At 45.0% G+C, this 938,160-nt stretch overlaps 2 protein-coding genes across 3 annotated transcripts; one reads left to right on the top strand and one right to left on the bottom strand.

Annotated features, from left to right (window-relative positions):
* The first annotated feature begins 239,809 nt into the window (after positions 1-239,809).
* Positions 239,810-915,028, top strand: LOC146816669 (adhesion G protein-coupled receptor F5-like). 2 transcript variants are annotated; one of them, XM_085610569.1, is made up of 22 exons: positions 239,810-240,352; positions 261,806-261,931; positions 289,445-289,508; positions 294,460-294,855; positions 338,938-339,041; positions 384,879-384,937; positions 410,974-411,122; positions 449,397-449,597; positions 502,136-502,342; positions 568,763-568,924; positions 594,031-594,228; positions 684,532-684,741; positions 719,768-719,911; positions 726,925-727,097; positions 829,488-829,658; positions 841,754-843,172; positions 852,673-852,714; positions 852,809-852,859; positions 893,132-893,149; positions 897,040-897,109; positions 903,017-903,109; positions 914,867-915,028. In XM_085610569.1, exons 2-22 carry the CDS (start codon positions 261,827-261,829, stop codon positions 914,902-914,904), a joined length of 4,074 nt encoding a protein of 1,357 aa, XP_085466695.1. In that variant the 5' UTR covers positions 239,810-240,352; positions 261,806-261,826; the 3' UTR covers positions 914,905-915,028. The 2 variants fall into 2 exon arrangements, with proteins under 2 accessions (XP_085466695.1, XP_085466696.1); XM_085610570.1 differs by having other exon boundaries at positions 240,011-240,111.
* On the bottom strand, positions 272,635-275,677 carry LOC146816670 (uncharacterized). The gene is made up of 2 exons (XM_085609074.1): positions 274,466-275,677; positions 272,635-272,723 (listed from the first exon to the last, which is right to left on the bottom strand). Exons 1-2 carry the CDS (start codon positions 275,607-275,609, stop codon positions 272,635-272,637), a joined length of 1,233 nt encoding a protein of 410 aa, XP_085465200.1. The 5' UTR covers positions 275,610-275,677.
* Positions 915,029-938,160: the final 23,132 nt, after the last annotated feature.

Raw genomic sequence — 938,160 nt, 5'->3', positions numbered from 1 at the left:
CGATGATTCGCTTTAACCAGAAAAGGTATACCCCAAAGATAAAATTTTAAATGATGTACAGCCCAAAAGACACTTAAAGCTTCTCTCTCTATGCATGAATAATTCACTTCAGCATCTCTGAGAGCCCTAGAGGCAAAAGCAACAGTCCTCTCTTCCCCATCCACAACTTGCGAAAGAACCGCCCCCAAACCCTTAAGGCTGGCGTCAGTGGTAAGAACAGTCTTACGGTGGACATAAAAATGCCCCAAAGTAGGTAGCCTCCCAATCTCCTTTTTAATCACAGCAAATGCATTCTCACACTCTTCTGACCAGGCAAAATGTGTCCCTTTCTTGAGCAAAACCCTAATGGGCTCAGACACACTAGCAAACCCTTTCACAAATTTAGAGTAGAATTCAGCTAAACCCAAAAATGATCTGGTCCTGAACTTTATCTTTGGGAGCCGGAGCTTTTACAATGCTTTCCGCAAGTTCCATTTTGGGTTGAATACCTTCACCGGAGATTACATGACCTAAATAAGTAACTGATTTCAGCCCTAAGCGGCATTTTTGTTTTTTCAAGGTGAGTTCCTTGTCCTTTAGTCTTAGCAAGACACATGTCAAGGTGGAATTATGTTCTTGCTCATTTTTCCCATAAACCAAGATGTCATCTTGGAAAAACATGACATTTAATATTCCCTTTAAGACTAACTTGATTACCCTCTGAAAGCATGCCGCTGCTGATACTAAACCAAAAGGCATCCTTAAGAATCGATAAGCTCCCAGAGGTGTAACAAAAGACGTAAGATGTCTAGAGTCTTTGTGAAAGGGAACCTGGTGATAAGCAGAAGATAAATCTAGTACACTAAAGACTTGTGCACCTTTGAGCATGCTAAGAGATTCCGAAATGTTAGGTAGAGGCTGGCGATCCACCCATATCCATTCATTAAGTCCCCTCAAGTCCAGACACATTCTGACACTGGTCCCACCATCCTTGGGGGCTAAAACAATAGGGGCCAACCACTCTGATCCTTCAATCTCTTCAATGACTCCCAAATCTAGAAGTCTTTTGAGTTCTGACTCTAGTGGTGCCAACATCATATTCGGCACTCTTCTGACTTTATGTACACAAGGTACAGCCCTATCCTTAAGAACAATTTTGTGCTCAAAACCTTTAAGGCACCCTAGAAAATCGGTAAAAATGTCTGGAAATTTGTCGAAGTAATTAACAACTTGACTACTTTCTGCAAAATCCACTAACATAACTTGGTCTCTAGGATCAATAGCGCTGGCATTAAGCATAATGCCCAAATCACGTTGATGTCTCCATCCCAGAAGATTATCCCCCCTCTCAGCTATGTAAACCTTACCTAGCGTTTGTCTGCCCTTGAATTGGATGTTGGCTATTACATATCCTAACACATTTATTTTAGTACCACCATAACTTACTGGATTTATATCTGGTGGTAATAACAACATACTGTCAAGGCCAACAATCTCATCCCATTGTTTGTTGCCCACCATTGTGAAAGGCGAGCCAGAATCAGCTAAAACCACAAAGTTATATCCATCAACCAAAATGTCACACTCTGGCATAACCACTTTTCCATTGTCAATTCCATTTCCATCATCCTCAATATTGAGAATGATTGTTCATACAGTTTCAGTACCCTTCTCTGGATACCTTGACTTGACAGAAGATCTGCAAACTCTGGCATAATGTCCCTTAATGCCACACTGGTTGCAAATAGAGTCTTTGGAAAAACAATGAGGATAATTGGAATAATGTGTAAGACTACCACACCTGAAACACTTTGGCTTAGAAACTTCTCCAGACGTTTTATCACTGTTGCCATTATATATAGTAGAACGACTATCATGATCTCCCTTACCAGTTACCGTTTGTGTAGGGTAACGTGGCCGTACATCTTTGTCGGAGATTTTTTGTTTGTCAATGAAGGTAACCTTGGCAACATTGTCACTGCTTTCTTGAGCAGGATTGTCACTTAAGACATGAACATTCTCTTTTACTTCTTTCTTCTCTTCTCGGTCCTTTTTCATTTCTTTCACCCAGGTAGAGGTATTCTCTAAACCTTCTACAATAGCAATCGCTTCTGACAACGATGGATTTTTCGACAAGAGTTTTTCTTGAACCCGCGTGCTGTTGGTGCATCTTACAAGTTGATCTCTAATGAGAGACTCAGTGAGTTCACCAAATTCACACGTTCGAGCCAAGGTTTTTAGAGAAGCGACATAACTCTTAACTCGTTCCGAAGGGCTTTGTATTCTGGTAAAAATTTATGGTGCTCTAACACAACGTTAATCCGAGGACCAAAATATTTCTCTGGCATAGTCATGGACATCTCGAATATATCAGCAGGTTCACCATCCCACCACCCACTGGTATAATGTCCATGCTGTCATAAACTTTTCTTCCTTCCACACCAAGATTATGTAGGAGAATAGCTTGCTTCCTAACAGCTGAAAACTTCTCACCACCAATCACTACAATATAAGAGTCAAATAAATTCTTCCATCTTTTCCAAGGAAGAATAGGGTCACCTTCTTCAGAAAGAAAAGGTGGCGGTTGAGCAGGCAGAAGAACAGGAGAAGTCAAATGGATAAAAAATTACATGTATTAATTCACAAATACACACATCACATGAACTGAGTGAGTGGAGGTGGAAGTATCCCTCACACTTGTGTGTAATGGACTATCTCCCGTCGGATTGCCTACATATTTGTATTGTTTCGCAACCGGGTTTAGAATGGATGGGTAGGAAGGAACTAGCAACGCTTTTTGCATATTGTGTTTCTTATGTTTTATGTTTAATGATTTTGGTTTTCTGAAAAATTAAGAAAAAAAAGACATAAAAACTGGCATGAAAAATTGTGGAAAGTTTGGTGAGTGGCTGAATTATTAAAAGTAATTACCTGAGGAATAGGCTCCCACCTGGAGGAACTAATACAATGTTTTCCTACCTTGTATTTTCTCAGATTGATCCCCACACATCTTTTTGTGTTTTTGTTTCGAAACAGGCAAAGCATGTGTAAGCAAGATGAGGATATGGCGTTAATCTGATTGTTCATTGTGGGAGAAGAGTCTAGTATGACCCAACGTCTTGTGCATGGTCCATGGGGGTGGGCGGGGTTCTCAATGCAGAGGGCCACCAGAAATCATCCCATGCTGAGGGGGTGGGTTCCAGGATGAGGACTTCGGTCTTGTCCGAGTTGAGTTTGAGGCAACTGTTTTTTATCCAGGTGGCAACAGCCTTCATCCCGCTGTGGAAGTTGTTTCTAGCGGTTGTGGGTTCATTGGCGAGGGAGAGGATCAGTTGGGTGTCTTTGGCGTAGGAGACGATGTTGAGTCTGTAATCCTGACGATGGCTGCCAGAGGAGTTATGTAGGCGTTGAAGAGGGCGGGTCTCAGGGAGGAGACCTGGGGTACTCCGCAGCTGATCTCTGTGGGTTTGGAGAGGAATGGAGGTAGTCTGACTCGCTGTGTTCAACTGTTGAGAAAGGAGTGGATCCAGTCCAGGGCCTTGTCACGGATGCCTTGGTTGTGGAGTCTAGTTATTATGGTGCAGTGGGAGATGGTGTCCAAAGTGGCAGAGAGGTCCAGAAGGATGGGGGGTTTGGTTTCACCCCAGTCAAGGAGGTAGCGGATGTCGGTGGCGGCGAGAAGGATGGGCTCTGTGCTGTGGTTGCTTCTGAAACCAGATTGGGAGATGTACAGGACGTGGTTTGCTTCAAAGAACTCAGAGAGTTGGGCATTAATGGCCTTCTCGATGACCTTGACTGGGAAGGGGAGCAGGGAGATGGGTCTGAAGTTCTCCCTTAGGTCTTTCGGATCAGCGGATGGTTTCTTTATCAGAGGGTTGATCTTGGCATGTTTCCAGTCATTCGGGAAAGTGTTAGTCTTGATGGAGCAGTTGTGGTGCAGTTGAGTTCAGGGGTGACGGCCCTGGCAGCTCTATGGAAGATGTGGTGCAGGCATAGGTCCTAGGGGACTCTGGAGTGGATGCTTTTCATGGTCTTGAGAGTGACGTCAGTGGTGAGCGGGCTCTAGTTGAGTCAAGTCGCCCAATGCATTTCGGGCTGTGGAGCCCTTCGTTTGGGGCTAGTACTGTAAAGAATGAGACAGGGAGTCAGCCAAGTACTGAGTGTCAAGGTATTTTGAGAAATTGTACAGAGATAAACTTGAATGATTGCTTAATTCAAGTGCGTGCATGAGATTTACAAATGTAACTATGTTATTGAAACAAAGATTACCTTGAAGAGAAATAAAGGAAGATTTCTTTGAAATTCCAATGAGAAGAAAGTTTATTGTAACACGATGAACGATTGAACACTAATTACGAGTGCATAAGGGAGACACACTCCTCAAACAGGAGCGTGCATTCACGTTGCACAGATGTTCCCATGCGACTCCCATGGTTTTTAATGCATTCCCAGATCTACAAGAACTTGTAAAACTGGGAACGCGCCAAAATCTTACACCTTCCCAGGGGAGGCGTAACGAGGAGAAATATCTCTATTCCTCCTTGTTTCTTGCTCTTTCAATATGTCCTGCACTGTGCAGCATACATACAAAGGAATATGCCTCCCAGGATTGTTTTTGTGCAGGAATCTGTCGCTTCCTTCACAAAAGCAATCCTACCGGAAATGCATGCACTCTTACAGCATGGTGCAAGGGTGCCTGCGTTGGCGCTAGGCAGCCAAGAGGGCACCAGCTAAGGGGTAAAGACAGGAATGTTCTGCATTGCCATAAACATGGTGTATTTCTGCCCTTTCCCTGTCACGCAGTGCAGCACAGAAGGTGATGTGCTACACTGTGTGATTTCCCTATAAACAGGCCCCTCAATTTCTCATCAGGACTCAGAGCGTAGCTACCATTGGTGCAGCAGGTGCAGTGGCACATGGACCAAAAACCCTAGAGGGCCCATTGAACCCTGATAATTGCTGTAGTTTCCTACCCCAACAGCTGTCACAAATTTCATTTTCCTTGCTTGCAACAATGATACACTACTGTTTCTCATATGTGAATAACTCTCCCATCCATGTGCAGCCAATGAAAGTAAGAACATTAAACATTGCCAGTATTTGATAACTTGGTGTTGCATTCTTCTCTTTGCCATGAAATGATTATAGAGTGCCACAGACTGAATATATTGGCAGTTACAATGCAATATTTGTTGTGAAGATTTCATTTTTACGTCGAGCATTCGAGACCTCTTGCATATACTTTAGGATATACTTGTATGTGTATGTACTTTGTGGGCTCTGGAGATCAGCCCTAGGACTTGTCTGCTTCCGCTAAGGGACTTATTTTTTCTGTTCAACTGCCTCTATTTAACTGTCTTATTAGAAAACGACCAGCAGAGGTCAGTAAAATACCAGAATTGCTTTCTGCTTTGGGACTTTATTATTTTTTTATTCTTCTGACAACTGCCTCTATTTAATTTTCTCGATAGAAAACGACCAGCAGAGGTCAGTAAAATAATAGAATCACTTTAGCATTCTCTAGATTCCAGTCCATAGACATTGTCTTCCATGAGCACATGTAGACAATACTATTTTTTTCAAATCTTGTATTTTCAGTGATATGGCCACCGTAGGCTCTGATTTTATATTAAAAACAGAGCTTTGGACTATACCATTTTCCACTGAAAGGCAATATTTCTCTCCATGTGTTTCCATACCTGGCATGTCACGCAGTTTGGTGCTTACTTTCTCTCCATGTTAAAGAAGAGTAGATGTTTCAGCACCCAGGCTAATGTGCTGCATAGCTAAATATATATAAGATCCCAAAGGTGCGACCGGTTGCATTGCAAATGCTTGTTCATATTGTTCTTCATTTTACTCGTTGTTAAATACGAATTTTGCAGCTCTCTGCATAAGGCAAGATCCAGTTTTAAATAGAAATATTGAAGTGCAGGCACTCTACCTTTAAAATTAAAGAAATGCAGGTACTCTGTCCTGGACAGCACCTGCCCATTCAAAGCACTGGCAATAGCCACTGGACTACGTTGTAGATTCATCAAATTTGAGGTGGCAGCTCAACACTTGCAGGTTCAAGCACTTAGAGCTCATAATCTTTAACTATATACTTGAGTGACTTCTATTTTTGGTAACTTATTTTTGATGGAAAACGTCATAACTAACAATGACACAAATGACTCTCCAGTCAGAACAGTAGGTTGGAAGCTCTTGCTCTTAGCGAACGACCTAACCATTTGTTTTTGTTTTACTCTTATGTAGGTGGTTTTAATCTTTCTTCAGCACCACAGTCGCATTCAAGTGAAGACTCATCAATTTCTTATTCAACATGGCAGAGACAAGAGGACTTGTATGGATAGTTCAACTGAATGATGACGAGCCTTCGAATAATGCCCCATCTGGACTACACATTTGATTTTTATCATGCATTGCCTTTATGCGGAGACATATTCATGTATCGATTAATTTGGCACACACATTTAAATATGGCTCTTGCCCTATAACAGACTGTTTGGATTGAAATTATGAAATAAATAGGAATTGTCAGCTGGGACGTACATTTCAAGTACTCCATGAAAGAAGCAAAATCTTGGAACCTGGCAGGCATATGCTTATTCCTGGGACTCCTAGTATTGACATTAGCCACTGGCAACTGATGTTTGGAATTAAAGGATGGCAAAGAACCCAATGATTTCTCCATAAACGTCACAAGTCTGGACATACTCCAGGTGGAAACCGAATCAACTCTCACTACATTTTTTTTATGGCAACTATTGTGAAAGGACCCAAGAAAGCAGACTTGCCTTTCTGAGTATAATTAGTATTTTGGACCAAAAATGTATCACCAAGTTGCCATTACTTTTGTCTCACATACATTCTTGAATCAAAACTCGACTTATATTTCTGTTGATAACTAGAAATCCTGGCACGTTTAGTCTCAACAGAAATACAATTATCTAAACAGACTGGCAACCAATTAGGGTTTAGTTTGGAGATAGCCTTTCTACCCCTCAGAGCTTCAAAAGGTGAGATGCGAGTAACAATATTGGGAGCAGTACGATGTGCCCACCAAGTATCTCTCAAGACACTGCTGAAAGAAACTTTACATTCAAGAGCGCGCTGAACACAACTTTTGACCACTCTATTCATTCTCTCAGTCAAGCCATTACTTTGTGGAGAGTACAGCGCAGTTTTTTGATTAATGATGTTATGATCTTTCAAAAACTCACATATTTCGTGAGAGACAAATTGCACTCCATTATCCGTTACTAAAAACTTGGGCACCCCCTCCATGGTAAAAACGTCCTTGAGGAAGTCAATCACAACCCTAGTGCACACAGAAGAAACACATTTGGTGACCACCCACTTCGAGGTGTAGTCCACCAAAAAAATGACAAAACGCTCACTGGAAGGCAAAAGTTCAAATGGACCAGCAATATCCAATCCAAGCTTGGTCCACACAATTTCCGGAATTCCTAGAGGTGAGAGCGGGGCAACATCAGTAACACGAGATTTATCATTTGCAGCACACGACATACAATTCTTAACAACATCCTCAGTCATATGATCCATATTAGGCCACCAATATCTTTCTCTCACCCTGGCCTTGGTAAGGCTTCTGCCTAAGTGTCCCTCATGGGCAATGTTGATCAATCTGCTCCTGAAATTAAGAGGAGGAACCACTCTGTCACCTCTCATGACATTCCCATCATAAAATGATAACTCCTCCCTTACAGGCCAATAGGATTTCATTTCATGGTCCAACGCTTTATAGTCAGGCCACCCTTGACTTATCCACATCTTGAGGGAAGAAAGAACCTTATCCTTACTTACCCCATCTAACCATTCTTCACCAGACAAGGTTGGCTCAGACATTCAGCAAACACTCTCAGTTTCAATCTCACTCTGATCTCTGATCTCACTTTGATCATAGTCAATAGGTAATCGCGAGAGACAGTCAGCAGACTTATTCATGTTCCCAGGTATGTATTGTACGCGGAAATTAAATTCCTGGAGACCTTCACTCGAGCGTTTCAACCTGGGTGTAAACAGTTCACTATGATGGCATGAGAATATTTGAACCAAGGGACGATGATTCGCTTTAACCAGAAAAGGTATACCCCAAAGATAAAATTTTAAATGATGTACAGCCCAAAAGACACTTAAAGCTTCTCTCTCTATGCATGAATAATTCACTTCAGCATCTCTGAGAGCCCTAGAGGCAAAAGCAACAGTCCTCTCTTCCCCATCCACAACTTGCGAAAGAACCGCCCCCAAACCCTTAAGGCTGGCGTCAGTGGTAAGAACAGTCTTACGGTGGACATCAAAATGCCCCAAAGTAGGTAGCCTCCCAATCTCCTTTTTAATCACAGCAAATGCATTCTCACACTCTTCTGACCAGGCAAAATGTGTCCCTTTCTTGAGCAAAACCCTAATGGGCTCAGACACACTAGCAAACCCTTTCACAAATTTAGAGTAGAATTCAGCTAAACCCAAAAATGATCTGGTCCTGAACTTTATCTTTGGGAGCCGGAGCTTTTACAATGCTTTCCGCAAGTTCCATTTTGGGTTGAATACCTTCACCGGAGATTACATGACCTAAATAAGTAACTGATTTCAGCCCTAAGCGGCATTTTTGTTTTTTCAAGGTGAGTTCCTTGTCCTTTAGTCTTAGCAAGACACATGTCAAGGTGGAATTATGTTCTTGCTCATTTTTCCCATAAACCAAGATGTCATCTTGGAAAAACATGACATTTAATATTCCCTTTAAGACTAACTTGATTACCCTCTGAAAGCATGCCGCTGCTGATACTAAACCAAAAGGCATCCTTAAGAATCGATAAGCTCCCAGAGGTGTAACAAAAGACGTAAGATGTCTAGAGTCTTTGTGAAAGGGAACCTGGTGATAAGCAGAAGATAAATCTAGTACACTAAAGACTTGTGCACCTTTGAGCATGCTAAGAGATTCCGAAATGTTAGGTAGAGGCTGGCGATCCACCCATATCCATTCATTAAGTCCCCTCAAGTCCAGACACATTCTGACACTGGTCCCACCATCCTTGGGGGCTAAAACAATAGGGGCCAACCACTCTGATCCTTCAATCTCTTCAATGACTCCCAAATCTAGAAGTCTTTTGAGTTCTGACTCTAGTGGTGCCAACATCATATTCGGCACTCTTCTGACTTTATGTACACAAGGTACAGCCCTATCCTTAAGAACAATTTTGTGCTCAAAACCTTTAAGGCACCCTAGAAAATCGGTAAAAATGTCTGGAAATTTGTCGAAGTAATTAACAACTTGACTACTTTCTGCAAAATCCACTAACATAACTTGGTCTCTAGGATCAATAGCGCTGGCATTAAGCATAATGCCCAAATCACGTTGATGTCTCCATCCCAGAAGATTATCCCCCCTCTCAGCTATGTAAACCTTACCTAGCGTTTGTCTGCCCTTGAATTGGATGTTGGCTATTACATATCCTAACACATTTATTTTAGTACCACCATAACTTACTGGATTTATATCTGGTGGTAATAACAACATACTGTCAAGGCCAACAATCTCATCCCATTGTTTGTTGCCCACCATTGTGAAAGGCGAGCCAGAATCAGCTAAAACCACAAAGTTATATCCATCAACCAAAATGTCACACTCTGGCATAACCACTTTTCCATTGTCAATTCCATTTCCATCATCCTCAATATTGAGAATGATTGTTCATACAGTTTCAGTACCCTTCTCTGGATACCTTGACTTGACAGAAGATCTGCAAACTCTGGCATAATGTCCCTTAATGCCACACTGGTTGCAAATAGAGTCTTTGGAAAAACAATGAGGATAATTGGAATAATGTGTAAGACTACCACACCTGAAACACTTTGGCTTAGAAACTTCTCCAGACGTTTTATCACTGTTGCCATTATATATAGTAGAACGACTATCATGATCTCCCTTACCAGTTACCGTTTGTGTAGGGTAACGTGGCCGTACATCTTTGTCGGAGATTTTTTGTTTGTCAATGAAGGTAACCTTGGCAACATTGTCACTGCTTTCTTGAGCAGGATTGTCACTTAAGACATGAACATTCTCTTTTACTTCTTTCTTCTCTTCTCGGTCCTTTTTCATTTCTTTCACCCAGGTAGAGGTATTCTCTAAACCTTCTACAATAGCAATCGCTTCTGACAACGATGGATTTTTCGACAAGAGTTTTTCTTGAACCCGCGTGCTGTTGGTGCATCTTACAAGTTGATCTCTAATGAGAGACTCAGTGAGTTCACCAAATTCACACGTTCGAGCCAAGGTTTTTAGAGAAGCGACATAACTCTTAACTCGTTCCGAAGGGCTTTGTATTCTGGTAAAAATTTATGGTGCTCTAACACAACGTTAATCCGAGGACCAAAATATTTCTCTGGCATAGTCATGGACATCTCGAATATATCAGCAGGTTCACCATCCCACCACCCACTGGTATAATGTCCATGCTGTCATAAACTTTTCTTCCTTCCACACCAAGATTATGTAGGAGAATAGCTTGCTTCCTAACAGCTGAAAACTTCTCACCATCAATCACTACAATATAAGAGTCAAATAAATTCTTCCATCTTTTCCAAGGAAGAATAGGGTCACCTTCTTCAGAAAGAAAAGGTGGCGGTTGAGCAGGCAGAAGAACAGGAGAAGTCAAATGGATAAAAAATTACATGTATTAATTCACAAATACACACATCACATGAACTGAGTGAGTGGAGGTGGAAGTATCCCTCACACTTGTGTGTAATGGACTATCTCCCGTCGGATTGCCTACATATTTGTATTGTTTCGCAACCGGGTTTAGAATGGATGGGTAGGAAGGAACTAGCAACGCTTTTTGCATATTGTGTTTCTTATGTTTTATGTTTAATGATTTTGGTTTTCTGAAAAATTAAGAAAAAAAGACATAAAAACTGGCATGAAAAATTGTGGAAAGTTTGGTGAGTGGCTGAATTATTAAAAGTAATTACCTGAGGAATAGGCTCCCACCTGGAGGAACTAATACAATGTTTTCCTACCTTGTATTTTCTCAGATTGATCCCCACACATCTTTTTGTGTTTTTGTTTCGAAACAGGCAAAGCATGTGTAAGCAAGATGAGGATATGGCGTTAATCTGATTGTTCATTGTGGGAGAAGAGTCTAGTATGACCCAACGTCTTGTGCATGGTCCATGGGGGTGGGCGGGGTTCTCAATGCAGAGGGCCACCAGAAATCATCCCATGCTGAGGGGGTGGGTTCCAGGATGAGGACTTCGGTCTTGTCCGAGTTGAGTTTGAGGCAACTGTTTTTTATCCAGGTGGCAACAGCCTTCATCCCGCTGTGGAAGTTGTTTCTAGCGGTTGTGGGTTCATTGGCGAGGGAGAGGATCAGTTGGGTGTCTTTGGCGTAGGAGACGATGTTGAGTCTGTAATCCTGACGATGGCTGCCAGAGGAGTTATGTAGGCGTTGAAGAGGGCGGGTCTCAGGGAGGAGACCTGGGGTACTCCGCAGCTGATCTCTGTGGGTTTGGAGAGGAATGGAGGTAGTCTGACTCGCTGTGTTCAACTGTTGAGAAAGGAGTGGATCCAGTCCAGGGCCTTGTCACGGATGCCTTGGTTGTGGAGTCTAGTTATTATGGTGCAGTGGGAGATGGTGTCCAAAGTGGCAGAGAGGTCCAGAAGGATGGGGGGTTTGGTTTCACCCCAGTCAAGGAGGTAGCGGATGTCGGTGGCGGCGAGAAGGATGGGCTCTGTGCTGTGGTTGCTTCTGAAACCAGATTGGGAGATGTACAGGACGTGGTTTGCTTCAAAGAACTCAGAGAGTTGGGCATTAATGGCCTTCTCGATGACCTTGACTGGGAAGGGGAGCAGGGAGATGGGTCTGAAGTTCTCCCTTAGGTCTTTCGGATCAGCGGATGGTTTCTTTATCAGAGGGTTGATCTTGGCATGTTTCCAGTCATTCGGGAAAGTGTTAGTCTTGATGGAGCAGTTGTGGTGCAGTTGAGTTCAGGGGTGACGGCCCTGGCAGCTCTATGGAAGATGTGGTGCAGGCATAGGTCCTAGGGGACTCTGGAGTGGATGCTTTTCATGGTCTTGAGAGTGACGTCAGTGGTGAGCGGGCTCTAGTTGAGTCAAGTCGCCCAATGCATTTCGGGCTGTGGAGCCCTTCGTTTGGGGCTAGTACTGTAAAGAATGAGACAGGGAGTCAGCCAAGTACTGAGTGTCAAGGTATTTTGAGAAATTGTACAGATAAACTTGAATGATTGCTTAATTCAAGTGCGTGCATGAGATTTACAAATGTAACTATGTTATTGAAACAAAGATTACCTTGAAGAGAAATAAAGGAAGATTTCTTTGAAATTCCAATGAGAAGAAAGTTTATTGTAACACGATGAACGATTGAACACTAATTACGAGTGCATAAGGGAGACACACTCCTCAAACAGGAGCGTGCATTCACGTTGCACAGATGTTCCCATGCGACTCCCATGGTTTTTAATGCATTCCCAGATCTACAAGAACTTGTAAAACTGGGAACGCGCCAAAATCTTACACCTTCCCAGGGGAGGCGTAACGAGGAGAAATATCTCTATTCCTCCTTGTTTCTTGCTCTTTCAATATGTCCTGCACTGTGCAGCATACATACAAAGGAATATGCCTCCCAGGATTGTTTTTGTGCAGGAATCTGTCGCTTCCTTCACAAAAGCAATCCTACCGGAAATGCATGCACTCTTACAGCATGGTGCAAGGGTGCCTGCGTTGGCGCTAGGCAGCCAAGAGGGCACCAGCTAAGGGGTAAAGACAGGAATGTTCTGCATTGCCATAAACATGGTGTATTTCTGCCCTTTCCCTGTCACGCAGTGCAGCACAGAAGGTGATGTGCTACACTGTGTGATTTCCCTATAAACAGGCCCCTCAATTTCTCATCAGGACTCAGAGCGTAGCTACCATTGGTGCAGCAGGTGCAGTGGCACATGGACCAAAAACCCTAGAGGGCCCATTGAACCCTGATAATTGCTGTAGTTTCCTACCCCAACAGCTGTCACAAATTTCATTTTCCTTGCTTGCAACAATGATACACTACTGTTTCTCATATGTGAATAACTCTCCCATCCATGTGCAGCCAATGAAAGTAAGAACATTAAACATTGCCAGTATTTGATAACTTGGTGTTGCATTCTTCTCTTTGCCATGAAATGATTATAGAGTGCCACAGACTGAATATATTGGCAGTTACAATGCAATATTTGTTGTGAAGATTTCATTTTTACGTCGAGCATTCGAGACCTCTTGCATATACTTTAGGATATACTTGTATGTGTATGTACTTTGTGGGCTCTGGAGATCAGCCCTAGGACTTGTCTGCTTCCGCTAAGGGACTTATTTTTTCTGTTCAACTGCCTCTATTTAACTGTCTTATTAGAAAACGACCAGCAGAGGTCAGTAAAATACCAGAATTGCTTTCTGCTTTGGGACTTTATTATTTTTTTATTCTTCTGACAACTGCCTCTATTTAATTTTCTCGATAGAAAACGACCAGCAGAGGTCAGTAAAATAATAGAATCACTTTAGCATTCTCTAGATTCCAGTCCATAGACATTGTCTTCCATGAGCACATGTAGACAATACTATTTTTTTCAAATCTTGTATTTTCAGTGATATGGCCACCGTAGGCTCTGATTTTATATTAAAAACAGACCTTTGGACTATACCATTTTCCACTGAAAGGCAATATTTCTCTCCATGTGTTTCCATACCTGGCATGTCACGCAGTTTGGTGCTTACTTTCTCTCCATGTTAAAGAAGAGTAGATGTTTCAGCACCCAGGCTAATGTGCTGCATAGCTAAATATATATAAGATCCCAAAGGTGCGACCGGTTGCATTGCAAATGCTTGTTCATATTGTTCTTCATTTTACTCGTTGTTAAATACGAATTTTGCAGCTCTCTGCATAAGGCAAGATCCAGTTTTAAATAGAAATATTGAAGTGCAGGCACTCTACCTTTAAAATTAAAGAAATGCAGGTACTCTGTCCTGGACAGCACCTGCCCATTCAAAGCACTGGCAATAGCCACTGGACTACGTTGTAGATTCATCAAATTTGAGGTGGCAGCTCAACACTTGCAGGTTCAAGCACTTAGAGCTCATAATCTTTAACTATATACTTGAGTGACTTCTATTTTTGGTAACTTATTTTTGATGGAAAACGTCATAACTAACAATGACACAAATGACTCTCCAGTCAGAACAGTAGGTTGGAAGCTCTTGCTCTTAGCGAACGACCTAACCATTTGTTTTTGTTTTACTCTTATGTAGGTGGTTTTAATCTTTCTTCAGCACCACAGTCGCATTCAAGTGAAGACTCATCAATTTCTTATTCAACATGGCAGAGACAAGAGGACTTGTATGGATAGTTCAACTGAATGATGACGAGCCTTCGAATAATGCCCCATCTGGACTACACATTTGATTTTTATCATGCATTGCCTTTATGCGGAGACATATTCATGTATCGATTAATTTGGCACACACATTTAAATATGGCTCTTGCCCTATAACAGACTGTTTGGATTGAAATTATGAAATAAATAGGAATTGTCAGCTGGGACGTACATTTCAAGTACTCCATGAAAGAAGCAAAATCTTGGAACCTGGCAGGCATATGCTTATTCCTGGGACTCCTAGTATTGACATTAGCCACTGGCAACTGATGTTTGGAATTAAAGGATGGCAAAGAACCCAATGATTTCTCCATAAACGTCACAAGTCTGGACATACTCCAGGTGGAAACCGAATCAACTCTCACTACATTTTTTTTATGGCAACTATTGTGAAAGGACCCAAGAAAGCAGACTTGCCTTTCTGAGTATAATTAGTATTTTGGACCAAAAATGTATCACCAAGTTGCCATTACTTTTGTCTCACATACATTCTTGAATCAAAACTCGACTTATATTTCTGTTGATAACTAGAAATCCTGGCACGTTTAGTCTCAACAGAAATACAATTATCTAAACAGACTGGCAACCAATTAGGGTTTAGTTTGGAGATAGCCTTTCTACCCCTCAGAGCTTCAAAAGGTGAGATGCGAGTAACAATATTGGGAGCAGTACGATGTGCCCACCAAGTATCTCTCAAGACACTGCTGAAAGAAACTTTACATTCAAGAGCGCGCTGAACACAACTTTTGACCACTCTATTCATTCTCTCAGTCAAGCCATTACTTTGTGGAGAGTACAGCGCAGTTTTTTGATTAATGATGTTATGATCTTTCAAAAACTCACATATTTCGTGAGAGACAAATTGCACTCCATTATCCGTTACTAAAAACTTGGGCACCCCCTCCATGGTAAAAACGTCCTTGAGGAAGTCAATCACAACCCTAGTGCACACAGAAGAAACACATTTGGTGACCACCCACTTCGAGGTGTAGTCCACCAAAAAAATGACAAAACGCTCACTGGAAGGCAAAAGTTCAAATGGACCAGCAATATCCAATCCAAGCTTGGTCCACACAATTTCCGGAATTCCTAGAGGTGAGAGCGGGGCAACATCAGTAACACGAGATTTATCATTTGCAGCACACGACATACAATTCTTAACAACATCCTCAGTCATATGATCCATATTAGGCCACCAATATCTTTCTCTCACCCTGGCCTTGGTAAGGCTTCTGCCTAAGTGTCCCTCATGGGCAATGTTGATCAATCTGCTCCTGAAATTAAGAGGAGGAACCACTCTGTCACCTCTCATGACATTCCCATCATAAAATGATAACTCCTCCCTTACAGGCCAATAGGATTTCATTTCATGGTCCAACGCTTTATAGTCAGGCCACCCTTGACTTATCCACATCTTGAGGGAAGAAAGAACCTTATCCTTACTTACCCCATCTAACCATTCTTCACCAGACAAGGTTGGCTCAGACATTCAGCAAACACTCTCAGTTTCAATCTCACTCTGATCTCACTTTGATCATAGTCAATAGGTAATCGCGAGAGACAGTCAGCAGACTTATTCATGTTCCCAGGTATGTATTGTACGCGGAAATTAAATTCCTGGAGACCTTCACTCGAGCGTTTCAACCTGGGTGTAAACAGTTCACTATGATGGCATGAGAATATTTGAACCAAGGGACGATGATTCGCTTTAACCAGAAAAGGTATACCCCAAAGATAAAATTTTAAATGATGTACAGCCCAAAAGACACTTAAAGCTTCTCTCTCTATGCATGAATAATTCACTTCAGCATCTCTGAGAGCCCTAGAGGCAAAAGCAACAGTCCTCTCTTCCCCATCCACAACTTGCGAAAGAACCGCCCCCAAACCCTTAAGGCTGGCGTCAGTGGTAAGAACAGTCTTACGGTGGACATCAAAATGCCCCAAAGTAGGTAGCCTCCCAATCTCCTTTTTAATCACAGCAAATGCATTCTCACACTCTTCTGACCAGGCAAAATGTGTCCCTTTCTTGAGCAAAACCCTAATGGGCTCAGACACACTAGCAAACCCTTTCACAAATTTAGAGTAGAATTCAGCTAAACCCAAAAATGATCTGGTCCTGAACTTTATCTTTGGGAGCCGGAGCTTTTACAATGCTTTCCGCAAGTTCCATTTTGGGTTGAATACCTTCACCGGAGATTACATGACCTAAATAAGTAACTGATTTCAGCCCTAAGCGGCATTTTTGTTTTTTCAAGGTGAGTTCCTTGTCCTTTAGTCTTAGCAAGACACATGTCAAGGTGGAATTATGTTCTTGCTCATTTTTCCCATAAACCAAGATGTCATCTTGGAAAAACATGACATTTAATATTCCCTTTAAGACTAACTTGATTACCCTCTGAAAGCATGCCGCTGCTGATACTAAACCAAAAGGCATCCTTAAGAATCGATAAGCTCCCAGAGGTGTAACAAAAGACGTAAGATGTCTAGAGTCTTTGTGAAAGGGAACCTGGTGATAAGCAGAAGATAAATCTAGTACACTAAAGACTTGTGCACCTTTGAGCATGCTAAGAGATTCCGAAATGTTAGGTAGAGGCTGGCGATCCACCCATATCCATTCATTAAGTCCCCTCAAGTCCAGACACATTCTGACACTGGTCCCACCATCCTTGGGGGCTAAAACAATAGGGGCCAACCACTCTGATCCTTCAATCTCTTCAATGACTCCCAAATCTAGAAGTCTTTTGAGTTCTGACTCTAGTGGTGCCAACATCATATTCGGCACTCTTCTGACTTTATGTACACAAGGTACAGCCCTATCCTTAAGAACAATTTTGTGCTCAAAACCTTTAAGGCACCCTAGAAAATCGGTAAAAATGTCTGGAAATTTGTCGAAGTAATTAACAACTTGACTACTTTCTGCAAAATCCACTAACATAACTTGGTCTCTAGGATCAATAGCGCTGGCATTAAGCATAATGCCCAAATCACGTTGATGTCTCCATCCCAGAAGATTATCCCCCCTCTCAGCTATGTAAACCTTACCTAGCGTTTGTCTGCCCTTGAATTGGATGTTGGCTATTACATATCCTAACACATTTATTTTAGTACCACCATAACTTACTGGATTTATATCTGGTGGTAATAACAACATACTGTCAAGGCCAACAATCTCATCCCATTGTTTGTTGCCCACCATTGTGAAAGGCGAGCCAGAATCAGCTAAAACCACAAAGTTATATCCATCAACCAAAATGTCACACTCTGGCATAACCACTTTTCCATTGTCAATTCCATTTCCATCATCCTCAATATTGAGAATGATTGTTCATACAGTTTCAGTACCCTTCTCTGGATACCTTGACTTGACAGAAGATCTGCAAACTCTGGCATAATGTCCCTTAATGCCACACTGGTTGCAAATAGAGTCTTTGGAAAAACAATGAGGATAATTGGAATAATGTGTAAGACTACCACACCTGAAACACTTTGGCTTAGAAACTTCTCCAGACGTTTTATCACTGTTGCCATTATATATAGTAGAACGACTATCATGATCTCCCTTACCAGTTACCGTTTGTGTAGGGTAACGTGGCCGTACATCTTTGTCGGAGATTTTTTGTTTGTCAATGAAGGTAACCTTGGCAACATTGTCACTGCTTTCTTGAGCAGGATTGTCACTTAAGACATGAACATTCTCTTTTACTTCTTTCTTCTCTTCTCGGTCCTTTTTCATTTCTTTCACCCAGGTAGAGGTATTCTCTAAACCTTCTACAATAGCAATCGCTTCTGACAACGATGGATTTTTCGACAAGAGTTTTTCTTGAACCCGCGTGCTGTTGGTGCATCTTACAAGTTGATCTCTAATGAGAGACTCAGTGAGTTCACCAAATTCACACGTTCGAGCCAAGGTTTTTAGAGAAGCGACATAACTCTTAACTCGTTCCGAAGGGCTTTGTATTCTGGTAAAAATTTATGGTGCTCTAACACAACGTTAATCCGAGGACCAAAATATTTCTCTGGCATAGTCATGGACATCTTGAATATATCAGCAGGTTCACCATCCCACCACCCACTGGTATAATGTCCATGCTGTCATAAACTTTTCTTCCTTCCACACCAAGATTATGTAGGAGAATAGCTTGCTTCCTAACAGCTGAAAACTTCTCACCATCAATCACTACAATATAAGAGTCAAATAAATTCTTCCATCTTTTCCAAGGAAGAATAGGGTCACCTTCTTCAGAAAGAAAAGGTGGCGGTTGAGCAGGCAGAAGAACAGGAGAAGTCAAATGGATAAAAAATTACATGTATTAATTCACAAATACACACATCACATGAACTGAGTGAGTGGAGGTGGAAGTATCCCTCACACTTGTGTGTAATGGACTATCTCCCGTCGGATTGCCTACATATTTGTATTGTTTCGCAACCGGGTTTAGAATGGATGGGTAGGAAGGAACTAGCAACGCTTTTTGCATATTGTGTTTCTTATGTTTTATGTTTAATGATTTTGGTTTTCTGAAAAATTAAGAAAAAAAAGACATAAAAACTGGCATGAAAAATTGTGGAAAGTTTGGTGAGTGGCTGAATTATTAAAAGTAATTACCTGAGGAATAGGCTCCCACCTGGAGGAACTTATACAATGTTTTCCTACCTTGTATTTTCTCAGATTGATCCCCACACATCTTTTTGTGTTTTTGTTTCGAAACAGGCAAAGCATGTGTAAGCAAGATGAGGATATGGCGTTAATCTGATTGTTCATTGTGGGAGAAGAGTCTAGTATGACCCAACGTCTTGTGCATGGTCCATGGGGGTGGGCGGGGTTCTCAATGCAGAGGGCCACCAGAAATCATCCCATGCTGAGGGGGTGGGTTCCAGGATGAGGACTTCGGTCTTGTCCGAGTTGAGTTTGAGGCAACTGTTTTTTATCCAGGTGGCAACAGCCTTCATCCCGCTGTGGAAGTTGTTTCTAGCGGTTGTGGGTTCATTGGCGAGGGAGAGGATCAGTTGGGTGTCTTTGGCGTAGGAGACGATGTTGAGTCTGTAATCCTGACGATGGCTGCCAGAGGAGTTATGTAGGCGTTGAAGAGGGCGGGTCTCAGGGAGGAGACCTGGGGTACTCCGCAGCTGATCTCTGTGGGTTTGGAGAGGAATGGAGGTAGTCTGACTCGCTGTGTTCAACTGTTGAGGAAGGAGTGGATCCAGTCCAGGGCCTTGTCACGGATGCCTTGGTTGTGGAGTCTAGTTATTATGGTGCAGTGGGAGATGGTGTCCAAAGTGGCAGAGAGGTCCAGAAGGATGGGGGGTTTGGTTTCACCCCAGTCAAGGAGGTAGCGGATGTCGGTGGCGGCGAGAAGGATGGGCTCTGTGCTGTGGTTGCTTCTGAAACCAGATTGGGAGATGTACAGGATGTGGTTTGCTTCAAAGAACTCAGAGAGTTGGGCATTAATGGCCTTCTCGATGACCTTGACTGGGAAGGGGAGCAGGGAGATGGGTCTGAAGTTCTCCCTTAGGTCTTTCGGATCAGCGGATGGTTTCTTTATCAGAGGGTTGATCTTGGCATGTTTCCAGTCATTCGGGAAAGTGTTAGTCTTGATGGAGCAGTTGTGGTGCAGTTGAGTTCAGGGGTGACGGCCCTGGCAGCTCTATGGAAGATGTGGTGCAGGCATAGGTCCTAGGGGACTCTGGAGTGGATGCTTTTCATGGTCTTGAGACATTGTCACTGCTTTCTTGAGCAGGATTGTCACTTAAGACATGAACATTCTCTTTTACTTCTTTCTTCTCTTCTCGGTCCTTTTTCATTTCTTTCACCCAGGTAGAGGTATTCTCTAAACCTTCTACAATAGCAATCGCTTCTGACAACGATGGATTTTTCGACAAGAGTTTTTCTTGAACCCGCGTGCTGTTGGTGCATCTTACAAGTTGATCTCTAATGAGAGACTCAGTGAGTTCACCAAATTCACACGTTCGAGCCAAGGTTTTTAGAGAAGCGACATAACTCTTAACTCGTTCCGAAGGGCTTTGTATTCTGGTAAAAATTTATGGTGCTCTAACACAACGTTAATCCGAGGACCAAAATATTTCTCTGGCATAGTCATGGACATCTCGAATATATCAGCAGGTTCACCATCCCACCACCCACTGGTATAATGTCCATGCTGTCATAAACTTTTCTTCCTTCCACACCAAGATTATGTAGGAGAATAGCTTGCTTCCTAACAGCTGAAAACTTCTCACCACCAATCACTACAATATAAGAGTCAAATAAATTCTTCCATCTTTTCCAAGGAAGAATAGGGTCACCTTCTTCAGAAAGAAAAGGTGGCGGTTGAGACATGCTAGAAGTAGTGGCCATGACGAGAAAAGATGATTAAAAGAAATAATTAAAATTCTGCACGTTACAATGAGAACACTGTGAGAATAAACTTGATGTGGCCAGTTAAATATAATGTGAGTAAATGCTGTAAGAAGCTCGAGTGTTTGATGTACTTGTCAGATACAATTTAAAAAACTTGACAAGGTAATACAGTCCCTTGAAGAATTTTCGATGCAATTCAACTGAGAAGAGTTATAAACAGTTCATAAAAAACAAGTTGAAATAGTTAGTGTCATCCTCACCATGCATGAATCCAAACAAGTTGAAAGGGTTAGTGTTAACCTCACCATGCATGAGTCCGTGTAATCGTGTAAGGATCTGTGCACACCGCCGGTAAATATTTCCTTTTACCATGTAAACACAAGATGGCTGCACGTTGCGTGAGTCCAACGTGAGAGCGTGCGTTCCAGTGACCTAACCAACGATGACAAATACTGATGACCTCGACAATGGGGTGTGCGCTTGTAGTGTAGCACTGGAGACGGAGCTCGAGAGGAAACTGTTAACTGTGAGTAGATTGACAAACGCCTTCAGAAGTCAAAATAAGCATTAAATTAACTTACGAGATGTTCCAATAATGTAGAGAAGCCGTAGAATGAACATGAAGAAAGTAAATCGCTTAACAATAAGTCGCGTTGCTCGTTGCTCGTTGGTCGAGTTGGTCGTTCACTAAAAAGTTCAAAGGGGAGTTGGTGCGGAGGTACCTGTCCCCAATCAGGTTAAAACAACTCATCGCCAGTGTTGAATTTAAGAAGCTCCGATGCCAGAAGGTTTCATATGCCTTTATTGTAAGTAGATAAGACGAGAGCAGCACCAACGTTTCAGCCTCTCTCCCAGTCCACGAATCAATCCTCAACCCCCCCGTACATTCTAAAGATGACCGCATCACATTCTCAATGTGAGCTGGCCACGAGCAGGCCACGAGATCACAACAGTCAGTCTCCCTGAGGGCATCGCCTTACAGAGGTCTGGCTTTAAAATGCAAGTAGATGCAAACACAGGTATGCACAAATGCTAGTTCAAGTATATTATGAAAGCCAGATTTATTGGTTTTGCCAATGATTCCTTGCTGAAAATTCAATTTAAATATAATCTTCTAAAAGCATCAAAACGTGGTCTAGGGTAATGTGACTGACAATAAATTATAATATTTAAGCAATATTATCCAAGTGGGAGAGCGCTCTGAAGTCGTTATTAACGGGTGGTGTCAGAGGGCATGGGACAATGCCGAAGACTCCTGGTCATTAACTAGCTCCTAGTCCCCTCCCTCTTGATAATATTGCTATTGTAAACCAGACCCCAAAATTGGGAGTAAAATTCACTAGATTGATTTTAAAATTATGTGCTTTTCATTGGAATATTTAGGTGGAAGTTTAGAAGAAGCATACCTCTTGGATTTCATTTAGGTTGCAAGGCTCTATACATTTTGTTCTCATTAAAATATAGTAAATGCATGACTGAGTGCACAAAAAGGAACCTATAGAAAGGGCAGATGCATATCTTACTGACGATATGAATCATTTGTTGGTGTTATCCTACATATGTTATGAACTGGGGTGCTTTCTATGGTAATTTTAAACTTTGAAAAATGCTGGTCCTCTGCTGAGATTTGGAAAACCATGTTTGAAAAAAACAGCTTCTATATGTTTCTCATTAGAAATATAACAGGTGCTCAAAAAGCTAAAATCATTTTCTATAAATTCACAAATATCTTCCTTATTCACATAAGATAAATGTCTAACATGCTAAGTGAAGTATGTAGTTCCAGCAGCGGAAGTCTGCCAGTTGATTCCCCTGTGTCCCACTGCAGTTTCACTACATCATTCAAATGAAAAACTATAGGTCTATATTCATGTTATAGGAGGTCAGTTGTGCATGTCATATTGTTGAAAAAAAAGCCGTAGAATAGAAATACTTTTCTCTATAGGACTCCCGTAAATTAGCATAAAAATTAGGAGCTGTTGAATTTACAACTTTTCTGGCTGGTTGAAGTATATTATAATTGAGGTGTTAATGCAGATATGAAACCAGCTGGTTTCATAAACATGAGGGGATGTATGGATTCTTAATTATCTATGTTTTATTATGTTTTAAACATGCTTAAAATAGTTCATACAAGAGTATTCTTCACAATTTCCTATTTAAAAAGGGTACCTAATTCAACCATAACAATTTATCACATTTCACATCCATGCCACTGTCTCTGCTTCACAAAGTCTGTATCCCCGTCTCCAAGAAATTCATAGTGTAGAGTAGATGTGTGCTAACTGTCATAAAGGACATATAAAAGTTAAGAACATTATTTGGGCTCTTAAAGACTATAACCTATAAGAATAGTTTATGTAAATTGGTTTGTAATAAACATTCTGAACACTTTAAAAAGGAAATACAGAAACATTTGAAACCATAAAATGACTGTATAGATTTGCACACAGTTTCTGCAATGTTATTTTCTATTGTATCAGAGCAGGTTGATATCATCTTGGACTTAAATATGCCTCATCAATAATAATAATATGAAAGAAATCAATTCTGTTGGAAATGATTCATATTAAAAACACATTACATATTATTTAACTCAGAGAATTTGAAATAATTAATAAATCATGATATGAACATTTCCTGGGCCTATTACTAATAACCTTAGATATTTCTTTATTAACAATTCTTCCTGTTTTATACAATTTTATCATAGACAACTTTTCAAAGATTCTAATTCATGAATAATAATTCCATCTATCACATCAGAACTGCATTCAGGAAACTTGACATGGGAACAACATTAATGTGGAAAATGTTCTCTGACAGATGAATGCATAGGAGCTTGTACACTGATATATTTACTCATTACCGTAGTCTGTATATGTAACCGAAAGCATGTACCTCTCACTTGATATAGCAGTAATTAGTCTAGACTCCTACTGATGTGTTGTGTGCATAGGACAAAATGTAAATTTACCATGAAGCTACACTATGATTATAATATACTATAATAGTTGTTATAATGTACATCCTTTCTTTTTCATTCTGTAGGTTTCTTCTAAATACATCTGAAATATTTATTCTAACCAAGTTCATTAGTGATATCATTCCTGAAGACACATTTGACGAGAATGTAAAAAAAAACATTGTCTTTCTTCACTTACATTGTGAATTTCTCCTCCATTTCCGTATCTCTCTCTCTAATTAAATCCCTTGTGTGTTTTTGATTAGAGGGCAAGGGAGGCTCAGTGGGCCATCACTACTGGTAAAGCTGTTTATGTACCTGTATTTTAATTTGTTTTTAATTATTTCTTCTTTTTCTGGTAGTAACTAACAAACAGGATCAGAGTAGTAAAACATGATATTGAACATGTACAGATTTGTTAACTTAATGCCAGTTATTTCCACTGGTCCATCCAATTGCAACTACTTCTTCAAAATTAACAGTTATTCATTTATGTATTATTTTTGCTGAAGAGTTGATGTAATTCGGTGGGGAATGTTTTCTATTGTAGGTAAATACAAGTTCAAATAGACAGTCTATTCATATGATTCAGTACTCTCTAAATAAAATTAGTCCAACTCAATTTTCACATGCAGAAACAGAACATCAAATACAGTAAGAATGTGAGTTATATTATTTTTTTCAGTTATTTACAGGTAAAAAAGTGAATTGAACAACTACAAAGTCACTAGAATTAGATACATATTGCAAATATGTTGGTGTGTCTATATTCTTCATCATCAAATTAAACATATATTTAATACTTTGTGAATGTTTCACAGATGTATGTATTCAATGTGTTAAGGGTTTAGATATCTGCACACACACATATAGATTATAATATTGTGTTTATGTACATGCCTGTAATCTACATTTATGTATATTGCCTTAATGAAAATCAATGTACCTTATATTTGTATCTTTTAATGTATTGCTTTCACAATTAATTGTATTCAATGTTTAAATCCAAGCATTTGATTAATGGGTTTGGGTAACCATCGTAAAATGAAATTAATGAAATGTCACAGACTTTCTTTGTTTGTAGATAAAGGTGATTATTATTGTTTGTCTGGGATTACATATACTGCTTTGAATAAATGTTTATTGTTACTAACAGTTATTAAGGAAAAATTAAAGGGGAAATAGTTTTCTAAATTAAATCAGTGAAAAATAAAATAAAAGCATACATAAGCATGTTAGGCGTGGTGGTTGGAAAATGAGGACATATGTCTTTCACTGCATAATTTATGAAGTATATTGTGTTGTTTTCCCAAGGCAATCAGCAGAAAAATTGTATGCAGGATGTAAAAACAGGGCAGAGTTCACCAGGGTTATAATATACATAAACCCTAGAATATGAACTGACTGTTAAATAAAAAAATAAAATACAATGACTGCAACATTGTTTGCACTGTACAATGGAATTAGTAACTGTATGTTACTTATAAAGGTTGAATACACTCTGTTTCCTGTAATGTGTACCAAGTGCACATTGGCAGAACATTGTTCGTCTGTAGTAGGCCAAAGTGTGAAGTTTCTGGCATATTCAAAACTAAGTGCACCATGCCAAGAGTGTCTAGCGTAGGTCCAAGAGGACAGATCACATTTCAAATGATTAGAAAACCCACACAAGATACAGTTATATGAAATCAATCTAGGTGTAAATCATGTACATGGCCAGTGGTTATCCTGAAGATATGACATAAGTTCTGCCGGCTTGGACGTGCATTTAACTTTTTTGTCTTAGGGCCTGATTTAGGTCTTGTCGGATGGGTTATTCCATCACAATGGTGATGGATACCCATCCGCCAAAATGTAAATCCCATAGGATATAATGGGAGTTAGAGCTTAGAGAAGGTCTGGCCAGGAAGTAATTGAACATAAAGTGTAGACATGCTGCATGCAGTCTTAAGAGCATCAATTGTCTGTTACAGCTCAATGTGAAATATTAAAACCAAGATATAGTAGAAAAAAGTAAAACAAATACCATTTTAGATAGCCTAGAGGAGTGATGGCAGCTACATGATATATTACATAACCCATTCAGCTCAAAATTAGGAACAATCATAAAATATTACACTGTGAGTGAATATGTTTAATTTTCATGCAGTGCCTCTTTTTGCCATATAGAAAGAGGACCACATCTACAAATTAGCATAATGTGCTCTATTCATCCTATTGGTATTAGGCTTGCCATAATTTGTAGCTAGGTGAAAAATTCTTCCGCAAAATTGACTCATTTGCCACATTTGTTTTGCATTGAGAACTAGTTACAACAGCTCTGTCAGCACAATAGAGTCACACAGCTTTGAATACCCATCAGATATAAATACAATGTAATCAGCCAATTATTTTCCTCAGGCAAAATATTTCATTTTTCCTTTTATGTGGATGGGTTTTTATGGACGATATCAGTCTGCTCTATTTTTAGAATTTGCATTGCTTCCTTTCATTTCACAGACGAAATGTCTTTCGAAACCATGGTTGTTCCTTCATCAGATCTGAGCATATTGCAGCTCAATTGAAGATACAAGAGACTTAACACTCTTGCTAACATTCTCAATATAAACTGTTCCCAATCCAATTAAAGCTGCTTCTCATCTATGATCAACATTACCTTCCTACTTGGAAGAACCGATATTGATCTAACTGTATCTACCCAAAAGCCCATATACTCCAACTGCCTGTTCAACTCCATATTGATTTCTAATAGTTTATCTTGAAACCTAGTCTCTCCAGCAGATCTGAAGTCCTCCTCAAGTGAATTTTCAGCTCCATACAAACCTGAGACTTAATAAGAAAGTCATTCAGGGGCATTAATAACCTCTCTCCTTTCCCTCACCACTAGGATGACACTAGCCTCATTACCTTCTGAAAGAACCACACCACCAAATCCAGACCAAAGCTAAGGAACACCTGATTCAGAGAAACCTCTGACTGTACCTCTCCCTCCGCAAGAGAAAATCTGGATCCTTTAGTTTTAATTTCACAAACCAGTCTCCCTCTGGTAGTATGACTCTCAAAAGATGCATGCCTTCCATCTTGAAGTGCTGATAATCCACAAAACTGTTTAGGTCCTATGAATTTATAAGTGTCACCATCACTTGCCTTCCTTCTCCGCCAGAGGGGAACTCACAAATATCCTCATATCCCCTAATACCTGTACAATCTCACCTTTCACATTGGTTCCATTTCTGTATCCACAAAGCAACTCTGTTCCTTCATACAACTTATTATTTTTAGTTCCTTTAACTGAAAAGGCCTCATCACATACTGTTTCACATAGCCTTTTATTGTCTTCAAAACCCATGGATCACCTATTATTAACCTCCACTTGTCCTCAAACATCGTCACCCTTCCTCCCAACTCTCCTTAGGAAAAAGCTATTTAAATCTTCCTCCTATTGTTAGGCTGTGCCTATTTCCTATTGCTTTTGCCCACTCAACTTATTTTTGGGGAGACACATTGTTTGTTTGAAAACCTATGGTACGTCCCTAGACCATACTGCTGGCCCTTAATACTTTCAGAGACCACCACAAGAGGAACATCTCCTTTCTTTGACCCAATGCCATCAAAAATTGTCATTAAACTTGTCTGCACCTTATCCACATTCCTTTTACCATATCTTCCTTGATAAGCAGTCCTTTCTAGTCCTGAGCTATCTCGATCTTTGCCAGATCATCTAATTTTGCACTGATAATCATAAGTCCACCCTGTGTCTCTCAGAAATGAAAGTAGCATTTCCCCATAAACACATGCAGCTCTTTTACGTCAGCTACTCATGAGATTTACATCCACCTCCACAGCTTTGCATTGTGCCTCTTCTGCCATATCGTGGATCTGAACTAATTGCCTAATTATATCTTGCAGTCTTTCCTGATGTTGCTTTAGAGCTCTCTCTAACCCCTTTCTTGGATAAAATTAATGTAATTTCCTTTTGCATCATAACTCAACATTTTTAAAAAAAAGTCAACACAATTTCACGAAAGAAAGAGTATTGGAGTATTGGAGTATTCTTAGTGCAAAAATTACACATTTCATTCAAATATAGCAATCGCTCAAATAAACACAAGTTCCGAGAACAACAGGGAAACACATTCCCTTTATTTGTACTGTCCCTGTTATCATGCAATGGTATTTTATTTGGAAAAAAGTCCAATTATACAACATGGCATCCAAACCATCCCCCTCCATTTAACCTAACATATACCCATCTATCTCAGATGACTTAACATCCCTCCCACTGTCCATTATAAAAATCATCAAGCAAAACCAGACTCTCATTTAAGCCACAAAGGACATCCAGTTTTGGGCGGTGAGGGGAACCACTCTTATCAGTGTTGCTAAGACAATACCTGGACAAATATAAATCATTAGGATGATTTCTTTATTCTGTCTGTAAACATCTAAATGCCCCACCTTCCTCAACCTTTTGCCATCACCCTCATTTATGGACTGGTATTCCTCTTCTGAAGGCTCATCCAACTTCCTTTTTTTCCAGCACAGAACATAAATCTTCCCTCGTTGAGAGATCAACTGTGTGATCAAAACAAGAATAGAGGGACTGGGGCTTTTTTAGGTCCAGCACATAGGTCCCTGCAGTTATGAAAACACAGAGTGAACCGTTCCAATGTTGACAGCAGGTCTGAAGGGCGAACAGCAGACGGAAGTGCTTCTTTTAGGAGCAAAGGCCCTTACTCATCCCAAGTGGTGTCATGCTTCATTATCGGGCAGCTCCTCGGTGGGCCAGGGCTGCAATGTCCAATGGGCCCCTCGAGGGGGCTCTTTGCCAGAGACCTTCTCGTTTTTGCTGATGTGTGTTGCATGAATGATAAAGTGTGAGTAGAATGGGTGAAGGTAAAGTGCATTAAAAATAGCTAAATGGATCCAAACAGGAATTAAGTTTTAATACTAGGGTCCCTTTGTCAAGAATAAAAATGTAGTTAGAGCATTGAATAGATATAATGGTATACTTAGCTGCAATGAATGTGAGTCAACAAGGTCAGCATGTTTCATTCCTGTTACAGTCCCTAGCAGATCATGGCATTTCATCAGGACCAGGAAGATCTTATTCTACTTTTCAGAAGGGTGGGTAAATAAAAAGTGTGTGCACTGCTGCAGCGCGGAAACCTGGGTAACGGGATTCAGGACAAAACCCCGTACCTAATATATCCTCCCTTCATCACAGACCAAATATCACATTAACACATTCACTCGTACAATCATTGGTGGGGCCCATAACACCAACATTCACACTCCGCTTCTCACTGGCCTGTACTTACGAGAGGAATAATCGTTTCCAAGCGCTGACATGAAAGGAATACCTTATAACCTATAGAGAGAAATCTTATTTACACTTCTATACACTAATACCTTTATTTAATAAATCTAAACATTAAGATACTCCTCCCACGTAATCGACGGATCAAATTAGTTGTTTTGAGTTTGGTGATTTAGTCCAGCTAAAGCATACTCAAAATTCCCGATCTACTCCCTTTCAATAAACGACTAAACCCATTTTCTTGTTAATCAATATTTTTGTTTATCTAAATAATGCAAGAAATTTCAGTTCCATCTAGTGAATTTATTAATCATTACGCAAATCACAGAACACCATATTTACCTATTCTGGCTTATCGGTCGTCCTCTAAGTCATCAAATTTAGTCGTCAGCACGCTACAGTTCCAAAGATCAGGTCAAGGACCAGAGTCGTGCAAGTATCTATCAGTGCCCATATATTTTTGTAAGTCTTTAGTTCATCAAGAAATTGGGCAGCAATTCAGTCTGTCAAAGATTCAGGAACACAACCGTCACGTAGCATCACCGTCGTCTCCGTCAGCAAAAGAGATGAACGAACAGCAGCTTTTCTCCTCTCTATTCTAACATAGTTTATATAATGAAAATAAGGGCCAAAAGTTAACATTTTGAGAATTTGGGCTCATCCTATTAGTTGGGTGGGATCGTCCGGTGAAGTTTCGCACAGTTCATGATGTCAATATTGTCAGGCATGATCCATCCGGTTCCTTGCATAAGTCCTTTGTTTGAACATTTGGCCATCGTGACCTTGCTAAGGCACATCGTGCCTGGGGTCATGTTGAGGCTACTGGTACGGGTGTTTGGCGCATGCACACTTGATCTGGAACCTCGTGGAATGGTGGCCATCACATCGTGTCTGTCAGGCGGCCATCTTGTTTTAGGCCCAAAGGATAACTTAAGCAAAACAAACACAAAAAGTAATTAAAACATAGAAATAATTAATAAAATGTTAAACCCTCACTAATTCCCCTATGTGCTTGTAATTATCTTGCATATGGCGACATTTAAAGCGTTCATATTCACCCAGTGATGTCATCTGGTGCAGCATACGATAACGTCACAAAAGCAACATATATCATGCAATATTCTATTTTTCTAATATTAGTATGCGTACATAGGTTAATTACAAATTATTTTAGCCATGCAAAATGCAAATCCCACGTATGTTTCATACATTAGTAATGTTGATTAAATTTCGCACAAACACATTAATAGTATTACAATTAATAGATTATTCTAATTAGTATGAACATGCAGAATGGGGGGGTATACAAAATTTTGTACTACCCGCTCCATCAATCCCCCCTTTGGTGATTATATCACCACACCATTAAAATTTTGTATATCTTTTTATGGAATCGGAAGTGATTTCTTGCTTTTATTCATAACTCAGTTTCCCCAGTCTCTTCTCTTTTCGCTGTCTTATACATATTCTCCTTGACTTCTTCCAATTCTATTTCTTCAAATTCCCTCTCTTGTTTCTTATCTTTTCTCCTTAAATTTTCTCTTTTGAACCTTTTCTGATTTTTATTCTTTTTACGACAAATACACCCTAATCTTATTATTAATACTATGAAAATCACACATGTTAATGGAAATAAGATTTTACCTAAAAAGGTACTACCTAGGTTGACCAAGAAATTCTTAATTGCAGATATATACTTCCCAATCTTTTCCCAGACACCTTCAACCTCCAGTGGTGCAATTTCGTCATGCAGTTCAGTTATATTCTTAATATAAATTTTCAAATCTTTACTTTCATCTGGAATGTAAGTACAACAATGTTGAACTTTCAGCATCCTACAGACTCCACCCTCTTTTGCCAATAATATATCAAGGGCAAGTCGATTTTGCATTACCATGGCACGCATGGCAACCATTTCAGTGTTCACCAATAAAAATCCCCCAGCGGTGCTTGTTGACAAGCGATCCTCTACTGTTGAAAGCCTTCTATTTTGTTTGCATTCAGAGATATTCCCACTGCTGGTATCAATGCTCCAAAGATATCACCCACAATTTCTGACCAAGATTCTCTTTTCCTACGTGCTAAATACCTACCTAAATTATGTACACCATCTTTTCCTCTTTCCATATGAAAAATCTTCGGGAAAACCAGGCCTACATAACAGGTGCCATACCAATGGTTTGGCAAACGATAATATGCCTTGTTCCCACAGATAAAGTATAACCCATGAAAAACTGGATCTTTTCCACCTTTAAATCCCCGTCCACCCATGATTCGCTATGTATCACGGCACTCACTATTACCTACAAAATAATTATCATATGCAGTTTGATTCCTTCTAATACACAATTTCCCTTTCTGAGGCCAATCTAAAGCCATAGTTGGACTAGCTTCTACTTTCAAGTGTTTTTCCATTTCTACATCCCAGACTGTCTTCTCCACTTTTCCTTCAGATGCCTTTCTTTGCATTTTCAATCTCCTTTCTTCAACCATATCCAAAAATGTCTTTTATTCTTTCTTTAAACTGCAAGTCAAGTTGTTTTAAAAAATATATTCTAATGTTAGTTGTTTAGTCTCTAAGAAAAATTCACCTAATACCTTTGCAGGTTTTACCTTGTTTAGCTTGTTAATTGATGGTACTTGACTTGTGAAAATATGTTATCTACATCTGAAAAATAATACTCTAATTTCCCTGTTTGATCAAATAAACTAGCTATTACACTACATGTTATTCCATTAATTACTGGAAGGTGGTGATAAGTCACTTCCTCCGATACAGATGCAGGTAACTGCATACAAACGTAGCAGTCCCTTACGTCCATTGTCTTTACATATTCATACAACAATTTCGAAAACACATTATTAGAAAAATCAGTTATAGACCTGTCTTTATGTAAATAGTTTTTATCTATTCTAGTCGGAACTACCTTTTGAATCTTTTCTATATTAGTTTTGTTTTCACTATGTCCTTCTATTGTCTCTATAGTAACCTTAAATGAGATCATGAGAGCAAGTATACTCCACAGAAGCATTAGTAATCCTGTACAACAACAACACATTTTGCACCATCTTTTCAGAAATGTACATCTACCTTTTCTACTATCTGTGTTTGCCATTTTTGTTTAAAATGGACAGTGTCTTTTGACTTAGCCTCTTCTACTTCACAACTAGTTTGTCTAACCCACGGCTCTAAGCACCTACTTGGTTCTACCAGTTTTTGTCTTTTTCACCGTATTTTATTGTTTTTCCATTAGCAGCTTCTTTGCCTCATTCAGTTTGGCATCTCATCATCTTTCACTTTTCCTTTGTGATCTGAATACAGAATGTCCTGAACATCCGCTTCTTCTCCAATATCGGACAAGATGACTCTCAGGATTTCCGATTCTTCGTCCTCCTCAACCACTTCTGGTACAGTCACCTCTGGATTTCCTTGGCTATCCGCCTCTTCTTTTACTTCAGGCAGGGCCACATATGTCCATTCTGGCGACTTATACTTCTGGTTAGGTTTCCTCGTCCTTTTGCTTTCTTTAATTACAACTATTTCTTCGTCTTTTGATTTCTCCTGACTCGTCACTTCATTCACCTGTTCAGCTCTTGGTGAATTTACTCGTGTCAGTCGATATCTCAATCTTTTTATTTTATTTAGCCAAACGTCGTCTTTTGCTGCTCTTTTCAATTTACTTCCTTTATCATTCTTTTCAGTTCTCCAAGCTCTCTTTCTTAGAACTCGACCTTCAGGTACTTCGTCTTCGCTTTCCTCTGACTCTGTTTCAACTTGCTTTTTACTTTCAACAGCTTCTTTTTCCACCACTTCTTTTGTTTTCCCTACTTCTGTCCCTCCTCGAATCTCCGGCACGCAATCTTCCTGCTGACTACTTGTCCCTGCTTCTAACTGGATGTTGGAGTTCCCTACACCTCCTTGGGGGTCTTCCGCAGAAATCTTTCCCTCTCTCTCTGTATCTGGCACCTGTCCATCTAAATGAGTTATTTCAGGTGGAATTCCTCTCAATCTTTCATCCGGAACTTCTCTTTCAGTAATTTCTTTAATTGTCTATTCACTGTCTTTTTTTTGTCTTTTCCTTGTCTTTTTCTAGGACATTGAGTTTCTTGTTCAGTCTCTGATTCTGAGCTGGTATCAGAAATCTGTAACCTTCTTCTCAGGGAAATACTTCTGGGGCCGAAAGTTAGACTTGGCTCTGATTCCCCCCTTTCAGGGTTTTCTTTTGTTTTTGTCTCTTCGTCATCTGATTCAGTACTGGATTCTGATTTGTCTAAATACTCGTTTTCTGTGCTATCCACTGGATTTGGAATTCTCAATGTGTGACTTTCATGAATCCAGTTTTTCAGTCCAGCACACTTTACAGCTGTTGTTGTGGTCAAGATAACTTGTCGTGGTTTTCCCCACCTTGGAACCAAACAGTTTCTTCTTCTGTGTACTTTTATTCTCACCCAGTCCCCTGGGCTCAGACCATGGGCTTGCTTCTTTTCAAGGGTGGTGGCATCCGCTCCAACCTGATGAAACACAGAATGAACTGCGTCAGCCAGGCTTTTACAGTAATCCAACACCATGTCATCAGTTATAGGCATCAGCTTGTTGACTGGTATGAACACATGTCGCATCACCCTACCCATGATGATTTCATGGGGGCTCAACCCTGTAGTTCTGTCTGGAATTGATCTAATAGTCATGAGTACCAGAGGCAAGACATCAGGCCATTTCATACCAGTGGCTAAACACATTTTCCCTATCCTGTTTTTGATAGTACCATTCATCTGTTCCACCACACCAGAAGCCTCTGGGCGATAGGCACAATGTAGTTTCTGCGGTACATTCAATGCTTCACAGATCCATTTTATGATCTCATCATGGAAATGTCTTCCTCGGTCCGATTCAATTGTTACTGGGAATCCGAATGTAGGGATAAATTCCCTCAAAAGTAATTTTGCCACTGTTATTCCATCATTTCTCCTTGTTGGGAATGCTTCCACCCATGTAGAAAACAAACAGACCATAACTAGAACATACCTCTACCTGTTACAGGGAGGCATCTCAATGAAATCCACTTGCATTCTGGTAAAAGGCCCTCCTTCTTGACCTATTGTTCCTAGGCTCACTACTGTTTTTCTTCCAGGGTTGTATTGATGACATATAAGGCATCTTTGACAAAGACTCTCTGCTACAAGTCTTAATTTTGCATTGTACCAGGTCTGCTTAAATGACCTGATCATGGCATCTCTCTCTATGTGTCCCTGACCATGATACATCCGTGCCATGGCAGACATCATGCTATCAGGCATAACTGGTCTTTCATCCCGATAGACCCACACATGATCCTTCTCTCTTGGTACACATCCTGCTTTTACCCACTGCTTCATTTCCTCATCTCCTGCTTCTTCCTGTAATTGCCTCACTTCCTCCCAGGTACCCACAGTGTTAGTAAACATCAAAGAGCAAGATATCACCTCTTTCTCCTTTGCCCTGTTTATCGAATTCTGATTAGGTGCACAGTATTGAGTCATATTGTTGGCGTACTTATTGCCGATGGTGATGTAATCGCCAGTCTGACTTTGAGCAGCACACTTCACAACAGCCAATTGCATAGGCAGCTGTATCGCCTCAAGCAATTTTCCAACCACCTCAGCATTCTTAATGGGAGTTCCACTTAATGTCAAAAACCCTCTCTGCATCCATATTTGGCCGAAGTCGTGTACAACTCCGAATCTGTACTGGCTGTCAGTTACCACAGTCACTCTCACATTCTTCCCAATCTTACATGCTCTAGTCAAAGCAACATGTTCAGCTACTTGGGCCGATTTTACTCCTTTCAGGTAGGATGCTTCCATTACTGCTGCAACTGTGCATACTGCATATGCTGCACTCAACATTCCATCATCTGTTCTCAAACAAGACCCATATACAAACATCATGAAATCACTCTCTGGTAATGGTACATCTTTTATGTCAGGTCCTGGTTTGGTACAGATATCGAGTACATCCAGACAATCGTGATCTGCTTCATCTCTGACTTCCACATTCTCAGCATCAGGCAGCAATGTTGAAGGATTCACATTCAAGCATCTTACAAAACTTACATTTGTTGCACCTAATATGACTTTCTCATACTTAGTCAGCCGACTATGTGTCGTGTACTGAGTGCGACTCCTTGTTAAAAGGATTGCCACGTCATGAGGTACAAACACTTTCACAGGATATCCCATCACAATCCCTTCACTCTTTTCCAAACTCCGACAGGTAGCAGCCACTGCTTTCAAGCACCCAGGTAAGGCTACAGCTACTGGGTCCAGCATTGATGAAAAATATGCAATTGGTCTCCTCAGTTTTCCATGCTTCTGTATTACAACAGAGAGTGCACATCCGTTTCTCTCACTGCAGTACAACTCAAACTCCTTTTCATAATCAGGCATACCTAATGCAGGTGCTTCACACAACCCATCTCTCAATCGCTTAAAAGCTGCCAATTCCTCTTTGTTCAAATCAATGGGATCACATCACTTCTTGTCAAACGTACCAAAGGCTTTGCAATCAAAGAGAAATTGCTAATCCATTGACGACAGTATCCAACCATTCCAAGAAACATTCTCACCTCTCTTTGGGTCATGGTGGCTCTCATTCCTTTTATGATCCTGATTCTGTCTATTGTTATCTTTCTCAGTCCTTTTTCAATATTATGGCCTAAATATTGTACTTCTTTCTTGCAAAATTTTAATTTTGATGGTGACACTTTAAGTCCTCCATCAGCCAGATGATTCAGCAAGGCTATAGTGTCTATTTAACAAGCTTCACGGGTTTTCAACGCCACAAGAAGGTCGTCGATGTATTGGACTAACACTGAATTTTCGGGCATTTCTAGACTCTCCAAGGATTTCTTCAAAATCTGATTAAATATTGAGGGGCTTTCTGTATACCCCTGTGGAATTCGGCACCAAGCCAAAATACGTTCGCCAAAACGAAACGCAAAAATCTGCTGACTGTCATGGTGCAATGGGATGGAAAAGAAAGCATGGCATAGATCAATCACTGTATACCATTCTGCATCATGGGGAATCTGATACAAAATCACAGATGGATTTGGTACAATGGGACAGCAAGATACAACAATTTTGTTTATCTTTCTCAAATCTTGAACTTTCCATTAGGCTTTTTCAGTCCCATAATCGGGGAATTACATGGACTACTCATTATTTCTCTCAGAATGCCTTTTTTTATCATCTTTTCAATCACAGGAGTAACTCCTTCAATTATCTCAGGTGTCAATTTATATTGAGGGACATTTGGATAGCTTACTCCTTCCTTCACTGTTATTTTTACTGGATCTACATTTCTCATTAGTCCCACATCTTCTCCTGTGAAATCCCAAACTTCAGCTTTTACGGATTGTTTCAATTCATTAGGTAATTCATCAGGGTTAAATACAGCATAAGCTTCAGTAACCTCATTCTCTCTTTTTGCCATAGTCATTTTATACAACACATCTTCATCAGGGGTCTCAAAGGCAATCCCATCAGGGGTACAGAATATAGTGCAATTCATTTTACACAGCAAATCCCTACCTAACAAATTCACAGGACTTGTATCGCACACGACAAAGCAGTGCATTTCTGAAAATTTCCCTATGCTAACTTTCACTGGTTCTGTAAGATAAGTTTTAATCTGTCTGTTGGATACACCAACTACTTGGATCGTTTCATCCGAGAGAGGAAGGTTCTTAACATCAGCTGATCTGACAGTTGATCGAGTAGCACCAGTATCGACTAGGAAAGTAATACTTTCATTATTTATCTTTCCATCCACAAATGGGCCTGTCTGGTCTACTTCTAGAGTTGCGCCAAGTAAGCACTCTTCTTCCTCCCTTCAGCACCGTCAATAACCCTCTTCTGAATCGCTCTCATTGCGTTGTAGCCAGTACTGCGAAACAGCGCTAGCGCACGGCAGCTTAGTTGCCTGTCCTCCGTTGTAGAATCCTGTCTCATTACTGTATTTCTGTGAGTTTTTGCTCTGTGGAAAAGGCGGTTTTGGCACCTGATTCTGTTGGGTAACAACCTGCTGCTGTCGCTGCGGTTGACCACTCACCTCATTCTGCACCTGTGGATTCAATGATGCATTTTCATTGTTAGTACTTGGGGGAAATTTACACTCGGATTTCCAATGCCGTATTCTACCGCAATTATGACATGGGAATTTCTTTTAAGCTTCCTCTATATTAAAATTTCCCTTACCTTTCCCAGGAATTAATTTTTGTCTAGGGCCTGTATTATTCGCTTGTTCCGCTAACTGAGCTTCCTGCCTCTCTGATACTTTTACTTGTGCCCACATAGCCTTCTCTTTTAATTTTCACTGTTTGGCTTCAATCTCATCACTGAAATATTTTGCATGTCTTAATACTTCATCTATTTTCTTATTTTGCCAATCTACAGTATGTTGTTTGATCATCTCACTAATCTCTGAACGTAGACCATATACAAATCTGTATACAAAATGACTTAAATCCTTTTCACTCAAATTTTCATCACCACTGAACTGTGTAAAGGCCAAAATCAGCCTTTCGTAATATGCATGTCCTGGCTCTTTGCTTTCCTGATGAGTTCTGTCAATTTTCACCCAATCTGTCTCTTTAGGAGGTACTTTATTTTTCAGAAAGGCAATAACCTGTTCATATTTCTTCATTACCTCGGGGTCTGGGGCTCCTGTCTTTGGATCCCTAGGGTATTCTTGTGTAGGCCAATTAATCATTAATTTACACTCTGCCCATAAATCTGCTGGCACTATTATGTCAAATTGGCTATGCAGATAAATCCATAATACTTTAGATAATTTCACAAATCTGTCCACTTGCCTATACCACTCGACAGGCTTTTCGCGTAGTCGAGGGAAATCATTCGTAAATGACAAAATATCTTGTCTAGTCCATGGAACATGTACATATCTTCCTCCTGGAATTTCTCTCATAGGACATTCTGTTACTACCTTTTCCTTTTCTTTCACCGGGAATGCTGCAAACGTTTTATCTGAGGCATCATCTCGTTTTCTGTACCACCTGCTTCTCCATTTATCCACATCTCCCCATTTTCTCAACAAATAATTATTTCCTTAATCTGACTTATCCGTCCTGTGGTGTTCAAATTTTCAATATCTTTTTCAGTGAAATCTATTTGATATGGTTTTTGTAAAGCCTTCCTCTTTTCAATATCTATACCCATTTCATTTGCTACTTCTTCTAATCTTTCATGTAAACTTTTCACTCTCCAGGTTACACTTTTACACAAAAATAGTAACTCCTCATCCTGATAAGTTTTTAATTTCTCTGTGGGGATAGTTCCTACTATTAACTCTTCCAGTACCATTCGTAATTTGGCCACAGCTATTGATTGGGATTCTTTCTCTGCAAGCTTCTCAACCATTCACTCAATTCTTCTGAAGATGGACCTACTGGTTTCTCTACATTACATCATTCTGAATCCTTTTGTGTCTCTAATATTGACTCCATTGTCATTGTATGTCTTTCTGCTATGTTTGGGCCTATAAATGGGTTACATGAAACATTTGGTTCGATCATACTCCTTGTCTGTCTCCATGGATTTTGATTTAGGTTCTGTTTTGGCTTCTCAATGTGTTTATTGCTATTATAAGGAACTGTTAAACAATGTTCACTATTTTTCTGTTTATCAGAAATAGGCATCACAGGGCCTATAGTCACTGGAACAGTTACAGCTTCTAAATTTTTAGTTAATTCTCTTATCTCGTCAATTAATTCTAAAGTTGTTTTCGCTAATTCTGCCGAATTCTCACCATTTACCTTATTATCCGACTTTCTCTCTACCTCTCTAATGGAATTATTTTTCTCTAATTCTTGGGACACTGGTTCTGACTTATTGATTCGTAAATTTTCTCTCATTGGGGCACTTGGTGTTAACATTTCTGATTCTGGCTGATACGGAGGTGGATTTTTATAAAACATGTCATCAATAACATCATCCTCCGATTCATTCACTCCATACCCTCTTGATTCAACATTATGTCTTTTTTCTGTACATTTTCCACCTCCAACTTCTTCAGCAGTTCTTACAGACCTTCAGTCTTACTCGCATTCCGCCACCTTCTCATTCTATCATCATGAGTGTCATGCCCATATCTGCCAAACATATACTTATATCTTCCGCCACTCCTCTGTCTCTCTCTGTCATGCATTTCATCTTCCCATTCGGTCAATGCTTCAAACTGTGTCGGTCTTGGTCGCGGTTCTAGATTCATCATTCTTTCTCTCAAATTTCTCCAAACTGCTAAATTAAATGAACCATGCTCTGGAAATGCCAAGACTCCGTCATCCTTAGTGTACTTTACCCAAGTGTCTAACCAAATACAAGTATGATATCCGTATTTTGCAACCATGAAGGATGCAGGGGTTTTCGGCGGAGGAAGTAATTGTCCTTCCCTAGTCACAATCGGTTTGTCCTTTTTAAACCACTTCTTTATTTTTCCAAACCAAGACTTTTTCTCCTTTTCTGGTGGATCGTAATACATCTTTCTGTCTTCCGTGTATCGCTAGTCTCTCCTTACGACTGTACTGTTGTTCTTGACCAATCGTAGCGCGACTCACACTAACGCACCAATCCGGAGCGTCTACAACACTTCTTCAATTCTCCAATCTCAGCGCGACTCACACTAACACACCAATCCGGAGCGTCTATGTCTCTAGCTGACTGGCCAATCCCAGCGCGGTCTTTCTAACGTCAGCAGCCGCAGCTCCTGCTCCTTTTGACCCCTCCTTTACAAAAATTCTCTCTGTAAGCTTTTTACGTTTTTCCGATTCACAAATCTGTTAGTAACAACATAAAAACGCAACCATTGTCCGCTTTACTATCCAAAGAATAGTTAATTACCTTTCTCACAAGAATTCCGTCTTTCCCGAGAGCAGCGCTTACCTCTGCTCTTCTACGGAATCGTTACTTCCGTTGATAAAGTAGCACATCCCTCTACTTCACCCTTCTAACAAGCATCAGCTAACCGTTTCTCCAGAATTAAGACACCTAGTTGGAGACCCAATGCTCCTGAGAAATAACACCAGAGTTTCACAATTAACCTGAAAATGTAGTTCATTCACACAGAATTCTGTCTTTCCCGAGAACAGCGAACAGTCTGTCCTACTACAGAATTATGACATTCGTTAACAAAGTAGCACTTCCCTCTACTTTATCCTTCTAACAAGCTTAGGGAACACCTATTACCTTTCCAGTGATAAGCGTTATCAGAGCTCCTTCTGGACTCCTGGTACCTAAGACCAAAATTTCACAGGTGACCTTTGCTACCATACACTTCTTTCATACAGGAGATATTTCTAATGGCAACACACAACGATGTCACCGAATCGAACCCAAACAATGCGTGGTGCAACTTCACTCGTTACACGTTTCCCCTGTGTACCTACGAGGCAACAACAATTCCGTCTTTCCCGAGAGCAGCGCTTACCTCTGCTCTACTACGGTACTGTTACAAACTTCCGACTTCCTACATCCCAGAAGCCGTGCAAACAACATAGAACCTGACGCAACTCCACATAGAGTGCTAATACAAAAACCAATACCAATCAATAATCAATAAGCAATAAGCAATGTACAAGCAATAATCACCTAATCAAAAACAATAAAAACCATCATTTTGCTACTAGAAAAACTGCTGCAACGCGGAAACCTGGGTAACGGGATTCAGAACAAAACCCCCGTACCTAATATATCCTCCCTTCGTCACAGACCAAATATCACATTAACACATTCACTCGTACAATCATTGGTGGGGCCTATAACACCAACATTCACACTCCGCTTCTCACTCGCCTGTACTTACGAGAGGAATAATTGTTTCCAAGCGCTGACATGAAAGGAATACCTTATAACCTATAGAGAGAAAACTTATTTACACTTCTATACACTAATACCTTTATTTCATAAATCTAAACATTAAGATACTCCTCCCACGTAATCGACGGATCAAATTAGTTGTTTTGAGTTTGGTGATTTAGTCCAGCTAAAGCATACTCAAAATTCCCGATCTACTCCCTTTCAATAAACGACTAAACACATTTGCTTGTTAATCAATATTTTTGTTTATCTTAAATAATGCAAGAAATTTCAGTTCCATCTAGTAAATTTATTAATCATTACGCAAATCACAGAACACCATATTTACCTATTCTGGCTTATCGGTCGTCCTCTAAGTCATCAAATTTAGTCGTCAGCACGCTACAGTTCCAAAGATCAGGTCAAGGACCAGAGACGTGCAAGTATCGATCAGTGCCCATATATTTTTGTAAGTCTTTAGTTCATCAAGAAATTGGGCAGCAATTCAGTCTGTCAAAGATTCAGGAACACAACCGTCACGTAGCGTCACCGTCGCCTCCGTCAGCAAAAGAGATGAACGAACAGCAGCTTTTCTCCTCTCTATTCTTCACCTTTCACTTTGATTAGGACGTAGCTGGTCCAATAGTCACCAGAGCCTACACGCCCACCTCACCCCTTTTAACTGTGTCCAGTTTGCCACTATTAAAGTTACTTTTTGGTTAAAATTGTGACACCTTTTTAAACCTGCACCTTCACAACTTGCACTATCTCTACCAAAACCAGCTTCGCTGTAAATCAGGTGTCGCAGCACACCGGAGAGGCATTCGGTCTCTCCGGTGGGAACCCAATTATGAAGCATGTCACCAACTAGGTTGGTGAGTGAGGGTTCTTTTAAAACACAGTGATTCACTTCTTCAGCACTTCTTTGTTTTCTCAGTCTTAATGGATACACTCTTCTCTTGTTTAATTATATTAGCCCCGGGGATTAAGAGTGGCTCCAGAAATTTCCCTCCCTCTCTTGTTGTTGAGTTATATTTTACAGTAAGGATGCAAGCCAGACCTACACCTTTTTCCTGTACCCCCAGTTAGATGGGAAGCCCCAAGAATGGAATCTGCAGAACGCCTGGAAGGGGCATGCTAAGGGGAATGAGCCACACCAATTGGTTGGCTTAACCAGATCTTAACCCCCAACAGAAAATTATTCCCTCTTGAATTTTAAAGTACAGCTTTTGCGATAAGAATATGCCACACTTTGGAGGAAGCTGTCATGCTTTTGAATGGCACCCTAAACGCTATTGGTCAGGCGTGCCACCCTACTTGTCAACCCAGCACATTGGATAAATATGGGAGGGCTGCACAGATCCCCTGCCTGAAACTATAATAATAAGAAGGCCTGACCTGCTGGAACACTGGCTTACACCAAGAGGACTGCACTCTGAATGACTGCACCTACTGCACACTAAGGAACTACAGCCCTAAGGACTTTGCCTTGCTTCAAAAGGTGAAGGAGTGGAATCCCTGAAAGCAAGAGGTTAAAAGAGTTCCACCTGCATCATCTCCAGCAAGACGAATCCAGCTGATTACCTTCAACTGGACTTTAAAGGATTTGGCCAGGGGCATTGTGGGAACTGTAGTCCCAACTCAGAGGAATGATTCTGGAACCTTGGATTTGTGTTTTGAACACCTTGAACCCTCAAGAGGATCTTCAGGAAGAAGCTCCAGAAGTTTGGGGCAACTTTTGGAAAAGGATCCATAAGGGGACCGACCCGACATCGAGAGTCAAGCTGACTACATTGAACCACGACCCGGCCTGGATTTCAGGTTAATTCTGCTGAACGCACCAGAGCTCAAGACTTGCTGGAGTTGCCCCATCATGGTCGGCCTCACACTGTGACTGGAACAGGAAAAAGTTTCCTAATTAAAGTAATTACAAGTTATCTGCAGAAAACAACTGAGTTGCATTTGTTTTGTGTTGTCACTGCTCCAATGTCCCAATTAGTCACAATTGGTTTTTAAGTACTAGAAAGTGTTTATTCTTTTAAAAAATTATATCTCTGGGTCCCTACATTTGAATGTATTCATTTTGGTGTCATTTTAATCATAATAATATTTCCTTCTGTTATACATTGTTTGTGGATTATTATTGGGTGTTATGTCTTAATCATTTTTCCTTATGCTTTACACACTTGTCTTCTAAATTAAGCCTGCCTGCTCGCAGCCAGCTACCAAGGGTTCTGCAAGGAAATGATTTATTGAGACCTTGACTGGGCCATATATTGTGTTGGTGGCCTTATTGCTAAAGGTAGGTGCATACTTACCCTATCTAATAAGCCACCTTCCAACAATCACTCGCATCTCTTTCATTAAGCTGGTCAAGGCTACCTAAGAGGCAAGTGTAGACTTCGGCAGTGCCCAAGGGCTGACAGCCTGCTATACAGACGAAGTGCCTCCAACACCAGCTACAAAACCCCCAGAGCATTGCACAGATCCAGGCTATACTGATTCAAGGAGCAACACTCCTTCGGATCCCCTCACAGCACTGGCAGTACCTCTGCTAACCCCTCACATGCCCATTCCTAGCCAGCGAGAAGCCAGTGACAGGAGGGACCACAATAGGTATAACCTATTGGGCATCCCAGCCCCATAAGTCCAATTCAGAGACTGCCTAGTGTGAGCGGGTATGTTTAATCTAGTGATGCTGCGTGTCCAAAGTTTGAGGGAGTTATTTAGATAGCCCGGTAAATGTTTGTGTTTCAGATGAAGGGATGTAATGTCAGCTGTTCTAAGTGGTCAGGGGGAGAATGGGAGTAACCCCTGCATATGTGTGACTGTTTGGTCTCCCCCCACATTCAGCACGCAGCCTCAAATAAAAGTTGTACGTCAGGGCAGTCACCCACAGAACGCTGAGTAGAATCACTGTCTCTGTTATTTCTTGCATGCGTGCACCATGTGCATCAAGGCCACCCCTACCGAAGCAGCCAGCACATGCAGTCAGATATTGTACAGTAGTGACAAGCTTTTGTATCCGGCAATGCTGACAGTTGTCGTTTCTCTTTCAACCAGGGACTGTGTTATAACCTGTTGGAGTGAAATCTCTTGTATTTTCTTTCAAATAATTTTGGAAACATCAGCAATTCCTGTCATACCATCTAGGGCAATGGAGCAGGAGGATATCATTAAGAGATGAGTACACAGCTGAGCAGAGACGAGGATTCAAACAAGCTCGAAGAGAAACTGATAGTAAACTTATCAGATCAGTTACCAACCACAATCGAAAAGCTGGTACTTCAGAAAGGCCTGGGTTTTGTGCCCACGTCTAAGACACACAGGTTCCAGACTACTCACGATTTACACCAGTTCTTTCGGAAAATACATTTGCAAGGCTTTTTGCTAGACAAACACCACACTGATAATGACGACTCGGACCTACACTATAAATCTGCCTTCACGCCAACGGGAGGCATGGTTCCCAACGGGGTTCTTACTTTCGAACAGGCAGTCCTGGGAAACATTGAGAGATTCCCAGAAAATGCACCTTTTACAACATGTCAAACACTGAAACCACTGCCATGCAAACTCTGGGGAGTGATACCACAATCACAATTAAACCTGCTGACAAAGGAGGTACAATAGTGATCATGAATACCTAGGACTACATCATAGAATGCCAAAGAAAACTGGGGAACCTGGCATACTATATACCAATCATGCAGGACACCACAGAAAGGCTTAGCCAACTGATAACTGCACTTGTTACATCAGCCTTAGCACAAGCTGAATTAGCAAAAAGAAGTCAGAATACCTGATCAACAGAATACCAGGATTCCCTAGTTCTACACCCTCCTCAAAATTCATAAATACACATGGCCTCCACCAGGCAGACCCATAGTGTCAGGGATCGGTTCTCTCTTGGAGCCCTTGTGGCAATTCTGTGACCACTTACTACAGCGCTGGTCACCAAGACTCACTCATTTGTGAAAGATACCACAGATGTCCTCAACCTCTTGGGCGCTATTGACAACGACACCCAGATTGACTTACTTGTCTTTTTGGATCTGGAGGCACTATATACCAACATTTCCCAGGATGCCACACTAGGGGTGATAGAGAATACTTTGCTCCTAGAAGATTGGTCATCACCCACTCCAGTGAGCTTTATTTTAGAATGTGCCACTATCTCACTAAAAGAGTACTTTTTCCAGTTTCCAGATCAACTATACCACCAGACACAGGGCACTTCTATGGGCAGTACCTTCGCCTGAGCCCGCCTGCCTTTAAATGGCAAATTTTGAAGAACAACACATTTGGGGAGAGACAAAACCCTTCTCCAACAATATCCAGATCTGGTGTCGCTACACTGCTGATATACTGATCCTGTGGCAAAGTTCAGTGGAGACCTGTGAGAGGTTTTATGAATAGGCCATCACTCTCAACCTGTACCTCAGGTTCACTAAGCATATCTCAGCAATACACCTACCTTTTCTTGACCTGTTGATAACCCTCAAAGATGGCAAACTGTGCACATCCACATACAAGAAACCCACCGACTGCGATATCCTTTTAAGATATGACAGCCACCATCCTAAACATCTGAGAGATAATATGCCTTTCTGCCGATTCCCTGCCTTCATCACAACTGTAGTTCAGTTAGCGACTTCCAAGATCAAGCTGAAACTTTGACTACCAATCTAGTAGCACGTAAAGACCCACCACACAAAGTCAAAACTGCAGGTAAAAGAGCAAGCAACAATAGCAGGACGGCACTTCTAGAACAATGCGAACACCCAGAGAGCCAGGTGTTGGCATGTGTCACGTCATTCACTTCACAGTCCAACTATATTCTGAAGATCATTAAAAAAACATTGGTCGATCCTTAACACTGCGCTCTTAACACTAGCCCAACCACGGTTTGCCTTTAAGCATACCAGTAACCTCAGAGACACCATTGTCCACACCAGAGCTAAAATAAACAGACCTGACACCCAACAGACACTTTGAGTTCCGCCGCCGGTCACCAGACATTACCCATGTGGGTCATGTAGTGTATGCACTCTCACACAGCCCTCCAAAGAAATACACTTTGATACCTTGAAACAATGGGTACAATGTGCGCACACCAACTGCAATACAAGAAACTGCATCTATATGATTACCTGCCTATGCAAAAAACACTATATAGGCATGACTACCAGAGCAGTTAAGATCAGACTCACTGAAAACCAGAGTAATGTGAGATGCAGGAGACTTAAAACCAAAATGAGTACCTACTATATTGAGAGTGGCCACGCCCTAGAAGATCTCCCTTGGACAGCCATTCAGGCACACACAGATAAGCAATGGTGATGTATTTTGCAAAGAACAACAGTGGGTGTTCCGACTCATAACACACATCAATGGTCTTAACAACGATATACCATGGGGTGAGGTTTCACTAAAGGGGCCCTCTGGTTGTCACAACTCCTTGTGTTCCTCGGATCGATTGCGGCATGGCTGGTACAACTGGGCACTTGACTATGCAGCCCCTATACCCTGCCAGGTCCTATACCATCAATACTCCCATCCATTCCTACCTCCACCAATGCTGTGTATCTAATACATGTCACCTTGTCAAGGGCACATCACCCTGTGTTTTCCCCTACTGAACCATTGTTCTGTGCACCACATCAACCCCGGTCATCCCCATTATGAAACCATTAGCCATACCTGCTATTCCCTCTGGGAGTCCCTTGACTCATTCTTCTTCATTGCCGCCCCAGACAAGACAATTGCCTGGCGGCTGTGCAAGCTAACCCCAAGTTCTATCACCTACTCGAAGAGCCCCGTTAGTGTGCCCACTGGTCACCTGCCTCCCCATCTCCCTAACCTCCTCTGGGTTCCCATGGGACTCCGACAGATGGTCTTCTGGTTTCGCCAAACCTCCACCCCCATGATCCATTTGCCGCTACCACCAAGATGGTGCCTGACATATGCCACTTTGAGGTCCTACCTTCCAGTCGCCTGATCAGGGCATATTTTGGGAGCCAGCACACTGCGGACTCAGCACCGGCAGGGCCCTGGATAGGTCGGTAGCCACACCGCACTTCAACGCAGTAAGTCAACTAACCCCCCCCACTCTCCCGCCCAACCTTTTCCACTCCACGACGGCTCTGGGATAGATAGTTGTTCCGGCCCTAGTCTAAGCCATGTAGGCACCGCTGCCAACCTGCTGCGGCTACCCTCACAAGTGGCGTTTATTGAACGACCTCCATTCTTTCTTTATTTTTATATTTCCTTTACATCTGCAGCATCAACAGTACGCTTTCCTGTGTACGCCTTGTTGGGTCCGATTGGGGCCATTGCTTCCCGAACCCTGAGGTAAGTCCCTCCCGCATTTTCAGATTTTGGAAGTCCCTCCCCGATGGGCCGCACGAACCAAGGTGTTTAGTTTAGTCTTGTTGGCCATTCACTGCTACACCACCCCGGTTTCCTGACGGGGCGCACTCACCATGAGATGGTGTACTTCATCAGAGACCCTGAGGCTGGTCTATAGGAGACCGGATTTCTAAGCATAATCATGCAGCTGATGTATTGACAATTGATTGCACCCAGACCACCTGTGAGCAGCAATAGATGGACAGACATCACTATTTTACCCTATGCTGTATTCCTTAGACTAATTAAGCTACTCATTAGTTTATATGCCTGCCTATGTTTAGCATCATCGTTACACAGTATGAACTCCTGTCATCACATTTATGGTATCTTTCACTTTACACTGCATTTATATATTATCATGAATATGTGGTTTTAATTTGTTCATGTTTTTCCTGCATTCTCTTCTTCCCCCCACTGTAGGTCTACCCCCAGGAGATGTTCTGAATGTCTATGTAAAGTATATTGGGGATAATTTGAATGTCTATTTCAAACACACAGGGCATGGTGCTGATGGAGCGGGTAGTACGAAATTTTGTATACCCCCCCCATTCTGCATGTTCATACTAATTAGAATGATCTATTAATTATAATACTATTAATGTGTTTGTGTGAAATTTAATCAACATTACTAATGTATGAAACATACGTGGGATTTGCATTTTGCATGGCTAAAATATTTTGTAATTAACCTATGTACGCATACTAATATTAGAAAAATAGAATATTGCATGATAAATGTTGCTTTTGTGACGTTATCATATGTTGCACCAGATGGCATCACTGGGTGAATATGAACGCTTTAAATGTCGCCATATGCTAGATAATTACTAGCACATAGGGGAATTAGTGAGAGTTTAACATTTTATTCGTTATTTCTATGTTTGAATTAATTTTTGTGTTTGTTTTGCTTAAGTTATCCTTTGGGCCTAAAAACAAGATGGCCGCCTGACTGACCTGATGTGATGGCCACCATTCGACGAGGTTCCAGATCAAGTGCGCATGCGCCAAACACCCGTACCAGTAGCCTCAACATGACCCCAGGCACGATGTGCCTTAGCAAGGTCACGATGGGACGCTTGCCAAATGTTCAAACAAAGGACTTATGCAAGGAACCGGATGGATCATGCCTGACAATATGACATCATGAACTGTGTGAAACTTCACCGGACGATCCCAACCAACCAATAGGATGAGCCCAAATTCTCAAAATTGTAACTTTTGGTCCTTATTTTCATTATATATTGGCGCTCTTACAAGATATCACAGTGGAAGATGACCCCACCTTTCTGGTTTCTCTAGACATTGAAAGTCTTTATACCAGTATACCCCAGGAAGACACCATCAAGGTCATCCATGATACCCTGGAGGTAGCCCCTTGGGATTTCCAGACATCTAAACAATTTGTTGTAGATTGTGCCACTCTCGCTCTGGAAAAGAATTTTTTTGAATACAAGGGGACCCTTATTCTACAATCCACCGGCACATTTCGATGGGGAGTACCTTTGCCCCTAGTGTGGCAGGCCTTTATGTCTATGACTTTGAGCAAAAATACATTCTGGCGTCTAGCAACCCTTTCTCGTCCTATATATCTTTCTGGAAAAGATAAATAGACAACTTTTTTTTGATCTGGCAAGGGCCTGAAAGCCAACTTCGGAGTTTTTTTGACTGGATCAACACCTGTGATCCTAGTATCAAGTTCACCAACTCCTATGATCAAAATGAAATGATTTTTCTGGACCTAGTCATTACAAAATCTGAAGGGAAACTTTTAACAAAAACGCACTACAAACCTACGGCTAAAAACAACCTGTTAGCCTTCTCCAGTTTCCACCCGCGGCCTCTGAGATAAAATCTCCCCTTTGGGCAATACCTACATATCAGGCGCAACTGTAGTCGAATGGAAGACTACCGTTCTCAATCAGCAAGTCTATCGGATAAATTGAAAAAAGGAGGTTACCCTGATAAAATCCTCAAACGTAGCTGTAAGAGGGCAAAGAATCAACATAGACAAGCACTCCTTGAGGAATCTCAAAGACCAGTGGAGGAAGTTCCATTGACGTGTGTGACCACATATAGCACTGCATCGAATGCATTGACGAAATCAATCCGCAAACACTGGGGTATCCTTGTAAGCAATAACCTGAAATGGGAGAAACCTTTCTTCTCCTTCAAAAAAGCAAGACGCATCAAGGATGCCCTAGTACATACTAGACCTAGGACAGTATTGATTGACAATACACCATCTGTACTTCAGTCCTGGGGTCTCTCAAATGTGACTGGACATTTTCCCTGTGGTTCGTGCAGTGTTTGTCACCTTACAAAAGCCACCAAAACCCTGACTCTTGAACAAGGAAAAGTCTGGACCCAACGCGCACATACAAATTGCAATTCGTCCAACGTTGTATACCTGATAACGTGTCCTTGTGGCACTAGATATGTTGGGATGACAACACGCAAAATAAAGCAACGCATTGGAGAACACAGAAGCAACATACGTGTGGAAAGAATATCACTAAACTAACTGAACATTATGCGCAAACCAATCATGACATCAATGATCTTTATTGGACAATTATTGAGCAAATAAAACCAGGAAATAGGTCTACCAACATACTTTTTGAAAAAGAACAAGAGATGGATTTACCGCCTTTCCACTCATACACAGGGATTCAATGACAATATCCAATGGTGCTCGGTATTTAGACGTTAGGTGACATTCCTTTTTCCACTTTCATGAAGCCAATAATGTGCAACCATTCTTCCATACCATCAGCCTTTTTGTATGCTCTGTGGTTTTCCCCTAACACATTTTTTCTGTACTATAATTAGTACTCATTGGGTTCATTTTAATTAGCTCGATATGCCCTTACTTTTACCTTGGTAAGATTGCTTAGAACTAGTGAGCCTTCGTAATATACTGGTCATCACATTTTTTCTAATGTATATTCTTACTGGGATTTGGCCCGGAATGAGTTTGACATTAATGGTCGCTCATCTTTTGGCATTATGAAGGAACTGGTGAGCGAGTGTATTAACACCTACATCCTAGGTATTCCAATAAAATGAATCAATATAGGGAAACGGCAACGCCAATCTGCCTTTTAGTTTAGTTTGGTTATGCCCCTTTTTTCGTACCTATGTGACCAGCGAATCGGGTAGGACACACGTTCCTACGGCATTTAACCTCTGTGATGCTTTATTGACTGCCTGAAAAGCCATACAGACCGCTCTCAATCAATCAATCAATCAAGACATTTATAGAGCGCACTACCTACCCTTAGGGTCTCAAGGCGCTGGGGGGGGGGGGGTGCCGCTACTGCTCGAACAGCCAGGTCTTAAGCTTCTTCCTGAAGGAGGGGTGGTCTTGGGTCAGGCGCAGGTCGGCCGGGAGGGAGTTCCAGGTCTTGGCGGCCAGGTAGGAGAAGGACCTTCCTCCTGTAGTGGCTCTGCGGATGCGTGGGACGGCGGCGAGGGCGTGGCTGGCAGAACGGAGGTGGCGTTTGGGAGCGTAGAAGTTGATGCGGTTGTTGAGGTAGCTCAGGCCTTGATCGTGGAGAGCTTTGTGTGCGTGGGTAAGGAGGCGGAAGGTGATTCTCTTGTTGACCGGGAGCCAGTGCAGGTCTCTTAGGTGTCCGGAGATGTGGCTGTGTCGTGGGATGTCGAGGATGAGTCTGGCTGAGGCGTTCTGGATGCGCTGGAGTCTCTTCTGGATCTTGGCGGTGGTTCCGGCGTAGAGTGCACTGCCGTAGTCCAGTCGGCTGGTGACGAGGGCCTGGGTGACGGTCTTCCTGGTCTCTGCGGGGATCCACCAGAAGATCTTCCGAAGCATGCGCAGGATGTTGAAGCACGACGAGGAGACGGCGTTGACTTGCCTGGTCATGGAGAGGGAGGAGTCCAGGATGAAACCCAGGTTGCGTGCGTGGTCCGTCGGTTTGGGTGCGGGGCCTAGGGCGGGGGGCCACCAGGAGTCGTCCCAGGCGGAGGGCGAGGAGCCCAGGATGAGGACCTCCGTCTTATCTGAGTTCAGTTTCAGGCGGCTCGTCGTCATCCACTCGGCTACCTCTCTCATCCCTTCGAGCAGGTTGGCTCTGGCGGCGGCGGGGTCGTTAGTCAGGGAGAGGATCACCTGGGTGTCGTCGGCGTAGGAGATTATGTTGAGGTTGTGTTGGCGTGCGATGGCCGCGAGGGGGCTCATGTAGACGTTGAAGAGAGTAGGGCTCAGCGAGGATCCTTGAGGGACGCCGCAGATGACTTCGGTGGCCTCTGACTTGTACGGTGGTAGGCGGACTCTTTGTGTTCTTCCGTCGAGGAAGGAGACGATCCATCCCAGTGCCTTCTCCTGGATTCCGACGTTGCTGAGGCGCTGCACTAGGGTGCGGTGGCAGACCGTGTCGAAGGCCGCGGAGAGGTCTAGGAGGATGAGGGCCGCTGTTTCTCCGTTGTCCATCAGGGCTCGGATGTCGTCAGTGGCGGCGATGAGGGCGGTCTCGGTGCTGTGGTTGGCACGGAATCCCGACTGCGATGGGTCGAGGGATCCGTTCGTCTCGAGGAAGGCGGCCAGCTGTTTGTTGACGGTCTTTTCGATGACTTTGGCTGGAAACGGGAGTAGAGAGATGGGGCGGTAATTCTTGAGTTCGGTGGGGTCTGCTGTGGGTTTCTTGAGTAGAGCGCTGAGTTCGGCGTGCTTCCAGCTCTCGGGGAAGGTGGCGGTGTCGAATGAGGTGTTGATGATGTCCCGCAGGTGGGGTGCGATGACAGCGTCGGCTTTGTTGAAGACGTGGTGAGGGCAGGGGTCGGTCGGAGATCCGGAGTGGATGGAGTTCATCATGTGGACGGTGTCTTCGGTGTTGACTGGGGTCCAGGCGCGGAGGGTGGTGGTGGGTGGCGTTGCTGTGGTCGTGGCGTGCGTCGGTTGAGTGCTGAAGCTGTTGTGTATGTCTGCGATTTTGTTGTGGAAGTAGGAGGCGAGGGAGTTGCAGAGGTCTTGCGATGGGGTGATGTCGTTGTTTCCGGCGTTGGGGTTGGAGAGCTCTTTCACGATGTTGAAGAGTTCCTTGCAGTTGTGTGCGTTGTTGTCCAGCCGGTCCTTGAATGCAGTTTTCTTGGCGGTGCGGATCAATTGGTGGTGTTTCCGGGTGGCGAGCTTGAGGGTGGTCCTGTTGTCCGGCGTGGGTTCCTTTCTCCAGGCTTTCTCGAGGGCTCGGCAGTTCTTCTTGGAGCTCTTGAGTTCGTCGGTGAACCATGGGGCTCTCTTATTGCCGGGTCTGCTGGGCGGGATCCTCAGAGGGGCGAGTTCGTCTGCGCATTTGCTGATCCACTTCGAGAGGTTGTCGGCGGCCTGGCTGGGGTTCGCTGAGCTGGCCGGAGGGTGCTGGCTCAGGGAAGCGGCGAGCTGGTCGGCTGTGATCTTGTTCCAGCTTCTTCGGGCAACCTGTTGCTGGTGGTGGTGGATCGTCGTTCTACTGAAGGTGAAGTGGATGCATCTGTGGTCCGTCCAGTGGAGTTCTGTGGCGTGGCTGAAGGCGATGTCTTTGCTGGATGAGAAGATGGCGTCGAGTGTGTGTCCGGCGAGGTGGGTGGGTGTGGATACCAGCTGCTTGAGTCCAAGGTTGGCGAGGTTGTCGAGCAGGGTGCTGGTATTGCAGTCGTTGTTGTTCTCCAGGTGGAAGTCCCCTAGGAGGATGTAGTCAGCGGAGGGGAGGGCGTGCGGGCTGACGAAGTCGGCGATGTCCTCGCTGAATTGAGTGCGTGGTCCCGGAGGTCGGTAGATCAAGGTGCCTCTGAGGGTGGTCTTCGGGTCGGTGTGAATCTGGAAATGCAGGTGTTCGGCGGAGGGTGGGGTGATGTCAGTGCTGGTCGTGATGCGGATGGTGTTCTTGTGGATGATGGCGATGCCTCCTCCCACCTGGTTGGCGTTGCGGTCCCTCCGGGTGATCTTGTAGCCTTCTGGGATGGCGATGGCGATGTCGGGTGCTGAGGAGGCGTTCATCCAGGTCTCCGTGATGAAGGCAACGTCAGGGGCTGTGGCGTCTAGGAGGTTCCAGAGTTCGATGGCGTGTCTGTGGATGGAGCGGGTGTTGAGCAGGATACACTTGAGGTGGTTGCTGCTGGTGTTCGGCTTGGCAGGTGCTGGTGCCGGGCAGGTCCGGATACAGGTGAACTTACAGGCGAGGCAGCTGAAGGGCCCGTGGGTGTGCTTCGGGGTAGCTCGATAGCATCCCTGGGTCCTGCCGGTGTTGAGTGCGATGAGGGTGGCGGCGGTGTACGTCAGGCGGGTCGGTCGGGGTCCTCGTGGGCCAGGGGTTCGGGCGCTGGGTGCGGGCCAGGCACGGACGGGCGCAGACGGGCTTACCTTTGGCGCACCTTCGGCGCACCATCGGCGCGCCCGCTGCGCGTGCACGCTGCGCGTTCGCACGGTCGCCATATATGGCGAAGTGCGCGGGTGGGCGGAGCAGCTGGGAGGCGGGAGCGGGGAGGGTACAGAAAGAAAAAAGGGGCGGGGTCAGCGGTGGTGGCGGGAAGCGGGGAGCGGGGAGGGATGAGACGGGGCGGCTGAAGGAACTGGCAACACAGGCAAGAATGGGGGACAAAAGTACAAGTTAACAACAAAAACAATCACAATACAGTCAGAGGCAGAGGCACAGGGCAAGAAGCGAGCAGAGACCACGCCGCTCGAAGTCAGGGGGCGTGGTCACGCGGCGGAGCCGGGGCAGCGAAGCAGAGGCTGGAAGGCACACGCAGCAGCTGGTGGCCGTGCGGCGCGGGGGTGTCCTAGAAGTAGGTCACACTCACCTGCGTCGCACGGTCGCCATATATGGCCAAGTGCGCGGGTGGGCGGAGCAGCTGGGAGGCGGGAGCGGGGAGGGTACAGAAAGAAAAAAGGGGCGGGGTCAGCGGTGGTGGCGGGAAGCGGGGAGCGGGGAGGGATGAGACGGGGCGGCTGAAGGAACTGGCAACACAGGCAAGAATGGGGGACAAAAGTACAAGTTAACAACAAAAACAATCACAATACAGTCAGAGGCAGAGGCACAGGGCAAGAAGCGAGCAGAGACCACGCCGCTCGAAGTCAGGGGGCGTGGTCACGCGGCGGAGCCGGGGCAGCGAAGCAGAGGCTGGAAGGCACACGCAGCAGCTGGTGGCCGTGCGGCGCGGGGGTGTCCTAGAACTAGGTCACACTTGTGAGCTCTCCCTCTAGGTCCGGCGGCCCAGTTATTCCTGCATATTCGTATTTACAATTCTTAGTACGCCAATGCGAGAATTACCAATGTTTAACCTTTGAGTGCTTTATTTAATTCTATTTCATCTCGTTCATAAAGTTTCAATACCTGACTGGCCCTTGAAATAATCTGAGCGGTCTAGTGTTTTTTGTTTCGCGCATTATGACAACAATGAGGTCAGCGCGTTTACGTAACGTACCTCCCCCTCCTTAACGGAACACTTCCTATTTCTTCCTCGCGCTCGAGGAACATTGCAATATCCGAGTCCTTAGGAGGGAAGAAGGAGGTTTCCCGCAGGTGGAAGACTTTGATGTAGTAAGTAGCGGGTACAATCCAGCTCTACTATTTAGTCATACAGAATATGGATCCTTCTTCTTAGATTCATTCTAAATTCTGTCACTTCCTTTCCCTATCTAGAGTGTGACTATAAGTCTCGCCCTCCCACCAGGACTCATGCAGTGATGTGTAATTCATTTTCACGTAAGCGTCAATCTAAAAACCATTTTATTTCTATTGTTATGACTGGATGCAGTATGATAAGCCCTACGTTCCTTCCATTCTAATTTAAGTCTGCTATGTCGCCTCCTCCATTCAGCACAAAAATTTCGATGCTGATCATTGTCGATGGCGCTTTTTCTGTCAAGAGCACATGCCATAGGTTATAGACACAGATTTTGAAAACACCTCTAATTAGGTTTGCCTTCGAAAACACCTCTAATTAGGTTTGCCGCTTGGAACATACGAGTGTTCCTTTTCGATTTTTTAGTGACATTGCCACTACGGCGCCATTACCAATTGAGCATACCTGCATGGACTGTAAAGAATTTTTTTCCTATACGTTCAGGTGCTATGACAATTTATACTTTTCAAGTGTGTGGAGAGCATTTACAGATGTGTCTACTCTCTATAAGTTTTGTCTTTGTGTTAATATGAATGTTGTGAATCACTGTATGTTTTTTGTCTCTTTATTCTTTTTGTTTCAACAGAGCTCACACAAAGCTTTCAGAAATCCTGAAGGCCATATTTAAACCGTAACTGTTAGCGGTTTTAGACACCCATGGTTAGGGTGCGCCTTAGCGAGCGCATACCGCCGTGGTAGTCCATAACAAGGTCCTGACGAATGCTTCACGTATTATCACTAGAAGCAGAAACATGTTGACCACCTTTCACTTTGATTAGGACGTAGCTGGTCCAATAGTCACCAGAGCCTACACGTCCACCTCACCCCTTTTAACTGTGTCCAGTTTGCCACTATTAAAGTTACTTTTTGGTTAAAATTGTGACACCTTTTAAAACCTGCACCTTCACAGCTTGCACTGTCTCTACCAAAACCAGCTCCGCTGTAAATCAGGCGTCGCAGCACACCGGAGAGGCATTCGGTCTCTCCGGTGGGAACCCAATGATGAAGCATGTCACCAACTAAATTGGTGAGTGAGGGTTCTTTTAAAACACAGTGATTCACTTCTTCAGCACTTCTTTGTAATGGATACACTCTTCTCTTGTTTAATTATATTGCATCCTTACTGTCCTACTCTCTTTGAAGACCCTTCGTGGCCTGTTCTCCACATCTGCAGATCCTCCCCCACCAGAAATCCTTTGTCTCCATGCAGGCCACGTATCACCTTATCAGAGCATTTTGGATAAGCCTGTCAAGGGCTGGCCAATCAGTTGAGGCTCCTAGAAGTCTGGATGTTGACTCACAGATAAGAAAGTTCTATAACTTCTTTCCTGTATTAATGATGATAAACTCAGCAGTGGCAAGTTGTTGGATTGATCATTACTAATCTTTTAAGTCCTTGAAATATTATTTTAGCTCACTCCTGTCAATAGTTACACTTTACTACAGTATTGCCATGTTAGCCTACAGAGCTAAACTGCTACAATGGGGAGAATGAAATTGGTATGTCGTTCCCTCACCAGGGCATAGAAAACATCTTTTAAAATATCCCTGATTTTTTTTGTACATGGCACCCTACCCTGGGGGCACCTAAGGTAGACCTTTAGGGCTGACGTATATTTAACCATAAGGTAGTTTAACTTTGGAAGTACCTTTAATCCAAAGTCGAATTGGCATATCATTTAAATATAAGAGGAGCTTGCAAAGCAGAGCTGACCTGTAGAGTGACAGTAGCGCAGCAGTGCATGCTTAAGTGCATTAAATCTGCTAGGCCTCTAAAGCTACATGCCCTACCATTTTCTAGTGGCTTACAGTTAGGTTGTCAGCACCAATTGTAATTACTTATTACCATATACATTTTAATCGAAGCACTGGCCCTGCACCTGGTAGCAGAGCCAGAGCACAGTCAGAGTCAGTTACCACTAGTATCAGTCAAGAAAGGCTGGTGATCAGGGCAAAAGGGATTACGCTCTCACAGTGATTTCTTTCTCTTCACTTTGTGCAAAGATCATGGTGCCCTGGTGCTGTGGTACGACCCATGGGTAAAGTTTAAAAGAGAGACGGAATTTACTGCCTGGGTGCCTGTCTTTCACAAACACCATGTCACCAGGACGGAGGTCAAACTGCTGGGCTCCCTGGCAGACACTAGCCTTGTGTTGGTTGACTTTTCTTTTCTGCAAAGTCATAACATCATCGAAGGGTGGTTGTGTCCTTCTTTGGTGGTGTGGGATGTTGTCAGTGATGGCTGCCCCATTCTGACATGTCTTAATGCTTGTCCAGTGGTGGAGTGCGGAGTTTAAAGATATTCCCACAGGAACACATAAACTGATCAATCCAACAGTTGTTTTTTTGCATGTGTCATGCAAATGACTTTGTTAAGGGTGTGGATTAAGTGCTCAGCCTACTCATTGGCTTGGGGCCACCTAGGGGTTACTTTCTTATGGAGGCTACCCCAGGACTGTAGGTATGCTGCAAATTCCTGGCTTTGGAAGGGCAGCCCAATATCGGTGCGGACCTCTAGCAGGAGTCCATGTGCGGACCCCATCTTTTCAAGGTTAGGGACTACCTCAGTGGTGGCTTGAGATAATACCTGCTCTACTTCAGGGTACTTAGTATAATCATCCATCAAAATGAGGGTATACTGCCCATCAGGAAGGCACCCAAAGTCCAGGCTAGGGCAAATACATGGCTGGTTTCAGCCCTGCTCCGTGATTACTGGGGGAGGTGTTTTCGTTGTGCCTGTGACTTGACACCATTGACCATACTGCACGGTGGCTTTAACCATCTCATCCATTAGCAGGTATTAGAATTTTACTAGGAAGATATTCTTCGTTTTTACCATGCTCCAGTGACCATTGTGGCCAAGTTGCACTGCTTTTGTGGCACGGCTGGAGGGAATGAACAAATGAGGCACTCATAGAGTGCACCCACTGACCTCAGTCATCAACTCATGCCGCACGTTGTAGAGTAATTCTTAAATTCTCCTTGCTTCAGGGGTTCTGTATGCTTAATGTGCCTTGAGAGATTTCCAATTTCCAGACTGGACTGCTGCCAGAGCTAGTTGGAGACACTCATCGTGTTTGGTTGCACTGCAGAGTATGTCTCGGAATAGAGGTAATGGTTGGGATCTTTAAACCAATTACCTCATGTACTCTTCTGTGTCTTCAGCGTCCTGTGTGGCCTTGGGTGGGTGGCAGAAAAGGTAGTCAGCAGGGTTTTTGATACCCGGCAGACACTCCACCCGACAATTGTACTCTTGCAACTGAAGCATCCACTTCTTAATACGAGGTGTCAGTTTGGATGCAGAGCTTTGAAATAGTGGTATGAGTGGCTTATAATCCATTGTCAACATGAAGGGGTGCCTGTAGATATACAGATGTGTCTGCACGCCCAGTGAATGGCGATGACCTCTCTCTCAATCTGCGATGGGCTCTCTCTCAATCTGCAATTTACTCTGTGCTATGGCAGTGAGTGATTTACTGGGTAGGCTACGGGTGTCCAGTCACCTTGAACTTTTTGTTGCACTTCAATGGCCCTTGTCCTTTGGGGCTTGTGTCAACTGCAATGGTGGTTTGTTTTGACGGGTCAATGTTAACCAATGTAGTGTCCACTAAGAGAGTTTCCTTGGTTGCCTGGAAAGCTTGGGCTTGCGCTTCTCACCAGGTCCATGGAATTGCAGCAGTAGTGAGGTTGGGGAGAGGCTGTGTGAGGTTAGTCAGATCTCATCTGAATCTTCCACAGTAGGTCTCCATTCCCAAGACGCCCTGCAACTCTGCAGGGTCTTCCATTACATCCAACACTTTCTCTGGGTCAGGGGCTACGCAGCTTGCCAAGAAAGCAGATCTGTTGTTTCATGAACTCTTACTTTTCTCAGTGGAGCATAAGCCCTCAGACCTGAATTCATTGTAGTACTTCCCACAGACACTCATGGTGTTCTCTCACTGATTGGGCAAATAAGATAATGTCATCGCTAATGTTAATGACTTCGGGCAGTCCAGCCAGTAACTCATGGATGGTATTCTGGAATACTTCTGTGGCAATCAATATCCTGAAGTCGAGACCGAGGTAGAGCAGAAGCACCACATGTGTAGAGAATGTAGTTATATACCATGAGTCTGGGTGAAGGGGCAGTTGGTGGTACCCCGCCTGGAGGTGCACCTTGGAGACTCACTGGGTGCCTTTGAGCTCCCAGATGACGTCAGTGATGGTGGGGGTTGGGTGGCATTCTCTGTTGATTGGGCATCACATGTCCTTGCAGATGCAGACTTCTCCAGACTGTTTTTTCAGCTTTGCTACCATAATAGGCGACACCCATGGTGTTGGACCTGTGACCTTTTCAATGTTCCCAGAGCCCTCTAGCTTGTTGAGTTCCTCCTCCACTTTAGGCCTGAGGTAAAACGCAATGTGATGATGTCGTAGGGCCATCGGTTGTATCAATTTGTTGATGTGCAGCCACACAAATTTGTCTTTTAGACAGCTAAAGCCCTTGAACACCTCTTCAAGCTCAGTAAGTATGTGTGAGAATTCCTCCGCTTGTACTCCGAAGGCAAATTGGACCTGGCTCATGGTTTCAACTGACCAGCATGCCCTGACCTCCTCTAGCTATGTAGATGGTGGTGTTAACACAGGTCACTGTGCGAGACTGTGGAACTGAACTTCTGAAGTATGGGATGCGGTTGTGTTTGTCTGTATGCAAAGACTCTGACCTTGGCTTTGGCTAACGTTGACGGTCTTGGCATGTCCCAGTTCATGTCTGCTGACATGTCTATAGAGGCTCCTGTGTCAATGGTTACCATGATTGTGTGTAGGCCGACTTGGAGCTGGCACTAGGGTATTAGTCTCCGGGTGATAGCGCTGTTGCCGACTGTGAACACAGTGTGTACTGTGTATTCCTCTGTGTCATCATCCATGTGTTCAGTGCTTCCCTCTGCTTCAGGAATGTCTCAAACAGCCACTTTTTCAGTTTTATACTTCAATGACTTACACAATTTTGCAAAATGATTATATTTTTTGCATGCTGTGCACTTTTGCCCTTCTGCTGGGCAGTCTCACAGCTTGGTCCTCCGCAGTACCCACACAACTTTTTTACGTCAGATGATTTCTTCTCTGAAGTGGTGCTGCACCACGGAAGGACAGCATTGACTGGTTCTACTTTGATTGCCCTGTGGAGTGCAGCCTCCATGTGAGCCACTTGAGCTTTTTAAAGCTCCTTATCTCTGCTGAGCGTGAGTATGTCTATGTAGTATGGCTTCTCGCAGCTTGGATGAAGTCCAGCCTTGAATGATTTGGCCACTAATCTCTTCTTGTTTATCATTAAACCTACATGTACTAGCAAGACTCTTGAGTCTGCCATGGAACCTGTAAAACAATTCTTCTGGTGCCTGGAGGGCTTGCCTGAAGATGAACTGCTCATAGTCTCTATTGACCATTAGTTCAAAGTGTGCATTCAGGGTTGCAACAAGTAGTGAGTATGTTCTAGGCATCACTTTGGTGAGAGTTTTGTACACCTTATGTATGTTTTTGCCTCCCAGGTGTAGTTGGAGGGCTCAACGACATTCCGCTGTGACTTCTGTGGCCTCAAAATAAAGTTCTAGGCATTTGATGCAGTCTCTCCACTTGAGCGCCCTTGACAACTGTGCGCCTTCTATGATGAAAGGCTTTGTCGCTGGTATTGTGGACATTCTGTCACATTCTGAGTGACTCTTCAGCACTGCTCACTTTCCTGAGGGTGAGGGAGGTCTTTGTAGGGGAAGCACACCTCGCGGCACAAGCACTGTCAGTGCTGAGGTGTGGGGGCAGCCACTGAACCTAGGGTGCAGTTGTATGCCGGCGGTCTTTGTGGCCACTCCGCTGTAGCTTTTTACTGGGCTGCAAATGCTGCCTTTTCATGGGGTACTGTTTCCCGGCCTCCTTTTGGTTGATTGTGTCCCTAGCCTCCTCTGAAGGTCGCTATTGTGGGCTACTGTCTAAGCTCTTAGCAAACCAAGCCAAAGGGTCCACTAGGTCCTTTCCATAAGGTCATCGAGGTGTATTGATCTCCCTGGACTACTGAAGCGAGGGAGAGCCTCAGCAAAGAGAGGCCTTGGAACCGCCCTCCCCCACTGCAGAATGAGGACTGCTAGCTGAATACTCGTCAGGGCAGCTGCAACGTGGTAGGAATGGTCTGTGGACAGGGCCTCCTCACAGCTATGCAGGCATGTGTAGATCTTGAGAGGTCTGCCCTTGTCACCAGTGTACAGTCGCTAGCTGCTTGTGCCAGCTGCTGTGATAGAGTGCTGAAAGGATTCTTTGCATGTGCACATGAAATAACAGAGACGAAGATAGTGCTTCTACTCTCAGCGTTCTGTGGGTGACAGCCTGAGCAGCACCACCCTGCGCCATTTATTTGATGCTGCGCACTGCACATGGGGGTTTCTCCCGGTCTCCCCCGGTCACTTAGAAAAGTCGACATTACACCTGCCGCAAAAATCATAAAGGTAAGCTTCCTAAATAGTAATGGCTGCAAATCTTATGAGACAAGCCTTCCATGCATCACTTCTGGAGAAAGGAAACAAGAACCCACCCTTAATCTATTCTGCAAAATGCGAGCATCACTGCTGGCTCCAAATGAAACTGAAAACCTAGTGGTAAGGGTAAAGCGTACCCCAAAATAACCAAACCAGTGGGAAAATAAATAGTGTTGCTTAAACTGGGCAAATATTGCACATCTTGCTTTAAATTATAAGTAGAGGTATGTTGATACTGAAAGCTCAAGCCAGGCTCAAGCCTGAAGCCTGGCTCTAGCTCAGCTCGTGGTCCTGTTGGAACCTCAAGCCCATAACAATACAAGCTTTCATGTGGTTTCTGCCTGCCTCTCTCCTTTTATACAGAATGTGGCACTATGCCCAGAGCTGCTGACTGTGAAACCGGGGCACCAGGTACTGGCTCAACAGCCTGTGATTATGTGCAGATCACTTAGGGCCTGAATTAGATCTTGGCAGACGATTACTATGTCACAACGGTGACGGATATCCCATCCACTGAAATATAAATCCCATAGGATATAATGTTATGTTATGTTAATATATATTTATAAAGCGCCAAATCACCAACGGTCTCTAAGCGCTAACACATTGACCCAGAACCCAAACGCCCCCTGCTGCCAGCTGATCAAACAAAGGTGGGGAAGCTTATCCAAATGCCTCAATAAACAAGATGGTCTTCAACTTCCTCCTAAAAGGAAGTAGCGTAGCTTCTCCATGTAGACTCTCCAGTATTCCAGAGCTGGGGAATTACCACAGAGAAAGACCGCCCTCCCAACGTAGCTCTGCTAAAGCGCGGACAAGTCAGCAAATTTCTCTTGGATGAGCGAAGACACCAACTAGGAGTGTGCGGCTTCCGTCGATCTTTTATATAGCTGGGAGCTGCTCCGTACTGAGCTTTGTGTGCAATACACAGGCCCTTAAACCGGACCCTCTGCTTAATCGTGAGCCAATGTAGTTGTTGTAGCAGGGGTGTGGCGCTAGCTCTTCTCGGCAGCTTAAAAATCAATCTTGCTGCGTCATTTAGTGTCACCTGGAGTTTCCCCAGGAGTTTCTCGGGGAGCCCAATGTAAACTGCGTTGCCATAATCCAAACGTGATAGGATTAGTGCGGACACAAGGGTACGCATGGTAGAAAATGACAGCAGGGTAACCAATTTCCTAAATTGTCTCATCAGATTCACGCAGCTCCCCACAACCGCCGCTACCTGATTGTTCATTGTTAGCTTGGTATCTAACCTGATGCCCAAGCTCTTCACAACTGGCACCGGTATCGGAGTGGTGCCAAGCTCTTGTGGCCAGAAATGGCTGGACCATGGGTTAGCCCTTGTGCCAAGGGCCAGCACCTCTGTCTTGTCTGGATTTACCCTGAGCGAGTTGTGGGACATCCAGGTCATAGTGAACCGGAGGATATTCTGTACATTCGCTGTGCCTGGGTAGGATTGTCAATGTACACAATTAGCTGGGTGTCGTTGGCGTAATTAAACACCTGACAGTCCAATTTTGCCAGTGCTTTTACCAATGGCTGAAGGTAGATATTAAAAAGCAATGGTGACAATGCCGAGCCCTGCGGCACCCCACATGGCAAAGCGCTGTACCTGGATATACAATCACCCAATTGGACTTTTTGGGACCGATCCTCCAGGAAGGAGATAATCCACTTGAGGACTGTCCCAGTCACTCCCAGCCGTCGAACACGGGTTACCAGTAGTGCATGGTTCACCGTGTCGAATGCGGCTGAGAGGTCCAATAAGATCAATGCAGAGAGGCTTTTCTTGTCCCTAGTGAGCCTTAGCTCATCTAACACCGAAAGCATCACCAGCTCAGTGCTATTTTGAGCCCTAAACCCAACTTGCCGGGCACGTAGTAACTGGTGATCTTCCAGAAAGGACGAGAACACTCGGAGCACGTGTTGTTCGAGAACCGTAACCAAGAAAGGAAGCCTCGAAATAGGTCTAAAGTGGGATTTATATTTTGACAGACGGGATATCTGTCACCGTTGTGACAGAGTAACTAAATCACCAAGATCAAATCAGGTCCCTATTTCCCCATGCCTTTAAGAAATGCTTGTGAGTTTGTGTAATGTAACTGGTGCTCATGTACAGCACTTGGCCTCCGGGTCGTGTTTGCGCTATATTTAAAAACTCCTTATGGTAAAAACAAAGCCATATCATCATAGCATCATCTGCTACCCCTAGTTTGAAATTCTCTACATACACAAAAGTATTGCAAGAAACTGTGAAAAGTGTTTACAAAAAAACAAATGATACATGTTAATTAATGTCTGTGCAAACATTCAATTAGAATTCCTAGTAGGAGATTTTTAAAATTATAAATACGTGTGACTTTAATCTTGCATTATGTTGCCATTTTAGAAGTGGAGAAGAGCACATGTTCTGATAATAGCAGTGTAGCAAAAATTTCCAAACCTCCAATTTATCCTCACAGTCTGTGTTCAAAAACAAAAACTTGGGGGGCATGGCTTGCGCTCAAGCATGATGGACGCCTAAGCCGGTGGCTTCATACTTGATCCCTCTACGTCATGAGCCCAACATCCCAACATGGCACATCTACATACTAAAGGGCTCCAAAGGGGTCAGAACCTCTGGGCTTTTCAATATTGCGCCCACGTCATAACTTCTCCCTGTTCGCCAGCATTACCACTGCCTTCCTCGCGATCTCCTCTACCTGAGCGGCAAACTAAAAATGGCAGCCACCATTTACCTGCCTTTGAACAACGGGATGCAAAGCAACTAAATACGCACCCTGAGAGACACCAAGACTTTGCAGAGAGGAGGCAGGCTCATTGAGGTGGGTGTGTGCAACACAGCACAGATTCACCATCAGAACACGGAGTGCCTCCATCTGAGCTGCCGATCTGCAGTATTGTATTTGCAACCAGGCCGCACATCTGATTTCAGCTTCTTGATGTGCGGAGCACAATACAGTGAACCCGCCACATCCCTGCCATTACAACTCCCTTGAAGATGCCACAGCTCATACTTCTGCCTGTTGACCAGCTCTATGCTGCCTCTCAGAGACTTTCCCCTACTATTAATAAACATTAGGTCGCCAGATTAAATAGTGTCCATTAACTGCACACCACTAGCTCAATGCCACTCTTGTGCCTCATCTACTTACTTACTTACCTGACTACTAACCGTAGTTGAGCTTCACTGTTTTTCGAGAACAGTGTCTCCTCTGCAGCTCCACTCCAAAGGCAGCCTGCAACTGTGTTGGTCAGTAAGAAACCCTGCAATGGTGGCCCACAGAGGCAAAGAGGCCAAGGACATCAAGGAAGCTAAGGACTAAAACTACCCTGAAAGGCACCAAAACAGAACCACCTTTGCCAGATTCACTGAATAAACCCATACAAGACATTTCAACAAACATAGATATAATTTTATAGTGATTGGGCATTCTCCTGATCTAGCGCAGGAGACCAAAATGAATACAGATGCTATGCACCATGACTTGTAGTCTCTCCGTAAAGACTTCAAAGTGCTTGCCAATAGATTCACAGAAGAAGAATCCAGAATTAGTGCCTTAGAAGATTCCAACATGTCAGGACAAAGACGGACAGACTTGACAACACAAAAGATGAGAATGATGGAAAAAGAGCTATAAGAACTTGAGGACCATAACCGCAGGGGCAACCTACGTATTTTTGACCTCCTGGAGAATGTGGAATGCTGAATTCCTAGCATTGTGGTGCTTCTTCTTTCTGCCGCTCAAGTAGATTTTCTACTCGAGCTGCAGCTTCCTCAACGTGAATGAATGGTTTCCCAGACGCTTTCTCACCCCCTCTTAAAAATGTTCAACTCCACTTTGGAGCTCACAGGTTTACACACCTACTCCATTATATACCCCCCAACCTTACAAAGAAAGCAGCCAAAGGCTTCAAACAGAAGTTACTAAAATCTCACCCAGAAACTCCTAACTCCGACCCCTACTTCTTAAACAACAAAGGTCATATAACCAATGACATCATCTTCTATACCAAAAGACGGGCACAATGGCGAAAAGCCTTTCTAGCCCTATTCTCGATCGCCACCAGTAAGAAAACAGCACATGGGCTCATGATATCTATCATCCCCTCCCCTTTCTACAAAGCTGCAGCAACAATCTCCATCTATCATAATGGGATCATCCTCATGCAATCATCGTATCGTATCCTAAACCTACTGGATAACATCTTTCCTCTCATCAAAGAAAGAGTTGTTAGACCCCATCCCACCTACCCAACCGATCACACCCCTAGTTCACCTCGCTACTCCTTGCCTGATTCCCCATCTTTCCTTCACAATGCTGCATCCCATCTAGCATATATGCCTACCCCAGTCCTAATCAACACCTCTGCTGATGACACCCATCTCCCCAAATACTACTTGCCCCACAGCAACACTGTTTGTTCCCACCACACCCTTCACCCTCATTTCCTCTCATCCTACCTTCCAACATGCCCCCCTCCCCTCACCATTTCTTCCTCTGGCCCATTCATACCCCACACCCATTACCCCTCTCAGCCTCAAGATAGCACACACCTCCCCTCTTCCTACTCCACCCCCAGCACCACCAATGCTCACTCTATTCCAACTACACCCTACTTCCCTGCAGCTTCCCAGCACTCGCTCTTACCCGCGCTTGCTCCCCCATCAGTAATCCCCCATCCAGCAACTAACACACATCCATACCTCCTCACTCCCCGCGTCTACACCCCCCTGCTCTATTGATTACCACTCAAAAAGAATGTAACAAAAAGAACCAATTCATGATTCCCTCCCAAATGTTATACAAGGACACACCTCAAATATGTTAACAACGACACCGGACACAAGACTCGATCAGATATTATTATCACTACAACACGTCAAAGAGGACATCCAAACTCTACTTGACCTGATTCTGCTACAACCCAAGTCCACGCGGTCCACACTAGAATCTAAGGCATTCCTACATATCAATCACTCGAAACTCACCCAACAGCAGCGCGCAAGCTGCCAGAAACATTAGCCTCCTTGGTGGACAACAATACCCTTCCCCAAAGCCTCATCCAGGCCGTTCTGGAGAATTAATCCTCTTTCAACGAAGGACTTAACCTCTCTACTCCATTCCTATGAGCCTCAGTCACCGCCCCTTAATACGGCGCATTTAGACAGCCTCCATAGATTTTCTACAATCCTATCCATCCCTTCCAATACCTTTAGAGCTACCAGACACATCTCCAGAGGTATAGTTGAAAACAACCTCATGCGTGTACCCAAATCACATGATCCCAACACAACCTCTACCAAAGCGTGGCTAAAATGTATGCTTCTAAATTGTAGGTCAGCCTCAAGACATGCCGCCGACACAGCTGACCTCATACTCACTCATGAACCGGACCTTCTAATCCTGACCGAAACATGGCTAAACAAATCCTCCACCCCCATCCTAGACATACTAGTACCCCCAAACTATTAAATCACAAGACTAGATAGGACTGAGAGGCTAGGCGGTGGTATCACTGGTATACATCGGAGCAACCTCTCCGTGAATTGATCGTACTCCCAGGTACCCTCCTCCTGTGAATACATGTGGTTATAGATCACTAATAACAACAAACCAATATGTTCATTACATGCATTCTACCACCCACCAGGGGATAACCTCACCTTGATATCCTAGCTACAAATGCATGTCAAAAAAATATTCAAATGTTCATTGGAGACTTCAACCTCCACTGGAACGACCTTGACGACCCAGGGGTCCATAGCCTCAAAGCGTTCCTCTCAGACCTTAACCTCTCCCAAATTTGTGACAGCCCCACACATGACAAAGGCTCAACACTTGATCTAGTAATCTTTAAAGCGGAATCCACCCAGCTTGAACCGATCCTTCCCTGCGGCTGGTCGAACCACCACATCATCACATTCCACATCAATGAATCAGTTAAAATACTTTCTGTCCAACCCACGAGAACGAACATTTGGAAGAGAAACCTAAAAAATGTAGGTCCCAACTTGCTCACTTCCTCTATTCCTAACCTCATGCTTCCACTGGAAGGTTTATCCGATGTACAAGATCTGACTAATCATTATATCCACTCCATGAGCAGGGTGCTAGACAACATAGCCCCCTTGCAGCTAAAAAGAGTCACTACAAAAAATTCCAAACCCTGGTATGATGGTAGGCTAAACAAAGACAGGCGTTCATTAAGAGTAATTGAATGACAATAGAGATCTGCACCATCCTCTGACCATCTCAAGTTACTTAGAAGCACGAGAAACACCTATTACAGAAAGATAAGAAGATCAAAAGCAGACTTCTTCAGTAAGCAATTAGACCAAGCCAAGAATCGTCCATAAAATCTACTACTCGACCAAGGACACACCGTGGCACTCATCCTTCTAGACCTATCCGCAGCCTTCGACACATTCTCCCATCACACCCTTGCAGCCAGACTTCATGACGTTGGGATACCAGGAGCCGCCCTTGACTGGATCCGATCCTTTCTCTCTGGCAGAACCCAGAGGATCAGAGGTCCTCTCCGAACCCACCAACATCAACAGCGGAGTGCCCCAAGGCTCATCACTAAGCCCCACGCTCTTCAACATCTACATGGCCCCCCTCGCCGCCATTGTCAGACAGCATGGGCTCAGCATCGTATCCTATGCAGACGACACCCAGCGCATCCTCTCACCCACGAAGAATCCCGAAGACACCAGACTCTGCTTCCAAGAGGGAATGAATAATGTGGCAACCTGGATGAACGACAGCTGCCTTAAGCTCAACTCAGAGAAGACCGAGGTCCTCATCCTCGGACCCTGAAACTCTGCCTGGGACAACACCTGGTGGCCCTCCGCCCTCGGGAACCCACCCACTCCTACAGACCACGCACGCAACCTCGGCATCATCCTCGGCCCTTCCCTCTCAATGAACCGCCAGGCCAACGCTGTCACTTCCACCAGCTTCAACTGCATGCGCATCCTCCGAAAGACCTTCAAATGGCTCCCCCCCGACTGCAGAAAGACCGTCACACACACATTCATAACTAGCAGACTGGACTACGGCAATGCCCTATGCGCCAGAATCAACAGGTCTCTCCTACACAGACTCCAGACCATCCAAAATGCCGCCACCAGACTCGTCCTCAGGACTCCACGGCACAAACACATGACCCAACACCTATGAGACCTCCACTGGCTCCCTGTCGAGAAGAGACTCACCTTCAAACTCCTCACCCGCGCCTACAAATCCCTCAACAGCATCGGACCCAAATACCTCAACGAGAGACTATCCTTCCACGCACCCAAGAGGAACCTCCGCTCCACCGACCTCGCCCTGAGTAAAAGGGCCCAGAAATGAGTTGAGATTTCGGATTGCTGAGAGTGTGGTATCAGGGAACAATGATGGGAAAGCACTGGCAAACTACGTGAAGTACACTAGGAATAGGGCCATTATATCTGATATCAGGAATAATGCAGCAAACATTTACAGTGTGTTCCAGTTTTTCTACACTGACCTATATAATCCTATTGTGCGGGTGCATCTCAATGCGTGCCACCGTTGCCTAAACTCATGCGCCCTTCCACATGTGTCCCAGGAGGACCGGATGTCTTTCAGTGCACCCATTGAGAGTGAGGAGTTTCTGACAGCCATTCACTGCATCAGGGCTGGGAAACCTCAGGGGAACCGATGGATATACATTCAAATGTTACAAAAACTCTTTGGCTCTGTCTACCAGCAGTATGCGGACTCAAAGTGTATCTCAGGATCTGCGACGAAGGCTACAATAATAGTTATTCTTAAGAATTTTAGAACCATATCAATAATTATTCTTCACTGCAAAATATATGCCAAAAACATTGCACATAGACTTCTCACCCCCTCCCAGACTAGCTTCATGAAAGGCAGACTAGCCACTGACAATGCTAAACTATTCTGCCATGCTCTTGAAAAGACGACCCACATTCAGTCCCCATTAGCTGTGCTTGGTTGTCGACGCGGTAAAAGTTGTTGACAAGGTCTCTTGGACCTGTATGCATGCAGCTTTAAACAAATGCTAATTGAGAAATGACTTAATTTGTATAATAATGGAGCTATACTTAAACCATGTAGCGAAGGAAGGTTAGGGTTAACAACATCTCTCTATATCCTTCTCATTAGCCCAAGGCACACAGCAGGGCTGTCCTTCATCTGCACTCTAATTCTTGCAAGTTATTGAATCACTCTTGTCTTCACTCAGATTCAGCCGTAACATCAAGGGTGTCCACTTCCAAACCGGTAGACAGTTGGTAGCTGCCTATGCTGATAATGTGTTAGTACTCATGCAAGAAGCAGACTTAGCCATCCATCACATTATGCATGAGATTGAGAGATTTTCCATGGTGTCAGGTTACTCCCCAAAAAGAAACAAGATTCAGGTTTTTCCACTAAATGTCCACTGTACTGTATCCGTACTGGATGACTAGGGCCTGAAGAGGCAACCTGAGGCCCTCAAATATCTTGACATATGGTTTGGTAAAGACCTGAATACCTCTTTAAAGATCAATGAAAACAAAACACAAACCAAAATTAAAGATTTAATAAATACATGGTCACCCAAGCACAATACTTGGTTGAGTCGAACAGATACGGTCTAAATGATGGTAGCCCCTCTGGTTAACTTTCTTGCTCGCATGCTTCCCATCTCTCTCTCACCCTCCATTTTTAAAAATGTGGATAAACAAGTACATGAGGCTCTATGGAAAAACAAGAGGGCCAGGATGTCTGGAAATATTTTGAAACTCAATAAGAATAGGAGACTGTGGGTTCTAGGATGGAATTGGGAATGTTGGGGATGTAGAATTCTGTGGGCGGCAGTTGCTGCCTGGTGGTTATGGATAACTGTCAGTAAAGCTCTCACCTGCAAAACTACTGGCTCAGTGCACCCTTCCAGTTGCGACAAGTGACCCTTAGTCTGGCCATCTCTTTGATGCTGCCTGCGCCCTTCCTGGAACCCGTTTTCTGCTGGATTGGAGTGCTGATTTCTCTTCGCTGATGTCTTGTGTTGCAGCGTTGGTGTTTTCCAGTTCTTCATCTCCTCCTGTGCTGTTGGGTTCCTGGCTGTTTGTCTTGCTGAGTACATGGCCAAGGAATTTGTGGGTCATTACGGACTGCGGCAACATTTAGTGGCACCTCTCTTGGCTCGCGTGCACGGCACGCGATTGAGATCGTACGGCAGCCGGTCTTCGCGTGGCTCTGTGAGCGCAACTTCTTTGGAGCATACAGTAAATTCACACGCCGCGCAGTACATGCGGCAGCCCTCTTCAAGCAGTATTGTGTTTACGGTGACAGGCACACCATAAATATTGCCTGTCTTTCGCATCAGCTGTTTCTGCAGCAACTAGATGGTTGCTCATCACGCTGATAGGCACAGCTTTTTCATTATGCATTAATACGAAGTGGGCAGCCATTTTCATTAGTGTGTTTGAAGTAATCTTGGCAACGGTTGCTTCTTTTTTTTCACATGTGTGTGTCGTATACGCGGATGCACAGAGCTTATCCCTGTTTTCATTTTACTGAATTTCAAGGTTGTTTCCTTCGCTGATGTGCACAGCTTACTATTAATGTGCATTCTCGCTGATGCGCACAGCTCATTCCAGCGCACAGTTTGCTTTCTACATGTTTATTGTTATTTTCTCTATTTCTGTGGAGTATATTGGCAGTCAGTGACTTGTCCTATCAAGTTAGTATTTATTTCGGCAGCAACTCCATTAGCGTGCATTTAAAGAATCATGGAAGGAATATCTCTGCCACCTCCTTTCCTGGCAAACCGTGGTTTTCCTCCATCGAACTGGATACAATGGCATGAGGCTTTTGAAACATATCTTAATGCTATAGGTGGCGATACGTTCACATCCAAGAAAAAGAAAGCACCATTAGTTTACAACTTAGGTCATGAGGGCAGGTCAATTCTAAAAGCGCGGCACATTGAAACTGTACACGTTCTCCCTAGTGGTGAGGGAGACGCTGAGCCTATTGTTGATGAATATGCATTGTTAATCCAAACCTTGAGTAAAAGATTTTCTCCTAAAAAGAATGTGGTTTTGGAAAGACACAGGTTTTTTCAACATGCACAACTTCCTGCAGAATCCATTGACAATTTTGTCTCAGCTTTACGTAATTCGTCCTTGAACTGTAATTATTGGGACTTGAAGGAAGAAATAATTCTTTATCGACTAATTGAGAAAACGTGTAATAGGAGAATCCAAGAACGGTTATTGGCTAGTGAAGATCCTGGTTTGGACCTTGCATTAAAAATTGCAAGGAGTATTGAACAATCAGATATTTGCATGAAAGAGTTGGCTGCTAGCTGCTCTAAATCTGAATCCAAGGAAGTTCATGTTATACAGAAAAGTGGAGGTGATAAACTTAAAAGTCAGAATTTTAAGTTTGTAAAAAAACAGTGGGGTCCTCTTTGAATACCAATAAGGATTTAATTTGCTACAGATGTGGTAGGAGGTCACATTTAGGAAATTTCAAACAATGTCCAGCTTTAAATCAAACTTGCTTTAAATGTGGTCGTAGAGGTCATTTTTCTCGCAATTGTAGAGCTAGTAGTCAAAGGAGACAAGCTGTAAGTGCTGTGTGCGAGGATGATGTTGATGCTGACACTGGAAGTATGGGTGGTGAAGGTTATCTTTTAATGATTAGTGAAGAGGAGCCTGTTCAATATGGTGAGAATTGTGTAGTTATCAAACAAATTGGAAAAAGAAAACCTCAGTTGGGTGACCTTTCAATTAACGGCCATAGTGTAAAGATTATGGCGGATTCTGGTTCTCTTGTTACCCTTCTTTGTGAAAGTGGCCCACAGAGCCGACTACAGACAACATGACTGCCCTCAAGCACGACACCCGCAAACACCACCAGCTGATCCACACTACCAAGAAGACAGCATTCAAAGAACGACTAGACAACAACGCACACAACAGCAAGGAACTCTTCAGCATCGTCAAAGAGCTCTCCAACCCCAACACTGGAACCAACAACATCACCCCCTTGCAAGAACTCTGCGACTCGCTTGCCTCGTTCTTCCACAGCAAGATCGCCGACATACACAACAGCTTTGGCGCACAGACCACGCACCCAACCACCGAACCAACGCCCCCCACCACCACCCTCCGCGCCTGGACCCCAGTCAGCACCAAAGACACCATCCACATGATGAACACCGTCCACTCCGGATCACCAACCAACCCATGCCCCCACCACGTCTTCAACAAGGCAGACTCCGTCATCGCACCCCAACTCCGGGACATCATCAACTGCTCCTTCAACACCGCCACCTTCCCGGAGAGCTGGAAGCATGCCGAACTCAGCACCCTCCTGAAGAAGCCATCAGCAGACACCACCGACCTCAACAACTACCGCCCCATCTCGCTCCTCCCGTTTCCTGCCAAAGTCATCGAGAAGACCGTCAACAGACAGCTCGCCGCCTTCTTTGAGACAAACGGATCCCTCGACCACTCGCAGTCTGGCTTCCGAGCCAACCACAGCACCGAGACCGCCCTCATCGCAGCCACTGACGACATCCGAGCCCTGCTCGACAACGGGGAAACAGCGGCCCTCATCCTCCTGGACCTCTCCGCAGCGTTCGACACTGTCTGCCACCGCACCCTAGTGCAGAGATTTAATCAAGTGGTAAAAGATCAGTTGCAGTTAGCTTTAGTGAATAATCTTAATTGGAAGAAAGTATTGCAGGACATGTTGTGGGCATACAGAACTAATCTACATAGTGTAACTGGAGTGTCCCCTTTCACCTTGATGAGAGGAGGTGTAGCTGGAACTAATTTGAACAGTTTGGATGGATCGTAAAATGATTAACGGTGATGTTCTTGGAAAAGTGTTGCATGTGGAAAAGGCTGTGTCTGGTAAAGCAAGTGTGAAAACCCCTGGGAGGACCTTGTCAGTCAGGCCTGGTGATTGTGTCTGCATTAAAAAAAACTGGTTTTGTGAGGAAGTGTTGTTCCAAATTATTCTCTCCCAAGAGAGTGGTTGGTATTCCTGATCATGTGATTGTGGTTGATGGTGGTAAAGTGTTGAGTAAGAGTAAGGTTTCTGTTATTCCCGAGAACAAATCCTCTGTTGTGTGTGACAGATTGGGTGTTTGCCAGGATGCTATATTCAAGGATGGCGGGTCCCAGCCTTTTGGTTATCCTGTCAATGATGCCATTGTTCTGAGAGGGAATAGTTGTGGTGGTATTGTGACTGAGAGTACCGCTAGGAACAGGAAACCTCCAGCACGTTTTGATGATTAAGTCATGCATTAATCTGTGCTATTTGTTCTGTACTTTGATCTTATTGCCCAGGTTATGGTTTCTTTCAAGTTATTGTAATGTGCATGTACCTTGCATTTTTCCTATGTTTTATTTTTTTAATCAATTGTTGTATATTGTTTTTATTTGTGGTTGTTCTTTATTCTTCTTTATTGTGTAAGAAGGGATATGTGTGGGGTCTGTGATGTAATTGGGAATGTTGGGGATGTAGAATTATGTGGGTGGCAGTTGCTGCCTGGTGGTTATGGCTGACGGTCAGTAAAGCACTCTCATGCAAAACTACTAGCTCCGTGCGTCCTTTCAGAGACCCTTATTTTCCCTGACTTCCCTCGATACCAACACACTTTCCTAGCTGCACAAAGCTTTTGGTAGCTCAGGGAGCCAGACATTCACTCCTCTCCGTGGCTACAGATTGAAGTTCGATTAATTCACCCTTTACCTCTTCACTTTCTATTTGAGGTGTTGCAAAATTGCCATTGGACCACTCAAAATCCATACTATTAGACACGATCTCTGCATTCATACAAATAAATAAACTACTAAATAAGCATGTGTCCGACTCAGTACAGTTCTCCTTATGGCACAATCACAAGATTGAAATGGATGGGAAAACAGTATTTTGGGAGTTATGAGCAAACAAGGGCATAAATATGATAGGGAATCTCGGCACACTTCTTAATCCCATACCTTTCTCTGTTTTACACACAAACTAAGATCTCACCCGACAGAATTCTACAAGTTCTTGAAACTGAAGAGTACCTCAGGAAACTACCACAATCTTAGGTTCATGAGCTCCCAGGTTTACTTAGTAACTTTAGAAAGCTAGGGCATTCGGCATCATGTCTCTATGAACTGCTCAAACCTACCGAAAGCTACTAGCTTAAGGGTTTATAAAGAAATGGTTTGATCATATCCAAACTTCACATTCTTCCCTCTTTACAGACCCAACATGGAGTAGAATTTGGAAATCCAATCTTAGGGAAAAATGTACCCCAGATTGAGTTCAGTCCAGACTTTAGTCTACACACAAAACCTATTGGACACTGGCCAAGCTCTATATGTCAGGCCTCGCTAAAACAGACAGCTATTGGTGGTGTGGGGAAGGTGCAGGTCCCTCAAACATATGGTCTTCTCATGTAAAATTACTCATCCGTTTTGGTACAGAATGCAGCGCACGATTGAAGATGTCTTTAACAATCGACTTCTTGGTGGTAATGCTGGGATTTGCAGCTAACTCATCTCTCTCACCATTCCCAGAACATGAGCTGCCAATTTTTAGACCGCATGCTAGCATTGGGTATCAAGATGATCAAACTAGAACGGAAATCAATATCGTAGGGTCCCTATAAAAATGGTGGAATATGCTATGATCCACTAGAAGTGCTGACAATGTAATTTACAAAAGATTGGATAATACATTTAGCGCAAATCAGCCCAAGATAATTATAGGACTCTTTTGATATGTACTTACAGAAGTCCAAACCACCATAACGAGTGCACCGCTACTTGGGTCACACAGGATGCTCATGACCTCCTCCATTTCCACAGCCCCTCTCCCCCTTTGCTTCACGCAATGTGTGGTTCTTTCTTTCTTCTTGGTTTCTCTTGAAGGTTGGTTGTGTGGGGCTTTTTTCCTTTTCTTTTTCTTTTCTCTCTTTCTCTACATTTCTGTGGGACTACAGGCCCATATGCTCCATCGGGGGAGATCCTCTTTTCTAACTTAGCATGTTGTAGATGTTCCTCTGTGCCAACATTCATACACCCATGGTTTACAGTCTCCCTAATTTGTACAAGGACTTTACGCCACATGATTAAGGCTGTTCTCCCGATCCCTGTTGATGTAATCCTTGTCTGAAATGTAGGGGCATATTTCTAATTAAGTCAGACAGCGCAACAAGCCACCTTTCTGTGTTGCACTGCACTGTGTCACAGGGAAAGGCCAGGAATGCGCTCTATTCAACATAATACAGGACAATTCTGTCCTTTACCAATGCTGGCACACAATATTCTGCCTAGTGCCAATGCAGGCACCCTTGCTCCATGGTGCAAATGTGCCTGTGCGGTAGCAGGATTGTTTTTGTGCAGGAAGGGGCACTTCCTGCACCTCTTTCTATGTGTGCTGCTAACAGGGAGCAATATTTTCTGGCAACCACTGAACATGACAACCCTTTCCCCTCGCGGATCGTGGAAACGGTCCAGAACCTTTCGCTCAGTCACTCATGCTCACTTTGCTCGTTTTCAATAATATTTATTGAACCAACGTAATTCTTGCATACAATTTGTGTGCTGCAATGATCTGGAGATAGAAACAGATAAACATGATTACAATCACCAAAAGTGTAAATAGTAGGTAGAGTTCTGCAAGGTGCTAAAGCAATGTATATAGGCAGGCACATAAAACAAGGAAGGAATCAGGTGCACTCCTATGATGAGGACCCTATTCTAAGTGTATCTAGAGTGTGTGTAGGTGTAGAGCCAAGGATACCCCAAGAGACGATCCAACCCCATTACCTGATGGGATAGAGTAAAGGACCCCGTCTTTGTCAGGAAATGGACAATCCTCACAACAAGTCAGACCTCTGCATGGTGCTTTCTCAGCATGCAAGACCCTCTGTGTCAGTGGAAGTATCTCCGCTACTAATCTATTTGGATGCTCATCTTTAATAATAAAGAGCAGCGTTGCAATGTACGCATAGACTAGTGATGTTGTGGATATGTAGATAGCCATGTTACCCTGTGGATGGAGATAGTGATGAAATTTGTACGTAGTAAGGAGCAAGACCGTGTACATGATGTTCAGGCCGCTGTGATAGTGTTGTGCGAAGCTAGATATAAAACAAGTTCGGTTTCAGAGAAACTAATCCAACATTGTTGTGCATGCAAATGTATGCAAAAGGTCACAGCTTGGAAAAGTCACTTGCGAAGACAATGTAAGAAACAAGATGCTTCGCTACCTGGGCCTAACCCGGGAATATCAATCAATCAATCAATCAATCAATCGATCAGGAAATTGTGAAGCACGCTACTCACCAGTAGGGGTCTCAAGGTCTTGAAGATCTTCCTGAAGATCTGAAGAGTGAGGCCCCATCTGTTGTTGATCAGGAGCTCATACCAGGTCTTTGACGCGATGTAGGAGAAGGCTGTTCCACCCTTTCTGGCTCTGCGGATGAGTGGGGTTTCGGCGAGGTCAGCGGATTGAAGGTTTCGAGAAAGGAGATTCTTTTGTTGAGATATTGGGGTCTGGTGTTGTGGAGGCATTTGTAGGTGTGGGTGAGTATCTTGAAGGTTACTCTCTTCTCTATGGAAAGCCAGTGGAGGTCTCGCAGGTGTTGGGTGATGTATTTGTGTTGAGGTATGCAGAGGACGAGTCTGGCTGCGGTGTTCTGTATGGTCTGGAGCTTGCAGAGCAGAGATCTTTTGATACCTGAGTAGAGGGTGTTTCCGTAGTCCAGTCTGCTGGTTATGAGTGCGTGGGTGACGGTCTTTCTTGATTCAGGGGGTCCACTTGAAGGTCTTGCGGAGGATGCAAAGGGTGTTGAAGCAGGTGGAGGCGACGGCGTTGATCTGTCGGGTCATGGTGAGGGAGGAGTCTAAAATGATGCTGAGGTTCCGGGCGTGGTCTGTGTGGAAAGGGGGGCTGCTGAGGGAGGTGGGACAGCAGGTGTTGTCCCATGCAGAGGGGGAGGGTCCAAGGATGAGGACTTCTGTCTTTTCTGAGTTAAGCTTCAGGCAGCTACTGCTCATCCAGGATGCGACGTCCTCATTCCTTCCTGGAAACTGAGTCTGGTGGTGAGGGGATCCTTAGTGAGGGAAAGGATGAACTGGGTGTCATCGGTGTAGGATATTATGCTAAGGCCATGCTGTTTGATGATGGTTGTGAGGGGGGCAATGAAGATGTTGAAGAGCGTGGGACTGAGCGATGATCCTTGGGGTACTCCACAGTTGATCTCCATGGGTTCAGAGAGGTAGGGCGGAAGCCTGATTCTTTGGGTTCTGCCGGTGAGGAAAGAGTGGAGCCAGCTGAGGGCAGTTCCCTGTATACCGACGTTGTGAGTCTGGCGGTGACCGTGCTGTGGGAGACAGTATCGAAGGCTGCGGCGAGGTCGAGTAGGTTCAGGGGCGTTGGGTGGCCTAGGTTGAGGAGGGTGTGGATGTCATCTGTGGCGGCAAGTAGGGCAGTATCGATGCTGTGGTTCCTGTGGAATCAGGATTGGGAGGGGTAGAGGATGGAGTTCTCTTCGATGAATTTTGTTAGTTGGCCATTGACGATCTTCTCTGTGACTTTGGCCGCGAAGGGAGGAGAGTTCTTGAGGTCCATCGGATCTGCTGAGGGCTTCTTGAGGAGGGGCTTGACTTCTGCACATTTCCAGTTGTCGGGGAATGAGCCGGCTTCGAAGGTGGCATTGATGGTGCGTTGTAGCTCAGGTGCAATGGTGGCGGCGGCTCTGTGGAAGATGTGCGGAGGGCAGGGGCCCATGGGGATCCTGAGTGAACGCCTTTCACCGTTGATGCTGTGTCTTCGTTGGTGGTTGGGGTCCAGAAGGAGATGGTGGGCAGGTTGCCACTGCTGGGGGGAGTAGTGGAGTTGGTGTCCAGAGTCTGTTCATTGAAATTGTCATAGTGGGATCTAATTTTCAGGTGGAAGTGGGAGCTGAGTTTGCTGCAGAGGTCCTGGGAGGATGTTACGTCCGTGACTTCACTGGGGGGGCTTGGTGAATTCCTGAATGATGTTGAAGAGTTCCTTGGCATTGCTGGCGTTGGGGATCATCTTGTCTCATCTGAAGTTCCTTTTGGTGGATCTGATGAGTTGGTGGTATCCTATCATGGCGTTCTTGTATGTGGTGCGGTCTTCTGAGGCTTTGCTGTTTCTCCAATTTTTCTTAAGACGTCTGCAAGTGAGTCTGGATTCTTGGAGGTCAGCGGTGAACCAGGTGGCCTTCCTGGGGTGCTGTCTGTCGGGGTTGCGGAGGGGGTTGAGCTTGTCTGCGCAGTTAGGATCCATCTCAGAAGTTATTTGGCTGTGGAGTTGACGTTGGTTGAGGTGGGGGGGCATTGCTATGGAGGCTGGAGTTGGGGTGCTCCTCAGTGACCTTGCTCCAGTTCCTTCGCGGAGGGCGTGGTGCAGGACTAGGGTCAGAGGGTTTGTCAATGTGGATGTGTGCACAGTGGTGGTCTGTCCAGGGGATTTGCAAGATGTGGTTGAAGTGGGTGATGTTGCCTCTTGTGAAGATCGGGTCTAGGGTTTGTCCTGCCTTGTGGGCAGGGCGGTGATGAGTTGTTTCAGTCCAAAGTTGGCAAGGTTGTCAAGGTGGAAGTTGAGGACAGTGACGGAGCTGGGATCGTTGAGGTTGTCGAGGTGGAAGTTGAGGTCTCCGATGAGTATGTAGTCCATGGAGGCGATGGCGCGGGGCACAATGAGGTTGGTGATGGTAGTGGTAAATGTGGTTCGAGGTCTGGGGGGTATGTAGGTGAGGGTGCCATGCAGGGTTGTTCTGGGGCTAGTCTGGATCTGGAAATGGATGTGTGCGGTAGGGGACGGGGGTTGCTCGAGCTGGAAGTGGTGAGTCGGAGGGAGCTCTTGGGTGTGATGGCGAGTCCTCCTCCTGGGTGGTTGGGACAGTCCTTCCTCTGGATCTTGTATCCATTGGTGCTGGTGATATCGGGCGGTGGTGGGGCTGGTCCACGTTTCCGTGAAGAAGGCAACATCTTGCGAGAGGGTGTCAATGTGGTACCAGATCTCTACAGCATATCTGTGCAGGGAGCGCACGTTCAGGAGAATGCACCTCAGGGTTTCGGGGGTGCTAGCGTCCGGTGTGGGGGGTGGCACCCATGGGGGTGCAGAGGATGGTTAAAGTTTGTTGGCAGGAGAAATGGCCGTGTGTGGTGTTCGGCATTGACAGCTGGCAGTTGTTGTTCCATCCAGGGTTGACCGCGAGGAGAGCAGCTGAGTCATAGTCATGGGTGGCCGGAGAACCAGGGTTCCTGGTGCTGGTCACGGTCGGGTCATGGACGGTCACTGACAGGCTTGCCTTTGGCGCACCATCGGCGCGCCAGCGGCATGCCCACCGCTTGTGGCTGCAGTATGGCTGTGCAGCTGCCTCCATTAAATAGGTAAGGGGGAAGGGAGCCCAGCTGGGAGAGGGGAGCAGGAACCAGAAGGGGGGGAGGGGGGAGGGACCACAGCGGCTGCAGTGGTGGGAAAAGGACAGTGAAAAACAGGTACTGAGGACACAGACAAAGGGCACAGGCACAGAGACAAATACAATTAAAGGCAGAAAATTAAAGGCATAATAACAAAAAACAACACAAAAAGACAGACAAAAAAGGGCACAAACACAAAGACAGATACCAGCGGAACAGCAGAAGAGTAAGGCTCTGCGACTGGACCACCAGGGATGAGGTGCAGGCAGGAGCCGGGGAGTGGAGGAGGGCCTCGAACACCCACCTTCACAGAGAGGTTTAGGGGGCAGCGGCACAACAGCGGAGCTGCTGGGGCAGAGAACAGAGTCTCTGACCAGGAGGTCAGAGGTCTTGGTCCCCACACCCACTCCTCATACAAAGGATCGATACCTAAAAAGCTATCTAAAAAAGCCAGCAGACAGTTTTAGAAATGTTAAAAAAACTAAGCGTCTAAAAGCAGGCTTCCCAATAAAATATGTAAAAAGTTTTATTATAAGTCATTACATTATTTGCAATCCAGAGCACTCAGAAAGCCAAGGTGCTTAGAGAAAGCTGTTTTGGTACATTTTGTTCAAAAAGAGACCAAACTGTTCCCACACGGAAAAAAGCCAATTGTTTATGTGTTCAGAGTGGTTGATGCAACATTGTTGTTGCCCACATCCACAAACGTTCCCAGAGGCTCACCTCATAGTAGCATGTTTACGGAACAAAGGTGATTCCATCCAGTTCCCACAGCAGCAGCTGAGGTAGGTGTTGTGTGCCACAGGGTGTCTGCAGAGCCGTTGTTCACATCACTAGGAACTGGAGCATCCCAGAGTGGCTCTAAGAATGCATTCATCAACAGTAGAATACCCTGTGGACTGCAATATGCATTAGCCTTTAAGGGGTCCATCAGTACTTCAATGTACAGTGGCGCATCTAATTCTGATCTGACACATATATCCAGGATGCATTGTTGGCTGCAAAGCAGGCAACGGAAGACAGGTTGAATTCAGTCAAGCCAGATCGGCCTGAACGACAAGAACCAGTGCTCATTCAGTTCTTGAAGCCGAGGTGGACGGAAGCAGTGTATCATGCGCTCACGGCAACGCAGCACTAGCAGTGATGTCTCCATTCCAAGTTGAACTGGGATGTCCATTGCAGAGCAGATAGAATAAAATCAGTATGCCCGACACATGTAGCAGGACAAGCGGGAGCCCTCCAAAAACGCTTCTCAGCATGGGGTGTATGAAAGATGGTATAACTTTGAATATCATCTGAAAGGTGCTAACCAGACCAGAGCTGATACATTTTAAAAAGTGCACTATTCCTTTTGTATCAGACATGTTAAAGATACGATGGACCAGCTCCCAAAATGCAGTGGGAAGTTAGTGTGGAGTGGTGTCTGCATCTCCAATGAGGGCCGTGCAACCTGGAGATCAAACGTCTCTTTAGCTGAAGTTAAGGCCCCATCCTTTTGTAAAAGCATAGCTTGAAGTTTTCTCAGGGAGTCAAATTTTATGTTTGAAACATTTATCAAAGGCCATAGCGCTGCCTCCCTAACTGTGCAGGCAGGTGGAAACAGTACTTGTGTACAACAAGTGACTATGGAATTAACCTTCTTCGAGAGACGCGAAACCCGGTTCCATTCTGCAGCAACCTTGATCATTCCGTATCAAATACCTCCCATTTGAGAGCAGCCTGAATACAGGATGAATCACTGCAGCTGGGGAACCCTTCAGATAACAAGACAAGTTTGCCATTTTAGCATTGCATGCGCCGTGGAGACAAATGTCCTTGCAAATTAAGAAGCCTTTTAAGGCATTCTCGTAGTTGGAGCCACTGAAAAAATATTCTGTGTTCCCATTCCTGCATCTAAACCTGAACGATTATTCCCAATACTCATGCACATATCCTTCCCCTAGCGTTTCATATCTACCCACCTGTTGGTATTGGAGACAATATTGCAATTGGAAAGTTGTGACTGGTAGAGTGATGTAACCATGGAATATCCAGTCAGTGGATGGTGTCTCAGTCACAGAGAAAGGCAATTGGTCTCATTTTTCAATGTGCAAGATGGTATATTTCGCATCTCTACACGCCATTGTCATCTGTCTTTCTGTTAGATTGTATGATGAAAACAGATTTGTACTGTTGATGTAACGCCATGGCACATGGCCAGAACGTTAAGTTTATAACGTCCAGCTCCATATTACTATTGACCGTATGTGTGACTATCCATGTTGTAATATAGACATGTCTTGTTGTATTTTATCAATTATTGAAGACACTATGTTGCTCAGTGACTACATTTCTGGATATTAAAGTGGTCATACCATTGTCAATCAAAGCCAAAGCCTTATCTAGATTAACCCTATCAATTTCGCAGAACCTTTCAGCAGCTTCTTGTTGAAAAATCTTCCATAGCTCATTGTATATTCCATACATAAAGCACTTTTAACATGGGTTTCGGGGACCTAGTAAAAAATCCCTGAGATCCAGGTCATCAGAAAGAAGGGACAAGTATTTTTTCACCTGGGAGAGTGTTGAGATTTTCAGCCAATCTAGGCACAACTTCCCAACACTTTATGATGCCACCACCCTGAGTGCTCTGTTTGTACATATCATTAATCAGGCCTATTGATCTTAAACCCTTTGGTGTTAGTAAGATAGCTAGACTGACACCCCGTTTGTGTCCAGAGGTCAAACCAACTAATCCTTCCAATTGGGGTCTGATGAATTTAAAGAACCATTACATATCATGGTATCTAGTGTATCCTCACAGTGTTTAAAGTGCTGCCAATTCTCAAAGCATGAGAATGCGGGAATATGTGGTGTGTTCCAATCTTTTTTTTTGGTTATACCTAGAAGATTGTTGCACTATCTTATTCAGGAAATGATTTGGTGTGGTATGAGTCATGCTTTAAATAGGGCCTCTGATAGATTTTGTATCTATAGTGTCTTTTCAAAAGTCGAAACCCTGTATGGACAGTTGGGAGATAAAGGAAGCAGAGTATATCAACTTTGCATTTGTTAGCATATTTTTCTTAGCAGGTGTAGGTGCAAGCCTATAGTAATACGAGGCTGGATCTAATGTTTTAAAACCTGGAAAATAAGCATACTTTTGTGTAAAAGTCTTTGACCTACCTTTTGGCAATGTTGGGCATTGTTCCCATTGTGTGTAATTATAAACAGCGTGCAGGATACTAGCTTTATGTAAAAAATGGTGGCCATATTGCTGGTAACAGAACATGTCTCCCAAATTACTTGTACTATCATACAATTCATCATTAGAAAATGCAGCTGATTGCTCTAAATCTGAAAGCAATTTATGCTTAGTTTCAATGTCCCAATCATCAGAGGAAGTACTAGAGGTGCTGATATCAGTTAAAGACATTTTTAACAAATAAGCAATTTTCAAAAGTTCAGTATGACCATATACATCATACGATACCCTGTCCCATACAATTCCTCAGGAACTGGAACCGCTGAAATGTTTACCAGGAACAAGTCTCCTAGTTCATGGTGTGATGATGCATGTGGCTTAAGAATCAAGTTCACTAGTTTTACTGTAGAGCGTTCTGGGAGAAAGTGTCCATTCAAAAGTAGGAAAAAGAGAGTTACTTTACCAATCCAAAGTACCAGGAAAATTAATCCAATTGTAGTCCATAGATGTATCCAGGGAACAATAAAGTAAGTCTTTTTCAGCCAAAGATAGAAAGCATAAGCTCGAAACTTTAAAGGGAGAGGCAGTGTCAGCAGCACAGTTTCACTTAGATCCGATGAGAAATCAACATAATGGATGAAGTAGCCAGACGCTGTCCAGTCTTTTCTTTGCTGCTCAGCAGGTTTTGTAGAACTAGTAGATGACTTGATCCGTGACATGTTGACATAGACGTAGTTTTTTTTCCGAATTTATATTTCTGTACTTGTTGACCCTACAGTTGGAGTTGTTTCAATAAAGAGAACCATTATTTCATTTTCATTTACAGCTTCTATTCGAAGAGTAGAGCCTTCAGTCATAATTAAAGCTTCCATCTGAACTTCATGTATTGTAGCAAGCGGAGTGCGCTGGCTACCCAGGTCCCAATGTGGCCTACTGTTGGAATCGGCCACATAGTGTGGTTTGATCAGATCAATTGAGGCAAACCTTTTGTCTCGATGGCCAGCAAGAGGCGGAAGAAGGACAATTATCGTTCAATCAACAGCTAGGACAGATACAGGCAATCTCTAAGATGGTCCAAATTTGTTTTTGCCCTCAATTTTCTCTCTGACCAGGTCCCCAATCTCCGGGACCCAAGTAGATCTTGCCGTTGCCATTTTCACTTCACCAGTGGCAGTGCATTTTACTTCGAGGTTGCTTCGTGAAGCTCAGTATTCTCCAAGGTCCTGTAAAATATCCAAACGATCATTGAGGTCAAACTGTTTCAGCCGCCACTGTGCTGATATTATCGAGGTCAGGTACCGACATTCTTACCCTAAACAGGCGTTTATAAAGTGAATGACCCCCCAGGGATTTTCTTGGCATGTTGTTAAATGCCCTTTGTACCCCAAATAGGTGATTGACCCAACTACCGCCTGAACCTAATACTTTGCTGTTAAGCAATGCTTTAAGTCACAGTTTTTCCTCTCGACTACTGAATTTCCCTCAGAATGATAGGGGAGAGGAGTACCGCATGGCCACACACAAACTTCCAATGTCTTCTTTCTAAGCCTGAGAGCTAAACACCAGCCCTGGTCAGAATGTGGTGTGACAACTGCTCATGTGCCGATAAAGACTGGCAAATCCTTTATAATAGTTCGAGCATCAGCCGAATGCTGAGGCCAAACCCACAGGAATTTAGAGCATGAATCTACAGCCACCAAGATCTACTTGTAGGTGCGGTCTGAATCTAAGGGGCTGCAATGATCCAAATAGACACATGCAAGAGGTTTGCCTGAGATCAATAAATATGTTTGTTGTGGGCGTGCTACGGTGAAGCTCTGCGTCTGCTGGTAGATGTCGCACTTATGGCAAAGTCCTTGGCTTGGTAAGTTTAGTAAGACTTGGCACCCATTGGTGCTGCTTTAGTAATGAAACTGTAGCAGTGATCCCTTCATGGACTGAACCCAAACCCTTGTGTGCAGCTAGTATCAATCCCAATCTGTGATCAGTGTTTTTTATTATTCTTTCCTCCCACTTCTGAAATTTGAACTATGCGCAGGAACCCGGCCCTCAGTGAATTGCGGTGTACCAAAAACTCACCTCAGAACCCAGAACCCCTTATCCGGCCAGCATCAGTGTCCCATTCGTTCTCCGAGGTTTAACTCGGCGGTCCCAATGTATAGACAACCCAGAACAAGCGACTTATTATATTTCTCAGGAATGGTGGGAATAAGAAACACCTTTTCGTAATTATTCTTGTATCAGTCCACAACAGAATAAACAGAGACACGGTAAAAGTTTGAAGAGTTTATTTTATAAACCTCGTGTCCTAAGATGCAGCAGTTTGGCTAACATTAGCAGACAAACAATTAAAATCAAAACCATCAGCATAGTTACAATACCATAGAAAATGAAAGGAGTAATCATACTAAAATGACAGTGGCTCTAGGCCACCTTCCTTTCTCTAACACACTAATAGTATTATTAGACTAATAAAAGGTCTCTAGGCTTGAATGGGGAACCCCATACCATAAAGATCAGCTCAGAGAGTTCACATCACAGGATCAGCTATGCTCTGCTCCTAGGAACGCTCTTCTTCCGAATGTATTGAAAAACATGTAACACTGCAATAATAAAAGCACTCGACTTTCAGGTATTTGCAGCTGCGTGCGTGTTATGGCTTAACTAGTGGGCCGATCAACCTGAACTCAACAACATGCACCGTCTAGCGACCCAGACTGTTTCTTTTACACTGTGTATAGACCAAGGTCGCTGCTCACTGTTCAGGATGTTAACAACAGACAGTTCTCATGTGAAGCAAAGTCGAGTAAGCATTTCTCAGTTTAAAAACATGTGACTACAGTGTCGTGTGCAAAAGCAGCAAAAGCGGCAAGATGGCTTTCTAACATTTAACGCGGTTATGCTAACTTAGCGTTGTACATAGGTAGATAACGATCTTCACTACAGTATGAATAACATGAGCATGTGACAGGCCTTCTTTCAGTTTTGCCACTTGTTTCCAGAACATCTTGTGGTTAACTGAGAAACCTTTGGGATTCCTAAATCCATTCTGGCCCCACAAATGTAAATATTTAAGATAGGACTGGACGCAGTACAATGAATCACACACTATGAGTGTGGGGAATTTGTGATCCATGTTTTGTAGTGCCAGTATCAGAGCTTCTAGTTCTACCAGCTGCGCCGTACAGTCTCCAAGAAACTGTGTGTGTTTTCCTAGGAAGAAACTTAAGGTCTTGCATGCGCCCTTTTACAATTGTGCATGCCGTGGAACATTGCTGTTTCTTACCTACGACTGGCTGGGCAGATCCATCGGTATAAATGATATATTCATATCGATCTAGAGGTATTATTTAATTCAGTAGAGGGTATTCTTGTTCATACTGCAGGAATGCTTGTGTTTGTAATGTAGAATACACTCTGTATTCTGCATCTGTTGCAGTGAGTGAGTTAGCCCATTGAATCCATCTTGGATGTAGTGCTTTAGCATTCAGAATGCTGGCTTTTGTAATGGTCTCCAAGGTAGGTACCGGGGTCACGACAATTAGGAGTTTCCCCAGCGCTAGCACTTTCTGGCTCACTACAGCAGTCTGTATTGCTGTGAGTATTTTTTCTATTGGTGCAAAATGCATTTCAGCGTTTGAGTATAAATGGGATTTGTAATCAATAGGTACTGTATCGCCTTCATTGAAAGTGATGTGGGTGTACCTGGTTGGTCCAGTGACTACGCGGATCACGAGGTTATTCATGTTGATACATGTGTGTAAATGTTTGGAACTATCGTGTCAGCTTGTACAGAACGCAGAATATCATGATGTTCCTGTGGCGAATGATGCACTGAAAAATCAGGTATAATTAAGATGTAGAAAGGTCTCACCCTTTCTGCGAAATCCCAAATGTATTTTCTGCCAAAATTAAAGAATCCTAAAATGGATTGTAGCCTTTTCAGAGTCGTTGGAGGTTGGAGCAGTGCACATTTTTCCCAAAATTGTGCAGCAAAGCTTTTGCTTTCACTTGACGACCTATACCTTAGAAATAGGACACTGAGGTGGGCAATTTTAGATTTTTTTAAGCAAATCCAAGGAGTATATGATTACTCTGGCCAAGGGTTCCAATAATTTATCGTCATTCAGATAGCTATCATCCACAAAAGACAATGCCCCTTCATCAAAATTTTTAATTAACTCTGTTACCCAGGCTGAAAACAACACGGGGCTGTTCCTATACCCTTGTGGTAGTGGGCACAATTGACATTGAGAGCATAGCACTTAGAATGCTGTCAAATATCTGCTCCCAGATGCTATATTTTGGCTGAAAAATCCATTTGAGGTATCTAGTATGTTTCATATTTTTTCCGCACTATGTTATTTATTAGTGCAGCATTATGTGCATTCTGTACTGCAAATGTCTGCAATCTAAGACCAGACAATATGAATTATAGGGTTTCATTACGGGAAACAAGGGATTATTCATAGGTGAGGTGCAATTCTCTATCACACCCTGGTACTCAAGTTGATCTAAGATCTCCCTGACTTGTTTCTTTGCCTCAAGTTTGATTGGGTATTGTCTCTGTGGTTGATGAATTGATTTTAATGGGATTTGGTGATGAGGTGACTCATCATCATCCCAACCAACTTGGTTGCGACAGAGTGCCGGAACCAGCGCTAACGCCCACTCCTGTACATATGAATTTTTAACTGATTTTCATACGAGGTCGGAGAAAGCTGGTAAAATAACTTCTTACCCTATTGGGCAATCCATTACGAACTCAGGTGGCCAATCATTTTCAGCCAAAAGAATATCGGAACCATAGGCCAGGTTTTTCCAAAAGAGACCCTTCACTTTCCTGGGTATGTCCCCCTCCATTTGGAGCGTTATTTCATATAAACTATGTGGGACACTTACCCTTGTATCCAGTGTTTCCACCGTGATATACTCACTCAACGCTACTTCCCTCGGAAAGTCCAACAGGTTCTGGTGCACTATAGTGACTTCTGCCGCGCTGTCCAGCATTGCCACTACCCATTCCCCACTTGGAAGCTTTGTCCTCAGTAGCCTGGGCATTTCAAATTTTAATCCCGGCTACCTTTTTTTTTTTTTAAATTGAGGTTTTGAAGTCTTTTGTTTATCTTCCTGTTTAATGATGTAGCCCAAAGTGTGATGTGGGTCCCTTTTTTGTCTAGACTCTCTCTTCCGATTTGCACTCTGACCATCCATCTCCCTTCTAATGCTTTTCGGATGTCTCCTGCAAGGAACGAGATGAACGTGTATCAGTATCCTGATACCTGTCAGGCTTTCTAATATTGTTACGGTTTCACAAATTATATCTTTGTTCAGCGTGTTCCTATTGAGGAGACCCACCCCGGGACTGTGTTTTGTTTTGCTTACTTTTTGTTTATTATTCCATTTCTTCTTTGAACAATCGGGTGCTTGCCTAGAGTTATACTCTTCAGAACTACTTTTAACTATTTGTTTCTCAGGCTTGGCTCCCAGATTATCTCTGCCTAAAGAGGCGTATGTTTCTTCAATAATCTTAGGTAATTTGCGCTCCTGCTGTGCAGGAGTCAATTCCCTCAGGCATTGGCTTATAGCCACCACGTCCCCTTTTATGTTACTCAATAAAATGGTAGATAACTGGGCAAAATTGCCCATCAGTTTCATTCCCAGATCAGAGAAAGGCTCTGCCCCGTACTCATTTTGAATCTGTTTCAGTACATCTGGTATGACTGCTATCGAAGGTGTACCAAGCGTTCTGGTGTACATGGCAGCAAAGCCTGTACCCCATGTGGCGCAATCTTCTGACTGGGGAGCCATCCCTATCGGCAAGCATATTGTCAGTATTCTGTGTCTTTCCTGCGGGCCCATATGGGAAAAAAACTGCTTGAAGCTGTGCTGTTTTTTGTGCTATCTAGAATGGGATTTTATCCCTGCAGGTAGGAACCTTTCCCATAATTGCATTTAGGGTTTGTGGGCTAATACCTGTGGCAGTCATGTGTGGTTCTGTAGCCTGAGCAGCCCCTGCAGATTGGACTGTCAATGTTCTCATTACATATTGTGTTAGATTTCTGTAATTATTTACTAAATCTCTGTAAAGTTTTACATTCCAACTGATGTTAAGACAGCAACGTCTGGATGCGGTGTGTATGTAGCTAAGAACCGCCTGGTCGCTCCTTTTCTGCTGCGTGGACCTTGTCTCACGAGTTTTCTTGTATGGGGTAAGGAACCTTCAAATCAATTGATGTGCTTTTGGTATGTTAACAGGATTTCTAAGCCACCTCTGGGAAATGTTCAGCTGGTGGTTCAACTTCAATGGATTCATGAAATAACGTGCGTGTGCATCCAAAGGCGGGAATTTAACCAAGAATAAAATACGTCTGTTCTGAATGCTTTATGTGTCTCGACCACACAGGTAAAATCTGAATCCGTTGCCGGGAGGGCATGTTGTAACAATTTAATGGTAAGTGCTTGTCTGCAATTTTCTGAAATATTTAGCCCTACTAACTGTTCTCCAATGTCCTTATCTTGTTCTCGGTCATTGTCACAGCAGTAGTATATAGCTAAAATGTTATAGGGATATGGTATGCACAATGTGGGAACCTTTAATCCTCCAAGCTTGATTTAACCTACAGCCAATACATAGGATATACCTACTCAGCTGAGGCGGATTTCTTTCCCTTCCCAATACGGACGTCTCAGGTAAAAATGTGAGTAGGGGTCTCTGAGAAAGCACGACTGAACTACTCAGATTTAACCATTAAATATGTGCCTAGCCAAAGTTGGCGGCACCATGTTGTGTAGTTTCTACCAATCCGTAGGACCTGTGCATTGTTCGGACAACATAAACTAAGGACTTGGTGCTAAGACTGATTTCAGACATCTTCGCAGGATATGTTGTCCTATAGACCAGCTAGCTCAAAGTGCCACCGTAAGCACCCCCCTTAACAATGGTTTCTGGAAACCACTGAACATGACAAACCTATCCCCTCAAGGATCCTAGAAACAGTACAGAACCTTTAGCTGAATCACTCGTACTCACTGATTTTCAGAGAAATATACAGGGAATAGACATGGGATGTTTTCAATAATATTTATTTAACCAACGTTATTCTTGCATTAAATACATATACAGCAATGATTAGGAGATGGAAGCATATAAACGTGATTACCAGCACCAAAAGTGTAAATAGTAGGTAGAGTTCTACCATGGTGCTAAAGCAATGTATATATGCAGGCATATAAAACAAGGCGGTAATCAGGCATACTCTTACGATGCTGACCCTATTCTAAGTGTATCTAGAGTGTGTGTAGGTGTGTGTAGGTGTAGAGCCAAGAATCCCCCTAAGCAATGATCCAACCCCATTACCTGATGGGATAGAGTGAAGGAACCCATCTTCGTCGTGAACTGGACAGCCCTCGCGAGATGTCAGACAGCTGCGTGGTGATTTCTCAGCATGTAAGGACCCTCGGTGTCAGCGGAAGTGCCTCCTCTACTAATCTATCGGGATGCTCATCTTTTATAATAGAAAGCAGCCTTGCGATGTATGCATAGATTAGTGATGTTGTGGATATGTAGATAGCCCTGTCGCCCCGTGGAAAAAGATAGTGATTACATTTGTAAGCAGTAAGGAATGAGACCTTGTTCACGATGTTCAGACTGTTGTGACAATGTTGTGCGATGCTAGATGTAAAACAAGTTCAGAGAAACAATTCCAACATTGTCGAGTGTGCAAATGTATGCAAAGGTCACAGCTCAGAAGTGCTATTCATGAGGACAACACAAGAAATAGTTGCTTCGTTACAAGTGCCTAACCCAGAAATTTAACAACTTAGTAGTGGAATCTTTAGTCTCATCTTCATGTGACCAATAACTTCCTGAAGCGTTACAGTGATCATCACAAAACTGTGATGACAATATATTTCACTGATAAACCCTCATTTGTTGTGCATTGATGCTGTTGGTTTTTAAACTCAGCACACTGGGAACCTGCTCTCTGGTCCCTAGTGTATGTGCTCTGACCCCTGTAACATGGTAAAACTGGCTAATCACAAATGCTATATTTAACTTTCCAATAAGGCCTTAGTTTATGGTGCAGAAAATACTCCAACGGCATGGAATACTGTTTAAAGGACAAGGGGCAACCCATTAACCCTGGGACCTTGTTAATACAGTAATATAAAGAGTCCCTTGGGAGGGGGAAGTGTGAACCTCAACGTCTTCAGAAATTGTTGCCCCCAATGGCACAAAGATACAGTGATAGCGACAATGGTTGAAACATACCCATCTGAGCGGAACCATGCACACTTGCAGGTTCTTGCTTGCACTAGACCCACAATTCACAGATCCAAGTGTATCCGCCACTGCTGTGGTTCCTTTGTAAGGTGCACCCGCAGACAATCTGCCTCAGGAGTACTACCCTCTAAGTGCTCCCCATCTACATTGCTTTGTCCTGATGAGGACCCTGTATGAATAATATTTTGGGGTTGAAAAGTTGACAAAGTAATAGTGTACTGTTTTAAATGTGACTTGAAGCTTACCACTCTGTCCCAGAGTACATATACTGTACAGTGCTTGCGCAATTTATGCTCACCCATTGTTAGTATCACTGTGCCTTTGCATTGTTGGGAGCACCAATTTTTGTCTTCAAAAGCCTTTAAGTCAAATAGCTTTACGATTGTTGTTAGTAATTGCATGAAAATGTTCCTTCTTGTATTAAACCAATCATTGAATAATTATGAATATTTACCAAAGAAGTTGAGGTTGACACTTTCCCCCAAGGAACCAAAGGGACGTCAAAATAACCTTTGTGTCAAGAGAGAACTCTACACTTTTAAATAATGGCCCACAAGGAAGAGTAACTAATTTGTATTCGTGGAACATGTAAGAATCTACGATTGGCATGTTCCTACATTGGCTAGTATAGGAAAGAGGAGTATTATGTGGTGATGCTGGTTAGGTTTCACCATGCAATACTATCATACACCCCAAAGATGATCCTTTGATTCACACTAATAAATCCTTATCTCAGTCCTTGTAGTGTGACAAAGAGCAGTCAGGCTTTACTAGAGGAACATGTGTTAAGCACGAAGAATACGAACATCGACGATAAGTAATTAACACGACTTGAAAACAATCTGACACCAGAATTGTATCTTAATTTAGACACCAAAAAGAACTTGATCAAATACATGTAACCGGAGTAATAATTTTTAGAAGCAATATAAAATCATTGCAAAATAATACAGTGAAACTTTATAACAGCGGTCAATGTGAAAAACCACTTGTGACAATTGGTCCTCTGCAGGCTGAGTTGCGTAGAACCCTGGCAGAGTAAGGGTGATGTAGATCCCAGTACAAAGCCACAACAGTCAGTTAAATTTTATCTGGCCCGTGGAGCCCGGGTACAAAGATATCCTGGCTGTGCCAGGTGCTGAACGGGAGCCACGGGAGAGTTAATTTTACAGCTTACACTGTGTGCGGAGAACAAGATGCAAAAACACAATAATGGGGCTGCTGCTGATATCGGATGACCTTTGGATAGAGTTCCCTTCCAGGTGGAGTGCTGAGTGCAAGAGTCGGTTGCTGGACAGGCCACCAACAAGCCTTGGCAGCAATACCTGGAACAGATGGATATTTTGAAGTCCAGTGCTCCTGGGGAATGTGTCAGATGGCTGTGACTTCGTGGAAGACAGAACTACAGTTCCCACAATGCACTAGACCATCTGTATTTGGGAAACCCCTCGGAGGGCTCAATGGCCACTGATTCTTTGGATCCAGAGCATTGTTTTACCTGCAGTTTGGAGGGAACCAATGCTGAGGTTGCTTCTGGCTCTCACAGGGGGTCACTTTGTTAGGCGGACCTGACCTTTAGTCTAGGGCGGCCTCAATAGAGCATTCCCAGAAGTGTTGCCACAAGTCCAGAGTCTCCCTCTTTTAGTTTGTGCAAAATTCTGTTGGCATCTGCTCGGTCTCTTTTTGGGCCACTTTGATGCAGGTTGTATCAGAACTGAGGCTCTGGTGTCAGGGATGTCCCTAAAATTAACCCTGGGCGTAGTTCGCGAAGTAGCACTTCGCAAAGCTACGCAAAGTGCAGTTCGCACTACGCGAGCTACCCGTAGCACTTCGCGAACTGCGTAGTACCTTGTTCGCACTGTGCCAGATGTCGTTTTCAATGATTGCACAGTGCGGACAAGCAACCGGCACTGTGCAATCATTGAAAATGGCATCTTGCACAGTGCGGGCTGTAGTTTTCTGCTGCTCGAGTAGATTTTTACTCGAGCGGCAGCTTTCTCAACGCGAACTGGTAGTTTCTCATCGCGAGCGGTCGCGAGCATACACGACCACTCGCAATGAGAAACCTGACCTCCTCGCGTTGGGAATCTCGCAGGGAGGTTTATTTTCCATGCTCGCGATCGCCAACTTGATGTTGCTGATCGCGAACAAGAAAAAAAAAATCTCGCCGGGATGTCATTTTGCTTGCTCGCGGTCGCCAACTTGACGTTGAGGACCGCGAGCAAGCAAAAAATTACCACAGCACTACGCAACACTACGCTACGCGTGTTCGCACTGTGCAACGTGCAATTCGCGTAGTGCGAAGTAGCGCGAACTTTGCAAACTACGCGAGCGTAGCGTAGTGCTTTGCCCAGGCTTACCTAAAATCCTAGATGTAGGGAAGTTAGAGTTGTGGGAGCAAGTAGCCAATGGGCTGCTAGAACCTGCAGCTAACCTGCCCCTAAAGTGACCACATCTACTCAGAACTCACTATTTTTATCACTTTTTAAAAATGGCAGAAGTCTTCCTTAGCTGTACAGAAAGGGCAGCCCATCCTAGAGGTGTGGCTAGCCTTCTTGGCGTATACACCTACTGCATACCTACTTCCCCATCAATCTGGGAGCAAATGTGCCTGGAGCAGGACGAGAGCTGTTTACTCCTTTGGAAGGTAGCCCTGATGTATATCAGAGGTGGTGATGCCTTTGAAACTCACCGCCTTGATGTGCCTCTTCACTAGTCTTCCTGAGGGGGAGGATGGGTGACCTCCTTGCTGCCCAGACCTTTGTTCGCAGTGTTCAGAGCCTGGCAGTTGGCCAGAATCCTGTCTTGGTGGCAGCAAGTAAGGGCTGCTAGCCAGAGTACAGGAAATCTGAGGCAACCAGGTGGGCAACATTTAAGGTATGTGTCAGAATAAGAGGGAGAAGGAGGTTCAGGCTAGGTTTGTCCTCCAATATCATTAAAGTACACTCAATTGATCCATAGATAATGGATCATGAGAAACTAGCCTAAGTCAACAGACAGTGGGTTCACCAAATTGGTGAGCCTCAACAATTTAGAAAAGAAAAATGATTTTCTAGAGTCCCCTAACTCACCCATGGTTGCCCCTAGGTGACATGATTCATCATTGGGGCCATCACAAGCATCTACTGCTTGGGGCGTGCTACGACTTGCGACATTTACGTAGGAGCACTTTTTTGTGTCACACAAAAAAGTGCTCCTACGTAAATCTCGCAAGTCGTAGCACGCCCCAAGCAGTAGATGCTTGGGATGGCCCCAATGATGTAGCATGTCACCTAAGGGCAACCCTGGGTGAGTGAGGGGACTCTAGAAAAGCATTTTTCTTTTCTAAATTGTTGAGGCTCACCAATTTGGTGAACCCACTGTCTGTTGACTTAGGCTAGTTTCTCAACATTTAAGGTAGCCACCTGGGGTCATGCCACATCTCTACTGGCATGAGATTCATGCCAGAGGTGAGAAGGCATGATGTTTGATACCAAACATGACATATTTAGGCGGTACCATAATGGAGCTGGCCACCCTGGATTTGCCCAGTTGCCTGCCCATGTTATTCTATGGACAGTCTAACACTTATTTGGTCCTTTGAGGGTAAAGACCACTCAAGGGTCATATAAGCTTGCACCTATATGTCCTCACCTTTAATAATAATGCAGCCTGCCTTCTTAGGTGTGGAGGCCTTCCTGTAAGGGTGACTGACATATATTAATTATAGTGCTTTGATCTTGCCATACTTGGTGATGGCAATGTTGAGTTCGGGCAGTTTGCACTGCTCCTGCAGTCTGCAATGGCAGGTCTCCGGTCAGTAGTTGCAAGCCCTGGAGACCCCGTTACCACCCATGTGCTGGGTACCACTGGTCGTATATAGCATGGACTTTAAAATAGGGTAACGTCCTTGCCAATTGGGGGGTTACCAACGCACATAGATCAGTTTTGGGGAAAGAGCAGTGGTACTGGGACCTAGTTGGCAGGTTTCAGTGCACTGTCAGAGTCAAAAATCAGCATTTAGTAGTCCAATTGGGGACAAAAAGTGTGGAGACACTGCGAAAAGGCCTGTTTTCTTACACATTCCTTCCCCAGCTAACAATTCCCGGAGACCCAGCCCACCCGTGGGAGAGTCTTCCTGATTTGTCAGTGAGGGAGAATGTAAAGAAAACTGGCTGAACTATTGCAGGGCCTACTCTACCTCACATTCACCTGTCAAGCTCACTACCTCTGGTTAGTTGACTCATCTCAACAGTAACATGACCCAATTACAACTGGACTTTAGTTACAACTGTGTCTTTACCTTCTTCTCTTTTTGCTCTGGGTAGTGAGGTGTCCACATCGTCTAACACTATCTTTGCCAGGGCAATACCTAGCTTCCCCACAGAGGTTACCCAACACTTGAGCAACCCCACCATGACCAGTAGGGTCAGGGGGCATGACTTGCTTTTGGTCATGGGGTCTGCCACCCATGCCTAGTACAGTGCTGCCATGAAGCCCAGAACCCAGCAGAGGCCACTGACAGCTGTCAGAATCCAGAAACACATCCTGAGTTCTCCACTGATAGATGGGTGAGCTACTTTAGGGCCAACTGTGGGTTCTTAAAACCTCTCTAGCGGGTCAAAGTGGGGGGCTACCACCTTTGAGGCAGACAGCCTTAGTTCCCTCTTCCTTCTGTCAGTTTAGCGGTGACACCCTGATTCTGAACAGTTGCCTGACTTTTAAGGACTTCTTTGTGGTCAAGAGAGACTTCACCAGTGCATTATTTGCAGTTCTTCCTTACAGGGGTAGAATGCCCTTGGCTTACTGGATCTCTACTTAAGATGGTATTCCCATTCCTCTCTTTACTCGTTTTCCTTTCTGTTGAAGCCTAAGGTGCCCAGCTTTAGGGACAGGAGCCCCAAGAATTTGAGTTGGATAGCGCTCTGGACGACCGCCCCTTCTGGGATTAGGCCAACCCCTGGGAGGTCTTTGTCTAGGATACAATCTAGAGGGAGGTCGGTTCTCACTACTGCCCTACTCCAGCTACAGGTTTCCCCTCTTTCTAGGGGCACTAAGGCTACAGGTCTATTTTTGACCTCCCCTGCAACTACCCTTACTCTTCTTGATTCCCCTGGCAGATACTGATCGGAGGACACTAACTTGTCAACCATTACGGCATGATTGGCACCTATGACTCTCAAGGCAATGGTAGGGATCTCATTCACCTGAATCTAGTGGAAATGCTTTCTGCCACCCTCAGGGATCACCAGCTTAGCATCTGGCTCTTTCTCCTAGTTAAAAGCTAAGATGACCTCATCATCTGAGGTGTCCTCCTCATTAATAACACTGGACAACCCAGTGCTAACCACCCTTTTGGGACAGGCTACATCCCCTCTATAGTGCCCTGCCTGTTGCACTCAAACGACCGCCTACTATGCAAGAGATCTTTTTTAGGTCTTGGTGCCCTTTCTCCACTTGCCATTTCCAATGAAGTCTGTGGCACAGTTTTGAGGGTGCTGGCTAAGAATATCCCCATGCACATTACCAGTATTATGTGCATAATCTCAAATTCTAGAAGAATGATAGAAAGGAAAAAGCAGGCCACTAATCCACGTCCCAAACTCCTCAAAGGTTTCCTGAAATTAATATCGCTGCTGAATTTACTGTATCTTTATATCAAGACCTTTTTCTCCTCTCTGACAACCAGCATCTTCAAAAACGTTTATCAATTTTGTTGCTCTCGATAACATGGTTAATCTTAAAAAAAGTGAAATTTGGATGATGGATGGTACTCCATTGAGCCAAATTTACACAGTACATGCCTCCATAAATAACACAACAATTCCTTTTTATTTGATGCCTTACTTATTGACAAACAATCCTCTTTTTACATTGAATTATTGTTAGTGATAAAAACCAAAACATTGAGTAAATGTTCTGGGAAAATCATAATTGTTTTTGAAATTCAGATGATTAACACCATTGTTAAAATATTAACAAATACACAAATTCAAAATATTTTGTTTTTTCCAAGCCCTTTGGAGAAATATTTTAAAAATATCCACAGTTAAGGATTATTTGTATAGTAAAATGAAGTTTGAATTTTTAAAAAAACTACTCAGTGTGTTTTGTACCTTCTAATTGTGTGAATGATTTCTTCACTTCAGGTATACAGTCAGAGTTTTTTATGCAGAACGAGGAAAAATTGGCCATTTAACCAAGTCAGGTCGCAGAAGGGAACCACGATTTTCAATTGAGAGGAGAAATTGCTTCTCGACCTTTTTAGAGGGAGTTGCAAAAACAGAAATGCCATTGAGGGTTGGCATAATTCTTTTAACAGCTCAACTGGCAAATGTCACCCCAACCTATATAATTTTAGGTTAATTTTAAAGAAAAGGGTACATTTACATGAAAGGAGACAGGCACAACAATTGACAGGTAGTGTGCATCCTCTAGTTTCTAAAAAGAAATGTCTGTAAGATTATTGGTACAAATCCAATAGTTTTCTATTTTGGGAGTTGCAGACTAATTGGAAATAAATGTGTACATTCTACACTATGAACAACATTTCTAAATTGCTTTGTATTACTCTCCTGTTTTTTGCAATACATTTGGGTGCCGATTCCGATCAAGTAAAAATATTTCTCGTACGACTCGTATCCGTTTTTTTTTACGTACGAGTCGTACAAGTCCCGTACAAACGGCCAAGTATGATTCGTACTGTCAGATTACATACGAATTGCCTCGGGAAAAGTCTACGAGACGTCCCCGGACAGATTTACGTACGAGTCTTAAAGCTGAAGTCCAAGCGCACAAGTCCGATCCGTACCGGCGTTCCGAATCCCCAAGCGTATGGAAAATGTCCTGTACGGAGCAAACTTTGTATGACCACTACCCTGGTACACTTGGGCAAGGGGTACGAGTCGTACGGAACCCCCACCCCACCCGCGCATGTACGCGCCGTCCCCCATCACCCGCGTATGTACGCACCGTACCCCCACCCCAGCACCCGCATATGTACGTGCCGTACCCCCCACCTCAGCACCCGTGCATTTACGCACAGTACCCCCACCCCAGCACCCGCGTATGTACGCGCCTTACCCCCCCACCCCAGCACCCGCACATGTACGCGCCGTAACCCCCACCCCAGCACCCGCACATGTACGCGCAGTACCCAGCACCCCAGCACCCGCACATGTACGCACCGTACCCCCCACCCCAGCACCCGCGAATGTACATGCCGTACCCCAGCACCTGCGTATGGTCGCGCCGTACCCCCCACCCCAGCCCCGTACTCGGACGCACCGTACCCCAACACCATACCCCAGCATCCCCCCATGTACACGTCGTACCCCAGTACACGCGTATGTAAGCGCCGTACTCCCCACCCCAGCCCCATACTCGGACGCACTGTACCCCAGTATTGAGGTGTGTTATTTGGCCTTGGGTGCACCAATACCCTCAGAGCGTGGGTACGGCCCGTACCACCATTGTAGTGGTGATTTAGGGGTACGCGTGGTACGGGCCGTACCCACGCTCTGAGGGCGTGGTTACGGCCGTACCACCATTGTAGTGGTGACGGGTACGCCTACGCGGGGATTGGTGGACACGCCCCCCGAAGTGACCAGACCCTGGAGGTAATGTAAGGACAGTATATGGTATTTTACAAATTTGGTGGAGGTTATGTTTCCTGCCCCTCGCCCCCCCTTTGCCCCTGGGTGGTGTGCTGACCTTCTGCGGCGTGCGCGGCGGTTTCGGTGCACCAGGTCGTAGGCTAGGAGGGCCGGGATGACACGTAGGATGGAGTCCATGGCTGTCCGTCGCGTCCCGCAGATCCTTCTTCGCATCGTCCTCAATTTCCCGGGAGTTTTTGGCTGCCGTAAAAAATGATCCGTGTGGAGTGACGTAGGCACGAATCGTACTTGCTGGTCCGTAGAACGCTGCCTGACTCCGTCCAGACATCACGTACGCGATGTCCCGGATCGGAATTGTGGGTATTTTTTCGTCGCACTTAGTTTTTTACGAATCGTACGGAAATGGTATTTCTGTACGAATCGTACTTGCTGGTTTGTAAGGTGCATTTCCTGGGTACGAGTCGTACGGAGAATATGCTCCGTACGACCATTCGTACCTGGGTTTTACAGGAATGGAATCGCAACCTTAATAGGTCATTTTTTAAGTTTACATTTTTATTTTACAAAAATGTAATTTAATTAGTCCTACTGCTTACTATTTTCTTTCTTCAACTCTTGGTGATTTTTTTTATTATATCATGAACAATCATAGGCAATCCAACAATCCATAAATGAGTTATCCAAACATAACCCGAAATGTTTTTTGAAAACGATTTCTGTTTACTTAAAAAAATACATAAATATAAAGGGCATATACATCCTGAAAAAATAATCCAGTTAGAGTTTGTATTTTCAATGTTTTTGTTCTTCTGTGCTCCATTTTTATAGTACACTTTTAAAAATGCAGGTGTTAAAAAAATAAAAGCAAAAAAAAAATCGTATTTTTTCAGTGTTTCTCTTTTTTTCCCTCTGCCTCTTGGAAAAAAATGGAAAAAGGTTGTTTTTGTAAATAAAATAGCATAAAAAATCAATACAAAACGTGAATTGAATATTTTTATTTAAACAACAACTGGCCCAATGTAAGTTTGTCAAAGCAACCTGTTTGGGTATTTCAAGCTGGTAAAAACTTAAAATACATGCAATACGTTTTTAAAAAACATATCAATACCTTCCCACCTTTCCTTTAGTGCAATAGATTTCCTAACCAATATTTGTTTTTAAGTAAAAAAAGAGTGGGCCTACCTGACTATAACTTAAAATAAAAAGGACAATGTACCCCATGTAAATCAATGGACACCCATGGGAAAATGTTTATGCATTATTGTTTTATTATTACTTGTTTTTAAACTTATTTATAGATTTTTAAAATTAAGTTGGTATATTGAAAATGTATAAATATTTTTAAATATTGTTTTACATTTAAATATGTTATTAAATATTTGTGTTATAAAATTTAATGATTTGTGTTTTTTAATAAAAAGATTAACATTATTTAAATTCTTTGGCATATATTTTTAGAAATTAAATATAGAACTTTCTCAATTATTAAACATGGTTTTCACATTTTAATATTTTTATCATTTATAAATTATTTCTAAATGTTTTGTATGTATTTAAATGAACACTAGCCAGCTATTTAAAATAATACCTGAGTATGTATGAACCTCCCCACTCATTTTAGCATATATGCATTTTTATTTTCTGTAATGTAAATTAAATATTATTATTACTACCCAGGTTTTTTTCAATAAACCTGAGAATTAATACCCGTTCCCACCCATTACACCTGGAGCAAAAATTAGAATTTGCATATTTTTAGCATAGATGCTTTTTAATTTCATTTAATCTAAATGAAATACTACTATTACCCCACCGAATTCATCTTTTCACCATTTAACCCTACAATCCTTACAGCCTGTCATTTAAAAAAGGAATGTGCATGTTTGTAGCAGATATGCATTTTTATTTCAATTATTATAAAAAAAGAAAATAAACATGGGTATTTTACATAATACAAACATATTAATACATTTCCTTACACACTGCTCCTAGTTTCTTTACATCTTGTCCCTTTAAAATTATTCTGCATAACTCACGTATATGCAAATATTAGTTAACAATATTACAAAATTAAAATGATATATTTATAATAATCATTCTCATGCTTCACTTAGGGAACAGCAGTACTACTCAGATATGACTTAAAATACCTGTGTATTATTAATAAGATTTGGGTCAAGTAGTAAGGGACCTGGGGTCATGGGTGGTGAAGCATATAATAAAAGCCAGCAGACTCGAACTCTTATCACACTGATTCGCAAAACCAGATGAAACATCTTCACCTATTTTATAGTCCATGGACTATCTGTGGACTTTCAATTTCTTAAGAGAATTTTCTTGGTTCATGAATATGTATTTATCCCTGGACGAAAAAGGACATAGATTGCAAACTAATGCAGACCTAATTACTTCTCTCCGATTTTAATTTGGAAAGGTCCTAGATCAATTGATCCATTGTTTTTTACTTCTACAGCTAGACACACCATGGCTTTATTGGGAGGTAACAACAGCAACCTATTTCCTGGTCCTGTCACCTGGGAGCATGATGCAGCCACCATAGAAGAGGGATGAAAAGGCACCCAAAAAAACCTCCTTCAAAATCCATTGTTTGAAACTTCTCTATATTCCAGACAGTTAACTCAAAAACAAAATGACATATGCTTACCTATACTTGCCATATGTGCGGTAAAGACCTGCATGGTAAAGATATGCGTGGTAAAGACTATGGGGCCGATTCCGATTCTGGCCGCAAAACGAACTGACCGACACGGACCCGGACCGAATACCGACCGACACGGGCCAGCGCCGTACGACCCGTGCAGTACGATGCAATACGTGTGAATTACAACCGACACGTACGGAATACAAGCCGTACGACCGAGCCGTAGGGAAAATAGTGATCCGGCCGGAAAACCGGCGCGATTTTCACCGACCGACACGAACCCGGAATGAACCCGACCGACCCGTACCCGCGATGTACGATTAGCGCAGTCCGATGCAGTGCGTGTAAAACCAGACCGACTCGCATGAAGACCAAGCCACACAACCGACACGCACAGACAACCAGACACACAAGCAATAGAGACCGCCGCAACCGACACGTACCAAACACAGAAGACAGGCAGCGTGAACGAGGCAGAGAAGCCCGCACGAGACAACAGCAGCGTCCGTTTCCGTCACATGAACGTCTCCTTCATGCCTACAAAACACAAAGGAAAAAAGACAAAAAAAGGACCAAACAAGCAATGACAAAGCCAATAAATACCAAAGAAAAAAGCATGGGACAAAGACACACCAACAACTCCAACTATATAAAGGACTACAATCACTACCATCATCCCTTGCAAACAGGAGACACAGCCAGCAGCAAACACCAGTACACAGCAACCACAGACAGACTCACAACTCACTCATCACACAACTAACATACCATCAGCACCTCATACAAAAGCAGACACACATACACACAGCAAAACCAACACCAACCCACCATCACTTGCACCCTCACACACACATCACTCACCACCACCACCCATCACCATGCCTCCAAAGAAAAATCCAAAGTTCACAGATAGTGAGTTAGAAGTGCTGGTCGACGAGATCATCAGAGTAGAGCCACATTTGTTTGGTACATTGGTTCAAAGGACCCCCATCTCACAGAAAACCAAGATGTGGGCGAGGATTGTGGACAAGGTGAACGCACAAGCACTAGCAAGGCGCACAAAGGGCGACATCCAGAACAGGTGGTATGACGTGCACAGGAGAGTCAATAAACTCATCGAAAAAGATCACGCCCTGAGTCAGTGCACCGGCGGTGGCCCTCCTGCCAAACCAGTCTACTTCAGGACCTGGGAGAAGAAGGTGTGGGACATCCTACCACTAGAGAGTCGCAGTCACAGACAACCGATACCCACCCAAATGGCCCAGCAAGATCAAACTGAAACATACCCAAGATTGTGTGGCAAGGGGACAGTGAAACGATGCACCGCATGCAAAGCTTCACTAACCAGTAGATAATCAGCCCAAGATGTGTATGCCAGTCACACAAACACAATACCTGCCATCTCATAGTGACTGGGGACTGTGTCATGACATGCACCAACCTACAAACAAATAGAGCAAGCCAGTGGCACTAAGCCAAATTCACCCTGCCAGACAGTTTGCCACCACAAACACAGCACCTCACAGTGCAGCTGACTGTCAGGAAGGAATAGTGGGGATGCAGGTGAAGTAAGTGTAGCTAAAAGCATGATGGGGCCTGTAGTCACAGATAATGCACACCCTTCTGATTGGCCCATCAAGACCTCTCTGAAACATGCCCACATCACAGGGAGTGGAAAATGACTGACAAGATGGCTGACACTGGGTCCTGCTGTGGGGAGCACAAGGCCCTGCTAGGACTTGTGTGCAAATCACAAGCATGACACCACTGACTGACATCCTGAAAGACAACTTGCACGCCCTACAATGGAAGCACGTTTCATGATGGGAAGGAGAACTGACAGCCCTGACCAGACTACTCAGCATGGGGAGACACCCCCCCCCCCTCAACACAAACTCCACACAACTCACCGGGAACAATGCATTGACACACACCTCATTGAAATATCAGCAAAAGATACCCCATACTGGATGCTGCTGTGTGAAGCACAGGGGCTCACTTGGGACTTGTAGCCAAACAAACACCAGGATTTCACAGTCAGCCATCTTGCCATTGCTGTCACACCCCCTCACAGGGAAGCAGAGTCAAGAGGGAGGAAGCATGGGCATGCTGGGAAGTTGCCAAGAGTATGATGGGAGTCGCAGTCACAGACAACCTACACCCACCCACATGGCCCAGCATGATCAAACTGAAACATACTCGCCTCACAGGGAGTGGGAAGGGACTGACAAGATGTCTGACACTGGGCTCTGTGTGGGGAGCACAAGGCCATGCTGGGAAATGGCCAACATCATACATCAGGACTACACAGTCAGCCATCTTGCCATTGCTGTCACACCCCCTCACAGGGAAGCAGAGTCAAGAGGGAGGAAGCATGGGCATGCTGGGAAGGGGGTGTAGCCAAGTCTATGATGGGAGTCGCAGTCACAGACAACCGACACCCACCCAAATGGCCCAGCAAGATCAAACTGAAACATACTCGCCTCACAGGGAGTGGGAAGGGACTGACAAGATGTCTGACACTGGGCTCTGTTGTGGGGAGCACAAGGTCATGATGGGAAATGGCCAACAACAATATCAAACTCTGTCCGTGACAAGCTGGGAAAAAGCAGTGTACAGGCAGGCATCTGTTTGAAAAGTAGAAAATGTCATTTTTGCGAACCAACAATGCATGTAGAAACATAAATCACATTGTGTGTCTCTTCCAAACACAGGTGGTGCTGGGCACCCAACACCAAATGACGAGGATACCCTGTCCCAGACTCTGGTGGACACTGAGCTCTCTGGTCTGACTCTCTCACTGTCCTCTTCGGATGACGATGACCAACCTGGCCCCTCCAGTGTGAGCCATCATGCAGCACCAGCAGCATCAACATCTGCCCCCCCTGTACCCACGCCTCCAGCATCTGGACACCGACAGGGCACCCCCGCCAACACAGACAGACCAAGGAGAATCAACACCCACAGCACAGGGGCACAGGACCCCCGGAAGCTACAGCCAACACCTCCAGCAACACCACCCAAGGGGTCCCAGTGTCACCTGTGCATACCGCCGCTGGTCCTACCCGTGTAGAGAGGGGTGCTGGGAGGGGTGGGAGGCACAGGGCGTGCCTTGCAGAGGGGTCTAGACTGCATGATGACCCCCAACTGGCACGCATCTTAGATGCGTACCAGGATAGCACCGGAGGATTTGGCCAGGTAGTGGGGATCCTCAAGGACATGCAACACAAGCAGATCGCCCACCATGCCCGCATAGCGGCCAAGTGTGATGACATTACTGCGGTGCATCGGGACATACTAAAATGCCTCCGCCAGATCAACACCAACCTGTCCGCATCCCCCTGTGTGCCACAACATCTGTCGCAACACCATGTGCCAGTGCCACAGGGAGGGAGGAGGACTCTGGCGGAGAGTCCCCTGCACTGCAGAGGCCTACACATGAGGAGCCCCCCCCGGAAGAAGAGGGGTCGTCCGAAGAAGGACATGTGAGAGGCAGATGTCCCAGCACATCCCCCAGGGCCTCCAAACCTGTTCTGGATAATGTTCTTTGTGCGCAACCCGTTCACCTTGTCCAATCGCACACAACTCGCCCACATGACATGGAGGGATCATGTTGGGCCAATGTATCAGATGACTGTGGACTTTACTCTGGACATTTCATCTACCAGCACTTCCAACTCCAATGTGAACTTTGGATTCCAAAACCACTGTACAGCACCCACCATCCTGTGCACTTCCCTCACACATGTTTGTAAATAAACTCACCAGTACACCATACTTGCCTCTGTTGTGATTCCAACTTGTCATGTTCAGGGAGATGTGGATCTGCTACACAACACAGTGCATGCCAAATACTTCAACAATGTGACTAACGTAAGGTGAGTCATGGGGATGTGACACATGTGAGGGAGACACACCACTATGGCAACACAAAACATACTCGCCATGTTACTCATCACACACAATGAAGTTGACCTGAAACACATTGGCATGCACAGACACAACACCAAGCCCAGTCAGTGGTAACAAGTCCACAGGGGAGGTAAGCAGATGTCACTCAGATGTGGGAAGACAGACAATGCACATAACAAAGCGTAGCACAGGTTCATTACATATCAGCAACACGTTTATTCCACAGTAGTTGCACGGTAATTCTACGTAACAGTGGGCACACGCTCACAATGTGTTGGAGAATGGAAGTCCAGGGATGTGGGGTACATCAGTTGATGGAAATTGTCAACTTCAACACTGGTGTTGCCTTCTGGGTATTGGGGGTCAGTGATGACCACACGACAGGCAAAGTACCCTGGGAAGGACAGACAAGATACAGTCAAAAGCAAAGAAGTACAGGAGAGAAATACAATACACATGCACAAAACGCTGCAAAACACCTACACAAACACTAGTTAGCAGTACTACCCTATTGTGGAGTACACACCAGTTGAATGGATACATCACAGCACACATCCAGTCAAGAGGCACACAGACACACTCAGACAGCAACAGAGCTGGCTCAACACATTCCAGGCTACCTCTATACATTCACATAACAACCCTGGAAACTCACATTCAGGTGAAGAAGTTGTTGATGAGCTGGGAGCGGACATCACCATCATCTTCATCATCACTGGCATCTTGGCCCAGGCCGGGATCCTCCACAGGTGCCGGAGGTTGGTCGTCGTCATCGTCATCCTGGATGAGAGGCACCTCCTTCCGCACTGCCATGTTGTGTAGCATGCAGCAGACCAGTATTATTTTGCACACCTTTGCAGGCTCATATGGGAGGGCCCCTCCGGTCTTGTCCAGGCAGCGAAAGCGGCTTTTCAGGAGGCCGAATGTCCGCTCAATCACCCTCCTGCTCCGACCATGTGCCTCATTGTAGCGCAGCTAGTGTCACAGGATTCCTGAGGGGTGTCAGCAACCACGGCATGTTGGGGTATCCGGAGTCACCTACACACACAAAAATGAACAAGTAGCTGAGTTTTGTAGGAGTGCGGAATACAACAGTGACAAACACACACAATGAGAAACAGTCAGTACACACCGACAAGCCAGGCACGCTGAGCTGGCATCTGTGACATCAGCGTTGCAATGCGACTACTCCTCATAATGTAGGCATCGTGTGCCAAACCAGGGAACCCTGCACACACATGTGTGATCGACATGTCAGCAAGACAGACCACCAGAGCAGTGATCGAATGGTAGTGCTTCCTGTTCCGGTATGCCTGCTCATGTGCCTGTGGTGGTATCAGGGCAACATGTGTCCCATCAATAGATCCAATGACGTTCGGCATCCTCCCCAGTGTATAAAAGGCATCCTTAATTTCAGGGAGTTCATCTGGGCTCGGGAACTTGATATACAGGTCAAGGAATTGCAACATCCCCTCCAAGACATCGCGCAGCACCTGACTAAACATCGATTGCGACATACCACCAGCAGTAGCCACAGTGTACCGGAAGGTACCGGTAGAAAAGAAGTGCAGGGCTACCATCACCTTCACCTCTGGGGTCAGTGCTGTAGGGTATGTGCGGCCAGGTAGGAGATGTGGCACCAATTGCTCCGCCAACTCCGCAATCAGTGGCCTGGTGAAGCGGTACCATCTGATGCAGTCGCGTTCCTGCATGGTTGCAAGGTCTGGGAACGGACGATGGACAGCTGGTGCCCTGCAGTACAGAGATGCACAAAGGAAGATTGTCAGTACATCCACCCATGTGGCCATGACCACGATCACTATAACATGCTAGTTCATGACATTACACAATGTACTGAGGAGTGTGCTGTTGGGCATGGACACATATGTCACCTACAAGACCACCACCTCACATCTCAATTCCACACGTCCACATGAGTCCTATGTAGTGCAATAGGCCAATCATCTGGCTGTGTCACCCAACCTATGTGCTGCTGCAATGGTCAAAAAACACACCCCAGTGACAATTGAGGCCTCATGTCTCCCAGACATCACAGATCTTTGCCATGCAGAAACCCAGGCTCCCTGTATTGCCACATCAACACAGCAATGGACATGGCGTAGCACGTACACACCACAAGGCAAGCGTAAGTCCCACAGGTAGTGGCCACTGTTGTTCCTGCCGGCCCTACATGTACGTCTCTTAGACACACACCCCATCAAGGTTGATACATATACCACATGGATATGGAGACTGTCACCCATTGGTAACATGTGATCAGACACATCTGAGACACAACATGCACACAGACTGTGGGTGCACATCAGTATTGGGGCTACAGGTCTCACTGTGACGTACATGCCATCACCCCCAGGACTCAGGGTGTATGTGACCCGTCTTAAACATATCCAACCTGACACTGTGGCCTTGACTCATGCCCATTACTGTCCAATTGCACATCACAGTGGTAATGTGCACAACACACAAAGGAGTGGCTGCAAAAAAGTGCCAGCCAAAAAAACTGCTGTGGCCCCCCCAAACACCCAGGGAATGCAGCCTTACATGCCATGGGACACTGTGTGGCCAATGCTATAGTGTGGCAGGTGTGCGCAGGTGTCCATGGCCAGTATATGTGTGTTGCATCCGTATAATAGTCACACTAATGAGGTCCAACGCGGGTGACAATGCATACGCATTTCACGGTTCATGACCGAGCCGTGCGCACGCTTTGTCATTGAATGCAATGAGGTCCGACGCGGGTGACAATGCGTACGCATTGCACGGTTCATGACCGAGACGTGCGTACGCTTTGTCATTGAATGGAATGAGGTCCGACGCGGGTGACAATGCGTACGCATTGCACGGTTCATGACCGAGCCGTGTGTACGCTTTGTCATTGAATGCAATGAGGTCCGACGCGGGTGACAATCCGTATGCATTGCACGGTTCATGACCGAGCCGTGCGTACGCTTTGTCATTGAATGCAATGAGGTCCGACGCGGGTGACAATGCGTACGCATTGCACGGGTCATGTCCGAGCCGTGCGTACGCTTTGTCATTGAATGCAATGAGGTCCGACGCGGGTGACAATGCCTGCGCATTGCACGGGTCATGTAGGAGCCGTGCGTATGCTTTGTCATTGAATGCAATGAGGTCCGACGCGGGTGACAATGCGTACGCATTGCACGGTTCATGACCGAGCCGTGCGTACGCTTTGTCATTGACTGCAATGAGGTCCGACGTGGGTGACTATCATGCATACGCATCGGACAGGCATGGTCCTAGACAGGCATGGTCCAAGACAGACTTGGCCATTGAATCGTATGCAGACGGGTGTATATGTATTTTCAAAATATGCGTTGTGCAGTCAGTTGAACGAGCTGGGCGCACCCATTGGCTCAGGACTGTCATGGAGACGGATGCGGATTCAAAACTTGTACGAGTTGTGCACTGGAAATTCAGTTGGATGCCTACAACAATGTTGCAATTTCAAGTGTTCCATGAAGGGGAAGATTTGAACGATGCGGAAGGCGTGTACGAGTTGTACTTTTGAATGGATTGGCCAGATTCATAGAATGCAACCGTGTTGGACCTATCACTTGGGACACATGGCACAGAGTCTGCCTCTGCAGCACAGATATAAGGCTGGCTGGTCCCCAGGGAGCTCACTTGCCTGCACTACATGCTACTGGACCACATCCCTGCTATCACTGCTGCTGTCTATGCATCCTCTGGCTCCTGCTATGGCACGTACTCTGTAGAGGGCCCCAGCCTTCACTGAGAAGGAGAACCAGGCCCTGCTGGACGAGCTCCTTCCAGAGTACAGAAAGCTCTATGGGACACCAGGGGAGCAGGTGAGTGTGCAGTCCACTGCCTTCCTAATTATGCATGTTGTCTGACTAGCAGTACTAGCAGTGTGTACACCAGTGGCAAGCATTCTCACTGACTACTTTCATCCCCCAAAGTGTGTAGGTACATGATGTAATGAATAGTTTTCCTGCTGCTAAAGTGCATTATTGCAAGCTTAAACTATCCACGCATTGTTAACATGTCATACATGCATGTGAGTTTTCATTCCCCCATGGTTGCACTACCTGTGTAATTTATTTCCCTTTGTGATGAGGACATGTATATCCAAATGTGTGCTGCATCAATCTGGGGCATGTGTGTTAATCTACTTTTCACTTTGTCCTCCTCACAGGTTGATGCCCACCAGAACAAGGAGATCTGGCTGACCATCGCCCTTGCTGTTCGTTCTGTGGGGGTCTACAAGCGCCAGATCCGCAACTGCCAGAAGAGGTGGCAGGACCTTCGGGGCTGGAACTGGAGGATAGCTAGAGTCCAGCTGAAGCTGTCACCTCCACGCAGGAGGGGTGGACACCGGACACTGACTCTCCACATGCTCCTTATCTTGGGGTGGTCTTCCCGGACCTGGATAGGCAGTTGAAGACCAGACAGCAGCAGGAAGGGGGTGAGTCCATGTCTGATCTGTGTACTATGTCTGACATGCAAATAGTAGTCTTTTGTCCTGGTCACACTTCCACATTACATAGGCCTTGTAGTCCCAAACTCAGGTCCCTCATTTGTGTGATGCACCCTCCTCATCTGTTCCACAGGTGTGGCCCCTCCAGTCTGTTGCTTGTGTCACTAGGGCACTGTGTCCCTGCAGTCAGCTATGCTTTAGGTACCGGTCAGCATCAGTTCCAGTGAATCTGTTGTGTGTTTCATGGGTGGGTCAATTGTTTACACAATGCCTGAGATATGACATGTGATCTGTGTGTGCCCTTGAGATGTGTACCAATTGCTGGTCTGACTCGCAACATGTGGCTGGGGTATTCCAAGCAAACCCATGCAGCTGGGGACTCCAATTTTTGGGCATCCGGAGTATGTATATCAAGTATGTCACACTTGCTTAGCCACCTGACTACTGTCCGGGGCAAAACACTGTTTCACTTAGTCCTGGCCAGTCATGCCCCCTCAAGGGCATTCAGAAACACTCTGTAATCCCACTCCTGTGTATGAAATTGCAGGTTGTGCTTAGTGACATGTGCCCTCAGGTGTCTGCCTCTGTGTCATTAGGGTGTGGCTTGTTGCTATGTACAACTGGGGTGTCCATGATTCAGAGGGTCAGCATGACATCTTCGATGTGACTGTGAGAGACAAGACCTGTGTGACATATAGGTGTGTGATCATCGGACAGTGCACAATGGTGTATGCAACTGTGTCCTTCATGCATCTGGGTTACATGCATGGCAGACTGTGATGTGTTAATGTACAGGGATTTGTGTTTGCTGAGACTCATATGAATGATTTGCATGATGTGGGGTCTTCTGGGTCCTGGATATGTTGTTTGCATGGGATGGGCAAGTGCGCCGGTCATCTGCAGAGTTAGCTTTATCCCTGAGCTAGGATTGTGAGTCAGTGCATATTGTTGTTGTCTGGATGCCCTGCCCCTGTGACAGGAGACAGTGTTGACTGACTTTCAGGGCATCCCAGTGCCATGGCATTTAACTTGCTATGAGTGAGCCTGCATAGTGTTCAAGTGTGCACCATGCACCCCATTGTGGCATTGCCCATCAGGACATGAGTACATCATAGTGTGTGTTGCTGGCATGCATCCCAAGCATGTGAAATGAGTCTCTGCCCATCCCTTTATCGAGACACCTGTACTGAGTCAGTAGCAAGAGATGTGCTGTGTGTATAGTGACATACTCCTACATGTTCACTTGCATGTACAACTAATGTGTGGGTGGTGCATGTTGGCACATTGGGGTGTTAGCATCCAACATGCAACGGACATATGTGTGAAGTCAAGGAGGGATATGTGTGCCATGGTTGATGTTGAGAATCAGAATTGTCTTATCCTAAACAGTGTTGGCACTTTGAGCTGTGTTCAGCTGATGATGTCAGGGCTTGCCCTGTGATGTGATGTACTCACTGTGGTGTGTGCAGTCAGTGCAGGCGACTGATGTAGTTCTCTTACTTCCTATTCCTATCCAGATACATCCACGGCCACAGGAGGGGACAGCTCCACGGACCAGGAGGAGCCACAGAGCCTTACACACAAAGAAGGAGAGGAGTCGGGTGGACCCAGTGGCACGGAGAGCGAGTTGAGCCACACAGAGGAGTTGTCAGGACCATCCCCCCCAGCTGAAGGCCACAGCAGCTCTGAGGATGACTCCCTAGTGGAGGCGGGTGTCAGCAGCCATCAAACCCCAGCTTGTGAGGCTGTCTCCGTCCCCGCCACCACCACCACCACCACCCCCCTCCCATCGGCTCCCATCCCAGAGGTCCCTCTGGGCTCCCGTGTTCGTGAGCATGTCTCCTTTGTGCCAGGCACTGCACCCCCTGCCCCTGTGACCCCTGCTGCCCTGAGTGAGGAGTCTGTGGACTTACTTCGACAGATCCATGTAGGGCAGACGTCGATGCTGAAGGTCCTCCATGCACACACAGGTCTGTTGACACAACTGGTGTCATTCATGGAGGGCATTTCCTTGGGCATGTCTGCCCTACATAGGACCAATCAGTCCGTGGCCTCCTCCCTGACGGCAGCAGTGTCCTTCCTCCAGCAGTCCCGCACCCCCCCTACCCCTGCACCACCCACGATTCCTAGCACCCTACCTGTCCCAAGCACAGAAACCCCCAAACCAAGGTCTAGACGTGCACACAAGCAAGCGCAGGGGACTGATTCCACACTCACAGGGGCTGGTTTGCTGACACACACACAGTCATCCACAACCACTCCACAGTCCTCCGAAACCTCTCCCTCCCAGCCCCCTTCCCTTGCCTCACCTGCAACCCCATCCCCACAGAAGCTCTTCCTCTGTGACCTTGGCCTCTTCCCACTGACCCTGCAGATCCTGATTACAAGGGGAAGAGGAAGTCCCCACACACAGAAGGGAGTGCCCCTCACACCCAGACACCCTCCCCCAGGCACAGTCAGACCGAGACGCCCACCCGCAAGTCTCCCCGGCACAAGAAGAGCAAGACCCCCCCACCACCATGCAGCTCCAAGGCAAAGTCTCCGCCCTCCATCCCCCAGGACACCCCTCCAGAGGTTCCCCCACCACTCCCTGCCCCGGGTTCCCCCACCCATAGATACACCATCCCCAAAATGCTAAGACCCTCCCCCCCAGCACTTGCTCCTCCACACCTGGTCAGACAGTTGGTGCCACTGATGTGGGGACCGTGTCCCCCCCTGCCCTGCCGACCTCACCTGTCCCCCATTCCGCTCCCATGGATGTAGGCACTGCTTTGGAGTCCATGACCACCCCGTCTGACTTGGGCACTGCAGTGGTGAGCCAATCCACTCCATCTGACCTGCCCACTGGAGTTGTGCCGGCACCCACCTCATCTGACTTGTGCCTCACAGTTGTGACAGCACCCACCACTTCAGTCAGCTCTACTGCAGTTGCAAGTGTCTTGCCTGCATCTACCACCTCTTCACTGCCTCCTTCTGCTGCGCCCTGATCCTGTCCCTGCAGTGCCTGGCCTGCCCCCATGTATGCCCCTCCGAGGGGATGACCCCGGTCCTTAGCAGTACAGGCAAGCAAGGTGTGACAGTTGTCACTCTAGTTCACTCCTTGGCATTTGGACATGGACTGGCCATTGGCCTTTTGTTTGCACAGACGATTACATTTTCATATACTGAATTTGTCACTCTAGTTCACGCCTTGGCATTTGGACATGGACTGGCCATTGGCCTTTTGTTAGAACAGACGTTTCACTTTTAATATGCTGAGTAAAGCTTTTTTCTTTGTCCCTGTGAACTTGATTTAGCTGTACATCATGTCGATGTTGTTTTACATGCCCTTGCACCTGTAATGCTTGGTTTACAATGTTGCATACTGATGTGTTGATGTGAGGTACTCCCTGTGGTCCATGAGATGTGTATCCTATTCTGGTGGGTATCCATGTCATCCTTTGCAGCTACCTGGGTGTGTCAGGATCAACTATATGTGTACATCTCTCTGTGAGCATTTCATTGGCATGGTCACATCTGTGGCTTGCACCCCTGCACATATGATGTGCTTCCCATTGTCCAATTTGTCACTTCCACATACTTTGTGCTCATCAAGACTGGACCTAGAGGTGTGGGCATCATTGTAATAGGAGCAACTGGGGCCTCTGTGCAAAATGCTAGACATATGTTTTGGGAATGTGTAGATGACTTAGGGGAGACTCACGTACCCAGGCTGTTGTGACCAGAGCCTTCATTGTGTGGTAACTGATGGCTGACTGACCAATCTGCAGACATGAGTGGGACTTGCGGTGAATATGTTTGGCACAGCTGGGCTCCCACAGGAGTTGTGTCCCCTCAAGTTAGTGTGCTGTCCAGTGACATGGCCTGGGCCCATGGTGTGTGTTGTATGAGCATGTGTGTGTGTCCACATCCCTGTTCATACACAGACAATGTTCCCTTGATATGTTCCTGTTGTTGATGCTTGCTGAGTGGTACTGGGTTCATCCCACTACTTTTCCAATGGGCTACCAGATGTGTGGGTGCATGACACACTACTGCTAATTGGTGTATCATCATTGGGATTTGTCAGTTCTGAGTGGTGATGATGTTGTCAGACACAGATGGGACACAGTCAGGGTTCCTCAAGGCACTTGTTTGTTCGCAATATTATGCAGTTGTCCCTAGTTGGTAGTTTTCAGTGATTGAGACATTTGTATGTGTGTGTAACTGCTCCCACTTGTCGGGTTCATGGCTGCGATGCTGGCAGGTGTCAGCATGTGTGCCTTGTGTTTCTCCTTGGCATCTGCATTGTCCTGGGACTGTGACAGGGATTCTGAAGGTTACATGAGCTTTGAGGTCATGGCCATGTACCGCATACTGTGCAGTATGTCTGTCATTCCCCAGGGTTGTAAACAGTCCTTGTGTGATGTGTCTGTGCACCTTAGTTCATCCCAACATTCCTGTGTTTGTCATGGGTGCATGTGCAATGTCACCTGTCCATGTGGACTTCACAGATACACATTGTTGCAGTTCAGGGTGTGTGGTGTTGAGGGTGGACTGATGTGAATGGTTGCATGGATGGTCCCCTAGCTCCCGTTTGTCCATGGATGAGGGGCCATGCTGAGTGATTTGTGTTTGTGTATGTGTGATGTACGTTTGTGGCACAGGACACGTCTGGGTTTCCCAGTTTGTACGACATCTGCCTTTGTCATCACAGTGGAGGTGTCATGCATGCTTGTGTCACCCCACTGTCTGGTCCCTGGGGGTAGTGGTGTTGTGTGTCAGTCTCTTGCTGTGTTAGTTGGTGTTCATTCCCGCTTGTGTCACATGTGTCTGTTGTGCTCCCTCTCATCTCCCAACACCTGATTGCCCATTGAGGGTGTCCCAATGATGGTTTACTTTTGTATGGCACTGTGTCCACATCTGTGTCACCGTGGTTCAGTCCCCCTCATGTGTTGTGTAGTTGTCTGGGGATACTGTGACACACACACACACATGTTGTGTCCGATGTGCAGTGTGAGTTTGCCTGTTTGTGTTTGTGCATCTGCACCAGTGCATTGGTATTGCTGTTGTGGGCCTTTGTCTGGATGCTGTTTCTGTGATTTTGCATGCTGTCCCTGTGAGTCAATTCACATCATTGTGCACATTCATCCTGGTTGTTGGGTGCCATTGCTTGCATGGAATGTGAGTTTGTGATCTGACACCTACAGTCTACACATGTTGTTTTGAATGGTGTGTCTATTTTCGATTTGTGTGCATGTTTGGTGATGGTCACTTCTGCTGTTGTGTCATTGTACGCTGTATGCATTGTCAGCGCCCATGTGTGGTGCTTGTCTGCACATGGCCGAGAGTGTTATGTTTTCACAGCACTGTTAGCCTCACCGCATCTCTGTGTGTATGGGACACAACCACTAGTTTGCCCCAGAAGTGTTTGATGTGTTGGGAGCAGGGATCATACATGCTGTTTGCTATTTGAAACTTTGACCATGATGACACTTACCTTTTGGTCACTGTGATGAGGGGGGTTTGGTCCCCATCACCACAATGCTCCACATCTGCTGCATTTTGTGAGCCCCCACTTAACTTCTGTTCTACACAGTGAGGGCGTGTTCTTTTTACATTGCCACAGTGCTATGGTGATGCCTGCCTTGTGTATGTCACACTCATGTGTTGGTCACACATGTGCTGTTACTTTGTATGCTCGTAGCCATAATCACTGTTGTGGGTATTTGTCAAAGACTACACACTGTTGTCATGATGTTATGGGGGATGTATTTTGCGGACATACCTGATGTTGGAGTATGCTGGATGTGTTGCGCATCACCCATCCTATGGCTGGGGGTGGCAGGGGGGATGGGCAACATAAACCCTGTGAGTGGGGGTGGCAGGAGTGATGGGCAACAGGTCTCCTGTGAGTGGGGGTGGCAGGGGTGATGGGCAACATAAGCCCTGTGAGTGGGGGTGGCAGGGGTGATGGGCAACAGGTCCCCTGTGAGTGGGGGTGGCAGGGGTGATGGGCAACAGGTCCCCTGTGAGTGGGGGTGGCAGGGGTGATGGGCAACATGAGCCCTATGGCTGGGGGTGGCAGGGGTGCTGGGCAACAGGTGCCCTATGGCTGGGGGTGGCAGGGGTGCTGGGCAGCAGGTCCCCTATGGCTGGGGGTGGCAGGGGTGATGGGCAACATAAGCACTATGGGTGGGGGTGGCAGGGGTGATGGGCAACATAAGCCCTTTGAGTGGGGGTGGCAGGGGTGATGGACAACATGTGCCCTGTGAGTGGGGGTGGCAGGGGTGATGGGCAACAGGTCCCCTGTGAGTGGGGGTGGCAGGGGTGATGGGCAACATGAGCCCTATGGCTGGAGGTGGCAGGGGTGCTGGGCAACAGGTCCCCTATGGCTGGGGGTGGCAGGGGTGATGGGCAACATAACCACTATGAGTGGGGGTGGCAGGGGTGATGGGCAACATAATCCCTGTGAGTGGGGGTGGCAGGGGTGATGGGCAACAGGTCCCCTATGGCTGGGGGTGGCAGGGGTGATGGGCAACAGGTCGCCTATGGCTGGAGATGGCAGGGGTGATAGGCAACAGGTCCCCAGTGAGTGGGGGTGGCAGGGGTGATGGGCAACAGGTCCCCTGTGAGTGGGGGTGGCAGGGGTGATGGGCAACATAAGCACTATGGCTGCGGGTGGCAGGGGTGATGGACAACAGATCCACTATGGGTGGGGGTGTTTGTGGTGCTGGCCATGCAACCCCTATGGTGGGCTGTTGTTAGTGTCCAGGATGTGGATCCCCTGTGTGTGTGTGCCATTTTGCGGGTACGTGCCGTTTGTGTGGTAGGTGTCTGACTTACCGTTTGCGCCGTCAGCGTCGGTCCCTGATCCAGTCATAGATGTAGAGTACTGGTATGACCTGCGTGATGGGATTCATGATGTGTTTGTGTCGTACACGCTGCTTGTAGCTCTGTCTCGTACCCGCTGCAAGCTGGTCTGTCTCGTAGGCGTGTATTGATTTGTGGTGCGAATCGTAGATGATATGCTTGTTTACCGGATGCTGTGACGTCCCCTGCGTGAAGACCCGTCCGGCGCGTAGGAAGTACGAGCGTACTTGTCATGCCGGAAACTGCTATGGATACTGCTTCCGGGCGGCTCGGTTCATCTTCAGGAGTTACGGCTCGGACGGAGAATGGGGCTTGATTCACAGCCTACGTGTCGGTCGTGTTTTTGGCAGTTATGCGCATCGTTCTTACTCGACTGGACGGACCGGCTCCGGGTACGTGTCGGTCGCACGGTAAGGCTACGGACAGCTGTCCGACCGGCCATCGGAATCGGCCCCTATGTTGTATTGGCATTTCAAGGTGAAGACTGTGTGGTAAAGGGTTTATCCCATTCCCAGACTTGGCTCTTTATTCAAGATCATTTGATTCTGAGAAAACCACTTAATTTTCTGTCTGCCTGAAAAAATTGATATGTGTTAAGTTTGCTTGTGTAACCCCTACTTGATGTGCACAATCTTCTAGATCATCTCCCAACAACCCATATAAATGTACAGTGCTCCACTGCTTCCTATTTAGGTTTGTGCTATAAAAATACCAATACAAATACACATATCTACATTCAGTGCTCAATCCATGCATCCTGAAAAAAACAAAGGCCTATCCTGACTTTCAGGCCAATGTAGGCGCCCCTAAAGGCATCCTCCATAGAGTGAAGAAAACTGAATATTACATTAGGTTCATGAGACCAGTTCAGGTTTGTAATCGACCTCAGTAAGACCACACTTGAGTTTGGCCGAGTTCTGATTTATGAACCCAGGCCCGAGGTATACAAACTTTTTAAAAAACACACACATTCCACTGAAGCACTCACTTACACAGGCTAACACCTTCTGCACTTCTCCAAAGTGCAGGAAACATTTCACTCAGGGGTAAGGACATCTGCGATTGTTTGAAATGAGAGGAATGTATTGACCGTTAAAACATGAACAGGTTTAAACAATGCTATTTTAGTATTGGGTTCTCATATAGGCAGATAAGGGGTATCTTTTCATTGAAAATATCTTCGCAGCTTCTTTGAATGCATGCATTATTCTGTTAGGTGATGTCTGCAGTCAAATTGCCAAATAAAGTGTATATTTCTAGATCTCACTCTTTATTAAAATTTCCAGAACCTGTGAGTTTGAAACAGAAAGTCGGACTTTAACTGTCACTGGCATAGGCGGCACATAATATTTCAGCCCCAATATGGAGCCGCAGCCTTATGAACATGTAAACGTCCTGCAAATGCATGCATTAGTAATTACACTTAGGGCCTGATTACGACGTCTGATTTTGATGCCGGTATTTCTTTGGTATTTGTTTGTGGCACTTGTTGGTGGCCTTTCACTGGCTTGACTATACTCCAGTATTCTCTAGATTCAGCAATACTAGTTTTGAAGGTGTGTGAGACCTGTTCTGAAAGCTAAGACGCTTTAGTAGCCTATAACCTTCAGTATGGCTTCATTCCATTTTAACTGCTTTAGAGGTCAGGTTATGAGTACCTGAATTCATCATACCATAAGAGAAGCAGGCTTAAAGGATTCCAAGGACCTAAAGGAGTTTAAAAAAAATGAGCCACATGGTAGATCCTTGGTTGTGGGCATAGGTGGCCACAGTACTGCTATAGGTGCAGTCAGATCTTGGAGAGGAGCAGGGAAGTGTTAAATAATTTATAAACCCATCAAGTGTAAAGTATGCTATTGCAGGTTTCTCTAAAAAAGTCCAAACTTGAAGGGTAGTGAAGATGTGTGACGTAGGCTCATGGGATGAGGGCATTACAACACAATAAAGTTCTGGAACAATTCTTACTGTTTTTTCCAGGAGATGAAAGCTCCAACCCATATAGCTGGGCATGCCCTAGATGGTATTTTTACAAACTCTCCCTCCCTGATGTTTAATCTAGCCAACCCCCTCAGCTGGGTGGATCACTATGTTGTCCCCTTCAATGATAGCTGCCAAGCTCTGAGAAGTAAGTCGGTGGGGATGAATTGGTCAAGTAGGAAGTCAGACACACACAAATAATAAAGTAAATAATGTTCCCTAGATAGATAGATGTTTATTTATTTATTTTGGGCATCAAAGAAAGAAAGCCTAGTAGTCAGAGAAGTAGAGCTCATCCTCAACCTCTGGTGGTTCGCCCAGAAGTAGGTCACTTAACACACTACTTTCATGATCTGAGTGTCTGTCATCTTCCTCCTGTTGTACTTCACATATGGTGTAATCCGGTGGTATAAAGTGCTGATTCATTTTGATCATGGTTAATCTCTCCATATTTTGATCCTTCTCACTGTGACAACAGCACCAGCAGCACTGAAAAACAACCGCTTAGCGGAGACACTGGCTACAGGGCAAGCTAGTTTATTGCTAGACTTCTTAGCACTGACCATTGGTGCCTCTTCCTATTCCAATATACCAATGGGTTTTTATCAAGCTAGACCTCAGTTGGATCATCCAGATAGGCCTGGACTATTCGCTCAATGTTCAATGTTGGTGCTCCACTTTGCTCAACCTCTTTTGCCTTCGTCTCTGGACTTAAGCCCTCCCAGTAGAAACCACTCAGTTGCAGATTTGGGGGCTGATGCGCCTCGTCTTGGTATTGTTGATGATCTTGTTGTTGTTGCTTTTGGCTGCTGTGACCCAACAGCACTGCCCTCAGGCTCTGAACGTGAAGGCTGCACCATCGGACGGGACCAGTGGGCCTCTAATTCCCTGCCGTTCTTTTTCTAGCTCACTGCCTTGCTCAGCTATCCATGTTTTGTATTTTCTAACATCCCTGTCTGAAAAAGGAATGGAAGTGGACAGTAAAGTTTGTACTGTGGATCAAGAATTGTGGCACAGATATAATGTTTAGAGTACACAATGTCTCTTTGCACCTTTGTATTAGCAGACAAGCGAAGGATTAAGCTCTCCAATGTTTAGTGCACCTTCCTGCTCTGCCTCTCCCGCTGCATGTAATGCTACCGCAGCATTATCTTCGACCGACATTGTTAAAAATAGTTTCAAGGAAAATAAGATAAGGTTTTATGTACAATATAGGGAACTATAATCCTTCAAGCTTGAACAAATCTTCAGCCAATACACAGGATATACCTACTCAGCTGTGGCGGAATTTTCCCTTCCCACTCCAGACGTCTCCAGGTAAATGTGAGGGGGTCTCTTAGAAATCACGACTGAACTACTCAGATTTGACTGTTAAATAGGAACCAAACCAACGTTGGTGGAGCCAACTCTTTATAGGATCTGCGTATTTTAGACAAGATAAATCAAGGGATTGGTGTCCAGACTGATTCCAGACACCCCAGAGAATATATTAGTCTATAGACCAGCCTGCTCACAGTGCCACTAATAGTCCCTCTTACCAAGGATCAGATAGCTTCCGCAACTATCGAACATGACAACCCTGACCCCTCACGAATCATCGAAACAGTACAACACTTTTTGCTCAGTCACTCGTGCTCACTTTGTCTCAGAGATATACCCAGAATAAACGGTAGGGATGTTTTCAATAAGCATTTATTGAACCAACGCCATTCTAGTATATAGTATGTGTGTTGCAACAACCATGAGACAGAAACTGCTATATACGGTTATAAGCACCAGCAGAGTAAAGAAAAGGTAGAATTCTATCGTAGTGCTCAAACAAAGAATATATGCAGGTGTATAGATACATGACAGTAATGTGTACCCCTACGATGCAAATCCTAGCTAAATGTACCTAAGTGTACCTAGCATGTATGTAGGTGTATAGCCAAGAATCTCCTTAGGATAGAGCCAACTCCATTACCTGATGTGGGAGAGCGAAGGACCCCTGTCTTTATCTCGAGATGGACACCCCACGAGGGATGTCAGACCACTGCGTGCTGGAGTGTCTGCGTGCAGGGACCTTAGCGTCTTGTGTCAGCATGGAAGTCTTTTTCCTCTGATTTGCCCAGCGAAGATGTGATGCTTATGTACCCAAAAGGTACCCTCAGTGGTTCTATCTAGATGTGTCATGGTACTATTAACATGTCGGCCAAGGATGACCATAGTGATGACCCTCATACAGAGTTAATATGCAGAAGATGGTAATCTTCTGTGATACTGTGAATCCTCATGCATAATAAATTAGGCTTGTTTTGGGAGAAAACCACACAGTATTTATACAGCGCCTAAGTAGGTAAAAGGTCAGCACCAAACAATGATAGGTCAAATGTAGGTAAAAGGTTGTGCAACTACCTAGGCCTATATTGGGGTACATTTGGGTTCATAACAGTCATACACATCTTTTTTTCCTCCACACCTGCGTATATTGCAGACACCTCTTTTAGCTGTTCCTGTAGCATGTGCAAAGATTGGATAGCTTGGCCCATGGTACTGTCCTCTTTGTTGACTTCAGTGTGAACACCTCAAGGAAGCAGCATCTCAGTCAGGCATTTGACTAGGCCTCAATTGTCCATCTCAATGATCATGCTTTTTTGCATGATAGGTCTGTACTGCTCAAAAAGGTGTTTAAGCTTATAATAAGTGGAGTTCCAGCATGTTGGCACCTCCTGTATGAGAGCTTTAACAGGCATACTATTATCCCACTGACTGACAGTCAGCTGTTTCCAGGCTTTAAATGAATGGCTGAAATGACTGCAGATTCTTCTGCAGGTGGACAGTAAGATGTGCACTTGGTCTTCTTTTTTGAGAAAGTCCTGTACAATGATGTTGATGCAGTGCACCAAACACAACACACTGAAATAACTACCATTGGTCATGGCCTTAACTATATCACTGCCATTGTCCATGGCAATGAATCCAATCTTAAGCCCGCTTGGTCGCAGCCATTCAAAGACCTTGTTGTTAAAGTCTTCCAAAATGTTTGCAACTGTATGGGATTTCTGCATTGCGAACATCGCTACTGCCGTATGCTTCCGAGCAGCATTCAAAATCTCAGCAGGGTCAACACCTGCAAATATTTTTTTCTAGCCCCCACAAAAGAGATCAAGAGTACAGTGATGCACATGTAATCAGTCGCTTGGCAACTGATTCACATGTCTGTTGTCAGGTGGATAGTGTGGACTGCACTTTGCTACATAGCTTGTCAAAGCAATTCAAGCACATCGTGATGTAGTGCTGGAACAGCAACTCTAGCAAAATAGGACCAGCTGGGGACCTTCCATTTTAGGCAGATGGCTGTCACAAATTCAAGTAAACCCACCCCTTTAACAAGAGAAATCAGAAGGAGGTTAGCTTCACGTTGTACAAACGTGCCGTTGGATGGTTGCGTTCATACTGCCCCTCTGGTCTAAACATGGCAGGAATAGTAGCCTTTCCTGATGCCACTGATGCAGGTGACTTCTTGAGACCAGTCGGCGGTGGTAGGCTCAATGTGCTTTTTAGCAGGGCAGTCACTGTCCTCTGTTGCCTTGGTGTCTCAACCTGAGTCTGGTGCTATTGCAATGTTGCTGATGTGGGCGATACTACTGCACTGCTGGGGATAGGGCTGTTTTGTGTAATAAAGATGTCATCTTCTTCCACCGTGACCGGATCAGATTCGGATATCTTGCTCAGTCTGCTTTCACCCCCTTCTCCAACAACACTTGCAGTTTCAGTCCACTGAGATGTGCCTCCCAATGGATCATATGGTGCTTTCTCAAAGGGGTTGATTGACCCCTGGGACCATAGTTTGTAGCAAGCATACCCCGATGGTCACTTGCTTCGCAAATGGAGCATATGGCACTGTTCACCTCCTTCTGGCTAGCCGAAAAGAAATCCCAAACTGGGGAGCACACCTTTCTGAGACTTTTGCAGCTGCCAATGTCTGATCAACTGGCGGTAGGTGGGTGTTTTGATGTTTGACTCTCTGGCTCTGCAGTACCTTCTGCTGAGGTGGTTGTGGATGTAGGTCTCTGCCGGGACTTTGCAAATATGGCAGCTGGCGGTGGTTGGATCTATGGTGCCACTGCCACATCCCTCCAGGGAAGTTGAGATGAGGCAATGTCGGTCTCCCCTGGGGCTGGACTAACATCCATGATGACTGGCTCATCATCATCCTCATCTTCTACATCTGCCTCCATAACTCTTAGGCTTTTTGGAACCTTTGTCGTCTCGTGGGTATCTCCCTCTCAGACCGAGGTGGGATCCAAGTGGCGTCTAGATCTTCGTCCTTCAAAGGCATTACCCCACCTAATCCTGACTCCTATACACTGTTTGAATGAAAACATACCACAAAAGTAAATTTGGGATTTCAACCCAAATCCATCCATGGCCTAAATGTTGTAACACCACAGAAACTGTTGTTTCATGGACCCATGACTAGCACTTGGCCTGCTGGCTGGAAGGCCAATTGACAGACCAGGCGACATAGTGAATTCAATAAAAAATGTAAATGTATTAAAAACATGTAGAAAGTATAGTAAACTGTGAAACATTTGTCCTTTACAAAAGAAGGAAAATTCAATGCAAAGAAATACCTAGGGCCCTACTAAAACAACAGCCCACTCACCACAATACGTTTTAAAAATCGATTAACAGTACAATTAAATCCAGGTGCATGGCCCCATTAAACAACAGCACCAGTTTTTCAACTGATTGCAGTTGAGGTAGAGCCTGCACGTTCAGAATCACGTACAGCAGAAAACATCCGCCGGTAGTCACTGGCATGCACAAATGACATGTTGGCGAACGCAAAATCTAGCAGGCGCATGCAGCCGGCTAGCAATTCTTGTGGCACCCCCAAACAGCCCTGAAAATCTTGTAGGTGATCGCAAGTGCATGGCAAGTCGCTCCCACATGCGCAAAATCGCATTTCGAGCGTATAGACCCAGAATAATCTCTGCTCCGTTGTGGAGTGCAGAGTTTAATGGTAACTCCGCATTTTCTGCAGAGCACAGAGTTAACAAATTCAGCAGACTCTGTGAACGGAGTGGAATTTTACACAAGGGCTTAGCTATGATGTTTAAGGGGCGGTCTAAGAATACTTCAGTGAGGAACTGGAATAGGATCACCCCAGAAGGCCTTGAACAGCCACTCTACTTGGTGCAGAATTCAGTTGGTGCTTCGCTGGACTTCTCGGCTGAAGGATTTCAAACCTGGATTGGGCCTTCTTTGTCCTTTGTCAAGTAAGTGCCATACCAGATCCAAACATTCAGCACCCTGGTTTTCCGAGGACCTCAAAAAGTTGAGGCAGGCATTCGGGCGACAAGAACGTAAATGGCAATTGCGTTAAATGAGTTATAAAGCTCTTTTACAAAAGTATAAATGGGCTATTGTTCAGGCCAAATCCATCTTTTATATATATAAAGTTAGATGACTGACCATGTTATGAGCAATGTTCCCTCTAATTTTTTTACTCTGTGTGCGGCAGTGTAGGGTCTCTGTGCGCAGCAGCCATGGCTATGTGCGCCAGGAACCAGACCGCGCTTGTGCGCAGCGCCAAATATCACTCCAAACTTTTGCTTTAAAAAAACTGAAAAGACGGTGCATTTCCACACATACAACCCATGTTAAGGGGCTTAAGGCAGATTTGCAATTTGGGTACACACGCCATGACATGAATTGGTTACACAGGCAAGTACACTTCAGGTTTAGAAAAGCACAAGAGTCGCTGCCTACAATGGAGAGCAAAAAGCGCGATGCCAGAATTAGTTAAGAGGGTTGTAAGAGCCCAATATGTTATAGGAGCCCAATATGCTGTATCTAAAGGTGTCCAGGATCTCAGCAGCAGGCACTAGACATGCATACCTGGATGATGGTAAGACAATCCTTTCCTAAATTGATATTTTGACGTGGATACTTTCAGGTAGAGTCATGGGTCATTCGCATAGCGAAGGCCCAGTAAGCAAGGATGGCCACTGTTTTATTGAATAGGACATCAGAACACTTTACTATGTAGCATTGCTGAGTGCAGGCACGAGACAGAGACCCTAAATGCTAGGCTATTTACATGCTTTGCACAGTACAGACTGGGTGTAAATGCGCTACACACCGGTATTGTATGCAGTTAACACTTGTTTATTTGTAGCATTTATTCAGTCTAGGTATACTTGCTCACAAGTGCCACTCATAGTGGTTGAAATGTCACTCATAATAACACTTAATTTATGAAAATGTCACACATAGCAATCTAAAACCTTGGCAGCTATGACTTAATTGTTGGTGGAACTGCTGGGCACTGGACAATATTAAAAAAAAAAAGTTAGCTAAGAGCAGAGACATTTGTTTTGTCTCAAAAAGCACACATTACTATATTAGTACCTGGTACAGAAGGTTACTACTTTGGGTGGGAATATGCTCTTGTGAAAGAGTAGAATGCCGTCACTCACACTGAAGTTATCCAATGGCTGCAGGGGGCTGATCCATTGGCTCATGTTGTATGCTACTGTGGGTGGGAGAAAAATGTGAATGATGCAACAAGAGACCAATGGTTGAAAAAGACTGGCTGAAAGTGTCTTATAGCAAGTATAATTTTATATATAGTTTTACTGAAATTTAAAGGTCTTGTCTACTGACAGACATAAAAATTACAATTCCTGTGACCGACAAGTAGGCCAAGACCTGGAATCTGATGAGGTTTAGCACCATAATAAAAGCAATGCACACTATTTTTTAAGAAGATGGTACAAGGAATTCAGGAGTGGATCACATAATATATACTGTTTATCCAGAGTACACTGAAATACTGTGAATGTGTCTCTGGGCTCCAAAAATACATCATTGCCTCAACAAAATAAATCTGAAAAATACACACAATTTCAATACTCTGATGGAATTGAGAAGGCCCTCATGGAGAAGTTTTGTGGTCGCAAACTACAGAGTTTCATTCCTCATCTCAAATATAAGCAACTTTTTCTTAAAACAAATGGAGGAAGTGGACAAGAGAGACAATGAAGGTAGGTCACCAGACACATACAGAAGAGTTTTGATTACTTACTTTAATAAATACAGCAGGGAGCTAGATGATTGTCAGAACTGAAGGCCAGTTGGGGAGCAATTGTGAGCCATCTACAAAAATGCTGCACTTTGAAGACTTCCTTTGACCCAGTCGGCTATGCTGGAAACTAACTGGTTCCCCGCGCATCGTCAATTGACTATCATCAGAGGGTTTGTGCGCCACTGCTGCATGTGCATAACATGTTCACCGAGGTCTGCCCTTTACTATGGGTCAACACACCCTTACCATTGCATCCCCTCCTGCAGAGGCCCAGTAGAGAATGGGTACACTGGCAAGCCTGCAGGTCCTGGAGATGCTCAGAGCTACAATGTTGGAGGGCCAGGCGGTAGCTGAAAGGACTGGAAACTGCCCTAGAACCAGAAAAGATAGGAGCAGAGAGAATAGAAAGTGGAAGATTATTTAACAGATTAGTAGGAGGCAATGTGAAGAAGTGAAAGCGTGAAGAAACAACTAGAATAGAAACTACATTGATGTGGAACCAAAACTAAGAGAAAGAATTGGAGTACACCTAGACATCAAGTAAGTTAGCTGGGGCAAGAGAGTGAAGACTCTTGAAGATAACACAAAGATAACAAAATCTAAGCTGGAAGGAAACCAGTGAACAAAGAATCTGAGCTAAATAAGTCGGAGTAAGATAGTTAAGAGAAATGAGGAGGCCAACACAAACGTTTTAAGTAGCTTTGGAGTAGGGAGAGCAGTGATTAAGAGACGTCAACATATAAAGAAGGAAAGTAGTTGATTCGAGAAAGGGCCAGGCACGGGACCAGGAGGAGGATGGAGGAGAAGGGGAGAAAAGATTTGACTTTTTGGATATTATGGGGATGTAAACAGCAAGATGTGACTACAGAACACAACTTTTCTGAGAAAGTCAGAGAATAATTAAACATAACACAAGGATTTCTAACTGAGGAGAAAGTAGGAATAGTGATATATATAAAATTATAGGACAATGGGTGGTAATAGCAGCTGGAGCTGGAAATAAGAGGATCTTATTTTTTTTACTATTACGTTTTTTAAAAGTACATAGTAATCCAGTTTTCAGCAGTCGATTAACAAGCATGAATACGGTCAAGAAGGATGTCAGATAAGGAAGAAAAGCAGAAACAGATTTGAGAGCCGTCAGCATGGAAATGGAAGAGAAAGTCAAATGATTAAATGACAGAAATGAAAGGAATAGTGTACAATGAGAAGACCAGATGATTAGAACCAAGCTCCCGGTACAACTCAGAAAACAGAGTGAGCTACTGGCCTGCTGAGGATGCTGTTTTTTTCCAGGAAACTAAGCAGGAGAAGAATGAAACCAGTTCAGATTAGTACTAGAGACCCGACATTTAGATAAGGAAAGAGTGATCCGCTGTGTCAAAGCAGCAGAAAGGTCAAGAAGAATAATAAGTTTAGAGGGTTTGTGATGACAAGCACGAAGCTTTGAGTAAGAAACTGAAAGTAAAGTGTATTTTGGTGAATGACCACGACGAAAGCCCTTTTGAACTGGGTAGAGAAGGTCATTACCTTGAAGAGAAAGGGAAAGTTGAGAAAACACAATATATTCCAGAATTTATTAAGGAAGCAGATAGGCCCGGAAATTAGAGTTGTCATTAGGAGCTAAAGAAGGCTGCTAATGTTAAAGAAGAACAGCTGATTTGAAGGTAAAAGAAAATAGACCCGAAGTCAGAGAAGAGTTAAAGAGAGAGCCCAAAAAGAGGAATAACAGGTGAGCTATCTCCAATGTTTGTTAACGCCCCCCCCCCCCCCAATGACCACCTCTGCCACGGATTCCTCCACCACCACCCTTTAACAGTGCCCCTCAAGTCTCCAGAATTACTGTCTCTCAGATTCATTTAGTTTAATACCACCACTCTTACCATTGTAAGGTGTCAGAGCACTTTACATCACACACACATTGGACAGAGACAAGCATAGGTATGTAAATCAGTGTATGGGAAATGTTACATTAGACAGGACTACAAGGTGTAATGTAGGAGTAACATGTCATCGATACTGATAGGCAATATAGTTTAAGAGTAATCATATCACTACTAAAACAATGAACATTCAAGGACCATAATCTTGGAGTTGGAATGGGGTGAGAATATGGTAGTTTGATATAGTTTTCTGTGGTGAAGAGTTAATTACCAAGGCTTAACCACTAACTTTGGGTTACAGTGTATTGTGTGACCCTTCATAAAAAGCTTCAATGCCTCATCAACAAGCATTATATAAATAAAATTACAATACAACTGAGTTAAAAAAAAAAGTTCACAACAGTAGAGTACGAAAGAAATCAAAGGAGGGTGCATTGCCGGTATCACAACTTGTAAGAGACACATTGATTAATTGCACAGTGACATTATTTCCAAATGGCCTCTATGAGTAGGTAATGAACATGCAACGGGACCCCAGGTGTGAAAAATCTGCATCCTTCAGTATGTGCTAAACACATATGTGGCAGTATGTGAACAGGTTGTGTATGCGACTGTACTTGCACTATACTGCTTCATATAGCACATGATGCAGTCTTTTGATCTGGCAAAAAATAGAGACCATAACAAAATAATGTAATACTGTTAATATAACTGGTGTTATGAAGATGACGTGCTTACAAGGAAGCTGTTTGATTCCATAAACAAACAGATTTGAGAGTTAAAATGGCGTGCGGTTTGTTCTCAGACCGAGAATCTCAAAGTAATTGATCACTGGCACACGTTGATGTAAACCTGCAGGAGTTCTTGTCTGATATGCAGGGGCTGCAGCCCAGCAAAGATTTACACTGGTTTGGACAATGGCAAACAGGAGTGTAATTCTGGGTCCCTGGTGACATGAAACATTCTGCTAACATTATGAATAATTTCCACGCACAACAATCATAACATGAATGGAGTCTGATTTCCCCCCCTGCCCCACCTCCTCAGAGCCGGCCCTGGCTATCTCTCCAGTGCGGGGAAGATTGTGGGCTTTTGCTTAAGTTTTCATGTTAATCACAGCCCATTCACGAGCTGTGATTAACATGAATACTTCAGCAAAAGCCCACAATCTTCCCCGCACCACGTTTTACTAACAAGAGTACAGCAAGTTTAAAAACACAGCGTGTACTTTCTGAAAGTACACGCTGTGTTTTTAAACTTGCTGTGCTCTTTTGTTAGTAAAGCGCGGTGCGGGGAAGATATTGGGCTTTTGTTGAAGTATTCATGTTAATCACAGCTCGTGAATGGGCTGTGATTAACGTGAAAACTTAAACAAAAGCCCACAATCTGCCTAGCACCGCGCCAATGAAAAAGAGCAAGACCCAAGCCAACCTTACCTGCACTCCTGACACACGTGGGCAAAACCGCATCCGAGGAGTGCCTTTTTTGCGCCGCTCACTTTTTAAAGTGGCGGCGCGAACTGTCTCTCGGGATGCCCTGTGTGTGTGCGCGCTCCACACACGGGAGCGCGCGCTCGCGGGAAAGAGGTGCGTGCTCGCCTGCGCGCGCACGTTATTGGGAACAGTGGTCATGAGTAATGAAATATGTAAGGTCATAAGCAGTGCATTGTGGGGGCATAAGTTATATTTAGTTCAGGTAACTATGGGCCATATGTACAATGGATATTTGCATGCACAAATGGGTCCTAGACCCATTTGCACATACAATAATCCTTTTGGCCATGTACAAACCCTATTTGGTTAGTCGCAAAAATTCGCCACTCGCAAAATTATGTTATGCGACTCGCTATTAGGAAGGGGCGTACCCTTCCTAATAGCAACCCCAGATGCCGTGTATGACTGTTTTGCAACCGCAATTGCGGTTGCAAATCAGTCGCAGTTTACCACCCTTTCCAGAAGGGTGGTAAACCACTAGCAAACGGGAAGGGGTCCCCAGGGGACCCCTTCCTCTTTGTGACTGTGTAATTTTTCTTTTTTTAAATGCATCCTGTTTTCCTTCAAGGAAAAACAGTCCCAGACATGAAGGTCTGCGGAGCCCAACAGGCCACCATACCTGGGAGGGCCAGCCATACCCAATGGGGTCACAAATTGCGAGTGCCTCATGCATATGCATGGAGTGCTGTTTTTATGCCCTTACTGGGACGTTCTTTTTTTATATATATATATATATATATATATATATATATATATATATATATATATATGTATATATATATATATTCAGTGAAAAAACCATAGGTTTCACACATGTTATAGTTAGCTGGAAATTTTACTGATAAAAAACCAATGAAATTCCCCTGTTATAGTTAGTGCAGGCAACTATAACACACGCGACCGCAATCCTCTGCTGATGACATATGTGTCTTTATGAAAAAAAAATATTTGTAATATATGTATAGCTAAAATTCAATGGAAGAAGACATGGGCAAATTAGTGTCTAAATACAGTATTAGCATCAGCAGAAGATTGCGGTCGCGTGAGTTATAGTTGCCTGCACTAACTATAACGGGGGAATTTCATTGGTTTTTTATCAGTAAAATTTCCAGCTAACTATAACATGTGTGAAACCTATGGTTTTTTCACTGAATTTGCAAGGTTTTTTAAATGCTAATTCCTAACTATAACGTGTGTGAAACCTATGGTTTTTTCAGTGAATGTGTACGTTTTTTTAAATGCTAAGTTACTTTACGCCATTCGTGGTGTGCGCGCCCACTTAACGCAGTTCGTTCCGTGCGCGCACGGTGCGCTTCGTGCACCGTGCGCGCACAGTGAGCACACGGTGCGCTTCGCGCACCGCGCGCCCACTTTACGCAATTAGTGCCGTGCACGCACGGTGGGCACGCGGTGCGCTACGTGCACCGCATGTCCACGTTACGCTAGATGGGCCATGTACGCACGATGCGCTTCGCGCACCGTGCGCACATGGAGGACATATGATGCGCTTCGTTGTGAAAGGTAATATTTTAATTTTTTTTACATGTACTATGCCATGCATAAATGGTGCCCTTTGGGCACCATTTGCACATGGGGTGGGGAGAGTGTGGATATTTTTTTTTTTTTTAATTTTTACCGTACGCGTACGGTAAGCGTAATCGGCGAAATTATCAAAAAAATTCAAATTCGGTTTTTGGCCTTGGGGGATCTTTGAGGACTCCCTCAAAATTGCTAGGTGCTTAGGAGCTGTCTAAACAGCCCCTTTACATGTTTTTGGCCTTTGTTTTTTAACCCCCTCTCAGAGTGCGAGAGAGAAAATGGCGGCCGCCACTTCCTGGTTTCGACCGATTCGAATGTTTACTAAGATCTAACAGCCAATCAGATTCGCGCTCGCGCACGGCACCATACGCGTACGGTAAGCTTACCGTAAGCTGCCACAGATATATATATTGATTTAAATGCTATTTTCTCAGGAACTACTGAACAGATTTACACCAGACCTACAAAAGGCACTTCCTTGACCTGAGGACTACCTCTCTGCCAAATTTCAAGTAACTCTGTTCAGCCGTTCGGGCTGTAGCTGTGTCTAAAGGTCCTATGGAAAAATGCATGGGAAAAACGCGTTTTGGGACCCCCCTTTTTTCTCAGCCCCCGCTTGACGAATCCCCCCGAGACTTTCAGGGTAGGAGCGGAGCGTAGCGCCCCATTAGTTTTGAAAATTTCGCGAGGATTCGTCGACCGGCGCCAAAGTTATTCCAAATAGAATGTTGCGGTTTTCCTATGGAAACAGGGTCCTAACTATAATTACCTACTGGCGACCGCCAGTAGGTAATATATATATATATATATATATATATATATATATATATATATTATCTACTGGCGGTCGCCAGTATATAGTTATAGTTAGGACCTATTTTCCATAGGAAATCCGCAACATTCTATTCCCAATAAGTCTGGCGCCGGTTGACGAATCCTCGCGAAATTTTCCAAACTTTTGGACAGCTCCGCTCCGCTCCGCTCCACTCCTACCCTGAACGTTTCGTGGTGATTCATCAAGCGGGGGCCGAGACAAAAGGGGGGTCCCAAAACGCGTTTTCCCCAAGCAATTTCCCATAGGATCTGTTGTCGCAGCTACTGCCTGAACCGCTGAACGGAATGACACCAAATTTGGGAAAGAGGTAGTCCTCAGTTCAGACTCGTGCCTTTTGCATAAATGGTGTGAATCTGTTCAGTAGTTCCTGAGAAAATTATAGTTAAAAGTACATAAATATCTATGGCCGGGGAGGATCCGCGGACCCTACACGCACCGTAAGCGCACCCTCCCCGAACCGAGCGCGCACCCTCCCGATCACGCGCTGAATGCTAATTGGCTGTCAAGTGTCTGTCTACATTCGAAACCAGGAACTGTTGGCGGCCATTTTCTGCCTCGGTAGAAGCGAGGCTGAAGAAGCAAGGGGAATAAGTGTGTAAAACATATAAAGAGGGCAGAGTGGAAATACTCTGACCCACTAGAGGTGCTTAGGGGGTCCCAAAAGGACCCCCTGGGGCCCCCCTTTTTTTTTTTTTAAACGGCAAAATGCGCGCACAGTGCGCGCCTCCTATCGCGTTGGATGCACGGATTCTCTCGCGGTAGGTTCACGGATCCAAGGAAAAAAAATGAAATTGTTGGGAGATAAAGATTATGGTTAAGTGTTTTGTTCTTGAGTGGCTCTAAAAAAGGGCCGTTGTGTTCATTGAGAGTTTTTGGTACTTATAAGTAAGTACCTATACAGAGTCTAAAGTTGTTGAGGAAGACTCTGTTTCCTTCATCAGTAAAGTGTACTCCATATCTTCTATACATCTCTTGCATATGAAAGCGCAGATTGTTAATGTAAATGGACCCCATTCTGTAGTCTCGGAGAAAAGCAGAAACAGATTTATTAACATGTTTCCTAGCTTTCTCAATCTGTGGACAAAAATGATCGGACCAGTTCCATTTCTGCCTTTGGCATATGTTAGAATACACAAAGGCAGTTTTAGGGAAAAGTGAAATCAGTTCTGCAAAGGTGTCCTTCATAAGCATTTCCAGACCTACCCCTGTCAAAGTGCCTAGGTCATTGCCACCACAGTGCACTATTATGAGGTCAGGGTGTTGGATTTGCATGAAGGATTTCACCAATGACATCAATTGGTGCCACGTTAACCCTCTCTGTCCAATCCATTTAATGTCTACATTTGGCAAACCTAGGTCTTTGTGAATGCCTTTGTTTTCTGCATACCTTTGGCTCCAGAAAATGTAGCTGTGTCCCACAATCCACACTGTAAGCATCTTGTAAGGAAGTCTGGATGCACTGAGATGGTCTCTGTAAATGAAATGGCAGTTTGGAAAGTAAGATGTTTGTAAAATGGTGGCTAAGATGCAATTTTGAAAAAAGACAAGAAATCATTGGTTGTTTGACATCCTTCTACACTGAAAGGTAGGGTGTATATTTCTGTTTTTTAAACGCATGATTCTTATTGGTTAACAAAAACTGATTGTAAGGAACATTATATATGATAAGCTGATGCGTTGAAAAGTCAAGCACACTTGCTAACTTGATTAGCAACATTGTGTGTGATGAACTTGGGACCTGTGTGCTCAGTACAGTGTTCAATGATCTGTTTCTATGGTAACGGGCAGAAGGCAGATTGGGGGAAGGGTTGAAGTTTAAGTCATTTGGAAAGGGTTGAAATGTTTAACCAAAAGAAATGTGTGTTTGCTTTTGAATTTATGTGGGAAGGAATGTGATTTGATGTTTACATGTATCTGTGTGGAAAATGAGAGGGAAACTTTGCCATTCTTTGGTTCTGCTGACAGGTGCACAGTGCAGAGATTCTGTATAAGAAAATCTGGTGTGTGACTGATATCTGGTGTGTGACTGATATACTTCTTAATCTACAAAACATCTTGAAAGGTGAGGTATTTAATTGTGAGGGGATGTATGTAGACTATTTTGATTTTAATCAGACTAATGTATTTCTCCTGCTAAAGTGTAGGGAGTACTTTTTTTCTCTACAATCTTATTGACAGTGTGTGTGCATGTAGAAACCATTCTGTGATAAGCATTTGTTGTTTTTCATGTGTTTGTAGACAGATAACTGTGCAGTTTTTATATTTTGGTAGAATTAGAAACCAGTCATTGTTTATGAATTTGTGAAAGGAGTTATGTTTCTGCACTAAAATGTAGTACTCCTTGTAGATGAAGAAATATGTTTTGGTATAGTGCAAGGGATAGTGTTGTTTGTCTAGAATCACACAGTGAGTCTGTGTGCATTTGGGAACCACTGTGAGAGAAGCATTTGGTAACATTGTGTATTTGCTGACAGATAACTCTTTTAAAACCTGTCATGTTGTCAAGTTTTAGTAGCATTAGAAGCCAGTCTTTGCTTATGCGTTGATTAAATGAGTCAGGCTTTGACACAAAAGTGCTCTCTTGAAATATGTACATTGTGTGCAGTTCCCTTTCCACTTCCATAGTAGTGAATAAGTTTTGGTAAACTCCTAGGGATAGTGGTTGTTGTCTAGAATCACACTGTGAGTCTGTGTGCATTTGGGAACCACTGTGAGAGAAGCATTTGGTAACATCGTGTATTTGCTGACAGATAACTGTTTTAAAACCTGTCATGTTGTGAAGTTTTATCAGCATTAGAATCCAGTCTTTGCTTATGCGTTGATTAAATGAGTCAGGTTTTGACACAAAAGTGCAGTCCTGAAATATGTATATTGTGTGCAGTTCCCTTACCACTTCTACCGTAGTGAATGAGTTTTGGTAAACTCCTAGGGATAGTGGTTGTTGTCTAGAATCACACTGTGAGTCTGTGTGCATTTGGGAACCACTGTGAGAGAAGCATTTGGTAACATTGTGTATTTGGTGGCAGATAACTGTTTAAAAACCTGTCATGTTGTCAAGTTTTAGTAGCATTAGAAGCCAGTCTTTGCTTATGCTTTGATTAAATGAGTCAGGCATTGACACTAAAGTGCAGTCCTGAAATATGTAGATTGTGTGCAGTTCCCTTACTGCTTCCACAGTAGTGAATACGTTTTGGTAAACTTCTAGGGATAGTGGTTGTTGTCTAGAATCACACAGTGAGTCTGTGTGCATTTGGGAACCACTGTGAGAGAAGCATTTGGTAACATTGTGTATTTGGTGGCAGATAACCGTTTTAAAACCTGTCATGTTGTCAAGTTTTAGTAGCATTAGAAGGCAGTCTTTGCTTATGCTGTGATTAAATGAGTCAGGCTTTGACATAAAAGTGCAGTCCTGAAATATGTAGATTGTGTGCAGTTCCATTACCACTTCCACAGTAGTAAATGAGTTTTGGTAAACTTCTAGGGATAGTGGTTGTTGTCTAGAATCACACAGTGAGTCTGTGTGCATTTGGGAACCACTGTGAGAGAAGGATTGGGTAACATCGTGTATTTTCTGACAGATAACTCTTTTACAACCGGTCATGTTGTCAAGTTTTAGTAGCATTAGAAGCTAGTCTTTGCTTATGCATTGACAAAATGAGTCAGGGTTTGACACTAAGGTGCAGTACCATGTACTATTCTCTTCACTGTGGCAGAACTGAAAATTTAAAAGATTTACCCAAGCACTGTCCTAGAAGTAGTCTGACAATTTAGTCAGTTTCTAAGTACCAAATAGACTGCTTCAAATGTCTATGCAGTATGCATGTAGTATTCTAACATACTATACACTTGTCTTTTACACCTTCAATTTCCTAGTCAGTATCCATACACTTCCAGGAAACACCCTGTCACTCCCTTTCAGTCCTCTAGTGACCCATTCAGCACCATGTACTAATCCATTCACAGTGCTAAAACCCAAACACTTATAAATTCACCAAGACACTCTCTTTCCAGTACTGCCTAAGTATTCATGCACTGAGCCAGGCCTTAGCACATGGAATTCTTCAAACCCCTATCCACTATGCATGCAGTCTTCTAACCACCTAGACACTTGTCTTTCTAGGAAAGTTTGTGAAATTGTTTTTCACCATTTCAGAATGCTGGCAGTATGTCATACTCAAATGCGGAAGTTAGTTAGAAGGTTGTATTATGCAGAAAACTCCAGCACTAAAGTTAAGTGAGTTGAACAGTGCCAGGATGCCTGCAAGGTGATAGTGCGCTGTATAAATACGAAATAATAATAATAATAATTCAGTCCTGTAATCACCTACACAGTTGTCTTTCACACCTTCAATTCTCCAGTTAGTATTCATACACTTCTAGCAAACACCCTGTTACTCACCCAGTGTGTCTCCTTATAGTACTGTAATCATTCAGTCAGTTAGGATGTAGTGTTTTAGTGAGGTAGGCTTTAGGGCATGAACTGCTTCAAAGTAGTATGCACTGTGCATGTAGTGTTTTAACCATCGTCACACTTGTGGTTCAGGGCTATAGTTTCTTAGTCAGTTTTTATATAAAATGTATTTGTACAGTAATGGAATAGTGTAAATTTGAAAGTTATTAATATACATTTATTTGTGATTCTTTTTTACAGATACTGTTTTTCAACAATAAAATAGAGAAATTATGCCAGAAAAAAAAAGAAAAAGAAGAGAGACAGGAGGATTATTTGAAGAAACATCAACCACAAATATTGAATGAACAAGATAATGTGGCTAAAAGGAAAAAATCTTCTGGTAAGATCACGAAGCAATTTATTAAAAATGTTTGTAGGAGCAAACAGAATGTAGATAATGCTGCAACTTCTGAGAATTTTTCAAGTAAGAAAAAATTCAAAAAAAGAGGAAAAGTAAAAAAGCAAATGTTCAGTCAAAGGAGATAAAGTATGGTAAAAGAAGACAAAATCAGTATAAGGAATTACGCAAAAAAATATTTTACAAGAGAGTAGTGCATAATTTGCTGAAATATGTGAAGAAATATAAAAAGAGAGCTTTATTTTATAAAAAGAAGAAGCTTATTGAAAGCAATGTGGAAAAGGCTTTTGAAGTAAAAAGGAAACTGTTTATTTTAGTGTTAAACAGAATTCCATCACTAGATAAACCAATATATGTAACGAAGGCCAAAAGTAGGAGGAAAAGAGTTATTAATAAAAAAAAATGTTGTGATGTATTTTTGGGAGAATGGAAACACAGTTCTAGTTCAGAGCCTTTTTTTAATGAAGAGAGTTATTGGTTGAGCGAAAAATTATTGTATGCAGTTGACACCAGTGGTAGAGGTTATGAGGTTAGTGATGGTTGTCCATTCAGAAAGAGAAAATGGTTGAAAGAAATGCAGAAGTGATAGCTGATGAAGTTTTAGGGAGATGTGCTAAAAACCCTGTGTACACTTGGGATTGCAGTAGTGTTTGCAGTGTACGACAGGAATCTATTGAAGAATTATGTTGTTTTTTACGAGCCTATACTAAAAAAAGTGTAAAACAAAAGATAAAGCTGTTGCAAGGACTAGACCCTTGCAGAGTGAGAAAACATACTGGTTTGCAAGGTCATTCTCTGGCTTGTCTTTCTAGGAAAGTTTGTGAAAGTGTTTTTCACCATTTCAGAATGCTGGCAGTACACCATACTCAAATGCGGAAGTTAGTGAGAAGGTTGTATTATGCAGAAAAGTCCAGCACTAAAGTTAAGTGAGGTGAACAGTGCTCTTTTACGTGGGTCAGTATCAGATGTGAAGCAGGTCTGTGAGGATATTGAGTTTTGTTACTTTGGGCCTCAGCAAGAGAGTGAAGAAACTGACACATTAGTAGAACAAAATGTTGAAGACAATGTAGAACCCGCAATTACAGAAAAATTTGAGGATGAAATCACAAAGTTTAAGATAATTTCAGGTGAAAGACCAAATGTTTCTTGTATTTGTTGTCGGCGAAGTCACTATAAAAATCAGACTAGGGGTGTCAATCTGTATTTAAAAAGTGAAATAGAAGATAATGATAAGTGGATGGAATTTGCAACTTATTTGTTGGTAGAGGATTGTTTTGATTTGGGATGTGAGCAGCGTATTTGCAAATATTGTTATAACAAATTAGATGAGAATAAAATGCCTGCTAGAGCTGTTCATAATAATCTAGAGTTGGTTGCAATTCCTCTAGAGCTGATAGATTTAAATACGTATGAGTCTATTCTCATACAATGTGTTCACCCGTTTCAGGCTATTGTTCGTATGGAGCCCAAAACAAGTAAATTACCTCCATCAGAGTTGCAAAGAGGATTGAAAGGAAGAGTTGTGTATTTGCCATTAGATTTAAGGAAAAATATTGAAACTATTGGTGTAGATCATGCAGAAAATGAGCCACTAGTCATTCTAGTTAATGGTGTTCCTACTAAGAATAAAAACATCTTGCAAGAGTTAGTGGATGTTAGAAAAGTGCAAAAGGCATCATTGTATCTGTTAAAAAATAATGAGTACTATGGAAATGTGTTTGTTGGAGAAGAAGAAATAGATTTAGCAGAAGATAGTGAAACATTAAGTGGACAAATTGAAAAAGTGGACATGTCCAGATGTGAAGAGATCTGTGAACATTACAGTGTACATCCACTTCATTCCAAAGAGGTGATGGGGAATACGATTGAGTTGTTTCAAATGAAAAAAGCAACAGGAAGTCCCATGAGTGTATGGGAAGAGAGCTTGGAAGCTCGTTGTTTCCCGCAGTTGTTTCCAACAGAAAAAGGTGGACGATATGATGAACGTCCTGTGCAGATTCCTGCATCTGAATATCGGACAACAAGATTATATGCAGAAGATCCAAGATTTCGACAATGTATCCCATATATGTTTCATCTTCGGTTTGAAAGTGACTTGTCTGGACTTTCATATGCAGTAAATCACATTTTAAAAACTGGAATGCATCTTCAAAACGTAACTGCAAAGGATTTTATGGATAAAGTGCATCAGAGAGATGATAATTTAGAATTTCAGTTGATTAATCTGATGGCATGTCAGCGTGGGACTAATGAATATTGGTACTGTCGACATGGAGAACTGAAATGTATGCTACGGAACTTGGGAACTCCTACATGGTTCATTACACTAAGCTGTGCTGAGTATACTTCAATTTCTTCGAGAGGAAAATTCCAATATGAAAAATATTTAATACAAGACACCTGGAGAATTGTGCTCTTTGGATCCTGTCAATGTATGCAGATATTTCAATCATAGATTTGAAGCTATGATGTCTTTCATCTTCAATAAAAAGAATCCTCCTCTTGGAGAAGTTGTGGATTTCTTTTGGAGAAAGGAGTATCAAGCAAGAGGTGCTCCTCACATACATATGTTGTTATGGGTCAAGGATGCCCCCAAATTTGGAACAGATTCAGATGAAACTGTTTTGTCTTTCATTGAAGATTATGCTACATGTGCTCTTCCAAATAGCAGAGAAGACAAAAACTTAAAACAACAAGTCCTACGATTTCAAAGCCACAGGTGTGGAAAATACTGTTGACGAAAGTACAAGTCAAAGGATAAGTTCTATACCAAATGTCGTTTTGGATTTCCACGTCCTGTATTATCCAAAGGAAAGTGAACAGTTTTATGTCAGCTTTACGACATACCATCACAAGAAAGTCTCCGAAAAACACCTACAACTTTAGAAGAAGCGGAGAATCAAAATACATAAATGACTACAATCCAGTTTTTTTTCTTTCCATGTGGAACGCTAACATGGATATTCAGTATGTTGCGGACAATTCCATTGCTGTTACTCGATATGTAACGTCTTACATTACTAAATCAGAAAAGACTGAATTGAAAGAAATGTGGGAAGAGATTTCTCACGAGAAGACTCTAAGTAAGAAATTATACAGTTTCAGTTTGAAGATGTTATCGCATCGTGAAATTGGAGCATATGAATGTTCAGATCGGTTATCATCTGCAAGTCTATATTCCAAAAGTAGAAGAATCATTTGGGTGAGTCTAGGTCTTGCAGGAATGCGAAAACGGGTACTGAGATCTGTTCAAGAAATTGAATATTTAGCAGAAAATGACCCTGAAAGTACAGATATTTTGAAAACCAATATGCCGGACACATACTATCCAAATAGAAGTCATCATCTTGAGAACATGTGTCTCTATGAAGTGCTGCAAAACTACACTTTTAAACGGAATACTACAGAGAACATCAACGATGGAAAATATGGAGTGATTGGTTCTGAAGGATGTCTGGTGAAACAAAGGAAAGGAAATGTAATTAATCACAGAAAACTGAGTTGCGACACTGCTGAAAAAAGGTAATTTTACTATTTAGCCCTTTTGCAAATGGTCAAACCATGGCGTTCAGAACTGGAATTACTATGAAGATTCATTTAATGCTTGTAAAGATAGCATACAATGCAGTGCTTTCACAAATTATGTCAAAATGTTGAACCAATTGTTGAAAATGAAGCAGCTACTGCCATGAATGAGGTGGAAACAGCAATGTATCAAGCACAAGAAGATGCAATACAGTTACTAAACTTGGAAGAGCAACTAAATGTTGAACAGAAACAAATATATCAGCAAGTGAAAGAGCAGATTGACCATGACTCATGTACATCATTTCAACCTATTCGAATGTATGTGAGTGGTCAAGCTGGAACAGGAAAAAGTTTCTTAATTAAAGTAATTACAAGTTATCTGCAAAAAACAACTGAGTCGCATTTGTCTTGTGTTGTGACTGCTCCAACTGGGTTGGCAGCACATAACATTAAAGGAATTACTTTACATCGTTTACTAATGCTACCAGTAGAGCATGAGAACAAATTGGAATACCACAAGCTATCTGGAGAAGCTTGTTGTGAAGTTTCAAGAGTCCTGAAGAAAATGAAACTTCTCATTATTGATGAGGTGAGCATGGTTTCAAACTTGATGCTTGCCTTTGTGCATTTAAGAATGCAGCAAATTCTTAAAACAGAGTATGACGTGTTATTTGGAGGAAAACACGTCATAGTTTTTTGAGATCTACTGCAACTGACTCCGGTAAAAGGACAACCGGTATTTAAAACACTTGCCCATGAAGATACCAGAAAGTCTCTTGGCGGTGTTGGTAATGTGAACATTTGGAGTAATTTTGAATACAAAGAACTGACAACAAATATGCGACAGGCAAATTATGCTTAATATCGAAGTATTCTTCAAGATATAAGAATTTGAATTCTTTCAAAACAAGGGAAAGAAGCTTTGGAGAGTAGATTACTTTGCAATGTCTTTCCAAATGAAAATGCAGTTCCTGCAAAAGTGTACGTGGAAATTGCTAAAAATAAGTCAGTGATTTGCTTAATGCCAACACTGCGTGAGTGTTCAATATTCAACGAAGAATTATTAAAACTGGAAAATGAAGAAATTGTAAAAATGGAAGCCATCGATAAAATACTGCATGAAGGAATCACTATTATTTTGACGGGTAAGTTGAGATCAAAACTGGATTGTTTAGAAAAAAATATATCTAAAACTGCTGGTTTGGAAAAGACACTGTATGCGTGTGTAAACTGTCGGGTAATTTTAAGGCGTAATTTGGATGTAGAGAAAGGTTTAGTTAATGGTGCAATGGGCAAAGTGGTGGATTTTGTGAATTATCAGAAAAAAGAAGGAATTGAATTTTTAAAAATTAAATTTGATCAGATTGATGAAGTTAAAGAAATTGGTCGTTGTTCAGTTCGATTTTTGCATTCTCTCTGGCATATGCAGTGACTATTCATAAATCTCAAGGATTAAGTGCATTGGTAAACATTGGATCTACCATATTTAAAGAGGGTATGGCATATGTTGCTTTGTCGCGAGCCAGAACATTATCTGGTTTGTTTTTGATTGATTTTGATGAGACAAAGGTTACTGCAGATGCAAACTGTGTAAAAGAGTATAATAGGTTAAGAAGGGTGTATGCTCCAAATTTAGGTCAATATCCTGTATTTGAAAAGCGTGTGGCTGGTCGAAAAAGAAGGTTAGAGAATATCTGTTCTGAAGGTGTTAAGAAAAGAAAAGAACAAGATAATGTTGTGATTGCAGGTAAAAAGAAATTGGACACTGTTGGAGAGATTGTTGGTTATCAGTTTGAAAATAGTTCTGGTGTCAACTGTTATGCTAATGTAGTGGTCAATGTTGTTTTTTATCTTGAAGGTTTGCAAGAACAAATTATGGAGAATCGGCAACAAAGATTTTGTTCTCTGTTGCATTCTGTTTATGAAAAATTGACAACAGATAGAAGTAAAATACAATCTGTTTCAGATGTTCGTAGTCTTTTGGATGTGTGTTCTGGTTCTACACAATTTACACAAAATATCCAACAAGATGCTCAGGAATTTTTAATGTATATGCTTACCATTTTTGAAAATGAAGGTGTAGAAACAGAAAATATTTTTGGCCTTTCTTACAAATGGGAACATTATTGTGAAAATTGCATGTATACATGTAGCACCAATGTAGACACTGAGAGATTTCTGTATTTAACATTACCAGACTGTAAATCAGTGTCTTTCAATAAATTAGTGAAAGGTGCAATTCAAAACATGGAGTGTAGCCAATGTAAATCAGAAATGTTATCCACATTATTCAGAACAAAATATGGAAAATACATAATTTTAATGATGCAACGTTGTACAGCTGACGGAAGAAAATTGGATACTTTAATAAAACAATTTGTAGCAGCACAACTATCAATATCAGGCAGGACTTTTGTAGCAATTGCAATAATTTTCCATGATGGTCCTTCCACCACATCTGGACATTACGCTGCCTATCTAAAATGTGACAAAGGCTGGACACTTTGTAATGATGCCCAGTTGGTTTTCAAACAACGTTTGCCTAGTGAATTACCAAATTCCAAAAGATAATTCACTCTCTGAGGAATTTATTATTATAATTTAATAGGACTACCATTGGACAATTTACATAAAGAATAAGTGCAAAAATACCATTTGGCCTCAAGGAAAGGTATATTTTTGAATTATGGACTTTTTGGTGGTCATTTATTCGGTGATTATTTTAATGCAGCAACATTTACAGTTTTTATAAGTTAAAGTTATAACATTTTGTAATCTGTAAGCATTTCATATATGTATGATTTGTATTTTCTGGTATTTTACTGAGAATAGTATGTTGGTTTTTGTTTAACAATCTTTTTGATTGTTTTTTTTTTTTGCCCGCTGTTAAGTGATGAGTACGATTGAAATCACTATTTCTAGTGAAATTCAATATATTCTGAGAACAGCGAAAAAGGCAAACAAATTACTTTGTGGAAATTATGCTGTGTTATAAAAAATGTATTATTACATGTTATAATTTTTTTTTCCTTTTCTTTCACAGATCCAAATTTTAAAATAAGCAATTTTTAAGAATTTAGATTGGAATGAAAATGTGGAAAAAATGTGTACCATTTTTTATTCCTATTACTGTGAAGGTAAGTTTAACTAAGTCTCAATATGCAGAATGAGGAGGTCTACAAGAAGCTACAAAGTTGAAACATGTTTCTAAACACTCTGTTTATACTATGTAGTTTTGAAATCTGACCATAATCAGATATCATGTGACCTGCAAAAAAAGAGATTTGAGGGGTTCATAATATTTCCTATTTTAGCTACTGAAGGACCGCAATTATTTCAATCATTCTTCTTTGAACATCTTTGCAGACAAAACTCTGTGCTTACCTTTTATCATTCGCAAGGAATTTTAAAAACGGAAACATGTCACTTTTTGTAACATAGTTATTGTGTAAGATACTTTTTCATATTTACAAAGAGAGGAAAAAGCACTGTGCACTTTTTATACTCCATGTAAATGCAACCTCATCATGCAGACCACTTTGTGTTGAAAGGGTGTTCTATAAGTGTTGTTGTGCATGATTGCACTGAATTCTCATAGAAAAAGACACATGTCTAGATTTATCAGAAATCATAAATCTCGATATGTGTGTGAATGGTGCACATTGGTTCAATTGGAAAGCACAACAAGGAGAATTGTTTTCATTTCTCCACATTTTTATATCTTCAATGCATGCTGAAATGTTCAGCATACATTGAAGGAGAAAAATGCATTTTCTCATTGTTTTTGTACAGGAAGGTGTGTCTTCCTGCAGAAAAACATACAGCACATGACACAGATATCCTTGCACTATGGTGCAAGGGTGCCTGTGTCACCACATGGTTGCAGTTTAAGCAGCCGTGCAGACAGAAGCATAGATTTGCAACATATTTATGTACATATGTTGCATCCCTGTGCTTCGGAAGTACTACAGCAGACTGCAGTTAAAGAGGTTACTGTGTGATGCTGCAGCACTTCCTCATACTTCTGCACTTATACATTCACCATACACTACTAATGCATTCATTCAGTCAATTACGTACTACACATACATTCATCTAAACTAACACTAACAAAGAAATTTAGCTCTTTTTTTAAACCAGGAAAGTTAGTTCTTACAAGAACTTTTTTTTTTCTTCTTTCTTCTTTTATAATTTTTTGGGGGGTTTCTGAACAATTTTTACATTTTTTTGGTTTTTCTGCAAAAAAAAAAAAAAAAAAAAACAGGAGAAACCAAACAATGAACTTCAGGGAACAATAAAAAAAAAAAGAAAAACTAGCAAATGTGACTTTCTTGCCGGTGGCAGATCAGATCGATCGACTGCTCACCATAGCACAAAGTCTTATTGCACTTAGTGCAGAGCACTTTTAAATATTGAAATTGAGGACGGATGTCCAAGGTTTGGGCTGATGGATGCACTCTTGATGTGCTCGGCTGCGATGAGGTGGATGGCGCAGGAGCAGGAGTGTTTCTCATCCGTCGGCACTCTTGTCGTGCAAGATTGTTGATGAAGGCTCCTCAGGTGCCTCATCATACTTGCCGTGCCGCACGAGTATTTCTTGTTAGGATCCCCTCGTGACCAAGGTGGCATTGGTCTTATTCTGCCCCTCGGGAAAAGTAAAACATTTCCACACCACTGAAGAAAAACGTTCTTTGGGTGGTGCCTCCTCCAAAAATTCATCCTCAGAAGTATGAGGAGATGCAGGTGATGCCTGCTGCCCTGAAGCCATTTTTGGTTGAAAAAAGTGAGAGCTAAGTGTAAACTTAGTCTAAAAAATCTTCTTCTCTCCAAAGAGATGGTGCTCTAAAGAAGGTCAAAGAAGAATGATTTAAATGGGTGGGGTCTTTCAATAGTTAGAAGAGGAAGTGTAATGAACCTCTTCTTTGCAGGTCACATGGGATCCGCGCACCGTGCGCTTACGCAGCACGCAACCAGCGCGCATCTGCGAAATTGAATTTAAAAAAATTCTAGGATTAGATGTAAAAATATATTAGTTTTATGACTAGTTTAGAGTTTGTCTTCAATTAATATTCACATGAAATACATATATATATGTTTTTTTAAATGTTAAATATTTTGCAGGATCCGCGCACCTGCCGTGTCATAGACGCAGATGACATACATTGAACGTGTCGTGTATACGCTGGAGTCGCATACCGGTCGCATTGCGATCACGCACTAAACACGTACCAAACGCATACCATGCGCGGATGCTATCGCATCGGGAACGGTGCGCTTAGGGTGCGCGGGTCCAAAAACATTGAAAAAATATATATAAAATAAAGTTTTGCACATATAGTTAAAAAAATATTTTGAAAAATATAAAAAAAAATGTTTGAAAAACCCATTAAATTCAAATAATATTTTTTAATTTTTAAAAGAATTCATTGAAAAAATAAGTTTAAAAAATGGTGATAAAAAAGTATTTTAAAAAAAATTTAATTAATGAAATTGACACACTGAATTTGAAAAATATACAAATCCAATCAAAATCATTAAACATGATATCTTCAGAGATAAGTTATAGATAGGAATTAGCATTTAAAAAACCTTTGACATTTACGGAAAAAACCATAGGTTTCAGGGGTGTTATAGTTAGCTGGACATTTCCCTCGTACAAATCACTAGAAATTCCCCTGTTATAGTTACTTAAGCTAACTATAACTCGCGCCGCTGCAATGCACTGCTGATGACGTCACATATTACATCACTCATGACAAGGTCAGTGACATCACTGATGACATCACTGATGACATCTCAAATGACATCACTGATGACATCACTGATGACGTCATCCAGTGACTGTGTGTTTCTGTAAAGTTTAAATATGTTTTATATATTTATGGTGAAAGGCCTGTGGAAGAATGAGTGGGTGTACAAGTGTGTGAATGGATGATTTTCTAGGTGCGTAACTGACTCTATAATTGAGTCATTAAATGTTCTTACTGCAGACTAGTGACTAAACTGTGTGAATGTCTGTATGTGTCTGTGTGTACGTGTATAAGCGGCTGCATGGTTTTGTGAATAGCTATATGAGTGTCTATATGGGTTATTGATTGGTTGTCTGACTATCTGTATGGGTGCCTGAGTGTTTGTGTGGGTAGGGTGTGTGTGACTCTATGCATAGATGTGTGAGTGGGTGATTCTATGGGTGCCTGGTTTTAAGAGTCCATCTGTGATGAACTGTATGGTTGAGTGAGTGTATGTATGGATGTGTTAGGGATTGAATGTATATCTCAGTGGTACATGTGTGACTAAATACATATGTGAAAGGCAGTATATATGCCTGTAAGAGTATATAAGTGGGTATATGTGAGAGTGTGTGATTGTGAGAGTGGCTGTATGGATGAATGTGTGCTTGTATCAATGATTGTATAAGAGCGTAAGAATGTGATACTATTTTTATGAGTAAGTGAACTTGAGTGTGTATAACTGCATAGGTGAGTAAATGGGAGTGTGATTAATTATTTGCATGACTGACTAGGTGTGAGAATACCTCTATGGATGATTGGTGGTGTGTGAGTGTCTATGTAGGTGTATAAATGCATATGATAGTCTTGTACGGAGTGACTGTAAGTATGAGTGACTGTACAGGTGAATGAGTGGAGGTGTATGTAGACCTAAGGTTTTGAGAATGGACGTCTGAAATTTTGAGTTGGTGAATCAACGGTTAAATTAGGGTGTGAGAAGATGCAGTAATTTATCACATGGATGATGTCATCAGTGATGTCATCAGTGATGTCATTTGAGATGTCATCAGTGATGTCACCAGTGAAATCACTGACCATGTCATGAGTGATGTAATATGTGACGTCATCAGCAGTGCATTGCGGGGGCGTGAGTTATAGTTAGCTGAACTAACTATAACAGGGGAATTTCTAGGGTTTTGTACGAGGGAAATGTCCAGCTAACTATAACACCCCTGAAACCTATGGTTTTTTCAGTGAAGATATATATATATATATCTCTTCACTGAAAAAACCATAGGTTTCACACATGTTATAGTTAGCTGGACATTTCACTCGTAAAAAACCATTGAAATTCCCCCGTTATAGTTAGTTCAGCTAACTATAACTCGCGCGACTGCAATCCACTGCTGATGACCACTCTCAGTAATCCAGCTGTGTGGGGCTTACTAGAGATAACAGGAGGGCCAGTTGGCCCCCAGGGACCCTCAGAACGCAAGGGGACTTCATCCCCCAACCAAGAGCGTGCCAGGTGGCACATTTGCAGAGTGGTGGGGAAAGTGGGCATGGCCTGTGTCCACCTCTCAGCAATCCCACTATTTGGGGCTTACTGGAGGAATCAGGTAGGCTAGTTGGCCCCTAAGAACCCCCAGCAGCGAAGGAGACTTTAATGCCCTTCCCACAGCATGCCAGGGAGCGAGTTTGTAGAATGATGGGCAAAGCGGGCGTGGCCTGCTATCAGTACTTACCAATGCTGCTGTGTGGGACTTACTGGAGGTAACAGGCTGGGTAGTTGCCCCCAAGGACGTCCTTGAGGGCCAACTACCCCTCCTGCTACCTCCAGTAAGTCCCACACAGTGGTATTGCTGAGAGGTCTTCAGGGACCACGCCCCACTTTCTCCACCACTCTGCAAAAGCGCCTCCTGGCACACTACAGGTTGGGGGAGGAAGTCTGCTTTACTTCTGAGGGACTTTGGGTGCCAAGAAGTCCTTTTGGTACCTCCTGTAAATCCTACGCAGTGGAATTTCTGAGCGCTGGTTGGAGGCCCAGCCCCCTTTCTCCACCACTCTGCAAACACGACTACCAGTTAAAGAAGAATTTGTAATGTGATAGGTATTGCATTTGCAAGTGTTAGAGCTATTGGCATTGTAAATGTAGAAGTGTTTTACTCATGTTTTTTGGAGTGGAGTGGATGTACGTTGTGTGTAGTGGAATTATGTGGCATGTTGTACAGTGAAATTATTTGGACAGGAATTATGTGGCATTTAGTGTATAGAAATTATGGCGAGTGGGATTATGTGTTATAGAGAGTAATTATGTGGTATGGTAGTGTATGTTGTGGAATGGTAACCTTAGGTTTAGTCTTCCTCATTTCCATGGAAGCTAAAATATGAACTAAATGAGACAAAAAAAGAAGGAATCACTGAGGAGCACTTCTGGACCAAGTCAGAGGTATGAGCAGGGCCACTGGAATTACGCGACTGCTTGGCAGCACCGACTTTCACACAATTACACATTTTCTGCATTAGCCACATAATCCATCATCTGATGCCTAATCTGCAGATTTGAACAAAAAAAGCCTTGTTTCTAGCTCAAACGTTACCAAAAATGCAGCAACAAGTGTTACAGCATGGTGGAAGGTCCTTAGCAAACCTAGAATGGTCAGCTGTCACTTATTGGTAAATGTGGGTGTTAAATTGGCACTAATGGTGTGTAAGCCACCCCTGCTTCTCTCTGCATTTTTTAAAAATCTTTTTTATTTAAACAGCGACATTTGTTACAGACAATTAGTACTCGTGGAAAACAATTAATCAATTGCACTATGCCCAAGAGCCATCAAATCATTTAAGACAGTTATAAAGCTATCCTCCACTGAAAAGAAAATTAATAGTTATTTTCAGTCCTAATCATCACGTTAAAAAAGAATTACAAAGTTACAAATCTATTATAGATCTCAGAATCACCTAACAGCCATATCCTCTTTCCATCTGTTAATAGGTGCCCAAATTAGCCTACCTAGCAGTCTCCCTTTTTTACTCTTTTTCTCATAAATCCCCTTTTCCAAGTTATAGGAAGCTAGGAGCCTAGCAAGCTATTGCTGGAACGTTGGTGCTGCTTGATCTAACCAGGCAGAGGCTATGCAAATCCGGCGCACGGCCATAGCAAGAAAGAGGAAGTAATAACATGAATCTTGTATATCATCACCATCTAACCCTAAGAGCATTATTTAAGGGGTAAGCAGAACTTTCATATTCAACGTTTGATCCAGGAATTTTTCAATTGCTCGCCTCAAGGTGTCTAATCGAGGGCAGGTTGAAAACATATGGATTATATCAGCATCCAAGCTATTACACCGGGGATATCTGATTCCTTCCTGTCCACCCCACTGAGTAATCCTTGCAGGAGTATAGTACAGTGAGAATATTGTTTCAAAATGCTGCGCTTCGAGCCCTGCAGAGCTAAGAATGGTCTGTCCCAGTTCTAGGGAATTAAGGAATTTATTTTCATCTATTCCCAATTTATCTACCCATTTCTTCCCATGTTTAACCAGATCATCCGGCTTAAGTGACGATAGTTCTGTATATATTATTTTAATGGTACAATTCTCTCTATCTCTTATAACATCAATAATTTTAGCACCACTAAATCCATTACACCCCCCTTTTTTCCCACCAAGAAAACTACTTATCTGTAAATATTTTAAAAAAATATCTTCTTTCGATACCAAATTTATCCTGAATTTCACAGAATGAGCTAATTCGATCCTGATTAAAAAGGTCCCCTATTTTCCTAAGCCCATACCTCTCCCACACTGACATTGTTACATCTGCAAAAATTCCAGGAAACATGGGGTTTCTATACATCTGAGTATAAAAGTGTAGCCTCCCAAGACCAATCTTCATTTTAAGCACACCCCAAAGCTTAAATGCAGCTCCCAAAGTTTTAAATCTTGTTTTTTTAAAATAGCTAGGTTCGCTAAACTTCACAAAACAGTTCACAGCATCTTCTCCCAGCAATAGGTTATATACATCAGGTAAACCTCTACTAGACCACGGATCTCATTCCCACCAAAAAGCCCACTCATGTATTGAAAGGCCGCAGGCCAATATTACATTTTAAAGTCTGAGGCTGCCCAGCCCCATCTTTCCCTTGGCAGTGACATATACCTCAGAGCCCTCCTAGTTTTACCGTGTGCCCAAATAAATCTATTCATTATATTTTCAAGCGCTACAAACCATCGCCTCTCGAATTCTAGCGGAATTGCCCTGAAGAGTACCTTAGGCAAAAAAAACATTTTGGTCACATTACACCAGCCCACCAGTGACATATGCAAATTACGGAATCTGTCAAAATCTTTTTTAGTCTTCGTAAGTATTGGCTCAATATTTTTCTCAACCAACTTCCCCAGGTCAGGTGTAATATCTATACCAAGATAAAAAGCTGCTTCTGTCACCCGCGGGTCGTCTAATACAGCCACACTGTTTTTAATTATCTGTGTCTTTTGGCTATTTAATAAATACCCAGAGATTGCACCAAAAACGTGTGCTTCACTTTCTATTGCAGCTAAAGCAGTTTGAGCATTGGGCGTGACCACAGCAACATCATCTGGATGCGCCAAAATGTTTGATTCCAAACCATGATAAATGAGAGTTGTTATTTCGTTACTGGCCGCCAGCTTCCTGATTAGAGGATCAATATATATGGCGAAGAGGAGGGGTGCGCATGGGCAGCCCTGCCTTGTACCCCGTTTAATTAATAATGGTGCGGTACACCCCCATTCAATCTTGTATGAGCAGACAGTGCTTTATATAATGCCTGAATTGTCTTAATAAAGCCACTCCCCATGCCAAACCACTTCATAGCTGCCCAGAGAAAGTCTCAGGAGACCCTATCAAATGCTTTTTCGGCATCCAAAAGCACCAAAGCCATAGAGTCCCCTGAGACTTCAGCAGCATCAAACAGGGTAATAACCCTACGAATATGCTGTGTTGTTCCTCTTCCGGGTATAAACCCATGTTGACAAGGGTGGATTGTTTTCCCGATAATAAGATTTAAACGGGTCGCCAGGGCATTAGAAAAAATAATTGTGTCACTATTAATGAGCGTAATAGGCCTGTATGACCCTGGACTTCTATCTGGCTAGCCCTTCTTTAGGAATACAATTATATCTGCCTCGGCCCAAGACTCAGGAATGGAACTCCCTTGCTGAGCTTGACGCATTATATCTACCAAATCTGGGCCAATTGCATCCACAAATGTTTTATAAAACTCTAGGGGAATCTGGTCCGGTCCAGCTGCTTTCCCAGGTGAGAGATTGCCCACCGAAGCCTAAATCTCCTCCTGTGTCAATGGGGTCTCTAATGCATCCCTATCCTCAGGGGCAATACCCTGTATTGGGATTTCCCTTAGCTACCCTTGAATTACCCTCTGCTCCACAATTTGCTCTTCATTTCATTTATAAAACTGTTGAAAAACCTCCCGAACCCCTGATGGACCCTCAATCAAATTCCCACTATTATCTACAATTTCGTGAACCTCCCCCGCCACACTCGTTTGTCTCAGTTGACCTGCCAAACTCGTAACAATGCTCTCTATTAGTAAGAAACTTTTCAGCTGCCTTAGCTGCGGCTATGTCCCCAATTTCTGCTTTAGCAAGAACCAACCTTAATAATATATCATCAAGAGATTTACCCAACGTTACTGCAGCTGCAAGCTCTTCCTCTACCTCGTTAGTATCCTGTAAAGCATTTTCTCCCGTTGTAGTTCCTTCTCCAGCCTTAAACGCATCCCAGACTGACCCAGTACTATCACTGTTCCTATTAATATCAAGAAAGCCCCTAATCCATTCATTCATGTGTTGAATACACTCTGCATCCTTTAAGAGTGCTCTCTCAAACGTCCAAACCCGTTCTATCTCCCCCCCTACATCAATCATTAACATTAAAGGGTTATGGTCCGATATTATCTGGGGGGTGTTTTTCTATCTTACATATTGCGACTAGTGAATACGACACAAAAAAATTATCTAATCTAATAACTAATTTATGGGGAGCAGAATAAAACGTGCTTCCAAGATCATCAGGTTTAAAGTGTGCCCACACATCTACACACCCACTGTTCTGTACTAAGTTAGTAAGTGCCCTAAAGACCTTTATCTTCTGACCCGTATACTTATTTCCAGCTGCCCCCCAGAGCCCCCCATACCGTTAATGTTGAAGTTTCCACACAATATTAATGGAGTAGGCCAAGATGCAAGTTCAATATCCAAAAATTCTACCATTTCCGGATTGTCCCTGTTTGAGCCATAAACTGAGCAAATGGTAAACACCTCATCACGTAGCATGCATTCCACCAAAGCCCATCGTCCCCATCTGTTAGACAGCTTTGTCTTAAAAACTATATCACTACTCCAGGAAAGAATGGCGACCCCTCTTGTTTTAGTACCTTGTGTGGTGTTAACAATAAGTTCAAACCCAAGTTGTTCTATAATGCTAGCTCTAATACCTTCTATATGAGTCTCTTGAACACATAATATATATATACGTAGTGCTTTCAAGATGACTGTAGCCCTTTGCCTCTTGGCCTGATCATTCCAGCCACAGATATTTATTGACGCTATTCGCAAACTCATCAGCTCAGATTAAAAAAATTCCTATCCTGATTTATGGCTCTTTTACTTTTTTGCCCTCCTAAATAGGTTCTTGGACCCACTGTCTTTCCATTTCTGTTTCCATACTCATTTATAGATTTAAACCTCAAGTGCTGTACTATGTGGTGCAGTTCCCTCCACCTCCCCCCACCCCGGTCCCTCCCCACCCTCCCTTTCTGAGCCCCCCCTCCCCACCCCCGCAGCCACCCTCACAGGCAAATAGGTCAGCCACAACCTATGATAGGCAGCTGAGCTCACATCTCAAACTGCTGAGGATTCCCCCACCCTTCTCCAAAAAAGAGAGAAAAGAAAATACACCACTGTATCTCGCATAATTCCAACATCAACATAAATAGAAAAAAAAGCACAAGAAAGTTAACCAATTATACGTTCAGGAGATTCTACTGAACTCAGCTATACCGTTTGGTTAATAAAAATTTTCTCAGTCGACTATAGGATCCCCATGAGACAGTCTCAAACTTCCAGCTCTCCTTTTTGCCTCTTTAAACTCGGTCAAGTACTCTTGTGCCTTAATTTCAGAAAAAAAAATTAAAACCCTCCCATTTAGGATAGCCTTAAGCCGTGCAGGAAACAGTAGATATGCTTCACAACCAATCCCCTGAAAGGGAGTTATCATCTACCGAAGCCTCCAGCTCCTCTCGACAGTGGCATGACAAAAGTCTGGCCGCGCAAAAAAAGTATGGCCCCCAAAGGTCCGTTTTGCATCTGGCTCTGCTCTATCCATAATAGCCTGCCAAAGGAGAAAGTTGCCAATGTAAATTAAGATTGCTCTGGGTCGCTCCGCTTGTCCTGAAGGGTTGCCTTTCCTTTGCGCCATTGGGAAGCGATATGCCCTCTGAACCTCCATTTCCCAGTTCCATTGGGCAAGGTCAGGGAATGCTCCTTTTAGAAGTGCTACTTCAAATGCCAAGATGTTCTCTCCTTCAATGTTCTCTGCAAGACTCAGCAATCGTACATTATTTCTGCATTGCTGATTCTCGAAATCTTCTAGCTTCCAAGTCATATCCTCTGGGAGTTTTTCCTGTTATTCCTTAAATACTATACTGAATGTCAGCGTGAGTGACAGCGTGTGTTGTAACTTCTTATTGCTAAAATTTTTATTTGCGTCGAGAGGTACTGGTTGTACTTCGTTTTTAAACCTGTGCATCGCCTGCTTGGGGGTCCTGATTTCTACGGAAAAAACTCAATTCCTACATTGTAAATTACTCACGGATGCCCACTTACCCGCACTTTAAAAACAAATACTTCACACACGCTGCTTTCAGCGTGACGATCTCCCGTTTGCTTTTTGGAGCGCCATCTTGGGGGTGGGAAACCTGCTGCTTGCCACTGCCGGCTGCCATCTTGGGCGGTGCTCTAGCTGTCAAGGGTACACCTCCGCCTACCTACTTAAGGCGCTCAATGCAAGCGCGCAACCTAGATGACTGTGAACTATACTGAATGTCAGCGTGATTGACAGCGTGTGTTGTAACTTCTTATTGTTAAAATTTTTATTTGCGTCGAGAGGTACTGGTTGGACTTCGTTTTTAAACCTGTGCATCGCCTGCTTGGGGGTCCTGATTTCTACGGAAAAAACTCAATTCCTACATTGTAAATTACTCACGGATGCCCACTTACCCGCACTTTAAAAACAAATACTTCACACACGCTGCTTTCAGCGTGACGATCTCCCGTTTGCTTTTTGGAGCGCCATCTTGGGGGTGGGAAACCTGCTGCTTGCCACTGCCGGCTGCCATCTTGGGCGGTGCTCTAGCTGTCAAGGGTACACCTCCGCCTACCTACTTAAGGCGCTCAATGCAAGCGCGCAACCTAGATGACTGTGAACTATACTGAATGTCAGCGTGATTGACAGCGTGTGTTGTAACTTCTTATTGCTAAAATTTTTATTTGCGTCGAGAGGTACTGGTTGGACTTTGTTTTTAAACCTGTGCATCGCCTGCTTGGGGGTCCTGATTTCTACGGAAAAAAACAATTCCTACATTGTAAATTACTCACGGATGCTCACTTACCCACACTTTAAAAACAAATACTTCACACACGCTGCTTTCAGCGTGACGATCTCCCGTTTGCTTTTTGGAGCGCCATCTTGGGGGTGGGAAACCTGCTGCTTGCCACTGCCGGCTGCCATCTTGGGCGGTGCTCTAGCTGTCAAGGGTACACCTCCGCCTACCTACTTAAGGCGCTCAATGCAAGCGCGCAGCGCGCGCGCGAGCGGGCGCGCCGGAGGCGCGCCAGAGGCAAGCCCGTCTGCGCCCGTCCGCGCCTCGACCGCGCCCAGTGCCAGGAATGCTGCCCTGCCGAATGACATACCCGGTAGACTAGTATACAGCAGAGAACAACTACTGCAGCTGAACCTACCTAAGGGTGATGATTCTCTGGGCGTTAGTCTCTCCTGTGGACTAATTAACAGCCTGTCACTAGTTAAACACTCTTCTGATGTCCATGGCCTCTTGGAAGACCTAGAGCTTGACGCCCTTTTTATCACAGAAACCTGGGCCACGACCGAGTCCACAGTAGCCCTGAGCGCGGCCTGTCCCAGTGGTTACAAAATCCTCCATAAACCTCGAAGCCTAGGTCGAGGAGACGGAGTGGGCTTGATTTTTAAAGACTCATTAGATTTCAGACCTCTTCAGATTGAGGAGGTAGGGGGGATAGAAATTATGGGTTTTTCTTTACAGTCTCCCGGCGGGAATTTACTCACAGGGATGTTATGTTATAGGCCCCCGGGTGCAACTACACATTTCCATCTCCTCGCCAATACCATTATTAATCTAAAACTTGCCCACACCAACATGATCATATTAGGCGATTTTAATCTCACAGAGGATGGAGGACTAGGTAGCCAACTGAGAGACCTCCAACATACTTGCTCTAATTTAAATCTCCATCAACTGGTGGCCAGCCCTACCCATCAGAAGGGCCATATTTTGGACCTGGTATTTGCTAACCCAACTACAACGGGGATATCAAGGATTATGCCCTTGAACTGGACTGACCACTCCCTTATACATATGAGTATGGCATTGCGCCACTGGAAGAGCAAGCCCAGCCAGCAGGGGCTTTATAGGAAGGACAGAGAATGGGCCAAACTGGCCAAAGCTGGCCCTTTAACTCTATCACCGGATGTCAGCTATTTTTCCTCTGCTAAGTCCGTGGATGAAAATTATAGATCTTTCACGGAACAGATAATTAAGGTTCTTGATCACACTGTTCCCTTCAAATCATTAAAGAAGGTGAGGAAGAGGTCAGCGCCCTGGTATAACGAGGAGCTGTATCAACTCAGACTCTCTCGCAGGCAAGCAGAGAGGAAATGGAGAAGGTATACCGAGGACGATAAGAAAGATCTGAGATTGATACAATTACAATATAAAGCTCTGATCTTGAGGTCCAAGGCAGACTTCTATGTGAGCTCCATTATCCAAGCCCCGAACGGGACTAAAGCCCTTTTTAAGATTGTTCGCGATCTATCTTATCCGGAGTGTATGAACAACAGAGTAGCTCCCTCACAAGCCTTATGTAACGAAATTGCCTCCTTTTTTGAAGAGAAAATCGCCAATATTGTCAATACTCTACATGACAAAAATCAGGATGGCTCTGAGGAACCGGCCAGTTCAGGCGACGGAGATGTCTCACTGACCGCAACCCTAGACAGCTTTCTACCACTCTCCCAGACAGTTTTTGACAACCTAATAGAAAGTGTGTCTTCTGGCTCCCCTCTTGACCCTCTCCCTTGTAAATTCTGGAAATTATATGGGCGTAACACCTTCCCCGGCTTGAGGATGATCTGCAACCAGTCTCTGATGGCAGGCTCGGTCCCGGACTGTTGGAAATTAGCAGTGGTAACCCCACTGATGAAAAAAACGAATCTGGACCCCTTGGTACCAGCTAACTTCAGGCCGATTTCACTCTTGCCTTATCCGGTGAAAATTCTTGAAAAGTCAGTCAGCAAACAACTGTCCTGCTATCTGGAGGAGAACCTCTTGCTTGACAGGGATCAGTTCGGTTTTCGTCCCGGTCACTGGACTGAATCGTCTCTAATTACCATGCTGGATAATCTTCGAATGCGTGCCGACAACGGAAATGCCATGATTCTGGTGCTTCTCGATATGTCGGCAGCATTCGACACGGTGAGCCACCCAGTTCTGATGGAGAGAATGAAGCAGATAGGCATTAAGGGTAGAGCGCTACAATGGCTTCAATCTTACCTGGAAGGCAGACAGCAGGTAGTCACCATGACCCCTTTTTCATCTAGCAGATCTCCAGTTGTGCACGGGGTGCCGCAGGGATCGGCAATTAGCCCCATCCTTTTTAACATCTACCTGCGGCCCCTGTTTCCCCTAATTAAATCCTTTGGAGTCAGCCTGGTGAACTACGCTGACGATACGCAGCTGGCCTTCTCTCTAGAAGGGGCTGATGCGCTACCTCTGGACCGGTTCCAGCAATGCATGAAGCAAACTACGGACTGGCTCAGAAGGAACTCCCTCCAATTCAATAGTGGTAACACTGAGGTGGTCTTCTGCTCTCCAACCAGGGTTCCTAAATCTCTAATTCCTGAACTTAGACTCTCTCCAGAGGAGAATCCTCTGATACCAGTCAGTAAGGTACGCAATCTCGGGGTAATTTTTGACGACGATCTTCAGATGGTATCCCAGGCTTGTAAGACCGCCTCGGTCTGCTTCACCCTGTTAAGACTACTCCGTGGCATTCTACCCCTACTTCCTAGGGAACTGCGAGCCACGGTAGTACGTAGCACGGTATTAAGCAAGCTTGATTACTGCAATTCCCTTTATCTGGGGGCCCCGCAGTATATCTTCCAGGGATTGCAGAGGATACAATCAGCAGCAGCTAAACTAGTGCTTGATCGACGACGTAGCTCCTCGGCTACCGGAGCGCTGAGGGACCTGCATTGGCTCCCGGTCAAGGAGAGGGTTTCCTTTAAGTCTCTGTGTTTGACATTCAAGGCAGTGCATGGATTAGGGCCTGCCCCTCTGCAGGATAAACTAGCTCGCTATCTGCCTACTAGGCAGCTCCGTTGTTCCACGGCAGGCCTATTGGCAGTCCCGAGAGTTAAATGTTCTCGGCTAGGCGGCAGGGCCTTCAGTACAGTAGCCCCCGGCATGTGGAATAAGCTCCCTATGAATCTGAGACAGTATAACTCTTTACTTGAATTCCGTAAGGGACTCAAAACCTGGCTCTATCCCAAAGTATAACTCAGAATCCTTTTTCTGTCCTGTCTGCCTCCAGTATGGTTTCATCAGTCTTCAGCGCCAAGATACCCGTAGGGTGATAGTCGCACTCTACAAGTATCCAAATCAATCAATCAATCAAGCTTACCAACTTCCTCCTCCAGAGTAGCAGTTCTTTCCACCACGTGAGACACCCTTTCTGCCATATCGGTGCAGATCTTGTTTACCTTTTGCAGTGACCCTTGCAATTCTTTTGTGGCGTGGTGCGCCCTGCGACTCTCCAATCTGGCCTCTCCCTGCATCTGTTTTAGGGTAGCATACACCATATCTAGCGACGTAGGGACAGCAGGGTCGTTTGAGCCTGTAGGCTCTCTATGTTGCTCTCCTTCTGTACTTGCCAGTCCGTCATCCTCATAGACCTGACAAGTGGCTGAGTAATTCCATTTGAGTTTACGGGCTGTGATCACTTCTTCCTCATGAGAACCAGTTCTTAGTTTAGACCTGCGTTTCTGACCAATAGGCTTTTTACATTGCACTTTTTGCGTATCAAAAGAATCCTCAGAGTCCGACACTTCTGATATATTACCATCACTTGAGAGCGAAAAATCTGTATCATCATTAAGCAAAAAGAATTTGTCACCCTCTGGGGATCCTAAGGCTGTCTCAGACCTTAGCACTTTTGTATTTTGTGCCTTTACATTTCCAACAGGTAAAGCCGATTTTACAATTTCAGGTGTGAAGAAAATAATGCCTTTGCCTTTCACCGCAGAATCAGATTCTGAAATCAAGCTGGGAAGATCAGCTTTACTCAAATCGGCATCTGCCGTGTTATCCAATGTATCTTGCAGCACTGGCAAAACCTATTGTCCCATAAAAGCAGCAGGGTCCACGACCTCCACCCCCTACTGCACCAGCTCCGGCCCAGGGCCGTGTGGCACCGATGCTTCCCCGTCCACAGGTGGAGCCCAGCCAGTTTCAGCCGCTCCCTCCAGCCCAGCCTCAGCTAGGCTGATGACGCTCTCTGCTTCGCTCACAGCCTTCGAAGCAGCCACCGACAGAAAAGCCTCTACAACTGTAGGCTGACGCAGGGGGCCCTCCGTCCCGGCCAAGCGAGGCTTGCTTCCGCTGTCCTTCACCTTACCACCCGTCTCCTCCGTCTTTTTAGTGGGAGGCCCATGCCGACTTGTCCCAACCCTCGCGATGCCGTGGAACCGGCGCCAACACCCGCAGCGGCCGTGGCCTCCTTTGAGGTGTCCTTCATGGACTTGTTCGGCCTTTGTCCCATTACCCCATGACTTCCGGACTGCACTGTACTCCCCAGCGGCATCCCAGCAGCTATCCCAATCTCCTGCAGTAGTGTCTTGATCAGCGTGACCAGCCTCCCGGACATCCACCACAGACCACGATGCAGTACCCACCAAGACAGCTGATCAAGCGAGGTAAGCATGGGATGGTATGTCAGTGGCATATCAGCTCATTTTCTTTTATTCAATCCATAAGCCTCAAGTTGAGAGTCTCCGCATCAGCTCTCACTGAGTTCAGTCAGTGGCCATCTTGCCTTCCTCTACTTCAGTCTGCAGTTCTGTTGCTTCTTTCTTTCTGCACCTTTCTTTATTTTTCGGCACTTCTCTTGCCTCTTTCTGCAAATCATTTACTTTCTGCACCTCTTTTGCCTCTTTCTGTACCTCACTTGCTTCTTTGTGCACACCTGTTACCTCTTTCTGCACCTCTCTTGTCTCTTTCTGAACCCCTCTTACCTCTTTCTGGACCCCTCCTGCCTCTTTCTGCACCTCTGTTCCCTGTTTCTGCACTTCATTTGTTTCTTTCCGCACCTCTCTTGCTTCTTTCTGCAACCCTCTAGCCTCTTTCTCCACCCCTCTTCCTTTTTTTCTGCATCTCTGTTGCTTCTTTCTGCACTTGTCTCTTTCTCCACCCCACTTCCCTCTTTCTGCACCTCTGTTTCTTCTTTCTGCACCTCTGTTGCTTCTTTCTGCACCCCTCGTGCTTCTTTAACACCCAATTTCCCGTACCCCTCTTGCCTCTTTCTGCTCCTCTGTTCCTACTTTCTAGACTTCTTTTGTTTCTTTCTGCACCTTACACTTGTTTCTGAACCCCTTTTGCCTTGTTCTGCACCCCTCCTACCTCTATCTGCACCCCTCTTGCCTCTTTCTGTACCTCTGTTTCTTGTTGTTTGAGTTGAATGGGTAACAAAGATCCCATGTCACTATAGTATGAGCATGCATTCAGTAATGCATGCCTTGGTACAGAATCTTGCGCCTGGATTCCATATGACGCATTGACCAGTCACAAAATTCAATACTGGCACACACAATTACAGTCGCCAATGTGGTCTGTTTTTTAATTACAGTTTGGACCTACAAAAGAACATAAAACAACAATGAAAAAGGGCAAGAATATACTTGCCCATCTGCTGCAGGCAGGTACCTGCACATAAGTTGTATAAAGTTTTGAAAGTTTCTTGAACTTTACACACCAGGGAAGTGAGACTGATCACCCTGATGAAAGCCTGGGCCCCCTTAGGGCCATAGAGTAGGGCTGAAACATGTTGGTTTTAGGGTCATAGTACCATCATATCCTCAATACCAGAAACTTAACTTTTTTAATATCCCCAACAACTCCATCAATAAAGGGATACCTTGGATTAGTTTAAAGAACTTCTAATAGTTATATCCCCTGGTCTACTTCTCTTAAGTGCTCCCTGAAATACAGTCAAGTTCACCCTGGCCTTTATGAGTCGGGGTGACCCGGATGATGAAGCATGACACTATTAGAGTGTGTGAGGGTTATATAAAGAAAAGGAATCCGTTCCTTTACCACCTTTAAATAGGCAGTGTACCACCTGAAGAGACTAGTGCCCCACGTGTTAGACATATACAGGTTGGGATACTCTTTGTTTATATGTAATAAATTGGGAGGACGTATCCCTCCAGTACCCCTTCCATAAGGTGGAAGAACCTCTCTACCCTCTTCACTTGAGAAAGGGCTAAACTCCCCTTTCCCAGGCCTTATATATACCTGTTAAATATATATACCAAGGTGTATTGGTGAATCAGTTGGTTTATGAGTGCCTGTATGGATGATTCAGTGGAAGCATGACTGACTGTATAAGTGAGTGATTAGGTGTTCAGTGAATGTATGTGTGAATGACGATGTTGTGAGAATGTCTGTATCAGTCTATCAGTTGATGTCTAAGTGGCTGTATGAGGTAGTGAGTGGGTACATGATGAGAGTATGTGTTGGTAGATGATAGTGCGTGTGACTGCCTATATGGATGAGTGAGTGGGTGAGTCAGTGGCTGTATGGGCTAGTGAGTGCATAGGTAAGGGGATGTATAGGTGACTGAGTGTGTATGTGGCTGTGTCGGAGAGTGAATGGATGTGTCAGTGGTATATAGGTGAGAAACTGCATATGTGAGAGGGAGTTTAGGTGAGTATTGGAATATATGACGGACTGTATGTGTGAGTGAGGGATTGTGATAGTGGCTGTATAGATGAGTGTGTGCTTGTGTTAGTGACTGTATAGGTGAGTGAGTATGTGTTAGTATTTATATGAGTGAGTGAGTGGGTGTGGGTGTATCTGTATGGGTAAGTGGCTGTGAGATTGGCTGTATGGGTGAGTGAGTAGATGTGTGAGTAGCTCTATGAGTGTGTGAAATTATATGAGTGGCTGTATGGGTGTATGAGTGGATATATCAGTGTCTGTATTAGGGAGAGAGTGGGTGTTTGAGTGGTTGTAAGAGTGGGTGAGTAGATGTGTGTATAGGCTGATAAATCATTGAGTGGGTAAGTATGTACCAGTATGGGTGTGACAATGGTTTTTGACAACGGTAGTGTGAAAGCTGGAGTGGGTGTATTAATGGCTATATTGGGGTGTGAGTGCTTCAGAGATTCTGTGGAAAATGTGATAAGTGATGTCATCAGTGATGTCACTGATCATGTCATGAGTGATATGCGAGGTCATAAGCAATGCATTGTGGGGGCGCAAGATATAGTTTGCTCAGTTAACTATAAATGCTGAATTCCGCTGGTTTTGCATGAGTGAAACGTCCTCCTCACTATAACGTCCCTGTAGCCTTTGGTTTTATCAGTGAATAAGAACACATACCAACTTATAACCATGGACGTAGTATCACTGTATACGAATATTAGAAACGACATTGGGCTAAAAGCCTGCGAATATTTCCTGCAAGATAGGAACATTCAATATGGAGATCATAACAGGATGTTGCTTCAAATGATCACTATGTGTCTTGAACAAAATGTGTTTTTATTTGGAGAAGAAATCTACCGTCAAGTCAAAGGAACAGCGATGGGCTTTTCATTTAGTCCAAGTTTTGCCTGCCTCACCATGGGATGGTGGGAAAACATTATTGCTTGGTCTGCAGACAATGAACGATATGTAAACAAGACCGTACTATGGTTACGTTTTATAGATGATTTGCTGCTAATTTGGGATGGCACAAATGAAGAATTTCAAGAATATTTTGAAATACTGAACAATACAGAGACAGGCCTCAAATTTACATACAACATCAGTAAAAGCAGAGTTGTATTTTTGGACACTGAAATCTATATTGACAATGAAACAGTTCAAACTACACTTCATCGAAAAAGTACAGCAACTAATGCTGTTCTTCATGCCGAAAGCTTTCACCAAACAAGCCTGATTAACAACATCCCATATGGAGAATTTCTCAGGATCAGGAGAATCTGTTCACAGGAGGAGGAATGGAAAGTGAACTGTCAGAAAGCAGGAGAAAGATTCAAAAAGAGAAAATATAACCCCCAAATTGTAGAATCAGCATTCGAAAGAACAACAAAAATACCTAAAATCGAACTTTTGAAAGAAAAAACCCCACAAATGTCAGAAAAGGATAAAAAAGATCAGGAGATCCGCCTAATAACAACGCATTCCACTGAAAACAAACAAATAACAAAGATAATGAGGAAAAACTGGCATATTTTACATCTTGATACAACAGTGGCAAGCATAATAGGAGATCATCCGAATATTACATATAGAAGGACAAAAAATCTTAAAGACCAGTTGACTCACAGCCACTTCTTACCAATGAAGAAGCAAGACACATGGCTTAAACCACAAGGGTTTTTCAAATGTACAAACTGCAAAGTGTGCACCATAGCTAAAAACATGAAAGAAATCACAACAGCTGATCACAAAAAGTGGAAAATACAACAACTTATTAACTGTAAGAGTCAATATGTGATATACATTATTGAATGCCCCTGCCTACTAAAATATGTTGGAAGCACTAAATGTGAATAAAAAAAACGCATTTTAGAGCATGTGCGTGCAACAGTCAACAACGATAGAAGCAATGCAGTAGCAAAGCACATCGAACAAAAACATGGGGGAGACTGGAAGAAGCTATGCTTTTATGCAGTGGAAGCAGTAGACAAACATATAAGAGGTGGCAACAGAGAAAAGATTCTTCGACAGAAGAAATCACGACACATCCTCAATTTTCGAACTCTGACCCCGAATGGACTGAACCAGGACGAAGAGATGTATTCGCACCTGTAAAATCAGTGACTTGCTAGAACTATTTGTGCCTCTAATGTAAATATGTACATAATTGTCGAATGATTTTAACATAAGTTGATATATAGGTTGCTAGCATAAAAAATAATGATAGTAGGTTATCGGTAGCACGTTTGCACAGACAAGAAAACAGAAAATTAAGAAGTACTTCTAACGTAATTTGCAAAGCTATGAAAGAAAAGTTATTAATAAGGCATTATGATAAATTAAATAAAAGAAGTAAGTTGAAGTTATATACCCACTGGAGGGTAGGAAAGCTTATAAACTTCAAGGGTCAGTTGGAAAAGGAAATAAATTCCGTAAAATAGAACTAGACCGCATTATGCAGTTAAGGAGATTAACAATAGGAAAAGCGGCCCATACTAATAAAATAAATGGCTTTAGTAAATGTAATTGATAGACATAATATGTTAGGAGGAAGAAAAATGAATTGTTGATAACACGCACTTGGGTGATTATATATATCAAGCAAAATACAATTACTATAAATGATGGAACTATACTAACCAGAATGCAATGCAAATAAGAAGCAGGAAGTGATGTAACGAAACATGAGGAAATGGGTTTAAATGGGAAAAAAAACATTTCACAAGTGTAATGATTGACCCTCGTGAAAAAGATCTTTGTCAAGATTGAAACGCGTAGAGGATACTTTACTGGAACGCCTGATTAAATTGCAACATTGCTAAAGAGAAAAATGGATTTGGCTGGGTTCATTTCTGTGTGCGAGCGAACTGTTCTCTGACTGGAGACGCATTTGTGGAATATATATATATATATATATATATATATATATATTTATTTATTTATATTAACTACTGGTGGTAGCCAGTAGGTAGTTATAGTTAGAAAATAGTTTCCATAGTAAAAGCGTTTTTTTGATTTGCAATAACTTTGGCGCCATTTGAAGATTCTTCACAAAATCTTCAAAACTAATTGTTCACTCAGGTCAGCTCCTGTCTTGAAATTTTTGGGGTGATTCACAAGCGGAGGCCGAGAAAAAAGGGAGGTCTCAAAACGTGCTTAAATGGTTTAAATCCATTCAGTAGTTTTTGAGATATTTATATATTTACAGATATCGATCTTCGAGAATTGTGAGATCTGATTGGCTGATCCCTCCCAAGCACGAGCTTGCCTCTGTTTGGCTGCCAACACTTCAAACCAGGCAGTGTTGGCAGCCATCTTGTGACTCGGTACCGAGGGTGAGAGAGACATTAGGAAACAAGAAAAGGGGGCAGTGTAAAAACACCCTGACCCCTAGGCCTGATCAGGGGGCTCCACAGAGCAAAAAGCAATTTTAAAAAATTAATTCAGCCGGGTTCGTGCATTCCGCGCGAATGCGGATGGAATTTTTTTTAAAAATGAGCACGGTTGCCCGCGCTTCGTTTTTTAAAGTCCCCGGGTGGGCCAGGTCCTGGGGGCACTCCCAATTTATGTAACGGGGGCCCCCACAGCCCCGAGGACTGCCACCTCCCTTGGGCTTGAAGAATAAATGTGTGGGTACTGGATTTGTAACGATGAATCATTACGATTATTGAATGAATTTGAACAAGGCTATGTAAACTATGAGTCTGTCTTCAGTATTGGCTACACAGTAGTTTTAACGTGACATGCACTAGAAAAATGTTTAAAAGTTCGCTGGTAACTGTGCATTTGTGAGCAAGCCTGCTGCGCAGGTGAAAGGCGTACAATGGTGGCCAACAATTAAAGATCCAAAAAGAAACATCCACACTAGGCATCATCATCATCCTTTGAAAAGGAGTTTGGTGATATACAAACATACCCTCTCTCGTGCGGTTTGTCGAAATGACATATCCTTTGGTCAGGAGGCAGCGGGTTTCTTAACGAGAGCAATACAGATGTATTTTAAAATATGTATTTCGTTTTTTAAACACCCAGAAATTCACTGGAAAAAAAAGGGTTACAGTAACATTATAATTAGGTGTATTAATAATATGACATTTTGATTAGAAAAAACTTAGAAATGAATTTGAAAAAAACAAAGGTTCAATTAACGTTACAGTAAGGTGACTTTATCAGTGATAACATTAATGTTTTGAACTAAAGAAAAACAGTGCAATACAGCAGTTATAGTTAGCAGCACTAAAGCAGAGCGTAGGAGTGTTTTCCCATTTAGAAATCAGTTAGAATCTTTCCAGTATGTTTATAAATCTATTTTAATTATAAGAATGAGGGATCCATATTCAGGAACAGCCAACACGTGTATCACCACCTTGGGCTAGTGAGCCTGGGGCTTTCTTAAGGCTGTATTAATAGGAAAGAATTAAAAATTACAACCTTAGTTCCTAATTCAATTTCAACACGGAACCTACTATAACTTGCGCCCGCCATGCATTGCTTATGACCTCAGATATGAAATCACTCCTGACATGCTCTATGGCATCATTTATGACATCACTGATGACATCTCAAATGAAATAATCGATAACATCACTGATGACATCTTCCAAGTTTCTTTCCCCACACATTGCTGTGGCTTTACATGCACTATAGTTCACATTCACAACCAATTACAAAACATATTCCCTACCATGGCCAGCTTTTATCTGCATGAAACCCCCAACACCCACTGAATCTACATTAAGAAATGAAGTTGATATCAGGAGAGAACTGAATTCTGTAAACAGTGTTTACTCTATGGAAAGAGTTCTCCCTATAGCACAGTGTTTGCAAACAGTGAAACTCCCATAAGAAATACGTCACAAATTACTGAAAAGTATCTACTGAGAACAGTATACATTCTATGCAACAGTTATAAAAAACAAAAAGACAAAAGTTCATACCACCTGCACCCTTCATACTGTGTTGAAAACTTCACAGATACCCCTTCTTCTGAAGCAAAAGAAGCAAGCATACATAGGTTAGCACCTATTACACACACTCTTCCATGTTAAGTATAAATTATCATGCAGTCACGATTGTCTCTAATAACTCAAGGCTGCTTACAAAAGTTAGTATCTACTATGTAAAATCTTTCTCCTGTTGGAAACTTTTTCTACAGGACCAAAAAGTTGTCTGGAGAGTAATGAATACAAGTCAACTGTCCCTTGCATACAAAGTTACTCTTCTATGCAAGCATTTATAACATGTTCAATACCTCTAGACACCTATGGTGCATTAGGGGCACATGCATTTTGTAAACAATTATACCAATTAGCTGGACACAGGCTATACAAAAGTAATATGGTAGTTACCAACCACTGTGTAAATATAAAACAAACACACTCATTGGATGATTTCATCAGTGATGTCTTCAGTGTTGTCATCAATGATGGGATTTGGGATGTCATCAGGTGTGAGAAAGCCATTCTTTTTGCCCAGTTCATCCCCATTTTTTAACAGATACTGGCGGTGACTGGCTCTGACTGCGCCCTGGGCTCTGCACAACATGATGAAAAAGGTATATTATAATTAGGTATAATAACAAATTAGCAATGACATACCCTGTAAGTCCCTAAAAGTGAAGTGAGGTGTAGTGAACTTTATTGTTAGTTACATACAAACATTTAGTATATACAATAAAATCATTAGATACATATACCCTCCTTAATTTAATTATTACATGATTTAAAAAATAAATTACAGTTCAATATAGTGCAAAGAGTTTCGTTTATGATGGTGATTGAGCTGGAATGTTTTTTAAGGCTAGTTCATGATACTCTAAAAACTTTAGCAGCTTACAGTTCAGTTGGGGATTTGATGGATGAAGACACTGAGTAAAGGTGGCCCTGCATGTCTACATTTTTCTCTTTTTAAATTTTGTTCACAATAAGGTGACTCGTGCCAAATAAAGATATGTGCAGGTACAGATCAGGTGAATAAAATCCTCTTTTGTTTGTCCACTAAATCTACATGGGCTGTTATATTTCCAGCTGGGTAAATCTGTTGTTGTTGGTAGATCTCCAAATCAGAGTTCTATCAATACTTTCTTATAAAAAAACAGAGACCTTGAGGCTTATGTAAGGTGCTTGTTTTAAAGAGTTGTAGTTGTTGACAATGTAAGAGATGCCTGCCCACAAACTGCAGCAGTTCTGATTATTAGGGACGAAATAACTACCATTGGAAAGCAAAGTAAGACTTGGCATAATAGCTGGAACAGGGCTTACTTTTAAAAAAGATGCCAAATTAGGTGCAGAAACATTGCAAGCACCATGAAGCTTTACTTGCTGGCACACAAGGGACTGGCAGACAGTGGAATCATAAACATCCCCTGTAAGAAAAACCTCTTTCTCTGTACGCTGACAATGAAACGTGAATGGCAAGGACCACAGATCATGTATGTAACTGCTCCCAAGTGGTTCATATCTACCCACCGGATAATGTTTCATGCAATCCGTGAATTGGAACAGTGAAATGGGTGATGAAATAACTCCATTTATTAACCATACCGCTAAATCTGTCTCTTTTTTTTTTTTATTATTTTTTATTGACAACACAAATAAGGCAAAAACCAAAGATTAGCTGATAATGGTAACATATACATTTGATTTCCAATAGGCCATATGAATAAATACAGTAGAGACGAGAAAAAAAAAAAAAAAAGAAAGATAGAAAGAAAACAAAATTAAAGAAAAGTTCCCCAGATTTTATCAAATTTTTTCATTGATTTCAATCCCTTCGTTTTGGCAATAGCACGTTCCATAGTATAAATTTCATTGACTAAAAACCACCATTCCAAGATATGTGGGGGTTTCTGAGATATCCATACCCTAGCAATTGTCAATCGAGCACAAGAAAATAATACAGTTAGTAGTAAATCTTTGTGTGGGCAATTCTCAGATTGTATGTCTAATAATATAGACAATGATGAAAGAGGACCAAAGACAATTTGTTTCTGCAATAAGATATTTTCAAATCCAGACCAAAACTCAGACAGAGCTGGACATGAAAAAAATTATATGAGTAATATCGGCGGCAACAAGATCACATTTGGGGCACTTAGAACGTGAGCTTAATGAAAAATTTTGAGACCAATTAGAAATTCTAAACGGTGTATAATATAAAAAACAGATGGTTTTATACAGCTGAATCCTCACTCTCGAAGATTGTACCACTTTATTAATATTACAAAATGACGCCGAGATCTTAGTAGGAGTAATGTTAATCCCTAGTCTAGAAGCCCATTTCAGAGCAATTTTTGGGCAGTTATCCTCTTTAAAATTATTTAAGCATTTATAACCCATACTGATTATAATGATTTCTGATTTTCTGAGTAGAAACAGGTCCATAAATCTGAGTCCGAAATTTGGCTAATTTTCATTTTACTAACCAGAAAATCTCTAATTTGCATATATTTAAATCGCATAACATCGGTTAAATTAAAGAGAATTTTAAGCGTTGTAAAATTTAAAAATCCCTGATTACCATACAAGTCCCCCAAAAAATTAACTCCAGAATTAGCCCAGACGGTCCCAAGTTCATCGTTGAATATTTCTGGTAATCCAGGATTACCCCACAAAGCCAGCTTTGAATGGAAAAAAGAGGTTTGACATGTAGTTAATAAAGTTTTCCAAACCGCATCTGTTTCTCTCGCAGTCTTAAACTTAACCCTTTTGAAATAGTTAGGGTCGTTAACTCTTGCGAGAAATCGATTAGAGTCATTACCCAACATGAATTGGTGGTAGTAATATTGACTATTAGGGATAAATAAACTATGAAGGCGGCCAAAAAAAGTTGCCAAAAAATATAATTTGAAATCGGGGAAATTTAAACCACCTTTATTGGTTGGTAATTTAAGCAGGAGAAGCGACCTTCTAGCTTTCTTATATCCCCAGATGTAACTACTTAAGATCCCATCTAGTTTCTTAAAATCTATTTGATATGAATTGGAACAGTGAAATGGGTGATGAAATAACTCCATTTATTAACCATACCGCTAAATCTGTCTCTGCCACAGTGAATGGTAACTGTTCTAGTTTTGCAATATGTAACATATTGTATGTAGCATGTTTCGTGGCCATTAATTTTTGTTTGTCCATCAAATTAAAGGGCAAACTCAATGCCGATGCATTCAGGTAATCCTATGGTACCCTCCCAATCTTATGTGTTTGGAGTGTCCACCCAAATTGCATAACATATCGAAGTTGACTCGGACCATGGTACAAAGTAGACATTACGTTCTGAAAAATATCAATAACAGAAGACACAATGTTTTCTAATGTGTATATTTAAGATGATAATGTATTAATACTGTTATCACCAACTACAATAACCTTTTCCAAATTATCTTGATCTATTTGGCGTAAGAGTGCAGCAGCCTCCATTTGTGATCATTTCAAAAATGTATTATAGCCGGCAGATACAAAACATTTAGCACAAGGGGGCCTTGGGCCCAGAAGAAGTCAGAAAAGGGAAAGATGATGTTTTACAGAAGACAGTGTGGATTGTTCCAACCATTGTTGGCACAATTTACCAACTGAATAAGTGGTAACCGTATTTGAATGTGGGTGGCGGGGATCTGGTCTATGTTGTCTAAATCCACTTGTAGTATTCATAAAATGCGAATGACAAGCTTTTGTGTCAGTGGGCCATAAAACCCATCCCTCTGGATGTACAAAGGAGGAATTAAAAGTACAATTTTCTATCATACATTTTAATTGATTGGCAATGTAGTTGGTATTAAAGTGTCAGGGATGGGATAGTGGGAGTTTTCACATATTTAATTGTAGCCAATCCCAAATAAGTTGTTTGTTGGACCGTCTGATTTAGAAATATCATTTGAGTGGGTATCAGACATGCACGGTGCAAGGTCTCAGTCCCCTGCACTTGCCAAAACCTAATGCCCCATATAGCTTTCAACTTGACATTCTCCTTCCAATAATCATAACCCTTCTGGGTCAAATTGGTAATAAAGGATGAGGATTAAACTAATTTAGTCTGTATAAGCATGTATTTGTTTGATGTCGAGACAACCAATTTAAAGAAATACAAGGCTGGATCCGAAAGGTTGTAACCTGTAGAATATGTATACTTTCGTTTTTGTGTTTCAGAACTCCCCTAAGTTTTATTAGGGCAATGGTCCCATTGTGAATAATTCAAATGTGGATGCTGAGAGGTCCATTAGGATGGCGGGCGGAAAAGCACCCCGACCGCCATGGAAGCGGAAAACAACTGCCCGCCGGCACCGTGGGAAAACCCGCAGCCAAATTAGGATCAACTGCCCAAAAAATCAGACCGCGGCAGAACGAGGCCAAGAAAAACCACCCGTAGCGGGCGGAGATGGCCAAAATCCATCCGCGGCGGTCGGAATCGCGGCGGAAAACACCAACCTGCTGCAAGTATAGTGGAGACACCGCTAAGGAAATTAGGATATCCCCGACGGTCCCGCGGTACGTACCGCTGTCTCCAACCGGTCACACAATGGGAAGAATGGAATAGCCAGCGGAAGAGCTGAAGCACAGCCACCGCGGCGGACGAACCGTAAAATATATGACGAAGTCAAAACCCCACAAGAAGGCCAAAAAGTGCACACAGAAACTAGCCATGTCCCCCAAATACACAAAACACACCCCAATGACACAACCACATGGCAAAATGAAAAATACAAATCCCAGGACAACACACCTGTCAGCAACACCCCGAATGGACATAGCCACATAGCTGAGTATAAAACCAGCCCCTTCCCTGACCACAATCCCTTGCAAAACCCCAGGAGAGAAGGGACACATACCCCAGCTGACAGGAGAGGCAAAGGACACAACATCACTAGCCACACCACACACAGCACCACCACCACCTCCACGCCAGCACAACTAACCCCCCTGCACAACACACACCATACACAGCACAACCACAACCACAACCACCACTCACACTCCTGCACCCACAACCACTTTGCACACCACACACCATGGCCACACAGAAAAAAAGCCCAAATTCACTGAGAGTGAGTTGAAGGTCATTGTAGATGAGCTAGTCAGAGTGGAACCACAGCCTTTTGGTATTCTGGTCCAACAGACACCATTAGCCACAAGGACACAAATGTGGGCAAGCATAGTCCAAAGGGTCAATGCAGTTGGGACCACCCCAAGATCAAAAAAGGAGATCATGAAGCTTTGGCATGATCTGAAGAGGGTGGTCAAGGAGAGGAGGAGCAAGAACCGTGAGCTGGCTCAGAGGACTGGTGGTGGCCCTCCCATTGCACCATACCCATTCACACAATGGGAGGAGAAGGTGCTTGCCATACTGCATCCAGAGAGTCTCACAGGAGTAGCCGAGGGAGTGGAGGCTGGTAAGTATAAACAAATTACTACTGCCACTCTGCTATGTACTGTCTTGCACAACTACAAAGCTACACCACCTAGGACACATACCATCCATCTGCACCACACACTCACAAAAACATGGCTCACAGATCCAACATTCACCCACTCCCATTCACCACAAACATAGCTACCAACATTACCATGGGGGCATGTATACAGACAGACAGCACTACAACTCCCACCAGGCCCCCTGGCCCATAGCATCAGCAAGATGGATCCCTCCCCCCACCCCACCCAGAAGCATGTGTCGGCCATTACACAGCCCACATCAAACGTACAGGTAGGTAGCCATCTTCCTTGGGAGGGTGTCTGGGGGTGGGGGGCCTTTACCACTACTCCCACCCACCATACCCCCTGTCCCACAGCCTAGCAAGATGGATCCCTCCCCTCACCCCACCCAGAAGCATGTGTCAGCCATTACACAACTCACATCAAACTCATAAGTAGGTAGCCATCTTCCCTGGGAGGGTGTCTGGAGTGGGAGGCCTGCACCACTACTCCCACCATACCTCCTGTCCCACAGCCTAGCAAGATGGATCCCTCCCCCCACCCCACCCAGAAGCATGTGTCAGCCATTACACAACCCACATCAAACTCACAGGTAGGTAGCCATCTTCCCTGGGAGGGTGTCTGGGGGTGGGGGGCCTGTACCACTACTCCCACCATGCCCCCTGTCCCACACCTCAGCAGGATGGAGCACTCCCCCACCCAGGAGCAGTTGGAAGCCATTGCAGTACACCAAACACACTTGCAGGTAGGTAGCCATCTTCCCAGTGAGGGTGTTTGTGGCTGGGAGGCCTGCACTACTACTCCCAACATTCCCTCTGTCCCACACCTCAGCAGGATGGAGCACTCCCCCACCCAGGAGCAGTTGGAAGCCATTGCAGTACACCAAACAAACTTACAGGTAGGTAGCCAGTACGTGCACCCACCCATTTTTCACAAATTAAATGGTGCCATATGACAACACCAGCCCTCTCATTGCAAAAAGAGGCATACCTACCCCATTGCCAAGCACAATGTGCACACAGGTAAGCTAAGGAAACTGTCACAGCTACCAAAGTGTGACACACCAATGCACAAGTAGAAGAAAGTCAGGGCACAATCATGCACAGCACCTAGTTACATGTCCATCATCATGGGGCAAGTGCAACAAGGACCATCAGAAAAATATGAAAGCATGTGTGGTGGCACGAATCAAGATATGCACATGACAGGACAAAGGGATGAAGGACATGACATTGGCCAGTCCATGGCCAGATGTGACGTCTGTTAGGTCAGACAAATAAATAATGAGTTCTCAATTAAACACATGTTGTGCCAGGCCCTAGATGGCAACAAGTCCCTGTAAATCTTAATTGTGCACGGGTGGCATGGTATGCCTTGACACCTCACACCATGGACCCCGCACAGAGACACCAGCAAGAAGGCCAGCTGGTTCACCCCAGAACTTCTAGCCTCCAAGCAAGCCTGCCGGAAACTAGAGAAGAAATGGCACAGTGAACAAACTCCGTACAGCCACGCAGCACACAAGGACACCGTCTGCAACCACCACCACCTCATCAGGGCTGCCAAGAAGACCTTCAAAGACCGCCTCGACAACAACGCACACGACAGCAAGGAGCTTTTCAACATCGTGAAGAAACTCTCCAACCCCAGCTCCAACACCAACGACATCCCGCCGTTGCAAGCCCTGTGCGGCTCCCTCGCCACCTTCTTCCACTGCAAGATAGCAGACATCCACAACAGTTTCAACACCCAGACAGCCCCAACAGACAGCAACACAACAGACCCTCCGCACACCATCGACCACGTCCCCTTGCTAGCCTGGACCAGCGTGAGCGTCGATGACACCATCAAGACCAAGAGCACAATCTACTCTGGCTCTCCGTCAGACCCATTCCCGCACCACGTCTTCAACAAAGCAAGCAGCTCCATCGCACCCCACCTGTGCAATGTCATCAATCTCTCCCTCGAGACCGCAACCTTCCCAGAGAGCTGGAAACACGCCGAGCTCAACTCAAAAAACCCAAGGCAGATCCAAGAGACCTCAAGAACTTCCGGCCCATCTCTCCGCTCCCCTTCCCGGCCAAGGTCATCGAGAAAATCGTCAACAGACAGCTAACCCGATAACTCAAAGAGAACAGAATCCTGGACCCTTCCCAGTCTGGGTTCCGCAGCAACCACAGCACGAGACCGCCCTCATCGCCGCCACCGACGACATCAGGACCCTGCTAGACAACGGGGAGACCGCAGCACTCATCCTCCTAGACCTCTCCTCCGCCTTCGACACTGTCTGCCACCACACACTACGTGCACGCCTCCACACCGCAGGGATCCGAGACAAGGCTCTGGAATGGACCACCTCCTTCCTCTCCGGCAGAACCCAGAGTGTCCGCCTCCCCCCATTCCGTTCCAAAGCCTCCGAGATCATCTGTGGCGTACCCCAGGGATCCTCCCTCAGCCCGACACTGTTCAACATTTACATGGCCCCGCTTGCACACGTCGCCAGACAGCACGACCTCAACATAATCTCCTACGCCGACGACACTCAACTGATGCTCTCCCTCACCAAGGACCTCATCACCGCCAAAGCCAACCTCCATGAAGGAATGAAGGCCATCACCGACTGGATGAAGATCAGCCGTCTGGAGCTAAACTCGGACAAGACGGGGGTCCTCATCCTCGGCTCCAACGCGTCAGCCTGAGACGACTCCTGGTGGCCAACGGCACTGGGGACAGTCCCGACCCACACCGACTACACACGCAACCTGGGAATCATCCTCGACTCAACGCTCTCAATGACCAAGCAAGTTAACGCTGTCTCCTCCTCCTGCTTTAACACCCTCCGCAAGATCTACAGATGGATCCCGACAGATACAAGAAAGACAGTCACCCAGGCCCTCGTCAGCAGCAGACTCGACTACGGAAACGCCCTCTATGCGACTACAACGCATCCAAAACACCTCGGCACGACTGATCCTCGATGTACCACGACACGGCCACATCACCCCCCACCTAAGAAACCTGCACTGGCTCCCCGTCAACAAGAGGATATCCTTCAAGCTCACAAGGCACTCCACAAGACCAGCCCAGCCTACCTCAACAGACGGCTCTCCATCTACACCCCCAACCGCCAGCTATGCTCCGCCGAGCTCGCATCCGAAAAACAACCACCGGTGGGAGATCCTTCTTCCACCTTGCCGCCAAGACATGGAACACCCTCCCACTGAGCCTACGACAGACCCAAGACCTGCTGATTGAAGACCTGGCTGTTCGATCAGTAGTGGCCCCACTGCCCCCCCCGCGCCTTGAGACCCTCGCGGGTATGTATTGCGCTTAACAAATGACTGATTGATTGAAGTAATGTCTGTACCACTGCATCATGTCAGGAAGCACAGTAGTGCACATAGTCAACAATGTGATGATATGTCAATTGTGCAGTGTACAAAAAGTGAATGACACACAGCTAACACAAAGCTTCCCGGGTGCACTGCAATGACCATTTCACAACTGACCCACAGGTGACCAAGAACTCACTGCAGAGGACAACACCAGCAACCTGCAGAGCCAGTCTCCACCCCCGGTACAAGGACTCTCGGATGTTGACTCCCAGGATTCCATGGACGATGAGCTCGAGGTCGGCCCATCTGGTGTGCCAGGGAGCAACAGGTCCCAGGACCCCATCGTCCCCCCACCACATCTGCGCCAACAACAACTCCACAGCAGACCCCTGCTGTCACGGCCTGTGCGGCCACTACCACCATCACCACCACCACCAGTGCTGCCTGAAACACCCTCCCTGTCCCAGAGGATGACCAGCACACACCACCAATGGAGGAGGGCAGGGAGAGGATGCGGGTGCCCACAGTGGTGCGGCAACAGGTCCGTGGCAGCAGGGCAGGTGGGAGGGGCAGGGTCACCCAGGGACACCAGGAGGCTGGGCCCACACCCTGGAACACATCACCAGAGTCCTGGGCGCAAACTAACGGGCCCAGGGACAAACGGGCCGGTCGGACGAACTGTAGCACGAGCTCATCCTGCTGATGAGGTCCATCGACACCTGCATGGGACAAATTGTGGACCTCTTGAGGCAGCAAGTGGTGGTACTGAGGGACAGGCATGCGCCACAGACAACACCTCCACCTCCCTCTGGTCGGCTGCACAATGACAGTTCACCATCTTCCCCTGTGCCTACAGAGAGGGGTGAGTCCTCAGACCCCACTGGCCCTGCAGCAGGGCCCCCCTGCCAAATAACGAAGGGGCCATCCCAAGAAGACCCTCGGAGTATCTGGAGCCCAAGCACCTGCCAGACGCCAGTCACGGAGCCAGCCATGATGGCAACCCTCTCCACCACTTTATTTACTTTTTGGACTGTCCTTCCCCACACTGCCTTGTGAATGGCATCTGTCTGTTGGACTGGGTCACCACAGCAATGTGGTGACTACTCGACTATCTCATCTACCACAACTGTTAACTCACTGCTCCACCCCACCCCCCAATGGAAATGTACACCCCCCCTCGCATCTCACCATTGTAAATAAAATATCCTCACACACATGTTGTCGTGTCTGCTCCGTCTTTATTGCAGGATGTCTTCAACATGATTACAATGTACCAGGAGCATGGGCTGTATGTAGGCAAGGAGAAGTCGAAGGCACCTAGGGAAACACAACAGAACAACTGTCACTGGTCTGGGTGTGGCATTTCATACATTTTACAACCCCTACCATCAGGATAACCCAACATGCACATGTCACAATGGCCACCAAGTGTCAACATACACGTCCTCTTGATGTTCCCAAATGACATGTCCCAGAAACATTTCCAACCACCACTGAGTCTACAACTGGCTGATGCTACAATTCTCACATGCCCCTTCACGACAACAGCAATATCATCAGACAATGGGTATGTTGCACATTGACACCCACCGTCCAGTGAAGTAGCGAGTGATAAGCTGTTCATGCAGGTCAACAGCTTCCTCCTCTCCACTGTCCTCTGAGACCCGTCACCACCCAATTCCGCCTCTGTTGTCTCATATCCACAGTGAAGGCAAAGACAGAGAAGATCCATGCCAGTCCCTTCACGTGCGAGGAGCTGGAGGTCCTAGTGGACGAGGTGCTCACACAGTACCCAAGGCTATATGGTGCCCCAAATGTTGTGGTAAGTCTTCAACAGTGGTGAAGTAGGGCAGGGGGGCCACACATGTAGTTGGACTGATGCAGTATGTGCCTGGGAGTGGGGGTAGTGTCATTCACTGCCTGACATGCTGTCTCCAGTGGGAGGGGGTGTGTACCCACTGCCACAGCTTTCCCTCCCTGTACATGTATGTATGAGGGACCTGTGTTGTGTTGTCAGCCATACAGTGACACAGAAGGTTGTTCATGCTGTAGTCAGGACAGTGATTGCTTGGCTGGATGGCTGTGTGTGCCCATGTAGTCCATCTCAGTGTGAGCCCAGCTGGCCTGCACATTCTCTGCCTACAAATACAAGGACACCCCACTCAACTTACAGAGTATGACATCAGTCTTTTCACATTGCACTCCAGCTATGGGCCATCTCAGCACTGTATTTTGCACACAACTGCCCCTGTGAATGGCATTTTGTATTTGTGTGATCATGTCCCTCAATGTGACCACCATGACACATTCATCTATTCACAGGACAGGGACATTGATGGCTGCGCAGTCTTGGACACAGTGAGTCCACCCCCAAACACAGGCTGACATGTGATGTATGTGTTGCTCAAGCCAACAATGGACTGGAGTGTGGGCAGGCTACATGGGTGTTTCAGTGCTGGCATCCTGCATGTGAATGCGATATGCAGGGACTGTGTTCCCCCTCACACCTGTATGCTTTAACATCAGCTTTTTCCATGCAGGTGTCCCATGTGAGCTGTACTATAGTCTCTGATTGCCAATTTCGCTGGATATGTGATGATTTTGTATCATTTCCCCCTCTTGTCTCCCATGCCTGCAGCTCAAGGTACAACAGCATAAGACCGTGTGGAGGGCCATTGCAGCGAAGGTGCGAGCTCTGGGGGTCTCAAACCGACGGCGCACCCACTGCCACAAGAGATGGGACGACATCAGCCAGCTGGCAAAGAATGTGGCGGAGATGACCTTGGGGCTGCTTCCTCGCACTGGGCGTCTGGCACGGCGCAGTATGACACCACTAATGGGGCGCATCTTGGCGGTGACACAGCGTGAGCTGGATGCACGTTTGAAGGAGCAACAGCAGCAAGCCAGGGGTGAGCATTTGTGGAGTCTGACTTTGGCTGGGAGTGGCTGCATGTGTACAGAGCCTGTGCCAGCGCTGGCCTCTGTGATGTTGGTAGTGTGATGCTGTGGCATGTAAGTAGTTGCTGGCCTGGGTGCCTGTGGCATGCATTTGCCCTACCTGTAATTACAAAGGTGATTTGGATACTGTGCCTTCACATTACATTCTGAGTTGTGCTCTTCAGGTTTCTTCTGCATTGGTGTAGTCTTGGGAATCCCATGGGAGGGAACGGCAGTGTACCCAATCTGACTGTGCGTACATCAATGCGTCCATTGCCTGCACTCAGATTGGGGAGGCCTACACATCTGACAGCAATGTACACCATTCTATTGTCCCCACAGTACAATATTGTGGGTGGCATGGGATAATGTCCATTTTGGACTGTCATGTTGTAGTCTGGGTCTGTGTTGTCCCCTCCTGTTCCATCCAGATCTGCCATTGGCAACAAGTAGTGTGCCCCCATCCCTAGGTGTGCTCAGAGCTAGTTGTGTGTCTGGTTGAACAGAGCCACAAGCAGGGTGTTGTGCTGTGTGGTCATCACATGGCTCACTCATGCCTGAGTGTCCAGTTTCCACGCACTGCCTGAGTCTATATAGTGAGTTGGCACAATGTGATTGCACAGGGTGGTGTGCAACATGTAGATGTGGTCATCTTTTGTAATGCATTGCTTGCATATGTTTGTTCTGTTGCTGTCACTGATCTGACCCTACATCTCTCTCTCTCATGCAGCATCTCCTGTGGTCACGGAGGGACAGGAGACGGACACCAGTGGGGGGTGAAACTAGCACCACAGCTGCCCAGGAGCCCAGTGACACAGATGTCACCAGCGCCTCAGAGGGGGACAGGAGTCTGCTGGGGGAGTCCCAGCCTGAGACACAAAGCACCACATCATCCGATGCCAGCGGGGATGCATCCATGTTGGAGGGTACAGGGAACGGGGACTCTGCATCGACTTCCACCACACAGCGGTCATTGCCCACCCTCCCAGCCACTTCCTCTGGTGCTGCCTGTGTCCGCCTCAGTAAGAGGGGAAGAGTGTCCTTCACCCCTGGCACCGCTGCACCTGCCCCAGTCCCCCCTGCTGCCATCAGTGCTGAGTCTGTGGACCTTTTGCGCCAGCTGTGTGTAGGCCAGACAGCTCGCATCAATGCCTTCATTGACTACGAAAAGAAATTGGCCCAGGTGGTTGCTTTCATGGAGGGCATACATTCCGATGTGGGTGGGCTGCACCGGCCAATCCAGGCTTTGTCATCAACAGTTACGTCTGCCCTTCAACAGGCACATACAGTCCAGCTCCAGTCCCTTTGTCCATCCCCTGTCAGTGGCCACGTCTGAAGATAGTGACCACAGTCCACATACATCAAAGTCACAATACAACACACGGAGCACACAGCAGCAGCACCCAAGCGGTCCCGGGCGCAGACACTATCCCCACAGAAGACCAAAGGCACACCAGAGCGCAGAAAGAAAAGCCCGTCAGGCGACACCAGTGGAGAAATAGCAAAGCAGCAGACCTCAGGCACACATGCCTCAGTGGCATCTCCATCCAAGGACTCTCCTGCCCCTAAAACATCTCGCAAAGATAATTGTACAGTGTCTGTGCCCACCAAGGAGGTGGTGCATGCCCAGGGTACACCTAGGAAGAGCTCCAAGGCAGTATCACCAACCACCTCGACTCCCATTCCAAGCCCAGTGAAGCAGGGGCCGGAGGGCTCTGTAGGGGTAACACCTAGTAGACAGGGGAAGGGGGGGCAGAGGCAAAGCAAGGCAAAACGTTCTGCTGGGTCCAGCACATCACCAGAGGGGCTGCCAGCGCCTGCATCTGCTGAAGCAGTGGTGGTGAGTATGCCTGTTGTTCCCATTGATCCAAAGTCAGGCAAGCCATTTAGGATCCCCAAGAAGTGGAAGGGCACCCCTCCACAATCTCCCAGCCACACCGTGTCTCCTGTCTGCATGACTCCACCTCCACGTGCCACTACTCCACCTGGTCCAAGCAGCCCTCCGGCTTGCCAACCCACTGATAGCTCTACCTCAGCTGTTCCACTCTCTCCCCCGTCAAGTGCCCCGACAGTCCCCGAAGCACAGCCAGCTCCCAGTCCGCCTCACAGCCAAGTCTGAGTGTTAGTCACCCTCACACACCTGTCTCTCACACAGGTGGCCCTGTACTGCACATTGTTGCCCCCTGACTGTGTTGCTGACCATGGAGAGGTACAGTCGCACACATTCCCTGTGCACTCAGTCTGCACTTTGTTCTTGCCACTGGCCTTGTTGCTCTTTGCTGTTTTGAACCCTTCCCTGTGCAGCTTCTCATGGACTCTGTCTGCACTTTGTCCTGCCCACTGGCCTTGTCGTTCAATGCTGTGTTGGACCCTTACCTGTTCAGTTTCTCATGGACTCAGTCTGCACTTTGTCCTGGCCACTGGCCTTGTTGCTCTTTGCTGTGTTGAACTCTTCCCTGTGCAGCTTCTGATGGACTCAGTCTGCACATTGTCCTGCCCACTGGCCTTGTCATTCACTGCTGTGTGCCCCCTGCCTGTGCAGCTTCTCATGGACATGCTCTGCATCTTGTGCCATGCTCTTCTCTTCTCATGGTACCTATCTGTGCAGTATGTGAATAAAGACAGTTGCTCCTGTTGTCTATTGTGTCAGTGTCCTTACTGAATAAAGTTATTTTTCTGTGTGTAAATGGTTTGCTGTGCCACATGGTCTGTGTGGCACTTCAACATGGTCAATGTTTGGGCTCACTTACTCTCTTTTTTTTAGGGGTGACAGGGTCTTCGTTTCTTTTTGACCCAGATACTTGTGGTGGCAATGGTGTCAATTTCGAATGGTTAGCAGTAGTCATTTACTTGTTGGCTGTATTGTACACATGTCGGGGGTCACTGCCAGCACAGAGTAGGTTTCTGCACACAGTATTGCAGGCAGGCTGTCCAGGGTCATCATGTATGTGTGTTCTTCCTTTATGTGTGCCCAGTGGTGTATATGTGTGGTAATCTTGGGATGGCCAGTCATCCTAGTCCTATGGCTTACTTTCCATTGGTGCTCTGGGATGGCCAAGTAGTATGCAGTGTGAAGGGGTGCGTTTGTGGGGAGTGTTGATGTGTGCATGCCTCTGCAATGTCAACTACACACATGTGTCACCCGGGAGTTGTGTGCCTGTTGTTTTGATTGTTCATCCCTGTGGATGTGGTTGTATGCCCATGTGTGAGTTGTATGTTGTGCAGTGTGTTGATGTGTCCTTGCAGTTCTGTCTGACTCCTACTTGTTGTTTTTGTCACTTGTGAGTATGCAGAGAGTGTTTCTGGCAAGTCAGTGTTGTGTTTTGTTGCACATCCATGTGTCTTGTTGCTGTTTGTGGGGACTGTGCGGCGGCGTCCACTGCGGTCCATTAGTTCCTGGTGATGTAGCAGGTACAGCATTGGAAAAGCGTGTAGAGCTGGGTCCATGGCGGACGTGACCGGGACTCTGGTTTCGTGCTCCACTGTCGAGCTTCCGCCGTCTCTGGTTTGGCGGTGTCTCCGTTGCGGTGCATCTGCTTGCTTGAGTCATCCTAATTTGTGGAGCGGGGCGGGCGTCATTTAGCACGGCGGTGAGTCTCCACTGGCTCTCACCGCCGCGGTGGCGGGCGCACATTGTTGGCGGTGTGCGTTGCACCGCGGCGGTCAGGAATTGGCCTATGTGTGTCCACACTAATATGGTGGGCGTGATGTCCGCTGCTGGCGGTGCGGAAAAAGGCATTTTTCCGCACCGCCAGTGTTGCGGTGGTGCCACCGCCTTCCATCCTAATGGACCCCTGAGTGTTTGTTTTATGAAGAAAGTGATGCCGATAATGTTGCTAACAAAATAAATCAGTGTAATTAGCAGAATTCATACATAAATCTTCTGTATCAAAGTTAGTGTTTTACTACAAATCAGAAAACAACAAATTTACAGCATTAAAATCCCAATCATCTGAATGCAATTCAGGTATAACAACATCACCTAAAAGAAACACGGAAGACATATGGTATCTGTAGGGTGTCCGGTGAACCATATACATCGCATGGCACTTTAACCCAAACAATGCCATCAGCAATTGGGACAGCTGAAATGTTCACAAGAGCTTGGTCTCTTTTTATTTTATGGGAGGAAGAATGTGGGGCCAATACTCCGACCACTAGTTCCACTTCAGAATTCTCAGGTAGGTAGCGGCCATTAATCAAAAGGATCCACATGAAGAGGAACACCATCCAAAAACTGATCATAATGTAAGTCCAAGGTGGAGCCAGATAGGTTTGTTTTAACCATGCGACGAAAACACAAATCCGTGCAGGCGGCAATGAGATAACTGAAGACAACGAAGAAGTGTCCGATGATAAATGATCTTGATCAATATAATAACCACTGTTAAAACAATGGGGGCTGTTTTGATTTGAAGTCATATCTGTCTTTGCCACTAGGGATTTAACAGATGGTGACTCATAAGTAAGTTCCAGGGTAGAATATGTTGAAGGTAAAACTGATAACTGATCTACTGAAGACTCGGTCTCCCTTTCTGGTAGTCAGGGAGAATCAGTACTAACAGAGATTATAAACTGTAATGAAATATCCCAACGTGGGATGTTTGTAGGCATAATATTGAGTATTGGCCATATGGTGTAACTTGACATGCTCAGATGAAATAAAGTGATTGTCTTAACATCCAGGTAGTGGAGGTAAATTCACAGTTCAGGTGCCCTTAAGATCAAGGAAAAGTGCCGGAGCACGGTCTGTGGGACCAAATTCTTTCTTTTTGGCCACCTCCTCCCAGACCGGATCACCAACTTTCAGTAGCTAGCCAGCAACAGGAATCAGCACAGCTGCATCCGTAGGTGACGGAAAATTGTTCTTTGCTAGAGCATCTTGAGTCTTTTGTAGTTCCTGTAACATAGCACAGTGGTTATCAAGGTCAAATGTTGCGGCAGCCACCACAACATCTAGACAGTCAAGGTCTGGCACAAACATCTTATTTATTTATTTGAAAGGTTTTATAGAGCGTGAACAAGACCCAAAGGGGTATCAGAGTGCTGTACAGAGTTGTCATCAGCAAGTATACAAAACATAAAGAACATAAGTGAAGTTACAACTTGTGGGAAAACATTCAAGAATAAAGAGCAATGTGCATCAGAGGTGCCATAGAGCGTTCCGATTAAAAACATCATAGAATAGAAAGAACCAAGATGTGAGATGTGCATCAAGGAATATTAACAAAGAGGAAACAAGCAAAAATCAACAGTTGATGCAGTTAAAGGAGCTATCGAGGACTAGAACAAAAAGAAGGTAAAAACATATAATAGAACATCAGTTAAAATACTTCATTAGTAGCCTTAAGACCAGTTTTTTAAAGGAAGTAGTGGAAGGATTTGATCTGAACTCGGATGGCACGGAACTCCAGATTCTAGGAGCAAGGCCAGTGAAAGAACGGTTGTACAATCTTTTCTTTTTGAATCTAGGAGGTTGCAAGAGAAGGGTGGACGTACTTCTAAGGTTCCAGCTGGAGCCCGATATCTCAAGCTTATTTGCTAGGTAGTATGGGGTATTGTGGTGTATGGCTTTATGAGTCAGACAAGCTATCTTGAGTCAGATTCTAGCTTCAACAGATAAACAATTTAGCTGCAAAAGGTTGGGTGAAATGTGATCAAATTTCCTAGAGCCCGTTACAAGTCTGGCCGATGCGTTCAAGATAGCTCTGAGTGGGGCCAAGCTAGCTTTGGGTAGTCCTACGAGGGTCACCAGCCCATATTCCAATCTATGGATAATCAGGGATTAAACCGCCGGACTGAAATCTTCAGGGGAGAGGAATGGTTTGATTTTCTTCAGTGTGTTGAGTTGGAAATTGGCTCCCCTAGTAATAGCACTGATATGTGCTTGCATGTTTAGATGTTTATCCAAGGTGATACCTAAAGATTTGGCAGAGTCTACACCGTGAGGTGTGCAGTTCAGAGCAGTTAGGTGTTTAATCCAGTTAAGGGTAGGAGCTGAGTGATTAGGTGAGGGTGATCAAAAGAACTCCTGTTTATAGAGTATTTAGTAGGAGATGGTTCTGAGCTAACCATTGTTGAGTTTTGGCAAGTGCAGCATTTAAAGTTTTTGTGTCCTTTTGTGAGGAGAACTTCAGGTACAGTTGTGTGTCATCCGCATACATGTGGTATTAAATGATCGCTCTGTTCAGAATGATTGCAAGAGGCTCCATAAATAGGTTGAAGAGAGTGGGCGAGAGCGTAAAACCTAGGGGGACTCCGATCAGGACAGGGGTACTGGAAGGGAGGGCATGATTAACTTTGATCCTTTGCGTGCGTTTGTGAAGGAAGGAGGCAAACCAGTGTATGACCGGGCCCGAAAATCCAATCCTATGTTTTAGGAGATCAATCAGGTTTTCATGTTTGATGGTATCGAAGGCTGAGGACAGGTCTAGAAGGATCAGGAGACAAGGGACATTTTGGTCAAGGACTCTCACAGCATCATCAACAATGTGAGTTAGTGCCGTTTCAGTACTAATGAAGATCAAGGAGTTGATATTTCTCATTATGTTTGCAGAGCTGCGAATGTTTGCATTTTACAAGCAATTTAGCTAGAATCATGCTGCTGTTGATAGGTCGGAATTTGTTTGGATCTGATAGGTCCGCGTTGGCCTTCTTAGGAATGGTAGTAACTTGCCCAGCTTTTAGGCAGTCCAGAATCTTTCCCTGTAAGAGTGATTAATGTATGATCCTGGACCAAAGACGGAGGAAAGCTGAGATTAAATCTTTATAGAGTTTGGCGGGTAGAGGATCACCAAAGTGGTTGGCGGGTTTGATGGATGTCATGGTGCGAAGTATCTCAGTGCAGTCTGGAAGGAGAAAATTGCTCCAAGATGCGTTGTTTTTGAGATAGCTGCCCAAAGGCGAGGATATTGTCGTGGATTCTGCCACCTTCCCTACTCCTGCAGGCGGTATCTTGGATAACAAAAGTTGGGGTGGTAGGCAATAGCTCCAGCTCTATTTTCATTGTTTTTTCAGTGAAGTGATCTGTAAAATCATCACCACAATGGCACCCACACTTTGTTTTATGTTGGAAGCAGGGAGGGGGGCCGTTCCTGTGCTGCCACGCTGGTGGGATCAGCATTTTTCTGTGCTCCCACCTTGGGATAGTGTATAGTGGAGTAGCGTGCCGTAGAGTGGAGTGGTGTGGATTGGAGTTGTGTGTCATAGAGTGGTGTGGCATAGACTGGAGTGACGCACAGTCAAGTACTGTGTTGTACAGTAGAGTGGAGTGCAGTACAGAGAAACAGCGTTGTATGCAGTGGCGTAGACTGGAGTGTTGTAGAGTCAAGTAGCGTGTTGCAGGGTAGAGTGCCACAAAGTGGAAGAGTTGCTTAGAGTTGAGTGGCATACAGTGGAGTGGTGTACAGTGCATTGGCATTCTGTGGAATAGGGTAGAGTGGAGTGCCAAAGAGGGAATTGCATGCATTGGAATAGTGTACAGTGCTCTAGCATAGAGTGGGGTGATGTTGAATTGAATGGCACACAAAGGAATAGCATAAAGTGGAGTGGCGTACAGTACAAGAGTGTAGAACAGAAGAGTGGTGTATAGTGGAGTGGCGTAGAGTGGAGACACATGTAGTGGAATGGTCTATAGTGGAGTGGCTCACAGTGCGGTGGTGTACAGTGGAATGCCATTGAGTGTATTTGCATAGAGTAGAGTAGAATGGAGTGGGGTAGAGTGGAGTGGCATACAGTGGAACACCGTAGAGTAGAGAGACATACGCACGCGTGGCACAGATTGAAGTGGCATAATGTGGAGTGGCGTAGAGTAGAATACCAAACACCGGAATGGTGTACAGTAAAGTGGAGTGGTGCATCAAAGAGTGGAATGACGTGGAACGTCATATTGTGGATTCGACTACTGCAGAGTAGAGCTGTGTATTGTAGAGTGGAGTGACTTGGAATAGAGTGAAGTGTTGTGTTGTACAGTGAAGTGGAAGTGTGTGTTGTATTGCAGAGTGTTGTGTCACACAGCGGAGTGGCATGTCATCTTGTACAGTCTAGCTTAAACTAGCATAGTATGAAAATGATTGAATGTACATGAGATTTAGCAGCAGTGTAAATTATGGTGTACAGACTAACAGATAGCAGTGACTTGCGCTGCCTTGTGTTTCTCCAGATTTACCAAGCACAGCAGTACAATTCATTGTATTGTACCGTGAGCCCCGCGCTCGGAGTCCGTCACTCTGGCTGCCGAGTCACACCTTCCCTCTTGATTTTAGTATGGAAGGACACTAGGATTACCATAGTACACTTCCCCCACAAACACTCAGACTCCAGGTTTAGTGTGGCTGAAGAATTTTGTAATCTTGAAAATGCCCAAAGTGGGATGGGGAACTTATACTCCATTGGTTGTGTTATGCCCGGGGGTCATTCCCACCCACTAGCTCATGACAGACATAAATGTCACATCTCCAGGCACCCATTTCAGAAAACTCCTGGACCTGTGGAAGAATAGAAGAGGACTAGCCCTTTGTCTGTGATCCCAGGACTAAAAAGTGGGCTCTACTGGACATAAGATTGACTGCCTCTTCAAGCTACTGGGATACAAGAAGATGCAAGAGTCCTTTCATGCAACTGCCCAACCAGTGGCAACTGGACCTGGACTGGAACCTGCTGTTGGCCTTTGCCTGACACACTGTGAGTCTGCAAGCCTCTGCTGAGGTCCTTGATTGCTTTAGAAGAACTCTATGACCAGGACCAACCTGGTTGGTGAATCTGACATGCATGACAAATTGCTCCTAGATCCCAGTCTACTACAACCGTTAACTAATATTGGCAAATTATACTTTTCAGTGCTATTAATGCTTCCAAATTTAAAAATTCATATCTACTGGTCCACTGATTGGATATTTTTCATTTTGGTGTAATTTGGTTATTGATATTTTATTCGATTTTTCTGCTTTGGTTTAGGGTTTTTATTGATTTGCATTCCAACTTTATTACGTTTTTGTTACTGCATAAATACTTTACACATTGCCTCTAAGTTAAGCCTTTCTCCTAACTGTCATTGGTATCATGGTGTTGTGTTTCGATTTAGATGCCTGTACATAGGTTTCCCTGAATCATGTCCTTATAAAGGCACAATTCGCATTGCCCTTATTTAGGCATAGAATACCAGTCCTTATTTAGTAATTAACCATGCTATCCAAATACAGGCATGGTCACCTACATCCATCCATTTCACGTCACAACGAGTTCTTAGAAATCAGACCCTTAAGCCATCGGGACTTTCCCTAGCTAGGGTTATTGATTTCTCCTAGAACTTATCTATTATGCATGAACTACTATTCCTTAGGGGTTCATTTATGACGTCTTCCTCTGCCCGACTTAACGTCAATGCTAACATTCCTAAATACCTTCCAGGTATAAATATACCTTCCCTCACCAAGTACGGCACGGCACAGCTCGATACGGCTCGCCACGGCAAGTTCGGAAGGAATTTGAATTCCTGCCTGACGCACTGACCAGACGCGGTCATCCCTGCTCGCAGAGAATCCAGCTTCCAGTGTTCTGACTCCCTTCGTGGGGTGTTGGAGTTTGAGATTCGGAAAGAGATTCCCACCTCTCTCATTCTAAGGTATGGAGCTGACTAGAACCTAGAGGGACTCTTGGCATATAAACTTAGTATATACCATGCTATAGAAAACAGCACCTACTTCTTACCTTGTACTACACTTAGGTTAGGTACATTAGGGTACAGTAGAACTATTTAGAAGCATCAGACGAGTATTCACTTATTAGTCTGTGTTATTTATGTATGTATATATGAATATATGTCATAGCTAAAAGACAATGTTATTGCAGTATTATTTCTTCTTACTGCTTACGCTGTGTGTATGATATCTTACTTACTGTCTAATGATTGTAACAGCTCATATCTCTTACATGAGAAACAAGACTGTTCAATAAATCCTTTGATTGAAACGCCCGTCTATCTATTTCTGTGTAACTCTGAAGAAACTAAGCATGCAAGATTGACTGAGTGAACCTATTATCTATTGTTTCCACGATTCGGAGACACGTTCCGATTCTAAGGGAAACAAAGTTGTCATGTTTATGCGGTTGTCAGAAACTACTCCCTTCTTGTTTATTCGATAAGTTTCTAGTGACCTCTGAGTTAGCTGGCACATAAAGTAATTAAGTTTAATGTACTCTATGGAGGCATACTGACCTCAGTCCTATGCCACAACTATAGTGTAAATTATTCCAATGCGTAGAGCCTATAAGGGAAATAGGAACTACACTACAATGGGGTTGAGCTCAAGTTTATATAGTGACTTTAGTGGTATGTATTCTCTGGCAAAGATTGTTATTATTACAACCTTTTGTCTAAAATCCCCAGAGTTCTGACTAGAGTTTGAAGTTTGATTTTTTCCATAGCCTAGTCCCTTTCGTTAACTTAGAGCCAGCTGATGAGGGCAAAGCAATGGGGAGGATGAGGTTGACATTTATGATGTGATTTGCTGATAATTTAAATCAATGAAATTGTTTAATATTTATCGAGGCTGACAAGTATTTAGTAATTAGGAGGAAGGAGCAGAAAAGGTTTTTCGAGTGAAACAATGGACAAGTAAAGACTCAGACTCTGATGTGAAGTAATCTTTCATAGGCAGGTAGGAAAGGAGTTTCTGGATGTCACCAAATGTCACTTGTCACACTTCTTATTGAGATATTTCTGAGCAGGGTTAGGTAGCCTTTAGGGATGGCCTCTTGCAGTACTGATTTAAAGTCTTGTCCTAGGCACTTTGCTTTTATGAAGAGGAGGTTTAGGCTGTGGTTGGTTAATAGGTTGTAGATGTGTTTTCTTCTCTTAATTAAGGTCCATTTATTCAAGTGTGTCTGTGGCTGGCTCAGTAATTAAAATTTTCACTTGGTAGTAAGACAGATACTTTAGAAAACTATTTACGCATCTCTAGATATTGATCATGTTCTTGCTTAAGGATCTTGTTTAATTTGCATTTGTGTCTTAGGGCATCATTAGGATGGCAGGCGGACATCCTGACGTAAAAAGGGACCGCCCGCCATAAGTGCGGCGGTCCCGTTGGGGAGATTAGGATGCTCCCCCCACACTGGCGGGTGCATTCTGCATATTTGACATTGCGGCGGGTGGTGCTTCTAGCACCACCCGCCGCAATGCCAAAAATGCATGTCGTGCATTTGCCTGCACAACGTGGCAGGCACTGCACGGTGCCTGCCATGTTGCACATGCAAATGCAGGGGGGTACCATAGGTACCCCCCATGTGCACCCCCCAGAATTCCTGGGGGCCCACTACGGGCCCCCAATGGCAAAGGCTGTTGCCGCCACGGAAAAGCAAATCCACGCATGTATCTTAATATGGATGGTGGTGTCTAACAGACACCGACACCATATTAAAACCTTTTCCACCCAGTCGGCTCATCGACCCAGTACCTCCCGCCATAGTAATATGGCGGGGGGAAATGGCATGCGGGCGGGAGAGAATGTCAGGTGGATCGCCAACGCCATGCGGGCGGTGGCGATCCATCCGACATTCTATTTGACCCCTTACTGTCTGGGTGCTTCTGTGTGTCACACTGTCACACCAGATAAGGGTCCCCTGTGCCATGTCTTAGCTAGCTGATTGCTTTAAGGCTCACGTTGGCTGAATGCCATCAGTAGATTAGTCACCTTGGGACATCAGGGTGGATGCTGGCATTTGATGGATGTCAGCACAGCAGGCCAGACAGACAGGCTTGATCAAGGCTGTCACTACACTTGGCCATTTGAGTTCAGGTGGATGATCTTCAGATATTTCCGTCACTTGTCTGCAGGTCGATGGAATCCTTGTAGCTATGCCCGTTAGCAATTCCTTCCACACAGCAGAGATTCCTCAGGATAGCCACCAGAGAACTGTGGTGCCATAAGATACACAAAAGGGCCATATCAAAGCCTGTCACCCGCCTTTAATTAACGAAGAAGAAAGACTCACCTGGCTCAGAACAGGCAGTGGTAGCAGGGCTAACTTGGTCCGCCTTTTTTGGGGCATAGCACCAACCTTTGTTTCAGTATTATAGCTGTCCGGTGCTGTTGTGACAAGTCGCATGTAACTTTTTCCAGCTGGTCAAGCCACGGTCCAGTATTAGAATTCTGTTTATCAAGAAAGTAGCATCACCGAGACTGTGCCCCCTCTAAACTTGTTGCATGTGTGTCACAAGATTCATCCCTTGCACTGCATTCCATCTGGCCGAATCCATGGCAACCAATCAACTAATAAACTAGTAAGGAGAAACCGGCCTCTGGATGGGTACATTTGAACATTTCACATTAAAAAATATGTACATCACCTCTCATTTATAGTTGGAATTGTTGTAAGTTCGCCTCAGTAGGGTTTTCATTGGGGCGTCATTGGTGCACTCTTGTTACATTTCAGGTTTCTTTTCTTAACAGTTTGCATTGTCAGCTTTATTCACTTGGGGGCATATCAACAAGGGCTTTAACTCTGCTTTTTTGGCTTTAAAAGCCAAAAAAGCAAAGATAAAACTAGCGCTCTATCAGCAACAGGGTGCTAACACGCAAATTTGCATATTAGCACCCTTTTACTCTACGCTTCCCCTTGTATCTCTAATGAGATGCACAGGGAGCGTTCCAGAGCAAAATAATAGGAGAAATGTATTATCAAAGATATCGCTAACCCTGTTAGAGATATAAAAAAAAAAGCAGCGCTAACCGCAGATCAACGCTGCTTTTTTACGTCTGGTATTTTTCTGACTTAGCCATGATATCCTATGTAAGGTGGATATCATGGCTAAGTATGTCTATCCTTATCAGCAAGCTATCGCCAAACCTTGTGGGATTATCGCTGTATTTCCAGCGATAATCTCAAAATTGGCAGCCTGCGCTCTGAATTTTATCGCTTTGGAGATAAGCGTTGCTGATAGCACGCTATCTCCGCGATAAAATTCAGAGTTGGCCGGCGATAATTATCCTTACGCTAAGAGCGCTGAGTGATAATTATCGCCAGCCCTTGCTGATATGCTTGGTCTGCTACTAGAGAATTGAGGGGCATATTATCAAGGACGACGTTAAAATTATCGCCGCTTAAGCGGCAGGAAACTGTCGCTAAAAGTGGCGATAATGCGCTTGATAATATGCTGCAGAGAATTCCAATAGAAGCCCATGTTCTGGTGTGACTATGGGCTTCTATTGGAATTCTCTGTTTGAAGGGCCCCTCTCACTGACCCCAAGGACAGGAGCTCATCTTCTCTGGATCTTTGACTTGCCGATAAGGCAGAATATTCAGAACGAGTTGAAAGAGTTAATAACTCTCTCACGTCAAGTATGGCTCAACCCTAGCAAAGAAAAACTACTTTTTTTGCTCGGTGTCTTTTATCCATTAAGTTTGTTGGCTTTCTACGTTAGAAAATGATTACAAAATATATACATATTTTTTATTTAACCCTCTCTGCACCGCGGCACTCTTGTAAACAGCGCATTTGTTAACTGATTGATCATTAGTTTGATTTAGCGGTCAATTTGTGGAATTATTGAGCCCTCTTTCAAAGGAGAATACGTGCGTTTCCATACTTGGATGCAGAGTGAAGTTGCAGCGCGAATGTCGCACGTGAGGGGCGTGCAGTATAGGTTTACTGAACTCTAGCACAGTTGGAACCAAAACACTGTAATCTGAGGAGGAGGCAGCGGTCCTAACTGCAGAACAATAGTGCCCTGAAATGGCCAGTCAATGTTTTACAAGGGCAGAAAGGTCAGATAGCAGAAGGATCACAAAAACGTACCCATATCACTTTTTCAAGGCCATTTCCATCCTGGCCCCGCAGTTTTCTTATCGATTGTGTGTTTGTTTTGTCTGTGTCTATTTGTTCTGTGACGCTGATTCCAGGTGCAAAGAGGAAGAGGCCAGGTTTGCATCCCTCATGCAAAATACGCCCGCCTTCAGAGGGAAAGATTCTCCCTCTGGGGGCGGCAGCTGGAAAATACCTCTGCTTCCCATCAATGGGCCTTTCACAGTGAGAGTTACACACCACTCCCAGGCGGCAGAGCCAGGGCCTGGTTTGCTACATAGTGCAGGCATATACTTGTCCAATCACTTGAGTGCAGAATCAGGTCAGGGGGTCAAACCCAACACAGAGGCGCATATTATCAAGGGCCTTATCTCCGCTTTTTTGGCTTTAAAAGCCAAAAAAGCGGAGATAATCTTTTCGCCCTATTTACAAGGCGGTGCTAACATGCATTAGCGCATGTTAGCAGCCGTTTTCCCGACGCCTCGCTTTGCATCTCTAATGAGATGAGTGGGCGTCACTGGGCGTACCGCACACAGAAAGACATGTAACATATCACTAAGTGCACATCGCGATATTTACAAGGCGGCCCACAGCATTTTATCAGACGTCAGTTTTTGGCGAAAAAAACTAACGTCTGATAAAATGCTGACTTACCCTAGTTATCCTATGGCTGGTGGATCATAAAGCTAAGTGCACCATGGCCTATTAACAATGTTTTCGCCATCTATGTAGTAATTCCGCTGGATTTCCAGTGATATACCCTCGATAAAGCCACTATCACTGCAATTTTTATCGTCTCTGTGATACGTGTTGTTAATAATGCAATAACCGGGCGATACATTCCAGTGATAGACGGCGATAAATAAAAAAGCGCTATCGATAATATGCCCCAGAGGTGTTTAATAGCAGATTCCTTACAGCCTGCTTTTAGCGGATGTATGATATTACAACGCAGGTTTTTACCACGCGTGCAGTTACATCGCATGCGTTACAATGCATGCGATGTTACAACGCTATGCCATTAGAACGCAAGTCTTTACATCGACTTGCGCTAGATGGCGTGCTGACATTAAAAAAGTGTAATTTACTATTCCAACTCCAGTCCACTTAACAGTAGGGAAGGTGTTGGGATAGTAAACTACACTATTTGTAATGTTAGCACGCCATCTAGCGCAAGTCGATGTACAGACTTGCGTTCTAATGGCATAGCGTTGTAACATCGCATGCGTTGTAACGCATGCGATGTAACTGCACAGCGTGGTAATAACCGCGTTGTAATGGCTGTTCCCCGCTTTTAGCAGGCCATGGCTTATGATAGCCGCCTTCAAAGAACTGTTTCTGTGTGTGATTCCGACTGAGCAGCCTAAAGACAAACGCATCACAAATAAGTCACAACCTTAATCAACCAGACATAAGAACTGTCTGAAGTGATGTTCAAAAGCATCATAACTGCGCCCAAATAAAGGATTGCGCATGCTTAATGAGCGCTCTTGTTAGATACAATTGCCTATGGAATACAATGTTAATTTTCACACTAGAAACCGAGAAGCCTCTTTGAGCTGCCAGTGAGCTAACAAAACAGATGTTGAAAGAAAGGGAGAGAAGGCAGTGATGTGCTGCCCAGGATCATGCAAGTTTATCAAGTGGGGAAACTGGAATTCAAAGTAGTTCTGGTTATGCTGAGACGGCCCCTAAGCCCCTTGCATCATTACCTCCTTCTCACTATCCTTACTTACCTGTACCAATGAAATATGGAGAAAAAAAAATCTGCAAAATATGAAATGTGTGTATATTACACTGCTATTGGCCAAGTTTGCGAACAGTACTGTTCCAAGAAAAAACATTCCCAGGGGCATTAATTCTCCTATTACAATGTATTTGCTTTTATCTGTTCTTATTTTAACATAAAATACAAAGGGCCTGATTTGTGTGAGTTTACTTTTTTTCTGGTACTACAGAAAGTGCAACAGCAGGGAAAGTGTTGGATAGCGGAGGGGAATAATTTACTATTCCCACGCCAGTCAGTACAACAGTAGGGAAAGTGTTGGATAGCGGGTGGGTAAAAATTACTATTCCCACTCCAGGGAGTGCAACAGTAGGGAAAGTGTTGGATAGCGGGTGGGTAAAAATTACTATTCCTATTCCAGCCAGTGCAACAGTAGGGAAAGTGTTAGATAGTGGGTGGGAATACTTTACTATTCCCACTCCACCAAGTGTAACAGTAGGGAAAGTGTTGGATAGCGTAGAGGGATAATTTACTATTCTCACTCCAGTGAGTGCAACAGTAGGGAAAGTGTTGCATAGCGGGTGGGAATAATTTACTATTCCCACTCCACCAAGTGTAACAGTAGGGAAAGTGTTGAATTGCGGAGGGGAATAATTTACTATTCCCACTCCAGGGAGTGCAACAGTAGGGAAAGTGTCGGATAGCGGTTGGGTAAAAATTACTATTCCCACTCCAACGAGTGTAACAGTAGGGAAAGTGTTGGATGGAGGGGGGGTTAAATTTACTATTGCCACTACAGTGAGTGCAACAGTAGGGAAAGTGTTGGATAGCGGGTAGATAAAAATTACTATTCCCACTCCAGCGAGTGCAACGGTAGGGAAAGTGTTGGATAGCTGGCATGTAAAAATTACTATTCCCACTCCAGTGAGTGCAACAGTAGGGAAAGTGTTGGATAGCGGGTATGTAAAAATTACTATTCCCACTCCAGCGAGTTCAACATTAGGGAAAGTGTTGGATAGCGGGTGGGTAAAAATTACTATTCCTACTCCAGTGTGTGCAACAGTAGAGAAAGTGTTGGATAGCAGGTATGTAAAAATTACTATTCCCTCTTCAGGGAGTGCAACAGTAGGGAAAGTGTTGGATAGCGGGTGGGTAAAATGTACTATTTCCACTCCAGCGAGTGCAACAGTAGGGAAAGTGTTGGATAGCGGGTGGGAATAATTTACTATTCCCACTCCACCAAGTGTAACAGTAGGGAAAGTGTTGGACAGCGGAGGGGAACAATTTACTATTCCCACTCCACCAAGTGTAACAGTAGGGAAAGTGTTGGATATCGGAGGGGAATAATTTAGTATTCCCACTCCTGCAAATAATTAACATTAACAAATAATTAATTTTTCATAATTAATTTACCTCCCACTGTATTCCCCTATAAACATCACCACCAATATTGTAAAATATTACACAATAACATAATTATTTAATAATTATTTAATTAACTAATAACAATTAACAAGCAAATTAAAAACAAATTAAAAATAAATCAGTTTACACAATTAACTCTATAAAATAACTTTAAATAAATATTGTAGATAATGTTGTTAAAAATTGTATTAAAATTAAATTACTTCCCACCCTACTCCCCTATCAACCCACAACTGACTAAAAAAAATACACAATTAACATATTTACCAATTAATAATTAATATCCAATTATTAACTAATTAATCACATTGTAAACACAATTAACAATATAAAACATTAATTACATAAATATTAAATAATAACATGATTAATAATTGATTATAATTAAATTACTTCCCACACAACTCCCCTATAAAACCACAACCCGCTCCTCAAAAAATTACACAATTAACACATTTACCAATTAATTATTAATGATTAATATCTAATTAATATCTAATTAATATTTTTAACAAAAGTAACAATATAAACTATTAATTACATAAATGTTAATACAATAATTAATAATTAATTATAATTAAATTACTTCCCACCCTACTCCCCTATAAAATCACAACTCACGCCTAAAAAAATTACACAATTAACATATTTACCAATTAATTAATAATTATTAGTAACCAATTAATAATTAATCAATAACACATTAATTAACAGAATTTGCAATATAAATTATTACATACAAAAATATTGATTAATAAAATTAATTAATTAACATTAAATTACTTCCCACCCTATTCCCCCATAAACCCACAACCACCTACAGAACTAAAATACGCAAAAATGAATTAACATAAAATTAATTACATAAGTTAGAAAAATAAGCTATACTTTTAACACATATACTAACATACAAAAGACTAAAAAAAAGTCTATATTATTAACAACGATATTTTTACTAATGTTATTTCCAACATCGATATTAATTAAAACGATATTTCTTACCTGCATGTCGATATTCTGGTCGGCGATATTCTTGATGGTCGATATTCTGTCATATCGATATTTAAACATCGATATAATGGTATATCGATATTTAGACATCGATATTCAGTCTGCATACATGTCCGCATATTAGGAGACAACATGCCATCTGCAAAATTCATGTAAATCTCAATCCATGGCTCTTTGTTGCAAGCCACATGCCAAGGTCTTAGTAGAGAGAGCAAAGATGAGTGAAGGGAGGAGACACCCCTGTCTAGTGCCTCTGTATATGTCACAATAGTTCGATATGGTTTTTCCTGACTTTGGTTGTAGTGCGTTCGGACCCATCATGTGAATTTGGGGCCAATGTCCATTCTCTGAAGGACTGCCAAACACCAGGACCAGCACAGAGTATCAAATACTTTTTTGATGTCCTGCACACAAACAGACACACTTCATCACTCACTGCAACAGCCCCCATCAAATTTATGAGACAACAGATATTCAGAAAAGTGCTCCTCACTGATATAAACCCATTATGATTGGTGTGCATGTAATTTCTGACCACTCACATCAATCTATTCACCAGTACGTTTCCCAGAACCTTGTAATCTGGCTTAATCTTCTATGAGCGCACGGGTCGCATCCTTGTTTGGGTAATACCCCAATCAGTGCCTCTCGCATGGACTCCGAGAATTGTCTGACCCTTCTTGCCTCTTTGTATATCTGTACTAATTTCGGCACCACCTGTGCTCCATATGAGGAATATAATTTAATAGGAGGGCCATCTGTGCATGGAGTTTTATTTCTCGCCATCTGAGCTATGGCTGTGCTAACTTCTAGGGGTGGACGGAACTTGCGGAGTTTCACTCTGCAGAATTCTACAGCGTTACATAAAAGGTCTGCGAGTTTCTAAGGACTTCCACCAATGAGCAGAAAATATGCATGTAGCGCTGCTCGTACTTTGAGTGGCGCCATGAGGTGCACAAGACTGCGCGGCCATTCGAGATGATATTGCTACCACATGAGTAGAAAATCTTTTTGAGCGCAACAATTCTACTCAAGGAGCAGCCCTCTGACTGCTTGCGACCCCTCACAACTGCCCATGTTAGAAAATGGAGGTAGGAGATTGCAAATCTCACATTTTTAGAGCCTCTTGGGAAAAAATTCCACAGGATGATTGGAGGAATATGTCCAGAACTTCGCATTATAAGAGTAACACAGAGTCACTAAATTCCACTGATTCCAGGGACGAAATAAAACATCCAACCCCTATTAACTTCTTCTACTTTTGAAGGTCACTGCATTATAAGGGATTGAGCAAGGGGGTGGAGTATTTTCCGGATATGGTCATGTATTTGCAGTAGGCTAAGTGGCCATAATGTATAGATAACTATATTAATCTACAAAAGCTACGTTTTGGCTCCTTGGGTGTTAAGTATGCCTTCTGTAACTGATCCGATCACCCCTATCAATGTGTGAGCTGTTTCACGCCTTAATAGCCATGCCAGCAGCAGCCCAGCCTTCTCGTCTTCTCCCTGCGGGAGTACTACAAGCTCTCTATAGTCCATCCTTCCTAACCTTCAACACATGCGGATGAGTGTCTCGGGCTGTGTCACTGCCTGCATTTTTGACTGTTCCAACTGTATTTATCCATATTTATTTTTTGTCATCTTATTGGTATTTATCCTTATTTATCTTGTGTTTTGAAAATATATTGACATTCGCATATCATGTTCAATATCAGAGTGTTTCCTAAGCAGTGTCTGGTTCCTATGCATTGACCGTGTATGAACACTTTGAAGGCTTCCCATTCCGTGACTCTGGTGGAGGCTAAGCCCTCATTGTGAGAGAAGTACTGTTTTATGCATGCCCCTGTGGTCTCACAGAAAAGTATGTTGTGCAATGCCTCTGTCCAAAGCCTTCAGGTCAGGATCTTTTCATGCCCTCTGCCCCACTGGAGCATTATTTTTAGTGGGCAATGATCAGGTATTCTGCCTACTAGGTATTACAGGTCTTTTCTACGTGAGCATAGTGTATCAGTGCAAAACAACAAGTTCAACCTTGTGTGAATATCATGTACTGCGGAGTAGAACAAGTATTACCCAAGGGCTGGGTGCATCATCCTCCATGTGCTGTATGCCCTGCTGATCTCTATCCATTGTTGAAAGTATTGCATTGTTCCGTGGAACAGGGCTTCCACAAGGGTCAGGCCCATTCTATCTCGTTCTACATCCGAAACTCAATTAAAAACGCCTCCCCAAAAGCAAAGTGTCTGTGGATTGTGCAGGAGCACAGCTCTTATCTTACCTTAAAGTCTGAATGATTATTGTTAGGGGTATAAAGTGCTATCAGAGTCAGCTGATCTCTGTCCATGTGTCCCCCTACTACCACATAGCGGTCTTCTGGGTCTGCCCTCTTGGACTTGATCACAAATGGGAACCCTGGTGCTATCCAGACCAGCACACCTCGCGCAAATGCTGAAAAGGATGTTCCTCCTTCATCTCCTAGGTAACTTTCCAAGCATGGAGAGTGCCAAGTGTTCTTCTTTTAGGCATACTATATGAATGGGTTGATGTCTGAGGAACGTGTGTACTTTGTGTCATTCCTGGGTGTATCTGTGCCACAATTATTCTACTTCAACACATTACTTGAAGGGACTAACAATTTTGCTGCTTCACCCATCCTGGTAGTATAATATTGCTAACCTACCTACCAACCACCATCTTGTCATCGGAATTGCACCATTATTGTTGCCTGCTTCTGTTTTTGTTGCCCTCCACTTACACACTGCAACAGCTCGGACCCTACTTTAGGACTTGGTTGTTGTCTCTGCACGTGTACCTCTATGGGTCCCCACCCTCTGATTATTTTCAGCTACAGCCAATATCCAAACACCGTAAACAACAACATTCCCAACTCCCCTCCCATGACAGTGTGCTTAGCAGGATAACTGCCAAACAACTATGCAGCATGCATGCATAGGTATTCAACTAACAATTACAAAAACCTGTCCATATCGGAAAGAATGCATTTGTGGTGTGTTAGAAATGGGATTTCTGGTTGGCTAGGGCTTGCGCCAAAGCCAGGCAGAAACCACCACTCTAGTCAGGGCAAGGAAGTTACACGCCAAAGATAACCCCTGCTCACCCCCTTGGTAGCTTGGTACGAGCAGTCAGGCTTATCCCTGAGGCGATGTGTAAAGCGTTTGCGCGCGCACCCAGCAACAACACCCAAGGCCCACCACAAAGGAAACTCCACACAAGGTATTCTATAAAAATAGCCTTTGTATTATACACAACACATTAGATAAAAACACACACTCTACAATGTGCCAACAGGCACGGGCAGAATTTACAAGGGATTATATGTACAGGGGACAGGGCCACATGGACCACTGTCCGGAATTAGCACTTAGAACATAGCACAAATCACCAATAGTAAACGTAGAACATAACACAAAGTAACTGTAGAGCACAACCAGTCTCTACTGGCGCACTAATGACCTCAGCGTCATCACACTAGCATCAGGTGTAAAACCTATCCTGCATCTATCACAGGGGCATAAATCACATTATGCAATTCTCATTGGTCTAACGCATTAGACCTAACCACCTAAGTATAACTATACTAGGGGCGCACATCGCACAGGGAAGTACATTCTCCCTACCATCAACCTAAACAGGTAAAACAACCTTCTAGGCAGAAATAGCCACATTTAGAGGTATCAGACACAGGGTGCGCCAAACATACTATACACAGTACATTTCCTAGCACCATAAGCATGAACACAGGGTGCGCCAAACATACTATACACAGTACATTTCCTAGCACCATAAGCATGAACACAGGGTGCGCAAAACATACTACACCGTACATTTCCTAGCACCAAAATCACCTTATAGTCCAGGTTGCGCCAGAACCTAAACGTAGCAGCTGCCCACTACTTGCTGGGCAGCTGGGGACAAGCAAAGGGCCTAAACGCTGCAGCTGGCACTAAGTGCTGCGCAGCTGGGGAAGGCACATAGTAGGCAGGGGCTCTCACCGGCCCCTGAACACATTATCAAAAACGCTGGAGCCACCTGGCTCAGAAAATAACATGTCCCCCTGGAGCGAAATAATTGTGTGCCAGTATGCGGGAGCCCCCTTGGGCTCTGTAAACAACTATGCCCCTCTGGAGCCACGAGGCTCTGGAATACTGCTGCCCAGCGTTGGAGCGGCCCGCTGCCAGACGGGGCCGCTCTGAAGATCGACACGGCTCTCACCTCCCACCCTTGGGGCCCACGAGAGCTTCATCCAGATCATGCCCCCACTGGGGCGCACTGGCGCTCGGGCCTTGAAGAGGCACGCAGGGAGCCCCCCTTCTCACCTGCATTCTTCTCACCCGGTCCCTTGGACTCCTCGGGACACAGCAGGCAGAAGGCGGGGCTCTCTCTTGCTCAGGAGAGCCTCGCCGAGGATTCAGCTGCCATCACTCTAGTCGCGGCTTCACCGGTGCAACGGGCGGGGCTCTCTCACCTCCGAGAGCCTCGCTGGCGGCGGCCGCACTTCTCCTCTGTCGCGAGAGCGGGGTGGTCTCCCGCCTCTCGCAGCAGCACTGCTCCCTTCACCCGGGGCATCCATCAAGGCGGGGTGGCTCCCGCCGGACGCCAGCAACACGCGGGGCTCCCACAGCAAACGGGAGCCCCAGTCACTTCCGGGTCGTGCTCACCAGGCCCCGCCCACGTCCCAGGCAACCCGTGCCTGACTTCCTGCTGGGCCGCAGCGGTGATCTCACGATGTCGGCAATATGAGGGGTAGGCTCCCTCGGTATAGAAACAGTCCACAAGCGGGGTGGGCACCCGCGCGAAACACAGATATAAAGCGGGGTGGCACCCGTAAATTACAATTTACTGCGGGGTAGGCACCCGCAAATTAAGGGACCAAATAAGCGGGGTGGGCACCCGCGAAAGCACGCATCATGGGGGAATCCCTACGCTGGGGATTCCCTCTCTCTTGCTCGTTGTGCAGCGCCGTGCTGCGAGGCCCACGCGCTCCCAGGCGCTTGGTAGGCTGTAACAAGCCTTGGCAAAGTCAAAGGGGAGAAAACGGTCCCAGATGTCCTGGCATAAAGAAATGGAGCAGCAAAGCTCCCAGCAAAGAGGCCTTTAGAAAGTAAGGGACAATGGCAAAAAGAATGGTCCCAGAAGTCCTCCGGCGTCCAGGGCATCCAGGGGCTGGGCAGGGCCCAGGGAGGCAAGCCTTCCCCTGGGCCCCAGCAGCAGCACGCCCCTGGCAGATTCAAGTACAGAACGAGAACATTTTGTAAGGGGACACAGCCCCTTTTTATACACCAAATCCCTTTGTCTGGGTTCAGGGTGAGGGGGAAAACCAGTCGCAGCTGGTTGGGGAGCACCCTTGATGTGCTCAGCCCCTCACTCTATTCATTGGCAGGGCTAGGGTCGTCAGTCGCACCACAGGGGGCGGAGCCAGCAGTGTGTGGGGAAAACCCTGCCCTATTCAGGTCCAAGGTGCACTCCTCCCCAGCCATCAGCATGCTAATCTCACACTCACCACTGGGGCAGACCCAACCAGACTCCTGGAGCCAGGCTCACCAGCCAGCTCCAGCCAATCACACGCCAGACGCACTGCACACAGAAGTGCCCACTTCTAGAAGTGGCACTTCCACACTAGGTACATGCACGCCGCACACATCATCGCGCAGCATTCACTCCCACGAGTCCGCACATACCAAACTCGGGCCTGCACACCCCACGCATCAGGAACTACTAGGGACACATACATTCCCCATGCATTCCTATGGGAGGGCAGGCCTATCTCACCACATGCACTCAGAGCACACACGCACTTTACCCTGGGACACAGGGAAAGTGCGCAGGAACCAAACAAATCACCACACCAAGTCACCAATAAAAAGCAAAAAGTTCAGGGGTGAACCTGCCAGAAGGGCCAAGTCCAACACAACCCCCTTCCAGCCAAAACGCAGGGCAGACCAATCACCACCGTGATGGTCTTCCCTGCTTGGGGCGATAGAACACGGACGCAGGCCCGCACTGCAGGGACACTCTCCGGTTCTACGCCATTCTCAATCAACATGGTTCCATCTGAAAAAAAACAACCGCAAAGAACTCAGGCCCAACTAGGCTACCCCACTGGTACTACCTAGTTGTCCACGGCCAGGACCAGGCCCTAGGCCACCCAGATACCACTGGTCCTTGCCAAACCCAGAGTGGGGGGTAGTAACCCCTGGCATACAAGCCATTCTCCACTCTCCCTCTCAGTGTAGTTCCCAACTACCACTGATCCTTCAACCTAGGGTCCGCACCCTCAGGCTGACCAGAGGTCACGGGCAAGAATGCCCCACCCTACCTCTACTTCTGGGGTTCCGCACCCTCCCAGGGAAGCACCCACCAGAACACAACTCTCCCACCAGTTTAGGACCTCTCTCCACCAACTGGTCTACCACCTGGGATCCAAGGGGTCAGAGGCGAGGACTCCCTCCCTCTGCACCCCCTTCCACTGTAGAGCAGGGTCTCTTCACCTAAGATGAGCCCCACCTGCCCTCAGGACTACAGCTGCCCTTACGTCCAGATCCGGAAACACCGACTACTGGCTCCCCAACCGAGGGACGTACCCTTTGGTCAGATGCCTGGCGAACCAGGACTTAACGAGGGTGACACATAACTAATGGGTCGTGTGACAGTCTGCCTGGCGCTGATCTCACTACCTCCTGTCCATCTGACAGTGCGTGCAGACCCCCCAGGACAGAAGTGGCGACACCACGGTCACTCAGTGGCGACATAGCCCTCCCGGCTGGTCCCTGACCTACTGGTTCCCACTGGGGAATCCCTCCCCCTCTCACCCCTCCCTCTGGACTTCTGCACCCTCCCAACTGGAGCGGTACCGCCAGACACCAGGACTACTGGAGCTCTGATTACAGACGCTCCACGTCCTCTAGACACTGGGAGATCCTCCTCAAGTGACCTATTGGTACAGCCTAGGCCCCCGACCTGATGTTCCCTAAAGAAACCATCCAGGCCCTGACACTGGGTTTCGGGCACCTGGAGACACGCAGTCCCACCCACTCCTTCTCCGCAGAGACAGGACGTGAGCCCCTACACCGAGACCTAGCTGGGCTACTCTGAACCTCTTCCACCACGCTGGGCTGGAAGACACCTCAGCCACTACTTTTGGAATCACTCCCCAATGCAAGTTCCCTATCCCAGAGAACTCACACCCAATCAACCAGCAAGCTCCTTATTTCAGAGAACTCACATCCTTCATCCACATACACACACCCCCCAGACTAGTAAAACAGTTTCTACCGCCCCTGATTTCTCAACCTGACCACCACGTGACACAGGTACTATCACTCTGGGAACTGGGAATGGGACATTCACATTCATCCAGCGCATCACACATTCATCCCCAAACCCCTCCCAAGACTGGTAAGACAGTTTCTACCGCCCCTGATTTCTCAACCTGACCACCACGTGACACAGGTACCACTACCCCGGGAACTGGGAATGGGAATACATGCACTAGACACACATCTGCTGCCACCACTGGATCCCACCCTCTGGTGAATCCAGAAAACACAATGCACTAAGGGGGATGATCTACCCTCCCGAGCTAGGGACACCTAACTCACAGTGCACAAGAAACACATTTCCAAAGAAATGACACTTAAAAACAAACTTAGAACAATAATCCCTATACCATGTGATTTATCTAAATGCAGAGTTTTGTAGTGCGGCCAGTTGCCGCTGCGGTACAGCGCAAACGCAAGTCCAAATCCCACCGCTGATCACCAATGTTAGAAATGGGATTTCTGGTTGGCTAGGGCTTGCGCCAAAGCCAGGCAGAAACCACCACTCTAGTCAGGGCAAGGAAGTTACACGCCAAAGATAACCCCTGCTCACCCCCTTGGTAGCTTGGCACGAGCAGTCAGGCTTATCCCTGAGGCGATGTGTAAAGCGTTTGCGCGCGCACCCAGCAACAACACCCAAGGCCCACCACAAAGGAAACTCCACACAAGGTATTCTATAAAAATAGCCTTTGTATTATACACAACACATTAGATAAAAACACACACTCTACAATGTGCCAACAGGCACGGGCAGAATTTACAAGGGATTATATGTACAGGGGACAGGGCCACATGGACCACTGTCCGGAATTAGCACTTAGAACATAGCACAAATCACCAATAGTAAACGTAGAACATAACACAAAGTAACTGTAGAGCACAACCAGTCTCTACTGGCGCACTAATGACCTCAGCGTCATCACACTAGCATCAGGTGTAAAACCTATCCTGCATCTATCACAGGGGCATAAATCACATTATGCAATTCTCATTGGTCTAACGCATTAGACCTAACCACCTAAGTATAACTATACTAGGGGCGCACATCGCACAGGGAAGTACATTCTCCCTACCATCAACCTAAACAGGTAAAACAACCTTCTAGGCAGAAATAGCCACATTTAGAGGTATCAGACACAGGGTGCGCCAAACATACTATACACAGTACATTTCCTAGCACCATAAGCATGAACACAGGGTGCGCCAAACATACTATACACAGTACATTTCCTAGCACCATAAGCATGAACACAGGGTGCGCAAAACATACTACACCGTACATTTCCTAGCACCAAAATCACCTTATAGTCCAGGTTGCGCCAGAACCTAAACGTAGCAGCTGCCCACTACTTGCTGGGCAGCTGGGGACAAGCAAAGGGCCTAAACGCTGCAGCTGGCACTAAGTGCTGCGCAGCTGGGGAAGGGACATAGTAGGCAGGGGCTCTCACCGGCCCCTGAACACATTATCAAAAACGCTGGAGCCACCTGGCTCAGAAAATAACATGTCCCCCTGGAGCGAAATAATTGTGTGCCAGTATGCGGGAGCCCCCTTGGGCTCTGTAAACAACTATGCCCCTCTGGAGCCACGAGGCTCTGGAATACTGCTGCCCAGCGTTGGAGCGGCCCGCTGCCAGACGGGGCCGCTCTGAAGATCGACACGGCTCTCACCTCCCACCCTTGGGGCCCACGAGAGCTTCATCCAGATCATGCCCCCACTGGGGCGCACTGGCGCTCGGGCCTTGAAGAGGCACGCAGGGAGCCCCCCTTCTCACCTGCATTCTTCTCACCCGGTCCCTTGGACTCCTCGGGACACAGCAGGCAGAAGGCGGGGCTCTCTCTTGCTCAGGAGAGCCTCGCCGAGGATTCAGCTGCCATCACTCTAGTCGCGGCTTCACCGGTGCAACGGGCGGGGCTCTCTCACCTCCGAGAGCCTCGCTGGCGGCGGCCGCACTTCTCCTCTGTCACGAGAGCGGGGTGGGCTCCCGCCTCTCGCAGCAGCACTGCTCCCTTCACCCGGGGCATCCATCAAGGCGGGGTGGCTCCCGCCGGACGCCAGCAACACGCGGGGCTCCCACAGCAAACGGGAGCCCCAGTCACTTCCGGGTCGTGCTCACCAGGCCCCGCCCACGTCCCAGGCAACCCGTGCCTGACTTCCTGCTGGGCCGCAGCGGTGATCTCACGATGTCGGCAATATGAGGGGTAGGCTCCCTCGGTATAGAAACAGTCCACAAGCGGGGTGGGCACCCGCGCGAAACACAGATATAAAGCGGGGTGGCACCCATAAATTACAATTTACTGCGGGGTAGGCACCCGCAAATTAAGGGACCAAATAAGCGGGGTGGGCACCCGCGAAAGCACGCATCATGGGGGAATCCCTACGCTGGGGATTCCCTCTCTCTTGCTCGTTGTGCAGCGCCGTGCTGCGAGGCCCACGCGCTCCCAGGCGCTTGGTAGGCTGTAACAAGCCTTGGCAAAGTCAAAGGGGAGAAAACGGTCCCAGATGTCCTGGCATAAAGAAATGGAGCAGCAAAGCTCCCAGCAAAGAGGCCTTTAGAAAGTAAGGGACAATGGCAAAAAGAATGGTCCCAGAAGTCCTCCGGCGTCCAGGGCATCCAGGGGCTGGGCAGGGCCCAGGGAGGCAAGCCTTCCCCTGGGCCCCAGCAGCAGCACGCCCCTGGCAGATTCAAGTACAGAACGAGAACATTTTGTAAGGGGACACAGCCCCTTTTTATACACCAAATCCCTTTGTCTGGGTTCAGGGTGAGGGGGAAAACCAGTCGCAGCTGGTTGGGGAGCACCCTTGATGTGCTCAGCCCCTCACTCTATTCATTGGCAGGGCTAGGGTCGTCAGTCGCACCACAGGGGGCGGAGCCAGCAGTGTGTGGGGAAAACCCTGCCCTATTCAGGTCCAAGGTGCACTCCTCCCCAGCCATCAGCATGCTAATCTCACACTCACCACTGGGGCAGACCCAACCAGACTCCTGGAGCCAGGCTCACCAGCCAGCTCCAGCCAATCACACGCCAGACGCACTGCACACAGAAGTGCCCACTTCTAGAAGTGGCACTTCCACACTAGGTACATGCACGCCGCACACATCATCGCGCAGCATTCACTCCCACGAGTCCGCACATACCAAACTCGGGCCTGCACACCCCACGCATCAGGAACTACTAGGGACACATACATTCCCCATGCATTCCTATGGGAGGGCAGGCCTATCTCACCACATGCACTCAGAGCACGCACGCACTTTACCCTGGGACACAGGGAAAGTGCGCAGGAACCAAACAAATCACCACACCAAGTCACCAATAAAAAGCAAAAAGTTCAGGGGTGAACCTGCCAGAAGGGCCAAGTCCAACATGGTGGGTTAGAATTCTGATGGTCGGATAAAAGACAGGCCCCAATGCTGTTCAGCAGTGTCATGCCCCTCATCAGCCCAGCCCACCATCCACCCATGTTCAGGGTGCCACCTTACCTATGTATACCAGTTAGCCACCACCTAGATGATGTTGTGTGCTCCTTGCCAGGTGCAATCGTCTGACAAGCGGGGCATTAGTACTGGTCCCTCCCAGTCCAACACCAGAGACATGGGACCTGGTGGAGTCTGAGTTGGACTGCAGTCCAAGGCCAGGATCTTGAAAGTTTTCTGGTTAAGTCTTGCAACATCAGCCACTACTTGCTTTCTTCCCCTGGCCGACTGTGTATTCATAGTCCGCAACATTGGGTTTATTTTTGATTTCCTCTGTCCCCATCCTCCTCCTGCAGTGTCCTCTGCTGTTGGGACCAACGGCAGCCAGGCCCCGCTTCCACCTGTGTCTGAAAGAAGAGTGTGTTGTCTCTTTCCACCACACGAACCTTGGCAGGGTAAAGGAGAGCATATTTCAGCCACATGTAGTGCAGTCACTGCTTAATCCTGGCACAGGAGTTACGGAGTCTATGCACTTCTGGCGTGTAGTCCAGATAGGCCATACTTGTGGCCTCCTGAAATTGCCATGGGCCTTTGAACATGAATAATTGAAAAATGTGATCTCTGCCCATCAATATGAGCAGCCTCGCAATGTGCAGTTCCAGGCTGAAGAGGGCGCCCGGGATGCAGAGCACCCTTTCAATGGAAAAGAACTTTGGGGCCTTGCCTACAAGAACTGTGTTCAGCAAACAATGTTTTAAGAAGTGGTCCATTTTTGGTCCCTCTGCCCATTCAGGGAAGTCCAGGAGTCAAATACTGTTGTGCCTGGAGAGTTCTTCATTGTCCTCCATACGCCTCTACAGTTTATGGACCTCCGCCTTCAGAGTTTGCAATTTAGAGAGTAACTCTGCCTGGTGGGGAATTCGCACATGGCCAGGCCCATATCACAGCGATCACTGCGGGTCATATCAGCAACAACCAGTGGTTAGCGCTTCTTTTATTATCGCTAAGCAGGTTAGCGATTTCCTTGTTAATTGGAGAAATGTCGTTTAGCGACATTCTCCACGTTAGTTTGGCAAGGTACGCCCACTTTGCATCTCATTAGAGATGCAAAGCTGGGCGTTAAGGGAAAGGGCGCTAAGGCAAGGACTCACGCGATAGCGTGACCTTGCTGATAAGGCGATAATGTTCGTCCGAAAAGCGGCGATAATTTTATTGCACCGCCTTGATGATATGCCCCTGCCTTCTTTGTGGCCGCACCATATGCAGCTGCCACCAATGATCTCTCTCCTGGTTGCCAGAGTCTGGAGAGGAACACCACCCCTTCTCACACTTGCAGCAGACCCAAACCTCAGGAACCCCCAGCGCGATCCCACACTTTGTCCACCTGAGCTGGTCAAACTCTGGCATCGGTCTGACGCACCCCACTCCAAGCACTACAGGCTGCACCACTTTCTTCGGAGGCAACCGCTGTTGGTAAGAGCTTTTTAGGCATGGCGGAGGGGCCACTCATTTATGCAGTGGATGCACCTAGCAGGATTAAGTGGTATAGCATATCACTGCAGTCACCATCTTGGTCACGTCCCCCCCTATAATCCACTTTCTTACACACCTTCATAACCTTTTCTCACATAATGTGTCACACCATAATTTGTTTCCTTTCTTTCCAACATCCTTGATATTCTAAAAGTATCCAGGGTTTGTGGATTCCTGTGCCCTGGATGGCTAAAATATAGGAACATTTAGATGTTATGGGAAAATAAATGGGGAAAAGCGCAGCTAAAGAAAGTTTATGGCTTTTTTCTAAGAATTGCATCAATGAAGATTTGCTGTGCTAAGATTGCCATCGTCCCAGCTTTCAGGAACAAGTATCATTGTAACAAAATGTTTTTAACACAGTTTATGCATTTTTATAAGACATGCTTGGGGTGGAAATAGGTATGAAAACCATGAGTGATCCTGGAAAGTTGCACATTTCTGAAAAATAGACAGAATTATGAATTCAAAAAGGGGGCACTTGTATAGTTAGATCCCTGAAGGGTTTCTCAAAAAAACACATGGTTGAAAAAATTATGAAAAAAGTAAGAAAACATGGCCATTGAAAACTTTGTCTCCATTTGTTATTTTTTGACATTTTTTCACACTCACCAAAGGGGAAAGCGCTGGCGCTCCACCCATGGGCCGCCAATCTAAGAGACCCCACCAGAGATGGCAGCAGAAGAGCTTCAGCTGCCACCCTCGCCCCCCTTCGCGATCTGATGAGATCGACGCTCAAATGGGGTGCCGACATCATCAAATACAGACGCAATGCCCTAGAAGCCATTTGTTATCACAGTATCTTCAGGCTATGACATTATTTGGGGGAGTCCTTCTCCAGAAGGATTTGGTGGGGAGGAAATCAGACCCAGGAGGAAAGGAAAGAGTTTTTCCTTTCGCCTTGTGTCTGTTTGTGGTTGATTCCTGCTCCACGATCGCAGCGAGTAACGCGATCGTGGAGCAGTAATCCATGCACTGAACCACCAGGGAATTTTTTTTGTGTGGGAGGAGTGACCTCTTGGACAAGGGTCACGCCCCAAGGGGCAACACTTATATACATGTTTTTGCCCCCAAGTGAGGTAGATCGGCCTTGTTTTTCAGCCGATCTTCCCCCCAGGGGTGCTGAAACCCACTAGAACACCAGGGATATTTTCATAGGAAAATATACTATGGGGTCTATTCGGATCCGGGTCAGACAGCTCCTTACACGTACCCGTAGTCGGTCCGTCCTGTAGATGAAGTACGATGTGCATAACTGCCAAAACACGGCCGACACGTAGGCTGTGATTCAAGCTCCATTCTCCGTCCGAGCCGTAATTCGGAACGCCGAACCGAGTCGCCCGGAAGCAGTATCCATAGCAGTTTCCGCCCTGGCAAGTACGATGCGTACTTCCTACGCGCCGGACGGGTTGCCATGTACGGCACGTCACAGCATCTGGAAAACAAGCATATCAGCTACGATTTGCGCCACAACTCAATCCACGGCTACGAGACGGACCAGCTTGCAGCGGGTAGGAGACGGAGCAACAAGCAGCGTGTACGACACAAACACATTATGAATCCCATCGTGCAGGTTATGCCAGTACTCTACATCTATGACCGGATCAGGAATCGACGGCGCAGACGGTAAGTCAGACACCTACCACACAAACAAATGACATGTACCTGCAAAATGGTACACACACACAGGGGATCCACATCCTGGCCACTAACAACAGGCCACCATAGGGGTTGCATGGCCAGCACCACCACCACCCCCACCCATAGGGCTTATGTTGCCCATCACCCCTGCCACCCCCACCCATAGGGGACCTGTTGCCCATCACCCCTGCCACCCCCACCCATAGGGCTTATGTTGCACATCACTCCTGGCACCCCCACTCATAGGGCTTATGTTGCACATCACCCCTGGCACCCCCACTCATAGGGCTTATGTTGCCCCATCACCCCTGCCACCCCCACCCATAGGGGACATGTTGCCCATCACCCCTGCCACCCCCACTCATAGGGCTTATGTTGCCCATCACCCTTGCCACCCCCACCCATAGGGGACCTGTTGCACATCACCCCTACCACCCCCACTCATAGGGCTTATGTTGCACATCACCCCTGCCACCCCCACCCATAGGGGACCTGTTGCCCATCACCCCTGCCACCCCCACTCATAGGGCTTATGTTGCCCATCACCACTGCCACCCCCACCCACAGGGGACCTGTTGTACATCACCCCTGCCACCCCCACTCATAGGGCTTATGTTGCCCATCACCCCTGCCACCCCCACCCATAGGGGACCTGTTGCCCATCACCCCTGCCACCCCCAACCATAGGGCTTATGTTGCACATCACCCCTGCCACCCCCACTCATAGGGCTTATGTTGCACATCACCCCTGGCACCCCCACTCATAGGACTTATATTGCCCATCACCCCTGCCACCCCCACCCATAGGGGACCTGTTGCCCATCACCCCTGCCACCCCCACTCATAGGGCATATGTTGCCCATCACCCCTGGTACCCCCACTCATAGGGCTCATGTTGCCCATCACCCCTGCCACCCCCACTCATAGGGGACCTATTGCCCATCACCCTGCCACCCCCACTCATAGGGCTTATGTTGCCCAACACCCCTGCCACGACCACCCAAAGGGGACCAGTTGCCCGTCACCCCTGCCACCCCCACTCATAGAGCTTATGTTGCCCATCACCCCTGCCACCCCCACCCATAGGGGACCTGTTGCCCATCACCCCTGCCACCCCCACCCATAGGGCTTATGTTGCACATCACCCCTGCCACCCCTACTCATAGGGCATATGTTGCCCATCACCCCTGGCACTCCCACTCATAGGGCTTATGTTACCCATCTCCCCTGCCACCCCCACCCCTAGGGCTTATGTTGCCCATCACCCCTGCCGCCCCCACCCATAAGGGACCTGTTGCCCATCACCCCTGCCACCCCCACTCATAGGGCATATGTTGCCCATCACCCCTGGTACCCCCACTCATAGGGCTCATGTTGCCCATCACCCCTGCCACCCCCACTCATAGGGGACCTATTGCCCATCACCCTGCCACCCCCACCCATAGGGCATATGTTGCCCATCACCCCCACTCATAGGGCTCATGTTGCCCATCACCCCTGCCACCCCCACTGATAGGAGACCTGTTGCCCATCACCCCTGCACCCCCACCCATAGGGGACCTGTTGCCCAGCACCCCTGCCACCCCCACACATAGGGCATATGTTGCCCATCACCCCTGCCACCCCCACTCATAGGATGGGTGATGCGCCACACATCCATCATGCTCCAACATTAGGTATGTCAGCAAAATACATCCCCCCTAACATCATGACAACAGTGTGTAGTCTGTGAAAAATGCCCACAACAGTGATTATGACTTCGAACATACAATGTAACTAACAGCACATGTGTGACCAACAAATGAGTGTGCCCTACACAAGGCAAGCATCACTATAGCACTGTGTCAATGTAAAAAGAACACCCCCTCACTGTGTAGAACAAAAGTTAAGTGTGGGCTTCCAAACTGCAGCAAATGTCTAGCATTTTGGTGATGAGGTCTTAACCCCCCCTCATCACAGTGGCCAAAAGGTAAGTGTCATCATGGTCAAAGCTGCAATTGCCAAACAGCATGTATGATTCCCGGTCCCAACACATCAAACACTCCTGGGGCAAAGTAGTGGTTGTGTCCCATACCCACAGAGATGTGGTGAGGCTAACAGTGCTGTGAAAACATAATATACTCTCGGCCATGTGCAGACAAGCACCACCCATGGGGGCTGACAATGCATGCAGTGTACAATGACACAAAAGCAGAAGTGACCATCACAAAGCATACACACTAGGCCTGGGCGTAAATTTCATTCCGTTCGCGGAAATTGCGATAATTTGACATTTTCGCGTTCCGCGGAGAGCGCGAAAATGTCAAAATTTCCGGTTTCCGCAGCTTAGCGATAATTTGTTTCTTGCTCGCGCTGCAAAATAATACATTCTCTCGCGCGCGCGATTGCCTTACCTGAATCCCTGCGTTCGCCGACAAGTTTTCTTGATCCGGTCGCGTTCTCCATGAGATGTTGTATTGTTTTTAGCCATTTGCGCTGTCTCGCGACAGTTCGCGCCCGCAGTGACGTCATGCGTCGCGCGATCACGTCTTTCTTCTCGCGATCATGCACCGCGAGTCAACTCAAAACAAGATGGCCGCGCCCGCAAGCAACCACATGGGTAAGTTGGCGACCCGCAACCATGCAGAAAATCTCGCGAACATGCCGGAAAAAAACTTCTGCATCTTCGCGATATTTCCGCTTGTTTGCGATAATTTTAAACATTTTCGCGATAATTTGCGAAAGTTAATTTCGCAAATTCCGCCCACCCCTAATACACACATCTCGAAAATAGACACACTAATCAAAACAACCTGTGGAGACTGTAGGTGTTAGGTCACAAAGTCCCATTCTATGCCAGCGATGGCACCTAACAACCAGGATGAATGTGCACAATGATGTGATATGACTCACAGGGACAGCAGGGCCAATCACAGAAACATCATCCAGACAATGGCCCACAACAGCAATACCAATGCACTGATGCAGATGCACAAACACAAACAGGCAACCTCACACTGCACATCTGACACAACATGTGTGTATGTGTGTCAGTATCCCCAGGCAACTACACAACACATGAGGGGGGCTGAACCACAGTGACACAGATGTGGACACAGTGCCATACAAAAGTAAACCATCATTGGGACACCCTTAGTGTGCAATCAGGCATTGTGAGATGAGAGGGAGCACAACAGACACATGTGACACAAGCTGGAATGAACACCAACTAACACAGCAAGAGACTGACACACACAACAGCACTTCCCCCAGGGACCAGACATTGAGGTGACACAAGCATGCATGACACCTCCACTGTGATGACAAAGGTAGATGTCGTACAAACTGGGAAACCCAGACATGTGTCCTGTTCCACAAACGTACATCACACATACACAAATACAAATCACTCAACATGGCCCGTTATCCATGGACAAACGGGAGCTAGGGGCCCATCCATGCAAACATTTACATCAGTCCACCCTCAACACCACACACCCTGAACTGCAACAATGTGCATCTGTGAAGCACACATGGACAGGTGACATTGCACATGCACCCATGACAAACACAGGAATGTTGGGAGGAACTAAGGTGCACAGACTCATCACACAAGGACTGTTTACAACCCTGGTGAATGACAGACATACTGCACAGTATGCGGTACATGCCCATGACGTCAAAGCTCACGTAACCTTCAGAATACCTGCCACAGTCCCAGGGCAATGCAGAACCCAAGGAGAACCACAAGGCACACACGCTGACATCTGCAAACATTGCAGCCCTGAACCCGACAAGTGGGAGCAGTCACACACACATACACATGTCTCAATCACTGAAAGGTACCACCTAGGGACAACTACATTACATAGCGAACAAACAAGTGCCTTGGGGACACCTGACTGTGTCCCATCTGCGTCTGACAACATCATCACCACTCAGAACTGACAAATCCCAATGATGAAACACCAATTAACAGTAGTGTGTCATGCACCCACACATCTGGTAGCCCATGGCAAAGTTGTGGGATGAACACAGTACCACTCAGCAAGCATCAACAACAGGAACATATTAAGGGAACACTGCCTGTGTATGAAAAGGGATGTGGACACACACACACATGCTCATACAACACACACCATGGGCCCAGGCTATGTCACGGGACAACACACTTACTTGAGGGGACTCCTGTGGAAGCCCAGCTGTGCCAAACATAGTCACAGCACATCTCAGTCATGTCAGCAGAACACTTGGTCAGTCAGCCATCAGTTACAACACAATGAAGGCTCTGGTCACAACAGTCTGGGTACGGGAGTCTCCCCTAAGTCATCTGAACATACTCAAAACATATGCACAGCAAGTTGCACAGAGGACCCAGTTGCTCCTATACCAATGGTGCCCACACCTGTAGGCCCAGTGGTGATGCGCACAAAGTCAGGGAAATAGACACATTTTACAATGGGAAGCACATCATATGTGCATGGGTGCAAGCCAGAGATGTGAACATGCAAATGAAATGTTCACAGAGATGTCCACAAATAGATGATCATGACACACCCATGTAGCTGCAAAGGATGACATGGGTACCGACCACAATAGGATACATATCTCATGGACCACATGGAGTACCTCACATCAACACCTCAGTATTCAACATTGGAAACCAAGGATTACAGGTTCAAGGGCATGTTAAACACCATCAACCTAATGTACAGCTAAATCAAGTTCACAGGGATAAAAAATAAAGCTTTATTCAGCATATTAAAAGTTAAACGTCCGTTCAAACAAAAGGCCAATGGCCAGTCCATTATCAAATGCCAAGGAGTGAACTAGAGTGACAACTGTCACATGTTGCTTGCCTGCACTGCTAAGGACAGGGGAAATCCCCTTGGAGGAGCATACATGAGGGCAGGCCAGGCACCGCAGGGACAGGATCAGGGCACAGCAGAAGGAGGCAGTGAAGAGGTGGTGGATGCAGGAGAGACACTTGCAACTGCAGTGGAGCTGACTGAAGTGGTGGGTGCAGTCACAACTGTGGGGCACAAGTCAGATGGGGTAGGTGTCGGCACAACTTCAGTGGGCAGGTCAGACGGAGTGGATTGGGTCCCCACTGCAGTGCCCAAGTCAGACGGGGTGGTCGTGGACTCCACTGCAGTGCCCAAATCCATGTGAGCGGAATGGGGTGCAGGTGAGGTTGGCAGGACAGAGGGGGTGGACACAGTCCCCACATCAGTGGCACTAACCGTCTGACCAGGTGTGGAGGAGCAAGTGGTAGAGGGGGAGGGCCTCAGCATTTTGGGATGGTGTATCTGTGGGTGGGGGAACCTGGGGCAGGGAGTGGTGGGGGAACCTCTGGAGTAGTGGCCTGGGGGATGGAGGACGGAGACTTTGCCTTGGAGCTGCGTGGCGGCGGTGGGGTCTTGCTCTTCCGGCTCCGGAGGGACTTGCGGCTGGGGGTCTCAGTCTGACTGCGCCTGGGGGAGGGTGTCCAGGTGTGAGGGGCACTCCCCTCTGTGTGCGGGGACTTCCTCTTCCCCTTGTAATCTGGATCTGCTGGGTCGGTGGGGAAGAGGCCAAGGTCACAGAGGAAGAGCTTCTGTGGAGATGGGGTTGCAGTGAGGCAAGGGAAGGGGGCTGGGGGAGAGGTTTCGGAGGACTGCGGAGTGGTTGTGGATGACTGTGTGTGTGTCTACAAACCATCCCCTGTGAGTGTGGTATCAGTCCCCTGCGCTTGCTTGTGTGCACGTCTCGACCTTGGTTTGGGTGTTTGTGTGCTGCCCGTGTCTGTGGCTTTGTGAGAATGTGCAGGTGTGTGTGTCTTTGGGACAGGTAGGCTGCTAGGAATCATGGGTGGTGCAGGGGTAGAAGGGGTGCGGGATTGTTGGAGGAGGGACACTGCTGTCGTCAGGGAGGAGGCCACGGACTGATTGGTCCTCTGTAGGGCAGACATGCCCGAGGAAATGCCCTCCATGAACGACTCCAGTTGCGTCAATATACTTGTGTGTGAATGGAGAACCTTCAGCATCGACGTCTGCCTTACATGGATCTGTCTAAGTAAGTCCACAGACTCCTCACTCAGCGCAGCAGGGGACACAGGGGCAGAGGGTGCGGTGCCTGGCACAAAAGAGACATGCTCCCGAACACGGGAGCCTCCAGGGACCTCTGGGATGGGAGCCGATGGGAGGGTGGTGATGGTGGCGGGGACAGCCTCACTAGCTGGGGTTTGGTGGCTGCTGGCACCAGCCTCCACAAGGGAGTCATCCTCAGAGCTTCTGTGGTCCTCAGTTGGGGGGATGGTGCTGACGACTCCTCTGTGTGGCTCCACTCGCCCTCCGTGCCACTGGGTCTCCCGACTCCTCTCCTTCTGTGCCTGTCAGGCACTGTGGCTCCTCTTGGTCCGTGGAGCTGTCCCCTCCTGTGGCCGTGGATGTATCTGGATAGGAATAGGAAGTAAGAGAACAACATCAGTCACCTGCACTGACTGCACATACCAGAGTGAGTACATCACATCACAGGGCAAGCCCTGGCATCATCAGCTAAACACACTGCTCAAAGTGCCAACACTGTTTAGAATAAGCCAATTGTCATTCTCAACATCAATCATGGCACACATATCCCTCCTTGACTTGCACACATATGTCTGTTGCATGTTGGATGCTAATACCCCAATGGCCCGACATGCACCACCCACACATTAGTTGGACATGCAAGTGAACATGTAGGAGTATGTCTCTATACACACAGCACATCTCTTGCTACTGACACAGTACAGGTGTCCGGATGAAGATATGGGCAGAGACTCATTTCACATGCTTGTGATGCATGCCAGCAACACACACTATGATGTTCTCATGTCCAGATGAGCAATGCCACTATGAGGTGCATGGTGCACACATGAACACAATACAGGATCACTCATAGCAAGTTAAATGCCATGGCACTAGCATGCCCTGAAAGTCAGTGAACACTGTCTACTGTCACAGGGACAGGGCATCCAGACAACAACAGTATGCACTGTCTCACAATCATAGCTCAGGGGTAAAGCTAACTCTGCAGATGACAGGTGCACTTGTCCACATACATCATCATATAAAACATATCCAGGACCCAGAAGACCCCACATCATGCAAATCAGACATATGAGTCTCTGCAAACACAACGCCCTGTACATTAACACATCACAGTCTGCCATGCATGTAACCCAGCTGCCTGCAGGACACAGTTGCATACACCATTGTGCGCTGTCAGATGATCACACACCTATATGTCACACAGGTCTTGTCTCTCACAGTCACATCGCAGATGTCCTGCTGACCCTATAAATCATGGACACCCCAGTTGTACGTAACAGCAAGCCACACCATAATGACACAGAGGCAGACACCTGAAGGCACATGTCACTAAGCACAACCTGCAATTTCATACACCGGAGTGGGATTACAGAGTGTTTCTAAATGCCATTGACGAGGCATGATTGCCCAGGTCTACGTGAAACAGTGTTTGGCCCTGGACAGTAGTCAGGTGGCTAAGCAAGTGTGACATACTTGATATACATACTCCTGAGGCCCCATAATTGGAGTCCCCTGCTGCATGGGTTTGTTTGGAATACCCCAGCCACATATGGCGAGTCAGACCAGCAATTGGAACACATCTCAAGGGCACACACGGATCACATGTCAGATCTCAGGCATTGGGCAAACAATTGAACCACCCATGAAACACAGTCACGGGAACAGATGCTGTCCGGTAGCTGAAGCATAGCTGACCTCAGGGACACAGTGCCCTAGTGACACAAGCAACGGACTGTAGGGGCCACACCTGTGGAACAGATGAGTAGGGTGCATCACACAATTGAGGGACCTGAGTATTGGACTACAAGACCTACGTAATGTGGAAGTGTGACCAGGCCAAAAGACTGCAATTAGCATGTCAGACATAGTACACAGATTAGGCATGGACTTACCCCCTTCCTGCTGTTGTCTGGCCTTCAGCTGCCTATCCAGGTCCGGGAAGACCACCGCCAGGATCAGGAGCATGTGGGGGGTCAGGGTCCGGTGTCCGCCCCTCCTGCGTGGAGGTGACAGCTTCAGCTGGACTCTAGCTATCCTTCGGGTCTAGCCCCGAAGGTCCTGCCACCTCTTCTGGCAGTTGCGGATCCGGTGCTTGTAGACCCCATATTTGTGCTGCACACATTTGGAGATACATGTCATCATCACAAAGGAAAATGAGTTACACAGGTAGTGCAACCATGGGGAAGGACAAATCACCTGCATGTCTGACATGTTAACAATGCCTGGGAAGTTTAAGCTTGCACTAATGCACTTTAGCAGCAGGACACCTGTTCATTACATGTACCTACACACTTTGGGTGATGAAAGTCGTCAGTGAGAATGCTTGCCACTGGTGTACACTGCTAGTACTGCTAGTCAGACAACATGCATAATTAGGAAGGCAGCGGACTGCACACTCACCTGCTCCCCTGGTTTCCCATACAGCTTGCTGTACTGTGGAAGGAGCCCGTCGAGCAGGGCCTGGTTCTCCTCCTTAGTGAAGGCTAGGGCCCTCTCCAGAGTATATGCCATAGCAGGAGCCAGAGGATGCAGAGACAGCAGCAGTGGTAGCAGGGATGTGGTCCAGTAGCATGTAGTGCAGGCAAGTGAGCTCCCTGGGGGCCAGCCAGCCTTATATCTGTGTTGCAGAGGCAGAACCTGTGCCATGTGTCCCAAGTGATAGGTCCAACACGGTTGCATTCTATGAATCTGGCTAATCCATGGAAAAGTACGACTCGTACACACCTTCCGCATCGTTCAAATTTTCACCTTCATGAAACACTAGTAATTGCAACATTGTTGTAGGCATCCAACTGAATTTCCAGCGCACAACTCGTACAAGTTTTGAATCCGCATTCGTCTCCATGATAGTCCAGAGCCAATGGGTGCGCCCGGCTCGGTCAACTGACTGTACAATGCGTATTTTGAAAATACACATGCACCCGTCTCTATACGATTCAATGGCCAAGGCATACGCCTATCTCGGACCATGCCTGCCTGACGCGTATGCATGATTGTCACCCCCGTCAGAACTCATTGGATTGAATGGCAAAGCGTACGCACGGCTCGATCATGAACCGTGCAATGCGTACGCATTGTCACCCGTGTCGGACCTCATTGCATTCAATGGCAAAGTGTACGCAAGGCTCTGTCATGAACCGTGCAATGCGTACGCATTGTCACCCGCGTCGGACCTCATTGCAGTCAATGTCAAAGCGTATGCTCGGCTCACTCATGAACCGTGCAATGTGTACGCATTGTCACCCGCGTCGGACCTCATTGCAGTCAATGGCAAAGCGTACGCACGGCACGGTCATGAACCGTGCAATGCGTACGCATTGTCACCCACGTCGGACCTCATTGCAGTCAATGGCAAAGCGTACATACGGCTCGGTCATGAACCGTGCAATGCGTACGCATTGTCACCCACGTCGGAGCTCATTGGTGTGACTATTCGACGGATTCAACACACAATTACTTGCCAGGGACACCTGTGCACACCTACCACACTACAGTATTGCCCACAACAGTGTACCATGGCATGTAAGGCTGCATTCCCTGTGTGTTGGGGGGGCACATTTGGTTTGTTGGGAGGCACTTTTGTTCAGCCACTCCCAGGCTGTGCACGTGTACATGGGGCAGAATCCTTTGTGTGTCATGCACATTACCACTGTGATGTGCAAATGTACAGTAATGGGCATGAGCCACGGACACAGTTTCATGGTGGATCTGTTTAGGGCATGTCACATACACCCTGAGTCCTGGGGGTGATGACATGTACATCACAGTGAGACCTGTAGCCACAATTCTGATGTGCACCCACAGTCTGTGTGCATGTTGTGTCTCAGATGTGGCTGATCAAATGTGCCCAATGGGAGACAGTCTCCAAATCCATGTGGTATATGCATCTACCTTGATGGTGTGTGTGTGTGTCTAAGAGACGTACATGTAGGGCCTGCAAGACAACAGTGGCCACTACCTTTGGGACTCACGCTTGCCTTGTGGTGTGTACGTAATACGCCATGTGCATGGCATTGTCGATGTGGCAATACAGGGACCCTAGGTATCTGCATAGCAAAGATCTGTGATGCCTGGGAGACATCAGGCCTCACTTGTCACTGTGGTGTGTGTTTGGAACATCACAGCAGTACATAGGTCGGGTGACAGCCAGATGATTGGCCATTGCACTACATGGGACTCATGTGGACATGTGGAATTGAGATGTGAGTTGATGGTCATGTAGGTGACATATGTATCCATGCCCAACAGCACACACCTCAGCACATTGTGTAATGTCATGATCTATCATGTGATATTGAGCCTGGTCATGGCCACATGGGTGAATGAACCGACAATCTTCCTTTGTTCATCTCTGTTCTGCAGGGCACCAGCTGTCCATCAACCGTTCCCAGACCTTGCAACCATGCAGTACGCGACTGCATCCGACGGTACCTCTTCACCAAACCACTGATTGCGGAGTTGGCGGAGCAGTTGGTGCCACTTCTGCTACCTGGACGGACATACCCTACAGCACTGACCCCAGAGGTGAAGGTGATGGCAGCCCTGCACTTCTTTGCTACTGGTACCTTCCAGTACACTGTGGCTACTGCTGGTGGTATGTCGCAAACTATGTTTAGTCGGGTGCTACACGATGTCTTGGAGGGGATGTTGCATTTTCTAGACCTGTACATCACGTTCCCGAGCCCAGCTGAACTCCCTGAAATAAAGGATGCCTTTTATACACTGGGGAGGATGCCCAACGTCATTGGATCTATTGATGGGACACATGTGGCCCTGATGTGACCACCGGCGCATGAGCAGGCATACCGGAACAGGATACATTTCCACTCGATCAATGCTCTGGTGGTATGTCTTGCAGACATGTCTATCACACATGTGTGTGCACGGTTCCCTGGTTCTGCGCACAATGCCTACATCATGAGGAGTAGTCGCATTGCAACGCTGATGTCACTGATGTCAGTTCAGCATGCCTGGCTTGTCGGTGTGTACTGACTGTTTATCATTGTGTGTGTTTGTCAATGTTGTATTCCGCACTCCTACAAAACTCAGCTACTTGTTCATTTTTGTGTGTGTAGGTGACTCCGGATACCCCAACATGCCGTGGTTGCTGACACCCCTAAGGAACCCTGTGACACCAGCCGAGGACTCGCTACAATGAGGCACATGGTCGGAGCAGGAGGGTGATTGAGCGAACATTCGGCCTCCTGACAAGCCGCTTTCACTGCCTGGACAAGACCGGAGGGGCCCTCCCATATGAACCTGCAAAGGTGTGCAAAATAATCCTTGTATGCTGCATGCTACACAACATGGCAGTGCAGAAGAAGGTGCCTCTCATCCAGGATGACGATGACCAACCTCCGGCACCTGCGGAGGATCCCGGCCTGGGCCAAGATGCCAGTGATGATGAGGATGAGGGTGACGTCCGCTCACAGCTCATCAACAACTTCTTCACCTGAAAGTGAGTTTCCAGGGTTGTTATGTCAATGTATGGAGTTAGCCAGGAATGTGTTGTGGCTGCTCTGTTGCTGTCTGAGTGTGTCTGTGTGCCACTTGACTGGATGCGTGCAGTGATGTGTCCATTCAGGTGGTGTGTACTCCACAATAGGGTAGTACTGATAACTTGTTTTTGTGTAGGTTTATTGTGACATGTTTGGTGCATGTGTATTGCATTTCTCTCCTGTTTTGCTGTACTTTTGACTATGTCTTGTGTCTGTCCTTCACAGGGTAATTTGCCTGTTGTTTGTTCAACACTGACCCCCAACACCCAGAATCCGACACCAGTGTGGGAGTAGTCAATTGACATCAAGTGATGTGCCACACACCCCTAGACTACAATTCTCAGACACTCTGTGACCGTGTATGCACCATAACGTACAATTGCCTTGCAACTATTGTGGAATAAACATGTTGCTGATGTGTAATGAACCTGTGCTATGCTTTGTTAGGTGTGTTGTCTGTCTTCCCACATCTGAGTGACATTTGCTTACCTCACCTGTGGACGGACTGTGGATAGGTGTTGTGGTAGAGTATACCTATGTGTTTCAGGTCACCATCATTGTGTGTGATGAGTAACATGGCCATGGTGAGTATTTGTTTGTTTGCCATTGTGGTGTGTCTCCCTCACATGCGTCACATCACCATGACTCACCTGACGTTGGTCACATTGTTGCAGTATTTGGCATGCACTGTGTTGTGTAGCAGATCGACATCTCCATGACCCATGACAATTTGGAATCACAACAGAGGCAAGTATGGTGTACTGGTGAGTTTATTATCGGACATGTGTGAGGAAAGTGCACAGGATGGTGGGTGCTGTACATTGGTTTAGGAATCCAAAGTTCACATTAGAGTTGAAAGTGCTGGTAGATGAAATGTCCAGAGTAAAGTTCACAGTCATCTGCTACATTGGCCCAACATGAACCCTCCATGTCATGAGGGCGAGTTGTGTGCGATTGAACAAGGTGAACCGGTTGCGCACAAAGAACATTGTCCAGAACAGGTTTAGAGGCCCTGTGGAATGTGCTGGGACATCTGCCTCTCACATGTCCTTCTTCGGACGACCCCTCTTCTTCCGGGGGGGGATCCTCAGGTGCAGGCCTCTGCGGTGCAGGGGACTCTCCGCCAGAATCCTCCTCCATCCCTGTGGCGCTGGCAGATGGTGTTGCAACAGGTGTTGTGGTCACACAGGGAGGTGTGGACAGGTTTGTGTTGATCTGGCGGAGGCATTGGAGTATTTCCTGATGCACCGCAGTAAGAGCATTCCACCTGGCCTCCATGCGGGCATGGTGGGCAGCCTGCTCCTGTTGCATGTCCTTGAGGATCCCCACTACCTGGCCAAATCCTCCGGTGCTATCCTGCTACACATCTTTGTCCCAGCTTGTCACAGACAGAGTTTGATATTGTTGTTGCCCATGTCCCAGCATGGCCTTGTGCTCCCCACAACAGAGCCCAGTGTCAGACATCATGTCAGTCCCTTCCCACTCCCTGTGAGGCCAGCATGGTTCAGTGTGTGCTTGCTGGGCCATGTGGGTGGGTGTACATTGTCTGTGACTGCGACTCCCATCATACTGTTACCTACACCCCCCTGCCCAGCATGCCCATACTTCCTCCCTCTTGACTCTGCTTTCCTGTGAGGGGGTGTGACAGCAATGGCAAGATGGCTGACTGTGAAATCCTGGTGTTTGTTTGGCTACAAGTCCAAAGAGAGCCCCTGTGCTTCACACAGCTGCACCCAGCACGGGGTGTCTTTTGATGATGTTTCACAGAGGTGTGGGTCAATGCATTCTACCTGGTGAGTTGTGTAGAGTTTGTGTTGAGGGGGGTGTGTGTCTCTACATGCTGGTAAGTATGGTCAGAGCTGTCAGTCCTCCTTCCCACCCGTCCAGACATCCCACCATGAAACGTGCTTCCATTGGAGGGCGTGCAAGTTGTCTTTCAGGATGTCAGTCAGTGGTGTCCTGCTTCTGATTTGCGCACATGCCCTATCAGGTCCTTGTGCTCCCCACAGCAGGACCCAGTGTCAGCCATCTTGTCAGTCATTTTCCACTCCCTGTGATGTGGGCATGTTTCAGAGAGGTCTTGATGGACCAAATTTTGAGGGGGAAGCATTATCTGCGACTACAAACCCCATCATGATTTTGGATACACTCACTTCACCTGCATCCCCACAATTCCTTGCTGTCAGTCAGCTGCACAGTGAGGTAGTGTGTTTGTGGTGGCAAACTGTCTGGCAGTGTCTATTTAGCATTGTGCCACTGCCTTGCTCTATTTGTTTGTAGGTTGGTGCATGTCATGACACAGTTCCAAGTTACTATTAGATGGCAGGTATTGTGTTTGTCTGACTGGCATACACATCTTGGGTTGATTATCTATTGGTTACTGTAGCTTTGCTTGGGGTGCATGGTTTCACTGTCCCCTTGCCACACAATCTTGGTTATGTTGTTTGTGTACTCACCAGGCATGTCGGTTAGCCCATGGATGCTCTCTGGTGGTAGGATGTCCCGCACCTTCTCCTCCCAGGTCCTGAAGTAGACTGGTTTGGCAGGAGGGCCACCGCCAGTGCACTGACTCAGGGCATGATCTTTTTCGATTTGTTTCTTGACCCTCCTGCACACGTCGTGCCACCTGTTCTGGATATCGTCCTTTGTGCCCCTTGCTGGTGCTTGTGCATTCACCTTGTCCACAATCCTCACCCACATCTTTGTTTTCTGTGACATGGGGGTCCTTTGGACCAATGTACCAAACAAATGTGGCTCTACTCTGATGATCTCGTCTACCAGTATTTCTAACTCACTATCTGTGAACTTTGGATTCTTCTTAGGGGCATGGTGATGGGTGGTGGTGGTGGTGGTGAGGGATGTGTGTGTGAGGGTGCAAGTGAGGGTGGGTTGGTGCTGGTTTTGCTGGGTGTATGTGTTTGTGATGTTGGATGAGGTTCTGATGGTGTGTGAGTTGTGTGATGGGTGAGTTGTGAGTGTGTCTGTGGTTGCTGTGTAATGGTGTTTGCTGCTGGCTGTGTCTCCTGTTTGCAAGGGATGATGGTAGTGATTGTAGTCCTTTATATATTTGGAGTTGTGGGTGTGTCTTTGTCCCAGTTTTTTTAATTTGGTATTTATTGGCTTTGTCATTGCTTGTTTGGTCCTTTTTTGTCTTTTTTCCTTTGTGTTTTGTAGGCAGGAGATGATCATCTGACGGATACGGACGCTGATGTTGTCTCGTGCAGGCTTCTCCGACTCGTTCACGCTGCCTATCTTCTGTGTTTCATACGCGTCGGTCGCGAAGGTCTCTATTGCTTGTGGGCCCAGTTTTCTGTGCGTGACGGTCATGCGGCTTGGTCTCCGTGCGAGTCGGTCTGAGTTTCCACGCATTGCATCGTACTGCGCGGATCGGACATCGCGGGTGGGGGTCGGTTGGGTTCATTCCGGCCGGATCACTATTTTCCCTACGGCTCGGTCGTACAGCTTGTATTCCGTACGTGTTGGTTGTAATTCACATGCTTTGCATCGTACTGCATGGGTCATACGGTGCCGGTCCATGCCGGTCGGTATCCAGTCCGGGTCCGTGTCGGTCGGTACGTTTTGCGGCCGGAATCAGAATCGTCCCCTTACTGTTCATGTTTTGGGCCGTTTCCTATTGTGGGAACTAGGCCTAATCACACAAGTCAGGTACCATTTTTATTGGGAGACTCGGGGGAATGTTGGGTGTAAGGATGTTTGTGGCTCCCCTCAGATTTCAGAACTTTCCATCACAGAATTATGAGGAAAATATGTTTTTTAGACACATTTTGAGGTTTGCAAAGGGTTCTGGGTAACAGAACATGGTGAGAGCCACACAAGTCACACCATCTTTGATTCCCCTAGGTGGCTAGTTTCCAAAAATGTACAGGGTTGCTAGGCATCTCTAGGTGCCGGATGAGCTAGGGCCCAAAATCCACAGCTGGGCGTACTGCAAAAAACGGGTCACTTTTCATTGGAAAAATGTGTCGTGCCCACTTTGCATTTTGGTCTGTTTCCTGTTGCAGGCGCTAGGCCTACCCACACAAGTGAAGAAGACCTAGCAGCAAAGGGGTTAAGAAAATCACACCCTGCGTTTTTTAACACCCCATGCTGCCCATCTCTTTAGCTGTTGGACTGGAATTCATAAAGGACAGCATTGAGAGTCACTAACAAGAAGGAAATATTTTGTATTTTTCCACTTTAAAAAATGAATACGGATAGGAAACACAGTGTTTACCTCAAATGGAAAACTTGGAGCCTCATTTATCGTGTGATTCTGAGGACATTTTGCAAAAGGTGCTCTTTCTTCCACACTTGCTTACATTTGGAAGGCAAAAATGGAGAGAAATGTAAATGATAATAACAAATGTTCCACTATTCTGCACTCCCACCTGTCTACTGATAAAAAAGGTACCACACTTGTGTGAATGGGTCTAGCAGTCACCACACAATACACCCCAAAATGCAGTCTGGAGATATCTCATTTCACCCACCAAAATTAACGTTTTTTTACTAAATGTGTAGCTGCAAAATATCTGGGCCCTAGTGCTACAGCCCCCCTGGGAAAGCTACCAATACTAGACATTTCTCAAAACTAGATACCCACAAGAGTCTAGGGTGGTGTAAGTTGCATGGTTCCCATGTACTTTTCCTATCCATAGTGCCTTGGAAGCCCTAATAAGGTTAAAAAACACATGGTCCTCACATTTCTGTGAGAGAATGTTCACCAAGCTGTGGGAATGCACAACATTCCAACCACTCAGCGTTACCACACATCTACTTAGAAAAGCGGTAACCCAGTAGTGTGTAGGTTTCATGGTTGCTGGCTGACCCAAAGCCTGAATAGTGCAACTATTCAGCATGCATGGCAAGTATACTGAAATTGGAATTTACACCCACTCTGAATGCCTGTGTATGAAAGCTACACATAGAAGGATTGACATTTATATGCTTACTATGGGGATGGGAATACATTAGTCCTCATTGGAGCAGAAAGACATTTGGGGCTTTAGGACTGGAGGTGGGGCCTGATTTCAGGATGGGCTGACTCCACCCCATTATGTCTTTAAAAGATACATTGGCATCCAGTGGGCTTTCTGCTCCCTCAGTGGGCAGATTGGAGGCAAACTCCCCCTCTCTACCTGGGGGCAGAAAGACTGTGATGCCACTTTTGGGGTTGAGGTATAATACTATGTCAGGGTAGGATGCTCCACTTAATAATCCCTGGTGTCTAGTGGGATTTCTACCCCACCCAAATTAGGGGCAAACTCAGAAAGAATCTCTTGCCCCATATGGCGGTGGCCCAATACCTTGGTGGGTCACCCCCATTTTTCTAATGTCATTTTGCAATCCCTGGTGTCTAGTGGGCTTCCTACCCTTTTGGGGGGAAACCCACCCTCTGCATCCACCCTGTCATAGAGACAGAAAGACTATGTTACCTCTTCAGGAGTGAGGCAAATGGAAAACGTGTGTAATGCGGGAATTAATTTTTATATTGTTGGTCGTCCAATGATTACACTAAGTAATCACCGGCAATTTCTGCAGAATTTCTGCGAGTTTATTTTGTCCATTAAATAAAGATTATAATAGTTAACTCCTGCGGTGTTATTTAATTCAATTAATCAATGTTTGCCTGCCCCTCTACCAGTCATCCACTAGGGTTCCATGGGCTTTAGAGGGACACCATTTAATATTTAATTACTTTATTCAATTTTGATCTGCCACCCGCGAGACATAGTGTCCCCAGGGGCCCTGGAGGGACACAGAAACTATCTAATTAATTTATTTGATTTGTACCTGCTGTTTATAGTGTCCCCCTAAGCCCTGGAGCGACATTAGCAATTATTTATTTCATTTGTTTGATTTTTCCCTGCCACTCCCCCCAACCTTCCATGGAGTAAGTACTGAATGCCTTGAGAGGACACCAGCTATCAGTTAATTTATTTATGTGACTTTTACCTATCTCCCATTGGGTAGCAATGGATGCTGGAGGGATACCAAGTTAACCTTTCCTGTGTAATGCATTTATGACGATGATGATTTGTATTACATGGGCTAGATTGCCCAAGTCATAGTGACTTCCTGCTTCATTTTCATAGCCTGCAGGTGCATGAGATACCACGTCACACACAATACTGAAGTCTGAAAGATTGCTGTCGGTAAAAGTGATAAAAAGCCCATGGGCTCATGCTAGCTCCCTGGCCTGGCCTGGACTGGGCGAGATATGTGGACGATTCATCTGAAGTTTTTACCCATGCCAATCTAATACAAATTAAAACCTGCATCATTGACCAGGCTGGCACTGCTTGGGCCTGACTGATTTGAACTCTGTTGCGACAGGATGCTATGGCCTGATCTGGGTGTAATTGAATTACAACACACATATTTAGTTACAAACATACTAATTGTAATACATATTTAATCTTGCATGATTCAGTGATCAATAGTTTTTTTTAAATATGTTTATTGAATTTACATGTGATAAACAAAAGCCAGTGACATACTTCGAATGATGTTAGCAGCGTGCGACAATCAAACATAAACAGCGCAGTACCATGCTGAAAAGAAAGATTCATTACGACAAGTAATTGGAAGGCCCTATTCTCTGAGTGGCATGGTCCTCTTGGCTATCTTAACCATTTCTGCTATGGGCATAGTCGGGCATCCGGTATGGTCTGTATCAGTCAGGTGAAGCGCCGTAGGGTGAGCTCAAGGGCAGGGGGAGTCAGGGTGTCGTGTGGCAGAAGCATCGTCAAGGGCCGTGTCCGTCGTGTTCATCCTGCTCGTCACGTACCGAGCCCAAAAGTTCTTCGGTCTATTGCGGGGTGGCCACAGTTCACTGTAGTTTTCGGTCTGGGTGCCACAGTACATCATATCTTTAGACCACTGAGCCATCGTAGGGGTCGGGCACCAAAGCCAACCAATCGCCACACATCTATTAGCTAAAAGTAGTGCCATGTCTACCAGCCGTCGCAGTGCCTTAGGGAGAGGTTTAGAGTACCCTAGCAATGCCAAGAGTGGGTCAGGGGCCAACGTCAGTTCCGTAATCCGATTTATATCACTAAATACCATTCCCCAGAAGCGAGCAATCCCTGGTCATGTCCAGGCTAGGTGGAAGAAGTCAGCAATTTGTTCCCCGCATCGTTCACAATGAGGCTCCTCGCGTAGCCCATAACGGTGTAGACATTCCGGTGTGTAGTAAACCTTGTTTAGGTATTTGAAGTGGACAAGTCTGTGTCGCTCATTTAGAGAGACACGTTTAGTGCTCATGCAGCAGTAGAGCCATTTGTCATCCGTGAGGTCGACTTGCAAGTCCTGCCGCCAGGCCAGACACGGTTTGGTGTAGTTACTTCCCCTAGCAGACATTGTGGTGTAGTAAATCTTAGATACCATCTTAGCAGGCGACAGCGCTCTTATAACAGCAGTCAGTGACACGACCTCAGGGGGCTCCGCCATATCCTCCCTCAATAAGTCCTTGAGAGCATGTCGAAGTCTATGCAATTGGAATTGTGCAAGGGGCGTCGGTTTAACTTCACCACCATTCACATCGTACCAAGTGCGTGCGGTGCCATCCGTGAAAAGGTCCCCAATAGTATGGACATTTAGCGTCTGTAAAGCAGTTGTAACCCCCCTATCTTTACATGGGGCAAGCCAATGGCACCAGTCAAGACGGGCCACCGGGGAATACAATATATTTCCCGCCTGAGTAGCCAATAGATAATGCCAGGCATGAGCGACCGAGTTAAGGGAATCCAATATGCCCATGAGCCTATCAGGGGTCGTGAACAGCAAGGCAGTAAGAGGCCTTGGGGCAGCAACTATCGACTCTATTTGTACATGTGGAATGTCGAAGGGCCCATGTAGCCAATGATATGCCTGGGAGCCTTGTGCTGCTCTGTAATATAAATCCAAATCAGGAGCCCCCAGGCCACCCATCAAGTTCGGTGGTGTCAGTATCTGCCAGGCGACGCATGCCTGCTTGCCGGCCCAGGCCCAGTGTACCATTAGGGACAGAAGGTGCTGGAAAAATACTCGGGGAAGTACCATGGGAATATTCATAAAAAGGAAGAGAAAGCGCGGTCGAACAATCATCTTCATGAGAGACACTCTGCCCATCAACCAAAAAGGGAGGTGCTCCCATCGGTCAATATCCTCTTCCAGCTTGGAGACAGCGACCCCATAGTTTTCTCTGACTACAACCTCGGAATCAGTATGCAATTTGATGCCTAAGTATCGCACCACCTCCGTAGACCACTGCAGTGGGTATTCCAGTTTGAAGGCCGGCGTGGCTGGGGTGAGGGGGAACATGATGGATTTGTTCCAGTTGACTCTTAGGCCAGACAGGGAACCAAATAGCACCACCTCTCGCAGGACCGGGGAGAGATTAGCCTCCGGGTCACTGACATAAAGTAGTGTATCGTCCGCATAGGTGGAGACAATTAGGTGGTAGTTCGGGAAGCGGATGCCTCTGTGGCCGTTATACTCCCGTAGGGCGCATGCCAAGGGCTCAGCTATCAAGGCGTATAGAATCGGAGATAGGGGTCAGCCCTGTCTTGTGCCCCTGTATATGCGTATAGTGTTAGTGACCAGGCAGCCTATTTTTATACGCACTGTGGGAGAGGTATACAATACGGCAAGAAGTTGTAGAAACACCTCCCCAACACCCATGCGACTCACCAAGGGCCATTCGACCGAGTCAAATGCCTTTTCCATGTCTAAAAATACCGCAATGGCCGGAACCTCCGGCCTTGTATGCCTTAGAGCCGCGAAGACGGTACGCAAGTTGTACATCAGATTTCTGCTGGGTACAAATCCGGCCTGCTCCGGGGCCACCAAGGTCATGACAAGTGGTGCCAGGTGACTGGCGAGCAGTTTCGTGAAAATTTTAGCATCCACATTCATCAAGGACAGAGGTCAGTACAAAGCACACTCAGCTGGAGGCTTACCCGGTTTAAGTATAGCCACTAAGATCGCCTCCCTCATAGACGGGGGAATCTCACCTGTGGTACACATGTCCTCGAAGAACGTAAGCAGGTGTGTCAGCAGAAGGTCGATAAAAGCCTTATAGAAGGCAACCGTGAGGTCGCCCCCCCAGCGCGCTCCCCGCCCTCATATCAGAGAGGGCTAGGATTATTTCATCCCGGTCAATCGGTCGCATCAGAAACTAACAATGCCAGTTGGCTAACCACGAGAGCTTTATATACGACAAGTAGTCTAGTATTTGCTCGTCAGGGTTGCAGCCTCGGGAGGCGTAGAGGTCCGCATAATATTGTCGAAATTGCTCCGCCACCTGGGCCTCCGTTAGCGGAGAGCCTCCAGGTTGTGATCTAATTTCAGGGATCGCCATATTGTCTCTACGCTGCCTGAGGAGCTTGCCAAGAACCGCCTCCGGCCGTTCGCCCTCGCCATAAGCACGGGCAGTGGCATATTTCCCGAGGTGCTTTAATTCCATGTCCGCTTCCGCATGGTAGTCCCGGAGAGTCTGCGTCAATTCCAGATTAAGTGCTTCATTCTGATCAACGAGCAAGGATGGCTCAAGAGTCTTTATCTTACGTTCCAAATCTGCCAGTGTATTACGTATTGATTTAAGGACCCGCGTGTGTTTGGATATTGCTGCCCCCTAATATATACCTTAAAAGTCTCCCATATTGTTTGGAAGAAATCAACGAACCCCACATTGGTCTCAAAGAACGTCTCGATTGCCGTAGCAATATCTTCCTTAAAAACGGCGTCCTGGAGAGAGAGTAGGGAGGAAAGCGCCACAGGAAAGGAGGGATTCGCTTCCTGGGAGAAGCGAGTGCCAGGAGCAGGGGTGAATGATCAGGGTAAGTGCGCTGTAGAATCGTGCAGGATTGGATATGAGGCAATAAGAGTCTGGAGGCAAACCAGTAGTCAATTCTGGTATGGACATTATAATACGCAGAGTAATGCGTATACCCACCCTGGCCTGTGTGCCTGTTGCGCCAGACGTCGCACATATCCAGCCTGATCAATGATGTCTCCACGCCTCTGGCCGAAGCAGAGACACATCTGTCCGGGCTGTCCGACCTATCCAAAGCAGGGTCCTTAAGAAAATTAAAGTCCCCTCCCCATAGGACCTGCTCCTGAGCTCGAAGGTGAGAAAGGGCAGTCAGCTTATTACAAAAGTCTGGGTGATCATTATTAGGACCATTCACGTTGACGAAAAGTAACTACATTCCCTTGCCAGAGCATTTGGTAAGAACAAACGGACCCTCCCTTTCTGTATCCAAAGGCAACAGTCTAAACGCCTTCTTTGGGTTGACCCACTTCAGAACCCCCTAGCATGAGTGGTGAAGCCGGCCACATGCACGTTGCCTAGCAGCCCTTTAGTATGTAAGATGGGGCTATTAGAGGAAGGTGTGTCTCCTGCAGGAGGGCGATGTCAATATTATGCCTATAGAGGTAGCTTAGTATTTTCCTGGATTTCCTATAATCATTACGGCCACGTACATTCCAAGGGAGCACGGCCACCGAGTCCAGAGGATTGTCATGTCTTGCCTCAACCCTGTCCTTCATGAGGGATTATCCAGTCTAAGTGTCATGATGTCAGTCTGGTTGGGCCTACGCAGCTATGGTGTCGCACTTAAAGTATTGTCACATCAGAAAAAACATCCAACAGCAGTCTCAACATATTCCCACCACCCACCCACGTCAGGCAGAACCCAACAGAGTCTGTGCAATTCAACTCCCCAAAACATACATTTTGACACAAAGGGTCAAGTTCCTCAGCTACACAAAAAACAATTTGTAACACTGACCCTGCCCTCCCCCTCCCATGCCTGCCCCACCCCAACTTGGCCGCGGTTCCATCCCTCCTACAAATAGAACTGTCCCACCCACACCCCAAAAGAAAGAATCGTCCCCAGTGTGCTTCACGCAAGGGTGAATGTAGCTCGCAACAACAGAAAGAAAGGTGTTGCCCATGTAGGGCCGTACTCCGAACCCCGTCAAGTGTATAGCTTGCAACTGCTTATCAGTATATACCTCCAGAACCCAGGAACCATCCCAAGAGAGTTGCAATAAAACAGACCCCGGCACTATGTTCTTATTTACTTAGGTCTTATTTACCCTTCTTGGGTACATTCAGGAGGTGCCGGGAAACCCTTGGGTAGCTGTGCGCCTTACAAAAGCAAGTAACATAACATAACATAACATATGTTATGCTCTATCGGGAGTTCGATCGGAGGTGTCGCTTTAGTTCTGTGCGGACCCCATATGCATGGGAGCTTGGGGCTCATGCTCAGTGATATCCGTAAACACCCACACAACCGCCTCCCCCCAGGAGAGAAAGGGCCCAGTGTGTCCCCGTTGGGCATTGGAGTCCACCAAGAAGAGAGTCAGTCTATCAGAGGCAATAGAAGAAGTATGACAACAAGCCTGGGCCCCACACCCAGGGCTGCCATAGCCACGCTCCCTCCCGCCCAGGGATTTTCAGGTCATACTTATCAGATAATGTCACCGAAGAGGGATTAGTCCTGTTCCTCCAGCAGGCCGCCCGTCGCTTAATCGAGCCGTTGTTTCTCCGGACTGTGTCGTCTCTCTGTTGTCCAGTCTTTCAGCGCCTTCTGCAGAGATTTCGGGTCGGTGAAGATGTGGGATCGGTCCTGCCTATTCACTCGAAGTTTCGCCGGATATAGCATGGCATAGTCCACCCCCAGGTCACGGAGTTGTCTCTTCATGAGGGCAAACAGGCGTCGTGCTTCTTGGACCCGGATCGTGAAGTTCAGAAACAGAGAGATCGTGGAACCCTCAAATCGCAGTGGTTGTTTCTCACGGACCAGCTTCAGCGCAACTTCTCGATCCCGGTAGTTGAGCAGCTTTGCTATGATCGGCCTAGGGGCAGCTCCTGGTGCCAGCCTCGGGCCCAGAGAGCGGTGCACCCTCCCCACCACAACCATATTGGAGAACTAGTCCTCGCCAAGGAGGATTTTCAGGAGCCTCTCCATGAAATGTTCCATATTGCCCGTCTGAGTAGTTTCAGGGAGGCCCATGATGCGGGGTTACAGCGCCTAGAACGCGCCTCCAAGTCATCTGTTTTGTCCTGCAGGACTTTCAGGACCCTGCCCAGCTGTTTATGCTCAGTGTCCAGTGCGGTCTGTGCTTCCTTCATTTCCGTTAGTCTGCGCTCTGACATGTCAAGCCGTTCAGCGTGCTTGTCCAGCCTTTCAGCCATTCGGTCCATCCTATAGGACAGCGCGTCCATCTTGGTGCCAAGAGATGTGACACCTCCTTGTAGGTTCTTCTCCATGGCTAAGAGCAGGCCGCAGATGTCCTGGCACGAGTCCATTGTAGGCTGATTCTGCTACCTAGTCCCCTCCTTGACGGAAGCATCACTGGAATTGGACATCTTCTGGCCAAATGTCAGCTTTGGTTGTGCTTTATCCACTCGCCCCATCCTGACCCTCCGTGGGTATCGTTTCGCTCGCGTCACCATGTGTGAGGGCAATTGCAGCGTCAATGCCACGTCTCCACTGTGGGGACAGTGGGGTCCCCTGGCGATGTCTCCGGGCTCCACCCCAGCCAGGGCAGTCTCCACCAGGATGTCTCTTCACCCGCCTACCGCAGCGAGTGTCCCACCTCGTCAGTCCAAGTAAAGATATCGTGATGCAGCATGGCAGCGCCCGTCGTGCTCCTGTATGTGAGCACCCTCGCAGTGGGGGTATTGGAGGACAGGGTCTTCTCCCTCTTCTGGCCAGGTAATATCGCCGCCCTTCGGGAAGTACAGCTTCACAACTATCCGGCTGGACAGTTCCTGCAGCAGCAGCACAAGGGCTCAAGGGCCAGGGGGCAGCAAGGACCGGCCCCGTGCCAGGATCACGGCAGGTGAGCAACCAGAGGCCCCCCGATCCCTCAGCCGCGTGTCTACCGGTCAGTGCACAGGAGGGGGATCAGTGGGCTGCGTCCAAGCAGGTCTTCTACCTCTAGGAGGAACGTTGCACAGGCCCCTCAGCTCGCGCCACAGAAAATGGCTGCCACCTTCCGATCAATCCGAGGAGGGTCGCAGGGCTCCGCAGGTCGGTGTGAGCGGAGTGCAGCTCTCGCAGCGCATGTCTTGAAGCACCCCTGACCGGCCCGGGCATCAGGCTGCGCAGCGATGTCCCAGGTAACCCCCGGGCACGGCCCGCCAGTCTGCGGTACCCAGTTCTCCTTACTTGTGTAGCCCCGCTCCCAAGAGGCGTCCAACTTGCGGGCCAACAACCAAGGGGAAGAACCAAATTCCCAGGGTGACAAAGCCCCAGTTGCTCCTCCACTCACCAGAATGCTATGAGGCCATGGGGGACCCGAATCCACGTGTCCCCAGTCGCTCTGTAGTGTCACCTCCTCGGCTTGGACGACTCCTGCCGTAAGCACGCCTCCGGAGACCAGGACCCGCCAGTCCTCTGATCTCAGCGCTCAGCTGATTCCAAATTCCGCGGGCGCCAGCAACACAGAGCCTCTGCCGGCAGGAGCGCCGATGTTCAGGGGCCCAACGCACCAGGCGGGACTCCGCACCAGCAGCCCCCACAGATCCACACAGCAGCCAGGACCACAGGCCACCCCTGCAGTCACGGCAGTCCCGCCGCGGGTCTCCAAACACTCACCGTCGCGTGGCTCCGGCGCCCAGGGCCCGCTCAGTCCAGCACCGTCGGAGGCGCGCTCTCCGCACAGGGGGTCGCTAGAGAAACAGCGCTTCACACTGTCGGGTCCGCTCGTCTTCAGAAGGCAGAAGATCGCCTCCACGCACCGCAATATTGATGCAGTTACAGGATTTTTGGCTGATTTTGTAGACGGGTTATCAGAGCTCTCGGCTCAAGCGGCCATCGTGGTAGCGAGCTAGCTCCACCCCTCCTTCAGGGATCAATAGTTACATGACTGTCTGAGCAATTTCTTTTCCTCTTGTGGTATTGTGGAGGGATGAATATTAGGGAAACTGCTTAGTGCTTTAACATGGTGAAACTACGCATTGTAAGGCCTGCTGGGTGGAAGCCCTTAGAAGATGGCTCACTACCTAGAAACATGGAGGAAGACCCCATGCCTAAAAAGGTTGAAACAGTTCTTTAAGGAAGTACTAGCAGTTTGAAAAACACTAAAGGCTATCTCAGACTTGAAACAGTCACGCGAGTCCAACATTGACGAAGTTAAAGTGGATGTGGACCTTCTGAGCATAGATCATACAAATCAAAAGGAAGATATAGAAAATTGTTCCCACAGGAACAATGTACGCACATTGAATTCCTGGAGAAACTAGAAGCCCAGGTTGTAAAAAAATTAAAGGAAACTTAGCTCCTTGACAATGTCCTTGAAGGCAATCCTCCTAATTTCTTTGCGATTAAAAGGGCACACAGAATTCCTGGGCGCTGGCCTGTGCCAGATGCACCTCTCGTCATCTGATGATCAGCTCTTAACTTATAGAGATAGGGATTGAATCAAACAAGTGCCTTGACAACCTGGCTCTTGGGCAGTGGATAAAACAAAATGTATATGTTGCCAGACTACACTAGAAGGACACAGAAAATCAGAAGTTCCTTTTAGGAGGTCAAGGCTAAACAGCGACAAATAAACATAAAATGTGCATTGTTGTTTCCTGAATGCCTCTGCATGATAAAAAACAATATTGTACAATTTTTTCAAGACTCCCATGGATGTCAGGGATTGGTTGGAAGGCAAAAAGTCTACCTCAGTCAGCAGATAGGGAAGAATGATGAAAGTTGGGCCATCAGAGGGATAGGTTCAGGTGGCAGCAGAGAACTGAACTAAGTGGTATCCCGACTCATTAGGGGGCGCAGGAGGTATGGGAAAGAGTGGTGGTTAATGTGGATAAAATTGGGCAATCACATGAGATCAGGCCTCCAGCTCAACAAAAAGAGACTGAAAATGGGCATGCTACAGGCAGTGGGTGATATATTTGGCTGTGCTGGCAGAGTTGGCGGAACTTTGGCCACTCCTCATTAGGCTTGTAACGTGAAGTTCTGGCCAAGTTCCACCAACCGCCATGTAGCAGGGTTTTTTCTGGCACGCAGCTTGCCAATGGTAGCTTGGCAAGTGCGAGTGAAATTTGGTGCCTCCGAGCATGGTTTCCGTCACTAGGATGGCACCCTGGCGCGATTTCTCCTACGCAGTTGGTCGCGGAGGTCATGACCATTTGTGGTCAGAAAGCTGCCACTGGAGTAGAAAATCTACTCAAGTGATAGCAAAATCAACTTGAGAAGCTGTGCTAACTGATATGCATGTGGTGCCATTCTAATTGATTTTTCAGCGTGGAATTATCTCCTGGCACTAAATCGCAGTGCGAGCAGTGCAACATTTGGATTTCCAGCAGTCCATGGAATTCAGACAAATCTTGCTGAGTTTTTATGTACTTCCTGAGTTCCACCCGGGCCTAACTGAAAACAGATTCAGATGCAGAGGTACACTCGTACATACTAGGAGGAGGGCCCCAGCTGCCTCCCATGACAGTGGATATTATAATCTGAATGCGTCTTTAGGTTACTATATGAGCTTTCTGTGTTCAGATGTTTTAAGGTATCCAGGGGACTTATAGCTTCAGTTGGCATATTATGGTAGAGAGCACTGAAGAGGTAAAATGGATGCTGAGTAAGACGGGGACAAGTTTTTTGTCGAGAAGTTCTTGTTTGCCCTCCCGGACTGAGTATAAAAGTGAGGTGTCAGTCCACCAGGGACACAAAGTTATAAGTGTATCTTTCTTGTTTTTTCTACATTGTTAGTTGGTATAATGCACTGCTACATGAGATACATTTTATGAGGTGCATGTGGGATGGAACGGAGAAGTGTTCTTGACATGTGCAGATGTTATATATGTGGCCCTTACTGCTGAGGGTCAGATTTACTGTGATTGAAAAGTTGACTGCCTATAGACATTCCCATAATGTATATACATGACTGACATGGAACGTGAGAGGCAGCGCACTGCAACCCAAGAACCACCAAATATGCTCTAGCCTGACGCGATGGGGGCAACAGATAATATGTCTCCGGGAGACACATCATTTACTCTCTGATATAGCTACTCTATGTCAAACCAAAGATGGTCAATAAGTAGATACAGGATAATAATTTACATTCTCTGGCTAGAGCTACATTGGTGTGGGTGGCTTCCGGAGTTCCCTTACAGATCTCACCATCACACATAGAACCGGAAGGGCACTATACATTGCTTTATGGCACATTAGTGTGAACCCCTTTACTAGTTGCGAGTGTGTCTGCTCCCAATGTTATGACAGATTCAGTTTTTAGACACATTGGCCCCATACTTAGTAAAATATTGGGAATGGTGAGGCATGTAGGGTGGGGATTATAATACAGTGCTGGATACCTACTTGGATAGATCTTCCCTCCCATCTTAAGGGGGCATATAATGCATTTTTGATGTAAAGGTTTACCTCCTGGGTAATGCAGTTGCATTTGTCTGCAGACCCCTGTACACTGAGTCTAAGGACTCTGTGTATTACTCTGGTTTACATGAACTATACAAGGCTAGATTTGTTCCTTGGGATAGATGATGTTAGGAGGCTGGTCTATGATGCTAAATATCTGGCCCATTCTATATCAGATCTCATCCTGATCAGATTGCTATAAAATGTGGGGAAGACATATCAATGGTGCCATTGTGGCATTTACAGCTGGAGTCACTTGGAGAGGCTGTATTTCATACACCATTCTGGGATCATCTAAATAAATACTTTAGTGAAAATGATTGATCTGCTTTTATGACTGCAGTTGAATGGGATGCCTTCAAGGTGTAATTAAGGGGATGTGTATTAAGTCAGTGAAGTGACTTTATAAGCTACAATGTCGTTTGGCTACCAATAGCGATTTTGCGGATAATAATTGAATGAGGGTCACACACCTGGGTAAAATCTGCTATCAAGCAGTGTTGGCTAACACCATTGAGAGAAGGATAAATCTGGTGGCTTGTTGGAATGACTGTTGAGGAGTAATGCAGGGCAAAGGCAGTTATGTGCTATATTCACCCCCACCGTGGAGATACTGAGTTCTCAGGAGGAGAGTACTCTGTGTTTACACAATCAGTACACTGCACTACCTTTGAATGTGGATGGTATGCTGAAATATCTGGATTCTATCCTACTCCCACAGATTACTGCGGACGAGGCAGAGATCTCTGGGGCTGCAATTTCCCCTAAGGAATCAAGGAAAAAATATCCCAGCTCACAAATGGCTTCCCATTGGAGTTTTTTACAACTTACCTGGCACAATTGATCCCAAAATCACAAAAAATATATGCTGAAGCATATGACTTGAGGCTACTGCCAATGTTCACTAGGGAGTCCTTATTGGTGATAGTTCTAAAACCTTGCAAAGACCACTCAGATTTTTCATATTGTGGCACATTTAGTACAGGGCGATCAAACTGGGTTTATTCCTGGTCGCAATTCACACCTGAATCTTTGTTGTCTATTTCATGCTGTGGACCTAGAGTCATGGTTAGATACACTTGGCTCTGGGGTCCCTGAGTATAAAGGTATTTGAATTTATAATTTGACATAATTTACCCCTATCTGTTCGAGGTTCTTAACCGAGCAGCTTTCCATGATTATGGGCTATGCAGAACAAGCCTTCTATAGACCTTTGATGTGAGTTTGAAGTAGTCATGTTGTCTCTCAGCAGTGTCCTATCTCCTGCGGTAATAGACAGGATACCCGGTATTGTTCGCATTGGTGATGGAAACTTTGGTAGTGAGCTTCTAGTTGAGATCTGAAGAGTAGGGTATATATGCCTTCCAGTAAGAGATAAAATCTTTGCATTATAAGCAGACAACACCCTATTGGTCCTTTGAGACTCACTACGCCATCTGATGGGAGTGATGCTTGAACTAATGAATTTTGTTAATTGTTCTGGAATGAAAATTAACTTGTACCGGTTGTGTATTTTACCACTTCAACTGAAGATGCCTTCTGAGCATTTGGGACTGGTTGACACAATATTTATAATGGAGGCAGAGTCATTCTGATACTTGGGGATTCAGATCTATTAAGAGAATGTGCGAATCGGGACTTTGCAAGCTGAGAAAACTTAGTATGGCCCGAAGTGACTTTGTATTCCAAAAGTGTGCAAATGAGCAGACAGTCACCTACAGTTTGTTTAACAATTACCTCCTAAGCTCCTAACTTTACCTTTGTAAAGGTAAAGTCGCCTTGCCAGACCCACTTGCCTTGAACTGGAGAAGACTGAAGATAGAAAGAGAGCTGCCCTCAGTGTTATTTTTTTATAGTTATGAAATATATGACAAACATATCTCCAAGGATTAGAATTGCATTTAACAGAGAATGTTTGCATCATGACATGAACATAGGTGCTATACATTAACCACTGTGTGTTGCTGTGTTTGTGTGTGGTGTACTGTTGAAACTGGTTTATAGTCCCCAAGAAGAAATGGGGAAGTCAATTAGGAAAATGTAATTGGCGTCATTCTAGGCAGAATAGTTACAGCATCGGACACATTTGCATTGCATTACATATTTTTGAGGAGCAGAAAGATAAAGTTATTTTCCTAGAATCACACTATGTTTGGCCATGCGCCAAAGCCCTCACGGGCCTGAGATGGAATATAATGAACCCCAAAAAAATATTCTTCTTCAGTTGCCTATGGACTGCGACCTTGGTTAGAGATCTGAGTATGCCTGGAGACCTTGGTTTGCTGTAGAGCTCTGCATTCTGCTATGCCTGCCGGAGTACACTGAGACAGAAACTAACAACCTGGTAGCTCTGTGTTCCTGAAGACAGGCCAGACTGATGCCTGCATGATAGTGCCCGTGTCCAGTTCTGAGCTGCACCCTAGTGAGAAAGCAGCGTCTGACCATTCGCCGCCCCAGATGCTATGAACAGCTGGACTGGATCTGTTAGACCTATCCTGAAGACGTACTGAAAATTAAATTGGTAGTAAGTACTCCTATTGCCAGCAATGTACTTCAGAGGATTATTTCTACAAGTGGACAGACTTTAATTTTGTGAGTAAAACCCCATATGCCAGAGTTTGACCAGGTGGCGCTTTCCTGGGTGGATTCTGAAAGACCTTGTCCTGATAAGAGATGCATGAAGCTCACGAAGGGTAGCTCATATTGCATGAGTGTTATCATCGCGCCCTGAACCTGTGTGCACTGCAAAGAACCTGCAAGAAGAGGTGAGCAGTGTCCGGAGGGTTTGTTTTGGGTGTCTGCTTGTGGAATGATGGTTGTCCTTTCTGCTGCATTTGTTTTCAAGATTTCTGCTGGGCGTTCCCTCAGATCATATCAGACACATAGAAAATGACTTGGAAATGTTTTATTTTGAGGAAATTGAGTCTATTATAAACTTAATAGAAAACAGCAATAATTACCATACACAATAATTATCAAGAAATGATTTAAGAGAGAAAGAGACAAAGTGTAACCACAAACTACGAAGCAAATGAGAGTTTTCCCAGAAAATATTTTCCCAGTTTATCAACACATTCATAAAAGTTATCACAGACTCTGCCAAACTTGATTCTGTTGCCAAGGCGAGAGTAAAGCAAAGCTTTAGCAAGAGCAAAGCTTCATTATTGGCTTCCATGAAAGAGCGCGTCTTCAGTGAACCCCAATCCCAGGCCCTCCCTCCACCCCCAAAAATCGTTCTCCAAGCTGGCAACTCCTCTAACCCTGCCGAAGGATATAACCAGGAAAAGCCGTGCAATGGTCAGGAGCTATCATTGTGCCAAAAGCATTTCCGGTCTATGAGAAATGACTGTACAAACATCTTTGAACTCCTGGCACTCATAGATCACTTGATATCAATTCCTAAGAATGGCAATGTTTGTTACTCGAGGGTGAGGTTAAATATGGCACAGACATTGTAATGTTAAAATTGACTTTTGATGGGAGAGAATGAAAAAAAACCTCTCCAGCTTTGAAGGCAAGGAAGAAAGGGTTTATGCCTGAATGACATTAGCAAAAATATCGAATGGCTGAAATACAGGGGTTGTAGGTGGGTGTAGATTGTCTTTTATTAACTCCAATATGATTATACTTTAATAAATGGTACTTAGGAGACCAAGGGGCATATTATCAAGCCCCTATCGCCACCACAACGTCACTTTTTGTGACGTTGTGGTGGCGATAGGGTCAGCTCCCTATTATCAAGGCAGCGTTAAGCCACTTAACGTGGCTTAAAGCCACATTAAGTGGCTTAACGTTGCATTGATAATAGTGTCCCTTTCATGCTAAATTTAGGGTGAAAGGGGGCGTGCAGTGGGTGTTGTGGTGGGCGTTCCACAGCAACACCCATTCACTTTGACGCTGCCACCTATTATAAAGAGAGGCAATAATGGGTGGCAGCGCCGAACTTAAGACGAGGAAAATCCTGGTCTTAAGGTGCTTCATTTCTCCTCGTTTTTGCTTTTTCCATGTGTGCTGCCGAAAAAGCAAAATGCCATGGTTTGTTTATGTACAGGAAGGTGTCCCTTCCTGTACATAAACAAACCTTTTCTTAAAATGCCATTTTGTAACGTATATGTGTGCTGCGTGAAGCAGCACACATATGGTGCAGCCCGAAGTGGTGATGAGAGGTGTTAAGCCAAGGAGGCTAACGCCTCTCACTGCCACTTCCTAGATAATATGCCCCCAAATTTCTGTCAGACGATATTTTCGATATTATATTCTTAACTGGGGAATGATAGAAGTAATATTTTGGGAGTTAAATGATACATGACTACAGCAACTCTGTAAAGAGAGAATTTACTGCATTTGATTCCTATTTTCGTATCTTCTTTTCTACTATCTCCATGGTTTGCCATTTTGTTTGTAACTGAGCTCATGTGGTCATGAGCTGCTTTTGTATAAAACCCCAAAAAAGGTAGAGCTTGTGGGTTGTATGATATTACAACGCATTCCGTTACAACGCATGCCTTTACCACGCATGCGTTACAACGAGAATGCCATTAGTACGCATAACCTTTACCACGAAAATGCCTTTACCACACATGCTTTTACAACATTTTTCGTTGTTAAACCATGCATGTTAATGACATGTTCTTGCTAAAGGTTATCTCCGATCCCTTCTCCATTTCCATATACTGCTCCGATTCCCACCCACAAACCCTTTTATTAAATACCCCTCCCTTTAACCCTAATATTTTACCCCTTCTCTACACAACCCCCTCATCCCTTATTTTAGTTTTTTAATACTAATATTCCCCTTACTTCTCCAAGCTCTCCTCCCCAAGCTCTTCCGAATTCATGATGCACGTCGTTAAGAGGAACCGGAAGTGTCTTTCCAGTTCCTCTAATGACACCGATTTCCTCCACATCGCGACTTCAACTGGTGAGTTTGTTTTTGGGAGTGGAGACCCCCCCAACCCCCCTTCTTATCGCCTGTTTAAATATTTTTTGGGGAGGGAAGACCCCCCCAAGCCCCCTTACCTTTACCACACATGCCTTTACTACATATCTTGTAGTAAAGGTATGCGTGCTAAAGGTTATTCGTGGTAACCACGCATGCGTTGTAATGCATGCGTGGTTAATGTTATGCATGGAAACGGCTGCGTTGTAGTGGCCGTCTCCCGAGCTTGTGTTAGACGTGTCTCTCACAAGGGCTGGGTAAATATAATTGGCCAATACGGGCATTTATTTAAAGGGCTGATCTCTTGTCGTCAATTTACATAGAGGTTGGGAGAGCGGGTGAGATTAAGGTCAGTGCCTTCAGGCATCAGCTTGCATATATTTTTCATAGATTGGTGTGGCCTGGAAGGCCTGTCCAGCGAGGCCAAGGCGCTTTGTGAATGATTACATAGTACAATTTGCGTTCCCCTTACCATTTGGTGGTGGGGATCAGGTCGTCCTTTTGTTGAACTACAGATACAACATGACGCGATGCTTGCAATTACTACCAAATGTGTGCTCTTTAATGTTTTTACTTTTGCGGGTACAATTATATTTTAATTGCTGCTTGGATACCTTATCTCGTCATAAAGAAAGCATCTTTGTGCACTCACTTACTTTGCTGATTACAACGTGTTGTGGGATTTCCCTGCAGCATGGGATAGTGGGTCAGTCCACTTCAGCAATTGTCTCTCTTGCAGTGTGTATGGCGGTTTTTGTATGGCCACATGTCTACTTCATTATCTGAGCTTGTAGAAGTCTACTTTACTTAGCAGTGCTTTCTTCTTTCCATTCGTTATCCTTAGGTTAGTTATCATTTTGTGTTCAACTATGTCTTCTCTTTGCACCACTTGAAAGTGAATAACATCATTTATTTGTATCACTAAGACTATATTTTCTGTGCTGTATATTAAAACTATACCGATGTAGCAGCTCTACAGTTGCATTAACATTTTAAGCAGTTATTTGTTTCTAAAATATATTTAAAAACAATATTGCAAGAATATGGACACCATGTTAAAATTGTGGCAAGTGTTTTTTTAATTCTTTTATTTTGGTGACATATGCTTGCAATAAAAGCTAAAAAACGAATAAACGAACCAACTTTCAAAGACCACCACTATTGGCTTTATCAATGCTTGTTAAAAGAGCGCCTTTAAGATTCTCGGGAAAGGTAGCAAAGCTATAGAAATCAATTACGCTCTGCAAGACTAGCTGGAGACATTGTTAAGAGGGCTGCAAATTGTGTGAAAATTCATTCAGAGAAAGGGATTATTGAGAATCGAAGAAATGACAGTATCTGATATATTTTAAAAATTGGCAGAGAGTATCAGCAGTAGTAATTGGGAGCCGAATCTGTGTGCTGACAAGATCCACCAGTGTGAGTCCATAGAAAAAAAGGCATTATTTTTCAAAATGAAATATTTGTATATTTAGTGACTACAGAGAATTACTAAGGGGCATATCAACAACAACCGGCGATAATTATCGCTCAGCGCTCTTAGCGTGAGGATAATTATCGCCGGCTAGCGTGAATTTTTATCGCTGAGATAGCGTGCTATTAGCAACGCTTATCTCAATAGCGATAAAAATCTACACGCTAACAGGCTAATGTGTGATTATCGCTGGAAACCCAGCGATAATCACACGTTACCTTGTTGATAGGGACAGGCAAACTTAGCCATGATATCCTCCTTCCATAGGATATCATGGCTAAGTCTGAAAATTAGCAGACGTAAAAAAGCAGCGTTAACCGCGGTTAGCGCTGCTTTTTTTGTCTCTAACAGGGTTAGCGACATTCTTGATAATAGGAGAAATGTCGCTTAGCGACATTTCTCCTATAATTTTACTCTGGAACGCCCCCTTTGCATCTCATTAGAGATGCAAGGGGAAGCGTAGAGTAAAAGGGTGCTAACATGCAAATTTGCGTGTTAGCACCCTGTTGTTGATAGGGCGCTAGTTTTATCTCTGCTTTTTTTGGCTTTTAAAGGCAAAAAAAGAAGAGATAAATCCCTTGTTGATATGCCCCAGAATCCGTTTTTATGTGCATATTCGAGTCAAATTTTATAATACTGTACTGTGTTTTGAGCACCACCATATAGGAAAAGCATTATGAAATGGAGTAAATTAAGGTAGATATATTGACTGGAAGGGATGGAGAGTTTTTCACCTGCATTTATTAAAAAATAGCAAATTCCTACCATTCTCAAAGCATTTAAATAAACTGCGAGCAGTTGGGGATGCAGTTTGCTTAGCATTGATATATTAGTTAAGTAATAAAAAAAATGCAATTATTCATAGTGACAAAACCAACAGAATACGTAAGTGTTTAAACTTTCAAAAACTGCCATATTGTAGGCACAACATTTTAGCACTGCTTCTCACTCAGGCAGCAGGGCAGCAGATTAGCAGTCCTTTTTGCAGAGTAGCACAGCAGTCCTTCCGAGTCTTCCACAGATCCAGAGGTGTGCTGAATAGTTGGGTCTGATGGTCCAATATTTATACTTGGTGCTAGCTTTGAAGTAGGAGATGGTTCTGGGAAACCCCTTTGGGGACCACGGTACTCACCATTCTTAAGGAGGTAGCGTTGGTTACTTGAGGGAATACAATCGAATACTGCATACTGGGGTTGTGCAAGAAGCAGGGAGTGCAGGCTAGGTTTGCCAATCTGATGATACTCCTGGCGAAACTATCAATTACGATACGTTGGAAGTCTGCATTGCCCCCGACGGCTGAAAGTATGGAAATCAGGAGGGAGGAAAACAGAGGTTTGCGAAGGAATCCAATTGCATTGGAATGGGATGCAATGTTGGACTTGTTTATATCTACTGAACCTTCATTGCATTGAAATCCTACATCACTTAAAAGCTGAATAGTAAAATTATGGACTCAATAGCCAACAGACCCCATATGATCCCTACGTAATTGTATCATGTAACTTTGTAAGATGAGTGCCTGGAAGTATGTGCTACTACTTGTTTTGGCTGCCGTACCTGTAGATCAGTTTGCACAGTAGTGAGTCTGGGATGGGTGGGTTCTGTAGTCAATTGACACTGGGAGGGGGGTGGGATTCCTGTTGACTATGTTGATGTTTATTAAAATGTAGTAATGTAATTGTATTGATAATAACTTGCTGAACTGCTGAAAGCTTATTTCTTTTACTGCTACTGTATCATGTATGAGCTATCAGATTGTTCCTCTCGCTATTTTAGTTTGAAAACATACTAAAATATGTTTAAAAAAAAAAAAAGAAATGGTTCTGGAAGATTCCACCCATAGAGGTGTTTTGAATTTCCTGCCTCCATGTCCTGGCCACAGTTTGTCTGGGGTCAGAAAAGACTAGTGTTAAGCATTTTGCAAGTATGCTGAGGCAGAGGTTTTGTGGTGCGCAAGCGTGATAGGTGACAGCTCCATCACTCTATCAAGTTAGAGATGGCCCATCCTGCCAGCCACTATTCTCCCTCTGACTCACTGTCTGGAGGCAATACACAAAAACCAACTGCCACCTACGCCTAGTATTATGACCCAAGATACAGACTGCAGGCACCAAATAGTTAGGACAAGAAAATGCCAACTTTCTAAAAGTGCAATTTTCAGAATTGTGACTTAAAATACAATCTTAACATTAAAGAGGGCTTTAAATATTCTATAGACACCAAACTTGATATTCTGATATACTAAGCCTGGGCGGAGTGCGTAGAGTTTTACTCCACGAAACTCGCCGAAGAGCCAGAAAAACCCTGCCGTGCTCCACGGAGTTCCGCCAGCGCCGAAATCTGTTAAGTTGCACTCCTCGCACTGACTTTTAGTGCCAAGAGTTTGTCTCGCACTGTAAAATCAGCATGAGTGGCACTACGCATCACACCAGAGGGCGCTGCTGCTTTCTGCAGCTCGAGTAGACATTCTACTTGAGGGGCAGCTTCCTCAACGCAAATGGCAGATTTCTCAATGCGAGCGGTCGCGAGCGGTCGCGACCTGCTGCGAACGCCTGCAATGAGAAATCTCACCAGGAGGAGGTCTAGTGCGTTATTTTTTTTCTCAAGCACTCATCAACTTACTGTTGGTGAGCCGCTTGAGAACAAATACTCTGATCTGCATCATTTTGCTGAGTTTTTCAGAACTCCACACGGAGCGCGGAGAGAGCAGAATTCTTCGCCCACCCCTAATATATACTTCCATTTGAAAGTTTACATGTACTAAATTTTATAAGATAACCCAATATTATCCTATGAAATAAGTAGGCCTTGAGGTAGTGAAAAACAAATGTGGGAGCATTCCGCTACCAGGACATGTAAAAAGTAAAAGTACATGCTCAACCTTTTAAATACACTACAACCTGCCTATGGGCTGTTTAGGGCCTATCCTAAGGGTGCCTTCCATGTATTAAAAAGGACAGTTTATGCCTGGTAAAAGTTTAACTTTACCAGGTTGGATAGGCTATTAAAATTGCACACATTACATTTACAGGCTCCGGGTCCATGTAGGACCACTCTACTAGGGACTTATGTGTCAATTACATGCTTTGATTGGGTATACGCTAATGTTGCCCTGTTTTTCAGGAGAAAGCGCATGCACTTTAGCACTGATTAGCACTGGTAAAGTGCACAGAGACCTAAGAATAACAAAAACAAATTCTGCAAAATTAAGGAGTAGTGCAAAAAGTTGGAGGGAAGACCACTCTAATGTCGTCTGGTCGAACACTGGTTAATACTTACACTGCAGTGTGTGGGATTTTTCTGGAGTGTAATACCAGCTCATTAAGTGTTATGACTTTGGAATGAAGGATAACCTGTGGAAATGAAGTGGATTATTGCATGTTTTTTCTCTTTATGCCCTCTTTTTCTGGTGCATATTTTGTCTGGCGAAGACATGAAGAGGTAGAGGAATTCCCTCAGACAGATTTGTGTATTGCTGCATTCCAGTGAGCTAGGTGAAAAACACTAGAGAAGGGAGAAATAGACTCCACCTGTACACTTCAAATGGGTGCTCTTTGTTTCAGTGAGAGATCACAAAGAAGATACATCTCAGGAAAAGGATGAGGCTGATAAGGGAATCATAAAGAGTAGGTCTGGGAGCCCGGTATTAAACTTTTGATGCACATATTACAGTGACTGACATCCAAGTGTGAACTCTAGTCACTCCCAAGGCCTGTGTTGTGGGACTATTAGCTGCGGAGTCTCTCCTGCTGTGACAGGTGGCATTTCAAGAGGAAGAGGGAGAGGAGAGGTATGTACTTTAAAAGAAGCAGAACCCCAACATTAAACTTCAAAGACCCAGAACCTAAATTACCTAATGTGTCTGGAAATGTACTATGAAAACGGAAGGTTGACACCCCAAAACTTGTCATCGGCCAAGAAGCGAGACATGCTGTGTGAGGAGGGGAAGTTTTGCAAGACTTCTGCCTATAACCAGGAAAAGTGGGCCTAGGCCTGCTTGTCTTCCTGCTCGGTGAGGGGACATCACCTATGGAAACCAAGACCACCTGCTCTGGAACCTGGTGCCCCAGTGCCTGCCTGCTTGCCAAGACCAGTGTGCCATATGAGGAAGAGGAGAGCATTGGAGGAAACAAGGTTAAGTGAGAATCCCAGTTGAGTGGACTCCCAGCGCTATGTGTGAGGAGTGCACTGCTACACTAATCGGGATGTTGCTCATGTGCAGATTCAAGTTGGTGACCTCCGTATGCTAGGAGAGGGCTGCAATAGTTTGAGTGTCATGCAGTAAGGCATAAGCCTGTACTGCACAGTTGCGGTGTCACTATATACCATGTTCCTGGGACCTAGCCTCACATCCCCATTCACACACTTCATTGGAAGCCCGACTTAATGAGATTGCACTCTCCCTACAACAACTTAAGGCAGATGTTCGTAGCCTATCACACATTACTGAGGATCTGTTAGTTAACTCCTGACTAAGCGGCTCCTTTTTGACCAATCTCCATCGACGCTCGCTCCCAGACTGAGGCTGTTCCTGGCACCCTTCCCCCCGCTATCATAGGGGAACTGCATCCCACTCCACCCACTCACCCCCTAGTTGGCCCTCTGCTCCACACCCTAATTACCCCCTCTCGACCCGCCAGGTGCAGAGCCTCCCTGTCTGATAGTGATAGTGTCAGGATGCTCCTTGCGGAGTGGCAGTTAGCGCTTTACAAATACTAAATGACATTACATTACATATTCATTCTCTATTACTTTCATATGATCTGGCACTCCCCCCGTTCAAACTTGCATGCAATTAAATCAATCCCTACGAATCCCTTCAGGGTACCTAGGCCAAACTTAAGACTTTAAATGAGAACAACTTCACGATAGTCACCCCCACTCTACCTCCACCAAAGGACACCCCCGTCAGTCTCAAATTCGTACTCCTAAACTGCAGATAGTGTGTTAAATACGCTGCGGATATTGCCGATATCATTCTGGTCCAGGATCTTGACCTTGTAATGCTGATGGAAACCTGGCTAAATGACTCAGCCGCTCCCATCCTTGACCTTCTAATGCCTCCCAACTTTGATATGCAAACTGCACGCGTTCTACCACCCCCCTCACAACAACCTTCCCTTCACAGAACAGATCATGGGCGTTATTTCGGCCAAGGCGGATTTCCAGGGCACTCAGATCTTCCTGGGTGATTTCAACCTCCACTGGAATGATGTAAACGATGTGCTGATCAATAGCCTTAAATCCTTCCTACCTGACCTAAACCTTATCCAAATATGTGAAAGCCCTCCACATATCAAAGGAGCCACGTTAGATATTGTCATTGGTAAGCCCAACTCCTTCAGCCTGGAGGCGATCCTCCCATGTGACTGGACAGACCACTATTGCATTACCTTCCTCGTCCTTGAATCAGTAAGAGCAAGCAGATCCCAACCTAAGAACCCAAAACAGTTAAAAAGATGTTTACGGAACATCAACTTGCAAGACCTGACGGAGCTCTGTGATAACATCTTGCTCCCCCCTTTGAACACGTATGATGTCCATGACCTGACGGCCCACTATAACCATGCAATGCTTAATGTACTTGACTCAGTGGCACCACTTCAGCTTAAAAGAATGTCTGCTAAGCTCTCCAAACCATGGTTCAATGATAGTGTTAATGCAGAAAAAAGGAATTTAAGACTTGCAGAATGGAAGTGGCGATCGCATCCCTCCCTTGAACATCTTTGTCACCTGAGATCCTTGTGAAGCATATACAACAAAAGCATTAGATGCTTGAAGGCTACCTTCTTCAGAACTCAACTAGATCAAGCAAAAAAACGCCCCAAAAAATTGTTCGAAATCATCAAGTCCCAATCTAATAATCATCCTAACCTCTCGGCCCTGGGTCAAGGGACACTGCCGACCTGTGAAGAATTTGCTGTTTTCTCGATGGAGACGACTATTAAGATCGAGTCTGAACTACGTTTGGCCCATGATCACATCTCAAGCAGGCCGCTGATCACCCTTTGTCCCTAAGAGTCGAATATCACTGAACCCTCACTGCCCTGCCGCCTCAAAAACAATGCATCCTGGAGTTTGTTCCAAATCGTGGATGAATACACTATACACAAAATGCTGTTGACCTTGAAACCTCCCAATCACTACAACAACCCCCTGCCATCGGATCTGTTCCCGGAAATGAGATCCGCCTTACTAACACTCTGGACGACAATCGTCAATGCTTCTCTTATGCAAGGGGCTATTCCGGATTGCATTAAAGAAGGTTAAGTTACCCCGATCCTAAAGAAACCAAATGTGGTTCCCACAGAACCTCTTAACTTTCACCCAATCACTAACATCCCCACCTTGGCAAATCTCTTGGAGAAATGTGTGCTTGCCCAGCTTTGCCATCACATTGACCATTTCAAACTCCTGGATCAATGCCAATCTGGTTTCCGCCCAGGTCATAGTACAGAGTCGGCACTAACATACATCGTGGATGATGCGCTTAGAATGCTGGATCACAATGAGTCGTGCTTACTGATGAGCCTTTCATCTGCATTTGATGCTAGAACACAGGATGGGGCTGTCTGGGCCGGTATTAAGCTGGTTTTCTTCCTTCCTTCCTTCCTTCAGAACAGATCCCAAAGCTTCAAGGTGAACCAATCCTTGTCCCACTCTGCACCGGTCACCTTGGGGGTGCCACAAGGGTCAGCATTGTCCCCCATGCTCTTTAACCTGTTTATGGAGCCTCTGACAGAAATCCTAAAATCATCTAGCATTCCCTATCATATGTATGTGGATGATACCCAACTATACCTGAAGATCCCCTCCCACGAAGACATCCAGTCCCTCAATTCAGTCCTGCTGGAAACACAAAGCTGGCTGACATGTAATCACCTGAAGCTAAATGCTCTTAAAACGGAATTCCTACTGATCTCACCCCACAACCAATCCCTCGTCATGGAGCAATGGTTGAATTAGCTGACTGCCCTTAACTACAGACCGCACCTTGTAGACTCAGCATCATCTCTGGGCATCATTCCAGACAAAAGCTTGAACATGCAGAAGCAGATCAGCTCCCTCAACAAAGGAGCAAACTTCCAACTCAGCTTACTTAGGAAGCTGAAACCCTCCCTGCTCATGACCTAAAGGCTGCAGTTCAAGCATTAGTGATCTCAAAGCTGGACTATGGTAGTGCAACACTTTGTGGCCTGCCCAGAGTGAGGACGGCTCCTCTTAGGGCTACCCTCAACTCCGGTGCGTGGCTCTTAACTGGCACAAAACCACATCTCCCCGGACTTGCGGGAACTGAATTGGCTGCCATATGAAGCTCGGATACAGCTAAAAATTGCATGAATGGCTCACAAAGCCACCCACTTCAAGACGCTGTTGTACCTTGTGCAGAAACTGGAACTCTTCTGTGGTTCTAGAGCCTCCAGAAGCGCCAGCTCCCTTTTGCTTGAACCTAAAAAAAAATGTTTTAAAAAGACCTATAACCGAGCCTTCTCAGGGATGGCTCAGAGGATCTGGAACTCCCTTCCCCCTGAAGTCAGGGTGATCCTGTCTACTTTCTTCTTCAAAAAAGAAGTCAAAGGGCTCCTGATGAAGAAATGTCTGCCTTAGCCTGGCACCTTCCTCTGATTCTCGGTCCATACCCGTTGACTCTTGCCCAGCCACCTTGTTCATGAGTCTGTCGGACAATTCTAGACTGTGATCTTTTTTTCTCCCTCTGTTGTTTATGATGTGTTTTGAGGTGCCTTTACGAGAATGCTGGACAATTTTGACTTTCAATTTGTCGTTTTGGTTATTCGGTTTTCTATGCTTATTACCTTGTGATGCATAATTTGTAAAGCACTCTGATACCCTTGGTGGTCATGTTCGCGCTTGTTAGGCCTGACACCTTGGCGTGGGTCTCCCTTCCATTTTTTGCTGTTGACTCATGTGTTTTTGCTGGTGTTAGATGCTTTGGGCACTGTGCCACTGCTATCCAGTGCCACAGTGCAAGGGCTCCCTATTGGAGATTGATGTATGGATTAGTGATTCCATGATTGGCTGGTTTGGTTTACCTGTCAGATCCTAGTACAGTGCACCAGAAGTGCCCACGGCTGGTAATCCAAATGCTGCTGGTGGGCTTGCAGCACTGGTTGTGCCACCCACAGAAGCAGCCTGTTAAAGTGTGTCTAAGGCTTGCCATTGCAGAGCCTGTGTGCAGTCTGGTACTGCCATGCTGACTGGGCAAGTGCACCCACTTGCCAGTCCCCAAACATTCCCTTTTCTGCATATTAGTCGTCCCCTATGGTAGGCCCAAGGGCAGGGTGCATTGTAAGTGTAAGGTAGGAGATGCCCAGGTGTGTGTGGCATGTCCTAATAGTAAATTACAGCCATTTATGTTTTTTCACTATTGCAAGGGTACCTGTTCTCAATAGGCCAGAATGGGCAGTTTGATTATTGCACCTTATAATCATAACTGACTCAGGGAACTAGATAGAAATTCAGGTTTAGTACAGAATGATAAAATACATATTTTAGTGAAGTTGGTTTTAACATTCTGTGTTTGAAAATACCACTTTTAGAAAGTTGGTATTTTCTTGTCTAACCATCCAAGCCTGCCTCTGCTTGGTTGTGTATTCCTTGTCTGGAGTTTGAGTGACAGGGGCTGGGGGATTCCAGGAGACAGGGTGAGTCAGCACAGGGCTGAATAGATAGATCTGCATGCAGATGGGTGGGAGGGCTGTGCCTTCCCTCCACAATGCTGGCTCCACCTCCTGTGATGCATCTGATGTCCCTGCCCTGCACTGTGAAAGGAAAGAAGGAGTCATGTAAACAGAGTGCTCCAGGACTGACCAGAAACTGGTTTGGACTAGGCAAAGGCCTCTCTGCCTTCAGAGAACAATGAGAAACTGAGTATAAATATTGGGACCCCAACCCAAGAACTTTAGATCACTTTTGGGAAACAAGAAGAAACCTTTGCTGAGGAGAGGAACCAGAGAGACTGAGGAGAGACTATCCCTAAGCTGAAGTGCTGCTTGGGAGATTGGGCTACAGTGGTTGCCTGACTGCCAAAGAAAGGAGAGTAGAACTTTGTGTGTACTTTCATAAACTTGTGAAGGATCTCCAAGGGCTTGAGAAAAGAGCTTGCCTCCTGCTGAAGTCTCAGGGACAACAGACTTCAACAACCAGCTCCCCAAGAGTTCTTTGGAAGTGCCTGTAGTTGTGCTGGGCTTTCTGAGGGACTGCGTGTCACCAAGGAGCTGGAAGCACAAGTCATGAGCAAGAAGCGTGACGCCGAACTGCCGCTGTCGCTTCACAATGCGAAAGCGCCTCACATCGCCGGAGAAGAGGATCGACGCCACATCAGATGCCGCTGCATCACCGAGAAGCGTGTCACAGAGCCTGTCGCAGCTCGGAAGTATCGTTGAGTTGCCGCATGGCCGTCGGGCGTGCACGCATCGTGTCACATCAAGAAGAAGACGCTATCTTTGTCGCATTGTACCGGATCTTCATCGCATCACGGCGTTGCGTATCACTTCACCACGGAAGCGCATTAAGAAACCCACGCATCACCTCCCCTCGCAGAGAAGAAACTACGCATCCCCTACGCAGCAGTAGGGACCCGATGCATCACCGTTCTTGCGTGTAAGGAACCGACGCATCACCTTCCCTGCAACACTTTTGTTGTATAGTGTTACGCATCCTAAGGAACATTAAACTCAAAGTGTCGTTTTTTAACATCTGAGGAGAACTAAGCTAATTCTACCATTTTAAGTACAGTATTGTGGATTTTTGTCGTTTATGGTCTGGTGTTAAATCTATATAAAGAATACCTTTTTTTTATATAACACTTGTGTGGTGTCCAGCTGTAGTGTTGTCACTTGATTACTGTATGTGTTCACAAATGCTTTACGTACTGCCTCTGAGATAAGCCTACCTGCTTGTGCCAAGCTACAAAGGGGGTGAGCAGGGGTTACTTTAGGAGCGTACCCCCTTACCCTGACTAGACGCAAGGGTCCCTATTTGTCAAAGGTACCTACCTCTGCCAACTAGAGACCCCCAAATCTAACAGCGCTATATAAAAGTGTTAAAATAAAATAAATAAATGAGAAGCTGCCATGAAATATACTGCTTGTTGCAGAGGGCCAAAGCCTGAGTGCGACAGCAGCATTGACCCAGTATGCCTGAAGGGGCCACTGTGGTGCAGATTGCTGTAAGGTAAGGGTCAGTGCCTTGGGTGGAAGTGTTGTGGCAACCCCATATGTCAGGAGGGGCTGCTAGAAACAAATGTGCCATGCAGATCTGGCTGGAGCCAGAGAAATGTGAACTGTGGTGACCTGTGGGTCATGAGGAGCAAACCGACTAAAACTGACCTGACCCTGTGGACCTAGTTGGGGAAAGCCGTGGACACACCACCTAATCACTGGGATTGAGATCAGGAGCATCAGAATAAACCCCCACTTCTGGGGCACATGGAAACGTACCTTGCGGAGGAGCACTGAAACACCTCTGATCACTGCCGGAGCCGACCACATAGGCTCAGAGGAGAGCCGGTGCCTACCGAGTGGTGCTGCACATCCTTCGTGTTGTCGAATCACTGGGAAGGACTGGAGCTGTGAGAGCAACCGTGGACAGGGCATTCTCCAGGATATCAACACTTCCTCTCTGAGAATGAGTACGGGCCTACCAAGCCCAATGGACTCGCTGCTAAGAGCGCTGCAGTGCCAAGACACTTTTGACTATATTCTCAGAGTCAGAGTGGACCTTTGAGTTAAGGCCTGCTAGTGAGCATTCCCTGGATGCAGTCACCAGTAAATGGGGAATAACCCAATACACTGTAAGGAGCAGCTAGAACAGGAATTTGCCATTGAAACACTAGAGCCCCAACCTCAAAAGGGAGTATGTTGTTTGCTATCAATGCCGTTATCTTCCTTTGCATGAGTAGAGTTAGAAATGAAATATTTATTTTTTTATTATAAAAATAAATATATGACTGGATATTGATTTATTGCTCCTGCTATGCGCATTTTGAGTTATGTGTCATGTTCACTGATTTGTAGCCACACCTCCCACGACAAGGTGGGAGCCTTAAACTGCTCATTTGTTGACAGTCTAGTGCAGAAGGGGTAGTTGGCCCAGATGCTCAGGATCTATAGTAGGTCAGGTCCAGTGACATTAGGAGTAAAAGACCTCTATCCCCACAGTTGGGCCCAGTAACCCCTGCATGTCCCGTGTTCCTCTGAAAGGTGTTCTGACAAAACCAATTTTACCATGTTTGAAGGAGAGGGCACAAACACTTTACCACTGGTTAGCAGGGGTAAAGTGCACAGTCCTAAAGTGAACAAAAACGAGTTCAGCCAAAAAAGGGTAGTGGAGGCAAATTGTCTTGGGAATAACACAAAAAGGACATCAGGTCCAACAATGAACAAGTCCTTATTTATAGATATGTTCTCCTGCAAAATGGCCAGAGTTAGTCCTGATAACCCCTAAGTGGTCTGTTCTATTCCCATTTCAAACCAGGGATGTGAAGTTTGCACAGCGACTGGTTAGTGAATGGGAAAGCAATCTGTAATGCAACATGACGTAATAGGTGGCATCGCAGATTGTGCTTTTGCAGGGGATCACAAAACGACTTGCTTAATTATAATAATTATGCAGGTCAATTTTGCAAACCCATGTGATTCCCTGCAAATCCAGGGACAGAGATCTCTAAGGGACAGCAGACTGGGGGACATATGTACAAGGACTTAACGCCACTGTAGCGTACATTTTTTTATGTTACGGCAGCTTTTTTTTATTGCCGTATTTACAAGTTGCTGCAAACTGCAGTTAAGGGCACTTTTCCAGTGTAAACATGAATTTTTAAGATCAGCACTTCTGTTAGCTGGACTTAACGAAAAGGAAATGCAAGGTGGGCGTTCCCATGCAAAAACTGCCGCTAACTCCACTTTGCGATATTTACAAGGAATTCCTTGTATGGTGCGAGACCAAAAATCTGACTCTAACATCAGTTAGAGGCTGTTTTTGAAGACCAGAAAATAGCTGGTCTTATAACTGGAGAAAACACTTTGGGCCTCTTTTCAGAAGGTTTTGGTGCTGGACAGCGCTGCAAGGAATGTTGCTGCGCTACCCCGCAACAAAACTACAGGGCAGGAATCCGTATCATCAATCAGATAGTGCACATTTCTGGGCCTCATTCATAAAAAGTGTTGCATCGCTGCAACAAAACAGCGTTGCAACACTATGCCTGGATGTGTCACTTTGCATATACGGCGCAACGTGGTGCAAGAATCACGCTACAAGTACGTCAAGAAAATGACGCACCGGCGATGCGAAACTGTCCGAAGGGGCTCATGAATAAGCCCCCTGTCTTTTTCCCCTAAGTTGGCGCACAATGGCTGCCATGCAGCAATGCAGGCACCCTTGCACCATGGTGCAAGGGTGACTGTGATGCGGAGTTGATTAATGTTGTGGCTACATCTCTTCTTGAGACGTCTTCAGGTGGGGCTGGACTAGTGGAGGGCGAGAGTGAACTAGTTGACCTTCTTGAAGTGTTGTTTGTCTGGTCTTTTTTGAGGGGCGCCAGGGTGTTGGCGCAGTTGAAGATCCATCGGTGGAGGTTGCGTGCTGTGGTGTTGGCATCTGTAAGCATTGGGGGAGTGGTGGCGGTGAGGGAGTTGACGTAAAGTTCTTCTGTGGCCTTGATCCAGCTGCGACGGGGGGGGACAATGATGGCGATGGTGTTCAATGGGTGTTGTGACGGCCTGATGTAAACAATGATGGTCGGTACAGGAGAGTCGTAGTTGAAGTTCCCACTGGTGGAGAAGATGTGTTCGAGCGTGTGTCAGGCTTTGTGGGTTGGTGCGGTGACTAGCTGCTTAAGTCTGATGTTGGCAAGGTTTCCAAGGAGGGGGTGGTGTTCTACTCACTGGGGTTGTACTGGTGGAATTTGAGGTCTCCGAGTAGGATGTAGTCGGTGGATGGGAGAGCCTGGAGTGCGATGAGGTCTACAATGGCATCAGTGAATGGAGGTTCATGGCCCGGGGGCCTGTAGAAGAGGGTGCCGTGGAGGGTGGCGTTGGGGTTGGTTCCGATCTGGAAGTTTAGGTGTTCCATTGTCACCGTCGGGTCATTAGAGTGGGTGGTCAGTCGGAATGTGCCTTTTTTAGACAATGGCAATGCATCCTCCTGGACGCTTGGGGTGGTCCGTGTGGGGGAATTTGTAGCCGTCGTGGATGGTGATGGTGATGTTGGGTCCAGAGCAGAGGTTGGTCCAGGTTTCCGTCAAGAAGGCGATGTCTGAAGAGGTGGCATCAAGGAGGTCCCAGATTTCTGTTGCATGTTTGTGGAGGGACCGTACGTTGAGGAAGATGCAGTTGAGCCAGTCGGCTGCGCTGTTGGTCGTCTGGGCGGTAGGAGGCGCTGGTGTCTTGGTGTGCTGATGTGGCAGAAGGTGCGTTTGCAGTTTTGACAGGCGCAGGGTGCAAGATAATTCTACAGTGTTGCTAGATGGCAGGTGGTGTGGCGTCCAGGGTTGATGGCGTGGAGGGTGCTGGCGTCGTAGCGGTGAAGTGTCCAAGAGGAAGGGTCCTTGGTGCTGGGCACTGTCCAGGGGCAGACGGACGCAGACTGGCTTGCTTTTTGCACACCCGTGGTAAGCCCACTGCGCATGGCCGCACATCAGCTGCAATTGCCTAGTGCTGGGGGTGGGGACTGAACAGCTGAGAGGCTGGAAACGCAGAAAAGGACACTGGGGGTGCAGGATGTGGGAGGGGAGCGGGGGTTGTAAATATATATTTTTTTAAATCTTACTTTGAGGCCAGCTCCCACGTCTTTTGTGCTCTTGCTCTACTAAGTTTGCTTCCAGGAACAGAAAGCAGGGAGCCGGACTCCCTCCCCTAAGTCAATCACAATATTGCAGTGCGGCTTTGTGATTGTTTTTGAGCGCCTTGACAAGGCGTTCAGCCAGGGGCTGGAGGGGTGGGCATGTTCTCCATGCAGGTTGTAATGCAGCCTGCATTGCGAACAGGGATGTGTGCATGAGTGCTTTGGGCAGCCTGAGAGGGCCGAGCAAACAGTCATTGTGCACTTGAGTGGGCATACCACCCCTGTCCTGCTCCGTGGGTAGAGCAGTATCCCCACCCCACTCCAACCCGCAAAGGAAACATAGCATGAGTACATCAGAAAGTTATCATCATTTGATGTTTCCTCTTCTTGCACTGCTTGAAAGCAGTGGGGTCACACTCTACTGCCGTAGCGAATGAGCCGCCACTGGGGGTGCGTCACTCACAAGTGCTAGGCCTGGGCCCAACTTGACCCCCGGGCCTCCTCTGCTACGCGTCCCACCTTCTCCTCACCTGGACATTGACACTGTGGCGCAGTCTGCTGCACTGTCTCCAAATCTGTGACTTAGCCAGCAGAAGCCTCAGCCAGGTGGGATTCCACAAGCCTGGGTATAGAAGTTGCCACCAAGTTTGCTGGTGAACCTCCCAATGCAGGTGATGTAACAGGGCCCCCTTAGGCGTGACGTGGCTGCGCTCCTGCCACACAAGTACGGCGCAGCTCAGGGGCCTCACCCTCACAGTGTCCAGCCAGTGCAACATCCTCTGGCCTGTGATGCAGAGAGGTGCGGCACACCATTGGTAATCTCCTCTGCACCCTAGTGTAGTGGTGGCACGTGGTATGCGATGCAGACCTCCCTACATTGGTGTGCAGAAGAGCCTCTACCGTTCACAGCTCCAAGAGACACCAGGCGGTCTTCTCACACAGGTCAGCAACGTGTCTCCATGCGACCTGGCAGACTTCACCACTAGGTAAGGGCGTTCGCCATGCCTCAATGTCTACCGCCACAGCTCAGCAACTCCACAGCCACTCCGCATTCCACTCGGGGTCCCAGACGCAGGCCCAGCGAGGTCTCCGGGCCCCGGGAAATGTCAGCCCTTTCAAGATTTTGGATGCCATGGTGTTGCAAGAAGTGTGCAATGCCCAGCGATGCGCCTCTTTTCATGGTTGTAGCCCTGAATTTCCTCTTCTCCTGGGAATCTGGCTGGCCATCCTGGCTGTTGGGGGGCTTTGGGGTGGGATGTTGATCTGTGCTGCTCTTGGCCCTGGCTGCTCCATTCTGTATTCCATTGATTTTGTTTCCTATTTTTCATTAGAGGTGGACTTATAGAGTCAATAAAAGTCACATTGTGCTGAATAACATGAGTTTTTTTTAACTTCGTCAGTTTTCGCCGGTTAACGCCAGAATTTGTATCACCTTCACACTAGTGTTAGCAGCAGTTTTCACCGCGGCTACCTGAAACTATCGCCATGTAGCAACGTATTGTAAATACATTGCTAACAGGGCGATAGTTTTTGGTGATAGGCCGCGTTAAGAAAACTGCAGCTAACTAACGCTAACGCATGTTAGGCGGCAGTTCTTGTGCATATACCCCTGTGTTTGCAGTTCCATTCTGGAGACGTTTATTGTTTTTTTAAATCACCCCATGTCCAATAAAGACAACAGTGCTGTTTTAAAAAATCATAAAAGGTCCAGTTTGGTAAAACATGTTGGAAAAACATCAGGTGGAGCAGACAGTGGTGCCTTGGACTTCAATAGGCTTGCCCCAAAGCCGCTGACGTGATTTGTAATGAGGAAGGTGACACTTTCCCCTTTGTTTATCAGTAGCTTGGCTATAATCCAAAAGGGTATTTTGACACTGTATTAACATGCATATTTTAGTATTTTGGTAGATCTACCAATAGAGACTATTCATGTAACTCTTGGAAAAATATGAAACATGGATCTATGTTAAAATTAATCTTGGAAACATTACAAGAGATTATATATCATCTAGTTCCAAGGATCTTTTTTTATTTAAACGCTGATGCACACAAATTTCTCTTCACGTGAACATGCACTTTTCCCAGCTTTGCAACTAAATGACTACCCCGAAACCCAAAGACTTTAACGTTGCTGTTGTTCTTGCTGTAATTACATTTCTTAGGAGGAACAGCTATTTTTAAGTAAGATCTAGGATAATACATTGTTTTTAAACATTCACCAAAGGCAATTCTAGAATCAGCACGCTCCCTGGTCCACGTGCTAATTGTCAGATTGAGAATGTTACTAAGTCAGCCATTTTGACTCATTGTTGCCACCTAGTTCTGCAACTTCTAATTGCCATGATTTTAACGGGCCCTGGATATATTTAGTAAAAAATTAGACCTAAAATGGTGGCACTAGGCGGAGAAAAAGAATAAAAGTGGCCCACCTCTTACCGCACTCTCCAACTATTAGCATGCAGACTTGAGAGTGTGCTGATTCTAGAACTGATAAAATCTGAAAATGCTAATGTGCCTTCCTTCAAACTTTAAAGAATATAAAATAACAGCAACAGCAGCAATATTATTTCAAACCACTAAATAGAAAGTAATTCAAAAACGGTGTCTCAGGATTGCATCTTACCGCATCTGCACACTTGTCCTAAGAAGAATAGTGGTTATAACGCAAAACCAGTCCCAAATGCTTGTTTCCCTTCCAGGGAGGATCTGAACTGGCAGTTCGGGCAGGGTCAAGACTGAATTGCATATGGCTGGGTCCAAACTGGGGTGGCTTGGTGAGAAAAAGAATGATGGATATTACCCATATCTCTTGACTGGGGCTGAGTGTTTGAAAAGTTTCAACGCTGCGTCCATCATCTTGCTGTGCTTACCCACTTACATAGCCTATTAGACATGTCTCGGGCCTGCCATTGCAGAGCCTGGATGTGTAGTTTTAAACTGCCATGTCTTTCTGACAAGTTAAACCTTCCTTTGAACACATATACGTCATCCCTAGGGTAGGCCTTGGACAGTCCAGAGGGCAGGGTGCAATGTATTTCAAAGGCAGGACATGTACTTTCAAGTTTTCAATGTCCTGATAGTGAAAAACTCTTACATTCATTTTTTACTACTGCAAGGCTTATGTCTCCCACAGAGTAACATTGGGATTACATTATTACATTTTGTGAGCGTAATTTCCAAATTGGAAAACATGACTCGTTCACGTTTGGTGTCTCTGGAATCCTAATTCAATATCCTGATTTTAGATTACAATTCCTAAAATGCCACTTTAAAAAAGTGCAGCAAGCACAACAATGCCAAAACTGACTCTTCTTTGAAAATCACATGAAAAACTTAAATACATTAACATTATATTAATGTTAAGCCTGACTGCTCTGTGCCAAGCTGCCAGAGTGTGAGCACAGGTTAATTTGGAGTTTGTACATAGTACTGACTAGGATTGTGGTTCCTGCTTGACCAAGGCTGACACACAACCAGTAACCCAATTTCTAACAGTCTTGTACTCATCCAAGTTTTCAAATTCTAAGAGCACAATTTCCGGTTGTTCATCTAAATCCAGGCCCTAGTTCCAAAAACCAATAACTGGGAAATTAGCAACTCATCTATGGCTTGCGATTGCAACTCTGCTCATAAACCATTGATACATTACGCTCTGAATCGGAAATAGGAGAGGGACGCCCCTTTCATACACTCTCCGATATGTGATTTGGAGAGAATGGCAAATGCCCTTTTATGATTTGGACAGGATTATCTAACTCAAAAGAGGACTTTTGCACATCAAGAAAACCTAGTTTGCAGGTGCAAACTGTGTGATTTTGCAAATTGGAGGGCTTACGATTGTAAGGGACTGTGTACATAAGACCCAAGGTCTCTTCCAGGTTGGCCAAGCTACCTTACATCCAGTCAGATAAAGCTCTTTATTGTTCATATGCAGAATAAGTTATTGATGTATTTGAAATAATGTGCATTTTTTGTAACATGTTACCTTTCTTTTTAATGCAGTGGTATCCAAAGAAAAGAAAAATGAAATCATGCTGGATAGTCATACTCTGTCCCTTATGTCTTTTCTTCAATGAACCTTCTGCAAGTGCCTCAGAACGGAGAGTAAACAAACTGTTCTCTGAAGAGGTAATTACACTGACTATATCTATATGTTTTTGTACTTTTTGTCTGGCATTCATACAGAGCATATTGAAACATAATCATCTGATCCATGTATTTAATATGTATGTGGTATATATCTAGAGCAAACAGAAGGGCAGCAGAGCACTGTACAGGGACAGAGACAGCCGGACAGTCTGCATGCACTTGAGGGGAGGCGAGTTCTGAGAATGGAAACTTGCAGTTACTGCGACTAAGTGGTCACTGATGATATTCCTCAATGCCCAATTTCACAATTTTACATACAAGTGGTTCTTGCATTCGCAAATGGAGAAGGCCCACTTTCTATTATATCTTTTAGGATGTATTTTTTTCTTATCTGGCGATGTCCTGGCTCCTGGTCCTTTATTGTCCCGTTGATGGTCTTGCGATTTTTTGACAATGTATTGAGGGATGACGTTTCTGCGAGCCTTGTCCATGATGCAATTGGACAGATCGGGATGATATTAGCCAATGCAGGTCTTTTAACGTTGTGTGATGTGGTCAAAGTTCATCAGGTCATGGAATGTTCTGCAGCAAGTAGGATGACTTTCAGAGTGCCTTGAGGGGAGCATTGCCCAGTGCAGGCGAGAGAGGATTAAGGCTCTGCCAGAAAGTCAAATGAAAAGCAGGGTGGCATCAGGCCCGTATAACCCAACGTTTGTGGGCTCTGCCCTGTCTGAGCCTAAGAGTAGGGCAGGACCTTTCGCATTGCTTATATGGACTAAACCTGCCCAGTGCTAAGGGTGGAAGCTGATATGCTACATCAGGGTCTCCTCCTCTCTTCTTGAATTCCACAGGAAGGTGAAGACCTGGCTTTTAAATTAACCAAATTACCATAGGTAGCGGTAGGCGCACACAGACCTCCTCAGCACCAGGATACCCTCATGGGTGATGGTGCACTAGACTTCCTCAGCACCAGGATACCCTCATGGGTGATGGTGCGCTAGACTTCCTCAGCACCAGGATACCCTCATGGGTGATGGTGCGCTAGACTTCCTCAGCACCAGGATACCCTCATGGGTGATGGTGCGCTAGATGTCCTCAGAACCAGGATACCCTCATGGGTGATGGTGCGCTTTACAAATAAACGTGACATAAACTAACCTCACCTAACTTAACACAACACACCACGCCACACCCCACCACACCACACCACATCATACCATAAGATTAAATAACATAACATATTTCCTCCTGTACTGTGAGACTGGGAGGAAAATGAACAGATGAAGAAGACTGCAGTTCAGGCTTTCATCCCCTGTTTGATGTATTGCCTTGTGCCTGCTTTCTAAACAAAGACCATCTGAAGCCAATTTTCATGAGGTGCTACATAAAAGCGACTGAGAGAAGCTAGACACATGCATAAGCTGCAACTGTAATCTGTATTTTATACAGAATTTCGTACCAACACATTATCATTTTAAACTCAAAACATGTGTTTTACTACTTGACGCATGGCCCGTTTGAAATACACCAACCAACCTAACCTCCTATCATTTGAAAATTCTGTTAGGTTATTTGTCAACTATCATGTGTGTGTGTGTTAAACTGAAATCAAGTGCGATGACTTGTTCTTTTCATTTTTCCATTGTTTATATTATCTAGTCTATTGGATTTGTACAGTTGAATTGAAATTGAATTGAAATAGATTTATTGAGCGCGGTTGCTGCCCAAGGGCGTCCAAGCGCTGAGATAATTGGGGAGACATGCTGAGTGGCAGATTAGAACTCGGAGGCTTTGGTGAATAACCAGGTTTTCAATTTTTTTCTAAATGATAGTAGGTGCGGGTTGGAGCGGAGTGGGAGGGGGAGAGTATTCCAGAGTTTAGCTGTGTTCAATGAGAACAACCTGCCCCCGGATCTGGCTCTTTTCACTCTAGGGACCTTTGCCAGGAAAGTGGCCCCAAGTAGTTTGGGGCCACTTCAGAGCACTGATACCAGCCTATCATGATTCCAAACCTCTGTGATCCCTGCATGTAAAACAGCGCTCAAGTTCCATAAATAAGTGAATTTGACATATCTAGTCACTGATATTAACTAAATGAGTTTAAAATCCGGAGGCTGGGAGTAGCGCATCGATCATTAAAGCAACATTTGTATTTCTAAGCTTGTGCTCAATTGCTTGGAAAGTATTATTGACTGTTCTGAGATGTTGCATTTGTAATGCTTGCTTATGTGAGTAGTAGGTAGGGATACCAAACATCACCATGCAAAATCCTGGCCTTAAAAGTGACAGGTCTGGCCGCAAACTTCTGGCATTAAATTTGACAGGTCTAGTCTTAAATTTGACAAGTCTGGCAGGAAACTCCTGGCATTAAATTAGACAGGGCTGGCCGCAAACTGCTGGCCTTAAAAACCCTGGTTTTAAAAGGGGTGACATGTAGGGCTAGTCCTAAAAGTGGCATGTCTGGCTGCAAAACATGGATAGTTGTGTATATGTTTAAAACTGCGCAGAAAAGTGCGTGCATGTAGGAGGGAAATGTCTGGGCCTGTTTTAAAACTGGGGGGTTGCAGACAGCTGGTGGGTGAACAGCTGCGGAGCAGGCCTGAGGTCACGTGACCGTGTTGTGTTGTAGAGGTGTACGCCTCTTTTAGGGGTTGTGGTTTCTTAGAATACATATAAGCATGTGGCAAGAGCCGTGTACAGCAAGCAGACGTTTGAATACGCCAAGGGACCCACAGCCAAAATGAAGAGATACAACCCGCTCGTGAAAAGCGCCATGGTGGATGGCTCCCAGACCCTTATCAATAGATATTACCGCAGCTTAACACCTCTGGTAATGGACGAGAATGCTCAACAAGAAACACCTCGGGATATGGGCTGCGACGTTACTGGTTTTGGCAACGGCGTGTGTAGGCCTATGGAGGAACTTAGGCTCAAGGATTACGGATGCCGGATGGGCCCGGTTAAGTGCGACAGCAGCGAAAGTGAGGGCTCGGGTAGTGGCAGTGTGTTTGCTGGCCTCTGTTCAGTGGACCTGGAGGAAGATGAAGAATTTGTAGCACCTCCTAACGCACCCGTCTATGAAGACATGGACCTTCAGGAGAAGACGCCTGAGAAGAAGGAAGGTATGCAACAGCCGGGGACAAGCGTCGAAGATGCTGGGACCTCGCAGGACATGGACGACTCACAAGATTTCAGAGCCGCAGCATGGGGCTGTGATAATGCAGAGGTTAGTAGGAAAATGTTATGAATAGATAGTTAAAAAAAAAATGATGTATTTTATTTCTTCAACTAACGTATTGTCATTCTGTCTTCTTTTGACCCCTAGAGAGCAGCACCCGCTGGATGCACCTACTTCATAATGGACTATGGTATAGAGGCTGTAACACCTCCTAACACGCCCGTCTATGAAGACATGGACATTCAGGAGAAGACGGCTGCAGAGAAGGAAGGTCTGCAACAGCCTGGGACAAGCGTCGAAGATGATGGGGTATCGCAGGACATTAGCGACTCGCAAGATTTCAGAGCCGCCGCAGAGGGCTGTGAAAATGCAGAGGTTAGTATGAAAATGTTATGAGCAGATAGTTACAAAAAATGATGTATTTTATTTCTTCAACTAACGTATTGTCATTCTCTCGTATTTTGAACCTAGAGAGAAACCCCAAAAAGGCCGGCTACAGAGTGGAGGCATGTGTCAGGGTGGCGACCTGCAAAAGCGAACAATGTAATTTTCAATTGTCTGTGGTGTTCAAAACAAGCTGAAAGTTCCACATGTCAAAACCGTGAGGGCTGCGATAAGTGTGTATGCGGCTCCGACGCGTGTGAAAAGGAAGAGCCAGGATTGCCCGACGACGTCCGACAGGCAGCTAAGGCTTTCGCCGCGTCTGTGGTACTAAATTGTGTCAAACGGGACTATTACAGCCTTTGTCAAGGCCATCAAATCAAAGATCCTCAGCAGGCGGTGCACGAATGCTTGTGTGAATCATACAGATCAAGAACAATACGATATATTTGTACTTTGCTAGACCCTTACAAGGTATATAAACTGCTAAGGGTTGTGTATGGTTTGTACAATGAAAAGAAAGATGTCCACCCCGATATGTTGATGATCTTGATGGGGGCAGTCAATGAGATCAGATACGCCTTAGACCCTAGCTCAAAACTAACCGCTATGCAGGGAATGGACACTGCTTTCAATAGAAGGATGATAGAAAGACTCATAGCAAGGCGTATGTGTAATGTGTATAAAAAAAATAGACAAGTATGGTCTTTGGCCCCCCGAAGACTGTTTTAAGCAGGTTCTTATGTAACGTTACATGATAGCGTGTATTTAGAACAAACTAGTAGAATGTTAAAGCCAAAAGGGTGACGCTGTGTTAAGTCGTACTATACAGAATGTGAAAATATATGAAACCCATGTCTATGATTTTGCTACTATTCTTTATTTTTTTAATAAAACGTTCTTACACAAAACAAGCGTCATTCATTGCATTGTGTAACGGTTGATAACATGCCGGGGGGCGTGTTAAGAAAACTTTATTACGATACTAGGGGAGTTGGCAGCTTGGGGAGCGCCGAAGCTCTATATAGAAGGGCTGTGGATGAAAAGGAGTCGGTCAGCAGAGAAGCTGTGAAGACTTGGTTATCAGGCGAGGAGGCGTATTCACTCCATAAACCAGCCAGAAGACATTTTAAGAGACGCCCAACAATCGTTAATGCGCAATTAGATTATCAGTGGCAAGCGGACATAATAAGTCTTCAAGATATAGCAAAACATAACAACGGATCTTGTTATATATTAACCGTCATAGATGTGTTGTCCAAGTATGCCTACGCAGAGGCGCTGCGTGATAAAAGTGGGGCTAGCGTCACAGCCGCTTTTAAAGCCATCTTCGATAAGGGACATATTCCTCACAAACTACAAACAGACGCCGGAAAAGAATTCTTAAACAAGGCATTTCAGAAATTATTAAAGCAACACAATGTTCAACATTTTGTAACACACACGGAGGCAAAAGCAGCTGTTGTAGAACGGTTTAACAGAACCTTAAAGTCTAAGATGTGGAGGTATTTTACGGCCCACAACACCTACAGATACGTGGATGTTCTGCAGGCTTTCTTAGCTGTATATAATGCCAGTTATCACAGGACCATCAAAAGGGCCCCCGAAGATGTGACACCTAGTAATTCGTTAACTGTTTGGAGAAATGTGTATGGCCGTAATTTCGATACAAAGGTGAAGAAGCCTGTTTTTAAAAAAGGTGATCACGTAAGGATTTCAAAATTGAAAGGAGTCTTCACGAAGGGTTACCAGCAGACTTTTAGCGATGAAATATTTATAGTGGAAAGTGTGGAGCTTAAGGAAGGGCTGTATATTTACAGGTTAAAGGACTACGATGGGGAAACGGTGTCTGGGTTTTTTTACAAGGAAGAGTTACAAAAAGTGCCAGATGATCCGAACCGGGTGTACAGGGTTGAAAAGGTTCTGAAAAGGAAAGGTAGCGGGGCTAAGAGCCAGGCATATGTCAAATGGCGGGGGTGGCCTGAGAAATTTAACAGTTGGGTGTTGGCCAGTTCCCTGAAGGGAGTGTGAGCTCAAAACAGCTGATACGATGGAGACAAAACCCTTTTATATAACCTTACCATCCAACGCCTCTAAGGGCATGTTCCCCAACAATCAGATTTCTAATTACACCGTCAAATTGGCTAAGCCTGTGGACCTGAAAGGGGACTGGGAGGTTGCCCTAACAGAAATCCAGTACCCTCGAACATGGAATACCTTTACAGCGGCCGAAACCAAGTTCCAATTCAAGCGTGAACAGGACCCCAAGGTCCTAAACGTATCCTTCCCTCATGGCTACTACCCAAGCGTTTCAAGCGTTGTCGAAGCCATCAACAAATCCATAGCTGCCATAGAACCGCTGCCGAATATTCATCTGGTGCTAGATAACGTTAGAAGGAAGGTGTTTCTCAAATCCATAAACCGCAATACTCTGTTTAACTGCTCCGGTAAATTAAAAAGGGTTTTAGGGACGGTAAAACATGTGAAAAGTCCGGTGGAACAAGATCACACGTGCCCCGATATTAACGGGGGGTTCTACACGCTCTATGTGTATGGCGATATTGTAGAGGCTCAGAGGATCGGGGATAGTTACTCGCCGCTGTTAAGATGTGTTCATGTACAGGGTGATAATAATACCATGGTCAATATCCAATTTAACAAACCTGACTACGTCGCCGTTTCTAAAAACCATTTTGACACTATTTCAATTATGATCTACGATGATCAGTCTGAGCCGGTGGCCTTTAAATACGGGAAAGTTATTGTTAAGCTTCATTTAAGGCCTAGACACGACAGGGGATATTAAGCAGCAGGAATGGTGGTTATGAAAACCTACGGAGATCCGTCTATGTACAGAGACTATTACAGAAGTCAAGCCGGTTATGGAGGACCGCCGTACTTTCAAGGGTCACCTGTTATGTACGGGGCTGGATTAGGAGGATTCTTTAGAAGTCTGTTTAGAAGAGCTATGCCTTTCCTGAGAAGAGGCTATGAAATTGCAAAACCCCATGTTAAGGCGGCTGCCACGAACATTGCCCAGGAGGTGGTGGGGTCTGTTACATCGGCGGTTGCAGAGCGCATGAACAAGCAACCTCAAGAAGGAGCGGGTTTGGTGTATAAACCACGCGCGAGTGTCAAAAGGAAACGTGGGGTTTCCAGACGCAGGGGCCCTCCGGCCCCCTATAAAAAAAGGAGGAGCTCTTCAAAACGCACTCAGAAAAGAAGCGCCCCAAGAAGGAAGAGAGCTGCCAAGAAGCGAAACGGCTCTAAAGTAAATATTTTTTAAAGACTCGTAAACACAGCCATGGCCTTCGTACATTGTGGATCTGGAGAGTGCGCCAAATCAGAGTTAGACTTGTTTAGTCTAAAACCCACGCAGACAAGCATCAAAAACAGCTTCTTCATGGAGGTATCACCTTTAGCAGCGCTGACGCCGCTGGCCCCCATAGAGTTTTGTGTGTCAGGGTCCACGGATATGTATTTGGATCTCAACAACACGTTGCTACATCTTATGTGTAAAATCGTCAAAGCCGATGGGACCGACATTGAAGACGGCGCTAAAGTGGCAACGATCGCTTACCCGCTAGCTACCCTGTTTAACCAAGTGGACATCACCTTGGGTGATCGACTCATCACCCAGAACGATAACATGTACGCCTACAGAGCCTACATCGAGAGCATTCTAAATTACAGTAGCGATGCCCTTGACACGCAACTTTCAGCGGGTCTGTTTCACCGGGATACATACGGACAGTTTGAAATTACAGCTCTGGATGGAGCCAATAAGGGTTTTATAAAAAGAGCAAGGCAGGCGGCAAGTAGTCGTACCTTTGACCTCCTAGGTCGCATACATTCAGACCTCTTCTTCCAAGATAAACTGCTCATCAACGGAATTGATCTTAAGCTCAAGCTCACTCGCAACAAGGACTCATTCTGCCTCATCAGTGGGGATGCGGAACACTACAAGCTGAGCATCCTGGCCGCGAGCCTGTTTGTAAAGAGAGTGAAAGTGTCACCGAGCGTCAGGTTGGCGCACGCCGAAGCTTTACAAATATCCAACGGCAAGTACGCTGTGGAAAGAGTATCTCTGAAGGTATTCAGCATCCCCGCAGGAACCCGCTTAACACAGCAGCAGAATTTATTTCTGGGCCAGCTACCCAAACTCATCATCATAGGTTTTGTGGACAATACAGCTTTTAGTGGTACCTATGCCTCAAACCCCTTCAATTTTAAACACTACAAAATCAACTACGCGGCGCTGGTCCACGAGGGCACTGTGATTCCTGCAAAACCCTACACACCCAGTTTTGCAGCCGGTCATTACATCAGGGAATATCAGGGTCTGGTTTCGATAACAGGAAAGCATCAAAGGGACTGCGGTGTAGCCGTGTCAAGAGAAGGCTATGGGAGCGGATACACGCTGTTCGCATTCGACCTGACCCCCGACATGGAAGATGGCGATCACTACAACCTGGTCAAAAATGGGAATCTAAAAGCTGAAATACGTTTCGCAGACCCTCTGACGGCTAATGTGAACATGGTCGTATTCTCGGTATTCGACAGCATCATACAGATCAACCACGCAAGACAGATTTTGTTTGACTATCTTTAAAGACATTTGCGAAATGGATACTGTGCAGATACGTGACTTCTTAAACAGACATAAATACGCTAGGAAATACTTTTTGGGTGTTTTCCCTAGCGATGGGTTACCAAGCGAAATAGGGCCAGAAAGACCGTGCACCCTAGTCTTTAACACAGACCCGCATGACAAGAGTGGGACACACTGGGCCGCCATGTTTATAGCGAGGGACAAGGTTACAGTGTTTGACAGTACAGCAGAGTTCCCTGAACACAGACTCTATACACGGCCCATATTCAAGTTTGTGAAAAAAGCTGCAGCGGTGGTGGAGTATAACAAGCTGAGGGTGCAGGATTCCATGGCCATCACATGCGGGGAACACTGTATTTATTTTATCAGTAAAATGTCAGAGGGTCTTTCGTTTAGAAATTTCTTAAATCTATATTCGAGGGATCTTGTTAACAATGACAGTATAGTTGTGAAATATGTAAAAGAAAACACAAGGGCGTCGGTCAGACCTGTGAAAACCGAATATGTAGCTTGTCAAAACTGTAAGGGTTTATAACAATCGTATGCTTAATGTTGAACATGTAAAATAAAGACATTATATTTTAAAAAAACATGTATTCAGACTCCGTATTTCAATATACATGCACCTTAAATGTTTTAAAAGACGACTGAGACGGCTTGAAAAGTTATAACATGTGTTTATTACAAACAGGTTGGTAGGTGGGTCATCAGTTTCACATACTTTATTGAAGAAACCAATGAAGTCGAAAAAACCAGGAACGTTTATACATATAATACACACAATTATTCAAAAAGTCTGTAGAACCATCAAGGCGTAATCCACGTGAGGGGTTTGGGCACAGTCTTTTTGCGCGGTGGCGCCTTAGGTGCAGGGGTCGACCATGTCGGGGATAGCCTTCGAACTTCAGAACTTATAGGCGATGGTAGTAGGGGGTCCTTCAAATTTTCCAACAGGCGACGGTGTTCATTATTCCCAACGAGTGTGGAGGGTATATTGAGTTCAGCAGCGGCTTGCAGAAACTGATCCCAACCCCGAGGCGCATTTTGAGGCGTCAGGATTTTGGGATGCCTGAGACCTTTGACTAGATCGTACATGTGCGACCCTGCAACCGGTTGTCCCCTGTAGAGAAATTCACCTCGCTCATTCCAAGAGGTTAGGTCTTTAGAAGCTGCGAGTTTACTCATTATCATCTGCGCAGCCCCTCTGTGTCTCTGGCTTATATTTTTTAAGAGATCGCCAACAAAGGTATCTGAGGATGTTGCAAGATCGGGAGGCGGTTGCAGGGGCTGCGGGGCGTTGGCTGGAGCTGTTGGTTGTTCAGAGTCTGCGGTATATAGAGTCAGCTTGTTTTTCTCGGTATTCCACTGGGTGTAGGAATTTAAGAATTTTTTGAGAGTGGCGGTGTAAAGGTTAGCCTTGTCGTAGGGATTTAGATCGGTCCTGCTCAAAATTTCTTGAATTTCAGTATCCAGACGTAGAGTCTCATTTCTACGGATATCCCAGGCGTTGTCCGAGGAAGACCCCATATGCTCCATTTGTTGCCTAGGCACCAGATACATTTTTGTGGCGTGTTCCATCACCGGCCCGTGATGAGGCTTGTAATTATAGGTATAGCAATGCCCAACAAGTTACCTATAAAACCCCCAGACTGTCTCACCAGTTTCTTCTTTGTGATGAGCGATGCCCTTTTATTACTGAGCTTCCTGATAAGACCCCTCTTCTTCTTCAACACCTGCAACTGACGCTTTGATATAGGAACGTTGCCTTTTAGGGTGTTTAGGGCTATTTCTGAAATGGCAGACACTAAATCGTCAGAAGCGGCGCCCAGGATGGCTTTTCTGTGTTGGGGGCTGGCTGTAGCAAGCATTTTCAGGAGAGCTAGATTGCGACGTAGGCGGGCAGACATGGTCAACACCTTGTGTTATAAGGGAGGGTCTGTAAATGGCTCTAAAAGGCATCAGCGCGGCTTTTTATAGGGTCGGGTCTTGGGCATTGGGGTGTAAACTACAGGGAGGTCGGGGGGAAAAATATCAGCCCTCAGTCTATAGTCTTCTAGAGTTTCATTTTTTAAGTCTACCAGCAGGTACCCGTGGTGTTTTGATGTAGCGTCGTTAAAGGCCTCCATGAAGAAGTGTGTGTTGCCGGGGTACATCTGCTTAGCTATGACGGATATTTGTTGTTTGTCACGGGGGTTTTTAAATAAAACAAGGTATGAAGCGTTGAGAGCTACAGACCGACTGTTCTTTCCCTTGTAAAACAAGTTCTGCACAATGTAGCAGATGCTTAGATTGCGATGATGTGAATATTGAGTAAAAGCTCTCTCTAACTCCGGATGATCACCACCTTCACGCATAAGGTCATCGACAATTATCATATTTACAAGGGTAGGGGGCAGTAGCTCGTCATCGTTGAGGTTATCCGGTATGCCCTCTATAAATTTGATATGGGGGAACCTCCGAGCTAAGTCTGTATAAAGAGGCTGCCAGCATGAATAAAGCCACACAATGTTGTTAGGGGTTTGTGATAAAACAGAGCCTGCATTTTCTAGGAGCTTTTTTATAAAGTAGCTTTTACCGCAGTTTGAGGGTCCTGCTAGCACGCAGGAGAACGGGTGTTGCAGCCTGGTGTCCATGATCTGGAGGTTGGTTCTCTAATGGGCCTAATAACCATAAGGCAGAGTTTTATAGTCAGCAGTCAGGACCCTTTTATCAAAAACAACTCGCAATGTTTTATGTAGGGGCTGGGTTGTAATTTCCCACTTCTTTTTGGATCTGACTATGCAGGGCTGGTTCACGACTATGGTTTTAGCATTGTCAGAATCGGCTGCGGTAGCGTATTCATGCACCAGATTCTTCAAACTATCAAAATTGATTTTTAGGGTGTTGCTGACATTTAATGTTATCCCTTTGACCTTCATACACACTTTGTTCTTGTTTGTGCGGTAACTGTATGTCTTAGGTCCCGAGGACGTATATTCCAATATATACTCATCCTTATCTAGCTCGCTGGTCAGATTACCCAGATAATCCCCTAGAGGTGGGTCTTCATCCCCCGGTTTGCTCACAAAAATCACAGAGTCTGTATCATGATACAAGCAGCGCTCCTGGAGCTTATCCATAACCCCGTAAAGCTCTAGACGCGCGTGGGCTGTCGTGAAGCAGGCTATGAAAATGTTTATGTTGTTACACGTTGTGGGGTACTCTTGGGTGTATTTCCAACACACAGCAGCGGTATCGTCATCGATAAACTCACAGCTGGACACTTCGTAGCATGGAGCAAACAGGTACTTGAACAGTTCATCAGGATCTGTTATTAAGGTAGTATTTGACAGGTTTGTGCGCTGTGCAAATTTCCCCCACAAGGAGTTTAGACAGAGTTTGGCTAGCTGGCGACGTGCAGGGTTGACCTCTATCAGATGGGGTCGTAGACGGATACCCTCGTGAGCGTAGTAGTCAGCGATGTATTTCTGTTTTGCATCCTGACTAGTACACCATTCTGGATACCCTGAGGCTTCCTGCTTGTCTCTGAGAAACAAATCAATGTAGGGTGCAAAGAGTTGTGTTGTAGTGTCCTTAAAATGCCACACTTCGTGTACTCTGCCGAGCCTGTACCCTTTCTCTACGGCAGCCTGTACCTCGATGCTACACCAAGTGCCTGTGAGCATCCTTTGTTCTTCGGTGTGGCTGCAAACACCAACCTCTTTAAACATCGCACATGTTCGACAGAGGGGGAACAGCAGCTTACCATCGACTCGGCATGGTAACACAGGAAAGTAAAGCTGCTTAGGAGGATAGATTTCACATTTGACCAGCCCAAAGTATTCCGTTAGGGGCTTAAAATCTCTTTAGATGATTGTGGGGTGACCCACGGGGTACAACTTTGTTTTGTTCACAAAAGGGTACAGACTGGTGAAATCATAGTAGTGTATTTTCTCACCCTCACCAGCGGCCTTGTACAGCTGTATGGCATTTGTACGACCCCCGAATAAGGCATCGCGGGGCTCCAGAGGTTTGGGTAAATTACAAGTGTTAAGAAAAGAGCAGAGGTCAGTGTCTGTTTTTAACATGTCTAACCACTCGTGCTCCCAAAGAACTCTCATAGCAAAACCCCGCTTTTCAACATACTGGGCCTTTGTGAGAGTACGTCTGTATAAGTGTTCAAATGTGGCACCCAGCATTTTGTTATACTCGTGGGGTTTGTAACACTTGGGGCAGCCGTGGTAAAAACAGCCGTTGAATTCAAAGGCCGTCGGCACACCCTTAATTACAGAGTACCCGTCCAGGTGATAGGGGCCCAGGCAGTATTCACCACCCTGTAAGGCATGCTGAATTTGTATGTCTTCCTTCTCAGAGACGTGCATGAGCCATTGGATGGATGGGGTAGAATAACGTTTCTGTTTACCGTTATAGAGGTCTGGCGGTACTAGAGCGATAGTTTCGGGCATCAAAAACATGTGCTTGTAGATGAACATACACATGGAGGCCAGAGTGACGTTTTGAAACGGGTCTATGTATTCGGCCGCTTCTTGCCTTTTAGGGGTTTTGGATTTCACGGCCAGCCCCTTTTTAGTTAGGGTCTTGGATTTCAAGGCCTTGACTTTCTTAGGCGTTGTCTTGGATTTCAAGACCTTGCCTGTTTTAGTCATAGACACCACAGCATCTCTGAAGAGGTTACAAGCTTGCCGTAGGATCATTACATCAGCCTGACAATAAGCTTTCAACTCTGTTTGAAAATGAAACTCCTTTTCACGGTTTTCAGAGTACCATTGTAGAAAGCTCTCTTTCTCATCAGGCATCATGTATTCAACCCCGTAGCTGTCAGGAGGCGGCATGGGTCCCACATAATTCTGGTTAGCCCAGGTGTTAAAAAAGTGTGGAAAATAACCTTTACATCCTGGGAACCCAAAGGCCTTAGGCAGCTTGCTCAATTTCATGGGTAGGAAATTCAGGGTGTCTATGAACCGTATTTGTAAAGAGCATACCGTCATCAGCATCAGTTTAGAACCCTGGGTTATGAGTTCAACTTGGATCTTTTCACGAATCATGTTTTGCAGAATAAAGAAGGAGTCGTAGGCTTTCGAATTGTGGGCGAGCATGGTATACCCTTGGAATTTGGTTTGAATGAAAGTGCTGAGGAAATCACCAACGCACGTTCTGCCTTCAAACTCCCAGCTAGCGTCGGAAGTTAGGTGGTGGGCGTAAATATAGTTAGGCTGGTGTACCCCCGTCTCTTGGGTGCACTCTATATCAAACACTATATAGTTTTCGGTCTTGGTTTGGGGGAGCCCATTAACCATGTAACACTGATGGTTGGTGCCGACCGTGAAAGACACATGGCACCTGGGGCATATCATGCCTTTGCACTTGTGATCCGTTGCCACATACCGACCACACTCGAGGCAATCCTTTTTAGGGATACAGTTAAAAGATTTCTTGTGTATGCTCAAGCAGTCTTGCGAGCGACAAAACATCCTACACGTGCCGCACCGCACCTTCAAGGTAGCGTCTTCTATACATCCGTCCCTCTGACACATCTTACAATGCATTTCACACTGGTGATATGTTCTATTGTTGTATATATGATCACAATGGGAGCACACATACTTAACCCCCAGAAAACCTTTAAGGTTCAAGATTCCGTGAAAATGATTTTCGTTATGAAGGACATATACGGTCTTGTTTCTCAGACGTTCCCCCGTTGTAAAGTACTGCCAGGAACCGTTGTGATAAAGAACTTTCACCGTCACTGCAAAATAGTCCTCAAAAAGACCTATGTCACCAAAGCCGACCAGGCGGTCAGGAGGTATTTCAAGAACCTCATGGGCTTCAGCCGCTCTAGACAGAATGACAGCGTCAGGGGTCTTACGATCCATCAGCAGCCCCACGATGCTGGCCGCCAGACAGGTATTGGAGGCTGGGTTGTTAAAGTTGAGCAGCCACCGGTGCTTCTTACCAATTAGCTGACTGTATAGTATGCTCTTTAAAGGTCTGGAAACACCACCCTCACGCCCCCGTACAATGAGGGCTATGACTCTAAAAGTGCCATAGGCGACTAGCTCCGTCTTACTCTGTAATAGCCTGGAGAGGTTTTCTAAAAATTGCACAGCGTCAAACACATCTCGGGCCTTCCTCCTTGTGAACAAAGGACGGTCAAAACCCTGCCCCTGGAAGCGGAGTTGGAAAAAGTCATTAGGACCCACATTGTGTAACAACCTTTCTATGAGCTCCTGCACGGCCTGATGTATAGCAAGAACCCCATGATCGGATGATGTTATATGGTGTAGGTTAACAAATCTAAACTCCTCATAGTGTTCTACGGCGTTAAACCTCTCTACAGGACGCCTGTAACTTCTAACACTCTCTAAAAACAAGGGCTCTGAACCCTCAGCATTAGGAGTGTGACTTAAGCCGTTGTTCTCTGGTGTGTTATTTTGGGGGTTCAGGTCGTGCCCTGTCTCGGGGGTCCTTGTAAACCGCCGGGGAGCGCATATTCTAGCCTTCTTCAGCTTACGTATTAAAAGCCTACGCTGCCTTGCACTATTAACCCACTTTTTTTTTTTTTTTACGGGCCCATGCTTTTCTAGGATCCAGGCCGCAGCCTATCTGAACAGGGTGGTTTGTGGCGGTGTACGTCTTGTTCATGGAGGCATCCGCTACAGATCCAACACGCGGTTCTTCTGAATGTCCAGAGGTTTGGAGTTTTAACGCTCCACCTCCATCCCCCTTCAAATGTCTGGCCAGATGGCTCGTCGGACGTTTGAAGGGGGTAGGGGGTCGAGCGTTAAGTATTTCAGGCCGTGTTTCAGGTGGGGGTCTTGAAACTATGGTACCTTGTTTGAAGGGTTCTAGGGAAACAGGGCTGTCTTGTTTGAGGGGGTCTAGGGAGACCGGTGGCAGGGGTTTCAACAGTTGTATGTAGCGTAAGGACTTTGTCAGTAACCTCTGTACCTGACGGTTATACTTGGATTTCGGGGGACTCTTATGAGCACCACAGACCCTGGGACTCTTTAGGGTTTGGCTCTGCCATAGTCACGCCCTTATACCCCATATGTCTGCCACAACCGCCTGACATGTCTGGATGATCACTTTTTTACAGATATCAACCCTTTGCACGACCTTCTGTTGGGCCGCGCTCTTGTAAAAGTTATTGGTAGCCCCCAACCCCAATTTTAATTTAGCGGCGTTCGCCTGGCGTTTTAGTTTTCTAACCGCCATCTGCATCTCTTTTACATGCGCCCCCAAGACCGTGTGTATGTTTATAGGAGCGTCTTGTGGCTGATTAGGGGGGACCGCCTTGCGAGGTCTTATAAATGGCTGTAACTCCTCAGGACCCTCTTTACTGCTAACAGCCTTAGCCCCTTTCTTTAAAGCCTGTGCCTGTAGTGTTTTAGAAACAGGTACCCATTGCGAACGCCATGGTGTGTCCATGAGCGAAAAAGTACCAAAGGGTCGGGCAATAAACGGTAATGACGCCGGGTCCAAGGCGGTATTGTTATCCCCAGATATTGCTATGGGCATTGTGGGGCTTACGCTAGACGAGGGGTTGGTAGGGTCGTATGCTCCAGGAGGGGTCATAGGGGGCCAAGGGTATGAGGATTGTGGGGGGCTGTCATCGTAGTAATCAGGGGGGCTCGCAGAAATGTCTGGGTTATGGTGTGGTGTCTGGTTCCCAGGGCTCTGTAAACCCCCGTTGTCCGAAGCCTCCTTATGCCCCGCTTCTGTGGTTCTACCGGCGCTGTCCGCCATGTCCCCCAGTGCCTTGAGAACGTTGCTGCCCCCGTTGTTACCCCCAAATATTGCTGTGGGCATTGCAGGGCTTACGCTAGACGCGGGGCTGGTAGGGTCGTATGCTCCCGGAGGGGTAATAGGGGACCCGGGGTATGAGGATTGTGTGGGGCTGTTGTCGTCGCAATCATGGGGGCTAGCAGAAATGTCTGTGTTATGGTGCGGTGCATGGTTCCCAGGGTTCTGTAACCCCCCGTTGTTCAAAGCCTCCTTGTGCACCGCTTCTGTGGTTCCACCGTCGCGGTCTACCCTGGCCCCCAAGGCCTTGAGACCTGCGGTGTTCCCGTTATAAAGCCCTCCTAATTGTGTATTATCAGATTTGGAGCCCCTAGGATGGTCCTGAACGCTTATAGTCTGCCTTGGGGTCTGAGCCGGGGCGTGCACCTCTACACGAACAGTTAGTTTATTTGCACCATTCTGGGGTTTCAGGACACGGACCGGATCCTGCGGTGTAATAGGGGTGTTCATGGACGGCGCTATCTGTAGCTTCGGGACCCCAGGCTTAAGATGTTTTCTTGAAAGGCGCGTTGTTTTAGGGGTCTGCGGCGGCGCCAGCTCTTCTACAGCAGGCGGTACAACTTCTACAACAGGCGGTACAACTACCACCTCCTTGGGGCTCAGGGGGGTATAGACATCATTCAGGGGTTAGCAGCTTTTTTTACGGATAGGTCTAAGGGTTTTGATTGTTGGTCAGGACTCCTAGGGTTCTTCTCAGGGCTTGAGGGTCCTACCTGGACCTCTGGGGGTCCCTGCTCCTTCTTCTTCTTGAGGTTTAAGGGTTCGGTTTGGGGCTCTGTGAATACAAGGGGGGCCTTCGCACGTTTTAAAGGGTAGGGACGGTTCTCTGAGTCCCGATGTTTCTTCTTAAGGGCTGCCACGCTTGAGACCCCTTTTACTTCTGATACCCTGAGAGGGCTCGGACCAGCTGTACCTGTTCTACACAAACCCTACCCTATGTTATCAGGATTTGTAAATACACCTACAGTTCTGGCCCCACCCTTAGGCATAAGAGATTTTTCTACAGGATTGTTCGTGTTGGAAGGGGTGTAGTATGTAGAGAGTTTCTCCTGGCGTACACACCTACTCACGCCTTTTGCGGCGGATCTGATGTTCTGGCAGGCTGCTGTTATATCACTTAGTGGCTGGGCCGCCCTCGCTTCAGCAGGTTTCTGAGCCGCTTCTAGAATATAAAGAGAAAACACATATATTAGAGAAAACCTAAAGCCCCATGTACAAGCACCACCATCCTAATTTTCTACACACCCATCTTTTTTATACAGGCGTTGCTACAAGTCGCTAGACCCTCTGGCTGAGAGTCTGTAACACCGCTAGTACTTCTCACACCCTTTTGTGCAAAACACACCTGCTTGAGGTCTTTTTGCAGCTCCTTTCTTTGGTGTCGGTCCCCCTTTACATGTTAAAGCCTTCCTCTTCAAAGGTCTTTCTTTCGAACATTGCGCCGTCTCTTGTACCTCGACGACGTCCGTGCATAACACTGGGGCCCCTGTAAAGAAAAATAATACCAGACCTTAGACATCTTTCTACGGAGGTACCCTATACACCCCCCGGGTCAGACCTATTGCCGCCCCAGCTCCCAACGTCTTAGACAGTTTAAATAACGGCTGACTTTTAAAAAAAAAAAATTATTTACATGTAGGAACGGTAGTGTTTTGAACATTGCTCATAGCTCCTTGAGCCTCGAAGTACACCATAAGATCTTCAAGAACTTGTTGTAGGTCAGGATCACAAGCTGTAAAATCATACATACATGAGAACCTCATTAGAAAAAAAAAAACAGAACTTCTGAGAGACTTGTGTACAAAACTACGTCGAACTACACCACTCTAAATATATGTACCTGTCTGCGGGTCGGGCAATTCTCCGGCGTTGATAGTTATGTTAGGGGTGTCCTGCGTCTGGGGCACGTATATAACGTCTGTTTTTGCATGGTCTTGTATCTGGATTAAATAAAAAGCAACTGTTTTAAAACACGGCTTTTCTTAAACACGGTATTGCTATTTCAAAAAATTGTACGCATTTAAAAAAAAAAAACTGTTAGGAGGATGCCACACCCCACAATTATAAAAACCATAAAAACGCTACCTGTGGTGCACTAAAACATATATTCAAAAAGAAAATGGTTGTCTGTGTAGCGAAGAAGCCTGTGTTTTAATAACGCATGCATTGGGTCTAAACTTAGCATGCATCGGCCACCACTGTCACCTGTAACGTAACGTTTGTTTTAGTGTTTTGAGTGTGCCATTTATTGCAATTTTTTACATCTACGGGTACTTTGTATGCTTTTGTAACGTATCGTTTGCTGTCTCTTGTATTTTGTTTCCCCCTGATACTTGCACAGTTGTCACTATTGGCGCGTGTAACGTAACCTTTGCAACATGCTGACTTGCGCGCGCACACACACACACACACACACACACACACACACGGTTGCTATCTCTTGTATTTTGTTTGCTCTTGATACTTGCACAATTTTCACTATTGCCTCATGTAACGTCACGTTTGCTACATCTTGTATTTTGTCTGCCCTTGAACCTTGCACAGTTGTCACTACTGTCGCGTGTAACGCACCGTTTGATTTTGTAACATGCTCACTTGTATTTTTGCTCCTTATGCATCATTACTGCTCCTATTGTGAAGCGCTCCGCCAACCTAGGCTAACACACGCACACGCACACACACACACACACACACACGCACGCACGCACGCACACACACACACACACACGCGCTCTCTCTCTCGAGGCCTGCTTCGCCTCCGGGGCTGCTGTGCAAGACCCCGCCCCGTCAGTGATGTCACCATACAGTCACTGACGGGGCAGAGCCTTGCACAGCAGCCCCGGAGGAGAAGCAGGAAGGACGCCTGCAGCCACGTGGAGTATCAGGAGCCCCCAGGCCCAGCGCGACCCCCGGAACCAGGCAAAAGACCCCCGAACAGCGCCAAGCTAAAGCAGGCTCGGGGGTCTTCGGGATTTTAGAATACAAAAAAAAAAAGAGCGGCATACGGCCGCAAGGCATATCAGACCCCACGAACCCTAGAATCAGCAGCAAGCCCCCGAGCAGCGCCATGCTGAAGCGGGCTCGGGGGGCATTTTGGCTTAAAAAAAGAGCGGCATACGGCCGCGCGGCATCTCAGACCCCCGGAGCCTCCAGCAAGCCCCCGAGCAGCGCCACGCTCAAGCGGGTTCGGGGGACATTTAAAAAACAAAAAGAGCGGCAATCGGCTGCAATGCAGCCAGCGATCCCGGAACCAGGCACAAGACCCCCCCGAGCAGCGCCACGCTCAAGCGGGCTCGGGGGCATTTTTTTAAACAGAATAAAAGAGCGGCAATCGGCCGCGAGGCCTCTCAGCCCCCACGGACCATCGGAGCCTGCAGCAACCCCCGAGCAGCGCCACGCTGAAGCGGGCCCGGGGGCATTTGGGATTTAAAAAAAAAAGGAGCGGCAAACGGATGCCAGGGCCACACGGACCCCCAGGGAGCCAGGCACAAGACTCTCGAGCAGCCGCAAGAGGGTTTGTGGCTATTTTTTAAAAGTAAAAACAAGTACACTCATGGGCCAGGCCAGAACAACCTCCTGAGCCCCCAGACCAGCCCCTGCAACATGCAGGCTCTGGGGATTTACAATTTTTAAAACAAGGACAGCTAACCCCATACCAGCATGGACTCCTGAGGACCCATGGACTTTTTTTTGTTGCTGCTTTTATTTTTAAAGCTGAAAACTTTAATGCCAGCACTGCGCCAGTTCACCGTCAGGATAAACAGGAGTGGTGAGTACCAAATTTTATTATTTATATTGAATTTGTACACCCTGTATTTTATTTAGAGGCCCTCTGGTAAACTTACAATACAAACGCCTCATAACCTCTAACACAGGGGTCTCCAACCTTTTGTGTAGTGAGAGCTACTTCTGGTCCGTGAAAATTGTCGTGAGCTACTAAACCCCAAGCAAGTCGCGCATTTTTCCAAGAGACCCTCCAACGCCAAATCTAATAGCTAAAAAGTGGGCCACATTTGCAAATTAGGATTTAAACTGTAATGTAAAGACATTTCGTATAGGAGGTGTTTTTCAAGGTATGGAAGACTAGCTATTTGTGCTTGCAGCACGCAATGTTTGGCAATATCAGAAAAATTAACAATAAAAACCAACCCACCAGCCAATGAAATCAGCCCACAATAGCCAAAAAACTACAGACAAGCATTGGCACAGCACACCAGCCAAAAGAATCGGCCCACAAACAGCCCAAAAAACAACCAATGCACTGATCTGTCAGGCCAGCCCTGCTGGTATGGCCTGGCTCACCTGTAGGACATTCCCACCCCACTGACCTCTTGAGTGCAGTCCTATCAAATGGCGTCAGCCCCATCATGTATATATGGCTTTAATGGTCAATAATGTCGCACATTTAACAATTGTGGCCATATACAAAGTGCATATTACAAACAGACTTTTCTGGCTCATGGCAGTGTTGTCAGGGCATTATAGGTGAGGAAAAATGTGTTTAAAAACTTCAGTTTTTACCCAATTATGTCAACACTGTGATATAACCCACTGTAGATACCATCTTACATGCTTCTCCGATCAAATATAAAGGTGACAGGCTGAAAAGGCAGGTGATCCTGTTGTTCAGTACAACTTGCACCACCTGCACCAGCACTTATTGCGCACAATGAATGAGCTGTCACAGGACTCAACGAGGTGCCATCAACAAGATATGAATTCACTCTGCCCTGTGCATAATGTCGCACATTTAACAATTGTGGCCATATACAAAGTGCATATTACAAACAGACTTTTCTGGCTCATGGCAGTGTTGTCAGGGCATTATAGGTGAGGAAAAATTTGTTTAAAAACTTCAGTTTTTACCCAATTATGTCAACACTGTGATATAACCCACTGTAGATACCATCTTACATGCTTCTCCGATCAAATATAAAGGTGACAGGCTGAAAAGGCAGGTGATCCTGTTGTTCAGTACAACTTGCACCACCTGCACCAGCACTTATTGCGCACAATGAATGAGCTGTCACAGGACTCAACGAGGTGCCATCAACAAGATATGAATTCACTCTGCCCTGTGCATAATGTCGCACATTTAACAATTGTGGCCATATACAAAGTGCATATTACAAACAGACTTTTCTGGCTCATGGCAGTGTTGTCAGGGCATTATAGGTGAGGAAAAATTTGTTTAAAAACTTCAGTTTTTACCCAATTATGTCAACACTGTGATATAACCCACTGTAGATACCATCTTACATGCTTCTCCGATCAAATATAAAGGTGACAGGCTGAAAAGGCAGGTGATCCTGTTGTTCAGTACAACGTGCACCACCTGCACCAGCACTTATTGCGCACAATGAATGAGCTGTCACAGGACTCAACGAGGTGCCATCAACAAGATATGAATTCACTCTGCCCTGTGCATATGTCTCTTTTAGGCTTTCGCCGGAGCAAGCGAGGTAGAGCCACAATTCAAGGGATCATCAGGAGGCTCACTGGGAGCCAGAATGTGAGGCCACCGACACTAAAGCACTTAGTAGCACTCAAGATGAGGGAGCTGGCCAAGAGGGCACTTCACCCTTTGGTTCTGAAGCCTCCAATTCTGGCTGGTCCCTAGTGGTGGCAGATGAAACTTCAAAGGCCACTACCTCTTCTCATGTGGCCATCACTATCACCAGCATTACCTTCAATCCTGTCCCCAGTACCAAGCCAGCACTAGGTAAACAAATGGACTGGTTTCTCCTTTATCCCAGGCATCTCTCTATTGCTCTCATCCCAGAAACACTGGAGGGCCTTAGGAACCTCCCAGTGGGGCAGACACATTGTTTTATTATGCCATCCAAGGCATCAGTCGGCAACTGCCTCAAGTCATTAATATCCTCGAAGACATGCACTCTGCCTTGTCTGCCACATAGAGAGGTCCTATCTCAACTAGTGGTTTAATAGACACCAGCGCTTCCAGCAAATCTGCCTCAATTCCTCCTTCTGCCCTAGTACTACCCTAACCCTCTTCAACTACATGACACCAGCCCAACACTTGAACTGTTCCAAACGCCACTCCAGTGTCCCTTTCTGACCAAATTCCTCCACCTCCTTGCACTATTCCATCTATTCCTAAATCGCCCCATATCCCAAAATACTCAAACCCACAAACTCCACCATTGCCTTAAACATTTCTCTACTCTTACCGGCTTAAGTGTTGTGGGTCCAGGCTCCAGGGTGTGCTCTCACGGCTTGCCTGCTGCTCCGATGCAATATAAGGTGACATGCTGTACTGCTGAAATCAGCAGATGGCGGGGGTCCCGGCAGTTCTATGCCGCTTGCGCGACCTGGAAACCAGCTGGTCTGCCCTGCTATGCCTGCTTCAGCTCCGAACTAGCACCTTTCGCGCTCGTGACTCAAACAATGCACAGCGCGGTGCCAGTGAAGGAAAGGCAGGGGGCGCATAGTCCACTCCAGAGTGACGCTGCTCTCCACGTAGAAGAGGAACGTCATCCTCTTTGGCCCAACCCGCCCTAGCTAAGCTCAAAGCCAATCAGAGCTGCTGGTTTGGGTGAGGGCAGGCAACGCAGCCTGAAAAAAGCCTAAAAACAACACTACAGGGATACTAAATTGAGCAGCAAGTGTCACGAGCTACTCACAGGGTCTCGGCGAGCTATCGGTAGCTCGCGATCGACCGGTTGGAGACCCCTGCTCTAACATCATGCGGCATGTTAAAATGTTTCTATAAAATGTATAATCTTAAGCCTACAACCCTTGCGCCACAACCAAAATGTATAATCTTAAACCTACAACCTCTGCACCACAACCAGGCCCTCCTTTGCACACTTTAAAAACATTTACATTGTATTTTGCACATTTTAAAAAAATTTAATGCCAACATTATTCGCAGTGGCCAGCAGATCATAATGCCTTAAAGCTTAATTAAAACCTCTAGGGTACAATACTACAAATGCCCTGCGCCCCATTTAAAATGTGTCTATGCTCACTTAGATGCAGTGTCCCTAATACTTTAAATAACCCCTAAACATGCCCATGGGTTCATCCCTTATTTACCTCCAGCAAAGTGTAGCAGGCGGCGTCAATCTGGGATAAGTGGCTCAGGTCCATTCTTGCTGTAAGTTCCTGGGGTGTCTCTCTGCAGCAGAACAATCCAGGCAAGTTGCTCCCCCAAGGGTTTTTGAATGGCTGCTGTGTCAGGAATCCTTAAGGTCCAGCAATACAATCCAGGCAGGTCGCTCCCCCGGGGTTTTTGGATGTGTGTTTGGAGCAGGAATCCTTAAGGGGCCTTTTTATATTTGTGCCGGCATGCTAATTTGAAGCCCCCACATCCCTTTATGGCTTGTTGGGGGGTTTAGAACAATATCATGGTGGTCTTTGGGGTGGGACCCTTTTCTATCTTTGTACAGTATAAACAGTACAACACTTTTATTATTTTGACATCTGGTACATTAGGGTTAGACACCGTTGCATGGGTGACCCTTGCATAACTCTCTACAACTTCTTGACACTTTTATAAGGGTCCTCATGTGTTAAAGTTGTTTGGCCCTTCTGCTGGGGAGGAGGGCTCCAGGACTCAGGATCAATCTCCATCCCCCGACCCCTGTCAAATTTAAGGCCAGAAGTTTTTCCTGCCAGACATGTCAAATTTAAGGCCAGAGCTGCCACATTTAAGACTAGGCCCGTCACTTTTGCGGCCCTGAGCTTTGGTATGTGGGAATTACACCCTGCCAGCTGCCCACCCTGTTTCAGGATGTCTGGGGATCGGGGCTGGTTTTTTTCACTCGTCCTCCCCCAGCCCACACCTGTTACCCCTTTACAACCCTGACACATACAGGCCCGAGCCTTCCCAGACCCTGGGTCTCAGGCCTGCTCCGCAGCTGTTCACCCACCAGCTGTCTGCAACCCCCCAGTTTTAAAACAGGCCCAGACATTTCCCTCCTACATGCACGCACTTTTCTGCGCAGTTTTAAACATATACACAACTATCCATGTTTTGCAGCCAGACATGCCACTTTTAGGACTAGCCCTACATGTCACCCCTTTTAAAACCAGAGTTTTTAAGGCCAGCAGTTTGCGGCCAGCCCTGTCTAATTTAATGCCAGGAGTTTCCTGCCAGACTTGTCAAATTTAAGACTAGACCTGTCAAATTTAATGCCAGAAGTTTGCGGCCAGACCTGTCACTTTTAAGGCCAGGATTTTGCATGGTGATGTTTGGCATCCCTACCTACTACTTATGTGTTTGTCAGGCATGCACTGTTTTGCGGTGACAGATAGAGGAACATGGCTGTGTGGTTTATTTACTGCATATTATCCATGTAACATATGCACATAGCAAAGAATGCACCTCATCTTCGTCTGCAAGGGACGTTATGTTGGTTTTTTTTGTTGCATATTTATATAGCGCGAACTCGACCCGAAGGTATTGGAGCGCTTTACATGAGCACCGTATTTACAATTACACATTTAGGCACGGGGAGGTTAAGTGATTTACAGGATGTGGACGCGACCTCGAGGCTCGAACCCTGGTTTCCAGCACCAAAGTCGGCAGTCTAGCCGACGGACCACATCTCCTTCCCTGAGGGAACAGAATTACTTTTTCTGATTAGCCTCCATCCTTTTTTGATGGGAGGTGGGGGCTTTTTCTTGCTTTCCAATTTTAAGGGAGGGAAGCTTACATTTTCCGAGCTGGTTGGTTGGCTACCACAATGAATGAAGGTAACCATATTTGTGTCGTTCGCTTCAGTTGCTTTCTAAATGTGAAAGGCTTGAGACAAACACTTGGAGGGAGATTCTCATTCATTTTGAGCTCGGTTAGCGTCACAAAAGTGACGCTAACCAGCCCAAAATTGATTTTTCCTGATCCACTTTCCAGTGCAAAACTTGTCTTGCGCTGGAGAGTACCCAAAAGTAACGCAAAGCAGCGTAAAACGCTGCTTTGCATTACTTTGCCTCAAGGGGGCATTACATGGGTGGTACATGGGTGTTCCTATGCAACCACCCATGCTGTTTGATGCTAAAACCTACTCACATTAGTAGACGGGGTTTAGCACCAAAAATGTATGCCGCTGAAAAGCAGGCGTTAAAAGGATAAATGTTTAATTTCTCTTTTCTTTTCTGACTTTGCATGTGTGCTGCACTACACAGCACACATACAAAGTAGGACAAGGCCATAGTATTTTGTACAGGAAAGGTACCCTTCCTGTACAAAACCTATGGTAGACTCAGGCAAGCACATTATTGCTATGGCGCTAAGGTATGTGCCTGGCGCACAGCGGCTGAAATCAGTGCCGGCGCAAGGGAGAGGGGAGGAGAGGGCCATATCTCTGAATCTGGTGTTCTTCTGCTCTCCCCCCGTCACGCAACGCAGCGTAGCATTTTTGGCTGCACTTTGTTGTGTGACACCTTCGAGAATCTGGGCCTTCATTTACAGAACAGCTGTGTGACTCTTACAAAAAGAACTCTAAACAAATGTTCTCTGCTTGAAACAGTTGCTCCAGCATTTATCCCAATAAGGGCGGTGAGGTTTCTCTCTTTTTGGAAGGAGTATTCTACAGTGCACCAGTTGGGTCAGGTGTTCACTTCCTTCCACCGGGACAGTGCCACACTATGAAGGAAGCGGCAATGTATACATACTCCGCCCTCTCTCCATCAGAATAGCAATAAATAAATATTGGGTCAAGACAATAGACAAAAATCATACATCAAGACTAATGACCTCTTCAATAGTGCTACTCTGACCACCAGACAAGCATAAAATGTTTGAACAGAGCAATTACATACTTTTTGGTGTTTCTCGGCACATCCGCAGCCAGGACACAATCAGACTGCATACTAAGAATTGTAGAGAAGATAAAGACAAGGCAGCAGGACTTTTTCATCTATGCAACCAGATATGCAACAACATCCCTGTATCCATTAAGAAAATCCCAGTTCTGCTCTAATTCAGTAAGGAGGTGGAGGAGTACCTATTTAAAGAATTCTGCATCGCAGTGCATTAGCAGTCCACAAATTAAACTCTAGCCACCAAACTCTAAATCAAGTTTATGTTTTCTAGAATCATTTTAGGCTCATGGTCCAAGGTGGCAGTAAGTAAAGGTCCCACAGTTTTAACTGCTCTGCTAACATGCGGTATAGTATGAGGGCCAAGTACTAACTCCATGTATTATGTCTCGGTTACAGACAGCTGTTGCTAATTATTGCAGACCTTTTGTTTCCAATGCATAATGTATGCTTATGGTGGGCTTTGAGCTAGCTCTTTGCTTGCAAATTTGATGGCTTTTTTGTCTATCTAAGTGCTCTGCTCCAAATTCCACAGCTTTCCTCGCTATACTTTTGGTTGTCTCCTACAGGAGCATTTTGGTCTTACAAATCTCTGATTGGATAAGTGTATGCTTTCTCTGCTAACAGGAGGGGACATTCTGGGGCAAAGTTAGTAACTCTTTGCACTGTGTTTGCTTCACAAAAGTGACACAAACCCGGCACAAAATGTTGAGTTGGTATTTACTTTGAAATGTTGGTGAAAGTAACACAAAATTGTACTGGGCTCTACTTTGTATCAAGAGAGCGTCCTATTAATGGTGCATGACCATTCCTGTGCAACCACCTATTGGGTTTGAGGCAAATCCCCATCTAACATTTGTAGACAGGGATTTGTGCCAACATATTACGCCTTTTGGAGGGAGGCATAACAGTCAAGCAAGTTTTACAGGTCTCCACACATTTCCAACCTTGCATGTGTTCTGCACTGTACAGCACACCTACAAAGTGGCAAAAATATTCAAATGTGTCAAAGTAGTTTTTGTACTGGACAGCACAAAACCTACACTTGACAGAATACACGCACAATGCACTATGGAGCAAGGGCGTGTGCATTGATGCATGGCAACCTAAAGTACCTTAACACTGAGGGCGCATTATGAATTATTCCCTTAATCCAATGCAGCACAGTAACTTTGGTTGCTGAGCAACGTTGCACCAATAGGTTAACATGTATGCCCTCTCTTTCTTTAACTTTCAGCACTCTGGGGGAGTGTATGTTCTTTGCCTGCTCTGTCCTGTGCTTGTTCCTCCTGCCGTGCCAGCACACACAAATGCTCTCTATTAACTCCTCTCCCCCTCCTCTACTCATTATTTGCATCCTGAAGCTCCCATGCATACGCATCGACAGCCGTAGTAGAATGGTTTCATGTACAAGAATACATCACAAGACATGCTTATGCATCAGCAGCCATCTTCATTTGGCTTTTCTTTAGTAGAGTAAGCATTCGAAGATGGCTGCCCACGCGTCTGCATGAGATATGAGGCACTGGGGGCCATTTTAGCAAGAAGCTATGTCAATGCAAAAAGGCAAAGGCAAGCCAATTGTTCTGCCTTTTATCGCTGGGCCTGTAGGCGTTGCTAATACCAGATCATTTGCTGACAAATTTACTGAGAATGATTTTGTGACAAATGATATTGGTTTTATCAGAATGTTGCAGTTCTTGCGATTTTTACGAATCATAAAATGGCTGCTGTGAAAATTCACCCTACTGAATGAACGAATAACTTACCAGAAATATTCTTTTTGTTTTAGACCTTCTTTGAATCTGAAGCGATCCACAGTTCAAGCAAAGGTAGATGGAGACAGAAACGCGAAGGTGAGTAAATACAGGTTACCAATAATCCCTGATTATTATCTGTCAAATTAAGAACACTTCATTTACAAATATATAGAAAAACTTCATCACATTTTCCTGAACTGGGGAATGATCTTAAACCCAGTGCCTAATTTGTGGGAAAAAAAACAAAAACAAAAAAAAAACGTAGGCAAGGTCCCTGATGGTGCTTCCCCAGGTGGTGCAATACCAAACTCTGCGGCATATTAATGAGTCCCTTTGTGTTGCTATTGCACAACATGAAGTGTAAAATGGATTTATGAAGCCACGCAAGGCCACCTTGTGTGGCCTGTGTGGCTTCATAAATCTCGAGTAATGTAACACAGCGCAAACAGCAGTGTTATATTACACTGCGCCATGGAGGTGTCCATGGGTGCTGCGTGCGTGTTCCCTTGCATCTTCCATGGATTTCAATAAATTCCCAGACTGACAAGGACAGGTTAACATGGGAATGCACCAAAAAAGATACACCTCCCCAGGAGTGGAGTAACGAGGAGGAATATCTTTATTTCTCTTCAGTTGTTTCTCTTTCTATGTCACACATAGAAAGAGGGAAAAGCCTCTCAGGATTGTTTTTGTGCAGGAAGGTACTCCATCCTGCACAAGGCGTACCTTCCTCCACAAAAACAATCCTGCCTACAACACAGGCCCCCGTACACCATGGTGCAAGGATGCCTGCGTTGGCACTAGGATGCCGAAAAGGTGCCAGCGTAGGAGGAAAGGACAGGAATGTGCTGTATTGGATAAATAGGGCACATTCCTGCTCTTTCCCTGTGACACAGGTTAGTGCAGCAAGGTGACTTGCTGTGCTGCCATGCGCCACAAACGTGATAAATATGCCCCTAAGTGTCTTCATTATTTTGTTGATTATATTAAAAACCAGAAACTAATGCAACAGAGACCACAAAGGCCACATTTCATCTTCATTGCTAATCTCTGAGCATGGTGATGCCTGGCATAGAAAGTCTTATGCAGGTGTGAACAAGTAAAAAGGCATTCATCTTCAGCACTCCATTCCATGTTGCTGAAACTTGGATTCCTTAAGGAGCTGACAAAGCCTTCAAAGAGCCAACTAGCTTGATGAATTCTCGATGCCAAGCGCAGTAATTAAGGTTCTACTTAGTTTATCATTTTTATAAGTCAGTATGGCTGACATCAGTATAGTGTATGCTTACAAAGGCCTGCAACACTGAGAGGCATGCACACGTACCTCCACACATAGGAAGCAGACACTTACAGAGGAAAGGGTGGGGGTGCATATGGTTTTGTGTAAGAATATGGGTAATTGGTTGAGGGGAATGAAACCATTTGCAAGCAACAACCACAAAGTTCATGAAATTGACCTGTGCTAAACCCTCTGGTAGTTCGGCACAAAAGCAGTCACACAAACAATAATAAAGTAAAAACACACCACAAGAAAAAAAAAACTAACTGTGAAAAATAGCATACATATTAATGAATAAAATGACACAAAAAAAATGACATTCAGTAGAATGAATTTTTTAAACATTTTAATAGAAAATAGCTCCTGAAAGATCAAAGCAACAACCACAGTTATCTGGTTGAGCGAGAACGAGACAAAGTCAAAAGGACAGATCTCTGTACTGGGGTGAATGTACCCCCTTGTTTCCAGTCCAGGGAGGACATGGCCTGGCAGTTCAGGCTGGACTGTTGCCATTGGGTGCAGGGTCAAGACTGATTTGCATATGGCTGGGTCCAAACTGGAATGGCATGGTAAGCAAAAAAATGATGGATTTAGACCCAGATCTCTGTACTGGGGTGAATGTATGACATTGTTCTGCATTCTGTCCATCAATCGTTCTTTTAACGTATGAGATCATGTTTGGTGTCTGAGAAGTTGTAATTAACCATTCTCTTTAATGGTAAAGTCGGATTTTACATTTTGAAAATGCCGCTTTTAGAAAGCTGGCATTTTACTGTCCTAACTATTTGGTGCCTGCTGCCTGCTCCTGGGCCATATGACTGGGTGTAGTTGGTAGTTAGACTTTGTTTACTCCTCCCAGATAGTCACACAGTAGAGGGATTAGGTGTGTCTGGATGCACCAATGCTCGCAGGAGGGGGGAGGCTTTGGGCGCAGCTCCACTAACAAATCAATAGGCTGTGTCCGGCCTTCACACAAAGGACTTCACATTACTTCATTGTACCTGCAATCAGGCTGGAGCCAGGGCAGGGGAGGCAGGAAATTCCAACCACTTCAAAAGAAATTTGATACAAACTTCTCCTAAAAGAAGGCACCAGGTATAAAAATAGGACATCGAGATCCACTCTTCAGTTCACTTTCTGGACCTGCGCAAGGACTTATGATGACTTCCTGCTGCTGTGGCCTGCTGTGTACTTCAGAAGTCTGCTGTGATGCACCTGAAAGGACTGCTCGGATGTCTGAGGCGTGCCATGAACTCTCAGAGGTCTGCCCGGCTGCTTAGGCACAGTTCTACTTATTGAAACTAGGACTACCAGAGTGCCTCAAAGGGCTAGTTGACTGGCCTTCTGAACAGAACCTCTGGGACAGAAGAGACTCCCTCCATCTTGAACCCGCACCAGGACCCAGCCTTAGTGAATCCTGACCCTTCAATTGGTGCCTCAATGGTCCTGGAATATTAAGAGTGCTGCTAAACGTGTCTGGGTGGTCAAAATCCTAAAATTGGGACTTTAAATATTTTTGGCTAACTGAGAACCGAGAGGAGGCCTTCCTGCTCATGTATCCATCCAAGGTGCATCACCTGTCAGGCTGAATTCGCAGCAACTCGTGCTATGTTCTTCTCCACAGTAGCAAATCCTGTTCAGCGGTCCTTCACCAAAGAGAAATCCGGCCTCATGAAGCCCTCCTCAGCCACAGCCTCCAGCGTCGTTCCGTTGAAGATTTCAACTTCAAAAAGAGAGACTAAGTCCGTATGTGGAAATCACCGCAACTTCGTTCAGCAGCTCCCTGACAATGACATCTCTTCCTCAGACACCGCCTGCAGCCTTGCCCCACTGAACTTTACCTTCTCAAGAAATGTTTGCTGAGATTGCTTCTAAGCCCAAAGGTAAGAGCCAAACGGGCTCAAGCCACTTCTCATATTCGAATTGCGCCTCATCACAGTATTTATATATACTTTTTTTTAACTTCGACCCGGTCTTGCATGACTAGATACCGCAGATTTTAAAAATTCATGACTGCATTCTAACAATTGGAGTTTTGTCATTTTAGTGTCAAACAATTTATTAAAACTCTATTTTTCTAAAATGGTGTAGGGTTTTTCTGGCGTTGTTTTTTCATTTTGTTACTGTTTGTGTGCTGCATAAATACTTCACACATTACCTCTAAGTTAAGCCTGACTGCTTTTGGGCCAAGCTACCAGAGAGTTAAACACAGGTGAATTTAGTGACTTCTGTGGTTCACCCTGACTGGGATTGTGGCTGTTGCTTGAGCAGGGGTAACACCCCACTCAACCAACAACTTGATTTTTCACAATGTAGTACTATTTTACTAGGAACTTGCAAGTAAATTAATTGTGCCAATTGGGTGTTAGCCAATGGCGAGAGCACAAGTACTTTAGTTCTGGTTAGAAGTGGTAAAGCATGCAGAGTCCCAAAGGCCAACAAAAATGGGTACAGAGAGCAGGGGGTGAAGGAAAAAGGTTTGGGGTGACCCTGCAAAGAGCATCAAGTCCACAAATCCTCATTATCTTTTTCAAGCACACATAATTTTAAACACTAACAACCACTGATTTCTTCAAGTTTTGAAAACACTGAAGCAATTTATACCAGGTATCTATGGAAACAACCTAACCTCAGTCATAGATCCTAACTTTCCTCTATAAATAGAGCTTTCCCAGACTTTGTAAGGTATTGTAGTCTTATTCCCATCCATGGGCTTTACTGAGACTCTTAAACTTTTCTGCTAATCCATGAGGAGATAGTGAAAATGTTTATGGAAGAGAAAGACATGAACAATTTCATGCAGTCTTTAAATAAACCAGATTGCTCTGTCCTGATGTTTTTAATTTTCTTTATAAATGTTTCTAAGTCTGAGGGTACACTTTCCACCTGGAAGAACCTGCTCCCTGTATCCAACCCTCAACCCGCACTCCTTTATAGTCAGCCTTAACATATGACTTTGACCCAGTCTTACTTGACGTGATAACCGTGGTTGGCGTTTTCTAAGTCAGAAACTAAACTTTTTACCAAGAAGTACCTGATCCATGTAGCCAACCCTTACTTCATCACAGTCGGCCTTAGCATTTGACCCGGTGTAATAAGAGCAGATAACCGTGGTTGCCATTTTGTATTTGTTGGTGCTGATTTTGTTTCTACTTGGATTTTTGTCATTTTTTGTGGTTTGGTGTTTCCACCTTATTATTGATTAAGTGCTGCATAAATACTTTACAAATTGCCTCTAAAGTAAGCCTGACTGCTTTGTGTCAAACTACCAAATAGTTTTGCAAAGGTTTATTTAGTGACTTTAATGGTTCACCCTGACAAGGATTTTCATTATTATTGGGGGTGGGTTATCACTCCCCTCAACTAATACTCAAATGTCTTGCTGTCAAACAAAATCAGTTTCTTTGTGCAGTAACAGGAGTTTCAAGGTATACTCCGACATTCAACTTATTACTAGTGCAAGCCGGTTTCAAATGAAAAATTACTTGATTCCTAAATTAAACATTGCATTTAAAATGTAGCATGTAGGAGGAACTGTACTTTTGCATTACACTACTTATCTATTCTTTTTGGGGGCAATTGACCAAATATAGTTTATCATGTCATCAAAAACTTGTGAGCATATCATCGAAAACTGATGAGACTTGATTTTAAGCAAAGTATGACAACTGGATCCATACTTGGGAAAGCCACCCTAGTATTTTGAATTGTCTTAAACAAGGCAGATGTTCTAAGCATATTTTGCATAACCCCTTGTTTGTTTTCTAGAGTGCTCCCTAAATGCAACCGAAACTCCGTGTTCAAGCAAAGACGGATACTATTGGCCCCTGGACACTTGTGTTGCAAAACCCAACTGTTCCACCCCACCAAGGGGATGTCACTGTGTTAATACAAAATCCTTTCCTCCGGAGGGGGCGTATTGCCAATCTGCAATATCTACAACCCTGAAAGCAACAATGACAATGATCCCTCAGGTTGCAACAGTAAGAGTGGCAAACCCTCATACAGCAGTGACAACATCAGCCCTACCACCATCAGCAGCAACTTCCGCTCAAGTAGCAACAAGTACAAAATCAGAATTGACCACGGAGACAACAACGCCACATGCAACAGTGAAGACTTTGGTCCCGTTTACAGCAGGAACAACTTCAAAATATAAAAAAGGTATGGAAAGCAATTGTTGGGACCTTGTTAATTATAATATTTGGTATTTAGAAAACAGTTGTAAAACATATTTTGCAAAAAAAGAGAGGTTGCATTGAAAAGTCCTCTTCTGTTATTCTGCTCGTTGCAAAGTTTATGAAACACTTTATTTTATTTGATGAGCAGTTTTATTTACTGCTAACTAAACTCGTAAGTGTCAGAGTACATTACAATGAAGGAGGAATCTGGAATATACAGAGGTGAATGGAAATATCCTTTTCAAAGGATGGGATAGGAGCAACCATGTAATTGTATGAAAGTCACTCTCTGCTAAAAGGAACTTTCTAAATTAAACTTTTGCCCCTGTCACCAAAAAACAAAACCTTCCTCACATGTTTTTACCACTCACGATTTTGTTGCTGTCACAGTTTGGAACTGTTATGATCAACATCAGGTAATGCAAACTGGCCATATAGGGCGATCCTTAAAGGTGCAGGCAGGGAAAAGTGAAAAGGTCAGGTGACCAGTAGACACTTTAGATAAGTAAGTGTAAAGGACATGCCTCAGCAGCTGCTTGATAAATGTGTTAAATGCTTGTCATGGCCTGAATATTACACGTATATAGCATGTTTTCATACTAGTGTTAGAAAGTACTATTGTTATCATGAGTTTGTCCATTAACAGAAATATGTGAATCACACATGCTTCCCAACTGTTAACTACCAATTCACAACCTCAACGACTGCAATTCTATACTTGTCTCATTAATATGAAATTGGCTATCAAGCACAGCTTCAAGCTACGTGAGGCATGTTTTCTTGTTTATTATGCTGTTTCCTGTGGGTAGAGCACCAAGCTGCTCCATTAATAGTTAGAAGATGACAGGAGACAGTGTGGAGTCCTGATGTAATCGACAGGTGATATGAATATGTTGTGACCTGGACATTCCCTTGTGAACAAACTAGTATTGGTTGGAAAGGGTGAAGAAGACCCAGTGAAAGACATTGCTTTGGAATTCCATCTGAGGCTCTAGGTTGTGTATCAGGATGATTGACTCTGTCAAAGACAGATAGCAGGTCTGCAATGTCATCTGTGGTCAAGAAAGCATTGTTTATGCGTGCTGCAGCGTATTCTGAAGCCAGACTAGTGGGCACGCTGGAGGTGGTTAGCATTGACGTGGTCTTGTAGTTGAACATAGACTGCTTTTTCAATGGCCATGCTGATAAATTGTAGGTGAGTAATGAGGCGGTTGTTGGTGAGGTAATCATGTCTAGTGTGGGTTTCTTTATAAGTGGAAGGATCTAGTCTGTCTTGAGAACTTCTGGGAAGTGGCCTTGAATGAGAGAGGCATTGACAATGGTAAGTATGGAGCAAGAGAACATATCCAGAGAGAGCTTTAATGGAGTACAACGGTAGCACATCATCTTCTGTAGAAGAGGCTTTGAGAGAGTTGAGTATATCAAAAAGATCTTGGCAGAGATAAAGGTTTGAAGGCTGACCATTGTAGTCTTCAAGGGGAAAGGGTGGATGTAAGAATTGAAGAAGGCTTGGTATTTTCAATTTGCTGTTGGCTCATCTGCATTTTTTCACAGAAGAAGAGGTTGGTGGAATTGCACTTTTCTGTGGAGTTAGGAAAAGGTGGATCCAGCAGCAGTTTGATGCAGTGTTCGATTGACTTTATCAGGGTTCTGCTTCTGCTGATAGCCTCATTGATGGTGTTGGCATAGTAATTTGCTTTGGATGATGTGATGACCTCTTTGCATATTGAGATGAGGGCCTTCAGTATCAAAAGGTCCTCTGGAGTTCTGTTTTTCTTTTATTTACTTTAGGTTTGTAGATGGATTGTTTATTGTTTGCAAGGTCTTAAGAGTACCAGCGTGCTGAAGGCTTTGGATTGCACTTGCGTTTGGTGTCTAATTGGAACTTGGATGTTCACATAGTTTCCCAAAAATGTTTGAAGTTGTTTAGAAGGGTTTTGATGTTGGAAAATGAGTTGATGGGGTGAGAGATGAGTTGAAGCACTAGGTTTCTATAGAGATGTCTTTGAACGATCTGAAGGTTTGGTCCTGTCTTTTGGGTTGACTTGCTTTGTTGATAGGACACTAAGCATGGAGATAGGGATGTCAAAGTGGTCGGTCCAAGCCAGGGGTTTGGTTGGTTTTCATTGCCTTGTTGGTGATGTTGAGAATGTTGAGAAGACAAGGTGAAGGATGCGGCCTCTGAATGTGTTGGTTTTGTGACATTCTATACCACTTTGAATGTATTGATGAGGTGGAAGAGGAGGCTCTTGTTTTTTGAGCTTGTGTTATCTGGGAGGTTGAAGTCACATAAGAGGGTAGTGTTGGCTTGGAAGATGGAAGAGGCAGTGAGGACATCTGAGAATTCATAAATGAATGCTTTCTTCTGCTTGGAAGACTTGTAGATGAAATGAAAGTTGGATGTCTGAGTTGCAGAGATTGTGCAATGGCATGTCAGCAATCCATGGAATTGAGTATTACCTTCTTGCCTGGGGTGTAGGACCAGGAGAACTTATGGATGATAGTGAGGCTTCCTCACTTCTTATGTGCATGGTCTACACAATGGATGCTGCAGTCTGTAGGCAGAAGGACATCTAGGATGTGCAAAGATCTTGGGAGAACCATGTTTCAGTAATCATGAGAGTGTCACACTTGTGCTGGGTGATGATGTCTGTTGTGTGAAGCACGGCAGAGGGAGCGTTGATGAGCATGAGTTGGAATGTGTGTCCTCTAGGTTGATGATGTGTGGTAGTTAGTGGGCTGTTTACATGGCATACATGGTTGGGTCTATGTATTGTGTGAATGCTAGCTGAGTGTCTGGTGTGTCTACATCTGAGTGTGATTGTGGGGACTGGCAGTATGGAGTCCTGGGTGAGATTCATGATTATATCTTACATTGTAAGTTTCGGTGGATCAGGGGCAGATTTTCTGGGGATACCCGGGTGACGGAATGCCCTGAATAGTTTATTGAAGTTGGGAGATCGCATGATGGGATGTAACTTCCTGTGCACATGGATGATGGGAAATGCAGTTGTATCACTTCCTGTGTAGATGGAATATGGGAGATCGAGTCCTCTTCTTTGGCTTCTTGTTTTAAAGAGAGTTTTTGTAGGAAACCAGTGATGTACCTTCTTGTACAGATGCATGATGAGAAATCCTGTAATGTTACTTCCTGGTCAGAGAAATAATGGGAATTGCAATGGTCTTACTTCCTGTGTGCATTAATGATGGAAAATTAAGTCCTCTTCCTTGGCTCCCTTTTGTTAAAGATGGCTTTTGTGAGAATCCAGTTATGTCACTTTCTGTGCAGATGGATGGAGAAATACTATGATGTTAATTGCAGGATACCAGTGATGTCTGTCACTGTGCAGATGGATAATGGGAAATCCAGTGATGTCACATCCTGTGCAGATGATGAGACTGCTGTACTCCAGTGGTTTTCAAAGGATTACAGCATTCTCTTGAACAATTCTGTTGACTGCAAGACCTTGGCAGCACCTGTCTCCCCTTTTCAAAGTATGTCAATAATTTACAAGTACAATCACAAGGGAAACTCCACAGTGTGTGGAGGGGGGAACGGGAGGCGTGGGGTTTTAGGAGCTAGCAGCCTTCATTACTGAATGATTACCACAGAAAGCTGCTCCTAGTGAAGTGTGACCCTACTACAGTTATAGACCTATTGTGAGTTAGGACATCTCACAAAAAGTGACGGACTGATCTCACACACCACCTGGTGTCATGCTTCATCATTGGCCAGTCCTCGCCCTCCAAAACCTTCGTTTGATGGAGGGCGGGCATACACCTGGAGACAGGGATGCACTTCTAAACTAAAGAGTGGGGGCCCGTGAGGTGGAACGTGAAGTTAAAAATCCTTATAGTTACCAGAAAATAATTTTAATGTGACCAATAACTATATGATGCTAAAATCAAAAGGACGGTGAGTGCGGTATTTAGTGTCCCCTAACCGTCTTGTGAAAGGTCGACATGTTTCTGCCTAGTTGGCCCAAACGGGTCCAGGGCATTCATCAGGACCTAAGTTAGAATTGGGGCTCCGTTCTTACCAACAGGTAGCAAGAAAGTACCACTGGGCGGGTGTGGCGAGGGCCGCACTCCGCTTCCTACTTGGCTTCCAACCGTCAAGCCTATAGGGAGGAGTGAACAAACAATTGTGTAATAACTGTAGAAATGGGTCAAAAACACACAACATTAAAGACAAAAAATAAATGGAAAGAAACAACGCATGCGTAAATTCCTTAGTGTGAGTGACTATTCACGTGACTTGTGCCACTCTATGTGTGTACACAAACAGATCGAGAGTCAAATTGCTCTCATGGGTCTTACCCTAGTTGAAACAACTACTTGCCACATGGGGGAGGGGGAGGGGACACTCCTGTTCATTCTGGAGGGAGAGAAGGTAAATCACAGTTTTCATCAGATGGAAATCATCCGGTATCAGGAACCTTGAAATTCCACATGCCAGTAAAGTACACGCTCATTCACACAGTAACGAGCCTGAGGGGTCCAGTTACAAACTGACTTGCATTCATACTCTTACTGTCTCAGGGAAAGTGTCCCGTGTTCAGCCTACGGTGTTGCTCCCGGTCCTCCCGAATGTAGAAATGAGGCTGCGGGGTTGGTGTTTAAGTAGTGAGCTTGAGGCTTTAATTGGATTCAGCGGAGAGAAATTACGGCTGAGAGATGGTGCCCGGTGTGTTGTATCCGGTGTCCCGAGCGGACGTGAGGACGATGCATGCAGCGCAGTGCCTGATATTGTCATGGCCGCTCCGAAAGGCCAATGGTATAGCCCCAGCAGCAGCGTATGCCCAAATAAGGCGGACGAGTCAACGGACCCGCCCGTAGTTGGTGTCACGTGTGTGGAAGCGCGTCCAGAGTCGCCTAGGTAACGCGAGGCTGGTGTTGTGAGGATGAGAAGCGATGCGCTCTCCGTAGACCAATGTGAAGTGTAGCGGTGGGCGTGGACAACCATGCAGGACCAATCATGCTTTTGTGATCGAGATGGAGAAAACGCCAAGGGTTGCCTTGGTGATGCGGGGATGGCGTGGAGCAACGGCAGCGATCCGCCAAGTGTTTGCCCAAGCAGCATTCGCCTAAATCACGGCTGGGCATGATAAGGCGAGCGAAAGAACAGTGTGCCAAAGGGGGGGCACGCAAGTGACGCTGGTATGGTAAGGGGGGGTGTGCGCACGTGACGCTAGTATGTTAAAAGAGTTCTGTCCCACGGATTGTGTGCAGGATGCGGGAGGGGGACATTTGCAGTGCCAAAAGGGCACGAATTTCACCAAGTTGAGGATGGGTTTTCCTGGTTCTGGTGGCCAGCGAAGGTGTCAAAAATTGGTGTGGAGGCAGTAATTTATGGCACTGGAGGCATGATTAACCAGGTTCAGGCCATGAAGATGAAAATAGGCAGGGAGAGGAATTATCTGCTCAGTTGGAGCCAGGGAATGTCGTCATTAAGGCCCCTCTCATGAGAGCGCAGACGGAAGACCCAACGTTGTTCCCTCACGTGAAGGGCTTTCGAAAGGTCAAATCTACTCTTATTCATGACTTCAAGGATAGTCCATCGAAGGTCGGTGTCCTTGTGATGTTTTTCCAGAAAGTGGCGTGTGAGTTTTGTATTCGTTTTTTTGCATCTTATGGTGCTGCAGTGTTCGTTGATGCGTATCCTGATTTTTCTGGTTGTCATGCCAACATACTGGAGACCACATGGGCATGTCAGGAGGTAAACAACATTCTCGGTGTTACAGTTGCTGAATTTTCGGAGTTGCCACGGGATACCTGTACCTATGTTGACTTCTTTGGTGTTGGTGGTAAGATTGCAGGATGTGCATCCCCCACATGTAAAGTGTCCCATCACTCGAGGTTGGTCCCAGAGTCTCTGTTGTTCTGTGCCATCTGTGGTTGGCATACTTGCGTGAACAAGTTGGTCTCGCAGGTTTTTGTTGCGTTTAAACGCAAACAGTGGGGGATCCCACTGTTTTCCAGCGCTGTTCAGAATGTTCCATCTTTTCTTGATGATCTTCTGCACTATGTTTGAAACAGGGGTGAACGTGGTAACGCATACTGTTCTTTCGGTGTTCTCTTTCACCACATCCTCTAAAAGTGCTTCCCTTGGGTTATTTCTTGCTCGTTTCTTAGCCTTGCGTACCATTTTTTTAGGGTAGTGGCGATCAACAAGTTTTGTTTCAAGGTGGGATGCTTGTTCTTCGAAAGTATCGGTATCAGAGCAGTTCCTTCTTACCCGAAGAAATTGTCCAACCGGAAGGTTTTGTCTCAGGGCCTTGGGATGGTAGCTCTCATATAATAGAAGGCTGTTCTTGTCGGTGGGCTTGTTGTACACCTTGGTGGTAATCCCTTCGTTAGTCATAGTGATGTCTAGATCAAGGAAGATAGCATGATCTTTATTGATTGTGTGGGTGAATCTGAGGTGTGCATCTTTGGTATTAACCCACTGGACAAATCTTATTGCCTCTTCTTCAGTTCCATTCCATACTATAAGCACGTCATCTATGTAACGTTTCCAAATCCTGAGATGTTGTAGGAATGGATTGTGTGGATTGTGGATGAAGTCGTCCTCGAATTGCTGAACGTACAGGCAGGCCATACTGGGGGCAAAGGTGCTCCCCATTGAAGTACCAGTGATCTGGTGATAGATGACTTTCTCGAACTCGAAGAAGTTCTCGGTGAGTGCAAGTTCCGCACACTCCATCACGAAATGTTGTGGGGTTAAAAAGTCCCACTCTCTATTGAGGATGATATTTTCCACAACTTCCAAGGTGCGCCTCTGACGTATGCTCGTATACAGAGCTTCTATGTCCATAGTTATTAGCCAATCATTGGTTGTATCCACCGTGAGGTCTCTGAGGAGGCAAAGGACATCCTTCGTGTCCCTGAGGTAGGTCAATCCTCCCTATAGGCTTGACGGTTGGAAGCCAAGTAGGAAGCGGAGTGAGGCCCTCGCCACACCCGCACAGTGGTACTTTCTTGCTACCTGTTGGTAAGAACGGAGCCCCAATTCTAACTTAGGTCCTGATGAATGCCCTGGACCCGTTCGGGCCAACTAGGCAGAAACATGTCGACCTTTCACAAGACGGTTAGGGGACACTAAATACCCCACTCACCGTCCTTTTGTTTTTAGCATCATATAGTTATTGGCCACATTAAAATTCTTTTCTGGTAACTATAATGATTTTTAACTTCACGTTCCACCTCACGGGCCCCCACTCTTTAGTTTAGAAGTGCATCCCTGTCTCCAGGTGTATGCCCGCCCTCCATCAAACGAAGGTTTTGGAGGGCGAGGACTGGCCGATGATGAAGCATGACACCAGGTGGTGTGTGAGATCAGTCCGTCACTTTTTGTGAGATGTCCTAACTCACAATAGGTCTATAACTGTAGTAGGGTCACACTTCACTAGGAGCAGCTTTCTGTGGTAATCAATAATTTACAAGTCACTGCCAAGCTCATTTATGCCATTCATCTAATGAATCATTTAACTCTAAAATGTTACGTTTTTGGATGAATTTCCTTAATTTAATCAAAGCATTCAGTTTATACATTCACATATATTATTTATGTGTTTATTTACTTATTTATATATTATGCAATAGCTTTATATTGCCCTGCCTTAAACAGAGCAAGCACCTTAAAGTGAATAACTATGGCATGTGCATAGGTCCACTTGGGACTACAGGCTGTGGAGGCCACTGTAGAGTTCCCCTTTCCAGGTATTCAAATGAGTTCAGGAACCCCCGGAAACTGTTACCAAAAAGCAAGCAGATAGAAACTTTCAGGAACAAAAGAAACAAGCATTTGCAATGCAAATTGGTCTTGCATTTGTGAGAGTTAGAGGTATTGGTGTTGTAAATGACAATGTCTTTTACCCATGTGTTGTGGTATGGAGTGAAATTATGTGGGTTGGATTGGGATTGTTAGTTTTGGAATTGTGGGTGGTACAATTATGTGGTGTGGAGTGGATTTGTGTGGTGAAATTATGTGACAAGGTGGGCAGTGGAAATATGTGGACAGAAATTATGTGGAATTGAGAGTATTGGAATTATGTGGAGTGGGACTGATCAGAAAAGAGTTGAGTGAGGAGAACACGAGAGACGGACATAGACGTAGTGCATGTGTGTCAGAGTGACAAAGTGCATAGAATGCGATGGGGACTGAGCGGGCTTTGGTGACCAAGGGCTGAAGAACCGGGGTTTAACCCAGTGGCGTCAGGGACATGCCTAAGATCTTCGAGTTCACCTGTCTTGGTATACAGAGACACGGAATACTTCTGGATGGCATCAGAGACCAAGTTTATTAGCTGCAGCTAGTAACAGTGATCCTAGAAATACATCACGATGTAAATTCTCAGGAGACTGCTCATTTTACTAAGGCGAGACGTCTCCTTTTATACCCAATATTCACATTATAAATGTACACCCACTGCACAAAATTCTAGCCAATAAAGTACATTTTCAAACAAAGTGTCACATAACAAAAAACTCAATTTACAGTATCCCAACCCAAAAGTTAATTATTAGGAATGTCCCAAATTCAATCTCCACACGCCGGACAAACCTATAATTGAAAGCATAACCCATGTAATGAAGAAAGATAAAAAAAGAAACGGTAACAAAGGCTGAACAAGATAAGGCATGTGCAATGAAACTAAAAGTTAACGATGTCCTGAACATTGATTGGCAATCTCAGACAAAGATCGATCAGGGAAATTGGCTTTGCGGGGTCAGTTTCAGGTGCAGAGGTCAGTTTCTTACAGTTCATTTCAGAGTCAAAAAGAAACCTAATTAATGTATACATGAACTAAGAAGGCCAGGCCACTTTAGAATCGAGAATTACAGAACCTCAGACCCTCCTTTTGCCATTACGTAGGCAATAACCTAAGACTCATGTTAATCTGAATCTAGGTCTATGTCGATATTCATTAGGTCATCAAGGTGTTGCTGTAGCATCATCTTATTATTCTCTACTTCTCTCGGGACAGGTCTCCGAACACACATAGTAGCACAAAGACTACAAATGGCAGGACCACACTGGATGCAAAGACAACAAGAGAAAAGGATGGTTAAAACCATACCAAAGAATGTCAAAATCTTCCATCCCCATTTGGACAGCAGTCCCCAAAACCATCCCGTCAATGACCAGTCTCCTTCGTCTACATGGATAGACTCAGAGATTTTATACAACCTAGAGATGGCTTGGTACACTGTAGGGTCATTATCTGGTATGTAAACACAGCAACTGGATCCAATCAATTTACATACTCCTCCTCAATCTGCAAGTATGATGTCTAATACCATACGGTTCTGCAAAGTCATAAGACGGTCCGCTTGATGCTCAGCTGTAACATTACTAAGAGCACCTGCTGTCTCATTAATAGTAGCTTCAACAACGCGGACAAGCTGTCGAATATGCCTACTATTGATCATAGGACCCCAAAAGGGCAAGAAGCCCTTGAAGAAATCTCCTACTTCGTGTGCTGCGGTATCTTCCTTATTGAAGACACCTCTACCATATCTCGTTCTATGATAGTCTGAAGCAGTAGTGTATGTAGGGGGAAGTAGAAACGCCACATAACACGTTCCTGAAAAATCAGGTGGCAACCATGTGTAGGCTCTGTCATAACAAACAAAATATGTGCCTTTAGCTGGCACAAACGGTGGAGAAGTCCGAGATGAATAGACATAGGTTTGAGCACACACACTCTTACCTAGCTGAGCTTTCGGATTCCGACCATTACCTTGAAAACAGAAGTGGCCTCGGTGGGGTACAATTCAAATAGGGGGAGACCTCTTTCGTCTCTCCTTCTATGTCAAACTGGTACTATATCCAGTCACGTTCCAACCAACGTAAGCCTGCACCTCATCCTTAGGGATAGCATTATATGCATCAATATCTCGGATCATAGCTACTATTCCCCTTATTAAGGCACTATTGCTCGAGTTATCTTTAAGGGAACGTAAGGGGCGTACCTCATTTGCATAGATAAACATGGTCTGAAAAGCCCACACAGACCCATTAAAAGAAAAAGGCAAAACCAAATATGGCATGCCTTTATCTGTCGTATGAGGCATAAGACCACAAACCCAACAATTAGTGGTATTTACTACTAACTGATGCTGATGCAACAACTGTATAAACGAGTTGTTGACAAATTCTGATCTCCTTGTCTATTCATGTTCAGGCAACGTATAAAACTGGTGCAAAGAAACAGTAGTGAAAGAAAGCATAGGTTGGGAGGTGGGTGCAGATGTCTTTTGTGTAGCATAGACAGTCCAACCCACACAAGCTAATGTGATACTTAAAAACATCAAAAAGCACAATATTATAAAACATTTGCTATGTATCAATGTACAAAACCTTATCTTAAGATTTATTCTCTCAACATCTCTTTCAGTTACAACAGACTCCATCCTCTAACGTGCTGCTCGCGGCAATTTTCCTTCTCCACTCAAGTGTGCGTCCAGGCGTCATAGACGTCCCTAGAACCGCAGACCTTTCGTCAATACGCGGGCCACCCCTTAAGTTCTTATACCGCGACCCTGCAGCTGAACCCGGATGGTAGTTCGAAAAAGAAAAAGAAAAATAGTCTCTTATCTGAAAGAGTGTAATTCACAAAAAAATTCAAATGTTATTTGTCCTTTTTAGACCTTAAGGTGTAGCGTTCTTTACCAGGCACAGTTTGATCCTGAAAGAGTGTCTCTGGGTGCGTAGTATCAAGTCTCAAATACGGCGGCACAGCTTCTTGGAAGACTTTATCATCCGCACGTTCTGACTGAGTCCATTCCAGATGTGCATCGCTAAAAGGTACAAATCTCGGAACCCTTTCACTCTCGGAATCGGCAACACCTTCCCGGACCCACTTATCGTACGGTAAGGGCAAAGGTATCTTCTTACAATGGGTACCATGTACCCAGCTTTTCTTGCCGAACACCTTAATAGTAGTCCGAGTTGATAACAGGACTTGGTATGGACCAGTGCATATTGGGTCCAGGTTCTTTGACCTCTGGAAATTCTTGGTTAGAACCCAGTCGCCAGGTTGAATCGTGTGGCCTGCGTCTACAGAAACTGAAGGCAAAGTGTCATGGACCTGTTGGTGAAGAACACGCAATTTAGCAGTCAAATCATGTAGTCAACCAACATAGGGTACTCGATATCACTGTACTTCTTAGGCCTCGGCACACCTCAGACATTTGCCGGGCGTCCAAAAACAATTTCGTATGGGCTAAGTCCCACGCGAGAATGTACTGTCGTTCTCGTGGACAAAAGTGCCAATGGTAAGGCATTGGGCCATGTAAGACCAGAGCTCGCTTGCACCTTGGCCAACTTCAGCTTCAGAGTGCCATTATAGCACTCGACCAGGCCTGCTGACTGGGGGTGATTCGCAGCGTGAAATTGCTGTTTAATACCCAGACCCGCACATACTTTCTTCATAATCTGACCCACGAATTCACTTCCATTATCACTCCATACCATCCTCGGCAAGCCCTATCTGGGAAAGAATTCTTTGAGCAAAACCTTGGCTGTAGACAAGGCAGTATTATCCTTTAGGGGGTAGGCCTCCATCCATCTGGAAAAGGCACAAACAACCACAAGGACATACTTCAAGTTATTGCATCTTTCCATATGAATATAGTCTATCTGCAGCACCTCGAACGGATACGTTGGAGGAGCAAAATGACCCGCTGGAGTTGGGGTTCCCTTTCCAGGATTATGCATCAAGCAAATCATGCAGTGTTTAACCAAATTCTCAGCACACTTAGGAATTCCACCATTCTGCCATACCGGAGCCAACAACTTACATATCCCTTTTGAACTAATGTGAGCCAACCCATGAGCCATAGTAACCACCGGAAGCACATATGCATCCGGCAACAACCATCGCTGGTGCTCTGACAACTCAACCCAACAGCCTGTTGAATCCAACATTCCCGTACTCTCTCTCCACAGACTCAATTCTTTCTCAGTAGCTTCTGCCTGAATCATCTTCACACTTTCTGTTGTATCTTCACACATTCCTCCTTCCACAACCCATCTGGCAGGACCTGCAACATACATCCGACTCGTCACATCTTTCGCCGTTTCTCTCGCTACTTCATCTGCAAACGCATTCCCTTGACCCACATCATCCGTAACCTTCTTATGCGCACTACACTTCACTATCGCAATTTGGGTCAGCAAAGTAAGTGATTCAAGAAGTTCACTCACTAATTGTCCATGCTGAATTTTCGTACCATGGGAAGTAAGAAATCCTCTCTCTCTCCAGAATCGTCCAGAACTGTGAGCCACGCCAAATGCGTATTGGCTATCAGTATAAACATTCACTCTCTTTCCTTTTGACAACACACACGCTCTAGTCAATGCTATCAACTCCACTGCTTGCGCTGAATTCTGTGCAATACGTGCTGTTTCAAAAATCGTGTGCAAAGTTGTGACAGCAAATGCTGCAGTCGTCTCTCCATTCGGAAGCTTAAAGCACGAACCATCTACCCATAGGGTACCATCAGGATTCGAAAGAGGAGTATCTTTCAGATCAACTCTACCCTTCGTTTCCTCCTCTGTCCGGAGAAAACAGTCATGCTGTTCCTGAGCATCTGTCTCTACAAAAATCGGCAACAATGTAGCTGGATTCAATGTGTTGCACCGCTTGATGTGCACATGGCTAGCCAAAAGCGTCAACTCATAACCTGACAAACGCGCACTGGTAAGATGTTGAGTCTTCGTTCTATTCAATAGGGTATCCACTGCATGTGGGACCATCACAATCAATGTATTATCCAATACCAAACCAGCAGACTGTCGGATAAAAACAGCCGCTGCCGCTGTAGCTCTTAGACAACTAGGCAACTAGGCAACGCCCTAGCTACTGGATCTAAAGTAGCTGAAAAATACGCACATGGGTGCTGCTTGTCTCCAAATACGGATAAACATCCAGCAGCATCACTGAGGTCCATGCTTGCACTACCTCCAATAAAAGGACACAAAAAATGTGGCACATGTGTATCATGCGAGAGTACAGTGGAAGGAACAAAGTTTGTATATGGACAAAAATACATGATCCATGAAGATTTCACCAACTGCAACACCCACAACGTCATCTACTGCGTTCTATGCCCATGCCCACTGGCATACGTCGGGAAAACGACACAACCAGTGAAAAACCGCATTTCGCAACATCGTTCAAGAATTAAATGCAAAATCTTAAATGCACCAATGGTTTCCCACTGTATTGAAAAAAATCATAGCCCAAACGAACTCAAGTGGACAGTTCTACGCCATATTCAAGGCAAAAATGTTGACGCAACCCTCTCAAAGACGGAAGCAAAAACCATTATGTTCCTAGGGACAATAGAAAATGGATTAAATGAAATGACTGAAATATCCAACATCATTTGACAGGGTCCTGACATGTCACCTCCTCGAGAAGCTAATTTCAATAACATAACAACAACTTCACGCTAGAAGTGAGACATCACCAGCACTAGCTCCAGAAGTGTGAGCACACCTGCTTCCTTCTGAACTCTTGCACAACTCGAGACACATCCAGATATCTGGTATCCAGCTCAGCATAAAATACGACTACCTCCAGATATGGCAAAGCACTAAAACATGCAACTCTCGCCCAGAAAGTTACCAGACTAAACATCAGAACAGCAATCATAAGACAATACCTGGTCAAGGTTCACGACATCACGACAAACAAACCACACTGTGAAACCGTTATTCCATTGTCTAAATAATTCATATATATACCAGTCAGTAAGTGTAGATCAGTAAAAGTTCATCAAAAAGAACACCGCGTCCCCGCCGGGACAACAATCATGTAATCACCACAACAAACAAACTCGGGCTGCCAGATCAGTAACCATGACTGCGCTGGATGTCACCAAAAAATACACGTAACGGCACAATAAAGTTTTCTCAACAATGTTTTCGGTAACAGCAACAACGAGGTTTCCTTGACTACAACCAACAGCTGCGACCAAGACCACGCAATACGTAATGACGCCAGATACCACACATAAACCAATCAGCTGAAGAGGATTTCCCGGCACCTTGAAAACGCCAGAAGAGTGACCAGAGCCGAGAAAGCGGTACAAAAGGGGGTGGTGATGGACGGAGCATCAGAACCAATCAAACACTCACACCCAGTCAACAGATCTGGGTTTGATCCATCACCGTTCTTTAGCCCACTCTGCCACCCCAGTTAAGACATGGCCATATGCAAATCAGTCTGACCCTGTGCCTCATGGGAACAGTCCAGCCCGAACTGCCAAGCCATGCCTTCCCTGGACCGGAAACAAGCTTCCTAGGACCGGTTTCTGGCATTTCAGCCGTCTTCAGCCAGGCTTGCTTGAATCCAGTGGCAAAGTGAGCAAGGGACTCACGTCTGAGCATACCCTGCCAACTTATGGCGAACAAAGCGGTACAAAAGGGGGTGGTGATGGACGGAGCATCAGAACCAATCAAACACTCACACCCAGTCAACAGATCTGGGTTTGATCCATCACCGTTCTTTAGCCCACTCTGCCACCCCAGTTAAGACATGGCCATATGCAAATCAGTCTGACCCTGTGCCTCATGGGAACAGTCCAGCCCGAACTGCCAAGCCATGCCTTCCCTGGACCGGAAACAAGCTTCCTAGGACCGGTTTCTGGCATTTCAGCCGTCTTCAGCCAGGCTTGCTTGAATCCAGTGGCAAAGTGAGCAAGGGACTCACGTCTGAGCATACCCTGCCAACTTATGGCGAACAAAGCGGTACAAAAGGGGGTGGTGATGGACGGAGCATCAGAACCAATCAAACACTCACACCCAGTCAACAGATCTGGGTTTGATCCATCACCGTTCTTTAGCCCACTCTGCCACCCCAGTTAAGACATGGCCATATGCAAATCAGTCTGACCCTGTGCCTCATGGGAACAGTCCAGCCCGAACTGCCAAGCCATGCCTTCCCTGGACCGGAAACAAGCTTCCTAGGACCGGTTTCTGGCATTTCAGCCGTCTTCAGCCAGGCTTGCTTGAATCCAGTGGCAAAGTGAGCAAGGGACTCACGTCTGAGCATACCCTGCCAACTTATGGCGAACAAAGCGGTACAAAAGGGGGTGGTGATGGACGGAGCATCAGAACCAATCAAACACTCACACCCAGTCAACAGATCTGGGTTTGATCCATCACCGTTCTTTAGCCCACTCTGCCACCCCAGTTAAGACATGGCCATATGCAAATCAGTCTGACCCTGTGCCTCATGGGAACAGTCCAGCCCGAACTGCCAAGCCATGCCTTCCCTGGACCGGAAACAAGCTTCCTAGGACCGGTTTCTGGCATTTCAGCCGTCTTCAGCCAGGCTTGCTTGAATCCAGTGGCAGTTCGGGCTGGACTGTTCCCATGAGGCACAGGGTCAAGACTGATTTGCATATGGCCATGTCCAAACTGGGGTGGTGTAGTGGGCAAAAGAACGATGGATTTAACCCAGATCTCTTGACTGGGGGAGAATGTCTGCATTGTCAGCATTCCGTCCATCATTTGTTTGTTGTAACGCTTTTCGCCCTAAGTGGGATGGGTATTCCCAGACGTGGGACCCGTGCTCACTACGCCACTGGAGTCAAGCTATCCTGGCTGATGACGGCTGATAGCCAGAAACCGGTCCTAGGATGCTTGATTCCGGTCCAGGGAGGACATGGCTTGGCAGTTCGGGCTGGACTGTTCCCATGAGGCACAGGGTCAAGACTGATTTGCATATGGCCATGTCCAAACTGGGGTGGTGTAGTGGGCAAAAGAACGATGGATTTAACCCAGATCTCTTGACTGGGGGAGAATGTCTGCATTGTCAGCATTCCGTCCATCATTTGTTTGTTGTAACGCTTTTCGCCCTAAGTGGGATGGGTATTCCCAGACGTGGGACCCGTGCTCACTACGCCACTGGAGTCAAGCTATCCTGGCTGATGACGGCTGATAGCCAGAAACCGGTCCTAGGATGCTTGATTCCGGTCCAGGGAGGACATGGCTTGGCAGTTCGGGCTGGACTGTTCCCATGAGGCACAGGGTCAAGACTGATTTGCATATGGCCATGTCCAAACTGGGGTGGTGTAGTGGGCAAAAGAACGATGGATTTAACCCAGATCTCTTGACTGGGGGAGAATGTCTGCATTGTCAGCATTCCGTCCATCATTTGTTTGTTGTAACGCTTTTCGCCCTAAGTGGGATGGGTATTCCCAGACGTGGGACCCGTGCTCACTACGCCACTGGAGTCAAGCTATCCTGGCTGATGACGGCTGATAGCCAGAAACCGGTCCTAGGATGCTTGATTCCGGTCCAGGGAGGACATGGCTTGGCAGTTCGGGCTGGACTGTTCCCATGAGGCACAGGGTCAAGACTGATTTGCATATGGCCATGTCCAAACTGGGGTGGTGTAGTGGGCAAAAGAACGATGGATTTAACCCAGATCTCTTGACTGGGGGAGAATGTCTGCATTGTCAGCATTCCGTCCATCATTTGTTTGTTGTAACGCTTTTCGCCCTAAGTGGGATGGGTATTCCCAGACGTGGGACCCGTGCTCACTACGCCACTGGAGTCAAGCTATCCTGGCTGATGACGGCTGATAGCCAGAAACCGGTCCTAGGATGCTTGATTCCGGTCCAGGGAGGACATGGCTTGGCAGTTCGGGCTGGACTGTTCCCATGAGGCACAGGGTCAAGACTGATTTGCATATGGCCATGTCCAAACTGGGGTGGTGTAGTGGGCAAAAGAACGATGGATTTAACCCAGATCTCTTGACTGGGGGAGAATGTCTGCATTGTCAGCATTCCGTCCATCATTTGTTTGTTGTAACGCTTTTCGCCCTAAGTGGGATGGGTATTCCCAGACGTGGGACCCGTGCTCACTACGCCACTGGAGTCAAGCTATCCTGGCTGATGACGGCTGATAGCCAGAAACCGGTCCTAGGATGCTTGATTCCGGTCCAGGGAGGACATGGCTTGGCAGTTCGGGCTGGACTGTTCCCATGAGGCACAGGGTCAAGACTGATTTGCATATGGCCATGTCCAAACTGGGGTGGTGTAGTGGGCAAAAGAACGATGGATTTAACCCAGATCTCTTGACTGGGGGAGAATGTCTGCATTGTCAGCATTCCGTCCATCATTTGTTTGTTGTAACGCTTTTCGCCCTAAGTGGGATGGGTATTCCCAGACGTGGGACCCGTGCTCACTACGCCACTGGAGTCAAGCTATCCTGGCTGATGACGGCTGATAGCCAGAAACCGGTCCTAGGATGCTTGATTCCGGTCCAGGGAGGACATGGCTTGGCAGTTCGGGCTGGACTGTTCCCATGAGGCACAGGGTCAAGACTGATTTGCATATGGCCATGTCCAAACTGGGGTGGTGTAGTGGGCAAAAGAACGATGGATTTAACCCAGATCTCTTGACTGGGGGAGAATGTCTGCATTGTCAGCATTCCGTCCATCATTTGTTTGTTGTAACGCTTTTCGCCCTAAGTGGGATGGGTATTCCCAGACGTGGGACCCGTGCTCACTACGCCACTGGAGTCAAGCTATCCTGGCTGATGACGGCTGATAGCCAGAAACCGGTCCTAGGATGCTTGATTCCGGTCCAGGGAGGACATGGCTTGGCAGTTCGGGCTGGACTGTTCCCATGAGGCACAGGGTCAAGACTGATTTGCATATGGCCATGTCCAAACTGGGGTGGTGTAGTGGGCAAAAGAACGATGGATTTAACCCAGATCTCTTGACTGGGGGAGAATGTCTGCATTGTCAGCATTCCGTCCATCATTTGTTTGTTGTAACCCCCAGAGCCGAGAAAGAGCAGGAAGAACGAGGAGTAGCGTACCAGACACCGAGAGCACCGAGGATTAAAAAGGTACAAAACAGTAAGCCCACACGGGACGCGCCACGAAAATACCGCGCTAATACAAAGGCAGGCTTGATGCGATACGTACGCGAAAAAATCACGTCCCAACAGCTAATTTTAGACTCCCCAAGCACGCCCAGTAGGCTGACCCTCAATGCGCCACGAGTGAAGCACTAATTAACAAACACCTTTTCATGCATGGATCGAATACAACACACAAGCGGTGAAGCCCCATATCCAAAGGCACCCAAAATTAAGGAAAGAACATGACGTTAAATGATCAATCACGATGCACCAGCTACTATAATATGTATGGAGCCCTAAATACCAATACAAATCAGTGATTAGGATACCCATAGCTCAGCAGCACTAATGACAATAATAGGGTGTAGATGCCAACTGTCTGTGATCTCTTGCCCCCCAGAAAGAAACGAGCAAGTCGTACAAGAGACAAGCCATTCCCTGCGAGCTGGTACCTTATATAACACGGCAAGACAAAGAAGACAAGCCGCCTTGTCTTAGAAGGAGCGTAAGTTGACACAAGACTTTTTTCATGCACTATTTTTTCCATCCACAACCATTTAATTTAGCACTAATACTAAATATACACCATTATGATTCGATTACAGGAATAGAAGTCCGATTACAACTCTATATCAGCCCTGACGACGACCTCATAAACACCCCACAGGTCCTCATTCACACTGGTCGAAACGCGTTGGCGAACATGCAGTGATCGTGAACACCTATGTGGGAGACGAATTTAGAAATCAGCTCGTCCCCTATAGCAAACAAATAGAAGGAATGTAATCTATACGTTTGGTTGAACTCTTCACAGTCATAGGTATCCGACTCTGCCCAGGACCGCAATAGCAGCTAGAACTATAGGAGCTCACCGGCTCAAGTTCTGTAAATAAAACAGTATCGGACACATGTTTATTGTAACGCCAAAACCGGCTTTTTGAGTGCTTTTCAATTTACTGCAGTGTTATTTTGACATGTTATGAAGTCACTGTATATATGTAAATATATGTCACCGTTTCATGTATAGAAGAAGTGTATTACTAAGGAGTAGTGTTCATTAATTTAAGAATTGATAAGTAAAGAAAAAAAACGTGTATCAAATCACAGTCATTAAACAGACTAGTTGATAAAACAAATGTTGTGATCAATGGTGTCAGAGGTAAAATGTATTATGTAAAAAAATGTCTCCAAATTGTTGCGTCAACACCGACAACGCACAACCTTCTCTCTCGTGTACATAAAGTGTAAAAGGTTTACTGTAGTCGGGGGTACCCAACACCGGAGCAGAACACAATACATCACGCAATTCGGAAAAACTCTTCTGACATTCGTCAGACCAAGGAAGAGGGTGCGTTGTGTCCTTAAGAGTAAGTGCCAACAAAGGTTTCGCTAGCAAAGAAAAATTCGGAATCCACTGTCTACAATACGAGGTGATACCTAAGAAGGCACGCACTCTCTCTGTGTACATGGCACAGTCATTTGGGCAATCGCTTGAATACACTCTGGGGTCAATCGCCTTCCCTCCTTCAACAAGAGATGACCTAAGTAGGTCACTTCTTGGCGGTAATACTGCAACTTCGAAGGTGACACTTTATGATGAAAGTCAGACAGGTGTCGCAACAAAGAAAGAGTAACTTCTTTACAAATCTCTTCATCATCAGCAGCAACCAACAGATCATCAACATACTGGATAAGAGTAACACCAGAAGGCAATGCGAGAGTATCAAGCTGAGTTTTCAAAGCCTGACTGTAAATGGAGGGACTCTCACAATAACCTTGAGGAGCGCGCTTAAACCGGAAACTGCGGCCTCCTAAAGAGAAGCCAAAAATATCCCTACTTTCCTCAGCAATCGGAATACTGAAGAAAGCATTCTTCAGATCAATAACAGAAAACCAAGCAGCTGAGGCAGGGATCATAGTCAATAAAGCAGTAATGTCCGGGACAACAGGAAACTGTGGCACAACGATCTTATTGACCTCTCGAAGGTCGATCACAAACCGATACACAGGTGGCTGAGAAGAGTCAGTACGCTTAAGGACAGGCAGAACAGGACTGTTACACACATTACCTCTCGTTTCTTCAACCACACCTTTCTCGACCAAATCATAGATAATCGCTAAAAGGGCTCTTTCGCCATCACTGGAAATGTTGTACTGGGGAATGCGAGGTAATTTAGCATTCAACTTAAGGGTAACAATGTAGGGTGGAATCTGCAAGAGACCAACATCATTGGGACCTGTAGCCCAAAGTGTATCAGGGAGAGAACGCAGTTCCAGTGGAAGGCGATCCTTAGACAGATACATCGGGGAAATCACTTTCTTACACACCGTAAGATGTACTCCCGAAGGTTAACAATGTAATGTCGCATGCAATCTTTTTAACAAGTTCAAACCCAACAGATTCTCGCCACAGCCCGTCGTTAGAATAAAGGGAGCCTCCAATTCACAGGGACCAGTAGAAAGGGGCAAAGGACAAGAAACTGGATTACGAACTGGGGCGCCAGAAAATCCTACTGAAACATTGGTCAAGCCAGACAAAGGTGCGCCGGGGAGTTTAGAGTGCATGATAGAACTCTTTGCTGCACCAATATCCAAAAGAAAAGGTTCTGCCACACCTGATGTAATCACTTCAACATAAGGTCCACTCTGGTCTACTGGAACTGACACTACTCCCTCCCTTTGTCCATGGCTGTCCTAACTGTCATTAAAACCAGCACTCTCACTTCCAACATAATAACCATCAGTGTAGTACTGAGCGGACTGGACGGTCGGAACATTCTGTTGGTCAAAATAATTCATAGACTTCTGAGGGGAAAAGGAACGTTCATTCTGGGGAAACGTACCACGTCCCCTACCCCCAGGTACTTGTTGGAAACCACCACGACCTCTCAGACCAGTCACACCATTTGCACGCTGTAGCAAGATCGGGCAACTATTCTTGAAGTGACCTTCTTCTTTACAATAAGCCCACTGATTAGGGCCTAGAGGGAGTCGCGAAGCAAACGACTCAGGCTTCTGCAACAGTTTCTGAAACTGTGGGGGTTGCTGAAACTGGGAAGGTTGCTGAAACTGACACTGATTAGGGCGAGGCGGATAAGCCTGCTGCAGAAGAACTTTCGTTTTTAATTCTCTAGTCTTCTTCTCTACTTTATCCTTCTCATCTTCATCTCTATTCTCATAGTATTGTGCAGTAGCCAATATCTGAGCCGAAGAAGAAACAGCCCATGAACTCTCAGAGTCCTTTAACTTATTAGAAAGTTCAGGAAGTAAATTAAAAACAAACTTATCTACAAACAACCTCTGACCACCTTCTGTACTCATATCCTGACCACTATGATCAATGAATGTTTCCTCAAACCTAGTGAAGAAATCAGACACACTCTCGTCTTTCTTTTGTTTGCATGCTGCTAACTTGTCCCAATTCACCCGCAGAGGAGGCATCATAGTTTTCATTAAATTAATAATCCTACCAGGTAGTTCTGCAACTAAGGGTTCAGGTTTGGCACCTCCTACCTGCCGACCATCTGCAGCAGTAATATTAACCCACGTATCTCCTAACTCTTGCGCTTGATCCTCGTGACGGATCTTCGCCCACAAGGGTTGAGGAACTACATTACCCATCAACATATCTATGTCAGCTAAATTCATAACACACGCATCAACTGTCTGAGACAACTCCTTATAATAACCAGCAGGATTTTTACGGGGGTCAGGAAAAGTCTGCTTAAGAGCCAGGACCTCAGCTCTCTTCCAAGGGACATGAACCCACACTCGCTGAAAATTAGCCGGTGCAGCCGCAATACCATGAGCGGCATCAGCCACAACTGCCTCTCTCCATACAGGGGGACCCTCTCTCATAGGATACTGATTCACTTTTCTCCTAATGGAAGGGTCAGGTTCGAACAATGACTGAGGTGTAAGTCTAGACCTAAAAGTGAGTAGTGTCTCTACCGCTTCCTCAACATCGGAACCCACTATCGTCCCTTCAGCAAATTCAGACTGAACATTAAGCAATTCCAGTGGAATGAACCCAACTCATTATCTTCCCACTCCTGACGAAGGAAGGTACACATGACATCAAAAACATACCTTTGTTTTGGTGCCTCCCACTGTAGGAAGATATCCATAACCACTTGTGGACTGTACTTGGAGGTATTCGAAACCCATCTACGAGCAAGGAGATCTAACACTGCCCGCTCTTCGGGACCAGGGAGCTGAATACGTCTCTGCTTATGTTCAGAAACAGGGGTCATATTCAGTGACCCAAAGAAAGGAGACAAAAGACTAGTGACAGTCTCAGTCATTCGTTGCCGAGCAGAAGGAGAAGAAGTTGACATGAGGACAGGAGACAAAGTGTTTTGAGGTGACAGAGACGTAGGGACAGAAATAAGAGAAGTCGAAGATAAAGGAGTGTAAGGCAAAGGAGTTTGAGGCAAGGCTGGTGGCAAGGCTGGAGGGGGCTGCGCCGGAGGAGGAAGAACCACCTGTGAAGCAATGGGTGGCTGAACAACAACAGGGGGTTGAACGACAACAAGGGGTGCAACAACTGGAGGTAACAGAGGTGCAGTAGCACCCTGCACATAAGGGGGCGGTAATCTCAGTAAATGTGACATCAAAGGATCCTTTTCAGGGTCTATAGTCACATTTGAAAGGGGAGGTGGCAAAGCCGGGTAACATTTGTCAATGGCCATGCAATGTTGTCTATCTGACACTTCAATCGCACGATCTTCTTCATCTTCCTTAAACTGCCTAGCAGCTTGCATTACCGATATATTCCTTTCCTTCCTATCTCTCTTAGCTTGCTTAATTTCTCGCTGTTTGGCTTCTTTACGCCAAACGTGGAAAGAGTCACACATCGCCGGCCATGCTTTCTTCTTAAATAGTGCAACTTCTAGGTTATCTAAAACATCTGATTCCAAACTAGCAAGTTGGGGCCATCGTAAAACACCATCTTTCCTTGTATACCGGACCCATACTTCATTAAAGGTAATGGGACCTACACCATGCTTTGAATAGAGCTCATAAGTTGGAGTTCCAACCAGAGGTATCGGACACGAGTCCTCCAATCGGGAATCCCTATTACAACTACAACAAAACCATTTCCTAAATTTGCTAAAACCAGGCATCTTTTAGGTCACTAGTCTTGCTTCAAACTTCAAGGGGTTATCAAAAAATGATACACCCGCAAATATACGAACCCCCTGGCTTCGACTATTGCAATGGCCGAATCAAAACCAAGAAACAAAAAGTCGTGGGAGCGACCCACTTATACTTAACCAAAATGTCTGTCACGCCACCAGAAGACCGTCTAACGTCTCGCCTTACAAATCATCACAAGAGGGTCCAAGACAGGGCGACAGTCAGGGCAGCAGTCCTTCGCAGCCGTCGGAAAGGGGAAGCCTCGCAGAAAAAAACCTTCGGTCCACGTCGGCATGCAGGGGTCGATGAAGTGGCGGCCGTCCTCCAGAATTTTCTCACGGGGCTCCTCACAATCTTCGGGCTTGGACCAGTACCGCTGAAGTCGCCCCACGTCGGGTGCCAGTTGAAGAACTGGGGTTTAACCCAGCGGCGTCAGGGACGCGCCTAAGATCTTCGAGTTCACCTGTCTTGGTATACAGAGACACGGAATACTTCTGGATGACATCAGAGACCAAGTTTATTAGCTGCAGCTAGTAACAGTGATCCTAGAAATACATCACAATGTAAATTCTCAGGAGACTGCTCATTTTACTAAGGCGAGACGTCTCCTTTTATACCCAATATTCACATTATAAATGTACCCCCACTGCACAAAATTCTAGCCAATAAAGTACATTTTCCAACAAAGTGTCACATAACAAAAAACTCAATTTACAGTATCCCAACCCAAAAGTTAATTATTAGGAATGTCCCAAATTTAATCTCCACACGCCGGACAAACCTATAATTGAAAGCATAACCCATGTAATGAAGAAACATAAAAAAAGAAACGGTAACAGATGCTGAACAAGATAAGGCAACTAAAAGTTGTCCTGAACATTGATTGGCAATCTCAGACAAAGATCGATCAGGGAAATTGGCTTTGTGGGGTCAGTTTCAGGTGCAGAGGTCAGTTTCTTACAGTTCATTTCAGAGTCAAAAAGAAACCTAGTTAATGTATACATGAACTAAGAAGGCCAGGCCACTTTATTCACCAGGCTACCTTCACAGGCCTACGTGAGGGCAACACAAAATGGTGGCACAGAACAAAATGGAGTCAGACTCGAGAATTACAGAACCTCAGGGCTTTAAGTGAAATTAAAAAGTTGAGAGATTTTTAAAGTTGGAAAGTGGCCAAAAAAGGGTGACTGAATTATTTCAAATTTAAAGGTGAGGCTTAAAGCATGAAAATTAAAATCCTGTACTTCACACACTTAGATCTCTGGGGTGACCTATAATATCATAACACAAGATGGAGATAATGTCATGCATGTGTTTACTTTTATTTGACCCAGTGTGATACTGAGGACACTCTTCACACATAATTATTTGAAACCACAGCACAGCAAGATATGCTGCTAGGTTGTATTCATAAAGGGAAGAATTGGTGTTCAAGTGTATTTATGTGTAGTTTAACAGCTTTTTGAAAGGTACAAGTGTGACTTTGGCAGGAATATGACATTTATTTTAGAGCGGACAAATTAATTCACACAAGCTCGCCGTTCTGCCGGAAGGCAAGGAAAAAGCACTATGGAAATTACAAAATCTGCTTTTTCTCTTGTTATATGCCTGTGCAGGGGCCACTGGAATAAGGCGGTAGGAGAGGGACAATTTATGCAGCAGGATTGAGTAAATAATGTGGCAAGAAAGCGCAAATTACACAACATAATCTGGCATATTTTGTAATAGTATTGGTTAATTATTTTGTCATTTTTAAACTTGGTAGCACTGTCTGGACATTAGTTGCACCTCAATAGAACAAGTTTAATCCCAAATATAGCAATAAGCAACAGAAAGGTAACCAGAACAACTTTGCGAAGGGCCTTCCAATGTACGGCAACACGCTTCACTTTTAGTAACATTTGAACCAACTGAGCGAGAAACAAAACAAAATTTGGATAAAATCTGGACAATATGCGGCAGCTGATCGATAGTGTAGCAAATCTATAATATAGTGAAAATTGCCATGCCAGCACAATTGCATAATTTCCGTCGCCTGGAATATAATCTGCATAAAATTATTATATCCCTGCGGATTAAGTGAATGTCATATTTTAACATTGCATTTGAACAAAAGCCAGGACTGTGATGTTTCGGCTTTCCACTGCTTCAGGACACAGTATACCCTCTATATCCACAACACCATCATTTCTATCCACTATGTCCTAGGGAACAGTACTACTTCTCATTCTAAATTAGCGACAAGACTTTGAGCATTCTTTCTTCAACATCTCCAGACCCGTTACACACATCAGCTTACTACCCTCCTTCATGATGTTAAAATCTACATATGCGGTGCCACTAATCCAATGTTAAGGTCTGAATCCAAGACATTGATGAGGCTCGTTCATGAGTAAGTAATGCTACTATGGCCCCAAAGACCACACCCTCTTCTTCCAGTGCCAATGGACTCACGGATGGCAAAGTTCTCATTTACCTGATGCTGTGCATGGTCAAATGACCTCTGTGCATCGCTTTAACTACGGCATAAACTGCACAATTTATTCTGGTCATTCCAAACTGGGCGCCATAAAATAATCTCCATCTCCAAAGGTATGAATAAGCTTATGCCGCAGGCACTTTAATTGAGAACTCATACTGCAGAATCAACAACCCTCCTCCTTATGACATTGTTCAATGAATTACCGCCTGAAGTACGGTGGGTCACTTCATAGTTATGCTTTCTGGAAAGGAGATTCCATGCCTCTTTCCTCTATCTCCACAGCGCTGTCCTTATGACACTTTCTCGATAACATTGTTCTTAAGATAAGGACTCTTCGCTAAGACACATCTCAGTTTTTATCTCCCCTCAGCTGGGCCAGTTCCCTTGCCGGACCTTGCCCACCTTCCTCCTTAGCCTCGATCCTGCCCAGCAGCCTGAGTGGACACAATTAGCTAGTGGATTTGAATTTGGTGACCCCAGACTAGTCCTCAATGGCCGCAGGTGCATCTTCTTTCTCATGACTAGCAACTGCCACCAGAGTTGTGCACACAGGTCCTGAACAACTTGTTGCCAAAACGTTGTAATTAGGAGGTCAGGATCTTCATATGAGAGTCTGGAGCCACTTGAGCAGGAAGTTATTTATTTAATAATAATTGGCAGGTAGGTCCTGTCAGGTCTACATTCTTCCTACAGCTCTCTAGTTCCTAGTTACCACTCAATATCACACCCCCATTCTACTACAGCATTCCAGACACCATTTTATACATACATTGGGAAACATCGCTTTCTATAGAATGGTTTATAGGTATATCCGTTAATCCTGTTATAAAGATTTTATACAATACTCCAAAGACCAAAAATGCTGTATGTCCACAAAAAACAAACAATGATCACTAGGTCCAGATGAAAGTTGAACCCTCCTAAAATACGAGCTAGTGAGCGTACATCCACTTATCCCATATCATGCTGGGTGATGTTGTTGTTTCCTACAGATGAGATGACAAAAAATGGTCAGGTGAAGGGACTGTACATTTAATCCAGTAACTTGTTGCACACACCACCCGAAAGAGTGTGCTCCCCTTGCAACTGCCTGCCACAGCTTTCCATAGCTGCAGAATACATGCACAGACATCTCCGGTAGATGACTGGGCAGGCAGAGCAACATAGACGACACAGGTTACCTGCACATCAAGGCAAACTAACACTCCTCCTTCTTGGACAATTACAGACAACAAGCCCCGCAAGCAGAAAGAACAAGACAAATTACAATCAACAAAACTAAAAAAGGAAAGCAGAGAACACCTTTCAAAGACAGAACTCAAAAACATACTTAAAGGCAGTGATCATGAGCACCAAATCACAACTCTTTACAAAAGCTGTGATCTGTTTCAATTGCATAACAATTGAACAAGGATATCATTTTTACGATCGTTAAATGCATATCATACACACACTGCTCTGGTACACAGTAAGTACATTTACAATCCAAATGCCATAACATTAGAAAATGGACATAACACACTCTCGCTGTGAATACTACAGCACTTAAATATTCATGAACTATTAATCACAACGTAAGGGGTTCCAGTCCCCAAATTCATACTCGCACCCTCGTTCTTATAATCGATGATCTGCTCGACCTCGTACACGTCCTCCTCCTCATCACTGTCTCCTGCCTCCCCCTCTGCCTCACTGGGGTCTCCTTTCGACACCTCGTCCTTCATCGGGGACACCGTGTCCTTGCCCGCCTCTTCCACTGCTGCAGCAGGGACTTCTTTTGCCACTGCCGTTTCCTCACCAGGTCCCAAATCACCACTTGCCCCATCCCCATTGTGAAAAGTTGCAGACAGAACGGAGCGGTGGTGTGCAAGGAATGGTGTGTCTGGGAAAAGCTGCATATCCGAAGTCTCAAGGTGGTCGAGCGCCCAGGTCCGCCTCGCTTCAGCGCGCTGCAGACCGGGGGGTAAAGGTGGGAGCGCGCTGCAGTGTGTTGATGTGTCACACATTCCTCGCTGCAGATACACACCCCACAGGAAGTTTCCTGAGGTTCAGGACTCCAGAGGTGGGGGTCGGGGAGAGTATGGTGGTGGGTGCGTTTGCCTGGTCCTGGGAACTGTACGGGAGCCCAAGAGGCACAATTTTGCAATTGCACGCAAATGTTAATTTCCATTGGGATTTCCTTTTAAAAATGTTTTTTTTAAAAGCCACTTGAAGTAAATCATATGAAACAAAGTATTACACTCTTTAACTTAACTTGTAACTGCCTGTCCTTCATGATGCTTTTGACAACAAAGAAAGGATTTGGAATATTTTAATAGTAGGATTACCGTCTGGCCGTTGTTTTAGCAGCACCACCGGTATTTATTGCAGAAACAACAAGCATTTGCAGTGCAATAGGACTCGCATTTACGCGAGACCTATTGCATTGCAAACAAGAGTGCGGGCGGGAAAGTACTGGAGGAAAATAGTGCTCACAATCTAAATAAAACATACTGTACAACACTCGAAGTAAAGGGGCCAGTAACCATGGAAGGATACAAATGACGACATGGCTGTCATAAGGAGGGACTAACAAGCCTAAAACCAATCGGAAGGCAGCATTTAGGAATGACAAAGACACAAGCCAATGAAAAAGATGGGCGGACAGTAGGCGGAGCTTCCACGGAACTTCCACTCCATACTGAATACTGCATTCCTCGCAAAGTGAGCAGCTCATGCGCGCTGCCGCTATAGGCTCAACCTAAAAATGGTAGCAATAACAAAGATAATGTATTTGTCAACGTTCGGAAGCAACTGTTAATTTAATAATTTACATATTCCGATGCTATTGATTTTGAAATGTCCAATGGCTTTCTCATATATTACATAAACAATACATAGGTCTGAAGTTATAGCATCATGGCCAAAATAGCAAGTGGCCTGCTTTGCTCAAGACCTTTCACTCTTTCATAGAGAACATAATGTACTAATTAAACGCTTGAAATTCGTTTGATCACGTGTCAGGCTTTTGAACAGCCATCCAAGCCACTCCTTGTTCAATTTGTGTCCTGTTTCCCAAAATATTTCTGTAAATCTAAGTAAGCTAGAAAGCAATTTATTCTAATCTCATATTGGCCCTAAACATGTTAATCCTGAAGTTCCCTCATATTTCCTCATGTCCTTGTGGCTACCATTTCATCTACTCTTTATCCTGGCAATGCCATTTTAGTTCAGTGCCTTAAAGATCGTTTGCAGGACACTCCAACAGTTGTAGTATTCAAATTTAGCTCTAGCTTTGAAACGTAAACATCACAGTGCTCGATTTTCTCATTCATAGGGTCCTGTGGAAGACATGACAATCATCATTGAGTCACTAACATGTCAGGGAAAGTGGAAGTAACATTGTGCAGCCAATGGCTATGAATAACTTCACTGAGTTGACCTCTTGCCCCTCTGGTTTTGCAAATGGGGGGGAAGTGGTTGGACAAGGGGTGCAATCTGCAGAAAGTGATTGGGGGCTTTTAAAATTTGTTTACGTTCTCTTTCTGCAGCGTAATTCATGACTGCGGAGACTAGGGGTAGTGACAAGTATACCAGTGCCATCGGTAGGAGCTGGATTTCTGGGTACCACTAATGGCCTTTCATGACTGCTTCCATCAAGGTGATGGATGCTGTTTTGCAGTATACATATTATGAACTTGAATGTTTGTTTGTGCCTCTGCATCACAGCAGTGTTTTACATGATATTAAGAGTTCTTGTGTAGTTTGTTATCACTGGGGCTTGTGGATCACTGAGACTTGTCTGATCAAGGCGCGTTCAATCTGGATCTTTCAGTTTCCCTGAATATGTGTTATACGCAGTCCTCAGTAATATATCGTCCCTCATTCGATCTCTTTGTGGCTAGAGTTAACCGCTGACTGCAACATATCCCTTCATTGATTTGCCAGTGATATCCAGCTTTACCTCATCTGAGGTGTGTGTCCATCACCTGAAGCACCTCCTGCCTGTACTTGATGTCTGGACAGCATCAGCCTGTGGTCATTTTATTCAAAGCATTTGTATTCTGTTTTTTGGTTTCATAATAACAGTGACAGATGACAATTTTGGCTGTGGATGGAGTCACCCCCACTGTTTTTCCACAAGCCAATCACTTACAAGACACATTAGGTGCATTAGCAACTTTTGATGTATATTCATATGGCAGTTCAGCTTCATTTTCTATCCTAACCTTCTAGCATAGGACAGTGAATCAGCTACAGGCAGTGTATGCCCATAAGACAAACGGGCATATTTACATGGGCATTGCACTGAAACTGCACTGCTCCATAGTTACAAAGCACTTTGTAAATATCGTGCCATTTCAAGCAGGTATTTGCATGGGATGTGCAATGGGTGTTGCTGTGGGAGTTCCACTACAACACCCATTGCTTTTTGACACTGTCCCAGATTTACAAGGATCTGTAAATCTGAGACAGCGGCAAAAACTAACGCCACTGAATATCAGGCGTTAGATTGGCGCATCAAGGAGAAATACTTTTATTTCTCCTCGTTTATGCTCTGTCTATGTGTGCTGCTTTCTGCAGCACACAGAGAAGGAGCAAATTGCCTTTAAAGTTTGTTTATGGCACAAGGGTATCTGTGTTGGCGCTAGGCAGCTTTTTTTTGTGTCAGAGAAAGGGAAAACACAGGGATGCGCCATATTCTTGTAAATATGGCACATCCATGCATTTTTTTAATGACTCAGGGCCATATGTAGGTAGCATCACATTTACCGATTCATAAATACCGAATTTTACTGATTCGGTATTTATGAATCGGTAAATGTGATGTAGGTAATGATTCGGTAAATTTTACCGAATCGGAAAAATTCGGTAATTATGAATCGGTATTTACCGATTCGGTAATGGGACATACCTTCCCATTGATTCCTATGGGCCTGGAGGCCCATAGGAATCAATGGGAAGCCAGTCACCATTACCGTTTCGGAAAATACCGATTCGGTAATGGGGGGAGCATATACAAGGGTGGCAGGGTGTCACATTGACACCCTGTTGCACCCCTGATTCTTGCATGTGTGCACATGTGGCGCACATACATGCCCTAAGGGCATGTATGTCTGCCACATGGCACTCTTACATCTGCAAAATATTGCGTTTTGCAAGGTATTCGTTATTTATCACCAACCTGTATTTGGTGGTAAATAACGAATTCTTAATACTGATTTGCACTCTTTAGAGTGCTCCCTACATTCAGGATTCGGTATTTACCGATTCGGTATTTTACCAATTCGGTAATTTACCAAATCCTGAATTATGCCTCCTACATCTCAAATAGCTAAATACCGGTCGGTAACGGGATATTTACCGAATTTCGGCCGTTACCGGCCGGTATTTAGCTACCTACATGAGGCCCTCAGTGTGGGGCTGTTTAATTGTGTGCAGCACCACACTGCGTTACTTCCTTGTAAATATCCCCCAGAGCTTGAGTCCTTAGAAAAGACCACAACATTGTTTACATTTTAATGCATCTTTAACATGTGTTCTCGCCCTCCAACCCCATCCTCATGGTTCATGATCAGCATTATAAAGTAATATCTTTTCTACAAAACATCCTTGCAACATTGTTGCTGTTGCAGGGATTCTACTCAGGAACAGAACATTAGTGGACAGGGACTGAGTCACCATACCACCTCAGTACCATGAGCCCGAATGTGACTAGCTATAGTGTCTCACTTGCTCTCCTACTCATATCCAGAGAGACAAGTAAATTGACACTCCAGAACACAACATTCCCGACCCTCTAAGGATCACGGTGACAGAAAAACCCCCTTTCACTCACACTCTCATCCACAATAAGATAGGACAGAGACACAAAGAAAGTTTGAAATGTTTATTTAAACTTTTGTGCTGTAGAATGCAGTATACGTGCCACAATCAGAAAACAACTGCCTAGCAAAAATACTATCAGTATTGTCAATAAAACGTGTATTATGAAAAGCCCTGTCATATTATAAGACAGAATAGAAGCAAATTGATTATACTGCAAAGATCTCTGGGCTTAGTAGCAGACCCCGTACCTTGGCATACAGAGATGGACGTTCTACATCGCAGACTTTCATCATGGAAGGGGTCTATGACATTACAGGTGAAGGAAGTGATACAGCTACAATCATTAATGAAAATAGTGCACTCAGAACAAAAATGGGGGTCAATGTGGCTAGGGAGTTAAATGTTTCATTAAACTGTGTTACAGAAGAATTTTCAAGATGAAGCAAAGCCCTTGTCACTCAAAGGTTTTTGCTTTGCTGGTGTGAACTGGGCCAAATAGAGAGGATAGACCCATGCTGGACCTTTCTCTTTTCCGTAGGCTTGCGTGACAATTGACTGTTTTGAATTGATGAAGATCTCCTATCCCTGTTCTTGTTAAAACCTCTTCTTGAGTATCCAATGTGAAATTCTGCCATTTTGATGTATTAGTTAATAAACTATATGGAGAAGAATGACAATTCTAAAACATAGCTACCAGTCTAATTTAGCATGTAGTGTGATGTGTAGGGGAATAGGAAGCTTATTATTCTGCATCATTTCCTGACAAAGAAGCCATATTAATCCTAATCATAACTTTGAGTTTTTTTATGAACAAAGCTGTCGTATATTCTTAAGCCTTTTGTTGTAGAACATGTTTTCCCCATCACCCTTATATGTTCTCCTTCTCTTCTTTTATCTTCTTTTATTTATTATTGTTGTATAAGTGACAATCAAGACGTTTTGTAAGGGACGAGGAAGTAAATTGGGTGCATGCAATGGATGATTTGTTAAAGTGGAGAGGAACCTTATGATGCATAGCAGGGCTGATGATAAATGAGGCTGCTCACAACATAACTCTGCACTGCACTAGGATCAGCCTTAGCAGTGCAAGGGATTCTGAAATCCCTCGTTATACAAAGGTAGCGATCACAGTGAAGTGTGAAAAGCTTGTTTCAATCACATTAAGGGGACAAGAGTAAGGTCTGCACCGTTATACCAAATGTATGTAATGATGGGACTCCGTCCACCATGGACCAGCAGACCAGGAGACCTCCATTACAGCATTCACATGGCAAAATGCCATCAATGCGGCCCCTCATCATTAAAAGGACAGGATTCAGAAAGGGCATTTTGGGAGAGTATGCAGTGGTGCATAGGACCATTGTCTGCTCTTCCAGAGACCTGCTGCCTGCACAGTATAAAAAAAGGACAGGTTACACGACAGTTGGCAACATTAACATTTACATGATTTACAATATCAAAAGAAGTCACAAAGCATCTGTGCGATTGACTGCACATTGCAAGGATGAAGAACCTTCCTTTGCCTCTTCTCTTCCTCTGGGACTCCCGAAGTCCCGTATTGGGGGAATTGTAGTCCAGAAGGGTAATTGTGGAACACTGTGCATCTTTGGGCATTGTAAATTTGTGATGCATGGTTGGCCTTGGCTTTGCAACCGTTACAAAATGTGCAATGTGTGTGTGCTCCAAACACGTCTTTATTTTTTTTATTTTTTGAATTAGTGTGTCTATTTAAAATAAAGTTTGTGAAGTTTCTATCTGCTCAGTTGCATGTGATTGCTTTATTGATTCCTTAGTAAACATGATAATTGAAAAATGTCGGTTTCTAAGAGCACTTGATGGTAGTGACTAGTGAGAACTGAATGTGACAATGCTTATCGTCATGGGCCCTAGGTTCCATGATCACCTTGACATACAGACAATTTAGGGGTAGAACATTGCTAACATGTTGCTATTCTAATTCTGGCATTTCCATTGACATCCTCAAGGACAGCGAGATTATTTTCTTAGCTAGTGCAAGGTCCTGCCGGATGTTTGTACCCAAAATGCAGGGACCACCGCATCACATCTACGGTGATTATCTTGTACCAGAAGAGATCTTCTGCCTGGTACTATTGCCAAGGAACTGATTTAAGTTTGTAAGACCCTGCTCAAGAATAAGAAGATACTCCAATGCCTGCTGTGAGAAAATCATCCTTTTTGCCCTGATCACCTCCATTTTATGATTGATACTGGTAGTAACTGACTCTGGCTTCTCTCTGGGCTCTGCTAGCCAGGCCCTGGGCCAGTGCTCTGATTAAACAGGTATATTGTAATTAGGTGTAATTAAAATTGGCACTGAAAACCTACCTGTAAGTCCCTAGCATATGGTAGGTCATGTAGGTTTAGAGGCCCAGCAGCTTTGAGGCACTTACGTGTGCCCTGCTGTATTGCCTGCTGTCATTTTAAAAGTCAGCCCTGCTTTGCAAGCTGCCTTTAAATTGATATTACATGCAGATTTGACTTTGAATTTAAAGGTACTTCCAAAGAATTGAAAAACCTTGTATTTACATATAAGTCCCCTCTAGGTGCCCCCAGTGTAGAGTGCCATGTAAAAATGAGTGGGGCATTTTAAATTATGTTTTATGTGCCCTGGTGAGGGACAAACTACCAATTTTATTTTTCCACATTGTAGCACTTGCAGCTCCATAAACTAACATGGGAATACTGTAATACAGTGTAACTATTGATAGGAGTGAGCTAAAATAATATTTCAAGGACTCAAAAGATGGGTAGTGACAAATCCAACAACTTGCCACTGTTGAATTTATCATAACTAATACATATGAGAAGTTATGTAACTTTCTTTTCTATGTGCCCCAAATTCAGCCTTCTAGCTGCCTCTCTTGTTTGGCCAGCCTTACCAGGCTTAGCCAAACTGCTTTGAGGAGGTAATATGTGGCCTGCACAGAGACAGAGGTTGTCGATTGGGGGACCGCTGAAGCTTAAGACAGCAGGACAAGGACTGGGTAAATCAAACTGGACTTCGAAGAGAGCAGGACAGTAAGACATGCCAGACAGACCTTCCCCGTCTTCCTGGACCCTGCAGCCAGATGGCAGCCACAAGAGTAGAATTCGCAGGAGGCCTGTAAAGGGAGTGTAAAGGGAAATGAGCCACACCAGTAGGTTGGCTTCGTCTGGTCTTACTCCTAAGGAGAGGAATTCTCCATCTTGAATTTGAAAAGGGCAGTGATTTGTGGAACAAGAATATGTCACACTTTGGAGGAAGCTATCATGCTTCTGGGTGGCACCCTGTACCACATTTTTCAGGGGTGCCCTCCTGCTTGTCGCCCCAGAACACTGAATAAATATGTGAGAGCTGTATAGCAATTCAGATCTGCTGCTTGAAACTACAAGGAGAAGAAGGACTGCCCTGCTGGAACCCTGGTTTTCACTCAAAGGGTTGCACTTTGAAGGACTGCCCCTGCTATTAAAAGAGCTTCCCTGCACTATACCCCTGAAGAAGTCCCCAGCCTGGAGTGCGTTCAGTGGACTTTCAATGATTTGGCCAAGTGCATATTAGGAACCGTAGTCCTAACGTCCAAGGAGCAACTCAGAGGCTCTGGAGCCTTGGCTTTGTGTAGTGGACACGTTGAACCCTCAAGTCAAGCTTTAGGAAAAAATTCCAGAATTGTGCTCTGTAAGGTAACAAACCTGACATCCGGAGTCAAGCCGAGTACCACGCACTCCGACCCAGCCTGGATTTCAGGTTCGTCCTGCTGAAAGCTTCGGAGCTCAAGACTTCCAGGAGTTGACAGAGGGCTCCTGCTGAACCAAGCTGACAAAGCTGCTGTAAATCCAGCCTGCCGGAAAGGCACGCTGAATGTCGAGAGAAAATCCTTCAGAAACAATTCTAAATGCGAAGGTAAAGTTTTGATCAAGGCTTCCCGCCTAGGGTATTCGACAGAGGCACAATCAAGGTTGGCCTGATACTTTGACTTTGTCCTGGTCAAGGACCCCCAGATGTCCCAAGTTGGCACTATATGATTTTAAGCACCAGAAATTGTTTATTCTTTCAAAATTGATATCACCGGTTCCCAACATTGAATTTTTTTAGTTTTGGATTGTGGATTGTGTCTTAACTTTTTAATGTATTGGGGATTTTGATGCTTCACACACCAGTCTCCTAAGTTAAGCCTGCTTGCTCATTGCTAGCTGCCATGGATTGAGCAAGAGAATCATTTATTGAGACCTTGTTACCTTATATTGTGTTGGAATATATATATATATATTTGATTACTTGGTGTCTAAACAACAACTACTTTATGTTTGGGAAAGATATTTACAGGCAAATACAAGGTGTTGCGATGGGGGCCTGCTTCTCCCCTAGCTACGCGTGTTTGCACGTGGGCTATTGGGAGGAGCGGGTCCTCAGAACGGAACACAAGGAAATGTTTAATACTAGAATTATGCACTGGCTGCGGTATATAGACGATGTTTTCATGATATGGAATGGAGATTCCAAGAGTGCAGAGGAGTTTATTAGCACCATCAATATAAATTATTTTAATTTACATTTTACATCGTGTATTAGTCCCATCAAAATTGAATTTTTAGATGTCTGCATTCAAATTAAGAACTGTGAATTAGTCACCACTGCGTTTAGAAAGCCCACAGCAGGAAATGCTACATTACACGCAACCAGCTCACATCCTAAACATTTAATCACCAGCATTCCTTATGGGGAAATTTTGAGACTCAAGCGTATTTGTAGCAGTTCAGAGGACTTTGAAAAGTGCCAAAGTGAAGCCCTAATTAGATTAGGGAAAAGGGGTTATTCGAACAAAATACTAACAGAAGCAGTTGCAAAAGCTAGTAAGAAATCCAGGGCATCTCTTTTACCAAATGCCCCAGATAATGAAGGACAGAATACTTTATCGGAAGAATCACCTAGATTAATTACGACATTTAGCCGTCAGGAAAGAAAAATCAGAGCCATTGTGAACAAAAACTGGCCCATTGTCCTTACCGATAACGTCCTTAACAGTATACTGCCAGATAAACCCACTATCACATTTAGAAAAAACCAGTCGATGGCAGGTAAATTATCTAAAAACTGTCCTGAACTTGCACAGTCCATTTCATGGCTTAAACCCAGAAAAGGTTTTTTCAGATGCACAAGTTGTCGTGCATGCAAATTTGGTGTGAATACTACCAAATACCATACCCCATTTAGGGAAAATGAGGCACAAATCAATGGCAATTACAACTGCCGTACTGATTTCGCGATATATGTACTCACATGCACCTGTGGGCTTCGGTATGTGGGAAGTAACAAGCTCCAGGTGCATGTGAGAATTCTACAACATCTTCGCGCTATCATTAACAGCGACCCGGCATATCCGGTCGCTCGTCACTTTAAAGAAGTCCACAACAAGGATATCAATTGCCTTTCTTATTTTGTGATTGACTCAGTTTTAGCTTCACGCAGAGGAGGAAATCGAGAAAAAATACTCAGGCAGCGAGAAACAAAATACATTTTAGAACTTGATAGTAAATTTCCCAACGGTCTTAACAACACAGAGGACATGCACACCTTTTTATAGTTTTTAACTGGGCTCAGTTTCAATGTGCATGATATCACTAGACCTATTTGAATTATGTTGTATTACATAGCATTTCATGTAGATGCATTTGGAGACATGATCATGTTATTATCAGGCTCATTTATATCGCTGTCACAACTCGTATTTCCTTAATCAAATATCTGTGTTATTCGCTTTTAAATAATATTTGTTGAATTATATTTTTTTTCTCAATTAATAATTCTTATCGGTAATAGATTTCATAAATGTGTTTGCACTTGACACTTTAATTCACTAGGAACATTTTATATATATTTAGGCTTTTATAAACATCAAGAGATACTTCTCGATATTTAGCTTATGTACTGAACATTGATATCTAGCTTCACATATTACGGCATCATTTGGCACAAACAGATCCACATTCATGTGGTGATTTGCACATCTCAAAAACATTTTTGCACTAATCATAGCTTAATTTGCACATGCGTATTTTGCACATATATAATGTACATCTATGCACATACGTTCGACATTATTTTACACATTACAAATAATGAATGTAAATTGCATGTATAGATGTATTTAGACATAACATGCCAAATTGTCAAATTGAAGATGTATTAATACCAATCATTTCCAGCGTACTGTTGCACATGCGTAATTTGCACATTGAAGGTTGCTCATTATCCATTATTTGTCGCATATATATTCATTGCTGCTATTGAATTTTTGGCATTTTTATATGAGATGTTTACTATTTGTGGCGCTAGATACTGTTGTACTATAAGACAACATATCGGTATTCATACCAGTGATTTCAGATATCAATTCACATTTTGCATTGTAACTTAGAAAAAAAGAGAGAAGAAAAACAGCCTACACGTATAGTATGTTGTCACTTTCCATTATCACGTGGTGCAAATGTAAAAAAACAAGGGAGAAAAAAAGAGAGTATATATTTTTGAATTGTACCGCCATTTCATTATGTGATCAAGGGCACTAGATGCCCGAAACGCGTCGTGAGGAATGAGAAGTGATGCAATGAGCAAATAAATCTCACCTGTGATCAACGAGCTTTCGTGTGGGACGTTGCTTTTCTTGTTCGCCGCCAGGAGGTACAGGAAGGCTTGTGATATATAGATATATATATATATATATATATATATATATATATATATATATATATATATATATATATACCAGTAGGTGGTTATAGTTAGGACCTAGTTTCCATAGGAAAAGCATTTTTTGTTTTCCCAATAACTTTGGCGCCGGTTGACGAATCTTCGTGAAATTTTCAAAACTTATGGCCTGCTCCGGTCAGCTCCTATCTTGAAAGTTTCGGGGTGATTCAGCAAGCGGGTGCCGAAAAAAAAGGGGGTCCCAAAACGTGTTTTCTCCATGTTAATTCCCATAGGAAACTTTAGACACGGCTACAGCCCGAACTGCTGAACGGAATTACACCAAATTTGGCAAAGAGGCAGCCCTTGGTTCAGAAAGAGACCTTTTTGTTAAATGGTGACAATCCGTTCAGTAGTTCCTGAGAAAATCAAAAAATAGAGGTCGGAAAAGCAATTTCCCATAGGAAACTTTAGACGCGGTTACAGCTTTAACTGCTAAACGGAATTACACCAAATTTGGCAAAAATGTAGTCCTTGGTTCAGAAAGAGACCTTCTTTTCAAATGGTGTATATCCGTTCAGTAGTTGCTGAGAAAATCAAAAAATAAAAGTTTTGACATTTAGAGGCGCGGTGGATCCGCGCACCCTCACAACCACGAGCTGCATTCTAATTGCTGTCAACACTCCAAACCAGGAAGTGTTGGCAGCCATCTTCGCCTCGGTAACCGAGGCACAAGAAAGAGAAAAAGAAATGCAAAAAACAAGAAAAGGGGGCAGGGTAGAAACACCCTGACCCCCTAGGCCTGCTCAGTGGGTCCCACAAGGACCCCCAGGGCCCAAAAAAGCATTTAAAAAAAAAAATCAGCCGAATTCGCACTGGGTGCGCGAACACGGCCGAGAAAATAATAAAACCGAATTGCGGGCTCCCACGCTTCGTTTAATTAATCCCCCGGGTGGGCCAGGTCCCGGGGGCATGCTGAAATAAATTTGCAGGGACCCAGGAGGACACCCGCAGCCCCGGGGACCGCCATCCCCCGGGGCTTTGATAATATATTTCCGGGGGAGCACATGGCCCCCTCGCAGCCCCGGGGACCGCCACCTCCTGGGGTTTGTTTTTGTAATGATTAGGGGGCCTCAAAGGCCCCCCAAGCCCCGGAGACCGCCACCCCCCGGGGCTTTCATTAATTATTTGCGGGGTCACACTGCCCCCCCACAGCCCTGGTGACCGCCACCCCCCGGGCCTTCTTTTAAAAAAAAATATATACCTGTGTGGGGGGCTTGAGCCCCCACACACCCAGGGGGCCGCCACCTACCTGGGGCACTATAATGCAAACCCAGGTGACCACCACCTCCCCGCGGGCCCCCCTCATGGAGCCCTTCATGGCCCTGGGGACCGGGACAACCCCCAGGGCCGGCTCCTGCAGTGTCCCGGGGTGCCCACCCCTGGGACACTGCTGTTTGCTATAGCAGGGCGGAAGCCGCAAGGCTCCCGCCCTGTCATTGCAAACTGTGGTTGGATTTTGGAAGAGAGAGCAGGAAACCTGCTCTCTCTTCCAAAATCCAAACCAGATTGCTTTTTCACACAGGGAGCTGCATGTTAGCAGCTCCCCATGTGGAAAAGCAATGCCGGTTCCCGCAGGAGGCAGGGAGCCGGCAGGGACCGTGGGGGCATTGGGGCTCCCTCCACAGTCCCCAACAAAGTGGGCAGGCCCCAGGGGATGGGGTCCCCGCGGCCAGAAGTGGCCCGGGAGGGGGGCCACCTCCCCCATAATAAAATTATTATTAAGTTTTCTTTTTTAAACATGCAAAGGCGGGCCTCGGGGGATGGGGTCCCTGGCCTGAGGAGGGGGGCCATGCAGCCCCCCTCCAAATACATTTAAAAAAAAAACACTGGCCATGCCCCGGGGGATGGGGTCCCCGGGGCCGAATATGGCCTCAGGAGGGATGGGGTCCCCAGGGCCCATAAAATAGGAAAGGAAGGGGGGCCACACAACCCCCTTCTTCTTCTTAAAAAAAAAACAGTGATCGTCCCGGAGGCCCCACCCCCTCTAAGCAACACTCTCTGTAAACGCGCCCTGTGGTGCGTTTAAAGTTGGGGAATTAATTCTCCTTCAATACTGGGGTCCCTGGGGGCCAACTAGCCCACCAGGCACCTCCAGTAAGCGCCACAGGGCTGTTTTGCAGAGAGGTGGTCCAGGCCACGCCTCTTTTTACACCTTTCTGCAGCGCAGCTCTGTGGCACTTACTGGAGGTTCCTGGTAGACTAGATGGACCCCAGGGACCCTCAGGATTCAAGGGGACTTTATCCCCCAACTTAAAACGCGCCACGAGGGGCGTTTGCACTGTGGTGAAGGGAGGGGGCGGGGCCTGAGGTGACATGTGTGCAAACACGCCCTGTGGCGCGTTTTAAGTTGGGGAATTAATTCCCCTTCAATCCTGAGGGCCCCTGGGGGCCAACTAGGCCACCAGGTACCTCCAGTAAGCGCCACAGGCCTGCGTTGCAGATAGGTGGTCCATGCTACGCCTCTTTTTACACCTCTCTGCAATGCAGCTCTGTGGCGCTTACTGGAGGTACCTAGTGGGCTAGTTGGACCCCAGGGACCCTCAGGATTCAAGGGGACTTAATCTCCCAACATAAAATGTGCCACAGGGCGCGTTTGCACAGTGGTGAAGGGAGGGGGCGGGGCCTGAGCTGACATGTGTGCAAACACGCCCTGTGGCGCGTTTAAATTGGGGGAATTAATTCCCTTTCAATCCTGAGGGCCCCTGGGGGCCAACTAGCCCACCAGGTGCTTCCAGTAAGCACCACTGCGCTGCGTTGCAGAGAGGTGTCCAGGCCATGCCCCTTTTTACACCTTTCTGCAACGCAGCTCTGTGGCACTTACTGGAGGTATTTGGACCCCAGGGAGCCTCAGGATTCAAGGGGACTTAATCCTTCAACTTAAAACGCGCCACGGGGCGCGTTTGCACAGCGGTGAAGGGAGGGGGCGGGGCCTGAGGTGACATGTGTGCAAACACGCCCTGTGGCACGTTTTAAGTTGGTGAATTAATTCCTCTTCAATCCTGAGTGTCCCTGGGGCCAACAACCCCACCAGGTACCTCCAGTAAGCGCCACTACGCTGCGTTGCAGAGAGGTGGGGCAGGCCATGCCCCTTTTTACACCTCTCTGCAACGCAGCTCTGTGGCGCTTACTGGAGGTACCTGGTGGGCTAGTTGGACTCCAGGGACCCTCAGGATTCAAGGGGACTTAATCCCCCAACTTACAACGCATCGGGGGAGCGTTTGCAGAGTGGTGGAGAAAGGGGGCATGGCCTTTGTCTACCTCTCACCAATCCCACTGCGTGGGGCTTACTGGAGGTAAAAGGTAGGCTAGTTGGCCCCTAAAGGATCCCCAGCAGTGAAGGAGACTTCAATCCCCATCCAAGAGCGTGCCAGGGAGCGCGTTTGTAGAGTGGTGGGCAAAGTGGGCGTGGCCTGGCACGGGTACTTACCAGTGCTGCTGTGTGGTACTGACTGGAGGTAATAGTTTGGGAAGTTGGCCCCCAAGGATGTCCTTGGGGGCCAACTACCCCTCTTGTTACCTCCAGTAAGTCCCACACAGTGGGATTGCTAAAATGTCTTCGGAGTCCATGGCCCCCTTTCTCTATCACTCTGCAAACGTGCCTCGTGGCAGACTACGGGATGGGGGATGAAGTCCAATATAGTCCTGAGGGAGTTTAGGGGCCAAGAATCCCTCCTGGTACCTCCTGTAAATCCTACGCAGCAGAATTCCTGAGCGTTGGTTGGACGCCCAGCACCCTATCTCCACCACTCTGCAAACGGGACTACTAGTTAAAGTAGCATATTTATGCACCTCTGACTTAGAGGTAGTTTTAATTCCCCTGCCCTATTATGTACTAGGGCCTTACAGAGGAGGTCATGCTAATCAGAGGGGTACCTCAACACATAGTATTCTCTAGTGTATGTAGGTGTTTTCCCTGTATTCTTAGTGTCTTTTAGCATAGCACTGGCTCTAGGCCTGTTTAGTCAGAGTCAGTTACCACTAGTACCCTTCTGAAAAAGTTGTGGGCACAGGATGATTTTGCAACAAGGCCTCTTTCTGCTCCTCTGTTGGCTCTTTCTGTACATGTTTTGCTTTTTCCTGCACTTTTCTTCGTCTTTGTGGACTTCTGTTGCTTCTTTCTGCATTTCTTTTGCTTCTTTCTGTGCGTTTTTTCTTCTTTCTTCACATGTCCTACCTCTGTAGGCATAGTTAGAAACTAGCATTTAAAAAACCTTTGAAATTCACCTAAGAAACCATAGGTTTCAGGCACATTATAGTTAGAAATTAGCATTTAAAAACCTTTGAAATTCACTGAAAAAACGATAGGTTTCAGGCATGTTATAGTTAGAAATTAGCATTTAAAAAACCTTAGAAATTCACTGAAAAAAACTATAAGTTTTAGGGAAAGTTATAGTTAGTTGGACATTTCACTCGTAAAAAAACAGAGAAATTCCCCCGTTATAGTTAGTTCAGCTAACTATAACTCGCGCCCCCGCAATGCACTGCTCATGATGTCACATATGATGCATCTTCTCACACACTAATATAACCTTTGATACGCCCACTCTAAATTACAGACTGCCATTCTCAAAACCGTAGACACTCCAACACCAATTACTACATACCCACTCACTCATTCTTAGGTTTACACACACATCCACTCAATCACCCGTACAGTCACTCATACTTATAGTCACTCAGTACAGGACTATCATATGCACTCATACTCCTATATAGACACTCACACACTGCCACTCATCCATAGAGGTACTCACACACCTAGTCAGTCATGCAAATAATTAATCACACTGCCATTTACTCACCTATACAGTTATACACACACCAGCTCAATTACTCATACAAATACTAGCACATTCTTACGCTCTTATACAATTACTGATACAAGCACACACTCATCCATACAGACACTCTCACAATCACACACTCTCACTTATAGCCATTTATATACTCCTACACCTATATACTGCCTTTCACATATGTAGTTACTCACACATGTACCACTGAGATAAACATTCACTCACTAACACACCCATACACACACTCACCCACTCATACAGTCCATCACAGATGCACTCTTGAAACCATGCACCCAGTGAATCACCCACTCACACATCTATGCACAGATTCACACACACCCCACCCACACAAATACTCAGGCACCCATACAAATACTCAGACAACCAATCAATAACCCATATAGACACTCATGTAGCTATTCGCAAACCCATGCAGCCACTTACACACCAACAGACAGTCGGATACAGACATTCACACAGTTTACTCACTAACCCATGCATTCAGTAAGATACGTTTAATCACTCACTTATAGAGTCAGTCACACACCTACTAAATCATCCATTCAGACACTTATACACCCACTCATTCTTCAATATGCCTTTCCCTATATATATTAAACATATTTAAACTTTACAGAAACACACAGTCACTGGATGATGTCATCAGTGATGTCATCAGTGATGTCATTTGAGATGTCATCAGTGATGCCATCAGTGATGTCACTGACCATGTCATGAGTGATGTAATATGTGACGTCATCAGCAGTGCATTGCCGGGCGCGAGTTATAGTTAGCTGAACTAACTATAATGGGGGAATTTCTCTGGTTTTGTACGAGTGAAATGTCCAACTAACTATAACTTTCCCTAGAACCTATGGTTTTTACAGTGAATTTCTAAGGTTTTTAGATGCTAATTTCTAACTATAACATGCCTGAAACCTATGGTTTTTTCAGTGAATTTCAAAGGTTTTTTAAATGCTAATTTCTAACTATAACGTGCCTGAAACCTATGGTGTTTTAAGTGAATACATACATTTATAGATATATATAATATATATATATATATTTATTTATTATTGTTGTGTGTGCTTGTTGTATAGATTTGTTGCAAAATGTCGAGAATGATGCTCCATTTACATTTAAATGTGAAAAGATGGTTGACCGCCCATGTCACTCACTTCTTTTTCCTTAAATCTGCAGCCAAAATCAACATGCAACTTACAATCTCAGAAACGTTTACAGCGGATCTAAATGATCAATCATCTGAAAAATATATTAGATACAAAAGGATATTTGAAGAGGAAGTAGGTGTTCTTTCACATTTATTTTCAAACTTTGATGTAAGCTACTGGAATATTTTTGCTTTTATTGTCCTTTTGTGAGTAAGAATAACTTGGAAAAAATTGTTATATAAGGACAGTTGAACATGAGCATTGTACAATTTTTACAAGGTTTGCCTTCACTAAATCCCACGAAGAGCCATAGAACATGCATACTTAGTTACTTGCATGACAACCTACAGAAGATAGATTTAACTGCAAATTAGTACTACAAACTGACAGAGGTATAGGTTTGAAATTTGAAAAATTGACCTGAGGATGCATTTCATGCTCACTGGTTTGAATTTAGTGTAATTTTGAAGAAATTTTACACAGCCCTTAAAGCTTGTAAAATGTTCCACTTGGTGGAAATTCTGGGCCCGATTCACAGAACTAACTTAAGACAAAATCCTAAACTTACTACCATTCACTCATTTTGGCATTCACAGAAGGCACTTACTCATTTTGGTATTCACAGAAGGCACTTACTCATCATTTTGGTATTCACAGAAGGCACTTACTCATCGATGAGTAAGTGCCTTCTGTGAATACCAAAATGAGTAAGTGCACTTACTCATTTTGGTATTCACAGAAGGCACTTACTCATCATTTTGGTATTCACAGAAGGCACTTACTCATCGATGAGTAAGTGCCTTATGTGAATACCAAAATGGGTAAGTGCCTTCTGTGAATACCAAAATGAGTGAGTGCCATATGTGGATACCAAAATGGTTGTAAGTTTACAATTTTGTCTTAAGTTAGTTCTGTGAATCGGGCCCTCTGTGTGTATAATTGTTATTGAGTGAAGAACTCCAGGAAATAAAGGAATGTTGCAGATTTTCAGATGTACACTAGGGATTCTTTGTGGATCCATTTAAAATTCATCCTCCCCTTAGGCCTCTTATGAATCCAGTGTGTCTTGCATTTATTGGCAAAATCCACTTCTGCCCCAGTAAGCTTTGCTGGTAAAATATTTTGCACTTCTGTATACTACCTTCGCTCAGACTGTACCTCTGTCAAATAATATCCTAATAAACTTTGTCCATTTACACTCTATTTTGTGGGATCACTGCTCTGACACATTCACTTGCCAGCATGCACCATATAAACTAAAGATGTAAAGATTAACAGATATTAACTGGTTTAATGAAAAGGGATTTTACTTTGGAATAAGGAAATATGATTACCAAGGATAAGACATGTCACTATGAAGGTTCATGTGTTCTGTTATGGCAGATCACCCTGCAGCAGCAATTTAAGTTTAATGCTAAATGAAAGGTGCTTCTTCACAAAAGCATTGCGGACCGTAGTAGTTTTACATACACATACATGCCTTTTTCGAATAAGCCATAAAAAATCTAAAATAGTAATACGATGAGAATATTGAGGGAATATTCATACGCAGTTAGTACAAATATAAAGAAAAATGGCCTCTTCGCACTTTTATTGACAGGGTGTTGGACACTTTGGGGTTGATTTACATAATCTTACATACATCCGTTAAAGAGTGTTGTAAAAGTGTTTTCACATACACCAAAATATCTTTATCAGTAGGCTCCTGGTTCTTCAGGTATTGAACTGTTACAATACACTTGTGGTTGCACAATAAATATGTTACTCCTGAAAACATAAACTATATTAAAAAAAGCATGAGCAGATCAAATGGTGTAGTCGTGCACCTTGACAAATGGATGGAATGTAATGGCCAACTGATGAAATATCTGGATGTGAGCCTCTTCTGTAAGGAAGAGGTAAGCAGCTCATGCACATTCTATTCTTGGCTTCTGAACAGAGACTGATAATATTGTTCACATGTGATGGGAATGTTTCTGTGTAGCGGTCCCAAGGACACCGGAAGCTGACCCGAATGCATCAACTCTCGTGTAGGCTAACGAACCGAGGGGCGTATTATCAACGGCCAACTATAATTATCGCGGGCCGTGCTTAGCGATAATAATATTATCGCAGGCTATCTCTGGAATTTATCGCCCTGGTAGCACGTTATTAACAATGCGTTTCTCCAGGGCGATAAAGATTCCAGAGATAGCGAGGTTATCGCCCTTTTGCAGGAACCATCGCTGGTTTTCCAGCGATGTTCCCTGCAAAACGGCGATAACCTTGCTGATACGACCCACAGGGTTGTATCAGCATAATCCACCCCCTATGTTAGGGATGGTTAAGTCAGGATTTTAGCAGACGTTAGATTTTGGTGAAAACGGGCGTTTTTGCCAAAATCGAACGTCTGCTAAAATCATGTGGGCTGCCTTGTAAATATCGCGATGTAAACATCAGCGATATTTGCAAGGTAGTCCATCCGGGGTACGCCCAGTAACGCCCACTTTGCATCTCTTTGGAGATGCAAAGGGAGGCGTTGGGAAAAAGGGTGCCAACATGCGATTATGCATGTTAGCACCCTCTTGTGAATAGGGCGCTGGTTTTATCTCTGCTTTTTTGGCTTTGTAAGCCAAAAAAGCGGAGATAAAGCCCTTGTAAATATGCCCCCAAGTGCCAAATAGCAGTGGCTTTGTATCACTACTTCTATAGGTCAGATTTGAAGCGAATCACTTCTCCACCAAGTCCTGTCGACATTGGAGCCACTCTTTATATTATATCATAAATCCATTTTAATTCAGATACACTGAAGTTGAAATAGAAAGTACATTTTTGGAAATTGTTAACAAGGAAACTGGAAGCTCCGAAATTAGTGTAGTATGCTCAAAGTTGGTAAATATCATGAAGTTTCTTCATTGTCGCCACTCCGTTTTAGTTCGAGCGTGGGCAGCGCATGCTCTACTCTGCAAGGCATGTTGTACTAAAGTATGGGCTTTAAGCTACGCCCATGTTTTCAATTGGCTTCTCTTACTGTCCTTTGTAAATACCTGCTTTTAATTGGTAGATAGGCTTACTAGTCCCTCTTTTTGGCCTTCTGTATCGTCCCATGAGGACTGCCACTGTTATATGTGTTGCCATGCCTGTGCTCGTGTTCCTGCAATGAAACCTTTGTGGCCACTTAATTTTTCAGCTTGGCACATCACTAAATCTCCCTGTGCCATTCCCACACTGCTTCACCCCTCCCACAACAGTGCATGCCTGACCCACCACCACTCCGAGGTTGTTGCTTATTCGTGTCAGTGCTTATTCAGCTTTGGCTTCCGCTGTTATGCTCTTAATCTCGCTTTGCCATTCCACGCACCCCATCACCCCTCCAACAACAGTGCATGCCCACCCCCACCACCCCTCTGACGCTGCTGCTTTTTGTAACTTATGGCGGGGGGTTTTCAGCTTTGGCGCCCACTGTACCGTTCCTCCCGTCGCTGCCTATAACGCACCAAGATCCCTCGCATCTGCTGTTGCTGAGCACCAAAGCCCTCACCTACCCACTTCTAGGAGCAGGAGACTGCTGCAAATCTTCAGCACCCGCCATACCATCCCACCTATCGCGGGAAACATTTCCATTACACCACCAGTAGCTCTAACTCTAAAACCGTGCGAGACCTATTGCAGTGCAAATGCTTGTTCTTATTGAAGGCTGATGTAGATCCAGATAAAATAGTGGGGTAATTCTGTAATTTGCATCCACGCACTATAAAAAGAGAAGAACATTGTCTTGGTAACGTACATTAGTATTTCCATCTTCAACCTGAGAATCCTTTCCACTCTCTATTTTCAGTTCGAATTGCAAAAATTAGGTCTAGGATTGCCAACTGACTGAATATTAAAATCCACTTAGATTTTAGGGATGGTCAGTTGAGAGACTATTGGCAGTAGAGGGCTAGCCAAATCCCCTTTAAGAATATTTTTACGTATACAATTTATATTTTTTATTTTTTTTATTTCATCAGACTGGAGAGACAATAAACACAGTCTCTTCTCCTACATATGTATATATACATAGGATAAAATATGGTATTTTGTACATGATAAAGATATTGCAAAAAACTGCGAGGATGCCCGTCCCCATATACAAAAATTTGGCTAGAGGATGCATTCCTCCATAAGGTTACTTGCAATATCCTTTTAAATGTATGTCAGATGGAATTTTATTCTAAACACAGACTGCCAATGCACGATCTAGATCACGAAATTAAACACACCAATACTCACTTAATAATTTTTGGAAAAACCATGTAGTTTAATATGTCACTTTACAAAATAGTTATTGGTTGATATTGTTTTGTAACGCATCAAGATTCTGGCTTTCATGCACTTAACATTAGTCCTGCAAAATGTAACATGCTTACATAATTGAGCGCGTTCTACTAGAAATCAGTTCAGAGGAAACGCTATTTTTCATTTTCGTTGTTTATACAGTAGCTGTAAATGTATTCCTTTTTTACTTCTTGACCTGCCTTTCACGCTGTCTGTTGGCTTTTGCAGTCACAACTCCAATGTACTTCCTTATTATCCTTATTAAGCTACGTCATAGTCTTACTACAGGTGACTACTGATGTCACAACTTGCTTGTAGTAAATAGAATTATAGATGGAGAACAGTGATAACTGTGATTAATAGTGATAGTTGCCACCAATACCTTCTCAGCGATGTGATATATAGACAACAAAAATTAAGCTTGTGTTGTCCAAGATACGAGTTGGAACCTCACAGTGAGAAACATCCCCATTTTGCCCTTTCTACCTGTCTACAATTTAATGTTATATATCCCCTCCCCCAAATTATCTGTTCTTGCTTTCAACTGCTATGCAGGAGCAGACTATTAATGTGGCAGCAGTAGACAACATGGCCCCCCTTCCTCTCCCATATATAAAATAAATAACATTTGGCCTAATCAATCCACCATCCGGTGCATTTACCCTCCCCCAGCAAAAATAAAATTTAACCTGTGGTCCTGCCACCAGCCCGTACAACTCTATCTTCAACCCTCCACTTCCCTGGCCTAAATTTAAAAAAATATTGTGCCTCCCACCATCCTCAGTGCCTTTACGCCCCCATCCTGCCCCATGCTAGGCTCTCAGCTCACACATGAGTGGAGAGGTGGAGCCACCCCTACAGCAGCTCTGTGATCCCCAGCTTGGTATGTTTTCCCCTGTCAACTGTTAGCTGTTGGGAGAGACATCCACCGATGAATCTCCGACTGCACTGACACTTTGGCTCCCTTGAAGAAAGCCCCAAGCAAACAACACTCTAAGAAAGCCCGCTGGTTCTCTCCCGCCCTTTGAGAGTACAGTCACACCTGAAGACGGCTTGAGAAGAGATGGAGGAGCAGCAAGACCTGGAAAGACCACTCAGCCTTCAAGACTGCTGTCACCGCACACCACCACCTTATCAGAACAACAAAGAAAGTGGCCCTACAAGAAAGGATCAACTCCAATGCACTCCACTGCAAGGAACATTTCACCATGGTCAAAGAATTAGCCAGAACCAGCACAGAGACACCAGATATTCCCCCCTCACAAGACCTCCGCATCAACCTTCACACCTACTTCCACTGCAAGATCAAGGAGATATACAACGGCTTTGACAGACCCGATACCCATGACCATCCCACCCCACCCACAACCACCACACCCTACTATGCCGAACCCCAACAGACCCTACTCACTTGGGCCCCCCTCACCGCGGACAACATTGTAAAGATTATGAAGAGCATCCACTCTGGAGCTCCCTTTGACCCCGCCCATATCACATCTTCAACAGAGCAGACAACACCATCACCCCAGAACTCTGCTGCACCATCAACTGCTCCATCAACTCCGCCACCTTTCTGGAAGACTGAAAACAAGCAGAGATCAACGCCTTGCTGAAGAAATCCTCTACCGACCTGATGGAGCTCAAGAACTTCAGACCCATCTCTCTCATCCCCTTTACAGCCAAGGTCATCGAGAAGGCCATCACCGCCCAACCTTCTAAGTTCATCGAAACAAACCACATCCAGGACCTCTCCCAATCGGGCTTCTGAAGCAACCACAGCTCCGAGACCACCCTCCTCGCCGACATAGACAACATCTGTGTCCTAATCGACTTAGGCGATACTGCAGCCCTTATCCTCCTGGACCTCGGCCACCTTCAATACCGTCTCTGATCGCACCCTATGCAGAAGTCTCCACAATGCTGGCATCTGTGACAAAAATGCAAATATGATGACCATGCTTGACCAACTAGCCCCCTTGAAACTAAAAAAACGCAGAGCCACTCCTTCCAGATCATGGTTCAACACCGACAACAACTCCAAAAGGATACTACTAAGAGCCACAGAAAGACGCTGGAGGTATAATCCTTTGACTACCCTCCGCGAACAACTCAGAACGGCCCGCAGGAAGTACAACAATCATATCAAGACCAAAAAATCCACGTTTTTTCGCACTGTCCTGGACAATGCAAAAAATAGACCTAAAGAGCTCTATAACATTATCAGGCAACAAACCTCCAAGCCCGCGACATCCTCAATTCAGGCATCCAAAAAACTGTGCTACAACTTTGCCAATTTCCTTAATGACAAGATCACCAAGATCGAACTTTCATTGGACACCAACAGCACCCCGCCCACAAAGAGCAGCATGGCGCCGGCGCTTGATAATGTCCCTACACCCCCTAACAAATCCTGGCTAGTCTTCCACCCCATTCAAGAACCTGAGATAGTCAAACTTATCTCCACCTCCAAACCCTCTTCTCATGCCCTGGACCCTATACCCCCCCAACTGACCAAAAAACTGAAACTCTCCCTAGCACCGCACTGGTGCACGATCATAAACAGCTCCTTGAAAAACGGAGTTGTGCCAGATTGCCTAAAAGTAGGGCAAGTCACGCCACTGCTGAAAAAACCCGGCCTTGACATAAAGGATCTGAAAAACTTCAGACCCATCTCTAACCTCCCTCTTCTGTCCAAAATCCTAGAAAGATGTGTACTTCATCAACTAACCCAACACCAACCTCCTTGACTCCCATGAGTCTGGCTTCAGAAAACGATGCAGCACTGAAACTGTGATCCTCAACATCATCGACGATATCCATAAATCACTAGACTCAGACCATTGCTGCCTCTTCATCCTCCTAGACCTATCAGCAGCTTTCGACACGGTAGACCACAAACTCCTCATTAAGGCTCTCCAAGAACGAGCCAGACTCGGCGAGGTGGTCCTCGAATGGTTCTCTTCCTTCTTACACAACTGCACCCAAAGAATCAAAATCAAAAACTTTGCATCGGATCTGCATCCAGTCAACAAGGGAGTCCCGCAAGATTCAGTGCTCTCCCCACAACTTCTCAACATCTACATGGAACCCCTCACCAAACTACTCAAAAAAGCCAAAATCCGCTTTCTTCTTTATGCAGACGATACGCAGATCTACCTGGAATCCTCCTCCATCAAGGACATCCACAGACTCAACGACATTCTGAGAGACGTCCAACACTGGCTGTCTAGCAACCACCTTAAACTAAATCCGGATAAAACCGAAGTTCTCCTCATGTTGAACAAAGAGGAGAATCCCCAAATTGCTGAATGGCTAAAAGCCATCGATGCGCTCAATGGAAACCTCACCCTGGCCGACTGTCAAATCTCTGGGTATCACGCTAGACCCGAAACTGGACATGACCTCACATATCAAGAACTCAGCCAAGAGCGCCTTCCTCAATCTAAAACTACTGAACAAAATAAAACCTTTCATCCCGCCCAATGATCTCAAACAGGCCACCCAAGCACTGGTGTTGTCAAGACTAGACTATGGAAATGTAGTCCTCTCAGTAGTCGCAAAATCACATCTTGCCGCCCTCAAAACAACCCTCAACGCGGCAGCCAGAATGGTCACTGGAATCAAGAAATTTGATCACATTTCTCCGGCACGCAGAGAACTTAAATGGCTCCCAGTGGAAATGCGGGCTAGCTTCAGAACAGCCTGCCTCACACACAAAGCCTTGCACACCGGCAAACCTGAATATTTGGCGGCCAAACTCAAAAAAGCCGGTCAGACCAGGAACCTCAGAAGCTCGAACTCTCTTCTACTCATCATGCTGAAAACTCGAAAACAACAAACTGCGGCTCGATCCTTTGCCGGGAGCACGCCCAAAATCTGGAACTCTATTCCCCCCACATCAGAACTATTACCTCTTTTGCTAAATTCAAAAGTCAGCTCAAAGCCCTATTCCTCGACCACTCCCTAGGCCAGAGTGCGGAAACAATCTCATCCCACAGCTGCGTCTCTATGTCAACAAACCGCATAACCGAACTCGCCACTAATCGACCTACACTATTCTGTATTTTGTGATTCTCTGCATTATAACTGTTGGAAAGCGCTCCGATACCCTCGGGTCAGGCAAGCACTATATAAAACTTCTTAAATAAATAATTGAATAAAATAAATTTTGCCCTGGAATGGATCTGCTCCTTCCTCACTGGCCCAAAACAGATAGTCAGACTACCTCCATTCCTCTTGGAACCCACAGAGATCAGCTGCGGAGTACCTCAAGGCTCTTCCCTGAGCCCCACACTTTTGAACATCTACATGACCCCGCTCGCTGCCAGCATCAGAAACCACAACATTGTCTTTTACGCCGACGACACCCAGCTTATTCTGTCCCTAACAAATGAAGTCACAGTCGTAAAGAAAAAACTTTCACAACCGGATGAAGGCAGTCACCGCCTGGATGAAGAACAGCTGCCTCAAGCTCAACTCAGAAAGGACCAAAAACAGAGCAGAGCAGAGGCACACTGGATGGCTAAGCAAGAAAATACCTACTTTCTAAAAGTGGTATTTTCAAACCCAGCATATAAAAGTCATCCTTATTAAAAGATGGATATGGGCATGTCCTATCTTTCACATACACTACACCATGCCCACAGGGGTACTTTGGTCCTACCTTAGGGGTTAATCACATGTAAGAAAGGGGAAGGTTAGGGCCTGGCAAGTGGGTGCACGTCTCAGGTCAACATGGTAATACTAGACTGCACACAGGCACTGCGATGGCAGGCCTGAGACTCTGTTGCAAAGCTGCGTCTGTGGGTGACACAATCAGTGCTGCAAGTCCACTAGCAGCATTTGATTTACAGGCCCTGGGAACACCAACTTCACTGTATTAGGGACTTAACAGTAAACCAATTGACCCAATCATGGAAGCACTAATCCATCATAACAATTTACAGAAGGGACACTTGCAATTTGGCACTGACCAGCAGTGGCAAACTGCCCAAAGTATCTAGACCAGCAAAACGAAGTCCAAAACACAGCAAAAACACGGGGGCAAAGGCAAAAATACAGAGGAAACCCACACCAATGATGCCAGGTCTAACAACAAGTAAGTAAGAATTATACAGAATAAATGCAAAATCAAAAAGTATAGTTAGGACTCCTAACTTTAGGACTCCTAAATGCCTTCTGTGAATACCGAAAGTCTTAAAATTAGTATTTTTCTCAATTTAGTAGTCCTAAATCTAAATTTAGGACTACTAAATTGAGAAAAATCCTAATTTTAAGACTTTCGGTATTCACAGAAGGCATTTAGGAGTCCTAAAGTTAGGAGTCCTAACTATACTACTACTAAACTGAGAAAAATCCTAATTTTAAGGCTTTCGGTATTCACAGAAGGCATTTAGGAGTCCTAAAGTTAGGACTCCTAACTTCTGTGAATACCGAAATGAGTAAGTGCCTTCTGTGAATACCAAAATGAGTAAGTGCCTTCTGTGAATACCAAAATGGTAGTAAGTTTAGGATTTTGTCTTAAGTTAGTTCTGTGAATCGGGCCCATAGTCTCAAATGATCCACAAAATCAATAAGTGTTGGGCAGTATCCGTAGAGGAACAGGAAAAGTATCCCAGAAAGTCTCAGAGAGTCTGGCTGACACCCAAAAGCAATGGGTTTTTACACACGCTTTTGCATAGCAAATTAGCTAAGGCACAGTTTCAACATGGCATAATAAAAGTTTAATAAATCAGATAACATTCAGATAACATTAACACTATCCCATTTCTAAATAACCTTTGTGCAGCCTCAGAAACTCAATGTCATAGGAAGTTCAGCTAAAATGCAACATTCGGAAGACAATGGACAGGGCTGTGTGTATGTTTCCTTTCTCATAAGCAAGGCACAGTGGACAAAACCGTTAACAGAGAGGGAGAAACGACCTCCATTTAACTAATATGACTGATTTACTAATAATGCGGCCCAAATACAACACATTAAACATACTTCTAAACCTTTTAAGAATCTTTTTTCAAGTGCAAACATATTAGTTCATTATTTACAACTAAATCCATCTTTAAAATCATTAATATTCAATATTATTTTTCTAACTAAAAAATAGCACCCCACTCAAGCTACAGAATATTTAATGTATTGCCCATATGTACGCACATGACCGGATGCACACAAACACACAGGATCACACTGACATCATTTACCTGACACCAGTCCACCAAAAGCAGAGAAATTGAGAATGAAGTCTGAGAGGTGCTTTCCATACGATACAGTAGTCAATGGCTAGCATACCCAATGCACACATTTAATATTCAAGTCAGCAGCACACGCCTTCAGCAACCAAAAGGTAGTTCTTTTTTGACAAATCTTTTTATAGAAATCTTCATTCAGCACAAAATGTTACACACAGCATGCAACCATGTAGAGATTGGCAGATTCTGAGACACAGAGACATAGGTCATCAACGTTATTGACATTATGTTAAAACTTTCAAGCTGCTGAGTTTTGCATTGCAGTGCCTAGATTATTGACATCAAATGATTGATAACCTTTTTACATACCCCTTCCCCTTCCCTCCAACCCTGCAAGGGGAGAAGGGGATGATGCATTGCATTGAACAGATTATGGGGGAAGAGAGAGAGAGAGAGTAAACTCTTATGAGGAGAAGGAGATTAGTGTCCAAATGAGAGGACTAGCTAAAGAATTGTTGTCTTGGCCATTGACAACATTAGCCACAAGGACATATCCATACAATAAGGCAGTGGAATCTTTAAAGGGCAAATTTCTCTCTACTGTAGACAGTAATGAAGCTAAAGTATATGTGGAGAGAGGATTACATCTTCCCCACCAGATTCTCATTAATCATTCAAATAGTTGAAGAGCTTTGAGTCCAGGGGGTGAGAAGTATAGGAACTCTAGTTGAGACATTGTCTTGCTTTGCACTTCCAGATAATATAGAAAACCACTCCCACACGGTGGCTCAAACATGACGAAGCAATACATACAACACAACACCACCTAGAAAGGGGTTTCACTTTATAAAATAAAATACATCAAAGACTCTCTTTTTAGAATAAGGCTTGGGGTTTTATGTATGCAATGCTATGGGATTTGATCACTTCGCACTCCCCAGAACTCTGTTTTTTTACAGAAACCTGGCTAAACCCCACAAACCATGCATTGATCAATCTAGCCATTCCAGATAGCTATACATTTATACATCTAGACAGGGATGAGAAAATGGGGGGGTGGCATTGCCATAATCTTTAAAAACCATCTTAATGTGAAATGGATTTCCACCTTAAGTAATGATAGCATGGAACTGGGTATCTTTAAAATAATTATGTCACCAACCGATAGTTGGAATGGAGCACTGATCTATCATCCTCCGGGATATAGAGCTAACTTCACTAATCAATTGATTGAGCAAATAGCCATGCATGTATTGGCATCCAATACATTTATTTTACTGGGTGATTTTAACTTCCATGGCGAAGATTACTCCAATCCAGAAGTGAATAAGCTTCTATCCAGCCTAAACTTAATCGGACTTTCCCAAAGAGTTATAGGCCCTACACACCGGGCAGGCTATTCTCTCAATCTAATTTTTACTAATATTGATCACCTGACCTGCAACCCTCCCAACCCCCTAACATGGACTGATCATTCTATGATCATGTTTACTATTCAATCACCGTTTACTACGAGCCTAGCCGGGAATGCAGGACGGAAAAATGTGATACGTAGACCATGACATGACCTATCTCAGGAAACCTTCAAAGAGACATTTCGTCCTAATCTATCTGAGAGCAATGCGGACGTTTTTAAGTTGTTGGAAGGTTTTAATTCTGCTTTAGTGACAGCATTAGACTCCATAATTCCTCAAAGAAACTAAAGCTCTCTTCAGCGGAGGCTATCAGCCCCCTGGTATACATCTGAGCTAAAAACTGGTAAATCCAAATGTAAGACATTAGAGAGACAATGGAGAATCAGTAAAGATCCCTTAGACAGACAAGCATACAAACAATCTCTGTCCAGCTATCATCAGAATATAAAAACAGCCAGATGAACCTTCATTACGAATCAAATAGACCATGCCAGTAACTCCTCTAAAGTCCTGTTCAACATAGTTAAGGATTTTGTGTCCCCACAAGCTTGCAGACAATCCCCAGTGAAATCTCAAGAACTCTGCAACTCATTAGCGACTTATTTTCATGAAAAAATTGCAAATATTTATGCTAACTTCCCAACTGTGAAGTCCCAGAACTCTGAAACCTCCACTAGACCCAGCGGAGAATTGGGAAAGCTGACACCTAGCACCCTTGATCGGTTTGAAATAATCACGATGGATGAGGTTTCCAACTTATTATCCTTTGCTAAATCCGGTTCGCCCTGAGATCCCTGCCCCCCTAAAATAATGGCCCTCTTAGCCACTAGCTGTGCTCCTGAAATTCGAAAAATCTTTAACTGTTCAATTCAATCAGGTATTATCCCTACTACATGGAAAGAAGCGTACGTATGACCAATAATAAAAAAAAACACTGCCGACCCTCAGGTACTCAGTAACTACCGGCCTATTTCCTTGTTACCCTTGTTGGGTAAACAATTGGAAAGCATAATAAATAGGCAGCTAAGCCTATATCTTGAGTCAAACAAAGTTCTGGACCCCTCACAATCAGGGTTCCGTCCGGGCTTTAGCACCAAGACCGCTATCCTGGCCGTGACTGACTCCCTTAGGCAGGTTATGGACACAGGAGGATCAGTAGTCCTGATCCTAATAGATCTCTCCACAGCATTTGACACCATCTCACACTCAAAGCTCGTGGAGAGACTACACTCCAGTTGTATTCAAGGCACAGCCTTAAAATGGCTGCAGAAATTTTTGTCTGATAGACTACAAACTATTATGCTAGGGCCATACTTCTCAGAGAAAACTCGGTTGGATAACGGCGTACCCCAAAGCTCCTGCCTAAGCCCGACATTATTTAATGTTTACATGGCCCCTTTGGCAAAAATTGTAGAACAACTCGGTTTCGAGATAATTTCATATGCTGATGACACTCAGCTTATGTTTACAATTGGTCCTAATCTAGAAGCTGAGAAAATCCGGTTCTCGGCAGGTATGCTTGCTATTTCAAACTGGATGACGGAGAACTGCCTTCAGCTGAACCCTAGTAAGACGGAGGTCATGTTAATGGGGAAAGCCTCAACCATCTGGACGGATGATTGGTGGCCGTTTCAGCTGGGAGCAGCCCCCATCCCTAAACAATGTGTAACAAACCTTGGATTAAAACTCGATCAGACATTATCTATGAAAGATCACATTGCGGCAACAACTAGCTCTTGTTATTACAGCCTACGTCTCCTACGTAAGATTCTGCCCTATCAGCCCACTAACCATCATAGAACCCTGGTCCAGGCCATGGTGATTAGCCGACTTGACTATGGTAATGCATTGATGGCTGAAGTGGGTGAGATCTTGCTTACTAAACTGCAAGTGATTCAGAACACTGCAGCAAGGATGATTCTAAATCACCCAGCAGGCTCTCCTTCAGGTCCTTTGCTGAGAGAGCTTCACTGGTTACCTGTGAGGAAGTCATCCCACTTTAAAATCTGTTGCCTCACCTATAATGCCTTAAACGGCAAAGGCCCCTACTACAAAAGAAACTCACTAAATATGTATCCTGTCGAAACCTTAGATCTAATTCACTAGCCCTCCTGTAGGTTCCCTGAATACGTCTTAGTCGCACAGGGGGCAAAGCTTTTTCGTACCTTGCTCCACGTTACTGGAACCAACTACCTATTGCCTTGCGAGAATGTGCCTCATATAGTATCTTTAGGAAACAATTAAAAGCCTTCCTGTTTTAAACTATGTTGTTATCTTGACTCCGGTTCCACTTTTTAGCCTTTCCTTTCTCTATGTAAGCGCCGAGATGCCCCCGGGTGAGTCGTGCGCTATAGAAGTACTACTAACATAACATAACAATACTCTATAACAGAAAGGCTTCCCCAGATGTCAAATGCAACAGTTAAATGCATGGATAATAATAATATTATTAAACACGCAGCAAATAATTCTGGATGTCCTGCAAGAAATCAGAAAGATATAGACAAAAAATACATCACATGAATACCTTGGATGTGCGCACTCAGGCTCACCCACACATCACAAAGTCAATACTCAAAGAAAACCCCTCAGATGATTATAGTCATTTTAAACTGAAGGTGCGCACTGACAGTCACGCATCACAGTGACTGTTATAGCCCCTGGAAACTGAAAATGCACACACAAACCTCCATGCATCACAATGGCACTAATCAAAAACAAGATAGATCACCGGCTGCAAACTTCATATTGGTCCACTCCACAGCCACGGACAAGAGACTCAGCAAAACCGGGAACTGCTTCACTGAAGATGTGTCCACCGATCAGGCTAAAACAATCCCGGTCTCTAAGTCAAGAAGCCTCAGCTTTATAGTCTCAAAACACACTAGAAGGTCCGAGAGACCTTCCCGCTGCGCCAAGGAAACTTACTGGAATTGGCCACCTTCCATGCAAGCATTTCAGGGTAAAAGGAGTTACCACGTCCCCTCTGCATTCTCACAAGTGTCAGCCTTTATCTTAACGAAGCTTACGAAAGTCTCCGAGGGTACATTCAACAATCTCCTCTCCAAAAACAAAGCAACCTTGAACATGATTAACTCAAACAACTTGAGCACTGTGGGGGCCTGCTTGTGTGCACAAAAAGCTCAAGCAAGACAGAGTCAGAATTCAAATGATATGAGGGCATGTCAAAGCCCATAGTAAGAACTTCATAATGCTACTCAATGTACAACACAATGCACATTTGTGCCCAACTGCCTATAGCATCACATACTTAATCTCCCAATGTATAACATAATGCATATTTGAGCACCACTGCTCATAACACTGCACTTCGAGACCAAAAAGTAAATTCCACACCTCTCTCTCTCATGCTTTCAAATGCACATTCCACACATTCTGTTCCTGTCAAGGTTGTTTTACTCTGTGACAGCTCTCACTCTGCTAAAACTACGAGATTACACAAAAGAAATCTTTCAGGAAAAAAGCACATGCAGGGCGTACATTCAGGCTAGGGTAAAGTAAAACACCAAAAGTCAATTAAAATGATGGTAATCAAAGGTTATCACATGGTGTCAGACCATAGGAGTGCATCGAGCACTACAGACATATATCTATAAGGTGCTGCCAGAGAGCTGTACATTTTTTTCAGACAGCATGAGTTTATGAGTAATGTGTTCCAAGTGCAAGTAAGTGCCAGAGTCTATGGGACTACAAGAAAATAGCAGGTGCTATTCCCTGTTGCCAGGAGAGGGCAATACGTTGCTTCCCTGCTCCAGACATGAATAATATTAATATCCACTCTGATTTGTCTTACCTTCTAGCTGTCTTTGTTGCAGTCCCAGTATCAGAATGCTAGTATCAGCTGGTATACTAGCGTCCCATTAATGTGTCCCAGGATATTTTTTCGAAAAGTCTGTATAACCAGGCAGGACCGCTAAATATGCACGAAGCCTTAAGTTCCCTGAGCACAGCTTGATATAGAGCATAAGAGGTACATTCTGCTCAATTTAATAGCAGTCAGGTATTATTGGTACATAACCTTATAGGCAGATTCCCTATGCAGGATGCTTTTGCACATTTTAGGGCTGTACCACCAGATACTCGCCCACTGCTTTTCCAGGATAGATACTGCCAAATCCACTTCCCAGCATGCTAGGTGTTGGCTTGGACTCCTGGATTGTGCAGTATGTTTTAGATGTGAAAGCTTATATGCCCTCAAAGGAGCAGATCAACATTTCAAACTTTGTGGGGTTGTGTGCCTATAAAAGCATTAGGCTGGGTGTAGAGCCCAGTGTCTAAGCTGAAATCAGATTTACATTGTTTGAATAAGTTGTTGGTTCCTTCTTTGAAGAGATCACTCAATGTACATCGTTCTCCCTGCTTCCACTCTAGAAACGAAGTTGGGCTGTTGCTCGTGTGAAATGTGGATTCCTTGCTATTGGGGTGTGGGGGGAGTTAAACGAGGTAAGGCCTTTCTTGACAGAGATCTGACCCCATGTTGCATAGACTTTAGGTCCTTACACTTTTCAAAGGGCTCTATAGGACTCAAGGAGCTTGCTGTGTTGGGATGAGATGAGTGTCCAATTGCAGTCCTTAAAACATGAATGAATGTCGGAGGTTTCTTCAATGCCCTGGGTATCGAGTGATTGATAAAATGCATGGAGAGTGTATTTTTTCCTTTTCACCAGTCGCCCAGATGATTGAGCTAGATTTAAGTTGGGATTTAGCTCTATGAAGATACATTTTCTGAGAAAGCAAGGTACCCACTTTGCCATAGAAACGCTGTTTAAGTGCCAGCAGAGATGTGCCTGTGGAGGCGTTTCCAAAGATTTTGTTTATCCAACCATTCCAAGGCTTGCATTTCAGGTGTTGCTCAAGCAGGCGTGCTTCTCTTTCTCTAACTATCTCAATGGTATAGAATGCGCTTCTTCTAGAGAGCTTAATTGCATCCCAGAGAGTGTGGGGAGAGGTGTAGGGAAGGGAATGGAGTTCAAAATATTGTTTAGTCCCCTCTTGTATAGCATGTCTATCTACTGAATCTCTGAGAATGTCTAGATACATATGCCATTGTGGGGCTCCCCTGTGGATCTTTGACCCCTCCCACCAGGTAAGAGCAATGGGCCTCATTTCTGGGTTTTGTTACCGTAAGGCAGCGCAGCAGGCCCTTCTGCTGCACTGCCGTACGGCAAAAGAAAAGGCCAGGAATGCACATTATCTACTAGATACCGCATATTCCTGTCCTTTTCCCCTGCACCAGTGCACAATGGGCTACCGTGCGCCAACACAGGCACCTTTGCAGGGGTGATTATTTTTGTACAGGACCTTCCTGCACAAAATCAATCACAAGAGGCTTTTTCCTCTTTCTATGTGTGATGCAGAGTGCAGCACTCATATAAAGAGGAAAAAAAGGAGAAATTAAGATATTTCTCCTCGTTGTGCCTCCCTTACGCCTTCCCTGGGGAGGCGTAAGTCTTTGGCGCTGCTTCAGACTTACGATTTCTCGTAAATCTGGGGGAGTGTCAAAAAGCCATGGATGATACTGGGAAGGCCCCTAGCAACACCCATGGAACGCCCATGTGAAAGGGGCAAATATTTATAAGGCAATGAAAAACCACGTAACTTGTCTTTACGTGGCCTTATAAATATGCCAGTGGCACATTGCGCCACTGAAACGTCAAAAAAGTGACGTTCCGGAGGCACAAAAGTGCTGGTAGGGTCTAAAAAATAAGGCCCGCTATGTGCATGATCCGATATGGAAATATCAGAAATTGGAATGGACTGAATAATAGATAGTCAATGCTGGAGTATATGGCATGAGCATGAGAGTAGTAGGAGAAATCTTTATGGTTGGGTGCATAGAACGCCACGCATCAACCTGACTAATTTTCGGAATTTTGTTTAATAGAAGCTGTCCCTTGATAGGAATTCACATTTCTATCCATACTAGGATCCAGGCAAGACTGAAATCACCTCCCCTGTGTGTCCCATAATTGCTCCTTCGATACTAAGAAGAGGAAGGGATCTTGCAATGTATTGGGAGCATACAAGTTTAAGATGTTCTGTGCAGATCTCCCCCCTCTGGAAGGCTAGTTTTAAGTATCAGCTATTTATCTCTGTTACCAGTAAGGACTGAAAACCAATGTGGGATTTACAGAGTTTAGCAAACTCCAGCAGGCAGGAGGCAGAGCCGCAGCCATGATGGCCGCTCAGAGTTCAAGCTCCGTGATGAACCCACACACCGGCATCTAGAGCAGCGTTTCGCCACGTCCTAATCCTGCCAAATTAAAATATTCTTCAATCGGAGCACTGGCGGATCATTCGGAATGCTAAACAGCCTCCCTACGATCCCGCCTCGCCGAGATATGATCTGCGACATCCCCGCACGGAAACTAACCAAGATGGCGCCGGGAATTGTGAGAAAACACCCAGGGTTCGAGAGAAGCTGACCGCTATGTCGCCGGCTGCCGCTTTCACATCCGATAGCGGCCTCCCCCCTGCCCTCTTCTCGAAGCAGGGTTCTGCAAGCTGACTCTCCCGGGGGAGAGAACTCCTTGACGGGAAACCTACTTGTCTGCACCATCAGCGAGGTATGAATGCGGTAGGGGCCCGCGAAATTGAGTATGTTGCGCTGCCGCGACTGGGCCCCCCCGTGACCGGAGCCTTGGCCAGAGAATATAGTGTTACCGGCACTAACTGCGCACCATCCCATTGCGGGCGAAACACTCCCTTTTCGTGAACGGAGGTGCTGCATAAAGGGGGTGCACATCTATGAGCACGTAGTTCTTTTGAAATGTATACCGCGGTCTGCAGGACAGACATCTTAGGGAGCCTGTAACAAGTCTCTTTATCTCAACTACAGAAATATTAACACGAGAAATACCACAAAGGAAGGGGCATATTATTATTATTATTTCTTTTTTACTGGCCATGATTCAAGACATTTTTACTGGCGAACAGCCTGACTTCAAAATGGCCTCCAAAAGGTGCCCAATGACTTAATCATTATTACTGATATGCCTGATCTTAAGATGGCGACTAGCAACTGAGTATTGGTAACAAAACCACCAATCCCAAGGCAATGAACCCAAACGAGATTTTCAGTTCAGACAGATATCTCCCAGCAACACCCTAACCAATGCTCTTGCAGGAATTTTGACAATGCCCCCTGGGCAGAAACCTTAACTTGTCTATACTTACCGCGGTACCCGAGCAACCTTGGCTGATGCCCGATAGAGCTGTCCTATGCAGCTATAGAGGAGATTGGCTGTGGTTCACCCCTTGGCCGGCACCTACCCAGCCAGACATCGGACATTGTTTTCCTCGCCTCCTCGTTGTGTTTCCTACCTGCATTCCTTACCCTGGTTACCTCCCCCCCCCTACCTTTTCACTCCCCATAAGAGGTGTGTACGCGTTAATAACTCTGGTGTGATCTCATGTTTTTTTTTCTCCTATGTCTATACTTGGCTTTGTAATTTTGGAACCTGTAACTCGCTGATCATCATGTAAAGCGCTCTGATACCTCCGGGTCTAGCCAGCACTATATAAAACTTTGCAAATAAAATAAATAAATAAATAAATAAATAAATTTGCTAGTGAAACAGGGCCCACTACTGGTGGAGATAACTGGTGTGGTTCAGGTGGAAGTGATCTTGCCTGAGTAGATGAGTTTCTTGTAGGAACCTGGTATCGGGTTTTTGCTGTAGTAGGTATCTTCAAATATGGTAACACTTATTAAGGGAGTTGAGCCCTCACACAATTAGGGATAATAGTTTGAGAGTTCCACATTTATAACAACATAAAAGCTTCTCTCATAAAAAGTTTGGCATGTTACGTTCCATCATACTAAACCAGATTGAGCCCTCTATCCCATTTGCCTTCAGGATTTGGAAGGAGAAACAGAGACCACAGAGAAATATAAGGATCAAAGTACTCCCTGCTCTACATTATAAGGATATTGCAAGGTACCGAGGCATATCATAACCATATAGAGGAATGAGGCTGAAGGCTGGGTTCCTTTATAAGGTTATGGACTTCTGAGATGACTTGCCATATCCTTATCATGTGAGTCAGGGGTTCTTTATCCCATATAAAACATTGGCACACCATCACCTTTCCTACAAACCACTTAAAACCTGGGTGCGTACCTCTTTCATATAAAAGAACGACAATGTTTGCAAACCTGGGGAATAAAAATAAACCTCTAGGTTAAAGTTAAACACATCAAAATGCTGTTAGATATTTGTTGCAAACAGAATTCATTTCGAAAACAATTCAATACAAGTCAGTTTAAAACAAACTGCGCTAGCTCAGAACGTGTAGAAATATGCAGAAAGATTCTATCTGTGCTCTAGCTGAGTGCAAAAAATAAACCTATTCTCTCTGCTTGTCATTGAAAGCTCTTAAACTAGAGCAAAAAAAAGAACAGCAACGTTCTGATGCCTTAACCAACTGTATACCATCATCGATGCAGTCGCTGCTTGATCTTGAAGAGCATCACAAATAAGCTGTATCCAAATTTGAATCAGAGATTGCCCATGTTTCTGGTAAAGATTGTAGAAAGTGTTGCTTGCCATTCCAGTGGAAGATAAGACTGAAAGGGTTGCCCCAAGTGAAAGTCCGCTGATAATTCAAGATCTATCCTGTGCCAGAGATCTGAGATGTCTTTATGCATTTCTTGAATGCAGGATTTGAAATCAGTTTTAAGAGAGATGATTTTGGTCTGTATTCCACTACGGAAGTGCTCCACGTAGTGCTGTGTATGGAAATTGGATAGGACCCTCTGTTTTTCTCTGAGGGATCCTCATGTCTCCCTGCCCCATCCTCCTCAAATAAATTGCCCACACCTCTGTGATGGACCGCTCCCTCTGTAGCTTGCTCTGTACCATGTTCAATGTATAGATGTGAAGCACCATTAAAATAGATGATCAATTGATAGAAGAACAGGTTTCAAGGGGCCTATAGGGAGCAGGTCGGCCCTCCATCGGCAGTGGGACAATTCAGTTCTATACATAGCAACATGACTCCATAGTGAGGTCTCTGTGCTTGATATGACTGCACAGATAGAAAATTCAGTGATGGTGCAGGCAGTGGCACATCAGTTGGGAGACTAAATAAGCACCTGACTGCTAGACAGCAATGGAAGGATGGCCTCAGTTGGGGAAGGCAGATTGAACACATACCATTCTGCAGCGGCTCAGAGATCCTGAGGGGGAGCCGCACTGTTGTAAAGCTTTGAGGATGGAAGTGCTTCTCCCCAAGGAGTTTCTCTGCATCAGGAGTGGGGGTTTAGTCATTGTGAAGAATATCCATAAGATGTGCAGAGTCTGCATTGCTATTGAGGTACAGTGAGTTGTGGTGGACTTAACTAGTGAGAATTTAGGGCAAAATGTCACTGTGGACTTGGCTAGTGAGAATTTAGGTCAAACTTACATTCAGTTGAGGGGCGTGGCCTGCAGAGCTGCGAAATGGCCGCCCTGTGAGTGAGCTCCGCCGGCCGAGATTTTATCCTGCCATAATCCTGCTATAAGGAGAGAAACCAACGCGCAAAACACTCACCCACTAAAAGAAGATGCAGTGAGGGGCAGATTGCTGTGGCCCGCGTTGCTGTGCCTCACATCTGTGCTGAGATACGGGGCTGGCTAAGAGGAGGCCGACTGGGCAAGCTTGTCCCTCTGCTGTAGGTGCGGGCCATCCCCCGAAATAAAGCCCTTCGGTGATTGCAGTCTGGGCCGTGGCGGTTGCGGCCGGCCTTCCTGGTGCCCGGACGGCCTGAGAGTGCGAGCTGGTACCCGGGCGGTGCAGTTTGATCCTGCCTGCAGCGGCCGGATCGAAAGGCCTGGGCCCTGACGGCAGGACGCGGAGGCGGTGAGTCGCTGCTGTGGAGAGTCGGCACCACGGCAAGGATGGTGGCGGCGCCGCCCAGCGACCTGAGTGTGGAGCTCCCTGCTGCTTCGCGGCATGATCCGTCAGACCTGTGCAGCAACCCCTTCAATCAAAGGGCACGGCAGGTGCCTGGAGTGGTGTAGCGCCTCGTGATATGGTTTGAGGCCAGGAGCGCACCCTACACGCCATCTTGGATTTTGGGGCCTACGCCGGCTGTGCTAACAATCTTGTGAGGGGGTCCACTGTAGAGGAGTCCCATCGGGCCATAGTGAGTGTGTAGCCTATGCCCGGCCTGGACACTGTATCAGAGGATCCCTTTGGCCGTCTCCGTGGGCAGCGGACGTGCACTGCCCCTGTGAACTCTCACACTGCCAGTCCGCTGATCAGGTGGGCTAAGACGGCTGCGAGTGAGTCCGTGTTGCTGCAGGTGGTAGGCAAAGACGTGAAGCAGCCAAAGCTAACTTTCGACCAGAGGAGGACCACGAGACTCACAGAGTCGGACCCTCAGGCCGGTGCGGAGAGAACTGCAGAGTCCAAGATGGAGGACCAGGGGGGAGACCTACGTACTCTGATGCTCGAGATGCGGTCCAGTCTGCGGAACATCGATACCAAGCTGGATGCGATCCCCACTCAACTGGATGCGGTCAAAACCCAAGCGGGAACTCACGAAAGCAGACTTGATGTCCTTGAAAATAAAGGTTTCTGATTTCCACGAGTTCCAGGTAGAAACAAAGGAACAGCTCCTACAGATGGATAAAGTGCTGGATCTGATCCTCGCCAAAAACGAGGACTTGGAGGCGCAGTCGCGCCGCAATAACCTGCCGCATCACAGCCATACCGGAGCCCACATCCATTGGCAAAATGGAGACTTATGTGACTGAACTGCTCCGGGAGATCTTCGACAATCGCCTATCCATAGTATTGGCGGTCGAGAGGGCCCAATGAGCATTGGGCCCTAAACCACCAATTGGCGCCACTCCCAGACCCATCCTGGTCCGGATTCCTAACTATCAGGACCATGACCTCATTTTGCGGTTGGCTAGGGAGAAAGGGAAGATCACGCATAAGAGCAATCAAATCTACTTTTATCCTGACTTTACGCCAGCGGTGCAGTCGGCGAGGCACGAATTCTTGCCGGCTAAACGTATTCTGCTGCAAGCCCAGGTTCCTGACTTGCTGCTTTACCTGGCCAAACTCAAGGTCACCCACGACGGAACTACACACTTTTTTACGGATGCCAAGTCTGCCCCCAAGTTTGCAAAGCACGTCGGTGGCAGGCAGCCTAAACAGGGCTCCAGTGCTGTGGCCTCTGATGAGGCCCTGCTCAGTGACAATGATTGATGGGCCGCACGTGAAGTTATATTCTATATTGTAAATGTTTTATGCTGGGTGGGAGGAAAATGTGTGATATATCATTGTTGAAAACTGCTTCTTATGTCACAGTTCTGTTTTACCACCCTCTACGACAGGCATAGGTGGTCTTGGATGGTGCGGGCCCGCGGGGCAGACTTGGTGGTCTTTATGGGAGACTGGGGTGGGCTGGCCCGCGCTGGGTCGCTAGGTCAGACTGAGTTACACAAACTGCCCAGGCTTCTAAAGTTATTAGTATGACTCGTGGATGCTAAGTTTGCTTCATTTGTGAGAATGGTTAAGCTCTCTGCTGTTTCTTGGCCACCCTGTTTTATCAGGGGAGTGCGCTAGCGGTTCTGCGCACCTATGGGAGGTTTCCCTTTTGTCAACTGTTTCTGTATGATGTTGAGGGTGGGTTCTCTACAACCTATTTGGGGGGTTGGAGTAGGTGGTGGGGTGGGGTCGGAGATTGTTGTTAGTTTTTTAGCCAGTATGCAACTACTCTGTATGATTGTATGCCCTTGGTTGTCCAGGAGTTTGTCATGCTGCCTTTGCCTCACTATACCTCTATACAACAAACAGCCAATCACCACGCAGCCGGCTTGAATTCTTTAATGGGGAACATCCGAGGACTGAATGGCGATAGGAAATCCAGGCTAGTGCATGCCTATCTGCTGAGACACACATAGACGTTTGTGTGCTACAGGAGATGCATCTGAATGTTGTACCCTCCCCCAGGCTGAAACACAATTGTTGGGGCTCAGTGTACTCCTCCATATACTCCAATTACTCCCGGGGGGTCTCCATACTGATCAGAAGAGGCTTGGCCTGGAGGGAGCGGGAACTCCAAGTTGACCCGGAAGGTAGGTTCAGTGTCATTCTGGGTATTTTGGGTGGTATCCCAGTCGTGATAGTTGCACTGTATGGCCCCAATGTGGACTCTTCTAGCTTCTTTCAAAACATTTGGGCCAGAGTTAAGGCGACCGGTTGTGATACTGTTATCTGGGGCGGGGAATTCAATGCCATCTTAAATGATGACCTGGACAGGAAAGAAACTTCCTGAACATAATATAACATAACATGTGTATTTGTAAGCGCACGTTCATCCCAGCAACGGGGCATCTTGGCGCTGAATAACAAATGTATATTATTACCCAACTCAATGGTACTCATTTTATTGACCACAAATGGATGAAAGGCTGAGTGGACTCACCAGGATTTGAACCTGTGACCATGAGGTCGAACACAGGCCCCTGCAGTGGATGCATTAGCCCACTAAGCCACAAGACCCGGAACATTACACCAGTCAGCCAGCGCTGCGTTGAATGCCATAATATCTGATGGGAACCTAGTTGACATTTGGAGGTGTAGACATCCTACAATTAAAGAGGGCACCTGTATTACAGAGCACCACAATGCATGGTCTAGGATAGACTTCTGGTTGGTGTCACGCGATGTTGCCACTTGGACCACGGAGGTTTTACACCTTCCCAGGTCTCTGTCGGATCAAGCCCCTTGCCGACTGCAATTAACCCTCCCTGACTCCCCCCCACGCCTATTCACGTGGCGGCTACCGCCACATGCTCCGTTAGATGAGGCCTTCAAGGAAGAAATTAGAGCTGACATTACTGACAATTTCACCCTGAACTCTGGTTTGGTAGATACGGAGGCCTCTCTTTGGGAAGCATTCAAGGCAGTAATCCGAGGCAAATGTATTGCCTGTCAGGCTGGCTTGCTCAAGGCGATCCGGTGCTCGCTCGCCTCTCTAGAGATTTAAATCAGAAGGCTGGAAACACAGTATTACTCCTCTGACGATCCCCAGATGTTAGCCTTCTTAAAAGAAAAATTGTTGGAGTTCGAGGAGGAAGCACAGCGGGAGGTCAAGTTCTTGGGGAAATACGCTGAGGCGCGACGGTACGGGGAGGGTGATAGGTCAGGGAGGACTTTGGCGGCAATGCTTCACACCCCGCACTCAACGGCCTACATTCCTAAATTGTTCAGTACAAACCGGACTGTCATAAGAGGCCAAGCTGGCGTATTAGATGAATTCTCCACCTTCTACTCAAATCTATATACCGCCACTGAAGAGTCCAGCCCAGGAGAACTTCTGTCCTTTCTTGACTCGTTAGAACTGCTCTGGTTTAGTCAAAGGTATAGAGATTACTTGGATCTCCCGTTCACAGTGGAGGATATCTCCCAGGATTGGATTGCCTGACTACCGCCTTTTACAAAACCTACGTTGAGAAACTTGCGCCGCACCTCCTTGTGCTATATGAAGAAGCACAGGAATCAGGCATTTTACCGCCAACCATGCAAGAGGCGATAATAATAACTCTTCTATAACCTGGTAAGCCGGATAACGAATTAGACTCCTACAGACCATTGTCCTTAATAAAAGTAGATGTAAATATTTTGGCGAAGCTGATCGCCAACCGGCTATAGCTAAAGAAGAAAATTGAATAAAGGATTTTTCAAACGGAACCTGCTGATTGGACTTACCTTTGTTGGAATTTACTAAATTGTATTGTATATAAATTCTATGGTGTGCTGGATCAACTTATCTTTGTTTATGGTTCCATTGGAGATTTAGAGGTATTGAATCTCAGATCCTCAGCACCCTAAACAAGTCTAAAAAAACTTTTGACCAAACTCAATAATAGGTGCAGATAGAATTGTCTCATACCTCATTCCCTGTGTGCCTGTTTGGCATTGATACTGTGGAGACATTGAGATGGGCATGGAATGAACTGCGGAAGAGATCCGGTGCTCCTTTACTTTATGCCCCATCTATTCCATTGGCGCAAAACCCTATGCTACCTAACATAGGTGAAGGGATAAGTAATGTTGCAGCACAGATGATGAACCTGCGTACCTTGGCAGACCTCAACCCCGGGGGCACATTTTACCCACCACGGTCTTAGAGGAAGGTCAAGCAGCACCTTTTGCTGACTTGTTTCTCTATTACAAGCTGAGGGCCACTTGCCACTCGTTGTATGAGACTTTCCTAAGTCCTCCGCCCACTATGCCAACATTGGAGAACCTGTTGAAAGTTGCCACGCCTCGCAGACTAATTACATGGCTTTACACACACATGAAAACCTCGGCTCCCCTGATACAGTTGCAGGCACTCCAGACGTGGAATGACCAACTCCCCACCCCGCTAACCGAGGAACAATGGTTGTACTGCTGTCACCAACTCACTGAATTATCCCCTAACTAGAAACTCCGACTAATACATTTTAAGTTCCTACATCGTTTTTACAGGACACCGGTCAACTTGCATCGTATGATACTGCGCGACGATGACAGCTGCTGGAGCTGCAGTTTCACCCCAGCAACCTTTTTACACATGGCTTGGAACTGTCCATGGCTGGCATCGTATTGGTCCACGATCTTTATCCCGATTCACCAGATAATAGGCACACCTGTAGATCCCACTCCACTATTGGGTCTGTTAGGCTACGTAAAAGTCACACCAGTCAAGGCCCACAAATTGCATGCATTGCTACTCCTTTTTGCCAAATGTCGAATTGCAATCCACTGGGGGAGGAAGATGGCGTCTTCAATTAAGGACTGGATCAGAGACATCACGTATGGACATTCCCAACTTACTACTTTCTGGGAATTAATGCCTACCACCTCCAGACCCAGGGACATCTGGGAACCTTTCATTATGTGGGCCAGGGAAAGACAGGGGGCAGACGAGAACACACCCTCTGATGGGGTGGCTACGGGGTAGAGCGGCAGGGAAGGGGCTGCTGTGCTTTTTACAGGATATTCATTAGTTATCGTCATATGGTGGGTGTCATCCTGGATCCCGGTCCATGCCACCATGGGTTCTCTCAGGGTAGGTTTGGCCTTGTGGTCATTCTTTTTTCATCTACTGAGACTGTAGGAGAGCCGGGTACGCATGTTACATCATTTGAAATGTAATTGTGGGGCAATCTGGAGAATAATTCTGTAATAATTGTATACTGGCTTGTGGTTTGTTATGTTTCTTTTTGAAATGCAAATAAAAAGAAATTAAAAAATAAAAGTTACATTCAGGTAAACTGGGAGCAAAACGGACACCTAAGATCCAATTACAGTGTCCTGTGGAGGTCATAAGGCATAAAATCAGGCGGTGCCGTTTCCACGGCCTCCACCCATAATTCAAGTCACAGCCCATTCTTTTTTCAGCCTGCCGGGAATATGTCTCACGCCGGTCCCATGACATTGGAAACCACCAGGGCTGCAGGCTCCCTTGTAATTGATAATTTTGTATTTTGTATTCAGGGCATCGAGTACAGTAAATTCCAGTCAGGTCGGAGAGGTCAAGTGTGATCACCTGCCAGGAAAAGGCAATCTCAGTGCTCTGCAGGGCCATATCGCTGTGTGTTATGGCACTTGTGACCATGCCAGCACTTACAGGTCTATTGAAGTCTCCTGTGGTCAGGCTAGTCACTTGCTCCTCAGTGGCAGGTTGGTTGTAGAAGGTCCTCTGGTAAGGAGGCAAGGTGAATCCGCATGCTGGATCAACCCGATAGAGTACTGAAAGATGATAGCTGTGATCAAGGTCAGCCCGAGCAGCCAGGGACAAAGAGTGCTGATTCACTTGTTGCGTGAGTTAGAATTCCTTAGAAAAAACAGAAGACAAGAGGCTTTTGGCAAACCAGGAACAGTGTGTTTAATTAAACAGTTCGACCAGAAGAATAATTACAGGCACTAGGTCTGAGGACAGTCTCAATTTACATTTGGTTTGTGTCCTTCTTATGTACAAAATACAACAGGTAATAAAAACTTTCTGGCTTACCATATATGGTGAGGAATGTTGGCTGCTGACTTTGGAGTCATAATTTAATGGTCAGTGGTTACTACAGATAGTTCTCAACCTCACATGGGCACAGTGTGGCCAGTGGTGAATGTGTCCAGATGTTCAGCATGGGAAGCACGTGATTACTACGTGTGCTAGGTACTGAATGGCAATACATTCCTAAATCATGTGGCATATGACTGATGTTTTTAGGAGCATGTGTGCCCCCTCCAGCCATGTGTGCTTTATTGAGGCAATCTCCCCTGATCACTGTAATGTCACTGTGCCTATCTGTGAGATTGATCAAAAGTTTCCTGCCCAAATGTTTGCTTGCAAGCTATGCACCCTCAAACTGTGACCTATCCATCAGCAATTCCAGGGCCCAGTCTCAGAGCCTTCCTAACCACATATTTGAGAGTTGAGATTGAGAGTTCTTGGCAGGCAAATCTGTTAATAAAGACAATATTTCATTCCATTGATGTATGAATTGTTTTCCATATTAACCATCTCCTACTCACATATGTTGATTGCAGCTTCCTTAGGGCCCTAAGTGCTTCTGACACTGTTTGTATCTCAGAAAATGTAAGTATTTCAAGTAAGGAGTACTTTTGATGCAATTTGAGCCATGGAGGAGATGAACCGGCAGGGTCCACTACCTATTGCATATCTGGCTTTTCCATGCCTCCTCCAAACTGGTAGTTCTATTGTCAAGCTAGACATTTTGCAAGACCCGTATCCTGATGAGATACTGTAGGTAAAGAAAGCTGGGGAGAATTCAGAGGTGCAACTGTTTGGCACTGCCAGGGTAATTGACCCCATTTGTCAATGATAAGGTGTAGGAAAGTAGGATCTGCTTCTTATGGTTACCCCCACTTTTTACTTGATGTGATGCTGATTTTGACTAGTCAGACTGGGAGCCTGCTACTCAGGACCTCAATCTATCTGCTTTCTCCCTAAACTGTTATGTTATGTACTTAGGTACACTCCGGATTGGATACTGGGGTACCCTTGTCAGTCCCTAGTATATGGTACCCATGTTTGCAGGGCATAGGTACCCCAGAGGCCTCCCATGGGCTGAAGCATGTATTATGCCACCCATGAAAGGTCATGCAGAATCGGAACTGCAGGCCTGCCATTGCACACTGTGTAAGTTGATGCATGCAGAAACCCAGTGGAAGACAGAACCTCCCCCCTGTCCAGGCCCTCTCCTGGTAGGGACCCCTCAACCTTCCCAGCCCTTTCCTTAGGGTTCTTAAGGGCTTACCTGGGTGTAGGTCCTTAGATTCGTCGTGGAGAAGATTCAGAATTGAAACCACTGCACTTCTACCGTCTGGGCACTCTGGACTTCGATGGACTTCGTTTGGGCCTGACTTTGTCTTCCTTTCAAACTGCTGCATTGTCTGTGCCTGTGCATCCTCCAGGAACATTCCAAGGCCTGTGAACCATCAAGGACATCTGAAGTAATCTCCCTTGGAGTGAAGGAGTCACTCCCATGCGTTCGCAGGCACCGCAACGAAGACAACCGGTCTGCAGATCTCAAGGTCCTCCGGACTCCGTGGGCTCTACAACTCAGGTGGTGGTTTTCCTCTGCCCCTGAGACCTGCTCTCTATTCTGACCAAGTTGGAGTCCAGCAGCTTGAGTGGGGGTTGCATAAACCTAACCCCTGGGTACCTCATCACCTTTGCAGTTGCAAAAGCTTGTTGACATCTTTGCAAGAAGATCTTTGGGCTCCCAATAGCCCCAACCCCGAGTCCAAAGTGACCAGAATCTTCGGCCACAGTGCATCCTGTGCATCGTGGCCTACCTCTTTTGTTGAGCTGCTCGAGATCCTCTCACGACTCCTGTGCCAGTGGCCTGTGGGTTCATTTGAGGGATATCTTGGATTTCCTTGGGTTCCCATGATTGCTTGAGGCCTATCCTGACACCCCTGTATGTGGTGAGTCTCCTGGACCTTGCTGGTCTGAACCGTACACTTTTTTGACCTCCTGCGTGGGTGGCTGTGACCAAGGCTTGATGGTGGTCCTGCTGGACACCAACCCCTCAGCCCTCAACATCCTTAGTGGGACAGCTCGTATCCGGCTCCTGGTCATCCTCAGTATTGCCTGGTCCCCGCAGCTGCAGAGTCAAGGTCACCGTCAACTATCCTGACGCACCCGACATCGGTGGGCATTCGTCTTCTGAGCCCCTGGTCACTCTCAAGTGACCCAGACTCTGTCCCCTCTGCTTTCAGGTACTCTTATCCCAGAATCCACAAATGGATTCCAACTGACACTTTCTCTCCTTCCAGCATCGGCACTTTCCTGAAGTCTTCCATTGGGTTCGACGGTGGTTTCCGACACCACTTCACCCCTCTGCACCCGGCTTCCCTGGGATAGGTAACTTGGGTACTATGGTATCCTTGGTGGGGTGGCTCTCCAACCTTCTGTCTTCCACTGGGTTTCTTCAAGATCTTCTGGAAAGTGTCCTAAATCATTAAAAATCCAACCTCGACTTAGATATACAGTTGTACGGAGCCCGCAGTCGTGTTCTCACACTGCCCGCATCCTCCGTGGGGTCCCTAGCTACTTACCTTGGGTAGGTCCTTATGCCCCCCAGCGATTCTGCAACCTCTCGACATTGTCCTGACTCAAGTCGTGCTTCCTATACCATTTTCTTAGTATATGGTTTGGTTCCCCCATGGGGCCCACTGGGTATTATTGCTATTTACCGTCATTTCTTTGCTAAGTATTGTGTGCTTTGGGTTTATCTCCGTGTGAGAGATACTGTAAACGTACTAGATAGTGTTATATAATAAATACATATTTTATAAATACTGTGTGGGTCTCCTTTTCATTTAATCCATGCTATAAGATTGCATTCTGGTAAAACAAACTGCTTTACACTCCTTCAAGACTAAGCCTGAAGGCTGCTTTCCACCGCTACCACTTGGATAGCTTTCTAAGGTTGTCTGAGACCTCATAAATCACCCTAAGGGTTGTTTGGACTGGTGCAAGGTGCCCCCTTTAACTAGTGTACATCATATACCATGCCAACTTCTCACATAAGGTGTAACCAAGGCCACTCCGGGATGCAACTTCTTGACTCCCACCCCCTACTGGCAAACCTACAACATGTCAGTCGGATTACCCCCAAATGATCTGAATATCTGTAATCATTGACAGCCTATAGGACAAAATAGATAATGACAGTTGAATTCAACCACTGAGTATTCAAGCTCTTAAAGACACTGACCCATCACCTGCAAGCAAAAGGCAAGTTCTACCACCAATACAGAGGTGTGTTCCCCACAAGCAATGACAAATGTGTTGAAATGAGAGACGGCAGCAGAAGTTGCAGCATGCAAGTGAAATGAACCCTGATTTGTTCCATTTTGTTTGGACCCTTAATAAGTCAACATGTTTTATTTCACCAAACCAGACCATTTCCTGTTCAACAGCAGATTATTTAAATCAAGGATTGTTAAGCCTGACAGCCTTAGGGTGGTCTTTCCAAATGTTTTGCCTACTTGCCTCAACTCAAATTTTTGCTGATTTCTTTTTGTGGGCCTTAGAACTCTGAGCACTTTATCACTGCTAACCAGTACTAAAGTGCATGTACTCTCTCTCCTAAACATGGTTTGTTTGACCTATCCACCCTTGGCATATTTAATTCACCTATAAGTCCCTAGAAGAGTGCACTATATGTGCCCAGGGCCCGTACATAAGCTGCTACTAGTGGGCCTGCAGCACTGATTGTGCAACCCACTCAAGTAGCCCTTTAAAACTGTCCCAGGTCTGCCACTGCAGAGCCTATGTGTGCAGTTTACACTGCCTTGTCTACAAGGCATTTAAAACCCCTTGCCAAGCCTTAAATTCCCTTTTTATTACATAAAGGTACCCCTAAGGTCCCTAGGTCTAGCGCGTCCAGATAGCCCCAGTTGATGCTTTATGCTTTTAAGTCAGTTTATTCTTCCAAAATTCATAACTCCGGTTATACTTATTGGATTTTTGACTTGTTTTGTTCATAAAAATATAAGCAATTGTTCTAAACCGATGTGGAGTCTTTTGAGGTGTTTTCACTGTGTTACTGTTTGAATTGTTGCACAAATACGTTAAACATTGCCTCTTAAGTTAAGTCTGACTGCTCAATGCCAAGCTACCAGAGGGTAAGCACAGGTTAATTCAGGGTGTGTATCTGACTTACCCTGACTAGGCTTGAGGTTCCTGCTTGGACAGGGTGCATATCTCTGCCAACCAGAAACCCAAATTCTAACAAGGTTATTTCAGTCAATTTGGGCTGGGGTAGTTATTGTTTCTATTACTTTCATTTTACTAAGATCATCTAGTTATGCCATTGCAGACAGTACTAAGGAGAGAACACAGTTTACTTGAGCTTTACTAAATGTTTAGTGTTCGATCAAGTACATTTGATAAGACTTGAGAAAATAAATTCACCCAACCAGACTTTTTCACAAAATACAGAATAGACATACATGAAAAGAGGCATCACATCAAGCAAACATTGGCAGATGTCCACACTTACTGTAACTAGAACCCTAGAGACCAGAGTTTGAGTATTGTCAATATAATTTCCAGGTATTTGGCAGTAGATTTACCACTACTGCCTTAGTGACAGCGGAAGATATTCCAGACTTAGGGCATAATTTTGAGTTTGGCAACTGGCGGATAGGCATGCCAGGCCATGCTTTTTGTTCCTGGGTGGAAGACTGCACACCATATTCAAAGTGCACTAAAGAAAGCAGTACAGTGTGCAACTCTTGAGAGGCTCAGTTTAAAAGAAGTTTTGAATCCCACCCTACGACCTATCTTTCAACACCTCACTCGACCACAGGTGAAATTCCTGCAACTTTGATGTTCTGGAGAGCAATGATAACCAAGTTACCTCAATGGACCAATAAAAGAGAGTGAAGTGAAAATAGAACTCGGATAAAGGACTTGGCTAAAGGAAAAGATGAAAGCCTATGCCGACAAGAGGCAACATGCAAAGAACATTGAGTTTAAGACAGAAGATCTAGTTATCGCCTGACAATTGCGAAGGAGAAAAGGAGAAAATCTCCACATGATGCTGCACCTTACCAAGTTGTGTCCACCAAGGGACATTTGGTAGCTGCCCAGTGTCCTGGAAAGTCTTTTATCAGAGTGTCTTCTTACTTTTGGCATTTGATTCATCTGTCTTATGATCAAGATGGCAAAAGAAAGACTGAACCTGAAAACTCAGTGACTGCTGTTACTTCTTCACCATCTTCAAAAATCTCTGACATCCGGGCGTGGCTAACTGACCACCCGCAGAGCGCCAATCAACCCCCACAACCAAACTGAGGCACCAGGCAGAGAGCGGACCGTCCCGTCCTGGAGTGATGTACAGCGGTGAGGGGCCCGCCAACGATATACGGCCTGGGCTTGGAGCCAACGAGCAGTCCAGAGACCGCTGGGTGGATGGCGCAGCCAAGTCTCGGCAGTGGGGCGGCCTGTCAGCAATGGTAGAGACAGGTGGACTTTGGTGATTTCCTGCCTCTGCCTGTTTGCTGTGGCCTTTGGTGGTGGCGAGTGAAGCCTGCATTGGTGAGCCTGCAGAGCGAGGGTGCAGCTATCTACCCCGACACAGTGCAGCTTGGAGTCTGGGGAATCGGGCCGGAGGGTGGCCCAAGAGAGCAACATGTGGGCCGATAGTGGAGAGCAGTCCGGCTCGGCGGGGTCTGCCCGAGCTGTGCCAAAGATACTCGACTGGAGGAAATACAACGAGGCAAGAGCACTAGGAGAGTGCACACAGGCCCCAGAGAAGGACTGTGTGTGCGGGCAGCTGCCTGTGAAGGGCTATAAGGAACGGTGGTGGCGACCGGCTATCAGAGGATCGCTGCAGTGTACTGATCCCACCTCTGTGAGCCGCAAGGCCTATATACAGGCCTCAAAGTCAGTTGAGGAAGTCTCCCTTCAGTAGGAAAGGGGAGAGTCTACCAGGGCCATCACTGATGACACAGCCTGACCGAGCTTGAAGGCACAGCTGAGGTCTAGACCATATAAGGAACTACAGTGAAGGTGGACTTGAAAAGAGGCCTGTGCAAATGGTGGTAGAGTGGAGACAAACCCTGACACCATCTGTGAGCTGCTGAGGGTTGTGTGGAAGTGCCCAACGGGCTCCAACTAAGTCATAGCAAGAGACTCCCTCTGCAGTGGATCCTTGAGAAGGGGTCCAGGTGGGGGTAACCGGGAGCCATGAGACACCTGTGGTGACCCAACCAGATGCAGGTGGACAAAGGGCACACGGGTCTCCCTGGGGGGAACCCGACAGGCTGCGTGGAACACTGACAGCATCCACTGGCAGGCGGTGGAGACTTCCGCGGTAGATCTGCAGAGTGCCCCCCACCCCACTGCTCCACTACTACCTATCGAACTGCCCTCTCCCTTACAACGGTCAACTAAGATGATGGGAGGAAAGGAAGTGCACAGCACTCACCAAACTAAACTGGATAAATTCACGCTGCACAAAAACCAAGACACAGCTGAAAGTGACCAGAACCAGTCACGGTCTGTCTCCCAACCAGGGCAGGAGGAAGAAGAACTTACATTGTGGGACATCATGGCAGCAATAAGTGGAGTGCGGACGTCCCTAGAAACGTGGATAGACTCGGTCATGACAGAAGTAACGCTCATAAGAGCGGCCCTCCGGAACATGGGTGACAGGGTCAAAGAGGTGGAAAATATGACAATTAATCTTCAAGCGGACACAGAAGTCCTCATGAAATAAGTCTGTGACCTGCGAACCACAAGCAAATTCATGGAGGCCAAGCTTGACAAATATGAAAGGAGGTCTCGCCGCAACAACGTACGAATAATTGGGGTACCCGAAGGAGCGAAAGACCTTTTGGTAGCGGACCTCATCACAACACACCTGCAGCCTCGAGGGCTATCTAGCTACTTCTCTGTTGAAAGGGCACACCAGGTCCAAAACCAGGTGCCCCTCCGCAACCAATCCTGGCCTGAATATTCAATTTTCGTGACCGTGATGTCATATTGCAAACGGCCCACAGTGTTCCTCCATTATCATATCAAAATAGCACGATCCACTTCTTCCCAGACTTACAGCAAAGGTCCAGAGGCAGAGGAGTTTCCTCGAAGTGAAAAAAGTTGTGAGGGATAAATGGATGAAATATTCGATTCTCTTTCGTGACTGTGGATTTAGGCTGAAGTGGGGGCCTGGTTCTTTTGGACTCCTGATGAGGCAAGGGAGTGGCTGGACAGGTTGCGAACGGTGGGGGGCCATAACCCCAAGACTCAAAGAGATAGATAAGCCAAGTGACCTATCAAAAGCACGAGTACGATGCAGAAGGTACTGGACAGGAGGATCACGACTCGCCAGGGAGCCATGAAACATACAGGGATAGACAGGAAATGGACACCTCTTGGATCCTACCTCTCTATAAAAAGAATAATGGTGGCATTGAATAGAGAATCAAACTGAGGAGGGAGACAAGACGGTGCCAACCCCCATGGACCTTGGGTTGAGGAGGACCCTTGATTATAAATCCACAACACACCGAAGAGAACTTGAGGGGGGGAAATATTATTAATAAAGGGGAAGACTGGTGTAATGTTTGTAACATGTTCTTGTTTTTAGCATGCATGAGGAGTGTGGTTGGTGGATGTGTCTAGCCACAGTCCTCCAAAGTTCTAGATGGGGTGGGACGACAGGCACTCTTCAGAGTTGGGGGGGCGGGTAGTTCTAGACCCGCCATGCAGGGAGGCAGGGAGGGGGTGTTTATGTTTTTCGGTTCTGGGGTGGGGTTCAATAAGTATTACATGGGAAGGGAGGAGGGGCAAATGGGCCAGCATTCACACTATGCTGTTCATTGTTCAACCGGTTAGAAACGGCAGCGACAGAACTGTTGCACTGCAAAGGGCTGTGAGACAGGGTTCCACAACAGACCTCTAACATGTCCACCGCTCAAATTAATTTCAGATTTCCCTATACTAATTCACCACTAATCCTTTTTGGGGTCCGGATTTGCGTGCTACTCACCGAAAAAGCACTTTGACACCTTGTCAGGGGTAGTAGGCACTATATAAATGCAATTACAATTGCAAGTAAAATTCACAAGCATCGGGACAACAATGCAGTCAAGGAAAAGAAAACACCATCAATGAGTGCATTGCCTGAGACTCCAAAAACATCAAACATAACATTCATCTCAGATAACGCGTCTCCACACCACAAATGCCTGATCACAACTTGCCTAGCAGTGCTTAGCCATATGCTTTTTGACACTGAGGTATCTGATGATGAAGGTCCTTAGGACCACCCCACAGGGTAACAGAAATTAAAATCAAGGACTAGGACCCAGTTAAGGAAGTATATATGGAAGGAAAGGATGTTTTCCATTAGGATCTTGAGAAGCGAGTTGAAGATACTGCTTCTAGGGATCCATATCAGCCCTTTGAGTAACCTCAACAGGACAAGGAATGGCACTATGATTATGATCAATATGAGGAAGATACTCATTCCATGATCCAACCAGTGTCTCGGGTACCAGTTGAGCCGGTTAAGGACTTTGGCAGATGCTTGTGAACTGCTACACATGTTTTCCTGAAACCACAGTAGCTGATTTGAGAAGACAGAGTTCCAGACCATCCTTACCTTCTTACTAAATGCCTCAAACTTGACTCATGATACCCCACACTCTGGAGCGTCCAACAATCTGGCAAACACCCACAGTATCTCTACTGCTGCATTCACCTACTGCAGAGAAACCGAAGACACTGGCACAAAATAATATCTACTTTGATGATGGATATGAAGAAGGAGAACTTCAAAGCCATACTCATCAACATACAAACTAAGTATGGAACAACTATGTAGCTCAAGTAATTGCATATATCCCTCCTCTGGCAGAGTCTTCTCCAGGTGATATAGGAGGTGTATACAGACCAGCAGCTGTTGTTCCCAGACTGGAAATAATGCAATGCACTAAAGAATACATCTGCTTGCTTGACTGGCCACCCTTTGGCAAATTCTGTGATTATGCAAGCAGCCCAGGGGTGATCTAGAAATCCCACATCTCCATGCTCTGCACGGCCTGACAAGGAAGGCAGAAGGCTCAATAAAAGTGGAAAAGGTTTGTCTGTTACACTTAGTTGCAACAGCTGTAAGAGCATCAAATGCACAGGAAATACTTGCCCACTACAGAAGACAAATGTAGTTGGATATTGGCCCCTATATTGACCTGCTGCAAGATGAAAAAAGGTTGAGATGAAAGAAATCCTACATAAAGGGGATAATACATCTTACTTTATCATCAACACTGCAACTACTGGTTTCAGATAGCTGTCGGCTGCAGCTGTTTTGTGCTGATCAATATCAGAGGTCCAAGATAGGACATTGGACATGCTTTATGAAGGAGAATGCTTATTTCGATAGCATGTTGATAAAGCCCTCAAGTCTGTTAAGACTGTTAGGGACACAGTAAGATCGCAGGGCGTTCTAAAACAAAGGAGATTACACACCTTTTGTGGAGCTTGAGGGAGAGGTAATTACTCCTACAGAGGAAGGTATCAAGTCTGCAGTTATCAATCATATCAGCTACCTCAGCAATCATACCACCAGCAATAGGTACAAATGTACAGGATCCCACCACCTGCATCCTATCAAAGACAGAACCTCACTGCCAGTCAACAGAGGGCGAGAAGGATAAAAGGGACAGCTACATCTTTCAGGCAATGTCACAATATCTGCTTCCCAGATATCATGTGTTGAAGGGGTATCTCCATTGTTTCAGAGAAGGGGCCATTATATCAACAAAAAAACACTGGAGTTCACCCTGAAACTTCCAACAGCACTGCCATCGGCATCTACTACTGATACAAGATGAGATCATCACCATGTTAAAGGAAGGGGTTATAGAACTGGTTTCCCGAGTCCACATAATATGCAGGTTTTTATTTCTTGTTTCTTCTTGTCACAAACAAATCCGGATAATGGAGACAAATTTTGGAGCTATAACAACCAAACATATTTTTTTTTTAAAACTTTCATTTCATAAAGACCTTCCCCTAGTACAAGCAGGTGACTATATGTCAACTTTAGATCTACTAGCTGCATATTCCCACCCTCCCGAACCACAAAAAATACCTGAGATTTCAAATGCCCAGTCGCCATTTCAAATTCAAAGTTCTACCATTGGGCCTCAAAGAACATTCACAAATTGCATGGCCCCAGTTGCTGCACAGCTCAGAAAACAAGGTCATCAAGTATTCCTCTATCTGAATGACTAGCTTGTCAATGGAAACTCTTCCAGATTCACCAAAGCCTCAATTAAAGCCAGTCTTCAGCTTTTCAACATATCGGGCCTCACTGTAAACATAGCGAACCATCTCTGACTCTCCACAAAAACATTGTATTTCATCTCATCCAACAAAAATGGTGAAACAAAACCTCACCACAGTAAACTCAGTACAAAAATACAGCTAAAGGTCTAGCATTCCTTCAGGAGAAGGCCTAGTTTGTGATGGCAAAAGACGCTTCCCTAGAAGGTTGGTGTGCACATATCCAAGGACTAGAGGTCAGGGGCACATGGTCATTGAAAGAAAAGCAACTCCACGTGAATGTGATAGAGCTATCAACCTCAACAAGAAAAGATAAACAAGTGCCCAAGTTCTGTCAGAGGACGCACAAAAGATATGGGCTTGGGTCATCCGAAATCACATCCACTTAAGAGCTCAGCATGTGCCAGGCGTCACCAGTGGCTGGGCACACACTCTCAGGGGAACACCAAAAGGAAAGCCACAAGTGAGAACAGAATAGTACCCATCTAAACTAAATATTCTGCTACTGGGAACTACCAATCTGAACGGCACCATTTTCTGTTTTTCTCTATAGAGAACTTTCTTCTACTACATCCCCACCAATTTTCAGAGGCCTCCTTCTTGTGTCCATTCTGAAAAGGTAGGTACTCCTTCGCTTTGACACGAGTAATTATCAGAAAATTCCCTGGGCTTCTAAGGGTCAGAAAATGGTTTCTAAATACTAACGCACAAGTGCATTTGTAGATGTTTCAAAATTTGAGGCCTCACCCGCCCTAACACGCCTCTTTATTTTCCACCCAAAAAAAGGAGCTTTACTGACATGGAAACCTTTGTGAGATTAAATCCTTTTGAAAATGTGGCACAAACTTCTATAAATCCGAAAAGTTATTTAGTGTGTGAAAGGCTGATAGCTTGTCACTGAGGCCCCCATATTTCCATATCCAATGGGACATATATGCTGCTCTGTTAACAAGCATTGGCATAGCCAATAGGTCTCGCTTTTGGGACCTTATAAGTATTTAGTTATGCAGCACAATATCCTTGATGCAACAACATCAACTGTTGCATGGCTAAGCACTTATAAGGTCCCAAAGGCGAGACCTATTGGCTATGCCAATGCTTGCAATGCAATAGGTCTTGCATTTGCGAGAGTTTAAGCAATTAGCATTGCAGAAAACAATGCCTTTTATTTATCTCCTTTAAAAAACCAACACATAAATAAAATGAATTGTCATTTACAATGCCAATAGCCCAAACTCTCGCAAATGCGAGACCTATTGCATTGCAAATGCCTTTTAATAAGTATTTTTGTTTACTGGATGTCCTTGCTTCTTGCTGCCTCACTCCAAGAACACAGTCAGGGTGATGGGAGACATTGGCTTGCAAAGGGCTGGGAATAAAGGTACCAGTGGGTGTAGAGCAAACCCTGATCTGGGGCTCACTGCATTTGTAACCCACTACTACAGGCCTGAATTTGGAACTGGTTTCAAAGTCAGATGCATTATAAATAAAAATTTTATAAAGTTTATGGCTGCTTCCTCCTGTTTTTGATATTGCTCTGGAGGTTAGGGGAGGGGGGGTTACAGAAGGAAGATAAACAAAATTGCAGCTCTGCAGCTGTTGGAGACATTATAGTTGCCTTCGCTAGCTTCTTTGTAATATGCAGACTAATCAATCAATCAATCAATCAATCAAGAAATTTGTATTGCGCACTACTCACCCGGAAGGGTCTCAAGGCGCATGAGGGAGGGGGTCTGCTACTGCTCGAACAGCCAGGTCTTGAGCTGTCTCCTGAAGGCGAGGTGGTCCGGGGTCAGTCGCAGGTGGACGGGCAGGGAGTTCCAAGTCTTAGCCGCCAGGTAGGAGAAGGATCTTCCTCCGGCGGTGGTTCTCTGGATGCGAGGGACGACGGCGAGGGCTAGGTTTGCGGATCGTAGCTGGCGGGTGGGCGTGTAGAAGGTCAGGCGGTCGTTGAGGTATCTTGGGCCAAGGTCGTGGAGGGATTTGTGTGCGTGGGTGAGGAGTCTGAACGTGATCCTCTTGTTGACGGGGAGCCAGTGCAGGTCCCTCAGATGGCTCGAGATGTGGCTGCGTCGGGGGACGTCCAGGATGAGTCGGGCGGAGGTGTTCTGGATACGTTGAAGTCTTTTCTGAAGCTTGGCTGTTGTACCGGCGTAGAGGGTGTTTCCGTAGTCTAGTCTGCTGGTGACGAGGGCCTGGGTGACCGTCTTCCTGGTCTCGGTCGGGATCCAGCGGAAGATCTTACGGAGCATGCGAAGGTTGTGGAAGCAGGCTGAGGATACGGCGTTGACTTGTCTGGTCATAGATAGGGAGGAGTCCAGGATGACGCCCAAGTTGCGTGCGTGGTCCGTAGGCTTGGGTGCGGTGCCTAGGGCCGGGGGCCACCAGGAGTCGTCCCATGCGGAGGGCGATGGTCCCAGGATGAGGACTTCTGTCTTGTCCGTGTTCAATTTCAGGCGGCTGATGTCCATCCATTTGGCGACGTCTTTCATCCCTTCGTGTAGGCTGGTTTTGGCGGTGTCGGGATCTCTGGTGAGGGAGAGAATCAGCTGGGTGTCATCGGCGTAGGAGATGATGTTGAGGTTGTGTTGGCGTGCGATGGCAGCGAGGGGTTTCATGTAGATGTTGAAGAGAGTGGGGCTGAGCGATGATCCTTGCGGGACGCCGCAGATGACTCCGGTGGCCTCAGAGAGGAAAGGAGGGAGGCGTACTCTCTGTGTTCTGCCGGAGAGGTATGAGGTGATCCATTCCAGGGCCGTCCCTTGGATGCCGGTGTCGTTGAGGCGTTGGACTAGGGTGCGGTGGCAGACAGTGTCAAATGCTGCGGAGAGGTCTAGGAGGATGAGTGCCGCTGTTTCACCGTTGTCAAGCAGGGCTCGGATGTCGTCGGTGGCTGCGATGAGGGCGGTCTCGGTGCTGTGGTTGGCTCTGAATCCAGACTGTGATGGGTCGAGGGATCCGTTCGACTCGAGGAAGGCGGCCAGTTGCTTGTTGACGACCTTCTCGATGACTTTGGCGGGGAAGGGAAGGAGAGAGATGGGGCGGAAGTTCTTGAGGTCGGTCGGGTCCGCTGTTGGTTTCTTCAGCAGAGCGCTGAGCTCGGCGTGCTTCCAGCTTTCCGGGAAGGTGGCTGTGTCGAAGGAGGTGTTGATGATGTCTCGGAGGTGGGGTGCGATGGTAGAGGCGGCCTTGTTGAAGACATGGTGGGGGCACGGGTCTGTCGGCGATCCGGAGTGGATGGTGTTCATCATGCATGTTGTGTCTTCGGGGGTCACCTTGGTCCATGTCTTGAGGATGGCGGCGGGGTGCATAGGTTCGACCGATGGGTGCGGGGGTGAAACGCCGAAGCTGTTGTGGATGTTGGTGATCTTGCAGTGGAAGTACGAGGCGAGGGAGTCGCAGAGCTCCTGTGAGGGAGTGATGTCGTTGTTGCCGGTGCTGGGGTTAGAGAACTCCTTGACGATGTTGAAGAGCTCCTTGCTGTCATGGGCGTTCTTGTCCAGTCGTTCCTTCAGAGATTTCTTCTTGGTGGTGCGGATGAGCTGGTGGTGTCTGCGGGTAGCGAGTTTGAGGGCGGTCATGTTGTCGGCGGTCTTGTCGAGGAGCCAGGCCTTCTCAAGGGTGCGGCAGGCCTTCTTGGAGTTCTTGAGTTCGTCGGTGAACCAGGGGGCCTTCTTGCTTCTGTGCCTGGTGAGTGGGTTCTTCAGTGGGGCGAGGTCATCGGCACAGGAGGTCAGCCACTGAGTGAGGTTGAGGGCTGCTGTGTTAGGGTCCGTTGTCCTGACAGGTGGGTTCTGGCTGAGGGAGGTGGCGAGCTGGTCGACGGTGATTTTGCTCCAGTTCCTGTGGGGAACCCGCTTCTGGTGGTGGTGGACCGTGTTCTTTTTGAAGCCGAAGTGGACGCAGCTGTGGTCAGTCCAGTGAAGTCCGGTGGAGTGGCTGAAGGTGACGTGCTTGCTGGATGAGAAGACGGGGTCGAGCGTGTGGCCGGCGTAGTGGGTGGGGGTGTTGACCAGTTGCTTCAGCCCGAGGTTGGCCAGGTTGTCCAGCAGGGTGGTGGTGTTGCGGTCGTTGTTGTTCTCCAGGTGGAAGTTGAGGTCCCCGAGGAGGATGTAGTCAGCGGAGGGGAGGGCGTGCGGGCTGATGAAGTCGGCGATGTCTTCGCTGAATTGTGTGCGTGGTCCCGGGGGTCTGTAGATGAGGGTGCCTCTGAGAGTGGTCTTGGGGTTGAGGTGGATCTGGAAATGCAGGTGTTCGGCGGCGTTGAGAGTGTCGGTGGAGTCAGTCGAGATGCGAATGGTGCTTTTGTGGACGATGGCGATGCCTCCTCCGGTCTGGTTGACGCGATCTTTCCTGATGATCTTGTAGCCGTCCGGGATGGCGATGGCGATGTCGGGGGCTGAGGAGGCGTTCATCCAGGTTTCCGTGAGGAAGGCAACGTCAGGAGATGCGGTGTCGAGGAGGTCCCAGAGTTCCACGGCGTGTCTGTGGACGGAGCGGGTGTTGAGCAGGATGCTCTTCAGGTGGTTGCTGTTGTCCGTCTTGGTGGGTGCGGTGCCGGTGCGGAGGCAGGAGAATTTGCAGGATCTGCAGGCGAAGGGTCCATGGGTGTGTCGCGGGGATGCTTGGTGGCACCCGGGGGTTCGGGCGGTGTTGAGTGCGATGAGTGTGGCGGCATCGTAGGTCCTGCGGGGAGGCTGGGGTCTGCGGGGGCCAGGGGGTCTGGCGCTGGGCGCGGTCCAGGCGCGGACGGGCGCAGATGGGCTTACCTTTGGCGCACCTTCGGCGCTCCCGCTGCGCGGTCGCTGAGGGGGCGTTATAAGTAGTGAGCCGGGAGGGAGGGTCAGCGGGGAGGCGGGAGGCTGGGTGGCCAATGGGAAGGAAGGGGAGGCGGGACTGCGGGGTCAGTGGCGGGAAACCGGAACTGGGAGGCGGGAAAGGAAGGCGAGTGACCGAGTCCCCCAAAACAGTTCAAAACAAAACACATTCAACATTGTCAAGATCCCTTAATGTGTTGTCAACTTTTACTGCTGAAGGGTAAAGAAACGTGTTTTTTTTCCTTTTTTTTACCATTGTGTTAATTTTAATTGTGGCTCAAAGCGATCCTCCAGTTTTGTAACGGGATTTAGATTGTGTACACTGGGGTTAAGACTGCATTTGTGCATTGTGTGTTTTTGATATTGTTGATTCAATGCACAACATTTAAGGCACATAACATGTTTTTTATCAAAATAAAAAAAAACGCTGAGTGCGATGCTTTTACTGTTTAGTTTGGTATATCAGATGATGCAGGGCATTGCTTATGTTCTTTGATATTAGTGTTAATATTGAGCTTTGCCTTTTGTTCCGATCTTGCCTCCGCACTGTACTCCTACTGCCAGCCCAGCCTGTCACTTATTTTTCAATCAGGAGATCCTTGTGTACCAATGACTACAAAAGCATAGAACATGCCAGCCCTAGCAACATTTCCGACCCCGCCTCCAGCTGTAACACACAGGAAACACTAGGCGATGTCAAAGGTGAAGTTTAGACTGCGCATATGCAAGGCAAAACAGCCCACCTCCCCCATTAAAGTCAGGCAGCTTGTTAATGACGCCATACATTTTGCAGTTTTATATAGTGCGAATTAGACCTAAAGATATCGGAGCGCTTTAGGTGAGTACCAGCTTTAGTACACAATGGAAACATTCATGTTTTTGTAGGCACGAGTAAATAAAATTATATATTTTTTTAAATCACATTATGTGGAGCCGACGCCGAGACTCGAACCTAGTACTCCAGGGCCAAAGTCGGTAACTCTGGTTGTTACGACATATTCTTAGGGGTAATAATACACCCACCCATCGCCACAGCATTTAGAAATGAGGACCCTATTGCCTTATGTAACGTAACGTTTGATTTTGTAATATGCTCACTTGTAATTTTTCTCCTTATGTATCATTACTGCTCCTATTGTGAAGCGCTCTGACACCTTCGGGTAAAGTCCGCGCTATATAAAAACGCATTAAATAAATAAAATAAATAAGACCCTTTACGGGCGCTGTGCTGAAACGTATAGCATGGCACCCGCCTGAGGTGACATTGCAGACAAAGTCCCGAGGCGCATAAGTCACATTTGGTTGTGTAAAAACAAGCTTCAGAGTTTGTTCTGGTTTGGTGTGGGAACGTGATTGTGCTGAAAAGATCGTCAATCGTGTGAGAACTGTGCCTGAGGTTTCGGGTGTACGTAACTGCTCAAAGTGAAAGAAAGCATGGCTCCCATACTCAAACATTGCACGCATTGTGGCCCGTGAAGCGGGCGACATGGTAATAACATGCAAGTGCGGGGAGGATGTGGGATGTGGTGTAGAGACAGCAGGGAGTACAGGCGCAGCAGTGAAGGGATGGGTAGGAGGGTTGAAGTAGCAACACGGAAACAATACAAAACAAGTTCAAAAAAGAAACAAGAGATAAAAAGCATTATAGGCAGCAGTACGAAGAGGGCGGGGAGAAAGATGTGGCTTTTACCACCAGGCCCTGGAACGTGGAATATACTGCAACTGGTGGAACGGGCTCTACGGCTTTACCGTTACCTACTTCGAAGAGCAGCTAGAAGGCGCTATGGAACCGGTTGTGAGCAGTGCCTGCCCTGGCCCCTGCAAATCCGGGCCGAGCCGCAGCCTGAGGCGATGTGGTTCCCCACTTGTCGCAAAATGCGGAGAAGGACTCAACCAACCGGTGAGCTGGATTCGGTTCAACAAAAACAAGAAAGTGAAGCAAAGCCATGTCTGTGGCAATTCGGATACAGGTCTTAAATGTTAAGCATGGGCACTTGATGGCTGAGGGCCTGAGGGCTCGTGCAAACAAAACTTGCTCTACCGGCGTTAAAAGGTGAATGCTACAAGGAAGTGAGTTCCGCATTAGGGGAGTTTTCGTAAGGTGTGTATTGCTCAGCCCGAGTGGAGCAGGTGTGAAAAGATTGGCCGCACGCGCGCCTCGCGCTTGAAGTTTAAAAAAAAAAGAAAAAAAACAAGCCCGGCGGAGCGTGGCGCGCGCTCGCGCTTGGGGGCGGGGGAGCGGACCCTTTGAAGTGCTCCCAAAAGGCGGATTGCATGGCGGCACGATGCGCGTGATTGTGCGCGTGCTAGCCATGCAATCCGCTTTTTGGGAGCACTTTTGAAACCCGTATTCTATAGTCTCGCCTTGCAATCGCTTACGCGATAGCAAGGCGAGACATAAAAAGGGATGTGCTTCAGTTAGACCAAGTTGAAACCATTTGCTGCTGGTCAACTGATAGTTCCTCAAGGATGTACACTACAAGTGTCCTGTTTGTTACATTTCTTTCTGCATTACTTCATGAAGTAGAGACTTCATTAAGGCAAGGTAAAATACTGGTAATTGGTAATTCGCATCATTTGTGAAACCTATTCACTAGACAAAATGGACAATTTATACAAGAGCTTTATGCTGCTTTTCACAATATTCAGGTAATCGTCCTTAATGTTCACTGAAACGTGCAGCCTTATTAAGCATTTGCTAGATTTTTAATGTATAACATTACAGCTTTAAGTCAAAGACTAAAAGTACCACTTCAGTGCTTTTAAAGCGCAGAAGACCAATTATTTAATCAACCAACCCCAATATGATGCAATGTATCAACTGTGTGTTTTGCCTACATCAAGTTAGGCCTTTCCTACATACATTATATTGTTATATTTTAATCGATTATTTTGTAAATGTTTTTTTTCAGTTTTATAAAAGGTACCGAACACTACCAGGCTTTGTATCCGCAAATCTTACAAGTTTCAGGTAAGGATACCAGTTAATTAATTAGCAGACCTGTAAAGTAGACCACAAATGTAGTATAATATGATAAATAAAAATAAATAAAAACAATATAAATGAACCTCTAAAGTATATGTCTATGTCTATACATTGCCCATTCATTTATTTGTAACAATATTTAATAATGATAATAACTCGCTTATATAAAGTTTATAGAGTTTAAATAGAGCTTCATTCCATACTTATTGTAATTTCTGAACATTTTAAGTAGAAGTAGAGGGTTGTGGCCTTACACAGGAAACCCACCAAACTCTGACTAATTCCCCAACCCCCTCCCTAATGCGATGCATCGTGATTGAAAACACAAATACAAACGCTAAACCTATGAGACTGAGCTCTACTCACTACGTGGTAGCGAAAAAGAATCCTTGGAGGGCTAAATATAATACAGCATCTATGTGTGTGATCAAATTTTGCTTTAAGACTTCATTGAGAATAATAGAGTGGCACCTGCTCATTTACACTCAAATACTTATCACTTGCTGATAACCTTTTACAACTTTGTTTCTCCTTTGAGACAAAAGTGTAGCTACCTTTGACCAGATCTTAGCTAAGAAGGACCTATTTTATATGTCATACCATGTTTAAGTGGAAAGGTCACACCCCCCTGCCCTGTAACACAAGAATCTTGAGTGGCAAATTCAAGAGACATCAAATAAACTGACCAAAAAGGCAAAATCTACCTGGTCCTTGAGGCCAAACTCCCAGCGGAGCTCAGTGCCATCTAGGGAACTCACCCTGTCATGGAAAAATTAGTTCCTGTGTTGAGGACTGCACACCTAAAAGGTCCTATGTGTCCCTTTTTTGATTGCCCAAAGAAGCGGTGTATCCTCCCAGTAGCCACGGTGCCGCCCCACACGGAATAGTATACATAAAAGTTGGCAAGTCTCTTGGGAGGGTTCTAGTTTGAAGGAAAATGTTCTGGAGATCTTGTAGCTCTTGATTGAAGATAACGATTAATAATTAAGTGATTACAAAAGCACTACACTTTCCCTGAAATCAGGAGACATTGTCCTGAGCCATTAAAAGAACCATCCTTGCTATTGCTGCAGCAAAGAGACAAATCATGACAGTTTATCCTATTTCAACTAGAGAGACAAAACAACAGATCTCACTATATGTTTTTTCGGACTTATGATGATAGAGTGCTGGTAACCAACTCTATAGTGAGGTGCTTTCCACTGCCTAAAACTACCCAAAGCTAATGTACACCACATGCAACAGAATCCATTTTGTCTAGGCATTTCAATCATAGACATTATTCTCACCCATCTAAACAGTATTCATTTTTAGACCTCAAATACAGGTCACTGAAATGGTGCACCTGTGTCATGTAAGTATCTTGGTGGGCATCCAGTCCAAAGATTTCTTTCACTAACTTCATTAAACAGTGGTATACCTACCATTTAGTCATTTTAATGAAAACAATTTGTGAACATATGTCAGACTTACACAAGAAAATAATAAATGTACTCACCCAGCCACTGATGTGTTAGTAAATCTACTCTTGTGTTGTTAAATCGATGTTCTAGAGCAGGACTGCTTCCACCCCACACACACAATGTGCATGTGTGTCCATATTCACAAACCATTTTCCGAAAACCTTCTGACCCAGTGTTGGTAATGGGCCTTTTTGCAGGGTTATCCCTAAACGTTTTGCTTCTTCCTCATTTGCTTTTCCTGACCTGTGGTTATAGGCTATAGAACTCTGGGAATTTTAGCACTGCTGATCAGTGCTAAAGTGCATATGCTCTCTGTCTAAATTGTTATGGTGACTGGTTATCCATGATTGGCATATTTGTCTTACCAGTAGGACCCTAGTAAAGTGCACTAAGTGTGCCAAGGCTGGTAAATCAAATGCTACTAGTGGGCTTGCAGCACTGATTGTGCCACCCACATGAGTAGCCCTGAAAAGTTGTCTCAGGCCTGCCACCGCAGTGCCTGTGCGCAGTTGGTTAACTGCCACTTTGACCTGGCCAGTGTACCCACTAGCCAGGCCTTACCCTTCCCTTTTCTTACACATAGGACACCCCTATGGTAGGCCCAAGGTACCCCCCTGGGCAGGGTGCAGTATATGTGAAAGGTAGGACATGTACTGGTGTGTGTTACATGTCCCGATAGTGAAATACTGCCATTTTTGTTTGTGTAACAATTCTACAAGCATATCTTCCCATAGGAGTAAGATAAGAAATTAGAGTCTGGTATCCCTGAACTCAGAATTTAATAACACATCTTTTGGGAAAGATGGTTTTTAAATTCTGTATTTGAAAATAGCACTTTTGGAAAGTGGCTACATTCTTGTTCAACCTTTCTGTGTGCCTCTGCCTGTTTGTGGATTGACTGTCTGGTTTGAGAGTTACAGGGGCTGGGGTGGCTCCAGGAGTCTGGGTGAGTCAGTACTAGGCTGAATATGCCGATCTGCATTTGGAGTAGTGGGAGGAGTAGCACCTGGGCCTGAATAGGGCTGAGCCTGCCTTCCACAATGCTGGCTCCCGCCCCTGTGGTGTGTCTGATGGCCCTGGCCCACACTAACAAAGGAAGAAGTTGTGCACTGGCAGAGTGCCCCCAGAACTGGTTTGGACTGGGTCCAGGACCCCTCACAGCTAGAGAACAAAGACATTTGGGGTATAAATATGAGAGCTGAAACCCCTGAACTTTAGATCATCCTGGAATTCAAGAGGAACCTTTGCTGAGGAGAAGAGCTGGAGAGATTGAAGTAAAGGACTGCCCTTGCTGTGTGTTCTGCGGCTAAACTGCAGTTGCTATTCTGCCAAGGAAAGGAGACGGACTTCGCTGTGTGCTGTGTCCCCTGCTTGAAGAAGATATCCAAGGGCCTGGGGAGAGCTGACCTCCTGTTTTGAAGGAACAAAAGGACTTCACCCCCAGCTCCCCCTGAACTCTGCTGTGTGAGTTCTGACCTGCCTAGAGTGCTCAATCCAGTTGTGGGGCCTCTGTAGTTTGTTTTCTGCTGTTTTGGGAGCTGGAAAAAGAAGAAGCGTGAAAAGAACTGCAAAACCCGACGCATCGCTCTTCTTGCGGCACGTTTCACATGCGCATCTCGACAGCGCAAGAAGATTTTCATCGCATCGCCGTGCCGCTGTAAAGATCATCGCAGCGCCTATCGCCGCTGCATGAACCGAAGAATCGAGGGATCGTGGCTGGAGAGGACCGATGCCGCGCAATGCTGCCGCATCAATCACTGTCGCATCCCGGAGATCTACGCATTGTACCTGTGCGAGACGCATTCCTGGCACATCACTCGCGAACTGGCACGAAGACTCGATGCATTGCTCCCCCTACATACCGGACTCGACGCAACCCATCCGCTTCGTGCAGCGGGCTGTCGCATCGCCGCACCAGGGTCTCAGGAGTGTTGCATCTCTTTGTTTTGCGTCGCTGCAGCTGTTTGGCTTGGGAACGTTTGTCGCATCTACAGGTACTTTGGTGCAAAGTCACACATCCATAGATTTCTATGTGTTAGGGTTCAGGCGTCATATGCAGTAATTAAGACTACCTGTCCCAGAATGCTAAGTCAGAGAGGCAGGTTGTGTGCTGACCCATACTACCCTGGGGCTGGTCAGGTGATTAGGGAGGGTATTTAGCTCCCCGTGACCTGACCTCAGGTGCTTGGCTTTGCTCGAGTGAACCCTGCCTGTTAACCTTGGATTCCTGCTTTTCGAGTTCCTTTGGTACAGTGGATCGTTCCATATGCTGTCCGTATCTTCATATTGAAATAAGCGCGAGGAAGCGCGGTTAGTGACAGTAATCTTTGCCTCCCTTTCCTTTGTCTTGGACGACCGGCGGACGTCGCAGCTGAAGTGCATTCAGCAGCGCGAGGTCGCGCTACGCATTGTAAGGCTTGGCTTCATTGCTGGCTCTGCCCCCTGCCCGCATCACGTGAAGCCGTTCCTTCCGCCTGGAAGACGTGCCCGGATCGCTCCTTGTTGTTTCACATCCTAACCAGCCGCAGAGCATCGCGAGGAAGCGTTGCTTACTCGTTATCTGCCCATCAGCCCTTCACGACGCCCCCGACCTTCTTAACTCTTCAGACCTGACACCTGGTGCGCATAAGTGAGTTCGCACTGGATGTTTGATCTTTGCCTGGCTTCAACCGTCATTCCTCATCCTTTGTTCGGCGGAGAGAGAGTGACGTCACCAGAATCATCTATCAATCTACAAAAGTCAGTAAGGAACTTGTTTTTTTCTTATGAGTGGAGTTAGAAACAAACTGTTACGTTTTGGATATTTTGCATCAGTTCGCTCTTTTGAAAATACAGACTTATAAAAGAGACTTTCCTTGTAAAAATATAAAACTATCTAATGCTGTATTGACCAGCGGCTTAAGACTTATTAAGTTCACATTTATTTCAACCACTCGTTTTGCTTTGAGATACCAGAAGAGACTGGCTTGTGCCACGAGGTCCGAAATACGTTTTATAAGCCTGCTACCTGTGTTAAGAACAGGTAAGTATGGAACAGCACACAACCTAAAGGGTGTAAAGAGGGAGGTGGAGGTATTTGTACTAGGCTTAGTATATATCTGTCATTTTGGTCTAACTGGTTTCTTGTCCTTTTGTAGAGAACTGCTGTTCCTTCTTCTATCTGGACCACCTCCTGTTAAGCATGGGGGTCTACTCAGGGGAGGTCTCATCAATGCAAGATCCATGGGCAAACACAGTCAAGACATCAGAGCCCTCATATTAGACTCTCAATTAGATATCCTATTTGTGACAGAGACCTGGCTTAAGGACTGGAGTAGACCGGATATTGCGGACGCGGTTCCACCGGGCTTTCTCATACACAGGAAGAACCGATCGGTTGGTAGGGGTGGCGGGTTGGCCATCATTTTATGTGACTCACTTATCTGTTCCTTTTTTTAATTGGATGCGATGGTGGAAGCTGAAAGTCTTGGTTTCTGTCTCTCTCTGAATGCCACCTCTTGCTTTTCAGGTGCCCTTATTTACCGGCCTCCTGGTCAAAACACTAAATTTATCAATTCACTTAATGACTCCTTAAGTCACCTTACGCTCAAATATGCTAATTTTACGCTCTTAGGTGACTTTAATCTTCATTTAGAGGATAACTCTGAATCTGGAGTAGATAATTTTTTTCAAATTTTAGAATTATTTTCGTTACAGCAAATAGTGATTGGCCCTACCCATCGGGCAGGTCACACTCTTGATGGGGTCTGTACAAATTTATCTTGGCTTACCGTAGACACCCCCTCCCCCTTAATCTGGTCTGATCACTCCTTCATTTCCCTTAAAATCACAATGCCTCCGAAGACACAGATAGTAAAACTTTTTAACGAGCCACGGCAGGGGCCTTTATGGGCACAGATTGCTAAAAATCGCAATCTATTGATGGTGGCCAAAAATTTTACTCCTACTCTGACAGGCAAAACTGAGATAGATTCTTGCCTTTTTCAGTCCTGGTTTACAAACATCGGCAAGGCTCTCACGCCCTCGGATATAAAGAGTAAGCCACTAAAACCTAAAAATCTAAATACTCCCTGGTTTACGCCCCAGTTGGCTCAAGCACGATTGCATTGTAGACAACTGGAGCGACAGTGGAGAAAGGGATATATGGAGAAACAAGAAAAAATGTTTAGGGAAGGTAGAAAAGTGTACTTTTCCCAGGTCCAACTGGCAAAAAAGGATTTTTTATACAAGAAAAATCAATACAGCCAAAGACAATCAGAAATTCATTTTTCAAATTGTGAAGTCCTTTACCACACCGATGGCGGAGCAAAGGGAGCTGCCTGCTTCTCAGTCGCTATGTGATCAGATCTCCCTGTATTTCGAGGAAAAAATCCTTAAAATCCAAAAAGATTTTCCTTGCCCCAACCTCATCCCTGACCCTCCTCTGACGAATAGCCTAGCCTCCATCGCCACATTTCAACCTGTCTCGCTGGATATGACTCTTTTGGCCATGGAAAAATGCAAATAAGGGTCTCCATCTGATGCCTGCCCTCCATCAGTTCTTCACAAATTGTCAGCGGTAGTAAATCCCATGATCAACCAGATTGTTAATTCATCGCTTAGTACTGGTATTGTCCCAGCTGACTGGAAGTTGGCACTGGTCAAACCTCTAAAAAAAAAAACAACACATTGACTCGGCAGTGCTCTCCAATCTTCGTCCCATCTCGCTCCTTCCAATTCTGGGCAAAATTACGGAAACCTTTGTCTTAAAGGAGCTTACAAAATTTTTTGAAGAGCAAAATATTCTTCATCCATGCCAAGCTGGATTTAGGCCCAAACACTACACTGAGTCAGCCCTCATTGCAGTTTCCGACTCCTTGAAAATGATTGCAGATAGAGGCAGGAAGGGGGTCCTGATTCTGCTGGATTTGTCAGCTGCATTCGATACGATCTCCCATGACATTCTACTGAGGCGTCTCGAGTGCAGCGGCATCTCAGGTATGGTGTTGAGGTGGATTAAATCCTTCCTGACCTCACGGAGACAGGCTGTCTCTCTGGGCCCTTTCCTCTCTTCTGAACGACCTATCACTGCAGGAGTCCCTCAGGGATCTTCCCTAAGTCCATTACTCTTCAATGTTTATATGGCCCCCCTCATCACCCTGATTAATTCCTTCGGGATTGAGGTGCTGTCGTACGCAGACGACACCCAATTGATTATTTCTTTGGAGAATGACTCTACGCAGGCTGAAATGAACTTCAAACTTTGTCTGACTGAGGTTCTTCAATGGATGTCGATTAATCATTTGAAGTGTAACACTGACAAAACAGAGATTCTCCCTATAGGGACGGATACTTCCTTCAATCCGTCTAAGTGGTGGCCCAATGGCGCAGCCCCAACTCCTGAGGTTGTGAAGGTTGTCAGGAACCTGGGAGTCCAATTTGACAACTCCCTCTCTTTTCTACCCCATACTAAGGCGATTGCAGGAATGTGTTTTGGTTTAATCAAAACCCTAAAAAAATTCTTCAGGTTTCTTCCTCTATCTGCAAGAAAGTCTGTGGCAGTGGCCCTGATACTCTCTCGTATTGACTACTGTAATGGGCTACTGGCTGGAGTCAATAAGTCAGTCTTAAAGAAGCTCCAGGTAGTTCAACATGCCACAGCTCGTCTGGTACTTAAACTTCCCAGAAAGTCCTCAGCTTCGGCTGCCTTGAATAAACTCCATTGGCTCCCGGTACCTGAAAGAATCCTCTTTAAGATTCTTCTGGTCACATTTAGGGCAAAGATGAGGGTTGGTCCCAAGTTTTTGTCTGCACGTTTTCTGCCATACACCACTGCTAGGCCATTCAGATCCTCTTCGGCAAATCTTCTTCAACTGCCCAACTTCAGATACAAACTAAAGGGTGAAAGAACCCTAGCCTTTTTGGGGGCCAGAGCATGGAATAAGCTGCCAGCCCAGATTAAACTCTTTAACACTGAACTATCTTTCAGGAAAGACCTTAAAACCTGGATCTACACCATTTCGGATGATTGTTGTCTTGCTCTGATCTAATCACCCTTAGCAAGCCTACATTTGGTCTCTTCTTACCATTGTACGACGTCAGCGCCAAGATACTCCTCACGGAGTGATAGTTGCGCTTTATAAATACAATCCCAATTCCCAATTCAATTCAATCCTGTTGACTGCCTTGGGGGGCTTTTAGCTGATCCTCTCTGGTCTCTTCATTTTTTGAGAATATTTGCCTTGCTCAAGTGTGATCTCGGATGCCACTGAGTGGGTGGTATCCTTGAGATAGGGAGAGGCTTTCTCTGCGCTCCCTGGGAAAGGTCATTTCTGCTTGGGAAGCCAACCCGCACCCGACACTATGGTACAAGTCCTTGAAACCTTTTTGAAGTCATATTTTTAAACTGTGTATTTTGGATTTTTGTCGTGTTTGGTCTCGTGTAGTTTAGATAAAGATACTTTATTTTTCTAAACTGGTGTGGTGTCCATTTGTGGTGTTTTCACTGTTTTACTGTGAGTGTCTGCTCATGCCAAGCTACCAAGGGGGTGAGCAGGGGTTAAATAAAGTGTGTATCCCCCTACCCTGACTACAAGCAAGGGTCTCTATTTGGTAAAAGGTACCTACCTCGGCCAACGTGAGACCCCCAGCTCTATCACCCGGTAAAAGGTCCGAGATTTATTCTAACTAAGAATTATGATGGAGAGGGGAATGTAAACTACCCTGACTTAGTAGGTTTCAACGAAATGAGGGTGCGCCAGGTAATGAAGTCCAGTAGTTAGCGAGTAGTATCAAAAAACGTTCTTTATTTCAAATTTACCAATCAGTTCAATAATACGAAAAGCTCAGCCAATGTGTTTTATTCCCTCAAGGGGAACTTCATCAGGGCTGAAAAAATAATACACAAACCAACATAAGTCCATGACAAAACATTTATAAATGACAACTACAAATGTATATTAAAACCAATGCACAGGACTTCAGTGACAAAACTACACTCATTAACATAAAAATTGACACAACATAGCTCATAAAATAAATCCCTAAATGCAGTTTAGCCATCTCAACCTCAAAGAGAAAGGGTTTTTAAAATAAAAAGAAGAAAAAACTATTTTATACAGATTGAATATACATTGAACTGATTGCATGAGGGGCGTGCAGAGGGTCTAATGCAACCAGGCAGAGGGTCTACTACAACAGGCTACAATGAAGGGGCAGAATGTTCAACTATGATATACTTGTTGGCAGTCTATGTCATAAGTATACTAGTAGGACCGGTCAAAATTAACTAAATACTTATAAATGCTAGGCCGGAAAGTTTAAAGTGTGCAAGGAATGGAAGAGAGTATGTATGACTTGAAACGTCTGTTCACGTCTAAACAGAACCCTGAGCTGATGGCACAATTTGTTGGCCAATAGCACTGCAAAAGACACACAACTGATGGACGGAATGCGGAACAAATCAAAACATTCACCTCCAGTCAAGAGATCTGGGTTAAATCCACCATTCTTTTGCTCACCATGCCACCCCAGTTTAGACCTGGCCATATGCAAATCAGTCTTGACCCTGTGCCTCATGGGAACAGTCCAGCCCAAACTGCCAAGCCAGGTCCTCCATGGACTGGAAACAAGCATCCTGGGACCGGTTTCGGGTTTTCACCCCTCTTCAGCCAGGAAAGCTTGAATCCAGTGGCACAGTGAGCCCAGGACCAACGTCTGGGCATACCTGGCGCACTTAGGGCGAGAAAGCAAAAGACACACAATTGATGGAGGGAATGTAGAACAAATCAAAACATTCACCTCCAGTCAAGAGATCTGGGTTAAATCCATCATTCTTTTGCTCACCATGCCACCCCAGTTTAGACCTGGCCATATGCAAATCAGTCTTGACCCTGTACCTCATGGGAACAGTCCAGCCCGAACTGCCAAGCCAGGTCCTCCCTGGACCGGAAACAAACATCCTAGGACCTGTTTCGGGGTTTCACCCAGCTTCAGCCAGGATAGCTTGATTCCAGTGGCACAGTGAGCCCAGGACCCACGTCTGGGCATACCTGGCGCACTTAGGGCGAGAAAGCAAAAGACACACAATTGATGGACGGAATGCAGAACAAATCAAAACATTCACCTCCAGTCAAGAGATCTGGGTTAAATCCATCATTCATTTGCTCACCATGTCACCCCAGTTTAGACCTGGCCATATGCAAATCAGTCTAGAGGCACAGGGTCAAGACTGATTTGCATATGGCAGGGTTCAAACTGGAATGGCATGGTGAGCAAAAATACGATGGATTTAGGCCCAGATCTCTGTACTGGGGTGAATGTATGACATTGTTCTGCATTCTGTCCATCAACTGTTGTTTTTGCATTTGTCACCCCGAGTGAGACGGGTATGCCCAGACGTGGGTCCCGTGCTCTCCATGCCACTGGAATCAAGCTATCCTGGCTGAAGAGGGGTGTAACCCCGAAACCGGTCCTAGATGCTTGGTTCCAGTCCAGGGAGGACCTGGCTTGGCAGTTTGGGCTGGACTGTTCCCATGAGGCACAGAGTCAATACTGATTTGCATATGGCTGGGTTTAAAATGGAATGGCATGGTGAGCAAAAAAACAATGGATTTAGGCCCAGATCTCTGTACTGGGGTGAATGTATGACATTGTTCTGCATTCTGTCCATCAACTGTGGTTTTCGCATTGGCCAATAGAACTGGTCATGTATTTCACGAATAGAGCATAGCTTCTATGTCAGTTTAGAATGCGTTCTGAGGCTCAAATGGTCTGTGCGAAGGTTCAAATCCAATGTGCTGTGCTCAAACTCTCCAATGTACTTACAGAATTAGTCACGCCTGCATGTAGGCACCTAATAAGTATGTAGAACCAGTGTGAGACAATGATGGTAACAGAGCAACTTTATATCATCATATAGTATATACTTAAATGTTAGCAGTAGTAGATCATGTTCATCTACTAATGCTATGCAGAGCAATTGCGAGAGAGGTAGAAAGGAGGACCAAAATAGCTCCTCCTTTGTGCTAAACGTTAGCATATTCGTTAAGAGTCAATTCACAAACAACAATGTTTGTAAAAGCACTCCTTAATCTTTCAAGTTTCATGAATAATTGTTTTAAACCTAGTGGTTTTGCTTCAGTCATAGGTATTTTGTTAGATTGAATCCCCTGTCCAGAAAAAATATCATTAAAAAGCTTATCCCTCTCATCATTGAATTCAGCCATGCTGAAGAGAATTAAGCTAATGTTTAATAAACTTAAGTCAGATCCAATCACGAGTAATGATCCAATAACGCCTACAGAAAAAATGAGTGCCGGTATCACTGGAAAATACAAATCAAAATGAGGTAGTAGTGTTCCCCAAAATGGGTGAAGAACCGCACATCAATTGAACAAAGTTATCAAGAACAGTAAAACAGTTATGTATTGACGTGGGCAATATGATATTGATATGGCGGGGTGCTGGTAAAGATATAGCACTTACTACCCAAAAGTGCTGTTGGCAAGCCGACGAGTCGACTAATCCGTACAAATGTTTAGAAAGAATCAGCTTTAAAGCACACCCTTGTTGCAAAATAAGTATAAGAGTCCGTCCAATAGGTCTAAGGACCAATTCCTTGAAATAAGTATATAAATCATATAAGAGAAAGTCTCTAGAGGATTCGCAAATAGAAATGACCGGACAGGATGCAGCAGTTGGCAGAGTTCTCCAAAATACTCCTCTTTATTATTAGAAGACCCGGTATTCGGTCATGTGGTACAATCGTCCAACATCCAAGGCAGCCAACACGTGTTTCGTCTGTACTATATGGGTACAATGACTTTTTCAAGGCTGTTGACAAGGAATATATACATATAAGCAGTAAGAAACAAATTAAGAGCATTTAAATAGACGGAAGACTGCATCATCTCTTGATGGTAGTATATAACCAATGTGTCCAATAGAAATATAATCCAATAAACAAAGATAAAGAAAGATTCTATAATTATGTGAAGCAGAGTCCCAAAAAGAAGACCCGATCAATAGAAACGACACCGTGACCAAGCATGAATAAAATTTAGGGGAAAAGGAAGTCAGATGAGAAAACCACGTTAAGCCCAAAGTTAGTCAAAAAGGTTAAGAAGATTTATAAGGAAATAAAAGTTTAACAGAAAGTAATCTGTGAAGGGAATTGTAGTGTGCTCCAAGCCTTAACGTTCAGTTGAAGAATCTGATCCATTAAAGAAAAGCTGTCAGCCTATTGATAAAGTCTAAGACGCGTATATTAGTTACACAACAAATAGATGATAAAATCAACAACTGCTGTGTATTGCATGACCCACCTCAAAATCTGATTGAATGGTCCACCAATCCAGTACGTTATTATAAGTAAGGCATCAAATCAAATAACCATCTCCGTGGTCTTATGAAATACAATTTGCATGAATTCTAGTGAGAAAACGTAATGAAATTTAGCTAAACCGATGGATTTAGGAAGTATGAATAAGTGATGTAATATAACAAGCGTATATACCAAGTACAATAAACGCCACAAACTTAATACAATTGCAATAATAATAAACTCTCACCAAGACAATACTTGAGTCGGTATAAGAGTGTGTAACGCCCAGTCCGAAAAAAATATATAATAGTGCACACCGCAATGGGGTGTGAGTTGGTAGAGAAACCTAGAAAAAATAAATAATAAGCGTCTAAGTAAAAAACAATAACTATGCAATGAATCGTACAGGGACCTATTACTAAGCTACAATCATAAAGTATATCTATCCCATAGTATGGATATGAAGAAAAATGTGGTCAATACAAAACTCCATTCAAAGTGGGAAACATAGTCATGATAAGTGACGATAACTCGAGTAACACTTGATGAAAAGTAATGTGAGTCGTACCAGTGGGAGGGCATAATAAGCAAACTGCTTCCTGCCCCCACTCTAAGCCGGTATAACCTAAAGTGCAATAACGTGGATATCAATAACACACATGCATATAATAATAATAACCACTCACCAAGAAAGTACTTGAGTCACTATTAGAGACAAAATGGCTCATTAAATTGAGGTCTGTCGATCACCGAATCAATGTAGATAGGGAATTGCATGTTTTTTTAAAAGACTAAATGTATTGTTGCTAATGAAATATTGTTGTTTGCATTTGTATACTCCAGTATCATTGATTCTCTGTGAATTGACTTTATCATCACTATGTCAGTCTTTCTGGATAATTGTTGATTGATGTACAGTATTCTGATTATACCAATTCTGACTTCAATGACTCAGTCTTACGCAAGTGGGATATTGGTACCTGTGATCACATCACATATTCACTTTTCTGTAGGTCTATATACCACTTTCTGGCTGTGGACTGATTTAACGCTCTTGTCTTCTATTCTTTCCGCTGTCCCTCACATATAGATGGACTAACGTTAATTTACCATATTCAACATGGAAGCGATTTCCTGCTTCTTGATTCTCTGTAGATTGACTTTTAAGTTCACGCTTTTAACACTAAGGTTATTCACTTGTCCTCTCCATTCAACATAATTATGACGAACGCACTGTACATAGGTGTGGTCATACATTTACAAGTTTTGGAGTAGTGCTCTCCACGTGTTGGTTTCTCTTGTTTCTTCTTATGCTCTCTTTCGTTTCTTCTCTCATTTTACTATACATGCAACATTACTGCTATTACACTACTTTGCATATATATGACACACTCCTTATCTATATTGCTCTCTTTCGACTCTTCTTTTATTTCTCAATATAAGTATAATTCTTTTCACATCATTTTTGCATATACGTGATGCACTTTCCAGCCATATTGCTCATACTTCTATGCCCATGATGGAGGTTTCTATACACACTTTGTTTGTTGTTGACGCATAGGGTATGTGTTATACTCTTTCATCGCTGTTTTGTGGTTAATTTTAACATGAGGATGTTTGTGATTTTCAGTAGGCGTGACTACACACTGTAGTCACAATACATTTAGGGGCAGTGGTATTATTTTGCCATTATTGGACGTATTGCCCCTCAGTGAAATTCACTCCTAGATATTGTGTCTGACTCTATCATGAGCGCAGCGCTTAATCTATGTGTACCTCGTTTAGTGCGTGACGTAGATTTCCTATCAAATTGGGTTTGGTTGAATTACTCGATGAGTGGTTTAACATTTGTTATACCTACTCGGCGCGTTATCTAAGATCTTACTTTTCATCTTATTGAGCATATGGGGGAAGTGTGTTTTTAGACCTCACTTAATATTCTTAGAGACATTATTTCGATTCCTCTAAGATGGCGCTTGCAGCTCCCATTAACATAGTCCTTTCTCTATGTTTCACTACCAAGTTGTGACGTTGCAATTGGGCAGCACCATATCTCTGATACCCTATTTTAAGATGGTGGCCGCGCGCTTCATTCGTGACTGTTTCTTCGCGTTACCAGACGCTTGGCGTTTTGACGGGTTACTATTATCCGGTAAGGACATCTGATGTACATGGGGGTCGTTTATGTCCCTTTACGTTTTGGGGTTTAGGATTATCTTTATTTTGACTCATTAACGTTATTATGAAGTTAGGTGAGATCGGTAGTTCATTCAACTTGTCATTCAACTCACTATTACTATGTGTTTCATAACGTAACACGTTCTTGTATGATTCATTTTATAGGTATTGTTCTTATACTTAGACGCTCATTATTTTACATTTAGGTTTCTCCGCTAACTCACACCTTATTGTGGTGTGTTGTACACTTTGGATTGGACATTACATACTCCAATACTGACTCAAGTACTTTCTTGGTGAGTGGTATTATTATTATATGCATGTGTGTTATTGATATCCACGTTATTGCACTTTAGGTTATACCGGCTTAGAGTGGGGGCAGGAAGCAGTTTGCTTATTATGCCCTCCCACTGGTACGACTCACATTACTTTTCATCGAGTGTTACTCGAGTTATCGTCACTTATCATGACTATGTGTCCCACTTTGAATGGAGTTTTGTATTGACCACATTTTTCTTCATATCCATACTATGGGATAGCTATAGCTTAGCAATAGGTCCCTGTACGATTCATTGCATAGTTATTGTTTTTTACTTAGACGCTTATTATTTATTTTTTCTAGGTTTCTCTACCAACTCACACCCCATTGCGGTGTGCACTATTATATATTTTTTTCGGACTGGGCGTTACACACTCTTATACCGACTCAAGTATTGTCTTGGTGAGTGTTCATTATTATTGCAATTGTATTAACTTTGTGGCGTTTATTGTACTTGGTATATACGCTTGTTATATTACATCACTTATTCATACTTCCTAAATCCATCGGTTTAGCTAAATTTCATTACGTTTTCTCACTAGAATTCATGCGAATTGTATTTCATAAGACCACGGAGATGGTTATTTGATTTGATGCCTTACTTATAATAACGTACTGGATTGGTGGACCATTCAATCAGATTTTGAGGTGGGGCATGCAATACACAGCAGTTGTTGATTTTATCATCTATTTGTTGTGTAACTAATATACGCGTCTTAGTCTTTATCAATAGGCTGACAGCTTTTCTTTAATGGATCAGATTCTTCAACTGAACGTTAAGGCTAGGAGCACACTACAATTCCCTTCACAGATTACTTTCTGTTAAACTTTTATTTCCTTATAAATCTTCTTAACCTTTTTGACTAACTTTGGGCTTAACGTGGTTTTCTCATCTGACTTCCTTTTCCCCTAAATTGTATTCATGCTTGGTCACGGTGATGTTTCTATTGATCGGGTCTTCTTTTTGGGACTTTGCTTCACATAATTATAGAAGCTTTCTTTATCTTTGTTTATTGGATTATATTTCTATTGGACACATTGGTTATATACTACCATCAAGAGATGATGCAGTCTTCCGTCTATCTAAATGCTCTTAATTTGTTTCTTACTGCTTATATGTATATATTCCTTGTCAACTGCCTTGAAAAAGTCATTGTACCCATATAGTACAGACGAAACACGTGTTGGCTGCCTTGGATGTTGGACGATTGTACCACATGACCGAATACCGGGTCTTCTAATAATAAAGAGGAGTATTTTGGAGAACTCTGCCAACTGCTGCATCATGTCCGGTCATTTCTATTTGTGAATCCTCTAGAGACTTTCTCTTATATGATTTGTATACTTATTTCAAGGAATTGGTCCTTAGACCTATTGGACGGACTCTTATACTTATTTTGCAACATGAGTGTGCTTTAAAGCTGATTCTTTCTAAACAATGTTTGCAAAAGCTTCTCCAACCAGAAAAAAATATTTCTGAGAAGAAAGCATGCAAAAAGTAGGAATGTGCATTTCCACTGCACTCTTTAAAGTACTCATTTTTATGCTTTCACGTGAGGAAATGGACTTCAAAATAATTTTCAATAATTATTTCAGAAAATCTGTATCTTTTGAATATTTCCAAGCAACACCTGGGAGAGTTTAGTGAGTTCTGAAATGCACACATCTGCATTGGTGGAAGGTTTTAAACCTCTAGGTGCAGATTGTAATCCTCTCTCTTAAAATGTATCACATTGCATGTGTAACCTTTGCTGGATACGTTTGATAAATTATTTCTATTTTTTTTGCCCTCCATATTGAAAGGATACTTATTGTCAGTGAAGGTTATTGTCATTTTTGAAGTCATAGAATCAATCTGTAGATTTACTAAACACAAGACCTACTCAGAGAGAGTACCCCAGAGCTAGTAATACTGCCGCTCTAGCAAGGAACACAGGGTGCTCCCCTCAAAAAGCCTGGTCAAAAATTCAGGCCTTCACTCCTTTTCTAAAAAGTAATTCAGATCTAAATCAGTATTCAGGCACAACAGCTACTCAGAGAGAGTGTCCTGGCGACAGTATTACTGCTGCACATAGAATGAATGAAAAAAAAAATATTAATGTAGTCTGAAAATATAATGGTTTTAACAAATTGCATCATTCACAGTTTCAAAATGTAGGTTCTTGACACCAGATAAAATGGAGGATTCTCAAATCGCAAATCCTGTGACTCACAAAACCACAGATTTTGTGATTGTGAAATCCCTATTTCTAATATAGAGAATCCATTTTATAATTCTGAAAAGTTTTAAAATTTGTATAATGGGTATTGTGACCCATCCCAATTGCAATTGAAAGGGACATGAAAGGGGCATTCATTCCTGATTGCGAGTTGGTATGCCATGAGACACAGGTTAGCGGTTGCAATCCATTTATCAGTTAGTTACTCCTCAAAGGAGGTGGCAAGGGATTTGCAAAAGGCAAGGGGGTCTGTTGAGAATTGTGCTGTCAACCTAAAGGGGACTTTGCATTAGCACCACTGCCTGGAACAGTGGCTGCTGCCTCTGAAGTTTTACCAAATGTAAAATCTTTTTTTAAAGCAACAACGGTTCCATTAAGGAGTATACCCTGATTAAAAAAAAAAAAGATAAAAAGCTTTTCCATTTGGGAATGCAACCAGCTTGGATGATGATCCGCTGTTCTTCACAAACATCCATGTGTTTGCAGTCAAACGAGGTTGCAAGTTTAGACTTGCCAAATTAATATTAATTAGACTGGTCAATCCCCTGCAAATCGTAATTTTGCAAACCGTATTTAAAAATCTAATTCTATTCACAAAATGTTTCTGGACATATTTGTGAACACTTTTTTTGCAAATGAAATCTTAGTACACTTGGCTCCAAATATACCATGCATTTTTCATTTAGGGTAAAATGTTTTTTAGGTCAATAATTGTGCATCCGTATGTGGGATGCGTCCACCTGGGCATCAACTGGACCCTGTTAGGGGTTTCTTCGTTTATGTTCCTATTGTCCAAAAACTATTATAATGAAAAGAATAGTACTTCCGATTGGTAGGATAGTATTTGTAGCTTTTTTATTCACAATATATGTATGTTCTTCAAATCATGATGATTTTAATCGTCAAACCAGATTTTTTACACGACTGTTGGATGGATGTTCCAATGCATTTTGGTCACATTGCCCTTCATCAGGGAACAACACTGTAATATAATAAACACAAAATATCCATTGAGGAGACCTTCCTAAATAATAAGGTAAACTAATGCTTAAAAACACAGGTGATGGATGCAAGAATATTCTGAGCTTAGGTGATAAAGGCTCTGGTTGACGAGGGCGCTCTGTTTTTATGCTGAAATGACAAAGATTGGCTGTTGTATTCGTCAACATCTTTTTTTGTTGAGCATGTAAAAGAGCGTGTAAAAGATGCCGCGCTGATTGTTAAAGTGCAGTAATTAATATGTTAGGCGTGTTGATTAAAAAACGCAGTGGACTAGGTGATACAAAAAAACAAAGGCTTACTGCTGGTTTATCTACATCGGCGTGATGTTAAAAAAGAGACGCGATGCCCGCGTTTATCTGTAATCGTAAAATCTCAACAATGTGCTCATGTGAAGCCCTGATTCTAAGCTTACAGGATGCAGTTACCAAGTTGCAGTAAGTCTTTAATAAGACTTCGTATTTGTTTGGCGGAATGTGAAAAAGACGCAATGCCCGCGTATTAAGGCAACCGTTGTGTTTGCACCGTTGTGTGCTGTTATTATCGCAAATCGCTTATAAACTTGATGTTGAATATGGCCTGGGTTAGTTTAGCATGATATTAATAATGTATAGGGGACGTGATGCCCTGCTTACCCTACGCGGTATAATAACCAGGCAACAAAGTGCTCATGCAAAGCAGTAATTCAAAATTTGCGAACATACGTGACAAGAATTTTCAATTCTATAAAGGACAAGGAGGGGAGGATTATGCGTTCTCATTTCTTTATTAGAAATGCTCAGCAGCCAATAAAAACACAGTAGATAAGAGAAAAAACTACAATACCCATAAACACCAGGGTATCACGTGACCAACCATAGAGACCATAGTATAAAAGGACATGTAGAAAGTATCACATCCTCTTTCTTTGTTGAGGAAAAACAGTTCAATTAAAACAGGAAGTCCAAGAACAACGTTGAACATCAGGAATAAAAAAGACCATCAGCAACAGCAGAAGTCCATATTGAAGAACACAGGACTCGACGGCCGCAGGACCTCGGAAACAGAAGAGCATCGAAAGCAGGATAAACCAGATGGAACAGCAACACCGTTACTTCGGGTCAGAACCTAAAAAGATACAGACTGCCGTATTACACATCCAATATATATAGTATAAAAGCACAATAGGGGGGGTTAGAGAAATAATGAATTATACTAAACATAATGCATATGCAAAAAGCAACAGTATAAATGCATAATATGTAATCCTCGCCTCCTTGTCCTTAATAGAATTGAAAATTCTTGTCACGTATGTTCGCAAATTTTGAATTCTATGTCAGGACAGGAGGCTCCGATTATGCTTGTTCAAAGCTTATCAACCACCACTGAAGCAATATGATCAATTGGCTTGTAATAAAAGGTTTTAAACACAGAATCAGAAGACCAATCTGCGGCCTTCATGATGTCAAACAAAGTAACACCCATCGAGAATGCCTTAGAAGCCATAGCCCCACGTGCCAAATGAGCACCAAAAATGGAAACATCAATGCCGGCTTCAGACATGAGCCATCTAACCCAGAGAGCCAATGTAGCTGGGGTAACAGGGCGAAAAGGCTTCTGCAAAGCAATCAACAGTTAACCCTGCATATCTGAACGTAAAGGAGCAGTACATACCTCATAATCCTTGACGCATTGGACAACGCAAAGGTTGAGATGGTTAGGAAAAGAAGGATAGGTAATCGAGGAAGTGTTTGTTTTGGTACGTTTGGCAAGATGAAAAGTGACACCCTCAGGTGTAAAACTGCGACCTGCCAAGTCCAAAGCACGAACATCAGACACCCGTTTGCAAGAAACCAGGCATAACAACATGGTCAGTTTGGCTGATAGTTGTTTACGGGAAAGCAAAGAATTGGAAGGCAAGGCTTCCAAGAACCTCAAAACAATGGATACATCCCATAAAGACACGTATTTAGGACATGGGGGAGTCGCCAGATGGATACCCTTAAGAAATTTAGTAATCAAAGGGTGCTCACCCGCGGGTTTACCATCAATAGGAACATGGCCTGCCGAAATGGCGGAACGGAAATTATTAACCGTCCGATAAGCCAAACTGGAGGAAGCAAGAGACGCTAAAAAGTTAATGATCAGAGATACATCCGCTGCAGCTGGATCAGTTTCCCGTTGAACACACCAAGCACACCATCGTTTCCAGGAGCCTGAGTAGCGTTTATGAGTGTTGGGTGCCCAAGATCCACTGATAAACTTGAAAGCGTCTCGTGAAAGGCCTGGGACCGTCCAACGCTCCCCGAAAGTCACCATGCCAGAAGACGGAGAGAGCCTGACTGGATCAGGGGATGCGGCTTGCCGAGAGGGTCCAGCAAGAGATTCCACTTCTGGGGAAGAAGGAGCGGCACTGCACAACACATTTCCAGGAGAACTGGGAACCAAGCTTGAGCCCTCCACAGAGGAGCAATCAGAATCAGTTCCGACTGATAACGCTTTGTGCAAGCCAGGACTCTGGGAATCATCATGAACGGGGGAAAGGCGTAACACAGAAGGAGAGGCCAGGTCTGTAGAAATGCATCCGTGGCCATGGCTTCCGGATCCGGGCTCGAGCTGAAGAACCGGGTATGCTGAGTGTTGAGGCGAGAAGCAAACAGGTCGATGTGACACTGGCCCCAAAACCGACGAAGAGAATGGAATATGCGAGGGTGAAGCCTCCAATCGCTGAAGTCCCGAAGGTGACGCGAATTCCAGTCCGCAATCTGATTGTTGCGACCGGGAAGGAATTCGGCAATAACAGTGATCTTTTGTAGACAAAAATGGCAAAAGTCTTTGGCGATCTCCGCCAATATCTTGGATTTCGTGCCGCCCAACTTGTTGACATAAAGAGCCGCGGACACATTGTCCATGCGGATAAGAATGCAACAGTTGGAGCGAAGGGGAGTGAAACAACGGATCGCAAAGGATCCCGCCAGGAGTTCCAGGCAATTTATGTGGAGAGTCAACTCGTGAGAAGACCACTGACCCCCCGTCGATATTGGACCGCACCGGGCTCCCCAGCCCCACAGGCTGACATCGGACTCTATCACCATCTCCGGAGAAGAGCCGAACAGGGATCGCCCATTCCAGGCTTCCATGTGGTCTAACCACCATTGCATCTCCCACCTCGCTTCCTCTGAGAGAGGAATTTGATCGGAATAGCGAAGGCCGTTCTGGAGATGACGGATCTTCATTCGTTGAAGCGCCCTGTAATGCAGAGGGCCCGGAAAAATCACCTGAATCGAATACGCCAATAGTCCGACGACACATGCTATAGATCTCAACGATACAGTCTGTTTGGAGATAATCGAAGTCAACTCCCTTTTGATGTAGCGAATCTTCTGATTGGGTAAGAGAAGCTGACAGGTCAGAGAATTGACCTGGAAACCTAGAAAGTCTATCACTTGAGATGGGATGAAAACAGATTTCTGAGGATTCACCGGAAATCCCAGAGATTGTAACAGGTCGATCGACCATTCCAGATGTGAAATCAACTTGTGTGGACAATCTGCCATGATCAGAATGTCGTCCAAGTATATAATCATGCGGACACCCCGAGCACGCAAGCATTCCACGACGGGCTTGAGAAGCTTCGTGAAGCACCAAGGTGCTGACGAGAGGCCGAACGGGAGAACCTTGTATTCGAACCAGTTCCTCTGCCATTGGAACTGAAGAAACCGATGATGGGGGCAGAAGATTGGAATCGACAAATACGCATCTTTGATATCTAGGCGAACCATCCAATCCCCTTCCCGGAGAAGGTCTCTCAACAGATGGATCCCTTCCATTTTGAAATGGCGGTAAACTACCCCTCCGTTAAACTCCTTTAGATTGAGAACCAAACGGGATCCGCCCCCTTGTTTCTGAACCAGAAACACTGTGCTCACAAAACCTCTTGGATGACGGGAAGTCTGAAGGATTGCCCCTTTTGCGAGAAGGGAATCTATTTCTGCTGAAATGAACTCCTGATCCTGAAGGGAGAAAAACAACGGGGTTGGAGGGAGGAGTTGAGGCTGGGGCTGGTAAAACTCTATCTTGTAACCCTGAACCGTTTCCAGCACCCAAGCATCGTTGGAGATTAGATGCCAATTGTGGAGAAAAAATTGGATCCTGCCCCCCAAAACCACCTCGGAAGCTGGAATTAACCTCACCTGAAGTGTTGGAGTCCTGATGACCTCCTTGGTGTCCTCCGAATCGACCTTTCTTAAACTGTCCTCTCCCTTTGCGAGAGGGATAGAAGTTGGAACGGGTGGAGAATCCGGAGTCCTGACCACCCCCTCTGTGGGACTGGAATCCTCTCTGGGAATTCTGGTGAGAGCCACAGCCGAACGAGCGCCCCCTATGTCGTCCGGCCTTTGCAAAAACCGGCCGAAACGCTCGCCGCGGCGGGGCCTGAGCCTTGTCAAGGCCACTAAAGGTGGCCACAAAGTGCGTAAGCTCCTTCAGGAACGGCTGACCAAATAACTGTCCTTGAGCCAAGGGGCTGGACTCGGAAGATGAGAGATCCGCCAGCTTTGGATCGAGTTTGAGAAGAACGGAACGGCGTAGTTCACAAGAAATTGCGCAGTTGGCATTGCCCAACTGGCAAATAGCCCTCTGGGACCACTCAATGAGCTCATCAGGATCAACAAGGGCTGAAGACTCCTTGGCGAGAACACCAAGATCCAGGATTTTAGTAAGCGGGCCCAATAAGTCCAACACTTTGTCTTGGCAGGCACGCCAGGACCTGTCAAGACCCTTCTTTGGGTCTTTGGCGTACTTTTTGCGATAAGTGACCATTGTAGGATCCACTTCTGGGGTGTCGGACAAATGGTCAGCCAAATCAGGGCGTGGACACTCGGATCTCAGGCGGGCCCTGACATCCTTTTCAAAAGGCTGGTGAATATGAGCTTGGACATATTCTGCCACTGCAGGAGATGGTAATCAAGATGAAGAGTTGGGATGAACAATATCAGAGGGTTCAAAAGTAAGTATAGGGGGATGTGAGGGAGCGTCCACAAATTGGTCCTTACGAGCCTTTTTTCGTGATAGAGGGTCAAGCTCAGAGGAAGCGGAGGAATGAGTGTCATCAGCATCCGTATCAGGGAAGGCGGAAAACGAAGTCCCAGCCGTTATCTTACGAGTGGACTTGTCTGACAAACTTTTAGCCAACTTCCGAAAATCAGATTTGTGTGGATTCACAGGAGATTTAGAGGATGCACGAGCAGCCGGCAACCAGCTCTGTTGTTGAGCATAGAGAAACAAATGACGTTTTAAGGGGTTAATGGCCCGAACAAGCGCCTTATTAACCAACTGTTGTACTCCCTGATCCAAAGCATCAAAATCATGCTCCAGAGAGCCAGAGGCATCATCGTCAAAGTAAGAGTCTCTTCATAATAATAATCCTCCATTATGACACAGAAGTGTAGCAAGGTATAATGCCCACAGAGATGACAAATATCAATAATGGCCAAAGGCACAATGCAGGGGGAGTGAAAAACCCCACAGCAAGCCAAAAGTGCAGGTAGAACCCTGAACACAGTGCAAAATAAAACGTGGAGGGAGGGCTTGCTGTCACAGAAAAAACTGGCCCTCTAGGCAAAGCCTATGAAGAATTATACAGCCCAAAAGATTGTATATAGCAAATGGGCGTATTTGGGGCTCAAAACACAGGCTGTGGGCAATGGGCGCTAAATGCGACCTTCCTCTGACGAGAAATCGCCCGTTTTCGAGAAAATATGGCCGCCGCGCATGCGCGGTAACGGCCGCCCGGTTTTAAAGAGAAGCGGAGGGTTCGCAGGCAAAGCGCGAGCCTCCAAGCCCCTGTCTCCCTCTCCACTTAAATAATAAAAGGCGCGGGCGCAAAGCGCCCGGCTCAGGGAAGGTGGCAAAAACCTCACGCTCCCCGCAAACGAAGGAAAGCGGCGAGCGGAAGAGCCGGGAAATACGAGATGGGAACCATGGAAACTGAAAATAACACCAGCGTGGCAAAGCGCGTATGGGAGGCGCCCGAGGGCATTTAACAGGCATAAAAGTCAGAACAAATGCAACATATCCAGTAATAAATAAAGAAAATTCACTTAACTGGCTGCGGAGCAGCAAAGAAAGAGGATGTGAGCACCCTTTGATTACTAAATTGCTTAAGGGTATCCGTCTGGCGACTTCCCCATGTCCTAAAAACGTGTCTTTATGGGATGTGTCCATTGTTTTGAGGTTCTTGGAAGCCTGGCCTTCCAATTCTTTGCTTTCCCGTAAACAACTATCAGCCAAACTGACCATGTTGTTCTGCCTGGTTTCTTGCAAACGGGTGTCTGATGTTCGTGCTTTGGACTTGGCAGGTCGCAGTTTTACACCTGAGGGTGTCACTTTTCGTCTTGCCAAACGTACCAAAACAAATACTTCCTCGATTACCTATCCTTCTTTTCCTAACCATCCCAACCTTTGCGTTGTCCAATGCGTCAAGGATTATGAGGTATGTACTGCTCCTTTACGTTCAGCTATGCAGGGTCAACTGTTGATTGCTTTGCAGAAGCCTTTTCGCCCTGTTACCCCAGCTACATTGGCTCGCTGGGTTAGATGGCTCATGTCTGAAGCCGGCATTGATGTTTCCATTTTTGGTGTTCATTCGGCACGTGGGGCTATGGCGTCTAAGACATTCTCGATGGGTGTTACTTTGTTTGACATCATGAAGGCCGCAGATTGGTGTTCTGATTCTGTGTTTAAAACCTTTTATTACAAGCCAATTGATCATATTGCTTCAGTGGTGGTTGATAAGCTTGGAGCAAGCATAATCGGAGCGTCCTGTCCTGACATAGAATTCTAAATTTGCGAACATACGTGACAAGAATTTTCAATTCTATTAAGGACAAGGAGGCGAGGATTATCCCACCCGTTGTTATTGTTTTCTGTACATATTATCAATCAATCAATCAATCAATGAATTTGTAAAGCGCGCTACTCACCCGTAGGGTCTCATGGCGCTGGGGGGAGGGGGATCCGCTACTGCTCGAAGAGCCAGGTCTTGAGCTGTTTCCTGAAGGGGACATGGTTCTGGGTCAGTCGTAGGTGGGTGGGGAGGGAGTTCCATGTCTTGGCCGCCAGGTAGGAGAAGGATCTTCCTCCGGCGGTGGTCTTGCGGATGCGCGGGACGGTGGCGAGGGCGAGGCTGGTGGAGCGGAGGTGGCGGGTGGGTGTGTAGAATGTGAGGCGGTTGTTGAGGTATGTGGGTCCCATGTCGTGGAGAGCCTTGTGTGCGTGGGTGAGGAGTCTGAACGTGATCTTCTTGCTGATGGGGAGCCAGTGCAGGTCTCTCAGCTGGGGAGAGATGTGGCTGAAGCGGGGGGTGTCCAGGATAAGTCGTGCAGAGGCGTTCTGTATGCGCTAGAGTCTTTTCTGTAGTTTGGCTGTGGTTCCAGCGTAGAGGGTGTTTCCGTATTATGCATTTATACTGTTGCTTTTTGCATATGCATTATGTTTAGTATAATTCATTATTTCTCTAACCCCCCTATTGTGCTTTTATACTATATATATTGGATGTGTAATACGGCAGTCTGTATCTTTTTAGGTTCTGACCCGAAGTAACGATGTTGCTGTTCCATCTGGTTTATCCTGCTTTCGATGCTCTTCTGTTTCCGAGGTCCTGCGGCCGTCGAGTCCTGTGTTCTTCAATATGGACTTCTGCTGTTGCTGATGGTCTTTTTGATTCCTGATGTTCAACGTTGTTCTTGGACTTCCTGTTTTAATTGAACTGTTTTTCCTCAACAAAGAAAGAGGATGTGATACTTTCTACATGTCCTTTTATACTATGGTCTCTATGGTTGGTCATGTGATACCCTGGTGGTTATGGGTAATGTAGTTTTTTCTCTTATCTACTGTGTTTTTATTGGCTGCTGAGCATTTCTAATAAAGAAATGAGAAAGCATAATCGGAGCCTCCTGTCCTGACATAGAATTAAAAGATGAATATAAACTAACGCGTGCAGTTACTGGTAACAGTTTAAACCTCGCTCAGTGATCTTGGAATCCCGCCACCGCGGTTGTGCTTTGATTATCATGCTGTGAAGAGTAGTGGTCATGAAGGTAGGACTGCTATCTAACCAGTTAATATGGCGGTCATCTTATAAGGTAGTATAACTGTCAAATGAACTGTTAAGTCTTCTTCATTGCTGACCTAAGGTTGCAACTATAAATGAAAAAACGATAAATAAACCATTATTCAGGAACCACTACTCTAAGTAACCCAGGTTATTAGTTTTGGGAAAAACAGAACATAAACGAAGAAACCCCTAACAGGGTCCAGTTGATGCCCAGGGGGACACATCCCACATATGAATGCGTAATTATTGACATTCAGCGAGCAACGTCCTAGATCGGAGCATGTTACCCCAGGTGCACACCAGAAAATAATAACCCCTGTACAACAGCCATTCTGAAATAGGTTGTGTGCGTTTAAAATAAGAATAAAATGTTTTTTTATCACATTTCAAAAAGATATGAGATTCTTCTTGCTAATTAACTTTGTGATGGTTACTGTTTTCCAAGGGAAGGAAGTGTCCATGTCAATTACGTTATCATCGCTGATGAACCAACCAAGTCAAGCCTTGAAGTTGCAAACACAAATATATTGAGGAATCTAAATACAACTTTCCCATTTCCATCTTCACCTCCACCATTGGTTCATGTTGTATCCGGTAAGTGAAACAGATGACATTACTTCTAAAGGACATTGATCCTATAAATATAATAATAAGAAAAAGTGGAAAATATCCTTCCTTTTCTAACAAAACCAGCACTGAACATAAATACTTTTAAAATTATGACACCCATGTCGAGGCAGTTTGCTTTTTTCTCTCGTTGTTTTAAAAAAAAAATGTTCATTCCCTGTAAACCATTTTTCTCATTCTTTTTTTAGCATTTCCCTTTCTTTTTCCTCGTATTAGTTTCAAAGAAGGGAGTGCGGCAAAGCTTTTTAGACCCTGATGCATGACGCATAAGGATGCCCTCCCCTCAGGCAGAATTAGATGACGGTCTCCCAAGTCTCCCATGTCTAACAGATATTTCTTGGCCTTGCGCTGAATAGGAATGACTTTGAATAGATGGGAACCCCCTGGGGGGAGGGGCACCTGCACAGCAGGGAGTTCCCGGGGCCTGTGTTATGTGTGATGCTGGGGTGGTGATAGTATGCTGATGCCCCAAATGTGTAGGCCGGATCCCTAATCACAAAAACAACGAGCAGATGAACCAATTGAAGATTTTGTATCAGCTCTTAGATCACTAGCTGTCACGTGTGACTTTGAGCACATATCATATGAAAATGTCCTCAGAGACCAAATCTTAATGAGAACAAACAACAAGAAAGTTCAAGAACGTTTATGGACTACTTCTGATATGTCTTTAAATGCTGCCATTGACATAGTCCATAGAACATTCTGAAAAGTTTGTTAAAGAAATTAGAGGCAATGCTAAAGGTGATGTTTTCAACGTTCATAAGGAGATTGATAAACAAAAATGAAAATTCGACAAAATTTGATGGTAAATTTAAGGGCACAAAGTATGAAAAAAGAAATACTCAGCTTCTTTGCTTCAGATGTGGGAGTGACGGACATTTAGCAGATTTTAAAAACTGTCCTGCTATTGGAAAAACTTGCTCAAAATGCAACAAGAAGGGTCATTTTGGAAAATTTTGCAAATCAGTTCCCAGAAAAGTGAATTATATTCAAGACATGTGTGATCATGACAGTCTATATGATGATAATGAATATGAGGTTAACACTGTCATTAATATTTGTGGGGGCGAAGAATGTACAAGATTTCCTTTATGTTTCATTGCTGTTGATAATATTGATTTGAAATTTCTTGGAGACTGAATGAATGAATGAATGAATAAAAATGTATATCGCGCAACTAAACCAGAAGGCATCATGGCGCCTAGCAAAAAAGATCAAAATAGACAAACTACTCCTGCGGGTAGGCCTTGGCAAAAATCCACGTCTTTAATGCCTTTCGGAACATAGGGAGATTCTGCTGGGATTTGATTTCAGTGGGGCAAGAATTCCACAGTTTAGGTGCTAGTGACGAAAAGGCTCTCCCTCCCCATTTATCCTTTTGAAAGCGGGGGACTGAGAGAAGATTCCTTCCCTGGGAACGCAGGTTCCTGCTCGGGACATAAGGACTCATGTGCATGGTACACTATTATTTCTTTAGACATTTTTTCATGACAAGTGGCCTGACAAAATACTTTCGCCACCTGATGTATCACCTGGTGGTGATACATGACATAAAATTGACCTTGTAATTTATGCAGCAAGATCAGGGCAGTCACTCTTAGGGTGGCCGCATCAGCATCAATTAGGAATCAAGCTTGACCCTAGAGCTGACCCCCCGATTTATGCTGTTGAGTCTCATGATATTCCCCACAAAAACAATTCTTGTCTTGTTGATAAGTTAAAAAAATTATTTCCCAGCGTCTTCAGTGGGGAATTAGGGAGATATCAAGGTTTTGAACATGTCAATAGATTACACGACAATGTTGTGCTGGTTCGTCACAAAGTGAGGAATGCTCCACTTACTTACAGAAACAAATTAAAGGACATGCTTAAAGACCTGTGTCGAAAAGACATTAGAGAACCCATTGAGTCATCACCGTGGGTTTCTCCCATCGTGATTTCCATTAAATCTTCAGGGGAGCTTAGGCTCTGTGTAGATCTTCGCAGTGTAAATAATGCTATTTGGGTAGATGCTCATCCCTTACCCAATCTTCATGAGATGGTGTCAACCTTAGCTGGTGCACAAGTGTTTTCATGCATTGATTTAGCTAGTTGTAGGTTGTCCTTGCAGAGGAATCAAAGAACCTCACTGCTTTTATTACTCCTGAAGGGCTTTTCAGGTATCACCGTATCCCTTTCGGTCTTGCTAGTGCTGCCTCAGTTTTCCAAAGGTTGATGAGAGACACATTGAAGGGTTTAAATGGCGCCATTGTATTCCAAGATGATATACTAGTGTACGGGAAGAACGATGAGGAACATGATTTGAATATAGAGAATGCAGCATTGTCAAAAAAGGGTCTCACTCTTCGTTTTGACAAATGTAAAATCAAGGCACAGGAGGTAGAGTACATAGGACATACCATTAGTGGAATGGGCATCAAACCTAAACGTTCCCACATTGAAAGTATTATAAATGCACCTATTCCTACTTCTAAAGAACAATTGGTGGCTTTCCTGGGTCTTATTGAATTTTACGTAAAATTTATACCCAATTTTGCATCTAAAGTAGATCCATTTAGAGGTCTTATCAAGAAAAATGCTAAATTTGTTTGGACTAATGAAATGTCTAAAGTTTTTGAGAATTTGAAAGAATTTATTATAAATGCCCCATGTCTTAAGCCATTTGTGTGTGGTAAAAAGTGTATTATTCTGGTGGATGCTAGTAGCACCGGTTTGGGTGGTGTTCTTTTCCAAAGGGACAATGAGAAAGAGTGTATGGTGAACAAACAAATCTAGGGGAAGATGTTTGGCTTTTGGAAATGGAGAAAGATGTTGAGTTGAGTAATGTCAAAAAGTACATTGTACAAGGTTTGCCTAAACAGAGGAAGCTGTCAGTTGATATGATGAGTTTTTTAAAAGTACATGATGAGCTGGCTGTTGAAAATTGTTTAGTTATGAGAGGTGATAAAGTTATCCCTCCCCACTCACTTAGAAATACTATTCTGGAAATTGCTCACGAGGGGCATTTAGGGATTTCTTTTACCAGGAGACGTGTTAGAGAGCTATTTTGGTGGCTAAGCATCGACATGTGTGATGACCATTTTGTATGCTCATGCATTCAATGTTCAAATAGTGACAAGTCAGCTGTTCCTTTACGTCCGGAACCTCATCCTACAGATTTTCCCCTAGGTCCTTGGCGTAAACTTGGTTTGGATATTATTGGTCCATTTAATACTTTACCCAAGCATGAAGCTTTTGGCATAGTTCTTATAGACTATTATTCAAACTGGCCCGAGGTAAAAATGGTCAAGGAGGTCACCTCACAAAATGTTATTGAATTTTTAGATGACATTTTTTGTAGGGAAGGAATACCTCAAGAAATTGTCACTGACAACGGACCCAATTTGTTAGTAAGGAAATGGAAAGTTTTTTAGAGAAATGTGGAATTACTCATAGAAGAATTGCTTTTTTCCACCCCGAGGCCAACGGCCAGGTTGCGCGTTTCAACCGTGTTGTGAAAGAAGCTATTCAACTTTCAATACAGGGTGGTTTAAATTGGCGTAATGCTCTGCAGTCGATGTTGCTGGCGTATAGGACTTCTCCCAATTTCGTTACCTTGGTCAGTCCATTTGAACTTTTGAGAGGGCGCAAACCTAGTACCAAATTGGCTCCCTGGTGGTTAAAAAAAATCTAGGTGAAAACAATGTTTTCTTCAAGGTGGATTATGAGGCGGTCCAACGCAGAGTTGAGAAAAACAAAATGAAATGTAATGTATGAGAGTTCCGTCGCACTCTTTCTTTGTATGTTTATACCAATTCTTTAGATTCAATAAAGTAATTGATGATGTTTGGGTCTGCAGGATGTCGCCTCCTGTCCTTCAGGCGAAAAATAATGTAAACAAGATAAAGTTGCCCTTTCCTCCTGGAAGGGTCTGAACCTGTAGACTCTCCAAAGCGTATATGACGCTTTTTCACAAATGATTCATTCAAATTTTTAATGTTCAAATAAATGTATTTAATTTCTTTTGGTGGTCCTTTATAAATATTCAATGTTATTCAATCCCACTTCAGGATCATATTGTATACATCATTCCAAAAAACGTGGTCACACATATAGAGGTTTTGTGTATGTTCTGTTTAAACTTCACAGAATATAACTTAGCCCCAATGCATTTAGGGACCAGCCCTTCATCAGGGGGTGACCCTAGGAAAAAGATGAACGATGTGTATGTAAATCCAAGAAAAATCCAGAATGCGAAGTATATTTTAGTCCCAACAAAGTGGGTTATTGTCTACACGACTGACGGTAGTAAAAAACATGCATATATTTTACTGTGCCAGGTATTAGTATTGCCGTGAGTTGAAGAAAGGTTAAAACCACAGCTTCATATATACTGATTGTGAAGTTGGTTATCTATCGGAAAAAAGTGAAAACAGACTGTTCAGATGAAATTAGTTACGGGGTGCGTGGATAATCCTGCAGTCTAAATGATTTAAATAGATTCAACAAAAATTGTTGTTGTTAATCAGAAACGTTACGGTTCACTCATTGGTGATCGTGATGTTAATGACGTTAACCCGACGAAAAAAGCCGTTCAGGTGACGTTAATCTAATATAAACATGCCGGCGTGAATCATTACGGTGTGAACGTTACTAAAGTCGTGGTGCTCATTGTTTCTGTTAACTCAATAACAAAAAGAGAAAAAAATTAGTCTGTACCTGTGAAGTCCCGTGGTGTGGCGCGAAGTAGATATGTTTCTGTCCGGAAATGTGAAAAGGAAAGATGCCTCGGATCTTAAATGCGCGTGACCCGGAAATTAACCTCCGACTTAGCGCGGTGAATGGTGCGTTGTCCACGTTACTAGGGACGCTGTCAGGTTGAGTATACGTCACATTTAGTGAAAAAGGAAAAAATACTGAGAACGGAAGCAAGATAGTGTATAATCAAATGTGCTAGTTTATACTGTGTGTATCATTTTTAAAGTTTGTGGATACAGGTGCCTGGAATACATGACATCAGCATCTTAATATTGGAAAAAATGGAAACTATGAGGATATGGAAGCAGTAAAATAAGGAAACATAAAAGATTAAAGAAACACATGGAAAATAAGCATTAGTCCTATAATGGACCTGTTGCTGATTTACAAATAACAGCTAAATTCAAGTCTTTCATTTAACACTTTAGGGTGTATTTCGTTCAGTCTGTAAATCCAATAAAATTCCCGTTGAAGTAAGAATTTTTTATTATCTCGACCTTCCTTTTCCATTACTTGTCCCAATATCATATACCGAAGTTGGCTGGTATTATGGTTCTTTTCGGCAAAGTGTGTCGCCACCATAGATTTCAAATTCTTGTTTCTTATATTGCTTTTATGCTCTGTGAGGCGAATTTTCATTTTTCGTTCTGTCTTGCCTACACATGGTAGGCCAGATGGGCATTTTAACAGGTACAGGATGTAGGATGAGTAAGTGTGGTGCCTCGAATAATGTTATTGCAGTTCCCACAGTTATGACAAGGAATTGTCCCTTTATATATTTGGTCTACTGGTTTGGGAATTTTGCACAGTATTTGTTTAAGGTTTTTGGTGCATTGGTAGGCAAAAATTGGGCGCGGTTGGAAAATGCCAATGAAATCGTTTTCCAATTGTAGTAGTGGCCAATATTTCATGATGGTGCATTTAATTTTTGAACTTTCAGTGAAATATTTAGATACAAATACTGGTCATTCTGCTTTGGTGTTAGTTAATGTTTTAGGCGTTAGTAACTGTGCCCTTTCCTTGGCTTCCACTCTTTTTTCTGCTTCCTGTATGATGGAAAGTGGGTATGCTCATAGTGAGAAGATCAAAGAAAAATTTCTACAGTTTCTTTTGTAAATGGCATCTGTGGATGATATACGTTTTATTCTGATTAGCTGCGAGTAGGATGTCTTTTTAAACTCATTTGATGAAAACTGTAGAAATGTAAATAGTTATTGCGGTCTGTCTGTTTTGTGTACATAGAGGTAACTAGTGTATTGTTTTCCAATTGGATCTCCACATCTAGAAAGGCAATTTTTTCTTTGCTGGTAATGTGGGTAAATTGGATTCTTTCGTCAATGAGTTTAAGCTGATCTAGTGCTTCCAGCAGTAATATCTCCTCTCCTTGCCAAATTAAAAAAATGTCATCTATATATCTGTATTATGTTAACAAATGTTCTTGCCAAATGGTGGTAGATAGAATGTGGTCCAGTTCAAAACGATGCATAAAGAGATTTGCATATGCTGGGGCTGCACAGTTGCCCATTGCAACTCCATACAACTGTGCAAAAAATCTGTTATTCCAGGTGAAGTAACTGTGATGTAATGAAAATTACATGAGTTCCATCAGAAATACGTGTAGTTCAATATATTTGCAACTGTTCATTAAGAATGATTCCATTGCTTGTAATCCCAGGTCATGGGGGATAGATGTATATAAAGAATTCACGTCTACTGTGCATAAAATGACTTTAGTTTGGTCTTCTATTATAAACTCATTGTTTTCTTAGGAAGTCCGTGGTATCTTGCAGATATGTTGTCATTTTTTGGACGCTTGGTTGCAGGTGGCGGTCTATATATCTACCTATGGGTTTATGGATAGAATTTCTTGTGTTAACAATAGGCCTAAAAGGCGGTTTCTCAAGATTTTTGTGGATTTTTGGAACCATTTGTAGATTGGGTGTACTCGGGTTCTCTTTAATTAAAAAGTTCTTATCCCGTTCTGTTATGGTTCCCAAGTTAACAGCATGTTCTATTATGGTCTTTAACAAAACAAAATGAAACATGCTATAAAAAAAAATGGGTTCTGTAAGCAAACAGGAAATAATGATTGGCAATTTAATTCGCATAAAAACAAAAAGAAGGTATTGCAAAGGGTTCTCCTGTTTGGTCAGTACCAAGGAGAAACATTGAAGTCTTCAAGAATGCTGTTAGAATTGATGCTGGTTCTGTTTGGAATCTAAACAGAGTTTCTCAGTTTAGGGGTGTAAATAATCCTCAAGAAGACCATAACTGTAATGTATTTCTCGATGTTGGACAACATAATGACCAATGGAACCATCCTCCTTCTTTCAGTAAGTTTGAGAATTTTCCTGCTAGGATGGTGCGTAACCATCGCCTTCCTGCAAGGTTCAAAGATTTTGTAATGAAGTAAAATTGTATTTTTTTTATTCATCATATTTTTTGGGTTTTTTTTTTCCTTTATCAAGGGGGGAAGGTGTGTGGGAACTTAGATGCATGCAGACACGAGCATGACATTACTTGTCACAGCTCGTGGCTGTCTCGCGTCGCCTTCAAGTTGTAATGTTTTGAATGATTAGAAGGTTGGGAGGTGGGAAGCGAACGGTGTGTTTCATTCGTTATGTTGACCTGCTTCCTACAAGACGTGTCTCTAAGGAATAAATCACGTTGGAAGACATGCTGTCTCTGCCTCTTCATTTTGATGTTAATTGGATCTTTCTCCACACAAAGTCCTTGAGCCGTTGGCTGTGCTGAGGGTTGGGTCAAAGATTATACCGATGGGGTTGGCTGCGAGTGGGCCGATCACTGGGTTGAAGGCTTGCTTCCATGTGATCCTGTCGGTCTTCTTCAGGGTCCACCCGACTCCGACCCCGGGGTTCGTGGCCCTGCGTGTTATCTTCTCGATACTCGGTCCCCCATATTCTCTTCCTTATCTCCGGGAGGGGTTTGTTGGGGTGAATTCTCAAAGTTTTTGAACAGTGATTTGTTTCCCAAGACTACTTCTTGCACTTTCTTGGCTGTCACCATAGTTCTGTCACTTTTGATGACAGTCCAGACCCCTGGCCTGAATGGTGTCCTGAACTTCCACCTCGGCCTGCGGTCTTTGATGACAATATGATCACTGGGTGGGAGTGTCCGGATCCTGGCTTGCCGGGTTTGACTGGCAGGTGCATTCCTTCGCTCATGACATGTTTGGGTGCCTTGGATGTCATGGGATGGTGGAGTCCACCCTGGGCAAGTAGGAATCATATCTTGACGAGGTCCATTAAACATCAGAGTCCATGCTACCTGTTGGGTCGTGCAATGGGGGGTGCTCCGATATTCCCTCAAGAACAATTGTAATTGGTGTTCTGGGTCCGCTTGCTCAAGGGTGTCAGTTCGAAGTGACTTGTTCATTGTTCGCATAAATCTCTAGACCTCCCCATTGACTTGTGGCCACTGGGGGGTAATGCAATGGTGGTGAATCCTGAGCCTATTGAGGAATTCTCCGAATTCCACACCATGGAAAGGTGGTCCGTTGTCACTCTTGATTTCGGTGGGTAATCTGAAATTTTCGAGGCCCGGTATTGGCGAAAGCTGGTGAGTCTATCACTTCTACGATGGGGTATTTCGAATACGTGTCCATCAGGACCAGAGTGGTCCGTCCATCAGGGAAGCTTGGCCCAAGAAGCCACACAGGGTTCTTCTGTGATTACCGGTGCCTCCCTCTCCGGCTCACCCGTAAGTTGGCAAACGGGTGAGGTTCCGTGTGAATCGGAACGACACATTTTGGGTGTGTTTGAATATGGACGAATCTGGTATCAGCGAACCGCAAATGACGAGTTTAGTAGGTGTACGCGTTTTCGCTACGCTACTACGTACGGATCGTCTCATTTCTCGGTATGTCCATTCGAACCCTCGGGTTCCATTTTAGATGCGGCATCCATTTTGTCTCTTGCCCTCAAGTAGCCAGCGAACGGACCTTGTCCGTTTTGTGACCCTGGGATTCCCAAGCTTTTACGAAGGACACCTGTTTCTTTGAGGGTGTCTTTTATGATGAGGGAAATGACACGGCAGAGGCAGATGGCCCCGCTTAGGGCTCATCTTGCCGTACTGGTCTATTGTTTCAGCCATGCCTGCATTAGTCACGAGGCCTTTGATTCTGCGATCTGGTTTCCGTTATTACTCTCTACACTCTTTTCTAATCTGTTGTGCATCCTTGTTCTTCCTGTGCATCTGTTTCTGTCCCTTCTTTTAATGTGTTTACAGTCAGAACGGAATGTGCTTAACGTGGGGATGATCTGTTTTTACAGTTGGGAACCGGCAATATAGCTGTAATTATGTTCCGGGTTTCTGAAACATGAATGCGACCCTTTTGAAGTTTACTGTGGGAACTAAATTGTAACCTTTGTTTGCCATGTTGTTCTATGGCCAAAATATGTATAAAAGGAGCAATCCACTTGTGCAATTTGAAGCAGTCTCCCAGAACCTACACGTTGTGTACTTCTTGTGACTTCTGTATCCCTGCAGTAAATAAATGCTGATCTTTGACGCCGCCGGAAGTGTCCCGAGTCTCTGTGTTTTGTACGCCGGAACAGGTAACCCACGAAGGTTTCAGGTGTTGTCCCCTGGCACCGCTGGGCTTTAGAATAACCCAGTCCTTCAGTTGGCGCCCAACGTGGGGCGACATCAGCGGTACCGGTCCAAAGCCCGACGATCGTGAGGAACTTGGTGTGAAATCTCCGAGGGAAGGTGCACCCCGCTTCATCGATCCAGTTGTCGAAATAAGTGGCCCGAAGACTTTTCCCGCGAAGATTCCCGCCTCCTGACAGCTGCGACGGACGGATGCCCTGACTGTCGACCTGTTTTGGCGCCTGGCGTAGTCCTTTGTACCGCGAGACGATAGACGGGCCTTCCTGGTGACGCCATTGCTCTTTCAGTTAAGTGTTTGTGGGTCGCTCCCGGGTTATTTTGTTATTTGCATTGTTCCATTGCATTTGTGGTTCTTAGTTGTTGGGTTTTATTTGACGATTGCAATTGCCAAAAACCGAGGGTCTTGCATTTTTGCGAGGACATCGTCATTCGATAGCCCTTGAAGTTTGTAAACTCGGTTAGTGTGCACGATGCCTGGCCGTAGTACTTTGTTTGGTTTCCTTAAATGTTGCAGCACGGATTCCCGACTAGAGGATTCATGCCCGATACCTCCGGTTGGAACTCCAATTTATGAGCTCTATAGTCGCCACGGCGTGGGTCCTATTGTATATAATGAATATTGGATTCGTTACACTAAAAATTATGGTGTTCTTAGTTGGCCATCACATGGTAGTTTCGAGACTGCAATCCTAGATAATCTTGAAGCTAAATTGTTTAAAAAGAAGGCTAGGCCGGCCATGTTTGATTCCTTTCGATTATGGCGCAAAGAGGCTAAGCAGAAAGAAATCAAACAGAGTAAGAAAAATAAGAGAGAAGGTGTCATTACGGTGATGCGCAATGCAGAACAGTATCAGCGGGACAAAGATGAGAAGGAGCAGGAAGTTAGTGCTAGACTTCATCATATGGCGGTGGATAGATGTTATCCGGTATTGCCGTCGAGTTCTGATAAACCAGGAGAGGAAGTGATAGAGGATCCCCTATTATCTTATCTCTTGAAATCACCACCTCCCTATGCTCCAGATATTGTGGGTCCGGTGATTCCTCCTGTTCGTCAACCCATTGTTCTGGCGGCTGCTGGTCAGCCCGCCGTTCCTCCTGTTCTTCCGAATCCCCTTGTGCCACAGATTGTCCATCCTCCTTTACCGGCTCCTTTCCCTACTGCTCCTTTACCGGTACCTCACCAGCCTCTCGTTACCATTACTCCTGCTACCCCGACTACGGCTACTGTTTCTTCGCTTACTCCTACTGCTGTTGCTCCTGTACCTTCTTCTTCATCTCCTTCTGTTCGTAGTCGAATATTTAATGCTGTCGCTACTCTCTATTCTCCGTTTTTTGGACCAGTACTTGGTTCAAATCTTTCTGATGTTGCTCAGAGGCGCAGTCAAATTCCTGATGGTAGGGAACGTGAGTCGTTAGTAAAAATGGCGCGCAAATGGATTAGGCATCCTGCGAAGTATTCGTCGCGTATAGTTTTCGAGATGTTTTCCCAGTTTAATGAGCCCACACAAAGATTCGTGTATGAGGAAATGTGTAAATTCTTAAGAGAAGAGTGGGATAATGATGCGGTAGATAATGTACCGTCCGAGATCACTGAGCTTCAGAATCAATTTTTGAATGGTACGATTGTAGGTGATAACGTGCGACATGCTCTGGAGCGTCTATTATCTTTTCGCTCTACGGTACAACCTCGAGCATTGTTTAAGGATGAAACTGCAGAATGGATGGCACAACCTGGTCAGTATCCTATGCGGGAAGTTCCCCCAGTGTGGATGCCGGGTAATCCTAATGCTAATCCTGCTATTCCACCTCACTTTCAGAGAGTTTGGATACACCTCCCATGGAAGCGATCGGAAGTTTTGCAGGTGAAGCAAACTTTGCCCGACCCCCGTAAAAATCCTGCAGGTTATTATAAGGAGTTGTCCCAATTAGTGGCTGCTACTGTTATGAATCTTGCAGATATTGACATGTTGTTTGGTAATGTAGTACCTCAACCGATTTGGGCGAAAATCCGTCAAGAGGATCACGCAGCTGAGTTAGGCGGTGATTGGGCTGCTCTTGTGGCGGCTGACGCCCAGCAAGTTGGTGGGGCTAAACCTGAACAGCTCATTGAAAATCTGCCTCAGAGGATAATTACACTTATGAAGACACTTATGCCAGCCATACGCGTGAATTGGGACAAATTGTCAGCGTGTAAACAGAAGAAAGATGAGAGTGTCTCCGATTTCTTTACGAGATTTGAGGAGGCATTCATTGACCATAGTGGTCAGGATATGAGCTCTGAGGGAGGTCAGCGATTGTTTGTTGATAAATTCGTATCGAATTTGTTGCCTGAACTGAGCATCAAGTTAAAGAATTCTGAAAGTTTGTGGGCCGTTTCTACAACTGCTCAGATATTAGCCACGGCCCAATACTATGAAAATAGGGAGAAGGAAGAAAGCGAACGCGCAGATAAGAAAACGAAGGATCTTAAAACTAAGGTCTTATTGCAGCAAGCGTATCCCCCGCGCTCGAATCAAAATGACTCGCAGCAGTCACATCGATCACAATCGCAGTTTTCTAGGTCACAGCTGCGTACTGACTCCCCTACACCTCGTTTTGTGTTGGGGTATAATCAATGTGCATATTGTAGGGGTGAGGGTCATTTGAAGTTTAATTGTCCGGTGCTGCGTGACCGCAACAATGGTGTTTCGGCTCGAGGAGGTCGCAGTGGTCCTCAACAAGCATCGCGCGGTCGAGGTCGCGGTGTTACTCAGAATCAGAACGAGCATCTCGCCACTTCATCTGATTCTCAAAATTGTTTTGATCGGCGCGATCCCTCGTCTGGAAGATCTGCACAGTATCATGTGGACGACTATTACGTCGAGCATGATGTTGATGCGGACGGTACTTACTAGGACAGCCATAGACATAGAAAGGGAGTAGTATCAGTTCCGGTTGATCAGAGAGGGCCTTATGTCGCAGTTGCCACATTGGGCGTAGTTGAGCCTTTTCTGTTGGACACTGGTGCAGCGAAAAGTTCCATCATGCATTCGAAACTCCCTGGTGCACCATTGTCTGGCTTGACGAATGTTTCCGTTGGATTCTCTGGCGCCCCCGTTAGCAATCCGGTTTCTAGCCCTTTGCCCCTTACGATTGGGTCTCGAGAGTTAGAAGCCCCTTTGATTTTGACTACTGGTTGTGGTGAGAATCTTTTGGGCCTGGATTTATTGAAGCGGTTATATGCGACTTTGTACTGCTCCCCTGCGGGAGTGGAGCTCACATTAGGACGGAGAGTGATCTCTCCTGTGTATTTGTCAACTGATAAGCTCCCACCGGAATTGAGTTCTCTTCCTGATTCTTTGTGGGCGACAGGTCCCAATGACGTGGGACTGTTGGACATACCACCTTATGTTGTTCAATTGAAATCCAACGTGCGATTGCCACGCATTCCCCAGTATCGTATCTCTCTTGATGGTGAACGAGCACTTTTAGCGATCATTTACGATTTGATCGATAAAGATGTTATCGAGGAAACGCGGGGTAACGTGTGCAATAGTCCTGTGTTGCCTATTTTGAAACGAACTGATCCCTCTCAGCCTCCTGTGTATCATTTTGTTATTGACTTACGAGAGGTCAATAAAATTGTTGTTCCACAGTTTCCTGTGGTGCCTGACATTACGGCTTTGCTGACTCTGATCCCAGCTTCTGCATCATGGTTCTCGGTAATCGATCTTAAGAATGCGTTCTTTAGCATTCCGATTGCTGAGGAAAGCAGAGATCTATTCGGTTTCTCATTAGGTGGTCGCAGCTTCAGGCTCAAACGCGCACCTCAGGGCTACTGTGAGAGTCCATCGATCTACAGCCAAGCTCTGAAGGGCCAGCTTGATGCGTTTGTGTTGCCGGCTGGGGCGGCTTTGATTCAGTACGTTGATGATCTGTTGGTAGCTGCCGACACTGAACAGATTTGCAAAACTGCTACAGTGTCACTGTTACAGCATCTATGTGACTTACACCATAAAGTTTCACCTTCTAAGCTACAATATTGTTGTCAAGAAGTAACCTATCTAGGTCACTTATTGTCAAAGGCGGGTAGAAGGTTGACCCCTGAAAGAATTGCAGCAATTGCTCGAATGACTGTGCCAACAACTCAGAGAGATGTGCGTGCCTTTCTAGGTATCACGTCATACTGCAGACAGTGGATTCCAAATTTTTCACTGTTAGCGAAGCCATGACAGCTCTCACGTGCAAGGACGTTTCGACTCCTTTGCCATGGACGGACGAATGTCAGAAAAGTTTTTCTGAACTGCGTGATGCGTTGTGTTCGGCCCCTGTGTTAGGTACTCCTGACTACAGTAAGCCGTTTACACTATACGTTCACGAGAGAGAGTGTTGTGCGTTGAGCGTTCTGACGCAACAATTCGGTGGTAAGCAGCGTCCATGTGCGTATTTTTCCTCGACTTTAGACCCGGTAGCTAGAGCGTTGCCCAGTTGCTTCAGGGCGACAGCGGCGGCTGCAGTGTCTATTCGACAATCTGCAGGTCTGGTCATGGATAATATGCTCATAGTGATGGTTCCACATGCAGTTGACACTCTCCTGAATCGGACAAAAACTCAACATCTGACAAGTGCAAGGTTGTCAGGGTACGAGTTGACCCTTTTGGCAAGTCATATACAGATCAAGCGTTGTAATGTGCTGAATCCGGCGACATTGTTGCCGATTAATATGGAACTAGATGATGTACCACCACATGATTGTTATTTACGAACTGAGGAGGAAACGAAGGGTCGTGTAGACCTGAAAAACACTCCGTTGACAGATCCTGATGGCACTCTGTATGTTGATGGTTCGTGTTTCAAATTGCCGAATGGTGATGTGACAACTGCGAGCACGGTTGTGGAAACCGCGAGATTGAGTCAGAATTCAGCGCAAGCAGCGGAATTGATTGCGCTAACAAGGGCGTGTGTTTTGTCTAAAGGAAAACGAGTGAATGTGTTCACCGACAGTCAGTATGCATTCGGTGTTGCGCATAGTTTTGGGCAATTGTGGAGAGAAAGAGGATTTATGACGTCGCATGGTACGAAGATCCAACACGGGCAGCTCGTGAATGATCTTTTGGATGCACTTCCATTGCCTAAACAGGTAGCGATTGTTAAATGTAGTGCGCACCGAAAGGTTACGGATGATGTTGGTCGTGGTAATGCATTTGCAGATGAGATTGCTAAGGAAACGGCTAAGAATCTTGCAACCCGAATGTATGTTACGGGTTCAGTGAGATGGCCGACGGAGACTGGTATGTGTGAAGACACTGTTGAAAGTGTGAAATCAATTCAGAATGAGGCCACTGAGACTGAAAGAACCAAGTGGAAAGAAAGTACGGGAAAGTTGGACATGCATGGATGTTGGGTTGATTTGTCGGAGTGCCAGAGGTGGATGTTACCGGATGCGTATGTATTAGCTGTCGTAACTATGGCTCATGGGTTGTCCCACATTAGTGCGAAGGGTATATGTAAGTTATTGTCCCTTGTATGGAAGAATGACGGTATTGCTAAGTGTGCTGAAAGGGTGGTTAAAAATTGTATGGTGTGTTTGATGCATAACCCTGGCAAGGGCACCCCCACGCCACCTGGTCATTTTGCTCCTCCTGCCTGTCCCTTTGAGGTTATCCAGCTGGACTTCATCCATATGGAGAGATGCAATAATCTGAAGTATGTTTTAGTTGTGGTTTGTGCGTTCTCCAGATGGATCGAGGCCTATCCTCTTAAGGATAATACTGCTCTGTCCACAGCAAAAGTCCTACTGAAGGAATACTTTCCGCGGTATGGAATGCCGAGGATTGTGTGGTCAGATAATGGAAGCGAGTTTGTGGGAAGTGTGATGCAGAGTGTGTGTAAGGGCCTTGGAATTCGACAGAAATTCCATAGTGCCAATCATCCCCAGGCAGCGGGTTTGGTTGAAGGGTACAATGGTACCCTGAAGCTGAAACTTGCAAAGATACAGGCTACGACTGGTTTATCATGGCCTGACCTTGCCTTTGGCTCTCCTATCCACCAGAGCGACTGCACACTCTCGAGTAGGGCTCAGCCCATATGAGATTGTGTTCGGCCGCCCTGCGAATATCTGGGGAGTTCCGAGACCTAAGGCTTTTGCCAGTCTTGAGTATCCAATGCTAATTGATTACCTTCATGATCTGACTACTAAACTAAAGTTAATTCATCAACAGGTCTTTGAAGCTTTGCCAGCACAGACAGAGGGTCCTGGACATCGGCTCCAACCGGGTGACTGGGTCGTTACCCGAAATTTTGGCCGGAAACGTAACCTGGAGCCGAGATTCGTGGGACCCTATCAAGTGCTATTGGCCACAAGGACTGCAGTTCGGTTGGAAGGCAGAAAGAATTGGGTACACGCCGGCCATACCAAAAAGGTGCCGATCCCTTCCCCAACAGATGGTTGGGTGAGAACTGGTATAGCGGCAACGGAAACTGAGACCCCTTTATGTTTTGTGCCGTTTAGCGATGCTCAGCCTGTGAGGGACAATTCATTGCCATTGCAGCCAGAAACATCCGTTGAGTCGTCAGTTGAAGAGAATTCGAGGTCTGAATCGTCATCCAATCGACTGAACACTGTTTCACCAGCTGAACAATTCTTTGACAAGCAGACTCGACCGGGAAGAGATCGATATTTTCTTCGTCCACGTAACAGAGACTAATAAAATTTTCCTTATATTTTTCCTTTTCCGTTGCCAAGAACATTACGAACAATTACATCCTTTCTTGGAATTTTTGAGTTTTTATGTATGCTTTTCACAGCTGAAGAGATTTGTATTAAGCTGCGTGTTTAGGAAAACCTATCATCCGGGTTAACCGTAGGGCCGTGCGGGCACTCCCTTCTGTTTAGCAGGTTTCTGACACTAGGTCGGTTACTTTTGTCGACTCCTGGGAACTCCTGGGAATTGATAATCGCTACTCAGAACGCAGTGCGTCAAGTACGTCACGGACGTTTTTTAGAGGATGGCATTCTCTAAGCTGTTGGAAGTAGAAAGGATGTCGGCGCAAAGATCAAAATTGCATAAAATTGTACGAACAAAATGTTTTTTGTTCCAGGTATTTCTGTTGTTTCTGACTGTGTCTCTGCTATTGGTGGGTGGAATGTATTTCGGAATACAGTTGTTGTTGCCTTCCATTTCACCTACTTTTTCTCCTAAACCAAGTTCTATCACCACTGTTTCTCCACATTCCTTTCATCCTCTGCCCCAACATGAACAGGTCAGACGTGCAGAATTCATGAATAACTCCTTTGTTCAGCTCCTACATCAGCATCAGTTGGTAATGAATACTACCAACTGTTGGGTGTGTGGGTTAATGCCACATACCATGGATAGGGGTATTCCGTATCTGGTTCTTCCTTATAGCTCCCAAGGGTCAGCTCGAGCATTCCAAACTATGTTCCGTAGTGCACTAGATTCCTACCCCAGTCGAGAGCCACGCTCTGCAAACTTTGGTCCTGGTCCGTACCACAAGCCTTTGGCGATAGCGATTGCGGATTTAGATAGAGATGTTTTTGACGCATCGCTTATTCCAGATGAAGAGGTGCAAGCCTATAAGGACCTGAGTGACGCCGAGTATAGTACGTCAGTGGGTGATAGACAGCTCAAGAGCTCGTCTCCAATATGGATCGTACCCCACCTCGGTAATTTCTGCTTGAAGGGTCTTGGTCGAAATCCGAGAGCGCAACTCGGGAACAGTGCTTGCACTGATACGTATGTTCTACCGATGCTCTCTTCCCCTGTTTTTCTGACTGCCAAGGGTACCTATTTCGTATGTTATGAATGTGCATATACATGGTTGCCCCGTGACTTCTCGGGTACCTGTTATATCGCGAATCTTTTGCCACCGACCTTTTCAGTTGCCTCGGACTATCACAAGACTAGAATTGTGAGAGGCGTTATTAGTGAAGAGGATACTGCTGGTCAAGAAGCAGGAGACTTCTTTAAGGGTTTCTTGCCGTTTTGGGGGCCTATGGTTAATAGTAGGAACCTGAGACAGTTGACCCGTGTGGTAGAGATGACTGCTAACATAACTGCGAGCGCTCTTGGTAATTTAACAGCAGAACTTCAGGCGGATAGACTTATGACGTTGCAGAACCGCATGGTTCTAGATGTTGTTCTTGCAGATAGAGGTGGTGTGTGCAAAGTTATCCATTCGAGCTGTTGCATTTTCATTCCTGACAACGCTCCAACTGTTTACCAAGCCATCTCGAAGTTGCATAAGATTTCCGAGTCCATACACGTGGACGAGGGTAATTGGACACTTCTAGGATGGTTTTGGGGCTTGATATCCACTTGGGGTTGGAAGATTCTGATGATCGTAGGGGTTGTTGTAGCGTTTCTATTCACGTGTTGTCTTTGTGTGCAGTGTGGTCCTGCCTTATGTAGTCTTTGTGCTACAGCGTGTATAAGACGGCCATCTGTTACCAAGGAGACATTGATGGATAGAATGATGTTCCAGCAACAGCTGAACGATCTGATGAATATCGAAATCGACTCCGATCTCGATTAGTGCTTGCCTACATGAGGGCAAAAGGAGCGTCTGAGGTTCCGTGTGAATCGGAATGACACTTTTTGGGTGTGTTTGAATATGGACGAATCTGGTATCAGCGAACCGCAAATGACGAGTTTAGTAGGTGTACGCGTTTTCGCTACGCTACTACGTACGGATCGTCTCATTTCTCGGTATGTCCATTCGAACCCTCGGGTTCCATTTTAGATGCGGCATCCATTTTGTCTCTTGCCCTCAAGTAGCCAGCGAACGGACCTTGTCCGTTTTGTGACCCTGGGATTCCCAAGCTTTTACGAAGGACACGTGTTTCTTTGAGGGTGTCTTTTATGATGAGGGAAATGACACGGCAGAGGCAGATGGCCCCGCTTAGGGCTCATCTTGCCGTACTGGTCTATCGTTTCAGCCATGCCTGCATTAGTCACGAGGCCTTTGATTCTGCGATCTGGTTTCCGTTATTACTCTCTACACTCTTTTCTAATCTGTTGTGCATCCTTGTTCTTCCTGTGCATCTGTTTCTGTCCCTTCTTTTAATGTGTTTACAGTCAGAACGGAATGTGCTTAACGTGGGGATGATCTGTTTTTACAGTTGGGAACCGGCAATATAGCTGTAATTATGTTCCGGGTTTCTGAAACATGAATGCGACCCTTTTGATGTTTACTGTGGGAACTAAATTGTAACCTTTGTTTGCCATGTTGTTCTATGGCCAAAATATGTATAAAAGGAGCAATCCACTTGTGCAATTTGAAGCAGTCTCCCAGAACCTACACGTTGTGTACTTCTTGTGACGTCTGTATCCCTGCAGTAAATAAATGCTGATCTTTGACGCCGCCGGAAGTGTCCCGAGTTTCTGTGTTTTGTACGCCGGAACAGGTAACCCACGAAGGTTTCAGGTGTTGTCCCCTGGCACCGCTGGGCTTTAGAATAACCCAGTCCTTCACGGGGCATTTGCGAATGAGGTCTTTGGCCATCTCTTCCAACCCTGGAAACCATACCTTCTCCAGTAATGTTGTCCTTATCTTCGTTGTGCCTGGGTGTCCTCCATGCACCAGTAGCGTGACCTGGTATCTTAGTGTTTTTGGGATTATCTTTGTTAGCCTCTCTTTGTCTTCGCCGGGCCAGTCGTTAGCATCTTGAAGAAAATCTCGCCAAGTGCGACTTTGCACCGCTTTTCATACTCAGGTGAGGACAGGGTCTGTCTCAGCGGCCTCTTTTTTTTTTGAAAATATTTTTATTGAGCACTGCATATAGTTCACAAGTGTACACAGTAAGTTATAAGCATTTTGTAAACATTACAAGAGGAATTTGGTATGAATCTTGTCTACATGTTGGAACCAAGCATACATAAAGTAATAGGACCTTACAGAAAGTACATTTCTTGCAGCATAAGTGTACAAACTGTAGATTCAAACCACTAGTAACAACTCTAATAAATTATATCCAGTGCAGTACCCGTTTCATCCCCCACCCAAAATAACCCTCCCTAAACAATACCCCAACGAAACATGTAACGTAAGTGCCGCTATATAGACTAAACACCTCGCTGATGTGCCTGCGTCCGGTGTGTGTCAGGTCTAAGAACCCCAACAAGGGGCGTGTACCGAAGGAGGGAGGAGGAGGGAGGGGCAAGGGAACAAGGAGGGGAGTAAGAGGAAGGAGGGATAAAAGGGGAGGGAAGGATTAAGAAACACAGCCAGGGATAAGGGAATGAAAGGGAGGCACCCAGGTAGAGTATGGACAGGCATGAGTCCGCCCGCTCCTAACCAACTGCACCACTCTCCCGCAGGCCATATTGCAATACCACGGGGTCAACTTCCTCCATCGCCTTGAACTGTTCTACTAGGTGTGCCCAATCCAGCGAAATCGGTCGCTTCCGCAGTCCCCTGTATTCTTCTTGGTATAAGGCCTCCCTTTCAGCTACCGCCCATCTGCCCACTTCTTCGCGTCAAGTGCCCACTCGCGGCGCTAGGGTAGGCTTTCAGCGTTTTGATATCATACGTTTTGCCAATATCAGAGCCAACCCTGCAAATCTGAGTAGCAACTTTGCTTTCTTAGGGAGGGGGAATAAACCCAAAAGGCAGGCTTCAATGGTGTCCCATGGTGTGCGCTCCGTCAATACCTCCAGCCCCCGGATAACCCCTGACCAAAACCCCAGCAGCAGTGGACAGTACCATATCACATGTAGGTAATCAGCTTCAGGCGCCTTGCATTGCGGACATACCACGGACACTGTGGGGAACATCTTTCGTATCGTTGCTGGGTCAAGGTATGCTTTATGTAGGATAAATACCTGGATCGTTTTTAAGCGGTAATTCCGAGAGACTCGCCGGGGGTGCTCTAGCATTTGTGCCCATTCCCTATCTTCCAAATACCACCCCAAGATCAAGTCCCACTTCTGCCTAAGATGTATCAGTGGAACATGCAAATGCTCTCTCAAGCCTCGGTAAAGCCAGCGCACCAAATATCGGCCATGTCCCATAATGTGTAATGATCTCAGCAATTGGAAAGTTGGGGGTTCTGCTCGATCCGTGTACCAATAAGTTCTAATGAAACGCACTACAGCAGCATGCGTGAGAAACAAGGTGTCAGGCACCGAATTGGCACGCGCAAACTCTTCATGCGGCATCAGTTGGCCCTCGAGAAAGAAATCCCCAAATGTCTCCACCCCCTCCCGAGTCTACCCCTGTATTTGGACCATCGATAGTACCCCACGCCTAGTAGGAAGTCCACACAGGGGGATATTCGGGCGTACGGAAATGGTACCCTAGCTATCCTTTTCGCCTGTGCCCAATACTGGAATGCAACATGCAACAAGTAAGGAGAATCACTCAACTTCTGTGTACCCGGACAGAGCTGCGATTGAAGAAACCCATGTTTTAACAATTCCGAGGAGTACCCAATTTCGAATAAATTCTTACCCGCCAACCAATATGCCAGCCACTGTAATTGTCCCGCTATGCAATACGTCTTAAAATCAGGCGCCCTCATGCCTTCCACTGTACTGGGCAGATGCAGCTTAGATAGCGCCAATCGATGCCTGCTTGCCCCCCATATCAAAGATGATAATAACGTATCAAGCAATTTAAAAATCCAAGGCGGCAGGACCACCGGTAAGTTCACAATGTAATAAAGGAGGTGGGGTAGCATAACCATTTTCGACACCGCCAAGCGGCCCGCCACCGTCAAAGGCAACAAAGTCCAAAAGGCAACCTGGGAGCGCAGCAAATTAATGGCATGAACTACATTACATTCTATGGTATCGGCGTTTGATCTATAGATATTAATCCCCAGGTATTTAAAAGTGACAGGCTCCACTCGGAAATGCATTTGACCAAATTGTAGAGTGGGTGACACATTTATATTATAGAAGGCGAAGGCTACCGATTTAGAGGCATTAAGACCCAAGCCCGAAATGTCCCCGAATCTAGAAAAGACAGCAGCTATCAGGTGTTTATCAACATCCAAGTCACGAAAATATAACAGCATGTCATCCGCGTACAAGGATACTGAATGTACCACCCCACGCAACGGAATACCATATGGGACCATAATCTGACGCAGGTATTGTGGAGGAGGCTCAAGGGCCAACACAAATAGCATGGGGGATAAGGGGCAGCCCTGGCGAGTACCCCGGGATATTAGATAAGAGGAAGAGATGGTTTTACCCATCTTAGCGCGCGCTGTGGGACAGGTATACAGCAATTTAATCCATGCACAATAGGACTGGGGCAGGCCAAATTTAGACAACACCGCTAGCATATACGGCCAGCTGAGAGTATCAAAAGCTTGGCGCACATCTAAAGACAAGCAGCCAGCAAGAGGGGAAGAGTCAGATGCCGCATGCATCAAAGCATGGAGCCGGCGGATATTCAAAGAGGTACTGCGTTGGGGTACGAATCCACATTGGTCCGTATGGATCAAACGGGGAGCGAGTGGAAGGAGTCGCGACGCAAAGACCTTACTGAGTATCTTATATTCCGTATTCAGAATAGAGAGTGGCCGGTAAGACAGAAGGTCAGCGGCACCTTGCCCGGTTTCAATAAGGACGTGAATATCGCCTCCCTGGTAGTAGGAGGCAAAACCCCACTCTCTAAGGAAGTAGTATAGAGTTGCAACAACCTCGGAATCAATTTATCGGCAAAAGTGGAGAAAAACTCCACTGGGAGGCCGTCGGAGCCTGGCGTCTTACTGCGGGCCAGCGCCTTTATCGCCACCCGAATTTCTGCAGCAGTAATCGGAGTAGCCATCTCCTCGGCCATTGAATCAGAAACCATAGGAAGCTGGACCTCGGACAGGAAGGAAAGCGTGAGAGCCAAGACATCTAAACATGGGCCGGCATATAAACCAGCATATTATTCCTGAAACGCAGCATTAATCTCACCCTGAGATGTAACCAATACATTATGAACCGTATTCACAGCTAGAACTGGAGTAGGACTCAACGTTGGCTGGATCAGTCTGGCCAATAGGGTACCCGCCCTATCCGCCTCAGAGAGTGTACGCAGTGTATAAGCATCAAAATCTAACAGGCGTAAGCGCTCTAACAAATCTGCATACTTAATCCTAGCGGACTGAAGCTGCTCTGCTCCGCCCTCACTCTCCTGAGCCGCCACCTCCAGGGCCTGCAACTCCCCCTCCAGGTCAGTAATGTCCCTGATCGTTTACCTCCGTGACCCTGCCAGAGATCCCATGGCAACCCCACGTACAGTCACTTTGAAGGCCTTCCATTCGATAGCCCTGGACGAGGCAGAACCTTCATTCTCCACAAAAAATGTGTCAATAGCTGTAGTCAATGCTGCCCGATAGACCTGGTCTTCCAGTTGTAGAGGCTGTATCCTCCACATTGGAATAGGAGCCGGGGAAGGGCCCCAGGACAACCACAATGCGATAGGATTATGGTGAGATATTGTCTTGCCCAGGAACTCACAATGCATAATAGCAGAGGAGAGCTCCGGTGAGCAAAGAAAATGATCAAGACGTGTGTGTAACTTATGGGGGTATGAATAAAAGGAATATTCACTCATGTTCACACGCAGTGCCCTCCAGATGTCTAATAAACCCCAACCCTGCGCCCAGCGAGTTAAGGTTACCGCCTGCGCCCTCGCTGCCGTGTTAAATAAGGGAGGATGGGAGCGATCCAGGCTAATGTCGAATACTGCATTTAAATCACCACCCAGTAGTCACGGGACATGGGACCAGCTAGCAAGTGCCCGGGATACCCGCGTAAAAAAAGCCTCTTGGTCTGTATTTGGTGCATAGAGGGACCCAGCACAACCTGTCTACCATCTAATGTTCCCAACAGAAGAACAAACCGGCCCTGATCATCTACTCTGCATTCAGTAAGAGAGAAGGGGATGCCCGCCCAAACCCAAATGACAGCCCCCCGGGAAAAGGCCGAATATGCCGTCGCAAAAAATTGACCACGCCATCTCTGCTGCAGCCTTGCAGTTTCAGCGGGGATCAAATAAGTCTCTTGAAAACAAATTATGTGGGCTTTACAGTGATGTAATTGCGCAGCTATTCTATGTCGTTTAGCTATGGAACCCATACCTCGCACATTCCACGAAACCAAGGTATAAGAATTAACAGCAGGCATCATCAAATAGAATAAGGAACCCCCCCGGATCCCAGCCCCGCCCACCCAATCCCACCCACATCCCCCCGACCCACAGACCATGCGGCATAGTTACAACAAATTCAACAAAGTCCCAATACTGAGTCCAACGTCCAAACATCTTTCGACTAAACCATGCAAACAAAATTAACATACTTCACATACAACCAATGCTACCGCCTTTGGGGGAAGGTCGCTAACACCATTAAAAGTCGCATAAAAGCAGTAAGGCACACATAAGGGCCCCCAAAACGTGGGCCGGGCCGGGCCGGGAACTTACTCATCCGTTCCCACCTGTCGTAACGGCATACATATTCTATGATGCTCTGCCCGACAGGCAAAGGTGCATGTATTGTACTATAGCTCTTCAATCCGGACAGGAAAACAACAAGAGACTAAACATATCCCACAAGTCCTAAGACAAGAAACTAAGAGTCCGCCGAGGCTAGAGGATCATTGCTGAGCCGTGAGGTCGCAGAAGGAAACAGTGCAACGCTACCATCAGATTCAGTGTCTGTGTTCATTACTTCAGACGGGCTAGAGCTGATATCAGGGCGAGAGGTGCGAAAAGTGGAGGCAGTGTGTAGAGCCCTTCGCCTGCCCTCCAGTACCTGCTGACGATTCAAGTCGGAGATCGAACTTTGGGTGAGAAGACCCCTCTTTGCCTCCGAGGGGGCGTTGTGATTTGGGCAATGCGGAGTCCATGCGTCTCATAGGTTGTACATCGGGGAACGTCTTGTCTAGCCACTCCCACGCACTGTCAGGAGTATCGAAAAACAGGGAACGCTGCTCATATAGGATTTTCAGTTTTGTAGGGAACAATAAAGCAAATGTCAGGCCCGCTGCTCGAGCACGTGCCTTCACCTCCATGAAGGAAAATCTTCGCACGTTGAACTGCTAAGGTGTAATCCAGAAATATTGAAATCTTGGCATTATCAATCTGTAGAGGGCCATTATCTCTTGCCACCTGCAGTAGATGATCTCGATCCCTGTAATTTAAAATCCGGGTCAGGATGGGACATGGGTTAGCTCCTGGTATTGGACGACGTGTAGGGACCCGATGCGCCTTCTCAACTGTAAAATGTGCGGACAGTCTGGTGGGGGCCACAGCAGACCTCAACCAGTTCTCAATATATTCCGTAGGCGTAGATCCTTCCGTCACCTCCGGAAAACCCACTATTCGCAGCTTGTTTCGGCGTGCCTGGCCTTCCGCATCATCAGCCCACGCCTGAAGGGAATCAATCTGCTGACGCATATGTTGTAATTGATCTTCATGGGCCTGTACGTGGGATGCCATGGTGTCTACCTTCTGCTCAGTCGTTCGAACCCTCTCAGCCAATTTTTTATGATCATCTTTTAGCATGTTGAGATCCACCGAGATTATGCCAAGCTGCGCTTCCAATACAGAACGGGAATCTCGAATCTCTCGCAGAATCATGTCCAGCTTGTCCCCCGACGTGTCGGTCTCCACAGCCCCCTCCGCCTGACGGGACATGGCAAAAGAGTGACCCGATGTTGGAGAGAGAGACCCTGCTCTTCCAGACCGTGGTGGCGCCCTAGGCCTTCCCTTTCCCATAGCCAGTGGCGTGGTAAGGCCTGGTAACGAGCACCCAGCTGCAACTGGATATCAACGACTACCCCTCAGCCAGCGATATGTTGCACCAGACAACATGTGACCACCACCAGACAACAGCCCAAGGCAGTAGTAAGGAAGCCACTCAGGTCAAATACAAGGGCAACCCAGGTACCTTGGCAGGCTATGGTAGCCGCTATCCTGTGGAACAGTGAGCCCCCTTAAGCGCACCAGTCCAGAAATAGAGGAAAGGGCATCAATCAGGTTCTCATGCAGCTCCCGTGCCACCAAGTCCAAGCAGCTCAATCAGGCCTTTGCGCAGCCAGGTATCCTCAGTGTCCTTACCTCAATGGAGGGCCCCATCCACCGGTGCATACCAGTCCCAATTCACCCCTGATCACATCTCCACACCAGGTACCACCGGACCAGTCAGGGCACCACCGCGGAAATGTGAAACAACAGGGCTCCTGTAGGTATATAATCGCCGCCTTTCCAGAACTTTCAGCCTAGGAGGCAGGATGGGGGTGGTGGGGGGGCCACACCCACCCACTCACGACAGTCCGCCCCTCCGCAGCCTCACCAGCAATCCGGGAAGGGGCTCCAGGTACCACCCTGCGCAGGGGGGGGAACCATGTACAAGAGCCACAGCGCTCACCTATAGCACTCTCCACGATCTCCTCTCAGCAGGAAGGGGGGAGGGGGCACCATTTCAACACTTTTCACCACTCCTCCGATCCACAACGCCCGGAGAGCACAGCCGAGGTCCGCCGATGATCCGCCACCGTCCCGCGGCACAATGCGTCCTGCGACCACTCGAGGCTTCTTCGGGAGAGCTTCTCCTTGTATCGTCCGCAGCAGCACCAATTCACCTTGACAGCACCTGTCGCCCCAGGCGGCAGCAGGGACCCGCCGCTCCTCAGCACTCTCGGGCAGAACACCACTCAGGGGGAATCAGCTATTATGGCAGAGTCCGGGCCCAGAGCCGGGGTCACGCGTGGGCGCCGCCACCAGGATTCAGCTCCCGCAGCCCCGCCAGGCCACAGGAAAGCTCGCGGCTCCCGGTTCTCAGCAGGCCCCAAGAAGGCCAGAAATCACTGCCGTCTAAAGGAAAACTCCGTCGAGGCTGCCCTGCCGACTGGATATGCCGGCCGCTCTCTGTCAACCGTCTGACAAGGTAGGGAGAGTTGGAAACTTTCTCGGACGTGAAGCCCCGGCCCGGAGCTCGTCGCTTAAGCGACCACCATCTTGGGCTGCAGACCACGCCCCCCCTCAGCGGCCTCTTTGATGTCTTCTAGCCACAAGGCGCGGGGGCAAGCCGCATCAGAGACCATTCTGATATAGTCCTCTACCCCGTCTGGGCTGTTTGGGTGTTGGAAAGCACCGGGTGACAAGAAAGGATGTCGGAGGAGTTATTTGATCCTGGGCGGTACACGACCTCCATCTGATAGTGCTGCAATTGGATGGCCCACCTCTTGATGTGTGGGGGTGGATGAGGAGCTGGCCCTCGAAAGAGGGGCACAAGGGGATGGTGGTCCGTGATCGATTTAAAAGGGTGGCCGCTCAAGTTTAAATGGAAATGCCCACAGGCCCAATTGATCACAAGGGCTTTCCACTTGATTTGAGTGTATTGCATCTCCATAGGTGTCAATGCCTTGCTAGTGAATGCTAATGCAGCCCACCAACCTGGGTCTTGTTCTTGAGCTAGTATCACTCCTAGTCCCACTGGACTAGAGTTGATCTACAGCTCGGTGTGTTTATCAGGATCGAAGTAGACAAGTGTGGTGTGGTCAAGAAGAGCGTCTTTGATTTTCTGGAAAGCGCCTTCTTCCTGTTGGCTCCTTCAGGAGGGACCTCAAGGGTTCAGCAAGAGTTGCCAGGTCTGGGATGAGCCTCCTGCAATACGTGGCCATTCCTAAGATGCTCCTATCTTCTGGGACGTTAGTGGGTGCTTGCACCTTGTGAGAAGTTGGCCTGGTATATGATGTTCACTAGTTAAAGTGACCACCTTGTACCATGCCAAGCAACCCTTATGGTGTGGTTGTAAGTCAACCTTTTCGGACTAGCTGCCCTAGTGGTAGCGTAGGCTAAGCAGTCTTTGAGGCTAAACTCGTGAAGCGTGTTAAGCCAGCTGTTTTACCAAATGTAACCCCCTTTTATACCAATGAAAGGACACCACACAGATATATATTCAAAATATATATGTATTTATTTCTCAAAGTAACCCCTAGTCTCTTTATGAGCACAGGAGCACAAATCGTCAAACAAGATTACAGTAGAATACACAGAAGTTGCACTTTATATGGATAGGCCCTGGTGGCCGCTCGAACCATATACTAAAATAGTGGTATAAGTACCACGAACAGAAAAGGGAAAAGGCCTAGGGCCTCTAGAATCGCTGGGCCTACAAGGAGCTAACTTCAGTTAGTGACCAGGAGGTCCACGGGTGGCGTGTTCAGAGCAAATAGTCACACGCGTGCTCCCATAGGTTTCAATGGGTGCGTAAAAAGTACAAAGTTACTGCAAAAAGGATCTTCCGGATGGACTAGGAACTCAAGATTTGGAACACAGGCACTAGAGATGTAATACTACACTTGGGCACAGGAGTGCCAGCTTTACCTCACCCACAGGAAGCGGGTGCATAGGCCTCGAAGTGCGTCGGGTTTCTTCTATCTGTTCCGTGGAGCCTGAAGACAAAGATGCTGCAGGCGGTCGGTCCGGGAGAGATGCGGTGGATCCAAGAGTGGATCGGAGATGTTGAAGACCTGTAAGCAGAGGGGACAGTGTTCACAGTCACTAGCCAGTGACCAGCGTGGCACCAGGTGGGTACCAGGCAATGTCGGGTGCAAACAGGAAGAAAGGTGTAGCTTGTCTCTGCAGCCACGTGGTCCCTGGAGGTCGACGACGCCCAGGAGTCGGTTCACGAGCTGTCCCATGCAGGCTCTCGCTGTCGGCGGTGTCGGCGACTTGATCGAAGCAAACAAGCCTTGGCAAAAGCAATTGTTGTAGGAGATGAAATAAGCTGATGGTTCTGACCAGCAAGGTCAGAGGGACTGCTCCTTTGGAGGGGAGCAAGGGCCAGTCTGGAGCAACCAGACCAGTGGTGTATTTCTTGAAGTTCGTTGCCAAGATGGCTACTAGCCAGCGGGCCAGCAACCGGTTAGGCGCGTCGAGTGGCAAAATGCAGAAGGGCCCCACGCAGATCGTGGAGATGCTGGAGGGCTCACCTTTGGTGCAGATGCTGCTCGAGGGTTGGGCTTCTCAGATCCCAAAGCACAACTTGGAGGGAGCCTCGGTTGTTGCACTTGCAGCTTGTCGTCGTCGTTCCAAGATGGCTGGCTCCGCGTGTCTCATTGCCTCCACGGGTCTCCTCTTTTCAGGTACTGTGGATCGGGCGGTGAGAGGTCTGGAGGTCCAGGTCTTGTCAGTCTCTGGGCTCGGGCTCCGGCGGGAGGTGGCGGCAAAGCAGACGTTGATTCGCTGGATGGTGCTTGCGTTAGCAAGGTGGTCACTCCCTGACCACAGGGGAGATTTCCTTCAGTCTTCTGTGCAGCAGAATGTCGAAGTTCCCGTCTACTTCTTAGTTTCAAGTTGATTCCAGGATGTCTGAAGTCTTAGGACACAGCTCCTACCTTTAAGCGGAATCTAGGGGCCGGACTACCTGCTAGGTCCCTCCCTATGGGTGGGACCAGGAAGGGGGGTGGTTACACCCCCAATCCTTTGTCCAGCTCACCCCAGGCCCAGGACTGGTGTGCCCCAGGACCGGTTTGAACTGGCATATGCACCGAGGCTCCTTGTGAGCCACAGGCATGTCTGGTTTCTTTCAAGCCCTACCTGACCAATACACAAAATCCTGTCTGGGGTGGTGCACGCTCCTCCCCTGGCAGGAAACCCTTTGTCCACACCTCCCAAGCTGGAAGGACTCCCAGCAGCAGGAGGGCAGACTTGTGTCTGTGGTGGCAGCATCCATTTTTTGGAGCTGAGGCTATGTCTGATTTTACCCGGGTTTCAGGTACTGTACATGTCGTGTCCCTCTAGAAGGGTGGAATGCTAACCCCGTCGCCAGAATTGGCGAGGGGTTAGTATTACAATTCGTATGACACCTTACTCGACATGTTTTGATAAAGCCAAACCAAAGATAGCATTTAACCGCGAGGTTCATAATGCACTTAAGAGTATATGGTATGACGATATCTGGAAACAGTAGAAGGAAGTTGTTCCGACCACTGCAGACAGGCTCAGCTCATGCCAGAGCACCATCTCACATGGAACCAAGCACTCTGCCTTCAGGATTGTTAAGGCCTGCCATAGGAGTGACTTATAGGTTAACATGTGTCCCATTTAAGGTTAGGTATAGGTATACTGCACCTAAGTAAGAGGTGGTTACACCAACTTACCCCAGCTGAGTGATCAGCCAGTTGTGTCAAATTTGTTAGGCCAAGCCTGGGGTGGCATAATACATGCTTCAGCCCCTGGCAGGCCTCAGATACACCAATGCCCTGGGTACCTAGTGTACACTGGTACAGGGGCTCACAGGGTGATCCAACCAATTGGGTATGTACCTAGGGTACATGGAGTCCATTTTAAAGAGAGAACAGCTAGGCTGAGATCCTGAATGGCAGGATCTCAGGCCAACTAAGTCGAAAAACCAGCTAGACACTAGGCAAAAAATTGGGGGTAACAATAGTCAGATATCCACCTTCCTACACACCTGCTTGATCGCTTGTGACTTACGAGGGTCAACTTGTATCCCTTGTTGGTTGAAGACATATCCAAATAATTTAATGGAGGGTTGGAAGAAAAAGCACTTGTCTTTGTGCAGCGCCACTCCATGTTCTTTGAGATATTTTGGAGTGACTTTTAGCTGCCTGTGGTATTCGGCAGCAGTGAGCGAATGGATTAGTATGTTGTTGCTGACATTCAGGATGCCCGGCAGGCCAGACAAGGTTTCCCTTATGGCATTCTGAAATACTTCAGCGGCTGAGGAGATGCCGATGTTTAGGCACTTGTATCGGTGTAGTCCTAGGTGAGTACTGAATGTCATGATGTACTGGCTCTCTTCCATGAGTAGTAGCTGGTGGTACACAGCATTAAGGCCCACCTTTGTGAACCAGCAGGAGCCATTGACATCAGCTATTAGCTTGTCCATGGTGGAGGTGAAATGCCACTCCCATTTAATGGTGTGGCTGAGGAGCAGCATGTCAATACACAGACAGATCTTCCCCGGTTGCTTGGTTTTTCTCAGCAATCACCATTGTGGAGACCCAAGGTGTAGGCCCCAACACTTTTTCAATCACGTCTCGTTCCTTGAGTGTCTCGAGTTCCTTCTCCACCAGTAGCTGTAGATGGAACAGGCTTCGGCGATGTCTGAGGGGCACAGATGCGACTGAAGGATCGATGTGTAGATTCACTGGGGGGTACTTGAGACACCGGGCCCTCGGAACAACTCTGGGAACTGGTCCAACAAGTCATCACATTGACTGACGCTCCAGTGTCAATGAAGGCTTGTACTTCTGATCTTGCCACTTGAAGAGTGGAGATGAGTTGTGGCCTCTGGCGGTGCTCCAGCTCTCTTGTGAAGGAGATTTGAAACTCCTCTTCTTGCTCCTCTTCTTCCCAGGACGAGTCCTCCGGGCTGTAGCTCCGTCTTGTCTGGAGTTTCAATTCGTTGGGGCATGTCATGTTCGAGAGAGACAGTTGGCATACCATCTTCCATGGTGTTCAGTTGTCTCCAGTGCCTTTATTCCTGAGCTTCTTTCTCGAAACTGAGGCGAAGTGGTTTTGAATTCTGTAGTTGGAACAGGTGCGACCCTGTGCCGGGCAATCACTCATTAGGTGTTCTTTGAGGCCACAATATCTGGGTTTTTGCAAGGTCTGCTGGGTCCTACTTCCTTTGGTTGTGTCTCCCCTGCATTTGGTCCAAATGTCATCAGCCTGTTCGGTCTTGATGCTTGGTTTCTTGGTGGCTTCTCTCTGGAGTTTGTGTTATGGCCAGGTCCATTTCATTGGCCCTGGCTGCCGACAGGTCATGTGACCGCGCCTGGATCAGGATGTCGTCAAGGCTGATGTTTGATTGGAGAAAGATTAGGTTCCGCAAGGTTTTGTTTCTGCATCTTTGTATCGATTGGGCCCGGATTTCCTTAAGTTGGTCGTCTTCCGTGCAGGTGCTTGTAACCTCCCGTAGAACATATCAATGGACTTCCTTTCTTGCTGGTGGGCTTGGCGAATTTTGAACCTTTCAAATTCAGGAATTACCTGACTGCTGCATCATAGTCTGTGGCTGGTCCAGTGTCCTGTAGATGTTTGAACAGTCTATATATTTCTTCTCCTGTGTGGTGGAGGAGTAGTGACCTCTTGACAGCGCCGTCGGTCTCCGTTGTGGCGATGGAGTAATTTTCAAGCCACCCAATCCTTATTTTCCATTTTGGAGATGCAGCTGCTGGGTCTGCTGGCTCGCTGAACGGCAGCAGCACCCCTGTAAGGGCGTGTTGTCTGGGGATTGGCTGTTGAGTCAGTGCTTCGTCTGCCATGTTGTCTGGGTTCGGGGTCTACCTGGTCTCATGTGGTCTTCTGTCCTACCTTTTGTGATGCCAGTGATGGTGGTATTGGTCCCAGTCTCTATGTGCCTCTTTTTGTTTTGTTTATTTAAATCCTCTCCTGTTATTCTCATGTTACAGATGTTACTGCTTGGTTTCTCTCTTGTTTCTTTGTCCTCTCTCCTGTGTTTTTTCCTGTTTCTGTTTGCAGGTGCCACTGCTTGATTCCTTTTTGTAGGCTTAGATGGGGGCAGAGCTGGCCGTGTGTGGTGCGCGCTAGGTCTTGTGCGGGCTCCTCTGTGTGTTGTAAACAGCCTGTGTGCACGTGTTTCTGGGCGTGGTGGGTGGGGCTTATTCGCCACTCATCGCAATCTTCAATCACCATGCCTCTTACACGTCTGTATAAGGGGGCCTCTTGCACCACTGGGTGCCGGTCCAGGGGTCGATTCGGCTGTCTCGTCCGTCCTCTGTCAGCCTGGAAGAGAGAGGGCACCAGCAGCAGTCATGGTCATTCTGCCTGAATCGACGGTTGCGCTCCACGCCGTGGTGCCATAGCACTTCACGCAGCAATGTTGGAGGCAGCAGGTTCGGGTCCGTGCTACTGCATTACACCGTCTTCCAGATATTTGGTGGTGGTCGTGGGGGTGAGCATGGGCACGTTCCGCTCTCGTGGCCAGTGTGATGCTGGGGTGGTGGTAGTATGCAGATGCCCCGAAAGTGTAGGTTCCGCTTTGGGATCCCTAATGAGACCACCACTTACACACTATCTGGGTCTCAGATTGAAGACCGAGCGGTTCACTCCCCTTTATTTTAAGCATATGTTCACGCCTGGCCAGAGGAAGTAGTGCGTGTACATCTTGGTCCTCGGATTGCAGGACAGCTGACCTACTACATCATGCCCAGCTATAGACCAAGTGCTGTCCCTTGATTGCATCAGTTTATGCAAAACACATTATTCCCCTTTGTACTTGGTCAAAAGATCCAATGGCATTTGATGGAATACAATCTATTTGAATCTATGTAAGAAAGAATACCTCTGTTGCTTTATGTTTTTTAGCGAATTAAAGTGATATGTCTCTGCATAGGGTGGATGGCTGCATATATAGCTTCAGGTTAGTTTCTACTGAATCTTTGATCCTTGTATTCCAACAATACTCCTGTGCAAAAATGTTCAAAACCTGTTTTATATATTGCTTTTGTAATGTTAAATTTATAAAGGAATCATTTTTTGCATTTAAGCTATGACTTTGCGGCCGGCCTGTTATATTTTACGAGTTCAAAACTGAAAAAGAGTGTTTTAAGCTGCAGGTTTCTATTATTAAATAAATTAAGAGAGTTTTGCGTCAACATGAAAAATAAGATTATGAATGCTCATGTGGAATTTCTTTCACAAATTGCACATTAAAACAGTTGGAATTCACCTAACCGAAGTGGTTTTTACATGCAAACAAGGATGGCTACAAAGTTGAACCAGCAATAATGCACCCAAAATAATCCAGAATAATGGTATGTGTAGACAAATGGTTTCTGACCCATTGAAACTCCTGAGTTTTTTTGCTTTTAAACTGCCCAGTATTTGAACCTTCAGTGTGAGGGACTCTCCCTGTGTCTCACTCACTGTAAACTCTGTTAAGATGGACCACCCGTGTCTGCATTTTATAACAAGGCATGCTGTAGCGAAGCCTGAAGTAAGAGGCATGGTTGGGTGCATGTGTGCACGTGCACACAAATGGGCTTACATGAGTAGGGTGAGCCAGTGGAACCACTGACCATCTCAGTCTGGTATCTGCACGCAGGTATCCTGTCGTAGACGAGACCGTTCAGGCATTAGTGCTGACCTGGGCCAGCTCCTATAATGTGAGTGAGCATTAGTAGTGTAAGTCTGAAGTGCTTAACTGAAAAAGACTGTGTGCTCACTGTGTAATAGTCTGTAGACAGAATCGGCACCAAACTAGATGGAAAAATAGATACGATTTTAATTTTTTCAAGTTATTAAAAGCCATCACAATATAAAAACCACAGTCAGAATAAAATACATAGAGTGAGCCAGAATAAAATACATAGAGTGAGCATTCAATAAACAAAACAACACGTGACTCAATTGGGAACCAAAGTCCCTAAAGTGGAAGATACAATAGTAGTCACATATGAAAAGATCTATTGAGAGTAAAAACTGAGGCTAAAAGTATAGGAGATGTGGACTATCCCAAGAATCACTATAATATATAATGAGCTAATTACTGTCACTGGGTGCGACAAACAGCCCACCAACTGCTTGTCCACACTACTAAAAGAAGAGCATTAGTATTACCTACTATAGCCTCTGTGTACCAGTAAGGGATCCACTGGACTCTCTGAACAGTGTACTTTATTTTAGTAGACTATATAGAGAGCCAGCTTTTCACAGTAAGAAATCTATTAGTTCAATTTCTTCACTTATTCAACATTCTCACCCTTTTCCTTTTTCTCATGTCTGTTATAGCCAACCGTCCATTATAATTGTTTCTTTTTTCTTCTATCCTTCAAGTTATTTTTGCTACATTTGTTTACACACAATTTCTTCGTTTTAATACTGTCTTTTTGATTTGCTATATTTGTAAATATGAGGTTTTATTTCTCCTTCTCTCTTGTGTATTCTCTATAGCGCTCTTTCCTGATTTTGTTTTTTGTAACGTGGTATTTATGTGCTAAAGTGCCGTAATGTCCTTCAGCCATGTTTGAGCTATAGATTTCTGTATAAATACATTCATATTCCCCTCAATCTACTTTGAAAAGCTTTCCTGTCATATGACACTGTTGGGAAGGAAGCCAGAGAGATTTAAATTTAGTTGCTCATACTTGCCCTGATTTACAAGGATTTTTGTGCACCAAATTTCAACTGAAAATAGTCATCTGCAAGTGCAGATAGCAAGGTACCAATTCACAGAATCATCAGAGGACCACATTTATAAAAGCCAGGGTACAATTTAAAACTTGGGGGTCGGGCTGCCCTCTGCCAGGGAGACAGAGTAAATTACTCCAGCACCCTGACAGAGGTCCTGTTGGAAAAGCCCTTTTTGCAGGGTTATCCCTAGACTTTTTGCTTCTTCCTCCTATTTCTTCCTGACCTGTTGTTGTTGGTTTTAGGACTGTTGGTACTTTACCACTGCTATTCAGTGATAAAGTGCATATGCTCTCTATGAAATTGTGTTATGGATTGGTGGTTCCATGATTGGCATACTTGATTTACTGGTAAGCCCCTTGTAAAGTGCCCTGAGTGTGCCAGAGCCTGTAAATCAAATGCTACTAGTGGGCCTGCAGCACTAACTGTGCCACCCACATGAGTATCCCTGAAAAGGTAACTCAAACCTGCCACTGCAGTGTCTGTGTGCAGTCTAGTACTACCATGTCGACTTGGCAAGTGCACCGACTTGCCAGACCCTAACCTTCCCTTTTTCTTACAAGTGAGTCACCCCTAAGGTAGGCCCAAGGTACCCCTGTGGGCAGGGTGCAGTGTATGTGAAAGGTAGGACATGCCCTGGTGTGTGTGGCGTGTCCTGATAGTGAAATACTGCCAATTTCATTTTTCACTGTTGCAAGGCTACCTGTTCCCATGGGATTGAATGGGGAGTTTACTTATAACATCTTATAAACATAACTACCCCTGGAAGCAAGGTAGGAAAATAAAGTTTAGTATGCCTTAACTCAGAATGTTAAAATGCATCTTTTAGTGAGGGTGATATTTACATTCTCTGTTTGAAAATCCCCCTTTTAGAAAGTAGGTATTTTCTTGCTTAGCCATCGAGTGTGCCTCTGCTAGGCTGTGTATTGACTGTCTGGCTTTGGAGTGACAAGGGCTGGGGATGTGCAGTGGCTCCAGAGAGTCTGGATGACTTAGGGCTGGGCTGAATAGACCTGGCTGCATTCATAGTAGTGGGAGGAGTTTTCACTAGCACCTCAATAGGCCCAGTCTGCATTTAGAGGAGGGGGAGAAGATTCATTCACACCTGAATGGACCTGGTCTGCCAGTGTCAACGCTGTTTCCACCACCTGCTGGGCAGCTACACTGAGGACAGAACTGGTTCTGGCTGGATACAGGGATTCTCTGCCACAAGAGAACAAAGGATTTTGCAGTATAAATACTGAGGCCCAGAACTTTAGAAATATTTTGGAACCAAGAACACTGCCAGGAAGAAGAGCTGGAGAGACTGTGAGGAGGGACTACCACTGTGTGCTGTGTGCTTTGCTGTGTTGGCCTGCAGTGGGTGCTTCTGTCTTTGGCAGTGAAAGGACTGGACTGAACTTTCTGCAATTTCTTTTTGTGAGTTTCTCCAAGGGCTTGAGGTAGAGCTTGCCCCCTGTTCAAGAAGTCTCAGGAACAGCAACAACTTCAAGATCTTCTGCCATCAGCACTGGGGACTGTGTTTTTTCTGCTGCAACAGAAGAAAAAGCAACCCGATACCTTCTATGACGCCGCTGCCGACTCTGTGTCCTGAAGGCACAGCAGAGGGCGCCGCCGCACGCTGCACCGCAACCCTGGTCTCACCGACAACACCACCTCACGCCATCACCGAGCCGCTGCTTGCACCGTGACCTGTGGACACCACACTCTGCACCGCCTCGCTTTACGCCGTCGCCATGGTGTCCTTGATGACGCCACTTCACACCAACATTGACACTGCTGCTTGCACTGTGGTTCAAGGGCACCGCTCGTAAGTTACACAACACACCGTCTTCACCTCGTACCGCAACATTGGCCTACCGATACCGGCACCATCGACTCCAGTTCGTCAACCAATGACAGCGCTTCAGTTACGATGACGCCGCTGCTTGCACCATAACCTGCCAGCATCACGACGAGCACTGCATCACTTCGCACCACAGCCCTGGTCCCACCGATGCCGCTGGATGACCATCAACGAACCGCTGCCTGCACCGCGACCTGAGGGCACCTCACACCGCACCACTGCACTTCGCACCGCAGCCCTACGCCTGCTGATGCTGGTGCCCCTGACTTCAACCGTGAGGAGTTCGATCTGCAACGTGTGTGAATTTAAGGGCCCGACGACTCCTGCACCGACCTCCAGATCCAACGCCTGCGGACGCCAGCTCATTGAGAGGTCGCCGACACCCTTAACTTCTAAAGGTACAGTTTTGCGGGTCTTCCCAACACCCTAGATGGCCCACGACGCAGCGGTGAGCCAGAACTGTTTGGATTTGTTGTTCATGACACCGTGATAGCCCCAGATGGAGCTATCAACTTCAAAGAACTGTATTTCAAGTCTATTTTGATTATTGAAGATTTCTGAGAACTGTATGGTGGATTTTTATCGGTTTTGGTCTAGTTTTAGATATATAAAAATATTGGATATTTTTATAAACTGGTGTGGTGTCTCTTTGTAGTGTCTTCACTGCATTACTGTTGTTTATGTGCAAATGCTTTCCACACTGCCTCTAAGATAAGCCTAACTGCTCATGCCAGACTGCCAAAGAGGTGAACAAGGGGTTGTTTCAGGAGTGTAACTCCCTCATCCTGACTAGAAGGAAGGGTCCCTACTTGGACAAAGGTGCAAACCATTGCCAACTAGATACCCCTATTTCTTACAGGTCCTGACTACCAAATTTTAAAATATCCATCAGACCGGTGGTCAGACATTGACAGTGAGTGCCATCTAGATGGTTCCTGCTATTGAATCATAACTTTGCCATACGACTCTGTCAAAAATGACAGAGCCATAAGGCAAAGATACACATTTTTTATGTTAAAAAGCAAAACCCCAAATAAAAAAAAATACAATGACCCTCGCCATGAGAGTTAAGTCCTGGACATTTGTGTGATTCTCTAGGACAGCTGTAATCAATGTAATCATAGCATTAAGGGGCTCATTACAATGTTGGATGGAAAGCCTCAGCCCGACAGTCAGAATCTTCACGACTGTGTCGGACCACTTCCGACTGACTTTGTTGGTTTACAGTCCAACCGCCCGATTACGATGTTCGCGGTCGGAGTTTACACCGGGCGATCCTTCCGACTTGGTTTCAACCGACTCGTGGAGTATTCCTGTTGGTCGGAACTGCACCGCACCGCAACCCCCTATGGACGGCGTTTGCGCCGTTGGGATTACGATGTTGGTTTCCAACAGCCTTTCAGGGTCGGCCTGTCCGACACAGAAAGGCTATCAGACAGTGATGGCCCCTTTGCCCCCGTGGCCTACGGTTGGGGCAGAGGGGGTAACTAAGGTACCCCTCTGTGAAACCCTGCATTGTGTGGAAGGCACCATGGGATGCCTTCCACAGGGTGCAGGGTTTTCCACACACACCCCATTTCCCCATCGGAGCCTGTGTTACAACTGGTTTTCGGGCATAACACAAGCTACCATAGGAAACAGTGGGAATCCGACTGAACAGTGTTCGGTCGCATAGTAATCTGGTGGTCGAAACTGACGACCCAAGTCGTTCGGTCCCAAATCGGAGACGGTGTCAGGTGGAGGCTCTCCGCTCGACATTGTTATGATGCCCTAAATATTAGCCTTTTGCTCTGTGAATTATGTCCATTATGTCCTGAAACTATGTTCATTCCTTAATGGGGCATATCTTTTGTTCTAATAGGATATATATTTTTTTCCTTAATTTGTAGGTCAAACAAATTTTACATTATCCTCAGACATACTTTATCAAGGTGAAACATTGACGCTGACCTGCAGAACCAGATCCAACTCAACTTCTGTCAGTTGGACTCACAATGGAGTTCCTGTCAATATAAGTGCTGCTAACACAATCAAAGATGGTGTGTCAGAATCAGTTCTGGTTATTTCAAACATCGCTTCTTCACATTCAGGTACACCATTTTCTTTATGACAAGAGCACCTTTTTGTTCTTAAAGGGCTCTTTTACTGGACTTTGGAAATGCATCTTTGATAAAGTAAAATGATGACAGCTAATTTATAATTTGATTGCTGGTTAATGGACCTTTCACAATTAATGCCTGTTTGTTATAAGCGTTTATGGTTTTGATATGAATAACTACTTGGTTTGCAGTAACTAAAATGTTGTATCAAATGCCACTACAGAGTTTAGGTCTGGATTCAGACAGGTTTCATTGTTTGAAGACACTATGGGCCTCATTATGATTTTAGGGGGAAGTTGCGGTTTGGAACTGCCCGACCTTGGGTAGGCAGTTCCGGATGCAGAATTAGGATGCAAACTCCCATTAGCCAGTCACAAGCCTCCATTTTTCAATGGAAGCTTGTGTGGCAGGTGGAAAAGGCCTGTAGCACAAGTTTCCATTGAAAAATGGATGTTTGTAAACATCCCTCTACCGTGTGGCAGGCACCATGCTGTGCCTGCCACACAGTGCAGGGATGCTTAGGGGAGCACTAAAGGTGCCCCCCCAGGCCTCATAACGGAGGGATAGTTGGGATGGGCACCATGCTAGAGGCCCCCAAAGTCACTTTCCAATTGCCTTTCCATGTCAGAAAGGCTGACATGGAAAGGCTCTCAGAAACCAACATCGTAATCGGCAGAGCCGAGGCTGGATCTGCTGTCATTCTTGCCACACTGTTGCTGTCGTGCTCATTACAGAGTTACCCGCACACAGACTTTAATAAGGAAATAGTCCTAGAATGCCTAACCTGTGATAGAGGGCTGAATACCTCCTGGATTTGCTTTGTAAAGACCATGTTTGAGGGCCTGGGGGAGGCACAGTTTTTCCATAGTATGAACATTTTGACCAAGCAAGATGTGGCTCAGGTTAAATCACTGTTAAAAAAATAGACATAACCTTAGAGCTGCGATTGGGTCCTCAAAAACTACTGTCAGAGAGTAAGAAGCCCTGCATAACATCCCAGGTATGGCTTCATACCTACGATGGATTGGTTCTTCCTGGGACAGAATGTTATTAATGCTTTCCACTTGCGTTTTATAAGATGGCGTTTGAATCTTCCCTTGGGCAAGCATGACGTGTCCAGTATTCTGACACGCCCATGTGATGAAGCTTCATCCCAAAGTTTGTTACATTTTATTTTATTTTGAAACTTTAATCAAGATCTTTCCAAAATGGATATACTCCCTATTGTTAGGACACAAGGTATTCATTTTTCTCATGTTGCTCTGGAGTTTCTCCAAGCTCTGGAGACCCCAACAATTTGTGTAAATGTTTGCTCCTTTTTAAGATGTGTCATCAAAAGAAGGAATTAATTGCTGTTTTAATTTGTTTTTACTCAGCTTCTATCTCTTTTTAATACTGTCTAGAGTAGCTTTTAAAATATAGAGAGTTGGGCAAATATATAATTTATCTATGTTGCAACAAAGTATCATTTCCACTATACCTGCCCATTTGGGCAAGTGTTCTTTAGTGGGGTGTTTCTTTTTTTAGTGTATTTAGGAGCTATTACTAATATGCTAAGAATTGCATGTTTCCACTAGGAAGTTTTATTGCACACTTTGCCACTTCCCAATCAAAGTTCTTTTTAGCCAGGGTATATTTTTAAATCTGTGATTAATACTTTAATTTATGACACAAAATTCTATGACTTTTCAGTTGCAAAAAAACATAGTAAAGATTTAGGGTTAATTTAGTGATCTCCGTTAATGTGAAGTCCACTTATTCCCAATGGATGTGATACATCTGCCAATTAGAATTAACTAATCAGAGTATGGCCATTTTTGTCCCCTAGAGGTTGCACATGTCACCATTTCACCGACCCATAAAAACAGTTGCAAATTTCCCACCATGAAATACAAAGATTTACCTTGAGTTTAAAGATAATGTTGATTAATGAAAATATAAATACCAACAGCATAATATTATATGAAATTATATACCCATTAACATATTAATATAGTACTAACAAATAATACTAAAATGAAAGTGAAAGGAAAAGGGGGGAGTAAGAAACAGTTTGTGAGAAATTGGGAGTGAGGTGTTAACCCTACTCAAGCAACAATCACAATCCCAGTCAGAGTGAACCAGAAAAGACACTGCATTGACCTGTGCTTAACCCTTTGGTAGCTTGGTGGAAAAGCAGTCAGGCTTAACTAAGAGGCAATGTGTAAAGTATTTATACAGCAGTCAAACAGTAATAAACTTAAAAAAACAAGAAAAATCCCAAACCAATTTTGAATAATATAGTAAATGTAAATATAATATTTGGCATAACAATTACATAAATCCAATCAGTAGAACCAGAGGTATGAATTTTTAAAGTGCAAACTAGAGCCTAAAACATCAAAGTGCCTACCACCCACATCTAGTCGTGAGAGATAAGGTCAAGTGCGAAAAATATGGCAAACCGGGATAGAGCGCAGGTCAGATACAAAAAACAGTCAGTGCTTACCTGCGGACCTAGAAGAAATGTTAAAGAAAAGTATTCTGAGAAGGTAGAATTTCAGCAGGGCTAGACTGCAGGTGGTCGTCGAGGAGGAGGAGTTGTCACCGGGGAGCTGCTGGATGAAGTTGCAGCGAAGATTTCTTTATACAGTCTTAGGGCCGCATGTACAAACCATTTTATCAGTTGCAAATGGGCCGATTTGCAGAATCTACAAATGCAAAAAGGTGTTTGGCATGTACAAAGCATTAACAGTGACTTGGTAACTTGTTACCAAATCACAATTTGGGTTTCATGATTACTTATTAGGAAGGGCGGTGTTAAGGCTCTCCCTTACGATTAGCGACTCGCAGTACCATGTATGAGTGTTATGCGACCTGAAAGTGGCAGCAAAATATTCCGAATCTTTTCCGCCTAGGGGACCCCTTTTACTTTGTGAATGGTTACAAAAATGTTTTTAAACAGCAAGCAGTGGTTCTGAGACCGCTGCCCACTCTCAAAAAATTAAAAGGAAATTTTTAATTTTTCTTTTTGAAATGTATCCCATTTTCCTTTAAGGTAAATGGGCTGCATTTAAAAAAAACATTGCTTTTTATTAAAAGCAAACACAGACAAGGTGGTCTGTTGTCCCCAGCAGGCCACCACCCCTTTGTTTTTAGCAATTCCCAATGGGTCATAAATTGTGACCCACCTCATGAATATCAAGGAGGTAAGTCAACTGCTACCCCTTTAGGAATTGCTAAATTGGTCAAGGACACATTTGTACATAGACATTTGTGGTTTTCGAATAGCGAATCACAAAACTTTGCTATTAGGAACTCACAAAATAAAACCTAGGTACACGTGGCCCTTAGACTCTTTTTTAGAACTCAAAAATCTCCTGTGGAACAAAGCTGGTGGCTGTAGCTGGCAGAGGCAAAGCACTACTGCACTGATTTGCTGCTGCGGAAAAGAACGTAGCAAAGTGAGGCAGATTTGTGATGCATTTTGGGTGGATAGATTATCGGGTTGGTTCTATTCCCCTCACGGTTCTCAAGGCAGTTTTTATTAAAATATTTTTTAAGTTCTAAGTTTGAGATTTTGGCTCTGTGGGCACTTTTAGTGCCGCCACCAAGGGTTCAGGACTGGAGCAGCACCAATGGGTATGGTAGGATTCATGGTGGGTCCAGATGCAGCTCCAAGATGGTTGGAGCCTTTTCAGGGCCTAAGGCTCTGTTCAGGAGGCTAGTCAACTAGTCCTTGGTGGTCCTGGATTCATGAGATGGCCCAGGGATCAAACAGCAGGGCATGCCTCTGAAAGTTCAAGACAGTCTTTAGGCAGCAAAGCAGCCCTTCCAGGTTCAGAAAAGCAGCCTTCCTTCTGATGTACACATCAGGCCACAGCAGCAGCCAGTCCTCTGAAAATCTTTTCGTAGGACCAGAAATTAAGTGGAGAGGCTCTGAGGGTCCAATTATTATATCCATTGCCTGCTTTGAAGTAGGAGAAGATTCTAGAGAATTCCATTTGAAGCACTTTAAGTTTCCTTTCTTCCCTGTCCAGGGCAGGAAAATGCGAACTATCCAAGAGTGGCATTTTCAAAATTGTTACTTAAAATCTGACTTTACCATTAAAGAATATTTTAAAATGGAATTTCTCAGAAACCAAATATTAAATGTTTATCTGTTCCTAATCGAAAGTTAACTCTTATTAAATGTAATAAATCAACCCAATGTTATCCCATAAGAGAGGTAGAACTCATAGTAGTGAAAAATGAGTTTTCCACTACCAGGACATATACAACTTGAAAGTACACGTCCAATCTTTTAATTACAATGCAAGCTGTCCATGTGCTACCTAGGGTCTACGGTAAGAGTGAATTATTTGCAATAAAAGGAAGTTTAAGGCTTTGTAAGAGGGTCATATTGCCACGTTGAATTGGCAGTTTACAACTGAATTCAGACTGCAATTGCGGCCCTGGGATATGTTTCAGGGGTTACTTGAGTGGGTGGCACAATGAGTGCTGCAAGCACACTAGTAGCATTTAATTTAAAGCCTCTAGGTATATGGCATACCACTTTAATAGTGAAATTAAATGTGCCAATCAGGTGTAGGCCAATTTGACCATGTTCTAGAAAGTGAGCACAAGCATGTTCTCATGCCAGACATAGCAAGCAAATGATAGAGATCAGGGTGTGTACAATATACCCACTACCGCGAATAAAGTAATCTCACAGTTACACGCACATGCATACATCATACGCTAGGGCCCATTTCACTAACATACGCTCAAATACTCTACCACCAATAAACCTGTGGAAGGAAACACTCCTAAACACCCTGCATCTATATCGAGGTCTATAAGACCTGGTTTTTGTGACTGTCTCTAAGCATAATCTATACAATATATACAACAATAATCAATAACGCAAACCCAATAATTGACAAGAAAGAATATCCAACACCATGTTTAAAATTATATTGCTTTATCTAAAATTAGTCAAAGAAAATCAATTAGAGTAAATCATTTCTCATAGTTACCTATTCTAGCTAAATGTCAGAACGGGTCAGGACAAGTCTCTCGGTAAATGTCTCTCAAGACGAAGTCCCTTCAGCATCAATCCTCAGCAACGCAGATTCGGTACGCGGCAAAGGCAAAATGGCAAGTGGCAAAGACCCTCTCTAGGCTAACATCTTATAGTTTCTAAACAATAGAAAGATACATTGGGAACATAGAAAAAACTATAATGTCCGCCGGACTTGCTGAGCAGAGCGAGAAGGAAAGGATGTAACATCGCTACATTTGAGAATCTCCGCTCAGGAAAAGTACACATAATGAAAACTACGGAACAGGAACCAAGAAAATAAAACATGTATCATATTAATCCTGCTTCTCCTCGGCTATCGAGCCACAGTTCAGAGCTTCTCTCTAAGGCTCCTTTGTTTCCCAAGGCTGCCAAGGACACCTTCATTTCACTTGGAGACTTCCCAAAAACTGCTGCTGTCCTCATGGAAAGTTTTTCAAGCAAGGACCATGGTCAGTTAGCTTCAGGACCATTTCCAGCAGGGGTCTCCCTCGTCACAGTTTTCATATTTAAATCACAGCCAGGCTCACAATTCGGCCATCTTTTCTTAGACCAACATAGGCCTCAATAGACCATCTTAATTAAAAGAGACAAAACAACGTTACCACAGCATAGTGATTAAACAGTGTTAACCCCACTAATACCCTTATGTGTATGCATTTATCTAGCACTTGCAACATAGAAAAGCATTAATTCAGAAAGCGTTTTGTGCTAAAAAATAAACAGCACATAGCAACGTTTAAACATGAAAACATGCACGTTATTTTTTAAAACAGCACATTTATGCACACCCACGTGTAACTCTCTCTTGTTAGGACTAACGGATTTGATTAATATAAACGCACTTGCACAAGACAAAATAATTAATTATTAATTATTAATAAATTAATACAACGAATAGACATGCCAGAGCTTCAAAAGCCCCAGAATTTTCAAACTGAAAACTCTGCTCCAGCAATCCCCCCTTTGGTGATTTTATCACCAAATAAACCCCAAAAAAAAAAAAATTAGTGAAAATTTAGTCCCTATTTTAGGAGAAATCGGAAATGTCTTTTCCCCTTTACACAACATTAGACACCAGTCACTCTTTCATCATCCCTCTTTGTCTCTAAGTAAACACTCTCCCTTAATTCTTCTAGTTCAATTTCTTGAGGTTCTCTTTTCAACTTCTTGTTTAAGTCGATTTTGCATAGACATGGCACGTACGGCACTTAATTCCGTATTCACCAAAAGAAACCCTCCAGCGGTATTTGTCGATAAGCGATCAACCACTGTGGACAGTTTCCGAATTCCATAAGCATTCAAAGAAATTCCCACTGCTGGAATCAAAACCCCAAAAATATCACCCACTATTTCAGACCAAGTTTCTCTCTAAAAACGCATTAGTAAGTTAATATGTTCTACATCTGTTATTTTATCTATATGAAAAATCTTTGGAAAAATAGGCCCACATAACACGTGCCATACCAATGGTCAGGCAACTTGTAATAAGCCTTATTCCCACAAACATAATATACTCCTGGAAAAATTGTATCTTCTCCACCTCTGAAACCCCAACCTGTTGCAATGAAGTATGTATCATGGCACTCACTAGTCCCGACAAAATATGTATCATATTGGGATTTCCTTCTTGTAATACAAAGTTTACCCTTCTGTGGTGCATCTAGAGCTAAAGTTGGACTAGCCCCATTCTTCAACTCTTTTCCCATCTCAATGTCCCAAATTGTCTCACTCACTTTATATTTTCCTGCTTTCTCATGCATGTTCAATCTCCTTTCTTCTACCATATCCAGGAAAGCTTTCTCCTCTCCTTTCAAACTGCAAGTTAAATTATTCTTAAAAATGTAATCTAATGTTAATCCTTTTTCTTCAATAAAAATCTCACCAAAAGTGTTAGCTTCTTTAGCTGGATTCAGCTCTTTGTTCATTGGCAAGTGCCCCAAAATACTATCTCTGTTAGACATCTTGTAATCTACCTTCCCTAACAAATAAAAAACACTACTTAAAATACTACAGGAAATACCATATGTAGCTGGTAAATGATGATAAGTAACACCCTCTGAAACGGATGCAGGTAATTGCATACAGACGTAGCAATCCCTTACTTCCATTGTTTTCACATATTCATATAACAGTTTCGAAAAACATTACTAGAAAAGTTATTAATTGACCTATCTTTGTGTATGTAAGTATTACTAATTCTAATTGGAACTACTTTTTGTGAATTCTTCTCTACATTTGTCACATTCTCTGTATGCATCTCAAACTCTACTTTAAAAGTAACTAATAAAACTAAACACCCCATAGAAGCATTAATAATCCAGTACAGCAGCAGCACATCCTACACCACCTTTTAAAGAAGGCACATCTATTTCTATTATCCTCTATGTTAGCCATTTTAGTTTAGCCTCTACTACTCCACTACTGTTTGAACTTTTTCAATTCTTCAGCAATTCTTCAGCTTTCAGTTTATCCAAATGATCTCTTCGTTCACTTAATCCAAGTGAATCCTTCCTTTATTCAGTTTGGATACTTGTCATTCTTCACTTCAATTTCTTCAACATCAAATTGTATTAGATCTCCAACATCAAAATCCTCAGTACTCGACTCTTCTCCAATGTCAGTCAAGAGTACTTTCAGAATTTCACCAGTATCTTCCTCAACCACTTCTCTCAAGATCTCTTCCGGATTATCTCGAGTCACTGCTTCTTCTTTTCCTCCTTCAGACAGTGCCACATAAGACCATTCCGGCGATCTGTACTTTTGGTTGGGTCTTCTTACTCTTTTTATTTCTACTGGTTCGTTTGACTCCTTTGATTCTTCTCCTTCAGCTTTTGAACTTTGACTCGAAACTTCATTCACTTGTTCAGCTTTCGATGTACTTGCTCTTATTATTTTGTATCTCAACCTCTTAACTCTGTTGTTAGGCCAACGATCTCCTCTTAACACCTTTTTCGGCTTTATTTCTTTATTACTTCTTTCTCCAATCCAAGTTCTCTTTCTCAGAACTCGACCCTCTGTTTGTTCATCCTCATCATCTGTTTCAAGTGCCTCTTGTTTCCGCTTTCCAGCAGCTCTCTTCTTTTCCACAGATTTTTTCACCACTGTTTGAGACTTCCCTACTCTTGTCCCTCCTCGGATCTCCGACACGCAATCTTCTTGCTGTCTACTTGTCCCTTCACCTGGCTCATCAAGAATGTTCCCTACACCTCCTCGGGGGTCTTCCGCAATCTGTCCCTTTCTATCTTCTTCTGACCCTACTTCTTCAAGTATAATCTCAAGTGGTTCTTCAATCTCCTCCTCTTCTGATTCAGGAGTAGTCTCTGTGTGATTTCTCTTTTCTTTTCTTTTTCCTTCACTGCTGTTTGAAACTTCAGGCTCTTTTACAGAATTCGATCTCTTCTCTGATACTCGCAGTGGTTCATTCGAAGCTTTTCCTACTTCTTTCCCCACTGATTCTGTATCTTCATCATCGCTGGAATCTGACTCTTCAAAATACTCTTTACCAGTCCCTTCTTTTGGGTTTGGAACTCTCAGAGTATGACTTGCATGTACCCAGTGCTTCACTCCAGCACACTTTACTGCAGTCGTCGTAGTCAGAATAACTTGTCTCGGCCTTCCCCACCTTGGAATCAAGCAATTTCTTCTTCTGTGAACTTTTATCCTCACCCAGTCTCCTGGACTCAGATCATGGACTTGCTTCTTCTCAAGTGTGGTAGCTTCTTCTCCAACCTGGTGAAACACAGAATGAACTGCGTCAGCCAGGCCTTTACAGTAATCCAAAATCATGTCATCAGTTATTGTCACCAATTTATTGACAGGCACGAATGCATGGCGCATTGCACGTCCCATGATTATCTCGTGCGGACTCAAACCAGTAGTTCTATCTGGAGTAGATCTCATAGTCATCAGAACTAGAGGTAAAACATCTGGCCATTTCATGCCAGTGGCTAAGCACATTTTTCCAATCCTATTCTTGATTGTGCCATTAATCTGCTCAACCACACCAGAAGCCTCTGGTCTGTATGCACAATGTAGCTTCTGCTGTATTTTCAATGCTTCACAAATCAAAGCCATGAGCTCATTTTGAAAATGTCCACCTCTATCAGACTCAACTGTTACTGGAAACCCGTACCTAGGAATCAACTCCCTTAACAGTAACTTTGCCACTGTCAATCCATCATTTCTTCTAGTCGGGTAAGCTTCCACCCACCTTGAAAACAAACAGACTACCACTAGAACATACCTCAGTCTGTTTACTTGGGGCATCTCAATGAAATCAATCTGCATTCTTGTAAAAGGACCTCCTTCTCTGCCTATTGTCCCCAGACTCACCACTGTCTTTTTCCCAGTGTTAAATTGCTGGCAAACTAAACACCTCTGACAGATGCTTTCTGCAATTGTCCTGAACTTTGCATTGTACCAGGTTTGCTTGAACGACCTAACCATCGCGTCCCTCCCCAAATGTCCCTGGCCATGATACATCCTTGCCATTGACGACAAGATGGAGTTGGGCATCACTGGTCTGCCATCTCTGTAGACCCAAACATGGTCTGTTTCTCTTGGAGCACATCCTGCCTTAATCCAATCTTTTTTCTCTTCCTCTCCTGCCTCATCTTGCAACTGTTTCACTTCATCCCAGGTCTCTAAGACATTAGTAAACATCACAGAGAGTAAAGACATTTCCCCTTCTCTGTCCCTGTTGATGGACTGATTTGTTTTGGCACAATATTGTGCAACATCGTTCGCATAACGGTTTCCGACCGTTATAAAATCCTCCCCTAGTCCATGGGCAGCACATTTTACAACTGCTAACTCCTTAGGCAGCTGTATCGCCTCAAGCAATTTACCAATCATTTCAGCATTCTTTATCGGAGTTCCACTCGATGTCAAGAAACCTCTTTGTAGCCAAAGTTGGCCAAAATCATGCACCACTCCAAATCCATACTGACTATCAGTCAATACAGTCGTCCTCAAATCTCTCCCAATTTCGCAAGCTTTTGTCAATGCTATCAATTCAGCAACTTGCGCAGATTTCACTCCTTTCAATGGTGATGCTTCCATGACCTCTGAAACTTTGCATACCGCATATGCTGCACATAGCACACCATCATCATTTCTCAGGCATGATCCATCCACAAACAACACATGATCACTCTCATTCAAGGGTAGATCCCTTATGTCTGGTCTTGGTTTTATACAGTACTCAAGCACATCCAAACAATCATGATCATCTTCCATCTTCACACCCACATTTTCAATATCTGGTAAAAGTGTCGCTGGATTCACATTTACACATCTCTCAAGAGTCACATTTGATGCTCCCAGAATCACTTTTTCATATTTAGTCAATCGACTATGTGACATGTACTGAGTCCTGCTTCTTGTCAAAGGAATTGCCACATTGTGAGGTACGAATACCCTTACAGGATATCCCATTATGATCCCCTCACTCTGTTCCAGACTCCTGCATGTTGCAGCCACAGATTTCAGACAACCTGGTAAACCCACAGCTACAGGGTCAAGTGTCGATGAGAAGTACGCAATAGGCCTTCTCAGTAATCCATGCTTCTGAATTAACACTGAAAGTGCACATCCATTTCTTTCACTGCAGTACAGCTCAAATTCTTTTTCATAGTCAGGCATGCCCAAAGCTGGAGCCTCACACATTTTACTTTTGAGCTCTTCAAATGCTGCCATTTGTTCTGCATCTAGATCCAATGGATCCGTCATTTCACTTTTTGTCAGTTTAATCAGTGGCTTTGCTATCAAGGAAAAATTAATTATCCACTGACGACAATAACCCACCATACCCAGGAACATTCTCACTTCTCTCTGGGTTTTTGGAGCTTTCATTTCTCTGATTATTCTGATTCTGTCAGTAGTCACTTTTCTCAGACCCTTTTCAATATTGTGTCCAAGATAATGCACCTCTTTCTTGCAAAACTGTAATTTGGCTGGAGATACCTTTAACCCTCCATCTGCCAGATGATTCAGTAAAGCTATGGTATCTACTTCACAAGCTTCACGTGTCTTTGATGCCACCAATAGGTCATCAATGTATTGCACTAGCACTGAACTCTCGGGCATGATCAAACTTTCCAACGATTTCTTCAATAACTGATTGAATATCGAAGGACTCTCCGTATACCCCTGTGGGATTCGACACCATGCTAAGATACGCTGGCCAAACCTAAATGCAAAAATCGGCTGGCTATCATGATGCAATGGAATTGAAAAGAACGCATGACACAAATCAATCACTGTATACCACTCAGCATCATGTGGAATTTGATACAGAATCACTGATGGATTTGGCACAATAGGACAACATGCCACCACAATTTGATTAATTTTCTCAAATCCTGTACGATCCTAAATTTCCCATTGGGCTTTTTTAGTCCCATTATCGGTGAATTACACGGACTACTCAGTAGTTCTCTCAGGACTCCTTGCTGAATCATTTTCTCAATTATAGGAGTTATCCCTTCAATTATTTCTGGTGTCATTTTGTATTGAGGAATGTTAGGATATGTAATTCCCTCTTTTACTGCAATTTTCACTGGATCTACATTATTCATCAATCCCACATCCTCTCCAGTAAAATCCCAAACTGTCCTTTTCACTGTGTCTCTCAGCTCTTGAGGCAAATCCTCCGGATTAAACACAGCAAATGCACTAATTAACTCACTTTCCCTATTTTCTAGAGTCACTCGGTACAAAACATCTTCATCTGGTGTCTCAAAGGCTATTCCATCCGGTGTACAAAAAATTGTGCAGTTCATTTTGCACAACAAGTCCCTACCCAATAGGTTCACTGGACTCGTGTCACAGACAATGAATCTGTGCATGTCTGAAAATTTCCCTATCTGTACTCTTACAGGTTCAGTAAGACGTGTTTTGATTTGTGTATTGGCTACACCAACTACTTGGATTGCTTCATCCGAGAGAGGACGATTTCTAACATCTGTTGACCTGACAGTTGATCTTGTCGCACCTGTGTCTACCAAAAAAGTAACACTCTCCTCATTTATTTTCCCATCCACAAATGGTCCTGCCTGGTCTATTTCTAGAGTTGCACCAAGTATGCACTCTTCTTCCTCTCCTCGGCACCGTCAATAATCACCCTCAGACTCACTCCCTTCACTCTTTAACAAGTACTGCTGTACTTTGTTAGAACGTCTTGGTTTGTTTACCTGCTCATCATTGTAGAATCCTAAATCCTGATTATACTTTTGTAACCCTCTATTCTGCGGCAAGGGCGGTTTTGGCTCTTGACCCTGCTGTCTCACAACTTTCTGTTGTTGCTGCTGTTGATTATTTCCTTCGTTCTGCACCTGTTGATTTAAAGTTTTATTTTCATTACTCACTAATGGTGGATTAGGACACTCCAATCTCCAATGCCCCAATTGGCCACAGTTGTGACAAGGAAACTTTTTATTCGCTTCCTCAAGACTTCCTTTTCCTTTTCCTGCATATCTAGGTCTATTCCCTGCATTATTTCCTGGATTATTTGCTTGTTCCACTAACTGTGCTTCCTGTCTCTCCGCAACTTTCACTTGTGCCCACATTGCTTTCTCTTTCAGCTTTCTTTGTTTTGCTTCAATTTCATCACTGAAGTATTTTGCATGCCTCAGGATCTCATCTACTTTCTTACTCTGCCAATCCACTGTGTGCTCACGAATTCTCTCACCAATTTCAGGTCTAAGGCCATATACAAATCTATATACAAAATGACTCAAATCTTTGTCACCCAGGTGTTCATCTCCACTGAATTGTTTAAATGCCAGTATCAGCCTCTCGTAAAAAGCATGAACTGATTCTTTCGCTTCCTGTTGTGTTCGATCTATCTTTACCCAGTCTGTCTCTTTTGCAGGTACTTTACTCTTCAGGTATACCATCACCTGATCATACTTCCTCATTATCTCTGGATCTGGTGCCCCTGTTCTTGGGTCTCTTGGATATTCCTCAGTAGGCCAACTCACAACTATTTTACACTCAGTCCACAAGTCTGCTGGAACAATTATATCAAACAGACTATTCAGGTCAACCCACAGTACTTTTGACAATTTCACAAATCTATCTACCTGCCTATACCACTCGACGGGCTTTTCTCTCAATCGAGGGAAATCATTCGTAAATGATAAAATATCCTGTCTAGTCCATGGTACATGTACATATCCTCCTCCAGGTATTTCTCTCATAGGATAATTATCCACTGGTTTCTCCTTTTCTCTCACTGGAAATGCTGAATAAGTTGTTCTATCTTCAGCCTCATCTCTTTTCTTGTACCACCTATCCTTCCACTTTTCTACATCACCCCATCTTCGCAATAATGCTACCATTTCCTTAATCTGTCCTGTTCTACCAGTAGCATTCAAATTTTCAATGTCCTTTTCTGTAAAATCCATCCTGTAAGTTCTTTGTAAAGCTTTCACTTTATCAATGTCAACTCCCTGTTCATTTGCTATTGCTCTTAGCCTGTCATGTGTATTTCTTGCTCTCCAGGTAACACTTTTGCACATAAACATTAGTTCACCATCATGATGACTCTTCAGAATCTCTGTTGGAACTGTTCCTGTGACAAGCTCTTCTAGTTCTACACGTAACTTAGCTACATCAATTACTTGTGAATCTTTATCCTTTTTCTGTAGAACCTTCATCCAATCATTCAAATCATCAACTGTTATTTCAGCAGTTTTTCTCACTGGAACCACTCTCTTTTGCGGTTCTAAAATTGGCATCCCTGAACAACTAGCTTCACTAGCATCCAATATTTCACTACATGTGTCATGTCTTGATTGTCTCAGGTCTCTTCTTTCTGCTCTTTTGCCTGAATCTCCTGAAGGACCAACTGAATTTGTCAGATTATTCCCAACATATGGAATCACCAGTCCATTCTCACCTGCTCTCTGTTTGTCAAACACAGGCATAACTGGACCTATTGTTACAGGCACTGTAACAGCTTCTAGATTCTTCGTTAACTCCCTAATCTTCTCTGTCAACTCTGTTGTAGTTCTGGCTAATTGTCTGGCATTCTCATCAAGGTAATGATCACTCCTTACCTCAGGCGTCTCATTTTCTGTCTCACTAACACAAACTGTATCTCTTATCGGAGAAACAACTGGTGTACTTTTGTCCGGTTCTGGTCTATATGGAGGTGGTCTTTTGTAAATCATGTCATTCAAGACCTCATCCTCGTACTCATTAACTCCATATTTTCTTATTTCTGACTCAGGAACCCTTTCTGCTCCTCCTTCAACTGTTCTCATCGGATATAATCCCTCTGACATACTAACATCTCGCCACCTTTTCATTCGATCATGATGAGTCTCACGATCATGTCTCCTCCCAAACATATACCTATAATACCCTCCAGATCTTTGTTTTTCTCTCTCATGTACTTCTTCTTCCCATTCCACTAAAGCCTCGAACTGTGTAGGTCTCGGTTTCGGGTCAAGACATAGCATCTTTTCCCGTAAATTTCTCAACACGGCCAGATTAAATGAACCATGTTCCGGAAATTCTAGAACACCATCTTCTTTAGTATACCTAACCCAATTCTCCAACCATATACAGGTATGAAACCCATGTCTTGCAGCCATAAAGGATGCAGGTGTTTTCGGTGGAGGTAACAACTCACCCTCTCTTGTTTTAACATCTTTATCCTTGCTAAACCACTTTTTAATTTTACCAAAAAATGTCTCCTTCTTTTTCTCTTCTTGGTAATACATTTTAGCGTTTACAAAGAACTCTCTACTCTTTCCGTATTATAAATATACAATACGATTTTTCAACCAATTGCAGCGCGACTCACACTAACGCACCAATCCTGGAACGTTTACGTCACTAAATAGCCCTTCCAATCCTTGCGCAGCTCACACTAACGCACCAATCCTAGCGCAAGCACTATTCTGATCTACCATCCAATCAGAGCGCGGTCTTTCTGACGTCAACAGTCGCTGACTGCAGCTTCTGCTCTGTCTCCTGTCTTCTGTCACTCGTCTACCCCTCCTTTACAAAATCTTTTCAGTAGACTTCGTGTCAAAATTTCTACAAAATCTATTAGTTACAACATAAAAACATCTCCATTGTCTGCTTCGCTAACCACAGAATAGTAAAAGAAAGTCTATTTCATAAGAAACCTTTCATTGACACAGTAGCACTTCTACTACTCTGCCCTACTAACATACATTCATTAACTGTTTCCTCTAGGACTTGTCCAAAGAGTCTTACAATCAACTAAATGTACAAACATTCACGCACATTCATACAAAGGAAATATAGTACATACACACAGAATCCTGCTTCCCGAGAACAGACAATCTGCTCCACTACAGAATTATAACACACATTAACTAAGCAAGCTTTCTTTGCCCAGTTCTTCAAATAAGCTCAGAGAATACCTATTACTCCTCCCGCGATAAGCTTTAACGGAAATCCTTACGGATCCCTGGGACTTAAGACCAGAGTTTCACAGATAACCTTCACTATCATACACACTCCTTATATACCAGAAATATCTAATAGTAACATACGACGATGTCACTGATTCCGAACCCAGACACTGTGACGCGCAACTTCAATTGTCACACGTTATTCCTTACAATTCCGTCTTTCCCGAGAGCAGCATATACTTCCCTCTGCCCTACTACGGAACTGCTACAGCTTCCAAGTTCCAGAAGCACTATATATAACTCAACATTACGACTCCAACATATAGTATTAGTACATATACCAACATGAACCAATAATCAATAATCAATAAAACAATCTTATCTAATCAAGACAATCATCAAAAACCATCAATCTCTGCTACCAGGAAATTGATAGAGATCAGGGTGTGTACAATATTCCCACTACCACGAATAAAGTAATCTCACAGTTACACGCACATGCATACATCATACGCTAGGGCCCATTTCACTAACATACGCTCAAATACTCTACCACCAATAAACCTGTGGAAGGAAACACTCCTAAACACCCTGCATCTATATCGAGGTCAATAAGACCTGGTTTTTGTGACTGTCTCTAAGCATAATCTATACAATATATACAACAATAATCAATAACGCAAACCCAATAATTGACAAGAAAGAATATCCAACACCATGTTTAAAATTATATTGCTTTATCTAAAATTAGTCAAAGAAAATCAATTAGAGTAAATCATTTCTCATAGTTACCTATTCTAGCTAAATGTCAGAACGGGTCAGGACAAGTCTCTCGGTAAATGTCTCTCAAGACGAAGTCCCTTCAGCATCAATCCTCAGCAACGCAGATTCGGTACGCGGCAAAGGCAAAATGGCAAGTGGCAAAGACCCTCTCTAGGCTAACATCTTATAGTTTCTAAACAATAGAAAGATACATTGGGAACATAGAAAAAACTATAATGTCCGCCGGACTTGCTGAGCAGAGCGAGAAGGAAAGGATGTAACATCGCTACATTTGAGAATCTCCGCTCAGGAAAAGTACACATAATGAAAACTACGGAACAGGAACCAAGAAAATAAAACATGTATCATATTTATCCTGCTTCTCCTCGGCTATCGAGCCACAGTTCAGAGCTTCTCTCTAAGGCTCCTTTGTTTCCCAAGGCTGCCAAGGACACCTTCATTTCACTTGGAGACTTCCCAAAAACTGCTGCTGTCCTCATGGAAAGTTTTTCAAGCAAGGACCATGGTCAGTTAGCTTCAGGACCATTTCCAGCAGGGGTCTCCCTCGTCACAGTTTTCATATTTAAATCACAGCCAGGCTCACAATTCGGCCATCTTTTCTTAGACCAACATAGGCCTCAATAGACCATCTTAATTAAAAGAGACAAAACAACGTTACCACAGCATAGTGATTAAACAGTGTTAACCCCACTAATACCCTTATGTGTATGCATTTATCTAGCACTTGCAACATAGAAAAGCATTAATTCAGAAAGCGTTTTGTGCTAAAAAATAAACAGCACATAGCAACGTTTAAACATGAAAACATGCACGTTATTTTTTAAAACAGCACATTTATGCACACCCACGTGTAACTCTCTCTTGTTAGGACAAACGGATTTGATTAATATAAACGCACTTGCACAAGACAAAATAATTAATTATTAATTATTAATAAATTAATACAACGAATAGACATGCCAGAGCTTCAAAAGCCCCAGAATTTTCAAACTGAAAACTCTGCTCCAGCACAAACAGCACCACACGGTTCACAGGGGCATGGCCATCTTGCTTTTTGACCTGTTTATGGTGTTGGAGCCTGCCCTGTGTCTTTGTATTTTACATTCTTTCTAATTGTTGGTGTGCTTTTCGTGACTGTTTGTACTTTTTTTCATTTTTCACTTTAGTTACTTAATTTTTTTCCTTCCTTCCTTCTTTTTCTTTCCTGTTTCTTCTCTTCCCATACCCAGCACCATGGCTGAGCATGGGAGCTGCCGCCCCAGGCCCCCCAAACCACCCAACCCCGTAGGATCCAGCTGCCTACCTTGCAGTTGGCAGCGTCCTGCAGCCGAACCATTTTTCCGATGTGGAGGTGGTTGCACTTGTTTTTTATGTACAGGGCCACCTCCCCTTCACCCTGGCAGCAAGTGGCCGGCCTGAAAGTGAGTAGGTCTTCTGGGAGCATCTTAAGCGCTGGGAGAGTGTACATCGGGTTGTACGCCACAAGTCTGGGGTCCGGCTACCCAACAGCATCTGATGCACCCGTGGGCTGACATCCACAACAGGGAGCAGGACCTGCTCGACCTGCTGAGTGTTGAGTTGCAGGGCTCGTGAGTAATAATGATTTTTTTTGTTATGTTCTTGCTAATATTTGTTTTCCAAATAGCAATCATGTTGCTCACACTCAGGTAAGTTAAGTTTATGTTACAAATAATATTATTTGACCACTGGTCATCAACTGGTCAGGTTCTATCTAATACTACACGTTGGTGCTCGCTTGGGCTGAATATTTAAGAAGTCATGCAGAGATTCCTCTGTCCTGCCTCTAAGATAGTGGTTATAGTATTAGTGAATTAGCGCGTGCTCTGTGCCTTTTGTTTTAGTAGCTCGTACAGTCCCAAGCAGTTTCCCATTGATGTTTAGTAGTATGTATGTGTCTAGGCATTGAAAAAAAGCAGACTCAGTTGGCCCGTCAATGGCATTGAAAAACTTGAGACTAAGAGAATGAGATTAGAAGCAAAGATCATTCATTGCAATTTATTATTTGTAGTTTCGAAATGTAGTTTAGGAAATTAGGACGAGTTCTACAATACTAATAGGAGAGGAGATCTGATGTAGAAAAGTTCAATTTGACTGCATTTGCATCTCCTTGTCAAAATATTTTTGGGGCAATTACTAACTGTACCGCTAATCTTTTTTTATTTTATTTTGTTTATTTCTTACATCAGCATCCAGGGGCAAGAGGGATCTCACTGAGGCGGGTGAGGGAGCAGGACATTCCTCCATGAGTGCCGCTGGAGATAACTCGGCTGGTCCCAGAAAGTTCTCCAGTTGATAATATTATCATTATTTCCCTAACTTTTACCACTTCATATTTAGAATTGTTTGTCCCTTTTACTCTGCCTGTCTCCTAATATTGTTCCAACTCATCTTTTTTCTGTTTCCTATATTCTCTTTATCTCTGCATTATCCTATCTATTAATATTATATATTTCAAGTTTCTGTACTTGACTTCAAACTGTCTGTTGGAGTCTGTCTGTAGCTTCCTTTCCTCTGCTTTGTCAATATGCACAGTAAGCTTTCCCTCTCCCTTTATATATCTTGTGGACTGTGGTACTCTAAGACACAGAGAACCCATTTTAGGTCAGGTGCTCTACTGTGAAGATTGCATGCCTAAATAAGGAATTCTACGCATGTTTGTTGAAAAGGCTTTCTTTTTCTTGTTTAAACAGTAAAACGAGAGGGTGGCCATGGTCATGGAGGACCCCCGCATGTTGTGTATGTATTATATCATACAGTATAGTATACCAGCAGTTAGGTGATGACAGTAAAGCATTGCTTAAAGTGTGAGGAAGACAGCCCCATTGCATTTGCCAACCAAGACAACATGTCCTTCATTGACCAATTGTTATCGCACCCCTTTATTGCACTTGAATAACTCAAATTCATCATAGCTCTGGCCCTCCATTACATAAAATATTTTGGTTGGCTTGACTACCTGGCTTTTCAAACATTGCCAACCAACAAAATGCCCAATGTGATATTTTGAATTTTTGATAGAAGATACTATAACCAAACTATAGAGATGTTTTGTGGTTGTATTTTGCTTAAAAAAATAATAGGGGGGGGGGGTAATTATCTGCCATCTAAATGCTGCACACACCACCAGTGCAGGGGCTGGCATTGAAAGTGGCAGCGGTCAATTAGGGGGGAGTCCCAGCGGCAGATACAACAGGAGTTAAGTAATTATGGACTCTTCTATCTGTAATTCAGCAGGCAAAAGTTTAAAAATGAACTTTAACAATGATGGGTTGATGGGAAAGGGAAAACAGGATGGAAATACAAAGAGTGGGTGAAATGTAAGTAATTTGAGTGAATGAAATGTATGGATGAAAGGATGCATATAGGTGGGTGATGATAGGAATCTGCTTGGCCGGGTGAAGGATGGATGAAAGGGTATATATTGGTGAAAGGATGCCTGCCTGGGTGGATGAAAGGGTATAGGTGAAAAGATGACTGCCTGGTTGAGAGGAATGCTTGGGTGGGTTAAGGGCAAAGCAGGATAGGTGCTTCAGGTAAAACAATGTATGGGTGGGTAAATGGATGCTGGTGCAAGCCAGGTTCATTAGGAGCTAAGTTTGGTTGAAAGGATTGATTAGATATAAATGGATGGATGGTTTTCTATGGTGAAAGACTGGATGAGAGAGATTGTAAAGCTTAAATGGTGTGTATGAAAGCCAAGGTTAAAGATTAAGCATACTAGTAAAACAATGCAATGATGAATGGATAATTGCTTGACGTTTGTGGATGGCACAGTCTGTTATGAATGTGCCACAGCTTTATCCCGTTCCTTAATCCTTTTCCTGTACTGCAGTACATCGCTTTTCCCTCCGTCTACTTATGGCAGATAGGATGTCTGCATGATTGATTCATTTTATACGTGATGTGTATCATTTATATTATTCATCTGCCTTGTAGTCATGGTAAAATTGAAAGGCATTATGGAGAAGAGCAGGGCCATTGGAATACGATAATTGTCTATTACAGCTACTCCAGCTGTAGACTGCAGAAACTAGCAAAGTATGACTAACAACTATAACTAGTGCACCAGCTGAGGTAGACGTCCATTAATTAATTTAGCACAAGAGAGAATGCCTGGAGAGAATACCTGTACTCCATAGTACATAATGCCTTGTTCAATAATGAGAGGTAATTTATTTTTATTATTCCACACAAAGTGTCTATTTAGTTACTTAGGTTTTACTAGGAAATCCTTTAAGAGAAAATAAAGAATAACAGTTTTTTAACTGGTGTACTGCTATGCCTATTCTGCTTTAATTCCTTTCTAACAGTTAGTGCATTTGCCAATTGCCTTTAGTTGTATGAGAGGCATATGTGGGTAATGGCTGTGACTCTAATGACATAAAATCAAATGAACGTAGGGGACCATCAATGTACTGCTACTGTACCACACACTTCATACTTATAAACAAGTATTTTGCACAGAGCATTGTTTACAATTTGTCTTTTTTTCTTTCTAGCTACTCCTGATCCTTACCATACATCTCGCCAGGATCTAGCAGCCCGGCTGTGGCAGCAAAACCTGGAGACAATTAGGGCCAAGTAACAGTGGCTAATGGCCCCTGAAGAAGGATGAGGAGAAGGAAGCTGCCTACGGCCCCAGCCAAGCCCCAGCACCAGCATCCCCAGCCACTCAACAACGGCACCGCAGTCCGCTGGCAGCTGCCCACAGCCAATACTTCACTGCTGCCCCCCTCAGACTACAATTTCCAATGACATCTCCTTTTGAGGCTGTCGCGGATGGAAGCCCGTCAGAGACAGATGGCAAGGCACCCAACAGAGCTCTTGATTTTGGCCTGCCGTGCCTAGTACTGCCCTCTTCAGCCCCTTTTTTAACTTTTTTTGGGTGCATGAGACTTTTTTGTTGTGCGTGGAGAATGTGGGGATATGGGAGTTGGGATTGGGGTAGTTATGGTTTGATTTTTTTATTTTAACAATGATGGACATTTTGGTTGGAAAATTGGGTGGGGACAAGGAGATTTGTTTGGGGAGAGGGTTGGGCCAGTTGTGTGGGTTGAAGGGATGTTTTTTGTTTTGTTTGGGCTAATAAATATTTATGTTATGTTATTATGCCTCAGATCTTTTTGGGGGGTGTTTCACTGTTTACTGCTGCCTTTTAGCATAACCTGTTTTTAAAATGTGCTGATAGTGTATAACAACAATTAGGTATGTGTTATGAGGTACCCTCGTCCTACGACTCTCCTAGTCTCTGCAGTTTGCAACTATATTGATCACTAAGGGGGGGGGGGGTTGCCATTGCCTATACTGCTTACAACTTCATAGAACAATGCTAGTTCTCTTACCGAATAGATGAAGCAAGGGCTGCATGGTTTCCCAAAGGGCCATGGTGGTAGTAGTAGTAGCAGGCTAGCGCACTAACAACAGCTAAGGAATCAGAATAGAGGTTCCACTCCCCATCAGGTGAACTCCAACTATAGGATTTAAATTGGAAGGATTATTCATTGCAGGAAACAAAAAAAAACTGAGTTAGTGAAATTTACTCACAGCTCCAGCAACAAAAAAGTATTACTTTGACATCTCTGTAAAAACCTTGGATGATCAACTATAACCACACTACTCTGTAAACCCACAGAGAGTAATACTCTACTCCAATATTCTAGCTCCTACCCTAGAGCCTTAAGGGATGGCATTCCCGATGGCTAATTTTTGTGCATACGACCCAACTGAAAATTCAAAGAAGACTTCTTTAAAGAAGCTGAAGTACTTTAAAAAAATCTTCAGGACAGAGGAATACCCCAAACATCTGATAAAACACTCACTCAAACGGGATTGGTACTTCCACAGAGATATACTCCTACAACCTAAACTTAGAAAATCTTTCTCTACAATCACATGTGTGTCCACCTTCTGCCCCATCAGTAATAAACTTACCAGAAGCATTAAAAAACACTGGAACGTCTTAAGTACAACTGACATGTCTCTTGGCATGACCTTATTTTCCTTCAAAAGGACCCTTAATATTAGAGACCACCTGATAAGAGCACACAAGCCCAAACCTACGATAATACGATGTATTCCTCATCAAGACTTCCACCAGTTCTGGGGCATTACAAATGTAGTAATTGTGTGGCCAGTAATTCAACTACCAACACCAAAACATTTAAATATGGAAATATAAAACAGACACTTCTATTTTTTTTTCAAATTGCAACTCATTTAGTTATTTATTGCATTGGATATCCCTGTAATCTAGCATATATAGGCCAAACCATGCGGAAAATGAATATGAGGATCTCGCAACATAAGAGCAGGATCCGTTGTAAAGTACTCACAGCCCCTCTGGTTGAACATTTTGTGGAAAAAGGACATTTAGAGAATGATCTTGCATGGCAAATCGGGGAAATCTTAAAACCACAACAAGGTAGCAACAATCAATTGATCCTTAACAGACTGGAATGCAAATGGATAGTTAAATGTCAATTGATCAGTAATGGGCTCAACAAACAAGAAGAATGGATTGCAAGCATATAATAACTGCTGCCCTCCTTGGCCCTCCAGTCATGGTTTATGTCAGTGAACGATTGTAAAGGTAACCTATGCCTTTATCTATGCTGCACTTCACCTTTATGACCCTATGAGTTTAATTTTCACATGTAACGTATACAAAAATCCTTTAATTTTTAATGTTGTATGTATTGTATTAGGTTCACATAATATAATTGTTTCCATGTTGTAGCTATGAAAATCCCTAAAACTATACACCAATTCCTAAATAACTGGTTATTTTATAATTATTGAAAGAATGTCCTGATAGAGTTTAGCAACCGAGGCCCAGGGAATATTATCTTAGATTGATTGAAACTAACCCCCAATACAATAGGTGGAATATAATTCATACGGATCCTTAATTGGAAAGTGGGATATAATTATTAATTAAGCCTTATTCACATTGACTTCGCTTAGATTTTACAATTCAGTTCTGTCCATACTGTGAGATTATTATAACATGAATATCCATGAGAACTATACGTCCCCTGTTACCTACACGCATGTACGCTGCACGCCACGGTCAGTGCACTAGTCTACACCCAACGTGACTTTATGCACCTACTCTTCTGGGCCATAATATTTACTAACCCCTGCCATGCAACAAGTGTTTTTTCATTATACCACTGGAGCTACCATCCAGAACCTGGATTCATTCAGCCTAACAGACAAACGCCTTTAATAAAGTAAGTTTTCCCACCAACTTTGCCATATGCACGATACCAATCAGTCGGTTCAAAAGACCCTGATAGGTCCTTTTCATTCTAGAAACTGGGGTTTCAATGAAAAAAAGCCATTTGTAATTAGGATCCAACTCAAAAAGGATTCCTACATAAAGACCTATGACTATCCTTACCACTCACTGAGTAAGTGTAACTTTCAATTCTCTTGTGCACCCCTCTAACTATGCCTTAAATAGGCTATCCTTACCGACCCGCACCCTTTTTCTCAACCAATCCAGGTCCCTCAATTCAGTTGGGCACCATAAAGTTGTTAAAAACCAAATGTGTTTCCTACTATTGGACCATGAAGTTATTTTAAATATATGAGGTTCTCAAGATTGGACCTCTGCTACATGATTGGACCTCCGTCCTCTAAGTAAGCGATCAATTTACTACACAAATATTGAGCATTAATTTAAATATAGATAATTGGAACAGAAAACAGTATGTATAGCTCTGCCTAATTAAATTAGTAATTCATTTGTCTCCACTCTAGATCCCTAAGCAAGTTTCTTCTTTAATAGTTTTTTCCTAAATCAATCCATGTACAATTCAGAAGGCAATGTGGTTGTAAATTCTGACCCACACAACTTTTGTTCTTATCTTATAGATACTAGCACGTTTTTTCACCTTTTTGTGAGCACTGTATCATAATATTTGTACAAAAAAGACTAAAAAATAATATTGTTGTCTGCACCAAATAAATGAATTGCATTACAATTCTACAATATTGTCCTGCCATATAATTGCCTATCATATATTGTCTACAATTGGGTCCTAAAGTTAAATAAATCAGACACCCTGTGTTTTTTCTTAAAAACATTTCCCGTACCTATTTGCTTCAATGAACCACAGTTTGTTTCCTCATTATCCATTACCCCAGCTTCTTGTAAATTGTGGGGTTCCCTTGTTCTTGAAAACACAGGCATTGGACCAGGCCGCATTGGTCCATCACAATGACAATGCCTTTCACAGTTGAATTCCCCCTTTGCATGACATATTCATTGATCAGTCTGTACTGCTCAAACAGACATTGCAACATGTATTAAATAGAGTTCCAACGTGTTGGCAACTCATGTATGAGTGCTTTAACTGGCATTATATTATCATGCTGAATGACGCTCAACTGCTTCCAGGATTTAAAAGATTGGCTAAAATGAGTGCACATTCTTCTGCAGGTAGACTGTAAGTTGCTGACTCCTAGGGCAGGGAAAATACTACTTAAGATAGTAAATACCTTTGGCAATTGGCTGGTCAAACAACAACCTATTACAATTCATTGATATATGAAGTGGCTCAGTGTACTAAACATTTAGAATAAAAATCCATTTTATTCTTATAAATTCATAATAAAAACAATCTGATCCAAAATGTTGCGACATATTACATTTAACAACATATTAACAAAATAAATGCAATATACAAATTTCAAACATACAACAAACAGACATATAAAGATAGATTCATTGTTGCTTATTGGAGAAACCTGGCTAGATGTTTGTTGGACAAGTTCTTATTTTTTGTCTACGCGCGTTTTGGCATTTAAGCGCCTTCTTCAGGACAGCCACAGCAACCTGAACAAACATAAATGGACACAATATATAACATCAATGCATAAAACTAAGTACACTGAGTCAGACATGCCTATAATAGACAACACTTGATATACACGGAACCTACAAAGATAACAACAATTTTCTGTGAAAAAATTGAAATTCCTCAAGGCAACAGGAGTGATTCTATATGCAAAAAACTTGAAGTGTTTTGGATTTTTGTCTTAGATACATGGAAACGTGGGTTAAACGGTGAAATACCGTGGGAGAATGCCATTTGCTATAATTAAAAATATTGGACATAAACAGGAGAAAGAGTCTTGTCCCTCTTGTCACATATAGTGACTAAATTTAGATTGGCAGTGGCTGCCCCACTCTCAAGGGTACATATACATGGATATTTAGTACTAACCATACACAGTTCAGTTAGTCCATCTTTGCGACCAAACAGTCAACATGTCCACCTTTTTCAGGCTTAGTTTTTCCCATTGTTGTTTTTGGTAGCCAATATTCTATCTGTGGCTCCATTAAGAGTCAAGTACACATACATACTATATGCTATTTGCATTAAAATAGATCTGTTGCTTTTCATGTATCTTTTTTAATCAGTATACCTATTTCCGCTTACTTTACTTCATTCCACTTGCACTGGTTGCTATTTTCCATTCCGGTTTATTTTCAGGCCAGTCAGGTTCAATTTTCTATCTATTCAAACCTATATACACACAGGCTTTCTTTCCAGAAGAGACGTATCGGCCGTCTGTTTTCGGTTTCTACTTCGTGGTGCGTCTTTGACATACCACGTGATTTCGGCACGTTAGCTCAAGGAATTCCGGAGTCAGTTTCAACTATAAAACCCGACGCATTTACTCGGCGCTTTTGTGATCCTGGGAACCCGGCCATATGATGAAACGTTTTTTAGACCAGGTAAGTACTGCAAACATAATATGGCTGCTTCGTTACTACTTAGACCCTACAGCGAGTCACAGTATATCATTTCTTGTAGCATTAAGTTTGGAATGCCGCCCCAATTTTAAATTTAGCGTTTACTACTCTATCTTACATAGGGATTTTTGGGATGTCCATGATGTTTTGTATCTATTCAGTAAAGCTCTCGGTTTTTGAGCATTCGCTACTATAGCGCTCACTATCATACGCCGACTCTGCCCTCTAGGCTTCTATAGTGTCTTTTACTCTTAATTACCATATGTATATACATCTGCATTTCTCCGATAATTGGGCCACTATTGTGGTATTGTTCCCGCTTTTAATATCCATACTACCTATTAGGCATACATTACGTCTTTTACCTCTGCTATGTGCAAACTTACATGTGCCACCTGGTTCATGTTATGTTATTTGCCATATGTATATACACCTGTATTTTCAGATAGTTGGGCCACTACTATTGTATTGCTCCATAGAATCGGCTGTGTTTAATAACAATACTACTCATGAGTCGGGTCGAATTAGACACATCATCACCACCCTCTTTGGTCAGACTGTATTCTGGATGCGGTCTAGACCACACTATCTACTGACTTAGGTTGTCATCATAATTTCCATGTATATATTCCTTTTTCTTTTCAGTGTGTCTGTTATTTTTATTGAAACTATCATACGGCTCTGACTAGATCAGCTATCTTGGAAGTATTTGCATTACCCATGCTAGAAAGGTAAACATCTATTAATACATATATACATTAATTATATGTTTGGCCACTATATCATCATTGTAATTTAGATTATATTTTCTTCACAGAACTCTCCCTTGTTGGTATATATAGGGACCACTTTGGAGGACCCGGCCGGGTTCATCTGGTGATTTGTATTCCATATCAGATTTATTCATTCATAGGAGAAGTCTTGACCTGGTTTTAGGTAAAGAATCTTTTCTCTTTCTCTTTTTTGTACCTATTAGTCTTACATTTTTGAGTTCACGATTACATTAGGATCTCCCGATGAAAACAAGGGCTCTTTTTAGAGCCACTCAATAACCCAACATATAACCTAGGTTTATATAAATGCCCCCAACAAATTTTTTGCTTGGAGGCGCGCACCCAGCACGACTAACGGAGCCGCGTACCCCTCAAGTTCACACCAGGGGGCCGCGGTAGGAGCCGCGCACCCCTCGCGTTCACACCAGGGGCCGTGCTGGGAGCGGCGCACCCCTCGCGTTCACACCAGGGGGTTGTGCTGGGAGCAGTGCACCCCTCGCGTTCACACCTGGGGCCGCGCACCCCTTGCATTTACACCAGGGGGGGCGCGCTGAGCGCCACGCTAGAGTCACGACTCCAAACTTTGGAAAAAAAAAACATCTACTACCATTAATTTATATTCGCTCCGGGGACTCCATCCCCCGGGGCATGTCAAAATCTTTTTTTTAAAGGAAGGGGGACCGCGTGACCCCCTCCCGGGCCATTTCTGTCCCCGGGGACCTCATCCCCCGGAGCATACCTTCACAGTTGGGGACCGTGGGGGGAGCCCCAATGGCCCCACGGTCCCGCCGGCTCCACACCTCCTGCGGGAGCTGGCATTGTTTTTCCACAAGGGGGGCTGCTGACATGTAGCTACCCTTGTGGAAAAGCAATCCTGCTTTGCTTCTTAGAAGCTAGAACAGATTTCCCTGCTCTCACTTCCATGAAGCAACGCAGGAGTTTTCTATGGCAGGACGGGAGCCGCACGGCTCCCGCCCTGCCATACCAAACAACAGTGTGCCGGGGTGGGCATGCCGAGACACTACAGGAGCCGGCCCTGGGGGGTGGCGGTCCCCAGGGCCATCAAGGACTCTGGAGGGGGGCCACGCAGCCCCCCTCCCTCCATTTCATTGCCCGAGGGAGGTGGTGGTCCCCGGGGTCCACAACGGACCCCCTTATTTAAATATTAAATGCCCTGGGGAGGTGGTGGGCACCGGGCCGTGTGGGGGTAGTGCCCCCCCACTTATTAATTTGCAAGTGCTCCCGGCCCTGGCCCACCAGGGGGCTTTTTGAAAACGACAGTTCGTGCTTCTTTTTTTAAAATTTCCTCGACAGGAGTCGCGACCCCAATGCGACGTCTGCCATGTTTTCTAAAAATATATATATTTTTGTCCCTGACGATCCTTGTGGGATCCCCTGAGCAGGCCTAGGGGGTCAGGGTGTTTCTACCCTGCCCCCTTTTCTTCATTTTACACTTTGTTCTACTGTTTTCTTGAGTCTCGGTTCTACCGAGTCACAAGATGGCTGCCAACAGCTCCTGGTTTGGAGTGTTGGCAGCCAATTACAGTGAAGCTCGTGCTCCGGAGGGTTCGCGATCCCGCAGCTGCCCTAGATATCAAAACTTTTTCTTTTTCAAATTTCTCAGCAACTACTGAACGGATTTACACCATTTAACAAAAAGGGCTCTTTCTGAACCAAGGGCTACCTTTTGGCCAAATTTGGTGTAATTCCATTCAGCAGTTTGGGCTGTTGCTTTGTCTTAAGTTTCCTATGGAAAATAACATATGGAAAACACGTTTTAGAGCCCCCTTTTTTCTCGGTCCCCGATTGACGAATCACCCTGAAACTTTCAAAACAGGAGTTGACCGGAGCACCCCACTAGTTTTGGAAATTTTGCAAAGATTCGTCAAACGAGGCCAAAGTTATTGGAAAAACAAAAAATGCTTTTCCTATGGAAACTAGGTCCTAACTATATTTACCTACTGGTGACCGCCAGTAGCTTATATGTATGTATATATATATATATATATATTCATCCTTTGTCCCCACGGGGCTTCCTCGCGCACTCACGAGACCAGAGGCAGTTATGCAGTGATTCAATAATACTTTTATTTCATTTTCAGCAAGCCAGTTCACAAAGCTCTACGTGTTTCGGTTTCCCCTGAAACCTTGCTCACGAGACTAGCAGTGTTCAGTTGACATTTTTTTCTTTTTATCAAAACCACCCAGGTGAATGATTACGTCACTTCCTGAAGTCTGCCACTAAGCATTCTGGTACATGCAGTTTGTCATAGAGGGTGTCATGCTTCAAACTCGTTTTTAAAGACAATTATCATAATTCCTCCAACTTGTTTATGTCCCTGCTGAGACTTGTAATGCACTCGTTATTAATTATAAATGACATTATCATTCCCTTAAAGCCAAAAATTAGCAAAAATTTGCATGATCATTTTGCATGATAAAGCCCTCCAGTGGGCCCATACTTCTCTCTATTTTAACCATAAATATTTGCTTTATCTGTTTTATATTATTACACTAAAACCCTCCGGTGGGCCTGTCATTCATTAAGGGAAGTTTATGTCAGTTATGTTATTTCCTCATATTTCTCATGACCACCTCATATCAATAATCTTACCATCATGTACTTACAGGAGTGTTTCTACAAAAAGGATTTTTTCTTAAAAAGGGGGTTGTAATATATACATATAAGGGAGACAAATTATTACAGCTCTGCTAAACAATTCTCATTAATTTCATCATGGAACATGTCTTCCAAGCAAGTCACAAGTGATAATGGAGTTCCTCGTCCTGGTTCAGACCATCCGGCATAAGTGTTCTAAAGTTCAGAATGTGCCGTGATTCCTTCTGTCTTAAAATCTTTTCACGATCCCCACCTCTTGGGTGCAACCCTACTGTTTCCAAAGCATAAAATTTTAACTTTTTCCAGTCTCCACCATGTTCCCTCTCCATATGCTTGGCTACAGCATTACTTCTGTCTGAATTGATAGTGGTTCGCACATGCTCCAAGATGCGTTTTTTCAATTCGCATTTCGTGCTACCAATGTATTTCATCGCGCAAGGGCATTCTATTACATATATTGCGAATTGACTCTTGCAATTGATTAATTGTTGGATCTTCCACATCCGTTTGTTTGTCATTATCACCTCTTTTTTGTTTTGCGCAATTAAACAGACTTTACAATTGGTACACTTAAAGAACCCTTTTGGTTTGAGCCATGTATCCGATTTCTTTTGGTCCTGGAAATGGCTGTGCACCAATTGGTCCCGCAGGTTTTTTGCTCGTCTGTAGGTGATGTTCGGGTGGTCCCCCACTATTTCAGATACTGTGGGATCCATACGTAATACGTGCCAGTTCTTGCGCAATATTTTCATCAGTTGTTGGTTTTTAGTGCTGTATGTTGTTATGAGCCTGATTTTGTTGTCTTTCCTATCTGGATTTTGTTTTTCTTTTATCAGATCAGTTCTTCTCACCATACTTGTGCGTTGCAATGCCTCTTGAATGATTTTCGAGTTGTATTTTCTTTACTTAAATCTTTGTATTGCTTTGCCCCGGTGTTGTATCCATTCCTCTTCTTGGGAGCATATTCTTTTAATTCTGAGAAATTCTCCATACGGAATGTTTTTAATCAGACTTGTTTGATGAAAGCTTTCAGCATGTAGTACGGCATTTGTCGCCGTATCCTTGCGATGCAGGGTGGTATGGACTGTCTCATTTTCAATATAGATCTGTGTCAAGGAAAACCACACGCTCACTGCTGATGTTATATGTAAACTTGAGGTTGAAGTCAGAGTTGTTCAAGATTTCGAAATATTCAGCGAATTCATTCTTTGTCCCATCCCATATTAAGAGCAAATCGTCGATGTATCTCAGCCATGTAATGGTCTTATTGACATGATGGTCATTTTCGCTTTTCCATGCCCAAGTCTTCTCCCACCATCCCATGGTAAGGCAGGCGTAGCTTGGACTAAATGAAAAACCCATTGCCGTACCTTTCACTTGGCGGTAAATCTATTCCCCGAACATGAATGTGTTTTGTTCCAAGCAAGTATTGATCATTTGCAATAACATTTTGTTGTGGTCTGCGTATTGTATGTTTCTTTCTTGCAAAAAATGTTCGCATGCTTTCATCCCAATGTCATTGCGAATGTTTGAGTATAGCGATACCACATCCATTGTGATCAATTGGTATGTTTTTTGCCGTGGGGTTTCCTGCAGATGTCTCAAAAGATCGCCAGTATCCTGAAGGTACGACGTTAGGTTTTTAGCGTAAGGTAATAGAAATACATCTAAAAAATTGGCCATGGGTTCCAATAATGCTCCTTTTGCCGATATTATCGGTCTCCCTGGTGGTTTCGTGGGATTTTTATGGATCTTAGGTAAGAAGTATATTGTCGCCATTTTGGGATGTGGCATTTTTAGATATTTCACTTCTTCTTCATCTAGCAGATTTTGTTGCCTCCAGAGATCCAGTCTTGCGTCCAATTCCTCTTTCCATTTTTTTGTAGGATTAGATTTTAGTTTTTCATTATATTCTGTATTTCTCAGTTGCGAATATGCCTCCCGCATATATGCCTCTTTCTCCAGGATTATGATATTACCTCCCTTGTCAGCCATCTTTATTTCAATGGTATCATCATTTTTCAATTTTGATAATGATCTACGCTCCTCGAAGGAAAGATTGTCTTTTTTCTTAAAGTGATCAAGTTTGTAAAGATCTTTTATTACGCATTCGTGGAATATGTCGATTTTATTGCCTTGTGTTAATTGCGGGTAAAACTTAGATTGAGGTTTTTTTGAGCCGCACCCAGCTCCCAATTGAGTACAGTATACCCGCAGATCTTGCCTTTCTCGTTCAGGACTGTGTTCCAATTCCATCAGTGTGACAAAATGTTCAGCATCTTTTGCTATTAGTTCCATGTCAGGAGTTGCACTTTTTTTACCATATTGAGCCATTTTGGAATTTTCTGTAAAAAGCTTGGCTAGCTTGATTTTTCGAATGAATTTGTAAAGGTCTATTCTTGTTTCTGCCAGATCCATGGTATTAGTGGGGCAGAAATTTAGACCCCGTTTTAAGAGTTGCAATTCTGTTTCAGTAAAGACTTTCTTTGATAAGTTGATTACTTCCAAATCTTCGGTCTCGTTATCAGTATTCAACGTTAGTTCCATTTCTGCGGCATACTCCTCGTTGTTGTTCCCACTCGGTTTGTGTTGGAGCTTTGGTTTGATGTTCCGCTTGCCTCGTCTTGTTGGTTTCTTAGGGTGGTGCCTCGCCCTCTGCCCCTTCCCCGATTGCTTCTTATTGGGGATCCCATAGTTTTCTCCCAGTTCTTTTGTTGGAGGGCCAATCTCATTTCGCCTAAAAAAGAGCATTTTGGTCTTGTATCCCCTTGCTCTACTTCTCCATCACTGGCCTCAGTCGAGGTGAGCGACGACAGGCTGCTTGTATTTGTTGCCAAATCCAATTGATCCTCTTGTTTGAATTCATCGTATTTTCTGGCATATGTGAAAATACGTCCTTCCGAGTAGTCCTCCTTATCTCTCAAAAATTTGGATTGTTTCCTCAGTCTTACTGTTACTTCGTGCTTCTCTATGTAATGCTCCAATTCTTCTTTGAATTTCTTTAATTCTGGAGTCATTTCCAAAGTGGCCAATTCTTTTTCCATATTTTTTAGTTGCATTGTCGTTTTTTCAAGGGCTAATTCAATATGTTTGACTAGGATTTCCATTAGTCCCAGTGATGATTTTAGAATATGCTCCCCCCACTCATTGAGCAATTCGTTGCTGGTGTCTTGATGATTGGGTAACAGATGAATACATAATCCACGTGGAACACGTTTTACCTCTATATATTTTTTTAGGGATGCAACCTCCCACCATTTGTTAATTTCTTTTTTAGACAATTTTTCCCAAGTACGTAGTTTGTTTCTGGCATCCGGTTTATGTGAGCTGCTGGATGTTCCACTCTCAGCTATTGTTTCCTATTCAAAAAATGTCTCTATCAGAGCATTTCTATTCGCCTCCCTTTTATCCATCATTGAACTGGCTGTATTATCATCCGCTGAAATTTTTCTTGCTGACTGAGTTTTTTATCACTTTCCCATAGTCCGCCCACACCTCGTCTCTATATGCCGCTGTATAACCAGACGAGTTTAAAGAGAAAAGTTCTCCGAGTTAACTAACTCGAGTCAATTTCAAATTCGGCATTGAATGAGACCAGCCGGTGCTTTCCACAGATGGATACAATGTAGCATGCAATATTGCAGTTGCTCGCTCACCGTTTGTGAAGGTTTTCAAGTTCTGCGCTCCCCTCCGGTTCCACTTTCCTCGATCCTCTTCTCACGGCGCTCTCCGCAATCTGCTGCCCTTCTGCTAATGTATTCACCGGCGTTCACCCGAGCCCGAGTGAAGTTTGCTTCCAAAATGGCCCACTTTACGGCTCCTGGGCGCTCTTAGGCGGTGCGTTCGAGGTACGACAGAGCCAAGTCGTTACCTATTCATCCTTTGTCCCCACAGGGCTTCCTCGCGCACTCACGAGACCAGAGGCATTTATGCAGTGATTCAATAATACTTTTATTTCATTTTCAGCAAGCCAGTTCACAAAGCTCTACGCGTTTCGGTTTCCCCTGAAACCTTGCTCACGAGACTAGCAGTGTTCAGTTGACATTTTTTTCTTTTTATCAAAACCACCCAGGTGAATGATTACGTCACTTCCTGTAGTCTGCCACTAAGCATTCTGGTACATGCAGTTTGTCATAGAGGGTGTCATGCTTCAAACTCGTTTTTAAAGACCATTATCATAATTCCTCCAACTTGTTTATGTCCCTGCTGAGACTTGTAATGCACTCATTATTAATTATAAATGACATTATCATTCCCTTAAAGCCAAAAATTAGCAAAAATTAGCATGATCATTTTGCATGATAAAGCCCTCCAGTGGGCCCATACTTCTCTCTATTTTAACCATAAATATTTGCTTTATCCTTTGTTCTCCAACCTCATATGGAGTCTGATGGTATGTGATCTGCCTAATGACACAGTTGCCACAGTTGCCACCATGTCTGACTTTTGGAGAGCTATTGTGATGAACTTGATGCCTGCATGAATGGCATGAGAGGGATTACCCAATTAAAATGGCTCCCTTCAGTCAATTGCAGCCACCCTCTTTTCTCTGGGTGGTCTGAATTATTCATGAAAAGAAAAGGGCTTTAAAGATCCCCTACACACTTGGAGATACCCCAGAGATATCCTAAACTCTGTGTCAATAATGCAATTAAGAGCAGTCAACTTTAGAGACACCATGTTCAAGTCCAAATCCCCATTGGCAGGCTAACCTGCTTAAAGTAATAACACCAGGTGGACAACCCACACAAAGTTCCAATGAGGTACAGTTGAATATCTTAATACACACTCTCAAAAGGGTAATACTTTCAGGCTGTCTCCCAATAGAGATAATAGGTAAACCTGTAGTTGTTGATAGCACAGTAGGGGTTTCCTTCCACAAAGAAGGACGTTAAAATAAAATAGTTAGCTTTGGGAATGTACTCCGCTCTGATTTAAAAGGTCAGATTAAATTGAGGAAGCCACTAATACCTGATGACTCTGAAGACATAGATTGCAGTCTTTTTCAGTAACCCCAGAGTGAAGGGCTAGGGCAGCAGAAAGCAAATGGGACAGTCAATGGCAAGGGTCAGGAGAGTTGTGAACCTAGCCAGAGGTAAGGGCAATTTTAGGGTTTTGAGGTGAAATGGGGTAAAGGGAGAAGCCTCTAACACTTCTGTCTACTGTAAAACCGTAATCATGGTAGGGCGTAGCAGATTGCGGTGAAAGATAAAAAAAACATAAGAATGGAGGCAAGGACAGCCTTGGAGGTGGGTATACTGATAACACACCACCAGATCATGGCACCAGCTGAAGAAAAGAGAGACTTTAAGGTTCCAATTGAAATGTATCAGATCTAGCCTAGAGATGTATTATTTCAGAGAAATACTTAAGAAACCTACTTGTCTAACATCTCCTGAGTTATGCATAACTTTATTTTTTGCTTATGGGTGATCTGCTTGTTTAGGAGGAGCATAATGTCACTGGTGGCTGAATGTCTGTGTTTATCTTCTTGGTGTTTTTGTCTGCAGACAGTCATTGATGTTGGAAAAACAGCCATCTCCAGGGGGTAGAAATCTTGCTTGAGGGTGTCAGTGGGTTGATTTCTTAAAGGATATCAGCATACTTCAACTAATCTAGGGGCAATGGTTTCTGGTATTAAAAGATATATATGGTGGTGAAGACAAGCTTGGGAATATGGATAATGAAGTAGGCTGGATAGATGACTTGCAGTTTTGAGAAGATGTTTCCTTCATGGTCTTGCTAGAGTGATCCTACACAGCCATCAAGGGGGAACCCAAAGAACAAGTGAAAAACCACAGAAAACCCCTTTTTACCTCTCACATGTGTCAAAACACTATTGCTCCAAAACCTGTTTTCTGTGCATAAACAATGTGCAATATATAACAAATCATGTTGGTGAAAGTGGTGTTGGTGAATTTAATGTATGAATTGGTGATGAGTTTTGTGATTTCATTATTGATGGTTTTGGTAAGTCTGTTGTAGTCTTTAGATTTGGTGACAGAATTACATCAGTGAAGCTGAGGGTTTCTGTGGTAAAAGTCTGTGATATGCTGAAGTGCTTCCCAAACGTTTTAGAACCATGACCCACTTTTTAGTAGGACAACTTTCGTGACTCACTTAATGGACATGAGGCCTTTTTTTGATCTAACTAATGCATCATGTGGTAGGGCATTGTCATTTACAACCAGCATATTTTCCATTAAAGTGGTTGCTAGATTTGCACAGATATATAGTTTTACTGATAAAACTATGTAGCACACAAATTATAATATGTGTGTTAGAACTGGCTTTTTCAGTAGGGTTATCGACAGACATTTTGCTTTTTGGCCTTATGTTTCTGTCTGGTTTTTGGGGGGTTTTATGACTCTGGGCACTTTACCACTGCAGATCAGTTCCAAAGTGCATATGCTTTCCCTGTAAATTGTGTTCATGGATTGGCGTTTCCATGATTGGCTCATTTGATTTACTACTAAGTCCCCAGTATTGTGCACAGTGTGTGCCCAGGGACTGTAACTAAAATGTTGCTAGTGGATCTGCAGCACTGATTGTGCCAACCACACAAGCAGCCTTTTAAAGGGTGCTCAGACCTGCCACTGCAGTGTCTGTGTACAGTTTTTACTGTCATGTCGGCCTGGCAAGTGCAACCACTTGCCAGGCCCTAACCTTCCCTTTTCTTACATGTAAGACACCCCTCAGGTAGGTCCAAGGTACCCCTATGGGCATGGTGCAGTGTATGTGAAAGGTAGGACATGTACTGGTGTGTGTGACATGTCCTGATAGTGAAACACAGTGCATTTTGTTATTCACGATTGAAAGGCTATCTGTCCCATAGGATAGAATGTGAGTTTATGTATAATATCTTATAAGTATAATTTCCCATTGGCAAAAGATGGTAAGGGGGAGTTTGGTATCTCCGAACTCAAGATTTAAAAATGCATCTTTTAGTAAAGATGATTATTATATTGTGTGTATGAAAATACCACTTTTAGAAAGTGGGTATTTTCTTGCTTAGCCATTTTATGTGCCTATGCGATTTTGTGTATTGACTGTCTGGTTTTGGAGTGACAGGGGCTGGGGATGTGCATTCACTGCAGACAGCCACTGGGGGGTTTGAGGGGTGTCCTGCCTTTCCTGGGTGACTAAGAGCTGGGCTGCATATACCTGGGCTGCATTTAATGTAGTGGGAGGAGTTTCCCTAGCACCTGAATAGGCCTGGTCTGCATTTAGAATGGTGGGACCCCTCCCAGTCCAAAAACTACCTACCAGGAAGCTGGGCCAGGGAGAACAGAACTGGTTTGGACTGAGTGGATAGACTTTTGATACAAGAGAACAAAAGAAAATGTGATATAAATATTGGGGCCTAGACCCCAGAACTTTAGAACTCACTGGGATCAAGGAACCTGCCAAGCAGAAGAGCAGGAAGAGCTGCCAGGAGGAGGACTGTCCCTTTGCTGTTTTGTTGCTTTGCTGGGTTGGCCTGCAGTTGCTGCTTCTGCCTTGGGCAGGGAAAGGACTGGACTGAAGTTTCTTCACTTATTGCTGAGTATCTCCAAAGGCTTGAGATAGAGCTTGCCTCCCATTCATGAAGTCTCAAGTACAGCAAAGACTTCACTTACCTCTGGGTACTGCCTCTGGGACCATGTGTCTCAGGTGTCACAGAGGGAAAACGCAACTTGACGCCATCACCAAGACTGCCAGCGGTTACATCACTTGAAGGCACTGCAGAGAGCACTGCCGCACCTCAACCCTGGTCCCACCAATGACGACCGCCGCTGCCACCGAGCCACTGCTTGCACCGTGACCTGTGCCACTCTGCACCACCTCGCTTCACTCCGCCACCCTGGTTTCACCAATGACACTGTTGCCAGCTGACATCGCCTCCGTGGTCTGCACCCACATCTGGGGGTACCGCTCGTAAGCTACACGCAGCACTGCCCGGTCCCACACCGCAGCTGCAGTCCACTGACATGAGCCTCATCGACCGCTGTTCCTCGACAGCCACCGAAACTTGCACCCTGACAGTCATCACCACAACCAGCACAGCCTCGCTTTGCATCGGAGCCCTGGTCTCACCACCGCCACTGGGGAACCACCACCGGGCCGCTGCCTTCACCGCAACCTGAGGGCACCGCACGCCGCACCTCTCCACCTCATACCGCAGCCTCGACGACAGCCACAACACACTGCCGTAACAAAATGTACTGTTTACAATTCTTCTGACACCAACGCCGGTCCGCACCAGCGCGGTCGACTGACACTGTTGGATTTGGTTGTGTACAGCACCACTGTAACACCGGATGGAGCTACCGACTTTAAGGGACTGCATTTTTAAGGTTGTTCTTGCAGTGTACACATTTTATTGTATATTTTTCTAAATTGGTGTGGTGTCCTTTTGTAGTGTTTTCACTGTATTACTGTATGTTGTGTGCAAATGCTTTACACACTGCCTCTGAGATAAGCCTGACTGCCCGTGCCAAGCTACCAAGGAGGTGAGCAGGGGTTATTTCAGTAGTTTATCCCCCTTATCCTGACCAGGAAATGGGTCCCTACTTGGAGAGGGTAACAACCTGCCAACTGAGCCCCCATTTCTAACAATGTTTTAAATGTCTTTCAGTGAAATATTTGTTATTTGTGCATCCAGAGACCTTTTAAGGCATGAACAAAGTGGGCCCTGGCCCAGGGCCCCAACCTTTCAAGGGGGCCCCCTGATAGAGCCAGCTCCGTTCTGCAGATAATCTTGTCTTGATGACCTTAAATAATTATTAAACAGATTGTTTTAAATACCATTTTCCTTTAATGTATGTTTAGTGTGAGTGATGTATGGGAGTCTATTGCTGACATTTTGCAGAGAAATGTTTGTTTTTCAAAACCATGAAACACCATAAACAAGCATTTGCTATGCAATAGGTCTCGCATTTGGGAGCTATTGGCACTGTAAATGATAATGTCTTTTATCTATGTGTTTGCCTTTTGGACCTTATACGTGTTAAGCCATGCAGCACATTATCAATAACTTCTGCACATACCCACCAATCGGAAGGTGCACTGCAAATGGAGTGTTGCTTAACATCCTGGAGCAGACGAAGCATGCTCAAAATACAATGATGTCCCTTCAAAGAGGCTATAAGGGCACCAATGCACCGATAGATGCCCCTTCTGAAAACTGCTTAATATTCTGTTATTTACTATTAGTGTCATAAACAAATGGAGTACTACTGTTGTGGCAAGTAAAAATGTTTTTAAATGTATGTTGTGTGCAATTTCAGGGGAGAGTGTGTGTATATGTGCCAGCATGTGCCTGTATGTATAAGCGTGTGTGTGAGTGTGTTTGCGAGTGAGTCTAAATGAGAGTGAATGATGGGTGGTAGTGAGTGAGATTGTGCAAAACCGTTGCCCAGATTCATGGTGCAAGGCAATGCTTCACCAACGATGCTGCGCTGCCCTGCGTCAAAGGGAGAGAGAAACAGTGCACCATGTATTTTACGATATTATGCATTTTTTCTCTGCCTGTGCATTGGTGCACTTTGGGCAGCCACGCGCCAACGCACACATGCTTGCGTCATAGTGCAAGGATGTGTGCATTCTCTGCAGCATAGTTTTTGGACTGGGAGGGGTCCCTTTCAATAGAAAAACTATACTTTAATGCTTTACACTTTGTAGCGTGCTGTTCAATGCAGCACACATGCAAAGTTGGAAAAAGAGAATACAAGCCTGTCTTGAGAAAGTCGTACGATTTTGGTGCAAATTCCTCTGTACCAATGTTTTTAGATAGGGATGTGCATTAAAACCCATGGGTGGTTGCATGGGAACACCCATTCGCCACTTATGGAACGCCTACTTGACCCAAAAGAAAGGAAAGCAGTGCATAGCGCAATATTGCATCTAACACTTTGCGCCGGTTTCCGTCAACACGGTGAAATGCGAGGGTAAACCTATGCCCCAGTGTCAGTAAGTATGAGTGAGCAGGAGTGAGAATAATAGTGAATGCATTGAGTGAGTGGAATGAATAAGAATGAGGGTAACGGGGTGTAAGAGAGTGTGAGTGTGATGTGAGGGTCATGTGACATGCCTTCTTGTAAAAAAACAGGGGCAAATGCCATGTGATACCACTTCCTGTGATGTCATTAATGTCAAAGAGTATATTATGTTACTTCCACCTCCACTGACATTTTAGGGAATAGACACCCATGATTTGGCCACAAAAAGTAAACTGCTCTCCGGCTAACCACCGCTTCATCCGATACCACAGAGCCGCCCATGCATGTCTATTTGTTACAACTGAAACCCTTGTGTGCTTGGTCCAAGCATCACTGAAAATCCTATAAGCCATCTACCCCTGTCAAAAATTGTAAAATGCAGGGAGAACAAAAAAATGAGCAGCAAACGCAAAGCTTTGCAAGACATCATTGGCGTTCAAAGAAGATTGAGAATGTGCATTTTCTGACAAATCCTTGGATCGGGTAATATAAGTGTGCACATGCTCTGCTTTCTAGAAAGAAAAACTATTCAGAAAATCCATTTGTAAACGACCTATGACTGTCAATCTGCTTGTTTTTGCCTGCCTACGTGTAAGTCCACATGTATACCATGCATCTTAACCACTGCCATATAACAAGACTTGGCGACCAACATATGCACCCTTGGTGACAGGCTTGTACTTAGAGACTGATCAATAAGTATCAATTGCCTCTGACTAAACCGGTCCAGTACAATGACAAAGGATGAACCAGTTTTAGGAGTGATTTAATATCCCTGGGGCAAAGGAAGAAGATAACACAGGTTTGTTGTATATATTGAGAAGCTAAAAATGCCAGTCAAAAGGAATGAGTCCATTGTGTCATACATGAAAAGCACTTGAGCTACTTATAAATAGAAAGTAAATGCTAACCTTTGCAAGGTTTGCCCTCTGCAGCAGCCCATTGCACCCCAAGACACAGAACTGACCCGTGGATCTGCTGCCAGTGGTACTCCTCGCTCCACATCCCGGACATGGTGCGCACGTCACAGGTCCCCTTCTCGGCCTCCGTACCGGCTCCAGGCCCTGGTGTGAGTGCAGCTCCGATGAAATGTGTGTGTGTTTGTGAGTGAGTGTAAATGAGAGTGAATGACAGGTAGTGAGTGAGATTGTGCAAAACCGTTGCCCAGATTCAAGGCAAGGCAATGCTTCACCAAAGATGCTGCGCTGCCCTGCCTCAAAGGGAGAGAGAAACAATGCAGCATATACTTTACGATTTGATGCATGGTTTCTCTGCCTGTGCATTGGTGCACTTTCGGCAGCCACGCGCCAACCCGCACATGCTTGCACCATAGTGCAAGGATGTGTGCATTGTGTGAAGCAAAGGTTATGTACTGGGAGGGGTCCGTTTCAATAGAAAAACTATACTTTAATGCTATGATAGGACAGCGCTTCAACAATGAAAAATAAACTGAACCATGAAGCAGACATCGCTCCTGTTAACAAAGAAAAACAAGTCACGCGAAGGCATGGATGGAGGCAGAACGGGGAACAATGGAGGAAGTGTCTGCAGATTTCTTGAATTAACTGAGTGACGGCTTTGTGAACCATGAAGCACAGTGTATGTGGGGGGCGGAGGGTACGGATGGGAGCATATTTACTGCTGCTTTCTATGTATTAGTTCATGGTATTTTAATTAGTCTCTCTTTACAAACTAGTTGATAATTGAGATGTGGGGCCGTTCTGACCCCTACATATTATACTTGGATATTGTGTCCTCCAATGAGCTGTTAATGGTACGTTTGTTGTTTGTCCTCTTCATTTTGTCTCCATCTATTTAGGCGGAGCCGCTATACAAAGACCCTGAATTAGGGATTCTTTACTAGTTGTGATAGATCATATTTACCCGCTTATGATATCCGAGGTATACTCATTTTGTGGTCTATCCATGGTTCTGAAGAAGTGTCGCTCGATCTTGAGCAGAGATGACACGAAACATGTTGACTTTTGTCAACTAAAGGCTGCCCTGATACCTAGAATCACCATAGTAGCCTCCCTGGTTTTATCTAGTCCCAGCCCCACACAACCCAATTAAAATCATTTAGGGGCCAGGGCCTATTTTAGTCTTTCTAGTCCCCACACTAATCAGGAGTCACTGACTTCAACACTCTTACTCACATTCATCACAAAACGGCATTCTCAGATCAGAAGATCTCCGCTAAAGATGCCACCAGGCCCATCGGACATTGCAGCGCCGGTCCGACGAGGAGCGCCCAATGATGAAGCATGACACCCTAACAGGTGTGTGAGGGCAACAAGATCTGAAATTCAGATTCCCCCCCCCCCCCCCTTGACCAACTAACAGCAGGCTGGTAGTGATTCTAACTATCTTGACTTTTGGTGAGGAAGTGTTCTTTTCTGTTTTTTCTATGTACACATTAGGGAGCATTAGAACAGGACCTCGTTAAATAACCAGCTCTCTTGTCCCCCCCCTTGATTACACGCATATTTACCACATGAAATGGACTCAAATAAACCAAATACTTTTTTGAAAAAATGTTAATGTATTTAATATACACATTTTTTTAAAACTGATATGTATACAAAACTCTTCCATGTGTGTACCTTTTACTTTAATCACGTGGTGACCCCTGCCTTGGGGTGGTTCACAGGACTTTCCCCTCCCTCCTCCCTGTTGTCCATGGTCGGGCTGCCAGCCTGCAAGGGGTGAAGGCGGATGTGAGGCAGCTACAGGAACACAGGCTGCAACCGGAGGAGAGGCAGCGCTGTGTGTGCTTCAGAGGTAGGGGTTGGAGTAAGGGAGGGTAAGGGCGGCCCTTATATGAAGGATGATAAAATGCAAACACTATGAAGCAGTTACCTTGTCCGGTTAAACAAAATACAAGGCACATGAAGGGCATAGATTGGGGAGGGTTGGGGGAGGAAGGGGCAATGATGGCGTCCGCAAATTTCTTTAACTAACACAGCGCACGCTTTGCGGGCGTCTGTGCAGTGGGGGAGGGAGAGGGGAGGAAAAAGAGCATATTTCAAAGTTATAGCGTGACACCCATTAATCGGGTCATCACACTGATTTACTAAATCCCGACAGAGCAGCAAAGAGGTTGGAAAGCTGTGCATACTCACGCAGTTGTCATTAGCTACTGCTTAAATAAAAGTAAATATATTGTGTAAAAAATATGAGCGCTGTTCAAAAGTATGAAAATAATGTTTGTGCAGTTAATAAATGCAAATGAATGGTACAGCATAAGGAGGGAAGGGCAGGGCTAAGCAACATGGACACCCTCGAGCGCAAAATCACTCTGGTGCCGTTACTTAATGCAAATGGAATGCACGGCATGAGGATAGAAGGGCAGGGCTTAGCAACACAGACATCGTCGAGCCCAAATCATTCTGGGCCATTAATAAAGACATAAAGGCGCAGGGACGTAGCACCAAAACTGTGAGATGCAAATAAGCACAATGCAAATGAACGGCACAAGGAAGGAAGGGAGGGGCTAAATGCAACACAGACACTGGCAGCCCAAAATGATTGCAGCGCCGTTATAATAAAGGTGTACACCAATGCTGTATCGGAGGTGGGAGGGGTCTGAGCAAATAATATTTCAAGCACACCGGCCAGGAAAGGAAAGGCAGCCATCAGCTGAGCACCAGCACTGCTCGTGTCCTGCCTGCAACATCTGGTAGGAGAAAGTCCTTTAACCCCTTCAGTGCCCATGACGAGCTGGACTCGTCATGGGCTGCGGTGGCGCTGTGCCCATGACGAGTCCAGCTCGTCATGAACTCCGCCCGCTAATGCAAAGCGCGGCACTGGGCGGGGAAAGGGGCGGGCATGCAAGGGGTTAAGAAAATAATGCCCAGAGACTGCTAATAAAACCTCCAGAGTAAGAACATAAGTGAAAAGGCCAGTCTTCATGGGAGTTTACAAAAGCAGAAAAGGCGGCACTAAGGAGGGACTACTAAGCCTATTCATGAATCAAAAGCAACCATTTAGAAAGGACAGCAACAGGATCCAATTGAAAAGATGGGCAGAAAATGGTGGAGCTTCAGGTCCATACCTGAATACAGCATGTCTCGAAGAGACAGCGCAAGCACTGCCAGGCGAGACATAAAAAGCTTTGTTTTAGATCAAAAGAGGACCTCACAATTGAGAAAGAAGAGGGGGTCACAATGATTATTTACAATAATATTAGTGAGCTGTTGCTGCATTATAATACAGAAAAAAACACTATCCCTGAATATCCTTTTCAGTGCTCATGAAGGAATGGTTCCGTCATGAGCACCAGTACTCCTGTGCTCATGACGGAACCATTCCGTCATGAGAACAGGAGCATTAAATCCCTCTGCTACAGACGGCAGAGGGATTTCCTTTTTTTATTGGCCTCGGGAGGTTGGGGAAGAGCTTCCCCACCCTCCTGAGGCCAATTTGCATTTTCATTGCAATACCGATCACGCGCATTGCAATGAAAATGAAACTGAAACGTAGTTTTAGTTTCATTGTTTTGGTGCTCGTGGGGCTATCTCAGCCACTCGAGCACCGAAACACTCGGGAGAGGTATCATTGGAAAGGGGAGATCTCCCCTTTTGAATGGTACCCTTCCCTAGTGGATCCCTGCTTGGGTATCACCACAGTAGGGCAATCCCCAAGCAGGGACCCACCCACTAGCCACCAGGGAGGGTGGAGCATCCACTTGGGCAATGGTCTTTGCTCCCCCCAAATATTGTGCGTACAAACAGTTTTTCTGCCCGGGAGGTATGGGAGCATTAGCCCCCAATCTGCCCCCCGGGGTGGCAGAAAGCACCCTAGGTGCCAGGGTGAAGGCTGTTCAGAATAAGCATGCAAATGCCCCCCCACCCTACCCCCCACAGAAAACAAAAGACTTTCTGCCCCCCCAGGAGGCAGATGGGAGCAATAGCCCCTGATCTGCCCCCACTAATGAAAGCCCACCAAGCACCAGGGATTTTTCTTGTATACGTAGGGGTGGGGGCTGCCCAGAATGGCCATATCAATGCCCCCATCTCCCTCAAACATGCTACAGTCTTTCTGGCCCCTTGGGAGGCAGGTGGGGCAGTAGCCCCAATCTACCCCCGGGGGGGGGGGCAGAAAGCACCCTAGACGCCAGGGATTCTTTTTTTATAGACCAGGGGAGGAAGCTGCCCAGAATGGGCATCCCCATGCCCCCACCCTACCCCCTAAAGAAGGCAAAAGTATTTCTGTCCCCCAGGAGGCAGAGTGGGGGCCATAGACCCTGATCTGCCCCCGGGGGGAGAAAGCCCACTAGGCACCAGGGTTTGTGTTGTTTTTTATACGTAGTGGTGGGGGCTGCCCAGAATGGGCATGCCAATGCCCCCACCCAAATAAAAATGGTCAGTCTGACTGCCCCCCTCCCAGGAGCAGATGGGGGCAGTAGCCCCTGATCTGCCCCCCAGGGCAGACAGAAAACCCACAAGGCACCAGGGATTTTTTCTTATATACGTAGGGGTGGGGGCTGCCCCTTATCTGCCTTCCGGCAGGGCAGAAAGCCCAATAGGCATCAGAGAATATCATTTTTTTTAATGCAGGGGTGTGGACTGCCCATTTTAGCAATGCCAATGTCCCCACCATCCCATAAAAAATGCCACAGTCTTTCGCACCCCCTTGCAAACCTCAAACTCAGTTAAAGAAAAACACATTTTCCTTTTATTTTTCTGTGATGGAAAGTTCTGGGATCTGCGTGGATCCACAAAATTCCACTCACCACACATTCCCCTAAGTCTTCCAATAAAATTGGTACCTCACTTGTGTGGATAGGCCTAATGCCCGCCACAGGAAATGGCCCAAAACACAATGTGGACACAGCACATTTTTACAGTGAAAATTGACCCCACAATACGTTTTGGGCCCTTGCCTGTCGCGGGTTCTTGACCCATCCACATGAGTGAGGTACCATTTTTATAGGGACACTTGGGGGATCTCTGGGTGGTAGGAAATGTGTGTCAGCCCGGTAATCCCACAACTTTCCAACACAGAAATTTGAGAAAAATCTGATTTTTTTAGTAAAATTTGAGGTTTGCTGGGGATTCTGGGTAGGGAAACATTGGGGGATCCATGCAAGCCATACCTCACTGGACTCCCCAGGGTGTCTAGTTTTCTGAAATGTGTGGGTTTGGTAGGTTTCCCTAGAGGGACGCGAGCCCGGGGCCAAAAACCAAGGTCTCCCGCAAAACCAGATCGTTTTATGATAGGTAATTTTTAATTCTCCACAATAAGTTTTGGGCCCTTGCCTGTCGCGAGTACTTGACCCACCCACACGAGTGAGGTATCATTTTTAGGTCTCGCCTGGTGTAGGCTGCGCAGACATGCGCAGTCTCGCTGGCGAGATTTAATGATTTAGGGTAGCTTTCACTTGCGGGGTTTAAGCTTTTCCATTGGCTGGCTAAACGGTGGCCAGCCATTGGAAAAGAGCTTCCAGTGACGTATACTTTTCTCTTTTAGAGCCGTCCCAGTTGGACAGGCTCGCTTGACTTACGTGTGTGGTAAAAGGTTTCTTATCTTTATGGGGCCAAACACATGGCCCCATAAAGATAAGAAACCTTTTAGCAGGCGAGGCCTGGGATGGCAGAAAAAGGGAAAAAAAAACATCATGGCGAGCGCTGCTTCTTAGAAATAACTTGCTCGTAGATTTTCCACTATCTCTTTTTGGAAGGTGCACATAAAATTATTCTCCTTTTAATTCGATTGTATCCGATATGTTGACGATATGAATGCACTCCGTGTTCACACTATAAACTTTGAAATTACTTTTCACAGTGTATTGATGTCCTGCTGAGTCCTGTACTCGCTATAAAAAACACATACAAATACAATAAATTAAATACTCCGACCAAGACGTCCACAAACAAGGGACAGCACGGGTTAAACACACACCCAGAGCAGGGGGCACAGGCATGGGCCTTGCACACTGTGTGTCTGCGTGATATCACTGTCTTCCTTGCTCATTCACGGTGCTTTATTCTTTTTATGACTTTGTCCGCTCAGCAGAATAGTCCGACCCGTGCCTAGAACCCTCGTCTCCGCCTCTCGTTTGAAGGCGGAGTTTACAGCTCCGGAAGGAGAGCTGTCTCGAGGCAGACTGCGTGGGGACTGGCGCGTGACACTGACAGGCTGCTATTGTGCGGCGGGTCTTCAGATGGCGCCTTTGAACCCTCTCCAGTGCCCATGCAAATGTGCCTTTCACTCGATCAAGGCCATCGGTTCGCTGCAGGGGAAGGCTCCCAGCTCGCTGCTGAACAGGGGGGATATGTGCCCTGGTGGATAATGTTATCTTATGCCGTGTCAAGCAACATGTCTGGGGCTTCTAGGCGCTGCTGCTAGAGGATCCACTGATAACACACGTGTTGTTAGCCGGCGCTTTACTCTGGAAGAGCCAGGTTTTTGGTGAGCTACCGAAGAGCCCTGAGAGCCACCATTTGTTGGGATTGCTCAGCTCATGGTGTTTACACTGACATTATAGCACCCATTAGAGTGTTTCAATAGTTTGGAAACTGAAGGAGTTAAACGTCCAATAAACTGAAGGCTTTCAAAGAGGTACAATGAATTATCTAGTCTACCCACAATAGGCGACCCTTACAACAAGCATTAAAAATGCAATAGGTCTCGCCTTTGATTAAGTTAAAGCCATTTGCTTTGCTTTACAATACCATTAGCAAAGCAAATGGCTTTTACTTAATCAATGGCGAGACCTATTGCATTTTCAATGCTTGTTATCGGGAGACCTGGGGGAACACTGGGTGGTAGGAAATTTGTGTCAGCCTTGTAATCCCACAACTTTCCCACACAGAAATTTGAGAAAGATTTGATTTTTTCAGCAAAATGTGTGGTTTGCAGAGGTTTCTGGGTAGAAAATTTTTAGGGGATCCAGGCAAGCCATACCTCGCTGGACTCCCCCTGGTGTCTAGTTTTCATAAATGTGTGGGTTTGGTAGGTTTTCCTAGATGTCCACCAAGCCAGGGACCAAAAAATTATGTGACCCCCCCTTGCAAAAGCAGATCGTTTTATGAAAGGTAATTTTCATGTCTCCACAATATGTTTTGGGCCCATGCCTGTCTCGGGTACTTGACCCACCCACATGAGTGAGGTACCAGTTTTATCGGGAGACCTGGGGGAACGCTGGCTGGTAGGAAATTTGTGTCAGCCCGGTGATCACACAACTTTCCCACACAGACATCTCAGCAAAATTTTATTTTTTCATCAAAATATGAGGTTTGCAGGGGATTAAGGGCTGGAAAACATTGGTGGATCCACACAAGCCATACCTCCCTGGACTCCCCTGTGTCTCTAGTTTTAACAAATGTGTGGTTTTGGTAGTTTTCCCTAGATGTCACCAAGCCCAGGGCAAAAAACTCATGTGACCCCCTTGAAAAACCAGGCTATTTTCATACATAGAGGGCATCGGTATTTTTGGTCCCCAGGTCGGCAGCCATCTAGGGAAACCTAAGAAACCCACACATTTCTGAAAACTATACACCCAGGGGAGTCCAGTGAGGTATGGTTTTCCTACCCAGAATGCCCTGCAACCCTCAAATTTAGCTGAAGAAATCTAATTTTTCTCAAATGTCTGTGTGGGCAAGGTCTGGAATCTGCATGGATCCACAAATGTCCTACCACCCAGTGTTTCCCCAGGTCTCCCGATAAAAATGATGCCTCACTTGTGTGGGTAGGTCAAATACCCACGACAGGCAAGGGACCAAAAAATATTGAGGAGATATCAAAATTACCTTTCACAAAACAACCTGTTTTTGCAAGGGGGGTCACATGGGTTTTTTGCCCCAGGCTCGGCGGCCATCTTCGGAAACCTACCAAAACCACGTATTTCAGAAAACTAGACACGTAGGGGAGTCCAGCGAGGTGTGGCTTGCGTGGACCCCCAACGTTTTCCTACCCATAATCCCCTGCAAACCTCAAATTTAGCTGAAGAATTCTAATTTTTCTCAAATTTCTGTTTGGGAATGTTCTGGAATCTGCATGGATCCACACATTTCCTACCACCCAGAATTCCTCTAGGTATCCTGATAAAAATGGTACCTCACTCACGTGGGTGGGTCAAGTACCTGCGACTGGCAAGGGCCCAAAATGTATTGGGGAGACATCAAAATCAACTATCACAAAACAAACTGGTTTTGCAAGGGGGTCACCTGGGTTTTTGGCCCTGGACTCCATGGCCATCTTGGAAAACCTACCAAACCCACACATTTCTGAAAACTAGACACCCAGGGGAGTCCAGCAAGGTATTTCTTGCGTGCCCCCCCCCCAACGTTTCCCAAGCCAGAATCCCCTGCCAACCTCAAAATTAGCTGAAAAAAACATTTTTCCCACATTTCTGTGTGGGAAAGTTCTGGAATCTGCATGGATCCACAAATTTCCTACCACCCAGCATTCTCCAAGGTCTCACGATAAAAATGGTACCTGACTCGCGTCGGTGGGTCACGTACCCGCGACAGGCAAGGGCCCAAAACGTATTAAGGAGACATCAAAATTACCTATCACAAAACAACCTGGTTTTGCAAGGGCGGTAACCTGGGTTTTTTGCCCCGGGCTCAGCGGCCATCTTGGGAAACTACCAAGCCCACACATTTCTGAAAACTAGACACCCGGGGAAGTCCAGCAAAGAATGGTTTGCATTGATATCCCAACGTTTTCCTACCCTGAATCCCCTGCAAACCTCAAATTTAGCTGAAAAAAGCCCATTCTCCCCGTATTTTTGCGTGGAATCACTGTGTTGGCACACATGTCCTATGCAACAGCATTCCCCTCAGTCTCCTGAGTAAAATGATACCTCACTTGTATGGGTGGGGCAAGGGCCTGTGACTGGGAAGAACCAAAAACATAGGGATTAAGGGTATAGCACCGAGAATTCTAAGCGCTAAATTTTTCAAAAAATACGTTTTTAGCCAATTCTGCATTGGACACCCACACAATTGAGGTATCATTTGACTTGGGAGACTGAGGGGAGCGCTGTTGAGCAGGACATTTGTGCCGGCACGGTGATTTCACACATAAACATGTGGAAAATTAGTAGTTTTATCTAAATTTGAGGTTTGCAGGGGATTCTGGATAGGAAAACGTTGGGGGGGCCAACACAAGCCATACCTTGCTGGACTCCTCCCGGTATCTAGTTTTCAGAAATGTGTGGGTTTGGTAGGTTTCCATAGATGGCCGCCGAGCCTAGGGCCAAACACCCACGTGACCCCACTTGCAAAACCAGATTGTTTTGTGACAGGTAATTTTGATGTCTCCGCAATACATTTTGGGCCATTGCCTGTCGCTGGTACTTGACCCACCCTCGCGACTGAGGTTCCATTTTTATCAGGAGACCTGGGGAAACGCTAGGTAGTAGGACGTTTGTGGATCCACGCAGATTTCAGAACTTTCCATCACAGAAATGTGAGAAAAATGAGTTTTTTTAACAAAGTTTGAGATTTGATTCTGGATCCCCAAGGGTGTCTAGTTTAAAAAAATGTATAGGTTTGCTAGGTTTCCCTAGGTGCCAGCAGAGCTAGGGTTCAAAATCTACAGCTAGGCACTTTGCAAAGAAAGGGTCAGTTTTTACTTTTGAAATGTGGTGTGTCCACGTTGCCTTTTGGGCCGTTTCCGGTTGCGGGCACAAGGCCATCAGAAGACATTGGGGAATGTGGGGTGGGTGGAATTTTGGGCTACACGCAGATTCCAGAACTTTTCACAACAGAAATGTGAGGAAAATGTTTTTTTTTTTTTACATAGATTGATGTTTGCAAGGGATTCTGGGTAACAGAACCTGGTTAGAGCCAGACAAGTCACCCCATCCTGGATTTCCCTGCGTGTCTAGTTTTAAAAAATGTATAGGTTTGCTAGTTTTTCCTAGGTGCCGGCAGAGCTAGGGTTGAAAATCTACAGCTAGGCACTTTGCAAAAAAAGGTTACGTTTTCACTGTGAAAATGTGGTGTGTCCACGTTGTGTTTTGGGCCGTTTCCTGTCGCGGACACTAGGCCTACCCACATAAGTGAGGTACCATTTTTCTCGGAAGGCTTTGGGAAATGCGGGGTGGGTGGAATTTTTGGGATCCATGCAGACTCCAGAACTTTCCACCACAGAAATGTGGGGAAAATGTGTTTGTTTTACAAAGATAGAGGTTTGCAAGGGATTCTGGGTAACATAACCTGGTGAGAGCCAGACAAGTCACCCCATCCTGTATTTCCCTGGGTGTCTAGTTTTAAAAAATGTATAGGTTTGCCAGGTTTTCCTAGGTGCCGGCAGAGCTAGGGTTCAAAATCCACAGCTAGGCACTTTGCAAAAAAAGGTTACATTTTCACTGTGAAAATGTGGTGTTACCACGTTGTGTTTTGGGCCGTTTCCTGTCGCGGACACTAGGCCTACCCACACAAGTGAGGTACCATTTTTCTCAGAAGACTTTGGGGAATGCGGGGTGGGTGGAAGTTTGTGGATCCACGCTGATTCCAGAACGTTTCACAACAGAAATGTGAGGAAAATTTGTTTTTTTTACAAAGTTTGAGGCTTGCAATGGATCCTGGGTATCAGAGCCTGGTGAGAGCCAGAAAAGTCACCCCATCCTATATTCCCCTGGGTGTCTAGTTTTAAAAAATGTATCGGTTTGCTAGTTTTCCCTTGGTGCCGGCAGAGCTAGGGTTCAAAATCTACAGCTAGGTACTTTGCAAAAAAAGGGTCCGTTTTCACTGTGAAAATGTGGTGTGCCCACGTTGTATTTTGGGCCATTTCCTGTCACGGGCACTAGGCCTACCCACACACGTGAGGTACCATTTTTATCGGGAGGCTTAGTGGAACACAGAATCGTAGAGCAAGTGTTATTACCTATTGTCTTTCAATGCATTTCTGCCTTCCAAATGTAACACAATGTGTAGAAAAGGAGCCACTTTGAAAAATGTGCTATAATTCACATGCTGGTATGGGTACCCACAATTTTGGAGATGTGCAAATAGCTGCTGTTTCTAAACTCTATATTTTGTTCCCATTTCAGAAATACATAGGTGTCTTTCATACCAATGTTTCCATTTATATTTCCCCAAATGAATTGCTATATACCAGGTAGACAATAAAAAACCATTGCAAGGCGCTGTTTAGTTATTGGCTCTCGGTTCCTCGGGTTCTTGGTGAACCTACAAGTCCTATATATCCCCACAACCGGATGGGTCCAGCAAATGTAACGGTATATTGATTTAGAAAATCTGTCATACTTATCAGAAGTTACAGGTGAAAACGTTGGCACAAATGGCTGTGTTTTTTAACTCATTTTCAATTTTTCCCATTTTCAACTGTTAGTTTCTATAGGAAAACCTTGAAGGATCTACACAAATGACCCCTTACTGAATTCAGAATTGTGTCTAATTTTCAGAAGTGTTTAGCTTTTTAGGATCCATAATTGCTTATATACCCATTTTTACCATTAACTGGAAGGAGGTTGAAAGCAAAAAAATAGCAAACATAGGCTATGTCCCAGTAAAATGCCAAAACTGTGTAAAAAATGTTGGTTTTCTGACAAAAGTCTGTCAGTCCCTGAAATCTGGGAGGATGGTAATTTCAGCACCACAAACCCTTTGTTGATACTATTTGCAGGGAAAAAGCAGATGCTTTCATCTGCAGGCCTTTTTTCCCATTTAAAAATAAAAATAAAAACTGTAGCTGTGTTTTTGCTAATTCCTGGGGAATCACCACATCCTGGGTACCTTTAAATCCCCATGGTGTAGGAAGAAAAGGACACAAATTTGGTGGGGATACCTTATGTGGTCAAAAAGTTACAGGGGCCCAAGTGTGAACTACCCCAAATAGCCAAAAAAAAGGCTTAGCACGGGGGGGGGGGGCGGGTGGGTGAAAGGCCTAGCAGCGAAGGGGATATTAGATGTAATCAGATCTATAATTTGGACCAGTGTGCCCGTGCAGTGGGCAAAGAGTGCATGCACGAGCTGAAACTGGATCATAAATTCGAAGCTGGTTTGAACAGGGGCCCCCAAAATATGCTTGGCCCAGACCCCGAAATCCTTAAGATGCCCCTGGGTTTAGATACACGCTATGAAATGTGTATGTCTGAAATATCCAGTAACTGTTGTTTAACATTTTGTAATCACAGAATATAGCAATTTACATCGTATTTTCTTCCACAGGCGTATACAGCTGCTCACTAGATGACAAAAGTGTTATTTATGTGGCATCACGAACTGTTACTGTTTCGTCAATAAACACAACATTTAATAGCAGCAATGACATCCTATGTGATGGAAAATCGTACGTACTGTACAAGTGGTGTACAAATGGGCAAATATCGGATCTTAAATGCGGCTGTTCACATTCAGTAGAGTCATCCATTCCTGGTAAGTGAAAACAAGAATTTGGTTTCTCATGTTTTCGTATTACACTGAAAACCGAAAAAAAGAATAATACAATTATTGCTTTTACATAGCTTCGCTGTTTTTCAAATTACAAAAAAATGATAATATAGATTTTCTTAAAAACAGCAACAGCATTGGTAATACAAGAAGAATTATTGCCAAGATTAAATGATAATATTTGATAAGCCAATCAGGAGGCTTGCATTTCGGACAAGAAACTGAGACTGTTCTTCTTCCATAGTGTGACATATCTGGAGTTTGTGGATCCTGTGGTGATTGCGGGACGTCAGCCTACCTCACAAAGGCCCTTTGACTCGGGCATCTGTGAAATGAGTGCGGACAAGTCTCGGTATAGAGGGATGAGACTGTGGTGCTTTCCACATGAACGAGAACTGACCACTGTGCACCCACAGATGAGTGGAGGAAAGGGGATAGAACTGAGCAGGCACTAATGGGACAACCACAGTACGGTGTTGCAAAGAAGGTCTAGTGCCACAGTGGAGGGAGTGCTGTCTGTTAGAGTGCCCTTGCATGGGTGTAATGTAGGCATGGGCAGGGCAATGATCATGTCTGTGTGCTCCAAGTTTGTGATGGATCTCTTGAAGAGGTATTTTTTACATGCCGAGATCCCTAACTCATGCTCAATGATCGTGTATAGTGAGCTGACATCCATTGTAATTATGAGAAAGTTCTCTTGCCATTTCACCCCTTGGATTTTAATGAGAAAGTCCTTAGTGTCTCTTACATAAGAGGGAAGGAGAACAACCTGGTCTTTCAGAAAGTGGTCAACGTAGCTTGATACGTTTTCCAAAGCACTACCCCTAGAGGAAACAATGGGCCGACCTGGGGAATTGATGATATCCTTGTGGATTGTAGGAAGAAGGTAGAGAACGGGGAGTTTGGGGAAATCTTGCGTCAAAAAACAATACTCTTCCCATTCTAGCAGACCTTTGTCCCTCCAATCTGTTAAGTTGTTCCATATATTAATGATGCTCTTAGTGTACTCATTTCTATTGGTGAGAATGTAAAATAGACGGTCACTAAGTTGACGATTAGCTTCTGCTATGTACATCTCCTTACTCATAATAACTACATTGCCCCCCCTTGTCAGCAGGTCTGACGACAATGGAGCTATCAGTGGCTAGATTGGTGATTGCACTCTTTTGTGCTATAGTGAGATTGTATGACATGGGTGCCGCATGTACTTCTGTGCCTTGATGGTCGAATACTATGATTCAACATGTGAATTAACACGTTACAGTATGGCGTTCATGACAATACAGTGTTTTACACTGTGTCATGTAGATGACCTTGTCCAACCTTTTTTTACACTGTGTATGTAACAAGGCTGTTATGCACTGTTTCTTTGTGTGATCAAGGCCACTTGACGGCCGAAACATGTCACGTTTGATTTATTAAGGAATAAGTCAACTTTCCAAAAAACCTCATTGTGGTCTCTGAGAGCGCAATTTACTGAATTTGTTCGAAATTGGATTACCGGCTGCTCTGCTGGATTTTGCGCCACTTCCCTTGGGACTCCAGCTTCCAGCAGGAGCGCTCTTTCCCAAGGAGATATATATATATATATATATATATATATATATATATATACATTCACTGGAAGAAAAACGTTAAAGTAACGTCATAGTTATGTGTAATGAAATAACTGTTTTTGTTTTTAAAAAAACCTGAGAAATGTACTGGAAAAACAAATGCTAAAGTAATGTTATAGTTAGGTGAATTTGTCAGTGTGAACATTGAACTTTTTGTTCTAAAAAAACACACAGAAATTCACCAGGTATAATTAGCTGCGCTAAATATAACTTTCCCCCCGCCATGCAATGCTTATAACCTCACAGTGCAAAAGATATTGGTGACAACAAACAATGCTGAGACCCATTATTTAATTTATAGGTTACTCTGCACAGTATCATCCGATAAGGGATGATAATTCTTCTGTTCTCGCTGTCCAATTGTTAAATAAAAATCATTCTCTCAACCAAGCGAAAACATTAGTAGTGTCAAAATAAAACAATGTAGCTTCATCTTCATCAATTTATTGAGCATGTAATGTGAACAAACCTGACATTGCATTACATTTGTATATCATTTTTACTGTATGAAGAAGGAAGCTATTGTGAGGAAGATTTAAGTGCCCTTGTCCCTCTCAGGTCTCCAAGGACCTTATGAAACTTTACTCCCTTCCCAAGTACTTGTGAAAAGTAAAGAAGTCACATGGTTAAGAATAAAATTCTAGATCACAGGAACTGAGGCAGGTGCCCTTTTTTTCATGCCAAAACATTTAAAAGGACCTTGAACAAAAGATCCACATCAGAGGCATCTCTGCTGGGCTAACAGAATTATACCTATTTTGCTCCCTAGTGTCAAGGTGAAAAGGAGACTTAAACTCTCACAGTCAAGAAGGCCTGCATATCTTGGTGTAGTATAGGAGTAAATTATAAAAGAGACTAAAAAACAACATATCTTATATAGAAGTGGTAGCTTAAATTATGCATATATTTACATTTGTTCCTATTATACCTTCAGGTGCAGACCTAAACCAGATTTGTTGCATTCAATCTATGAATTTCCAGCTCAATATAAATTTTGTTACATATTTCATCATCACATACTACATCAGTTTACTTACCAGTGGTTAGTGAATATGGGTAATGTCTTTATTACAATCAATAAAATGAACAATTCAAATTATTATTTGTATCCATACATAAAGTGTTTACATGATCAATATTACTGTAAGAAATATTTTGGAGATTCTCCTTTCCTACTTTTCAAAGGAGCTGGTAAGCCAAGACCATAAACCTCCTGTGTTAAAAAAAAGCTCATGCTCTAAGAAAGCAAGGTTAATATGGTCTGCCATGAAATAATCTTTAGGGTTGTAGTAGTCATCCATATCATGTGTAGATTCCATGGAGATACCAACACATTCAGGAAGATGCTGCCAATTTGTAGAAAAGATCAAGGCATGATTTATTTTTGTAGAAAGGCACCATGATCAAAGGCATACAACTCCAGACATCAGTGGACACATGAGCACAAATCAAAGCAGAAAAAACGATTTACTCTCTGACCCTAATTTTCTAACTGCATGTAGAAGTTGTTGTGCTATACAGATCGGTGGCACCTCTCAACACTGATACATTGTAGTTTGTTTTTACACCAGAACCCCATTCAATGTATATTAGGTATCCTACACAGTGCTAGAGGAGAAGAGCTGTAGTAAAGAGAACACCACAGTAGGATGTCAGAAAGATGGTTGCTCACTACAGGCAGAGATGGTAATGGCAAAAAGTAGGAGAAGCATCCTGCCCGGGTGTGACCTACAGCAGCTGAGAGCGATCAAGACGCTCTTCTCAAAGTTTCCTTTCCAGGATCTGGGTCTGAAACAGGAGCAGTTGTTGAGGTAGTAAGTATGGTGTCTGGTGTGGCAGGTACATGTTTGCAGTGTGTGTATCTAGATAAGCAGCCCACCACACTTAGCAGTGGTGTTGGTGACCAGCAGGACTTGGTAGGGGATGTGGAACCGCAGCTGAAGAAAAGTCTTCCATTGATCAACATCACAGACACTCAGCTGCTGAGACTCATGATTTGCAGGCCAGAAGGGCAGCTCAGACCTCAGAATGGGAACTGCAGAGACATGGAATCAATTGTCTGGGGTGCTGTAAAACCACCTTATTATATAAATGTAAGTTCAGAGCTGATGATGGAACAGGCAGGCTGGAGAGCACCATAATGTTGCAGCCTATGGGTACTGATTTATCAGTGAGATCAATGTGAGGTTTTGAGACATGCTTACTGATTACAATGTAATTATGGTGTTCTGACTCTTGGGAGGTATCATGGTGCAAAGAACTACAGTTATGTGAGAATCGGATGTCATTATCATTTGTTGAATATTTCTCCAATAGTTTTGACAGGTACCGGAGGAGAAAAATGGGTCTAAAATTATTAGGCTCTGTGGGATCAAGCGTGGGTTTCTTCAGGAGAGGCCTTATTACAGCCCTCTTCTAGTCTTAGTTAGTGAGTGAGTGGCTAAAGATTGAGATAAGATCTCTAGCCAATCTAGGTACAAGTTTGAAGATATAGTTTGGTGGAATAGTTTTTAAAGGGGACCCTGAGTGCTGGCAACTTAATTTAAGTTATTGAGCTAGTCTTTATTTAAGAAATACATTTTTTTGAGTGACTGTTGAATACCCGTGGTCTCATTTACAGAATAACAAGCATGGATCAAACGAAAAAGACCCCTTTTGTACACGGCAATCAATTGGTCTCCACTGTGATGTGTAGGAGGCATCATTATCATTTGCTGTCAATTACTCAGAACGACTATCAGCCTGGCTTTATGCTATCAAATTGAAGCCACAGTCAGTTAATCTGATAGATAGGTTATTATGGTTGACAGTATCAAAGGCTGCAGAGCATTAAAGGAGCACTAAGGCACATTGCCCAACCACATTCTTCGTAGGTCATCCAAAATGGAGACTACCACCGGTTCAGTGCTCAGCTCATTCTAAAACTGGCTTGAAAGTAGTCCACTATTTAGAGGAATTATATCAATTTTATTGATTGCAGAGAGATCCATTTCTCCAATAGTTTGGACAGGAACGTTGGGAGGGAAATGGTTCTAAACCTTTAAGGTTCTGTGGGATCAAGCATACATTTTTTAGGAGTGGTTTTACTACAATGCTCGTCCAGTCGTGGGGTGTAGTGAGGATAAGGACACTCCTGCAGACATTGCTAAGTTAGCATATGTTGGACGCCATTTTGCCACTTTTGCTCACCTTACTATATGGCACATTTCTAGTAAACACTTTGCTCGCTCGCTTCACATGAGAGCTGTCTGTATTTCATGTATTTAGTTGAACACTCTGCTCCTCGTCTGCACAGCATGTTCAAGGTAAAAAAACAATGAGCTATGTTAAATTGCTTTGGTCAGTCTCACGTCCCTAGCCATAACATAGAACACATCTGCAACCCTAGAAATCTGGTGCTTTGAATATTGCTGTGCATGCATTTTAACACACAGGATAGAAGAGCTGGGCTTGTCGGAGATGTAAATTCCTGCATCTGAACTCGAAGGAATGGGGTCCCCTGACAAAGCCTGGAGGTCTTCTATAATTATAAGAAACTAGCTTCTAGCACGGGGAGGGAGGCAAGGCGCTATGGTCATTTTTCCACTATCATTATAATATGATTTCCCCTTTTGTTCTATATGGAATTGTAACCATGCTGATTTGTTTGATCCTATGCATGTTGCTGCTAGTACTGGCTCATGTATTGCATTATAGAGCACGTTAGTTAAAATAAACATTTTAATCTATACTTTGACTCTATTTACCCCTGTTGTGGACAAGTACGAGAGTTTGAACAAAAGAGTGTTCTTGTTCCCACGTATCCTGAGAGAGAAGGGAGTAACATGTTCTAGGATGTCTAATCATTGGTAGCTTTGCTGTAGTACGGAGAACGAATGAGACACTATAGCTAGTCGGATAGAGGATCTGAGTACCGAGGTGGGTATTTTGGTACACCACTACACACAGGTCCTGGTTTCCTGCGCATAGTTCTGTATATGTGCAGAAATCCTGCAACAGGGGGTACCACTCCAGTGATTAGTGATTAGTTAAAGACATTGGTTTAAGCCTTTGTCCAATTTAGGTATAAGTATGCAGATATATTTTGCTGGAATACAAAGGGGATTCTGGCAATCTAATGGCAAGTTAATAAACATATCTTTATTTAACAGAGAAGATTTCTCAACTTTTTAGAGGGATCATATAGATTCAATGCTAGCAAGCGTGGTGTGGAATTGTCTGTCTGCTCCCTGATTGGGATTATTTTGTCCAAGAAAAAGCTGCATATATTCTTGCAGAATTCAGAAGAGATTGTGATATAATTGTGGATGATGATAGGGCTTTGCAGCTCTCTAATAATAGAAAAAAAATATGTGCACTTACATTTGTTTAAATAAAATGCATCACATTTAAAATAAGAAAAATCATAATTAACTGAAAAATACAACTTTACTTTAAAAATATTTCTCACCCATCTTCCCTACTAACCCTACAACCTGCTTCAAAAATACCATACATAATAAAAAATGTAATAAAATAATTATACAATCAATTACCTAAATAATATTAATAAACATAGTACAAACTATATCTACACAACAACATTTATAATTTCTTTTGTATTGGTTCTGAAACTTTGGGAAAATAATGTAGTATTTTGAAAAAAAAGGTTACACGTGTTATATTTTGATGTTGTAATTGTTGCTTATTGCTTTCATATCTTGTAATATTTTATAACTTAATTCCTATCAATTATTATATTAAAATGGTTGCTGGTTGTGGTTTTATTTTATATATTTTATTAATGGATTACATTTTTATATTTAATTTAAAAGTATTTGTTCTAATGTCATTTATATATTTTTGTGTGTTTTATGTTATGTGTTATGTAAATATAAATTCAGGTAGTACAAATTTGAATCACCTCTGAGGCATATTTACGAAACATTTTTAATCACCCTTGCACAAGTAATGGGACGCAAGGGTGACGCAAAACCTAAGTTGGATTTATCAAGCCATACAAGGCCACCTGGAGTGGCCCCATGTGGCTTTGTTAATACAGAGTAACGAAATGCAGCGCAAATTGCTGTGCCACATTACTCTGCCTCACAAAGGCATTCCATGGGTGGGGCGTGGGTGTTTCTACACATTCACCCATGGATTTTGGCACATTCCCAGATTTACTAACAATGGTAAACCTGGGACTACGTCAAAATACTATGCCTCCCCAGGGGAGGTGCAACGAGGAGAAATATGTTTATTTCTTCTAGTTTTTCCCTTTTTATGTGTGCTGCATTATGCAGCACACAAAGAAAGAGGAAAATGCCTCAGGGATAGTTTTTGTGCCGGAAGGTGTCCCTTCTCTGGGCAAAAATAATCCTATTTACAACGCAGAGACCCTTGCACCATGGTACAAGGGGGCCTGCATTGGCACCACAGTGCAATTAGCAGACCGCCACCGTGGATAGCCCAGTAAACAAACATCACATCACCCATACAATTAATTAAGAAAAACCATTTTTGAAAGTTGCCGTCTCTTTTATTACAGCATTATAGTCATGCCTTTTGAATATATTTATACCCAGGTGCTCCAGGTGGGATGGTGCTCAGGGAGGTGCTCGTTGTGAAGGTTTGGAAGAGTGGAAAGGGAGTGTTTATACAATATTTACAATATCTTTTAAAACACAAGACCTGTATGATAGCCTATGTAGCCAAAATCCATTGGAGATGCAATCATATAATAGATACAGTAATGCAATTACTGTTATCAAAGTTGTGCAACATAGTCAGTACAGGCGAATAAATTACAGTTGACGTTTTCGACCCCATCAATACACATAGGTGAATTAGGTCCTTAACTGGGGTCTTCTTCAGGACATAGGGAGACACTTATAATTGCATGTAAAGAAAATCTAATTAATGTCTGGTGATGGACATACTTTGCTGAATGATTATACCAGAGACAATGAAAGATCACCTTATAGCCAACCACGCATTTGGTGGAATCACAATATGAACATGGGCTCATAGGCTCCTATGTCAGAGGTGTAAAAGAACACAGTCAAGACCCATCCATGAGCTGCTTGAGTCTGGGAAAAGGGAGAAAGAAAAATCTTTGCACGAGGGCCATAAATGAATTACAGCGTAGTGCCCATGCTAATGCGGTACTCGCAGAAGAAAAATCAGGACGCTGTGTGCTGTCATTTAATTTTCGTCTGTATTGGAATAATTCTCGTTGTGTCTAGGAATGGATGGGAGGAGAGGAGAGGAGATGATAAATGATTTGACCAAGAGGGCCAGCAATTGGCACACCCGAGGTCATTGAACAACAATTTGCCAGAAAATAGGGAGTAAATCATACCTCCAAAATAATTAATTGCAGGACGAAATACCTGACAGCCGTCAGGCTTGAGTCTGGAAAGATCATGACAAAAAACGCCTTCTTTAACTTTGGAAACAATGTAGCCGACTAAATCGGAACGTCTGAATCAAGAGAAAAACAGAAAAACACACCGTGGTTAGACATAAGGGGACAGATTTACAAGCCCCTTGAATGACTTTTGAGCTGCAGTTATGTAACTTTTTTGATGCAACAGCGGCGCAAACAATGCGGCCTATTTACAACGTGACACATCTAGGGAGATGCGTCATGTTGTAAAGCCCTGCGTCATATTATAACTGCGTCAGGTATAATGTATGGAGGGTAGGCGTTCCCATGCAGGAAGGCCTCGTAAAAGTGACTCAGTGAAATCTACAAGATTTCACTGCGTCAAAACCTTACGCCTGGTTGAAGCAGGCGTAAGGAGTGACGCACTGTAGTGGAAATAGGCCACAAAATGCATGGCTGGAGTTGCGTCGTACTTGCGACACAACTCCAGCAATGCGTGACTTTTCCACCAATAGATGCGTCAGAATTTCTGACGCATCTGTCAAGCCTTGCGCCATAGTGTGCAGTATTGTAAATGCGGCTCAACTATGCTGGTGCAAGGGTTCTAAGGGTAACGCAGGGGAAGTGACACATCTGTACAGATGCGTCACTTTCTTGTAAATCTGCCCCAAAGTCTTTTAACTACTTACTCTGGGAGCTCAGAGTGTGTGTATCGAAGCAGGATACATAACTTTCGGTAGACGTGATCCTCAACTGTCTTGTCTGCCTGCTGGTTGACTCGCATCTAAAAATAGATGTCGACCGGGACAGAGTGCACGCGGTGACCAACAGTGTCTATGTCATCAATGGGCATAGAAAAATTACTCCGCAGGATACGAAGTCAATCATTTGGGACATTTCTTACGTTAAATTAGTGAGCCGATTACGGAGTCAGTATTTAGGGAAAATTGCTTAAGTCATGTGAAAAGGAAGCCATTGAAAAGCGGCAAATAATGCCTACCATTTATAAGCGGTAACAATTGCTTTGTAAACAATGCGAGTACCCGGACAATCCTAGATACGTGAGGTCTGTCAGTTGAGGTAATAGAAATCACCAAAGGGTAACCTAAGGGCCAAGTCATCATGGTATTGGTCAGCTGCAATGCAAGTAACCTGTAATAATGGATCGGAAGGGTCAGAACCCAGATGTTGAATTGAGCTGGTCTCTAAAATGTATATAAAACATGTGTAATGGCAAAACACAGCGTATTAAATCCAACGTGTACTGGAACAAAATAGGGCTTGTTGGGGGATACAAGACCTGACAATACAATATTATTAATATAGTTGGAGGAACAAAATCTGTACAATGAAAACAACTCATATATTTGTAATACAGGACATTTGTCTAGATGTTTCATCCAACTCATTTAACCCATTCTGTACAGTTTCAAGGGAATACATTCATTTGCATTCGCAAATGTTTAGAATTGTGTTAATGTCACCGCCTCTGGGTCCTAATGTGACTTTTTCCAATCCAACCCATTCAAGGCTTTCAGTTTGGTGTTTACGTATATGGAAGTGTTCCACTAAGGGAGCACCTTGGACATTACATTGCACCCTACTGCAGGGTTGCAGAATGCACAACTTCACTTTCTGACATGTTTGACCCACATACATTAAATCACAAGGACAGATAATGGCATAAATAACGTCTGTGCTGTTACAGTTTGTATGATTTTTTAACTATATGTTGTGATGTTTGTAATGCAGCTGTTGTGTCTTGATCATGAAGTTCCTTTTATGAAAGAATGCTTCAGTGGTTCGTTCAGCTCCAAAACATCCGCCATGAGGCCCCAGTTTTTTTTCACAATGCGTCTAATGTCGTTGCTGTGGGTGCAGTAAGTAGTAACGCAGACGTTTTGCTAAGTGGGTCCTCAGTCCGTTGTTTAGGTATGAGTAGCGATTCCCTTGTGTTGAACCAGGCCCTCTTTCGTGCCCATGTGACGAGTTTCCTTGGATAACCCCTTTCAATTAACCAGAGAAGAAGGCAGTCTGATCCCTTTAAGTAATCATCTTTATGCAAGCAGTTCTGCCTTATCCCGAGGAACTGCCCGAACGGTAGGTTGTCCCGGAGTCCTCTCGGGTGATGACTACAATATCTGAGAAGGGTGTCCTTCTCTGGTTTTTTTCTCAAGAGGGTTGTGAACAGCATGTTGTCCTCTGCCTTAATTGTGATATCCAAAAAGTCAATCATGTGTCAATTGGAATGTATGGTGAATTTGATATCATCTGATCTCTCATTTTACCATGCATAGAAGCTTTGTAGTTCTGCATCGTACCAGGACATCGTCGATATAACGTTTCCAAAACGTTATGTGGATGAGGTATGGATTGGCTTCGTGATAAACAAATGTATGCTTAAAATCATCCATATATAAAATGGCCAGGTCTGGAGCGAAGCTGGCACCCATGGCAATGCCCTTTGTCTGAAGGAAGAAATCCCCTTGAAAAAAGAAAAGTTGTTTCTCATGGCTACTTCAAGTCGCCGAATAATGAAGTCAGTAGGGACCTGGACAGGGTGGGATCTTCTGTTCAGTACATTTTTAATAAACTCCAATGCTGGTTATTGAGGAATGCTTGTATACAGGGACACTGTTAGACCTATCAGCCCTTTGGGTGGTCCCTCCTCATCATTATTTATTTTGTCCCACTTTTGCCTCAAACCCTGTTAGTATTTTTCCTTTTTTTGGGAACCACCAGACTTTTTAGTATTGATGCAGATTCAGGGAGCCATTTTATCTACCCCTGGAACTTCTGTCTGAGGGCCTGGAGCACAAAATGGTGGCCACCCATTGTCACCTGTGACATCACTGGAACCTACTAGAACCTTCTGCAACATTCTGGAACCCTGTGACAGTTGGAGGCGGTTTAGAATGTTGGGAAGCTAAGTCAGGGTTGACAGTTGGAGCTGGCAGTTGGCACCTGACTGGTGAAGAGAGAGCAGCAGAAACCTGAAGGAGGAAGGAGTGAGGCAGCAGGGGTGGAAACTTGTGCCTGGAGTGGGGTCCATAAACCCACCCTTGATACTAGTCCCTACTGACTGAGCCCAGCCTGGAGCCCTGTGTGGGAGAAAGCAAGAAAAACCATCTTAAGGACCTGGACAGCAGGAACAGGCCTTAAAAGTAAAGAACAGCAAGTTCCTGACCTGGTTACTGGTAACTTCCTGAAGTCCGACGTCGAGAAGCCTGGAGACCTGGAGCCCGAGGTGGAGAAGCGGCGCTGACTGGAAAGCAGACGTCGTACCCGGAGCCGCCAGAGGTCGAGAGAGGGCGCCGACGGAGGTCGTGGAGAGTACCAGAGGTCGAGGAAGAAGTCACCTGAGGTTGAGTGTGCGGTGTCAACGGGGGAGTGAAGTCCGCCCTCCGGAGTCGCCGGAGACAGAGGTGAAGCGTGCCGGAGGTCGGGAGTGGGGATCGCACTCCGGAGTCGCCGGAACCTGAAGAGAATCGTACCGGAGGTCGGGAGTGGAGGTCGCACTCCGGAGTCGCCGGAACCTTAGGAAAAGAGCACCAGAGGTCGGGAGTGGAGATCGCACTCCGGAGCCGCCGGAAGTCGACATCGAGCCAAGGCCGGCCGACGTCATCGAACCGGAGCTGCCCGAAGTCGACATCGAGCCAAGACTGCCCGACGTCATCGAACCGGAGGTCGACATCGAGCCGAGGCCGCCGATATCGAACCGGTACCGCCTACCGGCGTCGTCAAGAACTGTCATTGCGCCGAGGCCGCCGACATCAAACCGGAACCGCCTCACGGCGTCGACACGACTCCAGCGGCGTCGGAGCGTCATAAAAAGGGCAGTAAGTGGAATAGAGGGCGCCTAAGGCCCTGTGGAGCCCTAAGAGACCATCCTAGGGGCTAGAGAGGTGCTGGAACCAGCTTGATTGTGCCAGGGGTGAGCTGAGACTAATACAGAGGGGTTGTGTAGTGTGGGAGAGCCAGATCTCTAGATTCCCCCTTGATCTACCTCAGTTTAGGCCTCAGCCTTGTCCAAGCCAGGGAGTATACCCCTCAGGCCATCCAAATCTCTACAAGCTGGGATTGGGTCAAATCATCCCATGGTACCTCAGGAATGTGAACTGATTTTCAAGTGTCACTGTTGGCTTTTATTATTTATTGAAAGCACTGTATTTATTGTATTCATCCTATTTATTGCCTCACAGTATTTATTGTTTCACAGTATTTATTGTTGCACAATATTTATTGTCTCGCAGTATTTATTGCCTCATAATATTTAATTGCCTGTTATGTAATGCACTTATATTTATGCCTTGATTATTTATGACCTACCTTATTTATTGACTCGTTGAAGTATTATTTATTTGACCTACCCTTCCTCAGGAAAAGCCTTGTGTACTGTGATTGTATTATTATTTATTTAATCAGCAACTAAGAGAAAAGAAGATAAACACAGAGATATTTTCATAAATTTTTACGGTGTAGAGTCGTTTTTGGAACGGATGAACGCATGGTTATTGTGTGGGTATGACATATGCTTAGCACGGTGCCTGATCCCTGACCACTTGAGCCAAGCTACCACAGTGTGTCTGGGAGAACACCACCACCCTTCCGGTGTGGGAGTGTGTTTTTCTAACATAATTGGTGGCAGCGGTGGGATGTCACCAAACTGGAGGACCTACCCATCCCGGCCGAGTGGCACGTGGAGGGAGGCCCGTCCAGGGAGGAATTCTGCCAGGGCCAGGAGGAGTGCCCTACCCTTGAGGGACTGAGGCGTCAGGCCGCAGCCCAGGCAGCAGGGAACGTTGAAGGGAACTACAGTGTTTACTGGGAGGTTGGCCTCCTCTACAGTGAACCCAAGGCACCCCTACATGGATCGTCACGAGCCTTGGTAGTCCCTCAACGTTATCGAGCCTTCCTTCTGGAGTTGGCTCACGAGATCCCATTGGCAGGACACCTGGGGCAAGACAAGACCTTCGCCCGTCTTGTCCCACACTTTTATTGGCCTCAAATGAAAGTGTCGTCCAATACCTACTGCCGGACATGTGTGTCTTGCCAAGCCAGTGGGAAAACAGGGGTGAAGCTGAAAGCTCCCCTGGAACCACTTCCTGTCGTTAGCACCCCCTTTGAAAGGGTGGGCATTGACATTGTGGGTCCGTTAGATCCGCCAACGTCAGCTGGTCACAGGTTTATCCTGGTTCTGGTGGATCATGCCACACGGTACCCAGAGGCAATACCTCTGAGGACCATAACAGCACCTGTTGTGGCTTGGGCCCTGATGGGAATCTTTACCCGAGTGGGTTTTCCCAAGGAAGTTGTGTCCGACAGGGGTATCAACTTCATGTCAGCGTACATGCGGGCGATGTGGAAGGAGTGTGGAGTGACCTACCGGTTCACCACTCCTTACCACCCCCAGACCAATGGTCTGGTGGAGAGGTTTAACAAAACCTTGAAAGGCATGATCAGAAGTCTGCCTGAAAGCCTGCGGAGGAAATGGGACGTCCTCCTACCCTGTCTATTGTTTTCCTACAGGGAAGTGCCACAGAAGGGAGTGGGCTTCAGCCCCTTCGAGCTTCTGTATGGGCACCCTGTGCGTGGACCTCTCAACCTGGTGAGAGACAGATGGGAAAGAACTCCCAGAAAGCTTCCCCAGGACGTGGTGAGCTACATGCTGGCCTTCCGGAGCCAAATGGCTAAGTTGTGGAAGCAAGCTTCTGACAACTTGGAAGCCAGCCAAGCAGTAATGAAGGCGTGGTATGACCACAACGCTCACCCGGTGGAGTTGGAGCCTGGCCAGAAGGTGTGGGTGATCGAACCAGGGGAGCTTAGCGCCCTCCAGGATCGCTGGTCAGGACCCTTTGAGGTATTGGAGAAGAAGGGTAAGGCCACCTACTTGGTGGATCTTAAGACCCCTCGTCGGCCCCTACGGGTGCTGCATGCCAACCGCCTCAAACCCCACCACGAGAGGCCCGAAGTCATTTTGATGATGGTGACTGACGGAGCAGAGGACGTGGAAAGCGAGCCTCTCCCCGATTTGTTTGCGTCTCAAGAGAAGGATGGGTCGGTGGAGGGAGTGATTCTCTCCCCATCTCTAACTCCTGAACAGCAGGAGGACTGCCGCCAGGTCCTGGGGCAGTACTCTTCGTTGTTCTCCCTTGTCCCGGGTAGGACTCACCTGTGCGTCCATGATGTGGACACAGGAGACAGCCCACCTGTGAAGTCCAAGATCTACCGGATGTCAGACAAGGTGAAGGCCAGCATTCACAGTGAAGTCACTAAGATGCTGGAGCTAGGAGTAATCGAACCTTCCAGCAGCCCCTGGTCCAGTCCGGTGGTGTTAGTACCAAAAGCCGCACCACCGGGTGGCCAACCAGAACTGAGGTTCTGTGTGGACTACCGGGGACTGAACTCAGTAACCAAGACTGATGCTCATCCGATCCCTAGGGCGGATGAATTGATTGACCGGCTGGGAGCTGCCCAATATCTAAGTACCTTTGACCTTACTTCGGGGTACTGGCAGATCTCTTTGACTGATGGAGCAAGGGAAAGGTCAGCCTTCTCCACGCCCAATGGCCACTACCAGTTCTGTGTGATGCCCTTTGGGCTCAAGAACGCACCTGCCACGTTTCAGCGCCTGGTAAACCAGATCCTCACTGGAATGGAGAGTTTCTCTGCTGCTTATCTGGATGACATAGCCGTCTTCAGTAACAGCTGGGAGGATCACTTGCGTCACCTGCAAGCTGTTCTCCAGGCCCTGAGACAAGCTGGTTTAACGATCAAGGCCAGTAAATGCCAGATCGGGCAGGGGTCGGTAGTGTACCTTGGACACTTGGTGGGTAGGGGAGCGGTGCAACCCCTCCAGGCGAAGATCGAGGCCATCATGGCCTGGGAACCCCCCAAGACACAGACTGAGGTCCGAGCTTTTTGGGCCTCACGGGATATTACCGTCGCTTCGTGAAGGGGTACGGTACCATTGTAGCCCCCCTCACGGAGCTCACGTCCAAGAAACAACCTCGACGGGTAGTCTGGACGGAGGCTTGTCAGCAGGCCTTTGTGAGATTGAAGAAAGCCATGTGCGAGGCCCCGGTCTTAAGGGCCCCAGACTTTTCCAAGAAGTTCATTGTCCAGACGGATGCATCAGAACATGGCATTGGGGCAGTGTTATCGCAACTCAATGAAGAGGGTCTGGATCAACCCGTGGTCTTCCTATCCCGGAGACTACTTCCCAGGGAACAGAAGTGGAGTGCAATAGAGCGTGAAGCCTTTGCAGTGGTATGGGCTCTGAAGAAGTTGCGGCCATACCTGTTTGGCTCGCACTTCCTAGTTCAGACCGACCACAGACCCCTTCGTTGGCTGATGCAGATGAAGGGGGAGAATCCCAAGTTGTTGAGGTGGTCTATCTCCCTACAGGGAATGGACTTTCAGGTGGAACATCGGCCTGGAGTGGACCACGCCAATGCAGACGGTCTCTCAAGGTATTTCCGCCTTAGTGATGAGAACTCCCAAGGGGTTGGGTAGCTCTCCCCACTTTCAGCTGGGGGGAACGCGTGTTAGACCTGTCAGCCCTTTGGGTGGTCCCTCCTCATCATTATTTATTTTGTCCCACTTTTGCCTCAAACCCTGTTAGTATTTTTCCTTTTTTTGGGAACCACCAGACTTTTTAGTATTGATGCAGATTCAGGGAGCCATTTTATCTACCCCTGGAGCACAAAATGGTGGCCACCCATTGTCACCTGTGACATCACTGGAACCTACTAGAACCTTCTGCAACATTCTGGAACCCTTTGATAGTTGGAGGCGGTTTAGAATGTTGGGAAGCTAAGTCAGGGTTGACAGTTGGAGCTGGCAGTTGGCACCTGACTGGTGAAGAGAGAGCAGCAGAAACCTGAAGGAGGAAGGAGTGAGGCAGCAGGGGTGGAAACTTGTGCCTGGAGTGGGGTCCATAAACCCACCCTTGATACTAGTCCCTACTGACTGAGCCCAGCCTGGAGCCCTGTGTGGGAGAAAGCAAGAAAAACCATCTTAAGGACCTGGACAGCAGGAACAGGCCTTAAAAGTAAAGAACAGCAAGTTCCTGACCTGGTTACTGGTAACTTCCTGAAGTCCGACGTCGAGAAGCCTGGAGACCTGGAGCCCGAGGTGGAGAAGCGGCGCTGACTGGAAAGCAGACGTCGTACCCGGAGCCGCCAGAGGTCGAGAGAGGGCGCCGACGGAGGTCGTGGAGAGTACCAGAGGTCGAGGAGGAAGTCACCTGAGGTCGAGTGTGCGGCGTCAACGGGGGAGTGAAGTCCGCCCTCCGGAGTCGCCGGAGACCGAGGTGAAGCGTGCCGGAGGTCGGGAGTGGGGATCGCACTCCGGAGTCGCCGGAACCTGAAGAGAATCGTACCGGAGGTCGGGAGTGGAGGTTGCACTCCGGAGTCGCCGGAACCTGAGGAAAAGAGCACCGGAGGTCGGGAGTGGAGATCGCACTCCGGAGCCGCCGGAAGTCGACATCGAGCCAAGGCCGGCCGACGTCATCGAACCGGAGCCGCCCGAAGTCGACATCGAGCCAAGACTGCCCGACGTCATCGAACCGGAGGTCGACATCGAGCCGAGGCCGCCGATATCGAACCGGTACCGCCTACCGGCGTCGTCAAGAACTGTCATTGCGCCGAGGCCGCCGACATCAAACCGGAACCGCCTCACGGCGTCGACACGACTCCAGCGGCGTCGGAGCTTCATAAAAAGGGCAGTAAGTGGAATAGAGGGCGCCTAAGGCCCTGTGGAGCCCTAAGAGACCATCCTAGGGGCTAGAGAGGTGCTGGAACCAGCTTGATTGTGCCAGGGGTGAGCTGAGACTAATACAGAGGGGTTGTGTAGTGTGGGAGAGCCAGATCTCTAGATTCCCCCTTGATCTACCTCAGTTTAGGCCTCAGCCTTGTCCAAGCCAGGGAGTATACCCCTCAGGCCATCCAAATCTCTACAAGCTGGGATTGGGTCAAATCATCCCATGGTACCTCAGGAATGTGAACTGATTTTCAAGTGTCACTGTTGGCTTTTATTATTTATTGAAAGCACTGTATTTATTGTATTCATCCTATTTATTGCCTCACAGTATTTATTGTTTCACAGTATTTATTGTCGCACAATATTTATTGTCTCGCAGTATTTATTGCCTCATAATATTTAATTGCCTGTTATGTAATGCACTTATATTTATGCCTTGATTATTTATGACCTACCTTATTTATTGACTCGTTGAAGTATTATTTATTTGACCTACCCTTCCTCAGGAAAAGCCTTGTGTACTGTGATTGTATTATTATTTATTTAATCAGCAACTAAGAGAAAAGAACATAAACACAGAGATATTTTCATAAATTTTTACGGTGTAGAGTCGTTTTTGGAACGGATGAACGCATGGTTATTGTGTGGGTATGACGTATGCTTAGCAAGGTGCCTGATCCCTGACCACTTGAGCCAAGCTACCACAGTGTGTCTGGGAGAACACCACCACCCTTCCGGTGTGGGAGTGTGTTTTTCTAACAGACACAATGTCCATGGTCACCAGGAGCTGACAATTGGTGTCAAAAGGCATATCGTCCACAAGCCTCATGGTCTCCATCACATCTCTTAGGCATGATTTGGTAGTTTCCGCAAGAGGTTTCAAAAAGAAATCAACCAATGGTCCCATCCTTATGAACAGGCTCTTGAAATTTGCATGCACCCCAAGTTTCAGCACGGCTTGGATGTCACAGTTCATGTCATTCTGGGCATAGTTCCTGTAGCTCTTGGAAACTTGGGCTTTTTTGTTTGAGGTCCTTTAGGATGTTTCCATTTTGAGATTTCATTAAATTTGGAGGGGTATTTCCTTATACTTTCAAGGATATACTCTTTCCTAGTGGCCCTGCTGTATGTAGCAAGCATTGCTAAAATATATTTTTTTCTTTTGTTTGTTTATTTTGTAGTATATTTATATTTCATTTTGTCTGCACAATAGATGCTGCAGTCCACGGGGGACAATTAACTTTCTATGCCATTCGTGTATTTTCCTGCAGCATATACTATGGCCATATAGAAATGGTAAATATGCTAATTGGGTCAAACTTTAGCATATTTTGGGAATTTAGGGGTAAGGGCACATACACTGAGGAGTGAACAACAGTCCCCAAGTAAAATAAAGCCTCATAGTAAAAACTGTTCAATCAAATTAAACATATATATAATGTAAAGTTATTTTAAAAATATATAAAAATGAAACATAGGGGTCCATTATGATATTCGGTAGATCGCCACCCCCGGCCTGGCGGTGGCGATTCGCCCGCCAGATGCTCCCGTTACGCCCCCGCCATATTAGTATGTCGAGAGGCACCGCAGCGGATGGAAAGACCGTGCGCCGCTTTTCCACTGGTCGGATTGCCGGCCGGGTGGAAAAGGCATACAATATGGTGGTGGTGCCTGCAATTACTATGCCCGCGGTGGGATGCCTGAAAGGCATGCGGTCTTTGGCTTTGGGGGCCCGTTGCGGGCACCCAGAGTGTTGGAGGGGTGCACTTGGGGGTACCCATGGGGTGTTGGAGGGGTGCACATGGGGGTACCCATGTTACCCACCTACATTGGCATGCACAAGGTGGCAGGCACTGCGTGGTGCCTGTCACGTTGTACATGCCAATGCACAACATGCATCTATTACATTGCGGCGGGTGCTGCTTACAGCACCGCCTGCTGCAATGTAATATATGCCCTGGTGGTCGCATCCTAATGGGGCTAGCGGGATCACCGCACCTCTGGTGGTTACGGTGGCGGGCAGACAAATCGTAATGGTGCCCATAGTCATTATTTAATTCCAGAATAATTTATACTATTTTTATATATTTTTTAACATTAATTCAGATATATTTATGTTTTTAATTATTTTAAGTAATTTTATGTAATGTTACATTATTTCCTATTGGGTTATGTTTAAAGTTTCTACCCCCATTATTTTCCATGGGAGGGTGTTGCAGTATGAGTGGTTGACCATGTGCAGTGCTGGATTTGGATCACTGACAAAATATCGATGGGCCGAATATTGACCTTAAATATTATCAAGTCTAGAATATCGATGGACAGAATATCGACATCCTACCTTTACAAAGGTAAGTACAAAAATATCAAAAACAAAATATTCTTCTTTAAAATATCATTGTATAAAATATTGTTTTTTTAATTGTCTTAAAAATAATATAAAATTAACTAAATACTAAATTTGATTAATAAAAACATAGTTAGAATTATTTAAAAATGTTAAAAATAATAAATAATGAATGTAACATTAAAATAAATTAAAAATACATATTTAAAAAAAGTATATATATTAACTTAAGCTTAATATTATATAATGATGTTATATAATTATAAAATGTTAAAAATATAATAACAATTATAAATAAATATATATACATAAACCTGTCATATAAATATAAAAATAAAATTAATATATAAGAAATAAAAATATTTAAATTAATAATTATTTGTAAATATTTTACACTACATTAACTATAACAATAAATAAAATGTTGGATAGCGTAGGGGATAAAATTACTATTCCCACTCCAGGGAGTGCAACAGTCGGAAACTTGTTGGATAGCGAAGGGGAATAATTTACTATTCCTACTCCAGCAATTGCAACAGTAGGGAAAGTGTTGGATAGCAGAGGGGAATAATTTACTATTCCCACTCCACAGAGTTTAACAGTAGGGAAAGTGTTGGATAGCGGGGGGGGGTAAAAATTACTATTCCCACTCCAGTGAGTGCAACAGTAGGGAAAGTGTTGGATAGCGGCTAGGTAAAAATGACTATTCCCACTCCAGCAAGTGCACCAGTAGGGAAAGTGTTGGATAGCGGGGTGGTAAAAATTACTATTCCCAGTCCAGCTAGTGCAACAGTAGGGAAAGTGTTGGATAGTGGTGGATAAAAATTACCATTCCCACTCCAATGAGTGCAACAGTAGGGAAAGTTTTGGATAGCGGGTGGACTAAAATTACTATTCCCACTCCAGCGAGTGCAACAGTAGGGAAAGTATTGGATAGTGGGTGGGTAAAAATTACTATTCCCACTCCAACAAATATAACAGTAGGGAAAGTTTTGGATAGCGGGGGGTAAAAATTACTATTCCCATTCCAGTTAGTGCAACAGTAGGGAAAGTGTTGGATAGCGTTGGATAAAAATTACTATTCCCCTCCAATGAGTGCAACAGTAGGGAAAGTGTTGGATAGCGGGAGGATAAAAATTACCATTCCCACTCCAGCGAGTGCAACAGTAGGGAAAGTATTGGATAGCGGGTGGGTAAAAATGACTATTCCCACTCCAAATAGTGCAACAGTAGGAAAAGTGTTGGATAGCGGGTGGGAATAATTTACTATTCTAATCATTGTTATTTGACCCCGGAGCAAAGCAGACTGACGCTGCCTTGCCGTTCACGCCGTGGATTGACACGCGTAAGGAGAACTCTCAGCCCGTCCTACTCAGACTTTTTTCATCTAATTATATCGAGGCATTATAAGCAACAACGCCTGTTGCACACCAGTAATCTTCATTTTGAAGACAATCCGTAACTAATTAGGTCACATCCTTTTTAAATTCGTCACAGACGGTATTGGAACTCATTCAAGCTCACAAAAACCATTTACCAGAGTTCCACTAAACACTATCATCCTACCAACACTGTAGTGTGGCATCAATTGTACTTCAAGACTGTGCTACCTATTAACTGTCAGCTCTTCCCCCACTCACAATTGGGCTCCCGGCTGGGTCCCATTGTGATTATTCCTTTTTTCTTTCACTCGCGTGTGGCACACACTCCTCACGAGGTTACGCAGTCAAACCATCAGGTGTCCCTAGATCCCTAGGTCCTGATGAGACCCAATATTGCACAAGAGGGTCGACACGTCGTCGAGACAAGATAAAGCAAACCATTAACCAGCACATATCACTGTATATAGCTGCTGTACACCTATTCATTTAATGGTCGACTTTCATGCAACTTTGCAAACCTTGTCAAAATTGTCACTAATTTTTCACTATTGTCCTAGGTCCTTTTTTCAATTGGGACACCACACACAACTGTTTTGCATTTCTTTTTTCATTGTATATATCAAAGTTCTTTGTAAACATAAAAGCTTGAGTGTATTATGCAGAACCATCGGGGTATGTGGTTTCTTCGCCCTCTGACATTACGTAAGTCCTTTTACATTAAGATGGCGCATCTAATTACCAAGATAGATCATATAATTCCACAAGAACCGCTGTTTTCCTTAATAATAGCATAACAAGGAAAGGCACCTGGTCAGGGCTATGTGCTGAGATGCTGGTAATATTCACTGAACAGGCCATTTGAGTGTACAAGCCATCTGACACAATCATAATGCAAGTAGAGATCTGGTACATGTATGTCAGAAATATACACAGCTTGGGGGTAACAAAATTCTGACTGAAACCAGTGAATTGTGACCATACATATTGTAAATCACAATGAAAACACTGTACATTTACGATTCCTTATCTTCAAAAAAGAAAACTGAGGCTATAATTGAATGAACAGGAAATTGGGAGGTTTATGCACCAAGGTTAGTTGGGTTTTAAAAGGTTGTTTAAAGATGTACTATGGACAGTTGGCTGAAATGGAGTAAACATTTTATAAAGGCTGTATTATATGGAACTGGAATGCTTTACCGCCTATAGTTGTCCCTGCAAGACAATGGAAACAAATTAGTACAAAAATGCATTCAATAAAACGGATGAATGTTAAAAAAACAAGAAAATCTATTATTATGTATCACAAATTTATAGGTCTCTAACTGATGAATTAAAAGATTTTTCACTTTTTGTCAAGCTTACTTTCAGATCTCTTCAGCCTCATAAGGTATATGATTGTGCTAATCCACTTGAACCTTGAGCCTGTAACTCTGGTACCTTTTGGAAGAGCCTATTTCCTAATTGAGAAGGGAAAAGAGATACTGAAGTCCTTATGCACAGAATGTCTTCAATCATTGGGGACTTTTGGATACTATGCATACATTGCATGATGTAATTTGGGTTGTGCAACACACCAGCTATTTTGCAATACTTAACTGATTCCATGTGGCCATAGGTTTTGAATAATTCTGTACCATTCTATCAGAAAATCAAGAACATGTGAAGCTTGTGTTGAGGCTATAACAACAGGTCTACCATGTAAGCCTGATAAACATGAGTTTAACAAGAAAGAATTGCAGTATCTTGGATTTAGAATGTGAGCATGACTTAGAGTTTAGCGTACAACGTTAACTCCACCTGGATGGCTGAGGACAATACTTTCACCATCCTGAGGGACATCCATCTGTCAAATTTTAAGTTGTCTACCGACCCTGAAGACAACTCTCCTACATTGACAGGAAACACTGTCTTGTCTTAGACGTTCCTGTCAATGTAGGAATGGTTTGACTGATGGTATCATCCAGCATGACAGCCAGCCTTCATTTCTAAAGTTTTTTGTTTTCCAAATAATATCTCAAAATAAATAAATATAAAACTATTGGTCTATTGTTTTTTCCCTTACCCTTACCCTCAGGTTTTTCCTAGCATTGATAGACAGGAGCAAAAAACCTTTACACCATCCTACCTAAATAGGATGGACAATGTAAAGTGCTTCCTCCAATGCCCCCCACTCCACCAAGCAGTTGGAGGAAGTAATATATTGACAGAGCTAACGGGGAACCCATCGACAGCATATTTATCGTCTACCTGACTCTAAATGAGGCAGCAGATTATCAGTTTGGTGGACAGGGTGATCTGTTGGGTTTGACTCGAGAATCCTGTCCGCCAAACTTTAAATCAGGCCCTGAGTGCTCCTTACTATGCATCCCAAAAATATGTCTGTTATAAGCATCAGCCTTCCCCAAAACTGTTGGGGGAACTCAGAGTTTTTGGGAGTTTACAAAACCTTTATTGACAATTCACTTTGAACTTTGCAACTCTAACCTATGATCTTAATAAAATGCTGAAAAAAAATATGAAGAATGGATTTTGTGATAATAAAGCAGAAGGAGCCTTTAACTATTTTTACTCATCCAATTCCCTGTTGGCATCCTGATTATGTTAGAAAGTTTATTGTGAAATCAGATGCCATTCAAAGAGCAGTTAGGGCAATTGTTGTAATACAGAGACAAGATAGCAACAGATTAGAGCATCCCATTTTTATATCTTTCATATTTTGTCTGAGTCTGAAAGAAAGTATTAGTACTGGAGGGGGAACTTTTATTAAGAAGAACATTTATACTGAATGGAGACATCTGTTGATGGACACTAATGAGCCATTTGAAATTCAAAGAGACCATCAGACAATACAGTGTTTGAGAAATGCTCATTGTATGAACAGTCACAGATTATAATATCACCATTGCCTAGATTTCTGGTTCTTATATTACGTTTGCTGATACCTTCTCCTTTCATTACCATGAGTCATCTCCTGTATTTGTATTTAATCAATTTGTGGTTCTTTATCTGTAAGTCGTTGGAACTTTGCAATCTTTTTTTTTTAGACAAGTTTAAGATTACTCAAGAAAAGATTAATCCAAGAACGTTGGATAAATGTCTTCTAAAAACTTCTCTATTTCACCAAAATGAGATGTGTTTTAGTCACCCAAAAATATTTTGTTTCTACAAAGTAATTACAAGTAGATGCAATGAAGAGTGTCATGTTTCAGCAATTTCTGGCCATTCAGAAATTCAGGCTACTTAGGAGTTAGTTATACAATCCTTTTGTGGCTAGCAATATAATCTGATATTCAGGAATATGCTTTTGCTTTCGCTGTCTGTGCTCAGCATAAATACTTAGGGGCTTAGTTAAAAGCCCCTTGCACTGCTGGTACTTTTTCCCATATTAAAAGCGACACACCAGCAGTGCAAGGGGCTTGTAAATAAGCCCCTTACATTCCAATCCATTTGGAAATGTACAACTCTTACCGTGGCAACTGAACCTTGACATAGATTCCCAACTGACTTTATAAGAGATCTCTCATCTATTTTTCAAATATGGGAAATTTGTCTTTCTTGAGTAAATGATCTGTAGCTGATGAATTGGTCCAAGATATGTTGCTGACATTTTCAACTCCATGGTTTACCTCATACCATCCTTTCTGATTGAGGATCACAAAATCGTTCACATTTTTGGGAGAATTTTGTGCACAGCAATGGGTGTTGAACAAGCAATTTCATCTAGTTATCATCCTCAGTATAGTGATAAAAAAAGTCTGGAACAATAATGACAACGTTAGTGCAATGCTACTCAAGACAATGGGGGTACCAACATGTCAACTGCATAATTTATCTTTTATAATCCTACTCTTAAGATTTCACCTTTGTCTCTATGCCAGAATTTCATCCAAGTATTTTTCAATCATCTTGTATTGATCCTTATGTACCTGCAGTGGCTGAATTTTTTTAATCAGTTGCACAGCAAATACACTTTTTTGCTGAAAAAGTGCATTGTTCAATGATAAAAATGAAAGAAAATGTTGAGAAGTCAATTAATCACTCAATCAAGGTATTTTGAAGCTTGCTACTCACCCGTGAGGTTCTCAAGGCGCTGGGGGTGGAGGGGAAACAGCTCCGGTCAGTCAAAGTGCCAGGTCTTGAGGGTCTTCCTGAAGATGTGCAGGGTGGGGGCGCATCTGATGTCGATCACAAGCTCGTTCCAGGTCTTGGCCACGATGTAGGAGAAGGTTCTTCCACCTGTTCTTGTTCTGCGGATGCGCAGGGGTTCAGCGAGGATGAGGTCGGCGGATCAGAGGTTTGGTACGCGGAAGGAGATTCTATCATTGAGATATTGCAGTCCAGTGCTGTGGAGGCACTTGTTGGCGTTAGTATCTTGAAAGTTACTTTCTTCTCAACGGGGAGCCAGTGGAGGTCGCCCAGGTGTTGGGTGATGTGTTCGTGTCGAAGGATGCCAAGGACGAGTGTGGCTGGGGTGTTCTAAATCGTTTGGAGTTTGCGGAGCAGAGACTTGTTGATCCCGGTGTAGAGGGCGTTTCCATAATCCAGTCTACTGGTTATGAGTGCATGGTTGACAGTCTTCCTTGATGCGGGGGGGATCCATTTGAAGGTCTTTTGTAGGATGCGGAGGGTGTTGAAGCAGGCGTAGGCGAGTGCGTTGACCTGTTAGGTCTTGGAGAGGGAGGAGTTGAGTACGATGTAGAGTTTTTTGGCATGATCAGTGGAAGTGGGTGGGCTTCCGAGGGAGGTGTGCCACCAGGTGTTGTCCCATGCAGAGGGGGAGCGTCTGTGAATAAGGACCTGTGACTTTTCTGAGTTGAGCTTCAGGCAATTGCTGCTCATCCAGTATGCTATGTTCTTCATTCCTTCCTGGAAGCTGAGTCTGGTGGCAATGGGGTCCTTGGTGAGGGAGAGGATGAGCTGGGTGTCATCAGCATTGGATCCTATGCTGAGTCCGTGCTGTCTGACGGCGGCAGCGAGAGGGGCCATGTAGATGTTGTAGATGTTGAAGAGCGTGGGGCTGAGCAAGGATCCTTGGGGTATTCCACAGTTGATTTCCGTGGGTTCGGAAAGGAAGGCAGTCTGATTCTTTGCGTTCTGCCGGTGAGGATGGAGCTAAGCCTGTCAAGGGTGGCTCCCTGTATGCCGGCATCATTGAGTCTGGCTGTGAGTGTGTGGTGGGAGACAGTATTGAACGCTGCAGAGAGGTTGAGTAGGATCAGGGCTGCGGTGTGTCCTTGGTCGAGGAGGGTGCGGATATCATCTGTGGGGGCGAGTAGAGCAGCCTAGGTGCTGTGGTTGCTGCGGAATCCGCATTGGGAGAGGTCGAGGATGGAATTCTCTTCGATTAATTTTGTGAGTTGGACATTGACGGTTTTCTCTGTGACTTTTGCCGTGAAGGGGAGGAGGGAGATGAGTCGGTAGTTCTTGAGATCCTGTGGGATCTGCTGATAGCTTCTTGAGAAAGGGTCTGACTTCTGCACATTTCCAGTTGTCTGGAAAAATGCCGGTTTTGAAGGTGGCGATGATGGTGCGTCGGAGTTCTGGAGTGATGGCGGCAATGGAGGCGGTGGCTTTTTCGGAAGATGTGTGGGGGCAGGGGTTTATGGGGGCTCCTGAGGGGATGCCTTTCATGATCAATGCGGTGTCTTCGAAGGTGACTGGGGTCCAAAAGGTGATGGTGGGCGGGCTGGAGGAGGGACTGGTTTCACAGTGGGATGTTTGGTCGTTGAAGTTGTCGTAGAGGCCCTTGACTTTCAGGTGGAAGTAGGCGCCCAGCTTGTTGCAGAGGTCTTGGGAGGGGGTGATGTCTGTGGTTTCACTGGGGGTTTTGGTGAATTCTTGGATGACGCTGAAGAGTTCCTTGGAGTTGCTGGAGTTGGCGAGTATCTTGATCTGGATGAAGGTAGTTTGGTGGATCTGATGCATTGGTGATATTCCGTTATGGTGGTCTTGTAGGTGGTGTGGTCTTCCGAGGTTTTGCTGTTTCTCCAGTTCTTCTCGAGGCATCTGCAGGTGCCTTTGGATTCTTGGAGGTCCGAGGTGAACCAGGCAGCCTTCCTGGGGCGCTGTTTGTCAAGAAGTAAAGATCAACTTCTGTATTTTTGTCCTGAAAAAATGAAGCTTAGATTGTGTTCCCATTTTTTGTCTAGTATATTCTTTGTCAGTCACGTTTTTTACTTAGAATTATTTGGTCTATTTTAGATAACTCATCAGATCCAGTGGATTTTCAATTGCCTGTATTTCATTCATTCGAGTTAAGAACATGTTCTAAATCCATATCATTGACTTGCATATCAATCTCCACCAGACAAGATTCAAGGCCAACCGAAATATGAAGTTCAAAAATGTGTTATTCCCAGAAATGCTGCATCCATTGTAAAGATTGTCCTTCCAGTCAGTGCTTCAGTCAAGATTCTTTGTTAGTCCATGCTACTTTGTTGCGTCACTGTTTGTTTCAATGTTACTCTGATACACCTGGGGCTTCTAAGGGGGGCATACAGTCAAAAAATGTAAAGGCTTTCTACAGCTCTGTGCAAGCTGCTACTCCATTCAAAGGCATGCTTCTTCACATTGCCAAATGTATGTCCCTGACAGAACCATGTTATATATAGCACTTATCAGCATCAATAATCAGGTTAGAATTTTGAAGTGCTTGAAACACTTTTCTGATGTGCTCAAAGTAAGGTATTCCAACTTAGTGAAAACAATAAAGTTACACAGGTGTTCAAACCTGAAGTCTCCAGATCATCAATGCCAGTTCAATAATCTTTAAAAGATGTTAGTGCAGTCTTTAAACCAAAACTCATCTCTTTAAAGTGAAAGTGGCTTTCACATTTCATATCCCCCTTTGGCAATTTAATTTAGAACAATGTGCTAGTGTCTCAACACCTACTCAAAGGTAAAGTGCAGCGTAGCCATATAGATCTCTGAGCGCTTTAGCTCTTGGTATCTCTCTTGGTGTTTATGCCGATGTTCCAATATTCCATAGAGAACTTCAGACCTATCAGGCATGATTTTGGAACTTTGATTCATTGGCTGCACTAAAGACTTCTTTAAAGCTTATGAAACCTTATGACCGTCCCTCACTTGTCTGCCAAGCTGTGAATCTAGTATTGTAGTATTTCACATGTAACTGCCTTTTCATGTAGTTATACTGGACTTAAAGGCTGATAAATAGCTTATAACATCCTGTGAGACCCATTGTAGCTTAGCTTTCCTTCCTCCGCAGAAAGGATATGGGTTGGGGACTCTCACAAAGTACCCGAACAGTAAAATACATAAAAAGGTTAACAATAAGGCCATCAGAAACCTTAGCAGAAAAGCCTGCTTTTTAATGCTTGTATGAAAGTAAATATTCCGTTCCTGATTCACAAAGGTAAAGTTAGATCAAAAAGTTAACTTAGTCGGAGGCGGGGCCAGCGTTGAGGAACATGGCGGCAGGCTGAGTGCCGGTCGCAGCGGCTCCGGGGGACTATCGAGGTCGGAAAATACCGATAATGACGCGGGACGGTAGACGGCTGTAGAAGGCACTCTAATGCGGTAAGAAGTGGATGGAGTTGGTACGCTGACGAAGAGGGTTCTATCTTTCAAATTTCGTCCTTATTTCCCTGTTTTTGAGGTACGGCAGACGGCGCTAGGACCCGCTCGGGCTCCCATGTGTGGGAAGGGAGTGCTGCAAGCAGGAAACTCGGCCACATACCGGAGGAGCTGGTGGTTCCGATCTTGTTTGGCCCTCGTTTTATTCCAGCTCCGTGGCCCAGTGTGCGAGAGAGTTCCCAGTCTCCTATGGGGTAATGTGGCGCAGGCACAGGTACAGGTGGTAAGCTGGTGTGACGAGGGGAAAGTGTGTGATTTTATGGATAAGGGCAGAAGTGTTTCTACCCCTCCTAATCCCACGGATGGTTATTATTACGAGCTAAACCAGGAAGGTGTTATGAGGCAGAGGCTGGACGCGGGGGTAACAGAGAAACCTCCTCCATCAGGCAAATCCCGTTCCATTTCGCTTTCTACACAAGCTATTGTACCGGTAGTAAAAGTGCCAAGCCGGAAACTAGGGCAGCAATTTGTTACATCGTCCTTTCCTCCTGGGAGACAAAGGAACAGATATCAACTCCGCTCGCAGGAGCTGAACGAGGGCGGTGAGCTGGATCCTGTTGAAAGAGATCGGCCCACGCCATTAACCCCTTGCAAGGGGGGTAAAAAAGTAGGAAATATTAAAAAAGCAAAAGTGCCTAAACCTGCGCAATTAGCTTTCAAGAAAAATTCACCCTCACTTAAAACCTACTTTAGAATAATGGAGCAGGCTGTTGGTCATGATAAACAGGCAGAGTGTGATCTTACTCCACATGGAAGACAGAGTGCGGAGATCTCCGCAATCCCCCTTGAAAATCAATTTGCTCCTTTGGCAGAACTGTCCGACACAGGGAGTGAGACATTACCGGTACAGTCTGAGGAGACGGTGGGGCCGGTTAAAGGTCCAAGCCCACAGGCTGCTCCTACAATGGTCTTGCCGCAGGAAAATCAAAGCAAGGACCCGGGCCTGGGCCTGGGCCCAACTCGCAAACAGGGTCAGAGCCAGGGGAGCTTAAGGGAACCAGAGAGCTTAGAGATAGACAGATTGGGTTCCCTTTTTCAGTCCTTAAGGGGGGATTTGATGACTAAATTTGAGATCTCGGAGGGCAATCAAAAGGCGATCCACGATAGGTTTGATCTATTGGAATCTAAATTAGATGATGTTATTGCCCGGACCAGTAAATTGGAACTGGAAGTGGAAGCCGTAACCAAATCTGTCCAGGGGAACTCTAATGACTTAGAAACTCTGAAACTACAGAATAAATCCCTGGCTTCAGATTTGGAGAGGCTAGAAACCCAAGCCTGAAGAAACAACATGAGAATTTTGAAAATTCCCGAGGGAGCGGAGCTGGAGGACATCAAGGGTTTTGTTTGTAACCTGTTAAGAGAAGGGGTTTTAAAAGATCGTCCTGACATTGACTTGGAGGCTGAAATCCAACGAGTACATAGAGACCCCTTTAAGTTACACGCAGATAGAAAAGCACCCAGGAAAATTTTGGTAAACTTTCAGTCTTTCAATATCAAAGAACTAATCTTGGGGAGAAGTCTCTCTAAAGCAGAACTTCACTATCGGGCAACCCCATATCTTATTAGATCGGATATAGGAGGAAGAACAGCTCAGAGGCAGTGGGAGTTGGGCACCAGAATGCCAGAATTAAGATCGTTTGGAGCCCAAGTGCAAATGTAATTCCCAGCTCTCTTAAAGATTATGTAGAACAATAAAATGTATAACTGTACTCAGGTTACAGAAGTAGAAGATCTCCTAACTCTGATGAGACAGAAGTGATATGGATTAAAGAAGGTGTAAAATATCCGCGGTAACATAGGTCACTCGGGACATATAGGGGGAAAGAAGGGAATAGCAAAGGACATAAAAAAAAAAGGACTTATTTTCTTAACCTACTTTGTCACGTAGCACCCTTGCACTTACGCACTTATTCTTTCACTATATATACATATATATATAGATATATTTACTTTATTTCTTTGTAGCAATTGGAGTAATGATAAAATTCCCGTGTCACATGCAGACCCAAAGGTAGTTTCCCCAGAGCGCTACAGACGGTTTTTCACCGTCAGGGGGGGATGAGGGTGGGGTGTCGGGTGGTGGGTAAAAAAGCAAAAAAAATAGTCTTCATATATGGGTACCACATGCTTAGGATGAGAGTAAACGTGAAGTATAGTCATGGGGAGTCATGGGTAGATCTATAAGTATTAATACCCTCTCATGGAATTTGAACGGAATCGGCGACAAGAGGAAACAGACTAGGGTCTGTGATTTTTTAAGAAACTCCGGAGCCGACCTTATGTTTATACAAGAAACACACCTTGAGTTGAATGTTTGCAAGCTAGTTTTTGAAAAATTGGGGTGGGTGCAGGAGATAGTGTGCTCCAGACAGAAGGGGGTGACCAGGGGGGTTGCTATTATTGTTAGGGTAAACAGGGGGATAAGACTGATAAAGTTTGAGTCTGACCAGACCGGTAGATGGATCGTGGCAGCCCTCACTATTCACGGCATTCACTACACATGTGCAGTATATTACGGCCCAAACGATGATGACCCCGGTCCTCTATTGAAACTGGCAGCAGGTCTATTAGTACCCCCGGGTCCTGTGATTTTGGGGGGAGATTTTAATCTTATTTTTGATTCTAATCTGGATAGGACTTCAAAGGTTAAATATCATGCCCCTTCTAAATCACTTTCTGCCCTGAGAGCTATGATGAAAGACTTTAATTTACTGGATGTTTGGAGAGCCAAGTTCGGCTCTACCAGGGGGTTTACATTTTACAGCAAAAAATATAAAAATTATTTGAGAATCGATTACTTCCTAGTAGATCAACATTTGCTAGCAGACATAATCTCCCTTTCCCATATCCCAGTAGGGATATCCGACCATGCGGTAGTTGAAATGGTCTTTTCACTAAGTTCTAGACCCCCTGTCATTAGGTGGACACTGGAGAGGACGCTACTTTTAGAGGATCAAGTGAAGGCAGAAATAAGGAAATTAACAACTGAATTTCTAAATATTAATATTGGCTCCTCTACCATTCAGATGGTGTGGGAATCTTATAAGGCTTTTTTACGTGGCATGTTGAGTTACCTGATGGCCCACAATAGAAAGATTCTTAAAAATAAAAAACAGGATGAGTTGAAAGCGATTACTGAAAAGGACTTGGAATTACAAATAGCCACTGTTTCAGATTGAGAGAAGATTCCAAAATTAGAAAAGGAGCTTTTAGAACTACAACTATCTTTTAAGGCTAGCGAAGAAAAGATCACTCGGAAAAAATGGGAAACTAGTAAGCTAAAGAATTTTGAATATGGGGAGAAATGTGGGGCCCTTCTTGCCTGGAAATCCAGAGAGGAACGATCTAGGAACAATATTAAAGTTTTACCTCAGAGAGAGACAGGTATTTCAATTTTGGAGGATGGGGACATCAGGGAGGAAGCGAGAGGATTCATGCAAGGCCTATATAAGGAAGATACGAGTGTCGAGCTAGAGAATGTCCAATCCTGGTTAAGCCAGAAAAATGTACCCCAAATCTCAGAAATTGATAAGAACTATCTAGAGAGTGAGTTTAGGGAAGGGGAAGTAATAGCTCAACTCAAGAGAACAAAGAGGGGGAAAGCGGCGGGCCCAGACGGGTTACCAAGTGAAGTATATATAGACTGTTCAGAGCAATTGGTACCTGTCCTTACCTTACTTTTTAACCACTTATTGATTTCTGGCCAGAGCATCCCCCCCACTTGGGCGGAAGCGACGATCACCCTGATTATAAAACCTAATAAGGATCCGAAAAAAATTGAGTCCTACAGGCCCATTTCTCTCTTAAATTCTGATTTGAAACTTTATTCGGGGATCCTAGCAACTAGGCTTGCCAAAATTATAAAATCTATAATACATCAGGATCAAAGAGGGTTCATTCCAGGGAGGCAGCTGAATGAGTTAACCTTCCAGGCGATCGGTGCCATCGATTATGCAGAAGACAGAGGGCTTCCATTATCCCTAATTGCAATAGACGCAGCCAAGGCCTTTGACCAAGTAAATTGGAATTATCTGTGGGCCACCATGGCTGGGTTTGGGTTCCCTTCAATTTTTATAGAGGGAATTAAATCACTTTACCAGGGCCCTAGAGCAAAAGTATTGGTCAACAACGGCTTGTCTGATTGGTTTCAGATATCCCGTGGTACGAGACAGGGCTGCCCCCTGTCCCCTCTTTTGTTTGACATTTATTTTGAGCCTTTTGTTTGTGGTATAAGGGCTGATAATGTAATTCAACCTTTTAAGATAGCAGATTTAGAGCTAAAGGTTGCTCTATATGCGGACGACCTTCTTTTATATACCTCTAATCATGAGGAAGCCATACCCAGGTTGTTCTATTTAGCGGGAGAATTTGGAAGGCTCTCGGGATACCAAATAAATAGAGAAAAGACCGAAATAATGGGATGGAATAATATTACACCTATACAAAATGTAAAACATAGAATGAGATATTTGGGAATTAATTTAACCCAAGAATTGAAAAATATTTCGAAAATGAGCTGGCAGATTGTAGTAAAAGAAATAACAAAAACATTAATACGATGGGGTAATCTGCCACTTAATATTTACGGACGTGTTAACCTTATTAAAATGTCCATTCTTCCCAAATTAACTTTTTTGTACAATTCCATCCCCTTATCATTTCCACAAAAAGAGATTAAGTACCTTCAAGGTAAGATCGGTTCCTTTATTTGGGCTTGTAAATCCCCCAGGATAGCCTGGAAAAAGCTAAGAAGAGGGTTAAGGATCGGGGGCTTAGGCTTACCTGACTTATTCACATATTGTCATGCCTTTCACTTTAAAAATTTTAGACTACTGACCAACAAATTGGATTCAACCTCACAGGGCCACCTATTCCAGGCTTTGCTTCATGATCTACCACAGGGACAGGAGTTTTTTTGTTTAAATTTGGCGACCAGAAATTTTATAAGAAAGTCAGTTTGAAGATCTTGCAGGCTGCCCTTAGGAACTGGGTATTTGTCCGGAGGGCTCTGGGAATCCCATATTACCATGCTAATGCTCCAGTCTGGGACTCCCCGGGCACCCCGGAGTGCCTTCAGGACCAGTTGTCCCAACCTTTAAAAACAGCCGGCGTGAGGAGATGGGGAGATCTTTGGGGCAACTTGGGCCTTTTGAACTGGGATTTTTTAGCTTCACTCACAAATGGATCTTTGACAAGATTTAAGTTTTACCAACTCTCCGCCTGGTGGTCAAGACAGACGGTACAGCGACCGAGAGACCTTGAGATACTTGAATCTGTCTCCAGGGGAGGAGGGTGGAAACGTGAGGTTTCATTTTGGTATAAGGCTTTACTGGGGGCAACTGAAATGTTAAACAGTGAGTTGACTAGTCTCTGGGGTAATCAGATATCAGATAGCCCTGAAGTGATAAGTAAGATCTGGACGGACTCTTTTTCTCTTTCTCAGAGTTTAATAAAACCAGCTAGTCTAAGGAGAAATCATCTGTTCATGGTCTATCGGGTGTATTGGACCCCCGCTAGATTGTACAGGGTCACACGTGTGAGTTATTGCTGCCCGCGCTGCAAACTCTTGTTAGCCGATGACATACATATATTTTTAGAATGTCCAAAGATTCTCGAATATTGGCAGGAGATTTTTGACTTCCTGCGGAAGGTTTTATCAACTACCATTATATGTTCTCCAAGGGTAGTCTTTTTTGGCTTCCCTCCTGGTTATAACGTGAACAATTATTCCACACAATTTATATTTTATGTGATGGTTATAGCCAGGAGAGAGATTTGCAAAGAATGGAAGTCAACTGTCCCCCCCAGGTTTACTGACTGCTTACGAACTATTATAGAAGTTAGCAAGATGGATATGGCGTGCCATAAAGAGAATTCAGATAACGTGTGGTCGGCATTGGTGGCCTGGTTGACGACATAACGGTCCGATGATTATGCCAGAGGTTTGTTATGATCCGGTCCTCTCCAGCCCTAAGATATTATATCGTGGGATAGGGGAGTGGGACAGGGAAACAGCCTACCTCTGGGCGACCTTTAATGCCACACATTGAGTCCAGGGCGGTTCCAACAGACAATGTGAAAGGCATATGGGGTTTCCATCTAGAGTATAGATTGGCGGCATATATGAGGACACAAAAAAAAAAAAGTTAACTTAGTCTAAAAGTCTAATTTTAATACTGTTTGGTATTCACAAAGATAAAGTTAGACCAAATGTCTAAATTTACTAGTAGTTTGAGCAAACTTTACCTTTGCGAATATCGAAAAGTATCAGAGTTAGACTTTTGGTCCAACTTTACCATTGTGAATCGGGCCAAGAGTGATTTTCTCTCAACTGGAGTAGGAAATGTTTCAGCAGGCATGGACAGAGCACTGAGAGCCTGCATTACCCTCGGAATCGGCAGTTCGTGTGGGAGTCATCAGCATGTCTTCAGAACTCAAAAGGGGGTTCAGGCTGTGTTACAGGATCTTATAAGCTAAGTATGTGGGTGCAAAGCCTTGAATGTTTTAGCGTATTAGGGTGAGACTTTTGAAATTATTTTTTTACCTGACCAGCAGCCAATGCAGTTCCTATTGCATGTTGTTGATTGTATCTAGTTTTTTTCATGCCAGACATGTGGCATGCAGTGGAATTTTTTGTAAACTGGAACCACGTCAATTGATGATCACAAAACCATCCAAGAACGGTATTCTCACAATCAAGCTGTGTGTTGATTAGGTTCTCTGCCAGCTGGCCGAAAGTGGAGGATGAGCAGTCCTTAACCATTTTCTTGGAATGGAATTTCTAGGTCATATCAATATATCAGGAATTGCCAAGGCATTTTACAGTATCTGCAAATCTGATTGTGAAACCTAATAAGATTCTGTTGCAGGGTTTCTGCTCAGGAACAGAATATCGCTTGTGACCATAGAACATCAGTAGGTAGGGAGTGAGTCACCATATCACCTCAGTACGATGAGCCCGAGTCTGACTAGCTTTAGTGTCACACTTGCCCACCTACTAAGATCCAGAGTGACAAGTGAATTGACACCCTAGAATACAACAATCTCGACCCTCTTAGGGATCGCCATAACAGGACACTCCCTTTCTCTCACACACTCGTACTCGTCCACAATAAAGTATGAAAGTGACACAAAAGAAGTTTGAAATGTTCATTTAAACTATCGTTCTCTAGAATGCAGTATACATGCCACAATCAGAAAGCAATTGCCTAGCAAAAATACCATTAGCATAGAGAAAGCCCTCACATATTATAAGGCAGATTAGCCTAACTACTCTCCCCTTCTACATAAGCAAACTACTTATAACCAACAACTGCATTTCTGTTTTGTGTCTAGTTGCTAGTGCCTGACCAGAATAAAATAACAAGGGACACTGTTGTTTGACCTTGTCTGCTGTGGTCAGACTAAATCCCAGGAAAGAACAGAACCCGAAAATGACAAGCTCTGTTTTCAGTTCATCCAGCTTGAAAAATTAATTCTGAGCAGTGTGCTACCTTTATTCAGCTGCAATTTATTTTTGGAAAAGGGTCATCTAGATCAAACTTAGGGGTCTATTAGGATGGCGGTCGGAAAATCACTCTGACCGCCATGGTAGTGGGAAAACACCACCCGCTAGGACCGCGGCATAGCCAACGGTCCAATTAGTATGCTCCGCAGTTCAAATCTGACCACAGCAGTACGATCGCGGAATTTAACATTGCGGTAGTTGCTGCTGCCAGCAGCACCACTGCGATGTCCAAAAAAGCATGTCCAGCATATCTCTGCACTGTGCGGCAGGCACTGCACAGTGCCTGCCACCTGGTACAGGGACATGGTACCCCCAGTGCACCCACACCCCCCAAACACATTGGGGGCCCGCAATGGGCTCCCAGAGACATTCTCCACATGCCTTTCCATGGCGGTTTTACGCAAGCGTATGGACTGCTACTGGCGAAAAAGTGGCGGGCAGGAATTCTCACCGCCGCGGTCGTCATCGCCATGCTAATGGGACTGGCGGTTTTCTGGGTTGCGATCGCGGGCGCATGACTGCCGCCGGCCTGGCGGCGGCCATCCGACCGCCATCCTAATAGACCCCATAGTGTTATCAGCATGTGAATAAAATTGTAGGCGCTCAACCCAATCTACATGGAAAAAGGGCCAAAGATATCTATTCAACAATAAGAGAAAAAAAGATGATCCGTACTTTATAATTCGTGAAAATGAAAGCTGAGTTCTTAATTTAAAACATTGGCTATAACTTTCAGCTAAAGGGGGGAAACATGTCAAGTATCACATTTGAGACTACAAGTGCCCTCTGAAGTCACTCCAACAGTGGTGCATGATTAAAGTTGTTGAAAGCTGGCGACAAGTCTAAAATAATCAGCAGTAAGCAAATGCTCATCCCAGACCTCAATACGGATGGATACCTTCCTATGCGCAAATATGAAGCAAGGTAGGAGGATATTCCACTTCCTACTTGTGGGGATTTCTTAGCCACTAAATTACACCTTTCAAGGTCTTGCTGAAGAAGCCAGATGGTCTGTTTTGGACGGAGGTATAGATGGTGATAGATGGTAGAGAAGTTTGAAGACTGTTCCTTGTCTTAAATAATTTGTAGTGGTTTATTGTATGAATGAGAAACAGATCTATGGCTATCTCTGAGACAAAGGTACTCAACAGAGAAACAGTGTCTAAGTCCCTGATTGCATAACTTGAAACTTCCAAGTTCAAACATTTTCCCAAAATAGTCTTAATATGTCATTGTCTGAAGAGGTCAGCCTACCCTTTGATTTTTGTCCTATCCAGTGGGCCTTGGACACACATCCAGATCCCCAAAAGTTGTGGATTTCACATTGGAATAATATTTTATTTTATTTTTTACACTAATTTGAGGCCTGAAGGGATGGAAGGTGGGTCTAAGCTATTCTAAAATGCTCTGCAGCACTTTGGCACCACTAGACTTTTAGTGACCACAAGAACAAGGTGTGCATTTTACCAGTACAGATCCGAGAATCTAGGCTCATTGCTCCCATCTTGGATCATCATGACCATTGTAGATGGAATCCTTGCAACTGCCATAAGGAATACTATAACTTCAGTGACCAATAAGGAAAGCTAGTGGCTTTAGAGAATGAAGAAGGTAGAAGAAGAGCTAAATCTGCACTTGTGAACCCTAGTTCTCTTATTGCTTAAGAGAGGAATTTGAGTTGGAGCCTGAGCATCCCTCTTCCTACCTAGAGTTCTATTTTACCTTGCTGGGTGGCATTTAGCAAAAAGACAAACTCAGTCAAACTTTTGTACGGTTGGGAATACTGAATCTCAAATATCGACAGGACATGTTATCATGACCAGTATATCAAGGGACATAATTTGAAAAGGTAAATAGCCTTGCATTTTCAATATCTAACCCCAACTCTATGTACCTTGGTGAGATATATATATATATATATATATATATATATATATATATATATATATATATATATATATATATATATATATATATATATATATAAATATGTATATATATATACATATTTATATATATATATATATATATATATATATATAAATATGTGTATATATATATATATACATATTTATATATATATATATATATATATATATTACCTACTGGCGGTCGCCAGTAGGTAGTTATAGTTAGGACCCCTTTTCCATAGGAAAACCGCAACATTCTATTTGGAATAACTTTGGCGCCGGTCAACGAATCCTCGCGAATTTCTCAAAATAGGTGGGGCGCTACGCTCCGCTCCTACCCTGAAAGTCTCGGGGGGATTCGTCAAGCGGGGGCTGAGATAAAAGGGGGGTCCCAAAACGCGTTTTTCCCATGCATTTTTCCATAGGACCTTTAGACAGGGCTACAGCCCGAACGGCTGAACATAATTACTAGAAATTTGGCAGAGAGGTAGTCCTCAGGTCAAGGAAGTGCCTTTTGTAGGTTTGGTGTAAATCTGTTCAGTAGATTTTGAGAAAATAGCCTTTAAATCAATATATATATCTGAGCCAGCTTACGGTACGCTTACCGTACGCGTACGGTGGCGTGCGCGAGCGCGATTCTGATTGGCTCTTAGATCTTAGTAAACATTCGAATCGGCCGAAACCAGGAAGCGGCGGCCGCCATTTTATCTCTCGCACTGAGAGTTAGGTTGTTAAATAAAACCAATAAACATGTAAAGGGGCTGTTTAGACAGCTCCCACACACATAGCCATGTTGAGGGAGTCCCCAAAGACCCCCCAAGGCCAAAAATTGAATTTTTATTTTTTCGCTAATTTCGCCGATTACGCTTACCGTACGCGTACGGTAAAAAATGTAATAAAAAAAACACTATCCACACTCTCCCTACCCCCTGTGCTTTTGGTGGCCGCAGACCACCAAATGTGCAGGGCTTATTAGAGGTGTGAAAAACCACAATATTTTAAACAAAAATAATAAAAGAAAAAATTATCCACACTCTCTCCACCCCGTGTGCAAATGGTGCCCGAAGGGCACCATTTGTGCATGGCTTATAAAAATTACGAAAAATTAAAATATTACCTTTCAAAACGAAGTGCATCATATGTCCTCCATGTGCGCACGGTGCGCGAAGCGCATCGTGCGTACATGGCCCATCTAGCGTAACGTGGGCACGTCACTAACTGCGTAAAGTGGGCGCACCATTTGTGCATGGCTTATAAGAGGTGTGAAAAATTTAAATATTACCTTTCAAAACGAAGTGCATCATATGTCCTCCATGTGCGCACGGTGCGCGAAGCGCATCGTGCGTACATGGCCCATCTAGCGTAAAGTGGGCACGCGGTTTTAATGTCCTTGTAGGGAAAATCTCCTAGAATCATTTCACACTACTATGAGGCCTTTGTCTTCCTCAGTATGACATTTAGTTACCTTATTACATTTAATAAATGATAACTTTTGTTTGAGAACAGGTAGAAATGTCATGTTTGGTCTTTAAAGAATTGTTAATTAATATGCTCTTTGTTGGTAAAGTCAGATTTTAAGTCACAATTCTGAAAATGCCACTTTTAAAAATTTGGTATTTTCTTGTTCTAACCATTTGGTGCCTGCATGCTGTGTCCTTGGTCACATTACTTGTAATATTTGACAGTTTTCCTCTGTGTATTCCTCTCAGACAATTTATCAAAGGGAGACTAGATATAGGCAGAATGGGTCATCCAGCCAGAATGGGTGGGACGAAGCTGTGACCAGCCACGCTTACACTTCAAAGGAGCTGCCTCAGCATACTCATAAAGAATGTCACACTAGCCTTTTGTCACCCCAGACATCTTGGGATTAGAGCAGGGAAGAAGCAAATTCAAGAACCATCTGATGTTCCTCCCACTTCAAAGCTGGTATCAGGTACAAATAGTGGAACCTCAGACCAACTCTTCAATACACTTCTGGACCTGTGGAGACTACGGAAGAAGGACTGCTGCCAGAGAGCTTTCTGTGGCCTGAGGCCTGCACTGCTCTCCAAGACGGAAGTCTGGACCTCCTCCCTTCATCCCAGACAGAGTGAATTCAAGGGTCAGGTAGCTCACCTCCTGTTCTGAGATAAAGGGACATAACAAGCTTCACAGGCCTCAATGCAACAGCTTAGCTGACCTGCTGAATTAGACCTGCCTTTGCCCTGATGGCTCCTGCTGGAGTAAATTCCTAATACTCAAGAAGTGCCACCCCAGGTCCTGGGCCCGGGCTGGCATCAGTTGAGCTTGTTCTGTGAAGAAAAAGACAAATCCTGAAATTTAGGGCCCTTTGCAGCCACAAGCAGGCCCTTTCACGCTGAAATATTGCCACCCGCTATGCTCGCCAACTTGAAGCTCTGGTGGAGTTAACTCTTCAGGTTACACCAACCACCAGCGACAACCGGCAATGATAGGTCTGCATTTCGTGTTACAGGATCCACAGCCCAGGGTGACCATCAACGTGAAACTCCAGCAACCACTGTACTTGATGCCTGACAGGATCTTCATACTACAGGGATGATAATCTGTGATGCCCGGCCTACTTTTTGTACTACAGGAATGACCATCTGCGAAGCACTCCCTGCTACTTGCAGCCCCTCTTTGTGCTGGACTTTGAGAAGGTACGTTTTTCAGCAGGACTAACTTGGTCCCTGAATCCTGCCTGCGTTCCATCATGGTCTGTCTGAACTTGTGACTTTCTCCCGGTTTAGCACTACCAGATATCGCATGTGGTTTTTTTGTGCTTTTGGGCGCTATAATTATCCAAATCTTTGAAATTGCCCATCTCCAGTTCTACTAATTGGATTTGTGTTGTTTTGGTCTAAATTATTTATTAAAATAAGCTCTACTTTTCTAAATTGGTGTGGGATTTTTCGTGTGTTGTGTTTTAATTTTATTACTGTTTGTGTGGTGCATATATGCTTTACACATTGCCAATAAGTTAAGATTGTCTGCTTTTGTGCCAAGCTACCAGAGCTTAACCCTTTTGGTGCTCATGACGGAATGGTTCCGTCATGAGCACCAGTGCTCCTGTGCTCATGACGGAACCATTCCGTCATGAGCCCAGGAGCACTAAATCCCTTTGCCGCAAACAGCAGAGGGATTTCCTTCTTATTTTTTGAGGCCTCGGGAGGTGGGGAAGTGCTTCCCCAACCTCCCAAGCCAATGTTTTGTAATGACGATCTAGGGCATGGGGCACTGTCATCATTACATTGAAAATGAAATTGAAACTTAGTTTCAGTTTCAATGTTTCAGTGCTTGAGGGCACCGAAACACTTGGGAGAGGTATCGCTGGAAAGGGGAGCATCTCCCTTTGCCAATGCTACCTGTTGTAATCTCCATCTTTTATGGTACATTCCGGACACCCCCTACCCTGTCCCAGTTGGTTCCTTCCTGTCATGGTTTGCCAAAAATCCACAGTGCCCTCCAGCTGCCTGGAAACTGTGGTGGTGTGAAGACTAATAAAGAAGAGTTCTTTACCAACGTACATTTTGTCTTCTTCACTGGCGACGGTTCACCACCACCCCCAACGCGTACACCAGGTCAGCTGTCCTGATTCTAATAACTAGTTAGTACTTCACGCTTACCTCAAGCCACCTGCTTCTGTTTACCCGTTGCCTTCGCTCTGCATTGCAGTTGTGCCAGCTTCTGTGAGGACTTTTCTCTCCGTCAACCTCCTCATTGGTTGCCTCTTTTTATTCCCCTGGTTTGACCTCTGCGGATGCCCGTCTCCATGGGAGATCTTGTAAATGGTCTCCTCCCTAGAGGCTTTTCTGCAAGTTGGCCCCCAGCTGCGTTCACTACCCTGTCCCTGGACTCTCCTTGCTTCATGAGGCTTGTTTTTGCTCCTGACAGCCTCAAAGTGGTGCCTGTTGAGTCCCTAAGTGTGAGGAGTTTTTACCTCTGGCTTTCTGGCGAGCGCAAGCTCTTACTCCTCGCCTCACGACCTCCAAGTGCCTTGCTAGGCCTTGGCAGGCATTTCTTCAGTCCTCCTCACTGTTTCATTTACCGTCCTCAGTCTTCCCCTGCCTTCCTTCCGGCGCAGCTGCTTCACGCAAAGCGGAGAGAGATATGCCTTCCCCTCACGCCTCCTGCCTCTCCTCTCCGGGCTGGGCTCCTTCAACATCAGCCGTAAGCATTGCTTTTCTGCCCTCAGCCACTCCTCCTAGGTGGCTGCTCCTGACTTAACCCTTGCCAGGGTTCCCACCTAACACCGGCTCGTCTCGTCACGCTGACGAGCACAGCTGTTCTTGCATGCTCTTCACGACGTGGGAGCCTGACTCCGCTGGGGGGAGTTTACTCATCTTTTCGAATTACCTCTTACACGCAGAGGGGCACAGCTGCTTGCTGCATACCATTCGGTGTGGGAGCCTGACTCCATTGGTGCCCCACTCTCACAGTTGTCTCTGCCTGTTACCTCATGCTGACTTGTGAACTGCTTCGAGACTTGTTGTCGCGTACCCGCGGGTTTCCTCTCCTCGGAATGATGCTGATGCTATATGGGTTCCACCTCCCATCTGCCCCTCGTCCGGAGGACGTGTTACACACGCGGACGGAGGAGGCAGGTGAGTGAGGGAAGTGAGACAGGAACGGTGGGGACGGAAACCTAAAAGGAAACAAACACACAATGAGTGATAGTCGACTGACTCGAACTCCCCCTACCGTGTTTCCCCCTAAGTGTGAGTCGCTTACCTGCTGTCTCCTCCCACCTACTGAGGTGCGGGGCGGTGAAGTGACTGGGCGTTTGTTTAGGCTAAGTATCTCCAATACTGGAGTCCGGTAAGTTCCGCTTAGCGGGGACAAACCCCAGGGGGGATGAGTGCTCGGTGAGTGAGGTGAGCTGGACCAAGAGGCCTTTGGTAGTTCCCAAGAGCCTTTCTTCCAGCTCACTGAACGACGCCCAATTGGCGCGGTGAGATGTGAAGGTAGGTGAAGGCGCTACTACTGCCAAGCTCCGAATCCTTGAGCCGAGGAGCGCAACACCTACCGACCGTGAATGCCCGGAAATCCTTGGGCAGGTCTGCGAACAAGAATTACCTCTTTGGCTGCTTCGCCGGAAATCCTTGGGCGTGGTGGTCTCTTGGCGCTACGCCTCTTCTCTCGGAGGAGCCGAGAGGCGTGGAGAGCCAAGGCGGAAGTACCCGTTCCGGTACTCCACTGGTGACGAAGGGCACCGTAGGGAGGTGCCTCCACTCCGGTCTCTCAGGGGAGACGGGAGCCAGGAACAGGAAACCTTTCCCCGGCCGGTTCCGAGGGACGTTGGCGGTCGCCGGGAAAGGCGGAGATTCAACAGGGGTCGAGAGGTCGTATCTCTGTAGACGGGTGACAGTACGGGTTCGCCGTGAACTCTTCCTGTCGTAGCTCTTCAGGATACGTCCGGGAATAATCGGCCAGGACGTGAAGGAGAGGACGTGTATTTATGCTCTCGGGGCACACCCACAACGTGACTCGTGGACTGCCGGGGTGCCTGGGACTTGAAGTTCTTCCATGTTTCTGGCGGGATCGCCACTCGTGCAGATATCCAGCCGGATCGTGACAGCACATCCCCTCTCACCCCTCAAGGGGTGCGACGAGTGGGGGGCCAGGTTTGTCCGGACACCGGCGATGGAAGGCCGCCACCAGACGGTCTGCGTGGAGCGCCGTCGCGGGCTCCCAGGAATTTTCTTCCGGCCCATACCCCTTCCAGGCCAGGAAATACCAGAGTTTCCCTCGCACCATCTTGGAGTCCAACACCCTTTGAACCACGTACTCCCGCTCGTGGCGGACCCACACAGGGGCCGGGCGCCTCCGGCTGGGGCCAAGGGAGGGTTTGAGCAAGGAGACGTGGAACACCGGGTGGATGCGCAAACGCGCCGGGAGCTTTAGTTGGACGGCCACAGGGTTCACGTGCCTGACAACAGGGTAAGGTCCTATGAATTTAGGGCTAAAGACGCTAGGGCGTCTGAAGCGGATGTGTTTCGTGGACAGCCATACTCTCTCTCCCTTGTGGTACACTGGGTTGGGTCTACGATGTTTATCTGCCTGGTGTTTGTATCTGGCTTTAGCTACCAGAAGGGTTTTGCGGGCCTGGGTGAGAGTTGTACGTATAGTGGATAGCCTGTCTTGTACGTCAGGGACGCTGAGGTTGGCGTGTGGGAGCACGAAGGGTGTGAACCTAGGATGGAACCCCGCAGAAAGAAAAAACGGGGTGTGTTGTGTAGAGGTATGCATGGAATCGTTATAAGCCACCTCCGCGACCCACAACCAGTCTACCCAAGCGTTGGATGCCTGGTCCACATAACACCGGAGATACTGTTTAAGTGTCTGGTTGAGCCTCTCGGTCTGTCCATCGGTTTGGGGATGGAAGCTGGTGGACAAGGAGGATTGGATTCCCAGTTCGGCACACCATACCTTCCAAAACCGTGCCGTAAACTGAGATCCTCTGTCCGACACGATACCAAGCGGCAGGCCGTGCAGCCGGACGACATTGGTCAACAGAAGTTTTGCAAGGGCTCCAGCGGTTGGGAGTTGTTCACAGGCCAGGAAGTGACCCATCTTGGTCAGGTAGTCGACCACTACCACGATGGCGGTACAGTTCTGGTCTTTAGGTAAACCCACGATGAAATCCACCGAAATCCTCTCCCAGGGGTTACGGGGGGTTGGTAGCGGACGCAAGAGACCCTGCTGTTTGCGATGATCGGCCTTCATCTGGGAGCACACGGTGCAATGGCTGACCCAGCGCAAAATGTCCGGCCTGACCGAGGGCCACCAGAAGTGTCGAAGAACTTTCTCGAGGGTCTTTGTTCCTCCCATGTGCCCGGCGCTAGGAAGCTCGTGACACCAACGAAAAACGAGCTGTCGCAACTTGAGAGAGGGGACCAGAACCTGTGTGCCTCGCATGGGGATACCGCCTTGTAGGCGCCAGTCCTGGTGCCTCTTCATCCAGGCTACCCAGGTAAACGTGGAGATCCCTCGTTTGACGTCGTGTAGGAAGGACTCAGTTACCGTTAGTCCTATGACTTGTCCGGGAGACAGGATCGCTTGCTTGGTTTCCACCGCCGGGAGCCGATGCACTTCTTGACGTGACAAGGCGTCCGCCTTCAGGTTTTGCGAGCCGGGGAGGTAGGTCACGAGGAAATGATATTCGGCAAAAAAGAGCATCCATCGTCTCTGCCGTGGAGTAAGGTGTCTCGCTGATCGCAGAAACTGGAGATTTCTGTGGTCGGTGAAGACGGTGACTTGGTGTTGCGCCCCCAGTAGCCAGTGTCGCCATTCTAGGAACGCTTCCCGTATGGCGAGGAGTTCTTTTTCGGAAACCGCGTAGTTTTGTTCGGCGGTGCTCAGCTTCCGGGACATGTAGGCCACTGGGTGAAGAATGCCTGTCTCTGGATGTCGTTGAGAAAGAACCGCCCCTACGGCAATGTCGGAGGCGTCTGTTTCCACTGAGAAGGGAAGGTCGGGGTTGGCGTGTCGCAGGATGGGAGCGGACGTGAAGGCATCTTTAAGTTGGTCGAAGGACCTTTGGGCTTCGTTCGTCCAGAGGAACGGTACGTTCTTTCGTGTCAACCGGGTGAGCGGTGACACCATCTGGGAAAAGTGGTGTATGAACCGGCGGTAAAAGTTCGCAAAGCCAAGAAAGCTCTGGATCTCCTTGATGGTTCGAGGGGGTGGCCACTGTTGTACTGCCTGGACCTTTCGGGTGGACATCACCTGTCCGGTGGGAGTTAGATGGACTCCGAGGAACTCCACGGTGGTCACATGGAACTCACATTTTGTGAGTTTGCAGTACAGTCTGTGGTTCCGCAAGGCTTGTAACACTCGCCTCACATGGACGACATGGTCTTCTTGGTTGTTGGAGAAGATCAGGATGTCGTCGATGTAAACCACGACGAACCTATCCAGAAAGTCTCGTAGAACCTCATTGAGGAAGAACTGGAAGGCCACCGGGGCGTTACAAAGACCAAAGGGCATCACCAAGTATTCATAAAGCCCAAACCGGGTTCTAAATGCAGTCTTCCACTCGTCGCCCTCCTTCATTCTGACCAGGTGGTACGCCCCTCGGAGGTCCAACTTGGTATACAAACGGGCCTCTCGCACTTGTTCCAACAAGACCGGGATCAAGGGCAACGGGTATCTGTTTTTTATCGTCAAGGCGTTGAGGGTGCGGTAGTCAATACAACAGCGCAGTTCGCCACTAGTCTTCGGTACGAAGAAGAGGGGCGACGCGGCTGGGGACCGTGAGGGACGTATGTACCCCAACTTCAAGTATGTGTCCAGATACTCTCGCAGGTGGGTGGTCTCCGGCCCGGTGAGGGCGTAGATGCGTCCGCACGGGATCACCGCACCAGGTACCAGGTCAATGCGGCAGTCGTACTCTCGGTGAGGGGGTAGTTCTTCGGCCTTTTGGACGCTGAACACATCTTGATAGGACGTGTACCAGGTGGGAAGCGTAACATCCTTCTCTGCGGCGGTGGCGATGTGTTGTGCCAGAGACGGACCCGCGAGTTGTGGGTGGGCCGTTTGGATACAGTGGTGGTTACAGAAAGCAGAGTTGAACGATATGGTATTGGTGGACCATTCTATGGTTGGTTCGTGTTTCCGTAACCAGGGTAACCCTAGGATGAGTCGGCATCGCGGGGCTTGAATGATGTTGAACTGCAGCCACTCTCCATGGTCGTTTCCTATGGATACCCAAAGAGACGGAGTCTCATACCTTATGGGCCCCGACTCCAGTTCTTTTCCATCCACCGCGTATACTAGCTCCGGAGGCTCCTTGCGTGTAAGCGGGATTCCGAGCCGGTCGGCTTCATCTTTATCCATAAAACACCCCGTGGCTCCAGAGTCGATCATAGCTCGTATGGCTCTGTTCCGTTGGTTGATGACAGCAGTTAGCGTGATGAAGAAGTGATCCGGCTCTTGGCCTAGGGTGGATTCCATTGAAGGGATGAAGTGTGGGCTTGAAGGCTTCCCTCCTTGGTCCGTCAAGCTCTGTCGTTTCCCGGTACCTTTTCTTCGATGGCGAGGGCGGTTTGTCCGGACCGCGGTCTGGTCGTTTTGGGCCTAACTGGGCATTCACGGAGGAAGTGCCCTTTCTTGCCGCAGTACAGACAGAGTCCCTGTTTGCGGCGATGGTCACGTTCACTTAGGGTCAACGAGGCCCTCACGGTCCCTATTTCCATGGGTTCCGATTTGGAACTCGTGTGGTCAGGAGGTCGGGTGTTGTCATAGGAGCCGGGCGTCTTCTCTCTTCCTCTGTGATCCCCTTTTCGTTCACGGAGACGATGCTCCAACCTGGAGGCCAGTTCCATCATCGCAACACAGGTCTGGGGTTGTGGGTCGATCTGGGCAATGACATCTTTCAGCTCATCGGTGAGCCCTTGATAAAAGATAGCCGACTGCTTGGTTTCCGGCCAGTCGGTTTCTGCCACCAACCGACGAAAGCTGTTCCTATAGCCCAGAAAGTCATTTGGTTTTTGCCGGAGGGTTAGCAGGTCGCGATCCGCCGCAAAGGTGTCGGCTCTGCGATCGAAGGTGTCTTCGAATGCGTTGCGGAAAGCGTCCCAATCATATAGGAGGGCTTCGTCCCTGCGGACGATGGGAACGGCCCATTGAGCCGCGTCTCCTGCCAGGTAAGAAATTAAGAAGGCCACCCGGGCCTGATTGGTAAGAAACAGCTTCGGTTTACAGTGGAAGTGTAGCATTACTTGAGTCATGAACACCTGGACCTTATGTACGTCTCCATGAAACCTTTCAGGGGGGGCTAACGGGACCTGGACGGGCATTTCTACTACTACCTGAGGGGACTGTGAGGGAAACGGGGCCCCGGCATCGAAGGGGTTTCGTTGGAATCTATCCATACGTGTATGCAAGGCGGCCGTTTCCGACCGGGAAGCGGCTAAGTCCGCCTGCATCAGGGCTAGCGAGGCTAACACTTCTTCTAACGTAGCCATGATCAGCGTGATCGGGAGGAGATATTTTCGTGGGCCGATTATTCTGTCGCGTACCCGCTGGTTTCCTCTCCTCGGAATGACGCTGATGCTATATGGGTTCCACCTCCCATCTGCCCCTCGTCCGGAGGACGTGTTACACACGCGGACGGAGGAGGCAGGTGAGTGAGGGAAGTGAGACAGGAACGGTGGGGACGGAAACCTAAAAGGAAACAAACACACAATGAGTGATAGTCGACTGACTCGAACTCCCCCTACCGTGTTTCCCCCTAAGTGTGAGTCGCTTACCTGCTGTCTCCTCCCACCTACTGAGGTGCGGGGCGGTGAAGTGACTGGGCGTTTGTTTAGGCTAAGTATCTCCAATACTGGAGTCCGGTAAGTTCCGCTTAGCGGGGACAAACCCCAGGGGGGATGAGTGCTCGGTGAGTGAGGTGAGCTGGACCAAGAGGCCTTTGGTAGTTCCCAAGAGCCTTTCTTCCAGCTCACTGAACGACGCCCAATTGGCGCGGTGAGATGTGAAGGTAGGTGAAGGCGCTACTACTGCCAAGCTCCGAATCCTTGAGCCGAGGAGCGCAACACCTACCGACCGTGAATGCCCGGAAATCCTTGGGCAGGTCTGCGAACAAGAATTACCTCTTTGGCTGCTTCGCCGGAAATCCTTGGGCGTGGTGGTCTCTTGGCGCTACGCCTCTTCTCTCGGAGGAGCCGAGAGGCGTGGAGAGCCAAGGCGGAAGTACCCGTTCCGGTACTCCACTGGTGACGAAGGGCACCGTAGGGAGGTGCCTCCACTCCGGTCTCTCAGGGGAGACGGGAGCCAGGAACAGGAAACCTTTCCCCGGCCGGTTCCGAGGGACGTTGGCGGTCGCCGGGAAAGGCGGAGATTCAACAGGGGTCGAGAGGTCGTATCTCTGTAGACGGGTGACAGTACGGGTTCGCCGTGAACTCTTCCTGTCGTAGCTCTTCAGGATACGTCCGGGAATAATCGGCCAGGACGTGAAGGAGAGGACGTGTATTTATGCTCTCGGGGCACACCCACAACGTGACTCGTGGACTGCCGGGGTGCCTGGGACTTGTAGTTCTTCCAGGTTTCTGGCGGGATCGCCACTCGTGCAGATATCCAGCCGGATCGTGACACTTGTATACTATTTCACTTGCATGGGACGGTTGTATTTTTAGAGGTACCCTTGCTGTTCGTCCCTTGTTAACTCCCTGTCTTCTCCTACGGTGTTTTTTTTGCTTTTTTCGGTTTGAACATGGTAGCTGCTAACATGTCACAACCTCCACCTTTCCTTAATGAGGGGGGAGAACCTTTGCTGCCATTGAAGCAATGGTTTGGATTATTAGAGTCCTACCTGATTGCCATTGGTTGAGGGACATCTTCTCCATTACTTAAACTGCACACCCTACTTCACAACTTAGGTATCGAGGGCCGTAAGGTTTACGATAATATCTCTGTTTCAGCAGACAGGGAAATGATAGTGATGAGGATGAAAATGTTACCTGGTAGCAGTCAACAAATTAGAAAAACACTTTGGCAAGAAAATAAATGTGGTGGTAGAGAGGCATAAGTTATTTTCAAGGACACAAGGTAGAAATTAAAAGGTTAAACCTTCCATTGTGGCTTTAAAGGGCCTAGCGAACACATGCGAGTTTGAATCTCTTCAAGAGTCTCTTATTAGGGATCAGTTGGTTTGATGCACCAACAATCATAAAATTCAGGAAAGACTTCTAGTAGCTAACCCAGATCTCATGGAGGCCATTGACATAGCTGTGGGGATTGAGCATACAGCGGATTGCATGGTTGCCAAGAAAGGGGAGGGGGATAAATCCACAGATGTTATGCCATAAGCAAACACGAAGTAGGAAAAGATACAAAGAGCAAGACTTCTAATATTTTCCCTCCCGGTACCAAACTTAAGTGTTATAGGTGTGGGAGCCCGAGCCATCTAGCTAACAATCCTGTGTGCCAAGCCTGTTCTGTCACGTTCCATAAATGCGGAAAAAGGGGACATTTGACCAGTGTTTGCAGGAAACAGGGTTCCAAATCTGTGTTGTCTATTGAGCATGAATCATTTTCTGACACCGAGTAATTCTCTCAACTTAAAGATACTGATGTCACTGCCAAATTTCCTTCTTGGAATATCACCTTGGACAATAAACCTGTAACATTGTTCGCAGATTCTTGTTACCTATTCACCTTGGTGGACGCCAAGGTATTCCACCAACATTTTCCCTCCTGGCAAGAAGACATACTCCCCCCTGAGATTCAACTGGGGGGTTACAATGGGGATCCCATACCCTTGCTGCGCATGACCACCATGGAGATAGGGTTTAAGGGCAGGAATACGGTGGGCAAGATTTACATCACCCAGAAAGGATCAAACTTGTTAGGGTGGAAACACCAAAGAGAACTTGGCATCAAGTTAGATCCCAACAGTCCGGATCAGGTTCTCTTAGTGGATCCCTCAGTTGGGGAGATGGAGGTATGCAACGACTTCCCCAAAGTCTTTTCCGATGAGCTGGGTTTACTTAAGGTTTGCCAACACTCCATTAAGTTAAAAGCTAATGCCAAGCCGGTGGCACACAAGGTCAGACCCGTACCACACATGATGCAAGCACCCCTTCGCACTGAACTCGACAGATTATTGTCCCTAGGTGTAATTGAACCCATTTAATGCTCACAGTGGCTGGCCCCCATTGTTCTCACCACCAAAGCGTCCAAAAAAGACATCAGGCTGTGTGTGGATCTTAGGGACCTCAATGAGAACACATGGGTGGAAAGGCACCCCCTTCTACACATTCACAAGGTCCTCACCCTTATCAAGGGTGCCAGCTGTTTCAGCGTCCTTGACCTTTCTTCAGCCTACCACCAGGTAGATCTCCACCCAGATTCATGTCACCTCACCTCCTTTGTCACTCCTCTGGGGGCATTCCAATTTCTTCGAATGCCATTTGGTTTGGCATCTGCTGCTGCTGCCTTCCAGAGGATCATGCAACACGTTCTGAAAGACCTTCCCAGAACCCTTTGCTTCCAGGATGACATATTCATCTATAAGAAGGATCTGGAGGAACCCAATACCACCCTCAGAATGGTGTTAACCAACTTGGGAAAAGCTGGTCTCACTCTCAAAAAGGAAAAATGATGCATAGACATGGGATTGATTGAGTACCTTGGGCACACCATTTCTCAAGATGGTATTAAACCCAAACTGGACCTGGTGGAGGCTATTCGTAACACTGCTGCCCCCACTTGCGTTCAAGATCTCAAATCATTTTTGGGCCTATCCGAATATTATTCTAAGTAAGTTTGTCAGAAATGACGCCTCCATAATTGAACCCCTACAGAGTTTGCTCAAATCCAGAACTCCTTTGTGTGGTCTGATGGCTGTCAGGATGCTTTTGTAACAGTAAAAGAATGTATAATTGCTGCCTCATCCCTGGGTAGGTTTGACTCAACCAAACCTAGGATCCTTTGCACAGATGCTAGCAACAAAGGCCTGGGAGCTAGTCTCACCCAAATTGCTGATGGTAAAGAACAGATCGTCGCATTTGCCTCTCGTGCCCTCAAGGGTGCAGAATTTAACTACTCTGTAGTGGAGAAAGAGGCACTTGCCTACTTTTGGGCGATCAAACACGTCCGGTTCGTTCTGTGGGGCATTCAATTTACAGTAAAGACTGACCACAAACCTCTCATGTTTGCATATACCATAAAAGGGTCAACTAGAACCACCCCTAGGATTGCCAGATGGATCCTAGGACTTGAAGGGTACAATTTCAGTGTCAAGTATGTGCCAGGTACTCAAAAGACTGTTGCTGATTTCTTATCCCTTTCCCCACCTGTGGTGGAAAGTAAAACTGTTTCTTGTGATTGTGATGAGGTCATACTCCAACTTACCTGCTTAAATAAGGAGGAATGGGACAATTCCTATGCAAGCTGATGCTGAAATGTGTTCTATCAAAGAATTCATCAAAAATGGTTGGCCTGCTACTAAAGGTAACAATCCAGCAACCCTGTGTAAGTACTGGGATGTAAGACTAGAATTAAATATACAAGAAGGTATTGTTTGCCGTGGGGAAAAAGTGGTCCCACCAGAGAATCTAAGAGAGAAAATTGTTGAGCTGGCTCACATGGGACATCTGGGCGCAGTCTCACCAAGAACAAAATCCGCTTGGGCTACTGGTGGCCAGGCATGGATGCTATGCATGAGAACGTAGTGAAAAATTGTTTGGATTGTAGCTGCAGTGACAAGATTCACCAAACCCGCAAACCTCCACTTTCTCCAGTAGAGGTTCCTGACAGGCCACAGTCCAAGTTGGCTCTTGACATTATAGGTCCCCTCAACCTAAAAAGATTTAATGAACGCTTCATTTTAGTATTAGTGGACTACCAAACTCGTTGGGTGGTTTATAAATGTGTCCATCAAATCGACACAAAAGTCCTCACACAGTTCTTGGAAGGCGTTTTTTGTGATGAGGGCATACCTGACACCCTGGTTCCAGACAATGGTGTGCCGTTCACTTCGGAAAATCTGAAAGAGTTTCTGTCTTACAAGGGTATCAGTCATCACAAGACAGCTTTGTATTGTCCCCTTGTTAATGGATTAGTGAAGCGGATCAACCACATGTTCAAAGAATGCCTTCAGAGGGCAGATGTTATGGGAACACCAGCCAAATCTACCTTAATGGAGACAATTTGGGATTATCGCTCCACCCCCAATAGTGTGACAGGAATTTCCCCGCTCACCTCTCTCAAAGGAAGGGTTCCTAAACCAAAACTTTCTCCTCAAGGATTGGTAAGAAATGATACATGTGTTGTCAACTGCAGTGAAATTTCCAGAAGGGTGGACGAACACCAGATCAAATACAAGGGCAGATATGACCAAACCAAGCATGTCAAATCCCAAGCGTTCAAAGAGGGAGAACGGGTCCACGTGGACCTGCCCAAGCCACGCAGAAGAGAAGCGTCCAGGTTCTCTGAGCCTTGCAGAAAATCCAGGGTGGGGCAAAATGTGGTCCACCTAGAAAATGGACAAACCTGGAGCATGAACAGAATCATTCCTCACAAACAAGGGGTGACGTCGATTACAGTTCAAATCTAGAGAGCGAGCCAGAGATACTCAGTCCCAGAAGATATCTCAGAACCAAATCCACACCTGTGTTGGTTAGAGACTATTGTGTAAAGGGATTGTTCTTGCAATTGTATTGTTCATGCAATTTATCTTTTGTCTCCTCCTTATCCCCTCAGCTCTTCTTCTCTCTCTCCCGCTCCTTCCCACTGCACTCTCCCCTTCTTGGGCTTCCATCCTTTCTCTCTCCCTCTCTCCCTCTGTTACTTTCTCCACCCTATGCAGGGAGGTGTGTTGTGATCTCCATCTTTTATGGTACATTCCGGACCCCCCTACCATGTCCCAGTTGGTTCCTTTCTGTCATGGTTTGCCAACATTCCACAGTGCCCTCCAACTGCCTGGAACCTGTGGTGGTGTGAAGACTAATAAAGAAGGGTTCTTTACCTACGTACATTATGTCTTCTTTGTAATAGTACCCTTCCCTAGCGGATACCTGCTTGCGATCCCCAAGCAGGGATCTACCCACTAGCCACAAGGGAGGGGGGAGCGGCCCCTTGGGCAAGGGCCTTTGCTCCCCCATTACATTTTGACACATACAGGCTTTCTGCCCCCTTGGGGGGCATAAGGGAGCAGTAGTCCCCAGTCCCCAGTTGTCCCCAATCTGCCCCCGGGGGCAGAAAGCACCCTAGACACCAGGAATTATCATTTTTATATGCCAGGGGGGGGGCTGCCCAGAATGGGCATTCCAATGCCTCCACCCTACCCCCCCCCGAAAGAAGGCAAAAGACTTTCTGCCCCCCTAGGATTTTTATGTTTTATACATAGTGTTCGGGGCTGCCCAGAATGCCCATGCCAATGCCCCTAACCCCAAAAAATTGCCACAGTCAGTCTGCCCCCGGGGGCCAGATGGGGGAAATAGCCCCTTATCTGCCCCTGGGGGGCAGAAAGCCCTCTAGGCACCAGAGATACAGTTGTTTCACAATGCAGGGATGAGGGCTGCCCAGAATGGGTATGCCGATGCCCCCACCCCCCCAAAAAAATATGCCAAAGCCTTTCTGCCCCCTCAAAGGCAGATGGGGGCAGGAGCCCTTAATCTGCCCCCGAGGGGGGCAGAGAGCCCACTAGGCACCAATGATTATGCTGGCTTTTTTAGACGGGGTGGGAGCTGCCCATAATGGGTATAACAATTCCCCCACCTCCCCAAAAAAATAGCCACAGTCTTTCTGCCCCCCCGGGTGTCCGGTTTTCAGAATTGTGTGGGTTTGGCAGGTTTCCCTAGATGGCCGCTGAGCTCGGGGCCAAAAACCCAGGTGCCCCCCCTGCAAAACCAACTCATTTTATGATAGGTAATTTTGAAGTCTCCACAATACGTTTAGGGCCCTTGCCTGTCGTGGGTACTTGACCCACCCACACAAGTGAGGTACCATTTTTATCTGGAGACCTAAAGGAACGCTAGGTGGTAGGAACTTTGTGTCCGCCCAGTTATCCCATAACTTTCCCACACAGAAAATTGAGGAAATGCAATTTCTTTCAGCTACAGTTGAGGTTTGCAGGGGATTATGGGTAGGGAAACATTGGGCGGATCCATGCAAGCCATACCTCACTGGACTCCCCAGGGTGTCTAGTTTTCAGCAACGTGTGGGTTTGGTAGGTTTCCCTAGATGGCTGCTGAGCCCGGGGCCAAACCCCCCCCCCTTCCAAACCAGGTTGTTTTGTGATAGGTAATTTTAATGTCTTCACAATATGTTATGGGCCCTTGCCTGTCACGGATATTTGGCCCACCCACACGCGTGAGTTACCATTTTTATTGGGAGACTTTGGAGAATGTTGGGTGGGTGGAAGTTTGTTGACCAGCAGAGATTTCAGAACTTTCCATCACAGAAACGTGGGGGAAAGGTTACTTTTTTTTACAAAGTTTGAAGTTTGCAAGAGATTCTGGGTAACAGAACCTGGTGAGAGCCACACAAGTCACCCATCCTGGATTCCCCTGGGAGTCTAGTTTTAAAAAATGTATATGTTTGCTAGGTTTTCCTAGGTGCTGGCAGAGCTAGGGTTCAAAATCTACATCTAGGCACTTTGCCACGAAAATTCAGTTTTCACTGTAAAAATGTGGTGTGTCCACGTTGCATTTTAGGCCACGGGCACTAGGCCTACCCACACAAGTGGGATATCAATTTTATTGAAAGACTTTGGGAAATGCGGGATGGGTGGAATTTTGTGGATCCACACATATTCCAGAACTTTCCATCACAGCAATATGAGAAAAATGTGTTTTTTTACAAAGTTTGAGGTTTACAAGGGATTCTGGGTAACAGAACCTGGTGAGAGCCACACAAATCACCCCATCCAGGATTCCCCTGGGAGTCTAATTTTTTAACATGTATAGGTTTGCTAGGTTTCCCTAGATGCCGGCAGAGCTAGGGTTCAAAATCTACAGCTAGACACTTTGCGAAAAAAAGGTCAGTTTTCACAGTAAAAATGCGGTGTGTCCACGTTGCCTTTTGGGCCGTTTCCTGCCATGGGCACTAGGTCCACCCACACAAGTGAGGTACTATTTTTATCGGAACACATTGGAAAATGCAAGGTGGATGGAGTTTTGTGGATCCACGCAGGTTCCAGAACTTCCCATCACAGAAATGCGAGAAAAATGTGTTTTTTTTTATTGACCAAGTTTGAGATTTACAAGGGATTGTGGGTAACAGAACCTAGTGAGAACCACACAAGTCACCCCATCCTGGATTCCCCTGGGTGTCTAGTTTAAAAAAAATGTATAGGTTTGCTGGGTTTCCCTAGGTGGTGGCAGAGCTAGGGTTCAAAATCTACATCCAGGCACTTTGCCAAGAAAAATTCAGTTTTCACTGTAACAATGTGGTGTGTCCACGTTGAGTTTTGGGCCATTTCCTGTTGTGGGCACTAGGCCTATCCACACAAGTGTGGTATCAATTTTATTAGAAGACTTTGGGAAATTCGGGGTGAGTGAAATGTTGTGAATCCACGCATATTCCAGAACTTTCCTTCACAGAAATATGAAGAAAATGTGGGTTTTGTTTACAAAGTTTGAGGTTTACAAGACATTCTGGATAACAGAACCTGGTGAGAGCTACGCAACTCACCATATCCTAGATTCCCCTGGGTGTCTAGTTTTAAAAAATGTATAGGTTTGCTATCTTTCCCAGGGTTCAAAAGCTTCAGCTAGGCACTTTGCAAAAAAATTGTCAATTTTCACTGTAAAAATGTGGTGTGTCCACGTTGCGTTTTGCGCTGTTTCCTGTCATGGGCACTAGGTCTACCCACACAAGTGAGGTACTATTTTTATCGGAAGACTTTGGAAAATGCAAGGTGGATGGAATTTTGTGGATCACGCAGATTCCAGAATTTCCCATCACAGAAATGTGAGGAAATGTTTTCTTTTTTTTTTCTTCAAAGTTTGAGGTTTGCAAGGGATTCTGGGTAACATAACCTGGTGAGAGCCAGTCAAGTCACCCCATCATGGATTTCCCAGGGGGTCTAGTATTAAAAAATGTATAGGTTTGCTAGGTTTCCTTAGATGCCGGCAGAGCTAGGGTTCAAAATCTACAGCTAGGCACTTTGCAAAAAAAGGGTCAGTTTTCCTTGTCAAAATGGGGTGTGTCCAAGCTGTGGTCTGGGCCATTTCCTGTCGCGGCCCCTAGGTCTATCCACACAAGTAAGGTACTATTTTTATCGGAAGACTTTGGAAAATGCAAGGTGGATGGAATTTTGTGGATCCACGCAGGTTCCAGGATTTCCCATCACAAAAAAATGTGAGAAAAATGTGAGAAAAATGTGTTTTATATTTACGAAGTTTGAGGTTTGCAAGGGATTCTGGGTAAAAAAAACTGGTGAGAGCCACACAAGTCACCCTATCCTGGAATTCCCTGGGTGTCTATTCAAAATCTACATCTAGGCACTTTGCCAAGAAAAATGCAGTTTTCACTGTAAAAATGTGGTGTGTCCACGTTGCATTTTGGGCCATTTCCTGTCGCGGGAACTAGGCCTAACCACACAAGTGAGGTATCAATGTTATTGGAACACTTTGTGGAATGCGGGATGGGTGGAATTTTGTGGATCCACACATATTCCAGAGCTTTCCATCACAGAAATATGAGGAAAATGTGTTTTTTACTAAGTTTGAGGTTCACAAGAGATTCTGGGTAACAGAATCTCATGAGAGCCACACAACTCACCTCATCCTGGATTCCCTTGGGTGTATAGGTTTGCTAGGTTTACCTAGGTGCCGGCAGAGCTAGGGTTCGAAATCTATAGCTAGGCACTTTTAAAAAAAGGGCCAATTTTCTCTGTAAAAATGTGGTGTGTCCACATTGCGTTTTGCACCATTTCCTGTCATGAGCACTAGGTCTACCCACACAAGTGAGGTACTATTTTTATCAGAAGACTTTGGAAAATGCAAAGTGGATGGAATGTTGTAGATCCACACAGATTCCAGAATTCCCATCACAGAAATTTGAGGAAAATGTTGGTTTTTTTCGTGCAAAGTTTGAGGCTTGCAAGGGATTTTTGTGAACATAAACTGGTGAGAGCCAGTCAAGTCAACCCATCATGGATTTCCCTGGGGGTCTAGTTTTCAAAAATGTATAGGTACGCTAGGTTTCCCTAGGTGCTGACAGAGCTAGGGTTCAAAATCTACAGCTAGGCACTTTGCAAAACAGGGTTAGTTTTCACAGTAAAAGTGTGGTGGGTCCACAGTGTGTTTTGGTTTGTTTCCTGTCACAGGAACTAGGCCTACCCACACAAGTGAGGTACCAATTTTTTCAGGCGAAATTGGGAAATGCAGGGTGGGTAGAATTTTGTGGATTCATGCAGATTCCAGAACTTTCCATCACAGAAATGTGAGGAAAATGTGTTTTTTTTTTACAAAGTTTGAGGTTTACAAGGGAATCTGTGTTGCAGAACCTGGTGAGAGCCACTCAAGTCACCCCACCCTAGATTCCTCTGGGTGTTATAGTTTAAAAAAAATTATAGGTTTTCTAGGTTTCCCTAGGTGCCGGCTGAGCTAGGGTTCAAAATCCACAGCTTGGCAATGTGCAAAAAAAGGGTCAGTTTTCACTGTAAAAATGTGGAGTGTCCATGTTGCGTTTTGGGCCGTTTCCTGTTGTGGGCACTAGGCCTACCCAAGTGAGGTACCATTTTTATCGGGAGACTTAGGGTAACACAAAATTGTTGAGCAACTGTTATTACCTATTGACTTTCGATGCATTTCTGCCTTCCAAATGAAAGACAATGTGTGAAAAAGAAGTCACTTTGAAAAATGTTATATAATTCACATGCTAGTATGGGTACCCACAATTTCGGAGATGTGTAAATAGCTACTGTTTCTAAATACTATATTTTGTTCCCATTTAGGAAATACATAGGTGTCTTTCATATCTATTTTTCACTTTTTATTTTCCCAAATGAAGTGCTATATACCCGGTACATAATACAAAACCATAGCAAGACGCTGCTCAGTTATTTGCTCTGGGTTCCTCGGGTTCTTGGTGAACCTACAAGTCCTGTATATCCCCACAACCACAAGGGTACAGCGGATGTAAGGGTATATTGCTTTTTAAACTCTGTCATACTTAGAAGAATTTTCAGGTGAAAACGTTGACACAAATGACTGTTTTTTTCAACTCATTTTCAATTTTTCCTATTTTTGGCTGTTAGTTTCTATGAAAAAACCTTGAAGGAGCTACACAAATGACCTCTTGCTGAATTTAGAATTTTGTCTACTTTTCTGAAATCTATAGCTTTCCGGGAAACAATTATTGCTTTCATACCCATTTCTACCATTAACTGGAAGGGGGTTGAAAGTACAAAAAATAGCAGAAATAGGCTATGTCCCAGTAAAATGTCAAAACTGTGTAAAAAATGTTGGTTTTCTGACTAAAGTCTGTCAGTCTCTGAAAGCTGGGAAGATGGGTATTTCAGCACCACAAACCCTTTGTTGATACCATTTGCAGGGAAAAAAATAGACGCTTTCTTCTGCAGCACTATTTTCCCATTTTTCAAATTTGGCGTGGATACTTTATGTGGTCAAAAAGTTACAGGAGCCTAAGCGTGAACTACCCCAAATATGGTTCTTGAGTATGGTCCCAGCAGGCCACCATTCCTGTGATGGCAAAAAATCATAGTTGTTCACAGTTTGTAACCTACCTGATTAATATTAATGAAGTAAGTCAAAGTGCGACCCAGTATGATTCTGCATTTTGCAAACTGACCGATTAATAAATAGGTTGTTTGGCAAAATACAAGTGAGTTAGCTAAAGTTTGGAGCAGAAAATGCCACTTTTTACCGAGTGCATGAGGTCCTAAGTTTTTACAGAAGAACCTAGCACAACTTTTCTTAAACAATATGAGCAGGCTCAGAGTTTATAGAAAGGTTGGTTAAGGTGTTAACCAGAATCAGGAGATTTTAATGGTTAGATCAACATATCTAAGAACAAATTGCTGTACACTGTATTAACAAAAGTAGTTAATATTACTATTTTGTCAAAGAAAACTGTGACTTTACGACACTATAGTAGTCACCAAGAGTGTTGAACCTTCCAGGTAGTCTCTCAATAGGCTGCTTTCTGCAGATGGTGGAGAGAAGTGTGAGGTTTATGGAAGGTTGACATGGCAAAAAGTATGAAGAAGGTACAGCGGCTAGAGCTAAGGAAGCATGCTATTTTCAGTAGCAATTGTAAGAGGAAATTCTTATATTTGTGGGTTCAATCCATGCTGCCCATCATAAAGTCTGTCCAACAATGGTCAGAGAGTACAGTACATGCAGAAAGAATAAGCAGTTGGCGAATTTGTGTTACGGTAATAGTGAAAACACGCATATTCGTGAAGGATTTTGAGATGGGTAAAGATCATGATGTAAACAATCAAATTTCACTGTTCCAGACCAGTGTGTAGTGGGGAAGAAGGAGCGTGCATCTGTACAATGGACCACATGGTGAATGTATAAGGTTACCATGGACGATTCTGACAACAAGACTCCATGATTCTTATACCATTTGTTACCATAATACGTCCAAGGATTCAGCCTTTCACTCACTCCCATGAATATAGTCACACATTCAGATAGGCAGCAACTAATGTTGAATGAGCGGTTGTTACGAAGCAGGGCAACATAATGTAACTTAAGTGTTTTTAAGTTCAAGTAATTTAAGCAAGCAAGGTGACCATACAAAGTAAATAGAATGGGGTTTACAGCACAACAATACAAATCTGTTGCTTAAAAGGTAAAGGAATTGGACTAATAATACGAAAAAGAGACATAATAAATGTACATAGAATGGGTATATAGGCATTCAAGGAAAATAAAAGAATAAATTGTGGAACAAACAGGGGATTGGGGTGGTTTAGGAACCTCCTGTTGAGACGGTGTAGGTAAAAAACATCTTTTGGCGCTAACATCAATAAATGTTGTAACAGGTGACCACAAGACAACACGTTTGGTAGCCATTTGAGGAGGATACATAAAGGCAGTATCTAATCTGTGATTGTGACAAACATTGTACCACCAGGCTCTATACGAAATTTTTGAAAAGTCTTTCCAATTGACAGTAATTTGTTGAAAAGCAATAGCTAATAATAAATCAATAATCTTGACATTAGATAGAGCTCCATCCCAGATAGAAGAGAGGCTGCCCAGGAAAATATGTATGAAGGTAAAAGGAAACTTAGTACCATAAATCAAGTTAATTTGTAACCAAACTTGCTTCCAGAAAGCGTGAACATGAGGGCAGGTGAATAATATATGGAAAAGGTCAGCATTTGGGGAGGAGCAAGTCCAACATATATCAAGAGTAGTGGAGAAACATTTACACAGAATGGCTGGTGTGAATAAAAGTCTATTGTAAACAAAAAATAACGTTTGTGTGGTATTAGCTGCTCTGGAGGCTTTACGTAATTTGGACAAAATGCCTAGTAAGAGTGGCCAACATACTGCAAAATCTTTTTCCCAAGCTTCCTCAGTCTTCGGTGTCTCTCTGTCAGCAGTAGTGTATTGGAGGTGTTTGTAAATAGTCGAGGCATTGGGTGCGGTTAGTTACAGGGTGTGACGTCGTAAAGAGGGCTGTGATTTGGTAGAGGTAGCAGGTACAATAGGGAGTTGTGAATAAGATCCCAAGATAGTTTGTTTTAGTAAAATGTATTTATGAATGAAAGAATTTGGAAGGTTGAATGTCTGCTTAAGTGCGGTAAAAGGCAGTAACTCTGAATCCGAGAACAACTGGTGGATCCAAATCAAGCCTCTATCCCTCCAGGTTTTCCAATAAATGAAGAAATCAAGCCATTAGCACAAACTGCAGCTCTCGGATTGGAATAAAGGAGAGATACTTGGTTTACAAATTTAGGGCCAAATCCAAATCATTCAAGGGTATAAAATAAATATTTCCATTCAACTCTATCAAAAGCCTTCTCAGCGTCCAGAGCAATTGCTGCCAGGGGGTAATCAAGGTGAGATGATTTGGAGAGGATATCAAAGAAGAGCCTTGTATTAGCTGTGATGACTCGTCCTTTGACGAAACCAGATTGCTCCTTTCCTAGTAAGAGTGGTAGGTAAGAGTCGAGGCGTATGGCCAAAGCTTTAGGAAAAATGTTATAGTCGATATTAACCAACGATATAGGTCTGTAATTTTTACAATATTTAGAGTCTTTACCTTCTTTCGGAATAAGACAAATGTGGGCCTCAGAAAATGAACCAGAAGAACGTTTGGAAGTACCAAAGACAGTTATAAGTGAGTGCAATTTGGGTATCAAAAATTTGGAGAAATGAGTATAGAATTCAACAGTAAAGCCATCTGGGCCGGGAGCTTTATCTTTTTTAAGTTTCTGAGGGGCTTCCAGAAGTTCATGTGGAGAAAGGTCTGATTCTAAGGGGGAGAGATCCAGAGGAGTGTGTTGGGATATTTTGATATTTGAAAAGAAGTGCGATAATTGATGATCGGTAGGGTGAGTTTCTGACGAATATAAAGATTTATAAAAAAGAGAGAATTTACTTAAAATTTCAGCATCCTTACATTTTAGGACTGAATGCTCATCAAAGATGGACTCAATATTTAGCTTGTTTTGGCGAATCTTTAAGTAATTGGCCAGGATATTCACTGCTTTATTTTTACCTCCATAGAATTTGGCGCTTGATTTTAATAAATAAAGGGAAGCATCCTCTGTAGACTTTTTGTTGAATTGTAACTTGGCATTAATAAGATTTTTTAAAGAGTCTTCTGAGTGTGATGTATATAAATGTTCTAACGCCTTAATGTCCTGAAGAAGGTCTTTGATGATCTTACGTGCAGTTCTTTGTTTTTTTGCTGCATAGCCTATAATGAAATCCCTCGCCGATGCTTTGAAGGCGTCCAAAATGGTAGCGGGAGACAAGAAGTCTGTGGTATTCCTTACGAAATAATCAGTAGAAAGGGAGGTGAAAGCTGTCGTAAAGTTGGGATCTAAAAGGAGTGAGTTATTAAAACACCATCTTCTGGGAGCGTTGTTCCTGAGGAGGATGTCAAACCCAATTAAAACTGGTGCATGATCTGAAAGGAGGATAGGGCCAATATCTGCAAATGTGAGGGATTGTGAAATGTTATGAGATACAAAAACGTAATCAATTCTTGATTGTGTGTGATGCGTTGGGGAATACAAGGAGTACTCTCTAACAGTCGGGTTGCAAAGGCGCCAGGAGTCAAGCAATTTGTGTTGATGTATGGTGTGAGTAAAAGATTTATGTGACTTGTTGGGAATGAAGGACACTTTTGAGTAAAAAGGGGTCAATCACCTGGTTGCAGTCGCCTGCCATAATAAAATTGTATTCAATACAATGAGAAATACGGTTGGCCACCTTTTGGTGCATAAACATTAATAAGAGACCACAACTCCCTGGAGTGATAATTTTACAATGATCCCCCTCCCTTCATAATCGATTCTTGTGACAAAAGCGTGAATGGTAAGGACTAACGACATAATATTGCCACTCCATTCCGTTTGCCATCCCCAGGAGAAAAGTAAGACTCACCCACCCAGCCTCTTTTCAATTTCATAGATTCAATATCTGTGAGGTGGGTTTCTTGTAAGAACACAATGTCAGCATTCAACTTAGCCAAATGTGATAAGACTCTATGTCTCTTAATGGGAGAGTGTAAACCTCTGATGTTCCATGAGACTAACTTAAGTGACATAAAGTACTATGGTGAGATGATAAAAACAACATAAAGCAACAGACAAATTCAATAAATTAAGTGAAAAACTAACAATAGGATAATTCAAGCAAGTAATATAGAAGTCCAATTTGTTGCAAAAACATCGTATAACCATAGAAAAGAGAGAAAAAAGAAAAAGTAGTTTTGAGAAGATATCAGAGAGAGAAATAAAGAAAATCAGGAGAAAGACATCCAAGTCTGATGTCCTACGAAAGTAATGTTCAGCGTTGAAAAGTAAAGAATAAAGACACAAGAGAAGAAGGAGTTTAGCGTACGAAGAAAGGAAAATAGACAAAAAAAGGAACTAAGTAGGAAACGGAGAAGAAGAGTGGATTGCAATATATAGAGTGGAGGATAGAAGGAATAATGAATTTGAGAGCTGAAAACATGGAGGTAAAACAAGGTGACGAGGTCACCATATTGAAAATAAAGGAAAAGCTATAGGACAAAACAAAGAACAAAAGACAAGACAAAAAACATACTTACAATGAGGGAATACAAATCGAGGGTGGGTGGAACCACATGGGACATGCGGAACTTCAGGTAAGGACTGGGATATCCAAGGCGGGGACACGCTTTATCATAAACAGCACTTTAGACAATGGATAAAACAGAATAATAGAAATGTTTAGTAAGGCATTAAGTGGTAAAATAAAGAAAAAAAAGGAGTAAAACAGCAAACCTGAGAATCAGTAAAACTAAATAACCGTAAGCATAACATCAGAGAGACTCTAAATAACCCTACAGGTAGGATAATAAAAAAAAAACATTGAGAAACCTGCGAACAATTTGACATGAAATCAATGATACACAACTACAAAGGTCAAGTAACATGTGAGGAAGAAAAACTTGAAGAATTCATGTGATCTATCTTGTTTGAGTTGATGAAACTTTGCAGACGGATAGGATCTTCGTAGGAAGAGGTTCTGTTATTGAACGTAACTTTGAATATACAAGGATGAAAGAGACCATATGTTGCTCCCATAGCACAAAGATCAGATCTCATGCTGAGGAAAGCTTTGCGCCTTGCTGCTGTGGCTCTTGAATAATCTTGCGCAAAAAATATTGTAGACCCAAACCATGAAATCCGCTGAACTGCCTTGGCAGCCGTCAAGACTCTTAGTAGATCTGTATATTCTAAGAAATATAGGATAACACCCCTGGGTCTTTGCGAGGAAGATGAATTGCTGGAGATCCGACCAAGTCTATGAGCGCGCTGGATATTCAAGGATGTATCCTCGGGCAGATGCAAGATTTTGGGGAGAAAGGATTTGAAGAAGGTAATAGGGTCCAATCCTTCGACTCCTTCATTCAGACCATAAATGCATAGGTTATTTCGTCTATTGCGATTTTCCAAATCCTCGACCTGCTTTTGGAGTGTGGAAACGTGCGACTGCATGAAGGAAAGTGTTTTGGAAGTTTCGTCTACTGATAAAACCTTGCGTTCCACCTCTGAAATTCTAGAATCAAGTTGTGACCAACTGTCCGAAAGTAATTGCAGTTTGGAATTAGTTTCCTCCATAAAGGGACTCAAAGCCCTCATTTCTTGCAGTAACAGATCCATGGATACTGGAGACTCTGTTTTGGGCGGAGATGGAGGGTCCTGCTTTAGACGATTCACATTGTTCTTCCTGGTATAGACTTCGGTTGACCCATCATGGCAGTGGTGCTCTGTGGCTCAAAAGATTCATAATCTTCCAATTTAGAGAGTTCAGAAATTAGTTTCGAGTTTTTAATGAAAATGCGTGGAGGTTTAGTTGCAGGAGAAGAAGAGCCTTTTGTGCTGCTCATTAATTATTTGTGAAATCCATAGAATAAAAATCATGTGACAATAGAACGTGGTACAGCAGAGGACCAAACAAATGAGGTATGTGATGAAAGGAGATTATGAATATATCATACTACAAAAAAATCATGCACTGAAAATGCTGCAGCCACCACCGTAGATAAATTATACAGGTACTAGGGCAGAACTTGTCTTCAATTTTAACATAAAGGTGTTTTTGTTATGCTGCTTGAAAACAGTAGGATTAACTGGATATATCACCTATACGCAGCAGTGCAGTTATATGAACAGGCTGGCTAATGTCACCTTAATATTCTCTGAGGGAAAACTGGTAGGATTTGATAAAATGGCATCTTTAATAATGCTGGGGCAGAAAAGGGAAGACATAGCAGAAATGCACTCTTGAATCCAAAGTAATAAGGAGCCTGCATAAGAATGCAATAAAGAGCTTCTCATGTGAGGCGCTGGAGAAGCTGTAGTATGGCAGAGACTTCACCTAAGGTGAAAAGAGCGAAGCGCTGCAGCCTCGCATTCTTCACGCTCCTCACAGTCCATGGATAAAATGGCAGCCGCGATAACGCGTACCTGCCGTCAGGCGTCTTTCACTGAATACTGCCGAATTGAGGTGCGCTAACCAACAAAAATTTGTGCGTTCAGCACCCGAGGCATTCACTGTCTGGTCACGCGTAACACAGTCTTCGTTCGCGTCTCCCCCTCCCCGGTCCGGGAGCCTCACAGGGTTGCCGCCATGCCGTCCGGGCGCCAAGCCACGCGTTTTTTGTTGTTGAATATATTATCTCAGGAAATAGGGTAGAACAGCCTAAAGCTTGAAAAAATGTGGAGCAAGTAAAAAGACTTGGGGGCATATTATCAAGGGCCATTTGGCATTAAAAGTTTCTGCTAATATGGCCCTAACGTCTGTAAAATTGTCGACTACGCTATGTGCATAATGGGAGGTGGATTGTAAGGTTACATCCACTTCTCCCTATCATCAACATTTTCAACAGCGCAGTCCAGATATCGCAGGTTTTCAGGCGATATTGATGGAAATCGCCGTATATCGCCGGATTCACATTCGCCTGTTGGCAATTCGTTGCAAATACGCCTCTAAACAGGTGATGTGATCTGGCGATATACAGCGATATTGAGAAACGCACTAGACGCGTTTGGCAATATTTCTCGCCCATTGTTGATAATATGCCCCTTGAATATGCCCTCATTAGTTGAAAATCTTCCTCCAGTGATCTTCACCATTAGCAAATGCCTACATTGGAAGACTGGACATCAGGATGCTATACATCACTGGCTATTAAAGAACTTATCCATTAACATTTTTCTCTGTTTTGCCTCTGTTTCTTTACTTAATGTACAATTCCATATTGTTCGACATCATGCAGATTTCACATAACAGACAATGGGTAATCAGGGGCAAAGTTGCTCTGACCGGGAAGGGGACTTGGGGACTCCAAAATATGTTTTTTCCCTGTGGGGTAAAAAAATCCATGCATTAAAATTATTTGTTCAAAGTGAAGTTTTCATGCACATAAGTATTAATTACTTTCTTCGTCCCTGTATCTGCGGCAGAGGAAGTGTCCTAGACGGACCGATTACAGCCAAACATTCAATGAGTATTAATTTGTAAGTATTTGGCATGGGTGCACTTATATGTTAGAGACGGATTTCAGTCCCATCTGTGAGTATTACACTTCATTGCAGCCACAAAAGGTCGAGGACCTATCATTGCCAGCTCTTTGGAGTTCCAATTTTGCCAGTTCATAGTTCGTAATATGCTCTGTGCTGTAGGTAATGTACCTTTCCGCAAAGCAAATGTATGCAAATTTATGAGTATAAATGAACTAACTACTATCATATTAATTTCATTCTAGGAACTATACGCACTCTTCTCAATTGCGTAGAGTATGTACTGCACGCCGATATTAATTATTGCCCAAAAGACTCTTCGGGTAAGAGCTCAAGCTACCGATGTCATTGCAATAGAACTCGTGAACTTATCTCTGACACATTAACTGTGACACCTATCAGAAAAGGTGAGTAATCTTTCGCCTTTGTAAATTAAATATTCTGTTCTACATATAGTATTACGAAAATATACCTTTTAAGTGTAATGTATATGAGTGTGCTGCTCATTAGTGGAAGAATGTGAAGTCTGGGCTGGAAAAACCTTGATCAAAAAAGACCCAAATCAAAATTATATTTGCGGCCCTAGATAAGCTTTGTGCGCAGTAATATGAATTACGGGAGCAAATTAAGGGCTATTTTTTTGAGTCCCTTGTGCAGCCGAAGCGTCATTTTATGTGACACTGCGCGGTACAGACCTTGAAATCATGTCTATGGGACCACTTAAAGCTAGTTTGCATGGGTTTGAGTGGCCTCATAGATATGAAGTAAGGCAAGGCAGCGCTAATCGCCGCGTTGTCTTACTCTGCACACGGTAGGTGTTCCATGGGCATTGCGGTGAGCGGCCTCAAATAACACCACTGTACTTTGACCTGTTCTAAGATTTACAAGAGCATGTAAACATTGATGCCAAAACCTTACGGCTCCCGAGGTGAGGCGTAATGAGGAGAAATAACACATTTCTCCTATTTTCTTCCCCTTTTCACATAGAAAGAGGAAAAGGCCTCTCAGGAATGTTTTTATGCGGGAAGGTGCACCTTCCTGCACACAAATAATCCTGCTGACAACACAGGCCAGGTGTACTGTTTGGACCTCGAGATGTGGACATATGATAATCTGCAGAAAGAGGTATTAGCATATTGGGATCCATGGGTCATGCTTGACGGGGCCGGCTTACCTCCTCTTTTGTTGTTAGATGCTGTTTTTTTGGTGACAGGCACTCTGCAGGTTGGTGTGGTGAGTAATTAGGAACCGCAGTGTGGGGGTTTGTTTGGAAATTGGGGAATGTTTACTTTCATTGTTTATGCTTTATTTGGGTTGAATGTGCTCAGTTGCAGTGCTGGCCAAAAAATTGACGATGCTCCAGGATGGATCCTCTGAAATGATAGACCAGAGCCCTCGTTAGGAGCTCATACAGTCACACTTGTGTCCCTCTGTGACAGTGCCACAACGCTAAATACTAAAGATCTGGTCTTGAAATCTGAATGGTCTCTAATAGGATAAAACAAACTGTGGTGTGCCAATATATACGGTAACATGACCCAGATATGATCGTGTTACAGGAGACCCACTTGGAGGGAAAACATTGTAAGGCATTCGATAGGTGTGTATACAGACTGATAGTGCCAGCTCCAGAGGTGTGGGTATTTTATGTGGAAAGGTGCCACCGTGTTATCTTTGCCGATAAATGGGGCGATCCTATGGGTAGATATGTAGCAGTAAGTCAGAGCTGCCAGAGGCGCACTCTAAATGTCTGCTCAGTGTACACATCCCCCAGATTGCATACCCCTACATTTGTGCTGTTGGGCCCTCTGCAGTCGGGGAAGTCGGCGGGCAAAAAGGTCTTCTGGTGGAATTACATAAAAGCATGATGGGTAAGATTGCGGAACACCTCTTTGAAATGTTTCAGATGGCTAAAAGAGAGGGTTCATTGCCGGAGGACCAAAGAACAGCTGTTATAGTGGTTATCACTAAGGAGGGCAAGCCACTGAGGAATGTGGGTCCTACAAGCCCATTTAATTGCTCAACTTTGAGGCCAAGGTCTTGGCCAAGCCCCTGGTGCTTTGAGTGCAAACTGTAATTACATCTGTAGTCCATCCAGTTCAATTTGGCTTCATGCCACATAGAGGGACACACTTAAATCTGAGACAACTGAATGGGATCTTGCATGTGACTGGGGCCTCCTTTGCAGAGCCTGAGACACTGCTATCATTAGACGCAAATATATCGTTTGACAGCGTGGAATGGAACTATTTATTCGCAATTCTAGAACGTCTTGGTTTTGGGTCTAAATTCATCAATTGGGTCTGGTTTGTGTATTCAGGTCCACTGGCACGTGTCCGTGTCAACGATTCGGTGTCTAGGTTCTTTGTTCTACAGAAGGGTACGAGGTTGGGCTGTCCTTGGCCCCAATGCCCTTTGCATTGGCGCTCGAGCCTCTTGTAGGCCGGGTAAGCCAAGACCCTCTTAAATGGGGCATTCTAGTTAACCAGGAATGGGACGAAAGAATCTTGCTCTATGCAGATGTTATTCTATTTTATGTCACAAAGCTGATGTTCTCGGTTGATATGATTCAACAACGATTTCACATATTCAGGGATTATTTGACATACCGGATCAATTGGGAGAAGTCACTACTGTTCCCGCTGGTAGGAGGTTGTCATAGAGATGTAAGGTTCCAGTGGAATTGCATGGTTTTAGGTATCTGGGCGTATATGTGACAAGGGAGGCACAGGCCTTTAACCTGAGAAGCTTCTCCCACAGCTAGAATGGGTCCACAGGAATGCCCTGTACTGGTGGACATTTCCACTCTCACAGATGGGCCGCACAGCCTTATTTAAGATGATGACCCTCTTGCACCTCCTGTACATCTTGCAGAATACGCCTTTCAAAGTCTTGCCAGATTTCTTTCATAAGATAAATTCTGAAATACGATACCTGTTATGGAATGGTGGAACTTCCCATACAGCATTGCATAAATTACAAAGGAGAGTGTATTATGGAGGATTAGCGGTGCCAGATATCCAGAAATACCATTGGGCTGCCCAATTAGTATCGGTGAATGACTGGGTATTTGCGGGCCAAGAAGAACCAGCCTATCGGGTTTAGAGAATCGCCATGGGTGATAGGGGCGACCCCCCTATATTGACAAAAGGTGTAGCACACACTGCCTGTCCAAACTGAGCTGGGAGGGTCAGTTGACTGAATTAACTCCACTTTGGGACAGTGACCTCCTTTCTGAAGTGGGGGGACTGCAGGGCTTCACAAAATGGGAGGAGGGGACAGGCATTTGTATCTTTTGACATTCTAGGTCAGAAATATGAATTGGGGACTCAGAGTGGTACCAATATTTACAGATCGCACATGCGTTTCGCTGGCACATTCGGGAGGGGTAGCTGTTGGTTGAGGCAACACCCCCTTGAAGATAGCCTTTTAATGGATCCCCTGAAAGACAAAGCTATCTCAAGCATTCAGAAAAAATTGGTGAATAATTCACCAGATCCTCTGGTGACGTTGAAAGTGGAATGGAAGGTAGACCTTGGCACGTTGGAGGACGATGATTGGGTTGAGGCAATACTGAGTTCCAGGGAGGTGGCTATAAGATCCCTCTTTCGGTTAGTCCAATTGATTACACATGACTTAAAACTCTAGACCATTGTTGCATCGAATTGGGTGGGCTGACACCTCTCTGTCACCAAGGATATGGACAGGAGGGGACCTTTTCCATCTTTTCTGGGATTGTCCATTGGTACAAGGTTTTTGGACAGGAATTATATGAATAATGGCCAACATAGTGGAACAGGAGGTCCCATTGGAGGCTAAATGGCTTCTCCTTCTTATCTTGGGTGAAGAGTCCTGGCCATGATATCAAAACATATGACTTGCATTGGATTCGGTGGTGGCTAAGCACAACATTGCTCGACTGTGGGGGCTGTCACCCCCCGAGTGTGGCTGACTGGGAGGCAGACATCGAATGGTGTTGGAGAGCGGAGCACACAGTGTACCTCAGTAGAGGTTGACCGTGCAAATGGGAAAAGGTTCGGGGGTGGCAGTGTGACAAGGGTCTATAAACCGCAAGGGTATAATGATGAATATAAGTGTATGTTGGTAATGGGTTATCTGCGTTGTATGGGTCTTGTTCCTTGCTTGTCGAGCTATGTATGATTATGTTTTTCATTTTTTGATGCAGACATTGAACTGTATTCTTTTTGGCCAATTGATTTATAATACTGTGAATTGCTATTGCTGTATTGTACAGTTGATAGATTTTTTTAATTCCACAAGGCTTGTCACGTCCTCATTATTTTCATTTATATTTTCCTCACCATGAGCAGGGATTGTTCTAGCAGAGTTCTAAAAATTTCTTGACATTCTGAACCAAGGAAACGTAGCAGAATATATTTTTTGTACCAATGGACATTTTATCTACTTCGATTGCTACTATATATTTAGGAAATTCTTCCTTCAACCTTTTCCAAGCAATGGGCAGATTCCTTCTATTATGTAAAAACTGTTGTAGAGGATACAACTACATGGTAGAAAGGCAAGGATACACATGGCTAATGAAGGGAAGAAAATTACTTATGCAACATGTGTTATAAATTAACAGTGCAACAAGGATTAAACTGAATTGAAGAGAGGGTTCTCAGATTACTGCTCAAGTAAACACACTAAGACGAACAAAGCATACAATTATTTTACAAAGACACTCTGACATTTCTTATGAGATATGCTGGTACCTGAATATATATATTCATGAAATATAAGTTACAAGTTTATAGTGGAAGATGGGACAGCTACAACGACTCAGAAATATGTTAAATCCTAAATTACAGAGAGTTGAGAAGGGTCTGCATCGAAGATGCGTTGCACAGCCGAAACAATGTGTCTGTATGGAGATGCAATGAGGCTGTGATGTGAAGTCCTGGGTTGTCCTCGATAATCCCATTGACAGCGGCTTGCGATGCGAAGTCCGGTATCGAGGATGTGTTGCGCAGTCTCGTGATGCGCTGGTTCCGAGGAGCTTCTACACTCCGATGCGGAGTCTGCCGTCGTCTGCAAGGCCGCCATCAATGAGGGATGCGAAGGCCTGCTTCGAGGATGCGTCACGTTGCAGAAGTTATGAAGAGGCTTGCAAAGCAGTGGGGGTCTTGCCAGTGGGAAAGACCCACACAGCAATGACAATATGTTGGTTCTGCTCAAGGTTGCACCACACAGCATAGGAGATGCGTTAATTCTGCTGGAACAACAGAGACTGGTAGAGTACCTTAGGCCAACTTGCAAAGGTCCTGGACTGGGATGACACCACGTGGCAGGGCAGATTCAAAGGTGGCAGAGTCCAGGTGCTGGGGTCGAGGTTGTTGAAGTTTTCTGTTCCTGAGGCTCTAGTCAGGAGGGCAGCCAACTAGCCTTATGAGTCAATATGGGGTCTCACTCTGGGGTCCTGCATTCAACAGATGCAGATCCAGCCCTTCTGACCCAGGCAGGAGGACTGCAGGCAGCAGGTCAGTACAACAGGGTAGCAGCTCCTTCACAGCAGCAGTCAAGCTGAATGGTAGTCTTTTCAACAGAACAGCAGTTCTTCCTTCTGGCAGAGTCCAGAAATGTACTGATAACTTGATGTCTGGGGTCCAATATTTGTACCCAGTTGTGCGTTTGAATTGGGGAGAAGCTTCTAGAGGCATGTCTTTCTAGTGCACAGGTGCCCTGTCTTCCTTGTCCTGGCTTTAGTCTAACAACCATGTGTATGCAGCCCTTTGTGTAAAGCAGGACATATCCTATTCAAGTGTAAATGGGGCTGTGCCCAGCTCCTCTCTCCAATACTGCTAGTGCTGGCCCATGCAGGCACACCTAACCTCCATATTGTGTGTGGTTGCCTTGGAGAAATATATAAAGCCCAACATTCAGTCATGTGACCCGGAGACAGGCTGCAGGCACCAAATGGCTGAGACAGGAAAATGCCAACTTTCTAAAAGTGTTACACCAAACAAATGATGGACGGAATGCTGACAATGCAAACATTCTCCCCCAGTCAAAAGATCTGGGTTAAATCCATCATTCTTTTGCCCACTACGCCACCACAGTTTGGACCCAGCCATATGCAAATCAGTCTTGACCCTGTGCCCCATGGGAACAGTCCAGACCGAACTGCCAGGCCAGGTCCTCCCTTGACCGGAAACAAGCATCCTGGGACCGGTTTCAGGGTATGTAACCCTTCTTCAGCCAGGCTAGCTTGAATCCAGTGGCACAGTGAGCAAGGTACTCACGTCTGGGCATACCCATCCCACTTAGAGCGAAAAGTGCTACAGCAAACAAATGATGGACGGAATGCTGACAATGCAAACATTCTACCCCAGTCAAAAGATCTGCGTTAAATCCATCGTTCTTTTGCCCGTTACGCCACCCCAGTTTGGACCCAGCCATATGCGAATCACTCTTGACCCTGTGCCCCATGGGAACAGTCCAGACCGAACTGCCAGGCCAGGTCCTCCCTGTACCGGAAACAGGCATCCTGGGACCGGTTTCAGGGTATGTAATCCTTCAGCCAGGCTAGCTTGAATCCAGTGGCACAGTGAGCAAGGGACCCACATCTGGGCATACCCATCTCACTTAGGGCAAAAAGTGGTACAGCAAACAAATGATGGACGGAATGCTGACAATGCAAACATTCTCCCCCAGTCAAAAGATCTGGATTAAATCCATCGTTCTTTTGCCCACTACGCCACCTCAGTTTGGACTCAGCCATATGCAAATCAGTCATGACCCTGTGCCCCATGGGAACAGTCCAGACCGAACTGCCAGGCCAGGTCCTCCCTGGACTGGAAACAAGCATCCTGGGACCGGTTTCAGGGTATGTCACCCTTCTTCAACCAGGCTAGCTTGAATCCAGTGGCACAGTGAGCAAGGGACCCACGTCTGGGCATACCCATCCCACTTTGGGTGAAAAGTGTTACAGCAAACAAATGATGGACGGAATGCTGACAATGCAAACATTCTCCCCCAGTCAAAAGATCTGGGTTAAATCCATCCTTCTTTTGCCCACTACGCCACCCCAGTTTGGACCCAGCCCAGTTTGGACCCAGCCATATGCAAATAGTCTTGACCCTGTGCCCCATGGGAACAGTCCAGACTGAACTGCCAGGCCAGGTCTTCCCTGGACCGGAAACAAGCATCTTGGGACCGGTTTCAGGGTATGTCACCCTTCTTCAGCCAGGCTAGCTTGAATCCAGTAGCACAGTGAGCAGGGGACCAACTTCTATGCATACCCATCCCACTTAGGGCGAAAGTGTTACAGCAAACAAATGATGGACGGAATGCTGACAATGCAAACATTCTCCCCACAAGTCAAAAGATCTGGGTTAAATCCATCGTTCTTTTTCCCACTACGCCACCTTGTCCTGGCTTTAGTCTAACTACCAGGTGTATGCAGCCCTTTGTGTAAAGCAAGACATATCCTATTCAAGTGTAAATGGGGCTGTGCCCAGCTCCTCTCTCCAATCCTGCTAGTGTTGGCCCATCCAGGTATACCTAACCTCCATATTGTGTGTGGTTGCCTTGGAGAAATATATAAACGCCCAACATTCAGTCATGTGACCCGGAGACAGGCTGCAGGCACCAAATGGCTGAGACAGGAAAATGCCAACTTTCTAAAAGTGGCATTTTCAAAATTGCTATTTAAAATTTGACTTTACCATAAGATAGGATTTTTGATCCAAACTGCAAAGATACCAGTCATGAATGAGTTACTTTTCCCAGTTGAAAGTCACAGCTTATTAAATGTAATAAGGTAACCCCAATGTTATACTATGGGAGAGGTAGGCCTTGCAGTAGTGAAAATGAATTTAAAAGGTTTTCACTACTAGGACACGTAAAACTTAAAAGTACATGTCAAACTTGTTAGATACACTTCACCTTGCCCTCTGGGCTACCCAGGACCTACCCAAGGGGTGACTTATATGTATTAAAAATAAAGGTCTAGGCCTGGCAAGTGGTTTATTTTGCCAGGGGAAAATCATCGTTGTTCACACACAGGTTGCAATAGCAGGCCTGGAACATGTTTAAATGGCTACATAAGAGGGTGGGACAATCAGTGCTGCAGATCTACTAGTGCATTTAATTTACAGCCATCAGCACAGGCATTGCCACCTTAATAGGGGCTTACAAGTACATTAAATATGTCAAATAGGTAAAAGCCAACCTTGCCATGTTTTATGAAGAAAGTAAAAGCACTTGAGCACTGGTTAGCAGTGGTAAAGTCCCCAGTTTCCTAAGTCAGCAAAACTGAACGTTTGAAGGCGAAAAGCTAGGGGAAAACCACACCAAGCATGCCTTGTCTAACATATACAGAAAGCATTAGAATCAATGTGGTAGATACGCAATTCTTCTTTTTTAAATGCATGTTTTAAGATGGTCGCCAATGTTGGACTATGAATCTTAATTTCTCATAAAGTGTACGGTTAAAATATACGGAACGTGTATGTTTTACCCTGATAAATACAAAATCATAGGAGGAAAGCAAAAAGTTTCCGATCATGCGTGTGCATCGCAGAATACGTGTTCTTCGATATTATAATGGATTCAGATAATAAGCAATATTGAATAATGTGAAGTCAGTTAAAACATTTACACAAGGGTGGGTGTTTATCACAGAATCAACACACAAGTAAATCAGCTTACGGGACATCATAAGTCATATCATTTTAAAGAGGTAAAGGTGAATTATTTAGTAACTGTAGGAATTAAAGCCAATCAAATAAGTGAATGTGCACTCCAAGATGGTAGCCCCTTGAGAAGTGTGTTTATCATCAGGCAAAAAAACAGGACCTCGAATACTGAGTGCATGCACACCATCGAGATATGTTGGCCTTAGTCCTGGTTAGCTCACAGAGCACAATCTATACCCCTAACCCAAAAAGGTAACAGGTGGAATGTGAAAAATCAGAACATGACAACCCTGACTTCCCAAGGAATTCGGGGAAATAAACCTAGAATCTTTTCATTTTTGTAACTCATGTATGCCCAAAGGGAAACACAAGAAGTACTCAAATTAGCATTTCAATATTTATTGAAGCAAAACGAATCTTCTGTAAAAACGTGTGCTGCAAATTTCAATAGAAGGAAACAGAACAGAGTAATCAGCATTTCGAGAATGGTAAAGAATATAAACAGTTCAGCCATTGTGCTGTTACATAAACTATATGGTTGCATGTAAATACAATTATATTTTGTGCTCCTACCTAGCACTCGCTATCCTAGTGGAGCTAGGATGGGTGAATCTGCCAGAATCCCTTTAGGGTAATCTAACTTCCCATTACCTGAGGGTAAGTATCTTCAGAGAGCCTGTCTTGGTGGAGAACTGGGCACCATCCCTCGCAGGAGGTAAACAGGAATCAGCTTGGCTTGAATTCCAGCATGCGGCAACCTCAAAGTGTCAACGAAATGCTCCTCTAACTAATCAAAGGAGGGATGTTGTTTATATAATAAACTTCACCCATGTTACCATGTCGAAACCCCAGCTGGGCCGCCATTATTGATTCTATGTTAACAAAGCTGTCACCGAGCGTACGATAACAAATAACAACATTTTTCGCAGTGAGCTTAGCCCATTGTACAGAGCGTTCAAGGCTCTTGATAAAATGCCTACAAAGAAATGTAAGCAAAACCATTTCAGAGAATATTATCATATGCAGGCAGCAAGTAAATTTGTGTCAAATGAAATGTTCAAGAAAGATGTCGAGTTTAAAATGTGAACATGTAAAATAGTGGTGTTCACACCCGGGCCTAATGAGACCACATTACACTACCCAAAAGTGCCTGCTCCCGAACTAAGAATCCTACTAGCAAATGGACAACATGTAGTCAATGATTCTTTCAGAAGCAACAAGGATAAACATTGAAGAGGAACTTTTCAGTAATTTATCTGAAGACAAAGCCATGAAAAAATGATAAGTGCAAACAGTAGTGAGATGCTGTGGATGGCACTCGCAAGATGACACCAAAGTGACACTTAATATAGAGTAAAGGGAAAATATTAATTTAAAATTCTTGTAAAAACCTATGATAACAATAATTAAACACCTTGAATTGAATCTTAAATTAAAAGTGGCGAGTTTAATATTCTTGTAAAATCTACAAAAAGGGGTTTTGAGAAAGTGCCATTTTTCAGTGGTCACTTCCAATTTTTGTATACTGATGCTGGTGGATTCTAAACTCTACACACTGACACACTGCTGTCCCCAGTGTATGCGCGCTGCCCCATAAAACATGGTCAAATTGGCTAATTCCCAATGGGCATATGTAACTTTGCCATGGAAGTTAAATTTAACTTGTGGACCCTAGCACCTAAAATGTCATCCACGAGGCTGGCAAGAAAAATACAGCTTCAGGCCTAAATGTGTAATCTATCCAAAGAAATGTTTAAATCTGCAGACAAACCTGTCTAAATAGCTCCTTTTAACAAGTGGAAAGCCTATTTTTAAACATTAAGTAAGTAATCCCTAAGTTGGCCGTGCTGGCCACAAGGTAGAGAGCCTAGCATTTAATAGGGAACATGTAGCAATCAAAGCTTGGCATGTTGCTACAGTGACTAAATACCAAAAGGTAATTTCACTGTAAAGATGAAGGGGTTTTTCAAAGAGGAAAGTTAAAGCACGATAACAGTGGTGTGTTTGAAGCGTTGTTTAGGAAAAAGTTACAACTCCCATTCAACCACTGATTTTAATATTTATTAAAACCCATTTCAACGGTGAAGTTGCAATTTTGATAAATATAAGGGAAAAGTAGGTTTCAGAAAGGCATTTTTTCAAGCCCCCTGAAGGCTATTTAAATCTAAACTCCAATCAGCTGCCCTCCCAGTCAGTGCTTTACCTATGAGGTGTGATAAACTGGTCCTGTAGCAGAGACAATAGCCATTGCTTGGCAGGAGACCATGGGTGAGATATGTGACTGAGCTTAATCTAATAAGGGTAGATAAGGACTGTTCAGGAACTTCACTAACTTGAAATTGAACATGGGGAGGTCATTTTTTTCAGGTTAGTAATTAGTGAGGCCTGGAAAAGAGGAGCTGTTAATCCCAAAATGAACTTTCGCCCTCCTGGATTCAGTCCCAGTGGAGGGGTGAGATGCCCCTCAGTTTGGTGTGGTTAAGTAAAAGGGACAGACCATTACCCTAGACTCACACTCAGGTGTGCCACACGCCTTTTCCAAGGGCAGAACGATTTGATCATCTCCCCCAGAGAATGGTGCTCTTTTGGATAGTTTGCAGTAACACAAACTGGATGCATTGATAAAGAGGGAAGAGTTATACTGGGACCTATTTACCCTTTAGTTAGGGAGTCTTCATAAGTCACTGCAACCCACTGGTAAGTGATTTGAACAAAAATAGAACTGCACCCTAGCTTCTCAGAAGAGTTCTGAATTTGCTATCCATCACCTATGTGGAGTCCTGGAGAGCTGGATTTGCTTCCAAATGCTCCCATTTGCACCATTTAGAAGTAACTGCAAGGGTCACTTGGCTGACCTCCTGTGTGGCTGCAGTGACATCAAATGCTGCAAGAGACTTTTTCCTGACAAGAATAGTTGGCCATCGGCAAGCGGTTCCTCACTGGACTGTTCTGGTGACCTCTGCTGGAGTGGGTCCTGGATTCCAAGGGCCTTATTTTGAGTTTGGTGGTCCACCTGCAGCACAGCCACCGCTGCCCTGGCAGGAGGACTACCAAGCCCGTAGTGCACCCACCTGCCGGATTCTGAGTTGAATAAAGGGCGGGCGGCTGGTGCTGCAGTGGTCTTGTGGCTGTGTTAGGTGCATGGGAGAGCCTTAGCAGCAGACTGCTACCAGAACAGTGCCTGCAGCACATCCCTGCACGGTATGGAATGACACATGTTGTGCATGTCAGACTGTGCAGGAATGCGGGTGTAATTCCAGGTAGCACAACATCTGCACCCCTGCATGCACTCCAGGCCCAGAAGCGGAAGGTGGTCTTGTTAGGGCCCTCTTAGTTGCATCTCCACCACCCTTTTTATGGTGGCCTCTCCGCCATGAAATTGGAGGTGGATACTGAACTCCCAATATGCTCAGCCAGCATATTCCTGCACCTTTCCCTGAGCCACTGCCATAGGATTGGAGATCCCTGCAGACGCGGGTCTCCTGTGGCGGTCCAACCACCACAGTTGAGATGTCGTGGGCGGACTCGCAGTGGTGATGGTGGTCAGATAGCCTCCTCAAGTACAGAAGTCCTAGGACTGCCATGCTCATAATAAGGCCCTAAGTGCTGGGCTGAGGTCCTTGGAATCTTGGAAGAGACCAAAAGGAGCTACTCTAAAAGAAGGAAATGTTTCAACTTAGCAACATCCAAAGGACCAGGAGAAACCAATTAAGGCTACAGGCCTAAAGCACGCCCTCAGTGAGATTGAAAACAAAGTTGCTCTTGTGCAGATTTCTTTCCTCACGTAAGAAGACTTAAGTGTACCTCTGCAGCTATGGTATCTGGTTTTAGTTCAACCTGTCTAGCTGCAGCTTCCAGTTTTGTACCGCTACACATTTGTGAGCTACAAAAAGACTAAATATAGAAATTGTTCCCAAAAGCATGAAAGGCTTCTGCTGACGCGAGGACTTTGTTGGGTATAACCTTCGATCTTGCTCTGCTGGAAAAAAGACAGAATGTAAAGTTGTTTACTAGATTTTCATATAGGTTGCAAGCCTCCTGGAGCTTCGCGTTCAGCCCCAACTTCAGTTTAGGGTCCCTTCGCAGTCAGCCCCAACTTCAGTTCAGGGTACATTTTATCACAACCCTGGAAGCTAGGTGGTTTATTGGTGCTTTTCATCCTAAAATAAGTTAAAATTCTTCTATGTTCTGTGCCATTGCTACTAGGGGTGGGCGATATATTCTGCTTCGAGAATGGAGCTCGCGGAGTTTTGCAAAATCCACTTATTGAAAACGCCCCCATTGTTTATTCTGTGTATCTCTCTGAGACTTACTGAGCACAATTGACTGAGCAAAAAGTACTGTACTGTTTCCACGATCCCTGGAGGATCAAGTGTTATTATGTTCGATAGTTGCCAAAAACAATTTGCTCCTTGGTAAGGTTAGGGGGCTTATGGTGGCACTGTGAGCTGGCTGGTCTAAAGGCTAACATATCCTTTGGGGGGTCCTGAATCAGTCTAGATACCAATCCCTAAGTTTATGTTGTCCAAACATGCAAAACCTATGTATTTGTAGTAACTACATGACACCATAGCTCTGCCAATTTCTGTGTGGCAGTTTTTTCTCACTTGTGGCTTGCCAATGGTAAAGAGCGAGAATTGCCATCTCCTAGCATGTTTTTTGGGTGCTAGGGGGGGACTCAGTGATATTTTTCCACTGTGGACAGTCGCTGGCGGTCGCGACCACTCACGGTGAGAAAGCTGCAACTCAAGTAGAAATCTACTTGAGCGGCAGAAAAATCATCTTGATGACAGCACCTTCTAGAGTGCTGGGTGGTAGCGCTCATGCCAACCTTTCAGCGCAGAATGAGCTCCAGCCGCTAAAAATAAGTGGAAGCAGTGCAACGTGTCGATTTTGGCCCATTCTTGGAACTCCGCGGAATCTCGTACAGTTTTCATGTAACTCAGCAGAGTGAAACTCAGCAAGTTCTGCCCACCCCTAACTGCTACTAAAGGCAATTCTATTTTTTGTAGTTAAGTTTGTGTTTACCCTGACAAGTTGGTGAACTTATTCCTTGTTATGGACCCACATTCACCCTGACTAATAACCCATTTTCTTACAGTGGTAAAAGATGTCTAGCCAAGAATTTTCCTAGGTTTACACAAAGGAGGGTGTGTATCTCGCTAAAGTAATGGATCAGTTTTCACTGCAATTTCTTTCTGAGTCTACCTCACTTGGCACTCAAAGGAAAATGTTACTGTAACACCAGGCATCCTTGGCATAGTTCCCCCCAACCCTTTTCCTTCACTCCTCTATTTTGCTGAATTCATTTTTTCTGGCTTTTGGACTTTGTGCAAGTTACCACTGCTAACCAGGGCTAAAGTGCTTGTGCTCTCACCTTAAACATGGTTTAATTGGCTTATACTCTATTGGTATATTTAATTTACTATAAGTCCCCAGTAAAGGGGAACTACATGTACCCAGGGCCTGTAAATTAAATTCTACTAAAGGAGCTGCAGCACTGATTGTGCCAGCCACTTAAGTAGCTTTTTAAACATGTCTCAGGCCTACAAATGCAGCCTGTGTGTGCAGTTTTAAACTGCCAATTTGACCTGGCAAAATATGCCTTTTGACAGGTCCAAACCTTAATACATATAAGCAACCCCTAGGGTAGGCCCTGGACAGGCCAGGGTCAGGGTGCAATGTATTTAAAAAGCTTGAACATGTACTTTTACATTTTATATTTCCTGGTAGTGAAAAACTCATAAAATCATATTTCACTACCACAAGGCCTAGCCCTCCCCTGTATTTGTAATGACAAATCCTACATTATGGTGCAGTCAGAAAATAGCATTTTGAAAATGCCACTTATAGAAAGTTGACAGTTTCCTACCTTAATCATCTACTTACTGCAACCTTTCTCTGGGCCACATGCCTGGATGTAGTCGGAAGTTGAGCTTTGTGTATTTCGCCTAGACAGCCAAGCACAAGATAGAGTTTACGTGTGCCTGGATGGGCCATCATTGGCAGGCAGGCTGGGAGGGCAGAGCTGGGCAAAGCCTAATTATACTGGAATAGACTGCGTTGTGCCTCCATGAAGGGCTACATACAACCTATTGTAAGTCTGTAGCCAGGGCAGGGAAGGCAACATGCCTATGAATGCAAACCACTAGAAACTTTTCCTATTTTAAAGAAAGCTTTAAGTATCAATACTGGATCCCAGACTTCAACTCCTCTGTACACTTCTGGACCTGTGAACACTCTGAAACTGCTGGACGGCTGCCCTGATTGACTACTGCCTTACTAGTCTGCTGCCTTGCTGTGTTTCTTCCCTGCCGCCCTCCTGCCTGAAGCAGAAGGATTTGGACATGCACCTGAACCCAGGACACCCAGAGTGACTCCAAGGTCTAGTATGCTGGCCTCCTGTTCTGAGAACAGGCTCCCAACCATCTGTATCATCTCTCATTTCCAGCTGAAGAAATCTTCTGACACCCAAGTGGTGCCTCGGAGGTCCTGGACCCTTGGTGTAGCCAAAGAGCAGTTCATGTGCTATTCGGGACTGCAAACAGGCCAGTTGGCTTTGAATCCTTGTCACTTTCACAGCCCAGTCACGTGAAGCTCCATCAGCCTGACCCTTCGCACTACAGTATCGATCTCTCACAGAGAGCGCACTGTGAAGCTACAGCAAGTCCTTTCATGTTGACTAAAGGATCTGCGAGCTGCAGCAACACTGTGCCTGCCTTTTGTGCTGCAGTGATGACCATCTGCAATGCGTATCCTCTCTACCACGAATGGGACTCTTTTCAATGGACTGAGAAGGTAACTTTTCAGCTGGACTAACCTGGTCCCTGTATCTGACCTGTGCTCTATTGGAATTGGCCTGAAGTTGTGACCTTCTCCTAATCTTGCGCGACCAGACAGCTGTGTTTGCCGCTTTGTGCTTTTTTGTTGCTATTTTACACTTAAATCTTTAAAAATTCTTAACTCTGGCTCTACAGATTAGATTTTTGTCATTTTAGTATGTATTTATTTATTAAATCGTGCTCTATTCTTCTAAGTTGGTGTGGTATTTTTCTTGTGTTGTATTTTCAATATTATTACTGTTTGAAGGTCTGCATATATAATTTACACATTGCCCCTAAGTTGAGCCTGACTGCTCTGTGCCAAATGGTTGAGCACAGGTTAATTTAGGGGATTGCTTGTGCCTCACCCTGACAAGAATTGTGGTTGTTGCTTGAATAAGGTTCCACCCCCCTCAACTAGTAACCCAATTTCTCACAGTTACTTAACATTTACCCATCTCTTTTTAGCATGTAGTGCTACAGATGCATATGCTCTTCATTCCGCTGACATCTAGGGGATTATTTATGAGAGGCGTGCGTTGCCGGAGTGTCACTTTTTTTGATGCCCCGGTGGCGTAAACCTCTCAATTATATATATGAGGTGACCCAAAGTTACTCTGCGTGGCTTTGCATGGCCTCATAGATATGGAGTAAGACACAACACTGCAAGTCTCTGCCTTGGCTCACTCTGCCTCAAGGAGGCCTTTCATGGGTGTTGCGGAGGGGTTTCCCAAGCAGCACCCATGGATTTTGATGCTGCCCCAGATTTACTTAAGCACGTAACCCTCGGGCAGCAGCACCAAACCTTACATCTCCCCAGAGCAGGCTTAATGAGGAGAAATATTTTAATTTCCCCTCGTTTTTAGCTCTTTCCATAAAAAGAGGAGAATGCCTCTCGGGATTGTTTTTGTGCAGGAAGGTGTGAGTTCTTCACAGTCATTTACATTTTACATATGCATCAGTTATACAAGATTATTCTGCACATTTCACCCTTTTGAATAATGGTAATTTTGTTTCTGAATAAGTCCTATTTTACCATGCTGTTCCATTTTAGCTAATCCTGGCCTAGTACTTGAATTTAGAAGTAAGCCAATAGTAATAGAAGGGTAAGTTACAGTTAAATCTTTGTGAATATATGGGGCCTTTGTGCTTTTGTTCTCTGCATTACCTGCCGCATATGCTCTGCTTAACAGAACAAGCATGTTTGTACAGTTGCTACATCTTTCAATTTGGCAAATAAACTGCCTGTATTCAAATGTCCGTGTATACCACAGAAAGTGCAGACGTTGGGTATAGGAGTAAAGCAAAAGCACTTCCCATAACATATTAGAGGCTCATGTTTTCTATCGTCAGAGTGAAGAGCAGATTATATTTCAAATGATTTGAAGCATGAATTTACTAACAGTTGATATGGAAATGTTTATTGACGACAATAACAGTGGTGATGGGGTAATAGTTCCCCTAATCCCCACATTCCATATTTTTAATACCAAGTACTATACCCTACGATTAAATGCAAATTGGTGTACTACATTGGTTTTTAAATCACTATTTTTGCAGGCCCCCCACTTAAATGATTAGAAGTGCCTCCTGTCTTAAGGTGTAGGCCCGCTCTCTATCAAACCGTTTTTTTAGAGAGCGAGGGCTGCCTATGTTGAAGCATGACACCTGTTGAGGTATGAGGACAGCCCTTCACAATCTTTGACATGCCCAACACTCCTATCAAGTAGTGTTATTGGGGACACGGTAATGTAATGTAAGTGACTACAACTTTAGGGTAGCTACAACTGTGTGTAAATGATATGGAAATGTTATCAGAGCAAGTAAATAATCAAGTATGAATGGATATTCATGCCGGACGATTCCTGTTATCTGTGCCTCTTCCTTCAGATCAAGAATATTAACAGACTTAGAAAGCTTAGTTGACATCCTTTATAAATAGGTATTTCCTGCTCTCATTGACACACATGTCACGTCTTTGCTAGCCAGAGCCACCTGCTAATACTTTGAAGTAAATTCCTACTATATGCAGGATGAGGATTGAGGAGGAGGATTGAGAAGGAATGTAAGCCTCTGGGCAATCTACGTCATACCTTCCTCCTAAACAGTTCTGCAACAGTTGTCTCGTTCAAACTTATAAAGCAAAAATAGATATCTGGAGCCAGGCAGAAGATGGGCCCTGATAGTTCAAATCAATTTAATGTTTGTTCAGAGTAACAGTTCTGGCTTAGGGTAGTGTTTTTACACTCAGAAGAGGTTAGGGCAGGCACACAGAGGGGAAGATTTATGTTTCCTGGCGCATCCCTGCAAATCAGCAGGGATGCGTCAGGAAAGATGCGTCACGCAAGTTTACCCTTGCGCCACCACAGATGCGCCGCATTTACAGTGCAGCGCATCGTGGCGCAAGGCTAAACAGATGCGTGACGCATCTGATGGCATAAGGGCGGCGCATTGCTGGGGTCGTGTCGCAAGCACGACGCAACTCCAGCAATGCTCAGGGGCTGCCAATACCTAACATGCTTCAAGCAGGCGCAGGGTTTTGACGCAGTAGCGTCGGAAAAGTGACTCAGTGAAATCTTGTAGATTTCTCTGCGTCACTTTTCCGAGGCTTTTTCTGACGGAACGCCCACTCTGCATACATTAAACCTGACGCAGGTTTAATGTAGCGCAGGGCTTTACAATGTGACGCATCTCCCTAGATGTGTCACGTTGTAAATAAGGCGCAACATGGCGCATGGTTTACGCCGCCACTGCGTCACAGAAGTGAGGCAATGGCGGCGTAAATGTCTCGCAAGGGGCTTGTAAATCTGCCCCAGAGTGTCCATTACTTTTTGTTTCTGTGATGAAGGGGACTCCTGGCTAGGTTTTCTCTGAAAGTAACATTACAATAATCTCTTGGAAGAGGACACTCAATATTACTCATACTCACTATTGTTTTATTCATTACCATTTTTTACTTTCAAGTGCCTTATTTTGTCCATTTACACATTTCGCAGTATGTGAAGTAGTATTACAGAATTACTTTTGACATCCTACAAAATGCTTTTCATTAACATGCGGGTGGAGACCTCTGCCTCTCCAATCTTTTATGTGCTGTGATTTTGGCTGTGGTGCCAAAGATATCCACATGCGTAGGTTTAAGGATTAAGTAGTAAATATAACAGGAGCAAGGGATCGAGCTTGAAAATGATGGAATACTTACTACTAAAGAGGAGGAGATTATGGACATTTAAGGAGTGGGTTAGGGAGCAACAAGCTACTATAATAAACCCATCCTCAAAAGAATAAGACCATTGTTATTCAAAACTGCCCTTTCAAAGTTACTACAGCTCTAAAGGTGACCAAATAGTAGTAAATGTAGCATTGGCTTGGAGTAGGTCGAGCACCACACACTCACAGTACACTTACGGGTTCCTGCAACCTACTCCTATATGGTTGGATAATGGTGACAGGCACTTAAAATAACACCCCAACGTAATTGTTAACCAAATTAAATAATTCAGAAGAAAATTAAGAAATGTGTTTTGTAATAGTTTCATTTAAAAATAACATTCATCTAAAAAAATTATTACCATAACTTTAAAACAAAACACAAAAAATGTAACTCGACTCAACTTTCCATTGCACAAAATATTTAATATTTAAAAAATATGGTGGGATTCTTTTTATTGCTATAAACATGCCTCAGGTCTGTCATTGCAGTTTTGCAGTGCAGATTTAAACTACCTATTTGACCTGGAAAATGGTACCTCTTACCAGACCTAAACCTTTCTTTTTTTACATATAAGTCACCCTAAAGGTAGGCACTAAATGACCATAGGGTTGGGTGGCCTATTTAAATAGAAGGGCGTGTTGCGATAACACCCCAACATACCAATTAGAGCCCCCGACACTGGCCCCACTGCATGCAATGCTCCAGGCCACATCATCGGTGCACGCAGTTTCCACACTTTATCATGTGATACATACACAGCAGGTGGTAGACCAGTGCCATTCCCGCATGCAATGGGACACTGAGCTAGGTAGTGAGGTATCAGATAAACAATGTACGTATTGCTGCCTACAAACGGTTACGGTTACGGTTACGGTCTCTTATATAGCGCACAGATGCCCCAGCCAAGGGGCGTCCCGGCGCTTAAAAAGGTTGCAGTACTACAACACTCTGTACAGCCAGGGGGACACAGTCGGAAAACTAAGCTACATAGGGAAACAGGTGCGTTTTAATAGCCTTCCTAAACTTAAAAAGTTCATCAATTTCGCGGATGTTAGGGGGGAGTGTGTTCCAAAGTCTAGCAGCTAGTACCCGGAAAGACCATCCCCCAGCTCTAGAAAGCCTAAACCGTGGAACCACCACAAGATTTTGGCCTGAAGATCTTAAGGAGCGCACAGGCACATAAGGTACCAGAAGATTGGCAAGAATCGGAGGTGAGGCCCACTTGAGAATCTTGAAGGAAAGACACAGAGCCTTAAAAGAAATCCTCTGTGCTATCGGTAGCCAATGCAAGGAACGGCTAGTACTTTCCGCAGAGCAGGACGTCGGTAAACCTACCAGTGCCCTGCTGCGGCGTTCTGAATACATTGCATCCGAACAATCTCAGCCTGATTGGCCCCCAACAGGAGCGAGCTGGCATAATCAAGCCGAGATAAAATGGACGCCTGTATGACTAGCTGTCTAGTTGGAGCGTCAAAAAATGGCAGGATAGGCCTCAGCCCACGTAAGATGCCGAAGCAAGTAGCCGCCACTTTTTTAGTGTGGGTGCTGAAACCTAGAACTGGGTCCAGCCAGACCCCCACATTTTTTACCTCTGAAACTGGGGTAGGGGTAACACCCAGTTCAGGAGGCCACCACATGTCACCCCAAAGATCTGCCTGCTTACCAACGATCATAACCTCCGTTTTTTTAGCCTTTAACTGGAGACAGTTGGTATTCATCCAGCCAGCTACCTCCAACAGACTATCCCGGAATCTGGGGGCATCCACGTCGGCATCTCCGTTGAGTACAACCGCCAGCTGCGTGTCGTCAGCATAGGAGACCATAGTTATGCCCCACTGTTTGACGACCGCAGCTAGCGGTCTCACATAGAGATTAAATAATGTGGGACTCAACGCCGATCCCTGAGGAACCCCCAGATCCAGTGGGTAGGACTTGGACTCAAACGGTGGGGTTGACACCTTAAACGATCGTTCAGTCAGGAACGAGCGGAACCAATCGAGAGCAGTGTCCGTAACACCAGCCTCCCATAGCCTCTGAAGAAGGATCCCATGCGAAACCGTATCAAACGCGGCACTAAGATCAAGTAATATCAGTGCCGCAGTCTGACCAGCATCGAGAACGGGGCGGAGATGTTCTGTCATTGAGAGCAAAGCTGTCTCAATGCTATGACCAGCACGGAAGCCATTCTGGGAAGAATCCAGAATGCCATTCTCAGCAAGATGTTCAGACAGCACCCCGTTCACATGGGACTCAACAAGCTTCGCGACCCAGGGGAGGAGGGAAATCGGACGATAGCTCTCCAGTTTTAAAGGATCCAGCGTAGATTTTTTCAAAATCGGTGTTACAACGGCTTGTTTCCATTTAGTTGGAACAACACCTGAAGCAAGAGACAGATTTATAAGGTGACACACTGGGGGGAGACAGATAGCAGCAGAATCTCTGAACTGAGCTGGCTTCATAGGATCCCTAAGAGAGCCAGATTTTATCCTACCAACCAGCTTCAGAAAGGTCTCCATCGACAGACTAGGGAATGAGGCTAAAGACTCACCAACAGTCAATATGCGGCCAGGAAGTTCGGCTGCTACTCCTGTTGAAGGAAAGGTACGGTAAATAGCCTGAACCTTTTCAAGAAAGAAAGTGGCCAAGTCTTCACGACGAGCCACTGAGCAAGCTTCCGTCACAGTTGCTCTTGTAGCCGTCAGGTCCTTTAGGACCTTAAAAATTAATTTAGACGGATTACGGCTGGTTTTAAATTCCTGTGCGTAAAAAGCCGCACGTGCTCTACACACAGCTCTGTGATAGTATTTAACTTTAGCCAAATACAGACATTTTTTCCTAGGCTCGTAAGATTTTCGCCAATCTCTTTCTGCCTGTTTACAGGCTTTTTTTAACGGAACAGGTGTCAGCAAATAGTAGACTGCGTAGTCTACATTTTAAATTGTATAAATACAAACTGTGAGACAACGATAGGTGTGATAGATGCGGCATGGAAGGTGCCGACTTTCTCCATCTAGCATGGAGCTGCGCAAGTATGCAAGCATATTGGCGATACATTTTTAAAGCCTCAGAGCAGATGACAGCATTGTCAATTATAAAGACTCCCCTATTAGCGTTGCTAGGATATACGAAACTCATAGATAAGCCTTTTCGTAGATACGTTTCCCTGACGCTATTGATGGCCAAACGCACATTGCATGCAGATGGGGCGAGGAAGGGCACCGATATTTAAAGATTTGATCACTGATTTAATATATTGTCACAAACAACTGTCTAATTATGCAGATCTGCTCCCCATGACATCCCGTCCCAAAGATAAATGGGATCCTTTGAAAAACTATCCACTATCTCATCCGGTAGATACAGTGGCTGAAAGGGGATAGTTGGGGTTGTGGAGACAGTACTGTATTATAATTGCAAAAACTGTATTTATAGTGTGTACTACATAATGTTTGCCAGGATGCATGGGATTGGCTTACCAATTGTGCCATGATCAGATTTTACCCTGATACCCTAACATCAGTTTAGATCCCTGATGTATGCTGTAATTTGCAATGTGGATATCTAACAACATGTGGCACTTAATGAACGTTCCACGGTGTGGCTCTTCTCCTGTCCTATGTTTCAGGCTGAATATTACAAATGCAGTGATCTACAATGTACTGTACATGACACCTTTTAAAAAAATAAAAAAGGATGCACATAACTCCAGAAAATGCATGTATACGTCTGTAATGATTGCAAGTTACATGTTTGCTATTTCTTATGAAAAACCCAATAAATAAAAAATAGAATGGCGTGTTCTTAAGTATTACATATCCTGGCAGTAGAAAACGTCTACATTTGTTTTTCACTCATGTAAGGTCAATGTATCCTACTAAAAACAATGGTTTACCTTCACACATTCAATACGTTCTAAGTTTTGATTAGGAGCATCCAGGAATGTCAAGTGTGGACTCAAATGAATTGTAATTTAAAATCCTCATTATAGGTAAAGTCAGATTCTAGGTCACAATTCTGAGAATTCTACTTTTAGAAAGTTGCCAGTTTCTTGTTATAGCCATTTGCTGCCTGTTGCCATTGGCCTGGGTTACATGACTGTGAATGGCTCTGTTGTTGGGCTTTTTGTGTTCATCTCAAACAGTGAGACAAGAGGGAGAAGGTATTGACAGGATGGGCCAGCAGCCGGATGGCTGGGGATGGAGTTGTTCGCTGCCCCACTTACACTTTAAAGAGTTTGGCTCCAGCACATACCAAGGAGCCTGACACCAGTCTGTTCCACTCCTGGACCTGTGAAAGACTTCACAAAAATGATCTTGTTCCACAGAGAACTGTCCTACTGCTACTAGGGCGATACCATGCCGCTCAAGGCCTGCCTTGCTCCCCAGAGGCCTACCCTGCTGGTTGAAGGCCTGACTTGCTGTTTCAAGGATAACTGGACCATCCTCCTGACCCATGACCATCAGAAGTGACTTCAAGCGCTAGCTGGCTATCCTACTGTGTGCAGTACAGGAACATAACAAGCTCCAGAGACCTGGAACACTACTCCTGGCATCTGCTGGAGTGAGTCCTAACTCCCCAAGGGGTCCTGGACCCTTGGAAGTGGTGTTAGAGAAGCTGATCCTGCCTAACTCTAAAACTTGGAACATAGAAAGATTTTCACCTAAAATTACCAGACGAACTGACAGAAGACCAGGACCTGACTTCCACCGGACCCACCCAGCATGCATTGCCGGTCATCCTCACTTCGCATAGCTCCTGCTACACTCTTATCTGCAGCAGCAAATCGTATTCAGTGGGACCTCTCAGCGATAGGATCCAACCTCGTATATGCTTCTCCTACTACAGCTTGCGGCTTCATTCTGCTGCAGGATTTCCACTTCCACAAAGTTGTCTAAGTCTGAAAGAAAAAACCTTCACCGGTCTCGCTGGCTGCAGGCTCCTTAATGACAACGTCCTCGGCCTTGACATCTATCTTTTCCCGTCATCAACAACTTCGCCAAGGCTTCATCCATGGGCTCCCCAACGATGACGACATAGCCTGCTGATATACTCCACTGAACTCGTTTAGGACTTTTCATGTGTTGTGTTTTCACTTTGTTACTGTTTTGGGTATTGCATGCGTTCTTTAAACAGTACCTTTAAGTTAATACTGACTGCTTTGGTGCCAAGCTTCCAAAGGGTTAAGCACAGGTTAATTTAGTGACTTTTGTGGTTCACCCTGACAAGGATAGTGGGTGTTGCTTGAGCAGGGTTTTCACACCACTCAATCAATAAACCAGTTTCTTACAATACACATTTAATTGTCCTAGCTAAGGTGTCGTATCGTTCTATCTTATTAATAATATGTTTCAAATATTTTTAAAATTAACTTACATTTATAATATACATTAAAAAACTTTTTTTATTTTCCCCCAAAATTGGTAAACTTTATTACGTTTCCCTGTACTTTCCCATATATAGAACTCCACCAACGTGAGAAAAGTTACTATTAGTAACTTATTCATTTGCTAATTCTGTTCTAGCAGGCTCCACCCCTGGTGGAGCCAGGTAAGCCTACACCAAGGTGTAAATGTGTACTTGGAAATGATTGATAGCGGAAAAGTAGAAACTTACACAGATGCGCAGTTGGAAATATAGACATTAGTACATTTTACAAATGTGTATTGTTCAATATATTTTGTCACTGCAATACAGCCAAACAGCTGTTCGGCTGTATTGCAGTGACAACATATATTGAAGAATAAAAGAAGTCATTGGGATAAATATTCGTGAAGAATATTATTCTCAGACTTATTTTCTTAACACATTAAGGGCCTCATTTATGAAAAGTGACGCATCACTGCGTGAAAACAGTAATGCGTCACTTTTCATTGCGCCCTCCTTGCAACATGCTAATGCGTCATATTTACAGTATGATGCATCATGTCGCAAGGAGTTACAGATACGTCAGTATTTCTGACGTATCTGTAGGCGCAAAAATGACGCATTGCTGGAGTGTGTCACAAAAGTGGTGCAAACCCAGCAATGTGTCCTTTCACATAGGGCAAACCCCATTTGAAAGGGCCTGCGTCAGTCTGATGCCTGCTGTGAGGCAGGCGTAAGATATTGACGCAATGGCGTCCTATAAGTGACGCAATTAAATCTCATAGATTTCACTGGGTCACTTCTACGAGGCTTACTTGCGTGCGAACGTACCCCCTGCATACATTATCCCTGACGCAGGTATAATGTGGCACAGGGGTTTACAAAAGTGACGCATCTGCTTAGATGCATCACTTTGTAAATAGGATGCAACAGGGGGCATGTTTTACGCTGCCGTTGCGTCACAAAAAGTGATAAATGAATAAGGCCCTAAGTTTGTACTTACACTGGTTGGATAACACTAATTCCCAGTGTTCTGGGAATTCACGCCGGGCTGATTCAGGAAGCACGATTGACTTATGTTTTACACCCGTGTATAAATACCCTTGCAATAGGGCCCATAATAAAAATACAAAAATTCCCCACTATGGAAGAGGCTTGAAAAGGGCCAGCCTGCTGCTCCTTGTGACAGTTTTGAAAATAATAAGTATTTGCTTCCTTTCCAAAGTTAATTTACATGCAAGATATTGTGTTTTAAATTGGGCCCTACTTTTGTATACGTGACATATTTAGGGGTTTGGTATTTTTTCTGACTATTGAACTCCCATTTTGTTTCCATATAAAAAAAAACACAGAATCTCAATTATCTACTTGGTTGTTACATTTACTCTTGAACCATGACCTGAATTGGACTGGTTTGAAGTATATCTGATGCGCACTTATATTTTGTTTTGCAGCCACAGTAAAAGTAGGAGGTGTCACAAAAGTATCCCAACATGACACATTGACCCTTGTGTGTAGTAGTGATGTACCAATTTATGAAAGCATGACATGGCAAGTGGTGAGGAGGGACGGAGGTTCGCCTGACCTTCAGGCTTACCTCCAAAAGAAGAATACAACTCTCTCTATGCCAAATGTGCTCCAGTATTGGGAAGGTGAGTAGACACAGTTACAATTGTGATCTGCATTTTTGTGATGACTGTGGTCGTGATCATGTTTCAGTATGGTACACCGCTAGGCTTCAAAAGCTTACTTGTATCCAAATAAAAAAATATATTCATCCACTTCTGTTGTAATTTACCAGGCTCACAATATAGAGAAAAGTTTAATGTAGATTTCTCCTCACTGGGCATGAGGCATGTACGCAGACACCGAGCTCAGAGTCTTGCACCTTGCTACTCCGAACCAGAACTACTAGGTGAAGACAAATGGCCACAACTAGCAAGAAGTAATTCCACAATAAGATCTATGAGAGAGATTTGCACGAGGCGAATAAACTGAGAAAAAAAAAATCAGAAACACATGCTGCGGATTTCCTAGACCTGAATATCCTAGGATAAGTTAAAGATGTTTGATCGGCAGTCCCTCTGACCTAGGCATTGCGCACCGATTCGCTGATTCAAGAAGTCATTTGTACACGGAGATTCAATTCACATGCTGAATAACATGAGTGAAGACTATTCACAAACTTGCACTCGTAATCATTAACTCGTGCCCATATTACACCACAAGGGAGTAATTTGCTGCCTAAGGAAATACTTACCCAGGGCATTTTGGAACCCTCAACAAGTATATCTCTTTTCTGGCCTGTTCACTATCTGGAAATGGCCAGAAATCGCCAGAGGTTTACTTAGTAGTGGCTGGTGTCAAGAAAAAGTAGTGGGGCAGTGGGTGGGCGACAATAACAACATATAAAAATAAATAACTTACCTCCCACCAGCCACATCGTTGCTCTTCTGCTCCTCTGGCTCCACTGCAGCACAGGCTGAGGCTCCCAGACATCCCTACGACCAATCCAGACACTGCTCTCATGATACTGGCAGCATGAGAGAAGCCTCGCGATTGGCATGAGTGGGTTGGATTTGTGCTCCCACAGAGCATGGGAGCCTCTGCCTGCTGTCTTCAACCTGGAAATGCAGCACGGGTTGGAGACATCTCAGTGTGCAATGCCAGTTTGCCCATTCTAAGAGGGCCGGACAAACCCACATGCGCACTTGCAACAGTGCCCACCCATCCTGCTTCATGCATGTCATCATGATGGCCCGCGCCCAAGACTCAGCCCTGTGAAGAAAAATAAAATGATAATAAACCTGTTTTATTATCATTTTATTTTTCAAATATTGCATCTGCTGGCGGGGGGGATGAAGCTTCACCCGCCATAATGGAGGAGCCACTGCTGGATTTACTCCTGCCTTGGGTAGAAGTAATCTCTTTCCAAAGTGGGAATGGGACTAGAATCCAATCAGGAATTGGGGTGGATAAAGTGGAAGTAGTTTTTCCCTGTGACATAATATTTCTCTTCCATAATTGGCTCCTGAAAAAGAGCCACTGTTTAAAGTATCCAAGTTAGCTCTTAAAATCTGCGGGAAATTCAACAATTCATATATTTACACTCATGAAAAACAAGAAGTCAGCTGATGTTCTTTTGCAATTTTTTTAAAAACTCATGCTCTGAGCTGTAGATTAAATGTATGCTGTGTGACAAATGCAAATACATTTGTGGGTATTACATACATACCAATATATGTTTAACACATGTATATAAGCTGCATATTATAAGGATATGTGTTCTTGGTCCAAACAGAGGAACAGGGTTTACAGCAGAGTTCTTTTATATGGCCATTGTGACGGCCTTTGCTTGCAATATCCTTCACACTTATGGCACAGAGCATTTTATTTCTTATAATACACATTCACACATTATCATTCCCACAAGTCACTTACATCTTTCATGCCTTTCGCTTTCAAATTAAATAGACAGTATAGGGATTAAAAGTGGAATCTGGGACCTAACGGAGAGGCTCGGCGATCTGCGCCGCGACGTGGACGCCGTGGGGTCTCGAGTCCTGGAGGTGGAGGAGAAGGTGCAGGCCCTGGACGGCGCCTCTCTGGCCTCCCGGGCGGAGTGCGCTGAGCTTCGCGCTCAGTTGGTGCAGTCTACCCTGAAGCTGGAGGATCTGGAGAACCGTACCCAGAGGGAGAATATACGGGTGAGAGACCTGGAAGAGGGCGCGGAGGGTCCGGACCTGGAGGCGTTCATCATTGGCCTTTTCGGGGAGGTGGTGAACCGACCGGACCTGAAAATAAAGCTGGAGCGGGTACACAGGGTCGGACCACCGGCGCATGGAGAACGCAGGAGACCTCGGGACGTCCTGGCGAAGCTGCACGCCTTCCCGGTCAAGGAGGCCATCCTGGAAGCAGCTAGGAAGAAGAAGGAGGTCCAGTTCCAGGGCAACAGTTGTTCGCTATTCCAGGACTTGTCGCAGGCCACTCTCGCGCGGAGGCAACAGCTCCGCCCGGTGACTAGCAAGCTCAGGGAGGACAATGTGCGCTATCGCTGGACATACCCCTTCGGGCTCAGCTTTGAGCTGCAAAATAAGAGACACCACATCACGGAACTGAAGGAGGGGTTGCGTATTCTGGGCCTTCCCGATGAACCAGAGGAGGGCGGAGGCCCCGAGAAGTCCGGTACACTGGCAGTCGGATCACGGGAAGAGCAGTGGCGCAAGGCGCACCGCCAGCGAGGAGGGCCCAGTCGTGAGTAGAGGCGGCGTGGAGGTGCCACGGGATTCAACGGGAGGCTGGTTAGACGCGGCAGTGGGGGGCCCCCCGGACGGGCGGGGCTCGACTGCCCGCGCGGCGGCACCAGGCGATGATGCCAGGACTGCGACGAGGCCAGCGAGAGTGGCGGTTGTCTCCGCGGGAAAGCCGCGATTACATAGACACTGAGGTTTTTGTTTTTGTTCTGGAGCCCTATGTCTAGTACACATGATGTTGCGGCTCCGCCTGTTGCGGAGCACGCTGGTGAGGTTTGGAGTTCGATGGGGTTGGGTCTTGGTTACTTTCCCTGGAACTGCCCAAGGGATGTGGGGTTCCATGGCCGGGTTGGTTTGCTGGGGGGGGGGGGGGCGGGAGGGAGGGGGGGGATGGAGTTGGGGAGGGGGGACTGCGGCAGGATGCAACAGCGACACGGTAAAGGAGTTGGGAGGGGCGGCGAGGCAGGACAGGAGCGGGGGGGCACTTCGGTCTGGCACGAGTGGGTTCCGCGACACATGGAGGAGTGGGGGGCTTCTAATGCACAAATGCAGAGCGGGGCGGGGGATGGCCACTTAAGATGGTGACGTGGGCTACATGGAATGTGAAGGGCTTGAACGTGCCCCAGAAGAGACATCAGATCCTAAAATACATTGCAGACAGGCAGGTTAGGGTGGTCGCACTGCAGGAAACGCACCTTAAAAAGGAGGATGTGGGTCGGCTCAAACACAGGGCGTACCCGCAGATTTTTCATTCAGCAGCCAACACCAAACACAATGGGGTGGCGGTAATGTTCCACAGCTCCACGCCATTTCAGGTGGTGGACACCCACAGGGATAAGGAGGGGAGGTGGCTCATGCTCAAGGGGCGGTTGCGGGGCCAACTATGCACGATTGCGGTGGTGTATGCTCCGAACACAGGCCAGGCGGGGTTCACGGCGCGTATATTGGAGTCTCTAGGCGGGTTTGCGGAAGGCCCCGTGGTCCTGATGGGGGACTTTAATTGCGTGTGGGATGGACTCCTTGATGGCTCTCACACTGCGGGGGTCAGGACATCTGTGTTTCCCAAGCGTGTCAAGGAGCGCTTCGACTCCCTGGGCCTACGGGATGGGTGGCGGGCCCTACACGAGACGACGAAGGACTATACTTTCTATTCCCACGTTCACCGGACTTATACTCGTATAGACTACATTTTCCTAAGCCAAGCATTAGTGGGGAAGGCGACGGGGGCGCAGATTCTCCCCATTTCGGTCTCAGATCATGGGATGGTTCTCTTGGAGCTGAACTGGGGAGTGCAGGGACAGGGACGTGGTAGATGGTACTTCCCCGGGGCCCTCTTGAAAGACCAGGTACGGAGGGTGGAGCTGACGGAGGCCATAGAGGAGTACTTCCAGGGCAACCCACCAGCGGATACCTCATATCAAAATACGTGGGACGCATTCAAGGCTGTGCTGAGGGGTAAGTGCATCCAGCTGCAGGCGTCGCTGCGGAGACAGCAGGCGCTGGATCGGGAGACACTGGAGAAGGAGCTCCAGGAGTTAGAGGGTAGACATAAAGCTCGGCCCACTCGCGACTTACAGCGACGACTTACGGCGGTGCGGGGTAAATTGCGGGCAATTTACAGCGCCAGGGCGGAATACACCTTGCTGAGGCTTCAACGCACCGGGTACGAACAAGGGGACAAAGTAGGCTCGCAGTTGGCGCGTAAGCTTAGAGTCCAGCGTGCGAAATCATATGTGGGAGGCATTCGGGCGGGTCCGGCACGGGTCATGCACGAGGAAGCAGCAAAGACCAGAGCCTTTCGGGATTTTTATGGGGAGCTGTATAGGGGGGACTCGCTTGCGCAGGACCTCCAAAAGGCGTATCTTGATAGGGTGGACTGCCCCCAGCTTTCAGCGTCGGACAGGGAGCGGCTGGAAGAACCCATTTCGGGGGAGGAAGTGCGGAATGCTATCAAGCGGCTCAAGCTCTACAAGGCGCCGGGCCCGGACGGTTATACCGCACATTTCTATAAGCATTTTGTAGACGAACTAACCCCGCACCTGACGGCGCTGTTTCGGGCGGTGGCGAAGGAGGCCCGGGTCTCCCTGTCTATGGCGGAGGCGGTGATTACGGTGCTGCCGAAGCCGGGTAAGGATCCGCAGTTGTGCGCGTCCTATCGCCCCATAGCCCTCCTGAACCTGGACGCCAAGCTCTACTCCATGATCTTAGCTCGACGCTTGGATGACCTGCTGCCTCGATTGATACACCCGGATCAGTCAGGCTTCATTAAGGGGCGCCAGATGCACGACAATATACGGCGTACAATCCACATTATAGAAAAAACAACTCGGTTCAAGATTCCAGCGGTGCTGGTCGGATTAGACGCTGAAAAAGCGTTTGACCGCGTGGACTGGTCCTTCCTCTTCCTGACCCTGCGAAAATTTGGGTTCGGGGACGCCTTTATAGAGATGGTGCGTGCCAACTACTGCCATCCTTCCGCGAGAGTGGTGGTCAACGGGACTCCTTCCGAGCCCTTCCATTTGACTAGAGGTACCAGACAGGGGTGCCCGCTGTCCCCTCTGCTCTTCGCTCTCAGCATCAAGCCGCTTGCCATTCGGGTGAGAGAGAATGCGTCCATTCAAGGGATACGATTTGGCGGGGAGGATCACAAAATCTCCCTCTTCGCGGATGATGTCCTACTAACCCTGGGGGAGCCACGTATCTCTCTCCCCGCGGTGCGGGGGGAACTGCGGGACTTCGAGAAGGTGGCGGGCTTTAAGGTCAATATGTCCAAGTCCTATATACTCAATCTGACTCTCTCGAGAGCGGAGGTCGCCTCGCTGAAATCCGAGACGACGCTGTCCTGGGCGCAGCGCTCACTACAATATTTAGGGGTGCAGCTCACGCCGACGGTTTCGGGGCTATATGGAGCCAACTACACCACAGTTTTGCTGCACCTGCGGCAGGAGCTGCGTAGGTGGAAAACTTTGTATATATCCTGGTTGGGGCGCATCAACGCAGTGAAAATGATGGTGCTGCCTCAGGTCCTATACCTGTTTCAGGCCCTGCCGATCCCGCTAGAGAGAACATTTCTCCCGCGGTTGACGACGATGATCACTAAGTTCGTGTGGCAGAGGGGGAGGGCACGGCTCCCTTTTACAGTGCTGCGGAAGCAGAGGGCGGACGGAGGGTTGGGACTGCCGGACTTTGAGCTTTACTATCAAGCGGCCCAACTGAGGGTCACGTTGGAATGGACGGCGCGGGAATCGGAGAAGCATTGGTTCCATATGGACCGAGCGATAGCTGGCAGGTCGATTTGGGATCTTTTGTGGAAACCAAGGCGAGACAGACCGCCGAATGCATATCTTAGCACGCCGACGCGCACTACGCTGGAGGTCTGGGACAGGGTCACGAGGAGGGAGGGGTGGACGACGTTCCCTTCGCCCTACACCCCGATACATTTTAATCCGGCCTTCCCACCCGCCAGAGACGAGGGTCCCTTTGATGGGTGGCGGGACGGGGGGTGCCTCAAGCTGTCGGACCTATTCGATAAGGGGGAGTTCCGCACGTTTCAGAATTGCAAAAGTGAGTTTGGAGTCCCCAACGGTGAGCACTTCCGATATTTGCAGCTAAAGCATTGGGCCACGGCGACCCCGCTCAGGGAGGCGGGATGCCGGAGCCTCACTGACATGGAGAAACTGGTTCTAACGCGGGCGGGATCAATGAAAGGGGCGATCTCGACGCTCTATAGGATGCTGCTGAACACACTGCATACACCCATGGGCAGGTATATGGATTTCTGGGAGCACCTCTTGGGGAGGGAGATATCAGAAGCGGACTGGAAGGGATTGTGGCGGGATATCCCCCGACATAACTTGTCGGTGGGCCTGAGGGAGGCGCACTACAAAACTATTTTTGATTGGTATCTCTACCCCACAAAACTGGCCAGGATCTTTCCGGGGACTTCTGCACTCTGCTGGCGGGGTTGTGGCCTCCTCGGGGATTTCAAACACATATGGTGGGACTGCCCCAGCATTCAACCTTTCTGGGCCGAAATTCTAGCACAGATTAAAGAGATCCTGGGCTTTACGCCCCCGGGAGAGCTCGCTCATGTGATCCTGGGTCTGCGGGGGGCGGACTGGGAGGGGGTGTCCAAAGGGGATAAGGCTATCTGGTGGCTCTGCGTGGGGGCGGCTAAGCTCACGGTGGCAGCGGCTTGGAAGAAACAGGGTACTCCCGCGATGTCACTGTGGCACGCCCGCCTGTGGCGCTTGCTCTCGATGGAGCGCCTGGCGGTGTGCTTTCGGGAGGATCCCTCTGCTTTCGAGGAGTCATGGGGCACCTTGTTAGCTTTCCTATCTAAGGGCCTACCGGCAGCGGTCTATCCGCCCACTCTGAGGGCTTTGCTTCTCTTTCAGACCTGACAGACGCTGGGCGAGGGGAGGGGCTGGGCGCCGTAGCAATACTGAGGGTGGTCCGGGGGGGTCGCGGTGCTCCCCACACCGCTGTTGACTTTTTCTCTCCTTGGACGCTTTGCAGTTGCCGCTGGGGGGGAGCGGGTGGGAGGGGGCGGCGGGGGGGAGGGAGGTGGAGATACGGGAGGGGCAGGGAGTGCTTCCCATTGGTCAGACATGAAGCATCTGAACCACCTAGGGGGCAGGATATGGTCACGTAGGGCCAGGGGGCACTCGGCAGTTCCTAGTTATTGTCTGGTTATACCTGTGCACTGATATTGTTGCTATGAAAATCAATAAAAATGAGTTCTTTAAAAAGTGGAATCTGTAGTGTTAAATTATACTCACCTAAAATTAGTGAGTTGAAAAATATAGAAAAATCTGTTTATTGTAAGACATATTAAAAAATGCTGACGTTCAGAATGTGTAGAAACATGCACTGAGATGTTAATTTGCAGTAATGGACGTTAGTGTGCCAGAAACAAGAAGGCTAATCAACAACTGGTTTGGGTGATCACATAACCCCTTCTGTTGAACCACATCTAAGTCTATAAATAAGCACTGGTGGATTCTGAACACAGGAAGCTTACAGTTTTAAAACCCCCTGTTTGCTTTCAAACAGGTGAGGAACATAAGACATGTCCTGGTACATACAAGGGGGTGAAAAAAAGAAAACAGGATTAGCATCCCAACATCAAGATGTTTACCAGCAGACACTGGGCATTACCCATGTATCAACTGTGTTATTTGCCTCCTTATATAGACTTCAAAATCTTTGGACAAGGGGCTAGCCAAAGAGTGGGTACAGTTTCAATAAACGAATTGCAATTCCGCGCATGTCATCTATAAGATTACCTGTCCATTCTGGGTACTTTATGTTGGGGTAACATGTAGGAAAATCAAGTTGAGGATTGAGGACCATAAAAGCAATGTTATATGTATAAAAGCATGTATGGAAGAACAATGATACGGAGGAATAGATATGTCACTTTTATTAACGTGTAGGGAACAGTCAATTACCCTCACTAATAGTCCTACAATCCTATAAACATGTATCACCTTAATTGATATAGGGCACACATACATTATGGGGCCGATCTTCAATGAAGATAACAAAAGTAATGAAACATCAAACAATTATACATAAAAGTAAAAAATAACTCCCGTAGACATTAATATACAGAACGTAATGTTACCAATACCCTGAAGTACGTTTCTAACACAGGTGTCTGCCCTTTTATTTAAGGGTGATTTGGGTATTCCCATATACATGTTGATTACACTTTGTTAAGTGTGAGGGTCTTTTGCGTAGAAAATATAATAATTCAAGTATTGGTGTTTAAATTCATTTAAGAGACGGGTGGCACATATTATGGTATTGTGTCTTTGATGTTGTAGTTAAATTAATTTATAGGATTCATAGTTTGGTTTTGTTGTTTGTACACGTGGTTAGATAGAATGACAGACCCATATATGGTTAGTTAATCAGAGGAGGACATTAACAAATTGAAGCAAATACCATCTTTATTGGGTGGTGAGTCAGGAGGAGTGAGCACTCTAAGCTCAGATAAAGGAGAACGACTCATTCAATTGAGAAAGAAAAACACTCGGACACAACTGCATGCTCAAGTGTTATTAGAATACTTGAAGAGTAACACCATCCCTGCAGGATTGCAGGTAAAAAATATACCCGCAACCTTCGTGAATGATAAGGCCTACTTGCTGGCCTTCAGTGGAGTGGGCACTAAATGCTCACGCGACTGGATTGTGCTTTCAATACAGACAGCTCTTAGAATCAGTGAGGAAGAACTTAAGGAGATTAAAAGTCTGGAAGTAGAGATTGGAGGCGATCAAACTATAGTTGATGCAAAATCTTTGTTGGAAACAAATAGAGAAAACAATATTAGATTTCAAAACTCATACAGTAAATTTGAAAACCTCATAGGTAACAAAAGATATCAAGAACTTCAAGTTGGATTTTGTTTATCCAAAACTGAAAGAGGACTTCTTTAGAAACAATAACCCTAGTAGTTTAAATTTGCAGTACAGAGGGAGATCACAGACGAAATTCCTGACCTTCTCAGATTCGTCTTCCGATTCAGATCAAGAAACAGAGCTTATCAGCAGCCACACTCCCCGTATCAGCCCTATTACCAATACCCCAGGACCCCTTTTTTTGACAGAGGTGGCAACAAAGCCTGAGGTTTCAGAGGGGGATGGCGGCCACCGGTGCAACCCCAGAATCAGGAGCAGGGTTATTTTCGGACAAGGCAGAGAAAATACAAGCGTTAGATCTTAATACTAATCAGGATATACATACCATTGAAAGGGATAACATAGTTACATTAGACTCTAATCTCAATCAGGACACAGAAATGAATAATCAACTAATGCCGATCTATACTCTTTCAAAACATCATTTAACTGAGATTGAAACTAGAGTACTATAAAAAGGGTTATCATTTGTTCCTCTAACCCCACAAGACCCTATAGACACCAAGACAGAGGTCTTGCAATTCTTGAGAAAAAGTAGACTTAAAGTCTTTTTTTCCGAGTTTAAGGAAGCCACAGATAATAACATTAGTGGTTTGAAGAAAAAAATCTTCGTTTTGCCCTGAACGTTCCACCATGCCAAAAAATGTTTTGGTCTTTGAGGATCAGATTTTGCGTGAAATTGATCATCTAAATACTAAACGTTTCTCCTACAATTAGAACTTCTCTAAAATTTAGCAAATAGCCCTAAAAAATCTAGCAGATAACCCCCTGACAGTAATTAAACCAGCAGATAAGGGGGGAGGGATTGTTTTATGGGACAGTGAATACTATGATGAAGAAACTTTACAGCAACTCAATAACCAAGATCACTATAGATGTATTCAGGACAACCCTACTGCGAGGCTAAAAGCTCAAACTTTACACCTCACCACAGAAGCCCTTGAACAGGGTTTTATGTGTAAAAAAGAATACGGATACCTGAATTTCACATCACAAAAACACCCAATATATACGTACTCCCTGAAGTACATAAAAATGCCTTACAACCCCCAGGTAGACCGATTATTTCGGCCTGCGGGTCATTATTGGAGCCACTGGCTAAGTATATTGACTTTTTTCGAAAAGCCTTTTGTAGCCCAAACAAAGGCATATATAAGGGATACGGTGGACCTGATCTCGAGAATCGAAAATACTATGTTCGATAGGGACCAACAATTGTTGGTCTCTTTCGACATAGAAAGTCTCTACACCAACATCCCACAGGATGAAGCTCTAGTGGTAATGATGACAGCACTAGATAAAAGACCAAGACCCCATCAGGTACCCACAGATCTTTTACTAGCATTGGCCAGGTTATGTCTAAAAAAATTACTTTTTTGCCTTTAAGGAAGCCCTGTTTTTACAAATCAAGAGTGTGGCCATGGGCTGTTTTGCGCCCGAAATATCGAATCTCATAATGGATTTCTTCGAGATGAAATATATTTTTCAAGAAACAACTCCCTTCAAAGCACATATCATTGAATGGGTATGTTTAATCAAAGATATCTTTATGATATGGAAGGGTAACCAAGATGAGTTGGAACAATTTCATATGTGGCTTAATTCCTCTACTCAAGATTTGAGATTCGCTAAAACATCCAGCAACGTTAAGATCAATTTTTTAGATGTGTGGATAATTGCAAATGAAGGTAAACTTGAGGTTAGCTTATATACCAAGACAACGGACCGGAACACCTTAATAGAATACACATCAGGACACCCTAGAAACCTCAAAGATAATTTACCATACGGCCAGTTTTTGAGAGTACGCCACAATTGATCCGATAAAATAGACTATTTTAACAACGCGGAAATAGTGCAAGACACATTGTGCAAGAGAGGATATCCTAGGAAGTTGGTGAGAGGGGCACTTAAAAGAGCATGGTATACCCCACGCAAACATCTCCGCACACCAAAAACTAAAGAAGATTGTGAGCATTTAACCTGTGTCCTTACCTTTAACCCAAAAGCAAATAAGGTGAAACAAATCATTGCCCACAATTGACGACTGATAAAACATCTCAATATCGCGAAACCTATGTTTGCATTTAGACGAGGCAAAAATGTAAGACAATATCTTGTGAGAGCTGCACGTTGCCCCCAGCCACATAAGATTTGAGAAGCTTATTGGGCCTTCCATCACTAATAGGACATTAAAGGTGCCCACAAACCTGTGATTCCAAGTCAGTGATGATTAATAACAGAAAACATACTCAATTGGGCTTCTCTAACTGTAACACCAACAATTTGGTATATTCAGTAATATGTCCTAGCGGAAAAGCATTAATTGGTCAGACTACTCAAGCAATCAAAATGAGAATAATGCAACATAAATTGCGGTTAAGGTGTAAAACACAGGGAGCACCATTAGTTGAACATTATGAAGAACATGAACACAGTTAAAATGATTTATGCTGGTCAGTACTTTTGGTTGTGAAATCTGTTAACAAAACAATGCCTCAAATTAGCTTAAATTGCCTTGAAGCTTGGATGATCGAAAGGTACCATACAGCCACAGAGGGTCTCAATGACCGGGATAAAATTTGGGCATTGATCTGATTCCATCCACTCAGAGTGTTTGGTTGTAATAAGGGGGTTGTTTTTCTTAGCAGAACTATGTATTCTTGCATGCAATTCTATTGAGCTAAACTATGTCAATTTATGTAAATCTTGACTCACCTCTTAATTATATTTTTTGGCTGAAATAAGGGTTCCCGTCTGAGGAAAACTATGTATATATTTGTGCTATTCTATTGAGCGGAATTATGTATATATTTATGTATTTTTTATGCTGTTCTTAATTTATTGTGATCTAACCACAGTGCACTGTATTATATATGTAGATTTGTAAATATTGAATTTCTTCTCTTTTGGAATGGAAGTCTCTTTTTGTGTAAGGCATGCAATACACCCAGAAGTAATATTCCATTGAATATCCGATATCTGTGTGCTGGTTCATGATGGATCTTAATAGATCTCCAATACACTGTTTCATTCTTGTGTACTAGTGAGGGCTTGCACTTGGTTATAGTGTAGAAGAGACAATGAGCCTCTCGTGTGCGGTTCTAGTTGGGTACTCATGGTGATTTGCTCTTTGTGTATAGGTAGCGCGAGCCCAGAGCAATTGTTACGAGCAATTGTTACGGACAGTTGGACCGTGGTATCTGCCTCTTTGGAGTTTATTTTGATTTTCTTTAGTATTTGATTCTGTGCATCTATATAAGAAGCGGAGTCTGTTTGGAACACGGATAACGGTATTTAAACTACCCGGAGTCCCTTTGCTATTTCGGAGCTCGTGCATGATAGAGTCCATCCTTGATATCCATGCCGGGGACATTACGTGCAGGCTCATGCAATGAGGCATTTTGTTATGTTAATGTGAGGACGAGATTGGATACGTCTGTCACACATGCGGAATCGGGAACAAAAGGACCGTTTGCACTGATTGATTCGTACCTTTTACAACTGACCGGTAAGCATATTTTCCAAAATTGGCAGCACTTAAGAGAGGACTGTGCTTGTGGATCGCTATTTGAGCCACAGTAGAGGGTTCAGTAAGTGTTGTTTTCTCTACAGGGAGGCGGTTGTCAAATTGGAGGACTGATTTAACCAGGAAAGACTGACCACCACGAGAAAGATAAGTGAGTATTACACGATTCGAATGTGCAGGGCTGTAACGCCCTGAACGTCTCAGGATCGTTTAACAGACACGACAATGAGGACGCAACCACTTGTGAAGGGTTAGTTCTTTTAATGAAGGCAAATAAAATACAAAGAACAAACAAAAGTTATAGTCACTGGAATCCTCCAGGCTAAGTACGTTACCAGCCCACAGCACGGATGGTCCTAACCGTCCTCTGCATATACGCCGATCCCGGCGTATGCCAACAGAGGGCAGAAATGAAATGGCCGACAATGCCAATCGGTAGGCTGTGAGGGGCACGAAGAGTGTTGGGGAGAATCGAGGAGTCAGGGAAACACCCAGCCGGGGTCTCTACCTGAAGGGAGCAGCCGCTCAACCTCTTCCTCAGACTGCACCGGGACGCGGAGTCACCTCCTGGTGATGCGTCACCGATACCCCTATCACAAGCAAGAAGACTGAACCGAGAGCAGCCGCTCGATCGATCCTGTGGACTTCCGAGTCTGTAACGCGGCAAACACCTCCTGGTGTGCGTTACAGCTGGCAGTCCCTGTGTCTCTGGTCGGGCTGGGAGTTACGACTCCAACCAGCAAAAGCGCCACTGCGCTTGGACTCAGCCGAGTCAAAAAGCGAAGCTCAATGGTTGACCGGTAGAGCTTCCGGGTCCTTCACAGGTGACGATGGGGCAAGACACGGCCCAGGGAGTAACGACTCGACCTACCTCCGTTCTTGCCTTACTGGAGCACCACTCTGGAACACTGCTCTTCACGAAGCAGGTACGTCGGTGTAAACACAATATCCGACAGCCTTGTACCTCCCGGTTCCTCCCTTTATAGGGCGTGTTTTCCTTGAGTTATGTAACAGCTCTCCTGTTTACATAAGGGCGTGTTTCCCTTGAGTTATGTAACAGTTCTCCTGTTTACATAAGGGCGTGTTTCCCTTGAGTTATGTAACAGCTCTCCTGTTTACATAAGGGCGTGTTTCCCTTGTATGACAGGAATTCTTGACAAGGGCAGGCGGACTTCTTTTTGAAACAGAGAGAACATATTGATGGATTCCGGATAAAATTGCTGTGTCTTATTGTTCTAGGGGAATTCATTTTGAATTTTAGCGCCCTTCAGGCGCCATCGAGGCGCAGCTCGAGGTTTTTAGTTACACGACCTCTAAAGAACCAGGTGATGTGAGTGGTAAGGAACTTCCGGATTTTTTACTTTGGAGTTAGGTTTCCGTGACCACATTTGAAATTCTGCACTTGCATGTTCGATTATCTGTAGTTGGTGGCTGGTCTTGTCGTTCCTTTTAATGGATCCCATCCTTTAATAGTCAGTAGGTCGTGGACCCGCTTGTTGTACCTTGTTACGGCCCCTTTCACTTGGCATTTGTTTTGCACCAGGTTTTTGGTCACTGGGTGTCTCTCCAGCATGCTTTATACAAATAAGAGATGAGATATGTTTTTGAGTGATAATATTAATACATATATATTTGTATGGTTTGATTTAGTATTGTTCCTTTGCCCTCGTCCTGAGGAGGCTGATAAGATTTCAGAGGCTGAAACGCGTCCGCGTCGACGATACTACTATGGAGGAGTCCTGATGGAATTTAAAATGAGTTTGTTATAAAATACGTTTTGTGACATCAGAGAGCTACAGGAAAAGGGCGGTGTTGCCTCTATGCACACATTTTTGGGCTACCTTCTAGCGGAATGCCTTAAATAAAAGGGCAGACACCTATGTTAGAAACGTACTTCAGGGTATTGGTAACATTACGTTGTGTATATTAATGTCTATGTGATGTATTTTTTTCATTATGTATAATTGTTTGCTGTTCCATTACTTTTGTTAATTTCATTGAAGATCAGTCCCATTTTGTATGTGTGTCCTATAACAATTTAGGTAATACATGTTTATAGGATTGTAGGACTATTAGTGAGGGTAATTGACTGCTCCCTACACGTTAATAAAAGTGACATAACTATTCCTCCGTATCATTGTTCTTCTATACATGATTGTGTTCCTTACCCAGATACAGGAGGGGGATTTGGGTATACCCCTTAGATATAGATATATATGTAGCAAAGCAACAAAGAAGATGGCCAGCTATTACATTAAGAAGGGACACACCATTGATGATTTTAAGTGGTCAATCATAGAACAGGTGTCAATGACCAACACCATTCTATCAGGATCCATAATCCTTTTAGAAACAGAACAAAGATGGATCTAAAGGCTGTCTACCAATACAGTTAGTCTGTATAATGATATTCCCTTGCATAGCTTCATATTAAAGCCTTTGGGATACTGAGGATTATGCATAATATAGAAATGACTTCCGTAGACATACCGGGATACACTATAGCTTCTTGCCTCTCCTTTGTTCGATGGGTTATATTTCATACAACATTCTCAGCAAAGGATGATATTCCACACAAAAGGCATATTTTTACATAAAAATAGACTTTACTATTTTGGATCATAATAATATGGTGAAACCCCTTCCCTTTCTCTCACTCTGCTAAATCTTAAAACTGCTTTTGTGTATTCTTCAACTAATCCCATGATACCTCGGGAAAACTTTCTGAGTTAATGGAAATATATTACAATGGGAAACATCCTTTACCACGCAACCATTACAACGCGGTATGGTTACATCGTGGTTTCCACAACGCAAGTCATTACGTCGACTTGCACTGGAGGGTGCTCTAGACCAGTGGTTCCCAAACTATTGACTCCTGAGGACCCCCATTGAGTCACCACTGGAAGCCGGGGACCCCCAAACAATATGTAGGATTTAAATTTCAAACATTAAAACAGTAATTCGAAAAAGATTTACACACGTGTGCATACAAAACAAATACTCGAATTACTAATGATTTCAGGTGCATATTTACAAGCCCCTATCACCATGGGAACATCACTTTTTGCGACGTTCCCGTGGCGATAGGGGCCTTGAATTATTTACAAGGCAGCGTTAAGCCACTTAACGTGGCTTAACGCTGCCTTGTAAATAAGACCCCCTTTCACCTAATGCTTAGCTTGAAAGGGGTTGGCAGTGGGTGTTGCGTTGGGCGTTTCCCCTGCAACACCCATTGATTTTGACGCGGCCCCCTATTTACAAGAGCAGCGTAAATGGGAGGCAGCGCCAAAATTAAGACCAGGGAAAACCTGGTCTTAACTTGGCGAAACAAGGAGAAATGCTTCATTTCTCCTTGTTTTTGCAAAACGCCTTGGATTGTTTATGTTCAGCAAGGTGACCCTTTCTGCACATCAACAATCTTTCAAAAAAAAAAAAAGACATTTTGTAACTTCCATATGTGCTGCATTAAGCAGCACACATAGAAGTGACAAAACGACATTTCAAGATTTTTTATGTGCAGGAAGGGGGACCTTCCAGTACATAAACAATCTTCCCCTGTTAAGTGTAGCGCCAGCGCAGGGGAAACGCAGGGCTGCACCATATTCTTGTAAATATGGTGCAGCCCAGCGTTTCTGAAGTGGTGGAGTGTGTTGTTAAGCCAAGGAGGCTAACGACACTCTCCGCCACATCTGTTGTATTTTATATTGAAAGAATTTGCAAGAAAACGAAAAAAGTTATTGGGAAGGTTGGTGCTGCATCTCCGTGACTAACTTTTCAATGGTTGGTTTTATTTCGCAGAGAGAGGCTCCTGCTCCTGCCAGGGCCAGACTGGAAATCCAAAGCAGCCCTGGCAAATTATTTCAGACCAGTCCCCATACGGTGCACACCAAGTGCAGTGAGTGAGCCTGACCACTACAAAGGGGGCTTTGGGAGGCTCTCCCCCCCAAAACATTTAGGAAACAACGGTGCAGTCTACAACACACGTATCATTATATATCGAATTGTATTAGCTTTTAAAGAATAGTAAATGAAGACCTGACTATGCACCAGAATACGACAATCTTTCTGGGGGGGTCTTCAATGATTCCCCCACTATCACCCTCCAACAGTGCTTCTCATCTCCCCTTAGCCCCTCTGTCACCTGTATTTCATTTTTTATAGCATCTCTCATACCATTGTAGGATGTCATAGCACTTTACATCACACACATATAGAGACAGTGAATCATACGTGTAAATCAGTGTATAGAAAACGTTACATAAGGCAAAGGGAACTACAAGGTGTAGAATTCACATATCATTTATACTGGTAGGCATTTTTAAAGAGTGCTTGGTCTGGAGAAGCACAAACTCAGGATTCAGAACATAACACAGTGGTTAGCATTGACTTTAACAATAAAAATGTATTTCCACCCAAATAAACCTTTTTGGCAGCATCAGGATAATGAAAGACTGGGAAAAAACATAAGTCACTAACTTGTACCTTACAGTTTGCAAGCAGCTGTTTGATGACAGTTTATAGGTCACTGTGCTAGATTATGATTCTAACTTATGAACTGCACAGTAACAAAAGAATCTCTCTGACAAAAGCAGTAACCCACTGACCTATGCATATAAAATACTGTTTTTTAAAATGCATGGTACACGTTCTTTGCAGTAGGCATATTAACCCTCTGTGCTACATCAGATAAGTCAAAGCTGCCACTGGACAAAACTCTCATCTCTCTCCAGCAGGGACATTTATCACTGGTGTTATCTTGACACTTCTTGTTCTTTGAAAACTGCTAATTAAACAAGATACTTTGCAGTGCTTTCAAAACTTCTGCCTGCGGACCCCCTAGGAAGGTGTCAGGGACCCCTGGGGGTCCGCGGACCACAGTTTGGGAAACACTGCTCTAGACTAAGGAAAAGTGTGAATAACTATTCCAACACCTTCCCTACTGTACGTAGACTGGAGTTGGAATAGTAATTCGCACTATTCCTAAAACCAGCGCCCTCCAACGCAAGTCGATGTAACGACTTGCCTTGTCAAGATCGCGATGTAACATACCGTGTTGTGGTGGTATGCATTGTATCATCATACATTCATTACACTAGATACATGAAAAAGTCAAAAGAGAGCTCTATGTTTCTCCTCCATAATCTCCAGTTCTTTGTCCACTTACTATCTACATTGGGGTTTGGTAACTACAACCAAGAGTCATGAGCTACTTTTAAAAGACGAAGAATCCACAATTAATAACTATTAAAGGATAGTAAAAAGGTGAAGAAACAAAAGAGATGGGGCCTTTTTCATTATTTTACAATCCTTTTGGTTGACGCCCCTAGTGAGCAAATAAGTGACCATAGCTCTCATCGGGGAAACTGGGTACCCACAATTGTGGGCTTGGCTAAGGAACAATTATGTGAAATGGCTAAAAAATGGTGCCTTCTCCACTCTACTGGTTGAGAACCCTCATGACAAGATGGACCACCACGATGCACGCTAGGGCCTGATAGGAACAAAAGACGGCACCCAGCCCGCATATTCCAACTTTTGTGAGTTGCGGGAATTCATATATGTTGACTGCCATGCTGGATCCTTGACAACGTGAGTAGGACATGTGTCCGTAGTAATTGTGGGTGGACATTTTGACAAACTTGATGCAAGTATTCTGCTCTACTTCTGATATATGAGAATTGTATATTTTTCAGTGAGTGACATACCTACTGACCTGCCCTTAACATCTCATGGGGCAAATTAGAAGCCCTTACCAAATTAGGCACTATTAGGAGCCTAAGGTCCTCTCAACTCACTATTCTAGCACTGGTATTGGTATAGAAGGTGCAGAAAAAGGACGACTGGAGCATGTAAACATAATTTGAGATGGTTTGGATGATGATACAGAGACCGAAGTGAGTATACCTTTGATTTTTCTTAGGCATGTTAGGGTGTGAAAAAATATCACTATTACACAACACTGATAAAAACCCATTGCGGAATGACACTGTAGGGTGTGAATGATGTGCTACTCTGGTGGGGGACAATCCGACCATGATAACTAACAAAATATTTTCTTAGTTTTTTAAGAAACTTTAAATATGGTAAACACCCTACAACATCAGAGAGACCTGATATTGTCGATGTATGAGTGAGTACATGGTATAATCGTGGTGAAGCTCACATGGGAAATTTGAGTACAGTCTTGGGGACATGGAAGGTCCTAATGAAAGCTAACTGACCTGTTTAGCCATTAACTATTAGCTGAGACATGTTGACAGCAATGAGGGAAGCATTGAACCTCCCATCACATCCATTCCTTTTTATTAATCTGCCCCTGGGTGCACATTAAATGAATTGCCGGATAAAGGGGTCACCTAGAGGCAATTCAACTCTTTCATTTCTCGCTGGGTTCCAGTAACATATCCCCTCAAAAAATCTAAGTGCTCTTCTCAAAAGTAGGGTTGAGCTCACCCGGTACATGGTGTAGTACACTGGGAAAAGACTCGATGAAGCATATCACACAGAAATATGTGGGTGAGAGTCTGATAATAAAAACAATTGTGCACCCCCTCTGATCTTTTGTCAGGGAGACCTCCTCTCCTGTTGATTTAATGTATACATTCTTGCGGAACTGAGGTATCCCTCTTGAAAATATATCCTTGCTCCCTACTATTTGATTGGATAGTCCTAAAAATCTTGGCCAATATGTAATTTCTCATTTTACTCACAAACACAGAATGGTAAACCTATTTGATATATAAGCCCCCTTTTCTAATAAGTCAGTATTGATAGCAGGTCACCTGCCAAACAACCCCAGGCTGTAAACATTCAATGCAAGATGCTGTAACACGTACCTATAGAACGAAAGCTGTTACCATGCACATGGGATTGTGGTGAAAACATGACATAACACTTTCCACATATCAACAAAATTATAGCTGCAAGGCATTCCATTATGTGTGATATCTTCAGATAATTTGCGATATTTATCCAACTCCTGTTTACTGCTAGGTTTCATGAGTTCATAGTTACAATGTTAACAACAAAATTTCAAGCCCCAGAATACACTGTGATGTCTGTTGAAAGGATAGAACTGACTTAAAGTGTGACATTGCCATGGGCACATTGGCAGCTGTGAATATCCACACAGCTGTAGCATCGCTATCATGTAGTCATGCAAAGAGTGCAGAAAAGACAGTGGTGAGCATGCTTAAAGCATATGGGGGCATATCTACAAGGCGGCGATAAAAAATTATCGCCGCTTTGGCGGCCGTTTTCGGCCGAAAAGCGGCGATTAATTCTATCGCTATATCGGCAAGGTCACACTATCGCGTGAAACCTTGCCTTATCACCATTTCCCTTAACGCTCCTCTTTGCATCTCTAATGAGATGCAAAGTGGGCGTTCCTCCCCTGGATAACGGGAGAAATGTCGCTAAGCGACATTTCTCCTATTATCAAGCTTCACGCAAAGCAGCATAGTGATAAGAAAAGTAGCGATAACCGCTGTTATCGCTACTTTCCTTACGCCTGCTTTGAAACTGACTTAGCCATGATATCCTATGGAGGGTGGATATCATGGCTAGGTTTGTGAGGCCCTATCAGCAAACTATCGCCAAACTTCGTGGGATTATCGCTGGGTTTCCAGCGATAATCTCACGTTTGGCAGTTAGCGCTAGGATTTTTATCGCTTTTGAGATAAGCGTTGCTAATAGCACGCTATCTCAGCGATAAAAATCCACGCTAGCCGGCGACAATTATCCTAGCGCTAAGTGCGCTTAGCGATAATTAACGCCGGTTGTTGCTGATATGCCCCCTAGTTTCATGTGCCTTAGAAGGTTGGACTATAAATTATTTTTCTGTAATTCTTCATTTTATGGTTTAAATTTCTTTATTGGCATTTCAAAAGAACAAAGAACAGGAGGTAAGCTTACATCAGCCTTTGGGTCCTGTTGATAAAGGGTTCCATGCAGAGTGACATAACTCCCCTCACCCCTGGATCAGGTGACAGAAGAAAAGGAAAGAGGAAGAAAAGTGGAGCTAGACTACCCCTTTAAAGTGTGTTCGAACGTGTGAACCCCTAGGTGGAGGCTGAATGGCCCTCAGACAATCGCAACTGATATTTGTGGCATGTGAGATCCCGAAATTCTGATGTCAATTGGGTCAGAAATGGTATCCATATTTTAGGAAATGCTGTTCCTTGATTAGACAAAGAGACATTGATGTGTTTCATCCCTAATATGTACCATAGGCGTTGTAGCCAGCCTAGACGTGTATGAATATGCCCTGTACCCCAGTGGGAAAGAATGTTTTGTAACATCACTCCTAAGGCTAGACTGATCTGTTTCCAACACTGGGTCTTGAGGGTAAATGTGAGAGGGTTCTGGAGGCATAAAATTATATAAGCAGGAAATCTGGGAAGCTCTGTGATTAGGTGAGTATCAATATCTGTGGACACCTGCGACCAGTTTGTCTTGCATTCTGGGCAATCACATAAGATGTGTAAGAGCATACCTGGGGATACACATTGCCACGAGCATTCCGGCGATTTGGACGGGATGTATTTATGAAGCCAGTGGGGTGCATAGTACCAGTAGGTAGGGATTTTAATAGCTGTCTCGATACTGGCTAGGTTATGCACAGTGTGCTGCAACCTGTAATAAATGTCACCCCATTCTTTAGTCTTGATTTCCCTATCTAATTCCAACTCCCATCGTGTTTGGCTCTTTGATTTGGGAATCTCTGTGGATGGACCTATCAAACTGTACAGGTCCAAGACCAGGCATTTGTCAGATGTCCTAGACAAGAGCCATCGTTCAAAGGGAGTGAGTCGCTGTTCTGCGCCAGGGCAAACAGAAGGGTGTAGTGCCCAGTGGCGGACCTCAGTGTAATGCCATCGCTCTGTTTCAGGTAGTGCGTACTCTGTATGAAGGGACACAAAAGTAAGAGGGCCCTTTAGCTCAAAACAGGTGACCGACCGACTTGCAGCCGCTTGTGTCCATAAGTAGAATGATGGGTCCTGAAGACCTTGATGTAAATCTGGAGTAAGCGGTGAAGGAAAGGACGTGAGGTCCCTCTATGTTGCTCCCAGATTGCAATGGACGCCTTGGTGATGGGAGAAAGATATAGACATTTGGGCTGCACTTGTTTAGAAAGAGTGGGAATGCTCAAGAGAGCCTGTCCCACCAGCGTGCGGTCCATAAATAACGAGTTCTTTTCAGATTCTGCACGTGACCATTTCACAAAGACTCTCAATTGAGAAGCCTGATAATAGCGGGATAGGTCAGGAATTACCAGGCAACCCTCATCTGGGGATCTATAGCTGAGAGGGACGCCTGTCCGCCCACACAAATTTGTTGATTTCTTGTTGAAGAGAAAACAGTGTCCCAGGGGGTGGAGGGTGCAGCCAGAAGTGCTTGGAAGAAAACTGGATCCTTGGAAGATCACCATTTTAATTGCCGATATTCGTCCCAAACAGTATAGGGAGTAGGACCACCATCGGCGCAGTTCAGATTTGGTCTGGTGGATTAGCTATTGGTAATTGAGGGCAACGGTGTCCGTGATGGTAGGGGATATCTGGAGGCCAAGGTATGGGATTGCTTTGGAGGCCCATTGTATGGACTGAGCTTGTCGAAGCCCGTCTGCGCCCGTCCGCGCCCCGGTCGCGGCCAGGGCTCGCATTGCGGCCCAGGGACATGCTGTGCGCAGGGTGTGGAACAGAGAAGAATTAGGTTTTATTGGTGAGTCTCTGACTAGATGTCATCATGTGTAGCCGGTGCTGGATAATATTGATAAGATCTGCCCACCGTGCCACACCAACAACTTTTGGCACGGTTGTCTCATATTGGCATCTCAGGGCAGGTATGCAAATGGATCGAATCAAGTGTGGTTGCCGCCTTTTTCTTCTACCCCGCGCAGCTTGAATACGGGGGACCTGCAGGGTTCTACACTTAGCCCTCTTCTTTTTAATGTTTACATGACTCCCTTGGTTTATTTAGCTGAGGAGCTGGGTTCAAAAATTATAGTTTACGCTGATGATACCCAGCTCCTCTTTACATGGAGTAAAATGGATTTCTCTCCTACCATTGCCAGGACATGCCTTGCAGAGGTTTTTAAATGGTTAGCTAAGGCCCAATTAAAGTGCAACGAGGAGAAATCTGAAGTGCTTCTTTATGGGGCCTTTCCCTCCAATTTTAGGGAAGAGATTTGGCCGGTTGGCTTTCCTTTGCCGAGTGCCCCAGGCTGTCCAGCTAAAAACCTGGGGATCTGGTTTGGCCAGAATTTGAGATTCAGTACCCAGATCAGCAAACTAGCGGGGGCATGTTTTGGTATGCTCAACGCCTTAAGAAGTTCCTGCCGTTGCTTCCTAAAAAATGCCAAGGAAATGGCAACACGGGCACTTATTCTGTCCAGGCTGGATTATGCCAATCCATTGTATCTTGGACTTCCGGCCTACCAATTGAAAAGGTTACAGATCGTACAGAATACAACGGCTAGAACCTTATTGGGCTTGCCAGTTAGATCCAGTGCCAGCCAGAACCTTCGAACACTTCATTGGCTCCCGGTTGAACAGCGAGTTCGGTTTAAGGCCTTGGTTTTGGTACATGGTGCTCTTACTACCTCAGAAGGCGCTTTGCGTTTTATGAGCCTTCCTGGCAGCTCCGCTCGAAGGGTCAATGCCTCGCGGTGGTCCCTAGGTTCCGTTTGATGAGGCTAGGGGGCTGCTCTTTCTCAGTGAAAGCAGCCAGAGATTGGAACACCTTGCCCTTTGAGTTACGGAACATGGATAATCTTAGGCTATTTAAAAAACAATTAAAAACTTTACTCTTCCATTAATGCCTTTTGGGCATGAGTTCTCAGTGGTTCATAAGCGTCCCTTCTTCTTTTGCTATTTGGCTCTCGCGCCGGGTCACTTTTTTAGTATCTGTGCGCGATATAAAATGAGGCTAACATAACATAACATCAAGGGTTTGTGGCCTAAGAGGTTAAGGGCCTGCAATTTATGAATATTTATCTTAAAAGCTGGAACCAGACCAAATGCCTCCAGCTCTGCCAGGAAAGTGGGCAATGAGATGGAAGGCTCCTCCAAGGATGTTATCACATTGTTCGTGTAGGGGCCAAGGGTATGCGGCTCCCCACCGAATTGGACTCCCTTTATCTGTGGGTTGGAGCGAATTCTTTGGGCCATGGGTACACAAACAGGAGGGGTGACAGTGGGTACCCCTGCCTAGTTCCTCTGTTTACATTGACTGGGACAGAGAAGCATCAGTTGACGTGGACCACAGCCATGGGTTGAGTTTAGCCGCTGAGGATCCACTTCCGGAAGCGATCTCCTATGCTGAAGTGTGCTAGGACTGCCTCCAGGTATGGCCAATTAACTCTATTGAATGCCTTCTTTCTTGGGTGAACCTCTGAGATTTGACAATTATGTGCAGGATCCTCCTTGTATTTTCACTACACTGCCTTTGTGGCACAAAGCCAGTCTGATCAGGATCCATTAGACCCGGAAGAAGGGGATTGAGTCGAGCAGCGAGAATGCCTGTGCAGAGCTTGAGGTCCATGTTCAAAAGAGAGATGGGTCGATATGAGGAGCAGTGGGTCTTATCCTTACCTGGTTTGGGAATTACTGCTATTGCCACTCGGAGTATGGAAGGAGGGAGCGGAGCTATGTCCCCGATTGCATTAAAGAGGCTAGTGAGAAGAGGGGCAAGGCTGTGTCAAAAGGCCTTGTAAAAAGATGCTGGAAAGCCATTTGGGCCTAGGGACTTAGAAGGCTTTTGGCGAGATATACTAGAAATAACTTCTTTGATCCGAATCAGTTGATCCAGATCCGTCGCCTGCGCGGGCGTCAGAGAGGCAGTGGTGGCCTCATTAAGATAGGCAGAGATTGCATCTAGGCAGAGGTCCTGTGCTATGTAGAAAGTCTTATAATATTTATATTGATAATATATACTCGTCGGCCAGCTCTTTTTTGAATGATTGGAGGTCATCTCGTAATGTTGTGAAGAGTGCCCCTAGGTATGAACGGGTGACAGGTGCCTCCGCCTGCATAGTGTCAGGTGAGTATTATGCGTTCGCAGTTGAGGCTGTGTGTCCAGAATGGGCCCCTGTCTGTTTAAGGAGCATTTCTTTCACAGTCCTACCCCTTTTGTTCTTCCCAGAAGCCATGGCAGGGCCCAAAAGGACCACCTCCCCCTTCCTGGCAGGCATCAGTGGCGGTGTCTCTCCCAGGGCCACAGGCGAGGGCAGTCTGCCCACGGCTTGGTCCAGAGGCGGTCAAGATCACACCTGGGCACAGGCAAGTTCACCCTGCGGGGGAGGGTCCGCGACAAGCCAGCGGAGGTACGCTCCACCTCTCCACAAAGAGGTCAGGAGCCCAGATTGTAAGCCCTCGTGCCCCTTGTTCAGCCAGGGGGCAGTGCTACAGGCCGGGCAACAAATCACGTGGGTGCAAGAAGGCAAAGTTCTCGAGATGATCCCTCCAGTATGGGTCAGGCCTTATGAGGATTGTGGTGGAATAGCGTCCCCGGGGCCTGCCGTGCCCCATGGGCGAGCCCAGTGTCCTCAGATGCAAACATGGCCCCCGGGAACACCCAGCAGAGTCCTCTGTGCCCCTGCTTACATTGGGAGGATGCAGAACTGGGGAGGGCCCTCTCAACAGGCCTTACTATGGCCGCCCCCTCTCCTCACCTTCGTGGCTGACTCAGCCTTCCAGCTGTACCCGGCAGCGAAGCCTAGTCCTCCTCTCTCACCTGTCCCGGGCTCCCTGCTCCACTGGGGCACCGGTCCTTCAGATCCAACTGCTTCGTAGGTTCTGGGGGCCCCAGGCGTGCCTCTTGATCTTTGGGTGGGTGGGAGGCATCTGATCCTCTGCTCCGCGGCCTCCAAAGCTTAATTAGTCCAGGGAGCACCGCGAGGCAGCAAATGCGGTGCTGACTCAGGCTCCTCCTGCAGTCCCTCCTCTGGCATCCCAGCACTCTCAGGGGCCTCTCCCGGTAGACCGCAGGATTAAGGGTTGCGCTCGGTCCTCTCGGGCCTCCCTCCAGGGGGGCCACGCCTTAAGGCCCCAAGATTAGGAGTGCGCGGCCCCCAGTGCCTCGGCTAGACTCCTGCCGTCTGCTGCTGTCCATTTTGCTGCACCTAATTTCTCAGCCACCCAGAAGGCGTTGGAAGGCCGAGACAGCTACTGGGTTGGTCTCTCTGGCTCTGGGAGTCACTCCATTCATGACAGGGGAACAATCTCCGTGTTATGCAGGCTGCTGTTGGCAAGGAGCGGAGAGAGATGAAAACGAGCTTCACCCATCCGCCATCTTGGTCACGCCCCCGTAATTCTACATTTTAAAGGTTTCAGAAGGAAGTAGGCTGTTGGCAGAGTTGACCACCCCTGCAATGTGATAACATTTAGTAAGGAGTAGGTGAACTACCTCTAACTGTGCCCAGGAATTTGTTCATTAAAACATTTGAATATATCACTTTTCCTTCTTTAATCCATTAATAGTCCTGTAAGCCAGACAGTCCTGCAGAATAAGTGTGCGAGGGAATGAGATGTTAGAGAGTGTAATAAGATTTGAGTGTGAATGACAGTGCAGTACACAGACTTTCTATGCTTAAAACAGTCTAACATAGGTCCAATGGACACACTTGCTAATAAGAAGGCTCAGCGTACCCTGCATTACTTTTATTTTAAACTAAATATGTGCCTTATAACAATCACTGCAGATAGCATGTATTTCAAACACTGGAAAAATACAGGTTTTGTCTATTTTGGGGAGTCAAATCTATTGAGGACACAGAGATGAGGATTATGCTTCTCTTTACTTTACTGCAAACAAGCAGCAGCCAATGAAAACAAGTAAAGTATTAAAACTACATATCCCATGAACCCATGACATTATGCCATCAACAGTCAACCAATCATAGAACATCTGCCCTTCTGAATACAATAGCCACCATCTTCTCTGCCTCTTTCTCTGCCAACCTCCTCCATCGTGAAGAAGTCTGTATGAACCAAACTCCAACAACAATGCCCTTGAACCCCAAAATCTCAATTTATCGACATCTTTTGACTCTTTTGTCAGGGCCTGTTTCATCAGCCAGAACAGGAAAGTGCATTTTCACAATAAAACTCGAAACACTGGGTCCTCTCTCCTATAGATCACAGAGGCAATACCTCTAGTCTTCTTCCGGTATGATCCTAAAGCAGAAACCACAGCATAATCCACGTCGCCACCTCATCGATAATACAAATCATTCCCACCATTGGGTTGTCATATTATCAACACTTCATAATTTCAACCAATACATTTTAATTTGTAACTTGTGATAATATTCATAAGGTGGGATAATCCTCATCTCTGTGTCCTTAATAATGTCCTTAATAGAACTGAAAATTCTTGATGCGTAAGCTAGAAAAATGTTTATTCTATATCAGGACCAAAGGTTCAGATCAAGCTTGACCCAGAAGGCCAATCTGCTGCTTTCATGAGTTCTTATAGTCTAGACCATGGAACTAACAGTATCAAAGTCATCACTCCTCAAGCAGAATAAGCCCCTGAAATGGAAATATCAATACCTGCAGCCACTAAAAGACATTAAAACATTGGAATGTTGGAAGCTCCATTGAAAACAATGGAGTGCTCCGGGCTTATAATTGCTGGAATAAGCCCGGAGCTCCAACATTCCAATGTTTTAATGTTCACAGCTCTGGCTGTGAACAAAGGCTTCAGGGAGCCTGAGGGGATTTGAATCCCCTCGCACTCCCTGAAGGCTTTGTTTTATTTGTTAGAACATTCTGCCCTCTAGTAGCAGTATTCTAATAGCCTTATAGCCCTTCGTAGCAGGGATATACCGGCTAATAAAGTCCCGCTGCTTTGTTAAAGTCCCTCGCCTTTGGCTCGGGCCTTTAACGCTGCAGCGGGTCTTTAATAGCCAGTATAGCCCGCTACAGCGGGCTATAAGGCTACAGCATATCCCATCTGGCTAGACCATAGAACTAACAGTTTCAAATTAATTACTCCTCAAGCAGAATAAGCCCCTGAAATGGAAATGTCAATACTCACAGCCACTAAAATACAGCATACCCATCTAGCTAGGGCAGCTGAGCAGATCAGTCTGTAAGGTTTTTGAAGGGAAATAAGAACCTGACCTTTAGCTTCCGATCTTAACTCTCAGCACAGTACTCACAGGCCTTCCTGATAATGAACCACCCAGATCATTTTATTATTAGGGAATGCATGATAAGAAATAGTATGAGAATTGCATGTAGTACCTTTAGTAATATAAAATGAAACTGTCAGGAGGAAAGGACTGCTAAGTCCAATGCTCTGACGTCTAATACTCATCGACAAGAAATCAAACATAGCAGCATTGTCAATTTGGCTGAAAACCTTTTCTGTGATAAAGCATTATTAACCGCCCAATGCTCTAGAAAACATTAAACCTCATTAACATCCCAAAATTTGGAATAACTCTTGCCAACAAGTGGGTGTTCACACAGCACCTTTGCTTCAGTAGGCATCTGTCCTGTTGAAATCACAGAACTCAAGTTATTCACCAACATGTTTGCCATTTCTTGTAAAGCCCAAAGGTAATCCTGCTTCCAAGGAATTTGCACTCTGTTCATTGCACCAACGAACCCATCCCCAGGCCCCAGCTCCTCCGACCAGTCTAAGCCAACCTGCAAGCCTCGAGGCTCTGCCTCGTTCTTGCGCTTCTTCTCTCTCAGTAGAAAGCAACCTCCTTGTCATGAATGCACAACAGTCAACACACCTTTCACACTAACGGGATTGAAATGAACAGCATAGATATAATCAAAACAATTGAGAGAAAAAATATGACATAAACATTTATTCACAAATTCATTAAAAGTTCGGTACACAGTTGAAACAACAGAATCTGTGGATGGGTACTCAGTATTGTTATAAAGCTAATTATGAGGCAATTACAATATACTACCTGAGTAGAAAATATCCACAATAACAATTTATCAACGCCATAAAACATACGATTAGGGACAGTCTAAAAAGGACAATAAGTCCTATTCACAGAGAGAAATCACCAAATCAATGATATATCAATTGTGACCCCAGTTAGTATTGCTTTAAATTATGTATGTCACAAAAAACTGTAATCCAAGATTTTATGTGGTTTCCTCTTTGAGAGCATCGACGCGTTTCGGTGGGCACTGATTCCTTGCCAACACCTTCATCAGGAAATTTAAAATAGAGTCCCAATAACAATCATGGAAAAAACGAGCAATCTGAAAAAAACATATACGACATAATTTTAATTATTTACACACTTAATTTATTCTCTCAATTTCTGATCAATCCTACTGTTCAAAGAAAGACATCCACCCGTTCCAGGCAAGTAATACAAACGTACCATTCATTTATAGCATTCAGAGAATAAGTAGTCTTATTATTGTATTAGTGATAATTCACTTAATATTACTACGGACGGATCTGCCCTGTTAGTAAGTGCACCTATGGTGGTGCTAACAGCCAGATAGAAATTATCATCTTGGCATCATAGCTGTTTTCACTTTCTACATTCAGATTTTTATGCTACCATTTCAGTTATAAGGCACGTCTATATTTCACTAAGTCTCACGGGGAATCAATCACCCTATCACTAGAGATCAACATAGAAAACATAATTTTAAGATAGTAGTCATGATTAAACAACTCACATTAATTTTTAGAAAGCTGTATCCATACGTGTGCTGCCAAAAATTATTTTCATTAACTTTTGACAGTAACAAAAGGTTAACCTTCACACTGGATATATAGACACCTATTAAAATAAAACACAGCATATTCAGAAGTTTTATCATGAAATAACATTAAAGATATATAGCGAAGCTACTCAGAAGTCCATATACCTTGTTAATATCCACTTCGAGTCTAAAGAGACCTCAGGGCAGTTTTGTATGTCTATTTTGCATTCGCTTCAGGTTTAAAGAAACCTCAGATCGTGTTCACTTTGTGGGTGAATGTTTTCCACGCCAGCTGACAGGCATCTAAAAACGAGTAAATACCGAGTTTTGTCAAGGCAATATCCTGCGTGTAACTAACGGACATTGAGAGAAACAGTACTCTATTTGAAGAGACCACTGTCAACTAACTATTCGTAAACTAATTCACTCTATTGCCTATTTTATCACAGTATTCTGTCAGCTCAAAAACATTATCGTTCATATTTAAAGCTCAAGCTCCTATCCTCGGTGCCTACCAATTTGTCAAATAATTAAAAAACAGCACCTTACCTAGATGGCTCTTCACTTTAAAATCCTATTTTGTCCATCAAATCTGAATAAATTTTTATTCTCAAGGCCACGATACGGTGCCAATAGAGCACTACGGGGGAAAAAAGAAGAAGAATTCTTCCTTAGAACAAATACAGCCCTCGTATCCAGATAATGCTATATTCACACCCAGCAATCGCCAATGCGACCTACCTCCAAACGGCCTGTAGTAGTGCACACGAAAAAGTCTTCTGCGTGGATGTCAGCTTACCCCAACTCAACTAGTGTAGTGGTATATATACGGAAGTCCACCTCATCTCGCCAATGGGGAATGATAACATCACTTCCGGGGCAAGTAGGACTTAAAGTCACAACTATGTAAGCTTGCGCGAAAGGGGCCGCCATCTTAAAAGAGTTATCAAACAGATTTGTGCACATTCAAGGTGCAGACATAAGCATGTTTTTTTTTTTTTTTTTTTTTTTACGGTATCTCGTCAAATCATTTAGCTAGCTGCCATCTAAAGAAATAACATTTTAGGTTATTATTGTTGACAGTCAAATTTACTAGGGTCTTATTAGAGCTTTAAGTCACCACTGTGTAAGCTCACGCGAAAAGGACCGCCATCTTAGAAGAGTTATCAAAGGATTAGTGCACATTCAAAGTGTAGACATCGGAGTGTTTCTTAACGATATCTCGTCAAATCATCCCTCACGTTATGCCACATTTAGCGATCTTACATCTAAGAGATAACATTTTGGATAGATATTATTGTCAGCATTCTCTATGTATTAAAATATACTATGACCTTACTAGGACTACAACCATCATCTCTTTATGGTCAGAGCAGCAGCCCATCGTAATCTATTCGACATAGTGATTCAGCATACACCCGGACCTATGTGTTGTCCTAAAGATAGCCAATCCTCGTGAAGCGAGGATAGCAAAACAAAGAACACATGATACTGATATTGTTTGTCTACATAATTAGACATTCGTCACGGTTTTACTCCCAAAAACCGTCTTTCAATGCCCAATATAGAGCCAAGCAGACACATGGTACTTGGGAAAACACGTGGGATAGACCGATAAGTCTATCCAAAAAATCAATCTAAAAAATCTCATCTTATCTACAACCTACAATTTTCATTTTATTTATTTCACTCCTTAATAGCAATATTGTTTGTAGAGCCTTTTGTTTATTAGCGACGATTATACCAGTCCACTGACTTTTATACATACAGAAAGGGGATAGATTTCAACTCCCAAATGGCCCTCATAACCAAATCCTGGTTATATCTTAGTTTAGGGAGAGAAAAGAACAAGGGATCTACACACAGTCCAAAAATGTGTGTGTAAGGAACTAGTGGGACCCTATCAAGCCACCAACAGATGTTCCCACTCTTCTCTGCAGTTCAATCCTTTTTCTTCTCTCTCACACATTGCTCTATCCTGTTACCCTTCGCTCCATCCTTTCCTCACTCTTTGGGTCCATTTTGCGCTGTCCACTTTCACTCCTGGGCCTCTTTGTGTCAGTGTATTCACCTTCCACTCTGTCTCTTTGTGCCCCTCTTTTTTGATGTTTGTGCCTGTTTAAGTTTTGTTTTTTCATGCCCGTTCTCCCATGCCGGTCAGACCTGCCTACCTCAACCGCTGCCTCAACTTCCACGAATCCAGCATGAAACTGCCCTCAGCCTCACTCCACCTCACACAAATACCCGGCATCTGCAAGAGCAAGGCAGGAGGATGCTCCTTTTCCTACATTGTCACCAAATCCTGTAATGATCTTCCACACCATGTAAGGACCTCCATATCCCTTCTCAAATTCCATAAGAAACTAAAGACCTAGCTATTTGAATAGGAGCCCGGTCTGCCTACTCATCCACTCCAGCACCTGGATATCCCTTCGAGTGATAAGCACGCTAAACAAATCCTCCTAATATAACATCATTCCAGTTTGAATATTATCACATGTGCATGCTACTATGTAAATGTAAAATGAAGCCTGCTGTGGAAGTCCCAGCATCTGCCAGTGGATCCTGAAACTCTCCAGGCCAGGAACATCAGGCCAGGAACATCATCAAATGTGAATACACTAAAGGATGAACGTTCCTCAACGGATCTGTGAGGAAACCCGGCTATGCCAGAAGCTTAACCAGCAGATTTCAAGACATCTCAAACAGCACCGGAAACCAAAGTAGCACTCTCCATAAGAATCAACTCTGCTCTCTGTCTCGCCACTTGAGCTGCTACCCTCGTAATGATCAATGAGGGTGGAAAAGTATAATGAAGATTCTGAAACTTTCATGGAGGAATGCATCAGTGGCTTTCGTCTAGGTGTTTTGCCTCCAAAGGAAGAACTCCTCCAGTTTTCTGTTTAGCCTGGTTGCAAACAGATCGATCTAACAAGGGGGCCATATGTGATTCTGAGAGTGGAAGAATGATGGGTGTAATCTCCAATCACTGTGGCTCAATAGGAATCTGGAGTTGCAGTCTGCTATGATGTTCGGTTAGCCCAGACTATACTCCGCTATCACTGAGATGCAGTTGTGGAGGCAAAAGTGACAAAATTCCTTGCCATCTCCAGCAACAAGTGAGACTTTGTGCTTCTAAGCTTGTTGATATATCTCACAGCGGGCACATTGTTCATCCACAACAGAATGCAAAAACTGTTTTTATGAACTGAAAATGCTCTTATGTCAAAAGAACTTTCCAACAACTTCATGAAGTTTATGTGCAAGTCTAGTTCCTATCTCGACTATCTGCCCCCAGGGGACACTGAGCCACACCTGACAACCCAGCGCCATTTGCTTTTGTCTAAATTTATCACTATCTCTAGTTGCCCAGCCATTTCATGCTTCAATGTGTTCCGACCACCATCTTAACCCTGTGGACCCTTCCTGCATAGGATAGCCCTCCTAAGGAGATGCTGGATTTTCATCCATTGAAGGGCCCTGTAATGAAGGGCCCCCACAAAAGAGCTAGGATAGATGATGCCAGAAATCCTACAATTCTGGCCACCAAGCACAATGATAAAGTCTTATTGGTCAATGCAGACTTAAACTCCTTGTTGTTACTCCGTATCTTTTGAGGAGGAGTAAACATTTGGAATTGAACAGAATCCATTTGAGAACCCAGAAACTGCATAGAGGAAGGAACCAGCTTTTTTACATTTATCTCAATTCTCAGTTACAGCAACAAATGGATAGGCCAGGACAGGTGCAGACTCACGATGTTCGGATCCTGAGCAAGGATGATCAAATCGTCCAGGTACACTATGGCCCTCACTGCCCATTCACACAGGGATTCCACTATCGGTTTTGTCAACTTAGTGAAACGCCATGGAGTTGATGAAAGTTTGAATGGCAGCACTTGGAATTCGTATCATTGATGACCCCATTGAAATGGACAGAAACTCCAGGACTGGGTGAATACCGGAACAGTGAGATAAGCGTCTCTAAAATCCAATCGTACCATGCAATCCTTTTGTCACAGCAGGCCTTGCAAAAAATGTATCCCCCTCCGTCTTGAAATAGTAATATAGAATCCAGCCATTGAAATCCTTCAGATTCAGGACCAACCAAGATGGAGAGGTGTGGCACAGCGGCCAGAGCGACTGCCTCCGGAGTGGGGGGATCTCGGTTCGATCGGCAGCAGCAGCTCAGCTCAGCACCATGTAACTCTGGGCAATAGCTTACTTAATCTCCCCGATGGCCCCCAGCACCTTGAAACCTTAAGAGGTGATATATTCACGCTTTATAAATAAGGATTATTATTATTATAACCTGCAACTAGGGGAGGGCGTAAGTCGTGTAATTCCGTGTAGAGAATATACACAGAATTACCCAAAAAGTCTGTGAAATTATGAGCAATTATGCGAGAAGAGTAATTCTGCAATTAATGCCATTTTCTTAGTGTAAGGACCAGAGGTTCCTTAGTGCCCCCTTACCTCCAAATGGACACAAGGATGCATTTTTCCCTAAGAAATGGGGCTAAATGCAACAGAACATGAATAGCGAGCACAAGCAGAAGATTGCACTCACTAAGGGCCTGATCTGCCAGACTTGTGAGGGCACTGCGGTGGCAGTCCCAAGAAACCGCCATTTCCTGGAGGTGGAATGGAGGTCATGAGGCCGCAATATACTAGGCAGGACCGCTGCGGTATTACGTGTTTCCTCTTTGCCGGTGGAGTCATGGAGGTTCCTCCTCCATGAAAACCATGGTGGAGAGGAAACAAAGAGGGCCCTGCAGGGCCCCCTGCACCTTCTCCGCATGGGGATGCATGCAGGGGGGCACATGTTGGGGGGCACATGTTCCTGCATGGCATGGACTTTTGATCCCATGCCGGGCAGGAACCTTGTTCGTCGGTCCCATTGCAGTGCCTGTTTTCTAAGACACCGTAATGGGACCGCCACACCTTCGGCCAGCCCGCCAGATGACTTTAAACTTGTAATCTGGTGGGCGTCGGCGGTGAGCTTCGGCAGCGCAGGAGCATGTCGGTTGCGTACCGCCTGCTCCTGCACCGCCGAAAGTCATTATCAGGCCCTAAATGTGCACTTAAGGTAAGATTTACCCCCAATTTATACAAGACAATTGCGCTAAATGGAACAGAACATAAACTCAGTGCAAGAATCCACTCACACTTGCTAAATGGGCTCTTGCTATTGGATTGTTTTCCCCAATTAACTTACAATTATGCTAGTGGGCATGATCACGTTTTTGTTGGCAATTCTGCATCAAAGAGTAACACAGAACTCTGAAAATTACTCCATTTACTTCAGCATAATTGAAATTCTGCCTAGGCCTACCTGCAACTCCTAGATTGAGGGTTCCATGAGGCATATGGCTTCCTTGTGTAAAAGATCCCTGATCTGCCAGGTCACGAAAATGTAAAGGCATAGGATGGTCAGACTGCACTGAAGTGCTGTAAAACACCAGCTTGAAACCCATATTGAGAGTATTGGGCAGTGTGGATCCACCCAGATTAACAGACTGGAAATCTGATCTGGATTGGTGTCAGAAAGCAGAAAAAGTGGTCCATCAAAGCTGTCCCAGGAAGTGGGAAAAGCTGCTGGGGGCCTGGCAAACTTACAGGGGTCTTTGAGCGGTAGGGATTAAGATCTAAGGAAACCAGGACTCCAAGTGGAGGAGGAGGGGTGGGCAACACACATGCTATAAGTGCAGGGCCATCAAAGTGCCCCCACAATTATGTTTAATGTTTTGCTTTGAGATATTGCCATTTTCCACATGGCATATATGTGTTGAGATATTCAACATGTCCTGATAAATACATTTCTGTGATGAGCATGGTTTCAATCAAAACATGTTTTAAATAAAAACAGAATGTGACCATTTTGATGTAGCCTTTCCTGGGAAGGTTTTACAATGTTTTCAATCTGCAGGACCCAGAAAGCCTGAGCTGTGTGCCCCTTTTTGCCTCTTCACATAGCACTGCAACTGAGAAGTAATAGATCACAGCCAATGCTTTATTCACAGATGACGGGACAGACCTGTACAGGACTTCAATCTCATTATATTCAAAGTACGCATTCAACACTTTTCTAATTTGGCATAGAAGGAATGGGATCTCAGACTGCCCAATACTTTCACATGAATTAATGTTCCATTGAGGTTTCAGAAGACACAAGAATTGTGATGCCCCTTTTTGCATGGCTACTCCCAGTGTTTTGATTAATGGCATTGCTGTTTTTTCAGCTCTTCACACTGTGGCACTGCCATCCAGTGTCTCCTATGTATGTGCTATAACCCTTAAAACTTGTCAGAATTAGCAAATTCCTGATTGCCTTGTTTACCTCTCCTGTGAAGGCATAGTATATAGTATACCAGCTACACCCATTGCATGGAAAGTTATATGTCCCCTTTGGACTGCAGCACTTATTGTGCCATCCACTCTTGTGACGAGGAAAACATAGTTTCAGGCCTACCAGTTTGTTAGGATTGCTACAGTTTGAACCTGAAGTCTGATCTGTCAAAATAAGAATGACCACACATGAGAGACTGACAGGAGAAAACAAAATAAACATGGAGGATGGTACAGGCTGTGTACAAACTGAAAGGAAAAGTTGGACAGTGCAAGCACCACATTGCTAGGCTCTGTTCCTTCGTGGTGACCTTCTTGCCATGTCCTGCCCCAAAACTGTGTTTCAGTTGCCTTAGGTGCATCCCCCTTGTTTCCCAGGCCTGGTGCAGTATGGTTGATGACTTCATCTGAATGTGCTTCTGATTCTGTTGACCACTTTGAAGATTATGAGAACTGGTAGTGTGTCCCTACAATTCTCAATGATTGAGTCATTTTATTTGAAAATTTAGATCCTTGCTCAATTACATTGGAATTCAGGCTGAAAAATATTTTTGTGATTGACTTTTAAAAATGAAATGTATTTGCATATAGGTTTGTTACCTAGAGATAGTTGTGCGGAAAACATTATCCAGGTCTGTTGCCATAAGAAGAGAGGCTGCTGAATTGCTAAATTCCACTGAAGGATCTTGAGTAGATCTCTAAGATGGTGCATCGTCTAAATGCCACTCTTATTTATTGTACAGTAGAATATATAATGAGACCTTAATGTACCATTTCCCTGTTCTCTCTTTGTCTACCCTAAGCACTCCTTCCTAAACTTCACACTACCTACATATCTCTGAGCCTGCCCCAGACTCAGAGGTCTTTGCTGATGGTAGAGTCTTATCTATATCCTCTGATCTGGTGGATGGATGGACGAATACCCCGTCCTTTCTTGATAGCATTGGCTAAGCTTAACATTGATTAAAAATTGTAAAATTCTGCACCGTTACTAAATGGGGTTTACACAAGTAAATAATGAATCTCTGGCATGTCGAGTACATGTGGAACTGTTACTAGGATTGTCACTGGCTGTTCAGATGACTTCTGCAAAGCCAGAAAGACGTAGACATGTAGCGATTCTTATCATAAACCCTCATTCTGTTGAAAGAAAAGTTTCTATAGTCTACAAACAGCTGTAGCATATTTTAGAGCTAATCTGGCTATGCTCTTCAATCTAAAATCCATGTTTGGTTCTATGCCTTTGAAAATGTGTTCAAACAACATCAAAGTAGCATTTAGCACACAAGAGAGCAACAGACAGAGGCAGAAGGGCCCAGAAAAATTCAAATAAATTAGCTAAGCTAGCAGACAATATTGTTGAGGAAGCTAAATGTAAGGGAAACAACACAGGAAGAGCACTCTCGCCTTTTGAGATCTAAGCAGCAGCAAAGAAATGCATAATAAGGGAATCACCAACAAGATGGGAGGCACTTTCTATTAATGAACCAATTGTGGGTAGTAAAACGTTAAATATAGGAGATGTTGATGAATGCAGGAAGAGCTCGCTCCTGGCCTCCAGCAATTTCACAGTTGTGGCATTCACTGTCAGGAGTAACTTAAAAAAATTATTGGCTGGAGATATACAAAGAGGTGGCACCTCGGTTTGCAATGGACCCAGTGACATCCACTGTGGTTCTGTAATACACCTCTAGTGTGCTTTGCAGTATTAACTGGGTTCCTAGTACAGATTCACTCTCACTTAGCAACTCTTAGCAACTCTAGTTTAACTTGCATTGTGTGCTGATATCGGAGTACGTAGACAATTGCTTTACTCCTAAAATGCATGTAACTCAAATGTTGGAGCTAACCAAGTGTCTTTATCTGCTAAGATTTCTTCTGTAGCTGTCTGCCTAGACTGTAGCTTTGAATGCCAGAGAAGCCAAATCATCTTGGCAACCTTAATGGTTGACAAAAGAGTACCCTAAAAGTTCGTAATGATGCTATAACTTTGATAACCAAAGGATATCTCTTCTACCATCATACCCAAAGCACTTATTTAAGGCCCACTCTACGGATTGAGGTTAAAAAAGAATCCATAGGGAAGCACTGACTTCTTAGAGTTTTGAAATTAATAGTCATGTCAGAAACTGGTAATTACTCAGTGGGTTGAGGTCATTCTGCAGAGAGGGGTGCAATTTGTGTTTGCAGATTCCATACACCGACCCAGGCATCACGTCGACAGATCTGTGTGTATCCTGAAGGTCATAGGTTCCAAAACTAGTAATATAAAGTTGAAGACAATTAAATACGCTGTAATCACAAGTCACAGCCCCTTAAGTTAGAAATCAGATGGATATAAATGCATGTTAGGTGTTTCCAAGTTACCTTTGAAACTAGGGATTTTAACCTGTTGCTATTACCCCAATTGGTGTTCCGTCTATAAAAATAACGCGTTGGGCAGCATTATAAGTCGAGCGACATAAAATATACTTGTGAAAATGAAGGCTGGGTTTCTGAAAAGTAAACTCCAGCAAGCACACATATAAAAACATATCAATACAAACTTGTCTTTGTGTTTTTGCTCTGCTCTCCCACCTATGACATAAAGAAACTAAATATTTTAAGTAATAAGTCAAGGACTAGTTTTTCTCTATCCATATCACAGGACCTTTGTTTTAATGTGTACGTGAACCATTAATTAGTGCGTCACAAAATGAACAAATGGAAACATTTTCTTATTTCAGAAAAGAAGGCAAGTGTTACTCTCTAGTAGCTTTACTGAACAAAGAAGAACAATATCCGGAGTAGGGCCTTGAGCGCCCAGCCTGCCACTTGACTGTGGCCTCCCGACCTGCTTGTTCACAACTGAGCCAGTGACACAGCCGCTGCTGAGTTTTCCCTCCCAGGTTTTCCTGACGAGGTTTTTCAGCTCACCGTTCTTTTCACCAATAGAAGCCCCGCCCACCCCAGGGCCTACTTAATGCAGGATGCAGCACTTCCCACATCGGGCATGCCGCAAGTGCTCCACTGGCTCATCAAAGGCAAACCCGTCTGTGCCTGGACTACGCCCTGCGTCTCGATCCCTGATCCTCCCGCCACCCCACAGATACACCATCACCGATCTCTCCATCCTTGACTTTCGATGTAGCAAGAAACACAACCACCTCGCCGACCTATGCTCCACAGAAGGACCTTTCACTTGCTCTCACCACCCCGAACACACCACAGACACTACCTGAATAAAAAGACCTACTATCATGCGCTCTTCTGAACACACGTTTACTAAGCAAACACACCACTTAGATTTAGGACCTCATCTCTACCCTCACACCGAAGTCATCTTCCTCACTGAGACCCGGCTCCATCCCACTTCCACGCCCGACATTGACACCACAATACCCGAAGAATATGAGATCACCCACCACTATCACAATAGCAAGTCTGGGGGAGGCATCAGCATCATACACAAGGAATCCATCCAATGGACCACCACAAATGGCAACATAAACCCAACCATGGAACACCTCAAATTCAAACTCCAAACAGACAGCAAAACCACCATCAGGGGCACCCTCGATTACCGTCCTCCAGGGCCACATCCAGCCGTCTACTGCTGACTTCATCGCCTCCCTCGCCATATCCAACAACCACATTTTCCTCATCGACCTCAACTTCCATCTTGATGACCACAATGACCACAATGACATCAACACTACCATCCTCCTTGACAGCATGCACATCAGACTCACCCAACTCAATCATGACCCCACACACACCATAGGCCAAATGCTAGCCTCGTCTTCACCTCCAGTGACTGCTTCAAGTGCAGCCACACCAAGTAACTCACCTGGACTGGCCACTCCATCATCCTCTTCAACATCACCAACTCATGTACCTGTGCCCCCAGTCTGCCCAACGCCCCCTCCACAGCTGGAGCAAAGTCTTAAAAGACACATGGATCAAAACCCTCAACACCACCCACCCCATCTCCTCCAACAACCTAGACCAGAGAAGCCAGTATCAGCCACATACTCACCACCTCGTTCAACATGTCGATTGCCACAGCCACCTTCCCCAAGGACTGGAAACTCGCAGAAGTCAATGCTCTACTAAAGAAACCATCGGTAGACCCCAGCAAACTTAACAACTTCCAAACAATCTCCCTGCTCCCATTCCTGGCCAAAGTAGCAACTGGTGACATCCAAGCCCTACTCGTCCAAGGAGAGACTGCGGCTGTGACCCTCCTAGACCTGTCAGAAGCTTTTGATATAGTCTCCAACCACAGATTCATCACAAGGCTGCACAACATTTGCATCCAAGGAACCACTCTCAAATGGATCGCTTCTCTCCTCATCGGGAGAACGCCAAAAGTAAACCTTCCCGTCTTCACTACTTATGAGACCTCTCGCCAGCATTGCCAAAACCCACAGACTCAACATGATATGCAACGCAGATGACACATAACTCATCCTCTCACTCTCCGAAAACACTCATCACATAACCAACTTCCACAACTGCACGATAGATGTCGCCAACTGGATGAAGGACAACTGATTTAAAGCTCCCCATGTGATGCATCTTGGTGGCCCTAAGAACTCTAACCTACTTCTACCCCCTGACCTCTATTGGAACCTGAGCATCATTCTGGACAAAAGCTAAATATGATGACTCAGGTCAACTCCATCTCCTCTCCTGCTTCTTCATCCTCCACATGCTTCATATGATATTCAAATTGCTACCCCCAATCTCAAGATGCACCATCACCCAGGCCCTCATCTCCAGGCAACTGGACTACAGTAATACTCTCTTCGTAGGGAACGCAGCTCACCTCCGATGATGACTACCTACCATACAGAACGTTACAGCCAGACCAGTCCTGGATCTCCCTAGATGAACCCACATCACACCCTACTGCAGGGAACTCCACTGGCTCCCAGTACCGAAAAGATACTAGTTCAAGCTCCTGACCCAGGCATAGAAGACCCTACACAACTGTGCACCTTCTTACTTAAACCACCATCTGAACTTCCATTACCCCACCAGACATCCCTGTTTCACATCCCTTTCTCTAACCCTCACTCCCGCATCAGATGTAGCATATGCTGAGGTAACTCCTTCTCCTAACTGGCACCAAAGATATAGATTGAGCTACACTTTATTCTATGTAGCTCCCCATCTCTTTCAGAGTTTCGAAACTCCCTAAAGACCATCATGGGTGACAAGAAGAGCTCTACAAATCTGCTGATTGATTAATCAAGTGCGTGTATGAGCTATCTCCTTCATATTTCCATGTCATTCAAGAACTGTAGGTGAAATGGTGGTGGGAGAAAAAGAAAAATGGGGCATGCTCTGATGGCTGGAATTTTGTCCCCCATTGACAAACACTGCCACCCAGAAGTCGTCAAATGCAGACCTCTCTGATTCAGAGTTTCCAAGATATACTACTGGCCCATTATGAAAATTGGAGGAGAGCAGCAATATCTTGTCCCCATATCACCTAGAGATATGCCCTGTGTTTTACAAAGACATGTTTGATTTTAGATTGCATAGTCCCTTAAGATAGAAAAGTTATTTGAGAATTTGGAAGAGAGATAAAATCCCTAATATTGAACATCTTAGACATGGGCTCCTATGTAATCAGAGGAACATTATTTTGCAAAAGATTCTGCTCTGATTTTTATATTTTTATTTAGGTGACCACTTCTCTTTTCTTTTAGGTCCAGTCTACCAGGTACTTTTAGGGAACTACTTTTTTCTTTTTAATTAACCACTCCATGAGAGTGCATGCATTCTTCAGCTCTCTCACTCGAATAGTTCTTTCCCTAATGCTGCCCTCCAAGTTCTGTGTTACTGTCTCTATCATGCTGCAAGCTTTTGTGTGTTTCTCGTTGCCAAACTTCCTCCCTTCCCTTCTCTCTGTGTTGCTTTCCGGGTGTATAACTTTATATTGAGGAAAACTATATTGCCACAATATCAGAACAAAATTTGTAAACCAAAATATTGCCATCCCAAATGTATAAACCTAAAAAAACACAAATATCAATAACAAAAATATCGCTGACAAAAATATATAGAATGAGGGATATCAAAGATAACAATATTGGCATTCAAAATATTGTTATCCTCTTAGATAGAAGTAAACAAAAATATCAATAATAAAATATGGTTTATTAAAATATCACCTAAAATAAATGTACAACTATATTATACATAACTAAATATTTACATTCAGCATGAAAATAACAACAACAAAAACCATTATCTAATTAACACCATTATAAAAAAAGCAAAGAAACAATCAACATTTTACAAAATTAAAACCTAGAATCTACAACATTTAAAAGTAAGTACTATTAAAAAATAAACTGCAATGTAAATTAATCAAATAGTTTGCACCAAAACTTTTTACTCATCTCCAAACTGTAGGTTCCACTGCAAAAATTAATACCCTGCAGATGACAAAAGCCAATTCGACAAACATGCACCTCACCAAACAGACATAAAAGTATGTGCAACTATTATAAATAATTCCAAACCCAGTCCTCTAAACTGTAAAATTAAAACGTACCCATAATGTATACATATATAACCCTACCATATAATATATGTGTTAAAAACACTTACTAAACACATAATGAATTCCACTATAACTCCTTTTACTGGAAGTGATAACATTTAAATCAACAAAACTTACCATTCGTACTCCAACCGAGGCAACCTTGATGAATTTGGTGTATAGGGATATTGTCATATTTTTTATTCCCTCTCCAATTTTAACCATCTTGGGAAAGGTGTTGGACACCGAAGTGGTCGCAATCACGATTCCCACTCCAATTAAACTATCTTGGGGAAGGTGTTAGACAAACAAAGGGCAATATTTACTGTTAGACGGCGACCTCAGAGGAGCCCGGGAAGGGAGTCCTGACTACCCTGAGACCCACCCTCAAGTATCGTAGCCGGGCGCTGGCGGGAGACTCCTCAGGAGGAGAGTCTCGTATCGAGGACCGTACTTCGGGCACCACACGACACAGAAACAACACACCGTGCGTTCTTAGGAACCAATCTTTATTCAATAGGTTAGCACTGCAAATATGTACAAGGAGAGCGCGGGCTCAATGAGTCTCAGAAGGGATAGGGGGTAGCGGGACAGTCTTTGGCACAAAAGTTCAAGGTAAGGATGTACCCGGCGCACAGCTCACAATCCTCGAGCTGGGGGGTAGGCTGGTTGTCGTGGGGTCCGGCGGGACCAGTGGAGTCTGTGGAAGCCGCGAGTCACTCAGCGGGCTCAGGTACAAGTTCGGAGGTCTTACGATCTTCAGGGAGCCGCGAGTCACTCAGCAGGGCTCAGGTACAAGTTCGGAGGTTTTACGATCTTCAGGGAGCCGCGAGTCACTCAGCAGGGCTCAGGTACAAGTTCGGAGGTTTTACGATCTTCAGGGAGCCGCGAGTCACTCAGCAGGGCTCAGGTACAAGTTCGGAGGTCTTACGATCTTCGGGGAGCCGCGAGTCACTCAGCAGGGCTCAGGTAGTTCCAAGTTCCAGGAGCCGCGACCGCGTCAGCAGGCTCTCGTTGTTCCAGCGTCGAAACTGCCGGACAGTCCCAGAGCACCCCTTGTTATAGGTCGACCCCTCTTTGATGTCCGGAGTCTGTGCAGGCAGGGGTCTTGTCACCTGGGGGTCGCTTGTCGGGGGTTTCCTGCCATTGTCTTTTGATCCTTTCAGGGCCGGGTCGGGAGGAGTCCCAGACACCCAGCAGGCGTGGAGCCAGCCTTCAGGGAGGCCGGAGGGCCGATCGAAACCCATCGTCCCAGGGGAGCTCAGAGGTGCGATAGAAACTGCTCCTCCCTCTCTCAACCCCTGGAAGCGTGATGTCCTCCAGCCGGAGTGGCGCCTCTAGGCCCGGGTCGCGCTGGGGCCGGGCAGCCATCTTGGTGCATGAAGTGGGCACGCGGGCCCGGGGTGGCCGAAAGGAGAGAGGCCATGGACGAGGGTGTCCGGGTTGAGTGTGTGTGTTCTGGTGGAAAGGCTTGGTGAGACCGGGGGATTGGGGCCACCGGCACCAGGTTAGGTGGTGTGGGGACCAGTAGGGCCATGTTACGAGGCCGGGTCCAACACGCGTCCCCCCCCCAGCTGAAAGCCGGAGAGAACTGCCCATCATCTTGGGGGGGTTCTCTTCGCTGAGGCGGAAGAACCGGGAGAGGCCATCGGCGTTGGCTTGGTCCGTCCCAGGACGGTGTTCCACGGTGAAATCCATCCCCTGAAGGGAGATTGACCACCGCAGTAGCTTGGGGTTTTCTCCCCGCATCTGCATAAGCCATCGCAAGGGCCGATGATTGGTTTGGACTTTGAAATGGGTGCCGAACAGGTAAGGGCGTAGTTTCTTGAGTGCCCAGACCACGGCAAAGGCTTCGCGCTCAATGGTACTCCATCGCTGTTCTCTGGGTAACAGCCGCCGACTGAGGAAGGCGACGGGCTGGTCCAGGCCTTGGTCATTCACCTGGGACAGGACGGCCCCAATGCCATGCTCGGAGGCATCGGTCTGGACTACAAACTCCTTGGAGTAGTCGGGAGCCTGGAGGACGGGGGCCGTGCACATGGCCTTCTTTAGGGCATCGAACGCCTCCTGGCAGGCGGGTGTCCACTGAACCTTTTTTGGCTGTTTTTTGGATGTGAGTTCTGTGAGGGGGCCGACAAGGCTGCCATACCCCTTGATGAATCTGCGGTAGTAGCCAGTGAGGCCCAGAAAGGCTCGAACCTCCGTTTGGGTGGTGGGGGGTTCCCAGGCCACGATGGCGTCGATTTTCGGTTGTAGAGGGGCGACCTGGCCACTCCCGACCTGGTGCCCCAGGTAGACTACTGATCCTTGTCCAATTTGGCACTTGCTGGCTTTTATTGTCAGGCCTGCCTGGCGCAGGGCGGTTAGCACTCTCCGGAGGTGCTGGAGGTGCTCACTCCATCCGGAACTGAAAACGGCGATGTCGTCCAGATAGGCCGCGCTGAACTGTTCTAGCCCGGCCAGGACTCTATTTACCAGTCGCTGGAAGGTGGCCGGGGCATTTTTCATTCCGAAGGGCATTACGCGGAAGCGGTAATGCCCATCTGGGGTGGAGAAGGCAGACCGCTCCTTGGCCCCCTCGGTGAGCGCAATCTGCCAGTATCCGCAGGTGAGGTCGAAGGTGCTGAGGAACCGTGCTGCCCCGAGTCGGTCAATGAGCTCGTCGGCTCGTGGAATGGGGTGGGCATCGGCTCGGGTGACGTCATTGAGCCCCCGGTAGTCCACACAGAACCGGAGCTCGGGGGCGACACCGGGGGCCGCTGCCTTCGGGACCAGGCCCACGGGGCTGGCCCAGGGACTGTCAGATGGCTCGATCACTCCCATGGTCAACATCTTTGAGACTTCAGCTTGAATGCAGGACCGGACCCGGTCGGGGACCCGGTAGGCTCGGTGTCTCACCGGCGGGCTGTCCCCGGTGTCCACGTCATGGACACACCAGTCGGTGACTCGGGGGATCAGGGAGAAGAGGTCGGAAAATTGTCCTAGTAGCTGGCGGCAGTCCTCTTGCTGCTGGGCAGTGAGAGCTGGGGAGAGATTCACTCCCTCCACGGAGCCATCCTGTTCCTTGACACACAGGAGGTCCGGGAGGGGATTGGACTCATCTTCGGCCCCTTCATCGGTGGCCAGCAGGAGGCTTAGTTCTGTCCGCACGAAGTGAGGCTTGAGGCGGTTCACGTGAAGGACCCGGAGGGGATCTCGAGGCGACTGGACGTCCACCAAGTATGTGACTGGGCTCTTCCGCTCAATCACTTTGTAGGGCCCGGTCTACCTGTCCTGGAGGGCGCCTGGCTTCATGGGAGCCATGACCCATACTTGTTGGCCCGGCTGGAACTCGACCAGAGTGGCATTCTGGTCGTACCAGCGCTTTATCTCTTCTTGGCTTGTCTCTAGGTTGGCCTCGGCCAGTGCTCGGAACTTCCTGGTCTGGTTCCGGAGGGTCAGAACATAGTGGAACACATCTCGTGAGGTGGTCTGGGGTGCCGCCTCCCACCCTTCCTTAACCAAGCTGAGGGGACCTCGGACGGGGTGTCCATAGAGCAACTCAAACGGGCTGAACCCTAGGGACTTCTGGGGGACCTCTCGGTAAGCGAACAAGAGGCAGGGGAGCAGGACGTCCCACTTACGCCAGAGGGGCTCTTCTAGGCCGGTGATCATCCCTTTCAGAGTCCGGTTAAACCTCTCTACTAGGCCATTCCCCTGGGGATGGTACGGGGTAGTGAATTTGTAGGACACTCCACATTGTTGCCACAGGGACGTCATGTACCTCGAGATAAAATTAGTGCCGCGATCGCTCACGACCTCGCGGGGGAACCCTACCCGGGAGAAGATCCCCATCAGGGCCCGGCCCACTACGGGGGCCGTGACGGTGCGTAGGGGGATCGCCTCAGGGTATCGGGTGGCGTGATCCACCAGGACCAGGATGAAACGGTGACCTTGGGACCTTGGGAGGTGGGGGGGGTCCAGGGGCCCCACGATGTCGATCCCGACTCGTTCAAAGGGGGTACTGACGACCGGGAAGGGTTGGAGGGGAGCCTTGCGCTTCCCCCACTCTTCCCGCTAGCTTGGCACGTGGGACAGGACTTGCAGTGGGCTTCTACGGCTGCTCTCATCTTAGGCCAGTAAAAATGGGTCACGAGACGGCTGTAGGTCTTGTCTTGACCCAGGTGGCCGGCAAGGGGGACGTCGTGGGCTAAGCCCAGGAGGAAGTCTCGGAAGCGGAGGGGTACCACCAGCACCCGTCCGGATCCCAGCTCCACCGACTTCTGCTCACTATACAAAATGCTATTTTCCCAATAAATTCGGTGCGTGCCAGTTTGGTCGCCTGCGGCTTGGCCCTCGGCCTGGCGCCGCAGTCCGACCAGGGAAGGACAGGTGGCTTGCTCTTGGCAAAACTCCTCCCGGGTGGGTCCACCCTCGTGGCGCCATTGGGCCAACTCGGGTAGATCTCCTAACTCAGGGACCGGGGCGGTATCGGACAGGGAGGGCTCGTCGCTGGCGACGGGCCCCTCCGATGGGGGGACGGGAGGACCCTCGGGCGTTACTGCTCTGACTTCCTCGGTCGGGGCGCCTTCGACTTCTCCCAGGGGGGTGAGTCGGGCTGACATAGATCGGGTGGTGGCGCACACCCACTCGGGGAGCCCCATCATCCCTAGGTGGGCCTTGCGTTCGACGTGCTTCCAGGGCGAGCTCTCCAGGTCGTTCCCTAGGAGGCAGTCGACCGGCTGGGAGGTTCTTACGGCCACCCTCAGTTTACCTATTACTCCACCCCACTCAAACGGCACCAGAGCTACCTGACACATACTCTCTCTATTATCGGCGGAAATGACTGGGCAAAAGACGTTGGGGAGGATCTGCTCCTCGGGGACTAAGTGCCTGAGGACACCGGTGATGCTGGCCCCGGTGTCCCGCAGGGCCTCTATTTGGTGGCCATTGATCTTAACGAGCTGCCCGTATTTCTTCGTGTTGGAGGGCAGGAGGCTACCAGGGACCATCTCCCTATCTCCCAGGGATACTAGGGCCATGGCTGCGGGTTCCCATTCCCCGGCTTCCTCAACCTCCTCCCCCAGAGCTATGTTGGCTATCTGTCTTGCAGGGGTGTTTTGGGTGGCCATGGGGCACTCTGGGTCATTGGCGTAGTGCCCGGGCTTCTGGCAACGGAAACAAGTGACGGTTACCCTGTGTCCCCGTCTCCCGGGGGGTCCGGTTACTGGTGGGGGGGGCGCTGGGAAAGGTGGAGATTGGGTCTTCGGAGGACTAGGCTGGGACTCTCTCTGGCCTCCCTGGTTCCCCCCCCCCTCTGGCGGGGCGGTCCCTGACTGGCTCGGGGGTATTCTCCTACCATGCCCCGGGTGACCCGGGTGTTGGTCCAGCGGTCTGCTTCCACCGCCAGCTTCCTGGGATCGGTGAGCTTGCTGTCGAGCAGATGCTGGCGTAGTTCCACAAAGCAGTTCGCAGCCAGGTGTTCCCACAATAGGAGGTCGGTGAGCTCCTCAAGAGTGGTGACTTTGCTGCCCTTGACCCACCCATCGAAGGCCCGACTAAAAAAGTTTACATATTCTACCCAGGTGGTGCCCGGGATTTTCCTGCAGTCCCGGAATCGTTGACGGTACATCTCGGGGGTGAAACCGTACCTTGTGAGTAGAGCCTCTTTCATGTGGCTGTAGGAGGTCTGCAGAGAGAGGGGTAGGTCGAGCAGGGTGTCTCTTCCTTCGCTCAGAAATCGTCCCCACAACCCTGCCCCCCAGTCCTTCTGCGGGACTCGATGGGCGGTCATGGCGACCTCGTAGGCCCTGAACCATTGCTGAATGTCATCGTTTTTATAATATTCCTTGACCACATCTTTGGGGATGTGGACCTTCTGCTCCGCTGGGGAGGTCGCCTCTCGGTTTCCCTGGGGCCTCCCTTCCTCACTTCTGGCCTTGAGTTCGATTTCCTTCAAGCTGCGCTCGTGCTCCAGTTGGAGCTTCCTTCCTTCGTGTTCCCGTTGGAGCTTCTTCTCTTCTAGCTCGCCTTGCACGCGCATTTGCTCTACTGCTAGCTTTTTCTCTGCTAACTTTAATTCGCCTTCGATTTTGAGCTTAGCTAACTCGAGTTCGTGATTGCGGCTTCTCTCTCTGTCCGCGAGTTCCTCCGGGGATAGGCCCCCGTCTGGTACGATGTTTCGCACCTGATTGTTGCTGCTTTCGCCTTGGGGAGGTTCGGCCTCGTCGGGGCGCTCCCCCGTGTTTTCCGGGCGGGAGGCCCCGGTATCCACCCAGGCTTTCAGTGCTTTCTGCAAATCTTCCTTGGTAATGAGACCGGTGGTAGCGATTCTAAGTTCTTTGCAGAATTGCTTTAGTTCTTTGTGTGTGTATTCTTCTAGTTGTTCCACCTGGAACACCCTGTTGGCGTTGATTTCTGCGGGGATCACGGTGTTTCCTTCTGCCATCTTTGTTGGTAGTGTGTCCGTCGTTCACAGTACGATCTCTCGGTGATGGGCCCGAATCCCGTCGCTTGCCACCAATGTTAGACGGCGACCTCAGAGGAGCCCGGGAAGGGAGTCCTGACTACCCTTAGACCCACCCTCAAGTATCGTAGCCGGGCGCTGGCGGGAGACTCCTCAGGAGGAGAGTCTCGTATCGAGGACCGTACTTCGGGCACCACACGACACAGAAACAACACACCGTGCGTTCTTAGGAACCAATCTTTATCAAATAGGTTAGCACTGCAAATATGTACAAGGAGAGCGCGGGCTCAATGAGTCTCGGAAGGGATAGGGGGTAGCGGGACAGTCTTTGGCACAAAAGTTCAAGGTAAGGATGTACCCGGCGCACAGCTCACAATCCTCGAGCTGGGGGGTAGGCTGGTTGTCGTGGGGTCCGGCGGGACCAGTGGAGTCTGTGGAAGCCGCGAGTCACTCAGCGGGCTCAGGTACAAGTTCGGAGGTCTTACGATCTTCAGGGAGCCGCGAGTCACTCAGCAGGGCTCAGGTACAAGTTCGGAGGTTTTACGATCTTCAGGGAGCCGCGAGTCACTCAGCAGGGCTCAGGTACAAGTTCGGAGGTTTTACGATCTTCAGGGAGCCGCGAGTCACTCAGCAGGGCTCAGGTACAAGTTCGGAGGTCTTACGATCTTCGGGGAGCCGCGAGTCACTCAGCAGGGCTCAGGTAGTTCCAAGTTCCAGGAGCCGCGACCGCGTCAGCAGGCTCTCGTTGTTCCAGCGTCGAAACTGCCGGACAGTCCCAGAGCACCCCTTGTTATAGGTCGACCCCTCTTTGATGTCCGGAGTCTGTGCAGGCAGGGGTCTTGTCACCTGGGGGTCGCTTGTCGGGGGTTTCCTGCCATTGTCTTTTGATCCTTTCAGGGCCGGGTCGGGAGGAGTCCCAGACACCCAGCAGGCGTGGAGCCAGCCTTCAGGGAGGCCGGAGGGCCGATCGAAACCCATCGTCCCCGGGGAGCTCAGAGGTGCGATAGAAACTGCTCCTCCCTCTCTCAACCCCTGGAAGCGTGATGTCCTCCAGCCGGAGTGGCGCCTCTAGGCCCGGGTCGCGCTGGGGCCGGGCGGCCATCTTGGTGCATGAAGTGGGCACGCGGGCCCGGGGTGGCCGAAAGGAGAGAGGCCATGGACGAGGGTGTCCGGGTTGAGTGTGTGTGTTCTGGTGGAAAGGCTTGGTGAGACCGGGGGATTGGGGCCACCGGCACCAGGTTAGGTGGTGTGGGGACCAGTAGGGCCATGTTACGAGGCCGGGTCCAACATTTACTATTCCCACTACTATCCAAACTATCTCGAGAAAGGTGTTGGTCATGAAAGAGGTCATAATTACTAGTACCAACCCAAACTAAACCATCTTGGGGAAGATGTTGGACACATAAAGGATCACATTTAGTATCCCTATCAAAATCTAAACCATTTTGGGGAAGGTGCTGGACACAAAAAGTATAATTTTTATTATTCCCACTCCCATCTAAACCATCTTCGGGAAGTTGTTAGACACAGAATGGGCAATATTTCCTATTCCCACTCCAATCTAAACCATCTTGGAGAAAGTGTTGGACACAGAAAGAGTCATATTCCTTTTTCCCACTCCAATGTAAATCATCTTTAAGAAGGCGTTGGGCATATAAAAGTAAACATTAAGTAAAACCAATACATAATAAACCATGATTAGGTATGTAGGAAACACTAAGCACATAAAAGTAAAAATTCCTTCTCAAATAGTTATCCCTTAACTGCGGGGCCTGACCATGCAGAGCATTTGTTTGGCTTTTTGGGTTAGTTTCCTCATTGTGCTGCATAACTTTTTTCCACATAAGGTATCCATGATAAATTTGCATCCTTATTTTGCAACATTCAGGGCATTCTAAATGTACCCAGGGTTTGTGCATTCCCTGGAGAGGACTGAGATAATAGGCAAAATGAGATTTTAGGGGGAAAACATAAACATGTTGGTTTTGTTTCCTAAAAATGGTATCAACAAATGGTTTACTGTGCTAAAGTCACCATCTCCCCAGCTTTCAAGAGAATGCAGAGCTGAATAAAAAAACAATTTTTTTACCACCGTTTTGGCATTCTTCAAAGAGGTAGCACATTTTTCCTACTTTTAGTGCTCTCAACCTACTTCCAGTTTGTGTTGGAAACCAGAGTGAATCCCATGGGTGACCCAGGAAAGCTATAGATTTCTGAAGCATAGAGACAAATCCAAATTCAGTAAGGGGTCATACCTGTAGATCCCTCAAGAATTTCCCAAATGAACTAACTGTTAAAATAAAGACAATTGACAATGAGTTCCATTTGTGACATTTTCATCTGTAACTTTTTGCACAATGGGCAATTTACAAGAACAATATACCATTATGTCCACTAGACCATTCTGGTTGTGGGGATATATAAGGCTTGTAGGTTTTCCAAGAACCCAAGGTACCCACAGCCAACAACTGAGCTGCACCGTGCAATGGGTTTTCATTGTGTACAGAGTAACCGATAAAGTGAAATATGTAGAGTGAAAAATGTATATGAAGCAAACCATTGTATTTCTGAAATGGGCATAAGATATAAAGTTTAAGAGCTATGGTTGTTAGTACATCTCCAAATTTGCTGGTGCCAACACTCATACATGCCAGCAGTTTAGAAGGGGAAGTGGAACATTTAAAAAAACATACTTGGCAGAACATATTTCCCCCTTTGACTTTTATTGAAGCAGAGGAAATTTCAGGTGGGAGACATCCAAAATAAACCCATTTCAGGCATAAAAAGTCACCTGAATTGGGTCTAATGGCATGTATGCTGAACTAGCATATGATTCAGAGGGTGTTTTTCAAAATGTCTTCTTTCTTGCACACTGGTTTATATTTGGAAGGCACAAATGCTGCAAAATGCAATTGGTAATAAATGTTCCACTATTCTAAGCTCCCACGTGTTGCCTGATAAAAATGGTACCTCACTTGTGTCCTTGGGATTAGTGTCTACAACAACAAATGGGCCAAAGCACAACATGGATGCATCACATTTGCCCACTCAAAACTGACCCTTTTTTTGCAAAGAAGGTAGCCCTAGCTCAGACTGGACCTAGGGAAATCTAACCAATTTTAACATTTTTGAAAGCCAGACACTGGGGGTGATCCAGGGTTGGGTGACTTGCGTGGTTCTCACCAGGTTTCTTTTTACCCAGAATCCCTTGCAAATTTTTCTCACCTTTCTGTGATGGAAATTTCTGGAATCTGTGGGGAGCCACAATCTTCTTTCCAGCCAGCATTGCCCTAAGTCTCCGGTTACAAATGGCACCTCACTTGTGTGGTGAGGCTTAGTACCTATGGCAGGTAACAGCTCAAAATGCAACAGGGATACATCACATGTTTCCATTCAAAATGGACCCTTTTTGTGCAAAGTGGATAGCTGTGTATTTTGGGGCCTAGCTCAGCTGGCACCCAGGAAAACCTAGCAAACCTGCACATGTTGGGTATTGCACCACTTACACTTACTTTTCTTTCTCATCCCATTCTCACCTTTTGCCCCTCCTCTCTTCTCAATCCCCACCCTTGCGCCTGCTACTACCTTGCCTTTGATCTCCTGCTGGTTATATCACCAGGGCTTGAAACCTCCAGATAAGTACCCAAACACACTAGCCCTGGCTCAATAAGGTCCCACCCTGATTATCCCGCTCTCCCATTCGGACGCTAGTATCTCCTCCTAACATGGTTCCCAACCCCCTCAGTTGACAGCAAACTAGAGTTGGTCGGACTTAATGCCTTTAAAATGAATTATCTGCCCAACCTACCTAAAAATACAGCGATGAACTTTAAACACAGACTCCTCAAATCTGACACTGAAATGTTAATCTCTGACACATACTTCTGCTTAAATAAAGCAGCGATCATTAATGACCTTATCTTGTAAGCAAAAAGACAAGCACAATGGAGCAAAGTCCCCCTCTCCATGCTTTTGATCACCACTTCCAAGAATAATCTTCATGCTCAAAGACTCTCAGTACCGCCCTCAACTTTCTGCAGAGCAAACACAACCATATCCCTTTATATAAATTGGACTATCCTCATCCAGTCCTCTAATAGCAACCTAGAAGTTCGAGATGAAATCTTTGATATCATCAAGATCACTTTGTCCACTAAAGAAGCCACCCCTCTCCCAAGACGGACATAGTCCATCAGGCATCTCTATGGAACTCTCTATTAATGCCCTCACGGGCCCTCAACACACCCTGCTCCCCATTAGTCTCCTGCACTAGCTCCCCTACCCTGACCTCCACACATAACATCTTCTCTTCTACCCCCGACGTGGTCCATGGCACCCCCCACGAATCAATGCACCAGACCTCACTCACACCACGCCTTTCGAACAGTGTGCACAGCGCCACTATGTCTTGGAACCAACAATTGCCCCACAACTATTTCTCAGTCTCCCGAACACACGCACGTTGGTCCCGCTTGCGCTCTTACGACTGCCCCTTTGGCCCCATCGTGGACATCCTGCAGCGCCAAGTGCCCTACATTGACGATCAACCAGTCTCTTATGACCAGCAATCAACTCCCAAGCTCCTCCCTTCCCCCTCCCCAACCTAACTCTATCGACAATCAAACCATCCCCCTCTGCCTTCTCTCCAACCAAACTCCATCCACAACCAGACCTACTACCTGCAAGTCCTCTGAGAACAACAAAACTCACAAACTACAACCCAAAGCACCCCTTCCTCACCTTTCTCTATCCCCTTATTAAGACTACGTGTCTCCATGCTTCTCTGGAATCTAGGCTAGATGACATCTCCTTGAACATTTGACAACTCAAAGTAGAACTACATAGCCTCACAAGCGTTACCACAGAGCTAGTGAACAATCAGTGGACCAACAGCCCAACAGAATGAATGATCAACTAGCAGATAGGGACATATAAGCCCTACTCCTCATTTATGTAATGTAATATAACTGGGTGCTTACAAAGCACGCGGCTACTCCACAGAGTGTCCCAGCGCTGAAAAGACCACAAGACAGACAGTAAGCACACCAAGCAGGTAGGTCTAGATCTCATGTTGGAATAGCCAGGTTTCTAATTTCCTCCTAAAGGCGAGGAGAGCCTGCACCTGTCTAAGAGAGAGTGGCAAGCTATTCCATAGCCAAGATGCCACCACTTGAAAGGGTTGACCACCCATACGGGAGTGGAAAAACTTTGGTATAGTCGTCAGGAGCTGTACAGAGGACCTTAGAGTCTGTTGTGGGACATAGTACTGAATCATTTTCCTGATGTAAGGGGCTCTTGTATTATGAAGGGCCTTTAAGACCAATACTAGCGCTTTAAAAAGGATCCTCTTCCGGACCGGTAGCCAGTGCAAGGATATCAAGTGGCGGGGGGATCATTCGCGCCATGGGGCCAGCCATGAGAATGTGTGATGTTATGTTAATAAGATTTGTAGAGCGCAACGGTTACCCTGGGGTGTCTTGGCGCTATGTATTGCCTAGCCGGAAGAAGGAGGAGATCATTGGGTATATAGCCAAGTCTTCAAACCCTTCCTAAAAAGAAGACTGGAGGCATTCCTCAAGTGGAAAGGCAGATCATTCCAGGCCATGGATGCACATACCGTAAAGCTCCTGCCACCCCAGCTGGCCTTTTTAACAAAGGGCGTCAGGACCTTTTCTGCTCCAGAGGACTGAAGGGTCCTGCTGGGAACGTACCACCTGAGCTTGACCTTCAGGTGTTGTGGACCTATCCCATTGAGGGCCTTGAAAACTGTACATAGGGCCTTGAAGCATATCCTATGCTTCACGGGACGCCAATGTAACCTGTAATTCTTTTTTTACCAAGACACATTTAGGAATACCAGATAGCAGCCTAGCAGCCGCATTTTGAGCCATCTGCAACCTGTTGACCAGATGTTTACGGGCATTCAAAAGAATGCCATTACAGTAATCCAATCTTGACATAACAAGCAGGTAAGGAAAGGTAAGGTTGGATTTTCCTTAAAATTCGTAACCGCATAAAACAGGCGGAGACCACGATGCTTATATGATCACAGAGAGTCAATCTGCAGTCAACGGTTACGCCCAAGTTCTTAGCTTTCGGCGAGGGGGAGGGGTAGCTGCCCAGTTCTGCTGGTCAACAGTCAGGGGTCCAGACATTGGGATTATTTCCAAAGACAATAATCTCGGTTTTGGACGAATTTAGTTTTAAGCAGTTTGAGGCCCTCCAGCCAGCTATCTCTTTCATGCAGTCATGAAAGCGCACCTCCGTTTCTTTTTCCTTACCATCCTTGAATGATAACACTATTTGAGTGTCATCCGCATATGAAGTTAGCTGAAAGCCATGAGATTTTATAAGGCCTGCCAGCGATATCATATAAATATTAAAAAGGGTGAGGCTCAGTGAGGACCCCTGAGGGACCCCACAAGGAAGGCAAAAGGAGTTAGATTTATAGTTGTCCAGATTAACGGTCTGGGATCTGTCGGAGAGAAAGGAATGTAGCAATTTCCAAGCCACCCCTTGTACTCCCACCTCCGACAAACGGTCCATCAAAACCATATGGTGGACCGTGTCAAAGGCTGCCGACAGATCCAGTAGGATCATTACAGCCTTCCCACCACCGTCCAATGCCTCCCTAACTTCATCTAAGTACTTAATTAGAGCCAGCTCAGTATTATGTTCGGCTCTAAAACCATATTGTGTTGGATCCAGTATTTGATTAGTTCGAAGATAGGTACTAAGCTGGCTGTTCATAGCCTTCTTGATGATTTTCGCTGGCATTGGAAGCCGCGAGATAGACCTATAACTGCTAGGGTCTGTGGGGTCAAAAGTGGGCTTTTTCAATAAGGGGAGAATAGAAGCAATTTTCCAATCCTTCGGAAAACGCCCAGAGATCAAGATGTTATTGATCAAAGGATGTAAGGCAGATACTATCACCTCCGGGACGGTTTTCGCAATCGGAACCGGGCAAGGGTCTGTAGGAGAACCTGAGCTGATGGAGTACAAAAGTTTGAGAGTTTCTGCGCTTTCTAAGGGGAGAAACTGATCGAAGGTCGGCCCAGTATTGAGTCCTGACTGACTCTTACTATGAGAGGGGGTCCCCATTCCTTTCTGACCTGAGGAGAAAGAGGAATAGATGGCATCCACCTTCTGTTGAAACCAGGTTGCCAATTTATTACACAAATCTGGGCTACTAATAATGTTCGGAGTGTTGGGTACCGCTAATTTTTTGACCATTTTGAATAATTATTTTGCATTGGACTTCGCTTGGAGGATTTTGCGGGCGTAGAAATTCTTTTTCGATTCCAGCACTAAATCTTTATAAGGTTTATGACTATGTTTGTAAATTTCTTTATCCGAGTTTTTATATTCCTTCCTCCAAACCCGTTCAAATTTTTTACATGCCAACTTCTGAGTTTTAAGTTTATCGGAATACCAGGGAGCAGAAGGTTTAGTTCGCCTGGGAGTCCACCTTTTTACAGGGACTATTTTTTTACAGGCTTTGCCTAGCCAGTCTGAATACCCCTACACAGCTTTATCTATATCCGACGGGAGTGGAAGGAAAGAACTCTTAAGTTCATCTTCAAACAGGGCCTCATCTAGGTCCTTCCAGGATCTTTTTTCCAGTGTCTTAGTAGGCACAGGACTCGATTTCAAGGCTTTTGAGTCATGCAACTCAAAGATAGCAGCCCTGTGATCCGACCAGACCAGGGGAACAACATCATATCCAAAGAGATCGGGGTTGTTAGAATAAATACCATCCAGGGTTGCCCCTTAAGATGCGTGGGACCTTCCACCTGTTGTTTCAAGTCCCCGGTCTCCATTATTTTATTAAGGTTGAGCGTATCTGGGTCCCTGAGGTACTCCAAAAAGAAATTAAAATCCCCTAGAACCACACATTTTTCTGAGCGCATACCTTCTTCAAGAAGGGTACCTATTGTGTCCAAACACCCAGCTCTGGGACCTGGAGGACGATATAGCAGTAGTCCATTAAAATCTTTAAAATGTTTCATATTGAAATTAAACGAGAGCGCCTCACAGAAAGTATTGGATGTAGGATGAAAAATGGGGTTCAAGGAGTCCATATAAAAATGACTGCTATGCCCCCACGCCTCCTCATGGGTCTGTTCAATGTATAACAAAGAAATCCTGGGAGGGTGGCTTTTACCAGATCATGACCGGAGGTTGAATCGGCCCATGATTCTGTAATAAAAGCAATCTTGATATTATGTTCCTCCAAAAATACCACACATTCTGTGGCGTGTTTGATCAGAGACCTAGAGTTTATAAGTACACATTTAATTGTGACTTGCTTGGCCTTATGAACTCCTTCACCTGATTTATTGGCATGCCCCCTAACCCTCTGCTCTCGAATGATAGGCATCTGAATGCCACAATTCGGACAATCTCCAGCATGGAGTCTGCCGCCTGACCCACAGACATACCTTGAGCAGCTTAAAGAACCTCCTCCCGGTCTGAGCTTCAGAGGTTCGTGTTTTGTGTATCTCAGGCAAGCTGAAGTCAGACGAACCGGGGAACCGGCCCCGGATCGAGCGCAGACGGGCGCAGACAGGCTTGCCTTAGGCGCACCCGCAGTGCGTCCGCTGCGCGTTCGCACCAGCGTGCTCTTCCCAGGACAACTAGTCCGCTAACCCAGGTGACCCTCAAGATGGCCACCCGTTCCCAAGAACTGTGCAATCCCACAAGTATCGAGCCAAAATTAGCAGCAGAGTTAAATTTGCCCACCACGATAGCGAGCATCTTAGCAGCGAGGTAGGTTAAAAAATAAGATTAAAACAAGCGTAACAAGAACAGCATTAAAATCACCATTGGAGTTCTCTAATCAATAATGACCGGTCGGGCATTAAACACAGCTCCGACTCCGGCCAAGCAATGCAGAATAGCTCTGGCCGCCGCATTCTGGACCACCTGCAGGCAACCTAGTAGATAGTCAGGGAGGCCCAGGTACAGAGCATTGACATAGTCCAGCCTTGATACAATCAAGGCCTGGACTTCAGTCTTTCTGTGTGAGACCGGGAGCAGGGGAAGGAAATTCTTTAAGACTTTCAATAGCCCAAAGCAGGTACCGGCCACAGTTTGGATCTGAGCCTTCATAGATAGGTCAGCTTCCAGCTTGACCCCAATATTATTCACTGTGCTTACTGATGTTGCAGGGGGGGACATATCTTGTGGCCACCATTGGCGCCATGCTTCGCAAGGATGAGAGCCAAAGAAAATAATCTCTGACTTTTCTGGATTACACTTCAATTGGTTTAGTCTAAGCCAGGAAAACACCTGTCAGGTAGGTATTTATCTAACAATTCCAACACTTTTGTCTCCTACCCTCTGGGCCAAATCCAACCTATTCCTGTTAACCAACACAGATACCCCATTCACAATGCTAGAACCGTAAATAAAGATAATCTTGAACATATTGCCATCACCCTGCTCCTACAGCATTCTCCATTTCTCACCTAAAATGCATGTTACTCAACTGCAATTCGGTCGTTAGATACGCACCAGATATCTCTGACTTCATCCTTACACATGAGCTTGACCTCACTATCCTTACAGAAACTTCGTTAAATGAGTCCTCGGCTCCCCTACTTGACTTATTATTTCCCCCATCTCACAACATCATCAGACTAGATAAAAACCAACAGACCTGGTAAGGGTATCGCCTACATCTACAGTGAAAACCTCTTAGTGAAACAGTCACACACTTCTAACCTATCATCTTGCGAATACCTATGTATTGACATTGCAAGTAACAATACACCCATATGTACACTTTTTTTTTAAACTTTATTTATTTTTTGTAAACATACAATAAAGAGATCTCTGCAATGATTACAGTTGTCGTGTGCGTGAGAAATACATTTCGATAGTAATGCCCCCTCGCCTGTTAACAATACGTAAGCCCGGGTCCAGGCGGTAACACCCCGTTTTTCAGAACAGCAATCGAATCCGGCAGGTCCTATGTGATTAAGCAACGCAGCCCTGACCATCAACATACCCATCCTTTTCTTAAGAGCTCAGCCATGCAGATTTTGTAATATCAAACCCATGCGCTATCCTTAGTCTATACCCGAATACCCGACAGGAGGGGACACGCCGTTCCTCACCCACCCCAAGGCACACCCGACCACACCCCAACATCACTGCCAAACCTAACCTACCCCCGTGGGCACTATTCCTGAGCTGGAGTGCGATGGGGAGGAGCTCGGCAGATTAGCGATATATGTTCTGTATGGACCCCAGATGTCTTTGGGACGGGCTATACTAGGAAGGAGAGTGGAGTAAATCTCGCTGTTTATGCTGCAGTAAGCCATATCCGTGAGCCATGCTTTAGCTGTTGGAGCCGTCCCACCGCCCCAGCGCTTAGAAATTTCTAGTTTTGCTAACAGAAAGCCCAGAGACGCCAGCCTCCTAACTGCCTTGGGAAAGTTGACCGTGTATTCCAGCAACGCCACCTCCGGGGCAGGAACCAGGGTGAGCCCCAGCATCTCCCCCATGATTTTGTGAATCTGTGCCCAGTATGGTTGCAGTCTCGGACAGGTCCAGGTCATGTGGGCAAAATCAGCATTAGGTGCGGCACACTTCCAGCATGTGTGGGGCCGCTTGGGATCAATAGAGTGAAGTTTATCCGGTGTCATGTAGCTTCTGCGAAAAAACTTATAGTGTAGAAGTTTGTGGCGGCTATTGAGCGATATCTTGTTAGTGACCTTACAGCAAGCGGTCCATTGGTCATCTGAAATAGGCCTACCCAAGTCAGCCTCCCAGGCCGTACGTAGCTTATCGTCCGAGCAGGGAACCTGTGCTACGCATCGCTTGTACAGTTTAGAAATAAGATGTGCCCCTGTATCTTTGTCAATGAGGAGGGTAAGTGGCTCGAAGGAAGCCGGCTCGAGGGGGAATCCCCTAATTTCCGACCGAACTGTAAAATAAAGCCGGTTGAGGATGAATTTATCCATGAAAGTGGCATCACTGAATCGTGCCTCTTCCGATAACGAGAATATGTGCCCGCCCGGGTATAAATCACCAACTTTGGTGAGGTTAAACTTCATTAAAGTGCGTTGCACAAGTTTCTCGCCAGTGACCGGTAGCCATCCCTCATTTGGCAACGGGAGGGAAGAGGAGTATAAAATAGGCTGGTCCAAATAGCGCAGTAGCCTACTCCAGGCCCAGCTTGTGGTGGACACCGTTTGAATATCCACTGGACTTCTAGGTACGCCCCTGGGTAATACCGCGGATATGCGACCAGGGAGCACAAAATCAGCCTCCGGGCGCAGAAACGGAATCCGCGCATCAGGGTGGTACCAGGCATAGGCATGGGCACACTGAGCAATCAGATAATATAGATACAAATCCGGCACTCCAAAGCCGCCTCTGTCGTGGGGGAGCGTGAGAATCTTCCAGCGGATCCGGGGATGTTTCCCTCCCCAGACCAACCTAATTAAATGGGCCCGCAGTGAGGCGAAAAAAGTTTGGGTGAGGGGAATGGGGATATTATTAAAAAGATACAAAAATTTGGGGAGGACTACCATTTTTATAATGGCGATTCTAGCCGCCATGGAAAGCGGAAGCCGTAGCCACCTATCCACCTGCGCTTCGAACTTTGCAATCGCGCAGCCATAATTAAGACGAATAATTTTGTCCGTGTTCAGGTGAATGTGTATGCCTAGATATCTTACCGAGTCTGAGCACCACTCCAGCGGAAACTCACATTGCCAAGGGAAAGTGCCGCTGGTCAGCGGGAAAATTATAGACTTATGCCAGTTGATACCCAGCCCGGAGTAGCGACCAAAGCGAAGTATTTCTCGTATCAGAGGGGCCAGGTTCAGCTGAGGCTCTCTGACATACAGTATGGTGTCGTCGGCATAGAGTGAGACCAATAGAGGACCTGTCCGGAACTGGAGACCTCTGTGAAGATGTCGCTCCTGAAAGTGTCGAATTAGTGGGTCCATGGTGAGAATGAACAGTAGTGGAGATAGCGGGCAGCCCTGACGTGTGCCGCGAGTAAGAGCAAACGGGTGTGATAACGTGCCATTAATACGGAGCCGCGCCGTGGGACGACTATATAAGAGATGCGTGGTGGCAATAAAGCCTGCCGGCATGCCCATTCGCTGCATTATGGATAAGAAGAAAGGCCATTCTAGTGAATCGAAGGCTTTTTCAGTGTCAAAGAGAATAGCCGCCGCGGGTGTGTCAGGGTTTATTCTATGCAGTACTGTGAATAAAGTCCGCAAGTTAAGTGATGTCGAGCGATGGGGTATGAAGCCAGATTGAGCCGGAGCGATAATAAACTCCATCAATTGTGAAAGTTTGTTGGCCACGATTTTGGCGAGAATCTTATAGTCAATATTCAATAGTGAAAGGGGCCTGTATGACCCACATAACGCCGGGTCCTTGTTCGGCTTTGGAAGCAGAACAATGACTGCCTCGCTGAGAGTGGGCGGGAGAGTCTCTCGCTCCAAGGTCTCGGCGTAGACCTCGATAAGCTTGGGTGCCAGCAGATCCGAAAATGCTTTATAAAAATCGCCTGACAAGCCATCAAGGCCCGGAGCTGAGGAGCTCCGTAGTGCTTTAATCGCCCCTCGAACCTCAGTCACCGTTATGGGCTCCGCCATGAATTCCTGCATACCCTTTTCTAAAAAAACTAGCGCGATTTCAGATAAGTAGCCGTCCCGTGAAGAGGTGTCATCACTCTGTCTGGTCGTATATAATGCCGAGAAGTAGGCCAGAAACTCATCCCTAATCTCAGAGGGCGTCGTGCGGAGCGTTCCGTCCTCACCCCGGACCTCAGCTATGAATGACTTACTGTATGGTGGTCGCAAAGCCTGCGCCAACGTGCGCCCCGGACGGTCCCCCTCGCCATATCGACGGGCAGTGTGGTATTTGCCTAGATATAGGATCTCTCTATCCGCAGCCTCCCTGTATTCAGAGAGGAGGCGCAGCCTCCTAGCAAACACGTCGTCTGACACTGCATGCCTGGCCTCCGCATCTATCGATTCTAACTGAACCTCCAACTGAGTGAGTGTAGTGCACAACGCCTTCAGGACCCCAGCATGCTTAGCTATACAAACCCCCCGAATGTAGGCCTTAAACCCCTCCCAGAGCATGGCCCAAGAATCCACCGAGCCGGTGTTGATCGCGAAATAGTCCTCAATCGCCTCAGCGACCTCTTGACAAAATAGGTCGTCCAATAGCGCTTTCCCAGGGAATCGCCATTGTCGCTCAAAACCTTCAGGGCTTGGTACATCCAAGCACAACAATACCGGCGAGTGGTCTGAATAAGTTCTGGGGAAAGTCTTCATGGTCCAAAACCAGGGCTACAGACCCGGGGAGAGCAGCCAGTAGTCAATCCTAGTCCAGGTGTTGTGTTGGCCAGAGAAATGTGTGTAACTAGTGGTGTCTGGGTTGCGCTTGCGCCATATGTCAATCAGGGAGAATTGGTGACAGAGTTCCCTGAGGGCGCGCCGCGCCCTGGGCTTAGTGTCAGCGGCCTCTGAGGTACTGTCCAGGCCCACATCCAGTAACAGTTTGAAGTCACCCCCAATCAGGAGCATAGCAGGCTCCAGGGTTGCGAGGTTAGCGCGTGAAAAAATTCCGGGGAGTCAGTGTTGGGGGCATACACACACACCAGGATGATCCCGTGTCCCATCATCACCCCTCTCACTATGCAATAGCGCCCCTCTCTGTCCCCAATAAACTGATGGCAATGAAACGGGACTCTTATGAATCAGCACTGCAGCGCCTCTGGCATAGTTGCTAAAATTGGCAAAGTACCTGTGCGCTCCCCAGACGCTGCAAATCTAGCGTTGTTTGTGGAGTGTAAGTGTGTTTCTTGGATAAAGGCAACATCCACCTGATGCCGATTCAGATAATGCACCACCTGCCTGCATTTGCGTTGATTATTAAGGCATCTGACGTTCCAAGATATTAAGGACAAGTTTCTGGGGTTTACATTCAAACCTATGCGAGCCATCTAGACATCTGACATAGCATTCGGAAACAGGGGTCATCAGTACCATCATATATCATCAAATTCGTCACACACCAATAAATGCATCTGAGATCAAAACAACCTGCCCCAACCCTCCTCCCCCCACCCAGCCATACCACAGAAACATGAGGCAATCCCAAACCTGTGAATAAAAAAAAGAGCTCCAACCAGAATCGCCAGTTGTAGTCCAACAATAACAGACGGAGCATCATAGCCAAAATGATTCCCAGTGGTTTCCACCAAGGGGGGGTGGCATCGTCCCGACATCAACCCAGCAAAACACAGCAGTTTTACAAAAATTGTCCATAGTCCCCAGACTGCAATCAATGAAATAAACAAAGCTCGTACATAGGCGCCACCTCACCCCACCCCAGCGCCTGTAAACAAATCCTGGCTGGCCGCCGATCCACTGCGTGGGGGAGACTGACCACCCCCGCTGCCCCGAGGAGGGCTTTTATTCGGTCTGTATGCGCGACAAAAGTCCTGCACCTCAGTTGGATTGTCAAAGAACCTCACCCGGCCATCAACCTCAACCCGCAGTCGCGCCGGGTATAGCATGCCATATTTTAGGCCGAGATTGCAGAGCGCAGCCTTCGCCCCCGAGTATTTCCGCCGGGCCTCTTGAACCATAGCGGTGAAGTCAGGGTAGAATGCCAGCTTTGAGCCTTGCCAAGTTATAGTTCCCTTCTCTCTGGCTAGTCGTAAAGCCGTGTCCCGGTCACGGAAGTTCATGATGTGAGCTATCAGCGGTCGAGGCGGGAGACCCGGATTAGGCCGTGGCCCCAGGGAGCGATGTGCCCGCTCAACCACAAAGCCCGACGTGAAGGAGTCTCTCCCAAAGATGTCGGCCAACAGTTTTTCTACAAACACGTCCAGCCGGCCTGTCGCTGTGGATTCCGGGACCTCAATAATACGTACTGCGCGATTCTAGGTCCTCGTTTTTAATGGCCACCTCTTTCAATATGCGCTCCATTCTATCTAATCGCTTGGTTTCCTGCGCAGCGCCATCCTCAATGGCTGAAATCCTGGCCTCCGCCTCGTCCAATCGACGATCATGGGCCTGAATCTTGGCGCCCATAGCTTCCAGCGTTTTATCCAAGGCGTCGAAGCGACTGTCTATGGACCTAAACCCAGCTCTCATCTCTTGTAGCCAGTCTGGAGACGGGGCACGAGCCGCCGACCCACCGGACGTGCCCTCGCCCTGTACCGCCATGTCGGGGGCCCTCTCCGACGATTGCTCAGCCAGCTTTTCGAATGGCAGCGTTTTTTGTTTTGGGTCCTTGCGACCCATGCCCCAGCCCGCACGACTGGACTCCAGCCAGCCCTCTCAAGATCAGTGTTGGCTACGCGTCGAAATGGGGCCAGATCAGTAAGGAGGCTCAGGCCGCAAGCACTGTGCGCGGGCCTCCAGTTGTCACAGCCTCCCTCGTAGCATCATACACATTCCGACCCCACTGAGCCTCTGACGGGGGTCGCTGCAGCGCGAAGGTCAGGCCGCCCGGAGACTACCCCTCTGGTCCGGACTAGGGATCCTCTGCGCGGCGCCTCAATACTCCCACCGGACAATGGAGCAGGAAACCATGACATCCCCAGCAGTGCAGGACCATTGGATTCAGCCGTGGGATAGAAGGCCAAAGCGCCGGGTCAAGTAGGTAGGACCGCCCGGCACACGGAGCACATGTTGCCCACAGAGAAAGGCCCGGAGTAAGGGGCAGGAGTGACCCAAGCGCCCGGCCCAAAGCGGCAGCCATCCCGCCCCCCACCACCGCAAGCAGGCCGTCGCCCGCCCCCCCGGCCTCACCCGCCTCAATCAGCGAGAGACCCGGGGGAGTAAAGCGAGCGGAGCCACCCTAGCGGCGCCGGACCACCTCCGTGCACCCGACCGGCCCCGCACCAGCAGCAGTGGGGGGGCAAGGCAGACCCCGTCCAGTCCTCGCCCAGGCGTCCAAACCCCCCCGCTGCCCTCTCAAGGTACCTGTGCCCGCGCCAGCCGCCGCTGCTCCGAGGACCTCTTCGGATCGCCGACCTAATCCGTCATCTTGCCTCCACCAGCCATAGGATCAAGCCGCCTTCTGGACCGTCGCCGATGACACCGCGGCCCAACCGGCATCAGATCGTGCTCCTGGGGTCAGGGGGTGAGTCGGCAGCGCCCGCCGTCCATTTCTCCCATCAAAGGGCCGGGGACATCCGCGATTGTGCTGGGCCGACGGCTGAGCTTCAGCAGCGCGCGGCCATCTCAGCCCGCGGCTTGGCCACACCGCCACCCATATGTACACTTCACGTGATCTGCCACCCACTGGGAGAGCACCTTTCATTTATTGATCATATCATGGAAACCATCACAACCAATGTTGGTCATCAGGTTATCAAGATCTTCCTGGGGGAAATTAACCTACATTGGACCAACCTGACTGACTCTACAATGAACAGTCTTAAAAGCTTCCATGCATACCTCAACCTGACCCAATTCTGCAACAGGCCTACACACAACAAGGGCGCGACTCTGAACCTTATAATTGCAAAGGAGGATAACATCCAACTTGAATCATTCCTCCCTTGCGACTGGACAGATCATCATCATATCAATTTTCTCATCACAAATGCGATTAAGATAAAAATTACTCAACAAAAAAAGCCCAAACTTTGGCATAGAAGCTTGCGAACTATAAATCTGAATGGTCTGTGTTCCCTCAGCGTTCCCTCAGCTACAACATCCTGCCTCCTCAGGTTGCTATGACAGATGTCGAAGTACTTACAAATCACTCCAATACTTTCATACTCAACATCCTAGACATGAGTGTACCCTTACAACTAAAAAGAATGTCCGCCAAAGAGTCAAAACCATGGTTCAGTGACAACCTAAACTAAGAAAGATGCAATCTAAGACTAGCTGCATGAGCATGGAGATTTTCGCCATCCATCGAACACCTAAAACATCTAAGAATGGTGAGAAACACCTACAATAAGCTCATCAGAAGTTCAACAGCGAATTCCTTTAGACTCCAGTTAGACCTAGATAAAAAACATCCTAAAATACTCTTTGAACTAGTCAACAACAATTGAATAACCAACTAAACTTATCAATAATTGGGTCGAATCCACTAACAAACTGTGAGGAATTTGCCTCCTTCTCCCTGAGAACGACAGAAAAATCTGTTAGAAAGGGGAGTCTCTAGTTGGCAATGGTTTGCAACTTTGTCCAAATAGGGACCCCCCTCCCTAGTCAGGGTAAGGGGGATGCGCTTCTAAAATAACCCCTGCTCACCACCTTTGTAGCTTGGCATGAGCAGACAGGCTTATCTCAGAGGCAGTGTGTAAAGCATTTGTGCATGCATACAGTAACACAGAGAAAACACTGCAAATGGACACCACACAGTCTACAAAAATAAGCAACATTTTATCTAAGCTAACCAGACCAAATACGACACAAATCCACCATACAACACTGTTAAAATAGTTACTTTGCAAGATAACCTTCAAAATGCAAAAGTAACTGCAAAACACAGTTCGTCCGAATCGGTAGCTCCTTCCGGGGCTACCGTGATGCTGAAAACGACAGGGTCTAACAATTCCAGCCGACTGTGTCGATACGGGCTAGCTAAAGCGTCGACAGACTCATAGACAGTACATTTCTTGTTTCGGCCGACACGTTGGTGCAGGCCGGTCAGCACAACGGTCGCGATTGCAGTGACATCTGGGCAGAGTGAAGTGAGGCGGTGCACAGTGCGGTGTCCACAGGATGCGGTGCTAGCAACGACTCGGTGACAGTCGCCTAGAGTCGGAGAAAACAAGGATGCGGTGCCCTCTGCAGGGCCTTCAGGACACGGAACCATCGATGGACTAGGTGGCAGAGTCAGCTGGTCTTCTTCTTCTGCGGTGACTGAAACCAGTGGTTCCAAAGACGGTGCACAGAAGGATGGTGAAGAATTTGCTGGTCCTGAGACTTCTTGAACAAGGGGCAAGCTCTACCTCAAGTCCCTGGAGATACTTGGTCAAGCAGGCTACATACCCAGTTCCTCTCCTTGGCAGAATCAGCTACTGCAAGCCAACCCCAGTCAGCACACAACAAAGTGGCAGTACGTCTCCTCCAGCTCCTCTCAGCTCTTCTCCACGGCAGAGGTTCCTCTTGAATTACCAAAAGTGATCTGAAGTTCAGGGCTGTCGGCTCCACTTTTTATAGTACAAAATACTTTGTTCTCCGGAGGCAGAGAGTGTCTGTACTCAGCAAAACCAGTTCTGTCCTCTTTTGCCCAGCTTCCTCGCAGGAGGTGGAGACACCATTGTCCAAGGCAGGCCAGGCCCATTCAGGTGTGAAAGAAATCTCCTCCCCCTACTTTGAATGCAGCCCAGGTCTATTCAGCCCAGCCCTGACTCACCCTGGAAAGGCAGGACACACCTCACCCCCCCAGGTGGCTGTCTGAACAGAATGCACATCCCCAGCCACTGTCACTCCAAAGCCAGACAGTCAATAAACAAACCTAGCAGAGGCACACTGGATGGCTAAGCAAAAAAATACCAACGCTCTAAAAGTGGTATTTTCAAACCCAGATTGTATAACTCATCCTTACTAAAAAATGCATCTTTAGATTCTGAGTTCAGGCATACTAAACTCCATGTTTCAATCTTGTTCTCCTGGGCAGTTATACTTATAAGATGATAGAAGTAAACTTACCATTCTATCCTATGGACAGCTAGCATTTTAATAGTGGGCAACAAAGTTGGCAGTATTTCACTCTCAGGACATGCCACACACATCAGGGCATGTCCTACCTTTCACATACACTACACCCTGCCCAAAAGGGTACCTTGGGCCTACCTTAGGGGTGACTCAAATGTAAGAAAAGGGAAGGTTAGGACCTGGCAGTGGGTGCATTTGCCAGGTCGACATGGCAGTACTAGACTGCACACAGGCACTGCAATGGCAGTCCTGAGAACCTTTTGCAAGTCTGCTTGTGTGGGTGGCACAATCAGTGCTGCAAGCCCACTAGCAGCATTTGGTTTATAGGCCCTGGGCACACATGATGCACTGTACTAGGGACTTAGCAGTAAACCAAATAAGCCAATTGTGGATACATTAATCCATAACAACAATTTAAAGCGGGAGCACATGCACTTTGGAACTGAACAGCAGTGGCAAAGTGCCCAAAGCATCTGGACCAGCAAAAATGGAGTCCAACACACAGTAAAACATAGGAGGCAAAGGCAAAAATATTAGGGAAACCCACACCAAGGCTGCCATGTCTAACACAATAGAAAAGTACCTGCGGACTGCAGGCTAAACATGCAGGCTAAATTGCCAGTGTGCCTCCCTCCCTCTCAAATAGCTGTATTGCCTGGTCTCTTGGGGCACACCCCTAAAAGCAATGCCTCCTGGAATACATTCAAAACCTTCAGCGAAAACGTCATTCACAACATCCTTACATTGCTTAAGCCATCAGATCACTTTAATGACATGTTACCATTGTATATCTTCAGGGAGATCAAATCCTCTTTTCTCCCACTGTGGACCAAGACTGTAATGCCTCACTTCAGCAAGGCACTATCCCTTACTGCCTAAAAGTAGGAAAGGTAACCCCTATTCTGAAGAAACCTACTGCAGATTGCTCGGACTTACACAATGTTCGCACAATTTAGAATATTCCAACGTTAGCCAAACTCATTGGAAAATGTGTTCAGGTCCAACTTCGCAAACCTATATAACATTTCCAACTTCTTGCTTCACCAATTCCAATCTGGCTTCTGTCAAGGCCACAGCATTGAATTGGTTCTCATGCACATAGTAGACGACTTGCTAAAAATGTAGGATCTAAACGAATCCTGCCTGCTAATCTTTCTAGACTTATCATTTGCCTTTAATATGGTTAAACATGACAATCTCCTAGACCTACTTGAGAGGAGGATGGGGCTCTCAGGGCCCTTGCTAAACTGGATCACCTCATTTCTCCATAATAGATTTCGAAGAATAAAGGTTAACCGGTCCCTGTCCAATGCCACACCTGTCACGGTAGGGGTCCTACAAGGGTCCTTTCTCTCACCTAACATCTTCAACCTTTTCATGGAGCCACTAGCTGAATTCTTGAACTCCTCTAACATTCATTACCACATGTATGCTGAAAATACCCAACTGTGCTTGAAAATCTCTTCCCCAGAAAATATCAGTCACCCGAAATTGGCTAACCCACAACCACCTCAAACTTAAAGCCATCAAAATGGAATTCTTCTTAATCGTCCCACCCAATCATCAGCCCAATATTGCTCTAGGGATGAATAATCGAACCACTCTTATCTGTTCAACACCCATTATTGACTCCACAAGATCTCTGGGAATAACACTTGACAAAAACCTGAACAGCAGGAACACATCAGTACCACGACCAAAGGAGCAAACTACCAAATGAACATTTTAAGGAAATTAACGTACAAGCTCTAGTAATCCCCAAGTTGGACTATGGAAGTGAACCTTTGTGGCCTTTCCAGAGCAAAGTTGGCACCTTTAAGGGTATTTCTCAGTGCGGCTCCCACACTTATTACAGAAATCAAAAAGAAACAAACATATCACCCTGATTTAAAAGCCCTAAAATGGCACTCTTATGAAGCAAGGATTCATTAAAAATTGCTTGCATGACCCATGAAGCACTTCATTACAACACTCCTAGGTACTTGGCACAAAAGCTAGAATTATCTGGTGGATGCAGATCATCTAGGAGCACCAGCACTTTTTTTTTGCAGAGTTTTATATAGCGCGAACTTGACCTGAATCCGAATCGAGTATCAGAGTGCCTTACATAGCACCAGTTACGTTACATGAGGACACATATTCATTTTTTGTTACGCACAGGGAGATTAAGTGATTTGCCCAGAATCACAGGATGTTCAGCACCATTACCGAGACTCAAACCCAGTTCCCCAGGTCCGAGGTTGAGCTCCCTAGCCGTTAGGCCAACTCCTCTCCCCTATGGTATTTACCTTCTTTGGCACTTACCCCCTTGTGTGCGGGTTTATTTCTCCCGCTGTGCGGGAGAAATAAACAGCGTTTGCGATTACAACGGCTCCCGGACGTCGTGCGCACACGCCCACCGTAATGCACGACGGCCGGGAGCCACAGAAATTTCTTTAAAAAAAACTTGCAACATCATCCTTCAAAAAAGAAGCAACAATACTACTTGTGAACACATTTCATCCCTAGTTCTTACAACTAGACTCATGAGCAATGTTCCCCCTAATTTATTTCCTCTGTGTGCGGCAGTGGAGGGTCTCTGTGCGCTGCAATCTTGGCTATGTGCGCCAGGAACCAGACCGCGTGCGTGTGCAGCGCCAAATGTCACTCCAAACGTTTACTTTAAAAAGTGAAAAGATGGTTTGTGCATTTTTACACATACAGCGCCACGTTAAGGGTTTTAAGGTCGGTTTGCAAATTGGATAAACACTCCATGACATTAATTGGTTACACAGGCAAGTACACTTCAGGTTTAGAAAAGCACAAGACTCCAAGGGGCATATTATCAAGAAAGGCGTAAAAATTATCGCCGCAGCTTGCAAAGAGAAGAGCAACTTTAAAAACACAGCGTGTACTTTCTGGAAGTACACGCTGGGTTTTTAAACTTGCTCTACTCTTTTGTTTGTAGAGCGCCATGTGGGGAACAGGACCGGCTCCCGGAATTTTTATTTGGGTGGGCCAAGGGTGCATTTGGGTGGGCCACTGCGGGCTTGATTTGTCGCATATATGTCTAGGCAGGCATGCTTCCGGGCCCTCCTTTATCTCTTCTTAGTCTTACAAGGCCCAGTAAAACACACTTTTTTCCAAATCTCTTTCTAAATATTATCACTCTCAAAAAGTGCTTTTTCCATGTAATGTTCCTTTATTGGGAAGAGGAGGTTTCTGAGGTGGGAGTATCAGGCAAGTGACACTTCTCGGGTTCCCTCTGCGCGAGCCTTCAGGGAGAATCCCTCTTCATTACTATCTCCGCCTGACCCCGGACTCTGCAACGCACTCCCTTACAGGCTTGATTATCCACTACTCCTCTCCAGTGCACCTTATCTCACAGCTGACCTTGGGCCCCATCCCCATATCAGGCACCATAGGACTCCACTTTAATTTTTCCCGCTAAAAACATTAGTAAAATCGCCTACAAACTTAAAACATTGAATATAGCAGTAAATATAATTAGCACGCACTTTAAAGTATGTTCCACAGTAGCCCTTATGACCCGACTGCTAATTAAATAAACAAAAACAGAAAGGCCAGGACAGGGCCGGCTTCAGCGCTGATGCGAAAGTATTTTTTGGTGCCACACCAATAACCTCTTTCTCCGTAAATACCTTTACTACCACCTTCCAACAGTGCCCCTCATCTTTACGTTGCCCCTCTCTCATATGCATTTCATTTGTTGTATAGCGCTACTCATATCAGTGTAGTGTGTGTCACACAAGTGAGATTTGGGCTCTGTAAATGATGATCAAGGCGTGGCGTCCCTTCCTTCCTGCAAATTAAATTCTGTATACGTGCCACAATTTTATAATGGAATGCTTGGTAGGTTTTTGATGTCATCTTATTCATCCGTGGTATTATGCCGCCTGCATATACTTTATCGAACAAAAGAAATGTCCACTGGCCTTGAGTCGGTAAAGCATACTTCATCAGGAAGTACCACAAACTTGGGAGTACTTTAAAGTTATGCGAAAGCAGTTACTTGTAGCTGGGAAACTGCTTGTCCTTTGATCTCCTTTTAAATGCTTCCCCCTCCGGGACATTTTAGGGGATTTAAAGATCAGACAGTTGGATGAACTATGTCTGCTTAAGACGTGGCCCGGATAGACCACTGGATTCCTTAAAAGAACAATCATTGTGTGGTCTCATAAGTAAATACCTCTTGGACAAAATCTGCTAATTATTCAAAATAATTCTGTCTTTATCATTTAGTCTACCAATCTGCCGCCAAACTGTAGTCAATTCGACACAGAAGGGCATCCCTTAATGCAGTGCAGTGTTCTGGTATGGTTTCAATTAGGTCTAATATCCACAGAAAATGCGGGATCTTTGCACACGTTTTGTTTCAGAACCGCTGATGCTGCACATTTCTTCAGAGGATTAGCGTTGTGCCAAACAGGCACATTCTGTGTTTTTAGCAGGTGAGCAGAGTTCCAACACAACTGGTAGGACGAGGCGTTTTTCATACTGATGCATACTCTGTTGATCAGACCAAGGCACGGATGCCCTTTCACACATGACAGTAACCCGATTCAAATCTCCCACTTTGCTCTTCTGAAATGTTGGCATGTATGAATTCAGTGCCAGATACTCCTTGCAATTTTATCTGCCTCTTGCATGTTCGTGCGTTCTCCCTTTGTGCTAGTAGGTAGTGTGGAGATGCAGGTGCTAAGAAGGGGTGAAAAAAACCGACAAAGCTCATTAGCGTGCAAAATGCCTTTTAAAAATCCGTGAAGTACTCGGGTGCGGCTGTTGGGTGCCCGGGAAGCTGCCTCAGCACGGGGGCCCACACACGACGGTGGGGGGTGAGGAGGGGCTGAAGCTGAAGCACTTTGAGCACAATGGGCTTTGCGCGCCTGCAACACCATGTCTCTGCCTCCCGCATGGATTTCGCGCCGCTCGCGTTTTAAAAAGCGGCGGTGCGAACAGTCTCGTAGGGATGTCTGTGCGCGCTAAACCCAGGGCACTGCGCGCTCCGGCTGACCATCGTGCGCGCGCGCCCGCGCGCGCGGCTTAGTGGGAACAGTGCTCATGATATACACCCATGATTATTACTAGACTTTCAGAACTTGCCCATTATCTAATTGAATTGTCCTAGTGCTATTACCTGTCTCAATTTGTGAATGTACAATTAATTTGCTTGCTTCCTTATTTGTTCTCTTTTGTTTTGTCCAGATCTTCCGTAAAGTGCTCTGATACCCTGAGGGGTCATGTTTGCACTATATAAAACTTTATAAATTAATAAGAAAATAAAATATAGGCATACTTTGAGGTTTGCAAGGCATTGTGAGTTAGAAACATCTCATGGGATCCACTCATGGCACACTACCATTCCTAAAAATGTCTGTGGATGAAAGATTTCCATGGGTGACAGCCAAGCACGGCCTGAAGTCCCGCAGCTATCTCTATCACTGATCTCTCCCTATCGTGCTTTTGGGGCTTTTGTGCCAAGGTCTCTTGGCCCACCCACACAAGTGAGGTACTATTGTTACTGGGACACTTGAGGGAATGCTGGGTGGTAGGAAATGTGTGTCTCCCCATAAATTACACAAGTTTTCCTTACAGACATGTGAAAAAGTGTATATTTCAAGTCAAAGTTTGTGGTTTGCAGGGCATTGTGAGTAAGAAAATGTGGGATCAACACAAAGCACAGCATACTGGACTTCTCCAGGTGTCTTGTTTTCAGAGCTAACTGGGTCTGGTAGTTTTCCCTTGTGGCAGCCTACCCAAGCCAAAAATGTGCAGCCATTCACTACTGCAAGTGGGATAATATTGGGAGTTAGCCACACTCTCCTGGCCCATATGCAAAAACAACACCCAAAGGAGCAAAATATTCTCTTGCTTTCCATTGGGATGGGACTTTAGGCTTTAGGGGTGAAGGTTGAGCAAATGTTAGTATGGGCCAGACCTACCCCATTATTTTATTTAAATATGTTTATTCCTGCCATACAGTTAGCGCTCTGGCCCCCAGTGGGCAAATTGAGAAAACGTTCTTTCTGCCCTTGGGGGGAGCAAAAAGACTGGCTTGTTCGTTTTGGGGCAGGGGCATATATGTGTCCCTTGTGGGCACTCCCCACCCCTGTTAAGATGTAGGACTACATCTCCCATAATGCACTATGCAGGTAGACGACTTGTGTGCCTTCCCACATTACACTGGGACTCTATCAGCTGACTTGAACAGCTTATAAGCAGGCAGCAACTGCTCCCAGGTGCTTGGCTTTGCTTCCTGCTATCTGGGCCACGCCTTCTCCTCAGACCTTCTCCTGCCACGAGGACGCCGTGAGGAATCTCTGGTTTGGTGTATATCAAGGATTACCGAGTCTGTCTGGGACTTTCCGTTTTGAGCGTGAGGACGCGCTATTTGTTCTTCTGCGTCTGCCTGGAACTTTCCTTTTTTGAGAGTGTGGATGCGCTGTTGTTTTTTCCCCGACAAACCTCTCCTTGTTTCACTAGCGCGAAGTAGCGCTGGAGATGGCTTCGATTTTGACTTTCTCCGCATCAGCGCGAGGGCGCGCTGTCAGTTCCTGCTTGGTAACTCCCCCCTGGATGTGGTAGCGCGCGGTAGCGCTAACGAGAACAGCTGTCCTGCATTCACGATACTAGCGCGAGCAAGCGTTATTTGCAGAACACCTTTTGCTGACATTGACGGGCGCTAGGTAGCGTTCGTGTTTTCCTGCTCCCAACGAAATCCTGGGAATTGCGGTACATGGAGACCAATTATTTTTCTTTGATATTTTTTGCCACAGTACTGGGGCACGCTATGAAACAAATAGCAATTTAGTTGTATACAGCGCTAGGACGCGCTAAAACTTTATCCTTGGTTGTTGGGAGCACCAGTGACGCCCTATTGGGATAGAAGGAGCACAGAGAAGCCCTGGTTCGTATCGCCTCTTGCATAGTTGGCTTCAAGTAAGTGCATTTCTGGACATAATATGGTATAGACATTTGCAACTAGAATCAGAGGCACAAACTTATGCATCTCATTGAGAGTATACCGGAAACTAGTTATATTTTTTCTTTTTAACGAACTGGAACTTACTATCCTGTTAAAGTTTGTATATTGACGCCTTTGGATTAAGTTCACAGCAAGTACGAATCTTCTTCGAAACCTACTGGCATACCTAACCTGTGTAAGTGTGTGATGGTACACAAGGGTACATGTTTAGATAGATTATAAGCACACGTGATAGAAGACCCTAGTTCTAACCTATGCTTTGTTGTTTGTCTTCCTTTGCTGCAGGGTTATATTTCGTCTCCTCCTGTTCCCTCACAGACTGACATAGAAATCATCCAGGTGGCTCATTCCGGTCTCTTCGCTCCTCAGATATCTCTCTCTTCTTGCTACTTTAATAGGCAAGGGGGAGTTGTCTCTGGGGAGAGGAAAGGCACATTCTTCGCTCCCGCGGATATTGGCCTGCTCTGTAATACGAAGCCTCAGGTCTTCACAACCCCTATGCCCACGGGGGTAGGTTGGGGAATCATTCCCATCTACCCCCTGTGGGGGTAGAAAGACTGTAGGCACATTTTTATTTTTGGGGTGTGCACATAGGTATGCCTATTGTGGGCAGCCTCGACCCAAATTGGGGCTAATCACCCCTATCCACCCACCAGGGGAACAGAAATACTGTCTGGCCTCATCAGTGAGGTCGGAGCATTGCCATGTCTATGGCGAGCAGCCCACACCCCTATATTTTCTTTCCTTAGTGTCTATTGGGCTCTCTGACCCCAATCTGCCCCACCAGGGGGCAGAAAGACTGTTAAGCCCTTTTAGGGTGAGGACATGGTCATACACATGGTGGGCCTACCTGCGCCTGTATTCATTTTTCATTATTTTCTCTGGTGTTTAGTGGGATTTCTGTACCCCCAGGGGGAGAGGAGTGGGGGTAATCACCCCAAACCACCCCCCAGGGGGGGCATAAAACCTTCGAATCCTTTTTGGGGTGGGGACATTGCTATGCTCCTGCGGGCGTTTCTGCCCCCAAGGAAAAATTGGAGGTAAGCACCTCAACTGCCCTCATTTTGGATGGGGGTGGAGGAAATACAAGCCCTTGTCTAATGGGCTGCTCCCCCAATGTCCTGTTATATGTTATCGAGTTGGTGGAGCCCTACCTGGAGATCGCTCTCCTGTGGCAAGCAAGGATCCACAGGGAAGAGATACCATTGGAAAGGGGAGATTCTCCTTTTCCAATGATACCTCTCCCAGGACAGTCAGTTCTCGGAGGCTGAGATATACCCCCTGAACACTGAAAGTAAAACAAGCTATTGGCTAGTTTTACTTTCACATTGGAATGTAATGACATCAGCGCACTCTGCTCGGTGATTGTCATTATAAACAAAAAAAGGCTCAAGCTGCTCAGGAAGCTCTTCCCGAGCAGCCTGAACAAAAATCCAAAATATGGAGAAACTCTAGCGCAAAGCAGCAGAGGGTCCTTTATAGTCCTTCCCATTGTCAGCCAGCGGCCGACAGAGGCACTGGGGAAAGAGCGCAGTTAAGAAGTTAATAAATATCACAATAAAAATTAATAACAATAAATACATGTTTCATTACATCTATAAATATAAATAAAATATTTTAAACAAATACATTTTTTGCAAATCTTTCATTATATTTTAATAAATCTTAAGTCTAATACAAGTCAAGTCAATAAGCTTTATTCGATTTATCAATAAATCATAAAAGCATACAAATACAATTTATGTAGACAATTTAAGAACAGTTTTCATATGAACAAAGTTACAAAAATGGATAAAACATTTCTCCAAAAGTTAAAATCTACAGCAGTCATTTGGATGAGGGGCCTCGTTTATACTAATCAGTCAATATTAACATGTGTTAGTTAACTCATTGAGTTTCTAAATTTCATCACTGACATTAAGAATCGAGAAACAGCAAAGATGACATCCACATCTTCTAAAAGCAAAAATTTTAAATATGCAGGTTTACATGTTCTTATCCCCCAGCGTTTAAGTAAGGGTAGAAGAAATAATTTCCTCGGGCTGGTATACAGATTACAAAAGAACATGATGTGAATGTTACTTTGTGTTGACTGGTCGTCGCATGGACATATTAATTTCAATGAGGCCCAGTCATTCTGTTTCGGCAAAGTGACCAAGCGGAAGAAAATCCCTAGGCGCAGCCTAGTTAAAAGCATGCGAGCATAGGGTGCTTTTTCAATCCCAAGGTAAGATTGTAGGCCTTCAGTAGGGGTGATTTGCTGATAGCTCAGGGTTGTGCCTTTAAGTTTCTCAGTGTCCCATCTAGCACTCTCTAAGTGTATAGATAATAGTTTTTTAAGGGCCGGTCTAGTCAAGGTTTGTAGGGTCTCTGGTTCATTGTAAAATTCAGAGTGTCCAATGTTAGAAAACATCATTTGTACGTATCGCAGCCACTTGACTTTTGCTACACCGTCCAAAGCCATGCAGTCTTTTATGAGATTTCTATTCAATTTGCACTCCTCTGTGGTCCAAATCTTATGCCAGAGCAAACAAGGTGATATTTTTATGATGTCGCTAAGGTATTTGACGCCGGTCTCAATGTGAGTCATAAAAGTCGACGTGGTTTTGGACACACCTAGTAAGTGACAGATGAAAATATTCTCGCAAGTTTGTAATGAGGACACATTCTCGAAACCCCAGAGACCTGCGCCATATGTGGCCGTAGCTATACACTTTGCCCGGTAGATCTGTAACATTTCTTGAATGGGTTTACCCCCAATTTTGGCTGCAAAGGTTCTTAAAGCACCTATGGCACGGCTAAAGGCGAGTTTCCTAGCTGACACTGCGTGTTTCCACCTTCCCCACCTGTCAAACACAATGCCCAAATAGCAAAAAGTGTCTGTGATGGCAATCTTTTGCTGATCTAAATATATTGAGCATGATGGTCTGTTGTTCTTTTGGGAGCAGGGCATGGAGAAAGTTTTGGAAATGTTCACCTTTAAATTTCTTTTACCCATGTAGGATGAAAATTCATTTACTGCTCTCTGCAAACCTACTTTTGTCCTAGACATAATTGCCGCGTCATCGGCATATAAAAGAATGGGTACAGGCCTACCATTAACAGCCGGATAATCGCTTGACAGAGTTATTAAGCTTTCAGCGATAGAGTTTATGTAAAATGTGAAAAGCAAGGGCGCAAGTATGCAGCCTTGCCTTACCCCTCTGTTTATGGCAAATTTTTGTGAACATTGCCCCTGGGTCCCAAATCTTACTCTGGCCCCCGCTTCTCTATATAGTTCTTTGATAAATGTGAGGATAGCTGAGTCCACCCCGATGTCTTCCAGTGTCGACCAGAGCATCGCATGGTCCACGCAATCGAATGCGGAGCTGAGGTCGACAAAGGTAACAAATAGGTCCCCTTTTTTGGCCTGCGTATATTTAGAGACTAATAGGGACAAGTTTAGGGATTGCTCCAATGTCCCTAGTCCCTTTCGGAACCCATATTGGAACTCCGAGATAACCTTCTTCTCTTCTTCCCAGTGTTGTATCCTCTTAAGGACAATCCTGCCAGCAACTTTCATGAGTCCGTCCAATAGCGATATTGGACGGTAACAAGCCGGGTCGTCCCTATTCCCTTTTTTAAATATGGGGACTACGATTGCGTCCGACCAGGTGGTAATAAAACCGCATTTATTTCCCATATTTAATACATTGGTTAACAAGGGAACCCAGAAGTCCGGTTCTGATTTATAGAGATCCACTGGGGTGTGGTCAGGGCCGGGGGCTTTACCTAAAGGACTTTCTCTAAGGGCATCTTCCACTTCTAGTGTGGTAAATACCAGTTCAATAGGGTAAGGAGGTGCTGGGGAGACAGTTAGGCGGTTATCCTGAATTATGCTATCTGGGGGTGAATTCACCTTGCATGGGTTCGGGGCATTACCCTGTGTGTTGTTGGAATAAAGATTACCATAATGTTCTACCCAGAGCTCAGCCGTTATAGCCACTTCTACAGAATTATCTCTGTCTTTTGAGTTACAAACAGATCTTATGACTTTCCAGAAGGCATTGCTGTCCTTATTCCTGGCGGCTTCCCCCAAAGCTTCCCAGGCCTCCTGCTTCAGTTTCGCCCTCCGCTGTTTAATTGCCAGCTTATAATCGTATCTCGCTTGACGAATTTGAACTCTATCTTTTGGGTCGGCAGACAAAGCTTTCTTTAAGATTTTCAGTGTAGATGTACATCTAGAGTCAAACCACCCACGAGTATGCCTCCCCTTGTCTTTGCAGTTCCTAGTCAGTGCATTTTTTATATGGCGCTGAATGTTAGAAAAAGCAACCATGATGCTCTTTGGGTCAGTATCTTCCTCTAAGCAGGCAAGTATGTCCGTGGAGCAAGAGGATAGGAAGTTTTGAAAGAAGGATGTTGGGTTCATTTTCTCCCATTTAATTACATACCCATTGGTCTTAGATAGGGTAACCTCAAATGGATATAGAACCCTACTAGGTTCCTTTACTTTGCCCTCCATGAGATTTACCCCGAAGGTGATGGGATAATGATCGCTCATGGGGTCATCCCCCGTTTCCCAGAAGGTTATAAAGTCAGGATAGGTGGGTGATATCAAGGCAAAATCGATTGTGGATTTACAACCTCTTCCATTGTACGTTGGGGCAAAGGGAACCGGGGGGGAGCATGCCTGGTTAATAACGGTGAGGTCAAAGGTAAATATGACATTGTTAAGAAGAGACCCCATGTTGGTGTGGGAGAAGTGCAGAGGACCGTCCTCCCCGAGATCTGACAGGCCGCACAAACCTAGCTCAGAAGACGGACAGACGGAACAATTGAAGTCACCCACCCACAACATTATGTGATCCCCCGAACCTTGATCTCTCAGTTTGTGAATATGATGGATCATAATATTCAAATTTGATTCCACCTCACTAATTGGCAAATTATTATAAAAATTCACAAGAATCACCTTTTGCGAAGTGCCCCATTTAAGTAGTATGATTTGGAAGTACTGATTGGATTGGAAATCGCAAACTTTTACTACGTTAGATATGTATGTGCACAAGCCCCCCTTGTTGCGACCCTGGGCTGATGGCACAGCTGGGGAATGGAAGGTTCGGTAGCCCAACATGTGCACTTCCTCTATAAGCCAGGTTTCTTGTAGGCATAGAATGCCATACTTCTGCACAATCTCAAGCCAAGGTTTGTGGGTGATCTTACTACCGAGGCCTGCAACATTCCAAGAGAGGAGAGAGTGCATTGGTTTTCTAGTTTCCTGTGGATGATGCCCTGTATTCCCCGTTGTGCCTATCCGAACTTGCAGGTGTGCAAGGTCTGCCTGTAGTTTGACCTGTGCAGTAAGAGGGTGCTGTTCAGGGGGGTTTCGGTCTATCCCAATGTGGCTTGGAACTTGGGGTATGGGCATTCATTTTTCACTCGGGACAGTTTCCGTTAGGGGATTTTGGGCATTGGTAAGGATTGGAGCGACACTAATTCCCAGTCAATCCACCTGATCCAGACATTCAAACCTGTTCATAGTGGGTGCTCCTTCCCACCAGTTGTCAAAGGGTTGCCAACCATCCCCATGTCCTTTCCATCTACGATTGTGGGCTGTTGACCAAGCCCCAGGTGGCTCAACAGTCTGTTTTGGAGGATAGAAAAAGGTGAGGGGTCTGGTGACAATAGATTGGTCAGTATCCTGTGAATCCCATATAGTGATATGCTGGGCTGTGTGAGGGTCTGCAAATGAGACCACTATGCAGTCTCCAGGGATGGATTTATGGGTACGACCCACCCATGGCACTCTCCTAACCATTAGAACCCTAGTCCTAACAGTATTGGGGAGCTGTCTATTGATGTTGAGCCAGTGAATCACCTTATTCTTTAGGGACCACTGGGTCTCCATAGAAAGCGGGTCAAGTGGTGGTACACCAGCCAGTATGACGACGTAGGGCCCGGCGTCAGGAGGAAGATCAATGTAGCCCCCACGAAAGTTCTGGCGGCCATGGTACTGGTTGGTTATGCGTGCAGTAGGGGGGATATTAGTCTTATTGGGCTTGTGGGCGGCCTTAGGGATAGGGTTGGGTAAGGTCTGGTTCTCGGGGCCTTTTGCCACTGGTATTGGGATTTTTGGTATTAGGGGAAAGGGAACGATTGGCTTAGAGCGGGGTTTGGGTATTGGGGTTGGCTTTGGTGGGGGTAGGGACAAGACCGGAGGTGGCATTTCAGGGGCAAGGGAACTAACGTTAGTTTCTGGAGCCGGGTGAATACCATCGTCATTCTCCTGAGGAGTACTCTCAGCAATATGAGGATAAGTTGCTTCCAGTTGTTTTAGGCTAAGGGTGGCCAGGGAGACTAAGGTCTTATCCATCTCGAGGAGATTATTCTCGATACGAGAGAGTCTGAGTTCCAGAGGTGACAGTAATTGTTTTAATGTACCCCAGACTATCTTAAGAAAATCTTCGTCATCACCCCCCTTGTCTCTATCCCTCCCTGGCTCACTTTGCCCTCCCTCTTTGGGTTTCTCACCATATGTGGGGAGAGGCCCTTGAATAGGGTCAAGGACTACGTTAAGATTGCTGTGTTCCCTGTCCCCCCCTATTAGATGGTTAACCAAATTTGGCGCTTGTATGGTCTCCCCAGTGGTGGGTAGTGTTCGCCTATTATTAAAGAACTGCAACCTTGCAATTTTTTCTTTTTTGCGGGCATAAGCAGATCTTGCATTGTTTTTCTTTTTTAGAGTTGGGCCATCTTTGTTTTTATTTTTTGCTACTGGGGGAGAAAGGTCAGGGGGGTCAGGGCTATCCGACAAGACAATGGCAGTTCCAGGTCCAGTGGGCGCGATTCCCTCGAAAGTTTTGGGGGGCGCAGTAGTTAAGGTGGGTATAGACTCTAATGGAAGGGAAAGAGGTGGGGGAGCATGGTGAACATCGGCATGGATTATCAGTGGGGGAGGGCAAGAAGCATGTTGTGGAGATGCAGCAGACGCGATTTTCCCTAGGGAAGATTTTTTAGAGTTAGCAAAGGTCTGGGAAAGCCTACGTGCCACGTCAAGCTCAACTGACACCCTCTTCTGCATTTTAGTGATTTCAGCATCAATTGCTAGATTAGTCTTAACAAGGAAATCATCCAATGTCCCGCTGGGCTTACTCAGCCCCATTGCAGTTTTACTGCGACTGCCCCGTGTACTCATGATATATTTGAATTGCAGTGCCCACAATGTACTTACTGGTGGAAAAGGGACGAGTCAGATAACAAAAACCAAGGGGGGTGGGCCAGGCCAGTCCTCTATGTCCTCGAACGGCCTCAAACGGTCCGCTCTTTGCCCGGTCTTCACCCCGGCCCTTGCCCCGCGCGCGTCCCGCGTGCGCGTGGCTTTGGCAGATTATCAAGGGGAGTGACAGGAGGGGGCGGGAAGAGGACCAGCTGCGGCCGATCAGCGCCGCTCAGCAGGCTGGTCCTCGCAGTCCCGCCTCTGAGCTTGTGTGTTGCGAGGTGGTTGCAGTAGACGCGTTGGTGCTCCTATGCACAACAGGGGACCAAAAAAACCAGGACCCTGACACAGTCTTGAGCCTGCGAGCGGCTCCCGCGGAGCGGGGGCCGCGAGGCGGTGAGTTAGCAGCTGGAAAAGAACAGGCAACCGGGACAGCACTCCCAACACAGCCAAAGGACGAACCTAAGTCTAATACATAAAATCATATAGCAAATAAATATTACAAAACAAAAAACATCATTCACATAAAAAAATATCAAAACCCATTTTTACAACTCTAAAAAATGAACATAAAAATGTTATATTTGTGTGCATTTAATGTTAACAAAATAATAATAAAACATGGTTAATAATCACCAGTTTAACTATTTAATAACAGGGTAACATGATTTCAAAATTTTTATATTTAGCCCAACTTTTATTGTTTTTTTTAAAGAAATTACAAACAAATTAAAAATGTATTTAATATTTATAGATTTGTATTCCCAAATTAAAATATCACAAATTTATGAATAAATCAATCCTTTCCCCCCGTAAAACCAACACCCCACTACTAAACATATTGCATTTAAAACAATATATAAATAAAATATCATTAAAACAAATTAAAAACAAATTAGTCCAAACATTTATCATTATAAAAATGATTAAATCATACAAAATTGATATAACCCATTAAGTTACATTAGAGTATACAAAACACACTTAAAACATAACAGAAATATTTCAAACATGATAATACAACAATATTCTTAACAATCGTATTAAAACATACCTATAAAAAACATCATACTTGTGATATTATTGTGCATGATATTTCCTCCTTCATAATAATATGGCAACAATATTAAAATATCACAATATAAAAAAACTTGGGGGCTTATTTACAAGCCCCTTACGCCACCGTTGCGTCGCTTTTAATATGGGAAAAAGTGGCGTACCAGCAGCGCAGGGGGCTTGTAAATAAGCCCCTTGATATTTTGTGCAAAAATCTTGTTTCTTACCCATGTGCACCCCTCGCCCCGTGTTGCTTCCCTAGTGTACTGCTTTTCCCTCTCTCACCTACTCCCTGTTATTTCTTCATCCCCTTCTCCATTGCCTCTCATGCCCGCTGCCTTCTTTTTGTTCTTTTTCCAAATATTTTGATATATTTTTGGAGGGAGGGCCAAACAGCAAATTGCACTACTTCTCTTTCATTTTTGTTTCTATTTACTGATCCATCTTGTATCAATAACTAAAAAAAATGGGGGCTGGGTCATTTTGTCAGATACGTGTAATAATGCATGTGCACATTTAGTTGGTTTGATGATAACTGTGATAAATCACAAAAAAATCTGCACATAGCTTTGAAATCCAGACCTCGCAATCCACTATTGGTTAAATGTTTGTGCCAATCCTATAAAAATGCAAGGACCACTAGACTAAAGTACTTAAAGGAAGAATGGTGGGAAAACTTGCAGAAGGCTGCCATATTAAAAAGCTTGCAAGCATTCTGGTCTTTGATTAATGCTCTGTTTCTAAAAGATGAGCAGGCTATGACCACAGATACCCACGTTGACCAGGAGGAATGAGTAATTCACTTTGAAGGTCTTTTCGGAGCGGACGATATGACAATACCTCAATCCTCTCCCCAAATCTTAGAGAGTGATGAGGCTTTTGCTAGTTTTACACTTGCTGAAACAAAGCTTGCTTTAAACCAATGCAAACGAGCAAAGGCCCCAGAACCGGATGGAGTCCCTATTGATTTGTTCCTAGATGACCATGAATTATGGGCCCCACTTTTTTACAAAATTGCCCAAACAGGTGCACCGTCATCCTGGAAAACAACTGTAAATGCCCCCGTATATAAAAAAGGGGATAGGTCGATTCCAAAAATCTATAGACCTATCTCTTTAATAGATTCTACTGCAAAATTAATGGCTCGACTGATTTTAAACAGGCTAGAGGACTGGGCACTACAAAAGAATATCATCATTATTATTATTATTATTATTATTATTATTATTGAATTTTGTACCGCGCACGGTTACCATGAGGCATCCCAGCGCTTATAGAGACCAAGAGCAGGCTACTAATAGAAAACAGAGAAGCTACAGTTATTCTGGGAACAGATACGTTTTCAGATGTTTCCGGAATCTGAGAAGGTTTGGTTCGGACCGCAGCGAGAATGGGAGGGAGTTCCAGGCGAGCGCTGTATGGATAGAAAAACTCCTGCCCCCTGAGCGGGCTCTCCTGATTCTCTTAGTCTGAAGGAAATGTTTATTGTCAGAGCGTAAGGCTCTTGTAGACTTATAAGGGCGAATCATGTCCTTCAGAATAGCTGGTCCTTTCCCCTGTATGCTCTTGTGAGCGATGCACAGGGCCTTAAAGGTAACTCTCTCTTTAACAGGGAGCCAATGGAGTGCTTTTAAAGCAGGCCTGGCTGACTGCCTGGCCGGAACATTCCGCAGCAGCCTTGCTGCTGCGTTCTGCACTTGTTGCAGGATCTTAAACGTTGACTCTGGTGCTCCAAGAAAGAGCGCGTTACTGTAGTCCAGGCGTGAGATGATTAATCCTTGGACTAACAGCTTCCGGGAGAGTTCTGGTAACAGGGGGAGAACCTTACGGGCCGACCGGAGCATTCCATAACAAACGCCCGCGATCTTCTTGGCGTGTGTCCTAAAGGACAAGTCCGGCTCCAGCCAGACCCCCAGGCTCTTGATCTCTTTTTTTGGGTCAGGCGGGGTGCCCATGCAGTTGGGCCAGCTGTTTGGCGAGAGGGCAAAACTTGAATGACCCAAGATCATCAGCTCAGTTTTTGAGCCATTCAATTTGAGCGATGACCTGGACATCCAATCAAACACATCTCTCAAGCAAGCATGGAGTGTCTCTGGCTGTTTCTCCAGCTGTGTAAGACTCACCACTAGCTGGGTGTCATCCGCATAGCTTATGGTCTTAAAGCCAAACGGAGACACCACACCCTCCAAGGGTGCCATATACACGTTAAATAACGTGGGGCTAAGGGATGAGCCCTGTGGCACCCCGCAGTGGAGTGGGAGGGGAGGGGATTTTGCATTTCCTTCCCAAACCTCGAAGGTACGCCCCTCCAAAAAGGAGGCCAGCCATTCCAGGGCCACTCCTGTGACACCCGACTCAGCTAGACGTTGTATCAGCACCCCATGGCTGACGGTATCGAAGGCCGCACTGAGGTCCAGGAGGATCACTGCCACTGATCCCCCTGCATCCAAAGTGTTTCTGGCCTCCTCTACCACTGCTAGCAGAGCCGTGTCCGTACCATGGCCTGGTCGAAATCCCGTCTGGGAGTCCCTCAACCGGCCATTCTCCTCAAGAAAGTTTGATAACCGATGGTTCGCCAGCCTCTCGGCAATCTTACTCACTCCTGGTAGTAAGGAGATGGGCCTGAAATTGGCCAAGTTCTGCGGGTCCAAGCCCGGCTTCTTCAGAAGCGCTTTGACAACCGCACTTTTCCAGTCAGACGGCACTGTCCCCTGAGTGAACGAGAGATTGATCAGATTGGTCAGGGGCTCTCCTATCGTCAGGGCGGCCTGCTTAAGGTACCGCATCGGGACAGGGTCCCGAGGTGAGCCACTTTTCATGCTCCCGAGGACCTTCAGTACTTCACCTGTAGATACAGGGCCAAATGACGTCAGTCGATTTTCCGACATGCTGAAGTCCTCAGAAGGGGGCGATGTTCCCAAGACCGAGGGGAGAGAACTAATAATAATGTCGATTTTGTTTTTGAAGTAGGTGTCAGTTTGACTTTAGAAAAGGGAAAGGTACTGTGGATCAGTGTCTGAACCTGAGCCTAATTATAGCAAAATACACGGCTGCAAAAAAAGGTCATCTCCAGCTAGCCTTCATGGGCTGTGGCAGATCATGGAGGCAATGGGTGTTGACCTGAACATTATTAATATCATTTGCGACCTGTATTCAGGTGCTTCTGCCTGTGTTCGCTATGGGAGGGATGGTGAGTGCACCAGGTCTTTTAAAAGTGCAAGAGGTGTGAGACAGGGGTGCGTTCTTGCCCCTTTCTTATTCGCCCTCTACAACAATGGTGTAGAATCTGCACTGCTGGGTTCTACTCCGGATGTCCCTTATATTAACTCAGCACAGGTGCCAATTCTACTGTATGCGGACGACATAGTGCTTTTAGCTCGCACTAGTAACGCACTCTGTCGTCTAGTCCTGGAATACACACAGTTTATGAGCAATCTATGTATGAAAGTTAATTATTCAAAGTCTTTTATTTTAGTAGCAGGCACAAAACAACATAAACACCCACAAATTACTACCGAAGGGGGGAAATTGGGGGTTGTCAATTCTTTTAACTATCTAGGGATTATGTTTGATTCCCAAACTAACTGGCAAAAGATGATTGTTAATAAAGGAACTCAGATGGAAAAAAACATTGGGGCCTTAACTGAGTTCATTACAAAAACTGGCATAAAACCAATAGACTTCATAAAATCTGTGTATCAAGCTAAGACTGTATCTGCTGTCACTTATGGGCCAGCTGTTTGGGGAATGAGAGATTGTACAAAACTGCAGACTATTGAAGATAATTTTTTTTAAAGGGCCCTTTCGCTACCAAAGTCATGTACCAATTATAAGTGCCACATGGAATTGAGGGCCCCCTATATAACTGATAAAATTGCAATGGCCCCAATCCTAATGTGGCACTCAATATGGCGAAAGGAGATCCTTGCTCTGACAAGAGACATTATAAAGGATGTTTTGAAATTTGATGGGGTAGGTAGCATTGATTGGCTAACTTATGTTGTATCATCATTGAAGGCAGCTGGGCTACACCACCTTTTTTTGGATCCTACTATTTGTTGTTCCATATCTAAAATTGACTTAAAAGCGCAATTATTATCTAATCGACAGATAAAAAGGGAGACTAAAAATATTAATTTGTCGACAGTTAAAACATACCTGGCCTCCCCTAGTATAAATCTAATGGACTCAAACATAACATATTTATTTTTTGTCAATAATCTGCAACACAGGTACATTCTGGTGAGGTTTTGTTTAAATTATATTCCACTTATGTTGGGTTTCCCCCGTAATGTCTATGCTGGCACTGACCTTCCATTCTGTGCCTGTGATGAGCGATACGTACAGGATGATATACACTTCTTTATTGTGATGAAAGAAAACGATTTATCATCCCTATTATGCGTAAAATGAACTTTAAATAGTGTTGTGTAGCCCTCTATCATTTGCAGTTATTACCTGACCCTTTTATCTGTTTCTCTCTGGCGTGCTTTTTACTATCTGCACTAAAAAAGAGACATACAATCAACTAAAATTGAATCCCCAAAAATGAAAGGATTTTACTATTGTGTAAATAACTATGAATTTGTATTTTTAAATGTAATTGTTTTTTTAATATTTCTTACATTGTAACTTTGCTGTAATGCTGTCAAATGTTTCTTTTAAGTGTAGTGTACTTTTTATGCCACCATTGCGTTGGCAAAATAAAGTTTTTCTGACTGACTGACTGCATGTGCACACACATAACATACCACATGCACAAGCCTACAAAATAATGCAGAATCTGTGGCCGCGTCATCTTGCGTTTTCTTTTTCTTTTGGCCTTCCTGCACTGCATCCTACTTGCTGTACAGGATCGCCAAATGGGATTGGCAAAGCCTCAAATGCTTGTTCTTATTTAATTTCATTTCCCCTCTTCATTTTAAACTATAATTATTCATATTTTAAAAGTCCAATATACAATAAATGTTGTATTTGATATGATAGTTTCGCCTTTTTATGCAAAAAGTAAAAATAAAATTCTGTTATGAAATAGACTTGATTTAGAGAACAGTGGTAATAACAAAAGATACCCAAAAATTAGTTGCCACAGTAAATCGAATGAAAGCAGAATTATAACCAACTTCTAGTTGTGCCAATCAGCAATTATTCCACCATGCTAGCTTTGCAGGGACCCCTACATTTTTATCCTTGATTATTAACTAAGTGGAGGGTAAAGCATTAACGCCTAAACATCTTGTTAGGTTAATACAATTTCATTGAGAAATCCTGGGTTTATCTCTGAAACCAATGCTCAAAAGTCATAAGCCTTCCTTAGAGAAATGCAGGTAAAGTATTTAGGTATCACTGACATCACATGAAAACCAAACAGTAACATTTCCAAGCCAATTTAATAAAAATAAGATTCAACGAGTAAAACAAGGCCAAATGATGAATTGCTTAAGGGGATTTGAAGATATGAATTCTTCAAGAAAATGGCAAAAATGGCCATTGACCTCAATTAAAAGGTAAAAGTTGATGCAAGTCTTTAGGTGCAGGTGACCAATGCAGAAGTACCTTTTGTCAAAAAAGCTACATCTACGGCCCCACATATGCGGTCAGTTGTGGTACTGTCTGAAAGCCCCAAATAGGCCAACTTGAAAACTGTTGCCTCAGATGTTGCTTCTCCGTTGGGATCACTTTTCTATATTGTCAGTCTATCACACTGTACATGCAGACTTTGAGCCTGATACAGAGTTTGTCAATTACAGGACATCTGCTAAGATGGGAACAGCTCCAACACCCACCGACCACGCACGCAACCTAGGATTCATCCTCGACTCTACTCTCTCCATGACAAAGCAGGTCAACGCCGTCTCATCCTCCTACTTCAACACCCTCTGCATACTCCGCAAGATTTACAGGTGGATCCCCACCGAAACAAGAAGAACGGTCACCCAGGCCCTCGTCAACAGCAGGTTGGACTACGGAAATGCCCTCTACGCAGGAGCTTCAGCCAAACTCCTGAAATGACTTCAATGCATCCAAAACGCCTCTGCATGCCTGATCTTCAACATCCCACGCCAGCCACATCACACCCCACCTGAGAGACCTGCACTGCCTTCCCGTCAACAAGAGGATCACCTTCAAGCTCCTCACCCACGCACACAAGGCCCTCCACAACACCAGACCAGCATACTTCCACACACGACTCAGCTTCTACACCCCCAACCGCTATCTCCGCTCCGCCAACCTCGCCCTCGCCACAGTACATACATGCAAACAAAGCTTAGGTACATGGGGCACACAATTAAGGATTAGTCTTTTCCCAGGAAGATACAGACAGGAGGCTTCTTCATTTTCTTGCCTCCTTCAAAGCGCATATGTTTTCTGATTTTCTCTTGCCCTGAAAGGCCCAAGAATAAGCAACACAGCAGTTGGTGGAGATTGTGAATCTAGTCCAGCTAAGTGCTGACAGTAGACATTTAGCAGCATTCTCAGCAGTACCCTTGGTCTCAACTAAAGCAACCCCACAAGTCTTTCTCTGAAATGTACATGCTATCACAATTGCACTTACACTGATGGCACCCTTTCGGACATTTCCGGGGTGGTGTATTAAAATATGGAATCTTCTCTGCCAGCATAGAACATGCCCAGACAAGTTCTCTGCCCACATCACTTCTAAGGTGAGAGGAACCAGCCTGGGTCTAAGAAATAAGTCACTTGTCAGTGGTCTAAATACACTCTGCAGTCCACATATGAAAATGTATTTTTATGTCACAGGTGCACTTCCTGCACCACATTTATGTGGTCTTATTTAATAGGCATGTGCGAAAGCTTGAATACACCATGTACTACCATGATAAAGGGGTAAAACACGTACACGGGGGAATGCTTGTTAGTTGTGATGAGAGGCATATATGCCAGTACATTGAGTAAGAAAAAATGGGAGAACCAAGCAAAAAATATTTATTATAACTACCATTTCCAAAAATAAGATGTACGAATTCCTGTTGGAAACTTCTGCTATGAAAATAATGAAAACAGTCCCTTGCTACGAAGGAACATACGAAATTTAGGTAAATTTCCACAGCACGAACCAGAGGACTGTGAATTTAGGTATTAATAGTGCACCTCTTCCTTGGAGGTACAGTGCTGTATCAGCACAAACATAGTGGAGTGATTGTGCTGGGATCATTGGATATTTCTAGAAACTGTACAGGTAGATTTGTCTGCTGTCTGAAAATGTACTTGTAAAACCATCCTTTTTCGAAAGTTCAGCAGAATGTTAATGTTAAGTTGCTGCCTTAATAGAGATGTCTAAATATGATCTATTTTCGTTTACCAATAGAGAGGCATAGTATCAAGGACAGCGTTAAAATTATCGCCACTTTAGCGGCAGAAAACTGCCGCTAAAGCGGCGATAATGGGCTTGATGATATGTCCTTGAGAATTCCAATAGAAGCCCAGATTCACACCAGAACATGGACTTCTATTGGAATTCTCAAGGGCATATTATCAAGTCCATTATCGCCGTTCTTGATAATATGCCCCATTAGTCTACTGATTATCTAAAGGATATACCCAGTGATGGAACTCTGAATCTGGCCATTGTATCTTCTTAAACGTGCATTTACCACATAAGTGTTTTTATATACAATTATTTATATAATATATTTTGAATAAAAAGATGTTCAGAGTCAAATCATATAATTACTTTCCGATGTATAGCCAAATATCTGCAAATACAATAGATTTCTAAGTTTGGGGCCCTTGGAATACAATACCTGATTGCTCCCCTTCGTATTTTGTTTCAGGCACATACACCTGCACAGTATTTCAAAGAGTAACAAGCAGCAGCATCAGCTCTGTCATCACGATTTTGCCTTTGCCTTCAGCATCACAACTGAGAACAAATATTGTGGATGGAATATACGCGTGCCCATCAATTGTGAACCTGACATGTTGTGCAACAGACTCAAACAAATATCATTTTCAATTTAAAGTCCAGGGGTCATCAAAACCAAGTAAGTGCAAATTAGTGATAAGAAGTTCTTTTATGGGATGGGGAACAGCTTTGTTCACGTATACCGCACTGTAAACTTCTTTGTTGCATTGCATTTGGGTTCAATGCTCAGCTTTTAATTTTCTCATTTTTGATGGCAAGAGATGTTTCGCACTAGTTGCTTTAATGATAACACATTATTAATAGGCTTTGGAAATGATGTTATAATTTCTAATTACATTCATTGTATATTGTAATATGGCTAACAAATGGGATGGTATGTCAACAGGTTTGAATACAGTAACTATAATTGATAATGGTATGTTATATTGGTGCATGCATCTGTTTAAGGGAGAGTGAGAAAAGATTGCTAGTTAAGGGAGATTTCACATCAGCTTTAGAATATGCAATGCACTCATTTTATGCAAAATACATCTGTGCAGTAATAGACTCAACATCATTGTTGCCATACTAAGAAAATCCCCTGTGTTTATTTTGGTATTCAGCTATCCCTATATCATATCAACTATCCAATGAACGTTATAAGGGGAGAGAAGAATGTCATTAGTAGATGGAAATTGTTGGACTTGTCCCTTTTTGCAGGGTCATCCTTGAACTTTTTGGCTTCCTCCTGTATTGTTTTTGACCTGGTTTTGTTAGTTTTAGGACTCTGGGCACTTTGCCACTGCTGATCAGTGTCAAAGTGCAAGTGCTCCCTGTGTAAAGTGTAATGGTGATTGGTTGTCCATGATTGGTATGGTTGCCTTACTAGTAAAGTCCCTAGTAAAGTGCACTATGTGTGCCAGGGCTAGTAATGCAAATGCTACGAGTGGGCCTGCAGCACTAATTGTGCCACCCACACAAGTAGCCTTAAAGAGAGAACTCAGGCCTGCCACTGCAGTGCCTGTGTGCAGTTTTGTAAACTGCCATGTTCTGACAAGTGCGCCCACTTGCCAGACCTTACCTTTCCCTCTTTATGCACATCAGACACCCCTGTGGTAGGTTCAGGGTACCCCCTGGGCAAGGTGCAGTGCATGGGAAAGGTAGGACATGTACTAAGGTGTGTACCATGTCCTGACAGTGAAATAATCTCCATTTCTTTTTTCACTGTTGAAAGGCCATCTTGCCCATAGGACAGAATGGGAAGGCTGTGTAATATGTTTTCCAGCCTATCTTCCCAAAGGCTTAAGATGGAGAGGTGAAGTTGAGTATACCTGAACTCACAATGTAATAACACATCTTTCTATGAAAGTGTTTTTTGCATTGTGTTTTTATAAGCCACTCTTTTAGAAGTGGCTGGGTTTTTGTGCTCTAACATTTCTGTGTGTCTCTGCCTGGTTGTGGATTGACTGTCTGAATTTGAAAGCGATAGAATCTGGGGAATGCCTTGACCCAGGGGAGGAGGTGAGACAGCAACAGGCTGACCTGCATCTGGAGTGTAGGGGGAGGCGTAGCCCTTAGAGGTGAAGAGGCCTGGGTTGCTGCCATAAAACAATTGTCCCATCTCCTGCTGAGTTATTGAGAATCCAGAGCCCCACTAATCAAAGGAAGAAGGTGTCACTGACAGGGAGGCACCCAGAATTGGTTTCAGCAGGGATCAGTTCCCCACTGAACACAAAGACTTCAAATCCATTGAGGGTATAACTATGAGAGCTGAAGCCCCTGAACTTTGAAGAATGGCTTGATCAAGATTGAACAAGACTGGAGCTACTTCATGGTCAAGAGGAACCTTTGCCAAGGAAGAAACAGCTGAAGAGACTGAAGGAAAGGACTGACCCTTGCTATGTGTTCTGGGGCTAGCCTGCAGTTTGCTGTTTTAACCAAGGAAAGCCTAAAGGGACTTTGCTGTGTGCTGTGTCCCCCTGCTTGAAAGGACTTTGCTGTGCTGTGTCCTGAAGTAACTTATCCCCAAGGGCCGAGGTGAGCTGGCTCCCTGTTGCGGAAACTCAAGAACACAAACGTTTCCAGGAGAGTCTCAGCGACGCTGTGTGTGTGTGCTTTTTGCAGCCTGAGATCCTCGTAAGGTGTGCCCTGTGATCGTGGGCACCTGGAGTCCAAGCGAGGCTTAGCGACGCTGTGTGCGTGTGCTTTTTGCAGCCTGAACCCTTCATGAGGATGGTCCTGTTAACGTGCACATGCGGAATCCAAGTGAGTTTCGGCGACGCTGTGTGCTTGGTGCAGCCTGAGACCTTCGTAAGGATTGCCTTGTTACCGCTCACCCGGAGTCCAAGTGAGTCTCATCGACGCTGTGTGCGTGTGCTTGGTGCAGCCTGAGACCTTCGTGAGGATTGCCTTGTTATCCTGCACCCGGAATTAAAGTGAGTCTCAGCGATGCTGTGTGCGTGTGCGTGTTCTTCGTGCAGCCTGAGACCTTTTTGAGGAGTGCCTGGTGATCGTGCACCCGAAGCTTAAGGGAGTCTCAGCGACGCTGTGTGCATGTGCCCTGTGGCAGCCTGAGATCTTCGTAGCAGTAGCCACCGGGACCGGCAGCCCTGGAGGAGCTGAGCCGCTGACCCGAGCCCGCCGTTGCCAGTTTACAAAGATAGCATCGGAGGCCCAAGTCGCTGGAAGAGGAGAGGAGCATGAGGTCGCACCCCCCAGATAACGTGTGTCAACACCTGGGGCTGGGTTCAGGCTCGAAGGGAGACGCTCTCGGCCTCTCTCTCACTCCAGCAGCATGAGCCTCTGCTTCGGCTCGTATCGTGGCCCATACTGGCCAAGGGAGTGGCAGCACCGAGGCGGGAGTGCAGAGCTGCACTTTTTGTCATACCATACCCATGTTGGGGGAAACTGTTGACTGAGGATTGCTGCTGGAGTGTATTACGCATTACTTTAGTTCTGCATAACGGAGTACCTATTTGTCGTATTACACATTGCATCATTTCTGCATAACGAACAATTGATTAGCATTTTGCACATTGCATTATTCCTGCATAACAAACTATCTGATTAGTGTATTACGCATTGCATTATTTCTGCATAACGAAGTACCTGGTTGTTGCGTTACGCATTGCATTATTTCTACATTGCAAAGTGCCTGATTGTTGCGTTACGCATTGCATTATTTTTACATTGCACAGTGTTTGATTGTTGCGCTACGCATTGCATTACTATTCCATTGCACAGTGCCTGATTCTAGAATTACGAAATGCATAACATGGTATTAGGACTACAGTGGAATGTTTAGAAGTGCTCATTAATATCACTGGAACTTACAAGGGATGGCCTAACAACCAGCCAGGAGGAATATTACACATACTAATATGTTGGAGTTATATTGTGTGGTCTTATCGTATGTTTTTATGTAAAATGTATACTAGTTTTTATAAAACTCATGTGGAGTCCATTTGTGGTGTCATCATTGGGTTGCTGTGAGCATTGTTGCAAATACTATACAAATTTGCCTTGAAGATAAGCCTGGCTGCTCTTGCCAAGCTACCAAGGGGTTGAGCGGGGGCTATCTCAGAAGGTGTCCTTCCTTTCCCTGATGTGGAAACGAGGGTTTCCTATTTGGCCTAAGGTACCTACCTCAGCCAACCAGGGATCCCGGGTCTAACAGAAATCAATTTATTTTTGTTGAAATGGTTTTGGGCATTTCACAGATAATAAAACACGTATACATTAGCTATATCTACTTTCATATATACCTTCTTCCGTTATCTGTGTATCTATATCTTGACATTTATCTTTAAGGTGCTAGTTCTTAAACATACATATTGCAGGTTATTATGCCATTTTAACCACAAACAATGCAACGTTCCCCCCCATTGTTGTGTCAAATCAATAGAAATAGAAGTAACGGAAAAATATTCCCATTGGTCATGTCATGCCTCCATTAGGTTCTGTATTATTTCCTCAATTGGTCATTCCCAGTCCACCTGAGCCCTCCTCTCCCTCCCCTGCTGATTCCTCTTCCGAGACGGGGGGGTCTTTAATGTCTGCTATCATGAGGGACCAGGCTCGCGCATCCTTTCTACCTTTTCATCTCTCCTAATTCTCTTCATTCTCACCAGCTCTTCGGTTGCCCACTCGCCCATGTCCTTTAGCCATTCCTCCAGTGTGGGATGATCTGAGGTGAGCCACCTCATCGTTATTCCCCTCATAGCCAGCGCTAGCCCTAGTAGGACAAACTTTCTACGGAGCTTTTTAGATTTAGGCACAGTGAGCAGCACCAATATTACTACTGAGATTGTTTGTTAGATTTTCCATTCAGTGGCAATTTGTATCCTATCTAGTATTTTCCCCCAGTATTGTGTCAGTGTGGGACAGTCCCATATCATGTGAATGAAAATCACTTCTTCTTGTCCGCATCTAGGGCATTTATTAGTGCGGTCTGGGTATATTCTATTGAAGACCTGCGGGGTCAGATAGGTCTGATGTTTAATATTATATTGATGAGTTGAAATCTCGCGTTTGAGCTTATCTTTTTAACTCCCTCATGTATTCTTGCCCATTCTTTACCTGTCAGGTTTCATCTAATCTATCGTCCCATCTTGCTTGGACTGGAAGGTTTTTTTGGGGGAGATCGTCTCTTAGCACTCTGTATAAATGTGTGACTAGTCTACATCCTCTGGTCAGGTCCAGCAGTGCCTGGAGGGTCGATGTATTGGGTGGTTCCTGCTGAAATGTAGGCCATATTTCCTGGGAAATGGCTGCAATCTTTGCATGTTGTAAAAATTGACCCCTGCCTAGTTCACATATATTTTGAGCTTCCTCTCTGGTTATGAATTGTTTATTACTATATAGATCTCCCATTGTGTGACATTATCCTTGCATCCATCTTTTAATGGACATAGAATCCGTTATCTTTTTAAAGGGTTTCACCCAGCATAATGGCATATCCGGGGCATAGGGTGCGTTTTGGGCCACCTTTTTAATGGCTATTTCCCATACCGCTGCAACATGTTGAATAATATATGGATATGATTCGGGCACTCCAGCCCCCATCATAAGGAGCTCAGGCAAGCGGACCCCTCAATGTGTACCTGCCAATAGTTGTTTCTCCCAGTTGTTATGCTCATCATTGCAATGTACAGCATGCTGAAGTTGCGTGGCCATATAATAGAGCTCCAGGCGTGGGACATTCCTCCTGCCTCCCATTTTTGTTGGAGAGTGTCAAGCTTTACTTGCTTCCTCCCATTACCCCACAATAGTTCTGTCAGTAAACACTGGTACAGGATTTTATACAATGAATTCTGCAGAACATATAAGCATCTTGGTAAAATGACAATTTTTATTGGTGCTATTCTTCCCATCAGGGAATGGGGAATCTCCTTCCAGAACCCAACAGAACGACTAATGCCATCTATTGCTCTCCCAATGTTGATTTCTAGATAGGCAGGGGGTATGTATCAACTGTATCCCTAGATACCTGATCTCCCTTGATACCCAGTTCATCCCTACATTGGGTAAGTCATTTTCTGGTTTCCCGGCTAGCCTCCCCATAGGGAACAGTTTTGTCTTTCAGAGGTTAAGACGGAGACCGGATATTGCTCCAAAGTTCATAAGTTCTGCTTCATCAGGCTGGCGCGTGTACAGTGTCATCCGCGTACTTCAAGACCACGTGCATGATATCCCCCATCTTCCCAGCTTCTCTCTCAGTGTAATAGACAGAGGCTTCATCGCCATGGCAGATATAAGAGGAGACCATGGGCAGCCCTGCTGGGTGCATTTCATCAGTGCAATTGGTCCCGTAACTTCACTCTGTCAGTTGGTTTAGTGTAAATTATTTAAATCCATTGATGAATTTCTGACCCAGACCCATTTTTTCGAGGGTCGCCCATAAATATTCCCACTCAACTGAGTCGAATGCCTGTTCAATGTCTTGTAGCGCCAATGCATAATTCTCGTCCTTTAGGCTTGATGCGTGCCACACTTGTGCTAATCTACGTAAATTGTGAGTGGTATTCTGCCTGGGCATAACCCCAGCCAGATCAGGATGAACAATCTGGGATATGTATGGCAGCAAGTGGAACACGAGAATTCCACTTAATATCTTGGCGTCTAAGCTTAATAAAGATATTGGTCTATAGGAGTTCAGGAGTAGGGGATTTTGATCTGGTTTAAGGATCATAGTCACCACTGCTTCTTGCAATGTTTTTGGTAGAGATCTTTTTGTTAGGGTCTCTTTAAAGACCTCCATTAACTGGTCAGCTATCAACAGGGCAAATCTTTGGTAGAATTCTGCTGGTAGTCTATCTCTTCCCGGGCATTTTTCTGTTTTCCGTTTCTTAATGGCTGCTAACAGGTCTTCTTTTGCAATTGGTGCCCCGAGGGCCTCGGCATCCTCTCTCGTTAGTGTGGGTAGTACTGTATTATTTAAGAAATCCTGCATTATCTGTTTGGATGGGTAGGGATTTTTTGTGCACACTGACTCTAAGTGTAGTGCTAACTCACCTAAGATTGCCTTCTTTGTACAGACAATGTCCCCGTTCTTAATTTGCTTTTGTAATATGGGTGTAGTCTCCCTATCTGTTCTAATAAGTCTCGCCAGTAGTGCGCCAGTTCGATCTCCTTCCATATGCAGTTGCTGTCTATAAGTTGTGTATGTACATTTTTCCAACCTATGCCATGATACTAATAATTCTTCTCATACTTTGTTCCATTTAGTTGTATTGTGTTATATTGTGTATATCGACTCCTAGGGCCCGATTCACAGAACTAACTTAAGACAAAATCCTAAACTTACTACCATTTTGGTATTCACAGAAGGCACTTACTCATTTTGGTATTCACAGAAGGCACTTACTCATTTTGGTATTCACAGAAGTTAGGACTCCTAACCTTAGGACTCCTAAATGCCTTCTGTGAATTCCGAAAGTCTATAAATTAGGATTTTTCTCAGTTTGGGAGTAGTAAAGTTAGGAGTCCTAACTTTACTACTAGTAAACTGAGAAAAATCCTAATTTTAAGACTTTCGGTAGCCACAGAAGGCATTTAGGAGTCCTAAAGTTAGGAATCCTAACTTTACTACTACTAAACTGAGAAAAATCCTAATTTTAAGACTTTCGAAATTCACAGAAGGCATTTAGGAGTCCTAAAGTTAGGAGATTTTTCTTTGGTCCTTTTTCATTGATATGTTCCTTTCAATCTGTATCTGTTCATCTGCCATACTGTTTTAGGCTTCACGTTCCCCATGCATCCCTTCTTCTTATTTTTATATAATTTTTTTTATTGTTTTTGCCAATACTGGGCCGTCCTCTTGGCGCCCGGATTACTTGGGATGCTGCAGTATCTATTGGAACTCAGAAGGGTAGTACAACTTGCCAACACTGGGGTTTGGAATGGATCTCCCCCTCTAATCTCTTCCAGCTACTTGCTTTCAGCAGTGGGCCTCCTGGACTCAACTCACTACTGGTTTTAATCAGAGTGGAGTAGTGAATGAGCTAAGTATTGCGCTACGTAGTGATGGATGTATACGAATCTCGGTGCTTGCATGTTATTTTGAGCAGGCCTGTTCCTCAACTCTTAATTTTTCCTCCTCCCTTTATTAGTGTTCGGGAGAGTGTCAAATCGCTGCGGGTCCATGAACTTCTGCCTCTCTCATATGGCTGAGTTCACCCAGGGGGCCGGCTCACCTTAACATGCAGCGTGATCTAGCGAGGAAATCCAGGGCCCGCACAACCGGCCCGCGCCCAAGTCGTATCTGAGGGCCGGCCACTTGTTGCGATCATGAGTGGACCGAGCTCCGCTTCTCTCAGGCTCCGGTCGGGTCTCTCTGCTGCCCCTCTGTGTCACCGACCCTCCCGAAACAGGCCATCGCCTCAGTCTTCCAGCAAGATCTCACAAGATCGGGGGTGTGGCTTGGCTGAGCAGCAAGATGGCTGCTTGTTGAGCAGGCTCTGCCGGCCAGGCTATATATCCTACATTATCCTGACATTAATGAGGCGATCGTGTCCTTGAATGACCCGAGTCACACTCTGCACATTGCAGCGACCTAGTGCAGCCCTTTCCTGAAGTGCAAATCTGCTTGTAGCGGGAGCTGCGACCTAGAAGGTACTGGAGCGGTTGTAGGCGGAGACGTGCTGCGGCCTTGCTTTATCGGATGGAGAGCCCTGTGACCACCGGCCAGGGAGACTGTAAGCGACCGATTGCTGCTGCGGGCGATGCTGATTGTTAGACCTGGTGCCATTGGCGTGAGTCTCCCTTCCATTTTTCGCTGTTTTCTCCTCTGTTTTTAATATGTTTTGCTTGTTTTAGATGCTTTGGGCACTGTGCCACTGGTATTTAGTGCCACAGTGCAAGTGCTCCCTATTGTAAATTATTGTAGTAGATTAGTGACTCCATGATTGGCCTATTTGATTTACTTGTCAGACCCTAGTACAGTGCACCATGTATGCCCAGGGCCTGTAGATCAAATGCTGCTCATGGGCTTGCAGCACTGGTTGTGCACCCACTTACCAGTCCCTAAACCTTCCCTTTTCTACATGTTAGCCACCCCTAAGGTAGGCCCAAGGGCAAGGTGCATTGTAAGTAAAAGGTAGGACATGCCCTGGTGTGTGTGTCATGTCCTGATAGTGAATTACAGCCAATTTTGTTTTTCACTATTGCATGGCTACCTGTCACCGTAGGCCAGAATGGGCAGTTTGATTATAACATCTTATAATCCTAACTGACCCAGGGAACATGGTAGAAAACAAAAAACTCAGAATGATAAAATACACCTTTTAGTGAAGTTGGTTTTAACATTCTGTGTTTGAAAATACCACTTTTAGAAAGTGGGTATTTTCTTGCCTAACCATCCAGCCTGCCTCTACTATGTTGTGTATTGCTTGTCTGGTTTGTGAGTGACAGGAGGGCTTGGGCTCCAGCAATCTGATGAGTCAGGGCTGAATAGGACCTTGGCTGAATAGAGGGTGGGGGGAGGCGGAGATTTCCTTTCACTCCCCTGAGCCCTCATAGAATAGGGAGTAGGGGGAGGAGATTTCCTTTCAGCTACCTGGGCCAGGTCTGCTTTCAAACAATGCTGTCTCCACCTCCTGCCAGGAAGCTGCACAAAACTGGTTTTGGCCAGGCATAGGCACCCTCTGCCTTCAGAGGACAAAGGATTTAGTAGTATAAATATTGGGGCCCAGACCCCAAGACTTTAAAAAAAATATATTCTTTATTGTTTTTATGCATACTAAAACCACCCTCTTACCATACCCCCCACCCTTCTCAGATATTTACGAATAAGCATAACATTATTACAAACTACATAAATATTATGATGACAAACACTTAATTAATCTGGTGCAACATTGTCCATCATGATCTATACTTTCAGATCGTGGTTATTTCCTGTTTGGGTTTCACCATTATATATAATAAACAGACGGGGATCTATACTGTCCCGCTATGGCTTTGTATCCACTCTATTAGAGGATCCCATAATTTCAACCCTTTTTTACGTTTGTTGCACCCCTTTCTTTTATATATAGCTACCTCCAAGCTACAAGTCGCCAATAATCGGGCTTGCCAGTGTTGAAATGCCGGCGGGGTTGGATCCAGCCAAGCTGAAGCTATATATATCCTTAGCACAGCCATTGCCACAAAGATCAATCCTTGCATGTTTCTTGGTCGATTTACTCCAGCTATACCTAAAATTATTTCTTGCACTGAAATTTCTATTCTTGCAATTAGAATCTCTGATAAAAAGCCTGATATATCAGTGATTAGCTACTGTAGTGTATACAAAATATATGCTCCCTCTTGACCTATCTATTCCTTATATCAAAAGACTTAATCTCACTTGGGCTACCTAATACATATAAACACAACAGTGACACTTAACATTTCAATTTTCATTCATTTTATTATTTCATTGCTTTGTATACCTTATAGTTTTTCATTTTCATTTTTATTTTTACATTCCATATATTTTTTCACAAATAGGAAAAGGCTATTTATGCAGATTTATACAAAAAAAGTACATAATACCAGTTCACATATACAGTTAAAGAAAAACAACCACCCCTGGACTGACTAAAATAAATACATCCCTATCACAACCATTCAAACACATACACACTCTCACAAACTTCATACAACCAGCATCTGAGTAAGGGGAAGGTTATGTATGACAAATAAACCTCCACGACCAGATAGATTCTTATATACACAGCACAAGGCTAAGCATCAGCTACTGTAGTTTATTACATAATGCAAATATATGCACAATATCGGCCTCATATAAAGCACAACGTTATGTTATGTTATGTTATTTTATATTTATAGAGCGCACAGATGCCACAGCCAAGCGGCGTCCCGGCGCTACAAAGGACGAGCAACATAACAACCAACATATCAGACCAGCCGTAACCATTAAACCAAAGGAAACAAGAATGTTTTTACAGCTTTCCTAAAAAGGAGCAAGTCAGAGATAGATCGAATGCTAGCCGGCAATGTGTTCCAGAGGCTAGCTGCCAGAACACCGAATGAGCGACCGCCCAATCTGGCTTTTTTAAAACGGGGAACTGTAGCTAAAAATTGTCCCGTTGAACGTAGTGTTCTGGCAGGAGTATAGTATGAAATGGCCTGAGCTAGAATAGGAGGGGAAGCCAACTTCAGAATTTTAAAAGCCAGACACAGTACTTTAAATTGTATCCTCTGCCTAACAGGCAACCAATGAAGATCGGAGATAGAACGCCTAACTGAGCAAAACGTGGGCATACCGTTCCTTTACCAGACTCCCACTTGGCTATCTTGATTGGTGTATAATATAATGAAAAAATGTCTTGTAATATTGGGCTTGTAGTCTAGTGGACATTAAGGTGAGACTGAGATAATTCATAAGAACAGTAAAAAGTTTCAGCTGATACCCCCAATTTAGCCTGCCATTTTAAGAAACATTTATCCATGTCATCTGAAAAAAGAAGCATTCATGTATTCGTAGACTTCTCCAATAGTTTTGTTCTATTTTTGATTAGGATTTCGATGGTTTGGGGTTTTTGAAGTTTGGATCCTCCACCCCCCTTTCTCCACAGAAAATCCCTAATTTGGAGAAATTTGAAGAAATACCTATGGTCTAGAGTATAATCATTTTTTAATTCCTCAAAAGACTTCAGCCCTAAGGTTGAGTAAAAACAACCCAGCTGCGTGATCCCCGCCCGTATCCATCCATCCATACATGCATCCGTAAACATCTCTGGTAGATTGTGGTTATTAGATAACGGTGTACAGAAGGATAGTCTATCAATTCCCAACAATTTACGTGTATTGTTCCAAACTTTGTAAATGCCAAAAAGGGTTTTAAAATGGACTTTCTTAAAATAGCTATTGTTTAAATGCTGCCAAAGTCACCCTCTAGTTTCTTCACCCAATGTAAGTTCCTGTGGTGCTGGAATACTAACCTTTGTCCTGTTGTCTGTATTTGTCGATAATAGTTCAATACTGTATCTTAATGTGGTAGCCCAATAATAAAGTTTAAAATTAGGAAGGGCTAAGCCACCTCTGTCTTTAGGCAAGGTAATAAATCTTAATGCTCTATGTGGTCTCTAATAGCCCCATATAAACCGAGAAAACATGCTTTCTATTGACTTAAACCATTGAGGAGTAAACTCCAAACATATTGTCCTGATAAAATATAGAAATGTTGGTAAAAAAGCATTTTGATCATGTTACAACTACCCCCAATGGACAGATGCAAATTATTTAACCTAACAAGATCTTTTTTCATATGCTGTATTAATGGTTCAAGATTATTATTAACTAGACTATCCAATGTTGACATTGTGCGAACACCCAGATAAGTTGCTTTTTCCACTAGTCGATTATCTCTCATCCTGATTTCATGATTGAAAATTATCGATGTTTTATCTTGGTTCAGCTTATAACCTGATACTCCTCCAAAAATGTTGGCCTCTTCTTCTATCGCCTTTATCGCTGTGACAGGATCGCAGGTGACTAGATATATCATGTGCATATGCCAATATTTTTGTGGGCCAATTTTGTGACCATATTGGCGGTATTGACGTGTTATTCTCAAGTCTTCAGATGAAAGGGTCAATGAACACCGCAAATAGAAGAGGAGAACATGGGCACCCCTGTCTAGTCCCTCTGGTAATGGCTCTCTGATAAAACCCCATTTACCATAAGTACAGCTGATGGTTCAGTGTATAGCATTTGGACCACCCTGTTAAAATGCTCCCTAATGCCACTTCTTGACATAGCTGTCCATAGATATTTCCAGGAGACCCTATCAAAGGCTTTTTCAGCATCCAATAATATGAGTGCCATAGGGTCTCCTGTAACATCAGTAATATCAAACAATGTAATCACTCTTTGGACATGGTCGGTGGTGGACCTCCCTGGAATGAACCCATGCTGGCGATCAGATACAATTTTATTAATACCAAATGCCAATCGACTAGCTAATACTTTAGAATACATTTTTGAGTCGCCATTAATCAGGGTGATAGGGTGATAAGATCCAAGTTCAGTAGGCTCTATGTTTTTTTTTAAACACAATTTTGGTTAAGGACCATGATCCTGGGGGTCGCCCACCCTTAAAGATATGTGTAAATAAATCACAAATGATTCTCTTTAACTGCAGAGAGAATTTGGCATAAAACTCGGTTGGTATCCCATCCATACCGGCCACCTTCCCCTTGGCTAAACTATTCATAGAGAGCAAAATGCCCTCCCATTGTGGTATATAGTGATAGTCCAAACTGTCCTGATCCTCTACCTCTTATCTTAACGATGGACTTGGTCTAGATATTCCTCGATCTTTTCCTGTTCTGTACCAGTGTCATCATATAGTTTTTGATAATACCGTTGAAATGCTTTTCTTATTGCTTTAGACTCTATCTTTTGCCCATACTCCGGATCTTTAATTTCCCGTATTAGATTGGCTGTATTTTGTTGTCTAGTGCGTACTGCCAATTGATGACCAACCTGCTTGCTTAATTCAGAAGTGATTTCTCTGTGTTGTTGCCTTGGCTATGGCTTTTTCTGTTAAGATATCAATGATAGAATTTTTAGCAATCAAACATCTTAATTCACTTTCAATTTCCCGTCCTCCCTGAACAGCCCTTATCAGTCCTTCCTCAGCTACTCCCAAATTTCTCTGCAGTGGCACCATTTTTTGTTTGGCCTCCTTATAAAAATGTAGTGAAAATCGTAACAATTCCCCTCTGATCTCTGCCTTCAGGGCATCCCAAAGCACATTGCTGCCCATATTATCCTCCAAAAACCCTGGTATCCATTTACTCATATGTCGACAATATTCCTTGTTTAGCAGCAATGCTCTTTCAAAGGTCCAAATTTTCACATTGGGGTTCATTGCTCCCATTTCTATATTTAAAACTAGGGGATTTTGATCAGATAGGACCAGTAGTAATTTTTCTATCGAACAATTAGAGCTCACAGTGTTCGAAGCAAACATATAGTCCAGTTTCGCATGTGTTGAATGCAGATTAGAGAAGAAGGTAAATCCTGGAACATTTGGGTGCATTATTTGCCAATAACATAATAAGCCATGGGTCTGACATAAGGTTTTAGGGCCCTGAAACACTTTTGGCTTCCTTCCCCGATATTTGTACCCAGGTTCCAACGACCAATCACAGGGAAGGTTCAAATTGTAATCGCCACAAACTATCAATGGGAGGGCCAGTGATCAAGCTCATTGGAAATATAAGCAAGCTCATTGGAAAAATAAGCAAGGACATTGGAAATATACAAGCTCATTGGAAATATATCAAGCTCATTGGAAATATACTAAGCTCACAACAGACCCCAAGACTTTAGATCACTTCTGGGAATCAAGACGAACCTTGGCCAAGGAGAGGAACCATAAGAAACCGAAGGAGTTGACTGCCCCTGTGCCAGTGTGCTGTTTTCTGGGGTTTGCCTGCAGTGGTTGCTTATTTGCCAAGGAAAGGAGAAGGAACTTTTATGGAACTTTCATCTTCTTGAAGAAGAATCTCCAAGGGCTTGGACTGTGCTTGCCTCCTGCTGAAGTCTCAGGGTTACAAGACTTCACCACCAGCTCCCCCCTGAATTTCCTTGCTGGGAATTCTATCTGCAGAAGCCTGCGTATTGTTAGGAGCTGGAAGCGCAACTCAATGAGAAGAAGCGTGTTGCATCCGCAGCAGTTGCCGTCGCATCATCGGAGAAGCGTGTCATCAACGCAAGGGTCACCGTCGCATCACCGGAGAAGCGTGTCACCGTCGCAGCTGTTTTGGCCGGAGAAGAGCGTCGCAGGGCCTGTCGCAGCTCAGAAGTTCCAGGGTCGCCGCATGGCAGTCGGGCATGCATGCACCACCTTCACGCCGTCGCATCGCATCAAAGACACCATCTTGTCGCATCGCACTGGATCGTCGCATCGCATCGCTGCGCCATCTTGTCGCACTGGAATGAAACACAAGATCGACGCATCACCTCCTCTCCAGTAAGGAACAGACTCATCGCCTACTTTGCGCAAGCACTGAGGAACAGATGCATCACCTCCCCCAAAGCAAGGAACCAATGCATTGTTTTCCCAGCCAACCTTTTGTTTATCTTGCGTGACGCATCCAAAGGTACTTTGTGAGAAACGTGTTGCATTTACCATCATCTGTGAACTAAGCTATTTCTACCATTTAAAAGTCATTTTCTTCATACTGTATTGTGGATTTTTGTCGTTTGGGTCTTGTGTTAAGTCTATATAAAAAATACTTATTTTTATAAAACCTGTGTGGTGTCCATCTATAGTGTTTTCACTGTATAACTGAATGTGTTCACAAATGTTTTACACACTGCCTCTGAGATAAGCTTTCCTGCTCGTGCCATGCTACCACAGGGTTGAGCAGGGGTTATTTAGGAGTGTAGCCCCTTACCCTGACTAGAAGCAAGGGTCCCTATTTGGACAAAGGTGCAAACCATTGCCAACAAGAGACCCCCAGTTCTAACACTGACCCTTTGTGATCCTGTGCTACAGCTATCTTGGGGACAAGCAGTCGCGACCGGAGCCACCACGCTGGTGAGTGCGGCTGAGGGTGCCATGTTGCGATGAAACTGCATGGCGGATTGGCTCGGAGCGGCCCTAAGGGTGAGACTGAAGCCCAGGACACGCTAGACCGGTGCCCCCTGTGCGGACTCCCTCTGTGTAAACACTCACCTTGTGAGAAGAGGGTGGCCACTGGTGCCGGGCCCAAAGACTGCGGATGGGGCTGCGGCTACAGTTGACTTGCGGATGCTCCGGCCGCTGAGCCTTGCTTTATCGGATCCAATGCTCCGGCCTGCTCAGCAGCAGCAGGCAAAGTTAGCTGCAAACCGAGGCAGATACAGGGTTTGGGCTGTGTGCCCCCCCTGCAAGGGCCATGTGTGCAGCAAAGTAGAGTCGCCATGGGATGTGCATTGGGTGCTGAGCCCCACCTGTGATCCTGTGAGGCTGGGAGAAGTAACGGCATGACCTACATAAGTGCACTCAGTGGCCTGGCACGAACCTTTCACGGCCAGCTGTAAGTACCCACTGTGTCACCTGGGGCAGTGTGGGCTTGTGTGTGTGTGCAGGTAGGCCCTTGGGCGGCATCAGAGCTGAGTGGGGAAACAGACTGAGGAATGAACTGAAGCAAATGTCGCCCGTCAGTGACACACTACGACGCAGACCTCAGCCAGATCCCTTTTTAACGTGCACCAATACTAGCAGACACTATGGGGAAAAACGATCCAAAGCAACCCAAACTCACGTTAGAGAACAAGCGACACACCCGTACTATGGACCCTAGCTCCGAACCGGAACTCGAATCTCAACATGGGGGAGACTCACAAGAAGAAGATTTGCGTTCAATTATGCTGGAAGTGCGCAAAAACCTAAAATCCATTGACGCTAAGCTCGACACACTCACCTCCAGATTGGACTCTGTGAAGAGGCAAGTAGACTCACATGACACCAGATTAGATGTCCTGGAATACCGCGCAACAGAAGCCCACCAGTTTCAAGACGACTTTCAAGTTGATTTCAAAGTACGCTTCCTAAACATGGAAAAAATCCTGTCAGTAATCCAAACAAAGAACGAAGATTTGGAGGCGCAATAATGTTCGCATTGCTGGAATTCCCAAAACTACAGCTATACCCAAAATGGAGCCATACTTTGAATCTCTAGTGTGTGAACTTTTCCCTACGGCGCTATCCACCATGTTTGAAGTTGAACGTGAGCACAGAACTCTGGGCCCCAGGCCCCCTGTTGGTGGCACACTCAGGCCCATTATTGCGCATCTCTTAAACTACCGCGACAGAGACTCAGATTTTAAAGCGGCCAGAGACCACAGGCCCATTAACCACCAGGGTAACAATATCACAACCTTTCCTGATTTCACCCCCTTTGTCCAACCTGCACACAAAGAAATCTGCTCACAAATATGCCAAACACATCTGCTCTGGTCAGCGCTCCCCTCGTTCTCCACAATATGCTGGGAAGACAGTGGAACTTAGTGACAATGACTGATGACACAGTGCTGCCGTGATGTGATATTATTATGCCGCCCTGTCTGCACTGCTTCATTATTGACAATCTGGTTCGGACCGAGACGCAGTTCCATACCACACACATACTCAAGGCTCACCGAACTCTTATCCACATGCTCTATGAACCTTTTTGACAGCCTGGCCACCCTGCCTTACGTGCAGGGCAGTTCGTCAGTGACCCATGCCCCCACAGGGAGAACTCCCATAGTTATGATTGCTTGTTTTGTGTGCGGGTTTGCTGGGGAGGGGAGGGCTAGGTTTTCACAACCTGTTTGGGGGGTTGTTGTGGGAGGAGGGATGGACACAGGGTTACACAAGTTAAGGATACAGTTAGAACTCTTACAATGCTCAACCTATTTGGGGATACACATAAGTTGAAGCATAAGCGCTGAGGTGTATGTCATTCTTCTTTCTTTTCTAATTACGCGAGGGGAGTGGCAATTTTGATTCGTAATGGGATTGACTGGACGTTGATGCAAGAACATATAGATTCAGAGGGGAGGTTTATCATCTTAAAGGGGTATCTGGGCGGAACACAAATAGTTATGCTTGCCATATATGGACCAAATGCTGATAACCCAGACTTCTTCCAAGATGTGTGGGCTAGGATTGTTGCTATGGGATGTGACACGGTGATATGGTGGAAGATTTTAACTCTATTCTCTGTGATGACCTAGATGGATTGGGCTCTGCCCGCACTCTACACCCTTGCCCAAGTCGCACGCTCAACACTATCATGGCTGACAGTCACCTGGTAGACATATGGAGACAACTGAACCCGCACAAACGGAAGGGTACCTGTATATCCTTACAACATAATTCCTGGTCCAGACTAGACCGATGGTTGATCTCTGGAGACGTTGTAACATGTACATTAGACAAGCAGCACCTACCAAGAACCCTGTACAATCATTCCCCATGTACACTCAGGGTCACTCTCCCTAAATCCCTCTTCATGCCATGTTGGATGCAGAATTTCAGGCAGATATCAAAGAGGACATTGTTGAATATTTCTCCGTTAACCAGGTGTCAGTATCACCCCCCTCCACTTTATAGGAGGCCTTCAAAGTTGTGATAAGGGGGAAATGTATAGCTCACCAAGCGGGGTGTTGAAACCCTTACGTGGTAAGTTACAAAAATTGGAAGCCGAAATTAGAACACTAGAACTCCAATACTTCAACACTAATGATACTTCACTCCTAACATCCATCTGGGTAAAGATCTCTGAATATGAAGAAGAGGCGAACAGGGAATTGAAATTCCTCAGGAATTTGCCATGGCTAGGCGATATGGAGAAGGCGACAGACCATCGCACAGCTCTCCATGTATAGCAGAACTCTTGGACGACGATGCTGAACTCATTAAAGGCCCCAAAGAAGTACACGATCACCTCCCTGACTTCTACACTTCATTATACACCTCTATGACATCACACGTTGAGCCTGAATTAACGACCTACCTAGACTCATTGGAGCTGTTAAGGCTCAGCAATGCCCACAGAGAATATTTAGATGAGCCCTTCACTGTAGAAGATATAACTCAAGTGATCAACAGTCTTCCCACTGACAAAGCTCCCGGCCACAATGGCTTAACAACTGCCTTCTATAAAAACTACGCTACACTCTTAGCCCCTCTTCTCTTAGAAATGTACTCAGAATCCCTGCAGAATTGTCTACTGCCCCGTCCATCCGAGAAGCAGTCATTTTAACACTACTTAAACCAGATAAACCCCCAAACAAGTGCGACTCCTATAGACCCCTTTCCCTTATCTATATTGATAAAAGGTTTTATGCGAAGCTTCTAGCAAACCGGTTACAACCCCTATTATCATTTATAGCACGGCCCATCAATCCGGATTTATACCTGGGCGCTCCACATCACATAATCTGAGAACCATCTTCTCCATATGGCATCAATTGGACTCCCAAGCCTCCGCCTTGGCGGCGTTTCTTGACGCCACCAAGGCTTTTGAATTGCTGGAATGGCAATACCTCTTCAACATTCTTGCTAGACTGGGACTTAGCCCTCTTTTCATAAAGCAGATCTGGCTTTTGTATTCCGGCCCTACCACCAGACTACGTGCAAATTGATTAACCTCAGCCCCATTCGACACCTCGCGTGGCACCAGACAGGGGTGCCCTCTGTCGCCCCTCCTGTTTGCCATCGCTATGGAACCTCTCGCAGCATGGATGATACAACACCATAAAACACGTGGACTTGACTTTTCCACCAGAGATATAATCATATCGTTTAATGGAGATGATATTACCCTTTATATCAGAGATCCACTTGATAACCTGCACCCACTCCACGAGCTCACTAAGTTCGGAGGTCTCTCTGGCATTCACATTAATTGGGCCAAATCCTACTTGCTTCCGCTCCCTGACGCAAAGGACTCCTTCGAGTTACATTATCCTATCAAATGGGCGACGGGCCCAATTCGCTACTTGGGCATCTGGCTTAGCACTAATATTCAAGATTTTTGGGACATCAACTTCGGCTGCACACTGACATGGCTAGAGGATAAAACAGTCATTTGGTCTAAACTCCCCATTTCTTTAGCCAGACGCATTGCTATTACTAAAAGGATAGTCTTGCCCAATTATTTTTTTTTATTTGTCAATTTACCACTGCAACTAACTCAATCCTTCCTGAAACCTCTTTGATCTCCAATGATCTCACTCGTATGGGCCAGGAAACAACCACGTATATCCTGGGAAGTGCTCACGCTTCCATTAACTCAAGGTGGACTGGGTGCACCTGACCTAGCCTTATACGCCTTCTGCGCCCAGGCGCAATTTCTCCATTACTGAATCTTTCCCATCCCCTTTCAACCTCATGTGGCAGCTGAAGTGGACAGGGAGGCGCCGTGTCACGTAGCAGTGGCCCTCCTAAATGTCAACATACCACCCTAAACACTGCAGAAACCCTGCGATGGGCCTGGGATAGACTCCGCTCATGCCGAGGTCACTCGATATTATACGCTCCATCCATTTTGCTTGTGCAAAATGCACAGCTATCCATACTGCAGGACAAAGGCAATTCTGTACGCGCGCACAATTTAGGTTGGGACACTTTCGCTGATCTCTATCTCAGCGATAATTTCATAGACCCTCCTGCGGCAGCTTCGGATGATAAATCCAGATTTTCCGATTTATTGTTATACTACAGTATGAGGAGTACTTTCCGCAAACTACACAACACATTTCCCTCTCCCCCAGCTACGCTTCCAGCCCTAGAGTCAGTGCTCACAAACTTTTCACCTAGCAAAGTCATTACCCGTCTCTATAGATCCATGCAAAGCATATCCAGTCATTCAGCCGAAGGCCTTAACAGACTGGAACGAAGAACTGGGCGACCACCGTTACTGACGACCAATGAAAGTTCTGTTGTGGGCAATTAGAAATGCTCTCACCCAACTTTAAACTGTGCCTTATACATTTAAAAAAACCTGCATCGCATTTATAAAACCCCTTTGCTGGCGCTGCAACACTCCAGACGCTACATTCCAACACATGGCTTGGAACTGCCCAAGTATGGGGACATTTTTGACAGAAATATTCAATACAATAAATGTGATTTTTTAAACTAACATGTCTCCCACGCCTAAAGTGGGCCTTTTGGGATATGTTAAAGAGGCCACAATCGGTCATCGCAGATTGCATGCTATGCTCCTACTGCTAGCCAGGCAAAGAGTTGCAATGCACTGGGGTAAGCGCAAAGCCCCTGATCTCAAAGCCTGGGCTGTAAACATTACATTTTGTCAGGAACAACTGAGCAAATATTGGGAACTATTACCACTAGCTTCCAGGCCAAAAGATATTTGGGGACCGTTTCTTGCCTGGGTAGCTATCTTCAATACGGCCCCTGAGTAGTGTGTTGTCCCAAAATGTATCTACTGTAACGGAATGGTGTCATATCTCATGTAGAACCTATGTAACTGACAACAGTGTGCAAATTATGCATATACAAATGTGTTGCTTCTCTCTGATGCATGTTCAAACGATGATGCCTCTGCTTTGGTTTTGTTTTACTTGTTATGTAATACTTGTTTTCTCTCCTCATGACATCAGGCTATATACTTATGAACAATGGTTCTTTGTATTTGATCTAAATGCCAATGAACAAATGAAAAGAAAAAGATCTCACCAGATCGCTGCCTGTTGCACCGCCTGCTCATGTTCGCCGGCTCCTCCTCGTATAAAATGGCGCCAGGAGCCCACCTCTCGTCCGGCCGCTTTCTGTGCGCTCGGCTACTCTCTGCCATACTTAAAACCTCAGGAGGAGTAGTTGCTGTGTTCCGACATCGTGTGAACACTTTTCCAGAGCAGGATGTTGAAGGATAATGGCAGATTCAACGGGCTTTCTATGGGAGCTCTGACGAATATCTCCATGCAGCCATCTTGCTGGGCCACGCCCCTAGTTGATGGAAATCATATTAAAATATTTGGCAATCCCTGTCAAAATACCCTTCTCTAGTTTTTTTATAATACACAGGATTCTGCAATCTCTGTATGGAAAAAGCTTTTTGCTAATTTCTTTGTAATAGGTAAATAGTGATGCATCCAGTTTACATAGTGCTCAACTGTAATGACGTATTGCAATTGAGTTCTGATGTCAAATTGCCTCCTACCGACCCAGTAGCCAATAGGAAAGGTAGCTCACAGAGTATAATTAAAGCAGCTGTTTAAAGAACGAAAACAAAATGTTACTTTTCCTTTTTCTGCTCTGGTTTTCCAGCTGTACAGTGACAAGCAGAAAAAAAAGATATTTTTAGCAACATGTGTATTTTTGTACTCCTTAGCTAATTATATAACGGTTAGAAGATTTCCCCATGTTTCTACACATTCGGAACGGATGCACCATTTTGTCAAAAAATGACTTGTATTAAGCTGATTCTAGTATCTTTGGGAAACAAATATCTAACAGCTTTATTATTGTTTAATTTTGCACTAGAGATTCTATGTTTATTGAAAGAACTAACATCAAAGATTTATGTGGTTTGTGGGCAACAGCATGGTTTGAAAATGTATCCAGTGAATAAACGCATGTCCCAAGGCTGGACTAGCTACTGGGCGTTTTGGCATGCTGCCGAGCTGGGGGCTGATGTCACTGCAGTGGGGGCTAATTTCGTTGATGGAGACCTGCGTGTGCTTCGAAATAAACAAAGCAAAATGAATTTCGTTCAGCACACACAGGTCCCCATCAACGAAATCAGCCCCCAGCTCGGCAGCATGCAAAAACGCCCAGTAGCCAGTGCGGCCCTGGCATGTCCTCCGGGACATGGGAAGGATATTGGAAGTCACCCCGAAATTCCATCACCTGATTAAGAAACTCCTCAGTGACAACCTATCTATATCTTTCCAGAGTAAAGGTCATCCCCAAGTACTTACCATGTTTACCACTATTACTGCATGCCAAAAGTTGTCTCAATACTGTCTTAATTTTGGGCGACCATAGCCAGCCACTTCGTCCCTTTCGGCAAATGCTTCACATCAGTGACTTTGCCATTTTGGAAGGAGACCAACATCTTTCCTGATTCACAATGTAGGAAGGGTCCACACCCTCTCTCTGTAGGTTTAGGGATGTCCACTGGCGCCCCTCGCGCGGCAGCACCTGCACTATGTGCAGTACTTCTTTAACGCAGGGTGCGCCACACTGGCCTAAGTGGACCACTTATATTGAACCAACATCTAGACCCAAGGTGTGCTCGGGAAGAGGTGCAACAGGAAATGATTCTTCCCTACTCTATGTCACTTGACAAGTCTAACTGCTGACGCCCACATTTTCCTCTATTTTCCAAGGAGTGTTAATGCTAGCCCATTACCAGTCAGATGCTGGCATTTACATCTAAAAGATGATCTCCACCTCTTCAGCCACGCTGATTTCTTACAAGAAAAAAAGTCTTAAATCCAGGAACTCAATTTTATCTTGCATTTCACAACTTTGTGCTTTGACACTATGACACAGGATACCATCATCTATTTTTCCAAGCAAAGATCATGTTGCTTTCTGGGGCTTGTAGTTTTGCTTTTAACAGTTTTTTAAGGGCTCAAAGCCCCAGCATCCCAGCATGAAAAAATGTGGCTGACCAAAATGGCAGAATTGGCTGGAGCCACCAGTTAGCTATGTTTTCCAATTTTACAACCCACTCCATTTCAAAAACTGCTTCTTTCATGAGCAAAACCAAAAGTAAACTCTGCTCACATATTTTGTGGTGGTTCACTATTTCACAATGCATAAAAACAAGCATTGGCAATTGTAATCATTTTTTCTTATGTGTAATGGAACTTTTTTTTACACAACTTCGAAGCACACTAAAGGCATAACATGAACAGCAGCAACACAAGCTTCCTTAAGAGAAATAATAAGTAAAAGGCAGGTGGAAGCTGCAGAAGGAACATCATGTGATTCTCACACACATACAGGAAAAGTACAATGCAGATGGCTAACACATTAAAGAGGGAGCAAGAGGTAGTAAACGACTGTTTTACAGTTTTGGTAAGCAGACATACACTCCTGGAAGAAATAGCCAAACCTTCCATGCAATTCCTATATTTTTTTATAGGACACCCTACTAATATAGATTGAAGAACCCTCACCTGACTAGTGTGGAATGCTTCCTCAGTGGATTCCTTATCTTGCAATGGGAAGCATTTGAGAATAGTCCTGCTCACTGTTTTTACAGTCTCTTGGTTGTGGGTTCCCTAGCTTAGGTGAGACTATGTTCCTTATTTTCTATATTTATGTTCTCCCTTTGTTAAATTGTCAGACCTATAATAAAATTGTATGTGGGTGATCTAAGAATGTTTTTTACTGGTGCCTCCCTACCAGAACGTTAAACACAGGAGGTCTGAGCAATAGACCCTACCTTTGCTACCAGTACCAATAGGGCAGTGGCTGCAAGGGCAGTGACAGCCGTGCCTTATAATTCTCCACAGCTTCATCTGTGTTGCGTTCTGTCCAGAAAAGTAGTGCCATGGAGGCTGAAGACAACAGCTTTAAGTCAGCCTAGATCTCCTGCCCTGCTGCAAGTGTCGCTGACTGTCCCTTCTTTATAGCCAAGGTGCAACCTTTTACATTAAGAAATTGTATTTTGGATTGTTTCACTTTAGCAGCTCAGATTATATCACAGCACTGATTGGTTGTAATTAGAATTAGTGAATCGCACCCTTTATGCTGTCACAATTTTATTTATGATGCAAGAGGTAAATCAGTTCTCTTGTTTCGCCAGAAAAAGCTTTAATTTTTATAAACAAAGCAACATTATGGTCCATTAATCTATACACAAGAGAGATTCTTGAACTGTGTGCTCCCAGAACTGAATTGTTTCAGGGTTCTCTCAAACGCGATGATCACAGAAAAGGATGCCTAATGAAAAAAATGTAATGCTTTGGGTGACACTGTTTAGTCGAGCTTGGTATCACATTCCTGGCCCCTCCTTTCCTGATGACAATGTTATTAGTGCGAGGCAATTCAGTTGTCCAGTGCCTTCTATACAAGTTCTTTATTGCTGTTATGGATGGAGCAACATTAAGTTCTATGAAACTATATACAAGAGAGGTTGATCTGCAGTGCATATCCTGAATTGATTTATGTCAAGATGCTCTCAAATGCAATGATCACGGAAAAAGAGGCAGGTGGAAGACAAGTAATTTGCCAGAGTACATAGTATGATCAAGCTGGAAAGCTGTTACTAAAACGAACGTCTCTTGGTCAGAGATCCGAAACTAGTGTTTGCCCTGGTTCCATCAAAAACATCTGGCTGGGCTCTACATGTTAAGGATTAAAAGTATTGGCGAACAGTAAGAAGTAAGCCATTACAGTAGTCTAGTTTTCCCATTGCAAGTGATGTGACAATTGTTTTCTGAAGGTACGCTGGTATGTGTGGTAGCATCTGTTTTATTGCCCTGAGCGTGAGAAAGGCAGAGGAGGCAATCGCATTAACTTGGTCCATGTAGCTCAGTTTGTCATCAGTTAGATTTCCAAGTTTTAGGGTTTTCCCTAAAGGGCCCATTTCCTAGGGCTAGCAGGTCGGGGTCCAGAAGGAGGGTTGAGCTCCAAAATCTATCACTTCTTTCTTTCCTGAGTTTAGTTTTAAACAATTCATGTCCATCCAAATGCTGACTGCCTGTATGCAGCCACAGAATCTGGATCCTGTGCCTTTGTCATCATTGGCCAGAGAGACGACAATTTGGGTGGCGTCTGAGTTGGAGGTCAGGGAAAAGCCAAAGGTTTTTATTATGTCAGCCAGGTGGGTGACATGGACATTAAAAAGTGTCAGACTAAGCGAGGACCCCTTAGGGACCCCGCAAGGGAAAGCGAAAGGCTGTGAAGTGAATTTACCCAGCCGAACTGACTGCTCTTGACCAAAGAGGAAGGATTTCAGTAGATCCCAGGTTGAGCCAGTGATCCCGATCTTTGCTAGTCGATCAAGCAGCAGCCCATGATTGACAGTGTCAAAGGCTGCCAAGAGATCAAGCAGGGAGAGGGCTGCCCCTCCACCCTGATCTAGCGCCTGCCTGATCTCCTTGTAGCCGTAATCAGTGCAGTCTCTGTGCTATGGCCACTGTGGAAGCCAAATTGAGTAGCGCCCAAAAGGTTGTTTGATTGAATGTGCTTGTTAGAACTGGAGGTTTCTAGTTGGCAATGGCTTGCACCTTTGTCCAAATAGGGACCCATGCTTCTAGTCATAGTAAGGGGGCTACACTCCTAAATAACCCCTGCTCAACCCTGTGGTAGCTTGGCACGAGCAGGAAGGCTTATCTCAGAGGCAGTGTGTAAAGCATTTGTGAACACATACAGTAATACAGTGAAAACACTACAGATGGATACAACACAGGTTTTATAAAAATAAGTATTCTTTATATAGACTTAACACAAGACGCCAAACGACAAAAAGCCACACTACAGTATTAAGAAAATTACTTTAAGATGGTAGAAATAACTCAGTTCACTTTAGATGGTAAATGTGACACGTTTCTCACAAAGTAGCTTTGGATGCGTCACGCAAAATAAGCAATAATGCGTCTGTTCCTCAGTGCTTGCTCAAAGAAGACGATGCGTCGGTTCCTTACTGGAGAGGAGGTGGTGCGACGATCTCGTGGTGTGTCCTGGTTGCGATGCGACAAGATGGTGCCTCAATGCGATGCGACGATCCAGTGCTATGCGAGAAGATGGCGCCCTTGATGCGATGACGTGAAGACGATGCGTGCACGCCCGGCGGCCGTGCGGCGTCTCTGTAACTTTGGAGCCGCGACATGCCCTGTGACACACTTCTCCGGTGATGCAACAGCGACCCTTGCGGTGGTGACGCGCTTCTCCAGGGATGCGACGACCAGCAGCTGCGATGGAGACACGCTTCTCCGGTGATGCGATGGTGACTCTTGCCCTGGCGACACGCTTCTCTGATGATGCGACGGCAACAGCTGCGGATGCGACACGCTTCTTCTCATTGAGTCGCACTTCCAGCTCCCAACAACACACAGGCTTCTGCAGACAGAATTGCCAGCAAGGAAATTCAGGGGGGGAGCTGGTGGTGAAGTCTTGTATCCCTGAGACTTCAGCAGGAGGCAAGCACAGTTCAAGCCCTTGAAGATTCTTCTTCAAGATGATGAAAGTTGCAAATAAAAAGCCTTTCTCCTTTCCTTGACACAGGGGCAGTCAAAAACTCCTGCAGATTCTCTCGTTCACCTTCTTGGCAAAAGGTCTGCCTTGATGTCCAGAAGTGATCTAAAGTTCTGGGGTCTGGGTCTCCCTTTTGATACGCACAAGTCCTTTATCTCTGAAGGCAGAGAGTGTCTGGACCCTGTCCAAACCGGTTCTAGGTGCATTCTGCCAGTGTAAAACTTCTTCCTTTGTCAGTGTGGGCCAGGGTCCTTAGATGCACCACAGGAGGTGGAGCCAGCATTGTGGAAGGCAGGCACAGCCCTTTTCAGGCCCAGGTGATACTCCTCCCACTACTCCCAATGCATATAGGTCTATTCAGCCTTGTGCTGACTCATCCTGCCTCCTGGAGCCACTCCAGCCCCTGTCACTCACAAGCCAGACATGCAATATACAACCTAGCAGAGGCAGGCTGGATGGTTAGGCAAGAAAATACCTACTTTCTAAAAGTGGTAATTTCAAATACAGAATGCTAAAATCCACTTGACTAAAAGATGTATTTTCTCATTCTGAGTTCAGGCATACTAAATTTGTTTTTCCACCAAGTTCCCTGGGTCAGTTAGGATTATAAAATGTTATAATCAAACTGCCCATTCTGGCCTATGGGGACGGGTAGCCTTGCAATAGTGAAAAACGAAATTGGCTGTAATTCACTATGAGGACATGCCACACACATCGGGGCATGTCCTACCTTTCACATACAATGCACCCTGCTCTAGGGCCTACCTTAGGGGTGGTTGACATGTAGAAAAGAGAAGGTTTAGGGACTGGTAATTGGGTGCATGACATGACAGTACTAGACTGCACACAGGCTCTGCAATGTAAGGCCTGAGACACACTTTACAAGCTGCTTCTGTGGGTGGCACAACCAGTGCTGCAAGCCCACTAGCAGCATTTGATCTACAGGCCCTGGGCACACATGATGCACTTTAGTAGGGTCTGACAAGTAAATCAAATAAGCCAATCATGGAGTCACTAACGCAGTACATCAATTTAACATAGGGAGCACTTGCATCTAAACCAGCAATACATATCAAAATGGCGCCCAGCATCGCGGCGGACTCCGGGTGGCGCTCTGCCTGAGTCCCAGAGACTCCTATCGCTGCAGTGGAGGGCCAAGCGGGCTCGCAGAAGCAGGTGAGGGTGCTCCCTGGGCAAGCCAAACACCTTTTTGCGCCCCAAAGTCACGGCGGAGGTGGTGGGAGGGGACCTTGTTGCGGGAGCCCCGAGTCTGCAAAATGGCAGGCTCGATGCGACAGCACTAACCCCTGCACTGGAGACGCGCTGGCTATCGAGCCATACATCCCCCTCTCAGTGAGCCACCCCAAAGCAGTACACAGGTTGCAGCACGCAGCGGGGGCCTGAGAATCCGGTACGCTGCAGCTAACGAGGAGTGAGCCCTGGAGGCACCAATTCAATAGCCCTCAAACAGCAAGTACAGCAAAAAGGAGGGGGGGAGAGGCGTGCTGGCAGGTGAGACCCCGCGATCAAGAGGTAACCACAGGGAGGGATGTCCTGGGACCCCCTATCACGGTGAACCTGCGGAGGCCTGTTGCCTGACCCTAACATGGCCACCGAGAAGGAGAAAGAACTACACTAAAGTGAACCAGCAGCATCACGCGGGATACTAAGTGGGTCCCCCTGCTTACCCAGCATTACAAGGGCAAAACCAGAGATATACTAGGCCAGGGTGCACAGCGAAGACAGCGAGGGGACCCACTGGGACTGCATGACACCAGAGCCCAAGGTGGGGAGAAAGGCGGCCTGGGGCTCCCCTGTAGACACAGACGCTCTGGTTCTGAAAGACAGAGGGGGCGGCCAAGGGGTTGACGTGGAAGCGGATCCCCTTTTGCCACCCGAAAAGACCCCCAACAACAAGGTCTCCAACTACTTTGCCACCACAGGCACCGGAGCAGCATGCGACGAGGCAACATCATCGACAGGGGCCATGGCGCTAACAAGAGAGGACCTGCTGTCTTCCCTGCAGGAATTCAAAAAGGAACTCTGGGCCGACATCAAAGCTGACATGGATGCCTCCTTTGAGTCATTTCGAGAAGAGGTGAGGGAGAAAATGGTTTCAGTGCAAGCAGATGTGGACACAGTGGGCACCCGCAGGCTGGACCTTGAGGCAAAATACCAAGAGCTGGCTGATCGCCTTGCACTCTTGGAAGAGGGCTCAGTGGACCTAAGTGATCAACTGCGGGCCACCTTGCTTAAATGCGTAGACTTAGAAAATTGTTCTCGATGCGACAACATCCGAGCAAGAGGACTGGTTGAAGATTGCGAGGGCCCGGATCTGGAGGTGTTCATGGTGGGCTTGTTCTCCTCAGTCCTGGGGGAAGATGACCCTAAGGTTCGACTAGAGAGAGTCCACAGAGTGGGAACGCGCCTTCCGGGGGAGAATCGAAGGCCTCGTGATGTACTGGCAAAGTTCAGCTCTTTCAAAATCAAGGAAATTGTCCTCCAAAAGGTGGGAGATATCGACAAGGTCACCTTCCAAAATGCTGCATGTGCACTCTACCAAGATGTAGCACAGGCCATGCTCCTATGGCGTCAGCAGCTCCGCCCGGTTACCGATTTTCTAAGGGAGAAGAAAACCAGATATCGTTGGACATATCCCTTTGGAATAGCCTTCCAATGGGACAACAAATATCAACACTGCACGGAGCTGAAAGAAGCTGCAGACTTATTGTGAATCGAAATCCCCTCCCCACACGAGAAGACCTCTTCACAAGACACGGAAGGTGAACGGTGGTGCAGGCGACAAGGCGGAGGTCCATGGCGAACAGTGGGCTCAGGGGGTAAGAAAACCACAGATTGAAGCCAATGAATGAACACGAGTCCCATCGGGGCGGAGATATCCCGAACTGCTAGGTCGACAACGGGAGGCTGGATGGAGCGAAGGACTTGCATCACCCTTAAATGAGATAGATACACGACAGGAAGGCCTCACAACCGCACTATACACCAATTGGCAGGGTACTCTACCACACCCCCATGGGGTAGCTAACAGAGACAAAGGCAGAGCTGGACGGAGGACAGGATTTGCATTGCGTCATTCGTGATGGACCCTGTGACCCGGTCCTCGATCTGGGGCCTAGAAACTGATGTGTGTAGCCATTAGACCACAGAGACAAGTGTTGCAAATTATGTGAGAAGTACTTGGCTGTTAGTAATTAATGTGGTAAGGAGAGTTTGTTGGTTGGGGACACGGAGGGGAGTGCCAAACATAGAAGGGACAAAAACAGACCTGTGGGTCTTATCAGACCTGAAAAGTTAATTGGAAGACGTGCTGAACAGTGACTCCCACGGAGAGGTATACAATTTCTGTAGGCAAATGTCTTAATGATGACACAATAGGGGCTGGGGGAGCGGGAATGTTTACCCTTGAGTCACTCCAGGAAGGGAAGCTCCCCTCTACGATGGGGACTTTCTATACTCGGTTTTATTGTTTATGTTGTTTTATTTCTTTAGTTAAATGTCATGGTGCATTTTCTTCATTCTTCATTTACAAGGTGGGGGGGGCTATGACATCAGCTTTGGGGGGCCGGATTTTATCCAGATAAATATGGCAGTCCGGATTACATCGTGGAATATCTGGGGTCTATACTCCCCTAACAAGCGGCAGCGCCTTTGGAAATACCTAATCGATCACAATATCCAAGTGGCGGCCCTCCAAGAAACACACCTCAAGAAAACTGAGGAACACCGTCTGAAACATAAGAGCACTCCTCTCATATTTAGATCCTCCCATGCCTCCAAACAGAATGGGGTGGCGCTACTCTTTCATGCAGGGGTTCCGTTCCAGTCCCAAGATTCCAAGGCGGACAAAGCAGGGAGATATATTATGGTCAGGGGGTAGACAGTGCACGTTTGCAGTTCTATACGCACCAAACTCGGGGCAGCAGGTCACACCCTCCATGGGAGAGGCGCTGGTGGCGATCATCCTCAAACCGGAAAAAGATCCTACTATATGTTCCTCATACCGGCCAATAGCTCTACTGAAGCTGGATGCCAAGATCAACTCTAAAATCCTGGCTACGCGTCTTGAATCTGTACTCTCAAGCCTTATTGATCCGGGTCAGTCGGGTTTCATCAAAAGACGGCAAACCCATGATAATCTGAGGCTCATAATCCACTTATTAGAGAAGGCCCAAAAGAAAAATATTCCAGCGGCTCTTCTCACGCTAGATGCCAAGAAGGCATTTGATCGCGTGGAATGGTCCTTCCTGTTCCGGGTACTTTGGTGCTTTGGTTTCAATGAAACCTTCATCTGGATGATTAGCGCCAACTTCCACTCCCCTAGCTCCCGAGTCCTACTTAACGGTGCGGCTTCCTCTCCTTTTGGCCTGGCGCGGGGCACATGGCAGGGTTGCCCGTTTCCCCCCTCCTGTTTGCCCTGAGCATAGAGCCCTTGGAGCACAAGATTAGAGGGAACCCGGACATTCGGGATTGCATTTTGGCACAGATGACCATAAGATATCTCTCTTTGACGACGATGTGCTTTTTCTGGTCACAGAACCCCATACTACTCTCCCGGCTATTCAAGAGGAGCTGGCGCTCTTTGAGCAAGCAGCGGGCCTTAAGATCAACCTGACCAAATCTTTCTTACTTAATCTGACTCTATAACAGGAGGAGTGGCGCCAGTTGGAGAATGAGTCCCCATTTCGCTGCACGACAAAAGAAATTACCTATCTGGGGATCCAGCTCACCCTCCGTATCGCAGACCTTTACAAAGCTAACTTTCCTCCCCTCCTCCGCCAATTGAAACACGACCTGGGCAAATGGAGTGCTGCATATATTTTGTGGTTGGGAAGAATCAATGCCATTAAAATGAACGCGCTCCCTCGGTTGCTCTACCTTTTTCAGGGGTTGCCCATCCCGGTGGAAAAAGGCCTTTTTGAGGAGCTGCGCCAAATGATAACTAAGTTCATCTGGTTGGGGAAAAGAGCCCGATTACCCTATCACCTGCTCACACGACCACGTTGAGAGGTATGGCTGGCACTGCCAGACTTTTTGGGGTACTACAGGGCGGCCCAATTGAGAGTTATCACTGAATGGTCGCTACAGGCCTCCGAGTAGCACTGGCTGCATATAAACAGGCAGATTACAGGCCGCACCATATGGGACTTACTGTGAAAGCCAAAACACGACAGGCCGCCTAATGCTTACATCAGCATGCCTGAATCCACCAAATTAAAGGTATGGGGCCATCTTACCAAAAGGTTGCAGTTGACCATCTTCTCATCTCCTTACACGTCTATTCACTTTAATGCGGCCTTTCCCGGCTCTACAGTAGGGTCCTTTCGACGGATGGTGGGAGGGAGGCTGTCTCACGATTAGGCCTGGGCTAAATTTCTGTTCCGCTCGCGGAAATTGCGATAATTTGACATTATCGCCTTACCTGAATCCCCGCGTTCGCCAACAAGTTTTCCCGATCCGGTCGCGTTCTCCACGAAATGTTGGATTGTTGGTAGCCATGTGCGCTGTCTCGCGACAGTTCGCGCCCGCAGTAATGTCATTGGTCGCGCGATCACGTCTTTCTTCTCGCACCGCACCGCGAGAAGAGTGAAAACAAGATGGCCGCGCCCGCGAGCAACCGCATGGGTAAGTTGGCGAGCCGCGACCACGCAGAAAATACCGCGAACGGGCGGGAAAAAAACTTCCGCATCTTCGCGATATTTTCGCGTGTTTGCGGAGATTTTTAACATTTTCGCGATAATTTGCGAAAGTCACTTTCGCAAATTCCGCCCACCCCTACTCACGATTTCCCACCTCTTTCAGAAAGGGGAGATTCTCACATTTCAAGAATGCATGCAATAGTTTCTCACTCACGAGCCCGCGATTTAAACGCTTTTGGGATACACTTGTAGATTCTCCTCTGGGGGACAATCAGTGGGAACACCAAAGCAAAGATATAGCGAAATTCAACCGTTCAATGCACCTAAGAGAGGCTCACTACAAAATCATGTACGATTGGTACTTGTATCCCCAGAAACTATACACAATTTTCCCCAACACACATCGGACAGATGCTGGAGGGGGTGGCTTATTGGGCGACTTTTGTCACATCTGGTGGGACTGACCCTCCATACAGCCTATTTGAAAGGAAATCCTGTCCCAAATAAAGCTTATGTTGGGATACCCTATTCACCAGACCTTAGAACACACTCTGTTAGGGGTGCGAGATACAACCCTGACGCGCCAAACACAGAGTGATAAATCTGTTATGTGGCTTTGCTTGGGGGCTGCAAAAATGGCAGTAGCAGACGCATGAAAAATTTTCTTGTTTTCCTTACTCTTTTTGCGGAGACTTTGAATCTTTATGCTACATCATAGCTACTACTGTGATTAATTTCCTTTTAACTGGATTCACGGTTGCTACTGAAACTGCTGGGAAACTCAGCTGAGTATCCAGAACTGCTCTTAATGAGGAGTTTGCTTTCTTCCAATTATTAGCTTGATGCTCCAAATCCTTGCTCTTTTCCAAAAGGAACTCTTTATGGGTTTCATGATAGGTTAGGTTAGATCCTCTTAAATTAAGATAGGGACTATTTCCTTTATGGAACACACTGTTACTTTGTATGCTGTCTCTAACCGAATTTTTTCGCGATATGTCTGTAAACAGACTTATTTGACTAACTTGAATAAAGGACAAAAGTACAGACTGATATCTTATTAGGAAAATACAATTTTTTAAACTTCATCATCCCTCTCATCATTGACTGAACATTAAATGCTGTAAAGCAACAATTCGTGGGCCTGAGCAAGAAATTAGCATGGAAATTGGAGGTTCACTTTGTGAGTTTTAAGGTGGAGCTGTTTATGAATTTTTTATGGGATTTCCGTGCTTGCAATCTCTACAGTAAACTTCTTTTTGTAATGGTAATGAAAATAGCTTGTAGTTTAGGCCATGTACCGATTGATCCATGTCACAGAAAGCCCAAAACATAATGAGTTTGGGGAACTGAGGAGCCTTGGTGAAGGATCCAGCATCTGTGGCTGATAGCAAAACTTCCAGAGTCAATACATGTGTTTCAAGCCCCAGAAAATATTTTAGTTTGTTGCATTGTCCTTAAATTAAAATGAAAATAAGATGGTGTACCAGTGTACTTTGGGGAAGGACCTGGCTCCCTTTGACCACTTCCTCCCATAGCTTGTGGCTGCCTGTGTAGTCAACCAGTTTGACTTCAGCCCCCACAAAAGATGGAGTTTTTCACATGCTCTACTAAGATTACCCACATTTACTAATAAACAAGGTTGAGGAAAAAGGTATACTGAGAATAAGTAAAAATTCCCTTCTGATAATCAACAGGCCTTTCTGTAGAAGGAAATTTAAGATGGGCAGGGCTAAAATGTTAATTGCAGGATGATTTATGTAAGTTACCGAGGTCCTTGCCAGCCCAGGTGGGTCTAGCATTCATATACCATAACTGAAAATTGTACAATAAAGCATATTGTTCATAACTCAGCAATAAAAGGGGATGATTCTGTTTTCAAATCCATTTTTTTGGGCCAAACTATATAAATGTATGAAAGATTATAGTTTAATCTGCCACTCAGGCCATTTTATAGATGGATTGTTCATGTGTACCCCAGTTGCAGCCGCTTGTGCTGTGAAGTGGTGGGGCAGAGGAGGGGGAACACAAAAAAGACAATATAAACACATAAAATAACACTTACCTGCTCCGACGGCGGCCGTCTTTTACCTGATCCTTGCCTCCTTCCATGAGCTGCTGCACACTGTGCAGAGTCCCATCTGTGAATCCCAGCACTGCTCTCATGTTAGGAATAGTATTCTGTGCTGGGATTGGTCTGAGTGTCATGGTTTGGCGCTCAGAAAGATACCGGAGGCACGTTTTGCCTCTCCACCCTCTTGCGCAACACAGCGTGGGTTAGAGAAAGGCTAAGTGCGCATGATGGTTTGGCCACCTGTTTGGGGCCGGCCAAACCTTCTTTCCCACTTAGCAGTGCCAACAACTCCCCACTCCTCCGATTGTGCTTTCTGAAGTGTCACGTCATTAGGGATGTCTCCACCCCTCCCTTGGCTTGACTGGCAGTCTGCAGGACAGAAAATGATAAAAAAAATGTTTTATTATCATTTGATTAATGTCCCTTGCCTCTGCTGATTTTCAGTTTGGGGGCGACGCTCCTGCGGCATAATGGAGGAGCCGCCCCTGGTACACCTTTGATAAACGGTCAGGGAGGTATATGGAGCAGTAAAAGAGGGGTTACACATGAAAGCCTGTTGCAGAAGTGTGCAGAAACCCTCCACATACTGAGCCAACATACTAGTGTAATTACTACGCTGCAGAAAGTTAACATGCGCTCGGTTAGAAAAGTGCAATTTTATTTTTAATCATTTTCTTATTCAGCTCTAAAAAAATATAATCCTTGTCCACAACACCATTTACTACACACATTTTGTGAAATAATGGATTGAAGCACTTACCCCAATATTTACCATGAAATCGCCCAGTATGTGATGGCCATCAGATTTGCAACTTCTTGTGATGTTTATCCCTTTGAAAATGAAGCTTTGTACATGTACAATTTAGGTACACTAAAATTATCTAACAATTGTGTAACGACCAGTGAAGCAAGCCATAGATGTGTGTCTTTCTTTTCATAAATTGAAGCTTGCTGTCTATTTTAATCGCATGTGTATTATGCACAATTGTATTGTTTTCAGTAAACAATATCTAGTGATTTGGGACTGTAGTGCTGCTAAAGGCTCTGCTGAAGTCTCAGTAGCAGGACCTGCTTCGGCTCCCAGTTGCCTGCCCTGGCTTTCATGGGAGGGATATTTTACTGTCAGTGCTCTTCTTCACAGCTGTAGTGCCCAGATAATTATTTAAAGTCAGAAGGCAGAGTATGTAATTTATTAAAATATTTTTCAATAAACAGCTGAAAGTTTAAACAGTACAATATGAGTCTGTTTTTTTTTTTACAGTTAATGAATTTTCTGCAGAAACACAGTGTTTTGAAACTACGTACAATTATACAAGCTGTGACATGGACAGGACTGTAATTGATTGCATTGTGATTAATACTCTGAAATCCACCACAAAAAGTATGATCGTGAGACCTCTAAAAGGTAGGACATTGTAAACTTGTAAATGCATTGGATGCAGTTTGATAGCATGATTATATGTTTATATATGTAGAAGTTCTACAAGTTTGAAACTTTCGGTAATAATATATGCCAACTGATCTTAAAGGCAACTCAGCTACTGAGAAACAAGGGCTGCAAGGTAGTGACTGCTTGAAGTGACCTCGATCCAGGTAAGGACTTAGTTATGGTTAAATACTTAAGCTTTATTCAAGGGGAGAGCACTCCCAGGTACTTACTGACTAGGGTGAAATAAGAGAGCCTGAGGCAAAGCTCAATGTCCTACTTCAGCCCGGTCAATAATTACTTGGAAAAGTCCCCCATAACCTTCTTGGGTAATATCGCTGTTGTAAATTAGACGTCTATTATATGACATGCAAGTAACAAAATTGTTTGATAGATGGAGTGTTTTTCTTATGTTATGCATACTTATAAGGCATGTTAACCACATGGGTATCCTAGAGATGAGCAGCTGTATGTTCCCAACCCTGCCTATGGCAGGTTAATTAATTGGAAAGCCAGTTCTTCAGCTTCTTGCAGAATTCAGGAAGAGAGGAGTAGGCTCTGATGCATAGTGGGAGACCATTTCATGCTTTAGAAGTAATGTAGAACACTCATCTTCCTGATCTGGTTCTATGTATGCAAGGGATGTGTGTGAGTAGAAGTCCTGGGGAGTGGGAGTATCCGGGTAGTTGGTGAGAGGAGATTTTGTTCAGGTAATGTGTGGTCTAAGTTGCGTAGTGCCTTGAATGTGTGTACAAGGAGTGTGAATTGAGCGCGTTTGTGTATCGGGAGCCAGTAGAGCTCCCTGAGATGTGGTGTAATGTGAGTTCTTTGTGTAATATTGAGGATGAGTCTGGCTGCCAAGTTCTGGATGATTTGTAGTCTTCTAGAGATGTGTTTAGTTATCCCAGCATAAAGGGTCTTCCTATAGTCCAACTTGCTTGCGACTAGGGCACGAGTGACCAGTATTGCTTGGGAGCCATTTGAAAATCTTCCTCAGGATCTTTAGGGTGTGGCAGCGAAATGCAGCAATGGCACTAACTTGTGCCATCATGTCCATTTTGCTGTTGATAATTTTTCCAAGGATCCTGCCTTGAGTGTTGGGTGTGGTTTTGGGTCTGAGTGTGACTGGCTACTAGTTGGAATCCCATGGTGAGATACCAAAGGTCACTACTTCTGTCTCGTAAGTTGTGGAGCTTGAGACAGTTGGCTTTCACTCAGTTAGTGACTTTGTCATCCAGCCAGTGGACTTGTTTCCTTTGTTGGGGGGTCTTGTCCAAGAGGAAGAGTATCACTTGTCAGCATAGAAGAGGATGCTGATTTGTGTGCATATTACTTTGGCCAGAAGAATAAAGTATGCATGGAAGAGGGTGGACGATAAACCTCGAGGCACTCCACAGGTGAGTTTGCTGCTTTTGAGGAGTAACATTCCAGGCTGACAGCTTGTGTCCTATCCATTAAGAAGGCGCAGATATAGCAAAAAGCAGATGCTTGATGAGGATGGGGTGTTGTGTCAAATACTGCAGAGAGTTCTAGGAGAATGAGTGCTGCCATGTCTCTTCTGTCAAGGATCATGTGGATGTTGTCTGTGGTGGAAAAAAGTGATGTATCTGTACTGTGATTAGCCCTGAATCTGGATTGCGTGACGCCAAGGTTGCGAGACAGAGGTGTGGGTGTGTTCAGAACGTGCTGGGCAATTCTAAGGTTTTTAAGATTTTCTAGAAGGACATAGAGGTTGTATCAGTGTAGTTTTCTAGGTGAAAGTTAAGGTCTCTGAGGAGCATGAAGGGGCATTGATGACGAGGGGTGCAATGAAGTTTGTGATGTCACTGGCGGAATTGATGCAGGGTCCTGGTGGTCTTTATATAAAGGTTCTAGGGAGAAGTTGGCTGTGATGCATATCTTGAACGCGAGGGTGCCGATTCACAGAACTAATCTGAGATAAAATCCTAAATTTACTACGTTTGGTATTTACAGAAGGCATTTAGTAGTAGTAAAGTTAGGATTTTATCTTAAATTAGGATTTTGTCTTAAGACCAAAACTTAAGACAAACTCAAGTATAACTTAAGTTTAACGTAACTTTAACTTAAGACACAATCCTAATTTAAGACAAAATCTTAACTTAAGATAAAGTCCTACTTGGTATGATTAGATTCCTCATTTACAATTCTGTATAATACCCAGACTGACATGTCTAATTATAATGCTTATGACTGTTGATTAGGTAAAGGTACTTGAAAATGTTTGTAATCACTTGGACAATTATTCAGTCTTGGTCATTATTATTGTACTACACACCAATGAACTATATTAAACATTTACGATGATATCAATGGTGTATCAAATGTAACCTGTATACATCCCTCTGATGTAGTCAAGTTGAATGGAGTTGGTGTAGTCATGATTATGGACTAAGACGCTATGTTGTCCTTAATCTCAGATAACGACTATGACAGTGATTCAATGGTTACACTACATGCACCTGATGTGACACCTTACAGTTATGAGGGAAAACCAATAGATTTGGTTGGATACTTTGAGGCAGATTTTGAATTGCAAGGGAATCGTGTTTCTGGGCAGGTGTATGTCCCTGTCAAAGGTGATGCTATTTTAAGTCGGCCACACCAGCAACTCTTAGGGATTTTTCAGGATCCCAAATTAAATCCCCAAATGCAGGTGAGGAGAGTTAATACAAAGGCTACATGTTTTTTCACAAGTGTTCTCTGAAACGGTTGGATGTGTAAAAGGTTATATCCATCATATCAGGTTTAATGAGGGAGCCAAGCCTGTTGCGTGTAAGGTTAGAAATATCTCCTTGAACCTGCATGGGGCAGTAGAATCTAAACTTAACAGGCTTGAGAAGGAAGACATAATTGAAGCAGTGGAGGCTTCACAATGGGTGGCACCTGTCGTGGTAGCTTTTGGGGAGATTCATCTTTGTGTTAGCTTCAAGCATCTCAACATGGAGGCAATTGAAGACATATTTCCGCTACCCAACATAATGGAGATGGTGACCCTGATGGGCAACCAAGAGTTTATCACTACACTTGACTTGACGTCTGACTATCACCAGGTCCGATTAAGAGAAGATTCTAAAGATTTAACGGTCTTTATTACACCTTTCAGGCAGTTCTGTATCAATAGGATGCCATTTGGACTTTGTTCCTCTGCATCTGTCTTTCAGAGACCCATGACCCTTTTGTTGAAGGGGATTGTTGGTGTAAAATTCTTTCAAGATGACAGACTAATTTTCAGTGACAATGTACATGATCATATAAACAGGGTCAAAGAAGTATTGCATATATTTTTACAGAATGGAATAACACTCAAGATTAGCAAGTGTAAGTTTGGGCAATCTGAGATAACATATTTGGGACAAGTCATTTCTGGTGGTGGCGCAAAACCCAAGACTGATCTCATCATCACAATATCTGAACTACCACAACCCTCCAAGAAAGAAGAGGTACAAATGCATGACAGAATTATATTCCATATTTGTGCCCAATTTTGATAGCCGCAATGTGGACATTAGAAGTTCCCGCAGAAAAGGTGTCCAATTTGCATGGACAGAAGATTGTCATAAGCAGTATGATGATCTAAAAATGTCTGTCATCTGCAGAATGTTCTAAAGAAGTTTGTCCCAGGCATGCCTTTCATAATTCTTACAGATGCTAGTAAAGAAGGTCTAGGTGCTGTTTTGAAGCAGAAGCATGGTGGAGATGAGGTCAGCATAGGCTTTGCCTCTGGGTTGTTCAGGGGGGCAGAAATTCAGTATTCAAAAGTAAGCCCTAGCAGTATACAGGGCAATAAGAAAGTTCCAACAGTTTATGTGGTGCATGAAGTTCCTAGTGCAGATGGACGACAAACCTTTGCAGACAGACTTTGGGAAGAATGGACTTAACTGTATTTCATCTAGGATTTGCAAGTGGCTGGTGGCACTTTAGGATTTTCAGTTTGTTGTCTCTTATCTGCAGCGTATTGACAACAAAGTTGCAGACTGTCTGTCTAGATTGAAGGTAGATTCGGAACTAAATTGGTTGAAGAAAACTGGTGGAAATAAGATGAAGTCAAAGTTTGCAGTGTCACAATAGGTTGTGTGTCAGAAAGTGAATGGGGGAAAAAGATGGAAGATGAGATTTTGAAACAAGACAGTTTGTTCTGTATGTAGACTACAGTTGGAAAAAAATGGGACATTTGCTGGATATGTGAAGACATTTGATGAGTTATCGGTAATTAATGGCATTCTAATGAGAGAGAGTAAATTGGTGCCACCACAGGGAGTCAGAGAATGTCTGATACAACTAGCACATGAGGGGCATCAAGTCATTTCTAAAACTAAAGAGAGGCTTAGATGTGTATTGGTGGCCAGGGATGAACATCATGTTTGAGAGATTGGTTAGAGAATGTGATGAGTGCAAGATGGGCAACAAAAATATGAAAGTTAGACCGTCTCCCATGGTTTGTCAGGAAATTCCATTTGAGGTTTGGGAGGAGTTTGGATTAGACATAGTTGGGCCCATCAAAGTGGGAAGCACTACAAAGTAGTTGTTTGTGGGCATGGATATGTGGTCCAGGTGGCCAGACGCGGGAGTAACCAATGAAATCAACACTATTGTGGTCATAAAATTCTTGACCAAGATATTTGCAATGGATTCCAATCCCAGAATTATACTTCTGGACAATGGGTTGCACTTGACCTTGAAGGAAGTAGAAACATTTTTGGATGGTTGAGGCATTGCTCATAAAAAAGGTGGAAGGGTTTAATAGGACACTAAAAGAACCCATTCAGATTGCAAGGAATAATGTAGGTGATTGGGTTCAAGCTGTCCAGAGGCATGTGGAGGGGTATAGATTCACTCCACAATCTACTGCTGAGTTGAGTCCTTTTCTCCTGTTCAAGAAACATAAGCGTTATACAGTGTTGGGTCCTCCTTGTGTGGATAGGTACAATATAAATAACATGAGTCCTGAAGATGTGATGGAGGAATCTAAAGCAAGAGAATGCATGAGAGAATCCGAGGTAGCTTACAGTTCAGCAGATCATACAATGTGACAAAGGTGTTTCGAGGGCTGGCCAAAATGGATGATGGCCGCATCTAAAAATGTAATTATGATAGTTGTAGTAAATGACAAAAATAGTTTGTATGTGATTTTTACAGTTATCATTTGTGAAAGGGGGAGGGAATGTGGTAATGTGTAGTTAGCTATGTGTAATGTTTTAACTGTGTTCTTGTGTTTCCATCAGACACTGCTGTTTCCATGACAAGTTTTGAGTAGAATAATTATTGTTAATGCTGAGACTGTGAAAAGCAGTTACCTGGAGTTTACCTTGCAGAGACTGTTTCTGGAGTATCTTATGTAGAATAAACTTGTTTTTATCACATTTACCCTGCTTAGGACCTTCTTGGAGTCACCCTTAACACCTCCATCCAGAGTTACTGATACCAGGAGAAACTGCGAACAGACAATGTTAACGCGAGGATTACAATTTGAACCCTTAGGGTTCCCTAAGAAATAAAGAATGATCATGGAATCAGTAATGCCATACCCAATTCCCCTAGTACTTTCACATTTTCCCTGGTGTTATGCCCTGCCATTTGATCTGCTTTCAGCAGGCCAAATCTCCTGGCGGGAAACAATTGGTCTATTGTAAAACCATGGCCTTTGCATAAAATTGCAATTTCTACATCACATACATTTGGTAACCCTACATGTTTCAACACGAGCTGCAGTCTACTGCTAGCATAGTTCAGAAGCACAAGGAGGCAATCACCACCACACTTTCAAAGCTGTGTTTTCTGCAGCTTATGCAATATTTCTTGAATTACAGAGATAGCACATGCACTGCTGTAGTGGAGACAGGGTTTTATGTGCATACATTGCTATGTTAGCATAAGCGCTTTAGAAGTTAAACACCATCTTGCCACGTTGCTGCTTTTTGCACACAACACTACAGGTAGCTGTTATTACAAGTAAAACTGCTTGCTTGCTTTTTCTTCACATGAGAACGGTCTGTTGTCCACATCCCTAGACGTGCACCGCGACCTTAGTCTGAACACTGTTTGCAGAAACCGTCAAGGTCAAATAACAATGTATGCTGTTGAATTCAGGTTGATCGGCCCACGCTCTAGACACAACAAGCACACAGCTGCAAATATCTGAAACTCTGGTGCCTTTAATATTGCATTTGCATGCGTGATTCAGACACTTGGAGAAAACCTTTCCAGACACAGAGCAGAGCTGATCCTGTGATTTGATTCACCTAAGTTGATCTTTGAGGTATGGGGTTCCCCATTCAAACCTAGAGACCTTCTATTAGTTTATAAAAGTAGCTTACTAGCGAAGGGAGGGAGGTTCACAGGGTATGATAGGACCTGTTTTCCACTATAATTTTTAATATGATTTCTCCCTTAATTTTCTATGGAATTGGAACAATGCTGATGGTTTTATTTCTAATCATTTGTCTGCTTATGTCAGCCAAAGTACTGCACCTTAGAGCACATTGTTAAACATAAATATTTTCAACTTTTCCGTGTCTCTGATTACACTTGTTGTGGACTGATATGAGAATAATAACGAAAAGGTGTTTCTGATTCCCACCATTCCTGAGAGTACTCTAAGTCGCCTGTTCTGGGTTGTCTAATCATTGGTAGCTTCAAAATAATATGGAGAACGAATGAGACACTGATGCTAGTCGGTTAGGGGTTCTGGGTACTAAGGTGAGTTTTTTGGCACCCCACAATTCTCTGAGGTCCTGGTTTCCTGTGAATAGTTCTGTGCATGAGCAGAATCCCCGCAACACTGCTGGCTGCACTAGTTCTTGAAAAACATTCCCATAGTTCAGTTCAGTGCTTTTTAATAGGCGCAGAACACGTTCATGATACAGATCATGCTGTTTATAATGAAGCTAGAAATATGTTTCTAGATAGTCACCTGTTATATGGTTGCTATAGGTGCATGTTTATTGTAATTGTTTTGTCAATCAAAATTTCAGGTAAAGCTACATGTAATGGATTAGGAATTGGACAGGAAGGCGATACCATAATTATACCATGCACAGCTGATTTTTCTGGGACGATCACATACACCTGCACCAGTTCTGTCTGGGGCAATCCAACCAATTCTTGCATCCCTCAAAAGCTCAGTCAACTAGTGGCAGAAAGTGAGGTACGTATTAATGAATGGCATGTCTTAGCCCTCTTTATATGTTTACAGTGATTCAAAAGGAAATGAAGCTTGGGCTTGTTGGCAGCATACAAAGCACCTGAAAGAATAATCAGTAAGAAAAGTGAAAAAGGGGCAGATTCAATTAGATATTTTCCTTTAACTGTTATGTTATGCGTATTTGTGAAGCACAGCATCACCCACAAGGTAATACTGGTGCTGAGGTATGTGCACCCAGCCCTGACTATAGTAGGTCGGTTAATAGAGAAGCCAGTTATTCAGCTTCTTGTGGAATTCAAGAGGAGGCTCTGATGAGGAGGGGAAGCCGTTCTGTGCTTTAAAGGCAATATATGAGAACATCCTTCCTCCTAATCGCGTTCTGTGTATGTTTGGTATGTGTGTGATTAGAAGTCCTGCTTAGAAGAGGTCAATGGGTAGTTGTTGGAAGAATATGAAACTGTTCATGCAAGTGGGGCCTAACTTGTGTAGTGCCTTGAAAATTTGTGTGAGGAGTTTGAAATGAGCACATATGTGTAGTGGGAGGCAGGGGAGCTAACTGAGGTGTGTGGTGTGATGTAATTTCTGTGTGGGAGGTTTAGTATGAGTGTGCATTCTGAGTTTTAGATTGTTTGCAGTCTTTTAGTGAGTTGCTTGGTGATCTCAGTATAGAGGATTTTCCCATAGTCCAACTTGCTGGTGACAAGAGTGTGAGAGACATTTGAAGATCTTCTTTACCATCTTAAAGGTGTGGATGTAGGATGCAATGACAGCGTTGACTTGTGCAGTCATGTTCATTTTGCTGTTGATGATTAATGTGAGGTTCCTGGCATGGGTGCTGGGTGTGGGTCCAAGTTCGGCTGGCAACCCGTTGGAGTACCATAGTGAGGTGTTCTTGCCAGGATCACTACTTCTGTCTTGTTGGTGTTGAGCTTGAGACAGTTGGCTATTAACCAGTTAGTTATTTCAGTCATGCAGGTAGTGACTTGTTTCTCATGTTGGGGGTCTTGTCCAAGAGAGAGAGTACAAGTTGCAAAACATTGGCCAGAGGGATGGGGCTGAGTGATGAACCTTGAGGCACACCTTAGATGATTTTGCGGGCTTTAGATAAGTAAGGTGCCAGGCAAACAGCTTATGCTCTATCCGTTAAGAAGGAGAAGATCAAGTGGAGAGCAGGTCCTTGGATGTCAATCTTGTGCAGGTGCCTGATAAGGATGGGATTTTAAGAGCATGTCAAATGCTGCAAAGGGGTCCAGAATAATGAGGGCTGCCATGTCTCCTCTGTCAAAGATCATGTTGATTTTGTCTGTGGTGGAAATGAGTATTGTTTCTGTACTGATGTTGTGCCTGAATCAGGACTGCAGGACATTGAGGAGCTGGTGGTTGCAATGTGGTTGGTGATGCATTAGTTGATTAGTTTCTCTAAGACCTGTACCAGGTGTTATAGGAGCGAGATTGTTCTGTAGTTGGGAAGTGTGGCTGGGTCAGCACATGGTTTCTTGAGCATCAGCATGAAGGTGGCATGATGCTAGGTGTTCAGGAATATGGCTGACTTAATGTAGATGGCAAGGATGAGTGTTAGTTGTACGCTGATTGGTAGGAGTCATTGGGTGAAACCGTGATTGGGGCAAGAGTCAGATGGGACCCTTGAGTGGATGGTCTTCATGGTAGCATGATATTTCGGTGTTGATGAACTTCTACAGGCGTGATGGGAAGTAGAATTACGATGGAGATGGGGTTCAGTTTTGGGGTCAAAGTTGCTGTAAATTGATGTGATTTTGTTACAGAAGTCTTGTGAGGGGTGATGCTACTGAAGGTGGCAGGAGGCACAGTGAAACCTTTGATGATGGCAAAGATTTCCTTGCTGCTGTTAGTGTTGGTGTCACTGGAACGAGAAAGCAAAAGACACACAGATGATCAATGGAATGCAGAGCAAATCAAACATTCTCCCACAGTCAATAGACATTGTTCTTTTGCTCACCATGTGCCTTAATGGAACAGTCCAGACCAAACTGCCAAGCTCGGTCCTCCCTGGACCGGAAACAAGCATCCTGGGACCGGTTTCGAGGCCTCACCCCTCATCAAGCAGGCTAGCTTGAATCCAGTGGCACAGTGAGCCCGGGGCTCACGTCTGACAATACCCAGCACACTAAGGGCGAGAAAGCAACAGACTCACAGATGATGGTGTCATTGAGATCAGCAAGAGGTGTGAGCTTGGTGCGCCGTATCTGGCGGTGGTAGTGCCTTAGGGCTGATTTGAAGATGTCTTTACCTGTGGTGTTTTGGCTTGCTCACCTGAGAATCTTGTACAGAACACTTTCACTTTATACAAAAAAACACAAAAACTGGTCTGGGGGAGTTCCCAGAGTTCCGCTACGTGGAACTCCACAAAGTAACCCAAAAACGATTCAGCGCTACATGGAGTTCTGCAAGCAGCATAGTGTATTAGGTCATGCCATTCGCATTGATTTTTAGCGCTGGGTGTTTGTCCCATGCTGGAAAATCAGTGCAAGCTGCACTATGAGCAGAGCAAGAGGACGTAGCTTCTTTCTGCCGCTTGAGCAGATCTTCAACTCGAGTGGCAGCTTCTTCAACATGAACGGAACGTTTCTCTATGCAAGCTGTAGTGGCCATCCGCGACCACCCGAGTTGAGAAACCTCGCCGGGAGGTGGTGTGGAGTAAGATTTTGCTCGCTCGCACTTGCCAACTTAACGTTGGCAAGAGTGGCAAAAACTAATTTCAGAACTCATGGGCTATGGGGAGTGGGAAAAACTCTGCAAACTCCGTGGGCAGAGCAGAATTTCACACACTGGCCTAATTATTGCAAACTTCAAAGCAAAATGTGAAATGTCAGAGGCTTTGAGTGGATATATTGGGGTACCATGGTATACAGTTTCATGCCAGCCGGTCAGAAGATTTTTAACGTAATCTCTTTGCCATTTCCCAGAGAGGGGAGATGGCGTTTCGATGCTAAGGAAGCATGAAATTATTTTCTAACTCAGAAATGATTAAGATGCAGAAGTACTAATGCACATTAACTTCAGCAAAGCGAGTTAACCACAAGTAAATAAAAACTATCTGATTGTTTTGCACTGTAAACCACATTATTGATGTGGCTGGTGCCAGTGAAAGTACTCCTCCCCTCTATTTTTCACACTGTGCAAGGGGATCACAAGCACTACCCTAAAAAAGAAAATTCGGTGGTAACTTTATTTCCAAGCACTTTTCATGTATGTATGTTTTGATGTTTCCAAAACGCATGAACCTATCTAGATAGCAACAAAGTGCTGTACAGAGGGCAAGCCTCAAAGGGGATACATAGGGTGAAGGGGATAGAGGGAGGAGGTAGAGCTAGTGGAAAGGGTAAGAAGTCAACCTCTATGAGCTCTCGTTCCTTGAGAAGGTGAGGTAACACTTTGCTCATGCATTGTAAGAGAAATTGTGATGTTCTGATGTCAGAGGGGATGCTGTTCAAGATCCAAGGGCCATATGCTGAATTATCTTATTTTGTAGTGTTCTCTAAACTGATGATGTCCGAGCTCCTTGTTTGGAGTTGACCTCCCAATATTGTTAGTTTGTTATCTAGGTAGACAGGGGTCTGGTGTATAGGGCCTCATAAGTAATGCCACTGATCTTGAAGATAAGATTGCAGGGAAAGCCAGTGTAGATCCATTAGCACAGCTAACAGATCTATTTTTCCAAATATGCATACAGTGGGCTTTGATTCCCTGCTTTTCAACCGTTCACTTTTTTTAATACCCTCTGTTATTCACTGACGTCACATTTTGTTAGGCACATTGTTAAAAATTGGGTTGTAGTTTGACTGGGATATGAGCCCTCATCAAGCAGCAACCAAATGCTAGTCAGGGTAAGAATCAGGCAAACCCTAAATTAACTGTGATCACCCTCTAGTACCTTGACACAGAGCAGTCAGGCCTAACTTACAGGCAATGTGTAAAGTATTTGTGCAACATGTCAAACAATAGAACAGTGAAAACACCACACAAAAAGACTCCACACCAGGTTAGAAGAATATAACTTAATTTTATGAACACAACAAGACATGAATAACGCAAATCCAATAAGTAGAACTGGAGTTAAGACGTTTTAAAGAATAAATGGTAACATAGCACTTAGAGGTATAAAGTGCCGATCAGGGATATCTGTTCATGCTGGACGTTGTGTAATCCAAAAGTTCAGGCCGACCGCGATGGAACACGGGTGGTTGGATACAGTCCCAGGTTAGTCTAGCTAAATGTTACAGTCTCAAGTTTTGTGCCAAGAGTCCTGTTTGCAGGGAGCAAGGAGAGGATTGCATGGTGCAAAGAGTAGTCCGGGCATCATAGATGGGCTGGCTGAAGCCTCATGGTCACGATAATTGCTGTGCAAAGAGACAAACTTGCAGCGGCTCACACTGAGTCTCTTTGTGAGAAGCATGGTTTCCAGAGAGAATTGGCCCATTTGCAAAGAGTCCAAAAGCTTGACTTTAAGACCTCAAGAACCACTCCAAGGGCCCAGGGAACTCAGAGGCACCTCTTGGTGGTCAAGAACTCATTGAAGATGGGACCAGGAACTGTGGGGAGCCTGTTATGTCCCTGAAGCTCAGATCAGGAGGCCAACAGACTAGCCCTTTGGTGGTGGAGTGCCTCATGGGATCCTGGGTTCAAGATGTGTTCCAGGTCCAGCTCCCCCTCCCCAGGCAAGAGGGCAGCAGGCAGCTGGTCAGCACAGCAATCCGTCTTCCTGGCAGAGTATCCAGAGGTCTAGAGGTGTACTGAAGTGGTGGTGTCCAAGGTCCTTCTTTATACACAGTTGTGCCTTTGAAGTGGGCAGGAGCTTCTAGATGCATGCCTTTGAAGTGCAAAAATGCCCTGCCCTACCAGCCCTAGCTCCAGACTAACTAGAGGGGATATGCACATCTTCTGATTCCCTCTTTTGCACCGAGGTGTGCCCCATGCAAATGAGGGGATCCCTTTGCCTCTCCGCCCGCGCTGTATTTCCGACGTGGACTCAGAGGCAAAGAAGCCCCAAGTGTGCCTCCTGAAAGCAGCCCTCTTCAGAGATTAAAGGGGGTTTCATGAACTCCAAGACATCCCCTTGCAGGCAGGTGCAGTCACTGACTCTATTCCCCTTTAAAAGTGCAAGCTGGTTGCCGCATGCTCAGTGAAACACGGAGCGGCTGTAAAGTAGACGCTCCGTATTTCACGTGAATGTGTTGTCCCCATAATGCGGCACATTCTCCTTCATCGTGGCAGGGGCACCTTTTTAAATTTGCACCCGGTACAATGAAGAAAAGAGCGCCACATGTGTAATGCGGCCCCAGTACTAAAAAGTACCTGTCCTGCTTTTTAAATACATTGTACCCTGCCATCTGAGCTGTTCATAGCCTACCCTAGGGGTGACTTATATGTATTAAAAAGGAAGGCTTAGACCAGACAAGAGCTTTATTTGGACTTGTCGACTTGGCAGTTTAAATCACAGCAATCACAGACCTGAGACATGTTTAAAGGGTTACTTAAGTGGGTGGCACACTAGAAGCATTTAATGTACAGACCCTGGGAACATGTAGTGCACTTTACTAGGGACTTATAAGTAAATTAAAGATGCCAATTGGTTATAAGCCAAATCTGCCATGTTTTAAGGAGAGAGCACAAGCACTGTAGCACTGGTTAGCGGTGGTCAAGTGCACAGACTCCTAAAGCCAACAAAAATGAATTCATCAAAAAGGGGAGGAGGGAAGCAAAAGGTTTTGTGGCAGCTCACAAGAGCATTTCATTCTCAATTAAAGCTATTGACTGCTTATTGTGACTAAAATCTTAAAGATTCAGGACACTTTTCCATCTGTGGATTCCCGAACGGCTGACGCTGTGTTAGGGGATAAGTCGACCTATTTAGCTCCCTCACAGGCTGAATCGGGGCCTGTACTATCTGTCTTTCCCCAGCTGTCCTGTGAGACATCGCTTGAGCTGTTATCCCGGCTGCAATCTGGCTCGCCTCTGGATGCTTGTCCGGCGAAATGCTTGGGCAAGGTGGCCTCAGCGTTGAACAGCTTGCTGAACCCCCTGCTTAATCTATCATTGAGTTCAGGGGTGGTTCCACGACAATGGAAACACGCACTCATTCTGCCGCTGATTAAGAAGCCTCTGCTCGACCCCCTGCAATGTGCTAACTATAGACCAATCTCCCTCCTCCCTGCTCTGGCGAAGGTGTTGGAGAAACATGTTCAGCATACTCTGACCACCTTTATTGAGAACAACAAACGGCTGCATGACTCCCAGTCCGGCTTTCGTGCGAATTACAGCACGGAGACGGCTCTGGTAGAGGTTACCGACGCCATCAGGGAGTCGCTCGATCATGGGGGAAAGGCTATGCTAGTCATGTTGGACCTATCGGCGGCGTTCGACACCGTCCCACACGCAGGTCTCCTCTCAAGACTCAGGGAGATTGGTCTGCGAGGGACGGTGCTGGACTGGTTTCAATCCTTTCTTGCCGACCGCCGACAGGTGATCTGGGCTCCGCCGTTCTCGGCCGAAATGCTTTCGCTGGAGGTGGGGGTGCCTCAAGGTTCCATCCTGAGCCCCACCATCTTCAACATATACATGGCCCCTCTAGCGGAGGTAGCGGAGGCGTTTGGGGCCCAGGTCATCTCATACGCTGATGACACCCAGCTCTTGTTCACCTGCAGGAAGGGAGAGGCCTTCAACGGCGGCAGAATCAAGGACTGTCTGAGCGCAGTCTTTGCGTGGTTTCAGCGGCACAGCCTGAAATGCAACTCAGACAAATCTGAGCTGCTCTTTTTCGGCTGTGCCCCTGATCCGGGCTGGAAGACATGGTGGCCCCAGGACATGTTCCCCCCAGAGAAACCATCTTCTCAGGTAAAAAATCTCGGAGTGGTGTTTGACGATGATCTATCCTTCCGTCCACACATCCTGGGATTAGCAGGGAAATGTTTCAGCATCCTCAAGATGCTTAGGAAATTTCTTCCTCTGCTCTCATTGCAGTATCGTAGGAATGTAGTCCAGGCGCTTGTGGGCTCCCGCCTGGACTATGCTAATGCACTCCTTGCAGGCCTACCTAAGTATCTGTTATCCAGACTGCAGATTGTCCAGAATTCGGCGGCCAGAGCCATCTATGGGCTGCCCAGGAGAGCTAGCGCCTCTGCGCTCCTGGCTAGGCTGCACTGGCTGCCAATTTCGGGGAGAATCAGATTTAAGCTCCTCACTCTGGCATTTAAAGCCCTCCATGCGATTGGCCCTAACTATCTGAGGAAGCGTATTGCTTTCTATGTGCCGCGGAGGTTGCTGAGGTCGGCGGACCTGGCTAAAATGGAGGTGCCTGTGGTCAAACGTGTTCGGATGGGAGGTCGTTCCTTCCAATACGTGACAGCCTGCTTGTGGAACGAGCTCCCACTTTCCCTTCGGAAAGCGAACAACCTCCTGGCTTTCAGGAAGGAGTTGAAGACTCTGCTCTTTACTAAGTAATCCACTGTGACTGTAGTAGGTTTGCCTTTGGTTTCCTGTTTCTCTGGGCCTCTTTGCTAAAGCGCCGGGACACCCTTTTGGGGTAGCCGTGCGCTCAAAAAGTTCGGCTTAACATTAACATTAACATTAGTGTATCCTCCCACTTACTAATGGAGTGTATGTATTGTAATACAAAAATTGTCTATTTTAAATCTACCTCTCTATAGGATTCTGTCACAATGACTGGATAATGTAATTGATGATATCACTTGAAATGTCCTATGTGATGTTATCAACAATGAAATGTAATTTGTCATGAGTGATGTAATATGCAAAGTCATACGCAGTGCATGATGGGGTGCAATTTACAGTTAGTTCACTAAACTCTAACTGGTGATTTTCAGTGTTTTTGTTTTTTAAAATATCAGTTCTTATCTCATTTCAATGCCAAACTACAAAATCACTTCAAATGTTGCTTTGTTCGTTGAAGCTCTAGGTTTCTCTTAAGCTAAGATCTAATTACTATGTGTTAGTAATTGAGGTTTCTGGTTGGTAGAGTATACAGCCTGTCCAAGCAGGAGTCACAATCCTAGTCAGGGTAAGTCAGATACACAACCTAAACTAAGCTGTGCTCAACCCTTGATAGCTTGGCACAGACCGTTCAGGCTTACCTTGAGAAGAAATGTGCAAAGTATTTGTGCACACTTTAATTACAGTAATGCAGTGTATGCACCACATAAAGACTCTAGCACAGTTGGGAAAAATTGAGACTCTTTATCTGATTAAAACAAGACCAGAATAACAAACATCCAATAAGTAGAACTTGAGATATGAATTTTTAAAGATAAAACGTGAAAACAGTGCTTAAAAGTCACTAGTGGTCAAAAGGTTAGTTGAGGTCGCGACGGACTGGTGCAAATCAAAAGTTCAGACAGCAATGGAGCCAAGCCGGCTACAGGACTCAGACAGGTCACGCTAACAAAGTACTTGGATGGAGCAAAGCATCGACATTGAAGACTCAGGGAGTCGAGGAAGCACTTCATCGTTGTTGATCTGTGGATGGTGGACGAGCATCAGCACGATCCGTGACGTACATTGAAGGTTCGATGCTGAACCCCTTTATGATGTAGACCCTACAGCAATGTCGAGTCACGAAATCTGTCGGAGTCAAGCTGCACCGGCTGTAGAAACAATGTCATCAAGCTGAGCCGCATCGTCGTTGAAGGCCATGCATTGGTTCCTATCTGTGCAAAGTCACTGCTGATGTCGATGTAGGAAAAGGCAAGTGTGAGACTCACAGATGACAGAGTCCAGCAGCACCAGCAGAGTTGCAAGAAGTCTTTTATGACCCTGAGAATTCAGAAAACAGGAGGCAAGCCAGCAAGCCTTTGGAGTCACTCTGGGTTTAAGTGAGATGCATCTAGTCCTTGTCCCCACCAGGACAGTGATCAGCACGGCAGCTCAGCAAAGCAGAGAAGCAGTCCTTCAGACCACTCAGTCAAGGCAAAGTGACAATCCGTACATTACAGCAGTCTTTACTCCAGCAGAGCTCTTCCCAGGTCTAGTAGTAGGTCTGATTTGGTAGGGTCAGAGCCCCAGTTCTTATACCCAAAAGTGCCTTTCACATAGGGAGTGACTTCAAAGGAATCTTCCAAAGTGCACAAGGACCCCTTTCAAACTAGTCCTGTCTGCCAGGCTATCTGTGGGGGGTAATCAGCCCTTTGTGTGAGTACAGAACTCAGCCTATTCAGATTTAAATGTGTGCTACCTCTTCTCCTGCCTGTCCAGGAAGGCTATCATAATGTAGATGAATGCAGATGAGTCCCCTGTCACACGCAGCCTTTCCTGTGTTTGTGGCTGTATAGAGGGAATGCACAAAGTGTAACTGTCACCCAGCCCAGATGTGTATCGGAGACAGGCTGCAAAGCACACAGAGTTATAAGCACAGAGAAATGTTCACTTTCTAAAAGTGATGTTTCTAAAACAGTAATGTTAAATCTTACTTCACCAGTAAGGAGTATTTATCATTACCATTCGAAACATATGAGACATGTAATGCTACTCCTCTCTGAGCAGGAATTACAGCTTAAAAGCGTATTAAGGAATTCCTAGTGCTGGCCTATGAGAGGAGTAGGCCTCACAGTAGTGATAATGAAATAGGCTGTTGAACAGGACATGTAAAATTTTAAAGTACATGTCCTACTTTTTACTTACACAGCACCCTGCCCTTAGGGCTATCCACATTCTACTTTAGACTTGAATTACATGCAATAAAAGGGGAGTTTCCAGCTTGGCAAGTAGTTTTAAATGTCAAGTCAAAGTGGCAGTAAACTGCACACCCAGCCCCTGCAGTGGCAGACCTGAGACGGGTTTGAAAGGCTTCTTCTGTGGGTGGCACAATCAGTGCTACAGGCCCACTAGTAGCATTTCATTTACAGGCCCTGTTTATATGGTATATCACTTTACAAGAGACTTACAAGTACTTCAAATATACCAAACAAGTGTAAACCAATAATACTATGTTTAGAGCCGAGAGCATATGCCTTTTACCACTGGTTAGCAGCTGTAAAGTGTCCAGACTCCTAAAGCCAACAAAAAGTAGGTCAGGAAATGAGGAGGAGGAAAGCAAAATGTTTGGGATAAGCCTGCAAAAAGGGCCACACTATTCCTAAGAATAACTTCACTTTAACCTTTGTTTTTTTGCAGTGAATTTCCTTGTTTTCTGATCATATTCAAAATTAAGCATACACCCAACCTGACTGGGAAATATGCAGCCAACCCCTCCTTAGGCTGCGTACAATAGGCAATTGGCTGATCGGCCTGGCCTCTGGCCATTCCCCAGGGCTACCCCTCTGTGTGGGCACCTAACCCAGTGCTCATACCCATTCTCCTGACAGCCCTTGTGCCTGTGGATGTCCAAAGCCCCACTGTGTGCTACCTCCAGCTGTGTGCAGTGTGGGGGGGTGTTGGGCACTGGACAATACCAGTACTGCGGTACCACACTGAATGGGGCTTTCGGTACTGAAACCAAAAATATATCTTTTTAAAATGTTGTCTTAAGAAGGAGTCCCTCTGGGAGCCCCCACATGGCCCTGGTACTTGCAGTAGGCCCACCCTGCCGCCTTATGTGCCTTTGCACTTTTTCCCAGTTCTGCAAAGGCTGCCACAACATTGTCTCTATGTTGTGGCCAGTCAATAAACATCCACTTTGAAGGGGCGAAGCAGAGGAAATTTGGACACCAATGGTCCAGGCATCTCTAACTTTTTACTTGCGTTAACACCTTCATTCCCATCCTGTCAACCTTCTTAAACACTAGTTTCTCAAAAAGCACTGATCATGTCAACACCTAATAGGTTCTAACGTTTTGTAAAATTTGGTGTAATTCCATTCAGCTGTTTTTTCCTGAATCAGAGTGCACACTTTACTATGGTAATTGAGACTGTAAATCACTATTTTGACCCCCTCCCTTTTTCATACTCCATGCTTGATAATCGTCTTCATTTTTTGCTGACTTTGATTGCTGGTTATTGGACTCTGCACATTGGGGGACTGCTGTCCAGCACCAAGTGCACATGCTCTGACCTAAAACTTGTAGAAAATGGCAAATCCTCGATTCTCATATTTAACTCGCCTACAAGGACACAGTATATGATATAGAAACTACACTCATAGCATGGAAAGTTAATTGTCACTTGTGGACTGCAGCACTTACTGTGCCATTCACTAGTGTGACACAGGCAAGCAAGGCTTTAGGACTTCTATTGTTGCAGTTCAAGCCTGTAGACTCACCTGTCAAGACAACCTTTTTCACAGGAAAACCCTCCTTTTTAGATAATAATAAATCACCCCAACATAGGCCTTGTGGACCAGAAAGCATGGGGCATGTTACCTAAAATTGGGACATATAAGAATTTTATGTTACCATGTACCTAAAGTGATAAGGCACCAAAATCTATTTTCAATATGGAAGGCCTTGGCTGCCCTATGAGTAACTAGAGTATATATTAAAATATTCATTCTTCAATCTTGGGTTTGGGACCAGCTCATACTAATATATTTAGTATTTATTAAAAGCCCAATTCAATGGTGGTATTGGATTTTTAATAAATGTTTAGAAACGGTGACTTTTAGAAAGTTACATTTCACGTGCCGAAAGCTGCTTGGGTCATACTTGCGTTAGCTGTCTAGCAGTGCTTGAATTAATGAGGTGTGAAGATTGCTCACAGAGCATAGAAATGGCATAGGTGTAGGGAAGTATTGTTCTTCTCCTTGCAGGAAGACCAGTTGGGCTTGACCCGAGCACGTCAATAACTTGTAAAGGGGGGTAAGAAATTGGGTATTAGTTGAAGGGAGACAAAGTCCTTCCACTTCTTGGCAGGTATTTGGGCCATTTTTACAGGCATCGTCATAGTCATAGTTTGTTGTACATGATTAATTAAAATCTTTACAAATTTCCCAAAAAATAAAAATATGTCTTTACATACACAATTAAAACCAAGCAACATTAATGGGATCCCTTTGGTTATTAGCTAAACTGCAGGTGCTAAACCATCGGCATATAATGTTATGAATGCGTTTTAGAGACATTTACTGAATACATCTTTTTCATTGCTAATACCGTGATAGTGCTTTCGGCCTTACGATCAGTGTTTTAAAAGCAACAACCTGGATGATTAGAAAACCCTGATCAAAATAGCAGGTTCCTGGAAAACAGTGCAATTATACAGTAAAGTGTCAAATGTGTTATAAAAGCAAACTTCTGAGGTCCTGCTAATTAAATTGTCTCTTAATGAGTTTTATATACAGTCCATTTGTTACATAAATGAATCAGCTAGGCCCATGCCGGAATTGATCATACTTCTTTGTTTTCCTCCAGTTTAGCTTGCTGTAAAAGTTTCCTTACTTCAGCCAGGTATTTTACTCCCCGGCATGCCAAGATTATAGAGGAACCTTCCAACCAGCGTATCATGGCTTGCCTGCACGTGTGAATATTCAATTCATTAAAAATGGGTTTTAAGTACTGTCTCCTAATATCAGTAACTGCTGGGCATGCACATAGCAGATGAGTTAAAGATACCTTGTAAAAGCCACATAATCGACAATGCGCTGCTTTTGGGTGTTTTTCCAAGATGGCTATAGGTCTTTTGAATCGTGCAAGCCCATCTGATAGATTGTGAAGCTCTTTTTTAACTGCAAGCTAAAGTGAGCTGTTAAATATGCTTGCAGCTTTAGAGATTTGTACGAATTGATGACAGTCCACCCATGCCGATGTTTGGAAATTTCTTTTTTATCTTCCAGAAAAGATTTCTTTTTTGCTGCATCATTGACAGCTTTACTAATGCTTGCTTTGTCTGACATGTTATTGCATGCTGTTTGTATTTCCAGCTCAGCCAGTGATGTTCTCAAGTAACTTCCCCATGTGTTTGGTGTTTCTTGATCCATCTGATGTTTAATTTCTTTCCAGCATAAACTGTTCATTGTTTCTGGATCGAAAACCTCGCATACCCCGGAATTTCTGATTCTGGAGGCCGAATTCCAGCTGGACCTGAGCTGGAGAGGCATATTTTAGCAGATTGAAAATGGCCTTATAAACCTTCGTCGGAAGTTTGTTTAACAAATCAGCCTCTTTACCGCACCAGGTGACTAGACCGTATGACAGTGTGGGCAGGATTTGCGCAGCTGTCACTTTTAAGAGGCGGTTATGGTTCGGGCAGTCTAGTTTTTTATACAGTAATCTGTATGCGATGAATAACGATTGCGCTTTGGCTTTTTCGGCCAGTTTGTGTTCCTTATGTGTTGTGCCCCGCCCTATTATTATGCCAAGATATTTGTAGGACACTTGCTCTTCCAACGTTGTCCCTATTACAAGCCATTAAAACTTAGTTTTTTTTAGTGTCCACTAGGCGAACAATTTTGGTTTTCGCTTTGTTTAGTTCCAAGTTTTCCTTGTCCAAATAGGTTACTTGCTTATTTATCACTCTTTGTAATCCAATGGGACTCTGGCTCAACACCACAATGTCATCAGCGTACTGTAAAAAGGAAATTGGCTATTTGGCCAGATGACAATCGGCTGCTTGCATGTGTTTACTGATATCTGAGAGAAACAAGTTAAATAGGCTTGGCGCTAAGATGCAGCCTTGTTACAGACCTTGCTACGTATGGATGCTCGAGGTTGCACTGCACCCGTCGCCCAATTTCACTCATGCCCAGGTATCACTGTCTAAGGCAATAAGGCAATTATTGCGTTCAGTAATTTACTCGGCAATCCCCATACGTTTAGTTTTCCCCAGAGACGGTTTCTACTCACTCAGTCGAAAGCTGATTTTAAATCGACAAAACATGTGTACAGCCTTTTTTTCTTTTTTACCGCATTTTCCGTTAAAAGCGCTAAAATGGCCAAATTTGTTATTGTGCCCCTCCCTTGCCTAAAACCCATTTGAAACTTGGGAATTATGTTCTTTTCATCTATCTAGTCTTGGAGCTGGGCTAGGAGACAAGAAGCGTAAAGCTTGGCCTCTACATCAATCAGAGATATCAATCTGTAGTTTCCAGACTTACAGTGATCTCCATGTTTGAATATTGGATGGATTATCTTCCCTTTCCAGGAATTGGGGACGTTGTTCTGAGTATAAATCTGATTGAAGAGCGGTGTAAGATAGTCAGACCAAAAATCTTGATCATTTTTAAAAAGCGCATTGGGAAGCCCGTTCGGATCTGCCGCCCCCTCGGTCTTTAGTTGTTGTATTATGACTCTTAATTGTTTAATGTCGGTCAAGTTGTTTAGTTCATTACTACATGTCTCTTGTCCTATTTCTTTATGTTCTGCCCGATCCTGAATGGGTATTGTTTGTGTTTTGTCTGGTTCGAGGTAGGGCTCTCGGGACCCTTCTTCGGCCCCTGATACCGTGCTGCTGTACATGTTTCGCACATGTTGAGTCCACTTTAACTCTCCGATTCCTGCTTCTTGTTGCAGTCTTGGGCCTTTAGTCAAATTATTTATAATGCCCCAAAAGTCCCTACTATTTGGCAGTTTGCTTGGACACAGTAGTTTTGTCCAGATGGTTTCTTTATACGCTGCTTTCGCATCCCTCAACATCTTCCTATAGTTGTTCCGTATTTCTTGCAGTTTACTTTTATCAATTTTACTGCCCATTCACACCTCTCTTGCTATCCTTCTCTTTAGGTCTTGTAATTCAATATTAAACCATGGTTCCCTCCTGGTATCTGGTCTTTTTTGACGTCCATCGATGGCTGGAAATTTTCGGATGAGGACAAGGGCCAACTGTTCCCAGTTTTTTACGCGCTTCTACGCTGTCGGCGGCCCCAGTTTGCTCAAGTGTTCCTTGATTGTGTCCTGTGTGATTTTTAAGTCCGCTCCCCGCCATTTTAATTTTCGTAGATTCAACTTTTCTGCATGTCGTATAAGGCATCATGTCCTTTTGACTCCCCTGACGTGTTGCCATGGACCATGTGGTCAGGTACACCCACTCAGTCAAAGCCCACCATCTCCAGGTTAGACCTAAGCTCTACCTCTTTCCGGGTGGTGTGTCCCAGGTCATTCCCTAACAAACAGTCAACAAGCATGTCCTAACTCACAGCTACCTTTACGGAACTTGAGACCCCCAATTCAATAGGACCTAGAGGAGCTGGATCGCGGCTTACCTGGTTGTCTGCAGTGACAACCTGGTAGACTACATTAGGAACTATCTGCTCTAAGGACATCAGATGGCATCTAACTATAGTCATACTGATTCCTGTACTTCTCAGAGCCCCCACCACTGCCCACTGATGGTGACCCATTGCCTTTCATGTTTGGTATTGTTATACATGTGAGCCTTGGGCACCATCTCCTTGTCACACAGGAAAACTAGAGTAACCTCTGCACCCCTTCCAACACTAATGGTGCCAACCTCTTCCCCGAGCACTACATTAGCCATTCCCAGTGGCATCCTACAGTGGGGGGCTGCTTCCTGCACTTGCATAAGGTATCCCCCTTAAAGCACCCATAATGCTAACTCTCATGGCAATTTTGTGATTTTCCCATGGAGATTATGGAAGATTTTCCAGAAGCTAAAATGAGAGCACATGTTCAATTGGTTAATACTATCTTACTCAGCCATCCTGAGTAAAATATGCACTTGCAACAGCAGCAGCAGTCTGGCAATTGTTTCCTCATTGTTGTTAGGCATCTTCGTCACAGTGTTCTAATGAACAACTAGAGCTTTAACATTCTGTATTTATGACAAACATGTGTCACAGCTGAACATCATCTTGACAGAATCAAAGCTGTAAAGCTGGAAGCCTTTCCTACAGAGGACACTGCAGTCAATTAATAAAATGTGGTGCTTCTTTTGTCATAGAAACTATGATTAATGTTCTAGAATGCTAAAATGAAGACACATTACCTATAAATTATGCACTATCTTCTTCATCAATGTTAAAAAAAAGTCTGGTGTGCTGAGTGAACTATCTACTTCCAACACTAGCTGTGGCTTGTCAGTTGATTTCACATTGTTCTATTGCAACGTCACCACAGTGTTCTATAAAACAACGAGACTGTACATTTCTGAATTTATTACAAAGGAATGGAACACATGAACACTGTAATAATGGAATAAAAGCTGTAAAACGGAAAGCATTTCTTTACCAGTCAACAAAGTGAGAGGTTCTTTTTGTCATAGAAATTATGGTTAGTGCTCTAGAAAGCTAAAATGAGGATGCTTTTTATATAAATTCTAAAATATCCTCCTCATCAGTGTTAGAAAGAAGTCTGGTATGCTGAGTGAAACCTCTACTTTCAGCACTAGCATTGGCCTGTCAGTTAATTTACCATTGTTCTAGCACAGCTTCACCTTAGTGTTCTAGTGAACAGCTGGAGTGATGTCATTCTGCATTTATGGCATATGTGTAGCCACACCTGAATGTCAGCTTGAAGGAATCAATGCTGTAAAACTGAACATATTTACTACAGAGAACACTACCGTAAATGAAGTAATGTGTGGTTTCTCTTTGCCATAGACATTATGGTGAGTGCTCTATAAAGCTAAAATCACATTATCTGTGTGATCTCAAATATCTGCCTTGTCCATGTGAGTAAAATATTCTGTTATGCAGAGTGAAAAGTACTTTAAGCACCTATTAAAACTTTTTAAAGGCAAAAATCGTGATTTGCATTGGATTGTAAAGACCAACCCAATATTTTGTTTTGGGTCTGCGCTAACAAAGTAACACAAAAATTACATAAACAGTTTGTTGATCTGAGCCCCACCTTCTAGCAGCCCAGGTCAAACAGCATTACGTTAGAAACCATTCCAGAGTCCTTGAATGATCACCCAACAACCTTAGAAGTCATTTTTACATCATCCACTATCACCAAGGTCTTAAAGTCATTAGCAGAGTATAGAAACTTGAGCCTGGTGATTTGAAGATGACTTGAAAATGAGTATCTGATGACTTCACAAGATGTGATTGATCCAGATGATCTGGGGATGACTATGTGTTTTCTTGACAAGCTACCATTGATGCTCTAAGGTCCGACATCAACACCCGCTTGCATTCTCTCCAGCAGGATGTGAACGCTATTCGTACGAGGACCTTGGACCTGGATACCAAAGTATAAGACTTGGAGGGCTGGACGGACCACTTAGAAACCACAGTCGGCCTTCTACACAACCAGCTTAAGTCTGCAACTCTGAAAAATGAGGACCTAGAAAACAGATCGCGACAAGACAACTTGCGGATCCAGAACCTGCAAGAGGGGGAGGAGGGGCCAGATCTGGAGGCATTTGTTCAGGGTCTCCTCACTGAGCTGCTCAGGGAGTCAAGCCTGAGGGTGAAAATTGAGAGAGTGCATAGGATGGGCCTCCAACGCAGGGTGAGAAGCGCCATCCTAGGGATGTTCATGTAAAACTACACTCCTGCAGGTTTCCTGTCAGGACCGACCAAGGATAGACAATAGAAGACACAGCACCATCAGAAGATGCATAAGAAAAGCTGAAGATCTTTGACTAGCATTATATGGCAGAGTATTGGACCTGGTGGGAAATTCCCTCATTGGGGAAGGGAGGCATTGCCTATTGCATGGGCAGACTGGACAATTAAATAATTCATACCACTATATGAGCGTTACATAGGGCAACTAGGTCTTGTCCGACTCTGCTCTCATAGCATCTCTCTTCTCTGCTTTCATTCTCACACATCCTCTCCTCCTACTTTATTTCCAGCTCTTATGGTACCATTGGAAAGAATGCCTTAGTGGGTTAGGATCGGAACGCCTGCATGAAGATATTGTAGCAATGACAATGTTGTTGGGGGGAACATGGTTTATTATCTAGTTGTAGTTATGGGATTGTTTTTGCCTTTTTTAGTACATAGGAGTGGGTATTTGCGATCGTAAATGGCTAGCACTGACTCAGGTGGGGGCACTTGAGAGATCGATGGCAGAGGCCGATGGAGGGCTGGACTGATGGGAGGTTTGCAAGTTGCTATGCTTCAGCTGGGGACGTCAGGTTAATTTAATCAATGACTTTTACAAAACTAACATGGAGTGTACGGGGACTTAACTCCCCCGCAAAATGGCAGTGATTATGGAAATATATTGTGGCTCAGAGACATGATGTAGTGGCACTCCAAGAAACCCACCTTAAGCGTTCCGTGAAAACCGCTTAAAACATAAACAATACCCTATAATGTATAAACCCTCTGCATCATCTAAACACAATGGGGTTGCACTCTTTTTCCACTTGGCTTTACAGTTTGCGCCAGAGGGATGCAAGGTGGATAGGGAGGGCAGGTATATCATGGTTAAAGGGCACATAATGGTACATCGCTGCACATTCGCTACCTTATACAAGCCCAACGGCAATCAGTTTAGGTTCATGAGTACATTCCTATCCGCCCTGGGAGACTTTGCAGAAGGGGCGATCAAAGTATTGGGTGATTTCAAACTTACGTGAGAGTCAGGGATGAATAGCACACACCCTCAAGCAATGCTCAATCACAGGCAGCTTACCTAAATTGTTAAAGAAGGCGTTTTGAGACTTCGGCATCTTGGATGCCTGGAGCACTTTGCACCCAGATGATCATGATTACATATTCTTCTCACACTTACATAGAAGCTACTCTCGGCTAGACTATGGGCCTGATTCCAATCTTGTAAGGAAGGAGTGTGAATCGTGTACGGAATTGCATAAACCGCTACGGAGCCCTTGTTCCCGACTGAATTGTCCCCTATTCTGAACGACCAAGTATGATGCGAATATCGTGTCCACGTTGACCGAATCACTTACGAACCTGATCCAGTCTGTATGACTCGTGCAGAGACAAATCATATAGCTCTATGGACTCTGTTTATGAGCGAGCAATTACAATGAACGATTCGGGTAGCCGTCACAAGACGGTATATCTGGATCGAAAAGGCTGCCGGAATTGTCCTTTGAGAGCCCGTAGCAGCCCCCCCTACACTTGGAGCCCTCCGAATCTGACCCGTATGGGTGCCCATGGTTCCCCCTGATCCAAGGATGCACAGTGTGGCGGGCACCATGGGGTGCCCACCACAGGGTGTACGCTTTTACCCAACCACCCCTTTTTGCTATGGGAGCCTGTGTACATGTCCAGTAGAGAGGCTCCCATAGAGTTCAATGGAAGTCCGAGCTAACTGAGTCCGTAAGCATGCGGATGCATCGAACTCGCTCGGTTGGACTCCAGTCCTCTGAATCATACGGAAAACATTCCAGATCCGAATCGGTCGGGATGCTTTCCTTACGAGATCGGAATCGGGCCGTATGTCTTTTTAAGCAATGCTCTACCCAAGGCTTTACAAACAGTGACATTTTACCCCATAACCCTCTCAGACCATGCGCCAGTGTTCCTGTGTCTCAATTAGGAGGCACCATCTGCCAAATATAAGAGGTGGTTTTTCCCAGGATCCCTGCTCCGGGATAAACTACTACGAGATTCTTTGAGGAACACCCTAAAAGACTATTTTCAGGATAATAATTTTAGTGACACCGACCCCTTAAAAAACTGGGACGCCTTCAAGGCTGTACTCCAGGGGCACTGTATACCCCTAAACTCTTCCCTCAACAAATCACAGACTAAGGAACACCAGGCTTTAGAAACAGAAATTCAAAATGCAGAGCGGCTAAATAAAGACAACCCCACCAAATCAGAAAAATGTCACGGCACAGAGTTTTGACACTAAGGTGCCGATTCGGATCCTGGAAAAACCGTCCGACTCGTACCCGGTCAAAAAACATTACAAAAATGCAAGTACGATTCATATGGAAACACTATTTCCGTACGAATCGTGCAAAACACTGACCGACGAAAATATACATACAAATGTGATCCAGGAAAGCGCCGACGTGACACATAACCCCCACCCAAGTCACAAATCATACATTCCCTGGACATACCTGACCTTCAGGGCCTGGTCACTTCGAGGGGGTGGGGGTGTGTCCAGCAATGCATGCGTCCGCCACAACGGAAGTGGATGTTGACGCGAACCGGCAACACAACAATTCCGGTACGTACCGTACCCACGCCTTAAGAGCGTGGGTACGGGTCGTACCACGCCCACCCCTACGTCACCCCAACAATGGCGATACGGCCCGTACCCACGTTCTAAAGGCCTGGGTACGGGCCGTACCAGCATTGTCGGGGTAACGTAGGGGTACGGGTGGTGCGACCCGTACCCACGCTCTGAAGGCCTGGGTACGGTGCGTACCCCTACGGCACCCCATTGGGGTCCGCACCGTACCCAGGCCTTCAGAGCGTGGGTACGGGTCGTACCACGCCCACCCCTACGTCACCCCAACAATGGCGGTACGGCCCGTACCCACGTTCCAAAGGCCTGTGTACGGGCCGTACCAGCATTGTTGGGGTGATGTAGGGGTACGGGTGGTACGACCCGTACCCACGCCCTGAAGGCCTGGGTATGGTGCGTACCCCTACGGCACCCATTGGGGGTCCGCACTGTACCCAGGCCTTCAGAGCGTGGGTACGGGTCGTACCACAAACAAATGATGGACGGAATGCTTACAATGCAGACATTCTCCCCCAGTCAAGAGATCTGGGTTAAATCCATCGTTCTTTTGCCCACTACGCCACCCCAGGTTAGACATGGCCATATGCAAATCAGTCTTGACCCTGTGCCTCATGGGAACAGTCCAGCCCGACCTGCCAAGCCATGTCTTCCCTGGGCCGGAATCAAGCATCCTAGGACCGGTTTCTGGCTATCAGCCGTCATCAGCCAGGATAGCTTGACTCCAGTGGCGTAGTGAGCACGGGTCCCACGTCTGGGAATACCGATCCCACTTAGGGCGAAAAGCGTTACAACAAACAAATGATGGACGGAATGCTTACAATGCAGACATTCTCCCCCAGTCAAGAGATCTGGGTTAAATCCATCGTTCTTTTGCCCACTACGCCACCCCAGGTTAGACATGACCATATGCAAATCAGTCTTGACCCTGTGCCTCATGGGAACAGTCCAGCCCGAAATGCCAAGCCATGTCTTCCCTGGACCGGAATCAAGCATCCTAGGACCGGTTTCTGGCTATCAGCCATCATCAGCCAGGATAGCTTGACTCCAGTGGCGTAGTGAGCACGGGTCCCACGTCTGGAAATACCCATCCCACTTAGGGAGAAAAGCGTTACAACAAACAAATGATGGACGGAATGCTTACAATGCAGACATTCTCCCCCAGTCAAGAGATCTGGGTTAAATCCATTGTTCTTTTGCCCACTACGCCACCCCAGGTTAGACATGGCCATATGCAAATCAGTCTTGACCCTGTGCCTCATGGGAACAGTCCAGCCCGAACTGCCAAGCCATGTCTTCCCTGGACCGGAATCAAGCATCCTAGGACCGGTTTCTGGCTATCAGCCGTCATCAACCAGGATAGCTTGACTCCAGTGGCGTAGTGAGCACGGGTCCCACGTCTGGGAATACCCATCCCACTTAGGGCGAAAAGCGTACCACGCCCACCCCTACATCACCCCAACAATGGCGGTACGGCCCGTACCCACGTTCTAAAGGCCTGGGTATGGGCCGTACCAACATTGTCGGGGTGATGTAGGGGTACGCGTGGTACGACCCCGTACCCACCCCCTGAAGGCCTGGGTACGGTGGGTACCCCTACGGCACCCCATTGGGGGTCTGCACCATACCCAGGCCTTCAGAGTGTGGGTACGGGTCGTATTACTATGGCGTACGCATACTCCAGCACTCCCATAGTGATAGGGACCCTACACACGCCCTCAGAGCGTATGTACGGTGCGTTTCACACCTGACAGTGGTGACAGGCGGCACACAGACAGGAATAGAGCTGTCATACTTGGCCAAGGCTGGACATCAAGGCATTGTCTGTGCAGTACTACATGTGTCGGGCACAGGTGTGTCAGGCTGTGATGTGGCACATTACTCCTGAGGTGTGAAGCAAATAAAAGTATGATGAGCTGTGTACACATATCATGTGTGATGGTGCACTATGTGCCACACATCCCCTTCACTCCTTTGACATGTGTGCATGTAGTACAGACTTGTTGAGCCATGCGTCACTGGCATGGCACAGTCACCGACACCCGCAACTGTCCCCTGATGCCAGGTACACGGAATATTACCCCTGAGATGTGAATGCCCGCCTTGCACGCTGTAACTATGTCATGTGTGTGTCATGTGTTCCCATACGTTTGCTGTAGGTGTTTGGTCAAATGCATCTGCAGTTGCTGCAACCAACATGTGTCTGTGTGTAGATGGGCATGGCACACTGTTACGCACACCAGCCCACATGTGTAGTCCGACGTAAGGTGTGTATGTATGCATCGACACGGAGTCTCAAAACAAGGACATATCTGCATACTCTCAATGTATGTGTGATCAGTCTTGACATGTACTCCTTCATGGCAAGGTGTGTGGTCTGTCCTTTTTCTATGACATGTGACCTGTGCATATAGTGTTCCGCAACCTGTCTGTACAATAAACATCCTTCTTCTGCACATATGTGGATGTCTGTAACTCCTGTAATGCGTCTGCCTGTTCACTTACACTGGCCCACAGCTAGTTTCATGGCATGGCATATTGAGGTTGAGAATCGACGTATGTAGCTGGCTCTTGGTAGGAGTGTCACCTGCCTGGCATACGTGTCCAGGGCATATTGCACAGACCTGACTCTGTATGTAGCATATGTGTATTGCCTGTTGAACATGTGCTCAGTACATTGACATTGGTGGTGTACTGTACTCACTCTTCGTTGTCCCTTCAAATTCACTGCAGGGCTCCGCCTCTCCCTCAACCAATTCCGGACTTGGCTGACCTGAGGGAACATGACTGTATACGCCGCTACCGCTTCCCCCAACAGTTGATTGAGGACTTGACGACACGGCTGGCACCACACCTCCAACCGCTACACAGGTATCCTACTGCACTGACACCCAAGATGAAGGTGATGGCAGCCCTACATTTCTTTGCCACGGGTACCTTTCAATATACCATTGCTCACGTTGGTGTCATGTCCCAAACCATGTTCAGCCGTGTTCTGCATGATTTTTTAGAGGCCATGTTGGATCACCTGGATGAGTTCATTAAATTCCCAACTCCTGAGCAGTAGACAGGTGTCAAGCGTGAGTTCTATGCCCTGGGAGGGATGCCCCATGTCATTGGGTCCATAGATGGAACACATGTGGCTTTGGTACCACCACAGGCACAGGAGGTAGCGTATAGGAACCGCAAGCATTACCACTCCATTAATGCCCTTGTGGTGTGTCTTGCCAACATGGTGATTTCACATGTCTGTGCTCGTTTTCCAGGATCAGCACACGATGCCTACATCATGAGGCGTAGCAGGGTGCCTGAAATGATGCTGCAGCTGCGCAACGAACGAGCATGTATTGTTGGTGGGTATACTCTGTCAGTCCTGTATTTAGCGTCATCTTCCTGTCTTACTGCTTCTCCTGACCCACTTTTGTCCATGATGTTTCCATGTAGGGGTTGCTGGCTATCCCAACATGCCATGGCTGATCACGCCTCTCCGCAACCCCAGCACGGCTGCCGAGCACCGCTACAACAACGCCCATGGGCGGACCAGGCGAGTGATAGAGAGGACGTTTGGCCTCCTGGAGAGCCGATTCCGTTGCCTCCACAAGACCGGTGGCGCACTCCCATATGCACCGGTGAAGGTCTGCAAGATCTTCCTCGTGTGCTGCATGCTGCACAACATGGCAGTGGAGAAAGCTGTGCCACTCATCCTGGATCCGGATGAGCAGGACCATCCACCCGTGGAGGATGAAGGGCTTGGTCACGAGGCAAGTGATGTGGAGGAGGAGGAGGCGGTAGAGGACATCCGGAGTCGGCTCATATGCAACTTCTTTGCTTAGTGGTGAGTTTCAGTGTCTGAGTGTGCACGCATTGGGCCGTGTGTGGCATGTGTTGCAATGTGTGTGTCCATCTGCATGTCTGCCAGGTGAGTCCGAGGTGTGTTTCGATGTGTCACTCGAGTGATGGTGCAATAGAAGAATGTTTTTCCAGAGTCATCATTGTCACCTAGCATGTTTACAACCTTATACGTGTCGAGCACATGCATGCGGATGTGCTTCTTTTGGCTGACTTCTGGTGTGTCTCTCATCCACAGGTACTTGCGCATGCTGTCTGCTGGTGGCATTGTTGTGCTCCTGCTATTCCTCATGAACACAGCAACATGTGCTGAATCAGCGTTACATGCAAAGACAAGTTTGAAAATCTCCTTACGGTAAGGGATGCAGGATGGCTTTTTGGGTGTGGTATTTGTTTTGAATGTGTGTGCACTGCTCCTGTTCATGTTTGGAGACTTAGCATACATGTAGAATCACCATGGGGCATATGACATGGAGCTGAATTCACCAGAATTGATGGTCAGACTTGGTGACAGTCATCTGTAATGGGATTGTGGATTGTGATGAAGCCATCAATGTGTGTAACACTGCCCTCGGAAACATACTGGTTGCACCAGGTTGACATGGTGTGTGAATTCCCCATTGGAGGCCCAATGGTGTATAACAGCATCTCCGTGAGCAGCAGGGGGTGTTTAGCTGTAACCCGTCACTTGTGTGCCAGTTCTATGGATTTCCAGCATCTGTGGTGCAAAGGGGGGTGCCAGTGTTGGTCCCACATGTTCATCCACATGACCTGTGTATGTGTTGACAGAGTTGCATTAGCATTCCGACACACATGACTGATAAATGTGTCCCTCTGCCTCCAAGGTGCCTCATCTCTGTCAATGGTGGTCTGTTGCCACTGTGCATGCGGCATGTCTGGCATAGTTATCAGAGATGGGGCATATGAGTCTATGTGTAGAGTAGGAAGATGCAAGCTGTTTGTCAGGGGTTAGAATCTGTATTGTGCATAATGTCCATGGCTGTACAGGTATTGTGGCATGTCAGTCTCCACGACGGCCACTGTGCTGCATGTGCATCCATTGTGTGTGTGTGTGGCATGTTGAACCAGACATTCCTTCCTTGACATACACCTTTTGCATAGATCCTTCCTGAGATCCTTGTCTTTATGTGCAACTTGTGGCATTGTTTTCTTGACATGGCGCATGCTGCTGCAGGCCCTGAAGCAAGGGCACCCAGTGTCCACGCAAACGAGCTGGTGTTCATCATGGATTGCTTGCTGACATGTGCTATGCTGATTAGCAGCATCTGTGCCTCATGCTGCAGCACACTCTGCATTATTCACAAGATCCCCAGTTCCATCCACCTCAAGGCAAGAGAGACCATCCCCCAGGTCAACTACGACATCCGTGTCTAATCCTACCCTGCACTCTACGGACATGTGCGTTCCAACTCCCATGATGCTTGTCCACATCCAGGGTGCATCTGCACAGCTCTGCTTCAACATCCGGCGACCAGGCCACATCAACGTCCAACAGAGATGGGGGGAATGGATCACTGCCAGCTGCAGGATGACCTTCTCAATCCACGCACACACTCAGGATGCAGCCCACAACCACAACACAACCTTGTGGCACTGTGATCCAAGACCCCATTGTGCCATCTCCATGCATCCAACCTTGGCCGGCCCACCATTCTCCACATCCACCTGACTCAAGCATGCAGGCCATGGTTCTGCCACCTGTCTACACATACCTGGGAGTAGCACCCCAGGACCCTCCACATGATCCCTGACCTCTGCGCATGACTGTTGCTCTTCTAAATAGGTCTGTGGGCACAGTTGTGCGGGCACCCCCTCAGCTGGTTGGGCCCATCACGGGTGAGTATGGTGCTCCATGTCTGTATTGGATGATACATTGTGACCCATGTGTGTCCTGTGCCAGACTCAGACCCCAAGGTATGGAGGGTTGGAGTTACTTCTGAAATCAGGCATGGTTTGACTTTACAACACACACATGTAGTGGAATAATGCAAAATGACGGCATCATCTCGTGATTGTGATGATTTTTATTTGTGGTGGGGTACGTGTTTGGGGGGATGACAAGAGGTGCTTGGCGGGAGTGTAGAATCCAAAGTTCACTGGGGGAGTTGGTATCCTTGCCATTGGAAGTCAGCAGAGTCTTTGCCACAGTCTTTGTCAACATTGGTCAGACAGTGACCAGTAAGTCCATGTGCCAGAGAATGTCATGTGATGATGTGCTGCTGTTGGGCCAGAGGGCCAGGTGCCAGGCTAGGTGACCTGGGAGATGGTGATGTTCCGTTGACTCTCAGCGGGGACCCTCAGAAGCAGGCCGTGATGATGCTTGTGATGCTCCGTCGGATGAATCCTACTCCTCCTGATCCCTCCCTGTGGGTGGTGATGTTCTTCGCCTGGTGGCACAGGGAGGGTTGCCCATGTTTTCGGCAATCCGACGGAGTACACAGGTCATTTCCGTTTGCACCGCCACAAGCTCAGCCTGTCTTGCCTCCATCCGTCCTTGGTGTCACTGTTGACAGGCATGTTGCTCGGCCTGCAGGGTCTTCATCTCCTCAAGGGTCCCCTTGATATCTGTGAGGGTGGACGCAATCTGGACCATGCCCCTGGTGTCACGCCGGTATGTGTCCAGGATGTTGCTGACGTGTGACATTACCGGTTCCTGAGCCAACTGGTCAGGTTCGCGCCTCCGCCGTCCTCCACTCCCACCACCCCTGCCCACTTGCACCTGGCCTGCCGTTGTGGGCACATCGGGTCTCCGGGACCCCTGAGGGATGGCATTTGCGGTGTCGCCTGCCTCCTCCTGGGTGCCCGGAGAACCTTGTCCCTCCTGGACAGACTGGCTGTGTTGTTGTGTGCGGGCAGGGCTCCTGGGTGTCTCCTGGGATGCGGCAGGAATGGGGGTGGTGGTTGGCACAGTTGTACCTGACGCAGGTGCTGCAGGTGGTTGGACACCAGAGGGGCCAGGTTGGTGTGGGTCATCCACGGAGTGGTGGGAGTCGTCGCTGCCGGTGGGGTCCTCTTCACGCAGAGCCTGGTCCTGTGAGTCTTCCCCCCCAGTGTTGGGGGGAGATCGACGACGTTGACCTGTGTGTGAGAGAGACAATGTTAATTGTGTTACATGCGACATCCATGTTTCATTCATTTTTGAGTTGGCAAAGTTCCTCTGGGTGGTTGGATATGGCTTGCATTCCTCTCGCAGTGCACTTGTGCATGGGTATGTCCCTTGGCCACAGCTTTCGACACTTTACCTATGTGTGACACAATCTTAGTTGATGCATCTTTTTGGAACGCAGTCAGCAGTGTAGTGAGCGGGCGTAGCAAGCCATGCAGAGCCGCCTTACGTGTTGCACTGTACGTGGCCAAATGGTGTTTTTTCCATTTGGTATTTGGTGTTGAATTTATAGGGCGCGCAGCTACCCACAAGGGGTCTCCCGGCGCCAGTAGATTCATAAAGAACATCAATGAAGTTGTGCGGAGAAGAGCCAGGTTTTTAAGTCCTTGCGGAATTTGATGAGAGATGGTTCCAATTTCAGTGTGGACGGGAGAGAGTTCCACAGTTTGGGGGCGATACAGGAAAAAGAACAGCCGCCCATTCTGGACAGTTTGAAACGAGGGGTCCTAAAATTGCCCTGAGTGGACGATCTGAGAGTGCGAGAGGGGGAATAAGGTTGAGCAAGGGCCATGAGATAGCCAGGGGCGCGCCCTTGCTTGATTTTATGCAGAAACCAGAGGGCCTTAAATTTGATTCGGTGAGTGATGCGAAGCCAATGAAGGTCATTGAGAAAAGGGGAGATTGAGAATGCAGGTAGGTAACTTAAGCATTTGTGACAGGGTTCTGACAAACACAGTGGGTGGGTATACTGGGTGTAAGGTTAGGTTTGTGCCTGCAGCACGGATGTACTCGTGCACAGATTGACACATGGCCCAGTGTTTATCAAAGGAAAAAGGGGGGGGTTCACGCACTGCTAAACCTTGTCTACATGCACACAGTCCACCTGCTGACGAGCGGACATGGCCACACCACCCAAGGGTGATTTGGTCTCCCTCTGTCTCCCTTTCTCCCTCCCTCTGTCACCCTCCTCCCTCTGTCCGTCTCCCTCTGGCACCCTCCTCCCTCTGTCCGTCTCCCTCTGTCAACCTCCTCCCTCGGTCCGTCTCCCTCTGTCTCCCTTTCTCCCTCCCTCTGTCCCCCTCCTCCCTCTGTCCGTCTCCCTCTGTCTCCCTTTCTCCCTCCCTCTGTCAGCCTCCTCCCTCTGTCCGTCTCCCTCTTTCTCCCTTTCTCCCTCCCTCTGTCACCCTCCTCCCTCTGTCCGTCTCCTTCTGTCTCCCTTTCTCCCTCCCTCTGTCAGCCTCCTCCCTCTGTCCGTCTCCCTCTGTCTCCCTTTCTCCCTCCCTCTGTCAGCCTCCTCCCTCCCTCTGTGTGTCACCCTCTGTCACCTCAGCCCAGCTTCCTGGGCACACACAGTTTGCAGGTCTTTCAAAGGCCATTGGCTTGTTCATGTGGGTTGTGTGCTGACACTCTTTCAGAGTGATGCGTCTTCATTAGCTGCTGTTTTGTGCAAATTGTGCCTTCATACCCATGTCATCCTGCAACGCGGCCACCATTTGCAGGCAACACAGTACTGTGTGGGGACACACTGTTTGTATGGCTGTGCCCTAGGCCATATGGGCTGAGGGCATTGTTGTGTGCTTCAGAGTTGCTCTATGTTAGTTTTGGGGCCCACCCTCCCGGCATCGGGGACATCCTGTCTTGTGTTGGTGTTTTGTGTGGCCTGTGACTTGGCATGGCCTTGCTTGGTGCATGGGGCATGGAGGCGCTAGTGGCATGTGTGTGTTTTTGGAGTGTGGTTGAGTCCGGTGCTGGCTTTGGGGGGGGTTGCGTGCATGATTGGGATTTTGGTTGTGTATGGCGTTCCCCCCATGTGAGGTGAGTTGTTTGTGTACTCACCAGGGTCTGGGACTCCTTGTACTCTGTCTACTCCCACCGGCGGCAGCGTGGCCATCACCTTCTCCTCCCAGGGATGGTAGTGTACCGGTCTGCGGGGCGGCCCTCCTCCAGTGATGTTCCCCTGGTTGTGATCGTCCGTCATTTTGCGGCGGACCGTCCTCCGCAGATCGTACCACCTGGCTTGGCACTCATGCCTGGTCCTTCTGGTGCCCCCAACAGCATTCACAGCATTGACAATCCTCTGCCACATGGCTGATTTTTCGGATATGCTGGTCCGTCTGACCAATGTTCCAAAGAGCTGTGGCTCGACTCTGACGATTTCGTCGACAAGGACCTCCAGCTCCTCCTTTGTGAACTTTGGATTCTTGTTAGTGGGCATGGTGTGGGGTGTGGATGGTTGTGGGGGTGTTGGTGTGGATGGTTGTGGGTGTGTGAGTGTGGTTGTGAAGGTGTGTGTGTATGTGTGAATGTGATGAGGGGGTGTTTGTGATGGTGGTTGTGTGAAGGAGTGCAAGTGTAAGGTGTATTGATGGATGTAGTATGGTGCAGTGCGTTGTTTCTGTGGTCTGGCAGTAGAGGATCTGTTGCAAAGGATCATGGTTTGTGTGTGTTGGGCCTTTTTATTGGTCCATTTGTGGGTGTGGGTGTGGCTGTGTTTGAACTTTGGGTGGGTATGTTATAAGGAGTGGTTGTGTTTTGGGCCTCTGTTTAGCTGTTTGGCAGTTGCAGGTCAGTGTATGGGGTGTATTTGGGCTTGTTGGACATGTTTTGTGGTGTTGTGTGAATCGAATTGACTCTCCTTGTGTTGTTTTGGTTTGTCCTGGTTCAGTACGTGTGTTTTTGGCATCTGTACGGTGCGTACATGGGCCATGTTGTTGTACAGTGCTGTCCTTTGCTATGGCTTAGTATGACTCGTACATGCGCGATGTTGGGTGAGGGTGCTGGTGTAGGGGCCTGGGGTAGGGTGCGTACAGACACGGGCAGGGTGTTGGTCCGCACCGTCCATCGATGGTGGTGTTTCGCAGCCTACATACAGGGGGGGCTGGGTGTACACTCCGTACATACACGGGTGGGGGTACGCTCCGTACATACACGGGTGGGGTGTTGGTACGCTCCATGCATACACGGGGGGTATGCTCCGTACATACACGGGTGGGGGTACGCTCCGTACATACACTGGTGGGGTGTTGGTACGCTCCGTACATACACTGGTGGGGTGTTGGTACGCTCCGTACATACACGGGTGGGGTGTTGGTACGCTCCATGCATACACGGGTGGGGGTACGCTCCGTACATGCACAGGTGGGGGTACGCTCCGTACATACATGGGTGGGGGTATGCTCCATACATACACGGGTGGGGGTACGCTCCATACATACACTGGTGGGGGTACGCTCCATTCATACATGGGTGGGGGTACGCTCCGTACATACACTGGTGGGGTGTTGGTACGCTCCGTACATACACTGGTGGGGTGTTGGTACGCTCCGTACATACACGGGTGGGGTGTTGGTACGCTCCATGCATACACGGGTGGGGGTACGCTCCGTACATACATACACGGGTGGGGGTACGCTCCATACATACACGGGTGGGGGTACGCTCCGTACATACACTGGTGGGGGTTCGGCGCGTACATCCGCGGCCGGGGGGGCGTTTGGCGCGTACATACAGGGTCTGGGGGGGTGTTCGGCACGTACATACGAGGGCTGGGGGGGTGTTCTGCGCGTACATACGGGGTCTGGGGTGGGGTGTTCGGCGTATGCGGGCACATGTCTCCATGGTTGCTATAGGAGTTCGGTCCGTACGGTGTTTTTTCCATACGGTTGTAAAATCGGAAGGACGGGACGGATCGTACTTGCGCAGTCGGACTTCATTTTTCCGATTCGTACGGTAAATCATCTGGGGATGTGTCGGACACATTTTCCGACCCGAGGACGTGTGGGGAAATTTTCCCAATGCGATTCGTATGGACTTTTTCCCATGCGAATCGTACTTGGCAGTTTGTACGCTACTTGTACGATTCGTACAGTAAAAAATCCGGATACGATTCGTACGGGGAAAATTTTTCCAGGATCGGAATCAGCCCCTTAACGTGATTTATAATAACCCTGCACCCACCTTCACCGAACAACCTATGACCACGGTAATTTACTTATAATTAATTACTAATTTGGTGTTAATCAATATTAATTAATTAATTAACTGAAAATTAAATATTTCAATTGTGTAATTGATTTTAGGTGCTGGTTGGAGGGTTTATAGAGGTAAAGGGTTGGAAGTAATTTATTTTAAATTAATTTATAATTAGTTGTTAATTATTATTAATTCATTATTTAAAAACTTAAATATTGAAATTGTGTAATTAATTTTAGGTGCTGGTTGTGGGGTTTACAGAGTAACAGGTGGGAGGTAATTTATTTTTAATTATTTAATAATTAGTTGTTAATTATTATTTATTAATTATTAAAAATTAAATATGGAAATTATGAGATTATTTTTAGGTGTGGGTTGTGGGGTTTATAGGGGTAAAGGGTGGGAAGTAATTTAATTTTAGTTAATTAATAATTAGTTGTTAATTATTATTATTTCATTAATTGAAAATTAAATATGGGAATTGCGTAATTAATTTTAGGTGTGGGTTGTGGGGTTTATAGGGGTAAAGGGTGGGAAGTTAATTAATTTTTATGTGTTTTAATTTGTTTTTTAATATATATTTAAATGATAATTAATTATGTTAATTATGGAAGTACATTTTACTTATAATTCAGATGTCAGTTGTGAATTGTGTGATGTTATAGGGTAGGTTGTAAATAAAATAAATGTATGTTATAATGTTTTTGTTTATAAATAATTTCTATCTAAAAATATTTGTTTGTTTGAAGAATATATATATTTTTTTAATATAATATTTATAGGTATTTCTGTTATGTATTTAACATTATAATATGTTTTGTTTAAATTTATAATATTAAATATATTTGTATTTTAATTTGTAACATATTTATATATTTATTTATTTATTTTGTTTTTTAAATTTTTGTTGTTGATATTTTGTTTGTTTTTAATTTTGAATAGATTGTAGTGGGAATAGTAATTTTTACCTCTCCGCTATCAAACACTTTCCCTACTGTGACACTCACTGGAGTGGGAATAGTAATTGTTACTCCTCCGCTGTCCAACCTTTTCCCTACTGTTACACTCATTGGAGTGTGAATAGTCATTTTTATCCCTCCGCTATCCAACACTTTCCCTACTGGTGCACTCATTGGAGTGAGAATAGTACATTTTACCCCTCCGCTATCCAATACTTTCCCTACTGTTGACTTACTGGAGTGGGAATAGTAATTTTTACCCATCCGCTATCCAACACTTTTCATACTGTTGCTTTGATTAAAGTGAGAAATTTCAGTTTAAATGTTTTTAAACAGTTTAATGTTTTAATTAATAATAGAATATTTTTTACATACATTTTATGTTATTGGTATATGTATATATATTTATTTGTTACATTATATATATTTTAAAATTATCAAATACATTTAAATTAATAGTTTATTAAGGCGTCCATGAGGATGAGCCCGCCACCCTAGCGGTGCTGGGACCAGCCGCCAGTGGTGCGGCGGTCCCGCACCGGCAATTAGGATGCCACTGCTATGGTGGTGGTGGCGGCATCCTGCATATATTGCATTGTGGTGGGCGGTGCTGTAAGCAGCACCCGCCACAATGCTATAAATACATGTTGTGCTTTGGCATGCACAACGTGACAGGCACCACACGGTGCCTGCCACCTTATACATGCCAATGTTGGGGGGTACCATGGGTATGCCCTAAGTGCGGCCCCTCACCCACTCCCCTATCCCCCTGGGGGCCTGCAACGGGCCCCCAAAAAGAACTCCGCATGCCTTTCCAGGGCAGAGTCTCCACCATGGAAAGGCATTGAAAATGCCAGATTCTAATATGGATGGCGGTGCACCATATTGTAGGCCTTTTTCCGCCCGGTAGGCAATTGTGACGATTGCCTACCGGCGGAAAAATAGCGGAGGGTCTCTCCATCCGCCGTGGTACCCCCCACCATGCTAATGTTGGGGGGGCTAAAAGGCCGACCAGCGGGGTGTTTTGGCTTGTGGATCGCCACCGCCAGTAGGGCGGTGGCGATCCGCATGCCATCCTAATAGACCCCTATGTTTTTTACTGTAAATATATATAATAAGTATTAACTTTTTTAAATATAAACTTTTTTAGGTTAAGTTTATTTGTTATTTTTGTTAAAAGTATATTAAATCATAAATTAAGTTTATTATTTAATATATTTAATATTTATTATTTTATTTGATATGTATATAAAAAACGCTATTTTTTACATCTATATTTATGTCATCGATATTTTTTGTCAATATTTTTGCACTTACCTTTATACATATAGGATGTTGATATTTATTACATCTATATTTATAACTCGATATTGTGGTATGGGGTTGTTTTGTGTGGCGATGTTTTGTCAGTGAACCTGAAATTACATGAAACATGGTTTTATTGCAACTGCGTTTCCACATCTGACCTTCACAAATCAACAGAAAACAATGGAGAAGTCAACATATTACACCACCTTCATGATTCCCTCCATAGGCTTCAGATTTACGGGACAATTCCGATGTCATTCGGAAAGCATTCCTACCGAATCGGTTCCGGATGCTTTCCGGATGACTCAGATCGGGGGAGTACAACCAAGCAATTTGGATGTATCCGTATGCTTCCGGATACGATTCGGTTGGACTCCCACTGACTTCAATGGGAGCCTGTACCGAACGAGATCACAGGCTCCCCTTGAAGAAAGGGTTGACTGTGGAAAACCTTGAACCCTATGGTGGGCACCCCATGGTGCCTGCCACACAGTGCATGATCGGAAAGGGGGGTCCCTTAGGTACCCCCACGGGCCTGATTTTGAGGGCCCCAGGTAAAGTTGGGCTTGCTATGGGCCCCCAAAGACAGATTCAGGTAGCCAATTTGTTCAGGAGAAACCAAATCGGAACGGCTGTCCGAATCGGTCATCGTACTCGCTCGCTCAGAAACCGAGTCCATAGAGCTGTACAATTTGGCTCCAAAAGATGGAACCTGTCCGAATGACTTTCGGAACTGATTCGGATAGCCCTACCAGTTTCAGGGCATCGTAATCGGTCCTTGGGAACTGTGTACGATTTGGTCGGCCACAAGGGGTTCCGCATGGGATTTGGCAAGCCAGAATCCGTTTCAGAGCCCTTCCGAACGACATTGGAATCGACCCCTTAACATGATTGCATGCATGCTACATTACCTGCAAACAGTTGGGTCCACTCCTGTCATAGCCCCAGACAGGCCCAAATGCATTGATGGAATACACTGCACTCCATCCTTATGTCCATCCTAATCGATCACCTTGCATACTTTGGCACTTGTTATAAACCATTATAAAAAGATGTAACCAAATAGGATGGATTTAAGTGTGAGATTTACACAATGCTCATACAAGGCCCATAGTCAAACAAGTCTAACTATTACTCATAACACATCATGATGTCATGAAGGTCAAGTTGAACACCAATGTACCATCAATTAGTAATATGGCAGACATCATGTCACATGCACATGCTCAGTGCACACTGATGGCACTTTGCACTCCAAATTACATCATATGTCCACTACCTGAAAAGTCAAATTAAAGATGTACACATGTAGTTTAGCTGTGTATCACATTCAGCAGATAAGGTTCCCTAAAAATATTGAGTGCCCAACATTTGGGAGATAGAAACTCTGAATTTACACTGCACAATACTCCATGTAGCCATATGAGCATCCCCAATCCTGCTTGGTACAGGTGATGACTTCAGTCATAGATTGTATATCTGCAAGCCAATACACCTTTGAAGGTTTTGCGTGTCCCTGAGCATCAGTTATGTTATGTTATGTTATCTTAGCTTGTAAAGCGCGACAGCTGCCCCAGCAAGGGTGCGTCCCGGCGCTAATGCAGGAAAGACAAACACAGCAGAGAGCATGCAGGAGACTAGGGGGCAAAGTAGTTGTCAAGGCCACGGATCTGCACAGGGAGTGAGTTCTAAAGGGTGGCGGCTCTGTAACGAAAAGAGTGGCCACCAGCCCGGGCTCTGTGGGGCCGGGGAACCACCACCAAATGCTGACCCTGTGAGCGGAGACATCGCGTGGGGGCATAAGGCAACAGGAGATCAGCCAGAATGGGAGGTGTGGCCAGCTTCAAAACCTTGAAAGCGATGCATGAGGTTTTGAATTCAATGCGTCTGGCCACTGGTAACCAGTGCAGACGGCGGATAGCATTAGACACGGAGCAGAATTTGCGAAGACCTAAGAGTGTTCTAGAAGCTGCATTCTGTGCCCTTTGCAACCTCAAGACCTCCGCATTGTGGGAGCAGGCATAGTCGAGTCGTGACAAAACCGTCGCCTGAATGATGACCTGACGCGTTGAGGCATCGAAAAGGCCCAACAGGGGTCTGAGCCCCCGGAGTAGTCCAAAACATGCCCCGGCCGTTTTTTTTGTTTGGACTCGATAATTTAAGGAAGAGTCAAGCCATACACCAAGGTTTTTTGCTACCTGTTTGAGGGAGGGGGTTTACTGAGACTGGTTGGCCACCAGAGATCCCTCCACCGACCATGGTCCCTAACCACTAACAATACCTCTGATTTGTTAGAGTTCAGTTGGAGGCAGTTGCTGTTCATCCACTTGGCCACTGCTGCAAGGTCGCCCTGAAACTTGAGGGCGTCCCGCTTGGTGTTATTAGAAAGTGCCACCACCAACTGAGTATCGTCTGGGTAGGAGACCATGGTCAACCCCCTACTGCTGGCAACTGCCGCTAAAGGTTAAACATAAATATTAAACAATAGGGGACTAAGGGAGGAACCCTGAGGCACCCCTTGTTTAACTAGATGTTTGTCAGAGGAAAACGGGGGGCAATAACCGTGAATGACCTCTCATGAAGAAATGAACCCAGCCACTCCAAAGCCAAGCCCATAATTCCAGCCTTCGCAAGGCGGCGCAGCAGTATGTCATGCGACACTGTGTCGAACGCGGCGCTCAGTTCTAACAAAATCAGCACCGACGTTCGACCCTCATCGACAGCTGACCAGAGGTGTTCTGTAACTGCTAAGAGTGCTGACTCCATGCTATGACCCGGCCTAAAACCATTGTGAGAGGGATCCAGAAGGTTATTAGCGGTCAGATAATCCAATAGAACGGAGTTCACATAAGCCTCTGTGATCTTAGCTGCCCATGGAAGCAAGGAAATAGGGCGGTAGTTCTCTGGTCTGGCTGGGTCAAGGGTAGGTTTCTTAAGTAGAGGAATCACATTAGCCTGTTTCCAGGCCCTGGGAACCACAGCTGTTCTGAGGGAACCATTTATCAACTGATTCAGGGGCGGTAAAATTGTCGACAGCACTTTCTTAAATTGGTCAGGTTTAAGTGGGTCATCAGGGAATCCTGACTTGATCTTATAACAAGGAACAGAAAGTTTATCAGCCGTGATTGGTGGAAAAGTGTGGAGAGTGTTAGCCTGTTGACATCCGCGTGGCTCCTGCGGGATGCTATAGGTGGTCCGGAAGGACCGATAGATGGCGTCCACCTTTTCCACAAAAAAGAGGGCAAGGTCCTCACACTGTTTATTGGACATAATGGTTGACCCAGCTGTGGTTTGTTTAGATTGCAGACTGGCAAGAATAGGGAATGTACTATTAGAGGGATTAGTACTCTCACGTATTTGGTTGGAGATAAAAACTGCGCGTGCCTGATATATGGCCTTATGGTAGCTTTTGATTGCTGCCCGATAGATGACTTTGGCCATAGAGCAAAAGTCTCTTCTCCACATATAGGCACTAATGCTGATGGCACCAGTGATGTTTGCACCCTAATTTCACTGTATTACCAGTATTTATCAATGGGAACTGGTGTACAGTCACTGCATGTACTGTACACTCTATGTCATGTCACATATACTAATTGAGACCATCACATTAGAGACAGTAGTGAAGGAAATTCACTCCTCACACAAGCAAGACAAGTTGCCTGTGTGGTACAATTGTCACCCTGATTTACAGAGAACATGGAATGATTACTCACTTCACTCAGCCAGGTGTCTGCTCAAAAGGAGAGAACTGGGTGTGGACAGGACTTTGATGTGTTCAAGGTCAGAAAGACATTAGTCACAGCACAGCAGCATGCATCTACTACCACACTTACATTAACAATGACTGTGTGGATATTGACCACCAGCAATATGGTTGGTGAAATGCCTGTCTGTAACACTCAAAGTTTGCAATATGACATGTATGACTCTGAACAGAACTCATCCACGTGTAGTTGCTTTTGGGACCTCAACTGCCCATCAAGGTCAGGGTAGGCCACAGCCAGTATGTGGGTCATCAGGGGGTCAAGGCCCGGTGTGCACCCCTTACACATTGGGGGACGTGCCCCACTGGACATCCATGTTCTTCCGGGACCAGCGGCGCAGGTCCTCCCACCTCTTTCTGCAGTGGGCACTACGCCAGTTCAAGACCCCCAGGTTCCGCACCTTCTGGCCAATGGCTCTCCAAATGGCTTTTGTTCTGAGGGCATTGACCTGTATGAATGCAATAGATGTAAAACAGATTGTAACTGGAAGTTTAAGGATATCTGTATGCTTTAAATACATTTTTTAATACCTAGAACACATAATTCATCAATATTCAACACAATATATATGTCCATGTCACATGCTAAGCACAACTAAAGCATGGATACACACTTTTGTGGTCATGTGCTGACTAACCTCAACCCTGGTCATGGCCTAAACTGACTAAGGCAGCCCACTAACAGCATGTAGGCCAGGGTCATCCTACATGGAGTGTGATGTGAGGTACAATGACACAGAACACACTATTTGGACCTTCTGAAGGGTAAACTACCTGTGCAGGATGGTCCAGACACCTTTACTGCAAGACCTAAGGTCACAAGGTAAGGGCTGGTATGTGTGACACTCAAAGCTACCTCCATGGGGGCTGTGTGGACATGTGGACTACTTATATGAATATCCTAGTCATAATGAGTTTGTGTTGTTTGTGCTGCCATCACAGAACAGGTATGACAGTCAACATGCCAACCTATGTGTAATGTAATAGGGAAAATTGTAGCCAACTAGATAATTCACATTTTTACATCTATTCAAAAGTAACCCGCTATCAACACTGTTCATGTCCCAGATGTGCAATATGCCTGTACAGTGTAAGCAATACTATTACAAAAATGTCAACAGGCCTGAGTGAGTAAGAGGACAGTCATTAGTCACAGACACACATTGAGACTGTAGGTCAGTGGAAAAATGTATAAGGTCAGGGGATGACCTCAGTCACCAAACCTCATATTATCCATGTAACAGCTATCGGGGCTACTAATGGTACAGATAACTCTTTCTAGGAACATTCATGAATCAGTAGGTCAACAGGGGCATTACTCTGTGTATCAGTTCTCCTGTCACAGTGGGGCCTTGCTCTCTTCAGTCTGAGGCTACTTATCCCACTTGAACCTCACATTTCCAACCAATCAATATGGAAAAGTGAAACATCTGCCCATTTCATATGTGAACATACAGTTGTGTGGCACTCTGAGCGGGTCTGTGAAGTGGGGCTACCTCCCAGATAACTGTTTAAAAAGTCTGATCTGGGCTGAGTGATCATTGGTATGGTACACTTGGTTAACATCATCTTCCAATGCTTATAACAGTATAAAGACATGGCTCATGGTGTGAAGCCTATACATAACAATGCACATGTACCAGGATGTGATTTGAGAACTGATTGTCGCTACTATGAACTTGAGCCCTGCATAGAGATGTGCATGTAAAACAAGTAGAAATTATCCTTATCACACATTCCAATGCTGCCCTTCTCTCCACAAAGTCCAGGGCTCTATAATTCATTACATGTGTGCCCTATGTAGGGGCTACACAATGGGCCTAATTCTGATGCGGTTAGGAAAGCATTCCCACCTAGGGCCTGATTCTGATGCGGTTAGGAAGGCCTCCTTCCAATCGGATCGGGAACGTGTTTTCCCGACCAAGGTCCCAATTATGATGCGGGTAGGAACATATGCTCCCATTGAAGTCAATGGGAGTCCAACCAAAATCGTATCTGGAAGCACCTGCATGCATTGTACTACGCCGGTCGGACTCTCCTGATCCGAGTGGGTCGGAAACTATTTCCCAACCGATTCGGTCGGGAAGCTTTTCCAACCCGCATCAGAATCGGGCCCAATGTGTGCAATCAACATAATGCTTACAGGCTGACACTCTGAGGTGCATTGTAGCCTATGAGACTAGAAAGGAAACAGTGAAATGGAGTTCAATATGTATTTGAGAAACTTACCTGTTCCTCTGGTGAGCCATAGAGCTTAGCATTTAGGGGAAAACCATTGTCCATTAGGGCATCCAGCTTCCCTGGAGTGAAGGGTCAGGCCCTATCCCCTGTAGTGTATGCCATGATTGCTCCCAGAGGTGGCAAACAGCAGCTAAAATGTAGGAGGGGTTGATTGCAGCAGTGTCAGGAGGCAAGTGAGATTTTTTTTCCTACCGCTGCATACATGTACACTATGTACATGGTCATCAGCATCAGTGCACACAGCCATTGGGCCACGACCGTCACTATCCCCCAACATTAGCCTATGGCTGTGACTGCTGTGCATGTGACCACCCGCCACGCGGCCAACTACTGCCTGCAGCGTAAGTTCGACATGTCCAATTAGCGAGGTCAGGCATCTGCCGTGTTAGCAGTTAGTAAAACTGTATGGGTGACAGTTAAGTGCGTTACCACCGCTACAAATGAGGGTAAACCTGTTTGCATTTAAAATGATCCATTTGCATGTCATAGCTAGTCCAAAACTTAATCTGTGTAATGCATTACTGTGCACATAGTTGAAATGTGCGAGGTGCACTGTACACCGCGGTTGGCAGTATTTCACATGAAAAGTTATGCTACCCTCACTATAATGGCAATTTAACTTTTCTGAATTGATGATGTGCACAGTTCTGTAACAGACCTGTGAAGGACACCTTGGGGATGCCTGGTGGATGTTCGCGATTTGACAATGATGATGAAAATTGTGAAATGCTTTTATAAAGCAATAAAGTTCAGGCACATGACTTTGCCTTACTCTTCACATATGTTACTCTGCACACAGTGACCAATATACATTTTTCTTTTACTCCTCACATAGGTACACTGGGAGAGGGGAGAGATTCCAGGCTCTGGTGTACTGCCCATTTCTAGACATAAAGACCATGAAAGAGTAGCATGTCATCCAGAAGTTCCGTTTGAATCTTCAAACAATCCTGGATTTATGTCATCAGTTGGAGCCTGGCCTCCTACCTCACATCAATAATCCTACATCCATCCCATCACTTGTTAAACTCATGTTTGTTTTGCATTTCTGGCATCAGGCTCATTTCAATTCACTATGGCTATTTCAGATGGAATGTCACAACCTATGTTCAGTCGGGTACTCCAAGAGGTCCTATCAGCACTTTTGAGACATGTGGCCAGCTACATCCAGTGCCCCAGATGTGAGGATTTAGCCAATAAGAAGGCAGATTTTGATGCATATGTTCATGTCCCACATGTGATTGGATCCATTGATAGCACACATATTGCCTTAGCACCACTGCGTACCAGAGAACAAGTGTATCACAACAGGAAGCACTGTCATTTTTATTAACATGCAAGTTGTCTGCTTGGCGGATTTGTACATCTAAAACGTCTTTGCCTGGTTCCCATGATCTGTCCATGATACCTTTATAGTGTGGAACAGCACCAAACCCCAGCTGATGTCACAACTACTACCGAAGAGGCCCTGACTCGTAGGTAAGTGTGATGTGTCCTAACTTTGTATGGGTGTATCAGGTAGTATGATCTGAAAATGTGTAACTCGTTGTACTTCTGTCTATCTTCTCTCCAGGAGACTCAGCATATCCCAAACAGGAGTGTTGGCACCGCTGAGGAATCCTGCTACGACAGGGGAAGCCCGCTTCAATGCACCCATGGAAGAACACGGTGGCTACTGGAGTGTTTTTTTTGGCTTCTGAAAGACAGATTCAGATGTCTGGACAAGACTGGGGGAACCCTCCTCTACTCACTCGAGTAGGTGAGCAAGATCATCTTGGCCTGCTTCATACTCCACAACATGGCCCTGTGACAAAACATTCCTTGCGTCGTAGAGGATGCAGGATATGAAGAGCCACCAGATGGTCAAGATCTCATCCGAAACCAGTTCCTCTGAGTGTAAGTATGGTGTGAGATGTGATGACTTTGACAATTATTGCACCTCTTTTAGAGATGTTGTGAGGAGGATGTTAAGGCTACATTCTAGGAATATATTTGTTTCTGGAAATTTTTGGACAATGGTGTTTATATTGTAGCTTTCTTCAGCTGTAAATGTTGTCTTGGACTGTGTTCTCTAGGAGTTGACAATGTGATGCATGCCATATGTAGGGTTTATTAGCTAATATCTCTATCTTGGTCTGTTTCAGGTTCCTCTACCATGCCAACTTCATTTGGATATTTTAGAGTTGTGACATTAGCAGGTATACAATGCTGTTCAGGCGTGCTAAGTGGAAATGGATTGTTCCTCGGAAGGACTATCACAGAGTTTGGGTGTACAAAGCCGGTACCAACACAGCTTGCAAAATGATAAAATGGAAGTTACGTGGCTTCCAGTGGACTTGTTCCTTGTGGTGTGTTGGTAATAATCCAATATGTGTGCAATTATGTGATCCCACACCATGATGTGTTGAGCTCAATTCATGCCAATCTCCGTTCACATTGTGTAAATCCTCATTGTGTCTGAACTTTATGTAGCTGTTGATGTGTCTTCTCATTGTAGGCCAAAGTCCTTGTGACACATCACTGACATTTGCTTGCGACATTCCAACAGATGCAAGCAACACTGGATTGAAATGACCCTGTGGTCAGGAACTGTTGTAATGGCATGTGTCTGTGTACTTGTTAATTTGATGTAGGATTCCTTTTATGAGGTAGACATTATGGCTCCAGCTGATGATGTAGACCTAATTTTTTGTTGCCTATTGTGTAGAATATTGTCAGATATATGCCTCCTTTCATGTTTTGAAAGTCTGCAACTGCCTATGTGATCACTGGCAAAGAACAACTGAATCATGTCTTATTTGCAATATTTTTGACATCATGTCAGCCTATGGTTTGGACAATGAAGTTAAGATGTTATCAGACCAGACACTTGTATGCAAGTGTTGTTGTGACTGGTAGTGAGTTGCAGATTGTTTACATACAACATATCCATGTTTCCAGAAGTCCCAGGTTTTGATATTGCGAAGTTCACGTGGTAGTACATTCACATTGTTATATGTGAGGATTACATTAGGAGACAATGATTTAGTGACGTGAGTTTTTAATGAAGTAAATAAGGATGAGATCAAGAAAGTAACTAAAAATTACACAGAGCAAACAAAAAGTGAAGTTTTCAGTCATGGTGGATGAAACCATTGTAGTAGAGTCCAAATTTCCAGGAGCCCAAAGTCCAACATACTCCTCCCATCAGATATAAAGAAGTGGCCAGGAATAGTCCTCAAAGTGAATATGTAGCACACACAGGTTGACACTAGGAGCAAGGTTTCCTCCTGACGGTGGTGGGTAGCGGTCGTGGGTGGCAGTGGTGGGTGTCTTGCCATCCTGAGCTCCTGGACTTTTGGGTGTATGTCCCCTCTTTCTGAGAGAGGGGGATCGGGAGCTACTGAGACAGGGACATGTGCAGACGGGACTTCTTCTGATAGGGTCTCCTTTCCTGTGGCTGCAGCAGATTTTGATGGTCTGGATGTACTTGGGCCACAGAAAGGGTTAGATGCAGATGGAAAAGCCCAGCAGAGGGTGCTGTTGGTGTAGCACCACAAACAGGGAGTCAATGCTAGTGTTCATGCCGGCCACCTTGGTGTGAATGCTGGCCATCTCGGTGTGTATGCCTGCCACGTCCTGGTATGTGTCCCTCTGCAGCTCCTTAAATTCCCTCGATTTCAGTCAATAACTGGGCCATTAAACTTTGGGAGTCCTGGCAGACTCCCAGGACATGGTTGATGGCAGTCTTGGTGTTGGTGTGCCCCCAGTTACACTCCCACTACACTTACTCCCACAGTCCTGTGCATTTGGCATAGACTGCACCCTTCCACTGGGTCCTGGTTCCTCCGTGACTGTGGTGGTGATAGCTGGTTCAGAATCCAAGACTAGGGGGCACAGGATGGGACTGACTGTCCTAGATGCACAGGTTAGTGGGGCAGTGGTTAGCTGTGTTGTTGCAACTGTGGTGGGGGTTGTTGTTGTGGGCACAGTGAGACCCACTGTTGGCATCTGTCCCGGCTCGCCTGATGGGTCAGGTCTGTCATCCATGTCCAACTCTTCTGGAGCATTGTCATCACTGAGGGGGTAGAGAGGAACTCAGTTTGGTTTCCAACCTCTGTGCTGGTGCAGTGGCAGATCAACCTGTTGAGAAATAAAGAAGATGGTTAATGGTGGAAGTGAAGTATCTACATCCACGCTGTTTGTCTCAAAGCAAAAAGGGACGTGGAATGGAACAAAACAGATAGAGATTAGTAGTCTCATCTATTTTTGTGGAGTTGAAGTTGGATACTAGACATTTGTAGACGTACAATAGATGTAGTTGATTTCATCAGCTCATTAGATGTGCAGATATATTATTTTAACTTTAGGGATAGACATGGCATCTCCAAAACTCTGCTCCAAACACAGTGTAGTCATAACATGTGTAATTGTCCATTTCAAGGCCTAGTTGTGTCTAATACGGGAAAACACCCAGCTTCTTTGGATATTAAGCATTGTTCATCATGTTAGAAGTGGAGAGTCAAGGAGTCACCTGCCACTGCTAATGAGCTGAGTTCCCTCATGGCTCACATATGTTAGGGGTACAACATTGTTATGGTGTCACTCATGCAATCAATAGTTTCAGTTGATGAGACTAGGACATCATCAAGCAAAGTATTCAGACATATAGATGTGTGGAGAATTGTCTGCACATTGCACAGTCCATGATGAGTGAAGATCAGTAGTAACATGGTAGACAAGTGAGAAGAGGCAAAAGGAGTCTAGCATCTTGGTTAGAGTTGGAGTGAGAGAGTCTCATGGTAGTTGTAGTCACTTCAATCTCACTTTACCAACACTTGGCAAATACTAACCTCCATGATGAGTGAAGATCAGTTGTAACATGGCAGACAAGTGAGAAGGGGCAAGAGCAGTCTAGCATCTTTGTTAGAATTGCAGTGAGAGGGCCTCATGGTAGTTGTAGTCACTTCAATCTCCCTTTACCAACACTTGATAAACAGTTATTATACCATACCTGTTGGCAACATGCATTTGGGAACGGACCATCATTTTAAATGATCACACATATAATGGGTCCTTGATTGATATTTTGATGGTAATCCACTTACAGACAGCATTGCAACATGTGGCATGTCATTGAGTTGGATACATGTGGTCTTATATGCAACAATACACATTGACACGGTCAGACCAGCATCTCAGATACTTTGAGCATTGCATGTTAGGAAAGTAGATAGAGACCACAATAGAAAAAGCAAAGTTGTGAGCAAACAGGACACTGCGATATTGTGCCAGTTATTGAAGTATAACTTACCAGAGTCCATTCCCCCAGTTATTCCTATCGAGCCCCCTGAAAGCAGGATGGCCAAGACCTTCTCCTCCTAGGAAAAGAATTGTAGTGAGGTGCTGGGAGGTCCACCACAAGTCCTCTGAGCCTCCAGGTGGTGGTTGTTGTATTTGGTACACACCCTCAACCTGATGTCATTCCACCTCCTAATGTCGTTCTGTGTGCGCAGGGTGGTACCAACAGCATTCATTCTTTTGACTATTGTGTCCCACATTACTGTTTTCCTACTGAGAGGAGTATGCTGGACCTGAAAACTAAATATTTAGGACTCTACTGTAATGATTTCATCCATCATGACTGTCAACTCTTGCTAAATGAAGTGTGTTTTTGCTAGGCATGATAAGAAAAATAAATGTGAGTGAGTATATGAAAGGAAAAACAAACAAGTGATACAGTGAAGAAGGTGCAAAACAAAAATTACAGGTAGTGAAGAGTTCGAAATGCAAAGATGAAAATGGGTAGTAGAGAAAAGGGCTGCCTGTCTTGTGGGCTGCAGTGGAGAAGCAAAGGATTCTGGTCAATGATGAGGTTTGTTTTATAGTGTGAACTTGCCAATACACATCAGCTGTGTTGTTTTTAAATCCATCCAATGGTCACAGATATTTTGCCGCGTACCGCAGTGGTCTACCACCTTTGGGTAACTTCTGTTTGTTGATCGCCACTGGGAGACCGTGAATACAACTGTGTAGTAGTTATTGGCTAGGCGGGTAGACCACGGACCTGACGGCATCTGAAAACGCACTGCCAAGATTGCAGACTGCCCCTGTACCGGCATTAAGAATGCCGTGGCTGGCATTTCAGACAGCACAACTCGTAATATGGCAGGCGGTAGATCACTGGCTTGGAGGGTGTCGTAGAGGTCGGAGACGCGGCAGCCGGGAGATCAGACCACCAAACTCGTGTTCAGTATGTATGTATGTACACTGTATGTGTATTGTATTCTTCTAATACTTATTAATGTTGAAATAATAATAATAATTTGCAAATGCTACACCTTTTTACCATACAATGCAAAGTCTACTTTAAGAGATTATTTATTGCTACAAACATAACACATAATACACCCACTTCACTAAAAACAAACTAAACATATATGTATTGCACTGTGGGCCTCATTACGATGGCGGACGCACTTTAGTACGTCTGCCACCAATATGGATTTGGGACTGGTCGCCTATGAGGCGGCCTCTCCACAATCCTAATCACGATGCGACCGTCACCACGTCGGTCGCATCAACTATATTTTGCATAGTGGTGGGGATGCGGTCAGCAGCACCCGCCACAATGCAAAGCAGAGGGTGCAGACACATCCCTGCACTACGTGGCAGGCACCCTGCAGTGCCTGCCACAAGTGGCAGGGATATGTAGGGGGGCACCTATGCTCCCCAGGTACATGTCCCTGATCCTGGGATTGAGGGGGGCCCGCTACGGGCTTCCAAATCCGTTTCTGCCATTCGTTTTGCGGCAGGTTGTCCGCCGCAAAATGAACGGAGGAAAGGGATATCATATCATAATAATAAAGGGATATCATAATGTTAGACAGTGTTTTTGTTCCAAGAGGTGGTCAGAAAAGGACCACTTGTCGGAACCGTGGGGGGCGGTCTTTACAACTGCCACACTTAACCAATGATTCCCCCCGCCATCATAATATGGCGGGGGACAACAGCAGTACGATGGCGGACGGCACGCCACTGATCGGCTGGCAGAGGGCCTGCCACCGACCAGTTAGCAGCGGCGGGCCCTCCGCCATCGTAATGAGCCCCTAAATACTTACAATTCTATATTCTCGCTACAATACAACTTTTTATTAGGGAAGGTTTTGGACTCTAAAAGGCTTAAATATACTATTCCCACTCCAAAATGAATTAAGTAGGGAAAGGTGTTGGACACTGAAGCAGCAACATTTACTATTCCCACTTAGGGGCTGATTCCGATGCGGTTTAGAATGGCTCCTAATGGCTTTTGCTGTGTCCGAATCGGATCGTGAACGTGGGTTTCTGACCGAATCTGAAAGGTTTCCAACCGAATGATTGCGATGCGAGTTAGGCATTAGGAATATCCTAATCCGAACTAGACGGCATTCAGAATGACCAAGCAGTATGGAGCAGACTCGTACATCTCTATGGGGCGAACTTAACGGCCAATTACAATGCTGGATTCGGACAGCCTTTCCGAATTGTGCCGTTCTATTCGAATCAGAATCAGACATTGGGGACCCATAGCAGGCCCACAGCACCTGGAGCCTTTGCAATCGGGCCCGTGGGGGTACCCATGGGTCCCCCTTACCAGCCATGCACAGTATGGCAGGCACCAGGGGTGCCCGCAACAGGGTGCCCGATTTTTCCCCAGCCACCTCTTTCTTCAGTGGGAGCCTATGCATTCGGTCGGAACATAGGCTTCCATTGAGGTCAATGGGAGTCCGACCAAATTGTATCTGGAAGCATTTGGTTGCATTGTAACTCTCCCAATCTGAGTCGGTCGGAATGATTTCCGAACCGCATCGGAATCGGCCCCTTAATTGTAAGGTAACTCAGGGAAGGTGCTGGGCAGTAAACAGGTAATATTGTTTACCTTATCTCAGGGAAGGTTTTAGACACTAAAATGGTTAAATAACCTATTTCCACTCGAAGATAAATTAGTTCAGGGCAGGTGTTGGACAATAAAGGGGCAGCATTTACTATTCCCACTCCAAACTAACCTTGCTCAGGCAAGGTGCTGGACATTAAGGGGATGATTCCGATGTCGGATTGACTCCGGTCTGGAACTGTAACCAAAGGTTGGTTACAGACATGCAAGTAGGATGCGACTAAACCATGTTCGGTCGCATACCTATACCTTTCAATGAATGCATGCTCTCATTTAAGGAGCAGGGGTGCAGTTCATCAACAGGGATCCACAGGGGGCTGCCACTCGGCTGCCTCGCACCCATGGAGGCCCTGCTGGGAGCCCCCAAATCTGTTTCCCAATGCCTTTTTGTGCCGGAAAGACCGGCACAAAAAGGCAGTGGGAAACTGCCATCGTACTCCCCAGCCACAGACACTCCAAGATAAAATAAAACAGGAAGGCGTTGGACATTAAAGGGGCAACATTTCCTATTTCCACTCCTATCCAACTTAACTCAGGGAAGATGCTGGACACTAAAGATGCAACATTGTCCATTTCCAGGACAATAATACCTACCTCAGGGAAGGTTTTGGAAACTAAAGTGGTTAAATATACTATTCTCACTTCAATATAAAATAATTCAGGGAAGGTGTTGGACTCTAAAAGTGCAACATTTACTATTTCCTCTCCAATATAACTTAACTCAGGGAAGGTGCTGGACACTAAAAAGGCAACATTGTCCATTTCCACAACATTAATTATTATCTCAGGGAAGGTTTTAAACACTATGGGGCCGATTCCGATAGCCGGTCGGACAGCTGTCCGTAGCCGTACCGTGCGTCTGACACGTACCCGGAGCCGGTCCGTCCTGTAGAGTAAGTACGATGCGCATAACTGCCGAAAACCTGACCGACACGTAGGCTCTGATTCAAGCTCCATTCTCCGCCGTAACTCCTAACGCTGAACCGAGTCGCCCGGAAGCAGGATCCATAGCAGTTTCCGGCATGACAAGTACGATGCGTACTTCCTACGTGTCGGACGGGTCGCCACGTACGGCACGTCACAGCATCCGGAAAACAAGCATATCAGCTACGATTCACGCCACAAATCAATACACGGCTACGAGACGGACCAGCTTGCAGCGGGTACAAGACGGAGCAACAAGCAGCGTGTACGGCGCAAACACATCATGAATCCCATTGCGCAGGTCATACCAGTACTCTACATCTATGACCGGCTCAGGAACCGACGCCGACGGCGCAGGTGGTAAGTCAGACACCCACCACATAAACAAACGACACATACCCGCAAAATGGCACACACACATCCTGGTCACTAACAATAGCCCACCATAGGGGTTGCATGGCCAGCACCACTAACACCCCCACCCATAGGGGACCTGTTGCCCATCACCCCTGCCACCACCACTCACAGGGGACCTGTTGGCCATCACCCCTGCCACCCCCAGCCATAGGGCTGATGTTGCCCATCACCCCTGCCACCCCCACCCATAGGGCTTATGTTGCCCAGCACTACTGTCACCCCCACTCACAGGGGACCTGTTGCCATCACCCCTGCCACCCCCACTCACAGAGGACCTGTTGCCCATCACCCCTGCCACCCCCACTCACAGGGGACCTGTTGCCCATCACCCCTGCCACCCCCAGCCATAGGGCTTATGTTACCCATCACTACTGCCACCCCCACTCACAGGGGACCTGTTGCCCATCACCCCTGCCACCCCCACCCATAGGGCTTATGTTTCCCATCACTCCTGCCACCCCCACCCATAGGGCTTATGTTGCCCAGCACGGCTCACAAACTCGCATTCCATGCCAGCAATGGCACCTAACAACCAGGATGAATGTGCACAATGATGTGATATGACTCACAGGGACAGCATGCAAAATCACAGAAACAGCATCCAGACAAAGGCCCACAACAGCAATACCAATGCACTGGTGCAGATGCACAAACACAAAGAGGCAAACTCACACTGCACATCTGACACAGCATGTGTGTGTGTGTGTGTGTGTCACAGTATCCCCAGGCAACTACACAATACATGAGGGGGGCAGAACCACAGTGACACAGATGTGGACACAGTGCCATACAAAAGTAAACCATCATTGGGACACCCTCAGTGGGCAATCGGGCATTGGGAGATGAGAGGGAGCACAACAGACACATGTGACACAAGCTGGAATGAACACCAACTAACACAGCAAGAGACTGACACACAACAGCGCTACCCCCGGGGACCAGACATTGGGGGGACACAAGCATGCATGACACCTCCACTGTGATGACAAAGGCAGATGTTGTACAAACTGGGAAACCCAGACATGTGTCCTGTTCCACAAACGTACATCACACATACACAAACACAAATCACTCAGCCCCTCATCCATGGACAAATGGGAGCTAGGGGATCAGCCATGCAAACATTCACATCAGTCCACCGTCAACACCACACACCCTGAACTGCAACAATGTGTATCTGTGAAGCCCACATGGACAGGTGACATTGCACATGCACCCATGACAAACACAGGAATGTTGGGAGGAACTAAGGTGCACAGACACATCACACAAGGACAGTTTACAACCCTGGGGAATGACAGACATACTGCACAGTATGCGGTACATGGCCATGACCTCAAAGCTCACATAACCTCCAGAATCCCTGCCACAGTCCTAGGACATTGCAGAAGCCAAGGAGAACCACAAGGCACACATGCTGACACCTGCCAGCATCGCAGCCATGAACCCGACAAGTGGGAGCAGTCACACACACATACAAATGTCTCAATCACTGAAAACTCCCACCTAGGGACAACTACATGATTTAGCAAATAAACAGGTGCCTTGAGGAACCCTGACTGTGTCCAATCTGTGTCTGACAACATCATCACCACTCAGAACTGACAAATCCCAATGATGATACACCAATTAACAGTAGTGTGTCATGCACCCACACATCTGGTAGCCCATTGAAAAAGTAGTGGGATGAACCCATTACCACTCAGCAAGCATCAACAACAGGAACATTTCAAGGGAACACTGTCTGTGTATGAACAGGGATGTGGACAGGCCATGTCACTGGACAACACACTTACTTGAGGGGACCCAACTCCTGTGGAAGCCCAGCTGTGCCAAACATATTCACCGCAAGTCTCACTCATGTTTGCAGAACACTTGGTCTGTCAGCCATCAGTTACCACACAATGAAGGCTCTGGTCACAACAGCCTGGGTACGTGAGTCTCCTCTAAGTCATCTGCACATACCCAAAACATATGTCTAGCAAGTTGCACAGAGGACCCAGGTGCTCCTATTACAATGATGCCCACACCTGTAGGTCCAGTGTTGATGAGCACAAAGTATGTGGAAGTGACAAATTGGACAATGGGAAGCACATCATATGTGCATGGGTACAAGCCAGAGATGTGACCATGCAAATGAAATGCTCACAGAGAGATGTCCACAAATAGTTGATCCTGACACACCCAGGTAGCTGCAGAGGATGACATGGATACCCACCAGAATAGGATACATATCTCATGGACCACAGGGAGTACCTCACAGCAACACATCAGTATTCAACATTGTAAACAAAGCATCACAGGTGCAAGGGCATGTTAAACATCATCAACATAATGTACAGCTAAATCTAGTTCACAGGGAGAAAGAAAAAAGCTTTATTCAGCATTTTAAAAGTTAAACGTCTGTGCAAACAAAAGGCCAATGGCCAGTCCATGTCCAAATGCCAAGGAGTGAAGTAGAGAGACAACTGTCACACCTTGCTTGCCTGCACTGCTAAGGACTGGGGTCATCCCCTCGGAGAGGCATACATGGGGGCAGGCCAGGCACTGCAGGGACAGGATCAGGGTGCAGCAGAAGGAGGCAGTGAAGAGGTGGTAGATGCAGGCGAGACACTTGCAACTGCAGTGGAGCTGACTGAAGTGGTGGGTGCTGTCACAACTGTGGGGCACAAGTCAGATGGTGTGAGTGCCGGCACAACTCCAGTGGGCAGGTCAGATGGAGTGGATTGGCTCACCACTGCAGTGCCCAAGTCAGGCGGGGTGGTCGTGGACTCCAAAGCAGTGCCTGTATCCATGAGAGCGGAATGGGGGACAGGTGAGGTCGGCAGGGCAGGGGGTGGGGACACGGTCCCCAAATCAGTAGCACTAACTGTCTGACCAGGTGTGGAGGAGCAAGTGCTAGGGGGGGTGGCCTTAGCATTTTGGGGATGGTGTATCTGTGGGTGGGGGAACCCGGGGCAGGGAGTGGCGGAGGAACCTCGGGAGTGGTGGCCTGGGAGATGGAGGACGGAGACTTTGCCTTGGAGCTGCGTGGTGGCGGGGGGTCTTGCTCTTCTGGTGCTGGGGGGACATGCGGGTGGGGGTCTCTGTCTGACTGTGCCTGGGAAAGGGTGTCCCGGTGTGAGGGGCACTCCCCTCTGTGTGTGGGGACTTCCTCTTCCCCTTGTAATCAGGATCTGCAGGGTCGGTGGGGAAGAGGCCAAGGTCACAGAGGAAGAGCTTCTGGGGGGATGGGGTTGCAGGTGAGGCAAGGGAAGGGGGCTGGTAGGGAGAGGTCTCGGAGGACTGCGGAGTGGTTGTGGATGACTGTGTGTGTGTCTGCAAACCAGCCCCTGTGAGTGTGGAATCAGTCCCCTGCGCTTGCTTGTGTGCACGTCTAGACCTTGGTTTGGGGGTTTCTGTGCTTGGGACAGGTAGGGTGCTAGGAATCGTGGGTGGTGCAGGGTTAGGAGGGGTGCGGGACTGTTGGAGGAGGGACACTGCTGCCGTCAGGGAGGAGGCCACGGACTGATTGGTCCTATGTAGGGCAGACATGCCCGAGGAAATGCCCTCCATGAATGACATCAGTTGTGTCAACAGACCTGTGTGTGCATGGAGGACCTACAGCATCGACGTCTGCCCTACATGGATCTGTCGAAGTAAATCCACAGACTCCTCACTCAGGGCAGCAGGGGACACAGGGGCAGGGGGTGCGGTGCCTGGCACAAAGGAGACATGCTCACGAACACGGGAGCCCACAGGGACCTCTGGGATGGGAGCCGATGGGAGGGTGGTGGTGGTGGTGGTGGCAGTGATGGGGACAGCCTCACTAGCTGGCGTTTGGTGACTGCTGAATACAGAGGATTCTCACAAAGTGTGAAAGTGGGGGAGGGTCCAAGGGACAGTTTAAAGACCAGCTACAGTATAAATCCCCTAATCCATATATACTTTACAACAAATACTGAGGGTCTAATGTTCCGTATACACACAACTCTAACAGACTAGACAAATGAGACCTCCAAATCAATTACAGTGAATGAGATAACAAAAGTATAATTCCCATCACCCACCAAAGGTGGCTTATCATCATCTGGGAATTCTGGACTGAGCTGAAAGGACCAGCCACTCTGATGGTAATGGTGGTCATTCAGTTGTCCCAGTAGTGAGAAAAACGGTAGGGTGATGGTTGCAGTGCAAAAATTAGACAAAAGAGTGCTATTAAAAATGGCTATCCAGATGCTATAAGTTTTATTCTGGCGCTATCGTGATGCCATTGATAAAACCTGTGCGTAAACAGCTTAACAGATAACTGTTGGATCGATGGTCGACATGTTTCGGCTACTGGACTTTAAGTCCAAGCTCTCATCAGGACCCAAATACGCTACTGCAAAAAGTGATAAACAATACAAACAAGAAAATAAAGATTTCCACCAGTAAGATATACCATACAACCTGGTCTGCTCTGTATGTCCCAATGGAACTGTTACAGGTAGGAAACCCAGATAATTATGGGCATGCACCTCACCTCGCCTGGCATCTGCTCAGGATATTGAGGCACCGCTCTGTCCGTCGGTACCCCGCTCTATCATCTGAGCTTGAAGGTAGAGCGGGGTACCGACGGGTATATCTTACTGGTGGAAATCTTTATTTTCTTGTTTGTATTGTTTATCACTTTTTGCAGTAGCGTATTTGGGTCCTGATGAGAGTTTGGTGACTGCTGACACCCGCCTCCACAAGGGATTCATCCTCAGAGCTGCTGTGGCCCTCAGCTGGGGGTGATGGTGCTGACGACTCCTCTGTGTGGCTCCAATCGCCCTCCGTGCCACTGGGTCCACCCGACTCCTCTCCTACTGTCTCTGTCAGGCTCTGTGGCTCCTCCTAGTCCGTGGAGCTGTCCCCTCCTGTGGCCGTAGATGTATCTGGATAGGAATAGGAAGTAAGAGAACAACATCAGTCACCTGCACCGACTGCACACACCACAGTTAGTACATCACATCACAGGGCAAGCCCTGGCATCATCAGCTGAACACAGCTCAAAGTGCCAACACTGTTTAGAATAAGACATTTGTCATTCTCAACATCAACCATGGCAAACATATCCCTCCTTGACTTTCACACATATGTTCGTTGCATGTTGGATGCTAACACCCCAATGTGCCAACATGCACCACCCACACATTAGTTGTACATGCAAGTGAACATATAGGAGTATGTCACTATACACACAGCACATCTCTTGCTACTGACTCAGTACAGGTGTCCAGATGAAGGGATGGGCAGAGACTCATTTCACATGCTTGTGATGCATGCCAGCAACACACACTATGATGTACCCATGTCCTTATGGGCAATGCCACAATGGGGTGCATGGTGCACACTTGAACACAATGCAGGATCACTCATAGCAAGTTCAATGCCATGGCACTGGGATGCCCTGAAAGTCAGTCAACACTGTCTCCTGTCACAGGGGCAGGGTATCCAGACAACAACAATATGCACTGACTCACAATCCTAGCTCAGGGGTGAAGCTAGCTCTGCAGATGACCAACGCCCTTGCCCATCCCCTGCAAACAACATATCCAGGACCCAGAAGACCCCACATCATGCAAATCATACATATAAGTCTCTGCAAACACAAATCCCTGTACACTAACACATCACAGTCTGCCATGCATGTAACCCAGCTGCATGAAGGACACAGTTGCATACACCATTGTGCGTTGTCAGATGATCACACACCTATATGTCACACAGGTCTTGTCTCTCACAGTCACATTTCAAATGTCATGCTGACACTCTGAATCATGGACACCCCAGTTGTACATAACAACAAGCCACACCCTAATGACACAGAGGCAGGCACCTGAGGGCACATGTCACTAAGCACAACCTGCAATTTCATACACAGCAGTGTTTCTAAATGCCCTTGAGGAGCCATGACTGGCCAGGTCTACATGAAACAGAGTTTGGTCCTGGACAGTAGTCAGGTGGCTAAGCAAGTGTGACATACTATATATACATACTCCTGAGGCCCCAAATTTGGAGTCCCCTGCTGCATGGGTTTGTTTGTAATACCCCAGCCACATGTTGCGAGTCAGACCAGCAATTGGTACACATCTCAAGGGCACACACAGATCACATGTCAGATCTCAGGCATTGTGTAAACAATTGACCAACCCATGTAGCACACAACAGAGTCACAGGACCAGATGCTGACTGGTAGCTGAAGCATAGCTGACTGCAGGGACACAGTGCCCTAGTGACACAAGCAACAGACTGTAGGGGCTACACCTGTGGAACAGATGAGGAGGGTGCATCACACAATTGATGGACCTGAGTATTGGACTACAAGACCTACGTAATGTGGAAGTGTGACCAGGCCAAAAGACTGAAATTAGCATGTCAGACAAAGTACACAGATTAGGCATGGACTTACCCCCTTCCTGCTGCTGTCTGGCCTTCAGCTGCCTATCCAGGTCCGGGAAGACCACCGCCAGTATCCGGAGCATGTGGGGAGTCGGGGTCTGGTGTCCGCCCCTCCTGCGTGGAGGTGACAGCTTCCGCTGGACTCTAGCTATCCTCTGGATCCAGCCCCGAAGGTCCTGCCACCTCTTCTGGCAGTTGCGGATCTGGCGCTTGTAGACCCCCACAGAACAAACAGCCCGGCCGATGGTCAGCCAGATGTCCTGCTTCTGGTGGGCATCAACCTGTGACGATGACAAAGTGAAAAGTACATTAACACACATGCCCCAGATTTGTGCAGCACACATTTGGATATGCATGTCATCATCACAAAGGGAAATGAATTACACAGGTTGTGCAACCATGGGGAAGGAATAATCACCTGCATGTCTGACATGTTAACAATGCCTGGATAGTTTAAGCTTGCAATAATGCACTTTAGCAGCAGGAAACCTATTCATTACATGTACCCACACACTTTGGGGGATGAAAGTAGTCATTGAGAATGCTTGCCACTGGTGTACACACTGCTAGTACTGCTAGTCAGCCAACATGTATAATTAGGAAGTCAGTGGACTGCACACTCACCTGCTCCCCTGGCTTCCCATAGAGCTTGCTGTACTGTGGAAGTGGCCCGTCCAGCAGGGCCTGGTTCTCCTCCTCAGTGAAGGCTTGGTCCCTCTCCAGAGTACGTGCCATAGCAGGAGCCAGAGGATGCAGAGACAGCAGCAGTGGTAGCAGGGATGTGGTCCAGTAGCATGTAGTTCAGGCAAGTGAGCTCCCTGGGGGCCAGCCAGCCTTATATCTGTGCTTCAGAGGCAGACTCTGTGCCATGTGTCCCAAGTTATAGGTCCAACACGGTTGCAATCTATGAATCTGGCCAATCCATTTAAAAGTACGACTCGTACATGCCTTCTGCATCGTTCAAATCTTCACCTTCATGGAACACTTGAAATTGCAACATTGTTGTAGGCATCCAACTGAATTTCCAGTGAACAACTCGTACAAGTTTTCAATCCGCCTCCGTCTCCATGACAGTCCGGAGCCAATGGGTGCGCCCGGCTCGTTCAACTGACTGTACAATGTGTATTTTGAATATACACATGCACCCGTCTCCATACGATTCAATGGCCAAGGCGTACACCTGTCTCGGACCATGCCTGTCCGACGCGTACGCATTGTCACCCGCGTCGGACCTCATTGCATTCAATGACAAAGCGAACGTACAGCTCGAACATGACCCGTGCAATGCGTACGCATTGTCACCCGCGTCGGACCTCATTGCATTCAATGACAAAGCGTACGCACGGCTCGGACATGACCCGTGCAATGCGTATGGATTGTCACCCGCGTCGGACCTCATTGCATTCAATGACAAAGCGTACGCACGGCTTGGACATGACCCGTGCAATGCGTACGCATTGTCACCTGCGTCGGACCTCATTGCATTCAATGACAAAGCGTACGCACGGCTTGGACATGACCCGTGCAATGCGTACGCATTTTCACCCGCGTCGGACATCATTGCATTCAATGACAAAGCGTACGCATGGCTCGGATATGACCCGTGCAATGAGTACGCATTGTCACCCGCGTCGGACCTCATTGCATTCAATGACAAGGCGTACGCACGGCTCGGACATGACCCGTGCAATACGTATGGATTGTCACCCGCGTCTGACCTCATTGCATTCAATGACAAAGCGTACGCACGGTTCAGACATGACCCGTGCAATGCGTACGCATTGTCACCCGTGTCGAACCTCATTGCATTCAATGACAAAGCGTATGCCCGGCTCGGACATGACCCGTGCAATACGTACGCATTGTCACCTGCGTCGGACCTCATTGCATTCAATGACAAAGCGTACGCACGGCTCGGACATGACCCGTGCAATACGTACGCATTGTCACCCACATCGGACCTCATTGCATTCAATGGCAAAGCATAAGCACAGCTCTGACATGACCCATGCAATGCGTACGCATTGTCACCCGCGTCTGACCTCATTAGTGTGACTATTATACGGATGCTACACACATATACTGGCCAGGGACACCTGTGCACACCTACCACACTACAGCATTGGCCACACATTGTCCAATGGCATGTAAGGCTGCATTCCCTGGGTGTTTGGGGGGGCACATCTGTTTTTTGGCTGGCACTTTGTGCAGCCACTCCCAGGCTGTGCACGTGTACATGGGGGCAGCATCCTCTGTGTGTTGTGCACATTACCACTGTGATGTGCAATTGGACAGTAATGGGCATGAGTCACGGACACAGTGTCAGGTTGGATATGTTTAGGACAGGTCACATACATCCCTGAGTCCTGGGGGTGATGGCATGTACATCACAGTGATACCTGTAGCCACAATACTGATGTGCACCCACAGTCTGTGTGAGATGTGTCTGATCAAATGTTCCCAATGGGTGACAGTCTCCACATCCATGTGGTATATGCATCAACCTTGATGGAGTGTGTGTCTAAGAGACGTACATGTTGTGCCGGCAGGAACAACAGTGACCACTACTTGTGGGACTTACGCTTGCCTTGTGGCGTGTACGTGCTACGCCATGTCCATTGCTGTGTTGATGTGGCAATACAGGGAGCCTGGGTTTCTGCATGACAAAGATCTGTGATGACTGGGAGACATGAGGCCTCAATTGTCACTGTGGTGTGTGTTTGGAACGTTGCAGCAGCACATAGGTTGGGTGACACAGCCAGATGATTGGCCATTGCACTACATGGGACTCATGTGGACACGTGGAATTGAGATGTGAGGTGGTGGTCTTGTAGGTGACATGCGTGTCCATGACCAACAGCACACACCTCAGTACATTGTGTAATGTCATGAACTAGCATGTGATATTGATCATGGTCATGGCCACATGGGTGGATGAACTGACAATCTTCCTTTGTGCATCTCTGTACTGCAGGGCACCAGCTGTACATCGGCCATTACCAGACCTTGCAACCATGCAGGAACGCGACTGCATCAGACGGTACCGCTTCACCAGGCCACTGATTGCGGAGTTGGCGGAGCAGTTGGCGCCACATCTGCTACCTGGCCAGACATGCCCTACAGCACTGACCCCAGAGGTGAAGGTGATGGCAGCCCTGCACGTCTTTGCTACTGGCACCTTCCAGTACACTGTGGCTACTGCTGGTGGGATGTCGCAAACGATGTTTAGTCGGGTGCTACGCGATGTCTTGGAGGGGATGTTGCAATTCCTCGAACTGTATATCAAGTGCCCGAGCCCAGCTGAACTTCCTGAAATAAAGGATGCCTTTTATACACTGGGGAGGATTCTGAACGTCATTGGATCTATTGATGGGACACATGTTGCCCTGATACCACCACAGGTACATGAGCAGGCATACCGTAACAGGAAGCACTACCATTCGATCAATGCTCTGGTGGTCTGTCTTGCTGACATGTCAATCACACATGTGTGTGCACGGTTCCCTGGTTCTGCGCACGATGCCTACATTATGAGGAGTAGTCGCATTGCAAAGTAGATGTCACAGATGCCAGCTCAGCATGCCTGGCTTGTCGGTGTGTACTGACTGTTTCTCATTGTGTGTGTTTGTCAATGCTGTATTCCGCACTCCTACAAAACTCAGCTACTTGTTCATTTTTGTGTGTGTAGGTGACTCCAGATACCCCAATATGCCATGGTTGCTGACACCCCTCAGGAACCTTGTGACACCAGCCGAGCTGCGCTACAATGAGGCACATGGTCGAAGTAGCTGGGTGATTGAGCGGACATTCGGCCTCCTGAAAAGCCGTTTTCGCTGCCTGGATAAGACCGGAGGGGCCCTCCCATATGAGCCTGCAAAGGTGTGCAAAATAATCATTGTCTGCTGCATGCTACACAAAATGGCGGTGCGGAAGGAGGTGCCTCTCATCCAGGATGACGATGACCAACGTCCGGTACCTGTGGAGGATCCCGGCCTGGGCCAAGATGCCAGTGATGATGAAGATGATGGTGACGTCCGCTCACAGCTCATCAACAACTTCTTCACCTAAATGTGAGTTTCCATGGTTGTTATGTGAATGTGTGGAGGTAAGACTATCAAGAAGAGTAGTACCTGCTGTTCCTCAAATGAAAAAAGGGAGAAATCAACAAGAAGGCTGGATATAACTAAATACACATTGTGTATAAAGTTGTCTATAGTTCACAACGAGGGCACACCACTTAATAACTTTGTTCTGTTACGCCTGCGCATCAGAAATCACCACTGATCCATATTAACTTGGATTAATTAGTCACCTCGAAGGCTGTTCTTTCATTTACCTCTTGCCTGTTGACATGTCCATTTGAATTTTAATACATGATCATTATAACCTACCGTCCTTTCTTTACAGGTAGTACCAGACCATGACAGGTATATTTAGTTAAGTGATACTGATCCACATTTAACTTGTTGTGATTTAGAGACTTAAATATCACATAGTTCTCTTCTTTTTGTAGATAGTTATCATAGGTCCTGAAGAATCGCGAGTGTATGAGCTCCGAGCGAGAAACATGTTGACCATTAAACACCAATTTAGAGCACTCTCATAAGAGACATTATACTCTGTTGAGTGCCATTTACACGCTTTTAATCAGGGAAGGAGACCTTCAGAATAAAATCTAATTCCTATACCGGTACTTCCAACCCTGTTTTAAATCACTTTTTCACATCTACATTAGCCAGGCCCCCATACCCGCACTTCACCAAACGGCTGTTGGATTGAAGAACTCCGATAAAGTGCCCCTTTTTAGGGAGCCCGTTAGGCATTGCACCGCCGGCCGACGAGGAGCAGCCCAGATGATGAAGCATGACACCTGAAAGGGTGTGTGAGGGCATTACTATCCAACAAAAGGATTACCAACTTTATACACAATGTGTATTTAGTTATATCCAGCCTTCTTGTTGATTTCTCCCTTTTTTCATTTGAGGAACAGCAGGTACTACTCTTCTTGATAGTCTTACCGTTGGGGCATCTCACCTCGCTGGACCTTCCACTCCTCTGTGAGCGGAAATAGCCCATTCTGTCCCTCCCTTTATAGTCAATGATTTGCACGGCCTAAACACCCGTGGGACTTTCGAATGGTGGGTGAGATCTCCTCTATCCCCCAATATATCCTTTATCCTCTCTACTTTCAGCGAGAGACAACAGTTCCATATTGTGAAACTGTTTTTTATCACCCCTATCTCCACCCTACCTATCCATTTATGGAGGGACAGGGCTTGAGCTATGGGGATGACCACGCAGCAGAGATTCTCCGGACCCCCTCCATTCTGGGTCTTGACCACGAACTGGCTACGGGCAGCCAATCAGCCGAGTGGCAGTCACTTTCCGACATGAAACGAGAGTGGGTGCGTATTACCTTACATGGTGCACTCATGACTGAGTATTTCAGGGCCAATATTTCTCCTAATGGCCTTATAGTGAAGAATTTCCCTAGGATTTTCTGGGAGGATGGGCAATTCAAAATTGAATGGTCACAGATCTCCTGGAAGTGTACCAGGGACCTTCTGATCCTAATCGTCAACACTGCCAAGAGACTGGCAGATGAGCTATTAGCACGAATCCAAACTGCGGAAAGTGCTCTAAAACAAAGTAACCCTGGTTCCCAGTACAAATCAAAACTATCTGAACTGAATAACGAAATAGCTGAACACAAAGAATATTTGATGAAACAAAAAGTTGTGAAGCTACAGAAAGACATTAAACGCTTTGATAAAGAGAAAGTCTATCCTTATCTCAAAGCAGATTATGTCCCGCTAAACACTAACTACTCATCTGACACTGACACAGACTCCTCAAGGAGAGGGTCTTCCACTAACAGTGACTCCAGTACTGATAATTCAAGATCCAATCAATATAGAGGGAAGAAGGGTAGACGTGGATATAATTTCTTTCCCCCACCACCCTACCAGGGACCTGCCTTTTGGCAATACCCAATGTACCCACAGGGCCCCCCTCAATTTGGCCCACATGGCTTACCTCAATTTGTACCCCAGGGCATGAACCAGCCCCCTTTTTTAGGCAGAGGTTGGGGCAGAGGGCGAGGGCGAAGAAGAGGGGCCCCACAAGAGAAGAGAGTACAATGGGAAGAACCACCCCAACGGGGAATGGAGACCAGGAGCCACACCAACAAAAAACAAACTTAGTTGTCAATTTGTCATCTCGACAATTGACACAAACAGAAGACGACGTCCTCCAAAAAGGACTAGGGTTCGTCCCAACCCCTAAGGTGGATCTTTTTACCCAGACCTGTGAATTACATCAGTTCTTCCGTAAGATCCGGTTAAGATTCTTTTTTTAGGGCAAAGATTAAATACCCGACAATGACTCAGGCCTACATAATCCCTCATCCTTTACCCCCCATGCGGGGATGATACCCAATGAAGTCCTGACATATGAACAGGCAGTGCTCAAAGATGTGAAAGCAATCTCTGGACATAAACAGTTCAACAACATCAGTAAAAAAGAGAGGTTAGCTATTACAACATTGGCTAATGATCCAACCATCATTATCAAACAGGCCGACAAAGGTGGTGCCACTGTCATAGTGACTACAACTGACTATGACAATGAGTGTTTACGACAATTGGGTGATAGGAAGTACTATACTCCTATCCCTAGGAACCCGACAGAACGTCTGAAAACAACTATTACCGGCTTAGTTGACTCAGCAGAGAGTCAAGGCTGGCTGAGCGAGAAGGAGGCTTCCTTCCTTATCAAAAAAGAACCCAGGACCCCCTACTTCTATATTCTGCCTAAGATTCACAAGGGGGTCACACCGGTACCGGGACGTCCTATAGTGTCAGGTATCGATTCAATTCTCGAACCTCTATCGCAATTCTGCGATCATTTTTTGGAACCATTGGTGAGATGTACACCATCATATATACAAGACACCACCGATGTGTTACGCCTACTAGATCAGATCCAGGATACCCATGACATCAACTTCCTCATCACTCTAGATGTCGAAGCCCTTTACACGAACATCCCACAGAGGGCCACTCTTGAAGTGATTGAGGAAGTATTGGGACGCACCTCCTGGGAGTCATCCACCCCACCTTCTTTCATCATTGATTGCGCCACTTTAGCCCTCACTGAAAACTTTTTTGAATTCAGAGGCCAACTCTACCACCAGACCCAAGGTACTTCCATGGGGAGTACCTTCGCTCCTAGCCTGGCCTGTCTCTACATGGCCTCGTTTGAGGGAGAACACATCTTCTGTGATACGAATCCATATCGCCATAACATCCGCCTATGGAAACGCTTCATAGATGACATCCTGATCTTTTGGACAGGAGACTGTGCAAGCTACAAAGCGTTTTTCACATGGATTAACCATCTTAATCCTCACCTTAACTTCACGATGACAGCATCTTCTTCCCAGATTGCTTTCCTGGACTTGACCATTAAGCTCACTCAAGGCATTTTCTCCACGACTCTTTACAGGAAAGCCACTGATCGTAACAGCTTGTTACATTTTACCAGTTACCATCCAAGAGCACTTAAAGAAAACTTGCCCTTTGGGCAGTTTCTTAGAGTAAGAAGAAATTGCAGTACATTAGATGCATATAAAAGTGAGTCAGCGATTCTCTCCCGCAATCTAAGGGAAAGACAATACCCGATGAGGAGCATTACTCAGTCTAGAAAACGGGCCCGTAATAACAACAGAGAAGCACTATTGGACCCTAAAGAAGAAATAAAAACTGCTCCCCAAATCCTGACCTGTGTCACGACTTTCACACCGACCACCAATCAAGTGACTAAGGTGCTGAGAAAACATTGGAATATCCTTAACACAGGAGCAATGAATCTTGAACTACCCCGATTCGCGTACAAGCTCTCCAAGAATATTAAGGATATGGTTATACAAACTAGACCCAAACTCAAAACCAAACCCACATAGAGTACACTCTGGCAATTGCCTGTAGTAAAAGGACACTATCCATGTGGTATGTGTAGTGCCTGTACGTTTACATCTATACACAACACCGTCACCCTCAACACCACCTTCACTTGGGAATTGAGGTCACATACGAACTGCAATACAGCCAATTGTATATACCTCATAACATGCCCTTGTGACCTACATTATGTGGGGATGACGACCAGACCCATTAAATTGCGCATTTCAGAACACCGCAGCAATTTTCGTTGTCACAAGAACAACACCAAGATTTGTGTACATTTCCTGGAAAAAAGACACTCGCCAGACTCGGTGAAATGGCTTATTTTAGAAGCCAACCCCCATCTGTCCAAGCAGAATCTTTTTAAGAAAGAACAGAGATGGATACACCGTCTGTCCTCTAATACCATTGGTCTCAATGACGACATCCCATGGGGAGCAATTAAGTCCTAACTGTTTTGTTCCCTTTTCAAATAAGACAGCACTTTTGTCTGGTAATCAAATGACCTGTCACCTCTATTTACTTTCCAGTGCTTAACATCTTCCTAGCTTACACTTGCCCTTTTGCTGGTACTCCTTTAGTCTATGAAAGTGCTCGGAAGTATCATACAATTGTTGCAATTTTATTCAATTTCGCTCCTGTGTCTTTGTAACTTACATATCATTTACATCGACCCCGAGTTCCCATCCCAAAATGGCCGACACATTTTTCGGTATTATCACAAAAAACCAACGTTAACGTTACACTAAGGGGATTTAATGTACAATTCTTGCCTCATACCGTTTCTATAAAGTGATTCCTCTTCTTTGGAGGATAATTGTTTTCCTTTTAAAATTGAAATGCTCTGACTTTACATCGTTACTCGATGTCACGTGGTACGGCCGGATGCTTAAGTCCTTCCTCTGTACCTCTGACGCTACCTCCCAGACTTGGTGGCGAGGGTAGGTCAAGAAGCACGGCATGAGCAAGGCAGACGTGAGTACGATGGCCAACCAAACCCCACAACCTTTTGTTATCAGTGATTCGTTTTTTGGTTTTGGGCTGGTATTACCTCCAATGTTGCTATATAGGGTAGTCACCCTCCACGTTCTTCCTCTCCCTTTAACCATACACCGGCTTCAGTGCTTCTAAAAACTACTGAGTGACCGTGTTGGGAGTGAACTCCATTTTAACACGATACACCCTGGGCAGTTATCACTGTCAGGTGCATCCAGGAAACAGTGTATGCTTTCGCTTTACCATTTAGTTACGCGACCCCCAGTTCTTTGGATTACAACTCTCAGGACAATGCACACACCGGCGCTATGGTGCTAGACCAACTGCCACGACACATTAGTGGGAGGGGACCTAACTACTTCAAGGCATTTACTGTGCTTGCACAATGGCTATACAAATACTAACCACAGCGTATGCTTACGCCTGACCGGCACCGGCAGATTAATTACTGCAGAATGACACACTTTGGGTGCTGTGTTAGATTGGTTTTTCCACGAGCTATGAAATGCTCTTTGACCATTAACCCTTGGTTTCTTCACTTTGTACGTGGACATTGAGCATCTACCATGTTTTTCAGTTCCACGTAATTTTAAGCCCTTCCAGACAACCTTATTTGGTAAATACCCGCAAAAATGAGCTCCATATACCATCTAAGTGACACACTGTCAGAGGGGCTTTACCAGATAGTCATCTATTTACTTCATTTATATTTTTTCGACATGTTTCACACTACATGTTTATGTATTTATTTTGTCTCAACGTTCATTTGTTTGTTTTGACACGTGAGTCTCATTTTATGCACTATAAATTCTATTACTGCTTTTTGGTCCAGACCTACTTTTAGAGGACCCTTTGCTCATGCTCAATCCACCAAGTACTGTTGTGGTCCACAGTCCTCCTGATTAGGGTGAGTCCTGTGAGCTTATTCTTTGCTGCTGCTATTTTTAACGTATTCCACATAGGTGAATAGTCACTATAGTTCACAATGAGGGCACACGACTTAATAACTGTGTTCTGTTACGCCTGCGCATCAGAAATCACCACTGATCCATATTAACTTGGATTAATTAGTCACCTCGAAGGCTGTTCTTTCATTTACCTCTTGCCTGTTGACATGTCCATTTGAATTTTAATACATTATCATTATAACCTACCGTCCTTTCTTTACAGGTAGTACCAGACCATGACTGGTATTTTTAGTTAAGTGATACTGATCCACATTTAACTTGTTGTGATTTAGAGACTTAAATATCACATAGTTCTCTTCTTTTTGTAGATAGTTATCATAGGTCCTGAAGAATCGCGAGTGTATGAGCTCCGAGCGAGAAACATGTTGACCATTAAACACCAATTTAGAGCACTCTCATAAGAGACATTATACTCTGTTGAGTGCCATTTACACATTTTTAATCAGGGAAGGAGATCTTCAGAATAAAATCTAATTCCTATACCGGTACTACCAACCCTGTTTTAAATCACTTTTTCACATCTACATTAGCCAGGCCCCCATACCCGCACTTCACCAAACGGCTGTTGGATTGAAGAACTCCGATAAAGTGCCCCTTTTTAGGGAGCCCGTTAGGCATTGCACCGCCGGCCGACGAGGAGCAGCCCAGATGATGAAGCATGACACCTGAAAGGGTGTGTGAGGGCATTACTATCCAACAAAAGGATTACCAACTTTATACACAATGTGTATTTAGTTATATCCAGCCTTCTTGTTGATTTCTCCCTTTTTTCATTTGAGGAACAGCAGGTACTACTCTTCTTGATAGTCTTACCGTTGGGGCATCTCACCTCGCTGGACCTCCCACTCCTCTGTGAGCGGAAATAGCCCCTTCTGTCCCTCCCTTTATAGTCAATGTATGGAGGTAGCCTGGAATGTGTTGTTCCAGCTCTGTTGCTGTCTGAGTGTGTCTGTGTGCCACTTGACTGGATGTGTGCTATGATGTGTCCATTCAGGTGGTGTGTACCCCAAAATAGGGTATTACTACTAACTAGTGTTTGTGTAGGTGTCTTGCAACATGTTTTGTGCATGTGTATTGCATTGCTCTCCTGTTCTTCTGTGCTTTTGACTGTATCTTGTCTGTCCTTCCCAGGGTACTTTGCCTGTTGTGTGGTCAACACTGACCCCCAACACCCAGAAGCCAACACCAATGTGGAAGTTGACAATTCCCATCAACTGATGTACTACACATCCCTGGACTTCCATTCTCCAACACATTGGGAGCGTGTGTCCACTGTTACGTAGCATTACCGTGAAACTAGTGTGGAATAAACGTGTTGCTGATGTGTAATGAGCCTGTGATACGCTTTGTTATGTGCATTGTCTGTCTTCCCACATCTGAGTGACATCTGCTTACCTCACCTGTGGACTTGTTACCACTGACTGGGGTTGGTGTTGTGTCTGTGCATGCCAATGCGTTTCAGGTCAACATCATTGTGTGTGATGAGTAACATGGCCATGGTGAGTATGTTTTGTGTTGCCATAGTAGTGTATCTCCCTCACATGTGTTACCCATGACTCACCTTACGTTGGTCACATTGTTGCAGTATTTGGCATGCACTGTGTTGTGTTTCAGATCGACATCTCCCTGAACATGACAAGTTGGAATCACAATAGAGGCAAGTATGGTGTACTGGTGAGTTTATTTACAAACATGTGTGTGGGAAGTGCACAGGATGGTGGGTGCTGTTCAGTGGATTGGGAATCCAAAGTTCACATTGGAGTTGGAAGTGCTGGTAGATGAAATGTCCAGAGTAAAGTCCACGGTCATCTGATACATTGGCCCAACATGAACCCTCCATGTCATGTGGGCGAGTTGTGTGCAATTGGACAAGGTGAACGGGTTGCACACAAAGAACATTGTCCAGAACAGGTTTAGAGGCCCTGGGGGATGTGCTGGGGCAACTGCCTCTCACATGTCCTTCTTCAGACGACCCCTCTTCTTCCTGGGGGGGGATCCTCATGTGCAGGCCTCTGCGGTGCAGGGGACTCTCCGCCAGAGTCCTTTTCCCTCCCTGTGGCGCTGGCAGATGATGTTGCGACAGATGTTGTGGGCACACAGGGGGGTGTGGACAGGTTGGTGTTGATCTGGCGGAGGCATTGTAGTATGTCACGATGCACCGCAGTAATGTCATCCCACTTGGCTTCCATGCGGGCATGGTGGGCGACCTGCTCGTGTTGTATGTCCTTGAGGATCCCCACTACCTTGCCAAATCCTCCGATGCTATCCTGGTGCGCATCTAAGATACGTGCCAGGTGGGGGTCATCATGCAATCCAGACCCCTGCAAGGCACGCCCTGTGCCTCCCACCCATCCCAGCACCCCTCTCCACACGGGCAGGACCAGCGGCGGGACGCACAGGTGACACTGGGACCCCTTGGGTGGTGTTGCTGGTGGTGTTTGCTGTAGCTTCCGGGGGGTTCTTTGTCCCTGTGCTGTGGGTGTTGATTGGCCTTGGTCTGTTGGTGTTCAGATGCTGGAGGCGTGGGTACAGGGGGGACAGATGTTGATGCTGCTGGTGCTGCATGATGGCTCACACCGGAGGGGCCAGGTTGGTCGTTGTCATCCGAAGAGGACAGTGAGAGAGTCAGACTAGAGAGCTCAGTGTCCACCAGAGTCTGGTACTGGGTATTCTCATCATTTGGTGCTGAGTGCCCAGCACCACCTGTGTTTGGAAGAGACACACAATGTGATTTATGTTTCTACATGCATCGTTGGTTCACAAACATGACATTTTCTACTTTTCGAACAGATGCCTGCCTGTACACTGCTTTTTCCCAGCTTGTCACGGACAGAGTTTGATATTGTTGTTGGCCATTTCCCAGCATGGCCTTGTGCTCCCCACGACAGAGCCAAGTGTCAGACATCTTATCAGTCCCTTCTCACTCCCTGTGAGGCGAGTATGGTTCAGTCTGATCTTGCTTGGCCATATGGGTGGGTGTCGGTTGTCTGTGACTGCAAGTCCCATCATACTCTGGCTACACCCCCTTCCCAGCATGCCCATTCTTCCTCCCTCTTGACTCTGCTTCCCTGTGAGGGGGTGTGACAGCAATGGCAAGATGGCTGACTGCGAAGTTCTGATGTTTGTTTGGCTACAAGTCCAAAGTGAGCCCCTGTGCTTCACACAGCAGCACCCAGTACGGGGTATCTTTTGCTGATATTTCAATGAGGTGTGTGTCAATGCATTGTACCCAGTGAGTTGTGTGGAGCTTGTGTTGAGGGGGGGTGTCTCCCCATGCTGATAAGTATGGTCAGGGCGGTCATTCCTCCTTCCCATCATGAAACGTGCTTCCATTGTAGGGCGTGCAAGTTGTCTTTCAGGATGTCAGTCAGTGGTGTCCTGCTTCTGATTTGCACACAAGCCCTAGCAGGGCCTTGTGCTCCCCACAGCAGGAGCCAGTGTCATCCATCTTGTCAGTCATTTTCCACTCCCTGTGATGTGGGCATGTTTCTGAGAGGTCTTGATGTGCCAATCAGGAGGGGGAGCATTATCTGTGACTACAGGCCCCATCATGCTTTTGGCTACACTCACTTCACCTGCATCCTTACTATTCCTTCCTGACAGTCAGCTGCACTGTGAGGTGGTGTGTTTGTGGTGGCAAACTGTCTGGCAGGGTCTATTTGGCTTAGTGCCACTGGCTTGCTCTATTTGTTTGTAGGTTGGTGCATGTCATGACACAGTTCCCAGTCACTCTGAGATGGCAGGTATTGTGTTTGTCTGAAAGGCATACACATCTTGGGCTGATTATCTATTGGTCAGTGTAGCTTTGCTTGCGGTGCATGGTTTCACTGTCCCCTTGCCACACAATCTTGGGTATGTAGCTTGTGTACCCACCAGGCTCTGGGATGTCTGTTAGGCCATGGACGCTCTCTGGTGGTAGGATGTCCCGCACCTTCTCCTTCCAGGTCCTGAAGTAGACTGGTTTGGCAGGAGGGCCACCCCCAGTCTGACTCAGGGCGTGATCTTTTTCGATGAGTTTCTTGACCCTCCTGCGCACGTCATACCACCTGTTATGGATATTGTCCAAGCTGGTGCTTGTCCACAATCCTCGCCCACATCTTGGTTTTCTGTGAGAGGGGGATCCTTTGGTCCAATGTACCAAACAAATGTGGCTCTACTCTGATAATCTCGTCTACCAGCACTTCTAACTCACTATCTGTGAACTTTGGATTCTTCTTTGGGGGCATGGTGATGGGTGGTGGTGGTGGTGAGGGATGTGTGTGTGAGGGTGTAAGTGATGGTGGGTTGGTGTTGGTTTTGCTGGGTGTATGTGTGTGTGCTTTTGTATGAGGTGCTGATGGTGGGTGAGTTGTGTGAGGGGTGAGTTGTGAGTGTGTCTGTGGTTGCTGTGTACTGGTGTTTGCTGCTGGCTGTGTCTCCTGTTTGCAAGGGATGATGGTAGTGATTGTAGTCCTTTATATAGTTGGAGTGGTAGGTGTGTCTTTGTCCCATGTTTTTTTATTGGTATTTATTGGCTTTGTCATTGCTAGTTTGGTGCTTTTTTTGTATTTTTTACTTTGTGTTTTGTAGGCATGAAGGAGACGTTCATGTGATGGAAACAGACGCTGCTGTTGTCTCGTGCGGGCTTCTCCGCCTCGTTCACGCTGCCTATCTTCTGTGTTTGGTACGCGTCGGTTGCGGCGGTCTCTATTGCTTGTGTGCCGGGTTGTCTGTGCGTGTCGGTCGTGCGGCTTGGTCTCCGTGCGAGTCGGTCTGGTTTTATACACATTGCATCGTACTGCGCAAATCGTACATCATGGGTACGGGTCGTCGGCTTCATTCCAGGTTCATGTCGGTCGGTGATAATCGCGTCGGTTTTCCGTCCGGATCACTATTTTCCCTACGGCTCGGTCGTACGGCTTGTATTCCGTACGTGCCGGTTGTAATTCACACGCGTTGCATCGTACTGCACAGGTCGTACGGCGCTGGTCCGTGTCGGTCGGTATTCGGTCTGGGTCCTTGTCAGTTGGTTCGTTTTGCGGCCGGAATCGGGGCTGATTCCGATCCGGGTCGGAAGGGCACTGAACGCGATTCGGCCAGAAAAATTATGTGCCGTACACGTGTTTTCCGCCCGACTCGTACAGCTGTACGAGCGAGCAAGTACAATGCGAGCTACATGAAATTTACCGACCGACTCGTTTCCGGGTCCGAACCGCTTTGCACGTCTCGGTCGGAAGCTAACCGTGGCGTGTAATGGATGCGATTCATGACCGAGCCAGTACGATGCACGCGTTGGACAGCCTGTGTGAGCTGGAGTGTCCGGCTTCCAAATCGTCCGGGTGGTTGTCTTTGGGGGTCCACGTCGGACCCCCTGGCACCCGCAGCCCTACGACTCGGATACAGGAGGAGACCCATGGGTCCCCCCCACACAGGCATGTACGGTGTGGATGGCACCGACGCATACTCACTGTAGGGGGTGCACTTTTCCGCGATTACCCATTTAGTCAATGGGAGCCCATGTACGCGTCGTACGACCGGCTCCCATTGACTTCTATGGGAGTTCGACCGAACCGAGTCCGACAGCATACAGCCGCATCGTACTCGCTCTGCCGGACTGCAGGACTCTGGCTTGGTCAGAAAACACTCTGGATCCGGCTCGGTCGGAGTGCTTTCCGACCCGGATCGGAATCGGCCCCTAAAAGAGTTAAATATACTATTCCTACTCTAATAGAAAATAATTCAGGAAAGGTGTTGGACACTAAAGGGGTAACATTTACTCACATTTACTATTCCCACTCCAATCTAACTTTACTCAGGGAAGATGCTGGACACGAAAGATGCAACACTGTCCATTCCCAGTACAATAAAACATCTCAGGGAAGGATTTGGAAACTAAAGGGGTTAAATGTACTATTCCCACTCAAAGAAAAAATAATTCAGGAAAGGTGTTGGACACTAAAGGGGCAACATTTACTATTCCCACTCCAATCTAACTTAATCCAGGGAAGATGCTGGACACTAAAGAGGCACATTGTCCGTTCCCAATTCATTAAAACCTATCTCAGGGAAGGTTTGGACCAAAAGGGTTAAATGTACTATTCCACCTCCAAGATAAAATAATTCAGGAAAGGTGTTGGACACTAAAGGGGCAACATTTACTCCAATCTGACTTGACTCAGGGAAGGTGCTGGACATTAAATAGGCAACATTGTCCATTCCTAGTACAATAATACTTATCGCATGGAAGCACTAATTGCCCGATTACAGGTCTGGTGGTTCACGGACCACCAAACTCGTGGGAGCGCAGCATTGGCAGTCTCTCGACCGCCCTATTATGATTAGTGGGGTCGAACTGCCACATTCCCACAGCAGCCGCCAGGGAACAGCCATTCCCTGGTGATGTTGCGGCAGTGTAGAGCCATCAATATGCTTGGCAGGACTGCCGCAGTACTCTGGAGAAAGTGCTAGACACTAAAGCCCAACATTGTCCATACCCACTCCAATGTAACTTTCAACAGTAAACATGTTGACAAGATTGTCAAAAATTACAAGGCCCCCACTACTACAGAAAAAAAAAATATATCATACTATAAATGTAACATTTGCTATATCCACCACAATATCAACAAGCTGTACAAACATCAAAATAAACATTTTTAAAGATACACATTTATTTAAAATTAATATAAACTTCATAATTTAAATATTTATTATGCATACCATTTTGTAAATATATTAAACATACAATTGCATAAGATAATTATATATAAATACATTGAACACAGTAAAATATTAGAAAGCATAATACAAATGTAATTCATATCATATATATAATTATAAGTAGCATACTTTAAAAATGTTTTGCAAATATATAATGTTTTTAACGATTACATTTACATTACAAATAGCATAATAATTAATATTTTTGCTATTTATAAAATAATATATTAAACTGTTTGCATAATTTATTTACTTACTAAATACAAATTGTACAATAATGTTACATTTGTAAACATTTTTTAAATGTTTGCAACATTCAAAAACCATTTAATGAAAATGTTTGAAATATTTTCACATTTCTTTAAAATAATAAATATTTTTTAAGAACTAATATTAACAATGTCTCATCAAGTATCACATAACACTAATCATTCTAAAAAACTATTTACTTTCTTAATAAATAACAATCATTTATGAATTTTAAATGTTTTTATAAATAAACTAAACATTTTCAGACAATTAAACTTCTAAAATAATTTATTGAAATTACTTTAATTATTCCCCAAAAATATCCGCACCCTTATCCAATTTTAATTCTACACCTTACTTCAAAAATATTTTTACATTACATTGTTTTATGTAATGAATCCAAATCCAAAAATAAACACAAATTCATAGTTTTTCAAAATACCCCCTACCTTTATCCCCTATAAACCCAACATCCTGCTCCTACAATTTAAAAAATGTTTTCTGTATTTTTTTACATCTGAAAATACACAATAATACTTAATTTTATACAATGCTTCCCACGCTTATCCCCTATAAACCCAACATCCGCTGCTAATTTTTTTCTTTTTAAATAGTTTTTAAAGAATATTCAAAATATATACACCAATACACTATTTTTAAATATTCCCTATAACCCCAACATTCTGATTCTTACAAATATAAATGTACTAAATAAAAAAATTAAAATTAAAAAATTAAATTACAAATAATAAATCTTATTAAAAAGACTATACTGAACAAACATATAGAAACAAAAATAGAATATACTTCACACTACTTGTTACAAAAAAATATATTAAATACATTGATATTAACTACATCAATATTAAAAGCATCAAAATTAAATACAACACCTAAAACTGATATTTTTGACAACGATATTGAATAAGATATTCATGTAGCACAATATTCTTGACACAATAATCATGTTACACTATTTTTTTTTTTTTATATTTTGCCTGAACACCTTTTTCAAAATCCTCCTAATGCTCATGTTTACAAATTGCTCTTACTGGGGTGGACGTAACAAACAGTTAGAGAGATACACATTTTCTAGATGGCTATTACATTATTACAAAATCTTTTATAGTGCTTAGCTACCCAAACAGGGTTTGCCAGGGCTTTGACAACACGGTAAGGGCTAGCAGAATAAGACAAGATTAGAACATCCAGGTATGCAGATTTTTTGTGGAAGATGGTCAGTGAGGGGCAGCCTCTCAGGGACTCGGGCAAGGTGTTTCAAAGATTGAGGCCCAAGTATGAGAAGGAGCAACCACCCAGGCAAGCCAGTTTGACTCTAGGAACCGTACAGAGGTACCAATCGATCGAAGGGAGCGAGTAGGCTGGTAACGTACCACTGGTTCTTGTAGGTACTGCGGCCAAGCGCTCGACCTAATTTGTGCATATAGCATAATGCTTTGAACTGTATCTGTTTGTCCACTATGTGCCAGTGAAGTTCGTGAAGGAGACATAATATGGAGGCATATTTAGGAAGACGATATAGAAGCTTGGTGGCAAAGTTCTGAACTACTTGTAGGCGTCTATTAGAGGCCTTGTATTCCCCTAAGTAGAGGATGATTCCGTAGTCCAGTCTTGATAAAATGAAGGTCTGAATGACTGTCCTTTGGAGCTGAAAAACGTAGCATCCTGATTAATTTTCCAGCCATTTCAGGACTACAAAGCAAGTCGAAACTACCTTGGCAACCTGATGTTTTATTGACAGATTGACATCCAGCCAAAAACCTAAGTTCATTGCCTTGGAGGCCAGTTCTGGGAGAGGGCCTAGGGTCTCAGGCCAGTGCGGTGGGCCCCATAGAAGGAGGTTCTTACCCGTGGCCATCACCTCAGTCTTATTGCCATTAAGCATTAAGGAGTTGGTGTTCATCCAGGTGGAGATCTTACCCAGGCAGGAATTTAGGGCCTCAGAATTGTGGCCCTGAGCAGATGAAAAAGAGATGTTTGCAAGTGGATGAACATAAATATTAAATGGCATTGGGCTTAAGGCTGATGCCTGAGGGATTCTAGAAGTAAAAATATATGACTTTGACATAGGGCTGGCTGAGAAGGCTTGGAAGGTGCTATCTTTCAGAAAAGAGGTAATCCAAGATAAAGCTGTCCCTTTGAGACCCAGGTTGGCCAGTCTTTCCAATAGGGTGACATGTGATATAGTATTGAAGGCTGTGCTAAGGTCGAATAGGATCAGCGCAGCTGTTTAGCCACTGTCCCAAAGCAGACTCAGATGGTCAGTGACTCCCAGAAGGACTGATTTGGTACTGTGTCATGCTCTAAAACCAAACTGTTTGGGAAGCAGAAAGTTTTGGGAATCCACAAAGGTGGCCAGTTGCGTTTGAGATGTTTCTTCAAGGTTTTAGCAAAAATGGGAAGCATCAAGATTGGTCTGAAGTTAGACCAAGTGGAGGGATGCAAATTGGGCTTTTCCAAGAGGGACAGAACCATGCTTCTATGCCTGAGGAATGCATCCTTCATGTAAGGACGATTTAAGGAGCCCTGGCAGTAGTTGTATTAAGTCTAGACACAGTATGCTACGTTTGGCTGGTGGGAGGTCTCGCGGAGAGCCAGACTTTATAGAGTGTAACAGAGTCTGAAAAAGAAGGCTGTTGAGAGGGGTGAAAGAATTAATTTTTTAAGTAGACTGCTAGGTACCCATATTATCTGCTTCATAGGTTGGATAATCCATCTGGGAGTTGTTCGTCCAAGCAGTCGTGATAGAATGTTGGATATCTGTCACATTAACTACAAAAAATTGCTTGGGAGGCTCTACATATGTGATAGTTATTTAGTGCCACTTTGTACTTACGTTTTCTATTCTAATCATAGGATTTCCTCCAGGACGTTTTCAGGACCTTCCACCACTTTTTCTCCCCACATAGTTCCTCATTGAACCAGGGGGTAGAGGGATGGAGTCTGGCTGAGGAACTAGGGCCCTTATTATGACTTTGGCAGTCGTCCTGTGGAGCGCCAAGCCAGCGCTCTGTGGGAGGACTGCCAAGGCCTTGCAAACGCCGCTGCTGGATTCTGAGCTGAATCCATGGCGGCGGTCCTGCTGCGGTAGTCCCACAGCGGTGCCTGTTTAAATGAATAGTGCTCTAAAATTGTTTTCAATTATTCTATATTTAAAGAACATAAATAAAATTACTTTACATTAAAATTAAACAGTAAACTTTTTTAAACACTTTTTTCAAACTTTAATTAAGCTTTTACAAATGTTCCTATACTTTACCATAGGAAGATTCCTGTCCACCTCTGTGGAAACATATACCAAGTGTAGGGAACATAAAATCTGGTCATGAAGTCACTTCTAATTGAAAATCTAATGTTGAATGTGATGTTTTATTGGCTCCACCCCGTCCTTTATGGGGGTGGGAACTTGTAAGTCTCCACTTGTAGTAAGCATTTCTGCACTCGGAAATGATGATTCGGCTATCGTAGTAAAGCTACCACAAAGTGCATGAGTAACCTTACCCTTGCAGATATACTCATGTATAAAGCTACTTTGTGAATAGCCTCCAGAGTCTGGGAAAGTATTTAAACTAAATTCTCAGTTGTAACAGACACGGTGAATCTTTAAGCTTCCAAGGAGAAGGAATGTCTGGGTGGACAACTGCACTGTAGACACATGGCTGGCGGTCAGCTGTGATTCTTGGTAGCTTCTTATCTAAGCTCTGGCCACAGAGTGAAAAACAAAGACATCGCACAATAAATAGATTTTAGGAAAACCTCTTATATTTGTGAGTTATGTGCAGGCCATGTTTTTTTAACAATCTTCACATATAGCACTTCGATGCAGATTGGGTTTAATTTAGACCTATAAACTGGGGCAGGGATTTCCAACCCAGATTGTTTCGAATACCATCAAATGTGTTGCCATTTTTCCTCTTTTCATTTCCATTTCAGTTATTGCCATAGCAATTCTGTTTATTTTGATGATAACTTGCATCCACTTAATCTACAGTAGGCTAGAGTGCTAGTTATAAAAGCCTGCTAAAATGGGCTATTTGGACCCACCTTCATATCATCCAGTAGTGTCAAAAGGATTGGCTTTTGCTGAAGACGCATCTCTCCGAGACAGAGGGGATTTTAGTCCGCCGTATTAACTTTCTCATAATTATAATTTTGACAAAGTCTTCTTCTTATAGACGACCAGACTATCCAAGTATGGGACGTATTTGCCTTCTAAAGGTTAAAAAATAGTATCAGGGTTACATGTTTGGCATTAGCTGATTTAGCAATGTTGGTTTTCATTGATAATTTAACATATTTCATGACAAGGTTTAGTGTTTACTTGCATCTTAAATTAATCCTAATTTCAAACTGCAGTTCATGATTTTATCAGAGGAGGGGAGCAGCTTGTTTCCCAAATGCTGTGTCATCTGTTTTGTAAATGTTTTTCTTCTCTAACATGTCATTCTTTATATGCTTGTTAATATGGAAATCGATCAATCATCAATAAAGTTGAAATCTGCTACCCCTTTGCCATAGTAATGTATAGGATGTATGAGCAGGGAATAGTGTGTGAGTGGCCTTACACACTATGGGCATCATTAGGATGGCGGGCGGACTTTGTAAAAAGGGACCGCCCGCCGTAAGTGCAGAAGTCCCTTTGGGGTGAATAGGATGCACCCGCAACACTGGCTGGCGCATCCTGCATTTTTAACATTGTGGCAAGCGTTGCTTTTAGCATCACCCGCCGCAATGCCAAAAATGCATGTTGTGCATTTGCATGCACAACGTGGCAGGCACCGCACGGTGTCTGCCATGTTGTGCATGCAAATGCAGGGGGGCACCATTGGTACCCCCATGTGCCCCCACCTCAAAATCCGCATGCCTTTCCGTGGCGGCAACGTCGGCAAGGAAAGGCTGCCTCCCGCCTGCATCTTGATATGGATGGCGGTGTCTAGCAGACACTGCCACCATATTAAACCCTTTTTCGCCCCGAAAAGCGGCAGACAGTCTTCCCATCCGCTGCGGTAGCCCATGCCATAATGATATGGTGGGGGGAAATCGGAGGCGGGCGGGGGATTATGTCGGGCGGATCGCCACCGCCATGCAGGCGGTGGCGATCCGCCCGACATACTAATAGACCCCTTAATGAGGGTGATCAGACGTCCTGGATTTGCCCAGACAGTCCCCACTTTTCACCAGCTGTCCAGGCAGATTTCGGCAATTTTGGCTCATATCCCAGTATTTAGAGGGGGTCGACTGAAAACAGTTTTTTTGGGTGCCCTAAAGCTGTGCTAATTACCAGCTGTTATAAGTAAGCAATTTAATTAATAGGTATAATGTTGGTTGTAGAATTTACATTTTATTTATTTTCTTAATGCATCTTCTGTGATCCTTTGTTGATGAGAACTGTCATTCTGCGCCATTCCGTGGATAAGGAATAGCAGTCCTTCTTCTATTTTTCCAAATTGTCCCGGTTTTTGGTTCTCAAGATCTGGTTACCCTACACTATATTAAACACAAAAAGGTACCTTAATTCTGAATATGTCAATGTAGACTTGCTCCAGGGGACGCTCCATTCGAGTGCGGCAGCAGAGAAGCTTCGGTGGGATTCAGTGGGTAACATGACCCATAGTAGCTGCTGGCTGCCCGGCAGGGTGTGCCTCTGAAGTGTGGCGGGCTATCCTGCTCCACAAGACCCTCCCGCATACTGTGCTCAAGTTTAGTATAGCAGGGATTCCCATAGCTAAAGTAACCAATGTTCATTATCTAAGGATCTTAATATCTTCAGATTTTAGTTTTGGTAACTTTTTGTCCCAGGCAGCAGGTAAACTCGAGGGGGCAATCAACTCAATTTGTTTAGGCTTACAAAAAGACTTGGAAATAAACCCATCAGAAAACGTATTTTTCTTTATAAGAACAAGTGCATTTCCCAGAGGACTAATGGGGCTGGTGTTTGGGGCTACTCTATGGCAAACAACCGTCAAACAATAGAAAATCAATTCCTCTGCACGTTACTTGCTGTGCCAAGAAGCACATCCACTTATTTTGGAAGCTGGATTGGCCTTTTGGAGGTTCTAGTTCAAGTTGCCCCGTTTTTGCTGTGGCTAAAGATTTGGCACTTGCCCCACACAGGGCCCGATTCACAGAACTAACTTAAGACAAAATCCTTAACTTACTACCATTTTGGTATTCACATAAGGCACTTACTCATTTTGGTATTCACAGAAGGCACTTACTAATTTCGGTATTCACAGAAGTTAGGACTACTAACTTTAGGACTCCTAAATGCCTCTGTGAATACCGAAAGTCTTAAAGTTAGGATTTTTCTCAGTTTAGGAGTAGTAAAGTTAGGACTCCTAACTTTACTACTCCTAAACTGAGAAAAATCCTAACTTTAAGACTTTCGGTATTCACAGAAGGCATTTAGGAGTCCTAAAGTTAGGACTACTAACTTTACTACTCCTAAACAGAGAAAAATCCTAACTTTAAGACTTTCGGAATTCACAGAAGGCATTTAGGAGTCCTAAAGTTAGGAGTCCTAACTTTACTACTCCTAAACTGATAAAAATCCTAACTTTAAGACTTTCTGTATTCACAGAAGGCATTTAGGAGTCCTAAAGTTAGGACTACTAACTTCTGTGAATACAGAAATGAGTAAGTGCCTTCTGTGAATACCAAAATGAGTAAGTGCCTTCTGTGAATACCAAAATGGTAGTAAGTTTAGGATTTTGTCTTAAGTTAGTTCTGTGAATCGGGCCCACAGTGTTTAATCAAATGATTCTTGCAGACTCTCCTGAATTAGATCATGTAGCCACAATTGCCTGGCTTGCTTATGTCCAAAAGCCTTTTATAACTATGGGACTGTCAACGTTGTTTCACAATGCAAAAGAAATCAACAAAACCTAGAACAAAATTGGTAAAATCCTTTTTCTCTTCCATTAGATTGCACTCCGGGCTTGTGAAACATCAGTATAGGACCTCAGTTGTTCGCTATCTAGATCTAAAGCAGACTGAGAGTGGGTAATGTTACCTTATCTGGATTAAAAACATACAGCCCTGCACACTTATAGAGAATTAATCATGTATAATACACAGACAGTAATATTTGACACAACTGGGGGATTGGGTCTCAAGCCCCCTTTGCACCTTTTTCATTTGTATAAATAGGGACATTAAGACTGGTGCAGGTATCTATGCTTTGATCCCTAATTCTGTATATTGTATACCTTATCTGGATTACAAGTTTGGAAAGCAGATTTTATCTTGCTCGTTTCAGAGTGGATACTTTGCATCTCCTGGTAGCCCACCCAAAGCAGGGTTCGTGGTTTTTTGTTTATACCTTCCTGTCCTTGTGATTGATGGGTTTTAAAAGCAAACCCTGGCCCTTTTTTGTTATTTTTATAGTTTTTACTCCAGACCAAGGACTTTTTTTTATGTTCTTTGCTTCACCTGCAAAAAAGTCAGAATTTTGCTGTGCCTTAGTATTATACTATGTTCGTCAAGCACTCAAAATGAGGAAGACTGCGGCCTCTATTAATGATTAATGCTATGTTTTCTTATTTCTTTTTAATGAGTTTATTTATTCAGCATTGCTAATGGGATATTGATAATGACACTGTCAATGGTATGAGATTCCACTGTAATGAATTGTTTTATTATGTATGTATGATATTAACTCTTTTATGGCCTTGTGCCGAATAAAGATTTTTTTAATTGAATTAAATTGATTGCCTTTGACTCCACTCACAGGGTTTGGGCCGAGGTCACCGACCCTTTGTTCTCAATCAATCAATCAATCAATCAATTAATTTGTAAAGCGCGCTAATTACCCGTAAGGGTTTCAAGGCGCTGGGGGTCTTGAAAGCCAGGTCTTGAGTTGTCTCCTGAAGATCAGTAGGTCTTCGGTTTGTCATAGGTAGAGGGGGAGGGTGTTCCAGGTCTTGGCGGCGCTGTGGGAGAAGGATCTGCCTCCGGAAGTGGTTCTACGGATGTGCTGGACCGTGGCCCGGGCGTGGTCAGTGGAGCGGAGCATCCTGTTGGTTACGTAGAAGGAGAGTCAGCTGTTGAGGTAGGCTGGGCCGGTTTTGTGGAGTGCCTTGTGTGCGTGGATCAGGAGCTTGAAGGAGATCATTCTGTCGACGGGGAGCCAGTGTAGGTTCCTCAGGTGGGGGTGATGTGGTCGCGGCGCGGGACGTCGAGGATCAGGCATGCAGAGGCGTTCTGGATTCGTTGTAGTCTGTTGATGAGCTTGGACGAGGCTCTGGCGTAGAGGGCGTTTCTGTAGTCGAGTCTGCTGCTGACTAGGGCCGGGGTGACTGTTTTCCTTGTGTTTGTCGGGATCCATCTGTAGATCTTGCGGAGCATGCGGAGGGTGTTGAAGCAGGTGGAGGAGACTGCGTTGACTTGTTTGTTCATGGTGAGTATCGAGTCGAGGATGACTCCCAGGTTGCGTGCGTGGTCGGTAGGAGCCGGGGGGGTCCCCAGTGATGCGGGCCACCAGGAGTCGTCCCTTGCTGAGGGATTGGGCAAGAGGATGAGGATCTCCATCTTGTCTGAGGTCCCAGAGCTCGACGGTGTGTTTGCATGCGGATCGGGTGTTGATCAGGATGCATCTAAGCTGGTTGGGTTCCGTCGTGGCGGGTGTCTCGGTGCCTTCGAGGCAGGAGAAGCTGCAGTTCAGGCAGGTGAAGGGACCATGGGTGCGCTTCGGGGTGGCCTTGCAGCAGGTGTGGGTCCTTCCTGGGTTGAGAGCGACGATGGTGTTGGTGTCGTGGCTGGTGCGGGGGCAGGGGTTCTGGCGCTGGGCGCGGTCCAGGCACGGGCGGGCACAGACGAGCTTGCCTTAGGCGTGCCTTCGGCGCGCCAGTGGCGCGCCCGCTACGCGCGGCCACCATATATGGGGAGGTGGGGAGGGAGGAGCAGCTGGGAGGCGGGAGGTGTGTTGCAGGGGCAGCGAATGGGCGTGGAGGGGTGGGCCGCAGGTGAAGCAGCGGCAGGGACGGGGGCAGGGGAGCAGGGCGGAGCGACCGTGGGAAGGAGACAGGCAGGGGCAGGGATCAAGAGGGCACAGAAGTCAGCAAGAGGGGCACAGAATCACAAAGGGGGCAGTAGCAGAAGAAAAACGGGGCACAGAATCACAAAAGGGGGCAGCAGCAGAAAGAAAAACGGGGCACAGAATCACAAAAGGGGGCAGCAGCAGAAAGAAAAACGGGGCACAGAATCAAAAGGGGACAACAGCAGAAGGGGGGAGCAACCTACCAGGTTCGCTCAAGATAGGTGCGTACAAGAGTCTGAGCCATTCCCTGCCCGTGGGCTGATTAAAAGAAGAGACGATGAGGCACCATGGCTTGCATATGGACTTTGCAATGTCCGGATCCACCGACAGTTGGACAAAGAAATGGCCTGAGGGTACACCTCCCGAATGACCTCCTCATGCACAATGGGGAGGACGGGCTGGGCAACCAAGAAGAAATCCAGCCTTGATCGGGCCCCATGCACGAGGAAAAGAAAGGTGTACATCTTGTCCATATGATGAAAGTGGCGCCATATGTGCAGTATCCCATGTTCCGCCTAAAGGTCGCCCAGAAGGGCTCGATCTGCATTATTACACGCATCGACCAGGCCGGTGCGGTCCAAGATGGCACTCCACGCTAGTTCCAGTCACCCCCTAAGAGTAGTTGGGCGGCATCAAACTCAGTCAGCATACGGTTAAGTGGGAGGAAAAAACAAGCATTTAGGCCCACACAGAGCACCCTGTCACAGACATGCAGCTAAATTTGTTTTTCACGGCAGACAAAGAGAATTCTCTGATCCTGCTTTAGCCCGGAGCTCTACCTTGTGGCCGAATTATGAACATCGACCCACACTGTTTTCTTGTGGATCTTTGTGCCTTTAACCCTCATTCTGGATCTTCCTCTATGCTTTTTTGTATTCATTTGTGATAGCTTATCAACATTTAGCAGGTGGTATATAGAAATACTAAAAAAGCAAGCGGATATCTTCTCCACAGTTACCCATCCGTTGTTGACAATCTAGTAAGCTACTTTCACCATTGAAGTGCCTCGGTGCTTTAAATTATTTAAACTTATGGTTTCAAAGTGAAGCATTACTCCTTCGCAGCAGCCCCTACCAGCCTGGAAGTTATCAACGCATCTCTACCTCTCCTTTTCTGACTGGGTGACCATACCAAACCCATCGACACTGCGCTCGTGTCACAGCTCAGACCTCCCGCCCGGCGCGGGTGAAGCGCGCGCGGGGCGTAGGACTACACGTCCCAGCATGCCGAGCGGAAGGCGAGAGCACGGGACCTATATAGGCCCCGCCTTCCTTCGCTCTGGCGCTTGTCAACCGCCATACGGATGTAAACGAGCCAGGAACACTGCTCGTGTTCTACAACTTCTTTTGAGCCACCCGCATCTTCGCCTCAATTATCAGCCGAGCGCTGCGAGGGGAGAAGGCGCGCTCCAACGCTCAGCCGTTCCCGAAACACCGCTGGAACTCCTTGGCGCTCCTGCGGCCCTGAAGCTCCGTTACGGAGCAACCGCGCCCTGCAACGCCAAGAACGCCATAGGAGCATTAACCCAGAGCCAGCACTGCTGATCGTCAGCCACCCACCATCCTGGAGCAACGTGGGCTGACCCTCAGCCTCCTTATAACCCCTTGTCTTAGGAGCACCCACATCCCTACCTTCTCAGGCACAAAAGCAGGGACGTCTTAACTGGACGCCGCGTTAGCCTTCAGGGGGGTTGTGGTTCGACACTTATCACCCCTTATTCTGCCTTCCTGCTGTAGTACCCCAGTTAGGTGCAAAAGCTTGTTCCTCAGCGGCTTATGCAAGGAGCGCCAGGAGCAGACCGGCGCTGCCTTGGGGAAACCTCATCCCTCCCACTTGGAGCCACTTGAAAGGCTCGGAGAGCGCCCATGACCACTATCACTATGCGCTTGGAGCCGCTTGAAAGGCTTGGAGAGCGGCATAGACCCTAGAAAACGCCCTGGGACACCTCGCTGGACATGTAAGTACTGCTCTAGACATTTGACTCAGCGCTATCTATCTTGTGTTGTGGTGCTCACTTACTGGACCCCGGCTATCATGCTCTGCTCTCCCTTTACAGGGTTGCTAGGACTACGCTTCTGGCGTGAGGTTACCTTCAGCCGTTCCACCCCCGAGGGTTCCGTCCTTACCCCTTCTCCCAGGGTCCCTTCCGTTCCTTTTCCCCCTTTAGGTGATGTTCCACGCCAGACGTCCTAGTTAAAGGTCGGCGGGCAACACCACATAGGGGGAGGGGGTTACCAGCATCGCTCCCGCTGTATCCGGCTTACGAGGTGAGTGGTTCTCAAAACCTCGTATTATACAGAACCTGACAGGTTGACAAACCCACGGATACATACAGCCTGAGCGATGGATGCGGATACCACCCTTTCCGCAATATTGGACACTTTGACTGCCTTGCGAAGGGAGGTAGATGCCTTTCGGGCAGAAAACGCCGCGCTTAAGCAAGAGATCGGCATCATGAGATGAGAGGTGGCAGGCCTCTCCCGCCAAAAGGAAACTGGAGCCGTAGGAAGCTCGTATATCAGGGGATGGACTCTGCCATCCCCTTTTGCTCCGCAAGCGCCCGCTACAGACTGGGGAGCGACCACTTCGTTAGGGGGACAGGGCACTTGGGTCTTCCCGCATACCTCCTTTTCTTCCGAGCCTCAGACGAGTTCTGCACCTGTACATGTCATACAACCCATGCACCTGCCTCTCGCCCCTCCTGAAAGGTTCTTTGGGGACCCAAAGAAATTTGGGGTATTCATGGGTCAGTGTAGACTGCATTTCCTGTGTAAACCCGCTGTCTTTCCTACGGATCAAGCGAAAACTGCCTTTGTGCTGTCCTACCTAGGAGGCAACGCAGCGAACTGGTCTTTTCCCCTGATAGAACGAGACGACCCGGTGTTATACCACTTCCCGAACTTCTGTGTGGAAATGCGCCAGTTATTTGACCGGAAGGGTCATCAGTTGTCACTGGATAAGGAACTCCTTTCCCTCAAGCAAAGCACACAGGACCTGCTTACGTATATTACCACCTTCAACCGGCTGATCGTGGAAACTGAGTGGCCCGAGGAAAAAATGACGTTGCTGTTTTATCAGGGACTGAGAGGGGAGTTGAAGGATGTCCTGGCCCAAGTGGTTCAGCCACCCGCCACGTGTGATGAACTAATTGACCTGACCATGCAGCTAGACCACCGTCTTCAGGAGCGGAAGGGAGATAAGCTACGATCGGAACCGAGATTCCTCCCTTCACGGCTCCGTGTAGGTCCCGAGGAACGAAGCACTCCAAGCGACGGATCGGAGCCCATGCAGATCGGTGGAATTAGAGGCCCCCTCAGCCCAGCCGAAAGAGAGAAACTGAGAAGTCAGAAGTTGTGCTTATACTGCGGGAAACCAGGGCACTTCATTAGGGAATGCAAAAGCCGGCTGAAAACAGTTAGTCCAGGAGGACCCGGGAACAAAACCCTGTCTGTGGTAAACACTGCGGCCGAGTATCAGGAAAACTGACGTCCTCAAACAGGTCGGAGACCCCTTGTTTGAGGCCTACGGTCACCGAGGTCTCACCCGCAGTCGCCAACACTCTGCAGTCATCAGTCGCCCACATGAACATTTGTGCTGTGCTGGACTTACCCTCGGAGATCTCAGTGGTTGTCCATGCCTTATTGGACTCGGGGGCAACTGGAAACTTCATAGATCAACAGTACGCCAGAGAGCTTCACCTGCCTTGCGACCAAAAGGAGGTGCCTGAGAAGGTAAAGGCCGTGGACGGCTCTGCTCTAACATCTGGTCCTGTGCGGTTTCACACACAACCGATCCGGATGCAGATCGGAGAAAACCATGTAGAACACATACATTTCGATCTGATCGACGCCCCCCAGTTTAAACTTATATTAGGAATGCCATGGTTAACGTTACACGACCCTCTGGTGCGATGGGCCGCTCGCACAGTGACTCTGAACTCCTCTTTTTGTCGGGAGCACTGTACCATGAAGGCAGAGAGCAGTGCTCTACCTAAGACGAGTCCAGCCGAGATGCTCGCAAGTGCAGGCTCGGATCCAGCGGTGTGCTGTCTATCGACAATACCTGCGGTATACAACGAATTCAAGGCAGTGTTTGACAAACAAGAAGCAAGCCAGCTGCCCCCTCACCGGGAGTACGATTGTGTCATTGAATTGGAAGCGGGGGCCAGCATTCCCTGCAGCAGCGTCTATGCCCTTACAGAAGCCGAAACAACCTACCTACAACAGTATCTAGCGGACATGCTGGCTTCAGGATTCATACGCTCCTCTTCCTCTCCCGCGTCCTCGCCGATATTCTTTATACCGAAGAAGGAAGGGGGATTGAGGGCATGTATTGACTTTCGGGCCATTAACAGAGTGACCATAAAGAATCGGTACCCGCTACCCCTGATCCCGGTACTGTTGGACCAGTTGAAGACAGCCAAGGTCTTTACCAAGCTCGACCTCAGGGGTGCGTATCACCTGGTAAGGGTGAGACGGGGGATGAGTGGAAGACAGCATTCAGAACAAAGTTCGGGCTGTATGAATACCTGGTGATGCCCTTCGGCCTCTGTAACGCCCCTGCCGCCTTCCAGTTCTTTATGGACGAGGTGCTGAGAGGGCTTTTGGATGTCTCATGTATCGTCTATATAGACGACATCCTGGTCTATTCTGCCTCCATGGAGGAGCACGTGCATCATGTCTCAGCAGTACTGGAGCGCTTGAAACACTACGCCCTCTACGCTAAACTGGAAAAATCCCGGAGGTAGAATTCTTGGGTTATGTCATCGGTCCTGGTGGAGTGTGCATGGATGACAAGAAGACGCGAACCATCATCCAGTGGAAAACTCCCACCAATGTGAAGACCTTGCAAAGTTTCCTCGGCTTCCATATTTCTACCGGAGATTCATACAGGGCTTTTCACGTGTAATCCAGCCTCTTACCACGTTGCTGTGAAAAGGAGCTACCTTTGAGTGGACGGAAGCTGCTGAACAGTCGTTCCAGACCCTGAAGCAGTGCTTCACCACAGCACCTGTGTTGCGACATCCGGACGCTGCTCAGCCCTTCGTGTTGGAAACTGATGCTTCGCATTTTGCGGTTGGAGGGATTCTGTCGCAACGCCACCCAGACACGGGCCAACTACACCCCATCGCCTTCTTTTCAAAAAAACTATCCGCTTGTGAAACAAATTACAGCATTACGGATAAAGAGTTGCTGGCGATTAAGAAAGAATGTGAGGAGTGGAGGCACCACTTACTGGGCGCTCAACACACTGTGGAGATCTTCACGGACCACCGGAACCTCCTGTTTTTGAAGACAGCCAGGGCTCTTACTCCCCGACAACTCCGCTGGTCGCTATTTTTCTCCGACTATGATTTTTTGATTCGGTATTGGCCAGGGCCGCAAAATGGCAAGGCAGATGCCTTATCAAGACTTCAGTACCCTCCTGAACCCTGTGAAATGCCCCCCGAGGAACCCCCCGTCATTCTGCAGAAGGCCTCCTTTCCTGAGGAACTCCTTGCCGCTACCCGCGTAGACAACTTTCTAGAGGACGTACGCACCCAGACAGGGAAGGTGGACCAGCTTGCATGGGTGGCAGAAAACCCCACCCTTCGCTCCATCTCACAACGTCTCTTGTATCATGAGAAGAAACTTTTTCTGCCTTCAGAGGAATTGAGGAGGCGTGCTTTGCACTGGGTACATGATACTCCGTTAGGGGGGCACTTGGGAGCACGCAAGACCACTCAAGCCCTGCAGCGTTACTTCTGGTGGGCAACCTTGGGACCAGATACAACAAACTACGTGTCGGGTGTGCGGTGTGCGTGCAAGGAAAAGCGCAGCATAAGAAACCCTGTGGGAAACTGCTTTCTATCCCTATTCCTCCATCTCCATGGCACACGGTGTCCATGGACTTTATCGTGGACATGCCCCCTAGCATGGGTCTCAATACCATCTTGGTAGTAGTGGACCACCTCACCAAAATGGGTCACTTCCTAGCCCTCGACAAGCTGCCTTCATCCGCCACTCTCGCCCTCATCTTCCTGCAACAGATCGTGCGCTTACACGGGATCCCGGCTGTTCTCATCACTGACCGGGTACAAAATTCACCTCTCGATTCTGGAAAGCCTTGTGTGATGCTATGAGAATAGACGCCCGCCTTTCCACGAGCTATCACCCACAGACTGACGGAAAATCAGAGAGGTTAAATCAAACCTTGGAACAATACCTCCGCTGCTTCACTATACCTCAGCTGCTGCGTGTGCCCCTTGCCTGCCCTGCTGCCTCGTTGAGCCTCGTTTGCCGGCTGCCGCCGCTGCGAGTGCTGTTGCCGCTTTTCCTGGTTTTATCAAGCATTTGTGCTTGTCTTGCCGATCTGTGTTTTCTCTGTTTTGCCCGTTTTTTGTCATCTATTTTTGCCTGTTTGTATTTTAAAGTGTGCGCTCTCCTTCCTTGTTGCCCGCCTACCGCGCCACCCCCCGCCCTCCCTTCCCGCCACCGCCGCTTGTCCCCGCCCCTTTTTCTTCTGTATCCCTCCCCGCTCCCGCCTCCCAGCTGCCCCGCCCACCCGCGCACTTGGCCTTAAATGGCGACCGTGCGACGCAGGTGAGTGTGACCCACTTGTGGGACACCCCCGCGCCGCACGGCCACCAGCTGCTGCGTGTGCCCCTTGCCTGCCCTGCTGCCTCGTTGAGCCTCGTTTGCCGGCTGCCGCCGCTGCGAGTGCTGTTGCCGCTTTTCCTGGTTTTATCAAGCATTTGTGCTTGTCTTGCCGATCTGTGTTTTCTCTGTTTTGCCCGTTTTTTGTCATCTATTTTTGCCTGTTTGTATTTTAAAGTGTGCGCTCTCCTTCCTTGTTGCCCGCCTACCGCGCCACCCCCCGCCCTCCCTTCCCGCCACCGCCGCTTGTCCCCGCCCCTTTTTCTTCTGTATCCCTCCCCGCTCCCGCCTCCCAGCTGCCCCGCCCACCCGCGCACTTGGCCTTAAATGGCGACCGTGCGACGCAGGTGAGTGTGACCCACTTGTGGGACACCCCCGCGCCGCACGGCCACCAGCTGCTGCGTGTGCCCCTTGCCTGCCCTGCTGCCTCGTTGAGCCTCGTTTGCCGGCTGCCGCCGCTGCGAGTGCTGTTGCCGCTTTTCCTGGTTTTATCAAGCATTTGTGCTTGTCTTGCCGATCTGTGTTTTCTCTGTTTTGCCCGTTTTTTGTCATCTATTTTTGCCTGTTTGTATTTTAAAGTGTGCGCTCTCCTTCCTTGTTGCCCGCCTACCGCGCCACCCCCCGCCCTCCCTTCCCGCCACCGCCGCTTGTCCCCGCCCCTTTTTCTTCTGTATCCCTCCCCGCTCCCGCCTCCCAGCTGCCCCGCCCACCCGCGCACTTCGCCTTATATGGCGACCGTGCGAACGCGCAGCGGTCACGCGCAGCGGGCGCGCCGATTGTGCGCCGAAGGCGCGCCAAAGGTAAGCCCGTCTGCGCCCGTCCGCGACCGGACCGCGACCAGCGCCAGGACCCCTGGCCCCCGAGGAGCCCGACCGACCCGCCTGACGTACTCCGCCGCCACCCTCATCGCACTCAACACCGGCCGACTCCCAGAATGCCATCAAGCCACACCACGACACACCCACGGACCTTTCAGCTGCCACGCCTGCAAGTTCACCTGCATCCGGACCAGCCTCGCACCAGCACCCGCAAAGTCGAACTCCAGCAGCTACCACCTCAAGTGCATCCTGCTCAACACCCGCTCCGTCCACAGACACGCCATCGAACTCTGGAACCTCCTAGACGCCACAGCCCCTGACGTTGCCTTCCTCACGGAGACCTGGATGAACGCCTCTTCAGCTCCCGACATCGCCATCGCCATCCCAGAGGGCTACAAGATCATCCGGAGGGACCGCAACGCCAACCAGATGGGAGGAGGCATCGCCATCATCCACAGGAACACCATCCGTCTCACGACCAGCACCGACAACACCCTGACCAGCGCCGAACACCTGCACTTCCAGATCCACACCAACCCGAACACCACCCTCAGAGGCACCCTGATCTACCGACCCCCTGGACCACGCACGCAATTCAGCGAGGACATCGCCGACTTCGTCAGCCCGCATGCCCTCCCCTCCGCCGACTACATCCTCCTGGGGGACCTGAACTTCCACCTGGAGAACAACAACGACCACAACACCAGCACCCTGCTCGACAACCTCGCCAACCTGGGACTCAAGCAACTGGTGTCCACCCCCACCCACCTCGCCGGACACACACTCGACGCCGTCTTCTCATCCAGCACAGACATAGACTTCAGCCACGCCACAGAGCTTCAATGGACGGACCACAGCTGCGTCCACTTCACCTTCAAGAGAACGACGACCCACCAACACCAGCAACACACCGCCCGCAGAAGCTGGAACAAGATCACAGCAGACCAGCTCGCCACCTCCCTGAGCCAACACCCTCCTGCCAGCTCAGCGAACCCCAGCCAGGCCGCCGACAACCTCACGAAGTGGATCACCACCTGCGCGGACGAGCTCGCCCCGCTGAGGACCCCGCCCAGCAGACCCACCAGCAAGAAGGCCCCATGGTTCACCGACGAACTCAAGAGCTCCAAGAAGAACTGCCGAGCCCTCGAGAAAGCCTGGAAAAAGGACCCGACACCGGACAACAGGACCTCCTACAAACTGGCCACCCGGAAACACCACCAGCTGATCCGCGCCGCCAAGAGAACAGCATTCAAGGACCGGTTGGACAACAACGCACACAACAGCAAGGAACTCTTCAACATCGTGAAAGAGCTTTCCAACCCCAGAGCAGGAAACAACGACATCACCCCATCACAAGACCTCTGCAACTCCCTCGCCTCATACTTCCACAACAAGATCACGGACATACACAGCAGTTTCAACAACCAACCAACGCACACCACGACCGACCTGCCACCCCCCCCCACCACCACCCTCCACGCCTGGACCCCGATCAGCACAGAAGACACCATCCGCACGATGAACTCCATCCACTCCGGATCACCAACCGACCCCTGCCCTCACCACGTCTTCAACAAGGCCGACGCTGCCATCGCACCCCACCTGCGAGACATCATCAACACATCCTTCGACACCGCCATCTTCCCCGAAAGCTGGAAACACGCCGAACTCAGCGCTCTACTCAAAAAACCAACAGCGGACCCCACCGACCTCAAGAATTACCGCCCCATCTCGCTTCTACCGTTTCCAGCCAAAGTCATCGAGAAGACCGTCAACAAGCAGATGGCCGCCTTCCTCGAGACGAACGGATCCCTCGACCCCTCACAGTCCGGCTTCCGAGCCAAACACAGCACCGAGACCGCCCTCATCGCCGCCACCGATGACATCCGAGCCCTGATGGACAAGGGAGAAACAGCGGCCCTCATCCTCCTAGACCTCTCCGCGGCATTCGACACGGTCTGCCACCGCACCCTAACACGGCGCCTCAGCAACATCGGCATCCAGGACAAGGCACTGGAATGGATCATCTCCTTCCTCGACGGAAGAACACAGCGAGTCCGCCTACCACCGCACAAGTCAGAGGCCTCCGAAGTCATCTGCGGCGTCCCCCAAGGATCATCACTGAGCCCCACCCTCTTCAACGTCTACATGAGCCCCCTCGCGGCCATCGTACGCAAACACCACCTCAGCATCATCTCCTACGCCGACGACACCCAGCTGATCCTCTCCCTGACCAACAACCCCGCCGCCGCCAGAGCCAACCTGCACGAAGGGATGAAAGAGGTAGCCGAGTGGATGACGACCAGCCGCCTGAAACTGAACTCGGACAAGACGGAGGTCCTCATCCTGGGCTCTTCACCCTCCGCCTGGGACGACTCCTGGTGGCCTCCCGCCCTGGGCACCGCGCCCAAACCGACAGACCATGCACGAAACCTGGGCTTCATCCTGGACTCCTCCCTCTCCATGACCAGGCAAGTCAACAGCGTCTCCTCGGCGTGCTTCAACATCCTACGCATGCTACGAAAGATCTTTTGGTGGATCCCCTCAGAGACCAGGAAGACCGTCACCCAGGCCCTCGTCACCAGCCGACTGGACTACGGCAACGCCCTCTACGCCGGGACCACCGCCAAGCTCCAGAAGAGACTCCAGCGGATCCAAAACGCCTCAGCCAGACTCATCCTCGACATCCCACGATCCAGCCACATCTCCGGTCATCTGAGAGACCTTCACTGGCTCCCCATCAACAAGAGAATCACCTTCCGCCTCCTCACCCACGCACACAAAGCCCTACACGACCAAGGCCCGAGCTACCTCAACAGCCGAGTCAACTTCTACGCTCCCAAACGCCACCTCCGATCAGCCAACCACGCCCTCGCCGCCGTCCCCCGCATCCGAAGAGCGACTACAGGAGGAAGGTCCTTCTCCTACCTGGCCGCCAAGACCTGGAACTCCCTCCCGTCCGACCTGCGCCTGACCCAAGACCACCTCTCCTTCAGGAAGAAGCTGAAGACCTGGCTGTTCGAGCAGTAGCGGCACCCCCCCTCCCCAGCGCCTTGAGACCCTACGGGTACGTAGCGCGCTTTATAAGTGTCACTGATTGATTGATTGATTGAGGAAGAGTGGAGTAGACTGTTGTGGCTAGCGGAATTCGCATATAACAACGCAGAACATTCCTCTCTGGGGTGCTCGCCCTTCTATTGTCTAGCAGGTCACCATCCAAACATGCTACCCTTCGAATGGCCAGTGCATACACACCATCCCACCATACAGGAACATCACACACACCTCCGCTCCATTCTCCAGGCAGCCAAGGGACAGTTGGCTGCAGCGCAGAGGCACGACAAACAGTACGCAGATAAACAAAGGTCACCGGAGCCCGCGTATGTGTTGGGGGACAGGGTATGGCTTAACACTAGGTACCTTAGATTCAAAGGCAACACCCGTTTGCAGCCCCGGTACGTAGGGCCTTATGCCATAGAGAGAGTGATAAATCCGGTAGCGATGAAGCTAGGCCTCCCCGCGTCCTGGCGCATCCACCCCGTATTCCATGTATCCCTGTTAAGACCTTGCCTCCCTCATACCAGGCTCCTCTCAAAACCCCAGCCTCTGATGGTAGATGATGGAGAGGAATACGAAGTCAAGAAGATCCTCGATGCGAAACGGGTGAAGGGTAGGCTCCTCTACCTGATCGACTGGAAAGGATACGGCCCAGAGGAGAGATCATGGGAGCCCGTGGCCAATTTACACTGCCCTGCCCTGCTAAGGCGCTTTCACGCAACCTATCCTTCCAAACCAGGAGGCCCGTCGAGACGCCGGGCGCAGGGGGGGGGTTCTGTCACAGCTCGGACCTCGGCGCAGGACTACACGTCCCAGCATGCCGAGCGGAAGGCGAGAGCACGGGACCTATATAGGCCCCGCCTTCCTTCGCTCCGGCGCTTGTCAACCGCCATACGGATGTAAACGAGCCAGGAACGCTGCTCGTGTTCTACAACTTCTTTTGAGCCACCCGCATCTTTGCCTCAATTATCGGCCGAGCGCCACGAGGGGAGAAGGCGCGCTCCAACGCTCAGTCGTTCCCGAAACACCGCCGGAACTCCTTGGCGCTCCCGCGGCCCTGAGGCTCCATTATGGAGCAACCGCGCCCTGCAACGCCAAGAACGCCATAGGAGCATTAACCCAGAGCCAGCACTGCTGATCGTCAGCCACCCACCATCCTGGAGCAACGTGGGCTGACCCTCAGCCTCCTTATAACCCCATGTCTTAGGAGCACCCACATCCCTACCTTCTCAGGGACGTCTTAACTGGACGCCGCGTTAGCCTTCAGGGGGGTTGTGGTGCGACACTTATCACCCCTTATTCTGCCTTCCTGCTGTAGAACCCAAGGTGCAATAGCTTGTTCCTCAGCGGTTTATGCAAGGAGCGCCAGGAACAGACCTGCGCCGCCTTGGGGAAACCTCATCCCTCCCGCTTGGAGCCGCTTGAAAGGCTCGGAGAGCGCCCAGGACCACTATCACTATGCGCTTGGAGCCGCTTGAAAGGCTTGGAGTGCGGCATAGACCCTAGAAAATGCCTTGGAACACCTCGCTGGACATGTAAGTACTGCTCTAGACATTTGACTCAGCGCTATCTATCTTGTGTTGTGGTGCTCACTTACTGGACCCCGGCTATCACGCTCTGCTCTCTCTTTACAGGGTTGCTAGGACTACGCTTCTGGCGTGAGGTTACCTTCAGCCGTTCCACCCCCGAGGGTTCCGTCCATACCCCTTCTCCCAGAGTCCATTCCGTTCCTTTTCCCCCTTTAGGTGGTGTTCCACGCCAGACGTCCTAGTTAAAGGTTGGCGGGCAACACCACATAGGGGGAGGGGGTTACCAGCATCGCTCCCGCTGTATCTGGCTTACGAGATGAGTGGTTCTCAAAACCTCGTATTATACAGAACCTGACAGCTCGAGAGATATGGCCCCAACTCATGGAGCCTAAGCTGTCCTGAAAATCTCTCGAATAATGCAAAAAAGAATTTCAAACAAAAGACTACTCAAACAACTTCCAGAAACACTAATAGTCGATACCTACCAAAGTGAGAGCAATGGCAACAAGAAGACTGACTTCGTCTTCTACACTAAACAGCCTGTAAAGTGGAGAAACACCTTCCTTCTCCACCTACAAATTTCTAAATCTATAAAAATCCCCTATGGAACCAACCTCATCGCTTCCCCCTCACAAACCTTTGGAGGGGAAATCTCCATCTCTATTTTCAGGACAGGGAACATACTTATACAAGCTTCAGACCGTCACCATCACCATCTTTGATCGACACTTTCCCTCACTTCTAGATTCTTTTACCAAACATGCCCTTGTGCCCCACAGTCGCCTCCCCCCTACATTCCCAAACAACAACCCCAATCCTTCTTGCCTCCTTGGCTCCACTGAATCGCTATGCACCACTGCTGCACCCTCTGACAAGATGAGCAACCTGACTACCCCCTGGACGTGTGCCGTCAACAAGTCTTATCTAAAATAACTTCAATCGAACCTACCTTAACCAACGAACACACAGCAACTCAACTTGCTTACTCACTCCATGAGCCAGTTGTCGCCAACCCCAATTCAAGAACTTCCACAACGGAGCCCCCTTTGGACTCAGCCCTCTCTCCTAATGCAGACACGACTCAGTCCGCACAAACTGACTGCCTTTCCAACCTCAATGGCACTGACCCTCCCTATAGCATAGCACACTCGCCTACCTTTAACACGAGGCCCGACGCTTATCAGTCCACTTTCAGAACTGAAACCTTCACTGACAGAATCACCCCGCTCCTGAAACGACTAGAACAAAAACTTGATTACATAGCTAAAGACTTCTCACAAGTAAAGAAAGACCTCGCGATCCAGGCCAAGTGTACCCACTACCACACCCCGGGCATGGAGAAGTTGTCTCCCCTTATAGGCTCTCCAATTGTCAGTCAACATACCTACTGGACCTCTATTCCCTTGAGTAGATCGTCCCACAGACCCCCCAAGCCCTTAGCCCTGTATCAGCCAGTAAAGCTGATGTACTCTGCGTATCCTACATTACAATGAACCAGAAAATGGTCTACAAGTTTCCGTCTACAATTCCGGTTATCGTGGGACCTTATAGAATCGCCTCGCCCAGACCACCAGCTCAATACACCACTATTCAGACAATTGATACCACTAATAATGGTCCTAGGTCTCTAAACTTGCATGCTCCATAACTGCAGATCAGCAGTTAAACATGCCACAGATATTGCCAAATCTATTCTTGATAAAGAAATAGACATCACATTCATCACCGAGTCATGGCTTAATGAACACTCAACCCCCATACTTGAGCTGCTAGCATCTCCTGGATACTCCATCATTAGACAGGACAGACAAAGGAGGAAAGGTGGTGGTCTATCAATCATCCACAAAGATGGAATCAATCCCTCCACCTTCAAGACCACAAAATACTTGTTTTTTTAATACCTTTGAGTAGAACTCACGGCCAAAGGCTCCTCTCCCATCACATTTCACCCCATCTACCACCCCCCTGGTGATCGCACCCTCTTATTAGAAGAAATAACTGACCTACTGACATGGTTCCCCCTTGCTGACTCAAAGGAAGTCTTCTTGGGCGACTTCAACATTCACTGGAACAATGCTGAAGATACCACAGTACGCAATCTGACTAACATTTGTGAAATTAACGATATCAACAAACTTTGCAACGAACCGACCCATATCAAAGGCGCCACTCTAGATGCGATTATCACAAAAAATGATCTTGTCTCACTTCGATCCATCACCCCCATTGACTGGTCAGACCACCATCTCATACTGTTTAATATGGAGATCTACCTCAGATCCCAAATAACCCTTCTCCGACAGACCCAAGCTCTGGACCAGGAACTTAAAGCAAATATCAATGACAGAACTAGAGACCAGGATCTGTGCCCAACTACAGCACCACCCTCCCGCTCACACAGTTGATGACCTCACTGCCCACTACAACACAGCAGTATCTTCTGTTCTGAAACAAATGGCACCGCTCAAACTGAAGCAGTCTAGATCTATCCAATCTAAATCTTGGTTCAACTCAGATCTTAACAACGGGAGGAGACAATTCAGACAGTCAGAAAGGTTATGGAGACTAAACCCCTCCACAGTGAACCTCTCACTCCTAAGAACGGCACGGCTTTCCTACAAGAAACACATCTTCAGAGAAAAAGCCACTTTCTTTTGCAACCAACTTGACCGCGCTAAGAACAGACCCAGAGAGCTCTTCAACATTATTAGATGGCAAACTACCCTTTCCTCCCCACACGAAACAAAAGCCACCACTGAACGCTGTGAATAAATTGGCAACTTCTTCACTGATAAAGTTGCAAAAATTGAACAATCCCTCACCCAAATCACAAATCTGACATCCCTACCAACTTTCCCCTCGGTCCCACATGGCAGAATTCCCTCCTAACGCAACCAAGGACCGTATGGCCTCTATAAAAACTAATTTCAACCTTCCTTCAATTGAAAAACAAAGCAAATTGGTCCGATTTTGAACCTATGACTATAAGCGAAGTCTTCAATATAATTGCGAAGTTGAAGCCCACATCCCACACTTTGGATCCTATGCCTTCCACAATAGTTCAAAACCTCAACCATATCATTGCCCCATTCTGGACTAAAATCATCAACTCATCTCTCTCCTCAGGCAGTGTTCCTGTGCCTCCAACTAGGCCAAATCACACCCATACTCAAAAAACCAGGTGCCGACCCCAATGACTTCAATAACCTCAGACCTATCACCAACCTTCCCTTTCTAGCCAAAACATTGGAGAAGTGCGTCCTACAACAACTAAACCCACACATAGAAGAATTCAACCTTCAAGGACTGAATCCGCTATGCTCAATATCTCAGATGACATTCGCAGATCCTTGGATGAAGGTGATGCATGCCACCTAATCTTACTTGACCTATCGGCTGCCTTTGATACCGTAAGTCACCCTGCTTTACTTGAGACACTCAAGACCCATAATGGGCTCAATGGCACAGGCCTTAGATGGTTCACATCTTACCTGCAACATCGCTCGCCACAAATAAAAATCAAAAACTGTTTTTCAAAACCAACACTAGTTCCTCATGGTGTACCCCAAGGCTCAACTCTATCCCTGGCCCTTTTCAAATCTCCTCATGGAACCCCTTACAGTTATCCTGAACCAAGCAGGGGTCAAATATCACCTATCTGCTGATGACACCCAACTCTATTACAAGATTAAATCACCCAGTGACATCCTACATCTGAATACCACACTAATCAAGATACAAACTTGGCTTAATATCAACCACTTAAAGCTGAACCCCAACAAAACTGAACCACTACTTTTCTCCCCGAAAAATAACCTGATACCAATCCAAGTATGGCTCAAGAATTTGGATGCTCTAAACTGTTCTCTTACACCGTCTAACACTGTTAAGTCCTTTGGTATCACCCTGGACAGAAACATGTAATTGAAAGCCCACATCAGCAACTCAGCCAAAGGAGCACTCCTCACACTAAAACACCTCAAGAAAATCCAACCTTTCATTCCCACTGAAGATTTGAAAACGGTAGTGCAATCACTAGTCCTCTCAAAACTGGATTATGGTAACGCCATCTTCACAGGAACTCCAAAAGCTCACCTGACCCCCATAAGTTCAGTTCTGAACATGGCAGCCTGGCTAATAACAGGTTGCAATCGGTTTGAGCACATCACACCGGCCCTCAAGAGCCTCAATTGGCTCCCAATCGAAGGAAGGTCTTTCTACAAGACTGCTTGCATCACCCACAAAGCCCTTCACACACATAACCCCAATGACCTGGAGAACAAACTTTCGAAAGCTGGAAGAGCAAGATCTCTAAGGAGCTCCAATGCACTTCTTTGCATACCTCCCAAACTGAAAAAGAAATCTTCCCAGACACGTTCTTTCTCTGGAAATGCTCCCACGATATGGAACTCACTCCCTAGTGACCTGCGCTGCAACCCCTTATTTTCCTGTTTCAAACGGGACCTTAAACACCTACTGCTGAACAAATACTTTAACACACACCCTAACTGAGCTATGGTCCCCAACCTCACACCCACTCTGCCTTGACCAGTTGTAGCGGTTAAATTAGTGTGTCAGCGGTCTGCTATGTCTTGTTCATCTTTTAGCTAAAGCGATTCCTATGTCTGCATACTGTAACTACCGCTGCAGGCGAACAATTTTCTTTATCTGTTTTTTTAGCATGTACTTCAATCTAATGATCTCGCATTATATGTAAACCGCTCTGATACCTTTGGGTCTAGCTAGTGCTATAAAAAACTTATAAATAATTAAAATAAATAGATCCTCCACCGGCCTCATCCTCCCCTTGGTTGAGCGCTATTGTATGGACTTGTACTTGGCGCAACTGGCCTATATGCATTCTCATGCTCGGTAGCTACCAATGTGGTTTGCGGTAGAGAAAAGTGTCCACCGCAGTCCTACGAGGCTGCGTGCCTTGTATCTGTCCCATCTCCACGAGACGGTAAATCCCTTAATCCAAGCCATGTCTAGGGCAAGGGCACGAGTCGATAGATTCCTCTCGGTGGATGCTCACCTTCATGAAAAGGTGCCCGTATGGTTCAACAACAGTATTCGTGTTGGGGGAGAACTGCTCAATTGGGCACCTGGTGTGAGGCGGGGATCCACACTCTGGATCACCTGATCTCCTGATAAGAGCTTAAGTCTTTTGCGATGCTCTGGGACAAATGTGGCCCCCCTTCAGCCACTATAGGAGGTATGCGCAATGTACACCAGTGTCTGACTCGCTAATTGGGCCCACATCCTTGGGACATCTCCTCCTTTCTGGTGCTTACTTTTCTCAATGCCTAGGGGCCATTGAAGGGCATGATGTCCGGCATGTATAATCTACTGATTCACACAAAAGGTGATGGGAGGCTGCTTGAAATACATCTAACCACATACAATCACTTGGAGTAGCACTCCTTCATTGTTCGTTTGCTCATTATGCCATTTACATATGTCGGGGTCCAAACTGAGGTGGCATGGTGAGCAAAAGAACGATGGGTTGCAGTACTAGCCGATCAATTGCCCATGGTTTAACTTATTGCAAGCAGCCTTCTATCACCGTTTGTGCATTTTATATACCACTCTAAGTGGCAAGGGTGTACCCAAACGTGGTTCACCTGCTCCCTGTGGCACTGGAACCAAGTTGTGCCCGGCTGATGAGCCCATAACTAGGGCAAAAATGATCCTGGGTTGCTTGTGTTCTGGTCCAGGGAGGAGCTGGCTTGGCAGTTCCGGCTGGACTGTTACCGCGAGGAGCAGGGTCAAGACTGATTTGCATATGGCTGGGTCCAAAATGAGGAGGCATGGTGAGCAAAAGAATGATGGGTTGGAGTACTACCTCGAGCGATTGCCAGTGGTTAGACTTATTGCAAACTGCCTCCCATCACCTTTTGTTGTTTAATCTACTGACCCGTCACTTGTATTCCTTGCCGCAGGCGACATGCATGCTTGAGAGGTGGCAGTGCCGCCTCCATGTGGAGTACAAGGTGGAGGACTTGGTAAGGATCCTGAACAGCCTTAACCAGGGTGCTTGGGAGGTCCAGATGAAGATCTGCCTCTTTAAAAACCTGCAGGAGTGGTACTCGGTGCTAACAAGGCTCCGGTCAGCAGGGCTGCTGCCCCACTCCTCTTGCTGGAGGTGTGGGCATGTCCACTGCAACATTGTCCATGTACGCTCTGACTATCCTGAGGTGCACGTCTGGGATGCAGTGGCGTCCACGATGAGGGGGAATATAGCTCGCTCCACTCTGTTGCTGTGTCATCTGCTTCTGCTTCATGACTCAGTGGATTCCCCTCAGCTCTTTTGCATCACTAGCGCGCCACACAGGTGGCATCACACGAAGAGTGACTCGTTGAGATTTTTAAAACAGTCTCTTATGAGAGGATCATTTATAATTTTCAGGATAAGACCAACATATTTCTCCTCATATGGTTTCCATTCTTGAGGGAGGGTCGCAGATCATATGCAATGTAGGGCGGTGGCCTGGCATGCTGCGTCTTTCTCTACCCCTACCCCTCCTCTTCTCTGCTGCACGGGGAGCAGTCTTCTGTGCAATTTGCTTCACCCACTCCCTTTGGACTGTTATACAACTATAGCCCAGGCTCTTTTTTTTCTAACCTGGGCAATAGAAATGTTCTGTAAGGGGTACCATCTCATGAACCATCTCCTCTGGAGAAAGAGCTTCAGATGATTAAAAAAACATAGTGGTGCACCCACATTTTCAGATCACTTCATGGGCTCCTGACTTGTCACTTCTTGTTCAATTACACTGGCTTTCAACTGACATCTCACATACATTGTGTTTCTGCCATGATGATTTCAATGGCTTGGCTCTCTTTTTCAAATATACACACCAGCGCTATGTTTGTGCCAATGTTTGCAATCTGCATCCTTCTACTAAGAACATTATTATTAAGATGCACAGGGTCTAAACTGGAGGTTGCACTTTCTCTTACTTAGGTCCAAGATTCTGTAACCAAGTAAAGAGAATACTTATGTACTAGTTATGAACAAATTAAAGACTCATTTATTTCTTCAGTAAAACCCTCTTTGAAGTATGTTGGGTTTGCTTAGCACCAGGACTCCCTCTTGTGTAATTACTTGGGACCATATTTGTAAGCCCAGTTGTGTCACACTTGCACCATGCAACATTGTGCATGCAAGGCACAACTCAAAAATGAGATTTATGAAGCCATGCAAGACAACTTTGTGTATACCCTAAGTGACTTCATAAATCTTGAGTAATGCAACACAGCGCAAATCTCAGTGTTGTGTTACTCTGCCCTGGAAAGGCGTTTCATGGGTGTTGCATGGGTGTTCGAAAGCAACTCCCATGGATTTTGATGCATTCCCAGATTTACCAAAACTGGTAAACCTGGGAATGCCCCAAAATGTTATGCCTTCACAGGGGAGGTTTAACGGGGATAAATATCCTTATTTCTCCTTGTTACTTCCTCTTTCTCTGTGTGCTGCATCCTGCAGCACATATGGATAGAGGAATATTCCTCTCAGGATTAGTTTAGTGCAGGAAGGTGCCCCTTCCTGCACAAAAGCAATTCTGCATGCAACACAGGCACCCTTTCTCTGTAGTACACGGGTACCTGCCTTGGTGCTGGGCAGCCAAAACAGTGGGAAAGATGTTGACGTATTGACCCTGGCGCATAGAGGGTGGTTGGTTCCTCAAGGAGCGCCTTGATACAGGTTGTTCCCCCCCTCTCCCCGTCCTGAGGAAGACCCGCCCGCAGTGGATACAAACCACCCTTTATGCGCCAGGGTCGAAACGTCGACTTCGTCCCCTAGTGGGCATGTACCTACTTCAACCCATCCCTGCATCTTTACAGATGATCACACTCTGTACAACATCAAGAACCAGTAAAGTACTTTCAAATTCATGTGAGACAGGCCCCACTGTAAAACTGGTGCTACTGCAAACCACGACCAGTTTACTAAAGACATTACTATGTGTAATTGATTGTTTTAACTACTCTCTGATTTCCCTCCCTGTATATCTGTTCTATTCTCATGAGCACAATCCTTTTTCCACACTCCCCTTGGAGCAACCCTCTTTTCTGTCCTGAAACGTTCTCTACAGTGATCTTTGATAATAACTGTGAGATTAAACAGTCATTATTGAAGCTATCTATGGTGCTTGTGTGTCATTTTGAGGATATACTTAATTGAATTGAGAAACTACTGGGTACACTTATGATGCAACTTGAGTTCTATTTGTACCATGTTCATAGATTTTGACTTAACAAATACTTTCCGAAGGAAATCAGTCTAGGACATAGATGTTTCAGTGAGTCAATGCTGTCACAGAAGAGGGTGGTGGGTACCAAGGTGTCCCAGACTTGATACCTGGATCCGTATCACGATGGGCATGACTGGCTCAGTGCAGAGCTGCCCACCCCTGTTTATACAACTGCGGTGTGTAAAGTGAATTCATTTAGCTCGATGTTTCTCCAACTAAGGACCTGAATACGAGTTTATGTGATATTTATCAGACTTGGTAAACAACGATACCACAGGCTATGTTATTTATCAGGTGCGATAAATAACACTTATTATGAGTTATAGTGGAATAACATGCAGATTTTGGAGTTTAACGCACCAAAATCCATATAGTACCGTACATACCATATGATTTGCCCCTTTTAAATTTCAGCAGGCTTGACTTAACAACATTTTAAAGACAGTTGAGGTATTTAAGACATCTGATAGTTTTTGGATGTGTTAAATATAGCCAAACTCATAAATGTGACCCACGTGAAAACTGAGTTATACACATGGTCCAAATACTGTGTGTAAGCAGGGGTATACCCATGGGGCAGAATTAACTGGTACACTTGTAATCAGGCTCTTAGCACCATTTTCAGACAGTACTGCTCGGAAACAGTGAGACAAGTTTGCCTCTTTCTGAGCTGTGCTGTCTGACATAAACTCGGAGAAATATTGCATTAAAGTGAATATACTTTACTTAATGTGCATAAAAACATGTGCTTGGCTCTGACCTGAGGAAGAGGGCCTATCATAATAGAGAACCTCATGGAGTAACTCAGATTTTTATTCTAGCACAGTTCTTAAAATGAGTTCCTTTAGCTTAGAAAATAGTACACTCATTTTACTTATAGAACTTTGTGAAGGTAAACATTGTGGTAACAAGGTAAATTAAAAAATGTAATTAGTTTAACATACTGACAATTTTATAAGCGCCTTAGTACATAATTGAATAATTCCCATGGTGGCTGTGAAAACATGTTGTGGGTTGACATCTCTTTGTAGATCAACACAAATGTTTATCTAACAGCACACTTAATCTGTAAAATGATGTCTGATGAAAATGCATTTCTCCCATTTGGCTTGTGAACGTATTCATGTGTTTTAATAACATTGTTTACTGTGAATAATTGTATAGGCAGCCTAACCGATAGTACTTTTATGTCGTCATTTTAGGTAATGTTAGCTATCTTTTCTATCCTCTAATTTGCTGCGGGCAGTGTCATTGATAACAACATTCTGTTCTTTTTCAGGAATTGCGCTTCCTGCCACCATCAGAAATACCAATTTATCTTGAGAATCTTGTTTCTAATGTGACTGCAGCTGAAGAAAACATAAATACATTCGCAACCATGAATGCATTAGTTGGTGTTTTGAAAACTGTTTCAGAAGTTACCACAAGCGTCGATGTCACCATGATGCAAGTAAGCTACCCCTATCCAGACTTGAAAAGGTCTATCCTTAGAAATGGCAGACACAGCAGCTTTCAAACCTCTGTGTGCCTGTGTGCCCACCAAGAGGTGTGACCAGGGTAGTCAGAAGTCCCCTCCTCTATGGTCACTCAGACCCATTCTGGGAGATGCTTTCCTCACATGGGTTTGATGCCAGACTGATTGCAAAGACAAAATCTGGGACCTTTCCTGGTTTCATTTAGCATTGGTCTGTAACAGGGGGCCCATTGAAATAAATGAAGTTCCTGGTCAACCCCACTGGTCTTGCAGCCAGAGGAAGAGAAAACACCTCCCCACACCCAAGCCGTTGTCTCTGCTCTGAGAGGAATTTTCAAACCTCACCAGGGCTAATAACTTGCTGGGCCAAGGCTGAAGAGCTCATGTAAATTAACCTCCAGAGCGCTAGGCAGGGAAAAGCTACATTTCTAAAAGTTGCTTTTTCTTAATATTTATTAAAAATCCGACTTCATCATTAAGGTAGGCAGTCTATAAATATTTAAAAAATTGTATAATTTGTTTTTGTGCTGTTCCCTGACCAGAGATAGCAGAATTAATATTTAATATCACTTCTCAATGTTTCTCTATGGGCCAGCCAGAGCCTTCTTATATTGAAATTAGCTGTTGAGTGATAGTCACTGTAAGGGCATGTTAGTTTTAAAGTTCTACATCCTACTTTTGCTTTTATGCATTATTTTCCCCTGGGGTTCTGAGAAATTCCATGGTTTGTACATAAACAGCCTTCCTGTGTACCATTCTTCCTACCTCTTCAGTACCTGACCGCCTGTTATTGTACTTAAGGTTGCATATGCTGAGACAGACCTGAGTTCATCCAGCTTTAAAGAAATGAGTTCCTGCAGCTTCAGGTTCAGATGTTACAAGTTATTGCGAGTGTTGGTTTCCTGAGAAAAGCAAAGATATAATCCCAAAACACAGAAGTGTTCTTTGCTCCAAATCCCAAAGGTAGGATTAAGCCTCAGAGAAACTGATAGGAGGGAAGGACGAGGGCACGGGTGAGTAAACTCTTTAATAAAAATGTAATTGCAACGAGCAGAACCCCTGTTTACTGTCACCAGCCATGATAATTGGTGAACATTCCATGAGTATCTGTCTAATCACTTCCGGGCTACAGAGAGGTTCTAATTCTGCTGCCATCTAACACATAGCAGCTTAGTAACAATGGGGTAACCCAGTATCCCTCAGAACCTGGGCGATAGTATGTCAAAGAAACAATTGTTCTGTCGGGTGAAAAAAGCCTCTTTACACCATTTAGCACAAGTCATACGTTATTCAAAATATGCAATCAGTCATAAGCAACACACAAAACCTGTGGGGTATTCTGAGATTTTTATATATAGATTGCGTCATTCATATATATACCCAAAAAATTTTTGAAAGGCCGTCAAAGTACAAAGTGAAATACAATTTGTGACAAGGTGACAAGTGGTGCTCAGTGATATAGTGCGTGATATGTACAAAGTGCTTTAAAATGTTGAAAAAATTCTGATGGCCAGAACACAAGTATTTATAGTAGATCTGCGAACTGAATCACTTAGTTTTTTGCAGGCTCTGGTAACTGGTCCAGGGGATAGTGTCGACGTTTGAACCCAGATACTGCACTACTATACAGTCAGTGTGGGTCTTCATCAGGACGGGGACAGGGAGTGACGGCCTAAAGAATAATTAATCAGGACAACTCAAAGTTGAGCGCAGTTAACTTGCATCTTTACTACTTCCTGAACATACCCTACTTCCCTGGCCGACCTTTCTTTTCTGCGCTACAGATGGCACTTTTGCGCCTCGTATGGGACGGCAAACAGCCACGGATAAAGTGGGACACGCTGGTCAGTCCCTATGCGGCCGGGGGCCTCGAACTGCCTAACTTTGAATTGTATTATATGTGCGCCCAGGCGCACTATGCGCATTACTGGTTTAGGGGGCCGAAATACACGGCCCAAATGGCTGTGGAGCACTAGCTGGCCGACCCTGTCCCGCTGGAGGGGGCGCTCCTGCAGCGCATCTCGATGCGCGGGTGGGACCCCACACCCATAGAATGTACGGTGCGGGCTTGGGGGTGGATTGTGCGTCAGCTACAGGCCCCAGCGATTTACTCCTCCCGGATGCCGTTGGTGTATCACCCCCAGCTGTCCCTCCTCCGGGAGGGCATCTTCCACAAATTTCAAAAACGGCGGGGGATCAGCACGTGGGGAGACATCTACCCTAACGGGACATTTGCCACCCTTCAGCAGCTATGTCAGGAACCTCCCCCTGACGCTATGGAAACATTTTTATATGCGCGCTTGCGGGAGGGAATGCGAGCCTGCACCCCGGGGTACCCGCAGGAGCCACCGGTGCTCCCCCAGCTCCATACACTCATGGGGGCGCAGTCTGCGTCCCACTTGGTCTCCACTCTTTATAAATCATTATACGCTGAAGTTGGCGCGCCACAGGGTGCTGCCCGAGCTCGTTGGTCTCAGGACTTGGGACAGGAAATCTCGGACCAGGAGTGGCACTATTGTTGTGCGCAGATAGAAAAGGTGTCCGCTAGTAGCCGGCTGCGCATTACGCACTTTAAATATTTGCAGAGATACTATTATACGCCTGCTCGTCTGAAGCGGTTTGGGCTGCGGGCTGATGCCAGGTGCGACAGGTGCCGAGCAGACGAGGCCGACGTGCTGCATTTGGCCTGGAGTTGCCCGGCCCTTCAGGATTATTGGATGCAGGTATTTGATGCCATTGGGAAGATGCTGGGGGACCCGCTGTCGCTGTCTTCACTGATGGGCGTATGGGTTACACTGAGAAGCTCCCTGTGGCACATAGGAGGTTTGCCTCTATCTGTTTCCTTCTTGCCAAATGGAGGGTGGCCTGCAGGTGGGGCAGAGGGAGGGCGCCGAAATTTAAAGATTGGATGAAGACAATGATTCTTTGGCAGGACCAGCTTGCCCTGTACTCTGAAATCTTGCCATCGGCATCCCGGCCCCGGGACATATGGGGACCCTTGAAGTCCTACTTGCTGTCGAACCCGCAGCTGCCGGGCGAGCCTGCCCTCCCTTCCCCCCACGGCTGAGACTGGGCTTTAGCACTCGAGTCACTTAATGCGGCGATGCGGAATGTTGACTTTTCTTTTTGATTACTCTCACTGTTAGGCTAGCGAGGCGGGGTTTATTTGGGTTGTTTTGTTCAGTTGTTAATGCGGCAGGCCCCTTTGGGCTATCATACTGCATATCTGGGATTACCGTGACGCGGCCGGCCCTTATCGGGTTGTAGGCGAACCGCTGTGTACACTACTGCCTTTCACTTCTTATAACACGCTGCCGGCCACTTGTGGTTGTAGGCATTATGCTGTGTATTGCTAACCTATGCTGAATAAAGGTCTTTTGAAACTAACAAAAAAGAAAAAATATATATATATACATTTCCCTCTAAAAGCAGCCCGTCTCACTACAACTAGTCAGAGTAGTCCAGTCCACACTTTGGGGCTAGTGTACGCATAGCATTTGAAAGCCACCCTAGCAGTGCAGTATTGCATATATACAGAGTGCTTCCAAACCATGATGAGGCTCTGAAGTGGTTTTAGTAAACCACTGGTGTGCCTAGCAATGCAAGTAGTTGTACTACACCAAGGATGTGTGGTGGGGCCTGGTGGGTATTATGTGGACAGGCTACTATTAGCAAAAAACTCAATTTATAAAGGGGTCAAAAGGGACATTTAGTTTAAAGACTACTACACCTCCAAGGCCCTCAGATCAATACGAAAAAAACTATCAGAAGGTGCAAAGTCCATTAAGAAGAGAATAGCAAACTACTAACTGCTGTGAGAGTGCATAGAATCCCTCGAGTAGTCGGGACAGCACCCAGCAGGAGTTGAGAGTTCATCAGCCCACCCTTACTGGTGGAGCATCGTCATCTGAAACTCTGGGGGATAGCAGTCTGAGCCCACAGTCGCAGGCCAATAGGCTCTGCTAGGTGCTCAGCCTGGTAGTTCCCGAAAGAAAGTACTCCTGCCAGGGGTTATACCCAAAACCTGAAGACTCTAGTGATGTGCAGTGCTCTAGTGTAGATGTGAGTTTTAAAAATGAATAGTCGGGCAAAAAATATGTTTATTAGGGATTACCCAAGTTTCATATCTAAAAAAACCTATAGTCTTTAACAAAAATAAACTATTTCCTGGCTCAATTATAAAATGGTCGACATGTTTCAGCCGAGATGGTCACCTGACCCGGCTTTCTTCAGGACCAATAATGGGATGGATATAATAAAGATGCTACTGCAGGAAAAATAACAACATGTGAAATACAATCAAAATGTGAACGTCAGATAAGACAGTGGCGATAGCCACCCTACCATACAAGCAAACTCGTGCTTGGGCGCAAGAGCTATGTCTTCTTTCCTAGAGAAAAAATCCAAAGAGTCAACTGTCAGGAAAGGACATTTTACACAAAAAACATAGCATTACTAGTCGCTATTCGACAGTGCCTATTCTGCACTGCCAATTTTACAGGAACTCAAATTGATGTTTACCAACACAATGTTATATAGACTGTATTGGGAACTCACCCAGCTTTTTGTGGGAGAACCGCCTCGCCTCACCCGGCTGACTGCTCGGAGATAGAGGCACCGCTCTGTTTAAATGTGGAGGCAAACAGACAAGTTACATGTTGATACTTATCCTGTTCAGACTCTTCTCACATACCTTTAAACAGTTTAACAAACCTAAAAAACTAAAACGTCAATGACCTCCAGAAAACCCATGAATGCGCTATTACAGGTAAGTCGAGGGATGTAGTACTAAAAAAATTTTGTAGTGAAAAGATATTAAAAAGATTTTTAACAGCTGTAACATGATAACAAGAAAGGACTGTAGTTTCATATCTTGTGTGGGGTGCAAAAAAGATAGTGTATAGCTGTATTATCCCCATACATATAGGCAACCTAATTTGTTAGAGGAACAAAGTAGGACATAGGAAGTATGATCTACAAGTCCTAAGCTGCCAAAAAACATTTCTTACTACTAACAGTAAAACGCCACTATACGGCACCAAAAAAGGGGGGGGGGGGAGAGGGAAGAGAGAAGGGAACCCACTCCTTCTTTACCTGTCCGTCGGTACTTCAGACTAGCCTACGAGCTGTCTGGGAGGTGGCGGCAGGAAGGAGGAGGGTTCTTATATATCCGCTGCAATTGGGTTAAGCAGTTCAATTCGAATCAGGTGCGGGTGTATCGGTAATCGCCCAGCAGCCGCCGAACAGATGGAGCATGCGCGGGATCGACACACACGCCTCAAAACTTGCGCGTGATTGAGACACACGCCTCAAAACATGCGCGCTGCATCGGACACACAGCGCAGGTATAGGCGGTCAGTGTCTCTTATGAGCGCAGGCGTGCCAGTAAGACGCGCCCGCCTCGCATCAAGCACTCTTCTGAGTGAGGTGGGGCAATGACGTAACACTGCTATTCCCACAGTATAAGCAGAAGCGCATGCGCGGGGAATAGAATTACAGGGCATAGATGTCAGAACACTATCTGCGGTATATGGATCTCTGCAGTTTTTCGAGCGTGGTACTCAAGTCCCCACTTCTAGTATAGAAAATATGGGAGACAGAGAAAAGAAAAATGAAAAATACCGCTAGAATATACCCAACGATAGACTGACAACAAGCAAAGACAGCAACCACAGTACATAGAGACGAACCCCAATAACCAAATGCCGGCAAACAATGGAAATCTTGTATAGGGTGTATCAATTAGTCTCAAGTGGTATTGGATAAATACCCTCCGTGGCTGAAAAACTCCATGTCGGCACATAAAGAATGGATTAGTATCTAATAACGGTGGTGATAGACTCATGTGCCCACCTCTTAAAGTGTAAAAACACATAGTTACTGATTTAGTGCATAATTATGTCGGTGGATCTACCACTATCTGTAGTTCACTAGATATACAGCAACCACCTCATATTAAGTGGTGTATCTAGTTAGGTGTAAGGGCGGATAAAATGGAGGAAGAAGGTCTAGCCACCGAAGGGTTTCCACACTTAATGAGAGCTGCTTTTCAGAATAACAGATGAAATCAAACCATATAGCCTACAGCCAAGTCCCGCACGGGTTATTTAAAATATATTTTAACAAACAGCGTTTATCTTAGCATATCATAATAGTAAACATGACATCGAGAGATGGAATACCTCGACGTAGAGATGTCTCTCAAACGTAGTGCTGAACTTTGTTGGGCAAATATCATTTAGGGTCAGATATCTTGTTACTCATTGCGGATATCTAAAATCATAAAAACCTCTAAAGGGTGTTTTCATCTCAGCAATTTTTAGATTGATGTTATGACCCCTGAATTTCAGATAGAAGCCCACGGTATACTGTCGTTTAAGCCTTGTGTGTCTGTCTTCAATTTAAAGATCCACCTTTGTTCTTTGGAGAATAAGAATTTAGAGATGTCTGTTATGTGTTGGGGAATGAAAGGGCGTTCCAACACAAGCCATCTCAACTCATCGGCCTTGTGTTTTTTGGCCAGAAAATGATCTGTCAGACAGGTGGACTGTTTCATGCAGCGGATGGTACTTTTATGCTCGCTGATGCGGAGCTTGACTTTACGTGTGGTGTACCCTATATAGTGTAAAGCACAAGGGCACGTAATTCTGTAGATCACACATTCCGAGTTACAGTTTGTGTGATTGTGTAGTATCCAGGGGCGGCCTGTCCCATGTCCACTGATGTGGTCTTGATAGTCTGAGGGCAGGCACTACACGAGCCACAAGGAAAATGGCCACAAACTGGAGGTAGCGACCACAAGGTGTTGACCCTACATGTAGGCTGTGATAGTGGTCGTGTGTGGACCAAACTGTCGCGCAAACTCGGACCCTTCTTGAATGCGAACAGAGGAGGCAAGATGTTTTCAGATGCTACATTCAATATATGCCAGTGTTTCCGTACCGTTTTCTGTATACGATTGGACAAGGTACAGAAAGTAGTGACAAAGGTAAGTTTATCACTGGGGGTCCTAGATGTGCTGACGTCCAATAAAGCATCTCGATTGTTGTTCGATGCTCGTTTCCATGCTTGTCGCACCAGGCGTTTGGGGTACTGTCGTGAGCAGAGTTGGGTTGCTAGTTCTTTAGCATGTTTGTCGAACAGCTCTCTGGTGGAACAATTCCTGCGTATGCGCAGGAACTGGCCCACGGGAAGGTTTTCCCTAAGGGCCTTAGGATGGTAACTGTCAAAGGATAAAAGAGAGTTCCTCGACATGGGTTTCTTGTATAGTTCACAATGTAATGAATTCTCATGGACAAAAATGGAGATATCCAGGAAGGCTAACCGTTGTTGGTTGAACTCAATGGTAAAGTTCAGAAAGGTATTCTGTTGATTAAGCCAGGTGTGAAAAGACAGAATCTCCTGGCTTGTGCCCCGCCACACCACTAGTATGTCGTCTATGTATCTCTTCCACAGCACCAAATGATGACGATATGGATTACTGTGGTTGAGTACAAAGTTTTGTTCAAATAGATGAACATACAGGTTGGCGAGGCTGGGCGCAAAAATACTGCCCATAGAGGTGCCAGACGTCTGGAGAAAGATCTGGTCTTCAAATCTAAAAAAATTCTCCGTCATGGCCAGTCTGGCACACTCCATAATGAAAGTGACGGGAGTCATACTGTCAAGAACACGTGCTTCCAATAATCCTCTGATGGAATCTAAGGTTTCTAGTTGTGGAATACACATGTAGAGTGACTCCACGTCAAAGCTAGCCAAAAGGTCAGTGTCGATGTTGAACTCAATGTCAGGCAAGATCCGTAAGACATCAGACGTGTCTTTGAGATAGGTCGGCATCTCGTTGACCATGGGTCGTAAAAACACGTCCACAAATTGGGACAAGGGCTCAAGTAATGAGCCAATGCCAGAGATAATGGGTCGACCAGGAGGTGGTCGTTGTGGTTTATGGATTTTAGGGAGGCAGTAGAAATAGGGCATCACAGGATTGCTGGCTACCAAAAATTTGGCCTCATGTGGCGTGATCCATCCCTCTGCCTCCCCTTCCTCGACCAAGTGTTTTATCTCTAGAGTTAGTCTAGGTGTAGGATCTACTTCTAGAACCCGATAGAATTTGGTATCTAGTAGCTGTCTGAGGCATTCGGTCCGGTAGACAGCGGTGTCTTGCAGAACCGTTGCACCACCTTTGTCCGCCGGCTTAATGATAACGGACGTATCTTTGGTCAGGTTCTGGAGTGCCAATCTATCTTTTTTGGGAAAATTACAGTAATTAGTTGGCCGTGTGTCACATAGTGACATCATGTCGTGGGTTACTGCCTTCTCAAAAGTGGAGACTTGAGAGGGGACCTGATGGAGCAGAGGTGTGAAGTTGCTTTTAGGACGTAGTCCAGTGTTCGCAATGTTAGTGTCATCACTAAGGGAAACATTCTCAGCCGACTCTTTGTTCTTAAAGAAAAAAAAAAACAAGCAGGACAGGAAATCTCAGACCAGGAGTGGCACTATTGTTGTGCGCAGATAGAAAAGGTGTCCGCTAGTAGCCGGCTGCGCATTACGCACTTTAAATATGTGCAGAGATACTATTATACGCCTGCTCGTCTGAAGCGGTTTGGGCTGCGGGCTGATGCCAGGTGCGACAGGTGCCGAGCAGACGAGGCCGACGTGCTGCATTTGGCCTGGAGTTGCCCGGCCCTTCAGGATTATTGGATGCAGGTATTTGATGCCGTTGGGAAGATGCTGGGGGACCCGCTGTCGCTGTCTCCACTGATGGGCGTACTGGGTTACACTGAGAAGCTCCCTGTGGCACATAGGAGGTTTGCCTCTATCTGTTTCCTTCTTGCCAAATGGAGGGTGGCCTGCAGGTGGGGCAGAGGGAAGGCGCCGAAATTTAAAGATTGGATGAAGACAATGATTCTTTGGCAGGACCAGCTTGCCCTGTACTCTGAAATCTTGCCATCGGCATCCCGGCCCCGGGACATATGGGGACCCTTGAAGTCCTACTTGCTGTCGAACCCGCAGCTGCCGGGCGAGCCTGCCCTCCCTTCCCCCCGCGGCTGAGACTGGGCTTTAGCAGTCGAGTCACTTAATGCGGCGATGGGGAATATTGACTTTTCTTTTTGATTACTCTCACTGTTAGGCTAGCGAGGCGGGGTTTATTTGAGTTGTTTTGTTCAGTTGTTAATGCGGCAGGCCCCTTTGGGCTATCATACTGCATATCTGGGATTACCGTGACACGGCCGGCCCTTATCGGGTTGTAGGCGAACCGCTGTGTACACTACTGCCTTTCACTTCTTATAACACGCTGCCGGCCACTTGTGTTTGCAGGCTGTAACGCCCTGAACGTCTCAGGATCGTTTAACAGACACGATAATGAGAACGCAACCACTTGTGAAGGTTTAGTTATTTTAATGAAGGCAAAAATAATACAAGGAATAAACAAAGGTTATAGTCACTGGAATCCTCCAGGCTAAGTACGTTACCAGCCCACAGCACGGATGGTCCTAACCGTCCTCTGCATATACGCCGATCCCGGCGCATGCCAACAGAGGGCAGAAATGAAATGGCCGACAATGCCAATCGGTAGGCTGTGAGGGGCACGAAGAGTGTTGGGGAGAATCGAGGAGTCAGGGAAACACCCAGCCGGGGTCTCTACCTGAAGGGAGCAGCCGCTCAACCTCTTCCTCAGACTGCACCGGGACGCGGCGTCACCTCCTGGTGAGGCGTCACCGATACCCCAATCACAAGCAAAGAAGACTGAACCGAGAGCAGCCGCTCGATCGATCCCGTGGACTTCCGAGTCTGTAACGCGGCAAACACCTCCTGGTGTGCGTTACAGCTGGCAGTCCCTGTATCTCTGGTCGGGCTGGGAGTTACGACTCCAACCAGCAAAAGTGCCACTGCGCTTTGACTCAGCCGAGTCAAAAAGCGAAGCTCAATGGTTATCCGGTAGAGCTTCCGGGTCCTTCACAGGTGACGATGGGGCAAGACACGGCCCAGGGAGTAACGACTCGACCTACCTCCGTTCTTGCCTTACTGGAGCACCACTCCGGAACACTGCTCTTCACTAAGCAGGTACGTCGGTGTAAACACAATATCCGACAGCGTTGTACCTCCCGGTTCCTCCCTTTATAGGGCGTGTTTTCCTTGAGTTATGTAACAGCTCTCCTGTTTACATAAGGGCGTGTTTTCCTTGAGTTATGTAACAGCTCTCCTGTTTACATAACCTCTCAACCGCTAAGCATCCTGGGAGATGTAGTCCGTTTTCGCTGGTTACCGTTTTCCTCCCCTCGCATGACAGGAATTCTTGACACAGGCATTATGCTGTGTATTGCTAACCTATGCTGAATAAAGGTCTTTTGAAACTAACAAAAAAGAAAAAAAATATATATATACATTTCCCTCTAAAAGCAGCCCGTCCCACTACAACTAGTCAGAGTAGTCCAGTCCACACTTTGGGGCTAGTGTACGCATAGCATTTGAAAGCCACCCTAGCAGTGCAGTATTGCATATATACAGAGTGCTTCCAAACCATGATGAGGCTCTGAAGTGGTTTTAGTAAACCACTGGTGTGCCTAGCAATGCAAGTAGTTGTACTACACCAGGGATGTGTGGTGGGGCCTGGTGGGTATTATGTGGACAGGCTACTATTAGGCCTATCATAGACAATTTCTACATCTGACTTTTTACTGCTTTGCATTTAGGGCCTTATTATGACTTTGGTGGTCTTGGAGCGGAGCCACAACGCCACCGTGCCGCCGCCCCGCTCCAAGACCACTAAAGCTATAAGAAACATCCTGCCAGATTCCAACTTTTTTATTCTCTGGCGGGCGGTTCTTCGGTGGTTCCATGGCAGTGCCTATAAAAAATGTAAGTGTCAAAGGCAGTTCCTGAAAGGCATGAACTGTCAAGTCCATACCTTGGAGGAGCTGGTGTGCATGCAACATGTGCCCCCCTGCATGGCCCTAAGGCAACAAGGAGGCCTGTAACGCCCCCTTTGTTTCATCACGCCACACTTTTCATGCCAGGCTCACCGACATGAACTCTGTGGCTATGAGCAAACTAGTAATATGATTGACTGTGCTACAGCAGCACCTCCAGCATATTACCAGCCTCACACCACTGCAAGACCACCATGGATCGAGGATGACTGACGGTAGTAGTGGTTCTGTTGCGCTCCAACCGCCATAGTCGAAATATGATGGGTAGATCTCAAGTCTGGCGGACCAGGAACCACCACCACGACTACTGCGGCTCAATGGATGTAATAAGGCCCATAGTCTTTCTTTGAGGTTTCTTCAGAGGTACACCTCATGGTAGTTCTTTTTAAGAATTATAACTTTATTATGTTGAAAAATTTTGAAGATTCTAATTTATTATTACTTTTTGCTTTCTATAATGATCAAATCTTTTACTGAACCCATGAGCTTTAAACCTGAAATCTCATCTCAAGTATGCTTGTTTATTAGCCTTGGACAAAGTCGTATGATGACTCAGACAGCTTTGAGTTTGTACATCAAACCACATACTAGTTAATTAGTGCATCACCAGGCTTGAACGTCCAGAATAAAAAGCTTAGCTAAAAGTTGGTACAGCCTAGTCTGGTGGTGCCACACATGTGACAAGGATCAACTTGGTAGATATTATGTTCAGATCATAAATAATGGTCTTTACTTATCTCTCAGTGTTGTGGGGATAAAGCTTCTCAGCTGACTTTAGTTAACCAAGACTTACTGTGAAATTGATCAGAAGTCCTTTATTCGCAGCTCTGGTGGAAGTCAAGCAAGCAGTGTTGCTGTTTTTTAAAGTCACTTCTACACCATATTGTTTCACAAAGGGGGTCTATTTTTAAACTTATCTCAATACATAAACATAATTACGTGGATCTTTCAGAGAAGGGTCACTCAAATTTCCACAGGTAAGACAATCAAATGTCACACATAAGCCCCCTGAAAGCATGGAAATGCCACCCTTAGTCAATATGAGAACTTTGCAGGTATGTCTGCAGTGGTTGCATTGGTGTTGCATGACTTTTCAGTGATTTCATGCCGTATTACTGGTTTTCTCTCTGTTTATTTCAGAATTTTCTCAATACAACAGATGTGCTTGTGAAGAAGCAAGACACTTGGGCAACTGTGACTGAAACACAGAGGATTGAGGGTGGTTCTCAACTTCTTCAGTCAATGGAGACATTTTCACAAGGGTTTCAAATAAATGACACTATCACACAAATGAGCGACACAATCATTTTTCATGGGATTGTTGCAAACAATGATACTAACGACTACTATGAGGACTTTGCTTTTGGAAACACAACAGGGAAGGTGAACATTTCCAGTGAGACTCTAGCGACTATTCGTAACTTCAGTTTACTCACTATTGCTTACTCCTCATTGAACGACATTCTGACAGTAAACCAAAGTGAGACTGTGAATGGGTTGGTTATGTCAATGGTGGTCAGTAAACAAAAGGGCACAAAATTAAGAGAGAATTTTAACATATCAATGATGTTTGAAAAAATCAACAGCTCACTATCAAATGCCTCGTGCGTCTTCTGGAAGTTCAATGACTATGGATCAGGCGAGTGGGACACAACTGGCTGCACAACCACTGAACAAGAAGATCAAGTCCTTTGTACATGTGATCATTTGACACCATTCACTATATTAATGTCATACTCCTCATCCTCGCCATCTGGAGGCAATACAATGGAGGAAGAAAAACAGAGACAGGTTGCCTTAGAGTACATCACCTACATTGGTGTGGCCATTTCCATGGGAAGCTTAGCTATTTGCCTTATAATCGAGATACTTTCTTGGAAGTCTGTGTCCAAGAATAAAACGTCATACATGCGGCATGTGTGCTTGGTGAATATCGCTGTGTCGCTTCTGATTGCTGATATTTGGTTCATCGTTGGAGCAAGCCTCACACCACAGTTATCCAATCACACTATCACCAATGCAACTTCCAAACATACTCAAGCCTGTGATGCTGCTACATTTTTCACTCACATATTCTACCTTGCTGTGTTTTTTTGGATGTTGGCCATGGGCCTTATTCTCTTTTATCGTCTGGTTTATGTTTTGCATTATATGACCACGACATTTATGCTGGCCCTAGCATTCTTCCTGGGCTATGGATGCCCCCTCATCATATCAGTTGTTACTGTAGCTGTTACAAGTCCACAGAACTATTACAGAGAAGGCAATAGCTGTTGGCTTAACATGCTGAATACCAGGGCATTCCTTGCCTTTGTCATACCCGCCTTAACCATTGTTGCTGTAAATTTTATCATACTTGGTCTAGTCATCATTACTCTTCTGAGACCTTCTGTGAGAGCTCAGCCAAGAAAGGGAGAGAAGAACACACTATTCAAGATTGCTAAAAGTGTCGCCGTCTTAACACCATTGTTAGGCCTGACCTGGGGATTTGGAATAGGAATATTGATAACAAACAACTTTACGCTCAACGTTATATTTTCTCTTCTGAATTCGCTTCAGGTTAGTATGTGATGTGCTACCAAGCCTTTAATCTTTTATGTGACGCATTGAGCATAATTTGTTTACTTCAACATTGTTTCCAAATTAGTCACACTCTTTGTGAAATGGTGATAATGGTGACTATGCACCCATTTATTCTTAGGGATCTGTAGCAGCTCTAGGCATGCTATCGCTGATGTCATCAGAAAAAACCTCGGTCCCCCTACAATCAGAACAAAACTCTTTGCAGGATTCTCAAGATCCCCAAGACTTGTGAATAATCTATCATGCCCAGTTATTATTTTTGAATTCTGTAATTTGTAATCCTGTTTCCAGTGTTGCTGGCACAGACAGAAATGTTGTAGGTACTTTGTTCAGCACAAACTCCAGCCACATGCTGCAGCTCCCAGCATCAAGTGCCTTCCAGTAGAATCCTATCGACATAACCCCAACCTAGATTTGGAACATGATTTATGTAAGGTACAATGATGCACGAGTAAGCAGGGACTCTACATCTCCTCTCCTCCAATATCATCAAAGAGCAGTACTCTACACAGAACAAAACTATGATATCTAAAAGATGAAGAAGAAACACGAAAGTATTATAAAGGAGAAGGGAAAATAAATTTGAAAAATAATTACATACTTCGGTCTATAATTGCAGAATTAGGCTTAGGGACTCTAAACCACAATATGTACTGACAGTCTTTTAGGGAGTCGACCACAAGACCAGTTTTAGGTGTACATCCTTCCGCATTCTTACAGCACCCACCACAGGGATTCAGATCAGGAAAACAGAAAATTGTAAGCATTGGTTTGCACTGCAGCTTTATGGTCAGCAATGTTTCCTTCAGGGTTTTCAGCACCTTCTATACAAGGACAAGCTTCATCTTCCAAACACCAGCACTTCAGCATGTTGGCTTTCCCAACTGGTTCATGCTGTGAATCCACTGTTGTTTGCACTAGATGAATCTGCTGATGTGCCAGACTTTGCCATCACTTAGCGTGGATGCGTTGGTTAAAGCTTTTATTTTATCCAATGGATCTCTCTGGGAAAATGATGTCTCATCATCAAATTTCTTTGCAATTTAGATGGCTCATCCTCAGTGGTCCTCTGAGGGATGTTTCATATGATTTGTCATTAGCATAAGAATTGATTTGACAGACATATCTAAGAAAGAAAGTGTACGTTTCAGAGGGTATTTGCCTTTAAGAACTTACAAAAAGATATCAGCAGTTAAATAATAGCGGATTCATAGAGATATGTCTGTATCTAATTCTATTAAATAGTGCTTGACTCTGAAAGAACAGAACTTTATGTCTGTATTTATATGTATATATGTGTCCATATATATCTCTCCATAGATACCAATATGTATCTATATATGTGTGTGTGGGGGGGGGTGAGTGTGTGTGTTTGTGTGAGTGTGAATGTTCATTGATGTTCGTTTTACATAAGCCTGGCATAAAACTGAACATCTCAGGCCCTTCTAAGAGAATCTAGCAAGGAGTATCACATTGCTGATCTTCTACTTCCAGGTAAGCAACTCCTAAACCCTGTCTACTAACATAGCTTGTGAGATACCATGTAAGAAAATACCTCTTTACATGCTTTAACGGATAACATAACAATATACCCATAAAGCCTATTGACATTAACATATATTTCATAATAAATTAGTCATGTCTACTGCTTTTGTTGTAAAATGTTATAAAAGATCAGACCTATGTCATCCAACATAAGGTTTGTGGCTGAACCACTCAGGCCTATAGACTACAGCCTTTAACAGTTTCTTGCTGGCATGATATATTGAGCATACACTTTTCCATTATCAACCATCAGGCATACAATTACTGTTGACAAAACAATTTGCAACCAGTTGCTTTACAAGGATTATCTCTTTGCAAATCTGTAGCCCCAAGGGTTTGTCATAATAGCTGGCCAACACAAAAACATTTGTCTTACCTAGTCCTTTAACATATGCATTTCACAATAAAGGAGCCAGGCCTACTGTCTTTTAATAACTTCAAATTAAACTTAGCCCTGCAGTATTAACCATAAACTTTCCCAAAGGCAGAAAGTGCAATACAAATGCTCTTTTTCAGTGGAGGTACACAACTTCTGACATCATCCACAGAACCACTCATACATGTATTTATAATGTGTGTGCATATATATATATATTTATATATAATACATGGTGGCGATCTCAGCCACCGAGAGTGCACCACCCCGCGAACCTGGGGGACGTGAGGGTTGATATATACCGATCCTCTTTCAGGAGCAACAGTGGTGGATTGAGGACTTGTGAACCGAGCAGAGGCCCATCCGAGGGCTTGCATTTTAAACCTGCAGAACATTGCGAGACATTCCTGGGACTGCAACGTCCATAATCCTGTGCACAACCTCATTCGAGTAGCCCATGCAAGGCATGCAATCATTGGTATTTAAGGAAGGGGAGGGACCAGGATATGTTTTACTGCAACGCCGGCCTCTGAGGAAGGAGCTGAAGAACTCTGAAACGCGTCAGGCTTATACGGCGAAAACAGCTGCGAAAAGGAATCTGCTTGACTCATTGTTTCGATACCCAATGACTGGCTTTTGGCTCACACTGCTTCACGAGTGCCTCTCGCCTAGGTGGGCAATTCAGGAGCATTAATATATAAATGTGTGTATATATATATATATATCACAGGAAACTCTTTCACACAAAGAGCAGAGGCCACAGCAGGGAAACTTCTGGAGGCATCTTTATTCAACGTAATGGCGAATGCATTTCGGCTTGATTAGCCTTCTTCAGCGCCAGGAATATGACAGGGAAGCCGGCCCCATCGTGGATTTAAATGTCCTGCCACATACCGATTGGTTGTAGTCCGCTCCACCCTTCAGGCAGTCCCCTCGTGCACCTGCTGACAATCATCTGATGCGAGGGAACTGCAAGTCCCAGAATGCTGTGTTTATTCCGGTAAGTTACACGGGGGTGATGACATTTCATAGCGGGTAATGGGACACCACGATGATGCTCGTGCTCGTTTCCTGTTGTTCACTAGAATTCTGGTTCCTCCTCGAGTATATATATAGTCACTGAATATTATAGTTAGGAATTAGCATTTAAAAAAACCTTAGAATTTCACTGAAGAAAACAAAGGTTACAGGGACGTTACAGTTAGGAAATGGAATTAAAAAAACGTAGAAATTCACTGAAAAATAAAAAGTTTATAGAAACGTTATAATTAGGCTCAGGTTTCACTTGTACACAACCAGAGAAATTCAGCAGCTATGGTTAGTTGAGTTAACTATAAAACGAGCACCAGTAATGCACTGCTTATGACCTCACATATTGCATCACTCATGGCATGGTCAGTGACCTAAGGCCAGGCACGTTAAGAATGTTAATGTTAAGAATGGGGAGCGGGGGGCTGTGTGGTCCAACTTCCCGGGCTGATTTCGTCCCCGGAAACCCCATCTTCCAGGACCTTGGCTTTCATTATTATGTTATAATTTTCTTTTGAACAGAGGAGGGCGCTCGACCCCCTTCTAGGGCCCAACCCCTAAGGCCCAGCATGTGGTGGGGGTGCCCTGGTCCCACCCAGGGCACCCATATTTAAAATGGTGGAGACCACAGGGTGAGCCTGAAGGCCCCCGCAGTCCATGCCGACTCTCCGCCTCCTGCAGGAACTGGCACTGCTTTGAGACTCAGGGAGATGCAGAACATGCAGCTCCCTGGATCTCAAAGTAATTTGTCTGGTTCCCTGCTTGCTTGACAGCGGGCAGGGAAACACATTTTCTTCTCACGCTTTCTGAAAGCGGAGCATTGTTTGCCATGGCTTGGTGGGAGCAAACTCCAATGTCCTGGGGGTTGCCAAACCGGGACATTGCCGGAGCCTGCCCGGGGGGTTGGCGGTCCAAGGGCCATCTAGGTCTCCACGAGGGGGGGCACATGGCCCTCTGCCTTTATTAATTAAGCCCCAAGGAGGTGGTGATTTCTGGGGCTGTGTGGGGGGCCTTAGCCCTCCCATGCATTAATCTTCCATTATTGTCCTGGGGAGGTGGCGGTCCCTGGGGCTGCAGGGGACCATGTGATCATCAGCATTTATTATATTTAGCCCCAGGAAGGTGGTGGTCCCCAGGGCTGCAGGGTAGTGCAGGCCCCCCAGCATCAGTTTTCAAATCTTTGCACCCGGGAGTTGGTTGTCCCTGGGGCACAGGGGTGCCGTATGGGCACCCTCTACATTACTATAAAAACTTGCTCCAGGGACCTGGCACACCCTGGGGCCTATATTTAACAAAGCGCAGGAGCCCATCCTTTGTTTTTTTTAAATTATTTTTTGGCCCGGGGTTCTCTGTGGGACTCCCCAAGAGGCCTAGGGGGTCATGGTGTTTTTACCTGGCTCACCCCTTGTTTTAAAAAAAAAAAATCTTGTGACTGGGTTCAGAAGAATGTGTCTGTTTTATTTTCCTGCAAATGGCATCAATACATATTTGCAGTGCTAAAATCACCCTCTTCACAGCTTTCAGGGACAGGCAGACTTGATTCAGAAAATCATTTTTTTTACCACAGTTTTGGCATTTTACTGGGATATAGCCCATTATTTCCTATTTTTTGTGTTTTCAACCTCCCTCCGGTTTGGGGTGAAAATGGGTGTGAAACCCATGGTGGAACCCAGAAAGCTATACATTTCTGAAACCGAGACAACATTCTGAATTCAACATGGGGTCATTTCTGTAGATCCTTCAAGGTTTTCCTATAGAAAGTGACAGTTGAAATTAAACAAGCATTTGCAATGCAATCGGTCTTGCCTTTGGGACCTTATATGCATTTAGCTGTGCAGCACATTAGCCTGGGTGCCAAAACATCTACTGTTTTTTAACATGGAGGGAAAGTAAGCAACAAACTGTGTGACACACCAGGTATGGGAACACATGGAGAGATACATTGCCTTTCAGCGGGAAATGGTATAGTCCAAAGCGCTGTTTTTAATATAAAATCAGGGCCTTCGGTGGTCATATCACTGAAAATACAAGATTTGAAAAAAATATTATTGTCTACGGGTGCTCTTGGAAGACAATTTCTATGGACTGGAATCTAGAGAACGCTAAAGTGATTCTGGTTTTTTACTGATCTCTGCTGGTTGTTTTCTATCAAGAAAGTTAAATAGAGGCAGTTGCCAGAAAAATTTGAAAAAGAAAGTCCTTCAACAGCAAGCAATTCTGGTATTTTACTTACCTCTGCTGGTTGTTTTCTATTAAGACAGTTAAATAGAGGCAGTTGAACAGTCCTAGGGCTGATATCCAGAGCCCACAATGTACATACACATATCAGTATATACTAAAGCAGTGGTTCCCAAACTCTTGACTCCTGAGGACCCCCACTGAATCACTACTGGAGTCCGGGGTCCCCCAAGCAATTTCTACAATTTCGGGGGCCGATTTCGGGGGGGGGGCTGAATCTTTAAGCAATAGGCAGAGTGGAGCTGCAGGGGCTCTTAGAAGGGGTGAAACAACAGTAAGGCCTCATTAACGTGCAAATGGTCTTTAAAAGACCTGTGAAGTACTCAGGGGCGGCTGTGTGTGTGTGCCTGGGGTGCCACACAGGTGGGGGAGGGGGCGTTTTTGTATATGCACTGCCAGCAACCTGCCAGGCCAGTGAGTGCAGAACACTTGCATCACCCTCTCTCTGCCTGCCATTGCGCTCCACAGGGCCGGCTTTAGTGCTGGTGGCGCCCTGTGCGACAATGTTTGTTGGCGCCCCCCCAATGACCACCTCCACCGAGGAGTCTCTCACTAGCACCCTTTAACAGTGACGAAGTCTCCATAACCACACTCTCTCAGATGCATTGAATTAGTTATATAGCGCCACTCATACCAGTGCAGGGTGTCCGGGCACTTTACATCACACACACATTACACAGAGACAATCAATCATACGTGTGTAAATCAGTGTATAGGAAATGTTACATAAGCCAAAAGACTAACAAGTGTAGGAGTCACATGTCATCCATACTGGTAGGCAGTATAGTTTAAGAGTGCTTGGTGTGGAGAAGCACAAACTCAGAGTCGAAAAAGAAACAGCATAGTTGGGAGTTCTCTTTAATAATAAGAATCAATTTCTAGCCAAATTAATCCTTTTTGCAACATTAATCAATGTTCTAATAATGTATTCTTTGCAGTGTGTATGCAGTTCTGGGATGAAAGTTAATAGCTCACTATAGTGTATTAGGACTTTAAGTTATACATTGCAAGTAACAAAAGGAGGTTTCTTTTGAAAGCAGTAACCTGCTGATCTGTACATCATTCGCACTCTGTAATCACTTGGTACACGTTCTTTGCAGCAGGCATATTAACCCTCTGCACTAACTTCACATAAGTCAAAACCTCAACTATGCAAAATGCTGATCTCTCTCGGACGATAATTAATCACAGGAGTTATTGTGACATTTATGTGAGGCCTGGTAATTGCCGGAAAGAAACGCTGCAGCAGGTGCTTCAAAAGCGTAATAAAAGTTCAAGCACGGCGCCCCCAGGAAGCCAGCACCCGGTGCGGTGGCAACGGTCGCAACGCCCTAAAGCCGGCCTTGGCGCTCCATGCTTCTGAAAGGTAAGAAAAACACGTGCATTTGCGTTTTAAATGTCCGATCCTGCAGCAGCACACTTCCAGGGCCCATACATGGCAGTAACCCGATTCAAGGCCCCATTCTCCCGATTTTTTTTACAGAATCTCCCACTTTGCTCTCCTGAAATGTAGGCATGTATGGGTAAGTACACCCGGCCTCAATAAACACAGCGTCCTAATTCCCCTGGCCTTGCCCACTAGCTGTAAATTGTAAATTAATTAAAAATAAACACTCACGTGCTCCTCAAGTGGTCCGAGGTGCCGGAATGCTGGTGTTCTTAGCCGAAAGCGGGCGTTGGGCGGCAAAATGCTCCTGGGCTGGCCGCAAACGCGAGGGAAGACACACTGCCGTGCGAGCGTGCGCGCCTATAAAATAATAAGCCAATAACCCTTCAGCTTCCACCCTAAAGCTGAAATGGTGATTGGCCCGATTCTTTTTGGTCCTGCCGCCCCTGCGCTGTCATTCAGTGCTTGTAGCCGTAGTAGCGCATGGGCGCTTCAATATTTAATACGATCCAGTCCGCGGACCCCCTGGGAATGTGTCACGGACCCCTGGGGGTCCGCGGCCCACAGTTTGGGAAACGCTGTACTAAAGTATATAAGTGTATACTAAAGTAAATACAAGAGGTCTTGAATATTGTTATTGAGTTAATCTGTAATGTCTTCTTATTATGACAGATTTTCAAAAGCAACATACTGTTATATCCGCTGGACCCTTCTGGTTGAGGGGATATGTAGGGTTTGTATGATCTCCAAGAAGCCAAGGTACCCAGAGTCAACAACCGAGCTGTACCTTACAATGGTTTTTCATTGTGTACCGACTATGCAGCAATTCATATGGAAGATTAGTAAAGTCGAAAAAGAGTACGGAGAAAAACTCTGTATTTCTGAAATGTACACCAGATTTTGAGTTTAGGAGCAGTGGTTTGGGCCCCAGCTCAGCCGGCACCTAGGGAAACCTATGAAACCAGTACATCTTCGAAAAATAAACCCTGTCGGAGTCTAAGGTGATTTGACTTGCATGGCTTACACCAGGTTTTTATAACCACAACACCATGCAAATCTAAAACTTTGTGTGGGGAAAACTCACTTGTGCCTCACTTGTGTGGTTAAGCCAAGGGTATGCAGCAGGAAAGGGTGCAAAACGCAACATAGACATCACAATTTTTCAATGAAAAACAATGTTTTTTGCAATGTGGGTAGCTGTGGATTTTGGGCCACAGCTCCACAAGCACCTAAGGGAATCTACCAAACCAGTACATTTTTGAAGACTAGACACCATGGGGAGTCCAGGGTAGAGTGAAGTGCATGGTTCTCACAAGGCTTTTTTACCCAGAATCCCATGCAAAGCCCAAACTTCTGGACTCTGCAAGGAGCAACACATTTTCTATCACCCGCCATTCCCCCAAGTCTCAGGAGAAAACATATGCCTCATTTATGTGAGTAGCTCAAATGCAAATGCCTGGGACAGGAAAGGACGCCAAATGCAACATAGACATATCACATTTTTCTGTGAAAAACTATGTGTTTTTTGCAATTTGGGTATCTGTGGATTTTGCCCCCCCCCCTCATCTGGCACCTAAGGAAACCTACCAAACCAGCAATTTTTTTTAATCTTTAAACCTGGAGGAGTCAATGGTGTGGTAACGTGCATGGCTCTCACCAGGTTTTAGTACCCCAAATCCAGTGCAAAGCTCAAATTGTGGCTAAAATAAACCACACTTTCCTTGCATTTCCGTGAGGAAAAGTCCTGAAATCTGCTGGCAGTGACAAATGTCCAACCACACAGCATTCCCTAGAGACTGCTGAGAAAAATGGTGCATCACTTGTGAGGGTAGGTCAAGTAACTGTGACAGGAAAGGGCACCAAACGCAACATAGACAAATCACATTTTTCCAGTGAAAAACTGTGTGTTTTTTGCAATGTGGTTAGCTGTGGAGTTTGGGCCTACCAAACCTTGCATGAGTACTACTGTTGACACTAGTGTGATCCATTTCTGATGCAGACACTAGACCCAGGCACACAAGTGGAGTAGCATTTTTATTGGAAATAGTTGGGGAATGCGGGTGGCGGGTGCCGATCCGCCCTCTAAGGGGAGGGGGTTAATGTAAAAATAAATCATATTAAGGGTGAGCAACAATTGCCCAAGAGGTTGCTCCCCTTCCAAACATAAATCCTGGTGTTGAGTGGGCTTCCACCCCCACCAGAGGGCAGTACGGTATAAAAACAACTGATTTGACCTCTGGTGGGGCAGTATAAAAAACAAAAATTAGCCCCCAAAAGGACTAACCCCTTCGGCAAGGGGTCTCTGCCCTCATTTTTTAAATAAAATTTAGCCCTGGTGTCTAGTGGGTTTTAACCCTCCCTGGTGGGCAGACTGCCCAACAAAATGTCTGAACCATCTAGGTGGAGATGAGTCATGGATATAAAGTTTTGCCCCACAGGGAACAATCCCTGCCATAGGGGCTGCTCCCCAACCTGCTCCATGATCGTCGCCCCACCTGCGATTGTGGAGCAGGAATCCACCTCAAACAGACACGAGGGAAAGGAAAACCTCTTTCCTTTCCTCCGGTGTCTGTTTACCTGCAAAGCACCCCCCGGGGCATGTTGCTGGGGGGTCCGTAGTGAGTTGCGCCAACACGAGTCGGTGCCACGACGGCCACCCCCACTGTGGCTTATGACAGTTCCAGGCCATCTTCAAGACTTAATGTGTGTGGTGTTCATAATTACTTTTGTAGTTAATAACCACATATGTGTATTTACCTTGCTACATACAATTCACTCCATCTTACATCTGCAGTTTGAATTCGATACAATTTATAAGTACTTACTTGGAACATCATGTCTTGTAATTATGTCATGAAACATGGTAGGTGTCTTTAATATGTGTTTTACTTTATGTTTTAGGGATTCTTCATTCTGCTGTTTGGCTCTCTTGTGGATACAAATGTGAGAATAGACAATTATTACACAAATATCTATGAATTGTCATTGTACTGTGGCCAGTCACTGTATAATTTTGCTTTTCCATTCATTAAAACAGACACGGGAAGCACTAGTCTCTCTATCAAGATCGTCCTCAGTAATCTCCAAGGTATGTTTAATGTAGTGACATATATATACATATATATATTTTTTTTAAAGGTTTTATATAGCACTCGCTAGACCCAGAGGTATCAGAGCGCTATACATGAGTATCAGACCAGAATTGCAGGTTACATCGTTACAAAGGTTACACAGTTATTAGAGCCTGGCAACATAGTGACAAGTAAGGTCGAGACAAACAAAAAGGACATATACGTAAGGGAAAAAGCAGGCATGGGGAGAAATTCAGTGGAGGGGGAAGAGCAGGGGAAGTAGACAGAGAATGGAGGAGGGAAAGAGGAGGGGAGGGTGAGAGACACAGCATGGAAAGAGGAGGGGGAGGGTGACGGTGACATAGTGATGCACAGGTTGTATGTGCTGTGGGAAAAGCGCCCAGGATTGCAATCAACAGACGATTAGCAACGCGAGGCTACACATGGGCGGATGTAATTATTCAGTGTCACCCCAAATGCCTAAAACAGTCGAAATCTACAGATTAAAACAAACTGTCTTGCATATCTTTATTCATTCAACTATCGTTTGTGACATTGTTTAGGTAAGGTGCTAGTTGCAGTGATAGTCTTTAAATATTATCCATCACATTGGGCCTACATAGTATTATCTACTACAGGTAAGAGGGTAAAAAAATAACATCTGAATTGTTTTAAATATCAAAATGTTGCATATCAAAGAAAATACACCTTTTATTACAATATCTGGCTCCAGAAATTCGAATTATTTCGTCAATATGAAGTTTACAACTTGCTGAATCCATTTAAATTTAGAGGACTTATGCAAAGACTTAACTGATTCTGAAACCTCGTGGATACAATGTGACTTGGTACAAGTAGCATGATTCTGGTGGAATGGTTACAGTGTTGTAAAGGAGTCTGCTCTCTGCAATTACAAGTTAAACCCAGTGGAATAGAAAATTACAATGGTAACCTGCCCTCAGCAGATGTTAAACGTTTGCTTTAGCCTCAGAGAGGAAGAGGATGTTTTGGGATTAGTGGAGATGATGGAAAGGTAACTTCTGGTGGGGGGACATTGTATTTCCCTTACCAAAAAAGGGAGTGATGCTCATGCAATTGTTCCCAATGAAACTACCATCCAGAAAAATTGGGTCTATTGTTCCCGTACGTGTAAAACCATGTGTGGGAACACCACCCAGTCGAAATCAAGCAGAGCAGAATTCCAAACAGTAATCTGTTCTACCTAAATTTAATCGGGGCAGTGTCCGCTAACGATGGGATTGATTCACAGACACCACTTTGTAGTATGGTTTGGACTGCTAGTGTAGTTCTACATAACTTACTACAAAGTTCTATTCACAAACAGTACTTTTATGGTAATTTACCTTTTCGTAGTAACTAACACGTGCAACTTACGCTTTTGCAATGGCATGCACTTTTGTAGTAAGTCCAGCACTACACATGGCCAACCACTGGTACTGCAACACACTCCAATTGAAAATAATAAATTTAGGCCGTTCAAATAAATCTCCATAGGTAATCAAGATTCATAGAATTAAATTATTTGAAATAATTAAAAATATAAATCAAGGTGAATTATTCTGGAAAAAGTATATGTAAATAGCACTTATATTCTCTGTAAGGTGCACACGCGTGCATCCTACACTTTCCCAGCACCACTGCAGGAGCACACACCGGATTACCGGCACAGAGAGAAAGACTTCCCCAGTTGCTCATTTTTAAAAGAATGCAGCAGCATGGAAGTACGTTTTCTCTTTGTGTGCGCACTGCAAAAAATCCAGTTGAAAAGAGATCCTGATGGGGTTCCATCAGTATTCTGATGGGGTTCCATCAGTATTCTGATGGGACCCCTCAGGCAGGCAGTGTGACAAAGCTGCTCTTTAATTTATAAATGTTTCTTTTAATTTACAAGCACTATTGCTCTATACATTTGCTTTAAATTACTTGACGAGGTGTTGAGTATATTAACGTGTCAACAGGCTGCAGGGGAGACATGCGGGTTCACTGGTCGATGGGCCATGAGGCTGGTCTTACAGGCCAAAAATGTGCCTATTTGTGGCCTGATTTATGGGCTGGTGGGCAGGTCTTTATTGTTGATTTCTCTGATATTAACATAAGCACTGCCTGCAGTAAACAGAAATGCATGGAGTGTCCTATACCTTGTAAAACACTTAGGGGTCTATTACGATGGCGGGCGGATGGATTATTTATATGTGATTTTTAAGATTTTAGCAGATTAACAGTACTGTTTTTCTGAGGTAGTTAAATCACTGATTTTAATCCATGTATTTAATATATTTATTTAAGATGTCCTGATTATATGAATTTTTCACAATTTGAGAAAAATATTTTTTAGGCCACATGTGCAATGATTAACTTTATAGATTAATTTCATCCGCTGCTAACAGAATTGTAAATAGAAATTTAGGAATGCTTTTTCCTTTTAAAAAACATCCAATCAAATAATTTTTATGGGAACATTATGAGTTTTCTTGTTCTTATTTTTTTGGGGTTATTTATTTATATAGTGAGCACTAGGCACTTTATCTTATAAATAACACATAGTTTTGCACAGATACTTATGAAGCACTTTCAAATTGAGAACTCTGCTCAGTAAGAAACAAATACACTGAATCCTTATAGAACCATTTCTGATATTGTGTTTTCTAATATAAGAACATTTATGCTGGTAGTAAGAAAACACAAAAAACAACTTGGAAAAGCCTATAAAGCATTGACGCTGGCAGTGAGAAAACTAGGCAATTATAACAGGACAGGTGATATGCATTAATGCAGAAATATGATTATGTCTTTGGAAGATTTTGCACATTTTCTTGATATTTATATCTATATCTATTCATGTGTAATGATATGTATATTTTAAATTATTTATACATATTTGTTTATTTTAATGAATAATTAATGTATTTAATATGTTTTACACACTAATATTAATACAAGTTCAATGTATATTTTATAATGTACACTGTTGATTTTACTCGTAATATGTATCAAAATGAGGGCAATATATTACAATAACCTGTTTCAGTGAATGAGCATATACAAGAATTGATAGTGTTTCTTCTCTATTCATAGTCATGTGGGTGTTTTTTTCACCAAGCATATACATAAACAAGCATTGGCATAGCCAATAGGTCTCGCCTTTGGGACCTTATAAGTGTTTAGCCATGCAACAGTTGATGTTGTTGCACCAAAGATATTGTGCTGGATAACTAAACACTTATAAGGTCGCAAAGGCGAGACCTAATGGCTATGCCTAAACCCTCTACTATAGCAGCTGGAGGTGTGGTGGGTGTTGCACTGACCCAATTGGCTGATATGGCACTAAAATGTTGACTCTTTTGTGGGCGTCGTCTGTCTTCAGGTTTGCAGAACAGAAAGAGCAGAGGCGTGTAGGCCTACGGCTGACAACTGAGCTAAGTGCGTGAAGGAGAAAGAGGATTGAATGAATAAAATGTGGAAAACCAGAAAAGTAGAGGCATCAAACAGATAGAGGTACCGAAAAAGATAAAAAAGTAAAAATCAAAGAGGGAAGAAATAGATTGCTAAATATAAATGGTGAAATGAGGAAGGGAAAACAGGAAGGCCCGAGGAAGGATACAAGTATGAATAGAAGGATAAAACAAAGAAATGTGAAGGGAAGAGTGGAAGGAAGTGTGAAACAAAAGAAGGGTGTAAAGAAGGAAGTGTGGAAGGAAGAATTAAAATAGGGACGGAAGGAAAGGGAGCCGGAGGAAAAGAGGAAAACAAAGAAGGGTGAAAGAAGGTTTGGAAAGATGGAAGGATGAGTGAAAAGATGTATGAATGAAAAGAGGACTGGAAGACTGCTGGAACAAAAGGATGAATGGAAGGGTGGAAAGATGGAAGAGTGCATGGAAGGGAGTTGGGTGGCTGGATGAGTTGAGAATGGAAGGAAGAAAGGATTGGTGAATGGATGAACAGAGAAACGATGACGAGGATCGATAGAGGACAGGAAGGAGGGAAGGCTGAAAGGATGAATGAGTGAATAGATGGCTATTAGGTGAAGGAAATAATAGAAGAGAAAGTGATTGATAGAAAAATGTGTGGGTGGATGGAAAGGTGAAATAGTGGATAAATGGGTCGTGGATTGCTGAAAAGGTGATTGAAGAAGTGGATTAATAGGTGGATGGGAGGGGAAAGGATGAATGGGTGTATGAAGTGGAAAGGACGAATGGATTAATTGATGAAAGGAAGGGTGGAAAGGAAGTTTTGTAAGGAGGATTGGGCTAGCTTGCTGTGCTCGCTCGGTGTCATTGGACATATGATTCAAAGTGGTAGGTATCTTAATTGTATGCCACTTTCTTGGTTTAGAGTGAAAGTATCTTGTCGTTACTGTGAAGCAAAATCTCGCAGGGGCAAAAAGGTAAGTAAACTAAGAAACTTTGCAAACTTCACAAATTTAAAACAAATTGGACGTTCTGCCAGGTGTACGAAATTGCAGAGTTGTAAGTAGCATCTCGTTGGTGACTAGAGGAGTGGTTAGTGCAAACAGTGTGCCCTATAGAAATGAAATGGTCAATTGAGCACAGACAAGAATATACCAGGACCGATTCATGAAGCCGGAGCTGACATGTGTTCCATCTGAACAGAGTGGATAGAAGACAAATGTAAGCAATGAGGAGTGTGAGATTTCAAACCACTGAACTAAGTAGAGACAAAGCACCACAAGCATTGACAAAGCCAAAAGGTTTCACAGATGGGAGAGCTATTGGCTTTGTCATTGTCTTTTACCCATGTTGTACAGCAGCATGGCTGCCGTGTATACTGAAAGAAAAAAAAAGTGGTATAATGCGGGAAGTGCTGGCTGTGTAATAACTTTTGTCAAAGCACTACAGTGCAGCACTGAGCTATTTTTTAAATAATTATCAGCCATGCAACATGGCTAATAGTTATGGGAAAAGTGCTATGACGGCGGGCACTGTTTATTATGTTATTAGAGCAAAGGTTTGAAACATGTGTAGAAGGTGTTAAAAGCACAATAGACTCCGAGGAACCGTTGGACGGGAGAATCTATAGAAAAATAAACCATAGTCAAGGATGTGATATATCCAGACTCGTTCGGATGTAGAAATGGGCACCAAAACTGTGAGAAATATGGTGAGCAAACAGGAAATGATCCTTCAGATGTTTAGCCACAAGAACAAATGGTAAACCCCGCTTAACAACATACTCACAACCGGAGACCCTACAGAAAACAAAATGTAAGTCAGGATACACAAACGAGATATAAACTTAAGACCCTGGGGAAAAAAATCTGCAGCCTGGCTTCAAGAAAATCCATCACAAACAGTGAAAGAATCTGAAAGCTCCATAAAACCTGAAACCACATTACAAAAAACTAGGCAAAAATGGCAAAACTGTGAAAAACACATTTGCAGTCCAGTTTCAAACTGCATCATTACAAAAAAATAAATATTTTAATTTCATACAAAAATGGTGTCAATGATCCAACACTGATGCACTGGCTGGGATGGAACACTGTTAACTGTAATGGCGTTTGTGACTTGGTGACCGTGACGCCACAATGTTCCATTCAAGGATGTATGAGCATTCTCATTACTGTATTCTTCGAGATATCCAGAGAATCAATCACATGGGGGCGACATGCACAGGTTTGGCAGCTCTATGGGTCTAATTTTAGTAGAAAACTGTGAATAGCGTGGCACGTGAAATAATACTAATAAATACTCTTTGACAGGAAATGTCTGCTAAAAGATATGCCCTTAGTAAACCACACTCTGCCCTAAATTAGCCTGTGGTGAGGGGACCGGAAGAAAAGCTGTAATGTCACCACAGATGATGCGATAGGTTCACTGTGCGCACAACAGTGCAACATTTTCTGATAGTCTTTATTGTGATTTGTTCATTACATTCTGCATAAGATGTAAGCAGCTCATTGATGCTGGGTTCACGGGCAGAAGGCGCCTTCATTTTGTCTGGCTTCTTTGAAAGCTTACCTTAGTGTCCTGTTAGAAGAAAATGGTTTCCAAATATATACTTTATAAAATTTGTTGGAGATTCCTGCCCCAATCGGAGTCAATTTTGTTTCCAGAAAGCTAAGGTTTAGAACGGGGCGTGATCTAACATTTAAAATATGTTAGGTCATCCCGAGTGCATTTGTATAGTGCATTCCCCCTATGGCCTGAAGAAGGGTGGCTATGCCAAGGAATGGCTTCAGGCTCTAACTCCCTCATGCTTTTCAGATTGTAAATGCAGCCCATAAACGAGGAGTGTGGCATCAGTATCCAACTTCCTGGAGCCTAATGGCGTGGGTAAAGACTTCTGTACTTATTGCATATAATTTACATATGTTGTTCTTTGGATACGAAACGCTACATTTATACTGCTCTTCAAAATTCCCTTCCACAAAAAGATACAAAACAAAAATAATTCCAGAAATTGTTTTGCACATTCTTCTAACCCGGTCTGAAATTAAGGAAATAAAGATTGTGTATATTACACATTAATAATGCGCCCTCTGTCTAAACGTAATGAAATTGTGAAGCAAAAGCAAATCGATTAGGGTCGCGTGAAAACCCCCACAAAAACATTAGGCACAGGCCATGCAGCGAGATTTTGCAAGGCTCCGAAGATAAAGCACAGGAAGAGAAGTTGTGAAAGCCGAGTCACAAGGAGCTGGGGGCGAGGGCACATGGAGAGGGGAAGAACAATCAGCGTTGCTCAATAGGAAAGTTTGTACAGTGTCAGGAGCAGGTTTGACAACATCTGTAGGAAGCTGGAGGCTTAAAGTGACAGCCAGTGAACCACAGCCAGAAAAGTGGAGATGCAAGTGTTGCTCAATAGGAAAGTTTGTACAGTGTCAGGAGCAGGTTTGACAACAACTGTAGGAAGCTGGAGGCTTAAAGTGACAGCCAGTGAACCACAGCCAGAAAAGTGGAGATGCAATAGCTTTAAAAAACAAACAAAAGAAGAAACGCGAGTGAAAGTAGGCTGTGCGCACGAAGGTGAAAGTGATCGCGGCTGTACATATTGCAAAGCTGCCGGCTGCGCGCGTGTAAGCTCGCGTGAACGCACGCTTGTCGCCAGCCAGCAGCACTTGGAAAACTCACCTACTAAATGTCTCTCCGAGCAGCGCATGCGCGCTGACTCACCGAGACCTAAAAACATTGCATACTGCACTCTCTTTATGTGATCAAGGGCACCGGATGTCCGAAACGCGTCATGGAGAGGAGGAGTGAGAAATAAAGATAACATTGCCATTTAAAAAAAATGGAGATGAGGAGTAAGAAAAAAAGACAACATTGCCATTTAATTGCCCTGGCGGTTCATTTACTTACAGTTCACCGAAAGGAAGTGTGGGGAGTTGTGTTGAATGTATATATATATATATATATTTATATATAATACTAATCAAATGCAAAAGGCAACCTGCACTTACTTTAAGGACGCAATGTCTCGCCTTCGGGACTCAATGTCCCAGCATGCATCTAATGATTTGCACTTAGCATACGCCCACTAGGGGGCGGCTGTATTAACCAAATAAAAATGGCAGTGAACATCAAGAAAGCGAGTTGCAGTTTCCTCTTTGCTGCCCCAGATGAAGAGGTCTTTACCTTGAAACGCGTTGGGCAATCTGAATACTTAGTGGTGCAAGGAAGCAGGCGCATGATACAGAGAACGCTGTCAAGTGCCTTCCCGCTGCGCAAGGGTAATTGGATAAAAAAATATATGCACATATACATATATGTATTTATGGGTGTGTGTCTGTGTGTGTATATATATATATATATATATATGGGTATTTTTAGGATGTAGGGGTGGATTGGAGCATAGGATGGTAAGGGTAGTTTTTAGGGTGGGAAGAGATATCGAGTGGTAAGGGTATTTGTAGGCTATAGAGGTGAAAAGGGGGATAGGGTGGTAAGGGTATTTTTATGGTTTTGGGGTGGGTAAGGTTATGATTGGTAAAGGAATTTGTAGGGTTTTGCAGTTGTAAGGATATGGGTGCAAAGGGTTTTTTAGGGCTTAGGGGCTTTAGGCTTAGGGGTGGGTATGGTTATGGGGTGATAAAGCTAATTAAAAAGGGAGGATGTGGAGTTTCCCTCCCAATAAACGTAAAAAAATGAAAATTTGTTAAATAAATTAACTTACTTTCAAATTATATATATATATATATATATATATATATATATATATATATATATATATATACACATATATACAGTATGTATACATACATACGGACAGCTGTAGGAGGGCAGGAGGGCAAGCAACACAAAAGAGGTGCAGGTGCACGTGGCCTTGGCAGAAGACTTTTATTGCCACTCAAATGAAAAAAATATTAGCTGGAAAATTGAGTAGTACATATTTAATTATAAAAATGTATTAACCTATTTTTAATTTAAAACATTATGGAGCTGTACATTTTACTAAAAAATAATTATAGTCAATTAAATTATTGCTATACATCACTTTTCATAATTAATAATGCACAATATTTTTTCCTTCAGGTGGGAATATATTAATTAACTTAAATGTCAGAAAATAATTGTAATTCATTGCGATATATTTCCATTAATTAAAGTTTTATCTCAAAATAAATGTAATTGTGCTGTTGCATTTTTTCATTTTGTCCTACATTTATACTAAAGATGTACAATGAATTTACATTAATATTTGACATGAACTTATTTTTTATATTTATTTTTTAATTAAATTGTTGTTTTAAAATGTTCCTGATAAAGTACAGGGAAAGTCGATCCACCAAACTCAACATCTTTTTTTTATTTTTTTAACAACTTTCTAATCTTCACATCATTTAACGCAATACCAATATGAGGAATTAATACAGCAAATATATCCATAAGCACTTATCCAAAACCACATTTCACCCTGTTGAGTCCACTTTCACTCATCTCATCCATATGATACACTCAAGAGAAGACCAATGCAAAATAGCAGCTACACTTCACCCTTCAAACACTCAGAATCAACCATAAACTATAATTAGAAAAAACTCTTAAAACCATTTCTTATGATTTCACATCATTAATCTTCTTAATCATCATACACACAACTCCATAACTCTTTTGTCAATTATACGCCTAGGATGCAACATTGAATATCTACATTTCTCTTCATCCTCAATTTGCAGCTCAATCTTTCTAACTCATTTGCATTCCTATGAATTTTGCCTTGTCTCTCATTAAATTCTGTAATAAAATTATGTTCAACCCTACTTAATTTACACACACTCACCTCATTGTTAGTATCAGTTGTAATGTAATACTGGAGGTGAGCACTAACTGATTATACTTATCCCCATATGTAACAAAATTAGGTAGAAAAGCATACAAAATTATTGGGGACATTAATAATTTCTTAATGCTCTTTTACTAGATTAGCTTAGTCATTTTCTTGATTAATTGTTAATAAAGATGTTGTTACTATTTAATCTCTTATCCCTTTAACATTAATATTAGACACAATTTCAGAATAGGTGAAGCGTTTCTAACTGAAGAATAAAGACTGACCAAAATACTTAATAAAATTATCAGGAAAATTACAGAACATATTGTTCAAGCTAAAGAGACGCTCTTCTTAATTTCAGCAATGAGCCCTTCTAGGACACGTAATAAAAAGAAAATTTAAAACAAATATCTAAACTTCTAAACGTCATTACCAAGGTATGCAACATGCTGTTTTTTTAAACAGTGGGATAGACTCCTAACCAGAATAAACAAATATTTGAGAGTCTAAAACCCCCCTTTTTATTGTCTTTGTTCGCACAGTTTGTGTGTTTTTTGTTTTCACACTACACCGTCTTGTGTTATGTGTTTTTTCTCACTGGACACTGCACACTTTTCTTGAGAGAAAGTTACCAATGATGAAATAGACGTGGGCAAGCTGGAGAGAACCAACCAGTAGCTCCTCTGGTGGTGCGCACGTGAGGTACTTTCTCTCTCTTTACACATTTTTTCACCTCTTTTTTTCATGACTGAGGGTTTGTGTAGAGTTAATCAATCCGTGGACTGACTTCACACTTCCTTTGTTTCCCCTTTCTCTGCTGACTTACACAATTTTTAATTTTGTAGCATACTGGATGGGGCGATACTATATAATATAATGAGCGTTGGTGGTTTGTGACAAAGCATCCTCCCTCCACCCATTCCAGAACAAAAATAAATGTTTGCTACTGGGTGCCAGTACTTTTTGTGTTGAAACCATTTTTTCATCCGCGGTCTTCACTGACTTCATGTGATATGCGTGGCTTCACTGTGCCTCCCCACTTTACAACCGTATTTGTCACAATGATTCCTCACATGCTCCTTCAATACGATCCAGTGACCAGGAACCAGATCATGGCATGGCTCCTTACTTGATGATGGCCTTTTCAACTATGCCTGGTGAGAGATAAGTGTGTTCCACATCATCTAGACCCTTGCAGTAGTCTAACACAAAGTCACCAGTAATGCTTATAAGTGCTGCACCAGGAACATCAGGAACTTGCATCACTCTTCCCAACGCCAATGGCAAAGTATCTGGGCACTTCAAAGACATTGGGTTACACATTTTTGATGAATATGATTTAGAGTTCCCTTTACTCTCTCAAACACTCCAGATGCTTCAGGCTGATAACTACAAGGGAAATGCTGGTCTATCCTCAAAGCATTGCACTAGATGTTCATCAATTCCAGTTAGGCATTTTCAATATATTCACCTGTATTCTGGTAAAAAGACTAGGCAACTGACCATTGTGACTCAATGCCACTGCAGTTTTTTAATGAACATTTAACTGTTGATAAGTAACACAACACTGACAACAAATTTCACCTGCAGCTCTACAATGAGGATTGAGCCAATACTTTGTAAAAACATTCACTTGGAATAATGTCCAGCATGCATAGGTCCACCTAACCATGTAACATAAAATGCAGTGTGGTAAGACGTATATACCATCAGAGGATCTCAAAATGGCTTGTATGATCCTGTGACCCACTTTCTTTTTTCACCATCAGACACACCATTTAGTAAAGTTTTCCGATCATTCAATGTTGCCACTGTTTTTGACAAGAAAGAAATTAAGTACTGGACATAAAAACAGTGTTTTGCAACTTCATCAGCATATCGGCTGCCAAGAGTAACCTGGTCATCTCCATCCTGATGTGATGCACTTTTCACAACAAAAACACAAAAGGTGATTGGAGAAATGCTTGCAAATAGGCTGACCACTGTCAATGACTCAGAGTAGCATTACAGACCATTGTTATTTTGCCCTCCAGGCCACCTTAGATTGGGCATACCATATGCAAATCAATTTTAATCCTTGCTCCAATAGAAACAGTCCAGCTTGAACTGCCAGGCCAGCTCTTCGCTGAACTGGAACACCAGCAACCAAAGACCAGTTGCATCCTAGTTGGGGTTCATCTGTTGTGTGTAGCTTGGTTCCAGTGACACAGTCGAAATGGGTCTATTGTTGCTTATGGTCCCTTACAAGGGGCCTCCCCTGGCAGCTCTGGATGGACTGAACTAGTGACGAGCAGGGTCGGTACTTATTTACATAAAGTGGACAGGATTGTGGCCCAAGTGGTTTCTAGTGGCTGAGATTAATTCAAGCACCCCATCTATACCCTTGCTGTTTTTGCAGTTGATGCCCTAAGTGTGAAGGGTATGTTTGGATGTGGGTCCCATGCTCAGTGTGCCATAGGACTCAAGCTATACCTCACTTATAAGAGAGAACTAAGTATGTCAAAACTGGTCTGGGTTTGCTTGTGGTGCCTTTTGTATGGTCCTCGTGGGCCAGTTAAGGATGGACTGTTCCCATGAGCAGCAGGATTGGTGCTGATTTGCTTAAGGTAGACCCTTTGTCTAGAGTGGCATTGTGAGTGAGTTATGACGTACAGGTGTATGGCCCGAGGGATTGTCAGAAGCTGATATTATTTCAAGCATTCCTTCTGTCACTTTTTGTTGTTGCAGTTTGCATATTTCACAAAAGTAAAATTTATTTTGCAATTGTAAGGCGTTCAGCAATTCATAAATTCTTGGCCTATTGCTAACAGGACTTCCAGATGCTGTAAAACAACGTCTTTGTGACCAGATCTATCCAAGGTCATGGACCACTCCACAACCATACTGGCTGTCAGTGTAAATTATGACGCTGAATCTATTCAGCATGCTCTTGTAAGGGACATCATTCTGCAACGTGTCCTGAAGTAACAATGCACAAGTATGATGCTTCAAAAATGTAAGCAATATTTGCCTGACAAGCATCATCTACAAAAAAATCACTTCAGCCAATTCAAGTGGTACATCTTGAATATCATGGCCTGGATTGGTACATAACTCTATTACACTGATTCAATTGAGGTCACTATCATTGTCTCCTTTAAAAATTTCACAAGTCCTTGGCAAGAGTCTGTAGTGATTGAAAGTATTGCAGTATCTAATAAAGACATTTTCAGCTGCAAGTTTCGCTTGTTCAAGCTTGGTCAATCGGCTGTTTGTCAAATGCAGAGTTTGAGTGCAAGTCAGCACAATTTCAGCTGAATGAGGGACTAACACTATAAATTTGTTACCCATCACATTTCCTTCAGTTTGTTCTATGGCAAGATATGTTGCAGAAAGGCTCATTTTCTAGCTAAAATGTGGCAGCGACATGATCTAATGTAACTGAAAATTCTGCTACAGGCTGCTTTGCCACCCGTGTTGTGTTCTTAAGTCAATACTGAAATTGAGCGCCCTTTGGGAGTAATTAGGCATCCCAAGAGCTGTTCAGTACAGAGTGTAGAGATTCAGCCTGAGTTCCAGGAAGGCATTCCCACATTGTTTGTCCCACGGCAACGGATTGCTCACATCACTCTGAGTTAGCCTGTCTAAACGTTTTGCAATCAGGAAAACATTTTGAATCACTGACAGCAGTAGCCTACAATTCCCTAAAGCATCCTCACATCCTTCTGGGTTATTGGTGGGTACGTTTTCAATAGTGCATTGATGCATTCTGCAGACACATTCCTTACTCCCATCTTGCAGTATTTTAAGTTTGTCTGGGACACTTTAGGACCATTCTCTGCAAAATGGTTCAACAGCGCAATTATGTCAAGCTTGCAATCTTCACTCATTTTAGACACAACCATCAGCTAGTCAATATAATGCACTAGGACTGAGTTACAAGGAAGGTGCAGACTTTTTTCAGAATTTGGGAGACAATAGATGGACTCTCCGTATAGCTCTGCAGGATTTAACACCAAACTATTATTTTATTTACAAATATAAGTGCAAAAAGGTATTGAATATCCTCATGTAAAGGAATGAAGAACGCTTCGCACAAATCGATAACTGTGAACTACTCCACATCACTAGGAGTCAGGACCAAAATAACAGCAGGATTCAGTATCACAGGACAACATGGGACAACACAATTATACATTTTTGAAGGTCCTGCTCTACTCTCTGCTTTCAAATACTTTTTGTTTTATTCCAATGATAGGTGAGTGGCATGGACTTCCTAGCACTTCTTTTAAAATGCCTTGCTCAATATTATTCTCTATGGCAAGTTCCATACCCTCTATGGTTTCACAAGTAAGCTTCTACTGAGGAGTACAAGGAAACACTGCATTGGGTTTCACTTTGATATGCACTCATTCTGCAATTTCTATTAATCCAAATTCCTTTCCTTCAAAATCCCAAACCTCATCTTTAACTCTGTGTTTTATATCAGGAGTCACACCCCCTTTTCTGAGAACTGGGAATAGTCTCACAACTGATTTTAGCTTTAAATCCAAATCTTCATCTTGGGTCTCAATTGCTACACCGTCTGGTGTACAATAAATTGTGCAATTTATATTGTATAGAAGTCATAACCCAACACTTTAACTAGACTTGAGTCATAAATTATGAACTTGTGGTCATTCTCTATGGACCCTACTGTTTTTTACAGGAACATTTACCGACACCTTATTGACAATCGGTCTATTTGTAACACCTACAACCTGGAATTATTTCACCAAGAATGGTATGTTTGGAAACTCTATCAGTCGAACCAAGCAGCTGGTAGCACCTGCGTCGATTAAAAATGTGGTCACTTACATCCTCATTTACATATTGGCCACTCTGGTCAACCTCTAGGTCTGCACCAAACATGCAATTCTCCTCTCCCCTCAGGCTCCATCATTGTGCCAGTATTTGTTTCAGTCCAGTAATAACTCTGAGTGTGGGTGCAATTTGTGGAAAATTTTTAGTTATAACTGAGAGATTTTGCTGAACTAGGATTTTGCTAGAAATTCAGAATTTGATATTTCATATTATGATTCATCATTGGGCAGCAGGCTTGTTTCCATTGAGTTGCCTTTAATTCTGCAAGTTCTGCACTGATGCTAGTTGGGCTGAGTCAGCTATCCAACTCAGCAGCATCCGATTCATCTTCCATTGCATCTGCAACTCATTTTGAAATCTATCTGGATTAGATCTACACTCTCAGTTCTTGTGAGCAATCTTCCAATAAAAATTGTGTTTTATTCAATATATTAATATTTGAATCAGACATATTCGAATCATTGAAAAAACCTGTTGACCTGCCTTTATTAACATTATTTCCAGTCTGCTCACATAAAAAATCATTACTCTGTACACCACCTCTCTAAATTGCACACACAACTAGGATCTGACAACCGAGAACCACCTTTCCTTTCACCTCTCTGAAAATACTTAATCTGAGCCACCATAAGCTTTTCCTTAATTTTCTTTTGCTTTGCATAAAACAATTCACTAATATACTCTATACTTCAAAATACCATTGACCGGTTCTGCTTAACAACACATCACACTCTGCTGAATCTGAGAACTTATTTCTGGATACAAACCCAAAACGAACTTCAAAACAGATCCTCTAAAGCCTTCTTTCGCAGAATAATCAACTCTGCTGTACTGTCTATAAATCTGCACCAATCTCTTATATTATGCATGCACTGATTACCTTGGGCTCCTACGTCACTCTCATGATATCCAACCAATGTATTTCTTTTTGTGGCACCTTGGTCTTTAAATGATTATTAACCAATTGATATTTTTCCATCACAACAGTAGATGGAACATTATGGGGCTGCACCCCTGGCGGCCCATCTTCAGGCCAACTCACAAATCCTTGCACTCCAACCACAAATCTTTAGAACAATAATCTTCAACATCATATTAAAATCAACTCACAGCACATTTGGAATAATTACAATTCTCTCTACCTCTGTACACTACTTGTCTGGCTGTTTTCAAAGCTCTGGACATTTCTTCCTAATTGTCAGACAAATAGATACTTTCCAAGTTACATGCACATAAGCACCTTCATGCATGTCTGTTAATGAGAAACGCCAAACCACTTCACATTTAGGACAGGATCAGTAGTACTGGTTCCTTTTTTTCTTCTGCTTTCCCCCTTTCTTCAACCAACTTTCTCTGAATCTTTCAAATCCTCCCAATAATCAAAAAGTCTTAATTAATCTCTCAAATTAGCTCTCAAACTAATACATTCCGTTTCAGTATCACTTAGATCCAGTCTATAACTCCTTTACAATTTATTTTATCTCATGTCTAAATTAAGTTGCTCTGCTAACTCCTCAAGCTTATGTTTTGTTATGTGCATTTGTAGAGTGCATTATCACTCAGCGGGTATCCTGGCTCTGAGCAGGTGCTGAGATCTAGCTTTGAGGGTGGTTGTTGGCTTCTTGCTGATTTCAAGAAGCAAAGAGGAGGTTCTGATGTCTAGTGGGAGGTAATTCCATGGTTAAGAAGGGATATATGAGAAGGTTAAACCTCCCGGTCCATTTCTCTGTATGTGGGGGATGTGTGTGAGCAGGAGTGCGGTTAAGCGGTGGTGTCTGAAGCATTAATGGAAGGCGATGCGGCTATTAAGGTAGGCCAGTCCTATGTAGTGTGGTGCTTTGAAAATGTGAGGTAGGAGATTGAAATGTGTGCACTTGTTTAACAGGCGCTGGTGGGGTTCCCTGTGTGTTCTGCTTGGGAGTTTGAGTATGAGTATGGCTGCCACGTTCTTGCAGCCTTCTAATGAGATGTGTTCTTGATCTCAGCTTAAAGAGAGCTTCCATAGTCCAGCCTGTTGGTGACAAGGGCATAAGCCAGGCTCTTTTTGGTGTTTGTCTGGAGCCATTTAAAGAACTTCAGCATTTTAAGAGTGAGGAAGCAGGATGCCATGACTGTGTTGACCTTGTCGACATGTCCAGCTTGTTGTCTATGATGATCCCAAGGTTCGAGGTGTGTGTCCTGGATATGGCAGCAGGTCCTAGGTTGACTGCCACCAAGTGGAGTCCCATTGTTAGGTGGTTTTCAGAAGATCACTTCTTCTGTTTTGTTTGTTTTGAGTTTGAGAAAGTTGGACTTCATTCAGGTGGAGGTTTTGTCCGAGAGGGAGAGCATGAGTTGTGTGTCATTGGCACATTTCAATGCTGTGGGTGCAAATGACGTTGGCCAGAGGGGTCATGTAGTTGTTGAAAGTGGTTGGGCTGATGGAGGTTTCATGTTATGTTATGTCATCAGGTTGACTAGCTGGGCTCTGCCCATCAAGAAAGAGTAGATCCATTAGAATGCAGATACTTGAATGCTGGTCTCGTGTAGGTGTTCGAGGAGGATTGGGTCAGATACTGTATCAAACGCCACTAAGAGGTCTAACAGGATGAGGGCCACAGTTTCTCCTCTACCCAGGATCATGCGGATGTCATCAGTGCCTGCAGGATCGTGGAGGTTTCATCTGTGGTGAGGGAGTTCCATTTGGTCAGATTCCATTCCGCAGCTGTGAGAGGAAGACTACCTGTGAGGTTAATGGGCTTAGGTTGGGGGTTGAAGTCATCATATAAAGATGTGATCTTGTTGCACAAGAATTCTGTAGATCATTGCAGATACCTTGCAAGGGTGTGATGTTGCTGTTGGTGGCTGCGAGTGCAGCAAATTCTATGCTGATGCAGACGATTTCTGTGCTGCTATTATTGCCAGAGTCTATACATTCTGCGAGTGCTGTTCGCTTGGGGTTCCAGCTTTACATCTAAGGGCGTACTTGAAAACGTTCTTGTTTGCAGTTTTTTGGCTCATTCACCACTTGCCTTCCAGTTGCTTGTAGTGCCACTTAGTCAACCTCAGATGCTTCACATGCACACTTTGCTGCTTCCTTACTCCGATGTCTCAATTGGTCTTCAATATATGAGGCTATTCTGTCCAATTTAATATTGCCATTGATCATTTCTTCAAGTTTGCATTTGACTCTGTAAACATCAATTTCTACTGTACCAGCATTTGGTCCTCTAAGAACGGCCATTGAATTAGCACTAGTTCTGAGTATTACAGGACTCGCTTCTATAGCATCTCTCTCATTATACTCTTGGGTGGGCAATTGTCTCCATCAGAATCAATAATAAGTGATTCATTCACCTCCTTTTAATTTTTCATTTCATCTTTGTCATCAATTAATTTCTTCTTGTCTGAGTCTTTAACAAATGTGGGGAATACACCCACTGTTCCACCATATCCTTTCTCCATGCTTTCTATTGCATATGCCTTCTAGCATCCCGCCAATGACTAACTGCCAGACAGGACACAGTCTATTGTGTACCTGGGCCACCTTGGAGTTCGGGCCAGGCCAAGATCCTAGCCATCATTGCTTGGGAGCCTCCCAAAGCCCAAACTCAGGCCAGGGCCTTCCTGGCCATGACAGTGAATCGCAAGAGATTTGCGAAGTGGTTTTGTATCCCCCTGACAGAACTCACATCCATAATATAATCCAAGAAAGTTCTAAAGACTGCCAAAAGGCCTTTGACACCCTGAAAAAGGCAATGTGCTCACCACCTGTACTCAAATCATGCAACTTCAGCAGAGAGTTTACTGTCCAGGGGGATGCTTCTAAAGGCGGGATTGGAGCACTGTTGTCAGTTAAATAATGCGAGCCAAGATCAATTAGTTACCTTTATTAGTAGGCGAGTCCTCCCCAGAGAGCAGTTTTGGAGTGCCATTGAGAGGAAAGCCTTTGCTGTAGTTTAGTCCTTAAAGAAGCTGAGATCCTACATTCTTGGGACTTACTTCAAGGTTCACACTAACCACATGCCTCTCAGATGACTAGTGGAAATGAGAGGGGAACCCCCAAACTGTTGACATGGTTCACTTCCCTACAGGGTGTGAACTTTACAGTGGAACACAGACCAGGGTACCAGAGCATGTCAGTTCAGATTATCCTTCCAGGCTCTTCCACTTCAGGGATAAACAATACTAAGGGAATGGTTAATGTGTTCCCTTTCTTTAATCTGGAGGGGGTATGCAAGGAAAGGTCACTTTTTGCATGTTTACGCCCCCATTTTTGGACTGATGCTGCAGCCGTATGGACTTTTGTAACCGTGGGTGCTGCATCCAGCACCCAGCATATGTGATTTGACTCATAAAAACATGCAGAATTGGCTAATCCCTGACTGGCATTACTAATTTATCTATAAACCCATAGTCCCTAGTATATGTTACTCAGTGTACCCAGCGCCGGTAGGTTAAATATCAGTTGCAGTGTGCTGCACGTATTGTGTCACTACTAAAGTGACAAGTGCAAACTTGACCCTAGGCTTCCCACCACTCAATTCACCGACTCTCCTATCCTTCTCTAAGTTCAGGATATGTACCAACCTGTGCTTCAGAAGTAATATTCAGTACAGGCTTATCTCAGGACTTAAAAATATAAGTTTCTCAATTGGTCTCACCTGTCTGTGGAGGAACATAGATTGGAAAATAGGCAAAGAAGAGGCTGAAGCAGGAGAGGAGGAATTAAGAAATAAAGAGAAGGAGAGATCAAGAAGAGCATCAGGAGTATTCTCCTCATGCGATCCACTGTTTATCAAAAAATCTGACATGCTGACATCACCTGAAAGGATTGTCTTGTGGTGTCATCAGGTATCAGGTCTTTTAGCATCTTAGAGACAGATTGCTCATCAGATGACAGCAGTTCACCTGAGTCACCTGGAAAAACTGAAAGATAGGGGGCTTTCTTCTGATGACAAGACACTCCCTTCAGGCTGTAACTCCTGTCCCATTGATATCAGAGGCAATGTAGGGGTGCAAATTGTAGTTTGAGGAGAAGTGTGTCAAGTTGGGGCAATATATATGTACCCATATGTGGATCTTAATCTATGTCTGGTGTGTCAGCACAGACACAAGGGAGGATTCCAGAATTTATAACCTTTGACTTGTTCTGTGTTGCCTTGTTGTAGAAGGTCTTTGATGTCTTCTTCAACTTGATTGTACTTCAGAATATCAAAACTAGGAATATTCAGGTAACTGATATCTTTGATAGAATTTTGAGGGGCAAAATGCTGAAGGTGAGTGTATATCGAGGAAGTATAGATTTACTGTTCTTAACTTCACATCTATATATCTTCAAAGTACACAAGTGTGGAGTTATGTATAGAAAATCTATACTTACTTATCTTTAGTTATATTGTCCTTCGATATTATGACCACACATTTGGTGCAATCGAGATTCCTGCCTTCGTCTTCTGGGGTCACACCTTTCGAATTGTTCTTCTATATTGAACAGCGTGCCACTAAAATGCTGAACCATATCAATATGAAGGTGAATCCACCTGTTCTTCAGCTTGTCCATCTCATTGAAGAGGTCAAGAAACATTTGGACATCATCAACAGGTTGATTCTCCTTAATGTGGTACGTGTTTGATATAAGACTTGAAGGTGGCCCATTTTGACAGCTGACTTAAAATCTCTTTTAAAACTGTGGAGGAATCCTATGGCTGCATGATCACCATGATTAAGGTCTGTGAGAAAACAAACATTTGAAGCCATAAGTTTAGACAAGGATTTCTGCAGGTGTTTGAGGAGGTTAGTGGCTTAGCTAAGCAAAAAAGGTATTTATTATGACATTTAAAGCAGCTAAAGTGTCAATAAAGAACACAATTAATGCCACCTATGTCCATTTCAAGAACTAGTTCTGATGGTTCCCCTGATAGTTCCTCTTTAGCATAAGTGAGGACAGCACCCTCACAGAGAAGAATAGCTAACTTTGATGAGCTTTGGTTAGAATATTTCAACTTGGATGAAGATTTAAAATGCATTTGAGTACTGTGAGATTGTGTTTGGCGTGTGGGGCAGGCCTGTGACCAAATCCTGCCTCTTTTGGTTTTGGTGATGACCACTGATTGCGAGGTGGTCTTGAACTATTTGGGCCACTGTACATACAGCAAAAATGGGCAGTTTTGCCAAAACACATGCTTAGTAGTGCTAGGCAAGGTCCAAAGTAGAGCACGCTATTTCCACAGTCGCAGAATGGGTAACCAGACGTGTATGGTTATTTGGCTGTTAATCACATGATTAATAGATTAATTCATTGCACAATCTTATTTGTGACTATTGATGATCAAGCTCAATATTCTGAAGCTCATGCTGTTCTTGTCAGTATTAGTATTTCATCAAATGTATGATGTTTTGCAGCAACCTTTGGCAAACTTGCAGGAATTCACAACCATCAATAACATGGATGACTGCTTCTTCAATGGGGTAATTGATGAAATCTGAGATCACAACGCTAAACAAGTTCTTTTTGATGGGTTAGTGAGTAGTCTCAGCAGTTTTTTAACAGAAGATTAAAAATATACCTCTCATAGTCAATATTCTATTTGGGTATGAAGAATGTCATCAGGCTTTCTTTCGATTTACAGGAAGTATCACTCCGTTGAATTGAAGAATAATGTCCTAGTCTCAGAACCAACACTGTGCTTTAGAAAGTATAGAAGGTTGTTGGAACAAGAATCTCTGCTGCGTGATATATAGTCCTTTGCTCTGAGTTCCCAACTGCTAGTACAAGGTATACTGTTTTTTTATGTTTGACCTAGTCTCATGCTAATCTAGTGTGTGAATTAAAGCATATTTCGGATCTATAACATGAGTGGGGTTTTAACCTAGAAGGGTACACAAACCATGCCTCATTTAACTGTCAATAGATTACCATCCCTATCATTGGTTTAGGATATCGAGAGGGTGGTGGCAGCATATTTTATGAATTAAGAGGTGTGACCGGACCTTTTTTTCTCTGGTACTGGAGAGGAGACCTACTGGCCCACATGTGTAAAGTTCAGCTTCTATTATCTAACCTAGACCCTAACACTTACATCCCAATGGTGTGTTATGTCTGTGTATGTATGTGGCATGTATGGGGCATGCATTCTGTGGATCAGTGAGCCAGAGTAATGGAGATCTACAGGTTCCATTTGGAAGCCCTGGCCTGTTCATGTGTACATGATGAAGGTGAGGGTATTTTCTTAGACAGTAAAAGTGTGCATCAGCTTCCAGCCAGCCATGCCAGAGTAATGGACAGACTCTACTATGGTGAGAAAAGAACATGTGGAGACGAAAGAGTTACTGAGTACACAAACTCGAGAAAAAAAGGGTAAACTACACCTGGGCTTCGCACTTGCCCACAAGGAACCCACATTTGTGAGAAGTGGAGAGAGAGAAAATGGGAGGGAAGGGGAAACACTGGCCTGAGCGCAATTGCCCAGTGCCAATAAAGCGTTTGCAGTTGTTACCTGTAGTGTATAGGGTTGAATGTTCTGTGGTAATTAAAGTAATTATTTTAACAACAACAACAATGGGCCGGACAACCCTCTATAGCACTGCTGGGTTATTGTTCAGTTCTGAGCTTGACACACCCCCACACTTCCTGTGATGCCTGCAACTGCTCACCATCACTGCTTTTCAGAGTCAAGTGCTGAAGGGGTTGTTTTTGGACAGATTGCAAAGTCAAAATAAGATGTTCCCCAGGACAGCTGAGGCAAACAACCCTACCATCAGTGGCTGATGACAAGGGATGTAACACAGGTTTTTGTAATTTAGAATTCCTTGGTTATTTACATATCTTTCAAATTCCATCTGTCGATTGCACCACCAGGGGCCTATGTGGTCTAAGTCCTTGTGATAAAATGTAGGAGGAGCACCCAGAGACAGTGGCTCCAAAGGCATACATATAATAGGAACATATGAGGACACATCAGAAAGGCACAATAGAAATGCCTCAATCATTGTGGTTGACTTGTCTTCATTGGAGGACAACATTTTGCAGAACTGGCCCAATCAGAGCGAGTGCACTTACCAGACTCTGATCAGGGTTACGCTATGTTACTCAGAACAATTTTTTTCTGCATTATATACTGTTTCTGATTTCATCTTACACAAAGTTCGTAAAAATGTCTCCAATCATAGTATGCACAAGCATTGCCAAAGCCAACAGGTCTTTCCTTTGCTGCCAGTTGTCATATTCCTACTTTTGCCAATTTTCTTTTTGACGCAAAGATGCTGGATGCATTAACATGCATGCAGCATGTCATCATGTAACGGAGATTCAAATAAACTTAAGAAGCTCCATTACAAGATGCCCGCCATGATGATGCATGTCAGTGAAGGCATATCTTCCTAGGTAAAAGTGATTTGCCTGGAAGGTGAATTGTTTATCATTTTCATTCTTTCAGTGTGAAGTGTATTGAAGGGGGAGTGTGTTACGTAATTTCAGGCCTGATGCCATTCAAACTGATTAGCCGTTGATGATTGGATAAATCACCGTGAGAGGAAGAAGTTAAAACGTGAGCATGGGGTAGGAGGAAGTCTTTTGAGGATCAGTTTGAAACTACGAGATGGATAAAGGAGCTTTGTAAGATCGGTTAGGAGCATCTTAAGAACAAGAGAGTAAAAGAGCAGGTATGGAACGGAGAATGGTTCGGTGGGAGGTTGGAGAGTGAAGCTATAAGCTCAAAGGGCTTTGGGTATTGAATACACAATGGCGCTTTAAGGGAAAAGACAGGCACGGGGTCAATATTTATGTTTCTTATACTGGGTGGTGGAGTCTTTATAAAGGACCGCATTTGAATCAGCAGGTTTTACATCGAGGATGGAGTGGGGAAGTCATTGCGGGCAGTAAACATTCCATTAGGTCGTAACACTATATAGGCACTGAGAGAAAGTGGTGTAAGGAGTTTTCGTTTATCACTTTGTTATGAAGGGGCTGAGTTAAGTTTATTACACTAATTGCATTGACATATGATCTCATCAGAGCATGTATTTTTGTATTAATATTGTTGTATTGGAGCATGGAAGACTAATGGAGGGTGTATTCTATTTTAATCTGAACAGCTACCCCTGACGAAGGGCTAAATATGGGCCCAAAATGCATTGGGATTCGTTTTTAGCTGCTTAACATGAATTGCAATGCCCACGTGATGTAGTAAGAGGCCTGATGGGCACAACTGCCTCATTTGAAAAAATTGGGACTTTAATCAATAAATTAAGTTTGGAAGAAAACAAGTTTGTAAGCATTTCTTTGTGGCTGTGCGATCGGAAACGCAGTACCAAGTTGCTGTGAAGGTTTTTTACTATAATATAACTTACCATTCAGATGTAGCGTTGGTATTCCCTTTTGGATCCTGATTATTAGAATAGCTGTACCTCTTCACTCTTACCGGCCCACCTATTGTCAGGTCCTTATTCTGTAGGGAGATTGCAGAAATATCTCAATTGGTATTTTGACTCCTGTTTTTTAGAACAATGTTCTACCATTATATTCATTCCTCTGGATTGACTTACCCCATCTTTAAACTTTTATAGTGGACTATAAATTGAATGAACTCCCTTTGGTTTCTCCGCTGAAGCTCTTATTTACAGGGGGTCACAAATACTTATTTCTCCACCTTCATTGACTTTTGTGCGATCGATAAGCGTCTTGATATCTGTTCTTCCCCACTCTCTGTGCAGGATAATTGAGAAATACCACATTTTAGCCTGGTTGTCTATATGTGTTCAAACTTTCATTAATTTTCAACCAATTTCTCCCTACAATACCTCCCTACCCTACAATACATGCCATCTGCCATGTGTAGGGTACATTTGCCATTAACTTTATAAGAATGCTTAATTTTATCTTCTGTTATTTTATTCTCACCCTTATATTTTGTGACCTAAATATATATATTGTGGGTGATATAAACTTCTATTTACCCTTCCCTTATAGTTCTGGTGGTCCCCCTAGAGGATAGCCAGCTCCTTACCTTACACGTGTATTGCGGGTTTCTTGATCATGTTTTCAAGCATTGGCACCATCTTTAAAGCTACTCCCTTGTTGTATTCATTGTTCTCTGCGCTTGCGCTATAGCTCAATGTCTACTTTTTGCGCCATCTTTATGACAGGCTCGTATTAATAATCCACAGACACATTGGCACCATCTTTAAAGCTGCTCCCTTTTTATATTCATTGTTCTCTACGCTTGCATCATAGCTCGATGCCTACATTTAAAATCAACTTCATCAGATACAGCTTCAGACTTGCCCTGCTCGATGATTTTGATCATCATAGAAAAGACTAAGTAAGAAGGTAAAATCTTTGACTAGGATGAATTTGCTTTGTGTATCTGATCGTTTGGGATTTTTATTTTTGGGAGTTTTGACTATATTATTGTTTTGGTACTGTGAAAAAGCTACCAGAGGGTTGGGCTTAGGTTAATATAGTGACTTTAGGGTTCAGCCTGACAAGTTAGTGTCATTATTCATAGAGGTGTGCAACTGCCTAACCCAGTTAATATTAATAATATTCCACTTTTTCTCCTTTTTCCAATCACACTTCCGATTCTTAGGACACTTGCTGCATTACTGTCACTAAGCTCTCACACTCCATTATCGTGCCACAAAAAGGAAGTTGTTATAGTAATGAATCACCTGTTCTTTGTTGCCTATTTTAGAAAGCTGCTAACGCCTTTAAATGATGCATAGGCCACTGAACACTCAATGGGCATGGTCATGTCCATAAAGTAGTTAAGCACTAACTTGTATCCCTAGTGACAGAAAATGAGCTAGTTGCACAGAAACAGGCAGAAAGCCAACAAAATGTTTGTCTTTTCCATCTCTTCCTCTTTCACCACCTCCTCGTCAATTACAGTATAGTTCATGGAACAGTCTTCTTTTGCAGTTTAGTCATTCACTGACTCTCCTTCCAGAAACAGTGGGGGATGTGCCTCTTTCTTTGGCACAGTTCCCAATGGAGAAGTAATCAATTTTGGCATTAGAATGTTCCTAAAAGGGTTGTCATTCCAACTTTCTGAACCTTCTTCTGTAACTTAGCTTACAATACCTCCTCCATCCCTTTACCGATTTCAGGTTCTCAGCCCCAGCACTTTGGGAGCAGATCATTATATGGAATTTGAAACCCCTCTCTGAAGGCCGTTTTCAGGTCTGCTGTAGCTTCTCTAATTGAGTATCAGCCAAGAAGCAATTGTTTCCATTTCAATTGGATTATTGGCCCTTTTTCATCATCCTTTTTGGTCCTCCTCAGTTTGGCTCCTGTCCCACAGAACATTGCACTAGTGGGTGCTTCCTGCCATGTTTAGATTATTTGGGTATACATCTGCATGGACACCTAAAGCAAGTCTGTTTTCTACTTCTACAGTTCCGCTATGCACTTTCAGCTTTGGTCTATGGCCCCATTTCTGTTGTGGGTCTTGTCTGAAAGAAGACATATGTTAATTGCAGTCCACAGACCATGTCCAATGCCAGTGTCTGCCTGTTTGGTATTATGTACACAGCTCCCATCAAAACTTTGTGGTATCCAACTTCTCTCCGTTTGAAACACTTATCATTCCAGAGCTATGTCAAACCTTCAAAATTGATCTGTGGCATCTTAATAGCATCCATGCATTTAAATATTGCAACACAACAATTGAGGTACTTCTCGCTTATTATGCTGATTGCTATCATCCACATATCAATATTGGTACGAACTTTTGATCTTTTATCCAACTCTGTTTCTTCCACCTTAGAAGCCTCCTTTGGGCTTGTCGCCTCTGTGGATCAGTTTGAATTTGTTCGAATGCTCATTCACCCATATTACATTTCCTTTGTGCTAAGCAGCAAATGAATCAACTGAGATCGCTATTTCCCCATATAAGTCAGCTCTAAATCTTACTCTTGCCCTTCATAATGTTTGTCCTTCATCGTAATAATTTTTGTCTTTCTATCCTGCCCTCCGGTAGTTTGGTCCATTTGTGCCTTGTCGCCTCCAATCACCACTCCTTCTGAACTCTGAATGCTTGCCTGTGGCCCCTCACCTGATCTACCCTAATCTTTCTCTCCAACTGGTGTCAATATGTCCTGAGTGGTGCTTGTAGCTGTTACCAAATCACTAGGCCTTGGCATAATTTAAATTACGTCATGTACTGCACGTAATTTCAAGAACTTCTCATATGCTTGTTATGCAATGTTCCCAAAAAGAAGCCTTTACACCATTTTACTTAATTACCTGCCATTTGCGGTAAAGATTTACTGGGGACACATGTTAACAACAGAAAGCAAACTGCTGTTGGTCTTTGTGTTCTTGCTTTTTTGCATTTTTTAGCTCAGACATTGATGTAGGTATGCATTTGATATAAAATATAGTGCAACATGATAGATTTGCATTTCACTTAATTACATGAATTTAATGTAATTTTGCCAAACTTAGGTGTAATTAGGTAGAGGCAAATTGCCCAAATTATGCACACCCGTAGTATTCACCTTTCTTTTCTAGGAATATTTGCAAAGACGTCTACCATTTTGCCTAAAACTTCTCAAATACTGCAAGTTAACACTCTCCCCTTCTCTATTTCCTGAACCTCTCCTTCCATTTCAGCACCCCCTTTACATCTGTTCCCATTTCGCCCACTATTTTTGACCATACTCCCTTTCTGTATTCTACACCTGGGTGCACTTTGACACTAACTGCCTAAGCATCTTATTTCCTTTTTCTAATCACTTATCATTCCATTGACAAATTTATTTTACAATTCCATTGCCTTTCTCTTGTCACTCAGGGCTGTGGCTCACTGTTCTTCTTTCTTTTCCATCTTTCCTTAATGCTAGTGGCATGTCCATGCCAGTTCATTTCTCCATTTCCTGCAGTCTCACCAGCATTGTAATTTTTCCTCCAAACCCATTACCCTAGTAACTGATATCTATATTTCCTCTTCTGAGCTCCCATAATCCTCAGCTGATGAGGCCCCCAACTCCTCCAAATTCTCAATTTCTCTCACCACACACCCCTTGCCATGCTGTTTGTGTTTCTAACCTTCTTGGGGCCTCTGTACTCCTCGCCATGTATCTGTGCCAGTGTTCTGACTACACTCATAGCACAATTACTTTGGACCAATCCAACCTCTAAATACCTCCAGTTGAAACCACACTTTGCATCCTTGTCCATCTCTTTGTTCCGGGGGCCAGGATGTGGCCCATCCCATACTACTCCTGACAAGGCCTTACCAATATTTTTCAGTGTGATTCATCCTCTCCATAACCTTCCAGTGCACTCTGTCTTTGAGGGACCTGACCAGAAGGTGCAGCTCTTACCTGCCCTGTGCATCTGCTGTCCAGTTGTTCTCTCACCTACTTTGGGTCTATACTTCCTCCCATCCCACTCTTCCAGCCCATGTCACTTTCCATTTGAGTCACACCTTTGATCCACCCTGTCTTTTGCGGGCCTGGCCAACTGTGACATTGTCCCTCTTTTCCACTTCTCATGCTGAGTGCTTCCTTGAAGGCCATGGCTCATCCTTTCTCTGGCTGAGCCTGCTTATCCCTATTGGCTGTGGGTCCCCATAACCTGCTTGGTGGGGTCCTCACACAGGCCATAGCTGTGGTGCGTACCTCACCGACATTGTCAGTTTGGGCTTTCCACATAGCCCACACCCTTCTCACCTTTATATACGTTTGACCGCCTCTGTTACTGCTCTAGCAGCCCACACCAGCTCCGGTGTTTGAGCCTTGGTCATATCAGCCTGCTCTATTTCATGACATAGAGTGAAGTGCCATTTCCCTCTGTGCATCTGTACGCAACTGCAGGGACATAGCACTTGAATGTGGAGTGTCATCATCATCTCCTCCTAAACTCCCCCACGGAGAAGGCTGTTGCCTTCCCTCCATGCGGGACCCATCTTCGCATTGTTATGATCCAAGCACCAGACATAGATATCAATAAATGAGCTGACTTCTTCTACAGCCTCAAAAAACAAGTACATCATTCCTCTATGCACCCCCTGGGTCTGCCGTCACCTCCTGACTCCTGTCCCTGCTCCGGTTCATTCAGCTCAAAGTCCAAGGGTAATGGCCTCCCATCTAGATCAACCAAAGCTGCTGACACTCCCCCTTCCACCCCCTCACTCTCTCCCATAAGTTGGGTTGACGCGACTCTCCCCAAAGTGTTTCCCACTCAGATCAAATCCCGGGACTGTATCTCCCCTAGTGCTGTTAGAGAACTTCCCTCCACTCCCCCACAACCTCCACCATCTGTCAATAAGACAACGCCGCCGCCCGGCTTCCTATCCTCGCTCATCGCCTTCTCACTTAGTAACTAACACACACCTCACCCTCAGCTGACCTAACTTTTGCCCCAACAGTCCCGTAACCCCACTACTGAGCTTGCCAAGCCCTCCTCTCTCCCCTCCTCCCAGTAACCTAGCCTTAGGGTGGTTGAGCTCCCCTGCCAGGCTTCCCGCTCATGCCGCCAGAACCTGTCCTGACACTCAGGTCCCCTGTCTGTAAGTACAACTTTCACCTATGGACTTTGAAACCCTGAACACCAAAGCATCCAACATAGTTTAGAGCATCCAGCAATCCATATTAGATTTGAAGAACATCCTTCTCCTCACTGAAAACTCTATCGCCACCATCAAGCCCTCCCACAACTCAGTCCTTCCCCAGCTCACTATGCCTTCCATCCAACCCATGCCACTGGCCAGCAGACACCTTCGCCCTCACAAACATCCCAACTACCTCTCGGAAGATGAAACTCTAGCCCTCCTCTCATCCTACAAGACCTCCCCCGACACCCCCCAGCCTCCTGACAAGAAACTTGATTACTTGATTCACACTGTCTCAATCAACACCAATAGATCGTCATCTCTCTGTAATAGAGGAGTAAACAGCAACAACTTAGCACAAATACCCCTATCCTCCCCTACTTGATAGACAAATTACAATAGGGGGAGGCATTGCATGCATCTACCGCTCGGACCTCCTCATCACAGAACTCCATACCGACCCCACGGACACCTGCGAATATCTTGCTCTCTCCATTTGTAATAACGCTACTCAGTTATACAAACTGCACATCTTCTACCACCCCCCAGGCAAGAACGACACATTCATTGACCTCCTTATGGAAATCATTACTGCTAAGGCTTCTGTTATATCCTGACTTTAGTAAATGCAATGCTATTTACCACCAATGGAATGTTACTTTGATGATGCTGTTTAGAATGTTATGATTCAGTCAGAAAAGACACAGTTGAGTGGGCTGAGCAACTTGATGGCTGCTCCTGGTGGGGTCTCCCTGTGATCTTGCAACTATCTTCAATAAAACCTCTTTGAATCATCTCAACCTGCGTGGACTTGATCACTACAATTTTTGGCGACGATCTTCAAAAGAACCAACATCCATCATCTCTTCAAACCTCAAGCTAATTCAAGTACAGACTCTACAGCTACTCAAGCTAAGCATCTACTTTCAACTGGCATCCTTGACCCCACCAGTGACCTCCCATCGGTCGCCCACAGCAGTCTGCCAGTTGTTCTGTGCCGTGCCTTCAGTGAGGGTAAGCCTACTTACTAAAGTCTACGCTTTGTGCTGTGCCTTCAGCCAGGGTAAGCCTGCCAATGTCTGCGCCTGCCAACGTCTGCGTCTTATGCTGTGCCTTCAGTGAGGGTAAGCCTGCTAAGGTCCGTGTTCTGTGCTGTGCCTTCAGTGAGGGTAAGCCTGACACTCTTCAAGTCGTCAAGCCTGCCACCATCTGTATTCTGAGCTGTGCCTTCAGTGAGGGTAAGCCTGTTTTACCGTCTTCAGTGCCACACATCAACGTCTACACTGTCTGGTGAAGAAGTGTGTCTTTTCATGTGTGCGCCAACCATGGTTTCTCTTCTATCTGGATGTCTGTTCCATTCAAGTATCCTGCACTTCTCTACAATCCTGCGCTTTCTATAGTCATTCAAGTATCCTGCACTTCTCTACAATCCTGCGCTTTCTATAATTGCTGCAGCTTCAAGTGATCTTATTTATTCAAACGTACTACTTTGAAAAGGTGTCTTTTCCCTGCTACTGCTACTGAGTCCTCCTACTTTGGGACTGTGAACCTGTACACCTCCTGAAGTGTGCGTTTTGCATAGTTAGTGTGGTGTGACTCAACCTGCGCTCGGACAGAAGCTGTTTGATTTGTTTTGGCAGTGCCAGAGGGAAGTGGGCATCCTACATCGTTAAGTCAACTCTATCGTTAGAGATATGCACTGTACTATGTTTGTTTATGTGGTCCCACTGTAGCGAGGAGTGTCTGAGGGGCTTGTTAAGGACCTTGGATGGTGAACGTTTCACTGAACTTGGACTTTGTTCGCATCAGGAAACTGTCGGCAACAGGCTATTGTGTCCGTGGTTGATGGCTGCCTTTTGAGACAGCCATCTCTGTAGGCTATTTCCAACTGCCATGTTGCCTTTTCAAAAGTATGTCGCGCGCAGTTGCAGCAGAACGCGCTCTTACCTCCTATTTCTGTCCCGTGCGGTCTCTATGGTACTTGTCTCGGGCTCCTCTGTCTTCCCTGCGATCCCGCACGCACAGACGTACTGCGAGCCATCCGGCTCGATGTAGGGTGTGTTGCGCCATCTTACGGTTGGAAGAAGGGATCCGTATGCTGCAACACTGTGGGTATCATTTCCTCGAACAACGCTGCCTCAACCAACAACTCAACAACGTTGCCTCAACCAAGTTTAACCTTTTCAGATGGTGCCCGGTTACGACACACTACCCGCCGTTTCTTCCTCAACTGAATGCAAGCAACCGTCATCGTCGAGTGACTCATTCTGGAATGTAGACTTTTACAAGCGTAACTGTCTTCGACTGTCTGCCTTAACTAAACTGGATCCAAGTCAGTTATCTCGTGGAGTCATGCGATGTATAATCTGGACTTTATGACCTGTCATGTTCTTGCGCCATCTGAATGTGATATGGCACTTCCAGGTACTGTTTTCTAGCGAACAGTCTGGCACAATTTTAGCTGTGCTACATGTTGAAATCGTTTTTGACCGGCGTGAGTCTCATCTTAATGGTATCACATTGTTGTTACAAATGCTAATGTTTTTGCCATCGTTTAGTATTTTACTATACTCATCACATTGTTGTTACAAATGCTAATGTTTTTGCCATCGTTTCACAATTTACTATACTCTGATGTCTTTTCTCGTTTGATCCTTCTTAGGATTGCACATGTGCTTGTCTATGCATAGGTTATAGGCCTTTTGCATTGTGCTTCACTATCCATAGAGTTTTGTCATGGGTTCCTACCCATTGGTTAGGGTTCCTGCCTACATTATGTCATGGGTTCCTACCCACGTATTCGGGTTCCTACCCAAAAAGCTAGCATTTATGTTCCTTTAGTGCACAGTGTGGAAGCTTCACACTGCTTGTCCATACACGGACACCTCTCGTCTTATTTGTTTACCTACATAGGGTGTGCACAACTCTTTTCTACCTCCCTCCTGGGAGCTATGCAAGGGTGTAAGTACGTTTGCATTAAATATATGGGTTCCAACCCATATCTATTTGCTCACATCATTCAACCCCTTTTCGTTTTCTCTGTGTCATCACCACTAGGGGTATTAAAGCTATGTTTGTTCTGTTTTTATTTTACATCTTTGTACACTCAGGGCGACTATGCATAGGTTATTGTCCTTTTGTGCTTTACTGTCATTAGAGCTCCACACAAGGTGTATGTTATGGGCCTTAGTCCCATCTGCTTATTTATGCATGAATCATCTGTTTGCATTTGTTAACCATTTGTATTTCTAGGTTTCAGTCATGGATTCCTACCCATTTAATCTGGTTAATGTTAAAATGCCAACGCCTATGTCTTCCAACGCCTTTAACAACTAGATTACATTTTATGCAGAGGGATGGACATTTATTTTGTGGTTGCCTCATATCAAGCAATCCTGGCATTTGTTTTTTTGCCTGCTTGATTTTGTATTTCTTGTCAAGTGAAGTGCTCGTCTACACTAAGAAGCCTTCTGGGTACTGTGTATTCAATCGAGTGTTGTGTGTTAAATTTTTACAAGGGAAATACCTTTTTTAATATCGTTTTAAGTAATTGATTTTCAGCAAGGCTACATAGCAGTTCAACCGATGTTTTTTTTTTTTTTTAAACCCTTGTGCCTCTCTACCACGCACACTATCTCGCTCTCAGCCTTACTGAGTTTCTTTTGCCTCCGTGGTGTCTCCTATGACGTGCACTCACTCTGGTTCTCTACTGCGAGATGTTTTAGCCCACGTTCTTGCTGCAAGCTATCCAACATGCCGTGGGATACGTCCCGTCATCTTGCGGTTGGCACATTCTTCGTTTTGATTGTTCCATGTCACAGTCCCTGCCAACCACGTATTTTCACGGCGCAAATCAAGTATCTTCATGGCAACAACCAAGTTCTGTTTTCTGGGTTTTTTTTCCTGCTTCAGTGCTGCTGTTCTTCGACCGGGTTTGTGGGGTTTCTTTAAAGTTGATTGACAGTTTATATTTTGCACGAGCTTTGCTGTTTAGAGTTACATCGTCCTATATCTCTTCTGTACATCAGCCTGTGGTTTCTTATTGCACCGCCATATTTCAGTGATCTTCAACATGTCAATCAGCCCATGGATCGTTAGTTTACGTCGTCCTTCACGTAAAGTACTTGCTTGCTTATCAATTCTGTATCCTTTTCCTCTCAAGTTGCTGTTGGGTCCAGTTTTGTCTGCCTTGTTCCAATCTTGGTGACAAGCACACCAGTGACTATTATGTTATAGTTAACTTATGGTGTGTTTTTCTAGCTTTCAAATGTTTTACATGTACATGTCCATTGGCACTATATTCTCTCACATAGTCACATGTTTGTTGGCAGCAAAGGTGTCTCCTTTACTTGCAGTTTTTAGCATTTGTATCATCTCAAAGTCCTCATGCATATTGGTAATATTTTTGCACCGAACTATGTTCTCTACTGTTTCTGAACACATGCTTATATGCGCTACATAGATATGGTGACATGTTAGGCATGTTTACGTCTTGTCCCTTATGCTAGGGTGTCTTGTGCTTTCTAAAGCTCGAGTGAGTAGTTGCTCACCGGCGTGGATCACCGGTCTGCCTTCAACACTATTGTCCATGGACCCTAGGTATACGCCAAGTTGGTAAACGCCGTCAAGAGTCCATTACATTATTCTGTTTTCCATGGACCCTAGGTATACACCAAGTTGGTAAACGCCGTCAAGAGTCCATTACATTATTCTGTTTTCCCTCTCACTGAGGATCTATGCAAGGGTTCGCTGTCAAGAGTCCATTTTGCATGCTTTTTTCTTTCCTACTCTGGGACTACAATGGGTTTCAATTGTACTTTGATTTTCTTGGATTTACATTGCGCGTGCATGGACCCGAAGTTCTCACTTTTGGAGTCCATTGTTTCATTTGTCATATTCATTTTACAGTTTGTTTTCTCCATTTTATCCTTCATAGGGTTGTACGATGAGTTCAGTTGTTCTACATTGTGCGTATGCAATGGGTTTTAGTCCCTTTAGCGCACTTATGCATAGATTACAAAAGTTTTGCTTTTATTAACCATCTCTTTCCTAGGGTTTAGTCATGGGTTCACACCCATATTATCTGGTTAAAATTCTCTAATCTCCACATGCTGTTCGGAGATTCTATGGGTCATGACCCATATACTGTTGTTGACATTGTCTAACTTGCTCTTAGTTATGGTCACTTGTTCCCTTACAGGTATGTGGTATGTTTGTTGGATCTGAAATCCTCACGACACCCTGTGTAGGGTAAAATGTAAGCATATGAGGTTGCACTTTGTATGGGTCAAAGTCCCATTACCCCTATACTACAAATGTCAACTCCATATTACGTTTTGCAACGTTATGTCTTTATTATCTCACTTTGTTAATATCTGAGAGGGTCTTACATTTTATTGTATTTTTCTCATCTGCCCTCTATCTGTCTTATATTCAGTTTTCCTCTTTTTTTTTAACTTTTAGTCATTTCCAGTGCCTCTTTCTTCATTTTTTTTTTTTTTGCTTGCGTGCTTGTTTCCCGTTTTCCTTTACTTGTCTCATCTTGTCCGTGTCTGAGTTCATCTCACCGTTGTTTCTTTTCTTCTTCCCACTTCTTCGCGTACTTGTCTGGCCAGCTGGTGTGTTTGGGAGTTTGTCATTGGCACTTTGTGTCCTTCTTTTTTCTTTGTAGAAGGGAGGATGGGTTGTTCCTGTCAGTTGTTTTTCCATCTGTCCTGTTTTCTTTAACTTCTATCACTTTTCTTTTATTCTCGTTGTTTCTTCAATTCTCTCTCTCAATCTCCAGTTCTCCTCTTTCGTTTTCTTTTCATTTTGTTTTTCTGTATAAGAAAGGAGGATATGTTATATCCTGACTTTAGTAAATGCAATGCTATTTACCACCAATGGAATGTTACTTTGATGATGCTGTTTAGAATGTTATGATTCAGTCAGAAAAGACACTGTTGATTGGGCTGAGCAACTTGATGGCTGCTCCTGGTGGGGTCTCCCTGTGATCTTGTAACTATCTTCAATAAAACCTCTTTGAATCATCTCAACCTGCGTGGACTTGATCACTACAGCTTCTCCCACTCCAATGACATTTTCTTCTGTGACTTTAATCTGCACTGGAATGACCCCAATGACTCCCAGGTCAATGCCGTCAAAGTCTTCCTCGCTGACCAATCACTCACTCAAGCCTGCACACTTCTAACCCACACGAAAGGCTCGGAGCTGGATTGGATCATCGTAAAGGCATCAGCGATCAGGCTTAATTCAATAGATCTGTGAGACTGATCAGACCACCATGCCATCACCTTCCTAATACCAGACTTCTGCATGAAAAAAACGCCAGGGCAACCTGTGAAACCAAAACGCTGGTTCAGAGCCTCGACCTCGAGAAGCTGACTGCTCGCTGCGTGAAACACCTACATCCCCCCAAATCTATCTAAGGTCAACGACCTCACAGAGCACTACAATTCAACTATGTCCAACATAATTGATGATCTTGCCCCGTTAAAGCAAAAAAAGTCCCAAATCAAAGACAAAAAACCCTGGTTCAGCGGACCCCTCAATAACGAAAGGAGAGCTCTCCGACTAACAGAAAGAAACTGGAGACAGCACCCCTCAGCCTCCCAACTTAAACTTCTTCATCAGGCCAGTAATACTTACAACAGGAACATTCTCAAATCCAAAAAAGAGTTATTTGGAATAGTAAAACACCAATCAAACAAACGAGCTAAATCCTCCAAAGAATCTGCAAAATCCCTAATAACCTGTGAGGAGTTCTCCTCCTTCTTTCCAGCCAAAATTGTCTCTCTAGGAAACAAACTTAATTCAGCCTCTAACTTCCCACCTCCTTTTACCGGGACCCATCTCTCCTCTATGCCCCCCTCCCCCGGCAACACCCAAAAACCAAGCTCACTGTTCCAACTTCAAACTATATGATGACCACTCCATCTCCAAAATTCTATCCTCCTTAAAACCGAATGCCCACTTCAACGACCCTCTCCCCTCCAACTGTTTGGCAGCGACCTCCCCATTCATCATTCCCATTTGGACTACAATTATCAATGCCTCCCTTCCTCATGGGTCTACACCGGACTCCCTGAAAAACGGGCAAGTCATCCCCATCCTAAAAAAAACCCACTCTGAATCCTGCAATTCCAGGCTGCTTTCAGACCAATTTCCAATATTCCTCTTCTTGCGAAAGTGCTGGATAAATGTGTGCAGCTTCAACGGAGCCAACATATCGGTAAGTTCAACTTGCTTGACGAATTCCAATCTGGTTTCAGGCCTGAGCAAAGCACTGAAACCACTATTCTTCACATTGTAGAGGACGCTCTCCAAGTCCTTGACCAAGGCAAAACCTGTCTCCTGATCCTACTGAATCTATCTTCGGCATTCAACACAGTCAACCATGAGAAACTACTTAAACTCTTCGAACACAGGATGGTATTAGGAGGTACCATCATCAAATGGTTTGGTTCCTTCCTCCGGAACCGCTACCAGAGATTTTTAGTCAACAGTAAACTATCTGTTCCTTCCCCGATAACAAACTGTGTCCTTCAAGGCTCTATTCTGTCCCCTGCCCTCTTCAATCTCTACCTCGAGTCACCAGCTGAAATACTCCACACTACCGACTTCGCCTTCGATATGTACGCTGATGATACTCAGGTCTACATCAAAATCTCATCTCTAGAGGAGATTACCTATCTGAATGATGCTCTGGAACTGACTGTTTAATGGGTCGCCAACAACCAGCTGAAACTGAATGCCCAAAGAACAGAGTTCTTTCTCATCTCCCCCCCCTAAAACACCACTGACATCCTGGAATGGAATAACTCGATCACAGCACTTAACTGCACACCGACCATAGTGGATTCTGCCAAATTTTTTGGTATAACCTTGGACCGCAACCGTAATATGTGTGACAACATCAACTCGATGGCCAAAACTGCCAGGTTCCACCTGAGCTATTTGAGAAAACTAATATCCTTCCTTGAAGCTGAGGAACTAAAAAACGCAGTTCAGGCGTTAGATATCTCCAGAATTGAATACAGCTGCTGAACCCTATCTGGCCTACCAAAGACCTCCACGGCCCCCTTAAAACCTTCCCTCAACTCGGCAGCAAGACTCTTAACAGGCTCAAAATATTTTGACCACATCTCACCACATTTGAAGGCCCTGAACTGGTTTCCTTTTGAAGACAGACTCCAGCTCAAACTGGTCTGTGTCACGCACACAAACTCCCCGGCATATCTTGCCCAGAAAATCATGGTATCTGGGGGAGTCAGAAACTCCCGGTCCCCCAGAGACCGTGTGCTCCAGCCACCCCGCTTCCGTAAGGAAAAAACGTAGAACTGAGCTTTCTCTGGGGCTGCACCAAGAATCATGAACTCGCAACAGTCCTCCAACAGAAGAATGCCTTCTCTGTCAATCTTTCCTCCCATAACTCTCTTTCGTTTCGCACACCGCCTTGTGTCATTGCTTTTGATCCTATGCTAAATTTCCTGTTCTGCCTAGTTTCCCCTAGTCCTTGTACTGATTTATTACTCCTTCAAGTGTATTGCTGGTTCGCTCTTCTTTTTGCTGTCATATCTCCCCTCATATATAATTGCTGTTTTTTTCTATATATTGCTGAGATATCGCTGTGCTGATTATTGTATATAACTCTGGTTTTTGTCCTAATGTATTCACTTCCCTCTATCCCTATCCATGTGCGTTGCCTTAGTCAAACCTGTATACAACGTGTTATCCCTGTAAAGTGCTCTGATACCCTAACGGGTCACGTTCGCACTCTATAAAACCTCAAATAAATAAATAAAATATCATGATATCATGATCTGCTGTGCCATTGTAATTTTTCAACAAATTGTTTGTTGAAAAGTGTGAGAAAATCATTCTTTTTGTCCTGATCACTCCCAGTTTTTGGACTGATACTGGTGGTAACTAACTCAGGTTGTGCCCTGGACTCTGCTAACCAGTCCCAGGCCAGTGCTATGTTAGAAAAGGTATATGGTAATTAGGTGAAATTACAATGGTAGGACATGTAGGTTTAGAGGCCCAGCAGCTTTAATGCACTTAAGTGTACCTTCTGTGTTGCCTGCTGTCATTGCAGAAGGCAGCCCTGCTTTGCTTTTGAATCAAAGGTACTCCCAAAGTCTTAAACTACCTTATTTTTACATAGACACAACCCCTAAGGTCTCCCCTAAGCAAACAAGTGGTAGGGTGCCTTGTACCTATAAGCAGGGACATTTTAAAAAAGGTTTTGTATGGCCTGGCGAGTGAAAAACTGTCAATTTCATTGCACATTGGCTCCATAGGATAGCATGGGATTACTTTTATAATATATAGTTATTTACAGGAGTGAGTAAAAATAAACTTCAAAGTATAATAGTTATAATAAATCCAACAACTTGCCATGGTTAGATTTATTATAACTATCACAGAAAAGAAGTAATAGCGCTTGATTTTCTGATTAACCAGAATCCAGCCTTCCAGCAGCCCCTCCTGATTGGCCAGCTTTCACGGGTCGAGCCAAACTTCTACGATGAGGTGTGAAGTGGCCTGTTTAGAGACAAAGGGCATCTGGTGGGAGGAGATCTGCAGCTGCAGAGCAAAAGTTAGGATGGGGGTGGAGTAGCCAAACTGGTTTTTAAAGGGGGAATGACAGAACAGGACACAGGCTCAATCCCACATCCTGCACCCCAGCCAGACAAGAGCCAAGACAAGAGGGGAGTGTTAGGGAAACCTAGCCACACCAGTGGGTTGGCTTAGTCAGATCTTAACCTCCAGGAGTAACTTTCTCCATTTTGGAGTTTAAAGAATTGTGCTTTCTGGGACAAGAATATGCCACACTTTGGAGGACTTTTTTATACCTGAGGGTGGCACCCATTTGTCAGGGGTGCCCTTCAGCTTGTCACCCAGAAGTGTGGATAAATGTGGGAGAGCTGCCCAGCAACTCAGATCCCTGCCTGAAACTACAAGAAGAAGAAGGAATGACTTGCTGGAACCCTGGTTGACACCAAAAGGATTGCACTATAAATGACTGTACCTGCTGCACAGTTTGGAAATACAGCCTTGCTTTGCAAGTGAAGGAGTGAAAAGAGCTCCATCTGCATCATTTCCAGCAAAAATAAACCAGCTGACTACCTTGAGCTGGACTTTAAAGGATTTGGTCAGGTGCATTGTGGGAGACGTAGTCCCAACATCCCAAGCAGAAACTCAAAGTTTCTGGAACTTTGGATTGGTGTTGTGGGCACTTTGGAACCGCAAATGGACCTTCTGTAAGAAAATCCAGAAGTCCCATCATCGGCTTGAGATTCAGGTTTGAACCACTGAAGCTCTGTAGCTTTTTACCATTGACAAGACATTTAGGAGTTGACTGAGGCATTGTGCTGAGCCTAACCACTGTCGTTGATCCCAAAGTCGGCATTACGAGGAGCCTCACTCAGCGTCGAGAGAAAACCACCAAAAACGTGACTAAGTCAGAAGATAAAAACTTGACCGGGCCCTATAGCTAAATGTATCCGACCCACGCTCTACCATGATTGGCCAGATTTTTGATGGTGGTGAGAAACAGTAACATTTGACATTATGTACACCCATTTAAATTGGGCAGGTGGTCATGTAGCCATTTTTCCAACTGACCTCACTCCCCAGGGAAATCAGAGAAATGTGGCCATGGTGAAGACAGAGTATTCCCCACCATGGGCACACTGATGGTCCGCTCGTGATTAAATTTGGTAGGCACACCGCTATGTTGGGGAGGGTAGTCGATCGCTACTGCAACTGAGTTCCCTTTCCGTCAACATATAAATTGTCCCCTTAATCTCTGAAATGCTCAGTGGGGCCAGGCAACAGGCGGTGGCAGAGAAGGGCTCCAAGAGGTCAGATAGCCATTGGATGGTGTCCTGGTTGAGCTGTCAGCTTTTAGAGGGAAAGCTCAGAGTGGGAGAAATTAATCATTTACACCTACATACCACCTGCCTAGGGAGCGAACTGGTCGAATAGGTTCACTGGCGGGCTGGGACCCTTGGAATAGTGAGTATGGCTCTCCTGCCTCACGTCCTGTCAATACAAGAGGAACCGACGTTAATGGTATGTCCTTTAAGAACCGACTGTGTATCGGTACTGCTCTGTGGCTCACTCTACCTTTTTATCTCCATTTGAAAACTAGAGTGTGACTACAGGGAATGCTCCCACAGCCCCCTGACAAGTAATTATAGGTCGTAGATGGGGTAAGTGAAACCGAGTGTATGCACCTGAATACACCCGCTGCCGTTGAAATGCCTAAATTTGCACTACACCATTAAAAAGCGTATGCCGCGATACAAGTCATAACGAGCATAGTATTACTATATTTCTGCACAAATTCACCCTTTTTAGGCACAATTACCTTTGGTATCATGTCTGTGTTAGTCTATGACATTATTGAAAAAAAATTTATATTGTCTAGGCACTGACCCGAGGAAAATCCGGGGGGAAAAAAAAGGGTCACAAGAGTATATATTTATAAACACATAATAAACACAAAAACATTTTGACGACATGATATAAGATGATATAACAAAAATATATGTACAAAGTTATGCACTTGTAATGTATGTTACAAGTATGATCAAGATTGATAGAATGACATTAATCATGTTATTGTCCCTTTTGTGCTTTTTTCTACAGGGAAAGCTTACAAACACAGTAAGTACTTTTACATTTTGTATTAATTTGTATGCCACGGAAATTCTCTGGCACCACACGTTCACTTTGATAACAATGACAAGGTGATGCTACTGGGGGATCTCTTCTCTAGTACCGCCCTGAAGAATGCCCCGGGCCCACATGGACCAGTAAGTAGGGCAGAAACATGTTGGCGTAGTTGTGATAGGGTCATAGATCCACAACATCCATATTTCCCCTTCCCATAGTTTTTAGCTTCCCCACTCACCCCGCTACTAAAGGGATACCTAAGGAAGAGCAAGGGAATTTTTAATTTAAATGTAGCCCCCATAAAATAAAACCAAAATGTCTTCCAGGTGATCCCTGAAATATGGTTGAGCTCATACTGACCTGTAGAAGTCAGAGTGAACCCAATAATGAAGCACACCACTACTAGAGTAGGTGAGGGTTGTAAATAAAAAATAGGTTTTTCCTCTTCCCACCTCTGAAGGATTAGAAGGTCCCTTGCTGGCTAGATGCTTTTGCTGCCTTTTGCCCAGGGAACATTTATACATTCATACTTGGTCACATTTTTGGAGCTCAGATGTATCTGGTGGGGCAAGGATTCAGAATGATACTGAACAGAGCTTCACAAGGTCTGCTTCAGAAAAGCTCAGATTGGGAAAAAGCTCAGAGTTGGAGCAGCCTGAATCTTCGGCCCAACAACAATACACCTTTATCGGATTGACTTGGTATTTTTGTCTTAGTCCTCTGGATGTCTTTGCAGCCAAAATGGTTTTAAGATCCAGGTGTATCAGGATGCTCAGTGGAGTACACTTTGACACAGCCACGTATCCCAGGACATCAGGAACAGCACTTGGGGGTCAAGACTCACTGCAGCAGAAGCCAACAATGGGGCCCAGGGCATATCTAGTGGTAATTGGCCAGCTACGCTCTTCAGGAAAAGAAGCTTCTTGCAGCTTGTTATGTCCTTGTAGCTTAACAGGAGGTCAGCCAACAGATACTTGAAGTCCACTTCTTTGTTCTGGGTACAAGTGGGAACAAGCCCAGGTTCCTCTGAGGTCTCTGCACAGACATCAACAGCAGTTTCCTTCCTTTGTTCGTCTTCCACAGGTCCAGCAGTATTCTGAAGAGTATGTCTAGTGGTGTCTCATTTATGCCTGGCACTACCCTGAGGTGGGTCTCCTGGCCCCTCCCTAACCAAAAGGGAAGCAGTTTTCATGGGTAACCCTGCCCATATTTGCAGTAGCTCCTGTGTGTCCTACTGCAAACAATCAAACAGTGCTTCGCTCTGCCCAAATTGAAGATGTTGAAACTCTTCTCCTCTTGTGCACAACCAGTATGCCCAGCCCAGAGGTGTGGCCAGAGAAATGAGCACCACCTCTGTGATCTCTTTAAACCCATTCTTAGGTAAGCTCCTATCTCATTGGGATTGATGCCTGCCTGCTTGGGTAAGAAAAAAGAGCCCTCCCCATGTATCAGCTAACATTGTCCGGAAGCATGGAGGCAGGTAGGCTAATGGGAGGAACTTTGCACAAAACAAATATTTCATAGGAACGTTTCTCCTACATGGAGACCCAAAGGTCCTGACTCAACACAAGTTTCAGATCATGTGGCGCCATAGACTTGGGTTCCCTGAATCCAGGTAAAATGAACTTGGGATAGGGTGTATTTCAGCAACACACTAGGCCCCTCATTTATGGAGATTTGGTGTAGGGCAGCCAAGCAAGTCAGCTTGCTGCACTTCCCTATGCAAAAGTGAAAGGACAGGAATACACTGTGTTTATGCAATATGGTGCATTCCTGTCCTTTGCCGCTGTGCTGGCATGTTTTTGGCAGCCTAGAGCCAATGCAGCCACCCGTGCACCGTGGTGCTAGGATGCCTGTTTTGTTGCAGGGTTATTTTTGTGCAGAAAGGGGCACCTTCCTGCCCATAAACAATCCTAAGAGGTGTTTTCCTCTTTCTATGTGTGCTGCATTCTGCTATTTCTCCTTATTACACCTCATCTCAGGAAGGCTAAGTTTTAGGCACTTCTCCAGATTGACATGCTCTTGTAAATCTGGGGAAGTGTCAAAATCCATGGGTGTTGTAAGGGGCTTTTAAATATGCCCCTGGGTGTAGACACTCCACTCAGTTCAGGCAGAGCCTTTATTGTAGATTAGGCAACCAACAGTCCTGATAGATTTCTACTGTTCTTGTTACAGACACTAAAAGGCAAGAAATATGATGACTAAAGTTTGACCTCATAGAAAATTATTTCCTACGAGGTGTCCACTGTTTTTTGTATTGACTCCTATGAATAAAAAGTCTGTAAGGGACTCCCTGGTTAATTTTAATTTCTGTTTACTTCATTCGCTTGGCCAATCTACCTTGCACAGCTATCGAGTCAAGCATTCTGGACTCTGACTTGTGAAAACAAATCTGGCTAAGAGGTCCATGGAGCATCCCATTGGGCACTATAGCGCCACCCCGAGGAATATTACAGCCCAAGGATGAAGCATGCCACCAATTGATGGGGAAGGGCTCATGTTTCGCAATTAATTTACCTCTGATGACAGGCCCATGTTCAGTCTATTACAATGGATAGCATGAACCATGTTTCAGAACTCCACACATTGTAACATAATTGCTTTGTATGGGAAGACGTGTAATGGACCGCTAATTCACTCTTCCCATTATGTTAGCTAACATTTGCCTATGCCAGGGTAGGTTTCTTTGAAGTTAATCAGTTACCTTAGCATAGCCCTAATGGTCATCCTTCCAGAGGAACAGTAAACCTCCCCCATACAAGGCCTTTGACTCAGATCTGGGCACAAGTCCATACCTTATCATGGGGTCTATTCAGCTCCAGAGTGACAGAGCTCAAGTGAATGAGCCTACTGGGACTTTGACAAAGGAAAGGTAACTTTCTAAAAGTACTTTTTCCAAAATATGTATTACAAATCCAACTCAGCTTCACTGGCTCCCCAGTAACAAGTGCAGACATTTCAAACTTCTCACGCACAAATACCTAGCCCTATACAACACAGGACCAGAACACCTGAACAACCGCATATACTTCCACTAACCCACAAGACACGTACACTCTGCCTCACTCGCACACACTCCCTGCATCCATACTAGCAAAATTGGAGGTCCCCCATTCTCCTACATCGTACCCAAGACATGGAACGACCTCCCTAAACACATCAGAGCCTCCTCCTCACTTCTTAAGTTCCTCAAGAAGCTCAAGACATGCCTCTTCGTATGAACACCATGGGAACCACACACATACACACCTGCTCAAGTGCCTGGGTACTCTCTTAGTGGATGTGGGTGCTATACAAAGCAACAGAACATAACATAGCAATGGGCAAGTTTGGGTGTCCCATCTTAGAGAATCATGTCACCAGCTCATTTAAATTACATCCAGGCCTATACAAAAGGCCTTTATGTATCTGTGTGTACGTGTGTGTATACAGTGTATTATGACATGAATTCCCACTACACAACAAAAGCAGTCTGTATGAAATATCTAAAAGTATAATGTTATGAAAATTACATTTCTTAACACTGAGGAGTACAAATGATGAAAGTGCACAATACGTATGTGTTTTGTCCGAAATAAGGTAAAACTGGTGGTATTCACAAAGTAAAATGTAAATTTAGAATGTACAGACATGCACCGAAGCAAAACAGAGATTTCAACTTTTGTTCTCATTCTCAAAGATCTAATAATAGTTCTGGCACATGCTTGTTAACCCTAATGTTAAACAAAGGTGTTAAATATTTACTATGTGTTTCTAAATGTTTTCTGATTCTCAGAAGCAATAAAACTGGTATTTCAAAAATGCAATTCTTTTTTTTCTAATGCAGTTCCTTTTCACACCTTTGTTATGAGGAGTTTTACTTTCTTGGTTTTATTTTGCAGTTGTCCACCATCAGTAATGTAACAGAACCAACTGTGACAAAACCAAAAGCAAAATTCTTTGGCAAAGGAGGTATGTAAAAAAAAAAGAAAATCTTCAAAAATGTAAGTGAATTATGTCCTTCTTGTCTTTATTTTGTATCATAAAAAATCTTCATACTTTCAAAATACCCTTTTTCAGGATTGATAGAGGAGAATTGTTTTTTGGCTGTGACAGTAATCTGTATTATACGTGCCACCTTTATTCAATTACATTAGGCCTCCATTCCACTGATGCCCTCTAATTCCATAGCCCCCCTTGTCCCCTTATGTCCACCCTGGAGCCAGTTCTATCCACCTAACCCCTGTATCATTGTTACCAAACCTGAAATAGTAATGTTATCAACATTTTATTTAATTGATGCATTCTCTGTGCCTTTTCCTCATTGCAGTACAACTCTTAGATGCATCTTGATGCTAGACACAATAATAAAGAAATACACTTCCCATTAGTTGAATGCTACAAAATTCATAATTAAAATTTGGAATGATTGAGTATAATTATTAAAGGGTTAAAACAGAGAATAAAACAAATAATAAAACAAGCTAGCTTTCAGGCAGAAATCAAATGACTATGCTGACTGTTAGAAGCATAAGGGGTTACATTTCCGAAATAACAGCCTAAGCATCTGAAGTTGTCTTGTTAATGTTATCAGATTTGTAGAGCACATGGCTGCCCCAGCGACGGGGCGTCCTAGCTCTGGATCCACAGGAAAGGCAGAAAGGTGGGGAAAGATGCATCTGGGAGCAATCAGGGGAAGAGCCAGGCCTTGACTGCCTTCCTAAACACCCTATGGTCTTGTAGGTTCCTGATGGTACTTGGGATAGCATTCCAGAGAGACACAGTTAGAGCCCAGAAAGAGCGTCCGCCCACCCGTGCTCTTCTGACACGGGGGGTACACACCAATAGTTGGTTTGATGAGCGGAGGGCACGTTCTAGTTTATAGGGAATGAGAAGGTTGGTTAATCCTATTCTACCCAAGAATCGTTACAGGTGTTAGACTCAAGGCCCTCGAGTGACCCAGAGGCAGAACTACCAATGCCGGGGGTATCGTAAATTCCTGACTGGGGAAATGATTTCAAAATTTTATGGACCATGAGAACCCCCTTAGAAATGAGAAATTATAAGGGAATCAATAATTATGGACCCAATCCCCCAGTTATTCCTCATTTTCTAACAGATGTTATCAACACTATGTTACAATTCTGATGGGGTAACTGCTGTTACTGGCCGCAACAGCATTAAGAGGCCAGTCAAAGTGGGGCCTAAGACATTAACATATTTTGACTATAGTTGACTATAGTTTCATTACAAGGCACACGAAATCCCAGACTCTGTAACTGCAAGTATGGCTCTCTTAAGCATAGTATACACTTTGACAAGACTTGATTAATATTCAATTTTCTTACTTTCAAAAATGTAGAGACAGAATAATATACCATATATGGCCGGAGTGATAAATCTACATCTAACGACGTAGGTTGTGTTGTTTACCCGGGAAATGATTAGCTAGCACCTCCTTGTTGACTCAAAATATTGGATTGGGGGTTTTTATTTGTTAAGTTAAGTATGTGGTGTTTGATTTTTGGCCAAAAGAATAATTATATTTTCAGGGATGCTGCTGAATAAAGACTGGAACAAAAGTAATATTCATAAACTCTGTTCTGGATCTTATTGTACCCTCATGGTAACAAATGTACTTCTTAATTTCTGGAATCAAGTATGGCCATATCGGAAAATAGGGTTTGGTTTTTATATATGTTCTTACACATTTGTTGTCAAACTGATAGTGATGATCTGTACAATTCTTTATATTTTAATACTACAGCAATGCAGTATTCTTCACACCTGCTTTGAAATACACATAATTAAGCTAAACTATTCATAATTAGAGAATGTTTATTTTAGCAGAATGCCTTGACTACTGTGAAGGTATTTACAAAGATTTATATCCTTCTAATGTATACTTGGGTATACACAAGAAACAATTTGTGAACATAATTTCTACAACAAGTTTAACTTAAATGCAGAAATGACTTGTCTTAAGATTGCAAAATGTTTTACACCTGTGTAATATAACATCAATAAGGTATTTTTTTGTTAACTACTTTTTATTGTGGAAACAGACGGCAATCATAAAATAAATAACATTTGAATAAATTAACAACATTTTAGGCATGAAAGAAAAACATATGTAGTGAGATTTTTTCTTCTTGTAAAAAAAATGAAAAAGAAGTAAGTATGTAGGAGCAAGCAAAATAAACAAAATAGAAAGGAAGATATAGAGTAAGAAGAGATGAAAAGAGGAGTAAGTTAAGAGATTGAAGTACAGAGAGAGCAAAGTAGTAAAGGGTAACCAATATAGATCAGAATGAATCGAATCTTTGATGTCAAGTTAAAGAAGATACAGTATGTATTCTATGTTCATCACATACAAAATTCCACCATGTGAGTACAGTTTAGAAACGTCTTTTCAACACAAAGTATAACTTTAAGAGCAAGTGCAATGAAAAGATCAAACAATAGAGTTTTGGGAGGTAAATGATCAAACTTCGGTGATAAAGAACTTTAAAAAAACATTATGTAATGTAAGTGGTACATTACATTAAAAAATCTTTCAACATTTAGTCTAAATTAAAGTTCAAAAGGTTGCAACAAGACAACAGTTGTATAACATATGGATTGAAGAACCAATATATTTAGAACATGACCAGCATAAAGGGGAAGCAGATGAGTCAAATTTTGCATCCGATTCTGTAGTGAGAGCAGTTGTATTGAAGATAAAAGAGAGTGACTCCATAATGCAAACGGTTTTAGAGATATTGAGTAGTCTAAGACAAATTTTGTCCCAGAATTGTTGAGACAGAGAAAGAGATACATTGGTTTCCAATGCCTATTCAAGAGGACTTTTAGTTCAGATGGAAATAGAGGATATTAGTACCTTGTATGTGAGGGCAGCTTTGGGACTATTGTCATGCAAAACCGTATCTAGAGGTATAACAGGTACATGTGTTAATTTGGAATGCATTTGGTTTTTGCAAAGCAACACTGGAGAGAAGAGGACAGCCGCTTAAATTCCTACAAGAAGAATTCAGGTAATTGATAGTGTAGCTGTAAGTAGTCAAATGATACAATAGAATTATCTTTCACATTAAAAAAATTGTTATGAAGTAAATGGTGGGACATATTAAAATGGAGTGTTGGAGATAAAAGTAAAGTTTGACAAATGAATGACATCTTTAAAGGAAAAGCCATTCAGTAAGGAGCATTGAAAAGTAATCCACATTGGAATAGATTGAGCTTTACAATTGTTAATTATAGCATCAAATTGGCGCATCATAAAAGAGGAATGGTAAAGCACAAAATCGGGGAATTTAATGCCCCCTTCACATCTCGGGCACTCGAATTTAGAGAGAGCAATATGCTTGTTTCTCCATAGGAATTTCATACAAATGGAGTCAATTTGCTTGAAATATTAGCTAGGGATTTTAAAAGGTAACATAGAGATGGTATTAAGCATGTGTGGAACAATCACCATTTTAATGGTATCAAGTCTCCCCCACCATAATAGATTTAGTGGAGACCAAGTTAGGAGTAATGCTTGCAATTTGGATGTTAGCATGGTGAAGTTATCGCAAAGTGTGTCTGATATGGTGGAAGAAAACAAAATACCAAGGTAGCTTTGAGGGACATCATGTAAAGCTGACAAACCTGTGTTAATAGTAAAGAGAATTCAATGGTAAAATATTGTTTTAATCAAATTAAGTTTATAACATGAGATTGAGATGCTAGAATTTAATGATATCTCTTGTAAAAAGGGATCCAGAGAACTCAAAGGATTAGGCATATAAATTAGAATGTCATCCACATATGCAAACAATTTAACCTCCAGAGAGCCATGTTTGATGCCAGATATATGTGAATTCCACCATATGCTTTCCAAGAATGGCTCTAAGCAGAGGACAAATAACAAAGAGGAAACGGGGCACCCTTGTCAAGTGTCTCTGTTTAGATTAAAGTAAGCCAAAAAATATCCATTAACAAAACTACTAGCACGGGGTTTGGAATAAAGTAATTTTATAAACTAAATAAATGTTAGGCCAAAACCAAACCATAGATGGGTAGAAACATAGATTACCAATTAATCTGGTCAAAAGCTTTTTCAGCATTTGGAAAGAGGGCCATAAGAAGAGCATCAATTTTTCCAGCAAGACCTACAAAATGTGAAAGCATTCTGGCATCGTCTGCACCTAGGCTATTCTTAAAAAATCTAGATTGGTCAGGTTCAACAAGAAGAGGTTAAATGGCTTCTATGCAGGATGCTAAAATGTGGGCAAAGATCTTACAATCGTAGTCGATCAGGGAAATGGGCCTTTAATTTTTACAGGGTTTTGGATCTTTGTTTTGTTTGGAGATTAGGACTATCAGGGCTTTTACAAAGAAGCCACTAACCTTGGAATCAGAGAGAAAAGAGTTAAATATTTCTAATAATTAGGGAGTAAAAATGAGGAGAGAGACAATATAAGTTCAATAGAGTACCCGGAGCAGGTACCTTAGCTCTTTTCAGAGATTTAATTGCTGCCAAAACCTCCTGAATTGTAATGTCAGCCTCCAACTCAGCAAATGTGTCTGTAAGAGATGGTGGTATAGGAAGCCCATCAAAGAAGTGCTTTATATAGTGTTTTATAAAAGGATTAAAAGGCAGTAGATATATTCGGATTGGAGATCCATGAGGACTTATCAAGCTCAATAATAATGGGGCCAATAGTCTTATGCTCTTTATTTATCTTTATTTTATTTTATTTATTTGTTTGTTTATGTATTTGATTAAACATTAAACATTTTTAAATACTTTAGTGAAGGTTATATTTTGTGAAAGTCTGGGCAAGAAAGGCCTCATGACTGAAAGTGTGTAAAAAATCTACATTAATCTATTCCGTTTCACAGTCTTTTTTTATTTGTGTTGTACACGTATAAAACTTATTTAAAATATAGCATAACTAGTTGCCATTGCCAGAAAGGCATGCAGGTCCTGGAACATAAACAGTTGCCTCCGGAAGGTATTTCTTAGAGTATCCCCCTTTTTTTAGGGTGCATCACCTTTCCAACATTTGGAGTTATTTAATTCTCAAAAAAAGTCAGTGATATCCTTCTTTGTGATTACTCCTAGGCATTACATAAATGTATTACTTTCTTGAAATACATAAAGAAATCAATGAGTATTTCAGTGACTGACCTAGCAGCCCAGGTGTGCTGACATGTGTAACCTTTTACAGATTAGCAAATATAAATGAGCTTAATATCCAGAGTGAAACCCAGGAGTTCTGCAGGAGCAACACTTGTCTGTCCACTCCCAAGTGAGCTGTATTCAGGGTATTGGGAATCACAACAGCACCATGGCTACAGTTCAATAGGGGCATGGGTATGGTGAGACAAAAAGAAAACAGCACAGGTATTCACCTGTTTCTAGAAGCTACAGCTTCTTCTTAACGCTGTGTTCTCATGGACATGTCCCATATCTAATTCCTCATGTTGATCTTCTGCCCCGAACCGTGTCCTCCAAAAAACAGACTCACAGTTATCTTTAATTTCTTAGCTTAGCATTCGAAATAACAATGCAAAGATTTCCACAAGTCTAAAAACATAGTGATCATAAGATACTGATCAATAACCTCTGGCTAGTCCATTTGTTTTAAATACATTCGTAGTGTGTGAAAATGTCAATGACAAAACAATAGTCCACTCTTGTTGTCTCACTGTCTTATAAATGTTCTGTGATGGATTTTCAAAAGTTTCTTGCTTCCTCTCCTGACTTTTATTCATAAAGCTCACTAAGTCGCCATTCACCACATCTTTCAAAACAATGTAGCGCACTAACCAGTCTTGAATCTTCACAGGAGGAGTATTTGCTTTACTGTATTGTTTTTTCTTTTGTTTCAGAGTCTATCAATGATTGGAGGACACTCCCTGATGTCATCGCCACCAACCGGGTTACAGCAGTCTCTTGCAACAATAGCTCCACTTCAGGATCAGGTGAATCTCTCTTCCTATAGTATCTTATTGGGGCATTTAAAGGCAAGCAACAGTTGCAATATAGGGCTCAGTATTCATAGTATCTGGCCCAAGATGGGTTCCAAGATTTGGAATGCTGAGATCTTGAGGGAACTTGAAAGAGATGATTGTTGAGAAATCTCTCTAAACTCAGGAAACTGGGTGCAGGAGAGGATCTGCAGCAAGTGTGACAGACAAACATTGTGCCTGTTGGTTTGACAGTGTCAAAATCTGAATTAAAATGCTCTCCATGATGACATGCAGCTGAATAGTTAAAATTAGCCACAATACACTCATAGAGGGGAAAGGGGATTGAGATAAACAAGAGAGACTGAGAAGGTCAAGTCATTTATGCTAAAAAAAACTTTGAATGCAATTCAGGCCCACAAATCTACACTGGGAAACTACAGACCCATAAGTCTGATTGACAATATCCAGAAAGTCTACAGTATGCACATTTTATCTAGACTATGGGACTGGATCTCCCAAGCTAAAGTGTTATACCACTTACAGGCGGAATTCAGATCCAATACTTGTACCATTGATCAGATTGTGAGATTCCTGTCTATTATGTGGAAGATAGTTGACATTGATCGTGGATTGCTGTATGTTGCCTTTCTGGATCTGCAAGCTGCATTTGATCTTCCACCAAGGGCAATACTTTGGGCGGCTTTGCATAAGATCAGGGGTCTGCACGGACTATTGTCCCTAATACAGGCTTTAAATACAGAACGTTTTATGAGGGTTCAGAGGGGCCCAGAGGGGAATTGACAGAAAACAGAGAGGAGTAAGACAAGGTTGTATTTTGCCCCCTACGCTCTTTCTTTTGTATATAAATGCTGCATCCCGTATCTTTTAAATGGTGAAAATGAATCCCCAAAGGTAAAGGATTACCAAATACTGTGCTTCCTTTTTGTAGATAATACTTTGTTATTATCAAAGACTCCTCATCTATAAATTCTTCTGGCCAAATCTAACACTTTTGTTTAGAGCTTGGCCTGGAAATTAATAGTAACAAAACTAAGTACATGGTCTTTGGTGCCAAGAGGAAAACTTCCAAGAGTAAGGTATCCTTATGGGGGAGGCATTGCACAGGGTTTTACTATTTGGGCGCAAAGTGTTATGACTTTAAAACCAAGAGCAGGGTCTGTCATAAGTTTTGCCAATCTATCACCCACTTTTGCTACCCCCCCCCCCCCCCTTGGAGATATATAAGATTCAGGCTTGTGGTGTAGCTATGTATGGGGTAGATTTAGTAGGGGCACTGTAACCTTAACACACTCGAAAAAACTGAAAATACCTTTATAAAGACCCTTTTTAGATTCCCCACCAGTGCTTCGACGCTACTAATTAGACCTGACCTAAACCTACTATTCATTTCAGACATTGCTATGCTGCGACCTATGGAATATTGGATAAGGGTCTGGACCAATGACGATTTAGGTCTCTAGAGGGATTGTGTTAGAGTCGTATTAGATGACTACCATGTTGGGAGGTTTCCCTGCCTTGTCCATAGTAAAAATGGGCTATTTAAGTTGGGTCTGTAAGATTTTTGGCTGCAGCCTTCTGCATTACCCCAAGGTGCTCAGGATAAGCCAGAAATGTCCTTTTGGAATTTTGTATTAGGAGCTAAACTTTCTGCTGCTTCCCCTGGTACCCTGGTAGACTCCTTCTTGATGTTTAAATGTGTACCTGAGTATGAGTAATACCTGAATATGGTTATTAACCCTGCTGCACTTGCACTTTATAAAAAATTTAAATTGGGCATCTTATCGTTGGCCATGTTTACCCACTCCAGGACGAAAAAGGCAATTATATTGAATCTGTGCCAGGTGGGTTGTCAAGTACCAGAGAGGATTGAACACTTGTTATTTTTCTGTAAGGGCTATGCTAAACAGCAATTACACTGGAATATTACTCTTTGTAAACCAACATCAGAGACTGTGGGGTGTATTCAATCGCAAGATATCTCTCGGTCATATGGCACATAAGGATAAAGCATATCTTTTCACACCTAATATCTTGTCACAAATGTATTTATGATTGGTTTCAAATCCTTTTCATTGATATCTTACCTAAATTTATTTGCAGGAATTGAATTGACCTTATTTGCTTTGGGATTTGTTTTTAAATATACTCTACTAATTTGTATTGTTATTAGGAATTTTAAATTGTGATGAGACTTGTATTGTTGGTCTGTAATTTCCCACATGATTTTGTATTTCCTAAGAAAATGTTTAAAATGAATTTGTATGTTTTATTATATCTCAATTCTAAATGTTTTACATTCTACCTTTTATGGCTCTATCGAACCAAAATAGAGGAAATATATTACTCAGTAGTCTGTGATGTTGTCCTAGTAAAGCTCCATATCCGCACCACATTCTTGATTGTACTTTCTGGAGGAGAGGGCAACTAGGTATTGTTCAGCATCTACAATCAGGCATACCAACAGACATGATCATTAGAATTTTCAGAATATCATTTGATTAATCAATCTTGACATTTTGAACATATGGAAAATACTGAATGTGGCATTCTTTTACATCTTTAAATGTACTCTAGATTACTCCGCGTAAGCAATTTCCTATTTCTGTCTCTATTTAAGTGGTTTGCACACTTTTTCAACATACTTCTCTCATCAAAATATTGCTGTCTTTTCCAATATCCAAAATATAAACACAAGCAAATATCATAAGACTTTCTCAACTGAAAAAATTAGGAATACCCTTGGTATGCACACCTAAATAAATGGGTAGCGATAACTGGAAAATGGGGATTTTGTTGAATATTTCTCTCAAGGAGTAGGTGCACCAACTAGACTACTACTTATTTTGTCAGAAAAACAGTTAAAGTACATGACACACTCTTCATGAAAGCTCGATGAAACCTTGGTCAGCTTGTGCTTGATTTTAGTCTAGACCACTGACCTCAGTTACAAGTTATAGTGTCCTCTATCTTTGAATTTCTTTCTCCATATCCTCCGCTGTACTTGAACAATAATTCCTGGAAAGTCTTCATGAAAGGAAGTTCATGACTCCATTGGTGATATTTCTTTACTCTGTTCCATTTTGACACTTTGCTTTTTGTATTTATGGCGCTGATTCTGGTGTTCATGACAGAGTGGTCATAAACTGGACCTGATATAAACCACACTCCCTCTTTATCCCTGAATGGAGGGGGACCACTGGAGTGACAGGTTGTACAAAAGTCTAATTTAAAGGGAAACAAGGAATATTTGAATGGCATTGTCTTTGGGTGAAACGGATAAACTTAAATTACCCTACGTGTTGAGAATGGTTGCTGTTAAATGGGGGTCTTTCTTGAAGGGCACAGGGGGGAAACCTTGGTTCTCTGGGGGACAAACATGAAGGTAGATGCTGTGCACAGACACGAAGGATCATATCCAAGGCTTACAGGAAGCATGGGCTGAAATTGTAGAAGATCATTGCAGGGCCTGACACTTTAAGCCCTTTCCCAGGCTCCTCTCGATTCTGGTACTGACTTGCATCTCACCCACAAGACCTATGCCAGTTCCTTTTGCACCAACGCTAATACCGACTTCACTGGCACTGGTAGCAGACCCGATTGTGACACCCATGCCAGATCTCAAACAGGCATTAGCTCAGGCTTGACTGATTTCATGCTACGAAATCACGAAAGCACAAATGGTTGTTATACTGCTGGACTCTAATCCAATGCCTCACAAACATCTGCAGAGGCCCACTTTCTTTTTGGTTCTGTTTCTAACCCTTTACAAGAATCACACAGGGAACCTCATGATACTGATGATGAAGTGGAGGGCATGAGTTACTCCCCCCCTATACTGATGATGTATTATACTTGGATTTACACAATGCTTGAATAGGCACATGGGCCACCAACAGAAAAAGTCCCTCATCTGCACTGGTGGTCCAGAAGTATGCTGAGGTGTTAGATCTGCGGTTGTCCTTCATTAAGAGAAAAACAAACAACATCACCTGAGCCCTTGCTACTATTTAATTAAGATTGCTGTTCCTCATGCTTTGATGGCATCATGGTCCAAGCCTTGATCTTGCCCACCAGCTGGTCAGTATCCCAATGAAATACACCTCCATCCAGCGATTCAGACTTCCTAGCCAAGTGCCCTATGCCTGAGAGCCTCATTGAGCAGGCTTCTACTACCAAGGTCAATACTAACTACTTTCCAGCCAACTATCCTAATATGGAATCCAAAAGGCTCAACACATTTGGCAAAGCATGATTTCTTCTGCAAGCTAGGCCCCTGTATCCATTAATAAATGTTGTTTACTGGGGTATACTCACCCTCCCTGGGACATGGCCAGCAAGACCACACCAGTGGTGCCAGAGAACCGCAGAGCTTCTCTGAATCAGATGTTACATGATAATCATGCTGCATTGAAGTATTCATCCCGTGCATCCGCGGATACTAACAAAGTAACTGACAGGGAGATTGGCACCAGCATCATGCTTAGATGGCATGCATGAGTTAGTTCCACCTGATGTTCAAGTGATGTGCCAGCATGTTTAATGAATTGCCTTTCAATGAGCACTGACTCCTTGGGGAAAAAGTGCTAGTGTGATTTATAGACAGTTGAGCCACTGCACATTTCCTCCCAAAAAGAGAAATATACCTGTAAGGATTGTGTTTGTGCAGGAAGGTATACCTTCCTCCACAAAAACACTCTTGCTCATAACGCAGACACCCTTATGCCATGTCACAAAGGTGCCTCCATTGACACTAGGAAGCCACAAGTGCCCCGGTGCTATGATTAAGTTGAACTCTGCTATATCCTTGTAAATATGGAGCTGTTCAGTTCTCTCCATTTCATGAAACTAAGCACAGCAACTTCGCCTACTGAGCAGTGTTGAGTGAAATCTGACTAAATATGCCCCAGAGCAACCTTGTTTAAATCACCAGCTGTAATGCACTTCACCAAATGTTTGACACATTTCCTCTCAAGCCATACATGATGCGTCTCTAGGACTTGAAACTTGTTTTCACATCTTAAATCAATCAATCCACATTTTTAAAGCGCAACACTCCTAGGGGTATCTGGGCACTGTATCTCCATTAAAGAACTAGGTCTTGAGTCTCTTTCTGAAGTGTTCCAGCGAGGGGGGTGAACGGAGCTGGAGGGGGAGGTCGTTTTAGGTCTTGGCTGCGATGTAGGAGAAGGAGCAGCTGCAGGTGTGGCGGATGCAGGGGGTGTGTGTGAGTGAAGAGGAGCATAGGTGTCTAGCGGATTGGTGGAAGTTCAGTTGATGGATGAGGTAGACAGGTCCTAAGTCATGGAAGGCTTTGTAGGCGTGCATGAGGATCTTGAACTGGCATCTTTTCTGGATTGGGAGCCGGTGGTTGTCTCTCAGGTATGTGACAATTGGGGGTCGTTGGGGAAGATCCAGGATGAGTCTGGCTTCAGCTTTAAGTATGGACTGGAGTCTTCTGTGGAGCTGGATGGCAATGCCAGCATAGAGGGTATAGCCGTAGTCGAGGGGGCTGGTGGCGAGGGCCTGAGTGAATTCGTTTCTGGTGTTGGTTGGGATCCATCTGAAGATTCTGCAGAGCATGCAAAGTGTGTGGAAGCAGGAGAAGACAACTGCGCTAACTTGTCATTTCATGACCAGTTGGCTGTCGAGGTGGATGCTGAGGGTACAGCATTGGTTGGTTGATGTGGTTGTGGGTCCAAGTTCTGTAGGCCACCAGCTGTGCTCCCACACAGAAGTGTTCTTCCTGAAGATCAGTACTTCAGTTTTGTCAGAGTTGAGCTGTAGGCAGTTGTCTCTCATCCATTTGACTATGTTGGTCATGGCATTCCTGAAGTTGGGTTTGGCGCTGGCAGGGTCCTTGGTGAGTGAGAGGCTCAGTTGAGTGTTGTCTGCATATGAGATTATCTTGAGTCTGTGGGATCTGATGACAGCTGCGAGGGGAGTCATGTAGGTGTTAAGCAGGGCGAGGCTGAGGGATGATCCTTATGGAATGCCACATATGATGTCTTTGGGTGCGGACATGAAGGGAGGCAGCTTGATGCTCTGTGTGTGTCCTGTGAGGAAGGAGGCGATCCAGCTGAGGGCATCTTGGTGTATGCCTATGTTGTGGAGTCTGTTTATGCGGGTGTTGTGGGCGACTTTGTTGCATGCCGCAAAGAGGTTAAACAGGTTCAGTGCCACCATTTCTCCATGGTCGAGGAGTGTTCTGATGCAGTCTGTGGCGGCAATCAGCACAGTCTTAGTGCTATGGTTGGCACAAAATCCTGACTGGGAGGCGTCCAGTTGGTGGTTTTGTTCCAGGAATTCGGTGAGCTGCTGGTTGATGACTTTCTTCAGAATTTTGGCCAGGTAGGGCGCAGGGAGATCGGACGATAATTCTTTAGATCGTTGGGGTCAGTGGAGGCTTTCTTCAGGAAGGGGCTATTGTCTGCGTGTTTCCATCTTTCCGGGAAGGTTGCTGTGAAGATGGAGGTGTTGAGGATGCTGGTAAGTTGTGTGCTGACGGGGTTAGTTTGTAGAGGTGGTGGGGGCAGGGGTGAGTGGGTGTCCTGGAGTGGATGGAAGACATGATGGCTGAGGTGTTCGGGGTGGTAAGTGGTGACTAGATGCTAAAGGCGTGGTTGGTGTTTGCTGGGTTGGTTGAGCTCGTCGGCGTGGATAGTGGCGGGTTGGATGTTGAAATTGTTGTAGATGTTGGTGATCTTGCTGTGGAAGTAGTCTGAGAAGGTGTTGCAGAATTCTTGACAAGGGTGGATGGTGTTTTCTATTGCTGTTGGGTTGAGAATTCTTTGACTATTTTGAAACTTTTGTGTGTGTGGTGGGTAGTAGTGTCTATGCAGGTGGTGATAGCAGCTTTCTGGGCTTCTTTGATGTGCCAGTGGTAGTTGCTAAGGGCAGTTTTGGAGCAGCTCTGTCAGTGGGGTTCTTGGTGGCACGCCATCGTTTCTCCAGTTTGTGGCAGTTGCACTTGGTGGTCATGAGTTCTGGGGTGTACCAGCTGGCATGTTTGGGGTTCTTGTTGGTTTTTGTAGGTTTCAGTGGGGTGACTCTGTCGGCGTAGTTGGTGATCCAGGCAGCGTAGTTCTGGACGGCCTGGTTGAGGTCTGTTGAGGCATCGGGCTGGGAGGTGGTGAGGGTTGTGACCACTGAGTTTCAGTGACCTTGATCCAGCTGCAGTGGGAGATCAGCTGACTGGTGATGGTGTGTTAAGCATTGGTAATGGTGAAGTGTACAATGCTGTTCTCAGCCCAAGTGCTGTGGCTGAATCTGATTCTGTTGCTGAAGGTCAAGATGGGGTCTAGTGTGTCCGGCTTTGTGCGGGGGTTCAGTGGTCAGTTGGGTGAGGCCGAAGTTGTTCAGGTTCTTCAGGAGGGTGATGGAGTTGGCATCGTAGGGGTTGTTGATGTGGATGTTGATGTTGCCGAGTAGGAGGTAGTGGTGTGAGTCGATTGCTAGGGGGCGATGAGATTGCGGGTGGCATTGCAGAATATTGCTTGGGATCCTGGGGATCTGTAGGCTAAGGTGCCTCTTATCGTGGTCTTTGCATTAGTTTATAGTAGGAGGTTGAGGTATTCTGTGCGAGATGTGAGGTTTTCATTGGTGATGGTGCATCTGATGGTTTCCTTGAAGATGATGATGGCAATGCCTCCGCCTTGTTTGTTGGCGCTGTCACGGTGTGTCATCTTGTAGCATTCAGGGTTGGTGGTGGTGATGTTGGGGTTCAAGGAGGAGTTGAGCCATGTTTCGATGATGAAGGTGATGTCTGTGGAGAGGGTGGTAAGGGCGTCCCAGATTTCAGTGGTGTGTTTGCAGAGTGAGTGGGCGTTAAGCCGGGTACAGTGGAGCGGTCGCGGGGTGGTCTTGGACTTGTGGCCCGGAGGGGTACGGGATCTTTTGTAGGAGGAAATACAGCTGTTTCAACATCTGGGGTCCAGGAGTTTCTTGGCATTGTACCATCGGGTGAGGGGGCAGGGGTCCTGGCACTGGACGCTGCACAACAGGTGATGCATGCTCCCTCAGCACGCATCTGTTGTGTGGTCGTGCTACAGCCTCCATTTATGATCCTGGGGATGGTTCTGGTGCAGGCAGCACCAAGGCTGGGACAGCAGGCAGTGCAGGGACAGGAGACAGCACAGGGATAGGAAGGACAGGGACAGCAGGCAGCGGAGAAACAGCAGGCAGCGGAGGGACAGGAGGCAGTGCAGGAACAGGGATAGTGGCCAGCTCAGGGACAGCAGGGTGCCGTACCTCCAGGTAGGGTCAGGTAAAAGAGGGTTGGGCCAGCACTCCATGCACTGACAGGCCTGCCATTGGCCCGGGCATTGCATGGGTACCTCCCGCACATGGTCCATGATGCAGGAGCTGCAGGTGCCCTATCTCCTGCAACAGAGGTGCGAAAGAGGTATGCCCAGCTGGCCCCATCTCTGGGGCTGCTGGGAAATGTAGTGTGCTGTGGTCGCATGGTCCGGTCACGGCTGGTGGGCACCTTCAGGAGAAGGGAGGGGGTCTTCGGGCGATGGCAGGAGGGCAGGCACCTCCTGCAGGAATACACAAGGCAGTTTCCCACGATGACGGAGCTGCAGGCACTCTATATCCTGCGCCGGAGGTGCAAAAGAGATAGTCCTAGCTGTTCCCTCCTCTGGGGCTGCTGGGAATTGTAGTGAGATGTAGTTGTCCGGTCCGGTCATGGCTGGTCGGCATCTTCGTGAGAAGGGAGGGGGTCTTCAGGCAATAGCAGGAGGGCAGGCACCTCCTGCAAGAATATACAAGGCAGCTTCATGCGATGAGGGACCTGCAGGCTCCCTATATCTTGCACTGGAGGCGTGAAAGAGTTATTCACAGCTGGCCTCGCCTCTAGGCTGCTGGTAAATGTAGTGTGTTGTGGCCATCCCACGGTTTGGTCACGGCCGGCCTGTGTCTTCAGGAGGTGGGAGTGGGTCTTTAGGTTATGGCAGGAGGGCAGGCACCTCCTGCAAGAATACACAAGGCGGCTTCTTGGTGTGCACACCCTTTCAAGCTATGCACAATTGTACTTGAGGATCTTGATGTTGTAAAGAATGTTCCTTATCACCATTACATCAGCACACAGCGTGAGTGAACTGTAGGCATTGTTGCTCCTACCCTCCCTGACACCACCTTCTTTTCGGACAAATTGGTGCTAAGAAATAGAACAGCTGTTAGAACACCCTTCCATGAAGGGCAATCAATCACTCTGTCTAAATTTTTGATCCACCTCACCCTCGAAAGAGGAGGAGACGCTTCATCGCCTGGATTCAAAGAGGGTGTTTAGCTTTTGTAATGATCGCATGACAGACCATCAGGTGGATGAAGAGACATTCGTCAGTTTTCAGGTGTAAAGAAATATAGAGCAGTACAATGGAGAACCCGATCAAGGAGGATAATCATCGGCATCAAGATCTGCAACACACTGGCAGGAAAACAGTCCCCTGAAAATCTCAGAGCAAGATTTACCAGGGCCGTGTTGACACAAGGGATACCTGTTTTTGACATCTACCAGACTGCAACGTGCATGTTCCCTAAGCACTACTTCCTTCACAGCCAGGTCCGATGAGAAGACCACTGTAGGTTGTTTTGGTCTGCGCCCACTCCCAGACCCCCCACCTTTGGAAGGTTCTGCTTTGGTATCTATTCTAAGGAGTTTACGGTCGGAGGTATACATAAGAAGAATAAGTTACTTACCTTCAGTAATGCTGTTCATAGCAGCTATTCGATATACCTACACATTACTTACTGCACTCTTACATCCGTTTTCTGTGAGTGGCACCTTTCACATGTGAAAAAGCCCCGAATGAGTAATACTCACACTATCACGAATAATTCTTCTACACTCTGTGTCTGAGGGTGTGGATAAGGCAAGAGATAAAAAAACTGACATCAGTGCTCACATGAGGTTTTAAATGTGGCTGGCTCCCTTGCTTCCAGGGTGGTACGTAGCCAAAGCAGCGCCAAGCGATTCCACCTGCTGGCGCAGGAGCACTGCTGTTGAAGTTCCCCAGATACAGTCTGGCACTTGGGGACATTCCAAAGGTAAGGAATCTGTGGTTAGATAGAGTATCCAACAGAAAGCGAGTTACAGAAGGTAAAGTTTGGAGGACAAAGTAAAGTCAGTCAGAGCGATGGAGTAAATTGCGTTAATTACTCCATCAGCCTGGCAGACATCACCTCTCACAAATATAGAGATGTCTGCTGGTCATTCAGACATCTGACTGCCCACTCCCAATGTTCAGGACTATTAGATGGCAGACCCCATGGCCGGTACTCCATCGGGCGGTCAAAGGAGTATGTACAGATCAGAGACGGAGTAGGCTGCCCACCTGTAATTTGGGTGGGCGGACTGTGAGTTTGACAGAGAACGTACTCTGTTGCCATTGCAACAAAGAACCCTCTCTGCCAAACTGTAAATCAGCCCCTTGTTCATCAAAGTCAAGACTGCTATCGCAATGGAAAAGTGTGGACCACATTTTCCACGCCAGGTGTAGCTTTCCAGGCATATTGGGCCCCATGCATCAACGAAAAAACCAGTAACAAACGGGCAGATTCTCAGAATCTGCTCCTTTGCGACCGGTATTTTTGCATTTGGGGTGCATCATTCCAAATGCAAAAATCGCAATGTAAGTAGTCGCAGAATTTGCGATTACTTAAATTGCGATTGCATTAAAGGAATCGCAAATTGTGATTCCTTAAATGCAATGCATGATGCAAATGAAGTAGCGATTTTGCCATTAGGGGTTGCAAATTACCATCTAATGAAACTGGATGGTAATTTGCGAAAACTTTGAAAGTTACTTGTTACACACACACATGCCCTTGGGGCATGCGTGTGTGCAACATGTGGTCACATGGCAATTTCAGGCCCATAGGAATGAATGGGTAGCAATTCCTTAATTGCGATTCGCAATTTGCAAGTCTCTATTAAGGAATGTTTAGGAATCGCAACATTTTTGGAGATTCCTACATGCATAGACAATTGCGATTCTTTAATTGCGATTCTTTAAAAATCGCAATTAAAGATTTGCAATTGCCTATTTTGATGCATGTGCACCATTATTTGGAAAATTTGCAAATATGTAAAAAATTCACTTTATAACACATTCAGAAATTGAGGTACATCTCTGCCTGTACGTTTAAGTTTTTCTTTTTGACTAAGCCCCTTAGTCTTCTCTCATCTATCCCTCAACGCTATCTAACGAGGGACGCTGATTAAAAATGATGTAGGCTATACTATTGCAAGGCTTATCGAGGCTAGACAGCTTAATTTCTAATGTATACTTCTTATACATTTGCAGCACGCGAAAGGAACGCCATTACACATTTAGCAATAGCTTGGTGGTTCACGTTTCACGCTACAATTCATGCATACAGAGTGCCTTTAGCAAATTGAATGTATTTGCAGTTACAATTGCAATAATAGTTTTTACATTTCGTTGTTCATGTTATTGGGCATTTACTCTTTCTCAAATAGGAGTTTTGTAGGTTTCTACCTACAACAGTGGCCACCGAGTGTGGTGTAGATTTATTAAAGGCAGCTGACCACTTGCGGCTTCATATGTTGACTGCTGATTAACATCTACTATAAATCAGAGTTTTATAATTTTAGAAACTTATTTTTTTATGGAAAACTTCTAAAATAACCACAAAGCAAATAACTGTGCAGTCAGAAAGGTGGCTTGAAACCACATGCTCTGGGGTACCAACATAACTTTTTCTTTTTGTTTTACTTGTATGCAGGTGTCCATAGTCATTCTTCTTCCTTCCAGTCCTATTGAAGTGAAAACACATCACAACTTATTCAACAAAGGACTGACAATAAGATGCACCGATATTTCTATCGCGAGATGAAGAAGAGACTTCGAACAATGTGTGTTCTGGACTCCACAAGACATTGTATCATGAATATCACATGCACGTAGGCATTCAGATGGCTCATATATTTAAACAAGTAATAAACACTTATGCACTGATACAACTTGGATCAGGCTGCAACTGTAAAGTGAAAAGACTCTGTCAGTCGGGACATCAGTTCCAGGTATTCCTATGAAAGAAGAGTTTATTTCTGACCAACTGACCTATTGAGAAGAAAAGGGTCCCTCCCAAGTTAATATTTCTTGGGCTTCTTGAATGGAACTTTGGATGCTGAGGCCTCATCACGAGTTCCCCATTAACCCAGCAGGGACATTCCAGGGTCTTAGTTATTATCTATTCGGACGGTGTCTTCCCGTTAGTTAACACGGAATATGATTTTTTCTAACGCAACTAGGAATTACGGACTCCCAACTTCACTACTGCTAAATGCCTTTTGTGAATACCGAAAGTTAGGATGTTGTCTCAGTTTAGTAGTAGTAAAGTTAGGAGTCCTAACTTTACTACTACTAAATGCCTTCTGTGAATACCAAAAGTAGCAAGTTTAGGATTTTATCTCAAATTAGTTCTGTGAATCGGCCCCTACATGTGGGCCTGTTAGGGTCCAGTTCCGCATGCAGTCCCCCCTTTTGGGAGCATTAACGAGTCCCAGCCCACACTCTTTACCACCTGCTTGGAGCCCCCAGGATAGTTAGCACCTGCTCGGACCAGATGGTAAATGTTACAGGTTATTTTTCTTATGCCCCAGGGGAGGTGACAGAGGAGAGAATGGTTGTTTGGGGCCGAGGGAAAGCATTTCTCTTCTTTGAGGGGGAGCTTCATCCATTACCCCATGCTGAAGGATCCAGGCAGGTGGTAATGGGGGGGGAGGGGTAGGGGGTGACACTGCCCCACAGATTGCTTTCAGTCCGGTGTCTCCTGGCCTATGAATATGGAATCTGGAGTTTGAGGAACCACTCAATCTGGGCCCAGAGGCACCCGAAAAACTGTAGTTGCAAGGAGCGGTGTTGTGTCACACCCCAACTAATGCCTCCCCCACCCCCCCTTCCTCTTGCAGATACTGCCCCGGCCAACCATTACCGAGGGCCTTAGTTGATGGGCTGCACCTGACATCCTGTACAGGCAGTGCCACATGGCATAGATGTTTACGTTTGAATAGGTAAACAAAGGTAGTCTGCGAAGATATCCATTTCAGGTCTAGCCTGGGCAGGAGTCTTTAGGGGAACATCTCCCTGGAACGTAACGTAAGAAGGATCATTTTTCGAGTTTGTTGGATGCTAAATCACTTGCATCTCAGGCTTTTGTGCAGATCATAGGTATTTAAATCATGCCTTCATGTGCTGCAGACAGCTTTGACAACGAGTGCCATATGAAGCTAGTTTTAGATGTTTTTAGAATACTGATAGATTTTAAATATTTATTCAGGCTTTTTTAGGAAATCTCGCTCTCTTCTTTGTGTTTTCCCTCTCTCTCTATATATATATATCCGATCAAGTTCATATTAATTTCAGAGAGGCGGTACTTGACCATCATCAATTATTCAAATTACAGTGCGCCTGATGGAACTTGAAAACTTAAAATTGATCTTACAGCTTCTGCAAAACTTTTTTGCATGTAGGTTTTGAGTTGCCTTGGGTCATCAATGGGTCGCCCTGGGGAGACTAACAGAAGCTCTTTCACTGGTTGAAGAGGGGATGAGGACAGTAATATGAGCATAAGGGGAAGCTCCCGAATATGTCTTGAAAACCTGAGGCAGGCTAAGAGGAAATGTGAAATGTCTTTTATCAGGACTTTGAAGTATGTATTTCAAAAGGCGCCTCTCCTTCTGAATGAAAATTTCTTTAAAGGAATGTGTCACTGTGACAGGGTCCTCTGCTCGCTCTCCCACCATAGAGGCACGAGTAGAAAGTACTAGCACAATTGTTACTTTGTCATCCCCTGACTAACTCTACTTTCATTAACATAAAAAAAACATCCTTAAAAGTTATCACTAATTGAGACACATCCACAATGGGGTGATTCTCAAATATATTGCCTTTAATACAGTTAGAGAATGGAGGAAGAAGCAAAAGTGTGTAGAGGGGCGAGAGCATCAGTATTGCATGTGTAAGGGGGCTGTGTATGTGATTAGTTGGTACATGTATGTGACAGATGGGAAGGAAGGAATAGACATGTAAGGCAGGTCTGAAAGGGGGCAGAATCGGCATGTATAAAGTTTATGGTCTTGTGAGGTAGGATTGAGAGGTATACATGTAACTTGGAGTGTAAGCTATTCAGAATCACTGCTGGGTCACTGGACACCGCTAACTAAGCGTATATGTATATAGGTATGAAGGTGTAAAGGTATTATGGTTAGTCAGTTCTTTAAATCATAGGAGGATGCAGGGAGAGATAGTCAGGTGCATCTACATATACGTATATATATATATATATATATATATATATATATATATATATATATATATACACACACACACACAGACACACAAAAACATATGTGTGGTCTGTAAAACAAAATTCAGCCCATTTTGCTCTGGCTTGACAACACAGCTGTTGGCAAGATCTATGCTTACCATTTGTTTGTAAAATGCACATTGAGTGGACTTTGCCTGCGCCCAGAGGAGTATTTTCTTCTCGCCTCATTCTACTAGCTGTTAGTAGTATCAATCCACCTCCTCTGGAGTGCTTGTGTTGCATAGGGGGCTATTTTATATCTGAAATGTACACAGAATCATCACTCATTAAATCATTGTCAGATTATTTTTAATGTGTACAGATAGCAATACTTGTTTGTTTTCTGTTGCAGACTTATTAAGCATGTTTTACACAGTTAACATATTTTGCCTGCTGGAACGCTGATGGGCAAAACCAATAAGTCTGACTTTAATATTCCAACAGAGGCTTGCATAAATGCTGCTTGCACACTTCAGCATATTTAAGCCAGACATATTGGGCCTCATTTATGAGGCCCCACCGGCACTATTGCTCCGCCGGAACGTCACTTTTTTGACGTTTCGGCGGCACATTGTGCCACTGCCATATTTATAAGGCCATGTAGAGCATTCTGCAGCACACATAGAAAGAAGGTTTCCCTTCCTGCACAAGAATAAGCATACCCGCAACGTAGGCACCCTTGCACCATGGTGCAAAGGTGCCTGCGTAGGCGCACAGCAGCCCATTGTGTGCCAGCGTAGGGGAAAACGACAGGAATGGAGATACGGAGCATTCCTGCCCTTTTCTTTTGCCGTAGGGCAGTGCAGCAGCAAGGCCTGCTGGCTGCCCTATGGCAAAAAAAACCATAAATGGGGCCCATTGCCTTTGTCAATACTTCTTCTTTAAATCTTTGATGTCACTTTCAGTTCTGAATGACAAATACAAATCACAATTTGGAATTTTAAGAAGACAAACAGCTTAAAATATGTTTGAAACAATAGGTAAATATTATGCCTTTCTTTTTATGTGTGGAGTTCTCTGACCCTACTGTGGAGTCTCAGCAGTCACAAACTTACTATAAACTTGTGGTTGTTCCTTTGTGTATAATGGCTTAATTTAATTTGGTGTAGCTTGCATCTGTATTTTATTTTATTTCCTTTCGCGTTACTTTGACAATTCATTGTAGTCAGTCCTTCTACCTAAATGATTGGTTTTTGGATTTGGTTCACCTACATATAATACAAAACACTTAAGGAAATGTGACATTATTTCTTGGTTTTTAGATAAAGGGGATTCATATTGTCTGTCTGCAATTACATATGATGCTTCCAGCAATTGTGTGTTGTGATTAACAGTTTGCAAATGAAAATGAAAATAGAAATTGTAGCTTTTAGTTCATTGAATATATACAAATTATAATAAAAAATTAAAAATATAGGCACATTAGATATGGTGGTAGGAAAATGACAAAAGTTATCTGTAACACTGTTTGATTTCCGAATTATGATGTATAATTTTTTAAGTTTTGGGGCAAAAGGTATTTTAGTCAGTATCTAAACCAGTGCATTGTCTTTGTAATTCTTTCCATAAAATCAAGAATATGAATGGCCATATTGTTTGTTGAATACAAAAATAAGATTAAAAAAATTAAATTAAATAAATATAAAAATGCTTTCCTCAGTTCAAACACTACATTTGTCCTTTTATGTGGATGCAATTTCACTATCAATATCAGTCTGCTTTCTTTGTTGTTATTTGCTTTGCTTTCTTTTATTTATCGACAAAACTCATTTCGGGACAAAGCTTGGTCCTTCTTCAGATCTGTACACTCTGTAGCTGAAAAAGCATTAGCCAGAATAATGTTCACATTGTACAGATAGGTGTTTTTATAGTTTCACGAAATGGGTGACGAAGGGTGCATTCTGAAAATAATTTTCAATACACTCAACAGCAAATTTCAGATGGAATGCCAGTTCTCACCGTTGAATTCTCTCTAATATTCATAAATGGTAGAATATCTTTCCTCATGTGTGAGATTCTACCTTTATGTATGGAATACCCATGGTGAAGAACTTGTATTAGAAGTAAGTAACTGCGGTTTCTCTTGTCATTGTCATCAACAAGAAGGTATCTCTGGATCTCCCAGTATTCATCTCAACAAGAAGTGACCACTGCATTTCCCAGCATCCATCTATTATGGAATTACATCACTGCATTTGTGAAAGCAAGCCCCTAGAGTGTCACCTGGGTTTCCCAAGCTAAAGGTGACCAAGACAATGGCATCATCTCATGTCTGAGTAGCTGAGCGCTTAACAAAACTCTGGATAACATAACATAACATAACATAACATGGGCCATGAGGGACGTAGAGTCAGAACCCCCTTGTGATCAAGGTAAGTTATTCACGATCATGTGCCTCTCAAACACACTCAATAACCATTCTCATACCAAGTGTGTTATACAAAGCAGCTTGGGAGGATTTTCTGACTTTTGGCAACCAGTGTAGCACCCTCACCCTCAGTATTTTTTGGAATACTGACACCAGCAAGAGTCTCGCAGGAGGACCCAAATGCCTGCTCCCACCCGTATATTTGCCCATCTCTCACAAGAGTCTCCCAAGCTCAAATATTCAAACTATATTCAATACATAATAGCTCTGTATCATAGGGTGTCAGTATTCGACTGTGCAAGCACACAAGCCTCTGTACTGTATTCTTTCTCTGGATAAATATTTTATATACCCCACTATGTTTTTTATATGATCCTGCAAGAATCTCATGAGATCGTAAACATTTTTGGGGGAAGAATTTACACTTTCCTTCATTACAGTACATATGCCTTATTGTCCCCACTAGTAGTATGTGGGTATCCCACTATGGTTTTTTTATACGATCCCGCTAGAATCTCCTGAGATCGTAAATGTTTTGTAGAGGAAGAATTTACACTTTCCTTTATTACAGTACCAATGCCTTTTCGTCCCCACTAGTAGGGTGTGGGGAGAATGTAGACTCTCCAATGAGACCTTTTCACAGTAAGGCAACAGTGCATAGTAGGGTGTAAAGAGACACTGGAATCTTACTAACATCTCTCTGCAGCCTAACCACTGTGTACAGTAGAGTATTGGGAGAGTATAGCCTCTCCACTGGCACCTTCCATTAAGGTAACCAGTGCGTAGATTATGGTGTAAAGGGACAGTGCCTCCCCACTGACACCTTTCTCCAAGATCAGCAGTATGCACAGTAGTGTAGGAAAGGTACACACCTCACATGAAAGACCTTTCTATTCTTTAGTAAGTAGAACAAAGTACTGGATTCTCCACTTAGACTTCTCCCCAATAAAATAACCATATATAATAGGGTGTGGGAATGGATTTGACTGTCTACTCCCCAGGATGACAGACAAACAGGCGTGTGTAGGCAATCATGCTCTTCTCCACTAACACCTATCTCTAAGAACATAAATGTGCAGTATGGTGTTGGCAAGTAGTGGCCTCTCTGCTGACACCTCTCCCTAGACCAACAGGGGTACACAGTGGTGTAAGGGAAGGAAGTGACCTGCCTGCTAACACATCTTACCAGAGTGAGAGGTGAGTGTGGTAGGGCTTGAAAACGATGTATCTCTCTGCTCATACCTCTTCACATGCTGGCAGGTATGCATAGTGGTTGTAAGGAGGAACTGATTGGGTAACAAATAGGACAGGTCAAACCGTCATACAATAGTATTTGTAGTTTCCTGAGGATTCTTTATTGTGAGTGACCTGGGTTATTCTGGTGATCTGGAACAACAGCTCAAATGCAAAGCTAGCCAACACGTGTTTCGCCGCATGGTGGTATGCAGGCCTGGGGCTTTTTCCTGGCTAAATACAGAGAAAGTGCATAATAAGTGAAAAACCAAAAAAGCCAAAGTTTGGTTTATGTGACATTCGTACACCCAACACTTTGACAATCTCTGATGTGTCTATTTATGCATCTTTTAGGCCATATTATAATTAGTGAGTGCTTCTTTGTTGCTTGACCTATGTTTCTATAATCACATTTCCACGTATTCATGTAGACTGCATAATGGGCTTTTTACCAACTACCATGGAAGGCCGTGTGATTGCCTATCAAGACATTCCATGTACCTGATCCAGATATGGCTTCTATACCCTGCATAGTCAGATGATCTATATTCCAGGCCACGACCCTGTTTTGTTTACTTATACAATTGGAGGTGCAATTACTGTCTCATAGCACTATGTGTCCAATTGGGATGACTGTCAGTCTGCACTGGGTTTTCTTATCCTTCATTTAGCAGGGAATAGACCTTCTTTAGGCAATGCCTGCTGAAATCTCATGGTATTACCTATTTTAAATGTTCTCTTTAGCTTTCTTTATTCCCACTGAGACCTATCATCCACTCATCTACCCACCATTTTAATATGGCGCCTAATCTCACAATAATGGCCAGATGTTCTATGTTCCAGGGCACAACCGACCGTGCCATGTTTATTTATTTAGACAATTTCTGGTGTTATTACTGTCCTACACTCGCATGCATAAGGTACTATGCCAGCATGCACTGGATTTCCCTTATTTTCTTTTTAGCACAGACTAGACCCCCTTTCAGGTTGTGCCCTAGGAACTTTCTTGGTGCTCCTGACTTTAATGACTTATTTACCTCTCTTTATACCCACTGATACCTTCCACCCACGAATCCCCTCCAATACTTATATGGTGCCCAACTTCACAATGACAGCCAGATATTTTGAACTTCACTTCACTTCCAGGTCAATAGCTCTTTCGGCATGTTCACTCCCTTAACGCCGCACTCCCTGTAGCGCCAATAAAAAACGCAGCGACTTAGTAACGATCAACCTTGCCAAACTACTCTTCGCACTCCAGGTATGATTTACAACCTAGGCCATGCTACTGCCCCGCCCCCTTGGTGTTATTGTATCCTTGAAACTACCAACCCTGTACCTCAAGTTGTAGAATCAGGCAGTACATGTTTGTTGTGTTTTATTTCTCCTACATCCCAGAAACGCATTTGCGCTCCTCCCCATTATTGGGGATGGCACACCTTGTTGTTCTCACATGTGAGTACCGTAACACTGCTTTATTTCTTTTTGAGCTGCGACCTAGTTTTATAATGCATTACTTATCAATTCTACGTTACAGGTTGATACTCTCCATAATTATATATGCATGCGCCCTACCGAATTACACTGTCCACTGCTTTTTTGCTTTGTTTTATCAAATTTATTTTTAATGTTCACAACATCAGTCAAGGTTACCCCAGCATGCGCTCTATCACTGGCACCTTAGAGCTCCATCTGATACTAACAACGAACTTTGCAGGGCATGTTTTTCTTCTCTTCCCTTTTTCTCCCGCTTCCCATGTTAGTCTCTGAGTTTACGGTACACTTGTTTCTGGCTCGGTCACAAAGGACTCTATGGGGACTCATTTCTCTTCACTATGATGATTTGTATCCACTGATTGAGAAGCCTCTTGCACCTTTCAAACTCCACAGTTTGATAGCATTGTATATACGGAGCTTGCAAGGCGCAATAACTAAGCTGCCTTTGGTTTGTTATTTCTATCCTTCCCTTTTGCGTTTGCTCTCAAAATCGTGCCCACACCTACGGAGTGTGGCCCCTGCATACTAGGGCTCAGCATGCACAAATGCGTCTCTTTTGTGGTGTGCAGATTCACCAGTTGCAGGACTCGTCTATGCCCTATCTCTCTCGAGTGACACGCCCTAACCCCCTAAGGACCCTTTATCTTCCCAGGGTCCATTCCTCTGCCGGACTACTCCATGGGGCATGTTTGGCAACAAGCCAACGTGAGGATAATCTTCCTTTCATACACTTTCCACCGTTTTTTTGTGCGTTGATGCGCTTACGATGCTTAGCCCACCACAAAACTTCATGTACATATGATAACTCTCACCTTAGCCATACCACCAATATGGCTACACCATTTGCCGCTTATTTATCGTTTACACAGCACAATAGATATAGGCAATCAATCTGTCTTGTGAATATGTAACCATACTGAGACTCTCCCCTGTATGTGTGTCCTGTCATACTTGTTGTATGTCCAGTAATGCTCTAAGAGGGAATCCCCCTCTCACATGTAAAGCACCTTAGCGAGTGCTACACATTTCTCAAAATTACACAATCACTTAAATCTAAGTAATTTGCACCTGCACACTTTGGTCCTGAGGAAAGACAGTTTTAATCTTAAAGGCCTGGCTGAAACATATAGACCACACCTGGATGTAGGAAACCCTAATTAACATTCCTATAACATCCAACAGCCTTTTTTAATGCTAGCAGTGACCCAGTTATTAAAATATAATTTACCCTCGGGTACTGGGATCCCTGCATAGCTTTTAAATCGTCACCTTCACGTCACTACACTGCACACTCAGATACATACCTGCTCCGCTGTATCCAGGCGTCGAAGCACACCCGGGACACACTCGGTGTCACTGGGTGGTCCCGATGATGAAGCATGCCACCAACTAGGTTGGTGGGTGAGGGCTTAATGAACAAACAAAATGGTTTGTACCCTGCCTTACAGTCTTGAGTCTATGTAAATTCACAAATAGGCTAGTCCTTTTTCATCTCACACGCCGACTGCATGCTCATTGCATGTGGTGTCCGATTCACAGGTTGCGTTCCTCTGTGGGAAGGTGCATCCATAGTACTGCCTCATTCTACCTTGTGTGGTACTACTGAACTTGTGACTGTGTGTGTGGGACAGGATAGTCTGGTGTGAATTGTATCAACGCGCACCAGACGTTGTGTCTCATTTCAGTGAGGTACGGAAAACACAAGTGGGGTTAATTGTAACCGGATTGTCTGGTGCGACCTGTATCATCACACATGAGTTGTTGTGCCTCATTTCCAGGGAGGTACAGGGAATTCGACTCATGGTTCATTGTGACTGGACTGTCTGGTGTGACTCAGATCAATGAGTACCAGACGACTTGTATCACGTCCCAGGGGGGGCATGGATAGCTGCATCCCCCAGTCACTGAGTGTTTCGGGTTACCCTCAGTGCAGCAAATCAACAACCCTTTCCTCACCTGGCCCAATGACTTTGTGCAGTCAGGTAGTGTCACCCGGATTGGGCCTGGGTGGAGGGATAAGTAATTAGGCTGTGGAACACTTCAGAGGATTATTGAAAGCGGTTCGAGATACTTTTTTGACCTCCCTGTACTTCGCAGAACTGGGCCGGAGCCAGAAGGCGAATTGAGAGAGCTCTTGATTAAACTGGGACAGCCTCTAGCTCATTTCTGCTCCACATAAAGTGGGTGAATTTCCCGAGTGTTGGCCAGCCCCCCATTTGTCAACTGTTGCCTGGTTACCCTGATAGTTACTCCAGATTTTTCCCCTGGGCCCCTGACTAAGTTTGACTCCGGCCTTAAACCGGTATAGTAAGGGGTAATTTTTTTTTTACTCTAACTAGTCGGGTGGTAACTGAGAAGTATGGGAGGAATTGTGACACGGGGTCCACATTCATATTATCAACTGCCCTGCCGGATATTATTTGCACCACGTTACGGTGCCGGGTGCATGTTCAAGTGTGCTTCATACGGACTTCCTGATATCCTTTGCACTATGTTCTTGTGCTGTGAGAGTGTGGGAGAGTGTGCTGCATGAGAACAGCCTGCTAATGGTTGCACTGCACAGTGGTGTTGTTTTACTGGTTTGTTTCCTTACCTATCGAATACTCTGTTTTGACATTGGTTTTACCTGTGCAGCCTTGGCCCACTGTGCTGCTGAAAAGTGTTAGAAATCCCTGTGTGTACACATTCCTGATATAATTTTGACCTGGGCTGCACCCTAGAAAAGTGTGGTTTTATTTGCCAGGGTGTGCACAGTTCTGACAACGTATCGCATGGCATAAGCGCGCTGGGGATAAAATAGGATTTTTCCCAAGTGTGAATATTACTAATGTCATTTTAACACTGTTGGGCCTAGTTCTGCTAGAAATATTTCCAAGTGTGATCTATGCCCAGAATTGCATGATGTTCAGTTTGTGTGAATTCATGTGTATGCTGAATATAACCTTTATTTACATACACCATTTGAGAAGCCTGTTATGTGACTCTCCATGTATTTATTCGGTGAGAGTGCTGTGCCAATGCTTTAACAATTGCCTCTGTGATACGTCAGACTGCTCAGTGCCAAGCTATCCAAGGGTGAGCGCAGGTTAGACAGTGAATTTAATCACTTAACCCTGACAGGAGTTGTAGGTTCTGCCTGGCTTGGCACCACCTCAGCCAACCAGAAAGTACCAGTTCCAACAGCCTGCATCTTGTTATGTATGTCCCTCTGCAGCAGCTTCATTTCCCGGATTTCGATTAGAACCTGGCCCATCATGCCTTGGGAGTCCTGATAGGCTCTCAAGACTTGGTCATTGTTGGCCTCGGCGTGAGTGGCCCCAGGAGCCTCACTCAGCTGGCCCACAGTAACCCTCCACGATCCCTGCCCTCATGAGCTTGTGCTCTTGGTTCAGGGTGCCCTCTTCCACTGGCTCCTCTCTAGATGGGCTGGTGATTGTCACTTCAGGATCTAGGGCAGGGGAGCACACAATGGATGTACCTGAGCTAGATACACAGGTTGAGGGGACTGAGGTTGGCTGAGGTGTTGCAGCTGGGGTGGGAGGTGTTGGTGTGAGCACAGTGAGACTCACTGTTGTCGTCTGCCCAGGCTGACTAGCATAGCCATCCACATCAAGATCTCCATGAGTGCTGAGGGCTTGATCCTGGGGTGGAGTGGGAGCCCCTTCAGTGGCCAAGTTCTGGCCATGTGCTCTGCCAGATTGACTTGTAATGATATACAGAACATTGTTTTTGGTGGAAGTGTTGTATCTAAATCCAAATGCTTTATGACACAGTAAGTAAAAACCTAGGAAAAACAAAATAGGTAGAGATTACTATTGTGATATATTTCAGTGTATTGAACTTGTTAACAAGACATTTGGAGACATTAAATACATGTACTTGAATTAAGCAGCTCATCAGATGCCCTGAGATGTTGCATTTTAGATTAAAGAATACAAATGATATCTCCAAAACATTTAAAGCAACACAGTGAAGAGGTAACATGTATTTGACCATTCCAAGGTCTAGGAGTTTACAAAACAGGCGATCACACAACTTGGTTGTATGTTTAGCATTAATCTTCATGTGAGCAGTGCAGGGTCAATGGGTCACCCACCACTTCTAATCAACTGAGTTACCTTCATGCCTTACCATTATGGTGTAACTCATTAAATCAATGTTTTCAGTTGAGGAGACCAGAACAGCATAACGATAAGTGGACATACATGTCTGATTACAGCATTGTATGTAGGTTGCTTAGTCCATGGGAATTGGCCATCAGTTGTATTATGTCAGAAAGGTGAGAATGAGCAAAATCCCAATTTAATCTTAAGTTACAGAAACAGGGTCTCATGGTAGTCGTAGTCATTTCAATCTCTACTTGCCAACACTTGCAAAATGATTAGTATAACATGCCTGTTACCAAAATACAGTTGGGATTGGCCACACATTTACATGTCAACACATATCATAAGTCGAGAATCTTTTATGTGCCTACAAGCGGAGGAAAAAACAGTGAAGTGTCTCTCCACGGGTAACGACACCTGGTGTGCACGTGTTGGTAACTGCCAATAATAGCGGTTTACGAAATATTGAGAAGCTAGAGAAGGAAGCGTGCTTTAGATTCAAATTAGTTACGTAGTGCTATACCGGCATGCTGCGTCCACACCCGTGACTCGGGATGAAGATACATCGGTATGTCTGGAAAGTTACCTTTTTGCTGCAACGTGGCTTCCTTCATAGAGCTTCAATCTTCTTTCTTCAAAACTGGCTCGGGGGTTTCGGCATTTACTTCTGACTTCGTCACCATCGAGCATTGCGTAATTACGTCTACAATGCACGAGGGCTACGACACTAATTTTAATCTAATGCACGCTTCCTTCTCTAGCTTCTCTCTATTTCGTAAACCGCTATTATTGGCAGTTACCAACACGTGCACACCAGGTGTAGTTACCCATGGAGAGACACTTCACTGTTTTTTCCTCCGCTTGTAGACACATAAAAGATTCTCGACTTTGTGGACATATTTATGCCACTCTTTTATAACTAAGTTCCATTCAGCTGAAAAAACTTTCTCTATCCATTCTCCCCACAGAGCAGCATAGATTGAAAAAAGTGAATTATGAGCCAGAACACAGACGGCTAAGTGATCCACCCTATAGGAGAATACGTGCTCCCGAATAGGTACAATATTCTTGATGTTACAATAATTCTATATCTCAATCAGTACTCACAATGAGACACTGATACTTTCTCTCTCTCTAAATTACAGCGTCCTACCCTAACAAAACCCAGCCCTGAGGAAGACCTTCTTTGAAACCTCACGGTCCCTTGCACGAAGGTCAAAACGCATCGGCACACCCTTTCACTTGCCCTACCCCTTGTTTTGAGACCAGGAGCCTTCTTTGTCTCTACTCTGAAATTTAACTTAAAACAAGGTTACATCAACTGAGGTGACAACTAAAGCAAGACGTTTCCCCTCCTAGTGATAAACAACATCTTGCGACTTGCTCCGTTCTCTACATTATTTGGACCGCTAAATGAACAGTACCAAGGATAACCAGGCTTGTTCTTCGTGGTACATACATTAAAAGAAGTAGGACACAACAAGGTTCTCTAAATGATTCACATGTAAATATTGGTCACTACTTTTGGACTCTTTTTTAAAAAAAGCTGACATGCACTGCACAATGATCAGTATACTAGCATATTTCTGCAAAGTATGATATGACTATACAATAATGTGTATGTGATTTTCCAGAAAAACAAAAAAAAATGATAAAAAATTGGATGTATTGATGAACATACTAGACATTGTTTATGAGAACTTTATTGCACATGTTATGAAATGGTTATACATGTCTCTTCCCAGTAGAATTTTATTTTGTACTTATCCAAGCTCAAAAAGTGAGCAGAAACGAAGGTAAAGAACATAGACCTTTTGTATTAAAAAATTGAAAAGATTCATGGTCCAAGAGGTACTCTCCGTTTTTCTTATAATTATTCAGATGACACACAAATACTCCTTAAACTGAAAAACCCCAAAGATATTGGAAACTCGCTATTTTTCTGTTGCCTCAGATCCGTGGGTCAGTGGATTACATGGAGCCATCTCAAATTGAATGTTTTCAAAATGGAAATACTCACGTGTGGCCATTGGAAAAATTATGACCCACTCGCCACCTGCCCTTATGATCTGGGAACACTGCCTAAAGTTTTAAAAGAATTAAGAAACCTCGGAATGACCATGGACTCCAAGCTATCAATGAATGCCCAAGAGGACAAACTAGCAAGATCAAGTTTCATTACTATAAAAACTCTGCCACATATCTACTCCCACCTCGGATTTCCACACAAGGTCCAGGCAACTATCTCATTTGTTCGGTCTAAACTCGATTACACCAATAGCCTCTACCTTGGATAATCTTTAACATTTATGAAAAGACTACAACGTATTCAGGCGTCTGCTGCCAAACTACTCTTAAATTTTAAGCCACAAGTCCACATCACTCCTGCCTTGAACCCTACATTGGTTACTAGTTGCCAGAAAATCCATATTCAAGCTGCTTTGTATCACCCACAAGGCTATTCATGGAACAGGACAGCCCTTCATCAGGAAAAAAATCACCAAATACATTCAACAAAGGAACCTCCACTCTAGATTGGCACCTCACCTCAAAACCCCAACATAGAATTACAAAAACATAGGTGGCACATCCTTCCCTGTTCAAGCAGCCAAACTATGAAACTCTTTACCCCCAAACATAGGATCTACAGATAACTACCTTCTTCAGAATACTACTCAAAATGTGTCTTTTCCCCACATAACCACCATACTCAAACACAAATATACAGCATATCCCTATGCATAAAAGCATGTATTTGGACTATAGATGTGTACCTACATATGTGTATTGCTTTGTATAAACGTGTATAATAAATATATATATTTCTTCAAGTTTCCCCTCGTACCATCGGCCCAGAGGAGATGTATGCTGGGAGCTGTAGGACTTACTGTAATGCAGCAGGTGAATGAGCACATGACAGGGGAGGTGTGGCCTTCCAATTAAGAGGACTGCAGACTGATTCAAAAACTGAGGCGTGGGGCTGTTTTCAGTGTGGCGGCGGCATCTGAGGAAGACGATTCTGTCGAAATGCATTATGCCCAAATCCGCTTTTCCAATTAAAGGCTTCTCTTGTGAAAACCCCATGTGGCCCCTTCCTTCTGCTTCGCTGGAGGTTTCTGTGCATATTTTCGCGTCAACCAGAGACGCGTTAAGGGGCACCGTTCTGCAAAGTTGGCTGGAGGTTTCACTGGTGTCTGCGCAAGCAGTTTGTTTTTTTGCCGAGGTATCGGATTGCTCCAGCCCACCTCTTTAAGCACTGGCCAAGCAAGGGACACTGTCACTAGACAGCTTGTGATTTCATAAGGTGGCTGGGTTCATTGAAGTCAGCCCATTACCCGATTGAGCTGTGCCATGGAGGCTGGAACGTTTGTGGGGACTCGAGGAGGCCGGAGGAAATTATTAACACAAAAGACAGCGCGCCCTGTTCTGCAGCACATCATTTCCACATGGATTTTATTTCTTCAAGTTTCCCCTCGTACCATCGGCCCAGAGAAGATGCATGCTGGGAGCTGTAGGACTTACCGTAATGCAGCAGGTGAACGAGCACATGACAGGGGAGGTGTGGCCTTCCAGTTAAGAGGACTGCAGACTGATTCAAAAACTGAGGCGTGGGGCTGTTTTCAGTGTGGCGGCGGCATCTGAGGAAGACGATTCTGTCGAAATGCATTATGCCCAAATCCGCCTTTCCAATTAAAGGCTTCTCTTGTGAAAACCCCATGTGGCCCCTTCCTTCTGCTTCGCTGGAGGTTTCTGTGCATATATATATACCTCGTTTGTCGAAAATAAAGACCGAGTGCCCATTCTTTCACCGGAGTGCTGGATGTTTATTTCCTAGAAGGAATATACCCATAGTTGGATACGTAGGAGACGCGGCGAAGAAACGTCTCTTGAACCAGCACCACCGGCGATCAGGAAGCACGCCAGTAAAATTCGCCACGGAAAGAGAGAAAAGGAGACAGGCGTGCCCCCCGTGAGACCAGCCAGAAAGAACTCCTGGAATTTATTCGAAGGAGAGGAGCAACAGACTCGTAGCGGGAGCCGGAGGTCGGAGGATCACGGAAACCGCGATGAGTAACTGGGGCCGAACTCTAGAATAAAAGGAGGGAACGGAGGCAATCACGGGAGTCGGGCTGGGGAAGTAAGAAGAATATATTTGTGAGCCTGAAGGTGCGAGCCTCAGGAGGCGGCGAGAATAATGAGTGACAAGGAATGTGCAGCGAGAGAGCAAGAAGCTCTAAAAATCTTTGAGGAGAATGCTCTGCCAACACAGAGTACGAGGGGAGGAACGGCACCCACAGTGAGCAGCGACATAGCTAGGCAATTACAGGAATATGAAAGATTGAAGAAAAGAGAGATCTCACGCTGGTGGGAAGTGGCATCTCTGCGACAATATTTACAGGTGGGACGTGTGCCTCGTGGACTCCGTATAATGATTACCCCAACGTATGAAAATCCTCAGGTTGAAATGCTTAGTGAATGGGCAGATAACAGTGCAGCCAGCTCAACTAACATGATTCGCATTCTAGTGAAGTATGCGGAGAAAGAGCGCCTGGAAGTGGTCACCAAGATTAAAGAATTGCATGATAGCCTGGAGAGAAATGATGATAAGACCCGAGTAAATAAGTTTAAAAGTGATCTGAAAAGCAGGCTGGAGAAATACGAAAAGCGTATTAAGGACAGAAAAGCCACAAAATTCCTAAGAGACCGCATAGACTATGAATCAGGACGGATTTATACATTCGCCAGAAAGTTTGATTCAGAGAGGCGACAGAAGATATATAGTGGCCAAGTAGACCCTCAGGAAAGCACACGGAGTGAAATCAGCTCAGACACGGGCTCGGAACAAGAACCAGAGGAGCATGGGAGTAGAGAAATGCGAGATGTGAGGCTAGCGGTAACCGAGGAACTCCGTTTTATGCTTCTGGAACAACAGACAGATCATCGCACGGCGAGAGGACGCGGGAGAGGAAGAGGCAGAGGAAGAGGAAACAAAGGAGAGGAGGTGAGGGATATAGGAGGAGTACAAGATTGGCAAGCAAAAAGATCGCTGCGTTCCAATACGAAGAAACAGAACAAAAAGTAATGGACAATACAACAGTGATCAACTTGAGTAGTATGAAGCTTACAGAAGACGAAGAATCGATCCTGAAATTAGGCATGTCCTTCTGTAGCAGTAATGAATATAATTACCCGAGCAACAGAATGGACTTATATCGCTTCATCAGAAAACTCAAATTATCAAAAATGCACCTAAACCATCGTAAGACCAATCAAGGGACACAAGCAGAAATGCTAGAACCTTTTAATGATGAAATCTCCCTAAATGTGAATGATATCCCCACCTTAACGGATGTAATCTCACTGGCTAGTGAAGATAACCCACCAGGTAATGAGGAACAATCAATGTTGTTTCTCACAGGGATGAAAAAGGAAGACCATACTCCATTTCGGCCACCATCGAGATTTTTGCCCCAATCTATGAAAGATAACCTCGATATTTTCGGGGAAAATGTAACCAAAGACTTAAAACAGTTGTACATTGTTGCAAATCAGAAGAAAAAGAGAATGTGTCCGAAAAAAGCACTTTTCCACAAGACAGTGAACAAACTCCAAAAAGAAGAGGGAGTATTAATTAAACCCTCGGAGAAGGGAGGGAATATTGTTCTGTGGGGGAAAGAACTATATAAAAAAGAGGCCCTTAATCAACTGAACAATAGTAACTGTTACATCCGAATAAATATGAAAGAATATGAGAAAACAAAGGAACTATTCTTCATGAGGTTGGATGAGTGGAAGGATAAAGGCTTATTGAGTTGGGATGAGTATAAATTCATTAAAAAAGATAAACCAGTGATCCCGGTGTTTTATATGCTCCCCAAGGTGCATAAGAGTCTCACCAGTCCACCGGGGAGACCAATTATTTCATCGTGTGGGAGCCTCTTCGAGAATGCATCACGTTATATCGATTATTTTTTAAATCCGATTGTAAGATCCTTATCCTCATATATTAAAGACTCAACGGATTTTTTAAAGTGCATTTTCGATGTACATTGGGATGAGGAGAATATGCTGCTCCTGACACTTGATATTGCAACACTGTACACCAGTATAAGACACATAGATGGTTTAAAGGCAACTGAATATTTCCTAAACAGAAGACCAATTCGACTCTTGGAGCACAACAAAATGATTTTGGAATTAATGGAATGGTGTCTAACCAAGAATATATTTCTATTCAATGATGAACTTTTTCAACAGGAACAGGGGACTGCGATGGGCACCTGTTTCGCCCCCAGCTATGCGAATTTACATCTTGGCTGGTGGGAGGAACAGGTGCTCAGAGGCAGTCCATTGGAGCACTGGTCAGAAAACATATTACTGTGGGTTAGATTCATTGATGATGTCTTCGTGTTGTGGCAGGGCACGGAGACAGACATAGAATTATTCATCAATGATCTAAATCAGAATACAATTAATCTAGAATTCGTAGGACACCACAGTAAAACCACCATAGACTTTCTTGACATCCGGGTCAAACCGATGGGAGGGAAGTTGGAGACCTCAGTGCTCCGTAAGGCTACTGCCGGGAATACAGTACTTCACGCGGGAAGTGCTCATCCTTTTGCATTAATTAGGAGCATTCCCTTCGGGGAATTCTACAGAGCAAGGAGAGCATGCAGCAATCAGGCTGAATATGATAAAATTGAGAGTGAGATGACCCATAGATTCATGCAAAGTGGGTACTCTCCAGCTGTAATAAAAGGAGCCGCGTCTAAGGCAAGAAACCTTGATAGACAAAAAATCCTGTTCGAACCATCAAGAACAAAACAGAGAAAACTACAGAGAGAGGGAGACAAGAATCAACTTAATTCTAGATTTATAACAACGTTCAATGAAAAACATAAAGAAATAAGATCTATCTTGAACAAACATTGGCATCTAGTAAGAAACGATCCCGTACTAGGCCCTAAAATGAGAAAACACCCGGACATCACCTATAAAAGATCAAAATCGCTAAAGGATTTAGTTGTGAGGAGCGAATATCAGGAAGAGAAAGGGCGAGCTCCTACCTGGTTACATCAAAAACCAGGTTTTAGAAAATGCCCAAAATGCAAAGCGTGCCAGCATGGCATAAATTGCACTGATTTTAAAACTTTTTTTAATAAAACTATTGTTATTAAAAGTTTTTTGACCTGTAAATCTAGCTATGTTGTTTACTTGCTACGATGCCCGTGCCCCAAAGTATATATAGGGAGTACAACCCTTCCTGTGTATAAACGAATTTTACAGCACAGGAGAGCTATTGTTAATCAAGACAGAACATATCCCATAGCACGTCATTTTGAATCCCATCACCAGAGTAACCCGATATTTCTAAAATATTCCTGTATAGCGGAAGTCCCGAGGAGGAAGAGGGGAGGGGACAGGGAAAAGGAACTAAGGAGACTGGAAACATTTTTCATCCTAGAATTTAACTGTAAAGAACCGCAAGGGTTAAATGTGGATGAGGATTTGTATACGTGTTTGTCTTGAAATACTCAAGGAGATAAGAAATGAGAAATTCCTGCTATCATTACTTTTATTAGTGAAAAAACAATCAATATAGAGGGTAACCCGACAAAGATAACCGCTCTGTATAGAAATATCAAATATGATTTTAATATTTGTGAATATGTATGTACGTGTGATATTAATCCCTATCCCATATGGAACTAATTGTGCTAAAGCTGAGAAAGTAAAATGGATATTGTAATTGAGAAATGTCTAAGTTTACATAAGCACTTGCACTCTAGGAATGTCATGAGAATTTTGATTAAAAGAATTGGTCTTGACGAATTTATACAGAAGATTAATACCATCTGCACTAGCATGTTGAAAAAATTCAAATCCTTTAAAACTGTATGACTAACTCTGATTTTTAATTAGCTATTGTTAATACGCGCAAGGAGGTACCCTGCGCGAAAACATAAGAAGTAGCTGTAATCATTGAGCCATGCAATACAGCAATATGTGCAAATTGAGTATAAATTGTACTAAGAAAACATGTGAAACAAATAGGAATGAACATGTTACAATATGGCGGCCAAAGTGCATTATACAGAGCTGGGGAATATGAAAGTTGAGTCCCTCTTTGTTGTCAATCACTAAATGAAATGTATTTTATTGAAAAAAAGTGGTGCACAAAACATCGTAAAAAGATGTTATACCACGTTTGTCGAAAATAAAGACCGAGTGCCCATTCTTTCACCGGAGTGCTGGATGTTTATTTCCTAGAAGGAATATACCCATAGTTGGATGGATATATATTACCTACTGGCGGTCACCAGTAGGTAGTTATAGTTAGGACCCTGTTTCCATAGGAAAACCGCAACATTCTATTTTGAATAACTTTGGCGCCGGTCGACGAATCCTCGCGAAATTTTCAAAACTAATGGGGCGCTACGCTCCGCTCCTACCCTGAAAGTCTCGGGGGGATTCGTCAAGTGGGGGCTGAGAAAAAAGGGGGGTCCCAAAACGCGTTTTCCCCATGCATTTTTCCATAGGACCTTTAGACACAGCTACAGCCCGAACGGCTGAACAGAGTTACTTGAAATTTGGCAGAGAGGTAGTCTACAGGTCAAGGAAGTGCCTTTTGTAGGTCTGGTGTAAATCTGTTCAGTAGTTCCTGAGAAAATAGCATTTAAATCAATATATATATCTGTGGCAGCTTACCGTGCGCTTACCGTACGCTTACGGTAAGCTTACCGTACGCGTACGGTGCCGTGCGCGAGCGCGATTCTGATTGGCTTTTAGATCTTAGTAAACATTCGAATCGGTCGAAACCAGGAAGTGTCGGCCGCCATTTTCTCTCTCGCACTCTGAGGGGGGGAGGAAAAACAAAGTTGGATAACATGAAAAGGGGCAGGCTAGACAGCTCCTAACCACCTATCCATGGTTAGGGTGTCCCAAAAGAACCCCCAAGGCCAAAAAATCATTTTTTTTTTTTTTCAAAAAACGCGGATTGCGCTTACCGTATGCGTACGGTAAAAAAAAAAAAAAAAAATTATCCTCATTTTCCACACCCCGTGTGCAAAAGGTGCCCGAAGAGCACCTTTTGTGCGTGGCATATCTAACATTTGATCATTTAATAGATAACCTTTCACAACGAAGCGCATAATATGTCCTCCGTGTGTGGACGATGCGCGAAGCGCATCGTGTGTACATGGCCCACGGCATGGGCCACGGCACTAACTGCGTAAAGTGGGCGCGCGGTGCGCGAAGCGCACCGCGTGCTCACTGTGCGCGCACGGAAAAACCTTACAAATTCACTGAAAAAACCATAGGTTTCACACACGTTATAGTTAGGAATTAGCATTTAAAAAACCTTGCAAATTCACTGAAAAAACCATAGGTTTCACACATGTTATAGTTAGCTGGACATTTCACTCGTAAAAAACCATTGAAATTCCCCTGTTATAGTTAGTGCAGGCAACTATAACTCACGCGACCGCAATCCTCTGCTGATGACATATGTGTCTTTATGAAAAAAAAATATTTGCAATATATGTATAGCTAAAATTTAATGGAAGAAGACATGGGCAAATAAGTGTCTAAATACAGTATTAGCATCAGCAGAGGATTATGTATATAGGTCACTGCATAAATAAGTACATTTTTAGCATAACTATTTATCTACAATTGCCTCACTATTGAATTACAAAACAAATAAAATTAAAGTACAGCAACACTTGAAAGTCTGAGATTATTAAATACAACTTAAATCTACATAAATTACCTTCCTTATACATATATACCTTCCATGTACTTATGTATCTTTATATTCATTACTTTACTTCTAATTCAGCATCTCAAATGCACTGCGCTATATCCCAGCCTATACCTCGCTCAATCTATCCTATACCTCCACTCTCTGACTCATCTCAATCCTCATTCTACTACACTCTCCAATGCACTATCCTTTTTCTCACCCTATACCCCTCTCAATATGTCCTCTACCTCCACTCTCTTCCCTCCTCTGCCCCTCCTTGTATCATCTCATACCTCTTTTACTATTCAGATCTTCCAAACAATCCTTTCTAAACCCTTCTCTCTGACTCCTACCTCCCACCTCCCCTTTACTCATCCCAAACCTCACCCTACTGCTATGAACTCCACAAAAAAAATGTTCGAGACCCTTCCCTCTTCTGTCCCTCCGCTATCCTTTTCAATCTAACTAAAAGACTAACATGTCCAACTCTCAAATTAATTTACTATTTCCCTATACTAATTCGACACTAATCCTGTTTGGGTTCGGTTGTAGCATGCTACCTGCTGAAAAGCGATTTAACACCTCATCAGGGGTAGCAAGCGCTAAATAAATGCAAATCTTTCACAATTCTATCCCTCCACTATCCTTTCCAATCCAACTAACAGACTAACATGCCCACCACTCAAATTAATTTCAATATTTCCCAATACTAATTCCCTACTAATCCTTTTTAGGTTCCGGAGTAGCGTGCTACCCACTGAAAAGCACTTTGACACTTCATCAGGGGTAGCAAGCGCTATATAAATGCAAACCCTTCCCTCTTCTATCCCTCCACTATCCTTTTCTAATCCAAATAACAAACTCGCATGTCCACAGCTCAAATTAATTTTATATCTCCCTATACTAATTCACCACTAATCCTTTTTGGGCAGGGATAGTAGGCACTATATAAATGCAAGTACAATTACATGTGATCTTATATGCAACAATACACATTAACACAGTCAAACCTACATCTCTGATACTTTGAGGATAGCATGTTAGGAAACTAGGTACACGACACAATGGCAAAAGCTGAGTTGAGAGCAAACAGAACATTGAGGTATTGTGACAGTTAGTGATGGACTTCACTCCCCCATGTATCCCTTTTCTTACTGAGAGAAGTATGTTGGACTTGGGCTCCAAACAATTGTGGTACTGGTCATATGATTTCATCCACCATGATTGAAAATGAGGATTTTTGGGTGTGGCATAACTACAAATTACAGTAAGTTACAATGAAAAACAAAACAAAAGAAAACAAGGGATATGTTAAAAATGTGGAACAAAAGTGTGTGGAGAGTGGCAACAGGGATGGGGAAAAATGGGCTGCCTATCCTCACCAAAATCCTGTGCTCTGCCTTGCTGTGCTGCAATGGAGGGGCAAAGGGTCATGATCTGAAATGGGGGGGTGTTTTGTAGTGTGATTTTAAGGTGTATCCACTTGGCCAATGGACATCAGCTGTGTTGTATTCATACGTATCTGATGACCACTGTTATGGTGCTTTGCTGAAGTGTACCTCGCCGGCCTACCACCATCAAGGTACTGCCGCTAGGGGACCGCCAGTACAACTTGTTTTTTGTAATTGGCTCGGTGGGAACACCTGGCCCTGATAGCGAGGGTGTACGCATCACCAACATTGTCTGCTACGGCACAGGCAGGACACACTCCGTTCAGTCTGCATGCATCATAATAGGGCGGGCGGAAGACTGCCGG

Source organism: Triturus cristatus, chromosome 6, assembly GCF_964204655.1.
Source record: "Triturus cristatus chromosome 6, aTriCri1.1, whole genome shotgun sequence".
NCBI classification, from domain to species: Eukaryota; Metazoa; Chordata; class Amphibia; order Caudata; family Salamandridae; genus Triturus; species Triturus cristatus.
The sequence above is the reverse complement of the archived record's forward strand: the minus strand, read 5'-3'. Positions and strand labels throughout refer to the sequence as shown.

Coding starts and splice junctions, on each gene's coding strand:
- LOC146816670 (XM_085609074.1), bottom strand. CDS start 275,609: ATGCATTGTAAGATGTGTCAGAGGGACGGATGTATAGAAGACGCTACC. Junction 272,724..274,465: donor ACCGCCAGACCTCTATAACG/GTAAACAGAAAC, acceptor TATGGTTATTAG/GCCCATTAGAGAACCAACCT.
- LOC146816669 (XM_085610569.1), top strand. CDS start 261,827: ATGAAATCATGCTGGATAGTCATACTCTGTCCCTTATGTCTTTTCTTC. Junction 502,343..568,762: donor AGTAGAGTCATCCATTCCTG/GTAAGTGAAAAC, acceptor ATTTCATTCTAG/GAACTATACGCACTCTTCTC. Junction 897,110..903,016: donor AAAATTCTTTGGCAAAGGAG/GTATGTAAAAAA, acceptor CTTTTGTTTCAG/AGTCTATCAATGATTGGAGG.